The sequence below is a fragment of the Stegostoma tigrinum genome, chromosome 17 (assembly GCF_030684315.1).
Source record: "Stegostoma tigrinum isolate sSteTig4 chromosome 17, sSteTig4.hap1, whole genome shotgun sequence".
Lineage (NCBI taxonomy): Eukaryota > Metazoa > Chordata > Chondrichthyes > Orectolobiformes > Stegostomatidae > Stegostoma > Stegostoma tigrinum.
In genome coordinates, this window is record NC_081370.1 from 54,786,804 (window position 1) to 55,828,160 (window position 1,041,357).

At 42.9% G+C, this 1,041,357-nt stretch overlaps 5 protein-coding genes, 1 long non-coding RNA gene and 1 pseudogene across 19 annotated transcripts; 4 read left to right on the forward strand and 3 right to left on the reverse strand.

The window, feature by feature from the left end:
• Positions 1 to 1,478: 1,478 nt before the first annotated feature.
• On the reverse strand, positions 1,479 to 84,635 carry LOC125459443 (uncharacterized). 3 transcript variants are annotated; one of them, XR_009446856.1, is made up of 5 exons: positions 82,902 to 84,635; positions 77,468 to 77,730; positions 67,239 to 67,304; positions 64,240 to 64,384; positions 1,479 to 8,833 (listed from the first exon to the last, which is right to left on the reverse strand). It is a non-coding gene; the product is annotated as an uncharacterized LOC125459443 (long non-coding RNA). The 3 variants fall into 3 exon arrangements; XR_009446855.1 differs by lacking the exon at positions 1,479 to 8,833 and adding an exon at positions 15,374 to 16,334; XR_007249018.2 differs by lacking the exons at positions 1,479 to 8,833; positions 64,240 to 64,384; positions 67,239 to 67,304 and adding an exon at positions 15,374 to 16,334.
• A 10-nt stretch (positions 84,636 to 84,645) lies between these two features.
• On the reverse strand, positions 84,646 to 86,252 carry kcna4 (potassium voltage-gated channel, shaker-related subfamily, member 4). Its single transcript, XM_048546117.2, has one exon. It carries the CDS (start codon positions 86,222 to 86,224, stop codon positions 84,770 to 84,772), a length of 1,455 nt encoding a protein of 484 aa, XP_048402074.1. The 5' UTR covers positions 86,225 to 86,252; the 3' UTR covers positions 84,646 to 84,769.
• fshb (follicle stimulating hormone subunit beta) lies at positions 85,810 to 174,754 on the forward strand. 6 transcript variants are annotated; one of them, XM_059652160.1, is made up of 5 exons: positions 141,266 to 141,393; positions 167,992 to 168,033; positions 172,766 to 172,838; positions 173,442 to 173,636; positions 174,186 to 174,754. In XM_059652160.1, the coding sequence occupies exons 4-5, from the start codon at positions 173,451 to 173,453 to the stop codon at positions 174,405 to 174,407; spliced, it is 408 nt and encodes a 135-aa protein (XP_059508143.1). In that variant the 5' UTR covers positions 141,266 to 141,393; positions 167,992 to 168,033; positions 172,766 to 172,838; positions 173,442 to 173,450; the 3' UTR covers positions 174,408 to 174,754. The 6 variants fall into 6 exon arrangements, with proteins under 6 accessions (XP_059508145.1, XP_048402076.1, XP_059508144.1 ...); XM_059652162.1 differs by lacking the exons at positions 141,266 to 141,393; positions 167,992 to 168,033 and adding an exon at positions 85,810 to 85,830; XM_048546119.1 differs by lacking the exons at positions 141,266 to 141,393; positions 167,992 to 168,033 and adding an exon at positions 140,883 to 140,919.
• A 24,780-nt stretch (positions 174,755 to 199,534) lies between these two features.
• Positions 199,535 to 255,777, forward strand: slc5a12 (solute carrier family 5 member 12). 2 transcript variants are annotated; one of them, XM_048545284.2, is made up of 15 exons: positions 199,535 to 200,125; positions 204,476 to 204,541; positions 204,636 to 204,687; positions 210,824 to 210,891; positions 214,763 to 214,917; positions 233,826 to 233,966; positions 238,048 to 238,177; positions 240,126 to 240,214; positions 240,330 to 240,442; positions 243,038 to 243,105; positions 245,719 to 245,805; positions 245,897 to 246,084; positions 246,176 to 246,279; positions 251,252 to 251,364; positions 252,415 to 255,777. In XM_048545284.2, the coding sequence occupies exons 1-15, from the start codon at positions 199,769 to 199,771 to the stop codon at positions 252,547 to 252,549; spliced, it is 1,866 nt and encodes a 621-aa protein (XP_048401241.1). In that variant the 5' UTR covers positions 199,535 to 199,768; the 3' UTR covers positions 252,550 to 255,777. The 2 variants fall into 2 exon arrangements, with proteins under 2 accessions (XP_048401241.1, XP_059508151.1); XM_059652168.1 differs by lacking the exons at positions 245,719 to 245,805; positions 245,897 to 246,084; positions 246,176 to 246,279; positions 251,252 to 251,364; positions 252,415 to 255,777 and adding an exon at positions 243,294 to 245,693.
• On the reverse strand, positions 255,648 to 767,642 carry ano3 (anoctamin 3). 4 transcript variants are annotated; one of them, XM_059652166.1, is made up of 27 exons: positions 767,539 to 767,642; positions 483,034 to 483,222; positions 467,512 to 467,625; positions 459,758 to 459,885; positions 457,001 to 457,159; positions 450,564 to 450,664; positions 449,800 to 449,844; positions 442,700 to 442,831; positions 442,331 to 442,437; positions 437,870 to 437,925; positions 421,642 to 421,763; positions 416,027 to 416,161; positions 410,692 to 410,788; positions 391,058 to 391,118; positions 343,469 to 343,551; positions 338,415 to 338,555; positions 326,406 to 326,570; positions 325,841 to 325,877; positions 324,187 to 324,298; positions 317,706 to 317,763; positions 315,390 to 315,487; positions 310,133 to 310,278; positions 307,042 to 307,218; positions 299,741 to 299,888; positions 287,348 to 287,428; positions 281,772 to 281,877; positions 255,648 to 261,641 (listed from the first exon to the last, which is right to left on the reverse strand). In XM_059652166.1, the coding sequence occupies exons 2-27, from the start codon at positions 483,218 to 483,220 to the stop codon at positions 261,459 to 261,461; spliced, it is 2,979 nt and encodes a 992-aa protein (XP_059508149.1). In that variant the 5' UTR covers positions 483,221 to 483,222; positions 767,539 to 767,642; the 3' UTR covers positions 255,648 to 261,458. The 4 variants fall into 4 exon arrangements, with proteins under 4 accessions (XP_059508149.1, XP_059508148.1, XP_059508147.1 ...); XM_059652165.1 differs by lacking the exon at positions 767,539 to 767,642 and adding an exon at positions 570,356 to 570,500 and having other exon boundaries at positions 307,066 to 307,218; XM_059652164.1 differs by lacking the exon at positions 767,539 to 767,642 and adding an exon at positions 570,356 to 570,500.
• On the forward strand, positions 363,563 to 392,608 carry LOC125459205 (mucin-15-like). 3 transcript variants are annotated; one of them, XM_048545285.2, is made up of 4 exons: positions 363,563 to 363,675; positions 379,956 to 380,772; positions 382,033 to 382,203; positions 390,691 to 392,607. In XM_048545285.2, the coding sequence occupies exons 2-4, from the start codon at positions 379,995 to 379,997 to the stop codon at positions 390,864 to 390,866; spliced, it is 1,125 nt and encodes a 374-aa protein (XP_048401242.1). In that variant the 5' UTR covers positions 363,563 to 363,675; positions 379,956 to 379,994; the 3' UTR covers positions 390,867 to 392,607. The 3 variants fall into 3 exon arrangements, with proteins under 3 accessions (XP_048401242.1, XP_048401243.1, XP_048401245.1); XM_048545286.2 differs by lacking the exon at positions 363,563 to 363,675 and adding an exon at positions 363,934 to 364,045 and having other exon boundaries at positions 390,691 to 392,608; XM_048545288.2 differs by lacking the exon at positions 363,563 to 363,675 and adding an exon at positions 376,020 to 376,141 and having other exon boundaries at positions 390,691 to 392,608.
• On the forward strand, positions 547,518 to 548,050 carry LOC125459206 (eukaryotic translation initiation factor 1A, X-chromosomal-like; annotated as a pseudogene).
• Positions 767,643 to 1,041,357: the final 273,715 nt, after the last annotated feature.

Below are 1,041,357 nucleotides of genomic sequence, written 5' to 3' on the forward strand. Positions count from 1 at the left end.
CCTGTTGATTGGTTACTCTATGGAACAATTCTCCCAATTTTGGCACAAGTTCCCACGTGCTAGTGTGGGTCAGGATTAAGTGAGCTGGGAATATTCTTCATTTCTTGTGATCTGTAGTGTTCTTATTAAAATAAATTACATCACGCTGCTCTACATTAGGTTTCAACTGATGTGTCTACTCATTATATTATCCTGAAATCTCACAATTCTCTTTACAGTTCATTGTACTTCCGAAAGGTTTGCATCATCTGTAAATGTTCCAGTTATGTCTGCCTGGCTGAGTCATTAGTCTTTAGCATAAAGCAATTGTCTCAGTGTTTGAGAACCAGGATTCCAACCCAAGGTTAACGTTTATGAGGCACTTGGGATATCTACACTCCAAAATGCTTCGGAGGCTACCTAGAGAATTACCACTGTGATAGCTTCACCGTGCCATCTAGAGCCAGCAACAGAAAGATGATCCAACATAGAGACCTCTTTCAAATCTAAGTACCCAGCATCGAGACACTAATACCTCAAAACCAGCTCTGGCTGGTGTGTATATCATCGCAGCTCAGATACACAGCACTATCTTCCCTAAACAACTGCTCTACTCAGAATTCATTCTTGGCAGGAGTCTCATGGAAACACTGCAAGCATCCTTGAAGAGATCTAATATCCATCCACCAACAAATCCCAAACACCTCTCACTTGGCTATTGTCATCAAGACAGGATTCTTGCCCCACAAGGTCTAAATCTTCATACTTATGGAAACATAGAAACCTTACAGAAGAGGAGCAGACCATTTGGCTCATCAGGTCCGTACTGGCCCTCTGAAGGTCATCCCACCCAGACCCACCTCCTCCCCTATCCGTATAACTCTGCATTTCCCATGGCTGATCCAGCAAACCTACACATCTCTGGGCTGTGGGAGAAAACCTGCACAGTCACCCAAGGGTGGGATTGAACCCAGGTCCCTATGAGGTACCTGTGTTAACCACTGACCCACTGTGTTGTCCTAAATCATTTATGCTTCATCCTTCCCGACCTGTATAGCCTGCTCCAGTCATACAAGCTTTTCAGGATGCTGCACTTCTCCAGTTTTGGTGCCCAGTATATTTGATCTTTGTCGATTCTTTGGCAGCTGTGCTATCTTTCAGCTGTCTTGGCACTTAGCCCTGGAATTCCCTCCCTAAACCTCTCTATTCCTCTACCCTTTGTTTTAAAGATGCCTCTAACAACTTGCTTTTCTGATCAAGATATTTCTCAATATCTCCCTATTTCTCCTTCTGTGGCTTGGCGATAAATGTCAACAATTCCAAACATTTTGCCAAAAATGTCAACTGCTTTTGTTAAAAGCGTTGAGATATTTTATTACGTTAAACACACTCCATAAACTTAGTTTGTTGTCTCACACAAATAGCCTCCACACAATTCTTCAGGTCATCCCATTTCTTACAGTAGATTTAATAGATGACACAGTTCATATTTAGTTTTTGCTTTTATTGCACATTTTCCCTTTTATACAACTTTTGTAATATTGCTGATTTCAATGCTTATGAACATAGAGATTTATTTTACAAAATAAGAGGGTTCCAAATGCCCACTTACATTAGCACCCAAATAAATAAATATTTGACGTATTTACATATTTCGGCAGGCAAGGAAAGTGTAAAATAAATTGCATCATGCAATGTAAAACTACATCTCAGGAATCATGTGAAACACAGATAAAAAGGACAGTTTAATGAATTAGGCAGTAAAAGAAATGTCTTTTTCAAACACACAAAGGCAAATGAATATTCAAAATGTAGGAACAGTAGGGGTGATCCAGTATTAACATAATTTTGCAGCAAATCAAACACTGTCTAGACCACCCTCAAATACATTCAAATCTTTCCATACAGTTATACACTACAGATATTTTACATAGTCGTGAATATACAGAATAATTAATTGCTAATTATATGCAGCTGATTTTCAATTTTGTATGATAAGTCTGTTTCCTGCGATTAAGTTCAAATAACTATTATTCTTTCTGTACACTGCCAGTACCTCTGACATTATATAACCAGGCAACCCTGAATGTAATTTTGCATTTTCCATGTAAACCAGGTAATACGTTTACCTACATTTGTGAAAAAAAATATATTACCTTTTGACTACGCTACTTTTCTTGAATCAGTTTTTACATATATAATCATTTGACTTTGCACATTGCAAATTTATATGTAAAGCTTTCTGAATAAACATCATTTTAAAAAAGTGACTTTGGTATTTGCTTGTTTTAATGGTAAAACTTTGATAGAAAATTTTCTTCCTTAAATCTACTGCTCACATACTTCAATTACGAAAGTGCTCTGTCAGATTATTTATCATTTCTTGAACAGTTGTGAAAAGGAGTGAAATTAAACTGAAAAAGAGATCACTGAGAAGGAAAGCAATGCTGAAACAAAAATATTGTCATTATAAAACGAGCTGAAATAGAACATTTAGTGCCTGCTTTGTGTATTACATTAACGCATGCATTCTGATAAATTGCTAGTATTTACCATTCAAGGTTTAAATTATCCTGTGGTAAGCTTTTTAACAACCACTTGAATAATTTGCTGCAGTAAGAGTATTTCTCCCATCAGTATTTGTCAATCCACTTTTAAAGCCCTCTCCGTTCTTGTGCTATGTGCATAGGCAGATAAAACATCTGCTTGACTTGTCACATATGGTATGCCAATTTGATTACTGGTCTGACATGTGTCAAGTAGCAAATGCAACAAATGGTACAGACTGCTTTGTCCACGTTATGGGGCAAAAAGGAATTTTAGGGTACCTTTACATTATATTTGGGGGTGGATTTAATAAGACATCTGAGACCACACGTCCCAGGCTAAAATGCTAGGATGCAGTGGACAAATGACACAGCACTTGCAGTTCTTCATCAGGGGAAGAGTGGTAAACCCTTAAGGCATACATCAGACTTCTGCACTCACTTCCCTTCCCCAGGAGCAGCAAGTCTGACATGTTTAGAAACAGTTCTCAGGCAAACAGAGGCTGTTGGGTTTCTGTGGAGCTGCAGTGACATAGCTGATGTCATACGAATTCCTCAGGAGAGGTCAGTTTTTGGCAGGGGGGGGAACGGTGACAGTGGTGAGGAGATAGTGTGCATGGTGCCTGGGTCAAAGCACCATTGTAGTTGGAAAGCTAGGCAGTGTGGAGAAAAGGGTATTATGTTTTGGGAAGTGCCCTCCGTGACGAGGCCAGGAGGTCCATGAAGAGGGGGCTGCACTCCCACCTCATGCTATCAGTTTTCGCTAGGGTAACTTACTTGACTGCCTTCTTGTTGTGGACCTCTCTCTGCCACGCATTAGCTCCCAGTTTGTCAACAGGCCCATTGAAAGGGAGGCTGCCTGACCTTACCTGCCCCTTGCAGGTAGAGGTGTGGTGGAGGCAGAGATGGACATTCCTTCTGACCTGCTGCTGGGAAAACGTTAAACCAGCCATTGTGTGCTACTCCATTCAAACACATTTAGGCACCAATGCAAGGCCATCAAATTAAGTGCACTGGACTCCAAACTCTGCCTCTCCACAGATGCTGCCAGACCTACTAAGTATACGCAGCACCTCCAGTTTTGTGGCTTCTGTCATTTGCATTGCTCACACCAGTTGCAATGTTCCTCCACCCAGTGTAAAGAAACACTTTTAAACTTAAAATATGCCCCTTAAGCATTTTAATTTTTATCATAAAGGTTCAATGGGACAATTTTATGCTCAGTAAATCTTTGGAAATGAAGTGTACTTGCAAAACCCGTCAACCAAGCTGTCCTCGTGGAATTAACTATATTGAGTAATTTCAGCTCAGCGAGAGGGGAGATCATGCTGTTATAGATGCATTCTACTCTCCTCATGCAACTTTAAATTGGTTGTGGCTGAAGCTTTATCAATGAACAATGCACATAGTTTCTTTTGTAGTTTAAACTGCTCACAGTATGTGAGATATCCAGCAGATTCATTTATTACTGGCTTACTGTGATATTTTACTGATCAACCTGTTTATAACCTTTGGCATGTTTAATATTGATGATAGCAGGCAGTATTTTGAACAGACTGAAAAACAGTAAAAGCTCAACGTGGTTTCATAAATTGTAACCACACGTTTAAAATAGTGAAATACAGGGAAGTTGGTTATACACCAAATCTAAAGTCTGTGCTTGGAACATTCTTTTTGGAACACTGCAAAGCACTTCTGAGAAATGTAGAATTAATTGACCATAATGCTAATGGTTTATATTACTGTAGCAGAAACACATTGCAGTAATATGAGGGATGAATAACTTAAACTATGAATATTTGCATTGGCAAGATGATTAACTGTAAGTGAAAAATAACTGGCTGGTTAGAATTTACATTTAACAGGTAGAAGTGTGCTGTAAATTTCACATGCTGGAGAGATTAATACTGTTCAGGATGCAGCATTAAAGGGAAAGGAAAGTTTAGCATGCCTCTGAATTGTTTAAAAATTGGCTTGTTCTAAAAAAACTCTTTGTTGAACCTGTCTTTTTTTGTGTTAGTTTGACAGTTAATTGTGTCAAGTAGGGACCTCAAGAAATGAGTCTCTGTGGAAAGAAAAATGACCATTTGAGAGATTTTGGCCAGATCTTGCTGTCTTAGAAATTTTACGTTCACAGGAGACAAATATTCCCAGTGTGCTGGATCACTAAAGTGATGTTGCAAGTTTTCTCCCTGTCCTGCTTTTAAGCTGGGACAGAAAATTTACAACCAATATCTACATTTCAGTTTGAAACCAATGTTAACTGGCTAGACATCCCACTCTAAAACCTAACCAGAATTGAGTCATTTGCTTCCTCTGTTCTTTCACTGGTTTATAAAAATCTCTTAAATCTCTTGTTCTCTTCCCTTCTGATGATAGGTTATCCATCTGAAACATTAACCTATTCTCTCTCCATAGATGCCAACTGATGTGCTGAGATTTGCTAACCCTTTCTCATTTTTATTTCCAATTTTCAGCTTTGGCAGTAGGTTGGTTTGGTATGGGTCACATGAGATCGTTGGGCAGGGGTTTCAATCACATGGCTCTGTTCCCAGCATTCGCCAGGTCAGGAAACACATCAGGTGAAGTGAGATTCACCATCACAAAGGCCTCAATTCGACCTTGACTCAAAGCTTGACAAAACAGTTTCACTCAAGGAACGCGACAAGAGTTTCTCCCCTCGACATCAAGGCAGCTTTATTCAGAGTGTGGTATCAAGAAACCCCAGCGACACTGAATTAGTGGGCAACAGTGTGAAAAGCTCTTCACTGGTTAGAGTCTAATCTAATACAATTGTCAGAAGCCAATCATCTTAGCCCCAAAAACAACATGGAAAAATAAATTTCATGGGCCCATGCTATTTTTGTCATGCTCGTTCTAGAAACTTGTGGAAAGCACACCAGGTACGTCAAGTCATAAAACTCGGGAGACAGCTTGCTGAGGAGTTCGGATCATTTTGACAGATAAGTTCAAAGAGGCTTAACTGTGTCCCCTCACATTCACCATCCTCCCTCATAAACCCTCATGTGCCACCCATGCTTCCTCATATTTCCTCAAGTACATTCACATCACCTCCACACCCACTAGCCATCTATGTCCATGTTTCCTCTGTATCCATCCTTCTTATACCCACTATGTAAGGAAACAACGAGCCATTGGCAAGTCTTTGAAATGTTCCTAATATTGATACAAAAAAAAACACACTTTGACAGTGTCCCTGAACAAACCTCAAATTCACAACTCCGTAAAGTGTCAATCAGTTGCAATCATTCATTGTAGCAAAGGCAAAAGATTCAATCCTGTCTGCACATCTCATTCTTGTCCAAATCAGAAAATAAGCAATGAAAAGCTATACCAAAGAAATACAAACTTATTACACAACCATGAAGATATCAATCATACAAAATTAGCACTCTCCTTGAAAGGGCATAAAGAAATCTGAGATTAGTCGATCAGTTATTCTTTGAATAGAGTCAAGCATTCATAACAAGATCATTGGACAAGATGCAGTTACAATAGGGGCGTTTAAGGGACTTTTAGATAAGCACAAGACTATGCAACAAATGGGCAGATATAGATCAAGGGCAGGCAGAAGGGATTAGTTTAATTTTGTGTCATGTTCGACACAACATCGTAGGCCAGAGGGCCCATTCGTGTCTGTACTGTTCTATGAGACAACAGTATCCTAAGACACAGTGCAAACAAATGGCCAGTTTTCTGCTTTATAAATGGCCACATGACTGCTTGGCTGAAATAAAAGAACAGTGGATATAAAGGATCATGGAAGGGATACATGGAGGTACTGGGGGCGCAGCCAAAGAACTACACACAAGGCTAGTATAAAGTGACAGTCAACCAAAGCAGACTTTTTATCCAGTATGCATTAGAGCCAATCAATCCAGAGGTGGCAGGCCCAAACCATACTCTCTACATATTATATAGATGAAAATAACATGTAGTGTGACAGCTCCATGGCATCAGGAATGTAAAATCAGGAAATGGCTTGGCTCGCAGTCAAAATATTAGGGTGGCACAGTGGCTCAGTGGTTAGCACTGCAGCCTCACAGTGCCAGGGACCTGGGTTTGATTCCAGCCTCGGGTAACTGTCTGTGTGGAGTTTGCACATCCTCCCCGTGTCTGCGTGGGTTTCCTCCGGGTGCTCCGGTTTCCTCCTACAGTCCAAAGGTGTGCAGGCTAGGTGGATAGGCCGAGCTAAATTGCCCGTAGTGTTCAGGGATGTGGTTATAGGGGGATGGGTCTGGGTGGGATGCTTCAAGGGGTTGTGTGGACTTGTTGGGCCGAAGAGCCTGTTTCCACACTGTAGGGAATCTAAAATCTAAATCTAAGTCTAAAATATTTCAGTAGTTCTCTTATTTTTTGGTGAATAACTAGGTTCTGTGTTGGTATCTCTATAGACCTCATAATGACCTTGACCCATAGCTGAACACAAGAGTTGAATTCCAGAAATCCGATGAGAGTTTCTCCCCTAGACATCAAGACAGCTTTACTCAGACTGTGGTATCAACGAGCCCCAGCAACGCTGAAGTTAGTGGGCAATAGTGTGAAAAGCTCCTCACTGGTTAGAATCTTATCTAATACAATTGTTGGAGGCCAATCACTTTAGCCCAGGAAAAAATGTGGAGTTCCTCTGGTAAGTTTCCACAGCCCACCACCTTCAGGTGTCTTACACACCAAAGCAACAGAGTGTACCATCTATGAGATGATCTACAGCAACTTGGTAAGGGGGCCCTGTCAGAACCTTCTATTGCTGTAAACTCTATCATCAATCATCAGGAAGTGCAAGTGCAGGTAACACATGGGAATTCTATTTCACATCATTGGAAGTGTATCACTTTTCGTTTACTGGAACTGGGTCACAATGTTTCCTAACTAATCTGTGATGTGTCTGCACCAAACCGAGTTTAGCAATTCAGGAGGATAGCTCACCGTAACCTTCACAGGGGCAGTTAAGGTTAGGCGGTGAATGCTAATCTTACCATCGATGCTGACATCTCAATAGTGAATATGGTGAAAATGAAGGGACAAACTTGCCTTTAAAATATATGTTTAGTGGAATGACTGAAATGACAGAATTTTAAACGGACAAAGGACTAAATACATCTTTAAAAACTTCGGCCTGACTAGTAATTTTCAGGTGTCATGCCTAGGATATTTAAAATATCATTCTTTATCTTTGAATATTTTTACTGCAATCTTTGATTATTACAAACTAGCCATTCTGTACACAGCAATCTCCAAACCTACAGAAATATAATGTTTCCATTGATGCTGCAGATACAAAAAGCATCATATCACATTTTTTATAATTACAGTCTACTGAGAGTAGAAAAATCACATCTGTAAGACTGCAGAAATACTGGCAAGGATTGTACAATTGTGTAAAAAAAATTATAAAAGGAATAGCCAGCATGTTACAATATAATTATAGTATAACATTTACAGTTAAACCTGTCACATTGAGCAACAGTCAAACCCAAGTTTAAAATTTGCATACACAGTTGGACATGATTCGATGACTGCACCAATATATTTCTGTTTCAGGCGTGGAATGCATTATTAAAAGCAAAAACAAAAGGGGAGTGATATAATCAACTCTGGGGTAGATTTTAATTATTAAACTACTGACCTGCAATATATACTAGCAGGACAATACTACTGTTGGATACCTTGTTGCATTCAGAAGGTTGGAGCTTATCGACATGGAAGTCAGGTCTTGGTGAGGCAGATTGCCAGGTAGGAGGAGCCTGAATGGGGCACCACTGCTTATCCCATTTCCTTAAATATTATTTACCATGGTCAATCCACCCAGCCTGCATATCTTTGGGCTGTGGGCGATGGGAGCCCACACAGATACGGGGAGAAAGAGCAAACACCACACAGACAGTCGCCCAAGGCTAGAAGTGAACCAGGTTCCTGACACTGTGTGGCAATAGTGCTAACCAGTCAGCCATCATTCTGTGCTGGGAGGCAGCAAGTTAGTTTGGGACATAATCACTCGGTTTTAAGGACAACACCAATGTTAAAATCTACCCCTTAGTTTTGACAATCTTTTCTTTTAGTTTTTCTATACCACTGAATCAAGAAGTAAATTTGTGTAAAAACAACATATGCCACACTCACTAATCTCTGAGATTAGATTTTGTAATGGGCAAATTCCTCCTTTGTCCCACGGTTGATGATTGGTTTGTTGAGAGCTTTGACAATTTGCCGTGTCAGGTGTTGGTAGCAGACTCATAATTTCCCAGTCCATGTTGATTTGTGCCGATGCTTTCGAGTCCATCAGATTCCTAAAGGAGACACAAATACAATGCTTTAACAATACAGGCTGAAGTGAATAACATGAAATAGTCACTTAACCCACCCACCCACCATTCGTGTACTGCCTCAGTCCATTAAATGTTCAATAACAGAAGTTTCAAGCACTTTACACCTTTTTACTTTGTTCAAATAAACAAGAAGCATTGACAAAACAGATCACAGAAAGAACACCTTTTTACATCCACTGAAAGATGTCAATCAAGGAAAGCCAAAAATTCACTTCAGCTGTGGAAACAGATTCCATGCCGAGTTCATGCTTTCATTGGTTTAGGATCTCAGCCAAGCACACATGGAGAGGATATTCAGAAATCTTAAAAGACCTGAAAGCTGGATCATTTAACATCTTGCAGGAAGTCATTTCTAAATAACATGTTTTAATAGCTTCAGTTCACTTCTGTGGTGTCAAATAATTGCCATTTGTCTTCATAGATCGCAGTCTGGCTAGCTACGAATTTCCTTGTGCTGTCATTCCTCTAGTATTTTGCACAGGCAGTCATTCTCATCGGTAGCTTCAACATTAAGCGAAGCCTCACAGTTAAATCTAAAACTGTTGTTATCTGTTTCTACACAAACTCATCTTTCACCAGGGGTCACTGGAAAGCACTTAGGAGTGGGGATACTGACTGACAGCGTGAAAGCAAAGATGAATAAGTTAACTTGTGGAGTTAGGGCAAGGGAGACAGAGATGAAGTCTAAATCTGGGTTAACTAAAGGCACTTTAGCCCCAGAGCACCATTAGAGAGAGATGACATTAGATTCTCCAGCATCGGCAGTTCCTACTATCTCTGACATTAGAGAGTGATGGTTTAACATAAGGGTCACCACACCTCAGGTGAGGAGAAAGTTGAAAAGTAGCGACGCTCACTGTAACTGTGATAACCATTATAAGGAGCTTGTTGTGTATGAGTTCCCTTGATAACAAGCTATGGCCTGCCCAGCTGGGACTCATCTCCTAAGCCCTTTATAAAGTCAAATGAGGGATGGATCCATGGAAATCTGTGCCCTAGGCTGGGACTATGTACTCAATAATTAGCAGCTCTATTTTGGTGGTCGACAATAAATTACATTCCTTTCCTGTCTGCTTTCCTGAACTATCATAGAACCATGATTGGTACAGAAAAATTGAAGTTAAAGTGCACGCTTGCTACCTACGCTTTAGTCTTAAGTCTTTTTAAAATGCTTTGTTCTGATTTTGAGTGATGTATAAGTATTGCCAAAAAACAAAAGGAAAATGGAAGCGATCAACAAACTAAGAAATATATTGAGCATAAGTTCTGCTGTCACCTTGTCAAAAATGAGTTTTATCTTGGCTAAAACTATTGATAAGCTGAGTCGTAAATTTCCACCTAAAGTTAGACAGAAAAAGCTAAAGCAACCTCACACCATTTAGCACAGTGCGATGCAACTCTTTCCATGTACTTTTAAACTTCTAGAAACCTTCCTTGCCATGCTGCTGGTGTCAGTCTGCATCACAAGCCAACTGGCCTGCCTGCTGAGCTAACTGCCTCCCATATGGGTTACACTGCATAGATGTTAATGCACACTGTATAGTTAACACGACTGATGAGTTAAAGGTACAGATTGCCTTGCGGGATAATGCTGCTGTAGAACAACAGGTTTGGCTCAGGGAAGGGCAGATTTGGGTGTTAAATATTCCTGGTTACCAAAATGCTGAGAAAATATAGTTAAGGAGTAAAAAGAGGAGGGGTGACATTTTTGGTTCGGGAGAGCACTGCAGTACTGGGAAAGGGGATGTTCCAGAGGATTCAAAGACAGAATTAATTTAGCTAGAGCTAAGGAATAGGAAGGGTGGAATTACATTACTCAGTGCAACCTACGGACCACCAACTAGTGGGAAGGATACAGAAGAACAAAGCTGCAAAGAAATTGCAGACAGGTGTAAGCATCAGAGAGTAGTTATAATGGCAGCTTAAAATTACATTAACAGAGAATGGGACGGTGATGGTGTAAGTGGCGGTGAGGGACTAGCATTAAATTGTGTGAGAACTTCCTACAGTGTATCCAATCCAACAAGGAAGGAGGCACTGGTGGATATGATGTGCAAAGTAGATCAAGTGATGGTGGGGGAACATTTAGAGGACAGTGATGATTGTATGATAATGTTGAAGTGGATGGTGGAAAATGACACAGGGGTTAATCGAGAATAAAAATAATCATGTGGTGCAGAGTGGACTTCAATCGGTGAGAACAAAGTTAGTTGACAGCGCAGAGCTAACAGTAGATAAACAATGGCCCACCTTCGGAAGATGGAGGTATTGGTTCACAGATGGATTGGGCCCAGTAAATGTATACTCCCTCAAAAGGGAATTAAAGAATAACAATCTACAGCACCTTGGATGAAAAAAAGGGGGCATAGATTCTAACATCTGTTAACTCAATTAATACCTTCCATTCTAGTGTTCTTGCAAGTTAACAAACTTCATGGGAAGAGAGTGATTAATTGTTTTTAGCAAGATCCAAAAGTAATTAGAACGGAGAAACCTTGGTATATGTGTACATCAGTGATTAGAGGTAGCATGACAGGTACAGAGATCTGTTAACAAAGCAGAGTGCATTCCAAAGGCAGCACGGTGGCTCAGTGGGTAGCACTGCTGCTTCACAGCACCAGGGACCAGAGTTTTATTCCAGCCTCAGGTAGCTGTCTGTGCTGAGTCTGCATGTTCTCCACATGTCTGCGTGGTTTTTCTTTGGGTGCTCTAGTTCCCTCCGATAGTCCAAAGATGTGCGGGCTGGGTGGATTAGCCTTGCTAAATTGCCTAAAGTGTCGAGGGGTGTGTAGTCTAGGTGGATTAGCCATGGGAAAGGTAGGGTTACAGGGATGAGGTAAGGGTGTGGGCCTGTGTGGGATGTTGTTTGGAGATCAGTATGGCTCGATGGGCCAAATGGCCTGCTAGCATACTGTAGGGATTTTGTGACTCTAGCAGTGGTATAGTGTACAAGAGCAGGGAGGTTATGTTGAACTCATATAAATCACTGGCTAGACGTCAGCTGAAGTATAGTGTATAGTTCTGTGTGTCACGCTATTAGGAAGATGTGAATAGATTACACAGAGTGCTGACAAAGTTTACAAGAACAGTATCAGGGATGAGACACTTCTGTAATGAAGACAGATTGAAGAAGTTGGGATTGGTTTAATAGGAGACAAGGTTGAGGGTGTAGTTGACATAAGTATTCAAAATCATGAGAGGTCTGAACAGGATAGGGAGAAACTAATCCTGCTTGAAAAAGGATCAAGAGCCACACAGCACAATTTTAAGGTGCTATGCAAAAAAAAACAAATGAGAGGAAAGAAATTACTTTTGCATGATGTGAGACATTGTTGAGAAATTGAGACATTCAAGACAGCATTGGATATGAAACAGCGTGGAAGATTCCTGGGAAGAGGCAAGAGATTGGCAATGAGTTAAAATTAACTGAGCCAGTGCAGACATGATGGGTTGAATATCCTCCCTGCACCATTGCATTTCTGCAATATAGTGAATGCTTTTTGTGTGACATTAATGCAGCCCAGCATCACACATCAACACGCCCACTCCCTTGACTGTTCAGTGCTCTGAAACGTGGCTGCTACCTCTTCCTGTGCATTGAAAAGTAAGGCAAGTCACAGAGACTGGCAGCTCCCAAGTAAGTAAAAAGTGAATGAGTGCTAAGAAATGAAGCTAAAAGTTGTGAGATGCACCCAAGTGTAGGTGCATGAGATGTGCGTGTGTCTCTGCACGCAGTGACCTGGCACATGCATTCAGGTCATAGATAAAAACTGAAAGAACTGCAGATGCTGGAAATCAGAAAGAAACTTTACTGGAAATGCCCAGCAGGTCTGGCAGCATCTGTGAAGAGAAATCAGAGTTAACCTTTCTGGTTCAGTGACCCGTCCTCAGAACTGATGGTAGCTTGGGAAATGTTTTTTATGCAGAAGATAGGATTGGGGGAGGGGGTAAGGAGAAAACGATAGTTGGAGATAGAGCCCAAAGAGAAAGAACAATTGGACAAAGGAGTGGATAACGATTATCCTGGGAGAATGAATAGCTATTACTGAACAACAACAAAGTTGCTGGAAAAGCTCAGCAGGTCTGGCAGCAGCAATGAAAGAGAAAACAAAGTTAAGGTTTCGGGTCAGGTGACCCTTCCTCAGAACTGATAGTAGCTAGGAAAATAATTCTTTTATGCAAAAGACATGCAAAAAGCCTCTGTGTTCTGAGGAAGGGTCACCAGACCCAAAACGTTAATTTTGTTTTCTCCTTCACAAATGCTGCCAGACCTGCTGAACATTTCCAGCAACTTTGTTTTTGTTCCTGATTTACAGCACCTGCAGTTCTTTTGGTTTTTATTTAACTATTACTGAACAATTAGTGATAAACAATTCATGTTGTAGATGTCCCTGAGCTCCAAATTGAAATCCTCAAGGGATAAAGTGGTCCAATCAGTTGGTCCAAGAGCTGATGTGATGATGTGCTAAGACTAGTGGCTTGCTGCTGTTGGCTTTCCTGGTTAAAAGATGGAGAAGGATGGTGACCATGGAGCCTGCAGTGAGGGGTGAAGAGTTAGATGAAAGCTCAGAAAAGAAATGAGCCAGCTGCTGCTGCCAGTTTACTGCTCAGATTTTTATGTCAGGGATTGGCGCCGAGAAGGAGAGGCAATATGGAAGCTGTGTAGAAATTAGATGGGTTGTCTACTACTGAAAGGTAAGCGTACTGAAATAAGGTTGTCACCAAGCATTAATGCAATTAAAAACTCATGTATAAACCGCAACAGGAAAATCAGAAATCTTTCTCGTGTTGTTGAGATTCTGCCTTACATTAACTTTTGTTGTATTTTCCCACACTTGCCACTGCACATGGTACTCAAGGGAGTAGACAGTTCTACTTTTTATGTGCAATATTTCTGTTAAGTTACACTTATCTAGTTTAATTGAGCAACATTTGCCTGGTCCATTCTGCCACAGCGGAGATAACCAAAACAAACCTATTTTATCAAATTACCATTTGTTGCTATTGCTCTGGGTAATTTGGGACTTCATTCCAACGGATGGGTCATTTGGGGATAGAGTGAAAATTGGATCAGTGCCGACAACCTCTTATTTATGACTGATTTATTTTCACATTCTGCTCTGTCCAAGGACAGACCTGAGCTGAGATAGTAGGACCTGCCGATGCTGGAGAATCTGAGATAACAAGGTGTAGAGCTGGATGAACACAGCAGGCCAAGCAGCATCAGAGGAGCAGGAAAGTTTGACGTTTTGGGTTGAGAACTCTTCTTCAGAAATGTGGGAGGGAAAGGGGATTCTGAAATAAATAGGGAGACGGGGGGAGGCGGACAGAAGATGGATAAAGGAGAAGGTAGGGTGAGACGAGACAGACAGGTCAAAGAGGCAGGGTTAGAGCCAGTGAAGGTTAATTTAGGTGGGGAGTTAGGGAGGGGATAGGTTGGTCCAGGGAGGTGGGATGAGGTTAGTTGGTAGGAGATGGGGATGGGGCTTGAGGTGGGAGAAGGGGATAGGGAGGGAGCGACTAGCTGGGCTAGTTTTGGGCTGTGGTCGGGGGAGGGGAGATTTTGAAGCTTGTGAAGTCCACATTGATACCCTTGGGCTGCAGGGTTCCCAAGCGAAATATGAATGCTGTTTCTGCATCTTTTGGGTGGCGCCACCATGGCAATCTAGGAGGCCCAGGATGGACCTGTCGTCCGAGGAGTGGGGGTGAGGCGGTGGGGGGCAGTTGAACTGGGAGGCGTAGTTGCTTGTTGTGAACTGAGTGTAGGTGTTCCGCAAAGCAGTCCCCAAGACTTTGCAAATCAAACAGATGTTCACCTGCACATCTGTTAATGCAATATACGGTATCTGGTATTCCCGTTGTGGCTTCGTCTACATTGGGGAAACCAAGCAGAGGCTTGGGGGCCGCTTTGCAGAACACCTGCATTCAGTTCGCAACAAACAACTACACCTCCCAGTCGCAAACCATTTCAATTCCACCCCCACCCAACCCAACTCCTCGGACGACACGTCCGTCCTGGGCCTCCTGCACTGCCATGATGATGCCACCCGAAAGACACAGAAACAACTTCTCATAATCCGCTTGGGAACCCTGCAGCCCAAGGGTATCAATGTGGACTTCACAAGCTTCAAAATCTCCCCTCCCCCGACCACACCCTAAAACTAGTCCAGCTAGTCCCCACCTCCCTAACCATTCCTCCCACCTCAAGCCCCAGCTCCGTCTCCTACCAACTAACCTCATCCCGCCTCCTTGACCTGTCCGTCCTCCCTGGACCAACCTATCCCATCCCTAACTCCCCAACTAAATTAACCTTCACTGGGTCTAACCCTACCTCTTTGACCTGTCTGTCTCGTCTCACCCTACCTTCTCCTTTATCCATCTTCTGTCCACCTCCCCCGTCTCCCTATTTATTTCAGAATCCCCTTCCCCTCCCCCACTTCTGAAGAAGGGTCTCGACCCGAAACATCAAACTTTCCTGCTCCTTTGATGCTGCTTGGCCTGCTGTGTTCATCCAGCTTCACACTGTTTTAGCACAGACCTGAGCTGATATTATTTTCATGATATGTTAATATTACTTAGGATAGGAAATTTCACCACATCTAAGACTGAGTATTGATTGAGTTTTTAACCTAAGGGTAAGGAAGGATTTGGGGGTGATGGAACTGAAGGGAGGAAGCAGGGAAACTGATCTCAGTGTAATTTTAATGAATCCGTTCAATTAGTTATACAAGCATCACTTATAGCCAGCAAAGCGTCTCATTCTTATTAAGATTGGAATACTCATTTTGAGCGGCATTTTGGACAGGTAAGTCAACGCTACAGGATGCCAGGAAATCCATTTTTATGGGCCTGCGGTTTCTGACAGACTGCACTTTTCTATTTAGAACACATCAATTTCACACTGATTTAGATCCCGTTATTTGACTGAATTGCTAAACTAAAATAAAAATATTGAATCAAAATATGTATTGCAGCTTGAGTTCAGTTGCATATGAGCTTAACTGTCAATTTAGACTCTCTTAAACTAACTTCAGTTATGCAGAAAGCCTCAGTTTTCAAAAGTCTTATCCACCATTACTGATATGGAGCTACAAAAATTTAGAAGTAACAGGTGCAGAGCTGGATGAACACGGCAGGCCAAGCAGCATCAGAGGAGTGGGAAGGCTGACGTTTCGGGCCTAGGCCCTTCTTCAGAAAATGAAAGACTGTTTTTTGAAGTTCAACTTGAGTGCTCTTTCACTTATAAATAGAAGTTCTATTTGACAGCATCATGAATTAGAACATTACAGAAAAAATACAATTTTCAAAAATGAGTTTGTTTAAATTCTGACCAAAAATCCGTTATTTTAAGGATATCAAAACTGAAACTTATCTTAATTTTCATCAGTATATGACTGACTCTGCTGTGTAAGTGCCAGCTGACAGCACTGTCTGTGACACCTTCCATCTCTTTGTTGACGATCTAGATTAATATGATAGGACAGTAACTGGTCTGGTTAAATTTGCCCTGCTATATGTGTGCAGGACATACCTGGGCAACTTTATATATTTTCATGTAAATAGCATAATTTTAACAATCAGATGTAGATTGGTGGGGGATGCAGATAGTTTCTGATTAGTTTTCAATGGGCTACATTCATGAGGTGCTGTGGGCCACTGCCCACAGCAGATTTATGCTCAAGCCCAAGTTGTCACTTCGAGACCATGCATACTCTCCCATTCGACCATTACCATCAAGCAAAGAAATCAACATTGCTTCAGGGAAGAGTGCAGGAGCAGCGACAAGCAGACCTGAAATTAAAGTGTAAATTGGCAACGCCATACTAGGACGATGTGCAGGTGAAACCGTGGAAATGTCATTAATAGCAGAACATGCAATCCCACAATGAATGGATGAGACCTATTCTTTTACAGCAAAATGTTAATCAAGTTACACAATACCAGGCTGTTACAAACAGTTGATAGAAACTGACAAAACTAGATTGGAAACTTATGAGAGTCAAATTAAAATATCATTATTTGGAGTGGTGCTTCACCTCAGCCCCTGCCTTACCCACCAGTTTTAACAGTCTCTACTCTGCCACTGGACACAAAATACTCCCTCACAACAGACACCAAAATTGTGAATACAACCACAGGAGAATGGACTGGATATAGGCTCTGCAGTCCTGCCACATCCAGTTGCGAATTCTGGTGGATGATTAAAAAACCATAAATATCCCCTTCATCAATGATGGGGGAACCGAGCACAAGGTTGAAGCATTTGTAACCATTCTCAACTGAACGGGTGATCCACCACAGCCTCCTCCAGAGGTTCCCACCATCATAGATGCCAATTTCTTTCACTGCACAAGATATCAAGGGATGGCTGATGACACTGGGCATCATAATGTCTACGGTCTCTGGCAACATTCTGGCAACAGTACTGAAGATATGTGCTCCAGAACTCGAGGCATGCCACACCAATCTGCTTCACACTGTTAACCACTGGCATCTACTTGATAATGTGTCAATTTGCCCAGTTACGTCCTATGAGCAAATGGCACAGCAAATTTAATCAGGCCAATTAATGCGCTATCACTCTACTTCAGATCATCAACAAAGAGTTGAAAGGGGTCAGAGTTGGCGCTAGGAAATGGCACTTATATAGCAGTTGCTAGCTCACTGACACTCAGTTAGTGTGTCACCAGGCTCACTTAGCCTGAGCTCATTACACCAGAAGATACAGGAGCAAATTAGGCCATTCAGTCCATCAAGTCTGTCTCGCCATTCGATTATGGCAGATATATTTCTCAACCCCATTCTCCTGGCTTCTCCAAGGAACCTTTAATCCCCTTACCAATCAAAAACCTATCTATCTCTGTCTTAAAAATACTCAATGACTTGGCTTCCACAGTCTTCTGTTGCAATGGTTTCCACAGATTCACTACCTTTTGGCTGAAGAAATTGCTCCTCATCTCAGTTCTAGAGGATGGTCCCTTCACCCTGAGACTATGGCCTTCAGTCCTAGTTTCTCCCACTAACGAAAATATTGTCTCCACGTCAACCCTTTCCAGGCCTCTTAATATTCTCAATGACGCCACAAGCAAACTGGAGGAGCAACACCTCATATTCTGCCTCAGGAGACTACAGCCCAATGGCCTAAACATATAATTCACCAGTTTCAAATCTTGCCACCACCCACAGCCTCATCCCATGCCCAACCGTCCCCGTCTCCTTGACCTGACACAACCTGTCCATCTCCTTGCCCACTTATCTGCGCTGCCCTTCCCACTGACCAATCCCCACTACCACCTAACTGCATCCACCTATCACCATGCCACCTATCTTTCACCAGCCCCACCCCTCCTCCCTCTATTTATCCCCCAACTCCCTTCCCCCTTGCCCAGTCGTGATGAAGGGTTCCCAACTTAAACATCGACTCTCCTGCTCCTCTGTTGCCGCCTGGCCTGCTGTGTTCCTCCAACTCTACACTGTATTGACTCTGACTCCAGCTTCTGCAGTTCTTGCGACCACCAATGGACTAAACCTGGAATGGACCAGCCATATAAGTACAATAGCTACAGCAGTAGGTCCGAAGATGGAATTATGAGGCAAATAACTCAACTCCTGACTCCTCAAAACTTGTCCATCATGGAAAAAGGGCTTGAGTGTTACCCCACTCACCAAATTGAACTTTCACACATAGTACATAGTAAGCACTATATCCAAGCTGTCTTGCAGAAACTCACAGAAAACCTCTTCAACAGCACCTTCTGAATCTAGAACCTCAACTGCATAAAATGGAGAGGACTGCAGATGTATGGGAAAACCACTACCCAGAAATTTCTCTCTAAGCCACACACCACTCTGACATGGAACGACAGCAAACGTTTTATTAACCAGCACATATGGGACCAGGGCTTTGCTAGTTTATCAAGTATTCTGGATAATCAAGAGATCCACATAATCAATGTAAAAACACACACAAAGTAATAGAAATACAACGGAGGGGATGTACTCATCACTGTTATACTTTATTTACACCATAAATCACTGAAATAATAATGCAATTTTGCCTTAAATAAAACTCACCAGCAGTGATCCTTCTTACATGCACCCTCAACTGATGTCTGGGACATTGCCATATTTGAGAAATTTACTCGAAATTGAATCAACTATTAATATTTCGTGTGGCCATTTAATTGTGCAACATGTATATTTACAATGAGTTAAATAAATTTAAAAGCTATAATAACTGGACAGAATAATACAGTAAACTTTGTGGTATTTGAGACATATATTTTTTGCCAGTTTATCCAGAGTGCTCGTTCATAAGGAGCTGGCTAAAACAAAGCTTGCTGTATGTCTACATTCCTTCACTGTTACTCGGTCAAATTCCATTCTAACAACACGGAGGGTCTGCCTGCACCAAATAGACTGTAGTGGTTCAAGAAGGCAGTTCAGCATCACCTTCTACAGGGCAGCCAACCTGGGCAATATATGCTGGCTCAGCTAGTAACATCCACATCCATCAGAAAATTCCAACAAACTGTCAAACAAAAAATTACATTTGGCTTCACTGTGCATGAATTATAAAGTGAATTCAACTGTTAACGCACATAAACAGAATGTATAATTAAATTAAAATGGTATTGAAGAAGGAGCATCTGAACAAGCAGCACCTTCGATTTTAAAATGTGAAGTCAGAACTTGCCAATAAACAGCTAAAAATAATGCCTCACATTAGGGACAAGAACCAAAATTAAAAAGCCACATATGGTTGCACAGGATAGTGGTAATAACACTCTCCGAACTAACTAAACATAATGCGCATGGATAACATAAAGAACTGTGGATGCTGGAAATCCAAAAGAAGAACAGTGCAGAAGACACTCAGCACGTCTAGCAGCATTTGCGGAGACAATGCACAGTTAATGCTCTGAGTCTAGTGCCTCTTCTTCAGAACAGGTGATCCTCACTGTTAATCTTTTGTGTTAAGCAAAAGAGGCTATGTACCTTTATGCCCAAATGATACTAGCTGTGACCTTCAAGACAACATGTCAGTTCAATATTGAATAGAAATACAAAACTGGTCTTCCAGGTGTCAAAAGTAAAAATGTAAAGCCTCTTGTTGATGTGAGCATTCAAGGTATCCTTACCAAAAGCTGTTCAGCTTCCCATATAGGTCAGGTTAGATGTCTTAATGAAGGATCACTGACACCTGCTCCAGATTTCACTTCGTGGAAGTGAAAAAATAAATTTACAAATTAGCTGCATCCAACAAACATTAGTCAGGATTCAATTACAACAGGGAGCATTAACAGATTGGTACAATTCAATTTAAAGCCAATTGCTCAAGGAGAAATCCTCACCTTAGTTTCTTTTTAGAAAAGCTATGAAATAAAATAAAGTATTCTGGGATGATTAATAATCAGCTAAACAAATCACATTTTGTAGACAACATATAGGCGGAGCCCAGTGCTTCTGCAAATATTGCATATGAATTCTCGGTTCAATGCCACAGAGTTTAGTGCTGTCTTGCTCATGGGTCTCCATAATGTTGACAGAAGTTACCTTGCCGAAGAACAGCTATAAAAACCTATCTCCAGTGAATTCCCACTTATAGAGCAGACTTATAGATCAGGTTTACATTGTGCAACAAAAATTGAATAAAGTGTCATCTCATCTCAAGTGAGGCACCTTTGCTTTCCTTTACTGTAGAGCATTGAAAAAAAAGTGGCCATCAGTGAATTCCAGTTCTGGTGACATTTCATAAGTGAGAATCTTATCAGGAGAAGCATGTGGGTTCATGGTGCAAAAGATTCATAGTGAGCCACACATTTAGATGAAGTGGTCCAAAGACTTATTATGAACTCCAATTATTGTCAAAATGCAAAGTTTGTTTTATCACTTTGCTGTTGAAATAAATAAATGCATATCAGGCAAGCTTGGCAATGATTGTGCAATTGACACAGTAAGGATATCAACCACAACTGGGTAGTGAAAACCTACACCCACAGACCCTCTAGCCACTCAGTTCTTCCTTCACTTCTCTTAGGATCCTTGGACATAGCCCACCACATCTCGGCACTTGACCCTTCTTCACATGCATTAGTATCTCTAATGCTTCCCTTACATCTATTATAATACAATACATTTAACTCTTACCAGCTCAGGATTTACCTCCTTCCCAAAATCCAACCCTTCTAAAGGTAGACAGTTGTATCCTGGCAAATTCTACACATTCACTAACAGACTGGGTTTCATCTCTGCGATCTCTCCTCATATTAATACTCTTATTGATATATTTGCAGAATAATTCATTTTCTTCCTTTTAAGCCAGAGGTCTAATACTTAATTCCAGCCTTTTCTCCCCTCCGAGATTATTGCATCTGAGAACACAATGGATTCTGGTTTCAGGACTTGCCAAAATCAGAATGTAGTCAATGACGAGTGTTAGACATGTATTGCATTGCAAATCCTAAATAGCATGACCTTTAGCATTGAACGCCACCTTTCAAAATAGCTCCTATCAACAACGAGGTGCAACAATTACAACAATGATCACTGACACGGGTCAAATAGCACTAGCACATTATATTTTCCACTGCCATCAGTAATTTCAACAGTTTTACATGTCGAGGGAAAGAACCATTTATTTAACAATAAACACATGTAACAGAGATTCCAATAATTCACTCATCAAAAGGGAAAATGGATTAGGTCTTTCCAATTTATTATTTTTGTGGAATGCTAAACCCTGTCTAATATCTTACCATAAATTGCAGTGGCTTGAAACGATAAGTAAATCTTATGATATTTTGGCAGGGTTAACTTCCAGACTTTGTGTTCCCAGCATGGAGCATCAACCAACAAGTCTGGATAACAGGAGGCGTGCCTGTGTACAAACCTGGAATTATGACGAATTATCTTGAAAGGTAAGGCTGTCTTGACTATTAGAATCGTGCAACTGGATACTTATCCCAATGACTTTCCCCAGTAAGTCGAGAGTCTAGTGATACAGTGGTAGTGTCCATATCTCTGGGCCAGTTAGGTCTGGCTTCAAGTCCTCACCTGTTCTGGAGATGTGGTATACCATGCCTGAACAAGCTGTTTAAAATAAATGCTCAGAAATTTACCAAGCTTTGGGAATCAAAAGCAGCCCCTCTCTGTTTTTAATTTTATGCTGACAACTTAGCCCCATGGTGAGTTTGAAATATTTCGCCTCAGAATTTGTGGAGTTAGGAATAAATTAAAAAAGCTTGGGGTGTCTATTACTAACTAACACTTGCTTGTTAATTATTGTGGAGTTTCTCGATTGAAGTTGCAGGAGTTCAGGAGATAGTATATGAAGGAAAAATACAGTGGAATTTATTTCAATGAACAGTATGTCATTGTACAATTGTGTATTTTTCACAGTTTTACTTCATAAAGATTTACCTTTATGTGTTATCACATTTCATGTGCTTCTGGTTGGCATTGCAACCATGCAGGCAATGAGCACAGTTATTCTTTCTGATTCTGAATCACTGATAAGCTGTAGGTTGAGTCAGATGGAGTACACAATGTACAAACTGGAAGGGACATATGTTTGAGAAATACCTAACAAAGCAGCCGCGACGTGAAAGCTTGTGTTTTCAAATAAACCTGTTGGACTCTAACCTGGTGTCCTGTGACTTCTGACCTTATTGCTCCCAGTCCAACACCGATACCTCCACATCATGAATGAAATCCAGGAGGGGGTAATTTTGAAAAGTCTACTTTGCACATGCCATTTTACAGGTTCAACAAATTATACAGCTCTGGGACTCAATGAAAGGTATCTTGGATTTTGCATATCATTGATGTGCAATTCATCCATCCTATTGTTCCAACAAAAGTTTGAGAGCTAACTCCTCATTTTCACTTCACTTTCACTTAACAGCCCCTTCATAGTCATTCATTCAATAAAAATGTGCATAATGTGATGATTACGCAGAAAACATTGTTGAACACACACAATTCCATCACCCTAAGCAGGGAACTGAGTTTTATTTAAATGGAGAAAACTGCAGAAAGCTGTAACACAGAGGGCAGGGGGAAAATTGTGCACGGAACACAGGAAGCTAGCACACAGGTACAGCAGGCAATAAGGAAGGCTGATGGAATGTTGGCCCTTATTTCAAGGAGGTTGGAGTATAAGAGAAGAAAAGTCTTATTGCAACTGTACAAGGTGCTGGTGAGACCACATCTGGAGGACTGTGAGCAGTTCAGGTTCATTTATTTAAGGAAATATTTCATCCATGGCTCTTCACTAGAAGATTCACTACGATGATCTTTGGTATGAGGGATAATAAAATGTGAGGCTGGATGAACACAGCAGGCCAAGCAGCATCTCAGGAGCACAAAAGCTAACGTTTCGGGCCTAGACCCTTCATCAGAGAGGGGGATGGGGGGAGGGAACTGGAATAAATAGGGAGAGAGGGGGAGGCGGACCGAAGATGGAGAGTAAAGAAGATAGGTGGAGAGGGTGTAGGTGGGGAGGTAGGGAGGGGATAGGTCAGTCCAGGGAAGACGGACAGGTCAAGGAGGTGGGATGAGGTTAGTAGGTAGCTGGGGGTGCGGCTTGGGGTGGGAGGAAGGGATGGGTGAGAGGAAGAACCGGTTAGGGAGGCAGAGACAGGTTGGACTGGTTTTGGGATGCAGTGGGTGCATTTCCACTCCCCCTCCCATTCTCTTGATGACATGTCCATCACGGGCCTCCTGCACTGCCACAATGATGCCACCCGAAGGTTGCAGGAACAGCAACTCATATTCCGCCTGGGAACCCTGCAGCCATATGGTATCAATGTGGACTTCACCAGTTTCAAAATCTCCCCTTCCCCTACTGCATCCCTAAACCAGCCCAGTGCATCCCCTCCCCCCACTGCACCACACAACCAGCCCAGCTCTTCCCCCCCACCCACTGCATCCCAAAACCAGTCCAACCTGTCTCTGCCTCCCTAACCGGTTCTTCCTCTCACCCATCCCTTCCTCCCACACCAAGCCGCACCCCCAGCTACCTACTAACCTCATCCCACCTCCTTGACCTGTCCGTCTTCCCTGGACTGACCTATCCCCTCCCTACCTCCCCACCTACACCCTCTCCACCTATCTTCTTTACTCTCCATCTTCGGTCCTCCTCCCCCTCTCTCCCTATTTATTCCAGTTCCCTCCCCCCATCCCCCTCTCTGATGAAGGGTCTAGGCCCGAAACGTCAGCTTTTGTGCTCCTGAGATGCTGCTTGGCCTGCTGTGTTCATCCAGCCTCACATTTTATTATCTTGGAATCTCCAGCATCTGCAGTTCCCATTATCTTTGGTATGAGGGAATTGTCTTTTGAGCAAAGATTAGACAGGTTGAGACTCTTCTCACTGGAGCTTAGAAGAATTAGAGGTAACACAGGATTCATAATGGGCTTGACAGGATAAATGTTGAAATAATGTTTCCCCTCATGGGAAAGTCTAAGATCAAAGCGAAAGGGTGCCAATTTAAGTCTCAGAAAGGAGGAGTTTCTTCTTTGGAACTCCTTGCCATAGACAGCTGTGGAGTCCGAATCCTTTTGTATATTTAAGGCTGAGATCGATGGACTCTTGATCAGTCGGGAGAATTAAGGGTCATGGGGAAAGGGCAGGAAAGTGGATGTGAGGAGTATCAGATCAGCCATGATCCTATTCAATGGCACGAGCTGAATGGCCTACGCCTGTTCCTATATCTTACTGTCTTAAGTATGTTATTCATGATTGCTGAGCCTACAGCTTGTTTACTGTACTTGTTTACAGCTTGTTTGTCACTAAAACAAGTCAATGTATCTCATGTAATTTACAGCATGTACCCCATTTCGAAATGTGATGATGCATAAGTGCAAATCTATAAAACTGTTGAAAATTACACAATTATACAATGACATACTGTTCATTGAAATAACATCCACTATAGTTTTCCTCCATATACTATCTGCTGAGCTCCTACAACGTTAATCTACAAACTCCACATTAATTTGCATGAAAGTTATAATATCATTTTCCTGTCTGCATTCGAGTGAGCATTGCTTTCTTGAAAATACTTGCAGCAATACTGCACATATGGCAGGGTGTCAGTTTCCAAATAAAAACCAAAAGAACTGCGTATGCTGAAAATCAGCAACAAAAACAAAGTTGCTGGGAAAGCATTTAACACATTTGCCTTCATTGCTCACCCTTCCAGTATAGGATTGGGAAGTCAAGTTGAGATTATAAAGGATGCAAATGAGGCCTCTTTTGGAATACTGTGTACAGTTCTGGTCGCCCATTTATAAGAAGGGTTTTGTTTTAAGCTGGAGAGGGTTCAGAAGACATTCATCAGGATGTTGCTAGGAGTGGAGGATTTGAGTTATAAGAGGAGGTTGGATAGGCTGGGGCTTTTTCCCTTGAATGTGGGGGGTTGAGAGATGACCTTATAGAATGATAAATTCATGAAGGGTATAAGTAGGGTTAATAATAGGTACCATTTCCCTGGGGTAGGGTTTTCAAGATGAGAGGGCACATTTTTAAGAGGAGAGAAGAAAGATTTTAAAAAACATGAGGGGCAATTTTTTTTTACACAACAGGTGGTTCCTGTGTGGAATGAACTTTGTGAGAAAGTGGTGGATGTGGGCACAATTACAATGTCGAAAAGACAGTTAAGTACGTGAATCAGAAATGATGGAGGGATACTGGCCAGGAGCAACCAGATGGGTCTAGCCTAGTTTGGTCGGCATGGGCTGGTTGGACCGAAGGGTATGTTTGTGTGTTGTATGACTCTATGACTCTATAACTCTCTCTCCTCAGGAACTGTCCTATTCACGTTCAAACTTACATTGTTTTCCACTCTGAACAAAACAGCCCTTGTCCCCAATTTGGTCCCTGCAAACTCCGACTTCCCTGTCCTCTCCAAAATCGTTTAATGTGCCATAGTCACCCAAATCTATGTGCAGTTTCCCGTTTCCGGTTTCAAATCAATGTCCGATTTTCTTTGATCAGCTTTCTGTCATTACCACAAGACCAAAACAGTATTTGTCAAAATCACAGATTGCACCTGACGTGATTGTGACAACAAATGCTTTATTGTAATCCCTGACCTGTCAGTCTGATGCGGCTGATCTGATGAGAGCAAACCTGCCTGGTTTAACATTTAACAAAGCCTGGTTATTAATGGCCAATCAGAATTAACGGGCACATCTTTCATAGCAACTACCAATCAGAATACAGTTGCCAACCAATCAGCACTCTCTATTCACAGAATCACAACAGTGTTAGAGAGGAGAGGGAGGGTATTCAGCCCACAATCCCTGCACTGTTCAAATGACCCAGTGCCAATCTCCTGCTTTGTCTCCATATGTTGATGCACAACTTTGAGTAAGAATGGAAAATATTGAACAGACTCAACACGTCATGCAGCAGCTGTGGAAAGAGACTCTACTTAACCTTTCGAGTATCTCTAGCATTTTCAGTTTTTATTTCAGGTTGCCAGTGTCAGCTGTATTTTGCATCTGTGCAAATGTGTTATTTTGATGCATATTTTCACGAAAGAATAAAAACTTCCTGCCTTCTCCTCAATCAAATTACTGTTGCTAACATTTTTAAAACTCCCTCTGTGAGTGTTATTTTTCTGGAATGCATTTCAACTAACACCCTCCCCAGCACTAGACAAGTCTAATTCAATTCAGTGCCAAGAAAACTGAATTGACTTGTATATCAATGAATTAGCTGAGAAGCAAGGACATTAATTTAGAAATGGGTTGTGCTAATTTTCAGATTATAGCCTTCAAGTCAATTTGTCAATCATAAGCAACTAAGCCAAGAATTTCTTCAGTCTATTCTTTAGTCTCAAAAACACTGTAAAGCTGCTGCTAAAATATTAGTAATCTGCACACACTTCTATGGATAGTGCTATCTAAACCAGGCACCACCTGACAGGACGGTCATGCCAAAATGGAAAATTTTCAAATGGAAATAATCTGAAGATGGGTCTTGAAGAATTCTTGTGGTGGAGGTTGGCAATTTCCTTTGACAGCTTGTTTCCGCATAGGATTGTCCTGAGAAAGAAAGACTGCCATTCGAAAGGAAAAATGTGCAAGGTTATAGGAAGAAAATAAGAAAGTGGCATGAAACAAACTGCTTATTTGGAAAGCAAGTGAGGACGTGATTGGCTGAATGGCCTCTGTTTGCACTGTAATAATAATTACTATAGAACCGCTACAAGGGCGGACACAGGTCATTCAGCCCAATGGGTCGACAGCGACCAAGCCGTCGAAGAAGATCCCACCCAGAACCATCCCCTTACCCTATCCCTGCAACACTGCATTTCCCATGACTAATCTATCTAGCCTGAACATCCATGAGCACTGTGGGCAATTTAGCATGGCCAATCCATCTAACCTGCACATCTTTGGATTGCGATTCTAAGAATCAGTTAAAAACCTCATCTTCTGAAATGTTGACTCACCTAATTCCTCACTTCTTACTGTGAAAAATGAAGGCACAATCCCACGACATGCTGTGATAATGGGAACTGCAAATGCTAGAGAATCCAAGATAACAAAGTGTGGAGCTGGATGAACACAGCTGGCCAAGCAGCATCTCAGGAGCACAAAAGCTGACGTTTCGGGCCTAGACCCTTCATCAGAGAGGGGGATGGGGTGAGGGAACTGGAATAAATAGGCAGAGAGGGGGAGGCGGACCGAAGATGGAGAGAAAACAAGACAGGGAGAAGGGAGAGTATAGGTGAGGAGGTGGGGAGGGGATAGGTCAGTCCAGGGAAGACGGACAGGCCAAGGAGGCAGAATGACGTGGTAGGTAGGAAATGGAGGTGCAGCTGGAGGTGGGAGGAAGGGATGGATGAGAGGAAGAACAGGTTAGGGAAGCAGAGAGAGACTGGACTGGTTTTGGGATGCAGTGGGGGGAGGGGACGAACTGGGCTGGTTTTGGGATGCGGTGGGGGAAGGGGAGATTTTGAAGCTGGTGAAGTCCACATTAATACCATTGGGCTGCAGGGTTCCCAAGCGGAATATGAGTTGCTGTTCTTGCAACCTTCGGGTGGCATCATTGTGGCACTGCAGGAGGCCCAGGATGGACATGTCGTCTGAGGAATTGGAGGGGACGTTGAAATGGTTTGCGACTGGGAGGTGCAGTTGTTTGTTGCGAACCGAGCGAAGGTGTTCTGCAAAGCAGTCCTCAAGCCTCCGCTTGGTTTCCCCAGTGTAGAGGAAGCCACACCGGGTACAATGGATACAATATACCACATTGGCAGATGTATTAGGTGAACATCTGCTTGATACGCAAGGTCATCTTGAGGCCTGGTTTAGGGGGGAGGGAGGAGGTATGGGGGCAAGTATAGCACTTCCTGCGGTTGCAGGGGAAGGTGCCAGGTGTGGTGGGGTTGGAGGGGAGTGTGGAGCGGACAAGGGAGTCGCAGAGAGAGTGGTCTCTCCGGAAGGCAGACAAGGGTGGGGATGAAAAAATAGCTTGGGTGGTGGGGTTGGATTGTAGATGGTGGAAGTGTTGGAGGATGATACGTTGTAGCCGGAGGTTGGTGGGGTGGTATGTGAGAACAAGAGGGATCATCTGGGGGCGGTTGTGGCGGAGGCGGGGTGTGAGGGATGTGTTGCGGGAAAAGCGGGAGATGCGGTCAAGGGCGTTCTCGACCACTACGGGGGGACAGTTGTGGTCCTTGAAGAACGTGGACATCTGGGATGTGCGGGAATGGAATGCGTCATCCTGGGAGCAGATGTGGCGGAGGCGGAGGAATTGGGAATAGGGGATGGAATTTTTGCAAGCGGGTGGGTGGGAGGAGGTGTATTCGAGGTAGCTGTGGGAGTCAGTGGGCTTGAAATGGACATCAGTTTCTAGCTGGTTACCTGAGATGGAGACTGAGAGGTCCAGGAAGGTGAGGGATGTGTTGGAGATGGCCCAGGTGAACTTGAGGTTGGGTTGGAAGGTGTTGGTGAAGTGGATGAACTGTTCGAGCTCCTCTGGGGAGCAAGAGGCGGCGTCGATACAGTCATCAATGTAATGGAGGAAGAGGTGGGGTTTGGGGCCTAGAGTATCCACCGCCATTGACCATGAGGACACGGCCGGTGACCCCACTGATGACGTCACATCCGCCATCGCCGGGCACACCACTTCCAGGACTGCGAACACGACCGCTGCTGCAGTCACCGCCTCCACTTCCAGAACCTACACCAACAAATCACCCTCACCGCTGCTGCTGCCACCCACAGCCGACGCCGATGGAACCCAGCCCACAGCCGACGCCGACGGAACCCTGCCCACAGCCGACGACCACATTGCTCCGCCCACTACCAGCAACCCCAGAGAAGACAACCAGACTGAGCCCTGCCGCATCTTCACCATCCCCCCAGACCTCCCACTGACTGAGGACGAACGGTCAGTCCTCAGCAAGGGGCTCACCTTTGTCCCCCTCCACCCACACATCAACGAATACCAGTCACGTTTGGACATCCAGCAGTTTTTCCGCCGCCTTCGCCTCCACGCTTACCTCTTTAACCGGGAGCCTAACCCTCCCTCCACTGACCCCTTCACCCTCCTCCAACACAAGTCCTCCTCCTGGACACCACCCCCAGGCCTCCTTCCCTCCCTTGACCTCTTCATCTCCAACTGCCGTCAAAACATCACCTGCCTCAACCTCTCCACCCGTCTCACCCACTCCAACCTCTCCCCCGCAGAAGGGGCAGCCCTCCGCTCCAACCCCAACCTCACCATCAAACCTGCAGACAAGGGTGGCACAGTGGTAGTATAGCGCACTGGCCTCTACATCGCTGAAGCCAAACGCCAACTCTCCGACACCTCCTCCTACCGCCCCCTTGATCATGACTCCACCCCCGAGCACCAAACCATCATCTCCAACACCATCCATTACCTCATCACCTCAGGAGACCTCCCACCCACAGCCTCCAACCTCATTGTTCCCCAGCCCCGCACGGCCCGTTTCTATCTCCTTCCCAAAATCCATAAACCTGCCTGCCCTGGTCGACCCATTGTCTCAGCCTGTTCCTGCCCCACCGAACTCATGTCCACCTATCTGGACTCCATTTTTTCCCCTTTGGTCCAGGAACTCCCCACCTATGTCCGTGATACCACCCACGCCTTCCAACTCCTACAGGACTTCCAATTCTCTGGCCCCCAACACCTCATTTTCACCATGGACGTCCAGTCCCTATACACCTGTATTTCACATGCAGATGGCCTCAAGACCCTCCGCTTTTTCCTGTCCCGCAGGTCCGACCAAACCCCCTCCACCGACACCCTCATCTGCCGAGTCGAACTCGTCCTCACCCTCAACAACTTTTCTTTCGATTCCTCCCACTTCCTACAGACAAAAGGGGTGGCAATGAGTACCGGCATTGTCCAAGCTATGCCTGCCTCTTTGTAGGTTACGTGAAACAGTCCCTCTTCCGCACCTACACGGGCCCCAAACCCCACCCCTTCCTCCGTTACATTGATGACTGTATCGGCACCGCCTCTTGCTCCCCAGAGGAGCTCAAATTGTTCATCCACTTCACCAATACCTTCCACCCCAACCTCAAGTCCACCTGGGCCATCTCCAACACATCCCTCACCTTCCTGGACCTCTCAGTCTCCATCTCAGGTAACCAGCTAGAAAATGATGTCCATTTCAAGCCCACTGACTCCCACAGCTACCTAGAATACACCTCCTCCCACCCTCCCGCTTGCAAAAATTCCATCCCCTATTCCCAATTCCTCCACCTCCGCCACATCTGCTCCCAGGATAAGGCATTCCACTCCCGCACATCCCAGATGTCCACGTTCTTCAAGGACTGCAACTTTCCCCCCGCTGTGGTCAAGAACGTCCTTGACCGTGTCCCCCGCATTTCCCGCAACACATCCCTCACACCCCGCCCCCCACCACAACCGCCCCCAGAGGATCCCCCTCGTTCTCACATACCAACCCACCAACCTCCGGATACAATGTATCATCCTCCGAAACTTCCACCATCTACAATCCGACCCCACCACCCAAGCTGTTTTTCCATCCCCACCCTTGTCTGCCTTCCGGAGAGACCACTCTCTCCGCGACTCCCTTGTCCGCTGCACACTGCCCTCCAACCCCACCACAACTGGCACCTTCCCCTGCAACCCCAGGAAGTGCTACACTTGCCCCCACACCTCCTCCCTCACCCCTATCCCAGGCCTCAAGATGACTTTCCATATTAAGCAGAGGTCCACCTGCACATCTGCCAATGTGGTATACTGCATCCACTGTACCCGGTGTGGCTTCCTCTACATTGGGGAAACCAAGCGGAGGCTTGAGGATCGCTTTGCAGAACACCTCCGCTCAGTTCGCAACAAACATCTGCACCTCCCAGTCGCGAACCATTTCAACTCCCCCTCCCATTCCTCAGACGACATGTCCATCATGGGCCTCCTGCAGTGCCACAATGATGCCACCCGAAGGTTGCAAGAACGGCAACTCATATTCTGCTTGGGAACCCTGCAGCCCAATGGTATCAATATGGACTTCACCAGCTTCAAAATCTCCCCTTCCTGCACTGCATCCCAAAACCAGCCCAGTTCGTCCCCTCTCCCCACTGCATCACAAAACTAGCCCAGTTCTTCCCCTCCCCCCACTGCATTCCAAAACCAGTCCAGCCTGTCTCTGCCTCCCTAACCTGTTCTTCCTCTCACCCATCCCTTTCTCCCACCTCAAGCCGCACCTCCATTTCCTAACTACCACCTAATCCCGCCTCCTTGGCCTGTCCATCTTGCCTGGACTGACTTATCCCCTCCCTACCTCCTCACCTATACTCTCCTCTCCACCTATCTTCTTTTCTCTCCATCTTCGGAAGGCTTCCCCCCTCTCCCTGTTTATTCCAGTTCCGTCTCCCCATCCCCTTCTCTGATAAAGTGTCTAGGCCTGAAGCATCAGCTTTTGTGCTCCTGAGATGCTGCTTGGCCTGCTGTGTTCATCCAGCTCCACACTTTGTTATCCCACTACATGCTGGTATTTCTAGAAAGCCATGGTATACATGATTGGAAACTTGTGACTGCATTTGATGGGGTGCACAGCAGTCTCACCAAGATGTTGCCTGGAATGGGTCATTTCAGTTCCGAAGAGAATTTGGATAAGCTCGGGTTTTTTTTTCTTTGGAGCAGACAAGGTTGGAGGGGAGAGGTTGGCTTATCGAGGTGTTTTAGATTACTAGGCACATGGGAACATGAATGGAAAGTAACTGTTATTCTTAGTTTCCATTTAAGGAACAAAATATTGATAACAATTAAAGTAATTGGAAAGCCTCGATATTCCAGAATTAATACTGCTCCAAGAGAATAACTGATATGGTGAAATGAAAACAATTCTCAACTAAATTGTTCAATTTCTGAATGTGTGCAAAGAGGCAATATAATACTGTACTTATCTGCCCAAGCATATGACTTGACGTTCATCTTTCATGTCAAATGAATTTGTGTTTATCGTTTTTGCAGTATTTACTTATGACAATGACTGTTCCTTAACATCACCAATAAATACAAACTAAATGAGAAGTGATAGGTGGATTTTCCTGTCTATTAAGCATACAAATATTGATCTACAATATGTTAGAAGTGTGAGAGAAACTGAAACACAATGGATTCCATCATAAAATATACAGCTACTTCAATTATTCAAGCCATCGGTCAAACTGGAATTTAAAATATTTCAATTTCCGATTCAGCTTTAGCATTTGCCGTTGTGAAACTACAAGCTGATTCTCTGTAATAAAATATGTAATATATAAAGTTATTTCTGATGACAAGATCAAGTCAATGCACAATGGGGCATGAGAACTGCAGTCACGCATGAGTCCCATGAGGGGCTTTAATTAAGTGGAGTTTACTTTCTAATCTCATGATATCCAGCCTGACATCATAATTCCAAAATTAGAAGTCATATTTCATGCATGGACTAGGTGATTAGTTGAGTACAACAATCTCAATGGGCTTAATTACAAAGAAAAGGTTCAATTAAGAATTATAACCAAGAGATCATTTTGCACAGTAATTCATTTATCTCTTTCACAATTTACTTTGAAATATAAGCATGGTTAAAATGAGGCTTCTGATACAAGGCAAAAGGAATTTGACTTGCAATGTATATGTTAAGCTAATACACAACATTTATTCTATTTTGTACAGTGTAACAGGTAAAATGACTCCCGGTGATTGTGTTACAGTGCAAGAGTGTGCTGTAATAAAATCCAAAATTTAACTAGAACTGCTGTTCTTCAATCCTGAAAAGATATGAAAATTCATCTTTTTGCAATTCCTACAGTGGCAACTGAATGTAGTAGTTTAGCAGAACATGCCTTTTGGACGAGAGACGGTTTACTTGATATTTTTGATATTTTGGCAATTATCTGATTGATTTGTAGGGCTTTTATTGGAATCAAAATGTTGGGAACAGAAACAGATTTAACACTCAACCAGCAGCATTAGGTACATTATATTTAGTGGGCTGTCAACCCACTACCTCCTAACCTACTGCAACCCCTCTTTCCCTATGCCAAGGGGTGGTTAACTGAGGCCCTTAAGTGGACAATTAATCCACACTCAAGGTGGTAACAGCTTCTTTCTCTCTGTTATTAAAACACAGAATGGACCTCTCTAATTTCAAACCTTATGATAATCTTGCTATTGTGCACCTTCTGTCCACCTGTAACCCTGCGTGCCTCTTGCTGTCTAAACACCCAATGATCTGCAGGTCTTTGTATGTTATGGTCTGCCTGTACTGTTCACAAAACAAAGCTTTTCACAGCACTTAGGTGCGTGACAACAATAAATCAAACTGTATCAAATCAAGGGTCTCAATCCACGACCACTGGAGTTTAACCAGTATCAGGGGAGGCCCCCCTCAAGAATACAGCCTGACCAGCTTTGCTGCGCTGTGGGTGGGGTGTCCTGAGATCACTCCTTAGCAAGTCTCATCAAATGGACCTCATCCCCAAGGTCTAAGCCTCAGGTTCGTCCCCATGATTCCAACCCCATCCACACCCACTAGACCCTCCCTCCCCCTGCTTCACAAAATCCTCGTTGCAGCCTGCCAGCTTAAACCGTAGAATTCCTATAGTGCGGAAAGAGGCAAATTGGCCCTTCCGAAGGGCATCCCATTCACACCCAGCAGCCCCCCCACCCCGGCCTATCCTTGTCACTCTGCATTTCCCATGTCCAATCCACCTGGCTTACACATCCCTGGGCACGACTGGGCAACTTAGCATGGCCAATCCACCTATTCTGAACATCTTTGGACTGTGGGAGGAGACCAGAGCACCCGCAGGAAACCCACACAGACATGGGGAGAATATGCAAACTCCACACAGTCACCAAATGCTGTTATCAAATCCTTGGCGCTGTGAAGCAGCAGAGCTATCCATTGAGCTACTTTGCCAATCGTGACTCTGCCAAGAACGCTGACATACACTTCAGAAGGATGCAGTGCAGTGTTTCACAAAGTAGGCTGCCGCTGCTGTTGTTATTGGTGATCCATTCCCGCCGGTGGGCGGGCAATTAGTGTAATTAAAGCCTCCAGCCAAGTGCCATGATCTGACTCATTGGAGTCTTCCTGTCATCTCAGGAGCTCATTTTTGCATTAGGAAGCTTATGTTCAGGAGTTTCAAAGCTGTTCAGAGCTGGTATTAAGGCTCAGCCTGGTCAGAGGCATTGATATGAAACTGTTCCAACACCTACACACCTGATCCACACACACCTCTCCGTTTGGAATCCCCTTGCCATTTAGCAATCTGAGTCTCAAGAGCACCTTCTCTTTTGAGATGCCCTCCCCGTCTTACTTGAGAGGAGTAGGAGAGGTGAGACATAAGTAGATGGACCTGTCCGAGAAACGGGAGTGGCAGAAGTGAGGTTAGAGGGAGCAGTGAAAACAGGGAGTTCCCAGAAGCAATGATGCCACAATGGATGACAGCAGTTAGATTACTGACGGGTGTTTCCCCCTCTGTCCCTGGCAGCCGAAATCTATTTGAAGTTAAGATCATAAGTATGACTGAAAAATTTTACACCGGTAATTAATATTTTAGAACTTCAAAACTAAATATCTTCACTTGTTAGAGTTTATGAGTTCTTCTTTAAGAATAAGATTTTTCCAGTCTGTACCTGTAGGAGTAAAACAGAAGGAAGGGTCTGTGTTCTATTGAGTTAATAAATGTTTGGGGAGTTCAAACACATGAGTTGCACATTCTGCTCGATGTGATAAATTATAGATGCTCCTGTAGGTCTCAATGACCATATGCAGGAGGCTTCTCCAGTGACTAAGTCGAGCTCTGAATTTTGGGCCCTGAGTGGCAGCTGCGGACACTACAATGCATCCAGGAGATTGAGAGGTTCCTGCGTCACTCATTTTGGGACATGATCACCCTGCAGTTGAAGAAAGTGCAAGCAGAGATGGAATGAGTGACTACCAGCCCTATGGGGGCCAGGCAGGTAACGAGAGAATGCCAGCGTGTAGCTTGCTTACAAACCGTTTCTTAGAGTCATACAGCACGGAAAGAGATCCTTCGGCCCAACTCGACCATGCTGACCAGGTTTCCTACACAGAAGTAGTCCTATTTGACTGTGTTTGGCCTGTATCTTTGTAAACATATCCTATCTATGTACCTGTCCAAATGTCTTATAAATACTGTAATGGTACCCACCTTTACTCTTCCTCTGGCAGCTCGTTCCATATACTCACTACCCTCTGTGTGAAAAATTCACCCCTCAGGTCGGTTTTGAATCTTACCTTAAACCTGCACCCTCTAATTTGGACTCCCCTATCCTGGAAAAAGGCCTTGGATAGTCACCTTATCTATGCCACTAATGATTTTATAAATCTCAATAAGGTTATCCTTCAACCTTCAAGGCTCCAGGGAAAAAAGTCTTAGCTGAGCCAATCTATCTGAATAGCTAAAAGCTTCCATTCTTGGGGAACATCCTTGTAATTTTTTTTACCCTTTCCAGTTTAATAACATCTTTCCTATTGGAAAATGGTGTGAGTGAAGGAGAAATCATTAATGGAATAATAATACAATGGAAAATTCAAAGTGTTTTTTTAAATACATGAACAGCAAGAGAATAACTGGAGGAAGAATAGAACCTATAAAATGCTGGTCAGCCACAACTTGAATACTACATATAGTTCTTGTTACCACAAAAGGTGCACTGCAAAAATTCACCTGAGATCCTTATACAAAGAGCACCTTCCAAGCCCATGACTACTAGACGAACAAGGGCAGCAGATAAATGGGAGCACCACCACCTGCAAGTCCCCCTCCAAGCTTACCCACCATCGTGACTTGGAAATATATCAGTGTTCCTTTAGTGTTGCTGGGTAAAACTCCTGGAAATCTTTCTCAAATAATATTGTGGGGTCTATCTACAGCATGGGGACCGCAGGAGTGCAAGTAAGCAGCTCACTGTCACCTTCTCAAGTAGCTTGATCAGGTGTATCCCAGAACGTTGTGGGAAGCTAGGGAAGAGATAGCTGGGCCCCTTGCTGAGATATTCACATCATTGACGGCCATGGGTGAGGTGCTCGAAGACTGGGCAGTGGCTAATGTGGTACTGTTAAATTTAAAAAAAGATGGTCAGGAAGAACCATGGAACCATAGACTGGTGAGCTGAACATCAATAGTGGCCAAGTGGTTGAAGGGGATTCTAAGGGATAGGGTTTACATGCATTTAGAAAGGCAACTTCTAATTAGGGATAGTCAGCATGGCTTGTGCGTAGAAAATCGTGTCTCACTATTGGCAGGAACTGCAGATGCTGGAGAATCTGAGATAACAAGGTATAGAGCTTGATGAATACAGCAGGCCAAGCAGCATCAGAGGAGCAGGAAGGCCTGCTCCTCTGATGCTGGTTGGCCTGCTGTGTACATCCATCTCTACACCTTGTTATCATGTCTCACTAACTTGATTGCATTTTTTGAAGAGGTGACAAAGAAGATTGATGAAGGCAGAGCAGTAGACGTTGTCTATATGGACTTTGGCAAAGTCAATAGAGGAGGCATGATTAATAAGTTTGCAGATAACACCAAAATTGATAGCGTACTGGACAGTGAAGAAGGTTATCTCAGAGTGCAATGGGACTTTGATCAGATGGGTCAATGTGCCGAGGAGTGGCAGCTTGAGGTTAATTTAGATAAATGTGAGGTGAGGCAAACAAGTGTTGGACTTATAGGGTTAATGTTAGGGCCCAGGGGAGTGTTGATGATCAAAGAGACCGAGAAGTACAAGTGTATAGTCCCTTGCAAGTGGAGTCATAGGGAGACAGGGTGGTGAAGAAGTTGTTTGGAACACTTGCCTTTATTGGTCAGAACATTGTGTATAGGAGTTGCAAAGTCATGTTACAGCTGTACAGGACATTGGTGAGGCCACTTTTAGAATACTGTATCTGTTTCTGATCATCCTTCTATAGGAAGGACATTGTTAAACTTGAAAGGATTCAGAAAAGGTGGACTGGCCATGCTACATTGCCTGTAGTGTTCACGGATGTGTGGGTGGGATGCTCCAAGGGGCGGTGTGGACTTGCTGGGCCGAAGGGCCTGTGTCCACACTGTAGGGAATCTAAAAAAAAGATTTACATGAATGTTGCCAAGGTTGGAGGATTTGAGCTATAGGGAGAATGAATAAGCTTGGACTATTTTCCCTGGAGCATTGGAGGCTAGGGGGTGACCTTACAAAATCATGAGGGGCATGGATAAGGAGAATAGCTGGGGTCTTTTGCCTTGGGTAGCAGAGTCCAAAACTTGACATCATAGGTTTAAGGTGAGAGGGGAAAAATTTAAGAGAGACCTGAGGGGCAACGTTTTCACACAGAGGCTGGTGCATGTATGTAACCAGCTGCCAGAGGAAACGATGGAAGCTGATACAATTACAACATTTAACGGGCATCTGGATGGAATACGGGCCAAATGTGACAAGATTAATTCAGGATATTTGGTCGGTGCAAACGAGTTGGACTGAAGAGCCCGTCTCTGTGCTGTATAACTCTATGATTCTATGACTCGGGATAGGAATTAAATGCTGGCCAGGCTGCAATGCCCACATCCCACAAATGAACAAAACAAAAATATAGGAAGGAGGTGATTGCACGAGACACAGTGCAAAGGAGAACGACGATGCTGCAAGTATTAGAGAATCTGAGCTAAGAGAAACAATTGGATCTCCTGAGTTGCTTTCCTTGGAGCAACAAAGGTTTAAGAGGGGACTTGATAGAAGTGTATAAGAAGATGATGGGCATTGATGAGTACAAAGACACATTTGCCACTGGATAATGGGGTCAACAAAAATGGGGTGTAGGTTTAAGAAAATAAGTAGAAAGCTAGGAGAGTTTAGAGAGATGTTTTCGCTAGAGAACAGGAAGAGAGTTGACCCCCTTACCTGAAATGGTGACTGAGCTTGAAACTTCCAACACATTTAATCACTATTTAGATATTCACAGGTGTAACAATGACCTGCAGGACCAGGGGCCAAGAGCTTAAATATGAGACTAGTTAAGCCAGAACTTTATTGTGTGGTATAGACTTAATGGGCTGAATGGCCTCCTTTGAGCTGTAAATGTCTATGAGGGCTCACTTCATCTGGTGAGGCTGTCAACAAGATAATTCATTCCACTTAATGGACCTCTTGCCTTTCTGTCTGACCACAATATTTAATTGGGTGGTGAACACTAAGATCGCTCACTAATTAGCCACCCCTTGGAAGATCCCCCCAGCTGACACACTGCTGAGCCAAGTGGGCTCAGGATGCAGCAATGATTTACAATTGCATGCAGCTCCAAATGTTCTTGTCAATATGATGTATGACCATACTGCATATGTTTAACTTCATAGAAAAATGATCAACAGAAAAAGCCCTCTCCATATGCTGCCCTCAGCTGCCTGACGTCCTGTTACACACCTCTAAAGCAGGTGGGACTTGAAGACAGGCCACAAAGGCACACAATCCAATCGGTTTGTGCTCAATTTCTTACTGGTGTTATGACTGTTTATTCTGTGTCAATTGTTAACTGACAGCATTCACATCCCACCACCCTGGGAACAGTGGGTCAAAAACTGGCTGCTCAGGGAAAAGAACTATCTCTTGAATACCTCGGATTATGAATAGGAAGCCAAGCATAGACAATGGAAAGCATTGCAATCTCTAGAGCAAAGTGCTGGTGCTCTAGGTGAAAAGAACCTTCAGTAAAAGGCATACTCCAGACTGTGACTCCATAACCTCACTGTGCAATGGTAGCAATTCCTACAGCCTGCTGTGGTGGAAAGAGTAGCGATGGGATGAGTGATTGGCAGCATTGTTGCTGGCTACCACAACTCTGCTCCAGTATTTCCTGAATAGAACGTGATTTTCGCCAAGATTACTGTGCAGTTTCTTTTCGGCCCAAAATCTTGCTACATAAAGAGAACCCCTACTGCATTCACCAGCTGTTAAAATATAATACAGGCTGCCATGCAATTTCTCCACTCTTTACTCCACAAAAAAAAACAGGCGAGGCCTTTAATAAATAACTGGTTTATTTACACAAAGAAAGGAAGGGATCGTACCCAGACTGACAGAATGAGGACACATATTCTCTCCAGACCTTGGATGACGAAAGCAACAAAGAACCAATTTACCTTCTCCATAAACTGGGACTCAGGTAAAATAAACTTCCTCGTTCTATTCTGACCCTGTGAAAGTTGAGTTATAAACTTTAAAACATAGACAGCCTGTTTGTGCTGGTTGGGTAGACATTGGTCTCGATGTTAACTGAGAAATGGAGATGTTAACAGAGTGCAGCGAGATTGATGGTGGGGGATAAGACCAATGTCACATGAAAATCCTCTAATCCATTCAGCAGTTCAACCTTCAAGCTCAGCTAACTCCGAGGATTTTTGCCTCAGTGTTTACTGTCTACCCTGTACTGAGCTACCCCATTTGTCATCTCAACTCCAGTGTTTTGTAGAGCTATTCCAATGATGTCAATTGGAGGCATGACAGCTAGTGTTGAGAATCCTCAACTGAATTCCCTTCTCAGGAAGAAAGGAGCATCTTCAACAAGGGATCTGAAACGCTGAAAGCCTCCACCAAGCTTTACTGATGCCTCCATTTGCATCTTACTGGAGACTGTGAGGAAGTGGAGGTAACATATGACTCCTCAGCACTGCAGGGAGAGCACTTAAGGCAGAAACAAAGAAGATGTTGTCTGGGTTTGCCAAAGATGTAATCAGTACGAGTATGGTGCCATGTCTCTGAATAGAGTACAGGAAGTATCTACATGTCCTTATCAGGTTGCTAAAGCGAGAACAGTTGCACATTCACCTACATCATGGTGCCCGAGTCACATTAATCCTCTCACCACATCCCTCAAATCTAATCCATCACTGCATTCCTGACACCCATATAACAGTGTGTTGCGCCCATTAATCTCAGTCCAGGGCATTTGGCAACAGCTCTGTCCACTAATCCACCACTATCCTCACTCTAGGTAGCTTCAGGTGTCTCTCCCGCAGTGCGTGTACTGTATCCAACAGGCGAACACATGTCATCCATCACATTAACAAATAAGTCTGAATTTTCTTTAATCATATAAGAAAGCACAAGACAACAGAGTGAGGGAAAGGGCAGGGAGTAATTCTCCAAACATTTTGTTACTTAAATGATGTAGTTTAGGTAGATTGGCCTTGTTAAATTGCTCATAGTTCCCAGGGATGTGGACGCTAGAGGGACTATCCATGGTAAATGTGGGGATAGAATAAGGGAAGTTGGTCTGGATGAGATGCTCTTCGGTGGGTCAGTGGAGACTCAATGGGCCTAATGGCCTGCTTTCACACTGTTGGGTTTCTATGATTCTGTGATTCAACCAACAAACAACCAATGGGGGGAGCTAGATGTGTAGTGGTAATGTCACTGGATTCGTAAACCAAAAGCCCAGGCAAATGCTTGGGTGACATAGGTTCAAATCTCACTAAGGCAGCTAGTGGAAATTAAACTCAATGAATAAATTTTGAATTCAAGCCAGTCAAGCCAAAGGTGACTGTGAACTGAAATAACTCTACAGATCCCAGTATCCCATCATCAAGTCATGCTTTATTGGCACATGCACAGTATATAGACTCTGACAACCTAGATGAGAGCCAGACCCCAAAAGAGAGGATAAATCCTGAGACTCCTGTGTATATCTGTCAGCCAGGACAACCTGATTGGCCAAGGTTAACAGCCTCAATCAAGGAACTCATACTCAATGAGATCTACCTGACCAACCTTGTTCAAATCACGACAGAAACTATCATTGATTGCTGTAAATATCCACTGAGTTCACTGATGTCCTTCAAGAAAGGAAATCTGCTGTCCTTTTCTGGCCTAAAATACAGGAGAATGCAGAAATATTGTTGTCTGTTAAGTACCTGATGAAATGGCCCTGAGTGAGCCGCACAGTTCAAGGGAAATTAGAGATGGGCAAAAAATGTTGACCTTGACAGTGGCACCCACATCTCATGAAAGAAGGGTGAAAGAGTAAAGTAGGGGAACAGCCAGGGATCACTGGAGTTTTAACATCTTGAGCTGAGACATGAGTATTTTGTGAAACAATTAAATATTTGCAACTCATTTCATATGGCAATCAGTCACATTTACTTCACTTCCAATGGCAGTTTGTCTAACTGGAGACAGGAAACAGGGAAAGTGTGTGAAATAGCATCAGTTACCTATCTAGAGTGAGACTCAATCGGATGTTTGGCTTTTCCCAGGTATGAATCCTTAACTGGGATAGAGATGAGTTTCCTGTCCAATTAACACCAGTCGGGGCAGGTCTCAGACACCATGGGTAATGCTTATTCTGAGAGAAGGACAGAATTTGTCACAATACATCCTCTAACATCAGTGGCACCCAAGCCAGAGGACTGGCACACATGAGGGAGAGGAGGGAGGGCCTCTTCCTAGGGATCAGCAGGAAGAGGCCACTTTGTCCTGGAATAAGGACACCTTACTCTTCAGTGTACTTCACCTCAGCCTGAGGGTATTGCAGATCAGCATCTGACCCTTCCAGGCAGTGGACCCAGTGCCCTTGGGGCTCATGTTGTCCTATGACAGAACTCACATACACTGCCACGCACCACCCTGGACTCACACTTTGGTGGGATCATGTAGGCAAGTGATTTAATTTTCACCAGGTGCCTGGTGTGCACTTCTCAAGTGCTCAACAGCAAGTATGTCAGTAGAGAACAGTCATTGTGGAGAGCATAGCCAGACACATACGCTGTACCATGGAAAACACTGAAGAAAAGAGGAATCACTGAGCAGTTACAGCGGGTTATATGCAGGCCGGCGTTCCATAAGCAGACCGAACATGACTGATGACAGAACGGAGAAGTTCACCTCAAACATGAGTGGGTCAGCATTGCAGGATATGCTAATAAACCCTTCCAACATGGAAAGGATGGTCAATGACTAGAGCATCGTGTTGAACTGAATTCGAGTATTCTGGTGCCAGGACATGCAAACTTTGTACAATCACATGACAGTCACCCGACTGTCACCTTACAAAGATGTGATGATCTGCATCAAAGTGCTCATCAGGAGTGGTGACGACAGAATGCACTAGGGGTGAAGGTGAAAGGGACGGTGCAAACACTTACCCAGCAACAGATAAGAACGCAGCTGTGAATATCGTATATTTATTGCAGTAGTTCTTGAAATTCATTCAGCAGCATTCCCCAATCCACTTAAAATGGCACTATTTACTTGCCACAGTGATCAAACGTTCTATATCCACATTGTTAACTGAGAAGAAACCAGGAAGTCACGGGCATGGTATTATGATGGAGATTTAAGTTGAAATATTACTGTAAATGAGAAGTTAAAATAAATTAAAAGGCACGCATCTCTCCTTGAAGGCTGAATGCCTGATACTGTCCAGTTCAACCCAAGTCAGTAGATTAGAGTCAACTTCCTGATATAGTGGCATCTTAAACCCCTCACCTACATCCAAAACTCAACTGCTCTCCAGGTTAAAATTCCCCTCATGATACTACAAAATATGTGTGGCTGGAGCACTGCCCTCTCTTTAAGTCATTAATTCAAAGCCCTCACTGGATGCAAAAGTCTGAACGGTCTCGATCACGTTCACATCCTTCCTTAAATAAGGAGACCAAAACTATACGCAGTAGCTGAGATGTGTTCTCATCAATGCCTTGCAAAGCTGAAGAATACCACCCTCGTGCTTAATGTTTAATTCCTCTTGTGATAAAGGATAGCATCCTATTAGCTTTGATTATGTGTTGTACTTGCATGCTACATTTTTGCAGTGCCTCCATGAGACCATCTAGTTCTCTCTACACCTCAGATTTCTGCAGCAGTTCTCTGTTTAAGCAATATTCTGGCTTTTCATTCTTTCTGCCAAAGGAAACAACTCCACGTTTTTCCATGGAATACTCCATCCACCTGATATTGCTCAATTACTCAACTTGTCTATATCCATGTGCAGACTCTTTAGGTCGTCTTTGGAACATATGTCCCACGTAACTTGGTATCATATACAAATTCAGATAACAGGATGTGACAAGGGGATTCGCACATGGATCTGTGCTGAGGCCCCAACATTTTGCAATTTACTTACATGATACTTACAGATAAACTCAGAGGTCTTTTGCTCCCCTCACCTAAGTCATGAAAGCAAATTACAAAATGTCGGGACCTCAGCACAGATCCATGTGCGATTCCACTTGTCACGTCCTGTCAATCAAAAAATGACCCATTTATGCTTACCCGCTGTTTTCGATAAGACAGCATTTTATAGAATAACCTCTGCTATGGCACTTTATAAAAGCCTTCTGGAATCCCAAGTAGGTTTACAGGATCCACTTCATCTGCATTGCATCTAATTCCTTCATAGAAATCTAATAAAGTCGTTAACCATGACTTTTGCTTTCAGAAAACCATGGTGACTCTTCCGGATTACTGTGAGATCTTTTAAGCGCCCAGATTTAACCCCTTTAATAACAGCTCTCCCATGATTACATCAAGTGAACTGGTATAGTTTCTGGCTTCCTGCCTTCCTCCCTTCTTGACTACATTTGCTCCTTTTCAGTCTGTTGGAAATCTTTCCTGAATCCAGGGAATTTTGCGAAATTAACATCAATGCACCTACTGGTTCATTAGCAAACTCTTTTAAGATCCTACAATAAAGTCAATCTGGGTCCAGTAACTCATCAGCCAACAGCTCCCTCAATTTGCGGAGCATCACTTTCCTTGTGATTATAATTTCACCAACTTCCTCTTTATTTTCCACCACCTGATTTACAGTTATACATGAATGTTTTTTTGTGGTGAAGACGCAAGCAAAATATTTTGGTATTTTCATCTGCTATTTCCCTATAATCTACTGTAAACTCCCAATTACCATTCTCGGGAGAACACTCACTTTACTCATATTTTCTTTTTTAAGTAACTAAGATTGTAAAACCAGTGCCACATAGCACAGAAGGAGGTCTTTTTGCTCACTGTGCCTATGTTGACCAACAAACACCAAAGTAGGCTAATCCCTATACTAGGCTCTTGAAATCCATTACTACATTTGTAGCAAGCTTTCTCTCACACTCACTTCAAATATGTTTACTGCTGTGTCAGATTTCTAGACTCAGTCTCAGATAATAATTAAATCTCTGAATTGAGTGCTTATAGGTGCTAGCAGTTATTTTGTGTATCCAGGAAGGACATGTCCTTCTATTTGGCTTTCAGTTTCTTTCCATCACATATATATTGTTGGATTTTTTTAAACTCAATGCTTAATTGGGTAAAAAGAGGTGTTACTCTTTCTTTCATTCTCCCTCTCCCCTCAATCCACCCTTTCAGTCACTCAGTGGTTTAGAACTTTAATATTGTTGAAAATGGATACATGTGGCTGAAGATTTTGTCTCTTGCATTCTTCAGTAAAGGTGCAAGAATGTCAAATTTAAAATCATTGCAACAATTTACACTACTGGAGAAGAAGATGCTCACTCTTTGGTAAGTCATCTCTGATTGGCTAAAGTATCAACATGGAGAAAGCAATGGAGAGCTCATGGGCTGCCCTAGGTTTTGGTTAATTCATAAAAATGTGCAGGGCACAATTTTCTTTTGTTGGCAGAGAATGAGTTCTTGCGTATGAACACAAGTTACTTCTAGCAAGCATAAATAAGATCTGTTACAAACTCAATTCTTTAAATTGGTTGCAAATGTAGTATAGATTGCAGTGGTTCAAGAAGGCAGCTCATCATCAGCTTCTAATTAGTAAAGGCAGTAAGTGCTGTCCCAGCCCACCTCTCATGAATGAATGAAAAAGAAAGATTATTAGCACGATATGGACTGTTCTGTATGTGCTACCCAATTACATTTAACAGTAAACATTCAGGACTAGGCCTGTCAGCTCAGGAAAGTTCAAAATGGTCTTTTCTCTGGTTATTGCGACAAGTTGTAGTACAAGTTGTTTGATTTTATCAGCTTAACTGATGATTTGTGTACCTGGATTGCAATGAAACTGCAATAATGCATCTCCTCTGTGAGGCAGGCAAAACTGTTTTGAAGTTGACAGTAGTATTCTGAGAGTAAAATATACAACTCACATCACCACTGCACAGTCGCAGCCTCAAACAGATTACTAAACTTGTTTAAGTTGTTCAGATACTTTTCCTTCCAGGATAATTGAACAGAAACTGGGGTTTTCTTGGGTCGGAAAGAGGCAGCCTTTGGTTAATTTGTCCTTTTTTCCCAAATATGTAGTGAGCAATGAGCTGATTAGGACATTAATGACTGCAGGAACTGCTTCTCCCATCTTCCATTCAGTTCAAGGGAGATTGCTGGAAACAGGTTGGAGACCAAACACTCACTTGTTTCTGGTTATTCTATATGGTGTTCAACAAGGCAGGGTAGCAGCGTGGCACTTATTTATTTTAGGGAGGTCCTCAGAGAATGTCTGGAATAAATGTGGCTCGGGTGTTTGATAAGTGCCTGAGAAAGCCTCTGAAGCTCATTAGTAGTCTTTCTTCACATCTTCAGCATTACATTTCATAAATAGCATTTGAAATCAACAACAATGCCACGCTTTTTATTAAGCACTGGTCAGGGATTGTTATGCATCACAAGATATTTGACTTGGCGATCTACTATTTAACTAGCTTCTGAGTTGCGGTTTCAAGCTCTTTGTCCAAAGTGGTGTCTGACACTAATAACAATCCTGTCTTGATGACTTCTTAAGCACTGAGTTACTTTACATAAATCACCTTCAATAACTTCTAGATGGCAGTTATCATGACTTTAGATATTCCTATTAATATTATTTGATAATATGAATGCAATATATCATTCACACAAATAAGAGATAATTTAAATCTGTTTTTTTGCATCAGTTATGATAAAAGCCAACAATTAATCTAGTTGAAGAGATAATGGGAACTGCAGATGCTGGAGAATTCCAAGATAATAAAATGTGAGGCTGGATGAACACAGCAGGCCAAGCAGCATCTCAGGAGCTCTCTGATGAAGGGTCTAGGCGCGAAACGTCAGCTTTTGTGCTCCTGAGATGCTGCTTGGCCTGCTGTGTTCATCCAGCCTCACATTTTATTATCTAATTAATCTAGTTTACTCTTCACCTCACACAATGCTGAAAAACGTTTCATCAATTTTTACGGGGGGTACCATGGAACCGCACTGGTATAATTAGTATAAGGACAACATCTGCAGCCTTGTAATGTGATTCTAATGGCTTAACACTAACCATGATTAAGAGCATGAAGTGTCAGCTGCCCTTTGCCAAAATTACGTTGTTGTACATTTCAGATCCATGTTGTAAGTTAAACTAACTTCACACTTAAATTACAAGGGATTTGGATCAAATTCACCACTAATGTTTTACTAATAGTGGTATTGATAGCAGATTAGTGAGTATTTTTGATCCTGCCACTTGACTTCTTATTGCCACCCCACAGAATACACATGTATTTTCCTTTCCCATGGCAATAGTAACCATTTTGTTTTAAAGTTTCCAAATACATTCTGTAACTGATTAAATATATGCATGGTCATGTTCTGAACTGCAAGGCCCTAAATACCAACAAAGATATTATACGGCTGTAAGAAATAGGAAAAGGAGTAGGCCATTTGGCCCCTCAAGCCTGGTCGGCTATTCAATTGCAGGCAGTATCAGTGATGTTGACATTCTATGGTTGCAGTTTAATGAAACGTACCTGGTTCGGATGGTGCTCCTTGAAGTAGCTATTGAGAAAGCACTTTCTATAGATTATTGCAGCACACAGCCTCATACGGTTGGGGGTGGAAGCAAAATATGGGTGGGATGCTCTTCAGAGGATCAGAGCAAACTTGATGGACTGTATGGCCTCTTTCTGCACTGTAGACATTCTATGAAATAACAAGGTATAGAGCTAGATGAACACAGCAGGCCAAGCAGATCAGAGGTGCAGGAAAGCTGACATTTTGGGTCTGGACCTTTCTTCAGAAATGAAGGAGGGAAAGGGGGCTCCAGAATATGTACAGAGAGGCGGAGAGGTGATGATGGAAGGTGGATAAAGGAGCAGATAGGTGGAGAGAAGACGGACAGGTCAAGGAGGTGGGGATGGAGCCAGTAAAGGTGAATGCAGGCAGGGAGATGGGATGGGGGTTTGTCAGTCGAGGGAAGACAGGCAGGTCAAGGAGGCAGGGATGAGGCTGGTAGGTAGAGGTGGGGGTGGGGCTTGAGATGAGAGGAGCGGATAGGCGAGAGAAAAGACGGACAGGTCAGGGAGGCGGGCACAATCTGGGCTGGTTTTGGGATACGTTCGGGGGAGGGAAGATTTTGAAGCTTGTGAAGTTCACGTTGAGACCGTTGGGCTGACAGGTTCCCATGCGAAATATGAGATGCTGTTCCTGTAACCTTTGGGTGGCATTGTTGTGGCACTGGGGGAGTCCCAGGATGGACATGTCATCTGAGGAGTGGGAGGCGGAGTTGAAGTGGTTCATGTCTGGGAGGTGCAGTCGTTTGGCATGAACCGAGCGTAGGTGTTCCACAATGTGGTCTCCAAGCCTGCTCTCTTTCTACGGGTTCCATCTCCAACTATGTTCACCTCTCCTCAACACAACCCCTCTACCTTGGCAATTCCCATGCAACCCCTTCACAGTCTGCTAACTTGGGGATTCCACAGGGTCCTCATATGTAGCTCCCATCTGTGCTTCAGGACTGGCCAGCCATCAGAAAACTGGACCAAACATCTGAGAAGCTAAGGTTGGAAGTATTGCAGAATTTCGTAGGATTGGTGTTGGGAACCTTGCTCTTCCAAATACACATGAACGTCTGGACAGGGCACAATTTCAAAATTTGCAGATATTGTGAAACGTGGAAGCATTATGAATTGAAGATAATGTACACCTACAAAAGGACTTAGACCAGTTTGTGGGCTGTGAAGACATATATAGGAAAGTAAGATTTGCTTATTCATTTGTGGGATGCAGGCATTACCTGCTGGACTAGCATTTATTACACATTCTTAATCCCTGTTAAGGGTCAATCACATTGCAAAGTTTTGGGGTCACATGCAGCCAGTCCAGGTAGCTTCCCTTCCGAAACAGACATTAGTGAACTCAAGATAACAAAGTGTGGAGCTGGATGAACACAGCAGGCCAAGCAGCATCTCAGGAGAACAAAAGTTGATGCTTTGGGCCTAGACCCTTCATCAGAGAGGGGGATGGGGAGAGGGAACTGGACGAGGGGGATCCTCTGGGGGCGGTTGTGGCGGGGGCAGGGTGTGAGGGATGTGTTGCGGGAAATACGGGAGATGCGGTCAAGGGCATTCTCGACCACTGCGGGGGGAAAGTTGCGGTCCTGGAAGAACGTGGACATCTGGGATGTGCGGGAGTGGAATGCCTCATCCTGGGAGCAGATGCAGCGGAGGCAGAGGAATTGGGAATAGGGGATGGAACTTTTGCAGGCGGGTGGGTGGGAGGAGGTGTATTCTAGGTAGATGTGTGATTCGAAACCGATGGAACCTCGCCCACAGCCGACGCCGAGGGAACCTCGCCCACAACCTCCACAGCCAGCAACCCCAGATTAGACAGCCACACTGAGGCCTGCCGCATCCTCACCGTCCCTGCAGACCTCCCACTGACTGAGGACGAATGGTCAGTCCTCAGCAAGGGGCTCACCTTTGTCCCCCTCCACCCAAACACCAACGAATACCAGTCACGTTTGGACATCGAGCAGTTTTTCCGCTGCCTTCGCCTCCACGCTTACTTCTTTAACCGGGAGCCTAACCCTCCCTCCACTGACCCCTTTGCCCTCCTCCAACACAAGTCCTCCTCCTGGACACCACCCCCAGGCCTCCTTCCCTCCCTTGACCTCTTCATCTCCAACTGCCGTCGAGACATTCACCGCCTCAACCTCTCCACCCCTCTCACCCACTCCAACCTCTCCCCTGCAGAACGGGCAGCCCTCCGCTCCATCTGCTCCAACCCCAACCTCACCATCAAACCTGCAGACAAGGGTGGCACAGTGGTAGTATGGCGCACTGACCTCTACATCACTGAGGCCAAACAACAACTCTCCGACACCTCCTCCTACCGCTCCCTTGATCATGACCCCACCCCCGAGCACCAAACCATCATCTCCAACACCATCCATTACCTCATCACCTCAGGGGACCTCCCACCCACCGCCTCCAACCTCTTTGTTCCCCAACCCCGCACGGCCCTTTTCTATCTCCTTCCCAAAATCCACAAACCTGCCTGCCCTGGTCGACCCATTGTCTCAGCCTGTTCCTGCCCTATCTCCACCTATCTGGACTCCATTTTCTCCCCTTTGGTCCAGGAACTCCCCACCTACGTCCGTGACACCACCCACGCCCTCCACTTCCTCCAGGGCTTCCAATTCACCGGCCCCCAACGCCTCATTTTCACCATGGACGTCCAGTCCCTATACATCTGTATTCCTCATGCAGATGCCCTCAAGGCCCTCCGCTTCTTCCTGTCCCGCAGGCCCGACCAATCCCCCTCCACCGACACCCTCATCCGCCTAGCCGAACTCGTCCTCACCCTCAACAACTTCTCTTTCGATTCCTCCCACTTCCTACAGACAAAGGGGGTGCCCATGGGCACCCGCATGTGCCCAAGCTATGCCTGCCTCTTTGTAGGTTACGTGGAACACTCCCTCTTCCGCACCTACACAGGTCCCAAATCCCACCTCTTCCTCCGTTACATTGATGACTGTATCGGCGCCGCCTCTTGCTCCACAGAGGAGCAAGAACAGTTCATCCACTTTACCAACGCCCTCCACCCCAACCTCACGGTCACCTGGGCCATCTCCAACACATCCCTCACCTTCCTGGACCTCTCAGTCTCCATCTCAGGTAACCAGCTAGAAACTGATGTCCATTTCAAGCCCACTGACTCCCACAGCTACCTAGAATACACCTCCTCCCACCCACCCGCCTGCAAAAATTCCATCCCCTATTCCCAATTCCTCTGCCTCCGCTGCATCTGCTCCCAGGATGAGGCATTCCACTCCCGCACACCCCAGATGTCCACGTTCTTCCAGGACCGCAACTTTCCCCCCGCAGTGGTCGAGAACGCCCTTGACCGCATCTCCCGTATTTCCCGCAACACATCCCTCACACCCTGCCCCCGCCACAACCGCCCCCAGAGGATCCCCCTCGTCCAATTCCCTCTCCCCATCCCCCTCTCTGATGAAGGGTCTCAGCCCGAAACGTCAGCCTTTGTGCTCCTGAGATGCTGCTTGGCCTGCTGTGTTCATCCAGCTCCACACTTTGTTATCTTGGATTCTCCAGTACCTGCAGTTCCCATTATCACTATTAGTGAACTCAATGAGTTTTTACAACAATTGACAATGGTTTCATTGTCATCAATAAACTTTTAATTCCATTTTTTTTTGGTGAAATTATTCTGATGACCCAGCTGATGGTCTTATTAGGCAGGTCAGATCCTAAAATGAAATCTGGTTTGGATGTTTCACAAACTAAACTTTTCTGCTGAAATTTGCTTTCCTTGAACAATCCTATACCCCTTTCTAAGGAGGAAACTATGCTTGTTTTTGACACAGTTCCATTTTCCTCCAAACACCAACTCCAAAATATCTGTCAGATCTGGACTGTCTCAGGCAAAATCAATATTTGGTTATTTTGAACCAAAAACAAGCTAACGGTCTTCAATATTTACTCTCCCTATCTTAAACTACCACATTCAAATAATATTCCATTTACACTCCATGGGTTCCCTGTGTCTGAACATGCTGGATTAGATCTTCATTCTGGTATCACTGACCAAGTTTTTTTTTAAATAACTCATATGCTACTACTTTGGCATCCAGATTCTAAAATTGATGGTCATATATTAAACTAATCACATACCTTTCATAACAGAAGCAATTTTGCCTGACAGGGAGCACAGGGATAGTGTAGAAATATGAAATTTTATAACTCATTTGAAATGAGATGCAAGAGCAGAGTGTCCTGCACATTTATGTGCATAACTCATTGAAGGTGGCAGGTAAGGTGACAGCAGAGTTAACAAAGCTTTTGGGACTTGGGCTTCATAATTAAAAGTGGACAGTACAAAAACAAGGATTTTACAATAAAACTGAATAACATACTGGTTTGGTCTCAACTGAAGTTGACTGTCTAGTTCTGTGTACTACATAAGAATTATATGAGAGCTTTGGAGATGATGCAGAAAGATTTATGAGTATGGTCTGAGGGTGGAGGAATATCAGTTATAGATAGATAGATTGTATAGGTTGGTATTTTTGATTTAATATATTATTGTCACATATACTGAAAAACGGTGAAAAGTATTGTTTTACTCATTAACTAGATGAATCATATCTTACGTAGTTACATCAGAGTAAGAGAACAGAATGCAGACCACAGTGTTACGGCTACAGAGAAGGTACAGAGAAAGATCAACTGCAACATATGAGAAGCCCATTGATATGTCTGATAACAGCAGGGAAGAAGTTGTTCTTCAAACTTCTGAATTGGAAATCTGAATGAAGCGTTCTAAACCAGGAAGGTGATTAGACAGATCAGACTGGGAGACATTGCTCCCAATGTCAGAAGGATCGACAGCAAGAGGGGGCACAGAATTAAGGTGACCAGCAGATTCAGTCATAGCCATTCAAACAGAATTGGGTAATTATCTGAAAAGAATAAAAAAGTGCGGGGCCGGAGAAAGTGGGCCTAGGTGCATTGTTTTTGGAATGAACCAGTACAGGTATGCCAGCCTGAACGGCCTCCTTCTGAACTGTAAGCCAGAAATGACTCAGTAACTACCCTACATTATGTCTTTAAGTCAGTTAACAGTGTCTTTATGTCAGTGAAGGGTTTGTCCACGAGTTAGCAACATGTGTTGGCGGCAATTCTGTACAGACTGAAAGCTGAAATCTTGTTCAACTGTTTCCATTAGACCTGGAAAAACTAGGCCATGCAACCAACCCCATTATTGTGATGACTATGGAGTTCTACTTTAAACTGCTGATTCTAGAAAGAATGAGTTCACATTATTTTGTATGATAGCACACAGCATGACGGCAACTAAGATAAACATAGCAGTAGCTTTTAGACTGCTGTAATGAGGTCAGTAGAAGGTTTATGTTGCAGAATTTATTCCAAAATGCAGACTTGTAAACAACCCAAAATGTTATCACACCATTTGGCTCGCTGTGGTTGGGTGTGCTTTTTTTGAAAATGCTATCAATTTTTTCATCTACCCTCAATCATGCACATTCTCAAGCACTGCATATATATCCATCTCCCTTTTGAAAGTTACTATCAAATCTGCTTCCCCTTTTCTTATGGACCGTGCATTCTGGGGTTGTATTTTCAACTAAGGTGACACCAGGAATCCTAAGGCCTGTTCAGAAAACCATCATTTCTCATTTTCAAAGGGCCTGGATTATGAGTGGCCCATAGTTTTCTCTTTCATGGAGGCAGACAAATATATGAGTGATCAGCTGCCTCCTTACACACTGGATTTTAGAGCAGCTGGTATCCGGAACTGATTAAACCAGGAAAGAGGAAGTCTGTTCTCCAGGCTAGGGTACCCATAATCTTTCGAGAACATAATAACCCTTCTAAATATGGTCCCAGGACACTTTGGGCTTTAGAGTTAGGTTTTATGTGGGTGCAGCATTCAGGAATCATAGAATGCCTACATTGCGGGAAAGGCCATTCAGCCCTTTGAGTCTGCACCAACCCTCCAAAGAACATATCGCTCAGACTCAGCCCCAACACCTTAACATCATAACCCCACATTACCATCACTAATTCCCAAAATCTGCACATCCCTGGACACTATTGGGCAATTTAGCATGGCCTATCAACCTAACCCACCCATGTCTGGATTGTGGGAAGAAACTAGAGCACTCAAAGGAAACCCACGCACACATGGGAAGAACGATCAAACTTCACACATTTCGTTACCCAAGGGTAGAATCAAATCCGGGTCCCTGGTATTGTGAACCAGCAGTACTAACCACTGAGCCACTGTGCCACCTCAATCCTTTGGAATTGGGGGAAGTTTTGAGTGAAAGGGTCAAATGCCTTTTGGCATTGTTATGGAGAATGTTATGCATAAAATCATATAAAAAGCTGTCAGGAAGTGTCAAGATTTCCCAACACCTGTCAAAAGGTGTTATAAAAGTTATGACCCACTGAAAAGTGTCCTAGACAGTTAAGTAGTGTCAATATCTGTCAGCAAAGGAGCAAATCATCAAGTTCTGTCAAAACCTGTTTTTATTACTAAGCGTTTTCTTTTCCTCAATGGATCGTAGTCTGTAAGAAGAAACTTTACAGGATTGTATTTCCTCTCCCATGGAGGTGTGTGTTTGTAGATGCCAGGTAAGTTGGCATAGTAAGCAAAGAGGGAGATGGAGTAAGTCAGCATTAAGTTGCGTTGGAGCATGCGCGATACCATGGGGATAGGAAGATGGTCATAGGGAAGTATCAGGGATACAAGTGATCATAAGAAATGCTGGATTAGCTCTGGAAAAGTTGGATAAATGAAGCACTCAATTGAAGATTTTCGCTTAGAATGAGAATACAGCCAAAGTAAATATCAGTACTTTGCACCTGCAGTCAAAAAAAGGAAACAAATGCTCCACTAAAAATTGAGAAGTAATTTATGGAAACGATAGCATTTGATAAAGCAAATGAATTTAAAAGGATTTGCATTGCTGAAAGTTGCGAAGCTACATAATATCCTGGTTTGCCAGAAGTAGCATTTAGAGAGGCAATGGTCTCATTCAGTCCTCCCTGGCTGCAGGATTAGTACTAGAGGGCTTTAAGTTGCTCATGCTATGGTTTAAGATATGTAAGATGGAAAAACCACAGAATGTGGTCCAGTTAGCCGAAGGTCGGTGATGGGAATATTGTAAGAAATCATTATCAGGTATAAAATAAGCTTTAATCTGGAGGGACCCGGGTTAATCCAGGAAAGCTATTAAATATGTGATACAGACAACTTTGGTTGACTAATGGAATTGAACATTTGGTGAAGATGTTAAACAAAGTGACACACATGGGAAGAAGATCTGTTAAGGAGATCAAAGCTAATGGAACAAAGGTAAATGTGGTGTTACGGACATGGATATAAAACAAAGAACTGCAGATGCTAGAAATCTGAAATAAAAACTGAAATTACTGGAGAAACTCAACAGGTCTGGCAGTATCTATGGACAGAAAGCAGAGTTAATGTTTTGGTTTCAATCACCCTTCTTCGGAACAGCTATGAAATTGGTTTAATAACAAGAAAGAGTGTGATGGTGGATGGACGCATTTCAGACTGGGCAGTGGTTTGCTGTAGTGCTCCTTGATAAGCAGTAATGGGTCCAATACTCTTTCCAAGTTTTATAAATAACCTCAACCCAGGATGTGGGCCACAACTTTTTAAAGATAAGAAGAAATTTGACAATTTAATCAGCAGCGATGAGGGATGGGCAAAAGAGGGCTCAAATAAAATTAAGAACAGAGTTCACAGTCTGGCTTTCTCGAACTCAATGTTCAATCCAGGAGGCTGTAAAAAGCTGAAGTGGAAATTTTATTATATATTTCACGTACGTATTTTTCTTAATTTAATATTTAATGTGTACTTAATTATTTGCATGGGACTAGACTATACCAACTGGCATATTCTTTTCATTGGCCATGGTTTCAGTTCAAAAATTGCAACAAATCTTTTGCAGAGAGATAATGCAATAGCAGATTTTCTGTTTGGAAACAATTTTTAAAATAATTATGTTCTCAGGAAAGAAGTGTTCATATTTTTCACTGGCTTAGGGAAAAGGGTCAATCTGCATTAAAGAAAGTGCATTTTATGCAGAAGAACAATGCAGCCACTTCATACAAATCGAATTTAACAACAGATGCTTGGCGAAGGGGAGATATTGAAAGGGGTGATTGAGAGCTCTGCTAAAGGTGTACTTTTTGAGAGGCATGCAAAAGAGGTGAAGCTAACTTGAGAGAGACTGCAGGAAGAATTCCAGGCTATGGGATTACATAGCGGAAGGTACAGGCAGCTATGAATCAATGAGTAATGTTTGAGGATCAAGGGTTTGTGCAAAATGATGTTTGGGTGTTTGTGAGAAGGTGGGTGAAGGATGCTGGGTGGGGGATGGGAGCAGTTGTATTTGAGATGGAGAAAAATAGGTAGTAAGAGATAGGGGGTGGCGTAACTCCGGCCTTCCATCCACTAACCTGATGAAGTCCATGGTGGAAAAGCAGTAGATGCCCTTCCCAACCTGTATTTAAAGTTACAAAGTCATACAGCACGAAAACAGACCCATCAGTCCAACTCGTCCAGACCAACCAGACATCCCAATCTGACTTAGTCCCATTTGTCAGCATTTGGCCCAAATCCCTCTAAACCCTTCCTATTCATGCACCCATCCAGATGCCTTGTAAATGTTGCAATTGTACCAGCTCCCACTACTTCCTCTGGCAACTCATTCCATACCCACACCACCTTCTGAACGAAAAAGTGCCCTTCAGGTCCTTTTTAAATCTCACTGTCTCACCTTAAACCTATGCCCTCTGGTTTTGGACTCCTAGGAAAAAGATCTTGGCTATTCACTCAATCCATGCTCCTCATGATTGTATAAACCTCTATAAGGTTATCCCTCAGCCCCTGATGCTCCAGGGAAAATAGTCCCAGCCTGTCCGGCCTCTCCTGTAGCTCAAACTCTCCAACCTTGGCAACATCCCTGGAAATCTTTTCAGCGCCGGTTCAAGTTTAACAACATCTTTCCTATAGGATGGGGGCCCAGAAATGTATGCAGTATTCTAAAAGTGCCCTCACCAATGTCCTATACAGCCACAACATGATGACAAGCTTAAATCTAACCCAGGATGATTGACTTTAATTAGTTAAAGCATTGCTCTGGGGAATGAACCAGAGATTGGCAGTCATCTATTTGTTATGTTGAAACAGATACGGTGTTTGTACATGCTTCTGCTGTCTACAAAGAACATGAAGACCTGTGCATTGACTATAAAAACAAAATTTGCTCGGTTAACTCAGCAGGCCTCACAATGTTATGCAGAGAAAACAGTGTACTTTAAATTCATTCACAGGATGAGGGTGACACTGGCCAGACCTGTATTTATAGTCCATCAAGTGGTCAAGAGGCAACCACAAGGCTAGGAGATAACAGCCATCCTTACCTGGTCTGCTCTACATGTGACTCCAGTCCCAGGGCAATGTGATGCCTAGAAACAAAAAAAACTGCAGATTCTGGAATCCAGGTGGACAAACAGGAGGCTGGAAGAACACAGCAGGCCAGGCAGCATCTGGAGGAAAGGAGCAGTCAATGTTCCAGGTATTCACTTCTGGAAAAGGAAAATACCCAAAACATTGACTGCTCCTTTCCTCCTGGCTTGCTGTGCTCTTCCAGCCTCCTGTTCGTCGACCTGAATTCCGGCGTCTGCAGTTTTTTGTCTCTAAGAGTCACATTGCTGTGGGACTGGAGTCACCTGTAGACCAGACCAGTTAAGGATGGCTGTTTCCTTCCCTAAATGACATCAATGAACTAGATGGGTTTTTCCTGGCAATCCGGAATGGATTCAAGGTCATCATTTGACTCTTCACTTTCAGGTTTTTAATTGAATTCAAATTGCACCATTGCATGGCAGGATTCAAACCCAAATTGATTTCTCTCTTTGTAAAGGAATGCATAACCTCAAGAAGTGACAAAGAACTAGGAAATAAAAGCAGGTAAGCGCACGGTCGGTGGGGGGGAGCGTACGGAAATTTGCTCCAGTGGTTGAAACTTCATGACCACTGGCCTTGCAATCTCACCTGGTTCACTGTATATTGGGCCTTGTTTGAATAAACTGCAGATAACAGCAATCTTTTGCCATGAAAGCCTGTAGTAATTCTCTCACATGTTAAGGGAGCTAATCATCTGATTGTAGGCACTTGTTGGTGATCTCAGCCCCTTCAAACGGGATCCCAGTGTCTGGCTTCTCAGTGAGTAGAGTGGCCTGCGTGCAGTGAGCAGTCTGGTGGTGCTCCCGCTGCTCAGGGTAGTGTTGATGTTACTTCCTCTTGTTCCCCATCAGAGATGTAAGAGGGAGTGTAATAGCTGTCCCCATTTCTGCAGTGCAGACTGACAGCAGGGAGCTGAGGCCTGACTATGAATCGAGTCTGAGAGAGGTGGGCTGATTTGCAATTCAGTGGGAACCACTTGTTGGATTGCTGGGGCTTTGGGGTGGAGGGTCCTGCCCTCCACCAGGGCATGTCTGCAGCTCTTCACTCATCGAAGGCTTCCCAACCTGACTATTTTGCAGAACAAGCAGTCCTCGCTGGATTTAAGTTCCAAATTGTTCTATAAATGTTGCTGCTGAAGCCAGAAACATAGGTCAAATCCTCAGTTTTTTGGCTCCTAAAATCCCAACAAGTTTATGAGGGGTCGGGGGAATTGGGAATGGAAGAGGAAAGGGGTCGCTCTCAACCATCTGCAAAGCTGCCTTGTTAAATCCATAAGACAGAGCACATGCATGCACACAAGCACACCTCCAGTTAAACAAACCACACCTGTCTGCATTGCCCCACAGCAGTTAAAGTTCTGTCCCATAGTTTACTGTGGGGGAATACATCCCTTTCTGTTAAAATAGCCGGACATTATAACAACTTAATAGTTAAAATAAATGATGTGTGGTTGGGACGGAGGATTAAAATCTGAGCAAGCAGTGAATTTTGCATGATGTTTCTTTGGTTTGGATAATGTGATTTGAGAGCAAAGCAGTGGCTTTCTTTAAAAAAAGGATTACTAGTTTTTGAATGTAAACCAAGGTTTGGGTTCCTAACTGACAATGAGATGACAATATTGCTGTCAATTCCAGGAAACTGGCTGGAAATGAAAGGCAGAACGTACTATCATCTCAACGAAAAGACAACGTCAAAGTCAAATAATATAACTAGCCACCAACTGCATGTATTTAATCTCAAGTTATACACTCAAGTAAAATCATTGCTGACAAATGTCATCTTCAAACCACTCATTAGATATACCAAGGGGACTCCAAAAATTCTCGCTCAACATCATGACCTTTCGGGTTGAAGGAGAAGTGATCATTGAGAGTGCGCATGTAGGTGGTTAGCTCACAGATTACATTATCGATAGGTATTTCACAGATGATAAAAAGCAGGGCCCACGGAATCTCAAGCTGACAACTGGGAGGGCGGAGAAGATCAGTCTGTACTGGAGATACTCCAGCTTTGACTGGATACCTATGAATGGAGTGAAGTTGTGAGGATGGATCACTCAACCCAAAACATTAACTGTGATTTTTCTGCACAGATCCTGCCGAGCCTGTTGAGCTTTTCTAGCAATTTCTGTTTCTCTTTCTGATTTACAGTATTTGCAGTTCTTTCAGTTTTTACCTATGAATGGAATGAAGAAGATAGACCCCTTATCTCACTGCAACTATTTGGCCCTTTAAGCCTGCACAGCCCTTCCATATAATTAAGGATAATCCGCTATCCCAATGACGTATTTCCATTTGCTTTACAAATCCATTGATAACACTGGACACTGAAAAATATACATCAATCTCTTTCTTGAGTCTACTCAGTGATCTGGCCTCTGCAACTTTCTGTGGTAGGAAATTCCACAGACTGACTGCCCTCTGAGCGATCAGCAGAAATGTCAGGGGATAATGGCATGATTATTCATGTCAAAAAAAGAGACAAAAATGAGAAGGGAAAATTAGTCAAGATAAGGCTGCAACGTGAGGTTTGAGATTGAATGGTACGGATAGAGGAGATGACAACTATCAGTCCAGAAGGGCTTCGGCCTATCATTTCCACTCTCGCTAATCATAGAATTGCTAGAGTGTGGAAGCAGGCCATCCAGCCCATTAATCCACACCAACCCTCCAAACAGCGTCCCCCCAGGACCCAATTTCCATACCCTATCCCTGTAACCCTGTAGTTCCCATGGCTAATCTGCGTAGCCCGTATATTCCTGGCTCTTCAAATGAGCATTATCACTAACTGCCAATGTGCTGCGTTTTCCCCATATCCCTACATATTATTTCTATCCAAATAATCATCCAAACACTCTCCTGAATGCCTTAATTGAAACTGCCTCCATCATCTTCCCAAGGAATGGATTCCATACCCTAACTATTTGCTGAGTGATAAAATTTTCTCTCACATCACCCTTGCTCTTTTTTGCAAATCTATGCCTCTGAATCTTGATTCTTTTTCAAGCAAGTACAGTTTCTTCCTCGCTACGCTATTGAGGCCACTCATTATCTTGAAGACCTCTATCAGACTTTTTCTCTCCAAAGAGAACAGACTTAACCTCTTCAACGTATCCTCATGACTGAAATTTCTCATCCTAGAAACTATTCCTGTTAATAGCTTCTGCATTCTCTCCAATGCATTCACATCCTTCATAGAATGTGGCACTCACAACTATATGTAATAGTCCAGCTGACATCTAACCACTGTCTTGTACAATTTCAATATCAAGTTTCTTGCTCTTGTATTCTTTCATCCTATTAATAAAGCTCAGGATACTGTATGTGGAAGACTACTAGAATACTGTGAATAGCTTTTGGTCCTCTATCTAAGGAAAAACACACTGGCATTGGGGACTGTCCAGAGAAGATTTACTAGGCTGATGCCTTGTCTCAAGGGACTGCCATACGAGGAGAGGTTGAGTAAATTGGGCCTATACTCATCGGAATACAGAAGAATGAGAGACCACTCCACTGAAACATACAAGATTCTTAGAGGATTTGACAGGAATGCGGTGAAGTTGTACCTCTTGCAGGAGAATCCAGACACAGAGCATAATCTCAGAATAAGAGTCACGCATTTAAGACAGCAATGGGAATTTCTTTTCTCAGAGGGTGTGAATCTGTGGAATTCTTTAACACAGAAGGCTGTGCAGTCTAGGACATTAAGTATATTCAAAGCTGAGGTACAGGGATTTTTAATCAGACAGTGAATCAAGGGTTATGGATAAATGCAGGAAAGTGGAATTGAGGATTATCGGAACAGCCATGATCTCATTAGACGGTGGAGCAGACTAAATGGGCAGACTGGCCTATGCCACTCCTACATTTTATGGTATGCTTTATTAATTGCTCTCACAACCTGTTCTGCCTCCCTCAATGATCAGTGTATGTACGTACCCAGGTAACTTGGGTCCTGCACCCCCCTTTAGAATTGTACCCCCTATTTTATACTATATTGTGAATTATGAAGAGGTTATCTTGTGAGGAAGGGCTGGAGAGTTTGGGCCTTTATCTTTTGCATTTTAAAATGAGAGGTGATCTTACTGAAATATACAAGATCTTGAGGGATTTGACAGTGAGGATGCTGGGAGGCTGCTTCCACTTACGGGTGAGACTGGAACCAGTGGGAACAGTTTAAAAATAAGAAATCTCCCACTGAGGGCAAAGATGAGGAGATTTATCTTCTCTCTCAGTGGATTATTGGCCTGTGAAATTTGGCTCCTAAATGAAAAGTGAAGGCAGGCTCTTGAAGATTTTTATAGCTGAGTTAGGCAGATTTTCAACCAGTAAGGGAGTCAAACGTAGAATAGAGGACACATTCAGATCAGACATAACATAGTCAAATAGAACATAGATAGAACATAGAACAGTACAGCACAGAACAGGCCCTTCAGCCCACAATGTTGTGCCGACCATTGATCCTCATGTACGCACCCTCAAATTTCTGTGACCATATACATGTCCAGCAGTCTCTTAAATGACCCCAATGACCTTGCTTCCACAACTGCTGCTGGCAACGCATTCCATGCTCTCACAACTCTCTGCGTAAAGAACCTGCCTCTGACATCCCCTCTATACTTTCCACCAACCAGCTTAAAACTATGACCCCTCGTGCTAGCCATTTCTGCCCTGGGAAATAGTCTCTGGCTATCAACTCTATCTATGCCTCTCATTATCTTGTATACCTGAATTAGGTCCCCTCTCCTCCTCCTTTTCTCCAATGAAAAGAGACCGAGCTCAGTCAACCTCTCTTCATAAGATAAGCCCTCCAGTCCAGGCAGCATCCTGGTAAACCTCCTCTGAACCCTCTCCAAAGCATCCACATCTTTCCTATAATAGGGCGCCCAGAACTGGACGCAGTATTCCATGTGCGGTCTAACCAAAGTTTTATAGAACTGCAACAAGATCTCACGACTCTTAAACTCAATCCCCCTGTTAATGAAAGCCAAAACACCATATGCTTTCTTAACAACCCTGTCCACTTGGGTGGCCATTTTAAGGGATCTATGTATCTGCACACCAAGATCCCTCTGTTCCTCCACGCTGCCAAGAATCCTATCCTTAATCCTGTACTCAACTTTCAAATTCGACCTTCCAAAATGCATCACCTCACATTTATCCAGGTTGAACTCCATCTGCCACCTCTCAGCCCATCTCTGCATCCTGTCAATGTCCCGCTGCAGCCTACAACAGCCCTCTACACTGTCAACGACACCTCCAACCTTTGTGTCGTCTGCAAACTTGCTGACCCATCCTTCAATCCCCTCATCCAAGTCATTAATAAAAATTACAAACAGTAGAGGCCCAAGGACAGAGCCCTGTGGAACCCCACTCACCACTGACTTCCAGGCAGAATATTTTCCTTCTACTACCACTCGCTGTCTTCTGTTGGCCAGCCAATTCTGTATCCAAGCAGCTAAGCTCCCCTGTATCCCATTCCTCCTGACCTTCTGAATGAGCCTACCATGGGGAACCTTATCAAATGCCTTACTGAAGTCCATATACACCACATCCACAGCTCGACCCTCATCAACTTTTCTAGTCACATCCTCAAAAAACTCGATAAGGTTTGTAAGGCATGACCTACCCCTCACAAAGCCGTGTTGACTGTATTTGATCAAGCCATGCTCTTCCAGATGGTCATAAATCTTATCCCTCAGAATCCTTTCTAACACCTTGCAGACGACAGACGTGAGACTTACTGGTCTATAATTGCCGGGGATTTCCCTATTTCCTTTCTTGAAGAGAGGAATTACATTTGCCTCTCTCCAGTCCTCAGGTACGACTCCAGTGGAGAGAGAGGATGCAAAGATCTATGGTGAAATACTCTCAAGGAATCGTGTAACCTTCTCCCCTTCCTAATTCGTATGTTTGTACTGCTGGAAGTAGCCATGAATTCAGAATTTGGAGAGGTTAAAAGAAGATGAGGATTCTATGAATTCAGTGGAAAAGAAGGAAGGCATGATAAATTAAAATAAGGTTAAAATTGCTATGCATGTAGGCACAATCAGTATTCAACCTGAATGTGGAAATGAAGTCAATCTGTCAGGGAGCAAGATATGGTGACGCAGGGAGCTTACGCTGAAAGTATTCTATGGATCTCGTCAGCAATTAGTAGTGCTGTATGCGAGGGCATATTATTGCAATTTGTTTTTAAGGTAGATTGTGGACTCTTGTGATGTGGAAGTATCCCTACCTCTGAGCCAATTGATCTAGGTTCATATCTCATCTCCTCCAAAGCAGTGGAATGATATCTCTCAACAGGTTAATTTTTTTTTAAAAATCGAGAAGGTAGATTGGAGAAAACCAGTTGTTATGTCTTTAAACAAGGGAAATATATGTATTATTTTAAAGATAATCTAATATTGCCAAAGTAGGTTTCTCCTGTGACCATGTAGTAAATTATTATTTTCCATGTGAAAATTTATATTATGCCTGGATTAATCATAGCTAACACTTAATTGGCTAGATTACCTCAAAGGAAACATCTGCTCTCTAGTAAATGAATGTAAATAATGATGAATGTTTATTATTGTTATCACTGCATGCACATTCCTTATAGTCCTACACCCACTACATTAAGCATTTCTATTTCATTATTTATTTACTGATACATGAGAAATTAACATAACTACATATAAATGTAACCTATGGAGGTAACTGAAATTTCAAAAAAGATGTGAGGCAAAGTGGGTGGCACATATGGTTTATAATTATGTCCAGTGATGCTCATTTGCTAATTGCAACTGTAAACTTCAAACAGAGAAATCAGTTCTAAAATGAGTTGATAACCATGTTGGCAAATAGAACAGCAAAGATCAGACAGTCCTAAGGAGTTCATGGCTGCGTCACTGCCAAAAAACTTGTAGCAGAAAGCTTCACAGAATAAACTTAATTCCTTCAGAAAAGCAGTTATATATATTTTCCAAGATTACACTTTACAAGTTTTGACTAGATCGCAGATTTTAAAAGGAAATTTGATACTTGTTACTGAAATGATGATTCTGAACAAAGAAACTGCAATGAAGACCAAGTGAAATGTGTTAAATCAATGCTGACGTATTTTGCTATATCGGGAATCTTCAGAAAACTAGAATGACATCTCGAGATAATGGGAACTGCAGATACTGCAGAATCCAAGATAACAAAGTGTGGAGATGGATGAACACAGCAGGCCAAGCAGCATCTTAGGAGCACAAAAGCTGACATTTCGGGCCTAGGCCCCCAAAACGTCAGCTTTTGTCCTCCAAAGATGCTGCTTGGCCTGCTGTGTTCATCCTGCTCCACACTCTGTTATCTTAGAATGACATCTAACTAGGTTCATCCCAAAAAGTATACAAAATACAAACCATTTCCATTGCAAATTTCTGAGTATTTTTCCATATAACTTGGAATGCACCACTCAGTTATTCCTGACAATGTCACCAAAACAACCTTGAAAATCCTGTTTTGGTTGAGGCTCAAAAGGAACTACTGCCTGTTTCCAACGAGAGTCAGTTCTGCTACAACACAAAGGTTGGATTCCTGTGGGCATCTCTGGCTAGGCACCCTGAATTTAGACTTTCTAACCAGAGAAAATATCTTACCTGCATCTACCCTGTCAGCTTATTTAAGTATCTTGTAGGTTTCACTGTGATCACCTGTCATTCTTCCAAACTCCAGAGAACGCAGTTAGCCCAGTTTTTTCAATCTCTGTTAACAGCGCAGTGTTTCCATCTCAGGCACAGGTCACTGTAATATATGGTAAATGGTCACAGAATGCATGGAAGTAAATGATTCAAGGCATGATCCTTTCGCAATTTAAATGCCCTGATCTTTTGCATAGACTCAGCTGACTCTGCACAGATTATATTTGAAACAGACTGCAAACGTAGTGGAAACATTTGCCTCCTCCCCACTTCCACGATCAAAGTATGTATCAGAGTCCAATGGCTGGATTTTCAGAACAGCCACACAGTCAAGTCGCGTTGCAGAAAGAATTCATACTTACTCTTCCAGAGATCATGTCAGAGTCTCTGGAACAGTTTGTATTTTTGAAGGATCAGCAGGTTTGAAGGAATGGGAAATGCAGTCACCAGCAGTTGAGGGACCTGTCCATTCAACACTGTTGTTTCCAATGGTTTCTTGTATGAACCATTTTCTGCACAACATCTGCTAGGTCCTTGGAGGAGGCCGTAGGTTCTCTACAGCTAAAAAGGTAACCAAATGCACTGGACCAATGTTTTCCATTGTTCACTCACTGGATGTGGGCATTCCTGGCAAGGTGAACATTCATTGTAATCCCTAAATGACCAGGGTGCAGTTAACAGTCAACCATATTGCTGTGAGTCTGAAGTCACATGTAGGCCAGACCAAGTAAGAATGACAAAATTCCTTCCCTAAAAGGACATGAGTGAAACAGATGGGTTCCTTTTGCCCCCTGGCAATCAATAATGGCTTCATTGTCATCATTTGATCCTTAATTCCAAATTCTTTATTGCATTCAAATTCAACCATCTGCCATGATGAGACTCAAACCCAGTTCCCTGGAACATTAGCTGAATCTCTGGATTAACAGTCTAACAATAATACCAGTAGGTCATTCCCAACTCCAGCTAAGAACTGTTCCTAGCCTAGTTATCCTTAATTGGCCTCTGGGCAAATAGAGATCGGCAATAAATGTTGGCCTAGCCACTTGTCCACATCCCATGAATTAATAAAGAAAATCTCTGTGGTGTAACTATGTAGCAGGTTTCTTCATTTCTCAACTGAGTTTGTATACTTATAGAAATGGAAGCATTGTAAATATTGATATTCAACACGGTCTCTAGATACCTGCTTCCATTTAAATGAAACCCGGTAACATTATCTCATTTCTGCATCTTTTAAATACTGTGTAACTAAAACACCTTTGCAAAGGCTCCGTCAGAAATTTATTAGAGACAGTAGAAACTGCAGATGCTGGAGAATCTGAGATAACAAGGTGTAGAGCTGGATGAACACAGCAACAGAGGATCAGGAAGGCTGACGTTTTGGGCCTAGGCCTTTCTTCAGAAAATGGCCCGAAACATCAGCCTTACTGCTCCTCTGATGCTGCTTGTCCTGCAGGCCCTTTGGCCCAACAAGTTTACACTGACTCTTGGAGCATCCTACCCAGAACCATCCCCATATAACCCACCTAAGTTGCACATGCCTGAAACACTACAGGCAATTTTAGCATGGCCAATCCACCTAACCTGCACATCTTTGGACTGTGGGAAGAAACCAGAGGACCCAGAGGAAACCCACACAGACATGGGGAGAATATGGAAACTCCACACAGACAGTCGCCCGAGGGTGGAATCGAACCCAGGTCCCTGGTGCTGCGGTGCTAACTGCTGAGCCACCATGCAGCCCCAAAATGGAATCCCATAAACAGTTTTGGAGCCCTTATCTAAGAAAGATGTACTGACACATTGTGGGTAGTCCAGAGAAGGTTTGCTTGTCTAATCCCAGGTTTGGAGGGGCTTTGTTAGGAGGAAAAGTTAAGTCTGTTGGGCCTGTAATGATTGGACTTTTGAAGAATGGTAGTCAATGTTATTGATACATACAAGGCTTTTAGGGAAATTGACAGGGCAGATGTGAAAAGGTTGTTTTACTTTGTGAAAGTATAATCTCAGGATAAGTGGTTGCCCATTTAAGACAGACATAGGGATGAATTTCTTCTTACGGAGGATAGCAAAACTATGGAGGTCTTTATTGCAGAAGGCTGTCAAGTCTGGGTCATCAAGTAAATGCAGGATTATGATACACAGATATTTAATCAGTAGGGAATCAAGGGTTCTGGAGAAAAGGCAGGAAAGTGGAGTTGAGAGTTACTCTATCAGCTACGATCTCATTGAATGGTAAAGCAGACTCCATGGGCAAATGGTCAACTTCTGTCCCTACATTTTATGGTCAAATGAATAAATGTGGAATTTGAATTTGTAGAAATCTGTCACATGAACAATCCATCCAGGACAACATTATTTTTGTAGTGAGGCAGGTTAGTTGGGATTAATTAGTGTTAGCAACCTCATAGTCGAAAAGTCTCAGGGGAAAAAAGTGAATATAATACAATTTAAATTCCTCATTATGTGTGCTAGTAATGTAGTCATGTTCAAAGCAAGAACCTTGAACTTAAACAGAGTTAATTATATAGGTTAGAAGGAAATCTGTCCGTGATCAATTCAGTAAGTGGATTAAAAGGCATTGGGTAAACAAAAAGGAAGAAAGTACGAACGAATTGTTCAAATGTTCTTTAAAAGTGTGTTCATTTTCAATCTAAGGGCTTGAGTGACAATTTTCTAGCTCCTGATAAGAATGCATCAGTCACCCAAAGCCACCTTAAAATGACGAGCCTCGATCTGAGCTGTCAACAAACTTGATGCTCATTTGGTGACATTGAGATCTGCCTGCAGAGCACAGTCATCAAAGGAAGGCAGACACCATGACAAGGCCCACCACAGCTTTGCAGTTGAAGGCAGGCAGAACATCAGAGAACCAGAAGCCTCACTTAACAGACAAGAGGTCAAATGGCCAACTGCAATCAGTAAGCACAGTTGGACGGACAGATCTTAATACATACCTGGTGACTGGAAAGCCTGAGATGCTGCTTGGCCTGCTGTGTTCATCCAGCCTCACATTTTGTTATCTTGAAATAAACAATCCAATAATTTCTGATAAATAAAGTTAAAAGTTCACTGAAGTCATTCCCAATAAAGTTGTAATAATAAACCACTGCAAAAATACAGGGCAAATCCCAAAGTTTACAGCAGATGAGGAGGCCACCATGCCTCTATCGGCACTTTTGCTAGAGTAATGCAGAGTCAATTGAATCCTTAAGGTCCCTCTGTGTAGCCTTATAAAGAACCACAATCACAATTATGCCACAACAAATGTTTTTCTACTTATAAAGCCATTTTTAAAGGGTGCACACATTCTTCTTCCTATCCAAATGCGCCACTGACTTAATAAAACTGATTTCTCAACTAATTCCTGTACCAGCACTTACTCACAGTTGACCACTAGGGTGGATTCTCATTGATGTAGTACAAGACTCCATTACAACACACCAATCAAACAGGTGCTGTGATAATGGGAACTGCAGATGCTGGAGAATCCAAGATAATAAAATGTGAGGCTGCATGAACACAGCAGGCCCAGCAGCATCTCAGGAGCACAAAAGCTGACGTTTCGGGCCTAGACCCTTCATCAGAGAGGGGGATGGGGTGAGGGTTCTGGAATAAATAGGGAGAGAGGGGGAGGCGGACTGAAGATGGAGAGAAAAGAAGATAGGTGGAGAGGAGAGTATAGGCAGGCAGGTAGGGAGGGGATAGGTCAGTCCAGGGAAGACGGACAGGTCAAGGAGGTAGGATGAGGTTAGTAGGTAGGAGATGGAGGTGTGGCTTGGGGTGGGAGGAAGGGATGGCTGAGAGGAAGAACAGGTTAGGGAGGCAGAGACAGGTTGGACTGGTTTTGGGATGCAGTGGGTGGAGGGGAAGAGCTGGGCTGGTTGTGTGGTGCAGTGGGGGGAGGGGACGAACTGGGCTGGTTTTGGGATGCAGTTGGGGAAGGGGAGATTTTGAAACTGGTGAAGTCCACATTGATACCATTGGGCTGCAGGGTTCCCAAGCGGAATATGAGTTGCTGTTCCTGCAACCTTTGGGTGGCATCATTGTGGCACTGCAGGAGGCCCATGATGGACGTGTCATCTAAAGAATGGGAGGGGGAGTGGAAATGGTTTGCGACTGGGAGGTGCAGTTGTTTATTGCGAACCGAGCGGAGGTGTTCTGCAAAGCGGTCCCCAAGCCTCTGCTTGGTTTCCCCAATGTAGAGGAAGCCACACCGGGTACAGTGGATGCAGTATACCACATTGGCAGGTGTGCAGGTGAACCTCTGCTTAATGTGGAAAGTCATCTTGGGGCCTGGGATAGGGGTGAGGGAGGAGGTGTGGGGGCAAGTGTAGCATTTCCTGCGGTTGCAGGGGAAGGTGCCGGCTGTGGTGGAGTTGGGGGGCAGATGGAAAAATGAGAACGCCCTTGACCGCATCTCCCGCATTTCCCGCAACACATCCCTCACACCCCGCCCCCGCCACAACCGCCCAAAGAGGATCCCCCTCGTTCTCACACACCACCCCACCAACTTTCGGATACAACGCATCATCCTCCGACACTTCCGCCATCTACAATCCGATCCCACCACCCAAGACATTTTTCCATCCCCACCCCTGTCTGCTTTCCGGAGAGACCACTCTCTCCGTGACTCCCTTGTTCGCTCCACACTGCCCTCCAACCCCACCACACCCGGCACATTTCCCTGCAACCGCAGGAAGTGCTACATTTGCCCCCACACCTCCTCCCTCACCCCTATCCCAGGCCCCAAGATGACTTTCCACATTAAGCAGAGGTTCACCTGCACATCTGCCAATGTGGTATACTGCATCCACTGTACCCGGTGCGTCTTCCCTGGACCGACCTATCCCCTCCCTACCTCCCCACCTATACTCTCCTCTCCACCTATCTTCTTTTCTCTCCATCTTCGGTCCGCCTCCCCCTCTCTCCCTATTTATTACAGAACCCTCACCCTATCCCCCTCTCTGATGAAGGGTCTAGGCCCGAAACGTCAGCTTTTGTGCTCCTGAGATGCTGCTGGGCCTGCTGTGTTCATCCAGCCTCACATTTTATAATCAAACAAGTGCTTTTGTTTTTCTGTAAAATGGTATGGCGTTAACAACAGTTCTGAGATGAAGTATGTGGTTAGCACTGTAGGCTTACACCACCAGGGACTTGGGTTTAATTCCGGCCTTGGGCGCCTATCTGTGTGGAGTTTGCACATTCTCCCCCAGGAACTCTCTGTACTTTTAAGAAATAAATGTATTCCTGCACAGAACCTTCTCCTTATTAGTTTAGAAGAGTTTAGAAGAAGGAAGGGGAATCTTATGATACCTATAAAATTCTAACAGGACTAGTCTGGGCCTCCTTTGGGCGCTCCGATTTTGTCCCACAGTCCAAAGGTGTGCAGGTTAGGTGGATTAGCCATGCTAAGTTACCCCACAATGTGCAGGATAGGTGGGTTAGCCATGGTAAATGTAGGGTTATGGGGAGAGGGTGGGGGCTATATCTTGGTGAGATGTTCTTTGGAAGGTCAGTGCCCAACAGACCTCTTTCCACACTGTAGGAATTCTGATTCTAGTCAGTAGTTTGGGTCTAAACTCATTGAAGTTTTGATGAGCGAGAGGCGACCTTCTTGAAACACACAAAATTCTTAGGGAACCGGACAGGGTAGATGTGAAGGGGTTGTTTCCCTTTGGGTGAGTCTGGGACCAGAGGACACAATCTCAGAATACGGGGTTGCACAAATAAGATAGATATGAGGATAAGTCCTTGTCAAGACAGATTGCCTTAAGTCATAAGAAGCCATGTGAATTATACACTTCACGCACGTATTATTTCCAAAGCTGCCCACAGTTTCTGAAATACTTACATTGCCATTCTCACACCAATGGTTAACATTTTGTTTTTCTGTAAAATAACTTCTGCACCTTTTTGTCAGTGAGAGAGATCTGTGGACCCTGTCTGACTTCTGAGTGAACTCTATTTGCTGCTAGCAGCAACAGCACACACAGAAAGGGCTTCTATGTTTGTGCTCTGACAAATATTTGAGATGCAATGTTGCCAAGTACTTTCTTTTTCCTGCCACAGTTGGCAGAAACATGGAGAAAATATCAGGTTCTATTGGTTTGAAAACATTTATACACAGAAAAGCAATTTCTCAGAAACTTAATCCTGCTTCAACATTTGTTATGCATTTTTCTGGAAAAAATAATATTTTAGGAAGGGACATCTGATTGTTTTCGAATTTAAAAGCCTGGCTGAAAAAATACACTTTCTCTCTAAAAAGCCAAATAATTATTATGTTGCAAGATATTTAAATGTGATTATTGGGTACATGCAAAACTGATCACATCTTGCTTTTACTTTTAGTTATTAAGTAATATCTTCATAACACTGCCATCTGAAGCAAATCATGTCAGTAATTGTACCTGTGATTTTATATATTTTTCCAGTTTAATTGATGTTTTACAACTTACATTAAAAAGTTAACTATCGGGTTTATTTTGCTCAAGAAGATTTAATGGGTATGGGTAGGAACAAGTCAGTGTTTGATCATTGAGAGTAGTGGTACAGCATAATAATAGAGCTATCAGTTGGACAACTTAGTCATTCCAAGATTTTTGCCTATTGTAATTACCTACGCAATAGGTACGAGCAAAACTGCTGTTGAAATTCTTCATGTTTAAAATGATTTGCCTACAATATTCTCTCAGTCATCGCAATGCTGATGCTTTCATTTATGGATGTAAATGTATGAGCAGCAGCTTTAAGAATCATATACATTATTCTTGTTATTTCTGTCAACCTATACAAAAGCAGGAACTCTCTGTCCTTAAAAGAAATAAATCTATTCCTGCGCAGAACCTTCTCTTTATTAGTTTAGAATAGTTTAGAAGAATGAAGGGGAATCTTATAATACCTATAAAATGCTAACAGGACTGGACTGGGTAAACGCAGGAAGCATGTTCTGATGATTCTACGGTGGGGGTGGGGGGGGCGGGGTGCGTCTGAAATGTCCACTTTCTTCCTCAACTGAGGATTCCCAGCACTGTTTTTGACAGGGTCCTCAGCCGTGTCCGAACCACCTCCCACACTTCAGCCCTCACTCCTTCTCTTCCCTCCAACAAAAGTGACAGTGTCCCCAACCCTCACTTCCACCTGACCAACATCCTCATCCAAAGGAAAATGAGCTGCCATTTCTGCCACCTCCAGCAAGATGCCACCACTTGACATACATTTCTCTCCCCTCCCTTGTCAGTCTTCTGTGGGGACCATTCTCTCCAGGGCACCCTGGTACACTCCTCCTCCACTCCTAACATCTCCCCACTCCCCCATCGCCCGGTTGTGAAGAAAGGTCACTCGACCCGAAACGTTAACTCTGATTTCTCGCCACAGATGCTGCAGGCCAAAGTGGTGAGTTAGTGGAATTCTCTGCCAGAGAACGTGATTGAGGCCGTAAGATTGAATGTTTTCAAGAAGAAGTTAGATATAGTTCTTAGGGTTAAACAGATCAAAGTGTTTGGGAAGAAAGTGGGAGCAGGGTACTGAGTTGGATGATCAGCCAGGATCATATTGAATGACAGATCAGACTTGAAGGCCTGAATGACATACTCCTGCTCCAATTTTCTATGTTTCTGTGACATGCCCACCAACTGCTGAAACTAGCGCACAGCCAAGAGTACTGCAACTGGGATTTTAATGCTGTCCCACCAAATACCTACATGGTTTTTGTTGTTGTATACATATTCCATCTGTAATAAGGAAGAAAAACCAGTGCCTAGATGTCAAGATCAGCCCTACAGGATCATGCCTTATACTCTTTTGAATTAACAATTGAAATAGCCATTCACGGGGTGTTGTAACAACAGATCAGAATGTTACAGTTACAGCATCACACAGCACAGAACAGGCCCTTCAGCCTATTCAATCTGCACTGACCTATCTAGATTAATCCCACTTTCCAGCACAAGGCCCATAGCCTTAACTGTGATCACATTTCAAGTGCTCATCCAAGTATGTTTTGAAGATTGTGATTTAGCCCCTGTCTCTATGCTACTCCCAGGCAGTGCATTCCAGATTCCTACCTACCCACTGGATGAAGAAATACTTTCTCAAATCCTCTCTCAACCTTTCCCTCTTCATTTTAAAATTATGCCTCCTCATTACTGAGATTTCAACTAATAGTAACAACTACTTTCTGACCACCCGACCATGCACTTCATCATCTTATACACCTCTATCAGGTCCCCTGTCCGTCTTCTATGCTCTACAGAGGCATATCCAGCCCCTCTTTATACTTAATGTACTCCATTACAAGCCACATCCTGGTGATCTCCTATGCAGCCCAAACAATGCAATCATAATCCTTCCTATAGCGCAGTGACCAAAATTGCAGACAATATTCCAGCTGTAGTCTAACCAAAATCCTATACAACTCCAATATGACCTCCCTGCTCTTATTATCTATACATGAGTGATAAAGGCAAGTGTCACATATGCCTTCTGAGCTAGCCTATTGACCTGTCCAGCCACATTCAGGGTTTTGTCGACAAGCGACCCAAGATCCCTCTGTTCCTCTGAGCTTCCTAGTGTCCTACATTCATTGAGTAGTCCCTTGTCTTATTCCTACTTCCCAAGTGCATCACCTCACTATTTTCAGGGTTAAATTCCATCTGCCACGGATCTGCCCATTTGACCAACCTATCTACATCCTCCTGTAACCTAAGACCTTCTTCCTTACTATTAAATGTTAACAGAAACAAATAAAAATGACAATGGTACTTCTCAAACATGAACTAAAATCTCATTTCTGAGCTTGATGCCGCTGCCTGTGGCGCGCACTGATCAGGAATGGAACGGTCTGACTTCGTAACCTGTGCTTAATCTAACACTCCAGCAAATGGATGTTTTGAGTTCTCTTTTCCATTTAAATTTTAAGATAAGTTCAAGAATCTATTTGACCTTCAGAAAAATTATTTGAAGTAATTTTAAAACTGTTCAGGACATCCCAAAATGTTTCTTTTTAAATTATTTCTTGGGAGATGGGTTTCACTGTATTGCCCTGTATTTATTGCCTGTCTCTAATTATCCTTGAGAAAGTGGGGGTCAGCTGTCTTCTTCATCACTGTAGTCAGGTGGGGGTACATCCACAGAGCTGTTTGAAAGAGGATCCAGAAAGTTGACCCAGCACCAGTGAAGGAACAGCAATGAAGCTGCAAGTCGATATGGTGGGTGACATTGGAAGGTAAGCTGCAGCTGATAATGCTCCTATGCGTCTGCTTTCCTTGTCACTCTCAGTGTGAGCAGCTACAGATTAGGAAGGTGCTGACAAAAGAGCTTTCATGGCCGGAGAGAAGAGGACCCTGACTTTCAACTCCATTATATTTCTAAACTAGCCCAGGGAAAGTAAGAAAGAACTTATAGGCACAAGAGAGTGAGTCAAGGCCCAAAAACTGATGAAATACGAATAGCAGTAGGCTGTTCCACCCCTCAAGCCTATTCTGTCATTCAGCATTATCATGGCTGACCAAGACTCCACGTGTTCACTTTCCTGCCCTTCCTCATAAGCTTTAATACCTTACAGATCAAGAATCCATCTATCTTGGCCTTAAATATACACACGGAGTCTGCCCACCTACAGCTCCCTGTGGCAAGGAGTTCCAAAGATTCACAAGCCTCTGAAAGAAATTCCTCCTCATCTCAGGGTTAAATTGGTGTCCCTTGATCTGAGACTATGGCCACTGGGCATAGATTCTCCCTTGATCAGAAACGTCTCTCGGCATTTATCCCATCAAAACCCTTAAGAATCGTGCATGCTTCAATGAGATCACCTCTCATTCTTCTGAACTTCCATGAGTAGAATCCCAACCTGTTTAACCTTTGCTCATAAGACAATCCCTCCAAACGGAAAATCATCCTAGCGAACCTTCTCTGATCTGCATCCATTGAAACATTATCTTTTCTTAAATAAGCTGACCAAAGTTGCCTACAACACTACAAATGTGGTCTCACCAGCACCTTGTACGGCTGCAGTAAGACTTCCCACTCTTATACTCCAAGCCCCTTGGATTAAGGGCTAGGACTCCATTAGCTCTCCTGATTACCTGCTGCACCTGTGCGCTATCTTTTTGTATTTCAAGCACAAGCATCCACAAGTCCCTTTGAGTTGCAGCATTCTGTAGTTTTTGCTTCTCCATTTAAATAACATTTGTTCTGTTTATTCTCTGTTCCAAAATTAACAATCTCACCTGGTGCTCTATTTACCAGCTTTTGCACGCACTTACCTAAGATCATAGAATCCCTACAGTGTGGAAACAGGCCTTTCAGCCCAACAAGTCCACACCAACCCTCAAAGCATCCCACCCAGAGCAATCCCACAAATCTGCACATCCCTACACACTACGGGCAATTTAGCATGACCAATACATCTTTGGATTGTGGGAGGAAACCAGAGGACCAGGAGGAAACCCATGCAGGTGCGGGGAGAATGTGCAAACTCCAAACAGTCACCCAAGGCTGGAATTGAACCTGGGTCCCTAGCATTGTGAGGCAGCAGGGCTAACCACTGAGCCACCACACCAACCCAAACCTATCAGTGTCTCCCTATAACTGTTTGCATCCCTCTCACAACTTGCCTTTCCATCTATGTTTGTGTCATCTGCAAATTTGGTCACATACATTCACTTCCTTCCTCTAAGTCATTAATATCTACTGTAAACAACAACGATGCCAGCACTGATCCCTGTAGAACCCATTGGCTACAGATTGCCAAACTGCAGAGCAAAATACCCTGTCCCCATTTACTGTGTCCAGCCCATTAGCTAATTTGCTCTCGATGAGGATACACTACCTTCAACATCATGGGATCTTAGCTTACAACTTAATCTTTTGTGAAGTATTTTGTGGAACACCCTCTAGAAGTCCAAAAACAATGCATCAACTGGTTCCACTGATCAAAAAGGTACAAAAGAAAGAGTAGAGTTGATTAGAGATCAAAAAAGGGATTTGCATGTAGACAACAGGCACAGCCGAGGTGTTAAATGAATATTTTGTACATGTCTTTGCCATAAGGTAGATGTTGCTTAGACTATGGTGACACAGGAAGAGAGATATTGCAACTGCCCTCATCCAGGGCAGTGGAAGTATTCAGCCACACTCCTGACTGCCCACAACATCAAGGCCACATTTCACTGTGTGTGCAAGTTAATGTTTCAAATATTTGACGCTTTGTCCAAACCGCTGCAGACGTTCAGACTGGAAATGTCAACTCTGTTTCTCTCTTCACAGATGTTGCCCAACCTCTCCATTTTTTAAATTTCAGGTTTCAGCCATCCTCAGTATTTTGCTTTACTAAGCTAGAAAATCAATTCTGTTTCAGTGATGAGCACAGAAAGGCATGTCAGCACCAACATACCCAAAAGTAAGAAGTTGATCTGGTAAAGCTACAAAACAGGAGTACTTCAATGCCAAGCAGCATTAGCAGCAAGTGATACACACAGCTGAGCGATTCCACAGCCAAAGGATCAGATCTAAGCGCTGCTGTCCAGCCATATCTAGACACAAATGGTTGTTGACAATTAAACAATTCACTGGAAGTGGAGGCTCCACAAATATCCCTGCCCTCAATAATGCAGAATTCCAGCACATCAAAAGATAAAGCTGAAGCATTTGCAACATTCTTCAGCCAGAAGTGCTGAATGGATGATCAATCTCAGCCTCATCAAAAGGTGCTCAGTATCACAGATGTCAGTCCTCAGCCAATTCAATGCACTCCACACAATATCAAAAAATGGCTGGAGGAACTAGATGCTGCCAAAGGATATGGGTCTGAATAGCATTCTGGCAATGCTACTGAAGGCCTGTGCTCCAGAACTTGCCGCACCCCTAGCCAAGCTGTTTCATAACAGCATCAATACAGGAATCTACCCAGTAATATAGAGAATTGCTCAGGTATGTCCTGCATACAAAAAGCATTACAAATCCAACCTAGCAGTTTCCATCCCATCAGTCTAACTTTGATCATCAGTAATGCAAGATACAATCATGACTAAGTGGCATGTGTTCAGCAATAGTGATAATGGGAACTGCAGATGGTGGAGAATCCAAGATAACAAAGTGCCTGTGTGGAGTTTGCACATTCTCCCCATATCTATGTTGGTTTCCTTCCATTGTTAAAAGGTGCGTAGACTAGGTGGATTAGCCATATGGAATGCAGGGTTACAGGGAATAAAGCAGGGGTTGGGTCTAGAGGGGATGCTTTCAGAGGGTTGAGATGGACTGAATGGCCTGCTTCCCCACTGTAAGGATTCTGCAATGAAAAAAATCTTGAAATCAATTATTCAACTGCCAATGTCAACACTACCTGTAAACTCTGCTGCATTGGCTACATTATTTGACCATCTGTTCTTCACAAACAATTCAAAGGCTCATCTGCATTTTTATATAACCTTGTGGACGCATCTCTAATTTCTATTGTGTGCATGTTGCAATGCTATTTCTTCTCACTTTTACTAATTAATAAACTCATTTTTTTTGTAAATTCATAAAGACTTTATTAAATTAGCTCCTTTGAAAAATAACTTTAATGGGGTATAGTAGAAAAATATTCAGAGGTAAATTGAAAATTAACTTTGTTGCAATCAATGGAAATCTCATTGAATAACCAAGGGGAGCTCTGTTGGCTGGACAGCTGTCAACATAATGGGTTCAATTCCTACATCAGCTGAGATTACCGTGGAGGATTCTCCTTCTCAACCTCTCCTCTCGCATGAGATGTTGTGACCATCAGGTTAAACTACCACCGATTATCTATCTCTCTCTCTCTCTTTACCGTGGTTTGGTAAGATTGGCAATTGTATCTTCTGGTAGCTTACTAATTTTATCATTTGCTAGATTGTCTTTTGTAAATGTTATCTACACATAACGAATAGAATATTTTGATATTTGATGTACCAACAGAAAAGAAAGCACATGATCTGAAAATCTCTTGCTCACTGTGCGTTTGAAATGCAATTTTCTCCTCTAACAAATATATTTCAACTTACAAACAATTTAGCAACAATATGATCAAATAAGTATGCATATACTCTTTCTCCACTTCTAACCCAGCACTGCATCATTGCCAACCCCAAGTTCAGACAAAGGAATGGCTGACAATAGCATTATTAAAAAACAGTATAAAGTGTAAAACAATTATCCTTACCTTAGTTTCTATAGAATCCATTTGCAGTACTATCCAGCTGGATTTTCAATGCTGTTAATTCTTGTAATCACTTTGCCTATTCCTTGTTTTCTTATTAAGACATTATTGACATTCCATTCACATATTAAAAAAGATAAATTGATTTTCAAACTGATGTAGCCCAGGTCTGTCATGTGGAGTCCTCGGAACGGCAATGAACCTTCTGGAGTTACACTGACTTGATCGAGTACAGTATGAATGCACAATGCCTACTGTCTTGTTCACTGCAAACAGAAAGTGGAAGACCTCAGTCAGAAATGTTACTAGAAACTAAAGAAGACACATGCCAGACTCAAATATCAAATCTAGCTCTTTCTAATGATGCTGTTAAATATGCTGAATTTTCAAGCATTCTCTGTGCTTTTTTCAGATTTCCAGCATCCGCAGTATTTTTCTTTTTTTAAAAGCAAATAGAGTTCCTGCTATTGTTTCACAGTTAGTTGTATTGAACATACTATTAAGGTGGAGCACTAAAATACCTAGATGATGACATTGGATTAAAAACATGTTGTACAGTAGTATCACATAATATAAAAACCAATCAAATTTATGGGCCGAGGAGGGGCAGATGGAGTGTAATTTAGCTAAATGTGAGGTGCTGCATTTTGGGAAGGCAAATCAAGGCAGAAGTTATACACTTAATGGCAAGGTCCTGGGGAGTGTTGCTGAACAAAGAGGCCTTGGAGTGAAGATTCATAGTTCCTTGAAAGAGGAGTCACAGGTAGATAGGATAGTGAACAAAGCATTTGATATGTTTGCCTACAAGTCAGTGCATTGAGTGTTAGGGTTGAGAGGTCATACTGCACATTGATGAGGCCACTTTTGGAGTATTGCGTGCAATTCTGGTCTCCCTGCTGTATGAAGGATGTTGTGAAACCTGAAAGGGTTCAGAGAAGGTTTATGAGGAGTGCTTGGAGGGTTTGAGCTAAAGGGAGAAGGTGAATAGGCTGGGGCTTTTTCCATGGAGCACAGAGGCTGAGGGGTGACGTTATAGAGGTTTATATAATCATAAGGGTCATGGATAGGGTATGTAGGCAAGGTCTTTTCCCCTGAGTAAGGGAGTCCAAAACTGCATGACAAAATTTTAAGATAAGAGGGAAAAGAGATAAAAGGGACTTAAGGGGCAACTTTTTAATGCAGATATGTAAATGTGGTCTGTGTATGAAATGAGCGGCCACAAGAAGTGATGTAGGTTGGTATGACTACAACATTTAAAAGGCATCTGGATGGATATATAAATAGGAAGTGTTTAGATGGATTTGGGCCAAATGCTGGCAAATGGGACTGGATTTATAAAGAATATCTGATCGGCACGGACAAATTGGACAAAAGGGTCTGTTTCTATACTGTATATTTCTATGATTCTATCAGTGACTTTTGTTGCAATACTTTGCAAAGTGAGCGACTAAGGTAAAGGGCAAAAGCTAATTAGTATTGTAAACAGAGGCATGTCTTTGCAGGGCTCCAATGTCAGCATAGAAAAGTTAATGCAGGTCAGAGATCAGATAAAATCGCTACAGCCCCAATCCTCAATCTTCATATTTTCACTTTTATCCTGAAATGGAGCTTCACAAAATAAATTCACAAGTTAGACAGTACAGATGAGGAAAGTATGCCTTGAGTTTAATGTTTTTGCTTCACCAACCTGAAGATGCTTTTCAGGAAAGAAAGGCAGCGAGAAAGTGAGAAGCTGATCCAGCTCTCAGGTCATAGGAAGGAAAATGAGAAGGAACTTGTGTCTTCAAGAAGCTCTGTTTACAAGACAGAAGGAGGCCACTCAGACAACTGTGACTACTGTGAGCATCTACAAGAGTGACTACCTATTCTCTACGGACCTGTAAGATTTCTTTTCTCAGCTGCATATTTGGCACCTTTATTGAAAAACACAAACATAGAAGTCAACTACGTTTATGTTGAAACAAAAACATGGATAAGAAGGTATATTTACAGTTCAGAAAGAAAAAGGGAGGATTGGTAGAGGACTTTTAACATCCTAACATCAATAAAATTAATGGTGTAATAGAGATAGTTGGAAACTAAATGAGAAAAGGATCACATATCAGACAACTGGCATTTATCTTCTATCTTGTCCAATAATGCAAGAAATGGACTTGAAAAGCTTTCCCCTGATATCAGAGTGGTTATTTTAGTCCTGATCAAACCTAAATTGCAGTATTTGGGTGTAAGAAATAAAATTAAGCTTCAAGCAGGCAAAGTTAATAACAGAAGATAGGTAGCTGTTTCATTTACAGTGAAGGGGAAAATGAAAGCCTACGTATCTCACAATCAAAAATTACTCTGACTTTTATTCTAAGTGAATAAACTCTTCCTTTCAAGACTCAATGGCCTCAAAATTGTTATACGTGGAGCAGTTCAATAAATAGAACAAGGAGCAGAGTTTGAGAATTAGAGCCAAATCATTCAGGAGAGATGTTAGGAAGTACTTTTACACACAAAGGGTGGTAGAGGTTTGGAACTGTCTTCCACAAATGGCTGCAGATACCAGATCAGTTGTTAGTTTTAAATCTGAGATGAACACATTTTTGCTGAGCTATGGTATGAAGGGATGTGGGCCAAAGGCAGGTATATGTAGTTAGGCCACAGATTTGCCATTCAAATAGGCACAAGGGGTTAATTGGCTTACTCCTGTTCCTATGTTTGCTGGTGGGCTGAAGTCATTTTTCTTCCTCTCTATGTGGGCACTGAGTTCAAAGGACTCAGGAATATCCCTCGCATCCAGCACGGCTGGGCCATCAGACAATTTAAAATGTAGAAGGCCAGCAAGTATATCCTACATTTAATCCGTATTCCATTTGTTGAGGCAATTAACACTGCAGAAAAGTCTTAACAATGAAATCTGTATCCCACTGGACATTCTGTGCATCTGGAATGTTGCTGAAATGCTGCTGCCTATTGGTGAGACACAACACTGCAATCTTATATTAAGACAATGCTGGACTCTCTGCATTTAAAATGGTGCAGGAACACACCAAATGCAAGCAAATAATTGTTGTGGCAGGTAGAATTACCACCTCACCAGTTCTCCCAGAATTTAAGCTCTATATTTTAATTGTTGAAATGAAAAGTATGTAAAACACTTGCAATGAACACTAAACGTATTCAATCTGAAGGGACTTCACAACTATTGAGCTGAATCATCAACAAAAGCACAGGCAGGATTGAATGATGAATGTGCCTGTTTAATTTGAAGCATGTAATAATTTGTCAGCACCGTTCCATCCACCCTCAGGCCCATTCAACTCAAAGCAGGACCAGGCTGAATTGGTTATTTGGTCACAAATTGCACATAGCCAATTATGGTATTAAAAAAACCTCTTAAGGTGGGCTAATCCACAGCACTGGGAATGAATGAGAGAGACCTCCAGTCAGCAGTGCAGGGTGCCAACACTCCACATATTTGCCTACTTTGCTGCAGTGTCAGGTTTTTCTGTGGAGAGTGATCCCCTCTGCAGTCGTATCCTGATTCCCAGCACTCATTTCGTGTTGAGTGAAGGGGGCTTCAGGATGGACACACCACACACCCCAATCCCTTAAAATCAGCACAGGCTAATCTAGACATTAGCTTTCAGGCCTTTCCTATGAAGGGTCTAGGCCCAAAACGTCAGCTTTTGTGCTCCTAGGATGCTGCTTGGCCTGCTGTGCTCATCCAACCCCAAGCTTTGTTATCTTGGATTCTCCAGCATCTGTAGTTCCCATTATCTCAGCTTTCAGAGCCTACTTGTTATTCCATTATTATTATCACTTCATGAAGCTCAGGCACTTGTCACTAATTGGGCAGTTCTGCAGATCGCAGCTAGCTGTCTGTTATTGTGCAACGTGAGATGAGTGCCCATTGGCATAGACACCCCAGCCCCTGAGTTAATTTAACGTTAGACCTGAGGATGAGATAAGATTAGTTGGCTGGACAGCTGGCTTGGAATGTAACTCGGGGTTTCAATTTCTACTCTGGTTGAAATTACCACAAAAGATTTTCCTTCTCAACCTCATCCCCTGCCTGAGTAGTGATGGCTCTCAGGTTAAACCATCAACAAGTGCCTCTTGCCTGTGGGATTGAGACCCTCTAGGACTATAGTGGGTTTACCAGACTTGTATTAATAACAACATTTTGACAGCAAGCTATGGAGCCTCGCATACATATGCAGATATATCTCGGCTCATTTGATGCTAACATGTCTTTAGAATTGGAGAGTACTTTACCCTATCAAAGATTGAGGAGCTACCAAACTGTACAGAAGCCACTAATTTATCATTGCACAAAGAACATTGCCGGGGTGGGGGGGGGGGGGGGGGTGCTGTTTAATGTTCTAATGTGTGTAAATATTGTTTCTCCTTTACAGTCACTCAACTTTGTATTACTGCAGCTTGAACTCTGCAAGAAGTTCAGTGTCGGCTTGAAAGTGCCCTAAAAGGACCACATTCTCCAACTGATTGGCTTTATCCTACCCGACAGCAGGTAATGAATGCAAATAAAGAAGCTTTCAGGCAAGCACCATTTAAAATTAAAAAGTTTGTAATGCTATATCCAACAAGAGAGAAACAGCATGCGGGCAACATTCCAGGTGTGGCATGTTGACAAATTATTGGTCGCTAACAATAAAGTGAATAATTTCATTCTGACATGGACATCAGCTGTGACTTGAAAAGTTTTCACATGAACCTGAACGACTGGGTAACTAGAAAATCTGCTTAAGTCAGCAGGGGCAGTGTGCTGTAATGATTGTATACAATGTACTATACTGTCCAATCATTCTTATAGTCAACGTGGGGAAAATAGTCAGCAAAAATATGTTATCTGAAAATTTATCTTCAACTGATTGCGATGCCAGCTCCAAACAGACAGAAACAGCGTTTGGACAAACGGAGTCTTAAAACCAGTCGATGTCACCCTAAACTGTGTCACAGAGCCGTACAGCGCAGAAGTGGCCCTTCGGTCCATCTGCGCCTACCTTTCTAATCGAATACTATTTGCTCAAAAGTTGCAGCTTTGTTCGGGAAGGGAAATAGGGGATACTTTCGAGTGATGGCGAGGCGACCTGGCCAGGAGCTGGTCCAGGAGTCACTAATCTCGAAATGTTAACTCTCCTTTCCCTCTGCACAGACGCTGCCAGGCGTGATGATGTTCTCCATCAATTTCAGGGTTTTTTTTGGCCAGTGGCCAGGGGCTGCGTGCGTGCCGCTCTGTACCCACTTGGGTGCCCACAGTCATTCAGGAAAAGTCTGCGCGATAGACAGTCCAGTTGTCCACTAGCAAACCAGCGGGAAATTTGAAGTCCCTACCCATGGCCCGCCAGTCTGAAGCCGAGCCACAACATTCGCCCTAATCGTGAGCCCAAAAAGTCCCCGGACGATTCATTACAGTTAAACCTTTACATACCTTCTCGGTTCACCGCGAGTGTGTTACTTTCCAACGTCTGGGACATCGGATTCTGAGGAGGGTCGTTCATTCAAAGTGTTCCTATATATATAACATATATTTTAAATCCACAACATATGCCTTCAGAGCGAGGACTGTTGTACTCCCACGTGCTCCGGTCATTTCAAACAACCTACATTCCAGGAGGAAAACACTAAGAGCCATCGTTCGCGATATTTAATGTCCACTTGATTGACCACTATCTACATTCACAAAGTGCAACTGCATTCAGTTCAGCTCGTCTGAACAAGGAAACGTAACAATACTTGACTAGTTACTCCCGCTAGACTTTTTTTATCTCCTTAATAGAAAGAAAGTCTCTGCTTCCGGCTGAGGCGAGGATGCCGCAAAAGCAAGTTTTCTGAAAAGTGCACGTTCAATTTTCGCTAGAGTCTCGTTGTATTTTGTTTCGTTTTTGTTGTCGTTTATTTTCATTGCATTCTGTGAGTGTGGGCTGAAGTCACCTCCCATGATTGTCGATCATTCGAGTCTTTGACAATCTTTCACGGTATGGAGGAGGGTGGTTAGGAGAAAAGAGGCAGGAAAGAAAAAGTTCTCAAAAGTTCACAGTTTTGATTTTTTTGTGTGTGGGCAGACCAGGAATAAAAGTGCAAAAAGCCAAGCTGTGTATAACAGGGTTACTTAACTCGAAACCACAGCCACACGTCAATAGGCTAAGGAAAATTCAAGTGTTCTTCCCATTTCTACTGGGTTCATGTTATACTTAAATGTTACCCGACACCCTCCCCAAACTGGGCTCTGAAAGTGACTCGCTCCAATTTTTGAGAAATCTGGAGACTGCTTCTGAACAGGCGCTCGACACAAGTTCAGCTTCTTTCGCTGTGTTTCTCCTTATCAATCTGGCTGCCAGAATTGGCTTTGTCCATGTGACGAACCCGCCACCTGCTTATCAGTTACTGCCGGTCAGGAGTTAGCTGTTCCCTGTCAAACGTTTTATTTGGTTAAAACTCCTTTCTTTGACTAAAAGTATTTTTTCTTTGAGTGCTTTATCAATGCTGAGTCCAGATTAATTTAAAACACCGAAACAGATCTGTCACAATTTCTGTTTTGGCTTTAGTTAAGGAAAGGCTGTGTAGCCTGATAATTTACTCGGGCAAGTACCAACAGTTTGACTGGATCGTAGACTGTATTCTCCAGATGAAAAGCAGAAATGCCAGATTTAAAATGTTTGAGCCCTTCAGCAGCTTCCCGGTGATTTCCTGCACTGCTGGAGCTGACTTGGCGCTATCTTGAAAGAAGAGTTATAAAAAGACGCATGACTCGTCATTTTGGGATATATCACCAGGAAGTCACGGTGTAAAACAGAAAAGCTAACATCCCCACACGAAATTAGGAAGCGTGTCGCCCGCGGGTTTGCGCTCAGGAGCCTGGTTGCCACACGCATTCTCAATCCGCTGATAAAGTGTCAAAAACTTTTTTTAAGAAGTTTTTTTTTGTTTTGATCTCCGTCTGAGAGCGGACACAGTGCAAAATGAAAGATGATTTCTCCAGCCATGGAGTACGGCGGTCTTGTATGGTGTCTCTCCTGTTCGCATGCACCGCCCCGACGCGGGTTTCGCTTTGTTTTTGTTAGTTTATGTGTATTTTTCTTTTCAGTCTTTCATGAGAGAGGAACTTTTCCCGTTAGATAGAGGAGTTCACTGCAGTCTCTGTGCGCCGCTGCTGAAGCACTGAACAAGGGGGGTGGGGGGGGGGGTGAGAGAGAGAGAGAGAGAGAGCACCGTGCACTGACAACAATTTTCTCTCTTTTTTTATTTTCCTAAAAAAAAGTAGGGTGATAAAGGGAATCTGAAGCGGCCGAACGGTGCTCACACGTCGGTCTCCAGCGCTTTGAGGTGCAAGGCGTTGGGTTTGGTGCTCTCTTTGCCGTTGCCTTTGGATTTAAGGCACAGGGACTCGCGGAGGCTCTCGTCCATCTCCACATACTCCGACTTGGCGCCTAACGACGAGGAGGAGCAGGAGGGTCGCCGGAGCTTGCGGAGAAGCGACGGGCAACTCGTGGGAGCCGTGACGGACGCCGGGGCTTGCTCCTCGCTCTCGGTCTCCCGGTGGTAGAAATAGTTGAAGTTGGAGACGATGACGGGGACCGGGAGGGCGATGGTGAGCACCCCGGCGATGGCGCACAGGGAGCCGACGATCTTGCCGCCCACCGTGATGGGCTTCATGTCCCCGTAGCCCACCGTGGTCATGGTGACCACCGCCCACCAGAAAGCGTCCGGGATGCTGGTGAACTGCGACTTGGGGTCGTCGGCCTCGGCGAAGTAGACGGCGCTGGAGAAGAGGACCACGCCAATGAAGAGAAAGAAGATGAGGAGGCCCAGCTCCCTCATGCTGGCCCTCAGCGTGTGGCCCAGGATCTGCAGGCCCTTGGAGTGCCGCGACAGCTTGAAGATGCGGAAGACCCGCACCAGGCGGATGGTCCGCAGGATGGCGAACGACATGGCCTGCTGCCCGTTCGTCTGCCGATGCGCCAGGTCGGTGCCGAGCGTGATGAAGTACGGCACGATGGACACCACGTCGATGGTGTTCATGAGGTCGCGGAAGAAGGCGGGCTTGCTGGGGCAGGCGAAGAAACGCACCAGCAGCTCGAAGGAGAACCACACGATGCACACCGTCTCCACGATGAAGAAGGGGTCTCCGAAAGTGGAGGCCAGGGGCCAGCCAGCCGGCCGCCGGGTCTGGTTGGCGGGAGCGCCGCTAAAATCGGGCGGGAAGTCCTCGTCCCGGAACTCGGGGAGGGTCTCCAGGCAGAAGATGACGATGGAGATGAGGATGACCAAGACCGAGACGATGGCGATGCCCCGGGCGGGACTCGAACTCTCCGGATACTCAAAGAGGAGCCAGACCTGGCGTTTGAACTCATCCTCAGGTAGGGGTCTCTCAGCTTCTTTGACCAGACCCTCTTCCTCACGGAACTTGAGGGTCGCCTCTTCCCCCAGCTCGTAGAACTTGACCTCCTCGCAGAAGATGTCGAACGGCACGTTGGCCGGTCTCTTGAGCCTGCCTCCCGACTGGTAATAGTACAGGATCGCGTCGAAACTCGGCCGGTTGCGGTCGAAAAAGTACTCGTTCCTGAGCGGGTCGAAGTAGCCCATGCGGCGGCCCGGGTCGCCCAGCAGCGTGTCCGGGAACTGGCCCAGGGTCCGAGCCTGGGTCTCGAACCGTAAACCCGACACGTTAATGACCACCCGCTCGCAGCACGCTGCTCCGCCGTAATCTCCGCCCGTCCCCTCCGCCGCCCAAGGCGTCCCCTCTCCGTCCATGGTCCGGTAACGGTGCGGGGAGTCGCAGTGAGGACGGCGGCTGTACTCAGGACCATCCCCCTCCTCCTCCTCCTCTCCCACCTCCTCCTCTTCTTCCCTCCGCCCCTCCTCCCGTCTCCCCTCCTCCTCCTCCTCTTCCTCCTCCTCATCCAACCGGAGGCGCGAACCGATCTCTCCCGGCCGATCCCGCCTCCTCCTGGTCTCCCCTCTCTTCTTCCGCTGCTGCCGGCCCCCTCTCCGCCACCTCCTGCCCCCGTTGTTGTGGTTGCACGGGGTGGGATCCCGGCCGCCTACTCCCGCTCCGGCCGCCGCTTGGTGGCAGCTGTTGGCGGCGGCGGCCGCTCGGGAATTGGCGAGGCGCTGGGCGTAACCGTAAGGCGGGTGGGTGCTACACCCGCTCCCTTCCACACTCACCATCGCCACCTCCATGTCCTCGCCTCGATGAAGTCAGCCTCAAGAAACTAGCAGCAGCGACAGAGAACTCACGAACTATCTTGTGTGTGTTTGTGTTCCAACAAAACTGTTTCTCCTCTTTCTTCACGAAATTGTCCTGTGTTCCAACAAAACTGACTCTTTCTTCACAAAATTGTCATCTTGTGTCTGTGTTCCAATAATACTGTCTCCTCTTTCTTCACGAAATTGTTTTGTGTGTTCCAACAATATTCTCTCTTTCTTGACAAAATCGTCCTGTGTGTTCACAAAATTGTCTTCTTTTGTGTGTGTTACAATTACACTGTCTCTCCTCTTCTTCACGAAATTGTCTTGTGTTTGTTCCAACAAAACTGTCTCTCCTCTTCACAAAATTGTCTTCTCGTGTGTGTGTTCCAACAAAACTCTCTCCTCTTTCTACGCAAAACTGTGCTCAAACAAAACTGTCCCTCTCCCCTTTCTGGCGAATGTTCCAATTCATTCTGTGTTCCGACAGATTATTGTACTTTGCTGGGGGCGAGCGGGGGGAGGGGGTCGGTGAATGAGAGATGGACTGGCGCAGGTGAGGAGCTGTGCTGGGGGACAAGAAAGAGAAGGTTCACCACTTTGAGACTCGCCCCATTCACACGCTCTGCAAGAGACAACAAAACAAACAGAAGAAGTTTCCGCTAGAATCGTCACGTTAGGCACAGTGCGTGTTATTAATAGGCACATCAATCCCGCCACCCAAACAAAACAAAAACTTGGAAATCAGATTTCCAACCTCCACAGTGTTTCTCTCATGTCACGTCATTTCTGGGTTGAATTCACGCGGTACACATAATATTAGCCCATTCCTTCCTGGCACCAGAGACAAAAATATTCGAGTTTAACTGGGAGGAGAGAGGCGGGGGGGGGGGGGGGTGTTCAATTAAAATACACATCAGTGAGTGTTTTTTTAACACATCTGATGCTGTCCTTTCCTCTCGACTGGCTTACAATGTGGGGGCGGTGAATTGAAGAGCAGGTGCACAGTTTCACTAACCGCTGTCCAAAACTGCACTATCCGCTGACAGGATAGGGAGGCAAAATGAGCTCCTCATCGCCTTAGCACCCCCTTCCCTCAATTATTGCAATGTTCTTGATGCATGAACGCACCTAGCGTCCCTGGCTAAACAGGGTTCCTGAATCCTACAGCAAATAAACGCCGGAAAGGTGGGGAGGGAGGGGGTGTTTATTTATACTGTTAAATCGCTGCCAAGGTAGAGCCGCACACACTTAACCCATCACAGAAGCAACGGGATTAATAATTTATTTTCATTCGGAACACTTTTGATTGCTTCATTTCGAAATGGGCAGCTCCAATTCTGTGTGCCTGTGAAATACAGTACGCACAGACACACACGAGATTGATTCGTTTGTGCATTGCACAGCGAGCGAGGCAGAAATTGCAGACTGTCTCGTAACCTCGCTTACATTCTCTTCAGCTTCAATCAACATAAACGAGTCGTTCTAACGCGAACGCTTTTCAAATCCCAAAACATCATTATTTTTGTGCAGGTAGATTAGACCAATGAAATGATCCACGAGGCATAAAGGTCAAGAATACTTACGGATTTAGAATGAAGGTTCGGCTTCATTCTGGAACCCATGGCGTTTAGAGATTCTGTTGAGCTACTGTCTAGTCTGCTTTGCCAGTTACAAGATTACGGTACCACGATGAGCGGGGCTTGGCGGGGGGGGGGGGGGGGGGGGGTAGTGAACAGCCGTCACTGTTATTCCACCCTGGCCACGTTAAGAAGAGAGCCCTGACCTGTCTCCCGAGTGAAATCTCTCAAAGCAAAATTTCTATGAAGAGAGGCAGAGAGTTGTATTTCTGTGCAAGCGGCCGTGGAAAAAAAACCAAGCCAGAGGAGCGATCATCCGTGCCGTTCAAGTCTAACGTGTCATCTAAACAACGACAGGTTATTGATAATTTCCCTCAAATCGAGGAGAAACTGCAATTGCTGATGCTGAGGCTTCCTGGAACCAATCTCCTCATTTCTACAGCGCACTAATTTCTTTCCAGATTTACCAGAATACTTGTATTTATTAAAACAATTTTACACGTAGTTAGTTCTACATGTATATAGCTCTTACTGTTACTGCTCTCAACTCCAATGGTGCTGTGTATTCTGAAGGGCAAAGGAAAGTGCTTTTTGGTGACTCACCCCGAACACAGCAGGATTAGAGCATCCCTTACTGGTCGCAAAGGAAATTGCAGTTTATTGGAAATGTCCATAATGTACTTTAAAATTAGCCATGGCACTTACATAAGCACTTCATATAATGCACGTGTGTATGTGTGTGCCTAATTGGAGTTCTCGATGCAAAGCTAAACAATAACGAGTTTAGAGTTTCATCCCGTCCCCGCTTCCAATTTAAGCTTTTGTCAAACTGAAATTGGCGATAACTTTACTTCAAGATATGGCAACAAGTTGTAAAAGTATATTAATGGCCACGCGAATTTAAATGGGAAACGGAGTTGTCTGTCAGCATCTTTGGCGAGTAAGCAGAGTCAATGTTTCGGATCCAGTCACTCGTGCAGAAGAATCGTGGGCTGTGCCCGGGTGCAAGGTGTGTTCATGTGTCAAGAATGTTAAAACAGTTGCGCGAGGGTTCTTCTGAGGGAGTGAGGGGTTCATTTTGCATCAATACTTCCCAGGAGTCTGTCGTTTTGGACCGCAGTTAGTGGAACTCTGCACCTGTTTTTCAAGTCCCCTCCACACACACGCACACACATTCTCTCCAGTGGAGAGGAAAGGAGACCAATTTCTGCTCTTGTCTCACATTCCCAGCATCCACAGTTCGTTGTGATTTCTCTCTCTCCCCTTATTCTTTAGGGTTGGACCGATGAATAGAGAAAAAATAAGTCAAAAGAGAAAAATCAGGATGCTAACTTTACGAAAACGTCTTTTTTTGCACAGTATATTCCAGATAGATTAGCCTTTTCAGTTGAAATTGACGCAGAGACTTTTCGTTAGTTGGTAAGTCCTCAAACACAGTTATTAGGCTGATTAGAAAATAAATAACACTGGCTTTAGAGATATTGAAACAAAATGTTTTCCTGGCAGGTCCAAATAGTAAACAGATTTATACTCACAAACTTCTAATCTGAACAAGGGGAAGATTTATACAGTTAATGGTAGGGTCCTGGTAGTGGCCTAGAACAGGGATCCAGGCGTTTCAAGTGTATAGTTCTTTGAGCATTGAGTCACATATAGACAGGGTGGTTTAGAAGGTTTAGCTGCTTGTGTTCATTGCTCCGGTCACTGAATAGAGGAATTAAGACATCCTATTGAGGTTGTACAAAACATTGGTGATGCCTCTTCTGGAGTGCGTGTGCAGTTCTAGCCAACCTGCTGATAGATAGGTTATTATTAAAAGGGACAGGGTTCAGAAGACATTTAACAGGATGTTGCTGGGATTCAAAACGTTTGTGTTATAAGAAGAGGCTGGACAGGCTGAGACTTCTTTCACTGGAACACAAGTAGTTGAAGGGTGGCCTTATAGAGTTTTATAAAATCATGTGGGGCATAGAAAAGGTGAATAGCAAAAGTCTTTACCCTAGGGTGGGAGAGTTCAAAACTGGAGGCCATATTTCTAAGGTGAGTGGAGAAAGATTTAAAAGAAACCTGGGGGCAACGTTTTCACGCAGAGGGTGGTTCGTATGAGGAATAAACTGCCAGAGTAAGTGGAAGATGCAAGTACAATGAGAACATGTAAAAGGATTTGAGCAGATACACAAATAGGAAAGATTTAGAGGGATATGGGCCAAATGCAGGCAAGTGGGACTGCTTTAGTTTGGAAAACCTGGACAGCATGGAAGAGTTGGGCCAAAGGGTCTGTATTCATGCTGTATGACTCTGTCTCTGACTGTGTCTCTAAATGTAACGGTCTCACAAATTGAAAAAGCTTACCTCAGCTAGTGACAACATAATAAGTTGATGGACAAAGCATTTACAAGATAAACCCTTTGTCCTGCGGACTGGAATTTTGCAAAACCGGACAGGGAAAACAAACATTACAATGTTTCTCAGGAAGAGTTATTCAGCCCAAAACGATAACTGATTTCGCTCCACGGATGCTGCCAGGCCTGCTGAGCTTTTCCAGCAGTTTCTACTTTTGTTTCTGATTTACAGTGTCCACAGTTCTTTTGGGTGTTATTACAATATTTCCTTTGAAGCAAACATTCTGGGGTGGGACATCCTTTGGTTAAAAACTGTTAATTTAACATTTTCCTATTTTTATAAAAATTTTGAGATGTAGAAGCTGGTGGCTGGGCAAGCATTCCTGACCTATTCCTGATTGCCTCTGAACTGAGTGGCTTGCTCCGCCATTTCAGAAGGCATTTAAGAGTCAATGCCATTGCTGTACGCCTGGAGCCACCTGTAGGCTATGTAAGTAAGGACAGCACATTGCCCTCCCTAAATGACATTAGCAAACCAAATGGATATTTATGACCGACAATGCTGGTTGACAGGCTTAGCATTACTCTAATCGACTTGTATATTCCAGATTTATTTACTGAATTTATGTGCCACTTGCTGCTGTAGTGGAATTTGAACTACTGACTCAGAGTATTAGGCTACACTTCAGGTTTACTAACTCAGCAACATCGTTACTTGGAGAGAAGTGTAGCAAATCAAATAGGGTGAAGTTATGTCAAATTGCGGGAAGACTCAGAGTGAAAGTTGGCCAATATTGAGAAAACAGGAATCAGATAAGAAATAAAAATATAAGAATTCCATTTCGAAAGCACAAGCAAAAATTTAGCACATGCAGGAATTAAATGTAAATGTTCACATTGCTCCTTTTTAGGGCTGGAGAAATCAATTCCCATTGCATTATCAATGAGAGACTGTATAGAATTGTTGACATATCTCTTGCTTCATCACACTTGGAAATCAGTTTACTATTTCTTATTCTTACCTTATATATTACCCCACATCACACCGCGCCCAAAATTGTTTCTCATTTTACTGAATATGGTTGCAAAGGCTTTTTTAGATTCACACTTTGTTCCACAAAGAGGAAGTTACTTGAAGATGCAAGCTGTGAAACTTTGCTACCACACTTACTGATGAACTTTCTAACCAAATACTGCTGTTAGATTCTCAATTCAGTAGTTACTTACATAGATTGTGCATTTAATACAATGTAGGTAAGGATGGAAAATAATCACCTCAACAATTAAAAATGAGCCACTTTTCAACATGACAAGTGTTGTTTCCGCCCGCTGTACTTTGCTGAAATACTGAATAAGAGCAAACAAGTAATTCACAAACTTGTCTGTGTACTTTCAGAAAGAAAACAGTTTTTTTTAAAGCCTCAGTTAATAACCAAATGAAGAGAAAAGAAGAGGGCTGATAAGATGGCAAACCCTGAGGCAGGAGCAGGCATGAAATGTACTGCTGAAATGAGACTGCGAGACATCTGAGATAGATAGGATAATAAAGTGTGAAGCTGGATGAACACAGCAGGCCAAGCAGCATCTCAGGAGCACGAAAGCCGACATTTCGGGCCTAGACCCTTCATCAGAGAGGATCATAGATAGGAGTCCAGTTTGCTGTCAATCTAACAGCCAGATGCAATGCACATGTTCATTGCTTATTACCATATTATGCCAAAAACATGCTCTCAAAATGTAATGTGGCTTAATGGCTTCAGCTCAGATTCCAGACCCTAAACTCAGATCTGAAGTTGCTTGACCTGCAAACACATAGAACATTTACATAGAACATTACAGCACAGTACAGGCGTTTTGCTGATCTGTCATACCGATCTGAAGCCCATCTAACCTACACTATTCCATGTACGTCCATATGCTTGCCCAATGATGACTTAAATGTACTTAAAGTTGGACATGCTACAGATATGTTCACTGTAATTCCCACTTATTGTCCAGTGGCTCTCATATGCTGCAGTTGTAACATCATGTTATGCCAGCTTTATCATAAATTAGAATCCTTTGAATAACCTTGCTCTTTACACTTGGTTATATTATTTCTCATTTTTATTGTACTTTTATCATTCTTATACCTACCATGCTATACTTAATAAGAACAAAAGTCTAGAGGCCTGAACACAAATTGAATACCTTACTTTCACTCTAAAGACTAGAAATATGCACCATCCAGCTGTTCTGCTCAACCGAAAACCTCTCTCCTTCCTCCTCTTAACGCCTTGAGACATTTAACTCCTGCATTGTATTATAAGTTGTACTCAGTTGCATTTGGTTGGTTACTTATGTCTGCCTCCAACAAAAAAGGCATAACTCACTCAGCTTATAAAGATCTCCTTTTAATTGTTTCTTAATTAGAATACTTTTTACAATACACCCTTTGAAAATAACCTATTCAAAACTTGCAACTGCGGGCTTTAAAACTGCTAATTTTTCTTTAATCAAGCCACTAATAATAATTTAAATTAGGTTTGCACAAATCAAGGATTAAAACACCTGTTTTCGCAACAAATGAATACAATTACTTGGGGGACAATTTTAGCTTGCATGGAGGTGTGTAACCCGTCAGGGTGAATCTGTGATGAGGTGGGCATTGGCTGGAGGGAGGTCAAAAAAGGGATGAATTGGGACCCTAGAGGCTCAGAGAACCTGGAGAAATGAAGTAAGAGGGATTCGTTATATGGGCCAAGACTGGGACTGGTGGAACTGTCAGACATGGCAAGGAAGTGAAAGGCCTGAAATATATTAATGATTGAAAACAGGGATCACAGGTACTATAACCAAATTTGCAGATCACACTAAAATGGGTGGGAAAGTATGCAATTTACATTTGAATAGGGTAGGTAAATGGCCCAATATTTCGTAGATGAAGTTTAACATGGATAAGTGTGACGTTATCCACTTTGATTAGAGGAATGGAAAGGTGACATTATCTAAATGGAAGAGACCTCAGAGTACTTTGATTCAGAGGGTTCTATTGCGTGGATTACAGGAAACTGATATGTAGGTACAGGAGGTAATGAGGAAGGCAAATGGAATGTTTGGCATTTATTGCTAAAGGAATAGAGTATAAAAGGATGAAAGTGTTGCTGCAGCTATGCAAGGCATGAGGGAGACTGCATCTGGAGTATTCTGCACAGTTTTTGGTCCCCTTACTTGATGAAAAATGTAGTTGATTGGAAGCAGTTCAGAGGAGCTTCACAAGATTAATTCTGGAGATATGGGCTTTGGCTTGTGCAGAGAGATTGAGCAGTTTAGGCCTATACTGTCAACAGATTGGAAAAATGAGAGATTTAATTGAAGTATATAAGGTGAGAAAGGGGATTCACAAAGTAGGCAGAGAAAGGATATTGAAACAAAAACAGAAATTGTGGGAAAATCTGAGCAGGTCTGGCAGCATCTGTGGATAGAAAGCAGAATTAACATTTTGGGTTCAGTGACACTTCTTCAGAATGGGTTTGGCCAGGCCCTGCCAGACCTGCTGAGATTTTCCAGCAATTTCTGTTTTGGTTTCATATTTCCAGCATTCACAACTCTTTTGATTTTTTTTTCAAATGGAAAGGATATTTCCTCTTCTGGGGAAACCTAAAATAAGAGGTCATAGTTTTAAGATAAACCTCTGTTTAAAACAGAGATGAGGAGAAATTACTTCTCTCAAAGGGTTGTGAATCTGTGGATTTCACTACCCAAGAGTACAATAGATGCTGGGACATTGAATCAACTAAAAGAGTATGTAGACAGATCTTTAATTAGTAATGGGTTGAAAAGGTATGGAGAATGGGCAGGAAAATGGAGTTGAGGCTGTGATGAGGTCAGTCATGATTGTATCAAATGGTGGAGCAGGCTGGAAGGAATGAATTGTCTACTCCAGCTCCTAGCCCTTATCTTCTCATGTTCTAATAGGAAGTAGCACCACTGTCCACGTGTGATTCCATTTCAGGGCATTAGCTGGCAGGGTCTTTCAGGGTTTTGAGTTAACATTTAAGGGTTTCCATTCTGAGATGACAAGGTGTAGAGAGGATGATGGGGATTCTGTTTTGGTTGTTATTGTGGGGAAGAGTGTGAGGGATGAGTTGCAGGAAATGCGAGAGACACGGTCAAGGATGTTTTCGACCACTATGGAGGGGAAGTTGTGGTTCTTAAAAAATGAGGACATCTGGGATGTCCGGGAGTGAAATGCCTCATCTTGGGAGCAGATGCGGCAGAGGCGAAGGAATTGGGAATAGGGGATGGCATTTTTACAGGAAGGTAGGTGAGAGGAAGTGTATTCTATGTAGCTGTGGGAGTTGGTAGGCTTGAAATGGAAATCGGTATCCAAGTGGTTTCCAGAGATGGAAACAGAGAGGCCCAGGAAGGAGAGAGAGGTATCAGAGATGGCCCATGCGAACTTACTGTTGAGGCGGAAAGTATTAGTGAAGTGGATGAACCTTGGTTTCAATTCTGTTCACTGAGAGTGATCTCGGACAATGCCTGTCATAATGCACAGAAGAGAAGGTTGGCTAAGCCTAAAAGTTCAGCCATGTTCAACAGAGTGGCGAGTATGATACTGGACACTAAATAAATGTTTAATAACGAGAGAATATAAAACAAACACTGCTTCATCCACAATAAAGAAATTACCATAATTCCACTGTAGCTATCAATACTTGTCAACTTTGAGGCATCCTAGTACTTTTAATTATCTTAGTATCAACACATAATGACGGTACACACATGAGTAAAGTGAATAGATGTAATGTGAAACATTTAGAAGTGAAATATACATTTAAAAATAGTCCTTGTTTTCTCCGTAAGTCTAATATTGCCAATGAAAGTTGGGAAGGAAAGTTATTGCTATGATGAAGAGTGTTCCTGCTTGTCTCGGGGTCTTCTTTATAATCTTCCCATAACTGCTGCATTGTTACCTGATGAACAGATTTCACCAACAAATAGTTACTTCCACATGGTGATTGCATGTACCTCCATGCATGCTGCCAGCACTTAACATTTTAATTTTAATTGTAATGGGAATCAGCAGGAAGTAAGAGACCAGAAGTATCACCCCACTTCCTGATTCATGGTCAGAAACATAGAGCATGCTTAAAAGCCCATGCAGGGAGTCTGTGTAAGCTCCATTGACAATATAAGTTCTTCACGAGTTGCCAAATGAAAGGGTTAAGTTGAAGGCAAACTAATTTCTTTGCATTTCTGATCAAATTACTCCATGGCACATCATGCCTCTGAAGAAGTAATGATTCAAGATGCAGTCCTAAGTAGAAGGCTTTTGTTTATCTGTGCACAATTGCTGACAAAAACATCCTTTTCAATGGGAATAGATAAAAGTAGTTGTATCTTTTCTTTGGTGAAGACTGCATTGCAGTGGATTACAGGAAACCAATGATTGCAAATTGTGCCTGCATTTCTAGTTGAGAATGTACAAACTTCCTGATTCACCACCTGGAATTGGGAAGGCCATAGTGTGGAATTTGCAATGAAAAGGTCAAGTCAGAAATGGTTTAATCATTGAAGAACCATAGAATCACCAGTGTGGAAGCAGGCCATTCAGCCCATCGAGTCCACAACACCCATCTGAACAGGATTCCAGCCATCTACCCTACCCCTGTAATCCTGCATTTGCCATGGCCAGTTCGCCTAAATTGCACGTCCAGAGGAGACCCATATAGACACAGAGAGAATATGCAAACACCACAGATAGTCACGCAAGGGTGGAATTGAACAGTGTCCTTGGCTCAATGAGGTAGCAATGCTAATCACAGCCACTGTGCTGCCCCAGTTTGTGTCAAAGAAATCTATATTGGTCTTCACAGTGCTTTGTAGAAGAAATCAGTCAGCAGTGAGAAGGTACCTGAGAATCTGCCAGCAACTAGATTATGAAGTTAGAGTCCATCGTGGACAGGTCTGTAAAGAAAAGTAGCTAATCCACAGCAAGTGGCAGGATCCCCATAGAATTAGTATATCAAAAAAGAGCAAAAATACTGAGAATCAGTAAAAATGTTTCTTGAGAGTTGTGGCATACCTTTTCACGTGGCTCCAGGAAAAGGTGATGAATCATCAAGATGTTATAGGTTAAGTGACCTCTTGGTGATGAAGTCAAAAGTCAAACTGAATTTAAGGAATAAGTCATTATAAGCTGCAGTGTTAAGCTAATTCTGCTGACTTGTTCAATTATTTTTGATGTGCAATAAAGTTTGGCTGAGTTTAAAAATGTTAAATGTGGAATTGGTCTGCCATTTAGTGGCTGGCTTTGGATTTCACCTCTGAATAATGGTATTCTTCAGTGGGACTGTAACCACTCCTCTTTACTTCCTGTCACACGTCCAATTTCATTTCCATGTAGCCACAATCCCCTTTATATAATAAACTCTAACTTTGCTCACAACCTTGTTGTGTGTGTGTGTGTGTGTGTGTGTGTGTGTGTTTGTGTGTGTGTGTGTGTGTGTGTGTGTGTGTGTGTGTGTGTGTGTGTGTGTGTGTATAAATATTTAACATATCTGTTAACAATTTTGCATATTTCCCATTAACCGAAAATGTGGGCAAAAAGAATGACCCTAAAGAAGTTGTGCATTAATCTTGGAGTTGAGAGGACCTCTCTGATGAAGGATCTAGGCTCGAAACGTCAGCTTTTGTGCTCCTGAGATGCTGCTTGGCCTGCTGTGTTCATCCAGCTCCACACTTTGTTATCTTGGATTTTTCAGCATCTGCAGTTCCCATTATCATTCATACATATTTATTATCCAGTATGTTTAATGGAATGCTGCTCTAAATCAAATTACTTACAGAGTATCTCGCATTGAATGTATCACATTTCAAGAGTTATCTTGAATCATTCAGCACCATTGTTTCTGAAATTTAAGAATCAATCTCTGAATAACAGGATTCAGCCTGATGTGCAGTGTGAACATAAAAGCACAAACAATGGTATCTCGTGAAAAAAACTAATATCAAAATGAAAATGTTGTGACTACATACAGTGAAAACTATGAAGTTTTATTTACCATCGTATTTTTTTAAATTTGTTTTCAATAGAATGTGTGTTTTTCTATTTATTCCCAGAAACAGAATATTTTTATTTTACACTGTTAGCAAGTATGGTGGGTGAAGATGGTACAGCAGTGGGTGAATGAGGGTGTGAGAGCAATAGGTCAGGATATGGAGATGAGTCAGAGGGTCAGGTGTGTTATTTGATGTTCAGGGTGGGGGGTAAGTAGTGCTTGATAGGGAACATGCCTTGCTTCATCCTTTTAGGAAAACATACAAAGTTTATCAGGTTGCAATTAACAACTATTAGCAATTTCAGATTTTTCCTAGGGTTGAATCGGAATGTACATCAAACAGAGTTTAAAGTCTTAATACCTTCGATATAGTATAACAACATAACAACATTGACATGGCACCCTGAATATTGTGAAATGTCGCAAGATAGTGGGCATGTGGATTAGGGTGACGGATAGGTGAGGGATAATAGAGCAGCAGATGACAGAGGGGTTGAGGGTGGCAGGTTGGTGAGGGGATTAGGATGGCAAATGCAAGCGTGGGTAGGGTGGCAATTGGGTGACAATGGTGCAGTAGCAGATGAGTGAGGTCATTAGAGTGATAAGTGAGGAAGTGGACATGACCCAGAAGGTTATGTATGTTAGTTGATAAATCCCTTTTTAATGGATATGAGTTCGGTCAAATCAGGTGTCGTATTGGAGGTGTGTTGTTGGGTGACAGTGGGGGTTGTAATTGGGTATTCAGAGGTAGTCCAGGCCATATGACCGGCAGTCAGATGGCAACAAATTTTATTTCTGTTTATTAATTTTGTTTTTTATCTCCGAGACACTTTTGTTTTATTCATGTGTGCAGCTTGCTGGCCAACATTGAATGCCCATCCCCAGTTGCCCTTGAGAAGATGTTAGTGAGTCATCTGCTTGAACCGCCACAGTCTGCCTGTTAAAGGTTGACCTATGATGCTGTTTGGCCTGCTGTGTTCATCCAGCTCTACACCTTGTTATCTAAGGCTCTAGACAGACTGCACTTGGAATATTGTGAGCAGTTTTGGACTCAGTATCTATAAAAGGATGTGCAGGTGTCAAAAGTTTTATGACAATGATCCTGGAGATGAAGCGTTTCTCATCTGAGGAGCAGTTGACAACTCTGTGTCTGTACTGAATGGAGTTTTGAAGGATGACATGGAATGTCATTGAAATTTACAGAATAATGAAAGGCCTGGATAGAGTGGACAGAGGATGTTTCCACAAGTAGAAGAAGCTAGGACCTGAGGAGTCAGCCTCAGCGTGAAGGAGCGACCTTTTAGAACTGAGATGAGGATGAATTTCTTCAGCCAGTGGATGATGAATCTGTGGAACTCATTGCTGTGGAAGGCTGTAGAGGCCAAATCATTGAGTGCATTTAAAACAGATATAGATAAGTTTTTGATTGGTAAGGGGATCAAGGGTTACAGGGAGAGGCAGCAGAATGGGATTGAAAAGCAAATGAGCCATGATAGATTGGTGGCGCAGTTTTTTATGGTTTGAGTAGCCTAATTCTGCTCCTGTATCACATGGCCTTATGCCTGATGGTCTCTCCTCCAAGTTTAATTGATGAATGCTACCTGTTTTCAATTAATTGCGTTAGATATGGAGTAAACAGTAATACAGATTGTCAGCTTTGAAATTCCCTCCATGCCACAGAGTGTTTCCTGTATGGATTGCTGCCTAACACTCTGTACTTCATCACCTTTGTCCATTGTTGAGTCAACATTCCAGCTTTTGGTGGCAGAGAACACCACCTTCTATCAAAGGATAGTTTTATTCTTTTCAGTGGGAATCAGGCATGGAGAGTGTTTCTTGTGGAAGTCCCATCCAATAAAAGGTTAAATAGTTTCACTGGGTGCCAGGTCACATGTCGAATTCACAGCCTGGGGGATATTGTTTTCCATGCTTGGAATTGTTGCATTTTCAGCCTGTGTTTTGATTTCTAAAGGGGCTGCGTTTAAAACTTCGGCTGCACTGCAGCCCCACCCTCCTGACCTAGGGGCAAGCTATGTGGAAAAGGGATGGTGGCTGACAAATAGGAGAGTTTTGTCACGTTCCTGCTCTTGGCCCGAGCCATGTTGACATCAGGAGGTCCAGGCACTGGCCATGGCGCAGGTCATAATACCTCGCGTCTACCCATCTTCTGCGTTACATCTGCACTTGGGTGTCCACTGTGAGGTAGATACAGTATTCACTGACCTCTAGAGACTAGTGGGCACCACAAGAGCTGGAGGGCATTATCACCTTAATAACGATATTTTGGTTTAGTTTTGACAAGTTAACATTACAGTTCTGTAAGTTTCTGCTTGCTTTTTGCTTTTTGTTACTGCACCCCAGCAGGAACTGTCTAACCTGTTGAAGTTTTATTTTAAACAGTTCATTGTCAGCTTTGTCCACTGCAGTTCAAGTTGAAACTTGAAACTCCACTCAAGATAAAAGAATACTGCATTACTTCTAATTGTTACATGATTAAATATAATAACACTTAAGAGGTCCATTTCATATCTTGTTTTATTCATGAGTAGAATTATCAATCCAGTTCTCATGACAGTTACACTTGCCAAATGCCTTCTGTTCCTTTTGTGAAACTGATTCAGCAAAACTACATGAAGTAGCAACACATCTACGGGAACTAGGGGCAAGTCCTAACTGTTTCTTTACCAAGCTATATTTAGAACTGAAAGAAAATATTCATTAAGGCAGGGCGCAAAACCTGGTTCAGGAACACATTGAAATTCAGAACTCTGTAATTTGAATTCGGATCTGTAGATATTATTCTTTCTCTTTCTCCCTGTCTCTTTCCCAAGAGGGAAACACGGAGGGAGATGTATTAGCAAAGTCTGTTACTTATGGTTTTCTGACAAGTAATGACATTCAGAGAATTCTTGTTTGATAAATGTTGGCAGTGCTTGATTGACTTAGGGAGATCACGTAAAAGTATTTGTTGTAACTAAACCATTTAGCATAGAAAGCAAAACTGTATTAACGTGCTTCGTAGCTTGTGTGTCATGTAACCTCACTGCAAACGTCCATCTTACAGACTGCTCAACAAACAGAGTACAAATCAGACTGCTATGATGTGAGCTGGTGTCATAATGGAGCTGAAATTGTGTGTGGAAAAGTTACTAACAGAGGAACATAGGAATCTTCAGAGTTCTGAAAACTAATAAAAGCCACAAGAAGCTGCTGAAAAGAAATGGGGAATCATGCTGCAGCTAAATGACTCAATAAGACATGGCTACAAATCTTCCACCCCTGGACCCTGTCAAAATAAAAGTTGACGTGAAATAGATCTGGCAGGTCTTCCACTTGCAATGGTAAAACAGCAAGTTTGTGACAGATTTAATTAAGAAGCCTGGGCAAATACAAATAGCTCACATTACTATTTTTATTCGAGAGGGACTGTTTCAAACTGTATTTCCCTCCTAATCTTTCTGTAGAACAGAAATGGAGAAGACTGAAAAGGTTTTGGAAGACATCAAAGTTTACAATGAAGTCCACATGAATATAATTTTTGAATGGTATATGGTCAATATTAGGACTCAAGGTGAAAAAGAGTCCACTGATGAGTGTGTGAGTGCATTAATATAGCTTGCATAATCGTGTGAATTTGCACAACTAGAAGATGATCTTCACACCCACTGAGTTTCTCCAGTAACTTTTGTTTTTGTTTCCGATGTCCAGCATCTGCAGTTCTTTGTTTTAATTTAAACTCCAGGATGGTTAGGTTGCTTGATTGTGACCGCTATTTAAAATAAGAACAAACTCACACCAGTTTGCATCAAAGAACAAGGAAACAAAAACTTATTTAGTATTACAATCCTGGCCTTTAAGGAGTGGAACAAGGGATTATTTCTTACTAATCTGCAAATTTAAATGATATTTCCCTTAAATCCAAACACATATACATTCATTCACAAATAGGACGGATGCAACAGGTAAGATAGACTGTTTAGCAAGAATATTGCATTGGAAAGGAACAAATTCTATGCATCATGAGTTCAAATGACAAAGGTGGGATTAGGTGACTTTCTTTTGATTTTTAGTGTTGGTGTTAACAGCAGCAATCCTCAATTCAGGGGCTGGCCAGTTGGGCCTCAGTCTTTTGTTTGAGTTAATAGTTCTGCATTTCAAATTATTTTAATGCTTGAATTCTTCAAGTCAAAGAGCGAGAGAGAGGATATGACTTGATTGGAGGTTTTTGAGGCCTGATGCCAAGCTGCTACATTCTCTCAGCTCTGTGCTACATAAAATAAATCCAAAAGCAGTTGCTGGACTGTTCCTTTCTTATTCAGCACAAAAGCACCTGGTGTCAGCTTGCCTCACAAAGGTGGCACTGTGGCTTAGTGGTTAGCACTGCTACCTCACAGCGCCAAGGACTTGGGTTTGATTCCAGCCTTGGGTGATTATTTGTGTGGAGTTTGCATATTCTCCCCATGTCTGTGTGGATATCCTCTGGGTGCTTTGATTTCCTTCCACAATCCACAATTGGGCAGGTTAGGTGGATTGGCCATGCCAAATTGTCCATTGTTTCCAGGGATGTGTAGATTAGCTGGAATAGCCATGGGAAATACAGAGTTACAGGGATAGAGTAGGGGGTGGGTCTGGCATGGATGCTCTTTGGAGGGTTGGGGTGACTCAATGGGCTGAATGGCCTGTTTCCACACAGTAAGGACTCTATGAAAAGTATCAAGTTCAGTTTGTGCAAAAGTTACATGTTCTTGTGTAACAAATGAATGAATATCAGACAGTTCCACTTCTGCTTCAAGTTATAAAATAAATTGATTCATTTTGTGCGACACAACAGTCCAACCTTCTATTTTCTAGTTTATACTTAAAATGAAAAATGTGTAGATCTTGCCAGTGATAACTGGTATGTGATTGTTCAAATAATGACTGCAGAAGGAAAACATCATATCAACATCTAATCAGTATTTGGGCAGCATGGTGGCTCAGTGGTCAGCACTGCAGCCTCACAGCTCTAGGGACGCGGGTTTGATTCCAGTCTTGGGCGATTGTCAGTGTGGAGTTTGAACATTCTCCCTGTGTCTGCGCAGGTTTCCTCCGGGTGCTCTGGTTTCCTCCCACAGTCCAAAGATGTGCAGGCCAGGTGGATCGGGCATAGCAAATTGCCCGCAGTGTTCAAGGGTGTGTGGGTTATAGGGGAGTGGGACTGGGTGGGATGCTTCAAGGGGCGGTGTGGATTTGTTGGGCCGAAGGGCCTGTTTCCACACTGTAGGGAATCTAATCTATGTCAGAACTTTATAGACCTGAGAAAAGAGGCTTAAAATGACGAGCAAAAAATGAAGCCCTAAAAGGTAATTTTGAGGCTCTTTGATAGCACCACCCTCGCAATGAAAGAACAAATTAGTCTGAGACACCAATGCAAGGATAAGAATACAAATCTGGAATTCCAAATGGTAAGCAGAAGTCACTCATTTATTAAGAATGTGACAACTCCAACAGAATGGATTGGCACCTCATTACCAATGAACCAACCCAGAAAGCAGAGAATGTGCATCTATTCAAAATATCTAAATAAAGTTCTGAGGAGCTCTCACTACCCCATGTCATTGAAGGAGTTTTGACATTACTTGCAAAGTCAATGATTTTAACCATCCTAGACATGACTGATAGTTGCTGATAAGTAAAGTTTTGAATGCAAAAGCTCTCTCCCCACATTACACATGGCATTTAGAAGATACAGATAGTGCCATATGCTACTTGTTATTTTATAAGTCCAGCAAAGCACTGGTATAGACCTCAAGAGGTAGCTGGTGATCTTCTTTGAGTGGGAGATATAGTGGGTGATCTGCCAGTTCATAAATACATGAGATGTACAAAGATACATTTAAATAAGCCATTGCTGACTACAGTCAAAATCTACTGTGTCTGAGAGACAACGTTTGCAAGGTGAAGATAAACAAAAATTTATGATTAAATATAGCCAAAGTTAATACCATCCAGTTATGTACTGACAGTAAAAGGTCTTTGCCTACATCCCCCAAGGTAACAGCTGCTGCAGTTACAGTGGCCAACCAATGTAAAAACACTGTAGGAATTTGTTAAATTCACAACCTCTTGGTCATATTCTTGATTAATTTGTCATCAGAGTGTAAAGAATTGTATTGGGGCATAGAATAAGAAGAAATATCAATGATAATCCACCAACTGGTGATGGTAATACCAATGCTGAAATAGAACAGAATAGAATTATTGAATAGATCCCTATAGTGTGAGATCAGGCCATTTGTCCCATCGAGTCCACAATGAGCCTCTGAACAGCATCCCTGTACCCCTGCATTTCCCAAGGCCTAATCTAGGTCACATGAACATCCTCGGACACTGTGGACAATTTATCATGGCAACCCACGAAACCTGCGCATCATTGGATTGAGACTGTGAGGTAAACAATGAGTTCCCCCAGTAGTGTAATGCCAACAAGATAAGGTTTGGAGAAATCTTAATGCAGCAAGGACAACCAGGTATGTTTACATATGAGTTGTTAATGTAAAAGTAACATTATTATATTTGGATCAAGAAAGATTTCCTGGACATTGTCTTTGCTTGATAGTAGTTTTGTCAGTATCAATGTGAGAGTGGCATCTTGACAGTTAAGTCTGACCAAATTACTCTTCAAAGCATTTTCTTAAAGCTGCCTATCTGCTGCAGAGCATGTCCAAAGAATGTTACTTTGGTTAGAGAACTAACAGGCATACAAGTAGTGAAACAAATGTACCTAATTGACATGCTGTCAACAGCAGCACTCCCTATGCAGAAAGTAAAGAATATAATGACAGTGATTCTGTAGATCCAATGTAAAACAGCAGCTCCATGTGCTCTAGAATTAGTCAACTCAGCAGAGAAATTGAAGCTAACAGGCAAGTGCCTTTCACAAATCAATCATTCAGCCAACAAGACAAAACTGTACAAGTGCTGCAAGAAATAAAGATGAAAAGATGGTCTAAAAACATTAAGAACATTCTTGTTTTTATTGTACACACGGAGATGAATCAATAGCCCGAGGGAGCATATTATACACAGGGAACAGATTCATCATCCCTCAGGAGCTGAGAGGAACAATACTAAAATTTAACCATATAAGGCACCAAGGAGTGGAGCTTAGGCTAAATAAGGCAAAAAAAAATTCTACTGAACAAACATGAGTAATTAAATGAAGGAACACATCTGCCAATGCAGGGATTGTAATGAAAACTGACTGACGCAAGCTAGAGCTAGACAGCCACTGATAACAAAAGAAATCTCAGACAGATCATGGATGAAGCTGGGAGCAGATTTCCTCACTCCTGCAGGAACTAATTATCTTGTCACCATAGATTACTATTTGGCTACTGGGCTGACTCTAACAACGAATGCTGAGATTGCAGAAAGCCTGGAATCACACTTTAGTCATTATGGGATTCCAGATGCTGTGATAAGCAACAATGGCCCTCAGTTCAGAATTGAAGAATTCAACTGCTTCCTAATGGATTGGCAAGCTCAACACTACACATCATTCCCACACTATCCCCAGTCAAACAGAAAGGCTAAGGCAGTAGTGAAAAGCACCAAAGGAATCACCAACAATCAAGCAAACCCGATGCAAATGTACAGAAGGAATTCCTTGAAATAAGAAACATGCCCACACTGAAGGCATGGAACATTGTCCAGTAAGATGAATGTCATGCTGCACCCAAACTACACTTCCAACAGTGAGAAAACTACTGAAGACAGCAACAGTAACAGCTGTGAGTGACAAAATCAAGATGAAGTAGCAGAAAGCCAAAACTACATTTTGACATGGTTGGTAAACCACTGCGTAAAATGATCACTGGTGAGTTGGTCAAGGCGCAAACATCCAACACTCTACTAGAGTCAGCCCAAATAGTAACTTGGGACCCACATAGAGCAGTCATCACCTCATTGGCATGCATTGAAGTGAATAGTTAGATATGCCATTACAAAAATGTAATGCACATGCAGACAAATGGAGATGCTGTTCCTTCACTGTAAATAATCAACTAAAAAAAGAACTTAACATTTGTACAAATCACAGATCAACCGTCAGTCCCAGAGGTCACAGCATGGTCAACAAAGGAAATAGAACAGCAATAGGAACCTCAGCAACAACTTGTCACACAACAAGATGTCCAGAGCAGGAATATCGCCCCAAAGAGCAATGAACAACAACAATGCATATATATCCATTGTAAAGCAGGCATGAATTAAAGACAGTCTATGTTTCAAATGTGCAGACACATGGAAATAATGAACTGCTATTACATGAAAACAGTTGTGTGTACAGTAGTCAACTTGTTTGCTCATAATTTATTTGATAATTCATGCACTTTGCTGTGTTTATTTGCATGAAAGGGAAGACATTGGGATAGAATTGCAACATTATGCTGACGTTCTCCTGACTTGCCATAGTCATGTGACCTTGAGCATGAGGCTATCACTCAGGTATCAAACTTATGAACAATTCTTGTGAATGTAATGAGGTCAGCCAAGCAAACCACATAGAATATGAGCTCGCTGATTGGGGCTGTTGAATTGATCCAATGAGAGAGCCCTGGTTGACATATAAGTACAGGAGTGCCAGACATCCTGCTCACTCTGAGAGCTGGTTCAAGGGCTCTTGATGTGTAAATAAAGAATGATTTGGTGATGAGATACTGGCGTCTGAGGCGTTATTTCAGTGGTGACAAGAATAGGATGATGAGAAACTGGTATGTGGGTTTAATAATGTAACCATGCAAAAGCACCTACTAGTTGAAGTCCAAGTGGACTTCAAAAAAGTACTACAATTGACTTTGTCATTAGAACATGCAGCAATGGGAGCATATGAGTTGCAGTGTATTCTGACGGAAACAGATGCCCTCATCAGCTTGGGAAACATGAGTGAAGGCAATTTCATAGCATCACTCAGGATAATAGGGGTCATAGGGGCTGACAGGGGTTTCTGCGGCACCAGGTGAGATTTGAGGATGGTGTGTTGCCTTCCTGGTGCCAGGATCCAGGACGTCACTGATAGAGTGCAGGGGATGCTCGAGGGTGAAGGTGAAGAGCCAGAGGTGGTGGTGCATGTCGGCACTAATGACGTCGGGAAGAAAAGGAGGGGCAATCTACAGCGGGACTTCAGAGAACTCAGAAGAAGGCTGAAAAGCAGGACTTCCAAGGTGGTTATCTCCGGTTTGCTTCCAGTTCCTCGGGCTGGAGAGGGCAGGAACAGAGAGATAATGGACTTGAACGTGTGGCTGAGGGACTGGTGTCGGAAGCAAGGATTTAAATTCTTGGATCACTGGGGTATGTTTTGGGGTAAGAATAAATGGTACAGGAGGGACGGTTTGCATCTTAATAATTGGGGGACCAGCTTTCTGGCAGACAGGTTTGCCACTGCAACACAGGTGTGTTTAAACTAAGTAATGGGGGGGAGAGGCCAAACTGGAAATTTATGAATGAAGTTAAAGGGAAAGTGAGAATAAGAGAGGTTAAGAAGGACAACAGAATCAACAGAGCAGAAAACTCAAGAAGGGATCGTACAGTATGGCCAAGTGAAATAGGGTTTGATAGGAAGGGTGAGGGGAGAAACAAATTAAAAATATTATATATGAATGCACGAAGCATAAGAAATAAAGTGAGTGAGCTTGAGGCTCAGTTGGAAGTTGGCAAGTATGATGTGGGGATAACTGAGATGTGGCTTCAAGTGGACAGGGCCTGGGAAATGAATATTCAAGGCTATACATGCTATCGAAAGGACAGACTGGTGGGCAGAGGGGGTGAGGTAGCCCTGTTGGTGAGGAATGATATTCAGTCCCTTGCAAGGGGGGACATAGAGTCAGGAGATGTAGAGTCAGTATGGATAGAGCTGAGAAATTCTAAGGGTAGAAAGACCCTAATGGGAGTTATCTACAGGCCCCCAAACAGTAATCAGGATGTAGGGTGCAAGTTGAATCAAGAGTTGAAATTGGCCTGTCACAAAGGCATCACTACAGTTGTTACGGGAGATTTCAACATGCGGGTAGACTGGGAGAATCAGGATGGTACTGGACCCCAAGAAAGGGAGTTTGTAGAGTGCCTCCGAGATGGATTCTTAGAACAGCTTGTACTGGAGCCTACCAGGGAGGAGGCAATTCCGGATCTGATGTTGTGCAATGAACCGGATTTGATCAGGGACCTCAGAGTAAAGGAGCCATTAGGAGGTAGTGACCATAATATGATAAGTTTTAATCTGCAGTTTGAGAGGGAGAAGGGACAATCGGAAGTGTCAGTGCTGCAGTTGAATAAAGGGAACTATGGAGCTATGAGGGAGGAGCTGGCCAAAGTTCAATGGTTCAATACCCTATCAGGGATGGCAGTGGAACAACAATGGCAGGTATTTCCGGATATAATGCAGAAGGTGCAGGATCAGTTCATTCCAAAGAGGAAGAAAGATCCTAAGGGGAGGTGGGGGCAGCCGTGGCTGACGAGGGAAGTTAAGGACTGTATAAAAATAAAAGAGAAGAAGTATAATATAGCAAAGATGAGTGGGAAGCTGGAGAACGAAAAAGGCAATACACAGAGAAAAAAATGAGCTATGAAGGAAAACTGACCAAAAATATAAAGGAGGATAGTAAAAGCTTTTTTAGGTATGTGAAAAGAAAAAAAATGGTAACGACTAAAATTGGGCCCTCGAAGTCAGAAGCGGGTGAATTTATTATGGGGAACAAGGAGATGGCAGATGAGTTGAATAGGTACTTTGGATCTGTCTTCACTAGGGAAGACAAAAGCAATCTCCCCGATGCAGTAGTGGCTGAAGGACTGAGGGTAATGGACGAACTGAAGGGTACTTATGTTAGGCAGGAAATGGTGTTGGATAGACTGTTAGGTCTGAAGGCTGATAAGTCCCCCGGACCTGATGGTCTGCATCCCAGGATACTTAAGGAGGTGGCTCTAGAAATTGTGGACGCGTTGGTAATTATTTTCCAAGATTCTATAGATTCAGGATCAGTTCCTGCGGATTGGAGGGTGGCAAATGTTGTCCCACTTTTCAAGAAAGGAGGGAGAGAGAAAACAGGAAATTACAGATCGGTTAGCCTGACGTCAGTGGTGGGAAAGATGCTGGAGTCAATTATAAAAGATGAAATTACGACTCATTTGGATAGCAGTAACAGAATAGGTCAGAGTCAGCATGGATTGACGAAGGGGAAATCGTGCTTGACTAATCTTCTGGAATTTTTTGAGGATGTATCTATGAAGATGGATAAGGGAGAGCCAGTGGATGTAGTGTACCTGGACTTTCAGAAAGCCTTTGATAAAGTCCCGCATAAGAAATTGGTGAACAAAATTAGGGCACATGGTATTGGGGGCAAAATACTGAGTTGGATTGAAAATTGGCTGGCTGATAGGAAGCAAAGAGTAGTGATAAACGTGTCCCTTTCGGAATGGCAGGCAGTGACCAGTGGGGAACCACAAGGTTCGGTGCTGGGACCGCAGCTGTTTACGATATATGTTAATGATATGGACGAAGGCATTAAAAGTAATATTAGCAAATTTTCTGATGATACAAAGTTGGGTGGCAGTGCGAAATGTGAGGAGGATGTTATTAGAATACAGGGTGACTTGGACAGGCTAGGCGAGTGGACGGATGCATGGCAGATGCAGTTTAATGTGGATAAATGTGTGGTTATACACTTTGGTGGCAAGAACAGGAAGGCAGATTACTATCTCAATGGAGTCAAGTTAGGTAAAGGGGAAGCACAACGAGATCTAGGTGTTCTTGTACATCAGTCAATGAAAGCAAGCATGCAGGTACAGCAGGTAGTGAAGAAAGCTAATAGCATGCTGGCCTTCATCACAAGAGGAATTGAGTACAGGAGCAAAGAGGCCCTTCTGCAGCTGTACAGGGCTCTGGTGAGACCGCACCTGGAGTATTGTGTGCAGTTTTGGTCTCCCAATGTGAGGAAGGACATTCTTGCTATTGAGGGAGTGCAGCGTAGGTTCACAAGGTCAATTCCCGGAATGGCGGGACTATCATATGTTGAAATATTGGAGCAACTGGGCTTGTATACATTTGAGTTTAGAAGGATGAGAGAGGATCTGATTGAGACGTATAAGATTATTAAGGGATTGGACACTGTGGAGGCAGGAAGCATGTTTCCACTGATGGGTGAGTCCAGGACCAGAAGACACAGTTTAAAAATAAGGGGTAGGCCATTTAGAACAGAGTTGAGGAAAAACTTCTTCACCCAGAGTGGTGGATATATAGAATGCCCTGCCCCAGAAGGCAGTGGAGGCCAACTCTCTGGATGCTTTCAAGAAAGAGATAGACAGAGCTCTTAAAGATAGTGGAATCAAGGGTTATGGGGATAAGGCTGGAACAGGATACTGATTGTGGATGATCAGCCATGAACATAATAAATGGTGATGCTGGCTCGAAGGGCCGAATGGCCTACTCCTGCACCTATTGTCTATTGTCTATTGACATATCCTGAACAAAGGGACTCTGGGTCAGCCAGAGCAAAATCCCAAAACAATGCCAAGCCTTGACCAAATTGTTAAAATTTTCTTCAGGATCCAGGTTGGAAAATGGTCAGTATGTGGACTTGAAACAATAAAAAGAATCCCACTGGATCTAAGTTGAGTAAGACAACTCATAGGCTGGTATCCAGGAGAGTGCACACCCTGTGGCATTCATCTACGCTGATCTGGGCCAGCTAAATTGTTTCGCAACATCCAAATCAGGACCAATCAAAATAAATATCTGGTTAAATTGTCACCTGGTTCTCAAAGAGGATGATACTGACATGGTTGTTGCAGTGATTGCAGAACTAGTCTTTAACATAATTCTCTCTAGACTGTAACTCTTCAGTTTGCACAAGACTTTCGTTACACTGAGAACGTTTACTGGGGAAACTTTATAGATCAAGGGCACAAATTTCGTTCCCATCACTTATGAGAAGCGGCTGGTTCAGTTACCACTGATTTGTCGTAAAAGGCTCGGGCCCAGGCTTGAGGGAATGAAATTGATTCACCTTGATTGGCTCAACACGTTTTTGATTCAGTTTGCAGAGCTGGCAGCGCTAGTTTTACTGATTGTGAAGCCTGACTGGTTGGTTCGCCTTTGTGGGGGTTTTAAATAGACAGTAAACCGCTTCTTACAGCTACTTTAATTATCATAGAGATTCTATATGCAAAGCAGTCAGGAAGACTGCCCTTCATGAAGCTGGCTATAAGCCGTATGTACATACAACTGCGGTTGGATGAGGATTCGCAGAAATATGCTACAATTAATACCCATATAGGTTTTTACTAAAATACAAGATTGCCATTTGGGGTATCTTCAGCCATTTGCAATTTTTCAGCAGATGATGGAGAACATTTTACAAGGTCTAACCCAGGTCCCCATATATTGAGATGATGAGCTAATAACAGCAAAGACCAACAGGGGCCACTTAGAGAACTTGGACATAGTCTTTATACATTTCTTCCAGGTGACCATATGCCTTAGAAGGGAAAAGTGTGTATTCCACGTAGCCCCAATTGATCTACTTCAGCTACAAAGTTGAGAAGACCGTGTTACACCTGTGGGAAGATAAAATATGTGCGATCAAAGATGTCCCAGCTCCCACATCTGTACTGGAGCTTAAATCTTTCCTTGGGCTGGTGAATTATTACAGAAATTTCATATATGAACTTGGCCACCATCCTGGCACCTTTACATCAATTCTTAAAAAATTACCACGCAGCCAAGACATAGCTTTCAGGGATGTGAAGAAATAGCTATTATCATCCTGTAAGGAGTTGGCACACTATGATCCCAAGTGAGATCTGGTATTGACATACGATTCCTCCCCATGCAGCATTGGGGTAGTATTAGCTTATAAGCGGCCCAATGGAGAGGAAAGCCCAATAGAGTATGCATCCAACACTTTGGTGAAAGCAGAGCACAAATAAAACCTGATAGAGGACGAAGGCCTGGAGTCAGGTAAAATACTTTTATGAACATAACTTTGTAATAGTAACAGACTACAAATCCCTGCCAGGCATACTTCCAGAGGGCGAGGCAGTGCTGCCCATAGCTTAAAGTCGAATTCAGCACTAGGCTCTAATTCTAAGTGCATATAATTACAAACTGTAACATTGACCAAGAAGTCGAGTAGCAAATGAAGATGCTTTGAGCCATTGCCAACCGGCAGATACACCACCAGTGGTGCCACTACTGCAAGAGTCCAGAATAGTTTTAAATTTTATGGACACACTTCCAGTCACAGCTGGTAACATCAGGCTTTGGATGCAGAAAGATCCAGTCCTGGCAAAAGTGAAACAAACAGTGTTGATGGGAGAACCCAAAGGGCCATCACAAACAGAATTAGAAACTGTTTGGGCCTAGAAAGATCAGAACACAGTAGAGTACAGGTATGTTATTGCAGGGAGCAAGAATGATTATCCCAAGCAAAGGTCGCTCCAGATACTGGCTGAACTTCATAAGGGTCATATCTGGGTCTTCAAAATGATGATGTTGGCAAGAAGTTATGTCTGGTAGCCAGGACTGCGTGCAAACATAGCAACAAGCCATGCTCAGAGTACCATCAAGAATTGAAAATTACGGCCATCAGCACCTCAACATTCATGGGAATGGCTCGGTAAATTCTGGACTCAGTTACAGATCAAGTGTGCAGGTCCTTTATTGGCTCAATGTTCTTAGTCATTGTGAATGCCCACTCAAAGTGGCTGGACAAGCACAGAATTCATTACACACGGGGATGTGATAGAAAGTCTGTGCACATCTTTTGCATACACGGACTACCGAAGTTGTAATCACAGATAACAGGCTGTTATTTACCTACAGGGAATTTGAGTGTTTCCTGAAGACAAATGGTATTCAACATATAAATGATTTGGATGTGAACATCGGAGGCATGCTTAATAAGTTTGCAAATGACACCAAAATTGGAGGTGTAGTGGACAGCGAAGTAGGTTAGCTCAGTATACAATAGGACCTTGATCAGATGGGCCATTGGGCCGAGGAGTGGCAGATGGAGCTTAATTTAGATAAATGTGAGGTGCTGCGTTTTGGAAAGGCAAGTCAGAGCAGGGCTTATATACTTAATGGTAAGGTCCTGGGGAGTGTTGCTGAACAAAGAGGCTTTGGAGCGCAGGTTCATAGTTCCTTGAAAGTGGAGATGAGGTAAATATGATAGCTAAGAAGGCATTTGGTATGCTTGCCTTTGTTAGTCAGTGCATTGAGCGTAAGAGTTGGGAGGTCATGTGGCTGTACAGGAGATTGGTTAGGCCGCTATTGGAATACTGTGTACAATCCGGTCAGATACAACAAAAAAACCACAGATGCTGGAATCCAAGGTCGGCAAACAGGAGGCTGGAAGAACACAGCAGGCCAGGCAGCATTTGGAGGAAAAGAGAAGTCAATGGTAAGAGTCTTTGTGAACATGCTGAATTCTCTTATTCTATATCTTATTGCCTAATGGTACAAACCAATTAGCAATGTAGATTGGTGAAGATAGGTGAACATTAGGGTTTGGTGTAGTTAGGACACAGGCAGCAGTATTTTACATGAACTGACGTTTGTACAGCCTGGAAGGTGGGAAGCCAAATGAGCTGAGTCTGGAGGTACTCAAGCCATCGACAAATGTTTTAGCATGAGATAGGATAAGATAGAGGCCGAAGTGGGCAATGATGTATTGACAAAAGTAAATGTGGAGATAACATAATGTTAGAAGCTGTTAAATAGGCCACTGAGCTCATTAATATTCCAGGAATGAGAAAGTAGGCAGCCAGATGATTGAGATTTGTAGCCACAGCAGCAGGGAGCTGAAAACAAGAGCTTTGCTCTTCCCAAAATTTAACAATATGAGAGTACGACTTAAGCGATACAGGATATCTTGACAATATGGAGGCAAAGAAGGAATTCAGAGATGTGGTGGAAAAATAGAGGACATTGGCAGAAAGTGACCCCATTTTCCCAATAATAATGGTAAAGGGCAGTATGCCTTATTCTGTAACAATGATGCCTGGTTTCAGACTCCCACACTAGTGGTGAAATCTTTTCAATATCTACCCTGTCAATGTTGCTCAGAACCTTTAGGCTTCAATAAGATCGCTCCTCATTCTTAAACTCTAATGCATAGAAGACTAATCAATTTAACTGTTGTTGATAAGAAACCCCCTTCCTCTCAGGAATCAGCCTGGTGAATCTCTTTTCTGAAACCTCAAGTGTCAGTATATCCAATGTCAAATCTGGGGCCCAAAGCTGTACACTGTACTCCAGGTGTGGCCTCATCCATTCCCTGTACAGTTATAACAAGACTTCCTATTTTTTAAATTCCAACCCCAAAGTGAAAAATGCCAAAATTCCACTTTGCTTCTTAATTACCTGCTGAAACGCAAAGTAATTTTCTTGTGTTCCATGAATAAGAACACCCAAACCCTGCTTTGCTGATTTTTTTTTGTTTTTGTTTGCAGCCTCTCTCTATTTAAAAAATAGTATTCCTTTGTATTCTTCCTACCAAAGTACAATTTTTGTGCACTTTCCTAATTTAAACTCCAGCTGCTAATTTTTCTGCCCACTCACACAAACCTATCTACAACCTAGCTACAGTTTCTTTAGGTCCTCTTCACTTCTTGCCGTCTACCCATTTTTGTACAATTTGGGTTTGGATGCCTTCCCCTCCAAGTTATTAATACAGTTAGTTAGTAAGTAATTGAGCCGTTAGGACTGCAGCCCAGTCCAGTAGTTGTGCCTTAGTACCATAAGTTCTACCTGTGTAATAACCTTTTATGTGGCTCCATATTAAATGCCTTCTGGAAATCCAAATACAGAATATTTATTGGCTCCCCTTTATCAACTATGCTTCTTAAATCTTCAAAGAATTCTAACAAATTTATCAAACATAACTTCCTTTCTTAAAGAGGTGTATTCTGGAATATCATGTCCAGTCCTGCTCTCTCTGTTTTCGGTGCGATATTATTAAGCTGGTGAGTGTTCAGAAGAGATTTACCAGGATGGAACATTTGACTTATAGGGAGAGGTTGGATAGGCTGGGACATTTTTTTACTTGAAGCGTAAGAAGTTGAGGGGTGATCTTAACGAGGTTTGCAAAATCATGAGGGACGTAGACAAAGAGAATGTCAAATGTCTTTTCCCTAGGGTGGGGGATTTCAAGATCAGGGACATATTTTTAAGGTGAGTGGAGAAAGGTTTTCAAAAAGACATGAGGGACAATTGTTTTACACAGAGTGTGGCTCATGTGTGGGAATGAGCTTCCTGAAGAAATGGTGGATGTGGGTGCAGTTATAACATTTAAAAGACATTTGAATATGTACATGAGTAGGAAATGTTTGGAGGGATATAGGCCAAGTGCAAGTTGGTGAGAGTAATTTAGTTTGGGATTATGGTCAGCATGGACTGGTTGGGTGAAGGATGTCTTTCTGTACTGTATGACTCTTGACTATAACTCAATAAAATCATCTTGGCTCTGTTTGATTTGTTAAGCTTATCTCAATGTCCTGCTCTTTCTTCCTTAATATTGGGCTGTGGCAATTTCCAACTGATTAATGTTAGACCAACTGGCCTATACTTTCTTGATTTTTGTCTTTTCCCTTCTTGAACAAGGTCGTCTCATTAACAGTTTTGCAATCTAATAGGACCCTTCCAGAATCCAGTGCGATCTAGAATATATTGACAAATGCCTCCACAACCTCTGGAGACAATTAATTTGATAACATTGCTTGTAAGCCATTTGGTCCTGGGAACGTCTTTGCCTTCAGTGCCATTAAATTGTAAAATTCTGAGTCCATCTTGACCAAGATTTTTACAAATTCTTTCCTCATAATAACAGCTTGCTTATCTGTTAATTATCTGAAATGTTCATAGTTACCAAGAAGATAAGTGCAAAACATTGTTTCAAATTGTCTGGCATTTCCCGATTCTCCATTGCTAATTGCCTGGTTGAATCCTTCAAGGGCCTTAACTTAGTTGAGCTCCTCACTTGCTTTTTATATATTCATAGAAATTTTTGCTGTTTGTTTTTAGTTTGTTGCCAATTGACTTCCACAATCAATTATTTCCCTCTTTATTAGTTCTTTTGTCATCCACTGTTGCGTCCTGAGAAATCTGCCATCAGCTGTTGCTGCATTGGATAGATACATTGACCATTTTATTTAGCCACAGATGGTTCATCCCTCTCATTGAGTCCCTCCTTCTAACCGAGATACAGTTTTGATGGGTGTTAAGACATACCTATTTAACTGTTTGCCACTGCTCACTGACTTTTCCATAAGTTTACTTTTCCAGTCCACTTAAGACACTCTTCCTCCACATCTCTGTAATTTCACTTATTTAACTTGAGGAGGACCCTGGTTTGTGACTTGAGTTGCTCTTCAAAGTAATTAATTTTGAAACTCTAATATGTTGCAATCACTACTTCCAAGGGAATCTTTAACTATAAGGTCTATTGTTAATCCTATCTGATTACGCATGACTAGATCTAAAATCACCTGCACCTGGATAGGTTCTACAACAAACTGCCCGAAGAAACAATCCCTGAAGCAATCTATAAATTCCATTTCCACATTACCCTTGCCAATCTCACTTGTCCAGTCAATATAGCAGATTAAAATTACCCATGAAAATTGTAATGTCCTTCTTACACACCTGCGTTGTTTCCTGATTTATACCAACATCTCTATGAAGCAACGGTCTGGGATCCTGTCAACAATCCCTAGCCCTGGCTTATTTTTCTTGTTATTTCTTATTTTCACCAAAACTGATTTCACAGCACAGTCTATTGCATCTGTATGATTCTTACTACTGCACCTTTATTACCCAACCTCATTTTTACTTTCATTTCCAAAAAGTATATTGTTTGAGTCAGAGGCAAATGGGACTAGTTTATACTGTGAAAATTGGGTGGCATGGGTAAGTCAGGCTAAAGCGTTGTTTCCATGCTATGGACCTCTATGACTCTGAGTCCATGATCTTTTTATGCCAGATCTCTTTATTTATCATTGGATCTTTATGTACATTCTCTTATTGTGAGGTTACATCCACTACTCCTTCCAGATCACTCTACCTACTCCTAACATCATCATCATATCATCATCATGTATGTTCATGCATCATTCTCTGAAAGATTGCTGGAGGAAACATAGTCACAAAAGGCTTCTTTTAAAGTAATAGTATCAAAATGTTTTTGCCAATGTAATTTGCCATCGGTACACTTTATCCACTGTCAATATCCCATTTGGGAAAAGGGGTGAACTGTGGCTAATTTTGCCAGATTTACATCCACTGAGATGATAGGATAGATCTCAAGTGCCATTAAATCCATATAGATTCTTTGAGATCCATTTGGTTTTGCCTTCTTAATGGGAATGTCACCCAGTTGGCTTAGTGACTAGAGAGATAACTGTTGTTAGAAAATCTTTCCCATTTGGGCTTAGTTCAAGAATGGGTGAGGGATTGAGTAAACAAATTGGTTTTGCACTATCACATAGACTAATGAGATATTTGATCTCTGATTTCCGCAGGCTTGAAAAAAAGGTTGAGAACTCTATGATGTATTCAACATCTGCATCTTCATCAGATCGTATAATAAAAAATGCATCTTGAAACAAGAATTTCTTTTCATCATTTTGAATGACGTTGAGAGATTATGGGACTTTTTTGTCTTTGTATTTGAGAGCTGCCAGAAGATGGCCTTTATCATTTAATGGAGTCCTCCAGGAATTTGTAGTTTGACAGTTGATGGTTTCAGTTTAATTTAATCAAGCCACTTGAGATGAACTGATGATACATCCATACTATCTCAGGTATCCAATTTATACGCCTGTAGGTGCCCATTTACTTCCGGTTTAATACTCCAATACTTAGATATAGAGAATATAGCACGGAAACAGTCCAACTGGCCCATGCCGATTATAATTCTGAACTAAACCATTCCCACCTACCTGCTCCTGGCCCTTATTCCTCCAAACCTTTCTTATTCATATACTTATCCAAATGCCTTTTAAATGTTGCTTCATTCCACACACGAACAACACTCGCTGTCAAAAAAAAATGCCCCTCATGACTTTTTTAAATCTCTCTCCTCTCACCTGAAAAACGTGTCCCTCAGCTTGAAATCCCACTTCCTAGGGAAAAGATACCTACCGTTAACCCTATCTATACCCTTATGATTTTATAAACTTCTATCAGGTCACCTCTCTACCTCTTACGCTCCAGTGAACAAAGTCCCAGCCTATCCAGCCTTTCTTGATAATTCAAACCTTCCATACCCAGCCACATCCTGGTAAATCTCTTCTGAACCCAGTCCAGCTTGATAATATCCTTCTTAAAACTTTTTGGCAGTTTTATTTATTTCTTTTTGAAAGAATTTGGTCTCACCTTCAATCTGGTGCCCTGTAGGGATTTCTCCTTCTGTTTGCCAATGGAATGCATTCTAAAATGACAGACTGCTTTAAAACAACCTCTTTCCCCACAGGTTTGACACTATGCTACCCCTGCTGACCATTCCTCGCATTCTTGTGCCTCTGTTTCCACTGCACTGGAGGTATTTCAAAACAGCTGTTGGCACATCTTTTTCCATTTCAGCAAGCTGAGTTTCCATACCTTTCGTCCATTGTAACTTACAAATTCAATTGCCTCACTGGGTTATTTTCCATGAGTCAGCGTTTTTTCCTGGAACAAATATCCAACTGTGAGCTGGATATTTTGTGTACCCTGCACAGTGGGGGCTCAGGGGTGGGCAGATAATTTGGGTGACCAACTTGCCTGCCACTTTCCCATCTATTGCAAGCTCACTTGTATAAAGTGAAGTGGCACGGTGACTTAGTGGTTGGCGCTGTTGCCTCACAGCACCAGGGATCCAGGCTCGATACTAGCCTCAGGCAACTGTCTGTGTAGAGGTTGCCAATTCTCCCCTTGTCTGCATGGGTTTCCTCCAGGTGCTCTGGATTCCTCCCACAGTCCAAAGATGTGCAGGTTATGGTGGATTGGCCATGCTAAATAGCCCGTATTGTTCAGAGATGTGTGGAGTACTGGGTTATAGAGGGGTATGGGTCTGGGTGGGATGCACCAAGGGTCAGTGTAGATTGTTGGGCCGAAGGTCCTGTTCCCACACTGCAGGGATTCTATGATATAAATGGAGATTGAGCAGGCCATGAAATTGACAGACTGCCCACTCGGTGTGAGTAATTAATTAAGAGTTAATTGAATTAGTTGTAAGCACATTCCAAATTCTCCCTGACTCAATAGCCCAGACCGAGCTCAGGTCAGGATATCGGAAACCCCTTCGTGGAGGCTATCTGCAGTACCAGCAGTGACCACTACTACTGTGGTGCTGGTGGTACTGCTGGAGCAGCTGGCCAATCGCAGGTGGCCAGTAGCTCTTGAGGGCAATGAGGGTCAAAGGTCACATGATATTGTCATATTTAACCCACTTACTTTATATTATGACAGCAAGGCAGATTTGCAATGGATGGATCAGCTTCTAGCCTGCCCCTCCTTATATTCTGTGTACCTTATTATCTGAGCTACAGTTAAATTGTCCCAGCCTGCAAAGGTCCAAATAGGGTCAGATCTACCACCCTGACTACAATCCAGTTGAGAATTTATTTTGTCTTCACCTCTCATGAATACAGTACTCATTCAGCCTATCAAAATCATTAATGAATGTTTTCAGTTGACCCATGGTTTCCACAATCACATCTCTCTCATTAGGCAATTAAATTCGGATGAACACTGAATTATGAGCCAAATGCCTGCAGCATCTTGTCATAGAAGCCTGACCAATGCCCTCTCTTACTGATCACTCACCAGCAAAGGCACTCACAACATGAGCTAATGTTCTGACATAATCTTTCCATGCCAGGACTGAAGCAGTTTGGTACCTGGTGAGCATTTCCTTCCCATTTTCTCATTTCTGGACTTTTTGTGGACCCTCAGTTACATTGAATACATCTGGGAGTGGTAAGCTGGCTTCTTGACTTCTTCTGAGTCTCTGAACTGTTGCTGCATGTGTTTACTCTGCTGCTTGTGAATTTTGGTCTTTCTTCACTGCTTCCCCAGTTTTATGCCGCTGCTCCTGTGATGTTCCCAACATCTTCAAAAGCTTTTCACGATTTTCTTCTCAACCTCCTTAACCCCAAGACTGTCTTCAACTCAAAGCAAAATAATGCTAATGCTGTCTGAAATCTGAAAGGAAAGCAGGAAGTGCTGGAGAAACTCAGCAGGTCTGGCACTATCTGTGAAGAGGGGAAAAGAGTTAATGTGTTAAGTCTAATGACACTTCTTCAGAATGGCTCAGTTTTGAAAACAAGTGACCACCGATGTTCAGTAGCAGTGGTGCTTACTATCTACAAGATGCACTGCAGGAATTCACCAAAGATCCTCAAATACACCTTCTAAACCCACAACCACTTCCATCCAGAAGGACAAGGGCAGCAGATCAATGGGAACACCACCACCTTCAAGATCTCTCTCAAGCCACTCAGTGTCCTGACTTTGAAATATATCACTGTTCCTTCACTGTCGCTGGGTCAAACTCCTGAAATTCCTTTCCTAATGGTATTATGGGTCAACACACAGCAGGTGGACTGCAGTGGTTCAAGAAGGCTGCTCACCACCACCTCTCAATGGCAACTAGGACTGGGCAATAAATGATTTCAGTAAGAAATGCCCATGTCCAAAAGGTGAATAAAAAATGCTGGTTAGACCACGACTGGAGTACTATGTGCAATACTGTTCATGGCATTAGAGGAAGGATATACTTGTACTAGAGAAAGTGCTGAATGGAAGCTTTGATGAAAGATTTGGAACTCACCGCTTGAAAAGGCAGTTGTGCCAGAAGCTCTCAAAACATTTAAGCAGTATTTAGATATTTACTTGCATTGCCATAACCTTTGGGTCAATGGACAGATCTGAGAGATGGGTTTTCCAACTTATAATACTGTAGTCAGATGGTGATTTGATTTGATTTGATTTTGCTTTCGATTTTATTGTCACGTGCACTCAAGTACAAAAGTACAGCAATGCAGTGAAAAGTGTGTATTGTTACCACACAAGGCACCACCCTCGGTAAAAATACCTAGGTACAGAAACTTATATTGTATAGCATAAAACACATAAAATTAGGTTAAAAGTTACACATTGCAGGATTTCTTTGTTTTAAGTAGAATACAGAAATAAAGCTGAAAATTCAAACAATAGTGTAGGTTAGATGGGTTTGAAATCGGTATGACAGGTCGACACAACATCGAGGGCCGAAGGGCCTGTACTGTGCTGTAATGTTCTATGTTCTGATACAGTTTTTTTGTTTAAGTGCTTCACCACAGCACGACTGCACTTTGAAGAATCACACCGAGACCAGAAATTCACGTTGAGGCCATGCCAGGCTGAGAGAGAGCCATGTACCGCTGAAAGACCATCATGCTAGGGCAAGAGTCTGCCACACCAGGCTGAGAGTCTGCCTTGCCAGGCTGAAAGAATGGCACCCTGTGCCAGTCTTTGCAAACTGGTGCAGACAAGATGGGCAAAAAAGAGCCTTGGAGTTATATAGCACAGAAACTGACCCTTTGGTCCAACTCGTCCATGCCAAACAGATGTCCTAAACTGGTCTAGCCCCACTTTCCAGCATTTGGCCCATATTCCTCTCAACCCTTCCTATTCATGTACTCGACCACATGCCTTTTAAATGTCTGAGATTACATGTACCTAAGTCTCTGAGATGGCTGTTATGAACGCTGAAAATTTTCATTGGGGGGTAAGTTTTCATATTGCCAATTTCCTTCTAGGCAAAGGAAGGAAGAGCAATCTTCCATCTGTACCTTCTATTTAAAGGGAAAATATCTGGAGAGAATCTACCGTTGTGCATGCTAAGGCCTGAATAAAACTTTCTCTAATTTGGAACTAGGGCTATTCCATGGAAGCCTCAGGAAAGACCTTAAACATCTACAAGGCTAGAAAGAAGAAAGAAAGAATTTAACTTCATTTAGTTCCTTTTACAAACTGAGCTTCACAAATAATTAATAAAGTTTGTCCTTCAGAGAGGAATGTAGCAGATTTAAACACTGTGAGGCTTCAAAGCAACAACGGAAATCTGGTTTAGTAATGTTGCACTCAAGAGAAATGATGCATAGCACATTGGAAGACTTTACCTGTTGTCAGTGGGAAGAAGTGAGGTCAGATGTCTATGATAGGACTGATATTCTGAGAATCGAGATGAAATGCAGGAAGAAAATTAACAATATGACATGACTTAACATAATAGATGAATTCAGTCCTTAAATGGCACAATCCATAAACTCTGCCACCAGCACCACTTACTACTCAACTCATTACATCCCTAACAACTACTTTGCAACCCTCTCTATCAATCACTAGCCAGCCCTTTGCTTTATAAACTTTATCTTACATGCACACATTTAGCAGAGTGAAAACTTTAAACATATAAAGCACAGCTTACTCAGCTTTCAGCTACTAAACCATGTCAGCTAGATATTTTTTCCATAAGTCCTCTTAGAGAGATGCTATTGCTCACTTCTTGTGCAGGTGGGACTTGAAGCCAGACTTTCTAAGAGGTAACACCACAATGCTTCATTGTAGGACCCCTTTACCAGCCCAGTTACGCTACATTACACAAATGTATTTCGGAAGTATACATCCATCTATCTTGTACAAATAGGAGGCAACAGAAAACATCTAGAGTAGGACAAGCTGACCTTGGTGTTGACCAAATGCAGTGGAGGCGATCATGCTGACCATTATGGGGAGCATGCTGGGACAACAATGTTAACACCTCTGCTACTGGGACAGGACATAGCCAGCAATGGCGATGGAGGTGTCTGGGACTTTGGCAACTCAATGCAATTCTGAGAGTCTAATTGTGCTTGCCCAGTCTATGGGGCACTCTCCCAGTCTAACACAAAGCAGCATAATTTTATGTGACTGAGTGCGCTGGTTCCGGCTGAGTGAGTGAGGTAGCGAGCGAATGCTCAGCTCGGCTCCAACAAAAGTTGTGCTTAAGCCGTTATGTACCAGCAGAGGGAGCAAGAGCACAGCTAGGTCTGGCATATGATGAGTGGGAAATGGGGCATGGTGGCTTCAAAAACACAGCCAGAAGGCTGGAGTAGATGAGGAGTTGCAGACTGACAGTCATGTTGTGCTACTGATATCTGCAGTGCCAGGAACAAGTCAGGCAGAAGCACCACCAACTGTGTGGGAAGCAACAGCACAGGAAAGTGTTTCGACATGTTCATGAAAACACCCGGCTTGCTACTTAGTGGGGTGTGCAACAAGCAAAGCATTCGGGAGAAGTGAATGCGCAAAGTTAGACATAGCGTAGTTGCTATGTACATGACACACACTGAAACACAGCTTCACAGAGTAGGTACACAATTATGCTTATACAAACATGCAGATATTCATCTCCCAACACCTTGTATTTCAGCTGTATCCCTAGGTTGTTTACCATAGAACGAGCTCTGTGACCTCAACCTGAGAGGGAGTGAACGGTTTGACATCCATCTGCATTCCATGACTTCCATTTTTTAAAGATTTGTTCACAGAATGTGGGTGTTGTTGACATGGCCAGAATTTATTGCCTGTCCCTAAGAGAAGGTGATGTTAAGCCACCTTCTTGAACTGCTGCACTCTGTGTTGAGTAGGTACGCACACAATGCCCACTAAGATGTCTAGGGACTGTGACCCAGCAACAGTGAAGGAATGGTGATATTGTTCCAAGTTTGGATGGCTCATGGCTCCGGGGGAACAGAGGTGATATTCACATGAATCTTCTTCCTCTGTCTTTCTAGATCGGACAGGCCATGGATTTGAAAGACGCTGTTGTAGAAGCTTTTGCGAGTTGTTCCTTTTGACCAGTGCACCCTAGCAATGTAAACACAATCAAATGAAGCCAGAGGGGGATGGTATGAGGAGGGAAAGTGAATAAGGAATTTGTGTTGATGTATAAAGAATAAATGCCAATGGGAGAAGAGGCATAGAATGGTTAGTGAGAGGTAGGGTGAAGAGTCTCTGAGCAGGCTCCTGGCCAACTGCATCAGATCTCTTGTAAAGAGATTCTATCATTTCTTTTGCTTTTGTTGAGAAGTTAATAGGCTAGAACTCAGAATATTCACAGGCCAGAGCGGGCTGCTTCATGTCTACTCTACAGGCACTCAGAATGCTCAAGCTTCAGAATGAGAGTGAAAGTCACCAGAGGCCCAGAGCCAGTCCTCTCATTAGAAAGATCTGATAGGTGATTGAAATAGTTGCACAAAGGCTGGAATGGCATCACAATATCATCCTTTATTTATATGTACATAGTGCATGACACTGACCCAGTTAGCACAGACCTGGCCCACAGAGTGAATAGGGTCCTAACCCCATGCTTATATCTGCCACCAGGGTTTCCTGATTGGACCAGATTAACAGGGAATTCATATTCTACAGGGATGACCTGGCTGACGTCATTCCAGTCACTACTACAGTGAGTTTAAACCAAGTGTCACCAGCACTCAGGCAAGGGTTAAGGTCAATCCTGCATAGAGACTTTAGCTAGAACAAGAATTTAACCCATACTGTTGGCATCACTCTGCATTAGGAGAGGCTGTCTGGTTATCTGAGCTAACTCTTCTAAAGTGAAGAGGTATAGTGAGGATGTGGCTTTTTTTTAAATGAGCATTGAACATTGAAAACTGGAGGGTAGTGAATGGTGTGCCCTTATTCGAGAAAGGCTGCAAAGAAACACCTGGGAGTAATGAGCAGTAAGCTTAACATCTGTGGTGGGTCAGTTACTTGAGAAGATTCTGAGGGATAAGATATACATGCAGTCAGAAAGAAGGGGTTTGATTCAGTGTAGTCAGCATAGCTTTGTGTGTGGGAGATCATGCCTCACAAATTTGTGTGAATTCTTTGGTGAAATGATCAGGAAGGTTGATGACGGAAGGGCAGTAGACATGGACAATATGGATTTCAGTCAGTCCTTTGACAAGATTCCACATGGTAGGCTGCTCTGGAAGGTTAGATCACATGGAATCCAGAGAGAGCTGGCAAACTGGATACACAATTAGCTTGATGGTAGGAAGCAGAGAGTAATAGTGAAAGGATACTTGTCGGAATGGAGGCCTGTGACTAGAGATGTGCCTCAAGGGTCAGTGCTGGGCCCAGTGCCGTTTGTTATCTATATCAATGATCTGGATGAGAATGTACAAGGTATGATTAGTAAGTTTGCAGATGACACTAAAATGGCAGTATCATGGACAGTGAGGGAGGTTAACAGAAATTGCAGCAGGATCTTGATCAGTTGTGGAAATGGCCTGAGGAATGGCAAATTAAGTTTAATATAGATAAGTGTGAGGATTTGCATTTTGGAAAGTCAAATCTAGGTAGGGGTTTCATGGTATATGGTCTGGCTTCAAGGGGAGTAGTGGAACAGAGGGAGTGGAGTCTGAAAGTAGAGTCACAGGTAGACATGGCGGTGAGAAAGGCATTTGGCACATTGGCCTTCATCAGTCAGGGCATGGAGTATAGCAGTTGGGATGTTATGTTGTAGTTGTACAGGACGTTGGTGAGGCCACACAATGAATATTTTGTTCAGTTTTGGTCACCTTGCTATGGGGAAGACGTTATCAAACTGGAAAGAGTGCAGAAGAAATTTACAAGGATGTTGCCAGGACTCAAGGAACTGAGTTATAGGGAAAGGTTAGATAAGCTGAGACTTTTTTCTTTAGAGCATAGGAGACTGAGGGGGGACCTGAGAGAAGTGTAAAAGATCATGAGCGGCATAGATAGGGTGAATGCACTCAGTCTTTTTCCCAGAGGTGGGGAATTGAGGACTAGAGGGCATCAGTTTATGGTAAGATGGGAAAGAATACATGGGAACCTGAGGGGCAACTGTTTTACACAGAGGATAGCATACATATGGAATGAGTTGCCAGGGAAGTGATTGAGGTGGATACATTAACAACATTTAAAAGGCATTTGGAAGAACACATGGATAGAAAAGATTTAGAAGGATATGGGCCATTTGGAAGGAAATGGTTTTAGTGTGGATGGGCAAGTTGGTCAGCATGGACCAGTTTGGGCTGAAGGGCCTGTCTCCATACTGCAGGACTCTATGATTCTATTAGAAATATCGATATAGAAATTTATCATTGTACAAAGTGTGACAAAAACAGGGCACAGGAAGTGTCCATGCATGTGCAAGATTTTAATAAAGGTCTGAACAGATTTTGTTGTTAAATCTCACACTAGATCATTTATCTCTAAAGACAGCATCAGACTATGTAACATAATTTTGCGAAATCTATTCATTGCACTCAAATGCAAAAAAAGCTGAGAAGCTTCTATCACAGTGCCATCTGTAAGTAACCCAGGAAAATGGGGCACTTTGTTTTTGATTTGACAGCAGCTAGAATGTATAGGATTCAATCTTATATTATGTACATACATACAAAGACCATACATATTCCAATAAGTTACAATATTTAGCAGTTTAATACTATGTCATGGAATTGGTAATCTACAGAGTCTGAACTCGTAGGTTCAAATCCCATCATTACAATCACTGGGATATAAACTCAATGGTTACATTTAAAACTGGAAGCTTACCTCAGTAATGGGGTAATCATAAAGCTATCATTAGAAACATAGAAAATAGGTGCAGGAGTAGGCCTTTCAAGCCTGTACCACCATTTAATACGATCATGGCTGATTATGCAATCTCAGTATCCCATTCCCACTTTCTCTCCATACCCCTTGATCCCTTTAGCTGCGAGGGCCACATCCAGCTCCCCCTTGAATATAGCTAATGAACTGGCCCCAGCAGCTTTCTGTGGGAGACAACGCCACAGGTTCACATCTCTCTAAGTGAAGGAATTATTCCTCATCTCAGTCCTGACTGGTTCACCCCTTATTCTTTGACTGTGACCCCTAGTTCTAGACTTGCCCAATTGTTTTTTTCTCTATTCATTTGTAGGACATGGGCATCGCTGGCTAGCCAGCATTTCATGCCCATCCTTGCCCTTGGGAAGGTGGTGGAGAGCTGCCTACAATGCTGTTAGGGAGGGAATTTCAGGGATTGTGACCCAGCGACAGTGAAGGAATGATGATATATTTCCAAGTCAGGATCGTGAGTGGTTTGGAGGGGAACTTGGAGGTGGTGGCATCCCCATGTACCTGCTTCCCTTGTCCTTCTAGATGGGAGTGGTTGTGGGTTTGGAAGGTGCTGCCTGAGGATCTTTGGTGAATTTCTGCAGTGCATCTTGTAGATAGTATATACTGCTTCTACTGAGCGTCGGTGGTTGAGGGAGTGGAAGCTTGAGGATGTAGTTTCAATCAAGTGGGGTGCTTTGTCCTGGATGGTGTCAAGCTTCCTGAGTGTTGTTTGGGTTGCACTTATCCAGGTAATCAATAATCAGGAACATTCTTCCCACATCTAGCCAGTCCTGTCCCAGCAGGATTTTATATGCTTCTATGAGCTCCCCTCTCATTCTTCTAAATTCCAGTCATCACAAGCCCAGTCAATCCATTCTTTCCTCATATGTCAGTCCTGTCATCAGTCTGGTAAACCTTCGCTGGACTCCCTCAATAGCAAGAATCTTCTTCCTTAGACTAGGAGACTTCTACCAAGATGTGGTCTTACTGAGGCCCCCCATAACTGCAGCAAGCCATCCTTTCTCCTACTTTCAAATCCTCTCCCTACAAAGGCCAGCATGCCATTAGCTTTTCTCACTGCTTGTTGCACCTGCATGCCAACTTTCAATGACAGTCCCACCATGACACCCATGTCTCATTGCACCTCAACTTTTTCTAAACTGCCACCATGCAGATAATAATCTGCCTCCCTGTTTTTGCCACCACAGTGCATAACCTCACATTTTTTCACATTATATTGAATATGTCAAGTATTTGCCCAGTCAACTAGTCTATCCAAATCATCCCTCGACATCCTCCCCTCAGCATAGACTGCCATCCAGCTCAGTGCCATCTCAAATTTGGGATATTGCATTCAATTCCTTCATCCAAATCATTGATTTGTATTGTGAACAGCTGGGGTTCCAGCATTGAACCCTGAGGGACCCCACTCGTGACTGCCTGCCACTCTGAAAAGGGCCTGTTTATTCCAACTCTCTGCTTCCTGTCTGTCAAACAGTTCTCTATCTATGTCAATACATTGCCTCCGATACCATAAGCTTTAATTTCACTTTCCAATCTCTTGTGTGGAACCCTGTCCAAAGCCTCTTGAAAGTCCAGTTGCATAGCATCCGCTGATTCACCTTTGTGTATTCAACTGATCACATCCTCAAGAATTCCAGAAGATTTGTCAAGCATGAAGCCATACTGACCTGGACTGATTCTGTCACCACTTTCCAAATGCTCAGTTAGTACACCCTTAATAATTGGCTCCAACATTTTCCCCACCATCAATGTCAGGTTACCTGGCCCATAATTTCCTTTTTCCGTCTCCCCCTTTTTTCACAAGGTTTATATTAACTAACCTCCAGTCAATTAGAACTCTTCCAGAGTTTATAGAATGCTTAAAAATGACGACCAATGCATCTGCTATTTCTAGGGCCACTTCCTTAAGTATTCTGAGATACAGAGCATCAAGCCCTGGGGACCTACTGAGTTTTAACCCCATCCATTTCCCCAATACCATTCCCTGACCAAAAAGGATTTCCTTCAGTTCCTCCTTCATGCTTAAGCCTCTGACCCCTAGCATTTCTGGAAGTTATTTGTGTCCTCCTTATTGAAGACAGATCCAAAATATATGTTCAACTGGTCTGCCAGTTCATTGTCCATTATTAACCGTAAAGGACCTACATTTGCCTTCACCAGCCTTTTTCTCTTCACGTATCATTAGATATCTGTAGAGTGTGGCATTGCCTGTTTTATAAAGCCATTTGGTTATTAATCCATTTTATGTAAGTCATAATTTTATAGAGGTCAACAGCACAGAAAAAGTGTCTTTGGCCCATTCCCTCTGCACCAGTCAAAAACAATGACCCAACAATGACCCGAAATGTCAAGCTTTCCTACTCCTCTGATGCTGCTTGGCCTGCTGTGTTCATTCAGTTTCACACCATGTTATCTCAGATTCTCCAGCATCGGCAGTTCTTACTATCTCTGTATCTATTTTAATCCTATTTTTCCGAAATCTGGCTCCAGGCACAGGACTTTTAAACAAGCTCCTGACATGGTCTGGCAAGCCATTCAGTTCAAAGAGGAATTGGCAATGGGGCAACAAACGCTGATCTTGCCAGTGGTGCTCAAATGTCATAATTCGTCTTGGAAGAAACTATAGTAATATAATAATCCTGAATGTCGACAGGCCTCTCTTTCTGCTGAATCATTCATTGTGATCTAATGACTTCTGATTCAACAGGCAGATCTGTGATCAGAGTAGATTTCTTATTTTAAATAGTGTTAGTGGATAGCAACATCACAATCGGACAGCCCTAAATAAAGTAGCCCATTTCCAAAGGGTCTGGTGTCCCGCACTCAACAAAAACTACATTCTGGGTATTTATTGTGGCCTTGCTACTCTAAGGGATGTGGCACTCATATAAACCTGCAGACTGCACATGAAAAGCCAAGCCAATACAGTTAGACATGGTATTGCTACGTCGACATTGTCTGACGCACATTCAAATGTAATTAGGCAGATTTCGTATCCGATTCTAATTACACAAGCATGCAGATGTTCTTGTCCTCCAACTTTAATGTCAAACATGCTCTAAAACTCTTACCAGTTCAACAGCTCCATGACTCCACCTTAATTAGGAGTCCAGTACTGCGCTTACATCCGTTTGCATTCTTAAATGTCTGTAGAAACCAGCCTGTTTAGGGAAAGAAACAAATGTTCTTTGAAATATTGAAACATTTTGTCCAGTATATTTTAGGCAGCAGCAACAATGTATTGTACATTAATTATGTGAATAAAGCAGCTTACCCTCAGAAAGTTTGAGACAATCCTGAAAGCTGATTTATACGTACAGGGGTGGGCGTGTGTAAGTAATAGTCATCATTCCAGTTCCTTCTATTTTGATCCTGCTGTGTGAGGTCTCGACAGCGTCTCTCCCTTGCACTGAAATAACAGCAACTTACAGCAACAAGATGACACATACTGATGGAAACTCCTTTGCACCTGCCACTTATTTTAATTGACACCTGTACTGCCTATAGATAGCGCATTCTTTGTTAGTCTAATTCTATTTGCTTGCTCACATTCACCTTTCTCAACTTCCAACCTGTTCCAAATTGATGTTCTGTGAATTAGGTTCCTGAATCCTTCTTCAGACATCTTGCAGCTCAGTAGTGGTGTCCAAATGTGTGAACTAGAATCTTTGAATTGGGTTCCATGCCTGGAGGTGCCAGGCATGAAATATGTATTTGTAAAATGACCTGATAAATTGATTGTTAGCCTGTGATTACAAATGCCTCGTTTCAATGGGTTAAGAACTGGGGAGTCACCTAGTCGATCTGATTTAATTTGATATGGTTTATTGTTGTCACTTGTACCCAAGTACAGTCAAAAGTTTTGTTTTGCATGCAGTGCAGGCAGATCATAAGAACAAAGAACAAAGAAAATTACAACATAGGAACAGACCGTTCAGCCCTCCAAGCCTGCGCTGATCCAGGTCCTCTATCTAAACCTGTCACCTATTTTCCAAGGTTCTGTATCGCTCTGCTCCCTGCCCCATTCATGTATCTGTCTGGATACATCTTAAATTACACTATCATGCCCACCTCTACCACCTCCGCTGGCAACGCGTTCCAGGCACCCACCACCCTCTGCGTAAAGAACTTTCCACACATATCTCCCTTAAACTTTTCCCCTCTCAACTTGAAATCATGGCCCCTAGTAATGGAGCCCCCACTCTGGGAAAAGAACTTTTTGCTATCCACCCTGTCTATACCTCTCATGATTTTGCAGACCTCAATCTGGTCCCCCCTCAACCTCTGTCTTTCGAATGTAAATAATCCTAATCTACTCAACCTCTCTTCACAGCTAGCACCCTCCATACCAGGCAACATTCTGGTGAACTTCCTCTGCATCGTCTTGAAATATCCACATCCTTTTGGTAATAGATAGAATAGAACATTACAGCACAGTACAGGCCCTTCGGCCCTCGATGTTGTGCCGACCTGTCACACCGATCTCAAGCCCATCCAGCCTACACTATTCCATGTACGTCCATATGCTTATCCAATGACGACTTAAATGTACCTAAAGTTGGCGAATCTACTACCGTTGCTGGCAAAGCATTCCATTCCCTTACAAATCTGAGTAAAGAAACTACCTCTGACATCTGTCCTGCATCTTTCACCCCTCAATTTAAAGCTATGCCCCCTCGTGCTCGCCGTCACCATCCTAGGAAAAAGGCTCTCCCTATCCACCCTATCTAACCCTCTGATTATTTTATATGTTTCAATTAAGTCACCTCTCTACCTTTTTCTCTCTAATGAAAACAGCCTCAAGTCCCTCAGCCTTTCCTCATAATCCCTTCCCTCCATACCAGGCAACATCCTAGTAAATCTCCTCTGCACCCTTTCCAAAGCTTCCACATCCTTCTTATAATGCGGTGACCAGAACTGTACACAATACTCCAAGTGCAGCCGCACCAGAGTTTTGTACAGCTTCACCATAACCTCTTGGTTCCGGAACTCGATCCCTCTATTACTAAAAGTTAAAACACTGTATGCCTTCTTAACAGCCCTATCAACCTGGGTGGCAACTTTCAAGGATCTGTGTACATGGACACCGAGATCTCTCTGCTCATCTACACTACTAAGAATCTTACCATTAGCCCTGTACTTTGCCTTCTGGTTACTCCTACCAAACTGCATCACCTCACACTTGTCTGCATTAAACTCCATTTGCCACCTCTCAGCCCAGCTCTGCAGCTTATCTATGTCTCTCTGCAACCTACAACATCCTTTGTCACTATCCACAACTCTACCGACCTTAGTGTCGTCTGCAAATTTACTAACCCATCCTTCTACGCCCTCATCCAGGTCATTTATAGAAATTACAAACAGATAAAAATGACAAACAGTGGCGACCAGAACTGTACGCAGTGTTCCAAATGTGGTTGAACCAAAGTCCTGTACCACTATACCAACTCTTGTACTCGATACCCCGTCCAATGAATGAAAGCATGCCATATGCCTTCTTGACCACACTGTCCACCTGCATTGCCACCTCCAAGGTACAATGGACCTGAGCACCCAGATCTCTCTGTGCATCAATTTTCCCCCAGGGCTTTTCCATTTACTGTATAGTTCACTCTTAAATTGGATCTTCCAAAATGCATCACCTCGCATTTGCCTGGATTGAACTCCATCTGCCATTTCTCCACCGAACTCTCCAATCTATCTATATTCTGCTGCATTCTCCTAGAGTCCTCTTCACTATCTGCTACTCCACCAATCTTAGTGTCATCTGCAATAACATACAAGGACATACAGATCATAGAGTGATTAAACAGATTGAGACATGCAAAGTTACAGCTGTACAGGAGGTGTACAAAAGCAAGATTAATATTTGAAAATTGAGAGATCCATTGAGTGGTCATCCCACACAAGACAATGGTAAACCAGTGTAATAATTTTCTCAGATGCATGGACTGATCCATGGCCTGACCCGAGGAAAACGAGAATGTAAAGAAAGACTGACAAATTCATATTTCAACCCCCGGGCACTGGATCCTTGCCACTTGTTCCTAACTAGGAACATGGGTAGAGAACAGGGCCAACAAAAACTTCTGATAAAAGAAAAGAATGAAGAGCAATGTTGACAATAGCATTGAAGCAAAACAACTTTAATGCTGAAGAAGTTTCAGTGGACTCGAAACGCAAACTTTACTTTGCTTCCACACATGCTGCTAGACTTCACAAGCAATCTCTGCTTTTATTTTCAAGCTTGTTCTGCTTTAAAAGTCCAACAGGAGAAAGGGTTTATTGATTTAATGTAACCTCTTCCTCCATTCTGGAGAACTGCACTCCGCAGAGGAATTTTACATTGTTTGTTTGTTTGTCTGATCATTGCTGGAGTGCAATTCCTCTAGCTCCTTATTGATGTTTTGGATTTATGTCAGGCTTGAGAATAATATTGATACCCAGCTTCACCACTAGTTTTGGCATGTACCTTGAATTTTCAAGGTTACAGTGTATGTATTAATTCTTCTTTTGCTTAAAAACATTTGAATTTACTGCCTAGTAGCAGTTAGAATTAGTACTGGGTTTGTTGAATTCCTCAGGGGAGGAACTTCACTATTATCTGCATTATCTGGAAACTCAGTCCCCTTTCAGTAAATGGAATTGAACATGAGACACTATACAACAGAAAGTCTGTCCAAGATAATAAAATGTGAGGCTGGATGAACACAGCAGGCCAAGCAGCATCTCAGGAGCACAAAAGCTGACGTTTCGGGCCGAAACGTCAGCTTTTGTGCTCCTGAGATGCTGCTTGGCCTGCTGTGTTCATCCAGCCTCACGTTTTATTATCTTGGAATTCTCCAGCATCTGCAGTTCCCATTATCTCTTATACTAGAAAGTCTGTCCAATGTGGGTCTCTTTGCATCACAACAAGAGACAAATCTTGACTGTCTATTTCTTAGGTATTTATTTGGGATGAGTTACAGTTACATTTTTACAAAATATATTTTAATATTCTTGCTCTAATATTAACAGGCAGGGAGTAGGAAAGCTACACTCTGTCTTCAAAGCCTGATCCGTACTTCAGGCTGGTAGTTGGGCTACCCAGGTGCAAGTACCGAGTATGACTTGCATCAGTGTATGAGTGTCTATGAGGCCTGTTTTAATTTTGCCAATGTGTTGCATTTCACCTTCAAACAGCCTCACAGCTGGAGGGGTGCAGGCTGCGAATCCCACTCAATGTTACAATGAATGAAAAGGGCCCATTCCTCAGCTTGCAGCGATATTTCCTCAATTACTTTGGGTATGCTCTGCTTATTGAGAGGACTTGTTGGTTTCCATAGCAGCGGTAACATAACAAAGAGACATTGTGGTGCCTACTATGATGTGTCAGCCTGGAGCTGTCAATCTTGCTTTGCAGTTCTATGATCCAAAAAGTTATGAAGGAGTGTTGCACTGTCAAAAATGTAATCTTTAAGATGAGATGTTTAATAAAGATCACTTTTGATGTCTGAGGTGATTGGTACAGGCTCAATGGCACTATTCAGAGAAGAACAGTTGTGTTCCTTTCTATGTCCAGGTCAACATTTTATTCCACTGTTACTATCCACAAAGGAAGAAATTTAAATGCTGGTTGTTGAGAAGTGCTAGATCCCTATTGACCACTGTATTTCTTACAGTACCTCGGTTGCTGCACTCTGACCGTATTTTAAATCCATGTGACCCAGAGCACATTGGAGCAGAACTAGGCTGATGAACCCATCGAGTCTGCTCTGCCATCCAGTGACCTAAGGACCAACCATGGCTGATCTGAGAATCCTCAACTCCACTTACCTATCTTTTCTCTGTTTCCCCGATTCCTTTACTAACATAAAAATCTGTTCATCGCAGCCTTGAATATACTTAACACGCCAGCCTAGATTGTGATAGCGATTATCCATTAATGTGGTGCAAAAATGCTGCAATGTAATGCAAAAATCCAACTTTGTTGTTTGATACGAAATGGTCATTGATTTGATATGATGTTCTATAGGTTCTGCTGGTTCCTTAGAGAATGATGTGTGATATGCACCCACTTAATACACATGCTATAGAGTCATATTGCATGGAAACAGACCCTTTGGTCTAACTCCCCCACACTGACCACACATGCCAATCTGACTTAGCCCCACTTACCAGTATTTGGCCCCTATCCCTCTAAATCCTTCAAAGAATCCTTACAGTGTGGAAACAGGTCCGTCAGCCCAACATGTCCGCACTGCCCCTCACAGCATCCCACCCAGACCATCCACCGTTAACTTACCTAACCTACACATCACTTCCTATTCATATATTCATCAAGATGCCTTTTAAATGTTGCAATTGTACCAGCCTCCACCACTTGCTCTGACAGCTCATTCTATACATGCACCACCCTCTGCAAGAAAAAAAGCTACCTTGTAGATCCTTTTTAAATCTTTCCCCACTTACCTAAAACCTGTGCCCTTTAGTTTTGGATTCCTCCACCCTAGGTAAAAAGCTAGGGTATTCACCCTATCCATGCCCCTCATGATTTTATTAACCTCCAGAAGGTCATCCCTCAACCTCCAATGCTCCAGGGAAAATAACCACAGCCTATTCGGCCTCTCCCTACGCTCAAACCCTCCAATCCAGCTATCATCCTCGTAAATCTTTTCTACATCCTTTCAAGTTTAACAATACCCTTCCAATAGTTAGGGCAACCAAAAATGAACACAGTATTCTAAAAGTAGCCTCACCAATATCCTGCACAACTGCAACATGACATCCCACCTCCCATACCCAATGTTTTGACCGATGAAGGCAAGCGTGCTAAAAACCTTCTTCACCATGCTGTCCACCTGCAACTCCACTTTCAAGGAACTATGCTCTTACACCCCTGAGTCTCTTTGCTTGGCAACACTCTCCAGGCTCCTATCATTAACTGCATAAATCCTGCCCTGATTTGCCTAACCAAAATGCAATACCTGACATTTATCTAAATTAAACTCCACCTGCCACTCTTTTGCTCATTGGCCCATCTGATCAGCGTCCTATTGTACTCGGAGATAACATTTTTCACTGTCTGCTACATCTCTAATTTTGCTATCACCTGCAAACTTACTAACCATGCATCCTATATACTTTGGAGCAGTTTGCCAGTGAAATGCAATCTAGTGTCAGACCTGGGACACCAAATAATCTGAAAATAGCTGTTATCGTGTTAATGATGACCACACTTGTTGTATTATCATAGTTGAAGAAGTAATCCACAACAAGAATTTAATCTCTTACACCATGAACAGATCAATGACTACTTTAATCCAAGGAGTGGATAGAACATGGTGTGGATGTAGAGGCCCCCTTGGTTACTGGGATTGATATTTTCAGCATGACTCACATACATTCATGGGTGATCGAATATCCTCATTGATCCCTGACCAACACCAGGTTCACATACCAGCAAGGGGAGGTGATGGCCTAGTGGTATTATTGCTGGACTGCTAATCCAGAGACCCAGAGAACGTTCAGGGGACCTGGGTTCAAATCCCATTCTCAGCAGATGGTGGAAACATAACCTCAGCTTTAATGTGAAATTTGATTCCATCCAAAATTTTAAAAGTTTTCCATTCATTGGAAATGTTTTTCCATCTGAAATAATTATCAGGCATGTGCTGATTGTGTATTCAGATATTAATCATTTTCATTCCATTAAACAACCTTCAGCAACAACAGGTAATTATGTTGTAAATAGATGTGAATTTTATTTTGCTCATTCTCACTGCCTTTAAATCTTTGGAAACTGGTCTGGAAGAAAGCAATAAATGAATTTGATTCCTTTTATATTGCATGTAAATAGAAATAATTATATCTGAACAAATGTTTAGTTTCATGTTGGCAAAACAAAATTCACCCAAAATTTAAAAGCATTGTAGAAGAGGTAGAACAGTAAACAGCTGGTTATTGACTTCAGGAAATGAGAAGGAGGGTACACCCCTATCTACGTAGCTGAGGTGGAGAGGTTCCTAGGAACAATGATCACCAAAACGCTGACTTAGACCATCCATGTTGATACAATGGTCAAGAAGGCACAACAAAGCCTCTTCTTCCTCAGGAGGCTCAGGAAATTCAGCATGTCCATAAGGATCTTCACCAACATTTACAGATGCACCATAGAAAGCATTCTATCTGGGTGCATCATGGCTTGGTACAGCAACTGCTCTGCCCAGGACCGTAAGGTTGTGAGCACAGCATAGACCAGCATGCAAACCAGCCCGCCATCCATGGGCTCCATCTAACCTTCATGTTGCCATGGAAATGCAGCCAACATCATCAAACACTCCTCCCATTGTGGTTATTTTCTCTTCCAGCCTCTTCTGTTAAGAGAAGACACAAAATGTTAAACATATGTACCAATAGGTTTACAAACAGTTTCTTGCCTGCTGTGATTAGGCTTCTGAAAGGTCCTCCCAAATTTCCAATCCAACGCTGTACTTGCTTGTTGTGCACCTTCTCTACAGCTGTAACTTTTTATTCCTCACTCTGTTCAGTCACTCTGTAATCTTTGAATGTTATAAAAAGCCTTTGCTGCACACAAAACATAACTTTTTGTTACACTTGGATACAAAGGCAGGATCAAATTTCTTTCTTCCAGACCAGTTTCCTAAGATTTAAAGGCAGTGAGAAAGAGCAAAATAAAATTCACATCTATTTACAACATAATTACCTGTTATCGCTGAAGGTTGTTTAATGGAATGAATATGATTAATATCTGAATACACAATCAGCACAAGCTTCCCAAATAGCAGCATGCTGTCAGAAACTCTTATCCCAACTCAAAGGTGACTGTTGTGAGTGAACCTCTTCAGAGGTATGTTTTATTTTTCTTGTCGACACTGAAATGACTCCACAAAGGTCGGTATCTCCTCACCAAGTCACCCTTTACACGTGGATAGTACATGACACTGGTCGGACTAGCTCAGACCTGGTTTCTAGCGTGAGCAGAGCGCCTGACGCTCCTCTTTTTTATCTGTCAGCCAGGGGTCCCTGATTGGATCAGTTTAACAGCCCCAATTGGGGAACTCATGTTTTATAGGATCCACCTGGCTGAGCTCATTCCAATCACTACACCCCTCCTCTGTCAGCCCTGGGATGTAGGCCCATTCTTTTCCTGGCATTTTCACACCAGATCCAATTCCTCTGACCCTGCCTCGGATACTGGCAGTGCCTACCAGACTGTAGCCTGCCTCTTGCACTCAGAGTGTCTCAGCCAAAATTGATCTTCTTCAGGTGGTAGCAGTGTTGAGGCTGTGACATCTGCCATGTCCGTCTTGTCCTCAGAGGTTTCTTCGATGCTAGACATAAAGGGAGAACCCACAGGTTCTGATAGCCATGCTGGATGTGCTGAGGGGCTGGGTATGTTTTGCTCCTGTTTAAGAGGCTGCGACTTTCGTGTCATCCATGTGCTTGTTCAGCACCACCTCACTGACCTGAACATTTTGTACATCACAGGATCTCGCGTTGATTGTGCCTCTTACCCAGGCTGGCCCGTTCCCACCAAGCTTCACTTTCTGAAGTAAACTGCCTCTCACACTTTGAGGTGTCCAGTATTGGTGCTCCTGACAATGTTCCACCCTCCTGCCCTGGTCTGGTGTGGAGTCTTTTCCCAGTACTAACTCCTCTGGAGCCGTCCCAGTAGTTGCATGAGGGGTGGTCCTTTTATCTAACACGAACCGGAACTGTTTGGTATTAATTAAAGCTGTAGGCTGTCTCTTTAAGCCTACCTTCAAATCTGGACTGCTCTTTCTGATGGTTAGGCTATGGATGGTATGGAGCTGTCCTTACATGCTGAATGCCCTACAACTTTAGGAAACACTCTAATTCTCTGCTGATAAATGATGGCCCTGTTGTCTGCGGCCAATACGTCTGAGAGTTAGTGCATTGCAAAATATGCCCACAACTTTTCAATCATGTTTGACAAATGAACTCCATGCACGTCCAACCACTTTGAGTGGGGGTCCACAATGACAAACAAAGAGCCCCTGAAAGTAAGACAAAGTGAGGGCAATCAAAGGTGGCCTGGCTCTCTCATCTGTATTGGAGCTTAGGTCTTTTCTTGGGTTGATGAATTATTATGGAAAATTCATACATAACCTGGCCTCCATCCTGGCATCCTTACACCTGCTACTGAAAAAGAGCCAGGCTTGGAAATTTTGTCTTCACCAAGAAATAGTCTTCAGGCAAGTGAAGAAGCAGCTATCGTCATCTAAGGAGTTGGCACACTACAATCCCAGGTGAGATGTGGTGCTGACATGTAGCCGAGTCCAGGGTTTACCTGGTCATTGCCACAAATGTAAGCGAGCTGCTGGTGTTAACTCTAGTCTTTGTTGGCCCTCGTGTCACTGCCCCAACAACACAGCTATGTCTGCATCTAGTCCTGAGCACTTCTAGCCAATATCTTCATTTTTGACACCCCTGGAATACCCTGGCAACATTCATCCAGTATCTGGCGGTGAATTTTGCTGGAGATGGTCACTCTTGCTCCCCATAATAAAATGTAATCTGGTGATCCACTGTGCTTTGGTCTCTCCAGGTTCAGAAAGGCTTCAATTTCAGTCGTGATCGCCCCTTTGTTTCCCCCATCGCCAGCAGCTGTTTTAGTTTTGCCAGAGCAGGATCATTTTGTGTCCAGGGTCTGATCTGGTCAGCGGTGACCAAAAGGTTGCCCAGAGAATTTAAAACCAGAACGGACTCTTCGAGTGGGGGTGCAACGGTGGTGTACCTGTCAGCGGGAGGCGGCTCAAGGTATCTGCATTTGCTACTTGGCCTCCCAGGCAGTGTTCCAACTTGTAATAGTAAGCAAAAACCGAAAGAACTGCGGATTCTGTAAATCAGGAACAAAAACAAAGTTGCTGGAAAAGCTCAGCAGGTCCGGCAGCATCTGTGGAGGAGAAAACAGAGTTAACGTTTCAGGTCCGGTGACCCTTCCTCCGAAACCGAAACGTTAACTCTGTTTTCTCCTCCACAGATGCTGCCGGACCTGCTGAGCTTTTCCAGCAACTTTGTTTTTGTTGTAATAGTAAACGATTAGGATAAGAGACCAGCTCTGAATTTGACCTGAAGGCATGGGTAGCATAGCCCTGTCCTCTTGAAGTAGTCCAAGCAAGGGTTTACAGCCATTACAAAGGTAAGTTTAAGGTTGTAAAGCTATTGGTGGAACTTTCTCACACCAAAGATGACTGCCAAAACTTCCTTCTCTCTCTGAGGGTATCTTTGTTCGGCTTCGGCCAAAGTCTGGGAAACATACGCCACAGAGTGTTCCCCTCTATTGGGGTATCTGTGAGCCAACACTACCACAACACTGTACAGGCAGGCATCGCATGTTAGCACCACATCTTACTTGCGATCATAGTGTGTCAACACCTTAGATGACGATAGCTTCTTCATTTCCCTGGCGGTCCTGTTTAGGACTTCACTCTGGATCTGCTTTCTCATCGAAAAACATTGAACCAATCATGTTGGATCTTTCTCAATCAATTTCATCCCAACAATCTTGGGTTTGAGCCTTTTACTACAGTCAGTGGTAACTGACCCAGCCGCTTCTCGTCACAGGCTGGAACTGAAGTTGTCCCCTTAATCTGTAAGGTTTACCCAGTAGAGGTCACACCCAGCTAGCTCAGACCTGGCTCCAAGGCTGAGCAGAACCCTTAACACTCCTGTCAGCCAGGACTCCTTATTTGGACGAGGTCAACAGCCCTGATTAGGGAACTCCTATCCTATGATATCCATCTTGCTGACCTCATTCCAATCACTACCCATTCCTTACAAAGAGAACCAAAGTGACCCAACCCCACCCAGCTGCCTATGAATATAGGACTTTGCTCTTACCCAGTGTGAGATTGCATCTGCTGCTAAGTCAAGGGCATTCAGAAGCAGTAATGTCATCAGGCAAGGAGAAAAGCCTATCACATTGCAGTATTTTCACAGGCTGTAAACCAGGAAGTTAAAGCCATGTAACAGAATAGACTCACTTTTAATTTATTTTTTTCTGATCAAGTGTGCATTCCTTGCGAATGTAGTTATTCCCTTTCAGAGTGACAATGCCACTACAGCACACTTCTTTTTCTACCTACACTTTCTAAAGCCCATATACCCTCAGTCTTTATAAGTAAAAACCAAAAGAACTGTGAATGCTGTTCTGAGGAAGGGTTATTGAACCCGAAACATTTCCTTCATAGATGCTGCCAGACCTGCTGAGCTTTTCCAACAACTTTGTTTTTGTCTCTGAGTATTTATATCCTGGCTTCCATCTCCTTGTAATCATGTCAGAATATTGGCAACAAAATCGCTCCACTAACCTTTATTTTTACCATTAATTCATTTATTTTGATCAGAATACTATGCACATTCAAGGAAAGAGCTATTCATTTCACGTTTCTGCCTTTTATTCCCCCTTCATTCCTGTTTGTTGCTGTTTATTTTTGCTGCTCAATTTAACTCACGATATTTGAGGTATTTTTCTGTCAGTTTAAGCATGCATGACTCAAGGGTATTGGGTTAAATTTTAACTGCTGAGGTTGCAAATACAACGTAAACTCTCACAATGTGGCATCAGGTCAGGAACCACTCATAATTCTGTCGGCTTGTTGGTTTGATCTGCGTATGTTTGCGGCAAAATTGAACATTCCTGTGCGGTTGTCAGGGAAATCAATACATTATAAGTGAGGAATTAGTTTTAAATTTAATCCTGCATTCTTGTTATAACAGGCCGTGTGTCCCAAGCTCTCTCTGTCACACCGATGTCTTTGAGGTGAGAGCACAGCGAGGTTTAATTATTAAGCTGTACAGGCACAGACCTTTTCACGGGAGAATCAGAGTTGGGGGTGATCTTACAGAGGTTTATAAAATCATGAGAGGCATGGATAAGGTGAATATCAAAGGTCCTTTCTCTCAAGCGGGCAAGTTCAAAACTAGATGGTATGATTTCCAGGTGAGAGGAGAAGATTCAAAAGGGGCCTGAGGGGGAGGTTTTTCACACAGAGAGTGGTTCGTATGTGGAATGAACTGCCAGAGGAAGTGCTCGATGCAGGTATAGTTACAACATTTAAAAAACATTTGGACAGGTACGTGGATAGGAAAGGTTTAACATGGAAACATAGAAGATAGGAAGAGGAGGAGGCCATTCAGCCTTTCAAGCCTGCTCTGCCATTCATCATGATCACGATCATTGTCCAACTCAATAGCCTAATCCTGCTTTCTCCCGCATAACCTTTGATCCCATTTGCCCCAAGTGTTATATCTAGCCATTCCTTGAATACATTTAAGATAACAAAGTGTAGAACTGGATGAACACAGCAGGCCAACCAGCATCTTAGGAGCATAAAAGTTGATGTTTCAGGCCTAGACCCTTCATCTGATACAATTTTAATGCCTTGACTTTATTTAATCTTTTGGTACTTCTCATGGTAATGAATTCCACAGACTTGCTACTCTTTGGTCTCCTCATGTCCGTCCTAAATCATCTACCCCAAACCGTCATATTATGACCCTGGTTCTGGACATATCCACCATCGGGAACATCTTCCCTGCATCGATCCTGTCCAGTCATGTTAGAATCTGTTAAGTCAAGTTAGGTAAAGGGGAAGTACAATGGGACCTAGGTGTTCTTGTACATCAGTCAATGAAAGCAAGCATGCAGGTACAGCAAGCAGTGAAGAAAGCTAATGGCATGCTGGCCTTCATAACAAGAGGAATTGAGTTTAGGAGCAAAGACGTCCTTCTGCAGCTGTACAGGGCCCTGGTGAGACTGCACCTGGAGTATTGTGTGCAGTTTTGGTCTCCAAATTTGCGGAAGGACATTCTTGCTATTGAGGGAGTGCAGCGTAGGTTCATGAGGTCAATTCCCAGAATGGCGGGACTATCATATATTGAAAGATTGGAGCGACTGGGCTTGTATACTCTTGAGTTTAGAAGGATGAGAGGGGATCTGATTGAGGCGTATAAGATTATTAAGGGATTGGACACTCTGGAGACAGGAAGCATGTTTCCGCTGATGGGGGAGTCCAGAACCAGAGGACACAGTTTAAAAATAAGGCGTAGGCCATTTAGAGCAGAGTTGAGGAAAAACTTCTTCACCCAGAGAGTGGTGGATATATGGGATGCTCTGCCCCAGAAGGCAGTGGAGGCCAACTCTCTGGATACTTTCAAGAAAGAGATAGATAGAGCTCTTAAAGATAGTGGAATCAAGGGTTATGGGGATACGGCAGGAACAGGATACTGATTGTAGATGATCAGCCATGATCATAATGAATGGTGGTGCTGGCTTGAAGAGCCGAATGGCCTACTCCAGCACCTATTGTCAATTGTCTAAATCTGTATGAGATTCCCCCACCACACCCCCTACCCCCTATTCATCTGAACTCCAGCAAAAATAATCCTAACCTAGTCAATCTCTATTCATACGTCAGACCCACCATCTGAGGAATCAGCATGGTAAACCTTTGCTGCAATCCCTCGAGAGCAAGAACATCCTTCCTCAGAAAAGGAGACCAAAACTGCACACAATATTCCAGGTGTGGCCTCACCAAGGCCCTGTATGACCACAACAACACATCCCCGCTCCTGTACTTAAAACCTCTTGCAATGAAGGCCATCATATCATTTAATTTCTTTACCGCCTGCAGCACCTACATGCTTGCCTTCAGCAACTGGTGCACAAGAACACCCAGGTCCCACTACACACTCCTGTCTCCCAATTTACAGCCTTTCAAGTAGTAACTTGCCTTATTTTAGCTTCTAAAGTGAATAAACTCACATTTATCTCAATGAGACTGCATCTGCCATTGATTTGTCCATTTATCCACCCTGTCCAAATCATGTTGAAGGATCTTTGCATCCTCGTCACAGTTCACCCTCTGATCCAACTTGGTACCATCTGCAACTTTTAGGATTTTATATTTTGAACCTTTTAAAAATATTGGAGTGACACTAGCTATCCTCCAACCTGCAGGAAGTATTCCAGAGTCTCTCGAATCCTGGAAGATAGCCAACTAATGCATCCATTATTTCTAGAGTTCCTTCCTTAAATACTCTGGGATGTAGATTATCAGACCCTGGGGATTTATCTGACTTCAATCCCATCAACTTGCCCAGCACCATTTCTCTACCAATATTGATGTCCCTCAATTCTCCCTCTCACTAAATCCTATATTCTCCAACATTTCTGGTATCAGATTTGTGTCGTCTTTTGTGAAGACAAAACCAAAGTACGTATTCAGTTCCTCAGCCATTACTTTGCTCCTATTATACATTCCCCTGTTACTGCCAGTAGAGGACCTACATTTGTCTTCACCAATCTTTTCCTCATCAAGTAACTTTAGAAACTCTCAATGTTAGTCTTTATGTTCCCCACTTTTGTGCTGTCTTTTCCCCTTTTTAATCAATCCCTTGGTCCTTCTTTGCTGAATTCTAAAGTGTTCCCAATCCTCAGACAGATTATTTTTCTTGGCCAATCGGTATGCTTATTCCTTGGATTGGGTACTATCCCTAATTTCCTTTGTTAGCCTAGGATTGGCCCTCTTACCCATTCTGCTCTTGTGCCAGGCAGGAATGAACAGTGGGAGATAGCAGGAACTGCAGATGCTGGAGTCAGAGACAAAAAGATGTAGTGCTGGATGTACACAGCAGGCCAGGCAGCATCAGAGGACCAGGAAAGCTGGACCCTTCTTCAGAAATGGGGGAGGGGGAAGGGGGCTCTGCGCACACCCCCACTAACCCCACCACAGCGGCACCTTTCCCTGCAACCCCAGGAAGTACTACTCCTGCCCCTTCACCATCCCCTCACCTGTGTCCAAGGCTCCAATCAACCATCCTGTATCCGACAGGGATTCACCTGTACATCTTACAACATGGCCAACCGTATCCTTTGCTCCTGATGTGGGCTCCTCTACATCAGGAAGAACAAGCGCAGACTCAGTGACAGATTCTTGGACCGTCTGCGCTCTGTACACTCCAATCAATGCCACCGTCTGGGTGCCAGCCATTTCAACTCCCCCCTCCCACTCTCTTGGTGAAATGTCCATTCTGAGGCCTCATGTAAATTGGAGGAACAACATTTTACATTCTGCCTTGGGAGCTTACAGCCCAATGGCCTCAACATAGAATTCACCAGCTTCAAAATCTCCCCACCCCTGGCCTTATCCCATGTTCAGCCCTCACTCTAATCCTTGCCTCCTTGACCTGACATAATCTGCCCATCTTGCTTCCCATCAGCCAATCTATATAACTCATTACCAGACCACCCACCTTTGCCTAACCCCACCCCCCCATTAATTTCTGAGCTCCCTCCCCCCTCCCCAGTCCTGAAGACAGGTCCCAACTGAAACGTCAGCTTTCCTGCTCCTCTGATGCTGCCTGGCCTGCCGTGTTCCTCCAGCTCCACACTGTGTCCACTGTGTTGGCATTTACCCAGCATCTGCAATTTTTGCTATCTCCTGTTCTCTATTTAGTTCCTCCACATATTGATTAAGAAAAACATCCCATGCCCGTTCCAGGGATTCTTCCTCTACCGCATTGTGCTTAATTTGACTTGCCCAATCCAAGTACAGATTAAAATCACCAATAATCACTGATATTCCCTTGTCACATGACATTCACTAATATTTTTTGCCCCTTTGTATTACTCAACTCTAACCCATACGGATTCCACATTGCCAGAGCTAATATCCTTCCTCACTATTGTGTTAAACTCCTCTTTAACCTGCAATGCCACTCCACCAGTCTTTCCTTTCTGTCTGTCCTTCCTAAATACTGAATACCCTGTTCAGTTCCCATCCCTGGTCAACCTGCAGCCATGCCTCTGCAATCCCAATTATACCATACCCCATGTACATCTATCGGCTTGATTATTTCATCCACTTTATTGCAAATGCTCCACGCATTAAGGCACAAAGCCTTTCAGTTTAAAGGGATATGAGCCAAATGCAGAAAAATGGGATAAATTTAGTTTTGAAAGCCTGGTCAGCATTTATGAGTTGAATCAAAGGGTTTGTTTCTGTGCTGTATGAACCTATGAGTTTCCAAGAAATTAAAGATTATAATAAGATAACTTAGAAGCTGAAATAAATATGGATTTTTTTTGATTTCTAAATTATAAATCATTATTTGAAAATCTGCAAACCATTAACTCCTCCAGTTTATTACAAATTTGGTGTTCTGAGGAAGGGTCACTGGACCTGAAATGTTAACACTGGTTTCTCTTCACAGATGCTGCCACACCCACTGAACTTTTTCAGGAATTTCTGTTTTTGTTGTGATTTCCAGCATCCACCGTTCTTTCATTTTTTTTGGTAAAATGTGGGCTCTGTAATGAGATGGGCCTCCCTCCTTCTTGGAGCTAATTGCTGATGCCATTTTGAAAATGTTGTTTACAGTTTTTGAGCTGATTCAATGATATGATTTTGTTGTACAATGAGTCCTCACTATTCATCATACTATACAAACAATGCTGTAGATCTGCTGCCATTATCGTTTACTCTGAAAGGGACTGACAGATCCTACTTTGTCCAGTGTGGCAGAGGAAAACTACTTAGTTGTCTAACAAGAATTTCGTCTTAGATGAATGTAGTTTTTGTAATTTTTGTTTCTTTCTGTGGAGGGCAGGTCATCAAGTGCATTTAAGACTGAGATAGATAGGTAGGTTCTTGATTATCAAGTGGATCACGAGCTACGGGGAGAAAGCAGAAGGACGCAGTTGAGGAACTTATCAGCCATGATTGAATGGCGGAGCTGACTCAATGGGCCAAATTGCCTAATTTCTGCTCCTATGTCTTACTTGTGGTCTAATTACTGTTCAACAGCATAGTTTGCTGGCTTCGTTTCAGATGCAACTGCATCACTGTGGTTCGGAGTCACGTATATGCCAGAGCAGCTGAGATAACTTCCTTTCCTAAAGGACCTCAGTGAATAGATGAGTTTTGTAACAACGTTAAAACAAAATCATTTGTGGAATGCGGGCATCGCTGGCTGGACCAGCTTTTATTGCCCATCCCTAGTTGCCCTTGAGAAGGTGTTGATATGCTGCCTTCTTGAACTGCTGTAGTCTACCTGCTGTGGGTTGATCCACAATACCAACTCATGCAAAAATGTCTATCACAGTGCGTTCCAAACTGTTTCCACACTGTGTCTCTTCCATTCAAAGCTGCAAAGCTGTGAGGACTTTTAAATGAGAACTGTGAGAGCTGGGCCCTGTTTGAGCACTGGGAGAGACATCTGTTGAGATGCGAATTGGCAAAATGGATTGGGGAATCTTATGAAAGTTGTTGACAGTAGATCGGCAATGGCTCATATTTAAAGAATGCATACACGAATAACAACAATTGTTCATTCCAGTCTGGCTCAAAAGAAAAGATGAAAGTCTGCTTATGAGAGAAATTAGATGTAGCATCAGATCGAAAGAGGAGCCACATACAATTGTCACAAAATGCAAGGATTGGGAGCATTTTAGATTTAGCAAAATGAACAAAATTTTGAACGAAAGGGAGAAAACAGGTTACGAAGATCAAATTGTAATGAATCCAGAAACTGACCTTCTAGAAATATGTGAAAAGAAAATATTTAGTAAAGACGTGGTACCTTACTGACAGAAGTCTGATTCTTTCCAAAGAGGAGCAACCAGGACAGGTTCAAGTCCGTAGCTCCCTGAATATGGCCATACAAGTAGGGTGGTGAAGAAAGTGTGTGGCATGCTGGCCTTTATTGGTCTGGGAATTGAGTGCAAGAGTCAGGATATCATGTTGCAGCCTTATAACACATTGTTTAAGCTGCATTTAGAACATAGCATGAAATTCTGGTTTCCACATTTAGAACATTGCATGAAATTCTGGTTGCCACATTACAGGAAGGATGTAGAGGCTTTGAAGAGGGTGCAGAAAGTTTACCAGGATGCTGTCTGAATTAGAGGGTATGCGCTATGGGGAGGAGCTAGAAAGACTCATATTGTTTTCTCTGGAGCAGCAGAGGCTGAGCGGAGACCTGGTAGCATCTATAAAATAATGAAGGGCATAGATAGAGTTGAATCTTTTTCCCAGAGTTGAAATGTCTAATACTGGGGGGCGGGGGTGTGGGGGGGGGGGGTGGGGGGGTAGTGGTGGGGGGTGAAATTTAAGGTGAGGAGGGGAAGGCCAAATGAGGGGCAGGGTATCACAGAGAGTGGTTGGAGTCTGGAACATGCTGCGAGGGTTGGTAGTGGGGGCAGATACAATAGAGGTGTTTAAGGGCCTTTTAGGAAAGCACGTAAATATGCAAGAAATGAAGAGATATAGGCCAAGGGCAGGCAGAAGGGATTAGATCAATTTGGCACCATGTTCGGCACAACATTGTGGGCCAAAAGGCCCGTTCCTGCGCTGAACTGTTTTGCGTTCTATGTTTAGAATCGAAATGTTAACTCTGCTGCCAGATCTGCTCAGTTTCTCCAATAATATACGTTTCTGTTTGTAATTTACGGTAGACATGGGGTTGAATCCCACTGTGGCAGATGCTGAAATTTGCATCCCATAAAAGAAAACCACTGCGTAACCACTGTTCATTGTCATTTAAGAAAAAAACATCTGGGCCATTAATAGTGTGGAGCTGGATAAACACAGCAGGCCAGGCAGCATCAGAGGAGTAGGAAACGTTTTGGGTCGGGACCCTACTTCCTGGCCTCGGTGATTTAGAGGTCAGTGCGCCAAAGCGCAACACCGCCTCCCTTGTCCGTGGGTTTTATGGTGAGGTTAGGATTGGAGTGGAGGGAGCGGAGTGCTGCGCATTCTGTGGGGGAGAGGTTGGAGTGGGTGAGAGGGGTGGAGAGGTTGAGGCGATTGATGTCTCGATGGCGGTTGGAGATGAAGATGTCGGCGGGGGGTGGGGGTAGGAGGCCTGGGGGTGGTGTTCAGGAGGACGGTGTGTTGGAGGTGGGGGAAGGGGTCAGTAGAGGGTGGGCTGGGCTCCCTATTAAAGAAGTAAGTGCGGATGTGGCAGAAAAACTGTTCAATGCCCAGGCGTGAGCAATATTTATTGGTGTTCAGGAGTAGGGGGATAAAGGTGAGCCCTTTACTGACGACAGATCCTTTGTCCTCAGTGAGTGGGAGGTCTTGGGGGATGGCGGAGACCCAGCACGGCTGGGGGCTGGCATTGGCTGTAGAGCTGGTGGCTGTGGGGTATGTGGAAGGAGAGGTGTTGGCGGTGGGTGGATCGGTGTCGGTGTCGGTGGGTGGATCGGTGTCAGTGTCGGTGGGTGGATCGGTGTCGGTGTCGGTGGGTGGATCGGTGTCGGTGTCGGTGGGTGGATTGGTGTCAGTGTCGGTGGGTGGATCGGTGTCAGTGTTGGCGGTGGGTGGATCGGTGTCAGTGTCGGTGGGTGGAGCGGTGTCAGTGTCGGTGGTGGGTGGAGCGGTGTCAGTGTCGGTGGGTGGAGCGGTGTCAGTGTCGGCGGTGGGTGGATCGGTGTCAGTGTCGGTGGGTGGGTGGATCGGTGTCAGTGTCGGTGGGTGGATCGGTGTCAGTGTCGGTGGGTGGATCGGTGTCAGTGTTGTCGGTGGGTGGATCGGTGTCAGTGTCGGTGGGTGGATCGGTGTCAGTGTTGGCGGTGGGTGGATCGGTGTCAGTGTCGGTGGGTGGAGCGGTGTCAGTGTCGGTGGTGGGTGGAGCGGTGTCAGTGTTGGTGGGTGGATCGGTGTCAGTGTCGGTGGGTGGATCGGTGTCAGTGTCGGTGGGTGGATCGGTGTCAGTGTCGGTGGGTGGATCGGTGTCGGTGTCGGTGGGTGGATCGGTGTCAGTGTCGGTGGGTGGATCGGTGTCGGTGGGTGGATCGGTGTCAGTGTCGGTGGGTGGATCGGTGTCAGTGTCGGTGGGTGGATCGGTGTCGGTGTCGGTGGGTGGATCGGTGTCGGTGTCGGTGGGTGGATCGGTGTCAGTGTCGGTGGGTGGATCGGTGTCGGTGTCGGTGGGTGGGTCGGTGTCAGTGTCGGTGGGTGGATCGGTGTCAGTGTCGGTGGGTGGATCGGTGTCGGTGTCGGTGGGTGGGTGGATCGGTGTCAGTGTTGGTGGGTGGATCGGTGTCAGTGTCGGTGGGTGGATCGGTGTCGGTGTTGGCGGTGGGTGGATCGGTGTCAGTGTCGGTGGGTGGATTGGTGTCGGTGTCGGTGGGTGGATCGGTGTCAGTGTCGGTGGGTGGATCGGTGTCGGTGTCGGTGGGTGGATCGGTGTCAGTGTCGGTGGGTGGATCGGTGTCGGTGTTGTCGGTGGGTGGATCGGTGTCAGTGTCGGTGGGTGGATCGGTGTCAGTGTTGGTGGTGGGTGGATCGGTGTCAGTGTCAGTGGGTGGATCGGTGTCAGTGTCGGTGGGTGGATCGGTGTCAGTGTCGGTGGGTGGATCGGTGTCGGTGTCGGTGGGTGGATCGGTGTCAGTGTCGGTGGGTGGATCGGTGTCAGTGTCGGTGTCGGTGGGTGGATCGGTGTCAGTGTCGGTGGGTGGATCGGTGTCGGTGTCGGTGGGTGGATCGGTGTCGGTGTCGGTGGGTGGATCGGTGTCAGTGTCGGTGGGTGGATCGGTGTCAGTGTCGGTGGGTGGATCGGTGTCGGTGTCGGTGGGTGGGTGGATCGGTGTCAGTGTTGGTGGGTGGATCGGTGTCAGTGTCGGTGGGTGGATCGGTGTCGGTGTTGGCGGTGGGTGGATCGGTGTCGGTGTTGGCGGTGGGTGGATCGGTGTCAGTGTCGGTGGGTGGAGCGGTGTCAGTGTCGGTGGGTGGATCGGTGTCAGTGTTGGCGGTGGGTGGATCGGTGTCAGTGTCGGTGGGTGGAGCGGTGTCAGTGTCGGTGGGTGGATCGGTGTCAGTGTTGTCGGTGGGTGGATCGGTGTCGGTGTTGGTGGGTGGATCGGTGTCAGTGTCGGTGGGTGGATCGGTGTCAGTGTCGGTGGGTGGATCGGTGTCAGTGTCGGTGGGTGGATCGGTGTCGGTGTTGGCGGTGGGTGGATCGGTGTCGGTGTTGGCGGTGGGTGGATCGGTGTCAGTGTCGGTGGGTGGAGCGGTGTCGGTGTCGGCGGTGGGTGGAGCGGTGTCAGTGTTGGCGGTGGGTGGATCGGTGTCAGTGTCAGCGGTGGGTGGATCGGTGTCAGTGTCGGTGGGTGGATCGGTGTCAGTGTTGTCGGTGGGTGGATCGGTGTCAGTGTTGGCGGGTGGATCTGTGTCAGTGTCGGCGGTGGGTGGAGCGGTGTCAGTGTCGGCGGTGGGTGGATCGGTGTCAGTGTTGGCAGTGGGTGGAGCGGTGTCAGTGTTGGCGGTGGGTGGATCGGTGTCAGTGTTGGCGGTGGGTGGATCGGTGTCAGTGTCGGCGGTGGGTGGAGCGGTGTCAGTGTCGGCGGTGGGTGGATCGGTGTCAGTGTTGGCGGTGGGTGGAGCGGTGTCAGTGTTGGCGGTGGGTGGAGCGGTGTCAGTGTTGGCGGTGGGTGGAGTGAAGTCAGTGTTGGCGGTGGACGGAACGGTGTTGGTGTCAGCATTGGGTGAAGCGGTGTTGGTGTCAGCAGTGCGTGGAGTGGCGTCAGCAGTGAGTGGTGTGACGTTGGCACTGACTCCGCCTCTGCACTTAATTCTTTCACCGTTAGCCTGACCTACCCTCTAACAACCCCTTCTCCAGCCTCCAACCCCCTCTTCCTCCTGAACACCACCCCAAGGCCTCCTACCCTCCCCCAACCTCTTCATCTCCAACTGCTGAAGTGACATCCATCGCCTCAACCTCTCCACTCCTCTCACCCACTCCAACCTCTCCTCCATAGAACGTGCAGCCGTCCGCTCCCTCCACTCCAATCCCAACCTCACCATAAAGACCCACAGACGAGGGAGGCGCAGTTGTGGTATGGCTCACTGACCTCTACATCACCGAGGACAGGAAAAAGGGTCCTGACCCAAAACATCAGCTTTGCTGCTCCTCTGGTGCTGCCTGGCCTGTTGTGTTCACCCAACTCCATACTGTGTTATTTCAGACTCCAGCAAGTGCTGTTCTTACTATTTCTGGCTCATTAGTGTCCTTTTGGGTAGAAAACTGGCATTCCTACCCAGCCTGGCCAATATGTGGCTCCAGACCACACCAATATGTTTGATGTTTGACTACCCTCTAGCAACAAAGACTGTCGTAACAGTGACACACACATCGCAAAATAGCCACAAGTAATTCGGATTGATTTTACCAGTGCGTGTCTTGTCTTGGAGTGGACGCATGACTCAAGGTTCTTGAATGGGAGAAGTTGCAAAGAATTTAGCACATGGGACTTTGGAAGCTTTTACTGACAAGTGCGAGGTTGAGTAGTGAAATAATTCTGATCTACACAGTGCCTCGGCCTGGCTGTGTTCCGATTCTTGTGTGGAACTTTTTGTTCTCCTAAACTGGTGAGGACTGTCAAAGATGTGGAGAAGGTCCAGAGGATTGCCGTAGAACTGTTATTTAAAGGGTGATTGATGCCTCATTTTGTTTTCACCTATTCAGGTTAAAATGGGAAATATATATTCTAAATCAACCCAAAAGATAAACAAACTAGTAAAATCAAGTAGACAATTAGAAAATAAAAATCAGCAGGGTGAACAAAATGCTGGCCATTATCTCAAGAGGATTGCCCGATCATGAAAGGAAGTGGAAATTATGTTATTTAGGTGCTTTTCTAATAAATTATTGAGTTTCCAGTACTGCACCTCAGGGTGGGGGCTTCTGTGGCACAGTGGTAATGTCCGTTCCTCTGGGACGGGAAGCCTGGGTTCGAGTCCCACCTGCTCCAGTGCCGTGGAATAACATCTCAGGACAGGTTGATGAGGAAAACATCTAAAACTCAGCTTCATCCTGTTCATACCAGGTTCCTCACTTGAAATAGTGGATGAGAACTGTCAATGGACAACTCTCGATGCTAAAAGGAAACAGTGCACCTTCGGACACATTTAGAGACCTGAGGGAATTTGTAATGATGGCTGACACCAGGCACAAAGTGTCAGCGCCTGAAGACATTCTTCAGCCTACCTACTTCATGCTGGTCAAAAACAACAACCTAATAATTCTAATCCCATTTTCCAACACTTGATCCATGTGTATGCCTTGTCCAAGTCTAAACGCGCCTAAACACAATGATGCACGTTGATTCTATAAGGTTGAGTTGAAAGGTTGAGATGATCAGGGTGTTTTAGATGACAAAGAGGGTCATGAGGGCAGATGTTGGAAAGCTGCTCCCTTTAAAGGTGTTTCAAAAGTGAGGAGACACAAAGATTTGGACCCTGCTGTGCCTATGTGTTAGTGTAGCAGATCCTGGAGGCTTTTTGAATGGGGCAGCCAACTGTTTCCATCACTGTTTTCACACTGCTCCCTGTTGGGATGAGCAGTCACATACACTCATCTGAGAAAGAAACATTCAGTCTGTTTTGATTTACAGTTTATAGACTCAGAGTGTGCAGGTAGCTCTACGGGTTAGTCTCTGAGGAGCATTCAACAATGGAAAAGTTTTGCTTCGCTGGCTTTATTGAAGGGATGAGGAATCCCTCTTCCAAGTAAAGTGGCTTTAATTAACTTAAGCCATTACAATGAGTCAACATTTGCGAGGTGGTTTTGCAGGGATTATAGTAAGCTTTTATGTTTGACACAAATTATTGCACTTCACTTTGAGAGCGTGTTTGGAATTAGTTAAACTAGACAAGAACAAATTGTTCCCCTTGATGGAGGCATCAGTGCTCAGTGCAGACAGATTAAAGGTAGGGGGCAGGAGGCTGAGAGAGGATGTGAAGAAAAATGTTTTCACCCACAGGGTTAGGGGAATCTGGAACTGTAACAGTTGTAGAGACATTCGTAGAACATTTAAAAAGACCTGGACAAAGCACACAAGGCTATGGATCGAGCGTTGGAAAATGGTATTAGAATCATTAGGTCATTGTTTTTGACCGGCATGAACTTGATGGGCTGAAGGGTGTTTTCAGTGCTGTAGACACAAAGGGGAAATCGAGAAAAGTGACAGCTGTAGCAATGCATCCAGGTTTGTGCAATGGCTGGGAGGTGGAGCAGAGCCATGAGGTCGTGTTGCAGCTGTACAAAACTCTGGTGTGGCCGCACTTGGAGTATTGCATACAGTTCTGGTCACCTCATTATAGGAAGGATGTGGAAGCATTGGAAAGGGTGCAGAGGAGATTTACCAGGATGTTGCCTGGTCTGGAGGGTAGGTCTTATGAGGAAAGGCTGAGGCACTTGATGCTGTTTTCGTTAAAGAGAAGAAGGTTGAGAGGTGGCCTAATAGAGACATACAAGATGATCAGAGGATTAGACAGGGTGGACAGTGAGGACCCTTTTCCTTGGATGGTGACAGCTAGCATGAGTGGACATAGCTTTAAATTGAGGGGTGTTAGATATAGGACAGATGTCAGAGGTAGGTTCTTTACTCAGAGAGTAGTAAGGGTGTGGAATGCCCTGCCTGCAACAGTAGTAGATTCTACAAGTTTAAGAGCATTTAAATGGTCATTGGATAAACATATGGATGATAATGGAATAGTGTAAGTTAGATGGGCTTCAGATTGGCTTCACAGGTCGGCACAACATCGAGGGCCGAAGGGCCTGTACTGCGCTGTAATGTTCTATGTTCTATGCTGGACTGCTCCAGTTCCCTGAAAGTTTACAAAGTCAGCTGTCTGCCTGACATACCCAGCAGCCTGGTCTGCATCCCCGTTCAGTGTTTCCTTACCCACTGACGATCCATCAAGGTTCTCCTCTGAGGTTCCAGCAGCCTCCATCTTATTCCGCTAGCCTGACTGCAGCTCCTTGTGCCACCAGGTCAGTTCTCAACTCCATGTAAAACATGTGGAGTGCAGCTATGTGAGCTATTGGCCATGAGTGACACATTGAGCGATGGGGACTGTTTGATTGCTCTCTCACTACCCACCTCTGACAGTGCCGTGGATGAGCAGTTCCTGGGCGTATGAAAGCAGGAAATCAGAAAGCGCAAGACTGGGGTCAAGAAAGAGATAGGGGAAAATCAGTGGTCACACCAGTGACATCTTGCTCATCCCACCAGACTGCGGGAAGGTGGTGAGGGGAGCACAGGTTTGTAACATGCCACCAATCCTGCACTATCAACATCCTTGGTGTTGCCACAGAGCTGAACTGGACTAGCCAATAAATATTCTGGTCGCCAAGGCAAGTCAGAGGCCAGGAATCTTGCAGCGAGTAACTGATTTCCTGTCTCTCCAAAGCCTGTATACCATCTACAAGGCACACTCAAGAGTCTGATGGAATACTCCTCACTTGCGTAGATAAATGCAGCTCCAACAGCACTCAAGAAGCTTGACACCATCCAGGACAAAGCAGCCCACTTGACTGGCACCACATCCACAAACATCCACTCCCCGCACCACCGACGCTTAGTGACAGCAGTGTGTAACATCCACAAGTTGTGCTGCTGCAGATTACCAAAGATCACTTAACAGCACCTTCCAAACCTATGATCACGAACACCTAGCAGGACAAGGGTAGCAGAAACATGGAGCACAGCCCCCCCGCAAGTTCCCCTCTAAGCTACTCACCGTCGTTACTTGGAAATATATCGCATTCCTTGACTGTCCCTGGTTCAAACTCCTAAAATTTCCTTTCTAATGGCATTATGGGTCTGCACATGGACTGCAGTGGTTCAAGAAGGCAGCTCACCACCACCTTTCAGGGATGGGCAATAAATGCCAACGTGATGCTCGGATCCATGAGCGGATCAAGAAATATTAAACACTACCATTGACCGTGACCTCCTGTGCCATATCGGTGACCTTCAGAGCCTCTCCTCTTCCCATATGCTCCATTTGTGCAGACCCCCCATATGCAGTTAGTGCCAGTAACAGTAATCACTCCCTCTCATTGACTCCCTTGTTTAAAAGTGTGGGCTGTCTTTAGGAGAAGCAAGTTGATTGCATTATGTGTCATCAGTGCACTCCACTCACATCCTTAGCACCCCCCCCCCCCCCCCACCGAAGAGCACTCAGGCAGCACAGTCAAATGCACCAAGTTTGATAAATACCAGGGTTTATCTGCCTCAATGCAGAATGACTCGAGCCCTCGAAATTGGGCTGGATTGAAACTTTCATGAAAAGGGGAGCAAGGAGCAAGCACAAAAATAATCAGTGCACAATACCACAAGTGTGCAATGGGGTGAAATCTTAACCCTTAGTTAAGATGTTCAGTCATGCCAGCAAAAACCTGCCTACCCCTCATTAAAAAAACACTTGGAGCTGCAGTTTCTGTTCTAACCACCAGATGGTGGTGGTACACTTGTCACTTTCTTATTGAGTGAGCAGCCAGGTTCAGTTGCAGGAATTCTTGCCCCAAATAGCATGGTTGCAAGTGAAATATGCCATGCTTTCTGCTCAGAAGAATGTTTCATGTGTCATAATCTTGCAGTTGAGGAAAATTTAAAAAAAACTCGAAAGGAAGATGTAAAATTAGAAAAAAAGGTGTTCACATGAGATGGGGAGAGGGTGCCAGCTATAGTGCCAGAAATAACTGGGTATGCGTTTGGGCCCGATTAATAACAAGAACAATGATGCCAAAAATAGGCTTGAATGAGGTTTACAGTGAATGTGTACAGACACAGAGAGCTTTGGAAGTAAGGTTGGTGCATTGCCGTTGCAGAGAGCCACAAGGAAAGATGCTGTTTTGCTGAAATGGAGACCTAGCTAAAAAAGTGGACATAAAGTGTACTAAGAATAACAAGTGTTTAGGAAAGGTGGGGTTTAGGAAAGAAGGAGGGGTAGTGATGTTGTTTCGGGAGAACATTAGTGTGCGGGAGAGAGACGGGTCAGAAAGATGGAAACAGAAAATTTGAAACGGCCAGCACTTTGAGCTGGCTCTCCTGTTCAATATGATCATAGCTGATCATTCAACTCTGTACCCTCTTCCTGTTTTAGCCCAACATCTTTTGAGCCCTTTAGTCCCAAGAACTATATTTGACTCCTTCTTGAAAGTTATGGAGGGGTCAACAACAGAATCTGTTTGGTTTCAGTTAATTAATCAAGGAACCAGTGTGGTGTTGGGTGGTGTCTATAATCCTCATAATAGCAGGAAAGTTACAGAGGAAATCTGTAGCAGAAAGTCATAAAAATGGTAGAGTAATGATAATGCTGGCTTCAATGACCTAAAATAGATCAAGAGAGCAAATATATGAAGACCAGAAGGAAGAATTTACATTGTGCATTCAGAAGAATTTGCTTATAAAACCATTGTATCATAGAATTATTCTGAATGTAGAGGCCCATTGTATTTGTGCCACTGCTATGTGCTTGGCCCAACAGACATGAAGAAGAGTCAAATGCTTGGAGGGTAACATTTAGGGAACAGCGATCATAATATCACAAATTTTCAGTTAACTATGGAAAAGGATAGCGGACAATCCAAGGTAAAATTAATTAATTAGTACTTACTTTGGTGAAATTAGAACATTAGAACCATTGATCGTCAGGTAAAACTGCAACAGACAATGGAGATAGTTTGGACACATTTACCATGGGAGGTAAAAACAAGGACAACCAAAGACAAAGCTCCCTGGATGAAACAAAAAAAAACAAGGTCAGAAATCACATGACACCGGGTTATGGTCCATCGCGTTTATTTGCAAACTCAAACTTTTGGAGCCTTGCTCCTTCTTCAGGTGTTACATGAAAGGTTGTGTGTTCAAATAAACCTGCTGGACTATAGCCTGGTGTCATGTGATTTCTCACCTTGCCCACCCCAGCCCAACGCCTGCACCTCCACATCACCGTAAAAGGAAAATAATGAGAAAGGAAATGAAAGATATCACTGATATCAGGTTGATTAATTAAGTAGGCCAGACTGAAAATAAATGATTCCTTGATGAACCTAAAGGTGAAATAACAGAAGAAAAGAAAGAGAATGAGAAGAGACTGGCAGCTAACATAGAGAGGAATCTAAACATCTTCTATATGTTCATAAATGGAAGAAGAATATTAAACAGAAAAATGGGCCAGCGGTGGGAGATGGTAGTATAGTGTTAATCATTCTGGACAAGTCATATAGAAATCCAAGCTAATGTTTTCGAAACATAAGCTCAAATTCCATGACAGCAAGACGTAGAATTTAAAATAAATTCATACAAATCTGGAATCTGAAGCTAACCTCAGCAATATCAACTTTCTGAGGAAGGGTCACCTGACCCGAAACATTAACTCGGATCTTTTTTCTCCACAGATGCTGCCAGACCTGCTGAGCTTTTCCAGCGACTTCTGTTTTTGTTCCTTATCTCAGCAATAGTGACCATTGAATGATACAGGGTCACAAATGTCCTTTAAGGAAACCGATCTGCTATCTTCACTTGCCCAGGCTTGTGGGTGAGGTCAGATTGACGGCAAAATGGCTGCCTCTTAGCCAACCTCTCAGACAGCTTGGCAATGCTTTCCATTCAGTGGAGGTATAGAACATAGAACATAGAACATAGAACATTACAGCACAGTACAGGCCCTTCGGCCCTCGATGTTGTGCCGACCTGTCATACCAATCTGAAGCCCATCTAACCTACACGATTCCATATACGTCCATATGCTTGTCCAATGATGACTTAAATGTACCTAAAGTTGGCGAATCTACTACCGTTACAGGCAAAGCGCTCCATTTTCTTACTACTCTCTGAGTAAAGAAACTACCTCTGACATCTGTCCTGTATCTTTCACCCCTCAATTTAAAGCTATGCCCCCTCGTGCATGCCGTCACCATCCTCGGAAAAAGGCTCTCCCTATCCACCCTACCTAACCTTCTGATTATTTTATGTCTCAATTAAGTCACCTCTCAACCTTCTTCTCTCTACCGAAAACAGCCTCAAGTCCCTCAGCCATTCCTCGTAAGACCTTCCCTCCATACCAGGCAACATCCTGGTAAATCTCCTCTGCACCCTTTCCAAAGCTTCCACATCCTTCTTATAATGCGGTGACCAGAACTGTACACAATACTCCAAGTGCGGCCACACCAGAGTTTTGTACAGCTGCAACATAACCTCTTGGTTCCGGAACTCAATCCCTTTATTAATAAAAGCTAAAACACTGTACGCCTTCTTAACAGCCCTGTCAACCTGGGTGGCAACTTTCAAGGATCTGTGTACATGGACACCGAGATCTCTCTCCTCATCTACACTACCAAGAATTGGTTGGGAACAAATGAGGATGCTGTCAGTGATGACCCCTCTATCCTCTGACAGTGTAATCTAAAACAAAGGTAGCCTAGGGTGCAAATTCAGTATCTTACATCTGTCCTCACCAAGGAAGAAGATACTGCCAAAGCCATAGCGAACAAGGATGTAATAGAGACACTGGATGATCGAAAATTGACAGAAAAATCAGGAAATATTCGATAGGCTGGCTCTACTTAACAAGTCAGCAGGAGTTCGTTGGATACCTCTGAAGAAAGGGAGAGCTGAGATAGAAATATTGGTGACACTAGCCACATGCATCGCTTCCTTCTTAGATGGGGGTAGGTGGGGAGACGTTGGGGGACCAAGGAGTTGCAAATTCTGCACTCTTGTTCAAAAAAGCAAAGAAGGATAAGAATCATAGAATACCTACACTATGAAAACAGGCTGTTTTGCCCAACAAGTCCACACCAAACCCCAGAGCATCCCATCCTGACCCATCCCCCGTGACATACCTAGTCTACACATCCCTGAGCAATATAGGCAAATTTAGCACGGCCAGTCTGTCTAACATTCACATCTTTGGATTGTGGAAGGAAACTGGAGTATCTGGAGGAAATCCACGAAGACACAGGGAGAATGTGCAAACTCCACACAGACCTGAGGGTAGAATTGAACCCAGGTCTGTGGTCCTGTGAGGCAGCAGTGCTAACCACTGGGCCACCATGCCACCCCTAAACTCAGTAGCTATTGACCAATCAATTACTCCTTTCGAGAACAAGCATCAACAAGTGCGGATGAATTCTGAAGTTGCCACATTCTTGTTTAAAAATAAACAATGTTGCAATTGTTAACAGCAAAAATTGAGTTTTACTGTTAAATAATGGAAAAGCTTGATGATAACAATTGCATTTAAAGGTAGAGGTAAAGTCACTAGAACCACATTGGATGGCAGGACAGAGATAATGGGAACTGCAGATGCTGGAGAATCCAAGACAACAAAATGTGAGGCTGGCTGAACACAGCAGGCCAAGCAGCATCTCAGGAGCACAAAAGCTGACGTTTCGGGCCTAGACCCTTCATCAGAGAGGGGGATGGGGAGAGGGTTCTGGAATAAATAGGGAGAGAGGGGGAGGCGGACCGAAGATGGAGAGAAAAGAAGATAGGTGGAGAGAGTATAGGTGGGGAGGTAGGGAGGGGATAGGTCAGTCCAGGGAAGACGGACAGGTCAAGGATTTGGGATGAGGTTAGTAGGTAGATGGGGGCGCGGCTTGGGGTGGGAGGAAGGGATGGGTGAGAGGAAGAACAGGTTAGGGAGGCAGAGACAGGTTGGACTGGTTTTGGGATGCAGTGGGTGGAGTGGAGGAGCTGGGCTGGTTGTGTGGTGCAGTGAGGGGAGGGGACGAACTGGGCTGGTTTAGGGATGCAGTTGGTGAAGGGGAGATTTTGAAACTGGTGAAGTCCACATTGATACCATTAGGCTGCAGGGTTCCCAGGCGGAATATGAGTTGCTGTTCCTGCAACCTTCGGGTGGCATCATTGTGGCAGTGCAGGAGGCCCATGATGGACATGTCATCTAAAGAATGGGAGGGGGAGTGGAAATGGTTTGTGACTGGGAGGTGCAGTAGTTTGTTGCGAACTGAGCGGAGGTGTTCTGCAAAGCGGTCTCCAAGCCTCCGCTTGGTTTCCCCAATGTAGAGGAAGCCACACCGGGTACAGTGGATGCAGTATACCACATTGGCAGATGTGCAGGTGAACCTCTGCTTAACATGGAAAGTCATCTTGGGGCCTGGGATAGGCGTGAGGGAGGAGGTGTGGGGGAAAGTGTAGCATTTCCTGCGGTTGCAGGGGAAGGTGCCGGGTGTGGTGGGGTTGGAGGGCAGTGTGGAGCGAACAAGGGAGTCATGGAGAGAGTGGTCTCTCCGGAAAGCAGACAGGGGTGGGGATGGAAAAATGTCTTGGGTGGTGGGGTTGGATTGTAGATGGCGGAAGTGTCGGAGGATGATGCGTTGTATCCGGAGGTTGGTGGGGTGGTGTGTGAGAACGAGGGGGATCCTCTTTGGGCGGTTGTGGCGGGGGCGGGGTGTGAGAGACGTGTTGCGGGAAATACAGGAGACGTGGTCGAGAGCGTTCTCGATCACTGTGGGGGGAAAGTTGCGGTCCTTGAAGAATTTGGACATCTGGGATGTGCGGGAGTGGAATGTCTTGTCGTGGGAGCAGATGCGGCGGAGGCGGAGGAATTGGGAATAGGGGATGGAATTTTTGCAGGAGGGTCGTTGGGAGGAGGTGTATTCTAGGTAGCTGTGGGAGTCGATGGGCTTGAAATGGACATCAATTACAAGCTGGTTGCCTGAGATGGAGACTGAGAGGTCCAGGAAGGTTAGGGATGTGCTGGAGATGGCCCAGGTGAACTGAAGGTTGGGGTGGAAGGTGTTGGTGAAGTGGATGAACTGTTCGAGCTCCTCTGGGGAGCAAGAGGCGGTGCCGATACAGTCATCAATGTACCGGAGGAAGAGATGGGGTTTGGGGTGACCTGTCCGTCTTCCCTGGACTGACCTATCCCCTCCCTACCTCCCCACCTATACTCTCTCCACCTATCTTCTTTTCTCTCCATCTTCGGTCTGCCTCCCCCTCTCTCCCTATTTATTCCAGAACCCTCACCCCATCCCACTCTCTGATGAAGGGTCTAGGCCCGAAACGTCAGCTTTTGTGCTCCTGAGATGCTGCTTGGCCTGCTGTGTTCATCCAGCCTCACATTTTGTTGTCTAAGCCCCTGAAGTTGATGATTTGTACATGAATTTCTGTAAAGCTATCAACATTAAAGTTGAATTTTAAAATTAGATGATTGACAAGAAGCAGATATTATTCGCAACGTGGTCAATAATTCCTCAGAAAAGAGGAACAGGAGTTGGGCCAGTGACACTATTTTTCTGGATATATACTGGAGATCTAGTTATACAGGGCAATGTTTCAAAACTTGCAGCCAATACAAATTGGAATTTTAGTGAAATATAAAGAGGATAGTAGTTGAGTTCAGGACGAAATAAACAAGTTGATGGTACGAGCAAACCGATGACGGACAGCATTTAATCCAGAGAAGCAATAAAGTAATTCATTGTAGTGAGAAAGATAGGAATGACAATATAAAATAAAAGAGACAAATCTAAAGAGGTTGCAAAAACTGAGACACCTGGGGATGCACGTAGACAAATGTTGGGACAATTTGAAAAAGTGATTAGTACAAGTGCATGGTCTTGGGCTGGATAATTGGGAAGCAAAAAATGAAATTTAGTCTGTGCTGTACGTCTTTGATGAATTGGGATTTTCTAAATAAATAAATGTTATATAGCTATGAATATTTTGCAAATTGTTAGATGTATAAACAAAATAAGCACATTGACATAATTAACAATTTATGTTCTTCCTCAGTATTTTTCCCCATAATTTTCCCACTACTGACCAGCTGAAAATACAGCAAAGTCCCACTTTCATGGACAGTGCATTCCCAGAAAATGACCAGTGTTTGAAACTCTTGCCCACAGGAAGTTATTTACAGCTATCTATCCTATTTACTCATCTTGCCATTGCCACCAGGTCTGTGTTCTCAAGACCAAGAGGGTAGACTTAGAGTTATAGAGTCATAGAGCTATACAACAAAGAAACACACTCTACAGTCCAACTCGTCCATGTTGAACTGATATCCTAAATTAATCTAGTCCCTTTTGGCCCATATCCTTCTAAACCCTCTCATATTCATGTACCCATCCAGATGCCTTTTAAATGTTGTCATTGTACCAGCCTCCAACGCATAATCTGGCAGCTCATTCCATACACACACCACCCTCCGTGTGAGAAAGCTATCCCTTGGGTCCTTTTTCAATCTTTCCCCTCTCAACTTAAACCTCTAGTTTTGGACTCCCCTACTCCGAGGAAAAGACCTTGGTTATTCACCCTATCCACTCCCCTCGCGATTTTATAAAACTCTATAAGGTCATCCCTCAGCCTCAAATGCGCCAGGGAAAATAGCCCCAGCTTATTCAGCCTCCCCTACAGCTCAAACTGCCCAATTCTGCCAACATCCTTGTAAATCTTTTCTGAACACTTTCAAGCCTCTCTTCCTATAGCAGGAAGACCAGAACTGAATGCAGTATTCCAGAAGTGGCATCGCCAATGTTCTTGAGTGTGTATTGTTCACAACTGGTTTAGCCATTCACTACATGGTCTGGTTTATCAACATTATGCACTGTTATGCTCATTGATGCCCATTTTGGGATCTGCCAGAGTCACTCGGCTCCTGATCTCATTACAGCCTGAGTTCAAACGTGGACAAAAAAGCTGAATTCTCGAAGAGAAGCGAGAGTGACAGCCCTTGAGATCAAGGCTGCATTTGACTGAGTGTGGCATTGAGGAGCCCGTGCAAAACTGGAATCAATGGGTATCAGGTGTAGGGTCTCCACTGGTCGGAAACATATCTGGCACAAAGGAAAATGTTTGTGGTGGTCGGAGTTCAGTTGCCTCAGCTCCAGGATACCTCTGCAGAGATTCTTTGGAGAAGTCTTCAGCTTTCATCTTCAGCTGTTTCATCAATGACCTTCCATCCATCATAATGTCAGGAGTAGGGATGTTCGGCAATAATTGTACAATGTTCAGCATCATTCGCAACTCCTCAGATACTGAAGCAGTCCATGTTCAAATGTAATGAGACCTGGACAGTATCTAGGCTTGGGCTGACAGGTTGCAAGTATCATACACGCCACACAAATGCGAAGCAATGATCACATAAGGGACCATCTAATGACTGCCCCTCGGCATTCATTGAATTCACCACTATCAAGGTCCTAGGTGTTATCTTTGACCAGAAATGCGACTGGACTCACTATATATGCTCAGTGCGAACAAGGGCAGGTCACAGATGAGGAAGACTGTAGTGAATAACTTCCTTCCTGACTCCCCATTCTTTTGTTGCTATTGGGTTGAAATCTTGCATTTCCTTCCCTAATGTCTTTGTGGGTCACAGCACACAGACTGCAATGGTTTGATAAGTCAGCTCACCACCACCTTCACAAGGGCAACTTTACATCTTTCCCCCTTGTTTCCTTTGCACATCACGTTAAATATATACCCATTCAATTTTGTTCCTTCACAAGGTGGCAAAGTGGCTCAGTGGTTATCACCCAGGTTCGATTCTTCCCTCCAGTGATTCTGTGTAGAGTTTGTACATTCTCCCCGTGTCTGCCTGGGTTTCCTCTGGGTGCTCCAGTTTCCTCCCACAGCCCAAAGCTGTGCAGGTTAGTTGGACTGGCCATGCCAAATTGCCCATCATGTCCAGGGCAGTTCAGGCTAGTTGGATTCCAGAGATAAGGTGGGTCTGGATGTGTTCCTCTGCAGAGAGTCAGTGTGGACTCAATGGGCTGAATGGCCTGCTTCACATTGGAGGGATTCTATGATGATGATTGAGTGGAATACACATTGGTTTTTCCCGCAGCTCTTTATTTAAATTCCCGCAATCAAGTTTCTGCTCCTATTACACCACCAGATACTTTCGCCTCAAACAAGTGATGGTGTCTTTGACTCTTACCCCAGGTGCATTATCTCTGATGCCTTCCTTACCTTCCCTGGCAACACTAAATTGGTCAACAATACAACATCCTGCCACGCCTGTCCCTCCGTTATCCTGCTCCAAGCGACTGTCCTCATTTGCTTTCACTTTTACCTGCCTTGGCATTTCTAGAAATGGTTTCTCTTCCACCCAGCACAGACTAGCCATTTGAACCCAACTTCTGGAATGCTCTCCCTAAACATCCCCACCCTCCTTCCCACTCTCCTCTTTTACATTACTTCTTTAAACCTCACTCCTTGAATGAGCTTTCAGCCACTAGTCCAAAAAGTTCCCAATTATTTTTTTCTGGAACACCCTGGAATTTTTCCACCATGTCAAAAGTAGCAGAAATTTCAAAGTCACTGCTGCATTGGAAAACCACCATGTTTTGGCAGAGCTGGCTTTCACATGCACGTCAATTTTAACTTTGAACCAAGTGCCTTTTTTCTATAACACACCTGTTACATATACTATATAGTGGTGGCCGAGATTTTCTTTAAAGTAAAGATACAGTTTGCTTTAATGCTATTTAGTCAAGCGTTGTTTGGCTTAGGATGTTGTGGGAAATTATGGAGGGAATTGCAGGGTCCCTAGCAGAAATATTCATATCATCGATAAGCACAGTGAGCTATTAGAAGACTAGAGGGTGGCTAAAGTTGTGCCATTATTTGAAGAAGGCTGTAAGGAGAAGCCTGGAAACTAAACGCCAGTGAGTCCGAGATCGATAAAAGTAAAATCCTGGATGTGAGTTTGCTTGCTGAGCTGGAAGGTTCGTTTTCAGATGTTTCGTCACCATTCTAGGTAACATCACCAGTGAGCCTCCGACGAAGCGCTGGTGTTATGTCCCGCTTTCTATTTATCTGGTTAGGTTTCCTTGGGTTGGTGATGTCATTTCCTAACCAGATAAATAGAAAGCGGGACATAACACCAGCGCTTCGTCGGAGGCTCACTGATCATGTTACCTAGAATGGTGACGAAACGTCTGAAAACGAACCTTCCAGCTCAGCGAGCAAAATCACATCCAGAACCTCAACCTGAGCTACAAATCTTCTCAAAGTAAAATCCGAAAAAACTGCAGATGCTGTAAATCAGGAACAAAAACAGAGGTTGCTGGGAAAACTCAGCAGGTCTGGCAGCATCTGAGAAGAAAAAACACAGGGTTAACGTTTCGGGTCCAGTGACCCTTCTTCAGAACTGATGTTGGCTGGGAAAACGTCTGTTTATATGCAGTGTAGTCTGATATCGATGGTGGGTAAGTTGTTGGAAGTGATTCTGAAACATAGGATTTGCTTGCATTTGGAAAGGCAAGGGCTGATTAGGGATCATCAGCATGGTTTTGTGTTAGGAAAATTGTGTCTTACAAACATGATTGACTTTTTAAATGAAGTAACCAAGAAAATTAATGAGGGCAGAATGTTTTAGTAAAACCAAAATTAGCTTGATGATGGAAGACAGAACAGAGTAGTGGAAGGCTGTTTTATTTGGACAGGAGGCCAGTGACCAGCAGTGTTTTGCAGCGATTGGTACTTTCATTTGTCATTTATACAATTGAACTGGATGAGAATATAGCAGGCATGGTTAGTAAGTTTACAGATGACACCATAATTAGTGGCATAGTGGATCATATAAATGGTTATCTAAGATTACAACGAGATTTTGATCAATTAGGTCAGTGGAATGAGGAGTGGCAGATTGAGTGTAATTTGGAAAAATGTCAGGTCATGCATTTTGATAAAACAAACAAGGGCAGGACTTCGACAATTAATGGTATGGCTCTTGGTCATATTGTAGACCGAAGCATTCAGGCACATAATGCTTTGAAATTCGCATCACAGGTAGGCAGGGTGGTTAAGAAGGTACAAAGCATGCTAGTCTCTATTGCTCAGACCTTTGACTATGGGATGTCAGACAGCCTTAGAGGAGCAGGTAAGTCAATGTTTCAAGCCAAAATCGTTTGTCAGGAGATGTGGCTGTAATATTGAGATTGCTTCCAAATATGGTTGATTAGCTTCAGGAAAGAGGAGCCAACCAGGGTTTGCAGTGGGAGAGAGACTCATTGAGGTCTCTTGGGAGGGAGGAGGAAATCCTCTTCAAGGTGGGCAAGTTTAGAAGATACTTCACAGTGTTGGCTTTCAGTGACCTCGAGACAATAAGGACTGCAGATGCTAGAAACCAAAACCTTTCAGTGTGAGAAAATCACAGCAGGCCAGGTATAGACTGGTAAAGTTGAGACTCCTTTCACTGGAGCACAGACTGAGGGGTGACCTTATAGAGGTTTATAAAATCATGAGGGGCATAGATAAGGTAAATGACAAGGGTCTTTCTCCTAGTGTGGGGCAGTTCAAAACTAGGGAACATATTTTTAAGAGAAGACAGATTTAAAAGGGGCCACAGGCGCGACTTTTTCCCACAGACAGTAGCTCATGTAGTTCATTAAAAGCAGCATCACAGGTAGACAGGGTGATGAAGAAGGCATTTAGCGTGCTGGCCTTCATTGGATGAGGTATTGGATATAGATGTTGGGATGTTATGTTGCAGTTGTATAAGTAATTGATAAGGCTGCATTGGGAGTATTGTGTACAATTTTGGTCACCCTGTTATAGGAAAAACACTGTTAAATTGCTGAGTGTACAAAAAAGATTTACCAGGATGTTGTTAGGAGTAGTATGCCTAGGGAGAGGTTGGCCAGCATAGAACTTTATTCCTTGGAATGTAAGAGAATGGCAGGTGACCTTATTGAGATGTATAAAGTCATGACGGGCATAGATAGAATGAACGCATGTAGTCTTTTTTTCCCAGGTATGGGGAATTGAAAACTAGAGGGCATAGGTTTAAGGTGAGAGGGGAAAGATTTAAGAAGGACCTGAGGGGCAAATTCTTCACACAGAGAGTGATGCGTATACAGAATGAGCTGCCAGAGAAAGTGGCAGACACAACAGTAACATTTAAAAAACATTTGGGTAGGTACAAGGATGAGAAGGGTTTAGTGGGATTCGAACCAAAGGTGGGCAAATGTAATTAGCTGAGTAGACATCATGGTCAGCATGAACCATTTTGGGCTGAAGGGCCTGCTTCCATCCTGTGTTTCTATATGACTCTATGAGTTTATGTGTGGAATGAACTGCCAGAGCAAGTAGTGGATGTTGGTGCAGCTATAATGTTTAAGAGGCATTTGGATAAGCTTACAAATCGGAAAGGTTTGGAGGGAGGATATGAGCTCTGAGCAGGCAAGTGGCAGTAGTCTATTTGGGAACATGGCTGGCACGGAGTGCTTGGTCCGAAAGGTCTATTTCCTTGTGATAATGGGAACTGCAGATGCTGGAAAATCCAAGATAATGAAGTGTGAAGCTGGATGAACACAGCAGGCCAAGCAGCATCTGATGAAGGGTCTAGGCCCGAAACGTCAGCTTTTGTGCTCCTGAGATGCTGCTTGGTCTATTTCCTTGTTGTATGACTCTATAACTCCATGTCTTACATTTCATGTTTAGTTTTATTTTCTAAGTGCTTCTATGGATCTATGCCAACTACTTTTTATGATAACTTTTGAAACCCATGATCCAAGGGCAAATGATAACAGAACTAATTAATAAGCAGAATTGTCATATTTCATTGGTGAAAAATGATATTGGCAGGAAATATCTTATTTTCTAAGCAACTAAAGAATTAATGGATTGGTCTTAAGTCTGCTCCCTCAGTCACTCTGTTCCAATGCTACTGGTCAATGTGGATTTCATCCAAGGCTATTTCGCTCTTTAAGTTTAACATAAATTTCTGAATGTATTTTCTTTTTAATTTGCCTTGTTTCTAAATCATCATCACAAGTTATGCTGAAATAAAGTATTTTAAAGTGAGGAAGAGTCGGTTCTGAGCAAAGGTGACTCAATCCAAACATTAACTCTGATTTCTCTTCATAGATGCTGCCTGATCAGCTGAGCTTTTCCTGTTTTTATATTAAGGTGAGGTTAGGTTTCCTTGTGCATGCGTCTGTACGACTGAACAATTCAATCAATTATGACGTTATTAGAACAGTTTCTGAAACACATATAACTGAGTAAAATAAAGGTGAATTAGGCTTCTTAGGGACTAAGGATTTTATTGTGCCCCGAAAGAGAATGAGACAGTTTTTATATTCGGTAGGTTCCTCATCACTGGTTAATTTTATAGTATGGGTGTGTCTAAATTATCTGGGATAGTCTCCAACATTCCTTCCAAGTTGCTCTAAGGATCCATGCATGCATATTAGCACACCAATTATAGCATTTAAGTCCATTTCCAGAGATCACTGCCATGCACTGATCCTGGAGGCTGGCACAGCCAGGAAGAAAATTAACGGGAATGCTGATAGTCTTGGATAAGTTTAATCCAACCAGCCCTTCCTAAGGTTGTTATTTAGAGGTACAGTCACCAAGTGCAGCAAAGAGACATTTGGGAGTCCTTCTGTATAAATTACAGAATACTGGGATACAATTTCAATCACAGGGAAAGAAGGAAGGCAAACAGAATATTGGCCTTTATGTCAATGCAGATGGAGTATAAGACAGTGTAGGTTCACTCAATCTACGCAAGGCATTAATCAGGCCACACCTGGAATACTGTGATCTGTCTTTAGCCCATTATTGAGGGAAACATTTACTGGTGTTGGATCTAGTACAGAGCTGACACATTAGGTTAAACCCAGGCATGGATGGATTATCTTATTTCGGTAGGTTGAGTTGATTAAGCCTGCACTCATTGTAGTTTAGAAGAGTGAGTTGCAAGCTTACAACATTCTTAGGGAAACATGATAAAATGCATGCAGAGACGTTGTTTCCCTTTGTGAAAGAGTTTAGAACCAGACGAATCATCTCGGAACAAGGAGTCACCCAATTAAGGTGGAGATGAGGAGGAATTTCTGCTCTCACAGGGTAGTGAGTCTGTGGAATTCTGTCAAGGCTAAGTTGTCAAGCATATTCAAGGCTGAGTCAGATAGAGGAAATCAAATGGCATTGTTCGAAACGGTAAAGTGGTGTTGAGGATTATCCGATCACCCATGATCATACTGAATGGGAAAACAGATATGATTGGCTGAATGGCCTCTTCTGCTCTGACATCTTATGATCTTATAGATGCTCACAAAATGCATTGAACAGAGAATAAGCTCAGTCTCGTAAAACATTAAAACCTTTTTTACATTAGAGTTTATTGCCTAACCTAGTTGCTGTGGAGAAGGTGGTGCTGAGCTGCCTTCTTGAACCACTCCTGCCCATGTGGAGTAGGAACATTTGTAGTGCTGCTGGAGAGAGTGTTCCAGGATTTTGACCCAGTAAATACGAAGGACTGTAAAATATTTCTGCATCAAGATAGTGAGTGGCCTAGAAGGGAATTTGCAGGTGGTGGTGTTTCTGTGTAGCTATTGCCTTTGTCCTTCCCAAAACAAGTTTGGAAGGTGCTGCCTGAGGCTCTTTGGTGAAATTCTACCCTCCATCCTGTAGACGGTACCCACTGCTGCTCAGCGTACAATGGTGGTGGAAGGTAGGGATGTTGAAATTATCATCTTGTAGGTGCCTTTATCTGTCCTGTGCTCCTACTCAGTGCTATACTAGCAGTGGGTGATGGGAAGGCTGCTGACCTTCAATGTGGGAGACTGCAGATGGCCTTGGAGGACAACCCCAAGCAACTCTGAACTTAGAGGGACTTTACTTCAGACTGCACCACCATGGTGTGCCCTGTCATGGAGGGGGGCTGCCTAGTACCTTGGCGCCAGCAAGGGCACTGATACAGTACATGGCACGGGTGACAGCACTCAAAAACTGTCAGCTGGATGAAAGATGAAAGATTTGTGTGCCATGGAGCCAGTGCCCCACACTACCAGACTGGCCCGCCCATGGGGTGGTAGTGTTAAAAACCAGCTGGTGCACAGATTGGTGGATTGTAACCATACCCTCAAATCCTCCAAGCTGCTTTGAGCATTGGTATCGAAAACCACAGTTTGACCTTGAATGGTCACAGGCTGGGCTCACATCTTTCCACCTTTGCTGCCACACGCTAAGGTCAGCATCAAGATAGACTGATTGAGGAGAAAGCAACTTCAAGACCTATCTTCAGGCTTTGACCGTAAACTAACACTATTCATTATTCATTGCTCATTAATACCAAACACTGCTACACACAGCAGTCACTGATACACAAGAGATAACAGGAACTGCAGATGCTGAAAAATCTGAGACAACAACGTGTGGAACTGGATGAACACAGCAGGCCAAGCAGCATCTAAGAGTTATTGAGACTATTCTGCACATGTGCTTCTACCTTCTAATCTGACACTTTTTCTGTAACTAACTCCATTCACACGGTGCTGCTTATGCCCAGTGACAGGGAGGTCCTAACATGCTTGAACTACATGTCTGGATCTCATGAATTCCATTTAAGCATCCACTGCAACATTGAGGAATTGGGGAGCTGTCACGTGTGCTGTAATAGACACTGAGCAAACAGCCACAGGTTTGGAGCTGTAAGCTGATGATGAAGGAATTGTTCCTATGAGCAGTCCAAGTCAAATAGACTGTTGACGGTTTGTTCTTCTTGATGCTGCTGTTGGCTGCACACATACTATTGTAGGTCCAGGGTCCTTGCATGGTCAGGTGATAGCCCATACTTCTGCAAACCAAGGGGAGGCAGTGAGGGTGCTTGGGAGATGTGTGAATATGTGGAGCCTGTTAGATGTAGATGTGAGATTGATGGCATTGGTTAGCTGGTGAGATTGGTGTGGAGCGTCTAAATATCAGGCAGGTATCCTGTTGCTGATTGGTCTGTGATTGGGGGGAGAGGGTGCTGGTACATTTAGCAGCATCGGCAATCATTGAAAGAGACATTCATTGACTGTGATAACATGAGATCAACATTTGACACAGTGACCAGGGATGGAATTTCAAATGCCTACAGACAATTTGTACCCCAGCCCAGACCCTGACCTGATACTGTTGGGAACTGACCACACCATCCCTCTGGTCTGGACCCAAGCCCCCCTCTACCTCCTCTGACCCAATGAACCCTCGCCCTTCCCGCTTCAAATCCAAACCTCCCCCTACCCTTCCCCCTGCTCACAGGCCTAAACCCCAAACCCCTGCTCTGGAAACAAAGCTCTTCCCCTGCTCCAGATCCAAACTCCCTTCCCCCGCTCCAAATCCAAACCACCTTTCCCATTCTGAACCCAAACTCCCCTCGCTCTTCTCCAGACTCTTGCGCCCTCCCCCTTTTCCACAACTGAACTCCCCCTCCTCCTGTCTAAACCAGAACCCCTCCCTCCCCAAGGACACACACCCGCTTTTAACCACTGGGAGTTGACTCCCGCTTTATCATTTAGATTGCTCTGAACAAACTCCACTCTTCCCCTACTGCTCTCTCCCTTTTTATTTGATTTGAATTGATTTGATTTGATTTATTATCATCATCATATCTACTGAGACACAGTGAAAAGTATTGTTTTGCAGGGTATCCACACCTTACATAAGCTCGTCAGGGTAATAAAACACGATGTTAAATGCAGAATATAGTCTCTAGATCTGATTTGCTTCTGTACCCCAAGGATCCAGTCAGTCTACCCCACCCTGCCTCTATAACCATAACCACAATACCCCCTCTCCCAGGTTCTCACCCTCTGCTAGAAACCACCCTTCCCCATCCCTCCTCCACCAGACATGATACCGTCTAAGCCCCCACATCTCGTCCCCCTCCTGACAACACTGCCCTCTGCAGATGAAGTGGAATGGTATGGTGTGTGAGAAGTTTCAGCCCTTTTTCCATAGTTTTGCTTACTTTTCCCTGAGTGCATGCCAGACTCAACCTAACAAACAGCAATAAGTCAACAGACTGAAGACCTGGACCCCATGGGTGTCATCAGTGTGTTCATGGGAGAGGATCATGTGCCTGCAGATGCCACAGGGCAGTACATAGATGAAGAATAGGGGGCAAGACTAATTCCTTGCAAAACCCGAGAGACTGGTTGCAATGACGGGAAAAGAAAGTTATTTTTACTTGGCTCACACCTAAGGGACAAAAGATGAGGTTAATTATAGTATAACCATCACAAAATAAATTGTAAATTGCCAGATCCTAGAGATCACACATCAGGATTTTCTTGTCTATAAAACTAAATGCCCACTGGATAAACTTATTGAGCCTAGTTATTGAGCTAGTAACATAAATATTATCAGTTAGTTGTGTAAACCTCAAATACCAATAGTTTATTGCTAATGCGCCATGAATTAATAAAACATTTCAGTGTCTCATTCAAAGAAAAGCATACTTAAATGGATTTTCTTTTAACCAAAACACATATAAACTGTGCGTTGTATGGTCACTTCACTTCCATCTATCCCATGGTAATGTGGAAGCTGAATTTCACCTACTTTATTTCTACCTTACTACCTCTCAGTAATAGTTAAAGTGTTACCTAGCAATTAGCTGTATTATCCAGATTTCCGTGGACTGAAGTGATTCCATTTCTAAAAACGAACTGGTCTTAAATAAGTGAACTTCAAAGACCTTAGGAGAGAAACATCTGAGAATGACACCAGAAGCATAGGCTGTAAACACTAATTAAATATACATCAGCTAATTATTGTATTTTGCAATAATCCCCTTGTCTTTTATCATAACATTCTTCATAATCAAGGGTATTTCTAAAAAAATCCCCTTATATTTTAACAGACTGAACTTAATCGCTGCAGAAACCTCAAGTGAGGAAATGCATGAAGAAAAATAACAGGAATGATTGGTTCAGGTAAGACCGTAAATCCCTTGATCTGGAGTTGATACCATTGATTCAGTATAAATGCAAATTCAGTTTCTGATGTCTTGAGCACAGCTGATGCACTGTAGCTTGAAGAACACCTCTGTTACATGCACATAGAAAAAGGTATTTTGACTTTCTTTTTAAGAAATGCTAAATAATAATAGCATGCTGTATACTTAACTTCAAGTTCTTTAAAATATATATTTGTCTTCAGACATGGAAAAACTTATTCCGCGGCTATAAATGAATAACCTTTGATTTTGAAGGATTTGAAGAAAGCACAGAAGAAATTACATGTTTTGTATAATTTTGGCCTAGTGAGGCTCTTGACTAGAGTACACTGGCCACTGAAATACTATTATGTATTAGTTTCATAATACTAGCTAGACGCGTATTGAATTTCTGAAATGTGTGGGAATTATGAAGGTTTAATGCACTAGGCATGTGAACAACTATCATTCAATATTGTCAGATTCTGTAGAGAAGATTTGTGCTATATTTGATCCTGTGAAAATGTTAATTTCATATTCAGTAAAGGCTGCTGGAAGTCTAATGATATGTATTAATTTGAAACATGTTCCTTTTTTCCAGGTAAACTTTATGTTACAAATTATGGTGACCAGGATTTTTGTAACCTACATATTTCTCATTTTACTGAGCTGGATGTCTGTCCAGTCACTGAACAGATGTCAGCTAACTAATATCACAATCTCTGTAGAGAAGGAAGAATGTGGATATTGTGGCATGGTCAATGCAACTTGGTGTGCTGGTTACTGCTTCACTAAGGTAAGGGACTTCATTTCAATATTGATAATTTATCAGTTTTGAGCATTTGGTATTCTGCGATCAAAGTGGTCAAAATCTATGCTACAGCTGCAAGAGCAAATGATCAAACTTTGAATATTAAATAACTTGCAAACAGGAAAGCTGAAGTTCAAAAGACAAACACCAGTATGTTTAAAACAAAAAACAGGAGGTCTGTATCTTTAAGAATGAAATGGCACATTTAACATATTGATGTCCAAGGCTTGAAAATGTCTCCTCTGTTTAAGAATGCTGACTCGTTTACTTTAATGTTACAAACATTTTCTGGTTTTGTATTCATTTGAGAATTTAAGCAAAAACAACTGAAAATCACATGCGACTTTAGAGATAACTGATATTAACTGAGTAATGTGTTGACATGGATTGCAAAATGCTGCAGATTTGGATAACTCAATTTGTTATAATCAAATTACCCAATGAACGAGCAAATGTTCTGATATGTATTTCTTTTTCTGTTTCTTAATTTATAGCTGCATCACAGCCTTACATTTTTATAATGTTTTATTTTAGGATCCAGTCAGCAAGAATTCTTTGGCCACCATCTATCAAGATATTTGCAGCTACAAAGAAATTGTCTATGAAACCATAACCATTCCAAACTGCCCTGCCAATGTTGATCCTTACTACACCTATGCCATCGCTACAGGCTGTCAATGTGGAATGTGTAACACTGAAACCACTGATTGTACAGTTTCAGCTCTGGAACCTACACACTGTTCCCTGACACCATAAAGGGCAAATGACATTAATAAAGTATAGATAACTTCCTTTCGTGGGTTCGCAGAAAAGGCATCTAATGCACACTCATGCTATTCTAAACTGATTTGGGAACCATATTAATCAGTGTAGAGTAGCTTAATATTGAGTAGTTCTGGAAATGTTTCTTTTAATTTGTGTGCCTGCTACTTGTAAGACATTTGTAAGTTATGTGTTGCCTTATTTTAGTACATTTTTATGAATTATAATGAAAGGAATGAACCACTGAGAAAAGTTTTAAAGCAACATGTTTATGGCTGTAAGCAACATTTCTATGTGTTGAAATACGTGTTGGTTTTGTATGATCTATAATGTAATTTATATGGGCCCACAAATAAAGAAAATATGTTAACTACTGAAATCCAAACTGTCTTTTCACTTTTAATTTCACAGGTACCTTCTATGTCTGTAAAGTGGCCACTACAAATTAGAATAAAAATGCCAGGATTTATGTTTAATTACCCTTACTACGCTCATGCAGTTTGCTCAAATAAAACAAATGACACTAACTATTGTCATTCAGAAATCAAACTGAAAGGGGCAAGTGTAGGAATAGACAATGAGGAAAGAAATGTGAGATGTTGTGATGTAAATTACTTGGAAAGTGCAAATTGCTGCGACACTATGAACATATAAATCCCTACTGGTTCGAGTCAGATCAGGCACAGAGGAAAATGGCTATAGTTGTTAGAGGTCAGTCATCTCAGACCCAGGACCTCTCTGCAGGAGTTCTTCATACTCATGTCCTAAGCCCATCAGCTGCTCCATCATCAGGTCAGGCATGGGATTATTCACTGATGGCTGTACAATGCTCATCACTGTTTGGATTCACAGGTTGATACTTAATCAGTGTGGCCACATTCAAAATATGCCTTGCTTGGCTGTCACATCCTGGGTGGGGCATGAATCTGCAGTTTCTGGCTTAGTGACAGAATATCACCCATTGATTCAGAAGATCTTCAAAAATAATACGTGCATTCACGGAGAAAAATAAATGTCAGTTTATTCTTTGGCACCTACGTTTTTATAATTTTTATCTTAGTTGCTCCCTCTTGTGTCAAATTTCATGCTCTAACCAGATTCTATGCAAGCATTTTTCTTCATCTTCCTGCTCCCTTTCCTCATGCTAACTTTAAATGAATGAGTGCGTCATCATGGACTATCTAATTAGTCCATGAGGCTTGTCCAACACCAAAGGCTTATTGGCTCTCTGATTGGATGCCTTATTGCCAACCTTTCATGGTGAGCTGGACACATCTGCCTGGAAATGAGAGAAGCTGGTAATGAGATGAATACTGTAGCTGTTAAAAATTGGAAATAAAAATCAAGAATACTAGAAATGTTTGGAAGGCCAGGCCGCTTCTGTAGGCATAATAGAAGCAGATTGTTGCATTCTTTCTATCTCTTGCTCTGTCTTGGGCTGCTGTGATATAGCAGGCAGTTTTTGAGGGGTTGAACACAGAAACTCAGAACAGAAAATTGGTGTAAGGGGAAGGAGAGTAGCAAATGATTCGAGGCACCCTCTCCTGTTCATACCAGATGAGGATGCATTGGGAGGTCAGAAGGGGGCATGAAGCAGGCACATGTCATAAACCTCAAATCTATCAGTGGCATCAAGAAGAACCATCCAGGCTCAAAACTCTAGCTTGCTGCCCCTCCACTGTGGCATCTGGTATTAGTTGTTTTCACCATGTAAGAACTACCCTGAGTGTGGCAATGTTGCCCCTCATGTCCCTTTTAAATATTTCCCTTAAAATTGTGCCCCTTTGTTCTGAACTCCCCCACACTACCAACAAGGCATTTGCTATTCATGGAAAGCCATGGGAAAGCTTCACATGGTCTTGTCATATCTTCCTTGGAGGAAAACTCATGTTCCAGGTGATTCATTACAGACTGGAAACTACTCATTATCTTGGGTTTCATGGACTTGGATCAGAAAATCCAAGACCTGTTGGAGCAGGCCTAGTTGGACTAGCTTGTAGGGACTCACAAGGAAATATTCTGGTTTAATAAGATGTAAATGGTTGCTTCTTTTGAAAGGATGTGGTTTCTCATGCCATAGAACTTGACTTCTGATGGTCATATTGAAAAACTGCTGCGAGTGGTCATATCCACCACAGTGAAGGCACTGAATGCCTCCCTTGTCATTTGCACCACAATGCTAACACTTCAAGGGGAGGCAATGGTCTAGTGGTATTGCTGCTGGGCTGTTAATCCAGAGACCTAGATAATGTCCTGGAGACCTGGATTTGAATCCTGCCACAGCAGGTGGTGGAATTTGATTTCAATAAATATCTGGAATTAACAATCTAATGATGACTGTGAATCCATTGTCAATTGTTAGGAAAAAATCTTATCTGGTTCACTAATGCCCTGTATGGGAGGAAACTGCCACCCTTACCTGGCCTGGCCAACATGTGACTCCAGACCCATAGCAATGTGGTTGACGCTTAACTGCCCTCTGGCAATTAGGGATGAGCAATAACCGCTGCCTGGCCCACAATGCCCTCATCCCATGAATGAATAAGGAAAAACAATTGTTGCAGTTCCAGCCTTCTTTCTATCCTAGCCGGCCTTCTTGTCAGCTGGGACCTATATCTTAGGATGTATCTTACTGATGGCTTAATACCAGGTCTGAGAATTGTGTTGAGTTATCCTACCCCCAACCCCTCAACTGCCTGTCTTGTACATTAGCTCACATTTTCAAAAGTCACTCTTTATCAGACAGCAATGGCTCAGGGAGCATGTCATCAAAAACCAAACGATCTAATCATTCATTGCTGAATAATTACATAAAATTGGTCACTCTGTATAAATCCTCAAAGGCATGAGTTAAAATTTTTGGCTACTGGAACATCAGATTGGACAAGGAGCATTTGATCACAACGAGAGGAACATCCAATGACAGTTTTGTCGCTTTACTTGAGAAAGTATGTAATTACATTGGAGACAGAGAAAGTTCACGAGATTAATTCCAAAGGTGAAAGACTTGCTTCATAAAGGGAGATTGAGCAGTTTAAGCTTATACTTAGAAGGATCAGAAGATCCATTTGAGATATATAAGACATTAAAGTGGATTGATAAAACAGATGTGGAGTCAATGTTGCCCCTTGGGCTTTCTATAATGAGACGTCATTGTTTTAGGCTAAGGGGTTTAAACTAAATTGACAGGGGTTGGGAACTTATGCAAGGTTTTGGGGGAAAGGGACACAAAGGGCAAGAGAAAAAGCCAAAAGGTGTATGAGAGAAGTGATGGGCAGAGGAATCAAGGTCAGAATCAAACAAGGCCACAGTAAAAATATAATGAAACTGGGATACGGAACATTAAAAAGATAAGCCTAAAGGTTTATTGCCTAAACACATGAAGTATTGAAAATAAAGCAGATACAAATTGAAGTAAACAGCTGATTTATTGTCATGTGTACCGGAATACAATGAAAAACATTGTTTACAAGCAGTACAGGTAGATCACAGAAAGCAAATGATGTACAGATCAAAAGGACTTGGAGACATACAGGTTACATTACAGGTTACTTTAATTGAGACTGGAGTCCATTCAACAGTCTGATAACAACTGGGAAGAACCTTTTCTTGACAAGGTGTTTTTTTTTTCAGGCTTCTGTATCTTCTACCTAATGGAGGGGTTTGGAGGAGATCATTACCAGGGCGTGATGGGTCTTTGATGATTTTGGCTGTCTTTCTGTGGTACTGAGCCATGTAAATAGAGTCCATGGATGGAAGGTTGGCTTCTGTGATGGGCTGGGCTGTGCACACATGACCTTCTGTAGTTTCCTACGGACCTGGGCAGAGCAGTTGTTGCAACAGGCCACTATGCACCTGGACAGTTTGCTTTCAATGGTACATCTGTAGAAGTTGGTGAGGGGCCTTATGGACATGTCAAATTTCCTGAGCTGCATGAGGAAGAAGAGGCATTGTTGTTCCATCTTGATCGTCACATTTACATGGTAAGCCCAGGACAGGTTGTCGGTTATCGTCACTCTGAGGAATTTGAAGCTCTTCACATTCTCAACCTCAGTTCCATTGATGTAGATGGGGGCGTGCTCTCCTCATTTCTTTCTGAAGTCAATGATCAGATCTTCAGTTTTGCCAACATTGAGAGAGAGATTGTTTTCATTGCACAACAGCACCAAGCCCTGTATCTCCCTTCTGTATTTTGACTCATTGTTGTTAGATACCTGCCCCACTATGGTGGTCTATTCAGTGAACTTGCAGATCATATGTGTATAGGGGATGGTATAGTTGGGATTATACAGCCATGGCTGTATGGTGACCAGGGATGGGAACTGAATGTCCAGGAGTATTAAGTATTTAGGAAGGACAGACACAAAGGAAAAGACGGTGGAGTTGCATTACTAGTTAAAGAAGATGTAAACACAATATTGAGGAAAGGTATTAGCTCAGACAATGTAAAATCATTATGGGTAGAATTGAGGAATATCAAGAGTGAGAAGACATTATTGGGAGTGGTATATAGTCCATCAAACTGCAGTGGTGGTTATGGCAATGGCACTAAGCAGGAAATTGGAGATTCATGTGGTAAAAATCTGTTATTATAGGTGACTCTAATGTGTGTACATATATATTGGGTGAATCAAGTAGTGACAATATTGAGGAGAAGGAACTACTAGCATGGATACAGGATAGGCTTCTAGAACAATACATTGAAGAACCAACTGGAGAACAGGCCATCTCAGATTGGGAGGCATGCATAGATAAAGGAATAAGCAGGAATATGGTTGTGTGAGGCCAATTGGAGATGAATAACCAGAATAAGATAGAATTCTTTATCAAGATGGAGAGTGAGGTAGATGTTCGGAGACTAGGATCCTGAATCTTAATAAGGGAAATTTTGATGGAAGAGGTGTGAGTTGGTTATGATGGACTGGGAAATGTTACCAGAAAGAATGACAGTAGACAGGCATTGGCAAACATTCAAAGAGCAAATGGGTGAGCTACAAAAATTGTTTGTCTCTCTCTGGTACAAGGGTACAAAAACAACAGTGTCCAAACTGTGGTTTTGAAGGAAATTAGAGACAATCTTTGGCAAGAAAAAGCAATTGACATTTGAATGGGCAACAGTATAGAAGACTGCAATGAAGGACAAAGGTCAAAAGGATTGATTAAGAAAAGCTCAAAAGAGTGTGAGAGTAAGCGTGCAGGGAATATGAAAACTGACTGTGAATGTTTCTATAAAAAAGAGAAAAGATTGATGAAAACTAATGTAATAATAATATGTGAGGCTGGATGAACACAGCAGGCCAAGCAGCATCTCAGGAGCACAAAAGCTGACGTTTCTGGCCTAGATCCTTCATCAGAGAGGGGGATGGGGTGAGGGTTCTGGAACAAATAGGGAGAGAGGGGGAGGCGGACCAAAGATGGAGAGAAAAGAAGATAGGTGGAGAAGAGAGTATAGGTGGGGAGGTGGGGAGGGGATAGGTCAGCACAGGGAAGACGGATAGGTCAAGGAGGTGGGATGAGGTTAGTAGGTAGGAGATGGAGGTGCGGCTTGGGGAGGGAGGAAGGGATGGGTGAGAGGAAGAAAAGGTTAGGGAGGCAGAGACAGGTTAGACTGGTTTTGGGATGCAGTGGGTGGAGGGGAAGAGCCAAAACCAGTCCCACACAAGCAGCCCAACTCTTCCCCTCCACCCACTGCATCCCAAAACCAGTACAACCTGTCTCTGCCTCCCTAACCTTTTCTTCCTCTCACCCATCCCTTCCTCCCTCCCCAAGCCGCACCTCCATTTCCTACCTACTAACCTCATCCCACCTCCTTGACCTGTCCGTCTTCTCTGGACTGACCTATCCCCTCCCCACCTCCCCACCTATACTCTCCTCTCCACCTATCTTCTTTTCACTCCATCTTCGGTCCGCCTCCCCCTCTCTCCCTATTTATTCCAGAACCCTCACCCCATCGCCCTCTCTGATGAAGGGTCTAGGCCCGAAACGTCAGCTTTTGTGCTCCTGAGATGCTGCTTGGCCTGCTGTGTTCATCCAGCCTCACATTTTATTATCTTGGATTCTCCAGCATCTGCAGTTCCCATTATCACTGAAAACTAATGTAGGTCCCTTACTGTCAGAAACAGGTGAGTTTATGATTGAGGGTCAAAGTGACAAAGACGATTGATGAAGGCAAGTGGTTGGTGTTTTCTGCTTAGACTCCAGCAAGGTGGTCAACATGTTTCTGCATGGTAGACTGGTTTGCAAAGTTAGATCACATGGAATACAGGGATAGCTAGCCATTTGGATACTAAATTGGACTGAAGGTAGGAGACAGAGGGTGGTGGTGAATGGATGCTTTTTGGACTGAAGGCCTGTGGCCAGCAGCGTGCTGCAAGGATGATGCTGGGCACACAGATTTTTGCCATTTCTATAAATGATTTGGATATGAATATGGGAGATACTGTTACTAAGTTTGCAAATGACGGCAAAATTAGTGGTGTAGTGGAAAGTAAGGAACGTTACCTCAGAGTACAACGTGACCTTGATAAGTTGAAGAAATGAGCCAAGCAGTGGTAGGTGGAGTTTAATTTTGATAAATGTGAGATGTTGCATTTTGGTAAGGCAAATCAGGGCAGGACTTATACACTTAATGGTGAGGTCCTGGGGAATGTTGAATGAAGAAGTGATAATGAAGAAAATGTTTGGTATGCTTTCCTTTATTGATCAGTGCATTGAGTTTAGGAGTCTAGAGGTCATGTTGTGGCTGTACAGGACTTTGGTTAGGCCACTTTTGGAATACAGTGTTCAGTTTTGTTGTCACTGCTATGGGAAAGATATTGTTAAACTTGAAAGTGTTCAAAAAAGATTTATAATGATGTTACTGGAGTTGGAGGGTTTGAGCTACAGGGAGAGGTTTAATAGGTTGGGGATATTTTCTGAGTGTTGGAGTATGAGGAGTGAACCTTTAGAGGTTTATAAAATCATTAGGGATGTGGTAGGGTCAATAGCATAGGTCTTCTTTCCCAGTCGAAAACTAGAGGGCATAGGTTTCAGCAGAGGGGAGAAAGATTTAAAGGGGCCTAAAGAGCAAACTTTTCATGCAGAGTTTGGTGTGTGTATGGAATGAGTTGCCAGAGGAAGTGGCAGAATTACAACATTTAAAGGGCATCTGGATGGGTATATGAGGAGGGGTTTAGAGAGATATTGACCACATTCAGAAAAATGGGGCTAGATTACTTTAGGATATTTGGTCAGCACGGACAAGTTGGACTGAAGAGTCTGTTTCTGTGCTGCACATTTCGCGAAAGAAATGGTTGACAAGCTAAAGTCATACTTTGCTTCTATCTTCCCAATAGAGAGTGCAAATAAAGTACCAGAATGATAGGGAATGCAGAGATTAGTGAGAGTGAGGAACTGAAGCAAATTTGGATTAAGAAGATATGATTATACGGAAATTGATGGGACTGAAGACTGATAAATCCCTGAGGGCTAACCATTTACATCTTACAGTACTTAAAGAAGTCACCTTAGAAATAATGAGTGCATTGCGAGTCATCGTTCAAGATTCCTCAAACTTTGAAACAAATCCTTCAGATTGAAGGATAGCTCATGCAAACTAACCATTTAATAAGTGAGATAGAGGGAAAACAAGGAAGCTGCTAGAATCCGTGATCAAGGATTTTATAGCATAGCACTTAGAAAACGGTGATGAAATCAGACACAGCATGAATTTATGAATAGGAAAGTGGTGGTGACCTGTCTTCTAGAATTGTTGCACCCCACATGCAGTGTACATACTGTCAGGAATGGAATTCCAGCATTTTAACCCACTGACATTAAAGGAATAATAATATTTCCAAGTCAGGATGGTGAGTGACTTGGAAGCAAACTTTCAGGTGGTGATATTCCAATGTATTTTCTGCCCTTGTCTTTCGCAATGGATGTGGTTGTGGGTTTGGAAGGTGCTGTCTAAGGATCTTTGGTGAATTTCTGAGGATAGTACTCTTTGTGGTTTCTGAGTTTTGGTTGTAGCAGGTGTGTAGATGAGGTGCTAATCCATCAGGCTGCTTTATCCTGGATGGTGTCAAGCTTCTTGAGTTTATTGGAGTCATACCCATCAAGGGAAATAAAGTGAATTCCATCACACTGCAGACTTCACCTTGTAGATGACTGAAAGGCTTTGAAGGGTCAGGAAGTGAGATACTCCCCACAGTATACCCAGCATCTGACCTGCCCTTGTAGCCAGCTATGTTTAAGTGGTGAGTCTGTTGAGTTTCTCATCCATAGTAATTTCCAAGATGTTGATAGTGAATGTGAATAACACCATTGAATGTGAAGGGGTGGTGGTTAGATTATCACTTACTGGTGATGGTCATGCCTGCTATTTGTGTGGCGCAAATGTTATGTGCCACTTGTCAGTCTAAGCCTGGATATTGTCAGCTCTTTTTGCATTTGAACATGGTCCATTTCAATATCTGAGGAGTTGTGAATGGTACTGAATATTATGCATAAATTGGTGAACATTCCCACTTCTGATCTTATGAAGGAGAGAAGTTCATTGATGAAGCAGCTGAAGATGGTTGGGCTGAGCACACTACCCTGAGGGAGTCCTGCAGAAAAGCCCTGGAGATGAGATGACTGACATCAATCAACCACAACAAATATTTCTTTGTGCCAGGTATGACTCCAACCAGCAGAGAGTCTGTCCCTATTGCCCATTGACTCCAGTTTTGCTCGGGGCTCCTTTATACCAGAGTCAGTCAAATGCAGCCTTTATGTCGAGGGCTGTCACTCTCACCTCACCTCTGGAATTCAGCTCTTTTGTCCATGTTTGAACCAAGGCTGTAATGAAGTCAGGAGCTGAGTGGCCCTGGCAGAACCTAAACTGGACGTCGCTGAGCAGGTTATTGCTGAGCAGGTGCTGCTTGACAGCGCTGTTACTGACACCTTCCATCAATTTACTAATGATCGAGATTAGACTACCAGGGTGGTAATTGGTCGAATTGGATTTGGCCTGCTTTATGTTCACAGGACATACTTGGAAAAATTTCCACATTGTTGGGTAGATCCTAGCGTTGTAACTCTGGAACAGCTTTGCTGAGGAAGCAGCAAGTTCTGGAGCACAAGTCTTCATCACTATTGGTGGAATGTTGTCAGGGCTCATAGCCTTTTTAATATTTAATGCCTCCAATCATTTCTTGATATCACATGGAGTGGATCAAATTGGCTGAAGACTAGTATCTGTACCTCTGGGGACTACTGGAAGAAGCCAAGATGGATCATCCAATGGGCGCTTCTGGCTGAAGATTGTTGGAAATGCTTTCGTACAAATCATGCATTGTTCCATCATTCAGGGCTTGACATTAGCCAATTTGGTTGTAAAAACAGGAAGGCACATAATCATTTGAGTGTCTCTGAATTGAGAGAGGGGAAAGTTCAACAGTATTAGAGTGTCCTCATGGTCCAGTCACTGAGAGTAAGTGTGCATGTGCAGCAGGTAGTAAAGAACGGACACTCTGTGTTGGCTTTCATTGTGAGAGGGTTCAAGTACGGGAACAAGGAGACTTGCTGCAATTCTACAGTGAATTGGTAAGGCCACACCTGGAGTATTGTGTGCAGTTTTGGTCTCCTTATCTGAGAAAGGATGTTCTTACTATAGAAGGCGTGCAGCAAAAATTGACAAAATTGCTCCCTGAGATGGCAGGTCTGACATATGAGGAGTGATCGAGTCGATTAAGATTGTATTCACTGGAGTTTAGAGGAATATAAAGTATCTCCCAGAAACCTATAAAATTCTAAGTGACTAGCAGTTTAGATGCAGGAAAGGTGTTCCCATTGGTAGGGGAGTCCAGATGCAGTCGTGATAGTTTCAAGTTAAGGGGTATTGAGATGAGGAGAAATTTCTTTACCCAGAGAGTGGTGAGCATATGGAAGTTAATAGCACACAAAACAGTTGAGGCCAAAATATTATGCGTTGTCAAGTAAGAGGTACACGTGGTTCTTGTGGTTGAAGGGATCAAGGGATATGGGGAGAGACTGGGATTGAGGAATTGAGCTCAATGATCAGCCATGATCATATTGAATGGTGGAGTAGTCTTGAGGGGTTGAATGGCCCACTCCATCTCCTAGCTTCAATGTTTCTATGAGAAATGAGTGGTGACTACTTCTCTCAAAGGGTTGTGAATCTTAAGAATTCATTACACCAGCTCATGGCCGATACGCTGACATTGGGTAAATTTAATGAAGAGAGAGATTTTGAATTAATCACTGATTGGAGCACCGTGGAGAGTAAGCAATGAAGTGAAGTTTAGGCCAAGATGAGACTGTATCAAATGGTGGATTAGCCTGAGTGGGTGAATTTTCTGTTCCTGTTCTTATGGTCCAATGACAAGGTTCACTTGACTAAAATAAATGTCAAAGGGCAGCTTGGATTGGCTGAGACTTGGCTGAGGCATGGCTGTTAATTATCTCTTTGATAACAGGACCCACTGAGTCTCATAAAGTACGCGGCTAAAATTTTTGTTTCTTGAAATGGAGACCTGACACAGTTCTGTACCTGAGAACGTGGCTGAGAAACAGCTCCAATCTAAATGCCTGCTTTGATCCTTCAAAAACATTAAAACAGCTTTAGAAAGGGCAGATGCTGATCAGTCATAATGTCACCTTGGAGTATATCTCACTTTACCTCAGTTCAGCTAAATATTTAATCTCTGTATTCAGGGGAGTAATCTCAGGGTGTCTTCCTGTGGTTCCTCAAACTTGGTTCATATCTCTTCAGAATCTTCTGAGAAAAGCATTGACTATCACTGAGTGGTGCCTCCACCACTGTTACTATTTTCTATTTTGGGTTTAGATCGTAGATCATAGAATCCCTACAGTGTGGAAACTGTCCCTTTAGCCCAACAAGTCCACACCGACCCTCAGAGCATCCCACCCAGACGCATCATCCTATAACCCACCTAATCTACACATCCATGAACACTATGTGCAATTTCCCATGGCCAATCCACTTAGCCTGCACACCTTTGGACTGTGGGAGGAAGCTGGGGCACCCGGAGGAAATCCATGCAGACACGGGGAGCATGTACAAACTCCACACAGAGAGTGGCCTGACGGTTCTTTGGATCTTCATAAAAGATTGTGGCAGTTATCGGAATTATTTTTCAACAAATTTATTAACAATTCATACATAATGGTAAGGCTCCACAGCAACTTTCTCTGAACCTTACAGTTCCAATCTTCTACCAAAGCACTGTCACTGACAACTAAGGTCAATATCCCAACCTACCACCAAAATCCTAAGACCCCCTGGGGCAGTTACATTACAGATCACCTCAGTGGCTCACCTACGTATTAGTTAAGATAATAAAATGTGAGGCTGGATGAACACAGCAGGCCAAGCAGCATCTCAGGAGCACAAAAGCTGACGTTTCGGGTCTAGGCCCTTCATCAGAGAGGGGGATGTGGAGAGGGAACTGGAATAAATAGGGAGAGAAAGGGAGGCGGACTGAAGATGGAGAGAAAAGAAGATAGGTGGAGAGAGTATAGGTGGGGAGGTAGGGAGGGGATAGGTCAGTCCAGGGAAGACGGACAGGTCAAGGAGGTGGGATGAGGTTAGGAGGTAGATGGGGGTGCGGCTTGGGGTGGGAGGAAGGGATGGGTGAGAGGAAGAGATAATGGGAACTGCAGATGCTGGAGAATTCCAAGATAATAAAATGTGAGGCTGGATGAAAACAGCAGGCCAAGCAGCATCTCAGGAGAACAAAAGCTGACGTTTCGGGCCTAGACCCTTCATCAGAGAGGGGGATGGGGAGAGGGAACTGGAATAAATAGGGGGAGAGGGGGAGGCGGACCGAAGATGGAGAGTAAAGAAGATAGGTGGAGAGAGTATAGGTGGGGAGGTAGGGAGGGGATAGGTCAGTCCAGGGAAGACGGACAGGTCAAGGAGGTGGGATGAGGTTAGTAGGTAGCTGGGGGAGGGCTTGGGGTGGGAGGAAGGGATGGGTGAGAGGAAGAACCGGTTAGGGAGGCAGAGACAGGTTGGACTGGTTTTGGGATGCAGAGGGTGGGGGGAAGAGCTGGGCTGGTTGTGTGGTGCAGTGGGGGGAGGGGACGAACTGGGCTGGTTTTGGGATGCGGTGGGGGAAGGGGAGATTTTGAAGCTGGTGAAGTCCACATTGATACATTTAGGCTGCAGGGTTCCCAAGCGGAATATGAGTTGCTGTTCCTGCAACCTTCGGGTGGCATCATTGTGGCACTGCAGGAGGCCCATGATGGACATGTCATCTAGAGAATGGGAGGGGAAGTGGAAATGGTTTGCGACTGGGAGGTGCAGTTGTTTGTTGCGAACTGAGCGGAGGTGTTCTGCAAAGCGGTCTCCAAGCCTCCGCTTGGTTTCCCCAATGTAGAGGAACCCACACCGGGTACAGTGGATGCAGTATACCACATTGGCAGATGTGCAGGTGAACCTCTGCTTAATGTGGAATGTCATCTTGGGGCCGGAGGTAGGGGTGAGGGAGGAGGTGTGGAGACAAGTGTAACATTTCCTGCGGTTGCAGGGGAAGGTGCCGGGTGTAGTGGGGTTGGAGGGCAGTGTGGAGCGAATAAGGGAGTCACGGAGAGAGTGGTCTCTCCGGAAAGCAGACAGGGGAGGGGATGGAAAAATGTCTTGGGTGGTGGGGTCGGATTGTAAATGGCGGAAGTGTCGGAGGATGATGCGTTGCATCCGGAGGTTGGTAGGTTGGTGTGTGAGAACGAGGGGGATCCTCTTTGGGCGGTTGTGGCGGGGGCGGGGTGTGAGGGATGTGTTGCGGGAAATAGGGGAGACGCGGACAAGGGCGTTCTCGACCACTGTGGGGGGAAAGTTGCGGTCCTTGAAGAACTTGGACGTCTGGGATGTGCGGGAGTGTAATGTCTTATTGTGGGAGCAGATGCCGCGGAGGCGGAGGAACTGGGAATAGGGGATGGAATTTTTGCAGGAGGGTGGGTGGGAGGAGGTGTATTCTAGGTAGCTGTGGGAGTCGGTGGGCTTGAAATGGACATCAGTTACAAGCTGGTTGCCTGAGATGGTGACTGAGAGTTCCAGGAAGGTGTGTAGGGGCCTGTGTAGGTGCGGAAGAGGGACTGTTCCACCATGGCCACCCGCATGGGCCCCAGCTAATGCCCAATTCGTCCGCCTCCGCCGCATCTGCTCCCACGATAAGACATTCCACTCCCGCACATCCCAGATGTCCAAGTTCTTCAAGGACCACAACTTTCCCCCCACAGTGATCGAGAACGCCCTTGACCGCATCTCCCGTATTTCCCGCAACACATCCCTCACACCCCGCCCCCGCCACAACCGCCCAAAGAGGATCCCCCTCGTTCTCACACACCACCCTACCAACCTCCGGATACAACGCATCATCCTCCGACACTTCCGCCATTTACAATCCGACCCCACCACCCAAGACATTTTTCCATCCCCACCCCTGTCTGCTTTCCGGAGAGACCACTCTCTCCGTGACTCCCTTATTCGCTCCACACTGCCCTCCAACCCCACCACACCCGACACCTTCCCCTGCAACTGCAGGAAATGCTACACTTGCCCCCACACCTCCTCCCTCACGCCTATCCCAGGCCCCAAGATGACATTCCATATTAAGCAGAGGTTCACCTGCACATCTGCCAATGTGGTATACTGCATCCACTGTACCCGGTGTGGCTTCCTCTACATTGGGGAAACCAGGCGGAGGCTTGGAGACCGCTTTGCAGAACACATCTGCTCAGTTCGCAACAAACAACTGCACCTCCCAGTCGCAAACCATTTCCACTCCCCCTCCCATTCTCTAGATGACATGCCCATCATGGGCCTCCTGCAGTGCCACAATGATGCCACCCGAAGGTTGCAGGAACAGCAACTCATATTCCGCCTGGGAACCCTGCAGCCTAATGGTATCAATGTGGACTTCACTAGTTTCAAAATCTCCTCTTCCCCTACTGCATCCCTAAACCAGCCCAGTTCGTCCCCTCCCCCCACTGCACCACACAACCAGCCCAGCTCTTCCCCCCCACCCACTGCATCCCAAAACCGTCCAACCTGTCTCTGCCTCCCTAACCGGTTCTTCCTCTCACCCATCCCTTCCTCCCACCCCAAGCCGCACCCCCATCTACCTACTAACCTTATCCCACCTCCTTGACCTGTCTGCCTTCCCTGGACTGACCTATCCCCTCCCTACCTCCCCACCTACACTCTCTCCACCTATCTTCTTTTCTCTCCATCTTCGGTCTGCCTCCCTTTCTCTCCCTATTTATTCCAGTTCCCTCTCCCCATCCCCCTCTCTGATGAAGGGTCTAGGCCCGAAACGTCAGCTTTTGTTCTCCTGAGATGCTGCTTCTCCTGCTGTGTTCATCCAGCCTCACATTTTATTATCTTGGAATTCTCCAGCATCTGCAGCTCCCATTATCTCTGATACGTATTAGTTAAACCCTGTTTCTGCAACTTAGATCTGTGATACCATCCCAGCATTCCCCAAAAGGTACACTCCACTTGCCCTTTCCTGTTTATCCGCTACCACATTCTGTCAGACATGGCTGAGCAGCTAAATAGCAGCATCCAATTGTCTCAATCTGTGAAATCTGCCCGACCTCCTATTCAATCTCATGCACCAAATTGTGCACGTGATATTGAAAATTGACCGAAAGTTTTCGCAGCAGTGGCATCCACAGAAGTGCAGTCAGTAAGAAAGGTTTGTTATCGAGGGAAATAAAAACAGATTTGTATTCATCACAAGAAGGGGAAGGTAGGATCAGATGAGGTTCATATGCAATCTTGTGGTTATATAGTCATTCAGTTAGGTAACTGTCCTTGTCACACTCTCCTTGGAAAGCATTTGTTTATGTGTCAGAAATTACAGTAACAGATTATTAAATTTTGCCTACTATAACTGTTCTTGATTAATCTGCCTGTGAGGTAACCTTGATATTGAGCCCTAGGCATGAATCATTGAAACACAAGTAACCGTAACACTTGGGCATCAGCACAGATAAAAAAAACTAAAAGAGTTTTCCTCCATTTTATCATGGTCTCACCATTAGGAACACATATTATAATGAACACAAAAGAGCTTGTGAGTGTAATGGAAATGCCAAAAAATAGTAAACTTTAGTCAAGCCAAAATAAAAAAAAGATTAAGTAAACTGAAAGGAAACAAAGTCAGTGAATTGTGCGTTGTTACTAGTAAGTACATTTCCGTTTGTCCCAGACAAACATTTTGCAGGAAGTCTCACCTGCTTCACTAGCTTGAGCTCACATTGCAGTTAGAAGCAAAGCCAAAACAAGCCATAATGATTGCACTTCACTGCTCTTTAAAAGTACATGTTCGGCCGTAAAGCATTTTAAGACATCTGGTGACAATGAATGGTGCTAAGTAAATGCAAGACTTTCTTCCCTTCATTTGAGATCAGCTTGCTGTCAATTAAACTTGTATGACATTCAGTTGATCCAATTAAGCTGGCAGGATGCACAAGGATTCTCAGTCTAAGAGCTTCGTGCTCTAGTAAATACAAAACAGCAAATCCTTGTGGAACTTAGATATTCACAAGGATATTCCCATTTTTTAAAGTCAAAAAATTAATTCTTCACATTTGATGGCAGTAAGATAAATCCTCTTTGCCTTTGTAAAAACAATTACTTTAAATGATAAATTTACCAGTATGCTTCCACACCTTTCCAAATAAATTTTGGGCCATGATAAAACAATATCTTATTTGGTTATTGCATATAAAACCTTCAGAACAAATTCCATGTTGTTCGTCTGGTAACCATTGCATGTGCTGCCATCTGTATCTTCAAATTTCTTCAGGTGTTTATGTTGTCTAGTGAGTGCCAGGATTGCCACCTTTGGATTTAAGGAGTAGAGCCTCACAAAGTGAGTGCTCAGCATGGTGGCTCAGTGGCCAAATTTGCCACCTCACACTGCCAGGGACCTGCATTTGATTCTAGCCTTGGGTGACTGTGTGGGGTTTGCATGCTCTCGCTGTCTCATTTGTGTGGGTTTCCTCTGGGTGCTCCAGTTTCCTCCCACATTCCAAAGCTGTGCAGGTGAGGGTGGATTGGCCATGCTGAATTGTCCCATAGTGTCCAGAGCTGTGCAGGCTTGGATGGTTAACCATGTTTACTGAGGAAAGGTAGGGGTCTGGGTCTGTGTGGAATGGTCTTTGGAGGTTTGGTGCTGGCTGAATGGCCTCTTTCCACACTGTGGTTGTTCATTTGCTCACTGAGCCAGTTGTTCCATGGTGTGTAGATGTACCATTAACCTTCTCGGCAACATCATCAGTAATCGAAGCTTTGGTGTGATGGGAAGGCGGATGGTGTTGGTGGTCATTGATGGATTGACTAGGGTTTGGCAGAGGGAATGGTCCCTACAAAGTGCAGACAGGGAGAGAGAGGTGAAGATGTGATTGATGGTGGTGTTCTGTTGGAGTTGTTTGAAATGGTGGAAGATGATCCACCTCTAATCAAAACTTTGGTGTTCTGCTCTGTTCCGAGTTTATATGATCCTCTGGTGAGGTGGGTCTTGTTTCTCAGCAGCAGTCTGTATGCGGGGTCTATTTCTATGTGTTCGTTAACAGAGTCCCATGTTGAGAACCAGGCCAGGAGTGCTGGAAATCACAGCGGATCAGGCATCATCCACAGAGAGAGAGCAAGTTAATGTTTTGAGTGTACATGGCTCTTCATCAGAGCTGCAGTAAATAGCTCCTGATTGACAGTGCAATGTGTGCTGTGGGCAGAGACTGGCCATTGTCAAACTGTGCTTGGACTTCCACAAGGCATTTAACAAGGTGTCACATAAACTGTTATTGCACAAAGTAGGAGTTCATTGTAGAGGAGGTGAACATTTAGAATGGATTACTTGATTGATACATGAATGCATAACTCTCAGTATCATTCTGCACTATAAGCACACATGTACAGCTCTAAATGCCAATATGCATTAAAAAAATTCTTGTTATTACATTAAAATATTATTTATACAATTAATATTCTGCAGAAAGAGTTTTCAAAGAGAATGGAGTTTTCATATTTAATAATAAGTTGTGAGCATCAGGCACTCCCAGTCTTGTGAAGTTGTAATGCATGCCACACAATAGAAGCAGCATGCAGTGTACAGAACTAAGACATCCCGAAATCAATAGATCTGATCTAAAACCTACATGCCCTGCCACATCTGTCATAAATGGTGGTGGTAAATTAGAAAATTAGAGGTAGCTCAGAGATGGTTCACAAAGAACTGTCCACAGCCATCCACTAAAAAGCCACTGACTCCCATAGCTAACTTCACTGCAGCTCTTCAAACACCCCATCCTGCAAGAATTCCATCTCATTCTCCCAGTGCCTTCACCTTCGTAGTATCTGTTTGAATAATGCAACCTTCCAAAGCAGCGCTTCTGACATGGCTTCCTTCTTCCATAAACATGGTTACCCGTGCACTGCGGTTGACAGGGCCCTCAGTCACATCCAACTTAGCACACATGCTTCTGCCCTTGCCTCATCCCATCACTCACAACAGTATGATTGGGTCCCCCTTGTCCTCACTTTTCATCCCACCACCATCTACAATCAAAGGATCATCTTCCACCATTTCAGACAACTCCAACAGAATGCCATCAATCACATATTCGCCTCACTCTCCCTGTCTGCATTTCGCAGGGACTATTCCATCTGCGATACCATAGTCCATCCCTCAATGACCACCAACACAACCCATCTTCCCATAATACCTTCCCATGTAACCACAGAAGGTACAACATCTGTCCCTTCACCACCTCCCTGCTTACTATCCAAGGGCTTAAACAGTCTTTCCAGGTGAAGCAGCATTTCACCTGTACCTCCTCCAATCTGGTCTATTGCACTCACTGCACCCAATGTGGCCTACTCTACACTGGAGAACCTAAACGCAGATTGGGTGACTGCCTTGTGGAACACCTCCTGTCCATGTGTATGCATGACCCTGACGTTCCAGGAGCCAGTCATTTCTACACAATGTCCTGTTCACATGCGTCTGTCTGTCCTCAGCAAGCTGCAACATTCCAGTGAATCACAGCTGAGGAACAACATCTCATCTTCAGCCTAGGCACTTTACAAACTTTTGGACGTAATTTTGAGGTCAACACCTTCAGATTGTTACCTCAATCCCATTTCTCCCCCTTCTTTGAGCTTTACTTATTGCATTCTCTATCACCATGTCCTCACGCTCTTCCCCCCACTCCAGTGGAAGCATCTGTTCTTTCCAGCCTGGCAGTTGGACACACCATTGTTCTGCCATTCTCACATTCCAATCACTTGATCTGCTCTGTCAACATCCTTTCTCCTTGAGCACTCCACTCCCCACTATTGTATAAATGCACATTTCATATTAGGTCTGATGAAGAGTCACCTAGACTTGAAATGTTAGCTTGCTCTCTCTCTCCTTGGATGCTGCCTGGCCTGCTGTGATTTCCACCATTTTTGTTTTCAGTTCTTCGGAAGAATGATACCTGGTACGTCTTATAAGCAAGGGTTAAGCAGGTTGGGACTCTTCTCACTGGAGTTTCGAAGAATGAGAGGTGATCCCATTAAAACAGGTAGGATTTTTAAGGGGCTTGACAGGTTAAATTCTGAGAGGATGTTTCCCCTCATGGGGGAATCTAGGACCAGAAGGCATTTTATAATAAATTAAACACTAAGATGAGGAGTAATTTCTTCTCTGTTGCAGATATTAGGAGCTATACATTTTTCTTCTGATCAAATTGAAGAACAGAATTCTTCCCACTTCAGGCATCCAGTGTCAAATCCAAATACAGCAATGTCAGGCATTGTCGTGCCAAATTTAATGTGAACCTACATCAGCATCAATGTAGTGAGGGTTGTGAGTCATAGGACCTCCTTCCCACAGAGAGCTGTGGGGCTGTGTCCTTTGGGGATAGATTCTTGATCAATACAGGAATTAAGGTTATGGAAAAAAGGCAGGAAAGTGGTTATGAAGTATTCTGGATCAGTTCTGATCCTATTGAACAGCGGAGCAGGCTTGAGGGGCAAAATGACCTCTAATCTTATTTCTTGTGGTCTACTCATTAACAACAAACAGGAGATGATCACTGCATAAATATCCATGATCTCAATGATGGGCGAGATCAGCACGTCAGTGAAAAAGACAAGGCTGAAGCACATACATCTATCTTCAACAGAAATGCTGAATTGGTGATCCAGCTTGGCCTTCACCTGAGCTCAGCAGATCACAAATGCTCGTCTTCAAACAATTCGATTCACTCCTTGTGACAGAGATGCTGAATGTCACAAAGGTTATGGGCTCTGACAACATTCCAGCATCAATGCTAAAGGCTTGTGCTCCAACTCTAACCACACCCCTGGACAGACTAATCAAGCACAGTTACAAAGCTGGTGCCTACCTGACAACGTAGAGAAATACTCAAGTTTAACCTGCAATTCAAATCCAACCTAGCACTTGCAAGGCACCTGCTCGCAGGCACTCAGCTTCTGCCAGAACCACTTGTCTCCTGTTCAATGCATCCTTTGTGGAAACCCAAACAAAAGATCTAAACTCCAGGGGCGCGTTGAGACTGACTACCTTTGATATCAGGCAGAATTGTACTGAGCGTTGCATTAAGAGCTCTGGTGAAATTCAAGATAATAGGAATAAAGTTGCTGCAGTGTATAGTTCTAGCATTGAGACTGATGTAGGTTCCCATTAAATTTAGCACTTTTGTGCCTGACTTTACTGTATTTGGATTTGACACTGTATGCCTGAAGTGAGAAGAATTCTGTTCTTCAATTTGATTAGAATAAAAGAAAAATGTGTAGCTCCTAATATCTGTAACATTGTTTGCAATTAATAATGTGTGGCAATGCCAGAACTTTTGTTCTGCCATTCTAAAATAACTTTTTCTTTACTGTGTTAAAGGCTGAAATCCAAAAGACTTTCCAGAAGATAGGACCATAGGAACGGAAGGCCATTCAGAACTTTCAGTCAACCATTCTAGATCATGAGTTACATTCTCTACTTCAAACATTCACCAAACCAATTACCGTCTTTCAAGAAGGCAGCTCACCATCATGTTTTTGAGGAAGGCTAATGGGCAGCATAGCAAGTTGGGCTGAAGGGCCTTTTTTCATGTTGTCAACCTCCATGACTCTATGAATCTATGAAATTAAGGATGGGGAATAAATGCTAGCCCAGCCTGCACCGTCCAAGTCCCACTATTGAATACCGTTTTCCAGCATTACCTGCATATCACTTGGTGTTATCTGTATCTAGAAATCTATCAACTTCTGCCTTGAAACTGAATGAGTTTCCTCTGGTACATACTTCCAGTGTAGAGAATTCCAAAGTTTCCCACTGAGCAGCAACACTAAATTAATTTAAATTCAGCTAGTGGGGATAATCCTCATGCAAGCCATGATGTAAAAAGACACTTATGAAATAAAATTTCCACATCAATCTAAAATATTTGTACTGAATTAATTGAATATACAATGAAACTGATAGGCCTGCGACAAGAATAAGGTGGTTGAGCTGTTGGCGTCAATCTCATAATAGCTGCCACCACCAAACCAAAACTCTCCAAAGAAGGAAGATGTGCAGAAAGTTATCTGAAAGTTATCAGGAGCAGAATTACACTATCCACCTTTTTCAGTCTAACCAGCCATTCAACTAAATCATGGCTGATCTGATAATCCTCCATTTCCACATTCCTGAATTATCCTCATCACCCTTAATTCCCTTACTGACTGAAAAAAATAGTCTCTTTCAGCATTGGATACATTTGACAACCTAGCCCCAACAGCCCTCCACAGTGGAGAATTCCATAGATTAGCTAACCTTTGAGAGAGAACATTTATCCTGATATCTGTCTTCGTTGTGACCCCAAAGTCCTGAAATTATTCTTGCTGGTGTTAGACTCATCCATAAGTGGAAGCATCTTATCCACCTCCAAACTATCAAGCCTCTTAAGGATATTCACTTGTTGAATTGTGAACTAGATGATCTTGCCAGCTGATGTAATGCATAGTTTTGGATGCTAACTAAAATTAATGCAAAAAAGTTTTGTCAATGTTATCAACAGTTTTAGTGATGGTTCTCATTGCTTATTTCAAGCAATCTCAATGTAACTCTAGTTTTGGCAAACTTAACAAAGGAGGTCCAATGTGGGTTCTGTGTAGGGGGTTGTTAAATCTGTAAATATTACGCATCATCAGGGTTGTGAAAGGTCATATGACAGAAGACTTGGGAGAGGTCTTAAATATTATGCTATCTTTTATGTTGTAAATAGTCAGACCAGTGTTTAATTAAACAGAGTTAAGCCAACAGTTTGGTTTCTAGCAGTCTCTGTTCATCCTAAACAGTCTCCTTTAGAGACCCACACCTGACACTTACACAGGGCAGTCCCAGACCAGTAAGTTTTAGTTTTTTTTGTCCCTTCATTGGCTTTTCTGAAACAAACTGATTTTTTAAAATTTTCTAGGTTCTGTTTCAAACATTCTGAAGATTTAGCTTCGAATGGACAAAGTATCAATGAACATGTGACTTATCTGTAAATAATTGCTGAAACAGAAACGTCACTGTCTAGGCTGGAATTCAGTTATTGAGGCTAATTATAAAAATAGAAAATCAAGTGTTTGTGTTCTGATCAATTTGTTACTTTTTGAATTGTGAACCACATGGCTGTGCTATCTCTTGCAAAATATATATTTCAATAAGGTCTCCTCTCATTCTTCTGAGCTTAAAGATTACAATCTCAACCTCTCCTCATAAGACAGTCCTCCCTATCTAGAATCAGCCCAGTAAAATTTTTCTCAAGTGCCTCCAATGTTAATATATCTTTCATTAGATATGAGATCCAAATCTCTTCCATGTGTGGTCTAACTAGTATCTTGTACAGAAATAGAAAGATCACACCATTTTTAGATTCCATTCTGTTTGAAATAACGGCCAGCATTCCATTTGCCTTCCCTACCATCCACTGACCTTGAATGGGAGCTTTCTGAGATTAATGCACAAGGAATTGAAAGCCCCCAAGTCTTCTGCAGAGTTTCTGAATGTTAAATAATATTGTCAAAGAATAAGGAATGACTGCATAAATAGTGATGGTAACAACAATGTTTCCATTTTCGTACCAGCTAACGTTACCACAAAGGTCCCTCATTCTCAACTTCACCCCTTTACCTGCACCGTGGTGACCCTCAGGTTAAACTGACCACAAGTTATCTCACTGGATTGAGATAGCAGTCCTGTCGTCCTCTGGGACTATGGCGGCTTTACCCTTGCATTGTAATTAGTTAATAAAAAGTTTAAAAAGGGTTATCTTATCATTGATAAGAGATAATGGGAACTGCAGATGCTGGAGAATCCAAGATAACAAAGTGTGAAGCTGGATGAACACAGCAGGCCAAGCAGCATCTCAGGAGCACAAAAGTTGACGTTTCGGGCCTAGACCCTTCATCAGAGATCGGGATGAGGAGAGGGTTCTGAAATAAATCGCGAGAGAGGGGGAGGCGGACCAAAGATGGATAGAGGAGAAGATAGGTGGAGAGGAGTGTGTAGGTGGGGTGGTGGGGAGGGGATAGGTCAGTCCGAGGAGGACGGACAGGTCAAGGAGGCAGGATGAGGTTAGTAGGTAGGAAATGGAGGTACGGCTTGAGGTGGGAGGAGTGGATAGTTGAGAGGAAGAACAGGTTAGGGAGGCGGGGACAAGCTGGGCTGGTTTTGTGATGCAGTGGGGAGGGGGAGATTTTGAAGCTGGTGAAGTCCACATTGATACCATTGGGCTGCAGGGTTCCCAAGCGGAATATGAGTTGCTGCTCCTGCAACCTTCGGGTGGCATCATTGTGGCACTGCAGGAGGCCCATGATGGACATGTCATCTAAAGAATGGGAGGGGGAGTTGAAATGGTTTGCGACTGGGAGGTGCAGTTGTTTATTGCGAACCGAGCGGAGGTGTTCTGCAAAGCAGTCCCCAAGCCTCCGCTTGGTTTCCCCAATGCATAGGAAGCCACACCAGGAACAGTGGATGCAGTATACCACATTGGCAGATGTGCAAGTGAATATCTGCTTGATGTGGAAAGTCATGTTGGGGCCGGAGATGGGGTTGAGGGAGGAGGTGTGGGGGCAAGTGTAGCACTTCCTGCAGTTGCAGAGAAGGTGCCGGGTGTGGTGGGGTTGGAGGGGAGTGTGGAGTGGACAAGCCAGAAACTGATGTCCATTTCAAGCCCACCGACTCCCACAGCTACCTAGAATACACCTCCTCCCACCCACCCCACTGCAAAAATTCCATCCCCTACTCCCAATTCCTTCACCTCCGCCACATCTGCTCCCAGGATGAGGCATTCCACTCCCGCATATCCCAGATGGCTGCGTTCTTCAAGGACCGCAACATCCCCCCCACAGTGATCGAGAACGCCCTCGACCGTGTCTCCCGCATTTCCCGCAACACATCCCTCACAGCCCGCCCCTGCAATAACCGCCCTAAGAGAATCACCCTCATCCTCACATACCACCCCACCAACCTGCGGATACAATGCATCATCCTCCGACACTTCCGCCATCTACAATCCGACCCCACCACCCAAGACATTTTTCCATCCCTACCCTTGTCTGCTTTCCAGAGAGACCACTCTCTCCATGACTCCCTTGTCCGCTCCACACTGCCCTCCAACCCCACCACACCCGGCACTTTCCCCTGCAACCGCAGGAAATGCTACACTTGCCCCCACACCTCCTCCCTCACGCCTATCCCAGGCCCCAAGATGACTTTCCATATTAAGCAGATGTTCACCTGCACATCTGCCAATGTGGTATACTGTATCCACTGTACCCAGTGTGGCTTCCTCTACATTGGGGAAACCAAGCGGAGGTTTGGGGACCGCTTTGCAGAACACCTCCGCTCGGCTCGCAATAAACAACTGCACCTCCCAGTCGCGAACCATTTTAACTCCCCCTCCCATTCCTTAGACGATATGTCCATCCTGGGCCTCCTGCAGTGCCACAATGATGCCACCCGAAGGTTGCAGGAACAGCAACTCATATTCCGCTTGGGAACCCTGCAGCCCAATGGTATCAATGTGGACTTCACAAGCTTCAAAATCTCCTCTTCCCCCACCGCATCACAAAACCAGCCCAGATTGTCTCTGCCTCCCTAACCTGCTCTTCCTTTCACCTATCCCCTCCTCCCACCTCAAGCCGCACCTCCATTTCCTACCTACTAACCTCATCCCACATCCTTGACCTGTCCGTCCTCCCCGGACTGACCTATCCCCTCCCTACCTCCCCACCTACACACTCCTCTCTACCTATCTTTTCCTCTATCTATCTTGTCCGCCTCCCCCTCTCTCCCTATTTATTCCAGAACCCTCTCCTCATCCCCCTCTCTGATGAAGGGTCTAGGCTCAAAACATCAGCATTTGTGCTCCTGAGATGCTGCTTGGCCTGCTGTGTTCATCCAGCTTCACACTTTGTTATCTAATCTACGGCCTGGTTTCTAGCAGTCTGTCTTCAACACAAAATGACACCACCTCCTTAAAGTTCCATAACTGTAATGGCACCCCTGACACTTACAGAGGACCATACCTCCTGTTGTAAGATAATAAAATGTGAGGCTGGATGAACACAGCAGGCCAAGCAGCATCTCAGGAGCACAAAAGCTGACGTTTCGGGCCTAGACCCTCCTGTTGTAAGCTCATTTTGTAAAGTTGGCTTTCCTAAAAAAAATTCCTAGTTTTCTAGATTCTACTCTCAAGAATTCTCCAGATTTACCCTACTAAGTAGAAATTATCAATTAACATCATTTGTCTAAAACACCTGTAAATGATTGTTTAGGTGAGCAAGGCACTGCCAAGGCTGGAATTCTGTTAGCAGCACTCATTTCAAAAATAGATAATCCAAAAGTTCATTTTCTGGCCAATTTGAATTCCAATACATGTTGAATTGTGAACTATATGACCTTGCTGTTTCACGCAATGAATAGTTTGGAATACTAATTGAAACTGTTGGAATAAAATTGCTAACTTGTAAAACAGAGCTCTCCTGCTTGGTTCAATGGTCAGTGTAATCTTTAACTGGCTAATGAAAGCTGAAGAGATCAGTCATTGTTTGTTGCATCTTGTTTGGACATACTGAACCATCACCATACCTCAATGTACATCATTTTCCAAGGCTGCAGTCAATCATTTTGAACTTTCATTTGCTGTGTGTGCTGTTTAAGAAACTATTCCTTTTATCTATTGTAGAACGTATCTCCTGAAGGGATCAGTTTTAAACAGGGAAGACCGAGGAACAATTCCTGCAGGAGCTGTCTCTGAACTAAGAAATATATTTATCTGAGTGACATTTTAAGGAAGGCAAAATGACTCAATTCACAAATCCTGGTGTGGGAACATTTACAGCATGGGACTATGTCATTTTTGCATCGCTGTTTATAATTTCTTCTGCAATAGGGGTCTTTTTTGCCATTAAAGAAAGGAAGAATGCTACCTCCCGTGAGTTTCTGGTTGGAGGGAAGCAGATGGTCTGTGCTCCAGTCGCCTTGTCTCTCACTGCCAGTTTCATGTCTGCAGTGACTGTTTTGGGAGGTCCCTCGGAGGTTTATCGGTATGGGGCTTCTTTCATCCTCTTCTGCATCGCTTTCACGTTTGTTGTCATCTTCACAGCAGAACTCTTCGTCCCTGTTTTCTACAGATCAGGAATTGCCAGCACATATGAGGTGAGGTGTATAATGTTGATCAATCAATTTATGGCCACTTCTTCAGCTCTCCTATGCTCTATGACTTTCTGAATCTCTTGGCCTCTCTTATACTTCTGGGCTAGTTTTTGCTCATCCACTCTAACTTTTTCATTCTTACATGATGTGACGTGCTATTTTGTTTGTAATGCTCCTATGAAATTCTTTGAATTGTTATTATATTCTGAAGCTACTGGTTTTCTTCAAGTTCTTGTTTTACCAGAATTAATACCTATGTTATTCACGTGAACATAGCATTGTTACAATTACCTTCTTATTGCAGATGAATGATCAGAATGCTTGCCGTGTGGAATTTATCACTTCTTCAAAAACACATTATTACCATTGAAAACTTCACTGCTTTTTGTTGTTTGGATATCATCTGGATGTGAATGTAGGAGGTACGGCCAGTAAGCTTGGAGATGACACCAAAATCGGTGGTGTAGTGGACAGCAAAGAAGATTACCTCAGAGTACAACAGGGCCTTAATTAGATGGGCCGATCGGCCAAGGAGTGGCAGATGGAGTTCAGTCTAGATAAATGTGAGGTATTACATTTTGGTAGGACAAAGCTTATACACTTAATGGTAAGGCCCTAGGGAATGTTGCCGAACAAAGAGACCTTCAAGTGCAGGTTCATTTTTTTCTTGAAAGTGGAGTAATATGTGATAGTGAAGAAGGTGTTTGGTTGCCTTGCCTTTAGTGGTCAGTGCATTGAGGAGAGTAGTTGGGAGGTCTTATTACAGCTGTACAGGATATTAGTTTGGCCACTTTTGGAATACTGCATTCAATTCTGGTCTCCCTGCTATAGGAAAGATGTTGTTAAACTTGAAAGGGTTAGAAAAGATTTACAAGGACTTTGCCAGAGTTGGAAGGTTTGAGCTATATCAAGAGGCTGAATAGGCTGGGACTATTTTCTCTGGAACATCAGAGGCTGATGGGTGATCGTTAAGAGGTTTATAAAGTCGTGAGTGGCATGGATAGAATGAATAGTCAAGGCTTTTTACCCAGGATAGGGAAGTTCAAAACTAGACGGCATAGGTTTAAGGTGAGGGGAACGTTTTAAAAAGGACCTAAGGGCAACTTTTTCATGCAGAGGGTGGTGTGCATATGGAATGAGCTGTCAGAAGAAGTGGTGGAGGCTGTTACAATTACAACATTTAAAAGGCATCTGGATGGGTATATGAAGAGGAAGGGTTTAGAGGGATATTGACCAAATACAAAAAGCTGGTACGAGATTAATTTTAGGATATCTGGTCAGCACGGACAAGTTGGTCCGAAGAGTGTGTTTCAGTGCTTTACATCTCTATGACTCTAGTTGGCATTTAAATTCAGACAAATCATTTAATAAAGATATCTTTGGCATGTAAACCACATTTAAATGCAAATTTAAACGTGAAACGTCTGAAAATAGACTAAATTTAACATGTTCCACATATTCTGTCTTATTTTGAAAATCGTGCTCTTTCTGACAGTAAGAAAGATTTATAATGGTGTCCATGAGGCATCTTTTTTCAATAAAAAAGCATACTTTGTTGAAGCTTTTCATATTGCACTCATCAGGACAATTCACACCAATATTAAAGTAACAGTAAAACAACATCTGTACAAGCTAAAGCAAAATCCTACTGATGTTGGAAGTCTGAAATTAAAAGAGAAAGCATTGGAGAAATTCAACAAGTCTTGCAGTAACTGTGGAGATCTGTAGCTTTTCTGTTCTTATCTTACCGGAAAATTCCACACACGTAAGTAGTGTCTTTTTTCAAGTACGATACTACCAAAGAAATTGAAGTTCAGCAAAGACAAAATGAAGGACATCAATGGCATTGTGTGACTTAAAGTTAACATAAGAGCAGTTAAGCTACAGCATAAAGGTTGCTTTCTCTTTGCTTTGTATTTTTGTGAAATGTCCTGATGAGTGTAAGATGAAAACTTTTTAAAAATGTGCCTGTTTTCAACACCAAATGAGTAAGAACATTTTTGTTTGTTGGAAATTTTAAACTTGTAGTATCGGTTGAGTGTTGATCTGTTCAGTCAATGAGTCATTTTTACCAGTCCAAAAGTTCTTACAATTGATTTCTCATTTTTGTTTTACCCATTTAAGATAATTGCTAAAATGTCAGCAAAATCTTATCAATTTAAACAGAAAAAAGGTAAAATATGTGAGACCTTCGGAGAGTTGGAAACAGTTTTGGTTATTACTTACATTGAAGGGTATGCAACACTCAAGAAGGGCATGAAGCTAGGAAAGGGTGGAGAAGTGGCTTTGTTAATTATAGATTATATTAGCACCATAGAGAGCAAGTTATTGCACTGGGGCCATGAGCTCAAATCGTGTTGCAGCAGTTAATGAAATTTGAATTCGATAGAAACCTGGAAGAAAGATATTGTCTGATGGTGACCGTGAAATTCATGCTGATTCTTGCAAAAACCCATCCGGTTCACTCATGTGCTTTGGGGAAGGAAATCTACCATCCTTACCTGGTCTGACAAAATGGATCTACAGATCCATAGCAATGTGGCTAACTCTTCACAATCACTGGGCAATTAGGGAAGGAGCATTAAATGTTGCCCCAGCTAGCAATGCCTACACCCTGCACACAAACAGAAAGTAGTGTGATGGATCAGTTGCTCATTGTGTGATGCATCAGATCAGAACATGTTTGACATATATCTGAGTTTAAAACTGGGAGTCCATAATGCATGATGGATCTTTATTTAGTTATTCAACTAATCCTACAGTCATTGAGCCACTTGCTACCTACAGTTCACAGTTCAAGCTGCCATGCAACATTAAGTAGCCATCAAGCCGACCTCCTGAACTCCCTGATTTACAATTGCTTGCTGATCATGTTTCAGATACAAGTCAGACAGATTGGAGTTGAATTTGTGCTCAGCTATTTCCAGTGCCAAACAGTCGTGATCAGGCATGTTATTGCTGAATTTTTTAGAAGTAAGTTTTGAGAAGGTGCTACTCTTGAACATACATGAATAAGTGAATTTCTACAGTTTACAGTGCTTTGGAAGCTAATTATTGCTGTATTTGGTGTCTATTTCCTCATTTGCTGACGATCACATATATTAGTGCTAATGGGCAGCAACCAAATCTGTTTTCAGCATAACTGCAAAGAAAATTTTTGTATTTTGTTCACACTACTTGCATTACAGTTTCTACAATCAGCCATGATATTGAAAAGGTTGTCCTAAACAAAAGGAAGTAAAAGGTGCTGTTTTTTTCTCCCCATTTTAATCTTTGAACCTTATTGTTTTGAAGATTAGCTGATGCACAACTTCTGACCATCCATCCACCCCATCACAAATATTTCCAAACCCAAGCACCTCTTCTTCCATCTCAGGTCATCTCAAACCACCATCTGGTGTGATATGCTGTCACTTTAAAAGGTTATTTTGTCCTGTTATTTGTTTTTGAGGAGGGGTTGTAAGACATAAGTGTTGAATGCCTTCTGAAGATGACGTAAGTAAATAACTTGTGAGGCCTTGAGGTTTTTTTTTTAGTTTGGAACAATGAACGCAGCCTGAATGGGTGTGGCCAGCTCTTACAGATCCAGATTTCTGGATTTTGTTTTTCTCAGTAGCCTCAGAAGCTGCTTGGTGTGTCGAAAGTGTTGGAGGTTTCAGCAAATGATTCATAATTGCTATCTCTCTGAGCCTTCTCTTTATATTTCTTTCTCCTGGACTGGAGGCAATGTAAGAATCTGAGTCTGAATTTACCTTTTTGCCAAGGTGTGTGTTTTTGGGAAATTACTATATTGGAACAGTTACTTAGTAATAGATACTGCATCTACTATTCAGTTAAGTTTTCCAATGGGGAAGTTATTCTAAATTCCTCTGTCTTTTGCTTGTATTTTAGCTATAACATTCAAATAAATTGTATTTTGCTTAATATCGAGTAGTTTGACTAGTCCTATTGTACCTGGAACACAGCACTTCACACTTACCTTGAAAATGAGAAAAAGTTAGGATCTAGGTTACCTTTTTAAAATATTGTGAAGGGCTTTGAACTGGCCCATAACACAGAAAAAGAGCAGGAGATAGCTTCGAGGGTCCTGAAAAAAGTGATCATTCTCAAGTGACAGCAAAACACCATCTGAACATTTCTCTCATTTCCAGTGTGACATTTGTGAAAACTGATTGTCCTGTCTGCACACAAAACAACTGTGACTCAATTTAAAAAATTTGTTGACTGTGAAGCATTTGCGACTCCCTGAGATCTTGAAAGGTGACATAAAAATGCACAATTATCTTTCTCTACAGTTTAACAAATATGTGAATATTTCAGATAACATTGCTCATTTTTCCTATTCTCTTTCAGTACTTGGAATTGAGGTTCAATAAGGTGATTCGTGTTGCCGCTACCGTTATATACATCCTGCAAACTGTAAGAAGTTACATTTGTTGAAATTCAGTACTTACATTTACATGTAAAGTTTGCGCAAAACCAGAAAAATTAAATTTATTCTTTTAATCTTTAGGTTCTTTACACAGGTGTTGTGGTTTATGCCCCAGCTCTGGCACTGAATCAAGGTAAGTACAATAAAATGTCATTAATTGGACATTACAATTTGTTTACTCACACTGAATGCCTCCTGCCATACCAGCTGATGTTTAGTGACAGTTGGAAGTTCTGCTAATTCAACATTTAAAGCTATTACTGTTTGCTGAGAGCATGGTTACCCCCTCTATTTACACGATACTTCTAAGTACAATAAATGTTGGAATAGAGATGTTGGGATTCCAGAAAGTACACTCTCATTATATTTGGGCTGTACTAATAGGAAAACTCCTATTTTCTCCTCCTCCTTCTAATCAGCAAAATGAAAGTTGAAATAAATATTTCTCTCTTTTGGGAGCTGTGTGGTCCCCACACTATAAGCAAATTTGTCATGTCTTGATTCACGTTGGTATACATTTTCACTTTAGTTCTTTCCATGTGCACTCATATTTAACAAGACTCATCAGTAAGACTTCTTTATGTAAAATCTACAGCGCAGTCACAGTATATTAGCGTGTTCTAGAACAATTCGGGGTAAAAAAAATTATCTAGTTTATTATTTTACTGTTCTTTGAGATTAGTTATGATTTCAGTGCCCTGATTTTAGAGTTAGAGAGTTATATAGTAACAGGCCCTTTAGCCCACCATGTCTATGCTGACCGACAAACCTAAACAGCACGAATCCCATTTACCTGCACTTGGTCCATAGACCATGATGCCCTAGCATTTTCAGTGCTCATCCAGATAGTGCTTAGATGTTATGAGAACACCTGCCTCCACCACCCTCTCAGACAGCTCATTCCATATGTACAACTCTCTGGGAGACTTTTCTTTTCTCATATCTCCTCTATATTGCTTATTCCTTACCTTAAACTCATGCCCTGTGGTCTTAGACAGGTCTGCTGTGGGGAAAAGATTCTCCTGATCTACTCTGTCTATGCCTCTCATAATTTTATACCTCAATTAGACCTCTCTCATCCTCCTCTGCTCCAAGAAAACCAAACACAGTCTATGAACTCTCCTCTCATAACTGAGACCTGTCATCCCAGGCAACATCCTGAAGAATCTCCTCTGCACCCTCTCCAGTGCAATCGCATCCTTCCAAGTGAGTGACGACCAGATATACAAAGTATTCCATCTGTGACCTAACTAATACTTTATGAAGTTGCATCAAGATATCCTTGCACCTATTTTTCACACCCTGATTAATGAAGGCGTGTATCCTGTCTACCTCTGCTGACACTTTCAGGGATCTAAGGATTTGTACACCAAGATCCCATTGTTCTTCAGTGCTCTCTTGGTACCTAGCATTAATTATGCACATCATTCCATTATAAGATATCCCCAAATGCATATATTTAACTTTTCAGGGTTAAATTCCACCTGCCATTTCTCTGTCCAATTTATCAGCTGATCAATGTCAGACCAAAGTCTGAGACAATTTTCACTAGTATGTGTCATCTGTAAACTTACTAATTATACCTTCTACAACTGCACCCAAGTCCACATTGCATTACCCTCCTTACTAAATTAGTATTACAGGACCACCCTTTAACAAATCCCTGCTTTGCCAGTGCTTTTTAATCCTGTCCCTCAGAAGTTTATCCAGTAATTTTTATGACACCAAGGTCAAACTAACAGGCCTGTAATAACCTGGCCTATCCCTGCTGCCCTTCTTGAACAAAGGAGCCACATTAGCTATCCCCACCACGACCTTTGGCCTGTCACAGCGGCCAGAAAAGTATTAAACATTTCTGACAGGGCTCCAACAATCCCCTCCCTGACTTCCCACAGCAGCCTGTGATGCATCTCATCAGGCCCTGCAGAATTATGCATCTTTTTGCCTGTTAAACATTTAGTTCCTTCCTGTTATTAATCTTAACATGTTCGCACCATCTCAACTGAAATCACCAGCTATATGCCTTTCTCCTGTGTGAATACAGATGAGAAGTATTCATTTAAGACTGCACCCATGCCCACTGGCTCCATTCATAAATTGCCCCTTTGGTCTCTAATAGGTAACATTTTATCCCCCTGGCAATCTTCTTACTTTTGATATACTTTTAAAATGCCTTGGAGCTTTCCTTAAACTTGCCAAAGACTCTCATTTTATAAATACAGACTTAGCTGCAAAGAACTGCTGTCAGTTTATGTTTGCCAAATCCTGTCCAATGAGATGAAATTAGCCTGTGCCCGAGTTGAGACACTTGACTTCTGCGCTATCCTTACCCCTTTCCATAATGACTTTGAATCTTACAGAGTTATGGTCACTACCTTGAAAATGTTTATGCATGAAACTTCAACCACTTGACCAGCTTCATTCCCTAGGATGAGGTCTAGCACTGTCCCATCTCTCATAGGATTATCTTCTTACTGGCACAAAAAAACCCCCGCTGGATGTAATTGATATGGGTACGTTTTAGAGAGATATGAACCAAATACGGGCAAATGTGACTAGTTTAGTTTGGGAAACTTGGTCAGCGTCGACGAATTGGACCGAAAGGTCCATTTCAGTGCTATATGGCTCAATAGCTCTATGACTTTAAAATTTCCACTTCATCTAATCTTTCCTAACACTAATGCAATTCCAGTTAATGCCAGCAAAATTGAAATGGGCTGCAACTATAATCCATTCTGTGTTTTGTCTACATGTCTATTCCTCTACCTCCCTCTGACTTGGGAGGCCTGTGGTATAATCCCAGCAAAGTGATCATCTCTTCTTTACTCCTAAACTCTTTCCAGATGGCCTCATTTGAAGATCCTTCCAGGACATATTCCCTCATTAGCGTGGAGCATAGAACATAGAGCAATACAGCACAGTACAGGCCTTTTGGCCCACAATGTTGCTATTCAACTAAGATCAAACTACCCTACGTATCGTACATTTTACTATCCTCCATGTGGCTTTCCAAGAGTCGCTTAAAAAGTATCTGACTTCACTACCACTGCTGGCAGCGCATTCCACACACCCTCCACTTACTGTGTAAATAACCTACCACTGACATCTCCCCAAAACATTTCCACAATCACCTTAAAATTATGCCCCCTCGTAATAGTCATTTCTGCCCTGGGAAAAAGTCTCTGACTATCCACTCTATCTATGCCTCTCATCATCTTCTACACCTCTATCAAGTCATCTCTCATCCTTCTTCGCTCCATTGAGAAAAGCCCTAGCTCCCTCAACCTTTCCTCAAAACACCAGTCCTCCAGTCCAGGCAGCATCATGGTAAATCTCTTCTGCACCCTGTCTAAAGCTTCCACATCTTTCCTATAATGAGGCGACCAGACTGAACACAATATTCCAAGTGTGATCTAACCAGAGTTTTGTAGATCTGCAGCATAACCTCGTGGCTCTTAAACCCCCTCCCAATGAAAGACAACACACCATAACCTTCTTTGCAACCCTATTAACTCGGGGAGCAATTTTGAGGGATCTATGAATGTGCACGCTAAGATCTGTTCTTCCACATTGCTGAGAATCCTGCCATTAACCCTGTATTTTGCATTCAAATTTGACCTTCCAAGATGAATCACTTCACACTTTTCCGTGTTGAATTCCATCTGCCACATCTTTGCCCAGCTCTGCATCCTGTAAATGTCCCATTGCAACCTCCAACAGACCTCCATGCTGACCACAACTCCACCAACCTTTATGTCATCGGCAAACTTACTAACCCACCCTTCCACTTCCTCATCCAAGTCATTTATAAAGATCACAAAGAGCAGAGGTCCCAGAACAGTTCTCTGTGGAACACGACAGGTCACCGAGCTCCAGGCTGAATACTTTCCATCTACTGCAGTGATGGTTTCCTTTATCATTAATGCAATGGCCCCACTCATCTCACATCTCTACCACTGCACCTGAAACTTTTATACCCAGGAATGTTGAGCTGCCAGTCCTGTCCTGCCTTCAATTATATCACAACAATATCATATTCCAATGTGCTGATCAGTTCTCTCAATTCATCTGCCTTACTTGTCAAGCTACTTTCATTAAAATAGATACTGTTTAGATATCTAGCCCTCCCATATATCTTATCCTGCCAATTCTTCTCATCTACTGGATTGTTCTACCATTCCTTCGATATCTGATGGGGCCTTTCTCCTGACTTTATTTTGTGGCCGTGTCCCATCACCCTGTCACATTAGTTTAAAACTTGGTTTTCTCCATCAGTGCAAGGAAACCTCCCAGCAAGAATATTGGACTCAACCTAATTGGGTGTAACCCATCCAGCTTGTGCAGGTTACACCTATCTCAAAAGCTTTCCCAATGATCAAAGAAGCTGAAGGCCTTCTTTTCCTATCTCCTTTGCAATACAATCATCTACCATGTAATCCCATTCCAAAACTCAGTCGCACATATCACTGGAAGTCAACCAAGATTACAACCTTTGCAATGACTTCTCTCATGGCCGAGTGTATTTCTTTAAATTTTACAGAATTCATATCATCCAGTGAACCAGATCAGGGAGTCAGCATGGCTTTGTCAGGGGCAGGTCATGCCTTACAAATCTTATTGAGTTCTTTGAGAAAGTCATGAGACAGGTTGACGAGGGTCAAGCAGTGGATGTGGTGTACATGGACTTCAGCAAGGCATTTGATAAGGTTCCCCATGGCAGGCTCATTCATCAAGTATGGGATACAGGGTGATTTGGCTGTCTGGATTCAGAATTGCTTGGCTGACAGGAGGCAGACAGTGGTTGTAGATGGTAAGTATTCTGCCTGGAGGTCAGTGCTGAGTGGTGTCCCACAGGGTTCTGTTCTTGGGCCTCTGCTCTTTGTAGTTTTTATAAATGACTTGGATGAGGAGGTTGAGGGGTGGGTTAGTATGTTTGCTGATGACACAAAGGTTGGAGGTGCCGTTGATAGTATCGAGGGCTATTGCAGGCTTCAGCGAGACATTGACAGAATGCAGAGCTGGGCTGAGAAATGGCAGATGGAGTTCAACCTGGATAAATGCGAAGTCATGCATTTTGGAAGGTTGAACTTAAATGCTGAATATCGGATTAAAGGCAGGATTCTTGGCAGTGTGGAGGAACAGCGGGATCTTGGTGTTCAAGTGCATAACTTCCTTAAATGTTGCCACCCAGGTGGATAAAGTTGTTAAGAAAGCATATGGTGTTTTGGCTTTCATTAACAGGGGGATCGAGTTTAAGAGCCGCGAGGTTATGCTGCAGCTCTACAAAACCCTGGTGAGACCACACTTGAAATATTGTGTCCAGTTCTGGTCGCCCTATTATAGGAAAGATGTGGAGGCTTTGGACAGGGTGCAAAGGAGGTTTACCAGGATGCTGCCTGGACTGGAGGGCTTGTCTTACGAGGAGAGGTTGACTAAGCTCGGACTTTTCTCTATGGAGAGAAGGAGGAAGAGAGGTAACCTGATTGAGGTGCACAAGGTAATGAGAGACATGGATAGAATCAATAGCCAGAGACTTTTCCCCAGGGCAGGATTGACTGCCTTGTGGGGTCATAGTTTTAAGGTGTTAGGAGGAAGGTATAGAAGAGACGTCAGAGGGAGGTTCTTCTCCCAGAGAGTTGTGAGCGCATGGAATAGTTTACCAGTGGTAGTCATGGAAGCGGAGTCATTAGTGACATTTAAGTGACAGCTGGACATGCACATGGACTGCAGTGAATTGAGGGGAATGTAGGTTAGGTTGTTTTGTTTTTGGATTAGGATTATTCCACGGCACAACATTGTGGGCCGAAGGGCCTGTACTGTGCTGTACTTTTCTATGTTCTATGTTCTATGTTATAATAAAATGAAAAGAATGCGAATAATTATTGGCAGAAAATGCTTGTTGGATTACCTTTTGATTTGTTATGTTAAACTCAGATTGTAATTGAAATATTACATACTTACCTGGCCTATGAGAATTCAGCTTATTATTTTGAACGTTCTTTAACAAATTAGATACATTAAAAAAAATTGTGAAAAGTCACCTCCAACTTTCTTTGACCATTCCCAAGATTGCAACACAATCCAAATTTGGTCTTAATTTGATTCACTTACTCTTAAACTCCATTTTGGCTGCCTCTAAATTAGTTTAGCATTTTATGCATTTTAGTGTTGGTGATTTCAATTCCAATTATTTTAAAAACAATTTTACTTACCAATCATATTTAATTAATGCTATCTGCATTTTAAGCGTATGCATTCTTCCTTCTTAGTGACTGGTTTTAATCTGTGGGGCTCAGTATTTGCTACAGGGATTGTTTGCACCTTCTACTGCACCCTGGTATGTATAAGTGTTTTTGTGCAAAGATATTTTACATTAGATATTCAGTGAATGAGGCATTTGTGCAATAGTTTCATAGTCGAACTGCCATTAAAAATATTTTATTTTACTCAAAGTTTTTATCTTAATTAAAGCACATTTTTGCTTTTTTCATGTAAAGTCTTTCTTATTAAGTATTACATAATGTTCCCTCAAAGCTGCAGTGCTGTAGAGTTTCCCCAAAAGGCCGTGCAGTGCTTCAAAGACGCGGGCATAAATTTAAAGTACCCACACACGCATTGGTCATGCACAGCAGCAAAACTGTTGATGGGAATGTCGGTCTTAACGGCTGTTTATTTTCAAAGGTTTCATGTCATCTACTGTGTTTATTCTATCAGCCATGAGCACATCAGCAATCTGAAAGAGGATGAGTGCTATCCTAGAGAAATCAGATTGGCAGATAGTCAAAAGCATTTCCAGTTTAAACTGCTCAGGGAGACTTACGAATTCCTGCAAAGTTGTCAATCAGCTAACCTCCCAGGCTGACGGCAAGCCAGACAGAAAGCTTCTTTTGTGGGGCTAGGAAGAAGAGGAATTCCAACTTTAGGGCTCACAAAGGATACTGTGATCATCTTCACCGCTCTCCTCTACCCAGTACCCCCATCCCTTCAATCCTAACCACCATCCTTCATCCCCTATTACTCACCCAGTCTCCCTTCTCTTCCCACTCTCACCTCTCATGGGGTGGTGATGGCCTAGTGGTATTATTGCTGGGCTGTTACTCCAGAGTCCCAGATAATGCTCTGAGAACCAGGGTTTGAATCTCGCCATGGCAGATGGTGCAATTTGAATTCAATAAAATATCTGGAAATTAAGAATCTAATGATGACTGTGAATCCGTTGCCAATTGTTCGGAAAACCATCTGGCTCACTAATATCCTTTAGGGAAGGAAACTGCCATCCTTACCTGGACTGCCCTACATGGGATCCAGGCCCACAGCAATGTGGTTGACTCTTAACTGCCCTCTGGGCAATTTGGGGTGGACAATAAATGCTCTCTAGCCAACAATGCCCTCATCCTGTGAATGAATAAAGAAATAAAAACACCCCTTCCCTTTCTAATCAGCTACCCCATTCTGTCCTCCTTCCCTCAGTTTTTCCTATCTCCCCCTTCTCTCACCACACTGCCCCATCCCCTTCTCCCCTCCCTCTGTCTTCCCTTCCCCACTCCACCCTCCTCCCATGTACCCCTTCCTCACAACCATGTCCCTCCCATGACACCTCAATGGACCACAGCTGCACCCCCTATCCCCTGCCCCACATCTCCCCTTCCCAACCCCGATGCCCTTCAGGCCACACTTTCCCACACCAAACCCACCCAATTCCCAGACATCTTTGACGCCATGAAACCTTTGGGGACTCCATGTCCCCCGCCATCACCTTGCTATGAAACTGTCCCACTCGTTATTCCTTTCCAACTTCCTTGGAATCTGGGAGCGATCAGTCGACCTTCCCTGGGCAGTAGCTGCTGTCCACTTTCTTCCGAGCTGTTTCAGGTGGGGAGTGAACTGTCAGCAATTAATTGAAGCCATCATGGTTAAGCCTGGGGAATTAATTCATGGCCTTCCTGCTGTAAAATGATTCCAAGTTAAAATCGGGCCATGTGGGATGGCTCAGTAGTTATCACCACTGCCTCACAGTGTCGAGGATCTGCAATCCATTCCAGCCTTGGGTGACCGTCTGTGTGGAGTTTGCACACTCTTCCCGCATCTGCATGGGTTTCCTCTGGGTGCTCCAGTTTCCTCCCACAGTCCAAAGATATGCAGGGTGTGTGGATTGGCCATGCTAAATTGCTCATAGTGTCCAGGGATACATAAATTAGGAGGATTAGCCATGAGAAATTCAGGGTTACAGGGATACAGTTGGGATGCTCTTTGGAGGGTCAGTGTGGAACCATTGGGCTGAATAGCCTGCATCGCACATTGGAGGGATTCTATAATTCTATGTCAATTTCCTGCTGGTGGGTAGGGTCAAAACTAACCCCTATAAATGAGAGAGCTTTTGTTTGGGCTAACAATGGGAAACATTTTAAAAATTCTGAAAGAGGAACCTTACCAGCTTTGAATCTGCCAATTTCTGGAATAATTGGTGGCAGGTCAAAGGATGGATAAAGGAGGTGGTTTGTTCATTTAGCTGCATGTCTCCTTTTTAACAATGGGCACTTAGCTGTGGGTAAATGCTGAAAGAACTGCAAATGCTGTAAATCAGGGACAAGAACAGAGGTTGCTGGGAAAACTCAGCAAGTCTGGCAGCATTTGTGAAGAAAAAAATCAGAATTAATGTTTTGGGTCCAGTGACACTTCCTCAGAACTGACGGTGGCTGGGAAAACGTTGGTTTATGTGCAGAAAATAGAGAGGTGGGTGGGGTAGGGGAGGAAGTGATAGGTAGGGACAGAGCTCAACATCAATTGGATAGACAGAGGAGTGGATGGGTTAGGAGGGTGAAAAGCTGTTAATGGGGACTGTTAGTGACGAACGATAGGCAGTGTGTAATGGTAGACTAAGCACCAACAAGCCCTGGTGTGTGGGGTAGGGGGCTAGAACATGGGAGAGTTTAGGTCCTAAAATTATTTAACTCGATATTGAGTCCAGCGGACTGCAGGGTCCCCAAGTTGAAAGTGAGGTGTTGTTCTTTGAGCTTGTGCTGCGCTTCACTGGAACACTGCAGCAAGCCAGAGACAGAGATGTTGGCTTAGGAACAGGGTGGTGTGTTAAAGTCGCAGGCAACAGGTCGCTCAGTGTCTTTTTTGCGAGCAGAATATAGATGTTCTGTGAAGCGGCCACCCAGTTTACACTCATTAGTCTACGTAGCTGAGAGTCCCTTGGTATGAAGGTAAAGCTTGGCCACAACAACACTGCACAGCAGGCTGTTACACTGCAGCTACTTGAGTATTCTAGCCCTCCAGAAATCTCTCTGGCCCTTTCCCGCCAGCAGCAAGTTTCCAGACAGATTTACAGCTTGGCAAATCCAATTGCTTGGTCCCATTATGCTGCTTCTCTGATAGCCGTCAAATTCTAAAGTGGGCTTTGAATCTAGGATTTCTGATCCAGAAGTAGGGTCACTACTAATGAAAGACAAAAGATAAAACAAAGAATGGAAGCAAAAGCAGAAATTGCTGGAAAAGCTTATTACGTCTAGCAGCATCTGTGGACAGAAATCAAAGTTAATGATTTGGTCGGGTATCCCTGCCTCAGAACTGCAGACACTGCAAACCCAAAGCAAAACTGAAATTGCTGGAAAATCTCAGCCTGGTCTGGCAACACCTGTGGACAGAAAGCAGAGGTAACATTTCAGGTCTAGTGACACGTCATCAGAATTCATTTGGCAGAAGGATCACCAGACTCAGAACGTTAACTCTGTTTTCTCTTCACTGATGCTGGTAGACCATCATGAAACCTCTAGTTTAATGGTATTTTTAAGCACAGTCTACCAGGTAGGAAACTAACAAGTGAGAATGCTTGAATCTGTAAGGTGTCTTTACAGTACTGCTTGTGGTCTAGGGTAACAGAGAGTGTTTCTTTTAGCCTCAACAAGTTACCAATAAATCCACTATTCATGAAATGTCAGTTTCGAGGCACAACAAAGATTTGTCAGTTCCTGACAACCAGTTGCACTCCTCTGCTCCCCAGTATGATTGGGTCGCCACATCTGCCATCCACATTAAACTAAGTTATTGTCAGCTCAATTTGACTTTCTCCTCGTGTGCAAATTGTCTGACCCTGCCACCTCCCACTCTCTGAAATTATATCTTAAAGGTATTGTTTGACAAAGTAAGGCTCTTCCTGGGGATGAATCGTTAACCTTGATGTTCATGCTTCTTTTCACTTTCAGGGTGGCTTGAAGGCAGTGGTGTGGACAGATGTCTTCCAGATGATTGTGATGATACTGGGATTTTTAACAGTTCTTATCCAAGGAACCATCAAGTTAGGGGGAAGCAGCAACATGTGGAAGATAGCTAGGGATGGCCAAAGACTCAATGTTTTTGAGTAAGTTATTGCTCATAAGACCCATTGTAAGAGTTCTTGGAGAAGAGGTTATATTTTTCATTAAAATAGGAATGAGTTGCAATTCAGACATTCTCATTAATGTTGAGAAACACGTTTTGGACGTTAACTCTACTGACATGGGATTGATTAGAATTGGTAGGCAATGGTGTAGTGTTATTATTACTGGATCATGAATGCAAACAGCTGGGTACCTGGGTTTGAATCCCAACATGGCAAGTTGGTGGAATTTGAATTCAGTTTAAACAAAATCAGAAATTAAGAGTCTAATGATGACCATACAACAATTTATGATTGTCAAAGGAGAAACTCATCTGGTTGGCTAATACTCTTTAGGGAGAAAGTGGGGCTGTCCTTACCTGGTCTGCCCTACATGTGACTCCAGACACACAGAAATGTGGTTGACTCTTAATTGCTGGGTGTTAATTAATGCTGGCCCAGCCAGTGTGTCCAAAGCCCCCATGAATAATTAACAAAACCTCCTGAGTGAGTTTGAAAATAATCTCTGCTTTCATATTTTACGGTGGCCTGTGATTCGGTCAGTAACATCCTAATGTTGAAGAGTCCTCCAGGAGATAGATTTAACGGTAAGGCTGTAGGTCCTCACAGAGACACTGGGACCGGGTGCCTTTCCCATTTGGGTGTTCAGTTGTTGACTGCCAGCAATGCTCACATCCCATTAAAAGAATAAAGAAAAGTTTTGTGTGGCGTCTGCATATCAGTGGATCGAGAACTATGTGCTGATGCAGCTCACATCCAGCAAAAAATCACTGGTTCAGAAGCAATCCACCCTTATCTTTGTTTTGATAAACAAATAAACCTATTACTTTTACAGGGAAACTTACTTGTACCACTTACTACATAGTAGCTTTCTGTTCTGTATCAGCTTAGGCTTAGAATCCCCACAGTGTGGAAGCAGGTCCTTCAGCCCAACAAGTCCACAGTGCCTCTCACAGCATCATACCTAAACCCATCCCTCTAATCTACTCATCCCTGAACACCAAGGGCAATTTAGGATGGCCAATCCACTTAGTCTGCACATCTTTGGGCTATGGAAGGAAACACACAGAAACAGGGGCAACATGCAAACTCCACACACAGACGGTCACCTGAGGGTGGAATTGAACATGGGTCCTTGGTGCCATGTGGAAGCAGTGCTAACCACTGAGCCACCATGCCATCTGTAGCTGTCACTGCTATTTATTTATAACCAAGGCTTTAATCTAGAGTTAAAGACATTTAAATGCTTAGAATGATCAAAGACACCAGTTTTAATGGCAATTTTAAAGGCAATCTCCTGCCTTTGGGAATATATATTTTGTTACAGTAAAGACTTGGGGTCCATTCAGATGAATGTCTTAGGTGGGAAATCAGTGAGGTTGGAATCAACACTTGTGGTCTCTTATGTAGATGTTTGCTCATTGTACTTTTGCTGCTGTCTAGACAGAGGAGTCCTCTCCTTGGCTGCCATCATCTCCACATCCTTCGTTTTAAGAGATCAACCAAGGACTTTCTCTTAGAGCCTGCAGCAAAAAGGCTGAAGGAAAGCCCCACTGGCCTTAGGTTCCAGTAATGCCTTTCCTCACAGCTGCTACTCTCGGCTGCATGGGCAAGACAGGAAGCTCTGTTTCCCAGTTTTGGAAGGACTCTTGTTGAGAAAGTGAGCCTGGGCAGAGATTGCAGAGGAGATCAGTAGATCTGGAGCTGTGGACCCAGTGTCACAAGTGTATCAATGACCTTGTTCAGGAAAAATATTTCATCCTTTTGGGCTTTCATACGGCAACGTGAGAGGACAGTGTTTGATGGAGAGGAATCTCAGTTATGAAAATTCCAATCATGAGGATAGATTGAAAAGATTGAGACTGTTCTCCTAGGAGAGAATATAGAACATAGAACAATACAGCGCAGAACAGGCCCTTCAGCCCTCGACGTTGCGCCGACCTGTGAACTAATCTAAGTCCCTCCCCCTACACTATCCCATATGCTTATCAGAAAGCTGAAAGGAGATTTGATCGAGGTTTTCAAAATCATGAGTGGGCTGAATAGAACAGATAAGGAGAAAGAGTATCCTCTTGCGAAAGAAGAAAAGAACAAAAGGGCACGACATGAAGGTAATGTCTGAGCGAAATAACGAAAAAGTGGGAAAAGAATTTTTCACACAGTGAGCAGTTAGGATCTGGAATGCACTGCCTGGAAATGTGATGGAGGCAGGTTTGACTGAGATATTCAAGAGGGATTGGATGATTATTTATACAGAAACGCTGTGTGGGGGCATGAAGAAAAGTCAGGGAATTGGCATGAGGCACTAAAACCTGAACAGGCATGATGGGCTGAATGGCCTCTTTCTGGACTGTAACTACTTCATAATTCTGCGAGTTTGTGGATGTGAGTTTGCTCGCTGAGCTGGAAGGTTAATTTTTTTCAGACGTTTCGTCACCATTCTAGGTAACATCACCAGTGAGCCTCTGACGAAGCGCTGGTGTTATGTCCCACTTTCTATTTATCTGGTTAGGTTTCCTTGGGCTGGTGATGTCATTTCCTGTTCTTTTTCTCAGGGGATGGTAGATTGGCTCCAAGTCAATGTGTTTGTTGATGGAGTTCCGGTTGGAATGCCATGCTTCTAGGAATTCTCATGCATGTCTCTGTTTGGCTTGTCCTAGGATGGATGTGTTGTCCCAATCAAAGTGCTGTCCTTCCTTATCTGTATGTAAGGATACGAGTGATAGTGGGTCATGTCGTTTTGTGGCTAGTTGATGTTCATGTATCCTGGTGGCTAGCTTCCTGCCAGTTTGTCCAATGTAGTGTTTGTCACATCCAGAACCTCAACCTGAGCTACAAATCTTCTCAAAACTCTGCGAGTTTGGATTGACCCCTGCCCCAATCAGTGGCAGGTTTGCCAAGCTCCTATCAGATGCATGGCTCTTTCTGCATGTTCACCATCACAAAGACCTTTGACAGAGTGTGGTTATAGCCAAGGGCCATCCTTCTGCTCTATCACAGTCTGCTAGTCCCTCTCTAACAGATGCATCAAACGTGGCTCCTCAAGAACACTGACAGCTTTCTGTCTGCCAGCACATGTGAAGGTGACCACGCAGTGCCAAAGAAATGCCAGATTGGCAGATTATATTTACACATTTACGGTGGCTCAATGGTTAGCGCTGCTGCCTCACAGCACCAGGGGCCCAGGTTCAATTCCACCCCTGTGCGACTGTCTGTGTTGAATTTGCACATTCTCCCTGTGCCTGTGTGGGTTTCTTCCGGGTGTTCCTGCTTCTTCCCACTATCCAAAGATGTGCAGGCTAGGTGGATTGGCCATGCTAAATTGCCTGTCGTGTTCAGCGATGTGTAGATTAGGTGGGTTATGGGGGATGGGACTGGGTGGGTTGCCCAAGGGTCAGTGTGGATTTGTTGAGCTGAAGGGCCTGTTTCCACACTGTAGGGATCCATGATCATGAACACATCCTGATCCCCATCTCCATCATTCTCCATGTTGCCCCCTGTGCCTTCACCCTCCCCATGGTGGAGGAGGATCTGCAATTGATAGAGCACAAAAACAGCCAGGCAATTGCAGATGGTGAGATGTCAACCCCCAGAGTGTGACAGAAGATGAGAGGAGAGGCTTTGAGGTGCAGCGTGCAGACATGGGTATGTTCCTTCTCTCGCACATAGATAACGGGAGCCAGGTCCAGCCGGCCATCTCTGGGGAGGCTGAAGAGCATTTGGAGATACATAGTTTCCACAGTTCTCTCGCCCATTGGGAATATTGTCACACTGGGGTGTGTATGCTTGTGCGTGTGTGTGTCAGTCGCATAGTCTGGCCACTGGATCATATCACAGACCTGTTTGAATAATTGCTGGAGTCTGTAAGCCTTGATGTCTGTGTGGGCTTAGTCATGGGATATTATTCAAGACAGAGACTGATAGATGTCCAGCAATGGAAGATATTAAAGTGTACAGGGATAGTGCAAGGAAATGACACGAAAGTAGATCAAACATGATCTAGCTGCATAAGGTAGGGTCAATGGGCTGGATAGCCAAATACTCTTTTCTCTGATAATTGAGATCACTGATGGGTGGAGGGTTGTGCAGATCCAGATCCACACTGAGTCCCAGTGGCTATTGATGCTATAATGACTGGAGTAGCTACAGTAAAAGGTAAGGGGACATCTGACAGAGTTGTCTGTAATAGTATGGATGTGCAGCCAGCCCGTGAGTGCTGCTCTGTCTCAGGAGTGTGCACGTGGCTTCCCCTCGGGAAAGATTGGTGGTCCTTACAGAAAGGTAGATCCAACAAATTTGACAGTGGCTGTTAAGAGATCCAGGCAAACCTTCAGTCATTTATTGCCACCTTGCAGAGTGAATGAAATCGGTTGAAGATAGATAATCGTGATAGATATCTTCTGCTTTATAAGCGGTCGGTCATTTAAGCATCCACCTCTTCCTTTCTGACTCCTCCACTCCATGGCTTTTATCTTCTCTTTCTTTCACTGACTCAAGATTTACAACACGGCAGGGCAAGAGGTGGAAAACTGGGCAAACAGTAATGAAGAATAGACACAATAATTCCCTTTGCTATGTCCACAATCTGGCAGTGTTTCCCCACTTCGTTACATTCCAGAAAGGATTCTCCAAATTATTAAGCACCTGAGCGCAAAATAATGAACTGGCTCTTTTTCTTTATTCACTCATCCCCTCACTTGGCCACAGCAAGATTAATTTGCAAAGGGTCTCTTCCCTTGTGGATAAAACTCTCCCAGGTCCAAATGAATTTATCGTCACACATGAGCCAATTTCAGCAGGCTTTCTTGAATTAACCAAGACAGTGAATTTAATATTTACTAAATGCAAGAAGAATTAGGCACAGATTAGAAAAGATTAGAATTGAGAGGCTAGTCCAAAAAGATAAAATTTTAAAATAAAAAATACATGGATTGGTCTCTGAATCACTCACAAAGAGTAAGTTGATGAATGTTGTAGCCATTGGAGCAGAAGTTACTTGTAGCGCTGACCTTCAAAGTTGAACTGGCAGGCTTACAATCATTAGTTATGCAGATTTGTTGTGATTCTGGAGTGCTGCTTCTGTTGACTGTGATTAATTTCCAAGATTCAGAGTGAGGGAGCAAGTCCTTTGCTTTCCTGTCTCCAGCTGTGTGACTGTTTGTTCTCTCACTTCTAGCACTCAGATGGTTCAACACAGGGGTGACTCGACAATAGTTCTTTGACTGTGGTCTACATAGAATACTGATGCTCAAACCCAAATTGGTGCACACAAGAACATTCAGTCCATCAAAAGAAGTGCTGGGTCGCCACATGTTCAGATTTTACGTTTTTGCTAACCAAAAATTATTTATTTTGACTGTTTAGAATGTTATTAAGTGTAACTATGGTAACACAAAATACATGCCTTTACGCTGGAGCCGGAAGGTGTCCTTGATGCGTGATGATTCTTGTGATACTCAGTCTTCAGCCCTCCTTCATTGTGACTGAGATCCAATGAGGTTCGCCCACACGTCCTCTCATGCATTCTTGCTGATGGCTATCGGCCAACTTTTACTAAGCTTATTCACCACCTGTGATCTTGCATTACATACTCTCTCTCTCTTCTACTTCTGAGTTTGCTTGCACGGTTCTCTGAAATTCATTCACACAGGCACATAAGTGTCGTCCAATGCATTCACATTGCAAATGTGTACCTTTATAGAGTTGTCCACTGAACCTGACTGTCCATATCTCAGAGACACCAACTTGTAGAGGAGGAGTTTCCTTTCCTCACTTCTGTGATGCAAGGCATCCCTTCCCTTTTTCCATATGAACAGTCCGGTCAGGCCTGTACCAGCTGCTGACTGCAAGGTTATGATATTGTTCATCCATCTTGGGGGTAAATGCCAGCTGATACACATCTTAGCTTCGCTCATTTCCAATTTGTTGACTACTTTCCAGATCTGGGCCTTATTGTCCACCACTCTTGCCACTTGAACAGAAATGAAATTTAAATTTATTGAATATGGGGTTACTGTCAATAACTCCCAAGGACTGAATCCCACACAAACTTACTCGAGATCTGTGGACTTAACACTGAAATTGGTTTGTTTCATTTTGAGAATGGGCCGAAGGGGATCTTTAACCTGTTGTATTGCCCGTTTATGAAATTCCTGCGACAAATTTAGTCTCGTGAACTTCTGCTACTCATTGCCTGAATGACCTATGACTCACTGTTCACACAGTGTTGTGGTAGTTCACGGTAAGTGTCCAGGTGTCACTTTGTAGCTCAGTGTACACTGACCAGTCACAGCTTGATGCTGGAGCCACAACAGGTATTGAGAGTTGATGGTGTTAATCTGATCATCTGTCAAGCGCATTGGAAATTCCTTCATGGAACTTTCTAAACCAAGCCTCCCAAGCATTTCTTTTATAAAAATTGATTTGCATCTCACGACCAATTATGATGATGGGGGGGGTGGAGGTTCAGATGCAGTTTGTGAAAAATCAACATAAGTTTCCAAAATAATATTTCTTCAGTGATAAAATCACTTTCTCCCTAGCTTGAGGGTTGTGTGTAGTATTTGCCCAGGGACCATGCCTAGAGACAGCACCAATCACTTGTCTAACCAGGTTTGACCATGTGCCAGAAACTGCCTGCAAACCTTATCCTCTCCACTGACAATAGTTATTAGTTGTATCCATTGGTCTGGAGGTGAGCTGGGGCCTCTTATATCATTTGAGAAGTCTATTGGTAAAAATCTCTGGTGAGGTCAGTAGGTATTTGTGCTTTCTGACAGTTGCACACCACTCTCTCAACCTGAGGAAGTATCATTCCTGGCCTGTTGCCAGTCAGGCCTGTGGTGGTCCGCATGCCAATCACATTCACTCATTTTGTGGAACTTGATGGACAGCATCACCTCTGATCCCCTCAATTAGTGTAGTAGTCAGCTTCTTTACTCAGATCATCCCAGTTAATCTCTTTCCTGTCTCAAGTCCAGGTCACTGTCTTGGTGACAACAGTTTTGCAAAGTTTCATTCTGCCATGTAACTTTTGTCTTAAACTCAATGTGAGCCTCTCCTTGGTTTGGGCATGAGCTAAACTTAAAGTGAACCTCCCCTTGGCTTGGGGTAGTGGTTGTTTGGAGTGTGTAACACTGCACTGTGTTAACATAAGGACTTTATTGGAGGACATACAGAATAGGAGCAGGTTCACTGATGTTGTTCAGGGAAGGAAACTGTTATCCTTACCTAATCTAGCCTGCTCCAGACCCATAGCAATAAATGCAGTGTAGCCAGAGACACTCACCTCCTGTGAGTAAGTAAAAAAAAACTTGATCATTTGGACCCTCAAGCCCACTCTGTTATTCTGTAAGTTCATGGATGACTTCCCTGATATTTTTTCTTGTGCCAGCTCTTCATAGCCTTCAACTTCAAAAATCCAGCTACCTCGTCTTTAAAATCTTTCAGTGATCTAGCCTCCACAATTCACAGGGGCAGAGTATTCCAGACATCAGACATTTACAACACTCTGGGAGAAGAAATTCCTTTGTAGCTCAGTTTGAAATGAGTGTCCCCTTATTCCACAACAATGTCCCCTTGTTTGAGGTTACCCAACTTCTAGAGACATTTTCCAACCATTTACTCTGCATTCTCCTTGAAAATCTTGTACGCTTCAATAAAAACATCCCTCATTCGTCTAAACTTGAATTAACAAAGGTAATCTGTTTAACTGTCCTCAACAGGTCAACCACTTCACCCCAGAAATAAGCCGAGTGAATCTGTTTAGAATTACCCCCAAAGCCTCCTTTCTTAAACACAAAACCAAAGCTGTACACAATACACAGGTGCAGCCTCGCTAACATTCTATACAATTGTAAGAAGACTTCACTCTTCATAAATGCCAAATTCCAGTCAATTTTATTAGCTTTCTCAATTACTTTTTGCACCCACAAAATAACATTTTGGGTTTCATGCTTAATGACCCGAGTTCAATTTCACCCTTGGGTGACTGTCTGTGTGGAGTTTGCACATTCTCCCCAAATCTGTGTGAGTTTCCTCCAGGTGCTCTGGTTTCCTCCCATGGCTCAAAGATTGCTGGTAAGATGGGTTGGCCATGCTAAATTTCCCATAGTGTCTAGGATGGGAAATGCAGGGATGGATTAGGGGGCTGGATGGCATCTTATTTGGAGGGTCTGTGTGGACATGATGGGCTGAATGGAGTGATTCCACATTGTCATGATTGTATGATTCTATGGGATTCTATGAGATGATAACCCGATGTTCTGTGCTGAAGTTTTTATAGTCACTCTCCGCTTAAATAATTGTCTGCCTTTTGTGTCTTGCTACATAAATGCATTATCTTATAGCTTCCTACATCATAGTGGAGGCAATGGCCCAGCAGTATTATCACTGGACTGTTAATCCAGAGACCCAGGTAACGTTCTCGGGACCTGCGTTTGAATCCCGCCACAGCAGATGATAGAATTTGCATTCAATAAATGTCTGGAACTGAGAGTCTAATGATGACCATGAATCCATTGTCACTTGTTGGGGAGAAACTCATTGTTTCACTAATGTCCTTTAGGGAAGGAAATTGCCATCCTTACCCAGTCTGGCCTACATGTGACTTCAGACCCACAGCAATGTCGTTGACTCTTTACTCCCTCTGGGTAATTAGGGATGGGCAATAAATGTTACCTACTCAGTGACACCCACATTCCATGAACAAATAAAGGAAAAAAAACCCACTAAATTTGTTATATCTGTGTTCACTCTATCGACCTACCCATCAAAAAACTTTTGCTCTCCTTGAGTCTCCTTGTGTCCCAATCACAACATTCCCTTTTCTCTGAAGAAAGGTCTAGGCCCGAAACGTCAGCCTTCCTGCTCCTCTGATGCTGCTTGGCCTGCTGTGTTTGTCCAGCTCTACACCTTGCTATCCCTCATTCCCTCCTAACTGTTTTGTTACTTTGAATACGTTGCGCTCTGTCCCCTCGTCCAATTCTTTAATATAGATGGTAAATAATTGAAGTACGAGGGCTGATTCCCCATGGCACTCCACTAGTTACATTTTCCCAAACTTAAAAAGGCCCAATAATCCTGACTTTCTGTCTCTTTACCATCCTGTACAGCCAAAACATGACGACCCAACTCCTGTACTCAAAGGTCTAGGAAATAAAGATGAACATCCCAAATGCCTTCTTTACCATCCTGTCTACCTGTGACACAACTTTCAAATAACTATGTGCCTGAACCCCTAGGTGCCTCTTTTCAACATTACTACCCAGGGCACTAGCAGTAACTGTATAAGTCCTGCCCTTGTTCACTTACCAAAATGCAACACCTTGCATTTACCTAAATTGAACTCCATCTGCCACTCCTCTGCCCTTGGCCCAACTGATCAAGATCTCATTGTAATCTTAGATAACCTTTTTCACCATCTACCATGCCACCAATTTTGATGTCTCCCACAAACTTACTAACCATGCTATCTCTTATTGGCATTCTGCTATTTCACCTTGTATTTTTGACTCACATCTGCTACTATCTCTGACTTCAGTAGCGTTTTTTACAATCCAAAGGGTAGTTTATGTTTTACATGACACTCATCTTTCTAGTGGACTATTTTCTGACTTTTAGTAGGTGTGTTTATCTACTTGAGAATTACCTTTCATGCATCTGTGTGTGATTTGCTCAATTTCCTTATGATACCTTTTGGAGATTTTCGCTGCTTCCTATTTGGGTAAATCACCATAAGCTACCTTCAATGTGGCTATTTATTAAGAAATCAAGTAGTGAAACCATGATTTAAACTTTATTGCATATATCAGCCAAACTAAGACCCTCAAGAAAGCAAGTTAAATCTCATAACCTAACTTTGCTAATACCTGATTAATGATGGAGTCTGGTCAGGATTTCACCAACAGTGCTTGTCTCTGTAAGTGCCCAAGTTTCAATCCTTATGTAGTGTTGTTCTTGAAAGTTATGTAACTGGCTTGTTCTGGTGTTGGATTCTTACACAATTTTCTCTCTGTCATATTTGTGGTATGACATTGTTGATGATTCAATGGATTATTCCATCCTAACATTGATTATTTTTCAGGAAAACTCAAGTCTATAGTTTACCTTCTTCTCAGAAGTAGCTCCCCTGTTCCTTGCTACATTCAGGGTTAGCTGTCTGTTTAAAACACAAGTATTCCTGCAATTAACTCCTTAAATTCTTTTGCAGGGCAATCCTTGTCCTTTGTGGCAATAAAGCATCCAGTGTCTCAAGCAGCTGTCAAAACAGTTATCTCCTTTCTCCCACGAATTAGATTATTTACATTGCTTCTTCCCAGAAATGGTTAACTCACGCATTGCTTTCAGTCTTTGTGTTCCAGCTTGTCTTTGTCCCACTTGTCTAAAGAAACAGTTTTTTTCCAAAAAGAGTTATTCCTGATCCTTTGAATCCATGAAACTAGTAAAGTTGCAAGGTTGACAATATCACACACGTCAGTCTTACCAATTGACTCGGAGTAGTGTGGAGATGGCAAGTGCTGTTGAATTTCCCAATCTTTTATGAAGAGGTTGAATTTTTCATGTAAGAAATTATGGGACATTGTTGCTCATGACAATGTAGGAATGAGATGCCAGCTGAAATGTGCTTTTGGCATTTGGAATTCTCAAAAGTATTCATTGTAGTCAGCTGGTCCAATTCCAGTGGACAGAACAGTTATCTACTGTGACAAAATAATCATTTCATAAGAATGTAAAGAGATCTAATTCCAGCTTCATCCACGGTTAATCTGGGATTGTCCTGCCCCACATACCTAGTATAGCAGTCAGCATAATCCAACACTCAATCTATCTACTGATTCACAACCTCAGCACTTCTGCATAGGTCAATTTTTCTTTTAAGTATAAGCTTGCATTTTCTCAGTAGGTGTGCTTTCATAGATTAATAAAGTCCCTACAGTGCAGACAGAGACCATTCAGGCCATCATGTCTGCACCAACATGCCAAATAGCATACTACCTGCACATAGACCCCTCACAATATCCCCGTTACCCCACATTAATCATAGCTAATCCACTCAGCTGACACATCCTGAGATACTATGGAGCTATATTCTTTGCATTGCCAATGAACCTAATCACACCTTTGGGAAATGAGAAGAAATTGGAGCACCCAATGGAAACCCATGCAGACATGGGGAGAACATGAAAACTCCACACAGCCACCCAAGGATGGATTAAAATCTGGGTCTGCAGTACTGTGAGGCAACAGTGCTAACCACTTAGTCATTGTGCCAATCTCTTACTTTTGAGTTATTTGTGATACAATTTAATTAGCTCATCCTTTGTTTGTAGAAATTCACAGGTTTCTGCAAACATATAATGATGTTACATATGAATCAAGTGATTTTCACTTTGCTCCTTTGTATTAAATACATACAGTTCACTTGAGGTTCAAAGTGTGACTTCAAAGCCTTTAGAATTTCTATCATGTGTTTTCTTGCTACTGTTCTGAGAGATTTACTAAATATACTTTGAAGCAATCTCTTCCTAAAAGTGTAGTAACTTGCTTTTATTCTGGTTTGCTCAACAAACCTGCAGCTGTTGCATAATTCTGGAATTATCCTCACAAGAATTCCCAGTTCTGTCTCAAATTCCCAGTCATTTGAACAGGAGCTGGTATTGGAAAAACTGCAGGAATTTTCTCTTAAGCAGCATTTTTGCTGCAGTCTTCACAATATTCTTTTTCTGTGGCAAATCACAGTTCCAGAGCTGTGTTTTTTTTTATTTTACCTCTGGCATCCACTCAGGGCCTGTTCTGACAATATGTTTCAGATACACAACAGTGTACTCAACTTGTGAGGTGAATGTGCCTTTAAGAGTGGTATTCTGTCCTGTTTCTCCTGCAGAGGGGTGTTGCCACACTGTGGTTAAAATGTGTCCTTCAGACAGGCAGTTAGTAAACAACTTGTGAGTTTTCCCTGAGTGTTTTCTTTTGTGAGACAAATGAATCATGAGTTGTTGGGAGGGGTGGGTGGGGTCAGCGCTCACACAGACCCAGGAAGGGTTTAAATTTTGATTTCAGTTAGATGAGAAAGTTTCTGCTGACTGCTGAAGCCAAAAGCTTGAGTTCTCTGCTGCTAGAGTGAATTCTTAGACAGCGAGATTTCCTCTTAAAAATCAAAAGGGGTAGATGGTTTCTTTCTTCTAGACTGGAGACAGAAAGCATGTGAGAATCATAGAGATTGCAAGAACTGCAGATGTTGGAGTCTGAAGCAGGGTCCTGACCCAAAACATCAGCTTTCCTGTTCCTCTGATGCTGCCTAGCCTGCTGTGTTCCCCCAGCTCCACACTGTACACGTGAGAATCATAGCTGTTTTGCTGAATTGCATTTTTTGCCAAAGGGTGTTTTTATGGATTTCTGCCTACATCAGAACAGTCAATGATTAATAGTTAAATAATTTGTTACTTTGATGAGAATTTCCATAGAGCAAGGTTATGCTAATTCTTCCTTTTGTTATATTTTAACTGTGTTACAGTAATAAAGTATTTTTTTCTGAAGATGGTTCTAGGCCCAAAACATCAGCCTTCCTGCTCTGCTGATGCTGCTTGGGCTGCTGTGTTCTTCCAGCTCTACACCTTGTGATCTACAGTAGTAAAATGTTTGTTTCATTTAAAGCCTAGTGGTGGACCAATTAGATCACATCTGGAACACAGTACCTTGCTCTCACCCTTAAGTAAATATGTAAGTTAGCATCTAGGCTATCACTTTACAATACTTTGGTTGGTGGGGAGGGAGCGACCTGGTCTGATCCATAACAAACCTAAATCATTGAAATAAGTTCCAGATACCTGCTAACACTGTGCCTCTTGGTGGACATTCCATGACTCGGGCAGACTAGGGCAAGGCTTTTTATATTATTAACTCTCTATCCAAACATTGCTCATTTCTCTCAATGCCCTGAGATAACTCCCACCTAATCTCAAATTGATATCCCTCTTTCTCTTTCTTTGCCTTTATTTGATAACACTCTCATGTTTGGGAAATACTGATTCGGTATTCACTGCAGCTAAGTAACCATGTGCCTGAGGTCACTGGTCTTCCTTTCCAGTTTTTCTTGTTCACTGCTCTGCCACTGTGTTGTGTTTCCCTTCTCCTATTTCACTGCACTCCACTCAGAAATGTACAACATTGGCAAACAAGCATTTCCCTTTGTAAATCTTAATTTTTGCCAGGCATATCTGGCTCTGGATCCACTTGATGGTCTTCTAATAAGTGCCTCTTCCTGAACTCATCAGAAGCTACACTAAGCTCGTCAGGCCGAAGTTTGTAGACTTTTTGTTACTGACATGCTTCGTCTCCATCAAGCCCACCATTCTACTATTCTGTTGCTAAGATGGTGGGTTATTTGCAATGTCCTCTGGGTTTCTCTTCTGAACTGGTTAGGAGATCTTACTTGTACTGAATAGGTCATGGTTTATCTCAAGAAGGTTGGAATATAAAAACGGTGATGTGCTTCTGAAATTTTATAAAGCTCTAGTTAGGCCCCATTTAGAATACTGTGTCCAATTTTGAGCCCCACACCTCAGGAAGGACATACTGGCCCTGGAGCATGTCCAGTGGAGATTCACACGGATGATCCCTGGAATGGTAGGTTTAACGTACAATGAACGGCTGAGGATCCTGGGATTGTATTCATTAGAGTTTAGAAGGTTGAGGGGTGATCTAATAGAAACTTACAAGATAATGTATGGCTTAGAAAGGGGGGACGCTGGGAAGTTGTTTCCCTTAGGCTGGAAGACAAGGACCCATGGGCACAGCCTTAGAATTAGACGAGGCCAATTTAGAATGGAAATGAAGAGACATTTCTTCAGGCACATGGTTACTTAGCTGCAGTGAATAGTGAATCAGTATTTCCCAAACATGAGAGTGTTATCAAATAAAGGCAAAGAAAGAGAAACAGGGATATCAATTTGAGAATTATGTGGGAGATATCTCAGGACATTGCCATGGAGCATAGTGGAGGCCGGGGTATTAAATGTCTTCAAGGCAGAGATCGATAACCATTCTTTACCTTACAAGGAATTAAGGGCTACGGGGAGATTGCGGGTAAGTGGAGTTGAAAGGCCCATCAGCCATGATTTAAATGGCGGAGTAGACTCGATGGGCCGAATGGCCTTACTTCCACTCCTATGTCTTACTGTCTTATGTCTTATGGTCTTATGTAAAATAACCTACTGCCAATCAGTAACCTGTTATTGCTGCTAATTGTAAGCCTTTTCAATTCCAAATGTTGGTTCAATGTTAGTAACTGTGATTCACCATTAGTTGGTATAAGTCATATTATATTATAATATTTGAGCAGTACTTCTCATTGAATCTTGGATAACACCTTTTTGCCCTGGGTGAAGGTTACAACATTGCATTCACATTGTCTGTCATTCATTTTCATCCAGATTCCCAGTTCCCCTGGTCTTCTCTTCTGCTTAGCTTTTGCTTCCACTTCCTTTAACATTGGCAACATTTCAAAATTTATTGAAACTTCCCAAACCAATCAGCAGTTTAACTCTAAAGCTGCGTCATCCAATTCATGAAGTGTCAGGAACGCAATAACCCTGTTTCCTCAATCTTTGATTTTCCAGCATCATTTAGTCACTGGAACTTTTAGTAGTTGTGTAACACTAGAGGACATGTTTTTGTACTAGAGGCAAATGCTGTCCTTGTGTCCCTTGTGATGTACCCAATATCATTGACTTAAGCAGAGATAGCTGTTCTCCCTTGATTTTACCAGGTTATAGCTGACCTTGTTTCCTAGACATAACAAATCTTGGTGCATTTCATGTTCTTCCTGAGTATGAACTGTGTTTTTCATTTCGTATTTTTATCTTAATAATCAGTTCTCTCTCCTTGTCATCTGTTTCATTTATGCTGTGTCTGAATGCAATTTATAAAGGTAAAGAGTCAGGGGATCACATGCAATGACACTAAGGTATGTTACCCAATGCAATAGCATTGTACAGCAAATGTTTTATTAACCGACACCTATGGGACAGGGAGTGTTCCTGTTGACCAAGCATGGTGGGTAATCAGAAGGTATGCCTAACCACGGTAAACGTCGACAAAACGAAGCATGTTTGTGCATCAATACACCTCATAAAAATCAATATAAGAAAACATAGTCAGTAATAAAAACGTAACATGGGGCGTGTACACTTCAATTTATTTATAGCATAAACTCTCGGCCATTGCAGTAGATTGCGATGTTTGAGGGATATATTTTTTACCAGTTCATTGGAATGCCAGTTGTTTCAGGTGCTAGTTAAAGCAAAGTGTGGTGTATATATGCATAATAGTATTTTAACAGGTCCTCCAGGCATTTAAACATCTCACAGCTTGCACAGTATCACAGAATTCCAGCGAGTTGTCCTCCAACAGATTTCTAGGTTTGTTGTGACACTGCCTATTGAATGAACTGACAGCAGGTCCACAGAGCAACCTTAGAAGAGGGTCATACTTATCCTTTCATATGATGACAAGTTTTTAAAAGCCACTTGGAGAAAATTTCAGTTTTCTAGTTGACGTGAGCTTCAGAAATGTAGCAGGTAACGTGGATGTTAATAGCAGCTGGAAGGCAGCCACAAACTGATGACTTATGAAAATTTTCAAGGGAGATGTGAAGTAATATGTATTGGTCAGAAAATTGAAGAAAAAGAATATTAACAAATTGGCATAGAAAGATTATGTGCATTTTAGAATGAAGAAATCTTAATTATCTGCAGACAAGTTATGAAGGTGGTACGAAAGATTGAGAAACCTGTGAAGGATAAAGATTGTGATGTCCTGATGTCCTTGATGTTATTAATAGATTAATAGCATTTAATAAAATTACAGAAAAGTAAACCTTTTGAAAATACTGATCGCATTTCCATTTGGATTATTGTGTCCAATTGTCTGCAACATGCTTTAGGAAGTACTTTCAGGCCTTAGTGAGGCTGCAGGAATGATTTACAAGAATGTATAAGTTCGAACATGAAAATAAAATTTGCTAGAAAATCTCAGCAGTCTCGCAAGATCAATGAAGCAAAATCATAGTTTACACTTTGGGTTCAATGACCCTTTTTTAGAACAGAACATATGATGGACTTTGATAACAAAGTGTGGAGCTGGATGAACACAGCAGGCCAAGCAGCATCTCAGGAGCACAAAAGCTGACGTTTTGGGCCTACACCCTTCATCTCTGATGATCTCCTGAGATGCTGCTTGGCCTGTTGTGTTCATCCTGCTCCACATTTTATTATCTTGGATTCTCCAGCATCTGCAGTTCCCATTATCACTCACACATATGATGGACTTTACTTTTTCTTTTGAACGAGTTAATTACAGTTCTCAAAATATGAGGAACCTGGTGCATCTTTTCTCTCAACCTGTGTCTACCCAACAGGTAAACTGTGAATTTAGTATGCTTTAATAAGAATTTGTAAACTTTTTGATGACTGTAAATATTGGGGCTTGATTTCCAATACACTACCCTTAGTGAGGCACAACAGACTGTTTGATACTGATCTGGGAGTTGCACAGTGGATTACTTTGGGAGTACCGGTTGCCACCCATTTCCTAGTCTTAAGTTTACAGTACCCTTTATTCAAATCAACTGCTCTCTCTCCTTCCTCACTGCAACTAATTGCACCAGTACATTCCCTGCACCAAACATTCAACTCCTACTCTTCCTTGTCAGCCTCATCCCCATTTGTGACCTTTCCCTCTACATCTGTTTCGTCCCTTCACTTGCCAGAATGCTTCCATTGCCACCGACGACCAAGCGTTTAAATTCACCTCCTTACCTTTCCATTCTGCCCAGCCTACCTTCATCTGAATCATTAGAATTGGGTTCAGCTCCAATATCCTGCCCCAGGTAAGTTAGCTAGCATCGTGAAATGTAACTGGTTTACGAGTGTTACAGAGTGGAGGTCAGGCCCCCTCTGAGAACTAAAACTGAAATATCCAAAGGAGGAGCAGGAAAGCTGACGTTTCGGGCCGAGACCCTTCTTCAGAATTGGGAGAGGGGAAGGCAGTTCTGAAATAAATAGACAGAGAGGAGGCGGCGGATCGAAGGTGGGTAGAAGAGAAAATAAGTGGAGAGGAGACAGACAAGTCAAAGAAGCAGGAATGGAGCCAGTAAAGGTGAGTGTAGGTGAGGAGGTTGGGAGGGGACAGATCAGTCCACGGAGGAAGGACAGGTCAAGGAGGCGGGAATGGGGCTAGTAGGTAGGAGATAGGGGTGGGGTTTGAGAAGGGCGGAGGGGATAGGTGAGAGGAATAAGAACAGGTTAAGGAGGCGAGGATGAGTTGGGCTAGTTTTGGGATGCAGTGGGGGAAGGGGAGATTTTGAAGCTTGTGAAATCCACATTGATACCATTGGGCTGCAGGGTTCCCAAGCAGAATATGAGTTGCTGTTCCTGCAACCTTCGGGTGGCATCGTTGTGGCACTGCAGGAGGCCCAGGATGGACATGTCGTCTAAGGAATGGGAGGGGGAGTTGAAATTGTTCACGACTGGGAGGTGCATTTGTTTATTGCAAACCGAGCGCAGGTGGTCTGCAAAGCGGTCCCCAAGCCTCAGCTTGGTTTCCCCGATGTAGAGGAGGGCACATCTGGAACAGCGGATGCAGTATACCACATTAGCAGATGTGCAGGTGAACATCTGCTTGATGTGGAAGGCCTTCTTGGGGCCTGGGATTGGGGTGAGGGAGGAGGTGTGGGGGCAAGTGTAGCATTTCCTGCGGTTATAGGGGAACGTGCCGGGTGTGGTGGGGTTGGAGGGGAGTGTGGAGCGAACAAGGGAGTCACAGAGAAAGTGGTCCCTCTGGAAAGCAGATAAGGGTGGGGAAGGAAAAATGTCTTTGGTGGTGGCGTTGGATTGCAGATGGCAGAAGTGTTGGAGGATGATGTATTGGATCCGGAGGTTGGTTGGGTGGTACATGAAAATGTACACACGCTGCACCTATTTCAACTCACCAAAATAGATGGCTACCATTTGTTGGGTTTTTGTAAGGTCAATGCCCTGACCAATCAGAGTCAGTTTAGTTAGTCGAAAATTTAAACAAAGCCAGGCTGTTAATTGTGAATCATCATTTATGGCTGCATTCTCAAGGGCAACAGGATATGCAGTTCTGGATTTCGCATTACAGGAGGGATATGGTAGTACTGGGGAGGGTGCAGATGAGATTTGACAGGATGTTGCCTGGACTGCAGATTTTCAGTTATGAAGAGAGGTTGGTCAGACTGGGTTCACTTTCCTTGGAGCAGCGGAGAGGGAGACAGGGTGGGAGCTCATGACTGACATGCATGAAATTATAAGGGTCATAGACAGAGAGGAATGTTTCCCCCGGATGGAGGGATCACTGACTGAAGGCATAGATTTAGGGTTGGGGCAGAAGGCTTAGAGAGTTGTGAGGTAAAACCTTTTCACCTGGGGGTATTGGGAATCCGGAACTCACTGTCCCTAAGGATGGTAAAAGCAGAAGCCTTCATAACATTGACTCTGTCTTTAGATGTGCACTTGCAGTACAAGTGTAGGGGTTATGTACTGGAAAATGGGATACGAATTGTTAAGTGGTGGTTTTTAACTGGCAGGGAAGCGATGGGCTGAAGGGCCTTTCTCTACACTGTGGATCCGTATGACTTGGTAACTCTTTGAACTTCTCTGTTGGTTAGAGGACGCTTGCAAAGCGATCAACACTTTTCTTCCATGCAGTATAAATGGTGGTTTTCCCCTTCAATGAGTACTCTTCTGAGTTGTCTGGAGGAGTGCAAGATGAAAATCTTCAATTGAAAATATCTTTTTTGAGCAGCATTCAAGAATGTTATTTCCGAAAGAAGGTAAGACCCTTTTTTCCTTAATGTGCATTTGAATTAGTTTTGCAGTAGATCCTTTGAGACGACACAGCTTCTGGACACTGGCAGTTGGGGGCACATTTACCTGGTTAGGAATCTACGGAGTGAACCAATCCACCATCCAAAGATGCATTTCATGCAAATCGGAAAAACATGCTAAAATGTAAGTGAAAAGCTGTTTGCGTGATCATCCAAGGTGATAATCATGCTCATTTCTACTGACTTATATCCATTATTGTGCCCATTAAGGTGAATGATGTTACTGCTCCAAATTCAATCTTCTTTGTTTGGAGTCATCAAGAGTCAGTCCCAGTATATTCTGAAACCAAGCAGAGCACTCTCAGTTCTATCCCCAACAGTATGCCTCACTCTTGTCTCAAAAAAATATAACCCTGAGTGCATCAATGTGCCATTTGTAACAGCCACAGAGAAAATCAGCAAGTCTGGTAGCCTCTGTGGAGAGAGAAACAGAATGAATGTTTTGAGTTCTGCATGACTTCAGGACTCCAGAGTCATATGAGACTTGAAATGGTTACTCTGTTTTTCTCTCCACAGATGCTGCCAGACCTGCTGAGCTTCTGCAGCATTTTTTGTGTTTTTTTCAGATTTCCTGCTTCTGCAGTGTTCTGCTTTTCTCTAGCGTGACATTAGTCCCCCTCCACACAACAAATGTCCAGTGACTTCCATCAGTGAGTTTGCCTGGTCCCAAATTAGGCATAGTTCTGTGGTGTTGGCCAGACAGCTCAAGTCTATTTCACTTAGGATCCTGGCCGCAAAGAATCGAGATTACTACCACTTCAGTTTGGTCTCCATTTACACACAGACTTGAGCCACAGCATCCCTTGCCTCCCTAATAAAAATGGTTGCAGTCAGAAAGTTTTCTGTAAAATTTATTTCCAACAATCATTGCCCACTCATTCTGCCTAATAAATGAGATACCATTTCATTTGTAGTTTTATTGTAAAATATGAGTACACAGAAGAGTTGAAGACCATCTTGATAGCTAAATGTCATTCTTTCTCTGATGTCTCCATATTGAGACTAATCGGCTGAAGAGGTAAGTTCTAACAACTCAATCAATTCTACTCGATTGCAATCACTCCATAATTTGTTGCAAGTGTTGTTGCAATATTTAGAATTAGAGTGAGGTTTATTACCATGTGTACCCAAGTACAGGAGTACCGTGGCATGTGTACAATGTCACCAGGTACGACACCATCTTATGTACAAAGTACCGAGGTACAAAGTTGAGGTGGTCAAATAGATTAGGCACAAAAATAGAGAAATAAAGAGAAAAACTAAATGTTCTACTGTATAGTTTTTCATAGCATAAATTAGCAAGATAAAGAAATAAAGTTAAAACATAAATGTTCCACAATAGCCTGCAGTCTCTCGATGGGCTTTCCACACATGGTCTGACTCTGCTTGCACTGCCAGGCTCGAGATCTGTGACAGGCTGTCCATACTGGATCTCAGTTTGCCGGCCAACCCCTTCAGGCCCTGACCCCACCAGCCCTGCAACCACTCCACTTGGGCTTACTGACCGCTGGCTATTCCACTCCACACCGGCCCACCAAACACTGGCCATCCGACTCTGCACCGGAACCAGCTTAAATCGACTAAAGGTTGTGTGTCAATGACTCATGCTAGCCTCCTCTTGAAATCTCCATCAAAACAAGAGCAGGTCGTCAGTTGATTCAACTCATTCCAAGTGATATCATGAAGCTGCTGAAAGGCATTGAACACAGAAAAGGTCATAACTACATTCTGGCAACAGTGACATCTGAAAACTTTCAGTCATGGAGGTCTACTGTAGAGATGAAAGACCCTCTGGCCAATATGAGTCAACCTGAACTCTAGAGCTAGCTGTGCCCCTAACCAAGCAACCCCAATACAGCTATAACACTGGCATCAACCTGAAAGTGTGGAAAATTGCCTAGATACGTTCTATAGCTCACCCACAGAATGAAGGACAATCCAATCTAGTTAATTAATGCCCCATTGGTCTACTCTTGATCATTAAGGAAACATTAAATGGTGTCATCAATTGTTCTGGCTAGAGGCACTTGCACAGCAACAGCCTGCAGACCTGTGGTTTGAGTTCCAAAAGGTAACTGAGTTTTGGATCTCATTACAGCCTTGGTCCAAATGTGAAGTGAAAGTCATTACCCTCAAGACCAATGTAGCATCTGATTGAATGTAGCAGCAAGATGTATGAATAAAACTCAAGTCAATGGGAATTTGAGGAAAACTCTCCACTGGTTAGATTTATCTCTGTTTCAGAAGAATCTGGTTGTGTCTATTGGAAGTCAATCATTTCAGTCCCTGGACATCGCTGCAGTAGTTCTCCAGACTAGTGTCTAGGCACAACTTTCTTCAACTGTTTCATCCATGACAGGGACATGCAGTCATGGTGGATTGGCCATGGTAACTGCGGGGTTACGGAGATAGGGTAGGGTTCTGGATCTGGGTGGGAAGCTCTTCAGAGGGTCAGTGCAGACTTGATGATCAGAATGGCTTGCTTCCACAGTGTATGGATTCTATAACTCTATGATTCTATGAGCCGTTTTTCCTCATAAGGACAAAGATGACAACTTTTGTTGTTGTTCAGTATAGAATTATGGGCCATCCAGTATTGAAGCTGCTGTATCCAGAGACAGCAAGACCTGGAGAACAAGGGTCAAGTAACACTTCGATCACAAAATGACTTTCTCCAAATCAAAAGAACCCATGCACCTTTCTTTGACAATCATCAGTATTAGCATCTTCAAATCTGCCAACATCAGTATTCTGGAGGTTACCATTGAACAGAATGAATACTGTTTCTGAGATAGTATGAACTGCGGATGCTGGAGAATCTGAGATGACAAGGTGCAAAGCTGGATGAACAAAGCAGGCCAAGAACATCAGAGGAGCAGGAAAGCTAATGTTTCAGGTCTGGACCCTTCTTCTGAAATGGAGAAGGGCCCAGACCCGAAAAATCAGCTTTCCTGCTCCTCTAATGCTGCCTGGCCTGCTGTGTTCATCCAGTTCTACACCTTGTTATCTCAGAATGAATACTGTGTCAACCACTTGGGATAGAATTTAAGCTCCCCCATTGAGCGCACCCACACAGAGTCTTCACAGATAAACTCATCCTCGGGCCTACTGAGGCCCTGCTGTGAACATTTAACAGCAACTTAAGAGTCTCATCTTGCCAGTGAGAGGAGCCCTAGACCAAGCTGAAATCTCAGTGTCAAGCAAGGGGTGTGGAAACCTAATTGAAGTATATCTGTTTCACTCACTCTGATTTGGAGTTAAGTTCCCCTTTAACTCCTCTCCCCAGTTGGTCTCTTGAGCCCACTCATTTCAAGCCCTTGCTGACACAGCAGACTCTGAACCTTCCTGGGCTCCTTGGCATGGTGGGACTGCCTGCAGTCCCAACAATGACCACTAACCCCAGCCAGCGCTATTACAGAGCCATTGGGCTCCATATGGTTGGCATTTTGCCAAAACAGTGTTACCCCCTGAAATAGGAACAGGAGCCTTGTCTTAAAGTGACAAACACCCACTCCCAGCATGAAACTGCTGCACTAGAGCCATTGTGAATGTTGGCAAGATGGGTTTGCTGGGGACTGTGGCACCCATGGTGTCCAGCCCAAAAGCATTGTGCCTGTAATAGAGGTCAGAGGCTGGAAATTCTTTTGTGAATAACTCATCCCCTGTCTCCTCATTACTGGTCCACCACGTACACAGCAAAAATCAGGAGTGTGGCAGAATACTCACCACTTGCTTCAATGTCACAGCTCCAATGAGAAGCAAAAGGCTCAACACTATCTGGGACAATCCACAGGATTAACACCCCATTCACCACCTTCGACATTCACCCCCTTTGTCACTGGTAGCAATGTCGATCAGATTCAAGGTTGTGAGTGCAGCCTCTCATCATAAACCTCTTTTGGAAGCGCCTTCTAAACTCAACAACTTCACCAGAGGAGCAGCACCGAGATGCAAGGGAACGACATCACCGACAGGCTTCCTCCCCTCCCACACACCATCCTGATGTGAAACTGTCTCACTGTCACCAGGTTAAAATCCTCGGCTCCGTTCTTTACACTGCTCCAGGTATAACTGCCGGTGGAATATTTTAAATAAGCCCCTGACTGTCTCTGGGTCATTTAAGGATAGGCAGCAAATGCTAGCTTTGCCAGCAACACTCACATGCAATAAAGAATTAATAAAGAAAATCTAAATTCTTGTCACAGGGCACTGTACCTGAATTTGCTCGGACTGTGGGTCATCATTGTCTGTGCGGTGTTCTCTGGACTAGTGATGTACAGCTACTATGTAAACTGTGATCCATGGACTGCAGGATTCATTTCAGCTTCAGACCAGGTAAGCAACAAAACTAGTTTCCAAAAAAAAGGAATGGAAATGACATAATAAGGTATTATGTATCTAGCAACATAAATCTACAAACTCACTGCAGCATTTGCAAAGATTACTAGAAACTGCTGTAGCTAACTCGCTCAGTTATAAACATGCAGATAGTATAAACATAAAGTGCTCCCTGTCTCGTAGCAAGGAAGTACAACTCAGTTCAACCATTTGCCAACTTTAAGTTCAACAGGTTATTTGGCGTGCAGCGATGAGGGGGTTACTCCCTGAATGTATCGAAGTCAGATGCTTACTTTTGAAGCAGCTTCTGATATTATTGATGAGCATAATTAATATGTCCTTCAGACCACTGCTGAACTAAGAACATGCAGCATAACCTCAAATCCAGGCAGACTTTCCAATTGATAGACAGTAGTTGTCACTGTGGATCACAGTTGTGCATGGGATCCCTGTGGAATTGTGGCAGACTCCAAGTGAATCGTTGGGAAAATGAATTTTCCACTGAGCAATTCATCTTCACCTGGAAACTCTGAGAGTCTCGATAAAAAACAGGGAATTTAGATGACATGTTTAGTTTAGTAAATAATGACTCATGAAAAGTTAGGCTATGAAATACATAGTCTAACGCATGAGTAATGAACAAACTCAACGCATACTTAGCTCACACAGCCCTAATTGTACTTCACAGACACCACTTACAACCCACAGGACTTACCCAACTCCACCCAGGACCTGATACACCCCCTGCTGGCTCCAGTGGGCCCCTCTCTCAAAGGAGTCCCATCCTGTCGTAGGATCTGGCCCACCCAAGCCAAGCTGATAACTCTGTGGTCGGACCTGAGCATCCATTCTCTTTTTTCTTCCTTGACTGGGTACAACATCGCCATTGCCTGAGCTCAATTCGTACCACCAAGATCTGACACCTAACTCCTGCACACCCAATTGGAATGTGCTGCCAGTGTAGGAGGTGGAGGTGGGCAGAATAGCAACATTTGAGAGATGCCTCGACAGATACAAGAAAATGCAGCGAATAGAAGGATATGGATCACACAGGGGCAAAATATTTTTAGTTTAGAATGGCATTGTGTATCAGCACAGCATTGGTGCATTGTACAGTTTTTCTTCACTCTTTGAGATGCTATTGCACACAAACAGGCCCACTCACAAATATGATAGTAGGAACTACAGATCCTGGAGTATCTGCAATAACAAGGCGTAGAGCTGGATGAACACAGCAGGCCAAGCAGCATCAGAGGAGCAGGAAAGCTGATGTTTTGGGCCAAGACCCTTCTTCAGACCCTTTTTCTGAGGAAGGGTCTAGGCCCGAAACGTCAGCCTTCCTGCTCCTCTGATGCTACTTGGCCAGCTGTGTCCATCCAGCTCTACACCTTGTTGTCTCATCCACTCACTAATAAGCTTCCTGTCTTACCGTTAAAACTTAAACAGTCAACCTGTCTTCTTCCAAATTGCTTTTGCATATAATTATATGAGGAACAAACAGAATAGACAGTAAGAAATGCTTCCCCTTGGCAGAAGGATCAATGACTGGGGAAATAGATTTTAACGTCATGGGCAGGAGGTTTCGAGGAGATGTGAGGGAAAACTTTTTCACCCACAAGGTGATGGGGATCTGGAATTCACTATCTTTCAGAGTCATAAAGGCAGAAAGCCCCACAACATTGAAGGAATGTTGAGAAGTGCAAATTGCCAAGGCATTCAAGGCTGTGGGCCAAGTGCCGGAAACTGGGTTTAGGATGGTTAGGTAGTTGTTTTTGACAGGCACAGGTGATAGGCCAAAGGGGTTTTCTTTATGCTGTTGATCTCTCTCACTCTTTGACCATGACTCACCATGGCGCATATTGCTCTCAAGCTGACAGAATTCCAACCACAACCTTTAGGGAACATTTTCTTGACACATTTTACGCCTGTTTTCTCTTTATTGCAGCTGATGCCCTATTTTGTTATGGAAATATTGGGATACTTACCAGGACTTCCTGGGCTTTTTGTAGCCTGTGCATTTAGTGGCACACTTAGGTCAGTATGTTGGAATATCCACATTTATGTCACTGGCTGAAATTGTTTTATTACAACATACTAATAGGTTCTCAACATGTCGTGGCATTTTTGCTTTTTTTTTCCTGGTTTACAGCACAGTAGCTGCCAGTATTAACGCCCTGGCAACTGTAACGTATGAAGATTTTGTGAAACAGTGCTTCCCCAACGTGTCGGAAAAGACAAGCACCTGGATTAGCAAGGGCTTGTGTAAGTATTTTCCATTTACATGACCCATCACCTTTTCATTTTGAACGAGGATTTGAAGAGAACAGAAATATAATTCACTTCCAATTGTCCTGAACCAGTTTCCTCCTCAAAAACCTTTGTGCTTTTGCGCACCTTTGTGTTAATGCATGTCAATTTACTCCTGCCTCCAAGCAATTTACTGCAGCTCCCTACAACACTAAATTCTGGCTAATACAACATTGTTGCTGCTGTTACCCTGTTGCAATTATTTTGAGCTGTATATTTTTCTGAATTTGCACCATGGTATATCTAGTTAACTAAGATTGCATTATGTTGATAATTCCATCCAAGGTTCACTTATTTTCCAAGATCATAAATAAGGTCTCACCCTTTTGCCTGGATTCTTACTTTAAGAATTTTCCAAGAAGAGGTACGGGCATTGAAGTAAAAATGAGGCAACAGTGGCATCATAAGATTTCCCTTCACATTTACCCCTGACTCAAGTCTTACATAAACTTGACCTCATCCAATTCCCTGCTGCCCATTTCCAAACCTGCACCAAATTCATCCACTTGCTGACCTATGCTGATTGCTCACCTGGCATCCACTCATTCAGGTGAACATCTGCTTGATATGGAAGGTCATCTTGGGGCATGGGATAAGAGTGAGGGAGGAGGTGTGGGGGCAAGTGTAGCATTTCCTGCGGTTGCAGGGGAAGGTGCCGGGTGTGGTGGGGTTGGAGGGGAGTGTGGAGCGAACAAGGGAGTCGCAGAGACAGTGGTCTCTCCGGAAGGCAGACAAGGGTGGGGATGGAAAAATAGCTTGGGTGGTGGGGTCAGATTGTAGATATCGATTGCACCTGGTGTGGTTTCCTCTACATTGGGGAAACCAAGCGGCGGCTTGGGGACCGCTTTGCAGAACACCTCCGCTCAGTTCACAACAAACAACTGCACCTCCCAGTCGCGAACCATTTCAACTCCCCCTCCCAGTCCTCAGACAACATGTCCATCATGGGCCTCCTGCAGTGCCATAATGATGCCACCCAAAGGTTGCAAGAACAGCAACTCATATTCCGCTTGGGAACTCTGCAGCCCAATGGTATCAATGTGGACTTCACAAGCTTCAAAATCTCCCCTTCCCCCAATGCATCCCAAAACCAGCCCAGTTCGTCCCCTCCCCCCCACTGCATCCCAAAACCAGCCCAGCCTGTCTCTGCTTCCCTAACCTGTTCTTCCTCTCACCCATCCCTTCCTCCCACCTCAAGCTGCACCTCCATTTCCTACCTGCCACCTCATCCCACCTCCTTGACTTGTCCATCTCCCCTGGACTGACCTATCCCCTCCCTACCTCCTCACCTATACTCTCCTCTCTACCTATCTTGTTTTCTCTCCATCTTCGGTCCGCCTCCCCCTCTCTCCCCATTTATTCCAGTTCCCTCTCCCCATCCCCCTCTCTGATGAAGGGTCTAGGCCTGAAACGTCAGCTTTTGTGCTCGTGAGATGTGGCTTGGCCGGCTGTGTTCATCCAGCTCTACACTTTGTTATCTTGGACTCTCCAGCATCTGCAGTTCCCATTATCACTTCCCAAAATCCACTCTGTCCAGGCCATTCAGTATTCTGAAAGTTTCAATGAGATCTCCCCTCAGGCTTCTAAATTCCATCGAGTGTAGCTCCAGAATTGCCAAAAATCCCTCATATATTAAGCTTTCGATTCCTGGGACCATTCTTGTGAACCTGCTCTGAACCCACTCCAGGGCCAGTGCATCCTTGTTGAGATACGGAGCCCAAAACTGCATTCTCCAAATGTGGCCTGACTAGAGCCTTACAGAGCCTCAGAATTACATCTCTGCTTTTATATTCGAGTCCTCTGAAAATTAATGCCAAAGGTGCATTTGCTTTCCTAACTGCTGACTCAACCTGCAAGCTTACCTTGAGAGAATCTTAGACTAGAACTCCTAAGTCTCTTTGCACTTCAGACTTCTGAATTTTCTCCCCTCCCCAAAAAAAAATTGCAACGTTTGGAGATCGGGCAAGGTCTTTGCACCCCTCCAATTCTGACTTCATGCATATCCCCAATTTTAATTCCTCCACCGTGGTCAGCCATATCTTTAGCTGTCTATTCCAAAAGTCAAGCAATCCCATTCCTATTTCTCCCTTTGTTTGCAATGATTCTTTAAACTAACATCATTGTCCAAATTTTTTATAGTCTCTCTTGTCTCCCTATATGGTGTAATTTTAAATCATTGCCTGATACTTGGTCCTGTGAAGAGCCTTGGGATGTTTTATTGAGTTGTATGTGCTATATGAATGCAATTGCAGCTGTTGTCTTCATTTAACAATGTGAGTCTGATAACTGACCTATGCTCACTGTACTTGATTGGTTAAGGCTGGGTATTGACTCAGAGGTTAGCAAAACAAAAGCTACCAGAAGCTAAGAGCTATAACACGTCAGCAGCATGTTAAAGTTTGTAAAATTAAACTCAAAATGAAGTTCCTGATTCTTAGAAATCAGTGTTATGTCTGTATACTTCTATGACAATTAAATATAGCTATGACCATCTCTATATATGTTTGAATTTCCTTACCATTCTCATCACTTTTTCCCATTGTCTTGCAGGTGTAGTGTTTGGTGTGGTTTGTACTTCAATGGCAGTTGCAGCATCATTAATGGGAGGTATCATACAGGTAAGTGCCATGCAGTATCTGCGGTCTGTCTGTTGTTTTAGAAACAAATTATACTCTCGTAAATCTAAACAGTGGAGCTGCTGGATTGTCTGAGTTGTTTAATATTCTGCCCTAACTGAATATTTAGGTGCAGACCCATTACTTGCATATGCTATTGTGGTAGCACTAATGTAGATTTCTTGCCATAGATGGTAAAACAAGCAGTCCTTCTCAAACCAATAACAAGAGGTCCCCAAATCATCAGTAAATCTGTGTGTGCATGTGGGTTCCTAAACATTATTTGTAAGTGACACTCTTGAAAGAGCGCTTCTTCTGGCATTCTTTATTGTGCTGTCTCTCTGCTAATTTTTCCATTGATATCACCTGCAATTTTATACTCAATTTACATCTCAATTTCTTTTTAGTTATCTTCACATAATGTTAGCTGACTGGCAGAGTCCTATTGTTGCTTTAATAGGCAGACAGCATCTAACACTGAACTATTCTTTCACACCGAGATCTGCTGAATTCTGTATCGAATTTTGATTAATTGAGATTAAAAGTGCGCAATGAGGGAAGCAATATCCAACAAAGAGGCTTTTTTTCACATGGAGATGCATTCAGTTTCATGTTAGGGTATTATTAAGGATTCACATTGACAATGTACCATTAAAAGCTTAAGTGTTACCAAAATCAAAGTAATTCTCAGTTACATAGCCATTCAGCTGTACATGGTCTATATCTGTAGCTGAGTTTGTCAGTGATTTTATCCTTCAGTGACTTTTCACACGAGTTACCTTTACCCCTTGTACTGGTTACAGGCCGCTCATGTCCTATAATTCACACCGTGCTCAAACAAAAACAGCTAAAGATCATTTCGTGTTTGAACTGGGGGCTTATGTAAGATAAGACATAGGAACAGAAATTAGACCATTTGGCCCATCGAGTCTGCTCTGCCATTCAATCATGGCTGATAAGTTTCTCAACTCCACTCTCCCACTTTCTCCCCATAACCTTTGATCCCCTTGACAATCAATAACCTATCTATCTCCATCTTAACTATACTCAATGACCTGGCCTCCACAGCCTTCTGTGGCAGCGCATTCCATCAATTCACCACTCTCTGGCTGAAGAAGTTTCTCCTTATTTCTGATCTAAAAGGTCTTCCCTTTACTCTAAGGTTGTGCCCTCAGGTTCTAGTCTCTCCTACCAATGGAAGCATCTTCCAACATCCACTCTGCCCAGGCCATTCTGTATTCTGAAAGTTTCAGTTAGATCCCCCTCTGATAATCAAGAACCTATCTATCTCAGTCTAATTGTCTTAGGGGTTCAGCCATGTAATTTCAATCTGTCTCTCTCTGTCTCTCATCTTGGCCAAAGGTTACTGTAGCTGGGAAAGAGGTCAGAAGAGGAAGATTGCGATGAGGGAAATGGGGATGGGGTGGTAAACAACAGGTCCATGGTTACATCATCTGCAGCTTCAATGGAGCAGAATGCAGAAACATTTTACCATCATCCTCGGGCTAGGAAGTGCTAGCTCCAACAGCCTCTGCTGCTTTTTTATGAAACACCTCCTCCACTGTAGAACCCAGATGTGCTTCTCAACCCTCGTTGCTATTCTTTATGTAGCATACCATAGGTGAGGCTCCTCCTTGAGAACAGTGTACAGTTTCACTAAAGGAAGCATATACTTGTATTGAAAGTTCCCAGAATGTTCACAAAGCTAATTTAAAATGGGGAGAAGGGAGAGATATTCTTGTACTTATACAATCTTTCCTTTGCTCAATGGATCTTTGTGGGTATCCAAAAAATTTACAGATATTTGAACATAAAAGACTTTTGTATTTTCTGTCCCATTGAATGTTAGTTGTTCACAATGACATTACACAACACATCCAAAGTAGATGGCTTCTCACCACACAGGAAGAACTCACGGGCCCTTTTCAGGCCTGTGTATCGTTAAGGTTATAATTTCAGATTTTCCATCACCTCTGTAACTAGGCCGCTCCATCAAATCGGACAGAGCATGAACAGTTGAAGAACCACATAATACCCTGCAACTGAAAGTGGGCCATTTCCTTTAATGCAGTAAGTGGTCATAACCTGGGTTGGGTTTGTCACATTCAGAGATGGGATAACATTTACTTTGAATATGACATTGTCAGACCAGACTGGGCTATTTTCTTTCTCTCCTTCTCTAGATTGACAGACCCATGTTTCATTGTCTCTTCAATGTCGCGCATGCTTATTCTGATGCCTGATTGTGGTGAATTCTGGCATCACCCACAAATCGCCCATCAGTCCTTGAAATAGTGCTCAGGTCATGTGCTGGGGAGCTTGCTCTCTGTGTTTGGAGTATCTCTCCCTCTTTTCCAATTCTATTGAATCCTTTTATAATCCTTCCTGGAGTTCAGTTCTGAAGAAGGACATTCTTAAATTGCTAGCCCGTCCATTCTTTCCCCAAAAGCTGACACTTCCTGTGCTTCCCCTATCTTCTCCATTCACAGCACCCCGTCAACTACTAAAGTTTCCAGCACTAGCAATTTCTACTTTGCTCATGTTGGAGAAGTGACATTCAAAAATGTGTTTTTGTTCCTGTATTAGTTGTTCTAACTGTTTCCTTCGAATTTACAGGCGGCGCTCAGTATTCACGGGATGTGTGGGGGGCCAATGCTTGGGTTATTTACCTTGGGCATTTTATTTCCTTGTGCAAACTGGATTGTAAGTAGATAGCTCATTCCTACCTTCAATTTTAATTTATTACCTTTTTTTAACCCATTATTTTGAGCACAAATGCATGTGACTCTCACAGGGTGCAATCGGAGGCCTGGTCATTGGAGTAACCTTATCATTCTGGCCTGCGATTGGTGGCTTTATGTATCCTGCACCATCATCAAAGACACTACCTTTATATTTAAGTACAAATGGTTGCTTACCACTGAACACATCGGATCTTTTTTCAACATCATTGCCAACCGTAATCCCCACGGAGAATTACAGGTACGATTATGTAAGTTTTGATCGAGTTAAGAATTGCTCTAATTAAATGAAGTGACAATAACAATACAACCCTTCTGTTTTTCATTGGCAGACCTCCACTGGCAGACAGCTGGTATTCTATATCCTACCTCTACTACAGTCCTTTGGGTTTTCTAGGGTCATCAGTAGCAGGTCTTCTGCTAAGCTTTCTATCAGGTCTGTTTTAGCAGTTTATAAAGATTCAAGCTTTGTAGAGTTTATCAGCTCTTGGTATTTCTCACCTCATTGCAGACAATGATTATTTAGTTTTTGTTTTAAATGTCATTTTGAATTTTCATACCAAAGCTCGCAGTGGGTATGGCACCATTGTTTGTAAGCCAGTCATAAAGTAAACACTGGGCAGCACGGTGGCTCAGTGGCTAGCGCCACTGCCCCACAGCACCAGGTACCCAGGTTTGATTCCACCTTCTGGCAATTGTTTTTGTGTGGAGTTTGCATGTTCTCCCTGTGTCTGTGTTGATTTCCTTTGGGTGCTCTGGTTTCCTCTCAAAGATGTGCAGGTTAGCTGGATTGACCATAGTACATTGCTCATTGTATCCAGGGATGTGTAGGTTAGGTGAAGTAACCATGGGGAAATACACAGTTACAGTGATGGGACGGGGTGTGTCTCTGAATGGGATGTTCTTTGGAGAGTCAGTGAGGACTTGATGGGCCGAATGGGCTGCTTCCACTCTGTAGGGATTCTAAGATTTTATGTTAGTGATCATTCATGTGAATGCTGATACATCAATGACAAATAGGAGCAAGAGTAAACCATTCAGCCCCTCGAGTATCTACGCTAATCAACTAGATTTTCCATCTCAACACCTGTTCCTACACTGCCCTGTCTTATTGCTTCATATACTTAACATTCATAGGATGTGGGAATCACTGGCTGGGCCAGCATTTACTGCCATGAGAAGGTAGTGGTGAGATGCCTTCTTAAACAGGTGTGGTGCATTTGGTTTAGTTTGAATCGCAATATTTTGAAATCTAGTGATTTGTGTTTTAAATGTGTTCAATGATTGAGTGTCCACAGTACACTGAGGTAGAGGGTTCTAAAGATTCATCCATCTCTGAATGACAGTTTAATGTCATTCTATTGACAATCTGCAATATAACAATGAAAATCCCAATTCTATTGACAACCCTAGAAACATTTTATAGAGGCAACATGGGTCCCGACCCAAAATGTCAACTTTCCTGTTCCTCTGATGCTGCCTGGCCTACTGTGTTCCTCCAGCTTCAAACTATGTTGTCTCTGACTCCAGCATCTACAGTTCTTGCTATCTCTACGCTGAATAGAGGTCTTTGGATTTAACTGTTACCAATGTTGCCTTAATCTCAACTACAGAAAAGCAAACACTGAGCTGGTAATGTGTCCTTATTGCTTCACATGCAACTCATTACGTTGCCATTACAATAGAGTTGTGGACAAATGCAGCCTTATAGTGAGGGTTCCATCTTCTCAACCTTACCCCTTACCTAGGGCATGGTGATCCTCAGGCTGAGCCAGCTCCAGTTGCTTCACTCTCATTAGAGAGCAGCCCTATTGTCCTTTGGGACAATGACAGCTTTACTGGAATGATAGGGGAGGGAGTTGAAATGGAGGAAATAAATATCCTGTTCACTTTTGTTTTCTTGGGCAATCAATGCACCGACCTGGGTCATTCATGATACTACAAAGCAAATCGAGCTGCTGTCATATATATTGGATTTTGATGTTGATGAGTGTGTCAACGTTCTGCCCAGATCACAAGCTTTACTACATAATTTTATTTTTTCTGCAAGCATTAACATTGTGGAACAATGACCATGGTGGAAGGCTGAGTTGCAATAATTGAATGAAAACTTAACTTCTGGTTAAGGTTTAGTGCCCTGTTATGCATTCCAGAACAGTCAGAAGTGGTATGAAACACATCCTGCCTCTGACTGCCAAAATGGGACCACAACCCCTTCGGAGGTCTGGTTTCTGTAACTGCTGCAGGAGTTCTATTGTAGTTCATTCACAGAAGTTAAAGGAGTAAATGTTGACAATGATGGATGAGGTGCCACTCAAGCCGTGGTTGCAGCCTGGACGGTGTTGATGTCTTAAGTGCTGTTGGGACTGCGCTCAATTCAGATGTAGAAGGGGAGGGAGGAACTTCAGAAAATCACCATCACCAGAGGCACGATGCTGAGTAAATTGTGGGAACTGCGGTTAAAAAGTGGCAGCAAATCATGATGGACTTCGTCCAAGGGTCTTAAAAGAAATTAGGTTTGAAATTTTGAAGTGCTTTTGGAGTACTGTGCACAGTTGTGGTCACCCTGCTCTAGGAAAGATGTTATTAAACTAGAAAGGCTGCACAAAAGATTTATAATGATATTGGGGTTGGAGGGTTTTAGCCGAAGGGAGAGGCTGAATAGGCTAGGAGCTTTTTCCTCTGGAGTGTAAGAGGCCTTACAGTGGGTTATAGAACTATGAGAGGCATAGATAAGGTGAATAGCCAAGGTCTTTTCCCTCGTATAGGGGCAAACTAGAGGCCATAGGATTGTAGTGTGAGGGGAAAGATTTAAAAAGGATCTGAGGAGCAGCCTTTTTCATATAGAGGACGGTGTGTGTATATGGATCGAGCTATCAGAGGAAGTAGTGGAGGCTGGGACAATTACAACATTTAGAAGACATTTAGACAGGTAAGCAGATAGAAACGCTTCAGAGGGATATGGGTCAAATGGTGGCAAATAGGACTATTTCACTTTCGGAAATTTTTCACATAGAGGGCGGGGCACATATGAATTGAACTACCAGAGGAAGTGGTAAAGGTAAGTACAATTGCAACATTTAAAAGACATTTGAACAGATATGTGAATGGGCAATGTTTAGTGGGAAGTGGGACAAATGCTGGCAAGTTCAGTTCAGTTTGGGAAATCTGTGTGCATGGGCAAGTTGGACCAAAGGCTCTGTTTCATGCTATATGGTTCTATCGCCCTATAAACTTGGTTGGCATGGATGAGTTGGGCTGAAGGGCCTGTTTTGGTCCTACGTGACTCTAAGATCTAAAGATAACAGATGTTCCTCCTTTATCCAAAAGGGATGGTGACAGAAAGGACAAACCTACGGACAGTTAGCTTCACAGCTGTCAGAAGGAAAATGTTAGAAGCTAGTATTAAGTATGTTCTTTTAGTGGTGGTCTTAGATAAGTTCGAAATAATTAGGCAGAGTCAACATGGTTTTTTTGAAAGGGAAATCATGTCTAGCCAATTCATGTATAAAGGGGAACCTGTAGATATGCTTTACTTATCTTTCCAGAAAGCATTAAATAAAGTTCCGTAGCAATGGTCATTGCAGAAAATAAATAATAATGGTTGTAGAGGTTAAGATACTCGCAAAGATAGAAGATTGGACAATAGGAAGTGGAGTATAGCCACAAGTGGATATATTTCTGGTTGGTATATGTAACATGTGGTGTCACAGGGATCAATGTGCTGTTATTTCAACTGTTTATATATATAAATGACGTACATGAAGGAACATAGGTATGGTTGCCCTGTTTGCTGATAATGCAAAGATAGGGGAAAATATGTTGTGAAAAGGGCTAAAGTAGGCTACATAAAGATTTTGATAGTTTCATTAAATGGGCTACTATGTTTGAAAGAACAGCATTGTCAGTTTTTCCAAGAAGCATGAAAGCAAAGCTTATTACCTCCACAGGAGGGGTGTTGCAGAAGTTGGAGATGCAGAAGTTAATATGCAAGTATAGCAAGTAATTCAGAAAGTTAATAGAACGTTATCATTTATTCTGAGGGAAATTGAATAAATAAGGCAATGTTTCAGTTATACCAAGTACTAGTGAGACCATGTCTGGAGTACTGTATTCAGTAATGATCACTTGATTTAAGGAAGGGATAGAAATGCTTTGGAAGCAGTTTAGAGATTCAATCGAGACCTAAAATGGGTTGTTTTTATGAGGAATGTTTAGACAGGTTTATATCCAACAGATTGTAGAAAAATAAGAGGCAATTTGATTGAAATTTGTAAGATCCTGAGAGGTTAGATTTGAGAACAAGGGGTACTGTTGTGGGGGAAATGTGAAGCATTATTTCTAGATAAGGAGTTGCTGATTTAAAACAAGAGGATAGGGAGAGTTCTTTTTCCCTTCAGCTTATCCTAAATCTTTGAAGTTTTCTTTCTGCAAAAGTGGTGGAAGCAAAGTCTTTGGATGTTTTTAAGGTAGAGATGGACTTTTCTTTTAAGGCAGGGGAGTGTGTGATAGTTTTGGAGATTCAAGGATGCAATTGGGTCAATCATAAAATTCTCAAACATGACAGCTGGCTCAACAGGCCAAATGGCCGAGTCCAGCTGCTTGTTCACCTTTGTGTATTCATATGTTCTGCTTTTCCACAGCTTTAAGAAACTGCATAAAACCTCTTTGGCCAAGTTTTTGGTCACCCCACCTAACTTTTTATATGCATTTGTGGGACGTGGGTGCCGGTGGCTATACCATTATTTTCTTGCCCATCCCTACTTGCTCATGAGAAGGTGGTAATGAGCTGCTTCTTGCATTGCTGCAGTCCCTTGTGCAATAGGTTAACCCACAATGCTGTTAGGGACAGAATTCCAGGATCTTGGCCCAATGATACTGAAGGAACAGTGATATATTTCCAAGTCAGGATGGTGAGTAGCTCGGAGAGAAACTTGCAAATGATGGTGTTCCTGGGTATCTGCTGCCCTTGCCTTTTTAAATGGTAGTGACCATAGGTTTTGAAGGTGCTGAGTCAGGATCTTTGGTGAATTCCTGCAGTGCATCTTGGAGGTGGTACACACTAGTGCTGGAGATAGAGCATCAGTGGCAGCGAGAGTGGATGCTTGTGAATGGGGTGCCAACAAAGTGAACAGCTTTGTCCTGGATGGTGTCAAGCTTCTTGAGTGTTATTTGAGCTGCACCCATCCGGGCAAGTGGGGAATATTTCATCACTCTCCTGACTTGCGCCTTGTAGATAATAGACAGGCTTTGAGGAGTCAGAAATGATGCCATAAGTAGCAAGGTTACAACTGATGAAAACACTGGCACATGGGTGCCCAGTTATAGACCACATGTGATGAATAGTTAGCTGTACTTCAAAAAAACAGCCGTGAGATATACCATAGGAATGCTGTCTTCTTTTCCAGGGCGCACACGCAATGGAAATGTGAAGCCTTTGCTGATCAGACCAGTCTGCAATCCGTCAGAGGAGTTCATAAGGGAGTGTTGCTTTGGTCAAGGAGTGAAGGAAACCATAGAGGTTAGATTATTTTTCTCAGCATCCTTTCCATTGTATGTTATATGAGTGAATGGTTTATAATCTAGTATTATTATTTGTGATTTTGGTCTTTGAAGAAGAGGTAAGTGAGATTTTGTTTCCAGTTTTGTGAAGGTGACTTGATTTTCTTGAGGGTCAGAACCAATTTCTTTTAAAGCTGTGCGTCAAAACAACATTTAGAAGAAATTATGTCCCTTAAGTTAAATGGCTAGACAAGCAACATTGGGTAAAATAATTGCTGAAGTGTTTAGCATGTTGACCTTTTCATACCTACTGTGAGAGAACAGAGAGAGGTTCAATACAGAATAAAATATCCTTACCAGTAGGTGTGCAGTATGACTGGCTGAATGGTCAGAGGTAGAGCTGTAGGTTAAACTGTCATTGGGGGGCAGGTGGAAGAGGAAGAGATGAAGGCAATGGGGATGGGGTATGAGAGTTGATGGGGAAAGTGGGGAAAAATAGGGTCCAGTGTGGTACTGGTGGATATTCATTTGTATACTGACCAATCCTTTGAACATTTCCTGGGTAACCAGTTGAGTGATTCGGAGCTGTCCAAATTTCCTGACTCTAGCTCAAATCTGAAGATATTTTTGGAGCAATCCAGATGCCAGTTAATTGTCCATCAGACATTGAAACTGTCCCAAAAAGTCAGTGAGAGGTTTATCTGAGAGATCACAACTCCAATCTTGTGGGACATGCCTGCCTTTTTGAAGAAAAGATGACTTGGCTCATCTTCAGCAATTTACTAAAAGCTTACCTTGATTTTAAGGCCAGATTCAACATCTTGAAGGTAATGACTTGCCCCCAAGAGCATAGCCTGCAGTTTCATATTCAAAATACCTGTAAAAGGTAAAAAGAAAAGCAATTTGACATTCTCTTTCGTTGAATCATACCTTGATAATGATAATTGCAATGCTGAGTGATCTTCCTTTGTTGAAATGTTTTGGAAAATTGTTCTATTTTTAAATATGTGCACCATTATTTCCTCAGGAAGAGAACTATCACTTACAATATCTTATATTTACATTGCAGGCTAACATTGAAAATAAAATGTCAGATAACGGTTTGGCAGTGGACATAAGCAAGGTGATGAACATTCCATCGGCATATATCCCAGAACAACACACACATTGTAATTTTGTTGTGATTAAAGATACTTATCTTTAGTTTCACAAGATAATTGTGGTGGATATTTAAGACTAAACTTCATGCAACTGAACTGTTACCGTAGGAAGTGGGGAAATAATTATTTGGACAGATATCAGTTAAAAATCATAGGTTTGATAATTCCACCGTAGTTAATAAGCCAAATGGAAAAACAACTTTCTCATCATGCACCTCTCTATGAAGTTCACCACTTCAACACTAGATCACAATAGCAATGGAGCTGAGTAGCTTTGAAGTACTGAGCCCATTAGGAAGAGCACTTTCAAAGCCACTGGCATATCACTGTACTTTCCACTTTTCTTCAATGGGGTAATGAGCTTCTGTTTTATAGAATTTGATGAATTCAGTTCAAGTTAGCTGCTAGTTGCATCGAAAGGTTCATATGACTTTGTACACTTTGGTAGGAAACATACATAACAGCAGTGTATTATATAAATGGTAATGGTACGCCAGTCTTTCCAAAAAAAAGGGACCTAGATGTCTTTGTACACTAGCCACTGAAAGCAAACAAACAGTGCAGGGAGCATTTAGGAAGGCAAATGGCATGTTGGTCTTCACTGCAGAAGTGTTTGAGTACAAGAACTGCATAGGGCGTTGGTGAGAATATACATGAACACTGTGCGCAGTTTTTGTCTCCTGACCTAAGAAAGGTATGCTTGCTGTATAGGGAGTACAGTTAATGTTCATTAATTGGCACGTCCATCATGTAAGGCATGGTTGGATCCCTAAGAGGGCCCTCACTGATTTCTGACAGGGCTGTGCAAACTGGATGCAGTGAAGATATTTCCCTGTGGCCAGGGTGCAAACAACAGGGCATTATAGTCTCAGCATACATTGTAGGCTATTTCAGATAGAGATGACGAGTTATTTCTTCACTGAGGGGGTAAGGAACCTGTAGAATTCTCTGCTGCAGAAAGCAATGGAGGCCATGTCACTTCACTGTGTACATTTAACAAAATAGTAAATGGATTTCTAGATGCTAAAGGTATCAATGGGTATGAGGTGGCGGGGGTGAGTTTGGGGTGATGGTAGATTAGAAGCTCTATCATGATGATGTTAAATGTCAGAGTGAGCTTGATGGGCTTTTCAACCTACTCCTGCTTATATTTTCTCAGTTTAACTGATAAGAATTTAGAATTGAGAAAGAGCTGGAGGAATATTGAGGTTGTACAGGACTTTGGTGAGGCCTTTCCTGGAGTACTATGTCCAGTTCTGGTCACCCAGTTAAATTAAGGATATTATTAAGCTGGAGAGGGTTCAGAATAGATTTACCAGGATGTTGGCATGTATGGAAGATTTAAGTTATAAAGAAAAGTTGGATACGCTGAGGCTTTTTCACCAGCGTGTAGGAGGTCGAGGCGCAACCTGTTAAAAGTTTATAAAATAATGAGAGATAGAGATAGAGTTAATGATAGTTGCCCTTTCTCTGGGCTGGGTGATTTCAAGATGAAGGGGGCACGTTTTTAAAGTGAGAGGAGAAAGACTTAAAAAAGACATGAGAGACATTTTTTTATCACACAGAGGGTGGTTTGCATGTGGAATGAACCTCTTCAGGAATTGGTGGATGTGGGTACAATTATAACGTTTAAAGTACATTTGGATCGGTGCATGAATAGGAAAGATTTGGAGCATTATGAACGAGGAGCAGGCAAGTGGGACTGGTTTAGTTTGAGATTTTGGTCGGCTTGGACTGATTGGCCTGAAGGGTCTGTTTCTGTGCTGTATGATGCTATGATCCTATGACTTTATGAATGACAAGGTGGGCGAATTAAGAGTAAAATCTACAGTATCAGGAAGAGGGAATGAAAGCAAGATTAGCTTAAAGAGGCAGAGAGAATGACATTAAGATAAGAAACAAAACTAGACTTAAAACATTTTATATGAGTTTGCACAATTGTAGTAGTTTCCATTCTGGGCCTAGGAGAGGTTGAGTGTCATTTCAGGAAAATTAATCTCATGGTCAATATGATTCTTAGACTGTTAACTACCAGCCCTAACCTTCTCTGGTAACTTTGATGGAAATGAATGTAAAAGTGAAGGAATTCCATAGATGCTATGAGGAAACCGTGAGCAAGTTTTTATTTTCATTGAGTCAATAGGAAAGTAACATGAGTTATCCAGCAGCTTGTGCTGACTTGCTTTTCTCAGTGTATCTTCCCTCACTATACAGCAAACGTTTTATTAACCAGCACCTATGGAACTAGGAGTGTGCCAGTTGATCAAGTATTCCTGTTATTATAGAAGAACCATAGAATTTCCACTTTTTGGAAACGGGCCACACTGCCCATTGAGTTCATGCTGGCCATCTGATAAAGCTTCCCACCCAGACCCACACACCCTACTTTATTCCTGTAACCCAGCATTTCCTATGGCCAATCTATTTGGCCGGTAAATCGTTGGATACTATAGCACAACCAATCCACCTAACTTGCACATCTTTGGACTGTGGGAGGAAACCGGAGCACCCGGAGAAAACCCACACAGACACAGGGAGAATGTAGAAACTCCACACAGACAGTCACCTGAGGCTGGAATCAAACCGGGTCCCTGGTGCTGTGGGGCAGCAGTGCTAGCCACTGAGACACCGTGCTGATCAAGAGGTCTACATAATCACTATAAAAACACACACTAAGTAACAGAAATGTAATGGAGGGAGTATACACATCACTGTCCTTCTTTATTTATAACATAAGTCACTTAAACAATAATGCAACTTTGTCTTAAGTTAAACTTACTGGCAGATAGGCTTTTCACTCACACCCTGACTGACTACTCGGACATCGTAGAGGTTGTGATAATGCAGTAAACTTGCAGTATTTCACAGATATAATGCTTGCCGGTTTATCAAGTGGGCCAGTTCGAAAGATGCTGGTTAAAACAAATGTTGCTCTATATTCTTTGCCAATTTATACACTGACAATGGTTTGAGCTTTAAAAACAGAATTATTCTGCCAGCAAATTCTGGCCCAATGTGAGACTTCTGGAGGAGACAGTGTGACAACTGGATTCCCCTCGAAACAAACACTGTTTGTACAGTGGCATTATGGAATTATACTCGCACAGTGTTAATTACAGAGTATATTTTCACTGATCCAAACATTGATGTGCGTACAATTATTTATTAATGAAAATTCTCATATCCAAATCTGTATTATACAGTCATTACAATTTGTACATGTAAATCTTACAAAATTAAACATAGCATTTCGTAAATATTACAGTACAGGCCCAAGCAAATTTACCAAGTGGTTTGTGTCTTTTTTATGCTTCAGGTTATACACAGACAAAAAAAAAGTTTGCTCCTCTCCAGGTGTAGCATTTTAAACCTGGTGACTGATTTGCAAGTTGTAACTGATTAAGAAGCCTCATAAAATAGTGCTCTCACATTTCATAGAATGGTCGATGCATACAGTACAAAGGAGAGCTTTTGGCCCATCAAGTCTGTTCCACCATTTCCCGGGAGAAAGATTATAATGGCGGAACAGGACAGTTTCTTTTTGGACTCTGATTTTCATCAAGACACAAGTTTGACACTGTTAACGTCTGGTCAAGGAAAATATTTTTGTCTTGAAGTCTGGAGAAAGAATATGATAAAATAGCAATGGAATCAGACCAGATCGCAGTGCTAAAATTACAGCAGACTTTTGATCATCAGCATTCTTACTGTTCTCATTATATCTCAAATGCCATATTCTAAGTGACACATCAAAATGAATATGACACGATAAAAGTCATGCTAGCACTTCTCAGATTGATGAACAAATGGTTTCTGAAGCTGAGCAGCAAACCATTGTAGCACTCTCAATTTGAAAATGAACTGCTGATGAATCATCCCTTGCAAAATTTGCAAATATAAGTTGCATGCTGCATCATGTTATTCAGTAATACAAAATACAGAGCAATTTGACCTACAAAATATATCTTCATTCACCAGAATAATATTTTGCAATAACTTAACAGGGGTTCCTGAGAACTGAGTGCACTTCTTAACTTGTAAACTGCATTCTAAATTCTTAAGTCTGGATGATTTCCACTCAATGACAGTATGAAATTTTAATACAAAATTTAAATGATTTTAAGATTAGATATAAAAGGAAGGGCAAATTGCATACAATTAATTCTTATTGTAGTTGCTTGGCTGGAAATTATTTTCTGAACATGAAGCTAACTAACTGAAGATTAAACTCACTGACAGCTAATTTCCATTTTCTACAAACTCAAGAGTTTCCCTGGAACCACTTCCACTCCACCACTGTAACTTTGTTGTGTGGGGGTCCCTTTGCACTTCCAGGAAAACTGAGCCACAATGTTAAGTCAGTAAGATAAGCACATTTCCAAAAATTGAGATGGAACTATAGTGACCCTCACTGCATTTGCAAACAAGCTGAATGCAAAATAGATCTGCCTGTTAACTTTCAAACAAAAAGGGGGATGGGACTGAGTGAGATTAAAAACTGGAAATGTACTAGAAAGGTGATCAAAAGAGCATAATGGGCCCAGAAGAAGAAAAGGTGGACAGTATAAATTGTTTTGATGCTGTAAGAATGTAGGCTAAGAACAGTTCAAAATCCCGATAGAGTTGAATGGTCTTTAACTGAGGGAATACCCAAAGTAGTAAATATTCTAAATCAAATAATTTATAAAGCGAAATGTGCCCTCCAAAAATAGGATTACACCAAGCAAAATCAATAAAACATGAATGAGATGGATGTCTTGACAGGCTAAAAGGACTCAAAACAAATTAGTTCCAAGGACTAAATATTGCTTTGTCTCAGACAGCTTGTGGAGACTAAGAAGGTTTTTACTGATGTTAAGGCAACCACTATTCTGTGGGAATCAGCAGGTAAGTAACGGTTGGTGACCATCGTTGATCATTATTTCTGTTTTGACTGAAGCTTTAAGGAGAGCAGTTTACGTCAATTTGTTTGTAATATCAAATCTGGCACCTCTCATAGCTGGGTATGAGCCACAACCTGACTGAAACATTGTGAACATATCTGAGTAGATATAGAGACGTTGCTTCCACTTCTGGGAGAATCTAGGACCAGAAGGCACCTCTGTCTCAGAGTAAGTGGTTGCCAATTTAAGACAAAGATGAGGAGGGTCCTGAATGTGTGGAATTCTTTACTACAGAAGGCTATCGAGACTGGCAACATTCAAGAACATGTTGAGAATAAAAGTTATATTATAAATTATAAGTTAAGAACATTCAAGTGTGGGAGGAAAAGATATTTAATCAATATGGGTAGAAAAGGTAATGGAGATAAGGCAGGAATGTGCAGTTATGCGATCAGCCATGATCTCATTGAATGGCAAAGCATACATGAAGGGCTGAGTGGCTCACTCCTGTTCATACATCTAATAGCCTAATGTTAGTTACATTGTAATTATATGTGAATCAACTTGAGTATCAATAAAATGGAATACATTGAGGTTTATTCATGCAATAATAAACTAGTAAAAATTAATTAAAATGAAGACAGGAGAGTAACTTGCTTAATTAACCCTCCAGATTCCTTGAAGAAAGGGACAAGCCTGGTGGACTGAGAGAGACCTGATAAACTATTTTTTTATAATCCATAAGATTTTAGTCACAATGGCTAAAATTCCAATAACACTTCAGGGTGCTGAACTGACTGCACCCGATGGCAGTGCCAATTGACGGGTCAGAAAAAGACCAAGCAATAGCAGGTTACAATGGACATGATTGTACTAAAATGTAATACATTTTAGGGAAATTTGATTGCTAGGTAGCAATCAACTTTTGATGAGCTTCCAGCAATTTTTTTCAAAGGGGAAGAGTGGAAATGATAATGAAATTTCCGACAGTGAAAATGTGTTGGCTCAAATATCATATCAGTAGCTGTTTCCAAGATTAGTCTTAGATGGTAGATGCTTTGCAGTGTTGCAAAAGGATAATAATGAAGGACATTTAACTTTGAAAAAGAAGTAGGAACGATTTTAAATTGTCATTCCCTTACACTGAATCGAAACTCTATATAAACTGTAGCAAATATCAAAAATCTGAAATAAGTACATGCTGAGTATTTTACTTGCAAGCATGCAAGATTAAAGCTCGCCAAATGTAACCTAGGTAGCACAAGTAGAAAAGTGTGCAAAAGAGGCCAAGTTGTGCCATATAGAAATTGCTCCAATCATAAAAGCTTTGCTGTCATGTGCATGCGAACGCAAGAATAGTGAGGAATACCATTTCATACAAGCATTTGAAGTCGCTTACACAGAATGGTTTTACAAACAACTTCAAACATCTCAGTTGTTTTTACATTTCTCTAGTTATCTGGTATATTTAGGAATGAATGGGTGAATAGAACCAACTGTTAAAGCACATGACCATTTGCCATTTATCAGCCATCCAGCTAAGTGTTGACATTCCTGAAGGCAATAAGGCTATGTGCTCAAGATAAATAAATTACTAAACAATGGAGGAAGTGCACTATGAACTGTAACATGATCCTTCTAATTGTCACCTATGCTTATGCTGCCTCCATGGAGGGAAGGAATGAACTTGAAGGAAGAGTTCAATCTTGCATCAACTCCATAACCCAATTGCCTCTCAGCTTCACCTTAACTGATTACAAATATAGGAATAGGTGAGTTGAATGATTCATAGAAATATAATGTGGTCGTGACACCACAAATCTGAGATTTACAGTGACAACTGTTGCTTTTACATACACAGCAAATTAAATCATTCACACTACATTATATGCCTGTATAATAGATAAGAAAGTAATAAAATGTTAGTCACTATGCGTAGCTCATGATTTAAGTTATGCCATTTTTTTTGTCCTGCCCTTATTTTGTGGTACTTCACTCACACAACAAGGCATTTGGTTCAAGACATTCCTGTGCAATCTTATATTCAAGCAACATCTTTTTGGGATGAAAGTTCTGATTACGATATTATGATATTTAATCCTATGTTACATAAGGCTCGTTAGTGATACACAATGTTTTTAACTGCAGAGTAATAACTTAATTACACTGATACACATACACCACCCCTCCACACCCCACCAGTCAAGAAAAAAAAGACTGCCAATGGGCAAATCAAAGATTTTCTTTTAGTGAGCCATGCTGATAAGTAAGGTAGCCCAATTATTTATTTTATATACTCGTACGGTGTCACTGTTGCTGTGTATAGGCATCCAAGTTAATCTTAAAGTTCCTAAAAATGGTTGGTGGATTTAATTTTGATAGGGTAGTCTTACAACAGACCTTTATTTTAACCTGTGACCCCTAAATACTGGAATCAATATATGCAGTCCCATACTGGTATTGACCTGGTTTCGACTCCTGTATGTCACAAGCCCTTTATCGCTGCAATAGAACAAAACCATCAAAACAACTGTGATGCAAATGTTAAAATTTGTCTGTTGCATTATGCTTGCATATTACATTTTATGTTAGCTGAAACAAACTATGAGATGCAACAGGCAGCAGGTCCCTGCATGGGTAACAAAAAAAAGGCAAGACATTGAAACAAGACAAAATATAAAAGACAGTAAAAAGAGGCATACATGTAAATCTTTAAGTCTTGCTATTATGCAACACCAAATGTGAATTACCTCTGGACAGCATTTCAACTACAATGGCATCAATCTGCTCTGAGAAAAAAGTCAAATTCAACGTGGTGAGATTCCTCATAATGAAACATCTCACTGTGTTTATTAGGTTGTGGCATTTCCAGTCAAAACTGTAGATTGTGAAGGTACTCTATGCATACTTTTGTTACTGTTATAGTAATAAATTTATCCTGTTTTGGGGTTTCAGGCAATACACACTTTATCCCCATCCAATGTGCATTGCTTATCATTTATATCGAAAGTTGCCTGAATTTAATGCTTGCCATTCTGGTTTGTGGTATGCATCAAACACGCAAATGAAGCCAAGCATTCTGATGATACAGAAGAGGGCACGTTGTCCGTCAACTGTGCCATAACGAGAAAACTGAAGTAGGATATCAAAAAGCAAGTCACCTTTAGATGATCACTAGAGTTTTCTCAATTTGTACGATACAAACTTAACTCCAAAAGTTAGTCTGATAGACGGATTAAAAACATGTAAGTATCATGAAAGTCGTGAGAAGCCAAGATGCCTTAACATGAATGTGTGATGGTTTGGCCATTTCTGTAATACGATTTAGACACTGCATCAGCCAATAATAAAGATCAATTTTACTTGTTTCCCTCTTGGTTGAACTGGTGAAATGGAAACAGGAGGCTGAAAGGGTGAGCACTTTCAAAACAGAGAAAAGCAAACCCTTGCAAATACATGTGCTTCTTGCAATAGCAACAACTGAATATTAAGCTGAAATGCTGATCGAGGTTTGCAAACTCTAATCTGTCATGCATCGGTTACATTTCGAATATGTTTCCTTGCATTGGTTCAGTATTGGCCCAACAAACCCACCTGTGTTTCTACCTGCTCTCATCCCTCTTACTAACAAGTTCCTCAAAACAGTCCGAGAAAACTATTTGAATGGATGGAGGAACAAATATCAGTGGAGATTAAAAATAAGAGGGGACTGTTTTACAAATAAACCTCTCATTCTTTGGTACAGATGGATCATATGATGGTGATGTGAAATAGTGATTCGTAAAATATTCTTGAAAGTTAAACACCCAATCATCATGAGGTGAACACTTGGCTTCCATGATTCTTCTAGGTGCCAGACAAATCTGGAATCCAAAGGACAGACAAAGAATTCCACTCCTTTCTCCTATTCTCTTGAAGTCATGCATTTTGAGGAGTTTATAATTATATTAAAAAGTTATGTCTATATGTGTATAAAACTTGCAAGAGCTTGTGCAGCATAGCTGGCATCTCCATCCTCTACTGATGTGCAGTTCCTCTGGAGTGTCCATTGATTAATCTCATTGTTTGCACTAAGGCCATTCATGGTGATATCTCTTCCCATTCTTCTTCCGTTCCCTCTGCAGATGTTCCAATTCTGCCTCATACATCATTTCTTGAACCAGGTACTTTTCCCGCCTCATCCGGTCACAGAGGTCTTTGGGCATATCCGGGATTAGGTAGGCTATGAAAGATTTGATGCCAAACACCAAGTGCTGAAAATAAAGCAGAAAATATATTTTTAATTTCAACACAGATCATCGACCTCTAGTTCCTTCACACTATCTTTAACATGTTGGGCTGAATCTTGCCATAAATCAACTCAAGGGTAATTCTGGCAACTTTCATGTCGCATTTCTCTCTGGGGGCTCTAGCCAGTTTCATTGGGCTATCTTCCCAAAATTGCCTCTTTACCTATGCACCACATTCCTCTGGCACACTGCTTCTCAGAGAGTCACAGCATTCAAACGGACACTTTGGTACAATTCACTCATGCTGACCAGATATCCTAAACTGATATAGTCCCATTTGCCAGATTATGGCCCATATCCTTCTTGTTCATACCCATCCAGATGCCTTCTAAATGTGTAATTGTACCAGCCTCCAACGCTTCCTCTAGCAGCTCATTCCGTATGAGTATCACCCTCTGTGCGAAAATATTGCCCCTTAGGTCCCCTTTAAATCTTTCCCCTCTCACCTTAAGCCTATGCCCTCTAGTTTTGGAATCCCCTATCCTGTGGTTAAAAAAAAACCTTGGCTATCACCCTATCCATGCCCCTGATGATTTTACAAACCTCGATAAGGTCGCCCCTCAGCCTCTGACATTCCCAGTTCTCCCTAAAAAAGCTTCCTCCTATAGCTCAAACCATCCAACTCTGGCAACATCTTTGTAAATCTTTTGTGCACTCTTTCAAGTTCAGCAATAACGTCATTATAGCATAACTCATAGACTATGAGTTCCCTGATTGAGGCTGTTAATCTGGTCAAATCAGAGACCCTTGGCTGACAAGTATAAATAGGAATGTCAGGTTGTCTTCACTCTGAAAGGTGGCTCCCAGGGAGCTGGATCAATGACAAGGTGCCTCCACATGGAAATACAGGGTGACTTAGTAATGGGATACCAGAATCTGTGGAGTTATTTCACTGCCAATGAGAGAAAAGCAAACTCTTGAAGAAATTTTCTCACAACAGTCAGCTTTGAGTTGGGGTAAGCATTTCTGCCATTGTGTTTTTATTTAGGAAGCTTGACTTATTTGAACCTGCCATCAAAGGCTGGGACCAGTAGGTGGAAAGAATGTATTTTTATTTCCTGGGCAAATGACATTGTGGCAGACGAAAAGTAATGAGTAACTCTCCTGACTGCTTATGTACCTGTAGCTTTTTCAGTTATTAGGAGCCTAGCGTTCCTGGAAGTACCAGACACTTTGAAGAGTTGTTGAATTTACCCAAGGACTATTATGACCCCAGGCCTCTTTGAATTCTGAGATTCTGGTTTTAATTGGCAATTTGAGAACCAGGAGAATCTAAATTGGGATTTTTGACTTGGTTAAGACAATTGGCAGAAGCATGTGACTTTGGTTTAACCCTTTTTAATGAGATAGAACATAGAACATAGAACATAGAACAGTACAGCACAGAACAGGCCCTTCAGCCCACAATGTTGTGCCGACCATTGATCCTCATGGATGCACCCTCAAATTTCTGTGACCATATGCATGTCCAGCAGTCTCTTAAATGACCCCAATGACCTTGCTTCCACAACTGCTGCTGGCAACGCATTCCATGCTCTCACAACTCTCTGCGTAAAGAACCTGCCTCTGACATCCCCTCGATACTTTCCACCAACCAGCTTAAAACTATGACCCCTCGTGCTAGCCATTTCTGCCCTGGGAAATAGTCTCTGGCTATCGACTCTATCTATGCCTCTCATTATCTTGTATACCTCAATTAGGTCCCCTCTCCTCCTCCTTTTCTCCAATGAAAAGAGACCGAGCTCAGTCAACCTCTCTTCATAAGATAAGCCCTCCAGTCCAGGCAGCATCCTGGTAAACCTCCTCTGAACCCTCTCCAAAGCATCCACATCTTTCCTATAATAGGGCGCCCAGAACTGGACGCAGTATTCCAAGTGCTGAGATTGTTTTGCCTGTGGGATTAATAATGTTGCCATGCAGAAGTGCTTAAATGAGTTGGTGTATTCTGATGAAAGTGGACACCCTTGCCAGTCTGACTGCTCTTGGGGAATGCCACTTCAGGAAAGATAATAGCATGGCCACAATCAGCACAATATCCTTTAAATAGAGGGTCTCTCAGTCAACCCCCAAAACAAAGTCAAGCCTCAACCAGAAAGTTAGTTTTTTTCAGGAACAGTTAAGGTCCTTAGCAATATCAAAATAAACATCTAGTTAAATGGCACCTGGTTCTAATAGGTTGACACTAGGGTGGTTCTTTCTGTAATTGCAGCATCAGTCTATAACAATGTTCCCTGAATTCCAATCCTTAAGTTTGCACAAGACCTTGGCTAGACTGAGAACCTATTTGGGGATCCTTTACAGATTAAAGGTGTGACCTTGGTTCCAGTTGCTTATGAGAAGCTACTGGTTTAGTTTACTCTAGTTGTAGTAAAAAGCTTGGGCCCAGGCTTGATTTTGGGGTGGGGGGGGAAGCTGCACCTAGACTGGGTCAACATTTTTTGACTGGGGAAATAGCTGCCTGAGTGAAATCCTAACTAAATACCCAGATGTTTTTCAGGAAGGTCTAGAGACTATCAAAGCAGCCAAGGCCACCTTGCATGTTGAGCAGGAAGCAATTCCACGATTCTGCAAGACCTGTCCGATGCCCATTGCCTTACCTCACAGGTGGAGGCAGAAATCAAAAGGCTGGAAAGCAAAGGAGTCAGCAAATGAGTCTAGTTTGTGGAATGAGTAGCAAGGATCGTACTGAGTATGAAGCCCGATGGGTCAGTTTGCCTTTGTGGGGATTTTAAACAAACAGTAAACTGCTTCTCGCAGCTGGATAAATTCCCAATCCCTCACACAGGATTTACATGCAAAACTGGCAGAGGATCTGTCTTTCATGAAGCTGGACACGAGCTGTCTACTTGCAACTGTGGTCAAATGAAGATTCCCAGAAGTATACTACAATTGATATCCATAAGGGTCTGTACCAATATGAGACTGCCCATCTGGGGTATCCTCAGTCAGTGCAATTTTCCAGCAGGTAATGGAAAACACTTTACAAGGTCTACCCCAGATCACTGTTTATCTAGATGACCCCCTAAAAACAGGGAAGACAAATAAGGAGCACTTAAACTGCCAGATACTGACTGAAATCCACCAGGGTCAGGGGTCTACCAGGGGTTTCCAAAACAATGATGCTGTGGAGAAGTTGTCTGGTGGCCTGGATTGGCTACTGACATAGTTGTGTTGGTGAGGCAGTGTCCAGAGTGCCAACAAGGACAAAAATTCCTGCCAGCAGCTCTCCCACATTTGTGCATGCATGTTGTTTTCCTTTTGCTTTGATTCTTGTGAATCATTCTGATTAGGGCAAAACAAAAACAAGTTTTGACCTAATGCATCTCTTCAGCAATACTCCAGATTTGTATGACTGAAAGACAATCCAGTTATCATTTTTACCTTTCAGGTGATGTCAGAACATGGGGAGGGTGGAGAATGGGAAAAATAAATGTGAGATACAGTGAAGGTAACACATTCCCAAGAGGGGGAAGTATTCCCAATTATAACTGAGATAATAGGAACTGCAGATGCTGGAGAATCCAAGGGAATAAAATGTGAGGCTGGATGAACACAGCAGGCCAAGCAGCATCTCAGGAGCACAAAAGCTGACGTTTCGGGCCTAGACCCTTGTCCAGGCCCGAAACGTCAGCTTTTGTGCTCCCGAGATGCTGCTGGGCCTGCTGTGTTCATCCAGCCTCACATTTTATTGTCGTGGCTAATATGGGGATGGGTGGGTGCCCTTCACAGGGTCAGTACAGTCTTGATGAACTGAATGGTCTGTATCTATACTGCAGGGACGCTATGATTTAACAAGGAGCATGTTTGAGTGGATCAGGTGATAACCTCCTCCTTGAGGAAGTTAATCCTCAAAATACCCTTTAGGGGAAATTTAAATGGACATTTTCATTGAGCTGGACATTCAAATTTCAAATCCTGGCAAATTGTTTACATTAACATTTTAAATGTTATTTTGTTGGTAGGGAACATTGCAAGGCATTTATGTTGTACAAAGCTATTTGCTGCATTCACAGGATCATTGCATAGCATAGTTCCCACAATCTGATCAAAACATAGCTGCTCTCTCAATAGACCCCTCATCAGAGAGGGATGGGGTGAGGGTTCTGGAATAAATAGGGAGAGGGGGGAGGCGGCCTGAAGATGGAGAGAAAAGATAGGTGGGGAGGTAGGGCGTAGGTCAGTCCAGGTCAAGGAGGTGGGATGAGGTTAGTAGGTAGATGGGGTGCGGCTTGGGGTGGGAGGAAGGGATGGGTGAGAGTAAGGGAGGCAGAGACAGGTTGGACTGGTTTTGGGATGCAGTGGGTGGAGGGGACGAGCTGGGCTGGTTTAGGGATGCGGTGGGGGAAGGGGAGATTTTGAAGCTGGTGAAGACCACATTGATGCCATTGGGCCGCAGTGTTCCCAAGCGGAATATGAGTTGCTGTTCCTGCAACCTTCAGGTGGCATCATTGTGGCGCTGCAGGAGGCCCATGATGGACATGTCATCTAAAGAATGGGAGGGGGCGTGGAAATGGTTTGCGACTGGGAGGTGCAGTTGCTTATTGCGAACCGAGTGGAGGTGTTCTGCAAAGTGGTCCCTATGCCTCCGCTTGGTTTCCCCAATGTAGAGGAAGCCACACCGGGTACAGTGGATGCAGTATAGCACATTGGCAGATGTGCAGGTGAACATCTGCTTAATATGGAAAGTCATCTTGGGGACTGGGATAGGGGTGAGGGAGGAGGCGTGGGGGCAAGTGTAGCATTTCCTGCGGTTGCAGGGGAAGGTGCTGGGTGTGGTGGGGTTGGAGGGCAGTGTGGAGCGAACAAGGGAGTCACGGAGAGAGTGGTCTCTCCGGAAAGCAGACAAGGGTGGGGATGGAAAAATGTCTTGGGTGGTGGGGTCGGATTGTAGATGGCGGAAGTGTCGGAGGATGATGTGTTGTATCCGGAGATTGGTGGGGTGGTGTGTGAGAATGAGGGAGATCCTCTTTGGGCAGTTGTGGTGGGGGCGGGGTGTGAGGGATGTGTTGCGGGAGACGCGGTCAAGGGCGTTCTCCAACACTGTGGATGGGGGGGGGGGGAGTTGCGGTCCTTGAAGAACTTGGACATCTGGGATGTGCAGGAGTGGAATGCCTCATCGTGGGAGCAGATATGGCAGAGGCAGAGGAATTGAGAATGGGGATGGAATTTTTGCAGGTGGGTGGGAGGAGGTGTATTCCATGTAGCTGTGGGAGTCGGCGGGCTTGAAATGGATATCAGTTACAAGCTGGTTGCCTGAGATGGAGACTGAGAGGTCCAGGAAGGTGAGGGATTTGCTGAGATGGTTCAGGTGAACAGAAGGTTGGGGTGGAAGGTATTGAAGTGGATGAAATGTTTGACCTCCTCTGGGGAGCAAGAGGCGGTGCCGATACAGTCATCAATGTAATGGAGGAAGAGATGGGGTTTGGGGCCTGTGTAGGTGCGGAAGAGGGACTGTTCCACGTAACCTACAAAGAGGCAGGCATAGCTGGGTGGTGCCGATATTAGCCACAGCTAGTCCACCTAACCTACACATCCCTAGACACTATTGGCAATTTAGCATGGCCAAACCACCCAACCTGCACATCTTTGGAATGTGGGAAGCAACCCATACAGCCACAGGGAGAATGCACAAAGTCCATGCAGACAATTGCCCTGAGGGTGGAATCAAGTCTGGGTCCCTGGTGCTGTCAGGCAGCAGTGGCTAACCATTGAGCCATTGTGTTGCCCCTGAATAGCAGAGACATCAATGATAACTTAGATAATTGTCATGTCTTATTTACATTTTAATTGAGAAATCTTAAAGCAAGTGGTAATACTGATTGATTAAAATATTGCCTTTTGTAAGGAACCAATGAGGGCCTGTCACCTATTTTGTTGCATTAAAACAGGTGCAGTGCATGACACTTTTGTTCAGTCTGTACACACCCTGTGTATTAGGATACATAGCCTGCAGTTTTTGCAGGCTGACTACAATGTGGGCTAGACCAGATCTGCTAAATTGATTGTCAGCATGGCCCAAGATTATTTAGCAATCATGCAATCATTCTAGTGTTGAGTTTTGCAAATGTGGGCTGTTCTCTCAAAACTTTGGTGTTGCTTGCAGATTGTTCTGAAGAGTTGAAGATGAAAGGCTTTGACAAAATACACCTGTTTCAGTAATGCAAAAGGTTTAGGTCAGCTGTTTCTGCTGCAGACCTCCTGGGTGATTTTCTCTCTCTCCATTGTGAAAAACCTCTTAATCAGACTCCAAATCAGTCCATGCAGCACAAACAAGATCAAAGAAAAATGCAGTGGGCTGCAGGACTGAACTAAACAATGTTCCAGTATAGCAGTAAAAAGATTGTGTTTTCACAAGTTTGTTTTGGAGTAAATAATTCTCATAGATAAGTGTTAAAATACTTTGAGCATTCTGATGACTTCATGACTACCTTCAATGTACTATCTGATACTTTACAGAATGGAAGATAACAAAGTGTGGGGCTGGATGAACACAGCAGGCCAAGCAGCATCTCAGGAGCACAAAAGCTGACATTTCAGGCCTAGACTCTTCATCAGAGAGGGGGATGGGGACAGCGTTCTGAAATAAATAGGGCGAGGGGGGATGCGGACCGAAGATGGATAGAGGAGAAGATAGGTGGAGAGGGGATAGGTCTATCTGGGGAGGATGGACAGGTCAAGGACGCGGGATGAGGATGGTAGGTGTGAAGTGGAGGTGTGGCTTGAGGAGGGGATAGGTGAGAGGAAGAATAGGTTAGGGAGGTGGGGACAAGCTGGGCTGGTTATGTGATATAGTGGGGGAAGGGGACGAGCTGGGCTTGGATTCTCCAGCATCTGCAGTTCCCATTATCTCTTTACTGAATGGAAATGTTTTAAGCTTGATCACTATACTGTGTTAAGAACTCTGACATAAATGTCTAGAATATTTCCTAGATTGGTGATACAGAAAATCAGGAATGATCAATTCCCTCTGTCGACTGCTCTGTTGCTCATATGTGCAGATTGATGTGAACAGCATGTTTTTGATTAGAGCAGAATTAGTGTTGACCCTAACAAGTTGAACAGCCAGGTATAATCAACCATCACTGTGTACCTTTCATACAATTTCAGATCACTTTGTTTGAAGTCCATGTCACAACTCACCGGGCTGTAACTCAAGCCTCACTATTCCGCGTGTCACCACAAAAGTTCAAAGTTTTATAAAGTGTGCAGAGATTCCCTGATTTAACTGCCTTTCAGATTCAAGTTGTAAGAAAGCATGGACTGGGGTGTCTGTCCTTAATATTAATTACTTTGATTACAAATAATTAGATTCTTGGTATATCTAAGCTATTGAGCCATTGTCGTTTAACTCTACTAGTTAAAAACTAATCCGCTCACTCTCGTGCTCGCTCTCTCACAAGGAAACAACAGGGGTGTTGTGGACGAAGGGAAAACTGGGAAAGCAGCTCAATTGTCTCTGGTTGCTACATCCGCAGAAATGGTTCTTGTGCTGTTCAAAACCATAGACAATAGGTGCCAGAGTGGGCCATCTGGCCCTTCAAGCCAGCACCACCATTCATTATGATCATGGCTGATCATCGACAATCAGTATCCTGTTCCTGCCTTATCCCAATAATCCTTGATTCCACTATCTTTAAGAGCTCTGTCTATCTCTTCCTTGAAACTATCCAGACACTTGGCCTCCACTGCCATCTAGGGCAGAGCATTCCATATATCCACCACTCTCTGGGTGAAGAAGTTTCTCCTCAACTCCATTCTAAATGGCCTACCTCTTTTTAAACTGTGTCCTCTGGTTCTGGACTTCCCCCATCAACAGAAACATGCTTCCTGTCTCCAGAGCATCCAATCCCTTAATAATCTTACATCTCAATCAGATCCCCTCTCATCTGCTAAACTCAAGTGTATACAAGCCCAGTCGCTCCAATCTTTCAACATATGATAGTCCCGCCATTCCGGGAATTGACCTTGTGAACCTACGCTGCACTCCCTCAATAGCTAGCATGTCCTTCCTCAAATTCGGAGACCAAAACTGCAAACTCCAGGTGCAGTCTCACCAGGGCACTGTATAGCTGCAGAAGGATCTCTTTGCTCCTATACTCAATTCTTCTTGTTATAAGGCCAGCACGCCATTAGCTTTCTTCAGTGACTGATGTACCTGCATGCTTGCTTTCATTGAGTGATGCACAAGAACACCCAGATCTTGTTGAACTTCCCCTTTACCTAATTTCTATCCATTTAGATAGTAGATAATAAAATGTGAGGCTGAATGAACACAGCAGGCCCAGCAGCACCTCAGGAGCACAAAAGCTGATGTTTCGGGCCTAGACCCTTCATCAGAGAGGGGGATGGGGTGAGGATTCTGGAATAAGTAGGGGGGGGGGTGGAGAGGAGAGTATAGGGAGGGGATAGGTCAGTCCAGGGAAGACGGACAGGTCAAGGAGGTGGGATGAGGTTAGTAGGTAGGAGAAGTAGGTGCGGCTTGGGGTGGGAGGAAGGGATGGGTGAGAGGAAGAACAGGTTAGGGAGGCAGAGACAGGTTGGACTGGTTTTGGGATGCAGTGGGGGGAGGAGAGATTTTGAAGCTGGTGAAGTCCACATTGATACCATTGGGCTGCAGGGTTCCCAAGCAGAATATGGGATGCAGTTCCTGCAGCCTTCAGGTGGCATCATTGTGGCACTGCAGGAGGCCCATGATGGACATGTCATCTGAAGAATGGGAGGGGGAAGTGGAAATGGTTTGCGACTGGGAGGTGCAGTTGTTTATTGTGAACTGAGCAGAGGTGTTCTGCAAAGCGGTCCCCAAGCCTCTGCTTGGTTTCCCCGATGTAGAGGAAGCCACACCAGGTACAATGGATACAGTATACCACATTGGCAGATGTGCAGGTGAACATCTGCTTAATATGGAAAGTCATCTTGGGGCCTGGGATAGGTGTAGGGGCAAGTGTAGCATTTCATGCGGTTGCAGGGGAAGGTGCTGGGTGTGGTGGGGTTGGAGGGCAGTGTGGAGCGAACAAGGGAGTCATGGAGAGAGTGGTCTCTCCGGAAAGCAGACAAGGGTGGGGATGGAAAAATGTCTTGGGTGGTGGGTTCGGATTGTAGATGGCGGAAGTGTCGGAGGATGATGTGTTGTATCTGGAGGTTGGTGGGGTGGTGTGTGAGAACGAGGGGGATCCTCTTTGGGCGGTTGTGGCGGGGGTGGGGTGTGAGGGATGTGTTGCGGGAGATGCGGTCAAGGGTGTTCTCGACCACTGGGGGCAAAGTTGCGGTCCTTGAAGAACTTGGACATCTGGGATGTGCAGGAATGGAATGCCTCATCGTGGGAGCAGATGTGGCGGAGGTGGAGGAATTGGGAATAGGGGATGGAATTTTTGCAGGAGGATGGGTGGGAGGAGGTGTATTCTAGGTAGCTGTTGGAGCCGGTGGGCCTGAAATGGACATCAGTTACAAGCTCCCCTTCCTTCACACCCCCCACCCCCACCACATCCCAAAATCAGCCCAGTTTGTCCCCTTCTCCGCCCCCTCCCCCACTGCACCACACAACCAGCCCAGGTCTTCCCCTCTACCCACTGCATCCCAAAACCAGTCCAGCCTGTCTCTGCCTCCCTAACCTGTTCTTCCCCTCACCCATCCCTTCCTCCCAACCTAAGCCGCACTTCCATCTCCTACCTACTAACCTCATCCCACCTCCTTGACCTGTCCGTCTTCCCTGGACTGACCTATCCCCTCCCTACCTCCCCACCTATACTCTCCTCTCCACCTATCTTCTTTTCTCTCCCCCTCTTTTTGGTCCACCTCCCCCTCTCACCCATTTATTCCAGAGCCCTCACCCCATCCCCCTCTCTGATGAAGGGTCCAGGCCCAAAACGTCAGCTTTTGTGCTCCTTAGATGCTGCTGGGCCTGCTGTATTCATGCAGCCTCACATTTTATTATCTTGGATTCTCCAGCATCTGCAGTTCCCATTATCACTGATTCATTTAGATAGTAATCTGCCTTCCTGTTCTTGCCACCAAAGTGGATAACCACACATTTATCCACATTAAACTGCATCTGCCATGCATCCGTCCACTCATCTAGCCTGTCCAAGTCACCCTGTATTCTCATAACATCTTCCTCACATTTCACCCTGCCACCCAGCTTTGTCATCAGCAAATTTGCTAATATTACTTTTAATGTCTTCATCTATATCATTAATGTATATTGTAAATAGCTGTGGTCTCAGCACCGAACCTTGTGGAATGCCACTGGTCACTGCCTGCCATTCTGAAAGGGACCTGTTTATCACTCCTCTCTGCTTCCTGTCAGCCAGCCAATTTTTTTCAATCCAAGCCAGTATTTTTCCCCAATACCATGTGCCCTAACTTTGCTCACTCTGCTTCTTGGTCTTATTTTGTCTTACATCTAAATACCACACTTAGTTAAAGTGTAAACAGTGTTTCCCATGAGTACCAGGTTACATGCTTTGAAAACATACAGCCATCTTTTGTTTACAAACCAAACATCGAGAGGACATAGACATTCTTTTGCCCCTCACGGAGACAGAGGCCAGAACTTTTTTAATATTGGGGCAGATCACAGAATCCCGACAGCATGGAAGCGGGCCATTCAGCCCATTTAAAAAAACCCTCTGAAAACCATTCCATATCCCTACCCTAACCTTGAATTTCCCACGGCTTAGTAATCAGCCAAGACAAATATACCAAAAAGGTAAATAAAACTTTTCAGATAGAAACAGTATTCGCTAAGTTAATACCAATATAAAAGCATGAATGAAAATACTAATTAACAAATTTAAAAATGTTATCTTCTTTGTTACATCAAATCATTAAGGAAGACTTCTAAAGGTGCAGTGTGTGGGTGTTTGCAGAGATGGAACAGTGAAATAAAACATCAGCCTCAGTTAAGTGTTGCTTTTAATCTTTATGTTAAAAATAACTGGCTCATAATCCAGCAAAATACCGAGGGAAGGAATACACTGAGCAAAAATCAGGTTTTACCTTCTTTGTTAACAATCATATTTCACTTGTGCATTGATTTTTTCCAAATGTTTAATCACTCTTAATGTAAATACATAAGCCTAGGGGATTTCTGTGAAATCCTCTTCTACAACCAATAGCTACTCAGAAGCATTAACAGAGCACCTATTATCTACTCAACTTAAGCATCTAAATGCAAAACCCAAACATCGAGTTTTGCCTAAGCCAGGTGCTTGGCTTTCAGATATTTATAAGTATTTGTACCTTTTTTAAGAAAGAGGAAAGGTCTGCACAAAAGTCAACTGGGGTCATTCAAAAAGATGGTTCAACACTATCTTTTCAATAGCAACTTGCACTCCGTGATAAATGCCGGCATCACAGGAAAACAGGCTTGTTAAAAAAAATCTAAAAGTGCTGCAGAAACTCAGCAGGTCTGGCTTCAATTTTGAAGAGAAACAGATTTGAGTTTCTCTCTCCACAGATACTGCCAGACCTACTGAGCTTTCCTATCACATTTTTAGATTTTATTTTTGATCTTCAGCATCCGCAGAAGTTTGCTTTTACTATGACAGATAAGAAGTCTTTATTTCTCACTAATTGATTCATATCCTTTATACATATTGAATTATTTCAATTAGCGCACGTTCCCTTGAGGAAAATTTGATGCTACCAACATATCAGTGAAGAATATAATGATAGTGGATCAGATGAAACAGAGATTGAGGAAATATTTAGAAACTCGGTACTGCTGAACGTAGAAAAGTCATCTGGTCCAGACAAGATACATCTTACCATTTTAATAAGGGAAATAAGGTTGGAGAATAAGTGAGTTCAGAAGGTCTGACCATGACTTTTGTTGCAAAAGTTACAAATCCCTTCAAAATAAGGGAGAAGACTGTTACAAAATAATTGCAGGTCCAATATTGGGAAACATTTAGGGAAATGAGTCTGATTTTAATTTGGATGGGTTTAGAATGAATTAGAATCTCACCCAATAATCTGAGACACTATTAATTTGAATTTGGAAAAGTATGGGTTAAATGAAAATCAGCACAAATTTGTTAAGGGCAATTAAATTGGCAAGTGTGCAGAATAGATTTGCAATGGTGGTACCAGGACTGGAGATCTTATTTATAAGGAGGGGCTGGATAGGCTGAGACTTTTTTCACTGGACTGCAGGAGGTTGAGGGGGTGATCATATAGAGGTTTATAAAATCATGAGGGACATAGCTAAGGTGAATAGCCAAGGTGTTTTCCCTGTGGTGGAGGAGTTTAAATTTTAAGGGGTATATTATCAAGGTTGGAGGAGAAAGATTTAAAAGGGATCTGCAGGACAACCTTTTCACACAGGATGGGTCAAATGTGGAATGAATTGCCAGAGGAAGTGGTAGATGTACATACGGTAACAACTTTTATAACATATTTGGACAGGTACATAAATAGGAAAGATTTAGAGGAATATGGGCCAAACGCAGGCAAATGAGACTAGTTTGCAAAACTTGGTTGGCATGGGTGCGTTGAACTGAAGGATCTATTCCATGCTGTATGATTCTATGGTGACAAGTTCCACTGGACAGGGTTGAGTAGTACAGTTAATGGTACATATGGACTTTAAAAGACTCTTGTTATATTATCTGAGAAAACTAAAGCCAGGGCAGACACAAAACTCAACAAGACAAAAAGCCTAGACTAGTGGCCGAATGTTGTTTCAGGCTGGATACAGGAACACAGTAGTGTTACTCAAAGTTTCTAATAGGAAGAACAACTGTTGTCTGCTCTGGGTAGATCCTTGAGTATAAGCGAGGGAAAGAGATTTACTGAAGTGTCCACACCTGTGTCTTTGTTACTGGGCTGGCTGCCAATATGAAAAGGGCTGGATCCGCAAATCCTCTCTGCACTCAACACTAATTACCTTTGCATTCTGACTGGCTCCTTACCTTTCGATGTTTGGTTAAGTTGGAGCCAATTTTATTGCAAGTTTCAGAAACTGCAGCTTTTTGGCTTGAACACACTTTCAGATTTTAGTTAGTGTCCAATGTACAGGTTTAATTATTTTCATCTCTAAGGGTCGGCTAGGCTGGGTGAGGTGGAGAAAGATTTGGGGAGGTAGGGGTGGGGAAAAAAGTGAGGGGTCTTCTCTCTCCCCTCCCCTCTAAATGCCCAATCGCTTCCACCACCCGCCGCCCGCGCCCCCCCCCCCCCCCCCCCCCCCCAGCCCCAGACCGTCCTCATGGGCCTGGAAAACAAACTGGACCAGAGGGAATAGAACAGACAGGGCACTGGGTTAGTGAGGTGACAGACCTGGAATAAAGGAGGTTGTGACAGGGAAGTGAATGATGGTGGGGGAGTTAGAGACAGAATAGTGGGAATGTTGGGAGGAAGGGTTTTAACTAATATCTTTCCTTTCCCATACCTCCTAACTCTAAGTATTATGCCTCACCCTGTCCACTGGAACCCTTCAACAATTGGTCTGTCCCCTCCCCTTTCAAGTCTGCATGTATTATGTGCATTGTGGACTTTAACACATGATGCCACACTATACAAGGCCTGAAGCCGCACGTCTGTTGTCATTTGAATGCATTTGCACAGTCACCCTAAAGTTCCATATCAATAATCACCAAAGTTGGATACAAATTAAGGAATTGGTTATAGGAAGCTTTCTTAATATGTCTTTAGAAGTCAGAATGACCAGATTAGCTAGGAGCTCATTGAATGGTACAGCAGACTTGATGGGCTGAATGACCTGTTCTGCCTCTGTCTCATGGTGGTTGTTTTGTTAATTCATTTGTGGGACAAAGGCATCGCAGGTTAGGCTGGCTTTTGTTGCCCAAACCTAGTTGCCCTTGAGAAGGTGGTAGTGAGCTGCCTTCTTGAAGTAACTGCAGTCCACAATGATCTTATATTGGGGCTACAGGAAAAGACTACATGAATGGGATGAATGGTTTAGCTGTAATGAAGATCTGGCACTGTCTTGATGGAGCAAGTGGCCTTTATTTGCACTTTATCATTCCATTGGTTCTCCATGGAAGTGGACACTATAGCTTGAAGAACTGGATCACCGCATAAAAGTTGAGCACAGTATATGGCTTGGAGCGTTGATCTGGGAGCTGTCAACATAGATTTTTGCCTCAAAAATCTGGACAAAGGGAAGACAGTCTGTTGAATCATTTTTCAGTCAACAAATTAGTTGGGCTGACCTGAATAACAAAGAAAATATCCTGTTCTAGCACCAATCCCATGACAGGTGCAAGCTGTTGTGGGCTGAGTACAGATGATCTTGATGTTAATAGTTAACTGTCCCTAATTGCTCATGCTTTGTCACTCTACTCACCTTCCCAGCCAGCGCTCTGTTGGAACTCTGCTCCCTGTTGGCTATTAACAAATTATCAATGAACAAATCTTTATCTCCCCATTCACATAATTGCCAATGCCACTCACTTCACACCCAAGCCTGGCATTTAAAAACACGTTGTGTTGAGGGGGTGGCCACGTAGTAAAACAGATCATGCTGCACCCAGCAACATACAGGCTTGGCACAACGCAATGTTTCTGCAAAATGCGTGTGCACCAAGGCATCTCAGCGATCTTCAAAAGATGGTGCGACAAACTTAACGAAGAAAAATCAGAGGAAAGGTAGTGAACACAGCATAATGGTAATGTCAGCGAACTAGTAATCCAGAGCCCCATGCTCTGTGGACATGGGTTTGAATCAATCCGTATAAGATTGTGAAATCTGAATTTGATTTAAGAAAAAAACCTGTTTGGCCAAATGGTGACCACGGCAGATTTTTCCATTGCTGTAAAAACACGTGATTCACTCATGTACTTCAGGGGAGAAAGTTTGCCATGCTTACCTGGTCTGGCAAACATGTGACCTGAGACTTACAAAAATATGGTTGACACTTGGGCAATTACAGATGGTCAAATAAATACTGGTCTGGCCAGCAATGACACATCCTGTGAAGATATATTTTTAAAAGTCCAGATGAACATTGAATCACATCTGTTTTATATTTTATCCCTACTTCTCTTCCTATCTATCTCTCTAAGTAGTCATTGTTTGCTTTCAAAACTGAAATTAAAACCATATCAAGTTAGAATAACACTGTAGCTAAGATGGCATTAAGCTGCAATATTGCAAACTTTCCACTCCTCCTAGTGCACGTGACAATTAAGCTTATTCTCTTTCTAATGAAAGAAATGTCATGCTCTTGGTTCTTTCCATTTGTTGTCCCTTACTTTTACTCAACAACCTTGTATTATGCAGGGCAGCACCATGGCTCAGTGCCAGGGGCCTCAGTTCAATTCCACCCTCAGGTGACTGTGTGGTGTTTGCTTATTCTCCCCATGCCTGCGTGGGTTTCCTACTGATCTCCAGATTCCTCCCAGAGTCCAAAGATGTGCAGGCTAGATGGATTAGCCATACTAAATTGCCTGTAATGTTCAGGGGTGTGTAGATTAGGTGGTTACAGGAGGGTGGGTTTGGGTGGGATGCTCCAAGGTTCAATGTGGACTTGTTGGGCCAAAGGGCCTGTTTCCACACTGCAGGGATTCTATGATTCTAGGAACCAAAGACAGCTTAACACTATCAAGGTGTTTCCTTTGGAACCAGGAATTACATGCTCAGTTGACAAATAGTAAATCTCAACAGGAACACTTTATTGACAATGCTCACATCTCTACAGCCTGTTCTACACTCTTGTGACCTGACTAGTCCTCTTGAAGGGGCAGCACCCTCAACTACATACATGACATTTAGGGTAAGTTTACCTAGTCCAAGGTCAGGGTTTTGGAGAAGTGAAGACATCCACCTCAAGCCGCACTCCGATTTCCTACCTACTAATCTCATCCCACCCCCTTGACTTGTCCATTGTCCCTGGACTGACCTATCCTGTACCTACCACCCCACCTACACTCACCTCTACTGGCTCCATAAACCCCTCTTAACTTGTCTGTCTCCTCTATCCATCTTCAGTCCACCTCCCCCTCTCCCCCTATTTTTCAGAACCCTCTACCCCCTTCCCCCTCTTGTGATGATGGATCTAGGCCAAAAACATCAGCTTTTCTGCCCCTAAGATGCTGCATGGCCTGTTGTGTTCATCCAGCTCTACACAGTATGTGCAGTTCCTATTATCTCTGAAGCAAGATTGAATGGATGTCTTTAATTACAATTTTGCAGAACATATCATTAAATTTTGTTTTAATATTTAATTGAAATGTGAGTTACTGAGAAAGAAAAGGCATCAAAATATGTTCACAAAAAACGAACTTGCTGAAAAAAAGATTTTGCCGAAACTTACTGACCTAGACTTAACAGGAAATTTTACAAGGGGAAAATAACAATTGTTACATGGAAGAAGACAGCTAATGGGCTGATTCTGATTGCTAGGCATTGCCATGGTGAATGCAACTATTCATGATTGGCAGTTCACAGCCAGGCCTGGTTTAAAATTTAAACCAGGCAGATTGACTCTAAGTCTCTACAATAGTCTGAGAAATAAAATTGAATTGTTGTGACCTAATAAAATCAACTTACTGATGGAAGAAAGGTAGGGTGAGGAATGAGTCTGAATATTTGCATATAATAGAAATATTCACAGGTACCCCATAACAAAGTCAGGAACATTAACTTTCTGTAAGTATCCAAAGAATAATGTTTATAACTCCTGGAATTTTACTTGCATGTAGGACTATTTATGCCATCAAATGGCTATTTTCAATCCTTAATTTGCCCTCAGTTGGTCACAATGACCCCTCTTCCTTTATACTAATAAAAGGCAAGATTGGGAAGGGTGTAACAAATGGCCAATTTGATGTTACCCAACATACATCATTGCCAACAGTTAATATTATCCCTACCAATGTGTTTCTCCACAGTTTTGCCATTTGTGGCTAAAGTGTTTTCATTGGTAAGATTAAAGGCACCCAGACCATATGGCCCATGTTGACTTTATGCTCACAGTCTTACACATTAATTATACAAGCAGTATATTGTCCAATTCTATCTTGTATAGAGGGGATTTTGACAGGCAGGATCTACAGGCATTTGAAGAGGCAAGGGTTGATTAGAGGTAGTCAGGATGGCCTTTTGCATGGAAAATCATGTCTCTCAAATTTGAGGTTTTTTCACAGGGTGACTAAAAGTAGATGGGGGCAATGCGATAGACATTGTCTATAGTGCACTTTAGCAAGGCCTTTGACAAGGTACCATGTGGTAGGTTATTGAGTAAGATTGAATCTCACGATCCAAAAAGTGAGGCAAGTGGATACAAAATTGGCTTGACGGTAGACAGTGGTGGCCGATGGCTATTTTTCAGACTGGAAGCCTGTAACCAGGGGTGTGCCACAGGGCTCAGTGTTGGGTCCACTAATTCTTCACTTATATAAATGATTTGGATGAGTATTTAGGAGATATGGTTAGTAAACTTGTGGATGATGCCAAGATTGGTATACTGAAGTGAAGAAGGTTATCTGGGAATGTAGTGAATTACCAATTAACTAGGCCAGTAAGCTGAGGAATGACTGATGTTTAATTTGGATAAATGCAAGGTGTTACATTTTGGTAAGGCAAACCAGGGCAGGACTTACCCAGTTGATGGTAGGTTCCTAGGGAATGTTATGGGGTGGGGGGGGGGGGGGAACAGAGGTACAGGTTCACAGCTCCTTGAAAATGGAGTCACAGGTTGACAGGGTGGTGAAGAGGCTTTTGGCATGCTTGCTTTCATTGACTACGGGAGATGCAATGTCTTGTTGCAGCTATACAAAATGTTGGTGAGGCCACATTTGGAGTACTATGTGCTGTTCTCATTACACTACTACAGAGTGCAGAAAAAAAATTATTAACCAAAAAGAGGGCAGTAAAGATTCACTAGGATGCTACCTGGGCTGGAAGGTTTGAGTTGTAAGGAAATGTTGGATAAGCTGGGACTTTTTCCCTGGAACACAGGAGACTGAGAGGTGGCCTTATAGGGGTCTAAAAAAAATCATGAAAGGTATAGAGAAAGTAAATAGCGGGCAGTGTTTCTCCCATGGTAGAGGAGTCTAAAACGAGAGGGCATGGATTTAAACTGAGAGGAGAGAGAATAAAGGGTCCAGAGGTGCAACTTTTGCATTGACGGTGGTGACTGTCTGGAACGGTCTGCCAGAATTATTGGTGGAAACGAGTACAATTTTTGTTTTGTCATTTTTAGAAACATTTAGTCAGGCGCATGATGGGATAGATATGGAAAGATATGGACTCAACACAGGCAAATGGAACGAGATTAATTGTGAAAACCGGTTGGAATGGGAAGGTTGGGCTGAAGGGCCTGTCTTCATGCTGTTGACCTCTACAACTCTATCTCTGGTGCCCATTACATGGAGCTGTACCGCAGGAGAGGTGGAAATGCCTGGAGCACCCGAACCTTGCTGCTAGCCCCAGCCAGAAGCAGGTTTTCACATCCTGCCTCTCCAACAATATGATGGGGCAGACTGTACAGAACGGGAAGTTGGCGCTCCTCTTCTTCAGGGAGTGCCTGGAGGAGCAGGTGGCCAGGTGTATGGGAACAGTGGCTACCCTTTCTTTGCTATTTTTACAGGCAGAACCTAAATGCTGGGCAAAGTGGTCAGTATGTAACTGTAAAAATGCCCCTGAGTTTGTCACTTCAACATTGTTGGCCGGAGAAGACAGCAGTCTTTCTCCAGTTTGCTACAGTGCACCAGTCAAGCTGAAACAACAGCATCTCACTTCACACTTGGGGAACATGCAGCCTCTAGGACTCCATATCGACTTCAATAATTGTAAGGCCTGAACATCTTAATCCAGGTCCATCACCTACCTCCACACCATACAATGACATGGACTGCTTTTAGCATAGTCAGCCCATTTTCACCTGCTTATGATTACCATTGTCAGCTTTTCTTCCTCCCTAGCATACTTTCAACAATGCCCTTTGTCTGCCTATCTTACTTTCATCTCTCTGGGCCCTGGCTCCAGCTATTGACCTACTCCTTTCCCCCCACCCCATCATAGCATATATTACCCTTTTTCCTAACTACTATCAATTCGTGAAGGGTCACTGCATTCAAACCATTTACCTCTGTTTCTCTCTATACTGTTGCTGCTAGACCTGCTGAGTCTCTCCAGCAATTCCTGTTTTCTGCACCTGTGGTTCTTTGCTTTATTTCAGCATGTTGATGGGTCTCTTTTTGTTTATTCACTCGTGGGAATGTGGGCATCACTGGATGGCCAACTACCCATCCATAGCTGCTTTTGACCTGATGAGCTTGCTAGGCCATTCCACATGCAAGTTGAGTCCAGCACACTTCTATGGCTCAGATATGGGCCCAACCAGGTGAAGGTGACTAATATCCTTCTCTGAAGGATATTAATGAGCCAGGAGTGCTTGCCTAGCAATCGTTTTGTGATCATCAGGAAGTTGTTAATTTTTGAATATAAATTCTAGCATCTGCCATGGTGGGATTCGAACCCGGGTTCCCCCAGTACAATAGCTGAGTTTCCAGAGTAATTGTCTCGTGATTATACTACTAGGCCGTTGCCTTCAACTTGGGTCTGTTAGGCCCTTTGGAAATAAACTTCACTTTTAGTTTCATTCAGGTGAAGTAACTTTTTTCCAAAGGACTGAAAGGGTGATGGTGAGTCCATAAATCTAGAAATATAACTTATCTGAAAAACAGTTGGTCCCAAGGTTTTCGGATACAGGATTGCTGACCCCTGCTGAAAGCTCCTCTTAAATAAGGTCAAACATCACACAACACTAGGTTATAGTGCAACAGGTTTATCTGAAATCACAAACTTTTGAAATTCGGAACCTGGTGTATGTGACTTCTGACCTCGTCAACCCCAATCCAACATCTGCACCTCCACCATCTTAAACAGGCTTAAGTGAGGATACCCTGAGGTAGAGTTTTGAGATCAACGGACACAAAATTCCTTCAGGTCACGCTATAAAGACAACATGTTTTACTCTAATTAGTTTAATATATTTGCTGGACTAGTTTTAGTGCTTCATGTCACAGCTGTCTGTTTAGTTAACATTAATGGTTTACTCATGTTTTGAGGCAGTGAGCTCACAAGCAACATTATTCAATCATGTGAAGATGCAAAATGACATGGCTGACCTCAAACACGATGATGAAAGCCAAACGTGCAGCTAGAACATGCCAGAACTGTAATGTGAACTCATATCGATTGCGATCCCATGGTGGAGCTCTGTAGTCTCTATACCTTGAAGCGAAGAAAATGTTAAAAATCAAACATTACCACTCATGATTATACAATCTATTTGTTCAGCACATACAAGGCTAATGAGAGGGAGTAATAGAGGGAGATCAATATTAGTAAAGAAATGGTGCTGGGAAAATTGGGGTTGAAGGTGGATAAATCCCCAAAACCTCAATCTACTTCCCAGAGCAGTTAAGGAAGTGGTTCTGGAAATAATGGATGCATTGGCAATCATCTTCCAGGTTCTACAGATTCTGGTAGAGTCCCTGCAGACTGGAGGGTAGAAAAATGTCACTCCAATATTCAAAACAGGAGGTAGGGACAAAAGGGGAATTATAGGCCTGTGAGCCAAACATCAGTAGTGGGGTAAATTTTTGAATCCATTATCAAGGACTTTATGATAGGGCACTTAGAAAACTGTGGCAATTTCAAACAGTTAACATGGATTTATGAAGGGGAAATCATGCTTGAAAAACCTGTCGGAATTTAATGAAGATGTAACTAGCAGATTTGATAAGGGGGAGCCAGTTGATGTAGTATATTTGGACTTTCAGAAGGAATTGACAAAGTTCCACAAGAGATTATTGTGCAAGATTAAAGTCCTTGGGTTTGGGGGAAGTGTATTGAGATGGATAGGGAACATAGGCAGAGAGGAAACAAAGGTTAAGAATTAATAGGTCCTTTTCAAATTGGCAGGCAGTAACTAATGGGGTACCACAGGGATCGGTGTTGGGACCCCAGCTATTCTCAATATATATCAATGATTTGGATGGGGGGGGGAATGCAACATATTCAAGTTTGCAGATAATACCAAATTAGGTGGAAGGGTGAACTGTGACGAGGATACAGAGATCTTTCAGCGTGATCTGGACTGGTTGGGTGAATGGATAAATCAATGGCAGATGCAGTATACTTTGGATAAATGTGAGGTTATTCACTTTGGAAGCAAAAACAAGGCAGATTACTACCTGAAAGGCTCTAAATTGAGAGGGGAGTGTGCAGTGGGACCTGGGTGTACTTGTGCACCAGTTGCTGAAGATAAGTGTACAGGTGCAGCAGGTGGCATAGAAGGCAAATGGAATGTTGGCCTTCGTTGCAAGAGGTTTTGAGTATAGGAGCAGGGGCTGTGTTAGTGCAGTTGTATAGGGTCTTGGTGAGACCACACCTGGAATATTATGTGCAATTTTGGTTTCCTTTTCTGAGGAAGGATGTTCTTCAGGTAGTGTAGCGAAGGGTCATCAGGCTGATTCCAGGACCGGCAGGTCTGATATGAGGAGACATTGACTGACTAGGTTAGGATTGTTTTCGCTAGAGTTCAGACAAATTAGGGTGCGGGGGGAGATGGAATCTCATACAGACGTTACAAAATTCTAACAGGACCAGAAAGGGCAGACACAGGGAGGATGTTCTGATGGTGGGTGTGTCCAGAACCAGGGGTCACAGTCTGTGGATTCGGGTTAGGCCATTTAGGATGGAGATGAGGAGACATTTCTTCACTCAAAGAGGTGAACCTGTGGAATTCATTAGTGCAGGAAGTAGTTGATGCTAAAACATTGAATGTATTCAAGAGATAACTAGATATTGCCCTTGGGGCGAATGGATGAAAGGTTATGGGGAGAAAGTAGGATTAGGCTATTGACTTGGACGATCAGCTGTGATCATGAAGAGTGGCGGAGTAGGATTGAAGGGTCGAATGGCCTCCTCTGCTCCGGCTCCTTTTCTTCAATGTTTTTTGTGTTAATATCTTTTACTTTGGATTCAAGAATGCCTTTATTGGCTCCAGTATTCAAATCCTGATTTACACCTAATTACAGATTGCTCGGCCTGTGTTTCTTTTGAAGTTAGGATTCTGATCCTATTGATAGATTAGAAAATGGAACATCAGTGTAATTATGGAAGGATAGCTTGGGCTTTGCTGCTGCAATGATGGTAAATCTGTCATACTGTCATTTCAATCACTAAATTGACACTTTATTCATTGCATAAAATCCAGTTAAATGTTAAGTGGTGCCCCATTTATGGTGGCTGGTGACTTCAACCAGGCCAACCTCAAGATGGCACTGCAAAAGTACCACCAACACCTCTGCCATCAGGGGACTGAACATCCTGGGTCACTGCTACATAACCATCAAAGACACCTATTGCTCCATTCCCTGGCCACACTTTGGAAACTGAGGCTGTTACGCTGTGTTCCAGCTTAGTAGCAGAAGCTGAAGTGGGAGGATCCTTCACAGAAAGAAATACAATGCTGGTCCTAGAAGAATACGCCACCACCATCAGGGACTTCATTAGAAAATGCGCGGAAGACTGTGTACCAAAGAAGTCATTCCAGGTGCTCCCCAGCCATAAACCTTGGATGAACCAGGAATCCACTCCCTACTGAAGACCAGATGTGCAGCATTCAATTCAAAACACTCAGACCAATAGAGGATATCCAGATATGATCTCTGCATAGCCCTCTGGGATGCTGAGGCAGTACCAGACCACATTAGAGGCCCAAAACAACCATACAGACACCTGCTGGTGGCAAGTCCTATATGACATTACGGGATACAAAATGAAGCAGAGCAAGATTGTGGACGAAGACACAACTCTCCCTGATGTGCTCAATGCTTTCTATGCTCGGTTGGAGCAGAATGCCACAATCTCACCTGTCCCAATAGCCCCGGATGGATTTGTTCCCTCCATCACTGCTGCAGACATTAGGTCAGTCTTCCCGGGATTGAATCCAGGGAAAGCATTGGGCCTGGTCGGAGTGCACAGCTGGGGACTAAGATCCAGCTGGCAGAGATATTCACTGACATCTTCAACCTCTCCTTACAAACCAAAGCTCCTACACTCTTCAAGAAAACCACCATCATCCCAGCATGAAAGAAAGCACATGCAACATGCCTAAATAACATCGCTTCAAGGCGCTGATGATGGCCAACATCTGCTTGAGCCTTCCAGCCTGCATCAATACCCCACAATTTGCCTACCAATGAAACCGGTTCACAGCAGATGCCATAATCCCTTTGCCCTGCACTCATCCCTGGAACACCTAGACAACAAGGACACCTATGGTGAACTCCTACTCATTGATTATAGCTCCGCCTTCCACACCATTCTCCCCTCCAGACTAATCTCCAAACTGAGTCCTGGGACACAGCTCCGCCCTCTGCATCTGGAACGTCAGCTTCCTGACACACAGACTGCAATGAGTGTAAATAGGTAACTGCACCTCCTCCACAATAACACTTTAACACTGAAGCCGAGCAAGGATACCTGCTCCCTGTAGATCCGCGCCTGTGTAGCCAAATTCCCAATGAATGCCATCTAAAAGTTTGACACCATGGTAGGGCTGATAACAAACAACGATGTGTTGGAACATAGAAATGAGCTAGAGGCTTTGGTGATGTGGTGCAATGATAAAAGCCTCTCCCTCAATGTCGGATAAACAAAAGGAGGACAACTCATCTACATCAACAGAGCTGAGGTTGAGGGTGGAGAGTGTGAAGTTCCTAGGAGTGACACTAACCAGTGGCCTGTCCTGGACCTGCCATACAGATGTGACAGTCATGTAGGCACCTCAACGCTTCTTCCTCAGGTGGCTCAGGAAATTTGGCATGTCCATAAGGCCCCAATCCAATTTCTACAGATGCACCATAGAAAACATAATGTCCAGCTGCATAAAGGCCTGGTATGGCAGCTGCTCTGACCAGGCCTGCAAGAAACTCCAGAAGGTGGTGTGCACAGCCCAACCATCACAGAAGTCAACCTTTCATCCATGGACAACAGGGTGTAGAGCTGGATGAACACAGCAGGCCAAGCAGCATCAGAGGAGCAGGAAGGCTGACGTTTTGGGCCTAGACCCTTCTCCTCCCATCCATTGACTTCATTTCCATGTCAGCAGATCATGTAAATGGTGGCCAACATCAAAGACTATTGCACCCTGGTAATGACCTCCTGCAACCTCTTCTGTTAGGCAGAAGAAATAGAAGATCGATCACATGCACCAACAGGTTGAAGAATAGCTTATTCCCTGTCATGATTAGCCTGATGAATGGACTCTCTAACTTCAAATAATGTTGATCTTGCTCCCATGCAGTGTAACCTGTATGCCTCACTGTTTGTTTGATCACCCTATGACCTGTATGTCCTTGCTTACTATGATCTGCCTGAACTGTGCCCACAATGAATCTTCTCACTCTCTATTTAGGCACATGCAACTACAATAAATCAAATCAAAGCCTTTGTTGACTGATGTGCAACTTTCAATGCTGTGTTAAATCCACTTTTACTTTTTGAAAAGCCACCTTGATCTGAAAATTGTAACTTTTTATGAATGCAGAATCTCATTCTTTTTGAAGAACAGTTAAGCATTGTATGATTGTCTTTCAGCTCCTCCTTTAATTCTCTATACGTTCCAATTCTACTTTCTCCATCTGAAGGTTATAAAGAAATGTGGGCTATTTTCCAGGCCTTTCACATCCAGCGTGGCTGTCTGAGAATTCTCCAATCTGGCTGAACTGCCTTCCCAAATTCAAAGCCATTTCGAACAGAATAGGTAAAATCTATACTCTGAAGTCTGGAATCTTTGTGACCAGCTAATCATCCAGGTCAGGGGCAAATTGTTCACGATCACAAGACAGACTATTATGTTTAAAAATTCTCAATTTTGATAATAGGTGGGAGCTGGGAGAACCTTTTTTAGTTCATTCAGAGGATGAATGTGTCTCTGACTAGGACAACATTTATTGCCCAGAGGGCAGTCGAGAGTCAACCACATTGCTGTGGGTCTACAGTCACATGTAGCCAGACTAGGTCAGGATGGCAGTTTCCTACCCTTTAAAGGAGATTCGTGGATCTGATGGGCTTTTCCAACAATCAGCAATGGATTCATGGTCATTATTAGACTCTAACTTTTTCAAATTCCGCTGTGCTGGGATTCATACCCAGGTGCCCCAAACATTACCTATGTCTCTGGATTAACAGTCCAAGCAATAATACAATGAGGCAATTGCCTCCCTGAACGATGTGAATGATGGGAATAAATCTGTCCCATTTCAGTGCAAATCAGTCCCTTCTGAACTAAGACAATCTTTCTGTACAGTAACCTGTATGGAGAGTACCATCATCAGAGTTCAGGGGTGCAGTGGATTCTGCAAAGCATAGTCCAGTGGATACAGTCCTCAAGCTGAACCTGTGGGCAGAGTTGCATCCCTGTTAGCTTGGTCAGAGTGCTGGGTTGAGAGGTCTGTGACAGCTAGTTTTAATTTCATTCACACTATTTCTGATTTATGATCTGTGACAGAGGACCAGCAGCAAATCATTGGTGATGGTCAAGCAAGCTAAGTAATTGAGCCATTGTTATGTGATCCTTCAGTAGCTTGTCACTGATTACATGTTGGGTGCTACTTATTAGCTGTATTGAGGTGTGGGTAGTTCAGGGTTAACACGGCAATCTCCTTTTCTTTATCTGAATTACATTCACCTGCAGTAGCCTTTATCTGCTGTGCCAAAGTCACTCATGTTGAAGAAGGACAGACTGCCGTTTACATAGCCTCTCAAGCATCTGCAAGAAAATTTGAAGATGTCAGATATCTGTTTAAATAAAAAAAATACCAATTATACTACACATGAGCCTGCAATCAGTCCACAGGCTTCAAATCCCAGAGGGATTTACTCAGATCTCAATGTGCTTCTCTATTACCTGGCCAGTTTAATAAACAAGATTGGAATACATATATTTTTGAAATCTTAGCCCTTGAAAGATTTATATTAAACCATTAATTTTTCTGAACACATGTTTTCCTAATCTGCACATTTCCTTCTGAAAATAGTGTGGAATATCCTGGCTCCATCTATTTGCTTCTCTGACAATTTCAGTTAATATATATTACATATTAGGTGAAGATACATTTGTAAGGTTGGGAGTGTTTCAGACCTGGGGGAAATATATAGCTACATCTGTACTGAGCAAAGGTTGGATCACGTTCATTTCAGAAAAGGTTAGTGCAATATCCACGTTCTCTAAAATGAAAGAAATTGCAGCAGCTTCACAAGAATGGCTCCACAAATGAGGAACTCCAACTGTGTTGACAGATTGGTGAAGCTCTGACTATTTTTCTTGAAGAAAGGCTGAGAGGAAATTTAATTGAAAATCATGAAAGGTCTGGCCAGAGTAGATTTTGGAGAAACTGACACCATTGCTAGAAGAGATCTATGAGGTAACTGGCAGAAGAAACAATGAATCAAAGATTTGTTAAAACATGGAAAGAGGCCATTCAGCCCATCTTGTTACCACCAGCTCTCTGGATCAAAGTGATTGTTCGTTCATTCATTCTCCTGCCCGTTCCCTGTAAACCTGCATGCTCTCTCCCTTTTCAGGTTGCAATCTAATTTCTTTCTAAATGCTTCCATTGAGCCTGTCTCCACCATACTCTTAGCCAGGCAGTGAATTCCAGCTGCTAAGCTCTTGTTGCATGTTTTACTCAGATCACTTCTGACAATGAATTTGAACCTGTTCTTGATCCTTTCACAACTGAGAATGCTTTTGCCCCATCAGAATTTGTCCAGGCTCCACAATCCTTCCAACGAAGACAGTGCCAACTACCTGCACAGTTGAAGTCCTTCACCTCTGGAAGCAATCTTATGAATCTTTTCTTTACTCTCCCAATGCCTTGACATCTTACCAAAAGTGCGGTCCTGTCGTGAAGTTAATTCAGAACTCAACTGGACTCCCCACACTAACAGAGTGGCTACAAGAGCAGCCTCAAGCAAGGAATTACATGGCGAGTAACTCCCCTCCTGACTCCTCAAAATTGGTGCTCCATCTTCAAGACACAAGTCAGGAATGTGATGGAATACTCCGGACTTGCCTGGATGAGTGCAGCGCCAACCACACTCGAAACATGACATCATCCAGGACAAAGCAACCTACTTGACTGGCAATACATCGAGAACAATCCACTTCCTCCACCTCCGATGCTCAGTAACAGCAGTGTGTACTATCTATAAGATGCGCTGCAGCAATTCACCAAAAAGTCTCAGACAGCACCTTCCGATCCCACGACCACTTCCATCTAGAAGAATAATGGCAGCAGATATATGGGAACACCAGCACCTCCAAGTTCCCCTCCAATCCACTCACCATCCTGTCTTGGAAATATATCACCGTTCCTTCGCTGTCACTGAGTCAAAATTCTGGAATTCCCTCCTGAATAGCATTGTGGGTCAACCTATAGCAGGTGGACTGCAGCGGTTCAAGAAAGCAGCTCACCACCACCTTCTCAAGGGCAACTAGGGATAGGCAAGAAATGTTGGCCAGCCAGCGATGGCCACATCCCACAAATGAATAGTTTCTTTTTCTATTAGCCCATAAGAAGTATCAGTGGGCCTGAAATGTTTCTTTTTCTCTCGCTCTCTCTCTCTCGCTCTCTCTCTCTCGCTCTCTCTCTCTCACTCTTTCTCTCTCCACAAATGCTGCTGAGATTCTTCAACAGTTTCTGTTTTTGTTTGAGTCAACCATGTTGTCTGCTGATAGTACACACATGTGGGTCAGACCAATAAAGATGTCAGATTTCCTTTCCTAAAGGAAAATAGTGAACCAGATTGCTTTTTTCACAATAAGTGAAGATCGTTTAAGCTTTCAGTTCCAGACTTTATTGAGTGAATTTAAATTCTACCAACTTACCACGGTGGGATTTAGATCCATGTCTCCAGATCATCGGCTGGGGTTGCTAGTCCAGTGACATTAACTCTTGGAAGTGGAATCTCAGGTGGATAGGATAGTGAAGAAGGCATTTGATACACATCTTCTTATTGGTCAGTGCATTGTGGAGAGGAGTTGGGAGGTCATGTTGCGGCTGTACAGGACATTGGTTAGGCCACTTTTGGGGTTTTGCTTGCAGTTTTGGTCTCCCTGCTATAGGAAGGATGTTATGAAACTTGAAAGGGCTCCGAAAAGATTTACAAGGATGTTGCCAAGAATGGAGGGTTTGAGGGAGAGGCGGAATAGGCTGGGAACATTTTCCCTGTAGTGTTGGAGGCTGAGAGTGACCTTTAAGAGATGTTTATAAAATCATGAGGGGCATGGATAGGCTGAACAGCCAAGATCTCTTCCCTGGGGTTGGGAAGTTCAAAACTAGAGGGCACAGGTTTAAGGTGAGAGGGGAAGGATTTAAAAGGGACCTAAATGTCAACTTTTTCATGCAGAGGAAGATGGGTATATACAATGAACTGTCAGAAGAAGTGGTGGAGGCTGATACAATTACAACATTTAAAAGGCATCTGGATAGGTATATGACTAGGAAAGGAAAGAGGGATATGGGCCAAATGCTAGTAGATAGGACTAGATTAATTTAGAATATCTGGTCGGCATGGACGAGTTGGGCCGAAGGGCTTGTTTCCATGCTGTACAGCTCTAGGACTCTAGAACACCAGAGACCAATCAACATTTTTTTAAACACTGTTAATTCTAAAATGTGCTTTTCCTAAAAAAGAAATCAATGCTGACAGTAAAAAAAAACTTCAGTGCAGTCTAGCAAAGTGAGATCCTTGGAAACTTGCATCTTTAGAAAGTTAGCAAAATTTCAAAGGAAGAGTGAGATGGCAGGAAGAGATAATGAGGAGCTGACTAGCTTGCCTTTCTCAATAGGAAAACAACACTGGTAGATACTGCTTGTTTTGCTCTTCAAAGAATATCCAAAAAATGGTTAAAAGTTTGCTATGCAATCCTTGATCAATACTACCCCACATCACCCTTTCTTTCCATCACACCTTCTTATTCCTTTTCAATTTTTCTTGAACACCTTGTGTGCGGGTATATTCGATAGCCAGCCTTGTCCTTCTCTAAAACCATGTCTCTATTATCATCATAACATCACATTTGCGCTGGGCAATCTGCAACTGCAATTCTCTAATCTTATTCACAGGCAGACCCTGGGCTGTGAACAGTTTCATTCTGGAGTCTATTTTGTTTTTATTCATTCACAGGATGAGCTAGGCCAGCATTTATTGCCCATTTCAGAGGGGCAGTAAAGAGTAAACCACATTGTCGTGGACCTGGAATCATATTTAGGACACATCAAATAAGGATGACAGTTTCCTTCTCTAAAGGGTAATAGTGAACCAAATGGGTGTTTTTCTTGACAATCAACAATGGTTCCATGGTCAACATTAGACTCTTAATTCCAGATTTTTTTTATTGAATTCAAATTCCATTATCTGCAACTTGCAAGTCGATTTATATGCAAATTGGAACACAATGTCTGTATGCTGGGTCTTTAAATTTATAACGCTGAATGGAATTGCATTTGCAAGTGCAGATATTTGTAATCAAGTCCCTCTGTGCCACACTCCCTGCATTCATATCAATGAGCTTCCCTCCATCATCAGGTCAGAAGTAAGAATGTGCAATCATCAGTGAACAATGTTCAGCACCATTTACAACACCTCAGGTACAGAAGCAGTCCGTGTTCAAATGCAACAAGATCTGGACAACATCCAGGCTTGGGCTGACAAGTGGAAAGTGACATTTGTGCCACACAAATGACATCACCAATCAGAGACAATCTAACTACCTTCCCTTGATATTCAATGGTGTTACCATCACTAAATCTTCCACTATCAACATTTCCATGCATATATCATCTTTAGCATCTAAGTTGCTCATGGTGAATAGTAATGATAGAAAGCTGCATATTAATAGGGTAATTGGGTCAAAATCCTGGAAGTCCCTCCTTAATTGTGGGTCACCCCACGGCAGGAGGTCTGTAGCGATTCAAGAAGGCAGCTCACCACCGCCTTCTCAAGGACAACTAGGGACGGGCAATAAATGCTGGCCAGCCAGTAACACTCACATCCCACAAATGAATAGACAAAAAACCTCACAATGGAGATACAAGGGAAACATTTCAGTCAATGGTTGGTTATGGTACGGAATACACTGCTTGACAATATTCTGGAGGTAGGATCAAAGGAAGAATTCAAGAGAGCATTGGATTATTACCTGAAAAGGAACAATGCACAACGCTAGGGTGAGAAACTATTAGGGGAGTGGTCAAAAGTGAATAACTCCTGCAGAGAGCTAGCCCAGAACTGCACAGAAATGTTATGGAGGCTTTTATGATGAGACATTTTGAATATAGACACTTTACTGCAATGGTGAGACCATGTTTGGAATATTCTGTGCAGTTTTAGTCTCCTTGTTTAAAGAAATGCTATGGAGGTGCTGGTGTCGGACTGGGGTGGACAAAGTCAGAAGTCACATGACATCAGGTTATAGTCTAGAGAGATCAAGGGCAGAGAGTTCAAAATGTCATACATCTGGTGTGAGCAAAGTGTCAGATAATAAGTCTCTGCAGGTGATCAAAAGGGTTAGGCTGTGTGTAAGGTGTTTATAAAGTCAATGTCTGTGCTGTCATGACAATTAGGCAGAGTGACAGAAATATTCAAAAGGTGACATATCAGATCTCAGGCCAGACACTGAATTGTTGGGTGGGGCCTTGTCCAGTATCTGTCTCAGAGTTTTAACCTGGAATCAGGCTGGTATAACTAGGATTTAAAGATGCCACTTCACTCCATAGATATGTGTGTGTGTGTGTGTGAGAGAGTGAGCGTGAAAATAAGTAATTTCAAAACTATATGAACTGTTGTCAAATGAAAAAGAGAAGCAATATGACACGTCTAGGAAGCTACAAACAGATGAAGCCCTAGAGGGGTCTAGAGAAATAAGGAAGGAGCTTAAATGTGTAATTAGGAAGGCAGAAAGGGGCCATGAGATATCTTTAGCGAAGAGGGTCAAGAGGAATCCCAAGGCTTTTTATGCATATGTTAACAGAAAGAGGGTAAGAAGGGAAAGAGTAGGCCCACTTGAGGATGAAAGAGGGAAGTTATATGTAGAGCCACAGGAAATGGTGGGGAGATCATCACTAAGTACTTTGTATCAGTTTTCACTAAGGAGAAGGACATGACTGATGTTGAGGTCAGGGATGAGTGTGTGAATACTCTTGGGCATGTCAGCATATTGAAAGTGGAAGTTTTTGGAATCCTAAACTGCATTAAGATAGACAAGTCCCCAAGACCAGATGGGATCTACCCCAGGTTACTCAGAGGCAAGGCAAGGCAAGAAATAGCTGGGGCATTGGCAGATGTCTTCATGTCCTTGTGGCCACAGGGGAAGTTCCAGAGGACTGGGCATTAGTGAATGTTGTTCCCTTGTTTAAGAAAGGAGCAGGGATAATCCAGGAAAGTATAAGGCAGTAAGCCTGACGTCTGTAGTGGGGAAGATCTTGGAGAAGATACTGAGGCAGGAAATATGCACATTTGGAGGAAAATGGACTAGTTAGTAATAGGTAGTGTGATTTTTGTCTGGGGATGGTCATGTCTCACCAACTTGATAGAATTTTTGAAGAGATAATGAGGATAATTGATGAGTAAGGGCTGTGGATGTAGTTTATATAGACTTTAGTAGGCATTTGATAAAAGTTCCTCATGGCAGGTTAGTACAAAAACTAAATCACAAGGGATCGGGGTGGCCTGGTTAGACATATAAAGAACTGGCTTGGTCATAGAAGACAGAGGGTAGTGATGGAAGGACATTTTTTTAGAATGGAGACCAGTGACTAGTGGTGTTCCACAGGGATCAGTCTTAGGTCCTCTGTTTATATTTTACATAAATGATTTGGAGGACAATAGACGATAGACAATAGGTGTTGGAGTAGGCCATTCGGCCCTTCGATCCAGCATCACCATTCATTATGATCATGGCTGATCATCCACAATCAGTATCCTGTTCCTGCCTTATCCCCATAACCTTTGATTCCACTATCTTTAAGAGCTCTATCCATCTCTTTCTAGAAAGTATCCAGAGAGTTGGCCTTCACTGCCTTCTGGGGCAGAGCATTCCATATATCCACCACTCTCTGGGTGAAGAAGGTTTTCCTCAACTCTGTTCTAAATGGCCTACCCCTTATTTTGAAACTGTGTCCTCTGGTTCTGTGGGGAGAACGTGGGTGGTCTGATAGGCAAGTTTGCTGACAACACAAAGACTGGTGGAGTAGCAAATAGTGCCAATGATTGTGGAAGTATGCAACAGGATATAGACAGCTTGGCGACTTGGGCACAAAAGTGGCAGACAATTTAATGCAGACAATGTGAGGTGATGCATTTTGGAGGATCAAGTTTAGGGGTGAAATACATTGTAAATGGTAGAACCCTTAGGAACATTAACATTCTGATTGAAATGGGCATGCCAGTCCACAGTCCCCTACAAGTGGCATCACAGGTAGCCAAGGTGATTAAGAAGGCATATGGCACGCTTATCTTCATCGCCCGGGATGTGGATTAGAAGAGCTGCAATGACATGTTGGACCTCGATAAAAACCTTGTTAGGCTGCATGTGGAGTGTTGTGTGCAGTTTTGGTCACCACATTACTGGAAGGGCACGGAAGCTTTGGAGAGAGAGTGCAGAAAAGGTTCACCAGGATGTTGCCTGGTCTCGACGGAATTGGCTATGTGGAAAGGTTAGAAGAGCAGGATTGTTTTCACTGGAAAGACAGCGGCTGAGAGGAGGCTTGATAGAGGTCTACAAAATTATGAGAGGCATAGATAGGGTGGATAGTCAGAGACTTTTTCCCAGAGTTGAAGTTTCAATTTCAAGGGTGCACAGTTTCAAGAACAGATGGTGACAGTTTAAGGGAGATGTGTGAGGGAAGTTTTTCATGCAGAGAGTGGTAGCAGCCTGGAATGTACTACCAGAAGAGGTGGTGGAAGCGGGCACACTAAAGACAGTTAAGAGGCACATTGACGGGTACATGAATATTGGGGTGAATAGAGAGATACAGATCAAAAAATAGCAGGTTTTGTTTTTGATTAATTAGGGCATGATAGTCAGCTTGGAGGGCTAAAGGGCCTGTTCCTGTGCTGTGCTTTTTCATTTGTTCAGTTGTTTATTTGAACTGCTTACGGTAGAGAGATCATAACAACTTATCAAGGTGATGCTTTCAAAACAGGAAAGTAAGATTTTTACAGATACAGAACAGTGTGATGGGAATCACCTGTAGCACGCTACAGACCCAAGATCACAGTGTAGGCTGTCTTCATGGGTGAGGGACTTTAGCTATCAGTTTCTGCTCAGTGATTCTGCGTTATTATGTATCTCATGCCTTGGAGGACATGTACCCGAAGATTGGATGCTGGATGTCATGCAGTGTTACCCCACTGGGAGGGAACGTTCCTGTCTGGTAACTGTTGTGCAGTGTAAGTTCATCTGTTGTCATAGCGTCAGCATGGTCTCACCAACATTCCATGTCTTGGGACATCCTTGCCTGCAGTGTATGAGATAGACAATGTTGGCCAAGTCACATGAGTTTCTGCCATGTACGCGGTGGGTGGTGTTCCCAGGTGTGATGGTAGTATCCATGTCGAAGATCTGACATGTCCTACAGAGGTTACCATGACAGGTCTGTGTGGTGTTGTGGTCAATGTTATCCTGAAGGCTAGAGATAGTTTGCTGTGAACAATGCTCTGTTTAAGGTTTGGCAGTTGTTTTGAAGGTGAGATGTAGAGACATGGGGGTGATCTTGGTGAGGTGCTCATTGCAGCCTTCAACACATTATCGGTGACAAAGAACATGGTGAAGTTTCTTCACTCCAGGGAAGTGCTGGACGATGATGGATACTCTATCGGTCGTATCCTGTGTCTGTCTTCTCAAGCGATTATTGTAGTTTTTCGCTGTGGCACGTTAGAACTGGTGATCGATGAGTTGAGCATCATATCCCGTTCTTATGAGGGTGTCTTTAAAAACCATCACGTCTCCATTGCATTCCTCCTTTATCTGAGCAGAACCTGTGTATGGCAGGGCTTAACTGTAATTCTTTAATCTGTTTAGGATGGAAGCTGGAGAAGTGCAACGTCATGAGGTTATCTGTGGGTATGCATTGAGGTATCTGTCCTTGAAGGAGATGTCTAGGAATGAGACTGAGTCGAAAGAGTAGTCCATGGTATGTCTGGTGGGATAAAACTTGTTGATATCACCATATAGTCGTTTTAGTGATCCTCGCCATGAATCCAAAGGAAGAAAATGTTGTCCATATTTCTGGTATATAGTGTTGGTCAGAGATTCAGTACAGCAAAGAAGTCTTGCTTGAACTTGTGCAGGAAAGTGTTGCGGTGCAAATTTGGTCCCCATGGCTGTTCCATGTGACTGGATGAAGAATTGGTTGTCGAAGATGAAGACGTTGTGGTTGAGGATGAAGTGAATGAGTTACAGGATGGTGTCTGGAAATTGGCAATTGGTGGTATTGAGTGCTGAGGCTATTGTAGGGATCCTGTCATCGTGGGGGAAGGTTGGTGTAGAGTGCCGACACATACATAGAGACGAGGAATGTTCCTGGTTTGAGTGCTCCGTGGGTGCTGAGTTTCTGTAAGAAATCTGTAATGCTGCGACAGACAAGGCAAACTCTGAGATACACAATGACGCAGAATCACTGAGCAGAGATTGACAACCAAGTTCTGTACCCATGAAGATTACCTTAACCAAGATATTGTGTTCATGCCGCCCTACAGGTGACTCCCACCACACTTCTGTATCTGTAAAATCTTTCTTACTTTCCTCTTTTGATAGCATCAACTTGACAAATTGTTACGATCTCTCGACACACACACACACACACACACACACACACACACACGCACACGCACACGCACGCGCACACACACGCACACACAGAGACACACACACACCTGTGGGGTGAATCATTTTATCCAAGATGTTTGTTTTGACGCAGATACATTCTATTTTGTTCAAAAACACATACAACTTGTAGTCACAATCAGGCAGTGTGACATCTCTTAAATTCCTGCTTTTGGAATAAAACAAGCCTGATTCCAAGTTAAAGTTTTGAAACAGATTCTGAACAGGCTACGCACCTACAATTCAGTGTCTGACCTGAGATGTCACCTTTTGAATATTCCTATCACTCTGAACAATTGTCAGGACAGCACAGCACTGACATTGACTTCTTAAAACTTTACACACCCTTTTGGTCACCTGCAGAGACTTATTATCTGACACTCCACTCACAACAGTTGTATGATGTTTTGATCTCTTTGACCCTGATCTCTCTGCCTATAAACTGTGAGTATTCGCTTCTTTCTCACTGTGCCTGATGAAGGGAGCTGCGTTATGAAAGCTCCTGTGAATCCAAATAAACCTGTTGGACTATAACCTAGTGATAATGGGAACTGCAGATGCTGGAGAATCCAAGATAACAAAGTGTGGAGCTGGATGAACACAGCAGGCCCAGCAGCATCTCAGGAGTACAAAAGCTGATGTTTCGGGCCTAGGAGCTCTGATGAAGGGCCTAGGCCCGAAACGTCAGCTTTTGTACTCCTGAGATGCTGCTTGGCCTGCTGTGTTCATCTAGCCTCACACTTTATTATCTTGGACTATAACCTGGTGTTCTGTGATTTTTGACTTTGCTTAAAGAAAAGCATTCAAGCACCAGAGGTAGAGCTACAACAGTTCATCAATCTAATCGGGGATAGACAGGTTGCTCCATGAGGAAGGATTAAAGAGGCTTGGCCTGTATTCTCTGGAGTATAGAGGAATGACAGATCATCTCGTTCAAGCATCTAAAACTCTTCCAGTATAGCAAGTTTTGAGAAGGATTCTTCCAGGATTCAAGAGGGTCGATCCAGAAAGGATATTCTGCCTGGACTGCGGCAGCGGTGGATGATTGAGAATCAGGGGACACTGTCTTCAGGGCAGCTCAATTTGGACTAAGGCAAGAAGTTTATTCACTCAGCGGCAGATGAACCTTTGAGATGCTCTGCAACCAGAAGGTCATGGGGGGCTTAGGCGCTGGGTATGTTCAAGACTGAGACTGATGGGTTTCTACATTCTAAAACTAAACATCAAGGGCTATGAGGCTAGACCAGGAAACTGGTGTTGATATTGATGGCCATCCATTTCTCAATGAATGGCAGAGCAGGTTTGAAGGGCTGAATTGCTTATGTCTGCTGCCATTTCTTCTGTTCTTTTGCTGTGCTGAATGGCCTCCTTCTGTGGTGTGACTATTATAGAATTCTCGTTTGTTCCAATCAATTCAACAGCTCACATACCGTCTCTGACTGTGACAATCAATGCCTTGTAAATTTTACTATGACATTACAGGCAGGGTTCCGAATAGAGTAAACACAGTGTGGAGCTGGAGGAACACAGCAGGCCAGGCAGCATCAGAGGAACAAGAAAGCTGACGTTTTGGGTCGGGACCCTTCTTCAGACTCCAGCACCTGCAGTACTTGCTATCTCTTATGAATAGGTTCCGTTTTGCTGTCCATTCACAAGTCTATTTGTATGCAAGCTGGATCATAATATAAAACTATTGCTCATAAGCACAGGGAAACATTTGTACAGCAAATCTTTAAAGTCAAACCCCCAATTGAGATCGCATTTGTAAGTAAGAGTATTCAGAAGTTGGAAACCTCCTGTACTATCACCAAGCCTCTAGTGACTAGTTACTTAACTAGGTCAGTGATATCAATATGCATCTTCAAAGATAGAGTGAGTCATATGGGGGTCTGATTCATGTGCTGATTTTTCAAAGCGTCTTTAATGCTATGAATCCTAAGGCAGGGCGATGGCAAAATAGTCATTAGTTACCCGGATGTATGCGGCTATAAAAAATTCGTATAAAAAGAGTTTGTATTAAAAAATTGCCGCTCGTGTCCTTTTCAAACCTTTCTTCTCTCACTTTAAAACTATGCCCCCTAGTCTTGAAATCACCCACCTTAGAGAAAAGATTCTTGTTATTCACCTTGTCTATGGCCCTCATGATTTTAACGTCACCCCGCAACCTTCTATGTTCCAATGAAAAAGTCCAGGCCTGTTTAGCCTGCCCTCGTATCTCAAATAGTTAATTCCTGGCAACATTCTGGTAAATTTCTTCCAAAGATTTACTTTGTGGGCTTTTCAAAAGACATGTTAAATCACTTATAGTCTCATAAAACTTGTCTTCCAACATACCCTGGGGATTGATAAGGTAAATTGACTATTTCTGATGACCCTTTTAAAAGCAAGAACGCACATCCATTACCATTTGTGCCTTGTCAGATGTTGCTCTGTGGATCATTCTGTTTTACTCAATGAGTAAAATATGTGAGAAATTGCACATGACACACTATTGACCTTGCAAAAAATGGCAGTAGCATAAATTCTTCGAATATACCTTCGGATGCAGTTGCTGGTCATCACCAGTTTGGAAGCCCCTCCATTTGTAACTCTGGCATTGTAAGTATACAAAAAAAAATCATGGGGATTTTATGATTTAGCAACTCTTAAAGCAGCTGGAAGAATGTTGAGAACAACTTAACATGGGATAAAAATTCACTGCAGCACAATAACTCCATGCAATAAAAATGCCAGTATTAACATTGCATTGTTACTGTTGGTATTGTCTTGATCACTCTTTTGTACCATATTGATGCCTTGCCTATGGTAATTAAAACTGAGGTGCTTAATTTTGCTACTTTGTGGGATGTTTGAACTGACTTTTTAGAATTAGAGTCATAGATTTGTACAGCATGGAAACAGGCCCTTTAGTCCAACTCATTCACACCAACCAGATATTCCAAATAAATCTAGTCCCACTTTTGACCACAGGGGTGCATTAGTATCAATGAAAACTTACTTAGCTGGATGGGGATCTGTGTAAAATTATTTTTCTTCTGCTCCCAAATGCAGGAAATGGAAATTCCCTGCTGGCTACATTTTGAAAAGGCAGTGACCCCTTTTTAAAAGAAACATCCAGCAATCACTTGAAAGCACACATAACATAATGACGGGCATGGATCTGAATAGAAAAGTTGAAAAGGATCATACTTTTCCTGCACATATCCCTGGTCGGCACACGGACCGTATTTGAATGCGTAGACAAGGCGAGGAATGTAATCCGAAGTTATGGCAATCACAAAAGCGTTCGTGATCACAGCAAGTACTCCAATTCCTTCCAAGATCCCATACCAGATTCCTAGCGAAGAAAACAGTCTATAATTTTTTTTTACCTGATATTTGCTGCAGGGAGGATTAATACATGAAATCAGGCAAATCAGCAAAAGAAGCTTAGAAATGATCACTTTTGAACAATCCCACATGACTCACATGCAAAAGATAATCCTTTTGATAGTTTTTAGTCTCGTCTTCTTTAACCTGGATTGTTGTCTTTCTAAAAGAACATTTCTTCCGCATTTGATGCTATGCGCATGCAGTACAATTAAGATGTAATCAACCTTTATAAAACCAACATGCAGACCGTTTTCAAACCTTTAGTCAGTGTGCAGTGCTGCTAACAGTGACTCTCCTACTTAGATCAAGGAGACTTTAAATTATTTGATGGAAATCTATTTAGCTATTGGACATTTTGGTCGATTGCGGATCATTCGGTGTCTCAAAAGCGCACCAACTGCTGGTTAAGCTAAACAGTGCAGTTACAATTACAGCAAGGCAGCTTTGCACTTGTTTATTCACAGATGTAAGCAACACAAAATTCCAATCATATGGCTAACCTGCCTTTTAAACTACTGAAGTGCAAGTTTAGCACCTGAATGGAAAACTCCAAGTTACATGGCTCAATTTTCCCATTTTTAACTGAATGTCTGATTGGTTTAAAAATCTAACTTCATTTGATGTGCCCTCACTTTTAATGGCCTAACTTATAACATGCAATTGAAATCTGTCACAGTTTTGCCTGATCAAAAGTCTAACACCTGATGCACAGGTTTCCATTAACATGATTGACATCCCTGATACTATTCTATGAAGTCACAAACAGAAATAATTAAAGGGGCAATCAGAAAAAAGGATCACCGGAGGAAAAAGCTAGCAAATGAGATTCACAAATTGTTGTTGAAGCAAGGATCATAAATTGCTTTAAAAAGAAACAGTACAGCTGCTTAAAAGCAAAAGTCCTGCAGTACTAATCAATGATTGGCAAAGTAAAATTGCACAAAGATATCTTTTGCATTATGCCTCATGGTTAGTATGTCAATATGCCTTTAAAAGACATGCTCATTGTAACATGGCCATTGGCCAAATTATCCTGGAATTATTCAAAACTGGAACTCACAACTGGAAGCTTGTTCCTCTGTGTAATTTACCAGCTAATTGTTAGTCCAACCACTGATGTGTCTGCGAGATGTAATGACTGTGTATAATAGTTAGCTATAACCTAATGTCTGATAAATGGCTGTTGAATTATTTAATACCACAGTATCCTCTTTCGGTTTCTTATATTATGAGGGATAGCATAAGCATTGTCACATTTGGTAACATACTCTGCTGGAGTAAAAGTCACAATATCTGGTGAAATAAAACATTAGTACTTGTTGGAGCTGACAATGGGCCTATTTCTGCGTACTTTTGAATAGGCACAGTAGAAAATCTAATTTTAATACCTGTACACAAATTGTGAAACGGAGCTTAAAGCAGCAACCATCAAACATAGAAAACAAACACAAATCCATGAGACTATAAGATATAGGAGCAGAATTAGGCTATTTGGCCCATCGAGTCTACTCCACTATTCGATCATAGCTGATATGTTTCTCAACCCCATTCTCCTGCCTTCTCCCCATAACCCTTGATCCCCTTACCCATCAACAATCTATCTATCTCAGTTTCAAATACATTCAAAGGCTTGGCCTGCACAGCCTTTCTGCAGCAGTGAGTTCCATAGTTTCATCACCCTCTGGCTGAAGAAATTCCTCTTCATCTCAGTCCTAAAGGGTTATCCTTCCACTCTGAGGCTGTGCCCTCCAACTAGAAGAAACATCTTCACATCCACTCTATTTAATCCTCTCAGTATGTTGTAAGTTTCAATCAGATGCCCCCTCATCCCTCTAAACTGCATTGATCACAGACTCAGAGTGTTTAATCTCTCCTCATATGACAAGCCCTTCATCCCTGGGATCATTTTCATTAAGCTCCTCTAGGCTACCTCTAACGCCAACATATATGGGCCACAAAACTACTCACAATATTCCAAATACAGTCTTACCAGAGCCTTATACAGCCTCAGCAGTACATCTCTGCTCGTGTATACTAACCATCCTGAAATGAGTATTACATTACATTTGCTTTCCTTACTGCTAAGTTAACCTGCATTTCATCTTTAAGAGAATCCTGGATGAGAACTCCTAAGGCCCTTTGTGATTGAGATTTCTGAAGCATTTCCCCATTTAGAAAATAGTCTCTCCCTTTATTCTTTGTATCAAATTGCATGAACTCCATTGTATTCCATCTGCCACTTCTTTGCCCAACCTATAAGCCTGTCCAAGTCCTTCTGTAACCTAGCCCCAATGCTTCTTCACCACATGTCCCTCAACCTATCTTTGTATCATCTGCTAACTGAACAGCAATGCCCTTAGTTCCTTCATCCTGATCATGAACGGATCATGTGAATTGTTATGGTCCCAGTACAGACTCCTGCGGAACGCGATTAGTCACTGGTTGACAACCTGAAAAAGACCCCTTTATCCTTACTCTCTGCTTTCTATTAATCAATCAATCTGTTATCCATACCAGTACCTTGCATCGAACACTTAGGGCTCATCTTATTTACCAGTCTCCTGCATGGCACCTTGTCAAAGGCCTTCTGGAAATCCAAATAGATCACATCCACTGGCTCTCCTTTGTTTAAGTTGCTTGTTACCTCTTCAAAGAATTCTAACAGATTTGTCAGGCATGAACTCCACTTAATGAAGCTAAGGATGTTACAGTAGCCATTTTTCAGTCCTCTGGGATGCTGCCTGACTCCGGTGATTCCCATAAGATCGATACAATCTACAATCTTCTTCAGAATCCTGGATTGTAGTCTATCTGATCTGGCTGATTTATCCACCTTCAGACCCATCATCTTTCCTCGCATCCTCTCCATAATGGTAGCCACTACACTCACCTCTGTCCCTGACTCTCTTGAAGTTCATCCATCCCATGTGAACAATGTCCAATGTCATAGCATTCAAAGCTGTGGGCCAAGTGTTGGAAAGTGAGATTAATATAGAAAAGTTAGTGCAGATTTGATGGGCTAAAGGGCCTCTTCTCTGTTGGATGATTCTATGCTGAGCTCCAACACAATGCATTCACTCCTCCAGGGCTTGACTAAAACAGTGAGGTTTCTAATGTCTGCAGAGCAAGCAAGACTCACATCATCCTAAAACAATACATAATTTTATTAGAGAGGATTGTACAAGACTAATATTTATAGAATCTCATTTGAAAAAGGTTCAGAATTGTGTGCAACAGCAAATGCCTGACAACATTATTCTACTGTCCATTAAATTTCTTTCATTCCCTTCCTCCTGAAAGTATTAGCTTCTTGTAGTTGAACTGTATTATCACATCCAACAGTCCGAAGTGAGTATCAACGGATTATTTCTTTCTAAACTGAATGTGTCTTCACCTCATATCCATAGGTGGGCTGAGCAGCAGAAATAGGCCATTCTGCCCATTGAGTCCGCTCTACCATTCAAGGACATCATGGCTGATTTGGTAATCCTCAACTCCATTTTCCTGCCTTTCCCCCATAATCCTTGATTCCCTTACTGATTAAAAGCCTGTCTACCTCAATCTTTAATATACTTGAAGACACAGTCTTGACAGTCCTCTGTGGTAAAGAATTCCACAAATTCATCACCTTCTGAGAAAAGAAATTCCTCCTCATTTCAATCTGAAATGGGCAACGTCTTATTCTGAGATGATGCCAACTGGTGATACATTGTCCAACATGGGGAAACAACCTCTCCACAACTACCTATCAAGAATTGTACTATGCATCAATAAGGTCACCTCTCATTCTTCTAAATTCTAAAAAGTACGGGCATATTTAACTCTTATGAGGTATAATTAAAATACAGCGAGAGACAAAGCAGGATTTGAATCCACACTGTTGGCAACACTCTGCCTGGCAAACCAGCTGTCTAGTCAACTGCGCTAACTGATGACAGTTTGCCTAAAACTGCAGAGTTCACAAAAACCCAAAGTGAATTACAAATAGTCAGGATGTAAACTGATTCAGAGATAGTAGGAACTGCAGATGCTGGCGAATCTGCGATAACAAGGTGTAGGGCTGGATAAGCACAGCAGACCAAGCAACATCAGAGGAGCAGGAGGTCTGACGTTTCAGGTCTAGACCCTTCTTCAGAAAATGGAGGAGGGTCTAGGCCCGAAGCGTTAGCCTTTCTGCTCCTCTGATGCTGCTTGGCCTGCTGTGTTCATCCAGCTCTACGCTTTGTTATCTCAGGATGTAAACTGAAATGGGATAACAAAGTGTGGAGCTGGAGGAACACAGTAGGCCAGGCAGCATTGGAGGAGCAGGGAAGCTGACGTTTCGGATCGGGACGCTCCTTCAGAAAAAAAACTGAAATGCGAGCTTTAGTGCGTTTAGGGTCATAATTCTTATTAAAACAACCAGGAAGCATTCAAACAATTTAATTACAATTCTTCAGCAGTGCAGGTGGAGAGGGGTATATCTCCAGTTGTCTTTCAATAAGGCACCTGCTTGTTACATTATTATTTAAAGTCAGAGCTTACGTCTCAGAAAGAGGCACGTTATGCCTGCATTGGTTATCACCTATTTAATCTAGTCCCATTTTTCAACTGCTGGCCTGTGACCACGTATTCTGTGATGGTTCAAGTAATCATCTAAATTCTTCTCACATGCCTTGAGGGTTCCTGCCTCTTCTGCATTTTCAGACAGCAAGTTTCTGCCCTTTATCTTAAATGTATGCCACCTATTTATTAACGCCTGTAACAATGACTTTCTACACTTTCTATGATTTTTTATAATTTTGTATACCTTAATCAGGCCTCCTCTCAGGAATCTCTGCTTGAAGGAAAACCTCCTTTTAAACCCCCTTCATGGGCAAACCACTCCAGGCCAGGGAGGATCCTGGTGAGTTTCCACTTGCACCCTCTCAAGTGCAATCACATCCTTTTATATATTGTGGAGACCAGGACTACACACAGTACTCCAGTTGCATCCTAAATAACATGACACACAGCTCCACCATAACTTCCTTGCTGTTGTATTCATTGATTAAAGGCAAGTTTCCCATATGCCTTCTGAGCCTGCTCACGTATCTATCCTGTTGCCTTCAACGTAACTGGAATTTTAAATGCAGGCTGCTGAAAATTCATTGGGTCAGCAAATTCAGCTGCTCCAATTGGCAGCCTCTGCCATTAACCTTTGCCCTTTCTCTCTCTTTCACAAAAGATGCAGAATTGAACACGGTGTCAAATAAGCTGTGGATTCACAGTTGTCTATTCCATGTCTAAGCCAAAAAAAAACAAATTGACCACCATTTGAGCTTATCAGGAATTGGCATTTGTAGAGTTCAAGGCTATTCTGCATTTAAAATTACATTTAGTTTCTAAAAGGTATGGGCTCAAGTAACCATGAGTTTTTATCCAGCTTCACCTTAGCAATAACCTTCAGTATCTAAAATAGCTCCTACTTAATGCCATATCCAGTTTGACTGGGCTATCTCACTGGAAATGTGCAACAGACATTACTTACCAGATTTTGTCAGGTCATTTTAGTCCAACTGATCCTAGCTCTTTGATAAAACAGTGCAAAGCAGCTTTAATCAGAAAGCAACCTTTGAGTACATCTTCATTTGTGAGTATTAAAAGGGAGAATTAGAAAATGCCTTATGTTTCTTGACCTATTTTCAGTTTTCTGAGTTTCTGTTGCCAAGATTAAGTCTTGTAGCAATCAAGAAATATGTTCATAGCTTTCTGTTGTGTTCTCTTTGGAGCTTTTCTTTTATTGGTTCAGGGGATGTTAGTGTCGCTGGCCAGGCCAGTATTTACAGCCAATCCCTAGCTTTCCCTTGAGAAGGTTAGTGGTGAGCTGACTTCTTGTAAGACTGCATTCAATGTGGTGTAGGAACACTGACAGAACTGTTAGGGAGCAAATTCTAGGACTTTGAAACAATAACTCTGAAGTAGCGGTGATGAGTTTCCAAACCAGGATGCTGGGAGGTTTAGAGAGGAACTTTCAGCTATCCACGTAGCTCCTGCCCTTGTGCTTCTGGCTGTCATTTTGCATCATAGTCAAAAGTCACATGACACCAGGTTATAATCCAACAAGTTTATTCGAAATCACAAGCTTTCAAAGCATTGCTCCTGAAGTCTTCACCTGATGAAGGAACAGCGCTCCAGAAGCTTGTGATTTCAAGTCTCTTTTAGCTTTCCTTCAGAGACATGTGTTACCAATAGGGCCAGCATATGTCACTTATAACCTAATTACTTTTAAGGGGTGGATTATGAAATACCTCCCTGAACTAGCATTGGTTATCTAGAGTTGTTAGGGAGGTGATTGGAACTGAATGTGGATAGGAGTCAATCTTTATTTTGTCTGCAGTCACTCAGAGGCGGTGTTTTAATTCTTCCCTTAAAGGGCATCTTTGACTATTAACATGTGGTCACAACATTTTATATTCTAAATTTGTCCCTTGGAAGGAAATTCCACTTCTGCCCTGGTGGGACTTGAACCCATGTTTCAGGAGCTGTAGCCTAATCCTCTTAAATTCCTAACCCAGCTCATTGTCACTGCACCACCATCTCCTCCTATACAGGCTGCACCTGAAATTTTGCCTTTCTATTTATTAAACATTATCCTTTAACATTGTTGTGGTAAAAGGTTCTTTTTATTTAAATTATTAATGTTCGTTAAACTCTATTTATAAAATCCAATACTCTTTTTGCTTTTCTCTGCTGAGCATTAAACTTTGTTACAATTTGTATCACAGTTAATGTAGGAATTTGCAGCAGGAATAGGTTGTCAAATAGAGAATTTAGATATTTAGTAAGGATGTGAAATACCTCAGAAACATTTTAGAAGGAATGATAAAAAGAATTTACCAGGATGCCAAAACAATAGATGGAGAGAGAGGGAGTACACCAACATCTTCCCATCCAGATGCGAAACTGAAAAAATATCTCCTCAAATTTGATTGATATATTCACACATTTGGACATCGGCAGAATTAAGGCGAATGGAAAGTTGACAAGCAGCTTTCATAAAGGAAGAAATACAGATGTCCGACCAGATCTTCACAGTACAAAGGCAACAATTTATTATGTATCTTGGAGAGCAGCACATTACCACATAGGGGCCTTACCATCAAAGGATCTGATTGGATTACCTATATCTGTCGCTCTTGCAGGTAGAGGCCGTCTCCACTGTGTGACAAATTTGTAAGCATCCAGCCTTATTTCAATAATGTTATTTAGGAGAGCAAGGAGTGGAGCCAATGGGAAGGCAGCAACAAATATTGTTGTGAAGCCAAACTGTAAAACTAGATGAAAATGAGAATCACAATTAGCACTGCTGAAATCACCAAAAATGAACACAGATTATTCAACTGGTAACACAACGAATACATGAAACTGTGCAATTTGCATGGACGATGACAACATAAGCAACAGGGGCAGGAATAAACCGGTCAGTCCCTTGAACCTGCTTTGATGTTATGGGATCATGGCTGATTGAGGGCTTCAATTCCACTTCTCAGGTTGAGACCTGTATCCCTTGATTCCCTGAGGGATCGGTGGTCTGTCTGCACAAGCCCGAAATATGCTCAATGATGCAGCATCCACAATCCTTGATGATACAGAATTCTAAGGATTCACATCCATTGAACGAAGTAATTTCTCCTTATCTGAGTCCTAAATAATCAGCCCCTTATCCATGTTTTAGATTTCTTAATAAGGGCTGCTGATAGCTGGGAGGTATTATCGCTGAACTGTTAATCCAGAGACCCAAGTAAGATTCTGGGGACATAGGTTCAAATCCTGCCAAGGCAGATGGTGGAATTTGAATCCAATAAAGGTCTAAAACCAGAAGTCTAATGATGACCATGTATCCATTGTCCATTATTGGAAAAACTTATCTGGTTCTCTAATGCACTTTAGGAAAGGGACTGCCATCCTTACCTGGCCTGGCCTACATGTGACTCCAGGCCCACAGCAATGTGGTTGACTCTTAACTGCCCTCTGGACAATTAGGAATGGCCAATAATACAGACCTACCTTGTGACACCCACATCCCATGAATGGGTAAGCAAAAAAGAACAAAGGAAACAGTTTCTCAGTGTCTACCCTGTCAAGCCCTTTCAGAATCACATTGTATTTCAATGAGATCACCTTTCATTCTTCTAAACTCCAGAGAATATGGGCCCAATTTACTTATCCTCTCATTATCGGACATCTCCCTTATTGAATGAATGTTTGCTGTGCCACCTCCAATGCATGTATCATAGTGGGGTGGAGGAAGGAGATAAAGGTTTGAGACGTTAGGTGGAGACAAGAGCCCAGAGTGGCAGAAAGGTGGTCAGGCAAACAAAGGGATGGGTGATGGTAAGCCAGGGAATGAGAAAAGCTGATAATGGGGACCATAAGTAAGTAAGAAGGGTTGCCCCTGCTGAAAGAGCCCATGAGATAACAGGGCCTCGGGTGTCGGGTTGGGTAGTAGACATGGAAGAAGGAAATCAGGCCCTATAATTACTGAACTCGATATTGAGTCCTGAAGTCTGTGATGTCCCCAAGCAGAAAACAAGATGCTATTTCTCTGAGTTTGCACTGAGCTTCACTGGAGCATACTGCAGTAAGCCAGCGAGAGAGAGAGATGTTCGTCAAGGAACACTGTGGTGTGCTCAAGTGACAGGCAACTGGAAGGTTGGGGTCTTTTTGTGGAGACAACACAGGTGTCCTGCAAAGCAGTTGGCACAGGGATGGAGTTGGAAGGTGGATCTGAGTGGGATGCCCTCGGGAGGATCGGTGTGGACCTGATGGGCCAAATGACCTCTTTCCGCAGTGTAGGGATTTTGTAAGAGAGAAGGTCTATATCAAGTGACTAGCCTGGCCCATGAAGCTGAATGGTGTTCTATTAAACTTTGAAGGGTTTGGGATTTGGCCGCCTGTTTTATTCAATAATGGGAGAGTTTATGAGTGAACACAGTAAACAGTGCAATGCATGATAGAAGATTCAAACAGAAGATTCTAAATTTTTTTTAGGGGTGATGCCTAGGGGATATAATCATAACTTTAGACAAAGGCATTTTACTTTCAGCCTGGGCAGTTTTGCATAGGTGTTGGCTGAAGCTGGATATGTGAAATAGTTGGTGCTAGAATAGGGAGGTCTTTTAGGAATGTTTAAAACAAAATATCTCAGCGTAGGTTTATCTTAAAAGCTCCAGGCCAGATGTCTTTGTTTAAAAACTTTGAAGGTATTGTGTGAAGGTGGGAGTGTCTAACCTCAGTTATGTAATAAATCAGGTAAAGGCTATCAGATTATCAGTTGAAGTCAGAGCTAAGTTAAATCCTATATTGGATAGGCATGGGAATTCTCTCTGGTGCTTGAGCACGTTAAGAGGATGTTAGTATTAACTGGTCTGTATTCACACCAGATGTTTTGAAATATTGTATTAATCTTTTGTATTAATATCTTTCGTGTAAAAAATTCTGTTAAAACCAAATCTGCAATATTGCGTGTTTGGATTCCAGTGAAAGACCACCTCATTAAAACAAAAAACAGAGCAAAATATGATCTGTTGAGCCAAGATTCAGTCTGGGATCTGACATATCCGGTAATAACATCAACAATTGGGATCATAACAACTTTCTTACTGGTTCTGTAAAATATATTCAAGATCCAACCTCATTTTGAGGGAAATGCAACATTATTTTAACTTACAACGAACACAGTGAATACCGGAAAATGCAGCCTATTGGGAAGTTATAGTAAATGTGCAATAAAATTCAAACTAAACTTTAAATTACCCTGTTCTTGAATAACTGTAGCTCTAGAAGCGCTGCATTTCAATTTTACACATTTTTCTTTCACATATAATTCATGTGTGGAAGTTGTCTTTTTTTGTACATTAACCATTATGTTTAACAAGTTTATTTGTAAAAGCCAATTCATTGCTAAAATCTCCAGCTAAGATCTGAACTTGAACAAACATCTTATGTGATATATGATTAACAACTATGTGTGACCTACCTATGATCAACCATGAAATACATACTTAACACGAAACCAACAGATCACACTCTCAGAATGATGTGTCATGGTGCTAGCTTAATTGATAAAGGGTGTGTTCAACATTACACACTGAAATTAGACAACAAATACACAAAAAAGAGATTCTTTATTCAGTATTATTAAGCTATGGTGAATTGAAGTGCACAGATCATATTTTGGGGTCTTACCCATTTCTAGGTATTCATCTATTAAGCCATGAATGTTCATGGGCTGTAGATTCCAATCCTTTTCCCACTGAGGTAGATATACTTTATTCTCCACGTTGTGACCTGCTTTCTTCACTTTCCGACGTGACCACCAATTCTGCAACAGTCTAAAGAGACCAGAAAGTTACTGCAGTAACTGAACTAGCTTCTGTCCAGCCACAAATTTACAGCGTATTAACATCACACGGGAATCTGGCAGCCTTTCATTTTCTGTCTTCCCCCATCTCTTTTATATACTACTGGGCATGAAAATATACTTCAAAATTGCAAATTCAAAATACAAGGTCGTACATTCAACAAAGTTGTGTTAGCACATTAGAGTGTTCCGCACATAAAACACAGAGTGCTGGAGAAACTCAGCAAGTCTGGCAGCATCCATAGACAGAGTAACAGAGTTAGCCTTTCAAGTCCAGTATGATTCTTCTTTCTTCTTATTCCCAATCTCCAGCATTTGCAGCATTTTAGTTAATACATAAGCAGGCGAGCATGAACTGAATCCAAATGCAGATAAACCAAAACTGCATTCAGAAAATCACAAGCAAATTCACACCTTGGAGCTTCATTGTATCATATCTTCCAGGCATGAAATGAAAGTAAAATTAGACTGTGTCTCTCTGGGTAAACTTGATTGCGTTGAATGTGGAAAATGTAAAAGGGTTGAGTCAATGTTTTTACTGCAAGTTCAGTGAAACCAACACCAATACCACTTCTTACCACTAAATGGCAGACTTTGCAAGGAAGTTGGAGCTGCACCATTTAAGAACTAAGAATTGCTATTGGTGTTTGTAACCTATTTACTCCATGATCTTCAGTTTTCCTTCATTTAACAATTTAACAGAAGGTGATCATTTTTAACATATCCATTTGACAATCATTAATGATGAGAATTAAATATTTTGCCACTGTTGGCACATAGCTTGCATCATGAAATGCATTGGACGTAAATTAAATTTACTCTGTTCTATTGAAGCAAATATATTATTCCAGATCATGCACTTCCTGATTTAACGTCTGCACTACTAACACTGTCAAACCATAGCTCAGTTAGGAACACTGTGACTTCTGGCTTAGAATGCTGTGGGTTTAAATCCTGACACAGGAATTGAAGGGAAAAATCACCACTGTCCCTGCAGGAGAGGTGCTGCCTTTCTGACAAAATTTTAAGCTGAGGAAGCTGAAGCCAAGAATCAACAATCCTTCCAAGATGCACATAAAAGATCCCTCAGCACTGCTTCATTCTGGCATCTGGATGTCACCAAAAATCCCTGGGTAGATGCTCTCATCCTTCCCCTTAGGGGTTTGGCATGTACGGTGTTACACCTAACAATCCCATGAGGCAATACATTATGATGGTTCATGAACCCCCTGAGGTCCCTTGTCCTTTTCTGCAGCTTTGAGGAGTCCATGTGCCACGTCCAACTTGGTTGTGTGTGGACTTGTAGGTCCTGTTTTCATGGGAGCTGTGCCTCAAGTTCTGTTTGCACTTTAGCCCCTTGTTTCTGATTCTAGGAACATGTACAGGGTAGAGAATGGGGAGGCCAACACTGCTCCTGGGTCTGGCCTGGCCAAAGTGGACATTGACAGGCCCATGCATTGGGAAGTTGAAGGGATTGTCCATCCTTTACTCCTACTCCTCTTTTCTTTGTTTCTATGCCTGGTGTCTGAAATTGAAGACTAAATCCATTTGCCTATCTTTAAAAGGCTACAGGTGTAGTTGCATGAGGTCACCTCCTGATTGATAGACTCATAGAATCCCTACAGTGCACAAAGAGGTCATTTGGTCCATTGAGTCTGCACCAAGCCTCCGAAAAACATCCCAGCCAGACTTGACCCCCTACCCCATCCCTGTAACCCTGCATTTTCCATGGCTGACCCACCTACCTATTCATTAACAAGACCAGAAGACCATAAAACATAGGAGCACAAATTAGGCCATTCGGCCCATCGTGTCTGCTCCACCATTCAATCATGGCCAATAAGTTCCTCAACCCCATTCTCCCGCTTTCTCCCCATAACCCTTGATTCCCTTGATAATCGAGAACCTATCTACCTCAGTCTTAAATGTACTCAGTGACCTGGCCTCCACAGCCTTCTGTGGCAGAGAATTCCATAGATTCACCAATCTCTGGCTGAAGACGTTTCTCCTTTTCAAATGGTCTTCCCTTTACTCTCAGGCTGTCCCCTTTGGTCCTTGACTCTCCTATCACTGGAAGCTTTTTCCCAACATCCACTCTGTCCAGGCCATTCAGTATTCTGAAAGTTTCATTGAGATCCCTCCCATATCCTTTTAAACTCCAATAAGTATTGTCCCAGAGTCCTCAAATGCTCCTCATATGTTAAGGTGAACACTACAAGGGTAATTAACATGGCCAATCCACCTAACCTTCCCATCTTTGGATTTGAGAAGAAACCGCCTGAGACACAGGGATAGCACGCAGACTCCAGACGGTCACCCGAACCTGAAATTGAACCCAGGTCTCTGGCACTTTGCACAGTTCTCTAGGCACTTTCCTGGGAAAGTTCAGATGATGCATGTACTGCCCTGCCTCATATGCGGGCCAGAGAAATGTGCCCAGAAGGTAATAAGTTTGTCTTATTATATTGGATAATATTGTGGTTTAGAGATTGAAGATTATGTCAGTGATGGCACTGATGCCACATGCAAAGTCTCGATCTTCCACACATGGTGATCAGTGTTGGCATGGTGGTCCGGGATTTCACTGCTATGCGTGGGCCTCAGGTGCGCACGCAGCTGGTAAGAAAATTCAAGGGAGTGCTGTTGATATGTTAAGTTGAAGTAACATTAGCCTCTTTACAGCTCAGAGCCTCCTGCTGGGGATGTTCTGGTGGGCCTGGCTCCTTGTGAATTGTCCAGGAACTTGAAACATCCGATGGGCCATTACCCGGCATCTGGCACCATCCGAGCAAGCCCCTAGCTCCGAGCCAGAGTCAGAGGCTTTGGATGGTTCCAACTTACCTAAAAAGTTACGCAGTTATACAGTCATACAGCATGGAAACAGACCCTTTGGACTGACTTGTCTGTGTGGACCAAGTTTCCCAAAACTAATCTAGTCCCACTTGCCTGCATTTGGCCCATATCCCTCTAAACCTTTCGTATTCATGTAATTATCCAAAGTTCTTTTAAATGATGTAACTGTATCTGCATCTACCCCTTCCCCTGGCAGTTCATTCCACAGACGAACCACTCACTGTGTGAAAGAGTTGCCCCTCAGGTCCCTTTTAAATCTTTCTCCACTCACCTTAAAATTATGGTCTCTAGTTTTGAACTCCCCCAACCTAGGGAAAAGACTTTCGCTATTCACCTTACCTATGCCCCACATGATTTTATAAAACTGTATAAGGTCACCCGTCTACCTCTTATGCTCCAGTGAAAAAAAGTCCCAGCCTATCCTCATAACTCAAACCCTTCAGTCCTGGTAACATCCTCATCAATCTTTTCTGCACGCTCTCCAATTTAATAATAACCTTCCTACAGCACTGTGACCAAAATTGTACACAGTACTTCTGAAGTGACCTTTTCAATGTCCTGTACAACCTCAACATGACGTCACAACTCCTACACTGAATGGTCTGAGCAATGAAGATGAGCATGCCAAATGCTTTCTTTACCACCCTGTGACACAACTTTCAAGGAACAATGTACTGGAACCCCTGGGTCTCTTTGACAACACTCCCCAGGGCCCTACCATGAAACTTTTTGTGTAGATCAGTAGATTCTTTCCCCAAAGGTAGGGCATAAGTGAACTCAATGTGTTTTTCAGGAAAATAGTTACATGTCACAATAGGCTAGCATTTAATTGTAGATTTTTATTGATTTTAAATTTCCTTGGTGGCCAGGAGGGTGTCAAACCCGTGCCCACAGAACAATAGTCTGGGTTTCTAGTCCATTAATCCAGTGACATGATCATTATGTTACCACTACCAACTGATCATATTCCATGCCCAGTTTTTTTTTTGTCCTATTGCTCTTTAAACCTTTTCCATCGCAACAATTACAGGGGAGGCAATGGCTGACTGGTATTATCATGAGACCATTACTCAAGGGGAAACCCAAGCAACATCCTGGTGACCCAGGCTCAGATCCTACCCTTGCAGATGGCGGAGCCTGAATTCACCTTTTTTGGGGAAAAAAAAGTCTAATATTGACCATGAATCTAGTTGATTGTTGACGAAAAAAAAAACATTTGTTCACAAATGTCCTTGAGGGAAGGAAACTGCCATCCCTACCTGGTCTGGCCTACATGTGGCTCCAGACCCACAGTAATGTGGCTGACACTTAAGTTGCCCTCTGGGCAATTAGGGAATGGGCAATAAATGCTGGTGCAGCCAACACTCACATCCTATTAATGAGAAAAAAAAAGGTAATGATCTAATACCATTTTGAAAATCATGATTGGATCACCTTGCGCCACACTCTAAGGCAGTGTATTCCAGATCCTAACCAGTCGCTGGATAAAAAGATTTTCCCTCGAGTCGATTTTGAACATTTCACCATTCATATGAGGTCACTGACCTCTGATTCTTGCCTCTTCTGTCAATGGGAAGAGTTTCTCCCTACCTATATTGTCTAGGCCCCTCATGATTTTGAGGAACTCAATCAAGTCTCCCCTTGACCTTCGCTCCCTCTCAAGAAAAGCAGCCAGTTTCTCCAAATGATGCAGATAAATGCTCCTGTGACTCTTTCCTGCACTCTCTGTCCAATACCGGCAGAAAGAGCTGTTGCTGGAGCACGATAACATTATGAGACCTGGTCCTCAAATGTCAAAAAGGTCATTGCTTTGTTTCCCCTTGTGTCTTTCTCTCCTGTTTGGATAGGAAGTGACATTGCAAAGTGGTAGTGTGTGTGGGGGGAGTGAAACTGACATTTTAACTGACTAATTTTCCCCTGATTTGGAGGATTTTTGGACTGGAGATTTGAGAGGCAGAAGTGTTCAATAAAAATTAGGGTCATCTGAATCATCTAACTTTGAATGTAATGTGAGCTTTAAATGCAGTCAGGAATGTGATATTTTTTAAAGAAAACTGATCCTGAAGTGAGTGATTCTAATTCACATCAATCGAGATTTTATGGCTGACAAGATAAATCATTTTCTAAATGGAGCAATTGGGATGCAAAACAAAGGGAAGTAAGTGCTCAGTGTTACATGGAATTCATCTTAATTGGTTTCCCAGCCGAGAATGAAAATGAAAATCTTACGGGTAGCCAAGCTCCATAAAGTTATTCCACATTTGCTTCAGGACCATGATGATGCCCATCTGCATGCACAGGTCAATCAAACAGCCACTGGGATGACACTGTGTCAAATAAAAGCAAATATTTATCAGATTACATATCTGTGTAAAGTATATAGAAGCAATAAATGCACGCATGACATATAGGATGCTAGGTTTACAGTCAAACCAACTACAAAATTTCAAGCATAATTTATTTCTCCAAGCAGCTCTCTGAATGTTTCCCCAGGATATGTTCACAATGAGAAAATTGCAGCAAGGAAGAAAAACACAAAATCCTACATCCTATCCGCTTTTCTGTATGCCTCTGAAATCTGGACAATATTTGAAGATCTATGGAAGAAGCTAGAAGCCTTTGAAATCTGAATGCTGCGATGTTTACTTAAATTTCTCTATACACAGTGCAAGATAACTGAAGAGGTGCTTGAAATTGCAAAGGCAAAAGGATCTGTGAAAAGAGACATCCACCAAAGGAAATATATTTTGCCATTGCTGAATGGCTACTGAGATCCCTTCGGGAGGAGAAAATGGAACAAGAGAGACAGGAGGGTAAATCGAAGCATAGTTGGCTGGTAGATGTCACCAGGCAGTTGCAGATAAGCTGCAGAAAATGTGACAAAATGAGACAGGCAGATGATTGTGGCATAGCATGTCAGCAAAAGGTGGGGCTACTGCTGCAAGTAACTCACCTCCTGTGACCTAAAGCCAGCCTGCCATCTACAAGACACAAGTCAGGAGTGTGATGGAATATTCCCCACTTGCCCAGATGGCTGCAGCTCCAACAACACAAGAAGCTTGACACCATCCAGGTCAAAGCAGCCAAGTCGACCACATCCACAAACATCCCCTCCTTCTACCGCCGATGCTCAGTAGCAGCAGTGTGTACTGTCTACAGAATTCACTGCAGAAATTCACCAAAGTTCAGCAGGCAGCACTTTCCAAACCCATAAACCCTACCATCGAGAAGGGCCAAGGACATCAGATACTTCGGTACACCACCACCTACAAACTCCCCTCCAAGTCACTCACCATCTGGACTTGGGATCACATCATGTTTCTTTCAGTGTTACTGGGTCAAAATTCTGGAAATCCCTTTCTCACAACTTTGTGCATCTACTTACATTGAATGGACTGCAGACATTCAAGGTACCTTAACTCCACTTTCTCAAGGGCAATAAGGGATGGGTAATAAACGCTGGCCCAGCCAGCGATGTTGCATTTCATACATTAATAAAAAGGATTCTTCTGGTAAAAGGAGCTACAAATGGACAGCAGTGACAAGAGTGCCTTAATGAACATGTGCTTACACAGAAAAAATGCATCAAATTAGGGAGTCAATATTTAAGCCCAATGCTTGTAACAGAGAGATTAAGATGAAATATTTGATTAAATTGGGACTGAAATTGCACTTGTTTCACTGGAATGCAGGAGGTTGAGGGGGCAACCCAATCAAAGTTTTTAAGCTTGTGAATGGCATGGCTAGAGTGGAAAGTATGAGGCCATTTTCCGAGGGTGGAAGGGTCAATTACCAGGGGACACAGGTTCAAGGTGCGGCAGTTGGGGTGGGGGGGAGCAATTTTAAAGGGATGTGTGAGGCAAGTTTCTTGGGTGGGGGAGTGCCTGGTACATGCTGCCAGAGGAGGTGGTGGAATCAGACACAATAGCAGCATTTAAGAAGCACCTGGACAAATACATGAATAGAAAGGGAATAGAGGGTCGCAGATCCTGCAAGTGAAGACAGTTTTAATATGGAAGGGCAAAATGTGTCGATGCAGACTGATAGGGCTGAAGGGCCTGTTCCTGTGCTGCATTGTTCTTTGTTCCCACATTCTAATAAAAGGAATGGTGATCCTTTGCACATCTCCTTCACATCAGCATTGTGGCATTGGGAAAATCATTTAACTCACAATGCCACACATTCACAACAAGTAAGATGTTAGCTGTTGCATTTGTTTCAAACACTTGAACTCTGAAAATCAGACACGTCCAGCTCCCATAAAACAACAACTGACATCAAAATGAATACAGATACTATAGCATCTGCATGTAATACACCACGATTATTATAGAGCAATATTATGTAACGCCAATATTATTGAAAAATATTGCTGAAAGGTCAAGGGGAAATGAGCACATTTTTCTTCAATCTTTCCATTAACTGCTCATTAACTGCTCTGTGCTGTAGCATTTTTTTTTCTCTCTGGCACTGTGTTTGGGATTTGAAAGTGGTGAACACAACTATAGCACATCAAGCAATAAAACAAAGGTGACAGATTAGTACCTCTTCCAGCCTCCATCTCTTAAACAGCTTGGCATAAGCACCTGGCCGACCTGCAAATCTGATCAACACAGAAGAGGATTTTAGAGCAGCATTGGTCAGAAGTGAATCAACATATCGACTGTGTCCACTAATTCCGTGTTGTATGTTTAATTCGAGGGCGAATGCAATATTACAGTCAACAGGGAAGTGATGACCTCGTGGCATTATCACCGGGCTATTAATCCAGAGACCCAGGCAGTCTTCTAGGAACACAGTTTGAATCCTGTTGTGGCAGATTGTAAAATGAAAGTCTGGAATTAACAGCGTTATGATGATTGTCGTTTGTTGGGGAAATAAAAACCCATCTGGTTCCCTTTGGGGTAGGAAATCTGCCATCCTTGCCCGGTCTGGTGTACATGTGACTCCATCGCCACATATGACACTTCACTGCCCTCTGGGGCAATTAGGGATTGGCAATAAATCCAGGCCTTGCCAGTGGTACCGACATCCCAGGAATGAATAAAACAAAAAAAAATTGTGACCAATAGTAACCTGGACTTAATGGAGTAAAGATGGACAACCAATGACTTAAGAACAGAGATCTTAAAACAAAAGATTAACAAATGGATTGCGTGGGAGCATCAATGTTTCTACACTCATTCAATAACAACTAAAAAGGCAATAGTGAGCAAAAGGACATTCTGCTCATCAGTTTGTTGCATTGCCCTTTGAGGCATGCAACTGTCATTTGAATGCCACAAAATCAATTTTTCTTTTTATCTGAATGCTTGCCAAGTCATTATACAAAGCCATCAATCCTGAGAGTAAAGGAATTATAATGAACGGAGGCAGCATGCATTACTCCTTTGTACACTTTGATCACAAACACACTGTCAGGACTTCCTTTATACTGGATTACTGAGGAGAAATGTGCAGTCCAATGTACACCAAACGACACATTCTCCCTCATTATCACAAACACATCCAACATTAAAACAATAAAGGTCCTTCTTTCCTAGGGTGTGCTATTCACCAAAAGGGAATGAAAACATTTGATCGCCATCAGATCAGTAACAATTTGGTCTGCTAGATGTTCTTGAATGAAGTTAATAAATATTCTATTTATACAAACTGTCCAAATACGTGGGCATTTTTATTCTTGGTTCCACTATTCAAGACATCAGTGATGTTTATCTAATCGGTTTGCAATGTGGGAATGCTGAGATTTTGTATGGAAGTGGTGGAGAAACCAGGCAAATGCTGTAAAGGCATCTTTTGGTGTAAGGGGAAATTGGATACAGGAAAGGGCCAGTTGATCCCTCAACAGTGTTCCACCATTCAACAAGATCACAGAATCCTTATAGTGTGGGAGACAGACAATTTGGCCTATCGAATCTGCACTGGCCCTCTGAAGAACATCTCACCCATACCCAACACCCTACCCTATCCTCATAAAGCCCCCCCATTTAGCATGGTCAATCCACCTAGCTTGCACATCCCTGGACACTATGGATAATTTAGCATGGCTAATCCACCCTAACCTGTACCTCATTGGACTGTGGGAGATAACCAGAGCACCCATGCGTGAGGAGAACGTGCAAACTCCACTCGGGCATTCTCCCAAGGCTGGAATTGAACCCAGGGGTGGTTGTGTGTGTGTGAGAGTGAGAGAGAGAGAGTGAGTGCTAGTGTGTTTGTACAGGAATCAGACACAGGGAAGCAAGCAAGCAGGTATGCAACACAGGTCAAGCTCAATGAGGCTGGCAACTTCAGTCACCCCTCTGAACTATCACTTTCATAAGGCTGAAAACACGTGACATATCGCATATCTGCTAATAGTCTAACATCAAGCCAGCAGTGTGGTTCATCTACACCTTTCCCATCTGTGACCCTTGAAGAGATGTCCAGCATCCGCTCAGAAGATGTAGCAGTCAGGATGTGGTCCTTTGAGGCATGCAAATGTCATTTGAATGTCACAAAATCAATTTTTCTTTTTATTTGAATGCTTGACAAGTCATTACACAAAGCCATCAATCCTGAGAGTAAAGAAATTATAATGAACGGAGGCAGCATGCATTACTCCTTTGTACACTTTGATCACAAACACACTGTCAAGAATTCCTTTATACTGGATTACTAAGGAGAAATATGCAATCCAATTTAAACCAAACGACACATTCTCCCTCATTATCACCAACACATCCAACATTAAAACAGTAAAGGCCTGGGTGTGGATGGGGATAACAGCATTTATTACTCAAGAGGGCAGTCAACAGTCAATCATATTGCTGTGGGTCTGATGTCACATGTAGGCCTGACCAGATAAGGATGGTAGTATCCTGATTAGTGAACCAGGTGGGTTTTTCCCCAAGAATTGACAATAGATTCACGGTCATCATTATATTCTTAATTGTTGATATCTTATTGAATTCAAATTCCACCATCTGCCATGGCAGGATTTGAACCCAGATCCCCAGACCATTACCTGGGTCTCTGGATTAACAGCCCAGCGATAATACTACTAAGCTATCGCTTACCATGGTGAAATTGAATGATCTGGGGAACAGGTTCACCTACAGTTTTTGACAAGATTTGTAGCTGGCGTTGTGGATGAGGTTGTAGATTTGCTCGCCGAGCTGGTGTGTTTAGTTGCAGACATTATGTCACCCTCTTAGGTAACATTGTCAGTGCGGTTTTGCTTTCTGCCTGTCCTTTCCAAACGGTACACATCCTTGGATATTCAGTTCACTGTGCCATGTTTATGTAATTGTAATTAGATTCTCCCAACTTTCTTTTCTTGATATCTTTTATTCATTCACTTTGCTGCTAAAGTCTTTATTTCCCCATTCTAATCTTCACCAATGCTCACCTTTGTTTCACCTGTCTTCTATACTTTCTCACTTAACACTTTTCTACTTCCTGCTACTAGCTTCACTGGAGGGGAGGTTAGGGCCTAGTGGTATCATCACTGGACTGTCACTCTAGAGACCAAAATAATGTTCTGGGACCTGGGTTTGAATCCTGCCATGGAAGATGGTGGAATTTGAATTCAATTCTGGAATTAAGAGCCTAATAACCATGAATTTATTGCCAATTGTAGGAAACAATTGTCAGGTTCACTAATGCCCTTTAGGGAAGGAAACTGCCATCCTTACCTGGTCTGGTCTATATGTGACTCCAGACCCACAACAATGAGGTTGCATCTCTACTGTCCTGTGGGCAATTAAGGATGGGCAATAAATGTTGGCCTAGCCAGAGATGTCCTCATCCTGTGAATGAATAAAATAAAACTTGCTTCCAACTTAAGGCACCCCTCAGGATCCGGTTACCCTAATATCTTGTTTTAATACTCCCCAATAACACAAGCAATTCATTCAAATTAAAGCTGATATCCTTCCAATTTCCTACCTTATCATTCACTCAGTGTCTAAAAGTCTCATTCAACTCTTGAATATATCCAACAAGTGAACAGCTGCAGCTTCTGGTGTGAAGAACACTGAAAATTCACAACCCTCAGAAAATCCCATTGCAATGGCCAAACCTCATCAGCTGACATTACAAACTCTGGCTTTAGATTCTCCAGCCTGGAGAGAAAGCCGCTTACTATTTTTGCAAACCCTTTCAGAATCCTAAATAAAAAACAACAAAAGAACTGCGGATGCTGCAAATCGGGAACAAAAACAAAGTTGATGGAAAAGCTCAGTAGGTTTGGCAGCATCTGTGAAGGAGAAATTAAACATTAACTCTGTTTTCTCCTTCACGGATGCTGTCAGACCTGCTGAACTTTTCCAGCAACTTAGCTTTTGTTCTTTTCAGAAACCTGTATGTTTCAATGAGATTATCTCTCAGCTTTCTAAAACACTGAGAATATAAGCCCATTGAATGCAACCTCTCCTCACAGACAACATCATTATCTCAAAACTTCACTGCAGCCTCTCCAAGGCAGACATATTCTCCATTGGGAAGGACACTCCATGCAGTTCTCCAGGTGTGGTCCATCAGTCCTGTATGAATCAAACTACAGCAGCATTTGCTTACTCATGTACTTACACCTCCAGCAACAAAAACTGAGCTGCATCCAAAAACAGATCTGTAAAGTGAGTGCCATCCATTGTTTGAGGAACTGCCCAAGAAGGAGAGTCGGAAATTAAATTTACTCTTAAGAGACCACCTGGAATAACTGTGATCAGTTTTGGTCCCTTTATATAAGGAAAAATATACTGACATTAGAGATAGTCCAGAGAAGGTTCACTAGGCTGACACCAGGCATGGAGGGACTATCTCATGAGGAGAGGTTGAGTTGGTTGGGGTTGTACTCGCTGAAATTTAGAACAAAGAAAAGTGATTACCTTCGTGATTATCAAACACACAAGACTAGAAGAAACCCACCGACACATAAACAACATCCTCACTGGAATAAAATTCACAAAAGAAGAAGAGAACAATAATGAATTCCCCTTCCTAGGCACAATGGGAAACTCCAAACTGGAGTATACAGACAAACCAGCCATTCAGATCAGATACTTAATTATTAAGTACCAACCCAACACCCATAAATGGAACTGCATCAGGACATTATTCAAATGGGCAACAACACACTGTAGCAATCCGGAATTGCGCAAAGTAGAATAGGAACACTTTTACGGAGTTTTTAAAAGGAATGGATGCCCAGAAAGCACCATCTGCCATTACCTCTGTGACAGACCGCAACAAGAAGACCTAACAAAACAGCCAGACACACTCATCACCTTACTGTACAGAGATATATCAGAGATGACCACAAGACTACACAGACCCCTAGGTATCAGGGTGGCCCACAAACCAAAAACCACCCTGTGACAGCTCCAGACAAATGGAAAGGATCCCATAATCACAGCCAATAAAACTAATGCAATGTACAAAATACCATGCAATGACTATGAGAAATATTCCATAGACCAAACTGGAAGAAAACAGACAATAAGGATACACGAACACCAGCTAGCCACCAAGAGACACGACCAATTCTCATTGGTCTAAATTCAACTGGGACAAAGAAGGACACAAATTCGACTGGGACAACACATCCATAGTAGCACAAATCAAACAAGATACATGCCAGGGAATTCCTGGAGGCCTGGCTTTCCAACCGGAACTCCATCAACAATACACTGAGCTGGACCTGATATACAAACCACTGAAAAACAGGACCAGGAATAATGCCAACCACCCTAGCAAATCGAGGCATTTAAATAACAAGTGGGACAGAACACCAACACTTCACTGGAGGCGCACTGACGATGTTGCGTAGCAGGGCAATGAAACATCTGACCCAAACACACTGGCTCAGCGGGCAAGTCTAGAACAGGTTCACTTATGGAAATGAAGTGGTGGAGGTTACGGAACAAGGCAGAAATGGGGAGGATAAATGGATTTCTCTGGGATGTGTCATACTTTTTACCAACTTTACATTTTTAGTGCATGATGCAGCCTGACTGACAGATCATTGAGAAAATGTTGAGAAGTGCCTGCCCACGCTAATGTGGTCATTAAGAGAGAGTCTCCAATGAACAATTCAGTAACACCATCTCCCATGTTTCACAAACCTGGTGTTGCAATTCTGCACTGCCGACACCATGACCCTGTGTTTATTAAATTCTATAGCTCTATTTGTAAATCCCACAGGATTTTGTCCTTTACTCATGTGCCTAACATAAACCACTTTCAACAACATTTGGACCAGATCAGGAGGAGTTCAGTCAGACAGGTTTGTAACCAGATAGCAGAGTTATATCTTTAGACTACTCTCCTGATGACTCAGCTGCATTGTGCTTCCCACTACGACATTAAATTATTTAATGCAGCGAGCTGGTCAAACACTCACGGGTCCCGACTGACCTTACTTTGATCAACTGCAGCTCAGCCAGAATGTTAATCATTGCAGCAATTTACAACTGTGACTGTGTAATTTATTATGCAAAGCAAGAACCCTGGATTTCCTTCCTCAGAAAACTTTGGAAATGAATGAGATTGTGAAATTGGAAAAGTCCTAAAACTCAATCAATGAAAATTAATATGCGATGAACACTCCAGCTCTATGGGTTAAAGCTGATGACTTAAAGGCCTCAAAAGGCCCGGATCATAACCTCATGGTAGTTATGGGCAAAAGCATGATGTGACGGGAGGCTGGGATTCCACGTCCCATTCTCAAGATTGTTCAAAATGCCTGGTCTCTAAGGTCAGTCTATTATTTGTTTACCACAATGTGAGGGAGCGTTTATTGGAAGGGATCAATGGTTACAATAAACACTTCAGTAACTTTATCTACCAAACTTAAAACAAACCAGACTTCACTGTAAATCAAAATCAGTGGTTTTGCACCTCGAAACTGTGCATCAGAAATTAAATATTTATGGCTGAAAAGTATGTATTGACTGACAGTGATTTATTTATTATGCATTTGTGTACGACTGAGGATAAATCACAAATTGGAATCTTGTCCAAAGTCTAAAATGCCACTCACCTGCCAAGGAAGAAAGCAATGTAGAAGATAGAACTATTAAGGTTGACAAATTGGAAGAGAAACATTTTTAGAGCAAAGCTATTCTCCCATTCAGACTCTGTGCGGGGATGTTCTGCAACAATAGATAATGTCTAGGTAAGTTATAGAATAAAAATGAAGGGATGTCATAGAGTCGTACAGTTGAACAGCACGGAAACAGACCCTTTGGTCCAACTCGTCCATGCTGACCAGATATCCTAAATTTATTAGTCCCATTTGCCAGCATTTGGCCAATCTCCCTCGAAACTATCCTTATTCATGCAGCTATCCAGATGCCTGTTAAATGTTGTAATTGTACGAGCCTCCACAACTTCCTCTGGCAGTTCATTCCATATACATATTGCCATCTCTGTGAAAGTGTCGTCTCTTGGGTCCATTTTAAGTCTTTCCCCTCTTACCTTAAACCTGTGCCCTCTATTTTTGGCGATAATGGGAACTGCAGATGCTGGAGAATCCAAGATAACAAAGTGTGGAGCTGGATGAATACAGCAGGCCAAGCTGCATCTCAGGAGCACAAAAGAAGGGTCTAGGCCCGAAACGTCAGCTTTTGTGCTCCTGAGATGCTGTTTGGCCTGCTGTGTTCATCCAGCTCCACACTTTGTTACCCTCTATTTTTGGACTCCCCTACCCTGGGAAAAAGATCTTGGTTATTCACCTTATCCATGCTCCTCATGATTTTATAAACCTCTACAAGGTCACCCCTCAGCCTCTGGCGCTCCAGGGAATATAACCCCAGTCGATTCAGCTTCTCCCTACAGCTCAAACCCTCCAACTGTGGCAACATCCTTGTAAATTTTTTCTGAACCCTTTCCTGAAGAAGAGATGTTTTTAACTCTCTGTGGTTGACATTTACAGTGAATAAAGGGTCTTGTAAACATTTAGCCAAAACAAATTCAAATTCAAGTTTACTTTTCAAAGTAACACTTATGCTAAGAAATATACTTTTTTGTAGGTCTACACATATGTTTGGTTTTATTCCCAATAAAGCTGAAAGACAATTACATTCAATTGGCTATTCTTATATTTGATGAAATGAAGGCATTTTATGCGTTCATAAGTTAAATCATTCAAAGGATGAGCTATGACCTTAGAACAGTATAGGATAGGAACAGGCCCTTCGTCCCACCATGTCTGTGCTAACCATAATGCATTGTAAACCAGTACCATCTGCCTGAACACGGTCCATAGCCCCTATTTTATGCCTGTTTGTATGTCAGTCTAAAAGCCGCTTAAACAGTGATTTTGTTTAAAACCCACCAGCAGCACATTCCAGGCACCTACCACCCACTGTGTAAACAAAAAACTTGCCTCGCACAGAGACAGAGGGAACAGCCGATGCTGGAGAATCTGAGATAACAAGGGGTAGAGCTGGATAAACACAGCAGGCCAAGCAGCATCAGAGGAGCTGGAAAGCTGACGTTTCAGGACTGGACTGAAGCATCAGCTTTCCTGTTCCTCTGATGCTGCTTGGCCTGCTGTGTTCATCCAGCTCTACACCTTGTTGTCTTGCCTTGCACATCTCCTTTAAACTTCCTCCCCTCACTTTAAATGTCTGCTCCATGATGTTTGATATTTAATGCATTTTATTATTCATTATTCAGAAGCATTTACTTACCCCAATTTGTCAGCAGATACGCAACCTTTTCATAAACCTTAAAAAAAAGTAGAAAGTCAAATATTTAACTGAATAAATCCTTAAACAATGTATGTTATTATTTGTGAAAATAAATTTCCTTCTTCATAAAACTGTAATGCAGTTTCTTTTGGTGGATTATTGAATGTACAGGTGTGAAGTAGCACTCTGTCGACATTAAACTGATCTGTCTTACTCTATTCATCAACAGGCTAACATGAAGCAATTGGGATCTGCAGCTCAATCCCGAGCAATGTTAAGAATCAGCCATTGTGCTGAATTTAAACTGTCTGAATCTTTCAGCCAACTATATCTCCACTTGTTTAATTTCCTCCACAAGCCTTGTATCTTGCTCTTGGTTGATTCTCAGAGTCGAAGTAGGATTTTTATCTAAAACTCCCTAAACACATTGGAAAAGCTGTACTTTTGCTGATGTCCACAAGCTTCTCCTTCTGACCCACCACCAGTAACAGCGAGTGGTTGGGTTGCGGTGGTGGAGTTGTGGACGAGGATGGGGCTTTGGGTGGGGGGTGGAGGCTGCACTCACCACGTTTAAAGACATGATGATGATGAAGTTGATGCAGACGCCAGTTCCTGCTGTGACAAACTGCCAGTGCTTCTTCACAAAATCCCACTGGAAAGTAGAGAATATCTCCATCGTCACAAGGCGATACACCACCACACCAAAGACTGCCGCCAGCACAAGCAGAATCTAAATCCAATGGAAGAAAAGAGCAGGAAAGCTGCTGAATTACTCTGAAAAATGCTGTGTCTTTTACTGTTGGTGCTGGTGAGCAGATATATACTTCATACATGGGTCAGCTTTGGCATAGTTGATAGGGCTCTTGCCTCAGAAACGTAACGCTCCAGGTTCCAAGTCCAGAGCTTGAGCACCAGAGCCGACTCCAATGCAGTACTGAAAATGTGCTGCCCTTCTATAGGTCCTGTTTCTCACATGAGACACTATACTGGGAATGTATTGAGCGATTTTGAAGATCAGCAGTGCACTTATTCCTGGTATCCTGGTTAACAGTTATCTCTCAGTCAACATTGCATAGAAAGAGGAGACAATGGCACAGGGGCATTATAGCTGGGCTATTTATCCAGAAACTCAGCTAATTTTCTGGGGGCAAAAACAAGGTTGCTGGAAACGTTAACTCGGTTTTCTCCTTCACAGATGCTGCCAGACCTGCTGAGGTTTTCCAGCAACTTTGTTTTTCTTCCTGATGTACAGCATCTGCAGTTCTTTTGGTTTTTAATGTTCAGGGGACCCAGGTTCAAATCTCACCATGGCAGATGGTGGAATCTGAATTCAACAAAACAAACCTGGAATTAAGGGTCTTATGACAATCACGAAACCACTGTCGATTGTTGGGGTTCTGGTTCACCAGAATCTGGTGAACCCCATCTGGTTCACTAATGTCCATCAGGGAAGGAAATCTTTCATCTTTACCTGGTCTGGGCCTACATCTGACTCCAGACTCATAGCAATGCAGTTGACTCTTAGCTGCCCTCTGCATAATTCTTAATGGGCAATAAATGCTGCACAGCTAGAGATGCCCACATATCGTGCGTGCATTTAAAAAAATACAAGCAGATTATACAGGATTCTCTGATTCTATGATTATCTGGCTGTTGGGGGTGAGTTTGCTGTGTGTAAATTGGCTGCTGCATTGGTTCCATTACATCAGTAGCTCTCCTTCAGGAGCACCTCATTAGTTGCAAAATACTTTAAGACAGCCAGTGTTCACAACTGGTGTCATATGAGTATAGAACATGGAGCATAGAAACAGGCTCTTCAGCCCATCTTGTCCATGTTAACCAAAAAACATCAAACTACACTAATTCCAATCACGCGCACCTGGTCCATAGCCTACTATAGCCTGGCATTTTAAATGCTTCCCCAGATGCTTCTTAACTTTTTGCAAGGGTATCTGACCCTACTACCTTCTCAGACAGCTCGTACAGGATTCTCTGATTCTATGATTATCTGGCTGTTGGGGGTGATTTTACTGTGTGTAAATTGGCTGCTGCACTGGTTCCATTACATCAGTAGCTCTCCTTCAGGAGCACCTCATTAGTTGCAAAATACTTTAAGACAGCCAGTGTTTCCACACCTTCTGGGTGTTTTTAATTCTTAGATCATGACTAATCCACTTAATCCACCCCTTAAACTTGTGCCTTCTGGTTTTAGACACATCTGCCATGGGGAAATGATTCTCACAATTTACTTTATTTATGAATCTCAATTTTACATAACCCCAATCAGATCCCCGTCACCCTCCTTTGCTACAAGGAAAACAAACACAGCTTATCCAGTTTCTCCTCAGATCTGAGACTTTTCTCAGGCAACGTCATTGTGATGTTCCACTGCATTCTCTCCTTCTGATAGTGTGATGACCAAAACTGGACACATCTGTGGCCGAGTCAATGTTTTACACAACCAGAACAAGATTTCCTTCTTCCTATATTCCATGCTTTGGCAAAAGAAGGTAAGCATATCCCTTATACCATCTTCACCACCCTGTCTAACTGCATTAACACCTTGAGAGATTTATGGGCTTGTATGCCAAAGTCTCCTTGTTCCTCAGTACGTACTGAGGAACCTACCATTCGTTGTGTATATCTTTCCTTTGATTAAATTCCATCTGCAATTTTCCTGCCCAATTTACTAGCTGATCATTATCAGACTGTAGTCTGAGACCATCCTCTTCACTATCAACCACAGCACCACTTTTCATGTCATCTGCAAACTGACTTATTGTACCTTTGACATTCACATCCAAGTTGTTAACATAGATAATAAATATCAAGGGTCTCAGTGCCAATTGTTGTGGTACACCACTGGTCACAGGCTTCCGATCACTAACTAAACCGTCCACCATCACCCTCTGCCTCCTGTTTGCAAGACAATTTTGGATCCAGTTTGCCAAACTGTCTTGGATTCCATGGGATCTCACTTTTCTGGACCAGCCTTCCATGTGGAACCTTGTCAAAAGCCTTACTGAAGTCCATGGAAACTACATCCATGCAGTATCCTCACCAATATATTTAGTCAGCATTTCAAAAATATCAATAAAATGAGAACGATCTCCCTCTAAAAACTCCATGTCAATATCTCTGATCAATTTTGTCCTTTCCAAAAGTTGATTTATCCACTCCCTTAGGATTTTTTCCAATAATTTCTCTATCACCTGAAGCTAGTGTTGGATTAAATACCTCTGCCATAGCCTCAGAAATTCCTCCCTTGCCTCCCATAGCAGTCTGGGGTAAGAATCATCAGGTTTTGATGTTTTATACACCTCTATGCCCATCTAATACCTCCACCTTATTAATCTTAACATGTTCTAGAACCTCATCATCCCAAATTGAACTCCCCAGCAACAACATCTTTTTCCTTTGTGAATAAAGTTGAGAAGTATTCATTTACAATCTCACCCATGTCCACTGGCTTCATCACAGGTTGCCCCTTTGGTCTCTAATAGACTCCACTCCTTCTCTCTTACTCTTCACACAAGTATAAAATCCCTCAATCCTATCTGTCAAAGATATCTTGTGGTCCTTCTTTGCCCTCCTAGCCTTTTTTTTTCAAAGTGGTCTCTATACATTTTATACTTTTGAAAGGCCTCTCCTGTCTTCAATGTGCCGTACCTAACATACACTTGCTTCTTTTTCTTTATCAAACTCTCGATATCCCTTGACATCCAGGGATCCCTGGATTGCTGTCCTTGCTCTTCACCCTTCGAGGAAGTCTTCTGATTTCTCTTTACCAAGAGTTAAAAACAAATTCACAGCCATGGAATCGTCTCCGACTGCACAACAGTGAATTTGTTACATCATGCAAAGGTTTGTTCATCTTGGGAGATGGTTTATATCATTTATTGTGCTCTATGTAACTACTGCATTATTATACTCAGGATGAATCATGAACAACTTGTGGCAAAACCACTCGAAATCTAGTGAGCCACAACCTAAGATTGACTACAGGGAAATAACACAGCTGATAGATGTCAACTTACATTAGGTTTCTGCAAGATACTCATAGTGAAGCAAGTTTAGTCTTCATCAAGCTGCGTGGCTGGGCTGTAGGAATCATTTTGCCCTGACTTCAATTTGCTCGCCTCCAAGTGGCAGTAAGCTGAAACATGACAGGACTTACAACAATGATTTTCCTCTGCATTTTGGCTAGATTTTATTTTTATTAAAATCAATACAAAGTAAGGTAATTGCTTTCCAGGATATCTCTATACAGTTGGAATAGATGGGCTCTGGCTAGTTAAGGTCCAGGTACACTCAGCACAAAACTCACACAGACAGACTAATTAAAGCTGAGTGACCTTTTGTATAGACCAGCAATCCATCATTTCATTTGTAGCAGTCAGACACTTACTTCTGACTAAAAGCCTCTCCATCTCAGCTCCAATAAAAAGTCATTGACCTGAAACATCAATTTGGTTTCTTCCACTGCAGGTGTAACCTGACCCATGGACTTCTTTTTCTGCAATTCTCTGACTATCTTCCAGATTTTCTGCATTGTCCACTGGTGTTCCGACCCTTGGCTGACCATCCAAACAATGTGGATATGAAATGACAAGGAACAAGTGCCTTCATGACGCAGATCACAGGCACCTTTACATTGCCAAGCTGGTCCTACCCTTTAATAAACATCAAAACAAAGAAGCCTGGAGCTAGAATAAGCTTTTCAGTCCTTTGAGACCATTCTGTCATTTAGTTCGATCACAGATAGCCCTCTACCTCAATGTTGCATTCCTGCTTTCTCTCTATATCCCTTGATGCCATTGACATCTTTTTTTAAAACATTCAGTCTCAAATAACCCTAAAGTATTCAAGAGGCTTCCAATTGAGATGGTGGCATGTACAGATTACATCACCATGTAATCAATGACAATGTTGAACCAATACTGACCGACCAACAGGGCAGTTACGACAATGGCCAAGGGACAGGGCGGTTACAACAATACCACTTACTGACTCTGACCTCAATAATCACAAAGTGCTTCAAGAGACTTGTCATGGTCCACATCAACTCCAGTCTCCCAACCTACCTTAAACCCAATTATTTGCCTACTGACAAAACAGGTCCATTTCTCTAGCCCTGCACTCTCCCTGAAACATCTGGACAGTAAGGTCACCTATGTCAGACTCCCTCTCGTTGACTATAGCTCTGCCTATAACACTATTATCCTCTCCAGACTGACCTCAAAACTCCCTAGCCTTGGTCACAGCTCTGCCCCCTGCAACTGGATCCTCAGCTTTCTGACCCATTGATGCAAGCAGGATAGGTAGCTGCACCTCCTCCACAGTAACACTCAACACTGGAACCTCCATAAGGATGCACCCTCAGCCTCCTACTGTACTCCCTGTATACCTATGACTGGTTTGCCAAATTCCGAACAAACGCCATCTACAAGTTTGTTGGCAAAACCATCGTAGTGGGACAGATATCTAACAATGATGAGTCAAAATACAGAAGGAGGATAGAGAGCTTGGTGATGTGGTGTAATGAAAACATTCTGTCTCTCAACATTGGCAATACTAAAGAACTGATCATCGACTTCAGAAAGAAAGTAGGAGAGCACGGCCCCATCTACATCAACGGAACTGAGGTTGAGAGGGTGTATAGCATAAATTTCCTCAGAGTGATGATAACCGATGACCTGTCCTGGACTTCTCACGTAGGCGCAACAGTCAAGAAGGCACAACAACGCCTCTTCTTCCTCAGGTGGCTCAGGAAATTTGCCATGTCCATAAGGCCCTTCACCAACTTCTACAGCTGCACCATTGAAAGCAAACTGTCTGGATGCATAACGGCCTGGTACGGCAACTGCTCTGTCCTAGATTGTAAAAAAACTACAGAAGGTTGTGTGCACAGCCAATACCATCACAGAAACCAACCTTCCATCCATGGACTGCATTTGCATGGCTCACAGCTGTGGAAAGGCGGCCAACATCGTCAAAGACCCATTGCACCCTGTAATGATCTCCTACAACCTCTTGCATCAGGCAGAAGATATAGAAGCCTGAGCACACACACCAGCAGGTTCAATAGTAGCTTCTTCCCAGCCATTATTAGATGGATGAATGGACACCCTAGCTTCAAATAATGCTGATCTTGCTAATGTTGATCTCACCTAGTACATGCCCTGTTCAATGTATCCTGTATGCCTCTGTTTAAGTCTTTTTGATCTGTACATCCTTTGGTTACTATGATCTGCCTACATGGCTCGTAAACAAAACTTTTCACTATATTTCACTGTATTGTCACACTGTACATGTGACAATAAATAATCAATCAATAAATGTGGAAAGTTGCTCAAGTATGTCCTGCACACAAAAAGCAGGACAAATCCAGCTCAGCTAATTACTGCGCCATCAGTTTACTCTCGATCATCTGTAAAGTGATGGAGAGTGACATCAACAAGCAGCACCTGCTTAGCAATAACCTGCTCAGAGACGTCCAGTTCGTGTTCCATGAAATCCACTTAGCTCCTGAGCTTATTACAACCTTGTTTCACACACGGGAAAAAACAGCTGAATTGCAGGGGTGATGGTGGAACGGTAGCCCCTAGATTAAGTTCGCATTTGACCTCAAATAGTCCTACCAAAACTGGTATCAATGGGAATCAGGGATCAGACTCTGATGAATGGTGTCATACCTGAGAGACAGGGAGATGGTTGTGGTTATTGGAGGTCAGTCATCTCACCTCCAGGGCATCTCTGCAGGAGTTCCTCAACCATCATCAGCTGCTTCATCACTGACCTTCTCTCTATCATAATGTCAGAAGTGGGCTTGTTCACGAATGATTGCACAGCGTTCAGTACCATTTGAGTACTGCTCAAATACAAAAGGGAACCATGCTCAAATGTAACAAGATCTGGACAATATCCAGGCTTAGGTGATAAGTGGAAAGTAACATTCATGCCAGACTATGACCATCACCAATAAGACATAATCTAACTACAGCCTATTGATATGCAGTGGTGTTATCATCACCGAATCCCCCACCATCAACATCCTGAGGGTTACCATTGACTGGAAATTCAACTGAACTCACCACATAAACAGTGGCTACAACAGCAGGTCAGGGGCTAGGAATATTGTGGTGACAAACTCACCTCCTGACTCCCCAAAGCCTGTGCACCATCTACAAGGCACAAGTCAGGGGGGTAATGAAATACTCTCCACTTGCCTGCATGTGTACAGCTCCAACAACACTCAAGAAGGAGAAAGCAAGAACTGCAGATGGTGGAGTCAGAGTCAATACAGTGCAGAGCTAGAGGAACACAGCAGGTCAGGCAGCATCAGAGGAGCAGGAAAGTCAACATTTTGGGTTTACACTCTTCATCGCACAGTGGCTCAGTGGTTAGCACTGCAGCCTCACAGCGCCAGGGACTCGGGTTCAATTCCAGCCTCGGGCAACTGTCTGTGTTGAGTTTGCACATTCTCCCTGTGTCTGCGTGGGTTTCCTCCGGGTGCCCCGGTTTCCTCTCACAGTCCAAAAGATGTGCAGGCTAGGTGGATTGGCCATGGTAAATTGCCCATAGTGTTCAGGGGTGAGTGGGCTATAGGGGAATGTGTCTGGGTGGGATTCTACAAGGGGCAGTTGTGGACTTGTTGGGCCGAAGAGCCTGTTTCCACACTGTAAGGAATCTAATCTAATCTAATCAACAACACTCAAGAAGTTTGACACTATCCAGATCAAAGCAGCCCACTTGACTGGCATCACATCCGCAAGCATCCACTCTTTCTTATAGTTAGTACACACTGCTGCTACTGAGCATTAGTGGTGAAGGACTGAATGTTTGTGGATGCAGTGTCAAACAAGTAGGCTTATCCTGGATGGTGTCATACTTTTTTTTTGAGTTGCTGGAGCTTCAGCCATTTAAGCAAGTGGGGAGTATTCCACCACAATCCTTGTGCCTTGTAGATGATTGGTTAGTTTTAGGGATTCAGGAGATAAGTTAATCACTGCAGGTTCCCTAGCCTCTGATCTGCTTATATGATCAGTCCAGTTCAGTTTCTGGTCAATGGTAAATCCCAGGGTCTTGATTGCAGGGTTAATGGCTAAATTATCTCTTGTTGGAGATGATCATTGCCTGGATATTGTGTGGCGTGAATGTTAATTGCTACTTGTCAGCCAAACCTGGATATTGTCCAGATCTTGCTGAAATTGGACTTGAACTACTTCAATATCTGAGGAGCAGTGAAAGAAGCTGAACATTATGCTATCGTCAGGAGACATACCCACTTCTGACCTTATGATGGAGGGAAGGTCATTGATGAAGCAACTGATTACAGTTGGGTTAAGAATACTATACTGAAGAACTCCTGCAGAGATGACTTGGAACTGAGGTGACTGACCTCCAATGTTCTTAACAGTCTTGTCCCAGTTATGACTCCAACCAGTGGACAGTTTGACTCCTGATCCCCATTGATGCCACACTCAGTTAAAAGCAGCATTAATGTCAGGGGCAGGTTCTCTCACTTAACCAACTGGTCATGTGACTCCACACTAAGGATGTACAAGTGCTGTTGTCGATGAAGGTAGAGTATCCACACTCATCCGCCTTCTTCACTAGGTCCAAAGTTTCTTGTTTTCTGCACGGGGAGCAAACCCTCATTTTGTTCAACAAAGCTTTTCTTTTTTAAAAACGACTCTGTAATTCTTTACACAACAATTCCATGCATAAATGCATACAGATTCAAACTGATATCTGGGAACACCATCACTTGCAAGTTCCCCTCCAAGCCACAAACTATCCCGATGAGAAATTACAATGCGCTCCTTCAGTGTCATAAAATGATATATCTACAGTGTGGGAGCAGGCCATTGAGCCCATCGAGTTCACACCGAACTTCTGAACAGCATCTCACCCAGACTCATGCCCCTTACCTATCTCTGTAACCCTGCTTTTCACATGGCTAATCCATCAAGCCTGCACATCCCTGGGCACTATGTAGCAAATTAACATGGCCAATCCATCTAATGTGTACATCTTGGGACAGTGGGAGGAAAACAGATCACCTGGTGGAAGCCCACAAGGTCACCCAAGGCTGGAATTGAATCCAGGTCCATGACACAGTAAGGCAGTAGTGCTAACCACTGAGACACTGTGCTGTCGCCTCATGTTGTTGATCCAAAATCCTGGACCATCCTCCCTAACAGCACTATGGGTGCTTTTATGCCCCAAGGACTTCAACAGTTCAAGGAGGAAGCTCATCATCACCATTTCCAGGACACACAGGGTGAACAATAAATGAAGGAACGGCAATATATTTGCAAGGCTGGACAGTGAGTGGCCAATGATGCCCTAATCCCACAAACACACATTTAAAATGCAAGCTAAAGTGTACACGCAATAAAAAAGTCCAAATGAATGGCAGGCCCAAGGTGATCAAAAATTCTTGCTCAATGTGAAGGGAAGAAATGATCCAATCACAGCTACAGTCAGTCATAGAAACAAGAACATATCATGGTTCAGGGGAAATTGGTCACAGCCAAACCCTGTGCGAAACATAAATCTGACGAGAGAATCTTACTGAAGCAACAGAAACAAACATGGTATAATACTGGGTTATGAAAAAAAAAGCAAAATGCGGTGGATGCCACAGTTCTGAAATAAAGACATAAACAGCTGGAAATGCCCAGCACATCTGGCAGCAACTGTGGAGTGAGAAAGAGGTAACATCGAATCTGAGATAACAAGGTGTGGAGCTGGATGAACACAGCAGCCAAGCAGCATCTTAGGAGCACAAAAGCTGACGTTTCAGACCTAGACCCTTCATCAGAAAAGGGGGATGGGGAGAGGGTTCTGAAATAAATAGAGAGAGGGCGAGGCAGATCAAAGATGGACAGAGGAGAAGATAGGTGGAGAGGAGACAGACAAGTTAAAGAGGCGGAGATGGAGCCAGTAGAGGTGAGTGTAGGTGGGGAGGTAGGGAGGGGACAGGTCAGTCCGGGGAGGACGGGCAGGTCAAGGGGGCAGGATGAGGTTAGTAGGTAGGAAATGGAGGTACAGCTTGAGGTGGGAGGAGGAGATAGTGAGAGGAAGAACAGGTTAGGGAGGTGGGGACAAGATCGGCTGATTTTGGGATGCGGTGGGGGGAGGGGAGATTTTGAAGCTTGTGAAATCCACATTGATACCATTGGGCTGCAGGGTTCCCAAGCAGAATATCATTTGCTGTTCCTGCAACCTTCGGGTGGCATCATTGTGGCACTGCAGGAGGCCCAGAATGGACATGTTGTCTAACGAATGGGAGGGGGAGTTGAAATGGTTCGCAGCTGGGAGGTTCATTTGTTTATTGCGAAACAAACGTAGGTGTTCTGCAAAGCAGCCCTCAAGCCTCCGCTTGGTTTTCCCGATGTCGAGGAGGCCACAACGGGTACAGCGGATGCAGTATACCACATTGGCAGATGTGCAGGTGAAAGTCTTCTTGGGGCCTGGGATGGGGGTGAGGGAGGAGGTGTGGGGGCAAGTGTAGCACTTCCTGCGGTTGCAGGGGCAAGTGCCGGGTGTGGTGGGGTTGGAGGGGAGTGTGGAGCGGACAAGGGAGTCCCAGAGAGAGTGGTCTCGCCGGAAGGCAGACAAGGGTGGGGATGGAAAAATGTCTTTGGTGGTGGGGTCGGATTACAGATGGCGGAAGTGCCGGAGAATGATGTGTTGGATCCGGAGGTTGGTGGGGTGGTGTGTGAGAACGAGGGGGATTCTCTTTTGGCGGTTATTGCCGGGGCAGGGTGTGAGGGATGAGCTGCAGGAAATGCAGGAGACATGGTCGAAGGCGTTCTCGGCCACTGCGGGGTAGATGTTGCGATCCTTGAAGAACAAGGACATCCGAGATGTACGGGAGTGGAATGCCTCATCCTGGGAGCAGATGGGAATACGGGATGGAATTTTTGCAGCAAGGTTGGAGGGAGGTGGTGTATTCTAGGTAGCTATGGGAGTTGGTGGGCTTGAAATGGACATCTGTTTCTAGTTGGTTAAACTTCTCTTACAACTTCTCTTTTGACTCCTCCCACTTCCTACAGACTAAGGGGGTGGCCATGGGCACCCGCATGGGCCCCAGCTATGCCTGCCTCTTTGTAGGTTACGTGGAACAGTCCCTCTTCCGCACCTACACAGGCCCCAAACCCCACTTCTTCCTCTGGTACATTGATGACTGTATCGGCGCCGCCTCTTGCTCCCCAGAGGAGCTCGAACAGTTCATCCGCTTCACCAACACCTTCCACCCCAACCTTCAGTTCACCTGGGCCATCTCCAGCACATCCCTCACCTTCCTGGACCTCTCAGTCTCCATCTCAGGCAACCAGCTTGTAACTGATGTCCATTTCAAGTCCACCGACTCCCACAGCTACCTAGAATACACCTCCTCCCACCCACCGTCCTGCAAAAATTCCATCCCCTATTCCCAATTCCTCCACCTCCGCCGCATCTGCTCCCACAATAAGACATTCCACTCCCGCACATCCCAGATGTCCAAGTCCTTTAAGGACCGCAACTTTCCCCCCACAGTGATCGAGAACGCCCTTGACCGCGTCTCCCGTATTTCCCGCAACACATCCCTCACACCCCGCCCTCGCCACAACCGCCCTAAGAGGATCCCCCTCGTTCTCACACACCACCCTACCAACCTCCGGATACAACGCATCATCCTCCGACACTTCCGCCATTTACAATCCGACCCCACCACCCAAGACATTTTTCCATCCCCTCCCCTGTCTGCTTTCCGGAGAGACCACTCTCTCCGTGACTCCTTTGTTCGCTCCACACTGCCCTCCAACCCCACCACACCCGGCACCTTCCCCTCACCCTTCTTCCTCTCACCCATCCCTTCCTCCCACACCAAGCCGCACCCCCAGCTACCTACTAACCTCATCCCACCTCCTTGACCTGTCCGTCTTCCCTGGACTGACCTATCCCCTCCCTACCTCCCCACCTATACTCTCTCCACCTATCTTCTTTACTCTCCATCTTTTGTCCGCCTCCCCCTCTCTCCCTATTTATTCCAGCTCCCTCTCCCCATCCCCCTCTCTGATGAAGTGTCTAGGCCCGAAACGTCAGTTTTTGTGCTCCTGAGATGCTGCTTGGCCTGCTGTGTTCATCCAGCCTCACATTTTATTATCTCTGTTTCTAGGTGGTTGCCTGAGATGGAGACAGAGAAATCCAGGAAGGTGAGGGATGTGTTGGAGATGGTCCAGGTGAACTTGAGGTTGGGGTGGAAGGTGTTGGTGAAGTAGATGAATTGTTCGAACTCCTCTTGGGAGCACGAGGCGGCGCTGATACAGTCATCTTGGAGACTAAATACACCTTGGAGACTAAATCATGATTTCATCATTTTCAATTTCTCTATTGCTGGGAAAAATTCAACAAATATCCTATTAACTTTCTCAATGCAGGCTCCAAACTGAGAACACAATGAACTGTTAAGCTCCCAAATAGCTCATTTTGTTTTGTCACCATGGGAACAATGGCTTTTCTACTGTTGTTAGCTGGGAAAAAAAATGACAAAATTAAGTGCATCTTCTCCAGAACTTACCATAAAGAAAATTCCTGAGACAGACACCAGGAGGCGACTGAGTTTATCAAAAAATGGTTGGAATGGTTCCGGCTTTCCTGTGATGGGGTTCACACGTTCCTTTTTGGAATATTTTGCTTCAAACTGAGGGCGGAGTTCTTCCTGTGAGAAAGAAACAACAATATCTTTATGGGAGATTTTCAACAATGCTACATATTATGAAAACTATTTCTTTTCTAAATTGCTGGGATTCCATTTGTAAAATTCGGAAGTAACAATGTAAAATTGGGATGGCATGGTGGCTCAGTAGTTAGTCCTGCTGCCTCACAGTGTCAGGGACCCAGGTTTGATTCTAGCCTCGGGAGCATGTTCTCCCCATGTCTGCATGCTCCAGTTTTCTCCTACACTCCAAAGATGGGCAAGTTAGGTAGAACGGTCATGCTAAATTTCCCAGAATGTCCAGGGATGTGTAGGCGCAGGACATGCAGGGTTACAGGGACAGGATGGGTCTGGGTGGGATGCTCTTCGGAGTGTTGGTGTGCACTTCATGGATTGAATGGTCTGTTTCCACACTTTCGGGATTCTATGAAGCGTGGTGAACTTTATTAAAATGGTGTGATAAACTAGCATTGTGTTAATGCCATTAGATTTCTGCCAAATAAAACTTACATTAAGAACACATCTTCAACACAAAATCATTGTTGACTATGTCTGGATTTTCCTCAACGGGTAGCTTAAACAGAGTTTTATTCATTCATTCATTGGATGTGAGCACTGCAAGCTAGGTTATGATCTACTTCCTGCCCTTAATTTCTCTGGTAGTGGCGTGCTGCCTATTGAACCACTGTAATCCTTGCGATGTGAGTACAGCTACAGAACTGTTAGAGAAGGATTCCCAGGGCTTTGACCCAGTGAAAGCGATGGGAACGCAATTTAGGTGCAAGATGGTGCATGATTTGGAGGGGAACTTGAAAATAATGATGCTTCCAGGCATATGTTCCCCTTCTAATCAGTAAAGGTCCTGGATTTGGAAAATGCTAAGGAGTGAATGCTTTGGTGAGTTGCTGGAGGGTCTCTTGTTGATGACACATTCTGCTGCCACTGTGCAGGTGGTAGTGAGGAGTAAATGTTGAACATTGTGGGAAGGGGTGCCCTGGCAAAGGGCTGCTCTGTCCTGAATGGCTTACATGCTGTTGGAGTTATACTCATCAGACAAATGTAGAACATTCCAAGACATTACCGACTTGTACCTTGCAGTGGGTGAAAACGCTTTGAGGATTCAATTTGCTTTTTGCTGCATGCCCAACCACTGCCTGGTTAGGTTTGTCTTAATAATATCAGGTTATAGTCCAACAGGTTCAGTTGAAAATGCAAGCTTTTGGAGTGTAGCCTCTTCATCAGGTGAAGGGAGAAAGAAGCACACAGAACGCAGAATTTATAAGGAAAAGATCAAAGGTCACACAACTGATGAGGACGTATTAAACAAACCTAAGATGTTATGAAATCTTTAAACCTTTAAGGTTTTAATCTTTAAATCTTTTAAGGTTTTAATTGATTAATATGCATACGTAAATCCCCAAATTTCTTTCAGTCCTGAGAGAACTAAAGGTTTTATCAGTGTAAGGAAGAGGTGACATTTTAGGTCTGACAATGCATATTTGGTGTGAGACTTGTTTAGAATATGTTTGTGTTTTAGTTTGGAGTCAGAATGGTTTTATTTCTGAAGTAAGAATTTATAAATCATCATACTGACTTACTGTCTATAAACAGTGTGATTTTTAAATTAAATAAAATAGAATGTATATGTAAATATAAATTCATTCCATAGATTTATGTGTGTGTGCGTGCATGCACGTATGTGAGATTGTGTGTGTGTGCATGAGACGGGGAAGAGAGCGAGAGACAGAGTGTGTGTGAGTCGGAAACAGAAAGTTCACAATCACAGACTCTCTCTCTCTTACTCTCTCTATCTTGATGTATCTATCTCTCTGACAGGCTCGTGCTCTATCACTCTCACTATTGCCTGCAACAGCCACCTGCACATGCTGTCACCCACCCTAAACCCTGTCAGTGCTCACTCTGCAAGCCCTCTGTGCTGCCCATCCACTCTCTCAAGGCACCTCCCTGCCTCCACCAACATTAACAGTTGTGCCACCCACTTTTATCACCCGTGATATCTGCCACTCTCTGATTTCAGGAAGAAAACAGCCCACAATAGGGCCGGGATAACAAAGCGTGAAGCTGGATGAACACAGCAGGCCGAGCACCATCTCAGCAGCACTAAAGCTGACATTTCGGGCCTAGACCCTTCATCAGAAAAGGGGGGTGGGGAGAGGATTCTGAAATAAACAGGGAGAGAGGGGGAGGCGGACCGGAGATGGATAGAGGAGAAGATAGGTGGAGAGGAGAGTATAGGTGCGGAGGTGGGAAAGGGATAGGTCAGTCCGGGGAGGACAGACAGGACAAGGAGGTGGGATGAGGTTGGTAGGTGGGAAATGGAGGTGTGGCTTGAGGTGAGAGGAGGGGATAGATGAGAGGAAGAACAGGTTAGGGAGGTGGGGATGAGCTGGGCTGGTTTTGGGATGCAGTGGGGGGAGCGGACGAGCTGGGCTGGTTTTGGGATGCAGTGGGGGAGGGGGAGATCTTGAAGCTTGTGAAGTCCACATTGATACCATTGGGCTGCAGGGTTCCCAAGCGGAATGAGTTGCTGTTCCTGCAACCTTCGGGTGGCATCATTGTGGCACTGCAGGAGGCCCATGATGGACATGTCGTCTCAGAAATGGGAGGGGGAGTTGAAATGGTTTGCGATTGGGAGGTACAGTTGTTTATTGCGAACCGAGCGCAGGTGTTCTGCAAAGCGGTCCCCAAGCCTCCGCTTGGTTTCCCCAATGTAGAGGAAGCCACACCGGGTACGGTGGATACAGTATACTACATTGGCAGATGTGCAGGTGAACATCTGCTTAATATGGAAAGTCATCTTGGGACCTGGGATGGGGGTAAGGTAGGAGGTGTGGGGGCAAGTGTATCACTTCCTGCGGTTGCAGGGGAAGGTGCCGGGAGTGGTGGGGTTGAAGGGGAGTGTGGTTAGGGCCGTAAGTGGCAAGATGGATCAAAGGCCATCTGATCTTTCACTCCTTGGGTGGTACAGTGGCTCAGTGGTTAGCACTGCTGCCTCACAGTACCAGGGTCCCGACTTTGATTCCTCCCTTGGGCGACTGTATGTGTGGGTTTCCTGCGGGTGCTCTGGTTTCCTCCTACGGTCTAAAGACATGTAGGTCAGTTGGATTGGCCATGCTAAACTGCCCACAATGTTTGGGGATGTGCAGGCCAGGTGGGTTAGCCATGGGAAATGCAGGGTTACTGTGATAGGGTAGTGGGGGGTAGTCTGGGTGGGATGCTTTTTGGAGATGGTGTGAACTCGATGGGCTGAATGGCCTGCTTCCATACTGTATGCATTCTTTTCTGTGTTCCTTATGAGGAGATGATTCTGACTTGACCATTTTGAGCGGTTGACTGACCATGTCCAAGCTCCTGGGCTGCTAAAAGGAGGCTGCCCATGATTTACTGTGCCAGGGCACCCTGAACCCCTTTTCTTGACCAAGGACTGCTGCTAACCATGAGAAACATCCTGGCTTTATGACAGTGGAAAATGGCTTGGCCACACGGCAGCATTGTGAGCCTGGTACCTCTAGCTGAGGGACAAAGCACAAAAGGGCAAGGCAGCGGAGCTGTGAACTTTCAGGTAGCCGCAAAGTGAGTGAGCGCTGAGAGACCAAGCTCAGAAATACAGCCCAGTTTGATCATGAGCTGGGTGTGTGTCTCTAAGTGCAAAGTATCCCTGTTTTAAAATTACAATGAAGTACAACACTGATGTGCAGAAATGTACTGTGAGTGGATGGGAGATGTGCCAAGAGGGTACTTGTACATGTCAGATGCCAATGTCCATTGATTTGGACTGGTGCCCCTGGTGCATGTTGGTGCCTGGTATCTAACATGAAGATCCTTTAGAACCAGTGGTGAGCTGAAGTCACCAGGTATAAGCTCTCATTTCCATGCATATATCGTATTTAGTGTCTAATTTGCTCATGTTAAATAGTACGATAGAAAGCTGCATATTAATAGGGTAATTGGGACAAAATCCTGGAATTCCCTCCCTAATTGCGGATCAACCCAAGGAGGACTGCAGCGGTTCAAGAAGGCAGCTCACCACCACTTCTCAAGGGCAACTTGGGATGGACAGGAAATACTGGCCAGTCAGTGATGCCCTCATCACACAAATGAATAAGATGCACGATTAACAAGGCTGTTAACAAGCAATAATCCATCCTCCTTATCAGTGAACTGGCTACTCTCAGTGAGAATTAATTTCCAGAACCTAGTTAGCAAGTTGTCCCTTCTTATCAGATTGGCCTCACCAGACTCCTCAGGTGATTCTGCTACATTTCTCATCATAGGCCACATCATTTGGGCCTCCATGAAATAAGATTCCACCCAAAGTCACAACTGTTCCTCAACATGAGCACTTTACGGGATTTTAGATCCTCTACAAGAGATCTTTAGGCTTGACTTAACTGCTTCTTCCCTGTTCTTTCCTGTGAACTGTGAAATCTTTTTGTATGGCCGTTCACAAAGCTGAGGCCTTATGCTTCCTTGTGTTTTATTTTTACTGTTTGCCATTTTCCAACCCATGACAGACCTGTTTGTCTACAAATGCACATTCCACGAATAATAAGTCTGCACTAGTGGGTAAGGATGATACCACTGACCCACAAAATCTCATGCCGAGAGAAACTCCTCCCCAGCGGGGAATTAAATTCTGATCTTTTATGTGACAGTCAGAAATACCAACAGCTGTACAAATGAAGAGTTATCGCAGTGCTTCTATACATGTGCTTAAGGTACTGAGTTAATCAACTAATATGCCTTATTGATTCATCCAGAAACTTAACTTTACAACCAGCAGTACTTTAACACAGCCCTTTCCTCATGTCGTGCTTTTGCGTATTCTGAAAGTTCTTGGTATTCAATTGGTGTTTCAAAAGCAGCATGCAAGACATGAGGTCTTTCAAACTTACCTCTTCCTCCTCCCAGTCAATTAGGTCCCAGTCATAAGTGAGAACTGCTCGACGCCTTTTCCAGAATTCCAAAAACACTGTGGCTGTAATTACACAAACACAAATCTAGAGACTCTTATGATCTTGGCTGATGTCATTACTGCTCAAGACCTCTGACTGAAATCTGGTTTGATAGGTCATACTTTATTTCATTTATTGAGGTGGCCTTTCTCCAAAACATAATCACATCCGGTTTCAGAGATAGTAGGAACTGTAGATGCTGGAGAATCTGAGATAACAAGGTGTAGAGCTGAATGAACACAGCAGGCCCAGCAGCATCAAAGGAGCAGGAAAGCTGACATTTCAGGCTAGACCCTTCTTCAGAAAATCAGGTTTCAGACAGGTTTTGACAATGATCAGACAAGCTTTGAAAGGCATTAGTCTGCTATTATTATAGGAGCTTCGTTAATTGATTTTTTTCACCGAGGAGAAACCAACATATTGGAAACTTTTAGAGACAATTTGCAGAAGAACAGGATGGCACGGTGGCACAGTGGTTAGCAGTGCTGCCTCACAGTGCCAGGGGCCCGGGTTTGAAAATGCTTTTCAAAGTTTGTCTCATCATAAAACTGTCATAATAATAAATAAATTCACATTATCACCCCAGATGGGTCCCAGTCACCTCACATCTGAAGCATTTTGGTTTCAAATCAAGACTCCAGAAAGTGTGACCAGTTTATTATTAAACCCTCCCATACAGATACAGGTAAACCGACAAGTCATTAGTTCAACATTCAAACTCTAAAATACAAGATATTAATAAGTAAATCACACCTGATATTACAACATTTAAAAAAAAAGACGTATTTAAATGGCATCTTCCATGAGCTCAGAACGCTCCAAACAGCAATAAGACAAATGTTTAAATCACTGGCTTGGGGTGTTGGTTGAAGAATAAAGATTGGACAGAATATGGAGTGATTAAGCCAAGTCTCCTCTGAAAGGAGCTATGCAATCACCTCTACGCGAGGGTAGGTGCTAGCATTACATCGCAAGGACAGCACATCCATCTACTAATTTTGACAGTCAAAAAAAAGATAAAAATCCAGAGAAATTGGAGACAGTGTGATTGGAAGTGTGAATATCTCGAGAAAGAAGCTCTTTGTATTTCAAGAGAAGCATCCAATAGTCAATTTGCATTGAGTTTCTGAGGTAAGGAATGAGACATGATGTAAACTTATAGCCAAATGAAGTGACCCTCCTACTGTTAACACAAGTTAAAGATGTATTGCAAGAAAGTATTAAGGAAAATAAGACAAAGCTCATGTGATTGTACAAGTCTGCACAAACTTCAATCTTCATAAACAATAACACACGTTGCTGGAAAAGGTCAGCAGGTCTGGCAGTATTTGTGAAGAGAAATCAGAATTAACGTTTCGGGACAGATGACCCTTTTTCAGAACTGATGGTAGCTAGGAAAGCGTTGGTTTATATGCAGAAAGTAGGACGGCAGGAGGGGGTCAGGAGTAAACGGTATGATTGAGCCAAAAGAGGGAGAAGAACAGTTGGACAAACAAAGGAGTGGATCACAATCTGGCTGGGAAGGTGAACAGCTGTTAATGGGGACTGTTAGTGGGCAACAATAGATAGAGTGTAATGGCACACTATGTGCTAACAAGGCCTAGTGGTGGGGTAGGGGGGTAGGAGATGGAGAGTTCAGGCCCTAAAATTATTGAACTCAATATTGAGTCCAGAGGGCTGCAGGGTCCCGAAAGCAGAAAATGTTTTGTCGTTCTTCAAGCTTGCGTTGAGCTTCACAGGAACATTACAGTAAGCCAGAGACAGAGATGTTGGCTGAGGAACAGGGTGGTGTGTTAACGCGGCAGGCAACAGGTTGCTCAGGTTTGTTTTTGCGAGCAGAATGTAGATGTTCTGTGAAGCAGTCGATCAATCAACGCTTTGTTTCCCCAGTGTACAGGAGACCACATTGTGAGTAGTGAATGCAGTAGACTAGATAGTGGGAAGTGCAGGTAAGGTGCTGCTTCACCCGGAAGGTATGTTTGGGCCCCTGGATACTGGGGAGGGAGGAGGTAAATGGGCAGGTGTTACACCTTTGCCAGTTGCAGGGGAAGGTACCATGAGGCTGTGGGGGTTTTTGTGGGTGAAGGAAGTATGGACCAGGGTGTCCAGGACAGAATGATCCCTGTGGACATGGGAGCGGAGGGGAATATGTGCCTGGTGGTGGCATCTCGCTGGAGGTGGTGGAAATGGCATCTGATGATCTTCAACATGTGGATGCTGGTGGGTTGGTAGGTGAGGATAAGGGGAACCCTATCGCTGCTACAGGAAGGAAGAGAAGGGGTAAGGGCAGAAATGTGGGAGATGGGTTGGACCTGACTGAGGGCCCTGTTGACAACGGTGCTGGGGAATCTCAGTTGAGGAAGAAGGGGGACATTTTGGAGGCTCCCTTGTTGAAGTTGGCTTCATAGGAAAATTTGCGATGGAGATGGAGGAACTAGAAGAGTGGAATGGAGTCTTTACAGGAAGCAGGGTGTGAGACCATGAGCTTCCAGTCGCCTGCCACTTTAACATAACACCTCTGGGCTCAATATCGAGTTCAATAATTTTAGGGCCTAAACTCTACCGTGTCCCAGCCCCCTACCCTACACACCAAGCCTTGTGATCACATAGTCTGCCATTACACATTACCTATTGTTTGCCACTAACAGCCTACACTAACAGCTATTCACCCTCCAAGCCAAATTATCATCCACTCCTTTGTCTGTTTGACTGCTCTTCTCTCTCTTTTGGCACTTTCCCCACCTATCGTTTACTCCTGACTCTCTCACCCCACCCGTCTTCTGCATTTCGACTGACATTTCCCTAGCTGCTATCAGTTCTGAAGACGAATCAGCGGTCCTGAAACGTTAACTCTGTTTCCTCTTCATTTATGCTGCCAGACCTGCTGAGCTTTTCCAGCAACTTCTGTTTTTGTTTCTGATTTACAGCATCCGCAGTTATTTCAGTTTTTATTTAATCTGTCATAGTTGGGACCAAAATACAAGCATAGCTTCTTATAAGAGTTGAGCAAAACAAAACAGAGAGTACATTTAGGTAATAGACAGTGCAGTGTCTGAAATCCAAAGCCTCAAGCAACGCTTCTTTACTGAGGTCTTCTGGGGAGGAAGAGATGTGTAATATGTGACCAGTTACTAGTGCAGCCATAAGCAAACAAACTTTTGGCACAGCAAAGCGGCTCTTCTTAGACTCTACCTGCCAAGGACATTCACCATCAATGAATGACCAACTTTAGGCCTTTACTGAAACCCAACGACCTCACAAGCCACATCAGGTAAGGCACTGGACCCAAAGCTTTAACTTTGTGTTTCCCTCTACAGATGTTGGCAGCTGTCTGAGTTTCTCCAGCAATTTCTCTTTTTCTTTCATGGTTCCTGCAATCTCAGCTCTTGTTTCATTTTAGGGGCCAACGTGACGTCTGCCATTTCACCATCCTCAGGATTCTCGATCAGATGGCCATGATTCAGGTACAGAATAGGTGCCTGGCGATTGAAGATCAGTCTTCAATGTTCTGAAGAATTGCCACTGACTTGAAATGTTACCGTTCTCTCCCACAGATGCTGTCAGATATGAGCTTAATACAAGGTCAGGCAGACCCCTTAGGAGAGAGAACGTTAATATTTCGAGTCACTGACAATTCTTTAGAACATTGAAGACTGATCTTCAATCACCAGGCACCTATTCTGTACCTGAATCATGGCCAGCTGATTGAGAATCCTGAGGAAGATGAAATTGCAGACATCACGTTAGTCCCTAAATGAAACAAGAACAGCGAGCGCAGGAACTATGAACTATGAACTATGAAACAAAAAGAGGGATTTTCAGCAGAGCTGGCAACATCTGTGGAGAGAAACACAAAGCTTTAACTCTGCACCTCTGTCCACAGATGCTGCCACACCTGCCGAGTTTCTCCAAAATTCTCTGCATCAGCAGTATTTTGCATTTGTTAATTTTTGGGCTGGTGAGAGAAGGTAGACCCGCTCTGATGCCAGTGAACAAATACAGCTTGTATTTTGTATGTACACTGCAGACAGCACAGAGTTGGAAACCCTGCAGCCATATGGTATCAATGTGGACTTCACCAGTTTCAAAATCTCCCCTTCCCCTACTGCATCCCTCAACCAGCCCAGTTCGTCCCCTCCCCCCACTGCACCACACAACCAGCCCAGCTCTTCCCCCCCACCCACTGCATCCCAAAACCAGTCCAACCTGTCTCTGCCTCCCTAACCGGTTCTTCCTCTCACCCATCCCTTCCTCCCACCCCAAGCCGCACCCCCCGCTACCTACTAACCTCATCCCACCTCCTTGACCTGTCCGTCTTCCCTGGACTGACCTATCCCCTCCCTACCTCCCCACCTACACTCTCTCCACCTCCGCCTCCCCCTCTCTCCCTATTTATTCCAGTTCCCTCCCCCCATCCCCCTCTCTGATGAAGGGTCTAGGCCCGAGGCGTCGGCTTTTGTGCTCCTGGGATGCTGCTTGGCCTGCTGTGTTCGTCCAGCCTCACATTTTGTTGTCTCTCTCCACCTATCTTCTTTACTCTCCATCTTCGGTCCGCCTCCCCCTCTCTCCCTATTTATTCCAGTTCCCTCCCCCCATCCCCCTCTCTGATGAAGGGTCTAGGCCCGAAACGTCAGCTTTTGTGCTCCTGAGATGCTGCTTGGCCTGCTGTGTTCATCCAGCCTCACATTTTATTATCTTGGAATCTCCAGCATCTGCAGTTCCCATTATCACAGAGTTGGAAAGGACATCTCTGACGCCCCACATACACAGCACCCAGATCTATGTGACCGGACCGTGATCTACATTCCCTCGCATTCATTTTCAGCTGTGCAGCCCTCCAAGGTATTTGCACTGTGTTGAAATCAATGCATCAACACAGTGATCAACATGCACAGAATGTCTGAGCAGCCGTGCAGTTTAGAGGGAACATTATTCGTGGCAGCTCCTTATACACATTTTTCAGTAGTTTTTATTTGCTCAAAAGTTTGGCTAGCCCTTTACCCCACAGGCCAATTGAGTGCTTTTGTGTATTCCATTTTGCTTTATTTCCATGTTTAATTTGTTGACTATTGAAGGCAACTTCTTTAAATTCACTTGCGGAATGTGGGTATTGTTGGCTGGACCAACATTTTTTGCCTGTCTCTACTTATCCGTGAGGAGGAGGTGGTGAGCTGCCTCTTGAACCACTGCGGTTCTCATCCATCGGTAAACCCACGATCCATTAGCAAGGGAATTGCAGGGTTTTAACCCAGCCACACAGAAGCAATGGCGATATATTTTTAAGCCAAGATGGTGAGTGGCTGGGGACGGTGCTGGTGTTCCCACGTGAACAGTTCAACAAAACCAGAATATGCCTTTCAAGCTTCATGCAGGATGTACACTGCTTTGGAATTCAAGTATCTGTCAATCATCAAGTTTTGTTCGTAACAATAATTTTTTTGGGCGACTCAAGTCTGTCATCCATGAGCACAGAATAGAGTTGTGACCTGGTCACACCAGAAGAAGCAGAATTTGCATGTGACCCAGATGAAAAGCAGCACACAGCAAGGTCACAAAGTGAATTACGAGACAGGGCTTCCTCTGTCTGAGCACAAAACTTTCCCAGTAGAATATTCAACAGGGATATCAGATGACTGCTTGCAAAAATATCTCTCAGCCGCTTCTGGATGTTTCAAAATGTGCAAGGTACTTTGTTGAGCCGCTGACCTTTTGTTGCATTAAGAAAAAAAATCCACATTGTTAAATTGACATACATTTATGATCCTCACATCTTCAGTGGAAAAGGGCCAGTGTAAATGAGCTCTACATGTAAAATGAAACCAAAGGAATAATACAAACAAAAGACAGATTGTCATGCTACTCTGTAAGGTGGGGAGGTGGCAGAATTATGCAAATAGTTTTGAGCACTCAAAGCGGTTGCCACGGTGATGGCATTATCCCTTGATGCAAGTGTGACCTGCTTTCCCCAACAATACTCCTGAAGACTTTCAAATACACTTCCTTTACAAAATGATGCATGCATTTAAAATTAGATAATAACAAAAATGCTGGATTGCAGTGCCGAATTGGAAACATAAGTCTGTTCTGCTGGAGTAAGACCATTTCACCAGGTTGTGGAAGCACTGGGATTGGACTGGGGTGGCCAAACTCAGAAATCACACCATACCAAGTTGCAGTCTTCACTTGATGAAGAAGCAGCAGTTCAAAACCTTGTGATTTAAAGAAAACCTGTTGACTATAACCTGGTGTTGTGTGACTTCTGACTGCATCACCAGGTGAAGTACCAGAAGTGTTAGCACGGTGGTGACATTAGAATATAGAACGTAGAACATAGAACAGTACAGCACAGTACAGGCCCTTTGGCCCACGATGTTGTGCCAACCTATTATCCCACTAAGATCAAACTACTACTTGATAGAGGTGTACAAAATAATCAGAGTTATAGATAGAGTGGACAGCCAGAGGCTTTTTCCTAGGGTGGAGGTAGCTATTACAAGGGGGTATAGTTTTAAAGTGAGGGGAGGTAGATATAGAGGAGACATCAGACATAGGCTCTTTACTCCGAGAGTGGTAGGGGCATGAAATGCATTGTCGGAGAGAGTAGTGGAGTCAGCCTTATTAGGGGCATTTAAGTGGCTATTAGGTAGGCATATGGATGATAGTTTAAGGCAGGGTGGAGGTTAGATAGACCTTAGGTTTAGGGGAAATTTTGGGCACAACATCATGGGCTGAGGGGCTTGTACTGTGCTGTAATGTTCTATGTTCTATTTTCTACCCTGTATACCCTACATTATATTATCATCTATGTTCCTATCCAAGAGTCGTTTCAAAGTGCCTAAAGTATCTGACTCCACTACCATAGCTGGCAGCGCATTTCAAACACCCACCATTCTGTCTGTAAAGAACCTACCTCTGACATCTCCCCACACCTTCCTCTAATCAACTTAAAATTATGTCTCCTCGAAATAGTCATTTCGACTCTGAGAAAAAAGTCTCTGGTTGTCCACTCTCTCTATGCCTCTCATCATCTTGTACACCTCAATCAGGTCACTTCTCATCCTTCTTCACTCCAATGAGAAAAGCCCTAACTTCCTCAACCTTTCCTTGTAAGACCAGCCCTCCAGTCCAGGCAGCATCCTGGTAAATCTCGTGGACAAGTAACTAAGCTCAGGATAACACAGAAGGGTCCTCACCCAAAATGTCAACTTTCCCGTTCCTCTGATGATGCCTGGCCTGCTGTGTTCCTTCAGCTCCACACTGTGTTCTCTCTGATTCCAGCATCGGCAGTTCTTACTGTCTCTTGTTTGTCAGCAGCAGCAATTGGGTCTCAAAGAGCTGTTATTAAGCATGGATTAAAAAGGCCTTCACAGCTCTTAGTATTCCATCTGAGTTCCAAGGAATTCATCGCTGGATTGAAACTTGTGACCTCAAAAGCTTGCCTTATCATTTCACTGCGGGTCGCAACCTACAGATTGGAAATCCCTGTCTTAAGGCTCATTATGTGCTCAGAGGCAAGTCTTTAATAATTACAATAACAAAAGGATAATGCTTCTCCTCTAACCTCTCCTAAAAGCATGGCAGAACTGATGGTTGCATGCCATCTTACACCTCCTCTCGTTGTCATTTTGACTGAATCAATCTGCTACTGACTGGTTATCATCTATTTTTACTGGTTTCACAAAATCAACTGGGTGTTGCTTTTGTCTTCAATATTGGGATGATTCAACTAACTAAAACAAAATGCTGTGAAGCAAACACAAGCAATAGGGAAAGGGGGAATGACTAACAGGAATAGGAGAGCTTCCAGGATCCATTTGTGGACCTCTCACATATTGGGAAATTGTATAACTTGTTTCCAGGCCCCACAGCCTGCCTCTGAGAGGGTAGGGCGAGAGCATTCTTTCAGTGTTACCTGTTGATTTCCTGTGGTTAAGTACTTTGCTTGAGGCATTCCAGGAGAGCGCAGCTGAGATTATGCATTTAGAAAGTCATGGGTGTGACACTGCAAAATCCTCATGCAACGCTACAATGAGTCTATAAAGTGAGAGGCTGGAAAAGTGCAGCAGGTCAGATAGCGTCAGAGGGGCAGGGAGGTCAATGTTTGGGGCCGAAAGACCTGCTGCGCTTTTCCAGCCTCACACCTGTAGACTCTGACTCAATCAAAATGACAACGAGAGGAGGTGTAAGATGGCATGCAAACATCAGTTCTGCCATGCTTTTAGAAAAGAGTCCTCATTGTCTCCACTTGATTTGAATGAGCTGCCCTTGATGGGAATGTGCATTCTTGATGCTCAATGAATGCTTCAAATATCATAAAATTAATATCACTTTCATTCCCTGCCACAAGCTTGGATATTTGGCTTTATGTTTTGCTAATTTTCTTTCACTTACGTTATGCATTTTTTGTCAATTTTCTTTGCAAGATTAACACCCATTACTTTGAATTTATTTTTTTAAACTGCATTAGGCTCAAAATGGTTTACTTCACATTTTTTCTTGTAGGAGATGTGTGCCTTTACAAACTCAATGATTTAATTAATTTGTTTTCACCTCTTTCTGCTCGCTTGAGTTCAAACTTAATGAGATGAATGTGAATGATCAAACTACCCCAGCCCATCAATGATAGGATGGGACACTTGGAAATCTGAGATTCTCTCCCTGTTACTTGGCAAGACCGACATACCTTCAAGCTGGACACTAGGGGTAATTTAGCATGGCCAATCCACCGAACCTTCTCATCTTTACACTGTGGGAGTAAAATTGGAGCACCCAGAGAAAATCCACACAGACAGAGGGTGAATGTACAAACACTGCACAGCCCGCGGGTGGAATTGAACCCAGTCCTGGGAGGTTGTGAGGTGGCAGCACTAACCACTGAGCCACTGTGCTGCCCCTTATCAGAAGCAGTCTGCCCACTGTCCTCTATCACCCATCTACAGCCTCACAATTTGTTCCTGTAAACCACATTCAACTCTGAGTTGGGCTCCCTTCACACCTTCCCCATATCTTCCCTCCCATTAGCTCCAAAGCCTCCTCGTACTTTCACATCCCATGTACAGACATGATGGGTTGAATGGCCTCCTTCTGGCTTGTAAAATCCCATGACTCTATGACCTGCTGGGTATTGCCTCTGTGTATTAACTCCTGTTGCACAGCCAACAATTGGTCAGCTTGTTAGTTTGGCTGGGCTAGCAGTTTAGAAACAGAGCAAAAATAATAATAAGAATGAGCTGATGCATGTAACAAGACATAGGGCGTCACTGGGCTATCCTTAGGCTTGGCACCATGGCCTGTACCCAATCCCCCAATTACCCATCTCCTTGCTTCACTGTGTGTGTCAGAGGCAACACATATAATCTGCTGTTCTCTGTTTTGCAACTTTTTTTTTACATTTGTTCATGGGATGTTGGTAATTCTCACCAGGTCTGCATTTATTGTCCATCCTGAGTTGACCAGACAGCAGTTAAGAATGAACAATAATGATGTGGGTCTAGTTTCACATGTAGGCCAGACCAAGCAAGGCAGGCAGGTTTCCTTCCCTAAAGGACAATCGTGAACTAGATGGGTTTTTATGACAATTGACAGCACTTACGTGCTGGCCATTAGGTGAGCTCCTTGTTTCAGATTTTTGTTGAATTTAAATTTCGCTATCGGTCATGATTTGATTCGAACCAATGTCCCCCAAACATTCGCCTGGACTTCTTTATTATTAATCCAGCGACATTACCATCCCTCCTCCTGTCTGCCTTCACCTCTACTTCAAAGTGAGGTGCAGTGATGAGAGGTACTACTGCGAAATAAAATTGTGTCTGGGCCATTTTTGAATAGTCCAGTAAAACCTCCCCTTCACTTGTTTCCAGATTAAGGTTACTCTCACTGGAATTTCGACACTTCTTTGATCATTCTTACACCACTCATCTCAACCAGCCACCTTCATCTGCCCAAGCCCACCAGCACTGTCACAGAAAACATTCTGACTTCACTTTGCTTTGAAGCATCCCCACCCCATCAGACCACCCGTCCCACACCAATGAGTCAATCCCCACTTCCACCCCAACCACCTTCAACTGGAATAGAAGTAACATTAACCTGACCCAAAGGTTTGAATATTGCATGCTCACGACAGATATTTTTTCAATCGATGTTAAACAATAAAATGATGCATCAATTCCAGTGGCCACAGGATGACAACTTTAAGTGACGATTAACTAACTGCCAGAAGCCACAACTCACACATACGCTAGGCTGCCCAAGCACAAGATGGCATGGAGACATGGTGGCTCATTGGTTAGCACTGCTGCCTAACAGCGCCAGGAAACCCGGGTTCAGTTCTAGCCTCAGATAACTTTCCGCGTGGAGTTTGATTATTCTCCCTGTGTCTGCGTGGGTTTCCTCCGGGTGCTCCAGTTTCCTCCCACTGCCCAACGATGTGCAGCAATGGTGCAGTGGCCATGCTAAACTGCCCATCATACCCAGGGGTGTGCAAGCCAGGTGGGTTAGCCACGGGAAACAAGGATGGGTATGTCTGAATAGAATGCTCTTCAGGGTCTTGGCGTGGGCTTGATGGCCTGCTTCCACAGTGTAGGGATTCTATGAGCCATAACCCTGTTACTGGTAAAATTGTAGCAGGCTGGTGCTATATGTGCACTTTGCCTTTGAGAGGGTTCACCTCTCAGAACACCACATGCTGTGTGTGCACAACATTATGACACCAACTGGGCATTCATTTTACTGTGGGCCTACAAACTGCACCACTTGGAAATTCAACAGCTTGCTGTAATGCCTGCTTCCTAACTTGTAATGTGTTTTATTGCATTAAATAAACCAACACACAGAATTAACCAACTCCTGATGAGTGACTGAGTATTCGAACACTCTCATTAACTCAACAGCTGGTGGGTACTGGGCACATTGTCCACAGCATGTTATACTGCTCCCACTGCAAACAGCTGCTGCTTTGTCACAAAATTTAGCACAGGATACTGCAAGGCCATTATAAATCCAGAAACTTATCAAATCAAAATCTTTCCTTGCAATCAGGAGATGCTATTACGATCTGTTGGTGTGCAGGGGTATAAAAATAAACCTCACCTCCACTGATGTAGCTCAATAACAGCAGGTAACATCTTTGTCATGTGACTTTAAAAACGCTCCTTAGTTGGGAGTTTAAAACACAGGTCACAATATCAGTGGTCAGCCTTTCAGGATTGGGATGAGAATTTTTTTTTACTCAAACACGCTGCAAATCTTTGGATTCTTTACCATAGACAGCCACAGTTACTGCAAGAGATAGTAGGAACTGCAGATGCTGGAGAATCTGAGATAACAAGGTGTAGAGCTGGATGAACACAGCAGGCCAAGCAGCATCAGAGGAGCAGGAAAGCTGCTTGGCCTGCTGTGTTCATCCAGCTCTGCAGCTTGTTATCACAGTTACTGAAACATGGATAATAAAATGTGAGGCTGGACGAACACAGCAGGCCAAGCAGCATCTCAGGAGCACAAAAGTTGACGTTTCGGGCCTAGACCCTTCATCAGAGAGGGGGATGGGGGGAGGGAACTGGAATAAATAGGGAGAGAGGGGGAGGCGGACCGAAGATGGAGAGTAAAGAAGATAGGTGGAGAGAGTGTAGGTGGGGAGGTAGGGAGGGGATAGGTCAGTCCAGGGAAGACGGACAGGTCAAGGAGGTGGGATGAGGTTAGTAGGTAGCGGGGGGTGCGGCTTGGGGTGGGAGGAAGGGATGGGTGAGAGGAAGAACAGGTTAGGGAGGCAGAGACAGGTTGGACTGGTTTTGGGATGCAGTGGGTGGGGGGGAAGAGCTGGGCTGGTTGTGTGGTGCAGTGGGGGGAGCGGACGAACTGGGCTGGTTGAGGGATGCAGTAGGGGAAGGGGAAATTTTGAAACTGGTGAAGTCCACATTGATACCATATGGCTGCAGGGTTCCCAGGCGGAATATGAGTTGCTGTTCCTGCAACCTTCGGGTGGCATCATTGTGGCAGTGCAGGAGGCCCATGATGGACATGTCATCAAGAGAATGGGAGGGGGAGTGGAAATGGTTTGCGACTGGGAGGTGCAGTTGTTTTTTGCGAACTGAGCGGAGGTGTTCTGCAAAGCGGTCCCCAAGCCTCCGCTTGGCTTCCCCAATGTAGAGGAAGCCGCACCGGGTACAGTGGATGCAGTATACCACATTGGCAGATGTGCAGGTGAACCTCTGCTTGATGTGGAATGTCATCTTGGGGCCTGGGATGGGGGTGAGGGAGGAGGTGTGGGGACAAGTGTAGCATTTCCTGCGGTTGCAGGGGAAGGTGCCGGGTGTGGTGGGGTTGGAGGGCAGTGTGGAGCGAACAAGGGAGTCACGGAGAGAGTGGTCTCTCCAGAAAGCAGACAGGGGAGGGGATGGAAAAATGTCTTGGGTGGTGGGGTCGGATTGTAAATGGCGGAAGTGTCGGAGGATAATGCGTTGTATCCGGAGGTTGGTAGGGTGGTGTGTGAGAACGAGGGGGATCCTCTTGGGGCGGTTGTGGCGGGGGCGGGGTGTGAGGGATGTGTCGCGGGAAATGCGGGAGACGCGGTCAAGGGCGTTCTCGATCACCGTGGGGGGAAAGTTGCGGTCCTTAAAGAACTTGGACATCTGGGATGTGCGGGAGTGGAATGTCTTGTCGTGGGAGCAGATGCGGCGGAGGCGGAGGAATTGGGAATAGGGGATGGAATTTTTGCAGGAGGGTGGGTGGGAGGAGGTGTATTCTAGGTAGCTGTGGGAGTCGGTGGGCTTGAAATGGACATCAGTTACAAGCTGGTTGCCTGAGATGGAGACTGAGAGGTCCAGGAAGGTGAGGGATGTGCTGGAGATGGCCCAGGTGAACTGAAGGTTGGGGTGGAAGGTGTTGGTGAAGTGGATGAACTGTTCGAGCTCCTCTGGGGAGCAAGAGGCGGCGCCGATACAGTCATCAATGTACCGGAGGAAGAGGTGGGGTTTGGGGCCTGTGTAGGTGCGGAAGAGGGACTGTTCCACGTAACCTACAAAGAGGCAGGCATAGCTGGGGCCCATGCGGGTGCCCATGGCCACCCCCTTAGTCTGTAGGAAGTGGGAGGAGTCAAAAGAGAAGTTGTTGAGTGTGAGGACGAGTTCAGCTAGGCGGATGAGAGTGTCGGTGGAGGGGGACTGGTCGGGCCTGCGGGACAGGAAGAAGCGGAGGGCCTTGAGGCCATCTCCATGCGGAATGCAGGTGTACAGGGACTGGACGTCCATGGTGAATATGAGGTGTTGGGGGCCAGGGAATTGGAAGTCCTGGAGGAGGTGGAGGGCGTGGGTGGTGTCACGGACGTAGGTGGGGAGTTCCTGGACCAAAGGGGAGAAAATGGAGTCCAGATAGGTGGAGATGAGTTCGGTGGGGCAGGAGCAGGCTGAGACGATGGGTCGACCAGGGCAGGCAGGTTTGTGGATTTTGGGAAGGAGATAGAAACGGGCCGTGCAGGGTTGGGGAACAATGAGGTTGGAGGCTGTGGGTGGGAGGTCCCCTGAGGTGATGAGGTCGTGAATGGTGTTGGAGATGATGGTTTGGTGCTCGGGTGTGGGGTCATGATCGAGGAGGCGGTAGGAGGTGGTGTCGGAGAGTTGGCGTCTGGCCTCGGCGATGTAGAGGTCAGTGCGCCATACTACCACTGCGCCACCCTTGTCTGCGAGTTTGATGGTGAGGTTGGGGTTGGAGCGGAGGGAGCGGAGGGCTGCCCGTTCTGCGGGGGAGAGGTTGGAGTTGGTGAGAGGGGTGGAGAGGTTGAGGCGGTTGATGTCTCGACGGCAGTTGGAGATGAAGAGGTCGAGGGAGGGTAGGAGGCCTGGGGGTGGTGTCCAGGAGGAGGACTTGTGTTGGAAGCGGGTGAAGGGGTCAGTGGAAGGAGGGTTAGGTTCCCGGTTGAAGAAGTAGGCATGGAGGCGAAGACGGCGGAAAAACTGCTCTATGTCCGACCGTGACTGGTATTCGTTGATGTGTGGTTGTAGGGGGACAAAGGTGAGCCCCTTGCTCAGGACTGACCGTTCGTCCTCAGTCAGTGGGAGGTCTGGGGGGAAGGTGAAGATGCGGTAGGGCTCAGTGTGGCTGTCTCCTCTGGGGTTGCTGGCTGTGGAGGTTGTGGGCGGAGCGATGAGGTCGTCGGCCGTGGGCGGGGTTCCGTCGGCCGTGGGCGGGGTTCCGTCGGCGTCGGCTGTGGGCGGGGTTTCGCCGGCCGTGGGCGGGGTTCCGTCGGCGTCGACCGTGGGCGGGGTTGCGTCGGCGGTGGGAGGATCGGGGTGGGCGGCAGCAGCTGAGGTGAGGGTGGTGTGTGGGCTGTAGTACCTGGACGTGGAGGTGGTGACTGCAGCAGCGGTTCCGGAAGTTCTGTGGCCGGCGGAGGCAGATGTGACGTCATCGGTGGGGTCTCCGGCCGTGTCCTCATGGTCAATGGCGGCGGGTGCATGGTGGGGGAGGGGCAGGTACAGAGTCGGGATTTGGGGGGCGCAGGAATCCTCTTGTGGGGGGCAGGGGCCCGTGAGTTGGTTGTACTTACGATTTTTGGTGTCCAGTAAAGCTGAGTGGAACTGGGTGTTCAGTCTGTGGATCCTGCGGAGGATAAAAAACAGCAGGGGTCCTTTGCAGGTCTGGGAGAGGGAGGCTCTGAGCTGGGGCAGGCTGGATTGCAGTGCTTGGAGGTGCCGGCGCATGGCTGCGAGTGTCTGTTTCAGGACTCGCAGGGAGAACCGCTTCTGAAGGGTCTGAATGTTCTGGGTGTAGAGGTGGTCACAGTTGGGGCCAAATTGGGAAGGCTGAAATGTGGACTGTAGTCCCTTTGGGATGATCTGGTTCCGTAGGCAGGTGCTGAGGAAGGTGATGTGGCTGTGGTACCTGGTTTGCTTCAGGACATGGTCGAGCAGTTTCAAGGCCGAAGAGATTACAAGAGAGTTGCAATGGGAGAGAGATTCCCTGAGGTTGGTCCGGAGGGAGGAGGGTAACTTCTTCAGGTTAGGCATCCCTGGAAGAGGCTTCGCAGTGAGGTTAAAATAGTATCAGAGATAATGGGAACTGCAGATGCTGGAGATTCCAAGATAATAAAATGTGAGGCTGGACGAACACAGCAGGCCAAGCAGCATCTCAGGAGCACAAAAGCTGACGTTTCGGGCCTAGACCCTTCATCAGAGAGGGGGATGGGGGGAGGGAACTGGAATAAATAGGGAGAGAGGGGGAGGCGGACCGAAGATGGAGAGTAAAGAAGATAGGTGGAGAGAGTGTAGGTGGGGAGGTAGGGAGGGGATAGGTCTGTCCAGGGAAGACGGACAGGTCAAGGAGGTGGGATGAGGCCACTCTCTCCGTGACTCCCTTGTTCGCTCCACACTGCCCTCCAACCCCACCACACCTGGCACCTTCCCCTGCAACCGCAGTAAATGCTACACTTGTCCCCACACCTCCTCCCTCACCCCCATCCCAGGCCCCAAGATGACATTCCACATCAAGCAGAGGTTCACCTGCACATCTGCCAATGTGGTATACTGCATCCACTGTACCCGGTGCGGCTTCCTCTACATTGGGGAAACCAAGCGGAGGCTTGGGGACCGCTTTGCAGAACACCTCCGCTCAGTTCGCAAAAAACAACTGCACCTCCCAGTCGCAAACCATTTCCACTCCCCCTCCCATTCTCTTGATGACATGTCCATCATGGGCCTCCTGCACTGCCACAATGATGCCACCCGAAGGTTGCAGGAACAGCAACTCATATTCCGCCTGGGAACCCTGCAGCCATATGGTATCAATGTGGACTTCACCAGTTTCAAAATCTCCCCTTCCCCTACTGCATCCCTCAACCAGCCCAGTTCGTCCGCTCCCCCCACTGCACCACACAACCAGCCCAGCTCTTCCCCCCCACCCACTGCATCCCAAAACCAGTCCAACCTGTCTCTGCCTCCCTAACCGGTTCTTCCTCTCACCCATCCCTTCCTCCCACCCCAAGCCGCACCCCCCGTTACCTACTAACCTCATCCCACCTCCTTGACCTGTCCGTCTTCCCTGGACTGACCTATCCCCTCCCTACCTCCCCACCTACACTCTCTCCACCTATCTTCTTTACTCTCCATCTTCGGTCCGCCTCCCCCTCTCTCCCTATTTATTCCAGTTCCCTCCCCCCATCCCCCTCTCTGATGAAGGGTCTAGGCCCGAAACGTCAGCATTTGTGCTCCTGAGATGCTGCTTGGCCTGCTGTGTTCATCCAGCCTCACATTTTATTATCTTGGAATCTCCAGCATCTGCAGTTCCCATTATCTCTGATACTGAAACATGGAACACAGTTCAGGCTGTGATTGACAGTTTGTCAGCCTCTCAGTTAGCAGAACGGGATATGGGGAGTGGGTGGGAATATTGCGTTATTATCATACATCATCCTTGCTTGTACTGAATGGTAGAATAAGTCTGAGGGACTGTGCAATGTACTCCTGCTCCTCTGTCTTGCTCTCATATCATCGAGTAAAGTCAAGGTTAAAAGAAATTAAGGAATACAGGGATAATCCGGTAAGTTAGAGTGTAAATAGAATGTGAACTTGCTAATTGGCAGAACAGGCTCAAAAGGTTAAGGTGTCCCTAGCTCAGCCAGATCCTTTTCATTGGATGGTCAAACTAATTGGTGGGACAAAAATGAAGCCCCGGGAATTTTATTCATGTATGTTTCAATCTGATGTCGAGTGGGTCTACACAGAATTACCAGAAATCAATGAAACAGATACGAGCTGCTTGCCCCGTTGGATCAATGCCAGTGTTTACATTCCACAGGTTTTTTTTATTCCCAGTCTAAGATCTCTTTCCACCTGGTTCTCTATCTGTCTAATCCCTTCTTCATCATACAGTACATTCTGCTCCCCATTAGGTGTGTCAATACTACCTGCCTCAAATACACCACGGCAACAATTTCTCCATTCTCGCCTATGTTTACGATACGAAATTCCTCTGAAATTCTCTGTTCGGTCTGTTAGTGATATTCTCATATTTACTTTGCTTTGTAAGACAGAGTGCTGCTGAAGCTTTTCATATTGCAATCATCAGTAAAAATACAAACAGATGCTAAATTTTGAACAATCTCACAATTTGTACCACATCAACACATGAATTACATCAATATCTGAATTACACCTTGATCTGGACTCACTTGCATTTAGAAACCACTGCATCAAGCTCCTTCGTCATTTTAAGAGCCTCTATAATGTCGCTCTTTCTCCCCTAGAGAGTATCCAACCTCCAGTGCAAACTTACAAATCATTCCCGATAGCAACACCCTCCCACCCCCACACTGTAAATTACAGTAACATCACTGACCCCACATACTCCTGCTGACAATGAGATCCTGTTAAAATCTCATTCCCTCTCAATTTTCAGGACTTATTTAACATCTTATGATCTAATCTAGCTACATTCCAAGATTGCCTGAATAGTAAAAGAGAACAAAGATGAACATTCTGGGCGGCACGGTGGCTCAGTGGTTAGCACTGCAGCCTCTCAGTGCCAGGGACCTGGGTTTGATTCTAGCCTTGGGTAACTGTCTGTGCGGAGTTTGCACATTCTCCCCGTGTCTGCATGGGTTTCCTCTGGGTGCTTCGGTTTCCTCCCACAATCCAAAGATGTGCAGGCGACGTGGATCGGCCATACTAAATTGCCTGTAGTGTTCAGGGGTGTGTGGGCTATAGGGGGATGGGTTTGGGTGGGATGCTCCAAGGGGCGGTGTGGACTTGTTGGGCCATAAGGGCCTGTTTCCACACTGTAGGGAATCTAATCTATTCCTTTATTTCCAAACGTGTCAATGACTTTAACATGTGTATTCATATCAGCTGATTAATGAACGAGACCTTTAAATAGATTAAAAGTTGGCTACAAATTTTGTTGCATGGTTGCCAAGTTACAAAACAAGATACATAATTTATCGCAATAAAAATGCATTTAATATCTAATTCCAAAAAAAGTGTTATGTGTCTACGAGAATATGAAATTCTGAGGTATGTACAATCGTTATATATGCATCTGTTGTTTGTGATACCAACGGTTCACTTTTCTGACATATGAACTAACTACACTTCAAAAGTAATTTACTGGCTGCAGTTTCCTTTAAAATGTCCCTGTGCAACTGAATTCGTGACCCACAGACCACAATCTGTATGGACAGCCGACAACACTTCCTTCATGATAACCCTCAACACCCATGAGACTGTGTACTCAGCCCCTGACCATACTTGTTATACATTCACAACTGTGCAGTCAAATTCAGCTCTAGGTCCATTGACAAATTTACCGATGATATTACTGCAGTGGGTTGGATCTCAAACAACAACAAGACAGTAGACAGGAAAGACAGGGATGGTTTAGTGCCTAATGGGAAGACAAGAATCTTTCCCTCAACATCAACAAAATGAAGGAGCTGGTCATTGACTTCAGGAAGCAGAGTGGAGGACACACCCCTGCCTGTATCAATGGTGCTGAGGTGGAGGTGGTTGAGAGCTTCAAGTTCCTAGGAATAAATATCAGCAACAATCTTTCCTGGTTCATGTACTTCGCTGCTATAGTCAAGAAAGCACACCAACATCTCTACTTCCTCAGGAGGCTGAGGAGATTCGGCATGTCCACAATAACTCTTATTTATTTTTATAGATGCACCGTAAAAAGGATCCTCGGTTCGAGACAAAATAAAAACTGTCGATGCTGGAATCTAGGGTAGAAAAACAGGAGGAACACAGCAGGCCAGGCAGCATCTGGAGGAAAGGAGCAGTCAACGTTTTGGGTATCACCCTTCTTCAGGACTGGATGTAGGGGTAGGGGCAGCTGCTGATAGTGGAGGGAGAGAGAGGTAGAGGCAGAATGGTGGTGATAGATAGACACTGGTGGTAGGTATGACCTGGTCAGTCAATAGGAGGGATGACCACAGCTTGGTATAGAAACTGTTCTGCCCAAGACTGCAAGAAATTACAGACAGCTGTGAATGCACTCCAGCCAGCCTTTCTTCCATTAACTCCATCTCCTGCATTGGAAAAGCAGCCAATATAATCAAATGCCCTTCCCACCGTGGTTATATTCCCTCTGTCCTGCTGCACTGGTCAGAAAACATAAAAGTTTGAATACCCCTATGAACAGATTCAAGAACAGCTTCTTCCCCCATTGTTATCAGACTTTTGAACGGACATCTCAATGTTGATCTCTCTCTCTCTCTACATCTTCTCTGAGGCTGTAACACTGTATTGTGCACTTTGTTCTGTTCCTCTGCAGTACTTTGTATGGTATGATCTGTGTATAGCATGCAAAATCATATTTTTCACTGCATCTTGGTACATGTTACAATAATAAATCAAACTCAAACTCAAAAACAACAAATTCAAGAACAGTTTCTTCCCCACTGATAGCAGACTTATGAACAGATATTAGAGTTAATATTTCTCTGCACCTTCTCTGTAGCTGTAACACTGTCCTATTACCCTGATGTACTTACTTAAGATATGACTTATCTGTTTAGCACATAAAACTATACTTTTCACTGTGTCTCAATTCTTGTGACCATAATAAATCAAATCAAATCAAATTGATTTGTGACAGGTGCTTTGTAAATGCAAGTTTTCCCTTTCACACTACCAGGAAATCTAATCTCACCTAAATTCTTAAGAGATGGGTTTTTGAATTACAGGAATTTTATGTTGAAAAGTTTGTCAAAATCATTTCTACTTGATTGAAATTCTGCTCTTTCTTGCAGCATCGCTGGGTGACTCCCAGATGAATTATGTTTGGGCAGGTTGCTGATAAAACTAACCAAACATAAGAATCTATGTCACACAAATAGAACAGCACAAAATATCTTACATTGTTAAGGTGCACAGAACACACCCACCTAACCATTGTGAAAGATACATTTATCCTCCGTGCACTGTAAATGAATACTTTCTCATGGATGAATAGAGAAATGGCTAATCAGGTCTATCTGGTTCTGACACTCACTGTAAGAGTTACAAGACCACACCTACTCATTTAATTCAATCACCACATCTATTCCACCACCACCACACAGTTGTGCTCACCTGAGCAACACAGGACACTGTCAGCTTGGATACACGAACCATCCCAGCAGTTAATAAAACATAATCTGAAGCACATCACATCAAGTAAGTATCCCCTTCTTACTATCTGGAATGTCGGCATGGATTTGAAGTAGAGTTTTATTCTTGATGAATGATGTGGAACAGTCCTCTTTTGATACCTGCTCAGTAAGTGCTCAGTTCTGGCTGCCTGCAGTTAAATATTTTAAGTATTGAAAGCGTACAGCAGTTGAGTGGGGCATGGGGTCAACCTCCAGACTCAAAACAATGCAAAGGGCTGCACAAATCACATGTAATTCTTTGGGTTGTGGCTGCAGAAGCTACTGCTGCTGTTAAGTCAATGTTCCAATGAAAAGCTTACACTTCTTTATCTACGACCATTTGCTGGAAGAACTGGCACAAGGAAGATGGCAATGGAGTTTGGGCAGGAGTGTTGGTGAGTAAACCCTCCAGCCTTGGCCGTGAAGCTGTCAGTTTCAGTAAGGACTGTGAACTCTGGGGCCTGATTCCCAGACCTCTGCCATTGCTATCTTTGGGACATTTCTTAGAAGAACGCTGAACTAATTTGCAATATTGCATAAATTTTACAACGTTCCAACTAGCATCTTTTTCTGGTGTTTATACCAAACACAAACCAACTCATTTTTGAGTTTGGGTTTTTGAGTTTACCCCTCAACTCAATCTAAACAGCCAACTGCGGAAACCTGTTGTATGGGTAACCGATGATATCAGATGTGATTTACAGCAGGACAAAAATCTCTCTACTGTCAGGCCGTCAGGTATTCCATTACAATTTATAATACTAAATCTCCTCTTTAAACTAAATAATGGAGTCGTTTATACGTACCCATTTGTGTGAAAGTAACATTTTATACTAATGCAATAAGAGGTACTTCTTGAAGGGGGCTGTGAATCTAACCATATTTGTGCTTGATTTAAGATTGATGCAGGTAATAACATAGAGTAAAAGGTACAAGGCTTTGGAAAGAAGTTAGAGTTGATCTTCTTTAAATGTGTCATAAAAACCGAAAGAACTGTGAGTGCTGTAAATCAGGAACAAGAACAAAGTTAATGGAAAAACTCAGCAGGTCTGGCAGGGCCTGAAACATTAACTCTTTATTCACGTCACAGATGCTGCCTGAGCTTTTCCAGCAACTTTGTTGTTGTTCTTAAATTGTATCTTCTGTTAAGTTGCAGCAACCTCCAACAATGTCTGGAAATCACAGATCCATGCAGCACAGGAGACCATTTGTCCCACTATAGCTGTCCTGACTTTTGAAAGTTCTGTCAAGTTCAGGAAAGTATCTTAAAAACCTGCACTGCATACAGAAAATGAAAACACACAAGAGGATCAAAATTGTACATGTTAGGCTGGTCATTGCATGAATAAATTGTGTCAAACTGTTTGAATAGAAAATAAAGGATGGTAGATGCTGGAGATCTGAAATGAAACATAGAAATTGCTGGTGAAACTCACCAGGTCTGTGTGAAGAAAGCAAAGTTAATTTTTCACATCAAGTGACCCTGCTGAATTTGGCCAGCAATTTCTGTCTGATTCACAGTTGGTTTTCCAAATTTATAGAGGAATGAAATGTCTATAATAGCATAGATGTTGGTGTGTTCGTCAAGCTGGGAGGTTTGGTAGCAGACGTTTTGTCCCTTTACTTGGTGATATTCTCAGTGCTGTGGATCCTCCACTGAAACTTAATAGGAGGATGCTCCACAGCACTGAGTTTATCATCCAGTACAGGGACGAAACACCTGCTGTCAAACCTCCCAGCTCAGTGAACACACCAGTATCTACAGCCAGCACCCAAGCTACAAATCTTCACTCAAACCCTGAATCTGTAATATCAGAAAACCCTTTCACTGTGGCTGAAACTGTGCTGCATACAGTGAGAAGTTCGAGAGGTTGAGACAATCTGTTGCTTTAATGTGCTTGGTAATGAACTCAATGACTCGTATTTACTGCTCCTTCTGCATTAATGCATATCTGCAATTAGCACAATGGTAGTGGCATTTTGCAGTTCACAAGACTCCAGGCCTCTGTGGCAACATGATCATTTGTGAGCATGTTGGACAGAACATGATCCTTTGTGAGCATGCTGGACAGAGCTGTGGACAGTGATGGCAGAGGGTCCAATTTGTCCATTACACATTATAACATGGTATCTCTCTTCTTGTACTGCTTGTCATTGGTGTGTGTTGACCAGATCTACAGGTTGACACCGAACCTGTTCACCTGCGGCATGGATGCACTTTTCTTGATCAAGTCCTGGGATGGGCTTCAAACTCAAGGTTTCTAATTTAGAAATCAGGAACACTTGCCATTTTACCACAAGACCCTTCATTAACATAGTTCCCTGCACAAATCCACAGGTAGAGAGGAGTAGGAAAGAACTGGTCGAGATACAGTGAGCATTATTATTAAGTTTTACGATTAATCTTGTAGATGCAATGCAACTTTGCAACGCTGAAAGGGTTTTTTAAAGAAGTCTAAATGTTCAGTGTAAGATGATTTGGAGGTATTTTTTCAAATGATGATAAATCAGTCTGGAAGCTGACGCCTGGAGTCAGAATTGAACTAAAGCTGGAGTAGGAATGAGAGATTTTAGATAAATTCTCAACAATTTGAAAGCAATGAAGCAAGAGGGCAGGAAGCGAATGGGTATCAGTCAGGGCAAAGGTGACAGTTGAGTGGAACTTAGTGTAGGATTATCATGTAAGCAGCCAAGTTGGGGACGTGTCTGGAGTTTAAGTAAGGTGGAATTCAAAGGGACTGAATACTGCATTACAGAAAATAGTGATGGCATGTTTTCAGTCATACTGGAGAATTGGCAGAGGTGGTGGCCACTAATATTTAGGAGGTAGAAGCTATTGCTTCTGCAGCTGGATAACATTTTGAACTTTGTTCTGGATTGAGCTTAATACCAAACATATTACCATTGGAACTCAACTTCAGAACTTGGTTGTAAAGATCCTGGTGGGAGTTGAACAACTCAACTTCAGACTATTTCCAATGAGAAGAGGCAAGATAAAAACAGCAAAGAAATGTGGATACTGGAAATCAGTAACAAAATCAAAAATTGCTGGAAAAATTCAGCAGGTCTGGCTGTTGCTGTGGAGAAAAAGTCACATTAATGTCTCGGGTCCAGTGGCCCTTCTGCAGAAGATCATGATACAAAGACTATGATTCCTTTATTGCTTGACATCAAATATCTAACCTGAACAGAAATGTTGCAGAGCTGAGGTCAATAATGATGAGATACCATCAGTATATACAGGCAAACTATATCTACATTGATTAAAGAATCATAGACTTGTTATAGCACAGAAGGAAGTTTAATTGAGCCATGCAACCAGTGTCAGCAATCTGCGCGAATAAGTTGTTTGTTCCACTCGCCAGCTTTTCTTGTAGCCCTGATTTTTTTTCTTCAATTGTTCATCAAATTCCCTTTTAAATATCACGAGTTAATACACCTCCACCAATCTCCCAGGCAGTGCATTCCAGATCATAGCTATTGCATCAGAAAGATTTTGTTCATGCCATCTGTGGTTCTTTTGACAATCACTTGAAATTTGTGTCCTTTGGTTCATGACTGTTCTGTCAAATAGCCCAGCTTCTTTCTCTTTGACTTGACGCCTCATAAGTTGATCACCTTGACCAAATCGCCTCTTGACCCTGTTTGTACAGTGGTGATGAGCTGCCTTCTCGAACTGCTGCAGTCCATGTGCTATAGGTAGACCCACAATGACATTAGGGAGGGAATTGCAGGATTTTAAACTGGTGAAACTGAAGGAATGATGATACATTTCCAAGTCAGGATGGTGAGAGGCTTGGAGGGGAACATGTAGGTGGTAGTGTTCCCATTCATCTGCTGCCCTTGCCCTTCTAGATGGAACTGGTTGTGAGCTTGTAAGGTGCTGCCTAGGGACCTTTCAGCAGTGCAACATGGAGGTAGGACACACTGCTGCTACTGAGCATCAATGATGGAGCAAGTGACTGTTTGGGATCTGGTCCCCAATCAAAGGGGCTGCTTTGTTCTGGATGGTGGCAAGCTTCTTGAGTATCGTTGGACCTGCAACCATCCAGGCAAGTGGGAAGTGTTTTATCACATGCCTAACTTCTGCCTAATAGCTGATGGACAGACTTTGGCAAGTTAGTAGGGGAGTTACTTGCCACAGTACTTCTCGACTGTTAACCAGTGCTTGTAAGTACTGTGTTTATGTGGCAAGTCCAGCTGAGTTTCTGGTCAACAGTGACCCCTAGGATATTGATCGTGGGGAATTCAGTGAAGGCAACACCGTTGAATATCAACGGGTGATGGTCAAATTGTCTCTTATTGGTGATGGTCATTGCCTGGCATTTATGTGGCACCGATGTTACTTGCCAGTTGTTAGCCAAAACCTGAATACTCTCCACATCTTATTGCATTTCAACATAATGACTGCTTCAGTACCTAAGGAGTGGTGAATGGTGCTGAACATTGTGCAATCCTTGGTGAACATCTCCACTTCTGACCTTAATGATAGACGGAATGTCATTGATGAAGCACTCATGAAGATGATCAGGCTTCTTCATTCTACGCACATAATTGAAGTTACTCATCCCTGGAGCTTCAATTGTGAATCTTTTCTACAAATTCTCTGCAGCTTTCGTACCTTCTTCAAAGCTCAGTGCCCAGAATTGAAAACAATATTCAAGATGATGTGTAACCTTAGGGCGGTGTCCTACAATTACCAGCGATTTTGTTGATTGTCTCCCCTCCATCACAAGGTCAGAAGTGACTCCTCAGATACTAAAGCAGCTTGCGCCCATACCTAACATAGCTTGGGCAGCACCCAGGTTTGGACTGCTAAATGGGAAGTAAGACTTGCATCATGGCTGAATAGCTTGCATCACTGAAGTGCCAGAGAATGACAATTTCCAACAAACAATAATCTGATCTTCTCCCATTGATTTTCAATGCATTAACAAAGCTGAATCCTACAACATCAAAATCCTGATGGTTGCCATTCATCAGAAACTAAACTGGACTGGCCATACAAATGCTGTGGCTCTAGAAGAAGCTCAGAGGCCAGAAAATATTTGGCAAGTAAATCACCTCCAATCTCCATGCTACCTGTTCACTTGCAAGGCAGAAGGCAGAAATGTGGTGTAACCCTGGCCACTTGCCTGGATAGGTGCAGTTCCAACTACACTCAAAAAGCATAAAACCACCCACGTCAAAGAAGCCTGCTTGGTTGGTATCTCAACCACCACCATCAGCACTCACCAATGACACACTATGACAGTATTTGCAAGATGCACTGCAGCAATTCCCCTTTTGCCAACCCATAACCAACCCCATCTCGAAAGACAAGGGCAGCAGATACAAGGTACATCACCACCTGCGAGCTTTCCTCCAATCCGCTCACCGTCCTGGAACCATAACACTATGCCTTTGGTGTCACAGGATCAATATATACTCGAACACCCCAGCTACCGCTACCATGGTTATCCCTGCAATTCAAGGAGTGCAGTAGTTCAAGAAGGTAGCTCACTATCAGCTATTCGGGGGCAATAAGTTTTGTCTTGGCTAACAATACTGACATCCCATGAACAATTTTTTTCAAAAAAGTGCTTTATAAAGGTTAAATATAATACCGTTACTTTTATGTTCTGTGCCTGTATTTATAAAGAATTTGAACTGGCTTTTCAAACTGTTCTGCCCCTCTTTGTGCCTGGAGACCAGTGGAGATCACTGATTCTGCACCCCATTTAGAAATCTGCTCCTTAGTTTATATTGTCTCACTTGTTCTTCCTAATTGTATCAGTTTGTTTTTCAGCTTACATTGCTTTTTCCAGTTCTCATGGAAAAACAACTATTATACAAAAAATAGTAGAAAGTCCAGTATTGTCCCTGTGCCATATCAAAGACAAATATGTGGCCAGAAGCAAAGGAAGGAAAAGAAAGACAACTTTAATTTAATGAGCATCTTTATGTATTCTCACAAGGAACTAACTTCAATGATTTAGTGCAATAAAAGTCATAGAATATGCACCTTTACATGTTGAAGGAGCAGTACTTCAAACGTTTGTGCTTTCAAATAATCCTGTTGGACTATAACTTGGCTTTGTGTGATTTCTATCCTTTTCCTTAAGCTACCTAGGCTCTAAGCTTTGAAATTCCTTTCCTAAAACCTCTCTGCCTTTCTCTCCTCTCCAGCACTCCTTAAAACCTGAATCTTTGATGAAAGCTTTAGTCATCGCCTCTAGTATCTCCTTAAACTTCTCAGTCTAATGGTGTTTGATAATGCTCCTATCAGGTAGCTGGGTATGCTGTATCATGTCAAACAAGCCAAGTGAATATAACCTGCTGTTGTTAGTGAAGTGCAATTGAATCCAAGGAAGGTAGATTCATGAAGTGGGTCGATTACAACACTGATATAGTCGAGTAACTCGACCCTCTTGCAATATAATTTTCAACAAACTGCAATTATCATAACCTGAAATGTTTCCAATTTCATAAACTACCCTGTGATTTTGATTCAGGAATAAAAACCTCATTATTTTTGGGAGTAAACGTCATCCACTGTGGACAGCAATCACTGGAACCCAGGTTCAATTACCAATCTTTGCATCGCACGCACGCAATCACTGATTATTTCACTTGGTGTTGTATTTAATATATCTTACCCAAGAGACGAGCATTAGTTATCAGTGATAATGGGAACTGCAGATGCTGGAGAATCCAAGATAATAAAATGTGAGGCTGGATGAACACAGCAGGCCCAGCAGCATCTCAGGAGCACAAAAGCTGACGTTTCGGGCCTAGACCCTTCATCAGAGAGGGGGATGGGGTGAGGGTTCTGGAATAAATAGGGAGAGAGGGGGAGGCGGACCGAAGATGGAGAGAAAAGAAGATAGGTGGAGAGGAGAGTATAGGTGGGGAGGTAGGGAGGGGATAGGTCAGTCCAGAGAAGACGGACAGGTCAAGGAGGTGGGATGAGGTTAGTAGGTAGGAGATGGAGGTGCGGCTTGGGGTTGGAGGAAGGGATGGGTGAGAGGAAGAACAGGTTAGGGAGGCAGAGACAGGTTGGACTGGTTTTGGGATGCAGTGGGTGGAGGGGAAGAGCTGGGCTGGTTGTGTGGTGCAGTGGGGGGAGGGGACGAACTGGGCTGGTTTTGGGATGCGGTGGGGGAAGGGGAGATTTTGAAGCTGGTGAAGTCCACATTGATACGATTGGGCTGCAGGGTTCCCAAGCGGAATATGAGTTGCTGTTCCTGCAACCTTCGGGTGGCATCATTGTGGCACTGCAGGAGGCCCGTGATGGACATGTCATCTAAAGAATGGGAGGGGGAGTGGAAATGGTTTGTGACTGGGAGGTGCAGTTGTTTATTGCGAACCGAGCGGAGGTGTTCTGCAAAGCGGTCCCCAAGCCTCTGCTTGGTTTCCCCAATGTAGAGGAAGCCACACCGGGTACAGTGGATGCAGTATACCACATTGGCAGATGTGCAGGTGAACCTCTGCTTAATGTGGAAAGTCATCATGGGGCCTGGGATAGGGGTGAGGGAGGAGGTGTGGGGGCAAGTGTAGCATTTCCTGCGGTTGCAGGGGAAGGTGCCGGATGTGGTGGGGTTGAAGGGCAGTGTGGAGCGAACAAGGGAGTCGCGGAGAGAGTGGTCTCTCCGGAAAGCAGACAAGGGTGGGGATGGAAAAATGTCTTGGGTGTTGGGGTCGGATTGTAGATGGCGGAAGTGTCGGAGGATGATGCGTTGTATCTGGAGGTTGGTGGGGTGGTGTGTGAGAACGAGGGGGATCCTCTTTGGGCAGTTGTGGCGGGGGCGGGGTGTGAGGGATGTGTTGCGGGAAATGCGGGAGACGCGGTCAAGGGCGTTCTCGACCACCTGTGGGGGGAAAGTTGTGGTCCTTGAAGAACTTGGACATCTGGGATGTGCGGGAGTGGAATGCCTCATCGTGGGAGCAGATGCGGCGGAGGCTGAGGAATTGGGAATAGGGGATGGAATTTTTGCAGGACGGTGGGTGGGAGGAGGTGTATTCTAGGTAGCTGTGAGAGTCGGTGGGCTTGAAATGGACATCAATTACAAGCTGGTTGCCTGAGATGGAGATTGAGAGATCCAGGAAGGTGAGGGATGTGCTGAAGATGGCCCAGGTGAACTGAAGGTTGGGGTGGAAGGGGTTGGTGAAGTGGATGAACTGTTCAAGCTCCACTGTGGAGCAAGAGGCGGCGCCAATACAGTCATCAATGTAACGGAGGAAGAGGTAGGGTTTGGGGCCTGTGTAGGTGCGGAAGAGGGACTGTTCCACGTAACCTACAAAGAGGCAGGCATAGCTCCAGCCCATGCGGGTGCCCATGGCCACCCCCTAAGTCTGTAGGAAATGGGAGGAATCGAAAGAGAAGTTGTTGAGGGTGAGGACGAGTTCGGCTAGGCGGGTGAGGGTGTCGGTGGAGGGGGAGCTGGTCGGGCCTGCGGGACAGGAAGAAGTGGAGGGCCATGAGGCCATCTGCATGCGGAATGCAGGTGTATAGGGACTGGACGTCCATGGTGAAAATGAGGTGTTGGGGGCCAGGGAAGTGGAAGTCCTGGAGGAGGTGGAGGGCGTGGGTGGTGTCACGGACGTAGTTAGGGAGTTCCTGGACCAAAGGGGAGAAAATGGAGTCCAGATAGGTGGAGATGGGTTCGGTGGGGCAGGAGCAGGGTGAGACGATGGGTCGACCAGGGCAGGCAGGTTTGTGGATTTTGGGAAGGAGATAGAAACGGGCCGTGCGGGGTTGGGGAACAATGAGGTTGGAGGCTGTGGGTGGGATGAACAGCAACTCATATTCCGCTTGGGAACCCTGCAACCGAATGGTTTCAATGTGGGCTTCACCAGCTTCAAAATCTCCCCTTCCCCCACCGCATCCCAAAACCAGCCCAGTTCGTCCCCTCCTCCCACTGCACCACACAACCAGCCCAGCTCTTCCCCTCCACCCACTGCATCCCAAAACCAGTCCAACCTGTCTCTGCCTCCCTAACCTATTCTTCCTCTCACCCATCCCTTCCTCCCACCCCAAGCCGCACCTCCATCTCCTACCTACTAACCTCATCCCACCTCCTTGACCTGTCCATCTTCCCTGGACTGACCTATCCCCTCCCTACCTCCCCACCTATACTCTCCTCTCCAACTATCTTCTTTTCTCTCCATCTTCGGTCCGCCTCCCCCTCTCTCCCTATTTATTCCAGAACCCTCACCCCATCCCCCTCTCTGATGAAGGGTCTAGGCCCGAAACGTCAGCTTTTGTGCTCCTGTGTTCATCCAGCCTCACATTTTATTATCGACGAGCATTAATTGCTGTGACAAGAGGCATGAGAGTTTTACTTAAGTGTTGCAATCAATGAGTAATGCAGGACTGGTGACGAGGTTCGTGATTAACTATTAAAAGCATGCACTGCCCACATAAAGAATTTAGGTGTGTTATTTAGATGATATCCAAAATAAAGGCCCTGGCATTTCACGTAAATTAAGTAAAAGGATTGTGTGAAACCTATTTATAGTACAACTGGAAACTATCCATAGCTATGTCATGTAAGTTACTTTCAGATAACAATTGCAAATTTCCCATTTTTGGCAAACGCTACATTCTCTTTGCAAAACCCTTAGAATATCTTATTCTATGGTTAATTCTTTTCACATAAGTGAAATCGACTGCTAACATGATTTAAAACAAATAGCTGCCTGTGGATCTTTGGTAGGCTTCAACATGTACAGAAACGTTACTACACACCTCTGGAAGAGGTGGGACTTCTACTCAGACATCCTGGCTCAGAGGTAGGGACACTATCATTGCCTCACAAGAACTCTCTGCTTGGTAGGCTTTAGGTTGAATTTATTCTTGGATCACCATGCCAGCCTTAAACAACTGGAATTATCATAGAATCAGAGAATCCCTGCAGTGTAGTTATAGGCCTTTTGGCCCAACAAGTCCACACTGATCTTCAGAGTATCCCACCCAGACCCATCCCCCTAATCTACATATCCCTGAACACCACCGGCAGTTTAGCGTGGCCAATTCACCTAGCCTACACATCTTTGGATTGTGGGAGGAAACCGGAGCACCCGGAGGAAACCCACACAGGCACGGGGAGAATGTGCAAACTCCACACAGTCACCTGAGGGAATGTGAGATGACTGTAGACCGGTTCAGCACAGACTCGATGGATTGAAGGGCCTCTTATGTGCTGTATGACTCTATAACTATCCTTATTTTAAGACTAAAATCTCCCAATGTCCGATTCCTTGCAAAATGAGTGAAGCACTATTCTAAGGAGGAAGCTCTTATTTCATAAATCATCTGCACTGGTTGCTGATATTTCGTCATGACGGTGTAGTTTAAGATAATTAAAGAAACAATTAATTGTTCAATTATAATGGTTAAAGAAAATACTGTGGTGGTTAGAATGTAGAATTATGATTTATAAATTCTTCAGAAAGAAGGTATTCGTTATATCGGAAGTAATGAGGAGCAGATTTGGGTAATGTAGCCCATTGAGGCTGCTCCACCACTCTCCTACTTTCTCCCAATAACCCTTGATCCCCTTATTATCAAGAACCTATTTGTCTACCTCTGTCTTAAACCCATTCAATGGCTTGACCTCCACAGATCTCTGTGCGAATGAGATCCATCCTCTGGCTGAAGAAGTCCTTCTCATTTCAGTTCTAAAGGGTCATCCCTTCATTCCTAGGCTGTGCTGTTGGATCCTAATCTGTCCTACTATGGAAACATCTTCTTCATGTCCACTCTGTCCAGGCCTCTCAGTGTTCTGTAAGTTTCAATCAGATTCCCTGCTTAACCTCCTAACCTCCATCGAGCACAGGCCCAGACACTCAATTGCTCCTCATATGAGAAGCCCTTCATTCCCACGATCATTCTTATGAACCTAAAAGGCACATTAGCTCTGTGATCACAATCAGGTTGGCATTTAATTCCAGATTTTATTTAATTCAAATTACACCATCTGGCATGATGAGATTTGAACCCATGTCCCCTAAACATTGGCTGCATCCATAGTCAGTGAAATTACAGCAATGTCACCCTGTCCCCTAATAGCTGAAGTAACAACTGTAATGATGAACAGTATGGCAGCTAGCAGAACAGTGGCATTTATGTGTAAGAGAAGAATTTGGTGCACTGGCTTGTTGGTTTCTGTGTTGTATTATTCTGGAATTTAGTGAGGGCTAAAACCAAATCCCAACTCCGTCCTTTCTTCTGTTCAAATTCCTTACTCGCATGCAGTTCAAAGTGCTGAAGTCATCATGCAGAACTTTTATCAAGTACTTATTATTTATGAACTCAGTATAAACCCATCATCAGCTGGGTTTGTACATGGCAAGGTACACCCATAGTTGAACAGAAGTGGAGCATTTTCCAATTTATCTCTTCCATCACGAGAATGTTTAAATCAACCGAGTATTAAGTGGAATAAAAACAGAAGTTGCTGGAAAAGCTCAGCAGGCCTGGCAGCATCTGTGAAGAAAAAAGATCAGAGTTAGCGTTTCAGGTCCAGTGACCCTTCCTCAGAACTCCAGCAACTTCTGTTTTTGTTCCGGATTTACAGCATCCGCAGTTCTTTTGGTTTCTATAGAGTATTACAATGGGTAGTCCCAACTGAGGTAGAGTATTTGAGCATGAAACCTTCTGATTTGTAAGGTTGAGATATGATGACGAAGGGTTGTAAAAGAAATGGCTTTTTGCTGTTTCAACAGAATTTCAAATAAGATTCAAATTAAAGAGCGTAGTGTTCAGTTCACTCCAATGTTCACTCTCTTCAATCTTACTTGCAATGCTTGCCAGGAAGAACTGATGTGGATGCGGACACCAATAAAAAGTAGACACAAAGGGCAAATACAAATTACCAAACAAGATACTGAGACGTTTTCCAACAAGATTCTATCCATGAAACAAGGTCAATAATGTAGTGGTTTCAAACACAGTCATTCCGCACTGGAAACTGCCACTGTCACATATATCCTTCTTAGATTCAACATATCCTTTGGGCGATATTATTTGAACTTCTCTCCTTTGCATCCCCATCCTGAGACTCTCGATGATTCTCCAACCCCAACCTCATCGGACTGACATTCATCTGGATGTCTTTGTAGAATTCACATGCAGGGTGCTGCACAGGATGAAATTTGGCCTCGGGTCTTTGTTACAATTTTATCTGTGAGCATTTGTTATTGATGGAGCTTCTAGCCTGTCCAGGCAGCAGTGTGAAGGTAAGGTTAGTGTGAGATGCTCCAATCAGGAGTGGAAGGGCTTTGGTCAGGTTTGTGACAACTGCTACGATTGAGGGAACTTACTTTTTCCTCTCTGCTCCCCAGGGAAGTTCTTTAAAAAATGTTCAACAACGAAGAAGAAACCTTCCATCAGTGATCACGAGCAATGAGGAGCGATCAATAATTCTGAGTAGAACCTTTGAACAGGCTAGTTTCTCTGAAAACATTTTGCAATCGATGGTAAAGGACAGTGTTCACAACTTGTTCAGGTGCCAGTCTACTCACTCCTAAATAAAATTAAAAACAGCTTCCTTAATTCTGGGTCATGAGCCAGAGTTTTGGGATCATGTGATCTGAGGCAATAATGGGCTGCTGCAGAGTTTCGATGAAGTCCTAGAAGCTGCATGGCCCCTTTAAGCCATTAGAGGTCCCTCTTGAAGTGGACATGGCGTAACTGGCTGGGCCTTGAGGAAGGGAACTGGGTGCTGCCTTAACTGAGAAACTTTGTGAATGCAGTCAGCTACCACACCCTCCTCCCTGCTCCAAAATGGGATCATAAAGGGGAAAGGTTTGGAAAGCACACTGCACTAACATGCATGATGGCAAGATTTAAACCAATAAACTGGATACAGGCCAGTTCTAAAGATCTCTGATAAAAGTGGAAAATGTTGGAATTGCATCAAATATCTGTCAGTGCCTGGGATCAATGCAAAGCAGCACAGCATGTTTTGGATGCACATTTTACGACCAAGGCAAACACCCATAACATCAGAACTTATCTTTGCTCTTTACAGACATTGTTGTGGAATCCCAACATAATTTACCTTTATTTTCATTTTATTTGACTTTACTGAATGTTGTCTCTTTGCCAAAAACAATGTCTTTAACACCCCAGTACTTCTCTCTGACAGGTCAAATCCCATGTTTAAAAGCTAACTTTAAAAAAAAGTTGCCTCATGTAAAGACAAGCATCTAAACACTAATAAATTCAAAAGAAAATACTGTGATTTTAAAAAAAACAAGTGCAAATCTGTCTTAACGTATGAGGTAGATGGAAGGCGAATGGAAGGCTAATGGAGTGTTGGCCCTTGTTTCAAGAAAGTTAGAGTATAAGAGCAGGGAAGTCTTACAGCAAACGTACAAGGTGCTGGAGAGGTAATATTTGGAGCACTGAAAGCAGTTATGGTCTACTCATTTAAGGAAAAATATAATTACATTGTAGGCTATTCAAAGGAGGTTCACTAAGATGGCCCTTCCATATGGCAGTACTGTCGTATAAGCAAAGGCTAAACTCCTCCCACCTCAAGCCACACCTCCATCTCCTACCTACTAACCTCATCCCACCCCCTTGACCTGTCCTTCCTCCCCAGACTGACCTAGCCCCTCCCTACCTCCCCACCTTTACTCTCCTCTCCACCTATCTTCTCCTCTATCCATCTTTGGTCTGCCTCCCCCTCTCTCCCTATTTATTTCAGAACCCTCTCCCCCTCCCCCTTTTCTGATGAAGGGTCAAGGTCCGAAACGTCAGCTTTTGTGCTCCTAAGATGTTGCTTGGCCTGCTCTGTTCATCCAGCTCCACACTTTGTTACCTCGGACTCTACTCACCAGAGTTTGCAATAATGAAGGGTGATCTCAGTGCAACATACAGGATTCTTAAGGCGCTCAATAGATCAATGATATTTCCCTTCATGAGAGATTCTAAGACCAGAGATCATAGTTTCAGAATAAAGGGAAGTTGATTTAAGATTAACAGGGTTGAGAATCTTGGGAATTCTTTACCACAGAGAATTGTGTGGGCGGCATCCTTGTGTACATTTAAGGGTGAGGTAGATTCTGGATCAGCCAGGAATTCATTAATTGTGGAGAAAGGGCAGGAAGGTGGATGTGAGGAATGTCGGATAAGCCGTGATCCTACTGAATGGCATAGGAGGCTCAAAGCACTGAATGGCTTCATCCTATCCCTATTTCTTATTGTTTTATCAATGGCTTCTTGGTAAGCAAGGCATGATAGGGAGTCAGGGCTGGATGGGAATGTGAATTCAAGGTCAAAACGAGTTCAGCCATGACTTAATAAGGAGCAGGTTTGAAGGGCTTACTCCAGGACTTTGTACACTTACCCGCATGTCAGGGCTGTACCCATTGTGGAGACCTGAAGCTTGCTCAAACTTGAATAGTTGTTACCCCCTACATTATTGCAATGAAACATATCCGAAATAGAGTTTTTTCTTTCTGCACACACTACTTTGCCAGGAAGAATGTTGCTAGGTGATATCCTCACGTGCCAACAGTCTGCAAGGACTCAATGTATTTAGTAGCAGCAATGGGAAGTGGGGACAGGTTAGGGGAGTAGCTGTGCATTAAGGAAAATAGATCTTCGATTAGAGATCTGATTGGAGCAGAGGGAGGACAAGAAAAATTAATTGGCTACAATTTTGAGACAAACTTAAATAATATAAAACATCTCCATCTAAGGTTTATTTTTATCCGCAATGTTTAGCTTCAGAAGTCACACAGGTGTGATATTTTGTGCATTTAGGTGACATCATTAAAACATTTCAGTGGACTCTAAGCATTCCAACACAACTCATTAGCTGGTGTGGAATTGTACCAGGCTAACTGGAGATTAATTCCACAGATAGACAAGTGCATCTGCACTGGAATAGAAGCTAGAGCACTTGTAGCCTTCACTGCACTGTTGTGACCGGAATAAGTCAGTCATTCAGTTCATTCAGCCTGTTCCACCATTCAGATCAACCATGGGTCTTTACACAACTGCCTCGACCTGCTTCTGTTCCATAAACTCACTGCCTCTCAGCAGCAGCTGTACAAAGACCTGAGACACACCAAACAGAGTGCCAACAACCAATAGTATAAAACAAAGAAATGTAGCTGATGGAAATCTGGAATGAGAACACAAACGGCTGGAGAAACTCAGCAGGTCTGGCGGAAAGAAGGCAGAATCAATGCTGCAAGTCCAAGAGCCCTTCTTCAGAGCTGCATACTACCAATGTTCACTTTAAGATGTGCACATTCACACAGCAAAAATAAGGGGACTATAGGGAGCAAAAAGTAAGCATACAAACAGAGAGAAATAATATGCCTAATCTGCTAGTATGCTGTACTGTACTGTACATTAATTCTGCACTTCTAGTGTCCTTATCTCTGCACTAGGAAGTCTGGATTCAAGTCCACCTGTTCCATAGGTATGTTGTAACAACAATGAACAGGTTGATTTGAAATATTTACCTTAGCCCAACAAAACAAATCTACCCCCACTCTCAGAGATAGTAAGAACTGCTGATGCTGGAGTCAGAGATAACACAGTGTGGAGCTAGAGGAACACAGAAGGCCAGGCAGCATCAGAGGAGCAGGAAAGTTGACGTTTTGGGTAAGGACCTTTCTGAATTTCTGAAGAAGGATCCCGACCTGAAATGTCAACTTTCCTGTTCCTCTGGTGCTGCCTGGCCTGCTGTGTTCCTCCAGCTCCACACTGTATTATGTCTACCCCCACTCTCAGTTTTGAAATCACTCCATTGCATCATGGGGAATAGACCCCATTCCTTCAAAAAGTGCTGTACCCATCCAGGTCATTTCTTCATATTCACGCATTTCATGGGGCGGATATCTACAGTGTAGACATCCTTTGCCCAATTTGGCATTTGAATAGATTGAATGTGGTTCTAGAAAATGTCCCGAGCCCATAGTGTGCATGGATTTATAAAACACTTGCTTGACTTGATAAACAGTACTAGACAATGTGTTTATGAGAGCAGGAACAGGAGAGTAATTAACCCATCTCCATTTTTAACTCCACCATTTCCCCATTTCCAATGTTTAAAGTAAGTCAATCTGATTGCCCTTATCCTCCTCCCAAAGACGAATTAATCTCCAACTAGTTCATACAAATACACTATGGGCCTCAAGTCCCATTAAATGAATATCCAATTCAACTTGTTTTTGGCATTTCGGAAGAAACTTGCTATGTTTTGTCAGATTAAACCGTTTCTGTGCAAAAGTATGCAGTAATGCTGTAAAAAGGAACGATTATTGTGCACTCCCAATATGCCTAACTTTTTTTTTCAGATTTCTGATTCAAAGACATTTATTAGAACAACCGATACAATGGCATCACTTCTAACAGTTTTAACAGTCACTTTCCTAATGTGCAATCTGTGGGATGTTGGAAGATCAAGCAGCACAGTCTCAACGTCATCTTTTTCACCTGTGAGCAATGAAAGTACGACAATGTTGATCACTGTCACCTCATCGGGGACAACAGCACCATCAGCAGAAACCTCACCGACCATCTCGACAACTATGAACACAAACATGTCTGTCATGCCCAACACCAACACATCTTCTATAGCTCCAACAGACAGCAGCTTGCTAAGATCCACTTCACACATCAGCAATATATCCACTCTCAAACCTAATAGTACTGGAACACCAGTCAATTCTTCTGTGACAGATGCTAATGTCTTAAGTACAACAACTAAACTTGCAGGAAGCACAAGTGACCCAAATGCGACAATGTCTACGACATCAAGTCACTTCAGCACACTTAACAGCACGACTGATTTAATGTCCACCACAGTCCAAAACATCAGTCATGCTAATATGACAGTATATTCTAATTTGACTACTGCAGCGACAACAGTCCAGGCTAATAATACAACTACCACAGAATATACTACTACAACGAATACAACAGCTGTAAGTTCTATATCAACTACATCCAGCAACACTTCAACAACTGCTCCAAGGAATGAGACAAACACTACTTCAACCACGACAGCTCCATCTCCCACCACTTTTCAGCAGAGTACTACAAGAACTCCAGCTGATGTAACAACCACCATCATTACCACATCTATTGTCACATCAACTGGCAATGGGAAAGGTAAGACTTTAACATTAAATACTAAGGTAGATCTTACACATTTCTGCCCCGAGTGCTATATGAATCCATGGTCCTGAAGCAAGTTAACCCAATGGATAATCAGAGGACTGGAGCCCCTGATGCTGTAGCTGTGCCATTGGAAGAGACAGGTACAGGTCTGGGGTGGGGTTGGGCAGTGGGGGTTTGATTGAAAATTGAGGTGCTGCTGGACAAGGTTGTAAAGCTTAGAATTTGGGGACCAAGGGCAGTTGACCCTTTGAAATGGAGTGAAACCTTTCGAAATAGCAGGTGCAAGTCACAGGGATGGTTTTTGAAAGCCATTGCACTGCTTTTGAGCCATGGAACATTGGTCCAGCATGAACTCCCACCAACAGGTCTATTGACTCTCCTGAGCCATCTCCAACACATTACATGCTTCCTTAAATGATCTGTTTTCTCATTAAGATATAGCCACTGTATACGAATCTCTTTAGGCAGTCACTCATTTGAATTACATTGAGATTCCAATTAGCTCATTGACAAAGGCTTAGCCACTTCAAAAGTGTATTTTTGTAAGAATTTACATTCTTAATTCATTATTCAACTTCTGTCTCACCAATTTAAAAGTCATTCTTTGTGTTGGCCTCTTCCAAACCATTTAATGCATTATACACTCCAATGAATTCTCCCCTCGACTCCTTTACCGCCAAAATTCTCTCTAATTGCATTTTCCATTGCTTCTCCACATTAGAGACACTGACAGGCTGATAAAAATCATATATAGCACATGAAAAGAGCATCACTTTCACATTCACAAAACAGGGTGATTCTGGGCAGCATCTGGTCACATCTATTTTGGGACTCTGATAACACAACACACACTCTAAGCACAACTTTATCTGCAAAGATCACTCACATCCTTCAGTAGAATTAAATTGAATTTATTTTTCATCTTTCTCTTGGAAGTAATTTTGACGCAGCTAAGAGTTTAACATATTGCAGAGCCAAGCCTATGTGCATACTGGTTAAAAATATAACAATTAGCGATAATGTCTATCCCACTGAAGGAAATCCCAGCTCATGGTCTCACCTTTGTAACAAGCCACAAATGTAGATTCTGCTTCCATTTATAAACGTTCATTTGTTTCTGAAAGGTAGCTGCTGTGTGAATAATGAATTATTAGGGGAGGAACACAATAATGTTGGGTGACTAATTTTGCTCTGCCATCTCCATGACCTGACCCAGTATACACTGATCCATTTATTTTTAAAACTTTTCAGATCTGATCCCTCTGCCGGGAAAAGTTAGTGCAGGAGTGATCATTGGAGCCATTCTTGGCTGCATTTTGGGAATTATTCTTCTCTCATTTCTGGTTTATGCTTTCTGTACACATCGAAAAACACATCACTTTAATCATCGCAGACTGTACGATAACATCTCCGGTGATCCAGGTATGCAATTGACAAAATGCTAATAGCAAAATGTTACAATATAATGTTAACTCTTACAAATATCTCCATTTAGTTACCTATGCATACAACATATTCGATTTTAGTCATTTGAACAACCAAATACATTTTGTAAATTATGAAATTATGGAGGTTTTGTTGCACCAGACGAAGTGGTGGAAGTGCGGTTAGCTGTTGCGTATTGGTAATGTCATTAGGCTTGAAATCCAGAACCAGGCTAATACTCTCAGGATGTGGATTCAAATCCCATTACGGAAAGTGACGAAATTTGAATTTGTTAAAAATGGCAACCGTGTCAACTGTGATAAAAATCCAAAATAAAAACCGAATGAACCACGGGTGCTGTAAATAAGAGCCTAAAACAAAAGTTGTTGGAAAAGCTCAGCAGGTCTGACAGCATCTGTGCAGAGAAATCAGAGTTAACGTTTTAGGAAGGGTCACTGGGCCCAAGACGTTGATTTTGACTTCTTTCCACAGATGCTGTCAAACGTGCTGAGTTTTTCCAGCAACTTCTGTTTATTTTTTGTTTATGATAAAACTCCATCTGGTTCATTCATGTTTCTTCCTCTAAAGAAGGACATTTGTTGTCATTACCTGTTGTTATGTACTCATGGATGTGCAAAAATGTTGATTCCCACCTGCCCCCAGGACAATTAGGTTGGGCAATGACGATATTCCATGAATGAATAATAAAGCACTGGTGATAACTATTCAGCTAATGCGATCATGTCAGCTTAGCCCAAACACTCCATAACTAATTTGACTACACTGGTGTCTCCCAATAATGTGAAATCATTGGCTGCTTTAAATACTGATCCATTTCGAAAGGAGTATAATGGGCTTCACTCCAGCCATTCTCATTGAGATTTCACTGCACACTGATTGCAGCGGTTGATGTGATGATAACAAAGTGAAAGAAGTTGTCCCATAACTTATCAAAATGAACTCCAGCACATTTACTCGCACACAATTCCATTTGATTTCTTTTGTCCAATCCGATCTCCTTATCGACCTACCCTTGCAGTTTTCTTAACTGAGCCAAATTTGCTGCTGTGCCCCTGACCATAGGAGTGAGGATAGGAGGCATGGCAAGAGGGCGAAAGAGAGAGAGAAATGAGAGAGATGAGGAAGGGACGAAAGAGGGGGAGAAGGAGAGAAAGAGAGGGAGAAGGAGAAAGACAGAAAATCATCTGAACGTAGGAGTTGGGGACAGGGCTGGGAGAGGTGGCTTCCCTCAGTTCCGGGTGAGCTTGTATCTGCTGAGCTGGCTTTTCAACACCCATTTGAGGGTAGGGAAAAAAGACAAAAGTGTGCGGATATTGGAGATCAGAATGAAGAACAGAATTCTCTTGGAAAGCTCAGCAGGTCTGACAGCATCTACAAGGAGAAATCAGAGTTAAGGTTTCAAGTCCAGTGACCCTTCAGGACAGAAGAGGAGATCTAATAGGCATTAGGGCTTTAAATTGTCCTGAAGTGTATATTCCACACCCTATCTCCTGTAGATGGTGCCAGCTATCAGTTTAGCAGGGTTACCCGCGAGCAATGTTTACTGGGGAGACTGAAGCTTGTTCCTAGGAGGGTATCCAGCAATGGAGCTAAGTCTTGGCTCTAGTTGAGGACAGGTTGGTGGGTTGGTATGAGTTTGCTGAGAAACATTGGGTGTGATGTTTTATTTGTGAGGCTGGAAGTCTGTCAGGACCTGTGGACGTCTAAGGAAACATGCCCTTCCCCAACAGTTAAAATAATTCACGTACAAACACATTGTGAGTCGCTTCTGAAACAGGCAAAACAGCCACCCAAGGGTGTGAAATAACTCGTGGGAGGGCCTCCTGACAACTCCCATCTCCTTAGGAGCTGGGAACGGCATCCACAATTTTGTGGTCTAACAGCCTCTGCCCCTTCCCTCACCTGCTAACACAAACTGGGAAGCTGGAAAGTCCAATCAGGGTAAATAAAAATCTGATTGAGGAAAACCTTGGAACAATAAGAGCTGACCTGATGCAACAAATTTCTTGTAATGATAAATAAGAAGTTTATCGAAAACGGGTAAAAGCAGAACTAGGGAAGATAACTATTCAATGCTTATAGTTCTATTTGACTGAAACTTTGCACGCACAGCCCTATTCTTGAATGGGATATGGGCATCATTGGCAAGGCCGATATTAATTTTCTTGGAACTGAGTAGCTCACAAGACCATTCAGAGGGCAGTCAACTGTATTGCTGTGGGTCTGGAGTCACACATAGGGCCAAACTAAATAAGGATGGCAGAGTGCCTTCCTAAAGGGAGGGTTTTTTTAAACAATAACCAACACGCATTTAAATGGTCATCAGGAGGTTAACTTTTTATTTCAGCGTTTATTTGATGCAAGTGTTCCCATCTGCTGTGGTAGGATTTGAACTTATGTTCCCACAGCATTAGCCCAGGTCCTGGATCACTCGATCACCATGCCAACACCTCCCTCTGAATTAAAAAGTTTCCCCAAAGACCTCATCACATTTAGGAAACTCTGCAGTCGTCTCGCCTCATGATAGATCAAATTTGCACATAGAGTCATAGACATATACAGCACGGAAACAGGCCCTTCAGTCCAACTCGTCCATGCTAAGCAGATATCCTACATCAATGTAGTCCCATGTGCCAGCATTTGGCCCATATCCCTCTAAACAACACAGTGAATGGCCTGGACAAAGTGGATAGTGGGGAGACATTTCCGTAGGTAGGAGAGTCTAGGACTTGAGGGCACAGCCTTACAGTAAAGGGAAGCCCTTTTAGAACGGAGATCTGGGGAAACTTCTTCAGCCAGAGAGTGGTAAGTCTATGGAACTCATTGCCATAGAGGGCTGTGAAGGCCAGGCCATTGAGTACATTTAATATTGATTATCAAGGGGATTAAGGGTTATGGGGAGTAGGCAAGAGAATGGGTTGGAGGAACCTACTAGCCATGATTGAATGCAGACTCGATGGTCTGAATGGCCTAATTGCTGCTCCTACGTCTTATGGTCTTAAACCCTTCCAATTCATATACCCATCCAGGTGCCTTTTAAATTGGTATAATTGTACCAGCCATGACTCTTCCTCTGGCACACACAAATTCGCACACTTAACAGGCCCTCTCTCATTCACAGACACTGCCACCTCACACACACATTCTTTCAAGCGTACACACACACACACACACACACACACACACACACACACACACACACACACAAATTATTTCATGCAAGATATGTAGTTACAGATAGATTCTGTTTTGCTCAAAAACTTAACACCTGACCCTAGTTTAAAACGTAGGAAGATTCTAAGCAAGGCCTCACAACTAAAATTCATTGTCTGACCTGAGGTGTCACCTCCTGTATGCATTGACAAAGCCTATAATTATCTCAGGACAATGGCTTGAGAGGAAGATAATAAAATGTGAGGCTGGATGAACACAGCAGGCCAAGCAGCATCTCAGGAGCACAAAAACTGACGTTTCGGGCCTAGACCCTTCATCAGAGAGGGGGATGGGGAGAGGGAACTGGAATAAATAGGGAAAGAGGGGGAGGCGGACCGAAGATGGAGAGTAAAGAAGATAGGTGGAGAGAGTGTAGGTGGGGAGGTAGGGAGGGGATAGGTCAGTCCAGGGAAGACGGACCCAGGAGGTGGGATGAGGTTAGTAGGTAGCTGGGGGTGCGGCTTGGGGTGGGAGGAAGGGATGGGTGAGAGGAAGAACCGGTTAGGGAGGCGGAGACAGGTTGGACTGGTTTTGGGATGCAGTGGGTGGGGGGGAAGAGCTGGGCTGGTTGTGTGGTGCAGTGGGGGGTGGGGACGAACTGGGCTGGTTTAGGGATGCAGTAGGGGAAGGGGAGATTTTGAAACTGGTGAAGTCCACATTGATACCATATGGCTGCAGGGTTCCCAGGCGGAATATGAGTTGCTGTTCCTGCAACCTTCGGGTGGCATCATTGTGGCACTGCAGGAGGCCCATGATGGACATGTCATCTAGAGAATGGGAGGGGGAGTGGAAATGGTTTGCGACTGGGAGGTGCAGTTGTTTGTTGCGAACTGAGCGGAGGTGTTCTGCAAAGTGGTCCCCAAGCCTCCGCTTGGTTTCCCCAATGTAGAGGAAGCCGCACCGGGTACAGTGGATGCAGTATACCACATTGGCAGATGTGCAGGTGAACCTCTGCTTAATGTGGAATGTCATCTTGGGGCCTGGGATGGGGATGAGGGAGGAGGTGTGGGGACAATTGTAGCATTTCCTGCGGTTCCAGGGGAAGGTGCCGGGTGTGGTGGGGTTGGAGGGCAGTGTGGAGCGAACAAGGGAGTCACGGAGAGAGTGGTCTCTCCGGAAAGCAGACAGGGGAGGGGATGGAAAAATGTCTTGGGTGGTGGGGTCGGATTGTAAATGGCGGAAGTGTCGGAGGATAATGCGTTGTATCCGGAGGTTGGTAGGGTGGTGTGTGAGAACGAAGGGGATCCTCTTGGGGCGGTTGTGGCGGGGGCGGGGTGTGAGGGATGTGTTGCGGGAAATACGGGAGGTGCGGTCAAGGGCTTGAGAGGAAACTGGGTTTTGCATTTCAATCAGTAGTCTCCTTCCTAAATAATTAAAGATTCAACAAGAGGTGGCCAATTTTTGGGTTGTTATCTTTCTGCTCATAAATTCCGTGTCTTGTACCCTTTCTGTCACAAACACCTGAGAAAGGAGCAGAGCTCTGAAAGCTTGCATTTTCAAATCAACCTGTTTGACTATAACATGGTCATATTTAGTGAGGCATTTATTGAATGGAAGATTGATGCTGGACGTGTTTATATGTCATGGGAATAATGAATTTGTCTATGAGAACTTTTGATAACTGTAACCATTAAGTTGCGAAAAATCCATCAGAGTAAAATGTTTCCAACCTAGTGGCATTATTGCAAGGCTACTAATCCTGAGACCCAGCAAACGCTCTGGGCACCCAGGCTCAAACTCTGCCATTACTAATGGTTGAATTGGAATTCAATTTTTAAAAATAAAAGTCTGGAACATAAAGGCTAGCGATGGCCTTGAAACAGTTGCTGGGAAACAAAAACATCTGGTTCACCAGTGTCCTGGAAAGATGGGAATTACCACCCTTATTCAGTCTGGCCTATGTGTGACTCCACACCAAAAGATTGACTCTTAACATTTCCCTTTAGAGAGGTATTGGGAAGTCCAACAGACTGGTTATGACCTTGTTGGTCATTTATCATGGACACTCCTGATGTAGCTAACTAATTCTGGAACAGGGTTTGAACAGACAGGCTTGGAACTAGGCATGCTACCAACTGAGCCTCCCTATCCCCCACCCCTTCGAATGAAGTGTAATCAAAACTGTTTGGAAGGCATTTGGTGTGTTTGCCTTCACCGAACAGAGTGTTGGGTACAGGAGTTGGGAGCTTATATTACGGCTGAAAAAGACATTGGTGAGGCCACATTTAGAGTGCTAATGATGTAGTTTACTGAATTTACTGTGTATAATTCTGGTTGCGACCAGAATTATATGCAGTAAATGCGGTAAACTAAACAAAACATGTTATTAAACTGGAAAGGGTACAAAAAGGATATGCAAGGTTGTTACCAGGATTGGGAGGTTTGACTTAGGAGAGGCTGAATAGGCTGGGACATTTTTCCCCTGGAGTAAAGGTGGCTAACTGGTGATTTTTTAGTGGTTTAGAAAATGAGGATGGGCATAGATAAGGTAATGGCCAAGGTCTTTCTCCCAGGGTAGTGGCATTTAAAACTTGAGGGAATAAGCTTAAGGTGAGAGGGAAAAGATTTGAGAGGACCTGCAGGGCAACCTTTTCATACACAGTGTGGTATGTACATGGAACTAGCTGATAGAGGTGGGTACAATTAATTACAACATTTAAAAGGCATTTGAATAGGTACAGAGATAGGAAAGGATTAGAGGGATATGGGCCAAATGCAGGTTAATGGGCTTAGTTTAGGAAATCAGGTTGGAATGGACAGGTTGGGCTAAAAGGCCTGTTTCCATGTTGTATGACTCTACCAGAATTACTATTCAAAGGAAATGAATTTTGCTTTCCAGCTTTCAATATTTCATACAGGGACAAACTTGACTAGCTCTTAATTGATGCTTTCATTGTCTCAGAAACAGAGAACACTCGAGAAACTCAGTAGGTCTGGCAGCATCGAGGAAGAGATGATGTTTCATGTCCGGAATGATTCTTCTTCAGAATGCCTTAATAAGAACAAAGCCAGACTCAAGACAGTAATACTCATTGTCTCTCCACAGATGTTGCCAGATCTGCTGAGTTTAGGCAGTGTTCTCTATGGTTGTTTCTAATACCAGCATCTGCAGTATTTTGCCTTTGTTTCTACCGCATCTGAACTGGAGGCAGCACGGCTTTAAGAGCTGGATACGGTAATGAGTCACGGACAGAGATGGACACCATATAACCACATGGCCACGTGCAGCCCAGCAGAAGTAAGCTAGAAGCAGGTTCCACGTTGCTAGCTGTAACTATCATTGCAATCCGAGCTGTTAAATAAACCAGCATAAATAAATCTGTCTATTTTCTCTACTTTCTGCATAGAAACTGATGTTTTCCCAGGCACATTAAGATAATAAAGTGTGAGGCTGGATGAACACAGCAGGCCAAGCAGCATCTCAGGAGCACAAAAGCTGACGTTTCGGGCCTAGACCCTTCATCAGAGAGGGGGATGGGGTGAGGGTTCTGGAATAAATAGGGAGAGAGGGGGAGGCGGACCGAAGATGGAGAGAAAAGAAGATAGGTGGAGAGGAGAGTATAGGTGGGGAGGTAGGGAGGGGATAGGTCAGTCCAGGGAAGACGGACAGGTCAAGGAGGTGGGATGAGGTTAGTAGGTAGGAAATGGAGGTGCAGCTTGGGGTGGGAGGAAGGGATGGGTGAGAGGAAGAACAGGTTAGGGAGGCAGAGACAGGCTAGGTTGGTTTTGGGGTGCAGTGGGGGGAGGGGACGAACTGGGCTGGTTTTGGGATGCGGTGGGGGAAGGGGAGATTTTGAAGCTTGTGAAGTCCACATTCTTTACCATTGGGCTGCAGGGTTCCCAAATGGAATATGAGTTGCTGTTCCTGCAACCTTCGGGTGGCATCATTGTGGCACTGCAGGAAGCCCACGATGGACATGTCATCTAAAGAATGGGAGGGGGAGTTTTCACTGCAGGAGGCTCATGATGGACACGTCATCTGAAGAATGGGAGGGGGAGTTTTCACTGCAGGATGATGCCACCCGAAGGTTGCAGGAACAGCAACTCATATTCCGCTTGGGAACCCTGCAGCCCAATGGTATCAGTGTGGACTTCACCAGCTTCAAAATCTCCCCTTCCCCCACCACATCCCAAAACCAGCATAGTTCGTCCCCTCCCCCCACTGCACCACACAACCAGCCCAGCTCTTCCCCTCCCCCACTGCATCCCAAAACCAACGCAGCCTGTCTCTGCCTCCTTAACCTGTTCTTCCTCTCACCATCCCTTCCTCCCACCCCAAGCCGCACCTCCATTTCCTACCTACTAACCTCACCCCACCTCCTTGACCTGTCCGTCTTCCCTGGACTGACCTATCCCCTCCCTACCTCCCCAACTATACTCTCCTCTCCACCTATCTTCTTTTCTCTCCATTTACGGTCCGCCTCCCCCTCTCTCCCTATTAATTCCAGAACCCTCACCCCATCCCCCTCTCTGATGAAGGGTCTAGGCCCGAAACGTCAGCTTTTGTGCTCCTGAGATGCTGCTGGGCCTGCTGTGTTCATCCAGCTTCACACTTTATTATCTTGGATTCTCCAGCATCTGCAGTTCCCATTATCACTTTTCCCAGGCACCATCAGTTCTGAGGAAGGGTCACCGGACCCGAAACGTTAATTCTGTTTTCTCCTCCACAGATGCTGCCTGGCCTGCTCAGATTTTCCAGCAACTTTGTTTTTGTTCCCAATTTACAGCATCCGCAGTTCTTATGGTTCTTATAAATAAATTTGAGTTACTTACAGAAGAAACAAGAAAAAAATGACAAAAATACCAATCAAAGTCACTGGACTAGAAATAAAGTGATTGATTCTCTTAACTGTGTTAGTGCCTGCATCGTATTTTTGTTTTGATTTATTATTGTACCTAGTTACAGCGAAAAGTTTTGTTATGTGTGCAGAGCAGGCAGATCAAATCATACAAAGACCATAGGGTGATAGATCAGATCAAGGAATACAAACTTATAGTTACAAAGAAGGTGCACAAAAAGCAAGATCAACATTAGAACCTATTGAACCTGTTGGTACATGCATTTAAGAAAAGCTTGGAAGATATAATAACTGGGGTGGGAGGCATCTTTGATGATGTCACTAAGGTCAGAATTTCTTTACAAGCTAGTTATTAATGTCACATGAGAAGATTATCAATGAGCCAGTGCACAACATCATATCCAATTATTTCATTCCAATAATGATCACTTTGCGTTCCAATTTATTACAGTTCTACGTCTGGACAACACAGACGATGCTATTGATTTAAGGTACCAAGAAGGAGCTGCGTACTACAACCCTGCAGCTTTGAACGAAGCCTCACCTTCCAATGCTAGAAAGAAAAACAACCCAAATTATGAGCTTCAGATGGATGCTTTACCAGCCTCCTATGGAAATGTTGCATAACTCGACTCACATCTCTCGCTCAAAATAACATTGGAATCAGCACCAAAGAAACATCACTTTCAAACAGACTGTACAGTGACCTTTTCTGCTCCAATAGTGACAAAAAATTGGTTTGAACTTGAAGAATAAGATTTATTTTTCAAAATAAGAGCTGCTGTTGAGATAGGAAAAAAAAATGGAACTGCACTTACCCCAGATAGCCATAAAAATGGCAAAGAAGACTGTGCCTCCATTATCAAATAAATATGTCAGCTACAGAGAGCAGAAAGAATGAAAACATTAATTATCTTGTTACACAAACAGCCCAAAACTGATACACAGATACTGACAGCATCATGGTATGTCAATTTCATACAAACTGAATTTGCATTTTCAAGTTCAATGATGCCATATTGAGAAATATTCTTCATAAATTAATGCTTCAATACTCCAGTTAAAATATGAAGTTCATTGTGTACAGATGCTCATAGATTAACACAAGATTTAAGGTTGCTTTTTCAGGTCATTTAGATTTGATGGAAATATTGGTGTCAACACTCATTCCTTTGTATTCTGTATTTGTCATGATTGCCAGTCTTTGTATAGTTTACTATTCTTGTGAGAGAAGTAGGATTTCACTGAATGGCTTGGTCTTCATTGTTTTGGAAGGAAAAAATTAGTTTGCATTCACCACAAAATTATAGGATAATTTTACAAATTGTATCGATCATTGCCAGACTATGAACTGCCGTGCTTGTTCAAATAGTCTTAAAGTAAATTATTAAGTGGCTCGCAGAGAGCATGTTCTGTTGTAATAATGGACACTTTCTATGTATTATCCCTATCTTTTCACAAGATAGATAGCATTGAATCACCTGTGAAGCCATTGTTCTTGAATAATGTCACCTCGCTGTCACTTTGAACCTAGTACCACTCTAACTATGAAAGATTTGAGGCACCTGCTTTAAACCATTCATTATTGTCACAGTGTTGTTCAACATGAATGAGTTCTTCTCCACGTGTGGCTTCACTACTTGCAGCACCCAGGCACTGACTTTATGATAGAAGGTAGGTCAAGGCAAAGATGCCGAGTGAAAGTCATACAAACTCCCCAACGAATGGAAGATGGCGGAGGGTCAGAAAAGATGACATGATGGAAGGAATGGAGAATGAGGGTGAAAAAAAGCCCCCAAATGCTTCTTCACATCACAGGATGAATTAGTGAAGTTGCAACTGCAAATCCCTGATGCAACCTCTTGGGCAGGGAACATTGCAGGGTTGATGAAAAATTTGATGAAAGGCAAAATCTAACAACTTAAAGAGGTAAATCAAATCCAAACACAAGGATTTGCCACATTTTATTTTGCTTATTTTGTGACTGCTCATCTATGGAAAGCTTTCATTTTTTCTCTTTGATAAAATTAATTAAAGGTGTGATATATGAAAATTATGAAGTTTTAAATTCATTTCAATGTTTGTTGATTTTATGAAGCATTTTAAACATTTGTTATTTTTAACAATAATTATTTTTCATCTACCATTACCTTTATCAGCAGTTTTGAATGCTTAGATAGATCAAGTGCTTCATTTAATGATATTATCATATAATCATTTCTTACACCGTCATACCCTCTTGCACTGTAACCACAACTTCATTTCTTCTCTTGTGAAGAGATATTTAATTCACAATATGACTACTGATAGCTATTACAGGATTATATAACAGGAATTCCTTTGAAATGTGTGCAAGTTGGAAAAACGTTACAATCAGCTCATGCAATAAAGAGTGTGAGTGCTCACAGTTTGTCAGTAAACTCTCCTTTGTTTATTTAATATGTTCATATGCAAATATGAATCTCATTTGTTGTTTAGCTCACATGTAAGCTAAGCAATTCGAGTTGCTAGTTCTAAGAGATTTTTTTAATGGACAATGCCATTGTGGCCTAAAAATCATGTGAAAGCGTTTACCAGCTATAACATCTATTGACATAGCAGGGCTATGTCAATAGATGTTAACAGGGCTACTTTTCCTCACAGAAAAGTCATCAGCTAAAAACATGAAACTAAATCAAATATGGAGACATTAGGACTGCTAATCAAATTAGGGCAGATTGAAGAAATAGATGTTAAGGATGATCTAAAGGACAAACGGAGATGGAGAGAAAGAAAGCCCTGGGGAGGGAATTCAGAAGATGTCAAATGCTAGAGCCATCCCGGGTTCCTGTGAGTTTTGACTCCACTAGGGTGTTTTACTTGATGCAACAATGCTGATGTTGCCCCTCATAACATAAACTAGATGTGGATATTGCATTATTAAAGGATCTTACAGATTTTAATTGTAGCTACCAATATATACAATTACAACATTCACAGATACATCAATATCTGAGCTTGTATCAATCTATCTGGTTACAGCAGAACAGCACACTTCTAGTAGCATATCAAGAAATTCCAAGTAAGACGGAATCTGAGATCCTTATGCCCTCAAATTACTTGCTATGATATAGTTTTGATATCAGGAGCAAGCCCCTCAATGGTATACTATGTACTAACTATGAGGTATATCATAGTAAAGCCGAGTGAATGCATCTTCATAAACATGTCCTATTAACCACAACACCTCGCTTATATTGCATAGTGCACAGATCCTGATACTCTCACAGCAGCATTTCCTACCACTCGGGACTCACACCCAAATGCCACCTCACTGTAATGCAGCTGCCAATGCTGCCAGCCTCACTGCCACCTTTAATTGCCCCTACATAAGACCAGCTGTTCAGCTATGGCATATTACCAATAACAGTGTTGGACAATCACTGACTTTCTGTCCTCCTTCACAGTGCACTGTGGCACTGCATAGAACATAAAACATTGAACTAATCCTGCTGTCCAGGGTGGTGGGCAGGCTGTTGATGGTGTCACCTTGGACATCATGTTTCGTACTCCAGCCCCCTTCCCTGACACCAACAGTCCCTGACACAGATTCCCTGCTTTTGGACATCAAAAAATTGTTGCCTGTCTAGTGACAGGAGCAGGGATGGACTGTAGGTCGCTCAGGATAAAGGGTGGTTCATTTGTCAAGTCTCCAGAAGCAAGTGCTGCGGAGGGCTCAGATGTCTGCTAGCTGGGCAGTACTCAGTGCTGGGTGGGAAAGCAAACTGAGACCCTGGGTGCATTCATTTGCCCATCAGGCAGCGTGAGGGAGTCAAACTCCAATCAAGCAGGGGACAACTTGCAGAACATGCTGTCCTTGCTGCCTCTCTGCCTTCTCTTTGCCACGCTGCCTTATCTATGTCTGGGCAGGTCACCTCCTCCATTGCCTTCACTGTGAGGATACTGTAGTCATTAGGAAACTCAGGCCCACAACACAAAACAGCCTCAGAAATTTTCCTCAGGAGGACCGCTACAGCGAGGTCTCAATGCAATGGTCATGACCTCAAGTGGGGTTACAAGGTGAAATGTTAAGCTCACAAGCTTGGAGGCAGCATCGAACTCTGTCCACGTTAGAACAGCTGTCATACAGTCATAGCATCCTACACTGTAGAAACAGACACTTTGGGTCCAAGTAGCCCAGAACGACCACATTCCCAAACGAAACCAGTCTCACGTGCCTGCTCAGAGATAGTAAGAACTGCATATGCTGGAGTCAGAGATAACACAGTGTTGTCTCTGCCTCCAGCATCTGCAGTTCTTACTATCTCTGAGTGAGTTATAACCTGACTGTGAAGCCGCTTCCAAGGATGCCCACCTTGAAGAAGTTATCCTCCTCCCTCCAGGCAGGCCTCAGTGGATCTCTCTCCTACTGCAATCCTTTGGTAATCTCTTTGGCCCTGAAACTGCTCAATCACATACTGAAGGAAATCAGGTACTCCAGCCACATTGCCTTTCACAGCACTGCCTACAGAACTGGATCATCCCCAATGGGCTCTAACCTACAGCATTTCTGAAGAAGGGTCCCTACACAAAACATCTGCTTTCTTGCTCCCCTGATGCTGCCTGGCCTGCTGTGGTCCTCTAGCTCCACACTGTGTTATCTCAACTGCCTGCGTTTGGCCCATATCCCTCCAAACTTTTCAAATTCACGCGCTTTCCCAAATGCCTTTGATATGTTGTAACTGTACCTTGTTCTTTAAAAGGTCCCAGGCTTCTCAGCGCACATCCCCCACCTCCAGCAACATACTCCTGCTTCAGTTCTCATTGAGGGTTCATGACATGATTCGGCCTCAACGTTTGGTCACAGTGGAAAAAACTTGCAAGAAACAAAGTTTGATGGATTTTTCAGCCAAAGTACCCATTAAAAGATCTGAACTTAACCTCCATTATTCTCACCTCACAACGCCCCACCCTTCCTCCGCCTAATTGAGGTGCCTGGCAAATTTAAGAACTAAGGTGCTGCCCCTCTTGAGCTCTCAAGCTAGATCTCCGAGGAGTGAATAACAAGCTTGCACATAGGATTTGTGTGTTCCAGATTTTGATTCCTGACCCTGTGCATCTAGTGGTTGGCAATCTTGTGTCAGGGGACCACTGATTCAGGGTCTCATGGAGATGGGGTACCCTTCTGTGTACGTGTTACTTGCTATATTGCTGTAAAAGGCATATGGTCAACAGCACACCCATCACTGAGGAAGCAGCAAAAAAAAACGATTGGATATCATCATGCTGCCACAACCACATTACTAGCCCCCCCCAATTGTGTTTTTCTCACACTGATTCTTCTGTTGATAAAGGTAATCCACAGGCCTCACCATTGCTGCCAAGAGAGCATACAGAAGAACCTCAATCTGCCAGAAACATTGGGCGAGATGCACTGAACTATCTTTTGCATATTCAGCCAAGAACAATATCTAAATAGAGACATGATTAAACCTATGGTCTTTCAACTTTGTACTGATTTCTAATGGCCAACAGCTGAAGTGTGCGGACTAAGTTTGCAAATTAAAGAAAGCGTTTTACAAATGTCAGTCTTAGAATAAAAGCTGATGCATCTTCCTGCAGTCATCATTGCAGTGTTTATACATGATGGTCTATTCCATAACAGATGGCATGGTCTGTGTAGCTGGCATTCTGTAGCTTGGCACCTGTGCAATGCAATAATTTTGTCTCATGTTTTCAGAATCAGTGCCAGACACTTCACTTCATCATTCTTTGAGACACATTCAAAACAAAGCTCAGAGCTCAATGCTAAAGAAACTCTCATTCTGCTAAAATCTAAGTGAAATAGAGACAAATACTGTCTGTCAATGTTGTGGCTGTAATACAATGACTCAAATATCATAATTATTAATTACGTTAAAAACAAATTGGCCTTGAAATTCGTGGGCTACAACCATTGTCAAATAATGTGGTGGGGAATGCATACTTGCACATTCTGTATTTCATCATATCTGTGGAGGCAAAGTACTGTGGACCAGCCTAAACCAAAATATTTTAAGAAGATATTCCAGACCCTAACATTTTCTAATTTTAAAGGTGTTACATTCTAAATGCAATTTGATTGGCTAAACTACTCAACTTCAAGCAAAGCACATTTAATTTTTACACCACAGTTAGAATACAGACAAAGTAAAAGCAAAAGAAACAAATTGCCTGCCTCTTTGTAGGTTACGTGGAACAGTCCCTCTTCCGCACCTACACAGGCCACCTCTTCCTCCGGTACATTGATGACTGTATTGGTGCCGCATCTTGCTCTCCAGAGGAGCTCGAACAGATCATCCACTTCACCAACACCTTCCACCCCAACCTTCAGTTCACCTGGGCCATCTCCAGCACATCCCTCACCTTCCTGGATCTCTCAGTCTCCATCTCAGGCAACCAGCTTGTAACTGATGTCCATTTCAAGCCCACCGACTCCCACAGCTACCTAGAATACACCTCCTCCCACCCACCCTCCTGCAAAAATTCCATCCCCTATTCCTAATTCCTCCGCCTCCGCCGCATCTGCTCCCACAATGAGGCATTCCACTCCCGCACATCTCAGATGTCCAAGTTCTTCAAGGGCCGCAACTTTCCCCCCACAGTGATCGAGAACGCCCTCGACCGCGTCTCCCGTATTTCCCGCAACACGTCCCTCACACCCCGTCCCCGCCACAACCGCCCAAAGAGGATCCCCCTCGTTCTCACACACCACCCCACCAACCTCCAGATACAACGCATCATCCTCCTACACTTCCGCATTCTACAATCCGACCCCACCACCCAAGACATTTTTCCATCCCCACCCCAGTCTGCTTTTCGGAGAGACCACTCTCTCCGTGACTCCCTTGTTCGCTCCACACTGCCCTTCAACCCCACAACATCCGGCACCTTCCTCTGCAACCGCAGGAAATGCTACACTTGCCCCCACACCTCCTCCCTCACCCCTATCCCAGACCCCAAGATGACTTTCCACATTAAACAGAGGTTCACCTGCACATCTTTCAATGTGGTATACTGCATCCACTGTACCCAGTGTGGCTTCCTCTACATTGGGGAAACCAAGCGCAGGCTTGGGGACCGCTTTGCAGAACACCTCCGCTCGGTTTGCAATAAACAACTGCACCTCCCAGTCGCAAACCATTTCCACTCCCCCTCCCATTCTTTAGATGACATGTCCATCATGGGCCTCCTGCAGTGCCACAATGATGCCACCCGAAGGTTGCAGGAACAGCAAATCATATTCTGCTTGGGAACCCTGCAGCCCAATGCTATCAATGTGGACTTCACCAGCTTCAAAATCTCCCCTTCCCCCACCGCATCCCAAAACCAGCCCAGTTCGTCCCCTCCCCGCACTGCACCACACAACCAGCCCAGCTCTTCCCCTCCACCCACTGCATCCCGAAACCAGTCCAACCTCTCTCTGCCTCCCTAACCTGTTCTTCCTCTCACCCATCCCTTCCTCCCACCCCAAGCCGCACCTCCATCTCCTACCTACTAACCTCATCCCAAATCCTTGACCTGTCCGTCTTCCCTGGACTGACCCATCCCCTCCCTACCTCCCCACCTATACTCTCCTCTCCACCTATCTTCTTTTCTCTCCATCTTTGGTCCGCCTCCCCCTCTCTTCCTATTTATTCCAGAACCCTCACCCCATCCCCCTCTCTGATGAAGGGTCTAGGCCCGAAACGTCAGCTTTTGTGGTCCTGAGATGCTGCTGGGCCTGCTGTGTTCATCCATCCTCACATTTTATTAGCTTGGATTCTCCAGCATCTGCAGTTCCCATTATCACAGAAACGAATTGGCTTCATTATAACCTTATCAAAATGCTTAACCAAGTATTATATGCAGCATCTATCACAAATTAACGCTTCCAAAACAGGAGCATCCCATAACCACAGCCTTGGTGAAGGAAAAGTCAATAAAATAGACTGTCTCACATGCAATTCTAGCAGCAGGGAGGACAGCCCCAGCTTTGAGCTGTAATAGAGATTGGAAATAAACAAAGAACAAACAAAATTACAACACAGGAACAGGCCCTTCGGCCCTCCAAGCCTGCACTGATCGAGATCCTCTGTCTAACCTGTCATCTATTTTCCAATGGTCTGTGTCCATTTGCTCCCCGCCCATCCATGTACCTGTCCAAATATATCTTAAAAGATGTTAACGTGTCTGCATCTACCACCTCCGCTGGCAACGCGTTCCAGGCACCCACCACCCTCTGTGTGAAGAACTTTCCACGCATATCTCCCCCAAACTTTCCTCCTCTCACTTTGAACTCATGACCCCTAGTAATTGAGTCCACCATCTGGGAAAAAGCTTCTTGCTATCCATAGAATAAGAACTTCCACATTCAGCTTCAAGATTCCAGCAACATCAGAAAGTTAAAACTAAAAATCCTAGTTCTGTCGGAGCTTGGCTTTACCCTTCTTAATAAAACAAAAACCAAGGGCTCACAAGGTCTAGGCCCAAAACGTTAGCTTTTGTGTTCCTAAGACGCTGCTTGGCCTGCTGTGCTCAAAGCTCCACACCTTGTTATCACGGACTCTCCAGCATCTGCATTTCCTACTATCTCTGCTCAGAAGCTATTTACTTTATTGGCTTTAAGTAGAGTGCTCAGTGCCTCTGTCTCAACTTTTCTTCATTAAAAAAAGACAAGACAAAATACACCTCTTAAAGCCATAATATTGTCACGAAAGAAAGAAATAGCCAGGCCCTGTGCTTGAAATGGATGTTTAACTCTTTGAATATACAAATCAGAGGTTTAATAGTTGCTTAAGGATGACTTTGAAAAATAGACTGTGTTCATGACAATGTGGTCGACTGATGACCTAACCAGTTATCCTGAAATTAAGGGACCTCATAGTTCCACTGCGATGCCAAATGTACTATTTAATTATTCGGTAGAAGCCAGAAAAACTGCGGGTGATGTAAATCAGAAACAAAAACAGAAATTGCGGAGAAAGCTCAGCAGGTCTGGCAGCATCTGTGGACAGAAATCAGAGTTAACATTTCAAGTCAAGCAACCCTTCCTCAGAACAGTTGGATTGTTTTAATTTTTCAGTGTCTGATAATGAAAGTCTATTTACAACTGATACTCACTATAATTTGTGACTGAGGTTGGAAGTGGGCTTAGAAAAGTGAACCAAACATTAGAAAGAGTCTTATTACACAGAACAGCTATTTCAAAGCATATTATAAAGCTTTCAGCAATGTATTTTTTGCATGTCGGAACTACAGGCAGCTGAACCAGCCTAGACCATGTTTCCAGGCAGTGCACTCCTGATTGTAACTACTCGCTCTGTGAAGAAGTTTTTCCATTCTTCACCCTTTTTCTGCAGATCACTTTAAATTGATTCCCTCTCGATCTTAGATAACAAAGTGTGAAGCTGGATGAACACAGCAGGCCAAGCAGCATCTCAGGAGCACAAAAGCTGACGTTTCGAGCCTAGACCCTTCATCAAAGAGGGGGATGGGGTGAGGGTTCTGGAATAAATAGGGAGAGAGGGGGAGGCAGACCGAAGATGGAGAGAAAAGAAGATAGGTGGAGAGGAGAGTATAGGTGGGGAGGTAGGGAGGGGATAGGTCAGTCCAGGGAGGATGGACCGGTCAAGGAGGCGGGATGAGGTTAGTAGGTAGGAAATGGAGGTGCGGCTTGAGGTGGGAGGAGGGGATGGGTGAGAGGAAGGGGCCATCTCCAACACATCCCTCACCTTCCTGGGCCTCTCTGTCTCCATCTCAGGTACCAGCTAGAAACTGATGTCCATTTCAAGCCCACCGACTCCCACAGCTACCTAGAATACACCTCCTCCCACCCACCCTCCTGCAAAAATTCCATCCCCTATTCCCAATTCCTTCGCCTCCGCCGCATCTGCTCCCAAGATGAGGCATTCCACTCTCGCACATCCCAGATGTTCACGTTCTTCAAGGACCGCAACTTCTGCCCCGCAGTGGTCGAGAATGCCTTTGGCCGCGTCTCCCGCATTTCCTGCAACACATCCCTCACACCCCACCCCCACAACAACCGCCCAAAGAGGATCCCCCTCGTTCTCACACACCACCCCACCAACCTCCGGATAGAACGCATCATTCTCCAACACTTCCGCAATCTACAATCCCATCCCACCACCCAAGACATTTTTCCATCCCCACCCTTGTCTGCCTTCTGGAGAGACCACTCTCTCCGTGACTCCCTTGACTGTTCCGCACTCTCCTCCAACCCCACCACACCCGGCACCTTCCCTGCAACTGCAGGAAGTGCTACACTTGCTCCCACACCTCCTCCCTCACCCCCATCCCAGACCCCAAGATGACTTTCCATTTTAAGCAGATGTTCACCTGCACATCTGCCAATGTGATATACTGTATCCGCCTTACCTGGTGTGGCTTCCTCTACATTGGGGAAACCTAGTGGAGGCCTGGGGACCGCTTTGCAGAACACCTCCGCTCGGTTCGCAATAAACAACTGCACCTCCCAGTCGCGAACCATTTTATCTCTCCCTCCCATTCCTTAGACGACATGTCCATCATGGGCCTCCTGCAGCGCCACAATGATGCCACCCGAAGGTTGCAGGAACAGCAACTCATATTCTGCTTGGGAACCCTGCAGCCCAATGGTATCAATGTGGACTTCAGCAGGTTCCAAATCTCCCCTTCCCCCACTGCATCCCAAAACCAGTCCAGCTTGTCCCCGCCTCCCTAACCTGTTCTTCCTCTCACCTATTCACTCCTCCCATCTCAGGCCATACCTCAATTTCCTACCTACTAACCTCATCCTGCCCTCTCGACTTGTTCGTCCTCCCTGGACTGACCTATCCCCTACCTATCTCCCACCTACACTCTCCTCTCCACCTATCTTCTTTTCTCTCCGTCTTCGGTCTGCCTCCCGCTCTCACCCTATTTATTTCAGAACCCTCTCCCTATCCCCCTCTCTGATGTAGGGTCTCGGCCCGAAATGTCAGCTTTAGTGCTCCTGAGATGCTGCTTGGCCTGCTGTGTTCATCCAGCTTCACACTTTGTTGTCTTGGATTCTCCAGCATCTGCAGTTCCCATAATCTCCCTCGCGACCTTGTTCCTTTTACAAGCAGGAATAGTTTCTTTTTCTCTACTCTATCCAGCCTGCTCATGATTTTGAAATATGTGGGGATTACTCTGCTTTCTCCATACAGGAACTTTATTGACCAGAGTTTTTAAAACTGCTTTGCAAAGTCTGTACCATGTTTTAGCTCTAGCTTTCTGCTCTTAGTTTCATTTACTTTTCTGAGCCACACCCAGAGCTAATCACAAAACATAGTGTAATCACAGAATTAAACAGGGAGTCTGAGTTACTGTACGTTACCAACACATCAGCGACTGACTATAATGACCCCATGACATAGACAGAGCGTCTGAAGGTGAGGTGCATATCTTTACATTGGAACGTCACTCGGTGGGAGACAATGTAGCTGCCTTAAAAATACAGGTTTTTCTGGTCTGGAATCTGTGCTGTAACACACCATCCCCAGAAAACAAAGTGTAGATAGAGCTGGATGAACACAGCAGGCCAAGCAGCATCAGAGTAGCAGGAAAGCTGACGTTTCGGGCCTAGACCCTTTTCTGATGAGGGGTCTAGGCCTGAAACGTCGGCTTTCCTGCTCCTTTGATGCTGCTTGGCCTGCTGTGTTCATCCGGTTCTACACCTTGTTATTTGGATTCTCTAGCATCTTCAGTTCCCATTGTCTCTGATACACCATCCCCATTTGCTTTTTAAAGAATGGGGACCCTTTCTCAATAAATAGATTTTCTTTTGCTTATTCATGGGATGAAGATATTGCCGGCTGGGCAGCATTTACTACCCAATCCTAGTGCCCAGAGGGCAGTTAAGAGTGTGCAATCACACATAGGTCAGATCAGGTAAGGATGGCAGTTTCCTCCCCTGAAGGACCCGAGTGAACCAGATGGATTTTTCCTGATAGTCAGCAATGGATTCATGGTCATCATCAGACTCTTAATTCCATGAGTTTTACTGAATTCAAATTCCACTATCTTCCGTGTACGATTCGAAATCAGGTCCCCAGAACATTACTTGGGTCTCTGGATTAACAGTCCAGCAATAATAGCACTAGGCCATTGCCCCATCAAATACAAGGATTCATACAGGCATATTGTGCCTAGACATTTAGCGAACATCTTAGCAGATGGAGAATACTATTACATCTGGTCTTCATTCAGCTATAATGACTTGGCTGCATAGCTTCACTTTAAAGTATGCATTTTGCGATTGTGGATAGATGTGTATCATTTGTCACAGATTATATCTTTGATGCAAAAACTGTAATTTTGTGACATTTGATGGGCGTCAATATTGAGGCAGAGAGTGAGATACTGTCAGCATAAAGTTATTGAGGCAGTGGCTCTATTTTTTCAGCAAACATTGGAGGTTTGCACTGGATCACTTACCTGCTTCTTGTTTTGAAGGAGTGTCCTACTTACACAGAAAAAAAAGTCACATGTACCATCCACCTCACTATTATTTTGAGAGCAGATTCTGGCTCATTAGTTTGAACTTTCCTTTGAGTACACCACAATAACATGAAATCAACCCTCATCAGCTAGCGGTTAGTCACTTAATTTCCAGTTTCTCTGGAGTATATTTTGCACAAAGCTTCCTTATTATATAGTAATGGCTTGGACGATCATCAATTCTTAATTTAAAAAGTCACACCATAGAAGAAATTTAATTAAGTTAACTGGCCGGGTGGAAAAATAACCAGCAAAACTGGCAAATGAGACATACTGGTCAAACTTTACTGCACAATGGGACAGCAGTAGGGCCAGTACCTTTGTTTCTAACTCTTCGCACTTTTTATTCAACTAGCTTTTCTTTTCTCCTGGAGGTCTGCAACTGCTCATCTTCGACTTTTGGGCATCAATAGCCTGCAATATTCTTTGATTATCTTGGCCACAACTTCCAGTATCTGGAACAAAAACAGAAGTTGCTGGAAAAGCTCAGCAGGTCTGGCAACATCGGTGAAGAAAAAAAATCACAGTTAGCGTTTCGGGTCAGAATTGAGGAAGGCTCACTAGATTTGAAACATTAACTCTGATTTCCCTTCAGAAATGCTGCCAGACCTGCTGAGCTTTTCCATCAACTTCTGTTTTTGTTCCTGATTTACATGATTTGCAGTTCTTTCGGTTTTTCCTATATCTGGAGTTGTCTGGCATGTCTTGAGTTGGCAGCATTGGTTCATTAAATTACATAGAAACCTACAAAATCTCACAAAACCCTATAACTTTCTAACAAGACAGGTGAGGCAGGTTAGATGTAGGAAGAATGTTCCAACTAGTGGTGGAGTCCAGAACCATGGCTATTTCAGGATAATAAAATGTGAGGCTGGATGAACACAGCAGGCCAAGCAGCATCTCAGGAGCACACAAGCTGACGTTTCGGGCTCTGATGAAGGGTCTAGGCCCGAAACGTCAGCTTGTGTGCTCCTGAGATGCTGCTTGGCCTGCTGTGTTCATCCAGCCTCACATTTTATTATCTTGGAATTCTCCAGCATCTGCAGTTCCCATTATCTCAGAACCATGGCTTATAGTTTGAGGAGAAGGGGTAAATCTTTATGGAATGAGACGAGGAGAAAGATCTCCACTTCGATAGTGATGTGCTTGTGGAACTTACTACCACAGAACGTGGTTGAGACTGAAATGTTGGATGTTTCAAGGAGGTAGATGTAGCTCTTGTGGCTTAAAGGAGTAAGGGATATGGGGTTGGGGAGGGTGGGAGGGCAGGGTTAGGGTTTTGAGGTTGATGATCAACCATGATCATATTAAATGGTGCAGCAGGCTCGAAAGGTCGAATAGCCTACTCGTCATCCTACACCTATGCTTCTACATTACTTCTGTAATTGGATTCAAAAATAAATAAAGAAGTGAAGGTCAGGAAAGCATCGAAAAAGAAGCAAATCCAATACATGCTCATGAATGAGATTTAGCAGTTTGCTTAAGATCGTGAGCTCTTTCAAAGTTCCTGGGTTTCAGATGATGTGTCTTTTTGCTTTATTTTGTGAGTTCCCAATAGTGTGAAAATTATGCATCGCAGTCTATCGGTATCAACATTCCACTTTTCAAAGTAAAATTCACCAATAATAACTAGCGTTAATATATTATACTTGGGTGTGTTTTAGATTGAATAAGTGCATATAGACAAAGTGCAGTAAACATCATGCAAGATCCTACTGATTTAATCTTGCCTTTAAAATCAATACACATTGCCTTGATTTTCAATTTTACTTAATAAAAATACATTGCTTTTGCTATTAGCTCGTTGCTGACAATGCTTTGGAATTATAGCTGAAGAATCCAATACTACCTTTCAGCAGGAGAATGAATCTCTTGTGACAGTCAGTGCCAGGGCAAAGCTAAGCATCTGTTAACAGGTTTGTGCACAGCACAGCAATTTGACCACAGGATATTCCAGGTAATGTCACCCTGGAGCAAGGAAATGTCCAACAGGGATTTTGCTTTTACTTTTACTGGTTCTGAGGAGTGGTCACCGGATCCGAAACATGAACTGCTTTCTCTCCACAGATGCTGCCAGACCTGCTGAGCTTGTCCAGCAATTTCTGTTTTTGTTTCTGATTTACAGCATCCACCGTTCTTTTGGTTTTTATTAGGGATTTTACTTTATTTTGTTGATTCAAAAGAAATTCCAACCATCAGGTCCATACTATAATTCCGAGCAAGTTGTATAACTGCAGTGCAGTATAATCTCCTTCGAACTTTAAGATTTGTCAGTCAATGATATAGAGAGTGGCAGACTGAAACTGGTGTATGAATATTTACCAGCATAAGTCAACAGTTCATACAACTCATGGGGTAGCACACTGGAAATTATGCCCCATTATTCCTAGAGTCATCATGGAAGTTAAAGATTTTACAAAGTACACAAAATTTCTCAACTAACTTGACTTTCATGCCCAAATTGATAGAAAGTATGGACCTGATTTCTGTACTGAACAGAGATAGTAGGAACTGCAGATGCTGGAGAATCTGGGATAACAAGGTGTGGAGCTGGATGAACACAGCAGGAAAGCTGATGTTTTGGGCCTAGGCCCTTCTTCAGAAAATTTCTGAAGAAGGGTCTAGGCCTGAAACGTCAGCTTTCCTGCTCCTCTGATGCTGCTTGGCTTGCTCTGTTCATACAGCTCTGCACCTTTTTATGCCAGCTGTCTCTCTCTCTCTCTCTCTCTCTAATGAGATAATAGCCCTAAGCGATGATGGTGATTTTTTTACCTTTCACTTTTATCATGTGACAGAGTGGTCGAGAGGATTTAAAACCTCAATCAGATCAGCCATGATCTTATTCAATGGTAGGGTAGGCTCAAGAGATCAATGGCCTGGTTTTGGCCCTATCGTAGATAGAATCCCTACTGTGTGGAAACAGGCCCTTTGCCCCAACAAGTCCACACTGAACCTCAACGCATCTCACCCAGACCCATACCCCCATAACCCACCTAATCTACACATCCCTGAATACTGGGCAATTTAGCACAACCAATTCACCTAACTTGCACATTTTTGGATTGGGGGAGAAACTGGAGCACCCAGAGGAACCCCACACAGACACGGGGAGAATGTGCACGCAGTCGCCCAAGGCTGGCATCGAGCTTGGGTCCCTGGCACTGTGAGGCAGCAGTGCTAAACACTGTACACTGTGACACCATACCACCCCCTAATGGTCTTCTATCAAGTGACAATGGAAGTTTAGAAGTATTAGGCATGATGCACCCTAAGGGAGTACATGGAGTTAGGTTGAATGTCAACCATGGTCTTATTAAATGACAGGAGGTCAGAGATCAAAAGGCTACAGAGCCAGCATGGTGCATCACAGTGACACAATGGTTAGCACAGCTGCCTCACAACACCAAGGACCCAGGCTCGATTCCACCCTCGGGAGACTGTTTGTGTGGAGTTTGCACATTTTCCTGTGTCTATATGGATTCTCTCCACAGTCCAAAGATGTGCAGGTTAGGATGGATTTACCATGCTAAATTGCCCAGAGTGTGCAGGCTGGGTGGGTTAGCTATGGGAGATGCTAGAGCAACATGATAAGGTGATGGGTTGGTATGGACTCAAATAGCCTGCTTCCACACTGCAGGGATTCTATGATAGTCTAATCCTGCTCCTATGTATTCCAGTGAGGAAAGAGTGTCTGATAGCCATTATGAAGAGTTATCCATTCCTAGTACTCAACATGTACCAACAGCAACACCGCAGACAATGACAGAGCAGTAGGCTAAAGGTGAAAACAACATGAAAGCCTGCTTCAGCCACAACAGAGCCCAATTCAGAATACTCTTGCAGCTTTTTCTGGTGCTGCTATATCAAATGTCCAACCAAAAGGGCTTAGGAGTGCCAAGCAATAATCATTGTGACAAGATAACTAAAATGGTTACAAAATAAAGTTGCTTTTGAAACTCTGAGGCCAATTCAGCATTCTTCCACATGCTTTTCTTCTTATTTTTCCTTATAATATCAAAGCAGTCAGGAGTTTTCATAAATTATTATTTTTGCTACAATAGTATAGATACAAGTGCTTCCTCAACAGGAGGGCTTGGGAAATGGGGGACATGAACGCATGTTCAGGATATTCAAACGACACCCCTTATGGTGTCCCATCAGACTCACCCTGTCCGGTATCTGCACACACAACTCTGCATGAACATTACCACTGTTTGATTTAACAGAAGATAAAGTTTAGACAGAGGGCCTGGCGCTTGCTATATTTTTCCATTCATTTGTGGGATTTGGGCGTTGCTGGCTGGCCAACATTTTTTGCCATCCCTAGTTGCCCTTGAGAAGGTGGTGGTGAGCTGTCTTTCTGAACCGCTGCATTCCCATCTTCTGTGATTTGACCCATGATTCTATTGGGGGGGAATTCCAGGATTTTTACCCAACGACGGTGAAGGAACAGTGATATATTTTCAAGTCAGGATGGTGAGTGGCTTGGAGGGGAATTTGCAGGTGATGGTGTTCTCACATATCTGCTACCCTTGACCTTCTAGGTAGAAGCGGTTGTGGGTTTGTAAGGTGCTGCCTGAGGATCTTTGGCAAATTTCTGTAGTGCGCCTTGTAGATGGTACACACTGCTGCAATTGAGTGTCGGTGGTGAAGAGAGTGGATGCTTGTGGATGATGTGCCAATCAAATGCGTTGCTTTGTCCTGGATGGTGTCAAGCTTCTCGAGTGTTGTTCCAGCAGCACTCATCCAGGCAGGTAGCGAGTATTCCATCACACTCCTGACTTGTGCCTTGGACAGGACCAATGATGCATAAACCAGTGAACGGTTGACTAGCGGTTACACTGAATCTGCTGGTTACATTCAGTCTGCTTTGCTTTATTTGCTAGAGGATGAACACAGGTATCCTAGCAATAGCAGCCACAGGTTGTAGCTGCCAGGCATCACTGAAACCACCAGCAATGGCCGTGCTGTAAAGTCTTCATGTGATCTGGATCTGCCATCTGCCATGACAATACCGCTACTAACATGCACAGCTAGGGGCAAAACCCAATCAGCTGCGGCTTCTGTTACAATTTTTAACTCCCGATCTGAACAGTAGTTGGTGAATTTACAGAATCACAGAACGATGCTGATACCGAAGGAGGTCCTTCAGGCCACTGTGCCTGCACCAGCCTTATTATCTACTGCAAATCTCTGGACCTTTCCCTTTATCCCTGAACAGCCTTTCTATTCAATTAATTATCCAGTGCCCTTTTGAATACCTCAATTAAACCCTCCTCCACTACTATTCCAGGCAGTGCATTCCATACCGTAGCTACTCATTGTTTGAAAACCTTTCATTTTTACATACCCCTTGCTTCAGTTGCACATATTTTAGGTCTGTAAAATTCTGCTCATCTTTCTCTCTGTTGATATTCATTAACGGAATTTACTTTACTGTAGCCTCTTGGTTACCCTGTATTTTGAGGAGCAACTTGTATCTTCTATTGTCAAAACAAATGCAAAATATTTCTTCTGAAGAATATTTTCTGAAGAAGGGTTTCGACCCAAAATGTCAGCTTTCCTGCTCCTCTGATGCTGCCTGGCCTGCTGTGTTCATCCAGCTCTACATCTTGTTATCTCAGATTCTCCAGCATCTGCAGCTCCTACTATCTCCAAAATATTTATTCAATTTCTTTGGCGTTTCCTTGATGATAATCACCTAATAATCTTTTCTTAGCTGCTAAAGCACAATGTTCATTTTAGTTTATTTCCTCCTTTTTACATACTTGTTTAAAACTTCATCTAACCTGTTTGCAATATTTCTCGCTAGCTTATTATCAAACTTTTATTTTCTCTCATTTTATCAACATTCTGGTGGTCCTTTGTTGGTTTCGAAAATGCTCCCAAACCTCAGGCTTGCTCCCCCACTTCATAACAATATAATCATCTTTGTTCATCATCCATTGCTCCCCTTGGTTTTCTGAGCATGTCCAGAATGGAACTTTATTGCTTAGTTTTGTTTATTTTTAAGGTAATGTATATTTGATGAACATCTTGAATTGTCTTTTTAAACATCTCCCAATGCTTATTGATCACGAGGCCTTTTAGTTGACTAATCAAATCTGGCTTACTCTTCATAACAATGATAGCATACACTGAAAGGCAAACCAGGGCCAGATAAAGCTAAACACGATGCAAAACATCATTCTAGAAAGAAAAAGCCTGAGAAGACTCATCTATGAGAGGTCTTTGGAATTTAAAAGGATAGTCATAGATAAAATGTCCAATGAAGTGTAAACATCAACAGAACCATTTGACTCTATTCTCTATGACTTTATGTTGAATGCCGAATTTGGGACAGAAAAGATGCATTTTATGTACAGGATTGTATATAATTCCATCAGGGAGCAGCAAACTCAATTGGCTGGCTGGCTGGCTGGTTTGTGATGCAGAGTTCAAATTCCACACCAGCTGAGGTTACCACAAAAGTCCCACTTTCTCGATCTCACCAGTCACTTCAGGCATGGTGACGCCTCACATTAAACAGCATTTTGTCTCTCTAACGAGACAGCAGCCCTTGGGGACATAGGTGATGTTATCTTTATCTTTACATAATTCAGTGTAGCACCTCGATCTGTGAACAAAAGCACAAATCAACTGAAGCAGTGAGTTCAGATTCTGTTCTCACATCACCACTCAGTTGGAGATGACTTGCACTTGAACAGGGAAATCACTACCATGCTATTGTTCGGATAAATGGCCACAGGCTCCACTCATTTTAACTCAGACATATTCTGTTATAGAAACCCTGGAGTGTGGAAGCTGGCCATTCAACTCATTGAATTCACACTGACCCTCCAAAGGGGATCCCACCCAAACCCAACACATCCCTGTACCCCTGCATTCCCATGGCTAGCTTGCACATCCCTGGACACTTGGTCAATTTTGCATGGCCAATCCATCTAGCATGCATGTTCTTGGACTATGGGAAGAAACTGGAGTATTGAGAGGAAACCAATGCTGACTTGGGGAGAATGCATAAATTCCACACCAGCAGCTGCTCCAGATGGGAATTGAGCTAAGAGACTCTCTATGGCTCTAGCACTGCTGGGCAGCAGAGTTAACCACTGAGCCACCATGCCACCCATCCATCCTAGATGATACTACTATGAGCAGTTTATTTACTCTGTAAAGTGATGAAATGCTGTACGTGATGTTTATGTGCAGAGAGAAAGAAATAAATGAACAAATTAAGGTAAAACTAAGCACCATGCAGTCTACAATTTTATATCGACACCATATCCAACAGTCCAGAGCAGCAAAAGTAGGTCATCCAGTCCCTGGAGACTGTTCTGTCATTCAAATTGATTATGGCTAATCTAGATTTTAACAACATTGATAAACTTTGGTGCTTTTAACAGGTTGATCTCCTAGAGTTATTGAGGTCTAGTGCTCGGAAAAAAAGGCCCTTCAGCCCACTGGGTCTGTGCCATTCAAAATCAACCCTCAAACTATTCTAATCGCATTGTCTAGCACTCGGAACCTACACTTTTAGAAATAAATGTTATTGGAAAGAATGCAATATGACATCAAGACGAACAAATTCTGAGATAACAAGGTGTAGAGCTGGGTGAACAAATCAGGCCAGGCAGCATCAAGAGCAGGAAAGCTGACTTTTCAGGTCTGGACCCTTGCTATTTGAAGAGGGGTCCAGATCCAAACCGTCAGCTTTCCTGCTCCTCTGATGCTGGCTGGCCTGCTGTGTTCACACAGCTCCACACTGTGTTATCTCAGTCTCCAGCATCGGCAGTTCTTACTACCTCTAAACAAATTCTTAGGTTGTTTTTACTTAGATCTCACTCATTGTTTTGGCATTCAAGTGGAAATTTTCAATTTAATTTTAAAATTTCCACGCGCACTGAAATGAGATTGGGTGGCAGAAATCTATTACCTTGGCATAGACACAGCTTTCATTCAGCATCCAGTAAGAACAGTTACGTTCACACATTGGGCACATACGTGTGTCATTGGCTTCACAGATCTCCCTACTGGAAAAACAACACAAAAGTAATCAGTTGGTATCACTTCAAGATGCATTGTGTAAATCTGAATCAAAACATTTCTTCAAGAGGCTCTCATCACGTGCACTTTAAAACTGCATGATTTCTGGCACACACTTGACTAGAGATTTGATATTTTGGGTCAGTGAACAGAAACATAAAGACTTGGTTTATACAGCAATGTTTATGTTGGTGAGGAAACTGCTAGCATGTATCAAAACAGAATAGGACATCACATGACTATCAGATTACAAGTTAACATATATGAGCGCTGAACGGTATTATTGCTGGACTGTTAATCCAGAGACCTAGGTAAGGTTCTGGGGACCTGGGTTCAATTCCTGCCACAGCAGGGCTCAAATTCAATGGGAAAAAAAAAGCAAAGATCTGGAATTAAGAGTCGAATGATAATCATGAATCCATTGCCACTTACTGGGAAACACCTATCTGGTTCACTAATGTCCTTTAGGACATTACATGGTCTGACCTACATGTGACTCTCAACCCACAAAAATGTGGTTGACTTTGAACTAACCTCTGGGCAACTGGGGATGGGCAATAAATCCCATGAATGAAAAAAAATTGAAAATTCTTGGCACCAGGAAGCCGTTGTTCAGAACTCCATGAGTGAGGGGAGTACCTCAGCTGTCAGCCTCAAATTTCTGTACTTGTCATGGCCTCACTTAGCTGAAGGGATTAAGTGTCTAAAACCCATAATACCAGAGAGCATGTGTCAACACCAACAAGATGTAGTAAATCTGAGAACAAACATTCGCTGACTGGATCTGGATCTAAAATGTTTTAAGATTCTTGGATCAAGGAAATACTGGAACAGACTAGAAATCCATGATTTTAGAATCATCGAACCCCTACAGTGTGAAACAGGTTCTTCGGCCCAACAAGTCCACACCGACCCTCAGAGCATCCCACCCAGACCCATCTCCCTACAACCCACCTAACTGACACATCCCTGGATATTATGGGCAACTTAGCATGGCCAATCCACCTGGCCTGCACATCTTTGGACTGTGGGAGGAAACCCACGCAGATGCAGGGAGAATGTGCAAACTCCACACAGACAGTTGCCGGAGGGTGGAATTGAACCTGGGTCCCTGGTGCTGTGAGGCAGCAGTGTTAACCACTGAGCCACCGTGTCAACCAGAATGATGTTAAGAAATACAAACACAGACTGAAAAAAAGTAATCTTGATTTCAACAAAGTGAGAACTTAGAAAGAAGGCAAGGTATGTGGGAGAGCAGATTTGAAAAGTGAGAGCCACACTGAACACTGTGTGGAGCAATAACATTATTTTGCCAAGATAGATAATTTCACTAATTTAACAGAACATGCTCTCAGAATTAAAATCCCGCTGCTGTGGGTCTGCCACACCAGTATTTGCCAAACAAAATCAAGATGCAGAGGTGATCCACAGATACATACTTCTGCGAACACTCAAGGATTTCTTATCCAGTTACAGCCTGTTGTGCATAATTCTGCCATTGTTCCACATGAGGAATTTTATATTTGTGGCCTGCATTCGCTCAGGTCGCAACTGTACGGTCGCATCATTGCTCTACACAGTTCTCGAGGTGATGCCAGAGAGTGATCTCTCAGTCTCATGAACCTCAAGGTGAAGCCCAGCAGAGTCTGCAGCCAAGGCCCAATGCAGGCTGGAGGTTAAGTGTGAGCATGGCCTGGGTTGGAAGAGCATTCTTGTGAACTTTTATTTCTGCAATTCTGGCCTTTTTATCTCTCGCTTTTTCAAAGATCTTGTAAATGTACTTAGGTACCTTTGTACCTTCGCTGGTGTTGTAAGTGGAGACCTTTAAACTTTTCACTGCATTCAGTTGAACACAAGTGACAATGAAGCTAATTCTACTTCTAATTCTAATACACCTTTGAAAACAGAGATGGCATTTGGAAAGAACACCCTTTAACAGCTCCATTATTTTCAAATATTGTTTCTTTGCCCGTTTTGGATTAATCAAGCTGAAAAGCTCTTGTGCTTTTGTGCCTGCATTGCAGTTTAATTCAGCCTTTAAATTTTGTTCTTTCTCAAACAGCATTCCATCAAAGCTCTCCTTGGATTGTTAACATCCTCTCTCTAGCAGTTTTGCATTCAGATAGAAATTTCTGTTGCCTGGAGAGATCCAGAGTTTGAGAGAGATTGATCAGAGGCAGATACTCCTGCAGCAGGTTACAGTTGTAAGGTCTCTCACTGACAACAAGACCAACTTGTGCTTATAATAAATCCTCATGAGATGTTTTGCAGGAATGGGAGCAAACACATTCTAGCACAAAGAAATATTAGTGCTGATGGCCAACAGTTTGGTCAAAACAGTTCTTCAAGGACCAAAGAGCGACAGAAATGGAGGGGTATAGGGAGGTTAGACTCCAGGCAGCTAAAAGCACTGCAACTGACAGTGGAATGACCAAACTTGGGGATGGTCACTGGACCAGAATAAAAGGAACGAAGATTGGCGATGACAGCACAGGGGAAGGATGGGGGTCATGAAGTGATTTCATAACTTAGGATGGAAATTTTAAAAATTGAGGCTATTCCTAACTGGAAGCCAATGCAGATTAACGAAAAGTGTGAGGTGAACAGGACTTGGTGCACATCTATTGTAGGTGGTAGAGAGTGATATGACCTCAAGTTTGGAGAGGGAAGACTGAGACAGCAGCCAGTAGCGGGGTGGTGGGGTGGAACCAAGCATGAGCTAAGGGCATAGAGGCAATGTCAAAGATGTGGAAATGTATGATCTTGGTGATGACATTGATATATGATATATCAGGGCTACTTGTGACACCATGAATGTGACAACCTCAAGCAGTCATCAAGGAGAGGGATAGAGTCAGGAATGAAATTCAATGAAACTATAGATAATGGTTTTGATATTCCCAATATTTGGTTGAAGTAAATTTCTATTTATCCAGGACAGAATGTTGGATGAGAAATCTGATCGTTTAAAGGATGGGGGTGTCAAGAAAGGTGATGAACTAAAGCTTAGCATTATCGAAGTATGTGTGGAAGTTAGCACAATGCTTGATGCTGATGTTGCCATGAAACAACATATAGGTGAGACATAGAAAGGGTCATAATAGCAGCAGAGATTACTAATAAATCTTTCTTTTCTGTTTCAATTTACAGTGCTGGAAAGAGTCAACCAGGCTCAGGGCCTAATTACTTAGTAATGGAGAGTGCACTGGGGCCAAGGAGTTGGGTTTAATTAACACGGACTCTGCGTACTCCTCTGGTGACACATTTTCTCAGTTGGACTTGGCAGAGTTCAGATTTCCCAAGCAAAGTGTGTGTGTGTGTGTGTGTGTGTGTGTGTGTGTGTGTGTGTGTGTGTGTGTGCACGCGTGCGCGCGCGTGCATGCACGTGCACTCAGGGCTCGTACCCCCGCTTGTCCATGTGAACCCCTTCTCTCTTGGGCACACCACCCCACCCTCACTAACCCCTGTCTCACCCTCACTCCCTTGTCCTTCAAAATCTCTTAGTCCCCCTTCCCTTCTCTCACCCTCACTTACCTTCAGTATCCCTTGCCCTCACTTCCCCCTTGCCCTCACTCCCAACCCTCATCCCCACTCCCTCAACTCCTCATCTTCACTCCCACTTAGGTACAGGTACAGTTATAATGTGTCAAACACATTTGGATAAGTACCTGAAAAGGAGAGGTTTACAAGGATATAGGCCAAATACAGACAGGTGGGACAAGTTCAGTTTGGGATTACTATCAGCGGGATTACTTGGAGCAAAGGGTCTATTTCCATGCTGTTTGACTCCTTGACTCTTTCAAACAATCTGTCATAAGATATGTCTCACTTGAAGTGACACATCAACCATTGGTACTGATCTTAAAATCCTTTTCCACAAAATGAATGGACAGCGAAACTATGACAGGCAACTTTGGAAGTGGCATGAAAGTAAAGAGAAAATAGAACATAGAACTGTACAGCAAAGGAATGGGCCCTTCAGCTCACAATGTTATGCTGAAAGTGATGCCAAATTAAACTAATCCATTTTGCCAGCCCTTAGTCCCTCCATTCCTTTCATACTCACGGACTTATCTAAAATTCCCTTACACATCCCTATTGTATCTGACTCCACCATCTCCCTGGCAGCTCGTTCCAGAATCCTAACGCTTTCTGTGCAAAAATCTTGACCCTCACATCTCCTTTCACCTTAAATGCATGCCCCCTAGTATTAGACGCGTAGTCATTTGCAGACACAAGTGACTGTCTGTTTTAAATATAGACACCTCATGTGCTGGAGACTGTGCTCAAGAATACAACTTAACATTATGTGATGACAAAGAGGAGGGGCATTGAGAGGAATGCTTCTCTCAGAAGGTTGCGAAACTTGGGAGTTCTCTACTCAGGGGGCTGTTGAATCTCATTGTTTGAGAATGTTAAAGGTAGAAATTGACAGATTTATGTTTGCCAGTAGTGTACACAGTTAAGAGGATAGGGTGGGTAAAAAGGCATTGCAGTGTTGACCAGCCATGATCATGGGCAGGCTCGATGGGCTAAATGGCCTGCTTCTGTACCTAATGAGAGTTTTTCAAAGGGGCAATAAATTTGTAGAACACGCCAATAGGGTAGGTAATTGTAACAAATAATGCAAGTGGATTTAAATGGAGTTTCTGCAGGTCAAAGATCCGAGAGATGGTGAAATAAATGGCACAGTAAAGCTACCATAACCTGAATCCCAAATATTCAAAATTGCAAATGGTGTCTGGGATTTAAAAGTGGAATTCCAGGTGCTTGGGATCCAGGTAATGGGGAGTCTACTAGAGGGGATAATGGATCAGATACTTAATTGAAGCTAGTTCAAGACTGACCTAATTAAAATAGACAGAATCATCTTATGCGACAAGATACTATCTAGTATTTATGAGTGGTCCTGGCTGCTAGTTTTAACAAATGCACATTCATTTTACAACAGTAACGCATTAAGTTCTCCTGGCATGCAATAGGCAAATTCATGTAAGAAACAACCCCAACATTCCCCAGGGCATTTCAGATACCAGGAGAGATTACCATAATCAGGATCGATTCTTGGCAAAAGGATAGACCTAAACAATATCCTGGAAGCACCCTGTTTCCTAAATGCCATGCTCAGAAACGCTGACAGCTGTTTAGAGTTCAGTTGTTAATAAAGCAGTAAGAAAGTAGTCTGCTGATTTGTTACTTATTTAAGAATTGCAGAAGTTTCCTACCTGACTTGGCTGGACTCAGCTGTAAATAATCCATAAAGAAATACCAACAAGCCGACCAGGGCAGCAGGAATAAGCATTCCAGTATACCATCCCAACCATGCAAAATATAAGCCAATCTTCTCACCAAAGTATCGTCTGCAATGAATGAGATAAAATTATTAGCATGGCACAACATTGTGCAGAGCTGTGTCTCCTGGAACAGGATTTATTGCTAAATGCTACTAGCAAGCGGACATTAATATGTAACTGAGCTAGAAGAATTGCACACCTTAAAAAGTGCCCAAGAGGCACTCTGGAAGTTTGATTTCATTGTCTACAAATACAAGCGTGGACAACTTTCACAAATTCCAATCTAAGATAACAACACCTCCCATCTGCTCAATTTGTGAGAGATAATGGGAACTGCAGATGGTGGAGAATTCCAAGATAATAAAATGTGAGGCTGGATGAACACAGCAGGCCAAGCAGCATCTCAGGAGCACAAAAGCTGACGTTTCGGGCCTAGACCCTTCATCAGAGAGCTCAATTTGTATTGCTTGCCTCGCTCCTCATTGTTATTTTTCAGAAGTTGATGAGCTGCAAATATACATTGGACCAGAGCTTAGTAGAAGTTGGGATATTTACAGAGAGCTGCTGTCTCATTAGATGGGAGAGAGATGACCGGCAGGGAGTTTAACCTGAGGGCCACCGCATGAAGGGAAACGTTGAGAAGGAAAGACCTTCATGGGAACCTCAGCTGGTTTTCCATGAGACTAGGAATAGAAAGATAAGGCAAGTATATCAGTAGCAGGCAAGAGGGACCTGTTTAGTTTGGGAACATGTTCCGCACGGGCTAGCTGTGCCGAATGGTTTGCTTCCATGCTGTATGGCTTTATGACTTTATAACACGCGTCGTTGGCATTACACTGAGTCACAAACCAGATGTCCAGCCAACTCAGCTAGCCCACGCTGACTGGAGCAATAATAACAATAATGGGCACATTTGCCAGTAAATTTAGGATGCTAAAAGAGCTCCTGCAAATGATGAATCTCCAAAAATTACTGACTTATTTATGTCTCTTATTTGCTTCAGGAATCCATGTACTTAGTGAGGGGAATTACAGAATGTTCAGTACATGGAAGTCACCAGGGGCTCCTGTGACAGTGTCCCTACTTCTAGGTCAGAGGAGGCCTGGGTTCAAGTCCCATCCACAAAAGGTATGTAATAACATCTCTGAACAGGTTGATTAGCAATATCACTGTGGTGGCATTTGCAGTGGAAACAAACAGCTAAGCTACTTTTGTAGAACTACCATACTGACATCTACTTGATAATAGTTGAAGAGTTATCACTTTTTCTCTTATAAGCCAATGTAGATAGATTGTTGTTTTACAAAGGAATCAAAGGTAATCAGACAGATTGGACTGTAGAATTTAAAATACAAACAGAGGAGCCATTATCTCATTGAATGGCAAAGCAAGTTCAAGGGATCAATTGGCCTAATTCTGATCCTATTTGGTATCTAATTTAGAAAATCACCCAGCCATATCTTGTGTACATGATGCTGATCAAATCCAATTGGCCGATTAATGCCCAACCTCTTACTTGCAATCAGTAAAGTGATGGAAGGCATCACCAACTGTGCTATCAAGCAGCATTTGCTCAATGATAACCTGCTCAGTGACGTCCAGTTTGGGTTCCACCAGGGCCACTCAGATCCTGACCTCATTACAGCCTTGGTGCAAGCATGAATAAAAGAGATGAACTCCAGAGGTGAGGTGAAAGTGATTCCTCCAGGAATTCTCTACAGGAGCTCCTCAGGGTACTGTCCTTGGCTAAACCATTTTCAGCAATTGATCAACAACCTTCCCTCCATCATAAAGTCAGAGGTAGGGATGTTTGCTAATAATTTCACAATGTTCAGCACCATTTGCAACTCCTCTGAAACTGAAGCAGTTCCTACCCAATGCAGCAAGCCCTGGATAATATCCGGACTTGGGCTGACAACTGGCAAGTAATGTTCACGCCAACCCAAGTGCCAGGCAACGGCCATTTCCAGCAAGAGGCAATCTAACCACGGCCCCTTTACATTCAACGGTATCACAATTAATCAGAGACTGAACTGGGCTAGTCATCAGTACTGTGGCTACAAGAGCAATTCAGAAGCTATGAGCTTGAACCAAGAAATTCACCTCATGATTCCTCAAGGTCTATTCACTATCTAGAAGGCACAGATAAAATTCCCTTCACTTGCCTGGATGAGTGCAGCTCCAACAACAATCAAAAGGCTTCACTGCATCCAACACAATACAGCCCACATGACTGCCATCACATCCACAAGTACTCAGTCAATCCACCACTGATGCTCACTAACAATGGTACGTACCATCTGCAAGATGCACTGCAGATATCCACCAAGGCTCCTTGGATAGCATCTTCAAAGCTACAGCCATTACCATGCAGAAGGACATGGGCAGCAAATATATGGGAACATCACCACCTGCAAATTTCCGGAATTGAAAATCTATCACCATTCCTTCATTGCTCCTGGATCCAAATTCCTGGAGCTCCCTCCCTAATGGCTTTTATTACTCAAGGCTGCATTTTAACTGAATATATAAACATACTTCACTATCTCACTTTATATACACTGATTATTATGCTGAACTTATCGTTTATGTGCTCAAATAAGCCAAAGTACTGTGGATCTGAAATCAAAGCAATCTTGGCTTAGTTGATACAAGTTTGCCACTTGTTTAATGCACACATTCATTCCCAAGAAATTAGGTTTACTGAAGAAGCCTGGTGAAAGGATTCTCTGTTCCAGGTATCAGTAATAAAGCAAACCAAATTATCAACTTAGTACTTGAGTAAGGTTCTCTTCACAGTAGCAATTATCTGCTTTTCCTTTAAATTAATCTTCTTTTCAGCTTCTTTTCTTTGCTTCTATTCCTAGAGCTGCACAGCACAGAAACAGACCCCTTCAGTCCAACTTGTTCATGTTGATCTGATATCCGAAATTAATCTGGTCCCATTTGCCACCATTTGGCCCATATCCCTCCAAACCTTCCTGTTCATTTACCCATTCAGTTGCCTTTTAAATATTGTCATTGTACCAGCCTCTACCACTTCCTCATACATTTTATATCTTTCTCAGTCCTCAAATGCTGTTGGTTAAAAGGGTGGGTTGTTGGTTCTGCTATTTCCTGGTGTCAATATCAAGTCAGATGCTCCGAGCTCACATTGTCAGCTTGCAATTCCAGCAACTTTAGCTGCAACAAATTTCTCACTCAATCAGATGATTTAACTTCAGTCAGATATTTCACAAATGCCGATCACATTTTCAAAACATTCGTAACTGTAGCCTTCCGAGGTTCTGCCCTAATGGAGGTCAGCGATGAGGTGGTTGCAATCATTGAGGAAGGATGGCGGCAACAGTGGTTAGTGGCGAGCGGCAGTAAGGCCTGGCGTGCCCCGATGGAGATTGGGAGCAGCATCGGTTGGCAGCAAGCGTGGCTGGTGAACATAGGCTGGTCTTCGCCCAGTGTGGGAAAGAATAGCCAGGGCAGGGGAGAGTGAGGCCTTTTGGGGAGGGCGTCTTAGAGTGTCTGCAGGCTCCCAGCTTATGAAAGGACTGTAATGTTTGACATTTTAACTCTATTTCCTTATTTTTCTACTTTTAGACCATAGCGCCAAACTTTTAAAACTTATTTCTTTATTTTTATACTTCTGTAACAAAGATTTTGTACGTGAGTACTTTGTGGGGTGACGGTGTACACTTTTCACTGTACTCTTATACTCTGTGCTTGAGTACACGCGACAATAAAACCTAAATCTATCTATTTATCTAAATCTAGCTCTGAAATTCATAGTGATATGTAATCTTGAACATTAGCATCATTCAGACTTGAACAGTTGAGTAATGCACTCTGTAATTTAACATGTTTAAAACAAGCTGAGGCATGCCAATACCATCCACAGGAACAATATATTAATGTTCTGTAAATATAGCTTTGCTTCCTGTTTTGATCTGAAAGGGATTTGTGTCATTATTTGTTTTACTTTTGTACCACTGAAGTATTCATTTGAATAGGGAAATTAAATGGACAATTTTGTGGAAAAAGGTACCATTTTGGTAAAATTACCACCAATTTGGTAAAATTAGTAAAGACAAGCTTTATTTTGATGCATTCATTCATGGGCTAGCATCATTCACAAGGCTTATTGTTGCCTGCAGTCCTTAATTGTCCTTGAACTGTGTGGCCTCTGAGGTCATTTCAGAGGCCGTTGAGCCAACCTTATCATCCTAGACCTTAAGTCACCTGTAGAGCAGGCCAAGTGAGAACAGCAGATTTCCTTCACCAAAGGATATAACTAAAGTATATTGGAGTTTATGACAATTGAAAACAGCTTCACTTAAAAGCAAAATACTGCCAATGCTGAAAAAGAATGCAGGGCCGGTTGGAGAAACCTAACAGGTCAGGCAACATTGGTGTGGAGGAACAGAGCTAATTTTTCCAGTCTGACATGACTGTTCTTCAGAGCCAGAACATTTTCAGAAGAGGAGTCATTCTGTAGATTCAAGTTAATCTTAAGTGGTGTCAAGTTAAGAATCCAACAACTCAAGAACCAAAAGGGTTTTTAAAACTGTGCAACCTTTGTACTAATTGCATTGGACACTCTCCCCATTAGGTGTTTGATGTCATGATTTTATTGTTTTTCTTCGCAGGCTTAGAAAATTATAAAATTCCTTTTTCTTTTCATGGTGAAAACCTTGGTAACTTGCTCCTTCATTTTCTCCTGAGCTTCATTTCTAATGAGGTGCGTTTAAAAAAAGGGGTCAAAATATCTGTTGTGGCTGATTGCAGTGGGGTTGGTGTTTACAAAGTAGGGAGTTAGTTCACCCCTCTCCACTTGGGTGTAACAATGTGCTCCTGATGTTTACCACCATGCACGATCAACCCCTCTCAGGCTCTCACTCCGGAATTATGAGGTCCATTGTTTGTTTGATCTCCTGAAATTCAATTCCCTGGACAGTGAAGCTGGTTGTGGTGAGGAGACAGTCACTAGCAGCCTTCATAGCAATGATTTATTTGAGTCAGAATAACTATTTTCTCATGATCTTCCATCTTCTTCCACTGAGTACAGGGAACATCTCTGTACCAATCTGAAAACAGGACGAAAGCAATTTCTGGGCCAAATATTCTAATGGACAAGGAATCAAAAATAGATAATTCAATACATTTTTTAATTGGGCACTCTGCATTTTCTCCTGGTAGCATAGGTTTTATGTTAGATGTGCTTAGCAGCCTTATTTATATACTTACTTTTTAAAGATTACTATTTTCCAATGAAACATTGTACTCAGATTTTTACTGCGCAGACATTCCTATTTCAGCAGTACTGCAAATTCCAGTAAATTTGAAGCAATCTGCATTTCTGATAATCTCTTTAGCAAATTAAAAATTCAAAACATATTAGGCCTCAGACATGGCACCATGAAATTAAGGTATGCAAATACTGTGATTAATGTAAATATCATGACACTTAATATGAATTTTTTGGACCTGGTTGGGACCTTCAACGTTAAATCTGAACAACCAAGTGACAACATACATGAGGATAATCTTCCTACCTGATAAGGTCTAATGGCTGGTACTTGTACCACATTCCCCATCGAGCCCAACGCTCATACAGTAAGTGCCTGTGATTAAGTGCACCATGTGTTTTGATTGGATGGTTGCTCTTATAGCTTCCCTGTATAGAGAAATAATTATTTAAAGTTATACAACCAAATCTGTAAAAGGTTCTCATGCAAATACATATTAGGCTTTGCAGAATAGAGACAGAAAAAGAGGCAGATGCTGGAAAATCTTTTCATTTTACACTCCTCAGGACAAAATGCAAAAATGCCAAATTCCAAACAACAATTGTACAAATTTTCTACTGGGAGACTAGGAACTGTACAGTTACTTTCTCCATGGCAATGCCACAACCAACGTGCCAACCAGTCAGCACCTACTTCTCCTATGGTATCAATTGGTATGATTGTTTGACATTTGGCATTCTTGCATGTATCCTGATGAGTGCATGATGAAAAGCTGCAGCAAAATGTATTTCTTCTGAGCAATATTTACATTCTGTTTCACCACTGATTATTTGTTAATATTGCAAAATTAAACATAGGACAGTTTCCTGGAAATATGGATAAAGTACATCACAACTCATCTTTGAATAGATATGACGCAAGAAACGGGGATAGCTCTTGTGTACATTTGAGGCATAATACTTGAAATGATCCAAGGTAAATTAGCTTCTCTATTCATTATTCATTCACAAGACAAAGGCATCGCTGGCTAAGCAGCATTTATTGCCCATCCCTAATTGCCCAAAGGGCAGTTGTAAGTCAATCACATTGCTGTGGGTCTGGAGTCACACGTCGGCCAGATCAGGTAAGGAAGACAGTTTCCTTCCCTGAAGACCAGATTGGGTTTTCCTGACAATCGACAATAGATTTATGGTCATCATTAGATTCTTAATTCCAGATATGTATTGAATTCAAATTCCATCATCTGCCGTGGTGGGATTCAAACCCAGGTCCCCAGAACATTGGGGACTTGGGGACCGCTTTGCAGAACACCTCCGCTCAGTTCGCAACAAACAACTGCACCTCCCAGTCGCAAACCATTTCCACTCCCCCTCCCATTCTCTAGATGACATGTCCATCATGGGCCTCCTGCAGTGCCACAATGATGCCACCCGAAGGTTGCAGGAACAGCAACTCATATTCCGCGTGGGAACCCTGCAGCCATATGGTATCAATGTGGACTTCACCAGTTTCAAAATCTCCCCTTCTCCTACTGCATCCCTAAGCCAGCCCAGTTCGTCCCCTCCTCCCACTGCACCACACAACCAGCCCAGCTCTTCCCCCCCACCCACTGCATCCCAAAACCAGTCCTGCCTCCCTAACCGGTTCTTCCTCTCACCCATCCCTTCCTCCCACCCCAAGCCGCACCCCCATCTACCTACTAACCTCATCCCACCTCCTTGACCTGTCCATCTTCCCTGGACTGACCTATCCCCTCCCTACCTCCCCACCTATACTCTCTCCACCTATCTTCTTTACTCTCCATCTTCGGTCCACCTCCCCCTCTCTCCCTATTTATTCCAGTTCCCTCTCCCCATCCCCCTCTCTGATGAAGGGTCTAGGCCCGAAACATCAGCTTTTGTGCTCCTGAGATGCTGCTTGGCCTGCTGTGTTCATCCAGCCTCACATTTTATTATCTTGGAATTCTCCAGCATTTGCAGTTCCCATTATCTCTCCCCAGAACATTGTCTGGGTCTCTGGATTAACAGTCCAGCAATAGTACCACAAGGCCATAACCTTCCCGAACATAACCAAATTGTAACATTGCCAACATTGTCAAATCTAAGTTCCTGAGCATAACTGATAAACTGGGAGAAAAATGGAGACACAATGGGGCATGACTGACACCAGTCAGGTAGAAGGAAGAATGCTCTGATCCACAGGTTTTGACAGATTGAGGGTAGATTTTTAAAAAAAGCACTGAAGCTTATACAGAAATAAAAGGGGAGGAAAAAAACACCCTTAACGTTATGTGAAACTTGAAAAGAAAGATTTCCTTAAGTGTTAGTACCTGAGATTAAAGGCAATATAGCAAAAATGGAACACTGATACCCAGAATTCGATGAGGTGAGAATGTCAGAGTTCTCTGACCTCTTTGGGAATGAGGTAAGAAACAAAACAATGGGAGAGGTTGTCAGTGTAATGTATCTCTAGCATTTGGTAAGCAATACAGAATATGTTTCATTGATTTAGAGAGTTTTGGAAATCTCTCACAGATTTATTTCATGGCTCAGTCTACAATTTGTCATTCCAGAAAACTGCATATGCAGCGTGTATGTTGCCACTGGATTCCACACAGCTGCTGACATATTGTTTCACCTGGTCCTTGGTTCAACTGCATGTCCAGCTCTTTAAAAAGCTCACAGAATCATAGATAACACAGTGTGAAGCTGGATGAACACAGCAGGCCAAGCAGCATCTCAGGAGTCTTGGATTCTCCAGCATCTGCAGTTCACATTACCTCTGATCACAGAATCATAGAATGGTTTCCTTCTGCACTGAAACAATTCAGCTCATCACATCTGCACAGTCTCTTGAAACAAGCATCATTAACTGTGTGAATTTCCTGAATTCTCCCTATACCCTTGTACGCCATTTCTATTTAAATAATGCTCTCTTGAATACCTCAGTTGAACCTGTCTCCACCATATTTCCAGGTAGTTCATGTCAGGCACTGACTATTTGCTCTGCTATTCTTTTCTCTCAGCACCCTTGCTTCCTAAAATCTGTCCTCTTCTTCTCGTTCCTTTTACAAGGAACTCAGTAATTAAAGCAATGAGACAAAGTAAGGCTAGACGTGAATTGCCAGTCGGAAAGATAGCAGTGGATAGAAAGTTACCACAGTCCAACTAGACAGTAGGATTGCTTTCTCATGAGACAGAAATGACTGGTAGTGGTTAATCCCAAGGGTCATTGCACCTCAGGCACAGGGAGGCTGTGAGAAGGACAGTTCTTCTTAGTAACCTAAGCTAGTGCAGGGACTCAACCCATACTGTTTGCACTAGTATTGAAAACCAGCCACCTAACCAACTGAGCTGACAAACTCTCCAATCTGAAGAACAATTGAGCCAAATGAAGTTTCCACATCAGGAGGGCCTGATGATCTTCCAGTGTGTTTCAGGGAGGAGATCTTCCATTATGGACATCCCATGGTCAACAGAGAAACCACCATGAGTGCCACAAGCATCCACTTAGTAACAACAATGTCAATATTTCATAAATCCACCAATCCCTAACCCCCACCAGCAATCGGGCCTGTCTAGGTCAGAGACTCCTGCTACGACCACCCCCAAACCTCCAACACAGCTGGGTATTCATCAAGGGAGCAGTGCCATGGATTTACATTCACATTGGTGGTGCTGTCCCCTGGTGGCACTGAAGTCATTGTGCTGCTGGTCCTTTGCCTGCACTATCAGCCTTGGAGGTGGCATGCCTTTCTTAGTTAGAAAGCAGTCCCAGTGGTGCCTGTTCATTGGGCCACAGTCAATAATCTATATCTCCAAGCTTTGCCACTTCCCACATTTGACCTGGATGACAGAACTTGCTGCAAACCAGCCAAATTCAGTCTGCTAGCTAAGGGAGATCGTGGCTTTGTGTTAATGTCACTGGGTTGGCAATCCAGAGCCCGAGTTAATACTCTGAGGATTTAGGTTAGAATCCCGCCTTGGCAGAAAGTGGGATTTTAATTCAACAAAAATCTGAAATAATAAAAATACAACTTGATAGCTCCAACAGTCAAGTAACTCATTACACTCTACGGAACCAATGTTGATTGTCATCAACTGGTCCACAAATGTCCTTTAAGGAAGGTAATCTACGATCCTCAACTGGTATAGCCTACATGTGGCTTCAGACTCACGCTAATGTGGTTGATTCTAACTGCCCTCTGGCCAATTAGGGATGGGCAATAAATGCTGGCTGGGCAAGCAATTTCTACACCCCATAATTTTTTTTAAAAACCCTTCATTCACAGGATGAGTCATCACTGGTTTGGCATGCATATTGTCTGTTGCTAATTGCCCAGAGGGCAGTTCGGAGTCAACCACATTGCTGTAGGTCTGGAGTCACATGAATGCCAGACCAGGTAAGGATGGCAGTTTCCTTCCCTCAAAGGCATTAGTGATGGATTCTTCCAGATAATCAACAATTTTTTTTTTTTTATTGAATTCAAATTTCACTATATGCCGTGATAACAAAGTATGGAGCTGGATGAAAAATTTTTCTGACGAGGGGTCTAGGCCCGAAACGTCAGTTTTTGTGCTCCTAAGATGCTGCTTGGCCTGCTGTGTTCATCCAGCTTCGCACTTTGTGATTTCGGATTCTCCAGCATCTGCAGTTTTCCCATTATCTCTGTTCACTATCTGCCATGGCAGGATTCAAACTCAGATCCCCAAAACATTAGCTGGGTCGCAGGATTAACAATCCAGCAATAAAACCACCAGGCCATCACTTCCTTGTGATCTAGTAAATACCCTCTGGTTGTCTCTCCACAGATGCTGCCTGACCTGCTGACTATTTCCGTTTGTAGTTCTGATTTCCAGTATTGTCATTTTGCATTACTGTTTGAACGAAGGTTAGTTCTGAAATCACAGATACTGGCATTGAAGCAAGCAGTGGAGTTGAAGTGCAATGAAACCAGCAGCACCTAACAAGAGATCTGTATGGAAGCTTCTGCAGAATATAATTCTCCTAGAAAATAAAACAAGTTGAAAACAAGTCTTTCAAAAGTTTGTCTGCTACAGGCCAGCAGACTAACTCTCAGTGAGTACAGTTAGATGTGTAACATAAGAAAGTACAGACTGAAGTGTTTAAGCTACTCGCTAAACAAAGTCTTATCAGTTATAATATATGCATTCTCAGCCAAAGGGTACTGGTCAAGTATGTGAAGATTCATACGTACATCAGAGATTCTAGTTAACAAGAATCAAGAATCACATTCACAAAATTTTTAAAAATATATCACATTTACTCTCTCCTTCCCTTTCATGGCACTTTGCTAATTTATACTGCAATCTAGTCTGACAGACCATTTAGGGCAGATGAATGACAACTAAAACTACTCAATTTCAGAAAAGTCCCTCTGTAGCAACATTGTTTTGAAGGGGACACATGAAAACATTACTCAAATCCACAGCAGGACTTAAATAGGGCCAGTCCTTGTGTATGTTTTCAGGTTGAAATTGTCACAAAACTCCACGGTGTCAAATAAATTGCTGTTGTGGGCAAATTTAGATCAAAGGTAGAAATGGCTTTCATATGATATTGGGAACTCATTTCAAGTGCAGCTAGCTACTGAATAATAGATAGAAAGCTAGGGAATTACTGAAGTTTACGCAAACACCAATTGCAGAAAATTACATTACACAAACATAATCACAGAATATGCCTCTCTGCAAGATACCTTCTGCATTTTGATTAAACTTATCAGCATGCAATTCAACTCGCTAATGCCTGCACACAGGTCACCAGATATTTTTCAAATACATAGGAGACATTTCCGCTCACACATGAATCTGAATCATTCTTGTTTTAAGGACGTGACTCCTTCACTTTTTAATTTCACTCCTTTTCACATTTTAATTAGAAATTGCAGAACTGAAACTTAACTCAGATTACCTGCTCCTTGCCTGTGCATTGGATTTTTGAAATAACTCCATGAAGGCCAGTTTCCTGTCAGCAAGTCACCCTCTATTTACATGTGCACTGTGCATGGACTCTGATCAGCTAGCTCCTAGTCTGTCAAGCCCAAACTGAGGGCTATCAGGCATCCACTCAAACTGAATTTACTGAGTTCCAAGAGAGTCTTACAGAACTCAAAACATTAACTGTGTTCTTATCTCCACTGATGCCGCCTGACCTGCACAGTATCTCTATCATTTTCTCATTTTGTTTCTGATTTTCTCTATCGGCAGTATTTTGCTTTGACTGAGTTAAGGGGATTTCCTTCCCTCAAAGGATTGAGAGTCATTGAAACTCCTTGCACAGAGGACTGTGGGAGCAGCGTCGATATATATATTTCAGACTGACAGAGAAATTCTTGATCAGTTGAGGAGTCAAAGGTTTATGGAGAAAGGGCAGGAAACTGGATGTGAGGAAGGCCACATCAGCCATGTCCCTAGGATGGGGGATTTCAAGACTGGGGGCACATCTTTATGGTGAAAGGTGAGAGATTTGAAAAGACATGAGAGGCAGGTTTTTATACAGCGAGCATTTTGTGCGTGGAATGAACTTTTTGAGGAAGTGGTGAGTGCGGGCACAGTCACAATGTTTAAAAGACGCTGAGATAAGTGCATGAATAGGAAATGTTTGGAGGGATATGGGCCAGGAACAGGCAGGTGTGACTGGTTCAGTTTGGGATTATAGTGGGCATGGACTGGTTGGACCAAAGGGTCTATTTCCCTGCTTTATAACACTATGAATAGTTTAGCAGGTTTAAAGGGTCAAATGACCTACTCCTGTTCCTATTTCTCATGATCTTATGATTGTACATGTTAATGTGATGGATTTCAGGCTGTTGCCTCATCCTTTTGAGCTGTTAACTCTTCATTGGATTTTAAAATGTATACGTTTGTATTTCTTGTCTGTCACACTCTCCTTCAATGTGGATGGAGGGAAACTAGGGCATTGGGTCTCAGTTGAACATTAAGAGGTCTCCCCTTTAAGTCAACAATGAGGTCAATCTATCTTTCTCTCTTTTTCACACAGGATCAATGGACTGTGTAACTCCCTGTCAAAATGAACCTGGGCTATCAGGAGACAGACAGGAAAGTAGAGTTGCATGTGATCAGCCATGATCTTATAATTGGCAGAATAGGATAAAGGGACTGAATGGTCTAGCTGTATTGCTGAGTCCAATGTTCCTAAGTATGTGATTTGATCATGTCATGTGAGTTGCCATGCCACCGAACAGTTATTCTGCCACTTGCTGAACAATACTTCACGCTCAACCATTGATAGCTTTAGCATTTTAAATGTAAAGGAACTTGCAGCTCCACTCAGCGGCAAACAATCTAACTTTCGGAAAAGGAAATCAACTGACTTTTCTGCAAAGTCCCTCTGTTATGTAGAATAGAATGGCGCTGTATACCTCCAAGACTCTCCCCTCCCTTAAAGTTAGTGCTTGGTTTTGGGTATTAAAGTGCAGTGCTATTAACGGTAAGCAATGATTATCTCTCATTCTTTCCTGCACACCTTCCATTCTTCTTTTGTGGTAATTTCATTCAGGCTTGAAAGTAGTTTTGAATTGCAATTTTTATTCATTTAGGGCAAAGGATCAGGGCTGTTGAAAAGCTATGTGCCGAGATGGTGACATAGTGGTAATATCACTGGATCAGCAACCCAGAGGCACAGATACGGGGCCACAGTAGCTGACGGAGTTTAAATCCAATCAAAATAAAACAGAATCTGAAAGATAATCTCAGTAACATGGCCGTGATGACTATTGTCAATTCTTGGTAAATGGTCTGGTTCACCATTTAGCTCAAGGGCATTTTGGGTCGGGTGCCAAATGCTGGCCTTACCAATGATGGCTGCATCCAATGAAGGAATCAATAAAAATATAGCAAGGTTTCGAGCAGAGTCAGGATGAGCAACCAAAATTAACAGCAATGCAGCTCAGGGCCGCCAACAAGGCCAGCTTTAAATCTAGCATTGATCTGATAGCAACTACTAAAGACATAATGGGTATTGGCCCATTAACCACAATAATTTCCTCATTAATTACTGAAATTAAAATAAACTCAGGAGCCTGTTTCTCTGAAGGAGGCAATACAAAGTTACATGCAACAGACAGTTAGAACCATAGAAATGATACAGCACAGGAGGGGGCTATTTGGCCCATCTTGTCTATGCCTACCCAAAGACATCCCACCAAGATTTGAATTCAGATTACTCAGTTCAAAGTCTATAGTGCCAACCATTACAGCATCGAACCACCTCATCAAATTGGTTTATACAAAGAACAATACATGGTGTACTCTCAAAGAATTCTGTGCTAATGCCCTGTCTCTTGATCCATTTGAGCTACTGAACTGTATGCTCTATCTGTTTGAAACTGCTGACAACATCTAGATGCATCAGTGTAGGGAATTATAAAATGCAACTAAGCGCAACTAGCGAAGTTTAGATCCATTGAACTTTATTGACACCCAGTTAAATAATAAAATCAGAGAATGCTGGAAAATCTCGGCAGGTCTGGCAGCCTCTGTGGGAAAGAGAGTGAGAGAGGGAGGGAGAGAGGGGCAAGGAAAGGGGGAAGAATGAGAGAGTGGAAGAGAGAAAAAAAGAGAGAGCAAGAGACAATGGGAGAGGCAAGGAGGGAGAGGAGGGGAGAGACAGAGATCACAAGTGTGTGTGAGAGAGAGGAAGAGAGAAAAAGAGAGAGAGAGAAAGAGAAAAATGTTACATTTATAGTTCAGTACAACTCTTCAGTGTCATATTGAACTTGAAATATTAACTCTGTTTCTCTGTCCACACATGATGTCACCCCTGCTGAGTTTCTCTGTTTGTTTCAGATTTTCAGCATCTGCAGTGTTTTACTTTAAAACAAAAATGTGGTGGAAATGAACCTACCAAATGAAACCAGGTTAATGCCCAATGCTCTGTAGTGGACAAACTGTAACTGACCTGGGGTGTCCATGCATAAATTTGTAATGAGTTAGCACAAGGTATTTTTCTAAATAAAAACCTCCCGACATGAAGCTATATGCATAAGACGGAGGCCTGAATTAAAGCAGAACATTGGATTACAGTCCCAGTGAGGACCTGGATGACTGGGGTCACAGGATTCTACAAGGTTAAAACAGAAGACATAGTAGTTTATATCACACAACGTAAAACTTTCAGAGGAACGGAAATCAGTGTGCACCGATGAAAGCAAAGGACTGGATTTTAACAGACCTTTATCCTAGGCACAGAGTTTAAGAGCAGTGGGGTTTTGCTGGAACCACATAAGATGTCGGTTTGGCCACAACTAGAAGGCAGTTCTGGAATCCACATTGCAGGAGGGATGGAATAGAACTGGAGAGGGTGCAGAGGAGATCTACCAAGATGTTGCCTCGTCTGGAGGAGTTTCTGTAATGAAGAGAGATTGGACAGGCTGGGGTTGTTTTCCTCGAAGCAGAAGAGATTGAGAGGGGCCACAACTGAGATGTTTAAGACTTTGAGGGGCACAGGCAGGCTAGACAGGAAGAACCTCTTACCTTGGGGGAGGGATCAATGATGAAGGGACATGGTAAGTGGTAGGAGGTTTAGAGAGGATGTGGGTAAACATTTTTTGGTGAATTTGGAACTCAGTGTCTGTCGGGGTGATGGAGGCATAAACCCTCATGAAATTGAAGAAGTATTTAGATGTATACTTAACATTAACTGTACAATTGAGAATACAATAGTTAGTTAACAAAGTGTGGAGCTGGATGAACACAGCAGGCCAAGCAGCATCTTAGGAGCACAAAAGCTGACATTTTAGGCCTAAGTCTAGGCCCGAAACGTCAGCTTTTGTGCTCCTAAGATGCTGTTTGGCCTGCTGTGTTCATCCAGCTTCACACTTTGTTATCTCAGATTCTCCAGCATCTCCAGTTCCCATTATCTCTGTTACAATAGATAGTTGCTTGTTTTTGAGTAGTGCCAACTTGATGGGCTGAAGGGCCTTATTTTGTGCTGTAGACCTCTCTGACTCTGGATGGAAATGGACTGGGAGGCTGGAAGCCCATGTAAATGGGCAGCTAGAAGCCATTGGCCAGGAAACCTGATTGCTTCCCTTTGCCCTGGCAAATTGTCAAGTGGCAGGAACCTTGGTGGTACAAGCTGGCCAGCAGGTGGTGAATTGTGATAACCAACTGCCCAATTATGGGCCAACTCCTGCTTCTCCTGCCAGCTTTTCACTGACATCAGGAAATGCTGCACCCGCACGGGCTGACAAGTTGTTAAACCCTTGTGGGTTCCCAGCAAGTGCCCAGGGTGGCCCATGAATGGGGCATCTCTAGATAGGGCACCAATAACTGAATGCAGCTCCATCCCATATTGTGGGGTATCTTTGTCTGGTACCAGTGGGGGGATGGAACAGACACACTGGGTTCAAAACCATCAGTCATTGGTGAATCCAGGGCTGCCTGATATCTGATTGAGCCGGTAGCGTGGGGGGAGGCAGATACAGCCCTGAAATAGAATGCAAACTTGGAGGTCTATTCCAAAACATCCTGGCAGTAGCATGTCAAGAGATAGTTCGAACTGCACCTACACTCACCTTTACTGGCTCCAACCCCACCTCCTTGACTTGTCTATCTCCTCTCCACCTATCTTCTGTTTTATCCATCTTCCAACCACCTCCCCCTCTCACCCTATTTATTTCAGAATCCCCTTCTCCCCTTCCCTGAAGAAGGGTCTAGAACCTAAATGTCAGCTTTCCTCCTGCTCTGATGGTGCTTGGCCTGCTGTGTCCATCCAGCTCTACACCTTGTTAATATCATAGAATGTCAACTCAAGGTTTCTCAGGATCAAAAGTGGGGGTGGGGTAGGGAGTGGGGGTGGGCTTTCAGACCCAAACTGTGGGATTTCTCACCTTCCTGAAAATTCCATCCCAGAATATCCAAATGTGCCAGCATTCAAAGGAATATTGATGAGAAAGCAATTCACCAAGGTGCAAAGAATTTTTAAGATGACAAAGGAAAGCGAAGCACATCAGAAATCTCCACACTTGACAATAAAATGTGAAAAAAAATTGAAAAAAACTTCAGTAGAAACAATGGAGATTCAGAGAGTTATTGAACAGATTAGCATTGCATGCACATCACTGTGTGCTTGATCATTTTTCAAGTCTCAAGAAAATATCATGATGCTCTTAGAATTAATTCTTAACACACACAGTTTTTCTGCAAGCCTAAGCATTTCCAAAACCTACTGGACTCGGCTCAGATTTCAACATACCCTTTCTGCTAATTTATTATCCAAACCCTATGTATCTATTGTGGATATCCAGTCAAGGGTAGTGCAAAGTTATTTGAATGAGTTCATTTTGGCTCAACCTCAATCTATTGACATAACACCAACCTGCTATTCAACAATTTTAGTATTCCAAATATCGCATATGCTAGGAATCTGAGATAAGAACTAACAAAAACAAAAAAGTTGAAAATACCTAATGGTATCTTTGAAGAGGCAAAGACCATAAAACATAGGAGCAGAAACAGACCATTCAGCCCATCAAGCATGCTTGCCCATTCAATGAGGCCATGGCAGATCTGATAATCCTTAATTCCATTATTGTGCATATCCCGATAGCGCTGATTCTCCTACTGATTAAAATTCTGGCTATCTCAGCCTTGATTGTACGCAGTGACACAGCCTCGACAGCCCTCTGTGGTAAAGTATTTCATGGATTCACAATCCTCTGAGAGAAGACAATTGACCCCCATCTCTGTCTTAAACGTGCAACTCCTTTTTTTCTGAGATTATGACCTCTGGTCCTAGGCTCTCAAGCCAGTGTTACAGCTAGATGAGCAGAATGTCAGTGAAATGGAAATGTGAACATTTCCCAAGCCAGAGGACAATGAGGAGAGGGGGTGGTGCGAAAGGAATGCAAGAGAAGGTTTGTGACTGGGCGGAAGGCAGGAGAAATTAAATAATAAAACCATTTCATGATGCAACGATTAAATGAGTGGCAATGAAAATAGTGATTAAACAAAGGAGGTATGAACTGCCACGTAAAACAAAATAAAACTTTGATGCAACATAATGACATACGAAAGAAGAAAGTCTGAAACTAACTCAATGGGTTATCTCCTGCCGCTGCTCTGTAGCAGGAAGTTAGTGCCATGAATATAATCAGCGCTCCAGTTCCCCCCTCCAGTTTTTGACCACTCTGTGCTGTAGTCAGCCCTGTAGGAAAATGCTCCAGAGTTACAATCACTTTGTCTTTATTTTGGTTATCCTTAAATTACTGAAACAAGCCCCACAGGCTCTCACTTGCAGCGCTTCTAAAAGGCAGGTCACCACCACCTTCTCAAGGGCAACAGGAGACTAGCAATATAATGCTGGAGCAGCCAGCGACACCCATGCCCCACTAGAGAAGACAAAGAAGCCACTGCAATTGGATGGATGGCAAGTGTTCCCCTGCAATTCCAGGGCAGCAAACTTAGCCAAAAAATAACGGGAAAGGGGGAAGAGCAATCACATTAACCAAGGTGGAAGCAGAGGTGCTGGGTCAACTTTGTAGAACTCAATGTTGTGTCCAGAAGTCTTGCAAGTGGCTGCAAAGTGGAGATCGAATCCTCTTGGGGAAGTCCAGCTTCAAGCATCTGCAGCCTGTAATGTTTAACATTTTAACTTTATTTCTTTTCTTTTCTGTTTTATGCGAAGAAGGCTGTAGTTCTTCATTTGTCTATTTCTGTAACTAAGATGTGGTAACTAAGTAACTTGTAACTTTTGTAATTAAGGTGCTGTGCGTGGCAACTTTGTACACTTTTCTCTGCCGTCTTGTACCTTGTACTTGAGTACACATGACAATAAAACCTAAATCTCAATCTAAAAGCTTAAATGTAAGAAAGCTCCAGAGAGCCGAGTCAAAAGATGAGGCAATGAGACAAGCCACTAATATCCATTACAAACCCACTGACTCCCACAGCTACCTGGACTATACATTTTCACACCCCTCTTCCTGTAAAGACTCCATCCCATTCTCTCAGTTCCTGTCACATACGTCCAGATGAGGCCAACTTCGACAAGGGATCTCCGAAATGTCCACATTCTTCCTCAACCGAGGGTTCCCCAGCTCCGTTGTCGACAGGGCCCTCAACCAGGTCCGACCCATATTCCACATTTCTGCCCTCACTCCTTCTCTTCCCTCTGGCAACAGCGATAGGGTTCCTCTCATCCTTACCTATCATCCCATCAGCATCCACATCTAGAAGATCATCAGACACCATTTCCGCCACCTCCAGCAAGATGTCACCAGACATATATTCCCCTCCTCACCCATGTTCGCCTTCGCAGGGAACATTCCCTCCGGGACACCCTGGTCCATACTCCCTTCACCCCGCAACACCTCCCCACAGCCCTATGGCACCTTCCCCGTAATCGGAGAAGGTGAAACACCTTCCCTTTTACTTCCTCCCTCCCTAGTATCCAAGGGCCCAAACATACCTTCCAGGTGAAGCAATACTTCACCTGCACTTCCCAGAATCTAGTCTACTGCATTCGCTGCTCACAATGCGGTCTCCTCTACATTGGGGAAACAAAGCATAGACTGGGTGACTGCTTCACAGAACATCTACATTCTGCTTGCGAAACAAAAAATCCTGAACTACCTGTTGCCTTCCACTTCAATGCACCACTTTGCTCCCTGGCCAACATCTCTGTCTCTGGGTGAAGCCCAGCTCAAGCTGGAGGAACAACACCTCATTTTCCGCTTGGGGATCCTACTGCCCTCTGACTCAATATTGAGTTCAATACTTTTAGGGCCTAAACTTTCCCATGTCCCAGCCCCCACCCCACACACCAGGCCTTGTTACCACATAGCCTGCCATTACACACCTGCTGTTGTTAGTCTCTAACAGTCCCCTTTAACAACTAGTCACTGTCCCAGCCTGATCGTTAGCAACTCCTTTGTCTGTCCAACTGTCTTTCTCTCTCTTTGGGCTCCACCCTATCCGTTACTCCCTAGCCCACCCACCTCCCTATTTTCTGCATCTAAACTGACGTTTTCCCAGCCACCATTAGCTCTGAGGAAAGGTCACCAGACCCGAAATGTTAACTCTGTTTTCTCCTCCACAGATGCTGCCAGACCTGCTGAGCTATTCCAGCAACCTTGTTTTTGTTCCTGGGACAATCCTTGCCCTTCTTTCATTGGGATGTTGTGGCGGGAGAAGTACAGAGAGGTCAACATGGGAGTCAGATAGAGAATCGAATTGACAAGCCAATGGAAGCTCAGGGTAATGCTTACTGACTGAGCAGTAGGTTCAGTACAAAGTAGTATCCTGACTGCGGTTGGTGTCCCCAACATAGAGGGGGCCACTTTGATCCTCATCTTCCAGATGGTCGGAGACTGGATGCTGACAAATATATCATGGGGTCTCTTGGAAGCAGCCCCCTCCGCCCCAGCACATGATCACGTGGTAATTGCCCAAGAAGATGAAACTTCCAATAGGCAATTATCCGGCATCTGAGAATGTCCCCGACTCTGTTAGAGTTGGAGAATTCAGAGGATTCCAACTCACTTAAGCTTAAAGGTTACACAGTAAGATCTCAAGGAATTAAAGTTTCCTGTTGCTCACACCGAGTCAGCCCAAGTCATTTGCACCAAGCTTTCCTTCAGTGAGAATATCCTTCTCCAGCAGCTGCCTCCCCCCCATCCACAAACACTGACACTCTTCCACCCAAAACTCCACCTCACCCTGAACACTCAATCCAGCCCTGACAATGATGGGAGCTGATGGCCCTGGTGGTATAATTGCAAGACTATTAATCCAAAGACCCAGGTAATGTTCTGGGTCTTGGGTTCAAATTCTGCCTCAGCAGAGAGTGGAAAATGAATTCAATAAAAATAAAGTCTGGAATTAAAATGCTAAGGGTGACCTTGGATCCATTACTGATTGCCAAGAAAAACCCATCTGGCTCAGGACTGTCCTTTAGAGAAGGAATATGCCATTCTTACCTCGTCTGGCCTACATGTGACTCCAGGTCAACAGCAATATGTGGTTGAATCTTAACTGCACTATGGGCAATGAGGAAGCGGCAATAAATGCTGGCCTACCTACTGATGCTCATATCCTACGAATGAATCTAAACAAAAAAAAAAGCCTTGTACACCAAACCATCCCACTGATACCCAACGAGTGCTTGATTCACCAGGACGCATGGCTACCCACCTCCTCCCAGCCCCTCTTCCTGCCTCCCCAACCCATTAAATACCAAATAAACCACCTGACACCCAAACACATGCCCAGGCCTGATACCTCCCAACATCTGGTTCATCCTGCCCTCTGACTCACATTTCTGACACTTGATTGCCACTAGCTCAGCTAATTTCTTTCCCAACTTTGCACCAAGCACCATTAGCCACCAGACTCTCTACATCTCCAACCCATCTAAAGCAAACGCACCCTCTTTTTTAAAAAATCATTTAGGTGCCACCCTACCCCTTTTCCAAACGGTGCCTTTACCCACCTGGCACCCTGATGCCTCACTCACTTAACTCAAACCTCCTTGGTCTCCTTGGCAAAGAGCCTCTGGGGCATTTGGGAAGCTGTACAAAAGGGACTTGGTTTCCCTTCCAGCTCTGATCCAGCACCCTGCTGGAAGGTTTTACGAATATATGTGGTTCCCATTACTGAAGAGGTGTAAATTAGGCATTCAGGCCAGAAAAAAAAATAAGAGCTGCAGGCCAGCATCAGTAACGAGGCACAGAGTAGCTAGATGAGTATAATTACCAATTCTTGGACGAGTTGTCCCATTGTGAGCTGTGAATATTGGAGATTAAATTGACTGGATGAGTAAATCAATATTCGCCTGTTTCTCTGCATTGCTGCAGATGCGAGAAGTTGCATACACTGATCGTCAGCCACAAAAAAATCCCTCAAATTCCAGGCTATTATATTTAAGCAAATGCAGACATGATTAACATTTTTTTTTGTGTGTGAGCTAATAAAGAACATGGGGACTTAATGACATAACAGTTTGAATTTAAGGGTATTAAAGTTTTCACCACTGAACATCAGCCAATCTGTTGGATGGGATTGTCCACTTCTTATGAACTTGTCCATTGCCCAAATGGATCAGAAATCAGGATTAGACTGTCAAGGTGGGGTGATCAATACTGCCAAATTGGCATGTAAGCAGCGATGACAGGAAATCTACCTCAGTGCACCCAAGCCATTTCCAAACCAAAGCAATCATAGGAAATATGTTTCTGAAGCATTAAGGAGCATGCAATGTAATAAAGCCAAGGACTGCAGATGCTCAAGATGTGAATCGAAACAAGAAATTGCTGGAGAAACTCGGCAGGTCTGGCAGCATTTGTGGAGAGAACACAGAGTTAACCTTCCGAGACTTGCTCTGAAGAACGGTCACTCAACTCAAAATGTTAATCCGGTTTTTCTCTTCACAGATGCTGCCAGACGTGTTGAGTTTCTCCAGCAATGTTTGTGTTTGTGTAAGAAGCATGTGACATTCCATTTCGCTTCCCCAGCTAATTAAAAATAAATAAATCCTCAAGTTGTCTCACCTCATGTGGAGGAAAGGCAGCGTCATATGTTCCATTGCTCAGTAACCTATTCAAACCTGAAGAAAAGAGAAAGATCCAATCATTTGCTGAGCGAGGAGAGATTGAAATTTCAAACAGTACACTCATCACCAAGTTGGTTATTCATTTGCTGATGCCAGTTAACTAAAGATAAGTTTTTCATTGGCATCACTTTAAACGAGGGTTTGACCTATCGCGGCAGGAAGCACAGACAGGAACTGTTTCCATGTCGCAGACCTATCATTGAAGCAAAAGCTCACCACCCTGAAATTCATGGGGGCACACCCCCAGGTTGTCCTGCAGATGCCCAATGAAGGAGTCTTTGAGTTAAGGAACCAATCGGAGGCTGGGAGAGAAATTATAAATCAGGAAGCCAATTAGAGAATGAGAGATTAAACACAATCTGGGAGACCAATCAGAAGCTAGGTGACCAATCAGAGATCAGGAAACCAATGAGCGGATGAGAGAACAATCAGAGGCTAGGTGACCAATCAGAGGTCAGGAAGCCAATGAGCAGATGGGAGACAAATCCGAGGCTAGGCGGCCAATCCGAGATTATGAGAGCAATCAGAGGTAAGTGTCACAACAGGCTGTAATGGAAGGGAAGTGAGGGAGAGGGCACTTAAAGGATGGTAGCGTCCCCACCTCTTTGAAATTTTAAGCAATATCATTCAGTTTCAACAGTAGTTTTAAAACAGAATTGGTAGTTTCACGTGCAAAATGGTGGTGAGGAGGAGAAAAGAGAGCAAGGGCAAGAGGAGTGAAAGGTGAGGATAAGGAGGAGGAGGAGGAGGAGAAAGGGAGAAGAAGAGGAGGATGAGGTGAAAAGAAGTCGGAGGGGATTGAGGTGAAGAAGAAGCAGAGAAGAGGATGAGAAGGATGGGAGGAAGAGGAGTAGAGAGAAGATGGGGATGCAGGGCATTCCTTGGGGCATTCTGACACCAAGCATGTAATCAGGAAGGATCGGCAGCTTTTCCGAGGATCTGAAACCCCATCTCTAGACACTGAAACTGCGCCTACATAGGGAATACTGGAGGTCAACAGGGAACTCTTTTCTAAGGCCTTAATATGCTCTTGTTGAGCCATTTCTACAGTCCATGGGTGGAGTAGCCAGCATTCAAATGCCTCACTCCAGAAAATGGTTGAGAATGCAGATTCAGCAACAGGGCCCAACAGAGTGAGTTTTAGGTCTCAAGAGCCTTGGCAGGGATTCAAAACACTTTTCCAAGTCCCAACCCAACCCCAGCTGCATGTGCCTACCCTACCTTTCCTTCCCAGCCATACCCTGGCATGTCATGGAACCATGCCTGGAGTGGCCATTCACTGTTCCCTATACCCCGCAACAGTGAATCTGATGGGTTACTGACCATCAATAAAGCCCCTCCTTCATTATACCATTTTCCACCCCACAGTATAATCTGTCCTACTTTGAAATCCTGTTTCTCCCTCCACTTCACAAGTGCACTGAACATTGCCCAGAGCCTGCAGCCTCCAAGTCCCACTGACTGAAGTCTGCGGCTCAGACTTTGACAGAGAAATGCTCCGGATCACAAGTCCAACAATGGCCAATCCCATGGGCTGTACTGAGAGGCTGCCCCTGCCTGATTCTGTCGGGAACTCTGACAGGCAGGTACATCTGATGACTTCATTGCCTGCTTGCTGCACATCCTGTGTGTTTGCTGCTGCGGTTCCTGACACATTAAGTAGGAACAAAAACAGAAGTTGCTGGAAAAGCTCAGCAGGTTAGGCATCATCGATGGAGAAAAAAATCAGCTAATGCTTCAGGCCTGGTGACACTTCCTCAGAACTGTATGTTCTGAAACATTAACTCTGATTTTTTTCATTCAAGAATGCTACCAGATCTGCTGAGCTTTCCCAGCAACTTCTGTTTTCATTCCTAGTTTACAGCATCCGGAGTTCTGTCGGTTTTTTTGACACATAAAGCAGGCCTGATTTCAGCATGGCACACTGCCTACAGTAAGATGTAGACTCCTCAGACTGCTGCGCTGTCTGGCTGTGTGACTGTGGCAAGGTTGGGATGCTGTGAACAAGCAGATAAGTGTTGAGTCAGCAAGCATTAGCACAGCATCCCCGAGCGACAGCCTGTTCCAAATCTGCAAGCTGGGAGTCCCTGTGTGCAAAGAGTCCCTGCTGCAGCCTTTCAAGACAAGTCACTGGTGAGCCCCGCAATGCAGGTCTGTATTTCCAGACCAAACTCTCAGAGAATGGGACAAGTTCCAGATCGTCATGATGGATGGACAGGCGTCAGATTCCTGTATCTCTGGAGGAAGAGTGAGTGCAGCCTGTGATTTGTGGCCTGGGCTACAGTTTAGATACAGCTCACATCGAAGTGGTTCAGAGCAAGCAGCAAGCAGAATCTGGTCTGCTTTCCTTGTCAGGTTTTCCCTAATATCAAGCTTGGTATCAATAGACAATAGATAATAGGTGCAGGAGTAGGCCATTTGGCCCTTCAAGCCAGCACCACAATTCATTATGATCATGGCTGATCACCCACAATCAGTATCCTGTTCCTGCCTTATCCCCATAACCATGTATCATAGGAAGCTGAATATTAAAACGGTTAATTGTGGTATTAACAAGGCACAAAATTAGCAATAATCCCTCTTTACTGCCGAGACAGAATCTCGCTACGTCGGCTTGTGAATGCGTAAAAGATGGAAAGAGCTGATCTTGATGCTGATTTGGACCGCGCCGCACGTGTCACCTGATTCTGCCACACATCTCAGCATACCCACATCGCTGAGATTCCAGGGTATGGGATCATCCTCAACACTGGAACCTCAGTTGGATGTAACTTTGCCTTTTTATTGTTATTACGGGTTTTCATTTTTCTGTATCTATGTTTTCTTCAGCTTTTTATTAACATTGATCCTAATATGCTGCAAATAATAATTGTTTAACTGCTATTGTCGGGTCTCTAAATTTAGTTATAGCCATGACAATAGTCCCAAAGACCTGTGCATGAACTAGTGGCTGTTCATTATGCCTCGTACAATGGATTCTTTCTGAAATGTCAGGGCAACCAGCCATTTTTATTGCTATAAATACTTTACCACTCAGAGTAAATATGGAAACCAATTTAAACGTAGAATAAAGGCTATGCTTAAACTCATACGTTTAGTGATAGAAAAGCAGAGCTCAGTGCTAACATCAATAAAACATGAGAGGACCAGCAATCTGACTTCTTTGCTATTTCTCAGATTATCCAGGTCACTGAGTGCACTGAATAGCCTCGCTTACTCATTTATTGGTCTCCAGGTTTGATATTTGAAAGTTCATACGGCAGCATGGGATATAGTTCTGCTGTTCATTCCTGGGTATTCACTTCATTTATCGAGAAATTGAGCAGGCAGAGGGATACTCTGTTCTAGAGAGTTTCTCAAATGGGAGTGTTACTCAACCCAATATTTATTAGAACGCAGAATCCCAACATCTATTTTGTAACAAATACACACTCACACATTTCTCCTGCCCGAGAAACCAGGAGCCCAGACTCTCAGAACCTTCAGCACCATATGAATATCTATATCGGTCAGTGATTTTACACATAAAACACTTAAGAGTTCTTCCATGTGATTACAACTTTGACCAGTCACAAAAGAAACTCCACACTGCTAAAAACACAATATCTACTCAATTCACGTAGAACTTAAACAACCAGATGTTTTATATTAAACTACAATTAACTCCCACTATCTTCAAGGTGCTGACCAAGGTAGGGCGCAGTTACAAAGTTACAACATACTGTCAGAAAGTAGCCTATTTGACTGCCACCACATCCATTCCCTCCATTACCAATGTTCCATAACAGCAATGCATATTATCCACAAACGCACTGGAGATTCACGAATGGTCCCTGGACAGCACCTTCCAAATCCACGGCCACAATCATTTAGAAGGACAAGTGTAGCAGATATGTGGGAATGCCACCACCTGCCCGTCCAAGTCACTCAACATCTTAACTTGGAAATTTATGTTCCTTCAATGTTGCTGGCTCAAAATCCTGGGACTCCATCCCTAACAGCATTATGTTTCTATCTACACCACACAGACTGCAGTAGTTCAAGAGAGCAACTCACCATCACTTTCTCAAGGACAATTAAGGATGGGCAATAAATACCGGCCCAGCCAGAGATATTCACATCTCGTGAGTAAATAAAAATTCATAAGGCAAGATGCAATTGTCACTGATAGTAGGAACTGCAGATGCTGGAGTCAGAGTCAATACAGTGTGGAACTGGAGGAACTGCAGGTCAGGCAGCATCATAGGAGCAGGAGAATCAATGTTTCAGGTCGGCACCCTTTGCCAGGAATGAGATTGCTGACATGCTGCAACACTTTTTTTAGTGATCGGCAGGTTGCTCATAAAGAAACCATCCCTGTGCTACAATTGAAAAAATAATGACTGAATTAAAACTTTACCCATTTTGGATTTTCCATCTTCATATTTTGTCCTTTGTAACATGTGATGCACGATCCTGCTCCTTGTTGAGTTACTGAAAAATGTGTCTTTGTTGTTTATGGTAAAGCTGAAGAAGGTTTTAATGAAGGAAAAAAGAGAGAATTTAAAACCCACATTGAAATTTCGCACATCATTAGAGATATAAGAGGTAATAATCTACACAAGAGGCTTAACCTAAAACATAAAAGAGAAGGTGAGAGGCACAAGTTAATGTAGACTGTTCTAACTTCTCACACTTCTGTAGGCTTATACCATTAATGCAAATTAATGGTATAAATTTATTTTGAAATTCCACTTGTATAACATTCAGGTGTTTGTGACATACTTACTGATGCATGCGTGCTCTGCTGAATGGTGCAGTGTAGCAATCAGTCTCTTCCAGATCTGGTAGAGCCTCTTTATCGAGTTTCATTGGGTTTCTGGGCAACCAACTCTTCAGCTGTCGTAGGTTCCTCTGAACACTAACAGAAAAATGCCAAACTACTGATGTTTAAAACTACATGCGCTTAAATAATCCTAGAATATTCAAACTCAATTTCAATATTTTGCAGGGCCATTATCATGTCCAGGTTTCCAACAGATGTATGTGAATCCAGCAGCGGTTCATTCATAAAAGATAAAATACCGCAGATATTCTGGAAATTCAAATCAAATATGGGGAATGCTGGAGAAACTCAGAATGTCTGGCATCATCGGTGGAGGGAGTTAACATTTTGAGTCCGGTAAGACTCCTCTTCAGATCTACTTCTGTTCTGAAGAAGAGTCAGACTGGACTCGAAGCATTAACTCAGTTTCTCTCTCCACTGACGCTGTCCTACCTGTTGAGTTTCTCCAGCATTCTGCATCAGTATCAACTCATTATTTGATTTTAATTCCACAAAATACTGCAGACCAGAACGTCTATGCTCACTAAATACTAGAATAGAAATTATTTTTGCAATCATAACCAATCCTAGCAAAATATGTTAAATATTTATAGTATGTGTCATCTTATTAAGTTTTTCTTGAAGTCTTGCTGACAAAATTAGATTTGGATTTTGCCATAACTAATAATTATTCATTTCAAAATAATTGATCTTAATATTTGTCTTTGTCTGAATGACATGGCTGCATGCAATAATTGATTAGCAAACGCCAGAAATATTTTTCTGGCAGAATTATTGGGATTCCTGTAAATATTGAGATAAACCAGCTTGTTAATCACATGATGAACCTAGGTCTTGTGAGAAATCATCACCTTATGGTTTTTGTACAGTAGATTGTTCAATGTGATTTGAAATTAAAGTTAGGAAAAATACTTCTCACATGAGCTTTACTTAAGACTAATGATAAGGAAGATTCAGAAAGTTTAGTTTGGAAATAGATAGAATGCAAAAGGGGCAATTAACTTGTCAAAGGCTGAAAAGTAAAATATGTGGTGTTTTGGTTTGCAGGACAGCTAATCTAATGGTAATATGTACAATTTGGCTAATTGCCAGGTTATATCTTGACACACTGCGGGTGACAGCCAGTTCCAATCATTCAGTGAGGTATACCCTGATATGGACAGTAACTCACAGTCAGATATTAGAATGAGTGGTTCATGATCACATTACTCAGGCAAAACATGGGTTTTAATCGCTCCCACAGCTAATGATCATCCGATCAGACATTTCTAAAGGAATCTTCATCAAGGTTGCTGTGCAGTCTGGAAAATTTGCCCTAAACTTTGCAATTTGCAACAAGAGATCCTCTGAGATTGTAACATTACAAGATCAGAAGAAACAGAAGCAAGGTTTGGTTATTTGGGTCCATCAAGCCAGCTTGGCCAGTTGATTAGATCATGGTTGATTTAGTTTTGGTCTCAACTCCTCAAGAATCCTTTCTGTCTCTTCTCCATAATCCTTGACAAATTGTCGATTAAAAATCACCCTCAATCAGGCTTCAATATATTCACAAATCCACATCCCACAGCTCTCTGCAGAAGAGAATTCCAAAAACTCACATTTTCTGAGAAAATAACTATTCCTCGTAGAGATAACAAGCTGTAGAGCTGGATGAACACACAGGCCCAGCAGCATCAGAGGAGCAGGGAAGCTGAAGTTTCAGGCCTTTTTCAAGAAGGGTCCAGACCCGAAACGTCAGCCTTCCTGCTCCTCCGATGCTGCTTGGCCTGCTGTGTTCATCCAGCTCTACACCCTGTTATCTCTGATTCTCCAGCCTCGGCAGTTCCCACTATCTCAAAACTATTCCTCAACTGTCTTCAATGGGAGACTCCTCATTTTTAAACTACACTTCGTAGTTTGAGATTCTGTTATGAGTATTCCTCCAGTATCTATCCTGTCAAGTTCACTCAGAATCTTACAGGTTTCAATAAAGTCACCCCACACTCATTTAAACTCCAGTAAGCATAGGCCCAAACTGCTCAATGCTTCCTCTTAAGACATACTTTCACCAAGGGATCAGCCAAGAGAATGGTCTCTGGACTGCTTTCAGTGGAAGTATACACTCCCAAATAAGGACACTAAATGTGTACAAAATGCTCCAGGTACGGTCTCTGAGTATCCAATCATGTTACAGCAAATGTTTTACTTAACTACTCCATTCCCCATGCAATAAAGGCTGTCATGTCACATGCTTTGCTGATATACTTACTGAACATGCATGTTAGCTTTTTCTGATTCAGGCACAGGGGCACTCGATCTTTCTGTAATGTAGTATTCCACAAAGTCTGTGATAACAAGGTGTAGAGCTGGATGAACACAGCAGGCCGAGCAGCATCAGAGGAGCAGGAAAGCTGACGTTTAGAGCGTAGACCCTACTTTAGAACATCCTGCTCCTCTGATGATGCTTTCCACATTAAGCAGAGGTTCACCTGCACATCTGCCAATGTGGTATACTGCATCCACTGTACCCGGTGTGGCTTTCTCTACATTGGGGAAACCAAGCGCAGGCTTGGGGGCCGCTTTGCAGAACACCTCCGCTCGGTTCGCAATAAACAACTGCACCTTCCAGTCGCAAACCATTTCCACCCCGCCTCCCATTCTTTAGATGACACGTCCATCATGGACCTCCTGAAGTGCCACAATGATGCCACCCGAAGGTTGAAGGAACAGCAACTCATATTCCGCATGGGAACCCTGCAGCCCAATCGTATCAATGTGGACTTCACCAGCTTCAAAATCTCCCCTTCCCCCACCGCATCCCAAAACCAGCCCAGTTCGTCCCCTCCTCCCACTGCACCACACAACCAGCCCAGCTCTTCCCCTCCACCCACTGCACCCCAAAACCAGTCCAACCTGTCTCTGCCTCCCTAACCTGTTCTTCCTCTCACCCATCCCTTCCTTCCACCCCAAGCCACACCTCCATCTCCTACCTACTAACCTCATCCCACCTCCTTGACCTGTCCATCTTCCCTGGACTGGCCTATCCCCTCCCTACCTCTCCACCTATAGTCTCCTCTCCACCTATCTTCTTTTCTCTCCATCTTCGGTCCTCCTCCCCCTCTCTCCCTATTTATTCCAGAACCCTCACCCCATCCCCCTCTCTGATGAAGGGTCTAGGCCCAAAATGTCAGCTTTTGTGCTCCTGAGATGCTGCTTGGCCTGCTGTGTTCGTCCAGCTCCACACTTTATTATCTTGGATTCTCCACCATCTGCAGTTTTCCCATTATCACCGATGCTTGGCCTGCTGTGTTCATCCTGCACCACACCTTGTTATCTCAGATTCTCCAACATAAGCAGTTCCTACCATCTCATTTCACAAAGTCTTTCCACTTAAATCACATTCCACTCTGTCCAGCCTGCCAAAGTGGACAACCCCATATTTTTCCACATCACACTTCATATGTTAATTTGTTACTCATTAACATAATACATTTATAGCTCTTTGTAGTCACCCTATACTCACTTCAGTTTGCTTTCCTACCTAACTTTGTAGAATCAGCAAATTTGGCTACAATACAGCCTGTCCTTTCATCCAAGTCATTAAGGTACATTGTAAATTGTTAAGGCTCAGCTCTGATTCCTATGGCACACATTAGTTCATGTTTGCCAGCCCAAATTGACCCAAGTATCACCAATTCCCAAAACTCTATCCATGACATCACCCTTAATAGCATAAGCTCTTATTTTATGCAGTAACTTTTCACGTGGTACCTCATCAAATGCCTTTTTGAAATTCACCACATGCCTTGGTTCCCTTTCACCATCCTGCTTGTTACGTCCCCAAAGAGCTCAAAACATTTGACAAGGTTGAGTTTCTAGGCTGGCACAGTGGCTGAGTGGTTAGCACTACTACCTCACAGTATGAGAGACTCAAGTTCAATTTCACCTTTGGGTGACTTGTACATTCTCCTCCTACAGTCCAAAGATATGCAAGTTTGATAGAGTCAATAACTGTGACTTCCCTGCTCCTTGGATGCAGTCTGACCTGCTGTGCTTTTCCAGCTCCACATTTATTGCCTCCAGCTTCCAGCATCTGCAGTACTTAACTGTCTTCAAGTTGGGTGGGTTGGCCATGCTAGATTACCCATAGAGTTCGGGTCTGCGTAGGCTAGGTGCATTAGCTATGGGAAATACAGGGATAGAGTCGGTGGGGGGTTGGGACTGGGTGGGATGCTCTTCAGTGGGTTGGTGTAGACTTGTTGGGCTGAACGTCTTGTGTCCATACTGTAGGGATTCTATCTAACCAACACAGGCAGAAGTTGACATTTGGAATAATTAGTCCCAATTCATGTCTGACCAATGTGGAAACATGACAGGAGGTTTTACACCTTGCTCATTTGGAAGGTATTACAGTCCTTCACCTCTCTGACTGCAAAACTATTCCAGTTAATATCCTTAACCATTTCTAATGTTGACAACTGTTGTGAGAACATTATTGTTCATACATGAAAGCAAAGTGTTCATGTCAGATCTTTAGAAACAGGAGGATGATTTTCAGATAACTGGCTGTCTTGAAATATGTTTGAAAAACAGTGAATTTTTAAAAAAAGCCATGCAATAGTTTGGATAACTGTAAAGTCACACTAGAAGTCCCCTGGGAGATTCTGTGGACACTGACAGCCCTCAGAAACTCTGTGATTCACAAGTTTATATATGGTTATTTATTTCTTTTTTTTTAAACTTGGTTTTCTTGACTCACAGAGTCATGGAAGATATTTGGATTGATTTAAATAGTGCCAAGTGACAGTCGGATATGTGGAAAAGATACTAATCTACACAAAATGTAATGTGCCTTAAGTTACGAAAATAGAATGAGTTGCACAAAGAAGTAAAAGTGACTCAGGCAAAGAGGCTCCTTTGCAATTTCAAATTTTTGTCTACACTTGCAATCAATTGCCCTAATTGTGATTAACAATATTAATACATTTTATTCCACTTTTAAAAATATATGCAGCAGTTTGCATTCAGCTGTAATTCCCTGCCAAGTCTCTTGAGCTTGGGATGCTTTATTTGGTAGAAAATGTTGCAACTTTACGCAACACAATACTTGTAACCTTCCAAGGTTTAAAAATGCTTTCAAAATCTACATCTTTGTCTTTCCTCTCATTGCACCAGAACTGAGCTGTAAGATTTGCGGTTCTGCTCTTTTCGCAAGACTACCAAACTAATGATCGAAAAATACAACACATTGATCGAAATAAAAACATTTTTATGGGAAACCAAATTCTCAAAAGCTAAATTCTCAATTGTCTAGCTAGGGAGACCACCACATAAAGCTGGGAAGAAATTCAAGCATATACTGAATCGGAGAATGCAGCAATGTTGCCAACAAAGGAACATAAGAACCGGAGGAGGCCATTCAGCCCTTCCAGTCAGGTACACCACTGATTATGATCAGAGCTGATCATCCAACTGAGTATCTTGTTCTCACTTTCTTTACATATCCTTTGATCCATTTAGCTTTAAAAACTACATCTAATTCCTTCTTGAAAACATCCAATGTTTTGTCCTCAATTGCTTTCTGTGGCAGAGAATACCACAGGCCCACCACTCTTATTAGACTGTGACCCCTGGTTCTGGAACTATATGAATACATATCTATTACAATTTTATAATTATAAAGGAGAAATCTGAACACTAAATGAGCTAATTTGAACACATCAATGGTGCATTCCGATTAATCAGGGCCAGGGAGGTCTCCTTGTATTAAAAAAAATCTGTTTTATGCTCCTGATAAACCTGTTGTATAATTAACACAGAGTAGAATAATTTAGAGCCAATTGCAAGTGGCAAAAATCAAAAATTAGCAAAGCCAAATTTCTACAGTTTTAACCTCCTTGAAAATCTGGCCTTGCAAAGTTCGGTACGAGGGCTTGGTGCTCAAATAAATGTTTTTCTATTCTATAACACACTGAGTAATGCATTGTACCCAAGACCAATTTTGTAGGTATAACTGCTCAATGCCTCAGCACAGGCTGGAGAGCAGCAGGTGAATGTCGAAAGTAAACCTAATGTTCCGCACTGAATTTGTCTGAAATAAATGGGAAACACTTCAAGCTAAAATAATGCTCCTAAATCATAATAGAATCACTTGGAAGGAGCTAAGTTCCATGTCCTGACAAATGCAATCACAGGAATTTTTATGGAACAATCAATTTCGGTGCTTCATGAATACTGAAAAGTCCAAAAATACTGGTGCTATTTTAGAGTGAAATGTTGCTAACCATAAAAGGAAGTGTTCTGTGAGTGTGTTTGCATCAAAAGCAGGTTGACAAGACTGAGTGTTACAGATTGGCAGTTCAGCTCTGAGGCTTCGGAGAATGTAATTTCCCGTTCAGTTACAATAGAGAGGCCAAGCTGTCGTATCCCTGACAGGAGATCCCACAATTCCAATCCAAAAAAAGCAAGAATGCTCGAATGATTGCTTCTTTTGGATCAACAGCCTGTGTGATACATTTATTTTAAGACACTCTTCAACAGTTGAACTTCAATTATATATTGTTTTGCAAAGCTCACTGCAAGGATTTATCCTTAACAGCAGAAATGCTGTAAGACAGGGTATCACTTTATGGTAAGAGTATGGTTTTGTACACGAGCACAAGTCATTCTGGAATCTGTAATAGTGAGCATAATTGCAGCGCATCTACATCACCAGATGAAAAATGGCAGGTTGACGTATGACTTGACAAAAAGGCATCCCACTCTGCATAAATATCTCACCAAATCTCAGAATGTTGTTGTGATATATTTGAATACATGACCGAGAGCCTGATCAATCTTTGTGAGGTATGCAGTTGTGGTCTGTACATCAGTATTAATGTCACTTAAAATGTGACCGTCACTTAAGTCCTGTAACCTGTTTCTGAATTGTATTTATTATTCGTTTTACAATTTTCACTACACCACACAGCAACTTCACAGATTGCTCCCAGTTCTGAATTTGCAGCTATCAACTGGAATCTTTATGAGATGCTATTAACAAACACTACACAGCACCCACCAACCTGCTCAGCACTTTGTTCTTCCAATCAGTGTAATAACATTTTTTCCTGGAAGAATAGGAAAAAAATACTAAGGACTGGAGGATTTGGAAAGACGAAATAACATTCCTCACTGTCTTTCTCAAGTGGCAAGAAAAAAAAGGCAAAAATTACGAGAATCTTATGATTACATCATTCACATATGCTCAATTACATGCATTTTAAGTAAAAAATATTGTTCATTACTATTTAACAGTGCAGGAGATCATTGTGAAACATGCTCAAAATTTAGCTATCAACTTGTTACTATATGTTTTCTTGAGTTAATTCCGAGAAGGTGCCAAGAATATGGATGGAAATTGTACATTTCACAGTTGGCAACAATTGTACGACTATTATAGAATGTATTATTTACTGGAGCAGGTGAACAATTCTCATGTTAACTGTGATTTTAAAACCTTGTGTCAAGCAAATGATATACGATGAGAGTCACAACAGTTTACACTCTTATGAGCAAGAGAGATGACAGGTTTGTGAGTTTAACTTGAGGGTCAACAGGAAAGAGGCATGCTTGAGCATTCATGGTGACATTAACCAGTTCAGTAATTGATGTCACTTTGCAACATAATCTGGCTCTCCAGCCAGCAGGTCTAACTGGAACACTGAACTTTAAGCATCGTCCCTCCCTTGATACTTCCCTATCTTCCCATTCCAATACGTTCCAAACCACATGTTAACAATAAACGATTTAACAGAGACTGAAAAAAACAGTAAGACAATTACAATACCTAAAAGGCATGTGGATGTTCATTCTTTCTGCGTATTTACAAATCGTTTCCCAAGGAGCGTGGAGTTTCACAAACATTATGTCGCTATTTGTGAGTGATTGCTGAGGTTGCAGATAGAAAAATTAATAAATAAGAATTAAATTGCTATCAAAAAAATTCTAAATAAAAATCTATGTCACTTTCAGGCAAATTTTTGACCAAATATGAATGAAGGATTAGTGTCATTTTCACAAATATCATGGGTGTTAAAATGACTATTTCATCTATAGCCAATCAAAATATTGCAATATTATTTCACAGTAAAAGCCCCATTAAATTTTGGTTTTATTACTACATTTCTGAAATGTCCTTAGGCAAAATAACTAACATATCGCGAGCAATCACATGAATTTATATTGCTTCTGCATGCATCATACCATGAGTAGAAATTGCAAAGATCAGAGATTGGATTTTTAAAAATATTTACAAAATGAGGAAAAAATGTTAATTCTGCCACCATTTAAATTTTTCTGTAACCATTTCAAATCTATGCCTGTGTTAAGTCTGTAATCATGGATGGCAATAAATGGCTTCCATTAACCAAAATAAACTTTTGAGTGAGTGAAGTTATCCTCTTGTAATTCAGTAGTCAAAAGGGCTATAAAGGACAGGGCTACCCAGAATGATCAGGAGTCCAAATAGTTAGGCAAGCCAAAATTTTTGGGCTTGCAATCCACTTCTTACCGAGTGGTTGTGACAATTTTCAACCCTCAAAATGGAGTCACGAGAGGTAAACGTTTGGGAAACACTAAAGTTGGGGATTTCAGCAGCAGCTGTAACACAGTGAAAATGTCACTGAGACAAATGTGAATTTTCATCTTCTGGAACCCAGGTTCAAATCCCACTACGGCCTCTGTTGGAGTTTAAATTTAATTAGTCATTACAATAAACAATTTTTAGAAAAAGGATTGTGATCATAAATCTACAGTTAATTATCACAAAACATACCTGATTCATGAAGTCCTTTAAGGAAGGGAATCTACCTTATGTGTGACTACAGTCCCACTGTAGTGTTGACAACTCTTAAGAGCTCTTTGAAAAAGCATAGCAAGCCTCTTGGTTCAAGGACACTGAGGGAAGTTAGATTGATCCATATGTCTGGCTAACTGGTTTTATCAATATTCTTACCAAATTGACATCAGTTCTGGTACTGAGGCAAAATACTTCTCATTCTGTAACACCAAAACTGAAATCAGACAAGGCCTTTGAAGAACATAAAGGAAGCAGAAAAGAACGTAAACCAGGAATTAGGAGGGCTAGAAGGGGCCATTAAATATCCTTGGAAAGTAGGAGGGAGGAGAATCACAAGGCATTTTATATATACATTAGGAGCAAGAGGGTAGCTACCAAAAGGATAGGTCCACTCATGGATACTGGAAAGTAAGTTTTGGGTGGAACACGGAGAAAATGGGTGAGGTCTTTAATGATTACACCACATTGGTATTTACCAAGGAGAAGGGCAGGGATTAGGGAGGAATATGTTGATATTCTAGGACATGTCAATATTCAGAAGGAGTTATTGGATGTCTTGTAAAACATTAAGGTAGCTAAGTCCCCAGGACCTGATGGAATCTATCCCTGAATACTGAATGACGTAAGGGAGAATTTGCTGGGGCCATGACAGAGGCGTCTATATGCTGAGCTCCTAGAAGACTGGAGAATAACCAATTGTTTAAGAAGGATAATCCAGGAATACATCAGCCAGTGAGCCTTATATCCGTGGCAGGGAAAATATTGAAGAAGATACTGAGGTACAGAATTTACTTGCATTTGGAAAAGAATGAACTTATTAGGGACAGTCAGTATTGGTTTATGTGGAGAAGGGGGATGGATTTGTCTCACAAATTTGATTGAGTTTTTTGAGGCAATAATGAAGATGATTGATGAGGATAGGGCAGTGGATTTAGTCTGCATGAGCTTTAATAAAGCATTTGAGAATGTCCCTCATGGTAAATTGGTCCAGAAGATAAAGTCACATGGGATCCATGGTGAGTTGGTAAGTTGGATACAAAACTGACTGAGTTATAGAAGGCAGAGGGTAATTGTGGAGGGCTGTTTTTTTTTGACTGGAGGTCTGTGGCCAGTGTGTTCCACAGGGATCAGTGTTGGGACATCTGTTGGTTGTATTGTACATATATGATCTGGATGAAAATCTAGGTGATTTGATTAATAATTTTGCACACAATATGAAAATTGGTTGAGTTGTAGATAGTAAAGAAAGTTGTCAAACGATACTGTGGGATATAGATCAGTTGGGCAGAGATATGAAGCATAGTGTTTAGACAAGCGTAAGGTGATGCATTTTGGGAGGTCAAATGCAAAAGGATGTATACAGCAAATGGCAGACCCCATGGAACACTGATATACAGAGGGATCTTGGGTGCAATTCCATACCTCATGATTATTGTATAAACTTCATTGCAATTCTCCATTTTTAGTTGATGTATTTCTGCCCCAGTATAGATGGTGCCAGGTGACCTTCAAACCACTCCTACTAATGATGTTATTCCTCTGTTATTCCTTGCCTCCACCCAAATGGACTCTACATTTTGATTCTCTGAACAAAAAGATCATTTCTCACTCATTCTTTATTAACAGAACCATCCTACCTCCTTTCACTTTCACCCAGTCTTTCAAAAATGTTATATGTCCCAGCTGTGGTCATTTCCAACCATGTTTCTGCAATGACTGTCAAATCATACCCATTTATTTATACGTGTGTTATAGAACATTCGTGTTATAAATGGTGCACATATTCAGATAACAAGCCTTTAACTCTGTATCTTTTATCTTCCTTTTTTCCTATAGTTACCTTATTTGCCAATGCACTTTTATGTTTATATGTTCTGAAAAAATGTGTCTGGGTAACTCGCACGCATGAACTTGGTTTCAAAGTTCCTCAAATTGCAGACAGGTGATGGACATTTTATGTCATGGATAATAAGGGGAGGTGGTGGCCTAGTGGTATTATTGCTTGACTGTGAATCCAGAGACCCAGATAACGTTCTGGGAACCCAGGTTCACATCCCACAACAGCAGATGGTGGAATTTGAATTCAATAAATATCTGGAATTAAGAGGCTAATGATGACCATGAATCCATTGCTGATTATTGGGGAAAAACTCATCTGGTTCACTAACATCTTTTAGTGAAGGCAACTGACCTGGTCTGGTCTACATGTGACACCAGACCCACAGTAATGTGGCTGACTCTGAGCTGCTCTCTGGGCAATTAGGGATGGACAATAAATGCTGCCTGGCCAGCAACATCCTCATCCCATTAATGAATAAAGGGGGGAAAGAAATACTGATGCCCACATCTTACAATTGCAACAAAGTGCCTGCCTTGTCATCTTTATTAGGTTAGGTTTCAAGTGAACAAGCATCACTCAACTGTTGTCTATAGTATCACCAAATAGCTTATTTAATCAAAGTCTAATTTTGATGACATACTTGTATCATTTCCAGTTTTAGCTTAAACAACTGTGTGTGAGTTTAGAGGAGCCAAATGTTTTAAAACAAATTCACTAAACAATCACCTTGTTAAAGCCTTGAACAGTCAGCAGCTTATGGAAGCTGAAGAAAAAGATATCGAGAAAAAATCGCATCTTTCCACTCTGCATCAAATTCACAAGTTATATCTTTTAGACGTCATCACAATCTGACCTATCACATTGTATTCCCGCAGTAATTGTTTACTGTTTACTTAATAGGCACATAGAACATAGAACGGTGCAGCACAGTACAGGCCCTTCGGCCCACGGTGTTGTGCCAAACTTTTACCGAAATCTAACGTCTATCTAACCTCCACTGCTACCTTATAATATCATCCATATGCCTACCTAATAGCTAAACCCAACATCCCTAATCCAGTCACAATGTTTTGCAGTAATGTATTAAATAACAGTGACACAGTGGGTCTATAGTTTAAAAAGAAACATTGATTGTAAGGTGTTTCATAACTTTGATGAGGAACCAACTGATATTACGTAAAGTAAGACTTTGTAAGAATTGTAATAGAAAGCGATGAAATTACTCAAATGTTACAGCCATTTTGATTAAGTCATCCTAGGTATATATATCTAAATATTCCTGAGGGCATTTTTCACCATTGGAATCTATCAATCAACGGGCTGACTGATTTTCCCAGTTTTACTAAGCTGAATATAAGGCTAAGGCTTTTTGAGAATTGGATTATATTAATTAATAATCATTGTCTGAAAAGACTAAAGTAATGGAAATAATTATCGCAAAGTGACCTGCTGTGCTAAGAAATAATTATAGATATTACAACAACCTCCTCGTGAAACAGAGTTCAGCACTAATCGCATCCCTTACTTGTTTCATAATTAGTTACTGCTGAATAGATTTAAATCCATAGTTCACAGAGAAAAAGAAAATCCATTGTTATCAGGTGAAAAAATCTGTAAAACATATTTCTTCCATGTTTATTATAATAAATAAATCTGCATGATGCTCTGATCACTTCTTACATAAAAAGTAGACACATGGTCGACCATAGTGTCATTGCAGTAACAAAAAGGCAACAAAATGCTCTTTTTGCCTGAAAATGATACCCAAATTTCGACAGTTTTGTTATAGCTAAAGTCTCCTCATTGTACAGACACTGATCTGGATCAGGAGGAACTGCAGAATGCAATACTCATTCAATGAAAAGAAGGAATTAATAAATACATGTAGATCCCTTACTAAATTGGCTAGTCTTTTCAAATATTTTCAAGATTACTAGAAAATAAATGGAGCTACAAGCAAATATCTTCAATGAACGAGCTTCTAAAATTACATAATGTCATCAAATTTTCTCTTAAATGGCACAAGTGCTTGCTGAGAATATTTTAATGATTTTTATCCATTCAGTCACAGGATGCGGGCATCACTGGCTAGTCCTAAACCTATTGTCCATTCTTAATTTCCCATAGAGTCAACCATATTGTTGTGCGTCTGGAGTCACGTGTATGTCAGACCAGACAGAAACAGCAGGTTTCCTTTCCTAAAGGACTTCAGTGAACTCAGTCAGTGAACGTATGTTTAATATTTGCCAATCTTCAGTTTCTTCCAATTCAACTGGCTCATAGCTTATTGATCAAGGGATATGTTTTATTTAGATCCGTTCTCATGGTTCTAGACCTCTATCCTACAATGAATAAGTGCTTATTGGTACAAAACCATGAATTTATTGCATAATTATTTTTTCTCAAACTACTTCTTCTCTTCCTAACTAAATGGATTTTGATTCTTGCTTTACCCAAACTTCCAAGTACAATGTGGGAATGCAGATTGAGACTGCTGCCAGGCTGTCTTCCCCACAGGGTCTAATCACTGAGCCTTTCCTCATCCATAGCTCCTACTTACTGCTAACAGCAGTACATGTCAGTCTGTCAACATGTCAACATGCAATGCAGAGCATAAAAGCGATAGAGAGAGAGAGAGAGAGCAGAAACCATTAGACAGATGGAGAATGGGTGAGTGAGAAAGACAACAAGAAACAGAGAAAGTGTGCAAGAGAGAGAGACTGTGAGAGAGACCCGCGAGAGAGCGAGAGTAGCCACAAGAGACAGCGAGAAACTGCAAGTTAGTGAGAGCCAGACCGAGAGCCTGAGAGAGCAAGAGAGACAAAGAGAGAATGAGAGAAAGTGAGAGAGAGTGCATGCGAGAAAGAGACCACAAGAAAAAGAAAACACACGAGCGATGCAAGAGAGTGAGAGCATGAATGAGAGTGTAGGAGACAGTGTGTGACAGACAGCAAGAAAAAGCACGAGAGAGGTAGCTCATGAGACAGAGTGCAAAAAAGACAGCACGTGAGGGACAGCATGTGTGAAATCATGTGAGACAGCACAAGAGTGAGCATGAGAGAGAGCACAGCACAAAAAGCACGAGAGTGTGTGTAAGAGACAACATGTGAGAAAGCGTGTGGAACAGCAAGCGAGATAGAGTGAAATGAAATATAGACAGAGGGGAGTGCAAACACAGCAGAAACTTCGATAGAGACTTTTGAACTTAGTGACATTAAAGTCTGTTATAAATAATCTAATGTGAAAGCAAATTGAATAGATATTAAAAATCTGAAATAAAAGCCAGACAATAGACAGATAACTCAGATCAATAGATAAGGGAGGAACTGACCTTTCAGCTTGCAGCCCTTTTGTATCAGCACAAGGGCCAGGTTGTAAGTAAGTAGAGAGGCAGAGAAAGCAGAAAGAGAGAAAAAGGAAAGGGAGCTCCATAATGGAATGGAAGGAAAGAGAGATTGAGGCTAAACGGACACTGAGGTGGGAGAGGCCCTGAATACTCGTTCCAAACGAAACAGGAATTGACTTCTATTCTTTTTATATGGCTAGACCTCCTTCTCCATTCAAACTAACTTTGTTTTGTTCACACCTCTCTTTCCAGCTGCAGTCCTTCTGCACGCAGGTTTCTTTCGAAGGTGTTCCTCTTCTCTACCTGTATACTTGATATCTTATAGACCAAAATGTAGTCAATCCGTTTCTTCCCATCTTTGAAGTAAAGACCAAATGACATCTCTGAGCATTTGTCATCCTAGGCAAAAGATACAAGGGGCAGTGTCAAATAAAATGGCAGGAACGATCAGAATTACTATTCTTAAAAAGATGTTTCAGGCATTCTTATTCCCTTTTGCTATCCCTAACAGCTTCTACTCTTCACTGGTTTCAGTTGATATTCTTTATCATTAGTAGAGAAAACAACAAACCCTATGTAGTAAAAACTTATTCACACGAGTGGTCCAGATTTGGAATGCACCCCTCTGAGGGGTGGTGATTGCAGAATCAATTGAGGCATTTAAAAGGGCATTGGATGGTTACTGGAATAGAAACAATGCATAAGGGGACAGGGAAAAGCTAGGAAATTAGCACAAAGTTATAATGCACTTTTGAGAGCCAATGCAAAAACAATGGCCTGCTCCTGTCCTGTAAGGATCTGGTTCATGTTATAATTTGACAAGATGAAAAATTGTACAAAAAGAAATTGACAACTTCAAGAAACTTGTTAAATTTGACTTGACTGTGTACTTTTGTAGATATACAGTCTGATTTTAAAAAATGATAATTTGGGAACAATTATGGTGTTGGTTCTCTCTCTCTACACGGGCTGTTTTTATAGAAAAAAAAACTTTGCAATTACTTTTGACCACTGCTTTAGAAAATCATCGCATTCATTTGACCAAGAAGCTCCAATGAAAAGTGTAGGTTACATTTAGTCAGAGAAGGGGTTAATTTTGGCCGTAGCCTTTATTTCAACTAAAGGGGAGATGAGGAGAAATTCTTTTAGAAGGGGCTTGCAATGATGTGCAACGACAAAAAGGACGGTGATAGCAGATGCAATTGTAGCTTTCCAAAGGGAACAAAAACTTGGAAACAGTGCCCATAGGTCTACAGCGAGAGAGCATCGAATTCAAAACCTTCAGTTGACACTATCAAACAGCTAAATGCTTCTACAATTCTACAACTTGTTTCCTATGGTGGTGGGGGAAGTGAATGCTTCTGGATGCGGTGCCAGTCAAGCTGACTGCTTTGTTCTGGATGTTAGAAGCTTCTTGGATGTTGTACCCATTGAGGCAAGTTTTGGGGGGGGGGGGTAACCCCATGATTTATTAACAGTGGACAGGCTTCGGAGAGTCAGGAGGTAAGTTACTTGCTGCAGTATTCCTAGCCTCTGACCTGCTCTTGTAGCCATTGCACTTACATGGTTATTCCAGTTTCGGGTCAAAAGTAACTTCCAGGATGTTGACAGTGGGAAAGTCAGTGATCATTGAATGTCAGGGGTTAGACTGGCTCTTATTAAAGATGATCATTGCCTGAAATTTGTGTGGCAGTGAATGTTAATTGCCACTTTTCAGCCCAAGCCTGGATATTGTCCAAATTTTGTTGCATTTGAACACGGACTGCTTCAATATTTGAGAAGTTGCGAATGGTGTTAAATATTGTGCAATCATTGGCAAACATCCCCACTTCTGACCTTATGATGGAAGGAAGCAGCTGAAGAGAGTTGGTTTACTACCCTGAGGAACTCCTGCAGAGATCTCCTGGGACTGAAATGACTGACCTCCAATAAACACAACCATCTTTCTATGTGTCCGATATGACTCCGATCATTAGAAAGTTTTCTCCCTGTCTCCCATTGACTCCAGCTTTGCCAGGGCTTCTTGTTGCCATGCTACGTCGAAGGCAGGCTTGATGTCAAGGGCTGTCAATCTCACCTGTTTATTATTCCTGATTATTGGTGAATTCAAATTTTACCATTTGCCACAGTGGGATTCAAATTGATCTTCCCAGAACATGAGTCTGGGATTCTGGGTTACTCGTCAAGTGACATTACCAGTGGATCCTCCATCTTTTGTTTAATAACATCTAAGAGGAAAGTGAATGTTTTAAGTTAAAGGTCTCTCACGAGATCAATGGCATTATGCCCAGTACTTGAGCAATGGCTCATTGACTAACAGTGCCTGGTCTTTCAAGTGATATCTATCACTATCAATACTTCATAATCATATTTGCATTGTGAGGACAGGCATCATTCATTAGAGTGAGTCACTCAATTAATAAGATGTTTTTGCAGGGAGAAAAAATATTGAGATGGCTCAGGAAGAAGACAGCAGTAGTAAAGCTGTGAGACAGAAATGCTTCTGTTGAAATCAAGGTGATAAAAAATCAGATGTCTTCTATTACTGACAAGTGACCTGTCCTTTCGGGTCATTACACAGGCTGTAAAACAAAAACAAAATTACCCCAGTTTTCCTCTTATGCCATCAGCATAATAAATGTAGGCAAAGCTAGAATGGGATGGCAAGGTGGCTCTGTGGTTAGCACTGCTGCCTCACAGCTCCAGAGACCTGGATTCAATCTGATGCTCGGGAAATACTCTGTGTCGAGTCTGTGCATTCTGCATGTGTCTGGGTGCATTTCCTCCTATAGTCCAAAGATGTGCAGGCTAGGTGGATTAGCCATGAGAAATGTAGGGAGGGTCTGGGTGGGGTACTCTTTGGAGGGGTGGGGTATGAACTCAATGGGCTGAATGGCTGCTTCCACACTTTAGGGATCCTGTGAAATGAGCAGAGCTGTGATCATTCGAGGTCTCCTCATAACGCACTCCATTAAAGATGTGACAGAAAAATAATACCACTTGCTCTTCATCCTGAGTTTCTGATAACTGACGATTTAATGTGTTTTGAATGAGGAAGTCATGATCACTCCGAGAATCGTACGTTCTTTGTTCAGACTCTATGGCGCTCCACTCCTTCACTTCATCTGCAAAACAACAGGTAAAGCTTACCAATTGGCTATTTTTTAAGAGAGTTCTCAACTCAACTTCTGAACTGCAAAAACTGGCTGCAACTTTCTGGGGCTTGTTACACACTGTTACAAAATTCAGAAATGTTTACTGTGTTAATCATTATAGATTCATACTACAGCTGCTAGCATTGTAACTGTTCTATTAAGCAGAGTGAAGTGGCTTTTTTTAATCATGTAAGACACTCTATTAAATGTATTAAAAGATTTCACTGTCATAAAATGTTTATCATTTTAAACTCGCATTCAGCAAAGCATCTTAGCAGAACAAATGAACAGAGTTCATTAAGTTTGTCAATTTAGTGTAAATGTAAGTTCTCATATTTAACTGCTACAGAACACAGTCCACAGGGACACCCTCTCTACCTTGGACACAGTTAAGTCATTAAATAAGTTCACTCATGTGCACTGGAGAAGTGGCTTGTGTTCTTTTTTAGTAGCTCCACGTGGGATACTTTCCTGGTCTGAATAGTTTCCATCAGCTCCAGTAAAACACTAAAAATGCATTCTGAGAAAGCTCAGACCCGATGGCTGAGTGTGATCCTCAAAATGTGCTCTGGCTAGGTTGTGAGGAAAAAGGTAAAGTTACCACAGTCCCAAAGGACCAAAGGCCTACCCTGTCATTAGAGAGGGGCAACTGGTGGTGGGTTAACCTCAGGGTCACCTCGCCTCAGACGAGGGAACAGGTTGAGGAGAGTCCTTCATGATAGCCTCAACCGGTGCAGGAAATAATAATAACTGATGTACTGTCAAACTATAACCTGACACTGCAGGACAGTTAATGATTCAGTTAATGCATGCCTTCAGTGTCTGAAAGCCACTGCATACTCCAGAACCTGACCGTCAAAATCAAGCCTGATCCCTGACTGCAGCACTCAGAGAATCAGCCTTGTTAGAAATGCCATCTTTGAGTTGAAGCCCTAGATGTCCTCATGAGTTAATGTAAAAGCCCTCCCTCAAAGAAGAACTGGGAAGTTATTCACAGTATTTACCCCTTGTTCAGGCAACATCAGAAAGAGAAGAGATTAATTAGTCACTGTCACATTGACAAGATTGACTAGTTACTGTCATGTTGACTATATTAACTGGATGCTGTCACGTTTAACCAGTTTCTGTCATGTTACTATTTCTATTCCTTACATTACAATCCTTAAACTTCAGAAGTATAATTGGCCGTAAAGCACTTTCGAGCATCCAATGGTCATGAAGGACAAATAGAAATTCAAGTTTACTTAAAATATTCAATTCACTTTATTTATCATTGTTCCAGGAAGATCCCACATGAAGTATTGAAGCTGCTATAAACAATCCTTTGTTTTTTTTTTCACCTTCTCAATATAGAAGTGTTTCAATTCTCTTTCTACTCTCCAGGATATCCTTTTCTCACGGCTAGGCTTCAAAGTCTCCTGATGGTTTTCTTTCCAGTGCCCAGGTAATTTAGCTGCTACAATCCATAGGGATGGCAGATCCAGTAGAGACCTTGCTATTACCTCAGCCATGTGGTAACACAGAAGGCCCATCACTTTCTAGAGGTAGTAGGAACTGCAGATGTTAGAGAATCTGAGATAACAAGGTGTAGAGGTGGACGAACACAGCAGGCCAAGCAGCACCAGAGGACCAGGAAAGCTGATGTTCATCCAGCTCTACACCTTGTTATTTCTGATCCTTTCTGGAGATAGCAGGAACTGCAGATGCTAGTGATTTCTGAGATAAGAGCTTGCCTATAGCTTTTCTATTTGCACAAGCTATGTCTTTTAAATCCTCATCTTCTTTGCAATGTGCAATACCTATCTTGAATTTTCCTTGTCATAGATTTCTTTTTGTGTGAACTTCTCTATATTTATTCTACGAACCTTATTGCATTTTTGGGTTTAATGGTTCACAATCCAACTTAAAGTCACCTCCGGTATCCATGTGTTTCCATATTGTTTCTGAAGTTAAATTACTAGCGTGGATTACAAACAGATGTGCAATGGCATTCATATAACATGATGCTGTAATTAATCACATGACATCAGTCAGAGACAAGGCACCAATCATGGAACATGTGAAAGAGAGAGATCTTAAATATTACACCAGACAGCTGTGTGTGATAATCTACAGCTTCAAGTAAAGAAACGTTAAAGAACATGAGTGGAAAAGCCTCACCTAGCAATAAGGAGCAAGCAGCTTCAGGGAAAGTGTATGTTTAAACAATCAAGCCCAGAGATATTTAACACAGATATCTCAAAGAGTAGACAGCAACATTGGCTTAAAGTTCGAAGATAAAACATGGTGGCAGCGAGGGGAATAGAAAACAGAATCAGGATCTGAAGTTAGACACTGATTAAAAGGGAACGTTCCATATGGCAGGCAGCGGCTGTTTGGGCGTGAGATCCACACAGACAGTCAGAGGGACGTGTTGTTTTACATGGACCACTAGAGTCGACTAGAAGACATTGATATTGTTGCTGTTATATAGTTGCAATTTTCTGAAGTTTAAGGGTAAGAAAAGGACTGGGAATGGAGAAGGCTCAGAGGCAGAAAAAAAAACGTGGAAAACTTTGATTGCAGTGTTAGAGAGTGTGAGGATACTAAAGCACTGGAAAGAAAACCATCAGGAATTGCAACACTTCTACATTGAGAAGGTGAAAGAAAAAAATCATTCACCCTGGGTAATTTAGCTGCTACAATCCATAGGGATGGCAGATCCAGTAGAGACCTTGCTATTACCTCAGCCATGTGGTAACACAGAAGGCCCATCACTAGATGGGAAGTGGGAGCTCTGAAAGTAGCAATAGCCCACAATATTCTCATAAGACAATGTAGAGAAGTAAGTACCAAGGAGTGTGATGCATTGATTAAAGGCCACAATACGTGTCTCTTTTGCCCCAAAAGAATTTTAGAAATAGAATGGGTGAGAATTAATCAACAATCTCTGTATTTGGGAGAATTAACAGGAGGCATTTTAACAGGTTTATATTGTCTGGTATGATGTTGCATGTACAGAGCTTTGAAGGATGAACTGGTTAACGGCCATATAGGAATTGACGTGTGAGATAAGAGATTATCAACTTTCTTCAATCTAAAGAGGCTGTAACACTAGAAGAGTCCAACAAATTCACTGCACAGGCAAAAATCAGGGTCATAATCAGTGAGTATGGATAGATTGAGAATTCTTCTTAATAGCGTATGATGTCAGAAAGCCAAAGGGCACAGTCAGTATCAATTACCATAACTGGTCTGCCTAGAAGCGGCTCCAAGCAGAATTAGTAGTACAATAAATGTCCAGCAGGAGGAGCTCAGCATTGTAAGTGTCTATTTTAGAGAATCGCCAAAGTTGACACCTCCTTTAAGACCCCAACAATGATAAATAAAGCTCCTGCAAAAGGAGATTTTTTGAGAAAAATGCAAATCATACAATGAAAAGCTCAATAAAATTAAATTCGTTACAGGCAGACAGCTTGCCACAGTTGAGGTCTGAGAGAATCAGCCCAACAAACATAAAACTTCAAGATCCAGGAGGCAGAAGTATTCTGATGTTTGGGTACAGCTGAAGGGCCTGTTTCCACACTGTAGGGAATCTAATCTAATCTAATCACAACTATTAGTCTTAGAGGGAGAAAAGATCAGTGAAATAGTACATACACTGAGGAATGAGAATATCTCATTTGAAGCACTGATGTATTTGTTTAGGTCACTTAGAGAAAGTGGATGCGATACTTCAGATGAAGACAGGAGGGAAAAGCAGCAAGGATATAAGAAATTATTCAAAACGTCGGGCAAACTGAAGCAAGGTATTCTTCAAGGAAATGCTAAAGTGACCTAAAGATGCTAAACTCTCCCAGGAACGTTCCTCATCCCTTGAAAGGAAAAGTAAAATCTCAGCTAGAAAGCTTGGATGTCATATCATCAGTGACAGAACTGTCACAATGGTGCTCAGGGCTGGTAACCATTTCCAAGATAAATGAAGAACCAAGACAGTGTGTGGGTCTTACTCAGTCAAAGGAGTAAGAAGGGAAATGCAGCTCACTTTGTCTACTGATAATAGAGTGGCAAACTGGTTTCTAACAACACTATGCATTCTGGCACAAGCCTGGAAACCAAGAGTCCAGTTTTCTGACTGCATTAATCTCATTAATCAGATGGTATTACTTCAACCTTCAACCATTTGGGATCTCCACCACATCACAGATTTTCTACAGAGTTTCTGGAATCCTGGAAGGGAGACTGGGAACCATTTTCCACATGGATGGCATCCCAGAGCATGGCAAATGAAGATTGAACACAACAAGATTTTCAGGGATAACACAGCGTGGAACCGGACATACACATCAGGCCAGACAGCATCAGAGGGGCAGAAAGGTTGAAATTTTGGGTTGGGACCCTTCTTCAGAAATAATGGTGCAACAGAACACAGGCCTTACGCTGAATGAGAAGCATTAATTCTTTAGATTATGATTACAGCTCAAGGACACAGCCTCCAAGATTAGAGCATCATGGTGGATCAAAGGAAGATGAGAATCTTCACTGAATTTTCAAAACTGTCGGAAGTACACAGAATATAATTGGAGGTTTTTGGGCACAATAAATCAGGTGGGAATTTTTACCCCCAACTCAGTCAGTCTTACTCAATTTGTTATTGAGCTTGCAAAACAAGACCAGCAACTGTATTGGAGTCAAAAACAGACTCAATGGCTAGCGCGGCCGCCTTACGGTGCCGGGGGCCTGGGCTCGATTCCACCTTTGGGCGACTGTCTGTGTGGAGTTTGTACATTCTCCCCGTGTCTGTGTGAGTTTCCTCCGGGTCCTCCGGTTTCCTCTCACAGTCCAAAGATGTGCAGGTTAGGTGGATTGGCCACGCTAAATTGCCCACAGTGTCCAGGGATGTGTATTTTAGTTGGGGTATAGGATGATGGGTCTGGATGGGATGCTCTGAGGGTCGATGTGGACTTGTTGGCCGAAAGGCCCTGTTCCTACACTATAGGGATTCTATGATGAGATGGTACCTTCTATTGATGCTTCAGTACATTAAAATCCAGGATTATTCTCTCTACTGCCACAGGACTAGGAGCTGTCCTTATTCAAGTGTAAATTGATCGAATGTGAAAACGGAATCTATTTTAAAGCTGGTGACTAAACAGAAGTATATAACCAAAGAGTTCCTTGGGACTGTGAAAGGTTCGAATCATTTCACACAAATTTCAGATTGAGATGGACACCGTGTCTTTGGCAACCCGTGTATTGGGCTGGAAGGACATCTCAACCATGTCTCCACATGTGGAATGATTGAGGCTTGGGCTGGTGAGATATGAGTGCGTAATCTATGTTCCATTCAAAACACAAGTAAGGGTAGGTACATACATGAGAAATAGAGAAGTGAGTAGAAAAAGAGGATCTTATTCTTGCAAAAGTAACATCTTGTTTTAAGGCTATAGCCAACACTTTACCAGACAGCGAGAGACTTGAAGAGAATGCAACCGAATAAAAGTACATGTATGTCAAAAATCTGACAAGGACTGCACATAGGTCAGACAGCTCTTTCGCTAAGGTGGTATGGTGTGTGGGTGTGGTGCTCTGTGCCTGTAGGTTGCGGCGGGGGGGGGGTCAAAATATTGTGCAGCAAACCATGTGCTGAAATGGAGCCATAAGCAAAAATAAAAACTGGACAACAATGGAAGATGTACTGCTTGTAGCAAAACTGATGTGAAAAGAAATCCCACTGAAACTCCATGGGGAGTATCCGGTTTCCACAAAGCACAGGGAAAAGGCATGACAATCCGTATAGTGGTCAGACATTTCAAAAGACATACAGAGCTGCATTTCATCGTGATACATGTGGGCCATATACAGCCAAGTACAGCTGCAACGATTTCATCAAGATTTCCAGGAACATCATTGGAGAGGTTCGCAATGAGCTTATCTGATTTCAGAAGGAATATTTATTCCAGGTCAACTATTATTCAAGACAGATCGGAGAGGCATAACATCATTTAGCTAAAGTAGATGCAGAGGTCAAGACCATGAAAAGGAAACGCACAGTTTTCCAGAAGAATTACCAGAGCACAATGGATACCAATTCATGCAGAAGGATTTTTGGAAGTTTGTTCAGAAAGTGGGCATTGATCATATGACATGTTCTCCATCCTCAGTCAAGCAGAAAGGGAAGATCCGTCCAAGACAGAGAAGTTTCAAGAACCCAGGCTGGGAATGAGCTTGACTCAGTTACAGAGCAACACAATTGCATCATGAGTATCTGCCAATTGAATTGTTAGCGGCATGAATATTAAAATCGGTCACCAGTTCTCGAACAATTTGAAACTAAACATAAACTCAAGATCACAAAAAGGTAAAATAACTGAAGAGAAGCCCTGGCAAAAAGCAACAGGTGATGCAAACTTATAGACGGTATGATCGGTATGACAGGTCGGCACAACACCGAGGGCCGAAGGGCCTGTACTGTGCTGTAACGTTCTATGTTAAACAGGCTGGAATCTCAGTCAACTGTGAAACAAGGGCAGAAAGTCTGAGTATGAGACAGGGAGCCAGAAGCTGTGTTCGTCAGGGAACCTGATTAACTGAGGTTTCATATTGCTGGAGCATTTCAACGGATAGTGCGATGGGACAGGAAGGCATTGGACTTGAGATAATGGGAACTGCAGATGCTGGAGAATCCAAGATAATAAAATGTGAAGCTGGATGAACACAGCAGGCCCAGCAGTTCCTGAGTTATCAATCTCAAGAGCTGCTTGGCCTGTTGTTATCAGGCATTGGACTTACTTGGGGCAGGAAGTGAGACTGAGTATGATTATCAAATTATATGACACAACTGTACCTAGAATACATTTGACAAAATACAGGAATAGTATAACTATGATAGACACGGTACATAACCATCACCCTCAGGTGAACCAGACTGAAATATCTGGGCACAGTTCCAGACTGTCTTGACCTGTTAGACCGAGACATTGAAGAGAGGAGAATATTGCAGTGAGGAGCGCAACAATGTTAACTGTAGTAGCAATGTCAATAGCATTAAAGATTACAAAGACTACGTAAGTAGGTGCAGGTGAATTACTAGAGATAGGGTGGGGTGGGGAGTGGTGCTGTGAATGTGGTATAACAAGATACATCAAGTATGATGAATCAGTGATGACATGACTCCAGCATCAGTAGGCAGTGGAAGATTGGTCTTGAATGAGTCTGTATGCAGAGAGCTGTGTTTGAGAACCTTCTACATACAGATATAAATAAATTAGCTTTACATTTCTTGAGGATTTGAAAGGCCTTACTCAGTGACAAGGAGAAAGCAGCCTCAGACAGAATATAGGTGCAGACATCCACAGTCTGAGGCAGCTGAGACGAGTTCGCAGACAGCAGGGCCAGCTTAAAGCAGCAGTGTCAATAATAATCTCCAGAATGCTGCGTTTACTCTTTACTGAACTTGGCACCAACACTTCACTGTTCATATCACACCTTTAATGGAAACTGGACATTTAAAATTGGCAGCCAAATCTTCTTCCCATTGAGATTTGAAACAGCTGTCTTAAAACCTTTTATTACAAACAGCACGATTAGTTTGCTTAGCATTGAAACAATGAATACCTAAGCAAGCAACACAGTCATTGAGAGGCCCTTGTGGTGAAATACTGGAATGGCACTGTTGACAGGAATTATATCCCAAAACACACTCATCTGGGACAGGGTCTGGAACTATGTCTGCAAAGAAAAGGCAAAAAAAATCTGTGAGGACAATTTTAAATATGCAAGCAAATAATTTCACAAAAGTATGAATGAAACAGGTGAGGTACTTTAGCAAGTGACACTTTTTTGTACAATTTGCAACCCTCAGGGAGTCTTCAACACTGGAAAAATCACAAGGTGCTACAAAAGAAGCATTACAAACCAAAATATGACACCGAGTCTCATAAAATGGTGTTACTCTCGGGTGATTCTAATCTTCGTCAGTTAGGTACGTTTTAAGGAGTATCCTAAACAAAACAAAAATGTAGTGAGATTTAGGTGGGAAATATCAGAGGTAAGGGCCTTCAGCAGGACAGTGGGCTTAGGACCAGGAATAGGCAATCGGGCCCAATGAGCTTGCTCTACCATGAATGTTTGCGCTGATCTCGATTTGGTCTCCTCCATTTTCTGTCTGCACCTTTAACCTTTGGCTCTATCATCTATTAGTTATCCATCTTCAGTGCCAGAAATTCACTGACAACCCTTACAATAAATGATAACATTGCATCTGCCTTCCTAATTACTTGCTGTACCTGCATAATAGCCTCATGGAATTGACCTCTGATTAACACCCTACTCGAAATGTTAACTCTTTCTCTTCACGCAGATGCTGTCAGACCTGCTGAGTTTCTCCAGCACTGTGTTTTTGTTTGTGATTCTTAGACCTGAACTTGCAGATCTCTCTACACCATTGAGTTTTACAATCTCCCTCCATTCAAATATTGGACTTTTCCACTCTTGGTGTCAACGTCTACTCTCATATAGTGTTGTTTTCTACAAGAACCATCTGTGATATTTCAGGGACATTTACCATTCCTACTTGCTGGTATGTTATTACACACCTCTGAAGCAGGTGAGACTTAAACCTGGGCTTTCAGAAATACAGTCCTTTATGTCCCAATACCTGAAAACCTCATGACGTCAAGTACTTTCAAGTAGTGACTATTTTATACAACATGGACAAGTTTGAATCTGCCTACATGATCCTCCACTTGCCAAATTTACAAACAACAAAAAACCACTAATCTGGAGTTAAGAATCCAATGATGACTAAGAAGCCATTGTCGATTGTCAGAAAAACCCATCTGGTTCACTAACTCCCCCTAGGGAAGGCAACTGCCACTGTTACCTGGTCTGGCTTACATGTGACTCCAGGCCCACAGCAATGTGGTTGACTCTTAACTGCCCTCTGGGCAATTAGGGATGGGCAATAAATGCTGCCTAGCCAGTGATATCCTTATCCCGTAAATGAATGATAAGAAAAATCATTTAAAATTGAGCGTTGCTTAAGCATGAGAATGACTGTTTAACAAGATTATCATATGGAAAGCAAAATAATGGGTCACCATTAGTTTACAGAAGCCAGAATACAGGAGGCCAGCCTGGAATTTAATTGAATAATCAAGCTTAGAGGTAACAAAAGGCATGAATGGGGCCTTTCGATGTTGTGAGCTTTGCCATAGAAAGGAAGGGAGGTGGTGGAAAGGGAGTCGTTTCTAAGAGTGGCCCAAGACAATGGTCTTCCCCGTGTATCACTGAAGGAATTTCTGCTCATGCAGTTATCCAATCCAATAAGTTACAGATACTGCAATGGCTAGCTAGATGCTGGTGAGGTTGAGTTAGATGATGTGATTTTCAATAATGTTGCTGTGAAATAGCATGTATTTGAGAAATAGTGCAGGACATGGGAGTGGGGGTGGGTGTGTGGGAAGCAGAAAGCAAGGATTGATCCAAGGGGGACACTGGGTAAAACCACGCATTAGGAGGAAGAGAAGCCATCTATCACAATTCTGCAGCGGCACTTGGATAGATGGTGTTATGAAGCATGGCTTAGACTGATGAGGAGATGATGGCTGAGTGGAATTATTAATCCAGAGACCAAGGTAATGTTCTGCAAATTTGGGTTCAAATCCTGCCATGACCAGCAAGTGGAATTTGAATCCACTAAAAATTTAGAATTAAGAGTCTAATGATGACCACAAGACGAATGTTGATCACCAGGGAAAAACCCAGCTGCTTCATTGATGTCCTTCAGGAAAGGAAACTGCCATCCTTACCTCAGCTGGCCTACATGTGACTGCAGTCCCATAGTTATATGGTTGCCTCTAGGTGATGGGAGATGGGCAATAAATCCTGGTTCAGCTAGCAAGGCCCTCATCCCATGAATCTTCTTTTTTTTTAAGAAGTGAAGGGCAGCAGATTTAAAACAGGTTTGAGAAGAAATTTCTTCTCTCAAGGGATCACGGAGCTGTGGAAGTGCGGTGGGTGTTGAATAAAATAAGGACGAAGTATACTAAATTATAATTGGTTATGGGTTGAAGAGTTATATGCATCAGGAAGAAAAGTGGATTTGAGTCTAGAACGAGGTCAGCCATGGTTTTATTAAACAGCACAGCAGGCTTAAGGGGCTGAGCTGCCTAATCCTGCTCCTAGTTTTTACGTTCTTATGCTCTCCTTAGAGTAGACAAGGTTAAGAAATTGCCTGCTAGAGGTTTCTAAGATGAAGAAGGGTTTTGACTGACTAAAGACAATAAGCTGAAGTCAGAGTAGAGAGAGAGAAAATTGGAAGTTACTGGAAAATCTCAGCGGGTTTGGCAGCATCTGTAGAGAGAAAGCAGAGCTAACATTTCTTTGTAAGTGATAGTGGCTAAGAAAAATTTGTTTCTGATTTCCAACATGTGCAGTTCTTTTTTTTATGTTTCAGAGTAGAGAGGAAGCGGTGGTAAGGTACTAAGTACAACACTTTTTCAAGGAGCCAGAATAAGGATCACCATGTTTTAGTTTTTGGCCTCCTATGTTCTGAAGTGAGATAATTCCATGAAAATACAAAACATCAAAAAAAAATGAATAAGACCACAAGACATAGGAGCAGAAATTAGGTCATTCAGCCCATTGAGTCTGCTCTGCCATTCAATCATGGCTGATAATTCTCAACTGAATAAGCTCTATTAAAACAAAAAGGAAACCCTTGGCAAGTGAGAGCTATATTTGGAGTTCAGTTCCCATCTGAAGAAACATCTAGTATGTGGCTTGTAAAATTTACAATCCTCGACATAACTCCACAGGCACAGCATAAATCCTGCGTAACCTGATTAACAATTCCTTTTTTTATTGTTTTGTTACAGTGCAAGCTGGTACTGAATTATTTACATATCCATATCATTTTCTGTAAAAGAAACAACTTCAGCTGGAACTGTAATTTTTTTTAAGCAAAGTAGTTCTCCACATCAATATGCGTACATATTTTGCCTGATCCGCTGATGGTTTTATTTTCAAATAGAAGTAATCAGCAGGATATATCCTAAATAGTTCACTCTCATATTGTCTACAAAACTAGACAATAGAGGCAATAAATTCTGCCTTGCTATGATCACAAATATCTTAAACGCTGTGGCTGGTGGAGGTCAGTCATCTTAGCTTCAAGACATCCTTACTGGAGTTCCTCAGGATTACTGTTGTGTTCATCTGTCCTGCCACATTCAAGGTATTTTCTAATCAACTTGTCCAGAGACATTATGGTACATCAGCAGATTAGAAACAACTTGAACCTGTACTCTTATTTCAGAGATAGGCACACTACCATTGTGCCAATAAGCATCATTATTTCTCAGAGTAGTGTCTTAGGCCCAACAATCTTCAGCTGGTTCAACAATGAGCTTCCCTCCATATAAAGGTCAGAAGTGGGAAGTTCGCTGGTGAAATATTCAGTACCACTCCCACTCATCATTGAATCTGAAGGAATCTGTTTATACGTGAACCAAGACCTTGAGAACATTTAGGCTTACACTAACAAGAGGCAAGTAACATTTGAGTCACATAAATGCCAGGTAATGACCATATTCAACATGAGAGAATCCAATTATCATAACTTTGTATTCAACAACATCACCATCACTTGATGTTCCGCTACGAACATCCTGGTGGTTACCACTGACAAGAAACTGAACTGGAACGGCTAAATATGTACAAAGACTGAAGTTGCTGGAAAAGCCCAGCAGGCCTGGCAGCATCTGTGAAGAAAAAAATCAGAGTTAATGTTCCTTAGAGCTGAGGAAGGGTCACTGGACCCGAAATGTTAACTCTGGTTCACTCACATTTTTTATGGCTTGAAACATTAACTCTGATCTTTTCATCACAGTCCTGCTGAGCTTTTCCAAGAACTTCTATTTTTGGTTCTTACTTACAGCACCGGTGGTTTGTTTGGTTTTTATTTTAGAATCATAGAATCCTTACAGTGTGGAAGCAGACCATTCAGCCCACTGAATCCACAAACACCCTCCAAACAGCATCCAACCCAGGCCTACCCTCCCACCCTGTCCCCATAACCCTGTATTTTCATAAGCTAATCCACCTAGCCTGTGCAGGCCTGGATACTATGGGACAATTTATCATGGCCAATCTACCTAATCTGCACTTCTTTGGGCTGTGGGAGGAAACCAGATACAAGGGGAATGTACAAACTCCACACAGACACTCAAGGGTGACATCAATCCCAGGTCTCTGGTGCCATGAGGCAGCAGTGCTAACTGGTAGGGCAGTGATGACCTACTGGTATTATTGCTAACTATTAATCCAGAACTGAGCTCATGCCCTGGGGGTCTGGGTTCAAATTCCACGGTGGCAGATAGCAGAAGCTGAATTGCATTAATTAAAAAGAAGAATCTGGAATTAAGCATTTAATGTTGACCATTGAAATAACTGGCAGAAAAAACCCATCTGCTTCATTAATGCCACTTTAGGGAAGGAATTGGCCATCCTTACCTGGTCTGGTGTACGTGTGACTCCAGACTACTTAACTCCTAACTGCCCTCTGTGCAATTAGGGATAGGCAACAAATGCTGGCCTGGCCACTGGCGCCCTCATCCTGTGAGTGAATTAAAGAAAAACTGAGCCACCATGCTGCCAAACCATACCACTGCCATATTTAAAACTCCTACAGTTGCTCGCTGCTGTTGTTGCCTCTAGTGATTGCAAGAGAGAAAAGTAGACCCAGTCTAAAAAGATTAGCACTAATTGCATCATTTCATTGGTTGGGTTCTACAATAGAATCGTAGAATCCCTACAGCGTGGAAACAGGTCCTTCAGCCCAACAAACCCACACTGACCCTCAGAGCATCCCACCCAGGCCCATTCCCCTATAAACCCACCTAATCTACATAGCCCTGAACACTACAAGGCAATTTAACATGCCCAATCCACCTGAACCTTCACATCTTTGGACTGTGGGAGGAAACCCACGCAGACACAGGGAGAACACGCAAACTCCTCACAGACTGTCACCTGGGGCTGGAGTTAAACCCAGGTCCCTGGCTCTGTGAGGCAGCAGTGCTAACCACTGTGCCACCATGCAAGGTAAGCTCAGTAATGACTGACAATTAATTTCTATCATCACAGCTCAGTGCGGTTCAGTCCTACAGGACAGTCTAGAACATGATTCTTTTTGCTTGTCCACCACAGGAGCTGACAAAGGAAAGAAGTGAAATTGTTTCAGTTTGGCAAACCGATTTCCACACTGTCACACTAACATAAACTTCACTGAAATTAAATCAGGTTTTGGATCGCAAGTGAGAAAATAGTTTTGCATTTCAGTAATGGAAAAAAATCAATTTATGATTGAAATAACCAGATTATTATTGCTAAATCGTGAATGATTCAAAAATTGGTGGGGTGGCACATAGTGAATAAGATAGCTTCAGATTACAGGAGGATATAGATGGGCTGGTCAGATGGGCTGACCCATGGCAAATGGAATTCAATCTGGATAAGTGTGAGGTGATGCACTTGGGCAGGACAAACAAGGCAAGGCAAGTGAACGATAGGATCCTGGGAAGCACGAAGGATCAGAGGAACCCTGGTGAGCATGTTCATTGGCCTTTAAGGTATCAGGGCAGGTAGAAAAAGTGGTGAAGAAGGCACATGGTGTATTTGAGATAACAAGGTAAAGAGCTGGATGAACAAAGTAGGCCAGGCAGCATCAGAGGAACATGAAAGCTAACATTTTGGGTCCCTTCCAAAACATCAGCTTTCCTGCTCCTCTGATTCTGCCTGGCCTGTTGTGTTCATCCAGCTCCACACCTTGTGATCTCAGACTCTCCAGCATCAGCAGTTCCTACATGGTATACTTGCCTTTATCAGCCAAAGAAGAGTTCAAGAGCAGGTGGGGAGTTTTCTGAAATTGGACGAAAGGCTGGTTAGGCCACAGCTAGAGTAATGTGTGCAATTCTGGGATCCACATTATAGGAGAGATAAGATAGCATGGGAGGTGGTGCAGAGGAGATTTCCCAGGATGTTGTCCAGACTGGAGGATTTTTGGACAGACTGGTGTCATTTTCCTTGGAGGAGAGGAGATTGAGAGGGGACTTCATTAAGAAGCACAGAATTACGAGGGGGAATAGGTAAGGTGGGCAGGAAGAAACCTTTCCCCTTGATGGAGAGATCAACGTCTGGGGTATAGGTTTAAAGCAAGGGGCAGGACATTTTGAAGGGATGTGAGGAGACACTTTTTCACCCAGAGAGTGGTGGGAATGTGGAACTCACTGTCTTTAAGGGTGGTACAGGCAGAAACCCTCAACATTCAAGAAGTATTTGGATGTGCACTTGCAATGTGAAGCATACAAGGCTATGGGTTAAATGCTGGAAAACAGGACCGGAATGGTTGGACTGGCACAGACTCAATGGGCTGAGGACCCTTTATCTGTGCTGTTGACCTCTGAACCTTGTGACTATTAATCCAGAGACCCAGGTAGTGTTCTTGGGACCTGGGTGGCAATCTTGCGATGTCAGATGGTGGATTTGAATTGAAAACAAAATCTGGAATTAAGAGTCTAATAATGTCCACAAAACATTGCTGATTATCGGGGGAAAAAATTGATCTGGCTCACTAATATCTGTTAGGGAAGGTTAACTGCCATCCTTTCCTAGTCTGGTCTATATGTGATTCTAGCAAAGTAATACAACATTGTAACAAAGTGTGGAGCTGGATGAACACAGCAGGCCAAGCAGCATCTCAGGAGCACAAAAGCTGACATTTCAGGCCTAGACCCTTCATCAGAGCATGTGTTCATCCAGCTCCACACTTTGTTATCTTGGAGTCTTCAGCATCTGCAGTTCCCATTATCACTATTACAACATTGTGACTGGCACTAAACTGCCCTCTGGTAAATTAGAGATTGCAATAAATGCTGGCCCAGCTACTGATGCCTTCATTTTATGAATGAATAAAAAGAAAATCACAGAATTGCTATTGTTCAGAAACTGGCCATTGGGCCCATTGTGTCTGCACTAACTCTCAGAATGATTATTCAGGCATACAGTTAATATACTATCCATTCCCCACAATCTTGTATATTGTTTCTATTTAAGTAATCATCTAATGCCTTCCTGAGTGCCTCAATTGAACATACCTCCAACACAGTTCCAGGCAATGCATTTGAGACTCTAACTGTTTGCTGCATAGAAATGAGTTATTCTCACCCCACATTTCAATCTTCGAAAATTTCCTTTTATCTGTCATTCACCCTACATCCTGCTCAATTTTTCCTTCCTAATCTACTTTACAATATACATGACAAAGGAAAAACTGAATCTGAATTTCACTTTGGAAAGGTATTGGATTCTATGCCGATTGTAACAATGTGACGAAAATGTCTAATCTCACAATTTACTTGCTCATTGAAGTATTTTGCTGCAAGATTACACGTTCAAATTGTTTTTCCAATGAACTCACTGTTCATTGTTGAAAGGATGACTCAACAAGTTTCAGATTTTAAGATGTCTAATGTACCGAAAGATTAAAAGCGCTGCTGACTAAAGGCTATCGTGGTAGGCAACCTATACTTTCCATCACAGAGCAAAATACCATCTTCCTTATTTTTAGTGCGATTGAGAAAATATATCTCGTAGACATACATTTCAGATATCTTCTGAGCAGACATTCATTTCTCCCGAAATCAGACCAAGGTGGTTTTACCTCTCAGTTGTTTAGTTTGGTTCTTTCCCTTGCTCAGCCTAGTAAATTTTAACTGCAGAACTATGCTTCAGGGTGAGTATATGGAGATCTTCACTCTCATGCAAGCTCAGATTTTATATTAATTCCTCAGAAATTGGATCAATTCAATCGGAGCAGGAGATTTCACTAAAATTCCACAGTGAATTATAGAGATTCTTGACTGAACGGCTCCTTTCTCTACTGGAAAACAACAGATGAATCTATCTGTCCCTGAGGCTTGGTGATATCTTAGGAAAGTCTAGAACACAATTTTTGCAATACGTTCCTCTGCACATTTCCCTAGGCAACATGATTAACATGGGTCTTGTATCCCGGTATAGACACTGATCAGATGCTTTGTTTAGGACCCAACTCCATTATATCCTGAAATCAAGTGCAGTGTACAACTGAAATTCTGAACATACCACTAGAACCTGAAGTCTCTCATCGGCATCACAGCTGCTTTGCCATTGGATTCCAATTTGAATATCTTGCAGATTTTTCCCAGTTAAAAAATTTGGGCCTTCCTTTATTCTTTAGGTCCTGCAGAAGGAAGTCCAGAAAACATTCTGGTTCCCATGGGATTCAGCCTTCCTGTGTTTATGTTTTAATTCTTTGATGCAACAGGAAGCAGAGTTCAGCTTCCGGGGTCCCTCTGAACTGGCAAGTCTTCCTTTGTGATCATGCCTGCACTCTGCTGTGGGACAAGAAACCCAGAGACAGCTTTCTCATACAGGACAGTCATAACAAGGCTCTTTTCATTGTTAAGTGATTAAACATGGGATTGGCTTGTTGTCTGAGCGTCGATCCTGTTCAATAAAGTTAGCACAACACGTTTTTGACATTTGGTTAAATACAATGAAGTATCAATGGCAGCCATATTGGCAGTGAGTCTGAATTAGCAGTGCAACGGAAACAGATTTTTAACCCAACACCTGAGCCAAGAACCAGCATTTACCAACTGGCAGCATATGATGCAAGTCACAGGCTTAGCTTTCAACCATAATTAATTAATTTTGGAAAATCAGACAGTGGCTACTAAAGGCAGTTGTCAAACTGGACTTGCCATTTAACCATGAGATAACAAGGTGTACAGCTGGATGAGCACAGCAGGCCAAGAAGCATCAGAGGAGCAGGAAGGCTGATGTTTCAGGCCTAGACCCTTCTTCAGAAACGGTCTTCTTCAGAATTATAATCATATAATCTTTTTCAGAATCACATAAACCTCCTTAACAACTGATTCAACTTGCCTGGCTATCTTTAGAGAATTATGCTCTTGAACTCTGATGTACCTCTGCTCCTGGACTCCCCTCTAAAGTTGTACCATTGAGCCTGCATTGAAATTCACCTGTCAGGCATCTGTCCATTTGGTCAATTTGTCAATGTCCCTCTGGTGTTGCTCAATGTCATCCACACAATTCACTATTCTCCATAACTTAAGATCATCTGCAAATTCAGGGATAATTGCCTTCAACACCCATATCCAATCTATGCTGCTAAGAGCCCATTCATCCCAAACATTTCTAATTTGCTAACTAGCCTGCCATGTGGCATCGCATTAAATGCTTTCTGAAAGTCCAAATATGCAACATCTACAGCACTACCCTCATTCACTGCCTGTGTCACCTCAACAAAGAACTCAGTTAAATTTATCAGACTTGATTTGCCCTTGACCAAACCATGTTGAATGTCTAGTATTAACTTATTTTTCTCTACTTGTATATTTACCTTATGCTGCATTATGGTCCCCATTAATTTTCCCATTACTGATGTCAAGTTGATAGATCTCTAGTCACATGGATATAATCCTGTTTTCAACGAGGACTGGAACATTTTTGTTATTGGCTTAGCAGCAATCTAGAATGTATCCCATCCAGCCTGATGACTTGTCTATCTAGAGTACTGCCAGCCCTTGTAGACCCTCTTCTTTACCTATCACTGTACTGTGCAGTTGCTCAACACCCACATTTTCATACAGGCCATTGTCACCACCTTCTAATATGGTAAGGGCAGGAGCAAAGTATTCATTTAGTAGCTCTGCCACATTGTGTCCACTTTGCAGGAATTTCTCCACTTCCATGTCCCACACTCCACCTTTCTCTTTGAGAGCAGTTTACCCTGCTTGTACCCATTCAATCCTTCACTAATCCTTTACTATTAGTATCTTTGAAGTACGTTTTACTCTTTGTTTTAGTGCAACCTGTATTTCCCTTCCGCTTACTTTCTCTTAGCCTTTATTATTTCAGACTTAGCCTCTCTCCTGCACTTGAGATACTCCTCCTGAGTTCTCTCGCTGTTGTTATTCCGGTAAACATCATATGCCTCTTTTTTCTTCCTTACTTGCTCATCAATGTCCTGAGTCATCCTGGGTACTCCTTGTGTATTCCTCATGGACTGCAGCCTATTCATCCCTCTTTTGAAATTCTCCCATTTTTCATCCAGTTTTATCCATGAAAAATGCAAAAAAAAATCAATGTGCTACAGTTTAACTTTTAGATCCCTAAAATCTGCCCTTTACCAGTTTGGAATCTTAATCATTGACTGATTTTGATCTTTTTCCAACTTAATACTGAACTTTATTATGATATGAATATATATTACGACAGTAAAATTTGCATAATCTTCCTAAATAAATTTGTTATTTCCCAAATGTATCCCTTCTCTGATATGCTCTACTTGGCCTGCCTCATTTCCTTGAACTGGATCCAGCATAGCTCCCTCCCTGGTCAGACTGGAAATGTACTGTTCCAGAAAGGTCTCCACATTGCAGGAATTTTTCCCCTTCCATGTCCCACACTCCACCTTTCTCCCAGTATACCCTAGGGTGATTGAAATTGCCTAATCATTCTGATGATTTCTGTAATCTGTCTACAACTGTTGCCTTCCCCTTCCTCCCCACTATTTATAATAAACACCCAACAAGGTCATTGCCCCCTTCCTGTTTCTCACCTCCAACCACATAGATTCTAATTCAGGAAACACAACTCATTCAAGGGCAATGATACTATCTTGGACCAATACTGCTATACCTCCTCCCTTCTTACCCACTCAGTTTCTAATGAAAGCTCTATAACCCCGAATGGTAAGTCTCCAGTGTTACTCTGGCTTGAGCCACTTGAGCCATAGTGTCACCATGTTAGATCTCCCTCGAGCAATTTCTGCTTCCAATTCCCTAATTTTGTTCAGTATACTCTGTGCATTTACGTATACACAATTTGACCCTGCCTGTACCTCTTTCTTCCCCATTTGTTCACTGTCAACTCTCAATCACACTTTCGTCTCTTCTTTCGTCAGTTCCCCCATTTTCTCTCTTTCGTCCTCTCTGGTAATTCCAAAACTTTCCATTAGCCAACTCACTCCCTGCCTTACAAGTTTAAATTTTAAGCTATCATGTGGCTCAGTGGTTAGCATTGCTGTGTCACAGTACCAGGGTTCAGGTTCAATTCCGTCCTCAGGTGACTGTCTGTGTGGAGTTTGCACATTTTCCCTGTGTCTGTGTAGACCTCCTCCTGCTTCTCTGGTTGGTCTGGGCTGAATTGTATGCTTCCTCACAGTACAGACTCTGTGATCACTAAATCCACTTGCCTTACTCTTTCAGCGAGGAGGTTAGTTCCATTTCTGCTCATCTGAAGCCCATTTCTTTTGAACAGCCTTCTCCTTCCCAAAAAGTGATCCCAATGTCCCAAAAATCTGAACTCCTCTTCTTCTACACCATCCATCAAGCCATGCATTTACCTCCCTGATCTGCCTGTGCCCAAATGGTGAAGTTCATGTCACAGGTTGCGTTTCTGAGATTACTACCCTTGATGTCCTGAATTTCAATGTACTCCCTAACTCCTGAAAACTGATCAGACACAGTCCTCTCAGCAATCTCTCCCTCGGTTGTTGGTTCGCACATGAACCCTCTATAACTGACAGTTAATTTGGTATCACCTGTTTTACATTCCAGTGAAGTTGAGTCCTCCAGCAATTGGGTCACAGATATAACAGGAAGGCAGTCAAAATGAAAACTTTGAAAAAATTACTTCATAGATAATTACAAAAGAAACTAATTTCATGTCTACATTCCAGCAGGAAATTACCAATTAACAAGTGCTTTGCCCACAAGTATTGCAATTCCATTTTATATGCAATTTTATGTGTTCCTTATTTTCTCATCAATATCTTCAACCATTCAGGGTAGTTTAGTACCCCATATTTATTTCTCATGGATAAGTGCAGAGCTTGCAAATTTTATTGTCCCATTGCACACATTAGCAACTGTTCAAACTCATTATCTAATCACGTCATGTTATGCTTCTGGTTTGGATGATGTGCTTGATATGCTCCCATGCATTTCTCTGTGGTAATCCATAGAAAGGAGTATATATTAGGTCAATAAGAGTTGCATAAACTTCCTAAATAAATTTGTGCCCGGCAGCAGATGACAGACTGTAAAAGGGAAACTGATGCTAAAAATCTGAATGCATCATTGCCTCCTTTTCTCCCCTATTTTCTCATCAATATCCTCAACCATTCAGGGTAGTTTAGTACCCCATATTTATTTCTCATGGATAAGTACAGAGCTTGCATTCTATTCATTTCCCTTTTGAAATCCTCCCTTTCTTCATCCTTTGTATTATTCACGAAAGAGCTGGTCGCTTTCAGCGGTTCATGCAGTATCCATGAAGAGAGAAGTAGAGCTCATGGCTTGGATTCTTCCAGCACTTCAGAAATGGGAACTGGGTGAGTTGGCAATGTGGTGTGGGAAGGATAGCTTTATCCCTTCTTATTGCTGTAGCTTGTTACCCAGGGTTTAAAATCTAACAGCACAACCACCCATCGGGCAGTCAACTGAAGTACTCAAGGACTAGCTAAGGATCATTCTTCATCTTCCTGGGCATTTTGCTCGAGACGGAATTTAGGGAGAGCTCTGTGAAGCTCTGGTGGCCTCCCATCAGGCTGATGGGGGGAGGCAGACCATCTTTGATGGATGACTTATGGTCTAAATCTCCACCAGGGCACCACAACAACTGATCATGTGTCCACATAATGGGGAAGCAGTCACTTTCTAGTAATGTCACTGGCCTGGTACTCCAGAGGTCCAGGCTAGTACTTGGGGGACATGGGTTCAAATCCCATGAAGGCAGCGGGCGAAATTAGACTCACTTAACAAACCTGGAATAGAAATTTAGCCACAACAAGCATCATCAACTGTACTGAACAAAACACAAACCTATCTGCTTTACTGATGCTTTTTTTAAGGAAATTTGCCATCCTAACCCGGTTTGGCCTAGATTTGGCTCCATGCCCAAAGCATTGCGCTTGACTCTGAATTACCTTCTGAACTGGCCTGGAAAGCCATTCAGTTCATTGGCAATTAGAGATGGACGGCAGCAAGACCAATTTAAGAATAAAGACAAGTCCTCTCCCTACTGCCACAGTGGGCCATCTGCATGGCTTCAACTGTTCAACATTAACTCTGTTTTAAAGTTATTTGCAAAAGAAACCAATTTAAGGTGAGAAAAAATTTTCTTGACCTGAGTGGTTTGTGTTTTGGAATGTACTGCCTGGAAGTATGGTGGAGGCAGGTGTAATGAGGCAGTGTAAAGAGGGTGTAGGATGAAATAGGAGCAAGCGTATAGGGAAAGCCAAGGAGAATGGCACTAAGTCACGATGCTCACTTGGAGGGCATTTGAAGGGTTGATTTGTATGCAAATCAGAACACCATGTAAAATAATAAGGATGATATAAAGAAGCTATTCATCAGGACAGGAAATATCTGTATGTCAGTTACTTAAAATTACACCCATGCATGGGGCTGTATTCATAAGAATGAGTGCCTGTAAATCCCCATTTGCTGTGATCTGTCCTTGTTTGCTATGACTTGCCTGTACTGCTTGCAAAACAAAACTTTCATTGTACTTTGGTACACGTGACAACAATGATGGGCAAAATGGCCTCCTTTTGCAGCAGAGCACCTTTTTCAGCCAGTTATTCTGCTGTTTGAAGCTCCCTCTCACTCTCAAGATGCACCAACAGCATTGTCCACCATAGACACTACCCATATTGCAACTGAGGAGCTGAAAGTCCTCTGGCTGGGTCAGGAGCTTTACTGAGGAAGTGGTTATGTTTGGGGCAGGCCACCTTCCTCATCTTGACCTATCCAAAGTATTGCTGTCATTCTTAACTCCCCCTTGTGCCATTCAATCAACATCACTTTGCCTGGCAAACCTCAGTTTCCATGGTCATTAAGGCCTGCATTTAAAACTTTCTTTTCTTCTTTTCAAATCTCTCCATGATCTTGGCCCTTTCTGCCTCAGTGACATTCTTCAGTTCTCCAGGGTATCTACACTTGCTGGAATTTGCACTCACATATTGTCAAATTGTTTCACCATTCATCTGTCAAAGCCTTAAATTCTGGAACATGCACTCTAGTTTCTTCTCATCTCCACCTCTCTTTGCACCTTTACTGTGCTCTTTCAAATCCCCCTTTTTGTCAAGCTTTTAGTCTCTATCTCCATATGTGGCCCACTGTCAAATTTTGTTGGATAACATGCTATGAAGTGTTTGGGAAGTTTTACGCTGTCAAAGGAACTATATAAATCCAGTTTTCTGTTTTTGGAAAATTGAGTGTTGATAAAATAATTTCCTCTTTATTTATTATTCCTTCATTTTTTTGTTGACAGTGGTTGGTGGGGCCGGTGGCGGGGGGGAACTGGAGCAAGCTGACAACCAAAAGTCAAAGGTAATGCTAAAGTTGGTAAAGAATAGGCAGATGTGCAAAACATAGCAATACAAAATGTGCAGTGTTTTGAAATGCATTAAAAAATTGTGCTTCATTGCCATATGAATGCAACATTAACTGCAAAAATCCGTGACCAGATTGAAAAGAGTGTTAAAAATCAGTTTGGAATGTTGACGATAAGCAAAACATTAGAGAAATGCAAAATCTTTATAATGTGGCTAAGGTGAGGTGGTGACAGAGTGGTAATGGCACAAGGTTAGCGATTCTAAACCCTAGACCAGCGTTTTGGGAACATGGATTAGAATCCCACCAGGGCAGGTTGAATTCAATAAAAATGCAACATAAAGACCCTGACCTAATGGTGACCACTGGCCTCATTTAGTACACAAAAGTCCTTTAGGGAAAAATTCTGCCATTCTCACCTGGCCTGGCCTACATATGACTCTAGACCCACAACGCTGTGTTTAACAGCCCTCAGGGCAACTAGGGATAGGCAATAAATATTGACCTAGCTGGTGGGGTCCACATCCCATGAATGAATGATCAAAAAAGTCTTTGGAATACCCTCCAATCTAGTAACACCACTTCTTGAATATTGTGCTAAAGTGTGGGCTGGATTTCAACGCATCATCCATCAATACAATGGAAAGCATTCTCTGAAACCACTGACCTTTCTCACAACACACACTTGTGGAAGATGGCTCTGCACTCAACGTCTGTTTCTGATTGGATGGTTGCTGTAAAGGCTGTTTGTTCAGGTTGATCGGGAGTGTTTGACTCTGAGCCAAACAAGGCAAGCTTCTTCTGGACGGGGTCAATGGCTGCTCGTGGATGATGCCACTAATACTTGTGTTCATTCCTGAAAGAGAAAGCAAAATCATAATTTCCAGAGATAGTAGGAACTGCTGATGCTGAAGAATCTAAGATAACGAGGTGTGGAGATGGATGAACACAGCAGGCCAAGCAGCATCAGAGGAGCAGGAATGCCGACGTTTCGGGCCTAGACCCTTCTTCAGAGAAAAGACCATATTTGGTCCCTTTTTCTGAAAAAGGGTCGAGGCCTGAAACGTCAGCCTTCCTGCTCCTCTGATGCTACTTGGCCTGCTGTGTTCATCCGGTCCTACACCTTGATATCTCATAATTTCCAAGTGATTTTTGTTTTGTCGATCGATTGTTGAGCAGCAATGAAAGCACGTGTTAAATGCTGCTGGTACCGGTACAGTCAGTTTCCAGATTGTCAACAGTTTTTGTTCCTGAGCTTGACTACATGTTGATTTGTATCCACATCAGAACACCATGTAAAATAATGAGAATGATATACAGAAGCTATTCATGGGGGCAGAAAATATTTGTATGTCAGTTACTTATGAATACAGTCCCATGCATGGGTGTAATTTTAAGTATGAGCGTTTGTAAATCCTTGTTTGCTGTGATCTGCCCTTGTTTGCTATGACTTGTCTGTACTGCTTGCAAAATAAAACTTTCACTGTACACAGGACTACAACAAATAAATCAAATCAAGTCAGACATTCGTAAAATGGGGCCCACTGTATTGTTTGATACTCTATTCACATAGAAGTGCACTTTGATTTTGCAGTCAAATTGACATTGCTTGTCCTTCAACTCAAAGAAAGCTGCCCAAAAATGCTTAGCAACCAGTGAGGCATGGCTTCTTTTATTGCAGACAGTCGTTTCATTTCTAATATCAGTCAGAGCAGCAACCGGATGTAGCAAACAGTTACATTAAAGTATTCCCACAAACGGCAAACCAGTAAGTGGAAAAAAAATCCTTCTTTTCTAAATCATCTTATGAAATAAAACTAACGCGATGCACACATGACATTAACACATAAGGATTCTGGGTATTCTAACATGCAGGATGGGAAATAATTGTGGCAATGAGAGCCGCTCCCTTTTTGAGGTATTTTCAGTGTTGAAGCTGATTTCCTCGAATTCTAGGAGCAACAATTACTGTTTTATAAGCTGTTGCATTATTTTGGAACTTTTGGGAGAAAAAAGATTGAAACAAAGGCACTTTAAAAAGTAGGAAAAGCAACAAAGGTCGAGGCCACATGGGAAGTGATTCAAATGGAGACAGACAGCAGTGCGTGTACGGAATGAGTTGCCAGAAGAGGAGATGGAGGCTGGTACAATTACAACACGTAAAAGGCACCTGAATGGGGATATGAGTGATAATGGGAACTGCAGATGCTAGAGAATCCAAGATTACAAAGTGTGAAGCTGGATGAACACAGCAGGCCAAGCAGCATCTCAGGAGCACAAAAGCTGACGTTTTGGGCCTAGGCCCTTCATCAGAGAGCATGAAGGGCCTAGGCCTGAAACATCAGCTTTTGTGCTCCTGAGATGCTGCTTGGCCTGCTGTGTTCACCCAGCTCCACACTTTGTAATCTTGAATGGGGATATGAATAGGAAGGGTTGAGAGGGATATGGGCCAAATGCTGGCAAATGGGACTAGATTAATTTACCATATCTGGTCAGCATGGATGAGTTGGAACAGAGGGTCTGTTTCCATGTTGTACATCTCTCTGGCTATGACACTATAATTAACCAGCTTTAGTTACTTCAATATTCTATCAAAAATCAATGTAAATTATTTCTATTACAATGTAGAAATTTAACGTTCAACAAGTATAACACTAATTTTTTTAGGGCTTGAATGAATGTTCAATTTTAAGTATTACAGTTACAACCCTCGCATATGACTGATGATGTGAAAAATTTCCCAGGTATGTCCTGTGCACAAATAACAGGACAAATCCAACCCAATTAACACCTCATCAGTCTACCCTTGATGTCCAGTAAAGTAATGGAAGGTGTCATCAGCAGCGTTATCAAACAGGACCTTTTTGAGCAATAACGTGCTCAAAGACGCCCAGTTTGGGTTCTGCCTGCGCCACAGATTCTGACCTCATTCCAACCTTAATCACACATGGAGAAAAAATGAATTCCAGACGAGTGAGAGTGACAGCTCTTGATATCAAGGCTGCATTAGACTGAGTGTGACATCAAGGAGCCTGAGCAAAACTGGAATGAATAGGTGGCAGGGGGACAACTCTCTGGTTGGACCCATACCTGGCACATAGGAAGTTGACTGTGATTGTTCTGTGTCAGTCATCTGAACTCCAGAACATCTCTGCAGGACTTACTCAGAGATGTCCGAGGCCTAACCAGTTTCAGCTGCTTCATCAATGACCTCCCCTCCATGATTAGGTCAGATGTGGGGACATTTGATAATGGTTATACAATATTCAGCATCATTTACGACTCCTCAGATCCCGAAGCAGTCTGCGTTAGAATGCAACAAGGTCAGGACAATATCCAGATATGAGCTGACAAGTGGCAAGTAACAATCGCATGAGATAATTACCAGGCAATGATATTTCTTTGAAGAAAGAATCTAACCACTGCTACTTGTCACCATCACTGAAACGACCACTATCAGCAGTTTGGTGGTTACTATTGACTAGAAACTCATATGGACTTGCCACATAAGCAGACTGGCTACAGGAGCAAGCCAGAGGTTAGGAATCCTGCAGCAAGCAGCTCACCTCCTGACCCTGCAAAGCCTGTCCACCAGCTATAAGTCACAAGTCAAGAGTATGATGAAATAGTCTCCACTTGCTTGGATGGGTGCAGTTCCTACAACCCTCAAGAAACTTGACATCATCAGGACAAAACAGCCCGCTTGATCCATACCAAATCCACAAGCATCCATTTCCTCCACCACCAATGCTTTGTATAAGCAGTGTGTACAATCTACATGATGCACTGCAGAAATTCACCAAAAATCCCTCAGACAGCACCTTCTAAATCTATGACCACTTTCATCTAGAAGGACAAGGGCAGCAATACAGTGGAATATTACCCTCTGCAAGTTCCTCTGCAAGCCACTCACCATCTTGACTTGGAAATATATCAACATTCCTTCTGTGTCACTGGAATTCCCTCCCTGCGGGCATTTTGGGTCGGCCTACAGCACGTGGACTGTAATGCTTGTGGAAGGAAGCTCACCACCACCTTCTCCAGGGCAACTAGGGACGGGCAATAAATGCTCGACCAGCCAGCGATGCCCGTGTGCCACAAATGACTGAAGAAAAAGACTCTAATTTAACAATGTGTAATGCGATTTCAAGTAGTTTTAAAGTGCAAACAGTAACGTAAAAAGTGGAAGTTCAAGTGAATTCAGCGATTTCTAATTGATTTGTATTTGTAAGCCGATGGAATTAACTGCGACAAACTGTGGCTAAGACCAAACAGTTATGTGTTTCCAACAAGCATGTAGATATAGGTTGCGTAGCTATAAGATTAAGGGATATGTGGGGAGGGCAGTGTTAGGGGTTACTGAGCTCAATGATTGTAGCCATTTGCAAAGCCAGCCTGAAGGGTCAAACTGGCCCATCCTGATATATTTTTCCATGTAACAACTCATCCTGTGAAGCAACCAGAATAAAAAATCACAGCAATATTTACAATCCATGATTAACCGCACGAGTGGGATCCAGATATTGCTGTCAGTTTGACATATCAGTGACAGTAAGTGCCGTCAACTCTGCTCTTTCCAATCTCAAATCCCAGCCAATTAAAAGTTCAACTGCATTGCCACCCACTGGCGTATTAAAACAGATTCACTTTAAAAGTAACGGGCAATCATTTTGGATTGATAGCATCTTCTTGCCACCTCACATTTCACTTCCTGGTTTACCCAATGTTCATCACCACCTCCCAAACGCCAACAATCAAAGTCATCAGGTTTGGTAGTATCTGCAAACATGATCAGTTTCTATCTTGAAAATATGGCAGACCACCTCTCGATGATTCTGTCATTCGTTCTGGTAGCTATATATTCTTTATAGTTTGGCTGATTTTTCCAATCAGATTCGTCACTTGGCTCCTGTTTCTTGGAGTTTGAAGACTGTGATTCACAGACCAATTTACTTTTTGTTTAAGTGAGTTAGAATTATTGACTTGGAACGTGTGAGAATGAGAATTGAGAGCTGGCTTTCAGCGAAATGATGAATTCACATTCCATCCTGAGCTAATTAACAAGTATTATGCTTTCTTTTTGCACACCAAGTATAGCTTACTGCATCATGCCTTGACAAGTATGTTGCTTTCCTCCTGAAAAAGTGCACACTTTATTCTATAAATCTTTAATCAACCTGTTCATCGATGTTTTTACACACCTTTGAAGCAGGTGGGACTTGAACCCAGGTCTTCCAGCCTAGAGGTTCCACAAGAGCCCTTTCACAATGTATGGAGTAGGCTACTTGACTCAAACCCTATTAATTTACAAAGCGCCTTTTGAGCCAGCTACTGGTTTCTTTCTTTTTTCCCTTTGCACTTCAGGCTGTGGGATTCATTTCAAACACCGAAAGAAATTGGCCGAAAATTATGCTCAAAATTGTGTTGCTTGTGAAACGTGTTCTTTGTGTCCCGCAAGCTTCCATTGAACCTTGTTTGCAAGTTGCTGAATGGAAAATCATCCACAAAGCAGAACAATCAGGTAATGTTTCTGATCAAGCAAGTATTCCTCAAGGATAGGAACAATAAAAGGTGCAGTTTGACTAATAGACCTAAAAATGCATTTATCACAAAAATAAGCCTTTTAATCATTTTTGATCCACCCAGCAATTCACCAGAGCATTTGAGGTTGAGAGGTTTGTAAAATCATGAGTGGTACAGATAGGGTTAATGGTAGGATAGGGGATTTCAAGATTAGGAGGCATATTTTTAAGCTGAGACGAGAGAGATTTAAAAAAAGACTCAAGGGACAAATTTTTTACACAGTGGTTGGTTCACGTGTGGAATGATCATCCCGAGGAAGTGGTGAGCGCGGGCACAGTTACATTTAAAAGAATGTTAGATATGTACATGAATAGAAAAGGCTTGGAGGGATTTGGGACAGGAGCAGACCAGTGGGACTAATTTAGTTTGGGATTGTGTTCTACATGAACTGGTGGACCGAAGGGTCCATTTCCACGCTGCATGTCTCAAAACACAGTGAAAAGTGTTGTATTGTGTCACCACTCTCCAGCACCACCTTAAAACACAGGGGAAAAAAAGACATCGTATATAAAAGCAGAAGAGTAAAGAAATAAAGAAAAAGTGTTCAAGTTTACAGTCCTTCTTGTTACGCGCTATATGCTGATAGTGGAGGCTTCAATGATGGCAACACCACTGAATGTCAACAGGAGATGATTAGATTCATGCTTGTTGGAGACGATAACTGCCTACCATTTGCTCACCACTTATCAGCTCAAACTTGAACGTTGTCGAGGTCTTGTTGCCACAGCACATGGGATGTCATAAACTGTGCTATACCCAAGAATAGTCGCTAATGATTGACCCATATCTAAACTTCAAATGAATACAAGGTCCTTAACACAGCAGCTGAAGATAGTTTGGCCTAGGAGACTACTCTCAGGAACGCCTGCAGAGATGTTCTGGAACTGAAGTGACTGACCTCCAACTAGCACAACCATATTTACACGCCTCCATCCAGCAAACAGTTTTTCCCCTGATTCCCACTAATATCCATTATGTTGGGGCTCCACAATGTCATTACTCAGTCAAACATTGACTAGTTATCAGGGGCAGTCACTCTCACCTCACCTCTTTTCATAATGGCTCTGGTGAGTTCCAGATGTGAAATCTGTGTTGGAAATTTGACTCAGAATGGTATAAATGATTTAGTGACATTTAGAAGGCATTTATTTCCTATGTACAATTGAGCAAGATATTTTACCACATTATATATTTGCCCCAACTACTAGTAATATGTATTTTTCAGAAGTTGTCATCTAAATAACCATTTTAATGCATCACATGTGATCCCAACTCAAGTAAGCTGTGGAATTGATGGTTGTGAACATCCCCATAACCACAGGTAATGTCTCCAGGAAATTCTCTGTTTATCTACTTTTCATCACCTCAGGATATTGGAAAACACTTCAGAACCGATGAAGTACAATTTTTCGAAATGTAATCACTATTCTAATGGATGAAGCATTGCCGCTAAGTTGCATACAGCAAGATTACACACGCAGCAATGTGACAAGTGACCAGATCATTTGCTTAAAGGTTTTAAAATGTCAGACTAAAGTTCACCAATTCGTAACGATCCCTGGAGTTTTCACAGCTAGTGCTTTTAACCAAGCAGCAGGTTGAAAAAAGTAACTTGCCTTTGAAATTACATCTCACATTCCATCCATTCATTTATGTGACTTTGGTTGGGTACATATTGTGCATAATGACACAATGTCATGCTGTTACAAGGATTACTAGCATAATACTCATTTGTAAGTTTCATAAATTTCACTAAAAACACAAATTGTTGGGAATACTAATGTTCTAATGCTTTTCTACTGGAACACAGAAATTCTGCATTACAAATGAATTTCAGAAAAAACTGTTAATTTGTACAGCACACAGTGTTTAACTAGTGTACCGCAAATTCATCAGGAATGATGATTGGCCTGACTTGTTACTCCTACTTTCCTGTCTGACCTGCTGAGCATTTTCTGCTTTTTTTTTCACATTTCCATCGCAGGTAACGCTCTGCTTTTGCTTCTGTCTGGCTTGTGCAGCGAGTGACGGCCAATTCTCACCTTTACTGCAAAGAAGCCAAACCAACAATAAAAGAAAATGCTGGGAAACTGACATGTGACAGTGTATGTGAAAATTAACTCAATGGTTCAATTATGGTGTAGTTTTAAGTTTGTTTGCATTTTAGTGCATGTGAAAAATAATGTTTCTCCATTACCATCTACTAAGACGCTGTATCCGGTCACAATGGAAATAATAGCCACCTGGGAGGGAAGAAACCCAATTCCTTTGACCATCCCTCTCAATCTCCTTTCAACACTAAAGTCAAAAAATCTCTGATAATAACATCTAAAATGATTCCTGAAACTAATTTCACAATCAAGCTGCCAATACCTGAAGCAATTTCAATTTATACTTGAGCAAATTTCTGGACCGACAAGCTTGTTCTCAGCAATATCTTCAGTGACTCCCACCACTTCCCCGTCTCTCACCCTCCCTTTCCCCAACCACACCATTGTTTCTTCACCCATTCCTACCTTTGCTTAACCCAGTCACCTTCAGTTCCCTAAGAAGCAGATGCCGTGGGTTGTGCTTGAGAGGTATTTGACCATGAACAACGAGTACAAATTCTCCAGGTACAAGAGATGTAGCATTTGAAAGTGACTAGCCATTTGATAAGCCGTCCTCTGTTCTCTTCCATTGAAATAACATGCTCAGAATGGTGCATTGCAGGAAAAGATGTGATGGAAGGAAGGGCACTGGGGAGAAGGGTTAGAGCTTGGTGTAGAGTGAGTGGAGAAGTGTGGGAGAGTGACAAATAAAGAACAGTATACATCCTTGTTACTCATGCGAGGTGACAGTAGTGCTTTTTGCACTGTGTCTAGGTCACAGATGACAACCTTGATGTCAATGACCCCTAAGTCTTTCTCCATGCCTGGCAGACAAAGTATTTTGCAGAACTATTAGGCAGTAGCAGTTCTGTCCTCATATGTATCTTACCACAGGCACCTTCAGGGAGACTCCTGAGAACGTGTGGGCTTTAAGTGCGACTCAGTTCACTGAATATTAAATATTCTTCCAAAGCTTTGAAAGTGAAAAAACCCAGGATGGAAACAAATTCCCTTTTGGAGATCATTTCCTGATTTAAATAGGCCTTTGGCTGACCCCAGTTGCTCTCAACATGTTTCACATTGGGCAGCCAAGCAAGTGGGCAGCTCAATAAGAGTGAAGAAGCCCTGAAAACTAAAGTAATCTGGATCTGATTTTGGTTGAACAGAAAACTGAAACCTAAACTACCCCATCCGTAGCTAAACCAGTGTTAAAATCAGGATCCTCCTCTGACAATAAGAGATAACAAGGTGTAGAGATGGATGAACATAGCAGGCCAAGCAGCATCATAGGAGCAGGAAGGCTGCTGTTTCGGGCCTAGACCCTTGAAACGCCAGCTTTCCTGCTCCTATGATGTTGCTTGGCCTGCTGTGTTCATCCAGCTCTACACCTTGTAATCTCAGATTCTCCAGCATCTGCAGTTCCTACTATCTCCTCCTCTGATAATCTTCCTGATCAAACTTTTGTTACAGATGTTATCTGTTATTGTTTTTACCATTAACCACATGCTGTATTTACTTAACAAAAATACATAACAGGAAATACTTAGCAGATCAAGACAAATCTATGGAGAGAGAAGCAAAGTTTCAGGTTGATAGCCCTTCATTTTTTGTATCTGTGACAAATCCATTTGTCCATGTTGATAGGGAAACACAGTAGCAGACTATTAGTTAAATGGTGACAGATTGGAAAGTGGTGATGTACAAAGGGAACTGGATATCCTTTTTTTCTGAAGAAGGGTCGAGGCCCGAAACATCAGCCTTCCTGCTCCTCTGATGCTGCTTGGCCTGCTGTGTTTATGCAGTGCCTCATCTTGTTATCTCAGAGTCTCCAGCATCTGCAGTTCCTGCTATCTCTGGGTATCCTTTCACATCAGTCAATGAAAGCAAGTGTGTAGGTGAAGCAAGCAGTTAGGCAGACAAATGCTATATTGGTCTTCATTGCAAGAAGGTTTGAATACAGAAGCAAGGAAGTCTGACTGCAGCTGTACAGGGCCTTGGTGAGATGACACCTGAAGTATCGAATGCAGTTTTGGTCTCTTTACCTAAGAAAAGATGCATTTTGCCACAGGCAGCATAAAGCAAGGGATCACTCAGCAAACGACTAGGGCAGCATGATTTTTACATGATGGGGCTGCATTCACAAGAATTTAGAACAATGAGAGGGAGTCTCATTGAAACATATAAAATCCTGACAGTGTTGAACAGAGTGGATGTGGAGAAGATGTTTCCCCTGATCGGCAGGGTCCAGAAGGATGGGTCATGGTCTCATGATACATGGTCTTATGATTTCTGAGTGAGATAAGCAGGAATTTCTTCACTCAGATCATGGTTCACCTGTGGAATTCTTGAAGACCATGGAAGGCTATGGAGATCAAGCTACTGGAGACATTAAAAAAAACAGATAGATTTCTATAATAATAAAATGTGAGGCTGGATGAACACAGCAGGCCCAGCAGCATCTCAGGAGCACAAAAGCTGACGTTTCGGGCCTAGACCCTTCATCAGAGAGGGGGATGGGGTGAGGGTTCTGGAATAAATAGGGAGAGAGGAGGAGGCGGACCGAAGATGGAGAGAAAAGAAGATAGGTGGAGAGAGTGTAGGTGGGGAGGTAGGGAGGGGATAGGTCAGTCCAGGGAAGACGGACAGGTCAAGGAGGTGGGATGAGGTTAGTATGTAGGAGATGGAGGTGCGGCTTGGGGTGGGAGGAAGGGATGGGTGAGAGGAAGAACAGGTTAGGGAAGCAGAGACAGGTAGATTTCTATAAGCTAAAGATGTCAAAGGATATGGGGAGAGAACAAGAATATGACATTGAGATAGAGGATCAGTTGTGATCATGTTGAGTGATGGAACAGGCTGGATGGACTGAATGGCCTACACCTGCTCTTATCTTCAATGTTTTCTAAATCTCCCCTCCCTAATTCATATTATTTGTATAAATGAGCATGGAGGGGTGCCCAGTTCAGGTCCTTGACTCAATACACTGTGTTCCATGACATTTAGACACAACTCCAATATGCCAGCATTTGCAGTGAAGTAAATGAAAGCGAGAATTTTCAGCACCCATTGCTCTGCACTATCACCTTCGAATCCATTAACAAATACATACAGAAATGGAGCGGGTGGGTAATTATCTGATACATGTTAGTCATTGCCGAATGACCTTGTTGTCAGAGCAGACACAGATTTGTACTGGAGGTGGCTGAAAGCTTGTTTCTAAAAGCTTTAAAAAGTGTGAAAGTGATATATTGTGGGCAATCATCAGTGAAGCGATTAAACAAAGTACTTACCCAGCTGCAGGGACTGCCAGACGTATGGTCTTTATCTAAACACTGTATCTCACACAATAATAGAACAGAGTAGAATAGAAATGGGTTTATTGTCTCATGTACTCAAATAAGTTCAGTGAAAAGATTACAAGGTGTCACATATGGTGCCAACTTAGGTAACTTTGTACAGATTCTTTAGTACGGGTTCTTGGGGGAAACAAGCTAAAAATAAAGAAATAGAAAGTCCAACATTACAGATCATAGGAATAAATTAGAAAAGACAGAAATTAAAAGCTCAGAACAACAGTCCTTCCGATCCAGTCCATGCTGGCACCAAGCCCACAGACCACACCACGCCTTTACTTTAGACTGTGCAGTGCTTCCCCTCGAGGTTCTTGAGACCAGAGACCATTCTGCGATCGCCTGAGGCCGGAGCTCCACAATGAGGCCACACTGGGTCAAGATACCGCCACATGCCACCACGCCAGGTCAACAGGCCGCCACACCAGGGAAAAAGACAGCCATGCCATGCCATGCTGGGGGACCAATACACCCAAGCCGGGAGATTGCAATGACACCTTGAGAGACTACCACCCCATGCCGGGAGACTGCTATGTCAGGCCAGAACACCACTACGCCAGACCAAGAAGACACGTCGCTGAGTCTGTGCTGAGACCAGGAGTTCAGGACATCACCAAGAAGAGTAGTAGCAAAAGACATAAAATAAATTTCCTGTAAGAAAACTGTTCATCATCAACAGTTGAAATATTAAACTCGAATCAGCACAATTCTACGCTTATTGGTTCTGGGATTTGGTTCATGTGAGGCACTGATCCATCCGATGACTTCTTTAAAATAATTTAAAATAATTTTCAGGTTTCCAGGTCAGACATAAATGTATGGGCATCTGAACCGTGAGGAAGCCCTGATGTCCCCACCTCCATGGGAATTTCCCAGGAAGCGTCAACTTTCAAAGACCAATTCTGCTGCTCCCAAAGAGCCTCTCTGAATGTCTCTAATTCTCAGTTAGAGTTAGAGACTCGGGGACAGCACCAATGTATGTACCTGATGTGTTGCCCTTATCATACTAGACAGATTCAATCTGTTCTCACTCCTAGATAACCACTCAACTATCCTTCCAGAAAATCACTATTATTTAGGAACATTAGGAGCTTTAAAGCATGCCTTTTCCATTGTTCCAACATTTTCAGAAGAAAGTTGCTTCAATTACAGGAGATGTTAAAGAAACTCAAGTTGCTGTGTATTTTTTATTTGCTTTCAACAGAGGAAGACTTTATCAAATTGTGCAAGTGGAAGAGAGCTCCGAATGGAAGGAAAATGATTCAACAGCTTTTCACAGCAACAACCCTGTAGGAAACGTGTAAGGTGGAATGGCTGGGATTTTATGTATAATTGTCTCTCAAAAAATGCAGTCCAATGCGACTAAAACAAGAGCACATAGCAATGTTGATATAATGCTTTTAAAAGGACAAGAAATCCAATATTGGTTAATATCAACTTGGTCACAAGCAACTGCTCAAGGCACAACCCGCGTGCAGGGGATTTAAGAGTTACTTAGATCAAGAATGGACTTAACACAGTCTTTATTAGGCATCTGGTGTTAGAAGGCTGCTTGACCTTTCGTTACTTTCCACCATGTGAAACAAAGCTGATATTTACCATTGTATGCTTTGCTAAAGAACAAGTTGCTGGCTCAGTCTACTTTCCACATCTCTGTATCTCGTGCCATTCTTTTTATTTGGCAGTAGGTTCCATCAATTATCAAACAACCCAACATTAATTTTCTACTCGTTCCTCTTTCCTTGAAATTGTCTCTCTCATATACCAGAGCAAATCTTGTTCCTCTTGAGATATGCCCTATTCAGGCGCTATCTTTTCTAACCAATGTTTAGCACACATATTTGTTTGCTCACCTTCCACATAATTCGCTATGAGTTACGTTTACTTTCCAGCAGATCCCTTCCAGTCTCTCGCAACTCAGGTTTCAAAGCTATTTGTTGCCGATACAGCTTTTATATTCATAACATGATTGACAACATTGCAGGACACGATGTCTCATTAGGCTAGAGTTTGAAGTCTGCTCTGATTCCATATGTTCTGAATTGAATGAATTTATCCAGGTCTCTTTTATCTTTGACAAAGTGCCAGGCACTGACCATCTGTAAAAAGGAAGAATCTAACCCATCACCCTTGACATTCTAAAGCTGGAGACACAGTCTGAGGATTAGAGACAGACCAATAAGGAGAGATGTTAAGAAGCACTTCTACACAGAAAGGGTGCTAGATGTTTGGAATTCTCGTTCACAGATGGCAGTGGATGCTGCATCAGTTGTTAATTTTAAATCTGATATAGATACATTTTTGTTCAGCAAAGGAATTCAAGGGCCCAAAGGCAGAGTTAGGCTGCAGATCAGTCATGATAGCATTGAATGGCAGAATCGCCTTGTGGGGCTGAATGGCCTACTCTTGTTCCTATATTTCTGATTGTTTCGCCATCACTGAATCCCCCAACATCAACATCCTGCAAGTTACCATTCACCAGAAACTGAACTGGACCATTTATATAGTCCAGTTCCGAGGAGGGGTCACCAGACCTGAAAAGTTAACTCTGATGTTTTTCTTCACAGATACTGCCAGACCTGCTGAGCTTTTCCAGCAATTTCTGTTTTTGTTCCTAATTTACAGTATCCACAATCTTTTGCTTTTCATATTCATATAAGCACTCTGACGACAAGAGCAGATCAGAAGCTAGGAATCTTTCAGTGAGTAATTCTTCTCCTGACTCCCCAAAGCCTGTCTACCATCTACAAGGCACAAGTCAGGAGTGTGACGGAATATTCCTCACTTGCCTGGATGAGTGCAGCTCCTGCAAGATTCAAGAAACTCCATGCCATTCAGGACAAAGTAGCCCATCTGACTGGTGCCACATCTGCAAGCATCCATTCACTCCCTCCATCACTATGCTCAGGAGCAGTGTGTACCATTTACAAAACACACTGAAAGATTCACTGAGGCTCCTTTGACAGCACTTTCCAAACCCATGATGACTACAATCAAGGAAGGCAAGGGCATCAGATACATGGGAACATCTCCACCTGTAAATTCCCTTTCAAGTCACTCACTCTCCAGACTTTGAAGCATATGTGACCCTTCAGATTAAAATCCTGGAAGTCTCTCCCTCACAGCATTGTGAATGCACCTATGCCAAACAAAATGCACTGGTTGAAGGGAGACAGTTTGCTATTGCCTCTAGCCCAAATCCCAGAAGTGAACAATTTTTTAACTTGGAAAAAAAAACAAGAGTTCAATGATCTAAACAGGCTTCCGGTTAGATTGCATCTACATTTCAAGATTCTCATCCTTATTTTCAGAACACCTCTCGATTTCTGTTATCTCCTTCGATGTATGTCATGACATTATGATGTGACATAATGCAATATACTGATGATCTACAACTATCACACCGCTTGCTCTCCCTTAACATGCCAGTCACGTAGGATTGAAGAATGCTATTTATACACTTTTTATACAGTACCTGGGAGCTATGTACACATATGACAATCCTAGGCACTTGACAAATGAGTGTTTGGGCTTAAGCTCAACAGTTCAGTGGAGTGTAGCACATTTCCCTCAGATTGTCACAATGCAAGAAAGCAGAGCTCAGTAGGATGAGGACAGAGAGCTTTGTATCATTCGGTCACATGCCATAAAAGGTGATGAGATCAGGAGTGTTTCAGTTAAGGGTATAATCACACACTGGCTACGGTGCCCTGCCTACGGATACGAAGGTCTGTAGTCTATCTCTTCTGCTCTAAACAGCATGTAACTCAACCAAACTTCTAAACTGTGCTTTAAAATTCTGCAGTGGAGCACCTTGAAATGTTTCTTGATCTCAGAAGGGCTCAATAATTACAGCTCAACATTGTTCTTTGAATTCTGTCCAAGTACTATCAGCATGGAGAAAACATTGGCTTGAGGCCAAAATCTTAGACAACAAAATATTGAGGATGAATACTCAATTCAACCATAGGCAGTTTGCTGCTGCATCGAGCAGTTCGACCTCAGAGAATGTTGATGTTGAGCAGACAGGTTAAGTTTACTCACTTTTCCCATGTCCCATATTGAAGGAGCATAAGGCAATCAGGTAAAATATTGGACCGGAGAGCCTAGGATTACAAACAGCTTAGCCAACGAAGCAGTCCTTAAAAAGGAACAAGGTGGAATATTCCCATTATTTTTAAAATGCAGGGTGTAAGCAAGTTGGGTGGCTACCAGTCAGAGGCTGGTGGCTTCTGTGGGTCTTACTGTCTTCTGGTTAAAGTCTGCTCTTTAGGAGTTCCAACCACAGGAAACTGAACACTTCTGAACTCTTTTCTCAGCGGGTGGGGAGAGAGAATCTTAATCAGTAAGAGCATCAAGAGGTGAAAGGATAAGGCAGGAAAGTGGAGTTGACGATTATCAGTTCAGGCGTGATCTCATTGAATGGTGAAGCGGATTCAATGGGCAGAATGACCTACTTCTGCTTCTACATCTCATGATTTTTCTGCCAATCAACATCTGTGGAACAGATGTTTGTGAAACTTTGCTGTGTTCATTGACTGCCATGTTTCTCTACATTGCATAGTGCTTCATTGATGGTAAATTACTTTGAGTCATTCCAAGGTTATGAAAGAGACTACATTAATAAAACTTTTCTTTTTCTGTGAATAGTTATTCATGTCTTTCCAAGACTCCCAAATGTGCTACTTACTACTGTGTTAAATGGATTGATAATCTTGAATTGTAGAGGCTATAGTTATGACTTGTCTACATAAACTGTGTTGTAAGGCCTATTGCAAGATATACAGTACAGTAATGGTATAATTTGAGTGGGGCATTACTCAACATGCAGTTTAAAGGAGTTGATATTGATGTAAATTTAAAGCTAACTGCAGCCATTTATTGAAACAACTTCTGAAAAATCTACTGAACATTTACAATGCAAAGGATCTGCAGCAAGTTAATTATTTTTAGCTCGGCAATCTTCTGTCTTCAAAACTTTCAACCTGAAGCAATCACACAAAAATACCAACATTTAAGGTTGCACTGTATGATTGTTGACTGTTATGAAGTTTTATGCATGATTATATAACACAATTTAATTTTGCTAATGTTTTCAACAGAATGCAGGCACTTTACAACATACTCTGTGATATTAAACTCATTAAATTAACAGTGCTGTATAACAACTCCTATGATAATTGCCACCAAGATCCAAATTGATCCAGGCAAGTAATCCCAGACAAAAAGGCCAACTTGAAATGGTTTCTCAGCTTCATCGGGAGGGTAGAAATTTGGATTTCCTCCATGGCCTTATTATTTTTTTTTGTCATTCTCAAATTGTCACACATTGTAAAGGAGAATTTCAATAAAGAGTCGGTGCATTTCTATTGGTTTAATGCAGAGCCAGTGCCAGAAATATGTATGAAGTGTTACAGATTCTGGGAATGTTGATGCACTGAAGAGAATTAACTGTGATCAGGATCTCAGTCTGGCGCCTCACTGATTAGTACAAAGAGGTTTGCTGCTTTGGAACTTCAACAATCTAAAGGTATCAGACTTAAACAAGCTGCTGAGTGAGTTTGTTCACAAAGTACAGACAGGCACTCGGCTTGTTACTAGGGTGAGAGATAATAGGAACTGCAGATGCTGGAGAATCCGAGATAACAAGGTGTACTGCTGGATGAACACAGCAGGCCAAGCAGCATCTTGGGAGCAGGAAAGCTGATGTTTCAGAAGGGTCTCGGCCTGGAAACGTCAGCTTTCCTATTCCTAAGGTTGTGCTTGGCCTGCTGTGTTCATCCAGCTCCACAACTTGTTACTAGGATGGTTGAGTTTTCAGTGTTGTGTCTCAGTATTGTGTTGAGTTGTGTATCATTTGTGCTTCGTTAACCCAGGTAGTGACACGCTTGGCTTTGAGCCAGAAGGTTCAAAGGTCAACCCACAAATCTTGGCTGTCATTCCATTGCAATACTGAGGGAGTGCAACAAATGTTGGTGGTGATTTTTAAATGGAAGTGAGGTTAAAGTGAGATCTTCTCTGAGCACTCATGTATAAGCAAAGTCTCCCTTTTTGAGAATAGGTGTTATCCCCAGTGCCCGGGCCAATATTTATCCCTCAATGATTGACTCAAAAACAGAATATGATCACATTGTGTTCTATGGGAGCTTCCTGACTTCAAATTGGCTGCTACACTTCTGAAATCAGAAAGAAAACAATATCACTTCAAAAACAGAGATAGTAGGAACTGCCGATGCTGGAGAATCTGAGATAACAAGTGGTAGAGCTGGATGAACACAGCAGTCCAGGCAGCATCAGAGGAGCAGGAAAGCTGGCGTTTCGGGTCTGGACCCTTCAAGGACCAGCTTTCCTGCTCTGCTGATGCTGCTGGGCCTGCTGTGTTTATCGAGCTCCACACCTTGTTATCTCACTTCAAGAACAGCTTTTTAGCTGCAAAGTGCTTCGGAATATCCTGAGGTCAAGAAAGGTACTGTACAAATGTATTTATTTTCTTTCTTTTTCAAAAAAGGCCACTTTGTACGGTTTCTTTGATGGCAGTACAGTAATGCAGATTCATCCTTATGGTTTTATTAAGGCAAGGAACCTGCGATTATGTTTTGGAGGGATAGTATGACTCATACATTGTCCCTCCTGATTCTGTGACATATTTTACGTGGAAGTAGACACAAACCACTTTAACACCAGCCGTTATCTTTCACCCAGCCACTAAGGTCCGACACCAACGTTCCTCACAGCTGCACCGACACTCTTTCCTCCTTAGACTCATAATCATTCTGGTTGCTGCTTCAGCCACTGCAAAGTGCTGATCACCCTCCTCCAAGATCCCTTGAATGTAAAACAGCGAGGGTGCTCAAAAGGTTGTGTGGGGCTGCTGGCAACATCTCAGTCATTCTGAACAAAAGCACCTCAGGCATTTCACACGTTAAAGCGACTACAAATACACAGCTTTGTTGAAGAAAATTGTCCTTCAAAGATCCTGTTCCGGAGAATATCAAAGAAGAAATGCACTCCAGCCAGCTACAATCAATCTTCATCGATATGGAGCTGTTCTGCTGCTTTGTAATTCTGTGTTCGATAGAAAGTTCTGAAAGATGGATTTATTTCTGATGCTTCTACTTTCAGACAATGGCTGCCTTTAATGCCCAGCATGGGCAAAGGGTTCCTGTAGCAACAAAGACAGTGGGTGATAGCCAACCACTAAGCGTATTAAATGAGGTGCCAAAGAACTTTCATATCTGTGGAGAAAAACTTCAATGAATTTTCCAGCCAGCACCAGGAGCAAAAGGATCAGCCCACTGGCATCCTTTGATTGTTCCACCCCTGACTAATTTAAGGTATTCTTCAAAATCAATCGACTGAGCCCAAGTTGTTAAATAAAATATTAAACCTAACCAGAAACGATACATAATTATACATGTGCCCATGAAGTGCATTTAAGTACTTGACTAATTATGTTTAGTTAGTTTAACTGAAATGTGGCCTCTTAAACTGTGTGCATATAAAGGAACAGTCATCACATTTCAATAGTATATATCTGGTTGTAAAAGGAGGTGGTGTCTGTAGGCCTAATGTCACTGGACTAATAATCCAGAACCCCAAAGTAACGCTTTAGAATTTGGGCTGCAGTGGTATTCTGCCTGTGTACCTTTGAGCCATAATGTATGGGTTCAAGTCTCACCTTCCCTGGTGGTTTGTCATTAACATGAAAGAAAGGTTGATTAAAATGACCACAGTATGTTGTAAAGCACTTCTTTGAACACCTTACTAATGTGATAAAATATGTATCCACCCTTTCCTTCATGTTCAACATTTGAATGATGAAGCGTGTGAACACTGCACATTGGAAGATCATTTCCAAACATTCAACCTGCTGTTCTTTCTCGTAAACCTAAGAGCACATTCACCTCATTATCTATACCAATGGAGATTGGGTGGTAAACTGCTGTTGGAATACCAGATGGCAAATATATCTTCTCCTCTTACTCAATAAATCTTCCAACTTTCTAAATAAACATTGACCAGAAATGCAATGGGACAAGCCATTCAAACACTGCAAGACCAAGTCAAATGCTAGAAATTCTGTGATGAGTAACTCGCCTTCTAACTCTCCAAATCCTGTCCAACATGTACAAGGAATAAATCAGCAGTGTTATGGAATATTCCTCATTTGCTTGGATGGGTGCAGCTCCAACAACATTGAAGAAACAATCCAAGACAAAGCGAACCAGTTGATTGGTATCCCATCTACCAATTTCAACAGTCATCCCCTCTATTACCAACGCTCAGTTGCAGCAGTGTGTACCATCTGCAGAATGTACTGTCACAACTCACCAAACCTCCTTGGCCAACACCAGCCAAATGCACAACCTCTACCAACTAGAAGAACAAGGACAGCAGATGCACTGGAGCACCACTATCAGCCAAGTCATTCACCCTCCTAACTTGGAAATATATCGCCGTTCCTTCTAAGGACATCAGGTTAAATTATGGAACACACCCCCCTAATAGCACTGTGGATGCACCTACCACATATGGATTGCCTTGGTGCAGGGAGGCTAACCATCATCCACTCAAGGGCTTGGGTAATAAATGCTGGCTTGGCCAGCAACACCTAAAGGCCATGAAATAATAAAGAAGATCCATTAACTTTGAACATTTCTTATGAGAGAGGATACAGTGAGAAAGAGAGAGAGTGAGGGAGAGTCCTGGGTATGTATCAGTCTAAATTGTCAAAGGTGGGAGGGTAGATTGAGAAAGTAACTGTTAAGGCATTGAGGATCCTGGGCTTAATGTTCAGGACACATAGGTCAAAATCAAGGCAGTGAGGGCAAACCTAGAAAGAAGTGGTTGACCTCATCTGGAGTAATATATCGACTTCTTTAGGAGGTTTGGAGGATGTTGTAAATATTTATGAGAATAAAACATTTATTAAAGCAAAATATATAAGAACGGCAGAATAAACTGAAAGTGACAGACAGACTTAAAGGATACCATGACCAACCGATCGGTTTGAAGCTCTGTAGATCTAAGCTCAGATCTACGTTCTGTGGAAGGGTCATCGAACCTGAAACGTTAACTCTGTTTCTTCCTTCATAGATGCTGCCAGACCTGCTGAGCTTTTACAGCAACTTCGTTTTTTTTCCTAAGCTCTGTCATCCTGCCACATCTAGTCGTGAATGGCGGTGGATAATTAAACAATTCATTGGTGGAGGAGGCTCCAAAAATATCTCCATCCTCAATGATGGGGAGGTGGGGGCAGCACATGAGCGCAAAAGATAAGGCAGGAGCATATGCAACAGCTAGAAGTCAATGATCTTCCCGAAGTCCACAGTATCACAGATGCTAGTTTTCAGCCAATTCAATTCACCCCACATGATGTCAAGGGACTCTTGGAGGCTCTCGATTCTGGAAACGCTATGAGCACTGACAGCCTTGGTTCAATCACGGAAAAAAAGAGTTTAACTCCAGAGGTAAAGTGAGAGTTTCAGCCCTTGATATCCAGGCTACGTTTGGCTCAAGTTTAGGATTAGAATCAACATCATAAAATTTAGATTCCAGGATTTAGTTGGTTTAATAATAACACTTTTGGAACTTGGCAGTTGTATCTTTAAATATATTGGTTAAAATTGTATTGTGTACGCATCATTATTTCAAAGAGTAATAAACAAACTCACTTGAATGTTAGCCAAAATTCTGAATAATTTACACGTCAAAAAGGACATGAATATGCTAAACTAATCCATAAAACACATTTTCATTTAAAAGTTTTTAAAGCATAGGCTATTGTTATCATCATCAGCAATCACTTAGCTATAATAATCCCCGTAGGAATTTCTATATTGCTGCTCTCGGGCTCTGGGGCTCCTTATGTGATGGATCAAACACAGCTCCCACCATACACCTGGTAGGTGTATCCTAGAAGTGGAAGTAATCCTTGGCTGTAAGATCGCTGACATTTCTTTCTCCGCTTCCTTTACTGCACTTTCCCTTGCTGATAGAGATTCTCAAAGAGCTGTGTCCCTTCGTACAGGAGGCTTCTCCAACATGTTTTCTTCAGAACAAGGGTCACCCATGTGCTTGTATCAATGTAGCATCTTTTGAGGCAGGCCTTCAGCGAAGCTTTGAAGCACTTCCTTTATCATCTCATTTGAGTGCCTTTCTTGAACTGGGCGAAGAAGACTAGCTCTGGCAGGCTGAGCTCAGGCATATGACACAGGTGGCCGGTCCAGTGTACTTGGTTTTAGACAATCATAAGACTCGCCTTCCTGCTCCTCTGATGCTGCTTGGCCTGGTGTGCTCATCCAGCTCTACACCTTGTTATCTCAGATTCTCCAACATCTGCAGTTCCTATTATCTCTGAAACAAACAGGACCTCATGGCCTCTCATGCCTATGTTATTAGCTTATTCAAGGAGTCTTATGTTAACTAGTAGGCACATCATAGAGTAATACAGAATGGAAACAGGCCCTTCAGCCCAAACTGGTCCATGCTGACCATGGTGTCCACTCAGCTCATTCCAATTGCCCTTATTTGGTTCATATCCCCCCAAATCCTCTCATCCATGTACCCATCTAAATTTTTTTTAAGCTTAGAGATTATGTGGAGAATCCATCTGAAACAAGGGTCTTGATCTGATGAATATACATAATTCAAGTTTTGGAGCTATACAGAATTGTTGGAAGGAGACTGTCTGCTTACCCCTTTTTCTGTGGCCCTCTCTCTCTCCCTCTGGACTCGGTCTCCACTCAACGACTCTCCCCACTCCTATCATCAGCAGAAAACCAGCTTTTCCTAGCTGTTTCTACTTTTGAAGAAAAGTCATTGGCCTCAAAGCTTTACCTCAGTTTTCTCTTCAGGGACGATGCCAATTTTTCAGGGAAACCTTAAACTTTTCACCTCTCATTTCTTTTCGAAAATATTCTTTGACTGGGTGTGAGCAACACTGACAAGGCTGATATTTGCTTCCCATGCCTCATTGTCGTTGAACTAAGTGACTTTCAGTGCCATTTCTGAGGATATTTAGGAGTGCATCTCTTTGTTTTGGGACTGGAGTCACATGTAGGCAAAACTGGGTGAGAATAGCAGATTTCCTTCCTTAAGGGCATTCGTGAACCAGATGGATTTTTACAGCAGTGGCTGATGGTGTCACAATTAACATTCCTGAAAAAAATCTTCAGATTTTATTGAAAGCAATTCTATTGTCTCTGATCACAAAAGATAGGCCCTGTGATTCAATAGTTCCTTGCTCAATAATGGTTGTACATTTCACAAAGATATCCTCGTCATTTACTTGTTATCTTTTTTATGGATTCTGAAACACAACTAGGTTAAAATCTTCTCATTTTATACCCATCCTTTTTGATTATTTTCTAACTCACTCCTTATTTCATCTCTTTTATGAATTTATGCTCACTCTTTTGGTATTTCTACATCTGCAACCTATTTCCTTTCTCCCAACTTCCTTTTTAACCATTGCTCTGTTTCTGCCTCCATCCTTTATCCAATAGTTAAGGTAATATTACACAGCACATTTGTAGAGGACCTCTTTCCTTTACTCCACACTCAGGCTGGTGTCTGGGGTTCCCCGATTACTGTGGTGGTCTTTCTTTAGCAGATTCTGAAACTTCAAAGACCCGGAATGCAGCACTGGGGCAACTCCGCTGGAGAGAGTGCTGAACCGAACTCACTGTTTATAGTCTGACCAGCGAGTCGAAACTTATCTCCAAACAGTAATCGCCACTGCCACCAATGCCTTGGCGATTCCCTCTCTTGTTGGTGGGACAACGGCCACCTGGTACCTACCCACTCAGGCAGTACCCGCCAAGAGAGAGAAAAAGAGAGATCAAACTGCTTATCCTGGCCAGCAATCCCCCTTGAGCGGGCGGTTTGAATCGCCTGGATCACTCTCCAGTCCTTGACACTGGAATTATAGTTTGGGATCTGCTGTGAACTCAGCCAAAATTGGTTATCCAGAAGGAGCACATATGGACTCAAATATGAGTTCAAAATTACCAGTGAACTTTCTTGCAGGAAAACTCAACTTGCCCAATCTGCACAATACATCAATAAAACTTATACTCTATACTATGACATAAAATATAAGGAAACTAGAGCAGACGCAACGTAAATCTTTAACCTTACACAAATAGAGGGCACTTATACTTTAAAAATCACACAAAACCCTCCCCCCATGCCTACCCAACTACTCCAGGGTACGAGTGTCCCAGGCCTGAGAAGGGTTCTTACGGTCTCAGAGGGATTTGTTGCTTGCTCGGTGGGGCTCCCTCTTTGCCTCGGGTGTTGCTGCGAGATTCCGAAGTCTGAGGTCACAGACAGGATCAATGTCTTCAGCCCCAAGGGGTTGGTGTCCGGAGGAGCAGCGAGCTCAGGGCGAGGAGAATGGAAAAGAAGGAGCGCTCTGCTGATAGCTGGCCCTGCTGCCCCTTTTACCCTTGCGATTCCAAAGGACCAGCCGACTCCGCCACCGCGTCCCCCCTCCCCGCCAAGGTAATTCCATTTCACAAGCATCTCCGGTAATTGCTGGGGCCGGTTTAATCTCATCATTCGTGGAAACAAAAGGGTCGATACCGTCCCGAATTCACTTAACTGAAATTTTTGATGACTTCATAGAGCCTCCCAAACGGTTTTCAGACTAGCGTAAATCGTTATCCCATTAACTAGATAGGCTCCAATGTTCACAGTTTCGAGTTCATTACCATTTTAATGCCTGTCCCTGGATACGATGTCTGGCGGGTGCCGGTTTTGTTGATTGAGATGTCTCATACCTCTGAAAATCCCTGCCCCCAGATGCCTGCACAGATGCCAGGTTGACCAGTTCTTTACAAAAAGCCATTTTCTTTCAGTCCTTCCCTTTAAAACTGGGGATTGCCCCGAAATTGCTACACATTGCATTCTTGAGATTCCAAATGGCGCAATAACATTGCTGCCCACTTATTAATTTGCATTTCCTGCAAACTGCGCATTACACAGAAAAAAAAATAGAGAAATAAGAAAAGCTTTTTGTCTTATATTCCTCAGGACACATGCAAGAATGCCAAATTACAAAGGAAATGGTAATTTAGGAGAGATGTGACTTGATTGGTAATCTAGAGCCCCAACTAATACTCTGGGAGAAAACTCGAAGGAGTGCAGATGCTGTAAATCAGAAACAAAAACTGAAAATGCTGGAAAAGCTCGGCAGGTCTAGCACCATCTGTGGAGAGAAATCAGAGTTAAAATTTTGGGTTGAGTGAGCTTCCTTAGAACGTAATATACTGGGGCATGGCTTTGAATTCCACCATAGCAGATGGTGAAATTTAAACTCAAAACTTTTAAAAGATCTAGAGTAAAAAGCTAGCCCAGTGGTAATCATGTAAGCATTGTCATTTGTTGTAAAAAGAAAATAGTTCACTAATGTCCTTTCAGGCTTGAAATCAGCTGACATCCTTTACCTGGTCTAACCTACACATGAGTCTAAATCTATAGAATCTTGGTGACTCTGAACTTTCTACTGAGAAATTAGAGTTGGCAATAAATACTGGCCTTGCCAGTGACACCCTCATCACATGACTTATTTTTAACTAAAAACTATATTGCATGAGAAACAGATAATAATTATTTATAAGTCCTTTTCCTATGCAGCATAAATTATTGACCCATTAAAAAATGTTCCAAGTGGATGAGTGGGAATACAGTTTGAGAAACTTGAAAGATAAAGAATGAGAAAATTCTGGACAGATTAATTGTGAGACAAATATTTATCAAAAAGATTATGGGGAACTCAAAACTCATTTATTTTCAAAATGACTGACAGTGATGATGATTTGTGATACATTACAAATAAGAACATGTCTGCCACGATAGTGTTAAATTCTTCAAGATATGCGTGAAAAAACAGGGGCTGCAGAACCAGAGAGCAAGAACTGAACAGATTAAGTCTCAATCACGACTGAAATTCCTCAAGGAGGTCTGTGGATGCTAGGATTCTTTGAGATCATGAAAATTCTGAACATTCAGGATGGAGCGTCTCTGGATGAATCATCAAATGATATGCACTTGATGTATTCTCATCAATAAAGAGAAGGTAGAAAAAAAATGCTGTATGCTGATATATGGCTTGAAATCGCATTAGGTTTAGTGAGAATTGATTGGAAGGCTGAGATATAGCTGTCCGAAAATAAGACAGTCAACTACTAAATCAAGTTGAATGACTTTGGAAAGGCAAACTGAAGGGACAGAGTATGAAACAAGCAGCAAGTACCGTCTCGTATCACAAAAGAATAGTTTCAATGGCAGAAACAGATTAATCCATATGAAACCAATCAGTTAATGGTTGGTAGGCATTTCTCCATTCTGGGCCATGGGGAAACAGAAGGAGATGAAGTCAGTGATAATGGGAACTGCAGATGCTGGAGAATCCAAGATAATAAAATGTGAGGCTGGATGAACACAGCAGGCCCAGCAGCATCTCAGGAGCACAAAAGCTGCCGTTTCGAACCTAGACACTTCATCAGAGACAGGAGATGAAGTCAGGCTGGTTACAGATTGTAATGCAGCGACATTGACTAAAGTCTTGAAAGAATCTGATCAGGTGAGGAATGTGAAGAAACATAGAGCTCTATAGAGGAGAAACACAAATAGTAAAATGAAGAACACCACTATTTTAAAGAAAAATGAAAGCATATTCACTACAATTAAAGGAATACAATTTTCTTCATGAATGAAGACAATCATTCTTGTTAATGTGTGCATTTTCCTCTTCTTTACAAATTAGACTTAGTCAAATTTATAATAGATAACAACTTCAAGTGTTTGTGGGACTTCAATTTAGATACTGATAAGTGAAAGAAATTATAAATAAATGGATAGAGATGAGTGAGTATTGGTCGTGGTTTTTTGTAGCCATTTGGTGTTCATGCACTCTTGTTGTTAGTTTCCTTCCTGTTTGTCCGAAGTGTCTCTATCCACATGGATAAGGAGAACCACCAATTCGACTGTGACAACACCAAAATCTAGGGACAAGCAAAGCAGAGGCAGGCATGGGAATTCCTAGAAGCCTGGTACTCCAAGAAGGAAGCCATCAATAAACAAATAGATACAAAGTTGCTAGAAAAGCTCAGCAGGTCTGGCAGCAGCTGAGGAAGGGTCACCAGACGCGAAACATTAACTCTGTTTTCTCCTCCACAGATGCTGCCAGACCTGCCGAGCTTGTCCAGCAACTTTCTTTTGGATCCTGATTTACGGATCTGCAGTTCTTTTGGTTTTTATTTGGTGAATAAACAAATAGAGCTCGACCCCATATACACTCCACTACGAAGGAAAACCAGAAGTGAGGCAATCCAGCTCCAGGGTTTAAAAACCAGGCAGGAGAAACATTCCAGCACTTCATCTGAGGCTGTACTGACGATGTTACCCAGCAGGGTAATGAAACATCCATGGAAGAGCGGACCAGCTCACCGAACCAACCAACCGTAACACCTACAACCCAAGCGACAAATCTACTTGAAAACCATACTGCATTTGATTGCCATGGAGCTCCTCCTAATAATGTAGATACAGTCCCCTGGACAATGATGTGATCAGATCAGTTCTGTGTAACTAAGGCCTGATGCTTCTCACACACTGGGATCTTTGTTAGAGGTCCTTCTTTACCATTATAACTTCAGTAGAACCTTCAATTACACAAAATAACCTTTATAGAGCGAGCACTAAGCCCAAAGACAACACAGATTTACCAGCTTGATTTCAAAATTCAGAAACAGTGTTAATGCAGAGAGAACTAGGGCTACCTCCATAGCTTCCAAAGAAGTTAGAAAGAATTAACATTAGGAAGGGTTTCACGATATTGGGGGAGGGGAACACTTTCCTCTGGATGAGGCATCAGTGTTCTGATTTCAAGCATTCGAGATTCTTAAAGTCATACAGCACAGAAGAGACCCTTCAAACCCATTGAGTCTGTGTTAACCTATTCATACTAATCCCACTTTCCAGCACTTTGCTTGTTGTCACTTGAATTGAATCAGCTTTATTGTCATGTGCACTCAAATGAGTGCAATGAAAAGTTTACAATGCCACAGCTTATGGCGCCAACTACATATAGGATAACTAGATACAGATATTTAAGTATTTGGTATGAAACTGAAAGACTAATAAATAAAAGTTCAACACAAGAAGGAGAAAAAGACACTTGGTTCACAGTCCTTTCACCCCAGTCTGCGCCAACACCAGGCTTCCAGACCAAGCAAGTGGGAAGGAGGTGTTGAGAAGAAAATGCTTTGACAGTACAATTTGTTGGATGGATGTGACCCACGCAACTGGTGTGGCCTAACTTATGGTGAGAAAGGGGAAAAATAGCCATGGGAGTGAAGAATATTTAACTCTTGTTGTTGAGAAAAACTAGTCCCCTCTTAAGTCCAAAGCGGAGACTGGACAATCATGCCATGAGCAGCAATGACCTCATTTCTATTCACGTGCATCTCATTAAAGCCCCTGTCCTTCATTCAGAAACTAACCGGTGCTCATTCCCAACAGGTAAAACAGAGCGGGTGTCAGATGACTACAGAATTGCCAAACCCCGGCATTATTTGACTGCTTCTTCAGGGCAACATCCCTGCCTGCTCCACGCCATCTTGACCTCTGACGACACAAATCAGTTTCAGCAAACTGCCACCAGTTCTGAGATCTGATAAAGGGTCACTGGGTTTGAAGCATCACCTCTACTTTCTCCCCACAGATACTGCCAGAGTTTCAACAGCAGTTTCCTGTTTTCCTTTCAAATCTCCAGCACCCGCAGTTCTTCTTTATCCAGCCATTCCTGCTTACTTCACCTCTTGCCCTCGATGAAGAGGGAGAGGCAGACATTTTCTCAGGGTGTCGGTGGGAGGGGGAGTGTTCTTGAGCATTTGAAAGGTTGGATGTGATACTGTGCACTGTCAATGCACCCGCAACAAGGGCCTGTACTTTATCCGGCTAACACACTATATGTGCTTCAAACAAGTGACCGTGTGTGAAATTTAAAGAGGGAGTGAAGTGAAAAGAGTTCACCAGCACAGCTAGTCAAGGGGCTTGTCCTATTCCTGTCAAGGGGGCTAACCACAGTCAGTCAGACACACACTGCAGGGATTCATGCCCTTGCAGTCCTGGAGCTGGGCCTGGTCAGTCCCGCAAGTCAGGTGCAAACGGATTACTGGCAGGTCATTTAGACTGCTGTGGAGATATCATTCTGGGGGTAGAACCAACTGTTATCCCGAATGAGTGTGATGGAAAAGGATGGAAGACCTTGCAACATTGATGTGTGAACGGGATAAATGGGGGAGGGTCATCAGTGAGTGAGCAGGAAGTGAAAAGGCAGGAAGGGTTACCTTGTACGGTAGAGATGGGTGAGGGCTGGATGTGTGGAAATATTGCATGAAACTGCAAGGGTTATCAGCCTTGGTAAGTGGTCTGTTCCATGATACAGCCAGTGGTGGCCCTTTGAATGTGAGGTAGTAGCGAGAGCTGATGGCACTTATCTCCACTGACCCTCCTCCTGCATTGCCTCACCCTGGACACAACACTGAGCGGGAGTGAAAACTGAAAGAACTGTGGATGCTGTAAATCAGAAAATAAACAGAAGTTGCTGGAAAAGCTCAGCAGGTCTGGCAGCATCTGTGGAGGAAAAATCAGAGATAACATTTCAGGTCTGGTGACCCTTCCTGAGAACAGTCACCGAACCCCAAATGTTAACTCTGATTCTTTCTCCACTGTATGGGAATGGCCCTGTATCCAGGTTTGCTTTGTCTGGTGGCATGGCTTCCTGGAGTAACTAGCTAGAAAGTTCCTGTCTGTAAAGTGTCAAATGAGCTCCAGCATCTCCTAGTTCTGAAGCTGAGTCACATATTCAATTTGAAACATTAACCACATCTCACAAATGAATGAAAGAGAAACTAAACAGTCCTCTCTACAGATGCTTCCAGATTTGCTGAGTTTCTCCAGAGTTCTTTGCATTTGATGGAGAGACATCCTTTGCTAGAAGGAGATCTTTGTCGAACCTGCCTGAGAAGGTTAGGAAAGCAATCAGGAAGGGAAGCCGTGCAAGAGAACTTGTTAAAAATAGAATTATTAACAAAGGGTCAGGGAGGGAAGCAGTAAGTAGGAGACAAATTGTCATGTATGTGAAAAAAAGTTACAAAGAGTTGAACAGATACTCCAGAAGTTAGTAGCCTGACTAATTAAGGGAACTGGCCTTGGAAATATCATGTGCTTTGAATTCTTAAGGGAAGTTTACTCAAATGTATTATCAGCATTTCTGTTAAGTGTACACTTAATAATGGTCTATAATAATTAGTTATTCCATAGTGAATGAACCAATGAACGATTACAATGAATGCTATAAACTCCATTATTTCGTTCAGCAGTTGGTAAGTGATAAGATCCTGGTGCTAACAAGGTCAGGCAGGCAACTTGAAAGACAATAACAGGAGTAGCTGCTCAGCTGAGGGCAGTCAGCACATACGTGGACGAAGATTTTGAGGTAATATTGTGCAGAATACCAATTTGGATCTAACACCTCATAATTAACCACAAAGCACATCAGGACTTCACTGTAGATAAAACAATTGTGTTAAGTGTGTGCAAACCATTTGCTCAAATTATTTTCATAACTGAGATTGTAATTTTCTGTTTGGATATGAATACGCTCTAAAACTGCTGACGCTTTTAATTTCTGCCCCTGTGTGACTATTTTATTGAGCAGCAAAACATTTAATTTTCCCAATTAAAACTTGTTATTTGCCTTAGATTTGCAGGAGGCTAAAGGCTTGAAAATATACTTTTAAAATTTCCTTAACTACCGAAAGGACGGGTAGTGCACTTGAACAGAAAATTGATGCTGTTTTGAACGTTACTGGGTGGGCCTCCCTCCTTGGGGTTGAACAAGCAATGGTCCACTATGAAAGACAACAGTGTGACCCCAAACAGCCCGGGGAGTGATGGACATTGCTAATGGAGGCAGGGGCTTCATGTACAGAAGATGCACCAACCAAATGGCCAGGTCTTCAGAGTCAAAGGAGAATAATCCTCAGCTAAGAATGGGGAAATCTTTTCTTTTATTCATTCATGGTTTGAAGGTATTGCTGTAGAGGCAGCATTTATTGCCCATCCCTAATTAACAGAGGGCAGTTAAGAGTCAACCACATTGCTATGGGTCTGGATTAACATGTAGGCCAGACCAGGTAAAGATGGCAACTTCCTTCCCCAAAGGACATCAGTGAACCAGACTGGATTTTTCAACAATTGGTAATGGATTCACACTCATTGTTAGACTCTTAATTTCAGACATTTTACTAAGTTCAAATTCCACCATCTGCCGAGGTGGGATTCGAACCCAAGTTCCCAGCACGTTATCTGGGTCTCTGAGCCAGGTCCAGAGATTAACAGGTCCAGTGATAATACCACTGGGCCATCGCCTCTCCACAAGTCACTATCAGTCATGGGATTTTTGTATGATCAGTCAGAGGCTTTAATCATTTACTGGTGCAGGGGCATGAACACAGTCAGTTGGCAGCTCAGGTCAGTCACAGTAAGGACGCACTCTTCTGAGGGAATGAGGAGACAAATGTCCAGCAGCCCAATGCCCCTCTTGGATCTTTCATCCCCACTGTAGCTACTTTCTCCCAGAATGAGCAGAAGTGGGACATTGAGAAATGAAAGTGGCTGGCACAGCAGTTGGTGCTGGTGCTGGTGGGCTGAGTGAGCAGGAGGCTCAGAGGCCATGCGGTGTTTCAGAAAGATTGGGCAGTAACAGCAAGTATATGACAACATTGCAAATATTAGCCCAAACATTGAGGGGTGTGACTCTAATGTTTACGTATGCCGCGAGGTATAATAAATACTTGTTGAATACTTCAATACCACGTTACATATGGCCAATTCATATTTTAGGGGAGTTTACACGAACATTGACAAATCAGATACAAATATTCTGCTGGCGGCATGGCCGACACTACAATGGTTGTCCAGTGCCTTGCTTTTCATCTTTAAGGCCTCCATGAGCTATGCGTATATAATGTTGTGACTCTATCTTGCTGTTAAGCAGCTATAGGGCTGTAGGATGCAGATACATATAAATTGGTCATAAATTGCTGTATTATCTGTTTTATAAGTTGTACTTCAACTCATACACCATCATGATTTGGAACAATATTACTGTGCCTTCGGTGTCACTGAGTCAAAATCCTGGAATGCCCTCCCTAACAGCACTGTGAGTTTCACCATATCCCAGAGTGCAGTGGTGCAAGAAGGGACGACATCATCTCCTTCCCAAGGGCAATTAGAGATGAGCAATAGACCTACCCACACTCATTGAATGTGGGTGAATTTAATAAATGTCTAAGGAAAATACAGGAACAAATGCTGAATCAAAAAGTGACACTTCTGGGGAAATTGTTCAGGTCACCTGGTCCTCCTTGCCTGTGACCCCTTCTTCACTTTTTAAAACGATCCCTCAATCCCAGAATGCTGCTGAGAGGGCAACCTCTATTTTGCGAGTATCCTCCCCACGTTCCAATGGTTTCGTCAAATGGCCCTCGACTGGGGCTTTATCACTGAGGATTGTATGTTTGATGCTCTGGGACAGGCAGCTGGTAAAAGATCCCCAGCAGTGATGGTAAGATCAGGGAGAGAATTTGACGTGGCTCCCCACAAATTTACTCCCTGCGTCTACTGCCTTCCTCTTGCGAGGGCCAGGAAAATTCAGCCCAATATTTCTCAGATGTTTTCTCATCAACTTGGTCCAGCATGTTACGACCTGCCTTGGAGCAGGTGGGATTTGAACCCAGGCCTACTGTCCCAGAGGTAGGAACACCACCACTACTGTGCAAAGTCTGCAATCGAATGCGTTTGTTGTCAAACTCAATATAGTCAAACTGAAAGACACACTGCAGGAATTTTAGACAGCACCAGGACACATAGCCAAGTTCAGTTTGGGGAAATTGTAAGACAGCTTTTGGAGTAGACATGTAGTTCGGGTTGTGGGTGTTGAGGTTGGTTGGTTCGCCGAGCTGGCTCATTGTTCCACAGATGTTTTGTTACGCTGCTGGGCAACATCATCAGTGCAGTCTCCGATGAAACACCGGTGTGTTTTCCCGCCTGGTTTCCAAACTCTGGAGCCCGTTGAGATAGATTGCCTCACTTCCAGTTTTCCTTCGTAGTGGACGGCATATGGGGGCGAGTTCTATGTGGTTATTGATGGTTTTCTTCATGCAGTTACATGCAACAACACACTGCAGCAACACAGAACTATGCCAGGAGGAAGAAGAATACCTCTTCCAGACTTTCAAAGATAATGGATATCCAAAAAATTGTGTCAGAAAGTGCCTACATGAACAACATCAGGAAGGTACCACACGCCCCGACACACTCATTGCACTACCCTACATCAGGAACACATCGGAACTCACCACAAGACTCCAACAACTGCTGGGCATCAGAGTGGCACAAAAGCCCCACATCAACCCTACAGCAACTGCTCACCCGAACTAAAGACCCATTTCCCACCATGGACAGGACCAATGTGATCTCTTAGCTTCCCTGCAGAGACTGTGAGAAACACTACATCGGACAAGCAGGAAGGAAACTAACAACAAGAGTACCCAAACAGCAACTGGCTACAAAAAGACACAACCCATACTCACTCATCTCCAGTCACATGGATAAGGAGAACCACCAATTTGACTGAGACAACATCAAAATCCTGGGACAAGCAAAGCAGAGGCAGGCACAGGAATTCCAAGAAGCCTGGTACCCCATAGAGAAAGCTATTAATAAACACATAGAACCCGACCCTATATACACTCCGCTACGAAGGAAACCCGGAAGTGAGGCAATCCATTGCAACGGACTCTTGAGTTTAAAAACCAGGTGGAAAAACACACCGTCGCTTCATCGGAGGCTGCACTGACGACGTTACCCAGCAAGGTAATGAAACGTTGATGGAACAACAAACCAGCTCGGTGAGCCGACCAGCCACAACAAATTGTATTGAGCAAGAAATAGGAGCAGCACTCGACCATTCGGTCCCTCAGGTCTACTCTTTCAGTCAACATGGTCATGCCTCTGCTTGTGGATTCATCTGCACTTTTCTGACAGTTCATCCTGGCCCATTACATTTGAATTCCCTGTTGATCAAAAATCCATCTAACTCAGTCTTGAACCTGTCAATGAACCAGACTCCATTGCTGTCCAGGGAAGAGAGTTCCACTAATGGGTCTTGAAAAACAGAAGACTTCAAGACTGCTTAATCAAATGAGACTGATAGCAGAAGGTGGTGATAGTCCTTTGGGAGGGTGTGTGTGTGTGTGTATGTACGTGTGTGTGTGTCTGTGCGTGTGTTTGTGTGTAAGAGTGTGTGTGGGTGAGAGAGAGAGTGTGTCTTTGTATGTGTGTGTGTGTTTGTGTGTGAAGGTGTTTGTGTGTAAGTGTGTATGTGTGTGTGTGTTTGTGTGTAAGAGTGTGTGTGTGAGAGAGAGTGTCTTTGTGTGTGTGTGTGTGTGTGTGTGTGTGTGTGCGTGTGTGTTTGTGTGTAAGTGTGTTTGTGTATGTGTGTGTGTGTCTGTTTGTGCGTAAGTGTGTTTGTGTGTGTGTGTGTTTGTGTGTAAGTATGTTTGTGTGTGTGTGTGTAAGTGTGCGTGTGTGTAAGTGTGTGTTTTTGTGTGTGTGTGTGTGTTTGTGTGTAAGTGTGAGTGTGTGTGTGTAAGTGTGTGTGTTTGTGTGTAAGTGTGTGTGTGTTTGTGTGTAAGTGAGTGTGTGTGTGTGTGTTTGTGTGTAAGTGTGACTGTGTGTGTTTGTGTGTGTGTAAGTGTGTGTGTGTTTGTGTGTAAGTGTGTGTGTGTAAGTGTGTAAGTGTAAGTGTGTGTGTGTTTGTGTGTAAGTGTAAGTGTGTGTGTGTGTTTGTGTGTAAGTGTGTGTGTAAGTGTGAGTGTGTGTGTATGAGGATGACAGACATGAATGTGGCTGCAGCAATTCTTCTGGTAATGGTATTGACCTAGAACATAGCATTATTACATTATTACATTATTAATCATTGGGCATGACAACAGGACAATGCTTGGTTTTTACACAGGGAGACTCTAAAATTCCACAGGTGACATAAACTACTGTTCAATCTTTAATAACTGCTGCAGCTAGTAAAATTGGTATTTCCTGTGAAAATAAAAGTGCTTACATGATGATCAATTCCCCAATGACTGGCTGAGTGGGCGTAAATTCAGAAAAAAAGCTTGTCTTTTTTTTATCACAGCCATGGTCAATCAATCTGCACCAGCTCAAAGTTACATAGAGTACATAATCACTGGACAATCAATGTAGGATGCATGAAATATAGAGAACACATTAGGGAGCGATATGGAATGGAGAAACCGGAATCGGGATTTAAGTTGTAGCTTAGGTCTCAGGATTAACGCCTCCTCTTAGACATTGACAGAATGCAGAGCTGGGCTGAGAAATGGCAGATGGAGTTCAACCTGGATAAATGCGAAGTGATGCATTTTGGAAGTCGAACTTAAATGCTGAATATAGGATTAAAGGCAGGATTCTCGGCACTGTGGAGTAACAGCGGGATCTTGGTGTTCAAGTGCATAGCTCCCTCAAAGTTGCCACCCAGGTGGATAAGGTTGTTAAGAAAGCGTATGGTGTTTTGGCTTTCATTAACAGGGGGATCGGGTTTAAGAGCCGCAAGGTTATGCTGCAGCTCTACAAAACCCTGGTGAGACCACACTTGGAATACTGTGTCCAGTTCTGGTTGCCCTATTATAGGAAAGCTGTGGAGGCTTTGGACAGGGTGCAAAGGAGGTTTACCAGGATGCTGCCTGGACTGGAGGGCTTGTCTTATGAGGAGAGGTTGACTAAGCTCGGATTTTTCTCTCTGGAGAGAAGGAGGAAGAGAGGTGACCTGATCGAGGTGTACAAGGTAATGAGAGGCATTGATAGAGTCGATAGCCAGAGACTTTTCCCCAGGGCAGGATTGACTGCCACAAGGGGTCATAGTTTTCAGGTGTTAGGAGGAAGGTATAGAGGAGACGTCAGAGAGAGGTTCTTCACCCAGAGAGTTGTGAGCGTATGGAATAGTTTACCAGTGGTAGTCGTGGAAGCGGAGTCATTAGTGACATTTAAGCGGCTGCTGGACATGCACATGGACAGTAGTGAATTGAGGGGAATGTAGGTTAGGTTATTTTATTTTTGGAATAGGATTATTCCACTACACAACATCGTGGGCCGAAGGGCCTGTACTGCGCTGTACTTTTCTATGTTTTATGTTCTATGTTCCTCTCTCAGTGATGAACATGTGTTTCATGGAAAAGGTCAAAACATTGGATGGTGACAACACACAAAAGAAAGGAACGCATAATTTTAAAGTGAAAGACAGGAGGTTTAGAAAAGATTTGAGTAACAGCTTTTTTACTCAGAAGGTGGTGGGATTTGGACTGTGAGAATAACAAGGTGTAGAGCTGGCAGGCCAAGCAGCTTCTTAGGAGCAGGATTTAGACTGTATTGCTTACGAGGTTGGTAGATGTAGGAAATGTCACAACTATTAAAAAGAACTTGGATAAGCACTGGATGTGTCATAACATGGAAGGCTATGGGCCTTGTGCGGGAAAGTGGGGCTAGTGTAGGTCGGAGGATATGATTGATGGTACAGACTTGATGAGCTGAAAGGCCTCTTCTGTGTTGTAATGATTCAGTGATGTTATCACATTTGGTGTCTTTTTCTCTGCAGTGATATATATCAGTGCTTCTGGGTGATTCCAATAGTGAGATAGAGCACTTAATTACTACACTTAGGTTCCCACGGTGGAAGTGGGAGTTGGATTTAGAATTTGCTGATGTTGACTTCCCAGGGGATGGGAACTGGGACTAAACAGCAGGCTGGCATTGCCACCTCCAGGAGTTAAAGGCATTTTCTTGAGCAACTTGTGGACGAAAAGAAGACACCAACTCCTCAAGGAAATCTCCCCCAGCTCCCAATACCATCAACTGCTGCCCCAGACCTCCCCATTGCTGACATTGCTGCCTCCCTTCTCAATCATGGCCTGTCACTCCCTGAGAAAATTTCCAATTTTCCCCAAATTGTTTGTTACTTATATAAATGATATAGAAAATGTGGGGCAATGTTAAGCAAATTTGAAGATGACATTAAGATTTGTGGAGTGCTTAATAGCAAAGAAGATGGTTGTAGGTTACAGTAAGATATAGTTGGGTTGGTCAGATGAGCAGACCAGTAGCAGATAATGTTTAACCCTGAAAACTGCGAGGAGATACATTTGAGAAGAAGAAACACGATGAGGGAGTATTTAATGAATGGCAAGGCACTGGGTTGCTTAGAGGAATAGAGAGACCTTGGGATAATAGTTCACAGATCCTTGAAGTCAGCAGAGCACATGAATCGGATAATCAAAAAAAGCACGAGACACTTGCTTTCATTGGTCATGACATATAGTATTGGAGAAAGAAGGTAATGCTGGAATTGCATAGGGCTTTAGTCAGGTCACAACTAGATTACTGTGTACAGTTCTGATCACTTTAGAGGAAAGATGTGACAGCAATAGAAGAGGTTCATCAGGATGTTGCCTGGCATGGAGAAATTGAGCTTTTTGGAGAGGCTAAAATAGCCTTAGAGAAGGCTGAGGGGAAACATCATTGAAGAATATATAAGACTATGAGGGGGATTGATAGGGTGAATAAAGAGCAGCTGTTCGCCTTGTTTGAGGGGTCAAACACAAGAGGGCATAGTTTTAGTGTAAGGAGCAGGAGATTTAAAGGGGATTTGGGGAAGAAAACCTTTTCATTCAGCAGGTGGTGGAACTTTGGAATGCAATGCTTGAGAAGGTCATGGAGGCTGGAAATCTTACAGCCTTTAAAAAATATTTTGATGGACACTTGACTTTCAAGGATATGGAGCAAGTGCAGGAAATTGGGATAAGCACACTTTTAGTGGTAGTTATTTCAGTGTATACTTGATGGGCCAAAGGGCCTTTTCTGCACTGTATGAATCTATGAATTTACACACCTCATGATGGTGTTACGGAATTGGTCTTAAACAGTGCACTATGGGCAGAATTAGTTTAGAATGAAGAGAGAAACACATGCAGAGAGCAGTCTTAATAATGGAACAATAAGATTGGAACCCGGTAAATCTCAGATTATCATGTATACTAATCGTTAATATTAATACGCATTAAACAAATTCTAAAGAAGCCTAAGTCAGAAGTTCTTGATCTTGCCTTATCCTTGACCAGTCTTTTTTTTTACCCTAACCTTTTGATGTGGGCCTAGAGCCACATGGCGAAAGAGAAACTGGAACACAATTTTATTAAATGTGACCTGGTATGGTTCTTCAGTCACTCCTCACCAACATCTTAATTTGGCCCGCAATATCGGAGTCTTAGTTTTCAAGAGTGCAAGAGAATTTTTGCCTTTGCACAAGGCAGAAACTTTAAAATGCAACATTTAGATGTTGTAACATCTAAATTACTCATCAACAGCACTTAAGAAGTTTGGCACCATCCACATCAAAGCAGCCCTGCTTGATTGGCATCACAACCACAAGCCTTTACTCTCTGTTGTGTAACTCAGTAGCACCAGTGGGCACTATCGAGATGATGCACTGCAGAAATTTACCAAAGCTCTTTAGGTGGCACCTTCCAAACCCACGACCACTTCCAACTCGAAGGACCACAATAGCAGATCCATGGGGACACCATTTCCTGCAAGTTCCACTTCAAGACACTCAGTATCCAGACTAGGAAATATATCATTGTTTTTTGAGTGCTGCTGTGTCAAAATCTGGAACTTACTCACTAGTGACAATATGGAGTGCAGTAGTGTGAGGAAACAGTTCACCGCCATTTTCTCAAGGGAAACTGGAGATGGGACGCCAGGATACTCACGTCTGATGTGAAATAAATCTTTCATTTTCAGAAATACAATTATTCTATTGGGATTATTATTATTATTATTATTATTATTATTATTATTATTATTATCCAAAGTCAATGTTAGATATACAGACCAATAGTTTAACAACACTATATTCTTTACTCTAAGATAACAAGGTGTAGAACTGGATGAACACAACAGGTCAGGTAGCATCAGAGGGGCAGGAAAGCTGACGTTTTGGGTCTGGGCCCTCCTTCAGAAGTCTGCATTCTGTTCTATTACCCTGATGTACTGACGTAAGGTATAATTTATCTGGTTAGCACACAAAATAATACTTTTACTTGTATCTTGGTACATGTGACACTAGTAAATCATGTCAAATCAAATCAGAGAGGTAATGGTGAGATAGAGTTTACTTTCATTAGTTACAAACCTTAGTGACCAATGGTCAATATGAAGACGAGAAATAGGAGAGTGGCTGAGAATAGATCTTTGGATGACACCAGAGGTGACAATGCAGAAGCAGAAATGGAAACCATTGCCAGTGATTCTCTGGCTATGTTCAGATGGTTAAGAACCAAAGCAAGTGAAAGCAGTCCCATCCAAATGAGTGACAAGGGTGAGGCGATGAGGACAATAGCGTGGTTATCTGTATCAAAGGTTGCAGAGTGTTTGAGAAGTCAAAGAGGAAATATTTACCTTAGTTACAGTCACATAGACAGTTATTTTTGTCTTCGATATGGACCATTTCTTTACTGAGGCAGAGTAAAAACCAGATTGGAGGGATTTTATGGCTAATCTTATTGTAATTCTAAACAAAGGATTGTGAATATTTCGAACATTTGTCTTCTATGACAGGACAGAGTTTCCACTTGAATTAGGCTTTAAACTCAACTATAAATATCAAATGGAAATAATTTATCTAATTCCACTGTTCGTTTTATTTCTCACTTAGAAAAACTGAAAGTATTGGAATTATGTATGAATCTATTTTATAATAGGTACATGATCTCATTGCAATATAGATTTTTATGTTGCTATCCTAGCACCATTTTATTTCATGTGGTGATTACAATTAGCTTTTACTTCTGATTGATGAGATTGCAGGAAGTTGTTGCTGGTAATTATATCCCATTGTGCCCACTTTGATGTGATTAGATTGCAAAATCAGACCTTGCTTACTCTCTGCTCTGCTGACATTACAGTTTTGAAATCCTCACTTCACAGATTACAGCACAATTAAAGCATGCTCACGAATAGAAGGCAGATAAAAAGTTACTGCCGGACAACAGAGCTACGTAAGGTTTCATGCTGGGTTAAGAGCAAATACAAAATTCAGAGAGGGAGTAAAAAGCCTTGAGGAGATGGTGGAGAAAGGGAATTGTCGGGCTTGTCATAATGATTTCACATTTTGCTGAAATGGCATTGATTTTAAACAGGAATTTGGTCTCTCTCTCTCTCTCTCTCTCTCTCTCTCTCTGTGCAGATGCTGCCTCATTGGTTCCAGTATTTTTTGCATCTGTTTCAAATTTACTGCTTCACTGTCATCTCTTTTCTGAGTCAGTCCATCAGAATATTAGGGATTACTTGTTTCCATTCTAGTTCAGTGGGTTCTGAAATGGCTGTTAAAGCCAATTCAGAGCCTTCAGACCCTGACAAATGTGGAGCTTTCGGGCTCGGCTTGGGAGATAGAATCCCCACTGTGTGGAGGCTAGCCACTTGGCCCATCAAGTCCAAACTGACCCTCCAAACAGCATCCCACTCAGACCCATTCCATCCCTGTAACCCTGAATTTTCCACAGCTAATCCACCTAGCCTACATATCTTTGGGCTGTGGGAGGAAACCCACGCAGACATGGGGAGCATGTGCAAACTCCACACGGACAATCACCTGACGGTGGAATCGAACTGAGGTCCTTAGCACTCTGAGGCAGCAGTGCTGACCACTGACTGAACATGCCACCCAAATACAGGCATATGGGTGTTTATCCATTCTGTCTGGTTAACTTCACTCCACACTTCAGTGAGCTCTCTTAATATGTTTAGTGCCTTTTTGTGAATAAATCCCATCCATTTTGGTCCAAGGATTCCATGATTCCATTGGTCTGACTGACCATTTCAGGGTGATTTGGAACATCCCTCACTTAATTTCTGCTGTCCAAAAAAAAACAGAAACCAATGAATGAATGAATGCCCACTCTGACAATCTGGTATTAACTAATGTCATACAGGCATAGCTTTGAATCTTGCATCATCCTAGTGAGTACAATTCAATCCCACACAATGTATACTTTCAGTGCCACTACTTTATAATTTAACCTCAGTGAATAAAGAACACGAATGAAACTGGTTTGACAAATTCATGATACCTGTCTTGCCAAACTGAAGGAGAACTTCAATTGTAAAACTGAAGGAGAGAATTTAAATGGGGTATTTAAATATCATTTCAAAATTTTCATAACAGCAATTAGCACAGCACGAAGCACACAGCAAATATGGAGCATAACTCAATCCAAGCAAAAAATAACACCATCTTTTGCAAACAGGATGCTGCTTGGCCTGCTGTGTTCATCCAGTCTCACCTTTTGTTGTCTTAAATACTATTGAACGTTGGGATTAGGAAAATTAAAGCAATAAACTGCAGAGATGTAAACTATCAGTGTAGTACGCCATTTTTTAAATGAGGCAGCCTAATTGAAACGTATACTTCACCCCCACAGGTTTCCACTGAGCAACAGAACTTCCAGTCCATTAGAGCCACACTCAACCTGTTTTAAAATACTGTGAATGGAAACATAATTTGGCGACATTCCTATGCAATGCTGCTGAAGTATAATAAAGCAAGTAATATTTTACAAACATATTGAGAGACTAAATGGAAGGGTTTTGGATCTTAAATGTTAACATAATGGCCTGGATTTTCTGCTATTAATAAAGTTCATCATTACTATGATTCTGTAACTGACAAAAAATCTGGAGACTGCACATGCACAGTAAGGCATGGAAACTCAGAAGTTGGTCTCTGTGATGGTAATGAGGTAGGTGCCAGCCTAGTGGTACTATTGATAGAATATTAATCCAGCAATCCAGGCAATGGTCTGGGCACCTGGGTTCAAATCCCACCATGGCAGATGTGCGAAATTAAGTTCAATAATGACTGGAGTTAAGAGTCTAATGATGACCAGAACACCATTAAAAAACTCATCTGGTTCACTCAAGCCCTTTCAGGAGGGTAATCTGCCTTCCTTACCTGGTCTCGCCTACATGTGACTCCAGACCTACAGCAATATGGTTGGCGCTTAAATGCCTTCTGGGCAATGAGAGATGGGCAATAAATGTGTCCCAGCCAGTAATGGCCACATCCCATTAATGAATTTTTTTAAAAATCGTCTTTCTAAATCATCCTACTGGACCAAAAGTTATAGCTTCGCTATTAGATGTAGCAGTGTTTTTCACAATGTGCCAAATTCATCTGTGCTTCTGAAGAATTTCTCAAACAGTGGGAAACTAATTTTATATTGTACGATGTCAAACTATTTCATTCTAACTGAAATTCGAAGTTTATAAAAATCGTTATGTAAGAAAACTGTTTCTAATAATTCAACTTTTAAAGTGTATGACCCCAAGACTCTGATGAATAATTGTGCATTTTACTGGTTTGCTGACTGGAAATGCTTCAGTCCGATTTGTCATTTCAGCTGCTTGTGGACATAGATGTTGCTGAAGATCCTTTATATTTGTAATGAGGGTGAAATGAACATTGTGAAGTGGGAAATCTAGCTCAAAGAGATTGGAGAATCTTTGTGGGCTATTTTCTTCAAGTGCAGTGGTGGCGTTGTTGTTTTGCTGTAGCTATAAAATCTGACTGTATTTTTCGCAGAGAACAAATGCATATAGTGATTTGGAAAGACTGCCAATCAATCAATATTATGTCATCATGAGAGTATGTTATTGTATTGTTGTTTGGGGACCAGTATTGACCTTTGTAACTTACAACATTTCTGTATTAGTCTTGCTACACTGAAACCCATCCAGATTTCTGCATCCTTTCCTGGCTTAACTCCTTTCCTTTACAAAATGCAGTGATCTGCCTGAACCACTGTCTTTGACACCACACTTATTGAATTAACAGTAACTCTCTTTAGAAGTAATTCATTGTGTGAAGCACTTCGATAAGGAGAAGGTGCTATGTAAACATTATATTCTTTCATTTATTCATGAGATGTGGGCATTGCTGGCTGGACCAACATTTATTGGCCTTCCATGTTTGCTCTGGTGAAAGTGGTGCTGAGTTCACAGCTGCAATGCTGTTTAAGAAGATTTTGTTAATATTTTATATACATGGGATAATGGAACAATATCAGAGTTTGTTGTCTACAGTGATAACCGCAGTTGCATGTATAAAGGAGACTTTTCAGCATGTTATTATTACTTTGAACTGCAGAGATGCTAGGAGAAAGCTCCACTCCTCCATGAACCATACCAAGACAGTAAACATCTTACTGATTCACTAACAATGGTCAAATCCATTTCTCTTCATTACAAATAACTGCAAAAAAAGAGACTTTTCACTAAACTCAAAATAGCGCATTTATTTCAGGCAAACTTATTTTTCAAGTAAATGGCAAACATATTATTCAGAAAGGTAACAACCCTAAAACTGGCCATGCCTTGTTAAATCTTTAATCAGTTAGGAAGGAGACCACTGATTAAAATGCAAAATCCATGTCCCTTTCAAGACATGGTGCTGAGATATTTAAAGATTTTATCAATATATACAAGAGGTGAAATCTCAGGTTAGACAATGCATTTTAGGAGTGGGGTCTTGCTTAGAATCTGTCTATGTTTTAAACTGGGGTCAGGTTTTTTTTGAGCTATACCAGAATGTATCTGCAACTGCACAAACACCTTGAATGTAACTATTCATGAGTGTGTGTGCATGTGCATATGTGTGTCTGTGTGTGTGAGAGAAAGAGAGAGACAGAAAGAGACAAAGAGAGAGCAAGTTATGTGTGTGTGTCCTTGACAGGTTGTTATCCTCCTGCTTATAAATTCTGTGCCTTATGCCCTCTCACTCATACTACACCTGAAGAAGGAGCTGAGTTCCAAAAGTTGGCATTTTCAAATAAACCTGTTGGACTATAACCTGGTTACATGTGAGCTTGGACCTTGTCCACCCCTGTCCGACATGAGCATTTCCACATCATGGCTTATTGACTGAGAGAGATAGAGAGAGTCAGACAGACACAGAGGGAGAGAGATACAGACAGTGCAGCTTCTCTCTAAGACCATAAGAAATAGAAACAGTATGAGGCCATTCAGCTTCTCAAGCCTGCTCCACTCTTCGATAAGATCATGGATGATCTAACATTCCTCAAATCCACTTTCTCTGTAACGCTTGATTTACCAACTGATCAGGAATCTATCTATCTCAGTGGTAAATATACACAAGCACACTGCCCTCTGTGATAATGAGTTGTAAAGACTCACAACCCTCTGACAGAAGAAGCTCCTCTACATCTCAGGCTTACATTGATGGCCCTTTATTCTGAGACTTGGAAGTGGGGGTGCCAATGGACTGTCAAAGGATTATGCGAGATGCCCATTGTTTTCCCTTGCAATACCATCTCATCGACAACAGAGAAGGTGGTGCTATCATCTCGGCATATCTGGCAGGGTCACCCAAGACCAAATGGAAGAAGGAAATAGGTAATGGATATATGTTAATTAAGGGGTCACTGGATGAGAACTCGGCTGGATGTTTATAGAAGGAATCGAATGGTTTTGCGAAGCACAAATTGAAGTAAAACACATACTAGAAAAGTTCAAGCCTTGACTCTGTCAAAAAACCTTTAAACTCTGGTATTTAATTGATAGTCCACTGGCCAAAAGTTCAATGCAGCCACTCAGATGGCCAAGAAAGCGTATCTCCCTGCATTTCACCAGCAGTAGAAGGGGTTTTCTGCTGTGTGAGTGTGGGAAAAGGGTGGGGGTGTACTGCCAGCTGAATCCTGGTGGTGTCCCAATCTGGCTTGGGTGCCAATAGCCATCCTCATAGCACAGTGACACCTCTGGCACCACCTCCCCTCTTTGCCTTCATCCACTTCGCTGTTTGGGAGGGTGGTGCCCTACCAGGCATCTTGTTCTTTAACATTCCACCATACTTTCCACAAAGTCTGTACAAACCTGTTTTTGTACTTGTTGTATTTACACGCTGATTATAGATGAATAAAGGATTTTTTAAAAATAAAAATCCACTTCTCCGAAATGCATTCCCAGAATGAGCCACTTCTTCCAGTTGCATTGCTGAGACAACTGGGGGAGTAGGAGGCTGTCCTTTCAACTGATGGTGGCCCCATCAACTCATGGTAACCATGAGCACCCGATCCCCATAAAATGTAGTCTTGTGTCCCACAAAAAGAAGGGTGACCCTGCTTTTTAGCTGGTTATTAAGGCTCCCCCTGCCCACTATTTGCAGTTGCACCTCTGAGGGTCTCCCTGTCCACCAGCTAAGTGCCATCTTTCTCCTGAGACTCCTTTATCGTGAGATTATTGATTAAATCTGTCCCATTGCTCGTGGCCTTGTAGCCTGCTCCCTAATCTAGAACGTACCGCTCAATGTGGCACAGATGTTCAATACGTGGCAGGTCACAGGGGAAGTGCCAGATTACCAGAGGATTGCCAATGCAAATCCTTTGCTCAAGAAGGGTTAGGGATAGGCCAGGTAATTACAAACCTGTTAGTCTGATGTCAGTGGTAGGGAAATTATTGGTAAAATAATCTGAAGGACCAAATTAATGAAGGTTTGAAAAAAGTTGGGATTGATCAGGGATAGTCAGCATGGATTTGTTGCAGGGAGATCCTGTCTGACTACTTTAATTGATTTTTTTAAAAGGAGACTAAATATATTGATGAAAGTAGTGCAATTGATGTGGTTTACATAGATGTCAGAAAGGCCTTTAACAAGGGCCGACATGGAAGGCTGGTCGCCAGGATAACAGCCCATGGGGTCCAAGGCAACTTGACAAACTGGATCCGAAAGTGGCTAACAAACAGGAGCCAAAGGATGATGGTGCAGGGTTGTTCTTGCGATTGGAAGCCTGTGACCTACAGAAATCTGTACTGGGCCCTTGTTGTCTGTTGTGTATACTATTGTGATTTGAATGTAGAAGGTAAAAATTAGTAACTTTGCAGATGACACACTAAGTGGATTGATGACAGCGAGAAGGATCATATTGATCAGCTGGTAAATTGGGCACAGCAATGGCAGATAGAATTTAGTCACGATAACTGTGAGGTGATGCACTTTGGGGTGTCTAATAAGAGAACGACGTACACAACAAATTGTAGCCCCCCTACAGAGTACTGAAGGACAAAGGGACCTTGGTGTAAAAGTTCACAAAGCCTCCAAAGGCACTAGCAAGGATAGACAGGGTGGCAATGAAGGCCTATGGATGTCCTCCATCATTAGCAAGAAGCCTCATCACAACTTTATAAAACATTGCCTGAACAACAGATGGAACACTGTGTGCATTCTGGTCACCTTGGAAGGGCATGATTGTACAGTAGAGGGAGCATGGAAGATTCACCAAGAAATTGCTTGGGATGAAAAGTCTCAGCTCAGAGGAGGGACAGGACAAGCTGGGTTTTGTGCTCTTTAGAGCAGAGCAGGCTGAGGATTGGAGGAGGGATGTGGATACTGATTGTGGTATGGAAAATTATGAGTGGCACAGCCAGAAAAGTGTGTGAGAATCTCTTCCCCACAGCAGATCTGTCCAACACCAGAGGGCATAAGTTTAATGTGAGGAGCAAGTAGTTTAGAGGAGATTTGAGGAAATACTTTTCACCCAGAGGGTGTTGGAAATATACACGGTGTTTCATGAATAAGCAGGTACTCCTGCAAAATTTAAGAAGCACCTGGATAAGCACTTAACATGCTCATGGAGCAAATGCAGGTAAATGGAATTACAGTAATTTGGTGTTTGGTGGTCAGTATAGACATGATGGGCCGATGGGCTTCTTTCTGTGCTGATTAACTCTACATCTATCCCAAATTCACTCTATGAACCTGTTTTCCAGGTTACCGTTGCCAATCTGATTCTCATGATCTACAAGGAGCTTAAAAACACGTACAATTATTGCGGTACCTTTCTCACTTGCTTCATTTATTTCTTCCTGCAGACTCTGCCCTGCAGTGTAACTTCTGCTGGAAAGCCCACAAGTTACTATAATAGCAGTAAAACCCAAGCCAAAACGTTACTGGTTGCAAGGCTTTGAGCTTGTAGGTAACTGCATCCAGAGTACAAACCCTTTTTGCTATTAGTTCCCCTGCACTACAACACTGCTAAAATCAATTTGTATTGATTTTTCACTGTAAAAGTATACTCATGGATAAAAATTCTCCCAAAAGTAAACAAACATCTTTCAGGCCATTTATTATCCAAGTTAAAATTATAAAGGCCCTTCAGCGCAGTGAAAAGAGACACATTAGGAATAGCCTCAACACAGTGAATTCAAGCATAATAGGCTTCACAAAGCTTTAATCAGGTCCCACTTGGGATCCAAACCCACAGAAGTACCCTCAATTTCCATAACAACTGTCACTGTTTCAAAAAAAAGAGTTTTGTCTTTCAGAGCTGCTCCTTTATAAGAGTGTCAACGTGATAGCTTCGTTGGGAACTCATGGGGAGAACTGAGAGGCTCCAGGAAATGTCTTGGAAGCTGGAATGCTACATCACTGGCAATCGAGAACAGAGCCATAAGTTAAAAATCAGTGACTGATAAATCCAACAAGGAATTCGGGAGAAACATCTTTACAGTCTAATGGTGGCCGTAAAACCATTGCTGATTGGCGGGGAAAAAAACAACCCATCTTGTTCTCAAATGGCTTTTACGGAAGGAAATCTGCCATCTTTACCTGGTCTGAGATCCAGGTCCGCTTTGATATCGTTCACTCTTAATTGTCCTTTGGGCAATTCAGGATAGACAATAAATACTAGTCTAATCAGGTGATTGTCATTATCCAATAAATCAAAAACAAAACTCCGTGAGAACTTAGAATGAGTTCCCAGAAACTGTGGTTGAGACAACCAGTGTAGATATATATAAATAAACAGATCCAGAGTAAATGAGTTAAAGTTTATGTCAATGGAGTTAGACGAAGGTAGCTGTGGGGAAGCCGACATGAAACTAGTTCGGCTGAGTGGCCTGTTTCTAAGTTATAAACATTATGTTGCATAAGACTGGCACAAGTCTACAGTTAAACCCACAGTAATGTGAGAGGCTGAGATAACAAGGTGTAGTACTGGACGAACACAGCAGATCAAGCAGCATCAGAGGAACAGGAAAGCTGATGTTTCGGGTCTTGACCGTCCTTCAGAAACACCCTCCCCATCCCTCATTCTGAGGTATTCTCACACCTTAGTGTTGAGGCATCTCATAACCGGTCACCTGCCTCAGAGGGCTGACCCCTCCAAATGAGTATCAAAGGGTCTGATGGGGAATGAGAGTAACAGGAGCCTGCGTGGTATAACTTTTTCTGAAGAAACTTCTAGGGCCGAAACATCAGCTTTCCTGCTCCTTCTGATGCTGCCTGGCCTGCTGTGTTCATCTAGCTCTACACCTTGTTATCTCAGATTCTCCAGCATCGGCAGTTTCTACTATCTCTAATGTGAGAGGCTGTTGGTTTTAAGCAGTTGAGGTGCTGTTGCACACTAAATGCTTTCTGTTGAATTTATTGGTTGGGAGTTCCTTGCATCAGGATTCTCTTCTACTGATGTTATTGGTCCAAAGGACATGAATAACACATCTCAGGAATCCACTTTTTTCAAATGTTAAGAACGAGGGCTGATTTTCAAGCTTATTGTTTTTGACTCTGTCATGTCACTGAGCTCATTGGCCTCTCAGTCTCTGCTCCAGTTATGGCAGAGTAAATCTAGCTCAATGCTGGCTGGATTTGAGGGAGGGAGGAAAGCGATAAGGAATTAATCAAGTGTTGTTTCAGAGATAGTAGGAACTGCAGATGCTGGAGAATCCAAGATAACAAGGTGTAGAGCTGGATGAACACAGGTGGCCAAGCAGCATCAGAGGAGCAGGAAAGCTGATGTTTTGGGATTTTCTGAAGAAGGATCTAGGCCCGAAACGTCAGCTTGGCCTGCTGTGTTCATCCAGCTCTACACCTTGTGATCTCTAATCAAGTGTTGTGTCAGGGCAAACCCCCAGTGCCTTTCCCTAACCAGAGCAGTTTCCCAGAGTGCCTTGAAAAATGGGCTGTCTGTTCATTAGCAAAGGTACAGTCTATTTGCCTGATCAAAATCCCAATGAGGGCATTTAGAGGTCTTACAAATGGAAGAGCAGCAAGAACTGCACTCCCTTCACATCTTTATACCAGCTGCTTAATCTCTTAAAGAGATAGCATTGGCAGGAAGGACATCCCTCAAGACCCCAGTGATTCAAATCAAGGTGTTTCGCCAAAACCACAAGGGGCCAATTGCTGGCCACCATCATCCCCAAGCTCCTTAACCCGCCCTCCCTATCTCTCAGTCTGTGGTATTCTCACACCTCAGTGTTGCAGCATCATCATGGCCAGTCACCTGTCTCAGAGGGTTGACCCCTCCAAATGAGTGTCCAATGGTCTGATGGGGATAAGAGTAATAGGCACCTGTGTGGTGTACTTTAATTGGATGGTGATTGTGCAGACAGGTATTTGGGAGGCTGCATCTGAGTGAAGAGTTCTCCTGGCAAGTGTCAAATTAAGATCCTAATTTGATTCTTTTGTCAGAGTCTCAAAACCCAGAGGAAGTTCCTGTCATATGCACAAGACTGGGTCTATCTCACTTGTCTATGCCACACTTTTAGATGCAGTATCTTTACTCCCTTTCCCAAGCAAAAACATCACCAATGTCATCCGCTGATCCTGGCACTGCTCAAGCCACTCAGAAAAAACATCCAAAAGATTTTACTGCTAGCTAGCTAGCTAGTTTCCACATGTAGAAAATGACAGATATACCATAACTCAACTAATAGAAAAAGGCAGATAAACCATAACTCAATTAATAATCAGTAAATATATTTTGGAACAGGAGATTACCGAAACACATGCATCCATCTTCAGCCAGAAATGTCAATGAGATGGTTCATCACAACCTTGTCCTGAAGCTATTGATATTCCAAATGCCAATCTTCAGCCAATTGATTCACTCCATTTGATATCAAGAAATGACTGAAGGTACTCATATTGCAGAAGTTAGGGGCCTTTATATCACACCAACGTAAACATAAAGTCACCACTGTCCTGCTCTCTCATTACAATGAGATGACGAGTTGGGAGTTTAACCCAAGGGCCAATACCCTTCAGGTGAGGTTGAAAAGATGAGATCTTCCTGTTGATCTCAGTCAGCTTAGGAATTGAAACTCCGCTGCTAGTGTCACTCTGTGTCCCAAACCAGCCAAACAGCTAAATGAGCTAATGGATTCCCAGCAAAGGTACTGAAGACTTGTGATCCAGAGCTGTTTGTCAACGTGTACAACTACAATAATGGAGAACACTGCCCAGTGAGGTTGAAATCCAAAACGGCCAATTTTAATGCCATCCACACACATGCTGACCATGTCCAATCCACCTATGCTTTCAAAACTTATAATGTAGTCTCCAACATTAGCTGTGATTCTATCATTGGACAACATTTGTTCGACAATACTAAGAGTGAGAAGAACAATGCTGACAATTTTGGGATAGAACATAGAACATAGAACAGTACAGCACAGAACAGGCCCTTCAGCCCACAATGTTGTGCCGACCATTGATCCTCATGTATGCACCCTCAAATTTCTGTGACCATATACATGTCCAGCAGTCTCTTAAATGACCCCAATGACTTTGCTTCCACAACTGCTGCTGGCAACGCATTCCATGCTCTCACAACTCTCTGCGTAAAGAACCTGCCTCTGACATCCCCTCTATACTTTCCACCAACCAGCTTAAAACTATGACCCCTCGTGCTAGCCATTTCTGCCCTGGGAAATAGTCTCTGGCTATCAACTCTATCTATGCCTCTCATTATCTTGTATACCTCAATTAGGTCACCTCTCCTCCTCCTTTTCTCCAATGAAAAGAGACCGAGCTCAGTCAACCTCTCTTCATAAGATAAGCCCTCCAGTCCAGGCAGCATCCTGGTAAACCTCCTCTGAACCCTCTCCAAAGCATCCACATCTTTCCTATAATAGGGCGCCCAGAACTGGACGCAGTATTCCAAGTGCGGTCTAACCAAAGTTTTATAGAGCTGCAACAAGATCTCACGACTCTTAAACTCAATCCCCCTGTTAATGAAAGCCAAAACACCATATGCTTTCTTAACAACCCTGTCCACTTGGGTGGCCATTTTAAGGGATCTATGTATCTGCACACCAAGATCTCTCTGTTCCTCCACGCTGCCAAGAATCCTATCCTTAATCCTGTACTCAGCTTTCAAATTCGACCTTCCAAAATGCATCACCTCGCATTTATCCAGGTTGAACTCCATCTGCCACCTCTCAGCCCATCTCTGCATCCTGTCAATGTCCCGCTGCAGCCTACAACAGCCCTCTACACTGTCAACGACACCTCCGACCTTTGTGTCGTCTGCAAACTTGCTGACCCATCCTTCAATTCCCTCGTCCAAGTCATTAATAAAAATTACAAACAGTAGAGGCCCAAGGACAGAGCCCTGTGGAAGTTTTATCGTCTATTTTATTGAAACTTCAACCCGGGGAAAACAGGCACAAGTTTTATCGTCTGGTGCACTTGCATTGCACCTGTTTCAACTAGAAAACTTGTGATAGCCATTGTCTGGCTCATTCCTCAGGGCAGTGCCTCAACTAATCAGAATGAATTGACCTGGTTGAAAATGTACACAAAACTCAGCAGTGAACTGTCAACTACAGCAGTCTCCATGACAGCGTCTTTACTGTTCCAAGTCTCTTGCCAACCTATCAGCACTCCCTTCTCAAGTAATATAAACGTTGCTTTCCCTTTGTATGGTATTTTTGTGAATAGCAGAACCCCTAGGAACATTAACATTCAGGCGGATCAGGGCATGCCGGTCCGCAGTCCCCTACAAGTGGCTTCACAGGTAGCCAAGGTGATTAGGAAGGTATATGGCACGCTTGCCTTCATCACCTGGGACGTGGATTAGAAGAGCTGCAATAATATGTTGCACCTCGATAAAAGCCTTGTTAGGCTGCGTACGGAGTGTTGTGTGCAGTTTTGGTCACCACATTACCGGAAGGGCATGGAAGCTTTGGAGAGAGTGCAGAAAAGGTTCACCAGGATGTTGCCTGGTCTCCAGGACTTTGGTTTTGAGGAAAGATTAAAAAGGCCAGGATTGTTTTTACTGGAAAGACAGTGGCTGAGAGGAGACCTGATAGAGGTCTACAAAATTATGAGATGCATAGATAGGGTGGATAGTCAGAGACTTTTTCCCCGGGTTGAAGTTTCAATTACAAGGCGGCACAGATTCAAGAACAGATGGTGACAGTTTAAGGGAGATGTGTGAGGGAGGTTTTTCACACAGAAAGTGGTAGCGGCCTGGAATGTACTACCAGAAGAGGTGGTGGAAGCAGGCACACTAAAGACATTTAAGAGGCACCTAGAAGGGCACATGAACAGAGAAGGCACAGATCAAAAAATGGTAGGTTTGTTTTTAGATTAATTAGGACATGGTGGTCAGCACAGGCTTGGAGGGCTGAAGGGCCTGTTCCTGTGCTGTACTTTTTTGTTGCTCATTTTTGTGAAGTGTCCTGATGACTGCAAGATGAAAAGTTTCAGCAAAAATGCATGTTTTTTTAGTCAAAGTCAATCTTGTACAAGCAAATAAATATCATGAAATGTTCAAATACGAAATTTAAACAAAAAATGTCCTCAATTATGAATGCATTCTGCCCACACTTTTCCTCCCTCTCACTCAGAGCTGACAGAGAGAGCTGCATTTTCTGTTCATTAGATACCCTGAGCTTTCAATCAAAGTTCTCTCTTTGGTACTGGAATTGGAGGTTAAATGCAGGAGGCACTTGTACAATTCCAGGTTTTTACCATTTGAAAACATTTTTTTGCATTACATTCCATACACCAGCAGCAGCAGCAATATACCTCAATAAATTGGTCCGACTCCAGCCTAGCAATCAGAGTGGCAGAAAACCTGGAGGCGAATAATTCAGATGTTGTCAATTTCAAGCCTAATGTGACAACTCAAGCAAACTTGATTGATACATGGTGAGTCTTTAATTATTTGTTATACAGGTCTGAAATATAATTACACACTCAGCAACCAAACGAACACCAGTGATCTTGAATTTAAATAGCCATAACTATAAATACTTGGGACAGGATGTTTCAAAATTTGATGTGAAGATGTGAATTTCTAACAGACTTATGAAGTAGAGTAGGCCACTCGGCCCTTCTCTTGCTTGCTCCACTATTCAACAAGATCGTGACTGTTTTTAACCTCAACTTTACATTCTGCATATCCCCAATAATCTATCAGCCTCTTAGTCATCAAGAATCTCTCTGCCTCTGCCTTAAAAATATTTAAAGATTCTGCATTTTGATGAAGGGAATTTCAAAGACTCAGCACCATCTGAGAGTTTTTTTTTCTTTACTCATCACTGCTTTAAACAGATACCTCCTTATTTTAATTAATGACTCCTAGTTCTAGATTCTCCCATCAGAGGTAACATTCTTTCAAATCCACCCAGTCAAGTCCCCAAAGGATCTTATATGTTTCAATTAAGTTCTCTCTGCCCCCTCACCTCTTCCTTATATGTCTAGCCTTTCTTCATATGGTGTTTCACTCATGCTAGGTGTTGGTCCAGCAAACTTTCCAAGAACTGCTATCAACGCATTAACTTCTTTCTGTGAGTGCAGTGACCAGTATGGTAGATAGGGACCATCTCACCATTGCCCTGTATAAACAGCCCTGTATAAACAATGTGTAATCTTCCTACTCTTGCATTCAATTCTCCTCACACTAAAATATAACATTGTATTAGCTTTCCTGATCACTTGCTGGACCCACATACTAACCTTCTGCACTTCTGGGACTGCCAAATCTCTCTGCATTAGATAATATTCTTCATTTGCCAAAATGGACAGCTTCACTTTCCCACATTATGTTCCATTTGCCGGATCTTTGCTCAATCACCTAACCTATCTTTATCCCTTTGTCAGCTCCTTTTGCCTTCCTCACACCTTATTTCCTGAGCTGTATTTGTGTCATCAGCAAATTTATTGACCATGCCTTCTGTCCCTTCATTCAAATCATCTTTATAACTTGTACACATTTCAGACTCTAGTGCTGACCCTCAAGGCAAAGCATATTCTGCCAACCTGAAAAAAAAGACCAATTTATTCCTACTCTCTGCTTCCAAATAGTCAACAAATTTTCTATCTGTGTCAGTAAGTTGTCCCCTGTAGCATGGGCTTTTACTTTTCTGTAAAGCATTTGATATCGTACCATAACAAATGTCTTCTGGAAATCTAAATACAATACATTCACTCCAATAAATTAGTTAATCATGACCTGGTTTATTAATGCCCTTCAGGGAAACTGCCATCCTTACCTGGGGATAGCAAGAACTGCACATGCTGGAGTCAGAGATAACAAGATGTGGAGCGGTAAGAACACAGCAGACCAGGCAGCAACAGAGGAGCAGAAAAGTTGACGTTTTGGGTCGGGACCCTTTTTCAGAAATAGAGAAGAAGGATCCTGATCCAAAATGTCAACTTTCCTGCTTCTCTGATGCTGCCTGGCCTGCTGTGTTCCTCTAGCTCCACACTGTGTTTTTCTTTAACTCATTCATCTACAGGATGAGGGTGTTACTGGCGAGGCCAGCATTTATTGCCCATGACTAATTTCCCAGAGGGCTGTTAAGAGTCAACCACATTGCTGTGGGTCTGGAGTTACGTTTAGACCACACCAGGTAAGAATGGCAGTTTCCTTTCCTAAAGGACATTAGTGAGCCTGATGGGTTTTTTTTCCCAACAATCAACAATGAATCAGAGATAATGGGAACTGTAGATGCTGGAGAATCCAAGATAACAAAGTGTGAGGCTGGATGAACACAGCAGGTCAAGCAGCATCTTAGGAGCACAAAAGCTGATGTTTCGGGCCTAGACCCTTCATCAGAGTGAGTCTAGGCCTGAAACGTCAGCTTTTGTGCTCCTAAGATGCTGCTTGGCCTGCTGTGTTCATCCAGCTTCATTGTTTGTAATCAACAATGGATTCCTGGTTATCATTAGACCCTTAATTCCAGATACTTATTGAATTCAAATCCTACCATCTGCTGTGGTGGGATTCAAACCTGGAACCCCGGAATGTTATCTGGGTTTCTGGATTAACAGTTCGGCGATAATACCACTAGGCCATTGCCTCCCAACCATCCTTACCCGATCAGGTGTACATGTGACTCTCAACCTGTGACACCCTCATCCCACAAATGAATAAAATAAAACCCCTCTTTGACGAACCATGTTGGGTCTACCTTGTCACCTTGAAATTATTCAGGCACCCTTGTTAGAATATCTTTAATGTTAGCTCCTAACATTTTCCTGATGACAAATGTTAAGCTACCAGGCCTGTGGTTTCCTGCTTTCTGGCTCTGTCCCTTATTTTTCTCAATTTCAAGGGTGATAAAAGTGCAATTTACTAAATATCCTTCTCGTAGATACTCTTCCCACCTTGCATGCTAATATATTCTTTCTTCAAATTCCTCTAAAGTCAGTATTTTGTACAACACAAACACAAACGCCATTCCTCTGAGGCTAGTTAGGACTCAGTAATTAGAGCCTTTCCTATTGGTAACTAGGATCAGCTTTTTCATTACCCAGCCAATTAATAACATACTTCACAATTTTATTTGAAACCACCAGGGCTTTCATTTTAATTGCAAATCCTTTCTGAGTGGCCTTATTAAGTAATTTTAGGAGAACTTGCTTCTATTCATCCATTTCTAATCCACAAGAATCTCAGTAAATTTGACTGGTGTCTTATTAGCATAAACTATTATTGACACAATGATTAATTCAGGATTTCTCAAAAGTATCCACTGAGGGCAAAGGTATAAGTGAACTTCAGAAAAAAAAATTAGGGGCTCCAGTGACAGGGTGGTGCTATCCTTTCCTCTGATCCAAGAATCTCAGGTTTTTAAGTTCCACCTGCTCGAGAGGTGTGTCACAGCATCTCTGAGCAGGTTGACTTAAAAATAACTACATTGGAAACAAAATGCTCCAACTTAGATGACAAACTAAATCTTCAGTTGCTCCCCTGGTAGCAACGGCTTCATGATATTATCATTGGACCATTAATATAAAAACCCAGATAATGTTCCGGGGGCCTGCGTTCATATCCCACTATGGCAGATGGTGGAATTTGGATTCAATACAAGTCTGGAATTAAGATTCTCATTGAAACCATTGTCAATTGCCAAGGAAAGAAGGATCTATACCTGGTTTGGCCTACATGTGACTCCAGACCCACAGCAATGTGTTTGACTCTTAAGTGCCCTCTGGGGTAATAGAAATGGCCAATAATGCTGACCAAGCCCGTGATGCCCACATCCCGGAGCTATTTCTTAAAAATTCTCAGAGTTATGGCTTTGGTTTGAGCGAAATGAAAATTGGCCACAATATTGTCTGGTTCCCCAGACTCTTCCCCAGGGCAGGATTGACTGCCACAAGGGGTCATAGTTTTAAGGTGTTTGGAGGAAGGTATAGAAGAGACGTCAGAGGGAGATTCTTCACCCAGAGAGTTGTGAGCGCATGGAATAGTTTACCAGTGATAGTCGTGGAAGCAGAGTCATTAGTGACATTTAAGCGACTGCTGGACATGCACATGGACAGCAGTGAATTGAGGGAAATGTAGGTTAGGTTATTTTAAGTTTGGATTAGGAATATTCCACGGCACAACATCATGGGCCGAAGGGCCTGTACTGTGCTGTACTTTTCTATGTTTTATCTATGTCCATAATTGGCTGTCAACCAAAACATTGAAGAGTCATGGAATAACAAAAGTGGAACCATTCTAAAAGCTCTTAACAGCCACAACAAGCAACAGGGCTATATATCACCAGGGATGGTTTGGTCAACCTCATCAAATGCTGCAGCAGTCAAAGTGGGTGCAGGGAATCATAGGAATGCTGTCCACATCAACACAGGTTACTATGAAATTGATTTTGGGGAGATATTGGCAAAAACAGAGAATGACAGAGAAACTCTCATTAGAAGGGGCAATAATCGATCAGGAAGCAGTGTTGGATGAGATGCATCGAAGGATTCTGAAGGAAGTGAAATCGGAGGGACACTGGCCTCAATCTTGTAGACTTCCCTAGGTCAGGGATTAATGTCTTGATCAAGAAAAGTTGCAAGGATTAGCCCAACAATCACAGACCAGTCAATTAAGTACACTGATAAGGAACCTTCTGGAGACAATTATGCAGGTTGAATTAGAACTCAAATGCAACAAGATACTTTGATTAGGAAGCGTCACCATGGATTTCTAAAGGGGAATCAGTTAAACTGATTTGCTGGAATTTTTCAAGAGGGAACAGAAAGGCTTGATGAGTGTAGTGCTGTTGATTTTGAATACATAGACTTCCAGAAGGCCTTTGCTAAAGAGCCACATGGCAGACTTGTGAGGAAAATTTTAGGTCATGGAATAAAATAGGACAGTGGCAACGTGATTACAAAATTAGCCGTGTGATAGGAAACAGAGGGCGGCGGTCAACGGCTGTTTTTGGGCTGCGGAAAGGTTTGTACTGGAGTGTCCCAGGGAATAGTATTGGTTTCCATGATATTTGTTAATAATTTACATCTTGGGAGTGCTGGGTATTATCTCAAAGTTTGCAGACGACATGGTATTTTAAACCGCGAGGTAGACAGTGTTGAACTTCAAAAGAACCACTGACAAGTGGTGGAGCGGGTAGATTGGAGGGAGATGGAGTTCGATGCAGAGAAATGTGAGGTGAAGCATTTTGGTTGGAAAACCATTGAAAGGCAATAGAAAAGAACAGTTACAATTCTAAAGGGAGTACAAGTGCAGAGTGAGCTGGGAGTGTTTGTAAGAGATCATTGAAAGTGGCAGGAGAGGTTGAGAGATTAATGAATAAAGCAAACAGTGTCTTCTGCTCTTTTGATAGGAGCACTGAGTACAACAGCAAACAGGTAGTGTTGAACGTGTATAAAACACTTGTTAGGCCTCAACTGCAGCATTGCGTACTGTCTGGGTACCTACCTGACAGGAAAGGTGAGAATGAAATGAAAAGAATGCAGAAGCAATTAAGTAGAAAAGTTCCAGGGATGATAAATTTTGGTTATAAGGATAGTTGGAAGAAGTTGCAACTGTTCTTCTTGGAGAGAAGAAAATTGAGAGGAAACCTGATCAAGGTTTTCAAAATCATGAGCAGGGCTTGGCAGTGTAGACAGGGAAAAACTGTTCAGGCTTGAAAAAATGATCCAGAAACAGAGGGCACAGATTTGAAATGTTTTTCCAAAGAAGCAAATGTGAAGTAAAAATTAAAAAGTTCACACAGCAAGTAGTTGGTTCAATTGAGGTACTGGATGGTTATTTCAATGGAAATAATGTGCAAAAATATAGGAAGAAGGCACAAGATTGGGAGTCAGCAATGATGAACATTTTATAAGCTGTTGCAGACAGGCTTAGAAAAAATGGCCTCCTTCTGTAAAATCACACTTCCATGATTCTCTGGCAAATTGCAAAGGGCATGATGACATCATGGGAAATACAAGAGAACGACAGCGAAGTCTCAGATTCAGGGGTTATGTTTGCTTTCCAGTGAGTATTTTCAACAGGCAACAGTGGAAAATTATAATCTAATCAAGCAGAGTCAGCATGGTTTCACGACAGGGATATCATATCTGAATAATCTATTAGAGTTTACTTTTGAGGAAGTCACAACCAGAGTGGATAGTGGGGAACCAGTAGATATGCTGTATTAGGCTTTCAGAAGATGTTTGGCAAGGTTACGGTTTAAGGTAAGAGCCTATGTTGTTGGAGGTCATATATTAGCAAGGATAGAGAATTGGGAGGAAACAGAAATTGAAGATAATGGTTTCTTTTTCAGGTTGGTGACCTCTAATCCATAGGGTTCCACTGCGATCACTGCTGGAACTGTTTACAATATATATTAGTGACAGGGGAAGGAGGTGAATGTACTGTAGCCAAATTTGCACATAACATTAAAATAGATGTCAAGGCAGTTGTTGTGAGAGTGATAAACAAGAGTTTACAGGAATATACGGACAGCTTAATTAAGTGAACAGAAGTTGACAAGAAGAGTATAATGTGAAAAAATGCAAAATTGTTCATTTTGGAAGGGAGAACAGAATAACAGTATATTGCTTAAATGGGAAAAAAAAACTGCAGAAAGTTACAACACAAAGGAACTTGGGAGTACTTGTGCACAAACACAGAACGTTAGCACATATGTGCAGCAGCCACAAGGCTAATGGATTAGCCCTTATCTCAAGGGATTTGGAGTATAAATGCTTGAAATTCTTACTGCAAAAGTACAAGGCGTTGGTGAGACACCCCATCTGGAATACTTTAAGCAGGTTTGGTCCCCTTATTTAAAGAAAGATATCACTCCATTGGAGGCAGTTCAGAGGAGGTACACTAGGATGACCCTGGTGTGGAGGGATTGTTTAAAGAGAAAAGACTGAACAGGTTGGCACTCTTCTCACTGGAGTTTAGGAAAATGAGATGTGATTTCATTGAAACAAATCAAATACATAAGGGGCTTGACAGGGTTAACGCCAAGAGAAAAACTGAAAGAGCTGCATGTGTTGTAAATCAGAAACAAAAACAGAAATTGCTGGAAAAGGTCAGCAGGTCTGGCAGCATCAATGGAGAGAAAGCAGAGTTAATATTTCAGGTCAAGTGACCCTTCCTCAGGATGCTGAGAGGATGTTTCCCTCCATGGGAGAGTCTAGGACCAGGAGACACAGTCTTGGAATAAAGGGGTGCCAACTTAAGACTAAGATGAGGAGAAATTTCTTTTCTCAGAGGGATGTGAGTCTTTGGAACTCCTTGTCACGAAAAGCTGTAGGGGCAGAGTCCTTGTGTATATTTAAGGCTGAGATAGATAGATTCCTGATCAATAGGAGAATTGAAGGTTCTGGGGAAAGGACAGGATGTGAGGAATATCGGATATAACTGAATGGCAGAGTGGCTCAAGGGGACAGATGACTGATTCTCATTCCTATTTCTTATGGTCTTATATTGAGGTCCATCAGAGTGTTTGACACTGATATTTACCAGATTATTGATACCTAAATCCTTTGACCTCCAGGTACATTCCAGTCTCTGACTTTTGAACTTGATAAAGTAAAAACATAGCCACATGGGAAATTACCAACTTGATAAGGAATAAATGTTTAGCGGGGATTATTGCACAGAGGAGTGAGTGATTAAGCAAATCAGTAGCTGTTGAAATGTTATTGCAAATGTGAAGATAAAGTCTAAGCAGAGGCACAATGGTAGTGGCCTTACCTCTGAGCCTGGAGGTCCAGTCTCACCTGCTCCAGAGGTATTATAATAACACCTCTGAACAAGTTTGTTAGAAAATATTTAGGGGTTCTAGCACGGTAGTGGCAATTTTAATACCTCTGGACTAGGAGACCTAGGTTCAAGTTGCATCTGCTCTTGTTGCAACCTCCTTGAATACATTGATAAGAAAATAGAAATGAAAGTATAGTTCAAGGTGAAACAGGGAAGAGGAATATTTCACAAGTGATGAAAGAAGAATGACTGGGATTTGAAGTGGTCGCAGGATGCAGAGGAGTTAATTGGAGATGACATTGTCTGTAATTAATGCCTTTGATTTCAACAGGCTTTTTAAGATGGTAACATTAACAGGCTACTGAGAATGGGTGGAAAATAATATATGGAGGGAGGTATTTGGAATGAGCAGGATGGCAGTGAAGTCGAAGGAAAAGGACAATGTGAAATTAATTGATAAAGGCAAGGATAATAACAAAACATTTTGTACATGACAGGAAGTGAAATTACACTTAAAAAGTATATTTAATGCAAATAGCTTCGTAATTTTTGGTGACATTCTGATTTTTCTCAATTCTGGTAAATTCAACCAGTTTGATACAGCAACAAAGAGTTATGCGATTGCAGATTGCATCCTCGGCAGGCATTTTACAAAGAAACGAGGTAATAAGTAAAAAGGATTCATGAATACAGCCTATCCTACAATAGCTTACCAGAATCCCACTCCTTTTCTTAATGCTTTCGACTTCACTCTGTAACCTAATGGAATGCTCTATTATTTGGAAGATCTACAAAGCTCAATGTCTGAATTACAGCGTTAATTCATTGTTTAAACAATATAATGTCTCTGTTCATATCACAGTGAAAGGGATTTGAAAGAATTGAACATTTGGTAACTGGTGTGGCATGTTGCCACTTTAAAACTGCGGGGATTTAATTTTTTTTAGTTAGGAAGTTTTTGATTTTCTTTCAAAGCAGTGAAGCAAATTCCAAGAGTCATACGCACCACTTTTGATCGTATTTCTTACATTCAGTGGAGCACTGGACCTAAATTGGAAGTCTTCAGGGGTAACAGACCACAGATCAGATGGATTGAAGACTGAAATTTTGATACAATCATGGACAAAGCCACCACTAATGTCCTTTTAGGAAGGAAATCTGGTTTGTCTACATATGACTCATGAATGTGAGAGTGCAGGGAAGTGGATTTGAAATGCCCATCAGCCATGATTTAAACGGCGGAGTGGACTTGATGGGCCGAATGGCCTTACTTCCACTCCTATGTCTTATGGTCTTATGGAATGTGATTGACTCTTAACAGGACTCTGGGTGATTAATAATAGGCAATAGATACCCAAATCTTATGAAAGAATTTTGTTGATGAAGGGCTAGATGCTCTGGCAATCACTAAAGCCAAATTATGCCTTTCTAGCTGTTAGCAGCATAAATCAACATAACCCCAACCTTATAAGTGAGCCATAGACTAGATACATAAGACAAGTACAAAAGAAAATACTATTGAAACAGAGGCTTAAGTGCAAAGAGCAAGTGTAACTATAGTCACAAATGTAAAATCTATGACAAAGTGTAGTAATGGGTATACAGTTTCCAGCTGAAGCACAGGAATGAAAGACTCAAGAATGAAAGAGCAGATTGAAATTCCCTGCTGCATGCCCATTGGCAACACTTCAATCCATTCAGAATCAACTTGCCATTCAATCAGCAACCCTTTCTCATGCAGTATAAATTGGTGTTACCTTTGAATTTTCCACTTCTCCTGATACATGCAAGATGAAAAGCTTTGATAACATGTCTTTATTTCAGAGAAACAAGAAAACATCATTCAGCAAAAACTCTTATTCAATCAGCTTTAACTGCACCTACCAGGCTGTTCAACTTTGATTTACGAAATGGGGAATGTGACTGATTTTAGTTTTTAAATTATTACAAAAGGAATACCGTTGAAGCATACTGATTACCATTTGCTCAACTCAATCAGTTATCAGCTAGAAGACATAAAACAAACGCTCGATGATTCTCATTTAATGAAAAATTCTGTCCAGTAAATGAATGTAATTCAGCGCAAATGTCAGCCCATTACTTATTTTTATTCTATTTACTTGTAAAATTGCATGGTTATCTGTAAAGCACTTTGCGCTGTTCATTTATTTAATCAGCCTGATACAAGTTACAAATCGGAACTGTCACACCAACTTATAACATCCTCAATAATATCCCAAAAGTGAGACTGCTTTAAAAGATTGATAGAGACTGAACATAACAGGGTGAGTCAAAATAAAAACAAAATAGAAAAGCCAAGAGAAAACTTGCAATGGAAAACATTGTAAAATTACTTTTGTATCACAGAGGCTGAATTTGAAGGCAAATTATAAATGTGAGCTCTACAGCTTTGTCTGTAAAGAACTGTAAAAAAAGGTTTGTTTAATCTAAGCTTATGCTCTCTAAGACAAAATGCATATTACTGTAATCAAAATAATTCAGGTTAAAAGGGATAATGCCCCATGTACATAGAAAAATGAAAGTTAAGAATAGGAGAAGGCCACTCTGCCCCTCAGGCCTGCTCTGTAATTCAATAAAGACCATGACTGGGATCCACATTCCTCACATCCACTTCCCTGCCCTTTCCCCACAACTGTAACCTTTGATGCCCCCATTGATCAAGAATCCACTGATCTAAGCCTTAAAAATACACAAGGACTCTGCCCCTACCGCTCTCTGTGGCAAGGAGTTCCAAAGGCTCTCAACCCTCTGAGAGGAGGAATTCATACACTCGTAAATACATCTCTCCATACCAGGGATCATCTCAGTGAATCTTCTCCATACTGCCTCCAATGAAATTGTATCTTTTCTTAAATAAAGGGACAAAAACTGATCGCAGTATTTCAAGATAACAAAGTTTGAAGCTGGATGAACACAGTAGGCCAAGCAGCATCTCAGGAGTACAAAAAGTGACGTTTCGGGCCTAGGCCATTCATCTCGCAGTACTTCAGTTGCCCTTGAGAACGCGGTGGCGACCTGCCTTCTTGAACCGCTGCAGTCCATTCGCTGTACGTTCACTAACAATGCTGTTCAGGAGGGAGTTCCATGACTTTGACACAGCAACAATGAAGCAACAGTGATTTATTTCCAAGTCAAGATAGCCATGAAGTGCAGGAGCTAGTGTTGGACCAGGTTGGACAAGGTCAGAAATCACTCAACACCAGGTATAGTCCTCTGCCCTGAGGAAGGGCCACCAGACCCAAAACATTAACTCTGTTTTATTTTTCCTTCACAGATGCTGCCAGACCTGCTGAGCTTTTCCAGCAACTTCTGTTTTCGTTATAGTCCAACAGCTTTATTTGAAAACACAAGCTTATAAGGTGTCACATTAAAGATTATTGCAGAAACTTTCAGATCACAGCATAAAGAGCAGCATATTAGCAAAGGTTCAAGATTAGCTGGTTAACAGGAAACAGAGTGTCAGCTTTGGTGGGACTTTTACAGCCCAGCAGGAAGTGTAACTGAGGTTGTACAGGCTGGGGATGTCTTCTCTGGAGTTTAGAAGAGTAAATGGTGCCTTGATTGAAGCGTATAAAATACTGAGGGGTCTTAACAGCATGGACATGGAATGGACATAGGAGAATTAATGGAGAATCTAGAACTACAGGTTACTGTTTAAAAATAAAGAGCCCACCCATTTAAAACAGAGACGAGGCAAAAAAAAGTTCTCACAGAGTGTCATGAGTCCTTGAAACTCTCTGAAAAGGCAGCCGAAGTGTTTTTGCCTATTTTTAGGATACAGGTGAGCAAGGAGATGAAAAGTTATCAACGGTTGGCAGAAGAATGGATTTAAGGTCCTAATCAGACCATCCATGATCTTACTGAATAACAGAGCAGATTTGAGGGGCTGAATGGCCTGCTCCTTTCCCAGTCCTGAGGAATGGCTTTGGCCTGAAACGTTGACTTTCCTATGCTTCAAATGCTGTCTGACCTTCTGTGCTTTTCCAATTTCACATCTATTGAGTCTGGCTTCCAGCATCTGCAGTCCTTACTGTCTCCAAGTCATTAATTAATGTGTCTTCTCCTTGAGCAATACTGACTGCCTTTCCTGCGATCAAATACATAAATCAGATGTTTTTCCTCTCTTTTGCATTTTTCTTGGTTGAGCTTAACTTTGCATGTTGGATACAATTTATCCTTGTGTAAATAAGCTTTAAGAGTGATGGCTTCCATAAATTTGCCTTTCTGCAGATTTGATCTTCTACAGCTTAGCATCACCATAATTTTGACTGAACGATGGAATAGTGATTGGTTCCTACAAACTATACTCTATGTAAATAAATACTGCTTTGTGGCTTTACAGTCCTCATTTAACTCAGGTGATTTTTCATCTTCAATTTCTGCATTTGTCATGCAATTTACCCAGATTTGTGGGGGAATCCAGTTATCTCTCTCTGATATCTCCCAGTTTGAAGGCTAAAATAGAAGCTGAAAAGTTTCTGGAAGGGTTTGATATTCTAAGAATAAAGGGATCTTATAGCACACCTAATATTTGGCTTTAACAATGCAGTCTTCTAATGATGTATTGACCAACAGCTTATCATTACCAACAGAATGTGCATAAGCCAAGTTAGATAAGCATAAAGCATTCCTGCAGGCATCCTCAGACCTAAGATCCGACCTTTGACTGATTACATCCGGGACCTCCATAGTACAGGAATTACTAGAGTTATGTAAAGACCAGAATTTAAAATGCCCTTCAAGTGCATCTGGTAATCCAGCCTCATAGTGGCAGAACTGCCGCAGGGAACTTATTACAGTGAAACAACTGAAGTTCCAAATGCAAGCAATGAATTAATACCCACTGTACTGACCACAGAGCTATTGTCAATTCAAGAAGGGAGGTTATATGGACTGTTAGTACCAGAACTTGCCCCATGGTCATAATGACTAGAATATTACTGCTGTATTACAAGAAGTGGATGCCACAAGAATAAAATATCAGTCCAGATTTTGCTGGAGCTTGCCATCTTTAGTTGCCTCCTTTACCAGTCAGATTCAGAGATTGCTAACATCAATAGGAAAATGATTGAACAGTGAGTAATTTAAAATGGGGTGGATTTAGAACGTAGAACATAGACCAGTACGGCACAGTACAGGCTCTTTGGCCCACGATGTTGTGCCGAACTTTTACCCTAAACCTAAGGTCTATCTAACCTCCACCCCTGCCCATACTATTATCCATATGCCGATCTAATAGCCGCTTAAATGCCCCTAATGAGGCTGACTCCACCACTCATTCCGGCAATGCATTCCATGCTGCGACCACTCTCTGAGTGAAGTACTGACGTCCGTCATCTCCCCTATTTCTACCTCCACTCACTTTAAAACTATGGCCCCTCATAATAGCTACCTCCACCCTAGGAAAAAGTGCCTGGCTGTCTACTCCATCTATACATCTGATCATTTGATGTCAAAATAAGAAGAAACAAAGAGAAGGAGAGAACGATTGGATTGAGAGAAAAGAGGCAAGATTGTCTCTTAATTTTGCATCTTTAAAATCTCCAAACGCAGTCCATACCATAAGAGCTCCTTTGTTGACATTCTCCATTGAGACCAGCAACTGAGGGGACCAGGAGTAGCCAGAGGCCGCAGGCAGTCACACACTATGCCATGCCCAAGAATAAAGGCAAGGGAGGTAAAAATAGGCGACATGGTTTGAATGAAAATGAATCTGAGAAACGTGGGCTGGTGTTTAAAGAAGATGGTCAGGAATACGCCCAGGTGATTAAGATGCTGGGAAATGGATGTTTGGAGGCCATGTGCTTTGATGGTGTGAAGAGACTTTGTCATATTCCAGGAAAGTTGAGAAAGAAGGTTTGGATAAACACGTCAGACATTATATTGGTTGGATTGAGAGGTTACCAGGATAATAATGCTGATGTCATCCTGAATAATAAAGCAGATGAGGCAAGAAACTTAAAAGCCTATGGTGAACTTCCAGAGCACTCAAAAATTAATGAAACAGCACGTTTGGACCTGGTGATGATGATGAAATCCAGTTTGACGTTATTGGGGATGATGATGAGGACATTGATGATATTTAAATTGAGATTGAATTTGGATTCCAGGCTTGTATCCAAGCTTTCTTCAAAGTGATTTCCTTTTTTTGGATTTCACATGAACATTCTTTGTGGATGAGTTGATTTATGAATAATGCATCGAAAATCCATTCTGTAACAATTTTTGTTTTAAGCCTTTTAGTGTATATTTATATTCTTTCATCAAGAAAAAAGGATTGTGTGAGGTGCAATTTGGTAGGAAGTGCAGTTCTTTACAATAAATTGTTAAATTTCCAAAAAAAACCCCAGTGCCAGGGTGCGGGACATCTCCGACCGGCTTGAAAGGATATTGGAGCGGGAGGGGGAGGATCCAGTTGTTGTGGTCCATGTTGGGACTAACAACATCGGCAAAGCTAGGGTAGAGGACCTGTTCAGGGATTATCAAGCACTAGGAAGGAAATTGAAGTACAGGTCTTCAAGGGTCATAATCTCCGGATTCCAGAGCCACGTGCCAATTGGCATAAGGAAAAGAAAGTTACGGAAGTAATCACGTGGCTAAGGGATTGGTGTGGGAAAGAGGGATTCCATTTCATAGGGCACTGGCATCAGCTTTGGAACTGGGGAGATCTGTCCCGTTGGGAGAGTCTCCACCTGAACCGATCTGGAACCAGTGTTCTAGTGAAAAGGATAAATAGGGTGGTCAGTAGGACTTTAAACTTCTGAGTCGGGGGGAAGGGAAAGCGAAAGCGACAGGGAATATGGAGTTGAATGGGAAGATAAGCAGCAGGATAACATGTGTACAGGTGGATTTAAGCTCAAGGCAGACTAGGAATGCAGAAAAACAGAAGGATAACTTAGGACATCTTATGATTTGCAATATCTCTAATAATGGTAAGAAAGTTAGTATTAAGGACTTTACCTAAATGCTCGTAGTATTCATAACAAAGTAGATGAATTAACAGCACAAATCATCTTGAATGTTTATGATGTGGTAGGCATCACAGAGACATTGTTGCATGGAGTTCAGGACTAGCAGTTAAACATCCAAGGACTTACAACTTATCGAAAAGACAGCGAGGTGGGCACAGGGGGTGGGGTTGCCTTGTTAGTTAAGAATGAAATTAAATCTATGGCACTGAATGACATAGGGTCAGATGATGTGGAGTCTGTGTGGGTGGAGTTGAGGAACCACAAAGACAAAAAAAACCAGAATGGGAATTACGTACAAACCTCCTAACAGTGATCAGGACCAGGGGTGCAAGATGCACCAAGAAATAGATAGGGCATGTCAGCAAGACAAGGTCACAGTGATCATGGGGGATTTCAATGTGCAGGTGGATTGGGTGAATAATGTTGCTGGTGGATCCAAAGAAAGGGAATTCATGGAATGCTTACAGGATGGCTTTTTGGGACAGCTTGTGATGGAGCCCACAAGGGAACAGGCTATTCTGGACTTAGTGCTATGTAATGAGCCAGACTTTATAAAAGATCTTAAAGTAAGGGAACACTTAGGAGGCAGTGATCATAATATGGTAGAGTTCAGTCTGCAGCTTGAAAGAGAGAAGGCAAAATTGGATATAATGGTGTTACAGTTAAATAAAGGCAATTACAGGGGCGTGAGAGAGGAACTCACAAAAATCGACTGGAAGCAGAGCCTCACGGGGAAGACAGTAGAGCAACAATGATAGGAGTTTCTGGGTATAATTGAGGACACAGTACAGAGGTTCATCCCAAAGTAAAGAAAGATTATCCGGGGTGGAATTAGACAGCCATGGCTGACAAAGGAAGTCAGGAAATGTATCAAAAAAAAAGAGAGAGCCTATAAAGTGGCCAAGAGCAATGGGAAATCAGAAGATTGAGAAGGCTACAAAAACAAACAGAGGATAACATAGAGAGGAATAAGGAAGGAGAGGATCGAATATGAAAGTAGGCTAGCCAGTAATATTAGAAATGATAGTAAAAGTTTCTTTCAATACATAAGAAACGAGCGAGAGGCAAAAGTAGACATTGGGCCGCTCCAAATTGATGCTGGAAGACTAGTGATGGGAGATAAGGAAACAGCCGAAGAGCTTAATAAGTACTTTGCGTCATTCTTCACAGTGGAAGACATGAGTAGTATCCCAACAACTAAGGCGAGTCAGGGGTAGAGTTGAGTATGGTAGGTATTACAAAAGGGAATGTGCTGGAAAAGCTAAAAGGTCAAAAAATTGATAAATCTCCTGGCCCCGATGGGCTACATCCTAGAGTTCTGAGGGAGGTGGCTAAGGAAATAGCAGAAGCGTTGGTTGTGATCTTTCAAAAGTCACTGGAGTCAGGGAAAGTCGCAGATGATTGGAAAATCGCTGTTATAACACCCTTTTTCAAGAAAGGATCAAGACAAAAGATAGAAAATTATAGACTGAATAGCCTAACCTCGGTTGTTGGTAAAAGTCTAGGATCCATCGTTAAGGATGAGATTTCTAAATTCTTGGAAGTGCAGGGTCGGATTAGAACAAGTCAGCATGGATTTAGTAAGGGGAGGTCATGCCTGACAAACCTGTTAGAATTCTTTGAAGACGTAACAAGTAGGTTAGACCAGGGAAACCCAGTAGATGTTATCTATCTAGACTTCCAAAAGGCCTTTGATAAGATGCCTCACGGGAGGCTACTGAGAAGGTGAGGGCCCATGGATTTCATATTTTCAAACTTTCTTTGCAACAAACTGACTAAAATCAAAGTAACTAAAACAGAAATTAACACTCAAAGTTTTTTTTGAAAACAGGCAAATTGTGCTTTGACTAACTGACACAACAAAGACCACATCTGGAATACTGTGTACAGTTTTGGTCCCCTCACTCCATTAGTGATGTAACTGCATTGGAGACAATTCAGAAAAGATTCAATAGATTTCCAAGGATGAAAGGCTAGTCTTAGGAGGGGAATTTTTGTTTTGGGAGAGTTTAGAAGAATGAGAGGACATCTAAAAAGTGAAAAGATGGTGAAGGTGATTGAAAAAGTGAATGTAGAAAGGATGTTTCCCCTTGTGGGGCAATCCAGAACTAGGGAACATAATTTCAGGCAAAGGGATAGCAGGTGTAAAACAGAAGTGTGGTGGAGTTACTAATCTCCAAGGGTCATGAACCTGTGGAATTCACTATCCTAGAGTGTCATGGACACCGGACATAGACTAAATTTAAGGAAGAGGTAGACAGCTTTTAATTAGTAATGGGAGAAAGGATTATGGGAATAAACAGGAAAGTGGAATTGAGGATGAGATGAGATCAACCATGATTGTATTGAATGGTGGAGGAGAGGCAAGAGATTGAATTGCTTTACTCTTGCTCCCAGTTATTGTTATAACACACTTACAAACACTCCCATCATTTCATGCACAATATGTGGTATCATGCACAGTCTCACAGATTTACTATCTCAGCCTTCAGCTTGTAAGATCACTCATTCTGCACTCATTGGATTTGACCCTTGAGACATTTTTACTGGCTGTTGTAGTTTGTCCATGGTTTCTTGATATAGTAAGTGTTAATAAGGCACATGCATCTATCTCTTGGGTCACGATAGTCCTGAAGTGTAGTTTGTCAAACTTCCTTTGAACTGACCAACCAACACACCTGGCTCACAGTCTAATTCTCTGACGTAAATACTCAGCTACCTCACACATTGCTTCACCAAGAATTTTATTTTCTTTTGAAATAGTAAGCAAAAGCACATCTCCCTTCTGGAGATTTTTGTTGGCTTCCTCGCATAAGAATTCCATTATTTGAACTGCAGTTTCAGAGATTAAGCCTAAATGCAATTGTGGGAATCTGAAATAAATGTAGAGAATGCTGGAGAAACTATGCATGTTTGGGAGCATCTGTTGAGTTAGAAGCAGAGATAACAAAGTATGGAGCTGGATGAACACAGCAGGCTAAGCAGCATCTTAGGAGCACAAAAGCTGACGTTTCAGGCCTAGACCCTTGCTTTGAGTCCAACAGGAGAATTCCAGACAGCAGAGTTCTGTAGACGCATCGTACTGGACCTGAAATGTTAATTCTGTTTCGCTCTGTATAGATACTGTCAAATCTGGAATTTCTCCAATATTATCTGTGTTTGATGCATTTATTCTCTGCACCTTAACTACCACCAGCATAGAAACCGCAGATCACAAGAATCTGGAGCAGCACGGTGGCTCAGTGGTTAGCACTGCTACTCACAACACCACGGACGCAGGTTTGATTTTACCCTCAGGCAACTGTGTAGAGTTCGCACGTTCTCCCTGTGTCTACGTGGATTTCTTTTGGGTGGTCTGGTATCCTCCCACAGTCCAAAGATGCTAAATTGCCCATAGTATACGGGATGTTTAGGGTTGGGGGGAATGGGTCCATGTGGGATGCTCTAAGGGTCAGTGTGGACTTGTTGGGCTAAAGGGTATATTTCCAAAATGTAGGGTTTCGATGTTATAGTATCTCTCATAAAGTCTAATGAGCTACAACCCAGGAAAACTAATTCTCCACTTATCCAGAATTATCCTAGCTTCATTTCATCCTTAAAGGAACTGTCTTGAATAAAAGAGAGGATTCTCCCTGAATCACATGGGTCATCATAGGTGGGAGATTTAGAGTGGATGTGAGGATCAAGTGTGTGGTGGGAATCTGGAATGCACTGCCTGGCAGGGCAGTTGAGGCAAGTAATCTCACAATCTTTAAAAAATACTTGGAGAATTTTTTGAGCTGCCATAACATTGAAGGCTATGGGCCAAGTGCTGGAAATGGGACTGGTTTAGATTTAGAGTAGTGCAGACTCGATGGACTGAAAGGCTTCCTTAGCTCTGAATGAATCTACGATTCCGTAAAACACGACATTTGTAAAAGTCTATTTTCGGTGTCAGAGGCAATTTTTTATGCATTAATTAGCAACGACTGCAATGTTCAAAGAATACTTGCATTTGAAATGGCAAAACACATTTCTGTGGCAAATTTAACTTGTAAATAGAACAACTTCACACTCACCAATGCATTTCAGTGTGAGATTAACAGCAAATGCCTGTTTTGGCAAAACTAATATTGGATCAGCCCAACTCAGATATTCACACTTGACCTCAGTCACTCAAAATTGCTGCAATAATTACCTATAAATAATGACCATTAACTTTTACTGGTATTTTCACAGCAAATGTGACCCAATCTAAGTGAGTGCAAATTAAAGATTATTACTGGGAGTGAAAGATTAATGAATTGTGATCCTAAGTGTTAGAAGGATGTGCTAATTTCAGTATATGTCCCCAGGTAGACATTTGGAATGTGCTTCACCAGTTACTGATGTCTCAACGCTTGACTGAGTCATCATCACTGTAAAGCCCTCAATGGAGATGCATAGGTTGAATGAAATCCTTATAACTGACTGCAATGGTTGACTCCACTGCAACAACCTGTGGAAATATTAAATAAAATCCAAAAGAGCTGTGGATGCAGAAAACCAGAAGCAAAAACTGAAATTTCTGGAAAAGCTCAGCAAGTCTCGGCAGAATCTGTGGAGAGAAATCAGAGTTAACGTTTCAGATCTAGAGATACTTCCTCAGAAGCATTACACTGTCCATTGTCCTTATACCCATTTGATGAAGTGGGAGAATGTTTCACCTGCACCCCAAATTTCCAGGCTAACAACTCTCAGAACTTCAGACATCATTCGATTTTTGGTGCCAAAAAGACATGACAGAATTAAATATACGTCAAAATTAGAATTGTTTTTGAACAACTTTAAAGTATTTAGGTTTTGATTCATCAAAGCTGGGTGATTCTCACAGTGTGATAGTGTGTGTGCATGTTTTGATTTCGCAGTGCTGTTTCTGTTCCAATCTTCTGGAGGTGCTTGTGTTGTTGTAATGGTAAGGATAAACTTGTGGAAAATAAAAGCTCACAATGAATGCACATTCAGATAAGTAATGTTATTATTTATAAAGCAAGTTAACGATTCATTTAAAAAAACAGAAAACAGCAGATGCTGGAAGTCAGAAACAGAAACAAAAATTGTTGGAAAAACTGGGCAGGTCTGGCAGCGTCTACAAAGAGAAAGCAGAATTAATGTTTCAGGTCGAGTGAGACTTCTTCGTTTCTGAGTTTTTCCAGCATTTTTTGTTTTTGTTTCTGACTTCTAGCACCTGCAGTTCTTCGGGGTTTTTTTAACTGAATTGTTAACTTGCTTAAAAAATAATAATTTTGCTTAGCTGACTGTGTACTCATTGTGAGCTTTTATTGTCCTCACATTTTCCCCAGTCTTTACAAAAACACATTACAACAACAATTTATTCTCATTGGGGGAAATGTTAACAAAGACAAAAAATGCTAACAAAAATAAAAGTTGCTGTAAAAACTCAGAACTGGAGAAGGGTCACTGGGCCTGAAATGTTAATTCTGCTTTCTCTTCATAAATGTTGTCAGACCTGCTTAGTCTTTCCAGCAATTTTTGTTTCGGTTAACAATTAATTTCCTTTTGTACAGTTCTTCCAAAGAAAATGATTTCAGGATAAGTCTGGCTGGGGTCTTATACATCTATTAATCCCTCTGTTGGAACTTGAAAACTTGCTTCACCTCCAAAGTGCAAGCTATAGTTTTACACGCTTTCATTGACACTATTCACAATCTCATACACAAGCCCCCATTTCTGGTAACGATATCAGTTGTTGTACAATATGGGGCAGAATCCGTATCCAGTGAGAGATAATGGCCTTAATGATAATGGCAAAGTGTTGTGAATCCAAAATAAGCACAGAAATTGCTGAGAAACTTAACAGGTCTCATAGCATCTGCGGAGACAGAATCAGCGTTAACGGAAGAAGCATCATACCAGGCTTGAAATGTTAACTCTGTTTCTCTCTCTCAGACGCTGTCAAACTTGCTGAGTTTCTCCATCATTCACTGTGTTTGTTTCAGAATTTACAGCCTTGACCTATTTTTCTTGGTTGGGGGAGGTGATAGCAAAGTGGCATTGCTACTGGGCTGATAATCCAGAGACCCAGATAATGTTCAAATCCCACTATGGCAGATATTGGAATCTGAATTCAAGTAATGAAAATATCTGGAGTTAATAGTCAAGTGACAATCACGAAGCCATTGTTTTAAAAAACACTAATGTCCTCCCTTTTGTGGAAGAGAATCTGCTTTCCTTCCCTGGTCTGGACTATATGTCTCTCCTCACATACAACTTGTGGCTCACTCTTGCAAAATGGCCTAGGTCACTTCAAGGCCAATGAAGGATGGGCAATAAATGCTAGCCCAGTTGGTGATCATATATCCATAAGGCAATAAGATATAGGAACAAAATTAGGCCATTCAGCCCACTGAGTCTGCTTTGCCATTTGATCGCCGCTGATATGTTTCTCTGCCTCAATTTCCTACCTTCTCCCTGGAACCATCACATGAATGAATAAAACAACAGCATCCAGAATCAATTGTTCCAGCCATGCTAGCACTGATGTAGATGTTCCTTCTAAATCTCTTTCTCAGTCCAGTTTTCTGTAGCTGAGGAAAGGGGCTGCTCAGGTGGCATATTCATCGCTGCATCTTTTCACTGATATACACACTCTATGGCCAGGTTTCACAAAATGGAGTTTGAAAACCCCAAGGTGGAGGGGAGGTCATGAAATGAGACTTTGGGGGCTTGGAAATAACATGCACATTCGGCCTCCTATTCCTGCTTTCAGAGGGATGGTCTCCCTTGCCTCCACCCACAACTCTTACCAAAGGGTTGCTCTAACTAATTTGGCTTTTAAATGTTGACAGTGGCCTGAATCTCATGCTTTATGGCTTAGTGTCAGTTTCATCATGTTTCATGAAGGGTTTTTCCCTGCGAGGCCTATTGAGACTTTTCATGACATTTTACCAGCTCACTTCAGTATATACTTACACTAGCCCCTTTCTGCCCCTCTTGTCCAATTCTAGTTGCATCTTAACATTCACCGCTTTACCGAATAAAATGCCACAGCTAGGACATTCCAAGATGGACTTGCATACCTGGTGATATCTTTAAAAGCTTATTGTACACCTGGTCACCCCTGTCAGTCCAGAACTACCCTTTGTGCTTCTTGACATTTGCCCTGGACATGGTAGAGGATGGGAATTTGTTGCCCCCGCTTTGCAGGAAGGGACCTGGAGGAACGCTGAGTGAGGTGGTGCAGAAGCAGGACCTTCCTGTTTGCCAGCTGGTGGCCATGACAGTACCCCTGCCAGCCTGGTCTGAGGTGGCCGCCTGAGTCAATGCAGCTGTTCAGAGGAATGCAAGATACCATGGGAAAAATGTCAAAGTCTTTCTCCACTCATCAGAGTAAGGGACACCATCTTCCCTCAACAATACTTCACACTCACTCTATCGCGGTCACTGTATCCCCACCTCCCACCAAAGTTCATGCTCCACCACTCTCTCTCTCTCTCTCGACTGCCCATAACTACTTCCTCACTCATTGTCACTCACCCCAACCCCCGACAGCTCAATACCTGCCTGTCCACTTCATTGCCTATTCATTGACTCTAGTGTGAACCAGCCCCACTCCTCACCTCTCCAATGTGACCCAGGGATGGAGAATACCCAGAGATGTTCCGTGTCCAATATGGAGGTCGTTAGGAGTAAGTGGGAGCTGAACACAGGATATAGAACAGTACGGAAGGGGAACAGGCCTTTCAGCCCACTATAATGCAATTTTAAACCTATTCCACCTGCCTGTACATGGTCCATATCCCTCTATCCTCTGCGTGTTCATGTATCTGTCTAACTGCTTCTTCAATGCCTCCTGAATTCACAAGGTCACCACTCTGATTTCCATGTCAAGAATTCCTGGTGATGAGTGTGTCCATGGCAGACGTTATAACGGAAAGTAGAATGCTAATGAGCTGAGATCTGCAGTTAATAAGGTCATTGACGACCAATAATCCCCTTCAATAAGCTACTCACTACTGCCTGGTGAGAATCCTGCCTCGGCATTCGGAACTTAGTTACAAGATGCGGAGAGTTGTCCCTGATGATGAGTTGGGCCTCGTCAGTATTATTGTGCAACTTTTCAGATTTCTCACCAAACCTCCACATTATTCAAGCCCCGACAAGATTCCACACTTTCCAAACTGTCAACATTTGCCAAAGACCTTTTAATGGTTAGTAATTTGCATTAACCTTCCTGAATGAAATTACTGTGAAACGGAGCCTATCAAAATAACTTCATTAAAGAATCCACTGTTTCTTTCATTAGTGAATCATTCCATTACTCATGAGCAGATGAAATTGTTCTTGCATTGCTGAAGATGACATTCTGATGCGCTCAGTAAAAACATTAGTTTCACACCTCAGAAATCTGGGTTTGAATCCAATCCAGACTCATGAAGTTAAAAAGATGACTGTTAGTTCCAGGAATGCAATGAAACTAATTAGGCAATCACAACCATTATTATTGGGTGTATAGCTATAATTGTCAGCAATGTAAAACATAGATGAAAACCACAATTGGTCATTTCCCAACAAAAATGCCTGGTGAGAGAATGAGGATGCAAGTCTGCTATACGTGTAGAAACACTCCTTTTGATCGTTGCTCTTTCAGATCTGCTTTGGGGACCTGGTCACGTACTATTTTAATTGTAATCACAAAGTTAGTTGTATCTTTCTTTGCAGGAGCAACGTGCTCAACAAAATCCATGCATATTCTGTGTTGTGTGATTTTAACAAATAAAAAGGATTGCTTTTGAACCTGACAACAACTAGTTCTTGTGAATCGCTTTGCCCAGTTTTAGTCACAATGCAGTTGCATTTGGCCACCAAGACAGCAGGTTTGCTTCTCTTTTTTAATAAAACTACTTTAGCAGTGCTGATTAAAAAAAGATACATTATGTCAAAGCTTTTTTATCTTGCACTCATCAGGACAATTCACAAAAATGCCGATATGGGTAAAAGCCAACATTTATCCAGTATGATAGGATAGTACTGATTAGTTAGCAAGAGGATTCTGACCAGTAAAGGTATTGCCAAGAGTAAGTCAGGTTACTGATGATCGACAGTTAACTGCGAGGCTTTGTTTAGATACCAAACCACAGGTTGATTTTAACTGGTTAGTGCATTGCTGGAAAGTGCACAACTGAAAATGTAAAACTTCACTGAAGGGAATGAGTGCTGTATGGTCTTCGTGAAGGCACATCTTTGAGCTCTTTTTCTGATGAAACTACATCCAAAACTGTTTTCTTGTCAGTTTGCCATCGCCTGTGTCACTCAGGCACAGGAGGCAGGTTCCCAGTGTAGAACAGGAATTTAACTCACCCATGAACATTATCCAAACCCATTGAGTCAAGTGAATCCACCAGCTCTTAAAGGTGCACTGCCTTTGTGGAAATATAAGAATTGTACTTTGCGAAATTTGAAAGGGCTCAGCAAAGATTTACAAGGTATTTGACAGGATTGGAAGGTATGAACTTTGGGAGAGGCTGAATAGGCTGGGCTATTTTCCCTGGCACTATTGAGGCGACCTTGTACAGGTTTATCAAGTCATGAGGGGCAAGGATAGGGAGAATGGCGAAGGTCATTTCCCCAGGGTAGGGGAGTGCAAAGCTAGAGGGGCATAGGTCTAAGGTGAGAGGTGAAAGATACAAAGGGGCCACTTTTTCACATAGAGCTTGAGGCACATGTGGAATGAGCTGCTAGAGGAAGTGGTGGAGGTTGGTACAATTACAATATTTAAAAGGCATCTTTGCACATGAATAGGAAAGGTTTAGAAGGATATGGGCCAAATAGGACTAGATTAATTTAGATATCTCGCCAGCCTGGATTATTAGGACTGAAACATCTGTTTCCATGCTGTATAACCCTATGAATTTATATCCCTTTGTAACATTAAAGAACACTTAAACATATTAGTTTAAAATGAATTGGCAAGCACTATTAACTCAAAATGTTAACTGCTTCTCTCTCCACAGATGCTGTCAGACCCATTGAGTTTCACCAGCAATTTCTGTTTTTGTTTCAGAATTCCAGCATCTCAGTTCTTCATTTTATTATCATAACAATTATTGCGGTATCAGAAAGTGTTTTGCATGCAGCAAACTTTCATAAATGAGATCAGCAGCCAGGTAACCTGCATTATAGCGATAAACCCAGTACTCCCAATACCATCTGTTTTTCTCACAACTCACCAAAGCAAACAGATGGTAATCGCTGGCTACAGGGAATCTCTCTGCAATGAAGTGTTTACTTGTCTGCATAATGTACATGTTGGTCAAACACCAATATTCAAATACAATTCACATCGGAATATACAACCAGGTATCAAAAGCAGCAGTTGAATCATATCTCATTGAAATTGGTAGATTTGTTAGATTATGTTAAATGACAGACTACGAGGTGAGATTACCTGATTTATTAACTGCTGTATTTCCAGCTCCAAACACAAAAGGTGTAAAAGCATCATCAACAGTGCAATGACTCCCTGGGAAGCAGAGAGATAGTGACTTCTCACTCAGATTGCAAAAGCTGTTAGCATACGGCAATTGTGGGCGAAGGATGTTACTGGTAATAAATACTGGGTATTTAAAGTTCATGCAGACACTGAGTATGGGATAGACAAGGATCTCAGGTTCATTTTCAAACAGCAAGGCCTCCTGCTAAATCAGACGTTTCATTTCGGAATCATATCCCAACACCAATGTGGCCTTTCCTTAAAAATGAGGCCATTTTCCTGCACAAATAAACTGTTGTTTCTGTAGACAATGTAACACTGAATCCTCTCCAAACTGAGGTAATACATTCCTCAAAAGGTATTTTTTCAAGAACCCCACCTATTGTAACCCTGCAATTATGTTGAACTGTGGGCAAACTTAACCCAGACCAGCATAACTGGAGCAAATTAGATCCAGAGATGACCAGCAGGTTATCATAGCGTTAAGGACGGTCTCTGAAAACCTTAGGTTATTCAAAACTCTGCTGCCCCTGTCTCATTTGGATCCAATCTTACTGAACTTTCGCCCTGTGCTTCCTTAACCTACACTGACACCCAGTTAATCAACTGCTTGATTTGAAAACTATCATCCTTGCTTTTAATTTTTTTAACAGATTTCTCACTACGTAACCCACTCCAGCTCCTCAATACTGTGAGAAATCGACATTCATCTAACCCTGATCTCCATTCTGAAGAAGGGTCACTGGACCTGAAATGTCAACTCTGATTTCTCTCCACTGATTCTGCCAGATTTATTGAGTTTGTCCAGCAATTTCTGTTTTTGTTTGACTTTGCTTAAGCTATTGGCCATCTGTACTAAAGACCCTCATGTAGCTTGGTATCATTATTTGTTTGATAGTACAATAGGCTTTATTACAGAAATATAACTTGCTGTTATCAATCAATACATTATAGCATCTCAAAACAGGATTGAGTGTCTCATGGTTTGTGCACATTAGATAAAATAACCCATTTATAGTGATTCAGATGAAATTGAAGTAGTTATAAAATTTGTTGAACAATATAACTATTTGTTCATCTCCTTCAAATGTCAATGTTAAAAGTCATTTCATTGGAGGCAGCCATAAAACCTACTTTGCACTCAAGACACTGTGCAAATGAATGTTAAAGTTACCACAACAAATTAAAGCTTGTTAAGAGTCTTGAAAATAATCCGCTAATAACATGAATCACAGAAATGTCAAATGATATTAATGCCTTTCATCAAAATGTAATGAAGCAGGCAATTCTCATATGTTTAATTTGGAACTGTAACACATTCTAATTGACATGTACTAAAGTTACCTATAATTCTCCTCTTAGCTCTGAAGGCATTTTATGTAAAACTATCAGGATGAAGAATATATACAGATAATCGGTGTGACAGAATTTTGACATGAGCCATTGATTATCTAGTACTGACTCATTCATTGTTACCACTGTGTTGTTCTGGTTGTGATCTCTGCCTCTCAGCTAGACCCCTTGGTTGAGGATCCCACTCCAAATTCTGACGGCTGGACGCATTGACAGGTAACGTGCAAAAGCTGTTAGCAGACCGCAATTGTGGGCGAAGGATGTTACTGGTAATAAATACTGGGTATTTAAAGTTCATGCAGACACTGAGTATGGGATAGACAAGGATCTCAGGCTCATTTTCAAACAGCAAGGCCTCCTGCTAAATCAGACGTTTCGTTTCAGGATCATATCTCAACATCAATGTGGCCTTTCTTTAAAAATGAGGCCATTTTCCTGCACAAATAAACTGTTGTTTCTGTAGACAATGTAACACTGAATCCTCTCCAAACTGAGGTATGGAAAGAAAATTGCAATCTCCACCATCATTATCCATCGTTTCAGGTTCCAACTACGCTGACTGCAACATACTGACACTGCTATCCTGACACACATTTTCATACCCAACTCTCAAAACAACTTTGATAATAAAGTGCAGAAAACATGCTTGAGGCGAAGACTGCAAGTATCTTTGCATTGTTCACAAACTGAGGCTTCAGCCCAGGGTTTAATAAGAAGATATTGCTCTCAAAACACTTCCAGTAATGCTTGAACATGACGTGACATGTTCAACGAGGCAGAACAGACACACATCATTCCATGCATAGCAATTCAAAATAAACTCCTAGCGTGAATCATGTTCCAGTCACCATCAGTAGCTGAAACATGTATTTCCCCAGAACTTTTAATGGAACTCTACCACCTGTTTTATAAATCCTGAGATGACCTTGCTCTTTCATTTGTTCACTTTGTTATGTTGAAGATTAAAACAACGACAGAAAGAAAAATAATTATGTAGCACTGTTTATGTCCCGAGGCTGCTTCTTGGCCAAACTTTTGATGACCAGTCAGATATGTAATGCAGGCAAGGATGTTAAATGTTACACAGGAAATAGTGTGTACCACCTGAGATGCATTGCATCAAGCCACATTAACAACACCTACCAAACTCATGACCTTTACACGTAGAACATCTGGGATAGCAGACGCACAGGAACAGCATCATGTGTAAGTTCCTCTAAGCGAGATACAATCCTGGCATGAAACTGTATTGCTAATCCTTCAATATTACCGAATATTGACCAAACACCACTGTTGGTATGTTTACATAGCATGGAGCCCAGCAGGTCAAGAAGGTGGCACATTGCCACCATCTCAAGGGTCATTCGGGATGAGCAAGAGTGTTGGCCTTGTTAGCCAATCAAGAAATGAAAGAAAAAAGAAGAAATTCAGTTACCAAGTTTCACACTCAAGGTCCAACAGACAGTGATGAAATAAGTGACAAGATAATTTATTCTTACGCTGTCGGCTGGGGGTTTAATGACAACCAAAGAAATGGATGAATTTCACTGCCCTATGAAATGTACAATAGGGTATTTTCTGTTCTGTTATGTTCCCATGTTAAAGATAATTTAAAAGTTTCAACTGCAAGTCTTTTTCAGCAACACTCAAGTTTTGTGCTACCAAGTGAAAGAACAATTTTTCACAAATGTAAGTTGTTCTTCTCATTGACTGACATGCAGGTACCCTGTACAAATGTTAAATGCTCCCATGTGAAACTGTTAGATCCCAAAACCTACAGCTTGTTTTGTAAATGAAGACTGTCTTCCTTTAATAAACAAAGACTTATACAGCTTTACTTAATGTTTTCTTTCTTTGATTAAGGACCATTATTTCCAAATGTATAAATTATTTCCTAAAGCAAATGATCAAATGGGAGTTCTATGAAATGGAGGATCAAATAAATGACTATTAACACTGTTAAGTTTACTTCATGCAGTTGAAGTAATCTATGGAAAATTCACCTGCACAAAAGATTTCACAAAGCACTCGGAAATCAGTCTTGCTTAATAAGTATGCAAACAAGATATTCTGTTAAATTGTAGTTCAGTGACAAATTAGGAAACGGGCAGTTTAGACCTTGTGTTTTGTTTGAGAACGTGTACGTGATCTTCAAGAGATTTAAGTTTAAAGTTTGTTGGATTTGGTCTGTGTGAAAAAGAATACCGATTCAATTTTCCACTTCATTCATCAAGTTTCTCAAAGAACCTACGAAGGTTTGGGGAGGTGCTAGATGATTCAGAAGCCTAGGGAAAAAAGCCAACTGGGTCTTGGAACATAGTGACAGCAACTGGCCATTCAACCCATTGAGCATGGCCTATCATTTAATTTGATCATGGCTGATTAAACACTTTTATCTCTTTTATCTACACTGTCCAATGCCATTGATTGTCGAAAATTTATCTATCTCTGCCTTGAACACACTCAAAGAGTGAACTTTTACGGCTGTCTGGGATCGAGAATTCCAACAATACATCACTAATAAGCAAAATAAATTCTCTCCATTTTGATCCTAAGTGGCATTCCCTTTCTTTTAAACTCTATCTGCTGGCTCTCTGAACACTGGAAACATATTACCTGCATCTACACGAGCTATCCTTTTATATATTTTGCTTCAATGAGGTATTTCAATGAGGATACCTCTCACTCTTTGGAACTCAAAAAAAAATTCAGGACCTATTTACCCAAACTCTCTTTATACAACATTCCCGCCTTCCATGGAATATTCCAATCGTGAGTGGGAACAACAGAAGCTCCTATAGTGTGAACAGGCAAAGGAAGTCCAAGAAGAAAAGTGCTACAGGTTTTATTCCTTTAATGTTCAGCAGAACGTAGATGAAATGCGAGCATCTTAAACCCCTGTCACTGTATATAAGTGATGATGCAGAGCAAAGTGATCGAAGGCACACAAAGTTATTTGTTGTAATCCAGGGACAAGTACCTGACAGTGAAAATGTAACCTTATGACTCAGAAGACGCTCTATTGCCACAATGCTACATCCCCTGAAAATCCTGTTAACAAGAAGATGTCACTTTTTAACTGGATAATGTATTCACTGCAAGCACGGAGTCCTGAGTGTATAAGTAAACTGGGAGAAAGTGGATGGCTTACGTCGGTGTCATTTTAAGGGAGCCACTGTATTTGCATTACAGCCAAATTTGCTGGGCAAAGAAATCCATTCTATCCCCAGGACTTCAAAGAGAAAAATCCTACTCATCCAGAAAATGTACTACAATCGCAGTAAATGTTGGTAACATTTAGTAAGACTTTCAGACTTCCAATTCTTCATGGAAAAGGCCAGTTTTTCAATGAAAATCTTTGCTGTAGCAGATGCATCAAGAAAACAAGCATTCCTAACTTATTCAGAGATTGTAGGAACTGCCGATGCTGGAGTCTGAGATAACAAGATGTGGAGCTGGATGAAGACAGCAGGCCAGGCAGCATCAGAGGAGCAGGAAAGATGGCGTTTTGGGTCTGGGCCCTTATTTCCATGCACACTTGTGTTGTGAAGATTGTATCGTAACAGAATACTTCCTGTTCCATTTTTAATTTAGTTTCAACGAAGGATCACTTTTTATGTTTGTTTCGTCAATGGTAACTCTTAAAGGAACACAGCAACAGCGGTAGGCCATTCACCCCCTCAGGTCTGTTCCTGTAACAAGGTCATGGCTGATGTGTGGCTAAGTTTCACATATATGCCTTCGGCCCATATCCCTTAAAACATTTGCTGAACAAAAATGTATTGAACCAACTTTAAAATTAATGACAGATCTAACATCAGGTATTTGTGGAAGAGAGTTCCAAACATCTAGTTTTTGTTGCCATTTTCCTGCAACCCAACCAAATCAAACATCACCACAGATCTCATTTCAACGTTCCTTAGCTTCAGTTCTATATTATAGAGTGAAGGGTTTCCTGAAGATTATAGCATTTAGCAAGGCCAATCCTCCGGTCCTACCTCATGACTTTGGATATCCACAGCCTAAGCACAGGCCTCATCCTTTGTTGAGTTAGTCCACATTAGAAACATCTCTGGTTCCTCAGGGCTTCCCCCGCTCTTTGATCTGACTGCAGGCAGATTCTCTCCACTACTCCGAGCAGTTGGCTGCCTCCCAAGCTGCCAAGTACTGCAGAGATACATCATAACAAATGAATCTTGCTACCCCACAGTATATCTGCATAGCAACATGACATACTTAACCTGTTTCCAAATAGAAATGTAAATGAACTATCTTTAACTTCAACCCTTCCCTTGCCTTGCCTTACAGTTTCCATTGAAACTACTGCGATCTGAGGAAATATTCCTGCAGATCCAAAGTGCACAATGTATATTTTGGACCAAATCATACAGTTTGGAAACAGGCCATGCAGCCCATTAAGTTCACACCACCCCTCTGAAGAGCACCCCACTCAGACCCATCCCCATGCCTGTATTTCCCAAGTTTAATCCACCTAGTGTGCACTAGACCCTTCCCCCAGTTCTCCCAGACAGACTGTCTCCTCAAGGAATAGATAATGAGAGTCCCTTGCTTAACAATATACATCTCACATTGTGGGTTCACTAACCTAATGTGGGACTCCTTTCAATCAGCAATTATTCCTCCTATGTTCACCAGATCCCCAGATCCCTGTATCCTTTTATCTATTCCCACATTTAAAAGCTACAATTTCGAAACCAAAAGTAATCTTACAAGCTTGCTACAGATGGTAAGCGATGGATTCTGAAGGGGAGACAGCAAAAGATTAAACTATCAGCAAGAAGCTCTCATGGTTTCAGAGTAATGGCACAGGGTAGAGTGCAGCTGCTTCAGTCAGACATGATACTTGGATGGTACGGTGGCCCAGTGGTTAGCACTGCTGCCTCACAGCAACACGGACCCAAGTTTGATTCCAGCTTCAGGCAACTGTGTGGAGTTTGCATGTTCTACCTGCATTTGCATGGGATTCCCCCTCCAGGTACTCTGGCTTCTTCTACTTGTCCAAAGATGTGTAGGTTGGATGCTAAATTGCCCATAGTGTCTACGGATGTGCAGACAAGGTGGATTAGGCATGGGAAATACAGGTGTCGGGGTGGGTGTCAGTGGGATGCTCTTCAGAGGGGTGTTGTGGACTTGCTGGGCTGAATGGCCTGTTTCCACATTGTCAGGATTCTATGATTGGCAGGTAAAAGGTCCGGAACATACATTGTGCACTTTGGATCTGCAGGAGAAAGTCTAAACCAACCAGAGTTCCTTGGAAAGAAGGCTAGCCTTTCAATATGGTCCTACAACATCTTTAAAAGAGGTTAGTTAGAGAGGTAATGCACCTTATGGAAGAGGTCATGTGCCCTTCAGAATTGTTAAAGGTATATATGAGTGACAAAGGGAATAGAAGCATTGGAAATGTCATGCTCACTCAAACTGTTAAGAGAACTAACAAGGCTGACTTATCAAGCATTTGGGTCCACTGTGCTTCAAATATTTGAAAAGAACAGTTTGCAGGTCTCAACAAAGTCATTGTTGACACAAGTTTGAAGGTAGAGATTACTGGGTAGGTGCTCCATGACTGATAATACAAGTCTTTGCTCTCACTGTGGTGTATCTATTGATTTACAATTTAACTGACAGTTCCAAGTGGTTAAAAATATGTTGAAGTAGGATTATAAATTCAAATACTTGCTTTTCATAACAGAATAAAAGAGGGCAAATGTGGCACATGATTTGTTATCATTTTATTTTAAAAAAGTGAATTCATCATTAGGCAGAGAAGAAGTTTATATAAATTTAACACACATCCTGAGACCTGCCCATGAGCAGAGAACTATAGAGGTATGAAGGTGGTTATAGAATGGCATGGATGGTATGAGATACCATGGGTGGTGGTGGGGTAGAATAGGTAAAGAAATGCTCATTTGTTATTTGATTACTGGTTTCTGCATCTTCAACAAGCCATCAGAACACACAGGTTACGAGGGAAGACAATGCCCGAGTGGTATTAATGTTGGACTGTCAATCCAGAGGCCGAGCTAGTGCTCTAGGAACCCTGGTCTGAATCCCATCATGGCAGATGGTGGAATTTAAACTCCGTACAAAGCTGGAATTAACAATCTGTTGATCACTGTGAATCTATTGTTGATTGTTGGAAAAAGCCCATCTGGTTCACTAATGTCTTTTAGGCAAGGAAACTGCCATCTTTACCTGGTCTGGACTACATGTGACTCCAGACCCACAGCAATGTGGTTGACTCCGAACTACCCTCTGGGCAATTAGTGTTAGACAATAACTGTTGGCCCAGTCAATAATGCCAACATCCGGTGAATGAATTGGAAAAAAGCTCCATTCCTAGCCTGTGTGTGGACCTGGTAGCCACAGTACACAGTACACAGTACACAGACTCTGCCCAGCTAGCTCACCGCCTGTCCGTGAACCTCGGCAACTCTTGTTTATATCTGATGTCTCAGGTTCCCTGATTGGTTCAGGTTAACAAACTCCAATCAAGGATCCTCACAGTCATTGAGATCCACCAGACGCTGGTTCTAATCACTGTAGCCACAATGTCTCCTATTTCCACACACTTCAGTGAAAAAAATCAAACAAGTTGGGGCATTTTGTCCCGTCTTGAGTTCACACAACTGGGAACAGTCTGCCTTTGTGTACTTGACATGCAAGTGTTAACTCAGGCCTCAGTGTGCCTGATGAGAAATTTGAAGATGGGTTCTCCCAGCTACTGAGTGACAGAATTAGTTACTGCACAGCCACAATCTGTATTGTTTTAATGATGGTAAAATATTATTTCCATTGACTAAAGTATCCTTCCCATAACAGGACAAATACCTACTACCTTTTACCTCATATAAGGATATAAAGGGAACTACAAGAGGTGCCCTGAAAGGATTACTCTGATCATTCACAGAAGGTCACACAGTGAAGAGTATATCCTCACAAGACATATGCAGACAATATAGCAACATAGACACTGGTACAATTCCCATAGGAAGGGGACTAGGCCATTCAGTCTTTCAAGCCAATTCTGCTATTCAATGGGATGATGCTGATCTGTAGCCTAACTCTATATACCTACCTTTGGCCCATAAATATTAATACTTTCACTAAACAAAATGCATCTATCTCAGATTTAAAATTAACCACTGATTTAGCATCAACTGCTGAAACCCAAAATTTTTAAAAAGCTTTTTGAATTCCAGTGACCAACTGGAAAAATCATGCGACTGTTCTGTACGACTTTTACATTATTTAATGAGCAAAAGCCACAATGACAAAACACTGATAATAAAGTGTGGAGCTGGGTGAACACAGCAGGCCAAGCAGCATCTCAGGAGCACAAAAGCTGACGTTTCGGGCCTAGACCCTTCATCAGAGAGTAAGGTATCCATTTGTTTCAGACTAACCACTACCTACATATGCGCATCAGTACATCGGAAATTACAGAATCAAAGTTGCATGTCAGGAAGGTAGGCCAGGTCTAACCATTCAACAACTCAAACTATCAAAATCCAGCATAGCTGCAATTTAGGAAGTTGTAAAAAATAATTTTGAGTTAAAATGTTGATGTTAAATTATAACCCCCACCACTGTGTTCCCTTTCCCTGTATCCAACAAATAGCAAGATTCAACTCATAAATAAGGTGCATGCTTACTATGAACTAGATCCGGAAAACCTCCTTTCGAGTGAGGAGATACTATAACGATAACATGTTAATGATGTGAAACAAAAGCGTCAGTCATAGAACACAACAAAGGGTCTAGGCCCGAAACGTCAGCTTTTGTGCTCCTGAGATGCTGCTGGGTCTGCTGTGTTCATCCAGCTTCACATTTTATTATCTTGGATTCTCCAGCAGCTGCAGTTCCCATTATCACAGTTCATTTCAATAGGTCCTTTGTCATCCAAGAGATTGAAGCTTTAGGTCACGCTTACAATAAATCTGCATTAGGTGTACTAAACAAGATTCCTCAAGCCAGAATATTAATCATATTAAAAACTATATTTTTTTCCCAGTCTCCAAGCCTCAATTAATATATCTTTCAAAGCAAGTAGCAAAATGTGTTATGTTTAATAGCAAGTCTATTTTTGGTTGAATGATCTTGACTTAAGATGCAGCTTTATTTTATCTGCTTGGGTTATGGTGGAAGGGGGTGGAGACAAGGCAGGTTTGCTCTGCCTGACTATACCATGATCCAATTCAGAGGTGCACAAGAACAAGATTGGATTAACTTGTGGTGCAGCCAATTGTTTAGTAGCTGCTAAACACTCATCCCCGAGACTCACATTGCAAAATGAGCTTCTGGATGAGGTTTGCCACCTGTGCACACACATTGCGAGGAGTAAATACTTTGGAACAAAGAGACTGAAGAGCAGAAGGGAGAAAAAATGCAGTAAAGGTTAAGCTTAAAAAGTTAGCACAACCCCCTGCTGACCATGGTCATGAAATCCTGTAAACATAACACGAATTACTCAACTCACCAAATTAAATAACACTTATCCGACTGTGCAAATTACTGTAATGAAAAATAAGGCACCATACTTGACAATATACTTGACTGACAAAAAATCAATGGTTGGACAGCCAAAATCAGAGCACAGACTCATAGTACAATCACATAAACTAGAGCAAGGTTCAGATGCATCAGCTTTCATGTCTGATTGATATGGCCGAATGTGGAAGTGACTGACTGAGAGAGTAGTGTCAAGCACCTGAGGAGAGAGACTCTGCAGGGTTACAAGTTGAGAGGCAGGGGGAGTGGGACTTTTCAGAGTTGTTCTTGCCGAGTGTCACGACAGACATGATGGGACTAATGGCCGCTTTCTGTGCTGTAGCCATTTATTGATTCTAGGCTACATCCCTTGCGAGTCCTATAAATCACTTCTCTTGCACCGAGTATGTTTTCTCACTGCTGACTGATACAGATGCAGCAGAAGACGTTAATGTCTATTTGTAGGGAAAGGAAAGAGAATCAAACCAAGTCACACTTTTAATTGTGTGAGCAACACCAGCTAAGAGAAAATGTTTCGGCTACCAAATACAGCACAACTAATATCTCATGCCTCTGAGATTCCAGCTATTCCATCCCTATATCTAATAGTATGTCTGGCTGCCAGTGCCCAAATTAAATTGCTCAAAGAGAATGGCTAACATTTCTACTGCTGACATCACCATGAATGTGGTCTCCTGGGATTCGTAATCGATGTGATGAGTGGCTGCAAATTTTTGGTTTTAGACTATGTCATTTTATCCTTCAATGTATTGAATATATATAAGCAATAAGAGTTTTTTTCCCCTAGACTGTCTCAGTACTTTTAACTATCAATTCTAATCTACATAGTAAATGAATTCTTTAATTTACAACATTGGATCAATGTCCCAACGCTGAGCAGTTATTCAACATTATCATTTCCACAATCTTGGCTGCTGGCCTACATTTTGAAGACCAGCTTAAAACTTGAGCTGACGGTGAGGTGAACAGCACAAAAATAAAACCTGAATAGAAAGCGAGACCCTTCCCTGCTACAGTGTGACAGATACACGGAAATGAGGATGCTAAGATATACTGCACAGCGGTCTGCATGCTTGCTTTTGGTACGATGCTCGTGCCTCCGAGAAGCTGCACACCGATAAAACAAAGCTGCAGATTTAACAGCAATTCAAAGTATTACTGACCCTTTTGTTGCCTGAAGGATTGAATGGATCTCGAGTGGTGTACCATCTTGCCTTTGTCCGGCACTCTCAAAAATCCTACATAGACTATTGCACTGAGCGTCTCGTCTTTCACCGAGGGACTTTGAAACACGGCTCACTGCTCACAAATACATAGGAGCTTCTGAAGCACTGCGCAACTCGACACCTGCTTTATAGAGCACTTTGCTCAGAGCCCTACTCTGTGCCGTTACCATAGTGACAGAATGGGAGGTCCAGCAACACACTCCCCTCCTTGAAAACTCTCACAGTATCATCAGCACTGTTCAGCAAATTGAAATCACCCATCTCTTGTGAGAGAAAGCTGTGCATTTGTACTTCTTTGCAGCATGTTCCTTCCTAACGAAGATGCTGCAGCCAACTGTAAACTCATCAAACTGTACCACAAGCAGTCTTCTTTTGATCGAAAACAGAAGATTGTAAGCCAGTCATTGATGCTACCATTTAAGACCAAATTAAACCTCATGCTCCCAAATCTAACTGCTAACACTAACGATCAAGCTATTCTTATTCTTACAACTTAACAACTGTTAGCTGTAGCACAGCAGCCCCTTCTCTGAATCAGTGGCTTGGGATTTCAACATTCCATCTGAAATGTCTGAGCAATAATTCAGCCTGACATTCCAACTGCACACTGAGGCAGAATTGTGTTGCTGAAGGTGATGTTGTTTGCTCGCACTGGTGGATGTGTATAAAAAAGTCCAGGGGCTATCATTGTGGAGAAAAACAGCGGAATCATCTCTGTTGTCCTGGCCACTACCTCATTCCTTTGCCAAATCACAGAAGTTTTTTTTGAAATCAGATCACTGCTTTTCAGAAATTGCTGCATGCAATTCATCTGCTGCATTCCTCACATTAACACAGCGGCAGTCCTTCAGAAGTACTTCAGCAGTTATGAAGTGTTTGCTGCTTTCTGAATTGCAAGAGAACCAACCCCTGTTGTAATTTCAGAAACACTTCTTGGTAAAGATTTAAACAACAACTATTTCACAACAGGCTGATTTGGTTATTTAGCAAACACATCAGTAGGCTCTTCCTCTTACCACAATCAATACCAGCACTCAGCTTTAATCAGCTTTAGATGTTCTGAATTTCAGACAAAGGCTTCCCTGTGATCATCATCTGATGTCTCACTGGGCCACTCTGTGGCAATGAGCCATTCGCCAGCAGGCCAGGCATCTGATTCCTGGATTCTGCTAAACCTGACTAAACCTTACCTGCAGCATGAGAAAATTGATGCAGAATTAGCCTCAGCACCACTGGACTTCAGAAGGGAGAGAAAGCAACCCCAGCTATCATGGTTAATAACTGTACAGTGTTCCAGCTTAGAACCTATTACATAAAGTAAATAACAAGTAGTCTGTGATGCAAGTATTACATTTATCATGTCCCTGATATCAGCAAGCTATATAAAATATTAAAGTTAATTGAAACTTGCCTTTATCAGTTTTGCCTTGTTGTTGTTAAGACAATGAAAGAAACTAATGACTGAATGTTTCTGAAATGAGAGTCATGTTGGCAAAGATTTCCATCTTCCACTCATCTGGACAGGTGTAAGAATGACAAATTTCACACCATGAAAATGTATCTTATAGGAGAGAAGGTGCTCTATGGTTGCCATGTCTACTCTCATTGACTGAGATAATGTAATACAGAAGTCACAACTAGCGGCTCTCCAAACTGCCGAATAATTCAAAAAGTTGCAAGGCTTGAACAAATTCCTTTTGCTTGCAGAGAAACTGTTCCTGCTTATAAACTGTAGTGACTAGAGCCTGGTCGATCTCACAAACTACAAGACACTTGATTGGGGTCGTTACCTTGGACAATCAGGGAGCCCTGGGCAACAGATTAAAACAGGAAATTCAGAATCTCCTCACTTCACGGACTCACTCTGAGCTGGCTGCTCATAGCCGGTGTACCGTGCAGATGTAAATAAAGGATGGTGTGGTGACAGGATACCAGCCTCAGAGGCAGTTATTTCAGAAATGTGTGTCATTTTTACAAAATGAAAATGAACCACATTATGAGCTTGACTAATCTTACATTAACTGTTATTGGAATTATTAGCACACACAATTGTTCAGCAAATGCTTTCATGTATATCTAAAAGCAGACACTTTGTCTTGGTTTGTTTAAACACAGGCTTGTTGAGCATGGATTGTATTCTGCTCATTACAATTTAATTAGGTACTAGTCTTACTAATAGTTAGGAATAAACTTAAACTTGGGTCAGAAATTTGATTCACTACTATAAGCTGATGAAGGTGCAATAATCACAATTAGAAGATTAAGTTGGGATTTCCACTGCACTTTGGTGAACTTATCCAATCACGTAAGTACAGATGAAAGGAAATGATTGGCTTTAATACTGGTTTTTTGCTTCACTGTTGTTCTGGATAGAGAGCGGACAGTATTTATTGCACAATTATTCAATTTAATGTGTCAATTTGTTGGGCAAAAAGGAAATAAGTGGAGTACAATGGGAGGAAATGTGAAGTGATCCACTTTTCCAGTTTAAAAGAGCAATGCAGTTACCTTGTACAGAAATTCAACATTCAGCAACAGGAATCAATCTGGAAAGCACACGGTATGTTGACATCAATGGCAAAATCTTTAAAGGGTGGCACGGGAATCAAGTTTGATTCCATCCTCGGACAACAGTGTGGAGTTTGCAATTTCTCCCCGTGTCTGTGCAGGTTTCTTTTGCGTGCTCCAGTTTCCTTCCACAGTCCAAAGACGTGCAGAGTAGGTGGATTACCCATGGGAAGTACAAATTTACAGGGAAAGGACTTGGGAATGCTCTTTGGAGGGTAATTATGGACTCAATAGGCCAAATGGTTTGCTTCCACACTGCAAGGATTTCATTCCATGAAAGTACGGGTAAGGAAGTTTTACTTCAATTAGAGTGTTGGTGGTTATGTATTATAGTTTCCTGTTTATGGGGATCTTCAAGCCTGAAGTGAAACAGCCTTGTTGAGAAAACAATGTGAGGCTTGTTGTATTACAAGAACTATTTGCAAGTTGCATGACTATGTCCTAAATTACCACAGAAACTCCCAGAAGCACAGAAGCCTCAGGTCTAGCTTCTAAAAGTATCACCTTACGCTGAGCAAGTCACCATGACATCTTCACCATGGCTAGTGCATTCAATCAAATGTTAACCCTTTCAGGCTCATTTTTTTATTCACTCCTAGGATGAGGTGACACTGGTTGGGTCAGCTTTGATTGCCCTTAAGAAGATGGTGCTGAACTGCCCTCTTGATTGTGCCCTCTTCACCCACAATGCCCTTAGAGAGGGTATTCCAGGATTTTGACCCAGAGACACCAAAGGAATAGCTGATATATTTCTGAGTCAGGATGGTGAGTGGCTTGGAGGGAAACTAGGAGGTGGCAGAGCCAATCGAGCTGCTTTGTCCTAAATTTTGTCAACTGTTATTGGAGCTCCACTCATCCAGGCAAGTGGGGAGTATTCCATCACAGCCCTGACTTATGCCTTGTAAATGGTAGACAAGGTCTAGGTATCAGGAGGTAAAATACTTGCTGCAATATTTCTTGCCTCTGATCTGTTCTTCTAGCCATGGTACTTATATGCAGAGTCCAGCTGAGTTTAACGATCATCCATATGAAAGCCATTTGTCTTTCAGACACGTACAACAGAATTTTGGCCTATTTATCTGATGTTGTATGTGCATATGAAGGGTCCAGGCCTGAAACGTCAACTTTTGTGCTCCTAAGATGCTGCTTGGCCTGCAGCGATCATCCAGCTCCACACTTTGTTATCTTGGATTCTCCAGCATCTGCAGTTCTCATTATCTCTGAATTAATGGTCGGTGTTTCTTTTATCCATTCACAAGATGTAGGAATTACTGGCTAGGTTAATAGCCATCTCTAATTACCCACAAGGCTGCTGAGAGGTCAACCACGTTGTTTTGGGTCTGGAGTCGCAGGTAGGCCAGATCAGGTGAGGATGGCAGTTTCCTCCTCTGAATGGCACTAGTGAGCCAGATAGATCTTTCCAACAATCAGCAACAGTTTCACGGTTATCATTAGACTCTTAATTCAAAGTTTTTATTGAATTCAAATGTCATTATCTGCCACAGTGAGATTTGAATCTGGTCCTCAGAACATTACCTGAGTCTCTGGATTCATGTTCTCATGAAAATACCATGAGGTCATCAGGTGAAGAGCAGATCGGTTAGTTTTGAGATTCCTAATTCGAATGCTTGGAGGTTACAGCTGTTGAGAACTTATCTCTCAACTGAAAGTTAACAGGAAATCTGCACTGATCAGACAACAGATTAACAATTAAGTCTTAGTAAATGAGTCATACTAAACTAACCGTTAAATATTGTGATATTTTACTGGTTTGAGATGGGAAATGTAAAAAGCATTCTTAACAGCAGGAAACGTGCTACTCTAAGTACAGAATGACATGCATTGCCAAAATATCCACCAACTGCGAGAGAAATCATGAAGAATGGGATCATGTCTTGATCAGTCGAAGGTTTTGGAATAGATTTGTAGTTTGGGTTGTGGGTGTTGTGGTTGGTTGGCTCGCTGAGCTGGTTTTTTTGTTTCACAGACGTTTCGTTACCCTGCTGGGTAACATCATCAGTGCAGCCTCCGATGACAAAACGTCGGTATATTTTCTCACCTGGTTTTTAAACTCTGGAGTCTGTTGAGCTGGATTGCCTCACTTCCAATTTTCATTCGTAGTGGAGTGTGTATGGGATCGAGCTCCATGTGTTCATTAATAGCATGCTTCGTGGAGTGCCAGGCTTCTAGGCATTCCCGTGCCTGTCTCTGCTCAGCTTATCCCAGGATTTTGGTGTTGTTCCAGTCAAATTGGTGGTTCTCCTTGTCCATGTGGATTGAGATGAGTGAGTATAGGTCATGTCTTTTTGTAGCCAGTTGGTGTTCTGGACTACTACTTGAACAAGGGCAAGACCCCAGTGAGACCATCTCCACAGACAACATGCTCAAACTACTGCACCTATGCCTTACCACCCACTTCACATTCAACAGCCAAACATATGAACAAATAAACGGGACACTCATGGGATCACCTGTCTCTGGACTCATAGCAGAGGCAGTGATGCAAAGACTAGAAAGGACAGTCTTTCCGCTAATCCAACCAAAACAATGGATACGCTACTTGGTCAACACTTTTGTGATGATTAAACAGACTAAACTAGAGGAGACACACGAACTTATAAACAACACCCTCACCGGAATAAAATTCACCAGAGAGGAGGAGAAGAACAAACAGCTCCCATTCTTGGATGTAGAGCACAAGACAAATGGGGAACTGCAAACGAAAGTACCCAGAAAAGCCACACACACAGACCAGGTACTGAACTTCAACTGTAACCATCTCAACACACACAAACGAAGCTGTGTGCAAACACTATTTAAATATGCAACAACACACTGCAGCAACATGGAACCACACCAAGAGGAAGAAGAATACCTCTTCCAGGTTTTCAAGGATGATGGGTATCCAAAAAACTGGGTCAGAAGGTGCCTACATGAACAACATCAGGAAGGTACCACACGCCCCGACACACTCACACTACCCTACAACAGGAACACATCGGAACTCACCACGAGACTCCAAAAACTGCCGGGCATCAGAGTGGCACAAAAGCCCCACATCAACCCGACAGCAACTGCTCACCCAAACTAAAGACCCACTCCCCACCATGGACGATGTCGTCCATAAGATCCCCTGCAGAGAAACACTACATCAGACAAACAGGAAGGAAGCTAACAACATGGGTACAGCGACACCAACCGGCTACAAAAAGACACGACCGATACTCACTTGTCTCAATCCACATGGACAAGGAGAACCACCAATTCAACTGGGACAACACCAAAATCCTGTGCCAAGCTAAGCAGAGACAGGCGCGGGAATTCCTGGAAGCTTAGTACCCGACAAAGCATGTTTTTAATAAACACATAGAACTCAATCCCATTTACACTCCACTACAAAGGGAAACCAAAAGTGAGGCAATCCAGGTCAATGGACTCGAGTCTAAAAACCAAGTGGGTAAACACACCGACGCTTCATCAGAGGCTGCACTGAGGATGTTACCCAGCACGGTAATGAAACGTCTATGGAACAACAACCAACGTCTTGACCAGTCTGTTTAAAGAAAAACATCTTTTTGGTTGAGGTAGTCTGGAGTGCACAATGTAGTGTCTTTACACTGACAGAATGGACAATCATATGCTTGTTATTCATTCTTCAAGGCAAAGATGATCATGGTCACCATCTGGTGCATTTGCGAGGGTTACAGTGGATATGCAAGTGGTTGAGCTGAGGTTGAGCTGTGCACAGAAGGTTCAATGGGACAGGACAATGCAGGTGATTTGGACACGTTTCTGGCTCGGGATTTCATTTTGTGAGCCTCCTCTCCGCCTTTGCCATTGGCTTCCTTTTGCAGGAGGCTCCATCTATTTCGATTTGGTTGCGTCGGGTCTAAGATCCTGGGCGAGCTGATCCTGGGAGTTGAAGTTCATTTAAAGGTTGCTAAATGAAGCATTCAAAGCATCTTTGTGGGACCTCTTCCGAAACCTTCAGGGCACACCCAAGCCCTTCAAGCGCTCTAGAGAAGAGCATCAGGCATTCTGGCAGCCCAGCCCACATAAGGCAGTCTCACTGTGATGTGGACGTTTGGTAAGCTCGTTCAGAAGAGCAGCTCAGACTATTTGTTCTGCCATCTCATCTTCAGAAGCTTCCAAAAGGTAGCTCAGTCAAAGTTGTTGTACTCCTTGATATGATACTGGTGTACGACTAGAATACATGGAGCTGAGTAGGTAGGGGTATTGTTCTGTGGACTTCCAGGTTTGTCGGTAGTCTCACTGATTTCCAGACTGATTTTCCAAGTCTGCTGAAGGCTACATTTACTTTGGCATACAAGTGGACTAATGATACTCTTATAAATCGATCTCCAAGTGTTGTTCGTAAATAGCCTTATCCCCATGAGCTACAATCAGGTTTTGGATTACACAGGTTGAGAGAAGCACTGCTACCTAGCACCATTTTCATCATATAAAAGCACACAAGAAAGGATTCTCGGAATCACCTTCAGCTCAGACTGAAACATAAGGGAGGACACACCAACAGCATATAAACACCAGATCCATTAAATTTTGTTGCTAGAATATGAGGACAGCACTCGGGTCTTTATTAAACTTCTTTGAAGGCTGTTTAACCGCACACAAATATATTAATTTGTGAGGTATCAAATATGAGACTGGTATTGGAATCAAAAGATATCTTAAAGTCGAACAAATTTGCATTCATATAGTTTCTTTTATGATCCAGCACACTCCAAAGGACTTTACAATTAATCAAACAATACAGTAGCGAACAAGGTGGCTGCATTTGTGCACAACAGGGCCTTGTAAAAAACAAATTGATGAAAGGTAAATAATCGATTTTTGCTTTCTGCTTATTAAGGAATAGAGGTTGGCCAGTGCCAGGGGAATTTTCCAGTCTACTTCGAACTGTACAGAGGTAAAACGTTTACCCATTTCAGCCACTAGAAAGGCCTCTAATTAAGTTAGTTCAGAAAAACAGTAAATGTGACAATGCAATTTAGCACCAAATTATCAGCAAGCATTTGAATTAAGAGCCACTCAGTACCTCTAGCCTGTGCTCCGCCGATGAATAAAATCATGGTTGATCAGATTAATCAACATTTCTGCCCACAGCTCCCACAATTTACTCAGCACCAATTCCCTGATGGTTGTAATTTTCTTGAGTCCGTCTTTCCCTTCCATTTCCTGATTTACAGAGACATATGGGAGGATATATCCTTTGTAGTGAAGACTGAAGCAAAATACCTGGCCAATTTGTGTGTTGTGTCCTTATTTTCTGTTAATATTTCTCCACAATCACTTCCTGTAGGACCAAAATTCATTTTCTTCACTATTTTTCTCCACAATGTTTAAAGAAATTCAGACTTTTTTACATTTCTCATCACTTTTTCTGGTACTCTAATTTTCATCATAGAATCCCTACAGTATGAAACCATGCTATTTGGCCAAACAAGTCCACACCACCCCTTTAAAGAGCATCCCAATCAGACCCATTCCACGACTCCTGCATTTCCCATGTCTAACCCACCTAATCTAAGCACCCCTGGGCACTACAGGCAATTTAGCCTGGCCAATCCATCTAGCATGCACATCTTTGGGCCGTGGGAGGAAACCCACACAGACATGGGAAGAATGTGCAAACTCCACACTGACAATCACCCGAGGGTGGAACTGAACCTGGGTCCTGGTGCTGGGAGGCAGCAGAGTTAACCACTGAGCCACGATGCTGTCCCTTCATTTATCTTTTTGACTTAATTTTGGTTCTTTTTTAACACTCTGTCCAACCATTTCAGCTGACACCCGTCCTTTACGTTCGATAATTTTATTTGATCTTTGTGTGGGTCCTCCTCTTAGAATTTTCCTTTTTTTAATGTTTCTATCTGTGTGTTCGGATATATCACCTTAAATATCTGTCATTGTGTCTTCAGTGATTATTCCTAAACCTATTTTGCCACTTCACTTTAGCCAGCTCTGCTCATATGCCTTCATAATCGCCTCCATTTAAAATGCTTGCCTTCAACTCACTCCTCTCTCCCACAAGCTGAATGTAAAATTCAATCATACTTCAGGGTGTCTTCACTATTTAAGTTATTAACTAATCCTATCCCATTGCACAACAACAGTTCCAGCATTACCTGCTTCCTGGTTAGTTCCAGAACTTGTTGTTCTAAGAAATTATCTGGAGAACATTTCATGTGTTCCACACCTAGGCTACTATGGCACATGTTACATTCTGTCAATCTCTAATTAAATTAAATTCACCATATTTTTTTGACAAGCTCTAATTACTGTTTCCTTTATTCTTCATCCCCCCCACCATGTGGTTACTGTTAGGGATGGCTGTACAATTCCATCCCACTTCCACAAATGACACATCTTTTGTCTCCACACAAACCACTTTATATGTGGGCTAACAAGATGCAGAGCTGGATGAGCACAGCAGGCCAAGCAGCATCAGAGGAGCAGGAGAGCTGACGTTTTGGGCGTAGACCCTTCGTCTAGGCCCAAAACATCAGCTTTCCTGCTCCAAATGGTGCTTTTTGGCCTGCTGTGTTCATCCAGCTCTACATCTTGTTATGTCAGATTCTCTAGCATCTGCAGTTCCTACTATCGCTATATCCCGGGCTTGCTGAATTAAGGTCGCCCAACACAGTTGTCCTAATCTGATCACTAAGTAATGGATTCAGACCTCAACCTTTTTGTACCTTCCTGTTCTTACTAAATGTCATGTACCCTGCAATTTCAATCCAAATATAGGTCTTTCTTCAACTATGTCGCTGTAATGACTATCAGGTCATATTTATTTGCGTTTTTAAACCATTTGAATTGTTCTAAATCCTCCGTGCAGCATTCAGATACAGGACATTGAGTTTTGTTTTCTTATTATTTCTGTAACCTCTAACCTTATCTTTGAGTTGCTCTTACATTTCAATTCTCTATCAGCCAAAACCGGCTGTTTATCAATTCCCATATTAATACCAAACAAGCTCGCTTGTTTGATTTCTCAAATCTTCTCAAATTTAATCTTTTGCACCTACTATTTAGATTAAAACTCTCCCTACTTCTGTAGTTGCACAGCTGAAATTATGTAACTCACTGACACTGGCCACAGCACAATTCAGGTGCGGACTACATCAATGGGTCTTGCCTCCATTGAACCAGGGCCCACTTTTCCACACCAATTTTTGCACCATAAATTCATTTCTCTGTTCTTATTTGCTCTGTACTGATAATGTCACTCACATTATAATCAAGAGATTATGAACCTTGAAGCTCTGCTTCTCCATTTGGTGCCTGGCTCCTCACCCTGTCTATTAGATCCATCATTATTGATTTCACTTTGTCGTTACATAGACCACGATGACTGAATCCTCTCTGTCCCAATCTAATTCCTCTCCAGTTCTGAGCAAATGCCCCGATCCCTGGCATTGGGAAGTCAACAGGGCCTTCTACACTCTCACTCTATGCTGCAGAGGACAGTGTTCCTTACTATACTGTCCCTCGTTACAACTAATTACCCCTTTTTCTCCCACCCCACCGCCACAATTAAATGGCTGTACCAATGTGTCGTGGTTAGTTAGCTAATCCAGCCTACAGCCCTCACTATCATCCAAACATGGTGAAAGAAGCACAAATCTGTCAGACAATTATAAAACTGAGGGTCCTAAACTCCTGATCCCTGGATCTCCTGAACTGGCTCAGTTGCAGTCACACCCTCCAATTCCTTCAGCAGTGTCCAAATCAGGAGGGCCAATCCTAAAAGAAGTGGCTGTTTCTCTGAATTGATCATCTCGGTAACTTTCCCCCCTTTCCCTGTTGATGCACAGTGCCTGCAGTTCAGTGTCCAGCTCATAAACTCAGAGCAGAAGCAGTTTGAGCTGCAAACATTTATCAGCCTAAAGCTGCAAACAGACTGGGCATTACGACCTTCAAATGTAGGAGACAAGCAACCAGCATTTTACTGCAGCAAAGCTGACACTGTTTTTTGAATGTGCACAAGGAAGAGAGGATTAAAGGGTGGGCTGACAGGATAAGGTTATGTGGGGCATAAACTGGTTGGACCAAATGTCCTGTTTCTGTGTGATTGCATCTATGACAATCAAAAGGAAGCAATTTCCATTCAGCTGAGTTAGGTTATTTTGTTTTACAAAAATGAATGGGAATCAATTAATCTGTGGTCAGGCATGTGGGTCACTCACTCTCGACATCCATGTGTTTTGTTATTCCTTTGCCTGCAGAAATTGTTGGAGGTGATACACATACGTGAACACTTTCTGATTGTTTTGGCTTGCTACTTACCAAACTGATATTCCCATTTCACAGAGCATTTAAGATTGGAAAAAACAACCGCTTCCAGCCTTCATGACATTGTGATTCCCATACATTCTAAAACACTTGAAAATACTTCATAATGTGTTTCACTCAAGCAAAATTTGTAACATGCACTGCTGGAGAATTATGAAGTGGAAAGGGATATTAGTCATGGGATCCTGTCCATCCTCACAGCCAGAAACAAAACAGCATCTGAATAATGGATAAGAAGAAGTCATGTTCAGGAGATAATTCTAGATTGACGCTTCAAGCCTTACATAATGCCTCATCAGCAACACACTACTTTAGCTTCATTACCTTTCTATGGGTGAGACAATATGCCTATTCATATTGAAAGGGTCAAATATCTTTTATTGACAATTACAGACTCAGTTCCAAATCACGAGTTTCAGTTCATTTGTTTTTGGCTTGTGGAAGTTTTCACCTTTATAACAAATATCTTTTACATCTAACATTAAATGAAAATAAGGACCTTTTTCAAAGAGAATGAGGAAGGATAAAGGCTTTTTTTTGCCTAACAAAGTTATAGATTGGCATTTTTGACAGGTCAATTGGTTTCCTTCCAAACAACTGTATGGCAGGGGGGTGGGAACCTGAGCTGTATACCGGAGGTGAGAGTTGATGCAGGTGAGGCAGTAGCAAGAGGTAGACCAGCTAGTGGGAAGGATTTTCCTGGGAAGGAACCAAGGGATCAGTTAAAGTGTGTTTGCTTTAATGCAAGGAGTATCAGGAATAAGAGTGATGAACTTAGAGCATGAATCAGTACCTGGTGCTATGATGTTGTGGCCATAACAGAGACATGGGTTTCTAAGGGGCAAGAATGGTTGCTGGATGTTCCAGGGTTTAGAGCATTTAAAAAGAATAGGGAGGGGGGAAAAAGAGGAGGGGGTGTAGCACTACTAATCAGAGAGGGTATCACAGCTACAGAAGCTTCCTTTGTCGAGGAAGATCTGCCTACTGAGTCAGTATGGGTGGAAATTAGGAACAGCAAGGGAGCAGTCACCTCATTAGGGGTTTACTACAGGCCCCCCAATAGCAGCAGGGAGATTGAAGAAAGCATAGGTCGACAGATTTTGGAAAAGTGTGGACGCAGTAGGGTTGTTGTAATGGGTGACTTTAACTTTCCGAATATTGATTGGAACCTCCTTCGAGCAGAAGATTTGAATGGAGCTGTTTTTGTAGGTGTGTTCAGGAGGGTTTCCTAACTCAGTACGTTGACAGGCCGATGAGGGGAGAGGCCATTCTAGACTTGGTGCTCGGAAACGAGCCGGGCCAGGTATCAGATCTTGTGGTGGAAGAGCATTTTGGTGATAGTGGCCATAACTGCCTCACATTCTACATAGCTATGGAGAAGGAGAGGATTAGGCAAAATGGGAGGATATTTAATTGGGGAAGAGGAAACTATGATGCAATTAGACATGAGTTAGGAAGCATGGACTGGGAGCAATTGTTCCATGGTAAAGGCACTATAGATGGGTGGAGACTGTTTAAGGAACAGTTGTTGTGAGTGATGAATAAATATGTCCCTCTGAGACAGGCAAGAAGGGGTAAGATAAAGGAACCTTGGATGACGAGAGCGGTGGAGCTTCTCGTCAAAAAGAAGAAGGTAGCTTACATAAGGTGGAGGAAGCTAGGGTCAAGCTCAGCTCTAGAGGATTACAGGCAGGCGAGGAAAGAGCTCAAAAATGGTCTGAGGAGAGCCAGGAGGGGGCACGAGAAAGGCTTGGCAGAACGGATTAGGGAGAACACAAAGGCATTTTACACTTACGTGAGGAATAAGAGAATGGTCAAAGAAAGAGTAGGGCCGATCAGGGATAGCATAGGGAACTTGTGTGTGGAGTCTGAGGAGGTAGGGGAAGCTCTAAATAAGTTTTTTGCTTCTGTCTTTACGAAAGAAACGAACTTTGTAGTGAATGAAAACTTTGAAGAGCAGGTGTGCATGCTGGAATGGATAGAGATAGAGGAAGCTGATGTGCTGAAAATCTTGTCAAACATTAAGATTGACAAGTCGCCAGGCCCGGACCAGATTTGTCCTCGGCTGCTTTGGGAAACGAGAAATGCAATTGCTTTGCCACTTGCGAAGATCTTTGCAACCTCGCTCTCCACTGGAGTCGTACCTGAGGACTGGAGAGAGGCAAATGTAATTCCTCTCTTCAAGAAAGGAAATAGGGAAATCCCCAGCAATTACAGACCAGTAAGTCTCACGTCTATCGTCTGCAAGGTGTTAGAAAGGATTCTGAGGGATAGGATTTATGACCATCTGGAAGAGCATGGCTTGATTAAATGCAGTCAACACGGCTTTGTGAGGGGCAGGTCATGCCTCACAAACCTTATCGAGTTCTTTGAGGATGTGACTAGAAAAGTTGATGAGGGTCGAGCTGTGGATGTGGTGTATATGGACTTCAGCAAGGCATTTGATAAGGTTCCCCATGGTAGGCTCATTCAGAAGGTCAGGAGGAATGGGATACAGGGGAACTTAGCTGTCTGGATACAGAATTGGCTGGCCAACAGAAGACAGTGAGTGGTAGTAGAAGGAAAATATTCTGCCTGGAAATCAGTGGTGAGTGGTGTTCCACAATGCTCTGTCCTTGGGCCTCTACTGTTTGTAATTTTTATTAATGACTTGGATGATGTGATTGAAGGATGGCTCAGCAAGTTTGCAGACGACACGAAGGTTGGAGGTGTTGTTGACAGCATAGAGGGCTGTTGAAGGCTGCAGTGGGACATTGACAGGATGCAGAGATGGGCTGAGAGGTGGCAGATGGAGTTCAACCTGGATAAATGCGAGGTGATGCATTTTGGAAGGTCGAATTTGAAAGCTGACTACAGGATTAAGGATAGGATTCTTGGCAGTGTGGAGGAACAGAGGGATCTTGGTGTGCAGATACATAGATCCCTTAAAATGGCCACCCAAGTGGACAGGGTTGTTAAGAAAGCATATGGTGTTTTGGCTTTCATTAACAGGGGGATTGAGTTTAAGAGTCGTGAGATCTTGTTGCAGCTCTATAAAACTTTGGTTAGACCGCACTTGGAATACTGCGTCCAGTTCTAGTCGCCCTATTATAGGAAAGATGTGGATGCTTTGGAGACGGTTCAGAGGAGGTTTACCAGGATGCTGCCTGGACTGGAGGGCTTATCTTATGAAGAGAGGTTGACTGAGCTTGGTCTCTTTTCATTGGAGAAAAGGAGGAGGAGAGGGGACCTAATTGAGGTATACAAGATAATGAGAGGCATAGATAGAGTTGATAGCCAGAGACTATTTCCCAGGGCAGAAATGGCTAACACGAGGGGTCATAGTTTTAAGCTGGTTGGAGGAAAGTATAGAGGGGATGTCAGAGGCGGGTTCTTTACACAGGGAGTTGTGAGAGCATGGAATGCGTTGTCAGCAGCAGTTGCGGAAGCAAGGTCATTGGGGTCATTTAAGAGACTGCTGGACATGTATATGATCACGGAAATTTGAGGGTGCATACATGAGGATCAATGGTCGGCAAAACATCGTGGGCTGAAGGGCCTGTTCTGTGCTGTACTGTTCTATGTTCTATGTTCTAACTCTGTATTTACTGTACTGTATGAACTGTAACAATTCAGAAAAACAGCTCACTACCCTTTCACACAAACAATTAGAAATGAACAACAAATGCTGGCCCAGCCTATCGTACCCAGATTTCAAGAAATAGAAACGTAGTCACACAGAACATTGCAAGTGACTTCAAAAACATAGCTTTGCATTTATGTTGCACCTTTCACAACCTCACAATATCCTGGAGTGCACTGCAATTCAGTACCTCTGAAGCTTAGTTACTTCCAGTAAAACAGTGATTGATTGCAGTCAATTTCTGTACAGCAAGCTCTCACACACAGCAGTGTGATCGTGACTGGCTGATCTGTTTTTATGTTATTGATTGAAGGATAAATACTTACCAGGATGCTGAGGATAGCTCCATTTCTTTTTCATGAGAAGACATTGCCATTTGAAAGTAAACAGAGATGATAGTTGAGTCTGTGAGACACTCTAACAGATAACCACAAAAACATATTTCGATCCTGATGATAAAATTTGCAAATTAGTAAACAGAATTTTCCAATTATTTTTCCATGTATCTGTTACCCTTGCTTTTCAGGTGTTAGAAGACAGAAGGGCTTCTTATCCATTTCTTTACAGACAATCAATATCTGCAATTTGTGAAATGATGGCCATTTTACAATTCGTAAAACTATACATCTTTGCATTATTCCACAAACAATTTTTATTTCATTTAGGTTTATATTTGTTTTGAGAATACAGCTTTGATGGGTATGGGATGAAACAAATGTCAACAGAATCTTTTGAAAGCCCTTGTATTCATGCTTATAGACTCAATGGTTCACTGGATTATAGAGTGTAGTAGATAAAGATATCAATTCACTCTTGTTTGGCTGTGTTTATGTGATGATTACAACAACAAGCTTCTGATGTCTGTCTGACATATGGGAAAAAAAACATAATTTAACAGAATAACATGACTTTTTTTTATTCATTCAGGGTGGCAGCATTCCTGGTTAGTACTGCACTTATTGTCCATCCGTAATTGGCCAGGGGGCAGGAAAGAATCAAACATATGGTGCTGTGGGTCTGGATTCACAAGTAAGCCAGACCAGGTAAGGATGGCAGCAGCATCTGCAGTTCCCATTATCTCTGATCACAATTTTAACCTCACTGCGAAGCCTCTTCCAGGGATGCTTAACCTGAAGAAGTTACCCTCCTCCCTCCGGGCCAACCTCAGGGAATCTCTCTTCTCCTCTATCCATCTTCGGTCCACCTCCCCCTCTCTCCCTATTTATTTCAGAAATCTCTCCCCATCCCCCTTTTCTGATGAAGGGTCTAGGCCTGAAATGTCAGCTTTTTTGCTCCTAAGATTCTGCTTGTGTTCATCCAGCTCCACACTTTGTTATCAAGGATGGCAGTTTCCTTCCCTGTAGGAAAGTGAACCAGATGGGTTTTTCTGACAATCGGTAATGGATTCATGATCAAAAACAGAAGTTGCTGGAAAAGCTCAGCAAGCCTGACAACATCTGTGAAAGAAAAATCAGAGTTAACTTTTCGGGTCCAGTGACCCTTCCATGGAACTGATGATAGCTAGGAAATGTCCATTTATATGCAGAAAATAGGGTGGGGGAGGGGTTAAAAAGTAAACGATAGGTGCGGATAGAGACCAAAGAGAAAGAAGAACAGTTGGACAGACAAAGGAGTTGACAGCAGAAGCTTCAGTTCTGAGGAAGGGTCAGCAGACCTGAAACATTAACTAAGTTGTGCTCCTGAGATGCTGCTTGTCCTGCTGTGTTCATCCAGCCTCACATTTTATTATCTTGGAATCTCCAGCATCTGCAGTTCCCATTATCTCTGAAACATTAACTCTTGGGTTTTCTTCACAGATGCTGGCAGATCTGCTGAACTTTAACAACGACTTGTGTTTTTGACCCCGATTTACAGCATCCATAGTTCTTACAGATTTTAATGGATGCATGATCATCATTTGACTCCAGATTTTCACTGAATTCTAAGACCACCAGAATCAAACCCTAAAACATTACCTGGGTTTCTGGATTAACAGTCCACCAATGCTATCACTAGATCATTGCTTCCCTTCATGCTAATGCTGAAGCTTTTATCTGTATCTTTGGTTTTCTAAATAAGCGAAGCAGACTCTCGAATGCCGTCAATCTCCCTGGGTTCCATTTCATCCCTCCCGCATCAGTGTGACACAGATTCTAAATAATTTATATATGCTAAATTAACTAGTGCTGCTTTCTGCTTTTCCTTCTCTTTGTCACTGTATGTGATCAAAAATTTCAAATCAGCAGGCGAATGAAAACTGAAAATACAGCAAATTGCACACTTAAATATTGTGCTAATTGCGTATATCATATAATTGTATGACTAATGTGCCAAAGATCATCATTTTTTGTAGTAGGTATTGCATGTGACTTTGTTAAATCTCAATATTCTACTTTTTCACATTTAATAATTACAGTAAATGCTTGCAGTAAGCATCTGTATTGGAGTCACAGCCGAGTTTTCAGTTAACAAAGCAATGCCACTAAACATTTTATACCCAGGAGTTTCCTATCACTGGGCCCAGTTAAGAAATGACAAGATGGTTCTGAAGGACTTCAACTCAAAACATGCTGCTAGAAGTAAATCATTAATGTTACAGAGCGTTAAAGTTGGGGAGAACTGATTAGCTACTATATTTGAAAATGACCAGAATGAATATGGAACAGTAGCGGTCTCTGAAAAAGAGCTTGCTTTAGGCTTTCACACACAGGTTAGGGCCAGTCAGTCTTTACGTATTCTTCCTAGGGATGTGAACTTCGCTGGCCGGTAATTATTATGGATCGCTAATGGCCCTTGATAAGCTGGTGCATTCTTGAAATGCTGCAGTAGATGTAACATAGGTATGCCACAGTTAGAAACAGGGCTCTAGAATTCTGAATCAAAGACAGTGAAGGAACAGCCAAATTATTTCTGTCGTAAGGTCAAGAATGGTGATGTTTGCCAATGACCAGGGGTGTGGCACAGTGTACTCAGTGGTTAGCACTGCTGCCTCATAGCACCTGGTTTCAGGTTCAATTCCACTCTCAGGTGACTGTCTGTGTGGAGTTTGCACATTCTCCCCGTGTCTGCGTGGGTTTCCTCCAGTTTCCTCCCACAGTCCAAAGATGTGCAGGTTAGTTGGATTGGCCATGCCAAATTGCCCCATAGTATCCAGGGCAGTGCAGGCTAGGTGGATTAGCCATGGGAAACATAGAGTTACAGGGATAACATGGGGGATGGGTCTGGGTGGGTCTGCTCTTCAGAGAGTCAGTGTGGACTTGAGGGCTGAATGGCCTTCTTCCAGACTGTAGGGATTCTCTGACTGCACAATGATCAGTTCCATTCACAAATCTTCAGATGCTGAAGCAGTCCCTGTTGAATGTAGCAAGATCCCGACAATATCCAGGCTTGGCCTGCAGGTATCAAGTAATATTGGTGCCATACAAATGCTGGACTACGACCATTTCCAAAAAGAGACAATCTAACCACTGCCCCTTGACAGTAAATGGTGTTCTGGCCACTGAATCCTCTTCAAAATCCAAGGGGTTATCATTGACCGGAAACGCAACTGAATTTGCCATATAAACACAATGGTGACTAAAGCAGGTCAGAAGTTCATCATACTGTGGTAAAGAACTCACATCCTGACTCATCAAAGTCTGCTCACCATCTACAAGGCACAAGAAAGGAAGGTCATGAAATACTCTCCACTTGCCTGGATGGGTGCCGCTCCAAACAATATTCAAGAAACGTGAAAGTACCCAGGACAAAGTAGCACAATTGATTGGCATCACGTCTGCAAGCATCCATTCCTTCCACCACCAATGCTTAGTAGCAGCAGTGCGTACTATCTACAAGATGCACTGCAGAAATTCACCAAAGATCCTCATACAGAACCTTCCAAACCCATGACCACTTCCATCTAGAAGGACAAGAACAGCAGATACATGGGAACACCACCAGCTGCCACCAGCCTCTCCAAGCCACTCACCATCCTGACTTGGAAATTTATCATACGTCCTTCAGTATCACTGGGTCAAAATCCTGGAATTCCCTCCCTTATGGCATTGTGGATCTATCTCCAGCAAATGGGCTACAGCAGTTCAAGAAGGCAGCTCATCAGCTTCTTCTCAAGAGCAACTAGGAATGGCCAATAAATGATGACCACCCAACAATGACCAAGTGAAATAAAAGTTGGGATGGTGTGTGTATCAGAGGGGAACCTGCAGATGGTGATGGTCCCATGCATCTGCTGCCCTTGCCTTGTCAGGTGTTAGAAGACACAGGTTTGAAAGGTACCATCCAAATAGACAAGACAAGTTGCTGCAGTGCCTCTTGTAGTTGGTACAGAACTGCATAGTGCATCAGTGGCAGTAAGTTTCGAAGGTGCTCGATAAGGTGTCAACCAAGTCACTGCTTTGGCCTGAATGGTATCAATCTTCTCTTGAGTGTTGTTGGAGCTTCCAGGCAAGTAGAGAGCATCCCATCACATTCCTGACTTGTATTGGCAGAGGGTGGGCTCTGGGGAGTTGGCAGATTTGAGGAAGATGCAAGGAATCACAAACTGGCTATTCTGTTGACTGCGAGTTATGCTGCCCAACTATGACCTCCCCGAACACTAAGACTCAAAAGAAATAACAGGGACAATATGAGCCCACAAGCTGCATCTAACTGAAAATTATTATCTACCTGGTTGCCTGGGGCACACTTACAGGGTTGAAGTGCAATAACAAATCAAAATGTAAAAAATAACGTTTAATCAAATATGGAATAAGAACTGAAGCCGATCATTGAACATGTTCCCATTGTCTCTTAACCTTCCAGAATGTTAATGGCTCGATATTCAGGAAAATGTTTTCAGCTGCCCATCTATCACTCACCCCTCCTAAAGCCTAAACTCTTTGACCAAACATTTGGTCATTTGTTGAACATCCGTTTATGTAGCTCAGTGTCAAATTCTGTTTCACACCGCTGTTTTGCAGCAGCAGGGGGCACTTTACCCTGTCAAAGGTGCTACATAAATGCTAGATGTTTTGATAACTGTGATGAGCCGAAGTGAAAAACAAGGGTGGCAGTGGAGCTATTCTAATTTAGCACTGCGTGAGGCCAACAGATGCTTTGTAGGTGGCAAGGCTGGTAATTAAGATTACATCCAAACCAAGGAGCCAGGACACTGGAAACTATTCCGATCTAAAATATTTCAGGAAGTGAAAGGTTGCTGCAGAACTAATTTGAATTGCTTACATTATTACCATTATTACCAACATAGATTCTGTGATAGAATCTTGACACCTGAAACCCCTTACTTTGATGACACAGTAGGATTTTCTATCATTGGTCTACTAGCAGGCACAGATCTAGAAATTAGTCCAGATATAACAAATGCGCCAGATGCAAGTTTGATTCCAGACTGCAACTTAAGAGTCTAAACATGACCTGACTAACCTTTACTGAGATAGGTTTGGATGTGTTACACTATTACATCTGAAAAATGCTGTCCATGCCTTTTTAAAAATGCAGCATTCACATTCAGCATGAACTCAAACTGGTGTTAGATTCCAAAGTATAGAGCAACTCATCTGTCAAGCGAAGCACCATACCAATTGGTGCATCTTTTGAAGAAAGATAGAGAGATATATCCGTGGCATTTATGTCCAAGGCAACAGAGCGTTGCACTAAAATAGATTTCCAAACAAGATTCCTATCCTGGAAGAGGTTAATTCACAGGTGTCAACTACTTTTCTAAGCTTGATGCTTAGAATTGGATATAAGCCCACTCTTCCTTCCCCAGAGTCAGAGAAACCGGGGACATTTAAAATATTATACATTGGACACTTTCCACTCAAATTACCATTTGGTTTCCTTTGTCAGCCAGCATTTACTCCAACAATATATTGCTCATAATCTGCCGTATTTTCTCCGCATTACAGGTGACGTTGCAATATCCAGGAATATAATTATAAGCATGAAATAGCAGGAAAGCAAAGTTCACAGTACAGAAGGACTTGGTGGATGATGAGTCTGGGGAAGGATGTGATGGGTCATGTTGAGATCAGAAGGGTGGAGGTAAAGGGGCTTCTTGAAAAAGATGAAGGTATACAAGTCTCCAGGACCTGATGGGAAATACCCTAGAATACTGAGACAGGCAAGGGAGGAAATTGCTGGGGCCTTACTAGAAATCTTTGTATCCTCATTGGCTACAAGGGAGATCCCAGAGGATTTGGGAATAGCCAATGGTTTTTCCTTTGCATAAGAAGGATGGCAAGGATAATCCAGCTACTTACAGGCTGGTAAATTTTACATCTGTGGTTGGGAAATTATCGGAGATGATTCTTTGATACAGGATTTACTACTTGGAAATGATAAACTCCCTACAGTGTGGAAACAGGCCCTTCAGCCCAACAAGTCTACACTGACACTTACAGCATCCCACCCAGACCCATCCCCTATAACCCACCTAATCCACACATCCCTGGACACGACATGGGGAACAAGGAAATGGCAGAAGATTTGAATAGGTACTTTGGATCTGTCTTCACTCGGGAAGACACAAACAATCCCCCAGATGGAATAGTGTCTGAAGGGCCTAGGGTAATGGATGAACTGAAGGATATTTATATTAGGCAGGAAATGGTGCTGGATAGACTGTTAGGTCTGAAGGCTGATAAGTCCCCCGGACCTGATGGCCTGCATCCCAGGATACTTAAGGTGGTGGCTCTAGAAATCGTGGACGTTTTGGTAATCATTTTCCAATGTTCTATAGATTCAGGATCAGTTCCTACGCTTTAGAAGGTGGCCAATGTTGTCCCACTTTTCAAGAAAGGCGGGAGAGAGAAACCAGGGAATTATAGACCAGTTAGCCTGACGTCAGTGGTGGGAAAGATGCTGGAGTCAATTATAAAAGATGAAATTACGACTCATTTGGATAGCAGTAACAGGATAGGTCAGAGTCAGCATGGATTGACGAAGGGGAAATCGTGCTTGACTAATCCTCTGGAATTTTTTGAGGATGTAACGATGAAGATGGACAAGGGAGAGCCAGTGGATGTAGTGTACCTGGACTTTCAGAAAGCCATTGATAAAGTCCCGCATAGGAGATTGGTGAACAAAATTAGGGCACATGGTATTGGGGGCAAAATACTGGCTTGAATTAAAAATTGGCTGGCTGATAGGAAGCAAAGAGTAGTGATAAACGGGTCCCTTTCGGAATGGCAGGCAGTGACCAGTGGGGTGCCACAAAGTTCGGTGCTGGGACCGCAGCTGTTTACAATATACATTAATGATATAGATGAAGGCATTAAAAGTAATATTAGCAAATTTGCTGATGACACAAAGCTGGGTAGCAGTGTGAAATGTGAGGAGGATGATATAAGAATACAGGGTGACTTGGGCAGGCTAGGTGAGTGGACGGATGCATGGCAGATGCAGCTTAATGTGGGTAAATGTGAGGTTATCCGCTTTGGTGGCAAGAACAGGAAGGCAGATTACTATCCAAATGGAGTCAAGTTAGGTAAAGGGGAAGTACAACGAGATCTGGGTGTTCTTGTGCATCAGTCAATGAAAGCAAGCATGCAGGTACAGCAGGCAGTGAAGAAAGCTAATAGCATACTGGCTTTCATAAAAAGAGGAATTGAGTATAGGAGCAAAGAGGTCCTTCTGCAGCTGTACAGGGCCCTGGTGAGACCACACCTGGAGTATTGTGTGCAGTTTTGGTCTCCAAATTTGAGGAAGGGCATTCTTACTATTGAGGGAGTGCAGCATAGGTTCACGAGGTCAATTCCCAGAATGGCGGGGCTATCATGTTGAAAGATTGGAGCGACTGGGCTTGTATACACTTGAGTTTAGAAGGATGAGAGGGGATCTGATTGAGACGTATAAGATTATTAAGAGATTGGACACTCTGAAGGTAGGGAGCATGTTTCCGCTGATGGGTGAGTCCAGAACCAGAGGACACAGTTTCAAAATAAGGGGTAGGCCATTTAGAACAGAGTTGAGGAAAAACTTCTTCACCCAGAGAGTGGTGGAATATGGAATGGTATATGGAATGCTCTGCCCCAGTAGGCAGTTGAGTCCAAGTCTCTGAATACTTTCAAGAAAGAAATGGATAGAGCTCTTAAAGATAGTGAAATCAAGGGTTATGGGGATCAGGCAGGAATGGGATACTGATTGTGGATGATCAGACATGATCATAATGAATGGTGGTGCTGGCTCGAAGGGCTGAAATGCCTACACCTGAATCTATTGTCTATTGACAGGCAATTTAGCATGGCCAATCTAACTAGCCTGCATATCTACAGGCTGTGGGAGGAAACCAGAGCACCTGAAGGAAACCTGCACAGATACAGGTAGAATCGAACCTAGCTGCCTGGTGTTGTGAGGCAGCAGTCTAACCACTGAGCCTCTGTGCCACCGTTTTAACAGTCACAATCATAGATGCTTCCACAACACCCCCCACAAAATAATTGGGTGTATTAGTGAGAGGCAACATGGTCTTATGATGGGGAGGTCATGTCTCACTAACTTGGCTGAGTTTTTTCAGAAAGTGACGATGCTGATCGATGAGGTGGATGTTGTCTACGTGGACTTCAGTAAAGCCTTTGACAAGATCCCTCATGGAAGGCTGATACAGAAGGTAAAGACACATGGGGTCAGAGGTGAGCTTGCAACATGGATACAAAAACTGGCTCAGTCACAGAAAAAAGAGGGTAGCAGTGGAAGGGTGCATTTCTGAATGGAGAGCTGTGACTATTGGTGTTCCTCGGGGATCAGTTTGAGAACTTTGCTGTTTGTGAAATATATAAATGATTTGCAACAGAAGACCAACCTCAGGGAATCTCTCTCTTGGAATGCAACAGAATGTAACTGGTCTGATTAGTAAGTTTGCTGATAATACAAAGGTTGGTGGAATTGCGGATAGCAATGAGGACCGTAAGAGGATACAGGAGAATGTAGATCGGTTGGTGACTTGGGCAGAGAGATGGCAGATGTAGATTTTTTCTGGAAAAATGTAAGGTAATGTATTTCAGAAGGTCTAATCCAGATGGAAAAGATACAGTTAATGCTAGGACCCTTAAGAATACTGAAAGGCAGAGGGATCTGGGTGAACAGGTACAGAGGTCACTGAAAGTGGCAACACAGGTGGAAAAGATAATCAACAAGGCTTATGGCATGCTTGCCTTCATCAGCCGGGGCACACAGTTCAAAAATTGGCATGTAATATTGCAGCTTTATGTAACCTTAGTTAGGCTGCACTTGGAATATTGCGTTCAATTCTGGTCGCCACACTACCAGAAATTGTGGTGATTTTGGAGAGGGTACGGAAAAGATTTATCAGGATGTTGCCTGGTATGGAGAGCATTAGCTATGAGGAGAGGTTGAAGAAACTTGGGTTGTTCTCACTGGAACGACGGAGGTTGGGTTGGGGGGGGGGTGACCAGATAGAGGTCCACAAGATTATGACGGGTATGGACACAGTGATCAGCCAGAAGCTTTCTCCCAGGGTGGAAGAGTCAGTTACCAGGGGCCAGGGGTTTAAGGTGATGTACGAGGCAAGTTTTTTATGCAGAGGGTGTTGGGTGCCTGGAATTTGCTGCCAGGGGAGCAGATATTATAGTGGCTTTTAAAGGGTGTCTTGACAAATACATGAGCAGGATGGGGATGGAGGGATACGGCCCCCGGAAGGGTCGGGGGTTTTAGTTGTGATGGGCAGCATGTCGCTGCCACCTTGGAGGGCCGAAGGGCCTGATCCTGTGCTGAAATTTTCTTTGTTCTTTTTTCCGGTTCTTCATTCAACAGTAAAAGAAAAGTCATATCAACGTGAGCAAAATTGATTTCTTCGGAGCTAGAATACTTAACTGACTTCACAGAACCAGAGAAATGTTATTGTGCATCAGAGTCCATTCAGCCTGTCAGGTCTGTTCCAACTTTCTGACTATTTTAACTTATTGCCAACTCTGCTGCCTTTTCCCCCTAACCCTGTCCATTGTTCGATTCAAATAATCGTCAATGTCCTCTTGCATGCCTCAAATGAATCTGCCTTCACTGCACTTCCGAGCAGCCCATTCCAGATCACCTAGTCAAAATGTTTATTTTTCCCCTTACCATACATGTGCAAACCATCCTCAGAACAAAGGTATTCCTCTAGAAATGCAAGTGGATACTATCAAATCCAAATCCAAAGATTGCCTTGACAAAGATTTTATACCTTTTGGTCAAAACTGAGCAGATTCAACATCAATAAAGCCAAAGGACCATGCACGCTGTACATCAGAAACAAAAGCAAAAGTTGCTGCCAAAATTCAGCAAATCCAGCAACATTTCTGGAGAGAAAGTGGAGTTCATGTTTCGGGTCCAGTGAGCCTTCTTCAGAACAGTTCTGCCTTTCCCCCGTTAACCCTTGATTCTCTACTGATCAAGAATCTAACAATCTCAGCCTTGAATATACAGAAAGACTGCATTCCCACAGGTCTCTGTGGCAAGGCATACCAAAGGCTCACAATCATGGTGGTTCAGTGGCTGGCACTGCTCCCTCACAGTGCCAAGGTTTGATTCCACCCTCGGGCAACTGTCTGTGTGGAGTTTGCACATTCTCCCCGTGTCTGTGCTCCGGTTTCCTCTCACAGTCTAAAGCTGTCCTTCTGCAACTACGTTGGCACTATCACCCACCTCTTCCTCCGACTGCCTCATGCTCCCATAAGGAGCTTGAACTGTTCACCAACTTTACCAACACCTTTCACCCCAATCTCGAGTTCACCGGGATCATCTCTGAAATCTCCATCTCTGGTGACCGCCTCGAGACTGACACCTATCTCAAGCACAACGCCTCCCATACCTTCCTGGACTAGACCTCCTCTCACCCACCTTCCTGCAAGAATGTGATCACCTACTCCTAATTCCTCTGCATCTGCTCCCAAGATGGGGCATTCCACACCTGAACATCCCGGATGCCCTCTTATTTCATGGGCCACAACTTACTCCTTTTGTGGTCAAAAATGCTCTCAACCGCATCTCTTGCATTTACCGCACCTCAGCCCTTACGCTGCCTCCCTGCAACAAAACCAAAGACAGAATCCCCCCAGTCCTCACATATCACCCCACTAACCTCCGTATCCAACATACCATTCTCTGCCACCTGCGATCCAACCCCACAACCAACGACATATTTCCCACCCCACTCCTATCTGCCTTCCGGAGGGACAGCTCTCTCTGTGTCTCCCTCATCTGCTACACAATCCCCTCTGGCCCCACCACCCCTGGCACCTTTCCGCTGCTACACCTGCCCCTACACCTTCCCCATCACCTCCATCTAAGGAACCAAACAAGCCTTCCACATCAGACAGACGTTCACCTGCACATCCTATTGTGGCCTATTGCAACCACTGCTCCCAATATGGCCTCCTCTACATCGGTGAGACCAAGCGGAGACTCGGACACCGCTCTGAGGAGCACCCGCGCTCTGTTGGCAACAAATGACAACACATTCCGGTTGCAAACAATTTCAACTCCCCTCCCACTCCCTGGGTGACATGTCCATCCCGGGCCTCCTCCAGTGTCACAATGACGCCACTCGGAAACTGGAGGAGCAGCACCTCATATTCCGCCTCGGGAACCTACAGCCCAATGGTCTCAATGAGGACTTTACCACATTTCAAAATCTCCCCACGCCCGGCCTCATCCCACGACCAACCCTCCCTCTGATCGCCGCCTCCTCGACCTGTCCATCTTCTCTCCCACCTGTCCACCCCAACCATTCCACAAACCATTCCCCACCCCCCCCACCTGCACTCACCTATCACAATCCCACCTGCACTCTCCAGCCTGCACCCCCCCTTAATTATTTCAAAGCCCCCTACCCTTCCCCCATTCCTGAAGGGGGGTCCTGACCCGAAATGTCAGCTTTCCTGCTCCTCTGATGCTGCCTGGGATGCTGTGTTTTTTTCCAGCTCCACACCTTGTTATCTCTGACTCCAGCATCAGCAGTTCTTACTATGTCTTAGTGTTTATGCAATAGTTGGGATGGGATGGAGCGCTGGGGAAGAAAGGATGTTGACAGTTCAGATGAAGTGATTGGAAGGTGAGAATGGCAGAACAATGGTGTGTCTAACTGCCTGAATGGAAAGTACAAACAGTCGCACTAGGGCGGGAGGGAATTGGAGAGTGGAGCTTCTTTAGTTGTTGTTGGAACTGCACTCATCCAAGCAAGTGGGGAACATTCCATGCACACTTACTTTAGCCTTGTAGATGGTGGACAGGCTTTGGGGGACTCAGGAGGAGAGTTAAATGCTGCAGGTTTCCTGATCTGTGGCCTGCTTTTATAGGCATTGTGTTTATAGGGCATGTCCGGTTCTAGGTTTTATAGTCTCACCTCAGAGAATTATCCACACCTGACATCTATTTCAAGCCCACCGCCTCCCATACCTTCCTGGGCTAGATCTCCTCTCACTCACCTTCCTGCAAGAATGTGATCACCTCCTCCCAATTCCTCTTATTGCAGTGAGAATATAGAAAATGGTAACCAGAGTAATTGAGTGGAATAAAAGATTGAGTTTTTTTTCTGTAAAATGGTCAGTTTGACACTGGAAAGACAATGGTTAACAGGTTGAATAGTTATTTGCATTTCAGATCCTAAAAGAAAGGACTAGATAATATAGATGAGCATAAGCTGTTTCATGTTGTCCAGAACAAAAATATGAGCAGACTGAGTATGAAGACATGTAACACCAGAGGGAAATGATAAAACATAATTTCAGTGAGTTAGTCATTGATCTATAGAAGGGAATCCCGAGGGGAGATGTGACAGGAGTTCATATTGATTAAACCAAATACGAGTTAGATCAATTTCTTTCAGAAAATAACATTCTGGAAGCAGCACATGAGGAATGCAAGACATTACACGCACCTCAGGGTAGTAAACTAGAAGCTCATGGCTTAGCAGTAAAGCAAAGCGTAAGGAATAGGGACACAACTCTGAAGTATGATCTGGAAAATTCCTTTGGATGCTTTTGGTGAATCCAGGAAGAAGGCAATTCTAGATTGGATGCAAAGGAATAAGATGTATACGGAGGTGTGGAAACAGAAATGCTGAACAATTTCAAAAACAAATTAGCTAAGAACCTGCAAGAAATAACTTGTAGGGGTATAAATATAGAACAGGGAATGGGACTGAGCGCATTGCTCCAGAGGGAGCTAGAATGAACTTGATGGACCAAATGGCCTCCTGCTATTGCCATCATGACTGGAGTTAGAGGATAACGTGAATTTGAACCAATTGTTCCAAAGAATGCCATCCTCGCCAATAAAGAAGTACACCATTTTAGGTCAGCCATGACACTTTTGTTGTATCTTAAGCTGGTAGAAGCTTAACTAATTGGATCTTGGTCTTTCCTAGGCTGGAAAATGCTATATTCCTTTGTCCTAGAGCAGAACACAAAACAGCGCTGTGATAGATTAATGTGATGGGGCAGGAAAAGCAGCAATATCGATAAAGGGGAATCTGGCAAGAGGGTTGCCATGATAATCCGATGCGTCACTTGACTAATTCAATCACCACATGAGAAATCACCACATTATTAAAAGCTGGTTCAGGGAGACAAAAATACTCAATCACTCCTCAGGAAACTAACATCTGACAACTCAAATATTTCGATAATTCTTGAAAAGCTAATGCTAGAATGCAGAGGCGTTTTATTTCTCTGAAGGATTAACACAGTAGGCCTGAGTCTTTGCAAAGGCACAGGTGGCCCAGTGCTTAGCACTGCTACCTCACAGCACCAGGGACCTGGGTTCAACTCCACCCTCAGGTGATGGCCTGCGTGGAGCTTGTGCATTCTCCCTGTATCTGTGTGGGTTTCCTCCCACTGCCCAAAGATGTGCAGGCAAGGTGAATTGGCCATGCTAAATTGCCTGATGTGTACATGGGATGGGTCTGAGGGGTGGTGTGGACTTGTTGGGCTAAAGGGCTGTAGGGATTCTGTGAAAAGGGTCAGAGAGATTGCTCAGTAGTAATTGTGGCTTAAGCTATCAGTAAATTCCAACTACCTCATGGGGCAAAGTGTAATGTTTGCACAGTGAGGCAAGTCATTTCAATGGTTTCAGAGATAGTAGGGACTGGAGAATCTGAGATAACAAGGTGTAGAGCTGGATGAACACAACAGGCCAAGCAGGAAAGCTGACGTTTCAAGTCTGGGGCCTTCTTCAGAAAAAATGAATAAAATGAAAAATACTTTTCTGAAGAAGGGTCTAGGACCAAAATGTCAGCTTTCCTGCTCCTCTGATGCTGCTTGGCCTGCTGTGTTCATCCAGCTCCACACCATATTATCTCTAGCACTTAGCCAAGTAGTTTTTAAAACTGTTACCCTCCTCAACCACCCTCCCAGGCAGTGCATTCCAGACCTACATCACCATCTGGGTGAAAAAATGTTTTCTCAAATCTCGTCTCATCGTCTTGCCTTTCAGTTTATAAATGATCCCCTCCCCTCCTTGTTATTGACCCTCTGAATAAAGGGAACAGCAGTTTTCGGTACACCCTGTCCAAGCCCCTCATAATCTGATACACCTTAATCAGGACCCCGCTCAACCTCCTCTGCTGTGACAAAAGACCTGAGCTTATCCGCACTCTCTTCCTAGCATGAATGCTGCATCCCAGGGATCATCCTATTAAATCTCCTCTGCAACAACTCCAGTGCAATCACATCCTTTCTATAGTGCAGCGACAGGACCTGCACATAGTAATATATAACAGCTTGCACACAGTATACCAGCTGCAGCTAAAGCACAGTCCTGTACAGTTCTAACATGTCCTTGCTGCTCTTATAATCTATGCTATGACTGATAAATGTCTTCTTCACTACCGTATTAACCTGTTCTACTATCTTCAGTCATCTGTGGACATTCACCCTAAGACCCTTCTGCTCCTCTGAGCTTCCTCAAGCAAAGACGAACAGTTAGCATTTCAATTCCAATACAAATCCTTCAGAACATTGGGCTTGCAATGTTAATATTGTTTCTCCCTCCATAGATGCTGCCAGACCTGTTGAGTTTCCTCAGACCCTTCTGTTTTTAATCTCAGATCTCTAGAATCGACAGTATTTTGCTTTTAGCCCCAGAGCATTGGGCTGTGGACGTGTTAGCTTCAGTGAACCAGCGTCAGTGCAACACTTTCTCCCCTCGAGATAATTACTTTCTTTCTAATGTTACAGGAAACAGAATGGATAGGAAACTAAAATGACAACTCATTGGGACTTTTGAAGGGGGCATCAGCTTGGATATGGATAGGATTTTTCCCTTGACTGATAAATCTGAAGTCAGGCCGTTTAACCTTTATGATGAAGGAACTACATTCAATGTTGCAGCCCACAAACTATTGTGGGTTTTTGGGTGGCTAGCTCCAGTTAATACAGTTAATGCTTCCCCCTGCAGGCTGAATATTTAAGTGAACAAAGTCAGAAATCACACGACATCACGTTGTAGTCCAAGAGGTTTATTTGAAAACACAAGCTTTCAGAGCCTCACTCCTTCCTCAGGTGTTAGCACTAACACCTGAAGAAAGAGTGAGGACCCAAAAGCTTGTATTTTCAAATAAACTTGTTGGACGATGACCTGGTGTTATGTGATTTCTGACCTTGTCCACCCCCGTCCAACACGGGCACCTCCACATCACAAGTGAACCAGGGCAGACGTCATCAATCAATTGAACTGAAACGTCCTGACTGAGAGATGTAGAACTGAAACCAGCCAGTGTCATTGTGAATATATAATTTAACGTACGATCATGTACAGAAAGAAAATTAAGTGAGGCAAAGAGAGAGAAGGGACTGCAAGAAGGCTAGGGACAGAGTGAAACTCTGACTAATCTCTGTAAGGGCAGGATTTTCTTCAGTGTAGAGTGTGGGAAATTGGCTCTCTGTTCCCTGGAGTTTTGAAGAATGAGATGTGATCTCGTTGAAACTTTTAATATTCTTAAAAGTACATTAGGATGAATGTAGGTAAGATATTTTCCATGCCTGATGACTCCAGAGCAGGGGACCATGATTGCAGAATATGGGTAGGTTCTTTCAGACTGAGATAGGGATGGCTCAATGGTTAGCACTACTGCCTCATTGTGCACGGGGCCTGAGTTCAATTCCAACCTTGGGTGACTGCGTGGATTTCTGCCAGGCCTTCTGGTTTTCTCCCACAGCCCAAACAAGTGCATGTTGCGTGGATTGGATATGGGAATAGGGTAGAATGCTGGATTTGTGTAGGTTGCTCTTTGGTGGGTTGGTACAGACTTGATGGGTCAAATGGCACTGTAGGTGCTGTGTGATTCTCAGAGAAAACATCTTCAATCAGATGAATCTTTGGAATTCTCTACCCCAGAGAGTTATGGAAGCTAATTAATGTGTATTTTCGAGATAGAAATTGATAGGTTATAGTGTCAGAATGTGGCATTAAAGTAGATGATCAGTTGAGTCATGAGTTAAGTGACCTATTCCTGTTCTTGGAAAATTAGCCATGATCTAATTAAATAAACAGGCTTCTGTTTATGTATTTCTACTCACAAAGATACAATGGACTGAAAGAAATAATTAAATTCACCAAGAACAATCAATATCTGAAGGAATGTCACTTTAAATTTGTAAAATTATATCTTTTGCGACAGAGAGGTTACTTGGAATTAATTGAAATGTATTTGCCTGTGAAGCAGAGGTTGTAGGCAAAAGGGAAAATTGCACAGATACTTTCTGATTTTCACCTTTAACTGCACATTTATAGATGCTAGCTGATAGTCTTAACATTATTATGGTGGCAAATGTCAGGCAAATCGTTTTTAAAAAATGTTTATTTAATCGGGGGCATAGGTTTAAGATGAGGGGGGAAAGTTTAACGGAGATGAGCGAGGAAAGTTTCTTACACAGAAGGTAGTAGATGCCCAGAACACACTGCCAGGGCAGGAAGCAGTTACAACGATAAAGTTTAAAAGGCATTTAGACAGAGACATAAACAGGCAAGGAACAATGTGACACTGGCCATATGCAAGCAAATAGGATTAGGTTAGAATAGGACCATGGTTGGCACAGACACGATGGGCTGAAGGGCATACTGTCTGTACTACTCTATGATTTTTGCATAAATCTAAACTTGTAAGAAACTTTGCAAAGAAGATTCATGTCAGGTTTCTTAACTCATTGCTTTGCATTTCAAGTGACATTTCTGTCAAACGGCACGAACAATACACTACGAACAATGATAATAAATTGATTTACATTGTTTAGAAACATGATGCATTTGCCCCAATTAGTCAAGTATCTGATTCAAACATTGTTGTTTAAACGCTACTATTGTTTAACTGTAACTAATCTCTTTTTCATATAAATCATTCTATACCCTAAATTACAGAACATAATTTAGCTTCTTCAGTGTTTTTTGAACAAATTGGCACTTGTCAGTTTTAATTCATTCACTTTTAAGAGAAAATTGTTGGGCCAGCAATTACTGCCCATCCTTAGTTGCCCTTGAGAAGGTGGTGATGAGTTGCCTCCTTGGACCACTGCAGTCCATGTGCTGTAGATTGACCCACAATGCTATTAGGAAGGAAATTCCATGATCACGACACAGCGGCTGTAAAGGAAAGGTGGTGTATTTCCATGTCAGAATGGTAAGTGGCTTTGATCCCATGTCCTTCTAGGTGTAGGTGGTTGTGGGATTGGAAGGTGCTGAGTGAGGATCTTTGGTGAATTTCTGCAGTGCACCTTGTAGATGGTACACACTGTCAGTGGTGTGGGGTGTGGATCCTTGTGGATGTGGTTCCCCTTGAAGTGGGTTGCATTGTCCTAGACGGTGTCGAGCTATATTAGTGTTAGGAGAATCAAATATGTGTGAAAGGAAATTCATGGGATTTGTACTCCATGCATGTTTACCTCCATCTCACACACCATTCTGACATGGGACCATAACGGTCATTCCTTCATGGTCGCTGGGTCAAAATCCTGGAATTGCCTCGCTAACAGCACAGTGGGTATGTCTCTAACCCAAGGTCTGCAATTGCTTAAGAAAGCAGCTCACTAGCTTCTTCTTCAAGGCAGTAGAGGGTGGATAATAAGAGAGACACTCAGTATGACTGAGAAAAGCGGGCAGGAAAAGGCATCCAGGACAGACAGTCAGATACAAAGCTCAATTGGTCGGAGCTGATTGAATTGGTATTTGCTTTACGACAGAGGAATGAGAGAGCTGTATGGTGAGTGTCTTTTCTAGTCTTGAAATGTTACCATCATTCACTAATTGGTGATAAAATAATCAAATATATAAAAAATGACATCGGTAAGAGAATAATATAATTTAATATTAAAATGGTTAAAGAATTGCAGTTCAGGTGAAGTGTCAAGACTGCAGGAATATTGTGTTCAGTTCTGGTCACACTTGAAATAATGTGTTCAATTTTGTTCAGTTCTGGTCACTCACTACAGGAAAGATGTGGAAGCCTCAGAGAGGGTGCACAGGAGATTTACCAGGATGCTGCTAGCACTGGGGGGCAGGTCTTATGAGGAAAGGTTGAGGGAGCTAGGGATTTTTTCATTGGAGCGAAGAAGGATGAGAGGTAACTTGATAGAGGTTCACAAGATGGTGAGAGGTATAGACAGAGCAGATAGTCAGAAGCTTTTTCCCAGGGTAGAAATAACTATTATGAGGGCACATAATTTTAAGGTGATTGTAGGAAGGTATAGGGGATATATCAGAGGTAGGTTCTTTACACAGAGAGTGGTGGGTCTGTGGAATGTGCTGCAGGCAGTGGTAGTGAATTCAGACTTAGAGACTTTTAAACGACTCTTGGATAGACATATGGGAAATAGGGAAATGTAGGGTGTGCAGGGTAGATTGACCTTAGTAGGATAATAGGTTGGCACAACATTGGGGGCTAAAAGGCCTGCACCATGCTGGACTGTTCTGTGTTATATGTTCAGGATGTGGGAGCTCCTGGATGCCATTGTGATCCAGGGCAAACACATCTCCAGTAAACGATCAGCTCAACTTCATCCCTGAGCTGATAAGCCACAGATTGAACTACAGGCATGAAGGAAAGGGAAGTTACCTGGATTCTTTGTACCAGGAGACAGTCACATCATTTAGGATACGGCCTTCCCAATTGGTCAGCACAACTAATGACTAAGGCAGGCAATGGGACGGAGAAGGCAGGAGTGAAGGAGTGCCAGCCTCTGCAATTATCCCCAGGTTCCACTCCCACCTCCTCCCTACCAGCCTCATCCCGACTCCTTGACCTGTCCATCTTCGCTGGACAGATGTACCCCCACCCTAACTCCCCACCTACACTCACCTTTACTGGCTCCAACCCCACCTCTTTGGACTGTCTGTTTCCTCTCCGCCTATCTGCTCCTTTATCCGTCTTCAATCCACGTCTACCTCTCTCTCTATTTATTTCAGAATCTCCTTTCCCTTCCCCCATTTCTGAAGAAGGTTCCAGACCCGAAACATCAGCTTTCCCGCTTCTCTGATGCTGCTTGGCCTGCTGTGTTCATCCAGCTCTACACCTTGTGATCTCGGAATCGGTGGAGTGTTCCTTTACATTCGATGTAAAACGGAGAAGCATAGGATATATGAAATAGGATATAAAAGAATTTTTGTGTGAATCACTGCCTTAAATGATTCAGTGTATAAAAAATGTAGATTCGATTCCCTACAGTGTGGAAACAGGCCCTTCGGCCCAACAAGTCCACACCACCCCTTGAAACATCCCACCCAGGCCCATCCCCCTGTAACCCACGCACCCCTGAACACTACAGACAATTTAGCATGGCCAATCCATCTAGCTTGCACATCTTTGGACTGCGGGAAGAAACCGGAGCACCCGGAGGAAACCCACGCAGACACAGGGAGAATGTGCAAACTCCGCACACGGTCACCCGAGGCTGGAATCGAACCCGGGTCCCTGCCGCTGTGAGACTGCAGTGCTAGGCACTGAGCCACCGTGCTGACACTAGCTGAATAAAGAAACTCTTCCACTTTGTTAGAATTATCTGTGCAGTTGCTTCATACTTTACAGTGCTTCTAGCAAGCTGAAGCTCTACTCTGCTCTCTTGTGGCCTACATTAATGCAGCAGGAGTTGAGCCAAAAAGAAAGTTTGTATATTTTTTCTGGATTAATCTTAACCCAAACAAACTACAAGACAGTCAATCAGTGTCATAAATAGGTGCACAAACTGATCGGTGATCAAACTGTTAGCCATGCTAATTCATAGCTAAGAAAATCATCTCCCCAGCAATTAAAGCATTTCAAGTGGTAATTCATGAGGCTGTCAAATCCATGAAGTGGGTCGTGATTCTGAACAGATTTAAAGGCATGAGTCATCTTTCAACCTCAGCCAAAATATTACAATTACTGCGCAACTAGTCACTAACCTTTTTAAAACACAGTGTGGAACTGGAGGAGCACAGCAGGTCAGGCAGCATCAGAGAAGCAGGAAAATTTCTGTTTTAGGTTGGGACCCTTCTTCAGAAATGGGTTTTTTTGGATTACTCAGATATGTGGAATACATATCCTTTGGGAATATTTTAGACTGGTGCATCTCTGAGGGATTACTACAGTCAATCTGAGGATCAATCATTTATTATAATCGTCGCTAAAACAATCAATCAAGTATGACTGGTGGAATGACACTACGGCTTATGGTTTTAAGAGGTGTATTTTGTCCCTTTTTTTATGAAGAATGGTAGAGACAGAGGTTTGGAACAGTCTGCTCCAAACTGAATAAAGTAAATCACTTGTGAGGCCTTTATTTTTTTTAAAGCTGGAAAAATAGAAGCAGCCTAAATGAGTGAAATCATGCTCTCACCGATTTTTAGTTTTAGCTTTCTGCATTTGCTGGGCTTTTGAAGCTAGATGTGGAAGCTGCTTTCCTCTCCCTATTACAGCTAAAAGCTGGGGTGGTCTTGCTGCTGCTAGAATTGCATGTGATACAATCTATTTCACTGAATTTGCCTTTGCCGAGGGTGTGTTTATGGGATGCTACTATATTGGAACAGTTAATTAGTAGTGCTTAATGTGTATATTATTTTGTTCAGCATTTCTATAGAGTCACAGTAAAGCTTTTTTTTTGCTGTTTACTTTAGCTGTATTTTACTTAGTGCATGAATAACGTGTGTTTTGTTTCAAGCCTGATAGTTTGACCAATTGGATCGCAGTGAGAACACAACACCCCAAACTTAGCTTTGAAATAAGAAAAAGTCGGGGTCTAGGCTATCTTCTTAATATATTTTGAGGTGGTTTGGTCTGGTCCATGACACTGGAAGTACGGTGGGGAGGCTTTTGAAGAAAGTGCGCACTAGTCAAAAACTTTTCAGGCACTTTTGGTTGAATACAAGATAAGACTTTTAAAACAAGTCCTTATCTTCTTTCAGAATGTGATGGAGAAACTTAGCAGGTCTAGCAGCATCTGTGGAGAAAGAAACACAGTTAACATTTCAAGTCCAATGTTACATTTCTTTGGAACTGATGAATTTATTTATTTATTTAACGCAAAATTCAATTGTTGCGAATAGCTGGTATCGCAGTGCAATAAATTCTTGATAGAAAATAGCAGTAATATTCCTCGACTGACTATTCAGAGGCCCCATCTGAAACTCTGGGGATAATAGCAAAATACTGTGGATGCTGGAGACCCAAAATGAAAACCACAAGTGCTGGAGAAGTGGGACAGGTCTGGCAGCTCTTTGGAGAGAGAAACAGAGTTAACATTTCAATCCTAAATGACACTTCTTCAGAACAGAACATCAAAATGTTTCGTGTTTCCCTCTGCACGTTTATTGTTTCTCTCTGCCAGACCTGCTGAGTTTCGCTAACACTTTGTCTTATTAAAGCTCTGGGTTAAAATCCAACATGGAAGCTTGTGGAATTCAAATTCAAATATGGAGTTGATGTCAGACTTAGTAATGATCTATCATAGGTGGTTGGAAAAACTCACTGAGTTCACTGATGCCCTTCAGGGAATGAAGTATGCCACTGTCGTTCTTACCTCGAGGATGTGCTGGCCTTAGGGTATTGTTGCTGGGTTATTAGTCTGGAATTCAAGCAAACATTCTGAGAGCACACGCTTCAATCCTGCCATGGCAAACCGTGGAATGTGAATTGAACAAAAATCTGGAATTATGAATCTAATGATGACCATGAAACCATTATCAATTGTCAGAAAAACCCATCTGGTTCACTAATGCCCTTTGGGGAAGGAAACTGCCATCCTTACCTGGTCTAGGCCTACATGTGACTCCAGACCCACACCAATGTGATTGACTCTTACTTGCCTGCTGAAATGGCTTACAGGGCATTCAGTTCAAGAATAATGAGGACAGACAACAAATGTTAGCTTTGCAGGGAAACCCAAATCTGATAAAACAATGAAAAAATATCGAATTAACACAAAGCTTAAGAATACATAGCATCTTACACATTCCATTTCAATCAGTCCATTTAAACTAAATGGTTCAAACCAAAAAGTACAATTCTTGAATAAGATTCCAATGTGAAGAACATTATGAATTTGCTGATCTGATATTTCAATATTCAATCTTTTAAAGTGGGTGGACTAATATGTGCTCGTGCACAGACACAAAGTGTAGATATTGGGCGGCACGGTGGCTCAGTGGTTAGCACTGCAGCCTCACAGCATCAGGGACCTGGGTTTGATTCCAGCCTCAGGTGACTGTCTGTGTGGAGTCTGCACGTTCTCCCCATGTCTGCGTGGGTTTCCTCCGGGTGCTTCAGTTTCCTCCCACAGTCCAAAGACATGCAGGTGAGGTGGATAGGCCATGCTAAATTGCCCATAGTGTTTAGGGTGGGAAATACAGGGAAAAGAGTCTGGGTGGGATGCTATTCAGAGGTGCCAATTGGCTGAATGGCCTGTTTCCATGGTGTACGGGATCTATGATTATGGCATTCTAATACACACATATATATATCCTGCCTTTAATAATGAGTTTTGTTTTGCTAAGTTATCCTCCCAAGATTCATTATCATCTTGAAAATGAAGTCCTCAGAACATAAATATTCTGATTATTATCACAAAGACTGCCAAGCAAATGCCAGTGCAATTTGTACTGCTAGAGAACTTCAACTTGGCTTAAACTAGCCAAACCAGTGGATCTGAAGAGGAACAAAAACTCTAGGCAGTTCTTAATAACAGGGACTTGTATTTATATGGTGCCTTTAACAGAGTACAGTGATTACACACACATGTGCATTCACCAAATAAACTATAACCCCAAGCCAAATAAGGAGATGTTAGGATTGACAGCCAAATGATTGGTCAATGAGGCAGATTTTATGGGCAATCTAAAAGAAAAACATAAGGAGGCAGAGAAATGATAATGAAATGTGAGGCTGGATGAACACAGCAGGCCCAGCAGCATCTCAGGAGCACAAAAGCTGACGTTTCGGGCCTAGACCCTTCATCAGAGAGGGGGATGGGGAGAGGGAACTGGAATAAATAGGGAGAGAAAGGGAGGCGGACCGAAGATGGAGAGAAAAGAAGATAGGTGGAGAGGAGAGTATAGGTGGGGAGGTAGGGAGGGTATAGGTCAGTCCAGGGAAGATGGACAGGTCAAGGAGGTGGGATGAGGTTAGTAGGTAGGAGATGGAGGTGTGGCTTGGGGTGGGAGGAAGGGATGGGTGAGAGGAAGAACAGGTTAGGGAGGCAGAGACAGGTTGGACTGATTTTGGGATGCAGTGGGGGGAGGGCACGAACTGGGCTGGTTTTGGGATGCGGTGGGGGAAGGGGGCATTTTGAAGCTGGTGAAGTCCACATTGATACCATTGCACTGCAGGGTTCCCAAGCGGAATATGAGTTGCTGTTCCTGCAACCTTCGGGTGGCATCATGGTGGCACTGCAGGAGGCCAATGATGGACATGCCATCTGAAGAATGGGAGGGGGAGTGGAAATGGTTTGCGACTGGGAGGTGCAGTTGTTTATTGCGAACCGAGCGGAGGTGTTCTGCAAAGTGGTCCCCAAGCCTCCGCTTGGTTTCCCCAATGTAGAGGTAGCCACACCGGGTACAGTGGATGCAGTATACCACATTGGCAGATGCGCAGGTGAACCTCTGTTTAATGTGGAAAGTCATCTTGGGGCCTGGGATAGGGGTGAGGGAAGATCCGACCCCACCACCCAAGACATTTTTCCATCCCCACCCTTGTCTGCTTTCCGGAGAGACCACTCTCTCCGTGACTCCCTTGTTCGCTCCACACTGCCCTCAACCCCCACCACACCCGGCACCTTCCCCTGCAACCGCAGGAAGTGCTACACTTGCCCCCACACCTCCTCCCTCACCGCTATCCCAGGCCCCAAGATGACTTTCCACATTAAGCAGAGGTTCACCTGCACATCTGCCAATGTGGTATACTGCATCCATTGTACCCGGTGTGGCTTCCTCTACATTGAGGAAACCAAGCGGAGGCTTGGGGACCGCTTTGCAGAACACCTCCGATCGGTTCGCAATAAACAACTGCACCTCCCAGTCGCAAACCATTTCCACTCCCCCTCCCATTCTTTAGATGACATGTCCATCATGGGCCTCCTGCAGTGACACAATGATGCCACCCGAAGGTTGCAGGAACAGCAACTCATATTCCGCTTGGGAACCCTGCAGCCCAATGCTATCAATGTGGACTTCACCAGCTTCAAAATCTCCCCTTCCCCCACCGCATCCCAAAGCCAGCCCAGTTCGTGCCCTCCCCCCACTGCACCACACAACCAGCCCAGCTCTTCCCCTCCACCCACTGCATCCCAAAACTAGTCCAACCTGTCTCTGCCTCCCTAACCTGTTCTTCCTCTCACCCAACCCTTCCTCCCACCCCAAGCCGCACCTCCATCTCCTACCTACTAACCTCATCCTACCTCCTTGACCTGTCCGTCTTCCCTGGACTGACCTTTCCCCTCCCTGCGTCCCCACCTATACTCTCCTTACACACCTATCTTCTTTTCTCTCCATCTTCGGTCCGCCTCCCCCTCTCTCCCTATTTATTCCAGAACCCTCACCCCATCCCCCTCTCTGATGAAGGGTTTAGTCCCGAAACGTCAGCTTTTGTGCTCCTGAGATGCTGCTGGGCATGCTGTGTTCATCCAGCCTCACATTTCATTATCTTGGATTCTCCAGCATCTGCAGTTCCCATTATCACTGAGGCAGAGCAATGGCAAGGTTTAAGGAGGGAGTTCATAAGATAAGGCCCTAGTTAACTAATGGCATTGGCACCAATGGTTAGTCCTCCTATAATGGCCTAACGATGAATTACTTGTCAGGTTACTCAAAGGGTTTATTTATATAAAACTGTGAAATACACTGTAAGTTATGAAGCTGGCCACACCATGGAGTCCTACCTCACTTGAAAGAGCCTTTAAAAATCCTGCTTGTCTCAGAGATCTTATCTTGAATACTAGTGATACTGTAAAGCGTGAAGTTGCCACAGTCCTCGCAGACCATACGGCTACTCTCGTTCGAGAGAGAGAATTGATAGTGATTTTAACCTGTGAGTTACCATGCCTCAGGCAAAGGGGTGAGGTTGGGGACATAGGACATTCCCGGTAACTTCAGCTAGTATAGGAATTGAACCCATGCCATTGGCATTACACTGCATTGAAAACAACCTACCAACTGACCAAGCCAGCACTCATTGGTCATAGAGCTGATTATCAGGTGCTGCTACACTATTTACTGCTGATCATTAGGGAGATTGCTGTAGAATGCCAGGCGATGCACACTTCCTCGATCCCATTATATCGAGTTTTGTTTTTAATTCTTTCACAGCATCCCCTATCATCCTTAAACTGAGTGGCTTGTTTGTCCATCTCAGAGGCAGTTAAGGATCATTGCTGTACCTCTGGGCTCACATGGAAACCAGACCAGGGGTGAGGATGGCAGATTTCCTTCGCTAAAATGGCTATGTTATTGCAATCAATGTTAATTTCATTCTTAACCTGGGAATCTGTCCTATGCAAGCTAACTTAACTGAGATCAAGTGCTGATAACCAAAAGGAAAGGGCCACCACTCAGAACTTAATCTTGAAATTCACAATGTCAACCACTTCACAAAATTACAGTCAATTATTCAATTCCGACACCATTTGTTACATATATAAATCTGTCTGCCTGTAATTAACAATTTTTTTTGCATTAATGAACTCATGTATTAGCAAACATTACAATCAAGATGAAAAGAAAATTAATTTCCTGTTAAGCTACTTGAGTAGGATATAACAAAGCCTAATTGTGTTTTGAGTAGATGGGACAAAAGTTTTGTCAAATTGCAAACCAATAAATCATAAATCCAAATAAAAATATTACCCAATCCACATAATAGTGATTCCTATTCAATGCAGGAAGGAAAATTTCTGGACAAGTGCAAATTTAACCAGGCCTATAGAACTTATTACCTACATTCTAAGCAGGGATATAAATTGTTATTATCTATCATTCACTCATTTAACACTGACCATCAATGACTAGAAACTAAAATCAGACAGAAAAATACTTAATATTTGGTCAGATATTGTCAATTTTATGTCACAACTCCCAGGGAGAAAGTTGCAATGATTGACTGATTGACCCTGGTTCTAGACCTTCCAAGTAGGAGACACCATCTTTTAGTACCTCTCCTGATAGGTTCTCCAATAATTTTATGTGGTTGAATGAGATCACTTCTTATTACAGTCCCACCAAGGAGTCAGATAATGCTTTACCATTCCCCCTGTCAGCGATTAACCTAATCATTACGTATAGTACTTCATTTTGTCAACTTGACAAACAAGGTGTGCATCCCTTTGTAAACTCACTGTGCCTCTATCACTGCTGCTTTCCATTCCAGCTTTAAGTGGTCACCAATATTCGGAAACACTGCCCTTGTTCCTTTCACCAAAGTCCTTAGCTATGTTTATAAATATGAAGCACGAATAATGATCCGTGCAATAGTTACCCCTTGTCATCTTGAAAATGATCTCTTTTTCTCCCGGATTTAAGAAATTCTGTGAGGTCACCATAGATAGGTAATATTAGTAGTGAGGGTACACTATGGATACCTCAGGTAGGATGCTGCTATAAATCCTTCTTCCTGTGCTATTCCAGGGACTTTTGGGCAAACACAAAGTCACCATAGTCCTACTCACTCATTACAGAGATGACTGGTAGTAGTTTAACCTGAGCATCATCATGTCTCAGGCAAGGGAAAGGTTAAGAAGAGTCCTTTAAGGTAACTTCAGCCACTGTGGGAATTATACCCAGGCTGTCAACTTTATTGTAAATTACAAACCAACTAAACCAAGCCACACCCTCTTTTGACAACTGCTATGCAACCTATGGTGAAGGCTGAACCACCATTTAATCTCAGCAGATGATCTTAGATACCAAGATAAACCTGGTTACATCTCAGTAATTGTATACAGCCTACATCACATGGATGGTAACATGAGCAGTAGAAAACATATCTGTCTCCAACTGCAAATGCCCAGAATGTCCCACGACTGTCCTTGCTTCACCCAACGGCTACGTTATATAGGAGTGGGTGCAGTTTCAAATCTACAACTGAAGAAGAGGAATTTCTTCACTCAGGGAATTTATGGAATTCTTTACAACAGAGGGCTGTTATGGCTGGATCATTAAGTATATTCGAGGCGGGGATGGACATATTTTTAATCATTGAGGGAATCAAATATGGGAGATCAGGCAAAAAAGTGAAATTTCGGATTATCAGGTCAGTCATGGTCTCATTCAATAGTGGAACAGACTCAATGGGCTCCTATATTTTGTCGTCTCAGGGGTTTGGGATTAAAGCATATTGGGAGCCATTCTTTTTGCTACTGAACATGTGCTCAGCCTTATGTGATTCAGATGGGACTGAAATGTTACATTCCAAAACAAAGGGAACAGGGTGAAATCCACATTTCACTGGTTGGTTTCATGGTCTGTCTCCTCAGCAATCTTCTAGTTATTATTCATCACCAGTGTTGAAATCCTCACCAATGTAACATCCAGCACAACTCCTAACAAAGTATGAGTACATTCCATGGATGTTATTTTGGACCTCTCAGAGCAATCATAGCAACCTCCAAAATTGATACATTGAAATGTTGCATCAACGATAGTTACTGTATCATCTGTTGCCTTACCTGCATCATCCTCTTCCATTGTGAAGACTGACACAAAGTATTAATGAAGGACTGTGCCCATGTCTTCCAGATTCATACATACATTTCCTCTATGGTCCCCAATGGGCTCTGCTCTTTCCACAGCTATTCTTTGTAAATAACCATCCAGTTGAACGTTGGAAAAGTAGATTTATGATGTTAAGTGAAGGTTTTTAACAACTATTCAAGTTTCTTAAGCTTTCCTGAGATTAAATTCATTCTTAATTGCAGTACCTTTAGTTGCCACTATCTTAGCTGCTCATTGGTTATTGCTTGATTACAATAATGGCACTGTTGAGCTATTTTTTTACCCAGTTTTAACTCTAAAGCTTCCCCAGCAAGGGAGGCTTCAGATACAAAACAAAGACATCTGCTTCAAAGTGCACATAAAACAGTGCATGCAGTTGTGATAGCGGTAGTATCCCTACACCTGAGCAAGGACAAAGTCAGAAGTCACATGGCACCAGGTTACAGTCCAACAGGTTTATTTGAAATCACAAGCTTTCGGAGCCTAGCCCCTTTGGTGCAGTGATTTCTGACTGGATTCTTCTTCCCAGCACAATCTACAGAAGTTAACAAAGTGAAGTCTCAATCCAGATTCTGCTATTTAAATTCTGTTCCTGCTTTGAACTTCACAGCAAATAGATTTTACTGTTTGAACTCTCCCAGATTTAAACAATTTTACCAGGACAAATGTGAATGATTAAGATTTTTACACTTTGCAATCAAGTCCTCATGCTGCCAGCAGTTTACAGGAGGTATGTTTAAAAAATCAAAAATCTTCCAAAACCACTGGCTACTATCAAGTTACATTCTTCTCTTTGGGTGAATGTGTGCCAATCACTTACAACAGTTGGTGTTAAAATAATCTGGATTCCTTGATTGAAGATAACACTATATATAGATAATATTCACATGGAATCTAATTATTGTACATCTTACTTCTGTTACTATTGACTGAGATTGACCTCAAGACATGGGGGGGCCGCTTTGCAGAACACCTCCGCTCGGTTCGCAACAAACAACTGCACCTCCCAGTCGCAAACCATTTCCATTCCCCCTCCCATTCTTTAGATGACATGTCCATCATGGGCCTCCTGCAGTGCCACAATGATGCCACCCGAAGGTTGCAGGAACAGCAACTCATATTCTGCTTGGGAACCCTGCAGCCTAATGGTATCAATGTGGACTTCACCAGCTTCAAAATCTCCCCTTCCCCCACCGCATCCCTAAACCAGCCCAGTTCGTGCCCTCCCCCCACTGCACCACTCAACCAGCCCAGCTCTTCCCCTCCACCCACTGCATCCCAAAACCAGTCCAACCTGTCTCTGCCTCCCTGACCTGTTCTTCCTCTCACCCATCCCTTCCTCCCACCCCAAGCCGCACCCCCATCTCCTACCTACTAACCTCATTCCACCTCCTTGACCTGTCCGTCTTCCCTGGACTGACCTATCCCCTCCCTACCTCCCCACCTATACTCTCTCCACTTTCGGTCCACCTCCCCCTCTCTCCCTATTTATTCCAGAACCCTCACCCCATCCCCCTCTCTGATGAAGGGTCTAGGCCCGAAACGTCAGCTTTTGTGCTCCTGAGATGCTGCTTGGCCTGCTGTGTTCATCCAGCCTCACATTTTATTATCTTGGCTAAAACATCATATCCAGTTCAAGATAATGTTTGATGGCCGTTTAAGATATGCCCATTAAAGGGTAATGTATATCATATCACAATGTAACCAACTGACCAACCCTTTCACAATCCTCTCTCCTGCTTTATTAACGTGTTTGAAAATAATATATGCTGTAATAAGATAATAACAAATAAATATAGCAACATGATTGTGCACAAGACCAATAAGCTTTAGCAATTTGCTCCTGATTTACTTTCAATTTACTAGACAAATGCCTGAAACAGCTTGGGTTGACTTGGGAAAGATTAGACAAGCTAGGCTTATATATTTACATCCACATGCAGGAGTTCCGAAGAGCAAGAGGTGACTTGTTTACAAACTATGAGGGGGTTTCAACATGGTGGATGTGGAGAGGATGTTTCCTCGAGTGACGGAATCTAGAAGGACCACGGTTGCGTTGTCAAGCAGAGAGACATGGGAGGGTTCAAGTATAACATTCTTTGAATATTGTGTCACAAGTAGACAGCTTAGTTGAGAAGGCATTTAGCACACTTGCCTTCATTGCTTCGACCTTTGAGTGTAGGTGTTCGGATGTTATGGTAAGGTTGTACAGGACATTGGTGATGCCTCTTCTGGAATACTGTGTATAATTCTGGTTGCGCTGTTATAGAAAGGACATTATTAAGTTGGAGAAGGTTCAGAAGAGATTTGCCAGGACTTTGCCGGGAATGGCGGGCTGGAGTTATAAGGAGAGGCCGGATAACTGGCATTAGGGAGTGACCTTATAGAGGTTTATAAAATCATCAGGGTTATAGATAAGGTGAATGGCAAGTGTGTGTTCCCTATGGTTCAAGACAAAGGGGCAAAATTTAAAGGTGAGAGGGGAAACAAGGTAAACAAGGGGTTGAAAAATTGTCAGATGAGATGGGATCATGGTGTTAAGTTTACAATCAGATTAGTCATGATTTTGTTACACAACATAACAGGCTCAAGGAGCCAAAAGACAGTTTCCTTCCCTAAAAGGCATTAGTGTACAAGATGTGTTTCTCCCAAAACTCAACAGCAATCCTTATCAGCTCCTGCTCCTTTCCCATATATTCATAGATATGATTTCTAAAGGGAGCAATTTTCTGATGCCTCTCATTTATTAATGTAAACATTGAAAACATTTTCAGCAATTAGTTTTTGCATCTACCTTTACATTATTTGCATCCATGTTCTGTTAACATTGCCGTTCCACGGCTGACAGAGTATGAAAAACATGGGCATTAGATTTACAAAATGCACAATCATGACACATTTCTTCACTTTCATTGTTACCTGAATAAAGAAACATTTTAAATGTGACACTCCACTGGAAAACTGTTCCATGATTTCCTTTAGCAATCAAGATACATGCAAAGAAAATGCACCAGAAAATTGTATTTCATAGCCCACACTACAGCACGTTTCCTGCCAAATGAGTCATGTTGACCAATTTAGTTGTAAAATGATTCTATTGAAATTCAAATACTTGAAGAGTACGGTGGGAGGTCTATTATTCCATTGTTATTTTAATTTGATAATCATTGTAAAATGTCTCTTTAATCTGCCTTCCTTCCTGTCAGTTTGTGCATCAAGCTTAAACACCTACATTTCTGCTGAAAGCAACGGTTTAAACTGCTGCTAGAAAGGGTAGTTGCTGTAGTCATAAAGTACTTGATAAGTAGATGAGCTAAATGAACTGTGGCCCAAAACCACCACAAGATCTACCCTGAATTTTTTTTCGTTGGGAGGTAATCATTCAATACCTGCTGCTCTGTTGGTGGTCTCCAATGTGGCTGCAATGGGGGAGATGATGGCCAAGTGGTATTACCTGTAGACTGATTTAATCCAGTGACCCAGGTAATATTCTGGGGACCCCACCACCCAAGACATTTTTCCATCCCCACCCTTGTCTGCTTTCCGGAGAGACCACTCTCTCCGTGACTCCCTTGTTCGCTCCACACCGCCCTCCAACCCCACCACACCCGGCACCTTCCCCTGCAACCGCAGGAAGTACTACACTTGCCCCCACACCTCCTCCCTCACCCCCATCCCAGGCCCCAAGATGTCTTTCCATATTAAGCAGAGGTTCACCTGCACATCTGCCAATGTGGTATACTGCATCCACTGTACCCGGTGTGGCTTCCTCTACATTGGGGAAACCAAGCGGAGGCTTGGGGACCGCTTTGCAGAACACCTCCGCTCGGTTCGCAACAAACAACTGCACCTCCCAGTCGCAAACCATTTCCATTCCCCCTCCCATTCTTTAGATGACATGTCCATCATTGGCCTCCTGCTGTGCCACAATGATGCCACCCGAAGGTTGCAGGAACAGCAACTCATATTCCGCTTGGGAACCCTGCAGCCCAATGCTATCAATGTGGACTTCACCAGCTTCAAAATCTCCCCTTCCCCCACTGCATCCCAAAACCAGCCCAGTTCGTCGCCTCCCCCCACTGTACCACACAACCAGCCCAGCTCTTCCCCTGCACCCACTGCATCCCAAAACCAGTCCAACCTGTCTCTGCCTCCCTAACCTGTTCTTCCTCTCACCCATCCCTTCCTCCCACCCCAAGCCGCACCTCCATCTCCTACCTACTAACCTCATCCCACCTCCTTGACCTGTCCGTCTTCCCTGGGCTGACCTATTCCCTCCCTACCTCCCCACCTATACTCTCCTCTCCACCTATCTTCTTTCTCTCCATCTTGGGTCCGCCTCCCCCTCTCTCCCTATTTATTCCAGTTCCCTTTCCCCATCCCCCTCTCTGATGAAGGGTCTAGGCCCGAAACGTCAGCTTTTGTGCTCCTGAGAAGCTGCTTGGCCTGCTGTGTTCATCCAGCCTCACATTTCATTATCTTGGATTCTCCAGCATCTGTAGTTCCCATTATCACTAATATTCTGAGGACCTGGGTTCAAATCCTTCTACAGCAGATGATGGAATTTGAATTCCAAAAATAACCTGGAATTGAGGGTCTAATGGTGATTGTGAAGCCATTGTTGGGCGATGGATAAGGCCATCCAGTTCATGAATATCCTCTAGAGAAGAAAATCGGCTGGTCTCACCTACTTGTGACTCTTGTCCTGCAGCAATGTGGTTGTCTGTTAACTGCTCACTTGGCAATTAGGAATGGGCAACAAATGGGACTTACCCAGCCATACAAAAACAGCCAACGGAAACACAGAATGATCCTAGATCCATCTTGTAACAGTTTATAGATCCACATTTCATTTGTTACCCATTTCCCACTGAAGCTAGGTTGGGGCCTTATGAGTATGCACCAGTGAGGTCCTAACAAGCTACCTAAGACCATAATTCCACTTTACACCATTGTAACTGTATTACCAGCATGTGCTGCTCGCATTTACAAAATTTGTATGGCAAAAAGTGAGGAACAAATAACTTCCAGCATTTTCTTTTATTATACTCTCTTTGATAGACATGGGAACGTAAGCCAGACCAGCATTTGTTACCCATGTCAGGGTGATGGTGAGCAACATTCTTGAACTGCTAGAGCCCACAGGTTTAAAGTCCACTGCACTGTTAGAACAAAGTTTCTAGGATTTTGACCCAGTGACAGTGAAGGAACGGCAATATAGTTCAAGTCAGAAGGGTGTGTGAGTCAGAGGGGATCATGCAAATGGTGTTCCCATATATCTGCCGCCTTTGTCCTCATGGGTGGTAGAGGTTACAGGTTTTGGAAGATGCTGCCCAAGGAGCATTGGTGAGTTATTGCATGGCTTTGTACAGATGGTACATACTGCTGCTGCTGTGGTCAGCTGTCCTGGAATAGGTGTTTAGTATGGCGAATGTTGCGCAGTGCAGAAGGTTGCTATGTCCTGGAAGGTGCCAAGCTTCTTGAGTGTTGTCAGAAGTTGCAGTTAAGGACAAGGAGATGCAGATTTGGGGCACTCTGTGCATCATTTGAGTGGCCTGAGCCTTAAAATCTTCCTCACATATGATCTTTGCTACTATCAACTTTGGAAAAGGGTTGATCGATGCTATGGCACTGCCCTTAGTATTCACTCACAATGCTTCTATTTCTCTCCTGTAAGGCCTTTCAGATGCAGGCAGCCTTTCAGATTTCTTATCACCAGGTTGCTGAATTATCTAGTTCACCGAAGCTTTTATAATGCAAAACAGGAGCAAATATTGAATATCTACCGAGCATGCCTGTCCATTATCCCATTATTGATCAAAATGAAAATCATTCCAAGTTTTCCACAAAATGATTCAGAGACACAGACAAAACCTAAGTTTATAGGTGAGCCAGTTGCTATTATCATATTGTTAAGACCCAAATTTTGACAGTGCAAATTAGCTACACACATGTATAAGCTCAGCTGTAAATGTATTTTCCTGCCAGTTGGTCAGTTACCAAATTAATGGCTCCTCCTGGCTAACATTTGTTACAAATTAAAATTGGATGCCATATGCATCTCAAACCATTACCTGGATTTATTGCTGTAACAATACTATAGTTCTAAGAGGTGTACTTTGTCCTTTTTTTTGAAGCAAAGTTTTGAGCCATAGGTTATGAGCTGTCTCTTCCAAGCGAATAAACTAAACTGCTTGTGAGGCCCTGGTTTGTTTCTTAAAGTTGAAACAAAAACAGCAGTATGAATGGGTGGAGTCAGGCTCCCATAGAACCAGGGTTTAGTTTAGCTTTCGGCAGCTGTTGGGGTTTTGAACTTGGTTGTGGAAGCTGTAGCTCTCTCTCCACCAGAATTTTCTCTTTCTGTTCTTTCCTCCTGGATTGGAGAAACATCACAGGTGAGACAATTTATTTTATCGAATTTGTCTTTGCCTAGAGTGTGTTTATGCAATGTAACTATATTGGAACAGTTGCTGTTTCATACTTAAATAATCTATTATTCTGTTAAGTTTTCCAACAGAGTTAAAGTTATACCAATTCTTTATTTTTTGGTTGCATTTTGACTGTAACATAAGGATAAAGTGTGGTTTGCTTCAAGTCAAATAGTGTGACCAAATTACATCTGGAACACCACATCATACACTTGCCTTTAAATAAACTAAAAGTTAGGGTCTAGGCTATCCCCTTGATATATGTGAAGTGGGTTTGGTCTGGTTAATACAACTCAGAACTGATGAAATGATTAAAAGTAAAGTGAGTAATTATGGTGCACAGGGGATAATAGGCATCTCTCTCCATTAGAGAGAGACAATTGATTATGTGTAGTTTGAGGGGCACCACACCAAGAGCAGATTTCCTCCACAAGCTATCACATTCAGGACCTACACTCCATATCCCATTCTAATCACCGAGACAAATTGGGGAATTGTCTCCTGAACAAGTAAAGTAAATAAGGGTCATTGGACTCAAAATATTGAGTCTGCTTTCTCTCTCAGATGCTGGATTTCTCCAGCAATTTCTATTTTTATTTCATTGAATAAAGAAATTGGGAATGGAGTTCCCACATGGGCACACTAAACGTCTGGCTGCAACTTATGCATATGATTAACAGAATCTACTGAAGATACAATGGGATCCAAGAACTCCCTCTCCCAGAGCACTGTGGGTACACACATACCCCAGGGACTCCAGCAGTTTAAGAATGCAGGTCATCACCATTTTGTCCAAGGCAATTGGGGACAGCCAATAAATGTTGGCCAAGTTGATGATACTCGCATCCCATGAACAATGTTCATCTCACTCACTGTAATTTAAAATCATGGTAATACTCCACTCCAGATTTCACATATAGTTGCTTTGCAGCAGTGATGTGGCTCCAAAACATTTTGCATTGTAAATGCAAGTCTAGAAACATAAATCATGTCACACAGTCGATTTTTCTTCTAATGTGCTTTGTGCTCTAAGCAATTGGATTTTAAATTAATGCTTTAATGTGTAAAGTTCAGTGAATTTTAAAGACTGGAGCTATACAATCCATTAGTAACAAGCCACTCACCTCAGCACTGTCTTAGAGGCACATATCACATTACATGGTCAATGATAATGTACTTCATGAAATGTGCACTCAAAATTATTAATATACTGGAAGCAGAATCTTGGTCTACTGTGCAAAGTTCAGCCAACTTCAGAGTCGGTGACCAAAATCCATTAGTGGTAACTTACTCAGTTGGCCATACTAATGATACATCAGAATTATAAAAATATATATTGTGCATCAGAGTTTGTGAGTTTGCGAATATCAGGCAGAATTGTTTAGTGATCTTTCAATTTATGAAACAGTGATATTTTGTTCACAGAAATCCCACATCACTGGGAACTAAAATAATATCAAACCTTTACATCATCAAATTTAAGAAGGGTATCTATGGGGATCTTGGGAATCTATAATTAGGCTTATATTACTGAGCAACTACTTACAAAGACTTTAGGAGGCAGACTGAGGCCAGAAAAGTGCAGTGGTAACAAAGATTAAGAAAATCATTCAGAGACATGAGGGAGTTACAATCGAATGACTCAAATCTAAAAGCAAAGAGGTTATGAAGAATCCTTATGAACCATTGGTGAAACCACAGCTTTTGTTTAAAAAACTTCACGTTGGTCAATGTTTAATAAATCACTCTGGAAAAAATGATGTTGAGCCAATATCTTGAGCCTCTGCAGTCTGTCAGGCAGGGAATTCTAGAAATTTGACCTTGCAACAACGAAGTAATTGGCCATATTTCCAACTCTGGATGGTATGTGGCTTGAAGGGGAAACCTGCAGATGATAGAATACTGTGTTCAATTGGATGATCAGCCATGATCATAATGAATGGTGGTGCTGGCTCCTGCACCTATTGTCTATTGCCTAATTCTAGGCACTTTATTTGGGAAGGGTGGGAAGGCATTGGAGACAGCTCGGAGAAACATACTGAGAATGTTCCACAAATCAACCTACGTCATTGTGTTGTGCGGTTAGCAAAGCTGGTACTGTTCCGATTGGAGCCAGGTTCAATCATGGCTGTCAAAATGGAACTGGAAAACCAGCTAAAGCGAGAGAAGTTGCAGGATAATAGGGAAAAGGTGGAAGAGTAGCAGTGGTTGATTTTCTCCTGCAGAGAACATGCCTGGACATGATAGGCCAAATGACCTCTTCCTGGGTTACTCATCAGTGTTTCGTAAAAACATACTCTGCCATATAATATGGATATATCATCTCAGCCTCAACCTCACTTTCATGCCCGCTCCCCATAACCCTTCAACCTATACTAGTTGAAAAATGATCTCCTCCTTAGATCTGTTCATTGTTCCAGTATCCAAATCACTCTTGGGTAGTGAATTCCTCACATTCGGGAGTCTTTGAGAGAAGTAATTTCTCCTCATCTCTCTTTAAATCTGCTTGCCCTTATCCTAAAACAATGACCCCTCGTTCTTGATTGCCCTACATGAAGAAACATCCTCTCTATACCCATTTTGTCAATCCCCTCGATTAGATCCCCTCTTATCCTTCTAAAATGCAGACAGTATGGACCTGAACTGCTCAATCTCTCTTTGTAAAATGATACCTCATCCCTGGAATCATTCTAGTGAACATCCTCTGAATTGTGTCCATTACAATTACCTCAAGTAAGGGGACCAAAATACTCCAAGTGTGGTCTCACTAATGCCTTGTGCACTTGAAGCAACACTTTCCACTTCTATACTCTATTATTTTAGCAATAAATGTCAAACAGTCCATTTGCTTCCTTATTCCCTGCTGTATCTGAATACTAGTTTTCTACAATTCATTCTTTAGCATGTCCATATCCCTCCGCAATGACACATGCAGAAGTTTCTCTCCATTTAGACAACAGGTTGCTTTTCTATTCCTCTGAAAAATAAGGATAACAGCACACTTATTCATGTTAAACTTCATCTGCAAAACTTTGGCCCATTCTCCAACTTATCCACATCCACTGCAACTTAGTTTCCCAGCTGTTGCAGGTCATCTGCAAAGTTTTCTTCCTCAACATTACCAGGAAGTCAAGGGCCTCGCCTCTGGCCTTCTCCTGGTATCTATATCCATGAACTGGGACCAGGGAATTGTCAGTCAAACAAAGAAAGACCTGTCTCGCAGTTTTCACCAGTGAATTTTCCCCCCAGTGTATCAGATGGACATTGAATAATTTATAGCAGATTATGGATGTATCCAATCCTCTTCGCTCAAGCTTTTTTCTTGTTTCAACAGGACTTTTAAATGTAAACTTGAGATCAAAACTATTTTACATGTTATATCACAAATCTCTTCTGTGGGAAATAGTCCAAAATCTCAAATTGTTCCACTACAATGTGAGTTTAAAGGTGGGAGACTTGAAAGCTAATTCAATCCAGAGAAAAATTGCAAAACAAAAATGGATTTTGCGGATTGTTGGAACAATTTCGGGATAAGAGTAAAAGCATCAAGAAAGAGTTTGTTGAGTAAATAGGCTGTGCATAATAGCATAACAATGCACTTCATTTTTGGTGAGCTGTGCAGTTTCTTAATGTATGTGCAGAATGTTGCGTCTGACAACAGCTACATAGAATCTAACCTATTCTTGTCTACTATATCCTTCACTCCCAATGTGGTCTCCTCTACACTGGAGAGACCAAACGCAGACTCGGGGACTGGTTCTTAGAGCACATGCGCTCTGCACACAACCATCCTTCACCCGACCTTCCCACTGCCATCCATTTCAATTCTGCTCCCCACCCACCCCTGCCGCTCTCCTGATGACATGCCCATCCTTGACTTCCTCCATTGTCAGGCTGAAGGTGAACATAAACTGGAGGAACAACAAATGATATTTTGCCTTGGAAGCTTACAGTCTTAACGTTGACTTCACCAGCTTCAAAATCCCTCCATCCCCAGCCTTATCCCATATCTGCCCCTCCCCCTGCTGGCCTGACCGAACATGTCCATCTTACTATTTGCCTGTCTGCTCCACTGTTCCCACGGACCAATCACAGTAACCCCCTCCCTGCATCCACCTATCACCATCTCTCATACCCTTCCGCTGGCCCCACCTCACTCCCACTATTTATTTCTGGGCTCCCCTCCCTCTTCCCAATCCCTGATGAAGGGCTTTGGCCCAAAACGGTGACTTTCCTGCTCCTCGATGCTGTCTGACCTGCTGCGCTTTTCCAGTCTCACACGTGCAGAATCTAATCAGATCCTCCTTATAAAGGTGACAGAAATACAAATTTTGTGCTATTTCCTGAGTTGGATAATGACATAAATTTGCAGCAAAAGTCCAAACATTGACAACCGACAGGGAGTAAGGGCAAGGCAGTGAGGTACTCCTGCCCCAGAGACTTATCGTGTGAAAGGTTTGTGGTTCAATGCATCAGGCAAGCAGCTCTAAGACTTTGTGCAGTCTAGGAGACTTTGAAATGTGTTTGGGGATGAAGAAATCCCAGGAGAAATGTTCCATCTTACCTGGTATTACAAAGCAATTTCCAGGATTAACTTGAAATGATCATTGATCAGGTCAAAATTGCCTGTGGTTGCTACATGAGCTTGACGTGCAGAATTACATGATAACAGATGTCTTTAAACTGTGCTGCATAAGTACCCAATTAATGCAATTGCCTTTTCGTGAGTTTCATATCACTCACAATGACAGCCTGCTCCCTTAGACATAAAAGGTTCACCAGACTGACTCCCTGGGTGGCAAGACTGGCATATGAAGAAAGATTAGATCAACTGTTCTTGTACTCACTGGAATTTAGAAGAATGAGGGGGTATCTCATATAAATATTTTAAAAATCCTGATGGTACTGGACAGGCTAGCTGCAGGAAGAATGTTCCTGACATTGTGGAAGGTCAGAACTGGGGATCACAGTCCAAGAATAAATAGGACTGAGATGAGGAGTAATTTCTTCACCCAGAGAGATATGAACCTGTGGAATTCTCTCCCACAGAAAGCTGATGGGGCCAGTTTATTAGATACATTCAGGAGCTGGACATGGCCCTTGCAGCTAAAGGGATATGGAGAGGGGCTGAATGGCCTACTCCTGCACTTTTTTTTCTGTTTCTATATTTCTGAGAAGCACACTTCTTCCACTCACTGTAATCATTTTTCATTTCTGCTGCACATTTGTCATTCTGGATGTGGGAAGGAGATAGAATGCTTGGTGTCATAGTGCAAAGACAACAATCTCTCCCTCAGTGTCAGCAAAGTTAAAGAGCTGATTGTAAACTTCAGAAAGAAAGAAGGAGGGCACACCCCTATCTACGTCAATGGAGATGAGGTGGAGGGGATCAACAGCATCAAACTCCTTGGAATGCCAATAACCAATAATCTGTCCCAGGCCACCCACACAGATGTGACATCAAGGAGGCGCAATAATGCCACTTCTTCCTCAGGAGGGTCAGGAAATTTGGCATGTCTATAAGGATCCTCACCAACTTTTACAGCCGTACCATAGAAAGCATTCTATCTGGATGCATAATAGCTTAGTACGGCAACTGCTCTGCCCAGGACCGTAAAAATACTACGGAGAGTTGTGAACACATCTCAGACCATCACACAAGCCAATCTCCCAGCCACTGACTCCAAGTGCACTTCTCGTTGCCACAGAAACGCAGCCATCATCATCAAAGACTCCTCCCACCCTGGTTATAATCTTTTCAAACTCTTCAATCTGGCAGAAGATACAAAAGCTTAGTTCCACGTACCAACAGGTTCAACAACAACTTCTGCCCTGCTGTTATTAGGCTTCTGAATGGACTTCTCAAATTTCAAACAGGGCAGCACAGTGGCTCAGTGGTTAGCACAGCTGCTTCACAGCACCAGGGACCCAGCTTCAATTCCAGCCTCGGGCTATTGTCTGTGCGTTGTTTGCACAATCTCCCCGTGTCTGCGTGGGTTTCATCCGCGTTCTCCGGTTTCCTCCCACAGTCTAAAGATGTGCAGGGTAGGTGGATGCTGCTTGGCCTGCTGTGTTCATCCAGCTCCACACATTATCATCTTGCAGGCTAGGTGGATTGGCCATGCTAAATTGCCTGTAGTGTTCAGGGATGTGTAGATTAGGTGGGTTACAGGGGAATGGGTTTGGATTGGTGCTCTGAGAGTTGTTGGGCTGAAGGGCCTGTTTCCACACTCTCCAGAGTCTATGATTCAAATCCATCATTGATCTTGCTTTTGTACACCTGTGCAGCCATAAGCTTGTCTGTTTCACTCTGCCGAAGTGACCAATGATCTGTATGTCCTTGTAAGTTATGACCTGCCTGTACCACATGCAAAACAAAACTTTTCACTGTATTTGGATACACGTGACAACAATAAATCATATCAAATCAAATGAGATTGGAAGGCAACATAGGACAGAAGGAGCTGTAGGCTCAGCCTGAAAATCAAGATGAACCCTTCCCCAACTACATAACCTTTATTAAGCTGCTGCCTCGCACTCCCTGCCAATTCCCAGCTGCTTTAAGCCCTCCCATTTTCCCACTGACACTTTTATTTCAATTTTCACCTCCCCTCTTTGCTCCTCAAATCCCAGGTTAAACATTGTTAGATTTTGTTACACATTGTTATGTTCTGCACCCCCCCACCCCCACCCATCTCACCCATTCCCTCCTAGAAGCCACAGTATGGTGGCTGTCAATGGCATCCCTTCCACAATAGTGTGCTCTCTCCAATGTGTAATCGTTTTCCATTCTGCTACATTGAATAACGCCCCTCACAATTATAATCCCCTCTGCATGGTAGTATCCAATCTGCACATTTGAATTTGCTTACATCCCCAACACAGCACTGACCGCACATAACCCCCACCTTGACTGTCAGTGAACAGGCCTTGAGTACTGACTGTGACGGGCCAACCCCTATCCTACAAGTGACTGGGAGCAACAGCCCAGATTGCTGAGCAACCAGACCCCTGATAGCTCTCTGTCCAGCTCCCTGACAGACTCACCGCTCATCCCTGGACTGGCTGAATTGGCCCTGCAGGACTGACCATGGGTCTGTAGGAATATGAAAGCCTGGATGGCCCCAGGCAGCTGGCACACCACGTCCAAGACCCAAGTCAAGGCAGGATGCTGCCCTTGACTGATAATGCTGGTACCCTCCGATTGATGACAATCCTCTTTGACTTGACTGTGGTCTAACTCTCTTAGACACTGAGACGTGGCCATTTGGTTGAAAGGACATGCAGGGTGCATGATGGGTAAGTTGCTGGTACATGTTGACACTGTAACGTGGTTCCATGCAACAATACGTCCAACATGAATAATTCCTATCCTCACCTTATTGTTCATTGTTCACATTGAGAGGCTCCTTAAAAATAAAAATGCTGTGCTCCCCTCAAGGGTATCTCATGAGAATGTTGCTGAGATGGTTACTTTGTAATCAGAGTCACAAAAAAAACTACTGTACCATTATGCAGGAATTATAGCCACAAGTTATTGCAGGGCAGCACCAGAAAACATGCCAAATCTATAAGCACTTTGCTATTTCCTACTGATCTGCAATGATACACAAGAATGATTTTTGTCTCCATCATAATAACAGTACAGAACTCCTACAAGCTTGCAAATTGCATTGTCAATGATAGTTCCTTTCTTTTTAAAATGCCATCCAGACTAAATTTCCCTCCTATTTAGTCACAGAGTCACAGAGATGTATGGGCCAAAACAGGCCCAGCCAATCCGACTTGTCCATTGCAACAAGATATCTTATAGAAATTGATGATGTGGGCCTGCTGCTGGCATTGGGCTGGGGTGGACAAGGTCAGAAGTCACATGACGCCAGGTTATAGTCCAACAGATTCATTTGAAAATGCAAGCTTTTGGAGTGTAGCCTCTTCATCAGGTGAAGGGAGAAAGAAGCACACAGAACGCAGAATTTATAAGGAAAAGATCAAAGGTCACACAACTGATGAGGACGTATTAAACAAACCTCAAATAGTGCTAAATCTTTAATCAGCTGGAAAGTGATTAATACATATATGTAAATCTCCACATTGCTTTCAAGTCACTGCCCTGAGTGGACCAAAGGTTTTATCAGAGAAAGAAGAGGTGACATTTTAGGTTAGACAATGCATGTTAGCTGTGAGACCTTGTTCAGAATCTGTTTGTGTTTTGGTTTAGAGTCCAACTGGTTTTATTTCAAAAGTAGGAATTTATAAAACACCACACTGACTGATGTCTATAGATTGTGTGTTTTTTGAATGAATTAGAATATATCTGCAAATACAAATTCATCCCACAGATTTGTGTGTTTGTGTGTGTGTTTGTGTGTACGCACGTGTTGGAGAGAGCTTTACACATAGATATTAATCAGTTAAAACCTTCCAACTGATTAAAGATTTAACAGCATCTTAGTTTTGTCTAATATATCCTTATCAGTGGTGTGACTTATTGAATTTTTACTTATAAATTCTGAATCTGATCCTCCCTCACTCACTAACACCTGAAGGAGGAGTGAGGCTCTGAAAGCTTGTATTTTCAAATAAACCTGTTGGTTATAACCTGGTGTCGATAAATAAATCTAGTTCCATTTGCCAGCATCTGGACTATATCTCTCTAAACCTTCCTATTCATGTAGATGCCCAGTTGCCTTTTAAATGTTGTAACTATATCAGCCTTCACCACTTCCTCTGGCAGCTTATTCCATACACACACCACCTTCGGTGTGAAAAAGTTGCCCTTAGGTCCCTTTTAAATCTTTTCCCTCTCACCTTAAACCTATGCCCTGTCCATTTGGAATCCCCTGCATAAACTTTGTCTATTTACTCTATCAATGCCCCTGATTTTATGAATCACTATAAGGTCACCCCTCAGCCTCCGATGCTCCAGGGAAAATAATCCCAGTTTGTTCAGCCTCTCCCTTTAGATCAAACTCTCCAACCCTGACATCATCCTAGTAAAACTTTACCGAACCCATTCAAGTTCCACTATATCTTTCCTATAGCAGGGAGACCAGAGCTGTACACAATATTCCAATAGCGGCCTGACCAATATCCTGTACAGCTGCAACATGATCTCCTACCTCCTATGGTCAATGCACTGACCAATAAAGGCAAGCATACCGAACGCTGTCTTCACTATCATGTCTACCTGGGACTCCACTTTCAAGGAACTATGAACCTGTTCTCTTCGTTCAGCAACACTCCCTAAGACCTTAGCATAAAGTGTAGAAGTCCTGCCCTGATTTGGCTTTCCAAAATACAAACTTCACATTTATCTAAATTAAACTCGGTCTCCCACTCCTCAGCCCATTGGTTCAACTGATCAAGATCCCGTTGTATCTTGATGTAGCCTTCTTCAATGCCCACAACACCTCCAATTTTGGTGTCATCTGCAAACTTACTATCCATACCTCCTATGTTCACATCCAAATCATTTATATGCATGACAGAAAGTTATGGACCAAGCACCAATCCTTGCGGCACATCGCTGCTCACAGACCTCCAATCTGAAAAGCAACTCTCCATCACTACCCTCTATCTTCTAACTTTGAGCCAATTCAAAATCTAAATTGCTGGTTCTTCTTGCATTGCATGTGATGTACCCTGCTAACCATGAGGAACTTTGTCAAATGCCTTACTAAAGTCTAAACGGATCACGTCCACTGCTTTGTCCTCATCAATCCTCTTTGTTACTTCTTCAAAAAACTCAATCAAGCCTGTGTGGCATCTCTGCATGTGAAATCTCAACACAAAGAGCTGTAAATCTCAGCTGTAGCTGGGCATACTGCAGTTATAGGTTCCCAAAGTGGTGCCCCAGCCCATGCTCGGAGGGGGCCTCCTTGTGGGTGGGTGTGACGGAAACACACAAAGTAGGAGATCAGAGATAGTGGGAACTGCTGATGCTGGAGAATCTGAGGTAACAAGGTATAGAGTTGGATGAACACGGCAGGCCAAGCAGCATCAGAGGAGCAGCAAAGCTGACATTTCGGATCTGGGCCCTTCTTCAGAAAGAAGGGTTAGGAGTGGAGAGTCCGGCTCTTTGTCTAACAGGAGAGTGAGAAGAATGTCAGTGAGTGTGTTGCAAAGCATTGAGATAATGGGCCGGTGATAGTTGCAGATGATTAGAGGCTGTGAGGGGTGGGTGTAACATCTGGTATCCATTACGAGGGTGGGATGGAATTTCAGGATGTTACACCTGAGTCCTGACTGTACAGAATTGTTCCTTCATAATGTGAGAGGTTGGTAGCACAATGGGGAATAAAGATGCTAGTTAAAAAATGTGTGAACTGATGCTGACTACACGAGCAAATTCCTTCCATTTTGCTGCCTACTCCCAGAGGCAACCAAGACCTCAAGGGAATGGGGAGAAAGCAGCAGTATGCTGTTAAGATAAAGGATCGAGCATGATCATAATGAATGGTAGAGCAAGCTTGATGGTATGAATAGCCATTCTGGCTCCAGTTTTCTATATTTCAATGCTTCTAATTTTAGAATTGATGTCCTGTTCCCCCACAGGAAAAATGGCCCCTTTCCTCCAGGCAAACTCCTGTTCAAAGATCTCCAGCATCACACTTGAGAACCAAGAAACCACCCCCAACCCCCTCAACTGTTTCACCATTTAGACACAAACAGTCATACTGCACAGAAATGGACTCTTCAGTCCAATGCACCATGCCAGCCAAGTTTCCCAAATAAACAAGTCCCATTTGCCTGCATTTGGCTTATATTCCTCCAAACCATTCCTATTCATCTACCTGTCTAAAAATCTTTTAAATGTTGTAACTGTACCTACATTTACCGCTTCCTCTGGCAGTTCATTCCACATAGGAACCACCCACGGTGTGAAAAAAGTTACCCCTCAGGTCGATCTTTCTCTTCTCGTTTTGAACTCCCCTATGCCAACCTTAGGGAACAAATCTTTGCTTTATCAATACTCCTCATCATTTTACAAGCCTCTGTAAAGTCACCCGTCAACCAGTGAAAAATGCCCCTGCCTATCCAGCCTCTCCTTGTAACTTAAACCCGCCTGTCCTGATGATATACTGGTAAACCTTCCACATCATCTCCAGTATAATAATATCCTTCCTATAGCAGGGTGACCAGAACTATATACAGTACTCCAAAAGTAGTCTCACCACCATCCTGTACAACCCAACTCCCGCACTCAAAGGTCTGAGCAATGAAGGCAAGTGTGCCAAATACTTTCCTCACCACCCTGTCTACCTATGACACCACTTTCAAAGAACTATGTACAAGAATCCCTAGGTCTCTCTGTTCAATAAGACTCCCCAGGGCCCTACCTTCAAATGTGTAAATCCTGCTCTTGTTTGTTTGTTGTCCCTCTCCATATCATCCCTTGTACCACAGACAGACAGTGACAACATGACAAGTGAAGCTACTCCTTAACAGGGGAAGTGTATCTTTCAGTGATGCAGATTCATAGAAACATGCGCTAAACACATGTAGTGCTGGACTTCCTGTTGCAGTGCTGACCATGGTCTGTCAGATTGGACAATCATTCGTAAGAGGAAGGATCAGTTTGTGTGCTGCCTGTCTCAAAGGGGCTAAGTACAGAACAATTTCAAATTCCAAATACGCCCATAAATGAGAAATAATTAATGCTTCCTTGGAAAAGAATTTGATTTCTGTGTTTTCACTATTAATAGTTGCTGACTCCAGTCAAACAACTAAACCAGTACAAATAGAAATACCTAGAGTGGATTTTAAAAAAAACTCCACAAATAAAGGAAATGCTAACAAATGCAGGAAATACTGAGAATATGCGTCATCTGGAGAGAGAAAATATAAAGGCAACATTTTATTATTTTTGCTACCTTTTTCAGAGGTTTGACTAGAGCATCCTTTTGCTATTACACTGGGTAAGTCACCATCTACAAAAACATTTTATTTCCTTTTTTTTCAAACTCTTCTTGTGGAGTTCACATTGTTCAACTGAGATCCAACTCTGGTGCTTTATAAAGCAAATGGTATTGATCTGTTACAGGCTTGCCCCAGCGCACAGAGGAAATAGAAAATACTTTGCTTGCTTCAGTTCAGTAAATGTAAAAATAGAGGCCATGGCCTCTAATCTACTTGAAAACAGATTGTATTGCATTTTAGTTTAATACTCCTGAATATGCAGCCTTCCCATTCACTCCCTCTACTGGGTATTATAAATGGTGTTAAGATTTTCACTCCTCCAACCCCCATCCTCCATGCCCAACCACATCATCTCATTCAACTACGATATATCAGAACAGGGCAGGCTTCTTACTTGCCAAGCCACTGGCAACAAGTAGTAATAGTATCAAAGCTCCCACTTTCTATGACTGCACCCTGCATCAATAATATTTTGATAATGGTATTATAAGTATTTCATTTCACTGGTAAACCATCTGATTCACATTGTGGTCCCAAGTTTCTTCAGCTGCTATAAACATCAAGACAAAGTCTTCAAGAGTTTTGCAAGTTACATGTACACATTGGCTCCAATCACAACAGAGTCTCTAGCAGAATTCTTAAGAAAATGATATTTATCAAAATATGCTTTCCGTAAGTATTGAGTCAAGCTGAATAAAGTTGGCTAAACTCCAGTTATCATAAAGTTCTCATTCTGATCTTTAAAAAAAATGCCAAAGTAGAAATTAACTCAATACCTTTATGTTGAATTTTAATTCACAGGGTCCTCACTGTGGATTTCCCAGATGGCGGTTAAGAGTTAACCACATTGCGGTGGGTCTGGTGTCACATGTAGATCAGACTGGGCAAGGAAAGCAGTTTTCCTTCTCTAAATGGCGTTCTTGAACCAGATTGGTCTTTACAATAATCTACAGTGGTTCCACGGTCACTATTCGACCAGCTGTTTCTTCATTCCAGGTTTTTATTATATTCAAATTTCACCATTTGCCACGGGATTTAAACTGACATCCCAAGAACATGAGCTAGGGTTCAGGGTTAGTCATCCAGTGACCACGATGACATCAGTGTATTAAGCATGAGAACACTTTTTTTTAAATACACGTGCCTGGAATTTTCTAATTTCTTTTAGGAAAGTACGAGCCTGCTTTTACCCTCATCAGCAAAGTTTTGATGCTGACATCGGGAGATCTTTACTTTAGAACTAACTTTTTTCTGATTCTCAGCTTGTACTACAGCAAGACCACTTCAACTCAGTTGCATTTTCTGATTCTGGATCGAGGACTGAATTTCAAAAGTGAAGTGAAAGATGTTGACTATTATATCCAAGCAGCTTTCAGACAGGTGTGGCTCAGAGAAATCCCAGGAAAATGGAGATAAATGGCAATGAATGTGAAAACTCAGTACATGTTGGATTCACAAACTATAAAAATAGGCTGGATAGGCTGGGGAGATAGTAGGAACTGCCCATGCTGGAGAATCTGAGATAACAAGGAGCAGGAACGCTCACGTTTCGGGCCTAGACCCTTCTTCAGAAAAGCCCGAAATGTCAGCTTACCTGCTCCTCTGATGCTACTGGGCCTGCTGTGTTCATCCAGTTCTCCACTTTGTTATCTTAGATAGGCTGGGCCTTTTTTTCACTGGACCAGAGGAGGTTGAGGAGTGACCTTATAGAGGTTTATAAAATCATGAGAGGTGTTGAGAAGGTAAATGTCAAGGGTCTCTTTCCTAGGGCTGGGGAGTTCAAAACTAGTGGGTATAGTTTTAAGGTGAGAGGTGAAAGATTTCTGAAGGACATGAGGGGCAACTTCTTTATACACAGAGCGGTTCGTATGTGGAATGAACTTCCATGGGAAATGATGGATGTAGGTAAAGAAAGAAAGTTTAAAAGGCATTCAGGTAAGGACATGAATAAGAAAGGTTTGGGCAGATATGGTCCAAATGCAGGCAGGTGGGACCAGCTTAGCTTGGGGACACAGTCAGCATGGACTAGTTGGACCAAAGAGTCTGTTTCCATGCTGTATGACTCTGTGAGTCTATGACCCTCAATATGGATCAAGCGTCAACCAGGCACTTCAGTCGTGACATAGTGAGCTTCCTGGCCAATCGGGTCTGGCGGTAGAGACATCCCTGCCTGAAGCTGCTGGCAACCATTGAGCGGTGCCTCGACTTTGAAGAAGACCCAGAATGTCAGTTGTGCGTTGTCACTGAAAACCAGGACCAGCCAAACAATAAGTGATCTGTTTTTTGGGGGAGGGTCATAGGTGGGACATCGCAAAACAAGGAGAGTCAGAGAGCTAAAGGCAAGAGCAGGAGGGAGGTTTGGTTTTTCAGAATTGAACTACTGAGTTGATGAAAGGGTGTGGATATGTCCGCAATGTCAAACCATCCAATTATTTGCCCCATTTGCAAACTTACCCCACCACTTCTCGGAAGCAGAAAGTCCTGGTGTCATAAACTTTAACTTCTGCATTAGATCCAAATGACACATCCAAAATTTGCAAATTAGGCATCTGTTTCTTCTGAATTGATTACATTGAGTGAGGCTGATTTTAATGCAAATGTATCAGTGGATTGTGTAAATTTTTACATTCAGTTTTGCTGGAATTAATATTCTGAGTTAAACTAACAAAAATCATTCTAAATCTCTGCAGGCAATTGAGCTGAATTATAACACACTCTATTATGAGTTACCTCCTGTTGGAACAAGTCTCTCCTCCAGTTGAACAGACAAAGAAACTTAAATTAAAGTTGAACTGCAGGTTAAACATTTTCATTTGATCAGTTCTTCACTTCTGGATGAAATCTAGCAAGAGATTGATTGCTGTGAGGTGTACATAAAAAGGTGAATCAGCAAAACATTTCCACTTTTGTCGGGGTTCAATTTAAACTATACTGTGGTCAAAAATGGAATGCTGCTCATAGACAAAATTGGGCAATAATATAAGAACTCTACACCTCTTTAGCTGGAATGGAATTATTTTTGGAAACTACATGGTTGATGGCAGCGCCAATTCAGTAACTAAACTCTTACAATTCTACTATGTTGTCAACACTTTATTTTCAAGAGTCAAAATGGTTTTATAACACATCTCCAGTGACAGAAAGCCTAATATTGTCTTATAAAGTGACACTGAAAGTAATGTGCTTTCTGCTGACGTGTGGATTAACATTTTATTGCTGTGGAATCTGATGCACCATTTGTCGATGGCTCACTCTCACTTGTAGATCAAAAGTAATTGTTTTAAGATAAAATTCATTCCAACCCATCATTTCAGTGGTGCCCATAAATAGCAGATTTGCAGCAAGAGCACTTCACCATCTTTCAGCCTTATTTTTAAAACATCCGGTAACACATAGGGCTAGGAGCTAAACAAAATCCTTGGGATCAAAGCAAAATACGCTGATGCTGGAAGTTTGAAATAACAACAAAGAATACTGGAGAAACTCAGCAGGTCAGGCAGCATCCATGGAAAGAGAAAGCAGGGTTAATGTTTCAAAGCCAACATGAATCTTCTTTAGAACTGAAGTTCCAATATAGAATTCGTACTGAACTGAAAATATTAACACTTAAATCTGGTCAACTAGGGATGTGCAGTGAATACTGCTTCAGTCATAGACACACATATCCCTAGAGATGAATTTTAAAATATTAGAATGCAATCTTTACTCACAAAGTAGCATCATCCTTGCCCTGTAAGTGCGCCCAGAGGCTTTTCTTTTGTATTTGCCTATCTTGCTCTTTATCAAAAACATTCAATCTTTTGGCCTCAACTGCTTCTCCGGCAGAGAATTTCACAGTCTGACCACTGTCTGGGTGACTACATTTCTCCTCATCTCAGTCCTAAATGGACTATGCTGTAAGCTTAGATTGAGGGCCTCAGTTCTAGATTCCCTGGTCATCATGAACATTCCATCTGCTTTTACCCTGTCTAGTCCTGTTTATAGATTTCTATAAGATACCCTCATTCTTCTAAAATCCAATGAATTTAGGCCTAATCGATCCAGTCCTGCCATCTCAGGAATTGGTATGGTAAACCCTTGTTATGGTCCCTTCATAGCCAGAACATCCCACCTCAGATAAGGGGATCAAAACTGGTCAAGACGCAATACTCCGGGTGAGATCTCACTAAGGCTCTGTACAATTGCAGCAAATCACCCCTGCTCCTATACTTGAATTCTCTCACTATGAAGGTCAACATAAAATCTGCCTTCTTCACTGCCTGCTACATCTGCATGCTTGCTTTCAGTGGCTGATTCACAAGGACGTCAAGATCTCATTGCACCTCCTCCTTTCCCAATCTATAGCCATTCGGTTAACAATTTGCTTTCTTGGTTTTGCTATCAAAGTAAATAGCCTCACACTTATTCATATTGTTCTTCATCTGTCATGCTTCTGCTCACTTAATTTTCAAAATCACGCTGAGGGATCTCCAAGTCCTCTTCACAGCTCACTCTCTTGCCGAAATCTTGCCTGACCTGCTGAGTTTCTCCAGTATTCTTTGTTGTTATTTCAAACTTCCAGCATCAGCAGTATTTTGCTTTGATCCCAAGGATTTTGTTTAGCTCCTAGCCCTGTGTGTTACCAATTGCAAACGCAGAGATATTACACTTGGTTCTTTATTTTTACATACTAATCTTTCACACGAGACCATATGGAAAGCCCTCTGGAAGCATAAGTAAACCACCTTCCTCTTATCATTGCTACAAATCAGCTGATTGAAAAGTTTCAATAGATTTGTCATGCTTCAGGAGGTTTGTCAAGCACGATTCCTGGTTTTTATATCCATGCTGACTCTTTCTGATCTTTTTACTGTTTTCCAAGTGCTCTGTTATTAAATCTTCTTTAATGGAATCTAGCACCTCCCCCTTATTTTCCCCCAGCTAACTGGCCTACAATTCTGTTTCCTTGCTACCTCCCTTTTGTTTGAATAGCTACCCTCCGATCATATAGAAACTGTTTCAGAGTCCACAGAATCAGGAAATACAGCCACCAATGTATCCACTATTCCTACGGCCACTTCCCCAAGTGCTCTGGGATGTAGATTATCAACCCCCGGAGAATTATCAGCCTCTAATCCCAACAATTCCTACACCATTTCCCCACAAAGACTGATTTCCTTCAGTTCCTGCCTATCCCTAGGCCCTGTGTTCTCCAATATTTTTGGGACGTCATTTATGTCTCTGCATTGTTATCACACTGTTATCACTTATTTAGGAACTTATTAGTCCAGTTTCAGGTTATGATTGTCCATGAGATTCTCAAATACTGCATACCTTTCAACGGGATGCCAAGGATATTGCAGCATTTTGTTCGCGCCTGCACCCCGACACAAGTTTTACAGATTACTCAATCAATGAACTACACCTCAAGCCTGTTCTAGTTTCCTCCTCATTCCTCTAGAGGAGACCAGCTCCTGCTAACACTTGACTGCAAAAAATTTCCAATATCTCATTTATGCCAGGACTTTGATAGTGAGCTAGGTTCTTAGGAATAGAGATATCACAAATGAATTTGATCATGTCGATGAATTGTTTGTCATTGTAGGGTAAAGCTAATCAGAGCAGAAAGCCTGACATTGTTGATGCGCTAAGGGGGCTGTGCTAATTGTGTCATTCCCACCACAAGCCTGGCTGAGATCAGTACTTTCTCAGGAAGCCTGTCTTGTTTAATGCAGTCAAATTTATTGCCAAGAATTTGTATCACAGCATCTCTGGGCAGTTTAATTTGAAAATATCTACGGATAATGAACTAACCACAGAAGACAGAACTAAAAAAACATTAACGTTCTGCTATCTATTTGTTCCCTATTATAACTTCTTCCATTCTGAATGTAAGGGATTTTCATTTGTCTTAATTTAGCTTTTTCCCTTCACACACTTACAGAAGTTTTTGCAATTGGTTTGTATGTTCCCTCTAAAGTGGCTGTCTACCTCTATTTTTCTTCCTCTTAATCAATCCCTGTGTCATCTTTTTCTCAAATATAAAACATTTCCATTCCTAGGGGCTGACTGGTATAGGCTCCCATCCCTGCAATTTTTATCTAAACCCTTCCAAAGCATTAACCATCCACCTTAGGTGTTATGGTATGGAAGAGCCCAACAGATGTTTGTTACAGCTGACCATGATGTATAACTACTTCACACACTTGTCTGTGCTAACATTAGGCTATTAGATTATAACTGAGTGCAACATGCCTCCAGTACTGTGTCATGCTTCACATGGTCTTTAGATCAGATGGTGGATGAGAGCTTAATACTTCAGATCACATGCTGCAAGGCAGTGGCTTAAAGACAAACTGACAGTTCGGCAATGAAACATAGCTACCCAGTTTAACTCATCTACCCGCAAACATATTCTGTCGACCCCCTCCCAATGCTGTCCATCCAGGCAAGAGGGGAGTATTCCATCACAATCTTGATCTGTGCTTTTTAGATGGTGAACAGCCTCTGGGGAGGCAGGAGGTGAGTCACTCGCTGCCGGATTCTTAGCTTCTGATCTGCTCCAGCAGCCACATTGCTTACATGGCTGTCCAGTTTAGTTTCTGGTCAACAGTAATACCCATGGTTTTGAACAGAGCCTTTTACCTCGCCCTCCATCATCACAAGTGCAATTATCTCCCGTCACCCAAATACCCGCAATCAGCCCTGGCTGGATCCTGATCTGACTACTCATCTCGATCAGACTTAGTCCAATGACACATTAACCCAATGACTCAAATACCTATCTTGTGGACATATCCATTCACTACCCGATCCACTTTACCCGACCTACTCTACTCACCTTTTCAACCATCTACTCACTTTCCAATCACCTACACAGCTCATTCACAGACCTCACCCATCTAAACCCAGCCATTTGTTCATTCATTCATTCACTAACATTTAAGTTGGACATTTAAAGTTATCGTACTGTAAGGAGAAGGGGAGGTGGGGTGTTTTGTCTTTCGCTGTTTCTGTCCTACTCTGATGAATTTTCCTCAGTAGATGTTGTGCTCCACAGTTTGAAGAAGCTGGATTTAGAACCAGATGCAACACCATGAAGCATCATTGAATCCCTATAGTACACAGGGAGGCCATTCAGCCCATGGAGTCTGCCCCAGCCCTCTGAAGAGCATCCCACCCAGACCCAACCCAGCCCCATAACCCTGCATTTACCATGCCCAGTGCATCCACCCTGCACAATACAGGCAATTTAGCATGGCCAATCCACCTAACCTACACATCTTTGGACCGTGGGAGGAAACCCACCCAGACACAGGGAGAACATGCAAACTGTACACAGACTTTCAGCTGAGGATGGGATTGAACCGGTGTCCCTGGTGCTGTGAGGCAGCAGTGTTAACCACTGAGCCACCGTGCCACCCAAAAGCTGAGGCAATTTCTGACCAGTGTGGCAGTCTGACTGCACCGATTCAGAATATCCTAGCTATTGACTTTCCCGAAACAAAATGCAGCAATGCACTTTCACAACTGTAATTTGATTGAGAGTAAAACAGAGTTTTTTAGAATTAAAGCTATTTCTGCCAAAAGCAGAATGATTTAGACATTGCCTGACACTTCTGAAACTGACTGGTAATGTACAGTGACCATAACAAAATTTAACATGGATTTATTATGGATTTTCCATCACCTGGGATATTAGGAACATGAATTGGGAGGCTGAAAATGCCACATCTATCCCCAGTTCATCACAGTGCTGCCTTCACTCGCAAACCTTTAACAGTACACAGCTTCCGTTCCTACCAATGTTATTGACTCACTGTTTGCTTGTCTGAAAGAATCAATTGGACAATGATTAGAGTTTAATAAAGCATCAGAACTCTACAGTAACTTTACAGTTATTTTTCCGAAGGAGGGTCTAGGCCCAAAACGTCAGCTTTCCTGTTCCACTGATGCTGCTTGGCCTGCTGTGTTCATCCAGCTCTACACCTTGTTATCTCAGATTCCCCGGCAACTGCAGTTCCTGCTATCTCTAGAACTCTACAGTGTTTCATTCAAATGGCACTCTAGACCTGCGAATTGAAGGTCATTCACCAATAGGTGCAATCTGCCCTCCCCCTACCACATCCCAAAACCAGCCCAGCTCGTCCCCACCGCCCTGGCTTGTTGTTTCTCACTTATCCTGTCCTCCCACCTCAAACCACATCTCCATTTCCTACCTACTAACCTCATCCTGCCCCCTTGACCTGTCTGTCCTCCCTAGACTGACCTGTCCCCTCCCTACCTCCCCACCTACACTCACCTCTACTGGCTCCATCCCACTCCTTTAACTTGTCTGTCTCCTCTCCACTTATCTTCTCCTCTATCCACCTTCGATCCACCTCCCCCTCTCTCCCTATTTATTTCAGATCCCTGTTCCCCTCCCCCATTTCTAATGAAGGGTCTAGGCCCGAAACGTCAGCTTTCCTGCTCCGAAGATGCTGTGTTCATCCAGCTCCACACTTTGTTATCTGCAATTAATATCTATTCAGTTCACATCTAAAACCACATACATGCCCTCGAGGCACTGGACACTGAATATGATGAGCTTTAGAACTTTGGCTGATTCTTACCAAAATGATCAAGAAAGATTTGCTGTGAATTATGTGACAGGGAGAACACATTTTATTGGTATTTACACTTCACATTGAATGATATGAAATTGAAAATAACACTTTGGATTCACTCCCGAAACCACAGTCCTTTCCAATAGAATGAGGAAGATATACAAAACTGGATTCGAAAAGGGTGCATTTCCATTTGAAGCTAAGCATAAATTGTAAACTGCAAAAAAACTCAATTTTTGTGATATACTGCACCACTTTTGTCTTGATGTCTTTTACGTAATTCCTATTATCAAAGCATCACTGCTCAAGCATTGCTGTTGGAGACCATCACAGAGTGGACATCTTACTCACAATACGTCAACGTGATCTTTTCCAGACTATTATCCATTGTCATGATATTGTACTTGATCATTACTGTTATAGTCATGAAGAAAAATTATCATTGCCACAATCCACTTGGGCTAATGCATTGACACTTCAGTGGTCAACACAAAAGTTAATGATTTAATCAAAATACTCAAAATCACCTATTTTCCTGTCACACTGACTCAGGTTGACAGAAAACACTGACCACATTTCTGTCCTTAAGAGACAAATGAATCAGTTCTAACCAAAAGCAAACAAAATATGAATTCAACTTATAATTCAAGCCCTTCTTAAACTCCTACACTCACATGCAAACAGATACAGACAAACAAAGAAAAGATGGATGTTAGAGGTAAAGAAAAGACATTAGAGGAGCAATTCAATAGCTCCTGTCCACAGGATTCAATGAGTTGACCCTTTGTTTCTTTTGAGTCTTTCTGACCTCATACCTTCTTTTTCCATGTCTGTTCAGTTCGTGACTACTGGCACAGGACAATTGGCACACTAATTGTTCAGTCTCTCAGTCACTGGTTAGAAACAGCAGCTTATAAGACCATAAGAACTTGGAGCAGGAGTAGGCCATTCAGCCCCTCGAGTCTGCTCTGACATTCAATATAATGATGGCTGATCTCATCTCGGCCTCAACTCCAATTTCCTGCCTGCTCCCCATTACCTTTCAAGCTCATTAAAAATTCATTTCTCTCCTCCTTCAACTTACTCAATGTCTCAGCCTCCACTGTGCTCTGGGTGTAGTGTATCCCACAGATCCATAATCTTTTAAGAGAAGTAATTTCCTCTCATCTGTTTTTTATTTGTTCCTTCTTATCTCAAAAATATGACCTTTCATTCCAGATTGCCTCACAAGGGTAAACATCCATTCTACATACTTCTGTCAATTCACTTTCGGATCTTACATGTCTCTATTAGGTTTCCTTCCATCTTTCTAAACTTTAACGAGTATTGGCCTAAACAGCTCGATCTCTCCTCATAAAACATGCCTTTCATCTCCAGTATTGATCTTCTGAATCTTCTCCGACTTGTCTGAAATGCAATCAGGTCCTTCCTCAAGCAAGGAGACCAAAATTGCACCCAGTATGCCAGATGGGAACAACCACAGTCATGCCTGTGTGTCAGGTATGACTCCAACCACGGGAGCGTTTGCTCCGTGATACCCATTGATTCCAGTTTTGCTCCGGCTCATGGGTGTCACACTCGGTCAGTTGCAGCCTTGACGTCAAGGGCTGTCACTCTCACCTTACCTCAGGAATTCAGCTCTTTTATCCATGTTTGAACCAAGGGTTGGATTTGTCCTGCATTTATGTACAAGATATACCTGGGCAACTTTCCACATTTTCCGGTAGATCCCAGTGTTGTAACTGTACTGGAACAGCTTGGCTAGGGGAGCGGCAAGTTCTGGAGCATGGGTCTTCAGTACTATTGCCTGAATGTTGTCAGGACCCATAGCCTTTGCAGTATCCAGTGTCCCCAACCGTTTCTTGATATCACGTGGAGTGAATTGAATTGGCTGAAGACCGGTATCTGTAATGCTGGGGGCCACTGGAGGAGGCCGAGCTGGATCATCCACTCGGCACTTCTGGCTGAAGATTGCTGCAAATGCTTCAGCCTTACCTTTTGCACTGATGTGCTGGGTTCTTCCATCATTGAGAATGGGAATGTTTGTGGAACCTCCTCCTCCAGTGAGTTCTTTAATCATCCACCACCATTCACAACTGGATGATAGGACTGCAGAGCCTGGATCTCATCTATTGGTTGTGGGATCACTTAGCTCTGTATGTCACTTGCTGCTTTTGCTGTTTGGCGTGCAAGTAGTCCGATTTGGTGGCTTTACCAGATTGACACCTCATCATCACCTGATGCTGCTCCCGGCATGCCCTAATGTACTCGTCTTCGAACTAGGGGTGATCCCTGTCTTGATGGTAATGGTTGAGTGGGAGGTATGGTAGGCCATGAGGTTACAGATTGTAAACTGTTCTGAGGAAGGGTCACTGGACCCAAAACTTGAATTCGGATTTCTCTACACAGACGTGCTGAGTTTTACCAGCAACTTAGGTTTTTGTTTCTGGTTGTCAGCATCTGCAGTTCTTTCGGTTCTTTTTATTAGGGTACAATTTGTGCTGGATTATAATTCTGCTGCTGTTGATAACCCACAGTGCCTGTGAAGCACTGGGCCTGTCCCATTTACTTGAATGTTATGATACTTCAAGTGATTGTCCAAATAATTTTGTAAGATTTCTGGTCTCCACAACCTTCTGAGACATTGCATTCCAGATTCCATCCACATGTTTCGTTCAGAAATTTAATCAGCTGCACCAATAGTCAAACATATTGTTCTAGAAAAAGAGTAAATTAGCTACACAGAATTGGAGAAATATTACAGTTGAGAGGAAGGCTGTTCAGCCCATTGTGCCTGCATCTCAGGTAAATCCACTGCTTTTCCCCCCCTCATATCCCTGCACGCTACTTCTTACAAATAACCATTGAACACTGTCATAAATGCCTCAATTGAACCTGCTTTCACCACACTTCCAGGCAGGTCAGCCCATACCCTAACTACTTGCTGTTTATTTTTAGCCACACTGCCCTTGGTTCATTTGCACAACATTTTAAAGTTAAGCCCTCTCATTCTTGTTCCTTTCACAAGTGGAAATTCTTCTATCAATTGTGCTAAATTTCAAAACCATTTCACCTTTGTTTTCACCTGCATCTTGATCCTGCGTTTCGGATCTTTTCGGGGTGGTTGATAGGGATGATGCCCAGGTTGTGGAACACGTTATCTCAGTTGGATGCAGAAATGCATTGTCACTAAGCGCTGTTTGGTCTGGCCATGATAATGACAATGCATCTTTCGGACAATCATCTGCACTTGGAAGCCCTTGAACCAGCAGCTTGAACCCTTGCGAAAAAGAAAAGAGTAACTTGTGATGTTTCCAGAAAATTCCCAATTCTATTTTAACATATCACTATCTCTGTCTGGGGTCTTAAATCATCTGATAGATGTAATGCATTAATTGGGATGCACCGTAGTTAACATTCTCAAATGTACAGGGCAGAAGTTTTTGATGCATCAAGGTGAAAAATATTTCAAAATGTAGTTCCACAACATTTTGAGAGACTAAAGTGAATGAATATCTGTAAGATGCTAATTTTTATGCCCACATTGTTAACATAGAAATAATTCAGCAGGTGATTGAATTAATTTAGATATAATGGGAAAACAGATACAACTTAAGGGAGCTATAAGACAGAAGAGTTAATAAACGCCAAGCACAAAGAAAGGTTCTGAGGGAGGGTCATTGGACCTGAAACATTAACAATGACTTTTCCCCATGGATGTTGCCAGATCTGCTCAGCCTTTCTAGCAATTTCTGTTTTTTTTAAGTTTCTGATCTGCAGCGTCAGCAGTTCTTTCAGTTATTACAAAGAAGGGCTTCTTGGTTTCTGACTCAGCAACTTGCTGGAATCCATATGGTCATGGATCAGTACTGAACAGAGACAGTTCTTTGTATCCATTCCCTTCCACCACCATCCTATTCAATCCATGGCCTAAACTTATTTGTACAGGAATATCACTCCATTTGACAGAATGCATAATATTCTTCCACCCAACTGAGTTTCTTGCTTTGAAAAAATAGTAGTGCAAACATTATCAAACCATGGCTAATAAGAGAATCTATCAAACAGATTGTGGTGAACTTAATGACAAAGAATGGTAAATCCCACACATTGGACTTTGAAAGGCAAATGAAGAAAGATCTCACATTTAGATGGATGCAGATTTCGAAACAGCAGGCAAAGCTGGTATTGGTACATACAACCTACATTGCAACAATATGGTAGTGTCGTGGTTTTGTCCCTGGACTAGTATTCCAGAGACCCAGGGAAATGCTGTAGGCACTGCAGTTCAAATCATAGAACAGCAGACAGTGGAATTTAAATTCAATAGAATCTGGAATGAAAAGTCCAATGATAACCATTGTCAACGGTCATGAAAAATCATCCCATTCAGAACTGACCTTCAGGGAAAGAAAACTGCTGAACACAGCTTGTCTGGCCCACATGTGAATCCAGAACCAAGGTAATTTGTCTCATTCTTTACCATCCTCCGAAATCAAGTGCTTAAAATCTGGATGGACCACCTGACATAAACTAAGGCAAATACAGCCATAGAGTCATGTTGTTACAGCACAGAAAGAGGACCTTCAGTCCATTGTACCTAAGCCAGTCATCAAGCGCCTAATGCAATTCCCATTTCCCATTACTGATTGCAGAGTTATGTATGCTATGCCGCTTCCAGTGTTCATCGAAATACCACTTAAATCATACGATGATTCGTCCTTGCCAGCCTTTCAGATTGTAAGTTCCAGATGCCTATCATCAATGGGTATCATGAGGCAAACTCTCTACTGGTTGGAATCATACCTGGCACATATGAAAATGGCTGTGGCTATTGGAGGTCAGTCACATCAGCTCTAGGATATCTCTGCAGGAGTTCCTCAGGGTAGTGTTCTAGGTCCAACCATCTTCATTTGCCTCATCAATGGTGTTCCCTCCACAATAAGATCAGAAATGGATATGTTCACCGAGGATTGCGCAATGTTCAGCCCCATTTTTGGCTCCTCAGACGCTGAAGCAGTCCGTGTTCAAATGCAACAAAATCTGGACAATATCCAGGCTTGGCTGACACGTGGCATGTGATATTTGCACCACACAAATGCCAGGAAATGAGCAGTCCAATAAAAGAAAAAAAAATAATTATCACGACATGACATTCAATGGTATTGACATCACTGAATCCTCCACTATCCATATTCCAGTGTCTATCTTGGACCAGAAACTCAATTGGACTCACCAGATAAACACAGTGATTACAAGACCCGATCAGAGGCTGGGAATGCTACAGTAAATAACTTACCTCATGACCTCACAACCCCCCTCCCCCAAGACAAGGCCTGCCCAACATCTATAAGTCAGGATTGAGATGGAATACTCCCTCCTTGCCTGGCTGGGGGCAGCTCCAACAACACTGAAAAAACTTGATACGATCCAAGGCAAAGCAACCCACTTGACTGGCAACACATCCACAAGCATCCATTCCCTCCACCACTGTCACACAGTAGCGGCAATGTTATCTACAAGATGCACTCCAAAAAATCACCAAAGATCCTAAGACATCCAAACTCTCAACCACTTCTATGTAAAGGTTCAAAGGCAGGGGATACATGAGAACACCACCACATACAAGTTTCGTTCCAAGCCACTCACCATCCTGACTTGGAAATATATCACCGTTCCTTAATTGTCAGTGGGTCAAAATCTTGGAGTTTCCTTCCTAAAGGCATTGTGGGTCAACCTATACCAAGTGGGCTGAAGCATTTCAAATAGGTAGCTCACCACCAACCTCTAAACAGCAACTAAGCTCACAATCCACTCATGAATTTAAAAGAAAAAAACAGGCATGGAAAAGAACTTTAATTTCTCCATAATAACTACATTTGTGGCTTGTTCTTGACTCATTTGTCCTTTTAACAATTATTCATGGGATGTGGAGGCACTAGCGAGGCCAGCATTTATTGTCCACCCAGCAGTTAAAACCACAACACCACGTTGCTGTGGGTTCTGAGTCCCATGTAGGCCAGCAGTTTCGTTCCCAAAAGGACACAAGTGAACCAGATGGTTTTCCTTCCTGATAACTGGCAATGGTTTCATTGTCATCACTGGACTCTTTTAATTGCAGATTTTTGTCAAATTCCAGTTTTACTCAGTCAGGATTTAAACTCTGGTCTCCAGACCATTACTGAGGTCACCGGACGGATAGTCCAGCAACAACATCACTAGGCCATTGTCACCACTGTTAGCACATGAGATCACCTTTCGTATCAACCCTTTTGTAATTTTGAACATTTTTATGAAACAATTCTCAGCTATCAAATCTTATATTACCATATGCAAATTTCACTGGATCTTACTGGACAGGCAAAAATAAATTTTCCAGGCCTGTATATTTCAATCCTGGTCATACCTGTTACTGTCCAAATAACTCAATGTTGCATGTTTTCCATTTTTCCACAGTACCTCATGAAGGTGTTAACACAACATATTTCTTGCCCTTGTTGAGAGTCAAACATAACCAAGAAACGTATTGCATCATCAAGCAAACTTCTGGGTCTATACTGAGTGTTACATTCAGTGATATTGTTTTATGTGTGTGTAGAGACAGATGCTCTCTTGTGTGTCTACTATACATATCTACTATTTATAGAATGTTAAAGAACAATTTTGTGCTTGATATATTAAAATAGGATTTTTTTTCTAAGAGAGAGAGATAATAAAATGTGAGGCTGGATGAACACAGCAGGCCAAGCAGCATCTCAGGAGCACAAAAGCTGACGTTTCGGGCCTAGACCCTTCATCAGAGAGGGGGATGGGGGGAGGGAACTGGAATAAATAGGGAGAGAGGGGGAGGCGGACCGAAGATGGAGAGTACAGAAGATAGGTGGAGAGGGTGTAGGTGGGGAGGTAGGGAGGGGATAGGTCAGTCCAGGGAAGACGGACAGGTCAAGGAGGTGGGATGAGGTTAGTAGGTAGCTGGGGGTGCGGCTTGGGGTGGGAGGAAGGGATGGGTGAGAGGAAGAACCGGTTAGGGAGGCAGAGACAGGTTGGACTGGTTTTGGGATGCAGTGGGTGGGGGGGAAGAGCTGGGCTGGTTGTGTGGTGCAGTGGGGGGAGGGGATGAACTGGGCTGGTTTAGGGATGCAGTGGGGGAAGGGGAGATTTTGAAACTGGTGAAGTCCACATTGATACCATATGGCTGCAGGGTTCCCAGGCGGAATATGAGTTGCTGTTCCTGCAACCTTCGGGTGGCATCATTGTGGCAGTGCAGGAGGCCCATGATGGACACGTCATCAAGAGAATGGGAGGGGGAGTGGAAATGGTTTGCGACTGGGAGGTGCAGTTGTTTGTTGCGAACTGAGCGGAGGTGTTCTGCAAAGCGGTCCCCAAGCCTCCGCTTGGTTTCCCCAATGTAGAGAAAGCCGCACCGGGTACAGTGGATGCAGTATACCACATTGGCAGATGTGCAGGTGAACCTCTGCTTAATGTGGAATGTCATCTTGGGGCCTGGGATGGGGGTGAGGGAGGAGGTGTGGGGACAAGTGTAGCATTTCCTGCGGTTGCAGGGGAAGGTGCCGGGTGTGGTGGGGTTGGAGGGCAGTGTGGAGCGAACAAGGGAGTCACGGAGAGAGTGGTCTCTCCGGAAAGCAGACAGGGGTGGGGATGGAAAAATGTCTTGGGTGGTGGGGTCGGATTGTAAATGGCGGAAGTGTCGGAGGATAATGCGTTGTATCCGGAGGTTGGTAGGGTGGTGTGTGAGAACGAGGGGGATCCTCTTGGGGCGGTTGTGGCGGGGGCGGGGTGTGAGGGATGTGTCGCGGGAAATGCGGGAGACGCGGTCAAGGGCGTTCTCAATCACCGTGGGGGGGATGTTGCGGTCCTTATAGAACTTGGACATCTGGGATGTGCGGGAGTGGAATGTCTTATCGTGGGAGCAGATGCGGCGGAGGCGGAGGAATTGGGAATAGGGGATGGAATTTTTGCAGGAGGGTGGGTGGGAGGAGGTGTATTCTGGGTAGCTGTGGGAGTCGGTGGGCTTGAAATGGACATCAGTTACAAGCTGGTTGCCTGAGATGGAGACTAAGAGGTCCAGGAAGGTGAGGGATGTGCTGGAGATGGCCCAGGTGAACTGAAGGTTGGGGTGGAAGGTGTTGGTGAAGTGGATGAACTGTTCGAGCTCCTCTGGGGAGCAAGAGGCGGCGCCGATACAGTCATCAATGTACCGGAGGAAGAGGTGGGTTTGAAATTCAGTTATCTGGTTCGCTAATGCCCTTTAGGGAAGGAAACTGCCATCTTTACCTGGTCTGGCCTACATGCGACTCCAGACCCACAGCAATGTGGTTGACTCCTAACTGCCCTTTGAGCAATTAGGGACGGACAACAAATGCTGCCTGGCCAGCGAAACCCTCATCTCATGAATGAATAAAGGAACCAAAAAACAAAATGTGAATTTTTACAACGTAATACGATCAGGCATTGGAGCAGAATTAGGCGAGTTGGCCCATGAGACTGCTCCATCATTCTAACATTAAGTCTGTCAACCCCATTCTCCTGCCATCTCCCATAACCCTTGATCTGTTTACCAATTAAGAACCTGTCCATCTCTGTCTTAAACACACTCAATTACTTGGCCTCCACAGCGTTTTATGGCACTCAGTTCCATAAGACCATAAGATAGAACAGCATAATTAGGCCATTCAGCCCATTAAGTATGCTCTGTCATTCAGGATGCCATGATGCCAACATCAGCACAACGTTCCTTAGATAAGGGGCCCACTGTCACTCACAATATTCCAAATGCAGTTGGACCAGTGGCTTATCCAACCTCAGCAGTATATTTCTGCTTTTGCATTCTTATTCTCTTGAAATGAATGCCAATATCGCATTTGTCTTCCTAACTGTCAACTGAACCTGCATGTTAACCTTAAGAGAATCCCAGATTAGGACTTCTAGTTCCTTATGTGCTTCAGTTTTCTAAAGCCTTTCCCTGTTTAGCAAATACCTACCAACGTGTATAAGCTCACATTTCTTCACATTGCATTCCATTTGCCGCTTCTTTGCCCACTCTCCTAGCCTGTCTACATCCTTCTGCAGCCTCCCTGCTTGCTCAACACGACCTGTCCCTTCACTTACCCTTGTATCACCTGTAAATATCGCAACAATGCCCTCAATTCCTTTGTCCAGGTCATTAATGTCTAACGTAAATAGTTGTGGTCCCAACACGAAACCCTTTGAAACTCCACTTGTCACCAGCTACCATCCTATCAAAGGACCCCTTTATGTTTACCCTCTGCTTTCTGTCAGTCAGCCAATCCTCTACCCATGCCAATACCTTGCCCTAACACCATGGGCTCTTATCTTACTTAGCAGCCATCTGTGCAGCACTTTATCAAAGACTTTCTGGAAATCCTACTAAATCCAAATTAATGTTTGATAATATGGTAGGACAGATGGTGTGTTTCAATTACAGAAGTTGGATCTTCCTGGATATCAGTGTGACGCAGGGTAAACACATCTACATTAAGGTTGTTGACTTGCTCACTGAGTTGGCTTGTTTTTGTTCAGACATTTCATCACCATGTTAGGTCACATCATCAGTCAGGTTCCATAAGACCATAAGGTAGAAGAACATAATTAGGCCATTCAGCAACGTTGAAGCAACGTTATTCTACTCTGCTTGGAATTTATACTGTCCAGTCTGTCATGGTGAGTAGTGTCTATGTTTGGTTTGGGACAACTGAGACAAAGTAACCATAGTAGCCCAACCCAAACATAGACACACATGGAAATTCCTAGAGGCATGGTTCTCCACCCATACCTTAGTTAACAAACACAGAATTGGACCCCAAACACAAACCCATACAGATCACAACCGGACATGACAGGGCTCACCATAGCGGACTGGACAGTATAAATTCCAAGCCGAGTAGAATAACACCGCTTCATCTGAGGCTCCACTGATGATGTCACCTAGCATGGTGATGAAACATCTGAACAAAAACAAGCCAGCTCAGCAAGTGAACAACCTCATCCACACCCTGAGCTACAGATCTTTGCTAAAACCTTAAACAGCTGCATTAAGTTTCTGGAGCTTTGGCTCAGAATGGTTTATCCAGAGATTGAACTGCAGACATTATGACACATTAGCAAAGTGAAAATTTACAGCAATACCTTCCTACAGGAGGGGATTTGTGCCACAAGAAGGGAATCGGTATGGAATGGAAAAAGAGCCTGAGTACTGACCTTGTCCAACAGGATCAAGGTGCATGACGAGAAGTACTGCAAGGTGGATGTCTGAACTTCCTTTGATATGCCGGTTAATTGGATTGGCCATGCTAAATTGCCCATTGTGTCCAGGGATGTGTAGGTTAGGTGGATTAGCCATGGAAACTGTAGGCTGACAGGGATAGGATATGGGGTGTGAGTATGGGTGGGATGGTCTTTGGAGGATCCATATGGTTGAATGGCCTGCTTCCACGCTATAGGGATTCCATGATTTATTACATCCAAGATGATGGATACAATTAAACTGGAGCAAAACAGAAGGTGGCAGTGATAGGAATGACTTATCCAAAAGAATAGATTCTGCTTTCCATAATTTCTGTGCTTTCTAGACAGATACATGAATGGGCAGGGAGCAGAGGGGTCTCGATCTGAGGCGTCAGCTTTCCTGCTCCTCTGATGCTGCTTGGCCTGCTGTGTTCATCCAGCTTCACACTGTGTTATCTCAGATTCTCCAGCATCGGCAGTTCCTACTCTCTTGGAAAATAGATGACAGGTTCAGACAGAGGATCTGGAACAGTGCAAGCTTGGAGGGCCGAAGGGCCTGTTTCTGTGCTGTAATTTTCTTTGTTCTTTGTTCTAATCACAAATATTTTGCATCGGTTTTTACTGTGGAGAAAGACATGGAGGCTAGAGAACTCAGGGAAATAAATATTGACGTTTTGAAAACAGTTTACATTACAGAAGAGGAAGTGCTGAGGGTCTTAGAAAATACCAAGGGGGGTAAATCTCTGGCACTTGATCTAATGTATCCCAAGACTTTGTGGGAAGTTAGGGAGGAAATTGTGGGGGCCTCTTGCAGAAATATTTGGATCACTATTAAGCACAGGTGACTGGAGAGTGGTAAATATTGTACTTTGTTTTAACAAAGGGTGTAAGATGAAGCCTGAGAACTACAAACCTGTGAGTCTGACTTCAGTGATAATGGGAACTGCAGATGCTGGAGAATTCCAAGATAATAAAATGTGAGGCTGGATGAACACAGCAGGCCAAGCAGCATCTCAGGAGCACTGTGCTCCTGAGATGCTGCTTGGCCTGCTGTGTTCATCCAGCCTCACATTTTATTAGTCTGACTTCAGTGATGGCTAAGTTGCTGGAAATGATTCTGAAAGATAGGATTTATATGCATTAGAAGAGGCAAGGAATGAATAGGATAGTCAACATGGTTTTGTGCGATGGAAATCATGTCTCACAAACCTGATTGAATTTTTTGAGGAAGTAACCAAGAAGATTGATGAGGGCAGCATGGTAGATATTGTTTAAATGGACTTTAGTAAAGCCTTTGACAAGGTACAACAAGGTAAAGTTAGATCACACGGGCATTAAGGTGAGTTTGCCAATTGGATGCAAAATTGGCTTGAAGGCAGGAGACAGAGAGTGATAGTGAAGGGTTGTTTTTCTGGCTGGAGGCCTATCACCAGCAACATTCCACAGGGATCAGTGCTGGGTCCACTTTTGTTTGTCATTTATATAAATGATTTAGATGACGATATAGAAGGCATGATCAGTAAGTTTGCGGATGACACCAAGGTTGGTGGTACGGTGGACAGTGGAGAAGGTTACTTAGGATTACAAAGAGATCTTGATCATTTGGGCCAATGGGATGAGATATTGTATTTTGGTAAAACAAACAAAGACAGGACCTATACAATTAAAAGCAGGACCTTGGACAGTGTTGCAGAACAGACCGGCCTAGGGGTTCAGGTACATAATTCTTTGATGTTTGCAGCACATATAGATAGGCCGGTTAAGAAATTGTTTAGCATGCTCTCCTTCATTGCTCAGACTTTTGAGTAAAGGTGTCGGGACATAATGTTGAGATTGTACAGAATGTGGGTGAGGCATCTTCTAGAGTACCGCGTCCAGTTCTGGTCACCCTGTCATAGGACGGATATTGTGAAACTGGAGAGGGTTCAGAAGAGATTTACGAAGAATGGAGAGTTTGAGTAATAATGAGAGCCTGGATAGGCTGGGAGTTTTTTTTACTGGAGCATAGGAGGTTGAGAGATGACCTTATATCTGTTTATAAAATAATGAGTGGTATAGATAAGATAAATGGCAATGCTCTTTTCCCTAGGATGAGGAATTTCGAGACTAGAGGGCATACCTGTTAAGATGAGGGGAGAAAGATTTGCGAAGGATGTGACGGGCAACTTCTTTATATAGTGAGTGGTTTGCGTGTGGAATGAACTTCCAGAGGAAGTGATGAATTTGGGCACAATTACACTGTTTAACAGAATTTCAGATAAGTGCATGAATAAGAAATATTTTCAGGAATGTGGGCCAAGTGCAGGCAGGGGAACTGGTTTAAAAAAGTGTGAGGCTGGATGAACACAGCAGGCTAGTTTAATTTGGTTTTATGGTCGGCACGGACAGGTTGGACCGAAGGGTCTGTTTCCGTGCTGTATTGCTCTATGACTTTATGATAATTGTGTTGTCCACTTGGTGCAGGCTTAAGAATTGTTCCTCACAGCTGGAGAGATACTTTGAGTAGGAGAAGGAATAACAAATTTGAGATATTCCATATCAGAACCAATCATTTTTTAAAAATTCATTCATAGAATGAGGCTGTAATTGGTTAGGCTAACATTTATTGTCCATCCCTAAGTGTCCAGAGGGAAGTCGAAGAGTCAATCACATCACTGTGTGTCTGGAGTCACATGTAGACCAGACCAGGTAAGGATGACAGTTTTCTTCCCTAAAGGGCATTTATGAAACAAGTTTTTTTTCCCACTAATCAATGAATCACTAAATTCTTAATTCCAGATTTTTGATGAATTCAAATTCCACCATCTGCCATGGCAGGATTTGAACCCAGGTCTCCAGGGCACTGGCTGGGTCTCTGGAATAATAAGCACAGCAATAATACCCTTCAACCACTGATGCCCTCTATAGGTAAAACATAGGTACAAACAAGTTCTGTTCAGAAACCCTGAGGGGTTATGGTCCAAAATAAATTACTGAACATCAATGGTAATCATTTCAGAACTGCTACCTGAACCACACACCAACTTTTCTTTTCCTTTATTTATTCACAGGATGAAGGTGTCACTGGCTAGGCAGCATTTATTGCCCATCCCTATATTGGCAGTTCAGGGTCAACCACATTGCTGTGGGTCCAGAGCAGGTAAGGATGGCAGTTTCCTTCCCTAAATGACATAAGTAAACCCCATGACTTTTTCCCCAGCAATCAATTCACAGCCACCATTAATTCCAGGTATTTACCAAATTCAAATTGTACCATCTATAGTGGCAGGATTTGAACCCAGATTCCTGGGGATATTATCTGGGTCACTGGATTAAGAGTCCAGTGATAATACCACTAGGCCATCACCTCCCTGCTTACTGACAAATGATCAAGCAGATTAAAGAATTAAATGCATGTTATGAAAAATGGTTATGAGAAGAAAATGCTTCAAGTTGGCCAATGCTGCAGCAGTTACAGGAAAATGAGATACTCCATTGCAATGGGCTCCACTGACACCATGCTGAGAGTAGTCTCATGATTAGCACACATAACGAAAGCTGTGGGCAGGATTCTAAACTAACACTGTTTGTATTCAGGGGTGAAGGACGGTTTGTAGAAGGGAGGTTTTGAAATCCAGAGAGAAGGACTGAAACATTGAAACAGTGCACCTGGAAGATGCAGAGCGTTTGATCAAAAGTTAATGTCAGCAAATAAAGGCACTGCAGGAAATATAAGTAAATCAAAATTGAATTAAATGGTCTGTATGTGAATGCATGAGGCACCACGGTAAGATAAATGAATCAGTGACAAAAAAAAATGGTTTAGACCTAATCATCAACACTGAGGCATGGGTACAAAATGGAATTCTAAATTAGGATTAAATTATCCATGGTGCACAACACTTTTGGTAAAACAGGCACATTGACAAATGAGGAGGAGTAGCCCTGATGGGAGAGGATAATGTAAGTAAGAAAGTATCAGGCAGGTTCAAGAATAGTTTCTTCCCTGATGTTATCTGACTGCTGAATGGACCTCTCTAACTTCAAGTAGTGTTGATCTTACTAACTTTGATCTCGCTTCGTGCACCTCCTTTGTACTCATAACCTTGTATACCTAAGCACCCTATGATCAGTTGTGTTTGCTATGATTTGCCTATATTGCTCACATAACAAAACTTTTCATTGTACTTCAGTACAGGTGTATATAATAAATCAAATCAAGCAGTAGAATCAGTATGGGTAAAAATTGGAATTAGCAAGACTTAGAACACATCAGGGTGTGTAATTTAAAGGGTTCACTTGTTATACTATTGTACAGAGCATTAAACAAGAAATTATTGCGTTTGTAGCAAAGGCAGTGTAATATTTGTGAGGACTTTAAACTTCATATAGATTGGGACAACAAAACTGATAAGGGGGATCAAGACAGTATCAGAGATAATGGGAACTGCAGATGCTGGAGAATTCCAAGATAATAAAATGTGAGGCTGGATGAACACAGCAGGCCAAGCAGCATCTCAGGAGCACCTCTGATGAAGGGTCTAGGCCCGAAACGTCAGCTTTTGTGCTCCTGAGATGCTGCTTGGCCTGCTGTGTTCATCCAGCTCCACATTTTATTATCTAGGGGGATCGAGACTATGCTTTTGTTGAATGGTTTTTTGTGATAGCTTCTTTCAGCAGTATATTGTGGAGCTCAGGAGGATGAAGCTATCTTAGATCTAGTAATGTTTAGTGAAGTAGTATTATTAGTAATGTCATAGTAAAATTTACACAGGGAAAGAGTGATCAAATCAATATTAAATTCCATGTTGAACATAAGAAACATAAGTAATAGGAGCGGGATCTCCGGTCCCTCAAGCCTGCTGCACCACTCAATAAGATCATAGCTGCTTTTTTCATGGAGTCCACTCCACTTACCTGCCCACTCACCATAACCCTAATCCCTTTACTGTTCAAAAATCTATCCATCTTTGCCTTAAAGACATTCAACGTGGTGGCCTGAACTGCTTTATTACACAGAGAATCTCACAGATTCACAACTCTTTAGATGAAGACGTTCCTCCTCAGCTTAGTCCTAAATCTGCTCCTCTTCATTTTGAGGTTATGCTCCCGAGTTCCAGTTTCACCCACCAGTGGAAACAACCTCCTTGCTTCTGTATTATCTATTATCTATTCTCTATATTGTATATTATCTACGCATATAAAATAATTTTATATGTTTCTACAAAATTCCCCTTCATTATTCTACAATCCTGTAAGTTTAGTCCCAGTCAGCTGAAAGAGAAAGAAGAGTTTAATGCAGACAAGTGTGAGGTGATGCACTTTGGTAGGAGTAACCGGAAGGCAAAGTACAGGGCTAATGGTAAGATTCTTAGCAGTGTAGATGAGCAGAGAGATCTCGGTGTCCATGTACACAGATCCTTGAAAGTTGCCACCCAGGTTGACAGGGCTGTTAAGAAGGCATACAGTGTTTTAGCTTTTATTAATAGAGGGATAGAGTTCCGGAACCAAGACGTTATGGTGAAGCTGTACAAAACTCTGGTGCGGCCGCGCTTGGTGTATTGTGTACAGTTCTGGTCACAGCATTATAAGTGGGATGTGGAAGCTTTGGAAAGGGTGCAGAGGAGATTTACTAGGATGTTGCCTGGTATGGAGGGAAGGTCTTACGAGGAAAGGCTGAGGGACTTGAGGCTGTTTTCATTAGAGAGAAGAAGGTTGAGAGGTGACTTAATTGAAACATATAACATAATCAGAGGGTTAGCTAGGGTGGATAGGGAGAGCCTTTTTCCTAGGATGGTGACGGCGAGCATGAGGGGGCAGAGCTTTAAATTGAGGGGTGAAAGATATAGGACAGATGTCAGAGGTAGTTTCTTTACTCAGAGTAGTAAGGGAATGGAACGCTTTGCCAGCAACGGTAGTAGATTTGCCAACTTTAGGTACATTTAAGTCGTCATTGGATAAGCGTATGGACGTACATGGAATAGTGTAGGTTAGATGGGCTTGAGATCGGTATGACAGGTTGGCACAACATCAAGGGCCGAAGAGCCTGTACTGTGCTGTAACGTTCTATGTTCTAAGTTACAACCAGATGAAGGGGTGTTCAGCTCTCATCTATTTTAAACCGCTTTTTCTCTCGACTAACATTTTGAATTTATTGTTAGCCCATGGCTATTACTTTTAAATTAAATTCAGGTTCCCAGATTGAAAATCCAGTATAGCCAATTTCACAGTTTGCTTGAGTGAAAGAGAGTAGATTTTTGTTTCTTATGAAGCCAGATTCCAATTAATCAACACATATTTGACACAGACACATAGTAAAGGTATGTGTTGGATGTGGGGAGGAGAATGGCGCCTCAGAGAAGAGGAGACAGGAAGTTGCAGTTCGAAGTGTTAGAGTCTCTGAGATGCAAGGTAATTTAGCTGTTGTCCCATTTCCTCAGGAGTGAAAAAGCTTGCAGATTATTTTGATTTCTCGACGAATCATGTTTTTTTCTAAATTGCATCATTAACTATTTCTGAGACTGAGTGAGTCAGGAGTGACACAACACCAGGTTATAGTCCAACAGATTTATTTGAATTCACAAGCTCTAGGAGTGCTGCTCTTTCATCAGGTGGAGTGAGTCCAGCTGACAAAAGGGCAGCACTAAAAAAGCTTGTGATTTCAAATTAACCTGTTGGACTATAACCTGGTGCTGTGTCACTTCTGACTCTGACCATCACAGTCCGACTTCAGTACCTCCACATCATGAGATTGAGAGAGACAGAGAGACAGAAAGAAGAAACGTTCAATATCCTTGCTGCTTTCAGCTCATATGGGGATTTCTTTCTCCTTTGTTGTTCAAAGTCAGATACTGAAATATTGCTTGTGTACATATCTCAAGTGTAGCTCCATTGCCTTTCTCAAATTGGAAATGCTACAGATAATCATTCTCACTCCAATGTGTGAAGCTCACACAAATATAAGTAGAACAAGAGATCAGTTTTCTTGGTATCTCATTGATATTTAGTGCTCCTTGATTAAAATGATAATTCCGAGGCAGCTGGTTTTCTACATTTTATGTGGGTTTCCTGGGCTTGTTAGGTGATCAAAGCAGCCATTTTAGTTAATAATGTTCTTTATAACCACTTTTGGTAACAAGTGTCAAAATCAAATGATCGAAGTTGAATAACAGTTCTCGGTTTTCTTTACAACTGCATCACGTATTCCACTAACAATCAATAGTCTTAAACTCAAACAAACCCAATTAATAGTTATGAAGAAAAATGACCAGAGTTATTTGAATAAATTGATAAACTTTATGGCAGCAAATGAAAATGGGGAAGCCTGTAAAGAAATGATTTAAAATGTTCAACTAACATGCATTCCATTAAAAAAAGGCAAAAACCAAGCAGAAAAGCAACGAGTTTAACAAAAAGGCTTACAACAATCCACATGGAAATAGAAACTCTCAGGATTGAGAGCATTTAGAAACCAGCAGAGGGCCACCAAACATTGACAAAAAAGGAAAAATTGGAATAACAGTGACTAGTCAGAAATGTAAATGCAAGTTGCAGGAGATTTTATAAATAAATAAGAAAGGAAGAACGTAGCAACATTAAACATCGGTCCATTAAACACAGAGATGGTTAAAATTATCATGGGAAATTAAGGATTGGATAAGCACTGAAAATTATTTTCATTTGTCTCTCTTCGCAGAGGAAGACAAATATTGCACATCAGAAATCAACGGTTATGTAGGGGTTAGAGGGAATGAGCAAATTCAGGAAATTAATATTAACAGAGAATATGGTTTTGGCAAAACGTAGGCAAGTAAAATAGTACAAGGGCTCAGGACCTGATTATCTACAACAAGACTTCTAACAGCTATTTTTCCAAATGTGATGCATGGGATAGGAATAACTGTAAAATTCCTTACAATCAAGAATAGTCACATCAGAGTGGAAGTTCGCAAAAGTTGTTTTGCTGTTTAGGAAAATGGGGAGAGCAAATACAAGTGAAATAGCCTAACATAAAGCATTGTATAGAAAGCTACAGGTCAATGGAATGGGGCTTATAGCTTTAAGAAAAGTCGGCGGCTAGCTGTCCAGTTTGATTGGTGTAACCCTGCAGCTGTAATGTGCTACCGGGATTTGAATTAGTGCATAATGGGATTTCTGCACCTCGCTGGGAGACAGTCCCAATCCACTACAGTTACCAGTCAATCAGACGGTTGGCACATTTAGTAGTTCTGCCAGCACCAGAGCTCGGTGGTGGACATTACCAGGACTGTGGGCATGTGCATGAGGTTCCAATAGATTCTACCCTGTGGTAAATGGTGTGATGAGGTTGGGCTTTGTATTACAAGTGAGTCAGAAGGGGTGCTAGTTTCTTGAAGGTGTGGGTAATTTTTAATGGGCAAAAGGGCAACCTGCTGAAAATAGCATCACCTGCCTCCTCACTGGTTAAGATACAATAAAATGGAATGGCTACTCCTTCCATCCCACCTACACAAGTACCTACGGTGCGGGCAGTATAATACTGGGGGCTATTAACAAGACCCACTGACCCATAACTAACTATTTACGTAAGGGAGTTGCTTGTCAATTTTGCTTCCCCCGCACTGTCTATGCCAAGGGTATGACCTCAGTGTTTGGCAGGGAAGTGGTGAGCTCATCCCCTATTTTGTATGCCCTCCCCCACTGAATAAATACCCAGTTGGACCATGGAATATCCAGGCCATTTGGAAATGCTGGAATATATCACTGTGGAAGCCTTAACAACAAAAAGGGAATTTCGCGACGAGTGGGGACATTTTTAAGATGAGAGGAGGGGAGATTTAAAGAAGACATGAGGGACAACTTTTTTTACATAGAGGATGATTTGCATGTGGAATGAGTGTCGTGAGGAAGTGGTGGATGTGGGTACAATCACAACATTTAAAAGGCATTTGGATAAGTACATGAATAGGAAAGGTTGGGAGGGATGTGGGTCAGGGGCAGACGGGATTAGATTAGTTTGGGGTTCTGGTCAGCATGGACTGGTTGGGCCAAAGGATCTAATTCCATGCTACATGGCTCTATGGCTTTTTCATAAACCTGGGAAAGTAAGATCTGATTTGAAGATGTCAACAAGATTTTACTCAATCAAAATTCTGCTTGATAAATTTATTGGAGTTTTCTGAGGAAGATGAAAAGCCAGTCTGATGGCCACTGTGTCACCACTGCTGAGTTTCTGTAAAAACCTATCCAAGCCAATTGTGTCTTTTAGGAAAAGAAATATGCCATTTATCTTGGGTCTGGCTGACATGTGGCTGTACAACAATATGGCTGATTCTTAGTTTTCCCCGCAATAATAAATATTGGCCTAGCCAGCAACACCCACATCCAAGAATAAACAAAATAAATAGAAGAGAATTGTAGTGATTGTAATGAGGTCAGCAGGATGAGCCTCACAAAAAATAAGTTCACAGATTGGGGTGATTAGCCTGGTCCAATCAGGGAGCCCTGGCTAACAGGTATAAACAGGAGTGGCAGTAGTTCTGCTTGCTCTGAACGAGCTGGATCAGTGTCGAGGACTCTCCACATATAAATAATGAACAACTTGCTGACAAAGTATTGGCCTCTATGGGGTTATTTAAATTATTTCTTTTTCACCTTCGCCTTAAATACTGTTTAATCGTGAATTTTTTTCCACTCATTGCTGCCTTTTGCCTCACAGCTAGTAAACTGCATACCTTTAAATGAAATGATATCACCACTGTATCATAGCATTTGACCTGAGGCTATGAACGTCTCAGTCTCCGTCTTAACTGGGGCCATTTGAAGCATGACAGTGTATGCATCAGTTTTTACTGTGGAGGAGGATATGGAAGCTAGAGAACTGGGCGAAATAAGTAGCAACATCTTGAAAAATGTTCATATTTCAGTGGAGGAGGTGCTGGATGCCTTTAAACACTTAAAGGAGGATAAATCGCTTGGACCTGACCAGGCATACCCGAAATCTCAGTGGGAAGCTTGGGAAGTGATTGCTGGGCTCCTTGCTGAGATATCTGTATTATCAATAGCCACAGGTGAGGTGCGAGAAGACTGGAGATAGGCTTACATGGTGCCATTATTCAAGAAAGTTGGTAAGGAAAAGCCAGGGAACTATGGACTGGACAGCCTGACATCAATGGTGGATAAGTTGTTAGAGGGAATCGTGAGGGTCAGGGTTTACATGCATTTGGAAGAGCAAGGACTGATTTGGGATGGTCAACATAGCTTTGTGCATGGGAAATTGTCTCATTAGACCATAAGACCATAAGACATAGGGGTGGAAGTAAGGCCATTCGGCCCAGCAAGTCTACTCCGCCATTAAAAACATGGCTGATGGGCATTTCAACTCCACTTCCCTGCACTTGCCCCGTAGCCCTTGATTCCTTTTGAGATCAAGAAATTGTCGATCTCTGCCTTGAAGGCATCCAACGTCCCGGCCTCCACTGCACTCTGCAGCAATGAATTCCACAGGCCCATCACTCTCTGGCTGAAGAAGTGTCATCTCATTTCCGTTTTAAATTTACCCCCTCTAATTTTAAGGCTGTGCCCATGGGTCCTAGTCTCCCTGCCTAACGGAAACAACTTCCTAGCATCCACCCCTTCTAAACCATACATTATCTTGTAAGTTTCTATTAGATCTCCCCTCAACCTTCTAAACTCTAATGAGTACAATCCCAGGATCCTTAGCCATTCATCGTACATTAAACCTACCATTCCAGGGATCATCAGTGTGAATCTCCGCTGGACACGCTCCAGGGCTAGTATGTCCTTCCTGAGGTGTGGGGCCCAAAATTGGACACAGTATTCTAAATGAGGCCTAACTAGAGCCTTATAAAGCCTCAGAAGCACATCGCTGCTTTTATATTCCAACCCTCTTGAGATAAATGACAACATTACATTCGCTTTCTTAATTATAGACTCTACCTGCAAGTTAACCTTTAGAGAATCCTGGACCAACACTCCCAGATCCCTTTGCACTTCTGATTTGCAAATTTTCTCACCGTTTAAAAAATAGTCCATGCCTGTATTCTTTTTTCCAAAGTGCAAAACTTCACATTTACTCACATTGAATTTCATCAGCCATTTCCTGGACGACTCTCCTAAACTGTCTAAATCTTTCTGCAGCTTCCCCAACTCCTCAGTACTACCTGCCTGTCCACCTATCGTCATATCATCGGCAAACTTTGCCAGAATGCCCCCAGTCCCTTCATCCAGATCATTAATATACAAGGTGAACAGCTGTGGCCCCAACACTGAACCCTGCGGGACACCAGTCGTCACCGATTGCCATTCTGAAAAAGAGCCTTTTATCCCAACTCTCTGCCTTCTGTCAGACAGCCAATCCTCAATCCAAGCCAGTAGCTCACCTCGAACACCATGGGCCCTCATCTTGCTCAGCAGTCTCCCGTGAGACACTGTATCAAAGGCCTTTTGGAAGTCTAGATAGATAACATCTACTGGGTTTCCCTGGTCTAACATACTTGTTACCACTTCAAAGAATTCTAACAGGTTTGTCAGGCATGACCTCCCCTTACTAAAACCATGCTGACTTGTTTTAATATGACCCTGCACTTCCAGGAATTTAGAAATCTCATCCTTGACAATGGATTCTAGAATTTTACCAACTACCGAGGTTAAGCTAATCGGCCTATAATTTTCCATCTTGTGCCTTGATCCTTTCTTAAACAAGGGAGTTACAACAGCAATTTTCCAATCATCTGGGACTTTCCCTGACTCCAGTGACTTTTGAAACCCTTGCACACCTGCACACACACGCTCATTACCTTGACTGAGTTTTTCAAAGGTAAAACGAAGAGGATTGATGAAGCCAAAGTAGTGGACATGAGCTATATAGAGTTCAGCAAGGTTTTTAACACCGTTTTGCATGATAGACTGGTTAGCAAGGTTAGATCACATAGAATACAGGGAGACCTAGCCAGTTGGATGCTGAACTGGCTTGAAGGTAGGAGACAGAGGGTGGTGCTTGAGGGTTGCTTTTCAGACTGGAGGCCTGTAAGTAGCAGTGTGATGCAAAGATCCACCGCTTTTTGTCATTTATATAAGTGATCTGGATGTGAATATAGGGGGTATGGCCAGTAAGTTTGCAGTCAACACTAAAATTAGAGGTATAGTGGACAGCAAAGAAGATTACCTCAGAGTACAACAGAGCCTTGATCAGATGGGCCAAGAAGTGTCAGATGGAGTTTAATTGAGAGGTGAGGTGCTGCACTTTGGAAAGACAAATCAGGGCAGGACTTGAACACTTCATGTTAAGGTCCTGGGGAGGGTTGCTGAACAAAGAGACCTTGGAGTGCAGGTTCATGATTCCTTGAAAGTGGAATACCAGATAGACAGGATAGTGAAGACAATGTTGGGTATGCCTGTTTTTACTAGTCAGTGCATTTAGTATAGGAGTTGGGAGGTCATGTTGTGGCAGTACAGGACATTGGTCTGGCCACTATTGGAATACAGACTGCAGTTCTGGACTTGCTGCTGTAGGAAGGATGTTGTAAAACTTGAAGGAGCTCAGAAAAGATTTACAAGGATGTTGCCAAGATTGGAAGGCTTCAGCTACGGGGAAAGGCTGATAGGCTGGGATAATTTTCCTTGGAGCATCGGACACTGAGGGATGACCTTATAGAAGTTTATAAAATCACAAGGGGCAAGGACACAGTAAATAGTTAAGGTATTTTCCCTGGGGTGGAGGATTTCAAAGGTAGAGGCATGGGTTTGATGTGAGAGGGGAAAGATTGCAAAGAGACCTTAGGGGAAAATTTTTCATGCGGAGGCTGGTGCGTTTATGGAACAAGCCAGGAGGAGTGGTGGAGGCTGGTATAATTACAGCATTGAAAAGACATCTGGATGGGTATACGAATAGGAAGGGTTTGGAGGGACATGGGCCAAATGCTAGCAAATGGGACCCTATTAATTTACGATATCTGGTCGCCATAGATGAGTTGGACGAAAGGGTCTGTTTCCATGCTGTACATCTCTACGGTTCTATGACAAACTGATGTAACAGAATAGCTCAGTGATAGCATAGACACTGAAGTGCCTGAGACTGAACATATATATGTACCCAAAGTGCAATAAAAGCCTGTTAAATTTCCCAGACACACATCTAGTGCTTTTGTTCCGGAAGCTAACATAGCATTGTCTCAACAGGAAAAAGTACCCCGTTGGAGATGAAAACCCACAACATGAACAATGGCAGATGCTAATGAGCAAGCTCTCAATGGTTTGTGGAGTGCATTATTTAGAGCAGCTTTCTGCTTATAAGTGAATAGATCATTGACCTTACATGGCAAAAACATAATGAGTTGAGGTTTGCACAAAGAAGTTAAAATTATCAATGCAGTCAACTAAACATTTGCAGTTCAGAAGCCTCTGAATGGAGAGACCCCAAGTGCATCAAAAAGACGAACCTTTCACTTTGTTTTGGGGCCTTGTGTGATCTCAGGACAAGGTTGGGGCAGAAGGAATGTAATTCTAACCTTTCGTTTCTTTATTTCTTTCTCTAATTTATTCCTATTGTCCTGATTGGAGCAAGGGCTGGGTGGATCTCATTGACTATGAGATCCCCAACTGGGGTTGTTAATTTGGGCCAATCAGGATGCCCCAGCTGACAGATATAAATAGGAGGTTCAGAGAGTCTTCTCAGTCCAACAAATGGCTTTCAGGTGGCTGTTTGGAACCTGTGTAATGTGCACATTTAATAATTTAACCTGGTGACAGGATACTGGCCTCTGTGCAGCTATTTCACCTATGTTTCTGTACTTTTGTACCTTATGCCGGATTTAACTCTTTTTTGTTTTCTAATCTAAGAATCTGTACATGGATACCTTAGTGCTTAAGATGGCACTGTAAGGGGGGACTTGTAAACTTTTCATTGTACTCATGTAAGCGAATGACAATAAGGCTAATTCTAACTTGAATTCAAAATGTCATAATTATATAATGTTTTAAAACATCATTTTTAATACTCTGGTTACTCCTTGCTTTGAGCAATTATCAGTCAACTCCTGAAATCTGAGATAAATCAAAAATGCAGATTCCACCTAAAGAATAAGACTGGACAAATCCCACAAGTACTGTGGAGTGAAAGAAGGATTACAGCAGAAAATTAAACAAACTGCTTGTGACTGGTCTCAACTGTATAAACCCTCACAAATTTACAGGCCCCAACTCTTTAAAGATTAATTTTCTAATGCACTGTTATTGGCATATATTCTTTGTGACTGAGCACAGCCGCACATCAAGAACACAGCACTCAATCGATAAACTCAAGACACTGATAACATGAAAAAGTTGAATGGAATTCAGGCATAATGTATCCAGCAATGTGAGACTCAGTCAAAGCTGCAGTCTGTTGCTGAGACCCAGACAGAGGTTGGAATCACTGTGCTGAAAAGTTAACTCACGTGAAACCTTCCAACAACGTACTTATAATCTTGTCAGGGGTCTATTACTTCACAAGCAATCCTTTGAGATGGTTGCACTGGTAGATTTATTGTTCAAAGTAACATATTAAATAATTTTTTTTTATAGTTTTACTTAAAGATATGCTGCTATTGAAAGGAAGCAGCAGTTCTGTTATACAAAATATCCAGTGTACTAAACTCCTTATCAGGGCTTGAGCTGGAATGGTGCCCAGGCTAGTCAGATGTAGGTTTTCTGTTCCTGACAGCTGGTAAGAGTCTGAAAGAGGTCAGGTTTAAGCAGTTATATGGGCTCTTGGTAACACAGTTTAAAAACTTTAAGCTACCTTCCAAACAATGGAATATGTGAGCGGACTGACACTTCACAGTTTACATGAGAAAAAAAAAGATAATCACTGCATGTGCCTCGGAGGTTCTGTGGAATAAACTCATATAAGTATTTTTAACTTGCAGGGTCTGCATAATGCTAATCAGTCATGTCTTCCAGATCTTTTCTATGAACTATTGGCAGTTTCTTCATCAATAAAGCAAGATTAGAGTTACCAGACCCAAAATTATAATTGAATTGTTAGAATGAAGAAGGAAGCCCTTCGACCCATCACAACCATGCTAGTTCTCTGAACATTTTGTACTGATCTCCTGCCTTTTCCCTCTGAGGGTGTTCATTGCTGTTTTTAATTTAAAATTTAAAAACAGATTGGAAAATGACATGAAAGTTAAGCTTTCAAACTGTACTGTGCAAACTCTAATGCAGCTTTCCTCTTGCATTGTCAATTTTGACATGACAGAATGAAAGCTGAAAGCAGGCAGATATATGAAATATATTCATGAGAGCTACTACCTGTAAATCCCCATCTCCAATGCCCCTGACATCAGGTACCGCTGAGGGTTCAAGTGCTAGTTCTGTTGATGACGCTGATGAAATACCATCAGAATTTCCAGGAATCTAGTGTGCGAATTAAACTGTCCTCTTGACATTTCCATTTGAGATTTATTTTATTCACAAAATACTAGAGTGTATTGTATTGAGACTCTGTAAGAATATTCCTCATGCACCCAGCAGATTCATTAGCCAGCACCCACCAACTTTCTGTTTACGCCAGATACCAGGGAGTTTACTGCAAATGTTTCATTTGGCATTGATGGTGCTGCAACTTTGTGATTTATTACTGAATTTTGCAGCGATTTCTTACAATTGAATGGTTTTGCTCAGTCAGACAGGTGAAGTAAAAGTCATATATGTAGTGTGCAATGGGAGTTGCATGTTGGCCCAGCTTGGGAGGAAGAGTAGGCTTGATTCCCTGAGGGTCAATAAATCAGCAGCAACACAGCATGGTTACCAGTTAACAATCATGTTTTTTTTGCTGCATTTCTACCAATCATCAGTGAATTTCCATTAGCTCGACTCAATGATTTCCCAGTTGCTAATCTAGTGCCATGCTACCTGCCACATGGTCAACTCATGACAAAATGGTCCAAAATTATATTTGTCCTCTTTTAGCTCTTTCTAAATTATTCCTCACACTTATATGGCAAAGTGTATGGGTATGTTCTGTAGAAATGTGTCTCTAGGTATTTTTCTGGTAGGGATCTCTGGAGGATGGGGCCTAGGTGGGTGAAGATGGGAGTTAGATGTCATGGCCAAAATCTAGATGACCAACATAATGTATAGTTGAATAAAACGACTATCATAGCAACCTCATATCCACCTTATCTTGTGCAGACTTCTACAAATAGCAGTAATAGTAAGATCAGCTTGCAAAGATGTGTCTGGCTTTGCAAAATTCTCTTTGACTGATTGGTGTTCTTCCAAAACTGCTCAATGGAAGACTCCCCAGGTCAATGAAAGATTCTATTTCATTGCCTACTCTTGTGACATTCTGATATTCCTTGCCGCAAAGAACTTCTTCGAAAGATTCAACTTGATTCATCACTTGACGCACCCTTCAGAAACATGCGGTGACCCTCTCTGATCAGTGTGGAGTGGTTCAGCTCCATTTTGCCAGCAGAACAGGGACCGTATGATCGAAATAAAGGTCAATTGTCGATTAGTGTTTGTTTCATTCGCTTTTGTGTTTTTGTTGCCACATAAAGCTAGCTAGGCCACACACCATGCGTCATTCTAATCACTTCATTACAGGGAGGATGTAATCACACAAGTGGGATTGCTGCAGAGATTTACAAGAAGATGTAGTTTGTAGGACAGAATGGATATGTTGCATTTACTATCCTTGGAATGGAGGAGGGCGAGGTTGGGGGGTGGTGGGGGAATCTGATTGAAATGTACAAAACTCTGAAGGCCTTACATGGAGTGAATGGGAAGGGTCTATTTACCTGACTAGAGAGCACAGATTTAAACTAGAAGCGTCACAGAGGAGTGTGAGGAAAACTCTTTTCAATCAGAAGCTGGTAATCACATGATGAAAGAGTACTAGAGACAGAGACCTTCAATTCATTTAGATGGTGTCTCATTGAGGACCTCAAATGTCATAAGGTGCAGGGCCAAATGCTGGAATATGGCTTATCTTTTTCCCCCCAGCTACATGATGGGCCAAGTGGCGTCTTATTGAGCTGCAAACATTCTATACTCCATGTATTTAATGCCTGTAGTGGGCAGGATGTAAGGATTAGCTACACTGCACCTTAGATGGTTTTCTCCAAACTAAGAAAGAAGACATTGCTCTTGAAAGTCAGGCCCAGGAGATAAACGGCCGAGTGAACTCTGACAAAACCAACACTTGCCCTTTTCACCTAACTTCTGCAGACGGACAGAAAGACTTTAAAATACAATGTCTGAAAATTCAAAAAAAGCTCTCAGATTACAGTCCGCTGGTCGTTAAGTTGTCACACTATTTTTGGAGCTACAATCTCTACGGTGAACGAAATAAACCTTAGCTTTGTCTTAAATGGGCAATCCCTTATTCTAGCATGTGAACTCCCAGTGATAGATTCCCACACAAGAACAGACTGACAAGACTATAGTCCTGACCACACTGTGCTTCTTAAACCACTGCAAGAAGTCACAAAAACTGTTAGTTGCTACCAGAAGTGAAAAATGCTCCTGCCTGCAACAGCAATTGCCATAATGCATATGGGGTGGTCATGATGCATTAAATTACACCTGCCAGTTCAATTTGTAACCCTCATCAAGATGGTAAGAGCATGGGGCTAGAAAACAGAGGAGCAGAACTGGGCCATTCAGCCCATCAAGTCTGCTTGTGCCTGATCTCAACTCTATCTCAATCTCAATGCTACTTTCCTGACTTTACCCCATAACCGTTGATTCCCTTCCTGATTAAAAATCTGTCAATCTCAGCCTGGAATGTACTTAATGATGCAGACTCACAGCCCTCTGCAGTAAACAGTCCCACAGATTCACTCGACTTTGAAGTATACAAATCACTTGGACTATTATGTATTCTTGGCAAGTTTTACTGGCTTTTCCCTTGGTGGCAGGGAGGGAATATCTCTCCATCGGTTCTCTGACCAGCTGGGGAGATCCGATTAGGTTGACAAAATCTTGGCCAATATATTTGTACTACTTTCTATCTTGATTACAAGAGTCAGGATGTCATGTTGCAGCTTTATAAGACATTGGTTAGGCCAGACTAAAGAGAATTGCATTCAATTCTGGTTACCACATTATAAGAAGGATGAGGAGGCTTTGGAGAGGGTACGGAAGAGGTTTACCAGGATACCTGGACCACAGGATATCAGCTATAATGAGATGTTAGAAATATGCAGGTTGTTTTTTTCTGGATCTTTTTCCAGGTGGAGGCTGAGGCGAGACTTGATAGAAGTCTATAAAATAATGAGATGCATAGAAAGGGTTAACAGTCAAAATTTTTGTTCCAGAGTTGAAATGTCTGATACTAGAGGGCATGCATTTAAGGCAAGAGGGGGTAAGTTCAAAGGAAATGTGAGGGGCCAGTTTTTTTACACAGAGTGTGGTAGGAGTCTGGAATGTGCTGCCTGGGGTGGTGGTGTAGGGGTGCAGGTCACTACGATGTGGGCGTTTAAGTGACTATAAGATAAATATATGAATATGCAAGGAATGGAGCAGTATAGGCCAAAGGCAGGCAGAAGAGGTTCTAGAACCATAGAATCCCTACAGTGTGGAAACAGGCCCTTTGGCCCAACAAGTCCATACCGACCCTAAATGCATCCCACCCTGACCTATTCCCCCATAACTCACCTAATCTACACATCCCTGAACACTATGAGCAATTCAGAATGGCCAATCCACCCTAACCTGCACATTGTTGGACTGTGGCAGGAAAGTGGAGCACCTGGAGGAAACCCACACAAACACAGGGAAAACGTGCAAACTCCACACAGACTGTCGCCCAAGGGTGGAATTGAACGCAGGTCCCTGGTGCTGTGAGGCTGCAGTGCTAACCACTGAGCCACCGTGCTGACCTGAATTAGTTTAATTTGGCATCATGTTCAGCCCAAACTGTTGGGCCGAAGGGCCCATTCCTGTGTTGCACTGTTCCATGTTCTATTTTAATTAATGACCTCTTTCAGCGAGTCTTGAGATTTTATTTTTAATCTTGCTGTGTTTCATGGGGGAAGAAAAACGTCCAAATCAACTTGAAAGTGTGACAATTCATAAATTAGCCAGGGTTTCAATTACAGTGAGTGACAGCAGGTCATTAAATGTCATTGCTGACTTAGAATCTTTATTTCTAAGCTCCTACAAGTTTTTTATTGAACAAAGATACACCCATGTGAGGTAAGCGAACAGCACAAGGTACAAACAGGGACTACAAGGGTCATCCCTGTGTAAAAAAATCTTTTTGGAGAGAACAGAAATTCAACTAATTATTAAAAAATGTTTCTTTATCAGATTTAAATTGGCAAAATGGGGAATAATGAGATAAAACAAAATGTAAATTTTCTTTTCATCAAATAGATTTACAATTACTATTGATTCATTATTTCCAAATCATTTGTTTCTTTGTTTGAAGTCACTGAGCCCTCTCACGGGGAACCTTGTATTTGTTAATTTTCCCAGTGACAGGATATTTGCCACCAGATTTGTATTTAATTCTTGCTGTTACAAGGCTTACATCCAAAAGAAATAATTAGACCCAAAGAAATTCAGAAAGAAGATTGCAAAACTGAAGTTTCACCATCACACAACAAAACAAGTAAAGAGTTTAAAGGAAATCAGGAGAGTTAATTAACAAGACAAAATTATCAACATGCTATAAATTTAACTGTACACATCCCTCCAAATCTCAAACTAACTTTATTCAGGCTTCTTTCTTCAATGTTGGTCAGATAATGATTGATGAAAAACATTCTCTCGCTCAAATGTACTTTACTTCTAATTGGTTTGTTGCATGCTGTAGAAAATTATAACACAAGGACGCAAAACATTTCACCCAGCTTTATGTTGCTGTCAAGAAGGAACCAAATGTCAAATGAGCTTCAAAATCAGTGACAGTTTCAACAGAGATTTCTTTTTAAAAAATACATTCATGCTTTAGTCAAAAAATATGTTCATGCTTTAGTCAAAAATTAAACTGAAAGAATGTCTGAAGTTGTTAAAAGAATGCAAGGGGAAGGATCTTGGAAATAGTTTCAAACCCAAATCCTCAACATTGTAGCTTTCTTACCCGCTTGTACAACTCAGAGCATCCCTGAGCCAACAATGTACTGAGATAAAGACATCATCCTGGCTTAGAGTCACAGAGTCAGAGAATGGAAACAGACCCTTTGGTCCAACTTGTCGATGCCAAGCAGATATCCTAAATTAATCTAATCCCATTTACCAGCATGAGGCCCATATCACTCTAAACCTTTCCTATTCACGTAGCCATACAGATGATTTTAAATGTTGTAATCACACCAACCTCCACTACTTCCTCTGGCAGCTCATTGCATACATACCACCCTCTACCTGAAAAGGTTGCACCTTAAACCCCATTTAATCCTTTCCCCTCTCACCTTAAACCCTCTAGGTTTGGACTCCCCTGCTCTGGGGAAAAGACCTTCACTATTCATCCTTTCCATGCCACTCACGTGAAAATATCAGGATCTGCATGATCAGAAGTGCTCTTGTTCTAAACTGCTGCAGCAATGGTTCATCATTCTTGTGGGGTGAATCAATTCACAGATAACAAAGTGTGAAGCTGGATGAACACAGCAGGCAAAGCAGCATCTCAGGAGCACAAAAGCTGATGTTTCGGGCCTAGACCCTTCATCAGAAAAGGGGGATGGGGAGAGGATTCTGAAATAAATAGGGAGAGAGAGGGAGGCGGACCGAAGATGGATAGAGGAGAAGATAGGTGGAGAGGAGAGTATAGGTGGGGAGGTAGGGAGGGGATAGGTCAGTCCAGGGAAGACGGACAGGTCAAAGGGGCAGGATGAGGTTAGTAGGAAGGAACTGGGGGTGTGGCTTGAGGTGGGAGGAGGGGATAGGTGAGAGGAAGAACAGGTGAGGGAGGTGGGGACAAGCTGGGCTGATTTTGGGATGCAGTGGGGGAAGGGAGCTTTTGAAGCTGGTGAAGTCCACATTGATACTATTGGCTGCAGGGTTCCCAAGAGGAATATGAGTTGCTGTTCCTGCCACCTTTGGGTGGCATCATTGTGGCACTGCAGGAGGCCCAGGATGGACATATCGTCTAAGGAATGGGAGGGGGAGTTAAATTGGTTCGCGACTGGGAGGTGCAGTTGTTTATTGCGAACTGAGCATAGGTGTTCTGCAAAGCAGTCCCCAAGCTCCGCTTGGTTTCCCCAATGTAGAGGTAGCCACACCGGGTACAGCGGACGCAGTATACCACATTGGCAGATGTGCAGGTGAACATCTCCATAACGTGGAAAGTCATCTTGGGGTCTGGGATGGGGGTGACGGAGGAGGTGTGGAGGCAAGTGTAGCACTTCCTGCGGTTGCAGGGGAAAGTGCCGGGTGTGGTGGGGTTGGAGGGGAGTGTGGACCAGACCAGGGAGTCCCAGAGAGAGTGGTCTCTCCGGCACGCAGATAAGGGTGGGGATGGAAAAATGTCTTTGGTGGTGGGGTCGGATTGTCGATGACAGAAGTGTTGGAGGATGATGCGTTGTATCTGGAGGTTGGTGGGGTGGCATGTGAGGACTAAGGGGATTTTCTTTAGGTGGTTATTGCAGGGGCGGGGTGTGAGGGATATGTTGCGAGAAATGCAGGAGCCTCGGTCGAGGGCGTTCTCGATCACTGTGGGGAGGATGTTGCGGTCCTTAGAACGAGGACGTCTGGGATGTACGGAAGTGGAATGCCTTATCCTGGGAGCAGGTGCGGCAGAGGCGAAGGAATTGGGAATAGGGGAAGAAATTTTTGCAGGAAGGTGGGTGGAAGGAGGTGTATTCCAGGTAGCTGTGGGAGTCGGTGGGCTTGAAATGGGCATCAGTTTCTTGCTGGTTTCCTGAGATGGAGACAGAGAGGTCCAGGAAGGTGAAGGATGTGTTGGAGATGGCCCAGGTGAACTTGAGGTTGGGGAGGAAGGTGTTGGTGAAGTGGATGAACTGTTCAAGCTCCTCTTGGGAGCACGAGGCAGCGCCGATACAGTCATCAATGTAACGGAGGAAGAGGGACTGTTCCACGTAACCTACAAAGAGGCAGGCTTAGCTTGGGCCCATGCGGGTACCCATGGCCCCCCCTTAGTCTGTAGGAAGTGGGAGAAATTGAAAGAGAAGTTGTTGAGGGTGAGGTCGAGTTCGGCTCAGCGGATGAGGGTGTCGGTGGATGGGGACAGGTCGGGCCTGCGGGACAGGAAGAAGCGGACGGCCTTTAGGCCATCTGCATGGGTAATGCAGGTGTATAGGGACTGGACGGCCATGGTGAAAATGAGGTGTTGGGGGCTAGGGAATTGGAAGTTCTGAAGGAGGTGGAGAGCGTGGGTGGTGTCACAGGCGTAGGCAGGGAGTTTCTGGGCCAAGCTGCTCTAACTGAGCTGCCCCAAAATTCTTCAGGCCTGTTTCTTGTAGTGTGTTTAATGGCTCTTCTTTCTGAAGAGGAAAAAAAAAACATGTGACTATGGTAGATCACGAGTTTACAGTGTTCTTATCAGGACATTTCTCCAAACTTTCCCTGAATCATAATTAAGAAAAAAGAAAATGTGCCTGCACTATCTTCCTCAGCTACCAAAACGAGGGGCTCCACAAGTAGCCCCCCATCTTCAATGATGGGCGAGGCCAACGCATCTGCACAAAAGATAAGACTGAAGCATTTACAACAGTTTTTGGCCAGAAGAGTTGGTGATCCATCTTAGGATCCTCCAGCTGTCTCCAGCGTCACACCAGTATTCAGTCAATTCCACATAACATCAAAAAATGGCTAGAAGCAAGGTCATAAAGACTGTTGACAATCGGCAATAGCACTAAAGATTCACGCTCCAGAATTCCTAGCCAAGCTCTTTCAGTACAGCTACAACACTGGAATCTGACAATGTGGAAAATTATCCATAAAAAGCAGGCAAAATCCAATTATTGCCCTATCAGTCTACTCTTGATCTTCATTGAACTGATAGATGATGTTATCAACTGTACTCTCAAGAAGTTGGAAACCTAAAATTCTGGTCACGCAGCATCTGTGTGGTATTTTTTTTTTCCGCTTCAACTGCTGCCAGACCTGTCCAGCATTTCCATTATTTTCTCTCATCATACTCTCATGCTCTGCTTCAAAATTTCACTGTGAGACACTTTGGGTCCATTGTCAAAGCAGTTAAACATCTTCTCCTGTGGTCAGGTCCTCAGGAAATGCAGCAGTCCTTGTACTGCATAGAGTCTTAACATTGATTTTGTACCCAAGACCTGAAGTGAGACTTGAAACATAGAGGCAATGGTGCGACAAACTGAGCCACAGCTGATGCTACGCATTGGGAAAAAGGAGTAAATATTAAGGGCAATAAACAGTCAGCTTTTGCAAAAATGCTTTTCGCGTATGTAATTATGCAACATTGTCAGTGTTCTGGTTGTGAGTCAGTTTTCAGATCTAATGTATCTATCCTCACGTGTGCAGTTAGAACTGCCTCAGCAGAAGTGTTGCTAAATTGATCTCTACAGAGTCAAGGGCACTTAAATCCCCTACTGCAGCTGGATGCAGTCCTGTTTAAACCACATGCAAATGGAAGTGGAGGAGCTTCCTCTCAACACTTGGAGGTCAGCCAAACCTCAATGAGGACTGATGAGTCACTGAAATCAGACATTCAGTCACTGATTTAGACTGGGTTGGTTCCCAGGCACTGGAGAGAGTCTTGTGGTAACCCATTACTTAAGGAGAGGAAGGATTTGGACTCTGGGAATTAACGGCTCATGAGGTTTACATCAGCGGTACAGAAACTGTAGGAAGGCATGATTGTCAATGTGATTTGTCATCCCTTTGATAGTCCACACTCAGAGCTGAGCTCTTGAATGTTCAACTTGACTGAGTTCATTGGGGCATGACTTATAAAATGAACAATTCCAGTTCAGATCCTAAGCCTTGACTACACAAACTATTGCATTGGAGACCATTTCTAGTAAATCAAATGGGCATTATGTAACAGAGATAGGCCCATTTATTATAGTTAGAGTTAGCTGAAGTGGCTGAATTGGAGTTAAAATTACATTGGACGTGAACTTTCACACTAAGTCTATGCTAAAGTGTGTAAAAATACACACACGCGCACACGCTTTCCCTCACATACACATACACACTCTCTCACACTCACACACACACACACACACACCCTCACACACACACCCTCACACCTTCACACACACACTCACACATACATACACACACACACAACACACACACACACGAAGCAATGGGGTGAATTCTATTTTGTTCAAAAAACACAAAATTTATGGACAGTCAGTCAATGAGGCATTTTATAAATTCCTACTTTAGAAATAAAATCAGTCTGACTCCAAACCAAAACACAAACAGATTCCATACAAGGCTCACACCTAACATTGTGATCAGAGATCATGGGAACTGCAGATGCTCGAGAATTCAAGATAACAAAGTGTGAAGCTGGATGAACACAGCAGGCCAAGCAGCATCTTAGGAGCACAAAAGCTGATGTTTCAGGCCTAGACCCTTCATCAGAGAGGGGAATGGGGAGAGGGTTCTGAAATAAATAGGGAGAGAGGGAGTGGAGGACCAATGATGGATAGTGGAGAAGATAGGCGGAGAGGAGAGTCTAGGTGGGGAGTTAGGGAGGGGTTAGGTCAGTCCGGGTGGACGGACAGGTCAAGGAGGCGGGATGACGTTAGTAGGTGGGAAATGGAAGTGCGGCTTGAGGTGGGAGGAGGGGATAGGTGAGAGGAAGAACAGGTTAGGGAGGCGGGTCGAGCTGGGCTGGTTTGGTGATGCAGTGGGGGGAGAGGATCAGCTGGGTTACCTCCGTTTCCCACCTACTAACCTCATTCCGCCTCCTTGACCTGTCCGCCCTCCCTGGACTGACCTATCCCTTCCCTACCTCCCCACCTACACTCTCCTCTCCACCTATCTTCTCCTCTATCCATCTTTGGCCCGCCTCCTCCTCCCTCCCTATTTATTTCAGAACCATCTCCCCATTCCCCTCTCTGATGAAGGGTCTAGGCCTGAAACATCAGCTTTAGTGCTCCTAAGATGCTGCTTGGCCTGCTGTGTTCATCCAGCTACACACATTGTTATCTCACACCTAACATTCATTTTCTGAGCGAAAATGTCACTCTTCTTTACACCGATAAAACCTTTAGTTCTCTCAAGGCAATGACTTGAAAGAAATTCAGCAATTTACATTTACATGTTAATCAATTTAAAATCTTCTCACTGATTAAAGATTTAACAGCATCTTAGGTTTTTTTAGTGCATCCTCATCAATGGTGTGACCTTTGGTCTTTTGCTTATAAATTCTGCGTCTGATACTACCTCTCTCTCTAACACCTGAAGAAGGACCAAGGCTCCAAAAGCTTGTGTTTACAAATAAACCTGTTGGAGTATAACCTGGTGTGGTGTAAATTCTGACCTGTCCACCCCAGTCCAACACCAGCACCTCCACACTGTGTGTAAACATCACATGTAAACCATCACAACACAACACGAAAAGTATTGCTGCAAACAGCTCAGCTCACAGTGATTTGTTGCATGGCAAATCTCCAGGTAGAACAGAGGAGATGAAGAAGGTAGATGCAAATAAGACCATCTGAAAAGATAACAACAGTTTCTGCCTTAGCAATGATCTAAACAATGCAAGTGGGAAACAAGACCAGCGCAGGAGGAGAGCAGACCTGTTTTGGTGGTTCAGTGAATCAGAGACAGCGTTATTGAAACATATAGCTCTTCGGGAGCTTATCAGAGTAGGCATGGAAAGGTTGTTTCCCTTTATGGGGCAGTCCAGGACACGAGGGAATAATCTCAGAGTAAGGGTTGTTCATTTGAAACAGGGATTTTCTTCTCTCAGTGGGTAGTGAATCTGTGGCATTCATTACTGCCAATGGCTGTTGAGGCTGGCCATTCAGTCAATTCAAGGTTGCTATAGACATATTCATAATCAGTGAGAGAACCAAGGGCTATTGAGAAATAGCAGGAAAGTGAAGTTGAGGATAATCAAATCGGCCATGATCTCATTGAATGACAGATAGTCTGAAATGTGCTTCATGACTTTATGGCAATTAGGGATGGACAATAAATATTGTGCCTGTCAACAAAACCCACATCCCAAGAAAGAATTTTTTTAAAAAAAAACCTTCTACAAAAATCTTCAAAGGGAGTAATTCAATTAATATCCAAAGCTTGTATACAGGTATACACAGAGCTGACGTTATGAACTTGAGAGCTTCCTGCTCAAGAATTCTCATGATAGCGAGTAGCTCTTGACTCCTTAGTATCTAACCACACAACAGCATGACCTGAAGCAGTAATAATGGACATCTATTGATGTAAACTGCTATTAAACATGCTGCTGTGCACTTCAATTGCATTTTATGAGATATAAACTGTCACAGCATGGATTCATCTGTTCAGATAAGCTCAGATGAGATGATTCTTCCAACAGTATTTGCTCTAGATAAATTTGGGGCAGCATAGTAGCTCAGTGGTTAGCACTGCTGCCTCAAAGTTCTAAGGACTCGAGTTTGATTCCAGCCTCAGGCAACTGTCTGTGTGGAGTTTGCACATTCTCACCGTGTTTGCGTGGGTTTCCTCCAGGTGCTCCAGTTTCCTCCCACAGTCCAAAGATGTGCAGATTAGGTGGACTGGCCATGCTAAATTGCACATAGGGATGTGTAGGTTAGGTGGGTTATAGGGGGATGGGGCTGGGTGGGATGCTCTGAGGTTCGGTGTAGACTTGTTGGGCTGAAGGGATTCTATGATCCACATTTCTTACTGTAATCCCTCTTGTCTATAATTAGAAATTACTGGAAAAATGCTATGGAGAAAAAGCAGAGTTAACATTTCAGGTCCAGTGACACTTGTTCAGATTCAATGGTAGCAAGGAAAGGATTGGTTATATAAGTTGAAGATGGGGTGGGGAGAAGGCAAGAAATAAATGATGGGTGGAGATGGAGCCCAGTAAGAGAAAAAAATAGCTGCGCTGACAAAGGAGTGGGGAAACGTCAGCCTGGGAGAATCAACAGCTGCTGACTGATGGACTGTTTGCAGTAGCAGCCCACGTGATGACAAGGCCTGGTGTGCAAGGGTTGGGGTAGGACATGGGAAAAAGTGTTCAGGCCCCAAAATAAGTGACTGTGCATCTTTGTACTACAATGTTTCTGGTCACTGCATTGCTTGACCTCCATCCACAAGGACAAAGCTGACGACTGTGATGGGACTGGTTAGGTTCATGGATGGTACACGCCAATGGCTTTGTGTTTGATAAAGTTTTGTGCTCCTTTCTCACCACTTCAGACTGAACTCCACCTCGGCGGCAAAAAAAAAGTCTTCCTAGCAGTTTCATTCTGCAACGTGGCAGAATCTTCAAACAATGTGCTTCAAGCACTGCTCTAAATCTTATCATCACAATTTAATATTATGAATATTCATTATGATAGATAGCTGGGAGCATGTAAAAGGAAGTGATGGAAGCATGGAATTTTGATGCTATTCCTAATGCACTATTGTAAAGTTTGAGTGATTTATGGCTTAATCTAAACTCAGAAATTAAATAGCATATTTAAACCACTCTCTTGAAACCACCAATAATTTAATCTCACATAAACCTGCTAAAAGAGCAGTAGAAATGGCTTGACATGGGCTTGCTTGAAATCATCAGGTTTTCTGTGGCTATCAAAAAAAATCTCCTTAGATCCAATAAAATCTGCTCCTTGTCTTAGACAGCCAAAAAGCAAGGAAAGGTATACTGATGTTGAATAATTCCACAGAAGGTTCATTGGGGATATTCTTATCAGGGTAGTTTGATTAAATTGGGCCAGTACTCATTGGAATTTAGAAGAATGAAAGCTAATCTTATTTAAAGACCGGGGAGTCTTAGAAGCTTGATAGAGTATCTGTGGAGAAGGTGCTTCCCCTTATGGGAGAGTCTGGAACCACGGGGTATAATCTCAGAATAAGGGGTCACCAATTTAACACAGCGAAGAGGAGGTATTTCTTCTCCCAGGGGGGTGCGAATCTGAGGAATTGTTTACCACAGTGGGCTGTTGTGGCAAGGTTATTAAAATCATTCAAGGCTGAGATAGATGTTGAATCAGGAAGGGATTCAAGGGTTCGGGAGAAAAAGCTGGGGATAGTGAAATCGCTGATGATAAGGTCAGCCATGATGTAATTGAAAAGTGTAGCAGATTCAATGGGCCAAACGGAACATCAAAACTAGAAGCTGGAATCTGACATTTGGCCCTTCAAGCCTGCTCTGCCATTTAGTATGATCATGGCTGATTCTCTGTCTTGATTCCATATTCCTGCTTTCTCCCCATAATCCTTGACACCTTTAAAATATAAATATGCATTTCCCTTTTCCTTGAATATATTCAGTGACTTGGCCTCTGTAGACTTCTGCGATTCCACAAATTCACTATGCTTTGAGTGAAGAAATGTTCCTCATGTCATTCCCATGTGGTCTACCCTGCATCATGAGATTGTATTCCTTATTCTAAGAAAACAACCAGGGAAAACATCCTGCATATAGTCTGCCCAGCCTATTACAACTCCAAATAGTTCAATCAGATCCCCGTCTCATCCTTCTAAACTCAAGTGAACACAAGCCCAGTTGAACCAATTTCTCCTCACAGGAGAGGCATGTCATACATGGTTACAGCCTAGTGAGCCAACACTGCACTTCCTCTAATGACAGCTAAATCCCTTCTTTGGTATGGAGTCCATAAACTGCACACAATACTCCAGATGCGGTCTCATCAAGGCCCTAAATGGCATTCTTACATCTGAATTCAAAGCCACTCATAATCATGCTAACATCCCATGGCATTTCTAATTGCTTGCTGTAGCCGTCTGCCTACTTTCAAATTAATGGTGTGCAAGGACACCTAAATCTGTCTCTATATCCACGGTTCCTAATCTAACATCATTCAAATAATACCCTTCCCTGTTGTTTTTCACATCACAGTGATAACTTCACATTTTGCCCTCCTGTTCTGCATCTGATCACTCAGAAACTTGTTTAAATTAGCTTGAAGCCTCCTTGCATCCTTCTCACTGCTCACAATCCCATACAGTTTTGTGTCATCAGCAAACTTGGAAATGTTACATATTGTTCACTCATCAATGCCATTTATAATACGTCATTATTGACTGGGGCCCAAGCATTGATCCTTGCAGCACCCTACTAGTTACTGCCTGCAATTAAAAAAAAACGAACCATTTTATTTCCACTCTGCTTCCTCTCTATCAACAAAGTCTTAACCCATGCCAGTATATTACCTCTTATCCGTGACAATGGGAACTGCAGATGCTGGAGAATCCAAGATAATGAACTGTGAGGCTGGATGGACACAGCAGGCCCAGCAGCATCTCAGGAGCACAAAAGCTGACGTTTCGGGCCTAGACCCTTCTAGGGTCTAGGCCCGAAACGTCAGTTTTTGTGCTCCTGAGATGCTGCTGGGCCTGCTGTGTTCATCCAGCCTCACATTTTATTACCTCTTATCCCTTGTGTTTTAACTTTGCCCACCCTTATTAAGCTTTGCTTATTGTCAGCCTTTACCTCATTAATTTGCTTAGCACTTCTTTTTATTAAACTCTAATGAGGGACCTTATCAAAAGTCTCATGAAAAGCCGAACACATCACACCCACTAGTTTTCCCTATCTAGTTGACCCATTACATACTCAAGAAACTCTAACAGATTTGATAATTTGATAATTTGCTGATTTGCCTTTTATAGACCATGTAAACCCTTTCATAAACACACATAATATATAATGTCTTTGATCAATCCCATTAATTCTTTTCAAATATAGTGTAATCACATCTTTTACAACAGACTTTGCATTTTCCTCACTACTGATATTAGGCTAACTAATTTGTCATTCTCTTTTTTTCTCTCCTTCCCTTTTTAACAGTGGGGTAATATTTACTTCCTTCCATCTGAAGGAATTGCTCCAGATTCTGTGAAATTTTGGAAGTTGACCATCAGTGCATCCAATATTTCCAGGCCACTTCCTTTCAGTGAACCATCAAGCTCTGGAGATTTGGCAGCCTTTATCCCTAGCACTACTTTCTCATTGCCATTTCCTTCACTGTCGTACTCTCATTAGACCCTTGGTTTCCCACCACATCTGGGAAGTTACTTATGTCCTCTTCTGTGAAGACAGAACCAAAATATGTGCTCAATTCTTCTGCCATTTCTTTTTTCACCAATACAATTTCCCCCACTTCTGACTCTAAGAGACCTACAAACAAACAAGACCAGAATTTTCTAGAGAAACTCAGCAGGTATGACAGCACCCATAGAGAGAAAACATAGTTAATATTTTCAATTTTTCGAGTTCTGTGACCCTTGTTATGAACTTGAAGCAGCTAGGAAAAAGAGATATTTATGTTGATGTTGGTATTGGGGATGGAGATGAGGGGCAGGAGTGAGTAGATAGATGGAAACGGAGCCCAGAGGGTGAGAGGGTAAAAACTTTGTTGCCAGGGAAGAAGAGGGTCTAGATTTGGTTTTACTAACCTTTATTCACAAATTTAGAAAAGATCATACAGTTATTTTCTTTGTTCCCTAATTTTACTCCCATATTCTTAAACCCCTCTACCTCAATCAAACTTTTTCTTTTTGCTGAAATTTAAAATGCTCCCAGTCTTCAGGCTTGCTACTTTTCCTGGTAATTTTACACAGCTCCTCTTTGAAATTACTATCCCTAATTTACTTTGTAAGTCTTGGTTGAATGGCTTACTTTTGATCCTACATCTTTGGTCTAACAGCTGTAACATGGTTATTTTTGAAGGCAACGCTGTCTTCTTTATTGGTTTGTCTCTTGTAACCAATGTCGTTGGTCAGCAGCTCCAGGCTCAGACTCATGGTGGAGGTGGTAGAATGAAGACAGGCTCCCTTTCAATTGCATCTTTTTATTCTTAAACTATGCAAAATGGTGCCAGCTTATGGCGATTGCTGAAGTTTTTCACTGTAATTTACTGCATTATTCACTGTAAAATGCAGGTGAAAACATATCATTCAATTCAATTGAATTCAATTCAATCTATTTATTCGCCATCTTATGATAAGGTCACCATCTGATCCATTATTTCTTCTACTGTTTTCTGATGAAAATTCATGACAGACCTTGTGCACTAAATTATTTAAATCAAATTGTATTTAATTGATATTTGGGTGACACTATAATTCCACTTCTTGCATACAGTTGGTTCAATATGAATGGAAACCATGGATGGATCTTTAACAATGACCATTGTGAACCAAAAACACAAGCATACACTAGGTAAAAGCAAGATCCAAAATTCTCGGCTGTATCTTGGAAATTTTCTTCCCATTTCACTTTGGACATGCCTTTGAACTTCAAATATTATTTGTTTCCTTCACCCTAATCTTTCATTCTTGTTCACAATTGAGCCTATTCACTTTTACCCTATTCAACAGTTCACATCATCAGTTTCCACAGATGCACCGCGATAAAAACAGAAAATGCTGGGCAAACTCTGCAAGTTTGGCAAAATCTGTGGAATCAGAAACAGAGTTAATGCTTCGAGTCTGATTTCTTCTGAAATTTTATTTTGGATCTCCAGCATCCACAGTATTACTGTTACTCCATAGCTGTACTCTCTGTTTGATAATGGACATCATCAGACAAAGTTCCATAACCTGAAACTTTTAACACTATTTCTCTCTCCACAGTTGCTGCCAGATCTGTTAAGTCTCTCCAGCGTTTCCTTTTAATTTCAGATTTGCAGCATCTGCAGTATTTTTCTTTTGTTTTACATTTCATCATTTATCAGTTCTAAAAATGTTGGAGACAACAATGAAAGATGCCTAGAATAAAATTGCCTTTCTGTAAATTTGATTGAAGTATACATCCTTACAAGCACAGCAAGACAGCTGTAAAAATAACACTAATGCAGTAATTACAGTCATTGATGCGCTTATGTTCCAAAATAGCTGTCAACGAGGAAGTGATTTCAATAAAGCTACTCTGCTAAACTATGAGTAACCGTGATTTCCCACAGCAAGGATCTTAAAAGCCTTAAAATTAATGCCGCAAGAAAATATTCCTGGAGATCTGTTCCAGGACTGCTGGATATGAAATTCACAAGTAACCATGAGATTTCATAATCTACACCAATTCATAACTATGATCACTATTACAATCAAAAACCAGAAGTCAAAAGTACAAAATAACTGGCTGTTTAAGGAATCAAAGTGGAATTGAGGCCAATTTTAAAATTCTTTCTTGAGATGTGGGTGCAGCTAGATAGTACAGCATTTATTGCTCACCCCCATTATCCTTGAGATGGTGGTGGTTAGCTGCCTTCCTGAACCTCGGCAGTCCACTTTCTGTGGTAGACTCACAATGCAATTAGCAAGGGAGTTCCGGCACTGTGACCCAGTGACACTAAAGGAGTGGCAATATATTTCCAAGGTGGGGTGGTGTGACATTTGAATGCAGATGGTATTGAATCGAAGCAACGGCTCCCTTTTTCCTTCTAGATGGAAATGACAGTAGGCTGGGAAGGTGTTGTGCAAGGAACGTTGATGATTTATTGCAGTGCACCTTGTAGATGTTGCCCATTGCTGGCAGTGCGGCTCAGTGTTGCTGAGAGTGAATGTTGAAGGTACTGGTTAGCCAGGCTCTTTTGTTTTGGCTGGTATTGAGCTTTTCAGTTTTATTGGAGCTGCATTCATTCAGACAGGTGGGGATATTCCATCATATTCCTGATTTGTACCTTGTCAGGGCTGGACAGACTCTGGGGAGATAGGTAGTGAGTTACTCAATGCAGAATTCTGACCTGTTGCAGCGATAGTATTTATAATAGCTGGTCTAATTCAGTTATTCGTACTGGTTAACCCCTAAGGTGTTGATAATGGAGGATTCAGCAATGATTATGTCATTGAATATCAATAATAAATTATTCCATTCTCTCTTGTTGGAAACGGTCTCAGAGTTATGCTTCTTTTATTCCTTCAACTGACATCATGGACTGTTGCCCTCCTCTCTCTAATTGTCATCAAGATGATTGTGCTAAGCCATCCTTCAGTTCCTGTTGCAGCATATTTGGGGTTGGTAGGCCAACAGTTCTGTTCAGGACAGAGTTCCAGGATTTTGACCCAACGATGCTGAATGAACAGTGACATTTTTCTAATATTCAGGATTGGGCTAATAGGTGCTAAGTAACATTTACACCACACAAATGCCTGGCAATGACAATCTCTAATAACAGACAATTTAATTACCATCACTTGACATTCAATGGTGTTACCATCACTGAATCCTTCACGATCAGCATTCTTGAAATTACCATTAACTAGAAACCCAACTGGGCTTGTCACATAAATACAGTAGTGGCAGGTTAGTGGCAAGTAATTGTGCAGCGAATAATTCCAATCCTGATTCACCAAAGCCTGTCCACTGTCCACAAGGCACAAATCAGGAGTCTGATGGAATATTCCCAAATTGCCTGGATCAGTGCAGCTCCAACAACACTCAAGAAACGTTTTACCATCCAGGACAAAGGCCACTTGATTATTACTACATCCACAAACATTCACTCCCTTTCCCTCCTCCACCACCAATGCTCAGTAGCAGCAGGGTATACTATCGACAAGCCACACTGTCGGAATTCACCAAAGATTCGTAGACACCACCTTCCAAACCGACAACCACTTCCATTTAGAAGGACTTCTAGGAACTTCATGGTTAATGGCAGAACCAATTCCTACAGTTTTACTCTGTTGTAAATGCATTATTTTCAAGAGTCAAAATGGTCTTACACCAGCTGTCTCTGGAAAGAACAACATAGTACTGTCCAATAAAGTAACATTGAAAGAAACCTGCTTTTTACTGATGTGTCAATGATAGTCACGGCATCTGGGGAGTTGTGAATTAACTGGTTCCCATAATCATCAGTGACAATACCAACTTCCTCACTAACCATGAATGGAAGATCTTGACGATGGAAACGAAGATCCTTAGATGTGATATGCTACCCTTAGGAACATTTGCAGCAAAGTCTTAGGCTCCAGAGACCACAACCATCTTCCTTTGTTCCAGCTCTGACTTCAACTAGTGGAATTTCCCCCAGATTCCAAATGACTTCAATTTCTCCAGGACTCCCTGACTCTACACTTGGTCCAATGCTGGTCTGGTGTCAAATGTCATCACCCTAACCTTGCCTCTTAAATTCATCTTTTTTTCCATGTTTGGATCTCTGCTATAATGAGCTTTGCAGCCTTGTCACACAAGGAGGGCCCAAACAGAGATTCAGTGGTTTTTTTAAATATTCTTTTTTATTTATGAACCATATTACCTTGACAACTATACAGGTGCAGTCTACAGCCTTGCCTGGCTTCCCTTTTAAGCCTATTTTGCAGACTTTTTTTGGTTATTCATTCATGCGATGAGAACATCACCAGCCAGGCCAGCATTTATTGCCCATCCTTCATTGCCCAGAGGGCAGTTAAGAGTCAACTATCACTGTGGCTCTGGAGTCATATGTAGCCCAGGCCAGGTACAGATGGCAGTTTCTTTCCCTAAAGGACATGAGTGAATCAGATGTTTTTTTCCCGATAATCAATGATGGATCCACGGTCATCATCAGATTCTTAGTTCCAGATTTTTTAAAATCTGATTTCAAATTTCACCATTTGCTGCGGCAGGATTTCAATCCTGGTCCTCAGAACATTGCTTGGGTCTCTGGATGAACAGTCCAGCGATAATACCACTAGACCATGGCCTCCCATTCACCAAACTTCCTGTTGTCTTCAACATTCATCTGGTGGTTCCCATGCTCAGCACAGAGTCTTTCTACCAGTTTAACATACTGTGCTTGATCTCAAATGGCTGCCAGGACAGACAAGTGAGCCTGTCAATATTTGCCAATAATGTGAAAGCATCCCAGTGACGACAACACAAGCCATCGAGGGTGTATGTGACCGGGATATCAGTGTGTGAGTGCAGTTGACAGTCCTGTTGATGACACATTGGTAGCATGAGCAGGCCATTCAGCCCCTTGAACCTTCTGAAGCTTTCTAGGTTATCACAGGTCATTACCACTTAGCAACAGACCCATACTATCCCCATATCCTTGATGCCATTAGTGACTATATTTCCATGAATCACTGTCATGTATTCGCACAATGACTGAGCCTGCGCCACCCTCTGCGATACAGAATTCCAAACGTGCACCACCATCTGAGTGAAGTCCTGCCTCCGAGACTGTGTCCTCTGTTTCTAAAATCCCACAACTGGGGAAAACATCCTTTTGGCCTGTCTGCATCTACCATGTTTACCCTCTTTCAGAATGCTCTAAGTTCTTTTGAGACCACCTCATATTCTTCTAAAGTCAGATTGTACGGGCCCAATCTAACATACAAATATAGGAACAAAAGTAGACTACTCAGTCCCTTAATCTGTTCTGCCATTCAATAAGATCATGGCTGAGCTGTTTGTGCTTCAAATTCTGTTTTTCAATCTGCCCTCATAGCCTTTGCTTCCTTGGGCCAACAAGACTCTATTCACTTTTAACTTAAAAGTATTCAATCATCTTGTATCTACCGCCTTCTGAGATACAGAGTTCCAACCCTCTGAGAGAAAACTATCCCCTGATCTCAGTCCTGAATGTCTGTGCAGTGTCCTTTTGTTCAAGACTAACACACAAGAGGAAACATCCTTACAACAGTCAACTTTGACAATACCATTCAGGATCCTAATGCACTTCAATCAGACTAACCTTCATACTTCTAAACTCCAGTCCAGCCTGGCCAAATTATCCTCACAGGACAAACCACTCATTTCCAGGATCAAACCCATAAACCTCCTCTGAACTGACTCCAATGCATTCCTTAAGTAGGGGGACCAAAACTGCAAAGTATTCCCAGATGTGTTCTCACCAGTGCCCTGTATAACGTCCTCAATTTTAGTTCAATATCTTTCACAATAAAGGGTAGCATTCTATTAGCCTCCTTGTTTAAGCATTTACCTCAATATTAACTTTTTGTTACTCATCCATTGAAACACGTAAATCCCTCTGCACTTTGGAATTCCCTGCAATTGTTGTCCATTTAAGTGATACACTGGCTTTACATTTTTCTCAACCATTGCGGGGATTAGCCTGGTGAGCCTCTGCCACACTCCCTCAAGGACAAGTTATATTCTTGTTTACGCAAAGGGAACAGAACTGCCCACAATACCCCAAGTATGGTCTAACCAATATTCTATACAATTGAAGGAAAAGTGCTCCAAAATTCGGGAGAGGAACAGACAGTGCCAGAGAGAAACAGAGTGAAAAACAGAGCGAGAGAGAGAGAGAGAGAGAGAGAGAGAGGTGGGGTGGGGGGAGGAGAGAACAGCTTCTTATTCTCAAGCTACCAGGGAGCTAATCACATAGTTGTTGGCAGGCAGAAGGCCCTTTTCATAGATAACTGGTCACCACTTACTGACCAATTAGCTACTTATTGCAAGCTGAGCATCACTTCGTACACATTCTCCAGGGATAAGCCTTCCACAGCAACATTCTCCCATTGTTTCAACAAGTGTAAGTGTCATTTATGCTGAGTGTGGCAACTTGACAAATTAATTTCAGTAGGTAATTTGACAGGAAAACAATTTCACACAGTTCTTCCTTCCAACACTGTCATCACCAGGGTGCGTGTGTGTGGCACATTATTGGAAAGAAAGGAGCAAATGGATAAGAAGAATACAGATAGTTATCCCAAATTCAATCAGGGCAAAGTACATGAGTTTGTGATTTGTACAAAAAACAAACGGGCCGGTGGAAAGATACATAATTGAGTCCAGCACAGAACATATGATGCTGTCATGAGAAATAGTCAAGTCCTTGGAAGAAACAGGTAACATACATGAATTGCACATTGTCACACAGGATGAAAACTCAGGTACTGAAGATACCATGCCACTCAATGACCTCACATCGATGACAAAAGGCATATGACCATCTGCAACGATATAGCTGAGCACCTTTACTCTCTCCTGTGCACAGATATGTATAGAAACATAGAAAATAGGAGCAGGAGTAGGCCAATCCGCGCTTTGAGCTTGCACCACCATTCAATATAATCATGGCTGATCATACAATCTCCGTATCCCACTCCCACTCTCTCTATACCCCATGATCCCTTTAGCCGCAAGGGACATGCCAAACTCCCTCTCGCATATATTTAATTAACTGGCTCCAATAACTTTCTGCGAAAGAGAATTCCACAGCTTTGCAACTTTCTGAGTGAAGAAATTCTTCTTCATCTCAATCCTGAATGGTTTACCCCTTATATTTAGACTGTGGCCCCTAGTTCTGGACTTTCCCAACATCAGGAACATGCTTCCCCCATCTAGCTTATCCAGTCCCATCAGGATCTTATACGTTTTTATGAGATCCCCCTTCATGCTTCTAAATTCCAGTGAGTATAAACACAGCCAATCCATTATTTCTTCATCTGTCAGTCCTGCTATCGCAGGAATCAATCTGGTGAACCTCCATTAGATCCCCTCAATAGCAAGAAAGTCCTTCCTCAGACTAAGAGACCAAAACTGCACACAATTCTCAAGGTCTGGCCTCACTAAGGCCCTGTATAACTGCAGAAAGACATTCTTACTCTGATACTCAAATCCCCTTGCTATGAAGGCCAGCATGCCATTAGCTTTCTTCACTGCCTGCTGCACCTGCATGCCAATCTTCAGCGACTGTAAGGAGTAGATCTGGTCATGTTATACATCCACCAAGGTATTATCTTAATGCATTGATACAATATATCTAAATGGATCCTTGTACATGTTCATAGTAAAAGTATTTCCATTACTAAGTAGAAAATGGAGGATCTTGTTTATGGCATAGATTTCAGATCAGACAGGCTTGTATTTTCAAGGCAATTACATGACATCATGATCTGTGATGTTCTGGCATAAATTTACTCACCTTGTCTCCAGACATTCTCTCTCTGTGTACTGGAGTCAGTGTAGAATGTTTGATCAGGCAGCTATGTGTATGACATGTACAGTAACACCAACAAGCACAGAACTCAGATTGCATGTGTAAGTCTATGGTATTGAGGTACTCCAAATAGTTGAAGTAGTAAATAAACTGCAAGACATATGTCTCAACAAGAACCTAACTCTTGTGCGAGGTCTTATATGGACTAACATATAGAAAACCACCAGCCACAACTCTGTGCCTACTATTTTCGAAAGGTGCTTTTCCAACCAGATTATTAATTAGCCTTTTTTTTCAGTCGATACTAATACTAGATCAAAGTATAGGCTGAGCTCTAGCCAGTTCCTCAATGTATTGTTTCAGAAAACCATATTTACCAAGTGGCTTAGGAACAAATCAATTTCATTCCTATAATGTGCATTTACCATAATTTGTACATTTGTAGGGTATTTAAGGGACTGATGTTACCAGCAAATTGAAAATCAGTGCTCAGGAGAGGGCAAGAAGAGGAAAAGGACAATTAGATATCTTTAAACTACACTCTGCAGCTTTGCAGCATGCATAGAGCCAAACTTTAAATAAACATCAACATTGTGTGGAAGAATATATATGGGCAGAGTTATAACTATTGTTTTTTTTTAAACTAGCCATCAATGAATCCCAAAAATAAACATAAATTGGAGAGTGTCAGAGATAATGGGAACTGCAGATGCTGGAGAATTCCAAGATAATAAAATGTGAGGCTGGATGAACACAGCAGGCCAAGCAGCATCTCAGGAGCACAAAAGCTGACGTTTCGGGCCTAGACCCTTCATCATCTGATGAAGAGTCTAGGCCCGAAACGTCAGCTTTTGTGCTCCTGAGATGCTGCTTGGCCTGCTGTGTTCATCCAGCCTCACATTTTATTACCATAAATTGGAGAGTGATTTCTAGCTAATATAATCTGTAAGTCATCTGAGTAAACCAGCATTCTTGGTTGACCTAAACAATCAAAGAATGTTGCACAGGATTAATTTTGTAGAAAATTGAAATACCTCACAATATACAGTTTTAAAATAAATTAGAAATGATCATTTGATGCCGTCCTGAATTGACCGACTTCAAGTCCATCGTACGTAGAAGCATGAAATAATCTTCTGGGCTCCAGTTCCTTGTGACAACTGAAATGGGGAAAATTCACTGATTCTCTCAAGGAGACCACTCCAAGGGTCACATTTTAAGCTTAATTGTTACCCCATTCCCAATAATGGCTAACCATTTACTGTCTCTACATTGAAAATTGAATAGAAGTATCCATTAACCAGGTTTCTTTAATAAACATAAAATGATTTATTTACTACAAAATGGAACTTACTTAACAAAAACAAAGAACTGTAAAATACACACACAGCGTCAGAGAAATAAAAAAAAATAAAGATTTGTCGCTGCAGAGATTCATTTTTCAAAATAAAATAATTTTGGCTAATAATGGTTATTTTTTTGCAGGAAGAAAGGGTGAGGTAGGGAATGTTGGGTTCCTGTTGATTCAAAACCAAGGTCACTACATGAGTGCAGTTGTCACTGGGATCTTGCCAGATGTAATTTATTCAAAGGAAAAAGCAAAGAGGAAACTTTTGGACTGAACAGGCAATGAGGATGTTTCAGAGCAGCACAGAAATGAGCTGGGCAGCCTTTTCCTCAGTAGGTCTTTCCCAAACTGACACTGAAAACAAATCCAAGCAATGATAAACTCAAATGTAATGTCAGTCATCTGCTTTCCCAGAAGTGAGTTAAGACAATTTACTCAAGTGACGTTGTTTCCAAAAAAATGCCCTGTCAAAATAAAAACATTCTAATGACCAAAGTGACCCTTCAGTGAACCTATTATTTAAAAGAAAAACAATTCATGTATCTCCATTGAATTTAAATAAAAAGCAAACAATTTTTACACTATGCTTCAAAACTGAGGTCCTCAAAAATAATATTGAACACAATGCCTTTATAACTTCTTAACGACCATCAGGCCTTCTATGGGAGATAACTTGGGAAGAGAAACTGAATAGAAGAACTAGCTGACCAAGGGACCAGAGGTTAGTTGGCTCTTCTGCTGAAAGCAGAAAAGTAGAAGGATTAGAGGAAAGAGAGCAAAATAAGTAAAACAATTCCGGTTGTCCTGCTTCAAGAAAGATGTTATTAAAATGTACAGGATGCAAAAAAGTTTTATAAGGATGTTACCAATACTGGAGAGCTTGAATTATTGGGACAGGCTTGAATTATTGGGAGTGTAACTCTCACTGGGATCTTGGCAGATGCAATTTGCTCAGGGGAAAAACAAAAACTTTTCAAGAGGAAAGTCATGTTTCGCGCTGAACAGACAATGAGGATGCTTCAGAACAGCCCAGAAATGGAATCTTTATTCTCTGGAGTGTCAGAGGCTGAAGAGTGATCTTATAGAGGTTTATAAAATCAAGACGGTCATAAATAAAGCAAATAGCCAACAACTTTTCCCCAGGGTAGGGGAGTCCAAAACAAAAGGGCGGTGAGAGGGGATAAGACTTGAAAAGTATCTGACAGGCAACTTCTCAGGGAGAGGATGGTACATATTTGGAACAAGCTGCCAGAGGAAGTGGTGGTGATGGTAAAACATTTAATACTAAAAGTATCAAGGTATCAGCTTTATTAATTCTCTTGACTGACTAACCTGTTGTCATCTTCAAGATTTTGTGCTTATATCAACCCAAAGTGGCATCTACTTTGCACAGCATTTTCACCGGTGACATCTTTTCCCCCATTCTCCAATTTTACTCTCTTTCTGTTTCTATCAGAAGAATTAACCCCTCTCTCCATAATCTTCTCCTTGGGCTGACAAGGGAAGCTGGAGGCTTGTTTTTTTGCATTCCATTTACAAGTTGTGCATATTTTAAAAGTGGTATGTTTTAAATAAATGAGCTGTTGCTGATGAAGTAATATCACTTTATGGGTAAGTATGCTCATCAAAAATACATTTGTTTAAGCTCTGGCTCACGAGAATTGAATGGAATCGAGTGTGAGAAGGATTTGTAAGAATAAATTTAATGAAAGTAGCAAAGCTCACATACCGTCAAACTAATGAGGAAGGCTATCATATCATTTCCATTCTGTCACTTCCAATTATTTTGATCATCAATTATTCTACTCAATGTCATTTCTGTTGTTCTGTTTTGTATTATGAATCTCTGAAATGGCACTTTCCTCGTGAACCCTGTGTCCCTCTTGGGAACGCTGATTGTGAGTTGTGTATGCCAGGTATTTGTTCCTTCTGTTTGACCTTATTGTGATGTCTGACATGATTTGGGATGCCTTAGGTAGATTCACTGCCACCCATCCTTCTTGCTGATAATAGTCAATGCTACAGATACCACATGGAGGAAGACGCCCAGATGTCATCTTAGGCAGGAGGTAGGCACAGTTTTGATTAAACAGGATATTTTTATTACACATTGCTTGGTAGATATGTGCATCACATATAAACCGTATGATTGTTTCTGTGTGTCTTCAGGAACAATTTAGGAGTCAATATTTATTATTGCTTTAGCTATATGTTGTTATCACTAAGAACAACAATTGGAGCAGAGATAGTAAGGGGGTGGCCATGGGTACCCGCATGGGCCCAAGCTATGCCTGCCTCTTTGTAGGTTACGTGGAACAATCCCTCTTCCGTATCTACACTGGCCCTAAACCCTACCTCTTCCTCCGTTACATTGATAACCATATTGGCACTGCCTCGTACTCCCACGAGGAACTCGAACAGTTCATCCACTTCACCAACACCTTCCACCCCAGTCTTAAGTTCACTTGGACCATCTCTGATATCTCTCTCTCCTTCCTGGACCTCTCTGTCTCCCTATCAGGCAACCACCTAGAAACCGATATCCATTTCAAGCTCACCGATGCCCACAGCTACCTAGAATACACTTCCTCCCACCCACTTTCCTGCAAAAATGCCTTCCCTTAATCCCAATTCCTTCACCTCCACTGCATGTGCTCCCAGGATGAGGCATTCCACTCCCGTACATCTCAGATGTCATCCTTTTTCAAGGACCGCAACTTCTCCCCCTCAGTGGTCGAGAACACCCTCGACCATGTCTCCCTCATTTCCCACAACTCATCCCTCACATCCCCTCTCCGCAATAGCAACCAAAACAGAATCCCCCTCAACCTCACGTACCACCCCACCAACATCCATTTCTGAAGAAGGGTCTAGGCCTGAAACGTCAGCCTTCCTGCCCCTCTGATGCTGCTTGGCCTGCTGTGTTCATCCAGCTCTACACCTTGTTCTCTCGAACAACAACTGGGGTACTGATTAGGGGTCTCAGAGAACTAGTTCAATCCATCCATGAATAGTCTTTTATAAGCAGAGTTTAAATCATAGAATCACAGAATATCTCCAGTGTGGAAGCAGGTCATTCGGCCCATCAAGTCTTCCAGGGAGCATCCTAACTAGACCCACCCCTCTACCCTATCACCATAACCCTGCATTCTTCACAGTTAATAAACCTAGCCTGCACATCCCTGGACACTTTGGGCGATTTGGCATGGCCAATTAACCTGCACACCTCTGGACTGCCAGTTAACTCGTTCATATCCTAGCTGTTTTACACAATGCTTTTGGTTAATTTTTAATGTATTCTTGGTGTTCATTTTGATTGTTTATTCTACAATTTACTCTGTAGTTTTGCACTGAATAAATGCATGGCAACATGAGAACCATATCAGTTTCCTGAACTCCGAATCTGAGAATTTTAGGGTATGGATGGGGATCATTTGGCCCATATTGTCTATACCAACTCTTCACTAGCTCCATTCTCAGCTGTTTGCTTCTGATATCACTGCAATGTTTCTCCTCTTAATTATTTATCCAATTCCCTTTGAAAGTTACAATCAAACCTGCTTCTAGCACCTCTTTAGGATGGCCATTCTTGGATCTTAATAATCTATCAGCTCAAATTGTAACATGAGAGGTTTGGCGCAAATATAGACAAATAGATAATGTTTTGCAAATCATAATAAGGTTGCAAGTTCAAATGTGCTGTGGCATCATTGTTCATTTAGAAAAGACTTTCAATCATCCTCAAACTGTTGCCCATTTGAAGTTATGAGCTAATGCTTCTCTCATTCTATTTATTTATCCATGCCATCTAATTTTATCCATCCAAACATATCCTGAAGTCCTGGTGTATTCCAATGTTTGCTTTTGACATGTTAACAATGTGCAAATGAGCTGAAGAGAAGCATTTCCAAAAGCAATTCAGCATTAACAATCATCTAGTTTTACTGTCGCCAAATATTAAAGCAAGATGGATCTAAATGAGTGGACCTTTATACGTAATGTGTTGAAGAGTTTATTTACTAATGGGAATTCTATAAATATGCAACTTATTGGCAGCTTTAGATAACTGTTGTTCTAACACAGATTTATTTCCATCCTACTAATGAAGCAAAAGGGAGCTTTATTTCATTGCTGGATGAAATGTTTTTTTTTACCTCCTGCAGTAATAGAGAGTTGCCTACCAGGCTACAGGAATACTCTCTCTAAATGGGTGGCTTAACCTGAGGGTCATCAAGGCTCAGCTGAGGGGAGAGGTTGGACAGTCTTTTGTAGTAATCTCAGCTATCGGTAGCGCTATATTGCAGAACAGCTATGCAACCAACTGAGCTTACTTATCCTTCACCCCTGTTGCAGGAGGGCTAACACAACAGCACGAATGTATGAGATATAACAAGGTGTACAGCTGGTTGACCACAGCAGGCCAAGCAGCATCAGAGGGGCAGGAATGCTAATGTTTCGGGTCTGAACCCCTTTTGAACTCTGGTGCTGCTTGGCCTGCTGTGTTCATTCAGCTCTACACCTTGTTATCTCAGATTCTCCAGCATCTGCAATTCCTTCTATCTCTGAAACAGCACTAATGTATACACCATATGGAGATCCAAAATCCCCCTATTAATCCAGAGACCCAGGTTATGTTCTGGGTCCCTGATTTCAAATGCTGCCACAGCAGATGGCGGAATTTAAATTCAATTTAAAAACTCTGAAATTAAGAGTCTAATGATTGTTGTAAAAACCCATCCCATTCATTAATGTCCTTTCGGGAAGCAAACTGCCTTCATCTGATTCCAGAACCACAGCAATGTGGTTGACTCCTAACTGCCCTCTGGGCAATTACAGATGGGCAATAAATGCTGCCTGGCCAGCGATGCCCGCATTTCGTGAATGAATGAATAAAGGGGAAAAAACGGACTGGCAGGTCAGGTCTTCTTTCCATTGTCTAATCTTTCACATGACTGTCATTAATGTAAACAAGAGGACCCTTTGGCAATAGATCAGCACAAACACATTATGTCTGATGGCGAAAGCCACGCACGTCTCAAATGCCTTACATTTTATAATCAGTTGCAAGTTAGCAACATTCCAAAAATGGTTGCATTGTGAGAAAGTAAGACAGTAAGCCAATCTGGGATGGTGTCAGTCAACTGGAGAAGGTGGCGAGCCATTATACACTGTTTTTTTTGTCTGTACCACGAGTCAGCTTCATCACCAGCTCTTTTGTGTCATTTAAATGTCAGAACATGCATAAAATCTGCAGCCCACCTTTGTGCATGTGAGATTTTGTTGGAAAAGCTACATCCAATTTAAATTATGTGTTCAGATTCTATTTGAAGGACATGTTTCATTTTGTGGGTAAAAGACTCCAATTTTTTCAGAAGACTGTTGGAATGACAGATAACTGAAGGAAGAACTCAAAAAGCTGCAAAGTTCTAAAGGTCATCAAACAGAGCTTCAGATAGTTCTAATCTACCTTTGGGTATGTTTATTAGTTTTTGTACATGTAAATGAAGTAAGTAATTCATGCTCTGAGGTTGCTCTGCGGATTCTCTAAATCTTTGGTATGTTGAAATAATAAAATGTAAAGGAAAACAAAGGCTGATGGGAAATATTGGATTGTTAGTCAAGTTTAAAATGTTAAGACTCTTTCTAAAGAAGGTTGAACATAAGACAGAAGGAATTTCACATGGAAAGTTGTGGAAATCTCCACGGAAATGTATTGGCCCACACTGCTTATCAGCATTTAACATTAATAAGTCACAAGTGTTTGTCTGATGCACCTCAGGCCTTTCTCTCTGGTGCCAACCTGGTGTCCACCTCCTTTGTCTGTGTCCTTACAAGATTGTATGTCTCAAAACCAAGCATTTTCCAAATGCAAATTACCTGAACAGGTATGAGAAAACTGTGCGCTAATGAAGACCAGAATGGGATTGCACTGGCAGGGAAGGCAAAGTCGGAGAGAGGAAAATGTGGAGCCGGAGGAACTCAACAGGCCAGGCAGCATCAGATGAGCAGGAAAGGTGACGTTTCGAGTTGGGACCCTTGTCTACTTTCCTGCTCCTCCGATGCTGCCTGGCCTGCTGTGTTCCTCCAGCTCCACAATTTTGTTACCTCTGACTCCAGCATCTGCTATCTCAAAGGAAAGTTTAACTCTCTGAAAGTTATCTTTCTTCATTTTTTATTTTATATGAGCTAATAAGAATAGCGCCGATGCATGCAACAGTGTAAAGTTTTCACTGTATTTTATATTGGATACATGTGAAAATAAATGATTCAAGAAAGGAGCAGATGCAGGCCATTTAATAAGATCATGACCGATCTGACTGCAGTCTAAAATCCACAATCCTGCCTACCCCTGATAATCTTACACTCTCTCACTTACTGGGAATCTTCTTTCAGCCACTGGATTACATAAATTTAAGTGAACACTGAACATGTTTAAAAGTCTTCTTGCCTGCTGAGTAGAAATGCACATCTTTGAGCCTGTCTCTGACTATAACTGAGGGGATGCAATGCAATAGGCGGTTTGTTTTCAGTTTGACTCCATGGCCATGACATTTGCAAAGAAGAAGCAGGTCAGCAAGGGAAAACTGAAAATTCTACAGAGACAGAAATCTTGCCAAATTTAATAAAAGATGTCATAATATATTCTGAGGAAGGGTCACCAGTCCCGAAACGTTAACTCTGTTTCTTTCTTCACAGATGCTGCCAGACCTGCTGGGCTTTTCACCTCAATCCACACCTCCATTTCCTACTTACTAACCTCATCCTGCCTCCTTGACCTGTCCGTCCTCCCTGGACTGACCTATCCCCTCCCTACCTCCCCTCTACAGGCTCCATCCCCGCCCCTTTAACTTGTCTGTCTCCTCTCCACCTATCTTCTCTATCCATTTGATCCTTTGATCCGGCTCCCCCTCTCTCCCTATTTATTTCAGAACCCCTTCCCCATCCCCCTTTTCTGATGAAGGATCTAGGCCCGAAATGTCAGCTTTTGTGCTCCTAAGATGCTGCTCAGCCTGCTGTGTTCATCCAGCTCCACACTTTGCTATCTCGGCTTTTCCAGCAACTTCTGTTTTTGTTCCTGATTTACAATATCTGCAGTTCTTTCAGTTTTTATTTCATAATATATTTTGTTTACACATCTGAAGAAGGATAGTTTAGAAGCAACGAAAGACCAGCAGTAAAATCATACGAGTCACCTCAACAGATCCTGTGAACAGGAAATACTGATCTGTTTTCTCAGTGATTCCTCAAAGTATAGCATTTTTTTTCCTTCCGTATGTTGACTTTCCTGCTTCTTGGATGCTTTCTGACCAGCTGCGTTTTTCCAGCTCCATGTTTATTGGCTCGAGGTTAGAATTATATGTCAGTCAGTTATATAGTTTACCTTTAACTGGATTCTAATACTTTTTGTAACTTTTCGTTAAGTACAGAAACTTGGCCCACGCTTTCTAGCAACCTGGGTCTATAAGACAGGGAACTCGGGAATTTCACATGCTCTTTAATAACACGGCTTGATTTCCAACGAGCTATCCCCAATCAGTCAGGACAAAGGTAAGAGCCAAAGATAAGACTCATGGTTCATCACCCACCACAGAAATGGAACAACCACTAACATACCACATCAGAATTCTCACGTCCACCCACCCTCTGCTGAGTTTTTGCAGGATGGGATAGAAGACAAGAAAGGAAACCCTTAGGATAAGTTACCAATTTATGTAACAAGCAATGGAGATAAAATATAAGATACAAGGTCAAAGATGCTCATTCCTGCTCAGCAGGCAAGAAAGTTTTTAATCCAGTTTTGGGACTCACTTCCCAAATATTGTGCAACTTGCCAGTGAAACTGACAACCTGGCTAGGCTTTCAGCAGATACACTGAAGAGCTTTGAGAGATTGAAAATACTTCTTCTTGAATGCTTGCACTGCTGGACAGGCACCTCCCAACTTGTTGGACATGCTATAAGAATATTAACAGGTAGGAAATAGAGAAAAACCAAAAGAACTGTAGATGCTGTAAATCAGGAACAAAAACAAAGTTGCTGGAAAAGCTCAGCAGGTCTGGCAGCATCTGCAGAGGAGAAAACAGAGTTAACGTTTCGGGTCCGGTGACCCTTCCTCAGAAACGTTCGCTCTATTTTCTCCTCCACAGATGCTGCCAGACCTGCTAAGCTTTTCCAGCAACTTTGCTTTTGTTCAGGAAACAGAGAAATGTGGGCGATGTGCAGGCAGAAGGGATTGTTCAGAATGGCACCACTGTTGGCACACATGTGGTGGTTTCTTGTGCTGTGCTGTTCCATGTTTCGTGTTCTACATTCCACGCTTCTCCGGTCCAGCATTTCATCCGCCTTCAGGTGCAGCTCCTTGCTGCCAGCATTTACAAAGGGGTGGTAGCGGGCTGGCACAGTGGCTCAGTGGTTTGCACTGTTGCCTCACAGCGCCAGGGACCTGAGTTCAGTTCCAGCGACTCCGGTGACTGATTGTGTGGAGTTTGCACATTCTCCCCGTGTCTGTGAGGGTTCCCTCCAGAAGCTCCACTTTCCTACCACAGTCCAAAAATGTGCAGGTTAGGTGGATTATCCATGCTAAATTGCATTGTAATGTGTAGAGCTGTGCAGGTTAGATGTGTTAGCCATGAGAAATGTGGGGTTAGAGGGATAGGACATGGGCTTGGGTCTGGGTAGGATGCTCTTCAGAGGATAGGTGCTGAATGGCCTCTTTCCAAATGGGATTCTATGATTATAGTGGTGTTATCACCTGGTTAGTAAACCAGAGACCCAGATTAATGGTCTGAGGACATGCAATCTGAGACCCATCATTTGAGGTGCAATAAAGCTAGAATAAAAAGATAGTCTCAGTGTTATGAAACTGCACTTTTAAAAACCCATTTGGTTCACTCATGTCGCTTAGGGAAGGAAATCTGATTTGAGATCAAATTGAGCAGGATTCTCTTCCTGCAGCGACATCACTCTCTGTGATTAACAGTTTCTCAGATCAGGTCCTACATAATGCTATTGAACGTGTCAGTGTATTTCAGCAAGTGGTCACAGCCTATAACAATCAGAGTGAGTCTGATGTGATTGTTGAAGTTCATAGAGAACAAGACGTTTCTGCAAAGATACAATATTCTCTGGCAATATCGAAGCATGAGAATGATTGTCTGCTTTTGTATGTGCACACAGGAAATTCTTTCTCTTCATCCAACGTCCCTAGCATTCTATCATTACTGAAGTTCCTTTCATCTTATCTTTTCACCAGTATATTCTAGAATGACGACAAAGACAGTCCAACTCCATATCTCCTAGTGTAAGCAGCAATCTCGACAGGCATCTTGCTGATTCTTCGCAGTCTTTGTGTGAGTCTTTTGAAGAAGTGGCTCTATGCTCTGCAGCCTTCCGATGACTCATTCATCCACATAGCTCAAGAGTGTCAAACTATCATGATCCCACCATTGCAACTGCGTGATGATATTCTTCAGGAACAAAAACAAAGTTGCTGGAAAAACTCAGCAGGTCTGGCAACATCTGTCAAGGAAAAACAGAGTTAACGGTTTGGGTCCGGTGACCCTTTCTCAGAACTGTGTTATTAATCTAAAGCTACTCAGGGGACCCAAGTTCAAATGCTGCCACTGCAGTGGAATATGAATTCAACAGAAATCTGGAATTAACAGTCTGCTGAGGAGCCATGAAACTGTTGGTGGGGTTAAGCCCAGCTGATTTACTAACAGCGAAGGAAACTGCTTACTTGACCTAAATGTGACGCCAGACCCATAGCAACATGATTGGCTCTTGACTACACTCTGGGCAATAACTTCTGGCCTAGCCAACGTTGCCCAAATCTTGTGGATGCATGGTAAAACAAATCAAATATCTATTATGTGGTAGATCCACAGAAGTCGCTGCAAGTACATGAGGGATGAGTATGATTTTGAGAGTAGTTTCCCAGGCCTTCTCTCCATTTCTCTGGTTGTTGCAACCTCAAAAGTCTGAGCACTGGTGAGGCTTTATAACTTCTGTTAAGACGCCAATACTTGAAATTCTTCCTTTAATAGAACCAATATGTCTCACCGACCCTCAATAATTGTTGGCGTGTTCAGAAATGTTGGGAGGAATGCTGATGTTGTGCTGGGTCCATTTGTACTGGCCGGTAAGATGTGTTCTCGTCGGTGAGCAGTGCCTGTGCCTTGGAGATGTAGTCCCTTTTCTTCAGTATCACTTTCATGCCGCCTTTGTCTGCGGGTAGTATTGTGATGCTCGTGTCCTTCTTCAGTCCTTCCAGGGCCTGTCTTTCCAATGCGTTGAGGGTGTTGGAACAGGCACTGCTCACCGATGAGAACACATACCGGTCAGCACAAACTGACCGGACACCTCAACTAAGCAACAAAATCCTTCACACTCTAAAATGACTTAAACAAACAGGGCAGATCAACAAAGCAGACTTGTTAACAATGAAACCTGAAGGAGCCAACGCACTCTGATTCTACAGCCTCCCTAAAGTGCACAAGCCAGGAGTAGCCCTTAGACCCATGGTATCATTTGCTGTTGTTGCCCTATTTACATCAGCAGACATACCGCTAGCACAGGAAACAATGACAATACTAATAGAAAAAGAGCAAGACCCCAGTGAAACCACCTCCAAGGACAACATGCTCAAACTACTGGACCTATCCCTCGCCACCCACTTCACCTTCAACAACCAAACATACGAACAAATAAACGGGACACCCATGGGATCACCTGTCTCTAGACTCATAGCAGAGGCAGTGATGCAAAGACTAGAAAGGACGGCCCTTCCGCTAATCCAGCCAAAACTGTGGATACACTACGTGGGCAACACGTTTGTCATCATTAAACTAGAGGAGACACACAAACTTATAAACAACACCCTCACCGGAATAAAATTCACCAGAGAGGAGGAGAAGAACATCAGCTCCCATTCCTGCATGTAGAGCGCAAGACAAATGGGGAACTGCAAACGAAAGTACCCAGAAAAGCCACACACACAGACCAGGTACTGAAATTCAACTGTAACCATCTCAACACACACAAACGATGCTGCGTGCAAACACTATTTAAACATGCAACAACACACTGCAGCAACATGGAACTACACCAAGAGGAAGAAGAATACCTCTTCCAGGTTTTCAAAGATAATGGATATCCAACGAACTGGGTCAGAAGGTGCCTACACAAACAACATCAGGAAGGTACCACACGCCCTGACACACTCACACTACCCTACAACAGGAACACATCGGAACTCACCACGAGACTCCAAAAACTGCCGGGCATCAGAGTGGCACAAAAGCCCCACATCAACCCGACAGCAACTGCTTACCCAAACTAAAGACCCACTCCCCACCGTGGACAATGTCGTCCATAAGATCCCCTGCAGAGAAACACTACATCAGACAAACAGGAAGGAAGCTAACAACATGGGTACAGCGACACCAACCGGCTACAAAAAGACATGACCGATACTCACTTGTCTCAATCCACATGGACAAGGAGAACCACCAATTCAACTGGGACACCACCAAGACCCTGTGCCAAGCTAAGCAGAGACAGGCGCGGGAATTCCAAGAAGCCAGGCACTTCTCGAAGTAAGCCATTAATAAACACGTAGAACTCAATCCCATATACAGTCCACGACAAAGGGAAACCAGAAGTAAGGCAATCCAGATTAACGGACTCGAGTCTAAAAGCCAGGCGGGAAAACACACCGACGCTTCATCAGAGGCCGCACTGAGGATGTTACCCAGCATGGTAATGAAACGTCTATGGAACAACAAACCAGCTCAGCGGTTCGACCAACCTTTGATGAAGGGTAACTGGGCCCACAACATTGAGTCTGCTTTCTCTCCACAAATACTGCCCAACCTGCTGAATTTCTCCAGCACTTTCTGTTCCTTATCAAGTAATACATTCCTTCCTCTAAACCTAATATCCGTTCTGTTCCTCCCATAGGTAAGTTACTTGCCAAATATCACCACTTCCTTAGATGACAAAAACTCTGCTACATTCTTGAAGATTTATAGTCTCACTAAAACACATTTTATATAGATATATTCAAATCTTTTTAGAGTCTTGTGAACTTTCTTCATTCACAATATCTTCATACTTATTTCAATCAGCACTATCTTCTCATGCAGTGTAAATTTCAGGTTTTCCCCATGAATTGGTATTCTTGTGAAAGGTCCTGATGAGTGCACGACAAAAAGCTTTGCCAAAATGCGTCTTTATTTCAGGGATAGGAACATAGGAACAGAAGTAGGCCATTCAGTCCCTCAAACTTGTCCTGCCATTCAATGAGATCATGGCCAATCTGTGGCCTAACTCCATGTGCCCGCCTTTGGCCTATATCCCTTAATAAAAATGTATCTCGCTCAAATTCAACATTAGTAACTGATCCACCATCTACAGGGGCTTATGGAAGTGAGTTCCAAACCCCTACCACTCTTGAAGTGTTTCTTGACATCTCTCCTAAACGCTCTAGCCCGAATTTTCAGGCTATGCCCCCTACGTCTAGAATCCCCAACCAGTGAAAATAATTTACATACCCTATCTTTTCCTGTTAATTTGTTGAAGACGCATTCTTTATGCAAATTCTTTACGACCAATCAACTAGTTATAATTATGTATTTATAACTTATTTACTGTTATTTGCCACACTCTTTGACTATGTTTGATTGGAATTTATCTGAACAAATTCAATGAGTTTTAGGGCAAATTATAAGATCTGGAAGTGTGATGCTTTGAGACTGTCAAAAAGGTGAGATTGCAAGTTGGACAGACCACACAATCTACAATTTGAAATACTTGTAACAGAAAGATAATTCATGTGTATATCACAGAAAGAAGAATAAGGTTCCAGATCAGTGAACTGGTTACATTAACTGATATTTATGTGAAAGTTACAAGATAGAAATTTGAGAGGGGAACACTCAACTGTAACTGCCAACACTGAAAAAATGCAAATGTAATAATGTCAGCAAAAACATTTATTGAAAGTTCACGCATTTTGTTCTGTGCTGAGGTAGGGATTTTCTAGCAGTGCAATATCACAATGCTCCTGGAGTCATTGCAGTTCCACTGCATTAGAAATGTCAGCTTGTGCTATGGGCCAGAACTCTAATCGTAATATAATCCCAGCATTGAACTCTGAAATTGATTTACCTGAAAATTTATAATTAAAGGCTATTAAAATTCAAAAATCAACGGTTTCATTAGCAGATTTATCATCTGACAATTCAACCATTTAACCCATTGACTTTTTTTAATAGACGAATCGAAACAAATTTTATCAGCTTACCAATTCTTTGATTTTTACTCATTCTGACTGCCTATTAACATTGCCTTTTTACAATGTGCAGAAATGATAACTGACAGGTAATCCCTGGGTTACAAACAGGATCTGTTTCTGAGGACATTTGTCAGTCAATTTGTATGCAAGTCAGAACACAATACAGCATAATATTAAATATCTGCTCCACAATATAAGCAAATGTTTGCAGACAATGATTTTAAAATGAATAGTAATATGGGATTGTGTTCATAAATCAGATAAGGTGGGGATTATCTGTACTTGATTACTTCTCAGAATCGTAGAATTGTTACAGTGTGGAAGGCCAATTGGCCCATCATGCCAGCACCATTTTTTTGAACAAGCATCATTACTAGACGCCAAATTCCCGCTTTTCCCTTTCACTCAATGCTGTATATACAGACGTCTAAATATTTATTTCCTTTTAACTTTACAAGCATCTTGTTCAGGCTGTTCATTATCGTGTACACACTATTGCACAGCCTGTGATGCATGGAACAAATACAGCTGGAAATGCAGTCCACCATCATTTTCTGTTATTAAGTGAGTGTTATGACTAAAAAAATGAACGTTAAAACTGTTGTGTCAGAATAAGTGCTCTGCTTTGTTGTTAAATCAGCAACTATTCTTATTACCAAACCTTGAACTCACTCCTGTCAAAGAATAACAAATACATGGGCAGTGTTACTGATAAATAGTACTTATTTGCACCAGAAGGTCATGCAGTTCTCAACCGATATCACCTATATCAAAACTATATGTAAAGAAACCAAAGCCAAGTTAAAATAATGTTTAAATTTCCACTTTGAATATTCCTACTTTGGCTGCAGAATTGTATCCCTGCCTCTGTGATGAATTATGTCTCTTCTCCTAGACCACCAAACAATCTGACACTGAATTCTGCGCATCCGGGCATAAACAAGGAAGGAAAAAGAAAGGTTATAATTATGTACAATAAATATGTAGGAAGAAGTTAAAAGGCTATAAGCCATCATCACTTAAAGCTCGGAAAGCACTCAAGCTTCAAATAGGGATTAATGTCACATGATATTTTCCTCATTAACTGATACTTATTAAGTCGCTGGCAACTTACAAGATATTCTGCAACCAAATGGATTGATTCTTCATTTCCCACACAATGTGGCTATGATTAGTGCAGTGCTATTAAAGGTGCAGCCACCAAAGATCTATTGGACCATATGGCTGCTTTCTCTCATTAAGTAGAGGTAACTAGAGGCGATACTAATAAAAACTAAATAAGCATTATTTATTATCATTTTACTCATTGGTGGCAAATTCTAATTTACTTATGAATAACATTGTTATAATCTTCAAAAATATTCTTCACAAGCATTTATTAAAGTTTGACTGACACTCTGACATATTTGTATCAGTGAGCATCCACATTATTATGGCATTAATTTTGACCTGTGTCCAGTCTCGTTCTGCCTTGCCTTCTGTTGATAACTTTATTCAAGGCTGAAAAGTTTATGCCTGCAAAAGGATATGTCAACGTTAACAATTCACAATTCCTTACATTTTCTGGTGGATAGCATTATATCTGAATTTGGAAATTCAGTGATTTGTTTTGAATGAAGTATTAAAATGAATCCAGTAAATGTCTATCTGCCACTTTCTATAGGTATTTTGGCTGGATGAGGTATTGGCTCCAATGGAGTGAAACTCAGGTAACATCACAAAGGTTTGCTGCAGAGTGACTGATATGAAGATAAAGATCCACCTGTTTTCATTAGGAAGTGCGTATAACTTTGTTAAAGGTAACAATGAATTGCTCGAACAAAAATGATGATTTTCATTTTGAAAATAATGGTGATCGTTTCTTAAAACCTTTAACAGGCTATAAAATATGAGCTGCACATGGCGCATCGTCTGATATAAAACATTCTCCTGACACATATGCCGTCAAAAAAATTCAGAATCATGGTTCACACAGTATGGGGTATGTAGTGATTGGAACAAAGGCCAGGTGGATCTTATTGACTATGAGATCCTTGATTGGGATTGTTAACTTGGGCCAATAAGGGAGTCCTGGTTGACAGATATAAACAGGAGATTTAGAGAGTCTCTTCATTCTAGGGACTGGCTCTGAGCCGTCTGGTCAGAGCCCATATACTGTGCACATATTAATAAAGGCTGACTTGGTGATGGCATTCCTGCCTCTGCGCAGTTATTTCAGGATATAACTTTTAATTTTAGGAATTGAAATCTAATTGGAAAATCCTGATTGAGAAGCTAGTAATAACTCCAATCTAAATGCGATTCATCAAGCCAATTCAAACAAGTCAGTGTTTATCTTACAAGATCAAAGTTGACATTTAAAAAATATATAATGGATGATTCTTTCCTTTCAAGTAAACTTTTCAAGTTTGGAACGGACTTCGACAGTTGAAGATTTCAAGTTGTAGGTTGCAACTCGATGAGTTCCGAGAGCCAAAGAAAATAAATTGACAGAAAAATTTCAAACTTCACCATTACCATGCGAAATGGAAGTGGCTCTCTGTATCATTTCATCTTCTGTGAAGGCAAAACAGCTGAAAGATATGCTCCAGCTTGTAGCTCGTTGATGAAATCTAGAGAGAATTGTGACAACTTTGAAAGCCTTCTGCTATCAACCTGAACAAGGGATGGAGGTCTCCAAAGGTGTGGGATCTATAAAGAAAGGTGAACAGTTGCATAACTAAAAAGTGAACTAAAGCCAACCATAAATATGCCTGTACTCCTGGGGTGACTTCCACACTACTGCATGCCACCATTTGCAGTACTTCATTCCTTTAATGGAAAACTTGATTTTAGCATGTTTAGATGTTTCCTGTATCAACCTGCCCAACTGTGTATGGCTTATTACTTTTCTGCCTCCTAGTTCACTTGTAGATTTCTCACAATCAGTTTCATAATGTTGTTAAACAAAATCTGCATTATTCAGTGAAAAATGAATTCACCCTTTGTTTCTGAACATAATGGGGGTGAACAGGCCGTATGCTTTGAAAACACCAAAAGAACTGCAGATGCTGTAAATCAGGAACAACAATAGAAATTGCTGGATCAGTTTGAGGTGAGTAGCTCAAAATTTGTATGTCCACCTCAATTGAATGATTGTGGCTCTGGCCAGATCAGCATTTACTGCCCTTCGCCTGTTGGCCTGCCCTTGAGAAGGTGGTGATGACCTGTCTTATTAAACTGGTTACTTCCCTAGATCTTAGAATCAGTTAAAAACTACCAGCAGGAGGACCCAGCACTACTGTTTGCCAATCAAATGGCACGGTCAACCCCTGTTTCTCAAATTAAACCTGTCTTTTCACAGAAAAGCAGATGGGTGCACTGTAATGCGGAATCTGAACAAATTGAAGGATCCACACGGCATGGAAGCATTAGTGGGTTAAAGGGTTAAAGTGCTTTGGTCCGATGGTGGGTGAAGAGATCCTCAAGTACAATATTCAGAAAAGAGTAGGGGTAGCTTGTCGAGAAGGTCAAACCCCAGAGTGTGCTCAGGAGGACCTGGCAGCAGTTTTGAGCGAAGTCTTGAGGACAGTCTACAGCACATTACATCTCACTGCTCCAGCTCTCATTCTGCTCTATCGGCTGCAACCCCATCACTCAGCCAGCTCCTGACCATGAAGAGCCCTGGCCATCAATCCATCACACACTTCTACCAACTGCATACTCATCACTCCGGGCCTTGAGATCCATTGAACATGGCAGAAACATAAATAAAACACACAGTGCTGCACCGCAGTCTCCTCTCCATCTCACAGAGCAAGGTGGCAGTACAGAGAGCAGCAAAGGGATTAGGAGCAAGGAAACCTGTATCTGCCAGGCCTTACAGTAGAGACGGCTCTCACCATCATATTGCCCACTTTGATGGAAGCTGTAGGATCAAGCATCGCTGACAGGATTGAGGGATGCAACATGCTCCTGCCTTGGCATCCTACTGAGCTCCATATACTTTCTCATTCTGGCACATGCTGGACAGGGCTCAGTTGAGGATTTGATGGACAAGCACACTGAGGGACTTGGCACAGTCCTTGCCCTGGCACTCAGACTCCCATCAGAATCAGGGATCACAATCAGTGACATGGCAGAGGGGAAAGTGCAAAACTGGCTCTGTCTATAATTTCTGCTCCATCTTCCTATCATGTTGTAGTCCCAAACGCAAAGGAAATGCTGTCCCTCCAACCCCGGCAACCCTTGTGCGAACCTACTCTAATGCCATCTCCACGCAGATGCTCCGACAAATCCTGGAGCTCAACAAATCACCTCCAAAATCACTGCAGAATACTTGGAGGCACAAAGAAACAGGTTGCTCCAAGAATAGTAGCAAACATGAAATTTGCATCAGTAACAGTTCCTTTAAGTAGCATTACTTCATTTTCCTAGTTTGCTGGCTCACACCTTTGTGCTTATAACTAGACAATGAACACACTGTCTTTTAATACTTGGAGATTCTTACGTTATTTTAGCTAATTCACAGTGTATGTTGTGCTGTGAGAAGTTAGAATAGTGGCACATCACCATTGTTCTGTTGAATGAAACCAGCACGTACACCCTCAGTGGACACATCTGTAGGAAATGCTAGCAATGCATCTTCCCATCGGCAATAAAGGCAGACATCTGTAGGCAAGCTAAAAGCAGCATTCAACAGAAATTCTCAACCAAACATGCACTTTAGACTCAATTGTATAACTTGGAAAAGTTAAGATGTATTTTACATGTAACATCAAATGGGAATATAAATAGAGGAAATGGGCAGGATTTTCTGATGAGTGACAATTTCACAAAGATTGTCACTCTATTCCTTCTTTTTACAGAATCCCAACAGGAGATTCAGATCAGGCCTCCTTCAGAAATGTGGAGCCACACTTCCATTCTGACGGGTCTTCTGTGAGGAAAGTTACAGGTCTTGGTGTAAAAGGACAGTCGCAAAGTGGAATCAAATCAGCTGAATGATAGAAAACAGAGAGTAACAACAACGTATATTTTTTGAGCCAGAGGAGGGTTTGCAGTGGAGTTCCCCAGGGGTCAATATTGGGACCCTTGTTTTTCCTAATATCATGATCTGCATCTTGGTGTACAAGGGAAAATGTCCAAGCTTGCAGATGACATTGAACTCTGGAAGAATTGTAAACTGTGATTAGGACAGTATGGAGCTCCAAAAGAATATTGACAAGTCGGTGGAGTAGGCAGAGAGGTGACTGATGAGATTCAATGCAGAGTAAAGTATGACATGATACACTTTAGTCATAAGAACATTGAAAGACAATATACACCAGAGGGCACATTTCTAAAGGGGATACATGAGCAGAGGAACCTGTGTGTATACATGCACAGATCACCATAGGTGGCAGGACAGTTAAAGGATACAGTATCCTCGGTTTTACTTTTAAGGGCACAGAGTACAAGAGCAAGGTGGTGATGTTGAACCTGTACAAAATACTTATTAGACTTCAGCTAGAATATTGTGCACAGCAGTAAGTGTCATATTCACAGAATGATGTGAATGCATTGGAGAGAATGCGGAAGAGATTTACAAGTATGATTCCGAGAATGAGGAATTTCACTTATGAGAATAAGTTGAAGAAGTAGGGGCTGTTCTCCTTGGACAGAAGGATGAAAGCAGATTTGGTAGAGGTTTTCAAAGTCATGAATAGACTGAGGAGAGTAGATAGGGAGAAACTGTTTCCCAGTCACAAAAAGAACAAGAACATGGCTCGTGAACAGTCAAGATTTCCTCAGAGTACAAAGTGACCTTGATCAGATGGGCTGACTGGCTGAGGTGCAGCAGATGGAGTTCATTTTAGATAAATGTGAGGTGTTAAATTTTGGTAAGGCCAATTAGTGCAGAAATTATACAGTTAATGGCAGGGCTCGGGGGCATGGTGCCGAACATAGGGCCCTCACCCCAACTCTCATCTACGCTGGAATAATGACTGGTCATCAGAACATTCAGGTCAATGTTTGCTTACATCAGAGGCAACATGCTCCATTAAATCAAAACTCATCCCATTTTAAACCTGCATGAATCAAATGTTTAAATACAGTAAAAACCAAAAGAACTGCGGATGCTGTAAATCAGGAACAAAAAAAATGTTGCTGGAAAAGCTCAAGAGGTCTGGCAGCATCTGTGGAGGAGAAAACAGAGTTAACGTTTCAGGTCCGGTGACCCTTCCTCAGAACTGTTCTGAGGAAAGGTCACCAGACCCAAAACATTAACTCTGTTTTCTCCTCCACAGATGCTGCCAGACCTGCTGAGCTTTTCCAGTAAGGATGCTTAAATACAGTCGATATGATTAAAAAACAGGCCTCTGCTACATCAACCAGCCATGTTGGACCCAATCATTTCCATCATTAACTACATTAATATTTAAAATAAGTTAAATATCACAACTTTGACTTGAGAATCCATTTAAAATATGAGCAACCTACTTCAGAAGCTGATTGCTGTTGGCAGAGGCAGCCTGCATCATTTCTTTATTTCATTAAAATGCATTGTTACAGTCAAATAGGAAACAAGAGGAAGATCATTGCTTGCAATTAATCCTTCCTCATGTGATTGTGAGATTAATAAACAAATGGATTATTCTTCCATTGGTTAGTGAGGTTAATTTGATCAAGCCTCGCACCCAGCCATATTGATGGGTGTCACAGAGGATTCTCATGGCGAGTCAAATAAACATTCCCATTTCCAGATCATTTACATGTTTGAAAAACTCATTGCTGTAAAAATAAAGTAGAGAATTCCATTGGAAATCCATAGCTATTCAAATGTTGACTTGATAAATTTAACAAGAGGTGATTTTAAAAATCAAAAATGGGGGCGATTCCAGGTTAGCCTTTAAATTTACAACTCATTTTTGATTAAATAACCTGTCTGTTTAAATGATGTTCCAAAAGATATCAATAATGTAATAACCATCTATTTCTAAAGATGTCAACTACATTATCGTCTGCAAAGCACTGAGCAGCTGTGCTGTTGCCAACTGCATAAGAAATTAATTTAAGATTGCCGTATCAACCATCTCCATTTTGTTTTAAAGTGTGGAGGGTGGGCAGGGCATGTTATCTGGAAACGAACACGTCAACCCACTCCATTGTCAAGGCTACTTATACTATTTCACACCAATCAGCTGGTAAAGAAACAATAGGCAGGGAATAGGCCTGCTTCCCGGCCTACCACACGTTTTGACACTGCTGCAGAGACCAGTAACTTTTGGGTTCTACAGTCCATTGGCTGAGACCAACTCTTCAGGGATACAGCAGAGAGAAGATAAACACTGAAACATAGAAATTAGAGCATCTGTAGGCCATTCGGCCCTTTGAGCCTGTTCGACTATTGAATATGATCATCCAACTCAGTACTCTTTTCCCACGTCTTCCCCATATCCTTTGATCACTTTAGTCCTGAGAACACTGTCAAAGTTCATATAATTCATTCAATACATCAGTTTCCTTGGCAGACAATTCCACAGGCTAACCACTCTCTGGGTGAAGAAATTCCTCCTCATCGCGTGAGGGGCAATTTTTTTACACAGACAGTGGAATGTGGGATGAGCTTCCAGAGGAATTGGTGGGTGCTGGTATAGATGCAATGTTTTAAAGACATTTAGATAAGTACAGAAAAAAGAAATGCTTGCAGGAACATAGGCCAAGCTCAGGCAGCTGGAACAAGTGTAGTTTTGGATTATGGTCAGCATAGACTGGTTGGACTGAAGGATCTGTTTCCATGTTATATGAGACTATCACAGTCCTAGTCCTTACCTCCACCTCTACTCTAATCTATGACCTCTAGTTCTCGGCTCTCCAGTCATGAAGAACTTCCTTCCTGTATCTATCCTGTCAGGATTTTATAGTTTGCTATGAGATTTCCCCCTCATTCTTCTAAACTTCCAGTTAATAAAGTCCTAACTCAGCCCAGTCTCTGTTCATACCAAGAATCAGTCCTGTAAACCTTCGCTGGACGACCGAAGCAACAAGAACACCCTTCAGCAGGCATTGAGACTAAACTTGGATAGTGACGAAGGATGCTGTAGGTTGCAGAGAGACATAGATAAGCTGCAGAGCTGGGCTGAGAGGCGGCAAATGGAGTTTAATGCAGACAAGTGTGAGGTGATGCACTTTGGTAGGAGTAACCGGAAGGCAAAGTACTGGGCTAATGGTAAGATTCTTACCAGTGTAGATGAGCAGAGAGATCTCAATGTCCATGTACACAGATCCTTGAAAGTTGCCACCCAGGTTGACAGGGCTGTTAAGAAGGCATACAGTGTTTTAGCTTTTATTAATAGAGGGATCGAGTTCCAGAACCAAGAGGTTATGGTGAAGCTGTACAAAACTCTGGTGCGGCCGCACTTGGAGTATTGTGTACAGTTCTTGTCACCGAATTATAAGAAGGATGTGGAAGCTTTGGAAAGGGTGCAGAGGAGATTTACAAGGGTGTTGCCTGGTATGGAGGGAAGGTCTTACGAGGAAAGGCTGAGGGACTTGAGGCTGTTTTCATCAGAGAGAAGAAGGTTGAGAGGTGACTTAAATGAAAACTATAAAATAATCAGAGGGTTAGATAGGGTGGATAGGGAGAGCCTTTTTCCTAGGATGGTGACGGTGAGCACGAGGGGGCATAGCTTTAAATTGAGGGGTGAAAGATACAGGACAGATGTCAGAGGTAGTTTCGTTACTCAAAGAGTAGTAAAGGAATGGAACGCTTTGCCAGCAACGGTAGTAGATTCGCCAACTTTAGATACATTTAAGTCATCATTGGACAAGCATATGGATGTACATGGAATAGTGTAGGTTAGATGGGCTTGAGATTGGTATGACAGGTCGGCACAACATCGAGGGCCGAAGGGCCTGTATTGTAATGTTCTACGTTCTATATGTTCTAAACTGCACAAAATACTCCAGGTACAGTCTGACCGAAAGTCTACACAATTGAGACAAAACACCGCTGCTCTTGTAGTCAAAACCTCTCACTATGAAGGCCAACATGCCATCTGTCTTCATTATCGCTTGCTGCACTTAGATGCTACAATGACTAGTGTGTGAGGATACTCAAATCTCATTGCACTTCCTTTCCTAATCTGTTGCCTTTCAGTAAACTAGTAAATGCTATTTATTCTCTTCCCATGAGGTGAGTCTTAGGGGTGGTGGTGGGGGTGGGGGTTTATTGACAAAGGCAGAGTTGGCTTTCAGCGGATTTTCTCCATCCTCAGATCTCTGCTTCCAATTACCCTTAGATTGGGTCAAATGGATCCTCCACTCCCAGCCGCGTTCCTCAATCAGGAAACGAGCAAAGTTTCTAGCTTGCCAAGAAGCAAGATAATCAAGGAGGTACTGAACTAAGATCCTTAACAGCCATCCATTGACCATGGAGGGCCCTTAATTGGTCCAGAGAGTCACTGTCTCACCTAAAATGTATCTTGCCAGCTCGCCTTTTTGGCTTTGATCTTACATTTATTGGCTGAGTGTGTCTTTATTGTTTCAGGAATAGTGGGAACCACAGATGCTGGAGAATCTGAGATAGCACGGTGCAGAGCTGGATGAACACAGTAGGCCAAGCAGCATCAGAAGAGCAGGAAAGCTGACATTTCGGGCCTAGACCCTTCATCAGAAAAGGGGAATGGGGAGAGGGTTCTGAAATAAATAGGGAGAGAGGGAGAGGCGGATTGAAGACGGATAGAGGAGAAGATAGGTGGAGAGGAGACACACAAGTTAAAGAGGTGGGGATGGAGCCAGTAGAGGTGAGTGTAGGCGGGGAGGTAGGGAGGAGATACGTCAGTCCAGGGAGGATGGACAGGTCAAGGGGGCGGGATGACGCTAGTACGTAGGAGATGGGAGTGCGGCTTGAGGTGGGAGGAGGGGTTAGGTGAGAGGAAGAACAGGTTGGGGAGGTGGAGATGAGCTGGGCTTTGAAGCTTGTGGAATCCACATTGATACCATTGGGCTGCAGGGTTCCCAAGCGGAATATGAGTTGCTGTTCCTGCAACCTTCGGGTAGCATCACTGTGGCAGTGGAGGAGGCCCAGGATGGACATGTCGTCTGTGGAATGGGAGCAGGAGTTGAAATGGTTCGTGGCTGGGAGGTGCACTTGTTTAGTGCAAACCGAACGCAATGTTCTGCAAAGCATCCCCCAAGCCTCCTCTTGGTTTCCCTGCTTGTAGAGGAGGCGACAACAGGAACAGCAGATGCCGTATACCACATTAGCAGATGTGCAAGTGAACATCTGCTTGATGTGGAAAGTCTTCTTGGGGCCTGGGATGACCTGTCTGTCCTGCCTAGACTGACCTATCTCCTCCCTACATCCCCACCTTTATTGGCTCCATCCCTGCCTCTTTGACCTGTCTGTCTCCTCTCCACATATCTTCTCCTTTATCCATCTTCTATTCACCTCCCCCTCTCTCCCTATTTATTTCAGAATCCCCTTCCCCTCCCCCATTTCTGAAGAAGGGTCTAGGCCCGAAATGTTAGCCTTCCTGCTCCTCTGATGCTGCTTGGCCTGCTGTGTTCATCCAGCTCTACACCTTGTTATCTCTGAGACTTTACTGAGTTTTTTTTTGGAGGGAGTCCCGGCATGAGGCCCAGAGATTGACCACCAGTTCTTCTGAAAGTCACCTCATTAACAACCGACGCAATCCGCTTGGCGTCCCTCTTGTCTGATTCCATTCCCATTATAGCTTGGCCAATTCCCAGAACAACTTCCCACTCAATGAGAATCTGCCAAAATCACTTATGCCTGTGCCACGTTTGAGAGTCTGTTGCACCTCTAGAAAGGCACTGTGAGTCCGGAGCTGCCCTGCACAGTTCCTGACATATGGCCCAGACATGGTAGACGAGGGAGAGACTGGCACCCACTTTGCAACCAGAGGCCCGTCAGATGGGATGGTAAAGACATGGGAGGTCCTTCTCTCCATGACCAGCAGGCAGAGCCGCAACACCAGATCATGCCAATCTGGTCTGATATTGGCACCCGGGTCACCGCAGTCGGGAGGAATGTCCAACATGGAAGGAAAATGTCAATAATCTTCTGTTCTCTGCCAGCATAAGTGCTTCCGCCTTCTCTCCGATACCGCATGCTCAGTCTATCGCTGCTACTGTACTCATTCCCAAGGCAGCTCACGCTCTACCACTCTCACTTTTGACTGCATCGTCCTCCCTGCTTCTTGGGGCTTGAAAGGAGCAAGACCTGCTCGTCTAACTTTCCATCCCAAACTCTTGTCAGTGTGAGAGTCATTGGTGAGTTGAATATGCAGCCTAAATCAATCCAATGCACGACTTGCCAGAGCAGAAGTCAGCAATATCTTTTTCTCGGCGCATTTTTGGCTCTATGCAGATCAGCAGTGCCGTTCAGCAGCAGTTGTCTAATCCTTTGCATGTTTTTTTTTCTGAAATACAAGACAGGATTGATTGCATTCATCTAGCTATTCATGCATTTTGACAATGCCCTGCTTTTACATGAATAGAAAGGATGTCTGCTTTCTTAAATATATAGGAGATACATGACCATTACCACAAAGAAAATGTAAATCTTGTTCTTTTTGCAGCACGCATAAGAGATGTAACTTGATGTAATCAATTATTCAAGAAAGAAAGCTGATTACACGGTAGACTCCATCCAAATTGGACTTCCTGCTCAGAAGTTAACTATTCTTGTACTCTCTCAGTGCCTCTTAGAAAAAAAGATCTGTAAATCAGAGAAGTTTCTAGAATTGCTTCCATCTTCTGCACTAACAGGCAACTTTTCTGCTAACAGGGCTTTTTACTTCAATCAAATGAGACCTCTATCCCTCACTGGGAGGAAATGCTGCAGCAGTACAAGGCCAGCAGCTCTGTCGTGTCAAGGCAGGTTCTCGTTATTTTTGAGGCAAAATTGAGAGGCATCATCGTATGCACAGTTAAGCACTGAAATCCAAAAGCTGCTGTCATTCATGATCTTGCCCACAAACTCTCCTCAACCTCGCCCAACCCCATCACCACCACAGCCCCAACTCCATCCAACTGTTGTGGCTGGCACTGTTGCTTTGTTTGACGATGGAATCTGCACAGACATCAGTGGAATACCAGGAACTCAGCTGAACTGCGTACAGGCCTGGCACTGAAGGCAACTCAAAATGTTAGGAGATAACAAGGTATAGAGCTGGATGAACACAGCAGGTCAGGCAGCATCAGAGGAGCAGGAAAGCTGACGTTTCGGGTCTGGACCCTTCTTCAGACACATTTTCTGAAGAAGGGTCCAGACCCGAAACATCAGCTTTCCTGCTCCTCTGATGCTGCCTGGCCTGCTGTATTCATCCAGCTGTAAACTTTGTTATCTCAGATTCTCCAGCATCAGCAGTTCCTACAAGTTCCCACTATCTCAAAATGTTCGGATTTGTGCAATCAACAGTAGATGAGCTAGCAATAACATATGAAAATTATTGCTGTATGTCCTTTCAGCTCCTGAAGAAAAGAAAATTTACAATGATGGGGTCGCACTCCCTCAAAGGAACACTAATATCGCTGAATTTTTACACAATTTTCAATTTCCTCTTCTCCTTGTGACTCCTTAATACAGGGGTATATACCAAGTGTTGCAAAATTATTTCGCTCTAATTTTTATTTCTCGGTTCTTTTTTTCTTTCTGGCTTTCTGTATGTCTTTAAGAAACCTTTCATTCATTAAGTTGAAGATTCTCCCCACTATATAAGATGTTCTTAGAGGCACAGATTTCTGCGGGTTGTGTGGTGGTTAGCACTGCTGTCTCATGGTGCCAGGGAGCTCGGCTCAATTCCACTTGGAGGGGACTGTTTGTGTGGAGTTAGCACATTCTCCCATTGACTGTGTGGGCTTTTTTCCAGGTACACTGATTTCTTGCCACAGTCCAAAGATGTGTAGGTTAAGTGGATTGGCCGTGTTCAATTGCCCATAGTGTCCAGGGTTGTGCAGGCTAGGTGGGTTTCCATGGAAAATGCAGGGTGACGGGGATGGTGTGGGTCTGGATGGGATGCTCTTTAGAGGGTTGTTGAGGACTTGATGGGCGACATGGTTTGCTTCCACACTGTAGGGATACTATGGTCCTCTGCACCTGGTGCAGTAGGATAACTCTACATGACCTTTCTGATATCTTACCGCAGTAATACAGGGGCTTGATGAGAATCACATTTAAAGTACATACACACCTTTGGTCTCCCTACCTGAGAAAGGATGTACTTACGAAAGACTGAACCAGCGCAGGTTCACTAGGTTAAGATCAGAGGTGGCAAGACAGCCTTGTGAGGGAAGGTTGGTTCAACTGGGCTTGTTTTCATTGGAATTGAGAAGGATGAGGCGGGATCTGGGTGAAGCATATAAAATTCTAACAGGGATGGACAGACTAGATGCTCAGAGCATGTTTTCCCTTGTTGGGGGAGTCGGGATCCAAGGTTGGGGGAAGGGGGAGCTCACAGACTCAGGATGCAGGGAGGACAATTTAGAACTGAGGAGGAAAGATTTCTTCACCAAAAGGATAGTGAGCCTGGGGAAAATTGTCTACCACAGAGGACTGTGGAGACCAAGTCACTGGGTATATTCAAGAAAAAGAAAGTTTTTTTTTGAGTTAGAAGACATCAAGGAGATGGGAAGTAAGCAAGAATAAGGCATTGAGTTGGAGGACCAGCCACCCTGTTATATTGAATGGTGAAACCGGCTCAAACAGCGAAATAACCTGTTTGAGTCCCTAGTTTTTATATTTCTACTAAGTGCATGAAAGGTCTCTCGGCATTGCATGGAATGTAAGGGTAGGAACTGATCTGGGCTAACATTTTCCTGGCAGACTTGACTTGATTTGTCTAATTTATTGTCACGTGTACCTAAGTACAGTGAAAAGCTTTGTTTGTGAGCAGTACAGGCAGATCATTGTAAGAAAGGGCGAACAGATCATAGGGTGAAAACATTTAGACAGAGTCAGGCATACAAACTGCACTGCATAGGGCGAGCAAGAGACAAGGTCGGCACTATTTGAAGTTAGAGAATCCATTCATCAGCCCAATAACAGCAAGGGAAGAGGCTGTTCTATGACCTGTTGGTGCGTGCGTTCACGCTTCAAACTCTTGTGCCTGACGGAAGAGGTTGTAGGAGGGTATTACCAGGGTGGGAGGGGTCTGTGATGATGTTGGCAGCCTTTCCGCAGCGAGAGGTGTAAGTAGATGGAAGGTTGGTTTCTGTGATGGTCTTGGCTGTGCACACAACCTTCTGTAGTTTCTTACGGTCCTGGGCAGAGCAGTTGCCGTACCAGGACGTTATGCACCCGGACAGTATGCTTTCAATGGTGCGTCTGTAAAAGTTGGTGATGGACCTTATGGTTGGACTGAAGTTCCTGAACTGCCTAAGGAAGAAGGCGAGTTGTCGTGCCTTCTTGACCAGGACATCAGTTATCATCACTCCTAGGAACTTGACACTCTCCACCTTCTCAACCTCAGCTCCATCAAAATAAATGGGGGTGTGTCCTCCTCCTTTCTTTCTGAAGTCAATTTTAAGTTACTTAGTTTTGCCGACATTGAGAGAGTTTGTTATCATTGCACCACAACACCAAGCCCTCGATCTCATTCCTCTCTTCCGGTTCATCACTGCTTGATATCTACGGTGGTGTCATCACCAAAGTTGTAGATGGCACAAAAACATAAGTTACTGGAAAAGCTCAGCAAGTCTGGCACCATCTGTGAAGAAAAGACCAGGGTTAACATTTCGGGTCCGGTGACCCTTGCTCGGAGCTTGTAGATGTAGCTGGTGTTCATTTGGAATTTGCCAACACAGTCGTGGGTGTACAGGGAGAAAAGCAGGGGGCTGAGAACACATCCTTTGAGGGGGGGGGTGGTGGGGCTCTCCAGTGTTGAGTGTTATTGTGGAGGAGGTGCAGTTATCTATCTTCACTGATTGCGGTCTGTGGGTCAAAAAGCTGGGGATCCCGTTGCAAAGGGTAGAGCTGAGACCAAGGTCTCAGAGTTTCGAGATCAGTCTGGAGAGGAAAATAGTACTGAAGGTGGAGCTGTAGTCAATCAGCAGGAGTCTGACATGGGTGTCCTTGTTGTCCAGATGTTCCAGGGATGAGTGCAGGGCTGGGATAGGGCATCCTCTGTGGGCCTGTTACATTGGTAGGCAAATTGTAGGGGAGTGAAGCAGGCTGGGAGACCAAAGTTGATGTGGGCATGACCAACCTCTCGAAGCACTTCATGATTATTGAGGTCAGAGCCCTGGGCAGTAGTCATTAAGTCACATTGCATGTGATTTCTTAGGTAAGGGGATGATGGTGGGCTTCTTGAGGCAGGTGGGGACTTTGGCTTGTAGGAAGAAGAGGGTGAAGATGTTCATGAATACTTCTGCCAGCTGCTCCACACAGGAGATAAGTGCATCTGAGTTCCACTATCATCATGGAAAGTGGGAGATCACTCACTTTGGTGGGAAGCAGAACCTTGAGAAAACCCAGTGAACTGACAAGACAGCAGCAGATATTAGGATAGAGCAGTTCAGTAGCTGCATCTCCTTCAACACTGTTCAGGCTGGAATGGCCCCTGCATAGTCAGGCAGCATAGCCGCTTCAGTTGGACTTGTGTGGAAATAGTCGCCTGGTACCATTGACTGGGCGAACTCAAAAGGGGCAGAATGGCCTACTATTGTCATTGCTGCAAATCCTGCATCTCGAGCCAAGGGGGCATGCCCAGTGGCCAGAAAGGTACCCCAACTGTGCCCCTCCACCCCACCCCCACTTGAAACAGCACCGAGACCAAGCAATTCCTCATGGCAGTAGCCTCACTATTCAGGGAAAGTAACCAATGGCAGGAAGCTGACCCTTCATTTATAAATTTAGTGGTTCAGTTGGCCCCTTGGCAAGTGTGCAAATCAGCATCTTACCCTTCCCTCATGTCAGTGACATGGGAGCAATAAGACATAGGCCTCCACTGCTACCATTTTACTAAACCCTCCAAACACCCCTCCAAGGGGCCCAGGAGAATGAGCACAATGTCTTTACTTCAGTGAATGAGCAGAATGGTATGTGACTACGTTAGGAGCAGGGCACGGTGAAGTCAAGAGATTCTTCAGGATACTCAGACAATCCATAGGCCACCATTGCAAAAGCAAAATGGGTAAGAAGGCCAAACCATGGCTGACGAAGGAAATTACAGGTAGTGTCCAATGCAAGGAAGAAGCATACAGATTGGACAAGAAAAATAATAAATCTGAGGATTGGGAGCAGTTTAAAATTCATCAGAGATGATTCAAAGGATTAATTAAGATGGGGAAAACAGAGTACAAAAGTAAGCTTGCAGGGAACAGAAATATAGGTACATGAAGAGAAAGAAATTGGTGAAGACAAATGTAGGTCCCCTACAGACAGTAGTGGGGGAATGTACAATAGGGGGCAAACAAATGTCTGAGGAACTGAATATATACCTTGGTTCTGTCTTCACAAAAGAGGACACAAATCTGATACCAGAATTGTTGGAGGATGCAAGATTTAGTGAGGAGGAAGAACTGAGGGAAATCAGTATTAGTGGAGAAATGGTGCTGGGAAAATTGTTGGGATTGAAGGCCAATAAATGCCCAGGACCTGATCATCTACATCGCAGAGTACTTTAGGAAGTAGCTCCAGAAATAGTGGATGCAGTGGTAGTCATCTTCCAGGAGTCTATTGATTCTGGAACAGTTCCTACAGATTTGGAGGGTGGCTAATGTTACTGCAATATTCAAAAAGCCAGGTAGAGAGAACACAGGGAATTGTAGAGTAGTGAGTTTAACATTGGTAATGCGGAAAATTTTCAAATCCATTATCAAAGATTTTGTAGCAGTCTGTTTAGAAAGCAGAGGCAGGATCAGACAGAGTCAGCATGGATCTATGAAGGGGAAACCATGCTTGACAAATCTGTTAGAATTCCATGAAGCTGTAACTAGTAAAGTTGACAAGGAGGAGTAAGTTGATGTAGTATATTTGGACTTTCAGAAAGCATTTGATAAAGTGCTGCATAAGAGATGAATATGCAAGATTAGAGTGCATGGGTTTGGGGGAAGTGTATTCAGAGGGATGGAAAACTGGTTGGCAGAGAGGAAACAAAGATTAGGAATTAATGGGTCCTTTTTAAATTGACAGGCAGTCACTAATGGGGTGCCATAGGGATCGGTGCTGGGACCCCACCTATTCACAATATATATTAATGATTTGGATGAGGGAACAAAATGTAACACCTCCAAGTTTGCAGATAATACCAAGTTGGGTGGAAGAGTGAACTATGACAAGGATGCAGAGATACTTCAGCATGATCTGGACAGGTTGGGTGAATGGACAAATCAATGGCAGATGCAGTATAATTTGGTTAAATGTGAGGTAGTTCACTTTGGAAGCAAAAGCAAGAAGGTAGACAGCTACCTGAAAGGCTGTAAATTGGGAGAGGGGAGTGTGCAGTGGGACCTGGGTGTCCTTGTGCACCAGTTGCTGAAGGTAAGCATGTAGGTGCTGCAGGCGGTAAAGAAGGCAAATGGAATATTGGTCTTCATTGCGAGAGGTTTTGAGTACAGGAGCGGGGATGTGTTGTTGCAGTTACACAGGGCCTTGGTGAGACCACACCCAGAATATTGTGTGCAATTTTGGTCTCCTTTTCTGAGGAAGGATGCTTCTGCTGTCAATGGAGTGCAGCGAAAGTTTACCATGTTGATTCCGGTTCTGACATATGAGGGGAGATTGACTTAGTTGGGATTGTTTTTGCTGAAGTTCAGACAAATGAGGGGGGAATCTCATAGAGACTTATAAAATTCTAACAGGACCGGAAAGGGCAGATGCAGTGAGGATGTTCCTGATGGTGGGTGTGTCCAGAACCAGAGGTCATAGTCTGAGGATCGGGGGTAGACCATTTAGGATAGTGATGAGGAGACATTTCTTCACCCAAAGAGTGGTGAGCCTGTGGAATTCATTACCACAGGAAGCGGTTGATGCCAAAAGATTGAATGTATTCAAGAGGTGACTCGATACAACACTTGGGGTGAATGGTATCCAAGGTTATAGGGAGAAAGCAGGATTAGGCTATTGAGTTGGACGATCAGCCATGATCATGAAGAGTGGTGAAGCAGGATTGAAGGGCTGAATGGCCTCCTCCTGCTCCTACCTTCTCTATTTCTAAGATGATTTGACAGGGATTAGATGGTCTCATGTAAAAACAAGGAAAATCTGCCCAACTTCAAGCCTGAGGAAAACAGGAATAGGAGCTTCTGAACTTTGTTGCTCCATTTCAGTTAGGTCGTGAGAATCCTTTCCCTCAACTGTATTTCCTTGCTGTCCGCGGTATCTGGGGTGACACAGTGGCTCAGTGGTTAGCACTGCTGCCTCACACTGCTGGTGACCCAGTTTCGATGACACCCTTTGATGACTGCCTATGTGGAGGTTGCACACTCTCCCTGTGTTGGCATGGGTTTCCTCTGGGCACTTTGGTTTCTTCCCACAGTCCAAAGATGGGTGGATTGGCCATGCTAAATTGCACAAAGTGTGCAGGCTATAGAAATGCAGGGGTACAGGCATACAGTAGGGAGTGCGTCTGGGTGGGATGCTCTTTGGAGGGTCAGTGCGGAATTGATGGGCTGATTGGCCTGCTTCCACACTGTAGGGATTCTGTGATCCCTTGGTCCTTGGCATGACAATGTAATCAATACAGCTCAAATGACTGTTGCAGTTTCTGGTCCTGTTTCTAGAAACAGAGCTGTAACTCCAGAGGCATGGAACCATTCCTTATTTTCAGCATGATGCTTCCTTGCTGCTAGAGATGGAGATAGTTGATAGATAGATGGAGAAGGGGAAGTGACAGCCCAGTGGTATTATTACTGGATTATTAATCTAGAGTTCCAGGTTACGTTTTGGGGACCTGGGTTCAAATCCCAACACAGCAGATGGTGGAATTTGAATTCAATAAAAATAATCTGGGATTAAGCATCTAATGATGGCCAATAAAATCCCATTTGTTCACTAATGTCCTTAAGGGAAGGAAACTGCCATCCTTACCTGGTCCGATATACAAGTGACTCCAGGCCCACACCAAAATGTTTGACCCTTAACTGCATTCTAGACAATTAGGGATGAGCAATAAATGTTGTTCTAGTAAGTCATGCCCTCATCCTGTGAATTAATTTTAGGAGGTCCCAAATTGACGATCCCCAGTTTCTTATAGCTTATGTTTCCACTTGGACAACATAGTTGATGCTCTGTGTTTCGTTCATTGCATGCACGTGAATAAATCTAAATCACTTGTACTGTTCGCTGAGGATTTTATTTGAGCAGAAATTGATATGGGCCAGCCAGTCAGGGTTTGTGGATGTAAACAGGGTAGTGAGAAGAGCAGGTTAGAGGCTGACAGCAAGTCACTCACCTCCTGTCTCCCCAGTGCACATTCATCATCTGCCTGCAAGCCACAAGTCATGATTGTAACAGAATATTCTCCACTTGCCTGGATAAGCACAGCTCCAACAACACTCAAAATGTTCAACTTGATGCAGAGCAAAACACCCCTCCTGATTGAAACCCAGTCCATAATCTTCACCAGTGACACATATTGCCATCTACAAGACTGACTATGTAAACTCAATTTGGAGCCTCTGCCAGCACCAATCCCGTGACCTCTACCACCTAGGAGACCAAGGGCAAGAGACATCTGGGAACGCCATCATTTGCAAGCTCCCCTCAAAGGCAGGCACCATCCTGACCTGTAATTACCATGTTGTACTTTCACTGGAGCGGGGTCAAAATCCTGGAGTTCTCTTCCTAACAGCACTGTCGCTGTCTCTACATCACATGGATTACAGCAGCTGAAGAAGGCAGTAACCACTGCACTTCATAAAAACCAAAAGAACTGCAGATGCTGTAAATCACGAACAAAAACAGAAGTTGCTGGAAAAGCTCAGCAGGTCTGGCAGCATCAATGAAGAAAAAGTCAGAGATAGTGTTTTGGGTGTGGACTCAAAACATTAACACATTTTTTATTCACAGATGCTGCCAGACCTGCTGAACTTTTCTAGTGACTTCTGTTTTCGAACCACCACACTTTCAGGGGAGTTAGGGATGGGCAATTAATATTGGCACAGCCTGCAATGCCTACATGTCATAAAGGAATGCATTTTTTAAAAAAAGCCATCTCTTTGTTCCTTAGATATGTTACCATAATTGCATTTATTAATTGGTGTACCCCGTTCCCACAGGCAAATTTTCTTATTACAGTCAGTTCCCAAATCGAAAAGTCCAAATCTTTGTGGAAAATACTCCCATGTTTTCACAGACTTTGAACGTGGAAGAGATATGCACTAAGTCACGAATTACTGATCTTTCCTTGATTCAGCAGTCCATTCTTTCTCACTTTCACTTCACCGCATCAGCCTCGGGGAATACCATTTCTGCATCTTTGGAGTCTACACAGCAAGGTCCAAAGCTGGCTCTTTGAACCCAAAGCAAACTTTCATGCCTGAATGTGGACTGACCGACCACACTCGGACTGGAACATCGAAGCAAAGGCAGGAGATCACAGACTCTACTGAAAGTGCAAGACTCAAGTGCATTCAGAAGGCTGAGAATACACAAGTTGCAGACATTGCAGAACTCAGCTCACATACCTGAGGGTCACATCCAATGGGTGAACATTTGTGTTCGAATGAGAAGGGAGAGGTGTTTACTGGAAGCATCAGCTGGAAATCTATGTAGTGAGTTTATTGCAGCTGTGAGGGTAATTATTTTAATGTTCTATTTAAGGTTGCAATTACTGTTAGTATCGCCAGAGAAAAAAAGAGACATACTTAAATGATGGGAAATTTCCGGTCATTCAGCTTCATTTTAAACAACGCAAAGTTGAATAAATTGGTGTCATTTCTCCAAGTGCATTCTCCCCAACAGACTTATGAATAATCTTGAATTGAAAGCTTTGAAGTGTGCTTTTGTGATGACATTTCTTGTCCAGAAAATGCTGACATAGCAGTTTTAATAATGTTCTTCGTGCTCCTACCCAACTAAAATATTAAAATCTGCAGCGGGCGAACTTTTAACAGGTGCTTCTTTAAGACAGTGATAATGGGAACTGCAGATGCTGGAGAAGCCAAGATAATAAAATGTGAGGCTGGATGAACACAGCAGGCCCAGCAGCATCTCAGGAGCACAAAAGCTGACGTTTCGGGCCTAGACCCTTCATCACCCTCTCTGATGAAGGGTCTAGGCCCGAAACGTCAGCTTTTGTGCTCATGAGATGCTGCTTGGCCTGATGTGTTCATCCAGCCTCACATTTTATTATCTTGGCTTCTTTAAGACAGTTGTTTGGCCTCTTCCAAACTTCATGATTAATAACCAGGCATTGTTACATTGGTATGGAACTAAATATCTCTAATTGACTGCCATTTTTAGCTGTAACTTATATTTTCAGCTCCAGGATTTTGACCCAACTATCATATTTTGGTTTGATTTTTTGCTGTCTTTCACTACACAGAGCCAAGGGCCTGTGGTCATTATCCGCAAGACAGGACAGATCATGAATGAGATTAAACAGAAGATGAGCGTGTCTTATATAACAGGAGGAGTCTTACTGCAAGGTAGCAGTAGGCACTTGCTGGGCATAATCACTAAGGATTCTCAGGAACAGTACAAAGTTCATCAGCTCTGTCTAGAAACTCATATTGGCCACAAGTGCCATTGTGAGATTCAGTGGATCTCAGTGTCACCTGAGCATTAACATCTGCAACATCTCCCCATATGACTTTTCCCAATGGTTGGCATTTTACATTTATATGTATAATTATATTATATTTTTCATGTCTCCCACAACTTTTCTGGCTTCACACATTTAGGTGGTCTGGAGGTATCACAATATTTATCAGAATGTAGTCTTTTTGGAACTGGAAGATTAGTAGATCTTTTGATCGACATTTGTTGATCTTGTGATAATGGGAACTGCAGATGCTGGAGAATCCAAGATTACAAAGTGCGGAGCTGGACGAACACAACAGGGCAAGCAGCATCTTAGGAGCACAAAAGCTGACGTTGGGATGAAGGGTCTAGGCCCGAAACGTCAGCTTTTGTGCTCCTGAGATGCTGCTTGGCCTGCTGTGTTCATCCAGCTCCACAATTTGTTGATCTTGACTCTGATTTTCACCTTGGTTGGTTAACGAGCCACTACCATCATGCTGTTTCGTATTGGCCTAAGCTTGGCCTTTTCTCACAGAGTATACAGATCATGTGGTGTGAAGTTACTGAGGAAGGATGCGGTCATTCTAACATCTCAGGTTTTGCCAACCAGTTCACGTGCAGCTTTATGAGACTTCGGTTAGGCCACACTTAGAGTATTGCATTCAATTCTGGTCGCCACATTACAGGAAGGATGTGGAGGCTTTAGAGAGGGTGCAGAAGAGGTTTACTGGGATGCTGCTTGGCCTAGGGTCTATGAGTTCTTAAGGAGATGCTAGAAAATCTCGGGTTGTTTTCTCTGGAGTGGAGGAAGCTGAGAGGAGGCTTGATAGAAGTCTGTAAAATTATGAGCTGGATGAACAGGGTTGATGGTCCGAATCTTTTTCCCAGAGTTGAAATGTCTAAAACTAGGAGGCATGCATTTTAGGTGAGGTGGGAAAGTTCAAACTGAATATGAGGGGCAAGTTTTTTACACAAGGAGTGGTAGAAGTCTAGAACATGCTGCCTTGATTTTTGTCATCAATACAGCAAAACTTTACTCAGTTAGCACAGCAAAGACAGTTAATCCTTTAATATCCATTTTAAACAATTAGTCATATTGTGAAATCAGAACCTAACATTCGACTGGGTCAAATGAATTTGTAAACTTTAAAACTAAGTCAAACAATCATAATAATCTCTGCTATAATAAAAACACTTGGCAAATGTCAATAAGGAGCTCCACTAAAATTGCAAGCACAACTTTTATTTTCTACCCTGTACCAGACAGTCCATCAATCGAAACAGTTCAGTGGAAGAGACAGTAGGATCTGCAGATGCTGGAGAATCTGAGACAACAAGGTGTAGAGCTGGATGAACACAGCAGGCCAAGTAGCATCAGAGGAGCAGGAAGGCTGACGTTTCGGGCCTACACTCTTCTTCAGAAAATTATTCTGCTCCTCTGATGCTGCTTGGCCTGCTGTTAGCTCAGTGGAAGTTTTTTTTTATTGTTAACTGACAGCATTAGTCTGTTTTTCACATTTTTAAAGAGCTGAGAATGTTTTTTTTTCCTGAATTCAGACCATGGCACTTAAACATCTCTTCAAGAGTGTTTATCTTTACTTCATAAATTTACTAACTCCACGTTGTTGGTTAAGAGATTAGGAACTGAAAATATGTCGTCCGTTTGAACTTAGTCCTGATACAATTTTTAAAAAATTGTTCATGGAATGTCAACATCGTTGGCCAGGACAGGGTTTACTGTCCATCACTAATTGTACAGAGAGCACTTAAGAGGCAATACTGAGAGAATAGAGAACATGAGTAATGAGTTGGGCAATCAGCTATCATCACAATAAGTGACAGAAAAGGATCGAAGGGCTGAATAGCCCACTTGCACTCTCTAGATGTCACACTGCTGCCAGTCTGGAATCACACAAAAGCCAGACATTCCTTCCCTAAGAATGTTTGTACAGCAGATGAGTTTTCATGGCAATTGACAATGGTGACATGGTCACCAGTTGGCTATTTTTTACTCCAGATATTTTGATAAATTTAAATCTCATCATCTGCCATGATAGGATTTGAACCCCTGTCCCCATAACACTATCCTGGAGCTCTGGATTACTCATCTGGAGATGTTACCATCCTGTCGCCACCTCCTCACACTGACTCTGTTGAGTTGCAGTTTGTCTTCCATGCAATTCCCACACTGCCACTTTCCCCTTACAGCAGAGGAGGGGCCTTTTGGAGTTGGGCGTGGGACTTCTGCATCAGGGCCAAACATGACTGGATAGCTTGTTTTTCCCTACTTGAGAGCCTTGCCAGAGTTTGGGAAATTAATCTTTAATTCCTGGAGATTCTGAACAATTGTTGAGAATTAGCAAATATGATAACATAAGTGTTGTTTTCGAGGTACATGTGACAATAATAAATCGAATCGAATCAGATCAAACAGAAATGAAAGCTAAAATCTGTCAGTGAGCTTTCCTGGTAATGTATACACCATTTCACATTTGTGTCTTTCTTAAAAAAGTAACTGATGATAATAGAACATGCTGTGGAACTGAGGTCGATTTCACTGTAGTATTAAAACTGGGATTAATGGTACACACCAGTGGGTTTAATCGCGAGAACTGCCTGTCATCTAATATTGTACGTCATGGCGAGAGGTAATAAAGAAAGCGTAGCTTACCAAGAAATTCTTCTGGTCCATCTCCTGTCTGACATATTTACAGGCCTGCTCCAAACACAACCATAAGTTTGAATGACATTTCCATCTGTATGAATCAAAGGAAGCAGGATTTCCAAGAAATACATTTTCATTTTAGCTAACCTGAAACTTGCCAGACATGCAGAATACTTTCTCCATCTGCAAAGTGCATTGAATGGTTAGTTGTCAGGCTGATTTAATCTATGAAATGCAGCTCATAAGGTCTATCTCAGTTCAACAGCAGTGTTCCCTTACATTGAATCTAAACCATTTTTGATGAAAAGTGTTTTGTGTACTGTGTCCAAAATAAACAATGTTCCTTTTCTTTCCAGACTGTCTTTCTGACCTTCACACACTTCTAACGATGAAATGATGGACTGAAATGGTCAAAACCTCAAGGTGTGTAATTGTAATGGAAACTGCTTGGCAGAATACAGAGTGGGATATATTAACTGAGATAACGGGAACTGCTGATGCTGGAGAATTCCAAGACAACAAAATGTGAGGCTGGATGAACACAGCAGGCCAAGCAGCATCTCAGGAGCACAAAAGCTGACGTTTCGGGCATAGACCCTTCATCAGAGAGGGGGATGGGGAGAGGGAACTGGAATAAATAGGAAGAGAGGGGGAGGTGGACCGAAGATGGAGAGTAAAGAAGATAGGTGGAGAGGAGAGTATAGGTGGGGAGGTAGGGAGGGGATAGGTCAGTCCAGGGAAGACGGACAGGTCATGGAGGTGGGATGAGGTTAGTAGGTAGATGGGGGTGAGGCTTGGGGTGGGAGGAAGGGATGGGTGAGAGGAAGAACCGGTTAGGGAGGCTTCCCAAAATCCACAAACCTGCCTGCCCCGGTCGACCCATCGTCTCAGCCTGCTCCTGCCCCACCGAACTCATCTCCACCTATCTGGACTCCATTTTCTCCCCTTTGGTCCAGGAACTCCCCACCTATGTCCTTGACACCACCCATGCCCTCCACCTCCTCCAGGACTTCCAATTCCCTGGCCCCAAACACCTCATCTTCACCATGGACGTCCAGTCCCTATACACATGCATTCCGCATGCAGATGGCCTCAAGGCCCTCTGCTTCTTCCTGTCCCACAGGCCCGACCAGTCCCCCTCCACCGACACCCTTATCCACCTAGCTGAACTCGTCCTCACCCTCAACAACATCTCTTTTGACTCCTCCCACTTCCTACAGACTAAGGAGGTGGCTATGGGCACCCGCATGGGCCCCAGCTATGCCTGCCTCTTTGTAGGTTACGTGGAACAGTCCCTCTTCCACACCTACACAGGCCCCAAACCCCACCTCTTCCTCCGGTACATTGATGACTGTATCGGGGCCGCCTCTTGCACCCCAGAGGAGCTCGAACAGTTCATCCACTTCACCAACACCTTCCACCCCAACCTTCAGTTCACCTGGGCCATCTCCAGCACATCCCTCACCTTCCTGGACCTCTCAGTCTCCATCTCAGGCAATCAGCTTGTAACTGATGTCCATTTCAAGCCCACCGACTCCCACAGCTACCTAGAATACATCTCCTCCCACCCACCCTCCTGCAAAAATTCCATCCCCTATTCCCAATTCCTCCGCCGCATCTGCTCCCACGATAAGACATTCCACTCCCGCACATCCCAGATGTCCAAGTTCTTCAAGGACCGCAACTTTCCCCCCACAGAGAACTTTCCCCCCCAGATCGAGAACGCCCTTGACTGCGTCTCCCATATTTCCCGCAACACATCCCTCACACCCCGCCCCCGCCACAACCGCCCAAAGAGGATCCCCCTCGTTCTCACACACCACCCTACCAACCTCCGGATACAACGCATCATCCTCCGACACTTCCGCCATTTACAATCCGACCCCACCACCCAAGACATTTTTCCATCCCCACCCCTGTCTGCTTTCCGGAGAGACCACTTGACTCCCTTGTTCGCTCCACACTGCCCTCCAACCCCACCACACCTGGCACCTTCCCCTGCAACTGCAGGAAATGCTACACTTGCCCCCACACCTCCTCCCTCACCCCTATCCCAGGCCCCAAGATGACATTTCACATTAAGCAGAGGTTCACCTGCACATCTGCCAATGTGGTATACTGCATCCACTGTACCCGGTGTGGCTTCCTCTACATTGGGGAAACCAAGCAGAGGCTTGGAGACCGCTTTGCAGCACACCTCCGCTCAGTTCGCAACAAACAACTGCACCTCCCAGTCGCAAACCATTTCCACTCCCCCTCCCATTCTCTAGATGACATGTCCATCATGGGCCTCCTGCACTGCCACAATGATGCCACCCGAAGGTTGCAGGAACAGCAACTCATACTCCGCCTGGGAACCCTGCAGCCTAAAGGTATCAATGTGGACTTCACCAGTTTCAAAATCTCCCCTTCCCCTACTGCATCCCTAAACCAGCCCAGTTCGTCCCCTCCCCCCACTGCACCACACAACCAGCCTAGCTCTTCCCCCCCACCCACTGCATCCCAAAACCAGTCCAACCTGTCTCTGCCTCCCTAACCGGTTCTTCCTCTCATCCATCCCTTCCTCCCACCCCAAGCCGCACCCCCATCTACCTACTAACCTCATCCCACCTCCTTGACCTGTCCGTCTTCCCTGGACTGACCTATCCCCTCCCTACCTCCCCACCTATACTCTCTCCACCTATCTTCTTTACTCTCCATCTTCGGTCCGCCTCCCCCTCTCTCCCTATTTATTCCAGAACCCTCACCCCATCCCCCTCTCTGATGAAGGGTCTAGGCCCGAAACGTCAGCTTTTGTGCTCCTGAAATGCTGCTTGGCCTGCTGTGTTCATCCAGCCTCACATTTTGTCGTCCTGGGATATATTAACTGTTGGTTTTACAGCCAACATCGACAACCCCACGACTCGCCTGCCTTCATCAACTCTAGCCTTCCCACATTACACATTGTCCACTCAGGGTATTCAATGAAGAGTGTAAACCCAGCTTTCAAGCCAAACTTTAGATTCATCTTGGCCAGGCAAACTTAAAATTGCTTCCCAGATCACAAATAAAGTAACATATTTTATGAATATATATCAATGACTTGCTTTCGGAAACTGAATCCAATTTCTTGAACTTACAAGCAACACCAAAGACTTAGATGCTCAATGCATACACAGCAACACTGAACAAGGTCAAAGAAATGGCAAAATACAAGATCAAAACAGTGGAAGACAAATTACAAGAAGCTGAGATCAAACTGTACAGTCCTGGAGCCTGATTAGAAATTGAATTCTGTGCTTTACGAAAAGGGACATTAAGTACAAAGCAAGAGATGTAATAAATCCAGACAAAACATTGATTAGACCACAGTCAGAACATTGTGTCCAGTTTTAAGAAGAGAATAGCAAATATATTACAGTGCAGTAAGAGGCCATTGGGCCTGTTTGTATCAGCACCAGTTCTTCCAATGAAAGCATCGATGAGTGACATTCTCCTGCCTCCTAACTGTAGACCTGCCTATTCCCAATGCTTGAAGTAAACCTGCCTTCATCACATTCTGAGGCATTGAATTCTTAAGCATGCACTGTGTGGAAAAGGATGCCTTCTCACATTCGCTGAATTTATTATTTACATTAAATGTCATTCCCACAGAAGAATGAGAGATCTAATTGTGGTGTATAAGATGCTGATAGAGATTGACAAAGTAGCTGTGGAGCTGATGTCTCCCTGTGTTGGGGCTCGAGAATGAGACATTATTATTTTCGGATAAGGGATGACAGATTTAAAACAGAGACGGGGTGCAGTTACTTTTCTCAAAGCGTCATAAATCTGTGGAATTCACTCCACCTCTCCCCCCCAGAGTGTGATGGATACGAGGACACAAGATGCATTTGAGGAAGAGACAGACAGATTTTTGAATGAATGAGGTTAAAGGGCTACAAGGGGCGATCAGGAAGGTGGAGTTGAGCCTAAGATGATATCATCCACGATCCTGTTGACTAACGAGTCGACCCGAGAGGTTGAACTGCCTACTCCTGCTTCTAGTTCTCATGTTCCCAACCTCCTCACAAGTTGGAGCGGTTTCTTTTGACCAATTTTGTCCAGACTCCTGATGATTTTGAATATCTTTGTCAAATCTCCTCTCGACCCTCTCTTTTCTAAATGAAATTCTCCAATCTAACTTCATAATTGAAGCTCTCTATGCTTGGAAACAATAAGACCACAAGGCCATAAGAAATAGGTGCAGGAGTAGGCTATTCAGCACTTTGAGCCTGCTCCACAATTCAATAGGATCAAGGCTGATCTGATGATCCTCACATCCACTTTCCTGGGTTTACCACCTAACCCTTGAATCCCCTAGTGATCAAGGATCTATCTTACATCTGCACAAGATCTCTATACCCGCAGTTCTCTGTTGCAGGGAGGTCCAAAAATTCGCAACTCTCTGAAAGACAAAATCCGTCTCCATCTCAGTCTTAAACTGGAGCACCTTTTTTCTGATTCAACGCCCCCTCATCCTACACTCTCCCATGAGGGAGAACACAGTCTCAGCAAATGCCTTGCCAAGGTCCACATTCCAACGTGATCACCCTATTTCTTCCAAGCTCCAGTGAGTAGACTGGAACTGAAGATAGCTATCTGCTTAAATGTACTTAGCTGTAAGTAACCTCTTCAGAGTCTAATTCCAATAATCTGGTCAGTAATAACACAAACTCCTCACTCTTATGTACCCTTCTGTTCTCAGGAGGACTGCAAACTGCAGCCATCCTGTTGCAAGAACAGAACAAAACTATACAAAACTCAGGGTAAAACTGAAAAAAAAAACTGAAACATAAACAGAAATTGCTGGAGAAACTTAGCACATCTGGCAGCATCTGTTGAGAGACTGACTTTTCATCAGAACATCAGAACTGCTGAGTTTTTCCGTAGATTTCTGTTCTGTTTTGGATTTCCAGCATCTGCAGTTCTTTGTTGTATTGTGGAGATGAAAAAGAAGCTCTCTCTTAGCTACGGGTGTTTCCCTGAAGCTTTAAAACAAAACTCTGGGGACAGAAGGAAATCACTGGACTGAAGAGATGGGGATGCATAAGAGGAGGGGTACTGTCAGCAGGGGTGAGTGGACGGCTGTCATCCCGGACTGATTCCTGATAGAAGATTCCTCAATCAGCCAATGGAATACCAGATTCCGTTGGTGTTGCAACTCAGGAGTCTTCAAGTGCGCCAAGAACGCACAGCAGGCCTGCATGGGATTGCCAACATTGCTCCCCACATGGTTAGTACCCACTTGTGCTGGGTTAATACCAACCACTGCCCAATGTGGCCCGTGACTGGGCATTAATTGGCCACTTAAAGGCCTCGACTGGCAACAGGCCTCAAAAACTGTCTACAGAATCTCAGAGATAGCAAGAATTGCCAATGCTGGAGTCAGAGATAACACAGTGTGGAGCTGGAAGAACACAGCAGGCTAGGAAGCATCAGAGGAGCAGGAATATTGACATTTTGGGACCCTTCTTCAGAAGCTGAAACATCAGCCTTCCTGTTCCTCTGATGCTGCCTGGCCTGCTGTGTTCCACTGGCTCCACACTTTGTTACCTACGGACACCCTCTCTCATTTTCCATATTTTTCTTTCCCTTTCTTTTTCATTCATCATCTGACATTTAGGGGAAGCTGGAATGGTGTAGGAGGGTTTCTGAGAGCAAAAGTGGCGATACCCGGATCGAGAACTCCTGGCTTCGGTAGGCTTGAAGCTTGGAATTGAGGACTCAATGGACCATTGGCTGTGGCGCTGCTTGGTGCCTGGAATGGGCCTGCAGTAGGCCTGCAGCAGGAACTTGATGGGTCGCAGTGGCGAAGCCTGGCACTATCTGGGGTGAGGCCTGCCACAGTCTGCTTGAAGGACTGTAATGCTGAATATTTTTATTCCTTTATTGTTCTAATTTATTCCTAAGATCTTGTATGTAGGCATCCTTGTACTTAAGATGGTGCTGTAAGTGTTGACTTTGTAAACTTTTCACTGCACTCATGTGAGTACATATGGCAGTAAAACAAATTCTAATTCACAGACTTATTTTAGAGGGTGCTGTAGCAGGGTTTGCAAGCCAATAACCACCATTGTACCAACCAAATGAATGTTCCAGGGGAGGGTACAACATTTGGCCTATAGCATCATTACAACGCAGCAGAAGACCATTCAGCCCATTGACTCAATGTCAACTTTCCACCAACGAATCCACTCAGTTCCATTTCACTGTACTAAACCTGTAGTCCTAATTTAACTCCTGCAAATATCTTTTTGAAATCACTGTTAATTTCTGCTTCCTCCATTTTCATTGAAGTTGAGTTTCAGGTCATTATCAGTCTTGAAGAAGGATTACTGGACCTGAAGTGTTTATTCTGCTTCCTCTCTGCAGCACTTCCAGGCCTGCAGAGTTTCTCCAGCAGTTTGTTTTTGTTTCACATTTCTAGCATCTGCAGTTTTTTTGTTTTATTCCAGGTCATTATCATTCATTGTATAATAAAGTTCTTTCTCATCGGCCCCCTGCATTTCTTACTCAAAACTTAAAATTTGTGCCTCCTACCTCCTACCATCATCTAATTCTTCTTTGACAACTTTATGTAAACCTGCCATAATCTTGTACACCTCTTTCAATTACACCTAATTTACTTTGTTCAGTATTGTCGACAATTGTACCACATGAAGTGAAACAGCTGCGATAGACGATGAGAAACCTTTGTTAGCTGGGGTGTTTAAATCCTCGGTACAGAGTCTAAGAATGAGAATCAGCACTTTTTGGAGTGAAACCAGGAAATATTTCTTCACAAAGAAGGATGGCAGATGTTACACCTAAATGGCCCTTAATGCTAGATCAATGCTGCATTTTAAAATTTAGAATAAGAGAATCTTTTTCCGATCTGAAATGATACATGTGAAGACAGGTTAGGTAGCAGGTTTGTAATGACCACACTCAATGGTCCACTTCTGTTTGAATATTTCAATTAAACTTTTGTGAGGAGCATGACACTTCTCCTATTGTAGCCATGAAGGGTGCTCACACAATGAGCAAACCCATTATTATAGATCATAGAATCCCTACAGCATGGAAGCAGGCCATTTGGCCTATCAAGGCTATACCAACCCTCCAAACAGCATCCTATCCTGACCCATCCTTGACCCGATCCCTGTAACCCTGCATTTTCATGGCCAATTCGCCTAGCCTGTGCATCTTTGGACTGTCAGAGGAAACTGGAGCACCTGGGGGAAACCCACACAGACACGGGGAGAATGTGCAAACTCCACACAGACAGTTACCTAAGGGTGGAATTGTACCCAGGTCCCTGGCACTGTGAGGCAGCAGTGCTAACCACTGGGCCGCTATGCGGCCACCCCCTAGTATATTGAATGCCTTTCTGGTATCTGTTCAACACAGGATGCTGACAACTGAAAATGTGTCTTTGTCACGCTGGTTTACCCTCATGCAAAGAGCCTGGTGTGGTGATTGGAATGAGGTCAGCTGGGTGGATCGCAAAGAATATGAGTTCCCTGATTGGGGCTTTAGCCTGGTCTAATCAGGGGGTCCTGGCTGACAGGTAAGAACAGGAGAGTCAGGGGTTCTCTTCACTCTAGGAGCTAGCTCTGTGCTTCCTGGACCAGCATCATGTACTATGTACGTGCAGATAAAGGGTGACTTGGTGATTAAATACCAGCCTCTGTGGAGTTATTTCACTGAGCAACACCTAGCTTGTAGCTGTGTTATTCTGAAATCATGGTTAGCCAGACTTTATATCTCCTACCCTAGGGTATCAATAGAGTAGTAAAGCAAATTAAGGTTGCTTTCTTTCTCCCAGTTAACAAAGTGGCTGATGTTATTGTGGCCATTCTCAGGATGCAGTTATGATCAACCACATTCCTGATGGTTGCGAAGTCCCATGTAGGCCAGACAGGCAAAGACAGCAGACTTCCTTCCCTACAGGGCATTAGTGACCCATGTGGGTTTTTATAACAGTAAACAATGGCTTCATAGTCAGCATTAGGCCCTTAATTCCAGATTTTTTTTATCAAAATGAAATGACTGATCCAATATCTTGTCTTTTTTTGACCCTGGAATTCAATACCACAGCAAGTTGTTAAGACAATAAACAGTATATGTTTTCAAGAAGGTGATAGATACAGCTCTTGTGGCTAAAGGGATTGAGAGAGGGCGGGATTAGGGTTTTGAGTCATAGAGTCTTACAGCGCAGAAACAGACCCTTCGGTCCAACCAGTCCATGCCGACCACATTCCCAAACTAAACTATTCTCGTCCGCCTGTGCTTGGCCCGTACTCTCCAAACATTTCTTTTTCATGTTCTTATCTAAATGTCTTTTAAGTGTTGTGACTGTACTCACTTAACTATTGTGCACCTGGTTAACCTGTCATGGTACAGGGATTATGACGGGAACACCTTCCAGCCCGAGGATTTAAACACTTGTACAGAAGTCTGATGCAGAACATGTTATACATGTTAATTAGCATTGTTCTGGCAATTGCTGTTCCTCGAGACATTATATGCAGTAGAGATATTGAGATACAGGTACACTGAGATAAATTGAGGAAATCATTGTGAGGTACCACAGTATATAAACAAAGGAGACAGAGATAGGATCTGATATTATCAGTAAAACTTTCAACAGACATGGTGCAGAAGTCTTTTGGTTAGTCCAATTCTGACATACGCAACACAAGAAGTGTAGTGTGGATGAAGCAACAGTCATTTCTACAATGGAAGCTGTATGGGCTAACCTTGGTGATCAGCCACCATCATAATGAATGGCACATCTTGTGTTTTCTATGTTTCTGTTCACTAACACCTCCAACTAATACACACTCATTGACAATTCACTTCAGTTCTCTTGCATAAAAAGGTGGATTAAATTACGTGCATTTTTCATGTGAACTGATTCTAGACAAGCTGTAAAATAAATCCTCAGAGCAGCATCTCAAATGAAGAGCACCAACAGTTAATATTCAGGAGCTGCTTTGTTTATAAGTTCAAAAGGCTGGGTTTATACCTGCCATATTTTTGTCCATCTACTGTTGTTCTATTGCTGTCAAATGAACTGCACCATGAGACTTCTGATTTATGACATATTAAATCAAGTAGTCAGGTGTGACGTTCAAAGCTAAATGATACTGATAGATGATCAGAAGTAACGGGTATATAGTAGAATGAATATTTAGTGAATGCCACACCGTTCCAACTGATTATTTAAATTCCAAGCCTTTGCTGAAATTTTTCATTGTAATCAATATAGATAGCAAAATAAAAGAAATAACTGCAGTTCTAGAGAAAAAAACCTAGAACCAAGATGTTATACTCTGATCATCACCTCGTTAGCTCCAGCAAATTTACAACAGACGACAGGGAAATGAGAGATAACCCGAGGGAGATAGGCTGTCAAAGAATAAAAGAATCTCAAGAGGAACAGAATAAAAGGAGTTTTTTTGCTAAACGGTCAGGTTACAAAATATATATTAGATTTCAGATCATTATTCTGCAGAACAAGGCCATTCAACCCATTATGTCTGCACCAGCTCTCCAAATGAGCATGACGATAGTGCCATTCTCCTGCCCTTTCTCCATCAGCCTGCATGACTTTTCTATGTAATTCTCAAATGTTCGAATGAATGCCTCAGATGAATCTGCCTCCACTGCACTTCTTGCTTGTGCATTACAGAGCCAAGCCATTTTATGTGTGAAAATGATCCTTTTTCACATCACATTTACTGTTGTAAATCATTTTGAATCTGTGAGCTCTTATCCTTGACTTTTGTTTCCTGCAGAAACAGTTTTATTCCTTTCTCAATCCATCCAAACTCCTTCAAAACTTTGAAAACATTTATAAAATCTCCCTTCAGCCTTCTGTTCTCCAAGGGAAACAGGTCCACCTTCTCCACTCTCTCCTCATAACTGAAGCTCCTCATCCCCAGAACCATCCTCATATACCTTTTCTGCACTCTCGCTAAGACATTCACATCTTCCCTAAAGTGTGGTCCCCAGGACTGTACACCATACTCCTGTTGAGGTTTAACCAGGGTCTCATACAGATTTGGTATAACCTCCTTGCTGTTCTACACTATGCCTCTATTAATTAAGCGTGGTCTGTATGTTTATTAAATCTTCTCTCCACCTGTCCTGCCACATACATATCCACCCAAGTTCCTCAACTCGTCAAACCCTGGAAAGAAGTACCTTTATTTTATCCTGTCTCTCCATGTTCTCTCGACCAAAACATATCACCTCACACTTCTACACATTGAATTCCATCTGTCACTTCCTGCCCACTCCACAAATTGTCAACTTTGCAGCTACACAGCTTACAAATTTTGTATCATTTGCAAGCTTAAAAAATTAAACAATTCAATCCAAATCTAGTTCATTAATATAAATCAGGAAGAGCCCAGTATGAATACCAATGCCGAGGGACTACCCTTACAAATCCTTCACCAGTTTGAAAAGTATCCATTAGCCATTACTCCCAATTTCCTAACACTCAGCCAATTTTGGATCCATATTGCTATTGTCCCTTTTACATCATGGGCTATAACTTTCCTTAAACCTGTAACGGGACAAAGAATTGGATGCCTTTTGGAAAAGTGTATAAACCACATCGACAACATTACCCTCATCAACCCTCTTTTCTACCTCTTCAAAGAACTCCAGGCAAGTTAGTTAATCACAATTTTCCCTTAAGATCTCTATGCTTGATTGATTGATTGATTGATTTATTGTTATGTGTACCAAATACAGTGAAAAGCTTTGTTTATTAATGGTACAGGCAGAGCACAGCAAGCAAGAGATGTACAGACCAAAAAGACTTACAGGTATACAGGTTACATTGCAGGTTACGTTATTTGAGGCTGCAGTCCATTCGACAGTCTGATAACAGGCAGAAAGAAGCCGTTTCTGAACCTGCTTGTGCCTGTGTTCAGGTTTCTGTCTCTTCTGCCTGATGGAAGAGGTTGCGTGGGATCATTACCGGGGTGCGACGGGTCTGTGATGATGTTGGCCGTCTTTCCACAGCAGCCAGCTGTGTAAGTAGAGTCCATGGATGGAAGGTTGGTTTCTGCGATGGTCTTGGCTGTGCATACCACCTTCTGTAGTTTCTTATGGCCCTGGGCAGAGCAGTTACCATACCAGGCCGTTATGTACCCAGACAGATTGCTTTCAATGGTGCACCTATAGAAATTAGTAAGTGGCCTTTCGGACATGCCAAATTTTGTGAGCTGGCTGAGGAAGACGAAGTGCTGTTGTGCTTTTTTGGCTGTCACATTTACATGGGAACTCCACGGCAGATCGTTGGTTATGCTTGCTCTCCCTCTCTCCCTAATTACCCATTTTTTTTCCATATGCATGTCAATTATATTCCGGCTTACTTTTCCACAAGTTTTGCCACCAACAAGTTTAAACTGACTGGTGTGTAATTTCTGCATATCTCTTACAGCCCTTTTTAAACAAGAGTGTAACATTTACAATTCTCAATTCTTCTGGCAATGCATAAATGCATTTATATTGAACATTTCTAGTGATGGTGTTTCCTCCTCCGTCACTATAGCCTCAGTAAAATTGACTTTCTTGCTGAAGACAAATGTAACATACTCATTTAACACGAGCCATGTCCTAATTACATGTGCAATACCCTTTAACGGACCTTAATTAGTCCTGTTTCTCCTTTTCTGAATCTTATTATTTGTGTCTACACACGACTTCCCAATTTCCCATTATTTTAGCTGCCAGTCTTTTGTCAAAGCCCTTCTTTGCTTCTCTCGTTTCTATTCCTACTTCACTTCTGAACATTCTGTCTTGAGCTTCGTTCTTAATTGTACTTTTTCCCCAGAATGTTAGCTGAGGTTACGGGTTTATAAGCTAGTGATACCATTAGGCCATTGCCTCCCCTAATTTGACACATATTGCTTTAGGGAAACCTCCCAGACACCAACTGAGAAAGCTCACCCCAGTGCTCTTTTCACAATCATTAGTCCATATTCAGGTAATTGAAGGCCCTATTGTTAAACACAACAATGCTTGCAAATCTGCAATTTCCTCGTAACTTGTTGGTGGTATAATTGCATTCTTCTTCTTCCTTAGATTGAAACAAACTGATTCAAACTTTGAGCATTCTGAGACATTCTCTTTCTCCATAATGGCAATGCTCTACTGAACCAACATTACCACTCACACCTTTCTCCTTAAATTCTTATCTTTTCTACACATCCTACGATCAGGAATGTTTAGCAGCCAGTGCCCCGCTTCATTCAGCCAGGTTTAGGAAACAAGGATCAGAAAGCACTCTAAAGGAATACAAGTTAGCCAGGAAGAATCTGAAGAAAGGGCTTAAGAGAGCTCAAGGGGGCATGAGAAAACCTTGTCAGAGAGGATCAAGGAAAACCCCAAGGCTTTTTACAGGTACATAAGGAATAAGAGAATGACCAGAGCAAGGGTAGAGCCAATCAAGGATTGTAAAGGGAATTTGTACAGGGGGCATAAAGGGATAGGAGAGGTCCTTAATGAATACCTTTCTTTGGTATTCACAATGGCCTAGTTGTAGAGGAGGACAGTGTGAAACAGGCTGGTAGGCTAGAGGAGGTGGATGTTAGTAAGGAAGATGTACCAGGAATTTTGAGGAATTTGAAGACAGATAAGTCCGCCGGGCCTGATGGGATTTATCCAAGGATTCTATGGGAAGTGAGGGGAGAGATCGCAGAGCCTTTGGCAAACATCTTTTCACCCTCACTGTCCACAGGTATAGTGCTGGAAGATTGGAGAGAGACAAATGTCACTCCCTTGTACAAAAAAGGGAATAGGGATAACCCCAGAAATTACAGACCAGTTAGTCTTACATCAGTGGTGGGCAAATTATTGGAAAGGGCTCTGAGAGATAGGAGTTATGATCACTTGAATAGGCACAGTTTGATTTGTGATAGTCAACATGGATTTGTGAGGGGTAGATCATGCCTCACAAACCTTATTGAATTCTTTGAAGAGGTGACCAAACACGTGGATGAAGGTAGAGCAGTGGGTGTGGTGTAGATGGATTTAAGTAAGATGTTTGATAAGGTTTCTCATGATAGGCTCATGCCGAAAGTAAGGAGGCATGGGATAAGGGGAAATGTGGCAGATTGGATTCAGAATTGGCTGACCCTTAGAAGACAAAAGTTGGTAGTGGACAGAAAATATTCAACATGGTGCTCAGTTATGAGTGGTGTACCGCAAGGATCTGTTCTGTATCCTCTTCTATTTGTGATTTTTGTAAATAATTTGGATGGAGTGGAAGGGTGGATTAGCACGTTCGCAGACGATACGAAGGTGGGTCACGTTGTGGGCAGTGCGGAGGGCTGTTGTAGGTTACAAAGTGACATTGATAGAATGCAGAGCTGGGCTGAGAAGTGGCAGATGGAGTTTAACCTTGAAAAGTGTGATGTGATTCATTTTGGAAGGACAAAATTGAAAGCAGAATACAGAGTTAAGGGAAAGATTCTTGGCAGCGTGGAGGAGCAGAGGAATCTTTTAGTTCATGAGCACAGTTCCCTAAAAGCTGCCACCCAGGGTGGATAGAGTTGTTAAGAAAGCGTATGGTGTGTTAGCCTTCATTAATAGAAGGATTGAGTTCAAGAGCTGTGAAGCTATGCTCCAGCTATACGAAAGCCTGGTTCGGCCACATCTGGAATATTGCGTCCAGTTCTGGTTGTCTCATTACAGGAAAGATGTAGAAGCATTGGAAAAGGTGCAGAGCAGATTTACCAGGATGTTGCCAGGATTGGAGGGTGGGTCTTACAAGGAAAGGTTGAGAGAGCTCGGGCTTTTCTCTTTAGAATGACAAAGGATAAGAGGTGACTTGATAGAGATGTACAAAATGATCAGAGGTATAGATAGGGTAGACAGTCAGAGATTTTTTCCTCGTTTGGAGGTAGCTCTTATGAAGGGGCATAGTTTTAAAGTGAATGGAGGCAGATATAGGGGAGATGTCAGAGATAGGTTCTTTACTCGGAGAGTGGTAGGGGCATGGAATGCATTGCTGGAGTGGGTAGTGGAGTCGGCCTCATTAGGGGCAGTTAAGCGGCTATTAGATAGGCATATGGATGATAGTTTAAGGTAGTGGTGGAGGTTAGATAGATCTTAGGTTTAGGGTGGAAGTTCAGCACAACATCATGGACCAAAGGGCCTGCACTGTGCTGTACTGCTCCATGTTCTATGTTCTATGTGAAAACATAGAGTATTTTACATTGGATTGGTGAGTTACAGACACAGACTGTCATGTGTATTTATGATGTTTAGGCCTTAACAGAAGATACAGAAGCCTTCACTCAGTGACATCCTTCACATTGGCACAAAAATGGCAACATACCATCCTGCAGTCATTTCAATAGCTGCATAAATGGCTTTCTGTTCCCTCAAACAGAATACTCTGCCACGTTACAGGTGAACATGCGACCATATGAATGAGGAGCAAGACTAGGCCACTCGATCTTTTGAGTCTGTTCTACCATTCAAGAAGATCATGGCTGAACTTATTTTAACCTCAACTCTACAACCCGCCTGTCCCCAATAATCTTCAATCCCCATTGGAACAAAGAATCTATCTATCTCTGCCTTAAAAATATTTAAAGGTTCTGCGTCCATTTACAAGGGATTTCCAAAGACACACAAACTTCTGAGAGAAAGAAAATCTTTCTTCAACTCCGTCTTAAATTGGTGACTCCTTGTTTTCTCAACTATGTTTTACATTCTGCCACAAGAAAGAAACAACAAAGTCATTTATTTTAAAAGGAAGTTTATGTTGAACCGAACTTACTGTTTTGTCTTCAAATAGTTAACTCAGCGCAGTGGATGTGTAAACAGGAGTTTTTAAAAAACACTTGGTAAGGTGTTGTATAATGAAATGTTAAAATCAAGGTTAGAAAGGGTGGAGCAGTGGAATGAATTAAAACATGCCCATGAAACAGGGTTATGTATTTATACATATAGAAATGCAAATGTATTCTGGGAGGTTTTAGTATATTTTTGCTTACTGTTTTGGATTGATATTATTTGGGAAAAAAATAGCTCCCACTGCTGGCAATACAGACATGGGGTGGTAAAGGAGCTCAGTGGTTCGTGCTGCTGCCTCACAGCGTTCGGGATCTGAGCTCAATTCCAGCCCTGCGCAACTATCTGTGTGGAGTTTGCACATTCACCCTGTGTCTGTGTGAGTTTCATCACACAGTCCAAAGATGTGTAGGTTAGGTGGACTGGACATGAGCATTACAGGGTAGAGGGTTGGGTCTATGTGAGATGGTCTTCATAGGGTTGGTGTGGACTTGATGGGCTGAATGGCATGCTTTCATACTGTAGGGATTCTATAAGGGGCTGAAGGGCCTCTTCTTTACTATACGATTCTATGGTTTTCAGTCTTCCAACAAAGACAGGCAATGAGGTACTGTGGGAATGTTTTCCTGGCAGCGTCAGCACAGGCAGTCTCTGCTAACTCAGAATCAGAGAATGCTCACCCTGATAATGAGGCCATCCAGCCCATTCAGCAAGTGCTGGTTCTGGGTTTTTTTTTGCTGAGGGTGCTTCACAACCTACCGTGCTCCAACAGCTCGGAAACAGACGTCTCTGTCAGGGACAATCCAGCACATCTGCACAGATGTCTCCCCCATGGATGCTCTCAGGTCTTACCAAAACATCCATGTGACTCACTCACACTTCGCTTGTGCTTTAGGAACTTGCACAATTTTACAGCAGCTGACTCCTGTGCAGCAGCTCATGCAATGGTCTGTGGGTTACAAAAACTTCAGCATCTGTCATTTCTATCACACACTTCCTCTTTTCAACTTTAAATATTTGTCTCTCTGTGTCGATTCTTGTTTTACAATCTGGCCAGAGTGAATTAGCTTCTGATTTTGTTCATAATAGCACAATTCAGGATTCCAAATGAGTGGGAATTGAGTGTTAATATTCCACTTCATGTACTCACCTTCAGAATTAACGTCTCCACTTTTAAAACATGAACATTTCACAAAAAGTGCATACAGAAGTGTAATTATTACGAGCTACATTTTTTTTAGTACAGGTACATTTAACATCAACATTTCAATGTTAAGTCTACTTTTCTGATGGAGGCCCCAGGGAGGAAGATGTGAACAGACCAGATGGAGAGGAACATTTAAGAGTTTGTTTATTCCTTATTTGCTGCAATTTTAAATTGCACATGAGAAGCTCACCCACCCAAAGCTAGCAGGTCTTTTTTAAATATGCCAATCAAACTCAGTACATAGTTTTAACCTGAGACCTGAACTGTCGTGACTTCCTGATTAGTTCAAACTCATCAGATACCAAGGCCAAAAGATGTTCAGTAAAGGGAAGATATCAATTAGTTAACTGTAGTACAATTCCTCTTCCAGTACTCCACAGGGAAACTTTAGATGCCTTCTGCTTTAGAATTTTCCCCAAGTATCATCCATTGAGCCACTTACCACAGTCCATTCACTCTACAATGTCTGCGGTGTCTGCTTCCACCTTATTGACTAGCCAGTTGCTCCATTTGAGCTTTCCCAAGTCACCACATTTCAGTCTTTGCTGTCTGCTTGCTCAGGAATATAAGGGTCTTGCATTCACTCTCTCTGATACGATCCTTCTTTTATATAAAGATGAATGAAAACTTCTGTTTGTACAAAATGCAACATGAGATAGGAACACACAACAGGCTCAGAATCATGAAACAGATTTTTTTCTCTATTTGTATCAAATCATTATAAAAATACAGGAAATTAAGGTTAAATAAGGAAGTATTTTCAATATTTATATGCAATGAACATTGCGGTTTGCAGTGGGGGTGATGAACTCTTTGTGTGTCTAATCCTTACTGCTGAGCTGTTCTTCTTCTAAAGATGGCTGAGTTTGCTAACACACAGAGCATATGCACTGTCTTCTGTGTATTAATGGATGGTGATGAGGGTGGGAAAAGGATATGGCAGCGGGGGCCATAGAAGATGGCAGCACAGGTCAAAGGACAGGACTGGGGAGGGCAGGACAGGACTGGTCTGGCCTGGTCACCACACTACCATAAGGATATGGAGGCTTTGGAGAGGGTGTGGAAAAGGTTTACCAGGATGTTGCCTCATTCGGGGGATTTTAGGCATGAATAAAGGTTCAATAGACCGGTTCGTTTTCACTGGAATGCAGGAGGTTGAGGGGCGACCTACTAGAAGCTTATAAGATTGTGAATGGCATGGGTAGAGTGGAAAGTGTGAGGCAATTTCTCAGGGTGGACAGATCAATTACTAGGGGACACAAGATCAATGCGTGAGGGGGTGAAGTTTAAAAGTTATGTGCAACGAACAATTTTCACACGAAGGGTGGTGAGTGCCTGGAACACGTTGCCACATGAAGTGGTGGAAGCAGACACATCAGCAGCATTCAAGAATCATCCAGACAAATACAAAACTGGGAAGGGAATAGAGGGATATGGATCATGTAGGTGAAGACAGTTTTAGAATGGAAGGGAAAAATGTGTTTCTGCAAACTTGGACAGCCAAAGGACCTGTTCCCTTGTATTGTTCTTTGTTCTTTGGATGAGGACAGGGAGCAGGAAGGGATTTGGTGGAGTGGACCAGGTTGGGGGGGGCAGAGGGTTGGTGGAAGGAAAAAGATGTGGGGACCCTCCTTTTGCCACCTGGCCTTTATCCTCACCTTTCTTCAACCTTTGTTGTCTCCTCTCCTGGTGTCCCACATTCTCACTCCCCATTGTTGATCTCTACTTCGATATCACACCCTTCCTCTGTGCATGCAAGTGCTTACATGTAGTTGCCTACAGTAGACACTGCCACCAAAGACGGCCATTTTTAGAGAGGGTCCATTTTACTGGTCCAGCTACCTCACCCACCTCCCCCCCACCCCCCCCCCCCGCCCCCACCCCCCCCCCCCCCCCCCCCCCGCCACAACATCATCGCCTCCCACTGCTGGAGATTCCATTACAATAGAATCATCTCAACCATTTGCTCTCACACAAGAGATATCCATTAACTGCATCACATTTACAACCAATGAATCTTTGAAACAAAAATAACGATCTCAACCTACTGTTTCCACAAAAAAGGATTCTGTTCTGTTTAGACTGGTCTGCTACATCAAAGGTGCTGGCAGAAAAGTAACTCTGTTTCAAGTGCTATAACTAGTCTGTTCCTTGGACTAGCTTCAAAGCATCTTACGACAATGCAAACTGACATTGTTAGGAGATTCTGGTGCGCAAAATGCAAATTCTGACATCAATTCTACTTCTCTTAAAATGTCTACAAACCTCCTTTAAACATTAATCTTATACTCAGCAAGCATTGCAAACGAGCTTGGTAGCATATTGGGCAGTGTAGTAATAGAACATAGAACATAGAACAGTACAGCACAGAACAGGCCCTTCAGCCCACAATGTTGTGCCGACCATTGATCCTCATGTATGCACCCTCAAATTTCTGTGACCATATACATGTCCAGCAGTCTCTTAAATGACCCCAATGACCTTGCTTCCACAACTGCTGCTGGCAACGCATTCCATGCTCTCACAACTCTCTGCGTAAAGAACCTGCCTCTGACATCCCCTCTATACTTTCCACCAACCAGCTTAAAACTATGACCCCTCGTGCTAGCCATTTCCGCCCTGGGAAATAGTCTCTGGCTATCAACTCTATCTTTGTCTAGCTTTATGTTTTCAGGCTAAGGTAAAACCCATATAGGAAATGCAAAGGTTGATTTTCCAAGGCTTTACTGGTAACTTGGAACCTCGCTTGGAATGATCTCAGGCCATTAAGTAGCAAGATGAAAGCCTATTGTGCCTGATTCACACTGGCCAGTCCGTTCAGGAAAACAGGAAATGAGCGAGCTTAAACTGGCTGTCCATTTTTCTGGCTAAAAATATCAAATAATAATCTTTAATTGAATTGGCTGGTTTCAGATTTGATTTTACAATGTCTATATAAATGTCCACCTAATTCTAAGCTGGCTGCGAACTGTTTTTGTAACTTCTAACTTGTAATTTTTCTGGAAATTTCCAATTCGATTACAAACGGGTGTGCTGAGAGATGACACTGGGGACTCTGAGATTTGCTCAGATCGAGGATTATTCCAATAACAATGGAAACACTTTTCAAATATAGATTCAGTGCTTTGATATCAGACGCAGGGTTAAGCAAACCTGCAATGAGAAATTGAAGGGAAAACAAATCTACTTTGTTAAGGGACGAAGGTGTGTGGGTAGGGGAAGGGGAGTGGTGGTGAGTGTAAGGGAGAACACAAATGTTTAATGGGATTACAATGATACATCATTCAGCATCACTACTTTGCAGTTTTGAAAGTCAGTCACATGATAGCGGCCACCTAGGTTGCCAAGCGCTGAAATGGTGGGCCCAACTGTTGATGGAAATCTCTCCCAAACCATCCTGAAACATCACAAGAGATTGATACATTAAAATGGCCCGATCTCTCCTTCTCTCTGAAATCTAATATACACATTGTTTGTCGTACAAACTGACTGGAAGATGCTGAGTCAGCACCCAAACGTAACCTCCAGAAAAACAAAACAAATTAAATGGCTGGATTTTTAAAGTTTCATGGATTGTCGCAGGAGCGTCTGATCAAAGTTTCCTTTAAGAATTTTAACTTTGATCAATTTATCCTTTGCTACCCTGCAACTGTTACTTTGCTTGTGTTTTTGTGAGCTGTTGGGAGATATTTTACTATATCTTTACTTTTGTGAGTCTTAGCAATAAAACTAACTCTTATTTAATTCAAGGAATCTAGACAGCTTATTTTAATACGCTGAGCTCCACATTGTTAATTATATACCATGCAGACAATACAACAACCTTTTAAAATTCAAACTCTGCGAATAAACAATGGTGCAATAGGACAAATATGAACATCATCCTTGAAGACAAGGACGATTCTCTTCCACTCACAAGGTGAGTCGTGCGTGGCTGTACAGGCTGATACGACTACCATAGACTCTATTACTTGGGGCAAGTGGTGGTCATGAGAAGGGGTGAGTGGGAACTGGTGTGGCAGTGCCCACCTTTCACTGTTTGTGCCTGGCTTCCGCTTTTTCCTAATGGCAAGTCTCGAGGTGGTCGACGCCTTCCCGCATGCTCCTTCTTCACATTGGATGGTCTTGGGCCAGAGATTCCCAGGCATCTGAGGGAATGCCACACTGCACCAGTGAGGCCTTGAGGGTATCACTGAAGCGCTTCGTATGTCCCCCTGGGACTTGCCCATGGTTTTGAAGCTGGGGGTGGAGCACCTGCATGGGAAGTCTTCTGTCGGTCGTGCGGACAATGTGCCCAGCCCATTGCAACTGGTCAAACGTGGTCAATGCCTTGATGCTGGGGATGTTGACCTGGTCAAGAAGCTGGTGTTAGAGTGTCTATCTTCCGAGTGCGTTTGTAGGGTTTTGCACAGGCAGCATTGGTGGAACTGCTCCAGTACCTCGAGGTGTCTACTGTAGTCAGTCCACATCTCAGAGCCATATGGGAGATCAAGAACCACCTCAGGTCTGTATACCATGATCGTGGTGTCAGTTCTAATGCAGTTGTTCTCAAACACCCTTTCCCTTTGGTGGACGAAGGCTGAGCTAGCACAATGCAGGCAGTGCCAGGTCTCTTCATCAATACTTCTGAACACAGTCAAAATAACAGAGGCCATACAAGTCACATGACAAATCTCTCCTTCGAAATTTTAATTAGTTTTGATGTTGCATTTTAGGGCTTTCTTTCAGTTTCTCCCCAAGCATATGAACTGTTACGGTGGAAAAGGATTGGTGTTTTAAGGTAAACATTAAAGTGAGCCAGCAAACTGGTTGAAGCTATCATCAACAATATTATCAAATGGTGTTTTCTGAACAATAACTTGCTCATTGATGCTCAGTTGGGTTCGACCAAAGCCACTTGCTCCTGATCTTAATACAGACCTGGTCCAAACTTGTATAAAAAAGCTGAACTTAGGAGGCAAGGTAAGAGTGACTGCCCTTAACAGGCTGCATTTAACCATCAAGGAAAAGCTCCAGCAAAAGTGGACTTAATGGGGATTGGGGAAAGCTCTCCTCTGAATGAAAAGTTAACAATCAGAAAGAAAGACAGTTTTGGTGGGTGGATGTCAATCATCTCAATCCATGGACATTTCTGCAGGAGTACCTCAGAGTTGTAACCTGGCCCCAGGTACGTTCAGCTACTTTATCAATGGCCTTCGATCAGAAATTAGGTTGAAGTGGGGATAGTCACAGATGATTGCATCATGATATACCATCCAGACTTGGAGCTAAATCACTGATTCTTCACGATTGCTGGGTCAAAATCCCGGAGCTCACTTCCTAACAGGAAGTGTATTTTCTGACACACCTGGGAATAGTAAGAAGGGCACTGTCACTATCTTCTCAAGGGCAATCCGAGGTGTGCAGTAAATGTTGGTGTAGCCAATACATCAGTGAAATGACAACTTAAAAGAGAACCTGGTTTTTCTTCTGTCTAGAAGAGCATAATTTCCTACTTCTAAAGCAATGAATATGAGATATTTACAAAGACAAAATAGAAAATTGTTTATATTTTTGGAGTAAACAACCTCATTTGAAACCATCTTTCATTTTGGTTATTTTCACAATGCTTGTGTGAATTCACATTATACGTGATATTTTCCAAACCCTTTCTGTACATCATTGCAGAAAATGCCAAAATGCAACAATAATCTATGTTTCTTCTTAATCGAACAAACATCAGCTCACATGTTCTGATTTCCGCCATTATTTAATCTTCAGTTCCTTATTTGTTTTTTTAATGTAAATGCATTCAGAGGTTATAGGCATTTCTGTCAAGGCCAGCTTTTATTGCTTATCTCTCTTTGCCCAGCGGGCAGTTAAGAAACAACCAGCCTGCTGTAGGTCTGGAGTCATACGTAGGCCAGATGAGGCAAAGATGGCAGATTTCCACCCCTCAAAGACATTAGTGGACTAGATGAGTTTGTATGGCAACTGATGATGATTATTAAAATAACTCCATCGGGGCCAATACCCCATCAACAAATCACCCTTTATTTACATGTGGAGAGTCCTTGACACTGACCCAGCTCCCTCAGAGCCAACTCTCAGAGTGAACAGAACCTCCGCCAGCCCTGTTTATACCTGTCAGCAAGGGCCAGATAAACATCTCCAATCAGAGAACTCATTTTCTATGAGGTCCACCTGGCTATATTAATTACAATCACTGCATCCCTTCCCCTCTGAGTTTGAGGACACACAGACCAGTTCATTTTTGTTATAGTTCCTCCTGGGGTGTTTTAGCACTGGGTCAGGCTCCTCCAACTCTGCCTCTGATACAGATTGCGTGTAACACACAGGTAGTTCACTTCTTGTACCAAGTGTCTCAGAATAAATTCATTCTCCGCTTCAAGGAACAAAGGCATTGAGACAGAGACAGTGTGTTCACCTCAGATTCTGAGGTATCTTCAACGCTTGATGGAAGTGGAGAACCCATGGATTCTGGATAGTCAGAGAGGCAGTTGAGGGACTTGGTGTGTTTTGCTCCCATACCGTTTGTGGGTTTGCAACTTTGATGTGGTCCACATGCTTGTTCAAGACCATTGCACCTACTCAAATTCTATATGTCACCGGACCTGGCCTCATGTTAACTGTGCCATGCAGGGCCATTCCCAACGTTCCTACATCATACATTGTCCCCTAAAGTAAACCATCTCTCTTGCTCAGCAGAGTCTTGTGTCCGGCATTTGAGTTCTTGATGCCATTTCACCCTCCCCACCAGGTCCAGGAAGCTTAGATTTAACTCGGTGCCGAGTCTTCTCCCCATTAACAACTCTGCTGGAGCTAGCCATGTAGTTGCATGAGGAGTGGTCCTATACTCAAATAGAAGCTGGGACTGTTTGGCATTCAATGTAGCTTTAGACCGTGTTGATCCAACTCTGTTCTCAAACTGCCTCGCTGCAATGGTTCACCTCACCGCCAACAGGGTCCCCATTGCGGTGGAGCTATGGTACAGAACTTGTGGGAAGTCATTCATCCTCAGTTCCCTTTAATCCAAAACCAAAGTCACCCCAACCAAGTGTCATCGAGCTGCAGTGTGCAGATGATGCTTGTGTATGTGTACTCCAGGCCATCATCAGCACCTTTATCAAGGCATATGAGAACATGGGCCACACTCCAAACATCTGCAAGACAGAGGTCCTGCACCAACCTGGCCCGGCATTGTGGAGTGACCACCCAACCCCCACCCCCCCACCACCACCGCCCTGATCATTAAGGTCCACAGGGAAGCCTTAGAGAACACTGACCACTTCCAATCCCACATGGTGTCCTGTCAACCAAAGCAGCGATTGAAGGGATATAGCACTGCCTCCAGCGTTCTTGTGCAGCTTTTGTCCGCTTGAGGAAAAGGGTCTTTGAGAGCAACATCAAATCCGACACCAAGACCATGGCATACGGACCTGTGGTGGGTTCTCGACCTCCTGTATGTTTCTGAGACGTGCATTATCCACAGCAGTACCCCAACGCTGCCTAAGCAAAACCCTGCAAATCCATTGCGAAGAAAGACGCACCAACATCAGCGTCTTGACCAGGCCAATATCCCCATCATCAAGGCACTGACCACCCACCCCCCTCCGCCCCCCCGCCCCCACTTGATTGGCTACGATGTGCTGAGCACATTGTCCAATTGACCGACACGAGACTCCCCAAGCAAGTGTTCTAGTCCCAGCTTTGAAACAGCAGGCAAGCCCCATGCGGACACAGGAAGCACTTCAGTGACACCCGCAAGGCCTCACTGGGGAAGAGCGACATTCCCACAGGCACCTGGGAATCACTGACCCAAGACTGTCTAAAATGGATGAGGAGCATCTGGGAAGGCGTCGAGAACTTCAAGTCTTACCAGTGGAAAAAAGCAGAAGCTAGGCGAAAACAGCAAAAGGTAAGCACTGCCGTACCAACACCCCAAACCCCATTTCCCATGACCCACCACCTGCCCCAAGTACAACAGAGTTTGCAGTAGCCGCGTCACACTGTAAAGCCACCTACAGACTCACCCTGAGAGTTGGAGAGAATTATCCTCATCTGCGAGAGGCTGCAAATGACAGGCTTTTTTCTGAGCCTGCCTTCAAATTTTGGACTGCTCTTTCTGCCAGCCAATTGGATGATGGATTGTCTGGAGGTGTGCTTATATGCCAAATGCCACTCAACTTTAAGAAATTCTCAAATTCCCTGCAATAGCCCGTTATCCCTAACCAATATTTCTGGGAGTTTGTGTATTGCAAAAGATGGGTGGGGTTTTTTCTATCATAGGCCCCATGTTAGACAATAGAACTCCGTACATATCCAGCCACTTTGAGTGGGCGTCCACTAAGACTGACAACATTGAGTCCATGAAAGGACCTGCACAGTTAATGTGTAACTGAGCCCAGGATTTACCTGTTCATTCGTCCTGCTGGTAATTTTTGCCCTTGTTGGCGCGCTGGCCACTGTCCCACCAAAGCAGCTATATCTGCAAACAATCCTGGCCATCAGACATAACTTCTCAGCAACATCTTCATTTTGAAAACACCCAGATGATCTTGGTACTGATTGCAGCCAGTAGCTGGTGATGACCTTTGCTCGGGACAATCACTCATGCTTCCCCCCAATAACATGCCGTCCTCCACTGTGATCTGATCTCTCCAGGTTCAAAAATGTTTCAATGCTGGTTGCGAATGCCCTCTGGCTTTTCCCATCACCATCAGCTGTTTCAGTTTTGCAAGGACCGGATCTTTCTGCACCCAAAGTCTGACATTGGTACAAAACCATATGGATATTAATTGCAGCATATTTCTGGGAATCCTCATCTAACCACAACTGTAAGTAAACATGGCTCATGTCCAGCTTTGTGAAGGACAGACCCACCCCACCCCCCCCACTGCCACCCCCGACAGCTTTGCTTTTATATCCTCTCTGCAAGATATTAGGCATTTAGCCAGTGGTTCACTGTTTATTTAAAATTCCCACAAAGTTGAACCAACCTGTCGGGCTTCACAATCAAAACCAATAGTGCTGCCGGCTCTGTTAACTGGACTGGTTTGACGATCCCTTCACTTTCCAGCCTTCTGATTTCTGCCCCTACTTTTGCCGTAAGGAAAATGGCACAGAGTGTGCCTTGCAGAATCATGGAATTCCTTCCTGGTCAACATGCAAGATGGCCTCGGCTCCTTTGATAGCTCCTAGATCTTCCTGAGAAACATCTAGATATTTGTTTATGACTTTAATCAGGCAGCCACTGTCTAATCAACAAGAATATTGAGCCAATCAAGGAGAATCTTTCTCAGGAAATGTCACTCCAACAAGCCTGGGTCCAAGCCTTTTACTGTAATCTGTGGTAACGGAACTAGCCGCTTCTTATAACAGATCCCAGACTGAAGTTATACCCTTAGTCTGTCAAGGTTTCCCGGTGTAGGCTCTCAGTCTAGCCGAGGTCTTGCACTAACCTAAGGAGTCCACAGTGGTTCCTGATCACTGAGACAGCCGCGCCAGTATTGACCTCCATTAGTACCAGGTGACCATTTAACCAGATATTTATCTCCACTGACTCTGATTTGGACATTGCCAAGCAATTTAATTGTTCCAAACCAGGAAAAATGTAACCGAAAAAGTTGTAAGTCCACAAGCTATCAGATGAAATATTCATTGTTTCTCATCAGCCACAATGTTAGTTGCCTGGAAAATATAATGCAACCTTTCCATATACTGAATCCAGTCTTCAATGGCAGGATTGATCGAGTCAAGCTTCCCAAATAACAGCATGATGTCAGAAATGTTTACCCCAACTCAAACACAACTGTCTCGATTGAATTTCTTCAGGAGTGTGTTTTTCTCTTGTTGCCAGTGAAATAACTCCACAGAGGCTGGTATCCTGTTATCATGTCACCGTTTATTTACAAGTGGAGTGACCTTGACACTGATTCAGCTTGCTGAGAGCCAGTTCTCAGAACCTCTGACATTCCTGCGGATTGGGCCAGATTAACAGCCCCAATCAGGGAACTCATATTCTGTGAGTTCCACCTGGCTGAGCTCATTACCATCACTATAATTACAACATCATCATTCAGTCAGCTTTTCATTATGAATATTATTGATTTCAGATTTCACGGTGAGATTCAAGCCAACATCTCTAGAACTAATGCCTGGGGTTCTGGATTGCTAGTCCAATGACATTACAATTTGGCCATATCTCCTATAATTTACATTGATATTATTCCTTATCCAGTCCACCAGACAAGCAACTTACATTTACAATATGTCCACCTCTCAATGTAACTACTCCAAGCCTTGCAAACTTAAATTCATGCAATAATCTGCCATCCCTATCCTCACATGCTATGCAACAACCTGCATCAACCCTGCGCTGTGACCCACATTAGTCATTAGTCCACCAGCACTTCAATTTTATAAATTTCTATTCTCATTTTCAAATTTGTACATAGTCTTGCCTGCCATTCATAACCCAATCCACACTCTCCATTTCCAAATCCATTAATATCCCTCTCTCTGTAACATCCTACAGTCTTCAACAAAGATAAGCTAAATCCGCTGGCCAGAGATCCAAAAACTAGGTGGAGTCATCTCAAAATTAGGGCCAGATTATTCAGGAGCAATGTTACGAAGCACTTCTATACAAAACAGTTGGTACAGATTTGGAACTGTCTCCCACAAATGGTAGTGGCTGCTAAATCAGTTGCCAGGCTAAACAAAGCAAAGATATTAAGGGATATGGGGTAAGACACATACATGAAACTAAACTACCAATCAGCCACGATCTCAATGAATGGTGGAACAGGCTCAAGAGGCTGAATAGCTTATTTCTGCTCCAACAATATCAGCTTACCTGATATCATGTCAAATTCTGATTGATCACTCAGAACACAAAACACCTCAGGGCATTTTATTGAATTGGAGGCAAAATATATATGCAAATTGCCCTCATTCAAGATGTTTGATGCCAAAGAATAAGGCTTTCTTCATCCATTTGTGCATAGGTTTGATGAAAAGAAAAAGTAATACTTTGGTAGGTGTTACCCTACGGTTATACAAAGAACTGGCATGAAAGCTCCATTGCAGTTAAATGACAGACGGCGTGATTATTTTGAAAAATAAAAGTTACTTAGGCAGCAACTAATTCATCAAAACAAGTTCAAAACAAGGCAGAAATATACATCTCCACACATTTTTCATGTTCTATATGTTCCCTCAGGGTAGGAAATACTCAGCATCAATACCAATCTCTTCTAAACCACAGGCAACCACAAAATTATTTGCTTGCAATTTGCAAAGGAATTATCCTCAGGAATGGAGTTTCAAATTCCATTTAAGTCATCAGTTAATGCATTTTCATTTTAAGGGACATTCTCTCTAATTCAGTCCATATGCACTTAAAGTACTGAGGATGCTGAATTGAAAGAGTTTGGCAAAAAATATCATTTCAATCTCACTATGAGAAAGTCTCAGTTAACAGGTTTTGATTTTATCACAAGCGGTTTGTATCATCTGTTTGAAGCAAAACAGTGATTCTTCTAAGTCAACTCTCAATCATATTAAAGACCCAACTTAATGTTATTGTTGTACCCTTTTGATTGCAATACAATCAGATTTTGTTTGTGATGATCTGTACTGCAGTATAATTACTGCAATCTGAACAGGATATTCACGCTTGCACATGCATATCCCCGAAATCCATGTAGACAAACAACTTACTGATGTTCAGTTTAGGTTCCACCAGGGCTACTTAGCTCCTGAAACCAGTTCAAATATGTATGAAAAAGCTGATTTCCAGAGGTGAGGTGAGAGTGGCTGCCCTTGACATCAAGCCATGTGTGGCCAGGTGTAGCATCAAGGAGCTCTAGCAGAACTGGGGTCATTGGGCATTCGGGAAAGCTGGTTGAAATCTTACCTGGCACAAAGGAAGATGGCTATGGTAGGTGGGGGTCAGCTATCTTCGCTCCAGGACATCGCTGCAGGAGTTCATCAGGATAGTGTCCTAGGTTCAACCATCTTCAGCTACTTCAGCAATGACCTCCCCTCCAAGATGAGACCAGAACCAGATCATTGCACAAAACTCAGCAGCATTCCTAACTCCTTAGATACTGTGCAATCTATTTTCAAATGCCACAAAATGTGGGCAATATACCAGTTTGGGCTGGCAATTAACATTTGGGATTCACAAGCACCAGGCAATGACCATCTGTTTCCAACAAGCAAGAATTTAGCCAGGATTTCTTGATATTCAGTGGCTTTAGTGTAAGGGAACCCCCCAACTAGCAACATCCATGAGGGTCTCGTGACGTGATACTGAATTGGACTAGTCATGTAAGTTTTGTACCTACAAGGACTGGTCAAAAGTTATGAATTCTGCAGCAGTAAATCACCTCCTGATTTCCCGAAACCTGTCTCCTTTCTACTAGACACAATCCCAAAGTGTGGCTGAATACTCCCCACTTGCCTGAATGAGCTCAGCTCCAACAAAGGACAGAGCAGCCCACTTGGACTGGAACTGTATCTGCAAACATTCAGTCTTTTGCCATTGCTGCTCTGTAGCTGCAGTGTTTACCACTTACAAGATACATTGCAGAAGTCCACCAAAGCTCCTTAGACAGCACCTTATGACCACTTTTGCCAGAGACTTAACTCTGTTTCTGTCTTGTCAGAGCGTCTGCTGCGTATTTCTAATGGCAGTAATCTTTTGCTTTTTAACACACAAATTACTTCTTTTTTGACAGGCAAGCTTACTTAATAGAACGCGTCACAGCATTTCTTTTATATTCATTCATTGGAAGTTTGTGCTGCTGGCGAGGACATTGTGAATGGCCCTTGCAAAAGTACTGCGAATTTCTTCGGCCTAGCCTTTTGTTTCTTATCAGCCATTGCTTCCAAAGATCTCACTGCCTGTAATGTCAGTTTTAATCAAACTCACTGTCCCTACTCCATCGAAACAGGGTCAATCATCATTACTCTGACAAGGGCATTTCTGAGTTTAAGTGAATGAGACCACAGTGAGCGTGAGCTATAAGACCATAAGATGATAAGATGTACTCCAACTCCATTCACCTGCCTTCTCCCTGTAATCTGCAATCCCTTTACTAATCAAGAACCTATTTATCTCTGTCGTAAAATACACTCAATGACTTTGCCCCCACAACCTTCTGCAGCAATGAGTTCCAGCACAGATTCACCAGCCTCTAGCAGAAAACAAATTCCTCCTCATCTAAGTTCTAAAAGGTCTTCCCTTCACTCTGAGGCTGTGCCCTTAGGCCCTCGTCTCTCCTACTAGTGGAAACATCTTCTCCACATCGATTCTAGCCAGGCCTCTCATTATTCCGTAAGACTCCCTCTCATCTTTCTAACTGCCACTGAAATGACCTCATGTCGCTTTTTGTCTCCAGTATTCTGGCAGAAATGCTCTTCTTGATATTTTAATTCGTAAACCTGAATGCTCACTCAGTCTTGCCAACGTAACCCTTGCAGGTAAACAGCATCTTTTATAAATTGCTATTAGGAATGCTCAAAATATTAGAAAGCGTGGGCTGCATTTACAATGATTTCATTGCAAACCCTACTGCGGTTTAATGTTTTGGACCTAAGGGTAGATTTGAATGAGATTTCCGTGTCCAAGCTGGTTTATGCTGTTTTGAAGGAATTCAGGGGGTCCCTTCCCCTTCCCCTTCAAATATGGACCCCCGGTTTGGCCATCCCGCTCTGCAGCCATTTGATGTCTGTCCGTCTTTTAACTGACTTGAGGTGAGCCTTCAGTCCGATCCAAAAGGTTGTCCTGTCTCTAAGGGCTGCCAGTCAATCCAACTGAGCCAACCCCCTACCCCTCCACACCCCCATCCCCATCCCATATAGCTTCCAGGTCTCACATGGTGGGCATAACACATTCCACCTGCCTGCCCCACTATGAGGGAAGTCCTGGGACCAAATAGAGGAGGCCCTTAAATGACAAATAATTGGCTCCTTCAGGGCCTTATTTGGCTCATGGGCAAGTCGGGTGCCCAGGGCCTTCCCTGCCACTTGCAAAAATTGCAACTGGGGTGAACGGGGGCAAATAGGCAGTGATTTTGGCACCACTCCCATGACACCTAATTTTACAGCATCCCTGTTTGAAATGCCATGCCCAGTGTGCATTAAACTCCAAGTATTGCAACCATTCTATGGGTGCCAGCCCAGTCTCAAAAAAAGAATGAGCCCACATCTCCATGCCAATCGTCATGGCCTCATGATGTTGCATATGCTTGACAGACTATGCAATATTTATTGAAATGTCATACCTTTTGGAGAGGAGGAAACATACAACAGAATATGTACAGTAATTTCTCACAAATGGAAATCTGATAATGGCCAGATAATCCCTTTTAATCAAAAACAGAAATTTCTGGAGAAACTCAGTAGATCTGGCAGCATCTATGGAGAGAAAAAAACAGAGTTAGCATTTCAAGTGCAGTGACCCATCTACAGAATTTCACAGTGGCTGCCAGACCAGCTGAAATTCTCCAGCAATTTCCGTTACTGTTTGAGATTTCCATCATCCTCAGTTCTTTAATTTATGTTAGTGGCTTTTCATGATGTTAATGACGCTGGGGAGAACTCCCTTGCTCTTTAACCCTGCTTACTTCCCAGAGAGAATCTTGCTTGGCATAAGCCAACACAGTACTCATCTTTAATTTATTGCTTTATAAAAGAATGAGTAACATCATTCACCATTTCATCTCCTGCTCTTTAAAAATGAAGATTGATGGCATTGACTGATACCTTTAGCCATTATAACACGCAGTGCCAACCTCCTAAGTGCTCTGGTGTATAACTACTTACAGCTCAACACAAAGCAATGCCAGACATGAACGCAGCCATTCGCCTCAGAAATCAGGCTGACAATCTGGCTTCAAACTAGGCCAAATGGTCTGAGATGACCATTGGAGATTACCAAACAATGGTCATAATGTAACTCTCATCTTAGTGCAACGCCAAGTTTAAAAAGCTCCCAAATATTCCAACTGTTAACATTTACTTCTCAATAAAGTTTAATGTAGGGAGAGATCTGCACTCATAAAGCTATCCTCTAATGGCTATTTAGCTAATTGCTAACTGAAGCTCTGAAGACACAGGCATTTTTTTTTCACAAGCGATGCTGAACTAGGGTATGCTGACTGTATTTCACACAATTTCAGACCTGCCTCTGTAAATGTAGGACAGTCAGAATCACAAACTTTACATTTGTTTGAACATTCACATATGTCAACAAACTCTCTCTATTTCATTGAGGCACCAGTAAAACTGTTCCAGACTTACATTAGGACACAAATAGGAGCTATACTGTAGCTTTTCAATCAATTGTGGTGCAGGTAAAAGGAATGTATGAGAAGCTCACTTCACACCATTACAGCCATGGGTTAGGATTTGTCTAGTGTCTGAGATACTCATGCAGAAAGCAAGGCAACTCAAATTTGTTTTCGGGAATCAACTCCAATAACATTATTTGTCAGAACAGAATATCTAAGATTTTCTTTCCAACTCAGCCCTAAACAAGCAATGACATTTAAATCATCTACTTGATCTTTATCTCCGAGCCCAAGTTTCACTCCATTCTCTGTTGCATATTGGTCTGAAAGGGTTAAAACTAAGGACTTCCATAAGCACCACCCAATGTGATGATGTTGTTTGACTCTGTGACGAATCATTTTAGGATTTTCGAGGATTAAGATCTAACATCGAAATTCTCCTTCCAGTCTCTGCATCTATCAGTTATACTAACATAAAACAATTGCCAACATGCAATGAATTACTTAGTTAACAAAGTGTGAAGCTGGATGAACACAGCAGGCCAAGCAGCATCTTAGGAGCACAAAAGCTGACATTTCGGGCCTAGACCCTTCATCAGAGAGAGGGATGGGGTGAGGGTTCTGGAATAAATAGGGAGAGAGGGGGAGGCGGACCGAAGATGGAGAGAAAAGAAGATAGGTGGAGAGGAGAGTATAGGTGGGGAGGTAGGGAGGGGATAGGTCAGTCCAGGGAGGATGGACAGGTCAAGGAGGCAGGATGAAGTGGTAGGTAGGAAATGGAGGTGCGGCTTGAGGCGGGGGGAGGGGATAGGTGAGAGGAAGAACAGGTTAGGGAGGCGGGGGCAGGCTGGGCTGGTTTTGGGATGCAGCGGGGGGAGGGGAGATTTTGAAGCTTGTGAAGTCCACATTGAATTACTTCTTAGTCAATACAAGAGCATTTTCTTAAACTAGTAAGTGGCTTTGGTCTACAACACTGGACAAAGCAGGTCCTGTAGATCCCACACTTCAAGAGGAAAGTGGCAACAAACTGACCCCACGGTGAGATGCAGATCAGTTCAGCTGCACAGATAATACTCACGACTGCTGTACGATGACTGCAGTGTGCACCATTTGCAAAATGTATTGTAGCAACTCATCAAACTTTGCATATCCCAAGCTCACAATTCCCTATGACCAAGAAGAATGAGAGCAGCTGATACCTGGGAACATCATGGTGTGTGTAAAATGAGACTCTGTTCAACTACCATGCAGTGAAATAATGCATTATTTTGAAGCAATAGGTAATTAGTTACTCCGACTTTGATCTGGCAAAGAAGAAAACATACTTCAGCAATTTTCTCTTCAACTTTTTCTAAAATTTTCAGACTCTCCTTTCAGTATGGGCATTATTGGCGTCTCCTATTGATTTGTAACAAATGTCTCCATTCTGCACAGTTCTTCATTGATACAATAATGTCACAGCTTGGCAGACGACTGAGCTGGAACACAGCTAATTGGAATTTTGACTTGAAATTATACTCTTCTAGATCAGCAGACACAGTTGAAGTTCAGATCCTGACAATGGCCTGTGAATTTTCTGTAACTTTGACAAAGCAAGCCTATGCCAGTCATTTTCCAGTTATCTCATGACTCAAAGCGTTAGGACCTTGACTTTCAACCATTTCTGTTTATACACTTTACAATTTGTGCTGGCATTTTCAAAACACTATGTATGTATGTTATGAAGCACATGAGAGCCTTGGATTTAAACACTGTTTAATAACACTGGAGGATTCCTTGGACTTTGTGACACTGTGGAAAACAAAATAACCATTCCGCATTTTTAATAGTCAAAAAATGTATCCAACATTTCCTCCTCATATTTTCTAGAATTTGATTTTTGTAATTACATGGTCATTGCATTTTGTTTGTTTTATACTGGACTATCGACTAATTCCACCATGAGAGAATCAATTTCGTTAATGCCCAAAAAAAAAGAGAAAGGGTAAGAGATTGGTCTTTCCATGGAGAGAGTTACTGACGTATGGCATGCTTTACTTGTTGCAGACAGCACTGTGCGTTTTCAAAAGAAACAGGAGGGACATTAATATGTGATTGAGCTGGCACAGACCTGCAGAACTGATGGTCTCCCAGAGTCTCATAAACTTGCAAGTCCGCAAACCAGCCCTGCATAAAGTCACTCATGAATGAAAGATGAAAAGAATGAAAAAGGAATGAAACATAAATATTAAAGAAAAAGAGAGAAAGGGAGGAACACACGTGTATTCATGTAGTAGCTTTCATTCCCTTATGTCTTTTCAAAACCGTGAAAATGCTTTTACAGTCATTATTGAAATCTACATTGCACTTCAGCTCAAAGTGTAGATACTCTTTCTAGATACGTTGAGTCTGCAGAGGTCTACACCTTCCCTGGAAAGTGGAATTCAATACTGTCTCCAATATTCATGTGAAAACTCAACTAAAGGCAAAATATTGCAGATTCCGAAATTAAAAGTGAACACAGAATATGCGGGAGAAACTCAGCAATCTGGTAACATCAGAAAGAACTCACATTTCTGAGGAGTCATATTGGGCTTGAAAGGTTAGCTCTGCTTCTCTTTCTGCACAGACGCAGCCAGACCTGCTGAATTTCTCTGCGGTTATGTGAACACTATTTGGTATCTCAAAACTTAGTTACTTTCTTGAAGTGCCACTGTTTCCTTTTGCCAAGTTTTACTAAATACTGATTCAAAGCACATGAATGAAACTGTGAACTAGGAGCTAATTTTTTAATAGTAATTTCTATCTGTCTGTGGAAGTACGCAGATGAAGATTCTTTTCACAAACGTGAGATTAATTGACAGGTGCATTTATATAGCAACTGCTGCTCTGAAACAGAAAGTACCAAGCTAGGTTCCAGCTCAGCAGACCAATTCATACATCACTTTACTCCAACTGAGATTGAATTGATAAAACCTGAAGTACCAAAGACAGCTGATCTCAATAGTTAAAAATGCTAATAATTAGAGTGTGGTTGTTGAACAGAAAATCCGTGCTCTTTCAACACATCAGATGAAATCACACAGGTTTGATATCAAGGCACTGCACTGACCAGGGGTGGCACGGTGGTTAGCACTGCTGCCTCACAGTGCCAGGGATCTGAGTTCGATTCCAGCCTCAGGCGACCGTCTGTGTGGATTTTGCACACTCTCCCCGTATCTGTGTCAGTTTCCTCCCACAGTACAAAGATGTGCAGGTTAGGTGGATTGGCCATGCTAAATTGCCCATAGTGTTCAGGGGGATGGGTATGAGTGTGATCCTCTGAGGTTCACTGTGAACTTGTTGGGCCAAAGGGCCTGTTTCCAAACTGTGGGGATTCTATTCTAATATCAAATCTCAGCAGGATCTTATGAGCGTACAAATGCAGGAGCATATGAACAAGAAGCAAGAGCAGGTCACTCAGCTCCCTGAGCCTGTTCTGTCTCTCAAAACAATCAAAGCTGACCTGATTACTCCACATTACCACGTTCCTCAATAATCTTTCAACCCCTGGTTTATTACATATCCATCTATCTCTGCTCCAAATTACTCAAGTGCACTGTTTCCACTGCATTCGAGGAACAGTGTTCCACAAAAACACATGGCCTTCCTTAAGAAAAACTTTCTCGCATCTCTTTCTTAAGTTATTGACCCTTTACTTTGACCATCAGTTCAAAATTCTCCAACAAGAACAAACATCATGTCCACATGCTCTTTATCAAAACCCTCAGGATTTTTCAATCACGTCAGCTCTTATTCTGCGAAATTCACATGGATCCAAGCCTCGCCTGTCCACACTTCTTCATAAGACAGCCTATCAATTCCAGCTTTTCGTCTGATGAACCTTCTGAGAACAGCTTCCAGCGCAGTTATATATTTCTTTAAATAAGGATGGCAATACAATGCATACTACTGTAGATGTGGTCTTACTTATGCACCATATAACTGAAGCATAACCTCCAGACTTCTGTATTCAAATCCCTTCATAATGAACGATAACACACTATCAGATTTCCTCACTACTTGAGGGACCTGCATATGGACCTTTTACCATGCATGCACTTGGACTTTACAAACATTTGAGGCACAAGGAGAGTCCAATAATTGAAGGGGCCCAATTTAACCTTGGCAAAAGGGCTTCAGACCTTTCCTGGCTGCACCCTGGTCCCCACAAACAATCACGCAAGACTGGAATTGAGCCCACTCCCTGGCACTCTGAGGCAGCAGTGCTAACCACAGAGCTGCCCATGCATGTTGTGGTAAAGACCCACATTTTAAAAATATACCCTTTTAATCTTATTTACCTTTAGTTTAACTTTGATCTTGGTCAAACCTTCATCACTTTTTAAACAAAAAATTTGGATGAAAATGAAATGCTTTTAAATTCCTGGTTTGCTATGTGTGTGAATACTTCAATATGATTGGCTGAGCATCCTGCTAATTGTCATCACTCTTGATGCATGACAAAGCAACGCCTCAATTTGATGTTAGATTTAAATTGACATGAGAAAAAGTGTAAAGCACATCACAATGATAGCTAGATCTCGACACGCAGTCAATTCTACAGCCATTTAATCCTGAGTGAGGCAACAAAAGTGCTTTAAATTTGGAAGGAACTAACAAAAAAAAGATACTGTTCTTCAGAAACTCACTGGCTCTGCACAAGCGTGTAAGCACATTACAAGCTTGCTGTTCACACGAAGTGCACTTTGCATTGACATTAAACCCAAGTGATATTGTCAGAACCTGTCTCGAGTGAAACAGCACAAGTGGACAGGCTAGATGGGAAGCCAGAAGATTTCCCAAATGCTGCCGTGAATGGGTCCACACTGCTGTTCAATTTGCAATGCACATTTCTTTCTCTGAGAATCCCTTGTTTGTTTGTTGTTGATTCACTGCCAGAAGATAAAGAGTCACATCAAAATGCCACATTAAAGTGTATTGTGGAAATATGAAGTGCTACTTTGGTATGGATAAAAAGTTGTCTGGCCAACAGGAAGGTGAAAGTAGGCATTGATGGGTCATTTTACGGTTGGCAGGGTGTAATAAGTGGTGTAACACAGGGATCTGTGCTGGGGGCCTCAACTTCTTTCAATTTGAGTTGGATGAACAGATTGAAAGTATCATAGCTAAATTTGCTGGGAACACAAACATAAGTAGGAAAGTGAGTTGTAAAGATAACACAGGAGACTGCAGAAGGATATTTTTCGGTTAAGTGAGTAGACAAAGGTCTGGCAAATGAAATATAATGTGGAAAAATGTGAAACTGTCGTAATTTGGCAGGTGGTAAGAAATTGCAGAGCGCTGAAGTGCAAAAGATTCCAAGTGTCCTAGTAAAAATCAAAAAAACTGTGAATGCTGTCAATCAGGAACAAAGACAGAAATTGCTGGAAGAGCTCAGCAGGTCTGGCAAAAATCAGAGTTAACGTTTTGGGTCTGGTGACGCTTCCTCAAAATTGGAGCAGTCCTGAGGAAGCGTCACCAGACCGGAAATGTTAATTCTGATTTTACTTCACAGATACTGCCAGACCTGCTGAGCTTTACCAGCAACTTCTGTTTTTGTATGAAAATAGAGTCTTGTTCAAGTAAGAGATGCCTTTGGTTTGTTTGGATAGAGTCAAACTCCAAAGTTTGTTTGTTTCCTTGATATGCTACTGTACAGAACCGAATTGTGTTTGTGGCTATGTTTATATATAAAGATATTTTTTGAATAAAGCATATTTTTGAAATAAGAATAGGTTTGCACGTTCTCCAGGACTGTGTGGGTTTCCTCCGGGTGCTCTGGTTTCCTCCCACAGTCCAAAGATGTGCAGGCTAGGTGGATTAGCCACGGTAATTGTGGAATTATGGGGATGGGGTGTGTCTTGGTGGGATGGTCTTTGGAGGGTTAGTGCAAACTGGATGGGCTAAATGGCCTCTTTCTGCACTGTCGGGATTCTAACAGGGTAATTTTATGATCAGTGGTGTAGGTAACTTTTTTTAAAAATTCACATCTAATTAACTGGATTTATATCCCTGCCAGGTGATTTGGAATTCTGGTTGGGTCTTGGCAGGGGAAGAGTGGGACTTCGCCCTCAGCTCATGTGTTGTCTCAAAGGGATGCCATTACCACAGAGGCTCAATATTGATCCAGGCTGCCCCATGGCAATAAGACAGTGTGGGTGGCCTTAAGTAGGTGAGGGTCAGACTCAACGCCCCTTAGCAGAAATGTGGCTCTGTTCCCAAGGACTACCAGTCGATCTGATCTGCAAGCAGCAGGAACTGTCTCAGCCATGTGATGACTCTGAATCCGTTGTGGATAGTTGGAAAAACCATTTGGTTCACTAATGTCCTTTCAGGACAACCCTGGTCTACATGTGACTCCAGGCCCACGGCAATATGGATGACTCTGAACTGATTCTTCACAATCAGGGACACACAGTAAATTCTGGCCGAGCCAGCAATGTCCACATCCTGTGAGTGAATTTTAAAAACTGCAGGATCTCGGTAGTGAGAGATTCTAGGAATACAGGAAGGCCCACAGAGAAGAGCAATTGATCCCAGAAGAACCTACATTAAGTAAACCTTTGATTTTCTGAGTGGAAAGGGACTGGGGAGCCCAGCAAGTTTGGAGGGAGGGGTGCAAGAGGTGGTGTGGGCATGGGATTTAAAGGCCAAATGTGGAGCAACATCCTTTAATAACAAAGTCTGGAGCTGAGTGAACACAGCAGGTGTTCCTGAGGTGCTCCTAAGATGCTGCTTGGCCTGCTGTGTTCATCCAGCTCCACACTTTGTTATCTCGGATTCTCCAGCATCTGCAGTTCCCAACATCTCTGAAACATCCTTTAATACCCATTGGACAATTGGCAAAAATGCACGCTTATTCCATTCAGCTTTTCTATATTAGTCTCCTGAGTTTTCCCCACCCATATCCACATCAACCGCTTAAAGGTACAGATGATGTACAGTCAGATCGTAAAATGAAACAAAAAACTGCAGATGCTGAAGCTCTTAAACAAAAACAAAAATTGCTGGAGAAACTCAGCAGGCCTGACAGCTTGGGGGAAAAGAGAACGCAGAGTTAAACGTTTTGAGTACAGCGACCCTTCTTTAGAAACAGATTTGAAGAAAGGTCATTGGATTTGAAACATTAACTCTGCTTTCTCTCTCTACAGATGCTGCCAGGCCTGCTGAGTTTCTCCAGCAATTTCTGCTTTTGTTAGGTCATTTGGCTTGTCAATTAAGTTAATTGACAGCAATGCTTCTTTCTTCCTGAAATTCGGCTGCGAGGGGAATGTAAGATGGCAATTTCAGTACCCATGAGCTAGCAGAGCCATGGGGACAAGGGTTGGGGGTGGAAGGGTATGGGATGTACTCACCACCAGTCATAGAGTCATACAGCATGGAAACAGACGCTTCAGTCCAACCAGCCCATGCTGACCATGTTCCCAAACTAAACTATTCCGACCTACCTGTGCTTGGCCCATACCCCTCCAAACCTTTCCTTTTCAGGAGCTTATCCAAATGACTTTTAAACATTATAACTGTATCTGCACCCATCACTTTCTCTGGCGGTTCGTTCCACACATGAACCAATCCCTGTGTAAAAAGAGTTGCCCCTCACGTTCTTTTCAAATCTTTCTCCTCTCACTTTAAAAATATACCCCTAATTTTGAACTCCCCCATCCTTGGGAAAAGATCTTTAATCATTTACCTTATCTCCAAACCTCATGATTTTATAAACCCCAAAAAGGTCACCCCTCAACCTGCGATGCTCCAGGTTCCCAAACAGCTATCACCAACGACATATCCAGAGGGAGGCCATGGATTCCAATGTTATTTTTCAGGAATGCGTATCCACGCCTGTGGGTGACTGACCCAGCAAGATAACCATTCTGTGGCTGTTCCCATAAAATGGAAAATCTAGATCCAGCAGATAGCCTTTGCAGAGGCACAAGCAGCTGACTGTTTCAGTAATGCAAGTAAGTCCAATGGGCAAAATTTTCAGCAACATGTACATCCTTAATAAAACCACAAGGCATGGGGCAAATGTAGACCATTCAGCCCATCAGGTTTGCTCTGCCATTCAGTGAGAGCAAGGCTGATCTGATCATCCTCAACCCCCTTTTCCTGCCTTTTGCCTGTAACGGTCGATTTCCTTCCAGATTAAAAATCTGTTTTAGCCTCCAACATACTTCCCCACTCCCCCAACCCCCTCACAACGATCACCGACCACCTCCCCCCCAACCTTCTGGATAGGCTTTCAAAAGAAAGAACTCCCCAGATTGACCTTTTTTTCAAAAACTCAATATTATATTCAGTAATGAAAAAAATCACACAGTACAGAAATCCTGACATGTTTCTCATTCCCCACTCTAGAACAGAAAGAAAGAACTCCCCAGATTGACCTTTTTTTCAACAACTCAATATTATATTCAGTAATGAAAAAAATCACACAGTACAGAAATCCTGACATGTTTCTCATTCCCCACTCTAGAACAGAAAGAAGAAAGAACTCCCCAGATTGACCTTTTTTCAAAAACTCAATATTATATTCAGTAATGAAAAAAATCACAGTACAGAAATCCTGACATGTTTCTCATTCCCCACTCTAGAACAGAAAGCCAAGATACATATCAGTAAGAGGCGATTCTATTCAGAAATATGTAGTAACTGCTATAAGACCATAAATAGTTTAGAATCTAACTTCTCCACCTGTCTTGATAAATCTCCAGCTTCCCCAACCCGAGAAAAGTTAATTGTACGTTGTTGGCGCCAGCAAGTGCACATAGAAGAAAAATAAAGAAATTCTAAAACAGCAAGCAATGGGATGTTTCGAGTTTTGTGTCTTGCAACTCTGATCCAAGGCTAAAAGACAATTCACTGCTGGATTTCAGCAGCCTGCCCGCTGGGAGGGTGTGGAAAGGCAGGGGGAACAGCCCCAGAGGCGATCAGCTTTACACTTCACTGTACTCACCCACAGGAACCGACGGCGAATGGAACTGAACTTCACTCTCACGGTTTGCACTGAAGGCACCGCTTCGCCCAGCAGCCGGGATGTCCGGTTTGGAAATCGATCTGTAATCGATCTTGTTGAACTCCAGCTCGCTGAGTTCATGCTCCATACCAGGCAAACTTCCAGGCGCAGTGAGTTTGCTGCATCCCCCTGGAACCAGGCTCCTCCAAACCCGATCCCCCTCCTCTGGGGGGGTTTGGGGGGTGGGTGGGTTGAGTCAGCTTGGCGGCGAGGGACGGGATATTCAGCTGCAGATAAGCTGCAGAGAGCAGAGGGAGAAAGTAGATGCATTGAAATCGACCCATCCAGCAGTGAGTTTGATAAAGAGCAGGGCGTGGCCGCAACACACCACACAAAGGGCCAACTTCAGATCCATCAGTGCCCCGTGTGCCATCCCAGGCTGCAGGGGTGTGAGGGCAAAGCCTGCCCCTCTTAACTGAGACACTCACACAGTCAGGGCAGGAGCCAGCAGAAAACTCTGCTCTACCAGTCACTAATACAAATCTCTTCCAGCAACTGGTAGCACAGCATTACCACAGGCTTCCAGGCATGGGAGCAGAAAGTGAGCTAGCAGGCGTCGTTAGCAACTGGGAAGATGCTAACAGCAAGCTTCGACCTAACTCCACAGCCTCAGAAATCGATGAAACTGCTTTTTAACTTATAATAGGGCAAGTGCTATGTAATGTAAACTGAGAGAGTAATTGCCTCATTGAAGAAAATTATTAAGCTTAACATTTGCTTCATGTTAGAATGCACAACAATGCCTCTTCTTCCTCAGGGAGCTCAGGGACTGCAGCATGGCCATAAGGTCCCCCACCAATTTTTACAGACGCACCATAGAAACCAAACTGTCCGGGTGCATAATGGCTTCAGACGGCAACTGCTCTGTCCAGGAGCGTAAGAAAATCAGAAATTTGTGTGCACAGCCTGGAACGTTATGGAAGCCAGCCTTCCATTTACACTTCTCGTTGCAGTGAAAAGGCTGCCAACATTATCAAAGACCCCCTCCCAACCTGGTAACACTCTCTTAAAACCTCTTCCATCAGAAGCTACAGAAGCTTGAAAACACGTACCAACAGGTTCCAGAGCAGCTCCTTCCCTGCTATTATTAGGCTGTTGAATGGACCTCTCTAATTTCAAACCTAATGTTGACCTTGTTTTGTGCACCTCCTGTGCAGCCATAGACACATATGCCTCGCTCTGTCTAAGCACCCAATGCCCTGTTTGCTATGATCTGCCTGTACTGCATGTAAAACAAAATGTTTCACTGTTCTTAGATGCATGCGACAAACATAAAGCAAATCAAGTCAAAGTCCAACATGGCAGCAGTGTGGATGGTTCTTCTATAATGCAATAAGTGAGGAGTATGGCTCTACACAACTTCACAAAAAGCCTCACTCTGTTGCAAGCCAAGAGTGTCAAATGATCTGACATACATCTCTGTTTATCCAGTCATTCGGATTTGGCATTTCCACTGCCAAAGCCTGAGGTCACTTAAAAATCACTCATTAAGACCGTACAACATAAGAGCAGAATTAGGCTGCTCAGCAACATTGAGTAACATTCATACCAACAAATTCCAGGCAATGACTTTCTCTAATAAGAGTCAATACAGCGTGGAGCTGGAGAAATACAGCAGGTCAGACAGCATCAAAAGGGCAGGAGAGTCAACATTTCAGGTTTACAACCTTCATCAGGACTTGGGAGGTGGAAGGGAGCTGGGAAATAAATAGAGACAGGAGTGGTGGGTCAGGGGGAAGGTAGGTGGGATGGTGGTAGGAGATGCAGGTAGGATGTAGTGGGGATTGGTCAGTGGGAAGGGTTGGGTGGATGGGTAGGAAAGAAGATGGATAGTTTGTGTCAGGGCAGGGAGGCAGGGATGAGAGGGAGTGTTGGACATGGGATGAGGCAGGTGGTGGGGAGATTTTGAAATGGGTGAATTCTATGTTGAGGCCACCAGGCTGTAGGCTCCTGTGGTGGAATATGAGGTGTTGTTCTTCCAGTTTGCGTGTGGCATCGTTGTCTCACTAGATTACACTATAGGAGATGCTACACCTGACCCTACACCTCCCTTCTTATCTCCATCCAAGGCCCAAGACAAAATTTTCAACTCTGACAGAGATTTACCAGTACATACTTGAACTTGGTCTGCTGTATCCGTTGCTCCTGATGTGGCCTCCTCTATGTCAGTGAGACCAAGCGCAGACTCGGTGACTGATACATGAAGCATGAGCACTCTGTACACTGGAATCCAGTTGTCAACCATTTTAACACCCGCTCCCAATCCCTGGGTGACATGCCCATCCTGAGCCTCCTCCAGTGTCACAATGACACCACCTGCAAACTGGAGGAGCAACACCTTTGATAGGTTTGATCAAAATTATTACAATATGTACCTAATTTATTGGGTTCAAATACTGAATACATTTATGATTTCATAGTTATTAGTTTTTGTGCTATTTATTTATATATATATATCAATAGTATAAAGTTGCATCATTAAGTCAAACAACTGAGATATACAAGTGAGTCTTCCACTGCCTTTCTACCTGCAGGGGACTTTTCCAGCCCGTGGCACTCAGAACTCTATCTCAGATTCCACAGCATCGGTCTCGTGAACCCCAGTGATGTGAAGTCCAAGGTGTGGGGCAAAGCCCCTGACTATGTAGAGTAGATTATTGAACCCCTCCAGTATGGAAACAGGCTATTTGGCCCATTAAGTCTACACTGCCCCTCTGAGGAGCATCCCACCCAGACCTATTCTCCCAATTTCCTGTGTCTAACCTAAACATCCCTGGGCATCATGGGCAATTTAGCATGGTCAATCCACCTACCCTGCACTTCTTTGGACTATGGAAGGAAACCGGAGCACCCAGAGGAAACCCATACAGACACGAGGAGAACATGCAAACTCCACACAGACGCCACCCAGGAGAAAGCAACCCGCTTGATTGGCACCATATTCATAAACATTTTCTCCCTCCACCACCAATGCTCAGTTTGCGCAATGTGTACTATCTACTAGATGCACTGCAGAAATTCACTAAAGATCCATACACAGCACCTTCCAAACCCATAACTATTTTCATCTAGAAGGACAATGGCAGCAGATATATGGGAACACCACCACTTGCAAGTTCCCCTCCAAGTCAGTCACCATCCTGACTCAGAAATATATCACCATTCTTTCACTGTGGCTGGTCCAAAATCCTGGAATGCCCACCTCAATGGCATTGTGGATACATCAACAGCAAATGGGCTGGGGTGTTTCAAGAGGGCAGCTCACCACCACCTTCTCAAGGGCAACTAGGGATGGGCAATAAATGCTAACTATCCAGCAACGCTCACACTCCACAAGTGAATTAAAAAATCCAAGGAAGATGAAGGGTGGGGAATGAATGAGGGATCAGATTAAGAGAAATAAGGGCTGTTTTTTTTTAAATTAATCTGTAGGATGTGAGGTCACTAACTAGCCAGTATTTATTGCCTGTCCCTAGTTACCCTTGAGAAGGCGTTTTGAGCTGCCTTCTTGAGCCACAGCAGTCCATCTGCTGTGGGTTGGCCCAAAATGCCATTAGGAAGGGAATTCCAGGATTTTGACCCAGTGATGCTGAAGGAATAGCAACACATTTCCAAGTCAGGATGGTGAGTGGCCTGGAGGGGAACTTGTGGGTGGTGGTGTTCCCATGTAGCCGCTGCCCTTGTACTTTTAGATGGAAGTGGTTTTGTGTTTGGAAGGCCACCAGAAGTTGCAATAATAGAAAGAAGCAAGGCCGTGAAGACAAAAGAAGCAAAACTGACATCAGAAAAGAACTTTTACACACCATCATGATGAAGTATTGAAATGGATACAATACCTGAGGGTGTATTGGAGGCAGATTCACCTGGACCATTCAAAAGAAGATTATTTGGAAAGGAATAATGTGCAAAAGGAAGGGTGAAGTTGGGAGAATTGCACAAAGGGATTGGTCGTTCTGAGAGCTGACACCGACTCAAAAGGCTTTTCACGCTGATTTTGTGAAGTTGAAGTGCTGTTTGCAACGCTAGCCAACAGAGCTTTGGAATTGTTAAATATAAAGACGCCAAATGCCTGGATGAGCTTTAAGATCAAAAGATGTTACGACTCAATCACATAATGACTGATTATCCAAGTTATTACTGCTGTGTTGAACTATAAATCCTCTCTGTTTGAGACAGACTAAACAATGAGTTCCGTACATGAGAAAAGATAGACAGGAAGTCCCTCAGTTTGCAAATAGGTTCCACGTCTGAATCCATTCACAAGTTGGTTTGAATGTGGTTGGAAAACAACGCATGATATTATAAAATAGTCATTTGTAAGTACAGGAAATGTGTTGGAGTTTTAAAATTGTACACTGTATGAGATCCACTTTATAAGTATGAGCATTTATAAGTTGGACGTTCATGAATTGTGGACCCCTGAACTGGTCTTTGAGGTGTTCAGTGATAATTTACTAGACTGTTGTGATTGTACTGCAAGGAGAGATTGAGTGGTCTAGAAATATATTCTCTGGAATTTAGAAAAAAAATGAGATGCAATCAAATTGAAACCGAGAAAATTCACAAAGGGTTTGATCATGTAGATGCTAAAAGGATGTTTCCCCTGACTGCCTAAAACTAACATCACAGAAGCTGATTCAGAAGAAAGGAATTGCCATTTAAGAATGAGATGAGTGAAACCTCCTTCACTCAAAGGGTTCCATATCAATGGAATTCCCTACCCACAGAAACTGAGGATGCTCAGCTGTTGAACATTCTCAAGACAGAGATGGTTAGTTTTTTAAGTATCAGGAGAATGATAGCAACCACAATCGCATTGAATGATGGAACTGGTTCAAAGGTCTGAATGACCTAATCCTGCTTCAGTTTCTTATGGGCTGATGTTAAATAGATCTAATGATGATTTTTATTGCATAGAACTTGGCAAAAGTTTGAGTTTCCATTTAAAGTGGTAACATGGCTAAGTGTTCCACATGATTAAAATTTCAGCACATTGTTTGAAATTTAATCTTTAGAATGGTGTTCTCTGTTCAATAAACACAAAATGGATAAACAATTGGCTGAAATCAATCAAGAGATACCAGGAAGTGTTACTGTTACTGTTACTCATCAACATAAACTTCCAAGAAATAAATTCACAGATAAATCAGGATTTTCGTCTCTCTTTCTACTTCAGTTTCCATTAGACTGTGCTCTGGTCATTAACTTAGCAATGCTGTAGTAATGTAAAAATGCAGTTTGAAGAAATGGAACATTCATTAACTAACAGCTCTTTCTATTCCAAGGTGATATTGTGGTAATCACTTTGGGAGGCATTACCGTCACTGATGTTAAACAAGTTATCAACTAAAGTAAAACTCTAGTCTGAAATATAGCTGTAGATTAAAACAAAAATAGATATCTGTGTTAGATCCTCACAGATCACAAAACCACACCAAGTAACTGATTCCACCTAATCTACTTCTGAAAAAAATCAGCACAAAAATGCACATAACCGAATAGTTGGCATTTGGAAAGAGAGAAGGGTCGAGGCCGGGAACGTCAGCTTTTGTGCTCCTAAGATGCTGCTTGGCCTGCTGTGTTCATCCAGCCCCACACTTTGTTATCTTGGATTCTCCAGCACCTGCAGTTCCCATTATCTCTCATGACACATCAATATTTTGATTGTAAGTCTTAGGAAGTGACAACTGAAAAACAAATTCTTTGGTAAATTTAGTCACGTTAGTTCCAGAATGAAGCGGAAATAGACAGCCCAATCACAAAGAAGAAGTTAGTGGACTGAACAAGATGCAAACTGACATCAAATATAAGAGGTGATCTTGATGAGGCAGCAGAAACATATTAAAACAGAAAAGAAATTGTTGAATAGGTTAAAAAACAGGCCAAGGAAATAGAGAAATTGAAAATATAAATGAAGTTAGTGAACAACATAAATAATTGAAACACACAAAAACAGAAATTGCTGGAGGAGCCCAGCAGGTCTGGGAGCATCTATGGAAAGAAAAGAATTAACATTTTGAGTCTAGTGACCCTTCTTCAAAAAGCGCAATATACATATAGGTATTTAAAGAGTTGACACATTAGCAAATGCACACTTGGTCTACTTGACCTAAAAAACAGAAAGATTCAAGTGAATGTTTCCAGGAAAGAGAAACTTCAGTTTTGTAGATGGAATAGAGACATTGGGAATTGTTTTCGTTGGAATATGAGAGGGTTGAAAGGAATTCCGAAAGACATTTTCAACATTGTGATAGATCTTCTCATTATAAATACTGAGAAACTATTCCCAGTGGTCCTTATAAAGGATGAGAGAGCAAAGATTTAGGGGAGGTGATGGCCAAGTGATATTATCACTGGACTGTTAATCTAGAGACCCAGGCAGTGTTCTGAGGACCGGGGTTCGAATTCTAACAAGGCAGGTGGTGGAATTTGAATTCAATAAATAGCTGGAATTAAGAGTCTAACGGTGACCATGAATCCATTATCGATTGTCAGAAAAACCCATCTAGTTCACTCATGTCCTTCAGGGAAGGAAATCTGCCATCCTTACCTGGTCTGGCCTACATGTGGCTCCAGACCCACAGCAATGTGGCTGACTCTTAGCTGTCCTCTGCGCAATTAGGGATGGGCAATAAATGCTGCGTAGTCAGCGATGCCCACATTCCATGAATGAAGAAAGAAGAGAAAATTTAAGATGATTGACAAAAAATAAGCAGAGTGAGGCAAAACCTTCTCATGTAGTGAATGATTCGGATTCGGAATGCACTTCCTGAGAGTGTGGGTGGGGCAAATCCAATGGGGGCATTGAAAAGGGAATTGGATTACTCTGTGTAAAGGAACGTGCACAGCTACAGTGAAAAGGAGGGGCAAGTATAGACAAGTGTGATTTGCAGAATGGCCTCCACTGTGCTATTACTTGTGAATCTGAGAAATACTTTGTGAGTGATGTTATCATAGATTGGCCAGCCAGTACTGTGTTCTCATTGGCATCTAAGATACCAACTCACCTCTTCTCAGTCTTAATATTCACAGGAGTCGGACACATCTCAAGTTTTTTTATACATTCTTGGGATGTGGGCATTGAGCCAGCGTTTATTACCCATCCCTAATTGCCCAGAGGCAGTTAAGAGTGAACCACATTGCTGTGGGTCCGGAGTCATATGTAGACCAGACCAGGTAAGGACGGTACTTTCCTTCCCTAAAGGGCATTCGAGAAGCAGATGTGTTTTTCCAACAATCGGCAACGGATTTGTGGTTATCATTAGACCCCTAATTCCAGAAATTTATTGAATTCAACTCTCACCAGCTGCCATGGTCCCCAGAACATTACTTGGGTCTCAGGATTAACAGTTCAGTAATAATACCATTAGACTACTGCCTCCCCCGAAGCACCTGCAATGTGCAAAGATAGGACTTTAAAGAAAATTAATGGCTGAACAACAGGCATAGCATATGAGAGGATGCTGGTGTTGGTGCGTGTTTCTTCCCAACAGATTTGCAGGATTTTGTGCAGGGGAGGCAATGGCCTAGTGGTATTATCGCTGGATTGGACTGTTAATTCAGAGACCCAGATAACGCTCTGGGGATCTGGCCTTGAATCCTGCCATTCCAACAGGTCATTTCTGCGGTATTGGATTTGGTCAACAATTTCTAAGAACCCACCCGTCCCACCGTGGACCTTGATTGTAGGGGGTTGAGCACCTTGAGACTTGCCTTCAGGAAAAAATGGAAGCCAGGCAGTAAGAGCGAAAGGAGTGTGCTGCCAGATCGATGCCCCACCCAACCCTTTCCCATGACCACTATGGCCCAAGTGTAACATAGCCTGCAGTAACCACATTGGTCTGTACAGGCATCTACAGACTCATCCTGAGAGTGAAATAGAGCCATCTTCATCTGTGAGGAATTTCCAATGATGAGAACATGAGAAAGGGACTGAACACTGCTGATTAATGTTGGCATTGCTGTAATGATACAGCTGGCTCAAATTTTCAACTGGTCACCACTACAACCATGTCACAGGAGCATTTAATACCAACTAGCATGTGACTCGATACAGCACTACTGCCATTGTCTTTTCTAGCCTTGCAGGACTTTCACTGGGCCTTTGGCATTCTGAAGATCTCCACATGAGGAAGAAGAGATGGAACCAGCCATAGAGGCAGGACAGAAGGCTGAGAAAGCTCTTGCAAGTATTATTAGATGTATTTTATGGGCTTAAGTGTGTATTGGAGCCTGTCAATGAGGACTGTCATTAATGGAATCTGCCCTATATAGGGGCCAAATCAAATCTGTCTGTTTCAGCACTGACAACTGAACAGAATGACTGGCAGCTCTCAGCAGCTGGGTTCCCCTCTCCCGAGGCCCTTGATCTCAGGATGGGGGCCTGTCATTGGCCCTGTCAAATGTGGAGTTGGACAAGGTGTAGTGAGACATCCTAAAAAGGGGTGGTACAACGATCTCCAGTCGGTGACCCCAGGCCCTGTCACACTGCAAGATTTTGCCACAGACTTGCCTATTGAGACAACATATCTAACGAAAAGACAAAATGGGGCCTTTCACTGAGAAAATCCATGTCTTGAATAAACTGGATATCGGTGTCACTGGTTAGGCCGTTAATTAAATGCCTAACCCCAGTTGCCTACTCCTACTCCTAATTCCTATGTCCATGCACTAACTGAAATAATATTAAAGAGTGATCATATTTTCTTAACTTTCATGAAAAGGATGAGAAGGGCTTGGGGGAGGATTTATGAAAATGAAATGATTGGAAATAAGTCATTCAGTCCCTCTCTGAATAAAAAATAGTCACTGGATTCGACAAGGTAAACATTTCAATGCTTTAGGACATAGAACATGGAACATTACAGCACAGTACAGGCCCTTCAGCCCACGATGTTTGCTGAGCCTTTACCCTAATCCTAAAGTCTATCTAACCCCACCCCTACCTTAGACTGTCATCCATATGCCTATTTAATAGCCACTTAAATGCCTCTAATGAGACCGATTCCACTACCCTCTCCGGCAATGCATTCCACGCCCCTACCGTTCACTGAGTAAAGAACCTATCTCTGATGTCTCCCCAAAATCTGTCTCCTTTCACTGTAAAACTATATCCCCTCGTAACAGCTACCTCCACCCTAGGAAAAAAGTCTCTGGCTGTCTACTCTATCTATAACTCAGATCATTTTGTACACCTCTATCAAGTCACCTCTCATCCTTCGTCATTCTGAAGAGAAAAGCCCTAGCTCTCTCAACCTTTCCTCGTAAGGCCCTCCCTCCATTCCAGGCAACATCCTGGTAAATCTCCTCAGCACCTTTTCCAACGCTTCCACATCTTTCCTGTAATGAGGCAACCAAAACTGGACTCAATACTCCAGAGATAATGGGAACTGCAGATGCTGGAGAATCCAAGATAACAAAGTGTGAAGCTGGATGGACACAGCAGGCCAAGCAGCATCTCAGGAGCACAAAAGCTGACGTTTCGGGCCTAGACCCTCTGATGAAGGATCTAGGCCCGAAACATCAGCTTTTGTGCTCCTGAGATGCTGCTTGGCCTACTGTGTCCATCCAGCTTCACACTTTGTTATCTACAATACTCCAGATGTGGCCGAACCAGGCTTTTGTATAGCTGCAGCATAACTTCACACCTCTTGAGCTCAATCCCTCTATTAATAAAAGCTAACACACCACACACCTTCTTAGCAACTCTATCCACCTGAGTGGCAGCGTTCAGGGAACTGTGGACATGAACCCCAAGATCCCTCTGCTCCTCCACACTGCCAAGACTCTTTCTGTTAACCCTGTATTCTGTTTTCAAATTTGTCCTTCCAAAATGAATCACCTCACACTTCTCAGGGTTAAACTCCATCTGCCACTTCTCAGCCCAACTCTGCATCCTGTCAATATTTTATGATATTCTACTAATAGAATAATCTAGAAAAGAGAATATTCCATCTGACAGATGCTGTGCATCCTTGTCTGTTTGTGCAGCATATTTGGTTTGAAGTGTGTAGTTTTGTATGAAAATTCTGCTGGAAACAAACACACAAGAGTGAAATTAAGATTTACTTTGTGCGTTAGGTGGCATAACACAATGTAGCAGTTGACCATAAGTAATACTTTATTTTGGATCAAGATGCAGACACCAGGATCTAATATAGGGTCAAAATGGCACTGTGTAAGGCACTGGGCCTTAACTACGGCTTTATCTGAACTCACCGATTTGTGGTCAACGGACGCGCCTCTTGTAGCGAAGGACAAAGGGTCAGGAGGCCTTTCTATAGCCTGTCATTCCAGCACAGTGGAGAGGGCATTCTGACAGGCTACTGTCACTGACAGGAAACCCTGAGGCCAAATGAGCAGTGTCGGAGGGGTGGCAATGGAAGTACGCAAAGGAACTTAAAACCTTCCTGCAGAACTGCCAGCAGCACTAATCCCACTGCATGCCACTGAAGAGAGGCTGCCCTTGGGCACTTCTCTTGCTCCTGATGTCATCTCGGTTGAAACCAACATTTAAGGGCATTGTGGGTCAACCCATAGCAGAAGGACTGCAGCAGTTCAAGAAGGCAGCTCACCACCACCTTCTCAAAGGGCAACTAGGGACAGACAATAAATGCTGGTCCAGCCAGTGACACCCATGTCCCATGAGTGAAGGATTAAAAAAAAGACTCACTTCAATTGGTTATTTTCTGTATCTTGCTGTTCACCTCCAATTTGGTCTCAGTCCAGAAGGACTGGTGGAGCTGGGGGTGGAGGTGAGGTTGGGGTATAGGATGGTGCTATCTGGGCTGGTCCTATCTCCATTCACACTTATCCTACCCCCCACCCATCTCTTGTTCCTGCACCCATATCCACCCAGGAAAATCCTGTAATATCAGTCTCTTCAAAATGTTGACCAAATATTGAGAAGAACCAACACCCACATGATTTAGGATTCCAAAGCCTAATCTCAGGAGCTGCTTATTCATTTTGGGACTCTCCCAGGACCTTTCGTCAAATAGAAAATGTGAGCAATCATATTTGCCACACTGAAGATTTCTTTCAGTGAATTTCATTATCTTCATCTGGAGAATTGCCAGAAACCTGACTGAGACTCTTCCAGCTTTAAGTCTGTCACTTCAGTGAATGATTTTATTAAAAATCAATGGATAATTGGAGACTGTTCATATCAGTCATGCACTATATTGAGCAGGCAGATATCTATCAGGGGACTGGTAATGTAGTGATATTGTCACTGAAGAAAGATTGGAGAAGTCAGGACTATTTTCCTTGGAAGGGAGAAGGCCAAAAGGAGATTAGATCGAAGTTTTCAAAATCATGAGGTTCTGGACAGAGTGGAGTGGGAGAAACTGTTCTGACTCGTAAACAGATTGAGAACCAAAGGGTAGAGCTGGATGAACACAGCAGGCCAAGCAGCATCAGAGGAGCAGGAAGGCTGACATTTCGGGCTCCTCCGATGCTGCTTGGGCTGCTTTGTTCATCCAGCTCTACACCTTGTTATCTCAGATTCCCTAGCTTCTGCAGTTCCTACTATCTCTGAGAACCAAAGGGTCCAATTTTTAAAGTGTTGTACAGAGGAAGCAAATATGAGATGGGAATAAAATGAATTCATACAGCGATTAGACAGAGCCTGGAATGCACTGTCAGAACCTGTTCTGGATGCAGATCCAATTGGTGCTATCAAGAGGGCATTAGATATTTATTTAAACCAAAACAAAATATAAAGCTGTGTGGAAAAGACAAAAGATTTCCACTGAATTAAAATACTACCGATGCAACAGTCTCCAAATGGAATATGTCTGCACTGTAACAATTCCGAGGTAATAATCCACAGCTGAGGCTCAGGCTCAGTCTCCGAGGGCTGGATTCAGATCCTGCCGTGGCAGTTGGTGGAATTTAAGCTCAATTGACAAGCTCAATTAATTCATTTTTAAGATTCTGGAATTAAAAGCTCACCTTAGTAATTGTGGCCATGAAGCTAATCATTTGTTATCGAAATCCATTTGCTTCGCTCATGTCCTTCAAGGAAGAAAATCTCGCCTCCTTTCCTGGTCTGGCTTTTATGTGACTCCACACCCACAGAAATCTGGTAGACTCTTAACTGCTTTCTGAAATTACCCAGCAAATCCACTCAGCTCAAGGGGAATCAGGATTGGGCATTAAATGCTGACTTTGTCAGCAACATCCACATCCATGATATTTTCTAATCAACCGATTCAGATATGTTGTGACACACCTCTGAAGCAGTTTTGACTTGAAACCTGGGCCCTCTGGCTCAGAGGAAGGGACACTACCGCTGCACCACAAGAGCCCTCCAGGAAGAATGTACAAATTTGCATGAATTGAGAACTTCAGCAACCTAATAATCTCTGAGGATTGATCCACATTATAAAATGACTCTTGAGTTATTTTTATACACCCTGCTCAGATACATTGTGGCACTTGCCTGGAGCTGCTGGGACATGAAACTGGACCTCCTGACCCAAAGGTAAGGGCATGACCCCTACACCTCAAGAGACCTTCCACGGAAGAATATTAAAAAAAATCATTTAAAGTGAAGCAGATTATGATGAATCACTCAAGACATTTAACTTATTAGGCTTTCCAGTGCCTTCAGGGACAATGTTTGGAAAACGGAATGCGGTTACTTCCTGGTTTCCATTCATAGGGAAACCCTCATAGCATTTAGATGTATTTAGATACGCACTTGCACTTTCAAAGCATACAACATTATCAGTGAGATGCTATAAACTGGGGATTGAATAACTCGCCAGTTGTTTTTGACTAGTGTGGATGCAATGGGCAGAAGGAACTTTTCTCTATGCTGTAGATCTCTATGACTCACTGGCAGAAATCAACTATAATTGTAGCTTCTATGCTCTTGTATGCTAATAGGTCCACTGTAATTTTGTCACAAATTAATCATGTAAGATTTTTGATAGATGAGGAAATGTCACATACTACATCTAGAAACATGATGTTTGGGAAGGAGGCGAGTAGATGAAGAAGACATTCTAATAAGTGAGATTAACAGGGTAGCAGATATTCTTGGCATCTTATATCCTGCCGATGAGTGACACTCTTATTTAACTATGAGCGATACAGATCTGATGTATCCCAGTTGGAACTTCTAATGATATGAGAGGCATATGTCACTGAAGTCTGCAGCAGATTCCCAGTTTTCTTGGGAACAACAGGAGTGTCATGTATACTTGTGGGAGAGATTTATCCTAAACTGCTTTAGATGCGGATCAGTGCTGTCAGGAGAATTATTGAAGTGTTCGAGCTTCCATTATTTGAATTTCTGTAGAGAATAATAGAAATTAGAAGGTCTGTAATAAAATGAATCCTATATTGATTTTCTGCTACTGTTAATCTTTTGCATCATAGATACATTGTTCATAGTATATAGTCTAAATCTGATGGAATGTTTATTCTTCCTGTCCTTGAACCAGGAGAGCAAAAAGTGGCTGAAATTTTTGGAAGTTAATTGCAGGAACTACACTTTCTGCTTAATCCCCAGTCAACAGCACAAAACGGAAAAAAGCACAGCAGTTTCTGAAAAACATGACTGTACTTGTAGATAGTGTTTAGTGTTAAGTAAAAAAGAAATGGATGAAGTAGCTCTACAATCTTTCAGATAATCCATCCACACAAGGTCAAAAATCACATGATACAGGGTTATAGTCCAACAGGTTTATTTGAACACACAAACTTTTTGAGTCTCACAGCTTCTCCAGGTGTCAGTGAGAGAAGTGGCATCAGACACAGAATTTATAAGCAAAAGATCAAAACGTCATAGGACTGTGTTGAACAAAACCAAGACGCTGTTAAATTTTTAATCAGTTAGAGAGGTTTAATATGCAAATTCTCAAATCCTTTTCAAGTCTCTGCAGATTTGTAATTGCAGGTATATTCTATTTTGTTTTAAAAGCAAACAATTTGTAGACAGTTAATGTGGCATTTTATAAATTCCCACTTGGGAAATAAAACCAGTCTGACTCCAAGTTGACACGCAGCCGGATTCTAAGCAATACCTCACACCCAAAATGTATTGTCTGACCCGAGATGTCACCTCTGGTATACTGAGGGAACTAATAAAACCTTGAGTTATCTTGGGGCAGTGACTTGTTTTTGCATATTAATCCTTTCTAACTAATTAAAGATACAACAGCCATCTTAGGTTTGCTCAACACTGCATCAGTTCCCGTAGATCATAGAGCCACTGTAGTGTGGAAACAGGCCCTTCGGCCCAACAAGTCCACACTGCCCCTTAGGGCATCCCACCCAGACCCAAGGTTTCATAGCCTCACTCCTTCTTCAGGTGTCAGTGAGAGAGGTAGCATCAGACACAGAATTTATTAGCAAAAGATCAAAGAGTCTCAGAACTCAGTGGCCAGCATTACTGCCTCACAGCATCAGGGACCCAGGCTCAATTCTACCCTTGGGTGACTGTCTATGTGGAGTGTGCACATTCTCCCCGTGACTGAGTGGGTTTCCTCTGGGTGCTCCACTTTCCTCCCACAGTCCAAAGATGTGCAGAATAGGTGGATTGGCCATGGGAAATGCAGGGTTACAGGAGAGGGTTGGGGGATGGCTTCAGGTGGGATGCTCTGAGGCTCGGTGTGGACTTGTTGGGCCAAATGGCCTGTTTCCACACTGTAGGGATTCTATGGTTCTTTGATTTCTTACCAATATCAGTCAAGAAGGAGCAAGGTGAATAGACCAGATCCATGAGGATCTCATCACTTTGATCACAACAGGTAGTGTGTTTCATGCCTTCCTTTAAGTTCGCTGTTATGGCTGTAGCACCTGGTGGACTTCAGTCAAAGTCTCCTAAGTTAAGTCAAGATCTTTCAAGCTTTGGGCCTGATTACAGTTTGGGTAAAAGAAATGCATCTTTGTTACTCTCAGTTCGTATAGCGCTGGTGTTGAGAAACCTCCTTTCCTTCTTCTCCTCCATCTTCTTGCACCTTGTCCCACTCTGTGGAGCCTGTGCTCATTCACCCACTCATGCACAATCCCATGAGGGAAGTTTACTGAATCCTGCATTTGGAAGTAACTTGCTAGATCATTAAAAAAGAGCATTTAACCATCAGCGAATATTGTACGAAACTAATTGAAACTTTAGGCAAGTCTTGGAAAGTTCCTAAAATATTTTTAAGGCAGAGGTAGATAGATTCATTTTTTATCAATTGGATGAAAAGTTTTCGGAAATTTGTAGGAATATGGAAATGAAGTGGAAATCAGATCAGACATGATCTAATTAAATGGCATAGCAGGCTCAAAGAAAGCTAGCCATCAGGATACATGAACATCAACTAGCCACAAAACGACATGACCCACTATCACTAGTATCTTTACATACAGATGAGGAAGGACACCACTTTGATTGGGACAACACATCCATCCTAGGACAAGCCAAGCAGAGACACGCACGAGAATTCCAACCAGAACTCCATCAACAAACACATTGGCTCCAAATCAATCTACCATCCTCTGAGAAAAAGAACAGGAAATGACATCACCAACCCAAGGAAACCTAAACAGATAAATAGAAAGCAGGACATAACACCAGTGCTTCACCGGAGGCTCACTGTTGATGTTACCGAGAATGGTGACGAAACGTCTGGGAACGAACCTTCCTGCTCAGTGAACCAGCTTACATCCGGAACACAATAAAGACCCACTCTTTTGTGGACCAAGAAGAGGAGAGCACGACTGTGTTGGAGGTGGAAGGAAGACGTCAGGTTGGCTGTGCACCCTTGCAACCGGTGGATCTGAATGCTGGCTTCGGCCTAACGCTGGTTCAGGGGAGCAGCCAACCTGCAACGATGGCTGCGGCGAGTGCTCATGCCCTAGATCAGGGGGTCCGGAACACCATCTGCGTTTCCGTGAAGAAGGTGGATGAAGGTGCACCTGTGGACTGCACCTTCTTCGTGAAAAGGGTCCTGTTGGACTGTTGTTGGTTTGCTGCTGCTGACATTTACTGCCTGCAGGATTTCCCTGGAGGAGGTTTCTATGATGTGACCTTCAGGAGTGCCAAGCTTTGCGAGCGCTTCCTGGAGGTTTTCATGGAGAAAGGAGGTGAGGGCCACCTCTCTGTATTGACCGCTGTCCCGCTGTTTGTGATGCCAGCGCAGAGGAGCCGTATGGTGATTGTACACATGTACAACCCGCATGTGCCAGCAGTTGATGTCCTGACCTTCCTTGGAAGGTACGTGAAGGTGGAAGGGGACCTAACTGACATCATGGACCCCTTTGGCATCTGGACCAGTAAGAGGCAAGTCAAGGTGACGCTGAGGACGGGCGCGGACGGGGAAATCGTACACCCACCATCCAGCTTCGCGAATGGCGGGAGCAAGGGCTACCTGACCTACGCAGGGCAACCTAAAGTCTGCCATGCCTGTGGTAGGTCAGGTCACGTGGTGGCCGACTGCAAAGCCACCATCTGCAGGAACTGCAGGGAGGAGGGACACCTTGCAAAGGATTGCCCACAAGAAAAAAGCTGCAACCTTTGCGGGGAAGCGGGCCACCTCTATAGGGCAAGTCTGCGGCGGGGGACCACCTACACCCAGGTCGCAGGCAGGGGCAATGCGGGGCCAGCCCCCCCGGAGGAGAGGAAGGCACCAGGGCCCTGCAAGGACCCCATTAATGTGCAGGAGGGCCAGGCCGTGCAGGAGGGCCCAGCCCCGCAGGATGGGCCTGAGGCCAGCAAAGCGCCCCTCCAGGCTCCGCTGCCTCCCGACAAACCGGAGTCGATGGAGGTGGCGACAGGCGACCCAGGGGAGTAGACAATGGTCCGGAAAGCGAGGAGGAAGGTGCGTCAGCGGGCCCAGGAACCACAACCATCAGGCGGGAAGATGCAGCTACAGGGGGGCTATAAGAGCTCCTCTGATGAGGGAGATTCAGAGAGGGCCCGCCCAAAGCAAAAGCTAAAGACCTCAAGGGAGAAGGAAAGCCGCACCCTGCTTCCAGGTGACGGGAGGCGTCCTGAGGCTCCCTCCGACACCCAGTCACGGGTTCCCGGAACTTCCAGGCGGGAAGGAGGAAACAGCGCGTCCCCAGCCTGACCCAGAGCCAGACTCTGCTGCCTCCGTACCCCCGATGGGGAGATGCCACCTGGAAGGCAGCACGGACGGTTTCCTGAGCCCAGAGAGCGTCCAGCAGTTAGCCTGGGCAATGAGCATGAAGGGACAGATGGAGGGACTGAACCTTGGACTTGGGGAGGGTACTGCGGTCACTGCCCACAATGAGGGTACGGGTTGCGAGCATTAATGTGCACAGCATCAAGTCCACCACAAGACGTGTGTCCACGTTGGCCTACCTGACCACCGTCAAGGCGGACCTCCTGTTTCTGCAGGAGTGCAGGATACCGCGCCTCAGCAGGTACGGCAAATGGTCCGGCGCCTGGAACTGCGGGCCTTTGATCTGGTCAGGGGATAATGACTGTCGCTCCTCAGGCCAGGCTATTCTGCTGCGGGGGCGCAACTTCATCATCTCTCAAGTTCAGGAGGTGGTGGGGGGGCGCCTCCTAGTGGCTGATGTCACCTACAGGAACACTCCCCTGAAGCTGATCAACGTGTACACCCCAGCGGTACGGAGTGAGCGGTTGGCCGTCCTGCAGCGGCTTCCACCCCTGCTGGCTACGTCCAGGCCAGTCATCCTATGCGGAGACTTCAACTGCATCATCAATGCAGATGGAAGATCCAGTGTAGGGACAGCGGGTGGGGGGAGTCAACTGGACGTCACGTCCAGATTCCTGATGGGCACGGTGAAGGACGCCAAGCTGCTCGACATCTTCAGCACCCCTGCAGACGGAGCGCAGCGGATGTACACCTGGTCGCGGCCAGGCGGGTCTATCCGCTCAAGGATAGACTTCCTGTTTGTGTCACGGGCGTTCTCGGTCAGGTCCACCGGCGTCGAGCTGGTGTTCTTCTCTGACCATTGCCTCCTGCTGGCCGACTGTCACTTACAGGACAACCAGCAGGCCGGCAAGGGGACGTGGAAGCTCAACACGCCTCTGTTGACCCCAGAGAACGTCGAGGAGCTTAAGAGGGAGTACGCCGGTTGGAGAACCGTGAAACCCCTCTTTTAGCCTCCGGGCAACTGGTGGGAGACGGTGAAGGAGAACATCAAGAGGTTCTTTGTCCTCAAGGGTGTTCAGAAGGCAAGAGAGAGGCGGGGAAAGCTGTCGCGACTCCAGAAAAGGGTGCAGAACCTGCTCCTTCTGCAGTTGATGGGGGTCGATGTCACGGAGGACCTCCGTGAGGTGAGGGGCCAGCAAGCCTCGCTCTTCGCTGCGGAGGCCTCCAGGATAATCTTCCGGTCCAGGGTCCGCTCCGTGGAGCAGGACGAGACGTGCTCGCGTTTCTTCTTTCAGAAGGTGCACAAAGAGAGCTCTGTGCTTAGCCGGCTGAAGGAGGACAACGGCTTGGTGACGTTGTCTTGGCCCGACATTTTGAGGATCAGCAGATCCTTCTATGCTGGACTGTACGACTCAAACCCCACGGACAGCACGGCCTCAGAGTCATTCCTATCGTCTATCACGGAAGTCTTAGAAGATGGCACGAGGGAGTGGCTGGACCAGCCGATATCCCTGGATGAGCTGACCAGAGCCCTCAAGTCCTTGGAGAGGAATAAGACTCCCGGGAGCAACGGCTTACCAGTCGAGCTGTATTCTGCTCTGTGGGACCTGGTCAGCCAGGACCTGCTGGAGGTGTACGATAGTGTGCTTCGGGCAGAGGAAATGTGCAAGTTCATGAGGAAGGGCATCATCACCCTCATCTACAAGAGGAAGGGGGAGAGGGAAGAAATTAAGAATTGGTGTCCCATTTCCTTATTGAACATGGACTACAAAATCCTGGCCAAGGTCATAGCCAACCGGGTCAGGTCTGTTCTGGAGTCGGTGATTCACCCTGACCAAACCTGTGCTGTGCCGGGCAGGAAGATCGCTGAGATCCTCGTGCTCATCAGGGATACGATCACCTACGTGCAGGACAGGCGGGTGGACACATGCCTCGTCAGCCTGGACCGGGAGAGGGCCTTCGACAGGGTCTCTCATGCTTATATGAGGGACCTCCTCTCCAAATTAGGGTTCGGGGAGGGCATCCGCAATTGGATCTGGCTGCTCTACACCAACATCGTTAGCGCAGTCTCGATCAACGGGTGGGAATCGGACAGTTTTCCCGTCAGATCTGGAGTCAGGCATGATTGCCCGTTCTCTCCTGCCTTGTTCGTGTGCTATATGGACCCCTTCGCCGCATCCATCAGGAAGGACGCGAGCCTGAAGGGCGTGACTATCCCAGGCAGTGGAGGCCTTCAGGTCAAGACCTCCCTGTACATGGACTACATCGCCGTCTTCTGCACCGATCGCCGGTCGGTGAGTAGGCTGTTGGACATCTGCGGCCAGTTTGAACTGGCCTCGGGTGCCAAAGTCAATAGGGGTAAGAGCGAGGTCATGTTCTTCGGGAACTGGGACGACAGCTCCTTCATCCCCTTCACCTTCAGGACAGACTACCTGAAGGTGCTGGGTGTTTGGTTTGGTGGAGCTGGGGCATGCACTAAGACTTGGGAGGAGCGTATCATCAAACTGAAGCAGAAGCTGGGCAGGTGGACGCTCCGGTCCCTCTCCATCGCGGGTAAGAACTTGGTTGTCAGGTGTGAGGGGCTTTCGGTACTGTTGTACGTGGCACAGGCCTGGCCTATTCCCTGGACCTGCGCCGCTGTGGTCACCCGGGCCATCTTCCACTTCATTTGGGGGTCAAGGATGGACCGGGTCCGCAGGGACACCATGTACAAAGACCTGGAAAATGCCGGAAAGGGCGTGCCGAATGCCACCCTCGCCCTGATGGCTACCTTTGTGTGTGGCTGCATCAAGCTGTGCATAGATCCTCAGTACGCAAACACCAAGTGTCACTACTTACTGAGGTTCTACCTGTCCCCGGTGTTGCGAAGGATGAGCCTGGCCTCGTTGCTGCGGAACGCTCCAAGTAGTTGGGCCGTCCCGTACCACCTGTCCTTCGTGGAGAAATTTTTGAAGGGAAACACCTTTGACCACAAGGCCATCAGGCAGTGGTCAGCACGTAGTATCCTCGAGACCCTTCGGGAAAAGGAGAGGGTGGATCCTGTTGTGTGGTTCCCCACGCAGACTGCCAAAGTCGTTTGGCAGAATGCCTCATTGCCAGAACTTTCAAACAAGCACAAGGACATTGCTTGGCTGGAGGTGAGAGGGGCTCTGCCAGTGAGATCCTTTATGTATGCCCAGAATCTCTGTGCCACCGCACGCTGCCCTCGAGGCGGCTGCGGGGCGGACGAGACTGTCGATCACCTCCTTCTGGAGTGTGCCCATGCGCAGGAGGTCTGGAGGGGGATGCAGTGGTATTTGTCGAGGTTCGTCCGGAGCTGCTCCGTGACGCGGGACTCCGTGCTCTACGGGCTGTTTCCCGGGACGCACACGGAGACCAACATCAACTGCGCCTGAAGGACCATCAACGCAGTGAAAGATGCTCTTTGGTTTGCCCGCAACTTGCTGGTCTGCCAGCTGAAAGAACTGACACCGACCGAGTGTTGCAGACTGGCGCACTCCAAGGTCCAGGACTACGTGCTGAGGGATGCGCTAAAGCTTGGGGCAGCCGCCGCCAAGGTGCGGTGGGGAAAGACCACGGTATGAAACCCCTCATCCAGGATAGAAAAAAGGGCCCTATCTGGTAAGTGGGCCCAGTTGGCGCCTTCCCCAACTGGTCAGGGGGCCAACTGGGACTGTGCGGGGTGACGACTGCCGGGGTATTTTCTTTGCTTTGTTTTTTTTCTTCTTTGTTTGTTTTTTTCCTTTAGTTGGTGTATGTACCCCCTGGATAACCCGGAGCGGCTTGCATGACTGGGTAGGTGTATAAATGTTTTTTTTTGTACATTCTATGAATAAAGTATATTTTTTAAATTAAAAAAAAGGTGACGAAATGTCTGAAAACTAACCTTCTAAGCTCAGTGAGCAAACTCACATCCAGAACCTTAACCTGAGCTACAAATCTTCTCAAAACTAGCTAGTAGGCTCAAAGAAACAAGAGTGGCCTACTCTTGTTTCTTGTCTGTATTTATAGAATAGAAATTAACTTTCACGTGTACTTTTACATGAAAAACATAGCAAAAGGTTTGATAAGGCTCCACCACGGTTCATGTTTTAATGACAGAACTCATACATAATATTAAAAAATGTAAAATTAACACAAAGTTCATCACAATCCTTGACTCAGGGAATGTCGATTTAAGAACAATGGAATACCCTGACTTTGCAGCAAGGATGAGAACCCTACGTTGGGCCTCTGGAATACAAAGAAAACCAAGAAGACTGCCATGCTAAGCTGAGACCAACCCTTGTGGATGAGACTGCAATGCCAGGCCACTGGAATACCTGGATGCCAAAAACTAAGACCTCCACTCAGAGATAAAACCTCCATGCTAGGACAAGATCGCCATGCCAGGAGACTGTCAAGCCAGGAGACTGTCAAACCAGGAGACTGCCAAACCAGGAGACTGTGAAGCCTGGCCAAAATTGCCTTTCCCTTCTTCAGGCACCTAGGCCTAGCCTGTGAGTCTGGGCCAGGGGAGTGAGCCTAGGACATGTTCCTCTCTCACCGGGAAGAAGTGATCACGCCAGCAATAACAAATAATTAGGCAGCTCATCAAACAGTAAGTGGTTCTTGAGTCTTGTAAGTGCTCTGCTGTACATCATTGAAGACGTTAACTGCCAAGATCAACATTATTATGCGAAGGTAGTGTGTGGGCTCCTGAGTGGTGTCTGTATGGGAATATGTGACTCACAAGTCAGCATTGCATTGTGATAATGTGGCTGCCCGGCATTCAGCCAACACAGTGCTGACCCCTTCACCGGGTTGGCATTTGGAGAGAGTTGCCAGATGTGAACATGGGCATTTTATCACTTTCAAAACAAAGGAGGTCTCATTGCTGCTAAGAAACACAAAGATCCACTTCTCCCCTTTCCCCCTGCAAGAAGAATGAGAAATGAAGATTGCAAAGACAAAGGCCAGAGTTTCCCAGTTGCAGAGTGGCCGTGGTTAATGGTGGTTGGGGAAACCCAACTGGGGCAAGACGTAAAAATTATATTCTCAGCATCAGGTGAACTTCAATTACTGATTTTCCTGCCCTCAAAAAGCAGATTGACCGTCCTGTCATCAAATATCGTGAAACTAATCTCAGTGCTTTTGTATCTCATTAAAAGCCTAACTTACTGGAATTATGTCAATCATCCCCATCAGCAACTACCTAATTGAGAAATCTGACATTTCAGACAGCAGACCACATATAACAGGTGTGCACCCGACGACATTCACCTCCTTCAAGGTAACTACTTGCAGCTTTGCCTTTACATTGTAAAAAGGTTAGATCATAGTTACATAGAGTCATGGTGTAAACTCTCCAAATGCAGGTGAGGTTTTGAAGGACCAAAGGTACGCAGCAGATTATGGAGAGGAGGTGGGCAGCGGATGAAGGAGCGGAGGTGGGCAGTAGATGAAGTGAAGGAGGTGGGCAGTAGATGAAGGAGATGAGGTGAGCAGTAGATGAGGTGAAGGAGGTACGCAGTGGATGAAGGGAAAGAGACAGGCAGCGGATGAAAGAAAGCAGCGCATGAAGAGCTTAGTCCAGCCCAAATTGGTTTGATCTGTCACTGCTGGCTTCACCGTTGGTGCTATTGTCCATGGTTTCAAGGCTTTCCTATTTGACCCTCATGGAATCTCCCTACAAGGAAGTCTGGAAGCTGTGAGTCTGCCTTATATGATTCAAGTTGATGCATCTCTATTTTATCCAGGTGTTCCTATTGTTTATGTTAATACATATCTTTCAGAAAGATGTTACACCTTTAAGACAGCCAAGTGAGATGAAGTCTCCCTCTTACTGTCAGTTAACTAAGCTAGCAATCAGCCATTGAAACAATCAGTCCAATGCTTTACAGTTCATTGTAGCCAGCTTTGTATGTAATCTAACAGAAAAGTTAGCCTGACTATCAGCAAGTCTGAGATATCATATCAGTTTCCATAATTAGCATTGTTAATAAACTTCGAAATAGTTGTGTCAAACAAGATCCCAGTATTGATGACATTGTTATGATCCCAGCTAATGTTATTACTGGAAAAAGCAGACCCCAGATAGAAATTTGGCTTGTTATATGATATTTTGATTTGGGTTTCAGTGAAATATAAGTTCACAATGCTGCAGACTTGTTTTAAACAATGAAACAGAAGTTTATTACACAAAAGAAATGAAGGTAAAATAGAATAAACCAAATTACCTACATGTAACACAAAATAAAAGATTTCAAAGTGCACAGTAAAATGCCAATCCATTAATCTCCACAACACTCCTTTATAGCATTCAAATCAGAGAGAATTTCCTTCTCTCTCATATCTGTTGAGCTTAACTTAACAGTAACTTCAGTTCCTGAAATTGCAAATCTGAAAGCCTCTTCTTTGAGCAGAGTACATCCTGTATATGCTTCAGTTAAGGTGGCTCAGTGGTGCCTCACAGTACAAGGGACACAGGTTCAGTTCCAGCCTCAGGAGACTGTGTGGAGTTTACACATTCTCCCGTGACTGCATGGATTTTCTCTGGGTGCTCTGGTTTTCTCCCACACTCTGAAGCTGTGGATGACCATACTAAATTTTCCTGTAGTACCCAGGGAGGTGTGGGTTAGCCATGGGAAATGCAGGATTACGTGGCTAAAATATTAGTTATTGTTGATGTGATGGGCTGAGTGGCCTGTTTCCACACTGTAGGAATTCTGTTTTTTTTAGAAAAAGGTGCTCTCTGGCTGTTCTAAACTCCAGAGGATATAGGCCTTGCTTGTCTAGCCTTTCCTCATGATACAATCCACTCATTCTAAGCATTAGTCTAGTAAACCTTTCTCTGAACTCTTTCCAATGCATTAGCATCCTTCAGTAAATACAGCGACCAATGCATCTTTGTAACACCTTCTCAAAACCGCGTTGATTTTGCCTGATTACCTTGAACTTATCAATGTGTCCTGCTCTCACCTCTTTAATGACAGCTTCTAACAATTTTTTATGACAAATTTTAAGCTAACCAGCCTGTAGTTCCCTGCTTTCTGTCTCTTTCCCTCCCTTTTTGAATAAAAATTTTTGAATAAATTATCTTTGAATAAATTACATTTGCTATAATCAAATTCATTGATCAGAAAATCGGGTACAGGAGTTGGGATGTCATGTTACAGCTGTACAGAACATTATTGAGATCACTTTTAGAGTAATGAATGCTATGCTGATCGACCTTCTGTAGGAATGATGCTGTTAAATTGAGAGGGTGCACAAAAGATTTACAAGTGTGTTCCTGGGACTGGAGGGCTTGAGTTAGAGGGAAAAGCTGCCACCTGTTTGACTTTTCTAGTCTGTGTACAAATTAAAGGCTCCATTAATTAATGCCATGCCTTTCAGACAGTTCCTAACACTTGTTCCTTGATGCTACAGCCTGGTTATTGTTAGGGGGCCTGGTCATCAATCCCACAAGTTACTTCTTTCCATTGTCACTTGTAATTTCTACCTAAACAGCATCCTGACTTCCTGAGCTTAAGGCATCCTTCTCTTTTGTTTTAGTGTCAATATTAAGTAATAGACCCACACCTCCACCTTTGCCTGACTTCCTGCACTATCTATTTGTACTATATTCTTCAATTTTCAACACCCAATCCATGCTTTCCTGTAGACATATCTCTGTAATGGCTACTTAGTTCTTTTTCACATTCTCTGTTCACTTGTTTTATCTCAAGTGTTATACACATCCAGATGCAGAGTCTTTAGCGTTATTCTTTTACTGATTTTGTAGCTTCTACTCTTTGCTGTTGAATGACATCTCCTATCATGTCTGCTTATGATTTCCTATATTCATACTTTCCACTGTTTTCTTGTCTGAGTTTTTGTTTTGTCACATCTTCTTAAATTTGAGCGCTTGACCCACTATCTGCTGGAAAATCTTGTTTACTTCCCTAGCTATCTAGCTCAAAAGAACACCAGCCACAGTGCAGTACTGTTGAAAACTGTCTCACCAGAAAAGGCCTCTCTTTCCCCAATCCTGGTACCAGTGACTCATGATCTGAAAGCACTTTTCCCACACTAGTCTTTAAACCTCATAGTCATACTTCTCATGTGATTTTCCCTGTGCTGATTTGCATGTAGTTCATGTAATAACAACAAAAATGCGAAGATCATGTCCTTTTTGAGTTCTGCTTCTTAATTTGCTCCCTAGTTCCTCTTACTGACTGTGCAGAACCTTTTCCTTTGTACTGCCCACGTCATCGGTACTTACATGGATTACAATGATTGACTGCTGCCAACATGCTGCACAAAAACACACACACACACGTACACACACACATACACACACACACAATGTACACACATGTACACACACTACACACACACACACAATGTACACACATGTACATACACACACTACACACACAACAATCGTACACACACAACACACATACACACATACAACCTCACACACACATGCACCGACACACAATACACACACACGCACACACAACACACACACACATGCAACACACACACACTCATACACACAAATGCACACATACACAATACACACACACACTCAGACACACACACACACAATACACACAGTCATACACACAAATGCACACATACACAATACACACACACTCATACGCACACATGCACACATACACAACACATACAAACAACACACACACGTGAGCGCACATACAACACACATATGCATACACACACACACACACACACACACCCAAGTATACACAATCACACATGCGCACACACGCATTGCAAGTTCTACTCCAGTCCTGAGCACATGTCTAGAACCTTGGCATTGGGCAGCTAAACATACAGGGAACTGCAACAATCTGTCTACATCAATACTCTCCCATACTACCAATGCATTCCTTCTGGTACCTCTGACTGGAATGATTTCCTGTAGCAAGTTACTACGGTCAGTTGGCTCATCTACCCCCCACCCTCTCATTCATACAAACCGAAATAACATCCAAGCTCGTGAATAACTCTAAATGCTAAGGCTCCCGTGCCCCTGCCCTTTGGATCTCCGTACCTCCCTTACCACCTTATTATATTTTCCTGTTCTTGTCTTGAATGCTAACAAAATCAGAAGACCCATTCTAAGAATTGTGACTACCTCCTGGTACAAAGAATCTGGATAACTTTCTCCCCTCACTGATGTGTTGCAGTGTCAGCAGTGCAGCCTCCAGCACATAAGCTATGAGCTGAAGTTATTAAACCTTCAAACACCGACTGTAGATGTGTTTATCCTGAACCAAACTGATATACAGGGCTTCCCACATGCTGCAGCTGTGACGCAACAACCATCCTGCCATCCTTAATGTGTTCCAATTAAATATTTAATCATTTTATTTAATTTTATTTTTAATTTTTATATAACCTTATTAACATTACCACTGAATTTGAATATAGAATGAACATGAGGAATTATGTGTAAAGAACAAGAATGCTTTTGTATTAAAGTTCCACAATGCACTATTCAGTTTTAATCCCTTCAAATATTGGATGTGATAGAAGAATTGATCCAGCTTAGCCATCTGCGATGGCTTCTGGATTATATAGAATTCATGCTACCAACAAAGCAAATGTTTAAAATCTCATAATGAGTGTTCACCCTCAATTTATTGTGAACCTTCATGTAACTTGGCAATTAGATTAGATTCCCTACAGTGTGGAAACAGGCCCTTCGGCCCAACAAGTCCACACCGCCCCTTGAAGCATCCCACTCAGACCCATCCCCCTTTAATCCACACACCCCTGACCATTACGGGCAATTTAGCACGGCCGATTTACCCAGCCTGCACATCTTTGGACTGTGGGAGGAAACCGGAGCACCCAGAGGAAACCCACGCAGACACGGGGAGAATGTGCAAACTCTACACAGACAGTCGCCCGAGGGTGGAATCGAACTCGGGTCCCTGGCTCTGTGAGGCGGCAGTGCTAACCACGGAGCCACCATGCCACCCAGGAATGCAAATTTCCTGATTTCATGAAATAATGTTTATCAACATTGACTGATCTATTTCCGCACTTAGTTGAGGTACAATTTCAATTTCCCCTCACAGGGAGTGTGTTAATGCAGGTTTACATTCGAACAAAATAAATGCAGACATGAGGGCTCTGCTTCTCTCTATGATGCAATGCCGTCAAGACAAAAGATGTCAGGTATCACATGACCTATCCCCATTCCCTAGTACCTCTTATTTTCAGTGTTGGGGGTGTAGTAGGGTTGTAAGAAGTGGAGACAGATCATAGTTCACATCTGCATGGTTTGCAGAGAAAGCTAAATGAAAAACTGAAAGAACTGAAGATGCTGGAATTTAGAGTCAAAAACAAATTCTATTCTCAAGAAGGGTCACTGAACTAGAAACATTAACTGATTTCTCTCCACAGATGCGGTCAAACCTTCTGAGTTTTTCCAGCAATTTCTCTTTTTATCCCAGAGAAAGCTGGCTCTATGAGTAATTAGCAGCTCCCAATGAAATAAGATTTTAGAGTCCCCAGTGTCTGGAGCCTAGAGCGTGAAGGTTAGACCAGGTAAAAGCAGAACTGTGTTTTACTGTATTTCTTTAGGAGAGCTGAGGTACACCCCTAAGTGCGATACAGCAGCAATTTGTTTATTTGTTTATGGAATGTGGATGTTGCTCGCAGAGCCATCTATTGCCCACACAAAGTTGGTGCTGGTGAGCTTTCCTCTTGAGCTGCTGCAGTCCATTTGCTGCAGGTGCATCACACTGTTGTTAAGAAGAGAATTTCAAGATTTTGACTCAGCAATACTGAAGGAACGGTGATATATTTCCGTCACATCTTTGGACTGTGGGAGGAAACCGGAGCACCCAGAGGAAACCCCCGCAGACACGGGGAGAATGTGCAGGATGGTGGGAAGTTTGGAAGGGAACCTGACATTGGTGATGTTCCCCTGTATCTACCACCCTCGCCCTCATCATGGTAGGTAATTGTTGGTTTGGAAGGTGCTGTATAAAAGCCATGTTGCATTTCTGCAGTAGGTTCTTGTAAATGGTACATACTGAGCATTGGTGGTTAGGAGTGAATGTTGTTGATGTGGTATCAATCAAATGGATTGCTTAAAGTTGCATTAATCCAGAATATAACTTTTCAATCATATTATGGGAGTACAATTAGGGAAGAAAGCCACAAATTATTTGGAAAGTTTATCTTAAGAATGGCACCACAGGAAGTCATTTATGTGTGAAATAAACTTGCAGGTAATAAGTGGATGCTGGAATTCTGAACGAAAAGAACTGCAAATGCCAGAAATCTGAAACAAGCAAAAACAAAACTGGAGAAACTCAGTAGATCTGTCAGCTTGTGTGGAGAAATGAAAAGTTTTGAAGAAGGGTCACTGGGTTTGAAACACCAACTCTGTTTCGCTTTTCAGAGATGCTGCCAGGCCTGCTGAGTTTCTCCAGCAATTTCTGTGTCTGGAATTTTAGAGTTACTTAACAAACATTTGAATGCTGCATTAAAATATATTCCTGATTAGATAAATTAACCTCCGTTAAAGGCAAATCTCAACTGTCATTACCATTCTAGCCATAGTAGTCAGTTCTCTGGCACTGAGCCTGACACTGTGGCAAAGAAGGGAAGGGGGCAGAATAGAAAAGTACTCGTGGTAGGGGACTCGATAGTTAGGGGAATCGACAGGAGATTTTGTGGGCAAGATCGGGATTCCCGGAAGGTATGTTGCCTCCCTGGTGCCAGGGTCCGGGACGTCTCCGATCGGGTGTATAAAGTTCTGAAAGGGGAGGGCGAACAGCCAGAAATCGTGTTACATATTGGCACAAATGATATAGCCAGAAATAGGTTTGAGGATATAAAAAGTGATTTCAGGGAGTTAGGATGGAAGCTGCAGAGCAGGACGAACAGAGTAGTGTTCTCTGGTTTACTACCGGTGCCACGAGATAGCGAGGTGAGGAACAGGGAGCGGGCGCAGCTGAACACGTGGCTATGCAGCTGGTGTAGGAGGGAGGGCTTCAGATATGTTGATAATTGGGATGCCTTCTGGGGAAGGTGGGACCTGTACAAGAAGGACGGGTTGCATCTGAACTGGAAGGGGACCAATGTCCTGGGTGGAAGGTTTGCTCGAGTAGTTCGAGAGGGTTTAAACTAGTATGGCAGGGGGGTGGGAACCTGAGCTGTATACCGGAGGTGAGCGTTGATGCAGGTGAGGCAGTAGCAAGAGGTAGACCAGCTAGTGGGAAGGATTTTCCTGGGAAGGAACCAAGGGATCGGTTAAAGTGTGTTTGCTTTAATGCAAGGAGTATCAGGAATAAAAGTGATGAACTTAGAGCATGGATCAGTACCTGGTGCTATGATGTTGTGGCCATAACAGAGACATGGGTTTCTCATGGGCAGGAATGGTTGCTGGATGTTCCAGGGTTTAGAACATTTAAAAAGAATAGGGAGGGGGGAAAAAGAGGAGGGGGTGTAGCACTACTAATCAGAGAGGGTATCACAGCTACAGAAGCTTCCTTTGTCGAGGAAGATCTGCCTACTGAGTCAGTATGGGTGGAAATTAGGAACAGCAAGGGGGTAGTCACCTCGTTAGGGGTTTACTACAGGCCCCCCAATAGCAGCAGGGAGATTGAAGAAAGCATAGGTCGACAGATTTTGGAAAAGTGTGCACACAGTAGGGTTGTTGTAATGGGTGACTTTAACTTTCCTAATATTGATTGGAACCTCCTTCGAGCCGAAGATTTGAATGGAGCTGTTTTTGTAAGGTGTGTTCAGGAGGGTTTCCTAATGCAGTACGTTGACAGGCCGACGAGGGGAGAGGCCATTCTAGACTTGGTGCTCGGAAACGAGCCGGGGCAGGTATCAGATCTTGTGGTGGGAGAGCATTTTGGTGATAGTGACCATAACTGCCTCACATTTTACATAGCTATGGAGAAGGAGAGGATTAGGCAGAATGGGAGGATATTTAATTGGGGAAGAGGAAACTATGATTCGATTAGACATGAGTTAGGAAGCATGGACTGGGAGCAGTTGTTCCATGGTAAGGGAACCATAGACATGTGGAGATGGTTTAAGGAACAGTTGTTGGGAGTGATGAGTAAATATGTCCCTCTGAGACAGGCAAGAAGGGGTAAGATTAAGGAACCTTGGATGATGAGAGCGGTGGAGCTTCTAGTGAAAAGGAAGAAGGTAGCTTACATAAGGTGGAGGAAGCTAGGGTCAAGTTTCAGCTAGAGAGGATTACATGCAGGCAAGGAAGGAGCTCAAAAATGGTCTGAGGAGAGCCAGGAGGGGGCACGAGAAAGGCTTGGCAGAAGGAATCCGGGAAAACACAAAGGCATTTTACACTTACGTGAGGAATAAGAGAATGGTCAAAGAAAGAGTAGGGCCGATCAGGGATAGCATAGGGAACTTGTGTGTGGAGCCTGAGGAGGTAGGGGAAGCCCTAAATGAGTTTTTTGCTTCTGTCTTTACGAAAGAAACCAACTTTGTAGTGAATGAAACCTTTGAAGAGCAGGTGTGCATGCTGGAATGGATAGAGATAGAGGAAGCTGATGTGCTGAAAATTTTGTCAAACATTAAGATTGACAAGTCGCCAGGCCCGGATCAGATTTGTCCTCGGCTGCTTTGGGAAGCGAGAAATGCAATTGCTTCGCCACTTGCGAAGATCTTTGCATCCTCGCTCTCCACTGGAGTCGTACCTGAGGACTGGAGAGAGGCAAATGTAATTCCTCTCTTCAAGAAAGGAAATAGGGAAATCCCCGGCAATTATAGACCGGTAAGTCTCACGTCTGTCGTCTGCAAGGTGTTAGAAAGGATTCTGAGGGATAAGATTTATGACCATCTGGAAGAGCATGGCTTGATCAAATACAGTCAACACGGCTTTGTGAGGGGTAGGTCATGCCTTACAAACCTTATCGAGTTTTTTGAGGATGTGACTAGAAAGGTTGATGAGGGTCGAGCTGTGGATGTGGTGTATATGGACTTCAGTAAGGCATTTGATAAGGTTCCCCATGGAAGGCTCATTCAGAAGGTCAGGAGGAATGGGATACAGGGGAACTTAGCTGCTTGGATACAGAATTGGCTGGCCAACAGAAGACAGCGAGTGGTAGTAGAAGGAAAATATTCTGCCTGGAAGTCAGTGGTGAGTGGGGTTCCACAGGGCTCTGTCCTTGGGCCTCTACTGTTTGTAATTTTTATTGATGACTTGGACGAGGGAATTGAAGGATGGGTCAGCAAGTTTGCAGACGACACAAAGGTCGGAGGTGTCGTTGACAGTGTAGAGGGCTGTTGTAGGCTGCAGCGGGACATTGACAGGATGCAGAGATGGGCTGAGAGGTGGCAGATGGAGTTCAACCTGGATAAATGCGAGGTGATGCATTTTGGAAGGTCGAATTTGAAAGCTGAGTACAGGATTAAGGATAGGATTCTTGGCAGCGTGGAGGAACAGAGGGATCTTGGTGTGCAGATACATAGATCCCTTAAAATGGCCACCCAAGTGGACAGGGTTGTTAAGAAAGCATATGGTGTTTTGGCTTTCATTAACAGGGGGATTGAGTTTTAGAGTCGTGAGATCTTGTTGCAGCTCTATAAAACTTTGGTTAGACCGCACTTGGAATACTGCGTCCAGTTCTGGGCGCCCTATTATAGGAAAGATGTGGATGCTTTGGAGAGGGTGCAGAGGAGGTTTACCAGGATGCTGCCTGGACTGGAGGGCTTATCTTATGAAGAGAGGTTGACTGAGCTCGGTCTCTTTTCATTGGAGAAAAGGAGGAGGAGAGGTGACCTAATTGAGGTATACAAGATAATGAGAGGCATGGATAGTGTTGATAGCCAGAGACTATTTCCCAGGGCAGAAATGGCTAGCACGAGGGGTCATAGTTTTAAGCTGGTTGGTGGAAAGTATAGAGGGGATGTCAGAGGCAGGTTCTTTACGCAGAGAGTTGTGAGAGCATGGAATGCGTTGCCAGCAGCAGTTGTGGAAGCAAGGTCATTGGGGTCATTTAAGAGACTGCTGGACATGCATATGGTCACAGAAATTTGAGGGTGCATACATTTTAGTTTTTATTAATAGAGGGATCGAGTCCCAGAACCAAGAGGTTATGATGAAGCTGTACAAAACTTTGGTGTGGCCGCACTTGGAGTATTGCGTACAGTTCTGGTCACTGCATTATAAGAAGGATGTGGAAGCTTTGGAAAGGGTGCAGAGGAGATTTACTAGGATGTTGCCTGGTATGGAGGGAAGGTCTTACGAGGAAAGGCTGAGGGACTTGAGGCTGTTTTCATTAGAGAGAAGAAGGTCGAGAAGTGACTTAATTGAAACATATAAAATAATCAGAAGGTTAGATAAGGTGGATAGGGAGAGCCTTTTTCCTACGATGGTGACAGCGAGCACGAGGGGGCATAGCTTTAAATTGAGGGGTGAAAGATATAGGACAGATGCCAGAGGTAGTTTCTTTACTCAGAGTGTAGTAAGGGAATGGAACGCTTTGCCTGCAACGGTAGTAGATTTGCCAACTTTAGGTACATTTAAGTCGTCATTGGACAAGCATATGGACGTACATGGAATAGTGTAGGTTAGATGGGCTTGAGATTGGTATGACGGGTCGGCACAACATCGAGGGCCGAAGGGCCTGTACTGTGCTGTAATGTTCTATGTTCTATGTTCTATGTTCTATGAGGATCAATGGTCGGCACAACATTGTGGGCTGAAGGGCCTGTTCTGTGCTGTACTGTTCTATGTTCTATGTTCTATGTTCTATTCTTGGTTTTGAGAAAAATGATCTTCTTTTGTTTAAAAAATTGAATTACCAAGTGATTAAAATTTAACAACTTCAACTCAAATGAAATAGACTGTGCTCCCCTTCCTTTTATCTTTAAGTAATCACATCAGATAGATCCATAATGCATGTAGTCACTTTTACTTTCCTGCTTTTGGAATGTGGGTGTCGCTGGCTGATCTAGCATTTATTGCTCATCCCTAATTGCCCTTGGGTTTGTCATTGTTTAATTATTCAACAACTGGCAAATCTAGTTTGCAGTCTGCTGGGTGATAGTAGACATTAACAATCTTGGAATGATTTAAGATTGATGTTTGACCTTATGTTGTCAGTGTGAGGACTCTGGAGAAATTGATGGACTTTATCTTAAGCATTACAATACAGTTAGATGCTTAACCAGCTAAATGACGACTTGGTGGGTTAGAAACATAGATAAGGAGGAAGTGGCAAATAAAACAGTAAAGTTTAAATTAACTCCTCTTTTAATACTCAGCACAACTTTAGTTCATACTGAACAGTTTCTTGTCAACTAACAGCCTTTGGACTCTTATGGAGAATGGTCCTTGTTGAACTAGCCTAAAACAAACATGGGCATGCCCATTGAGAAACTTTTATCACTGTACAAACCATTTGCACAGAGGCACAAAGAATGCTGTTCATTACTGACGACTGCCCTTTCTGCAGACTAAGACACAGACCTAAGTTTTAAGAGTGCGATCATGACTGACTTCATCTCGGCCTCAACTCTACTTTTTTTGCTTGCTCTCCATAACCCTTCAACCCATTACTAATCAAAAATCTGTCTTTCTCTTCCTTAAATGTACTCAATGTCCCGGCATACATTACACTCTGGCGTAGAGAATTCCTCTGATTCATGACCCTTGGAGAGAACTAATTTTTCCTCTTCTTTGATTTAAACCCCTTATCCTAAAATTATGACCTCTCATTCTAGACTCCATTCTACATTTACTTTACCAATCCCCTCTAGCATCTTCTGTGCCTCAATTAGATATTCTCTAATCCTTCTAAACTCCAGAAAGTATATGCCTAAACTGCTCAGTCTTTCTTCGTAAGACAAACCCTTCATCTCTGGAATCAGCCTTGCGAGTGTCCTCTAAACCACCTCCTGCAACTACAGCCTCCCTCAAGTAATGGAACTAGAATTGCATGTAATATTCCAGACGCACTAATGCCTTGTACAGTTGCAGCAACTTTTCCCCATTTTTATACTGTCACAATAAATGTCAAAATTCAATTTACCAATCAACTTAAACAATTGGGCGGCAATGGCCGCGTGGGATTATTGCTGAACTGTTAATCTAGAGACCTAGATAACATTCTGTGTAAGATAATAAAGTGTGAGGCTGGATGAACACAGCAGGCCAAGCAGCATCTCAGGAGCACAAAAGCTGACGTTTTGGGCCTGGACCCTTCATCAGAGAGGGGGATGGGGTGAGGATTCTGGAATAAATAGGGAGAGAGGGGGAGGCGGACCGAAGATGGAGAGAAAAGAAGATAGGTGGAGAGGAGAGTCTAGGTGGGGAGGTAGGGAGGGGATAGGTCAGTCCAGGGAAGACGGACAGGTCAAAGAGGTGGGATGAGGTTAGTAGGTAGGAAATGGAGGAGCAGGAAGTGCTACACTTGCCCCCACACCTCCTCCCTCACCCCTATCCCAGGCCCCAAGATGACTTTCCATATCAAGCAGAGGTTTACCTGCACATTTGCCAATGTGGTATACTGCATCCACTGTACCCGGTGTGGCTTCCTCTACATTGGGGAAACCAAGCGGAGGCTTGGGGACCGCTTTGCAGAACACCTCCGCTTGGTTTGTAATAAACAACTGCAACTTCCAGCAGCGAACCATTTCAACTCCCCCTCCCATTCTTTAGATGACACGTCCATCATGACCCTCCTGCAGTGCCACAATGATGCCACCCAAAGGTTGCAGGAACAGCAACTCATATTCCGCTTGGGAACCCTGCAGCCCAATGGTATCAATGTGGACTTCACCAGCTTCAAAATCTCCCCTTCCCCCACCACATCCCAAAACCAGCCCAGTTTGTCCCCTCCCCCCACTGCATCCCAAAACTAGCCTAGCCAGTCTCCACCTCCCTTACCTGTTCTTCCTCTCACCCATCCCTTCCTCCCACCCCAAGCCGCACCTCCATTTCCTACCTACTAACCTCATCCCACCTCTTCGCCCTGTCCATCTTCCCTGGACTGACCTATCCCCTCCCTATCTCCCCACCAATACTCTCCTCTCCACCTATCTTCTTTTCTCTCCATCTTCGGTCCGCCTCCCCCTCTCTCCCTATTTATTCCAGAACCCTCACCCCATCCCCCTCTCTGATGAAGGGTCTAGGCCCAAAACATCAGCTTTTGTGCTCCTGAGATGCTGCTTGGCCTGCTGTGTTCATCCAGCTTCACACTTTATTCTCTTGGATTCTCCAGCATCTGCAGTTCCCATTATCTCTAACATTCTGTGTACATGGGTTTGAATCCTGCCATGGCACATGGTGGAATTTGAATTCAATAAAATATCTGGAATTAAGAATCTAATGATTAACATGAACACATTGTCAGAAAAATCCATCTGGTTCACTGATGCCCTTTAGGGAAGGAAACTGCCAACCTTACCTCGTCTGGCCTACAAGTGACTCCAGACTCACGACAATGTGGATGACTCTGAACTGCCCTCTGGGTAATTAGGAATGGGCAATAAATGCTGTCTAGCTAGTAACACTTTCACCCTATTATTGAATAAATAAGAACAAAATGAGTAGACAGTTGCTTGAATCTCAGTGTTAGAACTCAATTAATGATACATACTGGCTTTCAAATCATTCAACATCACTATTTACTTGATAGATGAAAGATTCATTCCGGTCATCCATATTTCTCACATTATTTTCCAGCCTGTTTACTGTAGGGCATTGTGAGTGTAAAGATCCATCTTTTCCCTTCATGAGTCGAACTGTGAACAGACAGTAATCTTCATTGCTGCAAAATGACTAATCCAGCGAAACAATGGTGTAAATCTCTGAGCATGGAAAAGCAATGATGATGGTAGCTTATCAAGAGGATGTATAACGTTAGGATGAGACACTCTATCTTAGCCTACTTACTGAAGATCATCAAGAAGGGGTATGTTCTTAAGGTGAAAGGCAGGAAATTTAGAGGGGATTTGGAGGAAACAGTTTTTTCACCCAGAGAGTGGTAGGAGCCGGGAATGTACTGCCTGGGGGAATCCTCTAAAACTTTGAAAAAGTGCTTGAATCAGCACTTGAAATGATATTTACAGTTGTCCTGCTGTGCTCAAATCCTCCTGTGACAAAAGATAACTTTCCATTAGCCTTCCTTATAACACGCTTCACCTGCATGTTAACCTTTGGTGACTTATGTCAAGGACACACAAATCCCTTTGCGCATCTATACTTTGCAACCTTCTTAACATTTATGATAGAATCTACACCCAATCCTACCAAAGTAGATAACTTCACATTTTGCCACATTATGTTCTAACTGCCATGCTCGTCCATAATCTCTAAGGTTGTCCAAATCCCCCTGAAAATATTTTACATCTTCTTCACAACACACATTCCTCCTTAACCTTGTATCATTTACAAATTTGAAAATATTACATTTGGTCCCTACATCCAAATCATTGATATATATTGTGAACAATTACAACTTGGGTATTGATCCTTGCGATACTCCACTAGTCACAGTTTGCCAACACAAGAATGACCCACATATTCATTCACTCTGTTTTCTGTCAATGAGCCAATCATTAACCCATACCAGTAGAGTTGTAAAGTCATAGTCATAGAGTTGTACAGCACAGCAAGAGACCCTTCAGCCCAACTTGTCCATGCCGACCAAGTATCCTAAATTAATGTAGTCCTATTTGCCAACATTTGGACCATATCCCTCTATACCCTTCCTATTCATACACCCATCCAGATGCTCTTTTAATGTTGTAATTGTACCAGCCTCCATGACTTCCTCTGATAACTCATTCCATGCGCACACCAACCTCTACACGAAAAAGCTGCCTCCGAGGTCCCTTTTGTATCTTTCCCCTCTTACCTTAAACCCTGCCCTCTAGTCGTGGACTCCCCTACCCTGGGAAAAAAAGACCTTGGCTATTCACCCTAGATGTGCCCCTCATGATTCCTCAAACATTTATAAGGTCATCCCTCAGCCTCCGACACTCCCGGGAAAATAGCTTCAGTCTATTTAGCCTCATCCTGTAGCTCAATCCCGCCAACCCTGGCAACATCCTTGTAATTTTTTTTATGCACCCTCTCAAGTATAACAATATCTTTCCTATAGCACGGAGACCAGAGCTGAATGCTGTATTCCAAAAGTGGCCTAACCAATGTCCTGTACAGCCGCAACATTACATCCCAACTCCTATGCTCACTGCGCTGACAAATAAGGGCAAGTGTACCAAATACATTCTTCACTACGCCACCTACCTGTGACTCCACTTTCAAGGAACCATGCATCTGCATGCCAAGGACTCTTTGTTCAGCAACACACCCCAAGACTTTAGCATTAAGTGTATAAGTCCTGCCCTGATTTGCCTTACCAAAATCCAGCACCTCACATCTATTTAAATTAAACTCCATCTGCCAATACTTGTCCCATTGGCTCATCTGATTAAGGTCCTGTTATGCTCTGAGATGATCTTCTTCACTGTCCACTATATGACTAATTTTGGAGTCATCTGCAAACTTATGAACGATTCCTCCTACATTCAAATCCAAATTATTTCTTTAAAAGACATTACTCCCAAGACAATGTGCTTTAATTTTGGTAAACAATGTGCAGTGTCCAAACATTTCCTTAATACGCATTTGTAGAAGCTTTTACAGTTCATTCGAAAGTCTTTTTTGCTAGATTGCATTCATATTCTGTTTTTTTTTTCCTTATCGGTTTCTTTGTTCCCTTTTGCTGTATTCTAAAACAGAATTGCAATCTTTAGGTTTACTAAAGTTTCTGACAATTTTATGTAACAATATAGGGAGAAGTCTCACTTCTAGTTATTAATTCAGCTCCAAGTTTACTTTGATTCTGAATCACTTCTTGCAGTGGAGTGTTTACTTAAGAATCCTTTCAACTGACATGATTGAAGCAAAACACAATAACTGTTTGATCTCAGTATTCACATGCTTCTTATGTTTTCCGATCCCCTGGAAAATTTAAGGGCATGTTTATAATCCGGCACAAGGCAGATCAGAAATGCCATATTTATTGAGATTGCTGAAAAGAAAAGTTGAAAGGGTGAAGCTGCAAAAGAAAGAGAATTGTATAATTTTGAAATACCAGAAGTACCAGTCAGTGGAATAACACAACTAATAGAATGAGAATCAACTGACTGATTCTAAGTCCATCAACAATGAGAAAACACATTCATTTTGAGAAAGCAAAGAAAAGTAAACCTGGACACAAATTGCATGTAGAATTACATTAGTTTTAACATGTTTTTCTCAGGTTTCTGCACAGCTGCAAGACAGTACATTGAAATATTCCACAAGTTAATGTTTTCAGCTCACATTTTAGTGCATCACTTTAAAATAAAGCATGTTTTACCTGAAAAAAAGTCCACTTAAGAACAGAATTGAGTTGTCATTTGATTAATACAGCTGAAAATGAGTCTATTGTAAAACATGAACATCTTCAGTTGGAGTGCCATTTGATCAGCTGTGAGTCAGCTTTAAATAACTTAAAATTGCTTTGCGAATGCAGAACCATTCGTTCATTTTGATGATGATCAGAAGGTATTTTTGAAAAAGTTAAGCAAAAGTCAAAAGCGAATTAAAGCCTTTAATCTCCATACATTCTGAATAACTGAAGAGTAGAAATCTTGTTGAAGGAACGCTAATGTGCCCTCTGAATGGAATCTTGCAATGATTGGTTGAATTAAAGGTTGTCGCAGGTTATGTTTGTGAGGCCAGTGTCTAGTGCAATGTAAATTAAGGTAAGGGTTTGTGGAAACATTATTTTCCTTTTGTTTGTTCGTGGAGAGTGCAGGAGGCTAGGCCAGCACTTCTTGTCCATCTTAACTGCCCAAGAAAAAGGTTGCAGTAAACTGTTAGCTAATTCTGTCCTTAGGGTGTAGGGATACACACAGTGCTCTCAGGCAGGGAGTTCCAGGATCTTGACCCAGTGACAGTGAAGGAATGAAGAATAGAGCCAGGATGCTGAGTGACTTGGAGGGGGGCTTACAGTTAGTTGTGTTCCACTGCCATTGCACTTCTAAGCAGTGGAGATTTCAGGTTTGGAAAGTACTGTTGAAAGAAGCCAGGTGAGCAATGGAAGTGTACCTTAGAGATGATAGGCACTCCTACAATTGCAAACCAGGGATGAGGGAAGGAAAGTTGAAGGTGGTGGCTGGGGTGGCATTGAACTCGGCTTCTTTGTTATGGATGGTGTTGAGCTTCTGGAGTGTTGTAGGAAATGTGCTCATGCAGACAATACACAAATATTACAACATACCTCTGATCTGCACTGGTACTTGTTGGGCCATGTTTGGGCTGGCAGTTGGTGAGTTACACACTGCAGAATTATTAGATTTTGACCTGCTCTCGAAGCCACACTATCTGTGGCCAATCCAATTCAGTTTCTGAATAATGGCAACACCCAGAATGTTGATACTATTGGATTAAGTGATGGTGTCAGAGATGGTCATTGCACACCACTTGAATGGTGTGATAGCTACTTGTCAATGCCTGGTGCTGTCCAAGTGTTGCTACATATGGACATATATACAAGGTAAGGTTACTATGAAGATCCTATCTTCTTAACTTAACCCCATGCCAGAGGTATGGTGATTCCTGGATTAATCTTACCACTGGCTATCTCTCTTTAATGAGAGGGCAGCCTTATGGTCTTCTGCGACTATGGTGAGGTTTTGTAGACATATAGACACAGACTACTTCAGTGTCTAGCTGACTTATTTGCATTGGATATAATTTGTGGTTGAAGTTCAATGATATTTGGGTTTATCTTGGCAAATTTGATTTGTTTGATTGATTTGATTCATTAAGAGCACATTTATCTCGGTACTGTGAAAAGTTTTGTTTTGTGTGCGGTATAGGAAGATCATACCACCCTAGCAGGGATGGCAGTGGAACAACAATGGCAGGCATTTCTGGATATAATGCAGAAGGTGCAGGATCAGTTCATTCCAAAGAGGAAGAAAGATCCTAAGGGGAGGCAGGGTTGGCCGTGGCTGACGAGGGAAGTTAAAGACTGTGTAAAGATAAAAGAGAATATGTATAACATAGCAAAGATGAGCAGGAAGCCTTTAAAGAGCAACAGAAGATAACTAAAAAAGGCAATACACAGAGAAAAAATGAGGCATGAAGGCAAACTGGCCAGCAATATAAAGGAGGATAGTAAAAGCTTTTTGAGGTATTGAATTAGTTATGACTAAAATTGGGCCCTTGAAGACAGAAACGGGTGAATTTATTATGGGGAACAAGGAAATGGCAGAAGAATTGAATACGTACTTTGGGCCTGTCTTCGCTAGGGAAGACACAAACAATCCCCCAGATGTAATAGTGGCTGAAGGACCTAGACTTTTCAAGAAAGAGGGGAGAGAGAAAACAGGAAATTATAGACCGGTTAGCCTGACGTCAGTGGTGGGAAAGATGCTGGAGTCAATTATAAAAGATGAAATTACGACTCATTTGGATAGCAGTAACAGGATAGTCCAGAGTCAGCATGGATTGACGAAGGGGAAATCGTGCTTGACTAATCCTCTGGAATTTTTTGATGATGTAACTATGAAGATGGGCATGGGAGAGCCAGTGGATGTAGTGTACCTGGACTTTCAGAAAGCCTTTGATAAAGTCCTGCATAGGAGATTAGTGATCAAATTTAGGGCACATGGTATTGGGGACAAAATACTGACCTGGATTGAAAATTGGCTGGCTGATAGGAAGCAAAGATTAGTGATAAACGGGTCCCTTTCAGAATGGCAGGCAGTGACCAGTGGGGTACCACAAGGTTCGGTGCTGGGACCGCAGCTGTTTACAATATACATTAATGATATAGATGAAGGCATTAAAAGTAATGTTAGCAAATTTGTTGATGACACAAAGCTGGGTGGCTATGAGAATACAGGGTGACTTGGACAGGCTAGGTGAGTGGACGGATGCATGGCAGATGCAGCTTAATGTGGATAAATGTGAGGTTATCCGCTTTGGTGGCAAGAATAGGAAGGCAGATTACTATCTCAATGGAGTCAAGTTAGGTAAAGGGGAAGTACAACGAGATCTAACTGTTCTTGTGCATCAGTCAATGAAAACAAGCATGCAGGTACAGCAGTCAGTGAAGAAAGCTAATAGCATGCTGGCCTTCATAACAAGAGGAATTGAGTATAGGAGCAAAGAGGTCCTTCTGCAGCTGTACAGGGCCCTGGTGAGACCACACCTGGAGTATTGTATACAGTTTTGGTCTCCAAATTTGAAGAGGGATATTCTTGCTATTGACAAAGTGCAGTGTAGGTTCACGAGGTCAATTCCCGGAATGGTGGGACTATCATATGTTGAAAGATTGGAGCGACTGGGCTTGTATACACCTGAGTTTAGAAGGATGAGAGGGGATCTGATTGAGACGTATAAGATTATTAAGGGATTGGACGCTCTGGAGGCAGGAAGCATGTTTCCGCTGATGGGTGAGTCCAGAACCAGAGGACACAGTTTAAAAATAAGGGGTAGGCCATTTACATCAGAGTTGAGGAAAAACTTCTTCACCCAGAGAGTGGTGGATTGTTGGAATGCTCTGCCCCAGAAGGCAGTGGAGGCCAAGTCTCTGGGTATTTTAAAGAAAGAGATCGATAGAGCGCTTAAATATAGTGGAATCAAGGGTTATTGGGATAAGGCAGGAACAGGATACTGATTGTGGATGATCAGCCATGATCATAATGAATGGTGGTACTGGCTCGAAGGGCCAAATGGCCTACTCCAGCACCTATTGTCTATTGTCTAAAGTACATTAGGGTAATAGCACAGAACGAGAAACGCAATGTTATGGGCCGCAGAGAAGGTGAACACAGAGTGAGATCAACAATGAATTTAAAATTTGAGAGGTACGTTCAGAAGTCCTAATAACGGCGGAGAAGGAATTGCTCTCGAATCTGTTCACATTTGTACATAATTTTTTATATCTTTTGCCCAACAGAAGAGAGTGGAAGACAGTATAACTGGGAGTGGAGGGATGTTTGATTATATTGGCTACTTTCACAAGTGGAACAATTTAATATAATTCCAGGCGATTAATTTTAAGTATGCACTTCCTGAGGGCATGAGAGACATTTGGATTCATTGGCAGAACTTTTAGGAAGTAATTGACCAGGAAGAAACCATTATCACTGCCCATCACTTCCAGCTGGCAGTACAAGACAATTTACAATGAGGAAATGTCTTAATAAAAAGCTTGGGAGAGATTTAGGTCCAAGTGTCTGGAGTTGCAAATTAAAAATGCAGGAAGCCAATTTCAGGCAAAGAAGTTTTCCAATGAATGACAACACAACAAACGCTGCTCTTTACAAAGAGAAGGTGTGGATAATCATCTTTCCCATGTTTTCAGGGAGAAAAGGAAAATGGAGTCAGGTTAGTAGAAATTGCATTGAATGTTTCTCATTGCTGTCTTTGAATTTGTACATTTCCGTAACTTATGCTCTGTTTTAAAAGATTTTTTAGCCTTCTTTAACAATGTATTTAAAATAAACACAATCATCAGTCAGGAATTATAGGAAGATTAAAATCAAAATATGTCCTAAAATGTCTGAACAATTTACCCCTATTCCAATTTCTCATGATCTTGTGGTCTATTGGGAAGCTCCCAAGTTAGACCATTGCCACATAAAGATTGAGCCCTTCTTTAAAACAAAACTATATTCATTTTAAGAAAATGATTCTTGCTGAATTTAAAATGGCAGTCACAGAATTAATAAATTGGTAGCCTCTAGAAATTTCCAGCTATTAGCAGGGACAAAAGCTAACTTTTTTTCATTCACAGGTTGAGGACATCACTGACTAGGCAGCATTTATTGCCTATCTCTAATTGCCCAAGGGCAGCTCAGGGTCTACCACATTGCTGTGGGTCTGGAGTCACATATAGGCCAGACCAGCTAAGGATGGCCGTTTCCTTTCCTAAAGGGCCTTCGTGAACCAGATGGGTTTTTCCTGACAATTGACAATGGTTTCATGGTCATCATTAGATTCTTAATTCCCGATATATTATTGAAATCAAGTTCCACCATCTGCTATAGCAGGATTCAAACCCATGTTTCCATATTGTTATCTGGGTCTCCAGATTAACAGTCCAGCTATATTACCACGACATCATTGCCTCCTCATCTTCTCTGTGGAATCCCCAACATATCCGATTGCTTGAAAATTATAGGGAACCCCTCTCAGTGGAGTCACAGACATTGCATTTCCCCAGCTCAGTTTGGTCTGAAAGAAAAAAATTGAGCAGCATTTTGCCTAAAGTGGTGGTAATGGTCCAAATGTATTTTGGAAAACACACAATACTTTTAGACCCAATCTATCAAAACAACCCTAATTAATTGAACATCTCCTTCAAGAACCCTATCACATAACTGAAGCTTGTGGTTGTTAAATATCTCACTCTTCTCCCAGTATGATTTTGTTTAACACTAGAACAGAGAACAGCTCCAGGTTAAGCAAAGCCTGCATCCAAGTCTCAGCCTCTCAAAATTTGATTTCCAGGAAAATGCCAATATTCTCCTGAAAAGTGAACGAATGTCTGATCTACAAGGATCACGTGCTTATTATTCAACTGAACCTACCTGCATCTGAGCTCCATATATGGCTAACAAGTCTGTGGTTCCTGGTTTCTTGCTGGCTTCCAATCTTCAGGAGTAATTCCGGAGCCTGCAGAATTTTTGGTAGATGATCACCAATGCATTGCTCATCATGAGAGCGGCACAGTGGCTCAGTGGTTAGCACTGCAGCCTCACAGTGCCAGGGACCCGGGTTCGATTCTAGCCTCGGGCGACTGTCTGTGTGGAGTTTGCACATTCTCCCCGTGTCTGTGTGGGTTTCCTCCGGGTGCTCCGGTTTCCTCCCACAGTCGAAAGATGTGCAGGGTAGGTGGATTGGTCATGCTAAATTGTCCGTAGTGTTCAGGGGTGTGTGAGTTATAGTGGGGATGGGTCTGGGTGGGATGCTTCAAGGGGCGGTGTGGACTTGTTGGGCCAAAGGGCCTGTTTCCACACTGTAGGGAATCTAATCTTATCTGTGAGAGTGATTTACTTCAGCAATATTAGGTCCAAGGACTTTATTAACATTCACCCCAATTAATTTCTATAATATAACATGAATTATTCTCTAATGGTCTTGTTAACATGAATTTCCTTATTCTCCTTAGTCACTTGAGTCTTTAATTCGAGGCCATATTTTATAATTCTCCCTTGAGTGAATCCAGTCACAAAGTAGTACTCTAACTTCTCTGTTATGTCTCTATTACCAAATCCAACAGAGATTTCTACAGCATTAGCTAACTGCAAGAATCTTCCTTGAACGTTGATTTGCTGGACACTGATTCATGTGAAGTAACGCCCATCTATTTATTATGTAAAATCCAATCCTCCCTTTCTCTTTCTTTAGTTATACTGGAACAGGAGTAGGTCATTCAGCCCATCATAGAATATAGTAGCAGAAGTAGGCCATTCAGTCTTTCATGCCTCCTCCGTTCTTCAATACGATTTTTGCTAATCCAAAGCATTTTGCCTGCACAACCCCCTGAAGTCTTTATGCTGTTTCTAATCAGAAATAAATATATCTCTACATTAAGCATACTGAGTAACTGTTCTTTCATAAGCATCTGAAGATAGAGAATTCCAAAGGATCACAAGCCTGAGTTAAAACAAATTTGTCCCCCTCTTGGACCCAAATGGCATTTCCCTTAGTTTGAAATTGTGCTCCCTGGTCCTAGATTCCCTAACCAGAAGAAACATTTTCCCTCTATCTGCCCCGTGTTATCTCTTTAAAGTATTTTGTAAGTTTCAATGAGGTCACCACTCTTTTTTTTTTGAAACTCTAGAGAAAGAAGCCCACTTTTACCCAACCTCTCTCTGTAGGACAGTCCCATCACTCAGGGCACGAGTCTACTGAGCTTCATTGCATGGTTTTTGTGGCAATTAAATCTTCCTGAAATAAGCAGGCCAAAACCACATACAGTACTCCAGGTGTAACCTAATCAACCTCCTACACAATTGAAACAAGACTTCACCACTCCTGGGTTCAAATCCTCTAGTGGAAAAAGCTATGTTTCACAAGTATGTTGCTGGGGCTGGAGGGTTTGAGCTATAGGGAGGAGCTGACTAGGCTGGGGCTATTTTCCTTGGAGCATCAGAAACTGAAGGTTGACCTTGGTGAGGTTTAAAAAATTGAGGAGTTATGGATGGGGTGACTAGCCAAGGTTTCTATCCCAGGGTAGGAGAGTCCAAAGCTAGAGGGCATAGGTTTAAGCTGAGAGTGGAAAGGTATAAAAGGGACTGAATGGGTAACTTTTTCACTCCGAGGTTGGTGCATGTGACCTTCCAGAAGAAGTGGTAGAGGTGGGCATAACAAAAAAATTTAAGAGGCATCTGGATGGGTAAATGAATAGGAAGGATTTTTCAGGATATGGACCAAATGCTGTCAAATGGCACTAGGTTAATTTAGGATACCTAATCGGCATGAACAAGTTGTACCAATCAATCTATTTTCATGCTGCACATCTCTATGACCGTACAAAGACTAACATTCCATTAGCCTTCCTAATAACTTGCTGTACCTGCATATTAACCTTCAGTGACTTATTGACAAGAATACTCATGTCCCTTTGAACATTGATACTTTTCAACTTTTTATCATTCACATAATACTGTGTTTCTGTTCCTTCTACCAAAACAGATAACCACTCAATTTTTCATATTTTATTTCATCAGCCAAGCTTTTTCCCATTCACTAAGCCTGTCCAAATTATCCTCAAATCAAATTATAGCTTCCTTACTTTTCCGACTTGTCCAGATGCAAAGTAATCATCTAATATCTCGGCCATTTCTTTCTTACCAATTATAAATGCTTCTGAATTGTTGTGATAGAATTTAAGCCTGAAGTGTATGTGTTGTTGCATTTTGGGAGAACTAGCAAAGCAAGGGATTTCATGTTGAATGATAGGAAGCTAGGAATTACAGAGGATCAGAGGGACTTTGGTGTACACGTCCATAGATCCTTAATGGAAGCAGGATGGGTAGATCTAACAGTTAAGAGGCATGAGGGTTACTTGCCTTTATCAAGAATTGAATACAAGAGCAAATAGTTTGATGGAGTTGCTTTAAATAGTTATGTTATAGCTGGAGTATTGTAACAGTTCTGATTGTTACATAATAAGAAAAATTATAATTGTTCTGGGCAGACTGCAAAGGAGATTCAACAGGATGTTGCATAGACTGGTGTGATTTAGTTATGGATTTACTTCAGAAGAAGGGTCTAGGCCCGAAATGTCAGGCTTCCTGCTCCTCTGATGCTGCTTGGCCTAATGTGTTCATCCAGCTCTACACCTTGTAATCTGGGCTACTTGACCTTTTGTTGTGCTGTAAAATCTCTATGGCTCTGATGCCCAGCTTTATCTTTGCCAAAGATTTCTTCTCCTTTTACATATAAAAGGTTTTACAGTCCATTTTTGTTTTTTTTAGCTGGAATACATTCATGTTCTGTTCTCCCTTATCTTAATAGCTTCTTGGTTGTTTGCTGTATTCTTTAAACACCCGATCCCTAGGGTTACTGTTATTTCTGACAAATTTATAAACCTTTTCACTTAATGTATACAATCCTGAAAATGCTTTGTCAAACACAAGTGACTGATCTTTTTGGGTTTGTTACCTTCAAGGAATGTATAGTTGCTGCAAACCATATAACATACGACCATTTCTTATAATGCATTTTCCCAATTCACCAAGCTATGCCTAATGGCTTCATTGTTTCTCTTATTTAAATTTAATACTTTTTTTTCGGATTGCATTACCCCACGTTCAAACATATGTAGAATTCTATTAAATTATGGTCACTTATCCCAAAATATTCTCTTACAACAAGAATATTAATTAGCCCTTTCTCAATGCATATACTGGATCAAAACTATCCTGCCTTCTAAAAATCAAAAGAACTGTGGATGATGTAAGTCAGGAACACAAACAGAAGTTGTTGGAAAAGCACAGCAGATCTGGCAGTGTCTGTGAAGGAAAAATCAGAGTTAACGTTTCGGGTCCAGTGACCCTTCCTCAGTTGCATCCTTAACACACTGCTCGAGAAAACCACACACAACACATCCAAGAAACTTCTCCTCTACAGCTTTAGTGCTTTGTTAGTATGCCCAATCTACATGCAGATTGAAGTCAACCATGACAATGAGTTAACCATGCTACAAGCTTCTCAGTCACCTAATTATTACTCTGCCTTCTTCTAAAAATGCTATCGGGTGGCCAAAAAATTACTCTAACTAATGCCTCCAGTCCCTTTCTGCTTCTTAATTTAACCTGAACACATCCCAATATTTGTTCTTTTGATCAGAGATCCACTTTTACTGATGTACAGACCCCACCCTTTATTATCAGTGCAAGTCCACCTTCCTTTTCCTTTTGCCTATCCTTCCTAAACATCAAGTATCCATGGGTATTCAGTTCCGAGTCCAGGTGACCATGTAGCATGCTTCTGTAAAGTCAATCAGATTATACCCATGTAACTCTCTTTCTGTCATTAGACCATCAACCTTCTTGTGAATGTTCCATGCACTCAGCTAGATTACCCTTAACTTTTTCTTTTTTATTAACATCATTCTATATTCAAAGCAAACTCAATGTTTGGCTTTGGTTCTCATGTCATTAAGTCTCATTCACGGATTTTGTTTTTTCTATTATCTGTTGCTTTTTTAAAAAATTCCATCCTGACCTCCTGAAAGCTACTTCCAGAACTCATCACTCTTCCCACTTGTGCCCTTGGTAACAATGTGGGCCATGACTTCAGGATGAATCCCTTTCCCTAGCAGGATACCCTGCAGCTGCACTGTGACATCCGAGGCGCCAATGAAGCAACGTTTCATCCTATAGTCACATTTAATGCTGCAGAAATGCCTGTCTGATTCTCCGACTATGGAATCATTCATCGCTATTGACTTTTGTTCCTCCTTCATTCCCTCCCATTGACCTGAGAAATATGTGGTGTCATGAACTTGATCCTGGATGTACACCCCAGCTTCTGAGTAGAGATGTTTCCCAAAGATCAGGCTATCTCTGCTCTCAGAAGATGAGTGAAGGCCATAAGATGTAGAGAGCAAAAATGGGCCATTCAGTCCATTGAGCCTGTTCCATCATTCATGGCTGATCTGATCATCATCAACACCACTTTCCTACCTTCTCCCCACAACACTTGATTCCCTTACTGATTAAAAATCTGTCTAACTCAGCCTTGAATATTCTTGATGACCCAACCTCAACAGCTGTCTGCAATAAAGAATTCCACTGACTCATCACATTCTGAGAAAAAAAAAACTCCTCTTCATTTGTCTAAAGTGTGTGACTCATTTCTTTCTGAGATTATATCCTCTGGTCCTGGACTATGCCACAAGACATCACAGTCTTGCTGCATCTATCCTCAACTTGCCCGATAATCTTCTGTTTCAATAAGGTTGCCTCTCATTCTTCTAAATTCCAATGAATTCAAGCCCAACCTTGTCACCCTCACCTAATAAGACAGCTCTTCTATACCTGGTAGCCGCCTAGTGAGCTTTTTCTGGACTGCCTCTGATGCCAGCATACCTTTCCTTGGTTAACAAACCCACAATCATGCATTGTATTCCAGATGTGGTCTGACTAGTGCTTTACTTTTTTTAAAGATAAATCTCCCAACTTTTACATTCCATTCCCTTAGAAACTATGGCCAGCACTCCATTTACCTTCCCTGTTACCTGTTGAACTTGAATGCAAACTCTCTTGTGGTTCATGGACAAGGACTTCAAAAATCCCTCTGTTCTGTAGCTGTCTGCATTCTTTCTTCATTTAACTAATATTCAACTCCTCTATTCTTCCTGCCAAAGTGCATAAACTCATATCACCCCACATTATATTCCATCTGTCATTTTTTTGTCCACTCACTACAGCTTCTTTAAAGCACTGCTGACTCTGTGTCATCCTCACCATTTACTTCCCACCTATTATTGTCTCGAGCATATTCACTTTTCTCATCTTAGTCCTTAATATATAATGTAAATAATTGTGTAGCCAGCGCTGATCCCTGTCGCACTCCACTAGTTATAGGCTATCATCCTGACAAGAACCTCCCCCCCCCACCCTTTTTGCAACTCTCTATCTTCTGTCTGTTAATCTGTCTTCTATCCATGCTAATATATAACTCTAATACTAACATTAAGGGCTTATATCTTATTAATGAGTCTAATGTGTGGTACCTTATCAAATTCCTTCTGAAATTCTAGATGTATCACATCCATTGCTTCCCCTTTATCTCTGCTCCTGTTTGCTTTGTCAAAAAATTCTAGAGCATTTTTTGGACATGACTACGTTTTCATGAAGCCATACTGACTGAATAGAGTTATCTCCTGCAGATCCAGCTTATGTCCTTGCATGCTTGTATGCACGTGTGTGTGTTGTGAAAATTATCCACTGTTTGAATCGGAGATAATGGGAACTGCAGATGCTGGAGAATCCAAGATAATAAAGTGTGGAGCTGGATGAACACAACAGGCCAAGCAGCATCTTACGAGCACAAAAGCTGACGTTTCGTGCCTAGACCCTTCATCAGAGGAAGGGTCTAGGCCCGAAGCATCAGCTTTAGCGCTCCTGAGATGCTGCTTGGCCTGCTGTGTTCATCCAGCTTCACACTGTGTTTGAATACTTTTTTTTTGTTTTACCTCCAACAAGCATTTCTTGTGAAACATGAACAGGAATTACAGGAAAACTCAGCTGGTCTGGGAGCATCAGTGGAGAGAAAGCAGAGCTATTATTTCAGGGCCAGTGAAACTTCTTCAAAACTGATTTGTGATAGTACCATGGCCTTAAGAGATGTATTTAGCTTTTAGTAGCGGTTTTTGCTGGGTTCTTGAGGCTAGGTTTGGAAGCTGCAGTCCATGTTTCCTTGCTTCTGTCTCTGTGTGTTTTCTTTTGATGTTTGTTTTTCCTCCTTGCCTGGAGAATTGCGTGTGAGGCAGTCTATTTTACTCATTTTCTCTTTGCCAAGGGTGTGTATGGAATATTACGAAATTGAAACAGTTGCTGTTTAGTAGCTAAATAATCTATTATTCTGTTAAGTTTTCTAAGACAGTTACATTACTCCAATTTCTTCTCGTCTGTTGCTCTGTTTTGACTGTAGTATAGAAACAAAGTGTGTTTTACTTTAACACTGGTAGTTTGACCAATGGAATGTTTTCGGAATGCAACGTCTGGCACCTTTAAAATGAGAAAAAGTTAAGGTCTAGACTAGCTTCTTTATATATTTTAAGGGGGTTTGGCCTGGTCCATAACAGATTGTAGCTAGGAAGAGGTTGATATATATGTTGAAGACTGGGTGAGGTAGTGGGGGAGGAGTAAATAATAGTTGGAGATGAAGGCCAGAGAGATAGAAATCAACAGTTGAACAGACAAAGGTCAATGCCTGCTAATGAAAACCCTTTAGCAGCTGACAACTGGATGCCCGTGGTAGTATCCCATAAAATGAAAGGCAAGAAAAATAGAAATTTCGAGAAAAAACTCAGCAAGCCCAGCAGTATCTGTGAAGGGAAAGCAGAGTTATGTCGCAAGTCTGGTGACCATTCTTCAGAACTGGATTTCCAGCTTCCAGAGGTGGATTTTTTTAAGCATTTCTTGCCTATCTTTTTCAAACCTGGATTCCACAACCAGAAGGTTTGAGGAGGGGCCGACATATCACGGTCTACTTAAAGTGAGAAAAGTAGTAAGTGAAACAAAATTGTCAATCTTAAAGAGACATAAATATAGTTCAATTCTCCTCTCCCCATTGTCTGTGATACAATCATAAAAAATAATTTTAAGCAGAATGGGTTGTTACTAAACATCAGACATATTGACCATTCATGGGGTTGATAAGTATTTATTTTTGCCATGAAAATATCCGAGGTAGACTAAAAGAGTGTTACAACAATAATGTTAAAAGTGAGCAAGATTGTGTTGTTCATTTGACGAATTTTCAAAGTAGCTACAAAGAAAAAAGTTAACTGTGTGGGAAGATGATAAAGTGAGTCATGTTGAGGGTATGTAGGAAGGGAGTTTAGTTGCTGGTTTTGTTGTTTTTCTGAGTTCCATTCAAAGGAATGTGTTGCCTCCCTGGATACCACAATAGAACCAACAGAAAACCTTCTGCCAAGCTAATACAGAGCAAGTATCGCGGTTTACACAGGAATTGATACAAGAGTGGGATCTAGGTCATATCGACGAATGTAAGGAGTAACATTTTTGATTGACATGCAGTACTTAAGGTGTGTAATCTATCAATGATTTGCTCTGAAGCGCCTAGTCAGAAGCATATATTCAATACACATTACATCACTGGAGAGATGGGGTAGAAACAAAACTCCCATGGAATAGAAACTGAGTCAGTTTCAGGACTGAAGGAGGCTCTTAATCCCACCTGAAGTCAGAATGCTATGACTGTGCTTGTGAAAAGGCCAAATAGCACAATGCAATGATTTAAACTACTAATTTAAACTACAATACTGAATGAAGGTCGGGCAGTGGTGAAATAAACAAAACGTCCTGAAAAATAAACGAATGATCAAATCAGAAAGTAATAGATTTGCACAATTAAGCAACCCATAGTTGAATACTAAGGGTATGGACAATGGCTATTATGGCCTTGGAAACTGATGAATAAAGAATCAGAGAATTATGTGTGTTGATGCTGAAGTTGAGTGGAATATGCAAGGTCATAAACTCTATATGGATAAATTAGGTGAGAAAGGAAAAGTAAAACTCTGTATTTCTGGGTCTTTTGGATGCTTTAGGAAGTGAGATCAATAGTAAATGATAAAACTTTCCCTTGAAACAATTTTTCTCCAAGTGTATAGCAAAAGAGATGTGGCATTAAATAGTTCAAACATTAAGGAGTTCAAACTAAAATCTGAACAGTTGATTCAATAAATTGACAAAAAAAGTATTTGAAATCAAATATTATTCTCACGGCGCATGTTAGTAATCTAAAGTGCACTATTTTCATTGTATACAGGGAATTGTTAGGTGATCTATCAGAATGAAAACTGTATGTGTTCTGATGGAAGCCCTTAGGGATAGAATGAAAGGTAATCTGGCATTCAAGCTGGTGATGTCAAGTTACTCAGTCAAAATAGTAAGATTGGAATAGAGGCACTTTGAGTGGAAAAGAACCATAACATTTGTCCTGACCCAGAACAAAGCAACACCGTAAATTGATACGCAATACATAACTCTATCAAAGGACTAACATTGGGCAATAATGAAACAGCTTTGTTAAAGAAAATCAATTGTTGCTCATTAAACCCCATAGGGAAATTAGGAATCCTTTCAAGTACATACTTCTAAACATACAGACTAAGTTCTGAAATTCCAACCCTTAGTCTCGCTACCATTCTTTCACCCTTTTAATGGTGTTTGAAAATCACATTCTGGATCAAACATCTTGCCACTTGCCTTTCAGCTCAGTATGAGCTTTTGCACTGATTACACACTTGTACAGTACAGTGGGGCTTTTAAAATTTTGTTAAAGCTGCCATATAAATGCAATATAAATAGACGACTTATACCCTTAGCTTCACGAAGCCTCATACCGATCGGTTGATAAAACAATCTGAAGAGAAATGGGAACAAGCTAAAAATTGGAAGGACAGTAGAAGATCATTAATAGGGCAGTATTCACATAGGGGCAGGTACCTGGACAATAGTCAAAGGAGTGAGTATTTGATCAGTGGGCAGTAGTAATAGAACAAATAACCTTAATGTGAAGGCAAGTGGATTATTCCTGTTCCACCCGACTCCACATTCATTGAATTAAATATGTTTATCTTTTCCTTGCTGTCCTACTACGGTTCTTTTAAATGCTTCTGATTGAAAAGCACGGCAGGTGTGGGCTCCTTTAGGAAATGTGTTGGTGGTATCACTGAACTAGTTAATCCAGAGCCCCAGGCTAATGGTCGAGGAACATCAGATCATAGTCATAATGTCATAGGCACCTTTTGGCTTCTCAAGTCTGCACCAGTCAAAAGCAACCACCTAACTACTCAAATCCCATTTTGCAGCACTTGGCCCCTAGTCTTATACGCCTTGGCATCACAGGTGCACAGCTAAATGCAGCTTAAATGTTATGACGGTTTCTGCCACCAACCAACCTTTCAGGCAGTGAATTCCAGATCCCCACCTGCCTCAGAGAAAAATGTATTTCCTCACATCCCCTCCAATTCTCCTGCCTTTTACCTTAATACGATGCTGCTGGTCATTGAACCCTCCAAGTAGAAAGTTTTCTTCCTCAAATCTCACAGTGGCAGATAGCGAAATTCACTAACAGTTTGCAACTAAAAAAGCCAGCCTGGTGTCTATAACCATTATAATTAAAAACCCACCTCGTTCGTTGATACATATTCAGGAAGAACATTAGCTGGTCTGGCCGACATCCTGGAATAATTTCATAAATTCCTCTAGCCCAGTAGACTTTGCTGTAATACTGAAAATTGTTAGAATTGTAGCCTCATAACTAATGGCTCTGATACTGACATTACGATTCGATGATTTTAAGTGATTTTTACATGTGGCTCCAGACCCACAGCAATGTGGTTGATTCTGAACTGTCCTCTCTGAAATGGGCCAGACGGCCAATCACTTTCAAGGCAACAAAGGATTGGCAACAAATGCTGGCCCTGCTGGTAAGGCCCACATCTCATAAAAGGAAGGGAAAAAAAATGAAAATGAATTTGGTGAAGGAGAAACTGAAGAAATATTAAGCCATGAATTGTACACACAAAAGCGTCACAGTTTTCCTCAGATGTGGGCCCTGGAAGATCCTCTTTGTGCCAATGAAAATATACTGAGAAGCACGCTCCTGGTATCTTGGTACAGCAATGCCCGTGTTGATGGCTTTGTCTGGGTTGTGCTATAAGGCTGCACTTGTGCTTTTGGGACCTGAATGCTGAAAACTCTTCATTGTAATGCATACTATGTAGCCTGAAATAAGTGACAGATTTACAGAATGTGAGCTCTATACAAAACGGCATTACATTACTGTGGATAGCTCATTAGGACCAATCAAATGCTATGTGATTTCACCTCTAGGATATTTATCTGATGTGGTAATGCACATATTTTCCCTTGCAATATATAGGCAGCAGTGAGTGGATATCTTGTCATTGAGGAACCACAATGCTCCTAGTTATAACATGCAAACATAACATTCACTGGCACTTAAATGTCTGTATTAGCATTAAATTATTAGATCATAAATAGCAACATGTTTCCAATGTTTCAAGTGATCCCAAGTTAAGATGGAGTCTTGGACCTTTATGGTCTTAGGTCACCTGCCATGATGCAGTTTGATAATGCCATGAGCTTGTCTCTTAAGCTCACTCTGGAATAAACACTATGAGACAAATCTCAACATAATGCGACATTTACGAAGTGTTCTTGCATGAATTGATCAATATTCCATTGAAAATAAAAGCATTTTGATGGGTTTGTATAAGACATGTTCAAGCTCAAGATTTAGGGTTGTGACTACTTGTTTTCAAATCTTTTACACAATTATTGACTTCAATATAAATACATTTTGTCCAAGTAACTATCTGTGTAACACTGAATCACATTTTGCATCATAACCTGTATACTTAGTGCTTCCATTGCTAACATTATGTTCAAATGATTTTTTATTATTGTTATTAAACTATAATTCCAGACATAAGAACACTAACTCATTGATCATAAAAATCACAAGAAAATACTTCAAATTGACAAGTTTAGGGAATTCAAGTTGCAAAAGCTTTTGATGTCTTACAGTACAGGTTGTGCTGGCCCTTTTTGGTGAAGTTGCTTGGTACAGATTATTTAATCAAAAAGCCAGAACATTTTGCACTTTGACGTCATTTTTAGCACAAGGACAATGCATATTTTGCAATAAATTACAAACTAAACAAAAGATTAACTAAAGTTGGCTGTAGCTTATGGGAATGTTACTTGATGTCACCATAAATCCAATAACCACAGAATTGTCAAAGCAGTGTAGGCAATCACATTAGGACCATGTGGAATCTCAGGCACAGGTGACACAGGAATGGCCCAGGATATTGAATTTTCTCTTGGTCAATTCCCTTGTGTCCTGAGCCTACTGAAAGAGACTTGTTAAAGTTGGAGGCTTCAGAGGGTGACAACTCACTGCTTAATAGTTACCATAGTCTAATTCCTGGATAAGACCTCCTGATTCACCACAGATTTCCACCAATTCCGACCCCATCCTAGCAGGATTTCAGGATAGAGATAAGCAGAGTTTATGTTCCAACTCCAACTTAACTCATTTTGTGCGACAATAACCTTAAGTAATTAGTCTGGAACCGAGTACCAATATCTATCGTAGAAAAGAAAAATGGTGCAGACTCATTTCATTATAAAAACAATTGAATTTTAGATCCATTTCATTGCCACTTGACTTTGGAGTAAATTCTGATCACTTTTCCATTTTTTTATTTTATAAATACTTATCAGTTAACAGATTCATTATGTTTTGAGCCATTTTATTTATAAATGATTTCTGAATGGCATGATGGCTCAGTGGTTGGCACTGCTGACTCACTGCATCAGATTTTGGTCTGGTCTAACAAGCTATAGTTTATTGCATGATAACTATAAATACAATTAACATTAACTGGGTAGTAATAATGATACTTATCAGGAACCAGGTACATCACGTCTGTCTCCATCAGTACCTTGTGCAAGTCCAACTGTCTCCCCACCTCAAAGCTGTGTGACATTATCAGGACTTAATACAACCTCAACATTAACTCTTGCAGAACCATTGCCTTCTACAACAAGGGGTGGAAGGAAATCCATTGCATGGACAAGAGATGACTCTGAGGGGCTTTCTTTTTTCACCAGTGGGTTCCTCCACTAAGGGCTCAGAATGCCAAGAAAGGTGGAACTACATCCTCACCCTTCTTGCCACCAGACCATAGGCATCTTCTGGGTTGACTATTTTACTTTTGATTCATCCATGTGATATGGGTGTCACTGCCCAGACCAGCATTTATTTCCCAGAGGGCAGTAAAGGTTCTGGAATCACATGTAAGCCAGTCTAGGTAAGCATGGTAGCTTCTTTTGCTAAAGCAGCATTAGTGAACCAGATGGGATTTCCCTGACAATCAGCAACAGCTTTATGGTCATCATTAGACTCTCGGTTTCAGATTTTTTTTGTCTTTTATTGAATTAAATCCAACATCTGCTGTGGCACAATTTAAACACAGCTTCCCAAACATGACCTGGGTGTCTAGATAAATAGTCCTGTGGTAATACCGTTATGCTAACATGCCCCCTCTTGTTGCTAGTTGAGTGGTAGCAGGGTGAGGCCCTTTCATGATCCTTCTGTCTTCATGTAAAGGCCTCAATTGGCATCTGGAAGAGAAGATCATTCTCATTCTGTTCCTCCCTGAGACTTAATCACTGGGAGACTGGAAGGTGTCAGGGTGTCCACTCATTACTTGACAGACCTGACTCAGTACCCTCCTCACTGGGAACAATTAAATCTCGCCCCATGGCCTTTGGCTTGCTCTTGGAAAGTGTGAATCTGATGTCATCAGAGTTGAAAGATCTGTTCCTTATTCATGCTCATGTAATTGCGCTTCAAATTCACAACAGAAGGAACATAAAGGTCAGATTTAGTTCAATCCTCAGTTAGATATAAACATGAATAAATAAGTTATTGGAGAGGAATATTGCATACTGAATCATGCGTTATAATGTTGCCTGGATATATTTTGGCCAAGGAACAGATAAAATGTTTGTTATACGTGTAATTCATCATTGTGAAATTGTTGCATCTGGTGCATATCCAATCAATATATAAAGTGTGAAAAGGGAGCACACAATGTAGAGTGACTTATGGGCTTAAGGAGTAAGTATAAATGGGTAGATTTAAAATATTGTAGTGTGGAACAGGACTTGGTTATCAAGAATGTATTCTACTCTTTCGTCAAGAGGGCAACTGTAATCAAGCATTTTGGGTAAGTGTAAGTGTGTGGGCTTTTGCATTTGGTTTATTTTTTCAGAGGATTTGACATTTCACCTTTTGATGTTGGAATGTTGACTACAGATGCTTGTTTTCTCTAATATTGAAGTTTTAGTTGGAAAACTTCCAAGAAGTGATGCTCGCACCCTGCATCTGAGCCCTAATGCAGTGGGTGTGTTACCCCATTGGCCTAGTGGTGAAAGATGGTGAAGGGGGTATATCTATCAACTATATATTTCTCTTGAAGAGAATCTTTTTGGAACATGGTGAGTTCAATGCTGTTGATGCCTTCTGCCTGCATTTGATACTTTGTCATGATCTTTTCGAGAACATCAAAGCATGCATGGATTTTCTCAAAGTGTCCAAGAAAATAAACATGCTCAAGATAAGGATTCTATTGTTATTTATTACTGAGATGTGGGTTTCACTGACTGGCAATCACTGACAACCCGAGATGCCCCTTGATCTGAGTGGTTTACTAGGGCTATTTAAGAGGGCAGATAGAGCCCACAAGCTTGCTTCAGGTCTGGGGTCCCAAATAGGCTAAGCAAGGTAAGTATGGCAGATTTCCTTCCCCAAAGGACATTTACGAACCAGATGAGTTTGAACAACAATTGACAATGATTATATGTTCACCATTGAGCTAACTTTTGGCTCCAGACTTTTATTGGGAAAAGTTTTCACAATCTGCAATGGTGGAAATTAAACACAGCATTAGACATGAGTTTGGATTGCTCGCCCAGTAACATCACCATTATGCCTGCATTCCTGAGTGAGAAGCCTTACAGCAATGCTGTTGTTTACGCTGCAATTTGCGATGGTCTAGTTTGTGCATCTTTACAACCCTCATCTTGTTGTGGATGCGCTTAACTTGCACACTAAGTACATCAATGTTGTTGGGGATAGCACTGAGGTCAAACAGCCCTCTGTGACTTAGACAACAAACGGCAGGTCAATGAGTCTTTTAGAGTGTGAAATGAAAGGTTAATTATCTAACTGCCCACATCCGGACAGAAGCCAGAACTACCTTGTCACTACTGGGCACCCCAGAATTTGTTGCATCTGGGACAAATCTTGCTGTATTGCAGTCAAGTGCAGTCCCATCATCTGTAGCAGCAAGAGCACAGGGCAAAGGGCTACAGTCAGACCAAGTGCTGCAGGCTGTGAAGTGAGATAAACCATCTTTTTCAATTCTACACAAAAGCCTGCCTTAGCAACACAAAACAGTGGAAGCTAGCGGATTCCTCAGTGGAATAGCAGTTTGATTATTGCTAACAAAACAGGCTATCCTGCAGCCACTAGGCCCTGAACTGAGAAGAACAGAATGAATGACTTCACAGGGAATGACTGGAAGGAAGGAAAAACCCTGACATGGCTAACTAAACATCATCCTCCTCAGCAGACCCTGTTGTGAGTGGAGGCAGCAGACAGATAACTGGTGAGGGAAGCTGGTGAAGAAGGGCAAGGAAAAGGGACCATAGATGCACCAATCCACTTTCCAAACCAGTGGCGACAGGCGTCTTCCATCAACTTCAGACAGCGGGAGGCCATTTTCCTTCAGGTGAAGGGGTACAAGGACACTATCTGTAGAAGAAGCAATAAAATACTCAGTAGTTTGGGGGTGAAGAATCCTCAGCATCTAAATGTTGGAAAATATGAAGAGGACAGAACATCCTACTGTTAAACTTAAATGTGCCGTGGATCCTAAGTCCCAGAAACCAGGCCTGGCTATGTCCTCAGAGCAACAGTGTAGAAGGACCACTCTCATGGGGAATGTCCAAAGCACCCTGCTTACATCAATACCCCCATACCCCACCAATCAATCAATGTCATTGAAGTGGAACATCACAGATGTGGAGAACCATGAAGGTCCCTCAGACCAACAATATTGATTTGTCTGTAAACACTGTGAGCACACAGTCACAATCAGATTTACAGTCCACTCTTTCACTCACACACTGTGTCAAATAATTAACTCAAAAGGCATGTGCCAAATTTCAACAGCAAATAATTTTTTTGTACTTGCCCACAGTCTTTCTATGTGGTTCTTTACTGAAAACTTTGGAAGTTGAAGAGTAATTTCACCTCAGAAGCCTCCACCGGAATTCTGGGATCTGTACAAACAAGACAAGGCATGGTATGGATACTTAATGAGGATTCTTTGATTGGCGTGTTTGGCTTAGCTGAGTCAGTGCCAGGATATACTTGTTGTGGAATATTTAGTTCAGGGATTGAAATGAATCTGGGGCAGTAGGTCACACTGAGTGCCCGTCATACAGACTGAATATCAGGTGATTCATTGGAGCAGGTTTTGGGGCCCCTTGTGGTGCAGTGGGAGTGCCTCTACCCCTGGAATGGGACACCTAGGTTCAAGTCACAACTGCTCCAGAGGTGCGTCTCTGATCAGATTGATTAGAAAAAATAAGTTAAATAAAACACAATGTTAAAAAAAAGTTGATCTTGCTTGTGGCAGAACTCTTGTGATACTGTTGTAGTGTCCTTACCTCTGGAACAGGCAGCCTGGGTTCAAGTTCCACATGCTACAGTGGTATGCAAAACACCACTGAACCAGTTGAATAGAAAACATCTTGATTTTGTTTGTGGGGGACCTTGTGGAGCAGTGGTAATGTCCCTATCTTTGACATGGGAGACCCGGATTCAAGCCCATCCCAACTGAAGGTGTGTAACAAACAGTTCTGAGCAGGTTAATTGGAAAATATTTTGAGCTTGCTTGTGGGGTTCCTGTGAAATCGTGATAGTGCTCCTACTTCTGAGGCAGAAGACATGGGTTCAAGTCCCATCTGCTCCAGTGGTGTAATAGCACTGCTGCATTACATAAGCTAAATCAAGATTGTTTGTTTGTTTTCTACAACCTTCAGAGACAAATTTCTCATTTTTATGTCGTCACGCAGGAAATGAAATAAGGGGAAGCTCAGAGATAGAGTAAGGAGAGGTTAAAAATTTAAAAGAAATGGACTTATATTTGTATGAGTTTCTACAATTGCTAGTCATTAAAAGAAAAGGAAATGAGACACCATATTTATAAAATACAATAAATTTCAGTGCCATGGAGTTTGTTTGGAAATACTTCTTGTTTATGAACTCTTACATGACAATGGGCAGCCCTAACATAGTTGATAGAAAATGCATCAGAGTGTCATGTCTTTCCATGCTTTTGAAGTCTCTGAGGCATCATTGTAAATCAGCTTCTACAGTAACAGGTCAACGTGGATCTATCTTCTGCACTTCCTCATGTGATTGCAGGTATATGAGTATCATACTCACCCTGTCTGATTTACTCCTTAACGATGGAGGACACTGATATCCTTTTGTTAATTCTCATACAAAGCCTTAGCTCTTCAGTTTGACGGAAGACAGAAAACGGCATATCCATGATAAAATGCCTTCTCATGCCGGTTGATAAAGCTTTTTTTTAACCAACAGTTTTAGCATTCCTTTTAAAAGCACACCATAAGTGGTAAAACCTGTCTTAATGATTTGTGACTGTTTATGAAATAAAAATGCTGTATGCAGCTTTTGACTGATGGAACTGCTGTTTGTGTTCTCGAGGTCTCACGCAGAATGGGTTATGCAGTGTGAAAGATTAATATAGTTGAGTTTTCATTTTCTTTATTCCATCAGTTTACAATAAAGTTGATGGACTGCTTCAATTTTCTGTACAATGAGAGATATTTTCAAAATATTTGTTAGTACCTCAGGCAAGGCATGGATTCTTATCTTTTGTTCTGTACATTATCATAATAAAGAATTCCAGAGATGAGAAATGGAAAATTATTCAGCAAGCTTGAAGAAAGATTAATATAATTGACAGTAGGGTAACTTATTTGTTCATGCATTAGAGTTTGGAAATTACTGTCAGTGTGAAGTTGTGCCACAACATAGATTGGTCAATTCTTGATTTAGAATTTGAGTTTGAAACCATTTTTGTGCATTCCTAGCTGTACTCTACTACGCATACATTTTAACAGGTCTAGTTGGTGGCAAAATGTTATATTTCTGTAGAATATATCATCATATTCTTTAATACCTAAATGGAATGTAAATTCACTGGGTCTATTGCAGTCTTTGAGTTAATGGTATTTCTACACTTACGTTTGGTACAAATTTGTAGGATATTGATCAAATGACAAAGAAGGAGCAGTGACGTATATCTGAGTTGGGTTGAAATGATTTATAAATGCTCCCACAGCATTGATGCTTTTGCTTTTCTCCCTGATATCAGGGCAAAAAGACAGACAGAGCGGTATTCTGCAGCAACCTTGATAAGCTGCAAAACTCCATGCTGTCGATCATGTGTATTGCACTGCCAAGTGTGGAAGGGATGAATTTTGTTGCAGGGTTGTTGTAGGTATATGCTCATCCAGATCAGCAATGAGTGTTCCATCACTCTAGGTGTGAGTTCAGTATATGGTGGGGAACTTTCAATAGGTCCAAAATTGAAACACTCATCCCAGAGTTTCTGATTTCTAAATTATAAAACAGTCAAGTGCCAGTAAATCTCAGCAGGCCTAGCAGCATTTCTGAATAAAGATAAGCAGAGTTAATGTTTCAACTCCAACATGACTCATCTTTGAAAATGAAAACTCATGGAAATGTGATGGGTTTTGTATTGTTGCTAAATGGCTGCGGTTACCATGAAGGACTCTTCTTCTCAACCTTTCCCCTTGCCTGAGGGGCAGTGACCTTTAGGTTAAACCCACTACTAGTCATCTCACTTTAATGAGAAAGCAGCCCTATGGTCTGGTAAGACAAAAGAAACTTCACCTCTACCTGAGTATAGTCCTGGGATATCCAGCTGGAGTAGAGGCAGCCTGCTGGGTAGTTGTTGTCCTTGGAGGTTTCATCACGTGACCTCCAGTGATGTCTAAAGTGAGCAAACATACTGAGTACGTCCTTACTGTCTCCTTGCTTAACATGCTGCGTGGCTGATAGTGACTGAAGGCCCAACACCTCTGGAGTGCCGTTGAGGAAGCTTGGGGGTGAGGGTGCATTTGTTTGGTTTCCCCTCCCTGTTGAGAGCTACTGGTACCACCCTAACTCCTAAAGAAGGGTCATCTAGTCTAAGCTCAAGATCCCTTAACCCCTATTGCCTTGCAGCTGGAGCACTGTGATGGAAAGCAGGCCTATTCATGTGTCCAGTAGACCCTGAGACTGCTGGATCTGGATCTCCATGGGGGCCACTGACCTGACCATGGAGGCAGCCAGATGAACACTTGACTGAGGCAGCAGGAGCCTAACCACAATTCTGCAGTTTTCATGTTAAGTTGCTCAGTGCCCCAGGAAACTTGCCAATGTTCCTGTGTCGACTTGTATTAATTGAATCATTTGTTAACACATGTATTCAATATAAAAAACAATGAAAAGTGTGCACTGCTGCCATGCTTGGTGCCATTCACATTAAGTTATCTTTTTAAATTTTATTTTGGGTTGAAGAGAGTGCCACTTTTCTTTCTCCATTGTTACAGTCACATTCCAGGTAACACCAGCCCATGCCATGCTGCCACCAGAGGGTACATTTGTACAAAGTCAGTAAATGTCAATGCCAGAGGGATCCCCTGCCTATGGATGAGCAGATGTCTAATGTCTGGCAGTTCTCTAGATGCCAGTGGCCCTAGACATGTTCCCTCAACCAGCTGCAGGGATTTGATAGTGGAGTGCTCACAAGCTAGAGTTTCTGACTATAATCCCACCAATATATCCAATGAGGAGCCAACATCCAAATGGTGGATTGTGCAGGAGGGTGACTTTCTATTGCTTCATCTGAGGCACTGTGCTGTCACCCTCAGTGGTGGAGGAGGGGCCTCTTGTGGGTTGAGCATTTTCACATTGTCCAAAGTGGGTATGCTGCTTGTGCCTGCTAGACACAAAAACGTAGCGTTGTGATCAAAGGGTAGCAATTAACGACATGCCAACATGGGTGGCAGTGGGAAGCACAACAACGGACAAGGCCTCTTACTCTGTTGCCAGAGGAAAGAGGTTCCTGCATCTCCACAGAAGCTGTCCTGGAGTGTTGTGGTGGCTCAATGGTTGGCACTGATTCCTCATGGCACTAGGGACCAGACTTCAGTTCCAACCTTGGGTGACTGTCTGTCTGTGTGATCTTGCAAGGAATTAAGGGCTACGGGGAGAGTGTGGGTAAGTGGACTTGAAATGCCCATCAGCCATGATTAAATGGCGAAGTGGACTTGATGGGCCGAATGGCCTTACTTCCAGTCCTTTATCTTATGGTCTTTTGTGTGGATTTTCTACAGTTTCCTCCCTTGGTCCAAAAAATGTGCAGGCTAGGTAGATCAACCATGTTAAATTTCCCTGCAGCAATTGGCCATGGGAAATGAAAGCATAGCGTGGGGCATGGGTCTGGGTGGGATGCTCTTTGGAAGGGTGGTGTTTACTTGGTGGACTGAATGGCCTACTTCCACACTGTAGGATTTCTATGGTCTGTGGTCTCTCTACCTTAATTAGTTTGTACAATTCTGGATTACTTATTGCTTTGGTTTGACCCTCGGCGGCAACTCTTGTACCTATTATGTTATTCCAGTCCTTTACTTCATCTCTAGCACCACCTTATTTTTAATCTTTTGTAATTATCTTTCTGCCTCACTTGTTTGGATTCGAGGCCATCCTTTCACTTGTTCAGCTGTTGACACATTACTCACACCGTTTAACGCGCTTGATCACCTGCAAAGGCCTATTATTCAGCCTGTCGATACTCTACTCACACTACTTATATGATCTTTGATCTCTCTGCCTATAAATTCTATGTTCTGTGTGTGCTTCTCTCAGACACCGCTTGACAAAGGGACTGTGCTCCTAAAGCTTGTGATTTCAAATAAACCTGTTGGATTGTGACCTGGTGTCGTGTGACTTCTGACTTTGTTGACCCCAGTCTAACACTGGCACCTCCACATCATTAACCTACATGGGATGAGGAAATGGCTATCTGGTGCCCCACCACCTGTCCTGGCACTTTTTTGTACCTATAACAGACTGTGTGTTTTCTTCTGTGGTGAGAGAAAGGAAGGGTTCAAGTGAGAAGAAAGTGTTGGTATATAATTGGCAAGGTGTAGAATGCAAGGGAGTGAGTAGGCAGTGCAGGGGACATGCTGGGTTAGTAAGGGGTCAGGTTCTGGGGGAGTGACAGTTGGTGTTAATATTTTGAGTCCCGTGGCTCCTCATACACTGAAGAGCCACCAGCTTCAAGACATTGGCTCCATTCTCACCCCACTCCTGCCACAGATGATGCCAGACCCGCTAATTTCTACTGGAAATTTGATTCTGTTTTATTTCAGACAATCCAGCATCTGCAGTTCATTGTTTTATTTCAGTTTTTATTTATGTGTTCTTGGGCCGTGGGACCATGAGCTAGGCCAGCATTTATTGCTGGAGTGTGATTAAAAGTCAACAGCATTGCTGTGGGCCTGGAGTTACATGTAGGCTAGACCACATAAGCATACCCAATTCCACATACCCCAAAAGACATGAGTAATCCAAATTTTCATGATTGTAGCTATATGCTCAAAGTAAAGCTAGCTCCCATTTCTCATTGAGATAGAATTCTATTTAGTTCTACCATCCACTCATGTGTGATTTTAACCTAAATTCTCTGAATGTAAGCTTGGAGTTACAGTTTATTAATGCAGTGACATAACAGTGAATCACCACCTTGCACTGATTGCTTTAAGTCTTTATATTAACCCATCTACATCAGTTTTCCTTTCGCAGTCAGATCTGAGTCCGAGCCTAGGATAAAAACAGTGACAAGATCACCAATAGTAGCATGTTAATGGTCAGTAAATGTTGCTCGTTGGCATTGTCGATGATCCTTTCCAAACTTTGTTAAAGATCAAGAGGATGATTGTATGTTAAGAAGCCTGGTTACATTTAGCTTGTTCTGTTCACATAGGATACATCTTGAACCATTGTCAGCAGATTCCCAGTGATGCTGGTATACCATAATGAGAAGTTCTAGGATTTTGACAGTGAAAGTGGCAGATAGATAGTATGTATCTGGAAGATGAGTGACTTAGACATCAGAGAACCTGTGAATAATGGTGTTCTGATTACACTGCGCTTTTAATCTTATCAATGGTCACAATCACAAGGAGAACAGTTTGAAAGGTGGATTTGAGATTGACGGTAAATGAGTGAAAAGGGAAGCAAAATGATACCAATCCAGAAAACGTCGTCAAAGCTGACTTAACTGACATCTTACATTCAAAATGTTTTATAATTTTGCATTTGCAGATTTTTGACCATTGAGAAGCAATTCTTACATTTTGTTCAAGGCTTATTATGGGTTTTAAATGCATCAATCCTGCCCCAAACTTCACAGTGAAGTGTAGAATTAGGCAACTTTGGTGCAAATTGGGGATGACCTAGTGGTATGACTGCTCGACTATTCGTTCAGAATTCTAGGGGCCGGGGTTCAAATCCCATCATGGCAGATGGGTGGAATTTGAAATGAATAAAGAATCTGGAATTAAGGGTCTAGTGCTGACCGTGAAACTATTGTCAATTGTTAGGAAAAACCCATCTGGTTCACTAATATTCTCACAGGAAGGAAACCTGTCATCCTTACCTGGTCTGGCTTACACATGACTTCAAATCAAGAGCAATGTGGTCGACTCCTAACTACTGTTTGTGCAATAAATTCTGACCCAGCCAGTGACGCCCACATTGCATGAATGTATATATAGGGAAAAGCAACGTTTTTTTAATTCAATCTGTATTTTGTAGAAATGATTAAAAAACAACCATCAGGCTTTATACTCCCTTTACCTCTGTCATAGATAAGACACATTCTGCAGATTTTTAATCTCCATATCGTAATGCTACCTGTTTGACAGAATGGGGGGTCCTCACTGGTAAGCTCAAATCAGGACGTGCAGTCAGTCCATATAATTAGTCTCAGCCAGGAATTAGGGGTGGATTGCTGTATGTACAAGCACACAACATTAAACTCATTGCCAGGAATTATCCTATCTTTAAAGCGTGGAAGTGATCAAGCTATGCGTGGTAACACACGTCACCATCATCATTGCTCATTAAAAGGCCAATATGGATGAGCTTCTCTGTGAACCACTGGAGTGTCCTGAGTTGACAGCTTCTGCGTCCCAAAACCTGCCATTCAAGGCCCCCTCCTTAAGGAATCCCGCATGGAGACATACAGCTGTGAACATAACATGAAAACAGACCCTCTCTGATGAAGGGTTTAGGACCGAAACATCAGCTTTTGTGCTCCTAAGATGCTGCTTGGCCTGCTGTGTTCATCCAGCTTCACACTTTGTTATCTTGGATTCTCCAGCATCTGCAGTTCCCATTATTTTTTATGTATGAAAACAGACCCTTCAGTCCAACTCCTCCATGCCGACCAGATATCCTAAACTAATTTAATCCCATTTGCCAGCATTCGGCCAATATCCCTCTTATCCCTTTCTATTCATATACCCATCCAGATACCAGCAGGAAGATATGTCCTTTAACCTCATTGTGTGGGATAGGAATCAGGGACAATGGAATGGACAGCGTGGTATTTTGGAGTCAAGGGAATGGGTGTCTTCCAGAGGCCACCTTTTGGTTCCCACGAGTGGCAATTAGAGCTCAACCCCAGCCAGCCAATTAACCTGAGATAGTAGGAACTGCAGATGCTGGAGAATTTGAGATAACAAGGTGTAGAGCTGGATGAACATAGCAGGCCAAGCAGCATCAGAGGAGCAGGAAAGCTGACATTTCAGGTCTGGGCCCTGGTTCCTCTGATGCTGCTTGGCCTGCTGTGTTCACCCAGCTCTACACCTTGTTATCTCAAATTCTTCAGCGTCGGCAGTTCCTACTATCTCGGGCAAGACATTACGTTTTCCTCGTTAGGAAATAACCTTTCTGCTATATCAAGGAGGAGGAAAGTGTTCAGAGAGCTGGTAACTTCAGGTCCTTAAGTGGTCATTAACTGACCGCTAAAGAGCTTTAATTGGTGGTGTATCAAAAAGGTAATCCATGCACCTTGTTGCCCAAAACCTAATTCACGTGGTGGTGGGAAACAGGGGACATTATTTCTTGTGGGTCAACTCACCCCATCTCTTTCCCTCTCCATTAACAAAAAAAATTACACTCAATATTGAATTTAAGAGTGGCCTCAGATGTTTTTGTAGCTTTTTCCTAGTGATTTACTGACTTAATTTCCTTCACCAACAAGAACAATTTTACAAGAAACTTGCCGTTGTAAATCAGGTCAGTTTTGCAGCCACATATTACAAGCCTGCACAGTGATACCATGCAACTTACAACTGTCTACTTAAAACCTTAACAGTGGGGCCATCTTGAATGTTTCTTCAAAAAAAAACGGTCCTTCTGGAAATTTAAAAAAAAATCCTCCTGGATACTTTACCGAGTTTGCTGTCAACAATAGCTTCAGCAAATTGTGATTTCTGCAACTGCCATCATAAAGTGTCAGGATTCCTGAATGCTTGCACGTATAACGTATTTCAGTCTGACAATAATTCTGCCTCTGAGATGTATGAGTGAGGGAGCAGGCATTATAACACTGGATAAACAGCAATCCATTATCAAGGAGTAAAATCACCTGAAATCCTTGGCGCCAATATTGTGGAATCCTGTTATCAACTGAACTCCACTGGAATTTGAAACAAAAGTGAAAATGGATTGTCACCATCAATTGCTTCACTGATAAGGATTCTTTTTATTAGTTGTTCAAATGGAATTGTTGGTTGTTTTCGATCCAGCTTTAGATGTCATGTTTACTGTTAAACTCATCACAAGGGCAGAGTGCTAGTTGCAATGAAAAGGGCAGAATTTCACTCTCTCTCTCTATACACATTCTCTATACATACTAAAGCAAATTTAAAAAAAACGTTAACACTATCCATATGTCTCAATATAGTATGGCACACACTCTTTTGTCAGCCATACTCCAGGAAACAGTGAAACGGAAAAATGAACAATGTGTGTAAATAGTTGGATGATCCATTGTTGACTGTTTGCCTTCTTGTTGGCCGGTTGCTAATTCATTTTTCTGGATTGATTTGCAATATAGTGTGATGCTAACAGCATGGGTTCAATTCCCACACCAGCTGAGGCTACCAGAACTAGGGCTCACAGTCTAAGAATAAGGGGTAAGCCATTCAGGACCGAGAGGAAGAAGAATTTCTTGTGAATCTGTGAAATTCTCTCTCACAGAAATCTGTGAGGGCAAGTTCGTTAGATATATTCAAGCTGGACAATGCTCTTGCAGCTAAGGGGATCAAGGGCTACGGAGATAAACTGGGAATGTAATATTGAAATTCTGTGATCAGCCATAATCATATTGATTTGGTGGTGCAGCCTGACGGGCTGAATGGCTTACTCCTGTACCTATTTTCTATATTTCTCAACTCCATCCCTTCTCTTGAGGCGTGGACTCTCAGGTTAAACTATCACCAGCTGCCTCTCTATGTGCCAAAAGGACCACAGGAGTTTATATCACTGTCCTACTGAAGTTAAAGTTTTTCTCCACCTGTTTAAAGCTGAGGATGTTACCAGAGTATCACAACATTTATTATTTTGCTCAATTGTATCCATAAGAATACAAAAACAAAAGATTGGGATGAGATCATTTCATTCATCAAGCTTGCTCTGTCATTCAGAAAGATCATGGCTCATCTGACTAAAGCCTCCACTCCACTTTCTTGTTTGCACCCCATTATTGTTTAATCCCTTGTCAATCAAAAACCAGTCAAACTCAGCTCTGAACACAATCAATGGCTCAGCATTCACTTCCTTCTCTGAAAGAGGATTCCAAGCTATAATGTAACATTAATGTTCTCCCCATTACTGTGTTAAATGGGAAACCCAAATTTTTAAACTGCACCTGCCTTTTCTAGATTAGCTCACAATAGGTAACATGCTCTCAGCATCTACCCAGTCAAAATTCCTCAGAATCTTCGTATGTTTATATGAGATCATTCCTCATTCTTCTCAACTCCAATGAGTACAGCCATAGCCTTTACAATGTTTCATCATCAGCCAAACACTACACCCCAGGAATCAGTCTAGTGAACTTTTTTCTTCGGAACTAAATTTATTGAAGTTGTTGATTTTTAATTGAACTGAACTTTCTGCACAGTCATGTCCTGTGAGATACTACAGCTTTCACAATTTAAGTTTAGCCACGGGAGACCCAGCAGTCAATATTGACTTGATTTATTGTTGTCACATGTACCTAAGTACTGTGAAAAGGTTTTGTTTTGCATGCAAAACATGGAGATCATAACATACAAGAATGACCTTTGGGGAGCAGTAAGAAGCATATATTCAACTAACATAACTATGGAGATCCGCCGAATGCTCCTGATATATCTTTTATTTGCTCATAGAATCCCTGCAGTGTGGAAACAGGCCCTTTGGCCTGACAAGTCCACATCGACCCTTAGAACTTCCACCCACACCCATCCCCATCCCCCAAATCGACACATCCCTGAACACTATGGGTAATTTAGCATGGCCAATACACCTTGCCTGTGCATCTTTGGACTGCGAGAGGAAACCGGAGCGCCCAGAGGAAACCCATGCAGATACAGGGAGGAAGGTGCAAACTCCACACAGATAGTCACCCAAAGGTTGGATTGAACCTGGGTTCCTGGTGCTGTGAGGTAGCAGTGCTAACCACTGAGTCGCTGTGCCATCATGATGATGAGCCTCCCACCAAGATCATATCTCTGCCTCCACTTCTGACCTTCAAACAACGACGAAACCTTAAACAGACCACCATTCGCAGCAAACTACACAGCCTTCAGGCTGTATTTAGATATTGGATTCTAGAGTGTTACCCCTCACCGACAAGTCTTGATTTCTAGAATGCAACGTTATTCACAGAGCTTAAGGCTAAAGATATGACAAAGTGGAGGTGCTGGTACTGGACTGGGGTGGACAAAGTCAGAAGTCAGACAACACCAGGTTGTCGTCCAACAGGTTTATTTGAAAACACAAGATTCAAAACACTGTCCCTTTGTCAGGTGAAGTGAAGAGAAGACACCCAGACACAGAATTTATAATCAGAGACCAAAATATCATACAAAGAGGTGAGTGGAGAGTTGACAGGTCGAATAGTACGCTACAGCAGGTGATCAAGAGTGTCAGATGGTGTGAGTAAAGTGTTAACAGGTGAACAACAAGTGAAGTCATGACCTATAATCTGATTAATTAAGGCAGAGAGATAATTACAAAAAACATAAAAATTAGGTGGCGCTAGATACCAATCAAATGACTGGAATCACATGATAAGTATAAGAGTCACATGCTAATGGTCCAATAAAGTAATAAGTAATCCAAAATTGTGCAAATTAAAGTAGAGAGATCATAATTATTTGTCAAGGTGATGCTGTCAAAACAGGACAGTAAGGAAGATTTTACAAACATGGAACAGTATGATGGGATTACATTTTGCACAACATGAACCAAAGATCACAGCTCCTGCTGTTCTCATGGGTATGGAACATGGCTATCAGTCCCTGCTCAGTGACTCTGTGTTGTTGTGTATCCCAAGGTCTGCCTTGGAGGACATTTACCTGAAGATCGGAGGCTGAATGTCCCTGACCACTGAAGTGTTCTCCCACTGGGAGGGAGCATTTCTGACTGGCAATTGTTGCATGGTGTCTATTGATCTGTTGTTGTAGTGTCTGCATGGTCTCGCCAATGTACCAAGCCTTGGGACATCCTTGCCTGCAGCACGTGAGATAGACAATGTTGGCCGAGTCACACGAGTATCAGCTGTGTACGTGATGGGTGGTGTTCCCACATGTGATGGCAGTGTCCATGTGGATGACCTGATGTGTCTTGCAAAGGTTGCTGTGGCAGGGCTGTGTGCAGTTGTGGTCGATATTGCCCTGAAGGCTGGGTAGTTTGCTGCAAGCGATGGCCCGTTTTAGGGTTTGATGGTTGTTTGACGGTGAGAATTGGAGGCATAGGGATTATCTCAGTGAGACGTCCATGGTCATCCATGACAAACTGAATGCTGCAAAGAACATGGCGTAGTCTCTCTGTTCTAGGGAAGTGTTGGAGGATGAATGATGGTCTATTGGTCGTATCCTGTGTCTGTCTTCACAGGAGGTCATTGCGGTTTTTCACTATGGCACGTTGGAGCTGGCATTCGATGAGTTGAACATTGTATCCCATTCTTATGAGGGTGTCTTTCAGCATCTTTAGGTGTCTGTCACATTCCTCAACATCTGAGCAGATCCTATGTATATGCAGGGCTTGTCTGTAGGGGATGTCTTCTTTAATATGTTTAGGGTGGGAGCTAGACAAGTGAAGCACCATGAGGTTATCTGTGGGCTTGCAGTAGGATGAGGTGCTGAGGTGTCTGTCCTTGATTGAGATGCCTGTGTCCAGGAATGAGACTAATTCTAAAGCATAGTCCCTGGTAAATCTGATGGTGGGAGAAACTTGTTAATGTTGTTATGGAATTGTTTCATTGATTCTTTGTCATGAGTCCAAAGGAAGAAAATGTTGTTGTTGTATCTGCTGTATGGCATTGGTTGGTTTGTCCCTAACACCACCTTAATTTTTAATTTTCTGTAATTATATTTCTGCTTTATTAATCAGATTATAGGCCATCCTGTCACTCGTTATTCAGCTGTTGACACTCTACTCACACCATCTGACACTTTTGATGACCTATAGAGATCTATCATTTGGCCTGCCAACACTCCACTCACACCATTTGTAATATCATTTAATCTCTCTGATTGTGAGTGCTATACCTGTGTGTCTTCTCCTCACTTCAGCTGATGATGAGGCAGTGCTCCAAAACCTTGTGATTTCACATAAACCTGTTGGACTATAACCTGGTGTCGTGTGAAATCTGACTTTAAAGAATTCTCCAATTTCGCTGTCTTTTAGACTCAGATTGACAGGAGCATGGACAAGAATTTTGTGCTTAATAATTACTATTTATTACCATTACATAGATTCTCGCTACAGATGATTACTTATGATTGTTACCAGTGCCACGAGGCTGGGTGTATTGGCCAGAGATGAACACTGATATCGAAGCATATACCCTGTCTGAAGATTTGCAGGACTGTTAGAAGACATCTCCAAGGATTTCTCTGGGGATGTGATGAATCTGCTGTGTAGTCTATTCAGGAGGGTTGGTAACACTGATGCCCTCCAGACATTGAGCTTGGTGCCCTGTCTGAATTTTTAATCTTTAAACACTTTGAGCCTCAGATGTCTAAAGATTGTGCAGGCACAATGAAGGGAATGTTGAATTCTACCATCAATACCAGCCCTCACTGAGGGTAACCACCTCTTATATCTCACTGGAATAGTGCATTAAAGATCACCTCCTCTATCCTGCGAGCTGTCACAATACTAATGTTCTTTCTAAAGTTTGCAGAATTTCCCAACTTCCCCGTGTTTTAGACTCAGGCTAGCAGAAGCATGGACCAGGTTTCTGTACTTAACAATAGTTACAGTTTATTATAAATCTAGCTGCAGGTGTACAGTTATGAGCTGTTGAAATATAACTCTATTAGATAAATCATTGAATCCCTATGGTGCAGATAAGGGCCATTCAGCCCTTTGACCCTCCAAAGAGCATCCCACCCAGACCCACTGCCGACTCCATAACCCTGCATTTAAAATGGCAATCGACCTAGCCCCTTGGGCACTACAGGGCAATTTTTTTAGCATGGTCAATGCACCTAACTTGCAAATCTTTGGACTGTGGGAGGAAACTTGCACACCAGAGGGAACACACACACAAAGGGGGGGGGAAATGTGCAAATTCCACACAGTCACCCAAGACTAGAATGGAATCCTGGTCACGAATGCTGTGAGGTAGCACATGCACACATACATGCCCACACACACACACACACACACACACACGTATGTATACATTATGGGTGAAGTGAAAGATTAGGAAGCAGTTCAGTGAACCCTGCCCACAGGATTTGTTGAAGTGATCTTTTGGGTGATCAGAATGATGCTCCTTGATCTTCCTTCCTTCTCTGGATGCATAAGCCACAAAGTGACTACTTCACACTTCTAAATGTCGCTGGCACATTGTTTAAAAGTCACAACTTATAGTAACTGATGAGGGAGAACACATTCACTAATTTCAGGTTTGAGGGAGTTTTTCTCCGCAAGACAAGAACAGATCCTTCTCTTAAGGGCTGATGGTTCCTCCCTCAAACATTCACCATCACCAGCCATTCAACTGCCTGAGAGTCAATCACATGGTAATTGGCAGGATGTGGGCCTTTGTCATTAACAACTGGCCACTAACCCACAGACCAATCAGCTCTTTGTTGCTGGCCAAAAGTCCATCCCTGAAAAGCCTTAGGCTCCAGGTTGTCAGTAACCAGACTTCCACTAAGGCTGGAACAAGCAGCACTTCCAATAAGTATACTCAGATATACTTGTCAGTAAGCAACAGGCTGCATGATGAACAGATGACTAAAGAGTATTGGCAGTAGTGTACGTGAGAAAAAATCTGACATAAAACTTGAAACTTGCAATCATAAACTGGTAAGGTAACATGGAAGTGAGTAGCAATAGTAGAATGCTTCCCTAATAAATGTAGAGACAGCACCAAAAGCCAAGTTGAGGAAAGGAAACATTTGTTACTGTGTTAGTGTTAATTGTGGAAACATGTTCATTTTTAAGGTGAACAGCTGACAACAATTTGACACAATGGTTAAGGAATTGAGGTTGAGGGAAATAAGATGTGAGACAATGAAAAATAATATGAAAGGAATTAAATGAAAGAACCAACCAAAAGGAAGTATGCACATCAGTCAGAGAGGGTTTTATTTAGGAAGAAATATGTTACACTGCAGAAGCAGTTCACCCTGGAAACTAGTCCAAGTCAAAAGTTGGATTGCAATTTGCATTAGAAAGGAAGCAAAGAACAACATTTGTAGAAAGGTGTATGGTCAATGTTGCAGCAGCTGCTGTTTCTAATGTCAATAAATCATCGGATTTTACTGTACAGAAGGAAGCCATTTGGCCCATCATGGCTTTGCCAGGTCCTGAAACAGCTGGTCAGCTACTCTCATTCTCTAGCTCTATCTCTGTAGCTCTCTAAACTCGTCAGTTTCAAATACATATCCAGCTCTCTTTTGAAACCTCCTATGGAATCTGCCTCCACCACTCTCACAGGCAGTGCGTTCTAAATTCTAACAACTCTTTGAGTAAAGATGTTTGTCCTCAGCTCACTCCTAGCTCTCTTGTTGATAATCTTGAAATTGTGAACCCCTAGTTGCTGATATACCAACTGATGGAAATGGGTTATCCCTCTTTTTGCTGTCAAAATTAGTCATTATTTTGAGCACCTAAATAAGGTCGCCCCCTTAACCTTTGTTACTACAAGGAGAATGAGCTCAAGTTCCCTAAGCATTACATGTACCGAAAATCCTTTATTCTTGGTATCACCCCATAAATTATTTACACTCTCTCCAAGGTTTTAGCATCCTTCCTTCAATAAGATGCTCAGAATTCAATGCAATATTCCCAGTATGGTCTGGCCACTAATTTATCGAGGTGTAGCATCACTTCCTTGCTTTAATACTCCGTGCCTCTATATGTCTAAATTAATTATAATCTAAACTAATCACGCCATCCTATCATCGATAAGCTCTGAATTTTATAGATTCAGATTTATGCTCCTTAATTTGGTTTTTCATCTTCCAATTCTCTATGACCTCACTCAGTAATAGGATAATAATATCATACATTATGCTTATTGATCAGCTCTCCTTACCAACTTAGCCTGAATTAATGCCTCACACAGTCTCTAGCCAGTTCATCTGTTTAGCTAGTTTCTTAAAGGAAATGAAAAAGACTTCTACATCTTTTTCATTGAATTTTGGTAATGTTTGGGCATATTTGTATATATCCCCACCAAGCTGTTGGCTACAATGAGTTTGCTCATCATCACTTCTATTTTGCACTATTACTTCTGTCATTTAAAGTCTTTTTGCTTCAAGTTCCAATTTCGTCTCTTCTGACTTGAATATTCTTTCCTTTTCATTTTCATCAGCTAGGACTCTTCTTTCCCTTTCTTCTCTCTGTTTTCCCCCCTCCCCTCTCTCCTTTTCTCTTTCCTCCGCTCTTAACTGTAATTCAAACTGTATCAGTTCCCTTTACCTATCTTTTTCCTCTAACTCCAGCTGTCCCATTTGCAATTTATTTTTTTTTCTAACTCCACTACACTTGACTGCTTCTCTGATATACCTAAATGCTTGGCTAACTCTATTACATTTTCAGCTTTCTTATTATCTCTAGTTAAAACCAATTTCAGCCTATTGTTTAATTCTAAAAGAGACATTTTCTGTCTTTCTAAACTTTCTTGGCAAATTAGGGAAGCACATTCGACCCACAGAATCTCTTTAACAATGTTAAGAGCCATTTCCCTCACTTTTGATTTAACCAAAAATGAGCAACTGACATTAAACAGATTTTCCACTTCTAATGTGAGTTTTATTTAAAGATCCAGGACACTAGTCCCTAAGCCTGATTAAATCTATTGGGACCTCTCATGCCCCAAAACTGTTCAAATGTGTCCAGACATGTCCAAATCTGTTCAGATCTATTCAAATCCTGGGCACGAGACCCCAAATCTGTCACCCAAAGAGACACACCTTGCCCTGTCATCTGTAAAAGGAAGGTGAAAAGTGGTGCAACCTGTTTTTCAGCAGCTTCTGTTGGTTAAATGAAATAAACCTAACGGTTAAATTAAATGATTGCCCTGCTAAATTGCCCCATAGAGTCTAGGGCTGTACAGGCTAGCTGCTTCAGTTGTGGGAAGTGCAAGGTTACAGGGATATGGTAGGAGGTGGGTCTGGATGTGATGCTTAAATAAATGGGAGTGTCACAGTAGCTCAGTGGTTAGCAATGCTGTCTCACAACACCAAGGACCTGGGTTCGATTCTACCCTCAGGTCACTCTCCATGTGGAGATTGCACATTCTCCTCGTGTTTGCGTGGGTTTCTGTTGGATGCTTTGGTTTTGTCCCACAGTCCAAAGATGGGTGGATTGGCCATGCTAAATTGCCCTGAGTGTCCCGGGATGTTTATGTTAGGTGGATGAGACATGGGAAATGTAGGGTTACAGGGAAAGGATTGGGGGAATGATCCGGGTGGGATGCTGTTTGGAGGGGTGGTGTCAAAATGTTAGGCTGAATGGCCTATTTCCACATTGTAGGGATTCTGTCAAACTCCTGAGACTCCCTTTATAGTCAACAAGTACCAACTTATTTGTCTAACTCTAGCAGTGAAGAAATTAATTTAACTATTAACCAACTGAATAAAACCCCTTTTTAACTATTAACTATTCCTGAATAAAGCAAGATTCTAACAGTAAGCTGTTCCAATAAATATAAATCCTACTTTAAAAAAAGAATAGAATTTAATCTCTCAAAATTATAGCCAGGCTGCATGTCTTCGGAATGTCCTGTACCTTCTCCATTGATTCTTCAGTCAGGAATGCCTTATCCATTGATTTTTCTGTTGGGAATATTAACTAGTTGTGCTGTGGACACCTTTGTTATTTAGGTGATGTTTTCTCTCAGACATAGAGGACATAGAGCCAGAGATTTTCTTTTGAGAGTTGAGGGCTGTTAGCTCTGGCGGATGCAAGTTAGCTTTCTGTGTTTTGTCCACCTGTGCTCTACTCTTATAACCTTGATGACATATCAAGATTTCTTACAATAGGATTGATCCTATGTTGTCAAAACCATCAGATTTAAATTGAAATTGCTTTTTGGTATCTAAATGCCTGGTTCAAAATTGATTGACTAAATTAAAATCTTGTTGTCTTGGTAAAAACTGCTGCTTAGCCTGCTAATGGTAATGCCTTCTGATACAATTGTTTCAATTCAGGTGCTCTCTGTGTACTTGCAAATTTCCAAGCCACAGCTCACAGACATCCATCCCAAATCTCCACACATAGGAAAAGCACATCATTTTTAAAGGGACCACGCAATGCTTCCCCTGACCCCCCAGCATTTTACAATCACCGAATTCTAACTTCCTACCTCCCAATTCACAATCCACAACTCTTTCCAACTGCTCAACATTATTAAGTACTCCAATCCCAAAGACTAGATTGTTTAAAGTTAAATTCTCCTAGCTCACTCTACTCTATCCCAATTGTTTACGGTCATTTTCCCGAGAGAGTGGGTGACTTGTAATTAACGATGTGTTCCCATGTTACTGGCCACATTAACCATTTCATGTCATTCTGTTTGTCAACTAGATGCATATAATTGAAACACATTCTGCAGTGTAATATTTCCCCCCCTTTGTCCCAGTCACTTTTGGACTAGTCTCAGAATATTAATCCACACTTCTGAAATGTCCCTTTACCATGCCACATATTCTTCATTGTTTTATTATCTTATCAAACGATCTGTGAGGTTTTGCTAAGCTCTCAAAGTACGGTCCCAGTGGCTCAAGTGGTGGCTTGGTCATCAAATTCAGTTCTCTTAAAGGAAAGCTGGTGAGACAAACATCACCAAGAGAAAGCTATATGTTTAATTTTCTCATTTAAACTTTCCTCTCCCCAGAAGGTCTGGTAACCTCAACTGTCCTTTGAATCCATTATTCTAGTGTTTTTTTGGTGCCAAGCTGCTTCTGTCATCACTTTCCATTCTTATTCATTTCCTCTCATCCAATTTTGCAGTTTAACTAGTTACCGCCCTATTTCATTTTAGAACCATGGAGAGATTTGTACTCCAAGAAAATATATTCTCATAATATCTTTAAATCAGAAGTCAAATATTTCTGTTTGCTTACAGGCAATGACATACCTTGTTCATTCTTTGTTTTAGACTTTTTTTTAAGGTTTCTTGCTAATTCACGATTTTTTAAAATATATATTATTTTATTCAAATCCACTATTTCAATTACTTCTCCAAAGTTACTGATTCTTTTTCTTCAATGCATTGAAACCACAGAACCTGTGCGCACACATTTTATTATTTTCCAGGATTTTTTAAAATTTCAGTTTTCCTTTAAATGCTTTAGAATGCCAAGTCACGTGAATCTTAATATAATCTCTTGTTGTGATATGCCTACGTGTGCCCAGGCTCAGTGGTTTTGAAATGTCTGATACTCAATACATTTAACGCTTTGCAGCAGTTCTCTGATACTGAGGTACATATTTAACAAAGAACTTGATGTGTTAAGGATGACTTGTCCATCACTGTTTTGCAACATTGAAATTCTGCACACAAACTCAGAAATTCAAAGCTGTTGGGAAAACCTCCGTGCCTGCAATTATCTGCAAATCAAAACAGCACCTATCTATCATATTTCAAGCAGAATGGGTTAAATACTCCTTTGAAGTGGGGTCACAGGTAGATAAGCTAGTGAAGAAGGCTTTCGCATGCTTGCCTCCATTGGTCAGAGCACCGAGGACAGCAGTTGGAATGTTGTAGCTTGTTGCAGCTGCACAAGATGTTGGGCCACATTTGCAGTACTACGTGCAGTTCTGGTCACTCGGCTACAGAAAGGATATTTTTAAACTAGAAAGAGTGCAAAAAGTATTGACTAGGTTGCTACCTGGACTGGAAGGTTTGAGTCATAAGGTGAGGTTTGAACTGATACTTTTGTCCCTGGAGTGTAAGAGACTGAGGAGTGACCTTACAGAGGGCTATAAAATCATAAGAGGCATAAACAAGGTAGGTAGCCGACAGCTTTTCCCCATGGTAGGGGTGAGATATAAAAGGGTCCAGAGGGGCATTTTTTTCACACAGAGGGTGGTGAGTTTCTGGTACAGGCTGCCTGAGGCAGTGTTGAGATTGACTACAATTTCATAATTTTAAGAAACTTTTTAGACAGGTACATGGATGGGGTAGGTACAGAAGGACATGGACCAAATGCAAGCAAATGGGACCAGTTTAATTGTGAAAACTGGATGGCATGGGCAAGTTGAGCCAAAGGACCTGTTTCCATGCTGTAGACCTCAATGGTTCTATGACTGTGAATAGTTTAAGTATCTTTATTGGCAAAAACATATATAGTTTACATCCTTTGCCAGATTTTACTTTTCCTTCAAACTCAAAACATTGGTTTTCTCAGATTTTTGAACATATCACCAGATAATTTTGTTCAAAGAGAATTATTTTCCCAACATTCCAATTTTTCCTATTTCTTACTGCATCATTTCACATCAATGTGCATTTAAGATGAGCAAATCTTTTATAATCTGGAATTAAAGATTTATCCATATGTTTAAATAATATCTGCAATGCCGCTCTGGCCAGAAAATGAAATTCCAAACATGATAAGGCTCTGAAATTAAATATTCACCCAGAGTTCTTTCCTTCAACTAAACACAAACCAGATAATAGGTTTTTTTAAAATCTAAGTTACGCATCATTCTCCATCAACTCTGGCACCAGCAATCTGACCCCATTACCAAGGATCTATTTCCCTCCCCAGCCTTATCTGCCTTCCAGAGGAACCACTCTCTCTCTGTGACTCCCTGCCTGCTTCACACTCTCCACCAGCCCCTCCACCCCCAGCACTTTTCCTGCAACTGCAGGAAGTGCTACACCTGCCCCTACACTCCCCCCTCACCTCCATCCCAGGCCCCAAGAAAACCTTCCACATTAAACAGATGTTCACCTGCAAATCCACTAATGTGGTATACTGTATCTGCTGTTCCTGATGTGGCCTCCTCTACATCGGGAAAACCAGGCAAAGGCTTGGAGTCTGCTTTGTGGAGAACTTACACCCCGTTCGTGACAAACGACAACACCTCCCAGTCGTGAACCACTTCAACATCCCCTCCCACTCCTTGGACAACATGTCCATCCTGGGCCTCCTCCAGTGCCACAATGATGCCACTCGAAGGCTGAAGGAACAGCACCTCATATTCTGCCTGGGAACCCTGCATACCAATGGTTTCAATGTGGACTTTACAAGCTTCAAAATCTCCCCACCTCCAACCTCATCCCAAGACCAGTCCATCTCGTCCCCACCTCCCTGACCTGCCCGTCTTTTCTCCCATCTATCCACTCCTCCCATCTCACTGACCAAACCCCACTCCCACTTCCTACCTACTAACCTCACCCCCACCTCCTTGACCTGTCAGTCTTCCCTCCCACCAACCCATCCCTCCCTCTTCACTCACCAATCCCCATCCCAACTCCCTACCTACGCTCACCTGAACTGGCTCTATCCCCACTTCCGTGACCTGTCCATTTCTCCCCACCATTCTGCTCCTCTCTCCACCTTCTATCTTCACCCTCCCCTCTCTCTATTCATTTCAGAACCCCCTTCCCCTCCCCCATTTCTGAAGAAGGGTCCAGACCTGAAACGTCAGCTTTCCTGTTCTTCTGATGCCGCTTGGCCTGCTGTGTTCGTCCAGCTCTACACCGTGTTATCTCAGACTCCAGCATTGGCAGTTCCTACTATCTCTGAATAAGTTACGCCAGTTGACGTGACTTTTATCCTTCTTCAATGGGCTTTATTCAACCAAATTGAAGCAGGAAATTTTTATGAACCTTTTGAGAAACAACTTCAAAATCAATATTTTGTAGCGGGCTTTTCTTTTACGTGATCAACAGTAGCTCCTTAAACTGACCTCACTGCAACAAACCACTTCTCAAACCGATGCAAACATACAACATGCTTTCATGTTGCCATACATCTCTGAAATATAAACTGAACTCTAAGTATCTCCACACCTCAAGCTCCAGAGAACAAAAACACACAAATTGCACATGACCGCATTTAACAATGGATGAATGAGAATGCATACAAACCAGACTACAAAGAGTTAACAATTAGCTCAAGGACTTTAGACACTTGAATTCCCATTCAAATATGAAAGGCTTATTCCCTCGATCAAACACACAAAAAAAACTGGTCTGTCTCTTCTGCAGCTTCCTCACTCTCTCTTCCGATCTCAGTTGTTAACTTTCTGCTTACCTTTGCTCATAGTGAGAGTGAGATGTACAAGTAGTTTCACGTCTAAGGAATCACATCCCAGAACCAGTGGCTATAGTATACAGTTAGGATACAGGAGTTACCTCTGTACATCTCGGCTGTGAGAATCATCCCACCCCCTGGCCTCATCCCATCACCATCTTCCCTTCCTCCTAGACCTGACACAACATATCCATCTTTTCTCCCACCTATCCGCTCCTCCCACCTCACTGACCAATCCCCACCACTCCCTACCTGCACTCATCTATCACTACCCCACCTACCTTCCCCAACCCCACCCCTCCTGTCTCTATTCATTTTGGAGCTCCCTTTTCCCCGACCCCATTTCTGAGGAAGAGTCTTAACCCAAAACGTCAACATTACTGCTCCTCTGATGCAGCCTAGCCTGCTGTGATCCTCCAACTCCATATGGTCACCGACTGCTTGAAGAATTTCTCTTCTAATTACTTAGGCTTGGTTCAAGGGCCACTAGTACTGGCCTGGTCGGCATTACTTTGGACATAAAAACTGAAAGAACTATCGATGCTGTAAATCAGGATCAAAAACAAATCTTCTGGAAAAACTCATCAGGGTCTGGCAGCATCCGTGAATGGAAAAACAGTGTTAACGTTTTGGGTCTGGTGACCCTTCCTCAGAACTTTGGACATCATGTGTTACTCTGTTTAATTGATTAACATATTTTGTTAATTCTACATGAGCTTAAAGTACTAATATTTAAGCCTTGCCTTCTTTGTTTCCCATTTGTTTATGCCCTTAATCTTTTAGTGGGTCTAAGGCGTTCCAATTTGCTTCTTATTATGATTGACTATTGTGTGTGGATTCTTCTGGGCTGCATTTGATATCATTCTTCGTTTCGATAGCCAACATTGGTACCCATTTTTTCCAGCGGCTGTCAGCAAGCCATTGTGCGGCCTCCCTGTTCACTTTATTAACATTTGTGTGGTCAACGTTAGCCTACTCTGTAAAGTACAAGAGTCTGTCCATTGCACTGGCACTGACATCAGAGCAAATTCCTCATTTTGCTACAGTCAGCCTCCAAATGTTCTCTAGTACCACAGCTGAGGTCCAGTTCCCCAACAACATGGTTATCTCTGTCTAACCACGGACAGTAAAATAAATGCACTCACCAAATTAGGAACCATATAGCTCGTAACTGCCCAGTGTGGACAGTGGTGCTGGCAGTACCAGCTGATAGAGGGTCTTGTAACAATTGAGTCTTCAGACCAAAGTGAATCATAACAAGGTGAATGCATTCGAGATTGTACCACATGCACGAGGGAGACGCCTCCAACTCAAACTTGGAGACACTCTGGCCGGTAAAACTCGACATAGCCGATTTGAACATTTTCATGTCACAATGGTTACATGCAACTCTGAAAAAAACAATAAAACTGCAGGTCAGCTATATCTTGCAAAAACGAGTTGCGGTTTTGCATCCTGTATCTCAAGGATGTCACAATCCATGTGATCCTTGCAGTTGCTTTGAGTTCTCTGAATATCTGCTTTTGTGCGCTTCTTACAATCTGTTTGCACGATCTGTGACCTGGATCCTAGAACTCTTAGTACCGGGTGGCATCATGTGAGTAATGACATTTGCCGCAAGTTCTCTGAACTTTGCGAAACGCTGACTTCGCTCCTTCTTCAGTTAACTAGTTAAATGTCTAAACTGTACTGAACATTTTCATATATGGAGATATCTTTCTCTTTTCTCTCTCCTGCTTACCTGAGCTTATTTTCTAATCTTTGCCACGTGTTGCAGTATTATGTTTATTTTTCCGTCATTTCTCACTTTTTAAACTCTCCTATCCCTCTTACCCTCCTTTAGATTCCGTAAGCCTTCTTAACTACCTCATCAGCTTACACGATACCTTTCAGAAATCACTAGACTGAGGCCTATGCTTCCTCATTTCCTCTAAACCTCGGTGTATCCTCAATGTGAATTTCTTTGCTTTGCTTGACTTTTCCAAATAGTCCGACTCACACTTCTCTGTGTTGGGCTCCATTTGTCACTTTTCTACCCATCAGACCATTCTATTATGATTGGTTACAATTTGGCACCCTTGTGTTTGTCCTGATAGGTGCAAAACAAAATACATCAGCAACATTTTTTGTAACATTTATTCAAGGGTTGTGGGTGCCACTGGCTGGACAAGCATTTATGGACTGCCCCTAATTGCCCTGAGGGGAGGTAAGATTCAATAACATTTCAGTGGGTCTGGAGTCAAATGCAGATCAGAACATTTTCTTCCCTAAAGGTTTTTTTCCACAACAATCTTTTCATAGTCATCATTAGATTCTTAACTTCCTCTTTTTATTTTTAAATTGAGTTCCAGTTGCCCATCTACTATCACAGGAATTGAACCTGGGTTTCTGGATTAAAAGATCTAGTAATAATAGTAGCAAATTGTGGTCTCCCCCATCTCATTTTCAGTATTATTTAAAGCGAGAATAGAGTTTAAAGATTAATTTGCAATCTGCTTGTGCCACCAAACCAACAATACAACAGAAGGGTTTGGCTGATAAATTATTGCAACCAAGGATAAGGTTAGTAGATGTGCAGTGATTTAGAATGTACTGTAGAGGTCCACTCAAGTTGTCCTGTTTATAAGATAATTCTCACATGCCACTGCGCTAAAAAAATCTAAATACTTCAAACATCGAAAGGAAATGACCAAGCATAACAAAAGAAAAATGGAGGGAACATTGCTGAGAAGGTGATGTTGATGCTGTACTGAGCCTTAGTGAAATTCTGCTTCTGTGGTTCACAGTTACTTTCCATATTAGAAGAAAGAATTATTGAACAGAATCCAGCAAACGGCTCCAAGGCTGATTCATTAACTTATTGCACTGAGTAATGAAGAAAAATTATCTACCCTGGGACTTATTTCCTTGAAACGTGGACGTTGAGAGAGAACTTGATCAAGATTAATGATCCAAAAATCCTGGGCACCATCATATTTGATATGAACTCCCGTCTAAACACATAACATTATCCCCTCTATTTTAGCCCAAAGGATTCTGAAGACTAAACACATTTCTCGAGTTTCACTCACAGAGATATATCTTAATTAAATTGAAACCTTCATCACTCTCAACGTTATGTACTTCCTTAGCCTTTAAGCATAAAGTAGTGATTCATCATTCATGGAATATATGGACTATTTTTAATCATCCATTAGCAATTATACAGGAATTGTGACACATTGGATCTCGTAAGTTGCCTCCGATCTTGGAGTTGATGATACTTAGAGGCACCAGACATCTTGTATACTCCCCCGATATAACATTCCATTTCATTGAAGTTATAAATGGCTAAGTATAAAACCTTACAGGCTGCATTCATGGTATCGCTGGAGAAAATAAGTTTGGATTCTGCAGGGGCAATCCTCTACAAATCACTCCCAGAATAATTTTCAAACAGCAAAGCCAAAACATTAGACAAAGGAAGAAGGGCAGATCATGTATAGAAACTATTTTCCTATATTTATGCATAGGCCAATTCAGCATGATTTGTTTCACTTTGTGCCTGGTTAATAGCTACAGCTTTAGAAATTTATCTGAGAACAAAGTAGGCCAAAGAACCAGTAAGAAACTGCGTGCGGACTTCTGGAATATGTTTCTGTAAGTTGTCTTACCTTCAAGACATTTTAGCAAGTGAGTGGTATCTCATTGATAAGCAGTAAAAGGCTGTGTATTACAACTGGCAGTAGGACAGTAAGAGTTATGAGAGTTATCTAAAGGCAGTTCAGACTCCAGACCCACAGAAATGGGGTTGACTGTTAACCACTCTCTGGACAATTTGGAATGGGCAATAAATATTGGCCTAGCCAGAGACACCGTCATCCCAAAAATGAATATAGAAATAATTACTGCAGATGCTAGAAATCTGAAGCAAACACAGAGAACGCTGGAGAAACTCAGCAGGTCTGGCCACATCTGCAGGGAGAGTAACATATATTGAATTATAAATTAAAGATGCTAAGTCAAACTGTTGAAACAAGTTATGACGCATCGCTGGAGAAAAGGGAATTTGAAATCAGAAATTCTGGGTTCAGGTTCGGTTGGTGTAATGCTCAAAATTTGCATTTTTAAAAATCCATTCATGAGATGCTAGCAACGCCAGCTAGGCCAGCATTTAATGCTCATCGCTAATTACCCAGGTCAAGAGTGAACGACATTCTTGTTGGCCTGGAGTTACATGTAGGCCAGACCAGGTAAGGATGGTAGATTCCTTCCCTAAAGGACGTTAGTGAACCAGGTGGGTTCTTAAAATAACAATTGACATTCTTCAAAATCATTAAGAGCCTTAACTCCAAATTTTTATTACATTCAAACCCTGCCAACTGCTATGTTAGGATTTGAACCCAGAGTCATCAGAACATTACCACAGCCTCAGAACTAACAATCCAGCAATGACCTCACTGGGCCAACTACAGCATTATTGTTGTTGCAATTGTTGCAAAGAATTGCATCTGGCTTTTTTCCACAGGCGTTGTCATTAGAAATATCTATACAGCAGGCTTCAATCTTGTGCTAATTTGACAAAAGGAATACAGCATATGGAAACCAATGAGGGAGGAATCCATAAAAATAAACTTGCATTTGTATTGTGCTTTGCACAACCACTCATGAGCCAATGAAATATTTCTCATGTGTACACACTGTTCTTACGTAGGAAATGCCTGCAATAACAATATATTCATCAGAACTTGTTTATCTTTTATATAAATGATTTTGGATGAGAATATAGGAGGCATTGTTCGTAAATTTGCAGATGACACCAAAATCAGTGACATAGTGGACAGTATGGTTACGTAGGGATTTTGATCAAATGGGTTAATGGGCTGAAAATGGCAGATAGAGTTCAATCTGGATAAACATGAGGTATTGCATTTTGGTAAAACAAACAAGGGCAGGAGTTATACAATCAATGGTAGGGCCCTGGGTAGTGTTGTAGAACAGAGAGACCTTGAGATCCAGGTACATAATTCTTTGAAACTTGCATGAGGTAGACAGGGTGCTTAAGAAAATGCCTCCCTTTATTGTTGAGACCCTACGAGTATCAAAGTTGGAATGTCATATCGATGTTCTGCAAGATGTTTGTGAGACCTCTCCTGAAGAACTGTGTGCAGTTCTGGTCACCTTGTTATGGGAAGGATATTATGAAATTGGAGAGGGTTCAAAAAAGATTTGGTAGGATGTTACTGGGAATGAAGGGCTTCAGATATAAAAATAGAGTGGAAAGGCTGACACTTTTTCATTGGAGCGTTGTAGGTTGAGGGGTGACCTGAATAAGGTTTATAAAATCATGAGGGGCATAGATGAGGTGAATGACAAGGGTGTTTTTCCTAGGGAGGGGAATTCAAAACCAGGGGACATATTTTTAAGCTGAATGGAGAAAGATTGAAACAGTACATGAGGGGCACATCTTTTACACAGAGACTGTTCGCTTTTGAAATGAACTACCAGAGAAAGTGATGGATGCATGTACAGTTAAAACTTTTAAAAGACATTTGGATAAGTTCATGAATAGGAAAGATTGGGAGGGATATGGGCAAAGCCTAAGTAAGTGGGATTACTTTAGTTTGGGAACATCGTCAGTGTAGACTGGCTCGACGAAAGAGTCTTTTTACATACTGTATTACTATGATTTTATTCAGACAGAGGTAAATGTAGAAGCAAAGGTGCAGGATTACGCCATTCATCCTTTTGAATCAAACTGCTAAAAATGCAAATTAGATACAAGGAAATGGAGCTGGCTTGGGCTGTGAAGTGACAGAAGATATTCTGGGGCTTTATAATTCACTTCTCAGTCTAAAAATATAATGTTGTTTTCAATTTTAGTGACCATGTCATAAAATAGCGTAGATGTATTAGAAAGGTTGCACAGAAGTCAACTAAATAACTCCAGACTCAATGAATTTTTATTGAAGTAAAATTGGAGATGCTTAAGCTTTGCAGTGTAATTTACTCACTCAACATTAAGACTCTGATCCTTGTTTTCAAATTCATCCACAACCTCATTGCATTTAACATTTTTCAACTCTGCAACTATATGAGATTGCGAAGTTTCTCCAATTCTAGCATCTTGCATATTCTCTAATAGGAAGGCTGATGGATTGTTAATCTTCATTACAAGAGGCTTTTGAAAATAAGAGTAGTGAAATCTTGCTTCAATTGTGCAGGGGCTTGGTTAGACTTCGTCTGGAGTACTCTGTGTAGTTTTGGTCTTATTATCTCAGGAAAGATGCTATTGCAAAAGAGGGAGTGTAATGAAAGTTCACCAGACTTGTTCCCCAAAGAGCAAAACTCCTATATGCAGAGAAATTAGGCAAACTGTATTGTTTAGAGTTTTGATAAATGAGGGATGATCTAAATGAAACTTAGGAAATACTTAAAGGGATTGATGGAATAGCTGCAGGTGAGATGGCTCTGCTAGTTGGGAAGGTGATAGCTGATTAATGAAGACACTCAGGTGATAATCTGGGGCCTTGGGTCCAAGCCCTACTATAACTGATGGTCGGATTTGAATTCAACATTAAATCTTGAAGTATAACTCTAATGATACCCATGAAACTGTTGATAGTAATAGGGGAAAACCACATCATATTTGCTATGTCCCTTTGGGGAAGGATATAGTTGGCTTTAAGATAGAGATTGATAGGTTTCTGATCACCAGTGGTACACAGGGTAATGGTAATATGGTGGTTGCAAGGCATTGAAATGTTTGATGATGATTGATCATTTTGAATGAAGGGGCAGACTTGATGGGCTGAATGGCCTGCACATGCTTTAATCATCTTATATTTCTATAGTTTCTGTATGCTTGGCAACCTAACTGCTTAGGCCCTAAAGTTGGTGATATTCTCTTCCTACACAGCTAAGCCTCTCCACTCTTTCAAGATTCTGTGTAATGTTAGCCACTGATCACATCTTGCCTCAAGTTCTCTTGATGTTGTTCAACATTATGTTTTTCTTGGCATTACCAGAAACCATCTTGGGACATTTTATTTGATATCAGCATGCTTTAATTTGTGTTTATGTTGCAAAATAAGGCACTTAATGAAGTTTCCAGCTGCAAGCTATAAAGTATAAAATGATTTGGGGAAAATAATACTAATTGTTACTAAAAGGTGGGATAAAAATTAAGTAAGTGGGTATAATTAAATCAGGGAACTTAAGTAAAACCATTGAAAGATAAATTTGGAATAGAAATTGGGAAAATAAATCAGAACAATAGAATCCTACAGCATGGAAACAGGACACTCAGTCCATTGAGTCCATATTGACCCTCCAAAAAGCATCCCAGCCCTGGAACCACTCCCTACCCTATCCATGCAACCCCACATTTTCCATGGGTTACCCACCTAGCTTACACATTCCTGGACATTCTGGGAAATTTAGCATAACCAATCCACCTAACCTGCATGTCATTGGACTGAGGGGAATTCGGAGAGCCCCAGGGAATAAATTAGAGCGATAATTATTGGAAAATGTCGATCAACAGTGGCAATAGGCTCAAAAAAAATCAAAGGCATTTTATTGGAAGAGTACTTAAAAAAATGTCAGATATTGGCAAGTCGGTCAATCCATTAAAGACACCATAGAATCCAGTATATAGTATAGAAAGATGCCAAACCTGATCACAACTGCCATGTGGCAGTTTTTGGACCAGAAGGCTGCTAAATAAGTGAGTCAGTGACAGCTCTAGAAGATGGGACAGACTCCTCAGATGATTAAATGCTTGCAGAGCCACATGCCTTGCAATGGGTCCACCATCAGCACTTACAGCAGAGTTGGGTGCAGACCTGGAGTAAGATCAAATTCTACCCGCTTAGTTGAATAACATTATGGAAGATCTTTGCCTGCAATGATCTTGTTTACTTTAATTGTATGAATTTCAGTTTGGTGCCAAGTACACCTAGGCATGTTTTTGTTGTTATTTATTGATAAACTGCCCGAGACTGGACTACACGCAAACCAATATGGCATACAATGTGTTGCAGAGGAAGGAACAGGAACACAGGATGATTTTTCAGTAAATGGTAACTGGATCTTCAACTGGAAACATCTGCCGCAGATCTGACTCCATACTGAATAAGCCATTACCTAAAATTGAGTTTAAACCAGCCTAAATGGGCAAACATTGGCTGGGAGATGGAGTGAATTTAGCTAGAGGCTGACTCATCCATTGGAAGGTCCCTCTTCTTTCCCCCACTATCTGTAAAGCGTTAAACTGGTGAATTGTGGGGACATCCCAGGTTCAGGTGCTATCTGTCAATTTTGCTGCATCCCATCTGTGTTGGAACTCTGTGGTGGAAACTGCCTTTTCTGCAGGAAGGGACTCAAAGGGTCATGGCTGCCACCGAAAGGTAGATCTTGGGGACTTATAATGGAGACGGAATCCTAGAGCTCAAGGAGAGAAGAAGCAGGGCAAGATGGTTGGGACAGGGACCATGAAACATAGAATGAGCAACGATGTAGCTGTTGCGAAAAGTGTACTTTCATCATTCGGCATGCCACTTGTTAGATGCGTTTAGCTGAAACCATTTGCTTTTCTTCAAAAAACTCAGTTTGTACCAAGAGAATTGCATTTCTGTAAGAGCAAGCTAGAGTTAATTAATAAATAGTGATTGAGACAGAATTTAGTCCACAGTCATCATTGTAAGGGAAGAGAAGGAGCAGAGGCAGAGGGAGAACGTACCAAAAATAAGATGCCATGAAAAAGATGACAGTGCACTACATTAGGATTGATAGTGCTGCATTGTCTTAATGTCAGTTGCTACATTTCAGAATGTTGCCAACATCTTGGCCCAAGTTCCCGTTGGCAAGTCGATGCAGAATGCAATGCAAATTTCAACATAAGTGAGATACAAGAAATTCTAGTCTAATATGTTCTTTTTTACTTGTCCGGTTATAGTATCTGATACAGCGATTTCACTTATAAATTTAAATAGCAAATTATGAAAATTTTCAGTAAAATTGCAATATTTTCACTTGTTAATGACCTTATTTGTGCTTCATGCTTAAGGGCTGTCCTGTCATGAGAGAGAGAGAGGGAGGTGACGAGCGGTAGTTGAACCTGGGAGGCACAACACTTCAGGTGAATGAGATGTTGAGAAGGAGAGTCATTTCTGATAACCTCAGCTGGTGCAAAAATTGAATCCGTGTTAGCATTACTCCATATCACAACCCAGCCACCTGAGCTAATGAATCCCCTCTGACTGAAGGCATTACCATGTAGACCAAAAGTTTGCACCTTTGTAAAATGATGAAAAATTGATCAACCATAATACATTTCCAAACAAGGTAATTAAATTGGCTGGCATAGCAGCTCAGTGATTAGCACTGCTACCTCACAGCACTAAGGACCCTTGTTCAAATGCAAGCCTTGGGTGACTGTAATGTGTGGGATTTGCATGTTCTACCTATGTCTGTGTGGGTTTCCACTGGATACACTGGTTTCCTCCCTCAGTCCAAAGATATGCAGGTTAGGTGAAGTGGCCATGGTAAATTGCCTGCAATGTCCAAGGACGTCTAGACTTAGTCTATCAGCCGTGGTAAATGTGGAGACAAAAATAGAAATTGCTGGAAAAGCCCAGCAGGTCAGCCAGCATCTATGGCGAGAAATCAGAGTTAATGTTTTGGGTCAAGTGACGCTTCCTCAGAACTGAGGAAGGCACCAAAGGCATTTCTCTCCATAGATGCTGCTTGACCTGCTGAGCTTATCCAGCAATTTCTATTATTGTCTATGATTTACAGGATCCGCAGTTTTTTTTAAGTTGTAATGGTGAATGTGGAGTTACGGACTTGTGTCCGAGTGGGATTTGTTTTTGAAGGGTTGGTGCAGATTCAACTAGCCAAATGGCCTCTATCCGCATTCTAGGGATTCTATGATTTCAACTGGATGCATTGCTAGTTTAGATACCTTCTCTGTTTCTCAAATTAAGATTGAAAACAATCCAAAGATTGTTTCTAATGCTCCAATGCTAGCGTATCAAAATTCTCTCTCAGTTTCATGATAGGGTTTAGTCTAAATGAAAGGCCAGAGTTTGAAATTAACTGCAGGTTTGGCTTTATCATACCCATGCCAAACATTGTTCAAGTCTCTGGGCAAACATAAGTTTCTAATGTGGATTAGTGACTGTTAGATGGTTTGAAAACCCAACCTTTGTATTTACGGTGCGAGTACTCATCTTTTTGCAGATCTGATTATTTTACATTGCTCCAGTTGTAGGAAATTTGGGCATAAACTGACATCACTAAAATGGACAGACAAAGTTTAATTTATTTACAAAACTCCTAGGGTTAACTTTATATCTTAAATATTTGGAAAGATAATGATTTCCTTTAAACATGATGTGACAACTGGCGCTCCCCGGGAATCATCAATCTGTAGCGTATATTTTACTGACTTGGATAAAAGAATAGAGAGATATATATCCACATTTACAGGTGACACTATTTTAGGAGGCACTGTAAGGTACATAGATGGGACCAGGGTTCAATAGTCTTCTGTTTGTTATGGGCAACTAAATGTATAGAACAAAATCAATTAAATGGAGTTGAACTACAGTTCTGTCAATATTCAACTGAATGGCAGAACAGATGTAAGGAGACAAATGGCCTGCTCTTGTTCCTACAGCTCTTATTTAACATCTAATTAAGCTGAGTCATGTTTCTCGCACCATTGAAGAATTTACGTCTTGCGGTTTTATCTTAAATTTCACTCTCTCTTCTTCTGCAAAGTTTCTATTGACTCGGCTGTAATCATGTCATTTGTAATATCTCTGGAACTATCTTTCTACAGAACCTTTTATTTCAATTAAACAAGTGTTTAATATAATATCTGCAAGTGGCTCCAGAGACAAAATTTCAAGATCTGTTCTGGTAAGATAAGATTGAACCATCCAACAGGTTAATGAGGTACAGATTGGGCAACATGAATGTAAACATTGAGCGAATGTGATTTAATTTGGCAAAATCATAGGCAAATGTGAGTGACTGATAGCAAACATTGCCTTTCCTGTTCAAGTTCAAGACTTACCTAAGTTGAAATTAAATTATTTTTCTTATGAATAATGCACAAACAAGGAAACAAGATGCTAGTGATGGCAAATGTATTCTACTATTTATTTCTCACTCATCCATAGGCGTGAACAGAACAGTAACGTTTAATTGGCTTCTTACAAAACAATATTTATCCACATTGCAAATCATTTTTTCCTGAAGCAAAGATGCCACACATTATACAAGGTACAAAAAGGAGATTTATTAAAGAAATATGTCTCATTTGAAGAGATTCAGCTTTGGCACTGAATGATGAAGAGTTATGAAACACAAACAGAAATTGTTGGAGAAGCACAACAGGCCTGACATCTGTGGAGAAAAAGACAGAGTTAAAGCTTTGAGTGCAGTGACCCTTCTTTAAAACTGATGAAGAGATTTGGCAGGGCTAAGAGTAAGGGATGGTGTCCAGTCATCGGCAAGATAGTAACTGGTGTCACAAATTCAAAATGGAATAGTTACAGCATATCAGAAGGTCATTTTGTCTGTCATATCTATATAGGCCTTCGGCAAGGTCAACAGCCACGTTCAATTCCACCCTCCGGCGACTGTCTGTGTGGAGTTTGCACATTCTCCCAGTGTCTGTGTGGGTTTCCTTTGGGTGCTCCAATATACTTTCACAGTCCAAAGATGTGCAGGCTAGGTGGATTGGTCATGCTAAATTGCCAGTAATGTTCAGGGATGTGTAGGTTAGGTGTGTTATAGGGGGATGGGTGTGGTTGGGATGTTCTGAGGGTCAGTGTGGACTTGTTGGGGCAGAAGACCTGTTTCCACACTGTAGGGATTCTATAATCTTTGACCTATGTATTCACCTGGTGCCACTACTGCTTGTCTGCATGTTTTCTTTTTTAGTCACTGGTTTACTTCTGGTTCATGATGGAAGACTGAATTCGTCAGATTCGGGCGTTTACCTTATGTGGAAAAGTCACAGCTTAATAAGATCATCAGTGCTACCACCTCATTATGGACTGAATTCATGGGAGGTACCAAACACAGCCAAATCAAGCAGGAGGCAGCAGAGGGCTGTGGAGATTGGATACATCACAATGCTTGAAACTGGGGCAAGTGTTAATGGAGATTTGATTTGGAAATGCAATTTTTTCAGACACTTTGTTCTCCATCTCCACAGGATATCTAAGCCACAAAGCACACACACCCAAGCTGCTTAATCAAACCACCTAAACACATGCTGCCCTGAAATCAAACAGCAAAAGCAATCATTGATTTGAGCCTTGGATTCTCCAGCATCTGCAGTTCCTATTATCATTGATTTGAGCCTTCTGCTGCTGATCACTGCTGTGTCCTTGCTGTCTGCTGAGCTTGCGCACAAAGTATCCTTTCCCCTTGGTCATGATGGAATACACTTTTCACTGGTAACTTACCACATGCAGATTCTAACTCTCCACTAAGCCCTGTGCAGTAACAGTATCTGAGCTGCAGGCTGAGTATCAGATTAACCTATTCATAAATGTTTCCTTCTTGTTTTCACTCTTCCTCCTGGGATAATGTGGCTGTATTGAAGATTCTTGAATATCTGAAATCTAGACATCTCAAAGAAGATGTGGAAAAGATACTTTGCACTGAGTGGAAAGGTCTCAATTATCCTGTTCACACCTTAATTTACACTATCTTTCCTCTTTTATTCCTTTCTCCACTATTCACAACCCCTTTGTCTTTTGCATCGTTCCTCTACACCATCTGCCTCTGTAAACTATAACAGAGCCCTTACTTTCTAACACTGTTCAGATGAGAAGAAGAGTGATACCAGACTTGAAATATTATCTCTATTTCTCTCCACAAACCTGTTAGGTTCCTCCAGCAAACTCAGTGTTATGTAAGAAGTAAAACAGGATGGAAAGCAAAGCACTAAACCATTTGCAGCTTGCTCATCAAACTAGTTAGCAGGATGAAGGGGCACCAGGAGATGAGAAGGGCTATAGCATAATACAATCCTCAATATTCTGAATAAATCTGGAGGTGATGGGCTTTGGTGCAGCCCACCCCCTACTGTGCAGAGTCATCTCCTCAGCACATGGAGGAATCCTTGACCCCACCGGTTCTGTTTTGTTCTGTTCCAGTTGGCTCTGGGTAACCTTGTCTTTAAGACAGAGCAGACGTTAGCGATTATGTCTTACTGATGAATCTGCAGTTAATTTGCTGAGGTGTGTACTTAACCGCAGGATCTGGGAGAGTGGGGGAGGAGTCCATTGCTAGACATTGGCCCTAAGTGTTGGTACAGGCAATTTGACCAGGTGAGGAAGATCGTTTTAGGTTCTCCTTCAATTGCTGCCATGTCCTTGGGGGCAGACCCTAGGTACTTACCTCTCTGATTGCCTTTATTTATTCCCTTTGGAGAATGGGCTTGAGGGACTGCCAGCATCTTCCACCAACTTGGGACATTACCACCCTCCTCCTGTCTCTCTCCATCACTGAGCCTGCAGCGTGACAAATGTCTTATCTTGAACCACAATCCCTTCCTCAGTGCTCTATTCATACAGCTCCTGGATGCCAGGGATAGTAGAGGAATCTAGCAGCTGTTGCCTTAAAGTAGAGCAGTCTATGTTCAACATGTACTCCATGTTAATCAGACTTGGTTTCCTTCTGAGCTGTCAGGCATCAGGTAATGCTGCCCCTGTCTAGACTAACACCACAACCAAGTCAATGAGGAGACAGCGATATGTTTATTTGCTACTTGTTATTTGTCCCACTTCCTACAGACTAAGGGGGTGGCCATGGGCACCTGCCTGGGCCCCAGCTATGTCTGTCTCTTTGTAGGTTACATGGAACAGTCCCTCTTCTGCACCTACACAGGCCCCAAACCCCACCTCTTCCTCCGGTACATTGATGACTGTATCGGCGCCGCCTCTTGCTCCCCAGAGGAGCTCGAACAGTTCATCCACTTCACCAACACCTTCCACCCCAACCTTCAGTTCACCTGGGCCATCTCCAGCACATCCCTCACCTTCCTGGACCTCTCAGTCTCCATCTCAGGCAACCAGCTTGTAACTGATGTCCATTTCAAGCCCACCAACTCCCACAGCTACCTAGAATACACCTCCTCCCACCCACCCTCCAGCAAAAATTCCAACCCCTATTCCCAATTCCTCCGCCTCCGCCGCATCTGCTCCCACGATAAGACATTCCACTCCCGCACATCCCAGATGTCCAAGTTCTTTAAGGACCGCAACTTTCCCCCCACAGTGATCGAGAACGCCCTTGACCGCGTCTCCCGTATTTCCCGCAACACATTCCTCACACCCCGCCCCCGCCACAACCGCTCTAAGAGGATCCCCCTCATTCTCACACACCACCCTACCAACTATACAACGCATCATCCTCTGACACTTTCGCCATTTACAATCCGACCCCACCACCCAAGACATTTTTCCATCCCCACCCTTATCTGCTTTCCGGAAAGACCACTCTCTCCGTGACTCCCTTGTTCGCTCCACACTGCCCTCCAACCCCACCACACCCGGCACCTTCCCCTGCAACCGCAGGAAATGCTACACTTGTCCCCACACCTCCTCCCTCACCCCCATCCCAGGCCCCAAGATGACATTCCACATTAAGCAGAGGTTCACCTGCACATCTGCCAATGTGGTATACTGCATCCACTGTACCCGGTGCGGCTTCCTCTACATTGGGGAAACCAAGCGGAGGCTTGGAGACCGCTTTGCAGAACACCTCCGCTCAGTTCGCAACAAACAACTGCACCTCCCAGTCGCAAACCATTTCCACTCCCCCTCCCATTCTCTAAATGGCATGTCCATCATGGGCCTCCTGCACTGCCACAATGATGCCACCCGAAGGTTGCAGGAACAGCAACTCATATTCCGCCTGGGAACCCTGCAGCCATATGGTATCAATGTGGACTTCACCAGTTTCAAAATCTCCCCTTCCCCTACTGCACCCCTAAACCAGCCCAGTTCGTCCTCTCCCCCCACTGCACCACACAACCAGCCCAGCTCTTCCCCCCGACCCACTGCATCCCAAAACCAGTCCAATCTGTCTCTGCCTCCCTAACCGGTTCTTCCTCTCACCCATCCCTTCCTTCCACCCCAAGCCGCACCCCCATCTACCTACTAACCTCATCCCACCTCCTTGACCTGTCCGTCTTCCCTGGACTGACCTATCCCCTCCCTACCTCCCCACCTATACTCTCTCCACCTATCTTCTTTACTCTCCATCTTCGGTCCGCCTCCCCCTCTCTCCCTATTTATTCCAGTTCCCTCTCCCCATCCCCCTCTCTGATGAAGGGTCTAGGCCCGAAACGTCAGCTTTTGTGCTCCTGAGATGCTGCTTGGCCTGCTGTGTTCATCCAGCCTCACATTTTATTATCTTGGAATTCTCCAGCATCTGCAGTTCCCATTATCTCTGTTTATTTGCTGCCTATCTTCAAGGCAGCACCAGGATGTTGCCTGGAATGGAGAATTTGAGATTGAAAAATAAAATGGAAAGAATGGGACTTCTTTCACTGGAGTGTATGAGGCCTAAGGGTGACCTTATTGAGGTTTATGAAATCATGAGGGGTACTGAAAAGTTGAATGACAAGGGATTATTTTCACCCGGGCGGGGGGGGGGAGTTCAAAACTAGGGGGCATACTTTTAAGGTGAGAGGAGAAAGTTTTTAACAGGGACATGAGGGGTAGCTTTCTGACATAGAGTGGTTCGTGTGTGGAATGAGCTACCAGAGAAAGTAGATGCCGCTACAGCTATAATGATAAAAAGACGTTTGGGTAAGTACATGAATAGGAAAGGTTTGGAGGGATATGGGCCAATCACAGGCAGTTGGGGCTAGTTTACTTTAGGAATATGGTTAGCATGGACTGGTCAGACCGAAGGGTCTGTTTATGTGCTGTAAAACTCTGTGACTCTATGACTCTGAGACTCTGTGACACTATGACTATGGTCAATCGCCATTCACCTTCACTGGCTCTAACCCCACCTCTTTAACCTGTCTGTCTCCTCTGACCCTATTTTCTCCTTTATCCATCATCTATCTGCCTCCCCATGTCTCCCTATTTATTTCAGAATCCCTTTCCCCTCCCCCATTTCTGAAGAAGGGTCCCGACCCGAAAGCTTTCCTGCTCCTTTCATGCTGCTTGGCCTGCTGTGTTCATCCAGCTTCACACCGTGTTATCTCAGATTCTCCAACATCGGCAGTTCCTACTATCTCTGTATGAATGACAGCCTCTTTGTTTAGAAAAAAAAACACCACTGGCCAACTTTTGGACAAAGGATTGATTGCCCTCTTTTTTGTCCTGCAAAATCTTACTGTTCGTTGTAAAAGAAAGAACAAATGCCCTTGATTAACACAAAAATAACACAAATGTTTATAAACCTCATCTATTTAATTACATAGATTAGCAGGCTAAGGTTAAGTGCCAATTATGTCCTAATTGGTTGAAAACGTATGCCCTGGAGTTTTCATGTTTTCTGAGTAGGGGAAGTGCTGTCATTATCTGGATATGCTTAAGAATTGTTCACGATTGTTCTTGCATTTCAATTTGATCCCTTGATTTATTTTGTTTTGAAGATTTACTATTTTCTAGCCTTTCTATTGTTGCCCTGTATGTGTCTTGCTGTGAGCTGCAATATTTGTGACAAATAAATTTGCGTTTTGGATCTGAAAAATGTCAGCAACATGCATTTAGATAGCACCATTCAAATGTCCCATCCTGCTTCACAGTAGCTTGATTAGTCAATATTTGAGACCAAACTAGAGAACAAAGCTTTAAGGTCAACTAGAGAACAAAGGTTTATGCTCAAAAAGCTGGGCAAAAGATACATGAGATAACAAGTTGTAGAGCTGCATGAACACAGCAGGCCAAGCAGGATCAAAGGAGCAGGATGGCTGATGTTTCAGGCCTAGACCATTCTCCGGGAATTTCTTCAGCATATCTGAAGAGGGGTCTAGGCCCGAAACGTCAGCCTTCCTGATCCTCTGATGCTGTTGGGCCTGCTGTGCTCATCCAGTTCTACACCTTGTTATCTCAGATTCTCCAGCATCTGCAGTTCCTGCTATCTCTGAAGCAAAAGATACAAGTTTTAAGTAGCATTATAAAGGATGAGTTCTCGAAACAAGACACATCATAGAATCCCTACAGTGTGGAAACAGGCCCTTCAGCCCAACAAGTTCACAATGGCCTTCAGAACATCCCATCCAGACCCATGGTCCTGTGACCCACCTAATCTACACATTGCCGAACACTACGGGAAATTTAGCATGGCCAGTCCATCTAGCCTGCACATATCTTGGCTGTGCAAGGAAACTGGAGCACCCAGAGGAAACCCATGGAGATATGGGGAGAATGTGCAAACTCCACACAGACAGTCACCCAAGGCTGGAATCAAACCCGTGTCCATGGCTATGAGGCAGCAGTGTTAACCACTGAGCCAACGTACAGCCCCCTTTTGTTTTCATGGTCGTCATTAGATTCTTAATTCCAGATATTTATTGAATTCAAATTCCACCTACTGCCATGGTAGGATTTGAACCCAGGTTCCCAGAAAATTATCTGGGTCAACAGTCCAGCAATAATACCACTAGGCCGTCATCTCCCTTGAGTAATTATTGACCAATCACCTGCTCACTAATTAATCAATCCTGTCTCAACTGCTTGATTTTTTTAAAAATTGAATCTCCAGAGCATGGAAAGAGGCCATTCAGCCCAACAGCCAACCTGTCAAAGAGCATCCCACCCAGACCCATCCTCCTACCCTATCCATGTAACTGCACATTGTCCATGGCTAACCCACCTAACCTACGCATCCTTGAGCTCTACGGGTAATTTAGCATGGCCAATCCAACCTAAACTGTGCATCTTTGGGCTGTGGGAGGAAACCGGGCCAGCCGGCAGACATGTGGACAACATGTAAGCGCCACACAGTCGCCTGAGGCTGGTATCGAACCCAGGTCCCAGGTGCTGTGAGACAGCAGTACGAACCACTGAGCCACCATGCCACCCTGGTTACCAAACATATTCTAAGATCTCTAAGTTAAACATGGTCATCAGTAGAGTGGATTGTATTAATGTCTTTGGAAATAAGTACAGAATGACAATAAATCAACATAGCAAAGCAAGTACATAATTCCAACAAACAGTGATAAGAATTTTCTGAAACCAATCTAACAATTCTTTTATCAACTTGTTTTTTAAACTGGATCATAGATTTATGTAACATGGACATGTTTTTCTCCCTGGAGCATCAGAGGCTGAGGGGTGGACCTTGCAAAAGGGTGGCCTGAGAAAATCATGCGAGGCATAGATAAGGCGAAGAGCCAAGGTCTTTTCCCTAGGGTAGGGGAATCCAAAATTAGAGGGCAGAGGTTAAGGTGGGAGGGGACAGATTTAAAAGGGATCCGTGGGGCAAATTTTTCCACAAACAGGGTGGTACCTATATGGAACAAACTGTGAGAGGAAATGGTAGAGGCAAATGCAATTGCAACATTTAAAAGGCATTTGGACAAGTACATGAATAGGAAAGGTTTCGAGGGATATGGGCCCAAATGCAAGTAAATGGTACGAGTCATCATGGTCAAATTGGGCTGAAGGATCTTTTTCTGTCCTGTGTGATTCTATGACTCTATTAGCGCCATGTCAATTGGGTAGTACCTACACTGTTTAGACAAGATGCCTTTCATTTTACAATTGGAATGACTACAGATCTTCATTCCATATTCCATATTATGTAATAACTGAAATTTGTTCATGAAATTAAGGGTATCATTGACTGGGCTGGCATTTATTGAGGAGCTCTAACTGCTTAGAGAGCAGTTATGAAGAGAGGCCAGCTAAGGATCGTTGATTTCCTTCTCTAAAAAACATAAATGAACCAGATCTTTTGCAACAATCAACCATGGTTACCATTTGGCTAGATTGTTATTCCAAATATTATATTGAATTCAGTTTCACCACTTGCTGCCGTGGAGTTCAGCCCATTAACCCAGAACATTAGCTTGAGCTCCTGGATTACTATTCTCGTGAAATTATTATCAAGTGTGAACTACAAAAGCTAACATCAGTACATTGAGAATATAACACGTAAAAAAATTTCTAAGGTTCCTTTGCTGGTGACCTCTAAGACTTATGCTCACTGCCATCTAAAATGATAAGGATAGGAGGTGTATTTGAACATGTTACCTCGAAAATTCCCCCCCAGTCATCCACCATCTTGACTTGGATGCCCATCACCATTCCTTCATCTTCACTGAGTTCCATCCTTGAAGCTGCCAAACAGAAAGTACTGTGGAAGCACCTTCAGAACACAAACTGATTCAGAAATGCAGCACACCTTCAGGGAAATTGAGCTTGAGTAGTAAATACAGTTGAGGCTGGTTGGCTCGCCGAGCTGGTTTGTTGTTCCACAGATGTTTTGTTACCGCGCTTGGTAACATCCTCAATGCAGCCTCTGATGAAGATTCAGTGCATTTTCTTGCCTGGTTTTTAAACTCTGGGGTCCGTTGCGATGGATTGCCTCACTTCCGAGTTTCCTCCGTGGTGGAATGCATATAGGGTCGAGTTCAATGTGTTTATTAATAGCCTGCTTCATGGAGTGCCATGCTTCCAGGAATTCTTGAGCTTGTCACTGCCTAGCCTCTCCCAGGATCTTGGTGTTGCCCCAGTCAAAGTCGTGGCTCTCTTTGTCCGTGTGGATTGCAATGAAGTTCCTTATCTGCTTTCTGGAAGGACAACTCACTCCGGGACTCCCTTGACCGCTCCACACTCCCCTTCAGCCCCACCACATCCAGCAGTTTTCCCTGCAACCGCAGGAATTGCTACACCTGCCCCTACACCTCCTCCCTCTCCCCCATCCCAGGCCACAAGGAGACCTTCCACATCAAACAGATGTTCACCTGCACATCTGCTAATGTTGTATACCACATCTGTTGTTCCCATTGTGCTCTCTGCTACATCGGGGAAACCAAGCAGAGGCTTGGGGACCACTTTGTGGAACATTTACGCTCGGTTCGCACTAAACAATTGCACCTCCCAGTCGTGAACGATTTCAACTCCTCCCTCCCATTCCTCAGACGACATGTCCATCCTGGGCCTCCTGCAGTATCACAACAATGTCACTCGAAGGTTGCAGGAACAGCAACTCATATTCCGCTTGGGAACCCTGCAGCCCAATGTTATCAATTGGGACTTCACCAGCTTCAAAATCTCCCCTCCCCCTACCGCATCCCAAAACCAGCCCAGCTTGTCCCTGCCTCTCTAACCTGTTCTTCCTCCCACCTATCCCTTCGTCCCACCTCAGGTCTCACCCCCATTTCTGACTAATAGTCTCATCCCAACCTCCTGACCTGTCCATCCTGCCTGGACTGACCTATCCCCTCCCTAACTCACCACCTACACTCACCTCTACAGGCACCATCCCCGCCTCTTTGATCTGTCTGTTTCCTCTCCACCTATCTTCTCCTCTATTCATCTTCTATCCGCCTCCCCCTCTCTCCCTATTTATTTCAGAACCCCCTTCTCCTCCCCCATTTCTGAAGAAGGACCTAGACCCGAAACGTCAGCTTTCCTGCTCCTCTGATGCTGCTTGGCCTGCTGTGTTCATCCAGCTCTACACCTTGTTATCTCAGATTCTCCAGGATCTGCAGTTCCTACTATCTCTGATGTTATTCATCTCACGGATTTTAAATAACCAATGAAAGAATGTTTGCATTTGGTGAACAAAAGACAAATTGAAGCGATGGAATTCTATTTTAATTTCATGTGGAATGGAAGAAAGTATCAGAGGGCAGTATAGTATTGTCAGAATTGTATTAATCTACTTTGTAGCCTGACTACAACGTCAGTTAGTGATCTAATATTGATTGTGAAACCAGAGTTCAATGCTGTTTGACACTCTGTTTACAATCATATAAATTTGGAACAAAAGTAACACATTCTGCCCATCAAACCTGCTATACCATTTATTAGAATCGTAGGTGATCTGATTAAAAGCTCATTCCTGCCTACCCCCCGATAACCTTCAACCTTCACATACCAGGAATCCATCTACTTTTGTCTTGAAAATACTCAAGACACTGCTTCCTTTAAATTTTGAGGAAGAGCGTTCCAAAGATTCTCAGCCCTTTGTGAGAACAAAATTTCTCCTTATCTGTGCCTTAAATAGGAAGCACCTGATTCTGAACAGTAACCTCTGGTTCTAGATTCTTCCACAAGAGGATCCATCTTTTCCACAGGTACTTTGTCAAGCATTTTTAGGTCTTGTTTGTTCTGAGATCAAGATCCCGTCTTCTTAATGTTAAACTAATGTGATGATCCAAATTGCTTTGGGAGTAACTGATAATAATGAACAATAAGACCATAAGAAATAAACACACCAGGCCTTGTTACCACATAGCCTGCCATTACACACCCCCTGCTGTAGTCACCAACAGTCCCCATTAACAACTATCCACCCTCCCAGTCTAATCATTAGCAACTCCTTTGTCTGTCCAACTGTCTTTATCTCTCTTTGGGCTCTATCCCATCAGTTATTTCCTATCCCACCCACCTCCCTATTTTCTGCATATAAACTGACGTTTTCCTGGCCACCATCAGTTCTCAGGAAGGATCACCAGACCCGATACATTTTCTCCTTCACAGATGCTGCCAGACCTGCTGAGCTTTTCCAGCAACTTTGTTTTTGCTCTTGATTTACTGCATCCAGAGCTCTTTTTTTAAAAATAAATATAGGTTGTCTGGCTGTATTCAACAGGATTATGGCTAACCTGACACTCAACATGTCCACTTTCTTGTACCTCCATCATAGCCCTTGAATTCTCGACTGATCAGGATTCTACCTCAACCTTAAATATACACAAGGACTCTGCCCCACAGCTCTGTATGGCAAGGAGTTCCAAAGGCTGACAACCATCTGAGAGAAGAAATTCTCCTCGTCCCAGTCTTAAATTGACATCATTTTATGCTAAAACTATGCCCCTTGGTCCTAGACTCTCCCTTGAGGGGAACATCCTCTCAGCATTCTTCCTATGAAGCCTCTTAAAAATCTGAAATGTTGCAAAAACTCTGAATGCAAACATTCCTTACTATAATAAACAAATTAAATTTAATTATCTGCCTCTAAATTAACATTATGACCTTTAAAGTTCCACTCCGCGGAGTGAATTATAATACCCTGATGTTTTTTTGTGAAATATTTCGTAGTCCTTTTAAACATCCACAAGATGGCACTTGCTCCTGGTCTAGGATGCTGACAGCAATAACATTTTATTTGTTCAGAATTTATTTTGGATGTGTAACACTGCGCTCAGGAATGCACAATCTCAAATTTCATTCAAAATGTTTGGCCTTGTCAGCCATGGTGATCAGATCTGCATTATACACCGCAGAACTAAAATTGGTCCAAAAAGAACGATGAACACATTTTTGTATCAATGTACGGGAAAGTGCAATTTCTGACTTCAAGCACATTAACACGCTTTACAGAAGCATGGAATAATAAAATTAATGTTGGACTGTTTTCTGCCATGAACGTAAAAACAAAATACTGCAGATACAAGATTTCTGAGCCGCAAGCAGAGTAGAAACTCAGTAGGCCTCAAGAATCTGTCGAGAGAGACAGAAATGGAGTTGAAGTTTTGAGTCCAATGATTCTTCTTTGGTATTTTCTGCTTGTTGGTTAGCCCAGTTGGCTGGACCACTAGGTAATGATGCTAACAGCATGGGGTGTTCCTCTGAGGAAGGGTTGCTCAACCCAAAACATTAACTCTGATTTCCCTCTACAGATGCTGCTAGACCTGCTGAGCTTTACCAGCAATTTCTGTTTTAGTTTCTGATTTACAGCACCTGTAGTTCTTTCAGTTTTTATTTATCATGAAGGACTCTCCTTTTCAACCTTTCCCCTCGCCTAAGGTGTGGTGATCCTCAAGCGTGTCTCTCTGTCTCTCTCTCTCTCTAATAAGTGAGTCGAAGAATGGAAACTTCTTTTATACCCATTACTTTGCATTCTATTTCTTATCATTTGTAATTGTTGATTGTCGCAAACTTCACAAATAAATAAACATCAAAAATTTTGTGGGGTAGTATAGGGCAGGGCTGCCAGTATGGATGCTCTGTGTACCAGTGGGTGCAGATTTCCTGAAAGGTGAGTACAATGGGGAGTAAGTGTTGTACCAATAAAACAGGTTGAAAATTCGAGCACTGCCATGTGGAAACCCTAAATGGTGTAAATCTTGCTGGGAAGGGTTGTCTGGGTTTCAAGATCACTACGTGAATTGTTGATGTTGACCTTCCTTCAGAAGCCCACAGAAACTCTGGGCTGGCAGGTATATGATAATGCAAGGTCATAGGCCATAGTTCATAGAATCCCTACAGTGTGGAAACAGGCCATTTGTCCCAACAGGTCCACGTCGCCCCTCCAAAGAGCATCCCACCCAGGCCTGTTCCCCTATCCGTGCATTTCCCATGTCTAACCCAAACATCCTTGGACACTACGGGCAGTTTAGCATGGCCAATCCACCTAACCTGCATGTGTTTGGGCTGTGGGAGGAAACCGGAGCACCCGGAGGAAACGCGCGCAGACATGGGGAGAATGTGCAAACTCCACACAGACAGTCACCCGAGGCTAGAATTGCACCCAGGACCCTGGTGCTGAAAGGCAGCAGTGCCAACCACTGAGCCACCGTGCCACCCCCAAGGTATTTGTGGACATCTCAGATTTGGCACATCCTTCCAGTGAATTTCTATCAAAATATTCAGGAGAGGCTGTTTATTCTTGTTTGAACTGCTCTGGTAAGTGAGGCTTCCCAAGGGACCTCAGGAGCAAACAACTGGCGGAGGGGAAACATTGTTGTGTCTTCTAAGTGCGTGGGCTCTTCAAGTGCTGACACAGTCGAATGGATGTGAGAGTAGCAACTTCTGGTGTAAAGGGAACAGTCTTGCGGAGTCAATAATATTTGGGGCTAAACATCCACAGTTTCTGAACAATGTGGGCAACGGCGAGTCAGTGGGGAAAACATGGCAAGTTTGGGAAAATGGGATTCTTGACAATGAGGGTGAAAAGTCAGAATCTACAGCCAGGCTTTGAATGACAAGACAAAGATTTCAGTAATAAATTGTAGTGGGCTTATTTGCACGTATTTATGTCACAACCTCATTAACTTGCAGTCTCCTATTCCCGAAATGCTAAAGTGAAACAAGATAAAAGAAATTCCTGATGTGAAAGACTGAGCATTTCTGAGCCTGCACCATGGACTGTCATCTCCAATATCTCAGGGTACACTCCATGGCTGCACTGCCAATCAATGTTGGTTGGCATAGGACATGCACCAGTCTCTCCACAATCATTGTTGCACATCCATGACTCCTATAAAACACTGTCCTCTGCTTCACTGCTGTATTTTGGAAGCGTCAGCACCATTCTTTGTAATGCTACTGCCAGAGTTTACACATAGGGATGGGAACCCACAGCAGGAATTGGGCCACAATCATATCAGGGCTTATTGTTTTCTCTCTTAGCAGGCTCTTCCTCGTATGCTCACAGTGTCCCTGCCTTGCTTTGCCTTGTCTTTTGGCACTTTCTCACCTCATTTCAGATCGTAAAGGATGTCTTAAAAAAATCTTAAATACACTTGCTTTGTCTTCCCTTTCACTGCAAATGCAGACCCAAGCAGCATGGTTGACCAAAGTGATCAGTTAAGAGGTGGAACTACAGATGCATTGCAGCATATTATATCTGTAACATGTGCCAGCAGCTCCTTCATTCTTTATTCAATGAATGAGGGCATCACTGTCAAAACTGTATTTATTGCCCATGCCTAATTGCCCAGAGGGAAGTTCAGAGTCAACCACATTGCTGTGGGTCTGGAGTCACATGTAGGTCAGACCAGGTAAAGATAGCAGGTTCCTTCCCTAGAGGATATTTTTGAACCCCGGTGGGTTTTTCCGACAATGAATTCACAGTCATCATTAGGTTCTTACTTCTAGATGCCTTATTGAATCCAAATACCACGATCTGCCATAGCAGGATTTGAATCTAGGTCCCCAGAGCATTATCTGGGCAATAAATGCTGCCTGGACAGCGACACCCTCATCCCGTGAATGAATATTAGAAAAAAGTTTTGACCTTGCCAGTGGCGAGGAAGGAATAATCAGGAGAGACCCTAGATAATCAGGGTGAACCTGTGACTTACATTTCCAAGCATAACTTCTGTTGACTTTCATACTCATGTGAACTGTGATGTGCAATGGAAATTTTAAAAATGACTGTAACTGGGCTCACGGTGGAAGAGGTAAGCTTTTCCTTCTGAACATGTGAGCTCTAACTGTTTGCTATGCGAGGCAGTTAATGAGGGGCAATTACATTAATCAGGCACTTACACAGCACTGGCATCTGTAATCCTAGTACCCTGCATTGGCAATGCATGCAGTGTCTGACTGAACAGGGTATAAATCCTGGCCACAAGCAATCTTTACCATATCATCGCAGATTTATCATTGTCATCTCTGTGAAGCAGAACTAATCACTGGCCATCTTAAAAGTGTCACCTCGACAGCGCAATCCACAGGCAATCCCTAGTCTCACAGACTACAGAAGGACAGTGAGATGATTTCCTCTCACCTTGAACAGTAGGTATTCACCAGTATGTTCTAGTGTGCAAAAATACTCTGCTTGTGTTGGGTGGTGTTGAATGAGATGGGGGGAAGTCAAGGTTACAGTGACTACACAACATTTACAAAGGCCTGCTATATTTATACAGCATGGCTTGCACTGTGCAGCATAAGGTCCACTATGTCCAAGGTCCAGCTCAACTTATTCTATGATCTTCCTTTATGGGGCTCTGCATTTCACACTGTATCAAGGACTTGCTAATTCATTATTTGTGAGTGATGTAAATGTTGACTGCTCACATTCATAAGGCTGCGTTTCTGACGTTTTCTGCATAAATTTGTTAGAGAAATTGGATCCAGCTAATAGCAAAGCACTGTTGCTGTGTCCACAGTGCAGTAAAACAGAGGAACACCAGAGATGCCAGCAAGCCGTGGATCTGCAGCATCCTCTAGTAGCTCTGAGCAGACTTCCTCATAAAGAAATCGCAGCTGAAGGCCCACTCAGGAGGTACAGAAGGCCCAGCGTCTATTGTTCACATCCTTCGGACGGGCACAGTGTGGTGTCACTGTTGAGGCTCACAGAACTGTGTCATCTACAAGTGGGGTACCTGTGAGCTGCAGCTGTCAGAATGACAACTGCATTAAATGTTTATACACTGGGTGCTTCCAAGGATCCACTGGGGACATGTGGGGATCTCAGAACACTGGGTAAGGTGCTGTAGATTGTACACACACTTGTTTGACATATCCATATCATAACACAGCTGACTTATCCGATCGAAAAGGACTCCATTCCATCAATGCACAAATCACCTGTGATCATCAGTATCATAGTTTAGGAGGCTACACTGAGGTATCTTGATGCTTAGATCTTTGATAACGCATGTTCTTGTTCCACTTCAAGGGCTGGTGTATTAAAACTGTAGGCACAAACCTTTTCAAGCATAAAGTCTCTGAATATAAGTGTAAGTTAAGACCTACCTCAATGAAAATACAAAACAACCAGTTTATTTTTAATGCTATGTAAATCTGGAACAAAATATATATGATTATTCATTTTGTTCATTACGCATCATGTCTCAGTGTGATTCTAAGACTGCTTGTTATCTCCCAGTATCTTGAAGCCTGGGTTATAGTCTGAGCCTGTTCCTTACAAGTAGTCAACCAAATGGCTGTTTGTGAGAAGCGTTGAGACTAGGACTTGATTATCTTCAAACAGGAGAATACTATCTCACGGATAGTGAGTGATAGCTAACATGGGGCACCAGAATTCACAGTCCCTAGATCTGGCTTTCTATTCAATATCATTTTACATAATAATTATTTATTAAATCCTCTGCTTCATATAACAAATAGAATTTGGTAGCCAACCTACCAACGTGTACATGCAGGAATGTATTTTAGATAAATATGATGATTTATTCCATCATATCTAATTCCTGAAAGTTCCCGTTGAATGGCTGTGCTAACCTCTGCAGGTGTATACAAAGGTTTATGGGTGGAACCCTTTCTCTTTTTCTTTGATTTCGTTTTGAGTTTTTTCTTCAAACTGTCTAAGTTTTACAGTATTTTATTTTGTAACTGTGAGGACAACAGCTCTGGGTTCAGTGTGAATATATTCACAGCATTGATTTTATATTGCTAAGTCTCTGTCCTGTTGTGCTCATTCTGTTTTGGCATTCTGTCTGTACAGATCACAGAACCAAGTAACAACATGTTGATTGCCAGCTCACTGCACATTTCATTCCTTCATCCAAGAAAAGGGGCGAGTTCAGGCACCAAACTGAAAAATCTTTGCATAGTCTTCCCTCATTTTAACACCTCATATCAACATGGAGCATAAGTTCACCTCAGTCTGCATCAAAATGGTGAAGCACGGATTGATCAAATCGAGTTTAGAATCTTAACCAAAATTTTTGTTGCAGGACACTTGTTCATGCTTACCAGCAATTATCAAATGGTAATTGACAAAAAGAGGGGAAATCAGGACCATTTCTCTAAATGGAACGAAGGCTGCACTTTTTGCTGATGCACTATCAGTTTTGATGGAAACCAATTTCTTGATTATGTACCTTTTGAATTTATTCCGATATCCTCATTCCTTGTTCTGCACTGGAAAAGCTTGGCTATTGGTACATCTTGTTCAGGAGCACCAGTCTTCAGTTCTATTGCCTGAATATCGTCAGGGCTCGTTAATCTTTGTGCTTAGTGCCTTCAGCCATTTCTTGATATCATGTTAAGTGAAACTAAGTGGCTGAAAATTGACATTTGTGACACTGAGTACCCTCAGGTCAAGGTCAAGATGGAACATCCTCTTGCCACTTCTGGCTGAAGATGCTTGCAAAAGATTGAGCCTTTTCTTTTGCACTGATGTGTGCCTGCTTCTACATATATAAATTAACTTTTCGATGTGTTTTAATTTTCTTGTGATCCTGTAGGCTGGAAATGTTCAATGCATTTCACTTTAAACCTTCACTTTAAAACACAAGGTGGCAGGAGTTTGTATTTTTCTTTGTTCGCAAGTGCCCAAGAATCACTATCCTCTGATTTGACTTACAGCTCAATATCATTTTTAGTAGAAATTAGACCCGGATCAAATTCACTGCTTTGTAAATCAAATACCCAATGTAATTTGGTAGCCAGCCCAGCAATGTATATTTGAAGGAAAAGATTTGAGGCAAACATGGCAATTTGTTCCTTCACATTGAATTTCTGAAATACATGATCCATACAATTATTTTAAAGTATAATGAATTAATGAGGTTAACATCAACTTTTCCATTTAAACTATTATCGTAGTCCGCAGGAAATAAGGATTTTCTTCATATATTGTTGTCCTTTATGTTATGAAAGAGACAAAGGAGAATAATCAGAACATTTACTACAAGCAGAGTAATCTGAAGATGCACTGTTTAGCCTGTAGGTCCTTTTCACTCGGACCTGTGTTTGCGATTTTTTTATCATCCCCAAATGTGTGGAGTTTGCACTTTCTCCTCTGCATGCCTGTGTGGATTTCCTCCAGGTGCGCTGGTTTTCTCTCACAGTCCAAAGGTGTGCAGGTTAAGGTGGATTGGTGGTGCTAAACTGCCCATAGTGTCCAGGGATGTGCAGGCTAGGTGGGTTAGCCATGGGGGAATGCAGAGGATAGGGTGAAGGAAGGGGAGTGAGCCTCGGTGCATGCTCTTTGGTGGGTCAGTGAAAACTCAACAGGCCAAATGGCCTCTATCTGTACCAAAATGATTGTGTGATTCTTAGATTCAAATGTTGGGCTAAGAGGTTGGGTGGAGAACTGAGAACAAGCCCATTCATACTTCTTGAGTCGTGGATCCCAGTGGGAAATTATACATTGACCACTCAGCAATCTGCAAGAACTTTGCACTACCCATGCAAAGCAATAACTGACTCATTCCAGCTGTCAGCATCCTGCAGGCACAGCTCATAAAAGACGATCTTAATCTGCCTCAAACTCACTGCTCAAGCAAGCCCAGGCCTCTAAACTCAATTTAGTTCCCAGCAGGAAATGAGTTCTTCACCATCATTTTCATTGGAAAGGGGTTTAAAATCTCCTTCTTGAAGGTTTCCTCTTAAGTTTCTGTGAATTATTCTGCATAAATTCCATCAGCAATAAACTGTTGCAGTGGCAAGCGTTCCATAGTTCAAATCTCCCAGGCTTCTACTCAGGAGCACTATCAATCTTCGCATCTTGTTTCTGTTATAGTGGCTGATTTGCTATCGAATCCCTGGAGAATTGAGATGATATATCTTTGACTTTAGGTCCAGGATCTTTCCTTTTGGAGTAAAGACCCTGAAGGCATTCTGTGCTTTAATGTGTGGAACAGAATTCTGTCATCATTACTTCAGTTTGAGATGGTATTCACTGCGAAGGTAATCTGATCGAGCCTGAGTCACCTTCCTCCAGGATCATGAAACTGGGTTCAAGGTTTCCAAACCCCTAATAAAGAGTCCTTAAATTTGTAGGTTTAGTTTGTTAAGTTTAAGTTTAAGACAAAGTATATTGTTACAGACGCGAAATGGTTACCTTAATCATTTCAGGTGGGGCCAGAAGACGCTGTTCCATCATGTCGACTAACTATTCAAACATCTAAACTGAGGCTTTGCAACTTGAGTTCAAATTCCACCGCAGCAGATGGTGTACTATGAATTCAATAAAATTTAGTCCAAAACTAGTCTGATGATGACCATGGGGCTATTTTTGATTGTTACGAAAGAGAAACATGTTTTTCACACCTGTCCTTTGGAACAGAAAATATGTCATCCTGACCTGGTCTTCCATACATGTAACTCCAGACCGGCTGCAAAGTAATTGATTCTTAACTGACTCATGAAGTATCAAGTTCAATTGTAATTAATGATGGACCGAAAATGCTAATCCTTGTCCACAAATCCCATACCTCACACACGAATTAGAAAAACAATTAGAGTTAACTGCCCTCCTGAAGGAAGCGGGCTGCCCAAGAAGGACACAGTTAGTGCCTGGACCTCACTATGTGTCTTTAAGAATACAGAGCGAGCAAAATTGGTACATTTTCAGTGTTTCATACTGCCAGGTTTAGGACCAGTTCTAGAACAACTATAATGACTTACTTATGAGGAAACTGTTGTTATGGTAATTCTACGATTCTAATCTCTGGGGAAATGGTTTCAAATCACATTGTGGTAAAATTTAAATTCAATTTCCAATATGTGGAATAGAACGTGAGGGTGCAGTAATGGTGAGCACGAAAATTATCATCAGTTGATCTGGCAACATCTGTGAGAGGAAAAAAAATCAGTGAAACATTTTAACAAAGTTTAGAGCTGGATGAACACAGCAGGCCTAGTTGCATCTTAGGAGCAGAAAAGCTGACGTTTCGGGCCTAGATCCATAATCAGAAGGGTCTAGGCCCGAAATGTCAGCTTTTATCGTCCTAAGCTGCTGCTTATCCTGCTGTGTTCATCCAGCTAAACGCTTTGTTATCTGGTATTCTCCAGCATCTGCAGTTCTCATTATCAGTGAAACATTTTGTTTCTCAACAGATGCTGCTAAATCTGCTGAGTTTCTCCAACATTTTCTGTTTGTTTCAGATTTTCAGCATCCATAGTACTTTGGTTTTATTGTCATTAAATAAAGCTTTCACATTCTTGCTAGACCACAGGCTCTTCTCTTAGTAGAAGGAGATGACTGACAGTGAGTTCAATCTGAGGTCATCACACCTCAGGTGCAGGGAAAGGTTGAAAAAGGAGAGTTCTTTATGCTAACTTTAGCCAGTGCAGGAACTGGACCCACACTGTTGGCAATGTTCTGCGTCACAAACAACCTTCCATCAATTTCAAATATCCCATCTGGTTCACTAATCTCCATTCAGGGAAAGCAATCTGCCATTCTTACCCGGTCTGGACCACATGTGAATCCTGAGCAGTAACAATCTGATTGACCCATAATTGCCCTCTGATATGGGCCAGCAGGGCAATTAGGTGGTGGGTGGCAAATGCTGCCCTTGGCAATGACTCCCATGTCCCTTGAAAGAAAAGTAAATAAATAAAAGACAATATCTTACAGCATTTTTCCCTTCAAATATGCTGTTTTGCAATGCTGTATGTGTGGTTGACACAGATGGCCTGGCTACAGCCTTTGAGGATTGTTCCTATATGAAAAAGTACCAGATCCATTTCGTTCTTCAGTTACAATGCTTAGCTTCCACTCTCAGTTGATTGAAATAATCTGATTGGAATTTCCATGGGGTCTTTCATCCCCTTCTGCCTTCACTGCAATGAAATCCCCAGAGGAATAATATGTTTTCACTTTCTTTGGGAATTCTACCACTCTCCTGCTGAAATTACTGTTGGAGATCATAACATCCTTTTGAAAATTCCATCCCATGACCTTTTCTACAATAAATCTAATCCCGCAACGTGGCCAGGGTGAACAATAAACTTTTATGTCGTTTATGCATTCACTGGAAATAATAACTTTCAGTCTCTTTGACTGACAATCCTATAAAATTCAGACAGGCTATTTGTCCCAGGCTGCAAATTATGAAGACATTAGGTTTATAGAAGATTGGATAATAATGTGCAGTGGATAAATCACAATGTTTTATTTAACTTACAAACTCTTAAATAACTTGGGACCGTAACAAATTTCATAACCTGGGAGAAATGCCCAAGTGAAAATCCAATGTATGGAATTAAACATTCAACTTTAAGCCATTTTGATGTTAGGATTGGAGGTGAGCCGGCAATAAGAAATTGCACCATGTGCCAGTTTCTGGACTCTCTCCCACCCTTAGACTGTTTACCTGAAGTTGGGAGGATTCTGTAGGAGATGGAGCCCAACTTGCCAGCCTGGATGAAATCTCTCAGCTACAGCTTTCGTCTCTATCTGTGTGCTTTAGGCCCCATCTCTCTCTGTGCTCCAGTCCGCATCCTGCTCCAGGTTTGAGATGTGTGTGTGCAGGCGAATGCTGGAAGTGGGTCTGTGTGAATGTCAAAGTCAGGTTTTTAATTGAATTGACTTGAAAACTTTTGAAAATAAATTACTCCTGTTCTTTGACACAAGGTGTGTTGCCACAGGGTCTATGCATGGCAGGTGAGTGCACTCCCTGCAGTTGTATTGACAGGAAACACAGCCTAAATTAAATCATAAAACACGAAAGAACTGCGGGATGCTGTAAATCAGACACAAAAACAGAAGTTGCTGGAAAAGCTCAGCAGGTCTGGCAGCATCTATGAAGAGAAATCAGAGTTAATGTTTTGGGTGTGGGGTAGGGGTTAGGATATGTCCACGCACGAGGCCTTGTTATCACATAGCCTGTCATTGTACAGTCACTAACCGTCTCCATTGACAGCTATTCACACTTGGATCCAGATTGTTAAATACTCCTTTGTCCATTCAACTACTTTTCTCTCTCTTTGGGCTTTATCTCCACTGATTGTTTGCTGCTTCTCACACACAGCGCTCCCTGCCCCCAACCTCCCACCCCCCACCTTCTGCATGCATAATGGCATTTTCCCAGTACCATCAGTTCTGAGGAAGGGTCACCAGATTTGAAACGTTAACTCTGATTTCTTTTCACAGATGCTGCCAGACCTGCTGAGCATTGCCATCAATTTCTGTTCTGGTTTCTAAATTAAATCATGTTGCTGTGAATGATGTATCATTTTTTAACATTTTTTTAAAAAAAATTTGTTGACTTCAGCCATTGAGAGATAAAATGGCCTGTGAAGACAAAACATAGACTGAGTTGTAAGAATCCAATGGCTAGATTGTGCAGACTTTGTAAATGTGGTTCTACGTCTATACAGGAGTAACTGTTAACATATCAAACAACATGGTACCTTTTAGTATTAAAAATACCTATTGCAATGCTACCTACAAGATGAACACATACCTACCATGAGTGACAGACCTGCTATATGAACTGAATTTAAGACATTACATGTTGATACATCTAACTAACAGCAAAGCAAAATCATAAGAGGAGATAATGGGAACTGCAGATGCTGGAGAATTACAAGATAATAAAATGTGAGGCTGGATGAACACAGCAGGCCAAGCAGCATCTCAGGAGCACAAAAGCTGACGCTTCGGGCCTAGACCCTTCATCAGAGAGGGGGATGGGGAGAGGGAACTGGAATAAATAGGGAGAGAGGGGGAGGCGGACCGAAGATGGAGAGTAAAGAAGATAGATGGAGAGAGTATAGGTGGGGAGGTAGGGAGGGGATAGGTCAGTCCAGGGAAGACGGACAGGTCAAGGAGGTGGGATGAGGTTAGTAGGTAGATGGGGGTGCGGCTTGGGGTGGGAGGAAGGGATGGGTGAGAGGAAGAACCAGTTAGGGAGGCAGAGACAGGTTGGACTGGTTTTGGGATGCAGTGGGTGGGGGGGAAGAGCTGGGCTGGTTGTGTGGTGCAGTGGGGGGAGGGGACGAACTGGGCTGGTTGAGGGATGCAGTAGGGGAAGGGGAGATTTTGAAACTGGTGAAGTCCACATTGATACCATATGGCTGCAGGGTTCCCAGGCGGAATATGAGTTGCTGTTCCTGCAACCTTCGGGTGGCATCATTGTGGCAGTGCAGGAGGCCCATGATGGACATGTCATCTAGAGAATGGGAGGGGGAGTGGAAATGGTTAAATCATAATATATCTTTAACCGGTGGCAAGCTGGCTAAAATCTGAAGGTTGATAAATTTGGACTTCTCTTACCCCAAGTTCTCAGGCAAGTCGGTGGTTGGTTTTCTCTCTGCTTGTTCAACTCAATTTTCCAGTGTGCCTTGAAAATAAACATTTCTGCCCGAAACAGGAATCAATTTGTTGAATTGTTTAAATTGGGATCCTACTCCTACTCTGGGAGACCATCTATATTTTCTATCAACAGAAGGGTGAGAATGACAGGTACTTCCTGCATTCGACCGTGGCACGGAGGATTTGAATCATCTGTCCTTCAAGCAGAAGCTTGATATTGCTCTAAAACCAGGCTGACTGCTTCACCTGCATGCCTAACACAAGACTCAAAAAAACACTCCAATTCAAACTTTGTCTTGGCAAGAGGTCACCAGGACATCAATGGGAATGCTTCAAGAATATCCTAAATATCACCCTGAAAAAATAAATGCAACATCCCCAATGACTCATGGGAAACTCTTTCTTATGGTCAGCCAAACTGCAGAAGAAGTATCTTCCAAGTTACCAATCATCTTGAGCAAATCCATAAACCCTTGGAGAAGGCAAAATTCGTGTATCAGAAGGATTGTGTGAAAACCTGAGCATGCCTTCAGAGGCACCATCTGTGGATCCAGCATCGGACTGTTTAGTCGACTCAAGACCCACAACTTCAAACTAGATAAAATTGAAGCTGGCAAGCTATCTAAGAATTGAGATTGTGTCTGGCTTGGAGTGCAGGTAAGTCATAATGTAACTAAATGATGAGGCAGTATTGCTGGGCTAAATGGCTTCCTTCTGTTAATATGTCTTTAAATTAAAAGCTGAAGGGTCCAAGTTGCAAAATGAGCTCCTAACATTGGAACTGAGGGATGTCGATGTGTGTTAGCATTTATGAAGGGAATAGAGAAGATGGAAGCAGGAAGGTTGTTTCCACTGGTGGGTGAAGCTAGATCTGGAGGGCACAAACCTAAAATAAGAGGAGCAGATTTTGGACTGAGTTGGCGAGGAACTTCTTCACCCAAAGGGTTGTGAATCTGTGGAATTCCCTGCCTAATGAGCAGTTGAGGCTTCCTCATGGAACATTTTTAAGGAAAAGGTGGATAGATTTTTGAACAGGAAAGGAATTGTGGGCTATGGTGAGCGGGCAGGTGAGTGGACCTGAGTCTGCAAAAAGATCAGACATGAACTTACTGAATGACAGCAGGCTCGAGGGGCTGGATAGCCAACTCCTGCTCCTTTTTCTTATGTTCTTATGTTTACAACACTGCCTCCGCTACATAGTGACACAATTTGAATATGTATGAGGTAGGTTTTGTTTTTGAGTTCACATTCTTCCATAAACATGTGGATTTACCATGATGCCCAGAGTTTTCCACATGAACTCTACTGAATTCCACTTCATAATGAATGATTTTGAGTGTGCATTTATTCAAATTATGAATGTCACTAGCAGAATTGGTTTATTCATTGCCTTACTTGTCACTACTTGTCACGACGTAAAATGGCGCATTCACCACACCATCTGTATTGAATATATTTGGTTGGTTATCAGTACAAACACTGTGCTGCATGGCCAGTTTTGATTATATTTTTATGTGCTTTTTTAATGTAGATGAATAGATCACCTGCTTATGAAGCATGTATCTGACAATTTTACGTGACAAGCATTCACTGAACTACGAGTATGCTTGGAGACTCACAAAGATACAGGTGCAATCATTTTCACGTTACATAATATCGTGGAGAAAAATCAGCTACTATTAGAATATTATGAAGCCTCAAGTATTTCCTTAATAAAGCATCTGGAACATGTATCTGAATATGTTAGAAGAATTGTAATAATTGCATTCAATAGTATGCCTTTCTTTATTCTTTTGATGACATGGGCAACACTTATTGCCCATCCCCAATTTCCTTTGAAAAGGTGGTCAGGAGCTGTTTTCTTGAATTATTGCACTGCATTTGTAGCAGTGCCATTAAGGACGGAATTCCAGGATTTTGATTCAATAACAGTGAAGGAATAGCAATATATTTCCGAGTCGGGATGCTGAATGGCTTGGAGGGGAATGTGCAGGTGGTGGTGTTCCCATATATCTGCTGCAATTGTCTATCTCAATGGTGTCTAGGGATCACAGGTTTGCAACATGTAGTTGCAGGAGCTTTTGTGAGTTGGTGCTGTCCATCTTCTAGATCTTACATGCTGCTGTGCTTCATACTTGGAGGGAGCCAGTGTTTAAGTGTGTGGATGTGATGCTAATCAAGTGGGCTACTTTGTCCCTGATGGAGTCAAGTTTCTTGAGTGTTGTTGCAGCTGCACTCGTCCAGACAAGTGGGGAGTATTCCATCACGCTCCTGACTTTCAGATGGTGGAAATATTTTGGAGAGTCAGGAGGTGAGTTACTAACCTTGGAATCCCCAGTGTCTGACCTGTTCCTTTTCAATCATGAATTCAGAAGATTTGTGTTTCACTGACTGAGCCAGCATTAATTGCCCATTCAACGGAATGTCTTTGTAAGACATTGCTGGTTATATTTCCTTCCCTAAAGGAGGAGTTCCCCTCAAAGGCATGATTGAACATGTCAGATATGTCCTGACAATGATCAAAACCACTTTTCCAGGTTTTAATGCCAAATGTCACCATGACCTACAGTTGAATTTGAATCATGTTCCAGATCATTGGCCTGGTTCTCTGAGTTACAAACCTAGTGACATTGCCACAACGCCATTCCCTCAATCTTGCTTCTCTAGCATTTAGGGGGTAGTCTAGTTCAGTTTCTGGTGAATGGTGACCACCAGATGCTGATACTGAGGAATTCAGTGATGGTAATACCTCTGAATAACAAAGAAAGTTGTTTGAATTCTCCCTTTTCTGAAATGGCCTAAAATTTCTGACATTTGTGAGGCACAATGTTACTAGCCTGTTAGCAGCTGCTGTCTGGATGTTGTCCAAATCTAGAAGTAGACTGCTTCAGTTTCTAAAGAGACATGAATGGTACTGAGCATTGTGCAATCATCAATGGACATGCCCATCCTTAACCATAAGATGGAAGGAAAGCCATTGGTTAGGTAATAATCAATTTTTGGACCAGGTGTCCTACCCTGAGAACCTCCTGCAGTGATGTGCTTGGATGATCGATGATTATTTGCAGCTGCTGGTGTAAACTAATGTCAGCTTTTGTGCTCGTAAGATGCTGCTTGGCCTGCTGTGTTCATCCAGGTCCACACTTTGTTGTCTCAGATTCTCCAGCATCTGCTGCTCCCATTATCTCTAAACTCAGAATACTTGTTGAATGAGTGCTGTTAATAATGGACAAAGTCAAAATTCACACGGCCCCAGGTTATAGCCGAGCAAGTTTATCTCCCTATTGGGATAATGGGTGAATTGACAAGTAAGATATAAAGACAAAGGATGGTGGTTGATGGGCATAGGCAGGCAGAAGTTGGCACTAAATTGTCCATGGGCTGTGCTGACACAAAGATGCGGGTAGGTGCATTGGTTGGCATCGATGGTGTGGGTCATCATGCAGAGGTCAAGGGAGCATAAGCTGGCATGGAAAGGGCAAAGGAAGTCTGTGCTAGGAGGTGAGAAGCTGTGAGGGATGAGGAACAAAGGGCTTTCTGTGTTTTTTTTTGCCTGGCAAGTACTGGTGTATAGAGCTATTGCCTCGACACAGCCCATGTGGGCACCTGGCAGGCTCCTGCGGATGTATCTGCACTGTTTCAGGGGGACTGGGCAGCAGTTTAGACTCTCACTAACACCCAATGCCCACTCATTCACAAAGATTTAGAAGAGTCAAGGAATGTTCCCCTGAGTCAGTTTTGCAAAACTGGGAAATAATTCAAGGCGGAAACATTCAGTCTATTGCTCTGTTTATGCCGTACAAAATCACCAACGAATCACCTCAGGGACTCTGCTATTACAGTAAACGTGGGGATGGTCACTAATAATCGACTGGAAGCTGAGTCACATATATTGGTAATTACCGTCTGTGTTGGTAATAAATAGCATCCTGTTAGTGTTGCTGACAGCAGGTTCAGTATTGGACAGTGATAATGGGAACTGCAGATGCTGGAGAATCCAAGATAATAAAATGTGAGGCTGGATCTCAGTAAACGTCAGCGTTTGTGCTCCTGGGATGCTGCTGGGCCTGCTGTGTTCATCCAGCCTCACATTTTATTATCTCAGTATTGGACAGTCCTGGGGGTATGCCTTGTACAGCATGATTCACGTGAACTTCTACAATACTTCAACGATGTAGCACCACCGGAAATGAATTCTTTCATACTTTTCCAAAGTGATTTTAAGAATTATTTATTTCAATCTGGGGTTACTGTGACTGACAATCATAATTCACTCAGTTTTGATCCCAGCTTATGTTACTATGGAAAATGTCGAGTCCCAGTATGAAGTCTGGCTCGATAGATCTTGTTTAAATTAACATTATGATCATTCTCTGAAACAGAGGTGCACAAGGATTCAGTTTTCTTAACAGAAAATGAGAAATACGGAAAAAACAAATGGACCAAGCTACCTAAATATAGAATTTAGTTTGAAACAGACAGCAAAGCAGTGTCTCATCTATATTCCAGCACCATCACTTTACAAAGTTTCAAATCCCAAGAAATCATCTATCTATATCAAATCTTTAGCTTTGACTTAACTGCTTCTCTCCAGTCTGCGAGCTGTGAAATCTTCTTACATGAAAACATACAAAGCTGAAAAGCTGAGACTTTTGCAGTTTTTAATCATCAGCCAATTTCTCATGAAAACTTCACAAGCTAAGCTTTCACAACAGGGTAACTGAACTTTTGCTGAGCTGCCTTCTACTCCTTTCTAGGTAAGGAATTATTAACTCCTGACAAAAGTAACCAACATCCATATGCCAGAATCAAATGTGAGGCTGGATGAACACAGCAGGCCCAGCAGCTAAACTAGGCCCGAAACGTCAGCTTCTGTGCTCCTGAGATGCTGCTGGGCCTGCTGTGTTCATCCAGCCTCACATTTTATTATCTTGGATTCTCTAGCATCTGCAGTCCCCATTATCACTGAAACACCCAGATGTCACTGGTTTTAAATCCAAATATTAAAAAAAGTTAATATATCTATAGTTTTGACATATTTTTCATCACATTATATGGAACAAAAACAAAATAAATGCTAGAGAAACTGGCGTGACAGCTTTCTTGGAGAATGAAACAGAGTTAATATTTTGAGCCCAACAATATCTTCTGCAGCAATGCCTGTTTCTTTTTCAGATCTCTAGAATCCACAGTGGTTTGCTTATGTTACAGTTTTCACACAGTTTGATTTATTAGGGCTAGGTTCAGAGGAAAAAAAATCAAATTAAATCCTTACAGCCTTCTTTTACATCTGAGCAGGAACTAGATCCAGGTTTCATGAATGAATGAAATCTTAGCTCATTAGCTCATAACAGTATGAAGTCCCTTATTGTTTATAGTACAGATCCAGTATAATTTTACCACCTTCGTCACCCCAGAAAATACTGTAGTAATGACAAGTCATATAACCCATAATTTCCCAACTACTTTCCAGTTATAAACCAGGCCTGGATGCAGAAATAGGTTGCAAAGGAAAGGTGGGAATAGTTGCCCTTGACATCAAAGGAACATCCAAATGATCATGACAATAGGTAGCCTTGGAAACACTGAGGTCAGCAGAGATGAGAATGAAAAATCCCCAATTAGTTGGATTCACAACTCACACAAAGAGAGATAGTTGTGGTTGTTAGAGATCAGTCAGTCATTGTAAACACAAGGTATTACTGAAAGAAATTTTCAGCAAAAAGCATTCTCAATCCAACCATCTTCAGCTGCCGGATCAATAATCTTTGCTCTGTTATAAGACTGAGATTGGGAATTCAAAGTGTACACTTCTATTTGCAACTTTTCTGATAATGAAGCGGCCCATACCAGTCTGGATAACAAACAGAGATAGTAGGAACTGCAGATGCTGGAGAATCTGAGGAAGCTGCTGTTTCAGGCCTGGATCCTTTTTCATAAATGGGGGAGGGGGAGGAGGGCTGGGAAATAAATAGAGAGGGGAGGAGGTGATAATAGAAGGTGGGTAGTGGAGCAGTTAGGTCTGTAAAGCAGATGAAACCAGTAAAGGTGAGTGTAGGTAGGGAGTTGGGATGAGGATTGGTCAGTTGGGAGGGAGGGACAGATAGGTGCGAGGGAAGACAGGTGGGTCAAGGAGGCAGGGATGAGCCTACTAGGTGAGTATAGGTAAGATGTGGCGATGGGGTTTGGTCCTCCCACCTCACTGACCAATCCCCATCCCAACTCCTTACCTACACTCACCATTACTAGCTTCATCTGCTTTACTGGCCTAACTGCTCCACTATCCACCTTCTATCATCACCTCACCCTCTCTCTCTATTTATTTCAGAGCACCCTTCCCCTTCACCATTTCTGAAGAAGGGTCCAGACCAGAAATGTCAACTTTCCTGCTCCTCTGATGCTACCTGGCCTGCTGTATTCATCCAGGTCCACACCTTGTTATAGCACATATGCAGGCTGCCTCACCTTCGATCCGTATCAGTTAGTTTTAGAAGTGTTTGCATGATTCATAGTCTGTTGTTACAAGATGATGTCATTAAGTGCAGCTAGCCAATTCTATTTTAAGTAAACGTTGCCGTTGTTGACAAAAGTTGAACTTCTGGGATAGCCAAGCTGCGAAAAAGGAGCACGTGTCTTAAATTCAAGGCTCAAGAGTTAAATAGTATATTTACCAAGGGAATTTTGGCAGTGGTGGGTACGTGTAAAATACTAATGATGTCTGTATCAAAAGGAGGTCTACGCCTGTGGGGCCGTTGGATCATATTTGAAGGGACAACTTATCTGGGTGTCACTGGAAGGTCCAAGAAATATCAACCCTGTAGGAACCTGTGGAAACAATCCTCAAATAAAGTGGTTACTCTCCAATTTCTGATAATTACCAACTTGAGTGTGTAAGTTAAATGGGCTTTGAAGGAAACTGAGTTGGAAAGCTTGGTCTAGAGTACAAGGTAACTGTCTTTATTGTATTTTTGAGATAACAAAGCGTGGAGCTGGATGGACACAGCAGGCCAAGCAGCATCTTAGGAGCACAAAAGCTGACGTTTCTGGGACTAGACCCTTCATCAGAAAAAAAAAGCTTTTACTAACTTTAACATAACAGATTATCTCAGATAGACTGTAATTGCTGACATTCATATTTTTGGATTTATGTACTGTGATATACTTTTGCTGTAAGCCCTGTGGCTTGATTCATTTAACAAGTACCTGAGGTTTTGGATTTCAAAAAGAAGTTACTTGTCTTCACAGATATCATGCCACATGGCCATATTCACATAGATATTGATCATTCCTGGCAATAACCGTCTTGACCAAATAAAAGCCCAGCCATATTGTCATGAATTTCACTTGGCTCATCATCACGAAGGTGCCCAGTATTTGTGGGATCTTCTTCGTCAGTGGACCCTTGGGCTCAAAGATGACTTTCCTCCACTTGGGTCCTGAAGTGTTTACATTGCCCATTGTGACAGTGCAGCATTCAACCACTTGAGGAACTGAATGTTTGATGATCAAGCCCTGAAACCTGGCATCCAACTCACGGTCAACAGCAGGGGATCCCAACTTTTTCAGGCACACTTCACTGAGACAAACAATTCCATGGCTCACCCACATTTTCCACATTGCATCCACAGTATTGCAGGTCTACACACACGCAGTGTCGGAAGCCTGCTCATGACCGTTTTTGGACGTCTATATTTGAGCAGCTCTGGACTCTTGTTAATGTGCAGTCATCAGGGTCCCTGGTGTCAGCAGATACTGCATTCAATAACAGACACGGAGGCTGTCGAGCAGATCTGAAGCACAGATGCGGTCTTGACCCTTGCATCAAATGGTGAGGTCTCCTGATATTTATGTGGCACATTTCCCACATTAGCATGGTTCAGCTGCATCCCCTGTCACACTGGTGAAAGCCACTAGTTGACAAGGCAATAGTTTTTCCAGTTTTACCAGTGATGGTCTACAAAATGCTGCAAATGCACTGGCTCTGATCCCCAATATCAGAGTCCTCTCTCAGAATGCATCCTGAGCTCAGAAATTTTGGTTACAGTCAACCAGTTGTGTTGGGTGGACTCCACGATCAGCACACCTGATGCAAGGAAACCAAGGCAAGTCCAGTGTGACCATCAGTGAAAAAGAGCTTGTGCACCACAGCCATTTCAAAATCACAAATACAAGAGCAGAACAGACGCTGTATATATTTGCTCGTGAAACTAGTATTAATTTTGCAAGATGAGACAAAGATCTAAAACTCTAACAGTAATGCAAAAACTGAAAGGGATTGTAGCTCAACCTCTTAATATCCTCATCCCTTACTGGGGTGGAGCCATTCACTTCTGATGATTTTCTTGACATTATGGGTGCACCCACATCACAAATAGGTGCAGCGTTTCAAGATAGCAGCTCACCATCACTTCCTCCAGGCCAGTTGCTGGGGTTTACATCTTATTGAGTGAATAAAACAAAATGGAGGAGGAAGAGATTCAGTGCCGTGTGTCACCACTTTCCTTTCCTGTTGCATAGGAAAATGACATCCAAGCCTTTCTTTTTAGCTAGAATAATTAGTTCCACATTTACTTTGTTCCATTCAAAGTTACTCACAGGAATGGACCACTGAAAGATCACCTGTGGATCAAATTATAACCAGGAAATATTCAAAGGTGGAGTTTCCATTCTTAAAAAATGATCCAAATCAATGTAATCTGCTTGGTGTGCTCAAACAAACTCTTGCACCTCTGAAAGCCATTTATTTAACTTAAGTCAGTCTGAGAAACAATCTCCTTTTTGATAATAGATAATAAATTGTGAGACTGGATGAACGCAGCAGGCCAAGCAGCATCTCAGGAGCACAAAAGCTGACGTTTCGGGCCTAGACCCTTCATCAGAAGGGTCTAGGCCCGAAACATCAGCTTTTGTGCTCCTGAGATGCTGCTTGGCCTGCTGTGTTCATCCAGCCTCATATTTTATTATCTTGGAATTCTCCAGCATCTGCAGTTCCCATTATCTCTGATACTCCTTTTTGATAATTCCATTTCTCAGCACAATGAATAGTAACTCGGGAATTGTTTTTTGAAATTGTGAATGCATTTATTTGGCTGTAATCTCTACATTGCCAGGATAAAATCCCATTCAAAGGTATTTAAATTTATCCATTGACAATTTGGAAAATTTGATAAGAAGAAGTTCTCTGTTGAGACCGTCTAATCCTGCCTGAATAATAGAACAAATTCTGATTTACCGTGGTTAATGTTCTATTCTATTAGGAAAGCAAATGCTGCACTGAGACCTAATTAAATTGAAATTGGAAAATAATTGTAATAAACAGATGATAATCAGAATATGATGGGTCCTTTTCCAGGCCACAAATTAAGCAATACTTTTTATTCCAAATCTAAATCTCAACATTTCTGCAAAATAAAGCGTATCTTTTGAGGCCAAATTAAAGCAAAACACAGCGGATGTTGGAAATCTGAAACTACGACAGAGAATGCAGGAGAAGCTCAGCAGATCAGTCAGCATCTGTGCAATACAGATAAGCTTGGCCTGTTTGAAAGTGTGGTGTTTGGCGCTCATGTGGAGATTACATGCCATTTTTATGGAGTTGTATATTTCACATTTATTTCCACTGAGTACTCCAACAGGCACATGTTGCATAATGGCTCAGGAATGAAGAGGCCAATTGCAGCCAAAGGAAAGGCTGCTTCTGTGATAATGTCACTGTGCTAGATGTGAGGAAAACTCAGGCCGGTACCCCAGGACCATGGGCTCAAATCACAGCTCAATTAATCAGAAAAAAATTTAAATTTAGCCCCCACCCGGCCCCCCCAGAGTTTCATCCCCATGACATAAGTGGGAGAACACTGCCAGTTAAAAATGGGTGCCCACACTCCCTATTTCTGGTTTGGAGTTGGTGGAAGGAGAGGTCTGAATTGGAAGGAAGACCAAGTTACCTGGGAATAGCTGAGGTGACTGCAGGTTACTGAGGGTGGACGGGGAGGGTAGCCTGCCTCAGGGCCCCTCTACTGTGCTCAAATGTTAAAGCGAAAGGATAAGATGTGAGCTATCACTCTGGACTTCTCTCCATGCCCCATCTGAGTGACCAAATTCCCTTCAGCCATCCTTATGATCCTTCATACCGCATCACAGGTGGCCGTGCTTGGAATTTACTCCAGAAAGCTCTCTACTTCTCATTTCTGAGGAAGGGTCCCAGCCCGAAATGTCAACGTTCCTGCTCCTGTGATGCTGTCTGACCTGCTGTGTTCCTCCAGCTCTATGCTGTGTTATCTCTGCTACTCATTCTTCCTTTAAAAACCTACGGCTAAGTCTTTTGGGTATTTGGTCCAATATTTTTGCAGCTTTATAACAGTTTCTTGAAATCACTTGGGGAGTTAGAGTCATAGAGTCATACAAGCCCTTCAGTCCAACTCGTCCGTTCTGACCAGATATCCTAAATGGAATTAGTCTCATTTGCCTGCATTTGGACCACATCCCTCTAAACCTCTCCCACTATGTAGCTGCCCAAATGTCTTTTAAATGTTTTAATTGTGCCTGCCTCTACCACTCCCTCTGGCATCTCAATCCATACACACACCACCCTCTGTGTGAAAGAAAATGCCACTCAGGTTAATTTAAATTAAATCTTTCCTCTGTAGTTTTGGTCTCCACTACCCTGGGGAAAAGACCTGAGCTATTCACCTTATCTGTGCCTCTCATGATTTTATAAAACTCAGCCTCCTCTGCTCTCGGGAAAAAAGGCCCCGGCCACTCCTTATACCTCAAACCATCCTTCAAAATCTTTTATGCACCCTTTCCAGGTTAATAACATCCCTCCTGTAGCAGGACAGCCGAAATTGCATGCCATACTCCAAATGTGGCCTTTCTAATGTTTCGTACAGCTTGATATTTTTATAAAGTTTCATGATATTGAGGTCACTATATAAATGCAAGTTGTTGAAGTCAAGTCTTAATTTTCAGGTCATAAAAATGGAGAGCAGAGCATGTTGGTCTTGCATTAATGGCAACCACAAAGCAAACTTTGTAGAACTGGAAAGGATGCAATAATGAGAAGGTAGTTGGAGCCCCCCCCAAAAAAGAGAGTTATGTTGCTGGCCAAGCAGCATCCTAGGAGCAGGAAAACTGACATTTCAGGCCTGAAGTGTCAATTTTCCTGCTCCTAAGATGCTGCTTGGTCTGCTGTGTTCATCCAGCTCCACACCTTGTTATCTCAGATTCTCCAGGATCTGCAGTCCCTATTATCTCAGAATTATACTGCCTGTCAGATTTCAGGATTTTTATCGCCTCTGATGAGGAATGTATGAGGAGGATGGTTCAAATGGTCTCCAGATGATTAACATTTAATCTTGGCTTGATTCGGGTTTTGAGTGGAGTTAAAACCTGTCAGGAGAAAAGAAGAATGCCTGAGCTGAAAGATGAAATCAGAAACCAAGATTCTTTGAAATGACATTCTTGATATTTTCAGCTTATCAGTATGAAAAAAATGCAGTAATTTTATTTGAATCAGCTCAAAGCCACAGGAAGATAACTAAAATTAACTTTCTCTTTAGTATGGTGTAGTTGATCAATGTGAGCTGTGAAAGTATGACTGCAGAAGAAAATCAACATTAATCAATGCAAGTGAGAAGTTATTGATGAATAGGATTGTCATGAAAGGGAATTTCAATACTTGAGAGTGATCAGCATGGGATTTCAGAAAGGAATAGTTGGAGGAAATTATGTTGGGAAAGCTCCAGACGAAAATGAGTTTAAAAGCAAGCAAGTTTGGGACATCATGTCCTAAATAAACAACATTACTGATTTCGAAACACCAAGAACACTCAATCTCTTCATCCAGTTTACAAAATGGAGACTATTTCCAATCGTTGCAATGCTCCTGGTTCCAGCAGTTGACATAACCATACTTCACCAGGTCTGCTTGAATCAGATCAAACTCAATATGTCCCACTCGTTCCTGAGAAGTAACCCACTTCTGGATGATGGCCTGAGCAAACAGGAGCCTGATTTCTTTCTCTGCTACTCCCATCCATCTCCTTACATCCCTAAGCTGTCTTTTCCATCCTAATCTTTCGAGATGACGAGAGACGTTCACGAATTTAATTGGTACCAAGATTGTGCTGTTCTCTTCAATGACTCCAGCTTCCTTGTCCTTTCTTCTTGCTCAACGGGCTGACCTCCCCGTGGCATCTTCCTGTGCTGGAACTGATCCCTTTCCTTTATCTTTTCTTCTTAAAATCTCGCCCCAAACTCTTTCTACCCCATGAGAAGCAATTCCTACTTCTTCAACTGTAAGTAGAAGCTAGTATTAGTAATGGTCATGAAAACAGTCATGGAAACTCATCTTAATTAATAAAATGTGAGGCTGGATGAACACAGCAGGCCCAGCAGCATCTCAGGAGCACAAAAGCCGACGTTTCGGGCCTAGACCCTTCATCAGAGAGGGGGATGGGGAGAGGGTTCTGGAATAAATAGGGAGAGAGGGGGAGGCGGACCGAAGATGGAGAGAAAAGAAGATAGGTGGAGAGGAGAGTATAGGTGGGGAGGTAGGGAGGGGATAGGTCAGTCCAGGGAGGATGGACCGGTCAAGGAGGCGGGATGAGGTTAGGAGGTAGGAGATGGAGGTGCGGCTTGGGGTGGGAGGAAGGGATGGGTGAGAGGAAGAACAGGTTAGGGAGGCAGAGACAGGTTGGATTGGTTTTGGGATGCAGTGGGTGGAGGGGAAGAGCCAAAACCAGTCCCACACAACCAGTCCAACTCTTCCCCTCCACCCACTGCATCCCAAAACCAGTCCAACCTGTCTCTGCTTCCCTAACCTGTTCTTCCTCTCACCCATCCCTTCCTCCCACCCCAAGCCGCACCTCCATCTCCTACCTACTAACCTCATCCCACCTCCTTGACCTGTCCGCCTTCCCTGGACTGACCTATCCTCTCCCTACCTCCCCACCTATACTCTCCTCTCCACCTATCTTCTTTTCTCTCCATCTTCGGTCCGCCTCCCCCTCTCTCCCTATTTATTCCAGAACCCTCACCCCATCCTCCTCTCTGATGAAGGGTCTAGGCCTGAAACGTCAGCTTTTATGCCCCTGGGATGCTGCTGGGCCTGCTGTGTTCATCCAGCCTCACATTTTATTATCTTGGATTCTCCAGCATCTGCAGTTCCCATTATCACATGGAAACTCATCTTGTTCACTGTGCTCTTTAGGATGGGAAATATGCTAGATCTAACATATATGTGACTCCAGAATCACACAGATACGTGGGTCGAGATGAGACAGGAAAGAGCAACAAATCAAAGTTCAGGATAATATAACCAATAAAGCTACGCTCTGATGAAGACATTCAGTTTCTTTCTTTCGGGCCACCCAACACCTACCCAAGGACAATGGTGAATGAGCAATAAATGCCAATAGCTTTGCCAGTGTCACGCAGATTCAGTGAATAAATTTTTAAAAATGCAACTAGACTTGATTCTCCCAATCTGATCCCATTGACAAGGTCCCTTTCCTCAGCTCTTGCTCTCAAATTCACTAATATCAGTTTCTATTTATCTTATGCTTTAACCAATACTGGTATCTGAACATTCAGATCCCAGTCTGAAGTACCTCTGAGCTGTAAGAGATGCTGTGCCTGCTTGTCTCTTATCTTTTGAGTAAGGCTCTTGACACATTATGTGCTGCAACTCTCCTTTATTTGCATCTGTACGTAGGAGGTTCTTAAATGCAGCTCTCTAGTGTAATGCTTAAGACCTCTTCCTCCACATGCTCATTCCAAACCTGTGTCTTTTCTCTTACTGATGTCAAGGTCTTGTCATCAGTTAGAGCATCATGATCTACATGCATCACATTATGCCAAAAATCCCTCAAATAAAAAAAAACTCCCAGCTGAATCGTCCTCACCAATAGCCACTGCGATTTCAATCTGGATTCAATCTCTGAAGTCAGTAAGCATAAACCTCAATGGCTCCTGAAGACTCATCAGACCCTGGAAATGCCACACTCATGGATTTCAAGGAGGGCAACAGTGATCAGAGCAAGGGGACGGGCAAGTTTATGACTCCTCCTCCAATTCCAGCTGACTGAGGCCATCACAAAGCTCAATTAGAAATTGCCCAGTGAAGACAGGGCTGTAGGCTGAAGTATCTCCTTGTGGGCCTGCTCCTGGCCCTGATCAAAATGGTTCTTGAGAGATTCAGATGGTGAACTGTGGATGGGTCATTCCACCCTGCTTCCCTGTTGGATGCTTATGTGTGTGCCCAGGCTCCCTTAGAAGGGGAGCTTTCAGCATTCATTAGTATATTTCATGCACTTCATGATCAGTGGGCACAACAGGGGCTAGGGGCCTTATGAAATGAGACTATAATTTAAATTCATGTAGCTTTGATTTTTGTATAGGTGTCCTTTAATGGTTGTCTATCCCACTTATGTTTGATGTGTTTATTTTACAATTTGTAGTACTTGTTGGCCTCCCAGAACGTGGAGAGGGCCAGGCAGATTGAAGGAATACATCATGGATTTGCTCCTGGACCTAACCAAGGTGGCCATTAACAGGTTGAAACAGGGGCTGAAGATTGGTTGTTGCACTTAATAGCTTGGCCCTCTTCTGTTGTTACATCCATAGCAGCTTCTCCCTGGAGAGGGAGTATGTGCTGCTACCTAACACACATCAAGCCTTCCACACCCTGTGGGGACTGCTGGGGCCATGGGGCATCATTACCACCTTTGTGATTTTGACTATAGGGACCTCAATTAGAGTCATAGAGTCACAGAGTCCTATAGTATGGAGACAGGCCCTTTGGCCAAAACTGGTCCCGGCCAACCAAAATATCCATCCACTCTAAAACCCATTTCCCTGCACTTGGCCCAAATACTGCTATATATTTCCTATTCATGTCTTCGTCCAAATGTTTATTTAAACATTGTCAATGTACCCACCTCAAACACTTTCACTGGCAGCTCATTCCATATACATGCGACCCTCTGTGTAAAAAAAATTGCCTTTCAGGTTCCCATGTATTCATTCCCCTCTTACCTTAAACTGATGCCCTCTAGCCCTCAATTTCCCAACCCTGTGGAAAAAGCCTGAGTGCATTTACCCTATCCACTCCTCTCATGATATTATACACTTCCAAAAGACTTCCCCCTTAGCCTCCTATGCTCTAAAGAAAGAAATCTTAGCTTGTCCAACCTCTCCCTGTAACTCAGACCCTTGAGTCCTGGCAACATTCTTCTGCACTTTTTCCAGTTTAATAACAGCCTTTCACTAGCAAGGTGTCCAAAGCTGAGCACAATGTCTCAAGTGCAGCCTCACCAACGTCCTGTACAACTGTAACATTACTTCCCAACATCTATACTTAATGCCCTGACTGATGAAGGCCAGTGTGCTAAGAGTCTTCTTCACTGCCCTGTCTATCTGTGACTCTACTTTCAGAGAACCATGCACCTGATCTCCAAGGTCCCGCCGTGCCACAACATAGGTGGAGTATTTACAGGTTGTAGCATGGCATGATTCGAACCTGGGTCCCCAGAATGTTATCTGAGTCTCTGGATTAACAGTCCAACAATAATGCCACTGGGCCATTGCCTCCTCACTTGGTGGTGCGGTAGAGGTGGGTTAATGGTTGGAAATTAAGAGCTGGCAGAGGGCATCACTTTCAAGTCTATTAGAGGATGAGAAGGGCAAAGGTGGAGCTTGGTGCTTGGTACACAAGGTGTGTAAGATTTTAAGAAGAGTGAAACTTCATTGGCCATTCTTTCCATGGAGCTCCCACTCCCCCACCATAAACCAAGGGTCAGAAGAGCAGGGGCCAAGGCTTCCCAAACACAGCTGGGCAGCGACTTGCCCAGGAGGGATACTCTAGTTGGTAATGGGGGCATGACAGTCATTAAGCCTAGTGGCAATGAGCGGTATCATCTTTTGTCAGATGGGCAAAACATTGTGCTTCAGGAGAGTGAGGATGGGCAAGAAAGCAGTGAAGGATCTAACTGGAAGTGAACATGAACCAACACCTCAGGAGACTTGATCTCTCCAGGCAGATGGTCACAGACAGCTGTGCCCTCATGGTCAAATGTTTGCCCTTTGAAGCAATAGTCACTATGCCCTGCCAGTGCCCATAAGAGCTATTATGATCTTGACCTTATTTGCTTCTGGCACTTCTAAGGATCAGCAGCAAATCTTAGTGATATCTCAAATATGGCTGCACAACACTTGACCTTCTTTATTCATTCACGGGATGAGGGCATCACTGGCTAGACAGCATTTGTTGCCCATCCCTAATTGCCCAGAGGGGCAGTTAAGAGTCAACCGCGTTGCTGTGGGTCTGGAGTCAAATTTCGGCCAAACTAAGTAAGGATGGCAGTTTCCTTCCCTAAAGGACATTAGTGATCTGGTTGGTCACTGATGCTGTCTTTGCCAGAACTGAACTGCACATTCATTATGACAGACACAGCCTCACAGGGAGGGAGTGCATTCTGTTGGGTTTCAGACGTTGATTGAATAGTTCAATGTCTTTAACCACTCAATCCCCATAATCCTGCACAACATTGGTAATCAGAAATCTATCAGTCTCTACCTTAAACATATTTCAAGGCTGAGCTCTGCAGCAAAGAATTACAAATGTTCAAAGTTTAAAATAATTTGCATCATCTCAAATCTGTTAATTGTTGTAAAGAGATAAGCAGAGTGTGTCAACAGGGATAATAAGAACATTTTCTGAAGAAGGGTCCCGACCCGAATGTCAGCTTTCCTGCTCCTCTGATGCTGCCTGGCCTGCTGTGTTCCTCCAGCTCCACACTGTGTTATCAGTGTCTCAACAGAAACATTTTTAACAGAAGTTGAAAACAAATTGATACCAGTTGTGTGAAAATTAATTGTCAGGAGCCAGTTTGAAAGCTATTAATATCGAGCGGCCACAACAAAAATCAAAGTTAACTTTGAAGTCTGCAAGAAGTAGCAACTCAGCTGATGGATAAATCATTGGGTTGGAATCATTATGAAGAGAAAGGTAGTGCTCTCTTCATCAGTATGAAATTTCAAACTTCACACATCAATCTTAAAACTGAAACAAAAGCATAATCAAGATTGTTACAATTTCTCTGTAGCGTCTCCAGTGTGGAAATATATAACTGGGAAATAACAGTTGTCTCAAAATATTGTTTTTGTGAAGAATGATCCATTCCCTCAATGCCATTGACACCAATTTGAGGTGAGATGGAGTTATTGTGGGGGGGGGGGCAACATTGAAAACACAGTATTTGGACAGGCAAAACAATTTTTTATTTTTGCTTGAGAGATAATGGGAACTGCAGATGCTGGAGAATCTGAGATAACAAAGTGTGGAGCAGAATGAACTCAGCAGGCCAAGCAACATCTTTTGTGCTCCTAAGACGCTGCTTGGCCTGCTGTGTTTATCCAGCTCCACACTTTGTTATCTCTTTATTTTTGCTTGATATCATTTTCTCACTGTTTTACTTTTCGATCAATACCTATATTTACAGCGTTTCACAGTCCACATGTGCATTCAGGCAGCCAGATGTTACTGAACATTCCAGAATGTGCTGGCATTCAGAAATAAGTTGCTTCTGAAGAGTTCACACATTTCTTTTTGCAAATGGCAACTATAATGCTGTTCTCCCTGGAGGGAGGAAGGCTAAGGCAGAGATTTGAGAGAAGTTTTCAAAATCATGAGCAGGTTGGATGGGGAGAATCTGCTCCCCCTCTTTATTTAAAATAAGTGTCAAGTATCAGAGGGCACAGATGAAAGTGTTTTGCCAAAAGAAAGAAAACGAGGTGTAAAAATTTACTTTAACACATGGTGTAGAGTCTGGGTCTGGAACACACTGCCTGGAAATGTGGCAGAGGCAGATTTAGTCGAGGCATTCAGGAGGGCTTAGTCGTGGAGGTCTACAGCGTGGAGACAGGCCCTTTTGCCCAACCTGCTCATGTATCCTCCAACCCAGTTAATTTCATCCCATTTACCTGCATTTGGTCCATATTCCTCAATTTCTATCCTGTCCGTGTGTGCGTCTAAATGTTTCTTAAATGACAAAATTGTACACACTTCCTCCATTACATCTACAGCTCATTCCAGACATTCACAACTCTCTATGTGAAAAAAATTGCCCCACTGGACCCTTTTGTTTCTCTCCCCTCTCACCTTAAACCACGTCCTCTAGCATTTAGACTCCCCAATCATGGGGAAAAGTTGTTGGCTAAATGCCTTATCTATAACTAGAATCACAGAGTCAAAGAACTACTACAAGGCCGAAGGAGGCCATTCAGCCCATTGTGCCTGGACCAGCTCATTAAATGAGATCTACTGCCAATCTCCAGTTTTTACCTTCATACTTGTGCACGTCATTTCAGCCAAAATACTTGTCCAATTTCCTCTTGAATACCTCTGGTAGAAGCTCCCCTATTGCTGCAGTAATGGTTTCCTTTACCAATAATGTAATAGCCACTCCCATCCTGCCTGAATATTGAACTTCCTGTTTTTTCCCTCCTTCAACCATGTCTCACGAATCGTAATAATACCATATCCCACGGGCTGATCAATGCTGTAAGCTCATCCACATCATCACTCAAGCTTGTAGGTAGTCACTTAAACAGAAGTAATATAAGGACTTTGGCAAAATGTTTGGGAGGAGTTTGGCAGCAAGGCATATGCTGATTCAGAAAACCCATGCAGACACAATTACTCATTCATCTCCTTCCTCACTATATTGATTATAGAGTCATAGAGCTGGACAGCACAGAAACAGATCCTTTGGTCCAACTTATCCATACTGACCAGATATCCTCAATTAATCTGAACCCACTTGCCAGTTTTTGGCCCCTATCCCTCCAAACGTTTCCTGTTCATGCACCCATCCGGATGACTTTTAATTGTTGTAATCATACCAGCCTCCACCACTTCCTCTGGCAGCTCATTCCATATGTCCACCACACTCTGTGTGAAAATGTTGCCCCTTGGGTTCATTTTAAATCTTTCCCCTCTTACCTCAAACCTGTGCCCTCTGGTTTTGGGCTCCTCTACACTGGGAGAAAGATCTTGGCTATTCACCCCGTCCATGCCCCTCATGATTTTACAAACTTTTATAAAGTCACCCCTCAGCCTCCAATGCTACAGGGAAAATAGCCCCAGCCTCTCCCTAAAGCTCATAACCCCCAACCCTGCCAACATCCTTGTAAATCTTTTCTGAACCCTTTCAAGTTTCACAGTGCCTTTGCCTAACAACAAGTTTAACAACAACAATTCTACAACAGTGACAGTTCATTCAGCCAACCAAAGAATGGGATAACAACCAAGCCTAAAAATCTATTTATAGAAACAAAAATCTCAACGGCCTACGCGAGTTCTTCCCTGTCACAAAATCAAATGTGGTTCACATTTAAATAGAAAATACAGCCAATAGAGAATCGAATTTGCTTTCCAAGCCGCCCAATTTTGGGAGGATACATAGACGGATTCAGCTGAAAATATGATTTCTGTTTTAAATATACATCACCACAGTGAAGATTCCTGGCAAACAAGGAAGGTAAGAAGTGTTAATTTATTTTTAACTATGCAGCGGGTTTAAATTTTCACAATACGCAGGATCTTTGAGTGGTGGTGAGGTAAGTATCACTGGCACTGATTCAGTGTCCATTGAGTAGTTTATACTTCATTGGGGAATCTTCTGAAATTGAAGTTTCAATCCAGGTATCAGCCACTTTATACAAAGCAGCAGGAAGAACATTAATGTCAGGAGTCAAGTTCCTGCAGAAAGTGAGCTGTGGCATATTCGATCACCGTTATCCCTCTCTTTCTGCCAATAAAGTGCCACAGCCATCTTTCTCTGAGATTCCAGGAGGATGTATTTTTGAGAATAGATGATCATTTTGTTTCAGAAGTTACATCCTGAATAAAATATGCTTCTGAACTGCAGTTTGAGACTCTTTGGACAATCTCTATTAATGACTGTGTTTCCATTCCTTCTATCATCTTTACCTCCTCTGAGTCAAAAGGTCATGGATGCCTAACATTTGAAAATAGAAATAAAATTTCTGAGCCGTTAGTTTCAATGTACACAGAACTAGAATTTTCACTGAGCATAGCGATAGTTTCTGCCCCCAGCCACCTTAATTCATTTACAGGGTGTGGGTGTCACTGTTTACTGCCTATCACAAATTGCTCACATGGCGCTTGAGGATCAACCACGTTGCTATGGCTCTGGAGTAACATGTAGGCCAGATCAGGTAAGGACAGCAATTAACTTCCCTCAAGGACCTTAGAGAACCAGGTGGGTTTTTCCCAACAATCACCTGTGGTGTGATGATCATCGTTAGACTCTTGGCCTATGGTCATACTAGTCATACTAAAACATCCAAACTTGTCTGATTTCAGATGCTAAGCAGACTCAGGTTTTGGATGGGGGACCGCCTGAGACTACAGGTGCAGTAGGCTAGAGGCAGCACAGTGGCTCAGTGGTTAGCACTTCTGCCTTACAACGCCAGGGACCCGGATTCAAATCCACGCTCAGGCGACTGCCTGTGTAGAGTTTGCATGTTCTCCCGTGTCCGTGTGGATTCCCTCCAGGTGCTCCAGCTTCTTCCCACTGTCCAAAGACGTGCAGGTTAGGTGGTTTGGCCATGATAAACTGCCTATAGTGTTCAGGGGTGTGTAGATTAGGAGGATGGTTCTGGGTGGGATGTTCTGAGGGTCAGTGTGGACTTGTTAGGTTGAAGGGCCTGTTTCCACACTAACGGGATTCCATGATTCCAGATATTTATTTAATTCAAACTCTATCATCTGCAAAGGTGTAAGTTGAGCCCAGGTGCCCAGAATGTTAGCTGACTCTCTGGATTATTGGTCTAGTGATAATACCATGAGACCACCACCTGCACTCGATAACAAATGCTAGGCCTCTGTGGTCTTCCATGAATGGCACTGGAGACAGAATCTTTGGATATTTTTAGGGCAGAGGCAGTTAGACTCCTGATAGTCAAGGGGGTCATAGCTTAACCGGGAGTTGGTAGGAGCGTGGTCTACACCTACTCTTTAACCATAAGGTTATTTGTAAGTAAGCGTGCCATCAATCGACAGGGCAATGTTACCAGCTCAGGAGATCCCAGCACGTGCTCATTCTTTTGGCTAACACTCATTGCTAAGCCATCCATCTGATGCCACACAGACCTTCCTGCCACTGGGTTATGACTAACTGAGCTATACTGGAATGGACAAAAATCCTGAACCTCCACTAAAAGGAGAGATGTGATTATTGTGGCTGTTAACACTGATGCTGGGGAGACAGCCCCCCATCAGGAATGGCCCCCGCAGAGCTGACCATTTGAAAAGGCAATGGCGTAGAAGGGTGAGTCAAAATGAAGAGCTATCTGGATGAGAAAAGAATCAAGAAGAAACTGAGACCTGCAAACCATGCAGCTCCTCAGTGCAGTGTCTAATGCTGTAGTGAGTGTGGAAGTGGCTATGGCAGAGTCAGGGTGATCTATCTACAAGTCATTGTAGTAGAAGGCAGATAATTGCTACTGTAATGGGTACATTAGTATTTCATAGCTATATTTAGATTGTTCCTTTACATTTATAAATTAACAAATTGCTAGCTGAAATCTCACAGTAAGCAGAGAACATAGGTTTCAATACATAATTTATGTAAGGCTGAGGGAATAATTCCTTTGTTATCCATTAGATGGCAATGTACATTATTTTAAGAATTCTGCTCAACAACAGATAACTAAAAGAATCGTCACTTGTTCTCTTTTAAGTTGTACAAAACATGTTTGCTTTATTGTTCCAGAGTTCAGCTAATTTTGACTCGGGTGAGGAGCTGTAGCTTTTTGTATATCCATCCAATTTATAGAAATGCCTGACATTCATTCTGCTCATAAGTTTGGTTGAAGAAAATTGATGTGCTGAAGTTTTCATACAATGACACTAGCTTAGCCACAAGCATTCATTTTAATGGAAAATTCTTGGATACATTTACGTCAGCATAACGTGCGTTTTACTGAATAAACATCTGTCATCATTTTAATCATTGACTCACTGCTGAACTCCCCAGAGCTTGCCCATACAGGCAAAGATGTCAGGAGTGTGATGGAACACTCTGCCTGGTTGTGTGCCGCTCCAATGACACCCAAGTGTCTCAAAACATTCAGGGCGCAGTAAACCCTCCCAGTTAGCAGCTCAGTGGTTTGAACATCCACGTTCTACCCTGCGGTGACAGCAGTGTGTACCACCTATAAGAGACTCTTCAGCAATGTACCAATGTTCCTTTAACACCACATTCTAAACCACCTCTTTACCACCTCAAAGGGCAATTATGATCAATAGGAACTTGGAGATACCATTATCTGCAAGCTCCACTCAAAGCCACTCACCATCTTATGTTGAAACAAAGGGTGGAACCTTACAGTGGTCTGGATGACATGGCTATGACGAGATATGTGACAGAATTGGGTTTTGTGTGCAATGAGACCGTCTTAACTTTGAGAGCAACTCACAACTTCATTTATTATTTTCACAAATGGCATGACGCGATTTTGACTAAGTTGCAGCAAGATGCCAATTATTGGGGATTACATCTTGTTGACACCATGTTAATGGTACAACACTCTTCATTAATATTCAAATACCCATCCGGGATAATTTGCTGAACAAGGTAGACAAGTGGAAAACTCAATCAGGAAACTAGAAGAAGTGGAACCAGATTGTCACTTGTTCTGAGCAACCTCCATGTTGGAAGATGGGTACAAAACATCTCAGGGCATGCTCCATGGGCACTGCCACGTACATGCCATGTCCCTGGATATTGGCATCTGATATGTGCCAGCCTAGAAATACCCTCATGCCACACCTCCAAGCTACTTACAGGGTGCTTCAGTGCTGCACCTGAGTCTGCACCAGACAATCTCATTGCAAAGATGCAACAAGGACACTGTGCACTCAGGGACATGTACCCAGCTCATGGACTGGACCAGACTGTATCTCATAGCTGTTCACTCACTGTTACAGCATGCTCACAGCATTGCCTTGCCTTGCCTTTTTGTGCTTTGATCCCTCAGCCAGCGATACTAAGCTCAGGTTACTGCTGCAGGAATAGAAATTGCGAGGAAAACTTGGAAAGTCCAGCAGCAAATGTGGAGAAAATGTTCTGAACAAGGATCACTGGACCCAAAATGCTGGCTCCTCTTTCTCTCCACAGATGCTGACAAGCCTGCTGAGTTTCTCCAGCAATTTCTGCTTTTGTTTCTGATTTTCAGCATCTACCATTGTTTTGTTTTTCATATTATTGCTGTACTACCATGTCATTTTCCACTGGCATAAAACCAAGAAGTTTGCCATATCTGTTGACAGGTTACAATTAAGTCAATGAGGATAGCCTTCACTCAGGGGAGCCTGGCACAATAATTCATGGGCAGCATCTGGTACCTGTCCAGGTCCTGCTCAGAGCTGGTCAGAGTCAGGATGCTCCCATGATAAAGGGTTGAAGAACCTAATGACAGGCAACCCAGTACCCGTCCTAAGTCTTTCTGACCTATTGTTGACTGTTTTCCTGATGGAATGAAAGAAATATGGGTCTTATGGAACGTGGGTGGCACAACTGTTAATATTGGTGCAGAAGGGGAGGAGACCCAAGTGAGTGGGCAGCACAGAGGGTGAGCAGGGCGAGTGGTGACAGGGTTTTGGGGTTGGTGACAGTAAGGGGGGAAGCTGTTAAGGCAGAGGCCCAAGGTGTCTGGCCAGGTTTGAGTGGTTGGGTGACCAATATAATTCCTACATCCTGGTGTAGTCGATGGTCCAGGTGCCTTACAAGGCTGGTGACTGGGGCACAATGTGACCATTGCATAACCCCCTGACTGACATATTTAATAACTGGGCTATTCAAACAATAGTGAGATTAAGTTGATCTTCAAAGGTTTTGTTGCACTAAAAAGGTATTAAAAAATTCCCAAACAGATTGTGGAAGTATTACCTGTTGCTGAAAATTCCTGCATTACTTTTGTGACAATGTCTTGCTCAGGAGCAGCAAGTAGTTACGTGGAGATTGTGCTCCTAACCAGGGCATTAACATACATCAATCTTACTTACACCAAGTAAAATGTAATGTGTATCAGCAGTAATGATTATCACTTCAAGTCATTTCAGAAGTTGAGAGTGAAGGGGTTCAAGGGTTCATTCCCTCTGTTACCCTGAATTCCAACATGATGTTTAATTCATTGGTCAAAAATGCAATTAGCCTCATCTGTGTTCTCAATTAGTCACACGCGAGTAAGAATTACAGTCCAGATTCAGAAGGTGATATGCTTCATTAAAACTGCCTCATTGTATGTCAGTCACGGTCAGTATAATCAGTGAGTAGAGTGTCATATTAGGATTCTGAAGCAGTTATAGATGTAGAATTCATCTTCCCACGTGAAGAGGATCAAATCTTTAGGCTTGCTGCGCATCTAAAGTAGTTGATGATGAGACTCTGGAATGCCAAAAAGATTTTAAAATAACTTTGTTGTAATCTAAGGGACAGGACATTTGGGGAAAAAAATGAGAGTTAAAGTTTACTCCCAACTTTTGAAACATCTGGAAATCATAGTCAGTTCATATCAATAGCACTTCCTTAAGTTATTATATTCTGGCAACATCTCAACTTGCTAAAATATTGGAAATATTTTTCCTATTTCTGCCTTGTCCACCTGAAGGTATTGCTTGACACTGGGTACAGTTTCACAATTTCAGCCTTTCAGTGCTATCATTTTCCTTAACCGATTGAGTATTTTAATTTAATTTTTCATAGAATCCTTACAGTGTGAAATCAGGCCATTCAGCCCAACAAGTCCGCGACAACTCTCCAAAGATCAAGCCATCCAGACTTACCCCCATGCATTTTCCCTGTGATATTGCATTTCCCATGGCTAATCCATCTAAGCTACACATCCCTGAACGCTATGGGCAATGTAGCATGGCCAATCCACCTAGTCTGCACATCTTTGGACTGTGGGAGGAAACTGGAGCACCCAGAGGAAACCCAGGCAGACACAGGGAGAATGTGAAAACTCCACACAGACAGTTACCCGAGGCCAGAATCGAACCTGGGTCCCTGGTGCTGTTAGACAGCAATGCATTTGACTAAGTATTGTAAATTCGCCCTATAAAATCGAAAGAATCTTTGGCTTGTAAAAGATATAAGCATAACACAAAGGCAAATTCTCGTATTGTAAATTAAAGGAAACAGTTCTTTTTCAAATTTTTTAGATGCCAAACAGTCTTTGGCAGTTTCAACAGGTAATCAGGCTGTTAAAAGTTTGAAAGTTCCTCAAGTTGTGGTCATGATATTACTCATTTCAGATTCTACCTCTGAAGCATCCAGAACATGACCAGTTTGAAACGGTGTCACTCGCAGGCTTTATTTTATTCCTCTCACGATCAATAGCACATCTTAGCTTATTTGTGTAATTTTAGAATTGGTCAATTTGTTTACAAGCTTGTTTCAATTGGAATTTGGTGTATGTCATTCCAAGGAAGGCTGTTACCTTTATGACTCTCCAGTTATCTGACGTTGCGTAATTTTTCTGTTGTTTGGTTTTATTGTTCAGGTATTTGTTGCAAGAATAAAGGTGTGTTTTAAATGTTTTATATGATAGATCCTCCAGCAGAACAGAATCTTACTGAAATAGGTAAACATTTTCAAATACAAACTTCTAAAATAAATATCCTGACCTCAAGATTATAACTGATTATTTTTTTATCATTTTCTGAATTAAAACATAATTGATGAAACATTGCTTGATCAATCATATATTTCTGACTGGTTGCTAACTACTTAATAAACCTAATTAACACATTCAAGTAAAAGAATGCGAAATGGCTTCAAATTGCCACAGAACAAAATTGAGTTTTTCCCTTCTGAGCTTATGACAGTGAGCATCAAATAACATCAAATTAATCCAAACATAGTCTCATTAACATAAAACTTTATGACCTAGGCTGAGTTATATTGACACTGCATCTTTAAACCTCAAAATTGTGCTGCTAAGGTACTCAGCCAGCACAACAAAACTCTATTGTGCTACTATTCACAATCATATTCTACCCTTTTCTAAAAATAAGCGAATTGAAATCATGGATAACAAAGTGTGAAGCTGGATGAACACAGCAGGCCAAGCAGCACCTTAGGAGCACAAAACCGACGTTTCGGGCCTGGACCCTTCATCAGAAATGAAATCATGTTGTTTCTTCTCAACTCATCAGAAGCACTGTGAAAAGGTGCAGTGCCCTTTCTGACCAAAGTTGTCTAACTCAGCAAAAGACCAAAACATCATCTTAACAGAATTAATGTAATACAAGTAATGTACACACTGTGATTAGATAGCTTACATGACATTGGAAGTTAATTTATAATACGCACATCAGACCAAGAGCAGAAGTAAGCCATTCGGCCCTTTTAATATTTCAAAAGATCGCGGCAGATGGATGTGATCTCAATTACAATTACTTACCTTAAGCCTTAATTCCCCACATCTGTCAAAATATCTGTCTGACTCTACCTTGAATAAACTTAATGGCCCAGGCGCTATTGTTTTTTTTAACAAAAAAGAATTCCCCACACAATTCACCTTTAGAGAGAGAATAAAAACTGCTCTTCTTCATCTTTAAAGAGAGCTCAGTTATGCTTCAAGATAACAAAGTGTGAAGCTGGATGAACACAGCAGGCCAAGCAGCATCTCAGGAGCACAAAGGCTGACGTTTCAGTCCCAGACCCATACCCTTCACACTTTGTTATCTTGGATTCTCCAGCATCTGCAGTCCCCATTATCTCAGTTATGCTTCAACTAGGTCCCCTCATTTACTCACAAACAAAAACAGAAGTCACTGGGAAAGGTCAGCAGCTCTGGCAGCATCTGTGAGGAGAAATCAGAGTTAACGTTTCGTGTCCGGTGACCCTTCGGCCCAACAAATCCACACTGACTCTCAGAGCAGCCGACCCAGACCCAACCCCCTATATCCCACCTAATCTGCACATCCCTGATTACTGTGGGCAATTTAGCATGGCCAATCCACCTAGCCTGCACATTTTTGGACTGTGGGAGGAAACCGGAGCACCCGGAAGAAGCCCAAACATACCTGGGGAGAATGTGCAATCTCCACGCAGACAGTCGCCCGAAGGTGGCCCTGTGAGTCAGTACTATTACCTACCGAGCCACCGTGCCGCCCCAAATTTTCTTACACATCAGTCAGTATTGGCCCTACCTGGTCAACCTTTCTTCATAAGGTAAGATAGTGAGCTGCCTCATTGAATACTACAGGGGCCTCAAGGGGCTAAATGACCTATTCCTGTTCCTCAATCTGATGTGTATTATACATTGAATATTATTAATTGCTTTTTCGTAATTGGTCCCTTTAATTCTGATGAATAATGTGTGCCCCTATGTCCGCTTGAAGACTCTAACATGGACAAGGGAGAAAATAGACACCGTTACAATGAGAAAATATATTTTATTAGCTCCCAAATATTGACTTGTATCCTGAATACAAGCAAAGAAAATGGCTTTTTATTGAAATTAACTCTTTCATATGAACTCATCATGCAATGTTGAATTCCATATAAAATTGTCGATATAGTGCACTATGAAATATTGCATCACAAAATAATTAATGAATTTAGTTTATAGACATTCAATTGTGCAGCAGTTTTCAATAACATATGAGAATGAGACTGTTTCATTAGAAAGTACACAGACAACGGACTGAATGTTATGGATTTTTTGGTTCAGTGTGAGTTGTGTTGAGTATTTTGGAGGAATTGATGCTGTGAAGCTATGTGAGATTTCTTGCGAGACCAAATGAAGTGCAGTTTATTAGCTACTTACCGCATACATTTGATCAATCCTCTCCCTATCTTACCGCAAGTCATTCCTGGGACAAGTTTCCTCTTCATGGATGCCAGTTAAAAGATAGGCATCCTTTGCACATGCACCATCCTTTGAAAGTCACTGTGCACCCTCAGAAGCGATGGTGATCCAGTGTTATCCTCTACTGGTACTTTAACGGCACAGCAGTCCCAAATCCTTGCTGCTCAGAGTCAACATAACCGAAACTGCCTTGCACATACAACTCCACTCTCTCACCCCTGTCACTGTTTACCTGCCAGAACACAGTTTACATACCTGTATCTACATCCTGTCTAAACATCCCCTCTGAATCATTACTCCTGTGTCCTCAATGCTGGCTGCAGTCCCTCATTCTGTCATTGTGCAGTGGGGAACATTACCTATATGGATACAACCAGAAAATGCCAAGCATGAGCTCTCATTTACAACATGCATTTACAAGTGCGTACTAACAAAACCAACACAGGCTGAAGTTCACCCCAGCACTGCAAACAAATGCTGATATCAAGGTCAATGACTACCTTACGGTCCACAATTGTCTGCTCTGCCCAGCTGCCATCTGCTGGAACTGGGTGTCAACCAAGTCCTGTTTGGTCGAGTTACCCAAAGTAACTCAGCTCTGCCATAGACAGGGAGAGTTCCTTCCACACCATCATCTTTGTCCTCCTCTCTGCAAGATGATTCCTCTTCTCCCGGGTCATCAGAATCCAGCACATCACCACAATACTTGCTACAACTCTGCAGAGTACAGCTCACCAGGTTGGTGAGCACACACTCTGCCCATATTATTCTAAGAGAGACTTTACCATCCTGCATTGGCCCTAGCAGCGGAACCATGGCTTTAGCTTCCCCATTGTCTGTTTCATGAGGAACCTGGTTACAGTATGAGCAGGAGGTATCAGTGGTTTGCTTCAGGGGGTCGAAATATGGAGCCACGATTGCAGTGGGTAGCCCTTGTCATTTTTGCCCTATTTATTCATTCACGGGATGAGGGTATCGCTGAGTAGGCAGTATTTATTGCCCATCCCTAATTGCCCAGAAGGCGGGTACGAGTAACCCACGTTCCTGTGTGCCTGGAGTCACATGTAGGCCAGACCAGGTAAGGATGGCAGTTTCCTTCCCTAAAGGACATTAGTGAACCAAATGGATTTTCCCCCAACAATTGACAATGGATTCATGGTCTAATAATAACTCTTGGTTCCAGATATTTATTGAATTCAAATTCCACCAACTGCCATGGCAGGATTTGAACTCAGGTCCCCAGCACATTATCTGAGCCTCTGGATTAACAGTCCAGTGATAATACCACTGGACCATTGCCTCCCCTTCTGCCAGTAACCAGTCTTGTAAACACTTTTATTATTTCAATAATGTACTTTATTTATGAATAAATGTCTTCTTTATATTTAATAAACACAGTCACATATAAATTTTATTTACATGCTTTTGAGGCGTCAGGAGGATCCGATAACTGAACAAAGCCCCATTTACTTTCAGACGTTGGTCTTTCCCTACTGTGCCTGGGCAGCAGCTGCCCTAAGCTTTAATGTGTCCCTCAGCATGTAGTCCTGGGCCCTGGAATGTGCCAGTCTATAACAGTCGGTCAGGGTCAACTCTTTATTCTAGACGACCAACACTGTTCAGGCAGCCCAAAAGCATCTTTCACTGAGCTGATGGTCCACCAGGCACTATCGATGGTTTGTCTCAGTGTGTGCCCCAGGGAAGAGCCCAGAAAGCACAAGAGTCCTGTGTCACACAGCTGCTCGGCCCACCTCGACAAAATCACAGGATCGTTCTCCAAGCTTCCTTTGAAAAAGACACATTCCAGTGGGGTAACAAAGTGTAGAGCTGGATGAACACAGCAGGCCAAGCAGCATCTCAGGAGCACAAAAGCTGACGTTTCGGGCCTAGACCCTTCATCAGTCAGGGGATGGGGAGAGGAAACTGGAATAAATAGGGATAGAGGGAGAGGCGGACCGAAGATGGAGAGAAAACAAGATAGGTAGAGAGGAGAGTATAGGTGAGGAGGTAGGGAGGGGGTAGGTCAGTCCAGGGAAGATGGGCAGGTCAAGGAGATGGGATGAGGTGGTAGGTAAGAAATGGAGGTGCGGCTTGAGGCGGGAGGAAGGGATGGGTGAGAGGAAGAACAGGTTAGGGAAGCAGAGACAGGTTCATCCAGCTCCACACTTTGTTATCTTGGATTCTCCAGCATCTGCAGTTCCCATCATCACATTTCCAGTGGGGAATGTGTGACAGTCTCAGCTCCCCCACAGCTGCTTTGAGTGCAGCATGTAATGGGGCAGACAGGCTGGGCATACAAGAAGGATCTCACAGGAAGTGCACGTCTCAACTCTAGTCGAACAATGTCTAGATGCTTGTTCGAAAGTTCTGGTCATGAGGTATTTTTCTGAATGACTTAGACAGTCCACTCAGGGAGTCATGCAATAGGATCCACCCTCTCCTTTTTCCTTAGGATCCCGAGATCCTGATGGACTCGTGGTCAGAGGTGCTTCCCTTTGCAAATTTATCCACAAATGTCAGGCGACATGAAACGGTGTAACTACTTGGAGCATCCCACAGCAATGAGGCCTGTCCAATCCTTTGTAACACCCGGGAACAGGTAGAACCTCAGTACGGAATGACACTTGGTATTTCTGTACTGAGGTCTGCACACAGCTTGATGCAGCCAAACACAAAGATGACCATCAGGACGAGGGTGACTTTGGACACATTCATCCCCCCTTATCCAGAGTTCTGTACATGGAGTCCCTGCACACATGGTCCATCTTAGATCTGCAGCTGAAATGGAAGATGGCTCGGGTGCCTAAAACAGCACGGTTTTGGGGAATAAGTCATTCCTGCACCACCTATAACAAAGAGACAGCACCTCACGGCTTTGTGAGGGGCAGGTCATGCCTCACAAACCTTATCGAGTTCTTTGACGATATGACGAGAAAGGTTGATGAAGGTCGAGCTGTGGATGTGGTGTATGTGGACTTCAGTAAGGCATTTGATAAGGTTCCCCATGGTAGGCTCATTCAGAAGGTCAGGAGGAATGGGATACAGGGAACTTAGCTGTCTGGATGCAGAATTGGCTGGCCAACAGAAGACAGTGAGTGGTAGTAGAAGGAAAATATTCTGCCTGGAAGTCAGTGGTGAGTGGAGTTCCACAGGGCTCTGTCCTTGGGCCTCTACTGTTTGTAATTTTTATTAATGACTTGGATGAGGGGATTGAAGGATGGGTCAGCAAGTTTGCAGACGACACAAAGTTTGGAGGTGTCGTTGACAGTATAGCGGGCTGTTGTAGGCTGCAGCGGGACATTGACAGGATGCAGAGATGGGCTGAGAGGTGGCAGATGGAGTTCAACCTGGATAAATGCGAGGTGATGCATTTTGGAAGGTCGAATTTGAAAGCTGAGTACAGGATTAAGGATAGGATTCTTGGCAGTGTGGAGGAACAGAGGGATCTTGGTGTGCAGATACATAGATCCCTTAAAATGGCCACCCAAGTGGACAGGGTTGTTAAGAAAGCATGTGGTGTTTTGGCTTTCATTAACAGGGGGATTGAGTTTAAGAGTCGTGAGATCTTGTTGCAGCTCTATAAAACTTTGGTTAGGCCGCACTTGGCATACTGCGTCCAGTTCTGGGCGCCCTATTATAGGAAAGATGTGGATGCTTTGGAGAGGGTTCAGAGGAGGTTTACCAAGATGCTGCCTGGATTGGAGGACTTATCTTATGAAGAGAGGCTGACTGAGCTCGGACTTTTTTTCATTGGAGAAAAGGAGGAGGAGAGGGGACCTAATTGAGGTATACAAGATAATGAGAGGCATAGATAGAGCTGATAGCCAGAGACTATCTCCCAGGGCAGAAATGGCTAACACGAGGGGTCATAGTTTTAAGCTGGTTGGTGGAAAGTATAGAGGGGATGTCAGAGGCGGGTTCTTTACACAGAGAGTTGTGAGAGTATGGAATGCGTTGTCAGCAGCAGTTGTGGAAGCAAGGTCATTGGGGCCATTTAAGAGACTGCTGGACATGCATATGGTCACAGAAATTTGAGGGTGCATACATGAGGATCAATGGTCGGCACAACATTGTGGGCTGAAGGGCCTGTTCTGTGCTGTACTGTTCTATGTTCTGTTCTATGTTCTATGACCAGGTTTTTACCTTCAATGGAGAGAGACCGGCGCTCCCCAAAGCCCAGTTTCTGCCTCACCTTGGTAATGTGCTCCTCCCAAGATTTTGTGTAAGCCCAGCTCCTCTGGACCATATTCCCAGCACCTTCAGGTAATCAGCACCGATAGTGAAGAAGATAAAGGATCAGTCGACCCAATTCCTGAAGAACATGGCCTCACTTGATTTACCTTGGCTCCCAAGTCTGCCCACTGACAGCGGATCTCAGTAGAAAACAACAACGTTGTCCATGTGAGGGGAAGCTTTGACCTGCAGGCCAAGGCTGTCTCGAATAATCACGCCACTTTAGGCTTTTATCCTTCACGATGGGCTCAGCAAAAAAAACTCCATAGAACCCACAAGCAAGGCAGGAGAGAGCTGGCAGCCCTGCCTGACTCATGATCAGGAAGATTTCTGATTCCCATCCGTTCAATGAGAGTGCGCTAATGGTGCTGGTGTACAGAAGTCGGATCCAGTTGTGAATTCCCTCCCCAGTACCCATTTGGTTTGTAAATCTGTAATGAATCTTTTGAGGTATTCTGGTAACAACAGTAGACCAGGAGTTGTAGCAATTATCACGCTCAAGGGCACACAGGTCACTACTGTTGAAGACCATTGTGAAATGGCCCTGTCGGAATTGTGTGTGTGTGTGTGTGTGTGTGTGTGTCAATGGCATAGTGCACTTAGGGACTGCCAGCATCCAAATTTTACTGCTCATGCTGCAACTACATCATTCAGCAACAAAATGTGACCTTCCACTGATGGCATCAATTGCCACTACTATATGAAATAGCCCATAAATAACACATAGCCCAAAAATGGGAAAAATTCAAACCATTTTCAGCGAATCTACAGTTTTTATTAAATTGTAGATTGAACGGAGGCACATGCCAAACACGGGGAACATCTCTTTGCAATATGACTACACTTTGGCTGGAGCAAACTTGTTTTTAATTCATTCATGGAATGAAGGCATCGCTGGCTGGGCAGCATTTACTGTTCATCATTAATTGTCCAGTGGGCAGTTAAGAATCAATCATATTGCTGTGGGTCTGGAGTCACATGCAGGCCAGAACAGGTAAGGATGGCAATTTCCTCCCCGAAAAGCCATTAGTGAACCAGATGGGTTTTTCTGGCATTCATCAAAGAATTCATGGTCACCATAAGACACTAAATTCCAGATTTTTATTGAATTGAAATCCAATGTGTGTTTCAGCAGGATTCAAATCTAGGTGCCCAGAATATTCATTGGGTCTCTTCATTCACAGTCCATTGATAATACCTCTTAGCCATCACCTTCCCTCATATTTACATATTACCCCATCTATTTTTTTGGTTTGCTTTTTGCTTTACCAGTGGCTTTGACTTATTTTTGTGTTAACATTTTCTTTCACAAGCAGCGTTGTCTCGGAAAACAAAAATTGATGGAGAACACAGCATTTTTTTTGTTTTCAGTACAGATTCCAGTGTCTGCAGTAATTTGATCCTCCAGCCTTGGTCTCTGTCAGCTTCTCGCTTCCTTTCCTGATTTCTACACAGAATGACACCCCTCCCAGTCAGATATACTTTATTTTTAATCGTATCGATCTGCTTTTAGTTCCCTGTTTTGTAAACTCATTCAGGGGATATGGACATCATTGGCTGGGCCAGCATTGATTACCAATCCCTGGCTGCCCTTGAGAAGGTGGTGGTGAGCTGCCTTCTTGAATGTTTGCAATCCTTCCACATCTTTTGACAGCTCACAGTGTCTGTGTGAATGTTTGTGAGCACTCATCGCTGAAACAAATTGTTCCATCTCTGAGGAGTGAAAGGGCTGAGAGGAGAATAAGTTAGCACTTACGTTTGAAGAGGATTTGGAAATTAAACAGGGAAAATTGTCAACCCAGGAGACAGCAGAAAACAACACAAGTATAATTCTGATTTTAAGACAGGGTAAAACTGATGATGGTATATATAAGATGCTAAGGGTATGTAAAAGCAATAATACTCTAATCACGGCAGACTTGAATTATTAACCTGTTAACAATTGGAAATACCTTAATAGAAGTTTGCCAAGTGAATGAGAACCAGTGAAATCGTGTTATGAGAGATAACAAGGTGTAGATCTAGATGAATGCAGCAGGCCAAGCAGCATCAGAGGAGCAGGAAAGCTGATGTTTCGAGTCTGGGCCCTTCCTCAGAAAATCTCTCCAGCATTGGCAGTTCCCACTATCTCCGAAATTGTGTTACAATGTTGTTTTATGACTCAATTTGTCAAGTGCCCCACTAAAAGTAACTTTCATTTGGACCTGGTGGGGTAGCATCAATTACAGAGAAATAGTGGCATCTCTAGTGGCCTGTGACCATAATGTGATTACATTTAAGATTACCTGGCATCAGCACTGATAGGATTCAAGGCAAAAATCATATTCTTTAAAAAGATAAATAGTGGAAGTATGAGTGGTGAATTCAGAGAAAGTCACTGGAAAGTCATCTCTATGGAGAAAATATAGAACATTCGATATGTAATGTTTGAACAGACAAGATAAATAACAACATTGCGCAGTTATAACATGGAAGAAGCTCAGTCAAAAGAGCTTGTGTCATAAAGGCAGAAGAAAATTGCTGTATTGGAATCGAGTCAGGGATAGGACTTGAACCTTGCTTTCATGGCTTTGACCTTGTCGGCTTAGAGCACCCTAACAGCAGGTGAACTGCCTCTGGAGTCACAAAGAGAGTCTCCAGCTCTCTAATGCACTAATAATGAGCCCAGTGGATAGATTCCGTATGATTCTTCTGCTGGCTTCATCAGACAAATGACAGGGATCATAGCCTCATCTGAATTACAGTCTCAGTTCTAGGCTGTTGCAATCTGTGGTCAATTGTAATGCAAAAACGATCTCTGAACATTATGGATCAATGGCTCATCCTGTTTATGAATACTTGACACTATAAATTGGCCAATCCAAATATTCAAAATTCATATTTATTTGCCATTAAGATGCTTTCCATAATTATTTGATTCTGGCTTTCTTTGAACTGCATTTGAATCAGATGATTTTCGTTCATAACGCTGCACAAAGTTAAAAAAAAAATAATTTTGAAAATGAAAAGTTCAGCTGTAGGTGGAAAACTGTTTCAATCTTTTCTGAAGACTGTTGCTTTTAATTGTGCAGGAGATGGACATTTTTTAAGCCTGCAAACACTCTTTAATTCCTATCAAAACTATTTTTAAATAACCTAATTTGAAACATTCACTATTTATACAACTCATACATATGACCACAAAATTTGATCTCAGGACTGTGACTTTACAAGTTATATCATTTCTTCTAACACAAATAAAAATGCCAAAAGTTGAAAATGTGGAATTGTGCTGAAAGGTCCATTTTTGTGAATCCACGAAGTTAGTTTAGAATTTCGCAGAAACTGATAACTGGGAAATGTGGGTTCAAGGTCTTTGACAAAAGAGCCAAGTGTGAATAAAAGAGAATTACACAACTTGTAGCGAGTTATCTGGATGAAAAGATAGTGTAGGCACAATCAATGTTTAATTTCAAAAAAGTAACTCGATGAATTTGAAAGAAAAAGAAATGCAGGGCTATGGGAATGCTCAGGGAAATCGAAACAAGTTGACAGCTCCTTCAAAGATCCAGCACTGCTATGATAGTTGAATGGCCTCCTTCTGTGCTGTATCAATTTTAGACTCTTTAATGATTTTAAAACCTGTCAAATAATACAGCAGTCTATTGTTAATTATAAAAATGCCCTTCCACACTTGCACTGACAAAACAATAGAATACACTGATCCTTCAAATGTTGAGATGAATTCAGGCTTTGAAGCTACCACACTGTTCATTTTACTCCCTTCAAAAGTGGCGTGTTATACAAACTTTCTCCCCTTCTTTGGCAGTCAATGAATTAAACTTTGCTGAAATAAATGGCCCTGTACTCATCCGGCAGACTCAGTAGTAGATATTAAGTACTTGCCAAGCTCTTTTGTTGTCAAAATAGCATTCACAAGAGGAAATGCTCGACAGTTACATCCTGATGCAATTATTTAATTATGTCTCTGGGATGAATCCAAGCAACGAATTTGTCACTGCAAACAAGTCACATTAATACTTTTACATATAATGCAATGAGTAATTGTCATTTCTCTTCTACTCATTGGTTTCAGCAGAATTATTTTGTATTTAAATGATATTACTATTGATTCATGTTCCACTGTCCTTTCAGACATGAATACCTTTCGGACATGAACAGAGTAGTGTTCTCTGGTTTACTACCGGTGCCACGAGATAGCGAGGTGAGGAACAGGGAGCGGGCGCAGCTGAACACGTGGCTACGCAGCTGGTGTAGGAGGGAGGGCTTCAGATATGTTGATAATTGGGATGCCTTCTGGGGAAGGTGGGACCTGTACAAGAAGGACGGGTTGCATCTGAACTGGAAGGGGACCAATGTCCTGGGTGGAAGGTTTGCTTGAGTAGTTCGAGAGGGTTTAAACTAGTATGGCAGGGGGGTGGGAACCTGAGCTGTATACCAGAGGTGAGCGTTGATGCAGGTGAGGCAGTAGCAAGAGGTAGACCAGCTAGTGGGAAGGATTTTCCTGGGAAGGAACCAAGGGATCGGTTAAAGTGTGTTTGCTTTAACGCAAGGAGTATCAGGAATAAAAGTGATGAACTTAGAGCATGGATCAGTACCTGGTGCTATGATGTTGTGGCCATAACAGAGACATGGGTTTCTCACGGGCAGGAATGGTTGCTGGATCTTCCAGGGTTTAGAACATTTAAAAAGAATAGGGAGGGGGGAAAAAGAGGAGGGGGTGTAGCACTACTAATCAGAGAGGGTATCACAGCTACAGAAGCTTCCATTGTCGAGGAAGATCTGCCTACTGAGTCAGTGTGGGTGGAAATTAGGAACAGCAAGGGAGTAGTCACCTCGTTAGGGGTTTACTACAGGCCCCCCAATAGCAGCAGGGAGATTGAAGAAAGCATAGGTCGACAGATTTTGGAAAAGTGTGCACGCAGTAGGGTTGTTGTAATGGGTGACTTTAACTTTCCTAATATTGATTGGAACCTCCTTCGAGCAGAAGATTTGAATGGAGCTGTTTTTGTAAGGTGTGTTCAGGAGGGTTTCCTAACGCAGTACGTTGACAGGCCGACGAGGGGAGAGGCCATTCTAGACTTGGTGCTCGGAAACGAGCCGGGGCAGGTATCAGATCTTGTGGTGGGAGAGCATTTTGGTGATAGTGACCATAACTGCCTCACGTTCTACGTAGCTATGGAGAAGGAGAGGATTAGGCAGAATGGGAGGATATTTAATTGGGGAAGAGGAAACTATGATTCGATTAGACATGAGTTAGGAAGCATGGACTGGGAGCAGTTGTTCCATGGTAAGGGAACTATAGACATGTGGAGACGGTTTAAGGAACAGTTGTTGGGAGTGATGAGTAAATATGTCCCTCTGAGACAGGCAAGAAGGGGTAAGATTAAGGAACCTTGGATGACGAGAGCGGTGGAGCTTCTAGTGAAAAGGAAGAAGGTAGCTTACATAAGGTGGAGGAAGCTAGGGTCAAGTTCAGCTAGAGAGGATTACATGCAGGCAAGGAAGGAGCTCAAAAATGGTCTGAGGAGAGCCAGGAGGGGGCACGAGAAAGGCTTGGCAGAAGGAATCCGGGAAAACACAAAGGCATTTTACACTTACGTGAGGAATAAGAGAATGGTCAAAGAAAGAGTAGGGCCGATCAGGGATAGCATAGGAAACTTGTGTGTGGAGCCTGAGGAGGTAGGGGAAGCCCTAAATGAGTTTTTTGCTTCTGTCTTTACGAAAGAAACCAACTTTGTAGTGAATGAAACCTTTGAAGAGCAGGTGTGCATGCTGGAATGGATAGAGATAGAGGAAGCTGATGTGCTGAAAATTTTGTCAAACATTAAGATTGACAAGTCGCCAGGCCCGGATCAGATTTGTCCTCGGCTGCTTTGGGAAGCGAGAAATGCAATTGCTTCGCCACTTGCGAAGATCTTTGCATCCTCGCTCTCCACTGGAGTCGTACCTGAGGACTGGAGAGAGGCAAATGTAATTCCTCTCTTCAAGAAAGGAAATAGGGAAATCCCCGGCAATTATAGACCGGTAAGTCTCACGTCTGTCGTCTGCAAGGTGTTAGAAAGGATTCTGAGGGATAAGATTTATGACCATCTGGAAGAGCATGGCTTGATCAAATACAGTCAACACGGCTTTGTGAGGGGTAGGTCATGCCTTACAAACCTTATCGAGTTTTTTGAGGATGTGACTAGAAAAGTTGATGAGGGTCGAGCTGTGGATGTGGTGTATGTGGACTTCAGTAAGGCATTTGATAAGGTTCCCCATGGTAGGCTCATTCAGAAGGTCAGGAGGAATGGAATACAGGGGAACTTAGCTGCTTGGATACAGAATTGGCTGGCCAACAGAAGACAGCGAGTGGTAGTAGAAGGAAAATATTCTGCCTGGAAGTCAGTGGTGAGTGGAGTTCCACAGGGCTCTGTCCTTGGGCCTCTACTGTTTGTAATTTTTATTAATGACTTGGACGAGAGAATTGAAGGATGGGTCAGCAAGTTTGCAGACGACACAAAGGTTGGAGGTGTCGTTGACAGTGTAGAGGGCTGTTGTAGGCTGCAGCGGGACATTGACAGGATGCAGAGATGGGCTGAGAGGTGGCAGATGGAGTTCAACCTGGATAAATGCGAGGTGATGCATTTTGGAAGGTCGAATTTGAAAGCTGAGTACAGTATTAAGGATAGGATTCTTGGCAGCGTGGAGGAACAGAGGGATCTTGGTGTGCAGATACATAGATCCCTTAAAATGGCCACCCAAGTGGACAGGGTTGTTAAGAAAGCATATGGTGTTTTGGCTTTCATTAACAGGGGGATTGAGTTTAAGAGTTGTGAGATCTTGTTGCAGCTCTATAAAACTTTGGTTAGACCGCACTTGGAATACTGCGTCCAGTTCTGGTTGCCCTATTATAGGAAAGATGTGGATGCTTTGGAGAGGGTTCAGAGGAGGTTTACCAGGATGCTGCCTGGACTGGAGGGCTTATCTTATGAAGAGAGGTTGACTGAGCTCGGTCTCTTTTCATTGGAGAAAAGGAAGAGGAGAGGGGACCTAATTGAGGTATACAAGATAATGAGAGGCATAGATAGAGTTGATAGCCAGAGACTATTTCCCAGAGCAGAAATGGCTAGCACGAGGGGTCATAGTTTTAAGCTGGTTGGTGGAAAGTATAGAGGGGATGTCAGAGGCAGGTTCTTTACGCAGAGAGTTGTGCGAGCATGGAATGCGTTGCCAGCAGCAGTTGTGTAAGCAAGGTCATTGGGGTCATTTAAGAGACTGCTGGACATGTATATGGTCACAGAAATTTGAGGGTGCATACATGAGGATCAATGGTCGGCACAACATTGTGGGCTGAAGGGCCTGTTCTGTGCTGTACTGTTCTATGTTCTATGTTCTATGTTCTAATATGTATGTGGCAACAAATGATATTTCGAAACGTGTAGAGGCAAGTTGACAATTGAGACTGAGAACTCCCCTACTTAATATACAACCAACACTGACACCCACATATTTATCTTCTGTATTGCTCAATGTTTTGACCCCTTTGATTCGAGTTATCTCAGTACTGTCAGATCCCCACATATTAGTTTAATTGCTGCTTGCTGGTTTAATTAAATGTTTATATTTGCTTCATATTCATTTGACGATCGTTTCAATGACATTTTGTGGCATCAGTTGTAAACATTGTCTTTCAGGTGAAATAAAAACAAAGAATGTTCTGGTGTGTGAGCCCTATAATTTGTCTGTTACCCCCGACCCCCCCGCCCCGGCTCCTCCATTACCCTTTCAAACCGATCTCCCTCCAAACTAACAGCACTCTATGCTCCCAGATCGAATGTTGACTTTATAACCAAGCCTGCCAACCAGAGTGACGCTGGTGTACTGACATCTACATTGCAGAGGTGAGTGCCAGCACCACCTCCTATCTTCACATCATTGAACACCAGGCTATTGTCTGCAATGCAGGAGGGCTTCCTGACACAGTATGTAGATAGGCCAACAAGGGGCAAAGCCACATTAGATTTGGTACTGGGTAATGAGCCCGGCCAGGTGTTAGATTTGGAAGTAGGTGAGCACTTTGGTGATAGCGATCACAATTCTGTTATGTTTACTTCAGTGATGGAAAGGGATAGGTGTATACCACTAGGCAAGAGTTATAGCTGGGGGAAAGGCAATTACGATGAGATTAGGCAAGATTTAGGGAGCATAGGATGGGGAAGGAAACTGCAGGGGATGGGCACATTAGAAATGTGGAGCTTATTCAAGGAAAAGCTCCTGTGTGTCCTAGTATATACCTGTCAGGCAGGGAGGAAGCTGTAGAGTGCAGGAGCCGTGGTTTACAAAGGAAGTGGAATCTCTGGTCAAGAGGAAGAAGAAGGCTTATGTTAGGATGAGATGTGAAGGTTCAATTAGGGTGCTTGAGGGTTACAAGGTACTCTGGAAAGACCTAAAGAGAGAGCTCAGAAGAGCCAGGAAGAGACATAAGAAGTTGTTGGCAGATAGGATCAGGGTAAACCCTAAGGCTTTCTATAAGTATGTAAGGAATAAAAGAATGACGAGAGTGAGATTAGGGCCAATCAAGGACAGTAGTGGGAAGTTGTGTGTGGAGTCACAGGAGACAGGGGAAGTGCTAAATGAATATTTTTCAACAATATTCACTCCAGAAAACAACAATGTTGTCGAGGAGAATACTGAGATACAAGCTACTAGACTAGGTGGGATTGAGGCTCACAAGGAAGAGGTATTAGAAATCCTACAGAGTGTGAAAATAGATAAGTCCCCTGGGCCGGGTGGGATTTATCCTAGGATCCTCTGGGAAGCCAGGGAGGAGATTGCCGAGCCTTTGGCATTGATCTTTAACTCGTCATTGTCTACAGGAATAGTGCCAGAAGACTGAAGGATATCAAATGTGGCTCCCCTGTTCAAGAAGGGGAGTAGAGACAACCCTGGTAATTATAGACCAGTGAGCCTTACTTCAGTTGTTGGTAAAGTGTCGGATAAGGTTATAAGAGTTAGGATTTATAATCATCTAGAAAAGAATAATTTGATTAGGGATAGTCAGCACGGTTTTGTGAAGGGAAGGTTGTGCCTCACAAACCTTATTGAGTTCTTTGAGAAGGTGACCAAACAAGTAGATGAGAGTAAACCTGTTGATGTGGTGTATATGGATTTCAGCAAGGCTTTCGATAAGGTTCCCCACAATAGGCTATTGTACAAAATGCAGAGGAATGGGATTGTGGGAGATATAGCAGTTTGGATCGGAAATTGGCTTGCTGAAAGAAGACAGAGGGTGGTGGTTGATGGGAAATGTTCATCCTGGAGTCCAGTTACTAGTGGTGTACCGCAAGGGTCGGTGTTGGGTCCACTGCTGTTTGTCATTTTTATAAATGACCTGGATGAGGGCGTAGAAGGATGGGCTAGTAAATTTGCAGACGGCGCTAAGTTCGGTGGAGTTGTGGATAGTGACGAAGGATGTTGTAGGTTACAGAGAGACATAGATAAGCTGCAGAGCTGGGCTGAGAGGTGGCAAATGGAGTTTATTGCAGACAAGTGTGGAGATTGGAGAGGTGCTAAATGAATATTTCTCATCTGTTTTCACTGAGGGACAGGAGAATATTGTAGAGGAGGTGAATGAGTTACGGGCTTCTAGAATTGAAAGGGTTCAGGTCAGTAAGGAGGAAGTGTTATCAATTTGACAACGTGTGAAGGTAGATAAAACCCCTGGGCCCAATGGGATTTTTCCGAGGATTGTCTGGTAAGCTAGGGAGGTGGTGGTGGAGCCTTTGGCCTTGATCTTTGAGTCCTCATTGTCTACAGGTTTAGTACATAGATAAGCTGCAGAGCTGGGCTGAGAGGTGGCAAATGGAGTTTAATGCAGACAAGTGTGAGGTGATGCACTTTGGTAGGAGTAACCAGAAGGCAAAGTACAGGGCTAATGGTAAGATTCTTAGCAGTATAGATGAGCAGAGGGATCTCGGTGTCCATGTACACTGATCCTTGAAAGTTGCCACCCAGGTTGACAGATCTGTTAAGAAGGCAGACAGTGTTTTAGCTTTTATTAATAGAGGGGTCAAGTTCCAGAACCAAGAGGTTATGCTGCAGCTGTACAAAACTCTGATGCGGCTGCACTTGGAGTATTGCGTACAGTTCTGGTCACCGCATTATAAGAAGGATGTAGAAGCTCTGGAAAGGGTGATTTACTAGGATGTTGCCTGGTATGGAGGGAAGGTCTTACGAGGAAAGGCTGAGGGACTTGAGGCTGTTTTCGTTAGAAAGAAGAAGGTTGAGAGGTGACTTAATTGAGACATATAAGATAATCAGAGGGTTAGATAGGGTGGATAGGGAGAGCCTTTTTCCTAGGATGGTGACGGCAAGCACGAGGGAGTATAGCTTTAAATTGAGGGGTGAAAGATATAGGACAGATGTCAGAGGTAGTTTCTTTACTCAGAGAGTAGTAAGGGTATGGAACGCTTTGCCTGCAACAGTAGTAGATTCGCCAACTTTAAGTACATTTAAGTCGTCATTGGACAAGCATATGGACGTACATGGAATAGTGTAGGTTAGATGGGCTTCAGATTGGTATGGCAGGTTGGCACAACATCGAAGGCCGAAGGGCCTGTACTGTGCTGTAATGTTCTATGTTCTATGTTCTAACAGTGGATGCTGAAGACCTGAAACGAAAACAGGAATTGTTGGAGAAGCTCTGAAGAAGAATCACTCGACTCAAACATTAACTGTGCTTGGAGACAGTAAGGACGGCAGATGCTGGAAGACAGAATCGATGGAAATGAAGCTGGAAAAGCACAGCAGGTCAGACAGGATCTGAGGAGCTGGAAAGTCAACATTTTGGGTCAAAACCTTTTGCAAGGACTGGGGAGGGGTGGGGGAGGGTTTCAGAAATAAACAGAGGGATGTGGGTGGGGGGCTGGGGAATGATGATAGGTGGATGCAAGTAGGACGTTATCATAGGTAAATGGGAAGAGTGGAGCTGCCAGATGAGTAGGAAGATGGACAGTTAGGTCAGGTCAATGAGGTAAGGAAGATGGGGAAAGCTGGATTTGAGATAAGGCCGGGGTTGGAGGGATTTCGAAGCTGGTGTGGTCAATATTTGAGGCCTGAAAGCTCCCAAGGTGAAATATCAGGTGTTGTTCCTCCAGGTTATATTTTTTCTCACTCTGACAGAGGAGGATGTCACACTGTGTTCACACTTCCAATGAGCCTCCTTGGGGTGTATCAGAAATGAAACAGGTTCTTACTCATGTGAGCAGTCAGCACTGTGGGTTTTCCATCATTCTCGATACAGTGAGACATGGTGAGCAATGGGAGGCCTATACATAAAAGCCTTGATACAGCGGAGTTATTCCACTGTGAGCAGCCCAAGCCATGCCACGCACTTGCAATAGGAGGTTGTAAGTGTGGTATGTGCATTGGAAGCTGGTTCCCTACCACCCTATCACCCACATCACCCAAGAAGAGCAACCTTGCATATAACAGCCTATTCTCAAATACTTCCATTCTCAAATACAGTCAATGTGAGAGGAAAGCACCTCTGTGTCCTCGTGCAGTCTGTGAGAGTTTGGATTGTCTTTGTGAACTGTGGCCTGCAGCTGAAGCTTTTGAGGTCAGCTGCAATTATTTCTGCTTCACAGAAATGGTTGAGATTAATTTGTAATGGCCAACAAGATGGGAAGATTGCTTTGTGTCTAAGATTTGTATTCCATCCAGCTGGTTCACTCCATGTGTTTCACATGCAGAGTTCTATGTTCACAGAATCTGACACTGTACTGCATATGTACCAAATCGATATAGTTGCCCCCTGAAGGACCTTATAATGCTTATAACCAGGGCATGTTCCCTCAAACTGAAAAATACATTCTACCCACTGCAGGTGCTTTCACAACCGCTTTTAACTCCATTGTTCACGTTTGCAACTCAGATGAAAATGGTGATGCTTCACAGAGTGTGTCACAGGCTCAACCTGTCAGTCTGCGTGCTGTCCCTCCCCCAAACATTTATGTTCTCTTCTGCCCTGCCTTTCTTAGTTCAACTCCATTAGGTTTGGGCCTCCACATTTTTCCATCCAACTGTATCTGACATCTCTCCACTCCATCCCTGTGAGTTCGGGGCATATTTATATTGTTAGCCACTGTCACCTCCATTGAAGTCAGGATGGTGGTGAGTATTGATGACCCTCTCCTTTGGTAATACATGCCTTCCAATGCTCTTTTTTTCCCCAAGCTGATTTTTTTTCCTCCCTTCAAAATTATTGCTCCATTACACCCCAGCATGCTGCCTCCACTCCCCACACTGACCGCACTGCACAGTACAGCAGTGGGCCGTGATAACCTCCAGCGAGACTTTCCTTGGGCAGGCCAGAAGATGTCACAGTGGGCTAACTCCCTGACAGGTTTGGAATGACTACCCTGACTGATAAATGACCCATATCCCTGATTGATTCCTCTGTAGCTACCCAGCTGACCTACCAAAATTCACCAGGCTGATAGTACAAGACCCTCAGGACCGACCTTGGATCCATTCCAAACTGCACTGATATGGAATCCTGAACTTGGATACCGCAAGTGACTAGAGATAATGAAGTGTGAAGCTGGATGAACACCGCAGGCCAAGCAGCATCTCAGGAGCACAAAAGCTGATGTTTCGTGCCTAGGCCCCTCATCAGAGAGGGGGATGGGGAGGGGATTCTGAAATAAATAGGGAGCGAGGGGGAGGCAGACCGAAGATGGATAGAGGAGAAGATAGGTGGAGAGGAGAGTTTAGGTGGGGAGGTAGGGAGGGAATAGGTCAGTCCATGGCGGATGGACAGGTCAAGGAGGTAGAATGAGGTTGGTAGGTAGGAAATGGAGGTGCGGTTTGTGGTGGGAGGAGGGGATTGGTGAGAGGAAGAACAGGTTAGGGAGGTGGGGACAAGCTGGGCTGGTTTTGCGATGCAGTGGGGGAAGGGCAGATTTTGAAGCTTGTGAAGTCCACATTGATAGAATTGGGCTGCAGGGTTCCCAAGCGGAATATGAGTTGCTGTTCATGCAACCTTCAGGTGGCATCATTGTGGCACTGCAGGAGGCCCAGGATAGACATGTCATCTGAAGAATGGGAAGGTGAGTTAAAATGGTTTGCGACCGGGAGGTGCAGTTGTTTATTGCGAACCGAGTGAATGTGTTCTGCAAAGCGGTCCCCAAGCCTCCGCTTGGTTTCCCCAATGTAGAGGAAGCCGCACCGGGTACAGTGGATGCAGTATACCACATTGGCAGATGTGCAGGTGAACCTCTGCTTAATGTGGAATGTCATCTTGGGGCCGGAGATAGGGGTGAGGGAGGAGGTGTGGAGACAAGTGTAGCATTTCCTGCGGTTGCAGGGGAAGGTGCCGGGTGTGGTGGGGTTGGAGGGGAGTGTGGAGCGGACAAGGGAGTCCCGGAGAGAGTGGTCTCTCCGGAAAGCAGACAAGGGTGGGGATGGAAAAATGTCTTGGGTGGTGGCCCTCCCCCAACTGCATCCCAAAACTAGCCCAGCTCATCCCCGCCTCCCTAACCTGTTCTTCCTCTCATCTATCCTCTCCTCCCACCTCAAGCCGCACTGCCATTTCCCACCTACTAACCTCATCCCGCTCCGTTGGCCTGTCCGTCCTCCGCGGACTGACCTATCCCCTCCCTACCTCCCCACCTATACTCTCCTCTCCACCTATCTTCTCCTCTATCCATCTTCTGTCCACCTCCCCCTCTCTCCCTATTTATTTCAGAACCTTTTCTCCATCCCCCTCTCTGATTAAGGGCCTAGGCCCGAAACGTCAGCTTTTGTGCTCCTGAGATGCTGCTTGGCCTGCTGTGTTCATCCAGCTCCACACTTTGTTATTACGAAGGAATCATTGCTAAGTTTGCAGATGCTTGGTGGGACAGCTAGTGTTGAGGAAGTGAGATCACTGCAGAATGACTTGGACAGGGTGATGGGGAGGAGCCAGTGTTGGACTGGGGTGGGCAAAGTCAGAAGTTACACAACAACAGGTGAGAGACCAACAAACTCTGAAAGCTTGCGTGATTCCAAATCTGTTGGACTATAACTTGGTGTCATGTGACTTCTGACTTTGGGCAGGCTGGAAGAGTGGCCAAAGAAGTGGCAAATGGAATACAATGTGGGGAAGTGTGAAGTTATACATTTTGGTAGGAAGAATGGAGGCATAGACTATTTTCAACTTGGAAAAGGCCTTGAACATCTGAAGTACAAAGCGACTTGGGAGTCCTGGCTCAGGATTCTCTTAAGGTGAAGAGAAGATTAAAGTTAAGGCCAAGCAGGTTCAGTCGGCAGTTATGAAAGCAAATGCAGTTTTGGCATACATTTCAAGAAGGATGGAAAAGAAGAGCGCAACTGTACTTCTGAGCCTGTATGAGGCTCTGGTCTTCGGAATTTGAAATATTATGAACAATTTTGGGCCTTGTATCTAAGGACAGATGTGCTGACATTGGTGGGGGTCAAAGAGGAGGTCCACATGAATGATTCTGGGATTGGAGGGCTTGCCATATAAGGAGCAGATGAGAACTGTACTGAATAGAATTTAGGAGGATGGGTGGATCTCATTGTAACTGTAGGATACAGAGAGGCCTGGATAGAGTGGATATGGAGGAGTTAGTTCCTGTAGAATGAGAGACCAGGACTGGTGGGCACAGCCTCAGGGTGAGAGGATGGCTCTTTAGAACTGAAATGAAGAGAAATTTCTTCAGCCAGAGAGTGATGAATAAGTGGAACTCATTGCTGCAAAGGGCTCTGGAGGCTGAGTTATTGTATGTAGCTGAGACAGTGATAGATCAGTTCTAGATTGGTAAAGGGTATCAAGGATTACAGGGAGTAGGCAGTAGAATGGGGTGAGAATGATATCTGGCATGATCAAATGACAGAGTGGAATCAATGGGCTGAATGGCATAGTTCTGCCTCTATACTTTAAAGTCTAAATGCCTTTCCCCTTGACTGATCATTGCGAGCAAACAGAACAGGCTGCCTTACTTTCTGAGCATGCTAAAAGGTGAGGCAAGACAGAAGTGTACTCAACTTGTAAGTTCTGAATAAGCTGACAGTGCATAAAATGACAACGCAAGACAACAATGCTGTGAACATCCTATCAGGTGCAAAAAACGGGGAGCTCTAAGGAAGCAAACTAAAATCCTAGAGATGCGCTCATCCTAAGTACTTGAGAGAGATGTCTGCCCTTGAGCACAAAGCAGCCTTGCAACAACATTGTGGCATAATCTCTTGGTGAGTTGCGAAGGGCTGCCATGAAGTGCTGAACTGTACTGTAGGTGAGTCAGTGATGGGCCATGATGGTGTAAGTGAGATTGCTGATTATTCAACACCGTCTCCATTGACGAAGAAAACAGCCAGTCACTGCCCATGGATATGGGGACCCAGAAAAGATGCCAGTGAGCTGCAGCCTCTCAGACTTTTATCTCAGGAATTGTCACTGTCCAGTTTCTCCACACTCCACTAAATGAAGCAACATGATGCATGCAAACAGGCCCCTAACTGCTCAGCACTCACAATGACCGTCTCAGGTCCTGCTAAAAACTCTGGTGGAATCTTAGACCTTTTTCCTTGATAGTGAAAAATCTAACTTTTCCAACCTTGACATATTTTCCCAACAGATTCATTATGGCCCACATCATTCATAGCGTGGAAAAGTTCAAAATGTACAGAGAAATCAGGGAACTACAGAACCACTAGCCTGATATCAGGATGGTGAACACTGGAACAATCATTAAGTAGGTGATTACTGGATATTTAGAAAATAAGTGTCTGAGTGGACTGAATTTTCTTTCCCCTTTATTCATTCATGGGATGAGGGCATCACTGGCTAGACAGCATTCATTGCCCAGAGGGCAGTTACAAGTCAATCACATTGCTGTGGGTCTGGAGTCACCTGTAGGCCTGACCAAGTAACGATGGCAGATTCCTTCCCTAAAAGGCATTAGTGAACCAGATAGATTTTTCCAACAATCAACAATGGAGACATGGTTATCATTAGATTCTTAGTTCCAGATATTTATTGAACTCAAACTCCACCATCTGCCATGGCAGGATACAAACCCAGGTCCCAGAATATTGACTGAGTCACTGGATTAACAGTCCAGTGATAATACCACCAGGTCATCACCCGATGTAGGCTTATGAAGGGAAACCATGTTTGAGAAGATATTGTTGTGGATGTTACAAATAGAGTCAATAAGGGGGGCCCATGGATGTTGTGCATTTGTATTTTATAGAGGCTTTCTGATAAAGTCTCACACAGGAGGGTAGAAAACAATATTAAAGTGCATAGAATTAGGGTTAATATAACATTATGAAATGATTGTTGGTGAATAGGCAGAAATCAGAGAATTAAAATAAAATGTCACTCTCAGATTAGCATGCTCTGGCCAGTGGTGTATCACAAGGTTCAGTGCTTGGGCCCCAGCAATTCACGCTCTGTATCAATGAGGTGGACATGGGCATCAGTTGCAATACTTTTGAGTGTGTGGATGATTAAAAATCTTGGTGGCAATCTGAGTTTTATGGAGGAGACAAAGATACTTCAGGGAAACTTTGACAGTCTGAGTGAATGAGCAGGAGCACAGCAGACAGAATATAATGTGGGTAAGTAAAAGATTATCCTGTTTGACAGGAGGAACAGAGGTGGAGGGTGTTTCTTTAATGGGCAGTGGCTGAGGAGTGTTGATATCTAAATGGACTAGTCTCTGAGCATCAGTCCCTGGAACTTAGCATGTGAGAGCAAGCAATATGGAAAGCAAATTGTATACCATTACAAGAGGACTTTAGGATAGGAGCAAAAACATCTTGCTTCAGTTGTATAGCACATTAGTTAGATTGCACTTGGAGTATTGTCTGCAGTTCTGGCCTCATGCGCAAGAATGGATTTAAGTACATTGAGGTGTGAAGGTTCTATGGCTTTAACACATGTATTTTGCCCTTTTTTATGAAGAAAGATTGAGACAGAGATGATGAGCGGTCTGCTCAAAGCTAATAAAGTTTTTCTTTGAAATTTAGAGCAATAGAAACAGCCTGAATGGGTGGGGTCAAGCTCTCCCAGAACTGGGGTTTTTTTAGTTTTAGCTTTCTTCAGGGGCCTGAAGCTGATCGAAGCTGGAGTGCTCTCCCCTATTACTCTCGCTCCCACTTGGCTTTTTCTCTGAATTTGTTTTTTCTCCTGGATTGGAGAATTGCATTTGAGACAATTTATTTTACTGAGTTTGCCTTTGCCTTGTGTGTGTTTATGGTAAGTAACTAAATTGGAACAATTGCTGTTTGGTGGTTAAATTATCTATTATTCTGTGAAGTTTTCCAATAAAGTGAGGTTATTCCAATTTCTGAGATATTGGGAACTGCAGATGCTGGAGAATTCCAAGATAATAAAATGTGAGGCTGGATGAACACAGCAGGCCAAGCAGCATCTCAGGAGCACAAAAGCTGACGTTTCAGGCCTAGACCCTTCATCCCCCTCTCTGATGAAGGGTCTAGGCCCGAAACGTCAGCTTTTGTGTCCCTGAGATGCTGCTTGGCCTGCTGTGTTCATCCAGCCTCACATTTTATTTCCTTATTCCAATTTCTTCTGTCTTTTCTTATATTTTAATGATGGTTTATGAGCAAAGTGCACTTTGCTTCAAGACAGGAGGTTGACGAACTGAACTGCACCCAAAATGTAATGCCTGGCACTTGCCTGTAAAATAAGAAAAAGTTAGGGTCTTGGCTATCTTCTTGATATATTTTGAGGGGAGGGGTTGCTCTGATGCATAACTGATTGAATTCCATGGGTGTTCACTACACGCATCTCGTGACAATAGGGCTGCTTTCTGTAGAGAGACTGAGGAGACTATGCCTGTATTGTCCAGAACTAAAAAGAATAAGACGCAAGCTCGTGACATGATTTCACTCAGAAGATGATGAGCCCTTGGAATTCTCTCTCCAATGAGCTGTAGAATCTCGGTCATTAAGTAAGGGGCTCAAATCAGAGATTGGTAGATTTCCAGATATTAATGACATCAAGGAACATGGGATAGTGCAGTAATATGTCATTGAGGCAAATGTTCAGACATCATGTGGAATGGTGGAACAGATCTGAGGGCCTGAATGGACTGCTCACATTCTTTTGATATTATGTTCCTAACAGGGGGTAAAGTTAACATCTGTGTGAAAGTCTTGAAGCATAATTGAAAAGCTCCCCATGAAAGAATATTGTTACAAGTGATAGTACAGCTAGGTACGCCAGTATATTAGAGGATAGAACATAGGACATAGAACAGTACAGCACAGAACAGGCCCTTCAGCCCACGATGTTGTGCCGACCATTGACCCTCATGTATGCACCCTCAAATTTCTGTGACCATATGCATATCCAGCAGTCTCTTAAATGACCCCAATGACCTTGCTTCCACAACTGCTGCTGGCAACGTATTCCATGCTCTCACAACTCTCTGTGTAAAGAACCCGCCTCTGACATCCCCCCTATACTTTCCTCCAATCAGTTTAAAATATGACCCCTCATGTTAGCCGTTTCTGCCCTGGGAAATAGTCTCTGGCTATCAACTCTATCTATGCCTCTCATTATCTTGTATACCTCAATTAGGTCCCCTCTCCTCCTCCTTTTCTCCAATGAAAAAAGTCCGAACTCAGTCAGCCTGTCTTTATAAGATAAGCACTCCAGTCCAGGCAGCATCCTGGTAAACCTCCTCTGAACCCTCTCCAAAGCATTCACATCTTTCCTATAATAGGGTGACCAGAACTGGATGCAGTATTCCAAGTGCGGTCTAACCAAAGTTTTATAGAGCTGCAACAAGATCTCACGACTCTTAAACTCAATCCCCCTGTTAATGAAAGCCAAAACACCATATGCTTTCTTAACAACCCTGTCCACTTGGGTGGCCATTTTAAGAGATCTATGCATCTGCACACCAAGACCCCTCAGTTCCTCCACACTGCCAAGAATCCTATCCTTAATCCTGTACTCAGCTTTCAAATTCGACCTTCCAAAATGCATCACCTCGCATTTATCCAGGTTGAACTCCATCTGCCACCTCTCAGCCCATCTCTGCATCCTGTCAATGTCCCGCTGCAGCCTACAACAGCCCTCTATATTGTCAACGACACCTCCAACCTTTGTGTCGTCTGCAAACTTGCTGACCCATCCTTCAATCCCCTCATCCAAGTCATTAATAAAAATTACAAACTGTAGAGGCCCAAGGACAGAGCCCTGTGTAACACCACTCACCACTGACTTCCAGGCAGAATATTTTCCTTCTACTACCACTCACTGCCTTCTGTTGGCCAGCCAATTCCGTATCCAGACAGCTAAGTTCCCCTGTATCCCATTCCTCCTGACCTTCTGAATGAGCCTACCATGGGGAACCTTATCAAATGCCTTACTGAAGTCCATATACACCACATCCACAGCTCGACCCTCATCAAATTTTCTAGTCACATTCTCAAAGAACTCGATAAGGTTTGTGAGGCATGACCTGCCACTCACAAAGCCGTGTTGACTGCATTTGATCAAGCCATGCTCTTCCAGATGGTCATAAATCCTATCCCTCAGAATCCTTTCTCACACCTTGCACACGACAGACGTGAGACCTACTGGCCTGTAAGGATGTAGATTCAAATCCATTATCTTTTAAGCAATGAAAGATTGAATTTTTTTCTGGCTATTAGTTCAAACATTGGGTCAAGCCATGTACAATCCCACTGGAAGAAAGAGCAAGAAGGAGAATTGTTTGGTGGTCGCATGCATCGGATCAACTCATCATTCATCAGCATTAATACAGTCAGAGGCAATGTAACAGATTCTCTGTCTTGCACAGTGCATGGTGCAGGGAGACCTGAGGAAAATATTAACTGACTTTGCTAGAATTAGGGCCAGAATTAATAAACAGTAACATGCATAAAAGATATTTCACAATTAGGATTGCATTTTTAATGGTGTATTTTCTGAAAAACTAATTACTATTAAGTCTGATCAATTCTACCTAATTATGTTCTGTGTACTGGTTTGCTTTCATTTTTGTCTGCTCATTAAATGGAAGAATTACAATGTGAGACAAGGGATTGTGTTTTGCATCTCACTGCGTGACTGTCAAGACTTGATAATTTCCCCATGTGGTCAGTTCTAGTGAATTTCAATATCAAATTGAACTCCACAAATGAAAACTCCAGCGTTCATTTTCCGCTGAGGTTTCCTACCGCCTCGTGGCACATCGATAGATTGCTTTTGGAGGAAGGTAGTTGTAACTTGTCTTCATATTTCCTACAATGTATAATTGACCAGAGGCTGAGATCATGAGTGAGAGCGTATGCTGAGGTAGGGATAAGGGCAGCTTGTCATTCTCAGGCTGCAAGATGTGTGTTTGGGTAAGGAGGCAGAAGATTTGAATGACAAATCATAATCTTGTATACTTGATTTTTTCCATCCCTAAAGCTAGCAGGTGCAAACCATCAAGGTTCCTAGCTGGGAAAAAGTAATGACAGTATTTAACTCTGTTGTTTGAAGTATGAATTTAAGCTCTCATTAACTGAAGCAAGCAATATTTCTGATCAGTTGTAGCAGGATGTCAAAACTATAAGTTTTTCATGTTCTTTAATTTTGTTGTCTTGATGAGGACACATTGGAAAATTAATTTTTCATACTACTGTGAAATCTATCTACTCCCGCTGAAGCGCAGCTAGAGTTAATAATTAATGACACAGATATAATTAATTTATAATCATTCACATGATGGGAGTATCACTGGTGGATCTAGCATTTATTGCGCATCCCTAATGGCCTTGGGAAAGTAATGGTAGGCTGCCTTCATAAACATAACGGAGAGGTTTCCTAAAGCACCAGGACAAAAACATTTTGATGATGGTCTGGAATTGCACGTCGGCAGATTTTCTTGACAATGGACATCAGTTAATCAGTTGGGCTTTTTCAACAATCTAATAGTTTTATGGTCATTGTTACTGATACTGGCATTTTACTTCACAAGTTATTTAATTAACCAAAGTAAATTGTTCAATTTAAATTGCAACAATGAACTTTGAACCTGTGATTCTGGATTATTAGCCCAAGGCTGTTAAGTAGAAACACAGAAACATGTTCTCCAACCCATTAGACCTACCAGTTAGTGGAACTCTGCTATTTATTCTGAACATTTACATATGTATATACTTATATTTAGCTGCAGCATGGATGTTGCATATTTCTGCAATATCCGACTTCAAATCCAAGCTGTTAACAATTTTGTCTAATTTTCTCCATAAACCTCTCACAGAATTTCCATTTTAAATGTTATGTCTGAAGGGTTGGTTCCTGTAACATTGCAGTAAGGTATTTAGAATGTAAAAAAGCAGGAAAAACCGTTCTCTATAAAATGATGTGGCAATTGATTCACTAAAATAAATATTTATGCCCTTGAGAATTGCTGAAGTAGATACATTTTCTTGAAGAATGTCATCATGTGCCATCAGGACAATTCACAGGAAATACTATTCATACAACAGGCAGTCCCTGATTTGTGAACATCTGAATAGGGTGCTGCCGTTCAGCCAAAGAGAAAAACATAGCGCTTATCACACAAATAAGTAATGAGGCATATGAATTTCAGTGGCATGCTGCTGTTAGGTATTTATCCCAAAGGGTATATATCCCAAATACTGGGGGATTATATCAAACAGCTTGTCCATTTGGCTGTTTGCAAAATATTGACTGTACCTGACCAGCCCGTACTTACAAAGCTCAAAACACAGTATCCACCTTCAGATGTTATTTTACAATTGGTTAGCATTTGCTAAATATTCCCAAGTGTGCTAAGAATTACCCTGGCAGTTAAGATTGTGTAGTAGGCTTGCAGTTTGGTGTTCTTTTGTGTATTTGAAGCTGTATATATTGAGATACAGAGTTCTGTATGCTTTGTAAATAGAACAAACATACACACGTCGCACCTGTTTAACTCAGCAAAACCATGCATTTTGGAAGGTCGAATTTGAAAGCTGAGTACAGGATTAAGGATAGGATTCTTGGCAGCGTGGAGGAACAGAGGGATCTTGGTGTGCAGATACATAGATCCCTTAAAATGGCCACCCAAGTGGACAGGGTTGTTAAGAAAGCATATGGTGTTTTGGCTTTCATTAACAGGGGGATTGAGTTTAAGAGTCGTGAGATCTTGTTGCAGCTCTATAAAACTTTGGTTAGACCGCACTTGGAATACTGCGTCCAGTTCTGGGCGCCCTATTATAGGAAAGATGTGGATGCTTTGGAGAGGGTTCAGAGGAGGTTTACCAGGATGCTGCCTGGACTGGAGGGCTTATCTTATGAAGAGAGGTTGACTGAGCTCGGTCTCTTTTCATTGGAGAAAAGGAGGAGGAGAGGGGACCTAATTGAGGTATACAAGATAATGAGAGGCATAGATAGAGTCGATAGCCAGAGACTATTTCCCAGGGCAGAAATGGCTAGCACGAGGGGTCATAGTTTTAAGCTGGTTGGTGGAAAGTATAGAGGGGATGTCAGAGGCAGGTTCTTTACGCAGAGAGTTGTGAGAGCATGGAATGCGTTGCCAGCAGCAGTTGTGGAAGCAAGGTCATTGGGGTCATTTAAGAGACTGCTGGACATGCATATGGTCACAGAAATTTGAGGGTGCATCCATGAGGATCAATGGTCGGCACAACATTGTGGGCTGAAGGGCCTGTTCTGTGCTGTACTGTTCTATGTTCTATGTTCTAAAACCGGTGACAGTAATTCGCTGGTTTGTGTCGCTTGTCAATACCTTGACCAATCCAAGTAATCCCATTTGTCTTATAAAGCTTAGCAGTTAACTGTCAGCCATAGTCTAACTGGTACATTTTCCTGACAATTTCTCTTCAAACCAGGGCCTTCTTGACAACATTCCTTCTTGTATAATATAAAAGTGTAGCTTTCCACTAATATAGATCTGTTTTGTGAATTGGCCTAATGACTACTTGATAAAAGGCTCAATAAGGTGTGTCCCTTTTCAACAATACTCAAGTACAGTACTATTAAATATCTATATTTACATAGCATTTCTTGACCTTTTCCTGTGAATCAATAAAAAATGAAAGATGCAGGTGCTACTTGCTAAGCCAGCATTTAATGTCCATCCCTAATTGCCCAAAGGGCAGTTAAGAGTCAATAACATTGCTGCGGGTCTGGAGGCACATGTAGGTCAGACCAGCAGTTTCCTTCCTTAAAAGACATTTGTCAACCAGATGTGCTTTCCCCGACAATCAGCGACTGTTTCATGGTCATCCCTAGACTCTTAATTCCAGAACTTTTATTCAATTCAAATTCCGCAATGTACCACAGTGGGTTTTCAGCCTGGGATTAACAGTCTATGTCACGAGGCCATCACCTTCTGTTTACTATTCTGGTTATGGATATCAGGTTAACAGTTAGCTAATAATCAAGTCTAAACTATTGACCAATTTATGGATTGCAGTCCTATCTAGTAATGGTTTTTTTAATGAATTCATGTATCAGGTAATTTACATCAACCCTAATTAATGTAGTTAATGGAGATTGTTGTCATGTAGAAATGAAAATGTGTTGACAGCGAAGCCACATTTACATATTATGTAATTTTACAGTGAATTCAATCGATATTGTGGTGTCTTCTGAGGCAATTACACTTTCTAATATTTAATAAATATTGTCAAAAGTATGAAAATTTTACCTCCCTGATCTTACTGCAATCCAGTTCCATTGACTACAAGTCATTTGTCAATAAGCTGGGACATTCTTCTTGTTTCAGCTCTTATCACATTCTGCAGTCAATCCTAAAGTTTAGATCAAATGAATGTTTGCAGAGGAGGCAATTATTCAAAGGCCAAATGCTCTATTAAACATTATTAATTTGAAAAAAAGGCAGCTGTTCATACTTCTTAAGCTCATGCCCATCAACTCTTTAATATCAAAACATTAGTAAATGACAAAGGAAAGTCTTAGGATTAGTTTGATCTTATCAGATGCAAGGAGTGATTTTATTAACTCTTATTTGATTCTTTTAATATGTCCTTTACGCATGTCTAATATTAAACATTTATCCAAGAATTATATAAGAATTACTCAACAGGCAGCAGCGGCAGGTTAGAGAGTATTAAATCTCCCGAGCACATATGCTCAAGGCCAGCCATTTCCTTCTCTCTCTCTCTCTCTCTTCCTCCCTTTCCATCTTTCTCATTTGCTTTTCTTTTCTTTTGTCTCCTCACATTGGGGAAAGCTGGAGTCGTATTGGAGGATCGTCGGCAGCAGTGGTGATGGTGCCTGGGTTGAGGTCTCCTGGTTTCGGTAGGCCCGGAACCTGACCTTGAGAACTTGGTAGGCACAGGAGATGAGGTCAGTGCTGGCTGGAAGTGAGGCCCAGCATGGTCTGCTTGAAGGACTGCAATACTGAACATTTTCGTCTTTATTTTTTGAATTTAGTCCTAAAATCCCGTACCTCAGAATCTTCATACCTAGATGGCACTATAAGTGGTGACTTCGTAAACTTTTCACTGTATTCATGAGAGTACATGTGACTACAAACATAATTCCAATTCTAATATTGTCTATACTTTATCTGTTCTATAGAAGCTAATAAATAAATAGGACTTTAATCTTCTATTCTTACTATTCAGGAATTTAGTTCCCTTTCACTTCAATTGTTTTCCCAATATCTTCATTCACAGAAAACATTTCCGAAGCATGGAAATTTGTATACTTTATTTTCTGTTTTCCCTCACCCAGGGCTGGATATTATCCCAATATGCAGTAAATTACTGGGATTTAACTAGAATTTATGGGATAGTGGGCAGTGAAGAAGGTTATCTAAGATTACAAAGAAATCTTAATCAACTGGATTATTGGGTGACAGATGGTGTTTAATTTTGATAGACGTCGCGTATTGGCATTTTGGTAAAACAAAGGCAAGACTTATACAATTACAAGTAAGGCTTCAGGTTTTGTGGTAGAACAGTTAGACCTGGAAGTTCAGGTGCCTAATCCTTTGAAGTTTGCATCACATGTAGATAGGGTGGTAAGAGGACATTTAACATGCTTGTCTTCATTGCTCAGACCTTTCAATATAGGAGTTGGAATTTATGTTGAGGTTGTACAGGGTATTGGTGATACCTCTTCTGGAGTACTGTGTCCAGTTCTAGTCTCCCATTATGGGAAGAACATTATTACACTGTAGACTTAGAAACTGCTATCCTTGTCGTATGAATAAATATCTTGTGCATTTTTTACAATAAAAGTATTTGAGTTTTGCTGAGATCTTTAGCATTTAACCCACTGTGGCTTACAGCCAGGCAGGTGCCAGCATGATCCTACGTTGTCACCCTACATAAAACGTTACAATTTCAAAATATTAACTTCTTATAAATCAATTGAAATGATCCCAATTTCAACAAACCTCATTCGGAAACTAAGCTCCTGTTAATATTACAAAGTGTGAAGCTGGATGAGCACAGCAGGCCAAGCAACATCTTAGGAGCACAAAAGCTGACATTTCGGGCCTAAACCCTTCACCAGAGAGGATGGGTCTAGGCCCGAAACGTCAGCTTTTGTGCTCCTAAGATGCTGCTTGGCCTGCTGTGTTCATCCAGCTTCGCACTTTGTTATCTTGGATTCTCCAGCGTCTACAGTTCCCTTTATCTCTCCTGTTAATATTATAGACTACAGAACAGCACTCAGAAATCTGAACATTTATCTTACATAGCACATTTGTCTATATTCAGAAAAATTATCTGCTCTGTCTTAGGTTTTATTGAGTTATTGAACAATGCAGAGCCAGACCAAAATGTTGAACATAATATTGAAAGGTACATTAATTTTACATCACCCTGATCCTTCATGTAGAAAATATGCAGGATTTCCATCTTGTCAGGTTTCCAGTTGCCTTCATTTACTCTTGCCCCTTCTCCTTGAGTTCTGATAAAGGCTTTCATTGGCCTGAAACACTTTTTGAGGATTTTGAACATTTGTGAAAACATTTTGACCTCCTATTTTATTGTTCTCCTGGAATCGCGCTTCTGTCAATCTCATGAATAACAACAAATTGAAATTGTTGCAGAAACTCAGCTCTGAAGCAGGGACCTGAAATGTGAACTTCGCTTACTTTCCACAGATGCTGCCAGACCGGCTGAATTTATTCAGCAATTTTTGTTTTTGTTTCAGCTTTCCAGTACCCGGAGTTCATGAATGTTCTTTTCTGCTCCAACATGAACGCAAATCTTCTGTACAGGCAAAAAATTGTGCGAAGTTACATTAATGTGAGACCTGGATTGTCTGGGCTAAATAATACACTTCTCCTTCTGCCTTCCAAGAAGTAATAGAAGCTACTTGTGCCTAATGTTTGTCAAAACTGGACCATTTGAGATCAAATGCTAATTCCAGAAACTGAATTCAGAATAATGCAATGTAGGAGACTGAGGTGCAATCTTACTGAAACATATGAGATTCTTAGGGCTCTTGACAGGGTAACAGTGGAGAGTGTGTTACCCTTGGAAAAACAGTCTAAGGCCAGAGGACATAATCTCAAAATAAGGGATGCATATTTAAAACTGAGATGAGGAAAAATTTCTTCTCCTAGACAGTAGCAAATCCGTGGAATTCCTTGCTGCGGAAAAAGTTTGAGGATGGGCCATTAAGTGTATTCAGGGCTGAGATAAACAGATTTTTAATCACAAAGGGAATCAAGGGTTTTATGGATAAGGCAGGAAAGTGGATTTGAGGATTACCAGATCAGACATGGTCTCATTGAATAGTCCAACTTCAAAGACTTTGAAATCATTCGGAGATATCAATCAAACTGTAAACAGGCAGGTATTCCTCTGTGATAATAATAGGCTGTGAAATAAAACAGGCAGCTCAACTTTTAATGATAGCAGTAATATCAATAATATGTCAATAAACAGCATGAAATAACAAGCAATGTATTTTTTAACACGTTAGCTTTCAAAAAAATCCAAATGTCAGGAAATTTAAATTGCCTGATAATTTCGATAAGCTTCACAGTTCCCTTGATAGCTTGGCAGTTCACTTGGCAGACAAAAAATGTTTCCATATCCACAATCCCGACCAAATAGAAGGAATGCAGCAACAGAAGAATGGGAACCCTGCCAAATCCAACTTTACCTCCAAGGAATGCAGTTTTGTGACTTGAAACCACAGCACATTTTGTTTTAACAAGGTGACCTATGAACCAGGAGTATTGATAAACTGGAAGTTATTTTTATCTCAAATACCATGACATTTACTGTATAATTCTTTCCACTTATTATAGTTTTAAAATGTATTTACCTCAATGTGAATATAATTGTTGTTCAATCGAATGGCCACATGAAATCTTAACAGTTGATTCTATTTCGAGTTAATTTCTCCTTAAATACCACGATTGACCGTAATGTTTGAGTATTCACTTGAGGGTGTGAGTGACAAGTTTCTTTGCTGATAAGTTTTATTTAAGGCAGAGTTGCATTATTATTTATTTGGTTTATGCTGTAAATAAAGTATAGCAGTGATGTGTATACTCCTTGAATGACACTTATATTACTTAATGTGTTTTTACATTGATTATGTGGGCCTCTTGATTATCCAGAATCCTGGTCCAAGAAGTGCCGGTTAACAAAAATTTTGCTGTATATCACTGTCTATCCCTTCACTGTATTTGTGCAAAATCCTAGAACCTCCTTCCCGACAGCACTGTGAATATACCTTGCCTCATGGAATGCAGTGACTCAAGAGGTGCCTCATCATCACCTTCTCAAAAATAATTGTGGTTGGGCAATAAATGCTGGCACTGCCAAGTAATGCTTACCTTCCATGTACAAATGAATCAAATCTCTTGGTACCACGACCTTTTCTGAACATGCATGTCTCCTTTCAATAATCTGAAAGGGCAATTGATCTCTTCCAAGGGGCACTTTATCTCTCTTAAAAGGCACCCCACCTCTCTCAAAGGTATCCCTGAACCTATACAAAAGCATGCCTCACCTTTCCAAATGATTGTCCAACCCGTCCAAATGAATTCACAGAGTTTACACCATCTCGCGATAACTTTAAAAAGCAGAGGTTTTATTGCCCACTCCTGTCGTTTGAAAATCCAGTCTAATGGAAGACTGCTGGAGTTTTACATCCACAGCTACCTCCATGAAAATGTTTGTTGCCAATTTTGACCAAGGGGTGAGACTTCTGGATTCAGACTTCCTGCACCATTTTGGAGAGGTTAAAGAGTCTCTCTCATGAATTCAGAGCAAGTCGTAGAGGACAGTTAAATTCCATGAGCAAACATTTCCAGACCAGGATTTCTTGTTGCTTAGTAACACATATTGTGGATGTCTTCTATGACAAATCCTATTTAGGATTCATATGCAAGATCATGCACTTCAACAATTTTCCCACATAACAAGCATGCACACAAATGGCTACAATTCAGAAATAATTAATTTGTTGTGAAATACTTTGGAATGTCCCAAGGATATCATAAGAACAATATAACTGGAAGTTTTTCCTTATTGCTTTGACGCCTACGAGTAATTGAACCAACGGCTATGTTGATAATAAAAAATAAAATATTTATCATTCTTCAAATGATCTACAATTTGATAAAGAACTGTGGCTCATAATTGCGCATCAGCTGCTCTCTGGCCTGAATTTAAAAGTTCTAATATTGAAACACAGCACCTATTTTAACTCGAGTTACTGTATTTTGTGAACACACTTCTCCCGAATATCTAGCACAGCATACATAAATATAATGCAGTCATCTCCTGAACCATAAAACACAAACTGAAGTGATATGAAGCAGCAAACCCTGGTTAACATTCTCCAAAATGCCAAATAAAACAATCATTGGCATCACAAATTAACTCTTAACTTCTAGATATCTACTTTTGAGGAGATTTCATTTAAAATGTATTCACAGAGTGCAGGTATGACGAACAAGTCCAGGATTTATTCCCTATCCCTAATTGCCTTGGAACTAGACCATTTCAGAGAGCAGCTGAGAGTCATTCACATTGGTAGGTCAAACCAGGTCAGGACAAAAGCCACACTCCCTCCAAATCCTGAGCAGCTCCAAGGTTTCTATGTGGCAGAGAGTTCAAAAACAAGGCACTAACACTCAGAGTGACTATACAGTGGCACGGCTGTGCATTGTTGAGGAATAAAGTATAAAGAACAAGTACAAAAGAGAAGTACAGCACAGGAACGGGCCCTTTGGTTCTCCAAGCATGTGCCAACCATCATTCCCGAACTAAACTGGAAGCCAAATCTTCTGCCCTTATTCATTCCATATCCTTATATTCCCTCCCTATTCATATAACCATCCAAATGCCTCTTAAATATCACCAACCTGCCAGCTTCCACCACCTCTTTGGGCTACGTGTTTCAGGCTACTACCATTCTCTGCATGAAACACTTCCCTCACACATCTCCCTTAAACTTATCCCTCTCATCTTGAACTAGTGCCCCCTTGTAATTGAAAGTTCAACCCAGCGGAGAAGAAAACTCTAACTATCCACCCTATCTATGCCTCTAATAATTTTGCAGACCTCTATCAGGCCTCCTCTCAGCCACCATCTTTCCTGTGAAAACAATCCTAGTCTTTTTAACCTCTCCTCATGGCCAATGCCCTCGAGACTGGGCAACATCCTGGTATACCTTCTCTGCACTTTCTTCAAAATTTCCACATCCTTCTGGCAGTGTGGCAACTAAAACTGCACACAAAACTCCAAATACGGTCTAACAAGGGTTTTATACAGCTGGAACATAGTTTGCCAACTCTTGTACTCCAACCAATGACGGCAAGCATGCCATATGTCTTCTGAATCACCTTGACCACCTGTGTTGTCGCCTTATGGGAATGTTGATCAGAAGATTTCTTTCGTTTGTGGATGTTAAGTAAACCTGATCGATTTTTTTTAAAAGCAATGAAGGTTTCATGGTCACCACCACTGAGATTAGCTTCCAATTCCAGATTTCACTCAATTGAATTTAAATTTTGCCAGTTGCCATGCTAGGTTTTATGACATCCTTTTCATATTATTCTGGGTCTTTGGATTGCATTACCATTACATTATTATCTTCCTTGTACAGGAAGCTCTTGTAGAGCAAGAAACACCAGGGCAATGTGGAAATCTGTTACATAGAACATAGAACATTACAGCACAGTACAGGCCCTTTGGCCCTCGATGTTGTGCCGACCTGTCATACCGATCCAAAGCCCATCTAACCTACACTATTCCATGTACGTCCATATGCTTATCCAATGATGACTTAAATGTACTTAAAGTTGGCGAATCTATTACCGTTACTGATTTCAAAATCAAATGCATTCTCAACATTTGGGCGTCTATTTCATTTAATATTTTAATTTGATCCTTGGAGGCTGGTGCAATTTGAAATCCAATGAACGCATTTACTGTTCAACGGGAACTGTGGTAGTATCCCTACCTCTGAGACAGGAGGCTTGGGTACAAGTCTCACCTGCTCCAGACGTGTTTCATAACATCTCAGAACAGGTTGAATAGAAAACTCTAGAAAAATGTACGGCTTGCCCCAGTGATCGTCACCACAAAAATTATAATTATTCTTATTAAAACCTATCTGGTTTATGAATGTCCTTTAGTGAGGGAAATCTGCTGTCCTCACCTGGTCAAAGTCAGAAGCCATATGACATCAGGTTATAGTCCAACGGGGCTTTCGGAGCGCTGCTCTTTCATCGGGTCACCTGATGCAGAGGTTATGCTCCAAAAGCTTGTGATTTCAAATAAACCTGTTAGCCTATAACCTGACATGATGTGACTTCCGAATTTGTCCACCCCAGTCCAAGACTGGCACCTCCACATTATGGTTTAGGGTCTCCTGTGACTCCAGACATCCAGCAATGGGGCTGGCTCTGAATTGGCCTTAGTAAGTCACTGAGGTCAAGGGCAAATAGGGGTGGGCAACAAATGGTGCCCTTGCCAGCGACACCCATACCCCATGTAAGAAAGTTAAAGGAATACAAAACAACTTGGAGCATCCCAGTAGCTCTTCTCCTCCATTCCTTTGTAATAAAGGTGCTATAGCGTTTGTTTTCGAGGTTGTTTTCTGTATCTGTAAGCTGATTTTCTGTGTCCTGTAAATGGTGATCCCTGTGATATCTCTTACCATTTAAAGAGCTCCTACCTTTCTACTTTTCCCTCCATAATAAATAACTTCACGCTTACTCACATTTTACATTCTATGCAATGTTCCTGATCACCATTTATTTCTTACTGAAACTACTTTGTGTCCTGGGTACAAATTTATCCAGTTGAGGCTCAAAAATACTGTTGGAATTAGAGTGTTTTCGCTTCCATAGGACGTGTGTTGCTGGCTGCCTGTTCCTAGTTGCCCTTGAGCTGAATGATTTGCAAGGGCCATTTCAGAGTTAAGAATTAACCAGTTTGCTGGTGGTCTGGTGGTCTGCATTCACGTGTAGGCCAACCCAGGTCAAAATGACAAATTTACTTTCGTAAAGGACATTAGTGAGCCATGTAGATTTTTCTGACAATCGATAATGGTTTTGTAATTTTTAGTTCTAACCTTTCCTTTTGCTTTAGGCAAATTGCATTATCTGCTGTTTTGGAATTCAAATCCAGGCCTCCAGAATATTAGCTGGTCTGTGGATGCTAATTCAGCAGTGATAACATTGCACCACGGCCCCGTCCTGCTGTGGCTCCAATGGGAGAGTGGTGAATATTTCAGGAAAATTGAATAAGTAGATGCTGAAATGATTTGGAATGTCTTCATTCATTGGTTTGCTTTGGTGAAAACCTGAATGTTTCTTCAGTCATAGAATGTTGAATGTGTGGAACTCAGTGCCGAAGAGGACTATGGACAACAAGTAATTGAGTGTATATAAGACAGAGATAGATAGGTTCTTCATTAACCAAGAGTCAAGGATCACGGGGAGAAAGCTGGACAATGGGGTTGAGAAACATGATCGAATGGTGGAGCAGGCTCGACGGACTGAATGGTCTAATTCTGCTCCTGTTTCGTATAGTGTTATGGTCTTCTGGTAAAAGCAACGTCCTCCACCACAGTTGCTCGCCAACACACAAAGATCCAAAACTGCCAACACACAAGAGAATTTCCAAGCCTGCATTTTTAGTTGCAGAGTTAGAATCATAGAATCCCTCCAGGCTGGAAACAGACTATGTGGCCCAACAGACACACACCCAACAGGTCCAACAGACCCACACCCAACAGGTCCAACCCAGACCCAGCCCCCTATCCTTTCCCAGTAACCCTACATTTTCCATGGCTAATCCACCTAACTTTACACACCCCTGAACACCACAGGAAATTTGGGATGGCCAATCCACATCACCTGCTCATTTTTGGATTGTGGGAGGAAACTGGATCATCCAGCTGGAACCCACACAGACACAGGGAAAACGTGCAAGCTTCACACAGACAATGGCCTGAGGGTGGAATCAAATCCAGGTCCCTGGCGGTGTGAGGCAGCAGTGTTAGCCACTGAGGCACCGCACTGTCACAAATGTTACTTTAAACATAGAACATAGAACATAGAACATGACAGCACAGTACAGGCCCTTCGGCCCTCGATGTTGTGCCGACCTGTCATATCGATCTCAAGTCCATCTAACCTACACTATTCCATGTACGTCCATATGCTTGTCCAATGACGACTTAAATGTACCTAAAGTTGGCGAATCTACTACCGTTGCAGGCAAAGTGTTCCATTCCCTTACTACTCTCTGACTAAAGAAACTACCTCTGACATCTGTCCTATATCTTTCACCCCTCAATTTAAAGCTATGCCCCCTCGTGCTCACCGTCACCATCCTAGGAAAAAGGCTCTCCCTATCCACCCTATCTAACCCTCTGATTATTTTATATGTTTCAATTAAGTCACCTCTCAACCTTCTTCTCTCTAATAAAAACAGTCTCAAGTCCCTCAGCCTTTCCTCGTAAGACCTTCCCTCCATACCAGGCAACATCCTCGTAAATCTCCTCTGCACCCTTTCCAAAGCTTCCACATCCTTATTATAATGCGGTGACCAGAACTGTACACAATACTCCAAGTGCGGCCGCATCAGAGTTTTGTACAGCTTCACCATAATGTCTTGGTTCCGGAACTCGATCCCTCTATTAATAAAAGCTAAAACACTGTATGACTTCTTAACAGATCTGTCAACCTGGGTGGCAACTTTCAATGTTCTGTGTCCGTGGACACCGAGATCTCTCTGCTCATCTACACTACTAAGAATCTTACCATTAGCCCTGTACTTTGCCTTCCGGTTACTCCTACCAAACTGCATCACCTCACACTTGTCTGCATTAAACTCAATTTGCCACCTCTCAGCCCAGCTCTGCAGCTTATCTATGTCTCTCTGCAACCTACAGCATCCTTTGTCACTATCCACAACTGCACCGACCTTAGTGTCGTCTGCAAATTTACTAACCCATCCTTCTACGCCCTCATCCAGGTCATTTATAAAAATGACAAACAGCAGTGGACCCAACACCGACCCTTGCGGTACACCACTTGTAACTGGTCTCCAGGATGAACATTTCCCATCAACTACCACCCTCTGTCTTCTTTCAGCAAGCTAATTTCCGATCCAAGCTGCTATATCTCCCACAATTCCATTCCTCCGCATTTTGTACAATAGCCTATCGTGAGGAACCTTATCGAACGCCTTGCTGAAATACATATACACCACATCAACCAGTTTACTCTTATGTACCTGTTTGGTCACCTTCTCAAAGAACTCAGTAAGGTTTGTGAGGCCCGACCTTCCCTTCACAAAACTGCGCTGACTATCCCTAATCAATTTATTCTTTTCTAGATGATTATAAATCCCATCCCTTATAACCTTTTCCAACACTTTACCAACAACTGAGGTAAGGCTCACTGGTCTGTAATTACCAGGGTTGTCTCTACTCCCCTTCTGGAACAGGGGAACCACATTTGCTATCCCCGAGTCATCTGGCACTAGTCCTGTAGACAATGATGAGTTAAAGATCAATGCCAAAGGCTCAGCAATCTCCTCCCTGGCTTCCCAGAGAATCCGAGGATAAATCCCATCCGGCCCAGGGGACTTATCTATCTTCACCTTCTGTAGGATTTCTAATACCTCTTCCGTGTGAAACTCAATCCCACCTAGTCTAGTAGGCTGTATCTCAGTAATCTCCACGACAACATTGTCATTTTCTAGAGTGAATACTGTTGAAAAATATTCATTTAGCGCTTCCCCTATCTCATCTGACTCCACACACAACTTACCACTACTATCCTTGATTGGGCCTAATCTTACTTTTGCCATTCTTTTATTCCTTAAATACCTATAGAAAGCCTTAGGGTTTACCCTGATCCTATCTGCCAACAACTTCTCATGTCTCCTCCTGGCTCTTCTGAGCTCTCTCTTTAGGTCTTTCCCGGCTACCTCGTAGCCCTCAAGTGCCCTAACTGAGCCTTCACATCTCATCCTAACATAAGCCTTCTTCTTCCTCTTGACCAGAGATTCCACCTCCTTCGTAAACCACAGCTCCCGCACTCTACAGCTTCCTCCCTGCCTGACAGGTACATACTTATCTAGGACACACAGGAGCTTTTCCTTAAATAAGTTCCACATTTCTAATGTGCCCATCCCCTGCAGTTTCCTTCACCATCCTATGCTCCCTAAATCTTGCCTAATCTCATCGTAATTGCCTTTCCCCCAGCTATAACTCTTGCCCAGTGGTATATACCTATCCCTTTCCATCACTAAAGTAAACATTACAGAATTGTGATCGCTATCACCAAAGTGCTCACCTACTTCCAAATCTAACACCTAGCCAGGCTCATTACCCAGTACCAAATCTAATGTGACTTCGCCCCTTGTTGGCCTATCTACATACTGTGTCAGGAAGCCCTCCTGCACACACTGGACAAAAACTGACCCATCTATACTACTCAAACTATAGTTTTCCCAGTCAATATTTGGAAAGTTGAAGTCCCCTATGACAACTACCCTGTCTCTCTCACTCCTATTGAGAATCATCTTTGCTATCCTTTCCTCGACATCTCTGGAACTATTTGGAGGCCTATAGAAAACTCCCATCAGGGTGACCTCTCCTTTCCTGTTTCTAACCTCAGCCCATACTAACTCAGTTGACGAGTCCCCAAATATCCTTTCTGCAACTGTAATACTGTCCTTGACCAACAATGCCACACCTCCGCCCCTTTTACCATCTTCTCTGTTCTTACTGAAACATCTAAATCTTGGAACCTGCAACAACCATTCCTGTCCCTGCTCTATCCATGTCTCCGAAATGGCCACAACTTCGAAGTCCCAGGTACTAACCCATGCTGCAAGTTCACCCACCTTATTCCGGACACTCCTGCCATTGAAATAGACACACTTCAATCCAACTCCTTGCTTGCCGGTGCCATCTTGCTTCCCTGAAACTTTATTTCGGACGACCCTACTCTCAACCTTTTCTTTGTCGAACTACAATTTTGGTGCCCATCCCCCTGCTGAATTAGTTTAAACCCACCCGAACAGCTTTAGCAAATTTTCCCCCCAGGATATCGGTACCCCTCTGGTTCAGGTGAAGACCATCTTGCTTGTAGAGGTCCCACCTACCCCAGAAAGAGCCCCAATTATCCAAGAATCCAATACCCTCCCTCCTGCACCATCCTTGTAGCCACGTGTTCAACTCCTCTCTCTCCCTATTCCTCGCCTCACTAGCACGTGGCACAGGCAACAAACCAGAGACAACAACTCTGTTCGTCCTAGCTCTCAGCTTCCATCCTAGCTCCCTGAATTTCTGCCTTAAATCCCCGTCTCTTTTCCTACCTATGTCGTTGGTGCCAATGTGGACCACGACTTGGGGCTGCTCCCCCTCCCCCTTAAGGATCCCAAAAACACGATCAGAGACATCACGCACCCTGGCACCTGGGAGGCAACACACCAACCGTGAGTCTCTCTTGTCCCCACAGAACCTCCTATCTGTCCCCCTAACTATGGAATCCCCAATGACTACTGCTCTGCTCCTCTTCCCCCTTCACTTCTGAGCAGCAGGGACCGACTCTGTGCCAGAGACCTGTGCCCCACTGCTTTCCCCTGGTAAGCTGTCCCCCCCAACAGTATCCAAAACAGTATACTTATTGTTGTGGGGAATGACCACAGGGGATCCCTGCACTGCCTGCCGGTTCCCTTTCCGTTCCCTGACTGCCTCTTTCTTGTACCTGAGGAGTGACTACCTCCCTGTAACTCCTCTCAATAACCCCCTCTGCCTCCTGAATGATCTGAAGTTCATCCAGCTCCAGCTCCAGTTCCCTAACGTGGTTTTCGAGGAGCTGGAGTTGGGTGCACTTCCCGCAGATATAGTCAGCAGGGACACTAGTGGTGACCCTTACCTCCCACATTCTGCAGGAGGGACATTCAACTGCCCTGACCTCCATTCCCATTATTCTAAATTCCCAAAGACTTAAAAAAAAGAATAAAAAATAAACTTGTTACCTTACCAATCAGGCACACAGAACCTTTTTTTTTGGTTCGAGGAGGAGGATGGGTGGGTGACACTACCCGGGTAGTGATTCGGGGAACGCAACTACACAAATATATTACCTCACTCACTCACCAGTCCCGTGTCGGCTCCTGCTCAGCGTACCTCCGCCAATTCACGAGGTAAGCTTTTTAATGATTCAAAAACAGTCACTCACCGGCTTCCCGACAGGCTCCTGCTCCAAGATTTAATAGATTTAAATCCTTTTTGAATGATGGGGTCATCGAATTGGTCCCTGATGGGATCTATCTCTTTTTATTATTTCAGTGTGGAAATTTAAAAAGGCAATTAATTTTCTTTTAAATGTTCAAATAGAAAATCCAGAAGTCTTATAGGCTTATTAAAAATATTATACATATGATTAACACTTGAGTTTAGGTAGAATGTGTTTTAAAAGACACAGAACAAAACAGTTAACCATTCTCAGGTTCAGTGTTCGATTTGCTCTCTCTTGTGATAATAATCTCACATAACAAATGGGAATGGGAGTAGACCATAGAACATAGAATAGTACGGCAGAGGAACAGACCTTTTGGCCCACTATGTCTGTGTCAACCACAATTCTAAACTCTGCCTGCAACAGAAACAGAAATTGCTGGAAAATCTCATCAGGAGTGGCAGCATCTGGGAGAGAAATCAGAGTTATTGCTTCAGGTCCAGGGACCCTTCTCCATAAAAGTTCTTCCCATCTGCCTGCATTTAGTCCACAGCACTCTATTTCCTGCTTGTTCATGTGTCTTCCTAAATGCCCCTTAAATGTTGTTGTCATATCTGCTTCTACCACCTGCCCTGGCAGCTGTCCATTTGGCCCCTTGAGCCTACTCTAGCTGTCAATAAGATCATGGTTGATCTAAGATAACAAGGTGTGGAGCTGGATGAACACAACAGGCCGAGCAGCATCAGAGGAGCAGGAAGGCTGATGATTCTGAAGAAGGGTCTAGGCCGGAAACGTCAGCCTTCCTGCTCCTCTGGTGCTGCTTGGCCTGCTGTGTTCATCCAGCTCTACACCTTGTTGTCTCAGATTCTCCATCATCTGCAGTTCCTACTATCTCTGAAACATGATTGATTTAATGTGGCTTTAATTCCAGTGCTGTGCTTGCCCCACATAAACCCTGATTCTTTGAAAAAAAAGAATTTCAAAAATACCTCTCAAATTCAGCCTTGACCAAGTCTTATCCACTGCCTGAGGAAGAGAGTTCCAGACAAAACCACCTTCTGAGAGAAGAAATGTCTTTTTTCCTTTGTCTTAAACAAGAGTTCCTTATTTTGAAACTGTGTGTCCAATAATACAAGACTTTCCCCAAGAAAATCCATCAGCATTTATCCTATCATTATCCTATGAAACATTCAGAATCCTAAATGTTTCAACAAGATTAGTTCTTCTGAAATTCAATGGACAATCTTTCCTCATAAAACAACTACTTCACCACATAACTTGTATTGTTGCGTTTCTGTGGTAACCTAGAGCCTTTTGGCTACCAAGTTTACATGTTTTGGGTAACATTCCACATCAAGAGGTTTGAATCCTGTACATCCTCAGGGTTACACACAATTTGAGTTACCCACGCCTCGGAATGGAATTGAGTCTCCATCAAGGGTAATAATTAAATGAGTGTTAACGTTGGAAAGGAGACTTTTATACTAATTCTTAGTTTTCCAAATCTATTTCTACAAAGGTAATCTTTTTAAAGTTGCATATATGTAATAGCTGTGTATAAACAGTTCACTCTGCTGTTTCTGAATCAGAATCTCTACGAATTTTGCTGCACTGTGGTTAATGCACATTTTCTTTTCCCCTTTAAAGCAAAAAACAAATCTTAACAACATGACAGAAATCAGACACCATCTGCATATCAGTTAGCAATGTGTTTATTATATGCAACATTTCATGCAATGGATTAGACATTAGATGTCAACTTGTCTGCTTAAAATAGAGTCAATATTCCATTGCTGGAAACAGATTATTGACATCAATGAGTGACTTACGATGATTAAGCTGTGAAGTCCCTTTGTTTGCTTAGATAAGCAATGCCAAATCAAACAGTACTACAATCAAATAGACAGCAGAAGCTCATACCATTGTAACAATACAGCCTGGCTCAAAAGAAACAGAACAAACTCAGAACTCTGGCATTCGGCACTGCTCCGAGGAGCCATAATTTCTATAAATCAGTTGAATATTACAAAATTAGGTGCATCAATCAGGCATTATATCAATTCTAACATTCTTTGCTCATCTACTGATATACATAAGGAATTTCTTTGCAATTTAACCACCCTCGCTCTCTTGTTGCCCCCACCATTTTCTCTGCAATTTGTGAGACAGCCTTCAATCAACTTGGTCCTGGCTTCTGGACAGCCCCCACTCCCAGACCTAACTAAACTCCTGTGACTCTCCATTTCTCCCTCTCAATCTTGGATTTGTTTGGGAGAAATTCAGCTTTCTTTCAGCTATCCATATGAATAGCCGCCCTTCTTTATCTATCTGGTCATGGCTTGGTGTCGTTTCTTAACTTGTCACAGGAAAGCAGGAATAGGAGTATGCCATTCAGCCTCTGGAGCCTGGCCCACCATTCAATGACATCGTGGTTGATCTGTAGACTATTTCCATATATCTGCCTTTGGCTCATAACCCTTAGTACTTTTCCTCAACAAAGAATTACCTGTCTCAGATTTAAAACTACTCATTGATCTAGCATCCACTGCCTTTGTGGAAGACGATCCCAAACTTGACCACCCTTTGTGTGCAGAAGTATTTCCTGCCATCTCTCCTGAATAGCCTGGTCCTAATTCTCAGACCTTGTCCCCCAGTTCCAGAATCCCCAACCAGTGGAATCGGATTATCGACCACATCTTTTCCAGCTAATATCTTGAAGACTTTGACCTAATCGTCCTCTAATTTTATAAACTGTAGCGAAAACACACATAATTTGTGTATGCTGTCTATATAATTTAACCCCTGAAGCCTAATAAACTTACATTGTACTCTGTCCGCAGCCAATATATCCTCCTTAAGATTCAGTAGCCAGATCTGCTCGCAATACTCCAAGTGGAGTTGACTAGGGTCTTTCTTTCGTACCCCAGATATAAATTACTGTGTGGCATTTCAATGTTGAAGACATTGCATCGATGCAAGGCATCACACATTTGTCCTGACTAGATATCATGGTACAATATCACTGCCATTTTTATGTTTAACCTATTGAAACTCACTGACCACCAGAAAGACCACAGATAGACCATGTGAAAAATGGGTTTTCTTTGTTCTTGGTCGAAATATTTGGTTTCCTGACGACGATGCTGCTCCTGACTATGGGAGATCCACACGATATGAGTTCCTGGTCAAAGAGAGAATATTAAAGGAATTGTCAGATGTACTTCCAATCAAACAATCCATCTTGATTAAATTAAGTTGGGAGGTGGATTAAAGCAGGATTTGTAAGTACCAGTACTTGTTAAATTGGTTGCCTAGTGACTGAAAATGTCTGGCAACAACCCCATTATATATTACTTAGCATCATTGAAAAGCTTTTAGCGGCTCATTGAGATTTTCCAATGACATTCAATGACAGCAACAACAAAGAAAAATGTAGTGATCAAACATCTTCTGTGCAGTCAAAATTCATGGGGCATTATCAAACTAAAAATTAATATATTCAACATTGTGAAGTATGTTATGACAGCCTTTGACCCGCAAGCAGTACAGCAAGGAAGTTTTTAATTTTTGAGAAACTTTTGTGGAATCTGTAATTGGTTTTACAAATGTTCAAAAAGGACTTTTAAAAACATTGTACCAATGCTAAAGGACTTGATTGCAGGTATTAGATGTTCCAATGACATTTTAAAAGGTGTAAAGATGCATAAATCTCCAGGGCCTGATGATGTATCCCAGGCTGCCATGGGAGGCAAGGGAGGAGAAAACTGGCATCCTGGTTGAGATATTTACTACTTCAGTAGCCACAGGTGAAGTACTAGATGATTGAAGGAGAGCTAAAGTGGTTTCTCTGATTAAGAAGGGCAGCAGGGATAGGCCAGGTTAATACAGAGCAGTTAGTCTGACGTCAACGATATGGAAATTACTGGGAAAATATACAGAAGGGCAGAATTAGTTGATGCTCAGAAAAAACAGGGGTTGATCATGAATCGTCAGCATAGATTTGTTCATTGGAAATCCTGTCTGAATAAGTTAATTGAGTTTTTTTGAAAATATACTGTTGAGGGTAGCACAGTTGATGTGGTTTACATGGAACTTTGACAAGGTTCCACTTGGAAAACTGACCCACAAATATATGAACCCATGGGACCCAAGGCAAGTTTGCAATCTGGATCCAAAATTGGCTATAAATAGGGGGCAAAGGGCGATAGTGAACTATTATTTTTCCAATTTGAAGTCTGTGACCAACAGTCTACTACAGGGATTGGTACTGGGATCCTTGCTGCTTATTATGTGCATTAATGAGTTGGATGTGAATGTAGAAGGTAGAATAGAGTAGAACCCCAACAGTGTGAAAACAGGCCATTCAGCCCAACAAGTCCACACCGACCATCAGGCCATACCCTGGGCCAGACCCATCCCCTTATAACCCACCTGAATACTATGGGCAATTTAGCATGGCCAATCCACTTAGCCTGCACATCTTTGGACAGTGGGAGAAAACCGGAGCACCCGGAGGAAATCCATTAGTAAAGCTGCAGATGACATGAAAATTAGTGCTGTTGATATTGATGATGATGGTCTCATGCTATAGACTGTTATTGATCAGTTGGTAAATTGGGCAGAGCAATAGTGGATGGAATTTAATCCTGATAAGTGTGAGGGGGTGCAATTGCAAGGTCTAGAAAGGGATGGACATGCACAATGGAATGTGGGCCCCCTACGGAGTATTCAGGAACAGAGGGACCTTGGTGTACGTAGATCCCCGAAGGCATCAGCATGATAGCCATGCTGGTGAAGGAGGCGTATGGGGTATTTGCCTTCATTAGTCGGGGCATGGAATATCAGGGCAAGGAAGCCTTGTTACAACTTTGTAAAACGTCAGTTAGGTCACACATGTAATACTATGTGTAGCTGTGGTCACCACACTTGTCAGGAGGATGTGATTGTGCTGGAGAAGGTGCAGAGGAGATGAACCAAGATGCTGCCTGGGATGAAAAATCTCAGCTATGAGGAGAGACTGAATAGGCTGGGTTTGTTTCCCTTGGAGCAGGGGAAGCTGAGGATGGGTGCGATCTACACAAAATTATGAGAGGCAGAGACAGCAGATCGTGAGAATCTTTTCTCTATGTCTAAAATGAGAGGGCATAAATTGAAGGTGAGGAGTAGGAGTTTTAGAGGAGATATGAAAAGGAAAGTTTTCACCCAGAGGGTGTTAGAAATATGGAACGTGCTGCCTGAAATGGCAGTGGAAAATTTAAGAAGCAGCTGGATGGGAACGTAAAAGGCCAGAGCATGATTACCATTGCACTATGAGTAGATAAATAGATTAGTGTAGTTTGGTGTTTTTTTGGTCAGCATCAACATGATGGGCCGAAGGGGCTGTTTCTGTGTTGTATGACTCTACGGTTTTATGATTGTCATTTTATTGATTAATAAGAAACACTGCTCCTTGTGACCTAGTGACCCTTGGTCGAAAGCCGTTCTAACACAAAGTCGCAAAGGTTGGCCACAAAGGAGAACAGGAGGGAAAAGCTGCTTGAGGCAAAAACGAATTTATATTGCTGCAGCACGAAGCTAAAAACGAAATTCCTGGAGTGAAGTCTCTCCAGCCCCTGAACAAAGCAGGCCATGAAAAGTCTATTTGTAAAATCCCCAAGAGTGAATAATGAGATTCTCAATGTCAAGATTTTAATCTACATGTTGATTGGTCAAACCAAGTCAGTCAAGGCAGCCTTGGGGAGGAGTTTGTTGAATGTATCCACAACAATTTTCTTGAAAAGTATGTAATGGAACCAATAAGGGAGCAAGTTATCCTAGATCTGGCCCTGTGTAATGAGACAGGGATAATTAATTATCTCATAGTTAGGGATCCCCTTGGAAGCAGCAATCATAGTATGACTGAATTTAGAATGCAGATGGAAAGTGAGAAGATAAAATCCAATACCAGGGTCTTGTGCTTAAATAAAGGAAATTACAATAGGATGAGGGAGGAGGTGGCTAAAATAGACTGGAGGGACAGATGAGGAACAATGGAGAACTTTCAAAGCAATTTTTCAAAGTGCTCAGCAAAAGCATGTACCAGTGAAAAAGAAAGACTGTTAAGAAAAAGGATTAATTAGCCATGGATGTCCAAGGAAATAAGGGAGGCTATCAAATTGAAAGATAAAGCATACAAAGTGGCAAGGGCCAGTGGGAAACTAGAAGATGGGGAAAATTTTAAAGGTCAATAGAAAGCCACAAAAAAGCGACAAAGTAAGATATATTGTGAGAGTAAACTAGCTCACAATCTAAAGACAGATAAAACAAAATTTTCCACAGATATATAAAATGAAAAAGGTTGCTAAGATAAACATTGGTCCTTTATAGGATAGGAAGAGGTATTAATGATGAGGAGTGAGGGAATAGCTGAGGCATTGAACATTGTGGAGGACATAATTAACATGCCAGTAATTGCTATCAAGAAGATTAAGGTAGATGAGGGCCTAGACATGATCATTAGGTGGTGTTGGGCAAACTAATGGAACTAAAGGTAGGCCAGCCTCCTGAAATGCATCCCAGGTATGAAATGAAATGGGAAGAGAAATACTAAATGTGTTTGTGGTAATTTTTCAAAATTTGCTGGAATCTGGGGAAGTTCCAGCAGATTGGAAAACAGCAAATGTGACCCACTGTTTAAAAAAGGAGGTAGACAAAAGATTGGGAATTGTAGGCCAGTCAGCTTATCTTCTGTAGTGGGGAAAATGCCTGAATCTATAATCAACGAAGAAATAGCAAGGCGTCTGGATAGAAATTGTCCCTTCGGACAGATGCACCTTGGGCTCATGAAGGGTAGGTCACGTTTAACTAATTTACTAGAATCCTATTAAGACATTATGAGCGCTGTGGGTGACAGGGACCCAGTGAATGTGGTGTATCTAGATTCCCAGGGTGCCGCCCAAAAGGCTGCTGCATAAGACAAAGGTGTATGGTGTTACAGGCAATGTATTAGCATGGACAGAGGATCGGTTAACTAACAGGTAGCAAACAGTGAGGATAAATGAGTGTTTTTCTGCTTTGTGATCAGTGACTAGTGGTGTGCCTCAGGGATCAGTGTTGGGACGACAGTTGTTTACAATTTACATAGACGATTTTCATTTTGGGAACATGTGTAGTGTACCAAAGCTTGCAGACGACACTAAGATGAGTGGTAGAGCAAAGTGTACAGAGGACTCTGAAAGCTTGCTGAGGAATATAGATAGGTTAAGTGAGTGGGCAAAGATCTGGCAGATGGAGTACAATGTTGATAAATGTTCAATCACACATTTTGGTAGGAGTAACAGTAAAAAGGACTATTATTTGAACAGCAAAAAAATTGCAGCATGCTGCGGTGCAGAGGGACCTGGGTGTCCTTGTGTATGAATCACAGAAGGTTGGTTTGCAGGTACACCAGCTAGCTTAGAAGGTAAAAGGAATATTGTCCTTCAGTGCGAGAGGCATTGAGCAGGGAAGTTATATTACAGATAACGCAGTGTGGAACTGGGAGAACACAGCAGGTTAGGTTCCATCATAGGAATAGGGAAGCTGGTGTTTTGGATTGGGACCTTGCTTTGTTTAAAAGGGTCCCAACCCGAAACATCAACTTTCCTGCTCCTCTGTTGTTGCCTGGCTTACTGTGTTCCTTCAGCTCTACACTTTGTTATCTCTGACTCTAGCATCTGCAGCCCTTGCTATCTCGAGGTTATATTATAACTGTATAGGGTGTGAGTGAGGTCACACCTGGAGCACTGTGTGCAGTTTTGGTCTCCTTACTTGAGAAAGGATGTACTGGCACTGGAGGGGGTGCATAGGAGATTCACGAGGTTGATTCTGTGGTTGAGAGGGTTGGATTATGAAGAGAGATTGAGTAGACTGCAATCATATTCGTTGGAATTTAGAAGACTGAGGGGGCTCTTATAGAAACATATAAAATTATTTTGGGAATAGTTAAGATAGAAGCAGGGAGGTTGTTTCCAATGATGGGTGAAACTAGAATGGTATGGCACAGCCTCAAAATCAGGGGGAGCAGATTTAAGATTGAATTGAGGAGGAACTTCTTCACCCAAAGGGTTGTAAATCTGTGGAATTCTCTGCCCAGTGACGTCGTTGAGGTTACATCATTAAGTGTTTTTAAAGCTAAGATCGATAATTTTTTGAATAGTAAAGGAGTGGGGGTTCAGGTGAGAAGATGGGTAAGTGGAACTGAGGCTACGAAAAGACCATCCATGATCCTACTGAGTGGTGACATGGGCCCGAAGGGCCAATGGACAACTCCTGCTCATGGTTATGTTCTTATATACTTATGTTTTTATGTTCAATACCTGTAGGGCCTGAACTCCTCGCTCCATGCCCTTTACAAACCAGGCCTTCATTACCTGGGCTGCTTTCAGCACTGCCAGTTCATTTTTACCAACTCATTTTCCCCATTATCTGCTTTCCTCCTTCCCTGGCTTACTATCAGCAATCCTTAACTATCTTTCTCTCGCTCCAACTATCTACTCACTCCTGCCCCCGACGTGTCCCCCTCATCCCCTATCATCAGCATTTACACAATTTTTTTCCAACTGCTATCAGTTCCGATTAAGGCTCACAGGATTCGAAATGTTAACTCTGCTCTCTCTCCAAAGGTGCTGCCAGACCTGCTGAGTTTCTCTAGCAATTTCTTTGTTTCAGATGGAAAGGCTGGGACTTTTTCCCTATTGAGTCGGGGGCTGTGGGTGACGTTATAGAGGTTTATAAAATCATGAAGGGCATAGATAATGTCAGTGGCAAAAGGGTCTTTTTCCAAGGGTAGGGGAATCCAGAATTAGAGGGCATATGTTTAAGGCGAGATGTGACTGTTTTAAAAGGGACATGAAGGGCAACTTTTTGTGCACACAGTGATGCATATATGGAAAAATCTGCCACTTGAAGAGTTAGAGGTGGGTACAATTACAATATTTAAAAGACATTTGAACAGTTACAAGAATAGGAAAGGTTAAGACAGATATGAGCCAAACGCAGTCAAATGGGACTAGTGTAGTTTACGATAATTGGTCGGCATGGACTGGTTGGCTCAAAGAGTCTGTTTTTATGCCATATATCTCTATGACTGTATCCACTGTTCCCTGTTTTCTTTTAGCCAAGAAAAGAAGGTCTATTTTCCATTTTCTTGACTTAATGGTGAGATGAGGATCTCCTTAGTGGTAGTAAAAGGCTTTTTTTAATATTTTCTGACTTATTGCCTTATTTATAAGCATTTTGCTATTTTTCGAGGCAGTGGAAGGAAACTAGATGGTGACAATTGCTGACAGGAAAATCTAACTGGGTGCCTGATGGCTGCAACTCACCAACATCTTTTCTGGGTCTCCATCTTGGCCATCTTTACCCAGCACCTCACGGATGCTTCATAGATAGTGATCATCCCGCCTGTCATTCACAAGGTTTGCTTTGGCAAAGTACCAAGGTCCCCAGTGGCATCAAGGCGCATTTGGGACTCATTTTTAATGCAATTCAGCATTCAAAGCTGTTCCCTGGAGTTTACTGATAGTAGGCTGATTTGCATGCAAGGACAGGCATTCATCTCATTGATCAGATCCAGCATCTTAGGGCTTTCAGCTTGCTTACACTGCGCTCAATCACTTTGTGCCCGCTTGGATGCTCACAGCATCTCTGCCTTGCCTTGCCTTTTCATGTAGACTGTTATCCAGGCAACTTTTCATGTTTGGCAACAACGAACAGACAGGTGCACTGTGGTCAGTTGGTCAGCTGGTCCTTCTTGGTCAGGAAAGGTGGTGAAGTGAACCAGGTGAGAGAGTAAGGAGAGCAGAGGACAGGAGATTTTCGGGAGTGGGGCTGTGGGGTGAGGTGGTTAAGAACTATTGAGGAAAGAGTTTGCTTGCAATATTGAGGCTGATAGCTGAGTTACAATGTGTATGAGGTAGCAGAGAGAAAATATTACCTATTACCCTTGTAGAACACATCGGTTTATTAACATTCTTGTAACATTGTGGAGTATTTCTGCAGACTGTGAGCACTGCACTGATCCAAGCAACAACTTCAGACAAGGCTCTCAACATTTGCCATTGGCAGCAACTGAGGTTCAGGCATGAACTTCCTAAGTGACTGGGTCAACAAACCTACTCAGGTGAGGCACAGATAAATCTAGGATTAAATAAAAGCTCGCCTATGAAAGAAATCATTGTCAATTGTTTGTTCACTAATGTATAATGGAATCTGAAATCTGCCACCCACATGTGACTCCAGGCCTACAGTGATGTGGTTCACCCATATCTGCCCCTTACAAAAGACCAACACATCAGTGTTCAAGGGTTGTTGGGGTTGGCTAGTGAATGCCCACATCCCATGAAACAATAAAGGAAAAAGGAAAGTTTTGATGATGGATGTGCAGCTGACCACCTTCTAACGCCAGCTCCTCTTTGACGGAACTCCCTCCCTTTGACAATTCACTTTAGATCATTATAGTCCTTCTTACACCATGTCCATTTTCTGGGAGCTACAAAGCAGGTAATGAGTTTCACCACTAGTTCTTCCCACTGTCTCCTGAGCCTAAGTCTGGATGCCTCTCCTGCACCCACTCCTGCAGATACAGGATGTCTTTCCTCTCTCCTTTTGCACTGGCCTCTTCATTGAATGGGTACACAGTCTGAAAAATTGTTCAGTAATTTCGCAAAGTTTCACAGCACACATTCAATTTTCAAACAGGTTTCGTCACTTCCTACTGCCGCACTGCACCTGCCCTTTAAGACACACAGACTGTCCCTTAGCTGAGAGCCACCCTCAATGCTGGGCCCCTTGCTACGGCATGGAGCTAATGAATGTTGTAGATAACTTGAGCTTCATGTTCAAATCAGTAGACAGTACATATTTAATATAATGAATGGCAATGGACTTCCCTTTATGATCATATGTTGGTCTTTGTTTCTGGGCTGCAAAAAATGTACTTCTATATTGCTTTAAAGAATTGACAGCTGCAGCTCATCAGCTGATGAACTAAACCATGATAGAAAACATTGCAGGAGGTAGCTGAGGGGAAATAAGAATAAATTGTCAGAGCACACAGCGCTTGAAGCTTGTCATATTCCTTAACAGAAATTACAATGCAATGTTCTTTCTATGTGACTTTATCTAATGTTATGTTAGAATTCATACACGCCAAGTATCAGCACTTCAAGGAGTTCATGTTTCTCATCCTTTTCCCCAGCTACTGTCAGTTCTGAAGAAGAGTCACTCGACTCTGCTTTCGCTCCTCGAGATGCTGTGAGACCTGCTGAGTTTCACCAGCAATTTCTGCTTTTGTTTTAGATTTCCGGCATCTGCAGTTTTTGTTTAATTTTGGTCAAGAAAAGAAGGTCTTAATGACAAGCTGAGAATCTCATTGGTGCTGGTACACATGTTCAACTTTTCCAGTCAAAACACTGTGTGGGATTTTTTACCTTCTCCACTGCTCAGCTATGCCTTTATGATTTCCCTGAGGTGTGACAGTGATTTCTGGATGTGTTGAGACTCTGTGATCAGACAACTCCCTCGCTAGCTCTTAAAGTGGCATGCACTTGCTTTAAAGATTTCAAACCTTCAAAGAGAAAGACAATGCCTTTCATAACTACAAGATGCTCCAAATTACTTTAAAGCCAATGAAATACTTTTGAAGCATTTCAAATATACATGAGACATACCATTTGCAGGTAGCAAAACCAGAGAAAATACTTGAGAAACTCAGCAGGTCTGATAGCATCTGTAGCGAGAAAGCTGAGTTAACTTTTCGAGCCCAGTGAGCCTTTCTCAGAACTGTCTTTCAGCTTTGTCTCAAGAGGGCGTATGCCACGCCGTACTGGACAAACTGATATAAAATATAGTCTGAGTGCTGCTGCCTCATAGCGCCAGGGACATGGGTTCGATTCCACCCTCTGGTGACTGTCCGTGTGGAGTTTGCACATTCTCCCATTGTTAGTGTGGGTGTCCTCTGGGTGCTCCGGTTTCCTCCCACAGTCCAAAGATGTGCAGATTAGATGGGTTGGCCATGCTAAATTGCCCTATACTGTCCAGGGATGTGTAGATTAGGTGGCTTATGAGGGGATGGGTCTGGGTGGGATGCTCTGAGGGTCGGTATGGACTTGTTGGGCTGCAGAGCCTGTTTCCACACTATAGGAATTCTATGGTGATTTCTATGAGCTCAAAATAATAAACATCACTAGTTTATGTCAGTCAATGCAAGATTGGTGGACTGTCGAATGCTGCGGCGAGAATACCAAAATGATTAAGGCTATGCGTGGCTTGCCTCAGAACTAAACCTCACTCTCTTATTCTAAATATGCAATTTCAAAACAGATTATTGTATGCTTTAGATTGCCTTGTCATATAAATATTGGAATAACAGATATACCAGTAGTTTGTGGCAAGTACATGCTTATTTCAGAAATGCTTCTTTGACATCACCTTCCAAACCTGACACCTTTACTTCCCAGAAGGCACATGGGAATATTGCCACTTTGAAAACCTCTTCACAAGCCCAGCTTGCATTTACATTCAGGCGCAGAGAGTGATGTGTACATGGAATAGACTGACAGAATAAGTGGCAGATACCAGCACAAAGATATTTGGGCAGGTTCAGAGGGATATGCTCCAAGTCCAGGCAAACCTGGCTGAATTGGTCAGTTGGACTGAAGGGTTTGTTTCAATGCTGTATGGCTCCATAACTTCACTGTATCTGGGGGGTCTAAGCTGTGGGACTGCCTATCGAACTGCGCACAGGCAATAGAGTTTCAAGAGAGAGCATCCATCTAACAGAGTCAAAGATTTAGAGTCACAGAGGTCTACAACACAGAGAAATGCCCTTCAGCCCATCATATCCACCCCAGTCAAAAACAAGCATGTAACTATTCAAATCCTATTTTCCATCACTTGGCTCATAGTCTGCATGTCTCGTATTTCCTTCATCAATGAGTCTTTACCATTGAAGAAGCATCTAAGGGATGGTAGCAGATGGGATTTGCTGAATTCAAATCAAATAAAGAACATAAATAGTGTAATTAAAAAGGCCCTTTCGGAATTGTCGTTAATCTTACATGTCAAAGTTACATAACTCAGAACAGTATATGCTGTGTGTACTAAAACGTAAATGATCTCAGACTCAAGGCACTGCAGGGAATTTATGACTCAGGGATATTAAGCAGTCGTGCTCTTCTGAATCAAAATCCTGCGGCTGAGGAGGCCCAGGAATGAAGGGAAAAGTTGAAAGTTGCCTAGTTCTTCTCTACCTGTTAGGCTACAATGGTAGATTTATCCAATGAGGCATCTTTCTGAGAAAATATGTTCTGGCTCGGGAGGGAGTGCAACTGATTCCCATGGTTGCAGGGCTGAAATATGAAGAGAGACCTAAAATGATCTTATCTACAATTACAAAGGAATCTTGATCAATTGGGCTAATGGGCTGAGGAGATGCAGGTGGAATTTAATTTTAAGGTGTTGCATTTTGGTAAGACAAACAAGAGCAGAACTAACACAAAGTATTGCAGGGCCCTGGAGGGTGCTAGAACAGAGACCTAGGGGTTCAGGTACACAGTTCATTGAAAGTAGCATTGCAGGTAAACTGTGTGGTAAAGATGTTTGGATTATTTTCCTTCCTAGCTCAAACATTGACTTTAGTGGTTGGGTCGTCATGTTGCAGTTGTGCAGGCTGTTGGTGAGGCAACTTTTGCAGCACTGCGTACAGTTCATGTCACCCTGCTATAGCGCCCCACACCTCAGGAAGGACGTACTAGCCCTGGAGCATGTCCAGCGGAGATTCACACGGATGATCCCTGGAATGGTAGGTTTAACGTATGATGAACGGCTAAGGATCCTGGGATTGTACTCATTAGAGTTTAGAAGGTTGAGGGGAGATCTAATAGAAACTTACAAGATAATGTATGGCTTAGAAGGGGTGGACACTAGGAAGTTGTTTCCGTTAGGCAGGGGGACTAGGACCCGTGGACACAGCCTTAGAATTAGAGGGGGTAAATTTAAAACGGAAATGAGATGACATTTCTTCAGCCAGAGAGTGGTGGGCTTGTGGAATTCATTGCCGCAGAGTGCAGTGGATGCCGGGACGTTGGATGCCTTCAAGGCAGAGATCGACAATTTCTTGATCTCATAAGGAATCAAGGGCTACAGGGAGAGTGCAGGGAAGTGGAGTTGAAATGCACATCAGCCATGATTTAAATGGCAGAGTGGACTTGATGGGCCGAATGGCCTTACTTCCGCTCCTACGTCTTTTGGTTTTATGGCCTTATAGGAAGGATATTATTAAAATGGAAAAGGTGCAGAAAAGATTGGCTAGTATGTTACTGGGACTGCAGGGTTTGAGTTAGAAGGAGAAGCTGGGTAGGCTGGGACGTTTGTCACTGGAGTGCAGGAGGTTGAGAGATGACATTATACAGGTTTATAAAATCAAGAGGGGCATTGATAAGGTGAATAACCAAGGCCTTTCCCTGGGGAAGGGGAGTTCAAAGCTAGAAGCCATCATGTGAGGAGAAAGATTTAAAAAGGACTGGCGAGGCAATTTTTTTACACAGACAGTGGAATGAACTGCCAGATGAAGTGGTAGATGCAGGGCCTAAACTCCCCCATGTCCCAGCCTCCACCCCACACACCAGGCCTTGTTACCACATAGCCTGCCATTCCACATCCCCCGTTGTTAGTCACTAGCAGTCCCCATTAACAACTATTCACCGTCCCAGACTGATCGTTAGCAACTCTTTTGTCTGTCCAACTGTCTTCCTCTCTCTTTGGGCTCTATCCTATCATTTACTCTCTACCCCATCCACTTCCCTATTTTCTGCAAATAGACTGACGTCTTCTCAGCCTCCATCAGTTCTGAGGAAGGGTCACCAGAACCGAAACGTTAGCTCTGTTTTCTCCTCCACAGATGCTGCCAGACCTGTTGTGCTTTTCCAGCAACTTTGTTTTTGTTGTTGTGGTAGAAGCAGGTACAGTCACAACTTCTAACAGTCATTTGGATAAGTACATGATTAGGAAAGGTTTAGAAAGGAATGGGCCAACCGCAGGCAAATGAGTTGAAGTTAGTTCAGGAAACTTGGTCAGTATGGATAAGTTTGACTGAATGGCTTTATGACTCCATGCTCTAAGAGAGATTGGATCAGTTAAGATTCTCTTCACTGGGGTTTAGGAAGAATGAAGGAGAATCTCACAGAAACCAAAAGGAATTCTAGCAGGACTGGACTGCAAATGATATTCCTGATGACTGATAAGTCCAGAAACTGGCATAACAGTCTAAGGATACAGGGTAGGTTGTTTGCTTACCTCAGTTGGCTGAATGGCTAGTCTCTAATGTAGAGAGATACCAACAGCATGGGTTTAATTCCTGCCAGGAGCTCAGATCACCCGGAAGTACTCTCCGTCTCAACCTCTCCCTTTCCCTGAGGTGTGATGACCCTTAGGTGAAACTACCAACAGTATGTGTCTCTCTCTAATGAGAGACCAGCCTTCTAGGACAATGGTGACTTCATCTTCCCTTTATAAGGTGGGCTGTTTAGGTTTGAGATGACGAGGGAATTTCTTCAGCCAGAAAGTGCTCAGCCTGTGGAATTCTATGCCGCAGAAAGCAGTTGGGATCAAAACATGAAATGTTTTCAATTGCTAATCAGATGCAGTTCGTAGGGCTAAAGGAATCAAGAGGTGTCAGGAGAAAGCAGGAACAGGGTACTGAGTTGGATGACCAATCATGATCATACTGAATGACAAAACAAGCTCAAAGGGCCAAATAGCCTGTTCTTGCTCCTATTTTTTCATGTTTCTATGACATGAACAAGAATCTCAAGGAAATTGAGAGGTAGGAATGAGGCTGGTGGGATAAGAGGGCATAGTCATGAGAGATTTAGTGGCAAGGAATTCTGGGCCTTGTATAGGCAGAAGTCATGAGAGGGCCAAAGCGCAATGCATGAAGGGGGTTCCTTCGAAGTCTGAATCAAGAGACACAAATATGTTTAAAAATGTGACCTCTTCAGACATAGTTAGATTGCCTGAAAAAATCATAATGGGAATTCTGACATGGTGCTATTCGGAAGCATCATGAATGCAGAGAACTGATACCATTTTTATGGTGAATGGCCCCCATTTTCAGAGCATTTATACAGTCAACACGGCTTTGTGAGGGGTAGGTCATGCCTTACAAACCTTATCGAGTTTTTTGAGGATGTGACTAGTAAGGTTGATGAGGGTCAAGCTGTGGATGTGGTGTATATGGACTTCAGTAAGGCATTTGATAAGGTTCCCCATGGAAGGCTCATTCAGAAGGTCAGGAGGAATGGGATACAGGGGAACTTAGCTGCTTGGATACAGAATTGGCTGGCCAACAGAAGACAGCGAGTGGTAGTAGAAGGAAAATATTCTGCCTGGAAGTCAGTGGTGAGTGGGGTTCCACAGGGCTCTGTCCTTGGGCCTCTACTGTTTGTAATTTTTATTAATGACTTGGACGAGGGAATTGAAGGATGGGTCAGCAAGTTTGCAGACGACACAAAGGTCGGAGGTGTCGTTGACAGTGTAGAGGGCTGTTGTAGGCTGCAGCGGGACATTGACAGGATGCAGAGATGGGCTGAGAGGTGGCAGATGGAGTTCAACCTGGATAAATGCGAGGTGATGCATTTTGGAAGGTCGAATTTGAAAGCTGAGTACAGGATTAAGGATAGGATTCTTGGCAGCGTGGAGGAACAGAGGGATCTTGGTGTGCAGATACATAGATCCCTTAAAATGGCCACCCAAGTGGACAGGGTTGTTAAGAAAGCATATGGTGTTTTGGCTTTCATTAACAGGGGGATTGAGTTTAAGAGTCGTGAGATCTTGTTGCAGCTCTATAAAACTTTGGTTAGACCGCACTTGGAATACTGCGTCCAGTTCTGGGCGCCCTATTATAGGAAAGATGTGGATGCTTTGGAGAGGGTTCAGAGGAGGTTTACCAGGATGCTGCCTGGACTGGAGGGCTTATCTTATGAAGAGAGGTTGACTGAGCTCGGTCTCTTTTCATTGGAGAAAAGGAGGAGGAGAGGGGACCTAATTGAGGTATACAAGATAATGAGAGGCATGGATAGAGTCGATAGCCAGAGACTATTTCCCAGGGCAGAAATGGCTAGCACGAGGGGTCATAGTTTTAAGCTGGTTGGTGGAAAGTATAGAGGGGATGTCAGAGGCAGGTTCTTTACGCAGAGAGTTGTGAGAGCATGGAATGCGTTGCCAGCAGCAGTTGTGGAAGCAAGGTCATTGGGGTCATTTAAGAGACTGCTGGACATGCATATGGTCACAGAAATTTGAGGGTGCATCCATGAGGATCAATGGTCGGCACAACATTGTGGGCTGAAGGGCCTGTTCTGTGCTGTACTGTTCTATGTTCTATGTTCTATGTTCTATTATTTGAGTGCTACACCTATTAAAACTGTCACTCTCATATACATCATATTTATAGGATAAAATTTCATGGAATGAAAATGTGATTGTGAACCTGTGGGTATGAGATGAGCTGAATATATAATTTAGCCTAATCTCTATGGATGACATGCTTATTTTATGATTTATGTATCTCTGAAAGTGGAATTCAGCATGTCCCATATATGTTACAGGTTTCCTTAATATTTCTAATAATACTGCACAAACATGAAATGAGAAAGATAATGACCCATGAACTAAACAGAGGATATATAGTATTCTGTGCAGTAAAAAAAATCCCAGAATTTCATTTAATATTTGTTCATTGAAGGGTTGCAACACCTTATGGCATAATCGTACAGTTTTCAAAGTGCCATGTGATTTAGAAAGAACAACAAGCGTTAATATTGATTGTCCCTTGGAGTTGTCTGCTTTGTACGATCTGACATCCTCAATTATTTCAGATATATTTTGTTTGACCCAGAGGAGGGGGTAAGGCTGTGGCAATTCTAGGGAAGATATAATTTTATTAACAGCGCAATGACTGCACAATCTGTGATTTTCAAAACAGTTCCAGAGTATGTTCAAATACTGCAATGCAAATGACACATTCCTGTTCAAACAACAACAGAAAAGTCAAATATTGTACCATTGGTTACAAGGCAAAAGCCAGTATACCATAAGATGTAGGAGCGGAAGTAGGCCATTCAGCCCATTGAGACTGCTCTGCTATTTATTGAAAGTGTGGTTAATCTGATAATCTTCAACTCCACTTTCCATATAATTGATTCCCTAACTGATTAAACATCTGTCTTTCTCAGCCCTCAAATATATCGACTGCTGCATTCTCAGCAGTCTTCTGTGTTACAGAAATTGGCAGATTCACTATCGGCGAAGAAAAGAAATTCCTCCTCATCGCTGTCTTACTCTAAGATTACGCTATTTGGCCCTAGACTCTCCCATTAAGGGAACCAACCTTTCTGCATCTACCTTGGTCACGCCCACCATGATTAGTAAAAGGATCGATAGTTACAGGGAGAAGGCGGGAAAAAGCGTTTGGGAAACGTATGTACAATGGTTGAACGGAGGGCAGACCTGATGGGCCGAATAGCCTAATTCTGCTCCTATATCTAAATAAAAACTGAATGAGCTGTGGGTGCTGAAAATCATACACCAAAACGGAAGTTGTTGGAAAACCTCATTGGGTCTGGCAGCATGTATGGAGAGAAATTAAAGTTGATGTTTTGGATCCAGTGATCCTTCCTGAGGACAGCTGCTACGTCTTATGGTTTAAGAATCTGCAATTTTCAATAAGGTTGCCTCTCATTCTTCTAAACTCCAGTGAGTACACATCCAATCCATTCAACCCCTTCTCGTTAGATGACTTCAATAATGCTGACTACCACAGAATCAACGAGAACTTCGCCAAAAATATCCTGCATCATCTTTGTCCAAGGAAGTGAATAGTCGCTGATGTGCCGATCTCCTGTCAGTTGGTTAGTCTTGCCTTCAATTTTGGTTCACTTTCTCCTGCAAGAGGTAGCGAGGAGTATGGGCAACAACCAGCTCACCATAGCTGAATCGCTGGAATTACGTGAAAGCTGCAAGGCGTGGGCATGAGACTTGCAACAGGGTGCAAATATGGAGTGGGTCATCTGAACGTTAGCCATAATTCCTGATTGCTGATGGATCAGTATTGATAGATAACATAACTACTATCTATAGCCAATATTTCATGAACCCTTCCCTAATCACTGACCTTGCTCAGAGAGTATTTGTTACTTACTATCAGACATGAGCCATAAGGGGAGGTGATGGTGCAGTGGTAATGTTAATGTAATCTAGAGATAATGCAATCTCTGCAATATAGAGAATGCTCTGAAAGTGTATCCTGTTATGATAGCCAATCAAATGTAAATTCAATGATCAAATCTGGAATTAAAACTAGGTTCAGTAATGGGAAGTGCTCATGAAATGCTATGTTTCGAGGAACTGTTCTGACGAGGTAAAGTTGAGTTGTTTGGGCCTGAACATTCTTATGTCTTTTCTTTCTAAAATCCCATCTGGTTCACTGGTGTCTTTATTGGAAGGAAATTTATTCCTTAGCTAATCTGGCCTGAATTCCAGACCAACAACAATGTGTTTGATTCTTAAACTACTCTCCAATGAGGCTGACCCAGCCAATCTGTGTAAAGGCAATTAGGGATAGGCAACAAATTCAGGCCTGGCTCACACTGCTTACATCTCATGCAAGAATGAATAAACAACTTTGTATGCAAGTTATGGTTTATATAATATTATGTACAGCTTCCTACTGCAATTATGGCATCAAAAATGCATAGGCTATTGTCGTGAAACAAAGAATTGAAACTATCTGTTTGGGGAAGCCTGTCATCAGCTCATTAATAGTCAGGGAAGGTAAAGCAGATACCATACTAACTTCATGCTGCCTGATCATCTCCACAATCGTGATGTGCCATACCACAGTAAATATGTTATTAATTTTCTAAAAGCTCAGTGGGGATCCAGTTTCAGACTAGATTATCACTGCTTACAATAAATCTTCTAAAAGGAGGTGGTTGTAGTAGGTAATAAAGTGTGGGGCTGGATGAACGCAGCAGGCCAAGCAGCATCTTAGGAGCACAAAGATGCTGCTTGGCCTGCTGTGTTCATCCAGCCCCACATTTTGTTATCTTGGATTCTCCAGCATCTGCAGTTCCCATTATCTCTGTTGCTGGGGAAGGCAGTGGCCAGGAATAAACCTGGAGTGGAGCAGCAGGTCTGTGAGGGAAGGCTCCTAGATTCTCAGCTGTAGCCCTGGAGGCCTTCTGATCAGAATTAGAAAGGAGAAGCGGGATCATCCTGCCATAGCAACCTACAAAACCGTCCATGTACAAATAGCAAAGACAGCAGATGATCAAGGAACTCAATGCTAGGAATTTGGTTGCAAGGTTTGGTTGATTCAGTGTGTAACAATGATTTTGTATGAGTAGTCAATGAATACATCTTCAAAGGCCATATCCAACCATCACAGCACCGAACTCAAGCACTGCTCAATGCATCATAGCCTTGATACTCATCAATCAACAGCCTCTGGCAATCAGGAATTACGCCTAATGTTCAGGTGCTTCACTTTACCTTCACAAGCCATTGCAAGTTTCACAACCACATCTCACAGCTTTCACATTACTTCGACTATCCAGGTATGGTGAGCCAATCATTGCAACACACTCACTGATAATCTTCACTCCCAGTGAACAACAACTGGAGACAAGACCAACAAACTGGCAGGAGGTGGGAATGTCAGTGACCGTTCATTTCCTCGGACGAGAAGGTGCAGGATATTCTTAGCAAGGTTGTCATTGATGCTGCAGCAACCAGAATTATTAAAGTCACCCAGGATGGTCTTGCTTTTTGCATCTCTTGAAATCCCATTTCACCATTATCCCACAATCTAGTTGGAGTTTAGAAGCCAGGTGGTAAACCTGATGATAGTACAAACTTTCAGCGACTGCTTTCTACCGACTCCCCTCACCCCAAATCATCCTTGCGTGTATTTGCTGCTTTCTGATACCCAAGAGCTTCTGCCTGCCTGACCAATGATTGAAGGCCCAGAAGAAGAGCATATCTGTGAAGAAGCATTCTCATTTATTCTGGCCTTCAATGCCCACAGCTAGAACATTAGCACTATGTGCACCCCAGAGAACAGTGGAGAACTCAAATCTGACTGTTTATGATATGAGGAGGCTGAGGTTGGAGTGGTATCCTGCTGAAGAGTAATTTGATGAGAACCTTGTTAAGGATGCAAATAATAAATGGTCATTGGATTTTCAGAACAGAATACTTAATGCTTTGGCAGGTCAGCCACAGGCCCTACTGGCACTATCAATGAGCAAGGAGGAGTCTGGCTGTAATTTAGTACAGGACTACAGGCAGAGCTTGTCATGCACCATTTCTAGGGTGGACCTGATGACCAATTGCAAGAGAAGACCTGCAGGTCAAGCAGTGAGGTAGCAACATCCAATGGCTGATAGCACAATGTCCACCACAGTGATGGTTAGGACAAGCCAGTGCTGTCAATGAAAGTGTAGAGACCCTAAGATTCTAGCTTGGTGCCATGCTAACCCAGCACATTGCCATATTAATTCATCTCAGTACCATCCTAACCCAATGTAGTCCCATCCGAACTCCACACAGTGCCATGCCAACCCAGCTCAGTACCATGTAACCCAGCACAGTGCCATTCAAATCTAGCTCAGTGCCAGTAGGCTCAGAACGCTGCGATCACAGCTCTAAATGTAAAAGTTCTTGGTTGTTCAACAATCTGTGCTCCAATGGGTGTGAGAGTTGCTGAGGAGCCAACTTGGGAGAGGCGGTATGGGGAGACCAGCAATGGTTCCATGGAGCAAAACCTTGTGTTCCTGTCTTACATGTTTGACAGCAATAGTGCTCCTACTGCTGCTAATCTATCAAAGTAATGTTTGTTGTCTGTCAGCCCGTCAGCACAGGTTGCTGGCACCATGAAATTTCCAAAGATTGATGTTCAGTGAGACTCTTACAATGGCTGTAGAAACTAAAACAGAGACAGGCAATGAACTAAGAAGGCCAATGGCATTTCAGTCTATAATGTGAGGGAATCAAAGTACGGCTACAAAGAAACCTTGTTATAACTGTACACGTCTTTGACACTATCAAACCAGGAGTGAAGCGTTTCGTTTTGGACTCCAAATCCAGGGAAGAAGGCAGTTACATTAAAATGTAACAAAGCAAAAGTTTAATAGATTGGTTGCCCTATGATAATAGGGTGAATAAAATGATCCTATATTCTCTAGAGGCCAGAATGAGATGTGATCTCAATGCGACACATGAGATTCTGAACAGGCATGGGACCGTGGACAATGAGAGAATTGGTGTTTGTGTAATTTACCAGAAAACAGTAAAGCCATAATGGGTTACAGCAATGAAACACATCCTCATCTTTGATGAGTGCAGTTTGCCATTTCTATTCACTGCCTCCTTGGAAGCTAATCAGGCGATTGCCAGTTCTCATTTGGGATCCATTGTTGGAAAATGTGAACTGAAATGCACAATTTGAATTGAAACATTCACTGCAATTTCTTTCCAAAGTGAGTAGAAGTAACTCAGGAATATTGCCTCGATAGATGATGACAGTGCTCTTGTTAATGTTCAAATACCATTTACTTTATTTCAAATGAGCCGAGCATTTCATTAACAGGGGTCAAACCAGACAGTAAAATGTTTACACTGGGTCCTTTCAGACAGAAAAAGTGGGACTACATGCTCTGATGATAAGATTGAAGAGTTTCAATAGGCTTCCAAATTGCTGGAAGTAACAGGCTGGTAAATGTATTGGCTGTACCGCTTATCTCTTCTACAGCACCAGGGGGCGTTTCTTCTCGGCGTTCATGACTTAAGTGATTGGTAGAAGGGTGAGAGAGGACATGGCAAAAACTTGTTGCATACAGAGGGCAGTGGGTGTTTGGAATTCATTATCCAGTTTGGTGGTTGAGGTGGAAGCCACCACAAACTCATCTAAAAGGAACTTGGATCTCCACCTCACGAGCAGTAACCTGTGAGGCCATGTGCTGTTCAGTGGGATTAGAGCGGTTGGCTAGTTTGCTTGCACAGTGCAGACACAATGGACTGAATGGCCTCTCTCTATGCTGTAATGTTTCTACAGCTTCTAAGTCTCAGGAACAAGCTTTGGCTGCTGAGGTCAATAACTCAAGCTGGGAAATTTCATGACTTGTCCCTGTTATACTGCTTGAATCATGAGATTTTCACTGTCCTAGTGCCCACCTAGGAAACAGAGTGTAGGTAGTGCTGGGAGCCTGGTGAGTACCAAACCCAGTTGGTTAGAAGGCCTGCTTTGCTTCTCTGGGCTGTCACCACAGTGGTTTGGAGGGTTTCAGACCTCTAACCCTTCCTGTCCGCACACACTCAAACTCAATCCATCCCATCCATCACTGCTCATATCCTCCATGCTGACTCATGCTTCCTACACACTGCCTTATGGCCCTCATACACTTCACATCAACCTGGTGAGAACTCAAATGGTAGCCACCAGGAGATGAAACATAAACTTCTTAGAATCTAATACAACTCTCACTGTAAAGAAACAGTTGTTCCCCTTAGTTGAAGTGTCCACGTTAGGGAGGGATCATTTTAAGGTGGAATACAAGAGATTTAGAAAAATTTTGAGGAGCATGGTTTCCTACCAGAGGGTGGTGAGCATCTGAAATGCATTGCCTGGGAAGGTAGAAGACATGGGAAATACAATAACTTTTTAAATGTGCATCAATGAATGCTTGAAATATGTCATTCAAATGTTGGAAACTAAGGTTAATGTAGCTAGTTTGACACTCAATGAGCTGAAGGGCATCTTCTGTGCTATATGACTCTATGAAAACTGATAGTGAGCCAGTAGCTATATATATAAATATAAAAGCTTTTAAATCATGTTAAGTAGTCATTCACTTCTCAAAATGAAAAAGGCTTCTATTCATATTGCCAATTCTTTAAAATCTCTTTTAATTGTCTATAACTCTTCAAACTCAGCAACCCATCTGCTGAGCTTATTGTGGCTTTTGAAACTCAATCAAGCATTCGAAATTAAGAGTTCTAAGGGAAATACCCAGATTTAATTCTATTAAAATTGCTCAAACAGATGCTACACCAGCTGGCTTGTTAATCAAAGGAGACTATCAGAAGATCCTTCCTAAAAACTAGTTGACTGCTTCAGCTAGACTTTAGAAATTAATAGATGGAGAATACATTAAAAATGATTGTAAATTATGATTGTTAAACAAATGTTATCCATCACTAATGAGTATTTATGTTTATTTCATTCATTTGCATTATCTGCACACAGCCAGTTAACGCAGTTTCAAAAGCCAAAATTAAGCCTGTTCAGGATTGAATTCAGATGATCCTGCTGCCTTCATGTTTTCCTTCATTGCTATACATGTCCTTTACAGGCAAATTAGGATTTGTTAAGTTTGAGGTCAAGACTTCCAAATCTGAGTCACATAGTCACCATGAAAATCTAACCATGAGTGCCATTGTCAGAGACAGCTCACAGCATGCAAACAATGATATTACTTTGATGTAGGCTAACAAGAAATTTCAAATTACCTATATTTAGGAACTAACAGAAAAGAAAAAACTGCACATGCTGGAAATCTGAAACAAAATCAAAATGTGATAGAAATACTCAGCAGGTCAGGTAGCATCTCTGCAGGAAAAACAAAGGGCTTTTGTTACATTAGAATTCTGATGATAGATCACATTGACCTGAAATATCAGCTCTGTTTCTGTCCCAGTTACAGCCTGCCCCTTTATAAAATTTATCCCATCAGGGGCTGCGGACATCGCTGGTCGGCCAACTTTATTGCTTATCCCTAATTGCTTTTGAGAAGGTGGCCTTCTTGAACTGATGTAGTTCTCAGGCTAGAGGTATACCCACAATGATATTAAGACAGGAGTCCAAGCTTTTCACCTGGTGATTAGGAAGGAATGGCAGTTCCATTTTGCACTAAGCCTATTTGTCATTGAGCAAAAGCACGTCCTGAAAAATGTTCTTATGAAAAGTAAATAAATTATGAATGTATATTATCAGGACGTCTCTGCAAATGAGGTGCAATAAGGACAATTGGCATCAGAGATAATGGGAACTGCAGATGCTGGAGAGTCCAAGACAACGAAGTGTTGAAGCTGAGTGAACACAGCAGGCCAAGCAGCATCTCAGGAGCACAAAAGCTGACGTTTCGGAGCCGAAAGGACAGTTGGCATTTAGTTTAAGGGGTAATAGAAACTGCAGATAATGGAGAATCCGAAGTAAAAAGGTGTGGACCTGGACAAACACAGCAGGCCAAGCAGCGTCAGAGGAGCAGGAAAGCTGACATTTCAGGCCGAGACCCTCCTTAAGAAATGGGAAAGGGGAAGGGGGTTCTGAGAAAAATAGGCTGGGGGGGCAGATTGAAGATGGATAGAGAAGATAGGTGGAGAGGAGACAAGACAGGTCAAAGAGGCGGGGATGGTGCCAGTGAAGGTGAGTGTAGATGGGGAGGTAGAGAGGAGATAGGTCAGTCCCGGGAGCATGGACAGGTAAATGGGGCAGGATTAGGTTAGTAAGTAGGAAATGGGGGTGTGGCTTGAGGTAGGATGAGGGGATAGGTGAGAGGGAGAGCAGGTTAGGGAGTTGCGGAAAATGCAGGAGACATGGTCGAGGGTGCTCTCGACAACTATCTGGGGGGGGGGCAGTTGCGGTCCTTGAAAAATGAGGACATCTGAGATGTGCGGGAATGGGATGCCTCATCCTGGGAGCAGTTGCGGCGGAGGCGAAGGAATTGGGAATGGAGGTGGCATCTTTGCAGGAAGGTTTGTGGGAGGAGGTATATTCTAGGTAGCTGTGGAAGTCGGTGGGCTTGAAATGGATATCGGTTTCTGGATGGTTGCCCGCGATGGAGACAGAGAGGTCCAGGAAGGCGGGAGAGGTGTTAGGGATGTCTCCTCTCCACCTGTCTTATCCTTTATCCATCTTCGATCCGCCTCCCCCTCTCTCCCTATTTAGTTCACTCCCCCTTTCTGATGAAGGTTCTAGGCCAAAAATATTAGCTTTCCTGCTCCTGAGATGTTGCTTGGCCTGCTGTATTTAGTTTAAGGGCTTTTATTTGTAAAAAAAAATTAAATAGAATTTTGACTAAAATGATTAGAAAAAAGAAGTGATTGCCCCAATTCGAAACTGAAGATGAAAACTTTAGGAATAAGAATCCCATTATTTAACAGTAGTGCCATGTGTAGGGCTTACACCAGCTCCATTGAGGCTTCCTGGAGAACACATTGGATCTTCATCTTGGAGGCAGCACTCAGATAAAGAATCACTGATGTTGTTATTCCATCATATTTTGGGAAAAGATATGGATTTTCCCAGTGAATTATAATTTGCCATGTGTGGGGATGTAGGTAGTAGCAGAGCATTACTGCCATTGAGTGACCATTCCAAAAACCCAGGCTGAAATCACAGAGATAGTAGAAACTACTGATGCTGGAGAATCTGAGATAACAAAGTGCAGAGCTGGGTGAACACAGCAGGCCCAGCAGCATTAGGGGAGCAAGAAAGCTGACCTTTCGGGTCTGGGCCCTTCTTCAGAAAATTTTCTAAAGAAGGTCATGGCCCGAAATGTCAGCTTTCCTGCTCCTCTGATGCTGCTTGATATCACAGGGATATGGGCTTAAGTGTCAACAGATACAGGGAAGGAAATCTGTTGTGCTCACTCATTGTGATCCTGATCCCCAAAAATGTGGTTTTACTGTTAACTGCCTGTTGAATTCACTGAGAAAGCCAATCAGTTCAAGGGAAATCAGAGACAGACAACAAATGCTAACATTGGCAGCTGTGAAAAAATAAAGGAAAAATAAAGAGAGCGGCACTGAAATAGTACAGTGGATTTCTTGGTGATTTAGTGGATTTGCCGCTCCCATATGTGCACATAAGGAATGAGTTTGAACATGTAGGTTTAGCAGGCCCAAAGAAGACAAAAGGTTCATTGACTTCATACTGGTACTTCATTTAGGTACGGGGCAGGGATGTTTTGCTACAAGTGTACTGGATCTTGGTGACACCACACATTGTGTATTATATGCAGTATTGGTCTCCTTATCTGAGTATGAATATTCTGTCTGAGAAGGGTTCACCAGCCTGTTTTGTGGGGTGGTTAAATCTAACATATGAAGACAAACTAGATTGTTTAGGACTACAGTCGGCAGAGTTTAGAAGAATGAGGGGATCGCAAAGAAATCTATAAAATTCTAACAGGGCCAAACAGTGATAAACCAAGAAGGATATTCCTAATGACTGGGGAATCCAGAATACGGAGCCACAGTCTAAGGAAATGGGATGAAAAGAAAGTCTAAAAATGAAAAACAATGTCAAGAACAGGGAACTGACCCATGTCACAGTTAGTACAACATCTTTGAGCTGATATTATTGAGCAAGTGGAGAGACCACTGACTCATTAACATCTACAATTTTACTATTATTTTGGCCTAGCTCTCAAGATTCCTCATAGCCCTTCTCAACTAAGTGAGTTTGTTTGCCATTGTTACAAACACACAGAAAAAGGACAAAATAAACAATCCAAAAAAAAATGCTGCAATTTAGTTAGTAGCAAGATAGTACAGATGCTGGGGATCTGAAATGAAAACTGAAAGTGCCATCAATTTCTCACAGGCCTTGCAGTATCTGTGTCTAATGAACAGTAATCCAGACTCGAAAATTTAGCATGCTGTCTTTCCCTGGAAGCTGCCTGGCCTGTGATGATCTCCAGCAATTGTTGTTTCCAGGAAAGATGGTTGATGCATGGTGCCATAATGGGCTCAAAATATTAATTCTGATTCTCTCTTTGTAGAAGCATGTGGAATGAACTTCCTGAGGAGGTGGTGGATCTCGGCATTGTTACAGCATTTAAGACGCACTTAGATGAGCACATGAATAGGAAATGTTGAGGGGGATATGGGCCAGGATTGGGAAGTGGGACTAGTTTAGGGATTTATTCAGCATGGAACAGTGGGATGCTATGCTGCTCAACCTATTTAATATTTACGGCACTACCTGTTTTTATTTCTATGATGTAGGAATTTGATGGCACAGCGGTTAGCACTGCTGCCTGGCAATGCCAGTCCCCTGGGTTCAATTCCAGCGTTGGGTGACTATCTGAGTGGAGTTTACACATTCTGTCCGTGTCTGCGTGGCTTTCACGTGGCAAAGATGTGGCCATGCTAAATTGCCCATAGTTTCCAGGGTTCTGCAGACTATGTGGATTAGCCATGGAAAATGTGGGGACAGGATGAGGGGGATTTTCGGAGCGGCAGAGCAGTCTCAATGGACTGAATTGGCCTCTACCTGTACTGTAGAGATTCTATGGTGTCTTCTGGAAAAGACAGCCACAATGTTCTGCTGGGCACATTAGCTGGATTGCTCCTCATCTATACGCATGCACTTTTGTGTTGAATTTAAATTTGTTTTTCACTGAACCATTGCCCCAAGCTTAAGTCTGAAAGCAGGCATCCTCTGCCCATTAATGGCAAGAAAAGAGCTGAAATAATGAATCACATAACCATAAGCAATTTTTAGCACCAATTCAAAGGTAATGTGTTGACATTGATAAGAATTGACTGGAAGCTCATGAAAACCGAACACAGCCAGCATTTTTAAAAAAAGAGACAATATTCGACAAAACTGAAATAGTTGAGGTGTCTTTTTCTCATTACCCTAACTTAAAGAAGAAGATCGAGACCAAAAAATTAGAAATGCACATGAAGGGATAATACAGTGTTGCTTGAGTTTATTTCCGTTGCGTTTTAATGAGCAAACAGCATTGTGGGGAGCTGATGTGTACAAGGATTCATTGTAACATGTATAATTGGGTGAACAGTAAACATTCATGAGTCAGCTGCATGCTTTATTTCTATGTGGACATTGTTTTTCATAGAAATGGCCAGCCAATCCAGTTTCCCTCATTTATCACTGAGTGCTAAATTAAAGTTGCCCTCAGTATCCCCAGCTGTTCCATTGATAAGCACAGGTCAAATTGACAAATGTTATTCGATTTCTGTAATCACCTTCAGGAGTTTTACAGACTACACCATGTGTGATTGTAGAATAACCAACAGAAGTGAGGATGACGACACTATTTTTCTCTCTTGCTGCTTATGACATTTTAGATGTTTGATCTGTTCATTACTCAGAAGCCAGTGCTGTTCAGTTATCAGACCAGGAAGTCTGATCCATAAAACAAAGAGTAGCAAGCTCATCCTCAGTCTGGTTCATGACAGATATGGCTGATTGCCGACACTTCTCGGGGCCGTAGAATTCATACAAGTGTGATTTTGCGGGGTCCTTTTCCAAAAGGAAGCACAGAAGGTGACCTTACAGAGTCCTATAAGGGGCATAGATAAGGTAGATAGCCAACGGCTTTTCCCCAGGGTAGGGGGATTTAAAACCAGAGGTGATTTTTTTTTCACTCAGAGGGTCGTGAGTGTCTGGAATGGGATACCAGAGGTAGTGGTGGAAGTGAGTGCAATTTTGTCGTTTAAGAAACATTTAGGCAGGTACATGGGTGGGATGAGTATGGAGGGATTTGGGCCAAATGCTGGCAAACAGGACTGGTTTAATTGTGTAAACTGGGCAGTATCGGCATGTAGGGCCAAAGGATCTGTTTCCATGCTGTAATCCTCTCTGACTCAATGACTCTATGACACTCAATGCAGCCAAAAGCAATTAAATTTGAACTTGACAGTCTCATATGGTCACAGTTCCTGCTCATGAATTATGATGGATCAAAATTTGGACAATTCCAAATTTCATCGATTTAAAAAATAAACCCCAACAAAATACCACATTTTGACACAATAAACAGATCTCTCCTTTGCTAATTGATTCAGATGGATGGCAGCTAGACAGTGGTTGATCGCAGAAATGGAAGTTAGGGCTGAGATAGGGTATTCGGCAAGGCGTTGATTTTCCCGAAGTTGACGAAGTGTATTTTCTCAAAATTAGTTTCTGGAAAATACATCTCATTCCAGATTTTCCTAAGAGCTCCTCTCAATTCTCAGATGTAGCTTCTTTAAAATGTGGCATGTCGCCCCTGGATATATCAGTATGGGTATGCATTTGGGCAGTGGAGTTGGAGCTGGTGAGGCAGAGAATTATAGAATCTCTACATTGTGGAATTGGCATTTCAGATCACCAAGTCCACATGAATGCATCGAAAGAGCATCCCACTCAGACACATCCTCATACCTTATCCCTGTAGCCCTGCATTTCCAATAGCCAGTCAACCTGACCTACACATCCCTGGACACTATGGGTAATCCAGCATGACCAAGCCACCTCATCTGCACACTCTTGGGACTGTGGGAGGAAACCTATTTAGACGTGAGGAGAATGTCCTAAACTCCACACACACAGTCACCCAAGGGTGGAATTGGACCTGGGACACCAGCGTCTTGAGGTAGCAATGCTAACCGCTGAACCACCAAGTCAGAAGATTTTGATATACTCCCGGTACAATTACACGGTTTCTTTTCTTTACTAACTGGAAAGATATGTAATACTGTCACAAAATACCGTCATCACTTGTATTATGAGGCAGCAGCATTTTATAATTTTTGTTTAACCTTTCGTGTTCATCTCTTCCATTCTTTGTCAATATCTCTACTATAGAACATCAAGTGCAGTAAAGGTCCTGAAGGAATTATCTATTGCATACAGTTTTGAAGGGGTTAACTGTGAGGAGATCCATTAGCACCACCCATAAAGACGATGTCAAATGAATCTGAGGATAGAGGAGCTTGGGATCTCAAAGGAATGAGACATAACATGTTGTCTCCCCAAAGTCTTTACAGACTGTGTATGTATGGAGCTGGTGGGACTTGGCCCCAGACCTCCTGGCTCAGAGGTAGGGACATTACCACTGCAGCTCAAGCCTTTGCAAAAAGACCGTGAGAATTGGGAACAGAAGTGGGTAGTTTGGCCTCTTGTATCTGCTCCATCATCGAATAGGATCATGGCTAATTCAAAATACTATTTACCATGTCAATGTAACTAACTAGTTGCCAATATGTGGTAAATGAGATCTTGTTAACTACAAGAGACTGTTCTCGCTCAATTAAGACATTTTTTTCCTCTATCGCGCGAACATAAGCAATCCCTGTGGGCAGAATATTCCCTGCAGGCCTGGAACTTTCAGAAAGGCAGCCAGGAGGACATAACTTGGCAGAAGGCAAAAGTTTAGTTACCTGATACAATCACAGAGATTGCGGCAGAAACACAATGGGTCTGGCAGCATCAATAGAGAGAGAAACTGAGTTAACATCTCAAGTTCTGTATGAATTCTTCAGACCTGTGCGTTTCTCTGTGACATCAAGAGGCCATCCCAGCCGCTGAAGGCAATCTGAATAGGTGTGAAATAACATTTGTGTCACACAGATGTTGGGCAATGATCATCTCCAATAGCTGCTGGTCTTAGTATAGCTAGGAGATGCTGGAAAACTGCTTAATGCCTTTGTTCATTGCCTGCTATCGCCATCACCACCTGCTTCTAGACGTCCTGGTGCAGTATAAAACACCATTGAGGTGGAAATTGGAGAAGACTGGGCTCCCATGCATACTGGGTGAAGTTAGCAACCCTCTTGTTGAAAAATGGGTAGACTAGACATCACCGCTCACACAGTCGATGTTGCTGATGCCAACAATGTCACTAACACTGCCCCAACAGCCAGCTCCAACTCTACACCCAGCCCCAGTCCCAAGCCATGCCTGGTATTCACCATCCCCCCAGACCTTCTCCTCACTGAGGGAAAACCGTCAGCCCTCAGGAAGGAGCTCACCTTCACTCCCTTCCACCCACACGTCAGTGTATTCCATACACACCTGGACATCGAACAGTTTTTCCGCTGCCTCCGCTTCTCTACCTATTTCTTTAATAGCGAGTCTAACCCACCCTCTACAGACCCCTTCTCCCACCTCCAACACACTCCCTCCTCCTGGACACCACCCCAAGACATCTTACCCTCCCTCGACCTCTTCATCCCCAACTGCCATCACAACATCGATCACCTCAACCTCTCAAACCCTCTCACCCCTCCAACCTCTCCTCCACAAAACGTGTAGCTGTCTGCTCCCTACGCTCCAACCCTAATCTCACTCTAAAATCTGTGGACAAGGGAGGAACAGTTGTAGTATGGCGCACTGACCTTTACATAGCTGAGGCCAGGCGTCAACTCTCTGACACCTCCTCATACCACCCCCTTGATCATGACCACATCCCTGGCAACCAAAACATCACCTCTCAGACCATCCATAACTTCATCACCTCACGTGACCTCCCACCCACAGCCTCCAACCTCATCGTTCCCCAACCCCGCAGTGCCCCTCTCTATCTCCTTCCCAAAACCCACAAACCTGGCTGTCTCAGCCGATCCATTGCCTCTGCCTGCTCCTGCCCCAGCAAAACTCATCTCTGTTTTATCCTCCCTGGCCCAGGAACTTCCCACCCACCCCCTCCACCTCCTCCAAGGCTTCCAATTCCCTGGTCTCCAATACCGCATCTTCACTCTGGACATCCAGTCCCTATACACCTGCATTACCCATGCAGATGGCCTAAAAGCCCTCCGCTTCTTCCTGTCCCGCAGGCCCAGCCAGTCGCACTTCACCGATACCCTTATCCACTTAGCCAAACTCGTCCTCACCCTTAACAACTTCTCTTTCAATTCCTCCCACTTCGTACAGACATCGGGAGTGGCCATGGGTACCTGCATGGACCCAAGCTATGCCTGCCTCTTTGTAGGTTACGTGGAACAATCCGTCTTCTGTAGCTAACCTGGCCCCATCCCTCACCTCTTCCTCTGTTATATCGATGTCTAAAACGGCACTGCCTCGTCCTCCCACAAGGATCTCGAGCAGTTCATCCACTTCACCAACACCTTCCACCACAACCTCAAGTTCACCTGGACCATCTCTGATACCTCTCTCTCCTTCCTGGGCCTCTCTGTCTCCAACTCTGTTAACTGCCTCACACTGATATCTATTTCAAGCCCACTGACTCCCACAGCTACCTAGACTACACCTACTCTCATCCACTATCCCACAAGAATGCAATCCCCTACTCCCAGTTCCTCCGCCTCCACCGCATCTGATCCCAAGTTGGAGCATTCCATTCCCAGACATCCTGCTACTTCAAGGGTCGTAACCACCCCCCTCTCTTGTGATCAAAAATTCCCTCAACCACATCTCATGCGTTTCCAACACCTTTGCCCTAAAACCCCCTCAGCCCAACAAAAACAAAGACAGAATTCCCCTTGTCCTCACATATCACTCCACTAACCTCCGTATCGTTCTCCACTACTTCCGCCACCCCCAAACCGACCCCACAAACAGAGACATATTTCCTTCCCTATCTACCTTCTGTATAAACTACCTCGTCTGATCCACACTCCCCACTAAGCTCACCAGCCCCCGCACCTTTCCTCGCAATCACAGCAAGTGCTACACCTGTCCCTACATCTCCCCCTCATCTTCACTCACGGCACAAAACAAACATTCCACATTAAATAGAGGTTCATCTGCACATCTATCAACTTGATCTGCTTTATCCGTTGCTCCCAATGTGGCCTCCTCTGCATCGGTGAGACAAAGCAGAGGCTCGGAGGTGGCTTTGTAGAATGCCTGCGATCTGTTTGCAACAAATGACAATACCTTCCGGTCGCCAACCATTTTAACTCCCCTTCCCACTCTCTGTGTGCCATGGCCATCCTGGGCATCCTCTGGTGCTACAATGATGCCTTCCAGAAACTGGAGGAGTAGCACCTCATATTCCACATATTCAGCCCAATGGTCTAGACATGGATTTCAGCAGCTTTAAAGTATCCTTAACCCTGGCCTCATCCAATGACTATTTTTCCCTCTCATCCCCACCTCCTTGACCTGGCACAACCTGCCCATCTTCTCTCCCACATATCTGCTCCTCCCACCTCATTGCCCAATCCCCACTAATCCCTACCTGCACTCACCTGTCACCACCCCACCTACCTTCCCCAGTCCCACCCCTCCTCTCTCCATTTACATCAGCGCTGGCTTCCCCTTCCCCATTTCTGAACAACGGTCCCAACCCGAAACGTCAGCTTTCCTGCTCATCTGATGCTGCCTGGCCTGCTGTGTTCCTCCAACTCCACACTGTGTTATCTCAGACTCCAGCATCTACAGCTCTTACTATCTCTAGACTGGAGCTCCATTTGGCTTGTAACCTCAGGGCTTGTTCAAATTAGATTACTGAAGCCTATTCAAATAAGTTCAATGACTCAATGGCAACTTGAGACAGGGTAAAGATTTATTAGTAAAGATACACTTGCACTTTGGATATGAAAGGTATATCTTTGATGTCTTGAATGGGATATTTTGCAGGAATTGTAAGCTATGCACAGCCTTGTCCTCATGAGCTAGTTACAATCAGTGTGCAAATATTTCACATGTGGCCATGTTTTGCAAGGATGAGGATTTTAGCCTTGGATGCAACAAATGGTTAATGATTCTCAGTACAATCACGCATTGGCTTGTGCTCTGACTTTATCCATCAGCAATAAAGCAGAGAACAATTGCCTGGATTTGCTTCTTTTCACTTTTCTTTAGCATAGCCCAATCATTCATTAACAGTTAGCATTCATGACAGCTCAGGGAAGAATGCTTCTGGAAAGAATATACATCAGAAAGCTTTTATCTGTAATTTAAGGCTTGAAAAGAAATAGATTATGTATAGAGGAAAGAATGATCCAGTTCTATGCGTTATGCAGGCTTCTATTATTCTGAATTGAATGCCTTCAGCAAATTACAATGCCCGCTCTGCTTGAAAAATATATAACTATCATCAGTTTGTATTTAATTTAAATTAAAACAAAGAAGGTAATTGAACACATTTCTTCAGAGTTAACAAAAAGCAGCTTTGTAAATGTGCATTTCTTTTTGGAAATATCTCATTCAGCGAGATAACAATAAGTTCAGACTGCCACAGACAGGGTACACTGAAGGTGGACGCAACTGAATTTTCATCACGTAGTCCTTCTAATACAACTCACACAAGTTAAGTTGCTGAATTGTCATGGGAAATGAAGGTCACCAGCAGCCCCACATGCTGCCAGTTGAAGACTAGTGGGATTTAGCTCTTGGGAGCCACTGCGTGAATTGCCAGGTATATTTTCAATTAAGAAATAAAAAGTGTTGACAGCAATTTAAGATAGAAATGTCAGACAGCACCAACAGTGAGGTACTTTATTTCACTACTATTATAGACAATACTTTTTTGATCGTTGCTTCTGATGCTTGAAGACAAAATATCATTCGAAGGTCTCATTGACTGCCATTCCCAGCAACTTATAAGCAAAAATTTCTCTAGGAAAGAAAACATTTTGCTAATGGACAATCAGGAAGTCTGCTGGTTTTGGGCTCTTATAGAGCCATAGAGATGTGCACACAGAAACAGATGCTTCAATCTAATTCAGCCATGACGACCGTTTGCTGGCATTTAATGTGAATAACATGAGCAGGCTGTAAAATTTATTATTGGTCACCTCTTTTCCATCCCCAACAATATTTACAAACTGCACCCATGAACATGTTTGGTAGAAATTCATGTAGGGGCTTTGAATAAAAAGGCTTCGCAAAGTAAAGTGTTCCGAAATCCTGCCCTGAAGAATTTTCAAACAAATTCTGGTGCTGACCATATCAAGGAATGTTAGGACAAGTGAGCAGAAATTTGGTCAAAAGATTGGAATGGCTTGAAGGGGTAAAGAATGAAGGGTAGAAAAACAAACAAAGGACTGCAGATGCTGGAAATCTAAAACAAAAACAACAATTACTTAGCAAGATATTGTTAAAGTTGAAAGGATTCAGAAAAGATTAACAAGGATGTTGCCAGGGTTGGAGGGTTTAAGCAATAGGGAGAGGCTGAATAGGCTGGGGATATTTTGTCTGGAGCATTGGAGGCTGAGGAGTGATCTTCTGTGCAGCCAGAGGAAGTGAAGGATGCTGGTACAGTTATAACATTTAAAAGTAGTCTGGATGGATACATGAATAGAAAGGGTTAAGAGGGATTTGGACCAAATGCTGGCAAATGGAACTAGATTAATTTAGGATATCTGGTGTGAATGGATGAGTTGGATGGAAGGGTCTGTATCAGTCCTATTTATTTCTATGACTCTGCTGGAAAGCCTAGCAGGTCTGGCAGCATCTGTGGAGAGAAGGCAGAGGTAATGTTTCAGGTCCAATGACCTTTATGAAATGCTCACTCTCCTTTCTCTACATGAAGGAGGAATGAAGGAGAATTGCTGCAATTTGGTGAAGGAATACCAAAATGTAGAAGCTTAGGCAACTGACATTTTAGCCTCAACTATGAAGTGATGTAAACTAAGGATTTGTCAGAGGCTAGAACTTGAGAAACACAGATTTTTAGAGAATTGTGTGCCTGAAGAAAAATAATCAGAGGGTTAGATAGGGTGGATAGGGAGAGCCTTTTTCCTAGGATGGTGACGGCGAGCACGAGGGGGCATAGCTTTAAATTGAGGGGTGAAAGATGTAGGACAGATGCCAGAGGTAGTTTCTTTACTCAGAGAGTAGTAAGAGAATGGAACACTTTGCCTGCAGCGGTAGTAGATTCGCCAACTTTAGGTACATTTAAGTCATCATTGGACAAACATATGGATGTACATGGAATAGTGTAGGTTAGATGGGCTTGAGATCGGTATGACAGGTCGGCACAACATCGAGGGCCGAAGGGCCTGTACTGCGCTGTAACGTTCTATGAAGAATTGCTGCAATTTGGTGAAGGAATACCAAAATGTAGAAGCTTAGGCAACTGACATTTTAGCCTCAACTATGAAGTGATGTAAACTAAGGATTTGTCAGAGGCTAGAACTTGAGAAACACAGATTTTTAGAGAATTGTGTGCCTGAAGAAAAATAATCAGAGGGTTAGATAGGGTGGATAGGGAGAGCCTTTTTCCTAGGATGGTGACGGCGAGCACGAGGGGGCATAGCTTTAAATTGAGGGGTGAAAGATGTAGGACAGATGCCAGAGGTAGTTTCTTTACTCAGAGAGTAGTAAGAGAATGGAACACTTTGCCTGCAGCGGTAGTAGATTCGCCAACTTTAGGTACATTTAAGTCATCATTGGACAAACATATGGATGTACATGGAATAGTGTAGGTTAGATGGGCTTGAGATCGGTATGACAGGTCGGCACAACATCGAGGGCCGAAGGGCCTGTACTGCGCTGTAACGTTCTATGAAGAATTGCTGCAATTTGGTGAAGGAATACCAAAATGTAGAAGCTTAGGCAACTGACATTTTAGCCTCAACTATGAAGTGATGTAAACTAAGGATTTGTCAGAGGCTAGAACTTGAGAAACACAGATTTTTAGAGAATTGTGTGCCTGAAGAAAAATAATCAGAGGGTTAGATAGGGTGGATAGGGAGAGCCTTTTTCCTAGGATGGTGACGGCGAGCACGAGGGGGCATAGCTTTAAATTGAGGGGTGAAAGATGTAGGACAGATGCCAGAGGTAGTTTCTTTACTCAGAGAGTAGTAAGAGAATGGAACACTTTGCCTGCAGCGGTAGTAGATTCGCCAACTTTAGGTACATTTAAGTCATCATTGGACAAACATATGGATGTACATGGAATAGTGTAGGTTAGATGGGCTTGAGATCGGTATGACAGGTCGGCACAACATCGAGGGCCGAAGGGCCTGTACTGCGCTGTAACGTTCTATGAAGAGTCACAGAGGAATGTGAGACCTTGTTTGAATAAGAGAATGAAAATGTTAAAGCAGAAGTATTGATATTGCAGGAGGTGATGTTGAACATTGAGCAGACTGTTCCTGTCCTCATTCCATTCTGCGCATTTGAAGGAAGGTTGGTGTGGACCTGTGGTTCAAAAAGTTTTCTGTTGAAATTATGGCAGTCAGATTCTCACTCTTATTGTTGCGGTGTGGGGTCAATGGGATAATGAGATTGTGAGTAAGGGATGGTTGGGGATAATAACATACAAGGAATGGGCTGGACATGTTGCTGGTACGAGCTATCAGTGCCAAGTGTATAGAAAATACTTAAAGAAGGTTTTACTCCAGAACATGGTCCAAATTGCCCAGAGAGTAAAGTACTAAAAACCAAAAGAACTGCGGATGCTGCAAATCAGGAACAAAAACAAAGCTGCTTGAAAAGCTCGGCGGGTCTGGCAGCATCTGTGAAGGAGAAAATAGAGTTAATACTTCGGGTCCGGCGACCCTCCCTCAGAACTAGTGGTGGCTGCGAAAACGTCTGTTTAAATGCAGAAAGTAGGGAGGTGGGTGGGGGAGGGGGTAAATGATAGGATAGAGCCCAAAAGGAAAGAAAGACAGTTGGACAGACAAAGGAGTTGCTAACGATCAGGCTGGGAGGGTGGATAGTTGTTAATGGGGACTGTTAGTGACTAACAACAGTGGGTGTGCAATGGCAGGCTATGTGGTAACAAGGCCTGGTGTGTGGGGTGGGGGGGCTGGGACATGGGAGAGTTTAAGCCCTAAAATTATTGAGCTCAATATTGAGTCCGGAGGGCTGCAGGGTCCCCAAGTAGAAAATGAGGTGTTGTTCCTCCAGCGTGCGCTGGGTTTCATTGGATCACTGTAGCAAACCAGAGACAGAGACGTTGGCCAGGGAGCAAGGTGGTGCATTGAAGTGGCACCTCATTTTCCATTTGGGGAAGGGTCTAGGCCCGAAACGTCAGCTTTTGTGCTCCTAAGATGCTGCTTGGCCTGCTGTGTTCATCCAGCTCCACACTTTGTTATCTCGGATTCTCCAGCATCTGCAGTTCCCATTATCTCTAACTCTAGTTCAGCACAACTTACATAGAAAAGGACAAGAATAAATCCAAAACATGGTGGCAGCTGTTTAGATAACTGATTCCTACATATTTGAAATATGCAGGAGAAAACATGCATATTTGATTTGTGTATGAAGCTTATCTTCACAAAGTAGTCAAAAGCAAAAGAAAGATTTACTTCCTGAGTCTCACTGAATGGCCAAGCAGACATGATGGGCTGAATGATCTACTTCAGCTCCTATTTTTTATAGCCTAATTAGAACATGAACTGGCAAATGCAACTGCATTGACTCCCATGCTGCTAGCTCTTTCTCAGTCAGTGAGAAATAGTAATGGTCCACATCAAGGGCAACAATTTAAACACTGAAAGCCTCAGTTTGAAGGGCGCTTTGGGTTTACAGGTCCAGGCACAAAAACAACAGGCCAATGTGGGACACCAGTGGGCCAATAGCAGATAACATAATAGTAAGGCGAAACATCAAAGAAACATCCGGCGGTGGTGCCAAAAAACTTTATCAATTGGCTGCATGTCCATTACAGTGAAATAAGTACTTTCTTTATGGTGTTTAAGGGCAGTTTAAGCAAGTTTGCAAATCCAAATTTCCATGTAAAGATTTGGGATTAGAATAGCTAGGTAGTTGTTTTCAGCTAGCATAGACTCAATGAGCTGAAAGGCCTATTTTTGTTCTGTAACAACCACGGCTTATAAATCTATGAAAGATGGAGCATATTTCCAATAATTACAAAATACAGGAAATTGAAAGTTGATATTGAAGAAATCTTAAGCTAAATAAAAATTACAATGGGGATTTCTGGTTGATATGTCTTGAAGACAAGATGTCCTGAATGGAATATAAGGTCAACACAGAAGTTGGTGGACTGACAGTTTTAAGAAACACTTCACATATTTTAAAGAAGTTGAAATTCAGGCATCCAAGTTTAAATTAATAGGACCATAAGAAATATAACTTGAAGTCATGGGCCAGATCACAAAACTTGTAGACCCAAAGACAGAGCATATTAATGAAACCAGAAAGGCCAGCAGGGAAATGTGATGTAACCTACAGCTTTAGTAAGCCAATGCAATAACGCAAGTTGGCAATTGTGCCAAAATTCTGTCAGGAGCAAACACTGAATAGCTTGCAAAGCAAGGTTTGATGCTCCTCTTTGAGGTAGAGACACTTGCTTAAACATGAACAAAATCTCTACCAGGTTGAGGACCAAATTCAAAGAGACTAGAGCAAAGAAATTGAAAGGTGCAGTATGTATTCAGGACATGATACAGTGCCACCTTGGCAGGCCTATTTATTTCCCAAGCGATCAGTTGCTGAACAACATGATGCACACTTGACGATAATCGATGGCTTCTGATCTTCAATGATGAATGAGATTCTGGTCTTCATTGGTGGACAAGCTTCCAATTTTCAATGATGGATAAATATCTGGTCTTCAAGGTCATCACTGGTCATTAAGTTTCCAGTCTCCAATGTTGGATTAGCCTCTGGCCTTTGATGATGGATAAGCTTCCAGTCTTCAATGATGAATGAGTTTCTGGTCTTCAATAGCAGACCAGTGATCCCGAAAGCTATGAGTGAAGAGAGGAGGGAAGCTCTCCAAGGGGTCCATGATAGTCATCTGCTCGTAACTAATGCCAGAGCATGAGTACAACAGTCAGTATCAACATTCCTGTCCAGGTGCATGCAAAATGAGATTAACATCTAAATTAAAACGTAGAACTGGAGACGCTGGAAATCTGAAACTCAAACAGAAATTGCTGGAGAAATTCAGCAGGTCTGGCAGCTTCAGTGAAGAACTGTGAGTAAAAGAGTTAATGAGATTGAGTCCAGCGACTATTCTTCAAAACCTGAAAGATTAACTCTGCTTTGTCTCCATAGATGTTGTCAGTCCTGCTGAGTTTTTTTAGCAATTTCCATTTCTATTTGACGCTTACCTCTCTGCTTTCAGAAGGAGTATATTTTTCTCAAGGTTGGAGGCGATTACTCCTACTCTTGTTGCTTAGAGATTAGCAGTCTCCACACCAATGCAGCAAAAGCTATGGGAAAGGTTTGAGAATATATTTTTCTTCACACATTGTATTCCAGCCAAAGCAGAATTGAATAATACTCTCACTGAATGAGCATTTCAGACAATTTGCTCAAGAATGTGAATTTCATCATGTAATCAGTTTGCCAATCCATCCACAAGCTAATGGAGGAGTGAAAAGAGGCTTAAAAACTATTCCGAAGAAAAACTGGCCTGCTGTGCTCCCGCAGCTCCACAGTGTGTTAAATTTATTAAAAATTATGAAACTGCTTACAATACACAATAAAAATGTAGCTTTGATGTCAGAGGAAAGGATAGCAAAGATGATTCTCGATAGGAGTGAGAGAGACAGGGTAGTTGTCATGGGGGACTTCAACTTTCCAGATATTGACTGGGAACACTATAATTCGAGTACTATAGATGGGCCAGTTTTTGTCCAGAGTGTGCAGGAGGGCTTCCTTACACAGTATGTAGACAGGCCAAAAAGGGGGCGAAGCCACATTAGATTTGGTACTGGGTAATGAGCCCGGCCAGGTGTTAGATTTGGAAGTAGGTGAGCACTTTGGTGATAGCGATCACAATTCTGTGATGTTTACTTTAGTGATGGAAAGGGATAGGTGTATACCACTGGGCAAGAGTTATAGCTGGGGGAAAGGCAATTACGATGAGATTAGGCAAGATTTAGGGAGCATAGGATGGGGAAGGAAACTGCAGGGGATGGACACATTAGAAATGTGGAACTTATTCAAGGAAAAGCTCCTGTGTGTCCTAGATAAGCATGTACCTGTCAGGCAGGGAGGAAGCTGTAGAGTGCGGGAGCTGTGGTTTACAAAGGAGGTGGAATCTCTGGTCAAGAGGGAGAAGAATGCTTATGTTAGGATGAGATGTGAAGGCTCAGTTAGGGCACTTGAGGGCTACGAGGTAGCCCGGAAAGACCTAAAGAGAGAGCTCAGAAGAGCCAGGAGGAGACATGAGAAGTTGTTGGCGGATAGGATCAGGGTAAACCCTAAGGCTTTCTATAGGTATTTAAGGAATAAAATAATGACGAAAGTAACATTAGGCCCAATCAAGGATTGTAGTGGTAAGTTGTGTGTGGAGTCAGATGAGATAGGGGAAGCGCTAAATGAATATTTTTCAACAGTATTCACTCTAGAAAACAACTATGTTGTCGAGGAGAATACTGAGATACAGGCTACTAGACTAGGTGGGATGGAGGTTCACACCGAAGAGTTATTAGAAATCCTTCAGAAGACGAAGATAGATATGTCCCCTGGGCCAGATGGGTTTTATCCTCGGATCCTCTGGGAAGCCAGGGAGGAGATTGCTGAACCTTTGGCATTGATTTTTAACTCGTCATTGTCTACAGGAATAGTGCCAGATGACTGGGGGATAGCAAATGTGGTTCCCCTGTTCAAGAAGGGGAGTAGAGACAACCCTGGTAATTATAGACCAGTGAGCCTTACCTCAGTTGTTGGTAAAGTGTTGGAAAAGGTTACAAGGGATAGGATTTATAATCATCTCAAAAAGAATAAATTGACTAGGGATAGTCAGCACGGTTTTGCGAAGGGAAAGTTGAGCCTCACAAACCTTATTGAGTTCTTTGGGAAGGTGACCAAACAGGTAGATGAGAGTAAACCGGCTGATGTGGTGTATATGTATTTCAGCAAGGCGTTCGATAAGGTTCCCCACAATAGGCTATTGTGCAAATTGCGGAGGAATGGAATTGTGGGAGATATAGCAGTTTGGATCAGAAATTGGCTTGCTGTAAGAAGACAGAGGGTGGTAGTTGATGGGAAATGTTCATCCTGGAGACCAGTTACTAGTGGTGTACCGCAAGGGTCGGTGTTGGGTCTACTGCTGTTTGTCATTTTTATAAATGACCTGGATGAGGGCGTAGAAGGATTGGTTAGTAAATTAGGTTGCAGAGAGACATAGATAAGCTGCAGAGCTGGGCTGAGAGGTGGCAAATGGAGTTTAATGCAGACAAGTGTGAGGTGGTGCACTTTGGTAGGAGTAACTGGAAGGCAAAGTACAGGAATAATGGTAAGATTCTTAGTAGTGTAGATGAGTAGAGAGATCTCGGTGTCCATGTACACAGATCCTTGAAAGTTGCCACCCAGGTTGACAGGGCTGTTAAGAAGGCACACAATGTTTAAGCTTTTATTCTTAGAGGGATCGAGTTCCGGAACCAAGAGGTTATGGTGAAGCTGTACAAAACTCTGGTGCGGCCGCACTTGGAATATTGTGTACAGTTCTGGTCACCGCATTATAAGAAGGATGTGGAAGCTTTGGAAAGGGTGCAAAGGAGATTTACTAGGATGTTGCCTGGTATGGAGGGAAGGGATTACAAGGAAAGGCTGAGGGACTTGAGGCTGTTTTCATTAGAGAGAAGAAGGTTGAGAGGTGACTTAATTGAAAGATATAAAATAATCAGAGGGCTAGATAGGGTGGATAGGGAGAGCATTTTTCCTAGAATGGTGACGGCGAGCACGAGGGGGCATAGCTTTAAATTGAGGGGTGAAAGATATAGGACAGATGTCAGAGGTAGTTTCTTTACTCAGAGGGTAGTGAGGGAATGGAACGCTTTGCCTGCAACGGTAGTAGATTCGCTAACTTTAGGTATATTTAAGTTGTCATTGGACAAGCATATGGACGTACATGGAATAGTGTAGGTTAGTTGGGCTTGAGAACGGTATGACAGGTCGGCACAACATCGAGGGCCGAAGGGCCTGTACTGTGCTGTAATGTTCTATGTTCTATATGTTTTATCACTATTAAACAATGGACTTTCACTGGTAAAGTTGCTAATGGGTAAAATGCTCAATTTCATTAATTACAGCACCAGCTCAGACTCACCATAATCTTAAAAGATCGTGACTGGGTGAGGTAAAGCGGAAAAAAATTCAAAGAGACCAACCTTCCAGATGGTACAATGAGCAAAGATGCCACCACATTGTTACTTTGACAAAAGATGTGAATAAGAGGCCACCAGGCTGAAAACAAAATTATCGAGCAAACATAACCATGCCTGTATTTTCTCATTAGGTCTTCAGGAGAAACATAAAGGCTCTGATGCTATTACAGTCACAAGGAAAGACTCATGACAGTATTATAGCGGTGATAATGGGAATTACAGATGCTGGAGAATCCAAGATAATAAAATGTGAGGCTGGATGAACACAGCAGGCCCAGCAGCATCTCAGGAGCACAAAAGCTGACGTTTCAGGCCTGGACCCTTCATCAGAGAGGTATTATAGCGCATGGGATGTTGAAACTATCTTTGTACCCATTCACTCAATCTAGGTGCAAAGTATTATCCCTTAACTAGAAATAGTGACAAGTTGATCAGGAAGTATCATGAAGGCATGAACAGACTCAACTTGTGATGTAACAAGATATAGAGCTGGATGATCACAGCAGGCCAAGCAGCATCAGAGGAGCAGGAAAGCTGATGTTTCAGGCCTAGGCCCTTTTTCAGAAATTTTCTGCCGAAGGGTCTAGGCCCTAAAAGTCAGCTTTCCTGCTCCTCTGATGCTGTTTGGCCTGCTGTGTTCATCCAGCTCTACACCTTGTTACCTCAGATTCTCCAGCATCTGCAGTTCCTACTATCATTAACGTGTGATGTTAAGACTTTAAGAGTAGACGGTGAGAATGTAAATAATTTGCTGAGATAACACTAAGCAGTAGAAGGTGGGAGTTGGTGAGAGATGTAAAGGAATGGTTTAATGTTTATATGTGAGAATGTTTATTAAATTAGAGTGTAATCTTTGGTTTAGACAGAAAGGTGGGCAATGAGAACAGGGTTGATGGATTGTTTACCCTGAAATCTTAGTTATGCTAGCTATAGAAAAAGAAACCCTGATGATTGACAGCGTGCAGGTAAGTTATGGAGTAAAAGGAATGTGGGTGTTGTACCGACACACGCTGTAAAACATGTGCACCTATATTCTCCTTGAGCACTCACTGCTACCGTCTGTGAGCATACATTTGAGCATAAATTGGCAGAACATGAAGCAAATGACTTAAAACATGGTGGGAGGTAGCTGAAGAAAGATAACGAGAGATTGCTTGGCCATAAGATTGGTTACAGAGCCTGACACAGGATCACATTCCTTGTGGTGATTACAGGAAAACTTCATCTAAAAATGCTACATTAGAATTCATATATGTTAACTTCAGCTTTTGAAGGCTTTTATCCTAATGTCAGCATTGGCAAAATAAAGAGTAGTGTGAAATGTGGAACTCCTTCACTGTCATAAAATCACCATAGAATCCCCACAGTGTGGAAACAGGCCCTTCAGCCCAACAAGTCCACACCGATCGTCGGACCATCCAACCCAGACCCATCACCTTTTAACCCACCTAATCTACACATCCCTGAACACTAGGGGCAATTTAACCTCGCCAATCCACCTAGCCTGCCAATCTTTGGACTGTGGGAGGAAACCAGAGCACCCAAAGCAGACACGGGGAGAATGTGCAAACTCCACACAGATAGTCAAGCGAGGGTGGAATCAAACCCGGTCCCTGGTGCTATGAGACAGCAGTGCTAACCACTGAGCCACCACCTTGAGATTCCCTCAGACTGCTGCAGCCACATCCACTGTGTTTCTGTACAAATTCAGCACGCAAGATTCTCCCTTTTCGGCTCTTGAAATGGTATCTAGAAGTATTTAATTACTGCAAACTTTTCAAGACCACAGATACTGCGCGGTGTGCGTTCCACTCAAGAATACGTGCTGTATATTTCATCAAGCGATAGTAAGGAACAAGGAAGGACATCAAATATATTGTAGGTGTCTCTAAATGTACTGCCCAAGAGTTGGTGCATACATCTGAAACAACAAAACTTGACTGTTGTATTAAGTAGGAGAAGTGACCTGTCAACACCATGGAGAACATCATCAAAAAAGATGGAAACTAATCACAAATCTTGCCATTGCCCTCCCTCGCCAGTGCACACTTTCTTTTACCTTGCTTTCTTTTTATTATTAATTCATTGAACATGGATGTCTCCGGCCATGTCAGCATTCATTGCCCATTCCTAAGTCCTCTGGAGAAGGTGATGGTGAGCTGTGTTCTTGAACTATTGCAGTTCATAGGCCACAGCCAAGGAACTGTTAGGAAAGCAGTTCCAGGATTTTAACCCAGCTACAGTGAAGTTTTGATGATATTACTCCAAGTAAGGACAATGAGTGGCTTAGAGGGGACATAGCAGATGATAGTGTTTCCATGCATCTACAAGACCATTAATGATTGGTTGTTGGATGGTTAGTTTGATGGCTGATGCAGAGTCACACCAACCATGTGGGTTCATTTCTGGCACTAATTGAAGTGATCTTGAAGGACCTACATTCACAACCTCATCTCTCACTTGAAGTGTGTTGACCCTCAGGTTAACTCACCACCACTATCTCTCACTAATGAGCGAGCAGCCCTAGATTCCTCTGAGACAATGTGACTTTGTAAAACCATTAGATGTAGGAGTAGAAGTGTCTCATTTGAACTTTTGAGGCTGTGCCACATCCAATGAGATCAAAATTGATTTGACATTCCACAATCTTACCTTTTCCCATTCTGCTCAATTACCTTACTGCGTAAGAATCTGTCTGCTTCACCCCTGAATATACTTAATGATCCAATTCAACAGAGCCCTCTGTGATGAAGAATTCCTTAGATTCAGACCTTCTGAAAGATGAAATTCCTCCTCATCTCTATCCTAAGTAGGCCAACTTTCTCTCGGAAAATATTCTGTTTGGTCCTCGTTGTCCCCACAAGGGGAAACAACCTCTCAGTATCTACCCTAAAGAGTCCACTGTTAACATATGTTTCATAAAGATTGTCTGTCAGTCTTCCACACTCCAATAAATGTAAACCCAATGTCCTCAACTCTCCTCAAAAGAAAATCCCTCCACACCCAAAGGTCAATCTAGTGAACCTTCTCTGGGCTGCCTCGATGCCAATATATTGTTCCTTAGATGAGAGACCCAAACTGTTCCTGGCATTGTAGCTATGGCCTGACTAGTGCCTTGTATATTTTTTAGCAAGGCTTCTCTATTTTTATGCGAGATCCCCAATGACTTATCTTTAGCTCTTCCTAATCTTTCTTTCTTTAAAGGTAGTTAATGTATTTCTTTTTCTCCTTTTCCTCCTTGCTTACTTAGTATTTTTGGAATGCTGTTAGCATCTTCTACTATAAAGACTGACATTATTCAACAGCTCTGCCATTTCCTGGTTACCCATTAGTATGACTATATTCTTGTTCTCACACTCCCTTAGGCAGTAGGAGCTGATGTTCACTCTGCCCTCAACTATTTTATATACTAAAAGAAGATCTTGCTGCCTATCTTGATATTACTTGCAAGTTTACCCTCACTATGTCTTGACACACTGATTGTGTGGCATAAGACGAGAGGCCAGTTTTGTAGAGGAGTAGTAAGGTCACACGAATGCAACTCTGGCCGTTCATTTTTATGAAAGAAAGGAGCTCTGCATTTCCAAGTGGCAATTCTGCTCCGATCTCCCTTGGAAATATGGAGATGTTACTACCAGTCTGTGTACAAGTAAGTAGGATGCCAACTCAGATTGGTGCAAGCTGGAGACAGTGCACAAAGTCAGGAGTAGGAAATCAGATGAATAAGGAGTAGAGTGAATAGGTTGCCAGATAAGAAGATTGTCAGCAAAGAAGATTGTGAGTGAAGAAGGGTGCAGTATGACAGAAGCACAATGCTAGATGGATAGGAAATTGAAAGCCAGATAAGTACGGAAGTAGATGAGTAGGGATTAGGGTGCAAGGTAAGTAGAGTGCCAGCTGGGTAGGATATTAGGTGGGTAGAATTCCAAGTAGGAGATAGGTAGGCTGCCAACTGAGTAGAGATCCAGGGTGTAAGATGGCAAAGTAAGTAGTAGATAACACAATGTGGAGGAACACAGCATGCCAGGCAGCATCAGAGGAGCAGGAAAGACGGCGTTTCGGGTCAGGGCTTTTCTTCAGGATGGTAAGTAGTGTTATGTTTAGGGGAGGGGTTGTTGAGTCAGGACTCGTTGAGTAGTGGTTGGTGGGCCTGTCGGGGGCAGGGGTGCTGTCAGATTGGTAATTGGCAGAGTTGGCGATGTTGAGTTGGGTGAGTAGGTCGGTGTATTGAAGGTTTTGTTATGCTCAGTCTGATGATGGCACAAGGGGTGGAGGTTATCTCCATGGGGAGTAGGTGGTTTGGTTACAGAGTGGGAATGGGCTATTGGGTCAAGAACCTCAGTGAAAGGGGTTGGGGGCAAGAATGGGCAGGGTAGTGTCAGTGCTGGATTCAGGGTGATGTCATGTCTGTGGGTGTGGGTGTTAAGTCTCTGATTGAGGAGGATGTAAGAACCCTGGGATGCGGGTTTGGGGTGATGATGTCAGGTTCCTGGAGGCCATTGAGTCACAGGAAGGTGGGTGCCCAGTCCTACAGGGAAGGGTGGGGATTCCACAAGGTTCACATGCATAGCTCCCATCTACACTGGAATAACAACTGGCTGTTGGAAATTATGGGCCAACATCTCTGACTTCAAGTTCCCCTTTATGCTATTGTTGCTGGCATGATGAGTCGTTTTTTTTCACTGAAACATTACTTTGTGCAGAATTGAGCTTGACAGCACTCTTTAATCTTTTTGCTGTCTCACGCCAGTTTGAATTCTTCGTGGCTTTACTGAAAAAGGTTGAAATATGGTGAAATATCTTTGGTTTAGGTTAGGGACAAATGTCTGTGTCACAACTACCTTACTGTTGCATTTAAACACAGGCTCCATGATGACTCAGTGATCTGATTCAGTAAACTAGAAGGATACAAATTTCTTCCTTCAATCGATACCGTGTTCATTAATTTCAGGTTAGAATGAGGTAGCAATGGGAAGAGCAAACCACTATTCAGGATGAAGGAAAGAGAATTCATCCAGGGGATTTCATTCATTCCTGCCTGTTTTGCAGCATTCTGTGGGTGAAGACATCAGGTGCATATTTAACATGAAGCTCAGCTGTATGATGATCCTCATAGTCAAATAGCAAAGTGACAGTCACTGAAAGGATTTGACATGCCAATAGTGACCAGTTGGTCAAGGAGCTAAAAGATTATTTTAATGAGTTATATCTCAATCGGCAGAAAAGAAGAGGTCTCAGATAAAAGCAAAACACTGCAGACAATAGAAATCTGAAACAGTTCAGAAGAAGAGTTATTTCAGTTTAAGAAATAATGGGAACTGCAGATGCTGGAGACTCTGAGATAACAATGTGTGAAGCTGGATGAACACAGCAGGCCAAGCAGCATCTTAGGAGCACAAAAGCTGACGTTTCGGGCCTTGACCCTTCATCAGAAAAAGCTTTTCCTGAAGAAGGGTCTAGGCCCAAAACGTCTCCTCTGATGCTGCTTGGCCTGCTGTGTTCATCCAACTCCACACTTTGTTATCTCATTTCAGTTTAACTCTTGTTTTTCTCTCTCCCTCTCTCCCTCTACAGATGCTACCAGAACAGTTGAATTTCTCTAGCGTTTGCTTTGTAAAGAGAGAGGGTTGGTTTCAAGTTTGGGGATGAAATAGCTACTCAGAGGCGGTATCATGTCACCAAATCACCTTTTATTTACATGTGCGCAGTACATGGACTCTGACCAGCTAGCTCAAAGCTAGTCCCTAGACTGAGGAGACTCCCTCAATCTCCTGTTTATATCTGTCAACCAGGGCTCCTTGACTGGCCCATGTTAATAACCTCAGTCAAGGATCTCATAGTCAGTGAGATCCACCTACTCCTCATTCCAATCACTATGAGGAAAATAAAACAGAGCTTAACGATTTTATCCAGAAGAGGAAGTTAAGGGTTCGACACCTGCATTGAGGACTGGCGGTCATGCATAGGGTTAAACGTTTGGGTTCCTGTGCCAAAAAGTTGTGATAATGTGTTGTAATAAAGTTGAGCAGCTGGCAAGGTCAACAGCAGGCACTTAGAAAAGGTAGACTTTGAAATAATATGTAAAATTTATTGCTGAGCCCTGTGGTAGCAGGTGCACTGTTGAAGGTATAATCCTTTGTAATGTCTCGCTCTGCAGGTTTTCACAATGGCGATGAGGATACTAAAGCAGTAATTGTAAAAGAACACATGCATCACAGGAGAACATTCCCCAGAGCACTCTGTCATGAGCTATTTCATTTCAGGCCCAAACATAAATAAGACTTGCTGTTCCCTTGCTCAGTCATCTTAAAATGAATACGTTAGCCGCTCTTTGTTCCTTGCTAATGTGCGAAAATCAGTTTGCTCACATTTGCTAAAACAATGGCATCCCATGACATAGTGAAATGTTCCTTTCTTCCTGGTTCAATCAATTAATAAAACAGTGTATGTGACAATTAGCTGTATCGTGTAATTTCAAGGAAGCTGATAGGAAACTTCACCCCCCAAAAATATTTGGCAAAATAAAAACAATTTTGGAACAATTTTAATAAGAGATTTATTGTAGGGTTAACATTACTGCATGTAGTCATATTGTTTTGTTGAATAGATTTTCATGTTCCCATCTCCCAGTTGCTGTGTTACATCTGAGCGTAAAGGTCTCTGGTTTGGATGGTACTGTCAAAGAAACCTTGTCAGGTACAGCAATGGGATATGGTTTAGTTGCATGTATATCCAACACTCCAACATTGACAGCTCCAAACTAAAATGTTACAAAATGTATTTTTGAAGATGCAGCTTCAGAACTCTAGGAAATATGTTGTTAAACTTGAAAGGGTGCAGAAAAGATCTATAAGTATTTTGCCAGGGTCGGAGGGTTTCACCTATGGGGAGAAGCTGAATAGGCTGGGGCTATTTTCCCTGGCTCATCAGAAGCTGGGGATGACCTTATAGAGGTTTTATAAAATCATGAGGGGCATAGGTAGGGTGAGTCGCCAAGGTCTTTTTCCCAGGGTAGGGGAGCCCATAACTAGAGGGCATAGGTCTAAGGTGAAAGGGATGAAGAAGGGCAACATTGTTATGCCTCTTATGGAATGAGCTGCCAAAGGTGGAGGCTGATACATTTCAATATTTAAAAGGCATCTGGGTGGGTTCATGAATAGGAAAGTTTGGAGGAATATGGGCCAAATGTTGTTAAGTGAAACTCAATTAATTTAGGATATTTGGTCAGCAGTATAAGTTGGACAGAAAGGTTTGGTTCTGTGCTGTATTTCTCTATGACTCTATCACTCTCTAACTCTCTGAAGGTTACAGTGACACTGAAGTCCCTATCACTAACTGTATCTCAATGCATAGTGTCTTTAACATAGTAGCATCCCACAAAAACGTTCTTGACAGCAGTGATACTAATAGCACTAACAGGGTAAAGTTAATTAACAAATTAAGGGCCATCTTAAAATGATCATTTTGTATATAGAGCCTGAATATTTCTGAAAAGAGAGATATATTGCCCAGGGTTTTCGTTGTGCAACCATTAGGGAAAATGGAAGAATACCACATTTTAAATAATTGCCAGGATGTATACTACAGGGAATAATGATGCTGATTGGTCAACAACTTGAATCTGATTGACCAAATCATTGTCATAGAAAAAGCAATCGAGAACAATAGATTTCACACCCAAGGAATTCAAACAAGACACTAGGATTGACCAAAAACAGACATAACTGGAAAAGTTAGTAGGTCAGGCAGCACCTGTGAAGAAAAATCAAAGTTAATGTTTCGGGTCCAGTGACCCTTCCTCAGAACTACTACCAGGCCTGCTGAGCTTTTCCAGCAACTTCTGTTTTTGGCCCTGATTTACAGCATCCTCAGTCCTTTTGTTTTTTCACAAGGACCAAACATTTGTTCAACTTGTGTTTGCAGAGAACGGCTCCCTGCCTATGAATGTACATAACATTTAATAAACTTAAATTGAATTTGACATTGTTTTATTTGTCCTGGTGTTGAAAGTGAAGCTGAAAAGTTTTCACAACATGTATATTTTTTCGCCAATATTCATGAACCTTAACGAGGGTAGAGAGTTTTAGGGAAGGAAATGTTAAGGCAGGACTTCTAGAGCACAAGGACAAGGGTTAGGTTAGGGAAGTCCTGCCAATCTGTCAGATCACAGCTGGAATACTGTGAATATTTTTGCCCACCCTTACCCAAAGAAAGATACATTGGCATTGGAGGCAGTCCAGAAAAGGTTCACTAAATTGATCCCAGGAATGGAGGGATTGTTTTATGACGAAAAGGTGAATGGGGTGGGGCTGCACTCAGTTTTTTCAGTTGAATTAGCCATGATCTTACTAAAACATACAGCATTCTTAGGGGATTTAATACGATAGGTACAGAGAGGTGGGGATGTCCTTTTGTTGTGGTGTCTAGGACCAGAGGGTAATATCTCAGATTAAGAGTTTGACTATAATAAAACAGAAATGAGGAGGCTTCTTTTTTTCTCAAAGGATAGTTAATCTGTGAAATTCTTTACCAAATAAGACTGTAGAGGTTGAGTTGATATGAATATTCAAGGATGAGATATACAAGTTTTTAATTGTTATGGAAATCAAGGCTTTGGGAAAGTAGAATTAACAATTATCAGCCATTCTGAGGAAGGGTCACTGGACCCAAAACGTTAACTCTGTTTTCTCCTTCACAGATGTTGCCAGACCTGCTGAGCTTTTCTAGCAACTTTGTTTTTGTTCTTAACAATTATCAGAGCAGGCTTGATGAGCTGAATGGCCTACTTTTGTTCCCCCATCTTATGCTCTTATAGCCTTCACTCATCTCCTGGGAGCAGAGACAACCTGATTTTTGGGATACATCTCTCCCCAGAACCAAATCCATGCCAGTTCTAACTGGGCTGAATCAGCTCTCTCAGTTCCTACACACCTTATGGTCCTTTTTGCCTTTCCTCTGACAATCAGAATAATCCAGGAAAGACCTGGAAAGTGCTTGAAGACCCAAACAACGTTAAAATTAATATCAGGTTTAACAGAGGCAAAATCATGCCATCCAGGTGGCAATGGGAACACTTATTGGTCAATTTATCAGAGACGATGTAGAAAAAGGGATGAATGTGAATACATATGGCAAATGCATAATTGGCCATCTTTCACAATTCTTTAAATCTGGAAAGTCTGCTGTTGTCTGGAAGATGTCAAATATAACCATCACTATTTAGGAACGGGGAGAATTAACGGTTAGTTTGGAAGAAAATGTTACAATTTATTGTAAAGGATGTGATAACTGACCATTTCGAAAATATTGGCAGAAGTCCTAGAATCAATGTGGATTTATGAAGGGGAAATCATGTTTGAAAATCTTGTTGGAGCTTTTTGAAGAGGTTACTTGTAGCATAGTCAAGGAGAAGCAGTGGATGTGGTACATTTGGATTTTCAGAAGGATTATGATACAATCCTACACAGGACATTGTTAAATAAAATTAAAGCAGGTGGGATTGAGGGACATGTGCTAGGACAGATTAGGAATGGGTTAATAGACAGAAAGCAGAGTGTGGGAATCAATGGAGATATTCTTGGGGTGGCAGGCTGTTACAAGTGGGTTACCACAAGTCAATGATAGGTCCACAACCTATACATATAATTTGAATAGGTTAAGCAATTTCTTAATTTGCTGATAACTCCAAACTGAATGGTGAGGCAAGATTATTTGGTGTCCTGGATCAATTAGAGTCTGACGACAAAAGCAATATACGGACAGAACTGTTTCAGAACATGTTTATTAATTGGATTAGACCGTGACTACATGATTACTTCACGATCCATGCATGAATTGTTTATCAGAAGGCAAATCACATCAAGAGATAGGTTTGAATGCTACAGTAGGTCTACTTTAGCCACTGCATATTCTTCTGTATAGTCAATACTGGAATAAACCAAAAACATATAATTTCAAAGAAACAAAGAAGAAACAAAGAAACCTACAGCACAGGAACAGGCCCTTCGGCCCTCCAAGCCTGCGCCGATCAAGATCCTCTGTCTAACCTGTCATCTATTTTCTAACGGTCTGTGTCCATTTGCTCCCTGCCCATCCATGCACCTGTCCAAATATATCTTAAAAGATGCTAACATGTCTGCGTCTACCACCTCCACTGGCAACGCGTTCCAGGCGCCCACCACCCTCTGTGTAAAGAACTTTCCACATATATCTCCCTTAAACTTTCCTCCACTCACTTTGAACTCATGACCCCTAGTAATTGAGTCCCCCACTCTGGGAAAAAGCTTTTTGCGATCCACCCTGTCTATACCCCTCATGATTTTGTAGACCTCAATCAGGTCCCCCCCTCAATTTCCGTCTTTCTAATGAAAATAATCCTAATCTGCTCAACCTCTCTTCATAGCTAGCACCCTACATACCAGGCAACATCCTGGTGAACCTCCTCTGCACCCTCTCCAAAGCATCCACATCCTTTTGGTAATGTGGCGACCAGAACTGTACACAGTACTCCAAATGTGGCTGAACCAAAGTCCTATACAACTGCAACATGACCTGCCAACTCTTGTACTCAATACCCCGTCCAATGAAGGAAAGCATGCCATATGCCTTCTTGACCACCCTATTGTCCTGCGTTGTCACCTTCAGGGAACAATGGACCTGAACACCCAGATCTCTCTGTTCATCAATTTTCCCTCGGACTTTTCCATTTACTGTATAGTTCGCCCTTGAATTTGATCTTCCAAACTGCATTTGCCCGGATTGAACTCCATCTGCCATTTATCTGCCCAACTCTCCAGTCTATCTATATTCTGCTGTAATTTTTGACAGTCCCCTTCACTATCAGCTACTCCACCAATCTTAGTGTCATCAGCAAACTTGCTGATCAGACCACCTACACCTTCCTCCAGATCATTTACATATATCACAAACAACAGTGGTCCCAGCACAGATCCCTGTGGAACACCACTGGTGACAGGTCTCCAATTTGAGAAACTGTCTTCTACTACTACCCTCTGCCTCCTGTTGCCCAGCCAGTTTTTAATCCATCTAGCTAGCACACACTGGGCCCCATGTGACTTCACTTTCTCCGACAGCCTGCCATGGGGAACCTTATCAAACGCCTAACTGAAGTCCATGTATATGACATCTACAGCCTTTCCCACATCAATCAACTTTGTCACGTCCTCAAAGAATTCTATTAAGTTGGTAAGACATGACCTTCCCTGTACAAAACCATGTTGCCTATCAATGATAAGCCCATTTTCTTCCAAATGGGAATAGATCCTACCCCTCAGTATCTTCTCCAGTAGCTTCCCTACCACTGACGTCAGGTTCACCGGTCGATAATTACCTGGATTATTCTTGCTGCCCTTTTTAAACAAGGGGACAACATTAGCAAGTCTCCAGTCACCCGTGTCTAAGGACAGTGCAAAGATATCTGTTAGGACCCTGGCTATTTCCTCTCTCGCTTCCCTCAGCAACCTGGGATAGATCCCATCCGGACCTGGGGACTTGTCCATCTTAATGTCTTTTAGGATACCTAACACTTCCTCCTTCCTTATGTCAACTTGACCTAGCGTAAGCAAACATCTATCCCTAACCTCAACATCCATCATGTCCCTCTCCATGGCGAATACCAATGCAAAGTACTGGTTAAGAATGTCACCAATTTTCTCTCACTCAGCGCATAACTTTCCTTATTTGTCGTTAAGTGAGCCAATCCTTTCTCGAGTTACCCTCTTGCGCTTTGTATATGAATAAAAGGCTTTGGGATTTTCCTTAACCATGTTTGCCAGCAATATCTCATGTCCTCTCTTAGCCCTCTTAATTCCTTTTTTCAGATTCGCTCTACATTCCCGATATTCTTGAAAAGCTTCGTCTGTCTTCAGTCGCCTAGACCTCATGTATGCTTCCTTTTTTCTCTTGGCTAGTCTCACAATTTCACCTGTCATCCATGGCTCCCTAATCTTGCCTTTTCTATTCCTCATTTTCACAGAAACATGTCTCTCCTGCACGCTAATCAACATCTCCTTAAAAGCCTCCCACATATCAAATGTGGATTTACCTTCAAACAGTTTCTCCCAATCTACGTTCCTCAGATCCTGCCGAATCTTGGTATAGCCGGCCTTCCCCCAGTTTAGTACTCTTCCTTTAGGACCACGTCTATCCTTGTCCATGAGTATTGTAAAACTTACGGAATTGTGGTCGCTATTTCCAAAGTAGTCCCCTACTGTAATATCAACCACCTGGCCGGGTTCATTCCCCATCACCAGGTCCAGTATGGCCCTTTCCCGAGTTGGACTACATACACATTGCTCTAGAAAACCCTCCTGGACAATGTTAAGCTCGACTGGCCATTGAAAGCACGGGACCGGGACTGTTACTTGACACATTTTCTTGAAATATTTCACCTTGCATGAATCAGGACAATTTGCAAGAATACCAATTTTAAAGGGAACATCAACATTTGAACTGTATGAGAAAAGAGTGCTGACTGATCTGGAAGTGTATTCTGAGTGATACAGGCATTAACATTGAGAATTCACCAATTACTGATGACTGACAGTTCATCAGCTGTCCCAGAGGCTGGCAGATCATAACCGGCAACATATCTCCTCAGTTCTTCACAGCTAGCACGGTATTGATTATTTCTAATGAGCACACACTTAAAGAACTTATAACATGGTGTTTAACTTTACAGGTGCTTCTGCATTTGGGTAATGTGCTGAATAATCCTGAGTGTGCTAGGAATTATGCTGACTGTCAATTTAGGATTGCGCTCATGATGTGGTATAGTTGCATACGCTAGACAATATATTTATTAATTTGCAGGGCCACTCCCTTTGCGGACAGCAAGGAAATGTACACACACAATTCAACAAAGCAGGTAAAAAACTATTCACTGTCCTAATTCTCAGGGCAATGCCTGGATCAAATCAAAGTCAACTTGATAAGGTTAAAGTTTAAACAAAGCCTGGCATATATAGGTAAACCATAATTAATTGATACATTCTCCATCGAAACATTTATTCCAATTAGCGCAGTGATCTTAATAATATAAATGCTGACAATTTTTCCCCCAAATTTGGTATTCTTGAAGATTGTGAACTATCTGTCAATCTTCTAAATTTATGAGAGCATGATTCAAGTTCATGGGGACTCTATCTATTTCAATCCTTGTCATTCTGGTAAATTTATGCTGCACTCCCTTTTTTGGGGTCAATGTTGAGGATTGTAACAACACCCACGCTCTCCTGACTGCATACAAATACATTGCCAACTTTGGTGTGTCTGCCCTGCTGGTGGAGCAGGACTTAGTGCTCAAGGCTAAAGCGATCATGAGTATGGGGCAAGTGGGAACAGGGTTATTGAGATAACAAGGTGTAGAGCTGGATGAACACAGCAGGCCAAGCAGCATCAGAGGAGCAGGAAAGCTGATGTTTCGGGCTTAGACCTTTCTTCAGAAAAAAAAAACATTCTGAGGAAAGTTCTAGGCCTGAAACATCAGTTTTCCTGCTCCTCTGATGCTGCTTGGCCTGCTGCTTTCATCGAGCTCTATACCTTATTATCTCTTCTTACAGGGTTATTGAGTTGGATGATCAGCCATAATCATAATGAATAGCAGAGCAGACTCAAAGGGCTGAAAGGCCAAGCTCTGCTCCTGTTTTCTATGTTTTCATGCCTCTATACCCAAGCATGCTTATTGTTTTGAAATATAGGTTTATTCCCTCATCTAAGATTTGGGATCATGACTTCATATTTGAGAAGACAAAGTCAAGAACTGTCATGAGTTTTAGCCTTCTTTAAAATTCTGTTTAATGCATATTAAAGCAAGTTAACATTTTATATGATAATCCAAGATATACCAGCTTGTAATATTGCTGTTACAATGTTGAAAGACTATTTTATGCAAATATGTCTCCATCAATCCCTCACACATTTCTTCCAATCTAATTAACTCTACCCATACTGTGCTTTTTATGCCGAGTAGAGCAGCTTTGTGACATAATCACAAGGCTGCTTCAGGGTTCAAAGGCCTTACACAACAGTAATGAAGCTGTCTTGGGCATTAACTCCAACTTATGGTTCCATGAAAATGAATATGCCAGGCTTTTGCTTGACTAGTCTATTGGACAACTTGTTCAATTTTGACACAATTTCCCAAATGTTAGTGAGGAGGACTTTGCAAAGTCAATTGGACAAGGTGTGTTTATATCATTTCCAGTACCCAAGTTGATGCCAATCTAGTTTTTTTTAATCCAAATTTTCTGCAGTAAAGTTTGCTGTAACAGGCAGATTTTCAGAGAGCAGTTAATAGTCAATCACACTGTTCTTCGGCTGAATACACATGTGGGCCAGATTGGGCAAGGATGGCAGATTTCCTTCCCTGAAATGGGTCTATGATCTTTTACTTTTCTTTAAAGAATGTAATCAGCTAAATATTCTGTCAATAATTTTACAATTATTGTTAATTAGACTAATATTATATTTTAACTTTGTTAACAATTGAATTTAAATTACCCCATTTGCTATGGTGGGATTTGAATTTATGTTCTCAGAACATTTATCCAATGCTCTAATTATTTAGTACTGCTATGCTGCCATTCCCCAACACTCAAAAAAAAGGATAATGTGGGCATAAGGTAATTTTCAGCTTCACTTTGATGTTAACAGCCTAGTTTGTTCGAAGGTTTAGAGCAGGATACTTCACAGACATTTACAGGTTAATGATTTTTTTTGTAATTCCTCAGGCTATATATCATAATGCTTCATCGACGGCAGTTATAAGACTGTGATGTGCTGTTTTGGAATCATTTTGACACTGGTGCCTGAAAAGGTTGAGTTACTGAGAAACAGACTACCACCTAATCATTCAACTGAAGATCTGACCTTCAAACATAGCAAAGCAATATTTGTGTGAGTTTCACCATATGGATGGCGGTTGTTTTAACAAAATAATTGATACATTTACAAATTAAGGACAACAGAATAAACTAGACAGTGTGTGAGTAAGGTTTCTTTTTCTTATCAAGGAGAAATAAAAGTATTAACTACCTACAATACGAGCGGAAAATGTTTCAAATTCTCAACATCTGCAGAAAGTGAAACAGTTAGCATGCCAAGTTAGTGAATCTTTGTTCCTTACAACCTGTGCCTTTGGTCACTCATTGGTTCTAACATTACTTTGTACAATTCACTGCCTTATTTTACTTTATAATATTTCTGTGAAGTTCCTTTTGTTGTTTTACATGCATTACACATGCAAGTCGAAGTTTGCTGCCATGTCTTTGTTAAACATATGGAATGGATTAATATTCTGGATTGTGGAGATAGTTTAACAGATTTTCACCTCATAAGAAGCAGGAAATGGCCACAGAGAATCTTAACACTTCTCTGTCAATCACTAAGATGATGGTGATCTAAACGTAGCCTCAACTCCACTTTCCAGACTTTTTCCTATCGCTTGTCACTCCTCAATAGTTCAAACATCTGACCATATCAGCCTTGAATATATCCATTGACCCAAGCTCCATTGCTCTTAAGTAGAGAATTCCAAAAAATTCGCAACACTTGGAGAGAAGGAATTCCTCCTTTCTTCTTAAATAGATGCCCCCTTACTCTGAAACTCTGAACCTGATTTGGGATTCCCACATGAGGGGTAGCACCTAATCTTTTCAAGAACCATCAGAATCTTAGATATCTCAACATGATCTCTTATCATTTTAAACCCCAATGAATATAGGATCAACATGCTCATCCTTTCTTCATACCAAGAATTAACTCAATGAACCTTCTCTCAACTGCCTCCAATAGAAGCATTAACCTTACTGAATAAGGCAAACAAGTATAACTTGCCAATGCTCAACACAGTTGCAATAATATTTCCCTGCACCTACACTCCACCCTGGCCCACCCCAACAATAAGGCCAGCATTGCATTTGCCTTCCTAATTCCTTGCTCTACTGGCACATTTCTTGGCAAATGCAATGCCTACCAGATTCTCTTTTCCAAAGCATTCTATAATTGCTTTCTATGTTCATGAAATTTTGATGTTCTATTCTTCAAGGTAAGGCAGTTAGACTCTCACTTTTACATAGAACATAGAACATAGAACATTACAGCACAGTACAGGCCCTTCGGCCCTCGATGTTGTGCCGACCTGTCATACTGATCTGAAGCCCATCTAACCTACACTATTCCATGTACGTCCATGTGCTTATCCAATGATGCCCTAAATGTACCCAAAGTTGGCGAATCTACTGCCGTTGCACGCAAAGCGTTCCATTCCCTCACTACCCTCTGAGTAAAGAAACTACCTCTGACATCTGTCCTATATCTTTCACCCCTCAATTTAAAGCTATGCCCCCTCGTGCTCGCCATCACCATTCTAGGAAAAAGGCTCTCCCTATCCACTCTATCTAACCCTCTGATTATTTTATATGTTTCAATTAAGTCACCTCTCAACCTTCTTCTCTCTAGTGAAAACAATCTCAAGTCCCTCAGCCTTTCCTCGTAAGACCTTCCCTCTATACCAGGCAACATCTTAGTAACTCTCCTCTGCACCCTTTCCAAAGCTTCCACACCCTTCTTATAATGCGGTGACCAGAACTGTACACAATACTCCAAGTGCGGCCGCATCAGAGTTTTGTACAGCTTCACCATAATCTCTTGGTTCCGGAACTCGATACCTCTATTAATAAAAGCTAAAACACTGTATGCCTTGTTTACAGCCCTGTCAACCTGGATGGCAACTTTCAAGGATCTGTGTACATGGACACCGAGATCGCTCTACTCATCTACACTGCTAAGAATCTTACCATTAGCCCTGTACTTTGCCTTCCAGTTACTCCTACCAAAGTGCATCAATTCACACTTGTCTGCATTAAACTCCATTTGCCACCTCTCAGCCCAGCTCTGGACCTTATCTATGTCTCTCTGCAACCTATAGCATCCTTCGTCACTATCCACAACTCCACTGACCTTAGTGTCGTCTGCAAATTTAATAACCCATCCTTCTACGCTCTCATCCAGGTCATTTATAAAAATGACAAACAGCAGTACACCCAACACCGACCGTTGCGGTACACCACTAGTAACTGGTCTCCAGGATGAACATTTCCCATCAACTACCACCCTCTGTCTTCTTTCAGCAAGCCAATTTCCGATCCAAACTGCTATGTCTCCCACAATCCCATTCCTCTGCATTTTGTACAGTAGCCTACTGTGGGGAACCTTATCGAACACCTTGCTCAAATCCATATACACCACATCAACCAGTTTACTCTCATGTACCTGTTTGGTCACCTTGTCAAAGAACTCAATAAGGTTTGTGAGACACGACCTTCCCTTCACAAAACTGTGCTGACTATCCCTGATCAATTTATTCTTTTTGAGATGATTATAAATCCTATCCCTTATAACCTTTTCCAACACTTTACCAACAACTGAGGTAAGGCTTACTGGTCTATAATTACCAGGGTTGTCTCTACTCCCCTTCTGGGACAGGGGAACCACATTTGCTATCCTCCAGTCATCTGGCACTATTCCTGTAGACAATGACGAGTTAAAGATCAATGCCAAAGGCTAGGCAATCTCCTCCCTGGCTTCCCAGAGGATCTGAGGATAAATCCCATCCGGTCCAGGGGACTTATCTATCTTCACACTCTGTAGGATTTCTAATACCTCTTCCTTGTGAACCTCAATCCCACCTAGTCTAATAGCCTGTATCTCAGTATTCTCCTCGACAACATAGTCGTTTTCTAGAGTGAATACTGTTGAAAAATATTCATTTAGCGCTTCCCCTATCTCATCTGACTACACACACAACTTACCACTACTATCCTTGATTGGGCCTAATCTTACTTTCGTCATTCTTTTATTCCTTAAATACCTCTAGAAAGCCTTAGGGTTTACCCTGATCCTATCCGCCAACAACTTCTCATGTCTTCTCCTGGCTCTTCTGAGCTCTCTCTTTAGGTCTTTCCGGGCTACCTCGTAGCCCTCAAGTGCCCTAACTGAGCCTTCACATCTCATCCTAACATACGCCTTCTTCTTCCTCTTGACCAGAGATTCCACCTCCTTCGTAAACCACAGCTCCCGCACTCTACAGCTTCCTCCCTGCCTGACAGGTACATACTTATCTAGGACACACAGGATCTTTTCCTTGAATAAGCTCCACATTTCCAATGTGCGCATCCCCTGCAGTTTCCTTCCCCATCCTCTGCTCCCTAAATCTTGCCTAATCTCATCGTAATTGCCTTTCCCCCAGCTATAACTCTTGCCCAGTGGTATACACCTATCCATTTCCATCACTAAGGTAAACATAACAGAATTGTTATCGCTATCACCAAAGTGCTCACCTACTTCCAAATCTAACACCTGGTCAGGCTCATTACTCAGTACCAAATCTAATGTGGCATTATATTTCATCTAATAATTTGTTCCCACTCACTTCACCTCTTTATCCTCTGCAGATGCTTTGTGTCCTCTCACATCTTGCTTTCCTACCAATCTTTGTAGTGTCAGTAATTTAGTTATGATATTGTATATACTACACAATATTGTTGATAGCCAGCACTGATCTCTGTGACACTTCACAGTTCTCCCAAATTTCCTGGATGTATGCAATTCTGGCAACACTAAAGAAACCTGACACAGTTCAGGACAAAGTAACAGCTTGATTATCACCACATCCAAAAAATAATCCCTCCCTCCACCATCCCACTCAGTAGCAGCAATCTGTACCATTTACAAGATACACTGCAGAAACGCACCAAAGCATCTCAAGCAGAATCTTCCAAACTCACAATCATTGCTATCCAGATGGACAAGAGTGGCAGAAGGATAGGAACAGCACCACCTTCAAGTTCTTTTCTAAGGCGCCCACTATCCTGATTTGGAAATATATCACCATTCCGTCAATGTCACTGAGTTGAAATCCTGGGAATTCCCTCCCTGAGGGTCTTGTATGTCTACGTGCAGTGCATGGGCTGCAGTGTTTCAAGAATTCAGATCACCACTACCTTCCCAAGGGCAACAAGGGATGGGCATAAAATGTTGGCATCCAGCAACGCCCACATCTGATGAATAACACAGTGTGCAGCTGGAGGAGCACATCCCATGAATAACAAGGCGTGGAGCTGGAGGAGCACATCCCATGAGTGATGTTTCTAAAATAAACCACAGATGTTGAGCGTTGGACAACCACATTTTTGTAATTTTACATTATTATACAAGCAAGCAGTATGAATGGGAAAATAGTTAATCTGTTTATTGTTGTGTCATTGTATGTTCACTGAAAGACAGTAGAATGCAAATGCAAAAGGCACATATATTGTGTCCAGATTATAAACTGATGCAATTATTTCCGGGATATATAATGGTATATGATTGTTTTCTTAAGTCAATGTTTGTACATGTTCTTTCTGTCTGTAAGGAGCAGTGCCTTATGCATTAATATAGGTGGCCTTCAGTATGTATAAAACTGTGCCACACTGTGAGCCCAAGTGATAATCTTAAATTGTTTGGTATTCAGGATTATTCAACAAATGCTGTCTGACTGTGGAATCACTTCTCATGTTGGACATTCAGTTTTGAGTTTTGCCAGCATGGACTTGTTGCGAGCAAATGAACATCTTTCCAGTTATGAACAGCCAAAGGGACATAGAGTTTATTCAATCTACAGGCCTGATGCTTTCTTTATTGTAATGCCCCTTGTGATCCAAATCTATATGCCAATGAATCAGCATTTTCTTCCAATGCAGTAAAATATACTGTTTCCCTTTGCATCGGGAATTGCCCTGATAGAGGTCAAGCTGAAAATCTTCTCCAAAATTTGACCATTTTGTTCAGCATTACTCAAAGCCTGAATAGTACATAGAACATAGAACATTACAGCGCAGTACAGGCCTTTCGGTCCTCAATGCTGTGCCGACCTGTGAAACCAAACTGAAGCCCATCTAACCTACGCTATTCCATTATTATCCATATGTTTATCCAATGACCATTTAAATGTCCTTAAAGTTGGTGAGTCTGCTACTGTTGCAGGCAGGGCGTTCCACGCTCTTACTACTCTCTGTGTAAAGAACCTGCCACTGATTTCTTTCCTATATCTATCACTCCTCAATTTAAAGCTATGTCCCCTCATGCTAGCCATCACTATCTGAGGAAAGACAAAATGTCAAAATAATGAACAATGAGATAACCAGACTACTTACTGAACGACACATGCCACTGAATCAATAAGTACATCAGCAGTAGAATCTAATTGACAGAAACCACATCTATTTTGTGATTCTTCCATTATTGCAACACATCACAAATGGCAGGAAAATAGTGCCCTATCAGTAATGTCACTGGACTATAATCCAGAGGCTGAAGATAACGTTCAATCAATGGACTAGTATTCAAATATTCCCTTAACAGCTAGAGGAATTAAACTTAGTTCTGGGATGTGTAGCTACCCTCAAATATCATGCTCATGACAGCTATCATCGATTATTGTAAAAATCCATCTGGTTCACCAATGCCTATGAAGAAGCAAAATCTTATTCCCTTAGCTGCTCTGGCCTACACATGACTCCAGACCCATAGTAATGAGAGTGACGATTAACTCCTGCCCTCTGAAATGGCCAAGTAAACCATTGAGTTCAAGGAGCAGTCGAGGCAGACAATAAATGACAGCCTTGCCAACAAAACCACATTCCATGGAAGAATTCAGAAAAATGATATTAAAAGATATAAAACCAGAAAATACTGAAGTAACTCAATAGGTGTGTGTGTGTGTGTGCGCGTGGACAGAGAAATGGAGTTAACATTTGAGCCTACTATGGTGGAGCTCTGAGAAAATGTCATAACGGACTTGAAACATTAACTCAGTTTCTCCCACCACAGGTAATGCCGAGCTGGCCCAGCATTCTCTGCGTTTATTTTCGATTTCCAGCATCCACAATATTTTTCTTTCATCTTAAAAGAATACAAGTTAATATATTATGTTTTATATCATTTTACGTTACTTTATGATAGTGTAATATGAACTAGGATGGGAAGATGCTGACTTGGAATATAAAATTCAGCACGAAGAAGTGGCCTGGTTTTATGTTTAATTACTTTTTACCTTATAACATTAATCATGGTATCCTACTACATATTCAAATGGCATCTGAACTAAGCAATGTGGTATTCTTCAGTGAATAGGTTAACAGTTTTCAGACTAATTTGTAACAATCTATTTTAAAAAAAGCTGGCTGAACACAGTCTACTGATTAATAGTTTACTGATTAATGTACGGTACTCAAAGCTGACCCAGTCACACTTTTACCTCCTCGTCAACTTTTATTAACTTCATATTTCTGACACAAGAAATTCATTCTCTTTCTCAAAATGATCAAATTACCATCCTACATCCAGAAAAAACAAGATGACAGATTTGCTATTTTCCCAATCCCACCAATCAATATTTTTCTCCACAATGAGAAATCAGATCACTTGGTCTAACATAGAAATGTATAAAGTTTTCCAACATTCAAGGAATCAATGCTGCCTGAAAAATGAATACAATCCACTTCTCACTTTCTAGCTCCTGATCCACCACCAAATAGTTACAACTCTGTAATCACAGAAGTGTTTTTTTTTCAAAATGCAATTTGTTTCTGCCTCTACTTCCTGTTGGGGGGAGACTCGCTGACGTTAGATTAATAAAAATATCTCCCCCAGATCCACTCCATTCCTTCTTTCAAATCTATGCTGTATGGCATTGACGACTCCATGAAAAGAATGAATTTTTCTTGTCTACTTGATCCAGGCCAACTTGACAAGTATGCTCTGTAGAATCAAGCAGACCATCTTCATTAGTATTTGCTAACAGTACCAGACATGTAATGTTTTACTGATGCCTACTGCAGGTGACCAGATAGACATGGATGAAGAATTTCACTGGTCCGCATGTGGTGGGAATAAATTGCATGGGGTGGTTATTTTCACAACAGCAACAGGGATCAGTGATGAATCTACTTCCTGGCCATGGGATTAGTTTGGCTGCCTATCCTGAGGAGGAAAGCAGCTAATTTGAATGTCCAATGAGGCATTTGTGTCCTGGACAAATAAAAAAACCCAGAAATTGCTGGAAAAGCTCAGCTGGTCTGGCAGCACCTGTGGAGAGAGATCAGAGTTAACATTTCAGGCCCAGTGACCATTCCTTGAATTATACTGTCACTGGACGAGTAATTCAGGGGCACGAATACTGCCCTGGGATCATGTAATGAAAACAGATGAGGCAAAATTTGTATTTTCAAAATCTTGAACTGAAGAAGTCTAAAGGCGACTGTGTCACCATTGTCATACAAAAAAGAAATCTGCTTCAATCAAACAAAATAAAGAACTGCGGTTTCTGAAAATTTGAAACCAAACAGACATTGTTAGAGAAACTCAGCACCTGTGGAGATAGAAATAGAATTAGAAGTTCTGAAGAAAGGTCATTGAACTCAAGCCATAAAATCTGCTTTCTCTGCACAGATGATGTCATAGAATCATAGAATCCCTACAGTGTGGCAACAGGCCATTCGGTTCAACAAGTCCACACCGAACCTCAGAGGATCCCACCCAGACACATCCCCCTGTAACCCACCTAATCTACACATCCCTGAACTCTATGGGAAATTTAGCGTGGCCAATCCACTGAACCTGCACATCTTTGGACTGTGGGAGGAATGTCAGAGCAGTTGAGATTCTCTAGCAACTTCTATATATGCCTCATTAATGTCTTCAAGGAGAGGAAATCTGCCATCCACACCTGGTCTGACCTCTATGTGATTCCAGGCGATTAAAAAAGCCACTCAACTGTATCTAGCCACTCAAAAACTTCGGAAAATGAATGCCATAGATCTGACCTCCTGACATTGACACAGATACTAGAAACGACAACAGAAAACTGAGTCCTGTTGACTCTGCAAAGTCCATCTTATCAATTCCTGGGACTAGTGCCAAAATTGGGAGAGTTCTCTATGGACCAGTAAACCAGCCTGACATGACAGATAATGTTACAGACACCACCATCAACATCAAAGAACAAAGAACAAAGAAAATTACAGCAGAGGAACAGGCCCTTGGCCCTCCAAGCATGTGCCGATCCAGATCCTCTATTTAAACCTGCCCTAAATCCTTTTCCAAGGATCTGTATCCTTCTGCTCCCTGCCATGTATCCTCCATGTATCTCCATGTATCTGTCCAGATACATCTTAAATGACGCTATCGCGCCCACCTCTACCACCTCCACTGGCAATGCGTTCCAGGCATCCACCACCCTCTGCGTAAAGAACATTCCACTCATATCTCCCTTAAAATTTTCCCCTCTCACCTTGAAATCATGACCCCTAATAACTGAGATCCCCATTCTGGGAAAAAGCTTCTTGCGATCCACCCTGTCTATACTTCTCATAATTTTGGAGGCCTCAAGCAGGACCCCCCCTCTACTTCCATCTTACGAATGTAAATAATCTAGTCTACTCAACATCTCTTCATAGCTAGTGTCCTCCATACCAGGCAACATCCTGGTGAACCTGCTCTGCACCCTGTCCAAAGCATCAACATCCTTTCGGTAATGTGGTGACCAGAACTGTACACAGTATTCCAAATGTGGTTGAACCAAAATCCCATACAGCTGTAACGTGACCTGCCAACTCTTGTGTTCAATACCCCGTCCGATGAATGAAAGCATGCCTTATGCCTTCTACTCTATCCATCTGCATTGCCACCTTCAGGGTACAATGGACCTGAACACCCAGATCTTTTGGTGTAGCAATTGTCCCCAGGGTTTTCCCATTTACCGCAGAGTTCGCTCTTGAATTGGATCTTCCAAAATGCATCACCTTGCATTTGCCTGTATTGAACTCCATCTGCCATTTCTCCGCTCAACTCTCCAATCTATCTATATTCTGCTGCATTCTCCGACAGTCCCCTTCACTATCTGCTACTCCACCAATCTTAGTGTCATCTGCAAACTTGCTAATCAAACCATCTACACCTTCCTCCAGACTATTTATGTATATCACAAACAACAGTGGTCCCACCACAGGTCCCTGTGGAGCACTACTGGTCACAGTTCTCCATTTTGAGAAACTCTCTTCCACTACAACTCTCTGTGTCCTGTTGCCAAGCAAGTTTTCTATCCATCGAGCTAGTACACCTTGGGCCCCATGCGACTTCACTTTCTCCGTCAGCCTGCCATGGGGAACCTTATCAAATGCCTTACTGAAGTCCATATGTATGACATCAACAGCCCTTCCCTCATCTATCAACTTTGTCACTTCCTCAAAGAATCCTATCAAGTTAGCAAGACATGACCTTCCCTGCACAAAACCATGCTGCCTATCTCAAATAAGCCCATTTTCTTCCAAATATAAATAGATCCTATTCCTCAGTATCTTCTCCAGCAGCTTCCCCACCACTGACATCAGGCTCACCAGTCAATAATTACCTGGATTGTCCTTGCTACCCTACTTAAAAGGGGAACTACATTAACAATTCTCCAGTCCTTCAGTACCTCACCTGTGCTCAAGGATGCTGCAAAGATATCTGTTAATGCTCCAGCTATTTCTTCTCTTGCTTCTCTCAGTAACCTGGGACAGATCCCATCTGGACCTGGGGACTTGGCGACCCTAATGCCTTTCAGAGTACCCAACACTACCCCACCTCCTTATACCAACTTGACCTGGAGTAATCAAACATCTATTCCTAACCGCAACATCCGTCATGTCCCTTTCCTCTATGAATACCGATGCAAAGTACTCATTAAGAATCTCACTCATTTTTACTGACTCCTCGCATAACTTCCCTCCTTTGTCCTTGAGCGGGCTAACCCTTTCTCTAGTTACCCTCTTGTTCCTTATGTATGAATAAAAGGCTTTGGCATTTTCCTTAACCCTGTTTCCTGAAGATATTTCATGACCCCGTTTAGCTCTCTTAATTCCTCATTTCAGATTGGTCCTTCTTTCTCAATATCCTTCCAAAGCTTCGTCTGTCTTCAGTCGCCTAGACCTGATCTATGTTTCTTTTCTCCTCTTTGTTAGTCTCACAATTTCACTTGTCATCCATGGCTCCCTAATCTTGTCCTTTCTATCCCTCATTTTCACAGGGACATGTCTGTCCTACACTCTAATCAACCTCTCTTTTAAAGCCTCCCACATATCAAATGTGGATTTACCCTCAGACAGCTGCTCCCAATCTGCATCCCCCAGCTTTTGCCAAATTTTGCTATAGTTGGCCTTCCCCCATTCAGCACTCTTCCTTTAGGACCACTCTCATCTTTGTCCATCAGTATTCTAAAGCTTAGAGAATTATGATCACTATTCCCAAAGTAATCCTATCCTGAAAGTTCAACGACCTGGGCGGGCTCATTCCCCAATACCAGGTCTAGTATGGCCCTTCCCCAAAGTTGCCCGACTATTTACATACTGCTGTAGAATATTCTCCTGGATGCTCCTTACAAATTCTGCTCCATCTTGACCCCTAAAACTAAGTTAATCCCAGTCAATGTTGGGAAACTTAAAATCTCCCAAAACCACCACCCTGTTGCTCCTACATCTTTGCATAATCTGTCGACATGTTGGTACCTCTATCTCACACTGGCTGTTCGAAGGCCTGCAGAACAGCCCCAACATTGTTATCGCACACTTCTGAGCTCTGCCCATATTGCCTCACTGCTCAAGTCCTCCATAGTGGCCTCCTTCAGCACAGCTGTGATATCCTCTATGACCAGTGATGCAACTACTCCACCCCTTTTACCTCCCTCTCTATCCCGCCTGAAGCATCTATATCCTGGGATATTTATTTGCGAATCTTGCCCTTCCCTCACCCAAGTCTCAGTAATAGCAATAACATCTTACTCCCAGGCACTAATCCAGCTACTAAGCCCTAAGTTCATCTGCTTTACCTACTACACTTCTTGCATTAAAACAAATGCACCTCAGACCACCTGTCCTTTGCGTTCATCATCTGCCCTCTGCCTACTCTTCCCCTTAGTCACACTGACTTCATTATCTAGTTCCTTGATAACAATGTGTGAGGCTGGATGAACACAACAGGCCAAGCAGCATCTCAGGAGCACAAAAGCTGACGTTTCGGGCCTAGACCCTTCATCAGAAAAGGGGAATGGGGAGAGGGTTTTCAAAATAAATAGGGAGAGAGGGGGAGGCGGACGAAAGATGGATAGAGGAGAAGGTAGGTGGAGAGGAGAGCATAGGTGGGGAGGTAGGGAGGGGATAGGTCAGTCCGGGTCGGATGGACAGGTCAAGGAGGCGGGATGAGTTTGGTAGGTAGGAAATGGAGATGTGGCTTGAGGTGGGATGAGGGGATAGGTGAAAGGAAGAACAAGTTAGGGAGGTGGGGATGAGCTGGGCTGGTTTTAGGTTGCGGTGGGGGGAGGGGAGATTTTGAAGCTTGTGAAATCCACATTGATACCATTGGGCTGCAGAGTTCCCAAGCGGAATATGAGTTGCTGTCCCTGCAACCTTCGGGTGGCATCATTGTGGCACTGCAGGAGGCCCAGGATGGACATATCGTCTAAGGAATGGGAGGGGGAGTTAAAATGGTTCACGACTGGGAGGTGCAGTTGTTTGTTGTGAACCCAGCGTATGTGTTCTGCAAAGTGGTCCCCAAGCTTCCGCTTGGTTTCCCCAATGTAGAGGGAGCCACAACGGGTACAGTGGATGCAGTATTCAACATTAACAGATGTGCAGTTAAACATCTGCTTGATGTGGAAAGTCTTCTTCTGGCTTGGGATGGGGATGAGGGAGGAGGTGTGGGGGCAAATGTAGCACTTCCTGCAGTTGCAGGGGAAAGTGCCGGGTGTGGTGGGGTTGGAGGGCAGTGTGGAGCGGACAAGGGAGTCCCGGAGAGAGTGATCTCTCTGGAAGGCAGACAAGGGTGGGGATGGAAAAATGTCTATTGTGGTTGGGTCGGATTGTAGACGACAGAAGTGTTGGAGGATGATGCGTTGTATCCAGAGGTTGGTGGGGTGGTATGTGAGGATGAGGGGGATTCTCTTTGGGTGGTTATTGCAGGGAGAGGGTGTGAGGGATGTGTTGCGGGAAATGCGGGAGACACGGTAGAGGGCGTTCTCGACCACTGCGGGAGGAAAGTTGTGGTCCTGGAAGAATGGGGACATCTGGGATGTGCGGGAGTGGAATGCCTCATCCTGGGAGCAGATGCGGCAGAGGTGAAGGAATTGGGAACAGCGAATGGAATTTTTGCAGGAGGAGGGGTGGGAGGTGGTGTATTCTAGGTAGCTGTGGGGGTAGGTTTCTAAGTGGTTGCCTGAGATGGAGACAGAGAGGTCCAGGAAGGTGAGGGATGTGTTGGAGATGGCCCATGTGAACTTGAAGTTTGGGGTGGAAGGTGTTGTGAAGTGGATGAACTGATCGAGCTCCTCTTGGGAGCAAGAGGCGGCGCCGATACAGTCATCAATGTAACGGAGGAAGAGGTGGGGTTTGGGGCCAGTGTAGGTGTGGAAGAGGGACTGTTCCACGTAACCTATAAAGAGGCAGGCATAGCTTGGGCCTATGTGAGTACCCATGGCCACCCCGTTTGTCTGTAGGAAGTGGGAGGAATTGAAAGAGAAGTTGTTGAGGATGAGGATGAGTTCGGCTAGGCGGATGAGGACCTGGTTCCTTACAGGCTTTACTTACTACCTCCTTATTGTCCACTAACCTCCTCATTTGGTTCCCATCCCCTGGCTACATTAGTTTAAACCCTCCCCAACAGCGTTAGCAAAAGCAGCCCCAGAACATTGGTTCTAGTCCTGCCCAGGTATAAACCATCCGATTTGTAATAGTCCCACCTGCCCCAGAACCAGTCCCAATGTCCCAAAAATCTGAACCCCTCCCTCCTGCACCATCTCTCAAGCCATTCATTTATCCTGCCTATTCTTTCATTTCTGCTCTGACTCGCGCATGGCACTTGTACCAATCCTGAGATTACTAACTCTGAGATCCTATTTTTTAACTTGGCTTCAAACTCCCTAAATTCTGCTTGTGGGGCCTCATCCCAAGCTTACCCACATCATTGGTGCCTACATGCACCATGACAACTGGCTGTTCACCCTCCCCCTTCAGAATGTCCTGCACCTGGGAGGAAACATACTGTCCAGGAGTCTTGTATTCCACCACAGAACTGCCTATCTACTCCCCTTACAATCGAATCCCCTATGGCTATAGCCTTTCCACTCTTTTTCCCACACTTCTGTACAGCAGAGCCAGCCACGGTGCCATGAGCCTGGCTACTGCTGCCTTCCCCTGGTGAGCCATCTCCCCCAACAGTATCCAAAACGGTATACCTGTTTCAGGGGGAGATGACCGCAGGGGACACCTGCACTGCCTTCCTACCTTTTTTTCTGCCTTTTTGTCACCCATTCCGTTTCTCCCTCAGCAATTCTAAACTGCAGTGTGACCAATTTGCTGAACAAGCTATCCACGACTTCCTCGGCATCGCGGATGCTCCAAAGTGAGACCATCTGCAGCTCCGAAGCCGTCATATGGTCTAACAAGAGCTGCAGCTGGACACCCTTCCACACGTGAAGGAGTCAGGGACATCAGCCACGTTCCTGAGCTCCCACATTGGAGGGAGATGTGGAGAGAGGAGCCTAACATGGGCCTGGGATCTCCTGTCATTTTCACTCCTCAGCTTAACTTAGCCCTACTGAAATATCAAATACTAGAGTAATGAAATGAAAAAAAGTTGTACCAAATCACTGTACTTACCAGCACATGATTAAAAAAAACAAAACAAAAACAAAAACACTTACCTTATCAACACACCAGAGTATTTTCTTTGGTCAGAGGAGGAGGGCAGGTGGGAGACACTGCATGTGTGGTGTCTCAGGTTTAGCCACTGCCCAAATATATCAGTTCACTCACATTCCCAGAGCACAATTCGACCGCTTGCACTCAGCTCCGCTACCGAAATGAAGAGCTTATCTCCCGGTAGGCCCCTGGCCCTTGCTCTCACCGCTCCCGCTACTGCTGCAAACAATTCATCCTTGGCTATGCCCTGTCCCACCAGAAAGTACAGCTCTCAGAGCAGTGCTACAGAGATGGGATGGAGATGTCCCAGGATTTGTCAACATTGGCACCTTCAGTCTGCTACCTCTTGGCAAAAAATGTGTCCTTCATGATGAGGTGCCCGATACATACTTGATATCTTGACCCAAGTAAACATATATATCTGGCATGGTAATGTCTATTATGGTGGGAAAAACACTGTTCCTGGTGAGACAGGTCCTTCTTATCTATGTTCCCATAACCCCATGGACCTAATTGAGGAGTCAACCTCTTTGGCTGGACAGAGAGTTGAGACTTTGATTTTATTCACATCAACAATTTTAATGGCAATAAGCCACAGTGGAGTGGAGTGGACCAGTGATTTAATCAACAGTGTGTAAAAATCAGCATTTTTATTCAAAAGGGACTTCACCATCTGCATACTGCATTCAGCCTCCCCATTCAACGATTGATAGATTATGGACTGTCGACTGCAGACTCCTCAAGGCACTGCAGCAGTACCACCAGTGCTGCCTGAGCAAGATCCAGTGAATCTGTCGGGAAGATAGATACACCAACACCAATATCCTTGGCCAAGCCAACATCAACAGGATCGAGGCACCGACCACAAACACCCCCACCCTTTGATTGGCTACAATATACTGGGCATGCTGTCCACATGACCAATACGGATTCCCCAAGCTGGTGTTCTACCCCCAGCTTTGAAACAGCAGGTAGGCCCCAGATTGACACAGCAAGTACTTCAGTGATACCCTCAAGGCTTCACTGGCAAAGTGCGACATTCCCACAGACACCTGGAAATCACTGACTCGAGACCATCCAAAGTGGAGCAGGAGCATGCGGGAAGGCGTCAAGCACCTGGAGACTTGTGGTTGGGAAAAAATAGAAGCCAGGCAAAAACAGTGAAAGGAGTGTGATGCCAAACTGAAGCCCCACCCACTTCTTGTCATGGCCATCACTTGCCCCAAGTGTAACAGATTCTATAGTAGCCGTGTCAGTCCGTGCAGCCATCTACAGACTCACCCTGAGAGTGGAAGAGAGTCATCCCCATTTGTGAGGGACAACCGATGCTGATGATAATGATATCTCAGCTAGCTTGTTGTTAATTCTGTAGTATATCAATGCCGTTTAAATCTCTTTCCCATGTCTATTCTTAATTCTTGAATATAGGAATTCTGTTTTATCTTCATAATCTTGAAGGGTTATAAATTGTAGAAAGCAATTCTAAATCTCTATCCTACTTCCCAGAATTTCCAACATTTTTTAATCAACGTTGAAGTATCACCATTTCGGCAATCAAACTGGATGTTTGCCATGGTTTTTCTGATCAAATGGACAATTTTCCACTTTTCCCAGCTGAATAAACAACGTTGCCCCTTTACCATAAGTTTCTTAAATAAAAACTATTGTTTGTGACGCTAATAAACTCTTTCTCTTTCAACTACAGCTTAAATACTTATAATCTGTATGTCCTTGCATGTTATGATCTGCTTACACTGCATGCAAAACAAAACTTTTCACTGTACTCATGTACACATGACAACAATAAATCAAGTCGATTTCTGAATTACCAGCTCTTACGGCAGTCACAATAGATGTTGTACGGGAGAGTGAGCGGTAAGGACGACATAGCAATGCTCCAGTGTGGTTTGGAAAAGCTGAGCAAATTCATGGCTGATTAAGTATGATTTAGATAAGTGTGAGCTTAGCTATTTTGGCTGCAAAAAAGAGGAAGCTGATCTAGATGGCAATAGTTTAGGAAAGGGGGGCTGCAATGACACCCTGAGTGTCAATGAAAGTAAGCATTGCAGGAAGGAGAAAAATGGTATCTTGACCTTCATAGTGAGAGGATATGAGTACAGGTGCAGGCCCTTGGTGAGACCGCATCTGATGTCTTATGTGCAGTTTTGGTCTCCTTACCTGAGGAAGGATGTTCTGGCCATGGAAGCAGTGCAATGGCATTTAAGAGACTGATTCCAGAAATGGCAGGACTGATGTGCAGAGAGAGGCTGGATTGATTAGGACTATATTCATTGTACTTTAAAAGATCAAGGGAGCATCTCATATAAACCAATAAAATTCTCACAGGGGTTAGAAAGGATAAACACAGGAAGGATGTTCTTGTTGAATTAGAACCAGGGATCACAGTCCAAGGACGTGGGACAGATCATTTTGGACTGAGATGAAGAGAAATTTCTTCACCCGGAGAGGGGTGAGCCTGTGCAATTCTCTGTTACAGAAAGTAGCTGAGGTCAAGACATTAAATGGTTTCAAGAAGGACCTACGTATAATTATCAGCCCAAAGGGATTTGAGAGTAGGGGAACAAAATGGAACAGGTACTGAGTTGGATGATCAGCCATGATCATACTGAATTACGAAGCAGCCTCAAAGGCTTACTGTTGCTCCTATTTTCGACCTCACTCGGACATACCTGGGGAATTTTTCTGAGCGGGACTTGTCAGCTCCAAACACATTTCTCTTCTTTCTTTTTCTCCTTTCCTTCACCTACCTGTTGCCCTAGGTGGCATCGGCAGCTGCGAGGGATCCCGTGCCGACTTAAGTGGGCCCAGCCTAGGCTTGGTGGAGGTTGTCAGTGGCCCCGGTGCGGATGCAAGCTATCTCCGACTGCCCTCTCTGGAGTGAGCACAGAGACTTGGCATCTGAACCGGCAGCTGCTGCATCAGTGGAGACAGCATTAACGAGGTTGGCCCAGTGGCCGCCCCACAGGATCCACGGCTTCATCGTTGATTGGGTCCAGCGCTGGAGGTAGCAAAGTGGAGGCAGAAGGGCATCACGGTGCCATCGAAGTGTACCCCACAGCAACAGGAGCGACTCTGGCATTTGTGGGTCCAGAACAAAATGGCGGCAAAGCAGTAGCAGAGAAGAATCACCCAGCAGCAAAAGATAGCAACTGCAGAATGGTGGTTTCAATCTTGGTTGGGTCTGGTGCAGATGGTGAAGTGGCAGTAGACGAGGGATGGCGCTGCAGGCATTGCTAATGATGAGCTGTCTCAGAAATTATTGCCTCTCCTTAAACTAGATAGATATAGAACCCCTGTAGTGTGAAAACAGGCCATTTGGCTCAACACGTCCAGACTGGCCCACTGAAGAACATCCCACCTAGACCATTCCCCTGCATTTCACATGTCTAACCCACCTAAACTAAACATCCCTGGGCACTATGATCAATTTAGCAAGGCCAATCCACTTACCCCGCACATCTTTGGACTGTGGGAGGAAACCCATGCAGACAAGGGGAGAATGTGCAAACTCCACACAGACAGTTGCCTGAGGGTGAAATCGAACACAGGTCCCTGGCGCTGTGAGGTAGCAGTGTGAACCACTGAGCCACCGGGCTGCCATAAACATTTTTTCCTAATTTTTTTCTTTTTTTTTCCCATTCTGAAACTACTTAAAATGGTGCTGAATCAAGGTGACCGTAGAAAAGCTTTTCACTCTATTTTCTCTTTGCCTCAGTGTAAAATACACATGACAATAAATCATTCATTAAAATGCCAGTGTTGTAAGTGCACTGCAGCCGCCTGGTGAGGGTGAAGCAATTTTCGGAGGACACATCATTAGTTCTATTGCCAGAATGTAGTCAGGCCACATTGCCTTTGCAGTATGCAGAGCCTTCAACTTTTTCTTGTTAACACATGCTCTGAATTGATTTGGCTGAAGTGTGGTATCTGTGAGGTCGGGATCTCTGGAGGAGGCTGAGATGAATCATCACTATGGACTCTGGCCAAAGATTGTTGCGAAAGCTTCAGCCATAGCTTTTGCACTGACGTGGGCGTGGGAAAATTTGTGGAGCTTCATCCTCCTGTGAGTTGTTTCATTGACTACTTCACCAGGTTGATGCCTCGTTTTTAGGTCTGCATGGTGCTGCTCCCAGCTTGCCCTCCTGCACTGGCCATTGAAGCAGGGTTGATCCCTGGTTTGTTGGTATTGGTAGAGTGGGAAATATACCGGACCATGAGGTTACAGATTGTGTGTGAGTATAATTAAGCTGCTGCTGATGGTCCACAGTACCCTCAAAGATGCTCAGCCTTCAGTTGCAAGATCTGTTTGAAATCTATCCTATTTAGCACTGTGACAGTGCCACACAATACGATAGAAAGGTCTCTCAATGTGAAGGCATGACGTCATCTCCCCAAGGACTGTATAATGGTGATTCTTACAGATACCATCATGGTCAGATGCATCTGCAGCAAGCAGATTGGCAAGGGTAAGATCAAAGATGTTTTCCCTCTTTTTGGTTCCCTCACCAGCTGCTTCACCTTGCCTAGAATCAGCATCCTTTAGGACACAATGAGCTCAGGCAGCAGTGATGCTGCTGATCTATTCTTAATTATGGACCTTGAAGTCTCCCATCCAGATCCATTTGACACCATTTCCACCCTCAAACCTTCCTTCCAGGGTTGTTCAAAATGGAAGAGCATTAATCACACTAGCTATGTATTCCTTCAATAGGAGGCATTAGTGAACATAGAACTGTATAGCACATAAATCTGTCATCTGTCAAAGTGGGATTTGTAGCCAGGCCCCAGAACTTTAGCCAGCCTCTGGATCTTCAGCACAGTGATAATACTACCATACCATTGCTTCACCAAGGGGATGTCACACTTATGCAGAAACTTTGCATAAACCCCAGTAGCACAATCCACTGAAAGAATCACTGGCTTTATAGTGTTTGCTGAGAATATTGACTGCCGTGCCTGATCTATTCCTGTCCCACAGATTGTTCAAATATCACTCCAACATAATCCCTCCCCAGTGCTATCAGAACTTCATGCTAAGCAACTCTTCCACACTGTTCCTCCTCATTGAAACCAGCATCATACGCAGCTTAAGCGTGGACCTAGAAAAGTGCATAATATCCATCTACAATCTGAACATATGTTGGGCATTCCTGTCAATGACATAAAATCTCCACTGCTTTTTAACTTTCCTGGCTATCCTTCTCTAACATTGCTGTGCATTTAAACACGGGTCCTATTTGTGAACCTTTAATCTAATTTACTTTTAAATCCAGCACTCCACTTCTTTTCAAATTCTTTCTACGGGGAAAAATGGTGAGAAACCTTTGAATCACAACAAGAGCCTTTGACCCAGCTAAATGTTAAAGAAATCAAATATAATTAGTCACAATGCAGATCATATTCCCCGGCAGAATAATTTATCAACATTACACGCTGGTGACCTGGGATTGATTCCATCCTCGGGCGATTGTCCGTGTGGAGTTTGCAAGTTGTCCCCGTGTCTGTGTGAGTTTCCTCCGGGTGCTCCGGTTTCCTTCCACAGCCCAATGATGTGCAGGATGGGTGGATTGTCCATGCTAAATTGTCCCGTAGTTTCTATAATTGTGCAGGCTAGATGAATTAGTCATGGTTAATGCAGGGTTACAGGGGCAAGGTAGGGGAGTGGGTTTGGGTTGGAGTGTTGGTGTAGGCTTGTTGGACTTATGCACTGTTGGGATTCTAATGATTACTTTGCTCAAACAGGCATTGATTTTAAATGAATAATTGACATTGGTTTTGCGCTGTTCTTCTGTTATAGGCTTAAGACTTTGCACGATCAAAAGCAACACCAAACTTGGTCAAGGATAGCAGGAATTGCAGATGCTGGAGAATCTGAGATAGCAACCCCTGAAATGTCAGCCTTCCTGCTCCTCTGATGTTGCTTGGCCTGCTGTGTTTATCCAGCTCTACACCTTGTTATCCCAAACTTAGTCGATTTGTCAAAGCTTTTGGCATTCTAAATTGCTGCCAGTCAACATGGTTCCAGCAAAGATGGTATCAAATTGTTTAGAGTTTCATGACAATGTGGAGATATATCGGCATTCCTCCACTATCACTAGATCTAAATCCCACAATGCTCTCCCAGCAGCTCTGTGGGTGTGTCTACCCCAGTTAGACTTCAGCAATCAATGAAGCTAGCCCAGCAAATTTAGCGGTGAGAGTTTATTTACCTCAAAACAATAAAGAGAGTTGAATGATTGAACATGGCAACCAACATTTTTTTGAAGCTCACTAGATATGGGCAACAAATGGTCTAGATGCTCCCGTGCCCACAACCTAAAAATTAATGACAAAAGTAATGTGAGACTAAGACCTTCCATCCTTACTGCTGAAAGACTGACTCAACTCATTAAATTATTAAAAAAATGTAATCCAAAAAAAAGTGTTTATATTGTGATTAATTCAAACTGTAATCTTCTGTCCATTTTTTCAATAGAGTTTGAATATATTTATGTACACCAATACTAAAAGTGAAGTTTACATTGAAGTTTGCACAATTTACTACCTCTCTCTACACCAACTGATGCCTGCACATTCCTTCTCGATGAAGTAGTGATTTACTCGTATTTATTTGTTGTTGCTTGTTTTTTATTTCAATGTAGGCTACTGTGTTCGCTGCTCACAATGTGGTCTCCTGTACCTTGGAGATATTAAACAATTGTTGATCACATTGTGGAACACGGCTATCAGTCCACAATTGTATCCCCGAGCTTCAAGTTAATCATTGCCTTGGTGTCATTTCTGTCCCCGGCCAGCCTGCAGCATTGAATGGATAAACAAGTCTTCATCTTCCTATTATACACTTTCCAACCTTTTGGATACAAAGTTGAGGTCAAAAGTGGTTAACCCCATTCTGGTTCTGATTTATTGACATATATTGGTTTGCATCTTATGTTCCACACTTCCCTGTTAACCCTGTTTCTCTCTCCATAGTTGCTGTCACATCCGCTGAGAGATTTCAACACTTTGTATTTTGCTTTTATTCCCCATATCCACACTGTCACACATTGTGATGGTGTATGGGTTCAAGTCCTTTGGTGTGTAAACTAAGATATGCCTTTTCAAATGTTTCTTCCAGATGACTCTCATTAAGTAAAGCCCTTCTACTGGCTACAATCACCCAACAAACACAACAATGATCACTGCATTTCTAAAGTAATTTCTTGTACAAAGCCCTTTTTAGCATTTTAACACCACAGTAAGCCACTATGTCATTATAAGAACATAGATAGAACATAGAACAGTACAGCACAGAACAGGCCCTTTAGCCCACGATGTTGTGCCGACCATTGATCCTCATGTATGCACCCTCAAATTTCTGTGACCATATGCATGTCCAGCAGTCTCTTAAATGACCCCAATGACCTTGCTTCCACAACTGCTGCTGGCAACGCATTCCATGCTCTCACAACTCTCTGCGTAAAGAACCTGCCTCTGACATCCCCTCTATACTTTCCACCAACCAGCTTAAAACTATGACCCCTCGTGCTAGCCATTTCTGCCCTGGGAGATAGTCTCTGGCTATCAACTCTATCTATGCCTCTCATTAGCTTGTATTAGGTCCCCTCTCCTCCTCCTTTTCTCCAATGAAAAGAGACCAAGCTCAGTCAACCTCTCTTCATAAGATAAGCCCTCCAGTCCAGGCAGCATCCTGGTAAACCTCCTCTGAACCCTCTCCAAAGCATCCACATCTTTCCTATAATAGGGCGACCAGAACTGGACGCAGTATTCCAAGTGCGGTCTAACCAAAGCTTTATAGAGCTGCAACAAGATCTCACGACTCCTAAACTCAATCCCCCTGTTAATGAAAGCCAAAACACCATATGCTTTCTTAACAACCCTGTCCACTTGGGTGGCCATTTTAAGGGATCTATGCATCTGCACACCAAGATCCCTCTGTTCCTCCACACTGCCAAGAATCCTATCCTTAATCCAGTACTCAGCTTTCAAATTCGACTTTCCAAAATGCATCACCTCGCATTTATCCAGGTTGAACTCCATCTGCCACCTCTCAGCCCATCTCTGCATCCTGTCAATGTCCCGCTGCAGCCTACAACAGCCCTCTATACTGTCAACGACACCTCCGACCTTTGTGTCATCTGCAAACTTGCTGACCCATCCTTCAATCCCCTCATCCAAGTCATTAATAAAAATTACAAACAGTAGAGGCCCAAGGACAGAGCCCTGTGGAACCCCACTCACCACTGACTTCCAGGCAGAATATTTTCCTTCTACTACCACTCGCTGTCTTCTGTTGGCCAGCCAATTCTGTATCCAAGCAGCTAAGTTCCCCTGTATCCCATTCCTCCTGACCTTCTGAATGAGCCTACCATGGCGAACCTTATCAAATGCCTTGCTGAAGTCCACATACACCACATCCACAGCTCGACCCTCATCAACTTTTCTAGTCACATCCTCAAAAAACTCGATAAGGTTTGTGAGGCATGACCTACCCCTCACAAAGCCGTGTTGACTGTATTTGATCAAGCCATGCTCCTCCAGATGGTCATAAATCCTATCCCTCAGAATCCTTTCTAACACCTTGCAGACGACAGACGTGAGACCTACTGGTCTGTAATTGCTGGGGATTTCCCTATTTCCTTTCTTGAAGAGAGGAATTACATTTGCCTCTCTCCAGTCCTCAGGTACGACTTCAGTAGAGAGCGAGGATGCAAAGATCTTCACAAGTGGCGAAGCAATTTCATTTCTCGCTTCCCAAAGCAGCCGAGGACAAATCTGGTCCGGGCCTGGCGACTTGTCAATCTTAATGTTTGACAAAATTTTCAGCACATCAGCTTCCTCTGTCTCTATCCATTCCAGCATGCACACCTGCTTTTCAAAGCTTTCATTCACTACAAATTTTGTTTCTTTCGTAAAGACAGAAGCAAAAAACTCATTAAGGGCTTCCCCTACCTCCTCAGACTCCACACACAAGTTCCCTTTGCTATCGCTGATCGGCCCTACTCTTTCTTTGATCATTCTCTTATTCCTCACGTAAGTGTAAAATGCCTTTGTGTTTTCCCTGATTCCTTCTGCCAAGCCTTTCTCGTGCCCCCTCCTGGCTCTCCTCAGACCTTTTTTGAGCTCCTTCCTTGCCTGCGTGTAATCCTCTCAAGCTGAGCTTGACCCTAGCTTCCTCCACGTTATGTAAGCTACCTTCTTCCTTTTCACAAGAAGCTCCACCGCTCTCGTCATCCAAGGTTCCTTTATCTTACCCCTTCTTGCCTGTCTCAGAGGGACATATTTACTCATCACTCGCAACAACAATAATTTAACTATTTATTTTTGGTGTAGATAGAGTAGTCCAGAGACACAAGTGGAAGACGCATTTTGGATGATGTGTGAGGTTCCTAATAATTGTTTTTTTGTCTGTGTTCCACATTTACACATAAGTTACAACTCTTGCTTGATTAATCATAGAATGAGATTGATCGTGCTATTTGAGCAAAGCCATTTATTGAGGAGATTTGTGAATTGTCTCATAGCTTTGACAATTCATGCTTTTTTTCTTCAATTTTCTTAAGTTTTTAGGAAGGTGTGAGGTGCAACGAGTAGTCTCTCTGCCTTTGAGCCATAGTTCCTGTTTCAAATCCAACTCCTAGTCTTGATGCTCATACATGGCCTGATCATCTTGCAGTTTATTTTTCTTCTTTATTCATTCATGGGGTGAGGGTGTCACTGGCTAAGCAGCATTTATTGCCCATCCCTAATTGCCCAGAGGGCAGTTAAGAGTCAACTATATTGTTGTGGGCCTGGAGTCACATGGAGGCCAGGCCAGGTAAGGATGGCAGTTTCCTTCCCTAAAGGACATTCGTGAACCAGTTGGGTTTTCCCAACAATCAGCAATGGATTCATGGTCACCATTAGACACTTAATTCCAGATATTTATTGAATTCGAATTCCATCATCAGCCATGTCAGGATTTGAACCTGGTCCCCACAACATTATCTGGGTCTCAGGATAAGCAGTCTATTGATAATACCACTAGGCCATTGCCTCCTCCACCCAGATCCTAGTCAAATATCACATGAGTAACAGGCTGTAAGAGAAAGAAAGATTCATGGTCAGCTCATGTGAAGAAAAGGAGATTAGAACTTCTATCTTCACACCCACGGCTTCTGGCTTTTCAAAAAAATTAATTTAATGGGATTTTGGCATTGCTGGCTGGACCAGCATTCATTGCCTGTACCGAGTTGCCAAAGAGAAGGAGGTGGTGAGATGACTTCTTAAGCCACTGCAGTCCACATGTTGGCTCTGGATGCTGTGTTCATCCAACTTCACACTTTGTTATCTTCAGTCCACATGTTGTAGGTTGACCCACAATGCCTTTAGGAAGGGAATTCCAAGTTTTTGACCCAGAGCCAGTGAAGAAATGGTGATATATTGCCAAATCAGGATGGTGATTGGCTTGGAGGGGAACTTGACCGTGGTGTTGTCCTCAAGTATATGCTTTTCTTGTCCTTCTAGACGTAAATTGTTTTTGGTTTGGAAGGTGCTGTCTGACAGATCTTTAGTGAATTTCTGCAGTGCAGCTTGTAAATAGTACACACTGCTGCTACATAGTGCCAGGGGTGGAGTGAGTGGATTTTTGGGATGTGGTGCCAATCAAGCGGCTACTTTGTTCTGGAAGGCATCAAGCTTCTTGATTGTGTTGGAGCTTCACTCATCCAGGCAAGTGGGGAGTAATCCATCACACTCCTGACTTGTGCCTTGTAGATGGTGGACAGGCTTTGGGGAGCTAGGAGGTGAATTACTCACTGTGTTTTCCTCGCCACTGACTTGGTTGTTGTAGCAATTGTGTTTATGTGGTGAGTTCAGTTGAGTTTCTGGTCAATGATAACCTCCAGGATATTGATAGTAGGGATTCAATGATGTTAACACCACTGAATATCAAGAGATTGTGGTTAGATTGTCTCTTATTGGTGATGGTCATAGCCTGGCACTTGTGTGGCATGAATGTTATTTGCCACTTGTCAGCCCAAGCCTGGATATTGTTGCATTTGAACATGGTCCACTTCATTATCCGAGGAGTCACAAACCGTGCTGAATATTGTGCAATCATTAGCAATCATCCCCACCTCGGACCTAGTGATGGAGATAATATCTTTGATGAAGCAGTTGAAGATGCATGCAACAGCTACAAAATGCAGGGAAATGCCATGGTGCCACAGTATGTTGGGATCCTTGGGAGGCTGTGGACACTTGGGCTTAATTGTTTAAGTTGTTGATGCCGATCAGATTCATGCCAACAGCATGAGGTTTGAACTCCATTCCAACTGGGGCTTGCCTCCCTGCTCTATCCACAATGGAGGTTGTGTTAGTGCAGATTTGAGGAGTCATGGTGTTAAAGAAGTTTCCTTCCAAGATAAAGGAACTTTAGGATGCACTATGAAGCTGAGTTGGAAGGAAAAGTTGAATTAACCATCCCAGAATAGATTGAAATATTTGGGAATGTAAAGAACATCAGTCACTGTAATAGAAACACTCTTTGGGAGGCTGTTTGTAAATCTAGCAGCAAGCAGCTTGAGATGATCATTGCTTATGATGTTATCAAAGGCATGGTCCACCTCACATCTTAAATAATTCACCTGAAATATTTTTTTTCTTTCTTAGGTTCTTCTTTTGTAGTTTTGCACTCACATGGCAGTTTTCCACACAATCAGCACAGGTACATATTCTGAGCACTCTGATGCGCTCTGATTGCAAACAATTGGATTTGTTTATGTGTGTGCAACTATTTATCGCATTCCATACTGCGGTTATAATAATTACAGCTTTCATTTGAATAGAAATCTTCCTTTCAGGAGGAACCATGTCATGTGTCAACTTTCCAAAAGCTAAAGAGATTTGAGACAACAAAATGTGGAGCTGGAGGAACACAGGCCTGCTTCAGCTCCACACTTTATTATCTCTGACTCAAGCACCCACAGTTCTTGCTATCTTTAAAGGCATTTGGCTTGTTTTTCAGAAAATTCAGAATGCCGTGGCAGTTCATATAGTTTTGTTCCTTGTTATTTTGGTTAGACTCTCAGCATGTGATTCTTATACCCATCATGTTATTCCAGTCATTTAGTTTTGCTTTAGCACCAGCTTATATTGTCTTTTTTTGTTATCTCTCTGCCTCAATTAATTGGACCACAGGTAACCCCTTCAGTTGCTCTTCAGCAGTTGACATTTTACTCACACCATCTAACACTTTTGATCACCTGCAAAGACTTGTTATCCAGCCTGTCAACACTCCACTCACACCATCTTTTGATTTCTCCAGTTATATATTCTGTGTCTGTGTGCTTCCCTCCACTTCACCTGATGAAGGAGTTGGGATCCGAAAGCACATGATTTCAAATATATCTGTTGGAAGATAACCTGGTGTTGTGTGACTTCTGACAGAGTGATCAAGTAAGCAGAGGCTCTTCCTGTCTGGAATTATCTCTCATGTTTGGCACATTTTCTCCCTTTGAGATGGCCACATTATCTTTTAAAGTAGTTGAGAACAGACTATACAGATTATGACATGTGTTAAAGTCTTTATTGTTCAGTGCCACTTTGGCTATTCCATAGTTTCCTTGTTGATTCCAATGTAGCCAAGGTTAGCAAAAACATTAATTCCCCCAGCACTCTGAACTGTCCAGCAGTTACTTTCATTGCAACCTGTCAGATAACCAAGCTGTGATAGTTCAAGAGAGGCACATATCTGTGTTATGCATATACAGGTACAGGGTCAAATTTGCTCTTTGCTTGTTTTTACAATGTTTGTAATCAAATCAAGAGGAATTCCACAACCAGAGAAATTGCAGATGCTGGAGAATGTGAGATAACAAGGTGTAGAACTGGATGAACACAGCAGGCCAAACAGCATCAGAAGAGCAACAAGGCTGACATTTCGGGTCTAGACCCTTCTTCAGGCTCTTCTTCTGAAGAACAGTCCAGGCCCAATACGTCAGCGTTCCTGATCCTCTGATGCTGCTTGGCCTGCTGTGCTCATCCAGCTCTCCACCTTGTTATCTCGGAATCCACAACCAGCTCTCTTTCAACTGTGTGGAGAAAATAGTCATACATGGAAACAAACCCTTCAGACTAACTCGTCCATGATAGCCAGTTATCCTAAATTAATCTCATCCCATTTTCCAGCATTTGGCCCTTATACCTCCAAACCATTCCTATTCATGTCCCCATTCAGATGTCTTTTAAATATTGTTATTGTGCCAGCCTCCACCGTTTCCTTTGGCAGCTCATTCCATACATGCACCACCCTCTGCGTGATAACATTACCCCTCAGGCCCCTTTTAAATCTTTCCCCTCTCATCTTAAACCTATGCCCTCTAGTTTTGGACTCTTCTATCCTGGGAAAAAGACCTCAGATATTCACCCTATCTATCTCCCTCATGATTTTACAAACCTCTATAACGCCCATCTGCCTCCCACGCTCCAAGGAAAATAGTTCCGGCCTATTCAGGTCAAACCCTCCAATCCCAGCAATATCTTTGTGAATCTTTACTGAATATTTGGGTCAGTCTGAAAAGCAAACCTCTTATTTCAATACCATAAAGTGGAAAATGTGCTGGTGAGATAAAACCCTCCGAGATAGTAGGAACTGCCGATGCTGGGGAATCTGAGATAACAAGGTGTCAAGCTGAATGAACATAGCAGGCCAAGCAGCATCAGAGGAAGGGCCTGAAGAAAGTTTTCTGAAGAAGGTCTCGACCCGAAATGTCAGCTTTCCTGCTCCTCTGAGGCTGCTTGGCCTGCTGGGTTCATCCGGCTCTACACCTTGTTATCTAACATTCTCGCTGACTGTGTTTCCCCCTTTTTGCTACTTGACGGAGGATAAACTTTTATCTTCTATTTCCTGATGGGAAAACTTATTTTTAAAAGTATATTTCGCAGCAAGTAGCCAATTTCACTGTGCTACACTACATTACATAAGTACATGTGTGCCCATTAACTGTGTAAGCAGATATTATTTGGAGACAGCTCCATCAATCTAGACAGACTATGACTACAAATGCAATTTCGTTCCATTATTCATTTGTCTGTAAGAAAAACTATTGGGAAAGTCATCCAAAGGTATAGATAAATAGGAATAATAGATCATCCCATTTTATCTGGTTGCACAGTCCAAATATTCAATCTCAATCAGATTGCAGAACTCTGAGATGCAGGTAGATCTGGGTGTCCTGGTGCATGAATCGCAGAAAGCTAGTTTGCAAGCACATCAGTAAGTGGGAAAGCTAATAGGATGAGATGGGTTATTGCAAGGGGAATTGAATGCAAGAGGAAGGAGTCTACATCTCAGGCAAATAGGGCATTGGTGAGACTGCATTCCTTAATACTGTGTACAGTACTGGTTACTGTATTTCCAGACGGATGTAAATGTATTGGTAGCAGATCAGAGAAGGTTTACTCGACTAATACCTCAAATGAGTGAATGAGGAAAGGCTAGGAAAATTGTGTTTGTATCCTCTGGAGTTTAGAAGAGTCAGAGGTAATTTAATTGAAGCACATAAGACCCAGAGGGAACATGAATAGGTGAATATTGAAAGGATGTTTCCATCTTGTGGGGAAGTCCAGAATTAGGGGTGATGGTTTAAAACTTAGTATTTTAAATCAGAGATGACAAACTTTGTTTTTCTCTCAGAGGGTTAAGAGCCTTTGGAATTCCCTTCTTCAAATAAGAGTGGGTGCAGATCTTTAATTATTTTTAAGGTGATTGACAAAAGGATGAAAGATTATCGGGAAGATGCAGGGATGTAGGGCTAAAATCTGATCAACCGTGCTTTTATTAAATGGTGGAGCAGGCGCGAAAAGCTAGTGGCTTAGTCTTGTTAATAAAATGTGAGGCTGGATGAACACAGCAGGCCAAGCAGCATCTCAGGAGCACAAAAGCTGACGTTTCGGGCCTAGACCCTTCATCAGAGAGGGGGATGGGGGGAGGGAACTGGAATAAATAGGGAGAGAGGGGGAGGCGGACCGAAGATGGAGAGTAAAGAAGATAGGTGGAGAGGGTGTAGGTGGGGAGGTAGGGAGGGGATAGGTCAGTCCAGGGAAGACGGACAGGTCAAGGAGGTGGGATGAGGTTAGTAGGTAGCTGGGGGTGCGGCTTGGGGTGGGAGGAAGGGATGGGTGAGAGGAAGAACCGGTTAGGGAGGCAGAGACAGGTTGGACTGGTTTTGGGATGCAGTGGGTGGGGGGGAAGAGCTGGGCTGGTTGTGTGGTGCAGTGGGGGGAGGGGATGAACTGGGCTGGTTTAGGGATGCAGTGGGGGAAGGGGAGATTTTGAAACTGGTGAAGTCCACATTGATACCATATGGCTGCAGGGTTCCCAGGCGGAATATGAGTTGCTGTTCCTGCAACCTTCGGGTGGCATCATTGTGGCAGTGCAGGAGGCCCATGATGGACATGTCATCAAGAGAATGGGAGGGGGAGTGGAAATGGTTTGCGACTGGGAGGTGCAGTTGTTTGTTGCGAACTGAGCGGAGGTGTTCTGCAAAGCGGTCCCCAAGCCGCCGCTTGGTTTCCCCAATGTAGAGGAAGCCGCACCGGGTACAGTGGATGCAGTATACCACATTGGCAGATGTGCAGGTGAACCTCTGCTTAATGTGGAATGTCATCTTGGGGCCTGGGATGGGGGTGAGGGAGGAGGTGTGGGGACAAGTGTAGCATTTCCTGCGGTTGCAGGGGAAGGTGCCGGGTGTGGTGGGGTTGGAGGGCAGTGTGGAGCGAACAAGGGAGTCATGGAGAGAGTGGTCTCTCCGGAAAGCAGACAGGGGAGGGGATGGAAAAATGTCTTGGGTGGTGGGGTCGGATTGTAAATGGCGGAAGTGTCGGAGGATAATGCGTTGTATCCGGAGGTTGGTAGGGTGGTGTGTGAGAACGAGGGGGATCCTCTTTGGGCGGTTGTGGCGGGGGCGGGGTGTGAGGGATGTGTCGCGGGAGATGCGGGAGACGCGGTCAAGGGCGTTCTCAATCACCGTGGGGGGAAAGTTGCGGTCCTTAAAGAACTTGGACATCTGGGATGTGCGGGAGTGGAATGTCTTATCGTGGGAGCAGATGCGGCGGAGGCGGAGGAATTGGGAATAGGGGATGGAATTTTTGCAGGAGGGTGGGTGGGAGGAGGTGTATTCTAGATAGCTGTGGGAGTCGGTGGGCTTGAAATGGACATCAGTTACAAGCTGGTTGCCTGAGATGGAGACTGAGAGGTCCAGGAAGGTGAGGGATGTGCTGGAGATGGCCCAGGTGAACTGAAGGTTGGGGTGGAAGGTGTTGGTGAAGTGGATGAACTGTTCGAGCTCCTCTGGGGAGCATGAGGCGGCGCCGATACAGTCATCAATGTACCGGAGGAAGAGGTGGGGTTTGGGGCCTGTGTAGGTGCGGAAGATGGACTGTTCCACGTAACCTACAAAGAGGCAGGCATAGCTGGGGCCCATGCGGGTGCCCATGGCCACCCCCTTGGTCTGTAGGAAGTGGGAGGAGTCAAAAGAGAAGTTGTTGAGTGTGAGGACGAGTTCCGCTAGGCGGATGAGAGTGTCGGTGGAGGGGGCCTGGTCGGGCCTGCGGGACAGGAAGAAGCGGAGGGCCTTGAGGCCATCTCCATGCGGAATGCAGGTGTGCAGGGACTGGACGTCCATGGTGAATATGAGGTGTTGGGGGCCAGGGAATTGGAAGTCCTGGAGGAGGTGGAGGGCGTGGGTGGTGTCACGGACATGGGTGGGGAGTTCCTGGACCAAAGGGGAGAAAATGGAGTCCAGATAGGTGGAGATGAGTTCGGTGGGGCAGGAGCAGGCTGAGACGATGGGTCGACCGGGGCAGGCAGGTTTGTGGATTTTGGGAAGGAGATAGAAACGGGCCGTGCGGGGTTGGGGAACAATGAGGTTGGAGGCTGTGGGTGGGAGGTCCCCTGAGGTGATGAGGTCATGAATGGTGTTGGAGATGATGGTTTGGTGCTCGGGTGTGGGGTCATGATCGAGGAGGCGGTAGGAGGTGGTGTCGGAGAGTTGGCGTCTGGCCTCGGCGATGTAGAGGTCAGTACGCTTAGTCTTGTTCCTTGTTTGTATATTGTTCAATCCTCATATGAAGTCATTGTGCCCATGCTTTGATGCCAGTGATTGTTAAACACAATCTCCTCCATAACCCTCACCACAATCTACTTTCATAACAGGCCACTGACAAAGTTGGATTGGCTATCTGCTAGAAAATGGCAGCATCCAATTATTGGCAAATTGATTCAATCAAGGAGCATGTCCAGGC

Coding starts and splice junctions, on each gene's coding strand:
- kcna4 (XM_048546117.2), bottom strand. CDS start 86,224: ATGGACGGAGAGGGGACGCCTTGGGCGGCGGAGGGGACGGGCGGAGAT.
- fshb (XM_059652162.1), top strand. CDS start 173,451: ATGTTACAAATTATGGTGACCAGGATTTTTGTAACCTACATATTTCTC. Junction 173,637..174,185: donor CTGGTTACTGCTTCACTAAG/GTAAGGGACTTC, acceptor GTTTTATTTTAG/GATCCAGTCAGCAAGAATTC.
- slc5a12 (XM_048545284.2), top strand. CDS start 199,769: ATGACTCAATTCACAAATCCTGGTGTGGGAACATTTACAGCATGGGAC. Junction 233,967..238,047: donor TCGGAAAAACATGCTAAAAT/GTAAGTGAAAAG, acceptor TTCTTGTCACAG/GGCACTGTACCTGAATTTGC. Junction 240,443..243,037: donor CTGGATTAGCAAGGGCTTGT/GTAAGTATTTTC, acceptor ATTGTCTTGCAG/GTGTAGTGTTTGGTGTGGTT.
- LOC125459205 (XM_048545285.2), top strand. CDS start 379,995: ATGGCATCACTTCTAACAGTTTTAACAGTCACTTTCCTAATGTGCAAT. Junction 380,773..382,032: donor ATCAACTGGCAATGGGAAAG/GTAAGACTTTAA, acceptor AAAACTTTTCAG/ATCTGATCCCTCTGCCGGGA. Junction 382,204..390,690: donor TAACATCTCCGGTGATCCAG/GTATGCAATTGA, acceptor AATTTATTACAG/TTCTACGTCTGGACAACACA.
- ano3 (XM_059652164.1), bottom strand. CDS start 570,401: ATGGTACACCACTCGAGATCCATTCAATCCTTCAGGCAACAAAAGG. Junction 459,886..467,511: donor TGACTGTGTTGCTTGCTTAG/GTATTCATTGTT, acceptor GTTGTTTTGCAG/ATGAAGTGAAGGAGTGGAGC. Junction 326,571..338,414: donor TCTCAGGAATTTTCTTTATG/GTAAGTTCTGGA, acceptor CATTGGATTTAG/ATTCTGCTTGTGCTGGCGGC.